The sequence below is a fragment of the Tursiops truncatus genome, chromosome 9 (genome assembly GCF_011762595.2).
Source record: "Tursiops truncatus isolate mTurTru1 chromosome 9, mTurTru1.mat.Y, whole genome shotgun sequence".
Classification (NCBI taxonomy): Eukaryota; Metazoa; Chordata; class Mammalia; order Artiodactyla; family Delphinidae; genus Tursiops; species Tursiops truncatus.
In genome coordinates, this window is record NC_047042.1 from 85,753,247 (window position 1) to 86,816,055 (window position 1,062,809).

The 1,062,809-nt window shown below is 39.8% G+C and overlaps 2 protein-coding genes, 1 long non-coding RNA gene, 1 other non-coding gene and 1 pseudogene across 4 annotated transcripts in view; all 5 read left to right on the top strand.

Moving 5' to 3' along the window:
- Nucleotides 1-139,217: 139,217 nt before the first annotated feature.
- EXOC4 (exocyst complex component 4) lies at nucleotides 139,218-956,947 on the top strand. The gene is made up of 18 exons (XM_019921782.3): nucleotides 139,218-139,346; nucleotides 160,040-160,229; nucleotides 171,354-171,548; nucleotides 195,272-195,456; nucleotides 206,409-206,518; nucleotides 237,470-237,713; nucleotides 258,820-258,994; nucleotides 378,993-379,138; nucleotides 384,508-384,596; nucleotides 527,134-527,230; nucleotides 716,500-716,719; nucleotides 785,071-785,207; nucleotides 808,808-808,963; nucleotides 836,853-837,031; nucleotides 886,317-886,458; nucleotides 896,328-896,506; nucleotides 899,364-899,523; nucleotides 955,491-956,947. Exons 1-18 carry the CDS (start codon nucleotides 139,261-139,263, stop codon nucleotides 955,726-955,728), a joined length of 2,928 nt encoding a protein of 975 aa, XP_019777341.1. The 5' UTR covers nucleotides 139,218-139,260; the 3' UTR covers nucleotides 955,729-956,947.
- LOC101318327 (large ribosomal subunit protein P1 pseudogene) lies at nucleotides 245,010-247,725 on the top strand (annotated as a pseudogene).
- On the top strand, nucleotides 259,001-285,329 carry LOC141279574 (uncharacterized). Its single transcript, XR_012334079.1, has 2 exons — nucleotides 259,001-275,043; nucleotides 275,235-285,329. It is a non-coding gene; the product is annotated as an uncharacterized lncRNA (long non-coding RNA).
- LOC117313689 (U6 spliceosomal RNA) lies at nucleotides 878,969-879,075 on the top strand. Its single transcript, XR_004528273.1, has one exon. It is a non-coding gene; the product is annotated as a U6 spliceosomal RNA (small nuclear RNA).
- Nucleotides 956,948-988,940: 31,993 nt separating the features above from the next.
- Nucleotides 988,941-1,062,809, top strand: part of LOC101338287 (leucine-rich repeat and guanylate kinase domain-containing protein) — a 126,573-nt gene continuing 52,704 nt past the window's right edge. Inside the window, 13 exon segments of the mRNA XM_033863285.2 lie at nucleotides 988,941-989,396; nucleotides 996,850-996,957; nucleotides 1,000,511-1,000,592; nucleotides 1,011,318-1,011,418; nucleotides 1,015,066-1,015,147; nucleotides 1,024,595-1,024,719; nucleotides 1,032,766-1,032,909; nucleotides 1,038,274-1,038,354; nucleotides 1,039,907-1,039,993; nucleotides 1,041,336-1,041,442; nucleotides 1,046,410-1,046,529; nucleotides 1,058,676-1,058,712; nucleotides 1,058,714-1,058,750. Of these exon segments, the coding sequence (XP_033719176.1) occupies nucleotides 989,079-989,396; nucleotides 996,850-996,957; nucleotides 1,000,511-1,000,592; nucleotides 1,011,318-1,011,418; nucleotides 1,015,066-1,015,147; nucleotides 1,024,595-1,024,719; nucleotides 1,032,766-1,032,909; nucleotides 1,038,274-1,038,354; nucleotides 1,039,907-1,039,993; nucleotides 1,041,336-1,041,442; nucleotides 1,046,410-1,046,529; nucleotides 1,058,676-1,058,712; nucleotides 1,058,714-1,058,750 (1,429 nt within the window). The 5' untranslated portion in view covers nucleotides 988,941-989,078.

Below are 1,062,809 nucleotides of genomic sequence, written 5' to 3' on the forward strand. Positions count from 1 at the left end.
GTTTTCAAATCTGCATGTGAGAAAACAGAGAAAATTATTTATTAGCACCAAGCATGCAGAGCATTCACTTTTGTGTGTCTCCTTCCACCTCAGTTACATAAGCTAGTTAAACCATAATAAGAAGAGGCAGAGAAAAGTGATTGCCAGAGATGGTGTAAATTCGTGGAGGAATTAAAACTGCATCAGAAAAAGTTGAGTTTTATTTTGGAAAGTGTCTAGGTAGTATGTCACCTCTACAAGATACATAAATAATGTTTAAGTTGTCTACATGCACATTTAGAAATTATTTTTTGCTAAATATTCTGTGACATGTATAAATTTACCCATATGACCTTAGTCTTACAGAGGCATATGTAGTCTCTTTAGAAATAAGGTTAGTGATGGTATTATCTTCAGGTAGTCCATTTCAACATTAAAGGCAGCCAGCCACAACACAGCATGCATCCTCTTATTACAAAGGTATACATGAAAATGCAGTCACATTTTTTAGCTCCAGTTATGTGCTGATTTATTACTATAGAAATCTTTAGGGCAGAGACTATGTCTTTTTCACCTCTGTATCCCCGGTCAGTGGCAGAGTATTGAGTTTATTACATGTCATCATTTTGTTCTTTTCAACATATACATATCCAAATTGTACGATGCTACTTTGCAGTTTTGAGACTACATGTTACTTTGTACCTGTTCTCAAGTTGTATAATATGTTTCAACCTTCTTTCTATAGGAAACTAAAAATCCCAGGAATTATGTTTTTTATTTCTTTGGGACCTCTCCTCCACAAATATACCCTCCTAATTATACCCCAATATATAGCATGTATTGGAGGTTCTACATAAAACAGATGCACAATAAATTCTTACCAAAATAACGAATTACAAAGAAAGAGTTCCTTGGAGGGAGTAGAGAGATGAAGGAACAGCTAGTTACCTTGAATATACTTATCTACTTAAAATATTAAATGAGTTCTTTCAACCAAATAAAGATGATGTAGGCTAACCATGAGAAGGTAGTGATGAGAAGGTAGTACATAATACAGGAACATGTAAGTGGTCTTATCAGGCAATCTAAAAATACTTTAGATATACAATAAAGTATTTTTAACTGTAGTGGATTTTGAAAGTCCTCATCACAAGAAAAAAAAGGTGTAACTATGTATGGGGAACAGAACTTAGCTAGACTTACTGTGCTGATCATTTCACAATATAGACAAATATTATGTTGTACCCCTCAAAATAATATAATGTTGCATGTCAGTTATACCTCAATTTTTAAATTTTAAAAATTAAAATACTAGAATTCATAATCCATTCCAATCAACATTACAAAGAAACCCTCTGAATTTAAAAAAAAATCTTATCTTGGATAAACGCCTACTATAACCATAGTATTCTATCCATATTAATTACAAAGCCAGGCCATTCCTACAGCCCCTTCTAAAGAAAACTTCTTGAGGTACCCAGAACCTGTGGTCTCCCTTTCTCTCTGGTCACAGCTTATTAGTGATCATCTAACCCAAAGGCAGCGTATATTAGCCAGAGAATTATGAGCTAGAATGTGAAGCTTTGCCCAAACAAAAATCATAGCTAACACTTGAGACAATCAGATTCTCTGTATCTTTTTTCTTTCTTGCCTCTATTTAAACTTGAAAATTCAGAGCACAGAAAAAAATAGCAAAGAGAGAAGCTGTGATACTGAGTAAGACCATGAGGCAAACTAAAGATAGGTGGAAACAGAAATTGTAAGGAGAATTAAAGGTATCCATATTGGAAAATAAGTACAACTATCTCTATTTACAGATAATGACATTGTAAATAGAAAAGTCCCAAGAAATCCACTAAAGTCTATTGGAACTAATTTTTTAAAAGTTCAGCAAGGGGCTTCCCTGGTGGCGCAGTGGTTGAGAGTCCGCCTGCCAATGCAGGGGACACGGGTTCATGCCCTGGTCCAGGAAGATCCCACATGCCGTGGAGCGGCTAGGCCCATGAGCCATGGCTGCTGGGCCTGCACGTCCAGAGCCTGTGCTCTGCAACGGGAGAGGCCACAACACTGAGAGGCCCACGTACCGCAAAAAAAAAAAAAGGTTCAGCAAGATTGTAGGATAGAGGGGCAACATACAAGAATCAACTGTATTTCTATATACTAGCAATTAACAAGTCAAAATTAAGAAAACAATTTCATTTATACTAGCATAAAAAAACATCTCAAATGTTCATTAACTAATGACTGGATAAAGGAAATGTAGTGTATCCAGACAACAGAATATTATACAGCAATAAAAAGGACTGAAGTACTGGCATATGCTACAATATGCATGAACCTTAACAACATTATGCCAAGTGAAAGGACAGACACAAAAGACCACATACTGTATGATTCCATTTAAATGAACTGTCCAGAATAGGCAAATCTATAGAAAATGAAACCAATTGGACTTGTCAAAGGCAGGGAAGGGGTGAGATGGGGAGTGACTTCTGGTTGGTGCAAAGTTTCTTTTTTGGGGGGTGATAAAAATGTCCTTAGATTTTAGTGATGACTGTACAAATCCATAAATATAGTAACATTCATTAAATTGCACACTTAAAATGGATGAACTTTATAATATGTGAATTACATTATCAATAAAGCTGTTAAAGAATGTATAGCTATCCATGATAGAAATGTATTTATTATTCAACAAAGTCCAAAATGGGGGTGGAGGTTAAAGAAAAAGAAAGAAACTGTGGGAAGCTTCAAGGTGTTGAAAAATAAGCCAATCAAAAGAGAGACTAGAGTAAAACAGACCTTCAAGGGACCTCCCTGGCAGTCCAGTGTTTAAGACTCCAGCTTCCACTGCAGGGGTGTGGGTTTGATCTCTGGCCAGATAACTAAGATCCCACACGCCACTGGGTGTGACCAAAACGAACAAACAAGCAAAAAGAATTAGCTTAATGTCCTACAAGTAACAGAGTACTGTAGTGAAGACCCACAAGTCCAGAAGCTTCTAGGATTGCCTGGAATTCAGACAGGCCTTCCAACTGCAGTTTTTGTAATGGCTGGCTCAATCAAAACACCTAGTCTTCTTCAGGCCCAGCTGTTCCATGTTTCATAGGTTCTGGGGCATCTTACCAAGGAATCTTCCTAATCACATGAGCACTACTCAAATATCTATAATAATACAACATATTTTCTTCAGTCTCGGGCCATGAAACCAGCACTCTAAGTAAAAACATTGGATGTACACAGTTTACTTGGATGCCATGTGGAGAACTAGTTTGATTCTTCATCAATCTTAGTTTGACCATCAAGCAATATTACCTTCATCCTGAGCGATTTCTTACTTTTCCACCATGCTGAACCTTTGGAATTAATGCTGCAGATAAACAAAAAACAAACAAACAAATAAATGCTTTTGCTGTCAAAATTCCAATCATCCCTAATGGCCCCCCTCCCCTGAAAACAAATCCACCCAGTCTTCCAAATCACTATCACAAACAAAACTCCAGAAGGAAGAAGGTTTGTACTACATACTTTTCAATCCCAACTTTAAACAAAAAGTTGCAGAAGGAGAAATCCTGGTGTACAGGATTGTATGTATTGACTGTAGTACAATCAACATAAGGACATTCCGAAAATATGGACTAAAACTTATCTCACAAGCCATAACAGGACATCAGCCTTAAAGCCTTCCCAACCAAATATTGTATGTAGAATCATAAAAAATAAAAATAAATAAATAAAATAAAAATAAAATAAAAAATAAAATAAAATAAAAAACAGTGAAATCCTAAAATAGTGGTTCTCAACGTACGTGGAAGCTGGGGCACAAGTGTGCTTACGTGACATATTTTGAGTGCAAGAATTTAGGGCAGCACACTTGAAAAGATTATAAAACCCAAAATAGCATGAAACAAGTCAGCATTACAATTACAAGGCATTCACAGGTACAGTATAACAATGTTTCTCTGTATCTCTGAAAGTATCCACAGTAATGGCACAAATCACGTGGTCTCCCTTTAGTATCCCATCACTGTTGAAGTAAAACCTATTACTGCACTACCCATGCATCTAGTAAAATCGTGAGTCTTAATAGTACCCTTTGCCACTAATTTCTTGTTCACAATAAATTGTATACGCTGTGCCACATTGTGTCATAGGGTAGACTCTGGTGAGCAACCTGCTTAACAGATACATATACAGTTAAAATAAATTTTACACATGGTCTGTAACTTGGCAATGCACCAAGATTTCCTGGTACCTTTGGCATAGAGATTATTCTAGAATAAAGTCTCAACAAAGTTATAGCAGTTTTCTAAAAGGCCGTTCTCTGCCATTTCCTGGACAGTCTTCCGTTATACTGTTTTCATTTTCATGTTTTTTCTCCTCATCCTACGTTCATCAGAATATAGTGGCTAAGATACTGAGGGTTGCTATCTGGGCATTGGAGGAGAAATGCCCAGGGAGTGAGAGACCAACCCATCCTAGCTCCTGTCTTGTCTACTCTCAAGCCCGGCAAGGGTCCCAGGGCCCTTTATTTCCTTTGTGTTGGATTTGGAGTGATCATCTCTGACAAGCAGAGCCCAAGTCAGAAGAGGCTCATTTCTCATCTCTAATCCTTACATAGACACAAATATCCCATCTGTCATCTCTCCCGAATGGCTCCTCTGGCCTTGATGAATTTTCAAACCATTTTTATTTGAGAGCACAGGGACATTCTCCTAACCTTTTAACAATACCTACCTGTCATGGATCTTGAGAGATTTCTGAAATGCAGGCTGTTAGTCTCTTTACTTCCAAATAAAAAATGCTTGAAATGCATGAAGGTTACATGAGCACTTCTGCTGTGATGTTGGACAGGCAGAGAAATGCCTGTTTATTGAAGCTAATGGTATAGAAATGTCCCTAAGTACACATTCTACAAAGTGGTCCTCACCCGCAAGTGTTGTCTTCTTTGGTTCCACTTTTGCCCCGGCTCAGAGAGGCACCCAAGGAGGGCACTTCAAGAGCACCTCAACTCCAGTGAAGCTCTGTTCTACTCACATCTTCCAAAGCACAGGGTATCCCACCCTCAGGCTGGAACAAGAGTCTGGACAATGCAATTCATTTATTAGGAATCACAGGATTTTCAAGTGGAAGTGGCCTGGACAGCCATCTAATCTTCCTCTTTGTTTCTCAGAGAGGCTGAGTTGCTCAAGACCACACAGCCTCCTTACATCAGAGCCTGAGAGTATTCCAGATCTCTAGTCATTCAGTTTAGTACTTTGCCACCACCTTGTGCTGCTGCTCTCCCATGAGAAAGTACCCTCACGAGCCTCACATGCTAGGCTCTGATGCCCAGTACGAGATATTGCAGTGGATGCTGGAACCATGGCAAACGAGATTATTAAGCAGAGATGGGGAGGGACAGTGCACAGCTGTGAGATGGTGATGCAGGTGTCCAACACAGGGGTGGCTTAAGCCTAGCATGAATAATTATAGCTTCCCAGTATAAATATTAGAGGCTTCATCCTTTCATTTGCTAATCATGCACTAGCTAATGACCCAGCAAATCCACTCCTATGAATATACACAACAGACATGAATGTTTATGTCTCCCAAAAGACACAAACAGAAATATTCATTGCAGCTTTATTCACAAGAGCCCTAAGTGTCCATCAGCTTTAGAATGGATAAATAAATTGTGGTATATTCATTCAATGGAATGCTATACTACAATGAAAAACCACAAACTATTGCTTCCTTGTATCTTGTAGGTGGGGATTGTGTCTTATTCAACTTCCTATTGCACCTATCTGGAGTCCGTTGCCTCTGATGTATGTTTGTTAAATGATTAATTAACGTAAACCAAGCACATTCTCCTTTATAGAGAGCCAGTATAATGTAGTGGAGTCAGAAACCTTAGGCTCTCACCCCAACTTTGTGATTTGTAAAGGGACACCTAAAGTGGGACCTTGGATTGAACTTTTAATTTCTCTAATTCTTGGTTTTCTCATCTCTAAAAATGAATAATACCTCCATAATCTAAATTAATGGTAATATACAAATAACCTTACAGGTTATGAAGATTTCAGGAGAATTTTTAAATTAAGTGTAAAAGTAGTTTGGAAAACTTCATAGAATTTAAAAAAAAAAAATGGGACTTCCCTGGTGGTCCAGTGGTTAAGACTCCATGCTTTTACTGCAGGGGGTGCAGGTTCAATCCCTGGTTGGGGAACTAAGATCCCACATGCTGTGGGGCGTGGTCAAAAAAAAAGAATTTAAAAAAGTGACTAAGATGTGAGGATACATGTCCTCTTTTCCTCACTCTTGCCCAATAAGATACATACATGCTTGTCCTCTCTCAGTTCCCTCTTTCCTTTTTCTCCATCCCCACCCCTGGGCAGAGAGGGCTTCTCACGGGAGGCAGGGGCATGAAGACGGTGGATCTGCACCAGAAGTGCCTGAGTGGACTACAAGAGAGACCAGCAGAAGAGGGAGAGGGAGAGAAGGGAAGAGAGGAAGAGCGAGCAGTGTTATAGAGGAAAGCTGTGGAGAGTATAGAAATGGACATAGACACAGACACAGACACAGACACACGTAGATACGGACACAGATATATACATGCTTGTTTGTGTGTACGTGTATATATACACTGCAGAGAGGGTTCCAGGGGTTAGCTACAGAGTATGAGGGATTAGGAATTGGAGAATCAAGTGACAAGGGAGGTAAGGAAAGTCAATATATGCTTCTGTGACTATGAATTGGCTCCACTTTATTGCCTTTCACTAGATACCAGTTGCAGTCAGCGTTTTCCAGAGAAACAGAAATAGTAGGAGATTGGATGGATGGATGGATAGATAGATCACAGATAGATAGATAGATAGATAGATAGATAGATAGATAGATAGATAGATGTTTATTTCAAGGAATTGGCTTACCGGGGGGCTGGCAAGTCTGAAATCTGAAGGATGGGCTGGCAGCCTGCGAACTCTGGGGCAGAAGCTGATGCTATAGTTTTGAGGCAGAAATCCTTCTTCCTCAAGGAAGCCTCAGTTTTACAATTAAGGCCTTTCAACTGATCAAGTGAGACCCACCCACAATATCGAGGGTCATTTCCTGTGCTTAAAGTCAACCGATTGTAGATGTTAGTCAATTCTACAAAACACTTCCACATGGACACCTTGATTAGTGTATGATTGAACAAATGGGTACGTAACCAAGTTGACACATCAAACAGACCATCACGCCGGTATGGATTGGATCTGCTTACATTTTTGTCTCAGGACTGTTTCTTGGCTGTCCTGTCCCTGAACCACATGGTGCAATGGGATTTACTGCTGTTGATGATTATAAAGTCTCGCACATACAAACAGAGGGACCAGTGCCATTCCACGGATTAAGCCGGTGCTGCACAAAGCATTTTTGATGATTAAAATTGTGGGGTGAAAAAGAAAAAAAAATTGGGCAGGTGGGCATTCCGGCTCTGCCCTTAGAGGATTCCTGGGAAAGGGCCTTCTCTCTGAGGGTGGGCAAGCTGCATGTAGACATCCCAGGGGGAAGAGCTGGCCTAAAGGAAGGCTGGTTTCTTGAGAGAGAGCAGTCTGATGCTTGATGTGCTGATTCGCATCCACGGTAACTTACTCAGTGCATGTGTCTGCCAGTCCAAAGGCGTTATCTGTATGTAAATAGAAACACCTCCTAAGAAGAAAGAGGGGGCCAGGAGGGACATGGGGAAGCAACCTTATTGGAGCCATGGAAAAAAGGAAAATATGCCAAAGGCTTCTGGAGCAGCCTGGTCAACTGAGGCAGAACTCTCCTGCACGCAGCATTAGCTCCGCCCTCTGGGGCGCGGAATGTAGGTTGTGTTCCCAAGGCTGCCTTCACGGTGCAGTCTGCCAGGAGGGAAGAGAGACAGCAAGCTCCACTTCCTCTCACTCAAGCCCTGCATCATCAAGCACCAATGGACTGTTGAAGCCCTCTTTGACTTCCCGGAATAGAAGCTTTCCTGGATGGGGAAGCAGTCCTCCAGATACCCCTTCACAAGTTACATGTTGTAAACTGAATCCTGAGCATGGAAAATACAAGCCTGGCCAGCCCACAAATCCCTTTTACTGATCCCTGAAAGAAACCTCCAGTAAACCTCAGGCAGCGATCTGCAAGTCTGAAGGCACAGCTACAAAAACACAAGGTGAGGAAGGTGACATACAAAGGCTCATTTCACTCAGGCAGCATCTCTCTTTCTTTCTTTCATGGATCATTATGTTTGCCTCTTTGTCTGCTGTGAAGTGGAGATGTGTCTTACATCAACCCATTAGGAATTTATAGTTAATCTCGAGCTGTGTGATGAACCTTATCAGTCTCATATAGGTACCATCTTCAAGACTGTGCTGCCTGTGTGTTCCCAGAGAGGGATTCAATTAGAAACGCAATCCATGCAGGAGATGCCAGGCTTCTCCTATCACAATATTAAATAGTTATTGAACAGCAGAAGGAAGAATTCTTGTCAACTTCCCCCTTCCTCTTTTACTTCATTTCTTCTGCTCTGCCTTTCAAAGCTGGGATGGGGTGCTGACACCTAGTTCTCACCATCTGCCATCCCCAGTCTCTGTCTCCTCCCAGGTTAAAGTGGACTCCAGTACCAGAGCCCTTCTGACTGGAAGAGGAAGTGTGCCAACTGCCTCAGCCCTGATTTTATACTGCGACTGTCACAGACTGAATTTTCCAAAAACGGCCACAGCAATATTTCCGATATTTATATTCCCACGTGCTTTTTTTCCCCAGAGTTTTAACACTCTCTATTAAGAAGGGAGATCTACTTCCTCTCCCCTTGAACCTGGTTGGGACTTTGCAATGAATGAATAGAACAGAACAGCCTCAGTGAACAGGATGCAGCAGAGGAGGTGCTATAGGACTTCTGAGGCTAGGTCATCAAAAGCACCATAGCCTCTGCCTGGCCCTCTCTTTCTTGAGATGTTGATCCATGGAGCCCGGCCGCCATGCCGTGCAGAAGCCCAGGTCTCATGGAGAGGCCACGTAAGCTTGTTCCAACTGACGGTACCAACTAAGTTCCCAGCTTCCAGCTAGCATCACTCTCCAGACATGGGAGTGAGTGACTTCAGACAAGCCCGGCTTATGCTGAATGGAACAGAGGTGAGCTTCCACTCCTGAGCCCTGCCCAAACTACAGATCAGTGAGCAAAATGAACATTGTATGGCTTTTAGACTCCTCTCTCACTGAGTCAGTCTCCTCCAGGCCAATCGAAGTCTTGGTTCCCCTAAGGCTGCTTCCTGTGACTGTTAAGGCCTCCCCACAATGGCTTAGTCTAAAGGCTGGGCTCTTGTACCCTTCCATCCTTCTCCCGTCTAATCACTTACCCTGCTGAGTAACTCAGCCTCCCTGAGGACTGGAGCTTGCCCCTGGACTCTGCCTGGTACCAAGGAACTTAGCTTGCTTGCTTTGTTCTGACCCGTTTGCTTTGGGATGGAGACTTGCCTCTGTGCAGTCCAGCCCTGCATCACAGCCACCTCATCACATTGTGTGACCACAGCCCTGGTGCCCACCTGACCACTCACTGACCCTGGCAAGCCTGGCTTTCTCAGAAGCCCTTGTGACAACAGTAGCCTGAGCAGGACTGGGTATACCATGCCCGAGAATGTTTCTTGCCAGGTGAGAACGCCTCAGGACTGGGCTTTGAAGATGGGCCAACTCCCCGGGTCATGGGGTTATTCTCTTATCAGGTCCCCAGGGACGACTCCTTTCCAGACGCAGATTGTCTCAAGTATTTAAATCACCTTTCAATAACTGCTAGTATATAAGTAGAGGGTGATTTGGGGGAAATACGAGTAAACAAGTTCACATTCCACTAGAAGTTCTGATCAAAGCAAAAGTTCTCAGAGGGACGGAAATTTGAAATTATTATCTAATCTTTCAATTCTAAAGTAGGATTTGGAGGCTTAAGTATAGTTAACAAGATGAAAAAAATATATATTCTTTCAGCTGCTGGTAGCAAATTTATCTCCATGGAAAAAAACACTTTGGTTGGAAAAATCCCACCACTTGATGTACACAAATTCCACAGGCATTCACACTGGCTGAAGCCAAAGTTTCAGAGAAGGCTGAAAAACTACTTTGTGTAAGACAAGGACAGACATTTTTGCTCCCAAATGGAGCAAAAGAAACACCCTTTTAAGTCCTGTCAATCCATTCATTTCTTTTATCCTTTGAAACTTGAGGTAGGGATTTCCTGATCAAATAGTACTTTCTCTTTAAAAATACTATCTTCATGCTAAGCATTTCTTGCTCTCTTTCTACAGAGTGATCGCATTATGATGAATACATCACAATTGCATTGCTCATTTCTTTATCTGTCCCTACAAAACCTTAGCTCTCCAAAGCAGCCTTAAAATGTAAGTGGCTATGAAGTGCCAGGTACTGTTGGGTGCCAGAGAGAGAGTTCTACCTAGTCTGGTGGCTTTCTGTTTCGCTAAGCATTAATGCGCACCAGAATCACCTGGATACTTCTTAAACGTGTAAATATCTGGCTCCCCCCCACCTCCCCAGAGACAGTGATTCATGTTAGGTCTGGGGTGGGTCCCCAGGCATCTGCCTTTTTTTATAAGCATCCCTAGTGATTCTGATACAGTGCTCTAAGACCCACGCTGCTGCTCCAATGTTAATATCTCCGTGGTGGGCTTTCTGCCTTCTATTGCTGGAAACCATCATCTTGTAGAGTTTGACATTTCCCCATCACTTTGCTTTTCAGTATTAACTATTTCCCCAATGTACGTAATGACTTAAGACTCAATTTTTACTTTTTCCTATATGTCCACAAGGTCCAACCTTGAGCTAGGGATAGGTTTGGAGGTGCAAGATGTTAGGCCGGCTGGTGTTTAAAGTCTAAATCAGAATCTAATTCTATGCAAGGTGTAATGTTCGTTTACTAAAAGCAGCTTAGAGATTCTGAGCTGCGAAATATCGTGTGAAGGGGAAATATAAAATCCATCGTGGAAGGAGTGAATTAATGTGTTCTTTTCTTAAACGTCTCCCTCTATTTCATTAAAGCGTAGTTTTAATGCTGAAGAAAAAGAGGCATGAGGCCTGTTTAGCTAAACGGTCATTGCTAAAAGCATCACGCTGGGATGTTTCATCCGCAACCCCTCGCCTCCCCACCTCCGGCTCCTCTCAACTCATGTGAATAAGCAGGTTGGCAGAGACGCACCTTCAAGACTGAAAAGGTCGTAATATCCTGATTCAAGACCTCATAGCTACGGAATTTATTGTCTTACCACTGGGTCAAAAAAAGTGTGGTTTTTTTCCCCCTTCTAGTTTGACCTTCCACGAGCCCTCTACTCCTCTCATACCTCCTGGCATAGAGCAGAAGTGAGAGGAACTAACTGGAGTCACCAATTTCACTTCACATCCGTCCCTGGGCTTCTTAAAGATGGCGGCTAAGGTTAGAAGGGTTGGCTGTACCCTTGAACTGGAGTGAATAAAGGAGTGCAATCTCCTCCCCCTCTGATAGTAAGGTTCTGGCCACAGGAGAATGAGAAGAATTAGGAATGGATGGTCATGGACTGCCATTGGGTTTTTGCATACCTAACAGCCCTTTCTCCTTCTGGTAACAGAATTCCTCTTTTCCATGGGAAAATTCCTCCTTCACATGTGGTTGGGATAGAGTTGCCCCTGTGCCTCACCACGGAGTACCTTTCTCCCTCCCACCTGAGACCTGAAGTCGTTGGCTCAGGGAGAGGCATACAACCCCAGGGGCTCAATCAGCAGCCTCCCTGGTACTTTTCTGCCAGAGCTGCAAGAAACCTTGTTCTTCCACTGGAATTGCTAAGCCAGCTGGATGGGAACCCTGGGCTGTGGAATATCATGATTATCATCACACTGAAAGAGCCTATATGAGAGAGGGAGAGATGTATGGAGCCCTGGTGATGTTCTTTGAGTGAGCCCTGGATGCAGCCAAGTCTGATATTGAGTCAATAAAACCCTTCCCCTGCCTTGTTTTCCCTTAGGTTAGTTGGGGGCAGCTTTCCATCACTTGCAACCCAAAAATCCCTGACTACTCAAATTGTACATTTATCCTTGGGATTTATGCCGTGGTAGAGAAAACACTGTTGACGCCCCACCCAGAGGTGCACCTTTCCAGCTAGCGTACCCATTCCCCAGCTGCCATGGAGTTATGCTAATGACATGCGTATTCCCTCGGTTGACAAAGAAGCTTCACCCTGAGATACCTAAGAAGTCACAGCCCACCCAGGGGTCAGTCACTGACCAACTGATACAGTCCTCCTGTCTCAAGGTGGGACCACTCTGCAGAGCAACTTATGACCCAGGGCTTTCCATGGATCCACCAAGGCTAGACTAGCTGAGGACCCTTCCTGGCTAAGCTCCGCCCCCTCCTTACCCTGCTGCACCTGCTTCCGTTCAGAGTTTTCCTGAGGAGCTCAATAAATCCTAGGCACCTGAGTCCCTGTCAGCCTTTGCTTTCAGGGAATACAACCTAAGACAAACACAGTCATTTTAAACAAATTAGTTTGTGGGAATTCCCTGGAGGTCCAGTGGTTAGGACTCTATGCTTTCACTGCAGCGGCCCGGGGTTCAAGCCCGGTTGGGGAATTAAGATCCTGTAAGCCGTGTGGCATGGCCAAAAAAAAAAAATTAGTTTGTATTTTAATCAAAGAAATATATTACATGATTAAAAGTATAAAGGTATATGGGACTTCCCTGGCAATCCAGTGGTTAAGACTTCTCCCAATGCAGGGGGTGCAGGTTTGATCCCTGGTCAAGGAGCTAAGATCCCACATGCCTGGTAGCCAAAAACAACCAAAACATAAAACAGAAGTAATATTGTCACAAATTCAATTAAGACTTTAACAATGGTCCACATCAAAAAAAAAAAAAAAAAAAAAAAACGTAAAAAGGTATGAAAAGGCTTTTGCTGGTTACCAGCAGTCCCCTGCCCAATCCTTCTCCACCCCAGTCAGAGAGGCAATCACTCTTGATTCTAATTCCCTGAGTGTTTATCTCATTGTTTTAAATAACATGCATATCCCGTTATTCCCATTTTAAACATTATCTATTGACTTCCCACAATAACAAAGGAGAATTTAGCTCATTTACACCGCTTCTGCTATCCTTCACCAGCCCCCCATGACACACCAACATCGTATATCAGAACTTTTGGTTAAATCAACAGTCGTTTTTTATATTATAGTGACTACTATGACCTATAACCATTTTTCATCAAATTTAAGATGTCATCAGTTGTAAGACATACTATTATTTTGTATGCTACTCACAAGAAAAACTTAAGCATGACATACCATCAATTATATGGTGCATCCCAGTTTCAGAAATAACATGGGGTGAAAAAAAAATGTTTTGTCAGTCTACCTCCCCAAACTAGAAGATCAGATCCATAAAAGCAAGCACTCGGTCTGCTTCGTTCACTGCTGCAAGCACAGTAGCTGGCACACAGTGGGTGTCCAAGAGGCACTTTTGGTTGAAGATGCCCATAGTGCCAGAAAGGGCACACATCACTTTCATGCACAACTCAGCGGTCAGAACAAATCACACGGCCCTGCCCGACGGCAAGGGGACAGGAAGTGCAGGCTTCCAGGAGCCTGGAAGGAGAGCAGAGGCAGGTATTGACGAGCACTGGTGATGTCTATCCTGACTACCCACTGAACATCTCCATCGCTGTGGCCCACAGGCACCCCACATTCAACAAGTCTGAAACGGAATGGGTCTTCTATCCAACCCACCTTACCTGAGCCTGAACTGTGTATTTTTTCTCTCAGCGATACAGAACCACCATTCATCCAGTTTGCCCGAGCCTGAAACTTGGTGGCTACCCTCTCCCTTTCTCTTTAAATAGAACTGGTCATAAAAGCTTTTTGATTCTGTTACCTTAGGGTATTTTGATTTGGATCTCCCTCTCCATCTCTAATATCATATTCGTTTCAGCCTGTCTTGCTTTTTAAAAGAGGCTTATTTTAAGCAGAGGGTAGAGTGGTGGTTACCAGGGACTGGGGTGGAGAGGGATGAAGAAAATGGGGAGATGTTGGTCCAAGGGTACAAACTTCCAGTTATAAGATGAAGAAGTTCCCGAAATCTCATGTACAACATGGTGACTATAGTTAACAATAATACTGTACTATATACCTGAAACTTGCTAAGAGAATGTATCTTAAATTTTTTCACCACAGAAAAGAAATGGTCATTATGTGACGTAATGGAGATGTTAGCTAATCTATAGTGGTCACCATTTTGCAATATATAAGTGTATCCCATCAACACATTGTACACCTTAAACTTACACAGTGTTCTGGGTCAACTATATCTCAGCAAACCTGGGGAAAAAGGCTTCTCTTGATCCCTTCAGTCTTCATGCTGCAACCCGTTCTCTCTGCAGCTGTCAGAAGTAACCTCTAAAATTCAAATAGCGAATGTCACTCCAGTGCTGTCTTGAGGCTATGGTTCAAGCTCCTTGGGGTTGTAAAGATGTTTGTCGTTCGTTCCATAAGTGAGAGATTAACCTCCTCTACTGTGAACCCTCCCAAAGCTCCACATTTCACAGTTAAGATCCAATATCCATCCTTCCAGGGTCCCACAGGAACTAACACAGTCTGCCCCCACCAAACAACCCTCTCTCTGTCCTCACCTCCTCACCTGCCCCTTGCTTACCTGTTCCAGCCATGCTGGCCTTCTCACCGTCCCTCATATACTGCATTGGACCTTGCATTGGCTGGACCATCTACTTAGAATCCTCTTTCCCCAGCTAACTGTGTGATTAACTCCCTCATTTCCTTCAAACTTTTGCTCAGAAATCACCTTCTCAGCTCTTCTCACCCCATCCTCTCCCCACTTCTGATCCTATTTACTCTCCTTTTATCTTATTTTATCTTCCTCAATTTTATCTTCCTACAATACCTTCTGACATACAATTTATCTTCTTATTTTTCCTTGTTATTATTTACACTGTCTTCTCCCTACTAATCTCCATGAAGGTAGGAGACAATTGTCCATTTTGTTCACTGATGTGTCCCAAGCCCTTAAAGAGGACTAGCACATAGTAGGTGCTAAATGAATACATGAAAGATTGAAAGAACAAATCTCTATTACATTACCTTGCATGGAATACTATAATTATCAGTTGGCTTTTCTGCTGCTCCCACTCAAGTATGAATCATTTTATTTCTATAACCCCCTATGACGCCTGATACATACATGCTCAATACCTATTTGGTGAATCTATAATGCAGGGTAAAACTGTCACTCTATTAATAAGGATACTGAGGCCCACAGGGCTTGCTCCATGTCACACAGGGAATAAACGTTGGGGCCGAAACTAGACTTTAGGACTTCCATATCTCTGGGGTGAATCTCTCCACTACACAGCCCAACTCTACTAAAAATATTTTAAGGTACATCTTCTCTTCCATCTATGGTGTAATTTCTTGAGACGGGGCAAGGTACCAAGCTGCTTTGAAGCTCCAATAGTGCTAGGTAGACATAATACTTATTCAATAAATATTTGTGATTTGAGTGCTCGATAAAAATATTATTATGGTTAGCATTGTTTCCACTTTTAACGACAGAAATGATAATAACCTCCCAGCAGTCTGCTTTAAATAGGTTCAAGACACTGAAATACAATTTTAACAGGGTCTTCCATCAGCTTGCTCCCCGGAGAGATGAAATGAGTTCATAATGAGATTCCTGCAATGAGTCCAAAAGCAGAGGGAATGAATACGGGGTTTTTCTGCAGTAGACACAGATGTTTCACTGGCATGTGGCCACTCATTTTTTTCTCTGCTACTCAGGCCATGGGGGGAGGGGCAGTAGGGTGAGTCCCATGCCATTGCTGAGCACCATCCTCTCTCCGGGGCATCACCTCTTCTGGTCTGGTTCAGCTGTGGTTCAGGACTTGTATAAAGAACTGATTTTTACTCCTAATAAACGTAGTGTGCTACCAGCCAATGGAACATATAGGCGTCTCAGAATCCCACACGGAATAGCAAATTGGTTAATTGCCAGAAACCACAAAAGGTTATTTTCTCAGTAAGAGATTTGTGCAAAGACTTATTGCAAGCTTCTGTTGCTAATATGTTTGACTTGCTTGATTTTAAAGTACAGGTTAATACCATCTGGTATCTTTAAGCTTTGGTGATCAAAGTGTGAGTTCAGTAGATTCTGGGCCAGAGGTGGGGGGCAAATTGAATGGGTAGGGGCAAGGTTTCATCATTTCCCTTTATGTAATTAACATATCATCAGGAAAAGCAACAGAGAAAATAGGGAAAGTTAGCCTGGATTGGAAGAGCTCTTGATAAGTTATTCTTATTATTTTTTTTTGATGTGGACCACTTTTAAAGTCTTTATTGAATTTGTTACAATATTGCTTCTCTTTTATGTTTTAGTTTTTTGGCCGCGAGGCATACTGGGATCTTAGATCCCCAAGGCTGGGATTGAAGCCGCATCCCCTGCATTGGAAGGCGACGTCTTAACCACTGGACCACCAGGGAAGTCCCAGCTATTCTGTTCTTGATACACTGTTCTCCATCTAGGGTCAGTCGGGAGAAGACTTCCCAATGACAAACCTCCAGAATGCTGTGCTATTTATTCCTACTCCTGAGCTAGAGTATCCAAGGGTGTTCTTCACCCTAAATGACTCTCTAAAATAAAGAAACGAATGCCCTTATTTCCTGAGCACATCTATGACTCTGCAGCATCATTTCTGACCCTGTCTAATGTGTCAAGCCACTGAGTTGCTCTAGTTCTGGTCAAGGTGACCGAGGGCGATCTCCTCTGTGTGGGCAGTATCCACACTCATTCTCAGTGCTCCACTGGGGTCACCTCAGCACTTTACTGCATCCTCTGCATCCCCCGAATAGCACGACAAACAACAAGCCCATGTAAAAGAGCTCAAACTCCGAAAGCACTGGGCGGTTGCATACATTTTGACAGATTTGTGATAAGACAGAGGGGAGAGCTATATTACAGTTCACTCAGCAAAATTTTATCAAGATCCTTCTAATTTCCCCTTAAGACCCAGGGGTTTGCCCTTCCGACTAAGCCGACTCTCAGCTACTTGGAGTTCAGCCTCACTGTCTCCTCACCTCCCTTTTTCCCATGGAAAAATTTAGAGCTTCTCTTATGTCCTTCCATTTTCATTCTCACAAAAGAACTTCCTTGGCATCCATCTTTCTTAGAAGAGGGGGGATTGAAAAATGTCATTTGGGGGGTCAAAAGGCACAAACTTTTAGTTTAAAATAAATAAGTCATGGGGATGTGATGTACAACATGGTGACTATAGTTGATGATACTGTGCCGCGTATATGCAAGTTGCTGAGAGTAGATCTTGAAAGTTCTCATCACAAGAAAAAACAAAAGTTTTGTAACTGTGTAGGATAACAGATGTTAACTAGACTTATGGCGATTGTTTTGCAATATATAGAAATAGCAAATCATTAGATTGTACATCTTAAACTAATATAATGTTATATATCTATTGCACCTCAATAAGAAAAAAGGAAAAAGAGCCCAATAATAATTGGATAGTGGCATTAGACTTGTACCTAAGTTTTCTGACCTAGGTCAAATGCTATTTCTATTGAATTGTGCATTTTGTCTAAAACAACATTAAAATCTATTTGGGAAAAAAAAGAAAATGACATTTTTTCCTTTGTAACAGTATGTGAAGGGGGTTGTTTAATGGGTGTTAAGTGCTGAGACATGGGTTACTTAGGCACTGAATGACACATGATTCAGCTCTGGTTAGGATCATGTTCTAGTGAGGACTTCCGGGTCCAGGGATAAGATACTGGCTGGGAATTCAGATATGTGAAGGAAGTCTCTTTACCCCTTTCCTCCTAGATAAAGTGGGGTTAATAACACCTTCCCTGCCTCCTCTGCAAGGTGGGATTCTACATGAGAAAGTGTGAGAGAGAATAATTAACAGACCCTGTGAAATTGCATCATCCTGGCTAGTATCTGGGATTCCCTTCCCACTCTCACAGCTTCTAGTGGTTTCTATCTGTAACTGTTGTCTCCTTTCCCCATAGTGGCCTAAGGAAAGCCAGATACAACCTCCAAACATCTGAGCTGCTGGAACTATTAGTACATCCACATCCATCTAGTGCAGTGCTTTCCTTATTACCCCTTTCTCCCTACCATTCTTATTACTAAGAGATACATTTCATTGAAACTAACAATCATTCCTTTTCTATTCCTGGTATTATTTCTCTTCACTGAGAGTGTATTTGCCAAGGTTTCTAAGGAAAACGCAGGGAATTATAGTCATAATTGTAAGACTAATTACATTCTAGTGGAACGGGGATGACTCTCAAGTTTAAAAAAATGGTAATAATGTATGAGATATCTTTTATTATTCTCAGCAAAAGTGTTTCTTAAAGGAGATTTCACCAAATAATTTTTCTGTTAACTTGACACCCGGTTTAGCCACACAGGCACAAAAAAATGGCAAAGCAGAGGCGGGATTGAAAGTCTAATTAGATTTGGAGGATTTTGTTTCTCTTCCTCTTTTTCTCTCTCTGTTTTGCTCTGATTTATTGTGGTCATGGTGGGAAGGAGATGATCTTCCATCCGGGCATTTGTTGCCACTAAGAAAGAAAAAAACAAGAGTGGGTGGAACTTATCTTCGATGCCAAATGCTTTTGCAAAGCCTTTCAAAGGACATTGGTCTACTTGGTTTCATTTTCAGAAAATTCATCTCAAAAAAGTTCAAAGCTCTTAGCACTGCCTTGACAATATCCCTAAATCTCCTGGGCTTCTGTCTGAGTTCTGACTTTCTGAAACCCCTTTCTTGTCTGTCTCTTTCATACATGATGGACCTGTTGATTCCACGGCATGACAGCACACGATTCCATCTGTCACGATGGCATGGTGCTCTTGCTGCAGGATGACATGCCAATAGCCACCAGCCCAGTGCCAGCCAAAGTGGCATTAGCAACAATGCCCTGCGTGACACAGTAAACTGTATACCATTCAGCAAGAAGGTCTTCCCAGGGAAGGCACAAGCTGCCGAATGAGGAACACGTTTCTCACCATGGCAAGTCACGCGTGGCCCATTTCAGTGTAGACCCTGTCCCGTTGGTGATATTGGCTCTGTCTGCAGGAGCTACTGTGACGGCAGCACCTCCATACTAACAGGGCACACCCTGCCACGGAGAACTAGCGATCACCGGAACGCCCGTAGGGTAACCAACTGTCCTGATGTGCCAGGGACTGAGGGGTTTCCTGGGATGCAGGACTTCAGTGCTAAAAACAAGTCTCAAGCCAACGGGGATGAGTTGGTCACCCTCTCTGTGTCGGCATCACTGGCCCCACCAGGTAAATTCTTCCTGGTCCTGTCTGTGTCTCCATCCAACCTTGTCTCCCTTTCCATTTTATAGTAGGTGTCCTCTGAGATGGCTCCAGCGATCTCCACCTTCTATTTCTCACGCTTTTTGTAATTCCCTCCCACTGAGCATGAGCTGGATGTATTCTCTCCCTTCTAATGAGAAGAGGGCAGAGGTGAAAGGATGTTACTCCTGAGGTTAATTTCAAAAAAAGCCTGTGGCTTCCACCTTGGGTACTCCCTCCCCTCTTTCCTCCTCCTCCCTTGCTCTCAGCCCCCCCACTTCCTCTCTCCCTCTGAAGATAACCAGCTGCCTGGTTTCCAGCAGCCCTATGGAGAAGCCCACTTGGCAAGGAATCCCTGTCTCTACCCCAGCCAGCAAGGGTCTAAGACCTGCCAACAGCCACCTGATTGAGTTTGGACACAGATCCTCCCTCTGTCCAGCCTTGAGCTAATTGCAGCCCCTGATGACACCTTGCCTGTCACCTTGTGAGAGAGCCTCAGCTAAGCATGCTGGGGTTCCCAGCACACAAACACGGAGACAATGCATGTTTGTTTTTTAAGCCACTAAGTTTTGCGGTATCTTGTTACATGGGAATAGATAACTATTCAACTTTAAAATATGAGGGAGCCAGGCTGTTCAGAAACTCACTGGACTCAGAGTATCACACCATTTAGCATTTACAGGTAGGACCCGAGAGCTCAACCATTTGGACCAATTCATTAGGAAGGTGAAGAGTCTGAGCTCAAAGGAGGCCAGGGGACTTGTTAGGAAGCAAATAGAGACAGCTGGCCTAGGTCTTCTGATTCCCGCTCTGGTGCTGGTTCTGGTCAGTGGGGCCACCCAGCTCCTGCGACCTCTGATTTGGTTCACAAAAGGAGACTGCCCCTCCGAGATTTACAGGGAGAGACTTTATCTCCAGCTTTGTCACAGGGTTGATAGACTTAATAAAATCTTTTATACATGATCTAGAAACACTGCAGATTTTTCCTGGCTCTGACAATCAAGAAGCCTCTTATCCTCTTTAGATCAGATCTCTCCAGAGGGAATAAACTATCATCTCAATCTAATTCAGCAAGTATTCCTAGAGCACCTATACCATCGTCTGTTCTAGAAGGGCTGGAACAGAAGAAGGAAGGATTGGAAAAAATATATGACATGATTATTATCCTCAAGGAGCATTTCTGGGTGGAAAGCATAATCATAGTCATAATAACATTTTGCACTATGTTTATCTATGTTTATCTATAATGCATTATTTCTTTTATTTAAAAATATCTGAAAAATGGTGAAATGTTAACAGTTGTTAATTCTGAGTGGTGAGCACATCGTTGTTATATTATTTTCTTTTTAAAAATAGACACTATGTTTTTTAATAATATATGTTATCGTGTATATTAAAACATACATTATATTTTTAAAATATATATATTATAATGTATATAAGTATACATTATATTTTCTGTATGTATTTTTTCAAATTAAAAGTATCTGATATTTAATGAGGATTTACTATCTCCAAGGCACTCTAACAAGCACTTTAACATAGGATTTCTCATTGAATCTTTCCACCAATCCTGGGAGGAAAGTACTGTTCTTACCTTGTCCCAGTTCAGAAAGGTTGAGTAATTTATTCAAAGTCACACAGCTGATTAATGGAATTAAAATTTAGTTCTGTCTTGTTCCAAAACCAGTGATCTCAATCACCAAGCTTAAATTCTTACCAACAAGAAGTATGTCTAGTTGGGGAAATAAGAGATACATGTGTAAAATAAGTTCAGACAACTTTAGTAAGCTGCCACACTAGATATAACCGAAAGGGCACACACGAGGTACTGAGTTAACAGTCAGGAAAGTGAGAAATCAATGCCAGCTAACCAAATAAGAGAAGGCCTCATGAAATAGATTCATTCATTCATTCAACTACTATTTCTTGAGCACCTGTTCTATGCCAAGCACAGGTGCTGGGGGATTAAATGTTGAACAAGACAAGCACTGATCCAGTGGCGTTCACACTTAGTGGGGAGGGGTAGACAATCAATAAATACACGAATAAGGTAATTTCAAATTAAGATAAATGCTATGGAAAAAATAAAATGGAATGAAAGAGTCACAGAAGCGTAGGCTCTTAGATTAATTGGTTTGGAAGACCCTGTTGATTAAAGTTTGAAATCACTTTCCCTTTCTGCCTCATTCCTCTGAAACGGAGACCTTCATAGGACCAGGGGACCCAAAATTGTAACGGATGAGGCTTCTGGAGAGGGGACCAACATGTGAAGATTGACTATGTCAAGTTAGAGCACAAGATTCTTGTACACATATAATCTCATTTAGTGATATTTGGGTATGTTAGCACTAGGTAGGAATGGAATAGGAAGAACATGAGAGAAAGAAAAGTGAGAGAAAGAAAAGCATCCTGAGTCTGGGCAACAGACCAGATAAGGGAGGGCACAGGATACACATTGGGAGTTAGGGTATTTCAGACAGATAAAGGAGGATTGGGAACTTCTCTGGCGGTCCAGTGGTTAAGCCTCTGTGCTTCCACTGCAGGGAGCATGGGTTTGATCCCTGGTTGAGGAGCTAAGATCCCGCATGCTGCACAGCATGGCCAAAAAAAAAAATTGGTCTAATTAAAAAAAAAGGATAGAACTTTGAAAGTCAGGGTGTGGCCTTGGATAAAAAAAATGATAGCCAGAGTAGGTACTGCACAAGAGAATAAAATGGTGAAAGTGGGGGCTTCCCTGGCGCAGTGGTTGAGAGTCCGCCTGCCGATGAAGGGGACATGGGTTCGTGCCCCGGTCCGGGAGGATCCCACATGCCGCGGAGCGGCTGGGCCCGTGAGCCATGGCTGCTGAGCCTGCGCGTCCGGAGCCTGTGCTCCGCAACGGGAGAGGCCACAACAGTGAGAGGCCAGCGTACCGCAAAAAAAAAAAGATGAAAGTGGTATCTTAAGTGGCTTATCCTGGCCACAGATCACGCAGGGTAGATAGCAGTGGGAGGCAAGAAAATCTTCCCGGAGACTGTAGTTCAGATAAGCCATACAGAATCCTCATCTAAGAAGGCAGGCACAGGGAATGGAGGGATGTATCTGAGAGAACCTGCAGAAAGTTAACTGCCCAACGCCAAGGGGTAGGGCTGGGAGACCTTCGAAAGTAAGTGAGCTCTCAGTTGGAGGTGGCAGCATTACTTTTGCCCAACAATTCTGGAGGATGGGGTTGTTCTGGTCTGCTGATGTCTGAACAGATTGTGAAAATGATCTCTCCAACTTTTTGGTTTTGGACTTGAGATGGAAATTTTCTCTGAACTACTTACATGGGTAAGTGGGAGGATGACACGTAGGACTTCAGCTTCCGGGGGGCAAGAGAGCTGCTGCACAGATGGATGTCTTACAGAATACAGACTACAATCAACTCCAGCCTTTAGAAGATTTCCTTTCTCACAAAAACTTGTTTCACCCTTTGAGAAATAACAAAAGAACTTGGGCCATATGCTTCAAATATCACTAACGCTCCAGTACTTTCCAAAGATATTTAAACTCCTATTCCCTCTCCTATAATTAACACCATACTCACCAACATATATAGGCTTTAATAAGATTCTGGGTTCCAAAGAGATTTGCCCAAGTTACCTCAAGGGAAGGGTGAAGCATTGTAAGGATTTGTAATAGGATGTAAATGTAGGACTCTTCCTGTCTCAGAATTTTGGATCAGGCTCCCCAGCTTATGACTATAGGTGCAAAATACCTTTGCATTCTAAACTGCGTTGCTAGACCATTGACATAGGCCATGCAAAAAGGGGTGATAAAAAACATTTTGGCCAGCACTGGCGTGTCACCCATCTTCAGGCGATATAAGAGAAGGCAAATTTATTAAGGGGAATAGAGGTCAAGATTTGGGATATCTTTGGAAAGGGCCTTTGGCATGTTATTTACCCACTCTCCTCAACCCACCCCTTTTCCAACTGTGGTTGGTGCTCTGCCCCACCCCCTTGCCTTTACCGCTTCAGTGGGCACTGATCCCACCTCCTACTGCCCGCCCTGTGTTTCTTTGCCTGAGTGCTTTCTCTGGCTCTCACAACCCAGATCGTAAGTGTTGGAAATCAATACCTCCCCACCCTCAAACCCAGGGAGCAGCCTCCAACCAGTGACTGCTAGGAGTTGGTATTTAAGTACCCCAGCCCCCTTGCCCTTTGGGTAGGGTATGCTTCTGGAGAACCCAACATGCAACACTGTTCTATGTGATTTCAGTACTCAGAAATGCGAGGAGATTTCTTCTTTTTCCTAGCACATGGTCAGTTTTATAAATTTTCCATAGGCTCTTAAAAAGCATAATCATGCTAAATACTGTGTTGCTGGGTGCTATCAGGCAAAGTTTGTAAGTTAAATTGTTAATGATTCTAGTCTTCCATATTTTTACTGAAAGTAAGTTTTATGAACCTGACAATAGCTACAAGATTCAGAATAAGTATAGCTCAGAATCCAGGTGTCATAATGAAATCACAACAGGCCTCTGAAAAGAGAATTTAAGGAATGAGAAGTATCCAGCATGGCTACTGAGTAAAAAATTAATTAATAAAGGGAGGGAAGATAGCTGAAAAAAAAATAACTCGTTATTACAACAAAAGATCCTAGTGGAAGCAGTAAAATGGCGATTGCTACTATAGTTTTAATTATGTTTGCCTGCCTTATGGGGCCAAGCCAGCAAATGAATTTTTAAGAAAAGTATCCCAGAGATGATATAGGAGGTAGTGGTATAATAATCTAAGCTTCCTGCACCTTGCTCTTTCCCTAAATAAAAGGTCTATTCCTCAGGGAAATGATAATAATTATAATGACAGTAATGACAGCGTAGCTAACAGTTTTTGAGCACTTAAGTATGTAATGTGCAATGCAGCGTCACATGGTTTTCTCATTTAATCCTCCCAATAATCCTTTGACACGGATCTGACTGTATAGGACTCTCCCTATATACCACTTCAAATCCTCTGAGCCTCACTTATCGGATAATCTAGCCAATGTTCAGTGACCAGTCCTGCACAGGGTCCAACCAGCTTCATACAGATGTACCCTGGTGATATCTGCCCTCAGTCACATGCTTTCTACCCTGGAGCCTCTCTTCCTATGCTCAGCATGGGTTGTTATGAGAAAGTCCCTGAATGTGTCATTGGGATGGATATTGTCAGAAGTTGGAAGAATCCCGTTGTTAGTTCTCTGACCTCTAGAATAAAAGCCTGCTATGATAGGAATGATAGGAAAGACAGTGTGGAGGCCCTTGTCACTGTCTTCCTCCCTCAGTTTTCTGGCTAAGACAGTAAAACAATCATAGATGTCAGAGGGAATTGTGAGATTAGTGCTACCATCAGAGGTTTAAAAGATGCAGGGGTAGCGGTTCCTGTAATAGTCACATTCAGTTCCTCTATCTGGATGCTGTAAAACAAAAAAGAAAACAGAAAATCCAAGATAGATCCTGGTGGATGACAGCCATAAACCTTAATCAGGTGGTAGCCTCAAATAGCGGCTGCTGCGCCAGCTGTGGTTGCCTTACTAAAGCAGATCAACCCAGCCCCTAATTCTAGATATGTGGCTATTGATCTGGCAAATGCCTTCTTCCCCATCCAGATCAGTATGGGGAGGATCAGAATCAGTTTGGTTTTACGTGAGAGGGACAGAAGCGCATTCACTGCCTTGCCCCAGGGCTGTGCTAACTTTTCTAGTCTCTGCCCTAATAGAGTCTGCAAGGACTTGATTGTTCTGACATTCCCCCAGGACATTAGTACCATCATACTAAGGGGATCTGGTGAGAATGGGATGGCAAATGTCCCAGATGCCCTTGTAAGTGAGCCAGTGCATGGAGATAAATTCTACAAAGACTCAGGTTGAAGCACTACCAATGTAATTACTTACTAATGATTTTAAAAAATTTAAATTAAAAAAAATTTAAACTTTTATCATAGACAATTGCACTCATATACAAAATTAATCAGAGTACTATAACAAATCACCACGTATCCTTAACCTAACTTCAACAATTATCACCTCACTGACAATTTTTTTCATCTGTAACTTCATTCATTTTCCACCTCCCCTATTATTTTGAAACAAATCCCAGACATTATATACTTTCACTCATAAATATTCCAAATATACTTCTAAAAGACAAGACTTTTTTTGAACATAATTACAATATTATGTTCACATCTAAAAATACTTAGTAATTCCTTAATATCATCAAATATTCAGTCATTTTTCAAATTTCCAGTTGTTTCATAAATGTCACAAAAGAGTTTTAAGTTGGTTGTTTGAATAAAGATAAAAATAAAACCTACACATTGCAATTAGTTAATGTGTTTTTAAAGTCTCTTCTAATTTATCAGTTCCCCTTGCATCTGCCTGGTTTTTTCCCTTGCAATGTATTTGCTAAAGAAACTCGGTCATTTTTCCTGCAGGTTGAATTTTGTTAACGGCATCCCTGTGGTGTCTTTTGGCACGTTCCTCCTGGGATGTCCCTGGATATCCGTTCTGAGGTAGAGGACAAGTTTTTGTACCTTATACCTCCTATCATTAAAAAGGAGGCACAATGTTTCATGAACCTTTTTGGATATTGGAAGCAGCATGCCCTGCACTTGAAAATACTATTCTGACCAATTTGTCAGGTGACCAGAAAGGTTTCCATTTTCAAGTGGGATCTGGAACACAAAAACAATTCAGCAACAAGTCTGGACTGTGGGGCAAATTGCCCTGTTGCTTGGGCCACATGACCAGCAGATTGAACAGTGCTAGGGAGATCCCTGGTGGGTAAGAGTGCTATGGGAAGGACTTCCCTGGTGGCGCAGTGGTTAAGAATCTGCCTGCCAATGCAGGGGACACGGGTTTGAGCCCTGGTCCGGGAAGATCCCACAAGCCGCGGAGCAACTAAGCCCGTGCACCACAACTACTGAGCTTGCGCTCTAGAGCCCACGAGCCACAACTACTGAGCCCGTGTGCTACAACTACTGAAGCCCGCGTGCCTAGAGCCTGTGCTCCGCAACAAGAGAAGCCACCGCAATGAAGAGTAGCCCGTGCTTGCTGCAACTAGAGATAGCCCGTGCACAGCAACGAAGACCAACACAGCCTAAAGTAAATTTAAATAAATAAATTTTAAAAAGAAAAAAAAAGTATGCTATGTGAATAGTGGGGCAAACCCTGACATGAGGATTATAGCAGGTTTCTGGAGCAAGACCGTACCGTCTGAATCAGAGAATCGCTCTCCTTTTTAGTAATGGTTCCTGTTGTGCTCTTGGGACCTCGTAGAGATCTAACATCCGGGATGCCAAACGGCTATGAAATCCAAACTAACCGTTCTAAGCTCACCACTACCAGAACCATCAAATCATAAAGTCAGTTTGCATAACGAACAGTACATTTGGGATCCTATCAGCAGGTTCGGAATGCACAAGCAAATTTCGTGATTAGGTGGCCTGGCTCCATTGTCCCCATGTTTCACCAGCATTTGTGCCTCGGCTCACACTGATGACTTCATGGAGTGGGAGGAGGGTGTCCCTACACCCAAATAATAGAGGAAGATAGAATTTGCATCACAGATGGGTTGGCACTATATGTCAGTGCTGGATTTTATCCCAAAGTGGATTTTTTAAGTACAGTGGTAAAGGGAAATTTTCTCTTTCTCTGGAAAGAGAAGTAGCCTGAGGTATGGCCAAACACAGATTCCTGGGGAGTGGTGAAAGCTTTGGATGGTTGGTCAGGGACTTGAAAGGAATGAGACTGGAAGATATAAGACAGAGAAGTCTGGGGAAAAGACATGTGGATGGAGCTCTAGGGGTAAATAGAAAGTGTGTAGATCTTTGTGTCTCACACTGATGCCCAACAGAGAGCATCCCTTGCAGAGGAGGCTTTCAACAGTCAGGTGGGTAGACAGGATGACTCACCCCGTGGATGTCAGCCAGTCTCCTCCTAAGCCATTCCAGGGGTGGACAGTGACTCTAGAAGCAGTAACCATGGTGGCAGGGATGGAGATTGTGTGTGGGTCCCTCCAACAAGGCTGAACATTAAATGTCCAATCTGCAAACAATGACCCTGAGCCCTTGATACAGCACCATTCCTCAAGGACTCCACCCAGACATATGGTGGCAGGTTGATTCTATCAGATCCTTCTGCCCTAGAGGGAGCAGAAATTTGCCCTTAACAGAACTGACCCTTGCTCCATACAGGTGTTTGCCTTTCCAGCCCACAGTGCCTCCACTAGAGCCAGTGTTATCGATCTACAGAATGTTGAATCTATTAACATAATATACAGTACAACATTGCCTTAGTAGGAAAGGTGCTTTGTTATGGAAGACAGGTGCAACAATGGATACAGGACCACAGGATCCTCTGGTGTCTGACTATGTATCCCATTATTCAGAAGCAACCAGTCTAAAAGAATACTGTATTGAGGAGTGCCATCCCCAATTAGGCTCCATCTCAGGGCTAACACCCTGTTGGTTTGTGACATTTTGCTCCAGGCTATAGTATACGCATTGAGCCAAAAGAAGATACACGGAACTGTCTCCCCAATATCTAGACTACATGGTGGGGGGGGTGCTTGTGCCAGGGGATTCAGTCTGAACTTGCACCTGATCGCTTTGAGATCCTCATGCTGAAGGACAAGGAGACTAAGAAAGGAACTATTATACTGGCAAGGGTGATGGACCCTGATTGCCACAAGGAGCACTGCTATACAGCTCAAGTAGGGAAGACTAAGTCTGCAACCCCAGGGATTCAATGAGGGCATCTTAGTGATGATGAGTGAGGATTGCAGTGATCACTGCCTGGCAAGGACAAGACAACCAAAGCTTAGACTGTTCAGAGATGAATATCTGAATCATCCCCCAACAAAGGAAGCAAAGGGGGTAGGAACCAATAGATAAATGTTTCCCATCCCTCACTACTCCCCAGACAAGTGAATCCGAGTTGCACATCATACATTTCTTTTCAGGAAGTCTCGCAGAATCAAGTAGCTAGTTGCTTATCGCCGAGGCCTGCTCAAACGTACATCCGCAATGGGCTCTCCCGCCTTTCCGTCTTCACTTACCCATTTGCCCCATCCTTTACTCTTGTTCTCTGCAATGACATTCCCCAGTAAAGTAGTTGCACATAGGCCTCTGTCTTAGGCTTTGTTTTCTGGGAACCCAGGCTGAGGCCGATACTATTGTTATTTCCATTTTACAGATGTCAGTTGATTAGTTGTCCATGGTTACACAACCACTGAACAGTGTGCTAGGATTGAGCCCTAGTCTGCCTGACACCAAAGGCTGTGCTCTAAACCATTGCTATCCAGTAGAACTTTCTATAATCATGAAAATGTTCTCTAATTGCCCTATCCAATGTGATAGCCACTAGCCACACGTGACATTGAGACTTGACATGTAGTTAGTACAATTCAGGAACTGAATTTTTAATTTTATTTAATTTGAAGTTATTTAAAATTAGTCACACGCAGCTAGTGACTATCACGTTGGATGGTCCCTGATTATACAAACCAAACAGCTCAGAAATCATTTTTCTCAATTGCCACCTAGGAAAGATTGAGGGTAAGTTATGAGGCACCGCTGATTACATATTCATAAAACAATCTGCAAGCATAGTAGCTAAAACCAATAAAGGTGCATTTGATTACTCTTGCTGAGATCTAATTGCCAAAAAAGCCTCATGTCATAGGTTAGAAATTTATCTGACACATTCGGCACAAATTAGGAAGCAGACATTGTGCTAGGCAGCAGAGTGACAGTGGTAAATGAGAGAGATGTGATCCTTGCCCCTCTCGTGGATAAATCAAGTGCAGATATTGCAGAAATGTTATCACTTTTTTGCCTTCCCTCATCACCAAACAATCCATCTGTGTAGGATATCATTCTTCTCACCTACTTCCTTGATCTATGATACTTTCATTGTTGTGTTATCCTCCGACCCAACTTCTTCTGAAGCACTACATGTGAAAGAAGCATGGGCCCTGGAGTCAGATATATCTGGATTTAAATCAAATTCACCTTTGAAAGAGTTGCCCTATCTTATGTAGTTACTTACCACTCTGAGACTTAGTTTTTCTCATCTGTAAAATGGGGTTGTAAGAATTCAACCAAGTCATATAGTCCCATAGAAATGTTACCTCTCTTTTCTAGATTCTGACCTTTAGGAATTTCCTGTCCTAGTTCTCTTTAAACATTTATAAGAACTTTTCACAAAACAGTCAGGAGGCTGTTGGTGGTGACAGGTGAGCTACAAAATAATAGAAACAATTTACAAAGGGAGATAAAGTTATAGTTCTGGTAATCACATAGCTTTTTCAAAAGGAAGAGAAAGTTTCAGACCCATAATCACATAGTCCTGCCACATTCACCATGGAAATGGGTTCAGGTTACTAACCAGAGGCATGTAAACACAAGATAATAAAAAATAAAGACAGGCTGCTGTCCTCCCCAGTACACACGAGGAATCTGCGATGGGAGAATAGGGGAGGAGGCATGGTACAGAAGACACCAAGGATGAGGCCTTCATTGGTAAAGGTTTATTCTGGAGAATGTCATCACAATTGGACTTTGTCCTAAAGGCATGCTGGGTTCTCAGCTGCAGGACAAGATGAGAGGGAAGAAGCTACAAATAAGTAGGGCTGGGATTGAGGTGTTAACTTTGCTGTCTGAGTGGTCCTCAAGGGAGGGTAGCCAGTGGTCTTAGCCCCAGTGAGGAAGGAAGGAAGGAAGGAAGGAAGGAAGGAAGGAAGGAAGGAAGGAAGAATGGAAGGAAGGAAGGGAATGAGGCAATTCCCAAGCCCAAAGGGCTAGAGCAAGTTCAGACTTAGTCTGGGATGGCATAAATAAGTGGGGGGTCTAGCCCACTGGGTGAGGCATGTCAGCAGAAGTTTCTATGATGCTGAGTTGCTTGAAGTATAAAAATGGCATTACCGAGATTCAGAAGAGTCCATACTCATCAAAGCTCAACACTAGGTAGGAGAGTGTCACAGGTACCAGATAGGATATCAAGGCCCCAGTCAAAAAGCCTAAGGTTCAGAGCATGGCTCTTGCCGCAGCGAAAACACTAGAGATCACAGCAAATAGTCAAGGTCATTTGGGCTTGACCCTGGTCCCTGATTAGCCTTTCTACTCTACCCTAACCCTGCCCCATCCAATACTATGGTTGACATAATGATTCCAGGAAATACTACTGTAAACCCCACCATAATGTCTTCAAGGGAAAGGTCCATTTATTAATTAGCCCTTTTTATCTGCAGTTTCAAATGCAATGCCTAGTCTAGAGTGGGTCCACAAAGATGTCTGTTGAAAAAATGAGTGGGAAGGTTCTCTACAGGGATATTATATAGGAACTTACCTACTGAACCCAAGATAGTCCAAGCAGATCAGGCCTATGGCTGGGCTCAGTTGCAACAATGTACTTGACTCTCTATTTACTCACGATTTGAAAGGTCATCATGGAAAACAGTAAGTCAGCCTCCAGACTTGATTTAATTTGGACCTTCTTCAACCATAACCATCCTACCTGGAGCTTTGTGAGACCAGAGCTTCACTCCCATCCCCAGGTCTCCTCATATAGACCAGGTTTCAAATGCTGGATTGAAGAACCAGGAAAAGATAGCCACAACCTAGGGGTGATAAGACTGTCTCTTTGTGCATCTGGTCATCCCATTTCATGAGCATCTGCTACAATGCTACTGGAATCTGGGCTCCAGTCACTGAGCAGAAGGCTCTCAGAGCAGCTAGCTCAAGAACCTCAAGTGGCCCTGACTGTGATAGTCACGAGGGGGGTGGTGCCCCAGCACTGCTCAACTCATAACTGAAATCTTGTTGAAGTTGCCCTTTGCTGCTTACTACACTCCAGGGTGGCTTTGAGTTCTACCAATCTGAATTCTGCAAGCACAGGTTCTTGAGAGACAACAAGGACATCTTACTCTGAATCAAGTCCTTCCCGTGTAGAATCAACAGTTGAAGCTGTGTCTGGAATCCCGATGGCTTGTGGGCATCTCTTTGTTTCAGGCTTAGGGGCTGTGTAGCCACCAGCAATAAGATTTGAGCTTCCATCTCTCAGCTTACATTTTGCATCTTCCAGAGCCTGTTGAATGAGTGTAACAAGCTTCCCGCCAAAGCACTGTCTAGAGGGGCTAGAGGAAGTAGGGATTCTGAGACTGCTGGCTTCTCCTTCCTCATGTAATTTCTATTCTTCTCTGGGAATCATCAGTGTTTGTCTGAAGAGCCCTATGACGGATGCTGCAATCTACCCAGATCCCCCAGTGAATGCATTTTCCTAGTTTACTATTCTTTTCTGGTTTATTACAGTCTGGGCGGCCCAGGATTGGACTGTGCATGTTAGTCAGCCTGTCTAGAAGGAGTTCCAGTTATAATTCCAAATGTTGACCTCTTCACTGACTTTCATAAGACCACAAGAAAAGTCATTCACCATTTCTCTGTCTTAGGGCCTTTATCTATTAAGGAGAAAGAAGGATATCAGACTGACTTTTGTGATTGGGGAGAAACATATTTGTTAGGTTGTCAAATTCTCAAACATAGGGAGTATGAAAGAAATGCGAAGCAATTGACATGACACATGTTGCTTACTGCAAATTCCAAATACAGCAATGGTGGGAAAATCTTTTCTATGACAGATGGGTAACTGTGGGCTTAACTCTTGCCTTTGATTTATCTTGTCTTTAAGAACAGTGAGCTTTTCTGCCCTTCAGTGTTTAAAACAAGAGGGAAGTTTAAGAGATTGACTCCGGAGTTTGAGAGTTTCAACCTTAAAAAAAAAAATTCTTTCCCCAAACAGCAGAACCTCAGAACTACTGCTCATAAGTACCTTGGAGAAGGAAATGCCATTAGAGGTAAAGGGATGAACTGGCAAAGGAAGGGCAGCAAGGGACCCCAGGGAACCAGGCTGTTTCGAGCCAGAGCTGGCCCAGGGAATGGATGTTTCTGGATTCCCTCTCCAGCCCCTCTGTCATAGAACACGAGGTACTCACTTCCTGTATCTGCAAAATGGGATTGGTTACACTTGGTGCCTCTCTCAGCTGTTGTGAAAATGAATGGATTTAAGCGGAATAGATCTTTTCATAACAGCTTCACCTAGACTGAACCAAGATGTGATGAGGGGTGAATTCCAGATGTTGACGATCCCCTTCTGCTATCATTTCTCTCTGCGCCTGCCTCTTCTTTGACAGCCCAGGGTATGGATGGCATCCTGAGATGCCTCACTGCTCTCTCCGTCTCTCCCTCTCCTCTCCTCCCCTCCCTGCTTATTTCTCCCTTTGATGAAAACTGCCTTCTACCAAGGTGAGATACTTTGCATATATTTAAGAGTAACAGGATATTTTTTTCTCTCCAGATATTGCACAAGTAGCAAACACAATCAAAGATCAAGTGCTTGGAAATATGAAAAGTGTCTTTCCAATGGTCCCAGGAAAGCGAGACCCCTGTAACGTGAAGAGGTTTACCATCTGCCACCTAAACATAGTCTTTTTTTTTTCCCAAGAAACAAAGTGAGCTGGGGCTCAGGAAGGTCCCACAGCTTCTTTCTTTCTTTATTTTTTATTTCAAAGAAAAGTCCTGGTCAAAGGTTGGTCTGTTTGTCAGAGACAGGAACCTGCCTACAGTTTTTCGTGGTTGCTTACAATTCCTTAGTGCTTGGAAGCTGGAAGCTTTGATCAACAAAGAGGTAAGAAAATGTCAGTGTCTCCAGTGGGTAATAAGACACCTCGTGGGGCCAAGAGAACCCATCTTCTCCACAGAGGCAGACTTCCCCCCGCTGGGAAGATAAATAGCTCACCAGGTCAGTCAGAAACTGATGGTTAATTGTATGTGTCAACCTGACTGGATCACAGGGTGCTGAGAAACTTGGCTAAACATCATTTCTGGGTGTGTCTGTGAGGGTATTTCTGGATAAAATTAGCATTTGAATCAATGGGCTCAATAAAGCAGTTTGCCCTCCCAAACTCAGGTGGGCATCATTCAACCCACTGAGGGCCTGAAGAAGAAAAAAGAAGAGGAAGGAAGAATTTGACCCTCGCTGCCTGATTGCTTGAGCTGGGACATCGATCTTCTGCCTCCCGGCTCTCCAGGTTCTCAGGCCTTCAGGGCCAGGCTGAAATCTACACCACATGCTCCCTGGTTCTCAGGCCTCAGAGTAAGACTGAATTACACCATTGGCCTCTTTGGGCCTCCAGCTCGCAGACAGCAGATCGTGGCGCTTCTCAGCCTCCACAATTGGATGAGCCAATTCCTTATAATAAATCTGTTCCTCTGTGTGTGTGTGTATCTCTGATTCTATTTCTATGGAGAACCTTGACTAATAGAGGGACCAAGACAGGTAGGCCCAGATGGAACCAAGGCCTTCCGACCCCCAGAGCTGTACAGCTTTCCGGCACATGTGGCACAGGCTCCTCCAGGAGCTGTGAGGCCAGCCAGGGGATCTGAGTAACCAGCAGCAAGAGATGTGAGTCCAGCCGAATGCATCATAGCCGAGGGCCAAAGCTTCATTCTACTCCTCCTCAGCTGCGTGGACATCTCTGCAGGAGATGTTCATGGTACGTGCTGCCCACATCTCCTCGGTCACTTGTTTTCAGCACAGCCTTGGTAGACAGAGCCATGCGTGTTGCAGCACCCCACTCCAAGCACGCGGTCTATACCTTGCTGACCCAGGGCCTTCCGCAAGATTCAGACGCTCAGCAGCCATGAGTAGGTGCAGCCTGTTAGCGCAGAGGCGATGATGCCAGCTTAACCAGTAAAGGATCAGAGCGTAATCACCCCGCACCCCCATCCCATGGTGGGCGGGGCACTTCTGAGGCTTGTTCTGCACGGTTCCTCAGAGTGTTCCCAGAAGCACTGAGCCCCAGTTGCCCCCAGCAGTAACCAAACATACCTTTTCCTCTTCTTCTCTATTTCACTCCCTCCATCTTCTCCCTCCTGTTTCTTGATATAATCTCCCAAATAAAGTCCTTAGACTCAAGTTCTTATCTCAGGCTCTGCTCTCAAAAAGCCCCCCAACCAAGTCAGTCCCCTTCCTTAATCCACTCACCAGCATCTCTCACTAGCTTGATGTCCTCTCACTTATTGTATTATCAATCCCCATCAGCCAGCCCCAACTTCTCTTTATTTTAAACACTCTCTCATTGCTAAGTCAGCTCTTTGTAACAGCAATAACCCCTACTAACAACCACTTCAATATCTTTGCTGTCCTGGAGTCGTAAAGGCACTACACCCTCTAGCACTTATCACATTGTGAGGTGGCTTCCTCTTACTTATCTGTGTCCCCTAGTCGTGGTTGGCAAACGTTTTCTTTAAAGGGTCAGATAATAAGTGTTTAAAGGGTCAGATAATAAGTGTTTCGGACTTTGCAAGCCATGAGGTCTCTGCCTCACTTTGCTGAAACTAATCCAATATCGTAAATCTGCTATAGTTCAATTTTTTAAAACGTGAAGACCATTCTTAGTCCTTGGGCTGGACAAAAACAAGCAGGGGCAGACTTGGCTGACACTGCCCTAGATCCTAAGCTCCTAGGCTCCTTGAGAGAGGAAATGATTGTCCAAGCAGCCTCTCCTCTGTATTTTACACAGTTCCTGACACATAGAAAGTGCTCAGCACTTACCTACTGGGTAAATAAATCAATGGGGCAAATACCAGTCCTTACACTGCTTCCTAAAAAACATTCACTGGCTTAACCTCATGTCCCATCTGCCATGAAGTCTCCCAAAAGGCAAGACGTTCCCCTAACTTAATGCCCCTCAGGCTGCTGGGATGCTTTCCTTAGCACCAAAGGCTGTCTGAGAAGCACTTACATCATATGGGCTTGTATTAATTTCCAGCATCATGAAACCTCCTTCCCCAGTCTTGTTCCCCCCAAATTTCCCAGAAACACTTTGGCCCAGTAAGCTGGTGAATTTGGATGTTGAAAGCAGGAAGGGACATAGGTAACAGGTGTTTCTGCTGCTCTCGCCAGGAGACGTGGAAAATTTCAACCATGTCAAAAGCTTTGATATTGAAATGACACACAGACCAGGGGGAAATCATGATTCCAATCTGATCAAGCAGCATTACCAGCCTGCTATCATATAAGCCCATTCCTTAAATGACTTCCCTCATGGATTTTATCCTCAGTCAGGATAACCACCTGTAGGCTCAGCCTAAAGGATTTATCACCTCCTGGTTCTGCACCTACAACAAGTGCCCACCATCGATAATATCAGGAGGCTGATTTAACAAACTGAACTTTAATATGATATTCCTAAGAAAATTTATCATCCTCAGTTCCCCCCTGGCTTGTGGAAACCATCCCCACAGGAGATAATGAAATAAGAATCCCCAAACCACCCAGCCTTTGGACTCAGCACTGCCCTGATTCTTGGAGCTTGTGCGGCCGCGTGCTCACATCCGAGAGTTCCCGGAGAAACGTGGTGAGGTCGGGAAGAGCCTGCTTTCCTAAGGGTGCCAAAGCCCCTGCAGTCTTCAGCCGGGGACCCTGGGCTGACCCCAGGCAAAGACGTGTTGTGAACAACAGCCCAGACCTCTGATCACCCCACCTGAATCTTCCTCTAATTGACATGTCCACATATAACCCTCTTCCCCAAATCCAGGCCCTCTGCCACCCTCTCATCTATCAAAAGCTGCTCTCAGAAAGACCACGTGATGAACTTATTCTTACTGAAATACTGAGCTCCCTAGAATAATTATTTATAACTAATTATTTGTAGTCTGTCTCTTTCTACTGGAATATAAGCTCTAAGAGGTCAGTGTGAGCTATGTCCCTGACTGAACAGGTGTTCAGTAAATCTTTCTTGAAAGAATTAATGAACACGTGGTGTGTAGTTGGCTGCACAAATGCTGTCTCACTGACCCCAAGAGAAAAAGAGGGGGCTGAGAGAGAACAGGTATGCCTGCTGCTTTAAAAAGGGTCAGAGACTCCTAAGTCTACGTATAACCAAGTGATTATATTTGTAAATTGGTATGTTTGTAACAAATGTAATAGCTGTAAAGGGCTTAGAACAGTGCCTGGCTCATAGGAAACAATATGTGGGATTCTTCAGCAAACAAACATAAATAAAATGAAGACAAAGCTGGCAAACCTTCCCCCATCGCTGAGAGAAACTAGAAAAGACAGCCTCTCCTAACATCCCCCATCACCTCTCTTTTTCAACTTTCACCCCCATTTCCCTCCTCTCTCTTACTCATACCAAATTCCCTTTTTTCCCTTCAATGTAACATTATTGCTACTGTTTGTTCTTACCAGGTTTCACAGGTCTGAGAGTGTAGGGATGGGAAGTGTCCCAGGCCCCATACCCTTAGGGAGCAGTCCTTTTAAAAGCTCAGTAATCCATGAGCACCTATATTATCCTTGTTGCATTATCCTTGGACTAAAGAAATACATCTCTGAAAGTGTAAATTTGGGGATAGCAAATGGGCCCAATTTGGCCCCTTCCCCCCTACTCCCAGGTCTCACTTAATATGTAAAAACCCCATTTTAAAAATGTAGTGAAAACAGACCTGGGGAAGGTGGGTTGTCTCTTCAGTGTTGATTTCCTTTCCTAAAATGATGATTGCTGTTGTTGATGATAAAGTTATACAGATGATGATGATGATGATGATGATGATGAAGACAGCAGCTGTAATGCACTGCGCTGGCCATGGGCTCGTCATGGCAATGAATCCTTTTTTCATGAATTACCCTGTTTAACCCTAGTAAATAGTTATCATTTGTATCTCCCTGTTTCACAGACTTAGATGGTAGCTAACTTTCCCAAGGTCAAATAGCTGGTAACTGACAAGGCCAGGTATTCCAACCCAGGTCTGTCCTTATTCATAAATACTCTGCGTGAGGCACTATGCCACAGGCCATGCGTATAATTCTTGACATAATCCTGCTAGGGAGGTATTAGCAGTCCTCTTTTATAGCTGTGACAAATGAGGCTCAGAGGAGCTTAGTGATTCATGCAAAGTTACAGACAAAATGATGGAGCCAGTATTTGAACTGAGGATTCTCATGTGCTTTCAACATGCCAGCATTGTGGGTCATTTTTATTTTCTTCTTTAAATTTAAAAAATAGTTTTCAAATTTTTGAAAATAAGTATATATTACTTTTATTTTTTTATAGTCTTGTAATTACCATAGTAATGCATGAAGACATGCTTACTGTAAAAAATTAACACTATAGAAGTTATATTACTTTTTTTTTTACATCTTTATTGGAGTATAATTGCTTTACAATGGTGTGTTAGTTTCTGCTTTATAACAAAGTGAATCAGTTATACATATACATATGTTCCCATAACTCTTCCCTCTTGCGTCTCCCTCCCTCCCACCCTCCCTATCCCACCCCTCTAGGTGGTCACAAACCACCGAGCTGATCTCCCTGTGCTATGCGGCTGCTTCCCACCAGCTATCTATTTTACGTTTGGTAGTGTATATATGTCCATGCCACTCTCTCGCTTTGTCACAGCTTACCCTTCCCCCTCCCCATATCCTCAAGTCCATTCTCTAGTAGGTCTGTGTCTTTATTCCTGTCTTATCCCTAGGTTCTTCATGACATTTTATTTTTTTCTTAAATTCAAATAGAATTGGCGCTCACCAGCCCGAGCAGTTAGGGAGGGCTTCAGAGTGCTAGAGGATAAAGTTTCTCATGTTCTCATGTGGGTTACAGGCTGGTGGGGCTGCAGGGTGTCAGGGAGTGGATCAAGCACATAAGGGAGCATTGCTGGTAATCAGGACCCTGAGGCCCATCAGTAGGATCAGGGCAGGACACAGGTGGCCCATTCAAGTGGGGAAATTGGGACGAATTTAATGAAGGGGCTACTTACAAAGATATGGGCAGGGTTAAAAGAAACCAGTAAGTGATGGTGAAATATCTGGATATCAATAGAGTCAGTTACCAGCCTAGCCCTGAAGGAGCAAGAGAGGAAATGGTTAGGGAAACATCGAGAGAGCTATTGAGAGGCACACGCAACAGAGATCTGGCCTTAGATAGATAGCACAGCACAGTCACCGCCAGCCCACAGCCAAACAGTAGGGCCACCGGGGGAATAAATGCCCCAGCACCTCACTTTTTGATCTCCTGCCCATGACTTCCATTTGCAGAACCCAACAGAAGTCAGAGGGCAGGGGAGCCCAGTTGGTGCAATTCATAGTGGGCAACTTCTGGAGACATAGAGAGAGGGTGATGAGTGGGTATGGAGAGGCAAAGAGTAAACCCACCCTCACCCTGCCATCCTATCCAAAGGTAAAGGAGGGCAAAGCAGAGGGGCTGTAAGCTTCCCAGAGAGTGGAAGCGAAAGAAAAAAGGACCAGGATGGTAGCCCTGATGACCACAGAGCCTGTTCCTCCTTAATAATAGACTGTTTTTTAGCACCTTTTTGGAGTTAGAGAACAATGGAAAAGATAATACAGCGTTTCTGTATATCCTGCACCCAGTTTCCCCGTGATGAACACCTTAAATTACTGTGATTCGTCTGTTATGATTAATGGACCCGTACTGATACATAAATACTATTAACTAAGGTCCATAGTATTTTCAGATTTCCTTAGTTTTTCTCTAATGCTTTTTTCTGACCCGGAGTCCCATTCAGGGTATCACATTACATTCAGTCATCATGTTTCCTTAGGCTCATTATAGCCATGGCAGGTTCTCAGACTTTGTTTTTGATGACCTTGACATTTCTGAGGGCTTCTGGTCAGGTATTTTGTAGGATGTCACTCTACTGGAATTGGATGTTTTTCTCAGGATGAGACTGGGATTATAGGTTATGGGGAGCAAAACCACAGACGTAAGTACCATTTTTATCACATCATATCAAGAGTACATACTATCAACATGATTTATGACAATTATGATGAGCTTGATCACCTGGCTGAGGTAGTGTTTTTCTTAGTTTTCTACACTGTAAAGTTATTTTTCCCCCTTTCCGTACTGTTCTCTTTGGAAGGAAGTTACCATGTTTGACACCTAAAAATAGGGGAAGTATGCTCCCTTTCCTAGAAGGTGAAGTATCTATATAAATTATTTGGAATTCTTTTACATGGGAGATTTCCCCTTTCCCACCCATTTATTTTATACAATCATGTATTATATCAGTATGAATCATGGATACTTATTTTCTACTTTGGGTTATAATCCAATACAGCTTTATCTATCTCGTTGCTCAAACTGTCCCAGCTTTGGCCATTGGGAGCTTTTCAGTTGAGTTTTGTTCCTCTTTGACACAGTTCCATGAATGTGTTCTGTTTCAGTTTGTGTGTGTGTGTGTATTTTCTTACTTTCTGGCACTATAAGATGCTCCAGGCTTATCTTGTGTATTTCCTGCTAAAAGAAAAACTATTTCCTCTACCCACAGAAAATTTCTGATGCCAAATGCTTAGGGTTTTCCATTATATTAAGCAATTCAGACACTCACTACCTGGAGTTAGCAAACACCCCACGGGGTTAATGGCTCAGTCTCACAAGACCACCCCCTACTTCAGACGCCAGGCGTAAGCAGTGGGTCTCCAGGTCGTTGGTACTCCTGTCTGACTTGACTACAAATAGGAGGTTCCCACAACTCTCTTCTCGGTTCCATAATTTACCTTAATGGCTTTAGCACTCACAGAAACACTGTACTTACTTTACTAGTTTATTATAAAGGTTACAACTCAGGAACATCCAAAGGGGAGAGATGCACAGGGCAAGGTAGGAGGAAGAACTGTGGAGCTTCGAGGCCCTCTCTGGGTACCAGCCTCCCAGCACCTCGATGTGTTCACCAACCTGGAAGCCCTCCAAACTCCGTGGTTTAGGGGTTTTATGAAGGTTCCATTACATAGGCATTATTGATTAAATCATTGGCCACTGGTGATTAACTCCATCTTTAGCCCCTCTTCCTTCTCTGGAAGGAGGGTGGAGGGCAGGTAGGGCTGAAAGCTCCAACTCGCTAATCACATAGTTGGTTCCTCTGGCAACCTGCCCCCCATCCTCCAAGAATGACCTTGTGAGCATAAACTCAGGCACGGTCGAACGGGGCATATTATAAATAAGAAAAGAGGTCCCTCACTTCCCTGGTGGTCCAGTTGTACAGAATCCACCTTCCAATGCAGGGGACGCAGGTTCGATCCCTGGTCGGGGAACTAAGATCCCACATGCTGTGGGGCAACGAACTACTGAGCCTTCGTGCTCTGGAGCCTGAGTGCCACACCTAGAGAGAAGCCCATGCGCCACAACGAAGAGCCTGTGCGCCGCAACTAGGACTCGAAGCAGCTAAATCAATCAATCAATCTTTTAAAAAAAGAAAAAAAGGGCTTCCCTGGTGGTGCAGTGGTTGAGAGTCCGCCTGCCGATGCAGAGGACGCGGGTTCGTGCCCCGGTCCGGGAGGATCCCACATGCCGCGGAGCGGCTGGGCCCGTGAGCCATGGCCGCTGAGCCTGCGCGTCCGGAGCCTGTGCTCCGCAACGGGAGAGGCCACAACAGTGAGAGGCCCGTGTACCGCAAACAAAATAAATAAATAAAAATAAAAAGAAAAGAAAAGAGGTCCCTCTCACTCTATCTTTTAGGAAATTCCGAGAGTTTTAGGAGTTCTGTGCCAGGAATTGGGATGGAGACCAAATGTGGAGACCAAAGACTGTATTTCTTATTATGTTGGAGAAAACAGTGCCTACTTGCAGTGCCTTTCTTCTTTAGTTGTACAGACTCCACCAATCCGCAAAGTTACTCAGGTCAGCACCGTTTCTCCTGCCCCCTTCAGTGAGATTGTTTCATACATTTAGGTTCTCTTGCCATAATCTGCATTTCTTCCTGGGACCCTTCAACCCCCTAAATAGTTTTGGTTTTTTTTTAATTTACATACATGAAGCTTCACTCTTTGTGCTATACAAAGTTCTACGGGTTTTGACAAATGCATAATGTCATGTATCTGTTACAGGAGCTTAGAGAATAATTTCACTGCCTTAAAAATCCCCTGTGCTTCATCTGTCAATCCCTCCCACCCCTCTTTCACCTGAGCTCCTGGAAACCACTGATCCTTTTACTGGCTGTATAGTTTAGCCTTTTCCAGAACTGTACAAAAACGAATTCATATGAAGTGTGGCCTTCTAGGCTGGCTTCTTTCACCTAGGAGCTTTAAGATCTTTTGTGCATTTTGGCAGCTTGATAGATTATTTCTTTTCCTCACTGAATGCTACTCCAAAATATAGATGTACCACAGTTTATCCATTCACCTATGGAAGGACATCTTAGTTCCTTCCAGTTTTTGACAATTATGAATAAAGCGGCTCTAAACATTTACGTGCAGGTTTTTTGTGAACGCACCTTTTCAAATCAAGTGGGTAAATACCCACGAGCATGATTCCTAGATTGTATGGAAAGACCATGTTTAGCTTTGCAAGAAACTGTCAACTGTCTTCCAAAGTGACTGTATCACTTTGCATTCCCACCAGCAATGAATGAGGGTCCCTGTTGCTCTAAGCCTTCCTTTTTAGTTCAAACCATGTCACACACAACGTGAAGAAAAACTCCTAGCCAGTCTCCACTGCTCTAGAAGGCAGGGTTTCAGTAAGAAGGGGTGCTGACTGGGGCACAAGTCCTCAGAATCCACCATGCCATGGCTCTTGGGGCCACCAGTTCCCAAAGGGCACCTAGACAAGCAGTATTTTTGCAGTATGAGGAAGTGATGATTCCCTGGATATGAAATAAAAGAACATGCTGAGGATACTGAAGATGCTAGGAATTCCCACTATACAGCCAAAGGGTAGTTCTATGAGATCCAAAAGGAGCTCCACTCACCAGACCCTCAAGATGCACGTGTGTTACCTTGGGTCCAAAGATTTCCTCATGTACACTGCAGTCAGGACAAGTTTACCAGTAGGAGTCTTCGAAGTGAAAAGATGTGACATAGAAAAATTAAGAACTTGCCAGGTTTTCCATTTGCCAACACTTCACCACAATGATGCATGGAGCCTATGCTACAGGCCAGTCACTGCGCTTCGTGCTACATCCCAGAACTCCTAGTACAAGGGAGGAGACTAACATGTCCACAGATCATCACAACTCAGTGCAACACACAGAATAACAGAGGGACACACATGGATTTTGGACCTGATGGCACAAGCCTGGTTAGTAAACAGGAACAAATGAAGGGGCAATTTCAACAACAGCTTCCGCATCCAAGGAGCGAAGCCGGGCCACCTAAGGGGCCATCATTACTTTTTCAGGCTTATGCTAAATTACTGCAACTAGCTTTCTGTAGATGGGTTTGAAAAGGGGATGAATTCCTTTGTGTTTTTGAGGCTATTGCTGAGGAAAAGATGGCAGGAGGTAAAGGAAGAAGCCCAGCGGTGGAGCAGCCCTGGGCAGAGAGAGGCAGAGACATTTATTACAGGAGCAGCTGCACCCCACACGCACCAGCTTCCAAAGCTTCCCTGTCATTTGGAGAGAAGACAGAGCACAATATAAGGACACAGTGGAATGCGAGCAATTGATGGGTCAACACGGCTGGCTGGGCTGGTGATTTTGTAATTACGAAGCAGATTTTTTAGACAGAATGGTTACCCCAATTGTGTAATTAAGAGGATCATTAAGGAGTGTTGCTAGGCTGTGCATCACCCTGGGGCTAGAGCTACCACATGGTTACAATAGAAAAATGCAGTCAGGCCTCATCATAAGGCCATCGCTAATTAATTGAAACAAATATTTGTAATAATAATTCCTATATATGATATATTTGCAACAGTTGACTGCTAAGAGAATCTTAATAGAGGGGTTTGATCAGAGGTGACAATAAGAGAAAAACAGGTGTTAGGATCCAGGTTAGAGAAAAACCAATGGGCCAGTTGAAATTGGATGGCCTTGAGGTAGTTTTGGTGGAATCCAGCTCTGTAGCTAGGATTGGGACCTTATTTTGTCCAGCATATTTACCCCAGAGTGGGCCTGGGTAAATTAGAGGAGCTCCAGAAACAAATAGGAGTGATTCGAGTGAGAAAATACCACCTGGGGGGAAGGTGAAAAAAAAAAAGATGATTTAGCCTGGGTGGTAAATCTGCATAATATATGAATAAAGACTTTTAAAACTCTGAGAAGTTTTTAATTTTTTGCAAGGATGGAAATTCAGCATTTCCATTTCTTCTGAGCACAAAGAAGAAATAAGCCTCAACCACAGAATGGGGAATTTGAACTACACACAAATTTTTTTATGTTTTAGATTCTAAAACAGGAAGCTACACAGATACTTGATCTAATTCCTTCAAAGTCTTTAGAACTGCAGAGAGGCCACAAATCCCAGTAAGACCCCCACCATGCTCTGCACAAATTTTCACTTTTCTTCATATTATTCTGAACATCTTCTTTGTTGGAAATCATTAAGCAGCCTTTGTTAGATGAAAGCACTACCTTGGAAAAAATATAGACCAAAGCATTAACAAAAGACCTGATCTCATGCATGGAAAGAGGGGTCAATCTGTAGCTTAAAACTGAAGCCACTTAAGCCTTAGGTGTCCATTATATATCCTTTGGAGGTAGCTTCTAATCTTAGGATTCTAAAAATTAATGATCATTTGCCTTGTGTTTTCATTGCCTGCTACTATGCCCAAAATATAGTAGGTGCTCAGTAAATATTGTTAAGGGACCACATGCAATATAATTACTCAAGGCTCTTTTTATCAGGAAATTTACATGTTTAATAACCTCTCCAAGTGATTTTGAAAACCCCTGGCCTAGGACTAATGAATCTCAGCAACTGGCCTTGAGGTGATCTCTCTGAGAACAGCATCCTAGTACAGAATGCTATTGATTAAAAAGGGAGTCCGTTATCTGGTCAACCAGTTCAATCTGCGTCTACTCAGCTGGCCAGGTTGTCACAGCATAGTTAAAAAATGAGTAAGACCTTCTGAAATAACCCTCCGTGTTCCCCGTGAAGCACAGTATCTCACTGGGTCGGGAGGTGTGGAGAAGTTCTGTGAGAGCTGGGCACAGGCGTCACTCTCAGAGCCTAATTACGAATCACTTTGCTGTGCAGCCCCTCCTCTTCTGGAAGGCAGGAAGGCTCACCACTGGTGACAAGCAAAGGGGAGCCACACCCTTAGTGCCCCCAAAGCTCTGTTTCTCCAGGCATTATGCTCAGTGAAATAAGTCAGACAGAGAAAGACAAATACTGTATGATATCACTTATAAGTGGAATCTAAAAAATACAACAAACTAGTGAATACAACAAAAAAGAAGCAGACTCACAGATATAGAGAACTAACTAGTGGTTACCAGTGGAGGGGCGGGGAGAGGCAATATAAGGAGTGGGGAGTCAGAGGTACAAACTATTGGGTGTAGGATATGCTCAAGGAGGTATCGTGCAACACAGGCCAATATTTTGTAATAACTATAAATGGGAAGTAAGCTTTAAAATTTGTATAAAAATTTTTTTTAAATTTTTAATAAAATAAAAATATCACCATCAGAAAAAAAAGAGCTGAGCTCCTCCAGCTGCAATATGCAAAACCACAGGGTAAATCAAATGCCTTTCTGGTTTGTCAATTGTATTCAGTGGGTTTAAATCATTTTTTCACACTAAAGCAAATGTGTGTGTTTTATATTATAGAATGAAAACTTCACCTGAGCTTTTAAAAGAAAATGAGAGTCTTTAAAGAAATTTCTCCTTGATAAAGTGCTGGCAGAGGCTCCAGAATCCCAGGGATATGCACTTACCCTCCTCTAAGAATTGCTTATAGCAGCATTGTCCATAAAACTTGCTAGGATCATAGAAGTGTTCTATACAGACAAGTGTGCTATTAAGCACTTGAAATGTGGCTAGAGAGACTGAGGAACTGATATTTTCTTGTATTCCATCTTAATTTGTTTAATTGATTTAAATTTAAATAGCCACATGTGGCTAGCGGCTACTGCATTGAACAGGTTTGATGAAAAAGTTTATGTTTTATTCCCAACTTCTCCTGTGAAAAGTCTTTGGGAACTGAGGAAGACTAGGAAATGGACCAGAGCACAAGGCCTGTGGAACATTTTCCCCCTGTTGCTCAGCCCTCACTCCTCCTCTTGACCCTCCACTCACCGACCTCCTTCCCCAATCTGTACAACAGACTGAATGTATGAAAAGACCTGCTTCTGGGGAAAGCCAAGAATGGTGGAAAGTAAGTGTGAGGAAGTCTGGGAGCCCATCCTGGGTGTCTGGCGATCCGCTCAACGAGATCTTAGGAGTTCTGGGGTTAGTCATTTTTAAGCTCATGTCATCAAAGTAGAAACGGAGCCTTGGGGTGTGGACATATTTATTGTTCCAGTGACTCAGTGGATGAGGTGGAAGCAGCCCTCTCAGCCTATAGCCACTGTGGGCTGCTTCCAGTAATGAACCTGGGCCCTTCTCAGAGGAAGGGGGGGTGGATTGTTCTTCACTGGCCAGCGAGGTCAGCAAGGTTGTTAAGATTTCAAAGCCAGACAATATTCTTGTAATTTGACCCCATATATTGCATGATTTACAAATGTCCCTCTTACTAGTAATTCCTGTGCTAGTAATTTATGCAAAGTAAATCATGGGGAAACGTTAATAACATTAAATTAAGTGGAAAAAAGAAGGGCGCAAATTATATATATATATATATTTATATACAATAATATATATCTGTTATACATTATATAATTATAATACATAACATAATCATTATATAATTATATATAACAATATGTATTTTATATATATCAGCTGAAGAATTTTTTTTAATGCACCTGTGTGTCTATAATAAAAATTGGGAGAAAATATACCAAAACATTAATAGTTGTTAGCTCTGAGCGGTAGGATTATGGATGATTTTCATTTTCTACTTTTTACTTTTTGTACTTTTCTATTTTTCTTTAATGGACATTACTTTCATAATTAAGAAAGTCAATTATTTCTAAACACCAACACCTCATTAATTAATCATGACTTGCATTCAGCGAGAGCCCGCAAACTTCTCTTCACCGGGGTGAACTATACTGTCATGCTTTGGTCCTGCCCTCAGGAGGCGAGTGTTCTGAACAGCTTGTGATTTTAAACATCTCCTTCACTTGCCATGTAAGTTTTCTCTGAAGCGGGCCCTGCCTGGAACTAGGCATGTTCAAGAGGCAATGCCAACGGGCAAGACACAAGGGTAGCCTGACTGAGGAAGTCTTCCGGGGTGAGACTGGCTAGAGATCCTCTCCAGTGACCAAGAACTGAGGCTTGCTCTGATAGCAAGCGGCTATTGTTAGAACGTGCGGCCCATTATTTAGGCACCTGGCAGAAAAAGCGGTACCTTTTTCTAATTTACAAACTGGAGACCTCTAGGCTAACAGTAGCCTGGTGTGCACACTTTGATATCAGTGACTTGATCATATTCAGAGTGAAATGTTGACCTGGCCAACACCTCAGAGGCTATCTGGGAAGTTGCCCTCACATGTTGAGGCAAAGGCCAAGATCTCCAGCGCGCCCAGTTTCTAACCACAGATGTGCAAACCCAGGCTCATCCCTTCCCTGAGGTGGCTTTAGGTTGAGGCTGATGGGCTTTGCTTTCTGAAAGCATTTGCTGATCGAACTGGGTAAAATGCAACTTCAAACTGGTTTCTACGGTGTTGAGAGAGTCCATTACCCCCAGCGAGCCAGCTCCCTCCCAGCCCACTGACAGATGGAGGATTAGTGGAGAGCAGGGCTTTCTGTTGTGATGTGCTGCTCCCACTGAGAACACACTATTTTGCAGGCGGGACACGTAACATTGCACTATACATCACCCAGCTTGCCACATCCTGTTATGTTGCAACCCATCAGCCTAAGCCATGATGGAGGCAAACACAACCTGGGGTGACATGTAGCACTTTGTAATGCATTGTAGCATTTAAATCTACATCCGTCAACTTGCACACATTGGCTTGGACACTAGATGCTCGTTATTCAAAGGATGCAATCTAATGTGCGCAAAGTGCTGGCTGAGGGTACAAAATGCATCAAGGGAGAGCATCTGTGTCTCACTCCATCTGAGAGCCGAAGTTCCTCCACTACACTGAATTATCAGTTCTCCACTGGAAACTCCACACCGCTGGGTCCTTATTAGAGAGGATCAGACAAAAAAAAATACCCCAAGCTTTTGGTAAGAGGATGGTGCCTACAATCTACTGTGGGATGGGTCATGCCCTGTGAGGAGATTTTCAAATATTTATGCTGATGAATAATTGGATGCAATGGATGCTGATATATATATTAATAGCAGGCAATTTAGAAAGGATATGACTAGATTAACAGCTGTTACCTTGAACCAGAATAATGCTAAGTGCCTTAGTTGAAGTTTAAACTTAAGATCTTGTTATCATTACTCTTCTAACCAATCGATTAATTACATGTGACTTTTCAGGAAAACTATGATGACGGATGATTAACGAATGAACGACCTGGGTCCCTAAAGCCAATGCTTCATTATAAAGATTTGACACCAGAATTCTATCGTCTCTTCTTCCTCCAGTTGCTGCCTGAAAGACTGAGACTGGGTAGTCATGGAAACCCTATGTTCTCCAAACTCAACTCAAGCAGTATGGGAGCTTGGGAGGGAACACACAGACCTCAAAGACTGGGAAGCACTGGAGTATGGATCACACTGTCAGTTTCACAGCAGGATGGGAATCCTCACAGGTTCCTTATAAGAAAGGAGTCATCACTGCCATTTCAGGAGGGCTTCAAGAAGCTGTCTTTTCTTTTTTCATTCAACAAATATTCGTTGAGCTTTTACTGTGTGCCAGGTGTTGTGGATAGTGAACGGTGAACAAAATAGTCAGAAATTTTATATTAGAGTGAGGAAGACAAACAGTGAACTAAGTAAATGAGTGAAATGCATAGTATGATTGAAAATAATAGGTGCTAAAGAGAAAATAATAAAGCAGAGAAAGGGCCAGGATTGGGAGGAATGAGAGTAGTTATACTTTAAAAAAATTTTTCATTTTCGGGGCTTCCCTGGTGGCGCAGTGGTCGAGAGTCCGCCTGCCGATGCAGGGGACGCGGGTTCGTGCCCCGGTCTGGGAGGATCCCACATGCTGCGGAGCAGCTGGGCCCGTGAGCCATGGCTGCTGAGCCTGCACGTCGGGAGCCTGTGCTCCACAACGGGAGAGACCACAACAGTGAGAGGCCCACGTACCACAAAAAAAAATTCATTTTCTATTGCAGTAGAATTGATTAACAATGTTGTGCCAGTTTCAGGTGTACAGCAAAGTGATTCAGTTATACATATACATGTATATACATGTGTATCTATTCTTTTTCAAATTCTTTTCCCATTTAGGTTATTACAGAGTATTGAGCAGAGTTCCCTGTGCTCTACAGTAGGTCTCTGTTGGTTATCCATTTTATATACAGCAGCGCGCACGTGTCAATCCCAAACTCCCAATCCATTCCTCCCCGCTTCACTTCCCCCACCCCGCCCCCTCTGGCAGCCATAAATTCACTCCCTAAGTCCGTGAGTCCGTTTTTGTCCCGTAAATAAGTTCATTTGTATTATCTTCTTTCTAGATTCTGCACATAATGGACACCACACAATACCTGTCCCTCTCTGTCTGAGTCACCCCACCCAGCACAGCAATCTCCAGGTCCATCAATGTTGCTGCAAATCGCATCACCTCATTCTCTTCAATGCGTAGCTGCCTTTAGATTACAGATGCTTCCTACTATATCCTTTTTAAAAATTCCGTGCTCTGAGGTTTTCTTGGCCCAGTCAGAGAGGAAGGAAAGCACCTGTGAAGAGGGGTCAGAGCTATATTTCTCAGTAGACATTTTTATTAAATAGCATTGGAACCCTCCAGTGGATAAGCAGTCTATCCAGTGAGTTGCTGATAAGTAGCAGGCCCAGGGGCATGGCCATGTCAGGTAATCCTTTAGCTTTCATACCTCCATCAGTCTTCCCTTGACGTGACTAAATTCTTACCTTCCTGCCTTCTTCAAGACTATTTGGTTGGCAGTAAAAGAAACCCACTCAAACTAGCTCAATTAGAAAAAGTGCAGCTAGAACTTTCCAGAACGAGAACTAAAAACCCATCTGACTCAAAGCAGCTCCTCTTCCACCTCACTCAGTCCCTTTCTCTCTCTGGAGCCAGCTGGCCTCTCACCTTCACTTTCCTCACATAATTTCTCTCTCTCTTTACCACCCTCTCCTCCATCTCTCTCCCCATCTCTGTCTTCTTGGTCTGTCTCTTTTACTCAGCTTTCTTTGCCTCGCCATGTGCACATGGACAAATACGGCTACCTTGGCCCATTTTTAACTCTCCTCAGTTCAAGTGGCTGTCTGAAAAAAGTACTAGCATTTTGTAGCTCCGATAATAATTCCCAGAAGATTTAGGCTCTTGTTGGCTCTACTCCAGTCCAGTCAGTATTGTTCATTGATTGTCCACCTAATCCGTTCGGTATGACCTGGATGGCAGGACCATGTAGTACATCCATAGCTATCATCATCCATTCCTCGGACTATAGGAAGTTCTCAGGAGTGGGAACTGTGGGCTGGACATGCACCTCAAAAGGCATCCTTGTCCCTTCTGTTTTCTAATCATATCCTCCATCTGCTCTTCTAACTAAAACTTCAAACCAATCATGGTATACTGAGAGAGAATAGGTTTGGGAGTCAGACAGACTTGGGTTCAAATACTGGCTCTCTAGTGACCAGCAATATGACCTTGGTTAAGAAACAAACTTCAATTTCTCCATAGAGGAAATAGCGTCTATCCCAAGAGGTGATTTCGAGGAACAATGACTTGTTTTGGAAAGAGTCACCTAAACACGGAATCTTCACTTGTTCACTTCTCATTCACTCTAAACACAGTAATTTCCGGCTTCTGCTTCTACTACTCCCTTGAAATTGTTTTCATTAAGGTCAACTATGACTTTCCTGTTGCTAATGTTTGTCTCTTAATATTTTTCATTTTCTTTTTAGAATTGGCACTGTTGACCATTCTCTCCTCTTTAAAAAAGTTCTTTCTATGGCTTCTATAGCAATATATTCTATGTTTTTACAAATCCATATTGGTTTCTTTAAAATTGTTTTAATAGAAATGAACAAAGAGAAATCAATCTTTTGTATCATCACCAAAAGTTAACTACTACTAACATGTTTCTCTTTTCTATTATTTTTCTTTATGAAAATCATTCCATTTTGTAAAAACTTACTTGTACATGATATAAATGAAATTAATATGGATATTTTAAAAGGATTAGAAATTTACAGAGAACTCAAATCCCTTCACTTTGAAATTCTATTCAACCAAACACTTTGTGACCCACAGCACCTTTTAAAAATGCAAATATGAACTAGAAAAATAGAATTTAAAAAAATGAGCTCATACTATATAGATGCTACTTTAAAAAGAATTAAACCTAATTTTACTTTATTTTAGTAGATGTAAAACAGAATTGTTGAACTTCAAATAAATATTTCCTTCAGTACAATAGAAGCAATTGTCTAAAAGATCCCTCCTAAGCTAAAAAGAGAATATGAAAAATATTAGGAGGTTAAAGTCATTACAGTTTTCTATTTTAGACATCAGCACTCACAGTTTCTTCCAACGCTCTTCACCCACTTTTTGGTTTGTGTTAGTTGTGTTCCTGTATTATCCACACTTGTAGCTTTCACTCTAATTTCTGTGCATAATTCCCATAGCTGTTTGGAATCCACTTCTGGTTCTAGATTTGACCCTATATTCAAATGTATTTAATACTCACTACACTTTTATCACGGAATGTCTGTTCCTGAGTTCTTTATTTTGATTTACCTCAATGTGAAATTGTTATCTGCAGTTTTTTCAGGAGTGCTCATGGGTCTGTATTCTTTGAATTATTTCATGTGTAGCTTTTTATTGATGCTTCTTGGATAATGAAATGTTCACAGGTCACGTTCCGTTAGAACTCTGATGATGTTCTTCCTTTACATTTCTTCTGGCATTGAAACCTCTTGTAGAAAAGTCAGGGACCAGCCTTTTTTTTTTTTTTTTTTTTTTACTGTTCCTTACTGGATGCATGAGAAAAATTTCTATCTGTGTTCATATAATTTAACTAGGTTTGGTTAGTTAGCATTTAACTAGACTCTATCTTGAAGTTCAGTAGTCTGAGTGATTGAGATACTGCATATGAAGTGCTCAGCATAGAATCTAGTATAGGGCTAACCAACTATGGCCCACCAACTATGGCTCATAGACCAAATTGACCTACAACCTATTTTTGTAAACAGTGTTTTATTGGAACACAGCCATGCCCATTCATTTTTGCCTATGGCTGCTTTCCTGCTATGATGGCAGACTTGAGTATTTGTGATAGAGACCATATGGTCTGCAAATCTAAAATATTTACTACCTATCCCTTTACAGAAAATGTTTACCAATCCCTGACCCAGACATAATCTTTTCCCCCAATATACACACTCAGCCTCTCTCCTATAGAATCAGAAAATGTGGCCACTGAAAGAAACTTTACATGACACTTTCTAGTCTAACACCTTGTTTTCTGCAAGAAAGGTTTCCATAAAATCTAGACATGTATCTCCAAAGAAGAGAAGTTCACCTCCATTCCATAATTTCCAAATTACTTGGCATTATCTTTCAAAGATGAATTGATATCTATGTCCAGAAACCCATCACTGAAGCAGAATGATGCTTCAATTTAAAACTAGCTACATTCAGAAATTTACCATATTACCTTCATAGGATCAGACAGGCCATGCCCATTTGTAAATAACAAATTGATATCCACCACAGCATGAGGTCTAATGAAAGCGGGAAAAGAAGTAAAACTGCTCTGACTTGAGTAAAGCCCCCCCAAATTAAATAAGTCTATTAAAAGTGATTTTGAAATGGTCCAGATTTTAAAAGGGTTTTACTCTGATGACTTGGAAATGCACTTGGCCAGGACTCATCTAGTCCTTCCTCTTGGAGAAAGGGCAGCTTTCTGCATAAGGAATACCTGTAGAGATCATTTCCGGCTCTGAACTGCCATCTACATTCACTATCTCTTATGTACCAATTTGTGGAGAGTGATGAGGGTGGTGAGATAGGGGAAAGGATTAATAGTCTGCTTTCTAAAGTCTCGGAATGTTGAGAATAGATATTTAGCATAGGGTGAGATAAGGAATCTCCATGCTTTATGTGTGTTTGTACAAGGAAGGTATTATCAAAATATCAGCCTTTTAGATATCTACTTGCCTGAGGTCAGTAAAAATTAGATGCAGAAATTTTATTTAACTGTTATCTACTCTTTGCAACTTGAAGTAGAGGTAGGCTGATTAACACAATATCTTTATGTATAAAAGGCTGAAATACAGCTTATTTCTGTTTCCTCTCCCATGAGCAATGGGGTAAGCATCTATAAACCTGAGAAGGATTATGAGCATACACCTAAGAATCAACAGACCTAGGACGTGTGGCCTTGGGCAAGTTTCTTAACCTGCTCTGCCCTGGTTTCTTGATCCTTAAGATGGAGAAATAATAACTAACCTTAATCAAGTACTTTGTGCTAGATATGATTCTAAGTGTTTCCCATGAATTATCTCATTCAATTCTCACAACTCTTTAAGGTACATACTATTATCCCCTCTTGCATGAGGAAACTGAAGGAGAGAGAGGTTCAAGCCGTTAGTAAGTGGGATTTGAACTTGGCAGTCTGGCTCCAAAGAGTATTTTGCCCCCTATTAACAGGGAGATTGTTAAAAATATAGAAAGAGAAAAAATTCAAGTAAATTTCTTATTATGTGCCTTGTATATAGTAAGCGTACAACAAATGGTAGTGATCTAAAATTATGATGATGATTGTGATGAAAAGAATAAAAAACCAAAGTGATTTAGAAAAGGTGTGATTACAATCCATGAAAAAGCTGCTGATCCTAAGCAAACTCTCCCCCTTACCAGAGAGACGGCTTTCTTTACCTGAGCTTGGATCCCACTTGGGACAAAGATTGTCTCCTCCTGCCGCGGTGCTGTTGGGGTCCAGAGCTGCTGAGGTCATTATTGTGGTTCCGGCTTTTGATGACCGGGCTTGTGCTCAGCCTTTATCTTCAGCCAGTCTCAAAATCAGGGACGATCTTCACGTATTCATGATGGCTGCTGGGTAGAAATCAGGGATTATACCTTTTAGCTGTGGAAGGCTTGGGACTGGGACCCGCCTAGGCTATTGGGCATCAGTGAGAAAAATGGAAGTATCCCTCCTCCGCGAGTCCAGCCCTGGGCTAATCCCTCTTCCATTGAAGGCTGATGGTGAAAGGGAGGCTTGGGAGAGAAACTGGAATCTGTGAGCTGAAGAAGGGGACGCAGGGAGGGCAGATAAAGAGAAGGGGTGCACTCCAGGTAGTCGCAGTGAAAGGCATTGGCAGGAACTGAATCACAGGCAGATGAAAGTTGGGGCTGAGTCACATGGTGAATGAGATGAGCAGTGCATCTAAAGAGTAGGCAAAGACCAAAGGAAATGAAAGCAGGGACTCAAACAGGTATTTGTACACCCACGTTCACAGTAGCATTATTCACAATAGCCAACTTAAAATAGAATGTTATAACTATAAGATGTATTATGTAAACTTCATGGTAACAAAGAAAAAAACTCTAGTAGATACAGAAAAGAGAAAGGAATCAAAGCATACCACTATACACAATTACAATAGCCAGGAGGCAGGAAACAACTCACATGTCCATTGACAAATGAACGGGTAAACAAAATATGGCCTATTCAAACAATTGTTACCGATCAAGGGCTTGCTGCCCGACAGGCATAGAAGCCAATACTACAGCACCGACTTTTGAGAAAAGAAAGAGCTTTATTGCAAGGTCAACTACCAAGGACACAGGACTCAAATCTGTCTCCTCGATCCAGGGTTCGGGGTGAAATTTAAGGGATTAGGGGAATTTCAAACTTGGAAGCTGATTGGCTAGTCTTGAATGAGTCCACATAAACTACTTGTGTTGCTGGAAGCCAGCTTTTCCGCATTGAACGACTTCTCGCTGCGTAAAGAGCTCTGGTGGCAACATTTCTATTCCTTAAATTCCGTAGACTGAAGATCCTTGGTTCCAGGGTCACTCTGGAGGCGTGGGTTCCCATCTTGCACTTGCACAGTGCTGTGTCTGTAAAATAACTCAAGGTTTGATTAATCAACAACCTATTTAAGGAGACAAAACCAGTTGAAGCTGGTGCTGTTTCAATTTGATGAATCAACAACCTATTTAAGGAGGCAAAACCAGTTGAAGCTGGTCAATGTCTTACATGCTGTTTCACAGTGGAATATTATACAGCCTTTAAAAGGAACGAAAATTTGATATATGCTACAGCATGGGCAAAACTTGAAGATAGTGTGCTAAATAAAAGAAAACAGACACAAAAGGGTAGATACTGTATGATTCCACTTACACAGGGTACCTAGAGTGGTCAAATTCATAGAGAGAAGTAGGCTGGTGGTTGTCAGGGGCTGGGGAAGGGGGAAATGCAGAATTACTGTCGAATGGGTGCAGAGTTTCAGTTTGTGAAGAAAAGTTCTGGAGATGGATGGTGGTGATGGCTGTACAACAGTGTGAGTGGACCTCATGTCACTGAACACTTACAAATGATTAAAACGGTAAATTTTATGTTACATATACTTTACCATAGTAAAAATAATTTAATTAAAAAATAAATGTCACAAATAGTGTGCAAATATCAATGCTGTGAATTACAGTAGTTGCCTTCTAATGTACATCTATTATATAGATTCATGCTTCTATTTAGTGGTGGTGACAGCTGGGGTGAAGAGGAGACTGGGTAAATGTGTATAATTTCCATTTTTGCCATTCTGAATCCATTGGTCAGAAATGAGGCCTATAATTTTTTTCCAGGTAGCTGTCACAAAATTTGGGCACTCCTGCCCTCCCATCAACTTCTCTCCTGAAAGGCCCATGGTGCCGAAGGGGGGCCTGATGGAGGGTGTCATCACCAGGATTCCTGATGACTAGAGCTGACAAGAGTAGATCAACGGGAAAGTAAGTCAATGAAGGAGCCACTTGCCAGCTTCTGGAGACTTCATCCGAGGAGCAGAAGAGCAGGCTGTGCTGCCGGCTGTGATTCAGGGCACAAGCGCCTCCTTATACACAGATGGGTAAAGGTTGCTAATGTCACGAGGTTGCAAAAAGCCCTCTAGAAGCCAAACAGCAAGACTCTCAGAGACTCTGGCAGGCTCCCCAGTGCTGGCAAATCAGGGTATCACAGGACTCTAGTCTCTCTACAATTAAACAGATAATTAAGAAGTAAGAACATGTTTTTCCAACATAAATTGATAGGCGCTGCTTGGTAATGTTAGCATCAGGAATAAATTGAGCAGTAATCTGCAAAGGATGTTATTGCTATTATAAAAATAAAGATCTGTCTCCGCAACCAATCAATTCAGCAGATATATACCAACAATCAAATTGTTAAAAATGACTTCTATAAATTACCCAGTGTTCTGTCTAATGGTGCCAGAAGCAGCTGTGATACAATTTAGGGCTGATATAACCGTACATCGAGAGTGCTTTTTCATTCTGATGTTTTTTGGTTCCCTTCTAAGCAGTTGCAGTCGAGCCCACAGCTTCGTTGAATGCCCCCCTGTGAAACAAAGTGTATTTCACTCCATGGGTTACCAAAGTCATCTTGGCAGAAATACTCGGGAATATATGCATTTAATATGGGAAGAATAATTCAATTTTCTTTCTATTATTTCAGCTACAAGATTGCAATATCCTTAATTCTGCATTAAACCTTCTGGCTTGCGAGGAAGTTGCAGTTCTTTATGAGCTGCCATTCCTCTTTCAAACGAGTATAGAAAAGACCCACAAAGGGATAGTTTCAATCATATATTTTTCAGTCTTGTCTAACAGCCATTTCAACAAGCTCAGAACAATTTAAGAGCTTTTCTTAATACCTGCAGCACTTGAAGACTCGTTATGTCCGGACTTTGATTGGTAATGCCTAATCACCAAACCACCCTGTGATTTGTCAGTGGTCTTTTTTTCCTTTGCATATTCACGTCAGCTGACAAAGCAGTTAAGTACTGGCTGAACTGAAAGCAATTTTCGCAGTTGGGGGCCCTGACACAACAGGCGTCCATCTTTAATATAATACTTCCAAACTTAGTTCTTCCATTGAAATTTGTCTAGTAAGCTTAGATGGTGCCCAAGCTGAGACATGGTTGACTCCAGACACAATTAACAGTGAGAGCAAAAACAGCAACAGCAGCCACTGGTCTCCTACTGAGTGTTAAGTTCTTTTCTTGGAAAATGGGACACCAGGAGACATATCAACACAAATAAACATGGGCTCTGCCCTCAAATAATATCGTGAGGAAATGGCTAAAAAACGGAATGGTTTGGGAATAACTAAGGTCATACAAACTAGGGTGAGTCCCACGGAATAGGCCTGCTTTAGGAGAGAAAGTTACTAGTTCTCCCCAAGATGGAGGTAGACAAGCTCAACACAGGACATTATGGAGGGTAAAAAGGAGCCACATCCTTGTCCTGAGTTCAATGATCTAATGGTCTAGTTGAGGAAGAAACTTAAAGTGATAGCTCATATAATAAGGTGAGAGAAATAGAGGAGTTCAAGGTCAGGGGACAGAGAGAATAGTCGAACAGGATTGCAGTTAGGGACAGGTTTGGAGAGGCATGAATGAGACATACTAAGTTTGACACAGAAATCATAGCCAGCAATCAACCCAAATCTGAGTCTGGAACTCAGGAGAAAAGTCAAGAATAAAGATAAAGATTCAGAAGACCTGTTTTGTGGGCTACTAGTCAAGTAGATAGACTGTAGAATGTCTTAGAAGTCCTGTTTTTGACCCTCAAAACTATTTAATTTCTTCCCCAACCAGTACTTATCCTACAACTCCCAGTGTACACTCTCCATCTTTGTATGGTCAGGCCACTCAAGATGGCTGTTCTCTTGCTCTCTGTACATCCCCAGCTGGATCAATACCTGCTGCACCTACACCCTATTCGCATGACTGACCTTCCTATATGCGGGCCCCAGGCCCCAGCTGGTGATTGTTTTTATCAAAAGGGTGGTGAGGGGCGTGGCACTTTGCTGATTTCCCTGGTAACTAATGAGCCAACCTGAGGTCAATTACTCCTATAACTGGCAATTTCTCCATCCCCCAACCCTGGAGAGCGTGGACTGCTGTGATGTCCTGCGTGCTACAGCAGCACGTGGTGGAGTGTTGCTCCAGGACCTTGCTTCAGACAAATAACCCCACCCCCACCGTCCACTAAATCATTTGTGTCTCTGTTGCTGACTCTGGGCTTCTTCTTTGGTCTTAAAGCTGGGCAAGGGACTTCCCTGGTGTTCCAATGGTAAAGAATCTGCCTTCCAATGCAGGGGATGTGGGTTCAATCCCTGGTCAGGGAACTAAGATTCCACGTGCTGCGGGGCAACTAAGCCCACACCACAACTACCGAGATTGCAGGCCTTGACTAGAGAGAAGCCCGAGCGCCGCAATGAAAGATCCTGCATGCTGCAACTAAGACCCAACGCAGCCATAAAAAAAAAAAGAAGCTTGGCAAGTACAGGGCTTGCAGGCCTGCAGGGTGCAGCCCAACAATATTATATTCTAATTTTTTAATACAAAAATTTTGATAAGTCGTAATTGGTCTTTATACTAGAGATTTTCTGAATGTACATTCAGATTCTCTCTCCATCCTGCTCATTTCTGTGGACTGCATCACCTTGCCCTCTGGCTGCTTAATGGTTGGGCCAGTGGAAGACCCAGAGAAACAATGTCAGGAGGAAAGTAAGACCAAGGTGTCTTTATGTCATGGATCTCTCTTTGTCTGGCCATGAGGAGTTGGCTGCCTCTCTCTGTGCAGTTACTTGCCTTAGGTTCTGATAACCACTCCCCCTACTTGCCAGTCTGGCCTAGAGGTGGTGACAGTTTCTTGATGTTAGCCTGTGGGGTATAACACCATTCTTTGTTAGCTTCCCTAAATCATGCCTATACTTTTGTAACTAGTGCCTTTATTAAGAATCATTAACTTTATCAGACTTTGTTAAACTCTTCCCAATTACCTAGTTTGAATGCACTACTTCCTGACACTACTCTGATAAGAGTCCTCTGCAAATATTGATTGGTTGACTGATTGGTTGATTGATATTATCCAGTCTTGGTTCTGATATATCTTCCTTTAAAAATTTCTGTAACATAGTAATGGCATTTGGGCTGATTTCTTTTCATGAAAGAAAATACTTAAGATACTTTTCCCCAAACTAAATATTCATCAATAAGAAAAATGGTTGAATAAATCATAGTCCATTTCTACATATGATACAGAAATAGAAAAAAATAAGACAGTCTTACAGATATGGACATGGAAGTATCTCCAAGACATATCAAGTGAAAAAAAATCAAGTGACAGAAAAATAGGCTCAGTATAACCCTACTTATGAAAACAATATTAAACAAAATAAAACTAAACATTTCATATGAACTCTTGGCCCTTCAAACTGTAGTCCCAAACTTTTCCTTTGCCTCATCACCTACTATATTCCTGCCTCAACCTCACACTTCAACTACATTATACAGTAGCAAAGCTAGAGTAGGCATTCAATGCTTGTTGGATGAATGAATGAATTACAATTTTCAAAAGTGTCCTGCACTTTCTTCCCCCTTCTTTATTGATGTATAATTGACAAATAAAAATTGTATCTATTTAAGATATATAACTTGATGTTTTTATTTTTATTTATTTATTTATTTTTTTGCGTTACGCGGACCTCTCACTGTTGTGGCCTCTCCCGCCGTGGAGCACAGGCTCCGGTCGCGCAGGCTCAGCGGCCATGGCTCACGGGCCCAGCCGCTCCGCGGCATGTGGGATCTTCCCGGATCGGGGCAAGAACCCTTTTCCCCTGCATCGGCAGGCAGACTCTCAACCGCTGCGCCACCAGGGAAGCCCACAACTTGATGTTTTGATATGCCCATACTTCGTGAAATAATAGCTACAATTAAACTAATTAACATATCCATCACCTCACCATTTTGCTTTCTTCCGTTTCCTTTCCTTTTCCTTTTTTTTTGCGGGTGGTAAAAACACTTGAGATCTACCCTCTTAGCAAATTTCAAGTACATAGTACTGTGTTGTTAACTATATGTGTCCTCTACTTTCAAAACTCCATCCTAGTGTTTGTTCATACTGTGCCATCTGCTCAGAATGCTATTAACCCTTCCTTCACCTATTGTGATTAGATCAGTCCTCCAACACCCACTCCAAATGCTCCCTTATCTGTGAAGTCTTCCCAAACATCTCGAGCTAGAATTTCCTGTCCCTCTTCTGCCATTTGATAGCAATTTGAAGCTTCATCTGAGCCCTTAGGACATCTTGCTTTGTATTCAGATCCAGCTTGTCCACAAGATTCTAAGATCCTTGGGAGAGCTTTGGCAATTTTGTATTCCTAATTAATAGCCTAGCATCTCACACACAGTAGGCACTCCATTGCTAATTGGTATATTGTTTTGAATGAAATCTAATTGATTGTTAGGGTTTAGCAGACCAGGTCTTGCTGCCTGTTGTAGATCATTAATTGAATGTCTCGCAAACAAAATAAATGGATGAATTTAATTATGAAATTGAGTGTCACCATATTTTAAATAATTTACTCTATAACTTCAGATTATTTATTTATTTATTTTTATAAATTTATTTATTTTGGGCTGTGTTGGGTCTTTGTTGCTACATTCAGGCTTTCTCTAGTTGTGGCGAGCGGGGGCTACTCTTCACTGTGCTGTGTGGGCTTCTTATTGTGGTGGTTTGTCTTGTTGTGGACATGGGCTGCAGGCCTGCGGGCTCAGTAATTGTGCCACACGGGTTCAGTAGTTATGGCAGGCAGGCTCTAGAGCACAGGCTCAGTAGTTGTGGCGCACGGGCTTAATTGCTCCACGGCACGTGGGACCTTCCTGGACCAGGAATTGAACCCGTGTCCCCTGCATTGTCAGGCGGATTCTCAACCACTGTGCCACCAGGGAAGTCCTTCAGGTAATTTAAGTCTAAGATGAAAAGCAGATGGAGAGAGTGAGAGATTAAGTAGGACAAATGTTTTTTTGCTGGATATCAAAGTCAACTCAGAGAAGGTAAGAGCCCCAAGCAAAGACCTGACCTGGCCAGAGTGGGAATAGGCAAGACAGTTAGCACATGCTTGAGTAACCTCCTCTCCCTTCTCCCCAGGGGAAGGAGCAGATTTTCCTGTTCCCTTTAGCAGCAGTTACCCCCTGTGGATTTCCCAATGAAGCAGAAGCCGCCTCTGCACAGACCCCTAATCCACAGTTTGTAAGTAATTCTCAAATCTAATTTGTTAAAAACTCATTTATTTTCAACAACACCAGATTTCTGATTAATTCCCAGCACCATGGGTTATTTAATGCAGTGGGTTTCATTGTCATTTCTGATTTCCCAAAGTGCTTGATAGAAGCTATTGTGGCCTTAGTCTGTCAACGTATTGTTCCCTTGTCAAGTGACAACAAAAGAAACCCTTATTGATGAAATTGCTGGGTGTCTCTTGAATAAGGTAGAAATACAGTATGGCACTGGAGACCCACAGGTGTTAGGCATTCACTAGGGAAACTAAAAATCATGCTTAGAAACTTCACTGCAATGTAAGGCAGACATCCCTGTCTATATCCCACCTAGAAAAGCCTGGCAGAATGTCTGGTTGTGTCTTCTCATCTAATTCTGAAGAAGACAGAGGTTTATTCCCATTTTGCCTTTTTATGAGGGTGATGAAATGCAGTGAAGTGGATTCAGAACCATAACTCACCTTTAAATGAAACCAGCCTTATCGTTTGCTTGTTTTTAAAAAATTTTTCAGAACATTAAAGACCCATTTAAATCTTTGAGGAGAGTAAACCTTAGAAGACAAGTCAGTAAGGCTCATACAAAACAAAACAAAAAATTTTAAAAGTAAGAGATGATGTCATGATGTTTGTGTTGGTAGCCTGGCACACTCAACAGGAACCCTCTTTATCTACTCCCTTAACCCCTCCCCTGGACTGAGATTACTTCCCCACCATAGCTGCAGATACGAGCTAGGGATTGGGAATTAGGTATAGCACAGGGAACTCAGCACAGTGCTCTGTGGTGACCTAGATGGGTAGGATTGAGGTGGTGGGGAGGTCCAAGAGAGAGGGGATATGGGGATATATGTATACGTATAGCTGATTCACTTCGTTGTACAGCTGAAACTAACACAACATTGTAAAGCAAATATACCCCAATAAAAAAAAAGTTGCCATAAAATGTCAATAAAGGGGAAAGAAGCAGGTCTTCCACATACTGGCAAAGTGCTTTCACAATTTGGTGTACTCATTTTGCTACAATGTGGCAAATCTTTCTGATATGCCTTATATTAGTGTCTTTATGATTTTATCTCTACATTTCTAGATAGACAAGGACCCTCACTGGCCATTAAATAGAAAATCCCATCCCCTCTCATTTCTCAGACATGAAGATAGATAACTTCCTAGTCAGATCTTTCTCTTCTAAGCAGCACCTTCCACCACCCTAGGTGATGGCAGTCCAGAGATTTGGATTAGCTTCTGTGCCAAATTTTTCCCTTTAGCCTAGTGTCTAACAGCTGGGCTATTGCACCATTTATGAAATGTTCCCTGTCAAAGAGATTCTATACCACCTTGAACAGCTTAGAGGACACATACTGTGTAAAACTAAGAGCTAAGAAGGCAGAAGCCTGAAAAGAAGCCATAATGCAGGAAAAATCTCCCACCTCTCCATCACCTCTACTTGCCTCCCTGGAGGAAACTCCAAGAAGGCAAACGAGGGAATAATGGCACAGGATCCAGAGTTAAGATTCCACATCCCTGGGCCCTTTATTATATATGAATAAGCCCACTCATGTGCAAATTCTCATATATAAATATAACTCTCCTGGCACTGACAGTAGACACCCCTACTGGCTTTCTACTGTCAGAAAAGTGAGCTTTGAGATATTTTCTAAAGAGGGGTTTATAGTAATTTATCTACAAACATCTGTATGCAAGGACATGTATTTACTGAATGACTATATTTAGAATGAATGAGGTCTCAGTGCCCTTTACCAAATATATTGTTAAAATTGTGCCACCTCCATTTTTTCACTAAGATTGACTAAGATTAAAAAACTAATATATTAAGATGGTGAAGATATGGGGAAGGGACACTTTTATATAGTTTATATATAAATTGGTACAAACTGTATGGAGGGCGATTTGAGAATATCTACCAAAACGAAAATGTGCTATCAGAGATTTCCAATTTTAAGATGGCAGAACAAAGTTTTTTCTGCCCCCCCTTTTTCCTCAGCTATCACCCACAACCAACAAGGATGATGAGAAACAAAACACAAACTCCACAGTCCATGAAATCAGGAAGTATTTATAATTTCAAACTATAATATATGAAAATGAATGAAGGAGTTTAAATGATGTAGCAGAGTGGAGGAAGCCTAGATAGTTGGTTAATGATAGGATTTTTAAGACACTTAATATGGAGACTTCCCTGGTGGTCCAGTGGGTAGGGCTCTGCGCTCTCAATGCAGGGGACCTCAGTTCGATCCCTGGTCAGAGAACTAGATCCCACACATATGCCGCAACTAAACATCCTGCATGCCACAACTAAGACCCGGCACAGCCAAAATAAATAAATAAATAATTTTTAAAAGACACAATACCACAGAAAGTAGGAATGAGGAGAGGGGCTAAAATGGGGCAATTTATTAAAAGTCTATGTAAGGAGCAGAGGGAACCCCTCAAAGCCTCATCCCATCCTGAACAGCCAGCTGACTATCTCTCACATACCCTGGACCAAGAAGAAATTGAAACAGAGTACCTTCAAACTCAGGGACACCAGCCCAGTTGAAGGTCTGGAATAGGCACTAGTCTAAAAAAGAAGTTAAACACACAGTGAAACCCTCACCTCCTACCCCACACTCAGCTGCAGGGACACTGGGAACCAGCCTTATTGCCATGGTCTCCTCCTTTCTCCACCACCTTCTACCCAAACAACGTAAACTGTAGAATTCTTCTCTGGAATAACTGAATGTCCCAGAAAATAATACCTAGAGATACAGATAGTGGTGAATTCCACCAATGAAAATCTAGCAGCTTACTACTCCACCAACCTACAACGAGACTGGCAAGCTCAGCTCTACAGATGGAATTTCCAAACAGCTCTTTAATAGCTCCTTTTTAAATATAAACTGACAACCAAGGATTTCTTGACATTTGAAGAAATCCTCCAATATGAAAGCCACTAAATAAAACACACACACACACACACACACACACACACACACACGGGTAAAAAAGGAAACCAAGGGCTTCCCTGGTGGTGCAATGGTTGAGACTCCACCCGCCAATGCAGGGGACACGCGTTTGTGCCCTGGTCTGGGAAGATCCCACATGCCGCGGAGCGGCTGCGCCCGTGAGCCATGGCTGCTGAACCTGCACGTCCAGAGCCTGTGCTCCACAGTGGGAGAGGCCACAACAGTGAGAGGCCCGTGTACCGTAAAAAAAAAAAAAAAAAAAGGAAACCAAGAAGACATAGAGACAAGTTAGGTAGCAAAAAATTATTTTCAAAAAATAAATATAACTGATAATATTAGAAACAGTGGAAATAATACATCCATGGGAAAAGAACAGGAACAATGAAAGAAATAATCAGAGAAAAGGAGCTCTTAAAATTGAAAATATTACAACAAAAAATTTTTTAATTTTTTAAATAAGAGGGTAGAAGAAAGAGTTTAGGAAATCTCTCAGAGCGTAACAAAAAGAGAAGGTGATAAATATAGGAGAAACAATTAGAAATTAGAGGCTCAAACTAAGAGATCCAACATCTGGGTGTAACAGAAAGACAGAACAAAGAAAGTCATGGGGAGGGAATTATCAAAGAAATAATACAAGAAAATTGCAGGACATGAGTCTCCAGATTGAAAGAGCCCCAAAATATCACTACAAAAAATAAAAAAAGACCCACACCAAAGGATATCATTGTAAAATTTCAATGCATCAGGAATAAAGAGACTAAGACTTTTAGAGATTTGTTTTTAAGTCACATACAAAAGACCAGGAACCAGAATGGCATTGGATTTCTTAACAGCATTGTTGGAAATTAGAAGATAATGGGGAAATGTCTTAAAAATTTGAAGGAAAATTATTTTCCACCTGTATCCAGCCAAACTATCAACTGTGAAGGTAAAATAAAGACATTTTCAGGTGCAAAATGACCTAAATTTTTTCCCCTCTCATTAATCATTCTCAGGAAACTACTAAAAAATGTACTCCACAAAAAGGATTACAACAAGCATAAGAAAATATGGGAAGCAGGTGTTTGGGGATCCAGCACAAGAGAGAGATAAAGAGAATTCTTAGAATTAAAGCAGCAAGTCCAGGGAGCAACCAACCAGTCAAGACTGGAGCAAAAGAAGAGAAAGTTCCAGGAAAAAGAAGTAATTGATAGATCATCTGATGAGTATGTCAGCATGGAAAATTGTATTGAGAGGTTGTTGGATGAAAAATTAGATATTTACAAAGAAAACAGGAAATGAAAAATATGAAACATTAACATCAGGGAAAAAAATGTCCAAGAAAGGAATGAATCATAGTACAGTAGGTGGTATAGTCATAATAATGGAATGTAGATACAAAAGTCAATTGAACCTTTAATTGTGATGTAACTACATTACAAGTCTGGATGGAGGGGAAAGAAAGTATGTAAGATACCTAAATCTTCTCCTAACATAATATGAAATCAATAGAAAATGTCAGAAAGGATAATTTAAACATTATTAGTATAAGCAAATGATTTAGAAATACGAAGGTTAAAACCAGAAGAAACAAATAAAAGGATTGAAAGTGGAGGAGTTGACATACAGGGCATCAGGAAATGGTGGGGCAGGGGATTGTGGTTTTTAGTTATGTCGTTTAACACTAATTGATTTTAAAAAATTATCCATCTGTGATAATTTAATAAAAAGTAAATAATTATTTTAAAATAATAACTAGGTTGTATTAGGTGATCTTTAAAATTATACCTTGTTTTAAAAGGCACTTAATAAAAACTTCAAAGTAAAGAAACCACTTGGTGGAGAAAACTATGAAAATGGCATGTTAAAGGGCAAGGCAAAGACTTTTTTCTGCATGGGCTTTTTTTTCTGCTCTTATGCTAATTCCATTGGCTTTAGAGTAGTAAAGAACAAGTTTGTATGTTTAGAACCTACCTCTGAACTTGGCCTGAGTTAATTTCCTGAAGACTACTATTCAGTAATAAAAGAGAACAAACTTCGGATACGTGCTACAACATGGATAAATCTTAATGGAATTACGCTAAGGAAAAGAAGCCAGAACCACAAGATTAGATCATGTATGATTCTATTTTATGCGATGTTCTGGAAAAGGTAAAACTGTGGGGACAGGAAAGAGATCAGGGGTTCCCAGGAGCTGGAGGTAGAGTGTGCAGTTGACTAAAGGTGCTCAGGGAGATTTTTTTTTTAAACATCTTTATTGGAGTATAATTGCTTTACGATGGTGTGTTAGTTTCTGCTGTATAAAAAAGTGAATCAGCTATACATATACATATATCCCCATATCTCCTCCCTCTTGCGTCTCCCTCCCACCCTCCCTATCCCACCCCTCTATGTGGACACAAAGCACCAAGCTGATCTTCAGGGAGATTTTGTTGAGGTGATGGAATAAGTCTATATCTTAATTGTGCTGGGGCTTGAACAACTGTATGCACTTGTCAAAACTCATAGAGGTGCATACTAACAAGGGTGAAATTTATTACATATACATTGTATCTCAATGTGAGATAGAGAGAGAGAGAAAATAAAGGATATGGACAATGGTTCCAAAATAGTTTTAGCTTCACATACTGTCAAATGAGACTAAAAATAATCTCACACCCTTGGGTCTCTCGTCACTGCACTGGGTAGGTCATTAAGTTCCCATAAGGTGTGAAGTTCAACATAATTCTCTCTCAGATGTACCAGTGGGGATAGAGAAAGCCAAAGTGTCATGCATATGTTAGTTTCATGATCAACGCAGTTTTTCTCAGAACTTTCTAAAAGCAGAATATTAAAAATTAAAAACATCTCTATGGTAGATTGTTTGCAAAAATGGCCACAGTTATTCCTCTCCCTGAGTCCACATTACTTTGTAATGTGCCTTTTCAGATCCTTCCATCAAGAGGACTTGTCTACTTCTCCACCCCTTGAGTCTGGGCTGACCTTGTGAATTGCATTACCAATAGAATATAGCAGAGGTGACTTGTGCCAGTTCTGAGCATGGGCCTCAAGAGGGCTTGTGGCCTTTCACTAGTTCTCTTACCCACTTACCATGTGAGCAAGCCTGGGCTTGTTCCGGCCCAGTCACCATCATCACCCCAGGCAATAGCTTGCTAACCTCCTAACACGTGAGTGAGGCCATCCTAGACAAGTGAACCTCCAGATAATCTATTGGCTGACCAGACACATAAGCAATCCCAGTCAAGATCAGCCTCACCTGGCCCAGATGAGCTGAATCATCCAGCTGAACTACAGAATGAGGAACTATAACAAATGGTTGTTGTTTTAAGTCGCTAAGCTTTGGGGTAGTTTGTTAGGCAGCAAACCTAACTGATACAATATTTAAAATACATATAATTTTCCACAGCAAGATCTTTTTTGACCCACCTCCTAGAGTAACGGAAATAAAAACAAAAATAAACAAATGGAACCTAATGAAACTTCAAAGCTTTTGCACAGCAAAGGAAACTATAAGCTAGATGAAAAGACAACCCTCAGAATGGGAGAAAATATTTGCAAACAAATCAATGGACAAAGGATTAATCTCCAAAATATATAACTAGCTCATGTAGCTCAATATTAAAAAACAAACAATACAATCAAAAAATGGGCAGAAGACCTAAATAGACATTTCTCCAAAGAAGACATACAGATGGCCAAGAGGCACGTGAATAGCAGCTCAACATCACTAATTTTTAGAGAAATGCAAACCAAAACTACAATGAGGCATCACCTCACACCAGTTAAAATGGCCATCGGGGGCTTCCCTGGTGGCGCAGTGGTTGAGAATCTGCCTGCCAATGCAGCAGACAAAGGTTCGAGCCCTGGTCTGGGAAGATCCCACATGCCACGGAGCAACGGGGCCCGTGAGCCACAACTACTGAGCCTGCGCGTCTGGAGCCTGTGCTCCGCAACAAGAGAGGCCGCGACAGTGAGAGGCCCGCGCACCGCGATGAAGAGTGGCCCCCCGCTCGCCGCAACTAGAGAAAGCCCTCGCACAGAAACGAAGACCCAACACAGCCAAAAATAAATAAATTAATTTAAAAAAAAAAAGAATATTCGTCCTATCATGCTATTAAAGTCTTCTAAAAAAAATAAAATAAAATAAGAGGTGGTTTGTTAGGACTAATAACTTAAAAAAAAAAAATGGCCATCGTCAGAAAATCTACAAACAACAAATGCTGGAGAGGTGTGGAGGAGAGGGGACCCTCTTGCACTGTTGGTGGGAATGTAAATCGTTACAGCCACTATGGGGAACAGTATGGAGCTTCCTTAAAAAACTAAAAATAGAGCTACCATATGACCAGCAATCCCACTACTGGGCATATACCCTGAGAAAACCATAAATCAAAAAGAGTCATGTACCACAATGTTCATCACAGCTCTATTTACAATAGCCAGATCATGGAAGCAACCTAAGTGTCCATCTACAGATGAATGGATAAAGAAGATGTGGTACATATATACAATGGAATATTACTCAGCAATAAAAAGGAATGAAATTGGGTCATTTGTAGAGACATGGATGGACCTGGAGAGTGTCATACAGAGTGAAGTAAGTCAGAAAGAGAAAAATAAATATCATATACTAACTCATATATGTGGAATCTAGAAAAATGGTACAGATGAACCTGTTTGCAAGGCAGAAATAGAGACACAGATGTAGAGAACAAACATATGGACACCAAGTGGGGGAAAGTGGGGTGGGGGTGGGAGTGGTGGTGGGATGAATTGGGCAATTGGGATTAACATATATACACTAATATGTATAAAATTGATAAGTAATAAGAACTGCTGTATAAAAAAATAAAATTTTTTTTAAAAAATTCAAAAAATATATATATATAATTTTGTTTAAAAAATGGAAAACAACACATTTAGGTGTCCTTGTAATACTGAAATGCTAGGTATCTTACACTAAAAATGAGTCATTAGAGAACTGAAATAAATGACTTCTTAAATTTTTTAAAATAGCACTTTACACTTTAAAAAATCAATTTTACCTATAGGAATTTATTCTCTAGGTATACTCATACTAGTGTGTATTAACACCATTAACCAAGTGAGCCCTCATTAGTCTAAATACAGCTTTATTAGAATATAACCTCATCCATTCATTTATATATTCTCTATGGCTGCTTTACAATGGCAGACTTGAATAATCTAGATAGAGATTGTGTGTATTCCAAAGCCTAAAATATTTATTATCTGGTCCTTTAAGGAAAAAATTTGCTAACCCCTGGTCCAAGCCAGTGGCTCTTGAACTTGAGTGTGCATCAGAATTACCTGAAGGACCTATTAAAATAGATTGCTTTGTCCACCCCAGAGTTTCTCATTCTGTAGGATAGGATAGGACCTAAAAATTTGCATTTTCAATTCTTTCTAATGATCCTGAAATTACTGTTTGCAGGCTAGTACGTATTCTTTGTCCTCTCTGAGCTGGTAATAGAAGATTCTCAATCCAAATGACAGGGCAGCATGTGTAATGCAGCATTGCTCTGCCCACCATGCGCTGAGCATTCTGCCCAGCACTGGGGTTGAGGTTGTAGCTTTCACTTTGTCTTATCACAAGCCATTTAATTCTCTCTCCAGGTCTTTGGTATTACCTTTAAATGCACAAGCTACTTACTGGGTGAAAGGGAGAGCCATAGAACTTGGAAAAGAATAAGATCTGAGTTCCACTCTCTGGTCCACTGTGTCCTTGGATAAGCCAGTTTACCTTGCTGAAGCCCTGGAGTAATAAAATGCTCTTACCTACCTTACACGGCTATTGTGAGAATTAAATGGGAAATTCTATGCAAACGACTTCGTCAGTGTTAACATTTCATAGACTAAAGTTATACTGTTATTGTGTATTATTGTTAGTAACTTATTGTATTATAACATTGCTATTACTGATAACCCTAGCAGTTTGAGGCAGATGTTACTATGAGCAGAGAAAAAGGCTTTGCCCAGAAAGAATTAATAAACATTAAATAAAACATTAATAAAATGCATCTCTGATTAAAACAAAGAACTTCCACGCAGTAAGTAGTTTCAGACATTATTCTTCATTCAAAGGTAAATGTTTGTCTTCATTCTTGGCAGAAAATAAAAGCGCACAGGACAGGCAAGTGGTATTGATAGATTCGACATGTCAGCCTGGAAGCCCAAGCAAACACTGCCTGTATCCCTGCCCAGAGCCTTTCCTCAGTCTTTGGGTTCCATTCCCATTGGAAGCCAGCCTCCAATGTCATGCCAGCCTCTGAGCACCTCCAGGCGGTCCAGTGCCTTCTGCTGAATTGCTCCAGGAGGACCCAAGGCACTAAGAACACCTGCCTACACAGGAGAACCTCAAGGAACTACTGCCAGTCTGCTCCAAGCTACAAAGAGCCATTAGCTGATAATGACGCTTGGAACAGACACCAGTCGCTTTGGACATCAATGCGCTGCTGCGTGGCACAGCTTATCACAGTCCCCTGCAGCCACCCACCTCCCCAGACGCACCTGAGCTAATGTTTGCTGGCTGGCTGATCTTATGAATGTCTTTTCTCCAGCCTCACTGCTGTACTTCTTGGGGACCTTAGCCAGAGGTGGAGCCCTGCCTATCTGCTTCATGTTTGCTCTTTAGCTGTTATTTCAAGGGCAACTTAACTCACTGGCAGCCAAGCCCCAGGTTACCCATCAGGCTGGCATATGCTGCCGGAGTCCTGAGTCAAAGCACAGTGCTTGCTTCGCTATCCCTCGCCACACTGCCCAAGGTATAGATCTGCTTATTCCAGTGTTTGTGGCCTCCCAGCAATTCCCTATGCCCAGCTCACACAGAAGACAGGTGATCCTCCTTGAGAGCTCTTGCCGAGAAATTCAAATCTCGACAGCATGTACTAAGGAGGCCCAGAGCTCACTGGGGCTATTAACTGCCTTGGGAAAACAGGTGTTATCTAGTCCACACGGAGGTGGAGCCTCCTGATCCAGGCTTTTTAGGAAGTTTTATGCCTCCGGAAGTGGGAATGCAGATGGATTCGCCCTTTGGAAGCGCTAACAAGATTGCTTCTGTGTTTGGGCTCGTCCTGACAAGGCCAGAAAGCTCAGTCGGGCTTCGATTCAACAGTGTGTGTTTCTCCCCTTGGAATGAGCGAGTGAGAGAGGTAAGTCCGGTTCCTGGTCTGCCACCAGCTTACTTTTGGTTCTCACATAAGTCACATAACCTCTCTGGGTCTTGGTTGCCTCGAAATCAAAGAAGGAAGAAGTTGCTTTATGATTTGTAAGGCTCCTTTGAGTGCCAAGGTTTTATGATTCTCTTGAATTCCAGGGATGCCATTCCTACCACCTCCGTCTACACACCACACACACACACTCATAGAGAATGCAAACAATTTTTTAATATGAATCCAAGCAAAATGTAATAAGGAAAGTAAATTTGCTGTCAACATTTGCATAATATATTCTCAAGCCAAGCAGAAATGGCTTTTGGACTGTTTGCTGTTTTGAATTATCTGCACCACCGTACCCCTGCATTTGTGCAGATAATTGGGAGGTGGCTGTATGTGGGGAAAATACACGGTTGTCACACATGGGTCACGTCACAGTAGTAGTTCTCAGAGTTTGGGTTAGCGTGATTAACTCAGTTGGTGGGGCCCAAGGGAGAGCATGAGTCAGATCTCTGTAGTTTTATATAGAGAAAAATCTCTTTTCAGATGTCCCTAATTGTACTCCTAATCTTAAAAGGAACAAAGAGGGTAAAAAGTGCATGCATCCACTAAATTCCGAATCAGTAGACTCTTGCCTTCATGAGTTGTGGTTTGCGATCACAGTAACCCCACAGGCAGGTAAGGTGATTCGTCATTTCACTGAGACATGAGTTTGGATCACCTGTGCTGGGTGACGAGTAACAGGAAGAAGGCCTACACCTGGTGGTTACACCGACCCACCAAGCAGCCATTCAGCATCTCTGTCCTTCTCATAGGCAGCAACTTAACTCAAATGCTGTAAAAAGTAATTCTACTCTGACACTTCAATAAAGCGAAAAAGGCTATCAGCTTATCTGTGAAGATACGTAAAGAGAACAGGTGATTTGGAATGCAACTCGGAAGAAAGCCCAAGGCCTGTGCAAACGTTCCCATTCACTTGGATACAGAAATATGAACAAGTCCTTGTAGAGAAGGTCTTGGGGGCCACTGAGGTAGAACCGAGAAGCTGTCTCAGGAGCTCAAAAGGGGAGGTTTTCGGACAAATACAACAAATTACTACTCTACAAAGCACGTAGTAAAGAGATGAAGCATGCTGCCCCTGACGGTGATATAGGCTGAAAACAGAAATAGGTTTGAAAACTGCTTTGGATAAATTCACTTATAAATCTACAACAGAGAGTTTCCTTTGTGATAGGAAAGCTGGGTGTACTTGACACTTGACAGAGAACAGCTGTGTACACCCACAAAGCATACTTTGACACTGCTGCTATCCTTCAGCCACTGAGTGGTAGGCAGTTACAAAAAATTTGATATGCGTTATCTTATTTAATCCTCACAGGTATAGCATATTAAGTAGTATTATCCCCTTTTCAGAAAAAAGAAAACTGAGTAGTGTACAAACCTCCTGGGTTGACTGTTCACACAATGTCTCCCCCATACGACCACATATATATCATATGATCCCTCCCCTCCCCCCATTGTCTACTGATACAGGGATGCGCCTGACCCATCCTAAGCTGGGCCCATTACATCTTCTCTCCCAGAAACGTGAGATGTGAAGTAAGGGTGTACAGATATGGAGTGTGCCCATTAATGGCAGAAATTCAGTTAAAGAATATATCCTTGGAGAAATTGGACCGAGCTTCCATTGCTGACGGGAATGTAAAATGGTGCAGCAGCTGTGGAAAACAGTTTGGCGGTTCTTCCAAAAGTTAATCATAGAATTACCATATGATCTGGCAATTCTACTCCTAGGTCTATACCCAAAAGAAGTGAAAACAGGGGCTCAAGACAGATAGTTATGCATCAATGTTCTCTGCAGCCTTATTTATAGTACTCAAATAGTGGAAACAACCAAAAAGTCCATTTTACAGATAAGGAAACTGAGGCACAGAGAGGTCAGATATTCAGACCATGATCACATAGGTGAAAAATGGTGGAACCAGGATTTGAACTCAGACTGTCTGGTTCCAGAATCTGTGCTTTAAACCACTACACACCACTGTTAGAAGGGTCGTGCACGTTTCACTTCACCCAATCATCCCCATCACTCTCTACTGTCTGAGATCCAGTTCTGTTCTCATTTATGTCAACCTGTCAGGCTTCTGTAGACTTTTGAATTTGCAACCTTAGCATTACATATTTTGTGAGGGAAAGCCCAGCCTATAAATTCAGCATTTTCCCTATAACCTCCCAGGCTACTTATCACACAACCAAATTACTAAACCCTGGAACTCCAAGCAAAATAATTTCATACATTTATCCACGTGCAATAATTTTGCAATTTTTACCATCACTTATTATAGTCAATTACCCACCATCCCCCAATTTCCTGTGGATTTTAAAAACACTGTTTCTTTTTGGTCAATAGTTCAACAAATAGTTGTGTTGCTATGTGTTAAGGTCAGCACAGTTTGGCAGGTTAAAAGCCCTCTAGGTGTAGAAGTTCAAAGACGCTGATAGAACGGGGCAAAGGGCAGCATTATGAGGCATGGGACCAGGCAGCAGAATGATGTGAGATGATATGGAGGAAAGCAGATGTATTCAGAAAAGAAAAAATTACCTGAGCAGAGGCAAGTTATCTAGAGAAACTTGAAAGCAGACAGCAAATGCTGGGCGGGGTGGGGGCAGATATTTTCACTTGGTTTGAAAGCTCTGGGAGAAGGAAAAGAGGGGAAGCGGATGAGGAGTATACCACTTAGGTTGATAAGTAGCTGAGAAATTCATCTTCCAATTGGAATGGGAGGTAGGAGAAGTGGTTCCTGAAAAGGGCAGGAGAGGACCTTGTTACGTTTCCAGGAATGAACAGAAAAAGAAAAAGAAGAGAAAGGATAGATGGTGGACATTGATTGCTTGTGCATACCCCAAACTCCTTCCCCTTCTTCTGGTCACAACACCACTCCCAGTCTCTATAGTTCTGTGGGATTGACCACCCCCAGCAGGTCCAGAAATTTGCATGTGACCCAAGCATGGCCAGTCATTTTCCATTTGCTGATGACACTGATTAGTTAGTTCAATGACCGGTATGCAATTTGATCCTGGGATTTTCAATGGAATTATTGGGAAAGATAAGCTTTTGCAGATATTTCTAGCTATTAATATAAGGAAGATAGACGCTTGAAGCTGCTGGGAGCTCCCATATGGAGAACATCTTCTTGAAAATGATGTTAATACAGATAAGAAAGAGGGAGAAAACTGAGTTCTAATGATTTGATGTGGTTCGAGCCCCTGGACCCAGCCATACCTGAAGGTCTGCACTTTTCCAACATGAGAACCAGTAAGATCCTTTTGTGCTAATGTCAGTCTGAGTTAGATGTCTGTCACTTGCAACAACTATCAAAATACCTTGGTTTCTTTCTTTATACTCAAATTATAATCCACAGCTAATCATCTAAGATGTGATAGAATATAAACCCTTAAAAATTAAGAGAGAGGAAGCAAGAGAAGGAGTCTTGGTTAGTGTAGACTAAAAGGAGGGAGAGATTGCGTCTAAGGATATATACGCCAGAACTGGCAAGAGAAAGGTGTTGCTGGGAAAGAAAACCAGAAGCCCCTGTCTGAACCTCATGGGTTTGTGGAAGCAGGTTGGGTTGAATGAGCCCTGGTATTCACTCACTGCCCAGTTTGAATGTTCAGATCCCTACACTCTGGAGGGCAGAGTCTGTATTATGTAGAAGATGTGGCTAAGAAAGAGCACCGGAGGGAGTAAAGGCTTTGGACATAAGACTTCGTGCTTCAGATGCAAGAGCTTTGCCTCTCTGGGGTATGGTGATATATGTTTCTGATGGTGTCATGCCGGCCATCTTCTGGGTTGGTGCTCCAGCCATTTAATCAATGACTTTTCTTAGAATTTCTTTTAATCTTCATCGCTTCTCAAGGCCTTTCCCATTATTTCCTTCTTCCCACCTTCCCCTTCCTTTGGTCCAATGTCTTTATATTCTATTTTTACAGTTTTTTCACTCTTCTCTTCCTCAGGCGAGTTCAAAAGAGGAACTTGAGATTGTCATCATTCATTATTTTATATGTAATTGGGTTTTGATTAATATTTATGGAATGAGGTCACACCCTTCACTTAGAATTTCTGGCAGAGTGATGAAAGTGCATATAATTCTAACCCCTAAACTAAAATACTATGGACTAGGACCAATTCCTGTCAACATTACTTAACATATACATATATAAATTAGAAAGATAGGTTTCTCAAGTGTTATAGACAGCTTTAATTTAATCACCAAGAAGGGTCTTAAGTGAGCCCTGATTTCCACAGTTGAATCTTTTAATTTAAAACTATATATAGGGCTTCCCTGGGGGCGCAGTGGTTGAGAGTCCGCCTGCCGATGCGGGGGACATGGGTTCGAGCCCCGGTCCGGGAGGATCCCGCATGCCACGGAGCGGCTGGGCCCGTGAGCCATGGCTGCTGAGCCTGCACGTCCGGAGCCTGTGCTCCGCAACAGGAGAGGCCACAACAGTGAGAGGCCCGTGTACCGCAAAAAAAAAAAAACCCAAAAAACCTATATATATATATATATATATATATATATATATATATATATATATATATATATGTATGTTTTTTTAAAGGTTGAGAATATGGGGTACTGTTGTTTTCTCATTTTGATCCAAGAGTCAGGAGAACACTTTTCTTAGTAGGTTTTATCTTTACCTAAGATAAGCCTTACTTACTCCCATTCCAGGTGGCGCTAAGTATCATAACTGCAAGCAATATTGGGAGACTCCTCCCACAGTAATAAAATATTTATAGGATCCCCTTGATTTTTAGGTCTATGTCAGTGTAACTACTGACATGTCAAAAGTTTTTGTGAGCAATTAGATAGTTTTCCAACATACCTATATATATATGTCTCTCTCTTCATTACCTTCCTAAAAATTCAGAGCTACACTTGAGTCATCATTCCTTTTTTCCATGTCCCACATCCATCCCTCATTTCTCAATTTCTTTCTCTCTCTCTCTTTCTCCCTTTATCTTTCAACGTTTATTGAAGGCCAATTGTGTCCCAGCATTGTCAACTCTGAAATGACACTAAAATGTCCCTTGCAGTTAAATTACAGCCATTTTTGTTCCCTATTATTTGACTTAATCCACTGAGGGAATAGTTTTTAATTTCATTGCTGGAATTTTCCTTAGCTTCTGATTTCCCCAGGGGATTGTGTTAAGCAAGCAAAAAAAAAATTAGTCTTCTTTTTTCCTCCTAAGATCTCAGTGAGTTTGAAGGCTGATATACATCACTGAAGTTTGCTATTAACATTAAGTTAGTTAATTACGGCAAGTCAACATGCTGTGATGATGGAAGAGAAAAAGAATAGCCCGTCAGTCAAAGGAGCCTCTCAATGATTTTGCCGTAATCTGGGGATATTGAAATTGATGGGTCTGAGCTCATCAACCAACCCAATATAGCACCTAGCTCTTACTGAGAAATAGGATCTAGAGTTTTAAGGAAGTTAAAATTCAGAGGGTCTGGGGTGGGTTGCATCATGTCACACTTGAACAAAGGACTATTTCCATGTCCCACACTTGTCACCAGCACCAGGACAAACTTGGCCGTATTCTCTACACGGCATACTCTTCGTGCCTCATGTCTTTCCTGACTGTTCCATTGCTGACATCTTCAGCTTTGTCCCTGCAACTTGTGACTTGACCACCTGAATTACAAATGGCCCTGATGGGGTAGGCTCAATGTCCCAGCCTCTGTGACCACCAGCAGGCTATAGCACCAGCCCAGTTATTCTGCTGCAAGCCAGGACCCTCGCCTGCAGGTGGAAAGCACCCGCCGAGCTAGGTGACGGGGACCAGGTGGCAGAGCTCAGCCCCACCCTCACCTGATTTTTGCACTCTGGGGCTGCTTTGAATCATGAACGCTGAGTATCAGCGAAGAGTTGGAAGACAGTCGTAGAGGAAGTAAATGGAAAGCCCCTCTCCGGTAGGCCTTGTTTGTCACCAATTCCCTTCTCCTTCCCTCTCCTCCTTCCTCCAGTTACTTAATCTTCTTTCACTTCATTTCATGCAAATGGGTGTATTCAGAGCTTCTTTAATTGCACCAGGAGTCCTGGACTGAAGTCGGGGCTGCTGCAAAGAGAGATTCATAACCCCACCCCGCCTGCAGGTTGGCACTGTGGCAGCTCCATAATGGTCATTCTCATATCAGAAAAGAGTTTCTGAGTCTCTTTACCAACCTGCTCTAAGCATTCCCTCAGACTTGAAGCTTGTCTTTGTCTTCATCCGCATACACTTTGTCTCCTTAATAAAGAGCGCCAGCAGCCTGGAGCAGTTAATTTTTCCAACCTGACCTCTTCCAGTGATAGCTCCCTCTTAAAATTACCATGCATCATTTTCTCTGAATAAAACTGAATATTAAGGAAGAACACACAGAGGCTTTAGACCAAACGGGATGACCGTATTTCATCCACAGAGACAGAGGGTGTTAAAATGCTCTATGGTGGTGCACTGAGAAAATTTCTTTCCGCTCACACCTCTGTGAAGCCCAGAGCTGTGTCTAACAGGCTTTTGGTGCCACGTTTAGCACACATTTACACGCTCACAGCTCCTATAAGGGGATCTAGTTTCAAAACAAAGTCTGCCTGGATTGACCACCTTATCAGTCTGAACCTATGAAATCGGATTTCTTTCCCAGCTGCTAGAGATTCAGGTAAGGGTTATTTATGTAGAAATTTGGCAAATGTCTGACGAGCACAGTGATGCTTGTGTGGAGTCCTGTTTGCAAAAGATGGCAGTAAAAGGGTTATGTGAGCATTTCCCAGCCTTTTCTCCTAAGATGACCCTGTTTGAGGTTTTAGACAACAAGACAGTGCAGTGCCTGAGCCAGGAGTGAAATGGTGACACTGACTGCCTCACTGAGGGTTGAATGCTTCGGGAAGTAGAGCATTATTTGTATCAATTGTATAACTGCTCCACAAACTCATGGTGACAGTGCAAAGATGTTCACAGTTCTTTTGCTTTCTCCATTATTATTTGCCCTACAGCAAAACTTTCCCTTAGGCTTATTGGCAGAAAGTCCAGGGTTTCACTCTTGAAGTTCACCCTGATATTTCGAATTATCGATAGACACTAAAGGCTTAATCCCTGGGGAGAGGGTGTTGGAGATGGTGGTGACAGCCCCCAGTAAGGGGCCAGCTTACCAGCACACGCTACAATCCTTGAGGTCCTCCCTCCCGCCTTTCCCCTGTGTTTCCCTTCTAGAGCTAACTTGCTTCTCTGTCAACTTCTCTGCCCCTTCTCAGAGACAACCCCTATACTAAGAAGGATTGCCCATGAGCAGCCTCGTCACCTTCCTCATGCCACAGGGGGTCCCCTCTTAAATATACAGGTGGTCTGCTCAAGTGAATCTTCCTTGATAAGCAAGAACAGTCTCCCCTGGAAAGGTTGTCATTTTAAGTACCACTGTCGATGAATACTGTACAATCTCTATTTTTTAGGTACACTAATCCCATCAGATCACTTACACATGGTCATTTCTTAGCTCCTGATGCAAATGTAGAACTGAAAACCTCCCCAAACTAACCCAAGTATCACAATCTTAGGACAAAAGATAAGATGCTTCCTTTTTTGTTAAAACCCCGGATTGCCACACCACCGAGTCCCACTTGGCAGACCTCAGGAGCCCCGCAGCTTCTCCTGGGAGGTCCCCTCAGTGCTCGCCTGCGGATGGCAGCCAGGAGACAGAGAAGTCATTTGCCCTGGAGGCCAGCCAACCAGCCAACGGCAATGGGACCTGTTGAGTCTCCTGCTGGCCTTGAGTCTCCATCTCTGTCCCCTGCCATCAGGCCCAATGGACTGCCAGGAGAGGCAGCCAGGCACGTGACTGCCTGGGTCTCAGAGGGGCACAGCTCTTTGTGTCTGAAGCCATTTCACCATGGAGTTCTCAGGTGCTGGGAAGGCTGGGCGAGAAGTCCACGGGCTCTGCTCCAAACCAGCACTCTCCTCGGACAGCCAATCCACTCATGCTATGTCCAGCCACCAGCCCAGATTTCCTCTTCTTTTGTGGTATCCTCTCTCAGGGACCTAAATGTTCTGCAGTCTAGCCCTAGGCTGGAGGACTATCTACCACACATGGCTTTATGTCTTTCATACTCAGAAGGAAGGGGATAGGGTCTAATATATTTTCCCCAAGTAGCTCTACCGCCTCTTGTTTCTGAATGCAAATAGAGGAGGATGAGGGTGGGGAATCACACCTCCATCTGGCAATGGCTCAACACCCGCACCTAATCCACCCCCCCTGCACCACCCACAGTCAAGCTCCAATTCTGGCCAAGCCTAAAATGGTATTTTACATGATGACACATTAACACATGATGGTAACGATACACTTCACTTACACTGCCCGTTGTATTTTTTTCATATTGCTGCTGTAACAAATGACCCCAGACTCGGTGGCTTAAAACAACACCAACTTATTATCTTACAGTTCTGGAGGTCAGAAGTCCAAAATCAGTCTCTCTGAGCTAAGGTCAAGGTGTTGGCAGGGCTGGTTGCCCAGGAGGCTCTGAGGGGAGGATTCTTTCCTTTTTCAGCTTCTAGAGGCTGCCTACACAGCTTAGCTCAAGACGCCTTCCTCAAATCACTCCACCCTCTTGCTTCTGTCAGCACATCTCCCACTGCTCGCTCTGATCTCCTGCCTCCAGAGCTCTTACAGAGGACACTTGAGACTATATCAGGCCCACACATGTAATACAAGACAATCTCCCATTCTCAAGATCCTTGACTTAATCACATCTTCAAAGGCCCTTTTGCTATATAAGGTTACATATTCACAGCTTCCAGGAATTAAGACAGTCTTTCGGGGTGCCCATTATTCAGGCTACCACACTCATTCTGCTTTTTTCAAGAACATTTTTAGATAAATTATCTCATGTAATGCTTAAGACATCCTTGAGAGGCAGGTTATTATTTCTATTTTACAAAAGAGGAAATTATACAGGCTGAGGCTGAACTGTCCAATATGGTAGCTACGGTTTTTCACATGGCTATTGAGCCCTTGAAATGCGGCCAGTTCAAAGTGAAACATGCTAATAGGGTAAAATTCACACTGGATCTTGATGACTTAGTATGGAAAGAAGAATGTAAAATATCTCATGGATAATTTTAAAACACTGATTATATGTTGAGATGATAATATCTTGGCTATATTGAGGTAAGTCAATAGAATATCATTATTTAAATGAATTTTTCCTGATTTTTTTCGAACTTTTAAAACGTGACTACTAGAAAATTTTAAATTGCATATGTGACCAGCCTCCTATTCCTAATGGGCAGCACTTGGATAAGATCACATATTTAGTAAGTGGCCACGCTGTCTTCTAACACCTCTCCCTGTATCCTATGTCCTACATACCAGGAAAGAGTAGAAAAACGTAGGTTTTGGAGTCTAAGAGACCTGGATTCAAATTCTGACCCTCTCACTTACAAGGAGTGTTTACTTATGTTGCTGAGCTACAACTTGCAAATTTGAAAAAGAGGATAATAAGGCCCGCATGGTAGGATTGTCACACATAAAACTTTTCTTATCCATATTAAACCAGGAAATTCTGCAATTTTTACAACAGATCTGACTCCAGGCACCTTTGGGATGATATCTTTCTACAATGTCTGGATCTCCATAAGCAGATTAGTTTCCTCCATGGATGCAGAAGTAATAGGGCCTGTAGATACCAATATTTTTTTTTAAGTTTTAATCCGAAAAAAGGATATAATAGATTATTGTTAATTATAGTCACCATGCTGTATATTAGATCCCCAGAACTTAATCATCTTATAGCTGGAAGGTTGTACCCTTTGACCAACATCTTCCCATTTCTCCCACCCCCTAGCCCCTAGCAACCACCACTCTAGTCTCTGTTTCTTTTAATTCAGCTTTTTAAAGATTCCACATATAAATGAGAACTTATAGTATTTGTCTTTCTCTGACATTTCATTTAGCATAATGCCTTCAAGGTCCATCCATGTTTTCACAAAAGGCAGGATTTCCTTCTATTCTATATATATTCTATATATTCTATTCTATTCTATTTATATTCTATTCTATATATATACCACATTTTCTTTATCCATTCACCCATTGATGAACACCTGAGTTGTTTCCATGGCTTGGCTATTGTGAATAATATTGCAATGAACACTATCTTTGAGATAGTGATTTCATTTCCTGCGCATGTATACCCAGAAGTGAAATTGCTGAATCATATGGCATCTCTATTTTTAATTTTCTGAGGAACATCCATACTGTTTTCCATAGCAGTTTCACCAATTTACATTCCCACCAATAGTACACAGGGTTCCCTTTTCTCCACAGCCTTGCCGACACTTATTGTCTCTTGTCTTTTTGACAGTAGCCATTCTAAAAGGTGTGAGGTGATATCTCCTTGTGGTTTTGATTTTCATTTCTCTGATGATTGAGCATCTTTTGAGCATCTTTTAATGTACCTGCTGGCCATTTGTTTGTCTTCTTTGGAAAAATGTCTATTCAAGTCCTTTGCCTGTTTTTTAATCATATCCTTTTCTTCTTTTGTATGAGTTTCTTATATATTTGGATACTGATCCCTTGTCAGGTAAATGGTTTGCAAATATTTGCTCCCATTCCATAGGGTGCCTTTTTATTTTGCTGATTGTTTCTTTTGCTGTGCATAAGCTTTTTAGTTTGACAGGGTCCCATTTGTTTATTTTTGTTTTTGCTGCTTGCACTTTAGGTGTCATATCCAAAAAATTGTTGCCAAGACCAGTGTCAAAGAGCTTTTTCCCGATGTTTTCTTCTAGAAGTTTTACAGTTTCAAGTCTTAGATTTAAGTCCATAATCCATTTTGGGTTAATTTTTGTGAGTGATGTAAGATAGGGGTCCAATTTCATTCTTCTGCATGTGGTTATCCAGGTTTCCCTGCACAAGTTACTGAAGAGACTATCCTTTCCCCCATTGAGCCTTCCTGGACCCGTTGTCGAATATTATTTGATTGTACCTGCGTGGGTTTATTTCTGGGATCTGAATTCTGTTCCATTGGTCTGTGTATCTATTTTTATGCCAGTATCATAAGTTTTTCATTACTGTAGTTTTGTAAAAAAGTTTGAAATCAGGAGTTATGATGCCTCCAGCTTTATTCTTCTTTCTCAGGATTGCTTTGGCTACTGGAGGTCTTTTGTAGTTCCATACAAATCTTAGGACTGTTTTTTTTTTTTTCTTTTTCTGTGAACAATGACATTGGAATTTGGATAGGGATTGCATTGAATCTATAGATGGCTTTGGGAAGTATGGACATTTTAACAGCAGGAATTCTGATCCATGAGCACAGGATATCTTTTCACTTATTTACGTCTTCAATTTCTTTCATGAATGTCTCAGCGTTTTCAGTGTACAGATCTTTTACCTCCTTGGTTAAATTTATTGCTACGAATTTTATTATTTTTGATGCTGTTGTAAATGGGATTGTTTTATTTCTCTTTCAGATAGTTCGTTGTTAGTATATAGAAATACAACTGATTTTTGTATGCTGATTTTGTATCCTGCAATTTTACTGAATTTGTTTATTAGTTCTAACAGCTTTTTGGTGCATCTTTAGGGCTTTCTGTATATAAGATCATATCATCTACAGAGACAATTTTACTTCCTCCTTTCTGATTTGGATGCCTTTTACATCTTTTTCTTGACTAATTGCTCTGGCTAGGACTTCTAGTACTATGTTGAATAGGAGTGGTGAGAGTGGGCACTCTTGTCTTGTTCCCAATCTTAGAAGGAAAGTTTTCAACCTTTCACCACTGAGTGTGATATTAGCTGTGGTTCGTCATATATGGTCTTTATTATGCTGAGGTACATTCTTTCTATACCCAATTTCTTGAGAGTTTTTATCATAGAAGTATACAGAATTTTGTCAATTTCTTTCCCTACATCTATTCCCTACATAATTGAGATGATCATATGATTTTTTAAATAAATTTATTTTATTTTTGGCTGTGTTGGGTCTTCGTTGCTGCACGCGGGCTCCTCTCTAGTTGCGGCAAGCAGGGGGCTACTCTTTGTTGCAGTGCATGGGCTTCTCATTGCGGTGGCTTCTCTTGCTGTGGAGCACAGGCTCTAGGCACATGGGCTTCAATAGTTGTGGTGCACAGGCTCAGCAGTTGTGGCTCGCAGGCTCAGTAGTTGTGGTGCACGGGCTCAGTAGTTGTGGTGCATGGACTTAGTTGCTCCGCAGCATGTGTGATCTTCCCGGACCAGGGCTCGAACCCATGTCTCCTGAATTGGCAGGCAAATTCTTAACCACTGCGCCACCAGAGAAGCCCCAATCATATGATTTTTATCCTTTAATTTCTGAATGTAGTATACCACATTTATTAATTTGTGGATGTTGAACCATCCTTTTTTTCTTGGTAAGTCTAGGTAAAAGTTTGTCTATTTTGTTTATCTTTTCAAAACACCAAATCTTAGTTTCATTGATCTTTTATTTGGGCTTAGTTTTTGCTCTTGGTTTTCTAGTTTCTGAGGTATAAAGTTAGGTTGTTTATTTGAGATCTTTTTTTTAAATTAATTTATTTTATTTTTATTTATTTTTGGCTGTGTTGGGTCATCATTACTGCACGTGGGCTTTCTCTAGTTGTGGCACGTGGGGGCTACTCTTTCTTGCAGTGCACAGGCTTCTCATTGAGGTGGCTTCTCTTGTTGCAGCGCATGGGCTCTAGGTGCGCAGGCTTCAGTAGTTGTGGCATGCGGACTCAGTAGTTGTGGCTCACGGGCTTTAGAGAGCAGGCTCAGTAGTTGTGATGCACAGGCTTTGTTACTCTGCAGCATGTGGGATCTCCCTGAACCAGGGCTCGAACCTGTGTCCCCTGCATTGGCAGGTAGATCCTTAACCACTGCGCCACCAGGGAAGCCCAAGAGAGCTTTCTTTTTTTTTAACGTAGGTAATTATCTTTATAAACTTCCCTCTTGGAATTGCTATTGATGCAGCCCATAAATTTTTTATGTTGTGTTTTAATTTTTTTTAAGATATCATTTGATTTCCATTTTGGTTTCTTCTTTGACCCATTGGTTGTTCGGGAGTGTGTTGTTTAATTTCCACACATTTGTAAATTTTCCATTTTTCCTCTTGTTATTGATTTCTAGTTTTAAGCCATTGTGATTGGAAGAGATACTTGAAATGATTTCAATTGTCTTACATTTGCTAAGGCTTATTTTGTGACTTAATGTATGATCTATCCTGTAGAATGTTTCTTGAGTTCTTGAGAAAAATATTTATTCTGCTGCGCTTGAATGTAATGTTCTATATATGATTGTTAGGTCCATTTGGTCTAAGGTATAGTTCCAGTCCAATGGTTCCTTACTGATTTTCTATCTGGATGATCTATCCATTGTTGAAAATGGGGTATTAAAGTCTCCTTCTATGATTGTATTGTTGTCTATTTCTCCCTTCAGATCTGTTAGTATTTGCTTAATATGTTGAGGTGTTGCAATGTTGGGTTGCTGCAATGTAAAATATATTTACAATTGTTATATCCTCTTGATGAATTGACCTTTATCATTATATAATGACCTTCTGTGTCTCTTATAACCAATCTTGACTTACAGTCTATTTTAAGACCTAGACATTTTGTGTTGCTGGGGGGTTTTGTTTGTTTGTTGTTTTGCTTGTTTGTTTACTTGAACCTGAGGTCCAGATGGTTATATTGATTATACTCCTTTGTTCATTGCACGCTGTCAACATCAGTTAGATTTGTTTTTCAAATCCTGGAACTCAAAGAAGTGTCTTTCATTACTATGTTCTTCTTCTTAGAACCTCCGTTTTGCCTATAGGATAGGCATTGACTATAAGATAGTCATTGACTATAGGATAATCATATTCAAAGAGAGCAAATAACTTTGTATAGAACAAAGGAACTCTTTATTCTCAAATGCTAAGTCGTAGAATAAGGTACTTGAGTGAACTTTGACTCTAAAGGAAAATTTTTTATGTGTGTGTTACAATATGGAAAACTATAATGCAGATTTCTTCTTGTTCTAACAACCATGCTGACATGTTGAATCTTTTGATTCTGATGACTTGTGGACTGAAATGAATAATGTAAATCTGATCCTCCTCTGTCTCACTTCAATAGCACCCTTAAGTGACCCTTGAAGAGCAGAAATGGGCGATCCAGTTCCTTCTTAGTAGCAACTGTATAACTCCTTCCCATTCCCTGGAACTTATACCTATATATTATACAAGATGAGCTTGATGCATTCTCTCCTCCCATAGCAAACAGGAATAAAAGCATCCTTTTCTTTGGCAATGGCATAATCTTGCTCTCTTTAGCAATCATCCTAAAGCAAATAATCCCATTGACTAACCACTATCAAAAAGAAAAGCCTAAAATTAATTGTGCCAATTTCAAAATAGTCACCATGGTTATAGGTACTCCAGTTTCCAGACTAAACAACTTTATTATTTAATTTAGTTACCAGGAGATATTTTAGTTATCCAAAGCTGTTTCCTGAGAGAATTTTTGGCACTCTTTGCATGTACACCTGAATCCTACCCAGGCTACAAATGGAAAGACCTGCTATCTAGGCAAGAATATAAATCAAGTGTCTTAGTTTAAATAAATCTTAGTTTTCATAATAAAGCTTCAGCTTTGCCATCAGCACATCAGACACATACAGCACATGAATCTTCTATCAACAATGTGGACAATCTATGCTTTAGGTCTCAAGTTACCTGCTATTCATTGCCTGTTAATTACCCACCGCAGACAACTGATAATTAAAAAGAATTTTCTAAGAAGCATACCTTAAGTGGTATTCCTCTAGCTTAAATTCTCCTCTAGCCTAAGTTTTATCCTCATGCCAAGTCAAAAACTAACAAAGAACACTCCTATGATAAGCTTCTTTAAGCTACTTTTGAGAAAAACCTTAACAAATCCATGACTTAACATCCTCCCCTTGGTACTTATCAAGGATATACTGAGAACTTTCTGTATAAAAATGTTGCTATATCTGAAATAAAATTGAAGATATTTAAATTCATCATATCAGTTGAATATCTCCATGGCAGATAAATTCATTCTAGAATTTGATTGTAGGAAAATCCTTTTAAGTTGGTATATTTAATTTAATAGGTAGTGAAGACTTCCTGTCATTATATTTCTTTTTTTTTTTTTTTTTTTTTGGCGGTCCGCGGGCCTCTCACTGTTGTGGCCTCTCCCGTTGCGGAGCACAGGCTCCGGACGCGCAGGCTCAGCGGCCATGGCTCACGGGCCTAACCGCTCCGCGGCATGTGGGATCTTCCCAGACCGGGGCATGAACCTACGTCCCCTGCATCGGCAGGCGGACTCTCAACCACTGCACCACCAGGGAAGCCCATGTCATTATATTTCTTACCTCAGCTTCCAGGGAGCTCAGAACTATGTTTTGGGATCTACTGCAGTAGTTTTGTTTAGCCTAAGTTTTTATGACACAGCTGTGATCCACATATTGCTTGGCTCTTACTCTTTTGCTATTGTTTAGTGGTTTTCTAGTATTTTAGTCTTTATTATAAATCACTTCAAATCCTTTGGGCAATAGATAAAATCAAAGTAATACATAGATAACCTGTATAATTTTTATATCACCACTCCAGGAATTTGATAGAGTATAGTTAGAGGTAGAGAGACAATGAGCTGCCATAGAAAAAGAGAAGGCATAGATAGAGAGAAACAGAATAAAGGTAATTTTCTGCCCAAGAGGAAGAGCAGGATGAAATAATCTGATCTACAGAGCACACTTATTTTCTAAAATGGATTAGAATTTGTACCTACTCTGGATACGCAGCAGATCTCCTACTGCTGCTTTGGGCAAACAGTCAGTGACCTTTTAACAGAAAGAGAAAGATAGCAGCTTGGTGACTGATTTTAATTTAAGAATAACTTAAAAAAATTAAGGCTATCTGTAGATATGATTTTTTATAATGGTCTATGTTTGTAGCTTCCTTGCTTGTTTAGGGGGATTTTTTTGTTTCTCTTTCCTCCTTTCGCTCCGTGGACTATTCTTAGGCTTGTTATGTCTAAATACTCTTGAGACCACAGGCACAAATGTGTTCAGCAGAGACCCTGTCATCAGCCCATCAGTTCCCTGCCCTGTCTTCTGTGCCAAGCCCCCTACTCTCAGGCTTGTAATTCCCAGTTCAGAATGAATTGGCTGGGTGGTAAGTGTCTCTGGTGTCCCTTCCACCACTTCAGCTGTGGAGTTGGGCTGTTGCCAGTCCACAAACGGATATCAGGCTCAGCTGTTTCAGCCGAAGAGATTGATCCTTTTTAAATAAAATACATTGGGGTGAATAACATGACTCTCAGGTGCTCTGACAGGGAAGGGTCACACTAGCAAAGAAATACCAGACTACAGTCAGAGAGGAATTTGTATGGTAGCTCTGGACCTCACCAATTACAGAAAGGGATCTGAGACAAGTTTTGGAAAAAGGATTGCAATAAGATTAACACTTTTTTTTTTTTTTGCTAATGAGCCAAATGATTTTGTAGCATAATTGTAGTCATAATATTGTAGAACTGAAAAGATACCCACATTAATCAGTTTTAGGTTGTGTTAAGCGACAGTCTGTGAACGGCCTTTAAATCCAGTGCAGAATTGTGTGGATGTGTACAAACGTTCGTTTTCCTGCAAAAAGGAGTCATAATTTCATCAAATTTCCAAAGAGGTCCACAATCGAAAAGAGGTTCAGAACCTCTCGCTGATCTGATCTAATGCCCTAATTTCATAGAATCCATCCAATCGTGACTCCTCAAGTTGCTGTGCTAAAGCAGAGCTGCCAGGTGAGGGATTAGGAGAAATCAATCGCAGGAGAGGAACTTCTCTAACAAGACTTCTGATAGTCCTATAGCTTGCAAGGCTAAAAACACCATAAAAGGACCAAAAAAAAAGGGGCTGCACCATCTAGAACAGTAAATACACAGTTTTTCTGATCAGAATATTTCAGGCATGATATTTTCCATCATCATTTTATGTGTTTAGGAGTGTAATTTCTCCAGAGGTTCTGCATCACTTACAGTAGCAGAATCTGAACATAGGAGATGCTGATATCAGTTGGCAACACATGTCTGGACTCTTGTGAATCTTCCTCTCACCAAGAACACGGGGGATGACTCAACACCCTGGTCAATCATTTCCTTGATTCACACAATACCAATAAAAATCACCTCCACTTTTTCTCAGCCATCTGCTTCCAAGGTCACATCCCTAGATCTTGTCATCACCTAGCATGTCTCTGTTTCTGAAAGCTTTCGTTTTATTTTATTTTAATTTTTAGGAGATTTTATATAATTTTTAAAGGTTACTCTCCATTTGCAGTTATCAAAGTTATTACAAAATATTGGCTATACTCCCCATGTTGTACAATACATCCTTGAGTCTATCTTACACCCAATAGTGTGTACCTTCCACTCCCCAACCCCTATGTTGCCCCTTCTCCCCGCTCCCCACTGGTAACCACTAGTTTAATTCTCTATACCTGTGAGTCTGCTGCTTTTTTGTTAGATTCACTAGTTTGTTGTATTTTTTAGATTGCACATATAAGTGATACGATACAGTATTTGAAAGCTTTCATTTTAAAGTTCTCCTCCTGGCAACTACTTTATTCACCCATTATTCCCTCTTTATCTGTTAGTTTACACTTTGACCGCTCTACTTCACTGACCCTTCTATTTTCCCTCACACCCAGCACCTTTGTTCCCCTGCCTCCATTGCTTTATCTTTCCTCAACTCTCTTGTCTCTTTGTTTTCCAATTCAACCACCTGGCCAGCCGGCACTCCTTGACTGATCCAACTGTCTACCTTCTCTGTTTCTGTATTAGTCTGAGTCCTCCAGAGAATATAGGTCTGTATTCTATGTTCTATATTCTCCCTATATAGAATTATATATATATATATATAATTCTCTCTATAATATATTTTCTATTCTATGTATAAAGAATTATATACAATTATATAGAGAGAGCATTTATATTATATAGAATTATGTATCTCATATTATATAGAGAGAGAGAGAGACAGACAGACAGAGAGACAGAGACAGAGAGAGATAGACAGAGAGAGATTGAGATTTACTTAAGGAATTGGCCTCTTGCAATTATGGAAACTGAGAAGTCCAAGATCTATAGTCCCAAGCCAAAGATTAGGAGAGCCAATGGTGCAAGTTCCAGTCTGAGTCCAAGTTTAAAGGCAGGAGAAGACTGATATCCCAGCTTGAAGATAATCAAGCAGAGAGAGAATTCTTTCTTACTAAGGCTTTTATTCTATTCAGGACTTCAATGAACTGGATGAGGCCCACCCATATAATTTTACTTTTTAAAGTGTTTCGACAGTTTCATTGAGTTATAATTGATATACAAGAAACTACACATATTTAAAGTGTACAGTTTGAAGAGTTTTACATGAAACTGTCACCACAATCAAGATAATAAACAAGGGCTTCCCTGGTGGCGCAGTGGTTGAGAGTCCGCCTACCGATGCAGGGGACGCGGGTTCGTGCCCCGGTCCGGGAAGATCCCACATGCCGCGGAGCGGCTGGGCCCGTGAGCCATGACCACTGAGCCTGCGCGTCCAGAGCCTGTGCTCTGCAACGGGAGAGGCCACAACAGTGAGAGGCTCACGTACCGCAAAAAAAAAAAAAAAAGATAATAAACAAATCCGTCACCGGCTAAAAGTTTCCTTGTATTCCTTTGTAATCCCTCCCTCCAGCTCCTCCTTCCACTCCCTGTCAATTGCCAGGCAACTACTGATCTGCCTTCTCTCTATATAGATTCATTTGGATTTTGTAGAATTTTGAAGAAATAAAACCATATAGCATATATCCTTTTTTCTTGGCTTTTTCTCAATCATCATAATAATTTTGAGATCCATCTCTGTTATTGCATGTATCAATAGTGAATTCCTTTTTGCTGCTGAGTAGTATTCCATTGTATAGGCATAGTACAATTTGTTCCATCACTCACCTGTTGAGCATTTGGGTTTCCAGTTTGGGGTTATGACAAATAATTCTGCTATATACATTTGTGTACAAGTCTTTGTATAGACATGTTTTCATTTTTCTTCAGTAAGTACCTAGAAGTCAATGTCTGGGTCATGTGGAAGGTGTATGCTTAATTTTTAAGAAACTGTCAAACTATTTTCTAGAGTGTTTGTACCATTTTGCCTTCCCACCAGCAGTGTATGTAGTGTGTGTAGTACCACTTACTCCACATCCTCTCCTACACTTGGTCTGATCAGTCTTTAATTTTAGCCATTCTACAGGGGTATGCATCTCGTTGCAGTTTTGTTTTTGTTTTGTTTTGTTTTTTGCGGTACGAGGGCCTCTCACTGTTGTGGCCTCTCCCGTTGCAGAGCACAGGCTCCGGACGCGCAGGCTCAGCGGCCATGGCTCATGGGCCCAGCCGCTCTGCGGCATGTGGGATCCTCCTGGACCGGGGCATGAACCCGTGTCCCCTGCATCGGCAGGCGGACTCTCAACCACTGCGCCACCAGGGAAGCCCCCTGACTTTGTTTTTGCATATAGTTGTCCAGTTATTACAGAATCATTTGTTGGAAAGACTATCTTAACTCCATTGAATTGCTTTTGTGCCTTTGCTGAAGATCAGTTGGCCACATATGTGTGCATCTATTTCTGGATTCTCTAATTTGTTCCATTGATCTATCTTTATGCAAATACCTGACTTGATTGCTGTATTTTATAATAAGTCTTGAAATCAGGTAATGTTAGTCCAAAATTGAATACATTCTCTCTTTTAACCTAGTCTTATTCTTTTATTATTTATCTCAATGAATGGTGGTGCCATTCATTCATGCCAGAAACCAGAGCATCCTCTTGGGCTTCTCCTTCCTCCACTCCTGCATTCCATCAATTACCAGTACTTCTTTCCACTCGTACTGTGGCTAGTCTCAGCCACTATCATCTTTTCATTAAATATTCAATCTCAATCTCTCTCTGTGTATGGCTCTCTCACTCTAAGCTTTAAAGTTCATGAGGACACAAATCATGTCTGTCTTGTCACCATTGTATCCTAAGCCCCCTGCATGGGACTCAATACAAGTAAAGCAAATGAACAAATTGATTAGTTAACTTATCATCTGGAATTTTGCAACACAACCAACGAGTCTTTTAATGGGTTTCCTCTAGTCTTGGCCCAGCCAATCCATTCTCCACAATGTAGCTGGAGTAATTCTTATAAGCAAATGTGATAAAGTGCATTTCCTTGTAAACCTCTTCAGTGGCCCCTCATTCCCCTCGAGATAATTACCAAGTTCCTTAAATTGATTCACCTCCCTCTTTGACCTGGCCATACTTAGTTCTCTTGCCCCAGCTGTCCTCATGCCCACCCCTAACATTATGTTGCATGCTCTCTCTCAGCTTTTGATCTTAGTGCATGCTGTTTGCCCACTTGGACCAATGTTTTACCCTCCCTCTTTCCTCTTCCCTTCTATCAGGCTAATTCCTAGCCATCCTCCATCCTTCATACTTAAGCTGTGATGTTAGCCATGAATCCAGCACACCGGGGATCAATTTTTTCCTATTTGCTCCCAGAGCACCACGTATTTCCACCTATCACAACATGTTATAGTTATCCATATACATAAGAGGCTCTGTGGGAACAGATGTGACTATTTGTTGATCATGTATCTCCAGCACCTAGTACAGTACCTGGCACAAGGTGGGTGCTTAATAAATATTTGTTGAATAAATGTTGCATACCCTGACCTACATGATTTAAACTATGAGTGTGGTGTTGTAAACAAGATTAACGTAGTTTCAAATGCATTGGTCTCTACTAACAGATTTAACACTCTTTTGAACAGTCCCACTTAACACCCTTAAGCAAGGTTTCAACTTGTTATATACGGAAGACTTTCAAAGAAATCAAAGCCTAAATCAGTGCTTCTCAAACTTTAGTGTGCAGAGAATCACTTGGAGAACTTGTTAGGAATTCCAGATTCCTGAATCCTATTCCAAGAGTTTCTGGTTCAATATATCTTGGAGTGGATCAAGGAATCTGTAATTTTAATAGGCATTGTATTAATCAAGGTAGCCTATCTGCCATAACAAATCACCTCCAAACCTCAGATGGTTAACACAATAACAGGTCCATTTCTTGCTCATATCCCAATCCAAATGGAGCAGCAGCTTTCCATTGCAGAGTTTCAGGAATCCAGACTTCTTACACTTAGTGGTTCTGTCATCTTCTAGAGATGTGGAATCCTCTGTGGAAAACCTTGTCTCCAGCCAAGAAATGAAGGAAGATTTAGAATGTGGTTTATACAGTACATGAGAGTTTTGAGAGTTTTTACAGGCTATCATAGCAGTGTCCATCATAAGTCCAGGGCTGAGGGGCTTCCCTGGTGGCGCAGTTGTTGAGAGTCTGCCTGCTGATGCAGGGGACACGGGTTCGTGCCCCTGTCCGGGAGGATCCCACATGCCGCGGAGCGGCTGGGCCTGTGAGCCATGGCCGCTGAGCCTGCGTGTCCGAAGCCTGTGCTCCGCAACGGGAGAGGCCACAACAGTAAGAGGCCCGCGTACCGCAAAAAAAAAAAAAAAAAAAAAAAGTCCAGGGCTGAATTCAGTCAAGAGGTCACTCTAACTGTAAATTGGGAATGGGAATGTGGTCTCATAGTATATTTAGGTAGAATAGAAAAGGCATGGATATTAGCACTGGCATTCCATCTCTGGTGCCCTTTGCTTCAGATGCACTAATCTCTGGGCAATAGTTGGCAAAAACTTAGGTATGTGGCAAAACTCAGTTCATTTCTTATGAATTCTAAGCATGATCATTCATAGCATAGTTTGTTTTCCCAAGAGTTGATTTTTTAATATCTTTGTGACTTCTCTTAAACCTTATTTTAAAGTCATATAATATGTCAGAGGGATCATGTCCATGGCTTTTCTGCCTTAGGGTGAAAAGTTATTTTTATAGCTTCTATCAGCTACTGGCTATTCATTAAAGAATCGTTTCAATGACTCCCCTTTCTCACAGCTTCTGTTGAAGCAGTTCCTTATAAGTTTCAGGTCTCTTCATCGATTATTTCCATGGAGCAGGAAAAGGAGGAGATTATGACCAGGTAAGGCATTTCAGCCCTCCAGGAGAAAACTCTTAGTAATCAATTCTATTTCTAGATCTCTCTTCACTTGAGTGCCATTACACTTTGCGTTTTATTTTTCTTTTATGTGAGAGCTCACTCCAGGTTACAACCATTTGATCAATATTTTATTTTGCACATAAATGATTTTCCTTAGTAACTTCTCAGCAACTTACAACTTTCAGAAACTGCCTTCTTAAGTAAACTGCTTTCTGAGGAAGGTTACATAAGAAAGTAGTTTATAAAGATTGTATGTCGTGAAAGTCCTAATAAAAATTATTGTCCGCAAATATTTTTGTCTTAAGGGTTCACATGTGGAATAGCATGTTAACACCAAAAATTTTAACTGCTAAAAGGAGATTTTAAGTTTTTTCATGACTCAAGGACTCCCAAAATTATTTGCATGATTTGGTGAGGGGCAGGGTAGGAAAGAAAATATTACTTCAGCTCTAAACATGTGGAGTCCATCTTCACCTTCATATTCTTCCTTATAGAAAGACAGCTATAGACTAAGTCTAGGAGGTAATTATTCTAAGATGCCGAGGAGTCATTGAGGGGAAGAGAGTGGAGAAAATTGCAAAGCCTCTGGATGAGTTTCTCATCAACTCATTATGCTGTCACAGGTTCTCAAATTCCCTTTTTTAGTTTCTTTTTTCTTAAATTGGAGTATAGTTGATTTACAATGTTTCAGGTATACAGCAAAGTGATTCAGTTTTATATATATATATATATATATATATGTTCTTTTTCAGATTCTTTTCCCTTATAAGTTATTACAAGGTATTGAGTGTAGGTCCCTGTGCTATACAGTAGGTCCTTGTTGGTTATCTATTTTATATATAGTAGTATGTATCCCAAATTCCCAATTTATCCCTCCCTCCCTCAAATTCCCCTTTTTGTAATCTTGAGTAACTTGGACTCCATCTCCCCCCGCAACTCCCTGCCTCAGTTTTCCCACCTTATAAACCAGAAGGTCCTGTACTAATTTACAAACTTGAGAATCATAGGTCAGAGGAATTGTACCAAATTTGAAAATCACTTTGAATTCTATTTTTAAAAATAGTGAAATGAAAGATTGATGAAAATAATGTTGGCAAAATGGGTTTCTGTCTCCATTTATTAAAAGAATCATTCTCCCTCTCAGACCTTTCTCAAATGGCCAGGGAGAAGGGTGGAGAAGAGGCTCAGCCTCCTTCTAGACAAGCAAATGTTAGTCTTCTAATGTAATCTAAAGTTCAGAGGATAAGCAGGTAGAACACATCTGGGACACAATGGCAAAGGCTCTGTACACATTTCCAGGAATGAAATTCCCTTAAGCCCTGGAGAGGGCAAAGAGCCTGGTGAACTGTGGCCTTTCTCTCTCACTGCTGGACTACTCTTTCATTATTGTTCTAAACACTGCAGATGTAAGTTTTAATAATGTTTCAGGTTAATATTTCCCAGGCTCTACTCTTTGGGCCTGGGTGCCAGAGGGCTTAGTGTTCTGATCCTAGCTGTGTGGAGTGGCTTCTGGAGAGAGCTCAGTTAGGATGGTGGAAGTAACCCTGACCTAGGAGGTCCTACCCCCTTGTCCAGCACTGAGATCCTGAGGGTTGGAGCTTACCTTCCTTCTGCTTCTGTTGTCTCACTGAAAACCTTGGATTGTGCTATCTGTACTATGGTTGTGCAAAAGGATGGCAAGGGGGGAACAGATTATTGAGTATATTACAGGAAGAATTTCCCTATGGCTTATATGCCCGGCCATTTATATCACTATACTTAGATTACTTTTATATCAATAAAGAAGATTAGAATTACTTTTTTTTCCCTCGGTATGCGGGCCTCTCAGTGTTGTGGCCTCTCCCATTGAGGAGCACAGGCTCTGTACACGCAGGCTCAGTGGCCGTGGCTCACGGGCCCAGCACGAACCCATGTCCTCTGCATCGGCAGGCAGACTCTCAACCACTGTGCCACCAGGGAAGCCCTAGAATTACTTTTATATCAAATATAGAAAGAGGCTAATACTAATGCAGTATCTCATATTAACTTTAGGGCTTATTTAACTGTTGGTAATAAAAGTTCATTAGCATTAGCATAATTATAGCCTCTCTTAAAATCTGTTCAATTAGATTTTTTAAAAATACACTTTTAGACAGTTTGTGGGGAGAGCTGAAAACGATACAAATTTATTGTAATTCAGTTCTGGAGGTCAAAAGTCCAAAATGAGGCTGGGCTAAAAAATCAAGTGTCAGCAAGGCTGCAATTTTTTCTGGAGGCTCTAGGGGAGAATCTATTTCCTGGTCTATTCTAGCTTCTAAAGGCTGCTGTATTTCTCTGCTCACAACCCCTTGCTGCATCTTCAAAGTCAGCAAGGATGGGTCAAGTCCTTCTGACAATGCCATTTCTCTTGTTCTTTTAACTCCCTCTTCCATTTTTAAAGCCCCTTGTGATTACATTGAGCCCACCCAGGAATCTATTTATCTTTTTTTTTTTTGCATTAAAAAATTTTAAATTATGGTAAAATATATACAACATAAACTATTCCATCTTAACTATTTTTAAGTGTCTAGTTCAGTAGTGTTAAGTATATTCACATTGTTGTGCATTTTCTTGTGTTAAAAAGGAAATTCAATTACCCCAAAATACAACTTGGATATACAGAAGACACTTCTAATAATTCTTGGCTTAAAAAGGAAATCAATGTCAAAATTACAAATTATTGAGAAATGAATGGCCACAACAGCCCTACATATTAAAATCTGTGGGGTGTGGCCAAAAAAGTTTATAGCTTTAAGTATATGTATTAGAAAATAAAAAAGATTAAAAATGAACTAAACACACCATTGTAAAGCAATTATACTCCAATAAAGATGTAAAAAAAATAAATGAGCTAGTCATTCATCGCTAGGACATTTGAAAGAAACACAAAAGTAAAGGGGAAGTATTATAAAAATGAAAGCAGAAATTGATGAAGCAGAATATAAATATAGTAGACTTTATCAATATAAAAAATGAATTATTTTTTTAAAAAGTAAATAAACAATTTTTTGGCAATTCTTATAAAGACAAATTGAGAAAAAATAAAAATAATAAACCTTGGAAAAAAGGAAGCAAATAAACTAAAGGTCCAGCATTTTTTTAAGTTATGAGAGATTATGTAAATTTTATGCCATTATGTTTGAAAATATAGATGAAATGGATAATTTCCCAGAAAAATAAATAAATTTATATACTAACTTAAAGAGAAATAAGAGGTAGAAAACTGAACAATTCAGTAACTATAAAAGTAAGTGAATAGGTAATCAAAGACCTACCCTTTAAAAGGCTCAGTACCAGACAATTTATAGACAAGTTCTACCAAACTTTTGAAGAACAGATAACTCTTTCTTTTTTTTTTTTTTTTTTGCTGTACACGGGCCTCTCAGTGTTGTGGCCTCTCCTGTTGCAGAGCACAGGCTCCAGATGCGCAGGCTCAGCAGCCATGGCTCATGGGCCTAGCCGCTCCGTGGCATGTGGGATCTTCCCGGACCAGGGCACGAACCCATGTCCCTTGCATTGGCTCAACCACTGTGCCACCAGGGAAGCCCAATAATTCTTATTTTAAAATTTATTTTATTGAAGTATAGTTGATTTACAATATTGTATTAATTTCTGCTGTACAGTAAAGTGATTCAATTATATATACACTTTTTTCATATTCTTTTCCATTATGGTTTATCACAGGATATTGAATATCGTTCCCTATGTTATATGGTAAAGCCTAGTTGTTTATCCATTCTGAATAATGGATCTGCTAATCCCAAACTCCCAATCAATCCTTCCCCCACTCCCATCCCCCTTGGCAACCACAAGTCTGTTCTATATGTCTGTGAGTCTGTTTCTGTTTCATAGATAAATTCATTTGTGTCATATTTTAGATTCCACATATAAGTGATATCATATGGTATTTGTCTTTCTCTTTCTGACTTACTTTATTTAGTATGATAATCTCTTGCTCCATCCATGTTGCTACAAATGCCATTATTTCATTCTTTTTTATGGCTGAGTAGTATTCCATTGTATAAATGTACCATATCTTCTTTATCCATTCATCTGTTGATGGACATTTAGGCTGTTTCCATGTCTTGGCTGTTGTGAACAGTGCTGCTGTGAACATAGGGGTGCATGTATCTTTTTGAATTATAGTTTTGTCCAGATATATGCCCAGGAGTGGGATTGCTGGATCATGTGGCAACTCTATTTTTAGTGTTTTGAGGAAACTCCATACTATTTTCCATAGTGACTGCACCAATTTACATTCCCACCAGCAATGTAGGAGGGGTCCCTTTTCTCCACATCCTCTCCAGCATTTGTTAATTGTAGACTTCTTTAATGACGGCCACTCTGATCAGTGTGGGGTGGTACCTTATTGTAGTTTTGATTTGCATTTCTCTAAGAGTTAGTGATGTTGAGCATCTTTTCATATGCCTGTTGGCCATAAGGAAACATATAATTTTTATATAAATTAATCCAGGAATCCAGGACTAGAAAAAGATGGAAAGCATAGAACCAAAAAAAAAAAAAAAATATGACTATAAATATAAGTAAATATCCTAAATAATGTAATAATGTATATACATTTAACCTTCACCATAGCCAACTATCATTTAATCCCATGAATATAAGGAAATTGTAATGTTGGAAAATCTTTTCATATAATTTCCAAATTAAAAAATGGGGAAATTAACATTAATACATGCTTTAAAAATCTGCTCAAATTCAGTTCCTATTTCTGATTAACATTAAAAACTTCATGCTAAAATAGGAAAGGAAGAAAACACCCTTAACTTGATAACTGATATCTGCCATAAATTCAGAGCAAGCAATGGAACTTTGTGGGGGCTATTCCCACTGAATTCAGGATGAGAGAAAGGTGTCTACATTCACTCAGAATTCAACATTGTACTGGAACTTTGAGCCAGAAGACAAAGAAATAAGTCACAAATACTGAGGGAAAGTAACCAAACTGTCCTTATTTGTACCTTTATAAATTACTGTTTAACTAGAAATTTCAAGATAATTAATTAAAACTATTAGTGTTGATAAGAAAGTTCAGAAATTTGACAAGATTTGAAATCAGCAGATAAAAACCATTTCCTATTTGCTCTTAAAATTCAGTAATAATGTGTAATAGAAACTTTAAAATTCCTCTCATAATAGCAATGAAAATTATAAAGTACTTAGAAGGTAATCTAATAAGAAACGTGCACTATCTATGATGAAATAATAAAATAAGTTGAGAGACATGGTATGTTTCTAAATGGGGAGATTTAATATTATAAAGACACCTATTATCTGTCTATAAACTAAATACCATTCTACCTCAGATCAACAAAATACACAGTGAGACAGAGCAATGAGCACGAATGGCCCATAGCTCCCTGCAATCATGTGAAGGAATCTTACAAGCATTATGTTGAGTTAAATAAGCTAGACACACAAGAGTGTATGTTAGGTAATTCCATTTATATAAAGTAGAAAAACAGACAAAATGAATCTATGCTCTTCAAAGTGAAACCTTAAAGTGAGGATAGTGACTGGAGCAAGGTGCTTGATCTGGGCGCTGAGTCACAGGTTTGCATTCAGTTTTCAAAAATTCACTGAATAGGGCTTCCCTGGTAGCGCAGTGGTTGAGAGTCTGCCTGCCGATGCAGGGGACACGGGTTCGTGCCCCGGTCCGGGAAGATCCCACATGCCGCGGAGCGGCTGGGCCCGTGAGCCATGGCCGGAGCCTGTGCTCCGCAACGGGAGAGGCCACAGCACTGAGAGGCCCGCATACTGAAAAAAAAAAAATTCACTGAATGGTACACTTCTGTGTAGTTTTCCCTATGAATACTATACTAAATTTAGAAATTTTAAAATGAGGTAGTATTATTTGCCCATCAAATTAGTAAAAATTTAAAAGATTGATAATCTCCAACATTGATAAGGGTAAGGGTAATCAGTGTTTCCATACGATGAGACTGAGAGAAAAATTTGGAAACAAAATTTGGAGGTAGCTTTCAAAAAGTTTAATTCTCATTTCCTTTGATGCAGAAATTCCAACTCTAGGTGAAACCCAACCTATAGAAGTAGTTACACATGTGCCTTACATTTGGGGGCCATTTTATGCAGCAAAATCACCAACACAAAGTACAAGAATGAGAAAAACACAGCGCTAGATAGACGGTGAAAAGGATACTTGTTTATAGTTTGAGAACTGAAGACAGAGGGTAGCCTTGTTAGACGTCACCTGGGAACGTGTGCATTGGGTGACTCAACTCATCCTTTGCTCTGCATATTCATGAGTGACTGTGGAAGAGCCTTGAGTTTGGATTTGGGGGAATCAACAATACGTACACATACTTTAAAAAATGTCAAACAGTGCCAGAGACATTTATGACAAAATATACCACTCTCTTAGCCCATCCCAATCCATCTCCCTTCCACACCATCCCATGGCCACCTGGTTCCCTTCCACGGAGGCAACCGATGTTACCTGTGTCTTGCATCTCCTTCTAGAAGTATTCTCTACATATACAATCACAAACACACTTTTACATAAAGTTTTCATAGTACTCTGAATCTTGCTTTTTTCACTTAACAATACATCTTGGAAATGCTTTCAGTATCAGTAGGTATAGCGCTGCCTCTTTCTTTCTGATGGTTGAATAGTATTTCATTGTTTGGAATACTATTGATTTAACTCTGTTGTCCTTTAGGGTGTCATCAACCATTTGCTGTTTCAAACAACATGATCAAAAATATCCTTGAATATGTGCAAATAAACAGTACAAGTTATTTTAAGCCCAATTTCTGGGTCATAAGGTATGTTCATTTAAAGTTATTAGAAACCTCCTTTTCTTCCCAACATAGTTACATGTAAAATCTGTTTTCAGTATAATGAGTATATAAATATTGTTCACTGCTGAGCCAATGGACGTGCCAAAATTACGTTTATTTTCTTGTGCAAATTTTTGTTTTACCTGGAGTTAAAAATATACTCATTTTTCTTCTGCTTAATATTCTTTGAAGGTAGAGTTAAGCTTTCCTGTATAAAATCACAGAGAAATGGAAAATGTCACTGCAAAAAATTTTCTTCATAGTCAAACTTGTCAGGAAATGGATCCATTCCAATTTTTATTTCCTGGAAATATTCCTCTTGGTACCAGCTGGGACCCTCTCTGGTTTAATTTCTCCAGAAAATAAACCTCTTATCTCCTGCAGGAGTGGGTGAGAGTACCTATCCTGGATTTGAAGTAGAGGTGAGGACACACGTGTTGCTAAACAGCCTTCTCCACAATCTTCTTTGTTTATCCCTTTGCCTTACCCCTGTTTCCGAAGAACCTGGTCCTCCCAATTCTTGAGTTTCCTAAGTTTTGCCAAATCATTTCTCATTCCTCATCCAATTTTCCACCTTCCTAGGGTGTGACATGGGGTTATACATGGCAAGAGGGAGTTCATGCTTCTGTTCACTTCTCTCATTCTTGTTTTGGGGGTGATTTTGAAGAGGAGAAAAGAGGTATATTATTCAAGGTCCCGAGAGGAAACACTTGGCATACTAAGCTGTATAATTTGGGGAATGTTCAGTATATGGACTGTTTACAAAGGTATGAACTAGATGTGGGAACCCAGGGGGTACAGGAATGCCAGAGGTTATAGCAAAGCTGTTGCCACCCTGGCTCCCAGCCTGAGAGGGAAAATAGAGGTTGCCGGGATGCAGAAGAGAGAGTTAAACTTGCTAGCAAAGGCAAGTTCATGTGGCACATGCACAGTGAGGCCAAACAAACCTAAATGTTGGAGTCTGGAGCAGAGAAAGGTTTATTATGGGGCAAAGCAAGGAGACAGGGTGTTGGTACCCTCACGAACCCCAAACTCCCTGAAGGGTTTCACCAAAGCATCTTTAAAGGTCAGGTGAGGGAAGTGGGTCGCAGGGTATGTGACCAGTTCCTGCACAATTCTCTGATTGGTTGATGGTGAGGTAACAGGGTGAGTTCACAGGGGTTAACATTATCAATCCTTAGGCTCCAGGAGGTCTGGGGGCTATGTGCTCATGGTCATCAAGTAGTTAATATCTTCCATTTGGTGGGGGGTTTTCACATCTGTAAAACAACTCAGGAAATGTGCATTAGTTACTGTTATCTAGGTACTTCAGAGAGCTAAACCAGAGGATATGGGGAAATGGCCTGCCCCCGGAAGGCCCCAGAGGACCCTGCTCAATTACAAAGGAAGCCATCTTGAAAGAGTAGCAGTGACCTTTGGTTGAGGTGACCCCATAAGGAGGCAACCAAAGGACCTCATCATCTTTCCTCCCTCTCATCTCCTGGGGGTGGAGGAAGGGTCCCCCCATGTGGGTGGAACTCAACCGGGAGCTGGAGGTCCAGGGAACCCACTGATGGCTCCATAGAGACCTATCAATCCCTTTGAGGCAGAAAGGAGGGTAGAAAGAGGAGAGGGGCTGGAGGGGCAAACAGAAGCTATCTGGCACAGGGGTAGGCATGTCTTCTGCAACTATTTTAATACTGCAAGTTTGATCTCTTGGCTTTAAATGTTATCTTGTTTTTTGACACCTAAATTGATGTTATTAGGCCTAAATTTATATCTCAAGCCAGATTTCTTTAAAATCTAGCTCCAGCTGCCTACTTAGCAGCTTCGCTTGTATGTCTAACTGACATCTCAAGCATAACATGTTAGAAACAAAATTTCTGATTTTTACCCCCAAACTTGTGCCTCTCCTGCCTTTCCAGAATGAGCACTGTCAGTCTCCTAGCTGTTCAAGTCCAAAAGCTGAGCCACCATTGACTTTTCTCTTTCCTTACAATACTGTTTGATTCGAAATATCTTGAATCACACCTCTTCTCTCATCTGCTGCCATCCCCCTAACCCGGGCCCCCACCATCTACTGCCCAGTTACTAATTTAAAATAGCTGCTAATTGGTTTCTCTGTTTTAACTCTTTTTCTCCTATGATTTATTATTCACACAGCAGCCGGAATAATCTTAACTAAAAGCATAAGCTACGTAACATTCCAATATTGAAAATACTTTCCAGTGATTCAAGAGGAAATTCTTGGATGAAATTCTAACTGCTCATCATGTTGTACAGCCTTCAATCTGCCTCTTCAACTTATAGGAATTCAAATGCAGACTCACATTTCATGCTATTTTTGAATCGACCCCTGAGAACCGCCCTCAAACAGGGACTGTGGGAGTTGGTACATAAATACTGGAGAAGAGCAGAATATCCACTCCAAAATATGACTGTGTGAGTTCAGGACAGGTCGCTGCAAAATATGCTGCTTTGGTATATTGATTATTTTGAGCTGTAGGTACTTGAAAAGTGCAAATGCAGGGAGAGGTTTCTCTGAACTTCCCTTCTCTGCCTAAAAACAGATCCTCCAAAAGGAACTCAATTGTCATAAATCCCTAGGATTTTCATCAACCAGGGAAGATTGACTCATCACGGGAGAGGAAACTAGAAGTCAACACCACATCCATACACATTTTGTCACAAACTATCACACCACATAGCCTTCTAAGGATCCATTCATCTTTCTAAAAATCATTTACCTTCCCCTTGCCCTATTTTGTTTGTTTGTTTGTTTGTTTTGGCTGCGCCAGCATGTGGGATCTTAGCTCCCCAGCCAGGGATCAAACCTTCATCCCTTGCACTGGAAACACAGAATCTTAACCACTGGACCACCAGGGAAGTCCCCCTTTGCCTGTTAAGATAGTGTTTTATTTTATTATTTTATTTATTTTATTTTTTGGCTGCGATGGGTCCTCGCTGCTGTGCGTGGGCTTTCTCTAGTTGCAACAAGCGGGGGCCGCTCTTCACTGCGGTGCATGGGCTCCTCATGGAGGTGGCCTCTCTTGTTGTGGAGCACGGGCTCCAGGCATGCAGGCTTTAGTAGTTGTGGCTCACGGGCTCTAGAGCGCAGGCTCAGCAGTTGTGGTGCACACGGGCTTAGTTGCTCCACGGCATGTGGGATCCTCCCGGACCAGGGCTCGAATCCGTGTCCCCTGCATCGGCAGGCAGATTCTTAACCACTGCGCCACCAGGGAAGCCTCTAAGATGGTATTTAAGCCCAGTTCTAAGCCACCTCAGAGAGTTAATCATTTTCCCCTGGGTGTCTCTCATGTACGTAGGAGGTTAACTTGTTCATTAAATAAGTTAATGAACTTGTTTGTTTTTCTCTTCCTCATCTGCGTTTTATTACAGAGGTCTCAGCTAAGAACTCAGAACGGTAGAGGGAAAAATATTTTTTCTCCCCTACAATACCCCAGGTCCTTCAGCCCTGGGCTTGGACGATTCAGATGTGTGCTCTATACCATTTACCAGAGCTTCTTACAGGATTACACTTCAGTCACCCAAGTGGAAGTTAGCTTGATAATGCGTCCTTTATGGGCTGCCTTCCTGTTCCTGTCTCACCTCCCCACTCCCTTAGGGAGTTTCCTGCTTCTCTAGAATAAACTAAATGGCACTTGAATAGTTGTCTGAGGGACTGCTTCTGACAAAATTCAAAATTAAGGAAGTACTAAGGACAAATACGGAACTGAGGTTGTATTATATCTCATTCTCCTGCCCACCTGCCCTCCCAACCCTCCTCCCATAGTATTGATACTTTGGTATGATTCCTAAGATTGAAAATAAAATAGGTCTAGCCATCAAGTGTAGACATTGGATGAGTGGGGGTGGTGTAGGCAGACTGCTGGGCTCTCTAGAACATTTCTGTTTATATATATATATATATATATATATATATATTTGTTTATATGTATATTTCTGTTTATGTATATTCTGTTTATATATATATTTCTGTATATATTTATTTCTGTATATATATATATGTATATATATATATATATTTAGCTCAACCTGGTGAAAGATTGCAAGTCAGAGTAGGACATCTGGGTTCCATACACAGTTGGGTGGCCAAGTTCTGGAAGCTACAGCTCTGACTCTTATTTCAGCCCAGCTGATTTCTGTGCTCAGTGGACATTTGAACTAACTGGCCTTTATTGCTGGGCTGGTTGCATCCAGTTGTCCTCCGATTTTGCAGTTAAACTGATTAACCCATTCTTTCGTTGGTCTTTAAATTTTCAGTTCTAATTTATCAGCAGTTATACAATGTAGGTTAATGCCTTGTTTTATTTGGGTTTAAGACATTTTAATCCATGTCAGGCTCAGTTAACACTGGCTAGTGATTTGATGATTCCATATTTAAAGCCTAATGTCCAGACTTTGAAAGAATTAAGGAAAAGAAAAATAAAAGCAATCCAAAATATGAAAAGTTTGAATATCTGTCAGACTAAAGTTATTGTCTAACAAGTACAGATTTCTGTTTCAGATGTTGAAAAATTTCTGAAAATGGATAGTGACGTGAAAATGGGTAAAGTGGTAAATTTTGTGTGGTGTATATTTTACCAAAGGAAAAAAAACGCACAACTTTTAAGTTCCAATATCCTTGTTTGTTATCAGAAAAAAATTGGAGATTCTTTAAAATGTTGTAAACTAGACCCAGAAGTCAGTAATGTAGAGACTGTTTAATATAGTTCTCTTACCTCCCACCCCAGCCTCCATTCCCAGGAGCCCAGGCCAGTCTGTGGCACACAGCAGACCTTAAATAATCATTTATTAAGTTGAATTTTGAATGATTAAATTGATGATGAAACAAGCCTATATTCATTATCTAGTAGCAAATCAAGATTGAAACAGATCTTAGCTCATAGGGTAGAGTCATTTCTGATCATTATTGTCATTATCCTGACACTCTTCTGTGCAAGGGCCTTTCAGTATCCAGAAGACCATTCCCGTTGTTTCTCGTTCCTCTGCTATGCTTCTCTCCTTATTTCCTTAATCATTGGTTCAAATTCTTGCTCGCCCAATCTTAAGTCACTCCTGTCAGTCTCAGTTTAGGGCACTGAAATGAGCTCAAGGTCAAAATTCAGATAGTCTGTCAACCCCCTACGGAGTAGGAGCCTTGGGTCCTCACCATGTCATACTTGGTAAGTATCTGCTGAGGGACCAGCCCCTCACTTGATCCCACCTCCTACCTCCTCCATCTTGGTTTTTCCGCTTCTGCCTTGGTTTTTTAAGCCCCATCTCATCCCAACTAATTTACAGCTAATCCTCCCTACCACATGCTCATACCGATGGGTACCCACCCCCATTACCTTGTAAACACAGCATGCATGGACAGTGCAGTGTGGTGATGTACTCTAATCTGGGAAGTGTTGGGAAGTGTTTAACGTGGTTCTCCAGGCAAAACAAACAAACAAAGTAACATGCAAAGAAAGAACAACAGCCATTTGATTTTGTACCATTTGCTGATTTCTGTGGTATAATACTTCTACCATGGCCAATTTCAAACAATCAGTGTGATGTCACTGAATGTGAGTGGGGAAGAAATACAGAGTAACATATTGTATTTCCACCTGTGCTAGGCAGCCTCCAAGATAGTCCCCCTGGTATTCACTTCTAATGTTTATTCTCCTCCCGCATTGTTTTAGAGATGGTTTGTGTGACCAGTAAAATATGGGAGAGGTGATGGTATATTACTCCCAAGATTAGGCTATAAAAGACACTGCAGGGCTTCCCTGGTGGCGCAGTGGTTGAGAGTCCGCCTGCCGATGCAGGGGACACAGGTTCGTGGCCCAGTCCGGGAAGATCCCACATGCCACGGAGTGGCTGGGCCCATGAGCCATGGCCGCTGAGCCTGCGCGTCCAGAGCCTGTGCTCCGCAACGGGAGAGGCCATAACAGTGAGAGGCCTGCGTACCGGAAAAAAAAAAAAAAAAGACACTGCAGCTTTTCTCCCTCCCTCCCTCCCTCCCTCCCTCCCTCCCTCCCTCCCTCCCTCCCTCCCTCTCTCCCTCCCTCTTTCTCTCCCTCTCTCCCTCTCTCCCCCCCTCCCCCCTCCTCCCTCCCCCTTTCTCCCTCTCCCTCTCTGTCTCTATCTCTAGCTCATCAGTCACTTTGAGGCTAGCTGCCATACTGTAAGTTGCCTGATTAAGAAGCTCATGTAGCAGGAACTGAGGCCTCCAGCCAATAGGCATGTGAGTTAACATTCTTGGAAGCAAATCCTCCAGCCCCAGTCAGGCCTTGAGATGGCTACAGCCCCAAAGGTTATCTTGGCTGTAGCCTCATGAAAAACCCTGAGCCAGAACTACCCAGCTAAGCTGCTCTCAGCTTCCTAATTTAGAACCCTGGCAAGCTAATGTTTGTTATTTTACGCTGCTAAATTTTGGGGTAATTTGTTATTCAGCAATAGATAACTAATACACTGCCATACAGATAAAATAGATGTAGACAACTTCAAGAGCATAGATAATGGTAAAAGAATAGTACTAAAATAATTAGGAAGTGGTAAGTTTGATATTTCCTACTTTTGTTTTTAACATAATTTATATCATTATAAATTTATATAATTAAAATTTTAATAATAGTTGTATTTAACAGATAGCATGAAAAAAACTCCTCCAAATTTAACAGTCAGCTCTCATGAGCCTATATGAGCCAACTCCAACATACTGACTTTCACCCAGCGGTTGCTAACATTTTTTTTTGTTGCATATAGCTGTCAGTAACAATTCTTTGAATTTACAATTGCAAAATATCAATAGTTTTACATTATATATATATACTGCTCTACTAATATGGCTATTAAATTATCAAGGGAAAAATACACAGTACTTAAAAATAGATTTTATTTCATTTATTTATGTTATAAAACTCAGGGAAACAAAATTTTTAAGCAAATGTGTCAGCTCTATTAGATTATCACTGTTTTCACCTGTAATGTGGCTGAGGTAGAGCTCAAGCCAGGAGAAGGAAAAGCGTCAGCTCTGTCAATTTCTTGTTCTTCCTTTGTGCTTGCATTGTCAAAATTCAGTTCAATTCACAGTCTCTCTGCAGGAATATTTTAAAGCTACTACTTCATTTGGTGGATTAAAACTAAACCACATAATCTGTAATACTATATTACTGTATACATGCAAATTGCAATATTTCACAATTCTATGAAACAGAGTGAATAAGAATGGGGGTCATTGTCAATCTCGACTGTGGAATCTCCACTCTTCCCAAGACCCTTGGCATATGACTGGTGACAAATGGCTGAATGGACCGAGTAAGGGTGGCAGTGTCAATCCATATAGTAAGTATTCTATGTCCTCTCTCCACCCCCTTTTAGAGACCTGTGGTCTAATCCTTCGCTGGCAACTAACACTGACGAATAGTGTTAAATGGCTTTGTAGGAACACCCACAAGGGTTCCTGAGAGGCATATCCCCTTTTGTAAGAGGTAGGGAATTGCTGTAACTTGGATTTACAAAACTGGATTGTATCCAAGGGATATAAGAACACAAACAGCTAGAAAACACTTAGCTATCTCTGTGGGGCAGAAAAGAAGAGACCACAAGAAGGATGTTTTGTTTTGTTTTTAATTAATTAATTTTATTTTTGGCTGTGTTGGGTCTTTGCTGCTTCACCGGGCTTTCTCTAGTTGCAGCGAGCGGGGGCTACTCTCTTTTGAGGTGTGCGGGCTTCTCATTGCAGTGGCTTCTCTGCTTGTGGAGCACGGGCTCTAGGCGCACGGGCTTCAGTAGTTGTGGCGCGTAGGCTTCAGTAGTTGTGGTTCATGGTCTCTAGAGTGCAGGCTCAGTAGCTGTGGCGCACGGGCTTAGTTGCTCCGCGGCATGTGGGACCTTCCCAGACTAGGGATCGAACCTGTGTCCCCTGCATTGGCAGGCGGTTTCTTAACCACTGTGCCACCAGGGAAACCCACGAAGGATGTTTTACAAACATAACAAAACAAAACAAAACAATCACAGTAGAGACCCAACACAGGTGATGGATATAACATCAGAGACCCAACACAGGTGATGCTTATTGAGAGCAAAAGTCCAAAATAAGCGGGGAAGATAAGGAGAGAAGCTATAAGTGTGATTTCCAAGCATCTTTAGAGTCCCTAAAGTTTCCTTTTCTGGGAAAATTTAATAGAATAAAGCAGTCACCCATCCTCCTGCATAACATCTATAAATGTGTTATTTTCCCAAAAAAAGTCTTTAAAGATGATCATTCAAATGCATATTTTTCTGCATATTATAAAGTAATTTGTCACTTCCTTTGTGTTTTGATAGATGTTTCCTGGTGTTTAGCTCCAGAGCGTTTCCTTTCATACATCTGAAGCTTTAAAAAGAGACTGTTTCTCCTCCAACCATCACCTGCTCCCAATGGAGGGGCTTAACTCAAGAAATTGGAAGGTGCTAGTGTATTATGCCAGAGGTGGCACTTGACTCAGTTAAGTTTCTTTATCACTGTTTATAACACCTTTAACTAGTTGTTGGGATCAGGGTGAAGGTGAAGAGAATATAATAACAATGTTTCTTCTGTGGAAATCAAAGCAGATATTTGATGCGGTATTCCAAGAGGAAAAAATATATAATAAAAAAAAACCCTATAATCATAGCCCTTAACATTTTCTAAAGTACTTTCATATCCTTTTCTCAGTGGAGCCTCCTTGCAGTTGTAAGTTGAGATTATTTTTATTTACAGTTGAGAAACCTGAGGTCAAGTGGCTTACTTAATTTACACAAAGCTTGTTTCTAAGGTAAATGTACACAGACACGGCAGGTCCCGTATACTATGGTACGTGGCAGAAAGAGGAAAGTAAAACAGATGATTTTTTCTTCTCTTTTGCTTCATATTTTCACTACTTCTCTACCCCCACTTGGTCCAGGTTGAGGTAAGTTGACAGTCCTCATTTACTTTCTACTTGTTTTGAGAAGACTCGAACAAAATTACACCTCAGGGCAGGGTAAGAAAACAGGGAGAAGACAGTTTTATTGGAGACATAAACCATGAGGTTGATTGCCAATATAAGAAAGAGAAGAGGTTAATTAGAAATATGGCAACAAAGCACAAAAGACATGAGGCAGTAAGGGAGATCAGGAAAGAAAACTCCAAATCTTTCAGACCACTATTTTATCGTTTCAAACCATCTTAGGGTAAAATGAACGGAGACCCTGTTTTACCATGTAAGACTGTGGAAACTGGATGAGCTACACTTCTTCTCTGAGACTGTTTCACACACACACACACACACACACACACACACACTCACACACTCCTTAATTCAGGTAGAATACAGGCTACCCAGTTAAATTTGGTTTTCAGATGAAACAATGAGTCATTTTTTTAGTCTAAATATATTCCAAGCTATACATGGAATATACTTACACTTAAAAAATGTGCTGTTTATCTGCCATTCAGATTTAATTGGATGTCCTGTATTTTTATTTGTTAAATCTGGCAATCTTAACCTAATTAAACTTCAGATCCACTTTCTACCACTGAATGTAGTCGGAGCAGAGGACATTGTCACTGTCCCCTGCTGGCCTATATTGGAACAGTTATTTTCTTGTATTAGGACATGCATATTAGTTGCAAATAATTCTTAGTTTCTGTCTATAGTTTCTCAAAGCTCACTCTTTACATGCCATTCTTACTCTGCCAATGCTGGGGAAAGTTTTTCAAGTAGACAGATCTTGGAATTTGTTCTCTCTCTTCCCAAATTCCAGAGATGCTCAATTCCTTCCACTACCACCAAGATAGTTTCCTTTGTTAAACCAGCAAACATCTCCAGTTAAATCACAAAGTGAACTTCATGTCCACCTCCCTATGGACCATGTAGAATATCCCTACGAAGGTTTAATCATCAATGTCAAATGATTCTCTTTGGTATATCTTTTTTAAATTAATTTTTACTGGAGTATGGTTGCTTTACAATGTTGTGTTAGCCTTCACTGCACAACAAAATGAATCAGCCATACACATACAGATATCCCCTCCCTTTTGGACTTCCCTCCCATTTGGGTTACCACAGTGCCTTAGGTAGAGTTCCCTGTGCTATACAGTATGCTCCCATCAGTTGTTTATTTTATACATAGTATCAATAATGTATATGTGTCAATCCGAGTCTCCCAGTTCCTCCAATCCCACCCCTTTCTGCATTGATATCCATACATTTGTTCTCTACATCTGTGTCTCTATTTCTGCTCTGCAAATAAGAACATCTGTACCATTTTTCTGGATTCCACATATATGCATTATTTTTTATTTTTTTTAACATCTTTATTGGGGAATAATTGCTTTACAATGGTGTGTTTGTTTCTGCTTTATAACAAAGTGAATCAGTTATACATATACATATGTTCCCATATGTCTTCCCTCTTGCGTCTCCCTCCCTCCCACCCTCCCTATCCCACCCCTCCAGGCTGTCACAAAGCACCGAACCAATATCCCTGTGCCATGCGGCTGCTTCCCACTAGCTATCTACCTTACGTTTGTTAGTGTGTATATGTCCATGACTCTCTCTCGCCCTATCACAGCTCACCCTTCCCCCTCCCCATATCCTCAAGTCCGTTCTCCAGTAGGTCTGCGTCTTTATTCCTGTCTTACCCCTAGGTTCTTCATGACATTTTTTTTTCTTAAATTCCATATATATGTGTTAGCATACGGTATTTGTCTTTTTCTTTCTGACTTACTTCACTCTGTATGACAGACTCTAGGTCTATTCACCTCATTACAAATAGCTCAATTTCGTTTCTTTTTATGGCTGAGTAATATTCCATTGTATATATGTGCCACATCTTCTTTATCCATTCATCCGATGATGGGCACTTAGGTTGTTTCCATCTCCGGGCTATTGTAAATACAGCTGCAATAAACATTTTGGTACATGACTCTTTTTGAATTTTGGTTTTCTCAGGGTATATGCCCAGTAGTGGGATTGCTGGGTCATATGGTAGTTCTATTTGTAGTTTTTTAAGGAACCTCCATACTGTTCTCCATAGTGGCTGAACCAATTCACATTCCCACCAGCAGTGCAAGAGTGTTCCCTTTTCTCCACACCCTCTCCAGCATTTATTGTTTGTAGATTTTTTGATGATGGCCATTCTGACTGGTGTGAGATGATATCTCATTGTAGCTTTGATTTGCATTTCTCTAATGATTAATGATGTTGAGCATTCTTTCATGTGTTTGTTGGCAGTCTGTATATCTTCTTTGGAGAAATGTCTATTTAGGTCTTCTGCCCATTTTTGGATTGGGTTGTTTGTTTTTTTGTTATTGAGCTGCATGAGCTTCTTGTAAATTTTGGAGATTAATCCTTTGTCAGTTGCTTCATTTGCAAATATTTTCTCCCATTCTGAGGGTTGTCTTTTGGTCTTGTTTATGGTTTCCTTTGCTGTGCAAAAGCTTTGAAGTTTCAGTAGGACCCATTTGTTTATTTTTGTTTTCATTTCCATTTCTCTAGGAGGTGGGTCAGAAAGGATCTTGCTGTGATTTATGTCATAGAGTGTTCTGCTTATGTTTTCCTGTAAGAGTTTGATAGTATCTGGCCTTACATTTAGGTCTTTAATCCATTTTGAGCTTATTTTTGTGTATGGTGTTAGGGAGTGATCTAATCTCATACTTTTACATGTAGCGGTCCACTTTTCCCAGCACCACTTATTGAAGAGGCTGTCCTTTCTCCACTGTACATTCCTGCCACCTTTATCAAAGATAAGGTGTCCATATGTGTGTGGGTTTATCTCTGGGCTTTCTATCCTGTTCCATTGATCTATCTTTCTGTTTTTGTGCCAGTACCATACTGTCTTGATTACTGTAGCTTTGTACTATAGTCTGAAGTCAGGGAGCCTGATTCCTTCAGCTCCTTTTTTCGTTCTCAAGATTGCTTTGGCTATTCGGGGTCTTTTGTGTTTCCATACAAATTGCAAAATTTTTCGTTCTAGTTCTGTGAAAAATGCCAGTGGTAGTTTGATAGGGATTGCATTGAATCTACAGATCGCTTTGGGTAGTAGAGTCATTTTCACAATGTTGATTCTTCCAATCCAAGAACATGGTATATCTCTCCATCTATTTGTATCATCTTTAATTTCTTTCATCAGTGTCTTATAGTTTTCTGCATACGGCTCTTTTTTCTCCTTAGGTAGGTTTATTCCTAGATATTTTATTCTTTTTGTTGCAATGGTAAATGGGAGTGTTTTCTTGATTTCACTTTCAGATTTTTCATCATTAGTGTATAGGAATGCCAGAGATTTCTGTGCATTAATTTTGTATCCTGCTACTTTACCAAATTCATTGATTAGCTCTAGTAGTTTTCTGGTAGCATCTTTAGGATTCTCTATGTATAGTATCATGTCATCTGCAAACAGTGACAGCTTTACTTCTTCTTTTCCAAATTGGATTCCTTTTATTTCCTTTTCTTCTCTGATTGCTGTGGATAAAACTTCCAAAACTATGTTGAATAAGAGGGGTGAGAGTGGGCAACCTTGTCTTGTTCCTGATCTTAGTGGAAATGTTTTCAGTTTTTCACCATTGAGGATGATGTTTGCTGTGGGCTTGTCATATATGGCCTTTATTATGTTGAGGAAAGTTCCCTCTATGCCTACTTTCTGCAGGGTTTTTATCATAAATGGGTGTTGAATTTTGTCAAAAGCTTTCTCCACATCTATTGAGATGATCATATGGTTTTTCTCCTTCAGTTTGTTAATATGGTGCATCACATCGATAGATTTGCGTATATTGAAGAATCCTTGCATTCCTGGAATAAACCCCACTTGATCATGGTGTATGATCCTTTTAATGTGCTGTTGGATTCTGTTTGCTAGTATTTTGTTGAGGATTTTTGCATCTATGTTCATCAGTGATATTGGCCTGTAGTTTTCTATCTTTGTGACATCCTTGTCTGGTTTTGGTATCAAGGGGATAGTGGCCTCGTGGAAGGAATTTGGGAGTGTTCCGCCCTCTGCTATATTTTGGAAGAATTTGAGAAGGATAGGTGTTAGCTCTTTTCTAAATGTTTGATAGAATTCGCCTGTGAAGCCATCTGGTCCTGGGATTTTGTTTGTTGGAAGATTTTTAATCACAGTTTCAATTTCAGTGCTTGTGATTGGTCTGTTCATATTTTCTATTTCTTCCTGATTCAGTCTTGGCAGGTTGTGCATTTCTAAGAATTTGTCCATTTCTTCCAGATTGTCCATTTTATTGGCATAGAGTTGCTTGTAGTAATCTCTCATGATCCTTTGTATTTCTGCAGTGTCAGTTGTTACTTCTCCTTTTTCATTTCTAATTCTATTGATTTGAGTCTTCTCCCTTTTTTTCTTGATGAGTCTGGCTAGTGGTTTATCTATTATGTTTATCTTCTCAAAGAACCATCTTTTAGTTGTATTGATCTTTGCTATTGTTTCCTTCATTTCTTTTTCATTTATTCCTGATCTGATTTTTATGATTTCTTTCCTTCTGCTAGCTTTGGGGTTTTTTTGTTCTTCTTTCTCTAACTGCTTGAGGTGCAAGGTTAGGTTGTTTATTCGAGATGTTTCCTGCTTCTTAAGGTGGGTTTGTATTGCTATAAACTTCCCCCTTAGAACTGCTTTTGCTGCATCCCATAGGCTTTGGGTTGTTGTTTCTCCATTGTCATTTGTTTCTAGGTATTTTTTGATTTCCTCTTTGATTTCTTCAGTGATCACTTCGTTATTAAGTAGTGTATTGTTTAGCCTCCGTGTGTTTGTATATTTTACAGATCTTTTCCGGTAATTGATATCTAGTCTCATGGCGTTGTGGTCAGAAAAGATACTTGATACAATTTCAATTTTCTTAAATTTACCAAGGCTTGATTTGTGACCCAAGATATGATCTATCCTGGAGAATGTTCCATGAGCATTTGAGAAAAATGTGTATTCTGTTGTTTTTGGATGGAGTGTCCTATAAATATCAGTTAAGTCCATATTGTTTAATGTATCATTTAAAGCTTGTGTTTCCTTATTTATTTTCATTTTGGATAATCTGTCCATGGTTGAAAGTGGGGTGTTAAAGTCCCCTACTATGAATGTGTTACTGTCCATTTCCCCTTTTATGGCTGTTAGTATTTGCCTTATGTTTTGAGGTGCTCCTATGTTGAGTGCATAAATATTTACAATTGTTATATCTTCTTCTTGGATCGATCCCTTGATCATTATGTAGTGTCCTTCTTTGTCTCTTTTAATAGTCCTTATTTTAAAGTCTATTTTGTCTGATATGAGAATTACTACTCCAGCTTTCTTTTGGTTTCCATTTGCATGGAATATCTTTTTCTATCCCCTTACTTTCAGTCTGTATGTGTCTCTAGGTCTGAAGTGGGTCTCTTGTAGACAGCACAATGTTTTTGTATCCATTCAGCCAATCTGTGTCTTTTGGTGGGAGCATTTAGTCCATTTACATTTAAGGTAATTATCGATATGTATGTTCCTATTCCCATTTTCTAAATTGTTTTGGGTTCATTATTATAGGTCTTTTCCTTCTCTTGTGTCTCTTGTCTAGAGAAGTTCCTTTAGCATTTGTTTTAAAGCTGGTTTCGTGGTGCTGAACTCTCTCAGCTTTTGTTGTCTGTAAAGGTTTTAATTTCTCCATCAAATCTGAATGAGATCCTTGCTGGGTAGAGTAGTCTTGGTTGCAGGTTTTTCTCCTTCATCACTTTCAGTATGTCCTGCCACTCCCTTCTGGCTTGTAGGGTTTCTGCTGAGAGATCAGCTGTTAACCTTATGGGGATTCCCTTGTGTGTTATTTGTTGTTTTTCCCTTGCTGCTTTTAATATGCTTTCTTTGTATTTAATTTTTGACAGTTTGATTAATATGTGTCTTGGCGTATTTCTCCTTGGATTTATCCCATATGGGACTCTCTGTGCTTCCTGGACTTGATTATTTCCTTTCCCATGTTAGGGAAGTTTTCAACTATAATCTCTTCATATATTTTCTCAGTCCCTTTCTTTTTCTCTTCTTCTTCTGGGACCCCTATAATTCGAATGTTGGTGCATTTAATGTTGTCCCAGAGGTCTCTAAGACTGTCCTCAGTTCTTTTCATTCTTTTTTCTTTATTCTGCTCTGCAGTAGTTATTTCCACTATTTTATCTTCCAGGTCACTTATCCGTTCTTCTGCCTCAGCTATTCTGCTATTGATCACGTCTAGAGTACTTTTAATTTCATTTATTGTGTTGTTCATCATTGCTTGTTTCCTCTTTAGTTCTTCTAGGTCCTTGTTAAATGTTTCTTGCATTTTCTCTATTCTATTTCCAAGATTTTGGATCATCTTTACGGTCATTCTGAATTCTTTTTCAGGTAGACTGCCTATTTCCTCTTCATTTGTTAGGTTTGGTGGGTTTTTATCTTGCTCCTTCATCTGCTGTGTTTCCCTGTCTTCTCATTTTGCTGAACTTACTGTGTTTGGGGTCTCCTTTTTGCAGGCTGCATGTTCGTAGTTCCCGTTGTTTTTGGTGTCTGTCTCCAGTGGCTAAGGTTGGTTCAGTGGGTTGTGTAGGCTTCCTGGTCGAGGGGACTAGTGCCTGTGTTGTGGTGGATGAGGCTGGATCTTGTCTTTCTGGTGGGCATGTCCACGTCTGGTGGTGGGTTTTGGGGTGTCTGTGGCCTTATTATGATTTTAGGCAGCCTCTCTGCTAATGGGTGGGGTTGTGTTCCTGTCTTGCTAGGTGTTTGGCATAGGGTGTCCAGCACTGTAGCTTGCTGGTCGTTGAGTGAAGCTGGGTGCTGGTGTTGAGATGGAGATCTGTGGGAGATTTTTGCTGTTTGATATTATGTGGAGCTGGGAGGTCTTTTGTGGACCATTGTCGTGAAGTTGGCTCTCCTACCTCAGAGGCACAGCACAGACTCCTGGCTGCAGCAGCAAGAGCCTTTCATCCACACGGCTCAGAATAAAAGGGAGAAAAAGAAGAAAGAAAGAAAGAAAGAGAGAAAGAGAGAACGGAAGAGAGAAAGAAGATAAAATAAAATAAATTTATTAAAATAAAGTTATTAAAATAAAAAATAATTATTAAGAAAACAAAATTTTTTTAAGTAAAAAAAAAAAAAAAAGGAAGCAAACTAAAAACGGACAGACAGAACCCTAGGACAAATGGTGAAAGCAAAGCTATACAGACAAAATCTCACACAGAAGCATACACATACACACTCACAAAAAGGGGAAAAGGGGAAAAAATAATATATCGTGCTCCCAAAGTCCACCTCCTCAATTTGGGATGATTCGTCGTCTACTCATGTATTCCACAGATGCAGGGTACATCAAGTTGATTGTGGAGCTTTAATCCGCTGCTCCTGAGTCTTCTGGGAGAGATTTCCCTTTCTCAGCTTTGGATTTGGCCCCGCCTCTGCGTGTAGGTCGCCGGAAGGCGTCTGTTCTTCGCTCAGACAGGACGGCGTTAAAGGAGCAGCTGATTCAGGGGCTCTGACTCACTCATGCCGGGGGGAGGGAGGGGTACGGAGTGCAGGGCGAGCCTGCGACGGCAGAGGCTGGCATGACGTTGCATCAGCCTGAGGCGTGCTGTGCGTTCTCCCGGGGAAGTTGTCCCTGGATCACGGGACCCTGGCAGTGACGGGCTGCACAGGCTCCTGGGAGGGTGTGTGTGGATAGTGACCTGTGCTTGCACACAGGCTCCTTGGTGGCTGCAGCATCAGCCTTAGTGTCTCATGCCCGTCTCTGGGGTCCGCGCTTTTAGCCGTGGCTTGCGGCCGTCTCTGGAGCTCCTTTAAGCATTGCTCTTAATCCCCTCTCCTCGAGCACCAGGAAACAAAGATGGAAGAAAAAATCTCTTGCCTCTTTGGCAGGTCCAGACTTTTTCCCGGACTCCCTCCTGGCTAGCCGTGGAGCACTAGCCCCGTTCAGGCTGTGTTCATGCAGCCGACCCCAGTCCTCTGCCTGCGATCCGACTGAAGCTCGAGCCTCAGCTCCCAGCCCCGCCCGCCCTGGCGGGTGAGCAGACAAGCCTCTCGGGCTGGTGAGTGCTGGTCGGCACCGATCCTCTGTGTGGGAATCTCTCTGCTTCGCCCTCCGCACCCCTGTTGCTGCGCTCTCCTCCGCAGCTCCGAAGCTTCTCCCTCCGGCACCCGTAGTCTCCACCGGCGAAGGGGCTCCTATTGTGTGGAAACCTTTTCTCCTTCACAGCTCCCTCCCACTGGTGCGGGTTCCATCCCTAGTCTTTTGTCTCTGTTTATTCTTTTTTCTTTTGCCCGACCCAGGTAGTGGGGAGTTTCTTGCCTTTTGGGAGGTCTGAGGTCTTCTGCCAGCGTTCTGCGGGTGTTCTGTAGGAGTTGCTCCACATGTAGATGTATTTCTGATGTATCTGTGGGGAGGAAGGTGATCTCCGCGTCTTACTCTTCCGTCATCTTCCCCCTCTCCTCCACAGAAGCAATCTAAATGCCCATCTACAGACGAAGGGATAAAGAAGTTGTGGTACATATATACAATTGAATATTACTCAGCCATAAAAAGGAATGAAATTGGGTCATTTGTACAGACGTGAATGTTCTAGAGACTGTCATACAGAGTGAAATAAGTCAGAAAGAGAAGAAGAAATATCATATATTAAGACATATTTGTGGAACCTAGAAAAATGGTACAGATGAACCAGTTTGCAAGGCAGAAATAGAGACACAGATATAGAGAACAAACGTATGGACACCAAGGGGGCAAAGTGGCCGGGAAGGGGTGGTGGTGTGATGAATTGTGACATTGGTATTGACATATATACACAAATATGTATAAAATGGATAAGTAATAAGGACCTGCTGTATAAAAAGGTAAATAAAATAAAATTGAAAAAAAAAAGAAGTAACAACTGTCACTACAGAAATACAAAGGATCATGAGAGATTACTACAAGCAAATTTATGCCAATACAATGGACAACCTGGGAGAAATGGACAAATTCTTAGTAAAGCACAACCTTCTGCAACTTAACCAGGAAGAAATAGAAAATATAAACAGACCATTCACGAGCACTGAAATTGAAACTGTGATTTAAAATCTTCCAACAAACAAAAGCCCAGGGCCAGATGGCTTCACAGGCGAATTCTATCAAACATTTAGAGAAGAGCTCACACCTATCCTTCTCACACTCTTCCAAAATATAGCAGAGGGAGGAACACTCCCAAACTCATTCTATGAGGCCACCATCACCCTGATACCAAAACCAGACAAAGATGTCACAAAGATAGAAAACTATAGGCAAGTATCACTGATGAACACAGATGCAAAACTCCTCAACAAAACACTAGCAAACAGAATCCAATAGCCCATTAAAAGGATCATACACCATGATCAAGTGGAGTTTATTCCAGGAATGCAAGGATTCTTCAATATACACAAATCAATCAATGTGATACACCATATTAACAAATTGAAGGAGAAAAACCATATGATCATCTAAAGAGATGCAGAAAACCTTTAGCCAAAATTCAGCATGGATTTATGATAAAAACCCTCCAGAAAGCAGGCATAGAGGGAACTTACCTCAACATAATAAAGGCCGTATGTGACAAACCCACAGCCAACATCATTCTCAATTGTGAAAAACTGAAACCATTTCCTCTAAGATCAGGAACAAGACAAGGTTGTCTACTCTCACCACTATTATTCAACATAGTTTTGGAAGTTTTAGCCACAGCCATCAGAGAAGAAAAAGAAATAAAAGGAATCTAAATTGGAAAAGAAGAAGTAAAGCTGTCACTGTTTGTAGATGAATTGATACTATACATAGAGAATCCGAAAAATGCTACCACAAAACTATTAGAGCTAACCAATGAATTTGGTAAAGTAGCAGGATACAAAATTAATGCACAGAAATCTCTTGCATTTCTTTACCCTAATGATGAAAATCTGAAAGAGAAATTAAGGAAACACTCCCATTTACGATTGCAACAAAAAAATAAAATACCTAGGAATAAACCTACCTAAGGAGACAAAAGAGCTGTATGCAGAAAACTATAAGACACTGATGAAAGAAATTAAAGTTAATACAAACAGATGGTGATATATACCATGTTCTTGGATTGGAAGACTCAACATTGTGAAAATTTCTATACTAACTAAAGCAATCTACAGATTCTATGCAATCCCTATCAAACTACCACTGGCATTTTTCTCAGAACTAGAGCAAAAAATTTCACAATTTGTATGGAAACACAAAAGACCCCGAATAGCCAAAGCAATCTTGAGAAAGAAAAACGGAGCTGGAGGAATCAGGCTCCCAGACTTTAGAGTATAGTACAAAGCTATAGTAATCAAGACAGTATGGTACTGCCACTAAAACAGAAATTCAGGTCAATGGAACAGGATAGAAAGCCCAGAGATAAACTCACACACATATGGTCACCTTATTTTTGATAAAGGAGGAAAGAATATACAATGGAGAAAAGACAGCCTCTTCAATAAGTGGTGCTGTGAAAACTGGACAGCTACATATAAAAGAATCAAATTAGAACACTCCCTAACACCATACATAAAAATAAACTCAAAATGGATTAAAGACCTAAATGTAAGGCCAGACACTATCAAACGCTTAGAGGAAAACATAGGCAGAACACTCTATGACATAAATCATAGCAAGATCCTTTTTGACCCACCTCCTAGAGAAATGGAAATGAAAACAAAAATAAACAAATGGGTCCTACTGAAACTTCAAATCTTTTGCAAAGCAAAGGAAACCAGAAACAAGATGAAAAAACAACCCTCAGAGTGGGGAAAATATTTGCAAATGCAGCAACTGACAAAGGATTAATCTCCAAAATTTACAAGCAGCTCATGCAGCTCAATATTAAAAAAACAAAGAACCCAATCCAAAAATGGGCAGAAGACCTCAATAGACATTTCTCCAAAGAAGAGATACAGATTGCCAACAAACACATGAAATGATGCTCAACAGCACTAATCATTAGAGAAATGCAAATCAAAACTAAAATGAGGTATCACCTCACACCAGTCAGAATGGGCATCATCAAAAAATCTACAAACAATAAATTCTGGAGTGGTTGTGGAGAAAAAGGAACATTCTTGCACTGTTGGTGGGAATGTAAATTGATACTATGGGGAACAGTATGGAGGTTCCTTAAAAAACTAAAAATAGAACTACCATACGACCCAGCAATCCCTCTACTGGGCATATACCCTGAGAAAACCATAATTCAAAAAGAGTCATGTACCAAAATGTTCACTGCAGCACTGTTTACAACAACCAGATCATGGAAGCAACCTGAGTGTCCATCGACAGATGAATGGATAAAATGTGGCACATATATACAATGGAATATTACTCAGCCATAAAAAGGAATGAAATTGAGTTATTTGTAGTGAGGTGGATGGACCTAGAGTCTGTCATACAGAGTGAAGTATGTCAGGAAGAGAAAAATCAATACCGTATGCTAACACACATATATGGAATGTACAAAAAACAAAAAAAAAAATTCTGAAGAACCTAGCGGCAGGACAGGAATAAAGACACAGACATAGAGAATGGACTTGAGGACCCGGGGAAGGGGAAGCGTAAGCTGGGACAAAGTGAGAGAGTTGCATGGACATATATAAACTACCAACTGTAAAATAGATAGCTAGTGGGAAGCAGCCACATAGCACAGGGAGATCAGCTCGGTGCTTTGTGACCACCTAGAGGGGTGAGATAGGGAGGGTGGGTGGGAGGTGCAAGAGGGAGAGGATATGGGGATACATGTATACGTATAGCTGATTCACTTTGTTATACAGCAGAAACTAACACAACATTGTAAAGCAATTATACTCCAATAAAGATGTTAAAAATAAATAAAGTGAATAATTCAGTGGCATTTAGTACAATACACTCACAATGTTGTGCAAACACAACTTCTATCTAGTTCCAAAAGATTCCCGTAACTCCAGGGTAAAACTTCTTACCGTTTAAGCCGTTTGTCCCTATTTCCCCCTCCTCCCAGACCCTGGAAACCACCAATTTTCTCTGTCTCTATGAATGTATCTATTCTGGACATTTCATATACACGGAGTCATACAATCTGTGACTTTTTGTTTCTGGCTTCTTTTACTCAGCATAATGTTTTTGAGGTTCATCCACACTGTAACATGTGTCAATAGTTCATTCGTTTTATGGCTGAATAATAATTTCCTTAAGTTTTTAAGTTCAGCTTATAAATTGTATTATTCTATTTCATAGAATTAGCAAATTTTGAACAATAACTTTTAAACTGATTAATATTTAGTCCATTTACCTAGTTAATCAGCATTCCTTTAAAATTTCAAATAGTACATATACTTAACATATTCAATTTTCTTTAATACTTTAATGAGCTTTTTTTTAAACCTATTAACCCTATTTAATTTTCTTCACTTCTTCAATACACAGTTAATTGGCAATGTTATAGTACAAATAAGATTTTGATGCAAATCAGGTATCAAAATTAATTAAAGGAAAATTAAAACAGCAAGGAAAGTTAACCAGAATTGTGTGATATAACAGTACCTAGAGTCCAGATGGGAGAACAATCTGGAGGAAAAAAAAACTTACAAGTTACTTTTCGTACTCTTGCGTTTTCTACACAAATGAAAACAATCAAATGAATTATCTGTTAGATTATTTGACATATTTTCTAGATTTCCCCCTAAGATGACAGAATTAGATACAGAAATACTTATTGTAATGTTACCTAGCATAGAATCTCAATAAAAGTCAGCCTGACTTTCAGGTTATTGTTTCTATCAGGAAATGACAAAATCTGCCTTTACTTTATCACTTCCAAATGTCTTCCAATAATGTATCACCAGGGTTATAAACTAAGAGACATATAAACCCATGAGACACCTCACATTATGGCACATCATGAATTTTAACCTGAAATACACGAATACATTTTACGTGATTGCCCTTTGTATACTGATTTCATTTTGGAACCACATACAGTAGGATTTCAGACCCCGAACAGGTATTTAGAAAACTGTGCTTATCACCTCTAAGAAATGCCACTAAAATAAAATGAACTTGCTCTTATTCATTTCTGGCTTCAGTTTACATTCACGTTGGCGTCTTCTGGTTGTGATTTATTACAAGTTTTTATTGAAAGTAGACAGAAGATTTAGAAGCTTTGGTGGTAGCTGTGAACTGAGCTCTTACATGGAAATCATCATCTGCCCCACATACTTTAATAGGCACAGGAGATGGCATGAATTTTTTAAGTAGTCGTCTGGTTCCCATGTAGGTCTATCAGGAACCAGATCGGTTGGCACATTGATCCTGGACTCTCCAGCCTTGAGTCTCTGTTGACAGACTGTTTTGCCTGAGGCACATTTGTTTTACTCTCCAAAATCCAGAACTCCACACGCCAGAGGCCCTCCCTTCCACGTGCTGCCTCTCCCCTTCTGCCTTTAGTGAGTTTTTTAATTGAAGTATAACTCACATAGAGAAGAGTACACAACTCATAAGTACGTCGCTGCATGAATTTTCAGAAAATGAACACCCCCGTATAGCTACCACCCAGATCAAGAAATAGAACATGGCAAGCATTGCAGAAGCTCCCTCCTGCCCCTGTGCATGTTCCTGTGAAAGAATTACCTTTAAGTCCTGAATCTGTCTGATTTGCTGTGGAAGATGTGCTTAGCCGGCAAATGTTCTACCAATTATTTGCTAGTCACTTGTGTACTTTAATAACAAGGCCTGCATGGTGCAAAGGACAAGATTCAGAAAGAAGCTCCACGTTTATCTTGGGGCTTCTAGTATCCCTGGCAAGCCCTCAGACCCCATCCCCAAGGGAACAGATTGTTCCCTTAGAGCTGAGTGCACAGCACACATTGCCCTTTAGTGTGAAGGGATTAGAAATACAAGAGAATGACATTGTCTATCAATTATAGCTGAGTTTATGAAGATCAACTGCTAGTTACCGCATACAAATTTCTCACTGTTGTGTGGACAATGAATCCTTCTGTTACAAACACTCATTAGGTATTGCCAGGGATAGACGAGGGACTCAGGGGACCTTAATGGCATTTTCTGTCAAGGGTTCCCATGCCCAGATCGGGTAAGTAGCACCCCGTAGGAAAGATGCTTTGAGAAGAATTACTTCTAGCTGAAATTGATCTTAGTAGCAGCCGGAAGATGAACTGAAAACCCAGAGCTAAGATAAATGGGGAAAGTAGTTAAGAGTCCAGGTGGGAAAATCAGTCTGGGGCCATACAGTAGGGGGCTTTTTTTTTTTTTTTTTGCGGTACGTGGGCCTCTCTCACTGTTGTGGCCTCTCCCGCCGCGGAGCGCAGGCTCCGGACGCGCAGGCTCAGCGGCCATGGCTCACGGGCCCAGCCGCTCCGCGGCATGTGGGATCCTCCCAGACCGGGGCACGAACCCGTGTCCCCTACATCGGCAGGCGGACTCTCAACCACTGCGCCGCCAGGGAAGCCCCAGTAGAGGATTTTGAAAGCCAGGGGAGGAATCTGTTGTTAGGCGATCAGGAATTACAGGGTTTTGAAGGGAGAGCTGTTCAGATGCTCATCTTCCTCCTTCCCTTGGTCATGATTTTTATTTCTGTTTTCAGAGGGGGTTTCTGATGTGACATGTAGGACAGAGGAGTGATTTGTCACCCCTGTGGCTTGTAGGGGGAGATGAATCTCTTCAGCGAGGCCCTTTATCAGCCCTCCAACCTCACCGTGGTGTTGGCTGCCTGTCCAGGCTCCGAAGGAGTTCAGGATGTACCACCCTCAAATATGCTGCTTTTGCGCATCGATTTTTCTGAGCTGAAGGCACTTGAGAAACAGCAAGTGCAGGAGGGGCTCTCTGACCCTTTCCACCTAAAAACAGGCCATGAAATTTCCTATAAGAAAGATGCCTTCCCTGTATCAGGAAGTAAAGATACATCCTCATCACCAGAGACTGGGAATTGCTTTTTTACCCAAAGAATGGTGCTCCCTTGATACGATTGGCTGCAGAACGCTGGGAGGGTTTGTTAGAGTAAAAGTAGTTTAAGATCCAAGATAACAAAGCATTATTATCTGAGTACTCAGCACACGTTGCCCTTTCAGAACTACCACCTGTGGACTTCCTGCACAGAACAAAGCCCTCTGGGAATGAGCACTTAGGAGGAAAAATGGTCTATTATCATAATGGATGATTCAATTACTTGCTCCGATGAGAGGTGGAGGAACTTCTAAATTCATTGTATTAATTTAGAGTTTTTGGGGGGAAATAATTAAAAATGTAAACTATCTAGGTGCTGGGTAATGTGGATGATAGAGCGTGCTTATAAGGGGACTATGATACATTTTATTTATACAGTCTCTAGCTACAAAGAATATATTAGGTATTTTGCGGTAGGCTCCCAATCACAAAACAAACAAGATTAAAATCAGCAATAAACCAGATCAGGAGACGCTAGTGAGATTCAGCAATAAATGTGATGCAAAACCAATGGGATGTGCCAAAGGCCTTCTAGGATGTGCTGCGGTCTGATGATTGGGCTTTCTCATTTTAGTGATACGGAAGGATGTAGAAGGAGGGGTTGATGACTGTGAAGGAGAGGTCATCCAGGGCGCGCTTCCTATTGCAGAAAGAACAATTCTGATTTTGTGGGCAGAATAGAATTTTCATGGCCTACGGATATTTGTGAAAGCTGTGTGTGTGTGTACTTCCCCCAGTCACTCATTCCTGTGTGACTCCCCCTTACAATCAGCAAATCCTTACTTTCTATGCAACTCCACCTTATTTATCTTTCTGGGTTTCCTACTAAAGATTTTTTCTTCTCTCTCACTGTCAATTTTGTTTCTCCCAGTCCCTTTCTCAGCTTCCAATCTTTTAAAACTCTTGGTGTTCCTCATGTTAATGTAACATAGCATCCTGGACAGGAATAAGACTGTTGGAATCGGATTCTGCAAAGGGGGTTGCTTAGCTTTTGTTTGCCTGACCAGGTTAGGGGACTAAAGACCTCGTGATAGGCGGTTCTTTGGGTCCATGTACCTAAACGTAATAATACCTTGAAAAAATTTCTTATCTTAGAATTTTATGGAAATGGCAGCAAAGATTTATTGAGAAAGACTGAATGCACTCTCTGTAAGGAAAATAGCTTATTTTTCTCTAGGCACTTTTATTAAACATATACTAAAGCATATCTTCTAACACCCTGGTAAAAAACCTTAACCAGAACATTGAAAGAAGATGGTTCAGGTCTAGTTTGTGCCGTCTTTTATGCATTCCATGTTGTTCTTGCTGCAAATGCAGATTCATTTGCTTGTCAAAGCATCACCGCTAAGGACTGAATCTTTTTTCACCTATTTTCTAGGGAAGATTTGCCGGCCATGTATTCTGCAAATTACTTGTTAGTTGCCTGCTCGACTTGTTAACAAGAACGGGTGCAGACTGCTACTGCATCTCTCATCCTGCTCAGAGTGCACTGCACCCTTGGTCTCTTGGCCTCTGTTTTTGCTTTGGTACAATTCATTTTCCCTGGATGGTGGTGATCGCAGAGCTGTTTCATCCCCCTTTGTTGAGAAGTATCATTTCTGCTTGGCAGCTCTGTTAAAAGAACCTGCTTTGGGCTTCCCTGGTGGCACAGTGGTTGAGTGTCTGCCTGCTGATGCAGGGGACACGGGTTCGTGCCCTGGTCCGGGAAGATCCCACATGCCGCGGAGCGGATGGGCCCGTGGGCCATGGCTGCTGAGCCTGTGCGTCCGGAGCCTGTGCTCCATAGCGGGAGAGGCCACAGCAGTGAGAGGCCTGCGTACCGAAAAACAACAAAACAAAACAAAACAAGAGAACCTGCTTTGAGCCACACCATGGCCCTTTCTGGGTAACACCATTAAACATTCTCTTCCTCTCGGTACCATTGACTGACGGTGTTATTGTTTGAACACTCCGTTTCTAAAATCATGTAGTGACATCAAATTGCAACCATGCACTGCACCTGCATTATTTCCCAACTTGCTGGTGTGTTTCTACAAGGAGGGGCTACTTTCATATTTGTTTTGTTTTTCTCCATGTCTGGCTCATTGCTGTGTATGTATTAAATACCCAATAAATATGCTTTTTACACATACACCTTTCATATTATTCCTCTCAATGTATTATTTTTAAAATGTTCAAACCCACAGAGAAGTTGGGAGAAAACGAGAACCTGTATACCTAGACTTACGAGTTGCCTATATTTGGCCACATTTGCTTTATCTGTTTATATATATCTTATTTTCTAAGCCATTTGAAAGTAAGCTGCAGAAATCATGATTTTTCACCCATAAATATTACAACACACATTTCCTAAAAATAAGGATATTTTCCTATATAATCCCAGTACTATCATGACACCTAAGAAAAGAGAATAATATACAGTCCATATTTAAAATCCTAGAACTGTCTCAAAAATGTCTTTTACAGTTATTGCTATTGCTTTTTGAAAATCTAGGATCCCACTGAGGTTCATAGATTGCATTTTGTTCTTCTATCCTAAAAGTCAGTTTGAATGGATGTGGAAGTTCAAAGTCATTCATTTACTGTTTCTGTCCCATCATTCTTTGTGGTGGAATCTGGAATAATTATTTCTACCTAGAAAGATCAAAGAGGGACTAGAGATAACCTTAGGATTAGAGTAGGGTTGATAGGCAACAGCATAATTACATGGGTGTTGATACTGAAATGTTACTTACTGAGGGTAAATAGCTGTTGCCTGAGCACCCCACTCCCACCCCATGTGCTCTCTTTCTCATACCTCTCACAGCCATCACTATAAGACCTGAAGACTTAATTCCTGGCACCACAGATGACCTCCAGGACCAAGGCTGAGTCGTCCATTCTAATGGGTCAGTACCTATGTCATATCATTCTTAACATTTTAAATATCACCCCTGGATTAAAAGAATGAAAACCTTGAACAGACATATTCCAGATGACTCTGTGTCTATTTCCATTTTTCCCATCTGTTAAATGAGATCATGGCTAAAAAAATGATTTTAGAACTTCTGATATTTCATCAAGTCACTCAGTAGGTTTAGGATTAAACAGTTTTTACTGTTTAAGGTGTTTACGTCATCCTCTTATTCATTCCCATAATTCTCTGCGTTTTGCCCTTCTTTGTACTCATACTCATCCCTCATATATAACAATTCTATTTACATTTCCTCAAAGAAGAGCACATTTTCTACATGATCACTGTAGCCAAAGAACCCAGCATTCAGTGCTCAGGTGAAAACCATATTTGTTAATTTCCACATGTTGGCACTGAATAGGTAGCAGGTGGTAATGATGGTTTTTAAAGGATTGTGTGCATATCTGAGCATTTATTTACTTAATATTTTTGAAATTAAGTGTGGAAATTTCACAAGCCTGTAAAGTTAAACAAATGTCACCTATTTTGCCTTGACTTAGTGCATAAAATGTTTATAAAAGTGGTGCTTCTGAGCACTTATTACATCACCAAAGGATTTGATGAGATTTTGAGCAATCATTTAATTAAAAATTTTTAAGTTTTAGAGTGTGTAAAAGTGAAGGAACTGTGTGTAGGAACTCTGAAATAAATGTATCAGAATTGCCAGTGAAATATTAGGAGAGATTTTTGGAGTCTGAAATGGAACATGGATAGAAAATGCTGAAGAAAGAAGATGATTGGAAACAAAATACCCTGGAATTTCTCGAATAGAGGCTAATAGTCAACAAGCTGTCAGCAGCATAGCAGAACAACGTGAGTACTGTGCAAGCAGGACATTATAGACAGAAGTAAAAAGTAAGTAAAAGCCAGAATATCAAATTGTTTGTCTGTTCGAACAATGTATGTTATGTCAGGTAAAGTTCCTTGTAAGGATTTTTTTTAATTACTATTTTTTGAACAGATAATACATTTATATGGTTCAAAATTTTAAAAATACACCCTTACCCTTTAGCCACCCAGTTCCTTCATCAAGAGGCAACCAAGATTATCACATTATCAGCTTCTTGTATTCCTATAAGGGTATATAATCCATATGTAAGCATAATCTATTCAGAATATATATAAATTCAATATATCTACTCACATTCAGAAAAGAGAACAATATATTTGACAGTACATTGTTGTCACCTTCAGAAAGGTTAGTAGAATAGCTCACAAAAATAAAATATAGATAGAATATAAAACAAAGTTACTATCTACGTAACTACACCTAATCCAGAAAGAGAACATTACCAGTACCCCTCCCCTCCCCTCTTACCAAGAAGGTAATCACTATTTTGACTTATAACAGTATAGTATGTTTTGCCTGTTTTTGAACTTTATATAGATGATATTAAACCGTGTGCATTCTTGTGTGTCTGTCTTTTCTTATTCCACATCGTGTTTTTGAGATCCATTCACATTGTTGTGTGTAGCTGAAGCTGGCTTCTTTTTTGTTGCTCTAGAGTGTTCTCTCATATGGCTGTGGCATTGTTTATGCATTCCACTGTGGTTGGGTGTTTTTCTGTAAGGCTCACTTTGGGGATATTATGAATAATGCTGTTGTGAATATCTTTTACACATCTCTTGGTGCATATGTACTCATATATCTGTTGGGAAAAATATATGCATAAAAATAAATAAGTCTTAATGTGTTACCCTTCTCTCCATACACACAATGGTTTTATTCGCAAGGGTTTTTTATGAAACAGGACTAATAGAGGCAAGTTAGTTTGGGAGAGCTAATCAAATTATACCATGTAGGTTGCTGTTTCTCACTTATCAGCTGAACCAATTCGGCTCGATCATCTCTGTTCAATAGATGTTTAATCCATACAGAATAATAATCCCGTCTGTGAATCAGCTTCCCATGTAATGCCTTCCAATCTCTGGGTATTAAAGGGCATTGTCATAACAAATAAAATGATCTCTGTGGATGGTTGAAGATCCTCTTAGGAGACCTGAAGATGGTCATGCTGTTGTAGCAGCCAGAAGCCATTGCAAAGGGAAGTGTGATTTCAGGATGATTGAATTTCTTGAGACATTAATACAGGTGTCCCCTGTTCTTCGAAAGTTTGCTTTATACCCCTTTGCTTTTATTAAAGACCTACATTGGCACCTGTTTTCGGCATCTGAGAAATTCGAAGATGATTTTCACTTTGACAAAGAAGAAGTGAAAAGCAAAAATAGCGTTCTGCATTCCTTCTGCAGCAAGCCCGTTACAGAGGCAGCACATACCCAGCGCAGGGAGAATGGTCCTGCCAAGTTCCTTCCCCGGGAATTACACTCAACATCTCAGCATGAAGCTGCCTTAGCTTTGAACTCTGTCTGTGTGCATCTGTGCTTTATCTAGATTTATTTTGTGCATCCCTTACCAAGATCAGTCTGAAGGTAATTGCTTCTTCCCTTGAGGCCATTTTAGCATACAAAAGGTTTCGTAGGAACGCTCTAATTTTGGAGAGTGGGGGAAACCTGTACTTGAAATCTTGGAACGGACAATGCCACTGTATAACTGATTGGTACAAGTTTGTTTTGTTTTGTTTTCTAAATCACTGATGAGCCAATTAAGGACAAAAATAAGCATCAAATAACTAAATAAAAATTCAAATGCTTTGTTATTTTGGATATTTGTTTCATTCCACAATCAACATCTCTAAGCAGTTTTACAGAACAAGCACATGGAGTTTTGTATTATCTACAGTTTTCCTTATATATGTGAAAAATATAAACAACACATTAGAGGTTTTTACTCCAGACAGTATGAAAAATTTCAGATATGAAATCATATTGTTGATTGCTTTAATGTTCCTTCTGATTTTATATATTAAGATGAGATTATAATCTATAAATCTATCAAAAATGTTTCTATTTTTGTTATTGTTCCCAAAAGGTAACTTCAGTTTGAATTAATTCAACTAAATGGTGAAGTCTTTTTAAAATTGCTAAAGGAAATACTGTGTTTAAATCACTTGTTATTAGTTTGATGACTGTGGTGACTTTTACCAGCCTCTCTGGTGTAATTTCCCTTAAAAATCAAGTATTTTTGGAAGATTCAGTCTCAGCCTCCTTATATATTATGGTAGAGAGGATGTTTCAACAAATACTGAGCCACTGCTCTGTGGAAAAACTGAGTGTGTAAAAATGAGTTTAACAGTGTTTTTGCACTCTCTTTTGCAAACAAGACCTAAGGAAACAAATACATTCTGCATAACTATCATATTCTCTTGTCATAATTGCTACTAACCAAGAATTAAGGGATCTGTGTTGTGCACGTGTGCCATGCATAAGTGCTCAGGTGAGCTACTGACCTTGTAACCGAGAAGGACCTACGAGGTCCTCCCAGAATAGACACCCACCCACGTCCTCTGCCTGCCTTTTGTCTGTAGAAAAACTTTAGTCAAAGAATAAATTTAATCAGAGAAATGAGAAAATATAGAAAGAAAGGAAAACAGTCAAGCAAGACAAAATAATAATACTTTAGCCATTAAACAAAGTCACGGACCTTTAGTTCTTCCTCAAGGACTATAGATAATATTCTGAGCCATGTCCTTTGAGCTGTTTTGCAGATACTGAAACCCTCACCAGGTGGGAGAAATTAACTGTATGCTGCCCACGCGCGCACAGACCTCCAGACTGGTTGGAACCAGAAGGTTGATGATGTTGACTTCCAATTAGCTCACCACTGACCAATCAGAAGAATGCCCCTGAGCTGATCACGCCCTGCTCCTTGAACACTGTAAGACTTTTCACTACCCTCTCCAGGGTGGGAGGTGCAGTCTTGAGGGCCTTAGCCCTCTGTGACCGCCCCCGCCCCCGCCCCCGCCACCCCACTTGCCTGGCAAAGCAATACAGCTATTTCTTTTTTTTGCGGTATGCGGGCCTGTCAGTGCTGTGGCCTCTCCTGCCGCGGAGCACAGGCCCCGGACGGCAGGCCCAGCGGCCATGGCTCACGGGCCCAGCCGCTCCGCGGCATCTGGGATCCTCCCGGACCGGGGCACGAACCCGCGTCCCCTGCACCGGCAGGCGGACTCCCAACCACTGCGCCACCAGGGAAGCCCCAGCTATTTCTTTTACTTCACCCAAAACTCTGTCTCGGAGATTTAAACCAGCACCAGCGTACCGAGGCTGAATTTCGACAACAAACTTTGGCCTTAAAAGGTAAGCAGAATTTTAACCAGGTGAATTGAAAACCATTTTTTCTTAAAAACAACCATATGCTGAGTGTCCTACAAACATATATTATCTTTGAGTATCTCAACAAACCTGAAGCTAGGTAACCACATTTTAACAGGTGTGGTATCTAGGCTCAGAGACATTTTAGGTTGAGCAAAAGTAGGTAGGAAAAAGGGAAATATAAGAATACCTGGTGTGGGACTTCCCTGGTGATGCAGTGGTTAAGAATCCACCTGCCAGTGCAGGGCACATGGGTTTGATCCCTGGTCTGGGAAGATCCCACATGCCACGGAGCAACTAAGCCCGCGAGCCACAACTGCTGAAGCCCGCGCACCTAGAGCCCGTGCTCCGTAACAATAGTAGCCCCTAATGGCTGCAACTAGAGAAAGCCCTCACGCAGCAGCGAAGACCCAATGCAGCCAAAAAAAGAATACCTGGAATATTGGGGACATGTCTAGAGAGTAGGGTATAATGGGGAGTGATCGATAAAGGAAGCTGGAAAGATAGCTCGGAGCTGGCTCTCTAGTAAACAATGTGAAAACCATGCTTTGGGCAATGGCAGTCCTTGGAGATTTTTAAGGCAGGAGTAAAAGGATCAGATTCCTGCCTTTTTTGTTTGTTTACAGGAGAGATTTATTAGAAGAAATACTACAGCATATATAAACTACATAAAGTCTTAATTTCTACTCATACAATGGTAGATTTGATGTAATGCATAATAAAATTTTCTTTAATCCATAGTGCAAAGTTTGATCACTAAGTCATTAGTTGATAAGCAAACCTCACAGAACGGCTTCACATCAGCAAAGGCCACAAACGCCATATACATACACGTGTATAGGTAGATATATTTTTGGGGTAAAATTTGTAATATTAAATTAACCATTTAAACGTGTACAGTTTGGTGCCATTTAAGACATGCACATGGTATGCAACACTCTCTAGGTCCAGAACTTCCATCACCTCAAAAGGAAATCGTATACCTGTAGCAGTCACGCCTCACGTTCCCTTCCTCCTGGCTCCCAACATCCACTAATCTGTCTTCTCTCTCTTTGGATTTACCTCTTCCGGATGCTTCATATAAAAGAAATCAGACATATGTGACCTTTTGTCTGGCTTCTTTCACTTAGCATAATGTTTTTGAGATTCATCCAGGTTGTAGAATCTATCAGTACTTCATTTCTTGTTATGGATGAATAGTATTCCATTGTATGTGGTTATACCACCTTTGGTCTATCCATCTGTCCACTGATGAACATTAAGGTTGTTTCCACTTTTTGGATATTGTGAATAGTACTGCTATGAATATTTGTGTACAAGTTTTTATTTGAACACTTGCTTTCAATTCTTTGGCATAGGTACCTATGAGTAGAATTGCTGGGTCATGTTGAATTTTATGTTTACATTTTGGAAGAACCACAAAACTGTTTTCCAAGCAGCTGCACTATTTTATATTCTCATAGGTAATGTACTAGGGTTCCATTTCTCCACAGACTTGCCAACACTTATTTTCTTTTTTCAAAAAATTTTAAATCATGGCCATCCTAGTGGGTGTGAAGTGGTATCTCATGGTGGCTTCGATTTGCATTTCCTTAATGACTAATGGTGTTGAGCATCTTTTCACATGTGTGTTGGCCATTTGTACATCTCCTCTGGAGAAATGTGTATTCAGAAACTTTGCTTGTTAAAAACACTGGATTGTCTTTTTGTTGCTGAGTTGTAAAAGTTTTTTATATTTTCTGGATGCTAAATTTTTATCAGATATATGGGATTTGCAAACATTTTTTTCCCATTCTGGAGTTTGTCTTTTCAGTCAAGAGATTTTTGAGCCATTTATTGAAACAGGAAACACAGAGGAAGAAGCCAATGAGGATAGAAAGGGGTAGGAGAAGTGGGTTCAGTTGGAGGTGTTGGTTGGGACACCCAGCCAAAGGTATTTGGCTACACATGGTGCCTGGAACATCCTATGCATTTGGTGTTTGTTGATTGATGGAATCTGGGAGAGAAGCTGGGGACAGTTGTTGCTTTAGCTACAAGCCGTCAGGCTGTATTCCACAGAAACAAAGGACACTCCCGTTTCAACAAAGTTGTCCTTTATTGTTGAAAACACTATTTTTGTCCAGCCTCCTAAAACAGTCAGAAACTCAAATGAACTTGAAGATTTGGCCACAATTCCTGGATCAGACAGCATAGGCTGAACCATGTTACCGAGAATACGGAAAACAAAATCAACCAGTGAGAGATACAGCCTATTGTAATCTACTTATAATATTTCCCTTCAAATAGAATACAATGTGTGTATATCTTAATCTAAGCTTATATTTATGTAAGATTTATTTGAACCAAAGTAATTGAAGAAGCTGATATAAAATTCAAATCCTGTATAAATAAAACAGTTCCTTTTTCCATGATGCATCATTGACTTTTTAAAAAATTAATTAATTTTTGGCTGCATTGGGTCTTCGTTGCTGCACACAGGCTTTTCTGTAGTTGTGGTGAGCAGGGGCTACTCTTTGTTGTGGTGTGTGTGCTTCTCGTGATGCTCAACACAGGCTCTAGGTGCACGGGCTTTAGTAGTTGTGGCACATGGGCTCAGTAGTTGTGACTTTTGGGCTCTAGAGCGCAGGCTCAGTAGTTGTGGTGCACGGGCTTAGTTGCTCCGCAGCATGTGGGATCTTCACGGACCAGGGCTCGAACCCGTGTCCCCTGCATTGGCAGGTGGATTCTTAACCACTGTGCCACCAGGGAAGTCCAGCATCATTGAATTTTGCCTTCAGTTTATAATCTGTGTGCTGTGCCTTGATTTACTCGGCCATGCCTAAAGCAGATTTTTATATCTTGGGTGAGCAGGCAATGTTGATGGGGGCATGAAATACCTCCTTTTTAGAATTCTGCCCACATGGCTTATATTTTGAGACACTCTTTTTAAAATCCCCTGGATCTGTGCTGGGTGTCCTGCAGACACCCAAGCCTGGCATTATTATTTTTATGAATCTCAGGGAAGCCATTCTGCTGCTGAGCTAGCCTCACTCACACATTTCATTTATCCACAATAATAAGAATATCAATACCTTGGATTTATATAGAGCCTCTCGTCCAGAGGTCAAAGCATTTTAATTTAATTGGCTGTTCCTGTGGCTTTAAGAGCCTCTGGGTATATTTACAAATGTAATAATAAGAAACAGTCTGCCCTGGTTTACAATATAATAGACAGCATAAAATAAGACCTGAACACATACACTGCTTCTCACTCTCACTGCACAAACATATCCGATGCCTGGCCATGGGGTTCAGGATCCTTTCTGAGCAGATCTCCGTGTGTCTCTTTACCCATAATTCCACTTTTTCTCCATGAGTTCTTTACTTTAGTGAAATTATTCTCTTATCATAGGATGCATGTTTTCCCTTTGCTCCTTAACCTGTTATAGAAGGCCCTTCTCCTCCTCAGATGCTTTTTAAGTCTGTACTTTTTTTGTTTTTGGTCCAGCTGACTTATAACCCATCTATTCCATGAAGACTGACTGCTATAGCATCCTAGCCTTCCTTGCTTATTTCCCATTGAAAAATCTGAAGCATTTATGCTCTTATTCTTTGGGCATTGATGCTGTGGTTTATGGTCATTTCCTTTTCTTTTCTTTCCCTGTATAGCATGTCAGCCCCTCCATGCAGAGCAGTCTATCATCAATGCGTTAGATGTTCATAAACCTTAGCTGGTTCCAAGTAGCCCGGTGAGTTTGGGAGTCTGCGTTGAAGGCTGAAGGTTACAAACAAGCAGACCCACTATGGCTTCTCCTAATTGTATTTTCCCCGTTGTTCACAGTTTAGTGCAAGTTTGGAATTAGTTTAGAAGGTCATCTAGAATAGAAACAATGTGAAAGGCTATGGTTGTCACCTGAAGATGAAAGGTACAATGGTACAAAGATTTCCTGAGGTGGGATGTGAAGGAAGTGGAACAGAGAAAACAGTTTATTGAATGAAGGTTTAATTGGGGTGTGTTGATTTAATTATCATGTAATTGCATTTCCAGTGTGTAATTAAAGTAGCCCATCATTTTTGATGCTTATCCAATTCTTGCTTTTTAAAAACAAAGTTCTTTCTAAAAATTTCTGTTTATAAAAGTAACACCTATTCAGAGAAAATTTGGAAAACACAGTGAAGTGTTTAAAAAAAAAAAAACAACGAAAAATTATCTTTTGCTTGCTCCTCAAAACAACTTCATAATACCCAGAGATGTATTTTAAACAAAATTAGTACCATACTTTAGTAACGACAGCTGATATTTACAAAGTGCTGGTCATGTATACCTCACACAGTCTCACTATAACACTCTAAGGGAAGTAGTATCCTCATCTGCTTTACAGATAAGGAAGCTGAGGCGCGGGAAGATGACGAAACTTGCCTAAGGTAACCTAGCAAGCAAGTGGAGAGCTGGGATTGAATCTGGCCAGTCTACCGCATAACCTACATTCTTTATTTTCCTATTGTGGTAAAATACACATAACATAGGAATGATCATTTTAACCATTTTTAAGCGTATCATTCAGTGGCCTCTAATATTCACAGAATTGTACAACCATCACCATGATTCAGTTCCAGAACATTTTCATCATCTCCAAAGGAACCCTGTGTCTACAAAGCAGCCATTCTCCATCCCCACCTCACACCAAACCCTGGGACTCACTCGTCTACTTTCTGTCTGTATGAATTCACCTAGTCCAGATATTTCGTGTAAACAGAATCATATGCTGCGTGGCCCTTTGTGTCTGGCTTCTTTCATTTAGTATAATGTTTTCAAGTTTCCTTAATGATGTAGCATGATCAGTATTTCATTCCCATTTATAGACGAATTATATTCCATTGGATGGATATGTCACATTTTGTTTATACCTTAGTCACATACCACATATTATACCACATTCATCTATTGATGGACATTTGAGTTGTTTCTGCCTTTTTACTATTATGAACAATGTTGCTATGAATGTTTTTGTACAAGTATTTTTTTGAGCACCTGTTTTCAATTCTTTTTGATATATACCTATGAGTGGAATTGCTGGGTCATAGGGTAATTTTATGTTTAACTTTTTGAGGAACCACCAAACTGTTTTCCACAGCTGATGTATCATTACATTCCCACCAACAAAGTTTGAAGGTTTTTTTAATCAACATTTTTTCCCCCATTTTTAAAAATTAAAGCCAAACTAGTAGGTGTAAAGTGCTATCTCACTGTGATTTTGATTTGCATTTCCCTGTTGTTAAGCATCTTTTCATGTGTTTGTTGGCCATTTGTATTGATATATCTTCTTTGGAGAAATGTCTGTTCACATCTGTTGCCCAGTTTTTAATTGGAGCTTTTGTCTTTTGCTTTTGAGTTGTAAGAATCCTTTCCATATGTTGGATATAAGACCCTTATCACATATATGATTTGCACATATTTTCTCACATTCTGTGGGTTGTCTTTTTAAAATTTCTTCATGGTGTTCTTTGATGCACAAAAGTTTTAAATTTTGATGAATTCCAGCTTATCTATTTTTCCCTTTGTTGCTGTTGCTTTTGGTGTCATACATAAGAATCCACCGCCAAATCTAAGGTCATAAGGATTTACCCCCTATGTTTTCTTCTAGGAGTTTTATCTCTTACATTTAGGTCTTTGATGCATTTTGAGTTAAATTTTATGTGTGGTTCAAGGTCTGAATAGGTGGTATCCTCCCCACTCCCAAAATTCATATGTTGACTCCTAACCCTCAGAGGTGGTGGTATTAGAAGGTGGGGGCTTTTGGAGGTGATTAGGGATTAGTGTTCTCATAAACGACACCTCACAGAGATCCCTAGCCTCTTCCACCATGTGAGGGCCCAACGAGAAGGTGCTGGCTAAGCACTAGGAAGAGGGCGTTCCCCATGAAACAACCATGATGACACCTTGATCTTGGACTTCCTAAGATTCAGAACTGTGAGAAATAAATTTCTGTTGTTTATAAGCTACCCAATCTGTGGATGGACTAAGACAGTGTCCAACTTCATTCTTTTGCAAGTGGATATCCAGCTTTTCTAGCATCATTTGTTGGAGGGACTATTATTCTCCCATTGAATAATATTGGCACCCTTGTAGAAAGTCAGTTGATTATAGATGTATGGGTTTATTTCTGGACTTACAATTGTATTCCATTTATCTATGTGCTTATGTTTTTGCAAGTACCACACTTTTGATTACTGTAGCTTTTTGGTAAGTTCTGAAGTCAAGAAGTCTGTGTCCTCCAAACTTGCTATTTTTTTCAAGATTGTTTTGGCTATGTGGGATTCCTTGCAATACCATATAAATTTTAGGACCAGTTTTTCTAATTCTGCAAAAAGACCGTTGAAATTTTCGTAAGGATTGCATTGCATCTGTAGATAGCTTTAGGGAGTATTGACATCTTAATGATATTAAGTCTTCCAGTCCATGAACACAGGATGTCTTTCCATTTATGTAGGCCTTCTTTAATTTCTTTCAGCAAAGTTTTGTAGTTTTCAGTGTATAAGTCTTTCACCTCCTTGGTTAAACTTATTCCTAACTATTTTATCCTTTTTGATGCTATTGTAAATGGAATTGTTTTGTTAATTTCCTGTTTAGATTGTTTATTGCTAGTGTCTAAAAGCACTATTGATATTTTTGCCTTGCTACTGTGTCCTGCAACCTTGCTGAATTCATTTATTAGCTCTAATAGTTTTTAAAAATTTCTTTAGGATTTCCATATGTACAACCATGTTGTCTACAAATAGAGATGGTTTTACTTCTTCCTTTCTAACTTGAATGCCTTTCATTCTTTTTTTTTTTTTTTTTTGCCTAATTGTTCTGGCTAGAATTTCCATATCTTTGTTGAGTACAAGTGGCAAAATGGACATCATTGTCTTGTACCTGATCATAGCTGGAAAGCTTTCAGTTTTTCACCATTGAGTATTAGCTGTGGGTTTTTAATAAACATCCTTTATCACATTGAATAAATTCCCTTCTATTTCTAGTTTTCTGAGTGTTTCATCATGAAAAGGTTGTTGGATCCTGTCAAAAGCTTTTACTGTATCAACTGAGGTGATCATGTGTTTTTTTCTCTACTGCCTGCATCCTTAGCCACTAGGCCCAATTACCTCTCTCTCTCTCTCTCTCTCTCCCTCTCTCTCTCTCTCTCTCTCTCTCTCTATATATATATATATAAGTTCTTTAATTTTATAGCCTGCTTTTTGCACTTACATCATGAACATCTTCTCTTCATTAAAACTCACTAAAATTGTGATTTCCAATGGCTATATGTTATAATATATCTATCCTCTTGTGGACATTCCATAATTTATTTAATACTTCTGTTTTAAAATTTTCAGTATTTTTTCTGTATCTCTGTTTCTTTAGGATCAAAGTCCCTAGAACTGGAATTATTGGGCCAAAGGCAAGGAACACTAAAAGAAAAAAAAATATATTTCCAACTTATTTTAAAAAAATCACTGTGAACCTCTACCAGCTTATATCTGCCTAATCAAAGCAGTGGACATTCTCTGTGCTTGCTATTTCGTAACTCCAGGACCTCTGAGTTTGCTTTCTATCCGTCTCTGAAGTTCTTTAATCTCTACCTCTACTAAGGAGATCACTCACTGCCTTCCCTCCTTTTCAATATTTATTTTTCTTCTTGTTCCTCGATTTATGCACTTTCTATTCTTACTCTGATCGTTTTTTTAGTCCATCTGCTGAATTAGTGACTAAGCCAGTAGAGTTGAATGCAGGACATATGAAAACTTAACAGTAAAAATATTAATAAAGCACAACTGTGCATCATTACCAACTATATTTTATTTAGCTTGGGAAGAAAAGGAATCTGCAATCTGGTCAGTGTTGCTTTTCGGTTTTTCTGTCTTTTCTTTATCAATATCCATTTGTGTGTTCCTGCTTGCATGTTTTTTAGGATTACCTGGAAATGTCAAAATAATCGAACTCACGCATTAAACGAATGTATAAACATTTAGTTTTAGAGAATACTAAAGAAAAGCATTTCTGTGTCTATTCATTTTCGCATTTTATTGGATTTTTCTTAACCACCTGTGTTTAAAGTAAAAACTTTGTATATAGACATAAAGCACCGACCCTACTTAAATACACACCCCACATACGCACTTTGGCAATGTCAGATAAATTTGATTTAAAAAGTAATAAAATTCTAAAAACAAGGAAACTGGGAAAAAACCCACGATCAGAATAAATACAAATGAAGACATTAGGAGATTTCATCAAGTCGCAACTAGATCAGTTTTTCTGCGCGCCCAGGAAACGTGGAAGAAAACTACAGTACCCAGAATGCTTAGAGCGCGCGTCGGCCCTCGAAACTTGCTGCTTCAGTCCCGCCTCCTTCCTTTACCGATTGGATTATCCAGTTCCGTGACTCTGGACTTCTTTTCTCCCATTGGTGCACTCTCCAGAGGTCAATTACAGAGTTTACCCTCTGTTCCTTCTGGCTCAGCCGCTCTCCACCTTGTACCAAGATGGCGGCAGAAGGAGCTGGTGGGAAATACAGAAGCACAGTCAGCAAAAGCAAAGACCCCTCGGGGCTGCTCATCTCTGTGATCAGGTGAGGGAGGCAGGGTCAGGGGACGGGGGCAGCGGTTCGACCTCCGCTTTGGAAGGGAGAAGGGTTAGCTGGGTTCTACCCTGCTGACCCCTCCCTTCCCTCCTTGCCTCCCCTCAGCCCCTCCCAAGGGCCCCCACAGTTCTGCCTTTTTCTCTGGGGTTGGGCTAGAGGGAGGAGCCCGGCCTCGCAGTGTTTTCCTAATTTAGGGCCAGAGCTTCGCATTAGGGTCCCGGGGCCCTAAAAGCACACTGTTTGGGACTTGGTAGAGAAAGCCAGGTGTGTTCACTTATTCATACATTTACTGATCGATTGCTTTCAGCACCGCTCATTGTGGAAGGCATCTTGTTCCCTGGGCTTCCTGGGTGTCAGGCCCTGAAGTCCGGAGACTCCTGTCACGAGTTGCAGACTGTGTTCTCACACGTTGGACACCTCCAACCACCTGTGAATGGCCACAGCCTCAAATACGAGAGCCTGTAGTGAGCTGGTAGAAGGGCTGTGGGTTTGAAAGCACACATCCGTGTTTGATTTTTGTTCTGCCTTCCTATCCCGATCTAGTCTTTAAAAAACAAAACAAAACAAATTTCACGTTATCCTCTATGCATATCATTTTCCCAGACTATATATGGTGGGAGTAGGAGTGGTCGACCTTTTAGAGGTTTTTTTCTTTAAGTGAAATAAATTATAAGGGTGGAGAACCCTTTCAAACCCATTTCAATAAAATGAAAATAAAAAGAACGGAGGATGCATATCTCTTGTTAGTAAATTGTTCTGACTCTGAAGTTGCTGCTTTGTCTGTCTGTTCAATTTGTATTCTTTGTGTTACCTGTCTTGCAACATTGTATTCATGATTACCTCCTCTTATCCTTAACCTCTACTTCAAATTCTCTCTCAAAGACTGTAGCTTTCCTGGTTGCTTTGGCAACAAGCCTCAAAAAGGAAAACCATTTTAGGCTCATGTTTATAAAATCTGAGCATCCCTGAAGATGTATCTGGTACGTGCCAGTTCTCTTCCGTGTTTCCTTGGACCTGTCATTTTGTCACAAAATAAATTACTTGTTAGTGATAGAGTCCACTGTCCTTTGAAAAGTTTGAATAGTTTAGCTTTATCTTTTTCTATCAACGAGCAGTTGTTTTTCCTTTTTGAATAGTGAATGTTAAAAATTCTCCTTCAATTCCGTTCTGATACGTAACAGGTGTCATTTCTGTACTACATTATGTATTAGCATAACACTATATTTTCATATTCATCCTATTAGCAATAAACAGCATTTATTGTTACAAGCATCTTTTAAATGGAAAAAAGACACTAGGTGGATAAGGGTTTGACCTGAGGACAGGGTAGGAGTATATATGGGGAATAACCAAATCTCATCACTATTTGCAGCCATGGTACCAAATAGTTAAATGATTAATTTGTTAGAGGGATAGTCCACTTTAAAGCATTTAAAAGTCAAAATGATTTAAAGAAGTATAGTGCAATTGTAATGGAAGTGTTACATTTGGTGGATGGGTTATTTAAGTGCCTCGAGACTCATAAATGAAATTCTTAACCATTTATAAAATACTGAATAAAAATATTTCAGGAGCGTCAGCTGTTTCAAAGGGTGGACTATGGGGTTTTGCAGAAGAGGTTCTGTTGTGATGCCGTGCTTTGATGAGGGGATGCATGGTGTTTGGGACTGCGTCTTTTGGAGGCTGCTGCTAACCACAGCTTTTGGTTTTAAGTTTTGCCCCTGGCCCTTTAAAATGGAACTAATTGGGTGGTCGGAGTCCTAATTACCTGCCGATGTACTATTTGGACACACAAGGTACCCACACAGCATTTTCCTACTTTTCTGTTGATTCACCCCCCACCCCAACCTTTTGTTTGGTGTGAAGTTGGGGCAGGCAGCCCTTCTAAATAGGAAACAAGCAAGATGGCATTTTGGAGATGTTATTTTATTTTTGTGAGGTCTTGTCAGGTTTTTAATTGGGAAATGTGTCTACCACTTACTGTTAGGTGATTTACTTCCCAATTACATGTGACTCTCTTCTCTTTATGAGTTGGCCTTTAATAGCTGGTTTAATTTGGAAGACAGACTTGGGCTGTGACTTGAGGAGACCTCATTGAAACCTCGGAGCGGAGCTTTTGTGGACAGACTCTGCTCACAGATGTCAAGGAGGTTTGAAGGCAGTTAAAGGCTCACATGGTCATCAACTTTTATGTCTTCACAGAAGTTGGAGTTTCAAAAACTTGGTAAATCCTTTATGGTAGACACCTGTTAAATCCCCTTCCTCCTCAGAGTATTTTGGTCAGCCCTGTATTTAATTCAAAGTAAACTTTGATGAAGGAGTCCACGTTTTGATCAGAACTTTGAACAAACAGCTTTGAGGTCCACGCCACAGACTGTGGCAGGAAGGGAGTGTGGTCACTGTTCAGAGCAGAGTCCTCGGAGTCCTCGGAGTCGTGAGGGGATTAGTGTTGATGGAGAGGAGCACTAACTCCTCTCCATCTGAGCCTGTCTCATAATGGTTTTTAGGATTTCCAGCTCTCTTTGTACCCTGGGGAGTCTTGACTCTAGTGATGCAGTACTGTTTGAAAATTACTGTTGGTATATCTGGAAACTAAACATGTATAAACTTTCTGGAAGCCCTGGGGCATCTGGAAGCATATATGGATGTAAGGGGCAAAAGAATTCCCATTTTTTGCTAAACGCACAGAATTGATACCTTGGGAACCCATGTCTAAGTTTCTAACCTCGTGTAATTTTTAGCATTGAAATTTCTTAAAGGCTTTGAGGTATATAGTTTTAATTTGGGGTGATAACGATCAGGTTTTTTCCAAGCCATTTCTTATAGATAAATGTTGTCAGAGTCTTCAGTGGGAGGTTCGGTATAGGTAGTAGAGCCTTACTGTATTATCCATGTAAAGTGACCTTGGATTCATTACTTAAAAACCCCTGTGTCTTAGTTTGTCATTTGTAAAATGGGATAATCATACAATGTGCTCTGGGTTTTCAAAAAATTAAATAAGAGTATGTAAAAGTGCCTCACAGTTTGGCACAGAGAAGGCACCCAAATGTTCATTTCCTCCTTTCCAGGAGCCCCAGCTTCTCTGGTTAGAAAGTTGCTTTGAGTAAGTTTGCCAGATAGCAACCAGGATATAATTTTCCGTCAGAAATAATCCTTGCTATGTTGACTAGAATGTTTGATGCCAGTTGACAGAATGTTCTCTTTGTAACTAAGAAACCTTGTATAGCTGACTTAAGATGGTAATTCTTTGATAATTTGAGACTCAGCTAAAGAAGCTAGATTTAAATATATCTATGCTTATGTGTGTATAAGAAACATGTAAAATATGAACAGACATAAAATGTAAAACATTTATTAAAGATAAAAAGACTATAAACAAACAAACCGAAGGGACCATGGTCTCTTTGCCTAGATAACCCTCGTTGCCATTAAAGAATTATATATGTGATTTTCTAAAATTATATGCATAATTTTTAAAAATTAGTTACATATTTAGAAAATTCAGATATTTCAAGAGGTACAAAATAAAAAGTAGACTTTCCCCCCTGTTCGTCTCCCTCCTGAAACATACCCCTTTTAAGTGTCCTGAGGGAAATATAAGACTATATTTAAGTATGTGTGAATGTATAATCTTTAAACAAAATAATATATATTCTTTAATGTATTAATATCTAATATTGTTTATGAGTTTATATGCACTTAAGGAATATTCATAAAAATTATATATTCTATGTGCTTTAAACAAATGGGATCATACTATGTGTACTTTTGCACCTTTGTTCATTTGTTTTTCTTTATCTTGGAGATCTTTTCTAACAGCACACGTTGATCTTATTCATTGTTTTTAGTGTCTAGGTAGTATTCTGTCACATGGATACACCATAGTCTATTTAATTGGTGGCCCATACCCCCCCACTTTTTAACACATACTTTTTTTTTTTGCGGTACGCGGGCCTCTCACTCCGGACGCGCAGGCTCAGCAGCCATGGCTCACGGGCCCAGCCGCTCCGCGGCATGTGGGATCTTCCCGGACCGGGGCATGAACCCATGTCCCCTGCATCGGCAGGCGGACTCTCAACCACTGCGCCACCAGGGAAGCCCCAACACATACTTTTGGTTTTATTTTTTGTTCTGTTAAAAATATGTTGCAATGAGCATTCTTGTACACTGGGCAGTATATCCATGGTGTAAGTCCATGGCAGTGGCAAGAGAATAGCTGATTTAGAGTATATGTGCATTTTGTGTTTTGACAGAGCCAAAATGTCCTCCAGAAAGACGGTAATTGACATCCCCACAAGTGGTGTATTAGAGTACCTGTTTTCCCGTGCTCTTGCCAGAAACCGAGTATTTTTGATGATTGTCTCTGTTAACTCTCCTCTACTGCATGATTAAGAGGGAAGTGTTTACCCCACTGTCATTTAGACAGTGTTGTTGCATGTATGTGGATATATGTGATTTGAAAATATTTTTTCCTGGTCTGTGGCTTTTCTTCTTATTCTCTAGGCAGAGAATTCGTCTTGTCCAGAGCAGAAGTTTTTAATCTTAGTAAAATCCAGCTTATCACTTGTTTCTTTCACGGATGGTGTGTAGCTAAAAAGTCATTGCTGTACCCAAGGTCATCTCAATTTTCTCCTATGCTAACTTCTAGGTGTTTGATATTTAGGTCTCATACTCATTTTGAATTAATTTTTGTGAAGGCTGTAAGATCTCTGTCTAGATTGATTTTTATTTTGGTGACTGTCCAGTTGTTCTCACACCATTTGTTGAAAAGATTATCTTTTCTCCATTGTTGGATATATGTGAGATCTTCACCAACATTCTATGCTTTTTGTTCTCTTTCTATGCACACTTGTCATTGCAACTTTTCCCATTTTCCTTTATAAAAATCGTATCACATAGACTTGTAAAAAAAAAGTCATCAAAGAGAAACATTGTCCAAAAATCCTGTTTCCCAAAATACTGTTTTTGTTTTTAAGGTTTTTGTGTGGATCCTGCCCAGGTACCTACAGGGCTTAACGGTTGTAATTATAACAAAGTTAACACTTTTTTTAGCATAACAAAAGAATATAAATATCTTCGAATATTTTTAAAGTGGTAGAAAATTACAGAGAAGGAAATATAAGTTACTCATATTCACCCAGAATTAACCATAGTTAATAACTTTGCTTTCAGCTTTTAAAAATCATTGCATTATTATAAAAATAGTACATACTCATTATAAAGTATTCAAACAATGGAAATGCAGAAAAATGTGAAGATGTAAGTAAAAAATATTTTTCCAAACTTTATCCTCCATAAGTTACCATCATTGATATTAGGTGAGCCTAATTTTAGATCTCTCTCTGTGTGTGTCTCTCTCTCTGTATGAGATGTTGGATGGATAGATAGAAATATTTTAAAAGATAAATATGGGATCTTACTCTGTGTGCTAAACTTAACACGATAACTTAATGTCTCCGTTTTTAAGGTATACATACATATAGTAAAGTGCACACATATTAAGTATATGGCTTAATGAATTTTTGCCTGTGTAACCAGTACTTGTGTCAAGATAGAGAACACTTCCAGCATCCCTGTCAATTTTTTTCCAGTTCAGTTTTTTTGTAAGGATATCCTGTGGTTCCAACACCATTTGTTTAAAAGACTTCTTTTTTCACTGAATTTCTTTGGCACCTCTGTCAAAAATCAGGTGGCCAGTGTGGAGCTGTCAATATTTCTTGACTCTCTAGTGTGTTCCATTCATCTGTTTATCTTAATGACAGTTCTACACAGTCTTGTTTACTGCTTTTATAAGTCTTGGAGTCAGATAGTGTAAGCTTTCCAACTCTTCTACTTTTTCAAAGTTTTTTTGGCCATTCTAGGTCCTTTGCATTTCCATATCAATTTTAGAATTAGCTAATCAATTTCTCGAATAAAACCTGCTGGGATGTTGGTTGGGATTGCATTGAATGTCCTGATTAATATGGGATAATTGACGTCTTAACAATATGAGTTTTCTGATCCATGAACAGGGTATCTCTCTCCACTTAACTCCTCTTAGCAATTTTTTTGTAGATTGCAATGTGTAAGTCCACGTATTGTTTGTCAGATTTACCTTTAAGTAGTTTAAGACACTTCAAGTTGTCCCACAGCTCACTGAACGCTGATGTTCTCCCCCCGCCCCCTTTTATTTTTTTGGTATTTTTTTCTTGGTGAGTTTTTATTTTTTGGTATAGTTTCTGTTGCTGTGTGTTAAAGTTCACTAATCTTTTCTGCAATTCCTAATCTGCTGTTAATTCCATGTAATGTAATTTTTATTAGATTGTGGTTTTGCTCTCTAAGAAGTTTGATTTGGGTATTTAAAAAAATATCTTCAGTCTTTCCTATAGCTTCTTGAACATGGAATACAGGTGTTATAACTGTTTAAATGTTCTTTGCTAATTTTATCATCTGTTGTCATTTTGGGGTTAGTTTTGGTTGATTAATTTCCCCTCCCCCGCCCCCCGCCCCCGTGTGCCTTGCCACTTTTTGGGTGCTAGATTTTGTGAATTTTACCTTGTTGGGTACTGATATTGGATATCTTTGTTTTCCTATAAATATTCTTGAGCATTGTTCTGGGATGTGGCTGTTACTTGGAAACAGTGTGGCCCTTTAAGGTGCTGTTTTAAATTTTGCTAATTGGGAGCAGAGCAACATTAGTTTAGGCCATTTTGTCTCAGTACTATGGCAAAATCCTGAGTACTCCACCCCGTGCTCTGTGAGTGATGAGATTTTTCACTCTGGCTGTGTGTAATTTCAGATAATTGTTCTCGCAGTGCTTTCAGGTGGTTCTTTTTGTGGCCTTGAGTAGTTTTCTACCACGCATGCTCAGGGGAAGACTCCAGGGAGCTCCTCCACAGATCGCCAGGGTGCTTTGGGTAGCTCTCTCCTCTCCGGGACTCTGCTCTGCATATTCGAACAGCTTTCATGTCCAAGGTTTTGAAACCCGTTCTGTTTGTTGTTTCAGATGGGAGGGTACATCTATTTCCTGTTATTTAATCCATTCCAGCAGTAGAAGTCTATCAGTGCTTCATATTTTAAAAAATATCTCAGGATATTAATCGTCATGGGTCAAATTTTGGGTTGCCTATGCTCAGAGAGGAAGAATAAGGTAACCAGATGTGCTAAATGAAGTTGTGGCGCGAAGGTGAGCTAGGTATCTCAGCGCTGATGGTCTTGCTGATTCTGCAGTATTTTACAGAGTATTTAATGAAACAGTTCATTTCGTATAGTACTTTTTCAGGAACTCTTCCTCCAGAACTCTTAGAAATGCCTAGGAACTAGTTTGCATCTGTTTATGTACTTATTTTAAAAAATGTAGTTCTTTTTAATGCCTGTGATGGTATTGTTTATTGAGGTCTAGTGTGGCTGGTAAATGGGTTTTCTTTGGGTGACATAGTACTTAGACTCTTTCTGTTGGTGGTGGTTTTGTTTTTGTTTGCATTGGGACGCTTGCAACCTGTGCTGGCCTTTTGCAGTTTGCAGTGGTGAGCTCTGCTTCCCTATTGTCTTTTTTTGTTTGTTTGTTTGTTTTTTGCGGTACGCGGGCCTCTCACTGCCTTGGCCTCTCCCGTTGCGGAGCACAGGCTCCGGACGCGCAGGACCAGCGGCCACGGCTCACGGGCCCACCCGCTACGCGGCATGTGGGATCCTCCCGGACCGGGGCACGAACGCGTGTCCCCTGCATTGGCAGACTGACTCTCAACCACTGCGCCACCAGGGAAGCCACCTATTGTCTTTATTTATTTATTTATGGCTGCGTTGGGTCTTCGTTGCTGTGCACGGGCTTCTCATTGCGGTGGCTTCTGTTGTTGCGGAGCACGGGCTGTAGGCGCGCGGGCTTCAGTAGCTGTGGCTCCAAGGCTCTAGGGCACAGGCTCAGTAGTTGTGGTGCACGGGCTTAGTTGCTCTGCGGCATGTGGGATCTTCCCGGACCAGGGCTCAAACCCCTGTCTCCTGCATTGGCAGGCGGATTCTTTTTTTTTTTTTTTTGGGGGGCAGGCGGATTCTTAACCACTGCGCCACCAGGGAAGCCCTACCCTATTGTCTTATACTCTGCTGCTCCATACGTTTTTGTTAACTGCTTTCAAGCTATGAAATGAGTTATGACCTTGGTCTTTATGGTAGCCAGTCCTTTGTGGTTTTCACCTTGAAAAACACTGAGACTCACCATTTAACAGGAAGTTATAAGGGAAAATTCTCGTGTATCATTTGACATTGTAAGAAAAATAAGTATTTCAAGATCCTTAGAAACTTCTCTGACTTTCATTTATTCTTTTAAAAGTTTTTATAAAGCCTTTGCAAAAAATACCGTGGCACGTAATTCAGGTGTTTTTCTGTTGGAAACTTGGTGCCTTTTTGTGCTGAATATTACGGGAGGCATTATTTTGTACTCAAAATGTCAGTTGAGAGCTTGTTAGAAATGCGGACTCTTAGGCGCCACCTGAACCACCTAACCTGAATCTGCTGTTTAACAAGAGTCTCAGGTGAGTCTAATAAATGTTAGTTTGAGTAGCCCTTAGGACATAATTTGGGAAAATACAAGAAACCAAGTAGCATTGTTAGCTTGTTTTTAGCTGAGATAATGGTATGGCCATTTTTCTTTTTAAAAAGTACTCTTCTTGGGCTTCCCTGGTGGCGCAGTGGTTGAGTCCGCCTGCCGATGCAGCGGACACGGGTTCGTGCCCTGGTCCGGGAAGATTCTACATGCCGCCGAGTGGCTGGGCCCGTTAGCCATGGCTGCTGAGCCTGCGCGTCCGGAGCCTGTGCTCTGCAATGGGAGAGGCCACAACTGTGAGAGGCCCGCGTACCGCATTAAAAAAAAAAAAAAAAAAGTACTCTTCTTAACAGATAAATACTGAAATACATACCAGTAAAAATGATATCACTTCTGGGATTTGCTGCAAAATAAGAAGATTGGAGTCAGTGAGAGTATAGATGAAACAAGATGGGAATGTGTTGATAATTGTTGAAGCTGGGTTTATTCAATGAGTCTCTTAATTTTTGTGTTTGAAAATTTCCATAAAAATTTCACATGTGTATGTATGTTTATAATATATGTATATGCTGGGGAGAGGGAAGGTGGTGGGAATGACAAGGTTCTGTAGGTTAATAAATTGCAGAAATGCTGCATAATATATTCCTCTTCTATCCACCCCGCTCCTACCCAGACAACCTCCCGCCCAGAGGTACCTTGTACATTAACATATTAAAGTCTCCTGAAAATGACTGTTGTTAGGAAACCTTCAATTTATGTAACCCAGAATTTCCAGAATAGCCTATTACCACATAATGTCTATTAATATCTTATAAAACACTGTTTCTGAGGAACTCACTAGAAACTTCTCATTAGGGAATAGCATACATGTTTAAAATGATCGAATGCTGTAATGCGTTGTAGTAACAAACATTCCCCAGGATGTGAAAAATGAGATGACTGAAAACGGTGCTTTAAGGACACGGGGCTTAAAATGGGAGTGAAAGAGAGGTAGGGTTTGGTTCGGTAAGGGTGGGGGAGATTTTAAGTTGACTTTGTCAACCCTAGACTATTGTATGCTTTTGGTAGAGGTGATTTTACTTAATTTTGGTAATGGCCTTCTCTGTTGGCTACAAGATTTATACTTTGGGTCCCCACAAGTGTTTTATATAACCGAGTTAATTGAAATATAGAAAAACTGCATGTGTCAGGTATAGTAATTGGCCCTAAGCACTGTCTGAAGGAAGATGCCAGTGAAATTTTCAATTGACTTTAAAGCAGAAATTGTTTACTGTCACTTGATATTAAGTGAATCTCTTTGTAGTGAATTAGGGGATGTTGTTTTTATGCAGCAGAAAACTTTTTCAGAGGGACTTGTCATTATGAATCACTATCAATTGGGATGGGATTACCTTGTATTTTGTGGGATCTAATAAGACATAATTCAGAAACAAGCAATTGCAATGTCTAATTGAATATAATAAAATCTGATTTAAAAGTGTAATGTAGCTTTGGTTATGCTTTGAGTGAAGCCATATCTTATGTGATTATATAGTGATACACATCTCATATATTTAATGTGTAATTTTTTTTTTTTTACAAAACTCAGAATTACGAGTTTTTATAGTTCATTGGAAGCCTTTGTAGACTATTCTTCTTATACAAAGGGGTCTGCTTCATTTAATAGGCTTTGAAGACCACTTCTCAACTTGTTTGGTTAGGGTTCATAGTCGTAGTAAACTCTTTTCCTCCTTTTCAGTTTGTACTTTCACACTACTCAGAACTGTATTTAGTGTCCCTCCTGATATAATAGGTATATTGTTACTGTCAGGCATTTCTTAGGATGGCTGTTACATATTTTCGAAGAAAAGAAAATCTGACTCACACTGAAATAACGGCTAAGCGGATCTAATAGTGTAATCTAATATCTTCTAGTTAAAAGCAGTTTGGAAAAGAAAATAGAATTCACGTTTTCAAGAATCATGTCAGCTCTAGACTCTTTTTTTCTTGTGTTGGGATCAATAACAAAAAGGAATACTATGTTCTAGAAAGATCAGTAAGTTAATTGTTCATTTTCGTCCTACTTGGAGTGAGGTTCAGAAACTAGTTAACCCTTGAATATTTGTTGAGAGTTTAAAAATACTCAGTTTGGGCCTTATGATAATATGTTAGAATATGTTGTAAAGATGACTCCTTCTGCTTTTTCCATTATGCAATTTAAAAAATTCACAAGAATTGTCCGAAAAAGAGAGAAGGTGGTACTGATTGAGGGATTCAGGTGCTTGATGAGTAAAAAGTGCAGGGGCTCAGTGACATCTAGTTTATCTGCTAAGGGGCCCACTTTGAGTACTTCCCAGAATGGGGATCACTGAGGAGATTTGATTCTTACTGTAGATTTTGATCTATAGAGCTGTAGCTTCCTGGTAAGTGATTTCTGGATATGTGGAGCCTTACTTGTAATTAGTTTCTCTGAGTTGCTTGAAGTGATTTCCATTAATTGTTTAATCTTTATCATTCCTGGAGGAGAGGTCACTGGATGCTAACAAGGAATGCCCTTAGAAGACAATTAAGCATATTAACTGTTTTCAGAAAGCCTGACTTAATGCTGATTATTCTGCAGGTGTCACCAAAATTCAGGTGTATTATGTTAAATATTTCTTATAGCAGGTTAATTAGTTATCTGAGACGCTATCAGGCAGGTAACTCTTCTTGGGGAAGAATCTGTGTTGCTGAGGTTAAGGGGGGGATTACTGATAACATCTGCCCTGAGATTGTACCCAACCAGAATAACTCCTCCTGTGTTTTATAGGGTGGTGTATTAGTCTGCTCAGGCTGCCATAACAAAATACCATAGACTGGGTGACTTAAACAACAGATTTTCTCACAGTTTTGGAGGCTAGAAGTCTAAGATCACGGTCTTGTACCATCAGGGTTGGTGTCTGGTGAGGCCTCTCTTTTTGGCTGGTAAATGGCCATCTTCTCGTGTGTCCTCAGATGGACCTTCCTCTGAGTGTGTGGGGAGGGAGAGGGCTCTCGTGTCTCTTCCTCTTTTTAGAAGGACACCAGTTCCATCGCATTAACGCCCTGCCTGTATGACCTCACTTAATTTTTTTTTTTTTTTTTGCGGTACACGGGCCTCTCACTGTTGTGGCGTCTCCCGTTGCGGAGCACAGGCTCCGGATGCGCAGGCTCAGCGGCCATGGCTCACGGGCCCAGCCGCTCTGCGGCACGTGGGATCTTCCCGGACCGGGGCACGAACCCGCATCCCCTGCATTGGCAGGCGGACTCTCAACCACTGTGCCACCAGGGAAGCCCGATAAGCATCCTTTTAAAAATAATTTTTTAATTATGATTTTCTTAATTTTTATTTTTTATTTATTTTATTTTTTTTTTCGGTATGCGGGCCTCTCTCTGTTGTGGCCTCTCCCGTTGCGGAGCGCAGGCTCAGCGGCCATGGCTCACGGGCCCAGCCGCTCCGCGGCATGTGGGATCTTCCCGGACCAGGGCACGAATCCACGTCCCCTGCATCGGCAGGCGGACTCTCAACCACTGCGCCACCAGGGAAGCCCCTCACTTAATCTTTATTACCTCTCTTCTAGGCCCTGCCTCCAAATACAGTCACGTTGGGGATTAGGGATTCAACATATGAATTTTGTGGTGGTAGGTGGTGTGTGTGTGTGTCACAATTCAGTCCATAACATATGGTACTCTGGGCACTCTTACTTGTTGAAATACCCTAAAATGCTTCCAGAGTGACAGCCTGGCAATCTTGAGGCTCAGGCAAGAGCCCTGGTCAGGCTAATTTTTCACACTTGTTGTCAGTCTTACTACATGCTTTTCTGTCTTACAATGTTTAACAGTCCTCTATTAGCCCTCCAATACCGAATACTTGTACTGTGGACTCTCTTCAGAGAATTTGTCTGGTCAGCTTGAACTATCAAAAGGCTTGCTCAGAGGAGGTAGTTAATGAAACATGATTTGTTCCATTTAGTCCTTTAAATTCCCTAAATTCTATTCTTAGATTAAAATCATTGGAAAGCTTAATACTTTGGACTATATTCAGAGTCTTTGAAAATCTCTTAGGTCCGAGTTGTGTTTTAATGTTACGTTCTTGAAGGGACTTATAAGAAATGGCCGTGTAAAATTCATTACTTTGTTTTTAGAAAGTTGTTGAGGACATTGGTCACTATATTGTGTCATGTCTTCTTGTTTTATTTTTATTTAAAATTTTTTTTTTTTATTTTGGGCTGTGTTGGGTCTTCGTTGCTGCACGCAGGCTTTCTCTAGTTGCTGCATGTGGGGGCTACTCTTCGTTGTGGTGTGTGGGCTTCTCACTGTGGTGGCTTCTTATTGTGGAGTGCAGGCTCTAGGCACACAGGCCTCAGTAGTTGTGGCACGAGGGCTTCAGTAGTTGTGGCTCTCAGGCTCTAGAGCGTAGGCTCAGTAGTTGTGGTGCACGGGCTTAGTTGCTCCGTGGCATGTGGGATCTTCCCGGACCAGGGCTTGAACCTGTGTCCCCTGCATTGGCAGGTGGATTCTTAACTGCTGTGCCACCAGGGAAGTCCATGTCTTCTTGTTTTAAGTGAAAGTTTTTTTTTTGTTTTTAGAATTTAGTATTAGTTTAAAGTTTGCTTGCTTAGAGCAACTGGAATCTGTCTTTTTGAGAATGGGAATTATATATAGTTGGCTAGGGTTCTCTTTTTGCATCGGCTACTAGGAACCCCAAAGTTAAATTGGGGGCTCATTTCATACATGCTACGTTTGTCCGTATGACCTGTGTACCTGTGTTTTACATTTATATGGCATTGTTGTCCTGCTTGTCTTCAACTAGTTCCTCTTTCTCATTTGTATTGTCCACATTCTTGTATATACAAACCATCTCAGATCTTTTTTGGAAAGAACTGGGATAGAATTGAAATGAAACTTGAAAGTAAATATTGTTACTCATTATTCGCCATTAACTGTTGGTTGAAAGCTGTTATTCTTTTCTTTGGTGCTAACACCCAGGTGACTTCAGAGAACACTTTTAGAGTAGAAGCCCGCAAAGCTGTCCTGATGTGGCTCCCGGCTTCCTCTCTGACCTCGTCTCCTATCATTGTCATCCGTCCTCCCTTCTCTAAAGCCACATTGACTTCTTGACCATTCCTTTTTCCTTGAACAGGCCAGACATGTCCTACTTCAGGGCCTGTGTGTCTTCTCTTGTCTCTGGGATCAGTTTACCCGGGTAGTGCCAGCCGCACCCCTCCTGCTCTCTCCGGCTTTCTAGAAAGCTCTGTTCAAATGGCATCTTGATCTGAGAAACCATTCCTGGCCTTCTTGTGTAAAAGAGTCTCCCTTCCCCCTACCCTGCCTTCATTTTTCCATAGCTGCTCCCTCACTCTCCCGGCCTCCATGTGTTGTATGCCTGCTTCCCCCACTAGACCAGGGTGTGAGCTTCATGAGGGAGGGATTGGTTTATATTCACAGCTGTGTCTCTAGCCACTTACAGCTATGCCTGCTAAGTTGTAGGTGTGTCGTAACTATTTGTTCAATGACTAAATGGATGAAAGAGGGTCAATGTAGCTATTGCTTGTCCTTTCCTATAGATTTTTGAACTGACATTTATTTGTGTGAGATAGTCTAGTTGCAGTTGTTCCTTAAGGCAGGTGACTGCCCTCCATGACCTCTTCAGGTCCTGCATCTTGCTGCTGCTCATTATTTAGCTTTATCTAAGCTCTTAATGTACCAGGCACCGTAAGAATATAGAGAAAAGGTCTGATCTCAGTTCATAAACATCCTCAGGAATTTTCCACGGGGGGAGGCTTTAGGGGACTTGGGCTAACAATGTTGTGATTCACAAATGATTGATTTGTTCCTAATAACGTGTCAGCCCACGCATTGAGGGCACCTTATATTTTACAGAGCACATTCACACACTTCTCCAATCCTCACGATAACCTGGTGAGGCAGGTTCTCTTACCTTGTCTGTTTGACAAGGAAAGAAACAGGCCCAGACATGTTAAGTGACTTGCCCAAGGTCAAAGAGCTTGAAAGTTGCAGATGCCTCATGTTTGACATTATTTGGTCAGAAGCAAGACACTTCTGCTGTATTCCTAATGGTAGTATTCTAGATTTGTTTTTTTCATCGTATTCTGCCTTTGACTGGAGGTTATTGTTTCTCTTGAGTGATAGGTTACCTTTGGGTGACTAACCCTGTTTTCATAGGTGTGCTTTTTCTTTTATTTGATCTTGCTTTTGTCTTTTTTAAAGAGTAATATCGACTTTTGTGTACTTTCTCCTGTCTGGACTCCATTACTCTATTAAGTCCAAAGTGAAAGCAAAATTGTTCCATAGAAGGAGCCAGTTATCAGTGACTAGTTATTTTCCTTTCAAAACACTTGACCGGCTACACTGAAATACAGAAGCTGGTATCAAAAAGGAACCTGACAAATTTCGTTTTAGACCTGCAGGTATTTCCCCTGGGTTTTTATGCTTGTTTATAGGGCTTTCTTGGTGGTTGTAAATTCACTAGAACCATTTAACGTATGTGTTCCTACGAGGTGTTGTTAACAATAGCGTAGCATGGGTACCGTGGTCCTTTTAGTCCACTGGGTAAATAAATTCCTTCCTGGGATTAATTAGTCATGGTTAGTGATGTCATTCATCATGCAAATGCCAGAGCTGTGTTAGTGAAAAATTCTTAGTGATCCAGAGACGTCTGTGTCCAGCTTAACTGGAATCTACGCTTTTATGTGCATCCATGAACTTGGCAATAGTTTGTAAAGCATAATGATTTTGAGATAGGAATGGAAAGCTCTAAAGAATGGTTCAGTAACTTGAAGGCATCTTGGGATGGCAACTTCAAATAGTTTCTCCTCTGCTCCATGTCTTCTTTTAGCTCATGCTTTTTAAACCTTCTTGTCCAGATTCAAGACTGTTACTACTGAAGAAGCCGCCAGGTGCTCTGTTGACATCTCTAGCTGTTCACTCCTCTCTTGACATGTGGGCTGTAGCTTGATTAGGCTGCAGTCCTGCAGCTCAGGAGCTGAAGGCGGGAAAGGCGGTTTCACAGCATGTATAGTGGAAAGGGCATGGGTTTTGGCGTCAAGTATACTCAGCTTTAATTTCATTTTTGATGTTAGCTGTGTGCAACTTTACCTCACTGTTCCTTTGAATCTTGATCTGTAAAAAGGTGGTGATACTATCTCACCAGACCATTTTGAGAGTCACCTTAAATTATGTGTACAAAATAACTAATGCATTGTTTGGTGTATAATAGACATTCAGTAACTTATATCCTGTGCCTCACTTTTGACCTTCTTTTCCCAAAATGTGGGACACAGGAATGCATGTAAATTTGTGCATTTAGTTTTAAAATCTCCCAAGTAGAGGGTGAGTGAGAGCTAGATTGTCTGTCAAAGGGATCTTGGATCATTTTTGGACTCAACATTTACAAAAGAATACTGTGTAGTTTTAGGTTACATGATTAGAAATAGAGTGCCTATATTATGGGATATAAAACCTCTTTCTGTCTGGATGGTCACACCCTATTAGAAGTATGTTGTGTCAGTTCTGAGTACCACATCTTGAGGCAGGATAGGGAACCTTTTAAGAACCAGACTCTCCAGGTCTGAGGCCTGGCTCTGTTACTTAAAAGTTCTGTGCTTCAAACGCACAACTCAGTCTTCATTTGTAAGAAGAGGGGGGACAATGGCACCTACTCCACAGGTGTTGTCTGGAATAAATTATTATATATAAACCACTTAGATTAATGTAGTAAGTCCTACGTGAGTGTTACCCATTTTCAAGGGAACTTCAGAAGAAAGTAACAAGGCTGGTGGGCTGCCATGTTGTGGGAGAAACAGATGAAGAAATTGGAGGTGCTGAAGGTGAGAAAAAAAACTATTGAGAGTCCTTTACCATTTAAAGAGAGACTTTATGAAAGAGGGAATAGACTTATTTTATGTTGCTGAAAAGGGTGGAACTAGGATCAATGGGTAGAAATTACAAAGAGGCTGGTTTGCTTTATGTTAATGAAAGACCTTGTAACAAGTAGAGCAGTTCAAAATTGCAGTGAATGGCTTTGTGGGCCAGTGAGGTTTCCCTTGCACAGAGGCTTAGAAGGCCGAGGAGAAGTTCCTGACCTGGCTGGCGGGGTGAGCTAGACGACAGACGTTCTCTTCTACCCTGCTCTCAGTTCAGGTCAAGTGACTTGCTTAAAGTAGGATAATCCTACACTGAATTTTGCTGCGTTTTGGTAGCATGTGTGGGAACTTTCTCCCTAGAGTCAGTCTGCTTTTATGGTCTATCATTCATTCATTGTGCAGATGTTTATTGTGGGAGGCATTGTGTTTCTGGTCTCACTTTGCAGAAAAGAAAACAGGTTGGAAATGAATCTTCGTTTATGGTCTACTATTACTTGACACCATGCAGTCCCCGGAGGAACCCAATGAATTAGGTTTCATTTTTGTTGGGAGACGATTCTCCTTGGGAAGGTTGTGTTTCTGAAGTTCTTGTGAGCAAAGTACGGGTGCCCTTTGTTTTAGACTGTCAAGGATGTTTGACATGTTTGGAAAATAGAGATAACCTTTCCAGAGCAAAGGGCAGGCATGTTTACTGCCTTTAAGCAGGCATGTTTAAGCTGAGGGCTCCTCTCCAGCAACTCAGCATGTGTAGGCATCCATTTGGGCCCATCCTTCCAACGCCCATGGGTCTTGGGGGCAGGGGGCCTGCTACAAATATGCTGATGCTCGTGTTACTTGCTGTGCTATGACTAATAAAGTCCTGAGCTTCTGACCCACCCGGGAGTTTTGTGACTTCCCCCAGCATCCGTGAAACTGTGGCAGGCTAACTTGTTAGCTTCTAAGTAGGATAAAGTCTCAGACTTCGCATTTCTTGACAGTATGGAGGAGTGAAGTGGGAGGTCAAATCTCATGCCTCTCCTATAAAAAGGGAGAGGGAGGGGACTTCCCTGGTGGTGCAGTGGTTAAGAATCTGCCTGCCAATGCAGGGGACACGGGTTCGAGCCCTGATCTGGGAAGATCCCATATGCCGCGGAGCAACTAAGCCCGTGCGCCACAACTACTGAGCCTGAGCTCTAGAGCCCTCGAGCCACAACTGCTGAGCCCGCATGCCACAACTACTGAAGCCCGAGCGCCTAGAGCCCATGCTCTGCAGCAAGAGAAGCCACAGCAATGAGAAGCTGCACACTGCAACAAAGAGTAGCCCCCTCTCGCCACAACTAGAGAAAGCCGCGTGCAGCAACGAAAACCCAACACGGCCAAAAATAAATAATAAATAAATTTATAAAAAAAAAAAGGGAGAGGGAGGATACCACAGGACCCACTCCAGTGGGCTGTTCTGAGGATTAAAAATACTTTCTATAAAATGTGCAGCCTCTAGATATTAGTGGCTATTATCGCTGCCTTCCTTTTCTCTAATTAAAAAAAAAAAACTTTAATGGTTTTGTCCTCTCAGAGTTCTCCTATGTAAGTATATTTGACTAAAGGCAAAATGTCATTCAGCCCAGTTTACATCAAGAGGATGAATTTCAGATGTGGGGCAAACATGGCACAGGCTATTTCCTTATATAAATATTTTCTCTGAAAATGAAAATAGGAGCTAAAACCTCCTATAGGCCCATCTTTCTCATCTTCATTTTAGTAACCCTTTCTGTTTTCTAAGTAATTTCTAATGCCATGGTAATGTGTTACAGTGACCACTGATGCCCGAGAAGGTGTCCTCTCTCTCAGCCTGACATCTTCCTTGATGGTAATTCTACTAGTTAATGTAAACAATGTGAAATGCTTGGCATGTTTCGTCCCACAAACGGTGGTGGGGAGGAAATCATGCACAGCGTCATAAAGATGGCAGACTGATCCAGTGTAGCTTTGAAAAGTCTGTGGCCATTGGCTGTGAAAGAGGGGAAATGATAGTTCAATATCTGGGAACTCTTCCCTTTGGGACACTTGATAAATTGAAGGCATTTTCTGACTGTGCTTTACTTTAGATTAACAGCCTGGAAGGTTTCAGATTTAAAGAGCAAAGTTATATATCACAGAAACAACAGGATGATATGCTTAGCCACCCTGTAGCCAAATACTGCAAGTAGTATTGGTAGCTCTCTCTTTGAAACCAAATTCCCCCTAAGTTCTCTACTCTGACTTACTTTATTAGTCAAATGCTTGTGTGGTATTTTCTACCTGAAAGTAAGCTTGGAGGTAGTCTGGTGTAGGCTTAGCAGTTGACAGAGGAGGACACAGGATCTGGCATGGTAAAGGCCTTCCTTCAAGTCTTGGGGTTCCCAGTGTGTTGCCTGGAGCGTATCCTGTAGCCCTCACAGGCTTCACCTTTCCCTTCCTTCCATTTCTATCCCTCCTGCTCCCCATTTCATGCTGGGCCCCATCTCTTGGCATCTCTAACACACTTGCAAACTTCTTTTTTGAGGTTAGATTGAAGTCAGAGACTGGCCTGCTGAATCGCCCTCTAAATTGGAAGATAAGTTTTATATATTATGTGACTCATGAATTAAGATCTTTTACTCTAAATGACATTTTGGAGAAGACTGTTGTACAGTGTTTTGCTTGCAAAAATCTGGAAGGGGTTATGTGACTGATTCGCTGACAGACCATCTCTGAAAGCAGTTCTAATGATGGACTTATAATTGATTGCATCCATCATTGAGAGCCTAAACTACCCCCTCCCTAAATTAAAAAAGATAAATGAAATAAAGTATGCTGAATGTATAGCTGACAAATCTGAGGGAATTTAATGAAACTAAATTACTGCAGCCAACAGATAAGAGAAAAGGGTTTCTTTGTTACTGATTATAACACTAAATTAAAAAAAAATTATCCAAGAAGGATAAAAGAGGAAACAAGATCTGTGGTTCATGTATCAAACTAAGTTATTGAAAGATTTTTAATAAGTGTATCTATCTCATTCCCTGCTTATTGTTGATTCGTATCAATCTTGTTAGTGCTGTTGGAAGTAAATGCAGGAACTGCCTTGTAGTATAGCTGATATTGCCGTCTGTTGTAGTGGGTTTTAGAATGACTGTGACCTTATTTCCAGGCCGCTGGGGGGCTCTGTACTAAATTCATGTCACTTGAATGAACTATTTGGAAGGCGGTTCCTCAGTGTAGAAGCAATTTTATAGTGCTTTGGGCTATGTATAAAAGAAGACCGTAAAGCAATTATACTCCAATAAAGATGTTAAAAAAAAAAAAAAAAAGAAGACCAAGCGAAAGTGACTTAAACAATGGATATTTATTATCTCCCCTAACAGGGAGTTCCTGGGTAAGGCAGCGGTGGGTTGGCTGCTTTAGTGGCCCAATGATGTAATGGCAGTAGCTTGGCATTTCTCTTGGCTTCCCCTTCCAGGATTATAGTATGGCTAATGTATGATTATCTTAGTTTTGTATAACAGTACCCGGTGTTGGGAAAAGGGACCTGCTTCCTGTTAACCTTCTTGCAAGAAAACTACTCCTAGGGGCTTCCCTGGTGGCACAGTGGTTAAGAATCGCCTGCCAATGCAGGGAACACAGGTTCGAGCCCTGCTCCGGGAAGATCCCACATGCCGTGGAGCACCTGGGCCTGTGTGCCACAACTACTGAGCCTGCGCTCTAGATACAGCCCGTGAGCCACAACTACTGAGCCTGTGAGCCACAACTACTGAGCCCGTGAGCCACAACTACTTAGCCTGCACGCCTAGAGCCCATGCTCTGCAACGAAGAGTAGCCCCCACTTGCCGCAACTAGAGAAAGCTTGTTTGCTGCAACAAAGACCCAAAGTAGCCAAAAATAAATAAAATAAATAAATAAAATATCATTTTATAAAAAGAAAAAGAAAACTACTCCTAGAAGTCCTTAGGTCTCATTGGCCAGACTTGTCACTGGTAAGGGGAATGCAAGTACTTGAATTCACTCCAACAAATCAAGACCTACCCAGGTTCTTGCAGAGCTCATGCTGCCTGTTACCTGATTATGCCAAGGGGAAAAGTGAAGAGAAAGACTCCTTGGATTGGCAACCAATAAATCCATTTTGATGGGCTGTTGGATTTTACTGTGCAGGCGGTTTCATATTTTCTCTTAGTAACTTGTTTCATTTCCTAGTGAGTGAGGTGAATGTGCTCTCATTGACTAACTCATCCTTCGTCTACTTTTGGGTTTTAAGTTTGCCTCAGCTTGATATATTCTGTCTTTACCAGGACCCTGTCTACCAGTGATGATGTTGAAGACAGAGAAAATGAGAAGGGGCGTCTTGAAGAAGCCTATGAGAAGTGTGATCGTGACCTGGATGAATTGATCGTGCAGCACTACACAGAATTGACGACAGCCATTCGCACGTACCAGAGCATCACAGAGCGCATCACCAACTCCCGAAACAAAATAAAGCAGGTAAGCCTCCATCCTTCCAATATCTGGTGATTGTTGCATCTACCATTAGTCTAGGTGTTATAGCTTGGAGGTGCCCTGGTAGTGGTAACAGCCTTAACGAGTGATTCATACTGATGCTTTGCAGGAGTTTTGCAGGTTTCTGGAAAGCCAGAATGCAGAGGATCACAGAGGGCATCTGGACTTGCTTGTTTTCTCCCTTAAGTCTGATCCTTGGCTTCTGCCATTACTTTTCTTTTTTTAAAAATAAATTTATTTATTTATTTATTTTGGCTGCGTTGGGTCTTCCTTGCTGTGTGCAGGCTTTCTCTAGTTGCAGTCAGTGGGGCCTACTCTTTGTGGTGGTGCGCGGGCTTCTCATTGCGGTGGCTTTTCTTGTTGCAGAGCACGGACTAGGTGTGTGGGCTCAGTAGTTGTGGCACACGGGCTCAGTAGTTGTGGCTCGTGGGGTCTAGAGTGCTGGTTCAGTAGTTTTGGCACAGAGGCTTAGTTGCTCTGTGGCATGTGGGATCTTCCCAGACCAGGGATAGAACCCACGTCCCCTGCGTTGGCAGGTGGATTCTTTTTTTTTTTTCTTTTTTTTTGTGGTACGCGGGCCTCTCACTGTCGTGGCCTCTCCCGTTGTGGAGCACAGGCTCCGGACGCGCAGGCTCAGCGGCCATGGCTCACGGGCCCAGCTACTCCGCGGCATGTGGGATCTTCCCGGACTGGGGCATGAACCCGTGTCCCCTGCATCGGCAGGCAGACTCTCAACCACTGTGCCACCAGGGAAGCCCGGCAGGTGGATTCTTAACCGCTGCTCTACCAGGGAAGTCCCTCTGCCATTACTTTTCATTGCAGTGTGAAATGGCTCAGAGGAGATGGCCTCAACTTGAGGAAGCCTAAAAGGGGAGCTGTTTTAAGACTCTAGGGCCTTTTATTGTTAGAGGCTCTTGTTATAATGTATTAAATGTATTTATTGTGCTCATGTCACACATTGTGTGTGTGTATTGCTGTAGCAGTTGAAAATAAAAAAAAAATTTTTGGTGTTGAGTATGTCACCCCATTTGAAGTTGGTTGTGATTTCTCTGCAGTCATTGTACATTCTTGGTGGTTTTTGAGAAGAAAATCTAACTCACAAATTATTTAAATGTAAATACTTATGAATACTGAAGTTCTTGAACATTATTCTTAGTAGTGACAAGCATGCATTAATTTTTATTTTGTAATTGTCTTTCATATTTTGGAGCTGTTTTTCTTTCACTCTTTTTCTTTCTCTCTTCCTCTCCTTCCCTCTTCTTGGTTCCTTTCTTCTTTTTTTTTTTTTTATTGGGGTATAGTTGTTTTACAATGTTGTTTTAGTTTCTCCTGTACAGCGAAGTGAAGTAGAGTTCCTTGCGCTATACAGCAGGTTCTTATTAGTTATCTATTTTATACATACGGGTGTATATATGTCAATCCCAATCTCCCAATTCATCCCACCACTACCTACCCACCCCGCTTTCCCACCTTGGTGTCCATACATTTGTTCTCTACATCTGTGTCTCTATTTCTGGTCTGTAAGGCAGAAATTGGTTCCTTTCTTCTTTCCTTCCTTCCCTCCCTCCCTCCCCACTTCCTTCTGTGGTTGGTCTTTGAAAAACTTTTGGTTCCTGGGTGCCACATCTTTAGTTCTTAAAGGATAAAGTGGGTTCATAAGGGGTATTTTTTATATTTGGCCAAGGGATGAACGGATCAAGTAAAGGTTATTTACTGTCACATCATAGTTATGTGGTTCTTGGCTATTTATTTTGAGGATCACTCCTTTAATACCTTGTGTTACTGCTCTCTGATAAATAACAATTGGTCCCACTTACTGAGCACTGATTCCTTGCCAGGCAGAATTGTGTCTGTTCCCCACTCAACAAATTTAGGATTTGAACTCTGGTCTCCCTGCTCTGAGGTCCTTGATGCTGGTTTTCAGACATCTTTTAAGCAGTAGTCCCCCATTTCTTTGTACATGAGATATTTTGCAGAACCCCAACATACCAGTTGCCTCTTGTTTGCTATTGGGCTGAGAGATGCAGAGCCTCATGCTGGCTCCCCTCCTTAGCGCTCAGCAGCTGACCTTAAAGCACCTCTGTGGCCAGAGGGCTGCATAGACCATTTGAAGTGCGCTGCCCTGTGCTATTTGATTGGTTCGGGAATTCTCTGGATGTACCTGCCCAGTGGTGGCTGTGCCTATGGTCTCCTCACATGTTTTCTTCCCTGCCTTCTAGACCTTATGATTTGGTAATAGGTACCTAAATGATTCTTCTAAGAATGCTGTTATATGTGAGTTTCAGCCTTGAAGAGTACAGTTCCACAATCAGTAGGTTCTTAACCTTTTTTGAAGCAATGTGGTGACCGCTTTACATTTTAAAATTAACTGGGCATTTTCAAAAGGAATTCTATAATTCTTAGCCTTTACAAGTGGTGAGTTCATCCTGTGGATTTATCGGTGAAACTAGGTAAAGCTATAGATCAGTAGCTCTAGATTTAAAGTGAACCGTAGTCCATTTTGACCCAATATACTAAGCTCAAGAGGGGTCAGAAAGTGAATCTGTAAAGCTGCTGACCTTCTGGCTTTGCCTCGGGTAATCACAGTAAGAGTGAAGGACCTCTTGGTGTTGGTGTTTTCTGATGAGTGTGCTTGACTGGAAGGACTTTGTCCTAATCTCAAGGGAGGCACTGCTGTGGTCTCTGCCTTGACTCCCTATCACTCTGAGTCAGTAGTATCTTTGCCCAAACAAAGAGTGTTTGCTGGTACTGAAAAGGAGAGTCTCATCTTGATTATTTCACATTTGTTTTAGTAGCCAGTCTTTTCACTGTCCTCCTCATTTTCAAGTATGCTGGAGTTCTGAGCAAAAGGAAACAACAGAAAATTGTTTTTTACTATATCAGACAGTTGTCAAGAAAGTAAATGTCACATAACTCAGTATTATGAACTAGCCTCAGTATTGGCAAGAGAAAAATAAAGGGCTAAATGTCTTTTCAAGAAAGCCTTTGATAGTTGATACATGGGAGAAGACAATTTTGGGGAAAAATGAAAGGGAATTTGTTTTTATTGTATAATTTGACAGTTTTGTACTGTGAAAGTCTGTTTCTCATCACCAAGGAAACACTGATGTTTCCTCACTAATCTTTGCCTGTCAGTTTTGGTTTTTAATTGCACTTTAGATTGTATACAGAATAAAGGTATGTATATTTTTAAAGTAAAAATGGGGATGATTCAGTAATCATTGGTTTACATTATTTCAGAGCCAAGCAAGATGTTGAGAATGTGTGAATCTGAGTTGACATTTTCTTTCTGCTCTCTGCCAAAAGAATGGAACGAGGATTCACTCAATAAATATTTGTTGAGTGCCAGCTATGTGCTGGTGGTGGTTTCGATACTGAAATATGTTTTAGATTTCCATGTAGTGGAAAATACCAGTCCCTGTCCTCATGGGGCTTACATGCTAGTGGGAAGACACAGGAAAACAAATAGATGATATTTAGCAACATTGATTTAGTCTCTATATTAAGTGTTTGTTTTGTGCTGAGCAGTGGTCTAGGTCCTGGGGTATAGAAATGAGTAAAACAGACAAAAATTCCTGTCCTCGTGGAGTTTACATTCTAGTCAAGAAAGGCAGGCTATCAATTAGTAAGAGGGTATAACAGATGGTAAGAAATGCTGTGCTTAAAATAAAATTTAAAAAAAAAGCAAGGAAGGAGAATAGGGAGTTGCTGTTTTGAACAGAGTGGTCAGGGAAGGCTTCACTGAGGTTATATTCAAGCCAACACTAGAAGGAGGTGAGGGAGAGTCCGGAAAAGCACCCCAGGAAGAAGGAATAGCAGGTACAGAAAGATCCTCAAGCAAGAACATGATTGGCATTTGGGAGAGCAGCAAGGTTGGAGCTGGAGCACAGTGAGAAGTGGGGAGAGTGGCAGAGGGAGACGAGAGTGCTGGTGGGTGAGGTGTGGCAGAGTGGGTCAGGTCACGTGGGGTCTTGATCGCTGTAAGGACTTTGATTTTAACTCTGGGTGTGTGGAAATCATTGTAAGTGTTGAGCACAAGAACGGCACGATGTGTCTAACATGTTAAAAGGGCCACTCTAGCTGCTATACTGAGAAGAGATTTTAGTGGGGGCCAAGGCAGATGAAGATGTTCACGTTCATGCTTTGTTACCTTTTAAAGCTTGAGAACACAGAACTGTTTACATTTCCCATCTTGGCATTTCTTTCATTTATGGATTCTTGTTGGTAGAATCTCTGTCCTTGAGGACAATGTGAGCTGACAGATAGATCTGACTCTTCTTTGAAGCTCCAAACTTCTTTATATCAGTCAAGTCCACTTAGAATTTTTTCGAGATTAAATGTGCAAATAAAATACCATGTATGATTGATCAGGTCACTTATGTGGATAAGTAAAATAGTTGGGCTGTCTTATTACTGTTGAGTACAAATGAGATGTTGCTGCATTAGAAAACCTCAGAATTTATAGGTTCTACCAGTGTCTGTCATAATGACTGTTACAGCAGCACCAGAATAGATGAATATGAATGGATATGAGTTGGGAACTTGGGCCGTATGCTTGTTGGTAGTATTTGAATTTGAGTGTTTCTTCGATCCTGTATTAAGTAGATGAGATGATGCCAGATTTCTTTAAAGATACTAAGTATCCCTCTAATGCTTATCATAGAAGCAGGTAAACTGAAGGGAAAACACAGACACTTGTCTCTGTTTTGATGTGCGCACACACACTTTACATTTCGCCCCAGTTTCGGCTGTTCTGTTGGTGCTTGATCGAGCTCTTAACTCATTTTTCTTGCCTGTAATTGGAAATAACCATATGTGATTGTTAAAGTGAAGTTGTTAGGGCTTGATCATTGAGTAATGTAACATTCATTACTTAACATTTAACTAAAATAATTTTGTGACCTTTTTATATGAAAGTATATGTTGTGAGGTGGAATTAGAATGAAGAATAACCTTAATGGATATAAAAAAGTAAGTCACAGTAGGACAACATGGTTTTGGTAGGAAGTTATTTAAGCCCAGACATAAAATCCCAGCTGCTTGTATGAGAAAGGGAAAAAAGCCTAGAAATGGACATGCTAAACTGGGGGCAAGAATGAGATAGCATCATTTAAAATCTAGGCAGTGGTCCGGATCATCAATGCGGTCACAAGAACTACAAGGCAGTCTTTTCATTAAGTTTAACTGTGTCTGTATTTGTGTTCTGTATCCAGACTCTGCAACTCAAAAGCATAGTATTGCCTTCGGAAAAGGTTGAGTGAAGCCTCTCAGAATTTAAGACCTTAAAATGGAAGCTGAAAAACTAAGGAGCAAAAAGCATGAGAACTAGAAGTTTGAGGGTAATTAAAAAATGATCTTTAGTTCTAAAGGGCTTTTAAACAGAGCACTGAGTAGTGTTTCTAAAGTTCATTTGTTCTAAGCACTTTCCATTAAGACTATGGGAAAAAGTGGCTTGGACATGTGTTAGGAGGATACCCGTGAAAATGCTTACATGTGGACTTGTTTTTACTACAAATAAGAGAAAATTTGATACTCTGTACTTTTAGAAGTAAGAATAACGTTGATTGTTTCATTAATTTTCATTTCCCATCCCTTGCTTCTGAGGAACTTTACAGGATATTTCTAGTCTACAGTATCAATGAGGTGCTTGCACATTTGTTGTATTTTATTACAGATAACATGCACGCTCAAAGGCATTCCCCTCCTCCCCTAATACTCCATCCAAGTTCAATGCTTTTCTGATTTTATGGCTTAAAAGTTAGGGCCTCCACCACCTCCCCTCTGCCTCCATCAGCATCCTCCTCTGTCACATGTCCCAACGTGTTGTTCAGAGGCCCCAGTTCATTTCCTCCTCTCTTGATCTTTCTCAAGGCAGGGTTGCAAAAATCTCTCTCTCTCTGCTTTCTGTGTCATCTCACATATCCATTCACAATGACCTCTTGGGCCCTGTGTTCCTTATTTTCTCTTTTTCTAATAGTCTCTAATTAAAGTGATTTAGTTCTTGTTTATTGAAACTGAAATTCTTGTTTTAGGCTATTTGGAGCAAATGAAGTTACTAGAGTTCTGAGGAAGCAAAGGAAACTTGTGTTTGAGGAAGGATTTCTTTACTTGGGTTTTGATGTCATGATTTGAAAAGCTTGACTCTTCATGGATTTATTTAAGGAAGAAACAGAGTAACAGAATTTTTGAATCTTAACTATCCTGATTAAATTAGAATGGAATTAAAATGCTGTCACCACGTTTCTAAAAAGAACAGGCCTTTGAGAAATAAACATTTAGGTGGAATATGGTACCTTTCTTACATTTACCTGCATTTATTCATTGATGGACATAGCCCTGTTTCTCCCCTCCCTGTTTCAAAAATCATATTTATTGAGCTAGCGTTTACATACAATAAAACGCATTATTTTTAGTTCAGTGAGTTTTGTCAGACGTATATATCCTTGAATATGTTTCCATTGCCCCAGAGACTTCTCTCCTGCTTCTTTATAGACCATACCCCCCACCCCATCTTGCCCCAAATACTGATTTGAAATCTATCACCATATATTATTTTTACCTGTTACAGAACTTCATAGCGTGTATACTCCTGCGTCTGGCTTCTTTTGCTCAGCGTAATCTTGAGGTTCTTCACATTTCTTCCTTTTTATTGCTGACTGGTATTCCCCCTGCCACCCCAAGTTTTAAAAGAACATTTCTTCATAACTGACTTTCTGATCAAAAAGCTGAAGCCTCAGGGCAATTAAGTATTAAAAGTTCTTTTAGCTTCTTATGTCTGCAGCTCTGGCTAAACCGTTTAGGAAATGGTTTTGGTAATGTTCATTTTCCACACAGCCTGATGCCATTTCCCCCACCCCCAAACACACACACATTCTACCTTCCTTTTCATTTTTCCTCCATGTAGTATGTAAAAATGAGGAGTGAGCTGATTATACTGTATATATTCTAGTGTGAAATGCCATAATGGTCTTTTATTCCAATCAGAAGGGAGTTTGCCAAGCTTTGCTGACACCCTGTAAGTCTATCTCCCACTATCTGCATCAAGAGCCTAGTTGGGTGTTGTATGACATAAAATTTATTTTTAACAGTTTCCATAGTAACCATTACACACAGAGGGAAAAGCTGAGAAGTATAGAACCAAGGTGATATAAGTAGAATATCAGAAATTAGATTCTGAGAGATTTTTAACTAAGATTTAACATAGAATGGATTTAATAGCTAGAGTTCTTAACCCAGGCACCAAGAACTCCTAGAGGATCTAGGAATGGCCTTGAGAACTGTGTTTAAAAAATCAAATAAAACCACAAATGCTGATAAAAACCAGCATTCCCCTACCTCATCCCACCACAGTACTAATTCCAACACTTTGGAGGTATGGACTTTTACTCTTTTAGTTTTTTCCCAGATATTTGTATTTCTGTATTTCTAAGTAATATGCTTATACTACTTTTCTGGATTTTTCTATTTTAGACATTGTATATGAGCTTCCAGTTATGGTTCCTCCTTCACTCTTTCCCCCACCCCACCTCATCTTCTTCCCTCATCCTCTCTGTATAGTTGTGTCCTAGTTTTTGGTTAAATAGCTGGTGCGTATTTTATCATAACGACGTAAATATTTACATCTAAACCATCCAGCATACTTTTTTGTTTAAACCCCACATTTGCTTGTTTATTTTTGGCTGTGTTGGGTCTTCGTTTCTGTGTGAGGGCTTTCTGTAGTTGTGGCAAGCGGGGGCCACTCTTCATCGCGGTGCGCGGGCCTCTCACTATCGCGGCCTCTCTTGTCGCGGAGCACAGGCTCCAGACGTGCAGGCTCAGTAGTTGTGGCTCATGGGCCTAGTTGCTCTGCGGCATGTGGGATCCTCCCAGACCAGGGCTCGAACCTGTGTCCCCTGCATTAGCAGGCAGATTCTCAACCACTGCGCCACCAGGGAAGCCCAGCAGCATACTATTTTTGCTTGTGCAATTTTGTTCTCGTTTTCCTTGTAGTTAATGATTGTAAAATCCCATTGCCTTTGTTCTGCGTCGGTTTCCCCCATTCCTGGATCCTCTGTTTCTCCTCTTGTTTTTCTCTTATATTGATGGAGTACATTCTTCAGTAGCTTGCTGAGATAATGGTGCATATGAGGTTTATTTTTTAAGAGCTTGCATGCCTGAAAATGTCTTTATTTTTTCCTCACACTTGATTGATAGTTTTTCTGGGAAATAATTCTCTCTTAGGATTTTGAAGATACATTATTCCTTTGTCTTGTAGCTTTCAGTGTTGCTGTTGAGACGCATTCTGATTCACAGTCCTTTGTATGGCTTTTTTTCCTCCTTTGAAAGCTTTTAGGATTGTCTCTATATCCTTATGTTCTTACGAGCCAGGATAATGTGCCCTGGGTCTTTTTTCACTTCATTGTCTCAAGCACTCTGTGTGCCTTTTCAATCTGAAAGTTCATGTCTTTTACTCTGGAACATTTTCTTCCATTATATTACTATTTTTTCTCCACTTTTTCTCACTTTTCCTCCCCTGCAATTCTTATTTGGACCTCTCGGATCAACCACCCCATTTTCTTTTATCTCCTATTTTCCTTTCTTTGTTTTTTGTGTCTTACTCTTTGGAGATTTCAAGAGTCTCTTCTAACCTTTGTGTTGGATTTTTTTTCCTATCATATTTTTAATTTCCAAGAGCTGTTTTTCATTCTCTGAATTTTTAATAGCATCCTATTCTTGTTTCATTGATGTAATATCTTTTCCCCCAAGGGATATTAATTATAGCTTTTTAAAATTTCTTTTTCCTGCCTAGTTTCTGTTCCCCTACTCCCCTCAGCACTTTTTTCTTTGTTTTCATGCCTGTCTTTCCATATTACAGGCTTTACTTGACTGTGTGGTGATCCTTGGCTAACTGTTTGGATGGAGGAGGGAGGTATACTACAAAGCTGAGATGGAGCTCACAGCATGTGGTCGGGCTTGTCTAGTGATGATTGGGTAGGGACCCAGCAGTTTCCTTGGTTGTTTTTCCCAGGGGAAAGCCGTAAGTTTCCTGTGTTGGGGATCAAAGTCAAGCTGAGTGTTATTGGAGCCAACCCAGGAAGGAGGCTGTGGGTCCAGGGAGGGCTGAGGACCTTACTTGTCGGTGGGTCCACGTTGACTTCATTCTCCTGTTTTCTGTCCAGTGCCTCACACCCTCCTCTCAGCTGTCTGGCATTTCCTGGTCCAGATTCTTTCTAGTTCAGTTTCTTCAGATTGTAAACCTCCTGTTTGGCCAGTGCCGTGGCAGAGAGAATTACATGTCTGTGTGGTTTGATGAGGATGTTGGATGAGGGCTCAAAATACTTAGTTTCAACCCTGTACTCTTGCCTTCAATATTCTGGGTGCCTCCTTTTCAGTGTTAGCAAACCCCACTTGATGCCAGCCATCTTCTTACCAGCTTCCAAGGGTTTCTAGCCATCCTTGCTGTTCCCTCCTCTCTGTTCTCTCTTTTCTTGGTATTTTATGCTAAAAAAGAATTATTTTGCTATCTCTTTGGGATTGATGGAAGGAGTAGAGGTGATTAGAACCTTCTTCAACAGATTGTCAAAGGGGTCTATAACTCCCCAAAAAGCTAACAGTCATTCTTCTGTGCTAATCAAGACAGATTACAAAAGCTGTTTATTCAGGGCTCTTTTTACATTGGACAGTTTGATAAAAGTATGATTTAGATATTGTCCTAAAGTTGTAGGATTGGATTAGGTGCTGTCTCAACATACCTTCTAATTTCAGCGTTCAATTCATATTTTCCATGTTTGCTGGAAAAATGTCAAAATTTAGTTTTACAGTCACCAAAAAGTAGCATCATGAGTCTGTGTACCACCACACCAAATGTTGTAAAAGAAGACAGATTTTTAATTGTTAAAAACAGGGTAGACTTTCTAGGGTGATGGGAATGTCCTATTTATTGACGAAGGTTTGGATTATTGCAGGTGTGTATGCATTTGCTAAAACTCATCAAGTGATGCACTTTCATGCATAAATTTTACCTCAAACAGAAAACAAAACCAAAACTGTAAACAAACATGAAATTCTAATTTAAATAAAAATACATGTAAAGGAATGTCAAAAGTATATGAAAGTAGTTCTATGAATTGTGAAAGGTCATGATTCTTTTTATTTTTTCATGCTATAAAAATCAAATTTTGGGGCTTCCCTGGTGGCGCAGTGGTTGAGAGTCTGCCTGTAGGGGACATGGGTTTGTGCCCCGGTCCGGGAAGATCCCACATGCCGCGGAGCGGCTGGGCCCGTGAGCCATGGCCACTGAGCCTGCGCGTCCGGAGCCTGTGCTCCACAATGGGAGAGGCCACAACAGTGAGAGAGTGAGAGGCCTGTGTACCGGAAAAAAAAAAAAAAAAAAAAAAAAAAATCAAAATTTTAATTAGGGTAGAACATGAAAATACACTTATCATGTACATGGCGACTACCGTTCCCTGATCCTCTTCTCCTCCTCCTGTGTTATCAAGCTGTGCCTAGGCTGGTCAGCAAACTGTGCAGATCTATGAGAATGCCTGCAACTGTCATATTTAATACCTAAAATCAGAATACATGGAAACAATTCTTGGTATGTTTTAATTCCCTTTATTTCACGACTGTCTCTGGAAGCGTCTACTCTTTTCTGGAAACTGGGCTTACCTTCATTTTAGTCGGTTGAGACGAACGTCCATGTCCTTTGTTATCAACTTCAGCTAAAGTTCTAGACCTAGAAGGATGAACCAAGTGACCTATCATCTGAATAGGAAATATGCCAGGAAGAATGGGGAAGGAATAATAGCACGGACTCACAAATCAGTCATTCCCTCCTAGATATATTAACTTTGGTGTGGAACTTCATATTTTCAGAGTATATGCTCTATATCCTGAGTAATTTTCTCATTTCTCAGGAGAGAAAATACAGAGAAGTGGAGACCTGAGCAAGTGAATCTGTGTAATAACCAGGATTAGGATTTCACAAGCAGATTAACCACAGCAGAATGAGTGGCAGTGATAACTAGGAACTGTTACTTATAGCAGTACTGGTGAAGAATACTAACCAAATTGTGGGTTTAGGCTGGAAAGACTTTGGACTGACCCAAGATTGAAACTGTTCTATTGTAGGTAAAAGAGAATCTGCTTTCATGCAAGATGCTGTTGCACTGCAAACGAGATGAGCTTCGGAAATTGTGGATTGAAGGAATTGAACACAAGCATGTCCTGAACCTGCTGGATGAAATCGAGAATATCAAGCAAGTGCCTCAAAAGCTGGAACAGTGCATGGCCAGCAAGCACTATCTCAGTGCCACCGACATGCTGGTAAGAGCACAGCCTGCGCTCCTGGGCATTTCTGCTAAGATTAGAGCGCTTCCTTCTGTTCTCTCTGAATTCTGTCCTTCATGAAGCACATGACAAACTACCCTCTTGGGATTCACGAGCCCTTGCAGGTGAAGCCTGCTGGTTCTCTTCCTAATGTCAGTGTTTGCAATAGTAGGCGATTCTCTTCCTAATGTCAGTGTTTGCATTGTCTGCCTTTGGAACAGCGGCAAGAAGTATAATGGTAAGAAACCAGTACTTAAGTCATGTTGGAATGGTAATGAGAGGTGTTTGTTTTAGTTTCAGAGGAAGATAGTTAATGAATCCCATTTTGAAGAATGAAATCTGCATGAGAGAGAAGTTTAGGAAATTTATAAACTATGTTCCAAAAATTCTGTGAAGGACTATTTATATTAGGGCTTTGTTTTTTTCCTTTAAGTTGATAAGAAAGAAAATAATTTTGGGGGGAATAATTCTGGAATAACTTTGTCCGGCAGGAGTATTCCACAGCCTAGCCTTTAGCCTGTATCTTCATCCATTCTGCTACTTTGTAAAAAAAAAATTAATTTATTTAATTAATTTATTTTTGGCTGCGTTGGGTCTTCGTTGCTGTGTGCAGGCTTTCTCTAGATACTCTCTGTTGCGGTGTCTGGGCTTCTCATTGCGGTGGTTTCTCTTGTTGTGGAGCATGGGCTCTAGGCATGCAGGCTTCAATAGTTGTAGCACGTGAGCTCAGTAGTTGTGGCTCGCGGGCTCTAGAGCGCAGGCTTAGTAGTTGTGGTGCACGGGCTTAGTTGCTCTGCGGCATGTGGGATCTTCCTGGACCAGAGTTTGAACCCGTGTCCCCTGAGTTGGCAAGTGGATTCTTAACCCCTGTGCCATCAGGGAAGCCCATTTTGCTACTTTTTGAATTAGGAATGAAAATTCAGAGAAGGTTGCAGCTGGTGGTACATGTGGCTGAGCGTCAAGATAATGAATAAAAAAATAGGGCTTCCCTGGTGGCGCAATGGTTGCGAGTCCGTCTGCCGATGCAGGGGATGCGGGTTTGTGCCCCGGTCTGGGAAGATCCCACATGCCGTGGAGCAGCTGGGCCCGTGAGCCATGGCTGCTGAGCCTGTGCGTCCGGAGCCTGTGCTCCGCAACGGGAGAGGCCACAACAGTGAAAGGCCTGCGTACCGCAAAAAAAAAAAAAAAAAAATACACATCTTGTTCCCTAAAAGTGCTAACTTTCCTAGGGCCTGTGGCTATTAGCAAGGGATGCTCATTCCACCTCCTCTTTCCACACAAAGTTCCCTGCTTCCTTCTCACAGTTGTCTGGTGACTACGGAAACTCTCAGGAGTAGATGGACTGTGTTTGGATTTTCTTTTCACAGTAGGTGAAAGTCTCTTATCTTTGTTTCAACAAATTAGATTGGCTGTAACACTGTGGGGAAAAAAAACACTGAGAGGAATTAGTGGGAGAAAAACAGGTTAAATCCTCTAAGTGGTTCTAATTCATTCAGACTTTCAAGAGGAATTTTGCTCTAAGTCTGTCATAAGAAGCTTTAAAGGAAATTTGGTAACCAAGAGATGAGATGTGCCGTGATATTCTCTCATATATTAAAACCAGGTAGTGTGATAGTGAATAGTCAGTTTCCACAGTGGAGGGAGATTAATAATGGTCTTTTCTTTGGAGTGGTAAAATAATTGGGTATTTTCAGTATCTTTATAATGTCATCTTCCTTAATAATGACTATACGGTGTCCAACAAAAAAATTAGTCACCTCTTTAGCTTTGCTGTTGGTTTGTGTTAGGAAGGCATATATGTGCTAAATATTCAAGATTCAGCAATCAGAATAGATAAGCTTATATATATTTGTGTAGCATTTACACATCTATTTGAATCATGATTTTTTGTAGTGGGCCTGCTTTTAAGTAAGTGCCATATATTAAAAATAGGTTGTTACGGCTTCCCTGGTGGCGCAGTGGTTGAGAGTCCGCCTGCCGATGCAGGGGACACGGGTTCGTGCCCCGGTCCGGGAAGATCCCACATGCCACGGAGCGGCTGCGCCCGTGAGCCATGGCCGCTGAGCCTGCGCGTCCGGAGCCTGTGCTCTGCCGCAACGGGATAGGCCACGGCTGTGAGAGGCCCGCGTACTGCAAAAAAAAAAAAAAAAAAAAAAATAGGTTGTTAGAATTTATTTTGGTGTTAATTATGCTCATTTTAGGATTTCAGATTTTAGGATTAGCCTTTATTCCTTAAGGGCTAATTTATTTAAGAGCTAATTAATAATGAACATTGTCTTTTCTTTGTTTTGACTTAAGGACCTCATTAAATACTTCTTTATATTCTTGGCTGTAAGTTACAGAAATTTAGCTCTAGCTAGCTTAGGTAAAAGAATTGCTTTACTCATGTAACCAATCTGCTAAAAGAACAGGAGTATATGTGCAATGCCATCTGTATGTTTTTTCATTGTTTTACTATAGACTTTCTTCCACATGTGGGCGGGGCTTGGATGTGTGGGGGAAAAGAAGGGTTGTGAGCTGTATTTTACATTTTTCCAGCTTTGCAGAGGAAAATAATCTTATAATTCAAAAATGGGGGTCAGATCTAGTTTAGGCAGCTTGGGTACTGTGATTGTCAGTTCCAACTAAAACTATTTTGTTGGGGGAAGGGGGGTCCTGGGGAGTTGTGTGGGAAGGAAGGGTAGTCACCTCTAGAAAAGAGTAAGTATGAGAGAGAGAGTTCCCGGAAGTTCCTCTTTTTCTGTTGTAGTTCTTTATGTACTCTGGATCCTTATCCTTTGTCTTTTAGATGGATTGTAAATATCTTTTCCCAGTTGGTAGTATATCTTTTTGTTTAGGGTGTCTTTTATTAAAAAGTTTTAAAATTTAATTCAATAATGTTTTTCATTCTTTATTTCCTTTGTTATGTGACTTATTTTGAGAAATTTTTTTATCCTACTGTCATAAAGAGAATCTCTTATATCATTGTCTTTAATCCATTTAAAATGTATTATCATGTATGGTATGAACTAGGGATCTAATTTTACCTTCTATATAGCCACTTGGCTCAGACCATTTATTGAATTCATTTCCTACCGATTTATAATTCCATCTTGATCACATACCAAGTTTTCACATGTGCATGGGTCTGTTTCTGAGCTCTTTATGTTGTTCAGTTGGTCTTGTCTGTATCTGCACCAAAACCATGTTGTTTTAATTACTATAATTTTATAATATATCTTGATAGCAGGTGAAGACATTCCCTCACCTTGCTATTCAGAACTGTCTGTGCTATTCTTGGCCCTTTTCTCTTCCATATGAATTTTGGTATCAACTTGTCAAGTTCCATGCAAAGCGTGATGGTATTTTGATTAAATTTAGGAGAATTTCATCTTTGTAATATCAGGTCTTTCAGAAAAGGGTATCTCTCATTTATTGACGTCTTAATTTATGTGCTTTATAATAATGCTTAGTGATGTATTCCTTAGAGACAGTACATGTATTTTGTTAGTTTTACTTCTGGCTCTCAGCTCCTGGTTGCTTTTTAAAATAGTGGCTCTTTATTAATTATAATTTCTAGCTATTTGTTGCTGATGTATAGGGATGTGATAGATTTCTTGTTTATGAATCGTAAATTTCCTTGAACCTAATCCTTATCCTGCTTGCTTGGAAAATGATGATTTATTCTTTAAGACTTGGCTCAAATTTCATCAAGTTTCTGAATGTCCCTGGTAATTAGATGCTTCTCTTTTTTTAAAAAAGAATTATTATATATTTTTATTGTGGCAAGAATACTTGACATGAGTAGATGCTTTTCTTTGTCTCCATAAATATAATTGCTTTTGTTTGTATGGTAGGTCATTGAGGGCAGGGACTATATCTTACCTATTTTTGTCTACCCTGTACTTAGCATAATGTACTTCACATGGTCAGAGTTCACAGATGATTAGCCGAATGGGTAACTCTGTGGAAGACTTTGATACCACTAAATAGAGAAAAGGAAAATTCCTCTCTAGGAGCTCTGGTCTGATTTTTTTCTCCTCTGGTTTGGGGTTTTTGTTAGGTTTTGTTTTTGTTTTTTTAATGGCAAGGTTCTCTATTTTCTAACCGTTCCTTTCTGCAATATTTAAATGGACAATAAAAACAATAATTATAATAATAGCTAATATGTGTTGAGCCCTCACTGTGTGCTGGTACCATTTTAAGTATGTTACCTTTGTTAACACTTTGAATTCTCACAACAGCCCTATGAGAGAGAGGTTTCTGATGTCCTTCCCATTTTCCAGAGGAGGTAGTTGGTTTGGATGACCAGGGGGTTTAGCATATTCTAATATACAGTGAAGATTTCATGGAGGTAGGATTTAAGATGTGCTCAAAACGTTGGAAATATTCTTCAATTTGGTCTTTTGTATATGAGTAAATAGTAAGGTCTATAATTGCTCTTTGATTGCACTTCATATGAGAAAATAATCACATTTCCTTTCCCCATGGTTATGTGCTATTAGAAGTAAAATCTACTTAAGGCATCTCAAGGGTCCAAATGGAAATCTTTGCTAAAAGACATCAGAGGAGGACTTACCTGGTGGCGCAGTGGTTAAGAATCCGCCTGCCAATACAGGGGACACAGGTTCGATCCCTTGTCCAGGAAGGTCCCACATGCTGCGGAGTAACTAAGCCCATGTGCCACAACTACTGAGCCTGTGCTGTGGAGTCAGTGAGCCACAACTGTTGAAGCCCATGTGCCTGGAGCCTGTGCTCCGCAACAGGGGAAGCCACCGCATGAGAAGCCCACACACCTCAACGAAGGGTAGCCCCTGCTCGCCCGCAAGTAGAGAAAGCCCATGCCCAGCAACGAAGACCCAAGGCAGCCAAAAATAAATAAATAAAGATAAATTTAAAAAAAAAGAAAAAGTAATTTCCTTTAAAAGACATCAGAGGAAAGTGAAGACAGAACAATCTAGTCTTTCAAACCCCTCTGATTTGCTTAGATCTTTTTATCAAGAGATTTTGTCTTTCCTTTTTTTTTTTTGCGGTACACGGGCCTCTCACTGCTGTGGCCTCTCCCGCTGCGGAGCACAGGCTCCAGACGCGCAGGCTCAGCGGCCATGGCCCACTGGCCCAGCCGCTCCGTGGTACGTGGGATCCTCCTGGACCGGGGCACGAACCCATGTCCCCTGCATCGGCAGGCAGACTCTCAACCACTGTGCCACCAGGGAAGCCCTGTCTTTCCATTTTTAAGGCAGGTGCAGATGCCCAGTAATTTAATCCCTACTCAGGTTAATAAATTCAGAGTAAATAAATCAGTGGTGACCCATGGCTCTTGTCAGCTCCTGCAGTTCCTATTTCACCATCAGCCTGGGCTGATAGCTATAGACTTGGCTTCTAGATGGGATATTTATGTCTTTTGATAACTTGAGTATTGCATAAAATAAATTGTCATGACAGGGGATGTCTGCAAATAGGCATGGCCTTTTGTTTCCTCCTTCAAGGTAAACAGCTGCTGTTAGCCTATGAAAAGCTAAAAGTGATCCAACAAGAAGCCTGTATCCGTCATATTGAAATCAGAGACTTGATTAATACTGTAGCCTGTAGCTTTGTGATATGTACGGTTTAAATTAGACCTCTGCAGTCATTGTGCTGGGTTGATGCAAGCGCATTAATGACATAATTTCTGGTTGCTGCATCACATTTCTGCAGTTTGTCCTTTGTATTCCACTCACATTAATTGAAGCAATTTTGCCAGTGAAGCGTGTTTCAAACCTCTGCATTTAAATTGAAATTTTAATTCCCTTATTGTCTTGAAAAGACGGCTGAAGATGCCTTGTTACAGGTTTCATTATCACTCAAAACACTCCAGCTGCTGGTTCTAATGTACAATGACTGATTAATTCTGGGAAGAATTATTAATGTAAGAACAGCTTCTTCCCAGTGGTATGAGCTAACCAGGAAGGTATTTCATGATAGTTAATATTTTTATGAACTATTTTTTTAAGGAGAATTTTGTGTGGAAGTCTGCATCGAACTGAAATTGCACAGATGAGCTTTGAAAACCACTTACACAAGTTCTGATTTATCAACCCATAGAAGTCAATTCATAATTGCATTCAATCAGTGGAAACCAAGCCAGTGTGAGTAGTTTTGAAGCACTTTAGCTGACAGTCACAAGGCTTGTGACTAAAATAAATTTTTCATTTCTAAGGCTTCCTGAGATTGTAGAGATTTTGAATGTCTCTTGATCATTTTGTCTTTTTTAAAAAATTTATATGCGTTTTTAAAAAGAATCCATAGTTGTATAGTCAGATAAGGATTATTATGATAATTATAATAACAACATATATATGTTGCCTGTCTTCTTCCCAGAGGATCCCAGAGTGCTTTGCAGGAAGAATGGTATGGTGGAATTATTTCACTTACCCTATGAAGATGTGGCCACCTCTGGGGTGAAGAGAGTAATAAAACAGCTATTTAATTGCATAGTTTTTTAAGATCCTATAATAAAAATAGGTATATGTGTAATACTCTTAGTTTACAAGAGCCTTTGCAATTGTTGTACAACATTCAAGGCTGTGACTGTCAGCGTGGGTCTTAGTGTGGGTCAGGTGGACCTGTGCTTGAATCCCAGCTTTGACCTTTACTAGCTGGATGACTTGGGGCTACTTATTTAATTTGACTTTGCTGAAAGTTGGAGTTGAGAATAATTGTATGCCTCCAGAGTTGCTGAAGGGATTAAATGAAATATTAAGCTATGTATGTAAAGTACGCACAGTATACATAGTAAGACCTTAGAAATGTTATTTATAATTGATTATGTTTACTGATACTGTAAGAAAGGATGTAGTGATTGTTATCATGTTATACCCTCAAAAACCCGTCTGAGGCGGACTTGTTTTGAGCTGATAAGAGTTGAAGTAGGGCTGGCTAAGTTAGGCATTTTTGATTCCTTTTCTTCTTGCCCTGAATGAAAGACCACTCCACATTTTATATGGTCAAGGAATTCCTGCAGGCAGAGATAGGATTTTCCTCGGAAAACAAGTCTAGTCTGCTCTTACACAGGCACAGATGGATGATCAAGACCCCAGAGCCCTAGGCCATATATTCGGGATTTGGCATGAACAGATTTCAGTTTCTGTGTCATCAGTCACCTCTTCAGCTTACATCAAGTATATGTTCGCTGGGTACCCACTGACTGTCCAATTATGAGCGATGTAATTTGTTGGTAAACTATCCAAGACCAGTTTATTGCAAAATCTAGTCTTAGGTGACTCTTGGGTATTGTAATCAGATACAAGCCAGTTCACTATAAGAGAGTGCTTATCAACAGATGTTGATTTTAGTATCAGAGTAGTTGATGTTTAGTTACTCTTTCTGTCATTGCTTAGATGGCAGGACCAGTGGACCAATGAGGTTGCTCCTGTTGGTGCCAGTAAAACTGTGTCATCAGCAAATAAACTAATGCCTCTTTTCTCAAAATTATGGGCAGGCAAGGGGTGACCGTGCATCCACTGATTCATGTACAAGAAAAAAGGGGCCAAAGTGCATATTCCTTTCATCTGGCTTGAAAGATTCTGAGATCTCACAGGGCTGATTTTTCCTACCCTGACTCTGGGAATGAATGGTATTGAGGTGAAAGCACTGGGAATATCAGAGCCGAAACTCTAGCGAACTTATTGGACCGAACCTGACAGTGGTTCAGTGACTGCAAAATGTTTCAATATTCCATATAGATTTCCCTACATGATAAAAAAAAAATGTATCCGTGATCAATAATGAAACAGCCACCGTTAAAGCCCATCTGTTCCTAGTGTAGAATACTGATCTGAAAGACTGATGCCAGTATTCTATACTAATAATTTGTCAGCAGAGAATTTGGCACATATTTTGACAGACGGACAAATGAATGTGACGATGCCATTGTTGATTACTTGTGTTGTTTCTATGTGGATCTGTGAAGGTGGCCTTAAACTTGAAGGACCTTACGTGCTAGGAGGAAGGGACAGATGATGAAGAAATAAACAGCATCTCATATCATGATCAGTGCAATAGGAGTTCCAGGAATACGGGGGCTGGGAGTGGGGTAGTCTGGTGTGCTATTTTATTTTATTTTATTTATTTATTTATTTTTTGCGGTACGCGGGCCTCTCACTGCTGTGGCCTCTCCCGTTGTGGAGCACAGGCTCCGGATGCACAGGCTCAGCGGCCATGGCTCACGGGCCCAGCTGCTCCGCGGCATGTGGGATCTTCCTGGACCGGGGCACGAACCCGCGTGCCCTTCATCGGCAGGTGGACTCTCAACCACTGCGCCACCAGGGAAGCCCATGGTGTGCTATTTTCTGGTCAGCCGTAGCTGCTTTCAGCTGCATTTGGGAACCCTGAATTCCCTCAAACACCTACATCTGATTTTCTTGGCAAAAAGATGAAGGAAAAGCTGAAGATAAAGTTAGTAAATGAGTAACCTCGGTTTTTGGATCCCAAATTAAGTAAGTAGCTTTAGTGTGGCAGCGTTATGTTTCTCCTAGAGAGTAAAAGTACAGGGCTCTGTAGTAACTATTTTTCTTGCCGCTCATTGCCCTTTTAATTTATGTTTGTTTTTGAAGGCTGGGGTTTTTAAAAGCCACACTGTTTGATAGGCACTGGCTTATTGTAATAGCTTTCCTTCTCCTTTAGTTTTATTTTGCTCTTTCTGTCTGCTCTTCATTTGCCTCTTATTTTAAAGCAAATAGAAATTGTTTTATTTCACTAAACCTCATAAGGTTCAGCAGTTTTCAGCTGGCTCACTTGGCTGTAGGGCAGTGGTTCCCAAACTCTGCACATTAGGGAATCCTTCAAGAATCCTAAAGCCCAGGTTGCACCCTAGACGGATGACGTTGAAATCTCTGGGGGTGGGACGCTAGCTTCAGTAATTGTTGGCATTCTCCAAGGGATTCCAATGTTCAGACAGATTTGGAACCAGTGATGTGTAGGGTATAGCCTATGCTATGCAATAGACCAAAACTAATTGTCCTTGACTTCATTTAACACTTACATTTGAAACCAAATATTTGTGTAAGACAGACATATCACATGGCAATATTGACCTTTATGTAGAAATGTTGTAGGTTGACTAGTTACTTTGTTGCTGTCCTCTAGTGCAGTTTTTGGATAGAGCTGATGAGTATTTGGCTCTTAGTCTGATTTTATAGCCTGATTATTTGGTCAATATGAGTTTCGTTGAATGGCTAAATTAGATGCTCTCCAGGTTTGAGCTGACTTGGAACTCTTTAGAGCTGTCATCTTGGTGCTCTGATTTCTGTATCTTTACTGTGTGTTCTTATCTGACTTACTGCTGGGATTGAATGGATTGAAATTGGGGCAATAAATTTATTTATTGACAAGTGGTGTCTAGGTACAGCATAGTATAGTAAAAACAAAATGGGTTGAAAAGCCAGACATTCTTAATTCTAGTCCTGACCCAACGACCCACTAGTTCTGTGAGGTTAGACAGATGCATCACTTTCTCTCTGTTTTCCAGTATCCTCTTCTGTAGAGTGGATATACAGATACTTACTCCGTGTACATTATAGAATGGTTGTGAGAATAAAAATGAAACTTTGTACAGGTAAAGTGCTTTGGGAAACAGAAGGCAGTATAGAAATTTGCAGTGGTGTAGGTAGCATGATAGTCATCACTGTCACACGGGGCCAGGTGAAAAGGTCTGGGGCTTCTGATGTTGAGCAGCATTTCTCTCCTGGCTCTACCATCACTAATGCTTACATGTTGTAATCAGGTTAACCATAGGCGCACGTGCTTACATTTACACACTTCAAGTCTGTAGGAGGAATGATCTCAGTCAAGAATAACACACAAGTCCTTTGCTCACATCGTCCTTCTTATGTCTGGTTTCAGCCTCACGTATGGATTTGCTCGAACAGGATTTTGACTGGTCAGTCTGTGGCCAGGTGGGGACCCTAATGTATGTGGAAGAATGGCAGCAGATGGCAACGCCTGTTGTTGCTGGGAGCCCTCTCTCCACCTGGTGGTGGTCTGAGAATGCCGATTAGTAGTTTTTGCTTGGCTTTGACAAGATAGGGGGAGCTTGCTAAGGAAGTCTATTTTCTTTGAGATCCATCCCAATACTAATTACTTGTGGTTGCCTAGCTCTTAAAATGAAAAAAAGCCATATTCCTCTCACATTCTTTTGTGGGATTTTAATAGTTTATGTTAGTAAAGAGCTGTAGAAGTGCTGAGAAGTGCTGAGCCCGCCCCCCCCCCCCCCCCCCGCCCCAACCACTGCTATAAAACCCTCAGCAAATCCTCCTGGGTTGGGACACATTGAAGGCAGGAGCCCATTGTGGCCCCCTTTGCCTGCCGAAGTCATAAAGCTATTCTTTTCTACTTCACCCCAAACTCTGTCTCTGATATTTGATTTGGCACCAGTGTACAGAGAGGCCTAGAGCTTTTGGTAACAATGGGAACTGAAGGCATCATAAAATTAGGAACAAAGAAGGATTTTTTCATGAGCTTTTCCATAAGCAATTACAGTTCTTATAAGGTATTAGGTATAGTCTAATTTCATCAGGAAAGTGATTGTGAACAGAGTTGTTAAGTCCATTTAGAACAAAATAATGCTCTTAAGTTGGCATTATGCATCAGAAACCCTAAATAACGTTGGACTTGGAATTCTACTTCTTGAATATTATGTTAAGGAAAGAATTAAGAATTTTAATTGTGAAGTGTTCAAAAATATGTATACAAGGATAATTATCACAGTAAGATTTATGGAAGTAAAAAATTAGCAGTTACCTAAGTATAGTGAGTTGGTTTAAGTCATTTATGGAATATTCATATTATGGACTAGCAAGAATATACTAAAAATCATGTCTAGTGATGGGCAGATGGTCCCAAAATATTTCCATATGAAAAAAGCATATTGAAAAGTAACAGTATTTTTGTAAAAACTCTGTGTGGAAAATGATTGGAAGGAGTCAGTTTAAAATGTATTTTATCTGATCAGTAAAAATATGGATCTTTTTCCTTGTGGTTTGTTTTTCAAGTTTTCTTGCACATCTGTTACTTTTCTAATTTTTTTTTTTTTTTGCGGTATGCGGGCTTCCCACTGCTGTGGCCTCTCCCGTTGCGGAGCACAGGCTCCGGACGCGCAGGCTCAGCGGCCATGGCTCCCGGGCCCAGCCGCTCCGCGGCATGCGGGATCCCCCCGGACCGGGGCACGAACCCGCGTCCCCTGCATCGGCAGGCGGACCCTCAACAACTGCGCCACCAGGGAAGCCCTACTTTTCTAATTTGAAAGAAAAAGGTTAAGAAAAACATTTCGGGGCCACAGTTTTTTTTTTTTAAATATGTAAAATTGGCATGGGGCCTCAGTCTTAACAACTTTTAAAGACCCCTGAAAATAGAAAATTCTTACCTTTCATTTCTCGGATACTGTCATTCTGTGAGGCTCGTGCTAATGGGATGGCTACTTTAGAAGACCTGGTTGCCCATACTTTACAAGAGAAAAAAAAAAAGACTTGCTTTAGTAAAATAGGGGAATTAGATGTGGTAGAATGCCCTGATGTTTAAGAAAACCAAAAAATAAGGGAGAACCGTCAGAAAAGCTTAAGAATAGTTTAGTAGACTGGTATGCTTTTAGAACAAGTCAGTGGTTCACGGCAGTCATAGGATGAGATCTTTGATGAAGTTGGAAGGCACATTTGATCTCTTTTGAGTTTTGTTTTCTAAGATAGATTTGAAGATCCTGTACAGGAGAAATTCACAAGTAAAAGGCCTTTTCTTTGACAGCACTTGATTTTACAGGCACCCCTCCCTTCCTTCACTTATCAGTAACTTCATCTCATTTGCTTTATCCTGTAAATTCCATTATCTCCCAGGCAGTCTATTGCATTAAGCCTTTAGTACCTACTATCGCCTCATTTACATTGACACGTGCTTGACCTGAGCCCTTGTCCTCTCTTTGTTAATGCACCAGCAAGCACTGATATCTCTCTGGAGCATTATCATTTGGCTGTTACCTCAACTACTAACAACCCTCCATTTGAGCTGATGAAGGTTTATTAAATAAAAACATGCAATAACCCTGGCAGTAATGAAGGGAGAATGGCGGTGGCTAGCATCCTGTTCGTAGTGGTGAGAGCCTGCTGAGTCCGCATAATAGGTATTGGGCTTCCTGAGGGAGAAGAAGGGGCACCTGAATGCGGCTCATCAATATTATGTTAGCAAACTGACTTATTCTAAGAATGGGCTTTTTTGATGGCCTGATTTGATCGTTGTTGATGGGCTACAAGCTGAGGAGTTAGGGGAAAAGAAAGTGTTCTTGCTCCAGGCACTCGGCCTTGCCCTGTGCAGCTTTCTTGGGAAGTCTGTCTCAAGTACCAAACTGTCAATAGCCCTGAGGCCTTCAGTCAGAGGCCAAGCTGAACCCTAGGGAGCCAAAAACCTCTAATCCAGTGAAGCTGGGATCAGGGATTCTGTTTTTCCTCTAGACCCCTAGGACTCCCTGAAACCTCCACAGTAGCCTGAGCCCTTTATTCTCCCTTGTAAGTCCCATACTCTCTTCCTCCCTCCACCAAGCACTTGTGCGTGCAGAGCAGTCTAAGCCGTCCTCTACTTAGGCCACATGTGGTGGCTCGTGTCATGCTATAAACAGAAGTGAGTGGATGAAATTTATCCTTAAGAAAGTTTTTAAGTGCTATTATCAAGTTTATATCTAACAGGTAGGAGTGTTGTGCACAAAATCCTTTGGGGTCCCATGCTTGTGTTTTATATCCCATATAATATGATACTATATTCTGCAAGTAAAATTGTTGCTAGTTTCTCTATGCAGTTAAATACTTAGGACTCTATACGGGCCACAACATTCTGCAAAGTACAGTGATTTCCTAGATGCATCAAAGCCTTCAGACTGGCTCCTTAAACTGTTAGATTGAAACAGCCGATATTTGATCATTTTTGACTCATGAAAACAGTAATTTTCGTATTTCAAACTAATACATGAAATCACGTTTTTTTTGTTTTTTTAAACTTGCGTTTGGTTTCTTTTACCAGTTTCTGTCTGATAAAGAATAAAATCTCTGCTTTGGGAAATACGGTATAGCTAAACGGGAATGTTTGGTAAGTGAATGATTTGGGATTCTTGTGAGAAACATCCTCCCTGCTTGTGTTGAGATGGGTATGAATCCTACTTGATTCAGAGCGAGGCTTCTTGGGCCCATCTGGGACCCCCTGAGCTTGAATGTGGAGAATTCTAGATAGAGTACTGTCTTGAGGACTAGGGCCTGAAGACACCAGAGTTTGCCTTCCCACAGTTCAGGGGCCCATGGCAGCAGGCTGGTGACCTGGGTGCTAAGTAAATCTCAGGTTCCAAGGCATGTTTCTTTTGTTGTTCATAGCCAAAGATTTTTGGTGTTCTTATTTCGTTGAGGGTGTTCAGACTTGTGTCTTTTTATATACTTATGGGAAGGGATGGTATCGATTCTCTAGAATAGCCTAATTTCATATCTTTCTATTATACCTGTAAGTTGGGCCAAGGCAACATTTTCAGGATGGTTATGTTGTCTCACTAGAAAAATGCTTCCTTAAGGGAGATGTACTGACCTATTGAAAAGTGATAGAACATTTTGGAACCATGTAATTATCAGAGTCCTGAAGGAAATATTTGTTTTGGACTCAACAGTGGCAACACATTTGCTTTTTGTAGGGAACACTGTTGCCAAAATATTAGCCAGCAGATGGTTTAGTTATCAGGTTGGGTTTTTTTGCTTAAATTTGAAAGATTTTTTTGTTTGTTTTTTGGCTTGAACCTTAGTTCTATTTAGAAACAGTTACAGTTGTCATTCACCTTTGTGTATCTCACCTCCCCCAACCAAAAAAATAAAATAAAGATCAGTGGTTTCTTTTCTAGCGTTTTTTTCAATGAAGCAGCTGTTGAGAATGACTGACTTTGATGTTACTTAAAGACATTTCCATTGGTTCGTGTTAAAGCACAAAACTAGATCTTTTTACCTAATCAGCTTGAGTAAGACTGGTAGAAGACAAACACTTAACTATGAAATCATTATTCCTAGTTTAAACTAAAATGAAAATGAGAAATAGACATTTGGGAAAGAAAATTTAAGGGCACTTGTAGTTTCTAATTACAAAGATTTCCTTTGTTGTAGGTTGATCTCTCAACTCAAGGCAAATTTCTTTTTTGAAAGCACCAGACGATTCTTGATTATGTACATTTTAACTGTACCTCTGACCTATTTTATTGAGTTAAGGAAATATTTCTCAGAACTTGTTTCCTAAATGGATAGGTTTTTAATAGTGAAGCATACTGTCCTGTTCGATATCACGTGTTAAAACATTTTGTAGATGTTTGCTTATCTTCGTAATCCTAAAAGAAATATTTGTTTTCAACTCAAACAGATTTCTGTTGTCTGTATGAGCAGTTTCTAACTCTGGTGAGTTAGAACATTAACGTTCTGTCAGATAATAGTAGGTGTTCTGTGAAAAAATCCTTGTTGGTAGTATCTATCTCCCCTCCCTCCCCCTCTCCCCACGTGGATTTAGTTTTGAAAATATGTGTAAGAAAACTTCCAAATACATCTGGTTGGCTCATTATGTAGTACTCTGCCTTTAAGAAATGGTGTGGGGACTCCACTCTTGGAGGGCACGCACAAAGTAGTGTGTGCATCGGGACCCAGGGGAAGGAGCAGTGACCCCATAGGAGACTGAACCAGACCTAACTGCTAGTGTTGGAGGGTCTCCTTCAGAGGCAGGGGGTGGTTGTGGCTCACTGTGGGGACAAGGACACTGGCAGCAGAAGTTCTGGGAAGTACACCTCGGTGTGAGCCCTGACAGAGTCCGCCATTAGCCCCACCAAAGAGCCTGTAGCCTCCAGTGCTGGATTGCCTCAGACCAAACAACCAACAGGGCGGGAACTCAGCCCTCCCCATCAGCAGACAAGCAGATTAAAGTTTTACTGAGCTTTGCCCACCAGAGCAACACCCAGCTCTACCCACCACCAGTCCCTCCCATCAGGAAGCTTGCACAAGCTTCTTAGATAGCCTCATCCACCAGAGGGCAGACAGCAGAAGGAAGAACTACAGGCCTGCAGCCTATGGAAGGAAAACCACATTCACAGAAGGATAGACAAAATGAAAAGGCAGAGGGTTATGTACCAGATGAAGGAACAAGATAAAAACCCCAGAAAAACAACTAAATGAAGTGGAGATAGGCAGCCTTCCAGAAAAAGAATTCAGCATAATGATAGTGAAGATGATCCAGGATCTCGGATAAAGAATGGAGGCAAAGATTGAGAAGATGCAAGAAATGTTTAACAAAGATCTAGAATTAAAGAACAAACACCTAGAAGAATTAAAGAACAAACAGAGATGAACAATACAATAACTAAAATGAAAATACACTAGAAGGAATCAATAGCAGAATAACTGAGGCAGAAGAATGGGTAAGTGACCTGGAAGACAGAATGGTGGAATTCACTGCCACAGAACAGAATAAAGAATGAAAAGAAATAAAGACGGCCTAAGAGGCCTCTGGGACAACATTGAACACAACAATTTTTGCATTATAGGGGTCCCAGAAGGAGAAGAGAGAGAGAAAGGACCTGAGAAAATATTTGAAGAGGTTATAGTCGAAAACTTCCCTAACACGGGAAAGGAAATAGCCACCCAAGTACAGGAAGCACAGTGAGTCCAATACAGGATAAACCCAAGGAGAAACATGCCAAAACACATAGTAATCAAATTGACAAAAATTAAAGACAAAAATTATTGAAAGCAACAAGGGAAAAATGACAAATAACATACAAGGGAACTCCCATAAGGTTAACAGCTGATTTCTCAGCAGAAACTCTACAAGCCAGAAGGGAGTGGCACAATATACTTAAAGTGATGAAAGGGAAGAACCTACAACCAAGATTACCCGGCAAGGATCTCATTCAGATTCGATGGAGAAGTCAAGAACTTTAAGGAAGGCCTCCCTGGTGGCGCAGTGGCTGAGAGTCCGCCTGCTGATGCAGGGGACACGGGTTTGTACCCCGGTCCGAGAGGATCCCACGTGCCGTGGAGCGGCTAGGCCCGTGGGCCATGGCCGCTGAGCCTGCGTGTCCGGAGCCTGTGCTTTGCAATGGGAGAGGCCACAAAAGTGAGAGGCCCACGTACTGCAAAAGGAAAAAAAAAAAAAAAAAAGGCTTTAAGGACAAGCAAAAGGTAAGAGAATTCAGCACCACCAAACCAGCTCTACAACAAATGCTAAAGGAAATTCTCTAAGTGGGAAATACAAGAGAAGAAAAGGACCTACAAAAACAAACCCATAACAATTGAGAAAATGGTAGTAGGAACATACATATTGATAATTACCTTGAACATGAATGGATTAAATGCTCCAACCAAAAGACACAGTCTTGCTGAATGGATACAAAAAAGACCCATGTATATATGCTGTCTACAAGAGACCCACTTCAGACCTAGGGATATGTACAGACTGAAAGTGAGGGGATGGAAAAACATATTCCATGCAAATGGGAATCAAAAGAAAGCTGAAGTAGCAATACTTGTATGAGATAAAATAGAGAATGTTACAAGAGACGAGGAAGGACACTACATAATGAGCAAGGGATCAATCCAAGAAGAAGATATAACAAGTGTAAATATATATGCACCCAACATAGGAGCTCCTCAATACATAAGCCAACTGCTAACAGCTATAAAAGAGAAAATTGACAGTAACACAATACTAGTGGGGGACTTTAACACCTCACTTACACCAATGGACAGATCATCCAGACAGAAGATTAATAAGGACACACAAGCTTTAAATGACACAATAGACCAGATAGATTTAATTGATATTTATAGGACATTCCATCCCAAAACAGCAGATTACACTTTCTTCTCAAGTGTGCATGAAACGTTTTCCAGGATAGATCATATCTTGGGTCACAAATTAAGCCTTGGTAAATTTAAGAAAATTGAAATCATATCAAGCATCTTTTTGGACCACAGTGCTATGAGATTAGAAATCAGTTACAGGGAAAACAAAACGTAAAACACACAAACACATGGAGCCTAAATAATACATTACGAAATAACCAAGAGATGACTGAAGAAATCAAAGAGGAAATCAAAAAATAACTAGAGACAAAGGACCATGAAAACACGATGATCCAAAACCTATGGGATGCAGCTAAAGCAGTTATAAGAGGGAAGTTTATAGCAATATAAGCCTACCTCAAGAAACAAGAAAAATCTCAAAAAAAACTAACCTTACACCTAAAGGAGCTAGAGAAAGAACAAACAAAACCCAAGGTTAGTAGAAGGAAATAAATCCTAAAGGTAAGAGCAGAAATAAATGAAATAGAAACAAAGAAAACAATAGCAAAGATCAATAAAACTAAAAGCTGGTTCTTTGAGAATATAAACAAAATTGATAAACCATTAGCCAGACTCACCAAGAAAAAGAGGGTTAGGACTCAAATCAATAAAATCAGAAATGAAAAAGGAGAAGTTACAACAGACACCAGAGAAATACAAAGCATCCTAAGAGACTACTACAGGCAACTCTATGCCAATAAAATGGACAACCTGGAAGAAATGGACAAATTCTTAGAAAGGTAGAACCATCCAAGACTGAACCAGGAAGAAATAGAAAATTTGAGCAGACCAATCACAAGTAATGAAATTGAAACTGTGATTAAAAATCTTCCAACAAACGAAAGTCCAGGACCAGATGGCTTCACAGGTGAATTCTTTCAAACATTTACAGAAGAGCTAACACCCATTCTTCTCAAACTCTTCAAAAATTGCAGAGGAAGGAACACTCCCAAACTCATTCTATAAGGCCACCATCACCCTGATACCAAAACCAGACAAAGATACTACAAAGAAAGAAAATTACAGACCAATATCAGTGATGAATATAGATGTAAAAATTCTCAACAAAATACGGGCAAACAGAATCCAACAGCACATTAAAAGGATCATACACCATTATCAAGGGGGATTTATCCCAGCGATGCACGAATTCTTCAACATATGCAAATCAATCAATGTGATACACCATATTAACAAATGGAAGAATAAAAACCATATGATCATCTTGATAGATGCAGAAAAAGCTTTTGACAAAATTCAATACCCATATATGATAAAAACTCTCCAGAAAGTGGGCATAGAGGGAACCTACTTCAACATAGTAAAGGCCATATACGACAAACCCACAGCAAATATCATTCTCAATGGTGAAAAACTGAAAGCATTTCTTCCAAGATCAGGAACAAAACAAGGATGTCCACTCTCACCACTCTTATTCAACATAGTTTTGGAAGTCCTGGCCACAGCAGTCAGAAGAAAAAGAAACAAAAGGAAAAGAAATAGGAAAAGAAGAAGTAAAACTGTCACTGTTTGCAGATGACATGATACTATACATAGAGAATCCTGAAGATGCCACCAGAAAAGTATTAAAGGTAATCAATGAATTTGGTAAAGTTGCAGGATACAAAATTAATGCACAGAAATCTCTTGCATTCCTATACACTAACAATGAAAGATAAGAAGAGAAATTAAGGAAAAAATCCCATTCATTATTGCAACAAAAAGAATAAAATATCTAGGAATAAACCTACGTAAGGAGGTAAAAGACCTGTACTCAGAAAACTGTAAGACACTGATGAAGGAAATCAAAGATGACACAAACAGATGGAGAGATGTAGCATGTTCTTGGATTGGAAGAATCAATATTGTGAAATGACTGTACCACTCAAAGCAATCTACAGATTCAGTGCAATCCCTATCAAATTACCAGTGGCATTTTTCACAGAACTAGAACAAAAAATTATAAAATTTCTGTGGAGACACAAACGACCCCGAATAGCCAAAGAAGTCTTGAGGGGGGAAAAAACAGAGCTGGAGGAATCAGGCTCCCTGACTTCAGACTATACTGCAAAGCTACAGTAATCAAGACAGTATGGTACTGGCACAAAAACAGAAATATAGATCAATGGAACAGGATAGAAAGCCCAGAGATAAACCCATGCACTTATGGTCAGCTAGTCTATGACAAAGGAGGCAAGGATATACAATGGTGAAAGCACAGTCTCTTCAATAAGTGGTGCTGGGAAAACTTGACAGCTACATGTAAAAGAATGAAATTAGAACACTTCCTAACACCATACAGAAAAGTAAACTCAAAATTGATCAGAGACCTAAATGTAAGACTGGACACTATAAAACTCTTAGAGGAAAACAGGAAGAACACTCTTTGGCATAAGTCACAGCAAGATCTTGTTTGGTCCACCTCCTAGAGTAATGGGAATAAAACCAAAAATAAACAAATGGGACCTAATGAAACTTAAAAGCTTTTGCAAAACAAAGGAAACTACAAACAAGACGAAAAGCAGACCCTCAAAATGGGAGAAAATATTTGCAAATGAATCAACAGAGAAAGGATTAATCTCCAAAATATATAAACAGCTCATACAGCTCAATATTAAAAAAAAATCCCAATCAAAAAATGGGCAGAAGACCTAAATAGATGTTTCTCCAAGGAAGACAGATAGTTGGCCAAGAAGCACATGAAAAGCTGCTCAACATGACTCATTATTAGAGAAATGCAAATCAAAACAACAATGAGGTGTCACCTCACACCAGTTAGAATGGGCATCATCAGAAAATGTACAAACAACAAATGCTGGAGAGGGTATGGAGAAAAGGGAGCCGTATTGCACTGTTGATGGGAATGTAAATTGATACAGCCACTATGGAGAAAATAGTATGGAGGTTCCTTAAAAAACTCAAAATAGAATTACCATATGACCTAGCAATCCCACTCCTGGGCATATACCCAGAGAAAACCATAATTCAAAAAGACACATGCCTCCAGTGTTCAGTGCAGTGCTAACACAATGGAATATTACTCAGCCATAAAAAGGAACAAAATTGGGTTATTTGTAGAGACGTGGTTGGATTTAGAGGCTGTCATACAGGGTGAAGTAAGTCAGAACGAGAAAAACAAATATCATATTTTAACGTATATATGTGGAACCTAGAAAAATGGTACAGATGAACCGGTTTGCAGGGCAGAAATAGAGACACAGATGTAGAGAACAAACGTATGGACACCAAGTGGGGGAAGGTGGCAGGGGGTGTGGTGGTGGTGGGATGAATTGGGAGTTTGGGAGTGACATGTATACACTAATATGTATAAAATAGATAACTAGTTAGTATCTGCTGTATAAAAAAGTAAAATTCAAATATTCAAAAAAAAAGAAATGGTGTGGCATACCTGAGAATTCTAGAAGGTCACAGTAGAGATCATTTGACACATGAATTCATCATATTTCGATCTGTGAGTAGATGTATAGACAGCATTTTCCAGTGAACAGTTCCACTGTATGTTGTCTAATCTTTCATCTGCCTCATCTGCCGTGTCTTGTCCTGTAATTTTAATATTTATTTGTGATAGTATTCATTGTTGTATGTCACATTTCTGAAACCGATTTTGATTATTTCTCAAAGAATTAATCTGTTGCTGTCCACTTTAATCCAGCTGCATCTCTTGAATTCCTGTTGATGTTTCATCGGTGTGTTATTTAAAAAGTGCTCTGCAGTCATTAAATTTAGAAAACAGTGAAATAATTTACAAAATGACCACTTCCCATACATTAAAGAAAAAAATGGTGGTATTTTTATCAGTAATTACGCACATTTCTAACTGTGGATATTTAAGGATTTGTTCTCTATTAAAGGCTAAATGTTAGGAAATGCCTAGAAACCAGACCCCCCCAGTACAACAGAATTAATCATCAGTCATGGTGGGATTGACTGCTGCCCCACCGAGTTTTCCTTATGTGTAAGCTTTATGGTACAAGCTACTTAAAACCACAGAAGATAAAGTTCAGGTTTTTAAACTGATGTTCTAGGGATGAAATATATGCATTGACAACTATTTTCTGCAAATTGTTTTGAGTACCACTAAGCAAGGTTAGAGTCAGGGAAGACAGTGGCCTTGCTTAGCTTTCATAATTACAGCTTTATAAATAGACTTTTAATTTGTGAAGGCCAGAAAATAAGGCACTGTATCTTCCTACAGAAATAGAGGCTATTTTCCTATTTGTGGTAAGGTTTTTAAATCTTTGAAGTTCTGAGACTACTCTTGATTGTATATATGGTAACTGTACTTGTATTTTCGGTCAAGAAAACATATTCAGAAAGTTTGTTTTCTACGTGATTAATAATAGTTCCATGATGGAAACAGCACTTTACTGAAAATGCTGCCTTAAAACATGTTGGAAACACCCTCCGAGGTTTCTTTATCCACATGGTAAATAGGTTCTGTTAAAAATAATGTGAGGAGCCCTCAGTATGTGCCAGGCACTGTGTTGCTAAGAGCTTTACCTACATTTAAGAAAAATTAAGTGGCTTTGAAAGTTGACATCGTCATATAGTTTTGTAATTGGAACATGAGCTGTTTGGGTTAAAAATCTTCATGCAAATTCTTACAAACAAATTGAGTGTGGACGTGCAGTGGGTGGTTTTTAAGCTTAAATATCTCAGCTGGATTTAATTACCTTGAGGGATAAGGCTACATGATGGGCCAGCGGTTTACCAAATTATTTTTCATTTTCTGAATCTTGATGTCACTAAAGGTTAATGCATCCTCTTTTCTCTGCTAGAGACCTGAGTTAAAATCCATTTTAGAGCACACGTGTAAATGAATTTGTTGTTGTTTTTCCTCCTTGGGGACACTTTGGTCATTTCGTGAGGCAGCCTTTCCATTTGGAATTGCCCGCAGCTTGCACCAGGCAGGGGGGCTCTCATAGCAGGGGCGGTCGCGATTCAGCGTGAAAATGAACTGGCAGGCTTCAGAGGGCAGAGCTGGCCCAGGGCTTGTCACTCTTTCATTCGTCGATTCTGTCTTGGTTAACTTAAGGAAACTTATTTGTTGCTGACATTTCATTATAGCACTTCACAAAACAAGTGACGTGTTTGTGGCTAAGCCATTGCATTTTCCTCCCCACCTCAGGCCGCTTTGTATTTGGCAGCTACAAAGCTTTCTGTGTTCACTGTCCACACTCTCCTAAGTGACTGCATATACTGGGATAGATCTGTGATCAACATTTTTGATCACTGATCTTTCATGAGTTCTATTATCTGTTGATTGTTTTTGTATAAATGCTTGATTTTTAAAGTAGTGTTATTAGTTATTGCCTTTACCTGTACAAATGAGGAATATTTAGATGTATAACCAACGCAGGGAGTAGTCATTGCACGTTCATTCTTTCAGGGAGCTTGGTAGGGCTCTTTTCCCTGAGTTCAGCTTGTAGTCAACTCTTTTCCATTACTATTGTTATTATTACTACTACTGCTGCTACTATCATTATTATTATTAGTCTTTGTGTTTCTCTCTTCTTTTTTTCTCCTAAGGAATAGTACCTCTTCACTTTTTTTTTTCTTTAAGAAAAATATGTAAGGTCTTTATACATAGAAAGACATAAATAAAATTTTATGTACATGGATAAATGGGATTATATAATACATGCTGTCTTTTTTCCCCCTTTGCAATTCTCACTTTGGTTTCAAAGTGAATTATTCCAAATTCCCTGAATCCCTCGTCTTGTCCATTTGTTGTAGGTATTCCTACACCATTTTTATTCATTCAATCCTTTGTGTCTTAAAATCTCCCAAATTGCACTTTATGCCAAGAGACTCTCCCTTCTCATAGTTTATCTTCTGTTCACCGTTCAAATCCCGTTTCTTCTATCAGACTGAGTCAGTCCAAGGAGAGGTGATGACTGCTGTTGTCTGCTTGTAACATTCATGTAAAAATGCATTTTCTTCTGTGTGTATGTGAATATGAGAAAGAGCTAGAGATGACTGTAAATACACTTGTAGACTTAGGCTTACCAAGCTCTGATTCATGATGGCCATGAAAATTCTTAAAAAAATTATAAAGTGTGCTTTTATTGAGTCTTAGTCATAAGAGACTAAGTTTGACTAAAAGTTGATCTAAATCATCAGTATGTGGACATCTTGTGAGGATATAAACATTATAATTATTTCAGTAGGAGGTCATTTTACTTGTGTCCATGGATAGGCAATGTGTGTGGGAATAAATAGTATGTACAGCTTTGCTGAGGTGCTTTAGATGCCTTCATGTTTACCATGATTGTTTTCTTCAGCATTATCTGTCTCCAACGTTAAACCCTTCAAGAGCAGAACTAGGCCTATCCACATTACACTGAAACTCTGAAGTATGCTGATAAAGTTCTCAAACTCTTTTGACAGTATCTTTTATTTTTATTTTTTAAAATTTTATTTATTTTTGGCTGCGTTGGGTCTTCGCTGCTGTGTGTGGGCTTTCTCTAGTTGCAGCGAGCTGGAGCTACTCTTCGTTACGGTGCGTGGGCTTCTCATTGTGGTGGCTTCTCTTGTTGCAGAGCATGGGCTCTAGGGCACATGGGGTTCAGTAGCTGTGGTGCATGAGCTCAGTAGTTGTGGCTTGCGGGCTCTAGAGCCCAGGCTTGGTAGTTGTGGCGCATGGGCTTAGTTGCTCCGCGGCATGTGGGATCTTCCAGGACCAGGGATCAAACCCATGTCCCCTGCATTGGCAGGCGGATTCTTAACCACTGGACCACTGGGGAAGTCCCGACAGTATCTTTTAAAAGATAGCCTTTCTTATTTATAATATTACTAGATTATTTCATTGTCTTAATCTTTTTTTTTTTTTTTTTTTTTTGCCATTTTCAGGTGTCTGCAGTCGAGTCTTTGGAGGGTCCCCTGCTCCAGGTGGAAGGACTGAGTGACCTTAGGCTGGAACTTCACAGCAAGAAGATGAACCTCCACTTAGTTCTCATAGACGAGCTGCATCGGCACCTGTACATCAAATCCACTAGCCGAGTTGTGCAGCAGAACAAGGAAAAAGGCAGGATGAGGTTGGTTAAAGAGGCTCTTTGCCACAGTGTCTTATGGCCATGTAGAATTTTAAGGAATATTGTTTGTTTCCCAGAATATTGTTATAGTTTATTTTACTTCTCTTTTTAACATACTGTCTCTGAAAATGTAAGATAGTTTTATGATACCAAATACTCCACGTTCTGGAGGCTGACATTCAAAGTTTGTTCATTCCCTCACTGCACATTTCTTGTGGTCCTCTTATGTAAAGATACATAAGAAACATTTACTGTGGGTCTGTAAGTGGATCAGAGAGACCTCTGGCATATCTCAGAAGGAAGAGAAAATAAATCCTTAAATTGGATAGTGAAGTCTGCCTAATTGAGAAATATAGGTGTATGAATATGAAGTTAGAAGACTCTTTGTTACTTAGGGCTGTGTTCAGCTTTGGACAGGCCTCTTTCTGGAGTAGTTTAGGGAAGGTTTAGAGAGAGCATTTTTTTTTTATGCCTGGGCTCATTGTAGCACAGTCCTGTGTTGAAGGGCCTGGGTGGACTCAGGACATTTATTAGGTTAGGAGAGACCTGGTAGGGAATAAGACCAGATGGTAAGACAGTAGAACGTTGGCGTTATTAACATGTATCAGATAGCTGTGCACATCATATGTCCTTCCAACATTCCTTTAAAATAGCCATAAGATTCTTCAGAGGGCAGTTGAGCACTATATACTGTTGATACTTTTTCATCAGGCTATAGATGAGAGGAGCACTGGAAGCAGTGCATGCTGGGCGTGAAGTCTATAAAATCCTATTCTGTTGAAACCAGAATTTCCAACTTTGTGTGTGATGCTTCAGTCTAGTCAGAGACCCTGACAGAGAAAGAAGTTTGCATCTCTTCTCTGCAGATGGGCACTAGAAAAACTTAGGCACACAAATTGAGCTAAGGGTTATGTACCTTAGACTTAACTTCAGCACTGCATCTGAATACAGTCTTGTTGGAGAGTAAAGTGGTAGATGGGAGCTGTGCTAAGGAAATAGCTTCCAGAGTGTCTGGTGGTAAATAGTAGATCTAAATAGATTTCTACCCGTGCAAGGATTAAAAACAAACAGAATAACCCCACTCCCTTATAAGCCCAAGGGAAAAATACTTATTTTCCCTTATGCTGTAGAATAAGCATTAGGGAAAAAGCATTAAGTTGAGGTCTCAAAGAAGAGCATTTATTTGAAGAAAAAGGTTTATAAAGCAAAATAGCAGAAGTTTAGGAGACTTAGGCTCAAGTTTCTCAAAAGATGCAAGATGATGTAGTAGGTTTAGAATTTTCCTAAAAATTATCACCCTTTCCCCTCCAGTTGAGTGGGAGGAGTGTGTTTCCTTCTCTTTGATTTTTGGGCTCTTGCTTTTGCTGATTGTTAGCATGTAACATGAGGGGCTTGAAATTTGCTTGTGCCAGGGAGCATGCCCCGTCATGCCTCTGCCATTGCCATGATGGCGCTGGTCCCAGGAGGAGGAGGAGAGACATGTGAAATCGAGCCATGTTCAGCTGAGCTGCCTAGCCTGAATCAGCCAGTCACAAAAATATGTGCTTATTGTTGAACATGACTGAGATTCTGTGGTTGTATGTAGCAAGCATATAGTTTCTATGAAATGATAATGGGGAGCTATATGAATGGGATTGGGAGACATGCAAAAAGAACTGACTACAACAGGAACAAAATGTAAGGAAAAACCCAAATGATAATAAGGAAATTAAGTCTTTCTTAAAAAATTAGAAGAATTAAATCAGTGATATGAGGGAAAACTTTTCTTATCGTGAAGAAGAAAAACGCAAGATGATGAAAGATAATGTGAACTGTGGAGAATAGTGATCAATCAAATGATTTTAGGCATTCTACAGAATGACACTAAAATGATAGTGTTATAGGTTGAATTGTGTCCCCTTAAAATTCATGTATTGAGGTCCTAACTCCCAGTACCTAACTGTGACTAAATTTGGAAGTAGGGTCTTTCAATTGGTAAATAAGTTAAAATGAGGTCATTAGCATGGGCCCTAATTCAGTATGACTGGTGTCCATATAAGAAGAGGAAATTTGGACACACTCTTCCGAAGAGGTAAGACCATGTGAAGACACAGTGTTAAGACAGCCGTCTACAAACGTAGGAGAGAGGCCTCAGGAGAAACCAACTCTGCCAACAGCTTGAGCTTCCAGAACTGTGAGAAAACAAATTTCTGTTGTTTAAGCTACCCAGTCTGTGGTACTTTGTCATGGCAGCCCTAGCAAACTAATACAGACAGAAATAGTAGCAATAATTATAGTGTAAAGAAAGAAACTTAAACAGAAAAAAAGACCTTGGTCTGCAAATCAAAAGGATTCAAGGTAAACTTAGTGAAAAACTTACTCTTAGGTATGATCATGAAGTTTTTTATGAATTTCAAAAACAAATACTGTAAGCAGCAAGGAGAAAAATTATGTTACCTGCCCTGACAGATATAGTTATTTGCCCACCGATATCCATTCTCTCCTTTTTTTTTTTTTAAGATTTATTTAATTCCTTTCTTTCTTTCTCTTTTTTTTTTCCTGTGTCGGGTCTTAGTTGTGGCAAGCGTGATCTTTGTTGAGGCAAGTGGGATCTTTCCTTGCAGTGTGGGTTCTTTGTTGTGGCACGCAGGCTTTCTCTCTAGTTGTGGCATGTGGGTTTTCTGTCTCTAGTTTGCGGCACATGGGCTCTCTTGTTGAGGTGCGTGAGCTCAGTAGTTGTGGCGCGCGGGCTTAGTTGCCCCGTGGCATGTGGGATCTTAGTTCCCCAACCAGGGATGGAACCTGTGTCCCCTGCATTGGAAGGCGGGTTCTTTACCACTGGACCACCACGGAAGTCTCTCTCCTTCATTTTTAAGGACAACTCTTGTTTTGTTCGTGGTGGCCAAATGTCCAGCTAAAAGGCTACATTTTCCATCCTCCTGTGTAGCTAAAGGTGATTCGTGAGACTTCTGCTTGCAAGCTGTTGAATCAGGACTCACAGGAAAATTATTTACAGGTACCATCTAAACTGGTATGGTCACTCTTTTACTCTTCACTTGCCTTCCTTTACTTTCTGTCGAGGGCATGGATTGATGCCATCGTCTTGGACACTAGTGACCTTGAGGATGAAAGCCAAATCGTAAACTTTTTAATGACATGGGGCCTCCATTATGGCTCTGAATGGGTTTGTATCTTTTATACGGGAAAAAGGAAGTCCTTTTGTTTTACTCAGGCCACGGCTATTTGGGTCTTCTGTTTTATATAGTTAAACTTAGTCCTGATAAACAGAAAGGAGTAAAAATCAGGTTCACTGGGATTTGCTGAACATGAAATGCAAGAAGACAGCAGAGCAAAGTCTACAAAGCATTGAATGGGAAAGAATTGGGACCAAAGATTTCTATACCCAGCCAAGTGGACATAGGCAACACAGAGACAAAACAGATATAAATTAACACAAAATGAAAAGCTAGTGTTCTTTTTCTGAGAAAAATACTCAAAAATGAACTATAAGATGTAAACCAAAATCAGCAACTTGAGAACAATAAAGTTGTAGGTGGTTTGAAACTGCTGCCAGGACTGACTGCACAGCATTAAATATGTAAATTTGCATATAAATAACTGAAAAATATTTTTGTAAGATCAAAAATATAAGCTGAAAACTATTTTTGAAAAAGAAGGTCTATGTGGTTGAAGAATACTCTATAATAGTAAACAGGATTAGATACCTAGTGGGAAGCAACTGCATAGCACAGGGAGATCAGCTCAGTGCTTTGTGACCACCTAGAGGGGTGGGATAGGGAGGGTGGGAGGGAGATGCAAGAGGGAGGAGATATTGGGATATATGTATATGAATAGCTGATTCACTTTGTTGTAAAGCAGAAACTAACAGACCATTGTAAAGCAATTATACTCCAATAAAGATGTTAAAAAAATAGTAAACAGGATTTATATCACCATATTAAGTTAGTAGAGACTGGGAAATTTGGATAAGCAGGAGATGCAAAGGAGTGCTGAATTCTTAAGATGTCAGAAGTTTTGGATATTAATAATTAGAGAAAATGTTTACTTCATTTAATTTTGTGTTTATTAACCTAGATATGTATATTTAAAAATTTTTATATTGAAAAGTCACTAGAGAAGACAGAATCAAATAAAACCTATTTTTTATTACAAAGGATGATGTTTTAGCCAACATTCTTGATAGCAAATAGCAGAAATCAGTCCTGGTAATAAAACAAGGAAAGAAATTTAGTGGAAAGTTATCAAGTAGGTCACAGAATCTAAGGAAAGGAAGTCTGTATAATCAGGCTCTAAAACCCTGGAGGGACCAAGGGAGTTGCAGCAGCTGAGCGTACATCATAGATAAGCCATAGGAAGGGTCTGGTTGGGTTGCTGCATTATGCCTACAATTGGCTGGATTTTTAACTCAAGTGAATGATCTTTAAATGTTGCTGCATCTTGCCTTTATTTCTTCAAGATTCAAAGTCTTGGCTGGAAGCATCCAATTCTTTGAGCTTGAGACATGTCAACTTGTATAGTAGGAGGAAGGGCCAGGCCCTCTTCCCTTTTTGCTTTGACCCAGACCATGGAGAGTGTCTCCAAATACAAAAACTGTTCCAATTGTTGGTATCCAAAAACAAACACAAAAACAGATTTCTACTGAAGGAGGAAACAAAAGAAGTCACGTGAAGGCACTTATACATATAAAGTAGAACAGATATTTTTGAAGTAGAAGTGGGAAACTAGTAGAATTGATAAAAGAAGGATACATGCCTGTATGGAAAAAATAAAAATGGTTTTCGGAGGCTGTGAAACAAAACCCGAATAAATGGGGAGACTTTCATGTTCTTAGCTCATAAAGATGTTAAGTCCCAGTTAAATCTCAGTTGAGATTTTTGGAACTGTCAAATCTGTAGTTCACATGGAAGAATAAATGTGTAAGGATTGTTTAAAAAAAATTGAGAAGGGAGATTATAAGGCATTTCCTTATCTAATATTAAAGTATATTATAAAGCTACTTTAATCAAAACAGTACAGACATGCAAACACAAAATCAGATTGTTGGAAGGAAATAGAATTTAGAAACAGACCCCAGGATATATGAAACTTCAATATTTTAAAACAGTAGTTCAGTTCAGTGAAGTGAATGAAGGCTATTTAGTAATTTGTGTTGATACAATCAGCTGTGTGAAGAAAAGAAATTTAGCTGCCTACCTGTTATTATGTACAAAAAATTCTAACTTGGTTTAAAAAAATCACATGATGCAACTTTATTAGCATTAGGAAAAAATAGGAGAATATGTATGTGGGAGGCTTTCTAGGTCCACATCCTACAAAAATAGTACCATTTCATAAAAATACATGTAACAGGATGTTGACTGGAACATTTTGGGCAGAACAACAAAAATACACAAGCCCAATATTCAAGAGGACTATGGTTAAATGAATTATGGTGTATCCATGCTGTGTAATACTAGACATTAAAACGAATGAGAAAGATTTCTTAGTGCTGATAGGAAAAGATTTCCAAGGTGTATTCTTGGGTTCAAAAACGCCAGGTGAAAAACAGCATGTATGTTATGAATCTATTTGTGTAAGAATTGAAAGAATATATACTTAAATATATATCCTTTATATATAGATGTAAAAATTTGTGTGTGTGTAAATGATTTCTTAGAAGGATAATGCTGAAAAACAATGATAAAAGTAATTACCTATGGGAAATGGAAATGGGGTGGCAGGGAATAGAAAAGAAGGACTTATTTCATACCTGCTGCACTGGGAATGTATTCACCGGAGCATGTATTATTACTTTAATAATGATACTATTGATAATACATTTTAAAAAAAATTATTTATTTTTGGCTGTGTTGCGTCTTCGTTTCTGTGCGAGGGCTTTCTCTAGTTGTGGCAAGTGGGGGCCACTCCTCATCGTGGTGTGCGGGCCTCACTGTCGTGGCCTCTCTTGTTGCGGAGCACAGGCTCCAGACGTGCAGGCTCAGTAATTGTGGCTCATGGGCCTAGTTGCTCCGCAGCATGTGGGATCCTCCCAGACCAGGGCCCGAACCCGCGTCTCCTGCATTAGCAGGCAGACTCCCAACCACTGCGCCACCAGGGAAGCCCTGATAATACTTTTGAAGATAACTTTTAATGAAATGGCAACATGTTTACTGTTAAAAGGAAAACCTAGGGTTTAATATTCTATACAGGGTGATCCAAAGAATGTTGAAAATCATGTGTACATTTTTGTGTGTATGCATGAGTAGGGGTGTGTGTGTGTGTGCGCGTGTGTGTGTGTGTAGGGATGGACAGACTCCTTTCTGTTAAATGTTTTGAAAGACATTATACTATAATTATATTAGATTATTTTCATTTTCTTTATATTTTCAAAAAAGAACATTTAATACCTTTATAAGCAGATAAAATCAATAAAAAATTATTTTAAAAAAGGTTAATCCTTTTACTTGTTGCATGCATCCTGGTTTAATACTTGATCACCCCATTGTATTTCTTGCTCCCTAACTAATTTTTTCTTTTTATGTATGTCTGTTTTCTTTCTGTTATCTTTCAGTGCTTCCCCTCGCCCTCCTGCTTTGCTTAGGTTTTAGCTTCACCTTATCTTGTATTGCATGTCTTCACTCTTGGTTTATCATTTGAGACCATGACTGTTTTTGACTTTTCTACCCTCTGAATCATTATTCTTTCTGTACGTTCAGGCAGATCTTAGAACTGTAGAGAATTACTGTGCCAGACATTCCTGATTCATTATTCTGTTACATTTTCTTACGAAGGGCATATTATATTTGACAGACACTTCTCAGCTGAGTTTGATTTGACAAACTATGAGCACTTGCTCTTTGACAGGTCCTGTGCCAGCTGTTGGGGTTATAGGGTGAATATATTAGTTATTAGATTTACAACTTAAAGTTCAACTCACCTCTGTTAAGTTTCAGTTTGACTAAAGTCAACCAAATGACCTGCTGCTGTGAATTTTGGGCAGAGTTGGACATATTTATTATTAAGTGAAGGAATAGAAATAAGTTATAATTAAAATGCAAATATTTAATAAGCTGTTAGCACTTCTAACCCTTCTTAAAAAAAAAAAAACTTCATGGCCTGAAATACTGAAATCAGACACATTTTGAAGTAGATCCTTACTAGTTGGATGAGTGTTGAATGGTCAGAAAGTCCTAGGAGTTACGGTGGTGGGGGGTTGTTTTGGTATGGTTAAATTTGCTTTATAGTTTTCCTGTCTGCCACCATGTGGTTATTAAATAGCAAACCACTCAATTACAAGATACAATTACTGATTTTGGGGACCTGTCTTATACTGGGAAGGATTTTATGTGCATCACCTGTCTTTTTCAACTCGGCTGTGAATGATTCTGAAAGGATTTAAAATAAAAATTTGTAATCATAGATCTTTAAGAAGAAAAATAATTTCTGTCAGTATTTCTTTGAAATAAAGCTGTTCAGAGGATTCGTACTAATTAGAAACTCAAAGAACAATCTAATTTTTTTTTGTGGTAACATTGGTTTATACATTGTATTCAATATAAGTTTCACGTGTGCAACATTATCTTTTGACTTCTGTATACACTACAGCCTACAGCGTGCTCACCACCAAAAAATTATTATCCATCACCCTTCAGTTGACCCACTTTATCTCTTCCGCCCTCCTCCCATTCCTCTTCCCCCTGGTAACCACTACTCTGTTCTCTGTATTAGTGTTATTTGTTTTGTTCTGGTTTGCTCATTTATTTTGTTTGTGTTTGGTTTTTATATTCCATACATGAGTGCAATCCTAGAGTTGTCTTTTTTTGTTTTATTTATTTCACTTATCCTAATGCCCTCAATGTCCATCCATACTGTTGCAAATGAGGAAGACTTCATATTTTTTATGGCTGAGTAGTATTCCAGTGTGTGTGTGTGTGTGTGTGTGTGTGTGTGTGTGTGTGTGTGTGTGTGTGTGTGTGTGTGTGTGTGTATCACATCTTCTTTATCCATTTATCTGTTGATGGGCACTGAGGTTGTTTCCGTATCTTGACCACTGTAAATAGTGCTGCTATGAACATAGGATGCATGTATCTTTTCGAATTAGTGTTTTTGTATTCTTCGGATAAATACTCAGAAGTGGAGTAGCTGGGTCATATGGTAATTCTAGTTTTAATTTTTCCAGGAATCTCCGTACTTCTTTCTGTAGTGGTGCACCAATTTACATTCCCACTAACAGTGTATGAGGGTTCCCTTTTTTCCACATTTTCTCCAAATTTGTTATTTCTTTCCTTTTAAGAACAATCTAGTTTTGATTTTATTTTATTTTTCTCAAAAATACTTCCTCTGAGAGATTCAAAACCCTTTGAAGGTATTAATTAATACTTCTCAACTTTATTTCTGATGTATGTATTTCTTTATTTCAACTTTTCTCTCTTCTGAAATGGAAACTAAGGTATGTGATATTCTATAGTAGCAGGTACCTTTCTGTTGAGTTTCACGTCTGAGGTAACTACATGAGTGGGTGTGCCCCCTGTTTCTTGAACTCTTGAGACTAAGTCCTTCCATAAAAGAACAAGAGAAAAACCAGAAGTCATTTCCAGAGTTACTTGCCTTTGGGTTAGTGTTCACAAAGGAGAAAATTGAAGCCCAAGGGAAAATTTTAGAAAGAGAAAAGAGTCTATGCAAATAGTTTTACAGTAAATTGACTTTCTAAGAGTTTATTGATGGAGTTTGAGGGCCCTTCTGGCTCTGCTAATAAAGTCAGCAGGTTATGTTTTTTCAGAGTTAAAATGGCAAGCCATTTATCACCCTATATTTAACTGAAATACATGTTTAGGTTGAAACTGAGAAAATGATTGTAGGTTTTAATCTAAAGTGAATCATGTGCACATCTGTATTTATAGAAGTGTGTATTATACTTACAGATATACATAGCACTGTGCACACACATCTGTACTAACTGCTGCCTCATTTACAGCCTTGGTGGGCAGTACTCCAGCTATGTACCTGAATTTCCTGCTAATGGATACCTTCATTTATTAATGCTTTAAAAATAACTCCTCCACTTCTGTTATGGATATATTTATTAAATTTATCAAATCTTTTTTCTATCATGTAAAATTAAAATTAACTTCTTCCTAATTATTCAGTAACAGCACTGTAAACATCGGTGGTTATCCTTTGTCTCTTTGGGCATGTGTATCCAGAGGCTGGGGAGATGTGTAGGGCTAGTTTTCCACCTGTGAGTAAAATGCAGGTAGAAGAAGGAGAGGTGGCTGAGGAGAAAAATGAGAATACAACAGTAGTCAGTATAGAAGAGATGAACGGGTAAATATGATCAAATTGATTTTATGATTAGACTATTGTAGCCAGTCAGTGGATTTGAAGGCTCTTTTGGGTTTTCTTAAGATAGTGTAGGCAAATAGGAACTTACAGCTTCATATTGGAGGAATAGAGTCACTGGAACTGTGTCAGTTCAGATCCTGGGAAATGCTATTGCTGTTACTTTTATGTCTCATTCCTCACTTGAGGTTTCACGTTAGTCTGCAAATGATTCCATCACTTGGAAATGCATGAAGTTGGGTATAGCTCATATCTTACTCATACTTGGATGCTCAGCACTGAGTGAAGTGCCAAGCACATAACAGAGGCTGAGACTTGTTTGAGTAATGCTTCCCCCTTCCCTGTAGTAAGTGAAAAGGGAGAAGCTAATGACTGCCATAGTTAACCTCCGGGCCTAGGACAGTGGCTGTAAACATTAACACTAGATAAAAATAACACCTTGAAAGATAATTTTGCCTTTTAACCTAAAGTTTGTTTTTCAAAGTTTTCTGAAACATGGTTTTTTTTTTTTTTTTATTAGCTTAGAAATATACATGTACCTTGCATGTGGAAGTTTCAAAGGAGTGGTGGGAGGGAGATGGGGATATATCACTGTAGGGGGTCAATGTTCAAACTTCCACACATTTTTTTTCTCCCATTTGGGGGAAGGTTTCTTGAAGGTGTAGTCTTGTTCCTGCTCCCCTCTGTCTGCCCTCCCTTTACAGCCCACTTTGAGAATCACTTCCGTGGTAGCCATTCTTACTGGTGATGTTATTGGGACTGGAAGGAGGTGAGAACTATGGCTTTGACCTGTCTATCCTTGGAACATGAGTTCGAGAAGCCTTTCTGTTAGAGATGCAGTGTGATTAGATGATTCAGTTTCTTCAGGGTAAGGCACAGGTGTTATTTGCCTTGGCACTGCCTACATTCTTGGACTTAACAGATGCCTGTAAATGGGAATTATCTTGAAAATTGGTTTTTTATAGTCTTTGTGTCATTTGAAGCTAATGTGTTTATTTTGGAGACTCCAAAGTTAATTATTAAGATGAGTTGCTAGGCCTTTTTGGAAAAGGTGAAATGGGTAATCAAATACTGAATTAACCTGTTTGTGATTCCTTAAATCATCTTTTATAAACCTGATTCTCAACTTGATGAAATTTATGAATCTTTTTTTTAAAGGAAACTAAGTGCACTGAACTCCCAGTATATGTCAAAAAAAAAAAAAAAAAAGGTCCAGCTTGAAAGACACAAGTTAATCTAGGCTTAACTTTCATTCAGTTATCATGGTAAGGTGTTACTTGATCTTTCTTTGCTGATAAAATAATTTTAATATAGAAACAAAGGGGGTTATGAAGCGTGTGGCAGAATTTGGTTATAAGGTGGTCATCAGATGATCAGAATACACTTAAACTATTTTTTTAACCTAGTATTGTAATAAAAAGATAAAAATGTAAATATTGATATTTGGAATCCTTCAAATACATTTTTATTCCCCTGTCTGTGACCAACACTTTACTTGAAGTAGACTTGAGATATTTGAAGTCAGAGTATAAAGAGGGTTCATGACAAAAGGAAAGCAATAAAGGATGGGCATGTTTTTGGACTTAAGTTGATTTTGGAGAACGCGCTGAGTAACTACTGCTACTTTCCCCCTTCAGCTCCCTCGTGAAAGATGCTTCTCCTGTTCCTCTGCTTGATGTTACAAACGTTCCTACTCCTCGAAAATTCCTCGATACCTCTCAGTATTCTACTCCTGGAAGCTCAAGTGGTAAGTATTTAATTCTTCAGCCACTCAACTTCTTTTTGCTGGGCTGCGGTTCCTGGGCCCAGGCCTGGGGAAGCCTTCGCGGCCAGGGTTGGGAGGGCCTGAGGTTACCGCCTTGGAGCCTGTGATCAGCCCTTTGCTGCCCTCAGAGGGAAGAAGATAGAAGATGATTGGTTGGGCCTATTGCATTATCAGTTTTAAAAACTGTCAGCTGAAGCTGGCCTGTCTGCTGACTCCAGCTGTGTTTTGTTTGACCAGCACTGCTTGTTTTTCTGAAGTTGAATTTGAATGCTTTTTTTTTTTTTGCGGTACGCGGGCCTCTCACTGTTGTGGCCTCTCCCATTGCGGAGCACAGGCTCCGGATGCGCAGGCTCAGCGGCGGCCATGGCTCACGGGCCCAGCCGCTCCGCGGCATGTGGGATCCTCCCGGACCGGGGCACGAACCCGCGTCCCCTGCATCGGCAGGCGGACCTTCAACCACTGCGCCACCAGGGAAGCCCCCTGAATGCTTTTTGATGGAGCATATGCTTTTTGTTTTGATGTTTTGCTGTAACTTTTGTTGATCCTGTTAGCTTTTACCCAGCTGCTGCACGTAGTACCTTCCTGGTCTGAGAGCTTTTGAGTGTGTGACCCCTGCCCTATATCTTGATTTCTTATATCTTCCAGTGGCCTCTCCACGTCTACATGTGCCTGCATGCGTGTGTGTGCATGCGCGGACACACACAGTGCGCTTTGGGGACATATCCACAAACGATTATTGTTTATTCCTGCGCAACCTAATATTGTGTTGAATAAGACAGAGGAGAGCCATTTTTGCCTATATTTAAAGTTGGGGGAGGGAAGGTGTACTTTGAATATGGATGCAAAGATTTAAGGGAATTCTTCTGGAGTGGCTCAGACCTGCCCCATCAGAAGGTTCAGCTCAGCTGGATTCAGACCTTCTGGGGTCTGCAAACACCTGCCCTGTTTGTCGCAGCTTTGGGCTAGGGAGAAGGTGACTGGATGTTTTTTTGTGGGCTGTCCCACAGTTGCCTTTGTGTGACGGCTAAAGGTCTCAATGCCTTTTAAAGAAAATAGTAATATTGATTATCATTGGCTTTTCAGATAAAACTTAGTTCCTACTAGGTCTGTAGTCCTATAGACCTCGAAATGATGAAGAGGTAGAAAAATAATTTGGATTCGGTCAGTGTGTTTTGTGCAACTAACTGAAAGTGATTCTTTTGAGAGCCTAACAATATATTGTTGCTGGGGCATATTTAATTACTTTATAAAATATAATTGAATTAAAATTTAGGGTTATTTAGGCCTGGAATCTTGAAGAGTATTGCTTTTACTGTAGGAAAAGTATAGGAATTGCTTTATAATAAATTTTTCTATTAGTCTTATTTACTGATTTTTTTCCCTAAAACCCAAGCACTTATTTTTATTATGACACTTTACAGAGGTTTGTGCTCAAGCTTCTTCCTGGAATTAACAGGTTTTGTTTTCTCCCCCTTTCTGTTGTAATATTGCTGTTCTTTGAATTTTGACACTGCTTTGAGCTGTTAGAGAGTGTGGAATTATGAAATAGAAAATGCATTAATACTTTTGATCTGTAGTTTACCTCTACCTTTTGTGGAAATTACCAATTGTTAGATCTTTGTGTTTTTATAATGTGAATTATTGCTTAGCCTGGTTATATCAATTTACATAAATGTTGCTGAGTCAATGGCCAAGTGAAATAAAAATTTTAATTGTTCATGAAGAGATGATGGGTCAGGCATTTTGAAAATGCAAAATATAAATACCAAAAAAGCTGAAGAAAATGCCAGTGATGGCAAATTTCAGTAGAAACTAATTTTGCAACATCTGTTATTTTTAATAAGACAGCTCTTCCTCTTTGCGCGCTTTTCCTGTCAGGCCCTGTAGATAGCCTTTATCACTGAGTGGAGTTCATAGTGACACTTTGACTTCAGCAGTCTGTGGGGATGACTCTGGAAGAACTGTGTGATAGATGAGTGGAGCTTGGGACCATTATGGAGACGGCTTGTAGATATGTGCACAAACCTTTCGTTTTAGAAAAGCTCATTTCCTTGACTTGTTTGGAAGACTGTCGATCTCTTGATTTTTCTGGGGGGTGACTGAAAAAGAAGGTAATTAAATTATTACTGATTAAAGTCAATAGTAGCAGTAGTTAAGATGTGTTTAGTACCTTCTAACAGTAGAAATAAGTGCTTTACATGAATTAACTCATTCAGTCCTTTCAGCGATCTTATGAGAGAGGCACTATTAGCCCCATTTTACAGATAAGAAAACCAAGACTGAGGGTGGTTAATAATGGGTTTAAGTTGACACAGCTGACAAATAGTAGCTGGGTTCCAGAGTATGCTCAGTTTGTTTTTGTGAAAATAAGGTATTATGGGACTTCCCTGGTGTTCCAGTGGTTGATACTCTACCTTCTAGTGCAGGGAGAGTGGGTTCGATCCCTGGTCGGGGAGCTAAGATCCCACATGCTTCGTGGCCAAAAATCAAAACATAAAACAGAAGCAATATTGTAACAAATTCAATGAAGACTTTAAAAATGGTCCACATCAAAAAAAAATCTTAAAGAAAAAAACAACAACCAAAACTAGGTATTAGTTTTCTATTGCTGCTGCAACAAATGACACCATACATTGATCATCTTACAGTTGAAGTCCCTAAGAAGTCCGACATGGGTCTCATTGGGCTAAAATGAAGGCTGTGGGCAGGGCTATGTTCCTACCAGAGGTTCTGCAGGAGAATCCATTTCCTTGCCTTTTCCTGCTCCTAGAGGCTCTTGCTTTCCTTGACTTGTGGCTCCCTTCCTCCATCTTCAAAACCAGGGATGGTGTGTCACATCTTTCTCAGGTCACATCCTTCCCACCTCACATCTCTCTGACCCACTCTTCTGCTTCCTTCTTCCTCTCTTACGGGCCCATGTGATTAAATTGATTCCCACCTGGAAAATCCAAGATCCTTTCCCCATCTCAAGGTCCTTAACCTTAATTTCATGTGCAACGTCTCCGTTGCCATGTAAAGCAGCATATTCACAGACTCTGGGTATTAGGACATGGATATCTTTCAGGGACCATTATTCTGCTTATCACACTCTGCACTACCTATCTTCTTGACTTAAGTTATTTTTAGGAGCCAGTGTATAAAAATTTGACTTTCTTGAAATTATGTGTGAAGTCTTTGCAGTTCTAGTTTTTAGGACTATATTAATCCGGGTCACATTATTAAAGGGGATTGTATAAATGAGGAAGATGTAAATTATCTAGAGAACTGCATAAACTGTTACTAAGTAAATATAAAAGTGTGGGGTTGAAGAAATATACTATAACAAAGGACAGAAATTTTGTCTTATTCTTAATAATGAACAATTAAGTCCCGGGAGTCTGTTTGTGAAGTGCTCTGCAAGTCAGCCTAGAAAGTAATAGTCATTTTCAGCAGGGAATTTAACATAGGCTCTTAAAGCTCCTCTCTCATCTTGTGAAATAGTAGGATTGAGGGTGTAATCCATTAGAACTGACATTTTTATAGAGGAAGTTGCAACAGGGAATCCCTGGGTGGAATAGATCTCCCATCGGGGTGCCATAAATTAAAGTGAGAGGTGATTCCTGAAAACTTTCAGATTATTATTAATTAAATGAGAACTTTGATGGCTTGTGAATGAGTCGTTTTTCAGATGTCTTATTTAGAGGTAGAGTTGTGAGTGACTTTTCTATGAGAGCTATTCTTTTTTTTAAATTAATTTTATTTTTAATTTTATTTTTGGCTGCGTTGGGTCTTGATTGCTGTGCGTGGGCTTCCTCTAGTTGCGGTGAGCGGGGGCTACTCTTCATTGCGGTGCGTGGGCTTCTCATCGCGGTGGCTTCTCTTGTTGCGGAGCACGGGCTCTAGGCGTGCGGGCTTCAGTAGTTGTGGCACACGGGCTTCAGTAGTTGTGGCTCGTGGGCCCTAGAGCGCAGGCTCAGTAGTTGTGGCACATGGGCTTAGTTGCTCCGCGGCATGTGGGATCTTCCCGGACCGGGGCTCGAACCCATGTCCCCTGCATTGGCAGGCGGATTCTTAACCACTGGGCCACCAGGGAAGTCCCTGAGAGGTGATCTTATCATAGTTTACATGTTATAGTTTGCAAGATACGTTACATCATTCAACTGATGCAGCAGTCCTACAAGGTAGTTGGAGCGGGTACTGTTGTCATTATCAGTGACAACACTGATATTGTCACTGTTAAGATTATCATATTTATATGACATTTAAGTGTATTATCAGGTGTTTAAGTTATCCTAAAAGTATGGAATTATATATGTCTATGCATCATCTAATTAAAAAATAAAACATTTACTTACAAAATGCAAAATCAAGGCACATATTGGCAGAAGCAAGCAATGCATTAAGAGGAAAATGATTAGCATCCGCTTAATTTTCTTACATAATAATGAAAAAAAGCAATGGCATAATAAAGAACTGGGCAAATAATGTGCAATTCACAGAAGAGTCTATATACATGGAAAGATTGGCATTTATCTGACAGACGTTAAGTATTCAGAATATATAAAGAATCCCTATAAATCAATGAAGCAAGCAAGTAGAAAAATAGGCAAAAATATGAACAGGCAGTTTGCATAAGAGGACACCTATGCTAGTAAATATATGAAAAACTGCTCATACTCCAGTTAATCAAGGCTTATTTTTAAAACTCTTTTTACAAATGTGGAAACTGAATCCAGGGAGGTTGAGTGATTGGTCCAGGTTCAACCAAGATGGTAATTGTTGGAGGCTGGCCTCATGCTGTCCTCACTCTGAATATGTAAAAGATGTATTTTGCAAGCCTTTTTTTCTATTATTCTCATCAGTCACAGTATTTTGTAATATACAGGGAAACTAAAGTCTAATTTAGAAACAGTAATTCAACTATAACTTAGGTAGAAGGATGGGCGAAGTGTGGAGAAAAGCCAATAATTATAGTAAAATGTTGGTTTAAGCTTTTGGATTCCCATTATGTCTTTTTATTTGGCAAATTGCCTTTGGAACGTTTTGACTGAGCAATTACTCCCAAGATACACAGGCATTTCATTGTGGCTTCTTTATTCATTTTATTCACACTCCTGCTGGGATTGCTGTGAATATAACTATAATGAAATTGGACTTCCTACTCCCTTCCTTTTTGGAACCAGCATAGGTTAAGCAATAAAACTTAAAGAGATCACAAATGAGATGATTTTTTTTTTATTTTGCTGCTGTTTTCTTGATGTGTGTTTTATTTCATCAAACCTTGTTCTGAGACTTGATATTTATCTTAAGAATTTTGGGTCTGATATTTTAAAAATTCTCTTCACATGCGTTGGGAGCTATGAATCCTAACATAAAAGGAGATGAAACTTCTCTTTTTGGAACTCAAATGTCTAGAATAGTGAAGATCTGATTCTCCAGAATCTTGACACCTTTTGAGTTACTTCTGTCCTCAGGACAGGACCTCCCTTGGTATTTTTTTCTTTAATTAATTAATTTATTTATTTTTGGCTGCATTGGGTCTTTGTTACTGCGTGTGGGCTTTCTCTAGTTGCGGTGAGCGGGGGCTACTCTTTGTTGCGGTGCGCGGGCTTCTCACTGCGGTGGCTTCTTGTTGTGGAGCATGGGCTCTAGGCATGCGGGCTTCAGTAGTTGTGGCAGGCGGGCTCAGTAGTTATGGCTCATGGGCTCTAGAGCTCAGGCTCAGTAGATGTGGCGTATGGGCTTAGTTGCTCCGCGGCATGTGGGATCTTCCTGGACCAGGGCTCAAACCCGTGTCCCCTGGATTGGCAGGCAGATTCTTAACCACTGCACCACCAGGGAAGTCCCCTCCCTTACTATTTTAAATCAACTGTTTCTGAAGTATCCTTGCATTTGCTCTTATTAAATATCTTTGACTTCTATGATTGGTCAAAAGTAGAGTTGAGGAATATATACAAGGGAGACAAAATAGAACTAATAGTTCATATGTTTCTAAATGTAAAAATGAAGCAAGACCAGAGTTTATTTTAAGAAAAATATTAATTTTTAATGTATAAAAATGTATTTAATAATATAGTTTATAAATATGAATAAATACTGTATAACATATACACATATATAAATATATAGACCCAGAATTGCCAAAGTAAATCTGAGGAAAAAGAACAAAGCAGGAGGCGTAACCCTCCCAGACTTCAGACAATACTACAAAGCTACAGTAATCAAAACAGTGTGGTATTGGGACAAAAACAGACATATGGATCAATATATAGAAACAATATATATAGTCTGCATTTACACATGTACAGCCTATATACACATATACATACATATACACAGTAAAAGTATGAAAACAAACAGGAAAAAGATACAGAATATAAATACAGGTATACCTCAGAGGTAGTGTGGGTTTGGTTCCAGACCACCACAGTGAAGTGAGTCACAGGAAGTTTTTGGTTCCCCTGTGCATGTAAAAGTTATGTTTACACTATACTGTAGTCTATTAAGTATGCAATAGCACTATGTCTAAAAAAACAATGTATATACATAGCTTAATTTAAAAACATTTTATTGCTAAAAGACGCTAACCATCATCTTAGCCTTCAGTGAGTTGTAATCTTTTTACTGAAGTAAAAAGGTGGAGGGTCTTGCCTTGGAGTTGATGGCTGCTGACTGATCATCAGGTGGTAGTTGCTGAAGGCTGGGAAGGCTGTGACAATTTCTTAAAATAAGACAGCAATGAAGTTTGCCCTATTGACTGACTCTCCCTTTCACTTGAACACTTAGAGGCCATTGTAGGGTTATTAATTGGCCTAATTTCAGTATTGTTGTGTCCTTGGATATAGGGAGGCCTGAGGAGAGGGGAACAGCCAGTCAGTGGAGCAGTCAGAACACACACAATATTTATCCATTAAGTTTTCCATCTTACTTGGCTGTGGTTTGTGGCATTCCAAAACAGTTACAGTAGTTATATCAGAGATCACTGATCACCATAACAAATATAATAATGATAATGAAAAAGTTTAGACAAATCGTGAGAATTACCAAAATGTGACAGAGTGAGCAAATGCTGTTGGAAAAATGATGCTGATAGACTTCCTTGACTCAAGCTTGCTGCAAACCTTCAATTTGTAAAAAATGCAATATCTGCAAAGCACAATAAAACAAGGTGTGCCTGTATTCTGTATTTATTAAAATATTTATAATCAATATTATAAAATATGAATATTACATTATTCATGCATCAGAGATCAATATAACCATCACCTATGTACTTCCCACTAGATTAATAAATCTTACTATTTTTCTATATTTGCTCCAGATTCTTTTTTAAAAAAATAAAACATTACACGTGTAATTGAAGCTCCCATGAATTCATGACTTCTTTCCCAATTCTTTCCTCTCCCTTCTACCCCAGAGGTTAGCTGCTATTTTGAAATTGTTCTGTATCTTTTTCCTGTATGTTTTCATACTTTTACTGTGTGTATGTATGTATATGTGTACATATTTTGGGCATTTGTCAAATAGAAACAATGCATGTAGTTTATATATATTTATATTTATATATAAATTTTATGTTTATACATCCAAACTGTATTGTCCTTTGAATATTTTAAGGCTTAAGTAAATTAATTTACTTATTAATTTTAATTATATAATTGCTTAATTAACTTATAATTATATAATACAATATGTATTATTCTACTACTGGAGTGTTTCATTCAACATTGTATTTTTGGATTTTCTCATGTGCTATAACTTTAGTTTATTAATTTTACTACTGTCATAGTATTTTATTATATAACTAGATCATACTTTATTCATTCTGTTATACATAGACAAGGTATAAGTTGTTTCTTTTTCATTATTGGGAACCTTACAGCAATGAAGATTCTTGTATATATTTCTCTAGGACAGTTTCCCAACCCCTGGAATGGTTTATAGTATATCTAAGATAAACATTTCAGCCTTTGGAATAGCCAGTTGGGGCAGTCAGAATCTCTCGGCAAGTCCTTTCTAGCCACATGCAGCCACCTTCATATACCCTAGCTGTGCTATAAAAGTACTATTATTTTCTGTATGTGCCATGATGCCCAGGAGGTAGGGAAGCCTTGCTCTTAGGGTGCATGTGTGTGTATGGATAGGAATGTTGTGCCTTTTAAAGTTTACTTGCAATTGATTTTTAAAGTAGTTACACCAATGTAGAATTCTCCAAGCAGTGCATGTTTCTCTACCTCTTACTGTTAAATTGGCATTGTTAGACTTTAATTTTTACAAATTGATTTCTGTAAATGTGACAGGTTTTTTTTTTTTTAACATCTTTATCGGAGTATAATTGCTTTACAATGATGTGTTAGTTTCTGCTTTATAACAAAGTGAATCAGTTATACTATACATATGTTCCCATATCTCTTCCCTCTTGCGCCTCCCTCCCTCCCACCCTCCCTATCCCTCCCCTCTAGGTGGTCACAAACCACCAAGCTGATCTCCCTGTGCTATGAGGCTGCTTCCCACTAGCTAGCTATTTTACGTTTGGTAGTGTATATATGTCCATGGCCCTCACTCACTTTGTCACAGCTTACCCTTCCCCCGCCCTGTATCCTCAAGTCCATTCTCTAGTAGGTCTGTGTCTTTATTCCTGTCTTACCCCTAGGTCCTTCATGACATTTTTTTTTCTTTGATTCCATATATATGTGTTAACATATGGTATTTGTCTTTCTCTTTCTGACCTACTTCACTCTGTATGACAGACTCTAGGTCCATACACCTCATTACAAATAGCTCAATTTCGTTTCTTTTTATGGCTGAGTAATATTCCATTGTATATATGTGCCACATCTTCTTTATCCATTCATCTGATGATGGACACTTAGGTTGTTTCCATCTCCTGGCTATTGTAAATAGAGCTGCAATGAACATTTTGGTACATGACTCCTTTTGAATTTTGGTTTTCACAGGGTATATGCCCAGTAGTGGGATTGCTGGGTCATATGGTAGTTCTATTTGTAGTTTTTTAAGGAACCTCCATACTGTTCTTCATAGTGGCTGTACTAATTCACATTTCCACCAGCAGTGCAAGAGTGTTCCCTTTCTCCACACCCTCTCCAGCATTTATTGTTTCTAGATTTTTTGATGATGGCCATTCTGACTGATGTGAGATGATATCTCATTGTTGTTTTGATTTGCATTTCTCTAATGATTAATGATGTTGAGCATTCTTTCATGTGTTTGTTGTCAGTCTGTATATCTTCTTTGGAGAAATGTCTGTTTAGGTCTTCTGCCCATTTTTGGATTCCATAGTTTGTTTTTTTGTAATTGAGCTGCATGAGCTTTTTGTAAATTTTGGAGATTAATCCTTTGTCAGTTGCTTCATTGGCAAATATTTTCTCCCATTCTGAGGGTTGTCTTTTGGTGTTGTTTATGGTTTCCTTTGCTGTGCAAAAGCTTTTAAGTTTCATTAGGTCGCATTTGTTTGTTTTTATTTCCATTTCTCTAGGAGGTGGGTCAAAAAGGATCTTGCTGTGATTTATGTCATAGAGTGTCCTGCCTATATTTTCCTCTAAGAGTTTGATAGTGTCTGGCCTTACATTTAGGTCTTTAATCCATTTTGAGCTTATTTTTGTGTATGGTGTTAGGGACTGATCTAATCTCATACTTTTACATGTACCTGTCTACTTTTCCCAGCACCACTTATTGAAGAGGCTGTCCTTTCTCCACTGTGCATTCCTGCCTCCTTTATCAAAGATAAGGTGACCATATGTGCATGGGTTTATCTCTGGGCTTTCTATCCTGTTCCATTGATCTATCTTTCTGTTTTTGTGCCAGTACCATACTGTCTTGATTACTGTAGGTTTCTAGTATAGTCTGAAGTCAGGGAGACTGATTCCTCCAGCTCCGTTTTTTGTTCTCAAGATTGCATTGGCTATTCGGTGTCTTTTGTGTTTCCATACAAATTGTGAAATTTTTTGTTGTAGTTCTGTGAAAAATGCCAATGGTAGTTTGATAGGGATTGCATTGAATCTGTAGATTGCTTTGGGTAGTAGAGTCATTTTCTCAATGTTGATTCTTCCAATCCAAGAACATGGTATATCTCTCCATCTATTTGTATCATCTTTAATTTCTTTCATCAGTGTCTTATAATTTTCTGCATACAGGTCTTTTGTCTCCTTAGGTAGGTTTATTCCTAGATATTTTATTCTTTTTGTTGCAATGTAAATGGGAGGTTTTTTTGATTTCACTTTCAGATTTTTGATCATTAGTGTATAGGAATGCCAGAGATTTCTGTGCATTAATTTTGTATCCTGCTACTTTACCAAATTCATTGGTTAGCTCTAGAAGTTTTCTGGTAGCATCTTTAGGATTCTCTATGTATAGTATCATGTCATGCAAACAGTGACAGCTTTACTTCTTCTTTTCCAATTTGGATTCCTTTAATTTCCTTTTCTTCTGTGATTGCTGTGGCTAAAACTTCCAAAACTATGTTGAATAAGAGTGGTAGGAGTGGGCAACCTTGTCTTGTTCCTGATCTTAGTGAAAATGCTTTCAGTTTTTCACCATTGAGGACGTTGTTGGCTGTGGGTTTGTCATATATGGCCTTTATTATGTTGAGGAAAGTTCCCTCTATGCCTACTTTCTGCAGGGTTTTTATCATAGATGGGTGTTGAATTTTGTCGAAAGCTTTCTCTGCATCTATTGAGATGATCATATGGTTTTTCTCCTTCAATTCGTTAATATGGTGTATCACATTGATTGATTTGCATATATTGAAGAATCCTTGCATTCCTGGAATAAACCCCACTTGATCATGGTGTATGATCCTCTTAATGTGCTGTTGGATTCTGTTTGCTAGTATTTTGTTGAGGATTTTTGCATCTATGTTCCTCAGTGATATTGGCCTGTAGTTTGCTTTCTTTGTGACATCCTTGTCTGGTTCTGGTATCAGGGTGATGGTGGCCTCGCAGAATGGGTTTGGAGTGTTCCTTCCTCTACTATGTTTTGGAAGAGTTTGAGAGGATAGGTGATAGCTCTTCTCTAAATGTTTGATAAAATTCACCTCTGAAGCCATCTGGTCCTGGGCTTTTGTTTTTTGGAAGACTTTTAATCAAAGTTTCAATTTCAGTGCTTGTGATTGGTCTGTTCATATTTTCTATTTCTTCCTGTTCAGTCTCGGCAGGCTGTGCATTTCTAAGAATTTGTCCATTTCTTCCAGGTTGTCCATTTATTTGGCATAGAGTTGCTTGTAGTAATCTCTCATGATCTTTTGTATTTCTGCAGTGTCAGTTGTTACTTTTCCTTTTTCATTTCTAATTCTATTGATTTGAGTCTTCTCCCTTTTTTTCTTGATGAGTCTGGCTAATGGTTTATCACTTTTGTTTATCTTCTCAAAGAACCAGCTTTTAGTTTTATTGATCTTTGCTATCGTTTCCTTCATTCCTTTTTCATTTATTTCTGATCTGATTTTTATGATTTCTTTCCTTCTGCTAACTTTGGGGTTTTTTTGTTCTTCTTTCTCTAATTGCTTTAGGTGCAAGGTTAGGTTGTTTATTCGAGATGTTTCCTGTTTCTTAAGGTAGGATTGTATTGCTATAAACTTCCCTCTTAGAACTGCTTTTGCTGTATCCCACAGGTTTTGGCTCGTCGTGCCTGCATTGTCATTTGTTTCTAGGTATGTTTTGATTTCTTCTTTGATTTCTTCAGTGATCACTTCGTTATTAAGTAGTGTATTGTTTAGCCTCCATGTGTTTGTATTTTTTACAGATCTTTTCCTGTAATTGATATCTAGTCTCGTAGCATTGTGGTTGGAAAAGATACTTGATGCAATTTCAATTTTCTTAAATTTACCAAGGCTTGATTTGTGACTCAAGATATGATCTATCCTGGAGAATGTTCCATGAGCACTTGAGAAAAATGTGTATTCTGTTGTTTTTGGGTGGAATGTTCTATAAATATCAATTCAGTCCATCTTGTTTAATGTATCATTTAAAGCTTGTGTTTCCTTATTTATTTTCATTTTGGATGATCTGTCCATTGGTGAAAGTGGGGTGTTAAAGTCCCCTACTATGTCTGTGTTACTGTCGATTTCCCCTTTTATGGCTGTTAGTATTTGCCTTATGTATTGAGGTGCTCCTATGTTGGGTGCATAAATATTTTGCAGTTGTTATATCTTCTTCTTGGATTGATGCCTTGATCATTATGTAGTGTCCTTCTTTGTTTCCTGTAGTAGTCTTTATTTTAAAGTCTATTTTGTCTGATTTGAGAATTGGTACTCCAGCTTTCTTTTGGTTTCCATTTGCATGGAATATCTTTTTCCGTCCCCTTACTTTCAGTCTGTATGTGTCTCTAGGTCTGAAGTGGGTCTCTTGTAGACAGCAAATATATGCGTCTTGTTTTTGTATCCATTCAGCCAATCTGTGTCTTTTGGTGGGAGCATTTAGTCCATTTACATTTAAGGTAATTATCGATATGTATGTTCCTATTCCCATTTTCTTAATTGTTTTGGGTTCATTACTCTAGGTCTTTTCCTTCTCTTGTGTCTCTTGTCTAGAGAAGTTCCTTTAGCATTTGTTGTAAAGCTGGTTTCGTGGTGCTGAACTCTCTCAGCTTTTGCTTGTCTGTAAAGGTTTTAATTTCTCCATCAAATCTGAATGAGATCCTTGCTGGGTAGAGTAATCTTGGTTGCAGGTTTTTCTCCTTCATCACTTTCAGTATGTCCTGCCACTCCCTTCTGGCTTGTAGGGTTTCTGCTGAAAGAGCAGCTGTTAACCTTATGGGGATTCCCTTGTGTGTTATTTGTTGTTTTTCCCTTGCTGCTTTTAATATGTTTTCTTTGTATTTAATTTTTGACAGTTTGATTAATATGTGTCTTGGCATATTTCTCCTTGGATTTATCCTGTATGGGACTCTCTGTGCTTCCTAGACTTGATTAACTGTTTCCTTTCCCATATTAGGGAAGTTTTCAACTATAATCTCTTCAAATATTTTCTCAGTCCCTTTCTTTTTCTCTTCTTCTTCTGGAACCCCTATAATTCGAATGTTGGTGCGTTTCATGTTGTCCCAGAGGTCTCTGAGACTGTCCTCAGTTCTTTTCATTCTTTTTTCTTTATTCTGCTCTGCAGTAGTTATTTCCTCTTTTTTATCTTCCAGATCACTTATCCGTTCTTCTGCCTCAGTTATTCTGCTATTGATCCCATCTACAGTATTTTTAGTTTCATTTATTGTGTTGTTCATCGTTGCTTGTTTCATCTTTAGTTCTTCTAGGTCCTTGTTAAATGTTTCTTGTATTGTCTCCATTCTATTTCCACGATTTTGCATCATCTTTACTATCATTATTCTGAATTCCTTTTCAGGTAGACTGCCTATTTCCTCTTCATTTGTTAGGTCTGGTGGGTTTTTATCTTGCTCCTTCATCTGCTATGTGCTTTTCTGTCTTCTCATTTTGCTTATCTTACTGTGTTTGGGATCTCCTTTTTGTTCCCATTGTTTTTGGTGTCTGCCCCCAGTGGCTAAGGTTGGTTCAGTGGGTTGTGTAGGCCTTCTGGTGGAGGGGACTAGTGCCTGTGTTGTGGTGGATGAGGCTGGATCTTGTCTTTCTGGTGGGCAGGTCCACGTCTGATGGTGTGTTTTGGGGTGTCTGTTGACTAATTATGATTTTAGGCAACCTGTCTGCTAATGGGTGGGGTTGTGTTCCTGTCTTGCTAGTTGTTTGGTTTAGGGTGTCCAGCACTGTAGTTTGCTGATCCTTGAGTGAAGCTGGGTACTGGTGTTGAGATGGAGATCCTTGGGAGATTTTCGCCATTTGATATTATGTGGAGCTGGGAGGTCTCTTGTGGACCAGTGTCCTGAAGTTGTCTCTCCCACGTCAGAGGCACAGCACTGACTCCTGGCTGTAGCACCGAGAGCCTTTCATTCCCATGGCTCAGAAGAAAAGGGAGAAAAAGTAGAAAGAAAGGAAGAAAGAAAGAAAGAGGATAAAATAAAATAAAGGAAGGTAAAATAAAATTATTAAAATAAAAAATAATTATTAAGAAAAATTTTTTTTAAAATTAAAAAAAAAAGAAATGAACGGATAGAACCCTAGGACAAATGGTGAAAGCAGAGTTGTACAGGCAAAATCTCACACAGAAGCATACACATACACACTCACAAAAAGAGGAAAAGGGGAAAAATAATAAATCTTGCTGTCAAAGTCCACCTCCTCAATTTGAGGTGATTTGTTCTCTAATCATGTATTCCACAGATGCAGAGTACATCAAGTTGATTGTGGAGCTTTACTCCACTGCTTCTGAGTCTGCTGGGAGGGACTTCCCTTCTTCTTCTTTGTTCTCACAGCTCCAGGGGCTCAGCTTTGGATTTGCCCCGCCTCTGCGTGTAGGTTGCAGGAGTGCGTCTGTTCTTCGCTCAGATAGGATGGGGTTAAAGGAGCTGCTGATTCGGGGACTCTGGTTCACTCAGGCCGGGGGGAGGGAGGGGTGGGGATGTGGGGCGATCCTGCGGTGTCAGAGGCTGGCATGACGTTGCACCAGCCTGAGGCGCGCCGTGCGTTCTCCAGGGGAAGTTGTCCCTGGATCACGGGACCCTGGCAGTGGCGGATTGCACAGGCTCCCCAGAAGGGAGGTGTGTATAGTGACCTGTGCTTGCACAGAGGCTTCTTGGAGGCGGCAGCAGTAGCCTTTGCGTCTCATGCCCGTCTCTGGGGTTCGCGCTCATAGCCGTGGCTTGCGCCTGTCTCTGATGCTCCTTTAAGCAGAGCTCTTAATCCCCTCTCCTCTCGTGCAGCAGGGAAGAAAAAGCCTGTTGCCTCTTCGGCAGGTCCAGAATTTTTCCCAGACTCCCTCCCGGCGGCTATCCGTGGTGCAGTAACCCCTTCAGGCTGTGTTCACGCTGCCATCCTGTCGCTGCACTGAAGCCGGAGCCTCAGCTCCCAGCCCCGCCCGCCCCGGTGGGTGAGCAGACAAGCCTTTCGGGCTGGTGAGTGCCGGTCGGCACCGATCCTCTGTGCAGGAATCTCTCCGCTTTGACCTGTGCACCCCTCTTTTCTGTGCTCTCCTCCGTGGCCCTGAAACTTTCCCCCTCCGCCACCCACAGTCTCAGCCCGCAAAGGGGCTTCCTAGTTTGTGGAAACCTTTCCTCCTTCGCAGCTCCCTCCCACTGGTGCAGGTCCCGTCACTATTCTTTTGTCTCTGTTTATTCTTTTTTCTTTTGCCCTACCCAGGTACGTGGGGGAGTTTCTTGCCTTTTGGGAGGTCTGAGGTCTTCTGCCAGCCTTCAGTAGGTGTTCTGTAGGAGTTGTTCCACGTGTAGATGTATTTCTGGTGTATCTGTGGGGAGGAAGGTGATCTACCCGTCTTACTCTTCTGCCATCTTCCCCCTCTCACTCCCTAGTCATCTCTTGATTGGATGAAGTTTATTACCTAAAAAATTCCTCAAGTAGTGGTCATGGGTGCAGAGTTCCTTTATTTGAAAACTTTTTTTTTTTTCCCCTTTCCCTGTAGCCTTGTTACTTAAAGGACAACTTGGGGATATGAATTCTTTGGTTTACACTTTCAATTATTGAATTGTTTTTTAAAAAATGCTATTTTATTGTTTTTTTCCTTTGAGCACTTTAGGAAAATTCTGATGCCTAATTTTTTTTTCCCCTGTAAGTTCCTTATTCTGTAGGCCTTAAGGATTTTTTAATCTTAGGAACTTAATAGTTTTAGTAGGATATGTCTTGGAGTTTTGATATTTTTTTTGCTGTTACTTTTCCAAGATACCCAATGAACTATTGTTTCATTTTATACATTCCTTATTTTTCCTAAGTTTTCTTTGTTTACAATTTTAAGTGTTCTGTTGTTTGCTTTCCCTCTTTATCACTGTTATTTTTTCTTCACCTGTCTTCCATTTCTACTACCTTCTTCTTCATCTTTTCATTTCTTTTCTTTTTTGATCTCTGTTTTATCCTCTACTTTGGTTCCCTGCATTTCATCAGTATCCTTTATAAATTATTCATTTCAGTTTATTCTGACATAGGTATTTTGTATTTTTTCTTCACATCTGAGATACTTTTGTCTTTTTCTTCCATCTCTTTCCTGAGTTCGGTAAGTTTTCTTTTCACAGTTTGCTTTTGATTGTCCATGTCTGTCATAATTTTTGACTCAAGGTGGCTTTTCATATCCCCAAATTCTTGTTTGAGTATATTAATTCCACCTGGAGTGTCATCTTCTAGTTTTCTTGTCCTTCATGTTTGTTCTATTGGATGAAATTCTCCTCTGTTGATGTGTGTTGGGTTTTTTTTTTTTTGGTAGTACTCTCATGAGAATGTGTTCATTGTTTTTTCTGTTTATTTTTATGATATTGGGGTGTTTTGTAGGATTCCTAGCTCATTGGCTCCCTCCTCTGTCATTATAGCAAATTCCAGATACTTAGCTGACTTTGTTTTGGCAGAGGGGGAAGCTTGTTTGTTCTCTGAATTTTGACTCTCCTGTTTCTCTTTTTGCTTCTTTCTCCCTTCATCATCCAATAGCCAAAGGGCATTTATCTCTTTCTTTCTGTCTTATTTCTCTCTCAGGGGCTGTGTATTTTCAAACACTGCTCTTTCAAATTGTGTCTGCTTTTAAGTCCCTATAGTCCATGCTGTGATCTGCTTGGATACTTTTTTAGTATTTTGAAACTTAGGGTGGAATTTGTCTTTCTAAAACTTTGGTGGTTTTAGATCAATCTTAGGCTCATCCCTAACTCCCTTTTAATTAATGTCTTCGTCATAGTTTTTCATAGTCTACCTTTGCTTATAACAAAGCCTTGTGGCAAAGCAGGGGTGGGGCAGGAGCATGAGATATTACTTCCTGGGATTAGGTGGGTTCTTTTTTCTTATTTTTATTTACAGTTATTTTGAATTTGGGGCAATTTCTGTCTTTCGGTTATCATGAAGGCATAGTTTTTATGAGTTTTGTTTCTTCTTCTTGTTGTTCTATGTTGGTCTTGGAGGAAATGTTGAGAAATGGGGACCTAAGCCACCACCCTTGTCTTCAGCAACCCTGGAGTTCCTAAAGCTGGAATTTTTAAAAATACATTGTTTTACTTTTGGGAATTTCTCTTGATGTCATATTATCTCATTAATAGGCACAATTCTATTGATAATGTTATCTACACTTTACAGATGAAGAAATTGAGGTCCAGCAAGATTTAATAACTTGAGAGACATCACACAACTAGAAAGTGGTAGACATGATAATTAAATCTAAAGTGATGCCAAGTTCTTGTTCTTTCTACATACTATCTCCCTGGGCAGTTGAACTTACAAACTCATACATTAACTACCACAGTCTGATACATTTTAGGGAATATTAATATAAACTGTCAATTTATTCATCTGTTCCTTGTCTGTTATCCTGTGTCCCTGTTATATTTCTAGTAGCCTCTTCTCCATTGGTTGCTACTCCTTGACCTACAAAGGTGCATCCTCCTTGCTCTAGGTGATACAATGCACATTAAGTACTGTCCCAAGGAAAATTGATTCAATAGATGTTAGTTTTGTTTGTTTTTATCCTAATAGAGTATTCCACTCTACATTCTCCCCAATCAAACATGCCGTCATTTCCCCCTTAGCCCGGTTTCACTATGGAAGGATCAGTGTACATTCATTGTGTTTTCAAAACTCACTGCAGTGTGAGGTTCCGTCCCGCTGAACTGAAACTATCCCTGTGCCGAGGCTGTAAAGTCTCCTAGCTCAGTGTAAATGATCGCCCCACGTAGCAGCTGGCAACAGCTTTTGGGAATCTCCTTTCAGGAGTGGGGTGTAATTTAATCTGCACCTTAGGGGTGCTTAGTTGACATTTGAAGTACCTTAATCAGGAATGCATACTCTAGGGGTAGTTAGTTAACATTTGAAAGCCCCTAATCAAGATTCTATACTCCAGAGGCAACCAGTGCATCCAGTACTGCTCTCTCAGTCTGCACCAGTGGGTGTGTTAATTAGAATAAAAGATGTTAGAGGTAATTTTTCATTGGTGAACTGAATGGTATTTAAGATAAGTAGTTGACCAAGTCCCTCCACTGGGATGTAAATGGAGGATAAGGATTTGATGAGGCCAATAGCCTACCACGGTAGGTCTAGAGCTTGTTTGGCCCTGTGCTTGCAGCCGTTGGTGGAGGATTTTGTCAGCTCGCCTGGCCAGTGGAGCGTGTTAAGTCTCTATAACCCTACGTGGGCCAAATCCTGGTTGACTGCCTGCTTCTCCACCCAGAGCTCATTGCACACACACTCTGGCTCGACTTGTTTGCATTTCTTGTCCACAGACATGTTATTCTCAATTTTGAGCCCACTATTTCTTTTTAATTTCTTAATTTATATTTTGTGTATAATTGTGTTTAGAGCAGATTGGATATCTCAAGTATGAATTAATAGTGCCATTTTGATCAGAAGCATAAGAATTATTTTTAAGTGGTAACTTTCTTATTTTCTACTTGAGAATACTGACAGTGTTCTGAGGCCAGGCTCCCATCTTTGGGGGCAGCATTGTGAATGTGTAATTCTCTGGATATTTTGTGGTCTAATTGAGCTTGGTAATTTTTTGAAGGTTCTTTCTTATATTGAATTCTGTTCAATAGTGGCACATAGTTCTCCTCTTAAATAGGGGTAATGTTTTTGAACACAACATGTAAATTAAGTTCTATAGATTGAAATCATTTATATGAACTTTACATAATTTATGTCCTGTGCATAGTGTAAGGAGTGACGTCTATAGGAGTTTATAGTAAACAGTACTATTATCTCTTGTACTTTAATTGACATGTATAAATATAAATGATAAATGAAATAAAACAGCATATTTAATAAAACTTTAAGTGTATTACCAGGGCCCTTATCTTCTGCAGTTGGATGAAATATGTGTATAGGCATGGCATGGGTTACTGATCTTCTTACCAAACATACTGAGAAAAGAAAGCAGACAGGGACTAGTCTAGATTGCTTTACATATTCACTGGGAAACAAAAAAGTAGTTTTCTTTCATAAGATACTTAGCTGCATAAATGGATTATTCACCTTGCTTATCTGTTATTAAATGGGCTTTTATAATATTGGTATACATAATTAACTATAAGCCTTGGAACTAGAGATATCCAGAGTTAAACCCTAGTTAATGGAAACAGGGAATTACAGAGTTTGAAAAGACCTTAGATAGCATCTACTTAATCCTTGCATGACTACCAAAGTGTCCTAGTTAAACCCTCCTTCCATGATACCACATGGACATGATTTATATCCACTTAGGCATATATGTCTGTACAGATATATACTGATCTGTCTGCCTTATCTGTCTGATATGTCTGTTTATCTGTCTAGGACTATGTGTGTGTGTATAAAAGAAACAATTGGGACCAATAGCATTTTAGTAGAAATAATTGGTTAAAGAACATCAGAGTCGTAACAGTGCTAAATGTTTACATTTAGCACTGTCCTGTCAGTGAAAATCTTCAAAACCAAGTTGAAGAAATCGTCACTTGATAAGATCCTCAGCAAAAATAAAAAAGAGAATTGGGAGGGACTTCCCTGGTTGCGCAGTGGTTAAGAATCCGCCTGCCAATGCAGGGGACACAGGTTAGAGCCCTGGTCTGAGAAGATCCTACATGCCATAGAGCAACTAAGCCCGTGTGCCACAACTAGTGAGCCTGCGCTCTAAAGCCTGTGTGCCACAGCTACTGAAGCCTGCGCGCCTAGAGCCTGTGCTCCGCAACAAGAGAAGCCACCACAATGAGAAGACCATGCACTGCAGTGAAGAGTAGTCCCCGCTCGCTGCAACTAGAGAAAGCCTGGGCACAGCAAAGAAAACCCAACGCAGCAAAAATAAATAAACTTATTTAAAAAAATAAGAGAATTGGGAAAGGAAGTGAAGTATTTACAATTTTAAAGTGTTCTAAAACCAACACGTTGAGTACATAGTATAAGGATAGAGATACATACAAGAGAATGATTTAGGGTTTATTAGTTTGGAAAGATGTATATTTTGTGCTAATGGTCGTGTGAGGCCTTACTGAATTTCAGCTAAATTATTTTTATACAAGGTTTTTTCCTTAAAGCACCAATAATTCTGTCTGACCTCACAGGCTTTTTGTGGTTATCAGACTAGTCTTCATGGTTGATTATATTCTTCTTTTTTTTTTTTTTTTTTTTTTGTGGTACACGGGCCTCTCACTGTTGTGGCCCTCCCGTTGCGGAGCACAGGCTCCAGACGCGCAGGCTCAGTGGCCATGGCTCACGGGCCCAGCCGCTCCGCGGCATGTAGGATCTTCCTGGGCCAGGGCACGAACCCGTGTCCCCTGCATCAGCAGGTGGACTCTCAACCACTGTGCCACCAGGGAAGCCCTCTTTTTTTTTTAACATCTTTATTGGAGTATAATTGCTTTACAGTGTTGTGTTAGTTTCTGCTGTATAACAGTGAATCACCTATACATATACATATATCCCAATATCCCCTCCCTCTTGGGTCTCCCTCCCACCCTCCCTATCCCACCCCTCTAGGTGGTGGTAGAGCACCGAGCTGATCGCCCTGTGCTATGTGGCTGCTTTCCACTAGCTATTGCTTTTACATTTGGTAGTGTATATACGTCAGTGCCACTCTCTCAGGTCGTCCCAGCTTACCTTTTGACTTCCCCATGTCCTCAAGTCCATTCTCTACGTCTGTGTCTTTATTCCTTTCCTGCCCCTAGGTTCTTCAGAAGCATTTTTTTTTTTTTTTAAGATTCCATGTATGTGTTAGCATACGGTATTTGTTTCTCCCTTTTTAACTTACTTCACTTTGTATGACAGACTCTAGGGCCATCCACCTCACTACAAATAACTCAATTTCATTTCTTTTTATGGCTGAGTTCCATTGTATATATGTGACACATCTTCCTTATCCATTCATTTGTTGATGGACACTTAGGTTGCTTCCATGTCCTGGCTATTGTAAATAGTGCTGCAATGAACATTGTGGTACATGATACTTTTTGAATTATGGTTTTCTCAGGGTATATGCCCAGTAGTGGGATTGCTGGGTCATATGGTAGTTGTATTTGTAGTTTTTTAAGGAACCTCCATACTGTTCTCCATAGTGGCTGTATCAATTTTTATTCCCACCCACATTGTATGAGGGTTCCCTTTTCTCCACACCCTCTCCAGCATTTATAGTTTGTAGATTTTTTGATGATGGCCATTCAGTCTGGTGTGAGGTGATACCTCACGGTAGTTTTGATTTGCATTTCTCCAGTGATTAGTGATGTTGAGCATCCTTTTGTGTGTGTTGGTAATCTGTATATCTTCTTTGGAGAAATGTCTATTTAGGTCTCCTGCCCATTTTTAAATTGGGTTCTTTGTTTTTTTTGATATTGAGCTGCATGAGCTGCTTGTATATTTTGGAGATTAATCCTTTGTCAGTTGCTTCATTTGCAGATATTTTCTCCCATTCTGAGGGTTGTCTTTTGGTCTTGTTTATGGTTTCCTTTGCTGTGCAGAAGCTTTTAAGTTTCATTAGGTGCCATTTGTTTATCTTTGTTTTTATTTCCATTTCTCTAGGAGGTGCGTCAAAAAGGATCTTGCATTGATTTATGTCATAGAGTGTTCTGCCTATATTTTCCTCTAAGAGTTTGATAGTTTCTGGCCTTACATTTAGGTCTTTAATCCATTTTGAGTTTATTTTTGTGTGTGGTGTTAGGTAGTGTTCTAATTTCATTCTTTTACATGTAGCTGTCCAGTTTTCCCAGCACCACTTATTAAAGGGGCTGTCTTTTCTCCATTGTATATTCTTGCCTCCTTTATCAAAGACAAGGTGACCATATGTGCGTGTGTTTATCTCTGGGTTTTCTATCCTGTTCTATTGATCTGTATTTCTTTTTGTTGTGCCAGTACCCCACTGTCTTGATTACTGTAGCTTTGTAGTATAGTCTGAAGTCAGGGAGCCTCATTTCTTCAGGTCCGTTTTTCTTCCTCAAGATTGCTTTAGCTATTCGGTGTCTTTTGTGTTTCTATACAAATTGTGCAATTTTCTGTTCTAGTTTTGTGAAAAATGCCATTGGTAGTTTGATAGGGATTGCATTGAATCTGTAGATTACTTTGGGTAATATAGTCTTTTTCATAATGTTGATTCTTCCAATCCAGGAACGTGGTATGTCTCTCTTTCTGTTTGTATCATCTTTAATTTCTTTCATCAGCGTCTTATAGTTTTCTGCATACAGGTCTGTTGTCTCCTTAGGTAGGTTTAGTCCTAGATATTTTATTCTTTTTGTTGCAGTGGTAAATGGGCATTTTCCCTAATTTCTCTTTCAGATTTTTCATCATTAGTGTATAGGAATGCAAGAGATTTCTGTGCATTAATTTTGTGTCCTGCTATTTTACCACATCCATTGATTAGCTCTAGTAGTTTTCTGGTAGTATCTTTAGGATTCTCTATGTATAGTATTATGTCATCTGTAAGCAGTGACAGTTTTACTTTTCTGATTTTGATTCCTTTTCTTTTTCTTCTCTGATTGCTGTGGCTAAAAGTTCCAAAACTATGTTGAATAAGAGTGGTGAGAGTGGGCAACCTTGTCTTGTTCCTGATCTTAGTGGAAATGCTTTCAGTTTTTCACCATTGAGGACAATGTTGGCTGTGGGTTTGTCATATATGGCCTTTATTATGTTGAGGTAAGTTCTCTTCATGCCTGCTTCTGGAGGGTTTTTATCATAAATGGGTGTTGAATTTTGTCGAAAGGTTTTTCTGCATCTATTGAGATTATCATATGGTTTTTATCCTTCAGTTTGTTAATATTTTGTGTCACATTAATTGATTTGCATATATTGAAGAATCCTTGCATTCCTGGGATAAACACCACTTTATTATGGTGTATGATCCTTTTAATCTGCTCTTGGATTCTGTTTGCTAGTGTTTTGTGGAGGATTTTTGCATCTATGTTCATCAGTGATATTGGCCTGTAGTTTTCTTTCTTTGTGATATCTTCGTCTGTTTTTGGTATCAGGGTGATGGTGGCCTCGTAGAATGAGTTTGGGAGTGTTCCTCCCTCTGCTATGTTTTGGAAGAGTTTGAGAAGGATAGGTGTTAGCTCTTCTCTTAATGTTTGATAGAATTTGCCTGTGAAGCCATGTGGTCCTGGGCTTTTGTTTGTTGGGAGATGTTTATTCACAGTTTCAATTTCAGTGCTTGTGACTTGTCTGTTTATATTTTCTAATTCTTCCTGGCTCGGTCTCAGAAGGTTGTGCTTTTCTAAGAATTTGTCCATTTCTTCCAGGTTGTCCATTTTACTGGCATAAATTTGCTTGCAGTAATCTCTCATGATCCTTTGTATTTCTGCAGTGTCAGTTGTTACTTCTCCTTTTTTATTTCAAATTCTGTTGATTTCAGTCTTCGCCCTTATTTTCTTGATGAGTCTGGCTAGTGGTTTATCAATTTTGTTTATCTTCTTAAAGAACCCAGATTTCAGTTTTACTGATCTTTGCTGTCATTTCCTTCATTTCTTTTTCATTTATTTCTGATCTGATCTTTATGATTTTTTTTCCTTCTGCTAACTTTGGGTTTCTTTTGTTCTTCTTTCTCTGATTGCTTTAGGTGTAAAGTTATGTTGTTTATTTGAGGTGTTTCTTGTTTCTTGAGGTAGAACTGTATTGCTCTAAACTTCCCTCTTAGCACTCCTTTGCTGCATCCCATAGGTATTGGGTCATCATGTTTTCATTGTCATTTGTTTCTAGTTATTTTTGATTTCCTCTTTGATTTCTTCAGTGATCTCTTGGTTATTTAGCAGTGTATTGCTTATCATCCATGTGTTTGTATTTTTTACAGTCTTTTTTTGAATTGAAAGAATTTATGTCTATTTTGCAATGAACAAAACTAGGTATTATACATACTTGAATAGACAGAAAAATATGACTTTCACAATATAAATAAATGCAGTGTTCCAGTAGGAAGTAAATACAATTCAGTATAATTGCACTGTTTTAGAAATCAATCATAAGGAATAAACAGAAATGCAGACAGATATGTGTATAAAGTAGTGTTTGCTCTAACAAATATTAAACTAAATGTTCAACAATGAGGAAATTGTTAAATATACTATGAGATACTATGCAGATCTTTAAAGTTACATTTGTTTTTTATTACATTTTTAAAAAATTCAAAGAGAAAGTCACAAAAATTATAATCATCCTCATCAGTTCCCTCAGTCCCATGTAATTAATCTTTTTTTCATCTTGATCTTTTGTTAGCACTTTTATGAATTCATCAATTTTCCATTAGAGTTCTGAAAATGCTTATTCATTCAGTTCAGCAGTACAGTCAGTTACCAGAAACCTGTACTTGTCAGAGTCTTTTCCATGAACTCCTCGAAGATGAAACCCTTTTATAGGAACATTTTTGCAAAAGCATCAGAGTACACCCAGGACTGTCTGTAAATGACAAAAGACTTAAAAATGACCACGGTTAAAGATTTGATGAAAGTTCATAATAATGCAATTGACAAGGAAATTTAGTTATTTCTGAGATATACATTTAAAAGTAATAACTAGAATTATGACTTATAATATTATACCAGAACATATAAGATTTTTAGGAATTTCATGTAATGTCTGAAACATTTATATTAACATATTCCATACAAATAACCCAAAGAAATTTAGTATTAGTTGTTTTTTAATTTTTACATTTTATTTTATTTATTTTCTTATACAGCATGTTCTTATTAGTCATCAGTTTTATGTACACACATCAGTGTGTACATGTCAATCCCAGTCGCAAAATTCAGCACACCACCATCCCCACCCCCCCGTGGCTTTCCCTCCTTGGTGTCCATACATTTGTTCTCTACATCTGTGTCTCAACTTCTGCCCTGCAAACCGGTTCATCTGTACCATTTTTCTATGTTCCACATACATGCGTTAATATACGATATTTGTTTTTTCTCTTTCTGACTTACTTCACTCTGTATGACAGTCTCTAGATCCATCCACATCTCAACAAATGACTCAATTTCATTCCTTTTTATGGCTGAGTAATATTCCATTGTATATATGTACCACAACTTCTTTATCCATTTGTCTGTCGATGGGCATTTAGGTTGCTTCCATGACCTGGCTGTTGTAAATAGTGCTGCAAAGAACATTGGGGTGCATGTGTCTTTTGAGTTATGGTTTTTTCTGGGTATATGCCCAGTAGTGGGATTGCTGGATCATATGGTAATTATGTTTTTATTTTTTTAAGGAACCTCCATGCTGTTCTCCAGAGTGGCTGTATCAATTTACATGCCCACCAACAGTGCAAGAGGGTTCCCTTTTCTCCACACCCTCTCCAGCATTTGTTGTTTGTAGATTTTCTGATGATGCCCATTCTAACTGGTGTGAGGTGGTCCTGTAATTGATATGTAGTCTCATAGTGTTGTGGTCGGAAAAGATAGTTGATACAATTTCAGTTTTCTTAAATTTACCAAGGCTTGATTTGTGACCCAAGATATGATCTATCCTGGAGAATGTTCCATGAGTACTAAAGAAGAAAGTGTGTTCTGTTGTTTTTGGATGGAATGTCTTATAAATATCAATTAAGTCCATCTTGTTTAATGTGTCATTTAAAGCTTGTGTTTCCTTATTTATTTACGTTTTGGATGATCTGTGCATTGGTGAAACTGGGTTGTTAAAGTCCCCTGATATTATTGTGTTACTGTCGATTTCCCCTTTTATGGCTGTTAGCATTTGCCTCGTGTATTGAGGTGCTCCTATGTTGGGTGCATAAATATCTTGCAGTTGTTGTATCTTCTTCTTGGATTGATGCCTTGATCATTATGTAGTGTCCTTCTTTGTTTCTTGTAGTAGTCTTTATTTTAAAGTCTATTTTGTTTGATGTGAGAATTGCTACTCCAGCTTTCTTTTGATTTCCATTTGTGTGGAATATCTTTTTCCATCCCCTCACTTTCAGTCTCTCTGTGTCCCTAGGTCTGAAGTGGGCTTCTTATCGACAGCATATATACGGGTCTTGTTTTTGTATCCATTCAGCCAGTCTGTGTGTTTCGGTTGGAGCATTTAATCTACTTACACTTAAGGTAATTATAGATATGTATGTTCCTGTTACCATTTTCTTAATTGTTTTGTAGGTCTTTTCCTTCTCTTGTTTTTCCTGCCTAGAACAGTTCCTTTAGCATTTGTTGTAAAGCTGGTTTGGTGGTGCTGAATTCTCTTAGCTTTTGCTTGTCTGTAAGGGTTTTAATTTCTCCCTCAAATCTGAATGAGATCCTTGCTGGGTAGAGTAATCTTGGTTGTAGGTTTTTCTCTTTCATCACTTTAAATATATCTTGCCACTCCCTTCTGGCTTGCAGAGTTTCTGCTGAAAGAGCAGCTGTTAGCCTTATGGGGATTCCTTGTATGTTATTTGTTGTTTTCTCTTGCTGCTTTTAATATTTCTTGTTTGTATTTAATTTTTGATAGTTTGATTAATATGTGTCTTGGTGTGTTTCTCCTTGGATTTATCCTGTATGGGGCTCTGCGCTTCCTGGACTTGATTGACTATTTCCTCTCACATATTAGGGGAGTTTTCAACTATAATCCCTTCAAATATTTTCTCAGTCCTTTTCTTTTTCTTTTCTTCTTCTGGGACCCCTGTAATTCAAATGTTGGTGTGTTTAAAATCCCAGAGGCCTCTGAGACTGTCCTCAATTCTTTTCATTCTTTTTTCTTTATTCTGCTCTGCGTTAGTTATTTCCACTGTTTTATCTTCCAGGTCACTTACCCGTACTTCTACCTCAGTTATTCTGCTTGATTCCTTCTAGAGAATTTTAAATTTAAGTTATTCTGTTGTTCATCATTGTTCGCTCTTTAGATCTTCTAGTTCCTTGTTAAACGGTTCTTGTATTTTCTCCATTCTAGTTGCAGGATTTTGGATCGTTTTTATGTCATTACTCTGAATTCTTATTAAGGTAGACTTCCTCTTTCCTCTTTATTTGGTCTGGTTGGCTTTTACCTTACTCTGTCATCTGCTGTGTTTCTCTGTCTTCTCGTTTTGCTGAACTCACTGTGTGTGGGGTCTCCTTTTCACAGGCTGCATGTTTGTATTTCCCACTTTTTGGTGTCTGCCCCCGTGGGTAAGGTTGGTTCAGTGGGCTTTGTAGGCTTCTTGGTGGAGGGGACTGGTGCCTGTGTTCTGGTGCATGAGGCTGGATCTTGTCTTTCTGGTGGGCAGGACTGCGTCAGGTGGTGTGTTTGGGGTGTCTGTTAAGTTATTATGATTTTAGGCAGCCTGTCTGCTAATGGGTGGGTTTGTGTTTCTGTGTTGCTGGTTGTTTAGCATGGGGTGTCCAGCACTGTAGCTTGCTGTTCGTTGAGTGGAGATGGATCTTATCATTGAGATGGAGATCTCTGGGAGAGCTCTCCCCTATTGATATTACATGGGGCTAGGAGGTCTCTGGTGGTCCCATGTCCTGAACTCGGCTCTCCCACCTCAGAGGCTGAGGCCTGACACCCCGCTGGAGCACAAGACCCTGTCAGCCACAGAGCTCAGAGGAAAAGGGAGAAAGAAAAGGAAAGATAGGAAAAAAATAAAATAAGTTATTAAAATAAAAGTAAAAAAATACTATTAAAATAAAAAAATTAAAGTAATAAAAATAGAGCAACGAAACCAATAAACAAATCCACCAATGATAACGAGTCCTAAATACTATACTAAGATAAACATAAAAATCAGAAACTAGTCAGTCGCATACAGCAAACCCCAAGTCTACAGTTGCTCCTGAAGTCCGCCGCCTCAGTTTTGGGATGATTCCTTGTCTATTCAGGTACTCCACAGATGCAGGGCACATCAAGTTGATTGTGGAGATTTAATCCGCTGCTTCTGAGGCTGCTGGGAGAAATTTTCGTTTCTCTTCTTTGTTTGCACAGCTCCTGGGGCTCAGCTTTGGATTTGGCCCCGCCTATGTGTGTAGGTCACCTGAGGGCGTCTGTTCCCCACCCAGTTAGGACGGGGTTAAAGGAGCGGCTGATTGGGGGGCTCTGGCTCACTCAGTCTGGGGGAAAGGAGGGGTACGGAATGCGGGGTGAGCCTGTGCGGCAGAGGCCAGTGTGACATTGCAGAGGCCTGAGGTGCGCCGTGTGTTCTCCCGGGTAGGTTGTCCCTGGATCCCGGGACGCTGGCAGTGGCGGGCTGCACAGGCTCCCGGGAGAGGAGGTGGGGATAGTGACCTGTGTTTGCACGCAGGCTTTTTGGTGGCTGCGCAGCGTTAGCCTTTCTTGCCCGTCTCTGGTGTGCACTCTGATATCTGTGGCTTGAGCCTGTCTCTGAAGTTCGTTTAGGTGGTGCTCTGAATCCCCTCTCCTTGCCCATCCTGCAACAATGGTGTCTTGACTCGTAGGCACTTCCAGACTTTTCCCCAGGCTCCCTCCCGGTTAGCTGTGGTGCAGTAGCCCCCATCAGGCTGTGTTCACGCAGCTGACCCCAGTCTTCTCCCTGGGATCTGAACTCCGAAGCCCGAGCCTCAGCTCTATATTATTTTTTAAATTCCCTTTTAATTTTTAGCTGGTGTAAGTGAAATAGATAATATAAATTAATTAATACTGGCTCTGTTCAGTGTTTATGCTCTAGGAGATTTTGGGAGACAAACAGAAAGATAAGGTTGTAAACAAATGTGCCATTTGGGGCTGTGACATTTTATTATTCATACCTTGCTTATTTGTTATTTTTTAATAGGCTATCATATTAGTGTGCATATAAGTAGCTGTATGCCACTTAATCTAGGGGCTTAATGATTTCAACTACGTGAACCTCATTACCCAAGCACTCTTGCAGCAGGTGCCTGAGATGTTTAGGTGGCCCTTTGCATGTGTCCTGTCTGTGATTCATATGTGCTCTTGTGAAGATCATTTTTGTCCCAGCTGAATTTCTGTTACCTTCTTGCCTGCCTGAAGCTCTGCTTATAGTTTTGTTTCATTTTCCCCCTCTGCCACGCAGAATTTCGATGGCTCCCTGGTTGCTAAGTACTTTGCTGCTGTTGAGGTTGGTTTTGCAGCATGGAGTGATTCTGTGGCCTGAGGTGTCTAGCTCTTCATGTGTGAAACAAAACCAGTAACTAAAATGTCTGTTATTGGAATGTCACGTCTGGAAATATCGATGACTTTTTTCGACTTGCCTTCAGAATTGTCATGTCAGTTTAGAGGCTTTAAGCCTTCTTGGTTCTACACCCAGTTTGCTACTATCAAGATATTTAAAATTAAATATGGTATCATCAAATGCCCTCTACACTGTGAAGGAAACCATATGGATTTGGTCATTCTCTGTGTGCTTCTCTCTTGTGGGTTTCAGGGGTCTAGTGAGGTGAAGTAAGGCAGCAGAATTATGCATAAATCTGTAGAGGACTTATTCACTTAAGAACAAATTTGTGTAAGTAATTATATCATGGGTGTCATTAAATGAACATTAAATGTTCGTACTTAAGTGCATTTTATGAGTTGCGAGCAAAAAAAGAGATTGAGAATAGCCTACATGTCATCTGAAGTAGAGGTTTCAGAGATGTTATACAGTGGTTAGAAGGACTTATTCCATATACTGGGATATTTTCATTCTTCCTTAAATAAGTAGATTTCAAAACACTCCAGTGGTGTTGAGCAACTTGGAGTGGTTTGTGTTGTATAGTTGAGCTTGAATCTGGTAAAGAATGTATATGTTCTTTCAGGATATCACATTTTAAAAACCTTTCAGTTGTTTAGAGGAGTGGAGGAGAGGGGAGGATGGGGACAACTTTGTTAGGGTCCATCTTTAGGCTGGTATTCACTTTTGCTTTTGTCTATCTTAATCCAGCCATTTGTAAAATGAGAGAATTATTTTTGGGCCAGAGGTTTTCAACCTGTAGTTCTTTTGGTAGTTGTGGAAACCCCTGAAGTCATATGAGAAGTTTTGTGTATATACATGTTAGTTGAGGGAAAGGCCTGTGGTTTTCAGTAGGTGACAGAAGTCTCAGATCCCAGCCCTGCCCTCTCCCCAGCTCCTGCAGGGGTTAAGAACCACTGTTAGAAACCAGATGGTTTGGATGAAAGCTGTAGTCTAAACATCTGCAGAGACTTTCGACATATAATACTACTCAGAAAACTTCCATGGTTTAGCAAGACCTGTCTTCAATAGATAATGATGCTTTGGTGGACATGTTTTTTTTTTTTTTTTTTTTTTTTTTTTTTTTGCGGTACGTGGGCCTCTCACTGCTGTGGCCTCTCCCGCCGTGGAGCACAGGCTCCGGACACGCAGGCCCAGCAGCCATGGCCCACGGGCCCAGCCGCTCCGCGGCATGCGGGATCCTCCCGGACCGGGGCACGAACCCACGTCCCCTGCATCGGCAGGCGGACTCTCAACCACTACGCCACCAGGGAAGCCCTGGTGGACATGTTTTTAAATAAAAATAGAATGTTGTTCTTTTGTATTTATGAGATACTCTTCATTACCCTTTTCCTCAGTCTTGTCTCACTTGTACCTATTATTTTTCCTTTCTTTTTCTTCATCTCTCTTATTGGTTATAATTTTAACTTATTTACCTTTTCTTTTCCACATGTATGTATAATGTCTTTTTATCAAGCTACTTATCTCTAACTAATAAGTAGGAGTTTTAGACTGTGGTCTGGCTCTTTGGAATTCTCCTGCAGCACCAAGTGTGGCATTTTATAAACAGGGAAGGTTGATAAATGTCACCAATGTTAATAAATGACTCACTGTAGAAATGGTAGTCTGTGGAAAAATTTCTGTGGAGATTTGCTTACTTTTAATTTCTTCTCTCTCTTATTAATTGATGGGTATTAATATGAGGAACGTAACTGTTTTTGTGTGTGTGTGTGTGTGATTCTTAGATAGTTACTGTGTAAGTATAATTTAATTTCAAATTTAATTGAAAAACCTCTCTGATTCCTGTAAGGGAATAATTGCGTTTTTTTAGACCTGTTCTGTTTTTTGATTTGCTGATAGAATCTGTGGCTGTTTATTAATTTTTTTACAGTGAAGGAGATAAACCTTCAGGACATCAAGGAGGATTTGGAGTTGGATCCAGAGGAGAACAGCACCCTTTTTATGGGTATCCTCATCAAGGGGCTGGCCAAACTGAAGAAGATCCCAGAGACAGTTAAGGCGATCAAAGAACGCTTGGAGCGGGAGCTGAAGCAAATTGTGAAGAGGTCTACAACCCAGGTGGCTGACAGTGGTTACCAGAGGGGAGAGAACCTCACGGCTGAGAACCAACCAAGGTAGGTGGGGGTGTGGTTTGAGTGGTTTTTTTTTTTTTTTTTTTTTTTTGGTTGCGTTGGGTCTTCACTGCTGTGTGCAGGCGTTCTCTAGTTTAGGCGAGCAGACGCTACTCTTTGTTGCAGCGCATGGGCTTCTCATTGCAGTGGCTTCTGTTGTTGCGGAGTGTGAGGTCTAGGCACGTGGGTTCAGTAGTTGCATCCCATGGGCCCTAGAGTGCACAGGCTTCAGTTGTTGTGGGGTGTGGGCTCAGTAGTTGTGGCACGTGGGCTCAGTAGTTGAGCCATGCTGGGCTCTAGGGCACATGGGCTTCAGTAGTTGTGGTGTGCAGGCTCAGTAGTTGTGGCGCACGGGTTTAGCTGCTCCACAGCATGTGGGATCTTCCTGGACCAGGGATGCAACCTATGTCCCCTGCATTGGCAGGCGGATTCTTAACCACTGTGCCACCAGGGAAGTCCCATGGTTTGTGGTTTTGATCATTGTATTTACTGTACCTTTTCTAGGGTGGGTGGGGTAAGTAAATATCTTAGGTTTATGTTGTTTCTTGAACTCTGTATACTGTGGCCCATACAAACTCAGATTGGTGAAAACAGCTTGAAGAGGCATAGTTCAGCTGGTTTTTGAGGTAGTTGAGAAGTTTTAAAGCATGTTGTCCATACTCAAATGAAAGAATGTAGCAATTATTGAATATTTCTTAAGCACTTAACTATATTCAAGGCAACTTATGTATATTATTTAATTCTCACTATAACTTTTTGAGCTGATTACTTAGTATCCACATTTTATAGTTAAGGAAACTGGGGTTCAGAGATGAAGTAATTAGCTCAAGGTCACAGAACAAGTGGCTGGCCTTCCAGCTGAATGCAAGTCCATGGTATTTCCTCTGTCCCATGCTTTCTTCTTTAATGTGTAGTGATATTTGCCAATAGGCAAATCAGTCTCAGGGATTCCTTTATGTACTTAAAACAACTAATAAGGTTTGGATTTCATAATTCTTTCATAAGGGGAAAACTGAAATTGTCCTCTGATCCTAACTCGGTCTTGACTGTGATACACGGGGAGCTCATGTCTGCCAAACCAGGGCTTAGGGCACACTAGTGTAATGTCATCTGATGGTGGGAGAAGATATTTCAAATTGAGGCTTTCCTAGAGAATCCAAGATTCACTCTACATGGATCTTCGTTCCCTCCTTCCCTTTCTCTGTTCTATTCCCCAGCCCTCCACGTACACCAGATATGGGCAAGGCAGGAATTTGTCGTTTGAAGGGAAAAGGCCAATGGAAACTACAATTTTATCTGAGAACAGAGGGCAAAGTAGGGCATTTCTTCTGAGTTGCTCAAATAATGTGTGTTCCTGGGAGGCGTGAGAGAGTGTGTGTTCGACAGAGTTCATAATCTTGTTGACACGTCGTGAAGGAAATTCTGTTTGTACTTAGGACTTAAATTTTTTTTTTTTAAAGAAGATAAACAAATTTAGGGAGAAATAATAATAGCTTAGTATGGAGTTCCCCACTTTAAAATTTTGAAGAAAATAATGTATTCTGTTTATGTTTTCTATGTTCTTTTGTTTTTCTAAATAATAGTGATCTTAATTATACTTTAGAAGTCTTCAAAAATTAATTCCCTTGTACACTTCATTTAGAAGTACGATTGGTGAAGAAAACATTCTCCACCCCTCTTATGCCACAGAGTATTTCAAAGCACATGTTTTGAGGAGCATGGGTTTTGGAGCTGAGCAGACCTCACTTTGAATTTCAGCTCTGTAACTGAGGAAAACAGAACCTGTCTTACAGGGTTGCTCGTGTTAGATGAGGTTATATGGTTAGAGCTTGGTAGAGCAGTGCCAATAGGTACCATTACATGCATTTGTGCGTGTGTGTGAATACGTAAGTTTATTTATTCTTGGTTCCTTTCTCAACTTTCATGTTCGTTGATCACTCACACTGTGATCCAGAGAAGCTGGGAATGGTTCTGAATGGAACTGTGCTTTTCTTCTTTCTTTGCCTGGTGCCTGGATTTTTGTGTAGACCTTTTGCCTCCTTACTAATGAACACTCCAGAATTCTGATTTGCTGTTTGCCCAGTTGCTGCAAGTCCCAAGATGAGTACAGTGAACTTTCATAGGGAAATAGCATGACTATAGTATATATTGGAAATAAAACGAAAAGGGCACGGGTCAGTAACTGTTCTGTAGTTCTCATTACAGTCCCCTTAGCAGCAGTGTGTCTTTCCTAGGATTTTGACCTCTTCCTCTTCCGTTCCTTCGGCGCCTTCCAAAATTCACAAGTGGAAATTACAGCAACAGAAGTGGAAATTCGGCATACTGCCCCAGGAAATAATAAATGTTTCTCTGTGAAGAATGAGTCAGCAGGAGGGTATTTTTCCCTCTTTAAGTTTCGTTTTTTGTCAGTATTTTAAAGGCCTTTGTAGGTAGGATATATTGGACACCGGCAAGTGAACAAGCTGTTCGTCTTGATTTCATGCCTATAACATGATCCCATTTTATAAAATGTACAAATATGAAAATTTGGGCCAAAACTCCTTATTATTAGATAAAATAGTACAGAGTAAGCAAATATTTGGAACCACTCTTCGAAAATCAAAGATTAAATTCTTGGGTTGGTGTTCCACATGGCTGATAATTTGGAGCTAGTCTGTGGCAGCTGTGTGCCAACAAATGGTTTAAAACTCCTCAAGAATTCATTACCTGGGAAACTTCATTCAGAAGTGATTGCACTGCCGCTTCTAGAGGTTTAGAAGTTTAGAAAGGATATTGTCAGATTATCCTTGAAGCTTGCATGATACCTTGTGTTAAACTGTACTGGGAGGTGGGAGTGGCATTAGAGAGAAGTAAAGTCAGAATACTTTACATTATTATGAATATTATCTTTTACCATTCAAGAAATCTTACGTTAAAGGTGTAAGAGACTGATTTCCTTAAAGGAAGTTGGAGCATAGGCAAAAACAACCATGAATCCTTCTTCCACAAAATGATTCTCTCCCTCACTACCCCCCACCCCCCGCCCCTCCGCAGTGAAATAACCTATTCCAAATCGTTAGCATATAAATGCTACTCTGAGGCTAGGCACCAGAATTGTAACTTTCCCTAAAAGTCTCATTGTTCAGCATCATCTTCTTAAATATATTCTGGTTGTGATGCATTGCAGGCCTGTTTTCATTTGTCTTTATGTAAAAAGAATTAATGTTGTGTGCTATTTTGCTAGAAAAGTAGTAGGAACCAGACTAGTGAACTGTTTTGCTTTCACTTCCTGCAGAGCCAGAATACTTTCACAGACAGTTTTCAAAAATCACTTTGGTCACCCACTTGTTATTTTATTTTATTCTTGATCCCCCAACCTATCTATTGTCTATTTATAGGAGAAATATTTTGTCTTCCTGTTCATTCATTATCTAGTGTCTATAAACCTCTGTTTACTATGAAAGGAAAATATTCAACTACTATTGTTGCCAAGTTGATAAACATTAGGGTAACAAGGGCTTTTTAAATCTCCCAGAACCACCTGCTACCCATAATTTCCTCAGAAAGGCAGGCAATGTCTTCAATATCAGATGGCTTGTGTGGTCTGCAGCCTGTGCAGCTCATAACCAGTTTCTTCAACTCCTGCTGCCTAGCTATTGGTTCTTTCCCAAAATCTAGCTCATGAGCATTTTCATTTTTGTTCAGAAAAGCTGTAGGAAGTCCTTTACTATTTAGCAAATAAGAAAAGCGTGAAAAATACATGGAACAAAATCTTCTCAAAGGTGTGATACCTTGTTAAGAATATGTGAGAGAGTAGAATGTGGGAGAAGAGAAGGATTGGCGTGTAACAGCTACTTGACTTACTTGAAAGTGGTCCTGGTTAAAAATGAAAGCAGACTGGGGAGGTGCTGGAGGCCTGCTCCACTTTGGTAAGACTATTGGTCTGGAAGAGGGCAGAAAGGATTGAATGAATGGACAGTGGCTGCCAGGGAGACCTTTTCCCTTTTTGGAAGGAGACCATTTTGTGATGTTCCTTGATGTCTATTATGAATGAGGGAAGATTAAGCGTCTGATATAAAAAGCAGAGAACACTGCATATTCTGTGCTCACTGTTATACTGAGGAAAAATTCATGGAAGAAACGGGAGAGAAATATGCTTTAATGCTAAAAGTAGTTGTGTTTGGACAGTAAGGTTATAGGCTCCACCCCCCTTTATTTTGCAACTGTTATTAAGTTATAGTGAAAAATAAATTTATTATTTAAGAATTAATATAAAGTATTACTCAAGTTATTTTAATCAAAAGAAATCATTACAAATGGAAATGCTGATTGGGGGTATTAGTGTGGAAAAACATAGTACGTATTTGCAGATCAACTGGATCATGTTCATTAAGTTACTTTTTATGGTGTGTATGTGTGTGTGAATGTGTGTGTGTGTGTGTGTGTGTGTGCATGTTTGGTTATTTTCTGACTACTCCTAGAATGGAAGCTTCAAGAGAAGAGAGAACTAGTTTGCCTTGTTCAGCACCATATATCCAGAATGTAGGCACAGAGCCCACCAGACCCATAATAAATATATTTTGAATGAAAGAATGAATTCCACTTATATTGAATATCAGTCATGGACCAGGAACTGGGCTCAAATGCCACACAAATATGGTCCCTGTCCTTATGGAGTTTAAAGTCTAGAGGGGAAGAAAGGCATTAGTAAGAGAACCTTTAGATAAGTGTATTATTACAAACTGTGATAAGTGCTGCAGAGGAAAAGCAAAATGTGCCATGAGAGCATATAACCATGGGGACCTAATCTGGTCTGGGTAGGTGGGCATTAGGGTGTGTCTTGTGTCTGGGGGGGGATGGTGTGTGTGTGTATTTTAACTAATAACGTAAGGCAGCTTTTACTGTTGTTTTATACAAGTTGTAGTTATCAAGCTCCATTCATTTGATAGCACCTGCTAGTTATTCTTCTAGTTGTGCAGTTACCTTGAAGATGACATATAAGATGCGAGAAGGAGAGCGTCCGATTCTTGTGCCATTTTCAGAGTTCTTTGCTGGTTGATTAGATTTTTGTGGTTTATTCGATTTTGATAATTGTTGCCAAGTGTGTTTTTCTTAGAGATAATACCAAGTTTTCATGTCATCAATAATGTTTGAGAGTTCCTGTAGTCTCTAGTAAACAGATTGTATTATCAAAATGTTTTTATCTTTGTCAGTCTGATCAGTGAAAAATGGTATTTCCAAGGTGGTTTTGATTTGTATTTTTTAGAGAAAATTTGAGTGAGGTTAAACTTCTTATTTGTGTAAAAAGTAATTCATTGTTATGATATCTATGTTATGTATGGATATATTACTTCAAAATAATCTGGGTTGAGTGTAGATATAGCTAAAACAAGATTAGTGATAAATGATACTTATTGAATCAGGGTGATAGGTACAGGATGGTTCATTATCCTATCCTAAAAGCCGACTTGTTTAAAAGTTGAAATTTTCAATAGTACAGTGGTCAAATAATGTTTTATTTCCTTACTGAAAAGTAGTGAACACCTATTTTTCCAGTATGTTTGTCTTTCTATTGATTTACAGGAACTTTTTATATATCAAGAAAATTAGTTCTTTGGGATTTATATTCTAATTTCCCTCCAGCTTCTTTCTCTTTTGACTTTATGATGTCTGATCATGTATACGTTGTTTTTATTTTTATGAGGTTGTATTTATCAATGTTTTCTTTTAAAGTGTCTGGGTTTTGTGTCAGAACTTAGGTCTTCTTCACTCTTAGATTATAAATAAAATTTCCCAAACTTTCTTCTAGTCTTTATATTTTTGATCTGGAATCTGAAGGAGTGGCCATGCTACTTTTAAATAGTCATAACACTTATTACATTGTATTGTAATGGACTGTATACCCTTTTCGTTTCTGCCTCCTAAGTGTCTGTCATGTAATTGATTGTCAGTGTTAGATGAATACTTGCTGAATAATTCTAACATTGAATCAGCCACTTTATAGTCATGTTTTTCTTCATAGTTGATATTTGCCTCATTTCCTAAAACTCCCCACTTCCCCAGCCCCCGATTTCTCAGTCTCTGCAGGCTTTAGATTTGTAGAGATACATTGAATTACTGCTCTAAAAGTTAGAGAAATGTACTTTAAAAATTCAGAGTCCAGAACTTGAAATGAGGGCATACTGTTGTAATAGGCCAGTCATACAAAGTGGTTTTATCTATGAGACAGTCAAAAGGCTCAAGCCCCAAGTTTAGTTTTGTGGTACAAGTACAGTGTTTATGGAAAGAGAAATAAATATTTCTCGTGATTTCTTTATATCTGTGGCTAGAGTCAGGCATGTATTTCTTTTTCAAATAAGTAGCATTTCCTTTCATCTCTTCTTTCTCTATTAGTTACTCTTCACCTAAGTATCTAAAATGTAGGATTTGGTGGAATTGGTCATTTTATTTTACAGAAAAATCATTTAAGAGCAGCTTTGAAGCAAGGTCAAGCATTTGTCCTTGTGGCTTCTTGTAGCCATTCCCAAGCACTGCGTGTAGCACCTGGACATGCTTGGAATCAGGAAGGGCCTCGATGTAATTTAGATGAGTCGTTAATTTGAATCAAAGCAAGCGGGAAGCAAGTAAATTTAACTTCAGTGATTATGATTCCATTTGATTAAATCTCTACTTTTGATTACATGTATCAGTGAGAACATGCTCTAAATACACCCAACCATTAAATACTGAAGAGTATGAATAGGATGAACCAGGGACATATGGAAGAAATTCCACTATTCCTCAACTAGAATATAATCCCCTGCAGCTTTACTAAAATATTTTTAGAACAAATGAAAGGAATTACTTCTTTACATATGGGGCTTATTACACCATTTGTTAACTAAAATATAGAGTTCATTACCATGGAAGGTAGTACTGGTCCCAAATCTACATACTTTCTTGTAAGACTTAAATTAATTGATGAAAGCTTCTTCTTTTTTTTTTTTAACATTTTATTTTATATTGGAGTATAGTTGATTAACAATGTTGTGTTAGTTTCAGGTGTACAACGAGGTGATTCAATTATACATGTACATCTATCTATTCTGTTTCAAATTCTTTTCCTAATTAGTTGTTACAGAATACTGAGCAGAGTTCCCTGTGCTATAGAGTAGGTCCCTGTTGGTTATCCATTTTAAATATAGCAGTGTGTACCTGTCAATCCCACACTCCCTAACTGCCCCCCCCACCTTCCCCCTCGTAATCATAAGTTCCTTCTCTAAGTCTGGGACTCTGTTTCTGTTCTGTAAATAAGTTCATTTGTATCATTTTTTTTTTTTTTTTTTTTTTTTAAGATTTCCCAGGTAAGCAATAGATGATAGCCTCTTAGCATATCAGGTGAATTAATAATGTGGGTAATGTTCGTAGCTCTTTGGTAAACGTGCAGTTGGACAGCTGTCTTTCTGATCCTTATGACGGCCTTTGGTTATAGTCCCTGGAGAAAGGGAGCTTGGCTGAATGTGCTAGAGGTCTTACTCAGTGTTACATTTCTTAAATATTTATTTTATATTTGTCAGGGTAAAAAAAAAAATGCTTTTTATTTCTCTTGTTTTGCACGCTGTAGGAGGTTCATATTAGAGATGGGGCCAGTTAAGGAAATGACGGATAAAATCTACATTTTAGGTTATTGATAACGTTATTTAGGCGTCTGCCTTCGTGTTGCATCAAGGCCACTTCTTCATTTGGCAGACAGTAGGAGCTGCCTTAGACCTTTTCATTTTCTGTGTGCTTGTTGGTGTCATAATCCAAAGATACTCCACACTCAAACCGGCACTGAATCTTTCTCATAGCAAAAACACACAAACAAAGACTTGTGTCAGCTTTCCTCAGCTACCGCTGAGCCGCTCCGTCCTTCCGAGGAAGCTAAGGCTGCATTGGGGTGAGGCCCTCACTTCATCAGGCGACTAGCACCTCGCCCGGCAGCCCCTCCCTAGCGCTCGCCCGCACCATGGCCTCCGCCTTGGAGCTCGCCCGCATCTACTTGGCCCTCATCCTGCATGATGATGAGGTGATGGTCACGGAGGAAAAGATCAACGCCCTCATTAAAGCAGCCGGTGTAAATGTTGAGTCTTTTTGGCCAGGCTTGTTTGCAAAGGCTTTGGCCAGTGTCAGCATCCGGAGCCTCATCCGCGGTGCGAGGCAGGTGACCTGCCCCCTCCCCCACTGCTGCCCCAGCTGAGGAGAAGAAGGTGGAAGCGAAGAAAGAAGAATCTGAAGAGTCTGACGATGACCTGGGCTTTGCTCTTTTTGACTAAACCTCTTTAGTAACACATTCAATAAAAAGCTGAGCTGTTTGCTGCTAAAAAAAAAAAAAAAAAAAAAAAAAAAAAAAAAGTGTGTCAAATGAAATTCTTCCCTTGGTGATGTTTAGGAGTGAGGTCAGATATGATTAGAGCACCTTTGTGTGTATCTTAGGCTATACTTTATTTTTCTGGGCTCCTCTAGTTCCTGGCCCATATCATCATTATGTTCTCTAATCAGATTGGGCTGTAAGTTTTTAAGAGGGGGTTAACTTTGTGTTCGCAGCCTGATTTAGGGCTGGGCACGTACTAAGTGCCCAGGAAGTTTAATGAATGAATAACTAAGAAAAATGCAAAGAAGACAATTTTAAAATAAGAGGAAACGATTTTTATTTTTAAAAAAATCTCAGCACTACACAGAGTGGGGTCTAAGGACCAGCAATACCAATGTCACTTGAAAGTTAGAAATGCAACTTATCCCTGTGGGGAGGGGTGATTAAATTGGAATCCCTGAGTGCAGGGCCCACAGGAGTCTCTAGATGATTCTACACATGCAAAAATTTGAGAACACTCTTTGTAACATCACAGACATCACGGAGTTCTGTAGTTTTGTAGCATTTATGCTTCGCAAAGCAGTCTGCCATCTGGCATCTCACCTGAGTGAGCCTTACTGTTGGCCTCATCACAGGTAGGGGCGTTTTTATTAATCCCAGATTTACCCAGGGAAGTGGGAAAGCTGCAATAATTTGACAGTTTCACAAAGCTGGTTGGTGGTGGAATTAAGAGGATAAGTTGTCTGTATCCTCCATGGAAGTTTGCTTTCTGGCTTATGTAAAGATCACAGTCCTAACTCATTTCCTGGGCCTGATTTTGTTCTTCCTCAGGAGAAGGGCGGTATTTACGCTGACACATCCATTCCCGCACCCGTACAGTCTCCACCCCACACCCCGCTGTGATCAATGGCAGGCCTCTCAGCGATAGCTGGACATGTTAAGAAGTGTGATCAGCCGCCACAGAGTAAATGAGTCTTAATTGACTCACTTGAGAATCAGACTGATGACTTAGAGACACGTAAACAGTTCCCCTAGAAAGCTTGTACGTTCTTGTACTAAGACCAGTATACAACTAAGTACTAAGAATATACACCTAAAATCATAACTTTTCTTCTTTGGGAAGTGGATTTGCGGATACATTTTCCAATGTTCCATTATGATGAAATATGATTTTTCAAATGGGTGAAAGGCTTTTCTTCCCCCTAGCTTTATTGAGATAATAACTGACATAACATTGTGTAGGTTTAAGGTGTACAATGTGTTGATTTGATATCCTTAAATATTGCAGAATGATGACTACCCTAGCATTGGCTAACACCTGCATCACATCACATAATTACCATTTCTTTTTGTGGTGATAACTTTTAAGATGTACTGTCTTAGTAACTTTCAAGTATTATATAATACAGTATTAACTATAATCACTATGCTTTACCTTAGTTCCTCAGATCTTATCCATCTTATAACTTGAAGGTTGTACTCCTTGACCACCATCTCCCGTTTTCCATAGCCCCTGGCAGCCACCACTCTAATCTCTGTTCCTTTGACTTTGGCTCTTTTAGGTTCCACATATGAGTGAGAACATATAGTATTTGTCTTTCTCTGTCTGACTTATTTCACTTAACCTAATGCCCTCGAGGTCCATTCATGTTGTCGCAAATGGCAGGATGTCCTTCTTGCTCATGGCTGAATAATAGTCCACAGTGTGTGTGTGTGTGTGTGTGTGTGTGTGTGTGTGTGTGTGTGTGTGTGTGTGTGTGTTTTGTGGCCATGCCGCGCAGCATGCGGGATCCTAGTTCTGCGACCAGGGATCGAACCCCTGTTCCCTGCAGTGGAAACGTGGGGTTGTGCGTGTGTGTGCGTATGTTATCTATTCATTCATTGATGGACACTTAGGTTGTTTCCATGTCTTCGCTCTTGTGAATAATGCTGCAATAAACATGGGAGTGCAGATATTTTTTGAGAGTCTGTTTTCATTTCTATTGGATATATGCCCAGAAGTGGGATTGCAGGATCATATGGTAGTTCTTTTAATTTTTTGAGGAACCTCCATACTGTTTTTCATAGTGGCTGCATCAATTTACATTCCCACCCAACAGTGTACAAGGGTTCCCTTTTCTCCATATCCTCCCGACACTTGTTATCTCTTGTCTTTTTGATGATAGCCCTTCTGTCAGGTGTGTGGTGATAGCTCCTTATGGTCTGATTTGCATTTCCCTGATGATTAGTGATGTTGAGCACCATTTTGTGTACCTTCTGGTCATTTGTTTGTCTTCTTTCGAAAAATGTCTATTCAGTTTCTCTGCCCATTAATCGGATTGTGTTTTGTGTTGTTGTTTTTGAGTTGTGTGAGTTCTTTATACATTTGGGATATTAACTTTTTTTTTTTTTTTTTTTTGCGGTACGTGGGCCTCTCACTGTTGTGGCCTCTCCCGTTGCGGAGCACAGGCTCCGGACACACAGGCTCAGTGGCCATGGCTCACGGGCCCAGCCGCTCTGCAGCATGTGGGATCCTCCCAGACCGGGGCACGAACCCGTGTCCCCTGCATCGACAGGCAGACTCTCAACCACTGTGCCACCAGGGAAGCCCGGGATATTAACTTTTTATCATATATATGGTTTGCAAATATTTTCTCCCATTCATAGGTTGCTTTTCATTCTGTTGATGGTGTCCTTTGCTGTGCAGAAGCTTTTAATTTGATGTGGTTCTCTACTTGTTTATCTTTGCTTTTGGTGTCAAATCCAAAGAGTCATTGCCAAGACTAATGTCAAGGCTCTTATTCCTGTGTTTTCATGTAAGAGTTATATGGTTTCAGTTCTAAGTTCAAGTCTTTAATTCATTTTGAGTTGATTTTTGTGTATGGTGTAAGAGTGTTCCAGTTTCATTCTTTTGCATATGACCATTCAGTTTTTTGATCGTCTTTTGTTGAGGAGACTGTCCTGGGAAAGGCTTTTGAAAGAATGATACTAATACTTTAATTCAAAGAAAAAGGGCCTGGGTTTATTTTCTAATTTCACTCCCTAATTTGCCACACGTTAGAACTAGAAGTTCATTCGAGGTCATCTACCAAGAATTCAGAAACTGAGCATGAGAGGCTGACTTGACAAGTGGGGAAGTGACACAGGAAGGCAATTACTAGAGCCAGGACTGGTTCTTTTTATTTTTACTGTGTTTCATTCTATATTGCTAATAGTTTTTTCCTATTCTTTTCATAGTGCAGATGGAGAATTAGTCAGCACTCCTCAAATAGTAACTGCTCTTTACATGAAGATTGTTATTAATAAAAGTGGTGAAACTAATCTCTATCCCTTAGAAGTAGGTATTAGATAACCTTGAAGATTAAATGGCATCTATGTCCTGTTTGAAATGAAAAAACTAGCTCAGCCAAGCTTATTATGAAAATGTGTATGTGAGATACAGGAGTGTGAAACAAAGACCATTTTGATATGAAATAATTGATGATCAGTTTCTTTTAATTTTTCATATAAAACCTTATAAGACCTAAGCTCAGAGTTCAGTATTTTCTTATCTTTTAGAACATAGAAGTAGGGAAATAAATATTCTGTGGTTAATGCCTTTGTCTGTCAGTGGGAAAACGCAGAAACCTGATATTAAGGTCTCAGCAGATAAGTAGTAGAGCAGGACTGATTTTCTACCTTGTGTGTGTATCTTTACTTCGTGACCAAGCAAGGCAGCTTCTTGGCTGCTAACATGGATTTTGCAGCCAAATGACTAACTCAAGGTTCCCTGGATGTTAAATTTAGATCCAGATAGTTGAATCTCACCTTAAATATTGAACATTTTTCACAGCTTGATGATGTAGCTTTATACCATAGACATTCCCTGACGTGTGCAACTGTGACTATTCCTGAACATTTTCTTCTCCGTAATTCTCTGCCTTTTTTCATGGTGGCACTCCAAGATGAGGTACATAGGAGTAGTTATGGGTAGGAAGTTAGTAGGCTGTCTGGAAGAATAGGTAACATTTTGCTTGTATTTATAAGAAGCCTGTTTTTAAAACCTGCCAGGTAATCGGAAGTATGTTTAAAGGACAAATATTTGCTTCTTCTTGACTCTTTCATGTTTTTTAATACAAAATAGATTTTAACACAGTATTATTAAAGTTAGCTCTGAATGCATATATATCTTTCAGCTTGTAACTATATTTCTTTTCGTTCTCATGTTTATGTTGATGAGGTTATCTTTCTGAGAGGAGAATTTTGTGTGAAATGTTTTTCTTGTGGTCTTCCGATTTCCCTCCAGGAGATCACAGACAGTAATACATATTTCCTTGCCACTTGTTATCTGTAATCCGGTCTCTATCTCCCCCATCTGCTGGAGCTCATTGTTTCATTCTTTCTTTGAACAAATACTCATTTATTGCCTGTCATATGCTTACTATTATGACAAATACTGGAATACTGTGATAAATCAGGCATAGTTCTTGCTCTCATTGAATTTACAGTCTAGAGAAGGAGAGGCAAGGACTGGAGGAAAGGAGTCTCCTCTAAGGGTTGTTTTAAAAATCCAGGGAAGAGATGATAAGGCCTGCATTAGCAGAGTAACAGTGGCAATGGGCTAAAGTAGGCCCATGGTAGAGGTAGTAAAGAGGTAGAAATAAAAGAGGTTGGTAATTGATTGGATTTGAGGAAGAGGGGAGGGGAGGATGATTTTCTGGGGTAAGTGATACCGTTCACTGACTTAGGTAAATGGATAAGTAGGTTTGGGTAGGAGAATGATGAGTTTTATTTAAGACGTGTTAGGTTTGATGTCTACAGCTCAGGAGAGCCGTCTGGACAGAAGATACGTTTGGGAGTCATTAGCGGGTGGATGATTGAAGACGTAAGTGGTGGATGAGCTCACCCAGAGAGAGTATGAGGATCGAGAAGAGTTGACAGCATTTAAGGAACAGGCTGAGGAAGAGATTCTTGAGAAGGCGCAACCAGGGAGGTGGAAGGCGAGTGGGAGAGTATAGGGTTGGAGCCCGTGGAAGGCAGTGTTTCAAGGAGGAGTGAGTGGTCAGTAGAAACAAGCACTGCATCTCCTTGAATAAGGACTGAAGAGGTCTTATTTATTTATTTATTTAGAGGTATAGTTGACTTATAATGTTGTGTTAGTTTCAGGTGTACAGCAGAGTGATTCAGTTATACATGTGTATGTATCCTTTTTCAGATTCTTCTCCCTTATAGGTTATTATAAAATATTAAGTATAGTTCCCTGTGCTGTAGAGTAGGTCCTTGTTGGTTATCTATTTTATATAGAGTAGTGTGTATATCTTAGATTGAGCAAAATGATGATTTGAGACTTTTGCAGGAATTGTTTTAGTAGAGTACCAGGGGTAAACTGGTTGGCAGTGAGAAAATAGAGGCAGGATAGACTTCTGTTGATGCTCTTTCCAGCCTTGGTTTCTGTAGCATTTGATGGTACTGATAACTCTGGCCTCTTCTCTTAAATTACTTTTTTTCCTAACATCCTTTAAAAGAAACATTCTCCAAAATCGAGTCCTTTGGTCTCTCTTTATCTCTGAGCTTTCGTTCTCTTGTCTATAATGTGGGGATAAAAGTAGTACCTTCCTCATTGGGTTCTCCCGAGGATAAAGTGTGCACTTCACACAGCGCCTGGCCTGTTGTCATCAGTGTGGCTGTGAAGACGTAGTTGTCTTTGTTGTGGTCCTCGTCGTTGTCATCATCATTATCTCACTCCAGCCTCACCGTTTAAGGGCTCTCGTCCATCATGACGGCTTTAGCTGCTGGCCCCATGCAGAGGACCCCAGGCTGGTGGCTCTAGTCCTGGACTTCTCCGAATACTGCCACCCTAAATTTACTCATATGTACTCAGGCACCCACAGCTTAACTAGGCATTGGGCCATGTGTTGGGGGAGAGGTGTGGGTACATAACCACACATAAACAGGGACTGTGTTCTTATTCTCTGGCCCAGGAGGCCATGCATGTTGCTCTTTTGTCACTTCTCTCAGTCCATTGTGATCATCTGCTTTTTTTTGAGGGATTATAGAATGAAGGAATTGGCTGTTATTCTGTGAATTAGACCCTCTTTTAGTTAGCAGTGACAGAACCCACCTCCAACTAACAGAATTAAAGAGGGGTTCTATTGGGATGATACTAGTGTATCTTATGGAATACAAGCAGGACTTCACTAAGCTGGGGGAAGGACAGAGATGCAGCTGGGCCATGGGGACATCTGGAGTATCTCTTGTCCCCCGCCTTTTCCCCCTCTACATGGTAACCGTTGAAGGAAGCAATTTACTGTTGTTTTGAGCTTGCTTTTTAGTATACTTTCACTTACATTATTGCATTTAATTCTCACAGTTTGTGATTAGGAAATTGTAATTGAGGAAGTTTGTGTTTGAGGAGCCTGAGACTTGGAACAGTCCCATGATGTACTGAAAATCCCATGACTATTCAGTAGAGAGCTGCTGCCAAGTCCAGCTTTCTAATGCCAGTCCTTTATACCGGCATTTATACCACATTGCCATCCCAGGATTGAAGTTTTCTTTCACTGACTGTGGTGTTGTATTGCATATTATTGCATACTGTTTTGTGACTCTGGAAATAACCTCTGTGTGTGTGTGTGTGTGTGTGTGTGTGTGTGTGTGTGTGCGTGCGCGCATTTGCGCGCATTTGCACGCGCGATTTTCTTCTGACTGGTAGAAATTGCAATTAACTGAAATTCTAATCTCTATGGTTCTTAGGCTGATTCCTGTCTGAGGCCTTTTTTTATTCAGTTCAATTTAAGGAATCTCTAGTAATTTAATGATTCTGCCTGCTCTTTTGTCTTTTGGATCAGTGGTGAAAACCTTGATCCTAACAGGATTTAAGCAACTGAGCTAGTTGCAGTGTCATGTTTTATATCATCTTTTATTTAGTTGAAATTTTGTTGGTGGAGTAGGGTCGGGAATGACTTTTTTCTTTTTTTAACATCTTTATTGGAGTATAATTGCTTTACAGTGGTGTGTTAGTTTCTGCTGTATAACAAAGTGAATCACCTATACATATACATACATCCCCATATCTCCTCCCTCTTGCTTCTCCCTCCCACCCTCCCTATCCCACCCCTCTAGGTGGTCACAAAGCACCGAGCTGATCTCCCTGTGCTATGCAGCTGCTTCCCACTAGCTTTCTATTTGACATTTGGTAGTGTATATAAGTCCATGCCACTCTCTCACTTCGTCCCAGCTTACCCTTCCCCCTCCCCGTGTCTTCAATTTCAGGGGATGACTTTTGTGGGGCTCTGTGTGTGCAGGTCATCCTGAGTGTGTCTGCGGGGAAAGGCAAACACTTGTTTTCTCAATCTAGTGTCGGGTGGGCAGCCAGCGAGTGCCTGTGAATATTAACAGCATATTTCAGTTTATTTCTGGTAGCTTTAAATTGGGCCAGACTACTGCATTTTATGTCTTGTTCATGTGAGTGATTCCTGGTCTCTCTTATTCTTGCTGCATTGGGGGAGAGTCACTTGCTTTTTCATTTTCTTTTTTTAGGAGAGCATGTGTTGGTGAGGAATGGTCAGCCTTTGCAAAGTGTGTGATTGACTTGGATTCTTTCCCTTCTTAGCCATTCACTCCTTATCCCGCTGCTGAGTTCAGCATCCAGTGCTCCCCTGAAACCCTTCTTGCCAAGGTCACTGGGACCTGTGAGTTGTACATTTCTGTCTTTACATCAGCTGGCTGCCATGTAGCCTTGGCTCTGTTGCTATTCTCTTCTCCACTGTCTTCTACAATTTTCCTTCCTGTCGTTTTCCTGCCTCGCTACTTCCTGAACATCTCTTCACTGCTGCTATTTCGGGGAATGTTGGCTTGCTTTTCTTACTCTGCATATTATCCCTGAGTAATCTCATCCTCTCAAATATTTATCACTTTGTAAATTTCCAAAAATCAGTGTCTCTCCTGGGCTCCAGACTTGCATATCAGAGGACCGGTATGTAACACCTTAAACTTAACATCTTCAGATCTAAACCCAACAGCTCTCCTTTTCAACAGTTTCTGTCTTCACTTCATTCTCATTCTCTCTCCCTCTCCCCACTCTCTCTTTCTCTTTCTCTTTCTCTCAGGAAGGGTAACCATTGTCTTCAGAGTTGCTGAAGCCAGAAATCCAGACAAAAGGATCCTGAAACCTCCTCTCTCTTTAATACAGTACAATTACCTCAACTAATTCTGTCCATTTTCTAATGTGATCCATCCATCAGTTGTGTGAGGCTCCTGAACAGGTATTAATTAATACTTTGGTTTTACAGATAGGAACACTTGAAGAAGTTGAGAGATTTTCTCATAATTACGGGGTTAGGGATTATCAATGTTGGGAAAGAATGTGCATCTTTTGTTTCTTTACCGGTTACTTATGTAACAAGGAAAAACAAACAAAAAACAAGTGAACCAATAGAGAAAAACTAATGTCCTCCTGGTAGTAAGATTCTGAAGGAGTCAGTGTTCATACTACTTCACTTTTTGAGACATCAGTTTCCTTTTTTCACTGTTCTATATGTTTTCACTTCACCACAGGGGAGGTGTTGGGCCCTCACTGGCCTGACTCAGAGCCACCGCTGATGATTTAAAAAACAAAAACAAAAAACAGCTAAATTGAGATATAATTCACATACTACACAAATCACCCCTTGAAACACTGGTTTTTGGTGTATTCACAGGGTGTGCGACCATCACCGCTCTGTAGTTCCAGAACATTTTTGTCCCCCCTACAAAACAAACCCCATATGCTTTAGTGGGTAATTCCCACCTACCTAAGAACCACTAACATATTTTCCTTCTGTGCAATTTGCCTATTCTGGATATTTCATATAAATAGAATCACACAAAGTCACAACGTAGTCTTCTGTGACTTTTTTCACTTTGCATAATGTTTTCAAGGTTCGTGTTGTAATATGTATCAGTACTTCATCTCCTTTTATAGCCAAATAATATTCTATTGTATGAATATACCTCGGGTTTTTTGGGTCCATTTGTTAGTTGATGGACATTTGGATTATTTCCACTTTATGATTTTACTATTACTATTTTACTACTATTTTAATATTTTACTATTATGAATAATGCTGCTGTGAGCACTTGTGTACACATTTTTGTGCACATGTGTGTTTTTGTTTTTCTTGGGTATATACCTAGGAGTGGAATTGCTGGGTACGTATGGTAACTCGAGGAACTGCCAAAGTGTTTTCCAAAGCAGTTGTACCATTTTTACATTCTCATCAGTGCTGTATGAGAGTTCAAATTTCTCTACATCCTTACCAGTACTTTGTATTGTCTGTCTTTTTGATTATAACCATCCAAAAACTGGTATCTCCTGGGTTTGATTTGTATTTCTCTGATGGCTAAGATGTTGAGCATCTTCTGTTTGCCTACTGGTCATTCATATATCTTCTTTGGAGAAATGCATATTCAAATCCTTTGTCCATTTTAAAATTTGGTTGTCTTGTTACTAGTTGTAAGAAATCTTGAGGTATTCCAGATACAAATCAGGTAAATTATTTGCAAATGTTTTCTCCCATTTCTTGGGTTGCCTTTTCACTTTCTTGATGGCATCATTTGCAGCACAAAAGTTTTAAGTTTTAATGCCAGAGCTGCGGGTTTTATTAGTATTGTCGAGACTGTGCTGTGGTGAGGCAGAGGAGAGCTTCCCTCTCTTTGAAATTGGTGGATGTTTCAAGGTAGGCAGAGCGGCAAATAGAGTGTCTTGATTTCCGGCCTGGCTCTTCTTGTTTTCTTCCCTCTGTAGCCTGTCTTATGGCTCTGATAGTCATACTACAACACATCTGTCTTGGTCTTGATCCTCCAGGTGTGGCCGAAGGTGGTCGTGTGTTGCATTTTATCCAGGGATTGCTATTTCCATACTGTTAAGATACCATGGATCTCATTTTACACCTCAGTTCCCTCTTAGGTCTCTTTTCTAAACAGAGCACTGCCCCTGGTTGCTGAGTTGCTCTTGTCCTTGAGTGGCAGCCAAGGTGTGTGTAGTCATGGAGTCTAGTGGCTCTGGAGATAACCAGACAGCAGCCCCTCCATTCAGAGGAGCCACTCCTCTTCCAGTGTTTTCTGCTTTATTGCTGGTTTGTAGGCCTGTACCTAGAACTTCATGCCATTGGGAAGTTGGATACCAGCATGCCTTACGCTTCTGAATGTCATGAATCGACATCATTTCAACAGAAACAGACGCACAAAGAAAACAAACTAGTGGTTACCAAAGGGGAAAGGTGAGGGGGAGGGATAAATTAGGAGGTTGGATTAACATGTACATACTGCTATACATAAAATAGGTAATCAACAGGGACCTACAGTATAGCACAGTAGTCTGTAATAACCTATCTGGGAAAAGAATCTGAAAAAGAATAGATATATGTATAACTAAATCACTTTACTGCACACTTGAAACTAACACAACATTGTAAATCAACTATACACCACTATAAAATAAAAATTAAAAAAAAATCATTCCAGAAATGTTTGGGTATAGCATAAGGTTACTACGTTTTAATTTTGTCAAGTAAGGACATTTGGCAATACAACTGCAGTCATGGGAGAAAATAACAGATTTTTCTTACCAAGAGAATACCAAAAATATCAAACAAATTTACCTTTGTGAAACGTGAACATATGGTCTTATTTTTCTGTCTACCACTGAAAATACATTGTGCTCTGTGGGTTGACATTTGGGAACCACAGGCTTTTATACATTCAGCATAAATCTTTATTTGAAAAGTAGAACCTTAATCAGGTATTTTCTCTGTATGATGCCAGATACCAGTCTTACACAGAGTATTTACCAACACTGAATTAACTATTTTAGTTAGATACAACTTCCTGTACTTTGTACCTCTTTCTGCTGATTTTGAGTAGTTCTTATATAACACAGATGAAAGTGAAGAATTGTTTTAGGTGAATGTGAGTATAAATATGAATTTACCTTTAGAAGATGTTAAAAAATCATCCTTCAAAGGTAGAATGGCTCCTGTTTACAAATACGATGTGTAATTTCTGGATTATATATATATATTCTAGACTGGGAGGAATATGTACATTTTTATTGATTCTGTCTTGTCTAAATAAAAATGTCAGAGATATTAGGGTTTTATCATAAGATAATTATTGGCTGTCACATTGGCACATTAATTACAGTAATTGGTCAATAAAGAAGCCATAGGAATAGATATTATGCTATACGTTTTGATGAGATTGTAGTTACAGCCGCTTATTTATGGTAATAAAATCTTGTTAATCGACATTGCTGACAAGATGTTTTGCTTTCTTTTTCTACTTTCCAGGTTGGTTTATAAGTCTACTTAGGAACTATGAACTGAGAGCCACAGATTATACAATAAAGGTCACATTCCAAAGTTGTCTGTACTCATTCATGGTATACACATTAAATTCATTCAGCCAATATTTGCTGCTCACTGTTCTGAGTGCTCCTGCGTATACAGAGACATATAAAGCAGTGCCTGCTCTAAAGGACTCATAATGGGGAAGGGAGGTAAAATGTCTATATATAAATAAATGTGACCCACGTTGATTGAGTCACGGATGTGAGCCATATGTGTGATAAGTTCCTTAAAAGTGTAATAAAATACAACTTCAGAGGAGGAAAGGATGATTCCAAGTGTGAGTGATCAGTGATGCTGTAAGGCTCAGTGATGGGGGAATTACTTTGCATCCATGACATGAAGCTCTGAGCCATCTCTGAATATACATCTCCACTGTAAAACTATAGAGAGAGGTAGGTGGCTCAGTGCTCTGACATGAAAATCAACTTTTGTTCTGGGGTCAGCTGCCTTGCAGCCTCATTTTGTGTCCTTGAGTATGTAAAATTCATGTAATAATATGTGTCCATCTCTCAAGATGCAAAATGAGATAATGCGGAGGTCCAAGCTGCTCCCTGTGGTGAAAGTCAGATTTCTCAGCAGGTGTGTAGTTTTTTCTGGCAAGTTAGGCCATACATTTGAATGGGAGTAAGCGCAGCTTTCCATGACTAAAAGGATTAGTGTCCTCACCAAAGTGCCCAATTTATTGCTAGAGAATAGCACATTCTCTGTAACATTCGAACTGTTGTCTGAAAAATTGCCTGAATTCCTTAGAAAAACTACCTATATAAAAGAGTATAGTGATCACCGAATTATGTTAAAAAGGAAACAAATGTTTACTGAGCTGCTACTGCTGGTTTAGGGACTTTAAGATTGTCTTTAAAATTTGTACACCATGTCCATTTTTTTAAATTGAAGTATAGTTGATTTACAATATTATGTTAGTTTCAGGTGTGCAGCAAAGTGATTCAGTTATACATATATATTTTTCAGATTATTTTCCATTATAGGTTATTATAAGATATGGAATATAGTTCCCTGCACTATATAGTAAATTCTGTTGCTTACCTATTTTATGTATAGTAGTTTGCATTTGTTAGTCCCATACTCCGAATTTATCCTTCCCCCTTCCCTTCCTCCCTTGGTAACTATAAGTTTGTCTTCTACATCTGTGAGTCTGTTTCTGTTTTGTATATAGATTCATTTGTATTATTTTTTAGATCACACATATAAGTGATTATATAATACTTTGTCTGTCTGACTTCACCATGTCCATTTTATAGCAGAGGAAACAGACACTTAGGTAAATTTTCAAAAGTTACTTAGATCAGACAACTGTTTGAAATGAAATCTGTTGAAATTTAATGAGCTGTTTACATGGTAGTGTGCTACTTCACTTTAGTTTGATGTTTTTCTTGCAGGCCAGTGTCAATCATTTTGTGTTTGTTTGTATGTAAATGTTTATTTTTTTCACTAGGTTACTTCTAGAACTGCTGGAGTTGCTGTTTGACAAGTTTAATGCTGTAGCTGCTGCACACTCTGTGGTCCTGGGGTACCTGCAAGACACTGTTGTGACTCCACTGACTCAGCAGGAAGATGTCAAATTGTATGACATGGCAGACGTGTGGGTGAAGATCCAAGATGTTCTGCAGGTAAGATCCTTTTACAGAGGGTGCCCATCTTGATTCGGAATAACAGGTAGGAACATAAAAAAATCAGCCACCTAAAATATTCTCTTAATCATAAGCAGTGAGAATGTAGTGTTCCTATTTAAAGGTGATGCTTGCTGATGTTATGAACTTCTATCATTTTCAAAAGACCTTTTAAACAAACTTCTTTTGGCCAGGCTTTAAAATTAGGAGATTCTCAATACGTAGCAATCAAGGATCTAAACATATGTAGCTTAAGTTTATGACCATTTTCTTACAGTCAGCTCTTGCATATGTTGGGGTAAAAGACAGGTCAAGAGCTTATTTTAAGAGATGAAGATAAACCTGTAAGGTATAAATGTACCACCTTGAGTGATCTGTTGAAGATCGGAGGAATGATATTACTGTTTGGTATGATGCTGCAGAGGGGGTATTTAGAAATTTTATTATGTTTTCTCTCCATGCGCCAGGAAAATATATTTGATATGGCCAGACGAAAATGAGAAATACGATTAAGAGTTAGCTGAAGCAAATTTGACATAGCTATATAGAAGTGACTTGGTTAGACAGTATCTACTAATAGGAAAAACATTAAGTATATATAGGGAATTGAAAAATATAACTGTGTAGAAATGAAATTATTTGCATGGCAAATAGGATTCTTTGCAGGAAAAAAATAAATCATGTATGTAGATTGTAGTTATTTTTGAGAGTATAGGCATGCTTTTGGTGGATTGATTGATTCCTGATTATTCATTCATTAGACAGTTTTTGGGATACAGTCTGTGTGCTTTATTGATGGTTCAGTAGAAAGAATATAGGTTGCAACTATATTCCATGAGTTTGTTTTGCTGCTACGTCAATTACCACGTGCCCATAGTAGGTGCTTGATGAATATTTGTGTGTTGAATAAAATATCTTTATTGCTTGGAAACTGGTTATTTAAGATTTTATATCTTGGTTTGCTAATCTGTCATGGAAATATATGCTTTTCAGGTTACATGTTTATTTTAATGATGAAATAAGATAATAGATTTTAAAGCTATTTCAAAAATAGTTAGAATTAAGGACTTCTGGTTCTGTCCATGATGTGGTTACCTCCTACCATAATTAACTTGAAAACTGGGTGGACTCAGGCGATCAGCATCATCAGTTGAGAGAAGAGAATACATGAGGTCACTTTCACATACATCCCAGCTCCTTCTCTGGGGACACTTTCAAACTATGACATAGGAAAGTGAACAAACGTCAGCAGGCTCTAAGTAGTAGATGAAGCAGAGTTCAGGGTTCAGGGGTGCGGAGGCAGCTGCAGTTTGTGGGTTAGGATACTGAAGGAGAGGGAATTGCAGAGAGAAGGAACCCCAGAAATATGAAAAGAGTAGTGTTGAGCCTTTGGTCAGATGTGAAGTTTCACCCACTCCAAGGCAGAATATAGCTACTGTGGGACTGTGAGCTGAATGGAAATTGCAGAAGTTGCCAAATGCTCAGAAACGTTGGAATTCAGACCAGCCAGTGTGGGGAGAACTTAGTGAACATCCTGTGCTTTCATATGTGACCTCAGATGTTTTAGGAATTGGGCTGTTCTAGCCATAGTGTACGTGATACTGTAATTTCATGTAACAAAGCCCCAAACCAAGTCTCTACAGTATTAGTCTGATCCACCTGTAAATAAAGTAATATAATCTAGTATCTCAATAATGAAGCATCCACGTTGTGCAGCATACGATTATTATACTTGCAAAAAAGCAGAAAAATGTAACTAATAACCAGAATTTTAAAAATTTGATGAAAATATCTGAAATGAAAAATTTACCAGATGGATTTAGCAACAGATTGCATGCTGTATAAGAAACGATTAGAAAACTTGAAGAAAAATCAATCAAAACCAATCTAAACTAAAGTACAGGGAGAAAATAGACTGAAAAGAAAAATGAGCACAGCCATAATGTCCTGTGGGACAGTATCATGCTGTCTAACATTTGTGTGGTTGGAACTACAGAGGGAGAGCAGGGAGAGAGATTGGGGCAGTTAATTATTGGAAGAAACAATGACCCCAAATTTCTAAATTTGTTGAAAAACATAAACCCACAGATCAAGAAGTTCAACAAATCCAAGGAAGTTTAACACAAAGAAAACTATATCTAGACACATTATCATAAGGTAGCTGAAAAGCAAAGAAAAAAATCTTAAATATAGCCAGAGGAAAAAGAGTGCATTGCCTACAGGGAACCAGTGATAAAGATGTTCACTAATGTCTCATCAGAAACAATACAAGCCAGAAATTGATGTATGTCATCTTGAAAGTGCTATAAAATACAAAAATTGTCAATCTAGAATTTTATATTCACTGAAAAAATCATTTGAAATGAAGGTGAAATAGTGACGTTTTCACATTAACTAAAGCTGAAAGAATTTGTTTTCACTGGCCCTGCACTTAAAGAAATGTTAAAGAAAGTTTTTCAGGCTAAAGGAAAACAATACCAGATGGTAACTCATCTACAGGAAAATATAAGGAAGTCCAGAAGTGGTAAATATGTGGGCAAAAATAAAATATATTTTTCTCATTTCTTAATTTTTGTTTAAAGCAAAACCAATAGTAATATATGTGAGTTTTATAATATATTTTGAAGTAAAATGTATGACAATAATTGCTCAAAAGATGGGAATAGGGTAAATGAAACTCTACTGCTGTAAGTTTCTTACATTATACATGAAGAGATACAATGTTTAAGGTAAACTGTGGTAAGTTAAGGATGCATATTATAATCCCTAGAGCAAACATTAAATTGTAAAATAGATGTATAGCTGAAAAGCTAGTAAAGGGCATAAAACTGAATAGTGAACAAATATTTGATTAATCCAAAAGAAAAAAGCAGGAAAGGAAGAAAAAAGAACAATGAAGAAAGAAAAGATAAAGTACAAAACAAAGATAGGATGAATAGAAAACAAATAGCAACATGTTAGACTTATACTGCCCATGTAAGTAATTACATTAAATGTAAATGGACTAGACACTTCAATTTAAAGGCAGAGTTTGTCAGATTGGTTTAAAAAAAGAAAAACCCAACCATACTGTTTACAAGAGATATGTTTTATGTTGTTTTTCTGAAATTTTAAAATAACTTCAAACTTTTAGAAAGGTAAGAATAGTACAAAGGGTGCCCATATAACTCTTAATTCAAATTCAACTGCTGTTAGCATTTTGTTACTTTATCAATTGTTTTCTTTCTCTATATATGCACTTGTGTGTGTTTTCTCTGTTATCTATTTTCTATTTCCTAGTTTTGTTGATTGACCCAGTAATGTTCTTTAGGGCAGTTTTTTTTTTTTTTGCTCCTCCAGTAGAAAATCCAGTCTAGCATTAGATACTGTATCTGCTTTTCATGCCTCTTTAGTTTCCTTTAAGCTTGAACATTTCCATAGCTTTTCTTTACCTTTTATTATAACAGTGGCATTTTGAAGAATATATCCCCATCTTTTAATTCAAGTTCCTCATTTTGGGCTTAAGAGATTTTAAACATAAAGATATAGACAGATTAAAAGTATATGAATGGAAAGAGATGTACCATGAAATACTAATAAAAATATTTGTGTTATGCAAATGTATTGGACAGTATTAGAATATAATATTATCAAATGGAATTATTTGTATCAGTACTTATGGCATTTAAAACCTGAATACGTTAAGCCCTAGGAAGTATGTTATAGACTATGTAATCCTGTTGTCACAAGGTTATAAAATGCTTTATGAATAAGTTTTTGATATCTGATATTTGAATAAGACTAATGTTCTAAGTTTAAAACAACTTTTGAATCTACTAGGATCCTATTTATAGGATTTATGAAGAATTAATTATGGTTATGAACAAAGTAAGATATGCCTTACTTAGCCCTACTTACTTTGGATTTGTCAAATGTATATAATTCCTACACTTCTGAAAACAAAACCCATTATCTCATATTAAAAATGTTTATAATAAACTAAGGAACTTTAAGTTCCATCAGACATTAACTTGAAATGAAAAAATGAAAGTATGTTTCTGGCTTATTAAATGAGATATACCTTTCACACATGTCATTTCAAAAGATGATTGGGGAGCCTATCTTCCATATTATGGAATGAGTTATTCATTTGTTTATTTAAAGAGCTTTATTGAGATTTAATGTACCTGCCACAAGGTTTACCTGTTTAAGGTATAGATTTCAATGCTTTTTAGTATATTTATGGAGTTGTGCAACCATCACCATGATATGATTTTATAAAATTTTCATCACCTTAAAAAGAAACCTTGTTTGTATCCATTAAATATTTATTTATTTGGTTGTGCCGGGTCCTAGTTGTGGCTCTCTGGCTCCTTAGTTGCGGCATGTGGGCCCCCTAGTTATGGCATGCTAACTCTTAGTTGTGGCATGCATGTGGGATCTAGTTCCCTGACCAGGGATCGAACCCGGTCCCCCTGCATTAGGAGCATGGAGTCTTATCCACCATGCCACCAGGGAAGTCCCTGTTTGTATCCATTAGAAATCACTTCCCATTCCCCACTCCCTTCACCCTTAAGATGTATTTAAGACACTAAAGAGGCATCAACTGTGTGTTAAATCTCTGAGTAACTTGTAGTCCCCAAATCATACACTTGGCAATACTGTTGCCATTTCATGTTAATGTGTACATATACTGTTGGCATAAGCTATTTGACAGATAAAGAACATAAAACTAAAACTGATCTAATAGTACAAGGTGATGGGTCTAACGTAGAAATAACATTTCATTTCATGTATTATGTTTACTTGTTTTGAGGTCAAGATATGACAGTGTTCTTTGCTTTTTTCCTTTCTTCCTTTTCCTCCATTTTTCTCCTCCTCTTACTTTTCTACTTTTCTGCCCCCAGTTTGTGTTTTCTTAGACATGTAGTGGAAGAGTGATATTAGTCATGACTTGAATTAATCTCTGGTTGATTGTTTCTTAGCTCTCTATTATACTCATCTTTATTAATCCACAGATTCAAGAATAAAGCATTTTAAAGTAAGAGGTCATCTACATATTTTAAATTATTACTATTATGTAATAAAAATTGGGCTTCCCTGGTGGTACAGTGGTTGAGAATCTGCCTGCTAATGCAGGGGACACGGGTTCGAGCCCTGGTCTGGGAAGATCCCACATGCCACGGAGCAACTAGGCCCGTGAGCCACAACTACAGAGCCTGCGAGTCTGGCGCCTGTGCTCCGCAACAAGACAGGACGCGATAGTGAGAGGCCCGCACACCACGATGAAGAGTAGCCCCCGCTTGCCACAACTAGAGAAAGCCCTTGCACAGAAACGAAGACGCAACACAGCCAAAAATAAAAATAAATAAATTAAAAGAAGGCTCAACATTAAAAAAAAAAATTGTTATACAATTTTTAAATCGGTTTTAGTTTTCTGTATTTTCTAGTTCCTTAAAAAATTCTTTCAGGTTACAGATTACTTACAGATTTCTTACAGTGTGATATTAGGTTATATACCCATTAATAAACTGGATATGCAGTGACACAGACACACAAATGGTCTAATGTTGCTAAATGTAAGAATGGTAGTTGGCACAGTGTGTCATATAATCATCCTGAAACATGTTAAATGGACCAAAAACGGTGTTCAGGATTGTTGAAGAGCTGATCCTTGGAGGTTTTGCAGAGGTAGAGAAGATGCAAATGGCATTCTAGACAGCTGGAATGGCAAGTGAGATACTGGTAAGTGGCACAGAAGGAATGAATGGACAAGGATATTCACGGATAAGTAAGAAAAGAATGGTTCAGCTGTAACTGAGGGTTTATTTTGTGCACTAGAAGGTAAGGTCAGATAGGTAGGTTTGGGTTCAGGTTGTGGAAGCCCTTAAGTGTCATCTAAGGGGATTGTGGTTTGTCTTTAGGCTAATGGTTCCTGAAGCTGAGTATGCATTAGGTTTACCTCTGGATTGATTCCTAGTCCCATCCTTGACCTTCTGATTAAGGATCACTGTGGATAAGGACTGGATTTTGTGGGTTTTTTGGTTGCTGCTGTTGTTTTTTGTTTTTTTAGCTCCTAAGATGATTCTGATAATTTGTTTGGGATCCTGTAATTGGGAACTGTTGCTTTGGGTCAGTGGTCTCAAAGTATGTTTCCTGGACCAGCAGCATTAGTGTTACCAAGGAGCATGTTAAAAAAGAAATTTGTGTTCCTACTTCATAGTTACTGATTCAAAAACTCAAGGAGTGAGGCCATACAATCTGTATTTTAATAAGCCCGTCACGTGATTCGTATGCACGCTCAAGTTTGAGGACCCTTTCTTTAGGTGATACTGGGCCATTTTGGATTTGGATTGGCATGTGGTGAGATGAAGTAGGATTAATATGGTAGCACTGAAAAGGATTGGGTGTAGAGGCTGGAGGCTAAGGCAAGGAAACTAGTGTGTAGGCTAGTGGAGAGTCTGTGGGTTATATTACTTGAGATATTGTCTAATAGTAGAACAAATCACAGGCTTTCATGGAGCATGTTAGAGGAATACAAAGAAGAGGGAAGGATTTGTAAACCTTTAGGGAGTCTTTTGGAAAATATATAAAACCACGTAGTCAACGTGTCATGCTGGTTTCCAGTATGACTGATATTTTAGTGTTAAGTTATTGGGGCGAACTATGTGCTAAGTATTGAGGAATAAAGCTGAACACAAGATAGAGAGCTCACTCTGGTGACGTGAGGGGCGTGGGCAAGAGTGTGTGTTTTTACCTCAGTGTTAGCCAGCTGGCATGGGAAGTAGCACAGGAGAATGTTTGCCAACGTGGAGGGCTTAGAAAAGAAGACTTTTGGTTTAAGTTTGCATGCAGAGGTTTATGCTTAGGGCCAATTTAGTTTTCTGATACTTGTTGGTGGAATGCTCTTTAGGTTAAAATCTTTTCTGGAGAACAGACATAGTTGAGAACAATAGACGCCTGCGGTTAGCATGTACCAGCATGTATGAAGGTGATGGGATCATATGCTGAATGGAGCTACAGGTGTTTAGGCTTCGAATTTCAGTGTTTCTTTGAATTGAAAATGTTTCTTGCTGAAAAATGGAAATGCTCTTTTGTTTACTGAATCTTGGGAAAGAAAATAATTTTTGATCACGTAGAGACTTCGGCAGCTTTTCTCCACTGGAACCTGGGCTGTCCCTGGCAGGCAGAATCCATCCTGTAGCTGGAAGGCTCATTTGTCTCGGTGTGTTTGTGTCTGGAGACAGCCGTGTGTGGAGACACGGCTGTCGCTATCATAGTAACAGGGTGTCAGAGTTTTCTGCTGGTGTCATCCCTGTGACCACACACCATTGAACTCCCTTTTCAGTTTTACACACGCTTTAGAACTGTGATAATAGAAATGCATGTTTTTGCCCTTCTGAGTAGCAAACAGCACCTTCCGAAATGTCACCTACTTGGTGACATGCCTGTCATACCGTTGGCTGCACATTTTTAAGTGTGTTAAGACCGAGGTACACTAGAAACACAAAATGCTCCATTTCTTGTGGGATTTAACATAACAGAGGAAATAAGAGGATCACTTTGAACAAACCTATCTTTCAGGTGTTATGATTCCGAAAAAAAATCTCATTTTTTTATTCACATCTCTTTTCAAAGCCAAACTGCCTGTTTAGCCATTGTCGGCTTAAGTGTGTAACCCTGAGTGTGCTAAGTAGTATTCTACAGATGGAGGCTGTGGGTTGTAATTACACTGTTGAACCACTGACAGTGACACCACAAGTCACTTCACTTTTTAGTGCCCTGATCTCTCTTTCTGGAGCTTAACAGAGACAGAATGGAAAATCATTTTACTTGTGTTAACTGCCACTTAAATGTCTAAATAGTGATAAAATTAACCTCATGCAGAGAGAACTTGAAGTTTGCTGTCAGGTAAGAAAATCCACAAATCTTATTGGTACTGATCCATGACCTAGAGGAGTTTTTCAAGGAGACAGATGCAATTTCTATTTTGAATTCAGGTCTGAAACTAGGTTATTCTTAGCTTTTGTTTCATGTGATATTTTGGTTAGCTGAGGATTCCATTCCTCAAAGTAAAACTAGCTTTTTTTTTTTTTGCTGTATTCTAGGCCAGATAACTTGTGCGATTATTCTTGCAGAAATAGTTTTTCTTCATTTCTCAACCTTTAACACTTTTTGATAGCCTCTGTTTGGGGTGGCATATTAGAGTCATGTTGTCGGCCAGGCCACTGAGTCTCTAGGAAGGTGCTTGCTCCTCGATTTTTTGTTCTGTCTGGTCAGTGGATAGTATGCTGCCCAATGCATAGAATTAAGTGAACATGTGAAAGTTAAAGTAGAAATCTTCCTCTAAATTGAAGTCAGCTTCTATAGCATCAGGACTCTCTGTAGGTTGTTTTATGTTCACTACTTAAAGCAGGAAATGATGGGCAGCCGAGGAGATTCCTCTGGCTCCCCGTGCACGTGTGGCAGTTGCGCAAGTCAGAGTGCTAGGGTGTCTGAGGCCCAGTGAAAGTTGTGGTGAATGTCATGGATATCTTAATACACTGGGCCAAACTTTAAAAAATAGTAGCTCGGTGGCTGATGCCCCAGAATTAGGTGGATTTGGTGGAAAGTCTGCTCTCCTTAAATTTCTAATTGCCCAGGAAGTATCTGCTTGGGTCTGATTGGGTCTTGATCTAGAGGACCCAAGGGTAGAAATGACAGGGCTTCCTTACAGTCCACCACCTCCAAAGCTTTTCTCTTTGTCTGTTGTTTTTTTTTTTTAAATTATTTTATTTTATTTATTTTTGGTTGCGTTGGGTCTTCGTTGCTGTGTGCGGGCTTTCTCTAGTTGTGGCGAGCGGGGGCTACTCTTTGTTGCGGCGCGCGGGCTTCTCATTGCAGTGTCTTCTCTCGTTGCAGAGCACGGGCTCTAGAGCACAGGCTCAGTAGTTGTGGCGCACGGGCTTAGTTGCTCCGCGGCATGTGGGATCTTCCTGGACCAGGGCTCGAACCCGTGTCCCTTGCACTGGCAGGAGGATTTTTAACCACTGTACCACCAGGGAAGTCCCTCTCTTTGTCTGGTTTTGTCTGAGATACTGGAGGGTGGACCACTGAAAGCCAAGGCAGATTTGTACTGCCCCTGGTGATTTAAACGGCCTTAGTCCTTAAGGAGGCTGTGTGCTTATCAAGGTTTGGTGCACCTGGGCCCAAGCAAGGGGGTTACTAGTAACCAAGAGGCCATAATTAAGTGGTGATGATTAATGATAATAGGTGGGATAGTGTGAGGTAGAGTATCATTATATGATTTGAGTGAAATTAAAGCAACTGGCATTGCTTCACTGATACTGCTCTTGCCTACCTGAGAAGATTTTAGAGCAAAAATGATGATATCTTCCTGAATTGATAATACTTTTAAAAAAAACGTTCTTTCTCTTTTAAACCTATTCTGACTGTGCAAGTAATTTGCGAGGTTGCCTAAGTTCTTGAGTATAGCTATAGTTCTTTTGGTTTGATGGTCTGTTGCTGCACACCACATTACTCCAACTTCATGGCTTCTATTTGCTCTCAGTTTTATGAGTCAGAAATTCACTCAGGGCTCAGCAGGGTGGTGCTTCTACTTTACATGGCGTCAACTGAGAACATTCACTTGGCTACTTCAGCTAAAGGCTGGGCTGCGTTAGAAGCTTTCTCTCTCTCTCCGTAGGACCTCATAGCATGACAGTCTCAGGGTAGTTGGACTTCTTACATCAATGCTGGCTTCCAGTCCGGAGCAGTCAAAAAGGTCAAGGTGGAGGCTGATGACCCCTTAAGGCCCTGCCTTGTATATTACATGGTGTCACATCTGCCACATTCTATTGGTCAAAGTGGAGGGAAAATAGAGTCCATTCAGTGGGAAGAGTAGCAAGGAATTCTTGGCAATCTTTACTCCACCACAACATTGTAAGGTTTGTAAGTTTGCTTTTAGAATAATTCATCAGACACTGGCATTAGATTATTGTTGCTGGGTCTTTGTCACAAGATAAAAATCAAGGTTTTATTCTTGCCTACTGATCTTTTTTTTTCTTATTTTAATTTATTTATTTAAAAAATTTTTTTGGCTGCATTGGGTCTTCGTTGCTGCGCGTGGGCTTTTTCTAGTTGTGGCTAGCAGGGGCTACTCTTTGTTGCAGTGTGCGGGCTTCTCATTGCGGTGGCTTCTCTTGTTGTGAAGCACGGGCTCTAGGTATGTGGGCTTCAGTAGTTGTGGCACACGGGCTCAGTCGCTGTGACTCACGGGCTCCAGAGTGCAGGCTCAGTAGTTGTGGCGCACAGGCGTAGTTGCTCTGCAGCATGTGGGATCTTCCTGGACCAGGGCTCGAACCCGTGTCCCCTGCATTGGCAGGCGAATTCTCAGCCACTGCGCCACCAGGGAAGCCCCTTGCCTATTGATCTTAATTGGTTAGAGAATATTTAAATGATTATCAGGCTCAGCAAATCTTACCATTTTAATCATATTAAAACAAAGACCATTTACAATACATTTAGGAAAATACAGCTCTTTCATGGAGTTACTTGGTTCAAGTGAATTTGTGAAATTCTTAAGTAATTTCACTTATCTGTCACTTTAGACTCAAGGACTAAAATGATTTCTTGCATCTTATGAATCCCTTTGTCCTTTCTGTTTTTACCGTTCGTCATATTGTTCCCATTTTAGAGCTGGAGAAACTGAGATAAGAGTTTTAAATCATGGTTATAGCACCAAAGAGTCAAATGTAGAACTCAGCTTGCCCTAGCTTGCTTTCTTTTTTTAAATTTATAAATGTATTTTATTTTATTATCATTATTATTATTTTTTTATTTTTGGCTGCACTGAGTCTTTGTTGCTGCATGCGGGCTTTCTCTAGTTGCGGCAAGCAGGGGCTACTCTTCCTTGCAGTGCGCAGGCTTCTTACTGCGGTGGCTTCTCTTGTTGCGGAGCATGGGCTCTAGGCACGCGGGCTTCAGTAATCGTGGCACACAGGCTCAGTAGTTGTGGCTTGTGGGCTCTAGAGCACAGACTCAGTAGTTGTGGCGCACGGGCTTAGTTGCTTCGCGGCATGTGGGAATCTTCCTGGACCAGGGCTCGAACCCGTGGCCCCTGCATTGGCAGGCAGATTCTTGGCCACTGTGCCACCAGGGAAGTCCCCCTAGCTTTCTTTTTAAATGTTTAAGTCAGTGATTTACACACCTACTTTGGCTTGGACTTTGACGTCTTGACATTTCACTTGAGAATCTGTGATACTTGTAGGTGATTCATTTAGTTGAAATGACCTTAGTTCTCATAATTTTAAAATAAGGACTCTGCGTTGAGGAATATGTCTCACTAGGCATTTTACTAAGTGTATGTATATAAAGTAGTGTATTTACACCTATATATGTATACATATTTTCAAATTGTGAAAATTGAGGATTTCATGTTTCAAAGAATAGCAGTCACTGAATAGAGAGTTGGGTTTTCCAGTTCTAAGATGCCAGATATTTTGTTAAATGCACTAAAATTGGTTTAAGCCTTTGCTTTACCCCATAGGAACAAGAAAATTATTTATGTTTTCGCAGTGGCTTCAGATTAGATCATCTGAATGTTCTGAATATTTTGGTAGTCACAGCTATTAGTTGTCACTGAGCCTTCCTTTCTTCCTCCCTTCCTCCCAGTCAGAATTACCTGTGGATCCCACATCTGAAAAGCCTCTTTCAGTAGGATTCCAACTGATTCTAATGCACAATCTGGTTAAGAGCTACGATGAGCAAGTATTACAGGCTTGGTCATATTAAAACCAAGACTATTAGAAGACAGTCTTAAGGGGTGGGAGAAATTTACAAAAAGTGAGTTTAGTTTTATTTAGAAAGATGCATCACTGTGGCATGTTTAGGAGGGAGTGTGTGTTCTATGACATATAGCAAACGATGATAGCATGTTAAAGTGCCATAAGATGGGAAATGCTTTAATATATACATACGTTAAAGGGAAAAGAAAATCCAAATGACTGTGCTGTAATTAGTCTCCATTTAGAGATTTTGATTCAACTTTATTTAGAGTTAGCAGCCCAAAGACAGCAAACATAGGTAATTCCTGTTTCTGACTTGAGTAGTTGAGAACATTGAAAAATATATTTTTTCATTCAAGAAGTTTTTGGACTGGAAACAGTTATATCAGAATCTTAATGATTGTCTTTTTATTAAGAAAAGAGTTGTTTTCTTTGTTTCTTCTCTCCCCACCCCTATTTATTACCTGTATGAGTTTTTCAGATTTATATTAATGGAAATTTGTTGTTGTTTTTAACTAAGGAGAAAAGGTATTTCTTTTTTAAGATGTATATGTAAAAGGCATTTATGAAATTATTTTAACCTTGCAGGGAGTTAAGACAAAAACATAACCAACAATAATACAGGGCTGTTTATGGTCCCAGGAATAAATTTCAGAGGAGATCATAGAAGAACAAGGTCAGAATGCGTTAAAGTATTTGAGTTCATGGACAAGGAGAGACTTGGCACACCCTAACATGGTTAGGGTTGAATATGTAATACACATAGTATTATAGAGAGCTGGGAAGAATGGAGGTTTTTTTGGTTAGCTTTTTTCTGGGGGGGAAGTGTTACCAAAATAAGATTGAATAGTTTTGGGTGCCAGGGAGATCTTTGAATAAGAGATTGGGCTTGCCTCTTTTGGCTGTGGGCTGCCGTAACGTTTTTTTTGTTTTTATTTTATTACAGAAAATTTCAAACGTGTTCAGAAATACATAGAAATGTATAATGAACCCCTATGCACCCATTGTCCAAATTCACTTTCTGATGTTACCAATTTATAGTACTATTGTCTCGTTTCTACCCCTGCCCATTTCCCTTTCCCTTATTTAAAAAAAAAATCCTAGAGAGCATATTGTTTCACCTATATTCCAATGTGAATCTCTGAAAGATAAGGTCTCCTTTTAAAAACCATGATCATACCTAAAAGCATAGTTTTCTTACTGTGAAATATCCAGTCAGGGTTCACATTTCCAGTTATCTCAAATGTCATAATTGTGTATTTTTTACAGTTTGTCTGAATCAGGATTCAAATAAGGTTTAAATACCTCAGTGTGTTTGGTAAGTTTCTTAAAACTATTTTAATGTGTAAGTTCCCCTGCATCTCATTTTTACCTCTTGAAATTTATTTACTGAAGAAGCCAGACCATTTGTCCTATAGTAATTTCCCACATTCTGGCTTTTGTTGATTGCTTCCCCATTGTGTCATTTGCTATTTATCGATGTCCCCAACTTAGGTCAAGAGGCTTAATCAGATTTAAATTGTTTTGGGGAGGGCATGATTACTTCATAGATGATAGTAGCTGTTATGCTTTTTCAGTAGAAGAGTGAAATGATGAAAGTAATATATTTAGGATGTTTAATCTGGCAACAGCGTGCAGAATGAATTGGTGGAGAAGGAAGTGGATGGAGAGATACCGATTAGAAGTCAAGTTCAGTCAATACAGGAAGGAAGGGCTAGACTAGGGCAGGGGCAGTGAAAAGAAAGAGGACTGAGATTAGAGAGAATTTGAAAGAAGAATAAATTTTCAGAACCTTTTACCATTTACTCTAATAAATGGAGAGCCGTAAGTCAGGGTGAAGTTTTGAGCCTGCGTAGTTATTAGGATCAGGAAGATGGTGCTTTGTGCCTGTTAAATTTGAGGTATTGGCAGAATATCCCCATAGAATTGTGTTACAGGCAACTAGAGATGGAGCACTGGAGGCTAGGGGAGAGGGTAGGGCAGGAGATAGAAATTTAGGGATCATCTATCTGCCTGAGCGTAATAGCTGAAGCTATACAAATGGACCAGCTCAGAAACTCATGAGTGTACAAGTGAAGCGAGGGCTACTTTCCTTCGGTAGTTCATCAGTTTAATCAGCTCTGCATTGTTGCCACAAGCAACATATTTTATAGTCTCTAGAGACTGGAGCTTCTTACAGTGACGCCATGCTTTGCCTTTCTTTGCTTCTCCATCTTTCCATTATATGTGGGTGACACGGCAGCAAATTTGTGAGCAGGACCCAAGTGCTGTTCAGGTTAGGGATGGTGGCTTTCTGGAGTTGACCATTCCTTAGGGGATGTGGACAGGCACCTTGGAGAGGGAATAAAAGCCTGTTTTAACAGATATGGAAGTGAGCCTCAAAGGAAGGGAAGAAGCAGAGCAAGCAGGGCAAGAATACACTGGGCCAGCCATTAGCAAAAGACCTTGGAGTTGAGGTGATTTGAGGTTTATTTCCCTCACAATCCCTGTATTAGCTTACCCCATGGCCAAATCATGACGGAGAACTTGTCCGTGATGGTGACACCAAGGGTTTCCTGATACGCTCTCCTGTTTCTTCTCTCATCGCCACTAGAACTCCAGGGAAGGTGGTTAATGGGAAGCCACAGAAATTATATATAGCCATAAAAAAGTCTTTCCTAACTTAAAGGATCTTAAGAAACTGTTACTCAGAGATCTCTCTCAAACTGTTTAACAGCATCCCATTCACCACCTATGTTTTATGTACATTTTTAGATTACAGTTTTGCTGCCAGATCTATACCTGTAATACAATCAGGTGTTGATAAAACCTGGGCCCTTCGCAGGGGAATTTTCTTCAAAATTATTTTAATTTTTTTATCCTTAAGATCATATAGCAAATTTTCTAGCATTCAAAGGTGCAGATTTATTTATTCTTTTTAGTAGTTCTGGTCTTCCCAGAAGTATTTGTTGGTGTTGCCAAAGGGACACAGTAGTGAGTGGCACGAACCTTTTTTGATTAGCTACCTAAAAGCTTTGAAGGATTTAAAAAATACAAAGTGAGCCATGACAACAAAATTCACTGCTTCGATATGATTCCATCTAAGGAAAATGAGGGCTGCCGCCCAGTGAACTACAGCAGATGACGGATGCTCAGCACGCAGTCGCCAGTCTCACGGGGGTGATAAATGACAGCACATTAGCTGTGTGTTAGCAGCGTGATATGGCAATGGAAAAGGCCAGCGCTATTTTCGGCTGTGCTGCACGAAACAGCTTCTCCTCATGGAGCTGGGGCTGATCATCCCTGTCTCCCCTGTTCTGGTGAGGCAGCATCTGGGTTGCTGCCTTGAGTGTCAGGCACGTGTACGCCAGAAAGAAAGACGAATGGGTGGGAATCCGAAGCCGAGCATCTGCAGCGATGAAGGACTCAAGATGAGGCAAGTCTCAGTGCATTTTGGAGAACTGGCCTGTTGAGGAACAGGCACGGAAGCAAAGAGATGTTAACCTTTTCAGAGATAGGATGAAACTGAAGAAATAGCGTCATTGTAAAGTTAGTCACTCGGAGTTACGACTCCTCAATAGTTGTCATTGGTTTAATACAGAGCACTTTTGGGGGGTTACTCAAGCATTTTCACAGAGAGCAGATCATCAAAAAGGGCTGCAAAGTAAAATTAACTACTTGTTTATTGTCAACCGTGTTTTTACCAGGTGATCAACGAGTATGGCAGTGTCTGCTCTGGTGGGAAAAGGAATACAAAAGTCAAAATGGATAATGTAGGTCAGGTGCGTTTAAGTGAAAATTCAAACGCAGATGATAAACTTGGGAACAGTGAGGGGTGAGACTTTACAGTAATTTTAAAAAATTCAAATATGAAATAAAGGGATGGTTTACTTTCCACAATAGTAAGATGAGCACAGCAGAAAGAAATCAAGAAATACAGAATGTAAACTGAAATGTCAGGGAATATTTCTACAGTGAAAACCGTTGGGTCACAGAATAGTCCCTTAGGAAAGTGGGGTTGAATTTCATTGGCCATTTGATCCTGACAGAATTGAATGTGTATCAGTCGGGAAATAGAGTGAATATCCCCACAGGCTTTTTTCTTTCTTTCTTCTCTGATTCTGGGCCCTGGTTGATGATCTGTTCACCTGCTGTGATCAGAAAGGAATAACCACCTCTTGTTTTTCTCCACCCAGGCACATTTTAGATGCTCTGCTGATTGACATAAGCTAAACTGGAGATTCATTGCCCTGTGGTTGACCCAGCAACAACCCAGCCTCATCTTACAGAATTACTCCCCTCTGTTTGGGATAGAGCACCAGTAGGGTCAGTAGGGTGCCTTACCGAAGGCAGATAATTTTGATAGAGTGGGCTACTGTGTGTGTGGATTATTATGGTGGTGGTCTTCAAAGACACCTAATAACCCGGTAGGGTTGCAAGGTGGCCTCCCTGGGGTGCTCTGGAAGTAGAAGAGCCGCAGGAGTGAATACCAGTCCTATACTTCCTGTTCCTCCTAGGATTTTCATATAAGGAAAAAGCATATTCAGCAGGCTAGATGACTGTGGACTCTTCCTTTGTCCTGTAAAAATGTGATAACTCCAAGATTTTGGATGACTAAGGGCTCCTGAAGAAAAGCTTGACTCCTTAAGGTAGGGTGGTGATGTATGTGCCAGTCTTCGTAGTAGCATCATTATATAATCAAAGAAGTAAATTGGAAATGCAAATTGAAATTTAGGTTTATTACAAATGGTCTGTGTTTCCCTGTATTAATTAGGTTGTTGGATGAGGCTTTTTTTTTTCGTTGTCATTCAAATGCTTCCACAATTTGGACAAAGCCTATTTTTCCGTTTAGTTTACTCTCTTCCTTTAGAAATGCTGTGTCCTAATTAAATTAGTTTTTCTCTTTGTCCTCCAAATATGACACTGTCCTTTCTCACACTAGTACTTGTTGATACTGCACATCTTTCCCACTGTCTTTGCTGCCATCCCTGAATACCTTCTCTAATATACTCCAGTCTGCTCTATCTTATCTCCTCTGGAAGCATTCACTGAGCATTTCTTTTCAAAAATTCACTGCTCTTCTTGTTTTACTACTCATTCCACATGTCTCATAGTTATATTGGGTTGGCCAAAAAGTTCATTTGTGTTTTCCTGTACAGTCTCACAAAAAACCTGAATGAACTTTTTGGCCAGCCCAGTATATCTTTTCTCTTCTGAATCTGCATCTTTCCTTCTCAATCAGATAAAAATCCTCTGGAAGACCATTTCCTACACGTCATTCAGTTTCTCACAGTGCTTTCCCACCCAGTTTTTAATTCCTTTTTCTCAACTAGTCTGTAAGCCTTTTGAGAGAAGGGATGGGACTATTATTTATTAATTGTGGCCCCACCCCAGCCCCACCTCAGAATCTGGCACTGCTTCTTATGTGCAGTATGCAGCTAATTAGTATTTCTTGAATGAATGAGTAGTAGCTATACCCAGTCACATATCCGTTGATTTAGGATTCCATTTTAAATGCTTTTTAAATGTGATGAACTTTGTAGATTTAAAAGCCACGTAGCAAAGGGCTCATAAAACTTTGTTACGGTGACGATTTGAAAGACTGCTGCATTCCTAGGAGACCAGTTCATCCTCTCTTACACTGGATGGCAGTTAGATCATCCCCAGGGTTTCTGTTGGTTAGACAGATTAGCTTGGGGTTCCAAGTAAGGGGCATGAAATAATGTTGGCACGAGAAACCGGTAATAATGGAGACTATCATGGTTTTGTTACTAGATAACGATGCTCGCTCATGGGCATCATTTTTATTGTGGGTGTGACAGTACTTTTGGAAGAATGGTGACAAATTTGATAGTAGGTTAAGCCAAAACTATCCAAAAGCTGCCCTTAGTTCTTTGGAAGAAAAGATTTTACAGTTTGATTTTTCATTTTGGTTTTCTTATCCTTATTAAGAAGGTTTTCTTTCATATCTTGCTATAAGTGAACCACATTTGCTGTAAATTAACTCCACTTCTTTCAGTAATATCTTTTGTGTGTAATTACCCTCTTTGAGTGTTAAGTCTTTCTTTAGAATCATTAAAGCTGCTATTATGGTATTCTTTCGAGTAAATGCTAGTTAATCAGAGCATGCATTTCGCCTATGGACAGCTGCCAATGAGCAGTATGGAGGTGTGTCCTCTGAGTGTAGTTGGTGAAGTGTTCTGTGGTCCTCTGGGAGATGAGGTGCTATAGAAATGTAAGGTAAGGCTTTTATGATAACTCTGGGCTACTATACAGAAAGAACCATGCTAACTTCATTGATGATTCTTTTGCATAATCAAAGAATTAAGCAAAAAAGTCATATTAATTTTCAGCTCCATTAGAGATGCAAGAATCAAAAAAGATGTTTGCCAAGTGGGAAGGGACTAAATTGGTAGGAAAAGAAATTTTAATTTCAAGCTTCAAGAGAATGTTACAAATATAGCATTAAAAAAGATCTGACCAAAGGTGACAGTGCCCTTTTTAAAGATCAGCAAAGTTACAAGAGGAAAAAAATGGAAAAAAGGAACTACAAGAATATGAAATTAAAATTGCCATAATTGAGTCAGTTTATGGTAGTAAAGTACTTCTGAGAGACTCAATTTGAAGATGCCCAGCTAGACTGTAGTAATTAGTATAATTTTGCCATGGTCACCAAGTCTTTATATTATTGTTGCTGGTCAAAGAGCAGTACTTTCACCGTTTTTTTTTTTTTTTTTAAAACCTGGTAGCAGTTGGAGATGATGAAAAATCCATTTACTTGTGGAAGGGTAAAGGTGAAATTCCTGAAGTGAAATAGGGAAATTTAAAATGCTCACTTGAAAGAAAGCTTGCATTTTTAATATAAAATACTCTTATAATTTTCTTCTACCTGCATATAAACACCCTTCCAGTATATGTGAAGAGGTGTTGTTCATCTCCTGGGATCATTAATCAGAAGACTAGACAGATGGGAAAGCATATGCCATGAAGAGCCATGCCCTTTTCTTTAAAATAAAAACCTGAAAAATGCCATTGGTTGTTTGATAGGGATTGTATTGAGTCTGTGGATTTCTTCGGGTAGTATAGTCATTTTCACAATATTGATTCTTCCAATTGAAGAACATGGTATACCTCTCCGACTGTTTATGTCATCTTTGATTTCTTTCATCAGTGTTTTATAGTTTTCTGAGTACAAGTCTTTTGCCTCCTTAGGCAGGTTTATTCCTAGGTATTTTATTCTTTTTGTTGCAATGGTAAATGGGAGTGTTTCCTTAATTTCTCTTTCTGATTTTTCATTGTTGGTGTATAGGAATGCCAGATATTTCTGTGCATTAATTTTGTATCTTGCAACCTTACCAAATTCATTGATTAGTTCTGGTAGTTTTCTGGTGGTATCTTTAGGATTCTCTATGTATAGTATCATGTCAACTGCAAACAGTGACAGTTTTACTTCTTCCTTTCCAGTTTGTATTCCTTTTATTTCTTTTTCTTCTCTGATTGCCATGGCTAGGACTTCCAAAACTATGTTGAATAAGAGTGGTGAGAGTGGACTTCCTTGTCTTATTCCTGATCTCAGAGGAAATGCTTTCAGTGTTTCACCATTGAGTATGATGCTTGCTGTGGGTTTGTCATATATGGCCTTTATTTTGTTGAGGTAGATTCCCTTTATGCCCACTTTCTGGAGAGTTTTTTGTCATAAATGGTGTTGAATTTTGTCAAAAGCTTATTCTGCGTCTGTTGCGATGATCATATGGTTTTTATTCCTTAATTTATTAATGTGGTGTATCACATTGATTGATTTGCGTATGTTGAAGAATCCTTGCATCCCTGGGATAAATCCCACTTGATCATGGTGTATGATCCTTTTAATGTGTTGTTGGATTCTGTTTGCTAGTATTTTCTTCAGGATTTTTGCATCTATGTTCATCAGTGATACTGGTCTGTAATTCTCTTTTTTTTTGTGATATCTTTTTCCGGTTTTGGTACCAGGGTGACGGTGACTTCATAGAATGAATTTGGGAGTTTCTCCCTCTGCAAGTTTTTGGAACAGTTTGAGAAGGATTTGTGTTAGCGCTTCTCTAAACGTTTGATAGAATTCGCCTGTGAAGCCATCTGGTCCTGGACTTTTGTTTGTTGGAAGAGTTTTAATTACAGTTTCAATTTCATTACTTGTGTTAGGTCTGTTTATATTTTCTAATTCTTTCTGGTTCAGTCTTGGAAAATTGTACCTTGCCAAGAATTTGTCCATTTCTTCATGGTTGTCCATTTTATTGGCATATAGTTGTTTGTAGTAGTCTCTTATAATCCTTTGTATTTCTGTGGTGTCAGTTGTGATTTCTTCTTTTTCATTCCTAATTTTATTGATTTGCATCCTTCCTTTTTTTCTTGATGAGTCTGGTTAAAGGTTTATCAATTTTGTTTATCTTTTCAAAGAACCAGCTTTTAGTTTCATTGATCTTTGCTATTGTTTTCTTCTTTTCTATTTCATTTATTTCTGCTCTGATCTTTATGATTTCTTTCCTTCTACTGACTTCGGGTTTTCTTTGTTCTTCTTTCTCTAGTTGTTTTAAGTGTAGGGTTAGATTGTTTATTTGAGATTTTTCTTGTTTCTTGAGGTGAGATTGAATTGCTTTAAACTTCCCTCTTAGAACTGCTTTTGCTGCGTCCCATAGGTTTTGCGTTGGCGTGTTTTCATTGTCATTTGTTTCTATGTTTTTTAAAATTTCTTCTTCGATTTCTTCAGTGATCTCTTGGTTATTTAGTAGTGCACTGTTTAGCCTCCATATATATGTGTTTTTTACAGTTTTTTTTCCTGTAGTTGATTTCCAATCTCATAGTGTGTGGTCAGAAAAGATGCTTTATACGATTTCAATATTCTTAAGTTTTCTGAGACTTGATTTGTGACCCAAGATGTGATCTGTTCTGGAGAATGTTCCATGTGCGCTTGAGAAGAAGGTGTATTCTGCCACTTTTGGGTGGAATGTTCTATAAATATCAATTAAATCTATCTGGTCTATTGTGTCATTTAAAGCTTGTGTTTCCTTATTTATTTTCTATTTGGATGATCTGTCCGTTGGTGTAAGTGAGGTGTTAAAGTCCCCTACTGTTATTGTCTTACTGTCGATATCTCTTTTCATGGTTGTTAGCATTTGCCTTACGTATTGAGGTCCTCCTATGTTGGGAGCATAGACATGTATAATTGTTATATCTTCTTTTTGGATTGATCCTTTGATCATTATGTAGTGTCCCTCCTTATCTCTTGTAACAGTCTTTATTTTAAACGTCTATTTTATCTGATATGAGTATTGCTACTCCAGCTTTCTTTTGATTTCCATCCCCTTTCAGTCTGTATGTTTCCCTAGGTCTGAAGTGGGTCTCTTGCAGACAGCATATACATGGGTCTTGTTTTTGATCCATTCATCCAGTCTTTGTCTTTTGGTTGGGGCATTTAATCCATTTATGTTCAAGGTTATTATTGATATGTATGTTCCTATTACCATTTTCTTAATTGTTTTGGGTTTGTTTTTGTGGGTCTTTTTCTTCTCTTGTGTTTCCTGCCTGGAGAAGTTTCTTTAGCATTTGTTGTAAAGCTGGTTTGGTGGTGCGGAATTCTCTTAGCTATTGCTTGTTTGAAAAGCTTTTGATTTCTCCATTGAATCTGAAAGAGATCCTTTCTGGTTAGAGTAATCTTGGTTGTAGGTTTTTCTGGTTCATCACTTTAAGTATATCTATCCTGCCACTCCCTTCTGGCCTGCGTAGTTTCTGCTGAAAAATCAGATGATAACCTTATGGGGATTCCTTTATATGTTATTTTTTGTTTTTCCCTTGCTGCTTTTAATATTTTTTGTTTGTATTTAATTTTTGATAGTTTGATTATATGTGTCTTGGTGTGTTTTTCCAGGGGTTTATCCTGTATGGTACTCGCTATGTTTCCTGGACTTGAGTGACTGTTTCCTTTCACATGTTAGGGAAGTTTTTGACTACAGTCTCTTCAAATATTTTCTCAGACCCTCTCTTTTTCTCTTCTTCTTTTTTTCTTTTTCCAACCTTTCTCTATTCATTTTTTTTAACATCTTTATTGGAGTATAATTGCTTTACAATGGTGTGTTAGTTTCTGCTTTATAACAAAGTGGATCAGTTATACATATACATACTATCCCTTTCCTCTTGTGTCTCCCTCCCACCCTCCCTATCCCAGCCCTCTAGGTGGTCACAAACCACCGAGCTGATCTCCCTGTGCTATGTGGCTGCTTCCCACTAGCTATTGTACGTTTGGTAGTGTATATATGTCCATGCCACCCTCTCACTTTGTCACAGCTTACCCTTCCCCCTCCCCACATCCTCAAGTCCATTCTCTGGTAGATCTGTGTCTTTATTCCCGTCTTACCCCAAGGTTCTTCATGACCTTTTTTTTCCCTTAGATTCCATATATATGTGTTAGCATACGGTATTTGTTTTTCTCTTTCTGACTTACTTCACTCTGTATGACAGACTCTAGGTCCATCCACCTCACTACCAATAGCTCAATTTTGTTTCTTTTTATAGCTGAGTAATATTCCATTCTATATATATGCCACATCTTTTTTATCCATTCATCTGTCGATGGACAATTAGGTTGCTTCCATGTCCTGGCTATTGTAAAAAGAGCTGCAATGAACATTTTGGTACCTGACTCTTTCTGAATTATGGTTTTCTCAGGGTATATGCCCAGTGTGGGATTGCTGGGTCGTATGGTAATTCTATTTTAGTTTTTTGATGAACCTCCGTACTGTTCTCCATCGTGGCTGTATCAATTTGCATTCCCACCAACAGTGTATGAAGGTTCCCTTTTCTCCACACCCTCTCCAGCATTTATTGTTTATAGATTTATTGAGATGGCCATTCAGACCGGTGTTAGATGATATCTCATTGTAGTTTTGATTTGCATTTCTGTAATAATTAATGATGTTGAGCATTCTTTCATGTGTTTTTGGCAGTCTGTATATCTGTTAAGCTTATGGGGCTTCCCTTGTGTGTTATTTGTTGTTTTTCCCTTGCTGCTGTTAATATGTTTTCTTTGTATTTAATTTTTGATAGTTTGATTAATGTCTTGGCGTGTTTCTCTTTAGATTTATCCTGCATGGGACTCTCTGTGCTTTCTGGAGTTGATTAGCTATTTCCTTTCCCATATTAGGGAAGTTTTCAACTATAATCTCTTCTAATATTTTCTCCCTTTCTTTTTCTCTTCTTCTGGGACCCCTATAATTTGAATGTTGGTGTGTTTAATGTCCCAGAGGTCTCTGAGACTGTCCTCAGTTCTTTTCATTCTTTTTTCTTTATTCTGCTCTGTATTAGTTATTGCTACTATTTTATCTTCCAGGTCACTTATCTGTTCTTCTGCCTCAATTATTCTGCTATTGATCCCATCTAGAGTATTTTTAATTTCATTTATTGTGTTGCTCATCATTGCTTGTTTCCTCTTTAGTTCTTCTAGGTCCTTGTTTAATGTTTCTTGCATTTTCTCTATTCTATTTCCATGATTTTGTATCATCTTTACTGTCATTATTCTGAATTCTTTTTCAGGTAGACTGCCTATTTCCTCTTCATTTGTTAGATGTGGTGGGTTTTTACCTTGGTCCTTCATCTGCTGTGTGTTTCTCTGTCTTCTCATTTTGCTTATCTTACTGTGTTTGGGGTCTCCTTTTTGCAGGCTGCATGTTCGTAGTTCCCGTTGTTTTTGGTGTCTGTCCCCAGTGGCTAAGGTTGGTTCAGTGGGTTGTGTAGGCTTCTTTGTGGAGGGGACTAGTGCCTGTGTTCTGGTGGATGAGGCTGGATCTTGTCTTTCTGGTGGGCAGGTCCACATCTGGTGGTGTGTTTTGGGGTGTCTGTGGACTTATTATGATTTTAGGCAGCCTCTCTGCTAATGGATGGGGCTGTGTTCCTGTCTTGCTAGTTGTTTGGCATAGGCTGTCCAGCTCTGTAGCTTGCTGGTCGTTGAATGAAGCTGGGTGTTGGTGTTGAGATGGAGATCTCTGGGAGATTTTCGCTGTTTGATATTACGTGGAGCTGGGAGGTCTCTTGTGGACCAGTGTCCTGAAGTTGGCTCTCTCACCTGAGAGGCACAGCACTGACTCGGGGCTGGAGCGCCAAGAGCCTTTCATCCACACGGCTCAGAATAAAAGGAAGAAAAAATACAGAGAAAGAAAGAGAATAAAATAAAATAAAGTTATTAAAATAAAAAATATTATGAATAAAATTTTAAAAGGTAAAAAAAAAAAAGATAAAAAGAATGGACGAACAGAATCCTAGGACAAATGGTGAAAGCAAAGCTATACAGACAAAATCTCACACAGACATATACACACCCAGACTCAGAAAAAGATGAAAAGGGGAAAAAATAATATATCTTACTCCCAAAGTCCACCTCCTCAATTTGGGATGATGTCTATTCAGGTATTCCACAGATGCAGGGTACATCAAGTTGATTGTGGAGCTTTAATCCGCTGCTTCTGAGGCTGCTGGGAGAGATTTCCCTTTCTTTGTTCACCTAGCTCCCGGGGTTCAGGTTTGGATTTGGCCCCGCCTCTGCGTGTAGGTCGCCTGAGCGTGTCCGTTTTTCGCTCAGACAGGATGGGGTTAAAGGAGCCGCTGATTCGGGGGCTCTGGCTCACTCAGGCCGGGGGGAGGGAGGGGTACGGATGTGGGGTGAGCCTGTGGCGGCAGAGGCCGGCGTGACGTTGCAGCAGCCTGACGCGCGCTGTGAATTCTCCCGGGGAAGTTGTCCCTGGATCACGAGACCCTGGCAGTGGCCAGCTGCACAGGCTCCTGGGAGGGGCGGTGTGGATAGTGACCTGTGTTTGCTCACAGGCTTCTTGGTGGCTGCAGCAGAAGCCTTAGCGTCTCATGCCCGTCTCTGGGGTCCGTGCTGATAACCGCAGCTCGCGCCGGTCTCTGAAGCTCCTTTAAGCAGCGCTCTTTATCCCCTCTCCTCACGCAGCAGGAAACAAAGAGGGAAGAATAAGTTTCTTGCCTCTTCCGCAGCTCCAGACCTTTTCCCATACTCCCTCCCGGCTAACTGCGGTGCAGTAGCCCCCTTCAGGCTGTGTTCACGCTGCCAACCTCAGTCCTCTCCCTGCGATCCCATTGAAGCCTGAGCCTCAGCTCCCAGCCCCGCCCGCCCCGGCGGGTGAGCAGACAAGCCTCTCGGGCTGGTGAGTGCCAGTCGGCTCTGATTCTCCGTTCGGGAATCTGTCCGCTTTGCCCTCCGCACCCCTGTAGTTGTGCTCTTCTCCGCGGCTCCAAAGCTTCCCCCCTCCACGACTCACAGTCTCCGCCCGCGAAGGGGCTTCCTAGTGTGTGGCAAGCTTTCCTCCTTCACAGTTCCCTCCCACTGGTGCAGGTCCCGTCCCTATTCTTTTGTCTCTGTTTATTCTTTTTTCTTTTGCCCTACCCAGGTACGTGGGGAGTTTCTTGCCTTTTGGGAGGTCTGAGGTCTTCTGCCAGCGTTTAGTAGGTGTTCTATAGGAGCAGTTCCACGTGTAGATGTATTTCTGATGTATCTGGGGAGGAAGGTAATCACCGCCTCTTACTCTTCCGCCATCTTCCCGTGTGTCCTCTTTTTCTCTACTTCTTCTGGGACCCCTGTAATTCTAATGTTGGTGCATTTAGTGTTGTACCAGAGGTCTCTGAGATTGTCTTCGATTCTTTTCATTCTTTTGTGTTTTTTCTGCTTCTCGGCAGTTATTTCCACCATTCTGTCTTCCAGCTCACTTATTTGTTTTTCTGCCTCGTTTATTATGTTATTGATTCCTTGTAGTGTATTTTTCATTTCAGTTATTGTGTTGTTCATCTCTGTTTGTTCTTTAGTTCTTCTAGGTCTTGTTAAGCATTTCTTGTGTTTTCTCAATCAGCTCCTCTATTTCTGAGATTCTGGAGCATCTTTACTGTCATTAATCTGAATTCTTTTTCAGGTAGGTTACCTATTTCCTCTTCATTTATTTGGTCTGTTAGGTTTTTACTTTGCTCCTACATCTGTGACATTTTTTGCTGTCTTTTTTTTTTTTTTAATTAGTGGGATTGTGTTCCTGTCTTACTGGTTGTTTGGCCTGAGGTTTCGAACATTGGAGTTTCTAAATTGTTGGATATAGCTGGGTCTTGGTGCTGAGATGAGGACCTCCCTGAGACCTCACTCTGATGAATATTCCCTGGGGTCTGAGGTTCTCTTGTTAGTCCAGTGGTTTGGACTCAATGTTCCCACTGCCGGAGCTTCAGCCCAACCCCCGGCTCATGAACCAAGATCCTGAAAGCTGTGTGGGGTGGCAAAAAAAACAAAGAAAAAGAGGAAAAATAGAGAACAATAACAAAGTAAAAAACAAAGTTAGAGTGGGAAACAAACAGATATGTTACAAAGAATAGAAAAATAAAACTATAGATGAATCAACAACCGGAAGGTACATCAGTACCACAGTAGTAAAAAACAGGAGGAGGGAAAAGAAAAAAAAGAAAGAAGGAAAGAAAGGAAAAGTTGTGGGGAAGATCTTGGCTGTGGAGGGTCAGGCCTAGGCAAGGGTGAGGTTTGGGTGGTGTGCGCGGCCTATGTTTAGGATCCACAGGGATGGAAAAGGCCCTGGGGGCTGCGAGGGGTGGGGCTTAGGCTCAAGGAACAGAAGGGACCCAGGCGTGTCCCGTACCCCTGGTGTCAGTGGGCAGGGGACCTCAGGTGGGAGCCCAGCAGGCTTCAGGGCTCGAGTGGGCCTGCGAAACCCCTTCCTCTCCTCTCCTGGTCTTCCGGTCCTGGAGGCCCCCTCCTGCCTGCCTCTTCTGATCTCCCCGGCCTCCCTCCTATGCCGCCAGGACCAATGTGGTTGGGGAGAGGGGGGGTCCTTGGAGGGCAGGGGACTGTCCTTCTAGCTCAGCAGGCTCCCCCCAACCACAGACTCCCTGGCCCAAGTGGGCCAGGCAGTCGCCCTCCGCTCCTCTCCCCCTCTTCCCTGAGGATCTCTCCCGCTTGCCTCTCTTTGATATCCCCTGCCTCTGGGTCCGAGTGGGTGGGGCAGTTGCCCTCTGCTCCTCTCCTCCTCCGGGAGGGCCCTTCCCCCCCTGCCTCTCCTGGTTTCCCTGGCCTCCCTCCTATGCCCTCAAGGACCCACGCAGTCTGGAGGAGGTGGGGGCCTTTGAGGGCAGGGGATCGGCCTGGGAGCTCAGCAGACTCCCCGTGCGTAGGTGGGTGGGGCAATTGCCCTCCGTTCCTCTCCCGCTCCCTCCGGATGGCTCCTCTTGCCTGCCTCTCCTGATCTCCCTGGCCTCCCTCTTACGCTCCCAGAACCCACGCGTACTGGATGGGGCTTTGGGGGGGGGGGGTACCGGCCTGGGAGCTCAGCAGGCTCGCTGGCCCATGTGGGCCAGGCAGTCGCCCCCCACTCCTCTCCCCCTCTTCCCTGAGGGTCTCTCCCGCTTGCCTCTCCTGATCTCCCTGGCCTCCGAGGCACCAATCCTGTCTGGCGTCCACTTCTCCTCCCCCCTCTGTCCCCCCACGTCCTACCAGTTCCCTTGGGGGTTCCTCCTGTCACCTTGGGCATTAGGGTTCCCCACCAGCGGCCGACAGGTGCCCTGGTTGTGGGCAGATGCTAACTTGGCATCTTCCCACACTGCCATCTTCACTTGTCTTTCAATATTCATAATTCATCCTCTTTTACCTCTGAGCGTTTGTACTTGCCATTCCTCTAGTGTAGATACACCATTCTCTTCTCTCTAAACTATTTTCTCCATTAATAATGAAAAAGTGTATAAGTTACAGTTGACATTTATTGAGCATTTACCACATGTTTATAGTTTATACACATTATCCCATTTAATCCCCACATTGATAATGCCATTATTATTCTTTCTCTCCAGGTGGCAAAAGTGAGATCTAAAGAGGCTAAGTGACTTGCCCAGCCATTAAGTGGTGATGCAGAGATTTAAACTCAGCTTTGTCTAATCCCAGTTAAACACTTAGCCACCATGATATATTGTCTCCATGGTTTTCAAAAATTATATAAACCTTTCTGGCTTTGTCTCCTTCCCTTTATTATGGTATCTTACCACGTATTAGGCTTAACATGCTTGTTGTAATCTGAAAAAAATATTTGTAGAGGCAATTAGGCAGACCTTCCAGGCCAGAACTCCCACACATAAAGTCTTGGGAATCTTCTACAAGATGGATGGACCAGAACATCATAAGTACATACGGGCTATAACCTCCCAGGTTAAGTTTTATTTCACATAGGTCAAGCTATCTCCTTGCTTTAGTTCATAGTTAAGCTTGGGTGCCATTTTCAGTCGACTCCAGTATAAGTGAAAGGATACGTGTGTGTACATGGTCCTATTAGGAAATAGGGTTGTATCAGCATTTCCCTAGTATGGTTACAGACAGTTGCTTTTGATCCCGCATCTCAGTGACCTTGTACACTTGCATGTGAACCCTTTTCTTTATTTTACACTCACTCCGCATTTGCTTTATTTACATGTGTGCTTTAGTCACTATGTGGACTAAAACATAGTGGGGCCAGATCGTCATTTAATAACATTTCCTTTCCACGTATTCCGCAATAATGCCTTCTTTCTTGAAGCCAGTGTTAAAAAGGGAGCTAAAAGCAAAAGAAAGCTGAGTTTTTGTTGTCCTCTTCTGTTTATTTCCTCATGTTCCACCTTCTCAACTGAAGTCCTAGGGACCAAAGAGAACTGGATTCCCTTTAGTTCCTTTCAGTGTGAGCCTAACTTAGTGACTTCGCTTACATTTTCTCTGTATGGAATTATTTGAATGTATTTCAGAGGATGACCTGTGGCTTGATTAGTATCTCTAAGCTGATTAGAGAATGTAAAGCGGTATGTAAGTGCTTATTATTTTTAAATTACATTTGTAAGGGTAAAAATACAGATAACTCAACCGTCATTATCATCATCATTTAGAATTTGTAGACCATTTACATTTCCAAAGTGCTTTATTCATGTAATTAGCTGGTCCTCCTGGTATTTCTATAAATTATGAGGGTATTTTCCTTTGAAATGTTGACATTTTTAGTTTATAGTTTTTATTTCAGCTGAGCTACACCTTGTTAAAAGGGTAAAAGTGATTAATAGCTTTTAAATCACTAAAGGTAAGCATTCTTAAATACCCTTGGAGATAACTAGGTGCCTGGGACTACTGACATGGCTGCCAGACCAATATTTGAGAATGAATTTATTTCCTTTGTACAGATTATATATCTTAGGTTTTTCTCTTTTAATCTTCTTTCACCTTCTCCACCTGCTTATTTTGTATTTTTTATAAATACAAGAATATACATGTCATAAATGTATATTTTTCACATGTTTTTACAAACTAGGCATACCCATGTAATCAACACTGAGATCAAGAAATAAGACACTGTCAGGGACTCTGAAGCTCACTTGTTCATTTGAGGGCAAGATTCTGTCTTACAACCTAGAGACATAAAGATCAGTATAGTTGGAATTTTGGGCACAATGAGTTTTCATGCTGAGATGTTGCTTCAGTTATGAAACTCATCTTTATACGTTCCAGAAATTTTATCTCACCAGTTTAAAGTAGCGCTTAATATTCACAGAAAGATGCACAGCACACGTGTGGTGTAGAGAAAATAAGCTCTTGGACATCCCAGGAGTGAAGTTGGGCCCTTTTAGAGGTGGGATTAGAGCCGGACTGCTCCTGAGGGTAGAGAGCTTGTACAGTAGAGTAGGAGTGAGTGAAGAGACGGAAAAAGCAGGAGGGTAGAGTGGCATATATTCCAAGCAGGGAAAATAGAGATATCTTGCGCGTGGCATTGCTGGTTACAGTGAGTCAGTATCCCCCTTTGTTTGCAGTAGATGATTCCTATGAGGGCGTAGTCATCGTTCAAAGAGGTGAGTAGGGGCCAGATTTTTGAGGATCTTGAATGTCAGCTAAGGATTCGTAGTAACGGACACTTACTGAATATCATTTTTGTGTTAGGCATAATAGTGCTTTTATATGCATTTTGAGCGTACATTCAAGACAGTTGGGGCTGCAGGGGCAGCGGTTAGTGGCACTAAAGACATGCGAGCAGCCTGGAGAAAAATGGGGAGACTGGAGGCAGGAGAAGCAGTTAGACGGCTGTTAGGGTTGATCAGACATGACATGATGAGACCTTGGAGTAGGCTTAGTCCTGCAATTTGTAGATCCAGCTACTTGAAGATCTTGGACCTAAAGAATAGAGACTTTAGATTTTCTTAGATACTTACCAATCACCTACTATAGCTACATCTCTTTACTAGGTTTGATGGGTTGCTCACTCTGCCCCTCTGCTCACTTGGCATTAGTTAAACTGGGGCAGCCCTTTAATAAATTTCTAATATTTGTATGTAATCTATTGTTGAGGAGTCACAGTACTGACTGGAGATTGAGGTTTAACAAGGTTCTCTCCATTTTTTTCTGAGGAATTTTTGCTTTCCTTGTTTACGGCAGCATGTCAATGTCAGAGCACTGAGTCTAGTTCATGGTTTTTCACTTCATCATTTTAGCACCCAAAGCCAGATCTCTCTGAGGAAGTTCTCTTGACCTCTTTCTCCTAGGTTTAGTGCTTGTTGGCCATAACAACTATCTAAGGTTTGTCTCGGGCCCTCCTTTCTTTCCATCACCCGTCTTGTTCCTGTTTTGTGTTAACATGATGGGTTAATAAAACTAGATAATGAGAGGATGAGCGTAGAGATAGATGGGGTATACAGATTGGTAGATTAGTGGGTATTCTGGAACATGAATTGTGTGCTAGGGGAATAAGAAAGAAGGAAGGAAGAACAGATGCAGGAAGTAAAACATACATGAGAACAGGACAGAGAAAATGAAAAGTGTGAGACCTCGGCCTGGTGACTTGAGCTGTTTGTAGCCAGAGGTTCATGGCTGAAGTCAGGTTCTGAAACTCTTCACCAGGTTGTGCAGGGAGCAGTACAAGTTATAAAAATGTCTTTCAAGTTCTTTTAACCAACTGGAATTGTTGCCATGACTTTTCACACCACTCTAGGACGTGCCTAAGAATCCCAGTTAACACTGCTGTTTACGATATTGTTCCTTGGTGCCAAGTGCACGTCTGAAGAGATGGAGCCTCTTCGTAGTGGCTTTTGTATTAATATTGATCCAGATATAGGGAAGTGTCTGTTTTCTTCTCTGTCCATTCAGTCAGTTTTTTAACCTCTCAGTGATTTTAGCTACCGTAAAATTTGGTCTGTCATAGATGGACAGTGTTTTGTGTTCTTTAGTAATTAGAGGATAAATCATCGGTGCGAATCTTTTTAATTGAAGATTTTTTTTAAATAACAAGGTATTAAATAGTGTATACAGTGATTTTTACATGAATTTTTTTTTTTTTGGTCTAAATTTTGATGTAAGTTTAGCTTCTTCAACCTTTTAATCTATTCCTGAATACATTATTGTTAATAGATGTGGTGTTTATTTTGGAACAGGAATATTAATTACCCCTTTTAAGGCAAATCACTATCCAAAACACAGTAACTGTGCCTCCACTGAGAGCTGTGGTAACAGTTTCACCTGACAAGAGGGGGTGGGCAGAAAATTAGCTAATGAAATAGTTGTTCCAGACTAGCATATAATTAAGGACTTTGCATAGCCCTTTGGGAAACTAGGAAACTGGGGTTGAGTTATAAGAATGTAAATTATCTATTGTTCTTCCTAATACATGTGTAGTGGAAATGAATTTTTTCTCTGGAAAGTATTTAAAACAAGAAGAAATCATAATTATATTAGTTTTGCCTAAGTATTCTGGCCTACTGAATGCAGGAAATCCTGTAGTTACTTTTTTTAACATCTTTTTTTAAAATAAATTTTATTTATTTATTTATTTATATTTTGGCTGCATCGGGTCTTTGTTGCTGTGCATGGGCTTTCTCTAGTTGCGGCGAGCGGGGGCTACTCTTAATTGCGGTGCGTGGGCTTCTCATTGCGGTGGCTTCTCTTGTTGCAGAGCGCAGGTTCTAGGGCGTGGGCCTCAGTAGTTGTGGCTCGTGGGCTCTAGAGCATAAGCTCAGTAGTTGTGACACACGGGCTTAGTTGCTCCGTGGCATGTGGGATCTTCCCGGACCAGGGCTCGAACCTGTGTCCCTTGCATTGGCAGGCAGATTCTTAACCACTGTGCCACCAGGGAAGTCCTTTTTTAACATCTTTATTGGAGTATAATTGCTTTACAGTGGTGTGTTAGTTTCTGCTGTATAACAGAGTGAATCAGCTATATGGGTAGAAGACCTAAATAGACATTTCTCCAAAGAAGATGATACAGATTGCCAACGAACACATGAAAGGATGCTCAACATCACTAATCATTAGAGAAATGCAAACCAAAACTACAATGAGGAATCACCTCATACCGGTCAGAATGGCCAGCATCAAAAAGTCTACAAGGAATAAATGCTGGAGAGGGTGTGGAGAAAAGGGAACCCTCTTGCACTGTTGGTGGGAATGTAAATTGGTACAGCCACTATGGAGAACAGTATGGAGGTTCCTTATAAAACTAAAAATAGAACTACCATACAACCCAGCAATCCCGCATATACCCTGTAGTTACTTTCTGACTCATGCTAATTGTCATTAAATACCAGTGTACTGCTTTGTAAGCTGCAAAATGTGAAGGCTGTTGTTGAGTTACTCCTTCAGTTATGGGGGCAGCAAGGCTGATATGTTTATTTTAGCTTTAGGGAAGTGAGTTGTGGACAGATCCCTAATTCAGTGTTTCTCAAGCTTTCATGCATATAAATCACCTGTTGATCTTCTTTAAATGTAGACTTTTATTCAGTAGTTCTGTGGTGGGGCTAGATAATTTACATTTCTAACATGCTCTCGGGTGATGGCAGTGCTGTGTGGACCACACTTTTTGAGTGGCAAGACACTAATATTTCTTGAAAGAAAGGGAGAAATCGTTTTATTCATGGGAACCACATGCATGTCATCCTTTAGCATTTCATATTGAGAGATTGGGAGCTGTTTAAAGTCTATAAAGAACTGTGGTCACTACTCCTGCCTCTTCAGTATCCTTTTCCTCTAATTCCTGTGATCCCACTGCATTTATGGAAGGACTGCTGGCTGGACATCACATTTGACCGAGAACTCAAGCTCTGAACTTCTCTGTGGGTTGTCCACATTAGTAGAAATGAATTTGGCCTATGGTAGTGACTGGCCATTATGGTGATGCCAACATTATTTATTGAGTCCTGTGTCTTTGCTTAACTCAGTGCTAGGTGCTAAGCCAGCTATGTTCTCCACCTTAGTGACCATTCCAGATGCTCCACATCTTTTAAAAACGTCCTACGTTGATCACTAAAGTTTAATAATTCTACCCGATTCACATCTCTGAAACCCTCTGATTTCTCTCTCACTGCAAGTCTACAGCTTTAGGTCAGGGCGGTATTTACTAGCCCCAGGTCACTGTACCATTCTGTAAACTGATCTTCTAGCCTGATTTACTCTCATTTTATGTTCCTTAATGTCCCAACTCTGAAGATTAAGTCCAGACTCCTTGGCGTGGCTTATAAGGCCTTCCTTGAGTTCGGCCTTGACAGCTTTTACATCTCACTTGAGTTCTTCGATGGGGTCCTATTCTTTCCTGCCCCGAAACTTTCACCCTTAACTTACCCTCTGCCTAAGATACTTTTCCTCAGCTTTCCTTCCCTGGGTAACTATCATTTATCTTTCATTTCTCAATTTTGATGTCAACCTTTCTGGGACCTCCAAAGAAGGATTACGTACCTCTGTTGTGGACTTCTCTAAAGCCCTGTGTACTTTCCTGTTCAGCTATATATTTTTGTTTCAATTTTTTTAAATTGTGGCAAAATACATGTAACGTAAAATATATCATCTTAACCATTTTTAAGTGTACAATTCAGTGGTATTAAATACATTCAAAATATTGTGAAACCATTACCACCATCTATCTCGATAACCCTTGTAAAACTGAAACTCTGTACTCATTAAACAATAACTCTGTATTCCCCCCTCCCCACAGCCCTTGAAAACCATCATTCTGCTTTCTTTCTCTAATTCTGAATGCTCTAAGTACCTCATATAAGTGAAATCATATAGTATTTGTGATTGGTTTATTTCACTTAGCATAATGTATTCAAGGTTCATCCATGATGTAACATATATCAAAATTCCCTTCCTTTTTATGGCTTAATATTATTCCATTGTATGCATGTACTGCATTTTGCTTATCCATTCATCTGTCAGTGGACACTTGGATTGCTTCTATGTTTTCACTGTTGTGAATAATGCTGCTCTGAACATGAGTGTATAAATACGTCTTTGAGACCCTGCTTTTAATTCTTTTGAGTATATACCTAGAAGTGGAATTGCTGGCTCATGCAGTAATTTCTATTTTTAATTTTTTGGCACAGTGGCTGTACCATTTTACATTCCCCTGGACAGTGTGTAAGAGTTTCAATGTCTCCACATCCTTGCCAACACTTGTTTTGTCCTCTGTGTGTGTTTGTGTGTGAGTGTGTGTGTGTGTTAATAGTAGCCATCCTAACAAGTGTGAGGTGGTATATCATGTCCATTTCCCTGATGATCAGTGATGTTGAGCATCTTTTCATGTGCAATATTATTGACTATTTGTGTATCTTTTTTGGAGAAATAACTCTTCAAGTCCTTTGCCCATTTTTGAATCAGGTGGTTTGTTGTTTTGTTGTTGAGCTTTAGGAGTTCTCCATATATTCTGAATATTAACCCCTTATCAGATAGATGATTTGCAGATATTTTCTCCCTTTCCTTGGTTGCCTATTTACTCCATTGATAATTGTTTTTTGACACACATACTTTTCAAATTTTCATGAAGTCCAGTTTGCCTATTGCTGCCTGTGCTTTTGGTGTCATGTGCAAGAATGCTAAATCGCTAAATCCAATGTGGTAAAACTTTTGCCCTGTGTTTTCTTCTAAAAGGTTTATAGTTTTAGGTTTATACATTTAGGTCTTTAATCTAGTTTTCATTAATTTTTGTATATGGTGTTAGGTAAGGGTTTAACTTCATTCTTTTGCTTGTGGATATCCAGTATTCCCAGCATCATTAGTTGAAAAGATTCACAGCTATATTCTTAGTTCCTGGAGCATAGAAATATTTATTGAATAAGAGACTGAGTGAAGAAGTCAGAAGTTAGGTATTGTATCTTTATTTTGTCTAAGGCAGAATTTACGATGTTTTTGAGTCTATGGAAACTTTGTTTATAAACATCATACAATGCTGATTTGGTAGTAAAGTTCTAATGAGGTATGTAGAACAAATGTCAAGAAAATTTATAATTTTATGTTAGTATATAGCCCGTGACCTGTATTAAACATGAAGGAAGAGGGAAAAGATCTGGAATAATAATCATAAGACCAATAACACATATTTGAGAAGGTATAGAGAAGTTGTGGAAAATGCAAAAAATAAGATTCTTCCTCCTTTTTGTGGTTTCTTTATTCAGATCATGGGAAAATAATATAAGTATTGCTAATAAATGTTAATATTACAATCTCCTGTTTTCTGAATGTGATTTTTGTTTGCCTTTTGGGACAAATGCACCACCCTAAGGTGGTAATAGGATTATAAATTTTGAGCAAGGAAAAGAGAAACTGCATCCATCCATCTATCTACCCACCAGTCCATCCACCTCACCTTAGCAAATATTTGTGTGCCTGCTGTGGGCAAGACACTGTGTTAGATGCTGAGGTTGTAGGCAAGATACATATTAAAGAGAAAGATGCTGAGGCCGTAAGCGAGATACATATTATCTTAAAGACAAAACATGTCAAGACTTAGAAAAACATCTCGAAAGTGAGTCTGCTTTGGTGTTCTCAGTATAGGTAATACCTGAATAGTGATTTACTGCTTGCAAAGCTCTTTGATGTGCGTTATCTCCTTTTATTCCTACATCACAGATGAAGAAACTGAAGCTGAGAGTAATGTAGACAAAGTCCCATGGCTACCCAGGGGAAAAAGTAAACTTGACCCCAGGAGAGATTCTGATTCCAAATCCCATGCTGTTTTCTTGCATGATCTGTAATGGCTCCATGAGCTACAGGGCAAGTACCTCCACAGAACCCGAACAAGATCATGGTTTGAAAAATACTTTTTTTTGTATTTATGGCACATGTTCCAATGCTTAGTAATTTTTGAGCATTGTGGACTAATATAACTAAATTTGTGTCCATTATATTACCTGTTGGGTCTCTCTCTCTTTTTTTTGGCCGCTTTGTGCAGTATGTAGGATCCCGACCAGGGATTGAACCTGGGCCCCCTGCAGTGGAAGCATGGCGTCTTAACCATTGAACCGCCAGGGAAGTCCCAGGTCTCTCTTACTTTAAAACATTAAAAACATGGTTTTACCCTTAATGTTTTCTAGGATTGTATTTTTAATTTAGTGGTCAAAAGAGGGTATGTATTTCTTGAAATTTCTTTTGATTCTTTTCGCCTCCTGTAGTTTCTTTGCTATATTGATAAATACAAAGGGTGAAGTTCTTATAGCTAGAAGGAGCTTCAGAGAAGGAAACCTATTATTAGAATTCTAGCATATAAATAAAATACAGTTTTCATAGTTCACTTTAAATTAGTTTTGTATCTGCTTGTAAAGAAAGTCTTCATTTAGGCAACAGCCATTTATCAATTGACAGTTATCAATTGATAAAAATGAATGTATCCATGGTTCATTAAATGTCATATGCCATAGGAATGTAACGTGGTATTATAATTTTGAACTTGGACACAGAGAGAGAGGGAACAGTCCATTGCTGCCAATATGCATGTCCCAGAGTGTGTGCAGTAGCCTCAAGTTCTTTATTAGGACAACTACTCTTGCCCTCACTCTGGGATTGTTTACCCTTGGATTTGACAAAGACTTTCTCCTAGACCAAACTTTAGTTCGGTTCCTCTACCCCTCTTCTTGACTAGGCTTTGACCTCGGGCTTCTGTGTTTCTCTTTACTGAGTCCAGTTTTAGCAATAATCCTACTAAGTGAGTTGAGTAGGATGTTTGATTACTCTTAATAATTGATTTCTAAATGTATATTTGGTTTAATTTAATTTGTTTTCGTCTTCTCGGTAATTATGCAGTTATGATGTAGGTATTGGTAGTGATGATGGAGTTGGTGTGGTAACGGTAGAGGTGTTGATGGTGATGATGTAGGTGGTGGTGGTGTAGTGGTGGCATTCCTTACTTAAGGTTTCGTTTGTTCTAAGCTCTGTGATGATCTCATTTTACCTACATTTCAATGTTCTGTCCAAGTCTTACTGCCTGGCTGACAAGTGGCAAGAATTGGGTTTGAACCTAAATCAGTCTGACACCAAAGTCTAAATAGTCTGCTGGAATGTTAGATTGCTTCCTATATTCTTTTCGGTCTACCATTTGTGAATTCTGTATGTTTTCATAGAATGGTGACACTAGCCATGGGTTCTGGGACTGTGGGGCTAGGAGGAGGTGGTCAAACAGGTATCAATGATTCTTCTTATTTACCTTTGCATATTTTAATATTTAACACTTTATTTATAAGACCAAAAGCCCTTTCTGAAGCACCATATGTAGCCTGTGTTGGGACCATCTTATGTAGACAGTGTTCTGTTGCTGGAGCTATTTTGAGTGACTGCATAAAAAGAGAAGTGTAATCAAAATCAGATAAACCTCCCGGTAGGTTAGTATATCGATAAATCATTGTCCTTCTTACTCACAGGCTGTGCCTCTGCATTGCTCATCAGGGATTGTACAATCAGCTAGCAAATTTATAAGTGTTTAGCTAAAATACAATAACAGGACGATCAAGCTTTATTGCCACTTTATTGAGGTTATGTTCTCCTGCTACAGAGCTACCATTTTGATGGCCTAAAAATACCAGAATTTTAGGAGTATGTGGTTTACTCTCACTTAATTTCATTCCCTGTGCAGAACCTGCCTGCTGCACACACGAGGGGAGAGATGCATGTAACGTCTGTGCTCCGTGCTGCATCTCAGCACAGTGCTTACCCCGTCTTCTCAAAGCAGTCATGTGGAGTGTCACCAGCTCTGAGAGGCAGAAGGTGCTGGAGGCTACATTTCTTTGTTTATGTTCAAAATGTTTCCAGAAATGGCCAGAGGAGTTGATTTGCTTTGGCTTTTCTGAGCATTTCCACTATTACCTTTCGAGATCACTAGCTCAGAGTAGTGGGTGTGCTTTCTTCTATCCTCATCCTGACCCCTGGGCAACTTTTCTTACCATGGAACATATCTATCACCAACTAGCCTTTTTCAGCCTTATTCATTTAGCAGGCTGTGGTCATTCATTTAATTCCTCCTTTCTTTTCTCTATGTTTTAATTACCCCAGGGATCTGGTATTCTGAAGAATGTTGCCTTTGGCCAGCTTGATAAGTGTTGGAAATATGACTTGGCTCTTCATAGCTCTGGCTTAGTTAGCCTTACAGGGCTAGAGTGGGGAATTGAAGGAAAGAACTAGAAATTATTGGACCTCACTTGCCGCTAAACGTGATGTCAGTTAACATTTTAAAAGAATTTTGCCTTTTCCTGGTTCTGTATCATTGTTAATTAATCTATCTGTATGATTTTCTTAAGAGAACATTCAGAGTTATTTGCCTTGTTTTACGAATACAGACATAGAGACTAAGCATATAGATTTGCAGGGAGGCTCTTTTCGGGGCTAAGAAATAATATTTTACCTGGGCCTGCCTGCTTATCACCTTCTCATTTCTTCCTTACCTCCAGACAGCCCGTCCTGCCGAGCCAGTACACAGTGAGTGTACTTTTTAAATGGCTTTCTATCCATGAGCACCATACAGCTAGCCTGCAGGAATCATCATAATGTGTTGGGCATGTGTTTCAAGGTAGCTCATGCTCTTCTTATCAGGACGTATATCTTATCGGATATCAGAGGAGGCAGAGAAGAAAGCACTGTATTAGAGAAAAAAGCATTATATTAGGGAAATTAGAGTTTTGCTTAGGGTTGTCAAAAACGCCTTAAGAGTGATGAATGTATGTCTGTACTTGTGTGAATTTCTTCTCTGCATGTGGCTCTATACGTGTTTCACATTGTGCACATGTGGGGATCTGTCAGCTGTCTTATTTTGTATTTTGTTTGGATAGGTACATCAAAAGTCCCCAAAAGGGAGGTTAGGTTTGACATAAATACACTACCATGTGTAAAACAGCTAGTGGGAACCTGCTGTATAGCACAGGAAGCTCAGCTCGGTGCTCTGTGATGACTTAGATGGGTGGGTTGGGCGGGGGAAGGTCCAAGAGGGAAGGGTTATGTGTATACATATAGCTGATTCACTCCATTGTACAGCAGAAACTAACACAACATTGTAAAGCAATTATACTCCAATAAAAAAAAAGTCCCCTAAAGATGGTACTAAAATTTATTGTTTGAAACCTACATTAGCATCTGTAGCTCTAGATCATTTAAATTGTGCTGGGTCAACATCTCTCATCCTGTTTTACTAAAGTTTGGGACTGGTATTACATTGAATGGGGCTATGATCTTAAGAGTCATATACTAGCTATCTTTGGGTCAGTTAACTTTGTTTTTTATTTTAGCTATAGATCATAAATTACTTCTCTGTGTGAATAAGTTATGGTCAGCCATCTTAAAGATATCCATCTTTTATATCAAAAGGAACTTGGCAAATGAATGTGTGTATATTAGTGTAAACTTGTATCCTCTTCTATAAAAAACAGTTAAACTTCATGTCTTACATCTATAAAGTCATTTCTGGACACAAAGAAAAGGGCCTTAAATAGTTTATTAAGTATTAACTGAACATAAGGAAGTCAAAGCATCTTTCAGCCATCTACAGATTGTAGATCCTCATTGAATCACTTTACCTATTAAAGCACTGTCTTTAATAGTTTGTGATGTCATTAGAAATAAACTTGAGAATTCCTTAAAGATGATACAAACAGATGGAGAGGTATACCATGTCCTTGGATTGGAAGAATCAACATTGTGAAAATGACTCTACTACCCAAAGCAATCTGCAGATTCAATGCAGTCGCTATCAAACTACCAATGCATTTTTCACAGAACTAGAACAAAAAATTTCACAATTTATATGGAAACACAAAAGACCTCGAATAGCCAAAGCAATCTTGAGAACGAAAAATGGAGCTGGAGGAATCAGGCTCCCTGACATCAGACTATACTACAAAGCTACAGTAAGCAAGACAGTATGGTACTGGCACAAAAACAGAAAGATAGATCAATGGAACAGGATAGAAAACCCAGAGATAAACCCACGCACATATGGACACCTTACCTTTGATAAAGGAGGCAAGAATATACAGTGGAGAAAAGACAGCCTCTTCAATAAGTGGTGCTGGGAAAACTGGACAGGTACATGTAGAAGTATGAGATTAGAACACTCCCTAACACCATACACAAAAATAAACTCAAAATGGATTAAAGACCTAAATGTAAGACCAGGCACTATCAAACTCTTAGAGGAAAACATAGGCAGAACACTCTATGACATAAACCACAGCAAGATCCTTTTTGACCCACCTCCTAGAGAAATGGAAATAAAAACAAAAATAAACAATGAGACCTACTGAAACTTCAAAGCTTTTGCACAGCAAAGGAAACCATAAACAAGACGAAAAGACAACGCTCAGAATGGGAGAAAATATTTGCAAATGAAGCAGCTGACAAAGGGTTAATCTCCAAAATTTACAAGCAGTGCATACAGCTTAATATCAAAAAAACAAACAACCCAATCCAAAAATGGGCAGAAGACCTAAATAGATGTTTCTCTAAAGAAGATATACTGATTGCCAACAAACACATGAAAGGATGCTCAACATCACTAATCATTAGAGAAATGCAAACCAAAACTGTAATGAGGTATCACCTCACACCAGTCAGAATGGCCATCCTCAGAAAATCTACAAAGAATAAATGCTGGAGAGGGTGTGGAGAAACGGAAACCCTCTTGCACTGTTGGTGGGAATGTAAACTGATACAGCCACTATGGAGAACATTATGGAGGTTCCTTAAAAAACTAAAAATAGGACTACCATATGACCCAGCAATCCCACTACTGGGCATATACCCTAAGAAAACCATAATTCAAAAAGAGACATGTACCACAATGTTCACTGCAGCACTATTTACAATAGCCAGGACATGGTGGCAACCTAAGTGTCCATTGACAGATGAATGGATAAAGAAGATGTGGCACATATATACAATGGAATATTACTCAGCCATAAAAAGAAACGAAATTGAGTTATTTGTAGTGAGGTGTATGGACCTAGAGCCTGTCATACAGAGTGAAATAAGTCAGAGAACAACAAATACCCTATGTTAACACACATATATGGAATATAAAAAAAAATGGTTCTGATGAACCTAGTGGCAAGACACGAATAAAGATGCAGATGTAGATAATGGACTTGAGGACACAGGGAGGGGGAAGGGTAAGCTGGGCCGACATGAGAGAGTGGCACTGACATATATACACTACTAAATGTAAAATAGCTAGTGGGAAGCAGCCGCATAGCATGGGGAGATCAGCTCAGTGCTTTGTGACCACCTAGAGGGGTGGAATAGGGAGGGTAGGAGGGAGACTCAAGAGAGAGGGGTTATGGGGATATATGTATACGTATAGCTGATTCACATTGTTATACAGCAGAAACTAACACAACATTGTATAGCAATTATACTCCAATAAAGGTGTTATTAAAAAAAGAAATAAACTTGAGAATTTTTATTGTTACACAGAAATATTCTTAGTTATGCATTTTAAAGACAATTCCCTTTTCCTGTGCTTTTCCTGACCTCTGCCAGTACATTTAGCACATCCTTACACTTGCAGAATTCTAAGTAGATGGTATCACAGATTGTGTATCTGTTGATTTAATGTTTTCAGGACTCAACATCGGCAAAAGTGGAACAATTTCTTGGTCTTTACATTTCATTTAAACATGAATTGACATTCTCAAAGTCGTTTGAACAAAAATCCCAACATCAAATACTCCAGTGAAGGCACCTGTAGGTGAAAATTATGATCAGATTATGAGAGACTTATCTTCAAGGTCACAAAAGCGTGCTGGCTTAGGGAAAGCTGTGTCCCAATGTGAAGTGGACCATGATCGTTTATTTGGAACTCATGCAGTGTTGTTTATACTGAAATACTTGATTGTGTGTTTTTACCTGCTGTCTTTGGCCTTCTAAAAGTCAAAGTAAATCATAATAACAAAACAGTTTTTTTCCTTCATGTTGAGTTGCAAGTTTTTTGTTCCTCTCTAATAATACAGTTTACTTCTAAGTATGGCCTTTGAAAGGAACAGGTAAGACCCCAAATCTTAAAGTGAATCATTAAATAATAATCACTGTCTTTTACTGAGCTTGTTTGTAGGGTGTATTGTTTTTGAGGTTGTTACTTGGCTGCTGGTCAAAGTTAGTCCTGCTCTGCAGCAGGCAGTCTAATCATAAGCCTTGTAAGAGTTTCTGGGCTGTGCACTATTTGTGATTTGTACTTGCTGAGTACTTCAGAATTCAGCTGTTTTTTGGCCAGCAGTCGGTGGGCCGGCATTAGTTAGCCGATAAAAACGTGGTGTGCTGCAGTGGGGAGTTTGGAGGATTAGACATATATTTTTGGGAATGTTTCTGGATATTTTAATATTTCCATCTTTGTTTGGGGGTAGTGTCTAATTCTTTTTCCATATTCTGGTACAAGGCTTTTTAGCATCTAAGGATAGCCCAGTTCTGCAACCTCGCAATTATATGTTAATCCCAAATCAACATGTAGAATCAAATACCCTCTTAATTAAAGCAGAGCCTGGTCATAAGGCTAATTTATATGACAAGAGCAACCATAAGAAAAAAGAAGCAATTATAAAGGGCATTTTTCTATAAACAGACTCCCAAATTGTGTTAAAATTAAAATTTAAGGGGAGAGATAAATTTTGAGGGTTTCTTTTTTTACCCCATGACAATAAAATCCAGAAGTGGTTTACAGTCCTTCTGCTGTCTTTCTCAAAACACTTGTTTGACGGGGAGGTACTAGGCAGGGACTCTGTCTCTTTCTTAGAGGTGCTGAAGGCATTATTGGTGCTCAGTTCATGTTTAATAACAACATTATTCAGGGTTGAAATGTGGCTGGCACACCAGGGTTAATGCCAGTGCTCTTAGGAGAAGGGTGATTGGCATTTTAATCAGTGCAAATGTTCAGAACCTTTGTCTGAATGACTGTATTTCCAGCTCTTCAGATTTCAGATTGCTCTGTGGTTCAGCATCAGTTCAGAGGGGAGAGCTCCATCTACTGAAGGCCCATTTCAGGATTATTCCTTCTATTGAGTTCAGCTATTTTCCTTTTGCGCAGCTCATTGAATTTTCTTTGGACTTACAAGCTTCAATGGAGGTTATGCCGAAGCTGGTAATTTGGCCTTTTCAAAACCAAATTCCTTGTCGTTTTGCTTAGTGCTTACATCCAAAGGAGTTATCAGGGAGCATTCTTAATTCACTCTATTTAATAGTTATGTTTTGTTGGGACCTAGATAGGTGGTAAAACTGCCCTTAGGAAAATGTTGCCGTAGATAGTCTTTCTTTAGACATCCCGAGCTTGAATCTCCTTCCATACCCTCACATTGGCATTTTATGGATACTTTAGAAGTGACTTTGATGTCAGATTGAAGCTTGACTTTGTTTAGCCACTTTGGCTGGCTCTGGGATTTTGTACAAGTGACTTAATTTTTATAAACCCTGGTTTCCCCATTGGGACTTGTGGCCCATGCTTAATGAGCTTGGACTCTGTTGGAAGGGCAGTGGAGCCTTTGAAAAGTTTTAAATAGGGGACTGTTCATAATTGTATTGTAGATCAGATCAGATATGTTGGTGCCCAGGTCTGTAGCTATCAGCCCCTTCAGAAGTCTGGGCCACATCACCCAAGATGCCTCATCTTGGGTTGGCTTACATCGACTGAGCAGTGAGAGAGTAGAAAGGCCAGGCCATCTCAGCCCAATTCTGGATGACACTGAAGGGCCATCCTACCTCCATAGCTCCCCCCAGTGTCAGCTGATGCTGTCATTTGGCCTTTATTGTGGCTTGACATCTCCCTCTGCTCCATCTGGCTTCCATTACTTATGTGAAAGGAAGCTGTGGGTGTTGATCCCAAGAGTACTCCTTAATGAACGTTCCATACTCTAAACTGTGTCCCAGAGGATCTGTTTTCTGGGGATCCCAGTTTGGGAATTTGGAGGATAGAGATTAAATTTTAGAATTCGGATGTTTTCCTATAGTTAGTAAGGGATCATTCAGATGATTTGAGCACAGAAGTAATAAGTTGAAAGCAGCGTATTAGGATGTTTGATCTGGCTTCCACATGGGTCACACAGGGGAGAGTCTGGAGTAATAATTCTGAGAGATTGAATGAAGCAATGGTTAACAGGTACTAATGAAATTGGGGGAGAGAAATGGAGCTTTGCTGCTTACCAGCTGTGTAGCCTTGAGAAATTATGTAGTCGCTTTAAGCCTTAGATTTCTGCTTTGTAAAGTGAGGGAATTAGTATAGATATCGTGAAACTATTGATAGGATTAAATGAGTTAAAGACAGACACATATTTTGGTGCTTAGTAAGTGCTACGTCCTTTGAATAGATGTACTAATCACAGTCACTTCACTACTGTCATGTACACAGACACACTCACACACCCCTTCTTCTGCACACATAGTTGACTCTTGGCTAGAAACCTTTCAGCTTTGCCTTTCATGATCTTCTTTGTGTGGTGGTCACGAGCTTCTCCTCTGTCGTGGTGCTTCCCTCTCACCTTCTACCCTTTATCCTCCTACAGTGCATGCAACAGGCCAGAATATTTCATGTTTTTCATTCTTCTTTGCCTGTGTACGTGCTTTTTACTCTTGCTGATGTGCCCTGGTGGTGCTCTGGTCCACCTGGGAAACCTTCAGAGTCCCTGTGTGGATAACCTATTACTTAAAAACAATGATCGACTTCCTGGTCTGTATATTGTATACATTTCGTTTCTCTGACTTATACTCTGTGGAAATTTTTTATTTTCTTAACCATTTTCATTGTGACCCTCTTGGACCCAGGGCCCATGTTGTATTTATGTTTTACCTCCCATCATGCATAATGGTGTGTATGGCACATCACGGGCACTCAGTAAATGTTCATTGAAAGCAAGTTGAGGAAAGATTCTGTGTTGTGCCAACTGTTGTCAGATTCTCCTGAAGTCAAGGCAGCTTGGTTGTAGCCCTGAGAGGTTCCCAGAATCTGGGGATACTGCACAGTGCCGGGTGCATGCACAGATGCTCTGTGTTACATCACCACTTTCTTGGCAGGTTTAGAGATCTGCTTTGCAGGTCGATGACTTGCAGCCAAGGGCGTTGGGTCAGTAGAATCCCTGATACCTTATCACCTATACCCTGTGGCTCCAAGATGTCTTGCCAGTGATGGTTTTCTTGTTCTAAGAGGTTGGAAATTGGAACAAGTCAGTTCACTCTCTGATGAGGAATGACTTTGGATTAGCTTTCTTTAAAAGTTCTCCTGTGACTTACCTTATCCTTCACAGATTTATAAGTTTATTCCCTGACAAACTTATACATTCTTTCTCACTGGTTTATTTGGGAGGAATAATTTTTCTACTATAATTGTAAAAATGAGTAAAATTGGTTTCAGTAAGTAATTATTGTAGTATTTATTAATTATCAATCTAATAGTATCCTGCAAGTTGACTACAGTATTTTGAGTCTAAATAATAGAGAAAGTAGATGCTAAAAGAACTCACTAGAAGTAGGAAAGTCAGAAAGAGAGGCTATATGGAAAATGTATTTATCTTAGGTTATTATTAAAATAACAGTCAGCATCTAAGATGAAATGTCCAAAAGGCAGCAGTAGTTCAAGATGTAAGTCAGGAGAGGCAATATAACTTTTACCCCCAGCTTTTTCTGGGGAAAAATTTCAAACATTGGAAACTACTGAAAGAATAGTAAAATAAAAACTAATATACGAAAAAAAGAAACAAACTAATACACACTTCACCTAGATTTGCCACTTCTTAACATTTCCCAGTATTTACTCTCTCTCTCTCAGTGGAAGTATACATATTATATATCATATGTATACACACATCTGTACAAAATTATAGAAATATTTGTGTGTATTTATAACACACATGACATAGCACACATTACATTTTACTCATAAATATATTAGCCTATGTTTTCGTACAATAAGAGCATTCTTTTACATAGCTTTAGTACCATTATCACACACAATTTAATATTGATACAATCATATTTAATATACAGTCCATATTCAAATTTCTCCAATTATCCAAAAATAGCATTTGCTTTGTGCTTTAAAGAATAATTAGGGAGAAGCAAGAAGAACTACAATCCTGCAGCCTGTGGAACAAACACCACATTCACAGAAAGATAGACAAGATGAAAAGGCAGGGGGCTATGTACCAGATGAAGGAAAAAGATAAAACTCCAGAAAAACAACTAAATGAAGTGGAGATAGGCAACCTTCCAGAAAAAGAATTCAGAATAATGATAGTGAAGATGATCCAGGACCTCGGAAAAAGAATGGAGGCAAAGATCAAGAAGATGCAAGAAATGTTCAGCAAAGACCTAGAAGAATTAAAGAACAATACAATAACTGAAATGAAAACTATACTAGAAGGAATCAATAGCAGAATAACTGAGGCAGAAGAACAGTTAAGTGACCTGGAAGACAGAATGGTGGAATTCACTGCTGCAGAACAGAATAAAGAAAAAAGAATGAAAAGAAATGAAGACAGCCTAAGAGACTTCTGGGACAACATTAAACACAACAACATTCGCATTATAAGGGTCCCAGAAGGAGAAGAGAGAGAGAAAGGACCTGAAAAAATATTTGAAGAGATTATAGTCGAAAACTTCCCTAACATGGGAAAAAAATAGCCACCCAAGTCCAGGAAGTGCACCGAGTCCCATACAGGATAAACCCAAGGAGAAACACACCGAGACACATAGCAATCAAATTGGCAAAAATTAAAGACAAAGAAAGATTATTGAAAGCAGCAAGGGAAAAATGACAAATAACATACAAGGGAACTCCCATAAGGTTAACAGCTGATTACTCAGCAGAAACTCTACAAGCCAGAAGGGAGTGGCACGATATACTTAAAGTGATGAGAGGGAAGAACCTACAACCAAGATTACTGTACATCAAAAGCTTTACAGACAAGCAAAAGCTAAGAGAATTCAGCACCACCAAATCAGCTCTGCAACAACTGCTAAAGGAACTTCTCTAAGTGGGAAACACAAGAGAAGAAAAGGACCTACAAAAACAAACCCCAAACAATTAACAATATGGTAATAGGAACATACATACTGATAATTACCTTAAACGTGAGTGGATTAAATGCTCCAACCAAAAGACACAGGCTTGCTGAATGGATACAAAAACAGGACCCATATATATGCTGTCTACAAGAGACCCACTTCAGACCTAGGGACACATATACATTGAAAGTGAGGGGATGGAAAAAGATATTCCATGCAAATGGAAATCAAAAGAAAGCTGGAGTAGCAATACTCATATCAGACAAAATAGACTTTAAAATAAAGAATGTTACATGTTAAATAAAGAGACAAGGAAGGACACTACATAACGATCAAGGGATCAATCCAAGAAGAAGATATAACAATTATAAATATATATGCACCCAACATAGGAGCACCTCAATACATAAGGCAATTGCTAACAGCTCTAAAAGAGGAAATTGACAGTAACACAATAATAGTGGAGGACTTTAACACCTCACCTACACCAATGGACAGATCATCCAAAATGAAAATAAATAAGGAAACAGAAACTTTCAATGACACAATAGACCAGATAAATTTAATTGATATTTATAGGACATTCCATCCAGAACAGCAGATTACACTTTCTTCTCAAGTGCACATGGAACATTCTCCAGGACAGATTACATCTTGGGTTGCAAATCAAGCCTTAGTAAATTTAAGAAAATTGAAATCATATCAAGCATCTTTTCTGACCACAGTGCTATGAGATTAGAAATGAATTACAGGGAAAAAACGTAAAAAACACAAACACATGGAGGCTAAACCATACGTTACTCAATAACCAAGAGATCACTGAAGAAATCAAAAAATACCTAGAGACAAATGACAATGAAAACACAACAATCCAACACCTATGGGATGCAGCAAAAGCAATTCTAAGAGGGAAGTGTATAGCTCTACAAGCCTACCTCAGGAAACAAGAAATATCTCAAATACACAATCTAACCTTACACCTAAAGGAGCTAGAGACAGAAGAACAAACAAAACCCATGGTTAGCAGAAGGAAGGAAATCATAAAGATCAGAGCAGAAATAAATGAAAAAGAAACAAACCAGTAGCAAAGATCAATAAAACTAAAAGCTGATTCTTTGAGAAGATAAACAAAATTGGTAAGGCATTAGCCAGACTCATCAAGAAAAAGAGGGAGAGGACTCAAATCAATAAAATTAGAAATGAAAAAGGAGAAGTTACAGCAGACTCTGCAGAAATACAAAGCATCCTAATAGACTACTACAAGCAACTGTATGCCAATAAAATGGACAACCTGAAAGAAATGGACAAGTTCTTAGAAAGGTATAACCTTCCAAGACTGAACCACGAAGAAATAGAAAATATGAACAGACCAGTCACAAGTAATGAAATTGAAACTGTGATTAAAAATCTTCCAACAAACAAAAGGCCAGGACTAGATGGCTTCACAGGTGAATTCTATCAAACATTTAGAGAAGAGCTACACCCATCCTTCTCAAACTCTTCCAAAAAATTGCAGAGGAAGGGACACTCCCAAACTCATTCTGTGAGGCCACCATCACCCTGATACCAAAACCAGACAAAGATACTACAAAAAAAAAATTACAGACCAATATCACTGATGAATATAGGTGCAAAAATCCTCAACAAAATACTAGCAAGCAGAATCCAACGACACATTAAAAGGATCATACACCATGATCCAGTGGGATTTATCCCAGGGATGCAAGGACTCTTCAATATACGCAAATCAATCAATGTTATACGCCATATTAACAAACTGAAGAAGAACAACCATGTGATCATGTCAATAGATGCAAAAAAAGCTTTCCACAAAATTCAACACCCATTTATGATAAAAACTATCCAGATAGTGGGCACAGAGGGAACCTACCTCAACATAATAAAGGCCATATGTGACAAACCAACAGGAAACATCATTCTCAATGGTGAAAAACTGAAAGCATTTCCTCTAAGGTCAGGAAGAAGACAAGGATGTCCACTTTCACCACTGTTATTCAACATAGTTTTGGAAGTCCTAGCCACGGCAATCAGAGAAGAAAAAGAAATAAAAGGAATACAAATTGGAAAAGAAGAAGTAAAACTGTAACTGTTTGCAAATGACATGATACTATACATAGAGAATCCTAAAGATGCCACCGGAAAACTACTAGAGCTAATCAGTGAATTTGGTGAAGTTGCAGGATACAAAATTAATGTACAGAAATGTCTTGCATCCTGTATACTAATGATGAAAAATCTGAAAGAGAAACTAAGGAAACACTCCCATTTACCATTGCCACAAAAAGAATAAAACATCTAGGAATAAACCTACCTAGGGAGCCAAAAGACCTGTATGCAGAAAACTATAAGACACTGATGAAAGAAATTAAAGATGATACAAGTAGATGGAAAGATACATCATGTTCTTGGATTGGAAGGATCAAAATTGTGAAAATGACTATACACCCCAAAGCAATCTACAGATTCAATGCAATCCCTATCAAATCACCAATGGCATTTTTTATGGAAGTAGAACAAAAAAATCTTAAAATTTGTATGGAGACACAAAAGACCCCGGATAGCCAAAGCAGTCTTGAGCAAAAAAAGAGCTGGAGGAATCAAACTCCCTGACTTCAGACTATACTACAGAGCTACAGTAATCAAGACAATATGGTACTGGCACAAAAACAAATATAGATCAGTGGAACAGGATAGAAAGCCCAGAGATAAAACCACGCACCTACGGTCAGCTAATCTATGACAAAGGAGGCAAGGATATACAATGGAGAAAAGACAGTCTCTTCAATAAGTGGTACTGGGAAAACTGGACTGCTACATGTAAAAGAGTGAAATTAGAACACTCCCTAACGCCATACAGAAAAATAAACTCAAAATGGATAAGAGACCTAAATGTAAGACCAGACAGTGCAAAACTCTTAGAGGAAAACATAGGACGAACAGTGTTTGACATAAATCACAGCAAGGTATTTTTTGATCCACCTCCTAGAGTAATGGAAATAAAAATAAACGAATGGGACCTAATGAAACTTCAAAGCTTTTGCACAACACAGGAAACCGTAAACAAGACTAAAAGACAACCTTCAGAATGGGAGGAAATATTTGCAAACGAATCAACAGACAAAGGATTAATCTCCAAAATATATAAACGGCTCATGCAGCTCAATATTAAAGAAACAAACAACCCAATCCAAGAATGGGCAGAAGACCTAAATAGACCTTTCTCCAAAGAAGACATCCAGATGGCCAAGAAGCACATGAAAAGCTGCTCATCACTAATTATTAGAGAAATGCAAATCAAAACCACAATGAGGGATCACTTCACACCAGTTAGAACACGCATCATCAGAAAATCTACAAACAGATGCTGGAGAGGGTGTGGAGAAAAGGGAACCCTCTTGCACTGGTGCTGAGAATGTTAATTGATACAGCCACTATGGAGAACAGTATGGAGGTTCCTTAAAAAACTAAAAATAGAATTACCGTATGATCCAGCAATCCCACTACTGGGTATATACCCGAGAAAACCATAATTCAAAAAGACACATGCACCCCAATGTTCATTGCAGGACTATTTACAATAGCCAGGTCATGGAAGCAATCTAAATGCCCATCGACAGACGAATGGCTAAAGATGTGGTACATTTATACAATGGAATATTACTCAGCCATAGTAAGGAACAAAATTGGGTCATTTGTTGAGGCGTGGATGGATCTAGAGACTGTCATACAGAGTGAAGTGAGTCAGAAAGAGCAAAACAAATATTGTATATTCACGCATATATGTGGAGCTTAGAAAAATGGTACAGATGCACCAGTTTGCAGGGCAGAAATTGAGACACAGTTGTAGAGAACAAACGTATGGACACCAAGGGGGGAAAGCGGCGGTGGGGTGGGGTGGTGGTGTGAAGAATTGGGTGATTGGGACTGACATATATACACTGATATGTATAAAATTGATAACTAATAAGAACCTACTGTATAAAAATAATTCTAAAAAAAAATAAGAATAATTTGGGACCCACCCAAGGGTTTTGTATTAAATTTTGTTTGTCATGCTAATCTAGAGTAGTCCTTTTACCTTTTTTGTTTTTACTGATATTTTGAAGAGTCCAGTCCAGTTGTTTTGTAAGAATGCCCTACATCCGGATTTGTCCAGTTAATTCCCCTGATGGGATTCAGTTTGGCAAATTTTGGCAAGAGTACTCCATAGGAGGTGTTGTGTACTTTCCATTTTGTCACTGCAGGAAGTATATATTTCTTTATTCTGTTGTTGGTGATGCTGCATTTAATCACTTGATTAAAGTATTTCTTCCAACTCTGTATTTTTGGGCAGATCTCCTTTATAATTAATAAGCACTCTATAAAGTGGTACTTAGAGACTATTTGCTTATCTTCTTAACAGTCTGTTACCGAAACATTGTTGATTTTTGCCTGAATCAGTTATTACATGAACTGTAAAATAGTGTCTGTAAAATAGCTAGGTAATGTAGATTTGAAAGTAATGTATCAGTTACTGGTTAGCAGGGGTAAGGATGGATTTGATAGATGATCAAGTTGGCTATCTATATGAAAAAACTAAAATTAAACACCCACCTCATGCTGTACAGAAAAATAAATGCCAAATGAGATATAAGTCTAAATGTGAAAAGCAAAACTCTGAAATTTTCATAGGGGAAACATACAGTGCATATTTCCATGATATTGCGATAGGGAAGAATTCCTTAAACAAGATGTAAAAATCACAAGCCCGAAAAGAAAAGACTGCCGTTTTGTAATACGTTAACATAAAAATCTTCACTAACAAAAGGCATTAAAAAGAAGATGAAAGGACAGACCATAGAATGGGAGTATATATTTGCAGCTCTTCTATGTGATGAAAGATAAGTATCCAGAGTTCAGCAGCAGTCATAGAAATCAAGAAAAAGACGAACTGCTCAACAGAAAATGGGCAAAGGATGTGACTAGGCAATTTGCAGAGGAAGAAGACTGAATGGCCAATTAGGAAAGATGCTCAACCTTAGTAATAATCAGGGAAATGAAAAGTAAAACCCTGGTGAGATTCCATTTTACACCTATTGATTGGCAAAACCGAATAAGCTTGTTAACACCAAGAGCTGGCAAGGATGGGTAGAAACAGGAACTCTTGTATATGACTGCTGGGAACAAATTGCTGTTTTATTTTTAGTGATCAATCTGGAAACACCTGGTACAGCTGAAGATGTGCGTATTTCGCAACTCAGCCATTCTACTTTTAGGGTTCAGAAAGTTGTCACGTGTAAAACAAGGAGACATGTACAAGGATATTCATTGTAGCAGTACTTCAAATAGTAAAAAAAAGTACAGGAGGTGATAAAGGTAGTGTAATTTATCTCGCCATGCACTGGAGCAGTTAAGATAAACTAGTTGTACTAAATAAATATAGTACTAAGCGAATAAGTTTTAAGAGACTATAATATATATGTGTAATATAATGTAACTATTATAAGTGGATGTAATGTATGTAATATAATTGTAACCTAATATGTGTATGCTATGTTTATATATATAATGATAAACCAGCCATATTAAGATACTAATGCACATATCATCCAATTCACCTATTTAGAGTGTACAGTTCAGTGGCTTTTAGTATATTCAGAGTTGTGCATCTGTCACTACAATCAATTTTAGAACATTTTCATTACCCTTAAAAGAAATCCTTAGCTGCCAGCCCCCCCCCACCCCCCAAATCTCCCATCTTCTCCAGTCCTAGGCAACATTAATCTACTTTCTGTCTTTATAGATTTGTCTGTTCTGGACATTTCATATAAATGGAGTTGCATGGTGTGTGGCCCTTTGTGACTGGCTTCCTTCAGATAGAACATGTTTCCAAGGTTCGTCCATGGTGTATGTAGCAGTCCTTCATTTCTTTTAAGTGCCAAATACTATTCCATTGTATGGATATGTCACATTTTATCCATTCATCTCTTGATGGGCGTTGGGATTATTTCCACTTTCTGGCTATTCTGAATGCTGCTATGAACATTGTGTACAAGTTTTTAAAGCATACAGAACGTTAGTATGTATTGTTTCTCAATAAATATATGTATAATCAAAGTATAAAAAAAGGGAAGAGATGGTAGAGTGGGCTTTAGCTGTATTTTTATCATTTTACCTCTTAAATAATGAAAAAAAAAAGAAAGACATGATACAAGTAAGGCAAATATTAGCATTTGTTAAAGCATGGTAGATACATAGTTGTCTGTTACATTATCTTTATTTTTGTGTATGTATATATATATATATGTATAAAACCTGTATCTCTATATGTTTATATATACAGGCAACTATAGCAAAAAGATAGTTGATGTGGTGAGAGCAGAAAATTCTTCTGAGGAAGAATAAGAAAATGGAAATCCCAGGAATGCTTTGGTTCATACTTCCCTTTTGGTGAGTTAGGAGAAATGGGAAATAAAGATTCGTCGAAAAGGTATAAGTTGAAGAGCCATATATTAGTATAGATACCAAGTAAGGGTTGTCAACAATGTCACATGTTGCCGAAAGGGAGGGAATGTGGTCTTGTTGTATAAAAACAACAAAACCTTTTATTTGGTAATCAGCTCACTAATATTCTCAGAGGATGGAGTTTTGACTTTAGAAGTGAGGTTCAAATTTAAATTGTAGGAGGGAAGCCAATATGTGGTATGTGAGATAGAGTAAAACCCATTAAGAAGGTTGCCAGTGAATTGAAGGAGAGCAGTAAGGCAATAGCTTAAAAGGAAAGATGGATCAAAGAACTTTATTTAGCCTGTGCATCAAACTTGATACAGTACTTGACCATGATTCATGTGAACAGCTTGGAATTTCGAAGTGCCACTGCAGCAACACTGTTCTGATTTAGAAACTCGAGAGTGACTGCACTGCTACTTTATTCATATCTTCTCTCCTTTCTCCTTTGTTAAAAACATTATATTATTTGCATATATGGCTCTTTCTCTTTCTAGCTCTTAAGATCCTTTGGGTGAGGGAATAATGGGTTATTCATCTTTGTACCACTGCCAACCACAGTATTTTGCATATGGTAGATGCATGAATAATATACCTTAATTTTAAAAAGAACAACTTTATTTAGCATGGAGACACCTTATGGGAAAACCTTCAAAAAGATGGAACGGTTGAGGAAAGTGTGTACAAAGTGCATGCAAAGCACCTAACTCATGGTCCATAAATGTTAGTATTTCCTCATGGCCCGTCCTCTCCCAGATATTTGAGAGGAAAGAATCGAGGAAAATCAATCTGGAAGATTCTGAAAGGTTGGCAGCGTTCAGTTTTTAAAGAGGGAGGGATGGAGAGAGGGAGCAGAAGCCAGTGTTGGAGGGGAGGAGGAATGATGATAGTGCACGGTCAGTGCCCTCCGTGTGGTGAGCAGGGTGCTGCACTGATGGAGGCAGTGCTGTGGGCTATTAGAGAGGAAGAGCCTTGGGAACATCTTTGTATGAGTGAGGAAATAAAAGGCAGGTGACTAAATGCATCGTCTGCTCACACCGAGAGCTCACTTGAATGTAGACAGTATGAATGATGAGGTCTTTGCGAATGTGTGATTTTTATGCTTTGGAAGCTGAGACTGAAGAAAAGCATACACAGTGTGTAATATAAGGGAGGGGATTCACAGGGCTGCAAATGGAAGATTTGGTGGAGACAGAGTCATTGCCTTTTAAACGTTTGAACAGTTCCCATATAGATAAGTAATTCTTTTAATTCTATTTTATTAGAGGACTAAACTCAGGCTAAAGAGTTGATGTAAGATTCCTGCCCAGTAAAAGTGCTTACCAATAATAAGCCATCCGATATTGTCATACACTATTTTGGGAGAGAGGGAGCTTCCTGTCAGGGGAAGGATTCAGAGAGAGAGAGGGGGCAGGATGTGAAGATGGAAGGTCTGACTGCATGTCCGCTAAAAACCTTTTTAACACTGAAGGTATTGAAAAGATTTTATGATCAAAAGGTTGGTGGGGTAAGAAGATCTGGTTTGTAGTTAAGAGCAGAAAAACATGTAGTGACCAGGAGGCCAAGCTAGACTGGATGTCCGTTGCAGCCAGAAAAGAGCCAAAGATCTAAGACAGTTGGGAAACATCCATGCCATAGTTGCAACATGTTTTCTGCCTCTTTATTTTTAACATTAACATCATGGTTTCAACAATTGTATCTCCCATTACTTGCAGTCATGCTCAACCAGCCTGTCTTACCAGTACCAGTCCCTTTGGGCTCCATGTGTTTTTACTGTCACTTAAAATTTCATTTTAGAGTGAATTAACTTCTTTGAAATAAAAACCAAGGAGTTTTAAATTTATTTGTGGATTGCACATGTGATACATGAATGTTTTAAATACATTTCCAGTTTTTGCCTGATTTTCTTCTCACTGGCATCAATCTAGAGCGATTGATTTTGAGTGAAGCCTGTACTATTACTAACTAAATTTTTCCCATTTTTATTACAAATTCTTGTTTCCTAACTTTTCTCACCCCCCTTTCATCTCCTCTTAGTAGTTTTATCAGTACTCATCTCATGAAGAGAATGTCATGAAACGTACCATGAAGTCCAGGACAAGGGACAACTAATTCACACAGAATTCATGTATTGGTTTCTTTCTTGGCTCAGTGTTTAACATTATATAAGCTGTAGGCTGTAATGTTGTAGGATCCCAAACTCAACACTGTTTTTTGATGTGGTACATTAGTGTCTAGAATGTTAGTATTGATTACTGTAGTTTCTCCTGCTTGATCTGAATGTGAAAGGAATGGAAAAGTATCTTGGAGCATAAGGTTGGCCAGTTAGCTCTTTTTGCTTGCTTTGTTTGTGTGTTGGTTTCTAGAGAACACTGAATAATCTGTCTCTTACTTTCATGTTGTACTGCAAAGATACTATTGAATTAAAGTCAGTATTCTTGAAAAACGTGTTAGAAATTACTGAGAAGAATATCTAAAATGTACACAAGTTGGTGAAGCCCTGGTGAGAAAACATGGGTCCATACATTGATTCTTTTGGGGTAAGGATGGAGGCTACAATCTTCAAGGAGCCACAACAGAATCTTTGGTTAAAACTTTGCTAAATATGTGTGATCCACTTCCTGAAATTCTGTTATAGCCATCACTCCTGGGATTCTACATTTTCTTTTATCCTACTTTGAATCACGATATGTACTCACTACCTAAAACTACTGTTAGGTTTACTATGATTATGGTTAGATATAAGGTGAATATACTCTGGGGCTGGGAGACCATTGTAATTGATTGCCTAGCTATTTTATAGCAAACTCTTAAGTAGGATATGGGATTAGATAAAGCCCTCATACGTGAGAAGCTTTTAGAATTTTAATTAAAAATGAAACAAAAATGAACACTTACGGGGAAGTACTGTAAGGATGATAGATATTTTCAGTGTTGAGAAAAGGTCATCCTTGACTATGTTTAGAAGTGATATTCAATATGGAAAGTGTTTCAATATAATCTTCCTGGTATGAGTGAATTCAAGGAGTGTTGGGCAGAAGAAGGGACAGAAGAGACTCCTGAATAACTCATTTCAAGTAGCAGGATGTCTAGGCAGAATTAAAGAAGGTAGAGTAGTGACTTCGAGAAAATTACAATGAGGTTTTAATTTGAGGGACATCAGAGGAATCATCTAGTGAAAATTTTGGTGATTATGGAATAACAGTACAGGGACAGATGAGCTGATGTATGGTCAGTAGGACTGGGAAAATGCCAAGAAACAACAGGAAAGGAGGCTCATAGCATAGAACAGATAAAAGACTTACTTACAGAGGCAAGTTTGAAATTCTCCAGTTCTTCAAGTTGGTATTCATCATTGAAAGAATTAGGTTTTATAGGTGAGATGGTCAAAAAGTACAATCTTCCGATTATAAAGTAAATAAGTCTTGGGATATAACGTATAGCATGGGGGTATATAGCTAATAATACTGTATTGTATATTTTAAAGTTGTTAAGAGAGTAGATCTTGAAAGTTCTCATCACAGACACAAAAATTGTAACTGTGTGGTGGTGGATGTTAACTACACGTACTGTGGTGATCTTTTATATATACATATATATGTATATATGTAGAGAGAGTCAGTCGTATTGTACACCTCAAACTAATATCAGTTATATATCAGTTAATTTTTTTTTAAAAGTAAGTTCTAAGAACCAACAGTAAAGAAATTTACCACATTGTCTAAGGTGTTTTGATGTGAAGCAGATTTAAAAAGGAAACCGAAGTCTGAATGACTGATACCAAGAAGGAAACAGTGGCATGATCAGACACAGCCAATACTCAGGTGTTTATTGAGTCCTGTCCTGGGAGGGAGCCTTGGTGAACATGGTTGGTGTTTTAAGAATCTTGCAGTCTGATGGGGGCAAGAGCAACTTGAAAGGTCAACCCAAATGGAGGACAGCATGTGTTGGTGTCAGATGAGTACTACTGCTATTCAGAGTGGGGAATCTCAGGTCTCAGGCCCCAACCCAGACCTACTGTACTGTATTCTATGGTTGCCTTACAAATTACCACAAACTTAGTGATGTGAAGCAGCGCACACATTTATTATCTGCCGGTGTCTGTGGGTCAGCAGTCCTGGCAGCTTAGCTGGCTCCTCTGTCAGAGTGTCTTACCAGGCTGCAGTCAAGGGGTTGACCAGGGCTGGGTTTACCTCAGAGGATCCACAGGAAAGAGGTTGCTTCCAGTCTTTTTTTTTTTTTTTTAAATTTTAATGTCATCAAGTGCTTTTCCTTTCCTCTCTCCCCTCCCCTCCCCTCCCCTCCCCTCCCCTCGCCTCCCCTCCCCTCGCCTCCCCCCTCCCCTCCCCTCCCCTCCCCCCCCACCCTCCCCTCCCCTCCCCTCCCCTCCCCTCCCCTCCTCTCCCCCCCACCCTCCCCTCCCCTCCCCCCACCTCCCCTCCCCTCCCCCCACCTCCCCTCCCCTCCCCCCCACCCTCCCCTCCTCTCCCCCCACCCTCCCCTCCCCCTCCCCTCCCCCTCCCCTCCCCTCCCCCCCTCCCCTCCCCCTCCCCTCCCCCTCCCCTCCCCCTCCCCTCCCCTCCCCTCCCCTCCCCTCCCCCTCCCCTCCCCTCCCCTCCCCTCCCCCCTCCCCCTCCCCTCCCTCCCCCTCCCCCTCCCCTCCCCTCCCCCTCCCCCTTAGAAGTGCAGGAGACACCTCTAAATTTATATGATAAATTCCTCTCTTATTTGTTTAAGATATTTTGAGTTGTTTTCTGTTACTTTCAGCTAGAGAGCTGAAATGAGAGCCCAATAAGTATGGTACTTAAACATTTTTTAAAAAATTCCTTAACTACTCCTTTCTTTTTCTCCCCTCATGTCTATATAGTTCATTTTCAAAGGCCAATTATATTCCTTAATTTATTGAATAGTCATTGAATATTTTTTTCAGGATACCTTAGAGCTGTGAGATGAAGAAATATGATCGTTGCCTTCAGTCAGTTTTTAATTTACTGATGGAGATGGACATGTAAATGACCACCTATAATATTAGGCAGAAGTAAGAAATAAGTACTATGTGTAACTTACATGAGGCGATGTTTATCTTTTGCTTGATAGCCTTACTTAAGGCCATTTAAAAATTTCATTTTTTTTGGAAGTAGCTGACTGAAGCTAAGGTCCTGACTCATGCTTCTGGACTTATCGTTTTTGCCTGTGCCTCTGAGCCCTGTAAGCAGGCCAGGGAGTCGGGCCACGTATGCCTTTCTTTATTAAAGTAGGTGGCAGGAATTACAATGATGTATGCAAAACTGAAAGCAAGTCAAAACAGAAGCTCAGCTCTGAGGTCAAAAACAACTTGGTGAAGTTATTTGCTCTCCTGAGATAACTAAGTCACCCTTACCTGGGGTGATTTGAATATTTCCATATTTCAGGTTGGTCTTAGAGGTTCTGTGTTCTCTATAGTTTGCATTGTGTATAAAAGGGTGCTTATATAGTTTGTGTTATATACTAAAAAAAGATACTTAATATAAGAACTCTGTGTTCCCTATAGCTTACATTATGTAATAAAAAGGGTACTTATACAGCTTGCATTGCATAATATAAAGGTTACCCAATATAAGAGTTCTGTGTTGCCTATAGCTAGTATTGCATAATAAAATGGTGCTTAAATTAGATGGAAGCCAATGAAATTATAGTTAAACTGCATTGGGCTGATTTTAGAACCGCGTTTTCTTAACATGGAGGTTATATAGGTTGTATGTTTACTGGCTTATGCAGTTCTTCAAAATGACCCAGTTCAGAATGACATTCAACTTAGAGAAAGATGATTAAAGTGTTCATTGGTGGAAAGTCCCTTGGGGACTTAGGAGCAATTAAAAAAAAAACTAGGAATCTCATTCCTTATAATGATAGAAAAAAAAATCTGTAGTTAGAAACAATTTTAGAGAAATACGTGAAGCTTTATCTTACTAAAGAAATTGTGGGAAATGCTTACATTTTTCAAAGAAAAGGAACTAATTAGTCTTATTTTGAAAATATCATTAGGGAAAGTAATAGAACAAATGGAATAACCCAAGGAGGAGCTAAATAGTTCTCTTTAAAGTGAGAATTCTTCTAGAGATTAATTCTAAAGTTGTTCTGGAGACTTCATAATACAGAGGAGTGGAACCACAGGTAAAAACTAATACTGGCTTAGATATTCTATCTTATCTTTTTTTCTTGTCTTAGATAAGCCATCCGTAGTTTTCTTATATTATAGCACTCTTTATCCTACCTTTACATCATTTGCTCATTTTGAAATTGTGTGTGTATGTGCACACGTGCATGTGCACTCATACATGTGTGTACATGTGTACACATTTGTATACATTTGTCAGTTTCTTCTCTGCTCGATATTAAGTTCATTGAAAATGAGAACCATGTGGTTACCTTATTTTCACTATGTACCTCGTACCTAGCACTGTCCTTGGGCATAGTAGGCACTTAGTCATTATTGAATGAATGGATATTTATTATTTATTTGCATAACCCTGCACTTTACAAGTATTACTCATACAGAGATATGCCAGAAATATTATAAGTAACATAATTTTTTGGCTCTTAGGATATTGTATATTTGATGTAAGGTTTAGCACTATGAATATAGTCAGTCAATGCTCCATAAAAAATGTGATCAACTTGACTCATTTCTTATCTTCTGTCAGAGAGAAGCTAACCTTAAAACAAGAAAAGAGAAGAATAAGGGAGGGATCAATAGGTGGGACATTTATCATCTTGAATCCATGACGTGGCAAATGACTACCAAAATTCTTGGGGAACGAAGCTTCTAGTAACTAGGTTGGCCAATGCACAGACAAGGTTAGGGGAGTTCTCACAGCTGCAAACTAAGTCAGTGGTGGCAGCAGTTCCGGTGTAGGAAGCAATGCTGTTTTTCCAAGGCCAGAGCTCAGGAGTGGGGCAACACACTGTCATGGTACCCTTTGGGGGAGGGGAACGTGCTCCATAGATTCTAGTTATGGGTCTCTAGGGAGAAAGGCTTTGAAGATAGTGAGCTGAGCAGCCATGAAAGCTGCAGAGGATTGGGGGACATTGGTAGGGAGTTGTCCTTTCCCTGGAGGACAGGATTTAGTAGTTGGATTTAGTGTTGATTGTGCCCCTCCCCTGCCCCTTTCCCTTACATGTTTTTTCTGTTTCTCGTAACGCTTTTCACACAGAATATATCACTGGTCAACATGCCTGCCCGGATAGTAGAGTTGTTAACTGAATTCAACCTTGGTTAAATCCACGTATACTTTAAAGTTGGTGACATCATACCCCAGTTGGGGGTTATGTCTGTAACCGCCACAGAAGCAGTTCTGTGCGTTACGCCTGCAGACGGCTCTGAATCTGTCAAGGAAAGAGCAAGATAAATATTTCCTTATAAATATAAAAGGAAGAGTTAAACTCTTATTGTTTAGAAACGAAGCTGATAAGCATATTACATTGTCTGAGGCACCAGAAGTAAGCAAATTAATTACATGCAAATAACTGTTGCTTATGAAGTGTGGGATAATAATAGTATCTGTTTGGATGTTTATGGTAAATTTATTTACATGGCTCAATTTTCTGCTACTTTTCCTGTGGAAAACGAAAAATACTTGGTTCCCTTTGCCTTTCTTTCAGAAATACTTTACAGAAATTGTGGAAACCGTTACTTTGACTTGCTATTATTGCCTTGCCAAAGGCAATTCTAAAGACAGTATCTGTGTACACATGGTGAAGAAAGAACTGTTAATTATTTCTGTTTCTTTCCTGCCTTAAACAAGTGGCTGCCATCACCAGCTTCCTTATGTAGTATAGAGGTTCTCATTATTGAATTGAATTATTGCACTCATGTCATTCAGTCCAGATTGACTTTCATGAACATTTTTGATGTCAGCTTCTTGGTAAACTTCAGAAGTTTCCTCTCTTAAAGCAACACAGGGAACTGAGCAGTTCATATTGACAGTGTGGTCCATGGTGTGGGTCTCTGCCGTTTCTGCTAACGAGTGGTTGGGTTTGTTTTGAAAAGATGGCTCTAGATTCTGCCTGGTGTTCCACACACTCCAGAGAACTCCCTGCATCCCCCTGTGCCTCCCCGTGCTCCTGTCTGTGCGTGTTTCTTGAGGTACATCGGAGGTGATGAGGGGAGTTCTTTCATTCTTTCAAGATAATCATTTCTTGTGGGTCATGAACTTGGATTGTGTATTGGATACCTCATAAGCCAAGGAACATTTTGGTTGGGAAAAGGAGTAATTGTTTTTCTAGCCAACTTTCCAGGCTAGGCTTATCCATGGAATGCCTCCCTCAATAGGATGAGTCTCCCCCCTACTGTGTTACTATTTTGTTTACCCTCTGTATGCTAAGTCCCAGGCATTTTGCTCACCTCTATGCATTTTCATCAACAGCCCTGACATTTTGACATAATTGGAAACTATTATCTTACAGCGTGCAAAACATTGTGGTTAATCACCTGCTGTTCACAAAACAGGAAGTAGAGTGGCAATGGACTTTTGCTTTAATTTTTGCGGGAGGAGGAATTTTAACATCTAATCAAAAGTGAAAACAGCATTTTGTATCTGGGATTAGTTTGTGTCGGTTACTCTTCAACCTCATTTTGCCATCTAGTGGTTACATGTGGGTTAGGGTGCAGGAGAACATGGGGGTGGTGTAGGAAGGTTGAACCACTGAACTCTGGAAATTAGAATCTTGCCTTAGGGGACTCTCTTGGCCAGTCCTCTCCATCGATTGCCATGATAGAGCTTAGGGTTCAAAAGGCTGGTGGCCAAATATTTTCTTACTGTGTTTCTGGTGGGTGAGGGGTGAGGGCAGTACACACATACACACCGTGGGGATCCACTGTTCGGCTTTTCTTCCTTTCAGATTGAGATTCCCGGGTAGAGAAATTATACTACCTTTAATAATCCTGATTAAAAGAAAGAGAAAAATCAGTTGGTAGATTTTGAGGAGAGAATCGATTTCCTTATTACAGAAAAGGATGAGAGACTTAACCACCTTGTGTTTGCAGATTATTTGCTTTCAGTCTGTGATGCTTTCAAGAGTTTGAGAAATAGGGTATTTAACTTCTCAACTTATGACTGATAGGATCTTGGTGAAAGTGCTCCAGCCTAATGGAAGTTTAAAATGCAGTACTCAGAATTGCTGGATCATACTTGACAGTGATTTGTATGTCTACGGATTATTAAACCTCAGCATAGAGAATGTCCTAATTTAAAAATTTCCAATTTTAATTCCTTGGTCTGATGTGAGGAGCAGCTATCCCTTCTGTAGTCTTGTGTAGTAGAATGTAAATTTCTCAGCCGCAGGTGAGTTTCTGGTCAGGGCCAACCAAACTGAGCTTTAGGGAGTTTCTCCCTCTGGGACTTCTCAGAGAATTACTAGCATGTCCTTCACCCTTGACTTTGTTCTTCATTGACATCTAAATGCCATTTGTTATTCCAAGCAGCCATAGCCTGTGCCACGAACTGGAGTACATACCTTGGGAAGAAGGAACTCAGAACAAATGGTGCTCACTCTGTGCTAATATTTTATATTTATTATGTAGGCACTCATACGGTTCTTCTAAAAATCCCTGAAGCTTCTGTAGGTTTGCCTAAGTATGCATAAACTTAATGTTCAGAAATTTGCTGCTGTGGAAATTATAAATCAGGAAACTGATTTAATAGTTGTGGCTTTAAGACTTGTTTAACATAACTTCCAGATTCCTTCAGCTACATTCTACATAAGTGTGTTTTCTTGTTACTCCACAACCATTTTATTGGTGCTTGTTGTGTATATTTAGTTCTGAATTGGGTTATACCAGGATTTAAAGTTAATTTTGATAAAATTGCTTACAGTGAATATCTTCTTAATTTTTGTGTTTTCCTCCTCTTCACTAACCAAAAGTTACCTTATGAATGTTACACAGATGTGTATATCTGAGAACCCTGACTTGATATGAGTCAAAAGCTGATTAAGGGGGATGGTAGAACTATTGATGCCTTGGAAAGTCTGAAGAGGCAGGGAAAGTATGAACCAAGACAGAGACGACTTGGGAATGGGGATTGCAGTAATTAATAATATGGATTAAGAAAAACAGTGATGAAGGAGAAAGAAAGAGTATATTGATTTAGTTGGTGCAAGGGTACTGGAACAATGGAGTCTTAGAATATTAGAGAAAGAATTGATAGAAACATGACTTTTCATGTCTTTTAATCTACTTTAACAGTGTTTTGGCCTTGGACCTAAAATAATGACCAAGTGTAAAATTTACTTTGAAATCATAATCTGAATACTTAAAATATTTCACTAAGTATTTTTAAAGCAAATCTTCTGCTTTCTATTTCAATAGGCCATTTTCCAAGTTTTGCTAAGGTAAATGATTTTATTAGATATTGAGCCCGATATGTTTTCCATAATTAAAAAAAATTTCCAGATTACAAAATTGAGGTATATTTCACATCCCGTACAATTCATCATTTTGAAGTGTAAATTCAGTAATTTTTAGTATACTCATAAGGTTGTGTATCTGTTATCGATACCTGATTTCAGAATATTGTTCATCATCCCCAAAGGGAACTTGGTCATTGGCAGTAACCCACCATTAGTAGTCATTCCCATTCTTCCTTCTCCTCAGCTTTTGTCTACTTTCCGCCTCTATGGATTCATCAATTTTGGACATTTCATATAAATGGAGTGGTATAATACGTGATCTTTTGTGGCTGACTTCTTTCACTTAGTGTCGTGTTTACAAGGTTTATGCCTGTTATATCATGTATCAACACTTCATACCTTTTGATTGCCTAATAGTAACTCGTTGTATGGTCGTTTGATTTTTCCGTTCATTGGTTGATGGACATCTAGGTTGTTTCCACTTTTTAGCTGTTATGAATAATGCTGCTGTGGACATTCATGTACATGGTTTTGCATGAAGATATATTTACAATTTCAGTATACCTAGGACTGGAAGTTTTGGGTCATATGGCAAGTCTATTTTTAACTTTTTGAGGAACTGCCGAACTGTTTTCCAGTTGGCTGCACAATTTTATATTCCCACTATATTGGTTATGTTATTTGAAATTAATTGACATACTGTTAAAAATAAGTTTATCGGGACTTCCCTGGTGGCACAGTGGTTAAGAATCCACCTGCCAATGCAGAGGACACGGGTTTGAGCCCTGGTCCGGGGAGATCCCACATGCCGTGGAGTAACTAAGCCTGTGCGCCACAGCTACTGAGCCTGCTCTCTAGAGCCTGTGAGCCACAACTACTGAGCCCGCACGCCTAGAGCCCATGCACCGCAACAGGAGAAGCCACTGCAATGAGAAGCCCACGCACCACAACGAAGAGTAGCCCCTGCTCGCTGCAACTAGAGAAAGCCTGCACGCAGCAAGGAAGACCCAACGCAGCCAAAAATAAATAAATAAATTTATTTAAAAAAAAAACACAAAAACTTATCTGTGCTTTGTTTCCTGCCCTTCTGGACATCATGTTTACTGGAATGAGTTATTACCTGAAGTTTTGAAAGGTAATAGAATTTTAGGGCTCGAGGGATTCTAATGGATTCATCTTCCCACTGAAATAGAAGGTCGCTGAGGTCAGGCATTTTGCTCGCTGCTGTATCCACTCCTCTGAGGTCAGTGCTATAAAATACTAGGTGCTCAGTATATGTTTCTGAATGAATGAATCTTTTCAAATACCTCTGTGTTTTAATGAGAAAAATGGTGCTCAGAGAAGTCAGGTGACTTCCGAAAGGTCACAGTCTTAACGGCAGAGCAATGGCTAGAATACTTTCTTCGCCATGGTAAATGGTATAAATCCTGGTATCTTACCATCACAATTGTCTTGAATTCACAATTCTTCCTGAGTTTGCTGGTCCACTGCTGACCTGGTACAGCATTTTCTGACAGTTTTACAGCTTTGCTTTGGGGGTTTATTGACGTTTAGTGAGTGTTTTTTGTTCTTGTGAAGTCATTTACATGTTTGCTGCTGAGGCCAGCATTCATAAAAGGAGAGAAACATTTAAATAACTGCATTTTACCTAGGGAAGATAAATTACAGTTGCCCATCAATAAATAGATAACTTTCTTAGCTGCCAGGATTATTAGATTGTGTAAGACAATAAATTTGTCCCCTCCCTTGTGGGTCACTTGCCTTAAAACTTCACAACTAATTATCTGGAAGTGAGACAAGTTACTGCAGATTTGCAATCTATTTACTAGTATTCCTTTCTTTCTTAATCACCCTTGTGGATGGAAGAATCCATTTTATCAGTCTTTCCTCCATACTCTGCTCTTCCAGAGTAATATACGTATAAATTAAGTGTAGCTTAGCGTCCGTAAGCGTAGATTAGCCTGTACTGGAGGAAATGCTCTTGGAGCCACATTTGCATGTTAAGTGGGATTGTGTGCCCTGATGGATAGGTTTATAGACTGGACCCATAATGAAGTCGAGAAGCACTGTGCAAGGGCTGTAGGCTGTAGGTAGAAATCTAGGGCCTTTGAAAGCAAAAAATATATATTACACCTCCTTTGACAAAGCCTTTATTTTATAAGGCCTTATGGGAAACAGTTGGTTCAATTACTTTAGTTACAACTCATTCCAGGAAACAGAATATCAAGACATTATTTGAAGGTATTGAGATTAACCCCTTTTTGAAACTTTTCACAGCTGATTGATACCTGGTGTCAGGTTTAGTAGGTTATTATGAATTTTGGTCATATTTGTCCAAATCTGTGGGACATATCATAGGGAGGGTCGTAAGGCTATTAAGGGCCTAATTGTATTTCTGATCTACTACATCCCTGTACTATTCGGCGTTAAGGGTAAGAAAATATAAAAGAATTTTCCTTCTTGCTAAGGTAAGAAATAAAGGATTTCTTTTTTTTTTTTGTATTAGCATGGGGTGGTAGGCAAAAAGACCCAGGCTTTTATTTAGAAGATTTATATTCAAATTTTGGTTCTCTGGCTAACTAGTTGTGCAATCTTTAAATCACAGAACTTCACCAAGGCTAACTTCTCATTTGTAAAATGTGGATAATAATAATTCCTTACAACGTAGATTTGTATTTGTTGAGATACTCTGTGGAACACATAGTAGGCATTCAGTAGTTGTCAGTGGAATCTGAACCCGGGGTTCCTTGGATCACTTTAATAAAGTTTTGCTATATGCATACATAGGTGTACATATATACATACAGCACATGCATGCACACCCTCCTACCCCAGCTGTCTCCACCCCACATCTTGTTTCCAGTAGGATTTAACTGGTTAGGTGGTTGACAAGTTAACTCTTAAATGTATGTGGATAATCGGAGCCTTTAAAAATTATCTTCTCATGTTGTTTCCTGTAAAGACTTGTTCATAGCTGCTGTAAATCTATCAAGTGCTTTCCATTCTCTGCCAGTTCCTGTCAATACCGCCACTACTACTTAAGTTATCAAAGTTGGAAATCTTTTCTGCCTTCTCTTTGCTTTGTGATTTTGCTGCCTAGCAGGCTATTTCTATGCAAAGTTAATACTGCATAAAAGATAGTTGATGCTGATGTAAGGTGGACAATTTATTAGTCAACAGATTACTGAGGTGCTAATAAAGCTTTTAATCATGTCCATTTATACTCATACAATATAATCCCAATTTTAAAGTGTTTTTTTCATGTTTAGTTTTTACTTTCTAATAGTCCTCTAAATGCTAAGCTTATAAAATAAGGTCTCGTTTACCTAGATGGTGTAAGTGACAACACCTTTGTATTCCATTAACAGCAGGATACCAGGTGTGGGTAAACAAAAAAAATGTCTAGCGACCTGAATCTGAGGATATGGTAGATTGGATTATTGTTCAGCAAGTATTCATTCCCAGCCCGCTCCACCACCAAGCAGCCCTGCCTCTATGAGAGCAATATGCTTCCTGCTATCGTTGATATTGGGGTTAGACATGTGGCTTACCATGGGCAGTGCAACGTTCACAGATATACCACTAGCAAAGGCTTGAACTGTGCTTGTGCATTTGGACTAGGTCTTTTGCTGAATCCCAGATAACCAGCATATATGTGAGCAAGCTTACTAAGTTTTGAGGTGGTTTGTTACTCAGTATTATTGTGGCAGTAGCTAACAGATACAAAGAGATGCTGATTTCTTTTAAAGATTTTCTTTGGGCACTGATTTGGGAGCCTTAACTTTCCCTGTAGAATCAGAACGCTTTATTGTTTGATTGTACCTATTTTAATGCCATTTTTGTCTCTGTTCAGGATTAAAACCTCAGTTAAAAGGAATGCTGAAAATTCAGATCTAGAAGAAGGGCGCTGGTTGACCCTGGTTGTCTATGCAAACCTGTCTATACTTGGAAGCTGTTTCTAGGAAAAGATAATGGCCGGTGGCTCCTTTCTTGTTGGTGTTTCCTTAGTGGTTAAAAGGGCAGTGAATACACAAAGATAGTCTCTTTAATTATGGAAAGAGCCTATTAAAATTCCATTTTGTCTTTAGAAGTAAACATATAAAGGAACCTGGAGGAGGCCTAACACCTCTTTAAAATAATGGTATTGGGCTAATTCTTTCACTGTGCCTCCAGGACCATTAGATGTCAATCCTACTGTGTAGGTTCATTTGCAAACAAAACTGATTAGAGCGGGCAGGCTATGTGCAGAAGACTTCCCTAAAGCAGAGTTTCAGACACCTGCCCATTGTTTAAACCCATTACCCTCAGCAGTACTTTTATTTATTTTCCCCCTACCTAGAAAAAAAATGGGGGGAAAAAAAGATTGTTTATTTCAAAGGGTATTGGAACTCATCCTTCAAAAGAGAACACTGAAAAAAAGAGAAAAAAGGATATTGTGTAAAAAGCTCAGAAGGTTTTCAGAATTTCCCTTTCTTGCCTATTATAAACATGATCTTTCCCTTTGCTCTGAGCTCCCCCCTCTGGCATTCATGGTATATTTCTCTTTCTATTATTACAAACTTCAAAGCTCCCCCACCATGTCATTTTGCAAACCCTCTAGACTGTAAGTGATGGTTCCGGCTGCTTTTATTTCCTAGAGTTTGGCTGGGGTTGTGGATTAAGGAAGGCAGAGGAACTGCCTGGAACATTTATTAACTTTTAATTCAGTGAAGAAAAAACCGGAAACCCAATGCACCATTGATGTTGCTTCAAAGATGCTTTGAGCTTGTTTAACCATTTTTTAAGGCTTGTGTGCCAGGACTGAAATGAGGTGCCTTTTCACAGACCTCAGGATTCTGCTGTCATAATAGACAGATCCATATGGCTCTTTGTTTCTGCAATTAAAGCTTTATCCTTATTCTTTTTCTGCTTAAATGGCTATCTTTGTTCTGATGAAGACTGATTCCTTTATATTGTAAGTAAACTCCTAACTACTGAATCATATTTTCTTTAAAAAGAACATTGGTAATGCCCAATTTATTTAGCACTGTTTAGGAATCTGATTTTCAGTGTAGCTTAATTTTTCGGAAAACAAAATCTCATCCCTTTAAAGCACCAAAGGTTGTATTTTAATTTTTTTTTTTTTTTTTTTTTTTTTTTTTGCGGCACACGGGCCTCTCACTGTTGTGGCCTCTCCCATTGCGGAGCACAGGCTCCGGACGCGCAGACTCAGCGGCCATGGCTCACGGGCCCAGCCGCTCCGCGGCATGTGGGATCTTCCCGGACCGGGGCACGAACCCGCGTCCCCTGCATCGGCAGGCGGACTCTCAACCACTGCGCCACCAGGGAAGCCAACATTTTTAAACAGAAAATTTTGTATAATACATTTCTCAGATTGGGTCTGTAGGGGAGGGAAAAGTTTTCCTTTCCTTTAGGGTCCCTGGCTGGGTCTGAACATTAAACTGACAGAGACAGATTAATAGGAGAAAAACATCCAAATTTGTTTAAAATTGGTTTTATGCAATAAGGGAACCCTCATAAGGAAATGAAGACTCATAGACTTGGCAAAACCTATTTGCTTTCTAATATTAGGTTGAACAAAGAGAGGCCATTATGGAAAAATGACTCAACTATGTGAGGAGGCCAAAGGAAGATAAGAATTTTTTTTTCCCCCGGCCGCGCTGCACGGCTTATGGGATCTTATAGCCCTGACCAGGGATCAAACCCAGGCCCCAGCAGTGAAAGTGCTGAGTCCTAACCACTGGACAGCCAGGGAATTCCCGATAAGAATTATTTTAACACGGTCTGTTTGTATAGAATCCCTTGCGTCTCAACTTCTCGTCCTTCATGATAAGAATGCTACTTTGCTTCTGGTATAGAGAGGACATCTTTCATATAGGAATTTCATCTCTTTTAAGAAAAAGAAGGAAGATCCAGGTGTTTTTCTTATATTTGCTGTTTTTTAAATGCCTTTGACTCAAAAGAAGTTAATATGCCAGAGTGGCATATTTTGCTGTGACGTGCTCTGAACTCCTTCAGTCCCTTTTGTCACAAAATCCTGAACACATTGGGACTTTTCTTGATGATTGAAGGCCATGATTTTGAACCTGGTTAAGTGATGCTTTGTTTGAACTCTGCAGACCTGCCCCTTGTTGACTCTGTTGTGGTGTGTCAGTGGTCACCTTATCGCCTTTGGAGTCAGGTGCGGTGTTGCCCCCACTTTGAATCAGACCCCGACTTCCATGTCTTTCTATCTCCTTGTCTGCTTTTCATGCCATGTGTCCTTTTTTCCCTTGCTGTGTGGTTGTAGGTTATCATATCTAGCTGTGTATCGTGTCTCAGACAGGCTTCTCTTGCCTTCTGAGTTGCGCAACTACTGTGGTATAAACTGCAAAGGCAGGAAGCAAGGTGGTTAGAATTGTGTGTAGAATAAGCAAACAGCACTCTCTGGCGTCAAGTGGTTGAGTTCGTAACTTCGATTTTTGTAACATAGGTACGTTTTGGCTGTGGATACGTCCCTTTTTCTTTCCTATTAAGTTCTCAGTGGTCTAGGTTGCCAGATAAATTAGGTATTATTAGGCTAACAGTGGCATCACTTCACACTGGTCAGAATGGCCATCATCAAAAAATCTGCAAATAATAAATGCTGGAAAGGATGTGGTGAAAAAGGAACCCTCCTGCACTGTTGGTGGGAATGTAAATTGATACAACCACTATGGAGAACAGTATGGAGGTTCCTTAAAAAATTAAAAAATAGAACTACCATATGACCCAGCAATCCCACTACTGGATATATACCCTGAGAAAACCATAATTCAAAAAGAGACGTGTACCCCTGTGTTCATTGCAGCACTATGTACAGTAGCCGACATGGAAGCAACCTAAATGTCCATCGACAGATGAATGGATAAAGAAGATGTGGCACATATATACAATGGAATATTACTCAGCCATAAAAAGAAACAAAATTGAATTATTTGTAATGAGGTAGATGGACCTAGAGTCTGTCATACAGAGTGAATGAAGTAAGTCAGAAAGAGAAAAATAAATACCGTATGCTAACGCATATATATGGAATCTAAAAAAAAGGTACTGATGAACCTAGTGGCAGGGCAGGAACAAAGACATAGACGTAGAGAATGCACTTGAGGATCTGGGGTGGGGGGAGGGGAAGCTGGGGCGAAGTGAGAGCAGCATCGACATATATACACTACCAAATGTAAAACAGTTAGCTAGTGGGAAGCAGCAGCATAGCACAGGGAGATCAGCTCGGTGCTTTGCAATGACCTAGAGGCATGGGATAGGGAGGCTCAAGAGGGAGGGGATATGGAGACATGTGTATGCATATGGCTGATTCACTTTGTTGTACAACAGAAACTAACACAGTATTGTGAAGCAATTGTACTCCAATAAAGATCTGTTAAAAAAATGATACTTAAAACAGGTGATATATACACATACATGCCACATTTTCCTTATCCATTCATCCATTGATGGACAGTTAGGTTGCCACGTTATTCACAATAGCCAAGGTACGGAAACTATGTCTTAATTTGTTCTTGTTGATCTTTTATTCCTAAGGGTAGGATAAGTGTTTGAATTAGCTTAAGCAGCGTGTTTTCATGTGTTGTTAAAAGGAGACAGTTTATTCTTGACACTTGTTTTAAGAGGATGGTGCTCTCATATCAGCTTGATTGTTTTTGAAATTTTTTTTTTTTTGCATCCATACAAACTGGATATGAACTGGTCAAACCTAGAGTGGTCTGGGCCTTCCTTGTCCTTTTAACTCTCTCAACTGGCATGTCTGTACTTGCCCATCTATCCATCCTGAGTTTGGCCTTCTGATGAGAAGATCCCGAATTTGACTCTAACTGTCCTCTTTAGGCCAGCGCTACTGTTACGCATATAAATGATATTATTACCTTTGAGTCATTCTCCTTTACTCCTCATGTGGCATTAAGACTCATAAATGATGAAACACACTTTCCCCATAATCAAGACCAGTACCCTTTTCCTTTATCTCTTCTTTGTCTTTCTTTTTCCTGAGAGAAGGCAGTGTGGCCAATTAAAAAAATAAAAAGCCTAGTATCATTCCAACCTTATGAGATAGTCTACTGGCCTAATCCTTCTTTACTAAGACTGTAGAGGTCAGTTTTAGCAACCTGATAAGAAGACTAGGACTGACCTGTGAAGTAAACAGCCTTTGTATGTGAGTTCAGTGGCTTTCAGTTCTGTTTAATGTGTGTAGTTATTAACATGTATGACATGGAATGCACTATGCTGTACACAAAAAGCGACCCCACAATGAAGTCTCCCTCCCCTTTTAATTTAGCTTGTAGGAAATGCAGCAGATAGTTCTTTTGGCTTATGTTTATACTTGAGATCTCTTCTTTTGAATTTAGTGTCAACCTACTGAAAGCATATGCCTCTATGTAAATTTGCCTGTCTGTCCTGTCTGTAAATTGAAGATAAATTAATAAGTGGCTGGGGGTTGTGTTGGAATGTGTGTGTGAGGAGCTCCCATGAATCATTAAATTATATAATGATCATAATAAAGGTAGTTTTTAGGATTTCTGTTTATATTTGATTTCTCTTTAAACTTAGCATGTCCTCCAAATACATTAGAGGATTTCTTTTTAAAGAAAGTACTGAGAATGTTCGCTCAAATTTATGGTATCCGTTGTCCTTTTCTGGCTTTCATTTTGTGTTTCTCAGATCTACTATATTTATGTTCCTAGAGTTTTTACGTTTTTATTCTGATTATGGTTGATGATTTAATTACCCACCAGATGTTCAAGTATTTTACCTTTTTTATTATTTCATGCGTGAGAGAAAAATGAGCTATAACCTTTCTCTGTGGTACAATTTTCTGCTCAGAAGAAATGGAAAAGTTTGGTAGCATTCACTTTCTAGCTCTTTGAATGTACGCATGTTCAACTATCTGGTGGTCACTTGCTGTTTGCCGCAAACTTGGTACTAATGTTGGATAGTGATGAAGAGTGTCTCTGGCCTCAAGGAGCTCACAATCTGTATGCGAGAAAAGGTCACTGATTTTTTTTTTTAATGCAGCAGGTTCTTATTAGTCATCAGTTTTATACACATCAGGGTATACGTGTCAATCCTAATCACCCAGTTCATCACACCAGCACCCCTACCCCCCAGCGACTTTCCCCCCTTGGTGTCCATACGTTTGTTCTCTACATCTTTGTCTCTATTTCTGCCCTGCAAACTGGTGCATCTGTACCATTTTTCTAGGTTCCACATATATGCGTTAATATACGATATTTGTTTTTCTCTTTCTGACTTCCTTCACTCTGTATGAGAGTCTCTAGATCCATCCACGTCTCAACAAATGACCCAATTTCGTTCCTTTTTATGGCTGAGTAATATTCCATTGTATATATGTACCACATCTTCTTTATCCATTCGTCTGTCGATGGGCATTTAGGTTGCTTCCATGACCTGGCTATTGTAAATAGTGCTGCAATGAACATTGGGGTGCATGTGTCTTTCTGAATTATGGTTTTCTCTAGGTATATGCCCGGTAGTGGGATTGCTGGATCATATGGTAATTCTATTTTTAGTTTTTTAAGGAACCTCCATACTGTTCTCCATAGTGACTGTATCAATTTACATTCCCACCAACAGTGCAAGAGGGTTCCCTTTTCTCCACACCCTCTCCAGCATTTGTTGTTTGTAGATTTTCTGATGATGCCCATTCTAACTGTTGTAAGGTGATACCTCATTGTAGTTTTGATTTGCATTTCTCTAATAATTAGTGATGTTGAGCAGCTTTTCATGTGCGTCTTGGCCATCTGTATGTTTTCTTTGGAGAAATGTCTATTTAGGTCTTCTGCCCGTTTTGGATTGGGTTGTTTGTTTCTTTAATATTGAGCTGCATGAGCTGTGTATATATTTTGAGATTAATCCTTTGTCCGTTGATTTGTTTGCAAATATTTTCTTCCATTCTGAGGACTGTCTTTTTGTCTTATTTATGGTTCCTTTGCTTTGCAAAAGCTTTGATCAAAAAATCTTGCTGTGATTTATGTGAAAGAGTGTTCTTCCTATGTATTCCTCAAAGAGTTTTATAGTGTCCGGTCTTACATTTAGGTCTCTAATCCATTTTGAGTTTTTTTTGTGTGTATGGTGTTAGGGAGTGTTCTAATTTCATTGTTTTACCTGTTGCTGTCCAGTTTTCCCAGCACCACTTATTGAAGAGACTGTCTTTTCTCCATTAGTATATCCTTCCCTCCTTTGTCATAGATTAGTTGACCATAGGTGCGTGGGTTTATCTCTGGGCTTTCTACATTGTTCCATTAATCTATGTTTCTCTTTTTCTGCCAGTACCATATTGTCTTGATTACTGCAGCTTTGTATTATAGTCTGAAGTCAGGGAGTCTGATTCCTCCAGCTCCATTTTTTTCCCTCAAGACTGCTTTGGCTATTCGGGGTTTTTGTGTCTCCATACAAATTTTAAGATTTTTTGTTCTAGTTCCGTAAAAAATGCCATTGGTAATTTGATAGGGATTATATTGAATCTGTAGATTGCTTTGGGTAGTAGAGTCATTTTCACAATATTGATTCTTCCAATCCAAGAACATGGTATATCTCTCCATCTGTTGGTATCATCTTTAATTTCTTTCATCAGTGTCTTATAGTTTTCTGCACACAGGTCTTTTGTCTCCCTAGGTAGGTTTATTCCTAGGTATTTTATTCTTTTTGTTGCAGTGGTAAATGGGAGTGTTTCCTTAATTTCTGTTTCAGATTTTTTATCATTAATGTATAGGAATGCAAGAGATCTCTGTGCATTAATTTTGTATCCTGAAACTTTACTAAATTCATTGATTAGCTCTAGTAGTTTTCTGGTGGTATCTTTAGGATTCTCTATGTATAGTATCATGTCATCTGCAAAGAGTGACAGTTTTACTTCTTCTTTTCCAATTTGTATTCCTTTTATGTCTTTTTCTTCTCTGATTGCCATGGTTAGGACTTCCAAAACTATGTTGAATAATAGTGACAAGAGTGGACATCCTTGTCTTGTTCCTGATCTTAGAGGAAATGCTTTCAGTTTTTCAACACTGAGAATGATGTTTGCTGTGGGTTTGTCATATATGGCCTTTATTACATTGAGGTAGGTTCCCTCTCTGTCCACGTTCTGGAGAGTTTTTGTCATAAATGGGTGTTGAATTTTGTTGAAAGCTTTTTCTGTATCTATTGAGATGATCATATGGTTTTTATTCTTCAGTTTGTTAATACAGTGTATCACATTGATTGATTTGAGTATATTGAAGAATCCTTGCATCTCTGGGATAAATCCCACTTGATCATGGTGTGTGATCCTTTTAATGTGACGTTGGATTCTGTTTGCTGGTATTTTGCTGAGGATTTTTGCATCTATATTCATCAGTGATATTGGTCTGTAATTTTCTTTTTTTGTAGTGTCCTTGTCTAGTTTTGGTATTAAGGTGGTCGTGGCCTCATAGAATGAGTTGGGAGTGTTCCTTTCTCTGCAATTTTTTGGAAGAGTTTGAGAAGGATGGGTGTTAGCTCTTTTCTAAATGTTTGATAGAATTCACCTGTGAAGCCATCTGGTCCTGGACTTTTGCTTGTTGGAAGGTTTTTAATCACAGCTTGAATTTTATTACTTGTGATTGGTGTGTTCATATTTTCTATTTCTTCCCTGTTCAGTCTTGGAAGGTTCTACCTTTCTAAGAATTTGTCCATTTCTTCCAGGTTGTCCATTTTATTGGCATAGAGTTGCTTTGTATTTCTGCAGTGTCTGTTATAACTTCTCCTTTTTCATTTCTAATTTTATTGATTTGAGTCCTCTCACCTTTGTCTTGATGAGTCTGGCTAATGGTTTATCAATTTTGTTTATCTGCTCAAAGAACCAGCTTTTAGTTTTATTGATCTTTGCTATTGTTTTCTTTGTTTCTATTTCATTTATTTCTGCTCTGATCTTTATGATTTCTTTCCTTCTAACTTTGGGTTTTGTTTGTTCTTCTTTCTCTAGTTCCTTTAGGTGTAAGGTTAGATTGTTTATTTGAGATTTTTCTTGTTTCTTGAGGTAGGCTTGTATAGCTATAAACTTCCCTCTTAGAACTGCTTTTCCTGCATTCCATAGGTTTTGGATCATTGTGTTTTCATCGTCATTTGTCTCTCAGTATTTTTTGATTTCCTCTTTGATTTCTTCAGTGATGTCTTGGTTATTTAGTAACGTATTGTTTAGCCTCCATGTGTTTGTGTATTTTACGTTTTTTCCCCTGTAATTCATTTTTAATCTCATAGCATTGTGGTCTGAAAAGATACTTGATATGATTTCAATTTTCTTAAATTTACTGAGGCTTGATTTGTGACCCAAGATGTGATCTATCCTGGAGAATGTTCTGTGCACACTTGAGAAGAAAGTGTAATCTGCTGTTTTTGGATGGAATGTCTTATAAATATCGTTTAAATCTATCTGGTCTATTGTGTCATTGAAAGCTTCTGTTTCCTTATTTATTTTCATTTTGGATGATCTGTCCATTGGTGTAAGTGAGGTGTTAAAGTCCCCCACTATTATTGTGTTACTGTCGATTTCCTCTTTTAGAGCTGTTAGCAGTTTCATTATGTATTGAAGTGCTCCTATGTTGAGTGCATATATAATTGTTATATCTTCTTCTTGGATTGATCCCTTGATCATTATATAGTGTCCTTCCTTGTCTCTTGTAACATTCTTTATTTTAAAGTCTATTTTATCTGATATGAGTATTGCTATTCCAGCTTTCTTTTGATTTCCATTTGCATGGAATATCTTTTTCCATCCCCTCACTTTCAGTCTGTATCTAGGTCTGAAGTGGGTCTCTTGTAGACAACATATAGATGGGTCTTGTTTTTGTATCCATTCAGCAAGCCTGTGTCTTTTGGTTGGAGCGTTTAATCTATTCACGTTTAAGGTAATTATCGATATGTATGTTCCTATGACCATTTTCTTAATTGTTTTGGGTTTGTTTTTGTAGGTCCTTTTCTTCTCTTGTGTTTCCCACTTAGAGAAGTTCCTTTAGCAGTTGTTGTAGAGCTGGTTTGGTGGTGGTGAATTCTCTCAGCTTTTGGTTGTCTGTAAAGCTGTTGATTTCTCCATCAAATCTGAATGAGATCCTGGCCAGGTAGAGTAATCTTGGTTGTTGGTTCTTCCCTTTTATCACTTTAAGTATATCATGCCACTCCCTTCTGGCTTGTAGTGTTTCTGCTGAGAAATCAGCTGTTAACCTTATGGGAGCTCCCTTGTATGTTATTTTTCGTTTTTCCCTTGTTGCTTTCAATAATTTTTCTTTGTCTTTAATTTCTGCCAAATTGATTACCGTGTGTCTCGGTGTGTTTCTCCTTGGGTTTATCCTGTATCGGACTCACTGCACTTCCTGGACTTGGGTGGCTATTTCCTTTCCCATATTAGGGAAGTTTTCAAATATAATTTCATCACATATTTTCTTGGGTCTTTTCTCTCTCTCTTCTCCTTCTGGGACCCCTATAATGCAAATGTTGTTGCATTTAATGTTGTCCCAGTGGTCTCTTAGCCTCTCTTCATTTCTTTTCATTCTTTTTTCTTTATTCTTTTCTCCAATAGTGAATTCCACCATTCTGTCTTCCAGGTCACTTATCCGTTCTTTTGCCTCAGTTATTCTGCTATTGATTCATTCTAGTGTAGTTTTCATTTCAGTTATTGTATTGTTCATCTCTGTTTGTTTGTTCTGTAATTGTTGTAGGTCTTTGTTAAAGATTTCTTGCATCTTCTCTATCTTTGCCTCCATACTTTTTCCAAGGTCCTAGATCATCTTCGCTATCATTATTCTGAATTCTTTTTCTGGAAGGTGTCGTATCTCCATTTAGTTGTTTTCCTGGGGTTTTATCTTGTTCTTTCATCTGGGACATAGCCCTCTGCCTTTTCATCTTGTCTACCTTTCTGTGAATGTGGATTTTGTTCCACAGGCTGCAGGATTGTATTTCTTCTTCTGCTGTCTGCCCTCTGGTGGATGAGGCTATCTCAGAGGCTTGTGCAAGTTTCCTGATTGGAGGGACTGGTGGTGGGTAGAGCTGACTGTTTCTCTGGTGGGCAGAGCTCAGTAAAACTTTAATCTGCTTGACTGCTAATGGGTGGGGCTTGGTTCCCTCCCTGTTGGTTGTTTGGCCTGAGGCATCCCAACACTGGAGTCTACCTTGGCTCTTTGGTGGGGCTAATGACAGACTCTGGGATTGCTCTCGCCAACGTGTACTTCCCAGAACTTCTGCTGCCTGTGTTCTTGTCCCCATGGTGAACCACAGCCACCCCCTGCCTCTGCAGGAGACCCTCCAACACTAGCAGGTGGGTCTGGTTCAGTTTTCCCTGGGGTCACTGCTCCTTTTCCTGGACCTCGATGCACACACTACTTTGTGTGCCTTCCAAGTGTGGAGTCTTTGTTTTCCCTAGTCCTGTCGAAGTCCTGCAATCAAATCCCACTAGCCTTCAAAGTCTGATTATCTTGGAATTCCTCCTCCTGTTGCCGGACCCCCAGGTTGGGAAGCCTGATGTGGGGCTCAGAAACTTCACTCCAGTGGGTGGACTTCTGTGGTATAAGTGTCCTCCAGTCTGTGAGTTACCCATCCAGCAGTCATGGGATTTGATTTTAGTGTGATTGTGCCCCTCCTGCAGTCTCATTGTGGCTTCTCCTTTGCCTTTGGATATGGGGTATCATTTTTGGTGAGTTCCAGGGTCTTCCTTTCGATGATTGTCCAGAAACTAGCTGTGATTCTGGTGTTCTCACAAGAGGGAGTGAGAGCACGTCCTTCTACTCTGCCATCTTGGTTCAGGCCCTTAAGGTCACTGATTTTACCACTCACTTTTTCTTTCTCTCTCTCTCTTTTCCTTTCCTTCCTTCCTTCCTTCCTTCTTTCTTTTTCCTTCCTTCCTTCCTTCCTTCCTTCCTTCCTTCCTTCCTTCCTTCCTTCCTTCCTTCCTTCCTTCCTTCCTTCCTTTCTCTCTCTCTCTCTCTCTCTCTCTCTCTCTCTCTTTCTCTTTCTCTTTCTCTTTCTCTCTATTTATTTTCAGTTTTTTTTTTTTTAATTCAGTAGTCAGGACTTCCTCTGACCACAGCTGGAAAATGTTCTCTCTGATTTTTTAAAAATTAATTAATTTATTTACTTATTTATTTTGGACTGTGTTGGGTCTTCATTTCTGTGTGAGGGCTTTCTCTAGTTGTGGCATGCGGGGGCCACTCTTCATCACAGTGCACAGGCCTCTCACTATCGCGGCCTCTCTTGTTGCAGAGCACAGGCTCCAGATGCGCAGGCTCAGTAGTTGTGGCTCATAGGCTTAGTTGCTCTGCGGCATGTGGGATCCTCCCAGACCAGGGTTCGAACCCATGTCCCCTGCATTAGCAGGCAGACTCTCAACCACTGTGCCACCAGGGAAGCCCCCTATTTTCAGTTTTATTGACGTATAATTGAAAGACAGCACTGTGTAAGTTTAAGGTGTGCAGCTTAATGGTTTCACTTACATACATTATGAAATTGTCACAGTAAATTGAGTGAACATCCATCATCTCATATAGATACAAAATTAAAGAAATAGAAAAAAATTTTTTTCCTTGTGTTGATAACTCTTACGATTTATACTCTCCTAACGACTTTCACGTATAACATAGAGCAGTGTTAATTGTATTTATCTTGTTGTACATTACATCCCTAGTACTTCTTTATCTTATATCGGGCAGTTTGTGCCTTTTGACCACCTTCATGCAGTTCCCCCTCCCCCCAACCCCCTGCCTCTGGTAACCACAAATCTGATCCCTTTTTCTATGAGTTTGTTTTTGAAGTATAATTGACCTCCAAAACTGTGTTAGTTCCTGTTACACAACATACTGATTTGATACTCCTATACATTCCAGAATGCTCACCAGGACAAGTCTAGTCCCAGTCTGTCACCATACAAGAGTTTACACAGTGACTGAGTGTATTCTTTACATTTCATACCTGTGACTCATTTCCCACTAACATTTTCCATAATGTCTCTTTGTAACCATTTTAAGATTGATAGATATTTCATTATCTAATTTTTCCCCCCTTCACATCTTCTGTTTCACCATTTTTCTGTGGTATTTCCATAATGATTGTAAATGACTTCTCAAGTGTGTAAGTGAATTCCCTTAAGAGGCTTAGTTTCCCATCATCCGGGCCTACTGATTGTTATGAGTTCAGTTTTGTCAAGTGTTCCCCATCTGCTTTTTGTCAGTCACTATTTCTGCAAAGTCTTCATTCTCTTTAATTATACAAATATGTCTTCTTCACTTTTCTTGTCAAAGACAAATTAAAAAGAATCAGTTCAGTTTCTGAGCTAGTTTAGTCTTCAATAATTCCATACCCCACTCCGTTTTTAGCAGCATTTTTCTTTTCCTCCTCTTTCCCCACCTTGATAATTTTAAAAGTTCGTCTTCCCATGTCTGGTTTATTTGAGTAGCATGAATGAATTTGCTACCTCCAACTCTCTTCCATAAGTTTTAGCTGACTGTAGCAAGATACTTTTCACTTTTCCCCATAGTTAGTTCAGATCTGTCTTTGTCTGTAGATATTTGAAGAGTCATTTGTGAAACTATATAAGGTGTTTCTTGTTCATCATTGGTTTCCCCAAGAGGAATTGTAATCCTATGTGTGTTAATTATTTAATTATCCGAATGATGCCTCATACGGTACTCCTGGCCTCTTGCGCACTGATGGAATTAATCCTTCATCCCAGGGCTACTCAGAGTTCCTGATTCTTTAATGTTTGTACATTTATATTTAAATGGTTCTTAACATTAGCTTATAACTATCTTTCCCTTGTTTTTCCTCCCATCGCCCAAGTTCTGTCTCTTCTTTCTCTAAAGACCAATGTTCTTTAGATTTAAATTTTTATTTTCTGTGATGTTTTCTCCTTTCTTTCCATTGCCTCCAGTGCAGGTCATTATTTTCTCTTACACTCTGGTTCTCAAACTTACCTGAGGATCACCATGGATTGCTCCTTAAAAGTCCAGATTCCTGGGGCCCCAACCCAGAAATTCTAATTCATCTAGCCTGTGAAGAGCCTAGATATCTTCATTTTTAACAGGCATCCAGGAGGTTCTGATGGCATGGTCCTCTGACTACACTGCTGTGTACTACAGCTACCGCCTGCTAATTACCTTAAGTTCAACAGCCAGATTTTTCATCTCAGAACATTCATCCAGAAATTAACTTATAAAATACCTACTATCTGCAAGGCACTGTGCTGGGCACTCAGAATATCATAATAAGCAAAATGGACTTTGTCCTTGCTCTTGCAATGCTTATAGTATATTGAATTGTTTTCTTCCTGTCTTCCTCATCTCAAAACCTTCCCTGATTTCCTCTTGTTTACATGTAACATTGAATCAGTTCATCAATATTTTTTGCTAAGGGGCTTATAGAACATAAGAGCAATAACTGGGAATCAGGAGATCTGGATTCTAGGTTTATTTTTCCTTCTGACTGTGTGTGTGTGTCTTATGAAAGGAGGTGGATTGGCTTAGCTCACTAATGTTCATTTCAGTCAGTGTTTGAATCTGTTGTGCCCCTGTGCCTTTAAGTTCTTATAGTCAAGTTTAGAGGAAATGTACCCTGTTTCATCAGTTCTAATATGTCATCATGTATAAGACCCCTCTCAATTTGAGCAATGTTAAACTGTGAAATAAATATGCATCATGCAAGCAATGAGATACTGCCTATGCGTTTGTGTGTGTGTTTGTATTTATGAGGACAGTGATACTACGTGAAACTACCTTCTAACTCCTGACACATGATTAACTGGGACCAAAAAAGAAGTATCACTGGCCTGACACTCATGGATGTGTCAGGACTTATTAAAAGACAAAGTCTGTAACACAAAAGAAGCAAAGATGCAGTGGGAGTCTATCAGTCTCTCAGCCCAGTTGACTTCTCTTGTGTTTCCCCTGGGTTTGCCTCCCTATTGAGTCGTGGAGTGTGTTTAGAGAGTTCTAACTATAAAGTAATCAGGGTGACTGTAACTCTGTGGTCAAGTCTTCCATCTATCGCTCAGTTCAGACAGCACAGAGAAACCAAACCCAGGTTAACACAACGCTTCTAGCGAGTTACACCCTCTTTATTTTTTCCTTTTAATTAAATGTGTTCATTTAAAAGCATTTTTAAAAGCACGTGTAGCGACCCAATAGAATAATCACTTACTGGCCACCCTGTCCCAGCCCCACAAACGTTAACTATTTCCAGGCTAGGGTCTTGTATAGGTCACATCAACTACCTTTTCGACTTTTCAAAAAATTATCGTAGTTCCTGGAAACTGCAAGGGCCATCTTAGTCTCTTCCTGTTTTCACTGAGTCTTACTGTTCCTGGATGGCATGCTAACGGATACAGAGGAAAGTACTAGAATCAACTCTGTACTCCTATGAAGGCTCTCACTCTGTTGTTATTCTCACCTTTGACTCTACCCCTGGCTGCCCATTCACTTCCCTCTTCCTTTCAAGCACATTTAGCCTTAGCGTTAACTCCTCATGCTACATTTGGTCATCAGTATGCATCACTTGACTGTGGAGATATTTTAGTACTACTGGGAGATTCTGGTCAAAATCTTCCATTTCAAAAGTTGTAACTTTAGCAGCTAGTGGTAACTGCCAAATAAATGAGATGGGCTCCAGGTACCAGGGGAGTTAAAGGGAAGGAGAGATCACTGAGTCATTGGAAGATGCTTCAAGCTAGGAGTGGTATTATGGATGAGTAAGCAAGTAAGATCTGGGAAGCGGTACCAGAGAAAGGTAGAGGCAGGAAAGGCTGGGGAGTGTGTGGGGGAGGGACTGTACTGAATGGACTAGCACAGAGGCTGTACATGTGTGAGACATGCATGTGAGGAAATCCTGGCCAGGTAGGTTGGGGCTGAATCATGGAGGGTCTAGAAATCCCAGCTAAAAATGTTCAGTTTTACATTTTATGGTGCAAGAGTTTTTAACATCTTAATGAGGCATTTGTCACTCCCTGTAAGACCCCAGTCATTCTCTAAGGGATAGGGCTGGTGAATGGCACAGTGGGGCTCATTCTGACTAAAATCGTTAAGGCTTTGTGTGTGTGGTATGTGTGTCTGTGTAGGTATGTGAACGTATGCAAACACAGTATACATACTAATAGATATTCTTGAGATGGGAGGCCCTGAACAGCCTGGAGGAGAGTACAGCACTGCTGGCAGAGTTCTCCTTTTGTTAGTAATCTTGGAAAGCTGTGAAGTGAAATCCCAACTACCTGGTCTTCCAGATCTCTTAATTTCTAATGATCACCCTGCTGACAAGGCTTGCCATGAGCAGTGGGAAGCATTGGAGATCTTTTTTTTGGTTTTCTTTTTGTGTGTGTGTTTTGTGTGTGTGTGTTTTAAATGTTGGAATTGATATTATGAAATTATTGTGTTAGGATGTGTGCTGGATGTAGTTTTCTGATGAGTTGGAGGGGATAGCTCAAGGCCAATTGAAAAGACCCTTTTGAAAGTCTAGTATGAGACGAGGAGGGACAGAATAAGGACAGTGAGAATAGAAAGAATGGAATACAGGGAGAATTTATCCACTTAGTAAACGTGTATTGAAATTTATTGTACTTCAGAGTTTTAAAGTGGAAAAAGCTGGAATCTCTGCTTCCAACAGCCCTCACTAGTGGGCAGTCAGACATGTAAATTGTGATAACATGATGCGCTTAATGATGGAACGGTGCTGAAGTGCTGTGGAAACAGGGGGATTGCTCAGTCTAGGGGGGATGGGGAAGAGACTCAAGGGGAGCTTAAAAGGAGTGATATTTGAGCTTATTTATAAGCTGAAGGAGAGAAGCTAGTAGAGAAGGAGGGGTTGGTTTATGATCGAGGAGACAGAAGAGCAAACTAAATCGAGTGAAATATGGAGGAGGTCGGGGTAAATGGAGTTTGACTACAAGGAGAAGGCATCTGGGGGACTCGAAGATTGACCATACAGGGAGGAAAGGAGTAAATTAAAGTTGACCGAGGAATCAGTTTTGTGTAACTGAAAGAATGGTGGTACTGTTTGTAATAAAGAGAAGATGGATTTGTTCTAAGCCCATTTGAGTCTGAGGTGCTGACAGTCCAATAGGAAGCTTGTAGTGAAGCTTGATAAGGCAGTGAAAGATAAGGGTGAGCACCATTGATCAGAGGAGGTGGAAAATGGTAATGTAATCTGTCATATCAAGTGCATGTCTGTGGGAATGGGGGGCTTGTGAGAGGGCAGGTTGCTGTGAAAGGCATGGAGTGGGTTTTAAGTTCTTCCAGAGGTGATGCATTGTCCAGGATCCCAGGCATGGAATGATTGTGGAGGCTAGACCTGGTGCGGGAATGTAAGTAGTGCTAGAAGCAGAAGGATGGCTTTCCAGGAAGTCCTGGTGGGACAGGCCCAGTGCAAGGGAAAAGATGAACAGCAGACACACTGACCTCTTGGCGGACTCTCTCCTGTGTAGTGTAGAATGCGAGCTCATCGCTGGTTTCTTTACCAGAGAGCAGCGGGGTAGCCTTGGATGGAATCAGAACTCAGACCTGTAGGGATTCCCTGGTGGCGCAGTGGTTAAGAATCCACCTGCCAGTGCAGGAGCTGCCAATGCAGTGGACACGGGTTCAAGCCCTGGTCTGGGAAGATCCCACACACCGCAAGAGCAGCTAATAAGCCCGTGCACCACAACTACTGAGCCTGCGCTCTAGAGCCCGAGTGCCACAACTGCTGAGCCTGTGAGCCACAACTACTGAAGCCCCCGCGCCTAGAGCCCGTGCTCTGCAACAAGAGAAGCCACCGCAATGAGAAGCCTGTGCACCGCAACAGAGTAGCCCCCGCTCTCTGCAGCTAGAGAAAGTCTGCGCTCAGCAATGAAGACCCAGTGCAGCCAAAAATAAATAAATTTATTAAAAAAAAAAAAAAAGAAATGAGGCCTATAGGTAAGGACTTGGTCTGTGAAGTGCAGTTGCCCTAGAGTCTGTTGTCACTTCATTCCAGGGATGGAAACTCAAGTACTAAAAACTTGTCTGTGTCCCTTCCCATGGTCAAGCACCAGCGTGCAGAATTCAGCAGATACTCGGATGAGTGCTTCTCTTTGCTGCTCTTCAGATGCAGCTGCCTGCCTGTGGGCTTGCCCTCTGTTGGGGGATGTCCGTGGGTGGTAACAGTGACCTTTAGGAAAAGTTTCCCTGTCTTGTTGGCTGTGATGACGGGCCAGAACCAAGCATAGTACCTAAGGGCCCTGGGGCTTCATCCCTGTCTCTCAAAATTGTATTCCCAGAAAGGTCAGCTGGAAAATGCCCCCTCAGAGTGGAAGGTGGTTAAGTGAGATGTTGTCTTCCGTGCACAGAAAGCAAACGAGCACCTGCAATAAGGATGGTGCCCAGACAACAAAAGCTTGGGGTGGAGTGTTTCCCTTATGTTGGCCATTGTGCCAGGACTGGTGACAAATGATAGACCACAGGAGCCGCGTGGTTCAGGGAATTTTGATCACGTTCTGTTCTCTTGATCCCAGGAGACTTGGGTGTACTGATATCCTGGCCAAAAAGGTATGCTGAGAACCAGGTCCACATCAGAGTGGGGTGTAGTTCACTCACTAACTGTGGTTGGCCAAGGGTTCAAGCTGAACACTGTCTTCGGGGAGAGCTAAATTACAGAGTCAAGCTGGCTGACCAGGGGACTTTTTACTCCGAAGGTGCAAGGATGATTCTGGATGAGAGCCAGTGTAATAGGCTCCAGGAGACCAGAAAAGGAAGGATCAGAGTAGAGAGTAGCAATTAGTCTGAATAAGTTTTTTGCACCAAAGTGAGTATCTTTATATAGGGGTACATGGGGGTCTCAGGTGTGAAAAAAAGAACTCTTTCAAAGAGCCTGACCATCTGTGAGTAGTTTATTCCTTTTTACTAACCTGGAATCTTTCTCCTTCTATTTGTCTCTATTTAGGCATAGTTAGTTGGAGAGTCATATTTATTGAGGACTGACTTTATTCAGATAATGTTTTAGTGTTGGGACCATGGCAGTGAACAACATAGCTGTTGGGACAGAGAAGAGTTCCTTCTTCCATGGAGCTTACATCCTAGAGGGGGGTTGGAGACAGTAAACTCATATATACATAGGTACATACGAACGATGATTTCCTTCCTGATGTGTTCCTATGAAAAAGAAGCATTAAGGAAGGGACCAATGCTGTAGGGTGTGATTTGTTCTGGAGGTGTCTTCTTCAAGCTAGGGTGGTCAGCAAGCTCTCTTTGAAGAGATGACATCTGAGTTCAGTCCTGAATGATGAGAAGGAGCCAGCCCCATTGAGACTGGGGAAAGGGAGAGGAGAGTTAGGGCTTTATTGGGCCATATTGTTTGTGGTGCCTGTGAGACATGAGATACAGAGCTAGCAGGTGGGCATATGCTTCTGGGTGTTCAGGGAAGAGATCTGGGCTGAGAGATTGTACTTTAAAGTTATAGGACTGGGTGAGATCTATTCACACTTTTGTGGGGCTCTTTTTAATCATGTATATTTGCCTAGAGATAAACTATGTGCATATAGAATTCTTTTTTTAAATAGGACACTTTTTAAAAAAATTAGGCAGAACTTTGGGAGCACGAATATGATTTTGTATGTGCATATTTTTTTCCATATTTCTGGATTATATAGTGATTGCTAAGTTCCTTCTACCATGCACTTGATTCTAGGAGACAGCATTTCTCAAAGTTTTCAACTTCTGACAAATTGAAATTTTTCTAAACTCATTACAGAATCTACTCAACTGTGCATATGCAGTCATAGGTTTCTGGTCTTCAGATTTATTAAGAGTCCCTGAAATCACTCTCTTAGTAAATATTATGTTTGTAAAAGGATTGCTGAAACACGTGGAAAGTGCTTTACAGCTAACACACATCCGGCGTTCTGAAACTCCTTACAGTTGTGTAGAGTAAGGCTTTGGAATACAAGGTGACTTGTACAGGGCAACACAACTGAACAATTTTAAGGGCAGCCATAGAATCCATGGCCTTAATGTCTGTGCCTGGGCTCTTTCTGCTACCTCAGTGGTTCTCAGCCTTGCCTGCACATTAGAATCATCTTAAGGAGTTAAAACAAAGCAAAACCCACTATGCCCAGGCTCTGTACTGGAGGCCTGGACAGTGATTGTTTTTTAACACTACCCAGGTGATTCTACTATGAGGCTGTCGTTGTGAGCCGCTGGCCTGTACCAACTGCCTTCCCAGGAGCTGTGTTGACATCAGATGTATTGTCTCTTTAACTCTAAGAGATTACTGAGTCAACCGGGACACTTTGTAGCGATATTGGTAAGGAAGGCCTCTCTTTTCTTTCCATTAAAGTCTCAGATAGAGCCCTTACTCTTACTCTGTTTTCAGTCTCTGTGAGTTTGAAGGCATCACACATTCTGTTTCTTTGGCGTCGGCATTCTCTCTGCAGGTACGTGAGACCAGTGAAGCTGGACCAACTCTTTTCTTCTCTCAGCCCAGTGTAATCACAATCCAAGACTGTCAGTACAACTGTCTTCTCATTTAAAAGGGGACTTTGTCCAGATTTTTGGATTGAGAGATAGGCTTTTGTAATTTTTGCTCCATTCTTCGTGTTGTAAAATTCTCTCTGGTGATTTGTTTGTGTTTTGAATGGTTACTCCCAGCTTTTAAAGCAGGTTTGTCTGTGAAATGAAGATGGCTTCCTCTCTCATGTGCTCACTATTAATTAGTGACTAGATGCCAGTTTCTTGCTTGACCAGATTAGTGCTACTAACCTGGTATTAACCTGGTCGCACCAGCCAGTATACTCACTGGGCCTTATACTCGCCGTCATAAATATAGAGATTGAGATTAAACATTTAGAAATTCTTAGTGATTGGGCAAAGTAATTTTATGTCTGTTGAATAATAAAAATAAAATTGGAGCTTAGGTTTTGTTCATATTTGTCTTTCTAAAATTTTACTCTTTCTGTGTTTTGAGAAAGTATCAAAACTGATCCATCCTCACAGATAATGTCAGAAGCCATGGACTAGATCTCTGAACCCAGCAGGAACTGAGACGACTAAGGACCACCCCTACTTTTTTCACATGAATAGTGATAATATACTTGATTTGGGACTATTTTTGAGGATGTAGAGTGACAAACCGTCAAGTGGTAAACTTCAAGTTTTGGCAGTGGGAATCAGCCTACAACTCAGCCTCAACTTATAAATTTCTAAACCTGTTTCTGACACACTATTTGCCATCTGCCCTCCTTAGGCTGCAGTTACATTTCCATATGTTTATTTATCCCTTTGAAAACACAGAGACATTCTGGTAGGTTTAATGTTGGATTTTTAACCACGAGTCAAGTACTAAAGGGGAAAAATCGTTTTCATTTTGCTTTGATAGCTTATGTTTCCATTTTTAAGTGAGTCTGGCCAGGTCCACGCAGCATTTCATCATTTCTTGGGTTCAGATGTATTTTGACTCTGCACTATTATGTTCTAGAAGATATATCATTTTCTAAAGCATATTGAGGCATGAAAACATCAGTGTTGATCCTTTTTCACTACACATTGTTTAGGCAATCAAGGACTTTTGCTTGCTTTTCTCCCTACTAGGATATATAGATCTTACAGACGAGAAAGGAAGGTTGGTTCGCTCTCTGTGATTTCCGCAGAGTCCACCAGGACTCCCCTCCTTTCTCTTATACTATTATTTCCTTTTGTAAGAATAAGGCATGACCATTATAGAAAATTTGGGAAATTCATAAAAATAGAAGAAGGAAAGTTAACTTTTCCATGTTCCCAGCACCTAGAAATAACTGTTCTTACATTTTAGTGGACCTTCTTCTCCAAATGTTTGCTTCATTAAAAATCACAAAATTGGCTTCCCTGGTGGTGCAGTGGTTAAGAATCCGCCTGCCAATGCAGGGGACATGAGTTCAAGCCCTGGTCCAGGAAGATTGCACATGCCATGGATTGAGGTGATTCATCTGCAAGCAACCACCAGCAACTAGGAAGTGGCAAGGAAGGATCCTCCTCCAGAACTTTCAGAAAGAGCATGGCCTACCAACACCTTGATTTCAAACTTCTGGCCTCCAGAACTGTGAGAGAATAATTACTGTTGTTTTAAGCCACCGTATTTGGGTAATTTGTTACTGCTACCCTAAGAAACTAATATACTCCCGAGAACAGTGGTGCCTTATTTTCTGAACTCTCGCAGGTTATGTCTTCTGAGCTTTCTTAAACGTGAGAAAAAATTATTTTTGGCATGCACTTTTCCCTTAAAGATCTGTCGACATTGTTCCATAGTCTTCTCTGTCATGTAGTGTTGCAGAAGGTATAAAGCTATCCTGATTTTTGTTCTTTTTGTAAGTTCTTAGTTCTACCTATTTTTTATTTTTTATTTGCCTCACAAATTAGGTCTATCTAGAAAAAGGTCATTTCATTGCTCACCCTCCCCCAAATGTGGTAAACTCTTGTTTTACTCATGGTATTTTTTTCCCCCAAAACAAGAAAATATACTTCAGGGTGTGTGTGCGTGTGTGTGTGAGTGTGCGTGTACACATATATCTTTTTAAAAAAATGTTTCTAAATTCATGGATTAAAACTGTGTTCTCGAATCTCCATATCATCTGTTCTGAACCTTTTCCACCTTTGTTGTTGTTTTCCCCTCTACATCTGGAAGTACTTCTCAAGTTTGTTTTTTGTACCTCTGATTGTACTTGATGGAATATCACTGATTACCTTTGTCCTTTTATTATAGCTCTCGCTTCTGCTATGATGTTTTATTTTCTTTGTAGTTTTTCTCATCTTTCCTTTGTTTTTATTTTATCCTGGTGTCTTTTCAGCCTTTTTTCTCTTTAATGATTTCTTTTACTATTGCAAGAGGCCATGTGTTCTTCTTACATGCTACTTGAAGATGCCAGAAGTTATTGAAACTTTCTTGTTTCTAGTTTCTTGAACTGTATCTCTTCCTCACTTTTTCTTTTTCCTGTTTACTCATTCTCAAATGAGAGGAAGTTCCTCTAGACCCAATTTTTGCTGACTGTTCCAATATGAAGACTCTGCTTCTTAACCTATTACTAAAACATGTGGGTACTAATGAAATCATTTTCTGAGTTTTATTGCTAGAAGTCAGTTTCATGTTTATGTCTGCCAACTCAGTTACTAGTTTTCATATAATGCAAATCTGTTTCCTTGAGATGGAATCTTCATCCTCCATTACTACCTGACTCCCTGGTACGTAGAAAATAGACGACACATCATAATAAACATAAATGCATCTTCCATGATTATTTTTGTCTTTATCTACAGCCTTTTACATAAGAAGATTCTATTTGTCAGAGCTCCATTGCCAGTCTTGTTCTACTTTGTAGCATATTGATGAATTTGAAGTGCTGTTTCCAGTGGATGTCGGATAAGAAGGTGTCAGGTGGTAAGCAGGAGGGCTAGCTGCCTCTCAAGCCAGCATCTGTGTAATAGTGAATGGTTGCCCAGTTTTGTTTGGTTTGCAGAGTACAGACAGTGGGAGAGTAGGAAAGGTTTTCTGTACCTATTTCCATATGAGCAGATTCAATTTCCTTCCATCGGTGCAGCAGTTACTATTAAGTTTAAACCCAAAAGGTGTAGGTTTTAATCCCTATTCCATCAACCTGTATTTAGTGGAAATTCTTTAAAGATTCTGGTAGTAGTTGTGTGTGGGTTCAGAGTTTTGGCATTGTGAGTTGTTTTTTGTCTTCTTTTGCACTCATAGGTATTTTAATGAGTATGTGGGAGAGATTGTGTGGGGTACTACTGGCCAAATACCGTCTTTACATTTTAACTTGAAAGTCTGATGTTGGTTTGTCATTTCTACTTATAGATTTCCTGTTGAATTGTAACTTAGGGCAAGATCATCTTTTAATCTTACTTTCTTCAGCTTTAAATGGGATTTTAAATGTCTATTTTAAACACAGATTAATATAACTATTAATTTAGGTAATTTACTAATATTTTATTTATTAATATAAGATATTTTTCTTGCATTCTTGACCAAATGAATTTTTCTTTCATTCATTTGATAGACTAATAGTATTAAAAAATTTCACTTTTTTTCCCCTATTTGTAGATTTTCCTATTTGTATATCTCCAAGCATATATTATTTAAAAACTTTGAGTCAGATGAAGAGTTAAAGGGGTTTATTTATGGATTTGAGGTGGTGGCTGCCCATCGGTGAACTGCCATGCTAAGGAGAGAATGTGAAATGGAGCACCAATTCCGACCTTTTTTGAGTAAGGTCTCCAGTATACTGCTAGCTTACAGTGTGTTGATCAGTTAGACCTGCTCAGCCCATACCTGACTGATACGGTGAAAAGAGGTCAATGATTTTGCGTCAAGAAGACAGCTGTATACTGGGATGATTCCAGAATGACCTGTTTTCTTACTTTAACTTTTTAAGAATTTTTTTCAAATGTGATAAAAACACATAACATAAAATTTACCACCTTAACCATTTTTAAGTGTACAACTCAGTAGGGTTAAGTATATTCACATTATGTGTTGCTTTTAAACGTTTTTCTCCTACTACTGAGAAGACGTGAAGCTCTAATATTCAGTCCAGTGCACTGTGATTTGTTGAACAGCCCAGCTTTTCACATGAAAGAAACAGCTGAAGACAGAATAAAATGAAATAAAGAAGAAAAGCAGTGAGGAGGGAAGAGGGATAAAGCTTAGATTAGAAATAATCCCTATATGGGCTTCTCTGGTGGCATAGTGGTTGGGAGTCCGCCTGCCAAGGCAGGGGACATGGGTTTGAGCCCTGGTCCAGGAAGATCCCACATGCTGCAGAGCAACTAAGCCTGTGTGCGACAACTACAGAGCCTGTGCTCTAGAGCCCGAGAGCTGCAACTACTGAGCCTGAGAGCCACAACTACTGAAGCCTGTGCTCCTAGAGCCTGTGCTCCACAACGAGAGAAACCACCGCAATGAGAGGCCCACACACTGCAGAGTAGCCCCCGCTCGCAGCAACTAGAGAAAGCCCACGCGCAGCAACAAAGACCCAACGCAGTCAGAAGTAAATAAATAAATTTAAAATAAAAAAAAAATAGTCCCTGTAGCAGCAGTATTAGTGAATATTTCATTTCCTTTATCTAAAACATTAAGAAGTTTAAGATCAGGGAAAAAAGGAAAAGTACCTTGAATGTGTACATCTATTGTAAAACAACGTGTTGATAACTATTTTTAAAGACATAATTATTTTAGATATGTTAAAATGTGAGAAAATCTGTATTATAGAATCTAAGAAATACAGGGAAGTGTTACGTATGGTGATGAGAAGCAGTACATGTTGTGTCTGAACGGAAAGCTGGTGACCAAAGAGGCAGAACAGTGGCACAGCCCAGGCGTAGAGAGGGGCCAAGAGTCATCTTGCCAACCTCAACCACCGCCTTCTTCATACTCCACACAACCTTCAGCTCTCTGCCCATCACATATGTCCAGAGGAGCTAATGCTCATTGATTCTAGATAAGAGGGGTTTTTTCCCCTATAAAATTTATTTTCAAGTGGGTTGCTTTGATTCTCCGCCATTAAGGGCTGTTGACAGCAGCTGACAGTCTAACAAATGCAGACTGTGGAAACATGTTCTTAGCAATAATGACAGAATAGCCAACAAAACGTTACATATGTGAGGTACTAACCTTTGTGTTTACTCTGAGCAAATGAGCGATATATGGACACTCTGAAATATATGTCAGTTTAAAATTCTGTCACGTGAGCTTAGTTCAATTCTCTAGTCCATTTTCTGTTTCTTTCTATGTGAAAAGTACCTTGTAATGGCTTCACTGATTGTTTATCAATTTCCTTTCCATTATGTAAGCTCCATGTGTGTCTACCCTCTGTCAGCCTGTAAGTTTATCATGACACATATACATGGAATGGATCTTTTCTGGGAGGAGAATAAACCATAAATATGAACGAGGTTTTAAAAGAGCCTAACATAAATCACTAAGAAAAATCTGTGGTAGGCTGTGAGAGTATAAAAATCACTGCGAATTATAAATAAGACAGCAGGGTTATAGAAATCATTTTATATGAAAGCAGATATATTTCTTCTTACAATAGTACTCAATGATTTTAATAACATTGGTTGACCAGATTTGTTGTGGAATATAGTAGAAAGTTCCACACTAAAAATTCTGGGTGATAATTGATAGCATGGAACACTGATGCAACTTATGCTATTGGAATTGCATTTACTTTATGTTGTTTTCAAGGTATTGTCAAAAGAAATCTTTCCCTTTTCTCTTTACATTTGCTCTTAGAAAATAACGTATAGATTTGTAATTCTTTAAAAATCTGTATTGAAAATTTCAAGCTCGATATTTTCACTTAATTAAAAAGTTATTTATCTGAAATTAGTGATTAACTTTTGGGTTACTTATTAATGAAGCATCCAGAGAACCTCCTTAATTTTTTTCCTATTTATTTTAACAAAATTTTCTAAGGAAAATTTATCATAAACATACAAGTAATTTTTAAAACATGCTTTAAAGAGAATATTCTATTACTAAAAGCATGATCTCTTGGTAATTAGCTGTTTTAGCAAAGAGGGTATATTTTGCTTTAAGAAGTTTTCTTTACAGTTAAGAGTTGTATGTTAAATGCACAACTTTATTTTGAAAGCAGGATGATTTCCTTTCTACGTAAAAAGTGCTTTATTCGTGTCATTTGAATTGAGCAACCTCTATAGATAATACAGGAGATAAAGAAAAAGTATAACACAATGTTCTTAGGTTGCATCCTAGTTGAGATCAAACTAATGTTATTATTATTTTTTTTTTAAAGGAAACACACTCTCCTTATGACTTTTGAGTGGTTTGTTCTCCTATTTATTTATTTATTTATTTATGGCTGTGTTGGGTCTTCGTTTCTGTGCGAGGGCTTTCTCTAGTTGCAGCAAGTGGGGGCCACTCTTCATCGCAGTGCGCGGGCCTCTCACTATCGCGGCCTCTCTTGTTGCGGAGCACAGGCTCCAGACGCGCAGGCTCAGTAGTTGTGGCTCATGGGCCTAGTTGCTCCGCGGCATGTGGGATCTTCCCAGACCAGGGCTCTAACCCATGTCCCCTGCATTGGCAGGCAGATTCTCAACCACTGCGCCACCAGGGAAGCCCCTAATGTTACTTTTAACAGCACTGACATTTCAAGACAATATATGATTAAGTTCTAAATTGTGTGGTTCAGGCTGCTTTTAAATGTCAATCTTAAAGAAAACTAGAGACAGGCTACTATTACTTTTTTAGCCCTATTCACACATAACTGGACTGAAAACATTCTAAATATTCAATTTCCAATAGATAAGGAGGTGTTTTCCTTAATTCATTTCTAAAAGGAAATTTCTTCTGTACTAAAACAACCCCTTGTTTTTATGTTTTGTATTATGTTTTTAATTATTTCTCCAAAACTACCTTTATTCCTTAAGAACATTTGCTTTGGTTCGTTTAGGCTGAAGGTTATGAAACACCAAACTCCTTCCCTACTAAGAATAGAGCACATTTCTAAGGTGGCAATATGTGATTATTATTTAATAGAATTTTTATCTTGGCAACTTTCAGCTCATCTATGACAAAGCTTAGGAATACCACCATCTAGATTCATATCATTGATTTTTAGTTCAAGTATTGTTGACACATGAGACAAAATAATAAACTTTATTTCCTAAAGTTGTTACCTGTAGAACCTTTTTATTATGGAGAGTTTTAGGTTTTTTTGAAAGCTCTTTCACAGTTGATGATTCTGAAAATTCAAGTGGTAGATATATTTGTGAACCAATACTGATAGATAAGGCTGAGCTGGTGACTGTCTGGACAGGAAAGTGCTGACTGCACCTTTAAAACTGCATGTATGGCGGGGAGAGCTTCAAGATGGTGGAAGAGTAAGACGCGGAGATCACCTTCCTCCCCAAAAATACATCAGAAATACATCTACATGTGGAACAACTCCTACAGAACACCTACTGAACTCTGGCAGAAGACCTCAGACTTCCCAAAAGGCAAGAAACTCCCGACGTACCTGGGTAGGGCAAAAGAAAAAAAAAAAACAGATACAAAAGAATAAGGACAGGACCTGCACCAGTGGGAGGGAGCTGTGAAGGAGGAAAGGTTTCCACACATGAGGAAGGCCCTTCACTGGTGGAGACTGGGGGTGGGTGGGTGGGAAGCATTGGAGCCACGGAGGAGAGCACAGCAACAGGGGTGCGGAAGGCAAAGGAGAGAGATTACCACACAGAGGATCGGTGCCGACCAGCACTCACCAGCCCGAGAGGCTTGTCTGCTCACTGCCGGGGAGGGTGGGGCTGGGAGCTGAGGCTCAGGCTTCGGTCAGACCGCAGGGAGAGGACTGGCAGCGTGAACACAGCCTGAAAGGGTTAGTGCACCACGGCTAGCCGGGAGGGAGTCTGGGAAAAGGTCTGGAGCTCCTGAAGAGGCAAGAGACTTTTTCTTGCCTCTTTGTTTCCTGGTGCGCGAGGAGAGGGGATTCAGAGTGCTGCTTAAAGGAGCTCCAGAGATGGATGCGTAAATCTTGGAAATATAATGGAGAAAATACAAAAAACGTTTAACAAGGACCTAGAAGAACTAAAGAGCAAACAAACAATGATGAACAACACAATAAATGCAATTAAAAATTCTCTGGAAGGAATCAATAGCAGAATAACTGAGGCAGAAGAACAGATAAGTGACTTGAAAGATAAAATAGTGGAAATAACGTTATTCTTCTACAGAGCAGAATAAAGACAAAAGAATAAAAAGAATTGAGGACAGTATCAGAGACCTCTGGGACAACATTAAATGCACCAACATTCGAATTATAGGGTTCCCAGAAGAAGAAGAGAAAAAGAAAGGGACTGAGAAAATATATGAAGAGATTATAGTTGAAAACTTCCCTAATATGGGAAAGGAAATAGTTAATCAAGTCCAGGAAGCACAGAGAGTCCCATACAGGATAAATCCAAGGAGAAACACGCCAAGACACATATTAATCACACTATCAAAAATTAAATACAAAGAAAACATTAAAAGCAGCAAGGGAAAAAAAACAAATAACATACAAGGGAACCCCCATAAGGTTAACAGTTGATCTTTCAGCAGAAACTGCAAGCCAGAAGGGAATGGTAGGACATATTTAAAGTGATGAAGGAGAAAAACCTGCAACAAAGATTACTCTACCCAGCAAGGATCTCATTCAGATTTGACAGAGAAATGAAAACCTTTAGAGACAAGCAAAAGCTAAGAGAATTCAGCACCACCAAACCAGCTGTAAAACAAATGCTAAAGGAAATTTCCTACAGAGGAAACACAAGAGAAGGAAAAGACCTACAAAAACAAACACAAAACAATTAAGAAAATGGTAATAGGAATGTACATATCGATAATTACCTTAAATGTAAATGGATTAAATGCTCCAACCAAAAGACATTGATTGGCTGAATGGGTACAAAAACAAGACCCGTATATATGCTGTCTACGAGAGACCCACTTCAGACCTAGGGACACATACAGACTGAAAGTGAGGGGATGGAAAAAGATATTCCATGCAAATGGAAATCAAAAGAAAACTGGAGTAGTAATTCTCATATCAGACAAAATGGACTTTAAAACAAAGACTATTACAAGAGACAAAGAAGGACCCTGCATAATGATCAAGGGATCAATCCAAGAAGAAGATATAACAATTGTAAATATTTATGCACCCAACATAGGAGCACCTCAATACGTAAGGCGAAAACTAACAGCCATAAAAGGGGAAATCGACAGCACAATCATAGTAGGGGACTTTAACACCCCACTTTCATCAATGGAAAGATCATCCAAAATGAAAATAAATAAGGAAACACAAGCTTTAAAAGTTACATTAACAAGATGGGCTTAATTGATATTTATAGGACATTCCATACAAAAACAACAGACTGCACATTTTTCTCAAGTGCTCATGGAACATCCTCCAGGATAGATCATATCTTGGGTCACAAATCAAGCCTTGGTAAATTTAAGAAAATTTACATCGTATCAAGTATCCATTCTGACCACAGTGCTATAAGACTAGATATCAATTAGAGGAAAAATTCTGTCAGAAATACAAACACATGGAGGCTAAACAACACACTACTTAATAACCAAGAGATCACTGAAGAAATCAAAGCGGAAATCAAAAAATATGTAGAAACATATGACAATGAAAACACAATGATCCAAAACCTATGGGATGCAACAAAAGCAGTTCTAAGAGGGAAGTTTATAGCAATACAATCCTACCTTAAGAAACAAGAAACATCTCAAATAAGCAACCTAACCTTACACCTAAAGCAATTAGAGAAAGAAGAACAAAAGAATCCCAAAGTTAGCAGAAGGAAAGAAATCATAAAGATCAGATCAGAAATAAATGAAAAAGAAATGAAGGAAATGATAGCAAAGATCAATAAAACTAAAAGCTGGTTCTTTGAGAAGGTAAACAAAATTGATAAACCATTAGCCAGACTTATTAAGAAAAAAAGTGAGAAGACTCAAATCAATAGAATTAGAAATGAAAAAGGAGAAATAACAACTGACACTGCAGAAATACAAAAGATCATGAGAGATTACTACAAGCAACTGTATGGCAATAAAATGGACAACCTGGAAGAAATGCAAATTCTTAGAAATGCACAACCTTCTGAGACTGAACCACCAAGAAATAGAACATATGAACAGACCAATCACAAGCACTGAAATTGAAACTGTGATTAAAAATCTTCCAACAAACAAAAGCCCAGGACCAGATGGCTTCACAGGCAAATTCTACCAACCATTTAGAGAAACGCTAACAGCTATCCTTCTCAAAGTCTTCCAAAATATAGCAGAGGGAGGAACACACCCTAACTCATTCTACGAGGCCACCATCACCCTGATACCAAAACCAGACAAAGATGTCACAAAGAAAGAAAACTACAGGCCAATATCACTGATGAACATAGATGCAAAAATCCTCAACAAAATACTAGCAAACAGAATCCAACAGCACATTAAGAGGATCATACACCATGATCAAGTGGGGTTTATCCCAGGGATGAAAGGATTCTTCAGTATACGCAAATCAATCAACGTGATGCACCATATTAACAAACTGAAGGAGAAAAACCATGTGATCATCTCAATAGATGCAGAGAAAGCTTTCGACAAAATTCAACACCCATTTATGATAAAAACCCTCCAGAAAGTAGACATAGAGGGAACTTTCCTCAACATAATAAAGGCCATATATGACAAACCCACAGCCAGCATCATCCTCAGTGGTGAAAAACTGAAACCATCTCCCCTAAGATCAGGAACAAGACAAGGTTGCCCACTCTCACCACTGTTATTCAACGTAGTTTCGGAAGTTTTAGCCACAGCAATCAGAGAAGAAAAGGAAATAAAAGGAATCCAAATCATAAAAGAAGAAGTAAAGCTGTCACTGTTTGCATGTGACATGATACTATACATAGAGAATCCTAAAGATGCCACCAGAAAACTACCAGAGCTAATCAATGAATTTGGTAATGTAGCAGGATACAAAATTAATGCACAGAAATCTCTTGCATTCCTATACACTAAGGATGAAAAATCTGAAAGAGAAATCAAGAAAACACTCCCATTTACCATTGCAACAAAAAGAATAAAATATGTAGGAATAAACCTACCTAAGGAGACAAGAGACCTGTATGCAGAAAAGTATAAGACACTGATGAAAGAAATTAAAGATGATACAAATAGATGGAGAGGGATACCATGTTCTTGGATTGGAAGAATCAACATTTTGAAAGTGACTCTACTCCCCAAAGCAATCTACAGGTTGAATGCAATCCCTGTCAAACTACCACTGGCATTTTTCACAGAACTAGAACAAAAAATTTCACAATGTGTATGGAAACACAAAAGACCCCGAATAGCCAAAGAAATCTTGAGAAAGAAAAACGGATCTGGAGGAATCAGGCTCCCTGACTTCAGACTATACTAAAAAGCTACAGTAATCAAGATAGTATGGTACTGGCACAGAAACAGAAATATAGATCAATGGAACAGGATAGAAAGCGTATAGATAAACCCACGCACATATGGTCACCTTATCTTTGATAAAGGAGACAAGAATATACAGTGGAGGAAAGACAGTTTCTTCAGTAAGTGGTGCTGGGAAAACTGGACAGCTACATATAAAAGAATGAAATTAGAACACTCCCTAACACCATACACAGAAATAAACTCAAAATGGATTAAAGATCTAAATTTAAGGCCAGACACCATCAAACTCTTAGGGGAAAACATAGGTAGAACCCTCTATAACATAAATCACAGCAAGACCCCTTTTGACCCACCTCCTAGAGAAATGGAAATAAAATCAAAAATAAACAAATGGGACCTAATGAAATTTCAAAGCTTTTGCATAGCAAAGGAAACCATAAACAAGACGAAAAGACAGCCCTCAGAATGGGACACAATGTTTGCAAATGAAGCAACTGACAAACGATTTATCTCCAAAATTTACAAGCAGCTTATGCAGCACAGCATTAAAAAAACAAACAACCCAATGCAAAAATGGGCAGAAGACCTAAATAGACATTTCTCCAAAGAAGATATACAGATTGCCAAGAGACACATGAAAGAATGCTCAACATCATTAATCATTAGAGAAATGCAAATCAAAGCTACAATGAGATATCATCTCACACCAGTCAGAATGGCCATCATCAAAAAATCTACAAACAATAAATGCTGGAGAGGGTGTGGAGAAAAGGGAACACTCTTGCACTGCTGGTGGGAATGTGAATTGGTTCAGCCACTATGGAGAACAGTATGGAGGTTCCTTAAAAAACTACAAATAGAACTACCATATGACCCAGCAATCCCACTACTGGGCATATACCCTGAGAAAACCAAAATTCAAAAAGAATCATGTACCACAATGTTCATTGCAGCTCTATTTACAATAGCCCGGAGATGGAAACAACCTAAGTGCCCATCAACAGATGAATGGATAAAGAAGGTGTGGCATATATATACAATGGAATATTACTCAGCCATAAAAAGGAACGAAACTGAGTTTTTTGTAGTGAGGTGGATGGACCTACAGACTGTCATACAGAGTGAAGTAAGTCAGAAAGAGAAAAACAAATAGCGTATGCTAACACATATATATGGAATCCTAAAAAAAAAAAAAAAGGTCATGAAGAACCTAGGGGAAAGATGGGAATAAAGTTGCAGACTTACTAGAGAATGGACTTGAGGTTATGGGGTGTTGGAAGGGTAAGCTGGGACAAAGAGAGAGGGTGGCATGGACATATATACACTACCAAGCAGAAAATAGATAGGTAGTGGGAAGCAGCCGCAGAGCACAAGGAGATCAGCTCGGTGCTTTGTGCCCACCTAGAGGGGTGGGATAGGAAGGGTTGGAGGTAGGGAGATGCAAGAGGGAAGAGATATGGGGACATATGTATATGTATAACTGATTCACTTTGTTATAAAGCAGAAAGTAACACACCATCGTAAAGCAATTATACTCCAATAAAGATGTTAAAAAATACTGCATGTATATATAATATGCATAATTGATACTCCATAGATTTATGAGTTTTACCTTACTGCTATTTTGACTTAAAAGTTGAATGTTCGGGTTTTCCTGGTGGTGCAGTGGTTGAGAGTCCGCCTGCCGATGCAGGGGACACGGGTTTGTGCCCCGCTCCAGGAAGATCCCACATGCCGCGTAGCGGCTGGGCCCATGAGCCATGGCCGCTGAGCCTGCGCATCCGGAGCCTGTGCTCTGCAACGGGAGAGGCCACAACAGTGAGAAGCCCGCAGACTGCAAAAAAAAAAAAAGTTGAATGATTTATTTATGGTCCTTGCGACGTTTCAAGCAGCAAAAGTAACAGAATTTCAGGAAACATACGCGGTGCAGTTCTTGCCCTGCCTGTCGTGTCCCAAATCATAACCTATATTATTTATTAATCTGAGAATTATTGATTATAATAGCTTCATTCTCTGAGAATGTAAATTATAAGAAATTAATTTTGTGAGCAGTCTGTTTCCTTCCATGTTGGGCTAAATCAGAATGTCTTTGGTTACTGTGCTACATGCTGTATTCAGTCTAGGTGTATTCTGCCTTTTTCCATGGAAGCTATTATTTAATGGGAAATATGTGTTTTTCAGTTGAAGGTAAATGCAAAGGAAATGAAAGCTACTGTATTCAGCCTATAGGTGGTTATTAACAAGTTATTGTAACTGAATCCTAGAATCACCGTATTCATATGGGTCACCACATTCCAGAGGGGTCAACATGCGGCTAGAAAATGTTTAGATAATGGCTTCAAGGGTCCAGAAGAAGGAATAGCTGTACCAAGGGCAACGAAATAGTCACTAATTATTATATCTTCCCCACCTGGAAGTACATCACTCTCAGGAATGATAAGTTCTGTTGCCTTTATGGAGCACACCATCATCATTTACATTCATGTGATCATGTAATTGAACACCCTCAGGAGGGAGAGGAACTTCCGGTGGAGTTACTCTGATAAATTGGGTAATAATAACACACTAGTTTCTTTTCTGTCTAATCAGTGTCTCTGATAAGAGAAAACTTAGGAGGTATCATCAGTTGAGCTCCAGGAGCTGCTCTGGATGGTGCAGATAATCTTGTACTTGAAGGTAGATAGATGTGCCTTCTCCAGTTCTCAGAGCTTACTATTGGGCTGCAGCTGCTACCAGTATAGAATCAGGTATCAGAGCCCGTGGTTGAAGAACAGGATAGGTCGCTGGGTGATGTGGGGAAATGGATCACTCCACGCAGCCAGTGAGGTGACAAATGAAGGCACTTACATTAGTGCCTAGCACGTAGAAGGCACTCATCAATACTGTCTAATAAAGCAAATTACAGCAACCAGCCAGAGAATATGGAGAACAAAGATGAGTTGAGTCAGCAGCTGGAAGCTCTTCTGCTTTAGTGGTACGTTTTTTGAATATATACTTTGGTGTCGTGTTTATAATATTTTAAAGGTTAATTTTATTTACAGAATTATTTGTGTAAGCCAACAGAGAAACTAAATGCTATAGTTCAAAGGAATGGAAGACCATTGAGCAATGCTACGAACTCCTTTGGGGCATAAACTGTCTTGTGCATCTGTGTATGTACAGTGCCTTGCACTCAGAAATGTTTGTTGAATGAATAGAAATATCAGTGAAAAGTTGACGTTTGTGCTGGGCCTTGAGAGGTGGTTGAATTTGATGTAGCAGAGGGAAATGAGACGGGTTTTCAAATTAGTAGAATTCTATGAATAAAGGCATAGCTATTGGAATGAGCTTAACTGATTTTGTGAGACGCTGGAGATGTCATTCTGATGAGTGGCCTGTGGTGGATATTGTGGTGGTAATGGTTGCATGGGGTTGTTTTAAAGACCAGTTCCTAGGAATTCTGTCTTTATTGATGCCCTGTTCTGATTATCTTGTTGGGTAAAACTACTTTAGGAGAACAGGGTACTAATGAGGCCAGGCTTACGGTTTTCATCTTCATAAAAAACATTAATTCAGTTGCTATTCATCGTGTGTGCACGTACACACGCCCACGCACTCACATATGCACATACCCAGTAAGACTCAGTGTATGCTTCCTTGGGGGAAATGAGACTTCTACTGAAATTCTCACAGACTAATGTCGTAACTCTTAATCAGGTGCCTTACTGTGGTCTGTTGGTGACAAAGGGGCACTAGCAAGAAGCAAGTGTGATAGCTCAGCACACCTACCTTCCTGCAGCTGAGAGCTCCCCATATTGAGTGGTGTCATTTTTTCAATCAGATTGCTTATTAAAAGTCTTACCCTAGGTGGATTGAGTCAAATGTAAAATTCTGAAAGTATCCCCTGGAAGAGGGAGCCTCTTCTAGTTCAAAGTTGGTGTATCCCATTGTTGTTCCAGCCCTCGAGAGGCAACTACAGTTGCTGCTAAAAGGACGTCATAATTTAGCAGAAGTATTTTCCAGAATAGCCATTTAAAAATTCTTCTCTGCTTCCTCTTTTTTTCACCTCAAATTGGCTAACCAGTATATTGTGTTACATTTTCACTTACGGATTTTTTAAAAAATGCATGAGTTTTGGTTTGTTCTTTAGAGAAAAGTAATCCTGATACTACGATTATTAGAAATACTTCTAACTGCACTGGTAGCTGTAGCTCTGGTAGTAACACTAAGAACCCGTGCTTTTTAAGTGTGTTGTAGGTACTTTGTATTGAGCAAACACTGAACTATTCTCAGACGTTTAGAAGGGATAAAAGAAGGGAAAGTTAGAAGTATAATCAGAGACAAGAGCAGAAAAAGAGTTGGATTGCAGAAGGGATATTTTTCCTTGTCTAGATGTGTACCTGGATTAAAGAATAATTATTTTTACTGGCTAGGTAGTACACTACAAATGATTTACAGTTTTGAGTTCTGCAGATATTTTGTCTAGAGCACTGTGTAGCTGTTTATCTTAGTCATTATCGTCCTCAGCGGTGGTTGTACCCAGCTCCTCTTAAGCTGGAGAATCTGAGATTGAGTATTAAAGCCAGAATGAGGACCTGATCTGGGGTTTGGGATCTGCCATTTATCCTATCGCAGAATACAAACACTCACAAATTCAGTGAAGTGCACTCCAAAGACGTGATTTTGCTTTCAACTGTGATGACACTATAATTGATCAAATATATTCTTTCAAAGAATCATAAATTCTTATTGGATTGTGAGGAGATGTCATGTTCATTTGTCAACCTGTCACTCCAGGGACACAGGTGCAGCAAATTTATGGAGGAAGCACCTCGTGTTTCTCCTGAGCCACATAAACATGAAGCCGTCTTGATTGAAAATGTGTGGCTTTCGGTTACTCCTTATATGGAGAGCAATTAAGATCTCTCTGTAGAAGGCATTTCACTGGGATTCTCAGGTGTTCACACAGCACAGGCAGGGATAAGGTCTGAGGGGACACCAGAGGAATTTTTGGAGACCTGCAGACGTTGTCTCAGAAAAGAATACTAAGGCAGTTCTTCTCTGGCGGAGTGAATATTGCACGTTTTTAGTCAAGTGCATGATTAACTTTGACATTTGAAAATAGAACTTCATGTAAAAATAAGCGTGGTGCTTCTGCACGTTTAATTAAGATGTTTAGTTGCTGTCAAGACTGATCTTTTTTTTTTTTTTTATTTCCCCTGTGAAGGACAATATATTCTAACTTCTGAAATTTCAGAAATCTGTACTTAACCTTTAATCGTCATTCCATTTACATGGAAATCTGATTAACAACTTTTAAAGTTCATGAGCTCTTGGTAAATGTGATTAACACCTTTTTGGAGTTTGTTATTAAGAGCTGGCATTTACAGAAGACTAGGGCCTGGCTACTGTTGCTGTCTTCTCCATAGTTGGATGTCTTAAGCAATTAGCAGAGAACATGAGGTACATGAATTGTATTGTATTGCTTCTGAGTTAACGTGGTTGGTATTTAAATAGCACGCTGTCTTTTTCTTTCCTATGACTTGCTAAATGGTATGAGCTAGTTACCCAGTGGTAGAATAGGGCTAAGGATAAATTAGGTGGAGCTGTAGCAATTTGCATAACTAGGAGAGCTAGGCTCCTCCCTCCCTCTGATGTTCTGAAGTCATGTTTACAAACATTCATTCTCAGGTTGTAAGGAATCAGGTTAATCATCCTACCACATTGCATTTTTGTTTTGGAGTATATAGTTGTCTTACAATATTATGTTAGTTTCAGGTGTACAACCTAGTAATTTGATATTTTTATGGATTATACTCTATGTAAAGTTATTATAAAATACTGGCTATATACCCTATGCTGTACATTACATCCTTGTAACTTACCTATTTTATACCTAGTAGTTTGTACCTCTTAATCCCGCTTACCCATTTTGCTCCTGCCCCTCATCCCCTCCCTTCTGGCAACCACCAGTCTGTTCTCTGTATCTGTGATTCTGTTTCTGTTTGTTATATTTACTCATTTGTTTTATATTTTAGATTCCACATGTAAGTGAAAGCATAGAGTATATGCATTTTTTTAAATTGCATTCTTCTGTGGGGGGTGGTAGTCTTTTTGAGAGTTAAAATTAAAAGACGTACACTTTGGAGAGAGAAATTTTTCAGGTATGCAACTTCTTTCTAAACTTTCAGGCGTTTCAGCTATTGAGATATTGCCCTTGGGTTGTGAGGACAGAAGGGAAGAGTAAATGTGTTGGAGCAGGTCAGTGTAGCATAATCACCAAATTGAGATGTGCTGTGGTGTATGGAAAATGGGAAGTAAATAGTTAAACCCCCAAAGGATCCTATTGGACCATATTCTGCCAATCCGGCAGGTTTTATTCACTTGCCTGTAGAATTGGGCTCTTTGATAGACGCATATAATGCATTTCATAGGTACTTTGTGCAGAACACTGCTTATTAGCATTTAGAGGAATGACAGGAGAAAATAATGAAAGTATCAACAGGCAAATCTTTAAAATATATTGTATATAACAGTATTATTAAAGAATACTTGAATCTTTAAATGTTTCCATACCAGGTAAAATTTTTATGAGCATATATTGCTTTTAAATAAAAGAGAAAAATAAAACAAAGTAGTATGTGGGAAAAATAAATTTGAATAGAAAAATTGATCTGAAATAATTAAATTCGATGCCAGAAATATCAATGAAGTAGTTCTCCATTTTTGGACCCTAGAGTTTCTATGTTTACTATAAACTTACTTAAACCAGCAGTGCAGTTAATTGGTTACTCTTTTAAATTATAGGCTAACCTCAAATGTAGTAGGTAAATGAAATGGCTTAGTCCCGTGTTTTGAATTAACAAAAAATATTTCAGTAGAAGTAGCATATAATAATCACAGGCCTCTTATGGATTTGGAAATTTGTTTTCTGGCCACAAAACTGATAAAACAGGATTACTTTAGTTTAACCAAACTGTCAACAGTTTTTTTTTTTTTAAATCAGTTTAGTATCTTACTTAAGGGAAATATATATATATATATATATATATATATATATGAAATTTCATAATTTTCAGATAGAAGAATTTTTCTTATTTTATAGATGGAATCTTTATTGTAGATACAAGAGTTAAGTATAGAAATGAGTGATATTAAGTTGCTCCTTCAGTTTTAAAGGATTTTAGTTAAGGTATTCCAGCGTGGCATGAATCTGTGGTAATACAGGGAAGTATTAGACAAAGTGCCTTCTCATCAAGTCATGTTGGGAGTTTGAGATAAGTAGAAGTAAAGTTAAATATCCAGCAGTATATGATTAATTGCCAAATCTGGGTAATCAACTGTGAGTCCTGTAGGAATTTAGAGAGATGAGTTAAGATAGATTGGTCAGGGAAGGTTTTGTGTATTTGGTAGGAGCTGGCTCTTTAAGGAAGGCTAGACTTCAGGTGAGTGGGCAGATCATTCTAGGTAGGTATAACAGGCATGTATGCCAACAGTGAGTACCTTACTGAATTAACCATATACACAATTTGTACAGAGGGGTGTAAAATGTGATCAGATAGACAGAAGCCAGATTCTGAAGAGCCTTAGATGAATTCAGTTGAAATCTTCTTTGTGGACTCCGTAAAGAAAGGAACTGCTTTGTCCTTGTGCTTTGTATTCTCAGTGCCTCTAAATCTCATTATCTCCCAGTCTTAACAATATTCCCTGCAAATCCTAAGGGAAATGTACTTAACATAGTTCCTGGCACTCAGTAGGTACAAAATAAATGTTAATCAAGTCTGAATCTGCACTTGTTATTCCTAAATAATCCATTTTGAATGATCTATAAGCAAACATTGTTTTTTTGTTGGTGTGTCATTGTTCACAGATAAGAGATAACCAGTATGAAGGAGTCTCTAGTAACTGAACTGCTAATTGAAAATTCTGGGTTGTAGCCACTTAATTGAATAAACTGTCTCCAGAGAGCAATTTGGGTCTTTTCCAAGATGCATTAACTCTTTCAGGTCATTAGGGTAGCACTTATCTCATTGGAGCAGAAATTTAATAAATGGTATTCCTGTGATGTGAGTAAATTAATGTACCTCAAAAAGCCTGAAGTTTCACCATGGGTGTTATAGTTCTACTCCAAGGAGCTTGTCTGTGAATGTAAAACATCAATAAGTAGCTGCCCTTTCAAACATCTTACTTTCAATTCAGGTAACCTACTAGGGAGCATCGACGTTGTTCAAGGCACTGTGCTAGGTGTTAACAGAGATACAAAGAAAAGGCATGGCTTGCACTGAGAGGCAGGAGAGAAGGCAAATAACCACAAGATAAAATCCTTGAGAGATACAAACTACAGTGTGGGTTTTAATGAGAGAGAGAGATACCATAGCTAACAGTTAAGATAGATGGTAACCTCCCAGAAGGTAGGGACGGTGGCTTGTTCACACAATGTGCTTATTCATATTTATTCTCTCTGTTGGGAGTGTAGGGGAGAAACAGAGGAAAAGTTAAATATATATACATACACACATATAATGGTAATGAGCTGGATCAATCAGAAGCTTTTTTTTGTTTTTCCCCCACAATTTTCACACATGTGCCTTTTTTCCCCCCTGTGAGATACGAATTATTAATGTCTGGTGTTAATCTAAAATGAGTATGGTAAAGATGTGAAAACCAGAAAAAAAAAACAGCATCTTTTGGAGATATGCTCCCTGATTGTCTGATAGTCTCAATTTGTCTGTCAGCCTACTGATGGAATATTGACCTTCAGGTAGTAAAGAGGTTAAGAAAAGTCTGCTACCTGCCAGCACATGTTACACATTTATATCTGTTGTGAAAGTAGAGGCAGCTAGTTGTTATCATAAGACTAAGGGTAAGTAGCATAAAAGACCACTGTGGGAGAAAAGAAGGTAGAGATAACACCGTAAGAAGATGAAACTTCCAAGGTGTAACACCACTGCTTCCTCGTGCATGAGGTTGGCATCTCCACTGGGGATGTGGGTTGTGATTAGTAACATCTGGATGGTGAATGTGTAATTTATTAAAAATCAATCAAGTTAATACTTAAATTCACTTTTTTGAACTCATTCTCCCATGCTTGATTAATGATAGAGGTAGTTACAAGCAGGGGGAAAAAAGGATAAATTCAGACATGACAAAAATCCTTGGGACTTATTTATGGAACAGGAAATTATCTAGGTTAACTAAATGGTAATTATGTAAAAACAACTAAGAGGAAATAAGGCTGCAGAAGTCAGTTGGGTTGTGGAAGGTGCTGAATGACAGGAGGATGTACAGGTTTATTTTGCTTGCAAGGACACCACTGAAGGATTTGGGCAGAATGATGACATTGAGCTGTGTGTTAGTGAGCATAGTGGGTTGTGGGCTAGATTGTCATGAGAGGTGTAAGGCGGGCTGAGCAGTTGGGAGACTGTTGTACTAAGCTGTGTGAAGGATGAGGATCAGATTTAAAGACATGAGGGTAGGAATCAAAACATTTAAAAGAGGAAACGGACATAAGATGTGTGGTATAATATAGGACTTGGCAGTTGATTTGGAGAACAAGCCTGAGAAGAGTCAGCTAACTACAGATTGTGATCCTGGGAGGTCAGAGAAATGACAGTGGTGTTAACAAAGAGGGAAACTAAGAGGACCTTTCTTTCTTCCTTCTTTCCCCCTCTTCCTCCTTTTGAAGAGAGGTGATAATAAAGAGTTTGCTTGGTCAGGATGTTTGTTGACCCCATGCCCCGATACTCTCAATATCTGTTGTGCTGTTTTCACTTTCTTACTGTGATAAGACACTCTTGCAGGCAATGACAGTGCATCTCTGGCGCTTGGGAGAAAGTATGATGGTAGAGGGAGATTTGGGAATCATCTGAAACGAAGATATAACTAAAATGGAAGAGAACAAGAGTAAAGAGTAAGAATATCGAACTTCAGATAGTTGAGAAGAAAAATGTGGTAGTCAGTCTCAGGGAAGTGAAAGAAAATATTTCAAAAGTTTAGAGATGAATATTAACAGGAGCCTGAGTTTGGTGATTGAGATCTTTACGGTAGAGAGAAGGGGAGGAGGAAAGAAGAATGAGAAGAATGTCAGTGAGTAGATGATGAGGATATAGAGATAATTTTATTTATTTATTTAATAACATTTATAAAGTGTTTGCTATGCCCCAGGTTATGTTCAAAGTGATTTACAGCATTAACTCATTTAATCCTGATGATAGTTCTGTGGGAGTAGGTCATATTATTCCTGTTTTAAAGATGAGGAACTAAGGTTCTCAGGCACAGAGAGGTAATATCTTAGTTACCTGGTTCCTGGGATGCATTTTAAAAAAACAACAAATTTCTGAGCCTTATCCTCAGAGATAATAATAGCCTGTTATGAGCCAAGCATTTTATGTATGTTGTTTATTTTAGTTTTCATATTAATTCTGTGAAGTAGATTCTATTACCCATATTTCACAGTTGAGGGAGATACAGTTTAGCAAGATTAAGTAACTTGCCAAGGTCACATTGCTAGTAAGTAGTAGAACTGGTCTTAAGCACAGACTTTTTGTGTCTGAATTGTCCTCTCAATTTGAAGTTCTAAGGTGGGGTGCATGAATCTTTATTTTAAAATAGTTCTCCAAGTGATTCCTATGTATAGACCGGTCTTTCTAGAATTTTAGCACAAACTAAGAAGGAAGAGGTGTATGTATTTTGGGGAGGAGATAAAACACTGTGGTCAGAGAGGAGAATTCAGAATTAGAGACGTTGGAGATGGAGTATTTCCAACGGAGAAAGAATGTCAAAGAGTAATAGAGGTCATTGGGATTGAGGAGACTGAGAAAGACTGTGTAATGGTAAAAAGGAGTCATTAATATATTCTGATGAAACCTGTGAGTCATAGTACAGAGTAAAACTGTAACAGCAGCTAACATTTTTGTAATGGTGTAGGAGAACCATGGAGGTTGTGTCAACTTTAATGAGAAAAGGGGAGAAAGAGGCGTAAATATGTAGAATGAACTTTAAAATACGTTTTAGTGAAATGGGCAGAGAATGAAGCTGCAGTTAGGAATGTGCCTTTGGGCTTTGAGACCACTTCTGTGTCTTCCCTTGGCGTGGTCTTGTTGTCTTCTATTTTCTATGGGTAAGCTATAAATAAAAAATCATGGAAATACTGTGGGGTCCAAAATGCATGGAGGGAACACAGAGAATTGAAATAAGTGGGAAATTCAACACTTACAGTTGGAGATTTCAATACTCCTTTAAAATAATTAATGGAACAGCTGGACAGAAAACATACAAAACATGAGCTACACTATCAAGCACCATGACTTAAAGTGACATAGATGGTACACCCTACTTAACACCATCAGAATACAGATTCTTTAATGTCTGTCAAACATACTCCATGATAGATCATACACTAGACTATGAAGTTAAGTCTCAGTACATTTAAAAGGATTGAAATCACACAAAGTATGTTCTCCATACATAACAGAATTAAATAAACAACACGAAGAAATGTTGGCACTTCTCAAATATTTAGAAGTAGAACAACAAACTTCTGAATACACCATGGGTGTAAGAAGTAAGACCTAAGATCAACAATCAAAGTTTCCACCCTAAGAGCTAGAAAAAGGAGGGGAAAAAAAACTCAAACCCAAAGCAAGCAGAAGGAAAAAATGATAAAGATTAGAGTGAAACATCAAATATAAATCAGAGGAACAATACAAAAAAGTAATGAAACTAAAAGTTGGTTCTTTGAAAAGATCAAAAATCGATAAATCTTTAGCTAGACTTATAAATTAAAAAGGAGAGAAATCTCAAAAAATGCCGAAATCAGGAATGAAAGAGGAGACATCACTGTAGACCATATAGATGTTAAAAAGATTATAATGACTAACTTTATGCCAATGAGAGCACAGTTATGCCAGTTAGACCACTTAGGTGAAGCGGACAAATTCCTAGAAAGAAACAAAATACCAAAACTGGTTCAAGAAGAAATAGAAAATCTAAATTGTCCTGTAACAAATACAGGCATACCTCATTTTATTGCAGTTTGCTTGGTTGAGCTTTGCAGACACTGCATTTTTTAAAAATTGGAGGTTTGTGGCAACCCTGTGTTGAGTTAAGTCTATCAGTGCTGTATGTTCAACAGCATTATTTTTAAATTAGGGTATGTACATTTTTCCAGACATAATGCTCTTGCACATGTCTAGTGTAAACATAGATTTTACATCCACTGTGAAACCAAAAAAATTCATGTGGCTCGCTTTATTACGACACTCACTTTATTAGAATGGTCTGGAACCGAACCCACAATATTTTCAAATTATGCCTATAAATTAAATAATTTAAAAATTTCCTACACATACATAAGTACACAAATGTTTTATCAAACATTTGAAGAAGTAATAATATCAATCCTTTGCAAACTCTTTCAGAAAACAGAGATGAGAAACACTTTTCAACACATTTGTGAGTCCATTATTACCCTGATAAAAATTCGAGATAACAGAGGAAACTATAGAGCAATGTCCTTCGTGAACATAGATGCAAAAATCTCAAACGAAATACTAGTAAATTGAATCCATCAACATGTGGATTCATATCACACGTATGAATGTATGTGGTATGTGTTACATACCACAATTAAGTGGGATTTATTAAAAAAAAAATCAATGAATGTAATATACCACATTCATAGAATAAAGGAAAAACCTTCATAATTATCTCAATAGACACAGGAAAGCACTTGACCCCACTGATGACTAAAAAAACAAAACAAAAGCAAAAACCTTCAGCAAAGTAGAACTAGAAAGGAACTTTCTCCGTCTGATAAAAGTCTCTGTGAAAAACCTGCAGGTAACATCATAAGGGAACTTTCTGAAGTGTTAGAGGTGTTTTATAATGATTGTAGTGATGGTTGCACCGCTGTATACATTTACTTAAAAGCTGTTCATCGGTACACGACATTAGGTGAATTTTATGGTATATAAATTGTACCTCAACAAAGCTGTTTTAAAAATATTATGGGATAAAATCAGATTATAAATATTCGAAGATATATGTCCTTCACAGTATCCTTCAGAGAACTTGTAGAAAAACAGTTAACAGTTCTAATGGAAGTTAATTAGTGTATAAATCATGGAAATCTCATCAACATTATTTCCCCTTTCACAATTATGTATTTGAGGGTATGCATGAATATTCATATGCTTCACAAGGGATTATATTCCAAACTAAATTTATTGTCCCTATCAAACTCATTTTTCCTGCATTCCTGATCATTGTTCTTGAACCACAGTGTTTTAGTCCCTCACATGTGCAATCTTTTAGCATTTTAAAATTTCTCTTCTTTTCTTCGTAGAATACCTGCTTAAATTTTTTCATTTTTTTCCTCTGCGTCAACTCACAAATGTATCCCTAATTGTAAAATCTCATCACCACTACTTTAGTTTAAAATCCTTTTTTTTAAAATTTCAATTATCATGGTAGTTTTTTTTCTTGTCCCCCTCCCTTTATCTTATTACCTTAATCATTCATTTTTTCCCAAATCCCATTGCCTTCTAATCTATTATTGTATATGCCAGCAGATTAATTTACTTAGAGTGTGTTTATCAACATTTTATTTACCTATTGAAAGCTTTTTACTGCCCTCCTCATTCTGTACTTGACTTCAGTACCTGAGCCTGGTGTTAGAGGCCCTGAGAAGTTGGTGCATTTACCACCTTTCCAGGCTTACCTCTCAGACTTCATTTTTATGTTACCTGAACTATTTGCAGTTCACTGAAGACACCCGGAATTTCCCTAGCACTGTTTATTTATTCTGTTCTTTCTGCCATTTTTTGGCCTTTTACACATTATAAGATTTTATTTATGTCCTATGATCTTTTTTTTTTTTTTTGCTGTACGTGGGCCTCTCACTGCTGTGGCCTCTCCCGTTGCGGAGCACAGGCTCCAGACGCACAGGCTCAGCGGCCATGGCTCACGGGCCCAGCTGCTCCGCGGCATGTGGGATCTTCCTGGACCGGGGCACGAACCCGCGTCCCCTGCATCGGCAGGCGGACTCTCAACCACTGCTCCACCAGGGAAGCCCTGTCCTATGATCTTGAAACTCTTTTTTATTGTCCTACTTGGGATCAATCTTGTCCTTCTATAAATGCTCACAACAGTATCTTTGACCTGATGCTTCCAACTTTCTCCCATGTATTGTAGTCATTCGTGTTTGTCTCTATAAGCACATTGAGGGAAGGATTGATGGATTGATTGATTTGGCTTTTAATTCACTTAAATTTTTAATTTATATATAGTAAAATTCACTTGTTTTAGTATTAGGGAAGGATTTTTTTTTTTAGTCTTGTTTTTATATCCAGGATAATACCTTGCATATTTTACGTATTAAGTAAATACGTTTAAGTTAAAATAAATGAAAACTTTCTTTTGAAAGCTGTCTAAAACTGGGGTTTCTTTGTTAAAAGCTCTTCTGTTGGGGGGGTGGGGGGAGGTAAATGTGAGCTCTTTGAGACTCTGCTTGCCAGGGCTTTGACAGGGGACCAGGAATTACTTGTGTTTCATCTGTTTTACTTTGAACACTAAGGAACTATTCACAAGACCAAACATAGTAGTTTTAATGATACAATTGCCGTTGATAATGAGTGTAATGAAGCAGGCAGCCATTCCATTTGCAGAATGACTGTTTATTTTTCTTTTGTTTTTCTTACTGCAGAATACTTTAGTCTTTATACAATGGGGAAATGAGACTGCTATTTTCAAAAGATAACGTCTTTTATTTTTCTTTGTCACTACTATTTCATCCATTAGTAACCTTAAGGGGGAAAATCTGATAGTTTGTAGTAATTTTAAATGGTGGTCCTAGTTTTAGAAAATATTGTTGCTTTGTTTCAGTGTTACTCTTTAATATTTTCTGGAATCAAGGTGATAGTTTGAGGGGTATATTACCCTGATTTTGCCCCACCTCCACCTCTGGATTTCTCTTTTCAAATTCTGGGCCTCCTGGTCTCCCTTTGCTAGGCCTTGCCTCCTGCATCCAGTGAGACTAGATTCTGCTTGGTTCTACTCTTGCTCCACGGGTGCTGGGAGGGGTTCTCTGGGAAGAATCCAGAGGAACTGTGTGCTTCCTTTCTTCTCTCAGGGGTCATAGCCACCAGTTTCTGCCGAATTTGGCTCCTCTCCAGGGCCTTCAAATTTTTATTTTTTTAATATGTTTTTTCACCTGTTCTAATTATCATCAGAATGAGGGATAGTCCAAGGAAGCCACTTTGCTGTTCCTGGGAGAAAAACTCCTGGGCATCTGTATTTTAAAAGAGCAAATTATTAAAAATTACAATATTTATTGTAGGCACAGTCAAGATATTGCACAAGAAAGTTGAGCCTTACTTCATATTGGGAGCTCAAGGGTATTTTTTTTCACCTTAGAATTGCTCCGTCATGAAGCAATCTAGTTCTCAGATTCACGGTGGGGGGTGGGTGCGGGTAGGGGGACACATACACAGTATGGCTTTGTTGTAAATCATCAAACATTTGAAGGTAATAGTCAGGAGAATTGGTTTCCTAGTTGCAGAGATTGAAATCTGTGCGAACCACTACTCCCGTTTTTATGATACCACTGTTTTACAAAAATAGTATCTGTGATATAAATGTCACTGGATGCATATTAGTATATAATTGTTTATCCATAGATAAGCTTAGTGAAGAAACAAAAACTCATCAAGTTATCATGAGGAAGAAATAAGGAAAACATACTAAAGGCTATAAGGATATATTGTAGAACCCAAGGGTAGAAAATCTAAGACCTTATCAGCGACTGGATTTGAGACCTTTGCACTATGGATAACTTAAGGTTGCAACCTTTGACTCTCGCTCCTGTGGACCTCCTCTTTCTCTCTGATCATCTGGTTCATTCTTTATTCTCTCTCTGCAGATTGGCTGTCTTTGATTTTTCATCCACATAGTAAAAGGTGGTTGCCCCAAAGTATTTACATCTCCTCACTTACATTGATGAGCACAGACCATATCCCACTAACACATTCCTGGGAAAGAGAATCTGATAGGCTAATTGAGGGTTGGCTGTTTCCCTGGTGAAGTAGGCTCTGACCTAGAGGGTGGGATCCCAGGCCTGGCTACCCAAGTCCATTGTGTGGTTGGGGAACCGCCCTTAGATGAGGCGAAGATTTTGTAAGCTGGGAAGATACTAAAAAGGATCTACCACATTAAGTATCTAGAAGGATCTGGGTGTTTCAGTGAGTAGCTACTTGGATAAATGCAGAGGCTGAAGACAGGAGATGTGTTAATTCTAAGTCTGTAAATCCCACATTTATTTTTAGAAAATTCTATGTGTATGACCACAAGCAGCCATAGGCAATATGTTAAATAAAGAGGATTAAATGGTAAAGGAGGGGTCCATTCAGAGTGATATTACCAATGTTAGAGCATGTTAGAAATCTCAAAATCTTGGCCCTGCTTTATATATCATGGGATTACTGACTAGCATCGTAGCAACTGCTAATCAGTCTTCTGGCAGAAGAGATGCCTAACCACTCCAATTTGTACGCTCTGTTAAAGCATCATATTTCTTTGCTTCTACCACAGAACCATCTAACGTACCAGATACTCAAAAAATACAGTGAATCATGATATCACTGGTGTATGTAGAGTTTTCAGGTGCTTTTCAACTGTGTTTTCATGTTTGTTGTCTTCAGTTTTACACATACCTTTTAAGTTAAACTTAAAACACAAACTATGACTTTTAATTTTTTGAAATCTTGATCAACAAGAAATAGCAATTCCTGGTACTTAAAAAGAGAAAGGAATGAACGAGATATGTAGGAATTTAGAGGCAGCAAGAACACACATGGGATTATCTTCTACAGATTTTCTGTGGGCAGAATGTATTTGGTATTATATGTAATGCCCTTTGCCCCAGAATTCCAATCTGGGGTGATTTCCCGCAGGCAAAAGACAAGCTGTATAGCTTATTTCTTTTCATAAAAATGGAAATTTGAACTCATCCGTGAGTGCTTAGGATATTTATGTACCATTTGGAAGATGCAGTACGTTATCCTCAATGAGGTAGAATCACCAAGAAATGATAATGGTTATATTTTAATACCAGGCATCCGGTGTTTGTGTTAAGACTTTGTAGTAGAAGATTTAGCGTGATTCAAACACATTTCAGGCATCTTAGAAGTAGGGGCTTATTCTTTGAGATATTAAAAAATGCACTTTTACCAATTTGAGTGTCAACATAAAACTTTACCTGTCTTAAAGCAGTATTTTTCAACTGGTGGTGAATGTTATTAGCAAAAAGAGGCAAACACAATGAAGGAAACAAACGTCGCAAAGCCTGCGGTTAAAATTGCAGCTATCCCTTTTTTACTTTACTCACAGGGTAGATTTTTGTACTCTGGACTCTTTCTACTTTGGAGACTGTCTCTAACTTGCATATAATGATATATCCATCAAGGCTTCTTATCACATGCTTTTTAAAATTCAGTGGTTCCCTATATTTTTTGATTCACTGATATGTTGCATGGCTCTGTGGTGGAAATGAAGAAATACAATGCTTTAAGGAATATAAAAAATCCTCATGTTTATCAACGGTGAGGTGGCTTTTCATTAAATAATAGCCAATAGTCTTAGGCAGTTTGGGATGAATAATTGTTTTTAATGATGTGTAAAGTGGATACTTGAGGAGCTCAGCTGACTTAGGGGACAGCTGACGTAGAGTGGCCTGGGAAAGGAGTGGTTGAAGAGGGAACACTGGAACTGTTTTTCGGAAGGGGCCGTTAGGAGTTAGGAGAGAGGGTAATCTAGGGTAGGCCTTCCAGCAATGAGGGGGCCCTGGCATATTCAGGGGAGAGTTAACTGGGTGATCTTGACTGGAGTGTTGGGTGCATGTTAGGGAGAAGATATGATTGGAGTATTGCGGTCAGATAGTTGTAGGTGATGAGGAGCCTTTTGATGGTAGCAGCAACTGTGTTTTTTATTTTGTTTGTTTCTTGTTTTTAATTTTTATTGGAGTGTAGTTGATTTACAATGTTGTGTTACTTTTAGGTGTACAGTGAAGTGAAGCTGTTATACATTTACATATCAAGATATCCACTGTTTTTTAGATTCTTTTCCCATATAGGCCATTACACAGTATAGAGTTCCCTTATACAGTAGGTCCTTATTAGTTATCTATTATATCTGTCCTTATTAGCTATCTATTTTATATATAGCAGTGTGTATATGCCAATCCCAATCTCCCAATTTATCCTCCCCCGCTTACCCTCTAGTAACCATAAGTTTGTTTTCTACATCTGTAACTATTTTGTAGATAAATTCATTTGTACCCTTTTTTTGGAGCAGCTTTGTTTTAGGAAGATCATTCTGTTGAGGATGTAGGAGGATCAGAAGAGTAAGACATGGGAGGCAGAAAACTAAATGAGGAAAACTGCGTGAGGTGAACTAAGGTGGTGGCTGTCAGAGTGGACCAGAATGGGCAAACTCATAGAGTTGAGGTAGAGTGATTAATGAACTTGGACACTGACTCCTTTGTGGATACAAAGAATAAGGAAATGTATTAAAGACAGTTCTGAAGTTTTAAGCCTGGAGATCAGTGAGAATAAGAAAATACTAAAAAACAAAGTTGGCAGAAGGAATTACTGATTTTATGGGAAGATGATTTAGGTTTCAGAATTTAGGGTTGATTTTATCAGTGAAATAGGTGAATAGGTCAGGCATGCAGTCACAGATGTGGGACTGGAGCTTGGGAGAGAAATGAGGGATAAAAACCACATCATGGTAAGAGAAATAATATATGTGGAGGCTGCTTTTAAAAGTTTAGAACCTAAAGATAAAAAAGAAATAAGATTATAGATCGTGAGGACCAAAGCAAGATTTTTGTGGAGAGGGTAGAAATAGTACATTTGTGTAGATAGAAAGGGAGAAGCTGGTGAATAGAAGTAGACTAAGACTCCTGAGAGCTAATAATTAAGGGGACTTCATTGATGTGGAGAAAAAGGAACAGTGACCGTAAAATACCTGGATTTAAGGATGCTGCTTAGTTAGGTCCTGGTCAGTCAATATTTTATCGTAAAAGGACAGTCATTGAATTTTAGGACAATAATTACCTCGACAGAATTACTTGGCGTAGTGTGTCTTCAAGCTTTGGTAGAAACATAATTTTGTCATATTGGTGTAATAACCACCATCTGAGTGAAACCAGGGCATTTGTAGACATCTTTCTGTGTTGAAATTTGAAAGACGTCAACAATTTGAAATTCTTTTCTGATGTACTAGCCGCCTTTTGATCACGGATTCCTGCAAACTTTATTAGCATCAGTGCCAAATCTACAAAATAATTGAGTCCATCACTGGAATTGTTACTAAAGTAGAGACCCAATTCAGTATTCTCCCTGACTGTTGTGCAGTTTCGGTGATATAGTAACAGAGGTAGTACTTGTCATTATATTACTTCATCAGCTTGCTGAGTAATACTCCAGTGGCCTTGTAAATAAATTAAAAAACATTGACCAATCTCTTAACATGTTTTATGCTTTCCCCGCGAACTCTTTATTGTACAGAAAATGAAATAAAGTCCATTTACGGCCACCCATAGTCATTCTCATTGATAGTTTTTATGCTCTTAGTGAGAATGGAGTGTCATGGGGAAGAGAACAGACTGTGGAGTCAACTAAACCTGAGTTGAAATCCTGGCCTGTTATTGTGTAATTATAAGGCCTTAGGCTAGTCCCTCCCTCCCCCCTCCCCTTCCCCCTCCCTCCCCCCCCCCCCCTTTGTCTTTGGAGTTTTTTCAAAGAGCATTTTAAGGTTCAAAGCAAAATTGAGGGGGAGAGTACAGGGATTTCCCATTAGCTCCTGCCTCCACACATGCATATAGGCTAGTTTCTTAATACCACTAATTCTCAGTTCCTTCATCTCTAACTTACAATTAGTAATACTTACTTCATGGATTTGAGGATTGAGTAAGGTCATGTTTTTAAAATGTCTGATATTTGATAAGTACTCAGTAATGTGTATGTGCTTATAATATAGACATAATTGGCTTTAAAACTTACCTGGAGCAACATATTCGCAGGTGTGCTTCATAAATGTTTTGATGATAATGCTTGATGTGGCCCCCACATCTCTATTGAATGAACGAATGATTATATACATATATGCAAGAATAATAGTTATATGGGACCCTGGTTCTGAAAAGCTTTCACTTCAGTCATGGGTAGAATTGTTTGTCTACATGTACTGTATACCACTTGGTTATCTTAAAATTTTAAATGTGGCAAGTGATTATAGAAATGAGTTGAGTTGATACACTTTAGTCCCGGGTTAGATAATCTTAGGAACCATGGTGATTTCTGTTCCAGATCTGCTATTTTCTTTCACAACAGTGGGAACTTTTTACACTTGTCTTAGAAATAGTACAACTGATTCTAGCCCAGGCCCCCAAACCGCTGAGGCTCTAAAGTGGATTGATTTTTATAAGCAGGACCTGCTGGCAGTAGTGATCAAAAAAGCTGTTGCTTTTGTTGCTTTGAAACTCTGAAGATGAGTAGCGGGCCCTAGAAATTCTTTGCAGGTCAGGACCACTTAGTCTGCTGTGGGCTACGCTAACCTGGCTGGCCGGTTTGTTAGTGTGCTGGTGCAGTTCCTTGTCTATAATCTGAGAACTGATTTTCCTGATAAAGTTTTGTGCTTTCAATGAGGTAAAATATCTAAATGGATTAGCCCCTTGCCTGCAATATAGTAAGCCCTCAGTAAATGTTACGGCATCGCTGCTGCTGCTGTCGCAATTTGGAATAATGAGGATTAAATTATGACTAAAGGAGTATATTGATTAACTCACCCAGCCCGGTGCCTGACACATAGTAGACCCTGAATAAAAATGTTCCCTTTACCCCCATGTACAAATGCTCAATATACACCATTCCCAGTTTTAGGAGTAGGTAGCAAATTGCTGACTTTCTGGCTATAATGAATCTTCCCTTAGGTCTACACCTAGGAATATGAATAGCTAGGTTAATATCCTGAATGTCAGGGAGGTTTTAGAATTAGGTCTTCATGGTTTTAAAATTGCTTTTTCTTAATAGCACATCATAAATGTGTGTGTTAAGCTGTTTGTCTGCTTGTACAGATGCTGTTGACTGAGTACTTGGATATGAAAAATACTCGTGCAGCCTCTGAACCCTCAGCTCAACTAAGTTATGCCAGCACTGGGCGCGAGTGTGCAGCCTTTTTTGCCAAGAAGAAACCTCAAAGGCCCAAAAATTCTCTTTTCAAGTAAGTATCTCCTTGCTGGTAAGGTAGGTGTCAAGATGTGTTAGATCCCAGAAGAACAGTTTTCTACTTTATTGACAGCCATTACTTCACCCATTTAGAGTTGATTTGAAATAATTGATAGGAAGTGACTACATATTCAACTTTGTGTACTTCCATTTTCTGTAAGGGAGGTGACTATTTTGGAATATGGTTACTGGACTATCTAGAACTTTTAATAAAAAAATTCTGGAATTTGTTTCTGGGGAGTCATATAAAATGAAGAGAAATGAAATTCTCCCCTTGTTTCTGGGGAATTTTCTATGAAATGAAAGGAAATGAAATATTTCAGCCTTTGGAAAGCCCCAAGTGCCAAGAAACAACCTTTGTTAATAAAGTCATGCAAATCTCTCTAGCTAAGTAGTATTGGGTTTTACTTGATTTAGTAAAAGAACAATGTGGAAATTCTTCTTTTCAAATTACGATTAGCTACACTCACCTGGCCACATATCCTAAGTATATGTCACTTGGTAACAGCTAACAGTTAATATTATTGTTAACATTAATAATAATAATGATAACAGCTACCATTGCTTGAGTGCTTACTATGTACCAGGCACTGTGGTAAATGAGTTTCTCAGAAGAATCTCAATCAAACATAATTTGATTCAGATTATACCAAATTTGGGCAGCAGGGTAGTGGTTAATGCCTACTGAGTCCTTACTAAGTGCTAGCCAAGGCGTAAAGCCATTTTCATGGATTGTCTCATGTATTTATTCATTCTAACAACCTGATGGGCGTGGGTTCTATTTTTCATCCTCTATTACACGTTAAAAAAAATTTGAGGCGCATGCGCAGAAACATATAATTCAGAAAAGAAGACAGACAAGTAAATAATTGGTGATAGTTCCATGTAGTAAAATGTATGAGATGAGCACATGGTATTAGTGGAGGTTAGGAAGGGACTTTCAATCAGGATCAGCTCTTAAGCTTCTCAGGAAACTTCACACTACCCTCCTCGGAGCAAAGCCAACTCTTCTACTGAGTTAACAGTGCCTTGGGAATCAGAGGCTACCAAACACTACCTATGCGGTATTGGGTATTGTTTATTCTCGTGGTCAATGACTTTCTCTCCTCAGCACTCGTCAGAGGGGATTATTGGATCACATACATGGCACAGAAAAAGCTCATTGGAAACCCCAGTCTATTTATCAGAATTACACGTGATCTAAATGCAGTGTGGTATCCTGGAACAGAAAAAGGATGTTAGTGGAAAATTTTGTGAAATCCAGATAAAGTCTGTAGTTTTGTGTCATACCAATGTTAATTACTTGGATGCGACAAAATGCACCACGATTATGTAAGACATTAACGTTAGGGAGAGATTTGGGTGAAGGGTACACAGGAACTCCCTGTACTATTTTGCATCTTTTCTATTAATGATTCCAAAATAAAATTTGTTTTTAAAAATTTTTTTTAAAAATCAAGGCACAAGAGGTTAAGGAAGTTATGCAAATTCACACGGCTAGCAAGTGGTAGAAATAGGATTTAAATCTTGGCAGACCTATGTTCTTCTAAGGAATTAATAGATATTTAAGAACCTGTATCTGTACATCTAAGCATGTAAAGTGACTACAGAAGTATCATCCCAGTGTTCTGAATTCCTTCTTTTTAAATAGTTGAAAGTCCTGTATCTTCTGTTGATGCACTTTTGAGATTTGTTTTCTGTCAAGGGTTCATAGAGTTCTTAATCATTAAGGAAAGTTTCAACAGTTCATTTATCTTGTGGTCTAGAGGAGAGGAGATTTACTGTGCCCACACTGGAATGAAATCCATTCTGTTTATTGAATTCGTTCTCTCTTTTTTTTTTCTTTAAACAGTTTTATTCAGAGGTTGGATGCAGTATCAGTTAAAAGGCTTTAGTCTGCAAGTAGCATGGAACCCCAAATGAATAGGTTAACCTATAGAAAGTTATTATCTCACACATAAGAATAAATATAGAGGATTCTTTAATTCACCGGTACAGTATCATCAAGGACTCAGCCCTTTCCATTTCTCTGCATTCAGTCCCACTCCAATAAAAATGGTGGTGCCCAGGAAACAGTGTGTGATTCATCCTGAAAATCCCTTTTTTTTTTAATTAATAGGCTTTATTTTTATCCATTTTAGGTTTACAGAAAAATTAAGCTGACAGTACAGAGACTTCCCTTATGTCCCTTTACACCATAGTTTCTCCTCTTATTAACACCATAGTTTCTCCTCTTATTATTAGTGTGGCATATTAGTTACAATTGATGAACCGATGTTGATACACCATTATTAAAGTCCATTGTTTACGTTAGGGTTCACTCTTTGTATAGTTCTGTGGGTTTGGAGAAGTGCACAACGTCATATATCCACCATTATAGTATCTTACAGAATAGTTTCACTGCCCTAAACATCCGGTTTTCCACTTATTCATTCCTCCTCCTTTTCCTTACCCCCTTTAAGTGACTGATCTTTTTTACTATCTCTATAGTTTGCCGTTTCTGGAATGTCTTAAAGTTAGAGTCATACAGTACGTAGCTTTTTCAGACCGGCTTCTTTCACTTAGCAGTATGCACTTAAGGTTCATCCATGTCTTTCTGTGGCTTTTTGTGGCATCCTTTGTATCGCTAAGTAATACTAGTTTGTGGATGTACCACACTTGTTTTTCCATTCAGCTATTGAAAGACATCTTGATTGCTTCCAGCTCCTGGCAGTTATGAATAAAGCAGCGATAAACATTCACGTGCAGGTTTTTGTGTCAGTGTCAGTATTCGACTCATTTGGGTGAATACCCAGGAGCATGATTACTAGATCATATGGTAGGACTCTGTTTAACTGTGTAAGACACTGCCAGACTGTGTTCCAAAACGGCTATATCGTTACAAATCCATTTTTATTAATGATCAATCATCCATCTATTAATATCTTTTGCCAGTCACAAAGCCGCTCTGCAAGTTTTTCTCAAGAAAACTAATAGGACCTGGGTCTGAGGCCCATTCCTAAACCAGTCACTGGCAAGGGGAAGTAGACCATGGTGATAGTCTTAAACCAGTCAGAGTTCATCTCCAGTGATAGGTCTGCAGCTGGAGAGGGAGCCCCCCCTCCTGAGCACCCTGCCTAGTGAGAGGGAGCAAGGACCCAGACGCCCAGATAGAATCGGGCCTGTGCCCGCGAACAAGACAGACAGTGGGAGGAAAGGTGTTTGATGGAGGCAACTAAGACTGCCTCAGATACTGCCTAAGGCCTACGGTTAGGCCTTTTCTTTCCCCTCTCCCCTCCGTTCCTCCCTCCGCCCCTTCCAGTCCTACCCACCCCTCTTCAAGCTCAACTGACCGTTCTCAGTCTACGCCTATTGCAGAAAGCAGGTTTCGGGGTGTTTAGATTTCATGCTGTCAGCCCTCACCCCTAACTTGCAACCTCGGACCACATAAACATTTTCAGACATTTAGCCAGTCCTGCAATTGCGGTGTTGGAAAACATAAGTTACTGGAAATGAATAAGTGAACTTAAGTAATCGTTACACATTTGTTACTATTACATAGTAATAAAAACTCATCACCTGCACAGAATTAGGCCACTCTTAGAAATGTGCCCATTTCTAGTCTTGGTTCCACCATTAATGAGCCATGTGAGTCAGGGCAGTTCTCTTGTCTCAGTGGCCTCGGTGCCTTTGGCTGTAAAGTGGGGAGGTGAGACTGGCTAATCCCTCATGCCTCTTTTGCTGTAAAATCATATCCATCTGTGACTTGTTGCAAATGCAAAAAGGATTCCTGAGTAGTAAAAATGCCTTAGGTCATAAAGGATTCAGATTTTGGCAAGCTGTCATCTGTTTCTGTCACATCTGTGAAGAACCTTATTACTCTCTTTAATTGTCCCTAGCCAAGGTTAATTAAGTGTGTTTAAGTTCGTTCTTATTGTATGTGGTGTGCCTCTCTGTTCTTTGCTCGAGTTTAGTTTTTCTCTTGCTGTTTCTGATCAATAGCTGTCAGTGTGCTTTTTGGAGGTCAGTGGCTTCTCGTCAGCACTCGACTGGCAGGTGACACTTTTGAAGTACTGCACACTTTGCCTTTCTTCCGGCTGTTTGTGCCCTCTTAGTTCTTGGCAGGGTGCAGAGAAAGGATCAAGTAACTCAGCTGTTTCCCTCAGACTGACATTCATCTTGGTATTCATCTTCCTTGTCAAAGAACCGATAAAGAAGGCACAATTAAGAAAATGTTGGTGCTCCTTCCTTGTGGCCAGGAACCTATCCCGTTATCACTGTTGCTCTTTCACTGTGTTGCTGTTTACCCCTTAGTGGCTGTAATTCTTAGAAGGATTTCTCTTGTCAGCCTGTTATCCCGACTTTGAAAATCTCAGGTTTGAAATGGAATTTCTTAGCACATCAAAGGATTTACAGTTTGATGATACAGTCATAATTTTACCTGGTTTTTTTTTGTTGTTGTTGTTCTTCCTTGCCTGCAAGTTACTTTGAAGACTGTGATTTGTTGTTGTCATTGTTTTAGCTTTTAAAGCCATGTTCTGTATCACGAACCCATCCCCCATGTTTCTAACCTCTGAAGCAGTCCCTGGGGCGGTGTGAACAACAGTTTGTAGCTTGGTATTTTTGAAAGTATTTTATGTGGTAAAATACAACAACAACCAAAAAAACGGTAAAATTATGACTGTATCAAACCGTAAATCCTTTGATGTGGTAAGAAATTACATTTCAAACCTGAGATTTTCTGTCAGGATAACAGGCTGACAGGAGAAATCCTTCTAAGAATTACAGGTGGCCGGTAAGAATCCTGGCAGCTGTTTAGAAAGTATATTGTTTCTGAGGACTTTTAAGGAGAGACCATAGATGCCTTGTTTCTCTGGTGTAGTTATTTAACATCATTTCTCACAGCCCATTGGGCTAGTCCTCTCACTGGGGGAGTTAGAAAGGCCAGGGGTCAGCTCTGAGGAGCCCGTATTTCTGTGGTGGCAGCTGGCAGACACTGATGTCTTTTGAGCTGCCTAGGAGCAAAATCAGAATGCCATTAGAGGATACGGCTGTTGCTGTGTATGTAGGGATCCTGGCAAGGGATCTGGAGGCAAAAGAAAGTTGCAAGATCGAGTGTATCAGTTGAAATAGAGAAGGAGCAGAAGATCCAAATACTGTCATGGAGGAGCGTTTAGGCAGGAATATCATTCACAAATCAAGGTCTATGGCAGACTGCCCTGGCCTGGAACAGCCAGAAGGTCTTGGTCGTGGAACACTAGGGGGCATCACACAGGCTGGAGTAGAATACTGTCAACAGTTCAACAGTTCAACGGAATGTACAGAGCTGGACACCGCCTGTTTGGTTACTACCTAATCGTTTGTTTACGCTGCATTTCGTTGCAGGTTTGAATCATCCTCCCATGCCATCAGTATGAGTGCCTATTTGCGAGAACAGAGAAGGGAGCTGTACAGTCGGAGTGGAGAGCTTCAAGGTGGGTAATCGACCTTCTCCAGAAAAATTAGTTTTCTGGAGGATGATCTGAAGTGTTTATAGCATGTGAATTTGAGGTCTGCATTCACAGGATTCTTTCAAGATAGCAACGATTGAAAGACCTGGAAATCCGTTTCTTCTGTCATTTCCCAGCATGAGCTGCCAAGCAGCTAAAACTATTCCTGTGGCCACAGGATTTCTAGACCTGTTAATTCAGGTGGGAACTCAGTGCAAAAAGAAACGAGGGCAGTTCCTTTTTGCTTAAAGATGGCAGACATGATTCCAGTCATAGTCTAGGGAAAGGCCAGTCTTCTGTGGCTGCCACTGTTATTTTAATTATTGTTTTCAGTACCCTCTGGAATATGGCAGGGGTACTTGAGATCTGGAAAAGTACAGATGCAGCCTCTGTCGTTATTTAAAGGGAAGAAGGATGCCTTTAAACAGTACGTTCTGATCAACATAACTTTGATACACAGGATATTTGATGTTCATGTGTGGTTACTAAAATGTTGGAATCTGAAGAAGAAAATAATTAAGAAAATAAATTATAAGTGAATTTATTTAAATTAAAAAATCACACTAATAACATTTTTTCCTGTGACCAAAAGGACGCTGATCATGGTAAATGTGATCAGTTAAGAAAGATTGGTGAAGGTCTGCTAAGTGCAAGACATCCAAGCGCTGGAAGGGATGGAAGTTGTTGAGTACATGGAAGTAAAAGACACAAACCTTGAGACCCAGTTATGAAAGTAAAGAATGAATATCAATAACAATATAAGGCAGTCAGTGGCAACAACTAAGTGGGTGGTATGGATAAAATTGCTAGAGGAGTTGAGAGGGGAGAGATTCTTTAAATTATTTTACAACTATGGGCTTTCTCCATGACGGATGGAGAAGAACACTTTCACTGTCTTTGATGCATTGCAGGCACTTGGAATATTTTGTAGTGACTAGCCTACACAATTAAATATTTAGTTTTTAAGACTCATCATAATTCTACAACAGAATATCAGGAAGCAACTCGCCAGCCTTTCTAGAGTTAAAAGACTATTGCCTAGTCATTCCTACCTTCACCTTCGTTATTAATCTATCAGTAAATACCTGTAAATTCTTCCAAAGACTCTGCTATGCTGTCTCAAAGTTATATCACAGTAATAATTCCACAACTCAGACATAAAGTTACCAGAATTAAAAGCCTAGAAATACATTTGAGGATATAAGGAAAAGGAAATTAGATTACAAGCATTTTATTTAATAGTAAAGTATTGCTGTATGTTCTAGAAAACATGAAGTGTGTGTCTTGGAATCTTGAAGTGGAGAAGTACAGAGAGTAGTTAGGTTTGGAACAAATGAAGGAGTGAGCCACTGTATGGTCAGTCAGACAAGGAGGGAAGGAGGAGGGTGACCTGGGCTTCTGCAGGTAACTACCTCCCGGCAGTATAGGGTGCACTGCAAGGCTTGGAAGGAAATGATAGTTTTGGAACACACATTCTTGTAGGACTGATCATACTTGAACTGACACTTAGGGGGCGTAGAAAATTACCTAGGTTTGGAGAGCTCTTCCATATCTCCACCTTCCATCACAGTGTCCTACTTATTTTTTTTATTTATGTTTTTTTGGTTTCCCAAAACCCCACAGGTTTTTTGTTTTGTTTTGTTTTTCTCACACACACACACACACACACACACACACACACACACACACACTGTATTTTATTTTTACAAGCGATAAATAGACTGCACAGTGTCCTACTTATAAATTCAGAATTGACCTGAGGAGTAGTTTAAGTTTACCTCCAAAATTTCTCTCCACCTGGCTTCTAGTATATGAAATTCCTTTCGTGAGGACACACAGAGCCTTTCTTCTTCTTTTTTAGCTTGAATCCTGATCACTTCCTTTTTTATTAATTAAAAAATTTAATTTTTTAGAGCAGTTTTACGTTCACAGAAGAACTGAGTGGAAAGTACAGAGAACAGCTCCGTCCCTACATACGTATACACAGCCTCCCCGACTTGCAGCAGACAGCCTGCACCGCAGTAAAGCTTTTCACTTGACACTTAGAGGTGAAAAGGTAGACCATGTAACTAATGGGACAGCAGTGCAACTTGTCATTCACTCGTATTCAAGCATCGTTACTGAACGAGAATAAATGACAGATACCAGATTCTTCTTTTTTAGTAGACAGTGAGCACAGTGAGTGAGCACTTTGTGCTTTGCTCTAGCTGTGCCCCATCCCCAACCCCACCCATGGTCCATGACCTCTTGAGAGACAGACAGTACAGCCAGTCAGTGAACAGTAGAGGGTTCTGGGCCCGTACTGCCTACGTTTAAAATCTAGCTCCCCATTGCCTAGCTTCAGAAGCTCTGTGCCTCCTTATCTCTAAATGGGCGTATCTCTAAACAGTGCCTACCCCATGAGGTTGTTGTGAACGTTAGGTGAGTAAGCTATGAAAAGTGCTGAGAAAAGTACCTGACATGTAGTTAATGTTATGCCTTCCTCCTTCTCTGCAAATGTTGTTATCTCTAGTTTTGTCACTTCAGAGTTTTCGTATACATTCAGTTTGTCTCCTCGTTGGGCTAAACCCTGCTCAGCTTTCCAACTTTAGTTTGTCACTGTGATGAGCCCTCCCTGCTGGTGTCTCCTCTCCCTAACATACCCCCTCTAAAACAAAAAGCACAAAGCACACACTCTCTGTCTCTCTTTCCCTCTCTCTCTCTCTGGGCTTGTGGCCCCTGCTGTGTGCTCACATCTTTACTGTTCCGTTTCTTATATCGTTCTCCACACTGTATTGTGGATTTGCACAGAGCTCTAAGCTCCATGAGGGACATACTGTTTTATTCCCTGTGCTTAGTACAGTGCCTGGTGTAGTAAATGTTCAGGAAATACTGATTGACTCACTGACAGAAGGAATGAGGATGGCAGAGGTCTAAAGTAGGATGGACAGCTTATTAGTGAGAGGTTAGGAAGGGGGTCCCAAAGCAGATGGGGCCACTGACAGCCATTATCAGCTTCATAGGTTTGCATTAGCTTTTAAGTTTAAGCCGAAGTAGAGCCTATACGTAGATACTTTTTTGTTCTTTGCAGTTACACATGGCTTTATTAAATAGAAATGTTGCCCTTGAGCTGTCTGGCCTGGGACAACATTGCTGTATATAATTGAAAAACATTGAAAAATCCAACTAAGTTACAGAGGACTTTCATTCTGTGAGAATGGTTAATCGAAGAATCATCATAATCTAGGAACTTTACCATCCTTCAAAAAGCTAGTTGAAATATGGAACTTTCAAGCAACAGTCTATTGTACTTACCAGTGTTGAGCAAAATAGGAGCATTTATCTCTGGTTAGAGGGGAGAAAGTAGCTAGCAAACATATCATGTTCATAATAATCATTAAAAATAATTGAGCTGAGCCGGCACATCATGTGCTTGGTGAGAGGCTGTATCAGCTGACCAGTTTTTGTGCAAGTTTGATGGAGTTTCATTCAGGAACCAAAGTTTCTCTGATGAATGCTTTTAATATTGCAGCAGGAAGAAAGGAGCTGGGGGGGAATCACATCTTTTTTCCATAAAAAACGGTCATTCTTTTTCAGTTGTTCTATTAATCTGACTGGTCTGAGGACCACAGTGAGATCTGCATTTCACATTATCCTGAAAAGGCATAGTTAAATAGTTCAGTCACATCATAAGAGACTGGCAGGAGATTTTTGTCTCTTCTCTTAGAGCCATGAAGCTGCAGGCTTCGCTTCCCAGTGGTTTGGTTCGTGAGGTCAGCTCTTCCTTCTGTGGTAGGAGAGCGGTAAAGATAGACCATCAAAGTAACATTAGAAGGCTCACATCTGACAAAAGTTAAGCTCCTGTCAACATTTCTAATTCATCATGCAATTAAAAAATGTTCTACCTAACAACACACAGGGGGGAAAAAAGAATGAAAAAAGGAGATTTCTTTGGTATCATCAACCCATCTCAGTTGGCTCTAACTGTCAGGGTACAGGTGGTTCATTACATTGTGTGCTGTAGGCAGCTGGGCTGAGGACGTTGGGGTGCTGTTCCCAAGAGTGCAGCGCAACAGTTGGAAGTCAGACTTGTTCATGTGTCTGTGTTAATCATGGATGTCCTGTTATTCTGAGCCCCTCCACTGCTTCATTGTACTGCTCACACAGTCATGTGGTAGCTTAGAAAGGTACTCATTTTAAAGAACATTTAGCTTCAATATAGTGTGTTTTTTTAATTAAATTTATTTTTTTATACAGCAGGTTCTTATTAGTTATCTATTTTATACATATTAGTGTATATATGTCAATCCCAATCTCCCAGTTCATCCCACCCCCGCTTTCCCCCCTTGGTGTCCATACATTTCTTCTCTACATCTGTGTCTCGGTTTCTGCCCTGCAAACTGGATCATCTGTACCATTTCTCTAGGTTCCACATATATGCATTAATATACGATATTTGCTTTTCTCTTTCTGACTCACTTCACTCTGTATGACAGTCTCTAGATCCATCCACGTCTCTACAAATGACCCAATTTGTTCCTTTTTATGGCTGGGTAATATTCCATGGTATATATGTGCCAACATCTTCTTTATCCATTTGTCTGTGGATGGGCATTTAGGTTGCTTCCATGTCCTGGCTATTGTAAAGAGTGCTTCAGTGAACATTGGGGTGCATGTGTCTTTTTGAATTGTGGTTCTTTCTGGGTATATGCCCAGCAGTGGGATTGCTGGGTTATATGGTAATTCTGTTTTTAGTTTGCTAAGGAGCCTCCATACTGTTCTCCATAGTGGCTGTATCAATTTACATTCCCACCAACAGTGCAAGAGGGTTCCCTTTTCTCCACACCCTCTCCAGCATTTGTTGTTTGTACATTTTCTGTTGATGCCCATTCTAACTGGTGTGAGATGAGACCTCATTGTAGTTTTGATTTGCATTTCTCTAATAATTAGTGATGTTGAGTAGCTTTTAATGTGCTTCTTGGCCCTCTGTATGTCTTCTATGGAGAAATGTCTATTTAGGTCTTCTGCCCATTTTTGGATTGGGTTGTTTGTCTTTTTAATATTGAGCTGCATGAGCTGTTTATATATTTTGGAGATTAATCCTTTTTCCGTTGATTCATTTGCAAATATTTTCTCCCATTCTGAGGGTTGTCTTTTCGTCTTGTTTGTGGTTTCCTTTGCTTTGCAAAAGCTTTGAAGTTTCATTAGGTTCCATTTGTTTATTTTTGTTTTTATTTCCATTACTCTAGCAGAGGAAGTGGATCAACAAAGATCTTGCTGTGATTTATGTCAAAGAGTGTTCTTCCTATGTTTTCCTCGAAGAGTTTTATAGTGTCTGGTCTTACATTTAGGTCTCTAATCCATTTTGAGTTTATTTTTGTGTGTAGTGTTAGGGAGTGTTCTAATTTCATTCTTTTACATGTAGCTGTCCAGTTTTCCCAGCACCATTTATTGAAGAGACTGTCTTTTCTCCATCATATATCCTTGCCTCCTTTGTCATAGATTAGTTGACCATAGGTGCGTGGGTTTATCTCTGGGCTTTCTATCCTGTTCCATTGATCTATATTTCTGTTTTTGTTCCAGTACCATATTGTCTTGATTACTGTACCTTTGTAGTATAGTCTGAAGTCAGGGAGTCTGATTCCTCCAGCTCCGTTTCTTTCCCTCAAGACTGCTGTGGCTATTTGGGGTCTTTTGTGTCTCTGTACAAATTTTAAGATTTTTGGTTCTAGTTCTGTAAAAAATGCCACTGATACTTTGATAGGGATTGCATTGAATCTGTAGATTGCTTTGGGTAGTATAGTCATTTTCACAATATTGATTCTTCCAATCCAAGAACATGGTATATCTCTCCATCTGTTGGTATCATCTTTAATTTCTTTCATCAGTGTCTTATAGTTTTCTGCATACAGGTCTTTTGTCTCCTTATGTAGATTTATTCCTAGGTATTTCATTCTTTTTGTTGCAGTGGTAAATGGGAGTGTTTCCTTAATTTCTCTTTTAGATTTTTCATCATTAGTGTATGGGAATGCAAGATATTTCTGTGCATTAATTTTGTATCCTGCAACTTTACCAAATTCATTGATTAGCTCTACTAGTTTTCTGGTGGCATCTTTAGGATTCTCTATGTGTAGTATCATGTCATCTGCAAACAGTGACAGTTTTACTTTTTCTTTTCCTATTTGTATTCCTTTTATTTCTTTTTCTTCTCTGATTGCCGTGGCTAGGACTTCCAAAACTATGTTGAATAATAGTGACAAGAGTGGACATCCTTGTCTTGTTCCTGATCTTAGTGGAAATGCTTTCAGTTTTTCACCACTGAGAATGATGTTTGCTGTGGATTTGTCATATACGGTGTTCATTATGTTGAGGTAGGTTCCCTCTGTGCTGACTTTCTGGAGAGTTTTTATCATTAATGGGTGTTGAATTTTGTCAAAAGCTTTTTCTGCATCTATTGAGATGATCATATGGGTTTTCTTCTTCAATTTGTTAATATGGTGTATCACATTGATTGATTTGCGTATATTGAAGAATGCTTGCATCTCTGGGATAAATCCCACTTGATCATGGTGTATGATCCTGTTAATGTGCTGTTGGATTCTGTTTGCTAGTGTTTTGTTGAGGATTTTTGCATCTATATTCATCGGTGACATTGGTCTGTGATTTTTTTGTAGTATCTTTGTCTGGTTTTGGTAACAAGGTGATGGTGCCCTCATGGAATCAGTTTGGGAGTGTTCCTTCCTTTGAAATTTTTTGGAAGAGTTCGATAAGGATGGGTGTTAGCTCGTCTCTAAATGTGTGATAGAATTCACCTGTGAAGCCATCTGGTCCTGGACTTTTGTTTGTTGGAAGATTTTTAATCACAGTGTCAATTTCATAACTTGTGTTTGGTGTGTTCATATTTTCTATTTCTTCTTGGTTCAGTCTTGGATGGTTCTACCTTTCTAAGAATTTGTCCATTTCTTCCAGGTTGTCCATTTTATTGGCATAGAGTTGCTTGTAGTAGTCTCTTAGGATGCTTTGTATTTCTGTGTTGTCTGTTGTAACTTCTCCTTTTTCATTTCTAATTTTATTGATTTGAGTCCTCTCACCTTTGTCTTGATGAGTCTGGCTAATGGTTTATCAATTTTATTTATCTTCTCAAAGAACCAGCTTTTAGTTTTATTGATCTTTGCTATTATTTACTTTGTTTCTATTTCATTTATTTCTGCTCTGCTCTTTATGATTTCTTTCCTTCTAACTTTGGGTTTTGTTTGTTCTTCTTTCTCTAGTTCCTTTAGGTGTAAGGTTAGATTGTTTATTTGAGATTTTTTTTGATTCTTGAGGTAGGCTTGTATAGCTGTAAACTTCCCTCTTAGAACTGCTTTTGCTGCATCCCATAGTTTTTGGATCAGCGTGCTTTCATTGTCATTTGACTCTAGGTATTTTTGATTTCCTCTGTGATTTCTTCAGTTATCTCTTGGTTATTTAATGTATTGTTTAGCCTCCAAGTTTTTGTGTTTTTTACATTGTTTTCCCTGTAATTGATTTCTAATCTCATAGTATTGTGGTCAGAAAAGATGCTTGATATTATTTCAGTTTTCTTAAATTTAGTGAGGCTTGATGTGACCCAAGATGTTATCTTCCTGCTGTTTTTGGATGGAATGTCCTATCAATATCAGTTAAATCTGTCTGGTGTATTGTGTCATTTAAAGCTTCTGTTTCCTTATTAATTTTCTGTTTGGATGATCTGTCCATTGGTGTAAGTGAGGTGTTAAAGTCCCCCACTATTACTGTGTTACTGTCGATTTCCTCCTTTAAGCTGTTAGCAGTTTCCTTATGTATTGAGATGCTCCTATGTTGGGTGCATATATATTTATAATTGTTATATCTTCTTTTGGATTTATCCCTTGATCATTACGTAGTGTCCTTCCTTGTCTCTTGTAACATTCTTTATTTTAAAGTCTATTTTATGTGATATGAATATTGCTACTCCAGCTTTCTTTTGATTTCCATTTGCATGGAATATCTTTTTCCATCCCCTCACTTTCAGTCTGCATGTGTCCCTAGGTCTGAAGTGTGTCTCTTGTAGACAGCATATATATGGGTCTTGTTTTTGTATGCATTCAGCAAGCCTGTGTCTTTTGGTTGGAGCATTTAATCCATTCATGTTTAAGGTAATGATCGTTATGTATGTTCCTATTACCATATTGTTAATTGTTTTGGGTTTGTCTTTGTAGGTTCTTTTCTTCTCTTGTGTTTCCCACTTAGAGAAGTTCCTTTAGCATTTGTTGTAGAGCTGGTTTGGTGGTGCTGAATTCTCTTAGCTTTTGCTTGTCTGTAAAGCTTTTGATTTCTCCATCAAATCTGAATGAGATCCTTGCTGGGTAGAGTAATCTTGGTTGTAGGTTCCTCCCTTTCGTCACTTTTAAGTATGTCATGCCACTCCCTTCTGGCTTGTAGAGTTTCTGCTGAGAAATCAGCTCTTAACCTTATGGGAGTTCCCCTGTATGCTATTTGTCATTTTACCTTGTTGCTTTTAATAATTTTTCTTTGTCTTTAATTTTTGTCAAATTAGTTACTATGTGTCTCAGTGTGTTTCTCCTTGGGTTTATCCTGCCGGGGACTCTCTGCACCTCCTGGACTTGGGTGGCTATTTCCTTTCCCATGTTAGGGAAGTTTTTGACTATAATCTCTTCAGATGTTTTCTTGGGTCCTTTCTCTCTCTCTTCTCCTTCTGGGACCCTTATAATGCGAATGTTGGTGCGTTTAATGTTGTCCCAGAGGTCTCTTAGGCCGTCTTCATTTCTTTTTATTCTTTTTTCTTTATTCTGTTCCACGGCAATGAATTCCTTCTGTCTTCCAGGTCACTTATCCGTTTCTGTCTCAGTTATTCTGCTATTGATTCCTTCTAGTGTAGTTTTCATTTCAGTTATTATATGTTAATCTCTGTGTGTTTGTTCTTTAATTCTTCTAGGTCTTTGTTCAACATTTCTTGCATCTTCTCGATCTTTGCCTCCATTCTTTTTCCGAGGTCCTGGATCATATTCACTATCAGTATTCTGAGTTCTTTTTCTGGAAGGTTGCCTATCTCCACTTCATTTAATTGTTTTTCTGGTGTTTATCTTGTTCCTTCATCTGGTACATAGTCCTCTGCCTTTTCATTTTATGTATCTTTCTGCGAATGTGGTTTTCATTCCACAGGCTGCAGGATTGTAGTTCTTCTTGCTTCTGCTGTCTGCCCGCTGGTGGATGAGGTTATCTAAGAGGCTTGTGTAAGTGTCCTGATGGGAGGGACTGGTGGTAGGTAGGGCTGACTGTTGCTCTTTTGGACAGAGCTCAGTAAAACTTTAATCTGCTTGTCTGCTGATGGATGTGGCTTGATTCCCTCCGTGTTGGTTGTTTGGCCTGAGGCGGCCCAGCACTTGAGCCCACCCGGGCTCTTTGGTGGGGCTAATGGCGAACTCTGGGAGGGCTCACGGCAAGGAGTACTTCCCAGAACTTCTGCTGCCAGTGACCTTGTCCTCATGGTGAGACAGAGCCACCCGCCCTGCCTCTGCAGGAGACCCTCCAACACTGGCAGGTAGGTCTGGTTCAGTTGCCTATGGTGTCACTGCTCCTTCCCCTAGGTCCTGATGTGCACAGTACGTTGTGTGTGCCCTCCAAGAGTGGAGTCTCTGTTTCCCCCAGTCCTGTCAAAGTCCTGCAGTCATATCCCACTAGCCTCAGAACCTGATTCTCTAGAAATTCCTCCTCCCGTTGCCGGACCCCCAGGTTGGGAAGCCTGACATGGGGCTCAGAACCTTCACTCCAGTGGGTGGACTTCTGTGGTGTGTGTTCCCCTGTTTGTGAGTTACCCACCCAGCAGTTACGGGATTTGATTTTATTGTGATTGTGCCCCTCCTACCGTCTCATTGTGGCTTCTCCTTTGTCTTTGGGTGTGGGGTATCTTTTTTGGTCATTAGTTCCAGTGTCTTCCTGTCAATGATTGTTCAGCAGTTAGTTGTGATTCTGGTGCTCTCGCAAGAGGTAGTGGCAGTCTAGTGTCTGAGTTTTAATGTGTGGGTCTTCAGGAGAATAAGGTAACTGATGAACACATTGTCTCATGAGGGTTGAAAAAAAAAGTCAAAATAGTTACTGCTGCCCATGACCAAAACAGGGTCTCTGGTTATTCCCCTTTGCCTTGGTTTTCTCATTTGAAAAATAGAGCTGTTTCCAGTTCTGACTCTTTTAGGAGGGGATATTGTGACCGTAAAATTAGATATCAAAACTCTGGAAAAATTAGAATAGCTGTAATTGATTGAAATTAAAATGGTGCTTTAAAAGAAGTTTATCATTGTGGAATGAGGAGAGCTGCATCCCTCTCTTTATCTCTCATTTTCTCTTCCCATGCACTCTTACTGTTGCTCTGGGTCGGCTCACCTCAAGGTCACCGGTGACCCCCATCTTGGCAGATTCAGTGTTTGCTTTTCTGTGTTCATCTCACTTGCTCGTTCAGCAACTGTTTTCCTTTTCTCTTTCTCATGTTCTTTCTGAGTCTTCTCAAGGGCTCCTTGGAGTGTCTCATGGTTTGGTCCTGAAAGCTTTCCTGTGTTCCCTCTGTACACTCTCCCCTGATGATCTCAGCCAAAACCAAGCTTTGCTTGGGGCCAGGTGCAGATGACTTGCAGATCTAGGTCTCCTGCCCACATCTCATTATTGTTTCCTGATCTCTTCCAGCATCCTATCTCCCCTCCCCACATCTTAGCATTCGTAACCTCAGCATGTTTTTGATTTTCCTCATAATACTTAAAAAAAATGTACATCTTGTCAACTTGTTAATATTCTACACAGAATGCAAGCCTTACTAATGCATTCCAGTGCCCAGGATGATACTTGGCTTGAATTAGGCACTTCGAAAATATATGATGAAGGAGGCCTCTTTCCTCCATATCTCCTTATTTGCATGCACAAGCCTACTTATTTGAGAAACGCTAGTGGGAGATTTAATAAACAGACTAGGAGTTCTGTACTTTGTCTTTGCTCGGTTTTTAAAATTTATTTATTTATTTTTTTTGTGGTACGCAGGCCTCTCACTGTTGTGGCCTCTCCCGTTGTGGAGCACAGGCTCCGGACGCGCAGGCTTAGCGGCTATGGCTCACGGGCCCAGCCGCTCCGCAGCATGTGGGATCTTTCCGGACCGGGGCACGAACCCGTGTCCCCTGCATCGGCAGGCAGACTCCCAACCACTGCGCCACCAGGGAAGCCCTTTGCTCATTTTTAAAGGTGATCAAACTCTCTAATAGGTAGAGTACATTAATTGTCACCAATCCAAGTAGAAATGTATACTCAGTTTTGATTACAGTTTCTTCTGTGTCTTGGGGCTACTTAGTACTTCTGTTTGTACTTAATCATATTACCTTTAAGAGTGTCATTTTTATTACCATTAGTTAAATCAGTGGCATTTCCATGGCCCTGACATTGAAATAGTCTGTAAAGCTCCAACCACTTGAAATAGTCTGTAAAGCTACAACCACTTGAGAATTGACTTCTCTAAGAGGATTTGCTTTACATAGTAAATATGGAAGTACTGACATCAGGGAAAACTGGGCTCTTATACTGACCTGACCTGAATTTTCTGAGTTTTTCTTTCTAATGGGTTGTTGGTGACTGGGGTTGTGAATACTTAATAGTATCGTGTGTAATTAATCTGCTTGGAGGTGCCTTGCCTTAAGGTAAGGCAATATTTGAAATAGATTAAGCATGAGTTGATTATCCTTTTTACAGAAGGATTTATTACAGGAGGATTTAGTATAGGAGTCTCCTGGGTAGCAGGCTGTTCTATAATGGCGCATTTAAAGCAAGATTTCACTCATGCACACATTTTCAGGGGCGTTTTGGCTGAAGTGAGGTACAGCAGTTTTACACACATACCACTCTTTTGCTCCACAGCATTATACATAAGAAGCACTTGTAAAGCTTTATATTCGTGAAATTTGATTAGAAAATTCTTTGTAGTCTTTAAAATCTTGCTTAATGACTTTGTTAATAACTGAGTAACAATATGCAAACGACATGGGGAAAAAAGTACTTTTTTTTTTGGTTAAAATTGCACATAATTATTTCAAAATAACCTTAATCTCTTACAGTTATCTCTTCTGTTTTAGGTTGTAAAATAGTATATGAAAATGGATTCCCCCTCCTTTTGTATATTTATATACTTGCTTTTTAAAAGACAGATCATAACTTATATGTAAGATATGTCTTAATATGAAATTATAATAAAATTTTTATAAGTGCTAATTTCTTTATCTTTTCCTAAGAAGTAGTAAGTAATAAATATACTTTCCTCAGGTCATGAGCAGAGAAATGCGTTATTTCAAATCATGTAGGAAATAAAAGTGTTCCTGTGCCACAATTGTTATTGAGCGTACCAGCCCTTAGTCTTAATCTATGCCAGATAGATGTTTATTTTATTTTAAAATGTTCTTTTGTGGATTTAGTTTATATAAAACGGATTTATTTTCTGAATAAGTCTAGTTCATAAAACATCCTTTCTACCCAGTGGACAAACCACTGGTAGCTGAACCATGTGGAAGGTCATGAGAAAATGGATCATTAGAGTGCAAAGTGGCCATCACAAAGCCTTACTTAGTAAAGTCTAAGAGCCTCACTCTTGAGGAATGACCCTTGGTCATTGTGCAGAACTAGTTGATGATATATCATCTTATTTTTAAAAAACTTTTGTTCTATCCATTTATTCATTCATCCATACAGAGATAGGGGAGAAGAGGCCATGCTGCTAAATGAGATATATATTTGAGTTTTAAAAGTGGTACGTATGCATGTCTATCTATATTATACTTCAGTTAAAAGGTTTTCTTTAAAGCAAAGTATGAAAAAACACGAGAAACTTCTAACATGATGTAACAGAGAATTTTGAATGTTAGCTTCTCTTACATTTTTCATCATTTGGTTCACATTAATTTTTTAACAATGTGAAGATGATAGCTTTGCTATTATTCCTTATTTTCTTAGACTTTCTCTAGGACCATAAGAAGTTGTATTTTTGGCAACCCTAGTAGTTTATATGATGCAACTAATAATTCTGACCTGAGCTCTTTTAGAAGGTAGAGAAGACCACAAACATTTGTAGTATGTAGTGAGGAAAGTAATTATTAGAAACTAGTGAGAATGCTACATAACAAATTTATCATTGTCCCAGTAAGACACAATTCATAAGGTAATTTTACATTTTCAAAATGAAGGTTGAGTCCTTCAGGAAGGCTAATAGTTAGAGATTACCTTATCTAAAGTGATCTGTTACCAAAATTCAGAAGAAATTGATGTAAACAAGCACATAGTATGATGTCTAGAAAATGAAGAAATAGATTTTAATGGTAGAATGTGCTTTAGAACTCATAATCTAGTGCTTTTAAACTCATTTTTCAGTCATAGAACCTGTCTTCTGTTTAAGTCTTATTTCATAGTTCAAATGGTTTGACTAAGTGGGGTTGAGGGCTCAGAGCCCCACCTGCTTAGATGCCCACCCCCCTTCCATTTGCTCCTTTCCTCTTCCTCTGTGTGGCACCAAGGCACCATTACAAAACTACAGACTCCCAGAAGCAGGCTCCTGCGCAACGGAAAACTTGATATCGGGAGAGAGATGACATTACAGATTTGTGGGGATAGGACAGACTAATCAGTAGTGGGTGTTAAGACAATTGATTATCCGTAAAGAAAAAAAGACATTAGATTTGAACCTCATATCATTTAGGAAAATAAATTTTTGATGGGTTAGAACTCAGATGTGAAAGGCAAAACCTCTGGACAAGTATGCTCATAGCAGCATTGTTTGAATAACAGAAAACTGGAAACAACTCAAAGGCCATAGACAGGAAAAAGGAATTATAAATCAGTATAGCCATAATTCCACATGGCGGAATACTTTATAACAGCGAAAGTGAACGAACTCTGCTATACATTACCTTGGTTGGGTCTCCGAAGCAATCACATAGGAATATATATAGTCTAGTTCCATCTACATGAAGATCAGAAGCAGTCAGAACTGAACAGTGTCTTCCGGAGGCGTATTTCTTCATATGATGAAAATGTGAGAAAGGTGAGATGGGGGCATAAATACAAAACTCAGGAAAGGGATCTGCTCCGGAGAGGATGGAGGAGGATATGGTCAAAGAGAGGAGCACATGGGGCTTGAAGGGGATAATGGTGGTGGTGTGTTTCTTCAGCTAAGTGATGGAAATGGTATTGCTTGTTGTATTATTTTTAAAACCATACAAATGTCATAGATACTCATATATATAATACATTTCATAAAAAGTAGAAATATAATCATTTTTAAAAGGGCCTCGAAGTGTCCAGAGACAAAACCATATATGTAGTGTAATGCCCCTGCTTAGAAGTCTAAACCAAATTTGGAGTTTCTTGTGACCGCTGGATTGGTTCTTGGGCCTGCAGCCTTCCACTGATACTCCGTGTCCCTGCCGAAGCTGTGAATGATTGCTGAACTAGTCCTGTACCTTAAGGAGTTCATGAGAAGATAACCTCAGGGTCAGGAGGGCTCCCTCCCCACTGACCCACACCCTCCCCTCCCTCATCCTCCGTCTGGGTGTCCGAACCTAGCATTAAGCAAGGTCAACAGCTATTCTACTTTTCTTTCCTGTATTTTCTAGGAATTCTGGTGGTTTATTGAATCGGTACAGATTTATCACATGTGTTCATACTGGGCACTTCACTTGGCCTTTAGGATACAGTGATGAACAGAACCAAGTTTTGATTTTTGCCTTTGACAGTCAAAAGAATAGAAAGGGAGCATGAATGTGTCACAGAGAGCCTGGCACTTGTCTCCCGGCATTTGTTCTATATTAACAGAGCCCCTGATTTTTAGCCAGACACATGGCCACCCCAAAATATAAACATATGTAAGCTTTCCTTGCAGTCAGCCATGGACACATAATTCTAACCAGTAGAATGTGAGTGAAAGTGATATGCATAACTTCAGGTCTTACATTTAAAGGGAAGGCTCTCCTTCTCTCCCAGCCCAGTACCTGTGTGCTGTGTGAAGATGTTCATACACACAGTGTGAACGAAGCATGGTGGGGAGTCATCTTAGACCGCGCAGGTGAGGCCGAACTGTAGGGATGGTAGAGCAGTGGGATACAGGGAGCTTGGGTTTCTGGGACCGTGGAGTGTCACACTGTGATGACCAGAGCCACCATCCCATCCCAGACTTCTCTGTGAGAGAGGAAGAAACTGTCTTGTTCAAGCCACTTGTAGTTTGATTCTCTTATTACTTGCAGCCCTACTTATGTTCTAATTAATTCAGCATACAAGTAAGTGATCACAGCCCTGTGATATGTGCTATGATGGAGTTGTATGTGTATGTAACTGAGATGTGTGTACAAGTTCTGGGAAAGGCAGGGAGGCTTTCATAAGTATTTAAGGTTTGAGCTGCTTATAAGGGATGAAAGGAAGCTTTCCAGATAAAGAAAGGAGGGATGGGCATTTCAGGCAGTGGGCATGGAGGGATAAATGCATGCAAGTGAGAGAGTATAGGCTTTTCTTGTTTCATAACATGAATTGGATGTAACTTTTTCTGTTAATTAAGGAAATCAGTTCATGTATAGTGACCTCTACTGATTATAATTTGTTACTTTTGGGAACCAGAGATGACAGAAAGGACACCAAAGCTGTTGTGAATGGCTTTGGTCATTGTGCATCATAACAGTTAAGAGATGAAGAACTGATAGGAACCAGTGGTGTATTGACAATGATAGGAATATAAAAGATGATTATACTAGAGCAAAAGCTACACATAATCATACACTGGATTTTCTGAGTGGTGTTCAAGCAGTATAGCCTTGCCACTTTATTATTAAAAATCCTATAGGAAAAATAACTGTTTTAAATGCAACTATGGTAGCAGTATCAAAATCAGGCCGTGCATGGTAGCTACAACTTGAGATATTGGCAGCGTCTGGACCAGCCCAGCCTAATTCCAAAGTCCCTTGTTCAGCTTAGGCTGCAAATGGCAGCTTGCTTCTGTGTGGAGATGGCAGAGTTCTGTGTGCTCACACTGGATTTCCAGCTTGTAATTGTGGTGTGGATGAAAATATGCATCAAGTTACTTTTGGCTTCACCACAGTTTTAAACTTGAAAATCCCATATTACAGTAATTTATGATAGTCTGTATGAATGCTGCATGAATACTGTAATAGTCATAATATAGGATGTTCATTCCTAGAATTGTGATGACATCTACTGAACTGCAGCCAGTTCATTTGCATATTCATGCCCACTGAGCTCAAATAAGTCCCTGTTTGTTTGCACATTAATGCCTGATTTCAGCACCGGTTAACTCGTTTACATATCCCTGTTTAGTTGGTTAGTGAGGTTCATATGTGGAATATTGGTGCAGCTGTTCGTGCTTTGAGTAGCTAGGGCAGCTTTGTGGTTTAGTGGGAGGAGGACCTATTACTCATCTTGCTTTTACTAGGCAAGTCACTTTACCTTTCTGACCCCCCGGTTACTCAGCTGGTGTAGTGAAAGTAGCGATACTTACCCTGCCTCTTTCTTAAGGTTCTTGTAATTGATGTATTGGAGTTGACAACATACAATCAACATTTCTAGGCCAACCATATTCTAGGCACTGCTCCTGAAACATTTACATATGGGAGAGTTCTAGGTCCCATGGAAGGCAAGACATGCAAACAGAGGCAGTTTTAATAAATGTTAGAAGTACCTTGGGGAGCATGGAAGAGAAAACACAACATTCCCGAGGGAGTCATAGAAGCTGTTACAAAGGAGGAATCATTATGTTGAAATTGGAAAGATGAGTTAACCATACTGACCAGGGGAAGGGCACTCACTGCAAGTAGGAAGAGGATGTAAAACACACAGCTGTGTGAAAGCTTCAGGGAACTAACTGTAGGTATTGCCTTGTGGGAATATTGGACCCAGTCAAGGGAGATGGGTGGGCAGATCTCAAAGGACCTAGTATAACAGCAAGAAGGCATGGTTTCTGTCCTGTGAATGTTAAGGAATCCTCTAAGGATTTAAAGCAGGAGAGTCACATAATCAAAGCTGTATTTTAGTAATAGTATTCTGGTGCCTTGCGGAGGAGAATCAATGCAGTGAGGTTGGAGACAAGAAGGCAAATTGTATTGTTGTTTCAGGTGAAAGCTTATAGAAGAGTATGCCAGCTTTTTTTTTTTTTTTTTTTTTTTTTTTTTGCGGTACGCGGGCCTCTCACTGTTGTGGCCTCTCCCGTTGCGGAGCACAGGCTCTGGACACGCAGGCTCAGCGGCCATGGCTCATGGGCCCAGCCGCTCCGCTGCATGTGGGATCCTCCCCGACCGGGGCACGAACCCATGTCCCCTGCATCGGCAGGTGGACTCTCAACCACTGCACCACCGGGGAAGCCTATATGCCAGCTTTTTAGGAGGGTAATAGCAGTGAAGATGGAGAGGTGGGAATAGATCCAAAAGCTAATTTCGAGGTAGAGTCAGTTGGACACGTTGACTCATTCTGTGTGGAGATTGAGCAAGAGATAGGCTTGGTTCCCAGTTTTCCAATCTGGTGACTTGGGCAGATCATGATGTTATTTGTTTTAAGATAGGAAATACAAGAAGAGAAGTAGTTTTTATGGAGTGTTAGCGGTGAAGATAGCTTTTTAAAATATATATTTTCATGTTTCTCTTCTAGCTTTGTTTAGATCTATATAATCTAACATTAGGTAAACTAACTAATTGAATTAATCTATTATCAACTCCCTCATGATTAAGGCATTCCGCAATGTTCGATTACGCATTACCATTCCCCTTCCTAAGTGCAGAGTATTGGAGTTAGAGTTTTTTCCCCTCCCTCCTCCTCTTTCTATTTTTGAATTGCAAATACTGCCTTCTCCTTTCTAGGATTTGACTGATCTGTTAACTTTAGTGCCCTAATAAGTCTCTGAAGAATATGAATTCTTTAATTTTTATTTCTAGGTATCTCCTGTATTTTTATTATTATTAAAATCAAGATGCCATCCATCTTTCGTAATAACTTGCTTTTTGATTTTGTACAAGTCACTTTACCAGTTTTCTCAATTGTAAAGAGAAGCTCAGTGTTGTCTCTGACTCTCATTCTGCCCAGAGCTCTAGACTCTTGAGTCTCAGCCAATCAGTCACTCTCTGTTCTGGGTCTGAGGACTACTTAGTAGTTCAGAGTGTGGTCTCTGCAGCCAGGTTTCCTATCTGGGTGACTGGGCAAATTAACCCCTTTGTGTGTCAGTTTCATTTTCTATAAACTGTGAATATAATATGCCTATCTCTTAGGGCCATAGTGAGGATGAAATGAGTTAATATGTGTTTAGAACATACTAAGTACTGAATAAATGTTAATTTATTTGTGACTGCCCCCCATCCCCCCCCCAGCACTTAGCATCATTCTTCACACATAGGAGACACTCAGTAAATTCTTTTAAAATTAATGAATAAGCATGGTAATGGACAAATACATTTAAGTAGAATCTCCTGTAATGGTCCTTAGAAACTCTTTTGCTTCTTTTCTGTTTTCTTTGACAAAAGTCCTTCTAGTTAGAGGGTTGAGAAACCATGTTTACTTCAGTGATCCTCCGAATCTTACAGTGTTAAGTGGCATCCACTGCAGTAGTCTGGGTGGAATTTACATATATCTCTAACCACAGGGCAGCACTTAGTGACTCTGTAGTGATCTGCTCTTCCCATTTATATCCTCCCCAGAGATAAATATTCATGGCAATAATGAAAGTAGCCATTTCTCTTCAAAGTTATTTTGATCTTGTCGCACTAACTCTGAACTTTACTACACAAATAATTTAGAATGATTAGTATATGGCAAAAAAAAAGGAGGAGGCTAAAGTGGAATGGACATGACTTCTTTTTATGGATTAACTACATCTCAGCATTTGGCAATGTTTTATATACCTTGTTGTTTTGCCTTCCTCTTTCCTCCAGTTTTAAATCATTTCCTTGCTACTTGTGAAAATGAAAAATAAATTATACTCTAACTTTTAACCTAAAAAATCCTAGAGGTAGCAGAGAGCTCAAATTAGTACCATAAAGGGAAATAAATTGAAATGATCTATTGAAAACAACATAAATTCTTAAAAACAACAAACGATGTATGACTGAAATGAAGTAAGAAAACAAAAACAATTACAACTAATCTGAAAGGGGAACTTTTGACTTAGCCTGGAAGGTGAGCAATGAGCTGTGTGTGGACGTTATTCTCCACAGAGTGGCTACAGAAAGAGGACTGGTCAAAGCGAGGCTGTGGACGGGTCAAGCCATTCACTCGTTTATGATTATCTACCCTTTGTAGATTCTGTGACTCTTTCTGGAATCTGTTGGAATCACTAATTCTAACTCCTCTTAAATATTTCGTGAGTCATTTAAAAAAAAATTTCAAGAGAAGATCTTTTGCTACAGAAATTCTTTTAGCATCTAATTTGAGCTCTTGACTCCGATCATTTCAAAACTATTTACTCCGATTAACTTAGTAGATGTAGTTTCCTCAGAATAGATACAGAATTTGGTCTTATTTCCTAAGGAATTGAAATCCTTTGTTATCCCCAAATCAGTCAGTATGGTTCTTTTTTTTAACCTTCACTTCTAGGACAATTTTAGGCAAATACAATGCCCCAAGGGGAATAATTAGCTCAATTTTAGATGCTGTTTGCTTCGTCTTTAGCCATAATTGTTTTATTTTACACTTTGAAATTTGTTACTGCCTTAAATGTTTTTAGAAGTAATGATATAAATTATATAAATAGAAATTTTCTCTAACATATGAGCCTAGGAACTGAATCCTTTCTGTTCTTCCTTTTTTTCTACCTTATTTTCTTTATTTTTGCCATTTTATTTTACTTTTTATTGAGGTAGAATATACCTACAATGAAGTGTGAAGTGTGCTTATCTTGAATATACATCTAAAATTCTGCATATTTATATAAATCATGTAACCAGCACCGAAAAGATTTTCTCATGTCATTTCCCAGTCCGCCTCACCCCCCTCAAGGTAAGGATAATTCTCATACGAATGCTGTCACTTAGTCTTGCCTATTTAACTCTGTACAAATAGAATCATACTATGTCTTATGTATATGGCTTCTTTTGCTCAACATAATGTTTGGAGATTCATACATGTTATTGAAGGTATAGTTTGTTTTTATTGCTATATATTCTATTGTATGATTGTAAGGCAAATTATTCATTCCCCCTGTTAATAGACGTTTGTCATTTCCACTTTGGGGCTATGATACATAACTATGCTATGAAGAATTTTGTACATATGCACTCACTTCTCTTGGGAATTAATATAGGAGTGGAATTGCCGGGTCATGAGCTAAGCACGTGTTTACCTTTAGAAGATACTAACAGGCGTTTTACAGTTACAGAAATTAATGAGAAATTCTATGAGAATTTCATTATTCTACATTCTCACTGATGTGATTTTATCAGCCTGTTAAGTTTTCTCTTTTCTGGTGGATGTGTAGTCTACTTTATTAAAAAAACCAAAAAAAGTCTCTCAGGTCTCCCTACTTCTGGATATGAGTATTCAGTTTACAGGCTATTTCCCAATTCACTGATTTATAGTACTACAGCTTTTCATAGTAATGTGACCCTGTGTTCTTCATAGGAAGTCCTGATTGTGTATATACGGTCTTACTCAGAATTCTTGGGTGGCCTTTCTTGTTAGAAATCACCTATTAACCTGTCATCACTTGATGGAATATAAAGATATCTCCTCTCTTCTCTCTTTGCCTTTTTTTTTTTGGTCAGTGGCTTTCTACTTTGAATTACATCTTTATTACATGTATCTTATTGATATTCTCACTGGTGGTAGACAGAACTCTAAGTTGACCCCAATGACCTGTGACCTTTAGAATTCCTCCTCTTGTGTGTGGGCCAGATCTGTGAATATGATAGAGTCTCATTCCCATGATTAGGTTACATCATACTGCACCTGTAATGGGATTTTGCAGATAGGATTAAAGTTCCTAATGATTTATCTTTGCGTTAATCAAAAGGGAGATTACCCTTGGTGGGCCTGACTTAATCAAGTGAGTCTTTAAAAGAGACAAGAAGCAGTACAGACACTAGCCTTGAAGAAATAATTCTTGTGAGAAGAGTGGGCCATGTGAAGGACCTGAGGTGGTTTCTAGGAGCTGAGAGTGACTCCTGTCCAACAGACAGCAGGAAAACGAGGACTTCAGTCCTACAACCACAAAGAACTGGATTCTGCCAACAACCTGAATGAGCTCGGAAGAAGACCCCAAGCCTCAGATAAGTTTGCAACCCTGCCTAGCACCTAGTATTCAGCCTAGTGAGACCCTGAGCACAGGACCCAGCTAACCCCATGCCTGGACTCCTAAGTCACAGAAATTGTGAGCTAATCAGTGGTTGTTTTAAACTGCTACATTTGTGATAAGTTGTTACACATCAATAGAAAATTAATATACTACCCAGTCTTGATACTTCAGGATTCTTCCTTTTAGACTTCCAAACATTCCCTTAGACAAATGGATGGAAGTTGCTAAACTAGTTCCCTTACTGTAAGCTAGGAAAAGAACCACCTTTTTTCTTCTGACTCCAAATTTACTTGAGCTGTCAGTCTTGCAAGTATTCCCTGCCCCTCCAGGTCTCTGTGACTTTAACTTAGAAGCTGAGAGGGACTTTGAGAAAGGATGGAGGTCTAATATGTTTCTGTAGACTTTACAGTATGAAATGAGGTTAAAAAATTTTTATAATACTTTATATGTACAATAAAAAACATCATCATGATAACTCTCTAAGGCAAACTGTACAGAACCTGTTACCTCTCTGGGCTGTCTCATGTGCACCAGACACTGAACATGTCCAAATCAAACTCATGATCTCCCCTTCTCCCCATCACCCCCAAGCCTGCTCTTCTTTCAATGTACCTGATTTCATTAAATGGCGTTGTTGACTTACCAGTTGCTAAACTCAGAAGTCATTCTTGTCTTCCACCTTTGTACTACACAGTTTGTTACCAGACCCTACTGATACTGCCTCCTAAACCCATCTACTGTTTTTATAAATGGCTCTTGCCTTACCCAGGTTCTAACTGCTATCACCTCTTGGTTGTTACTGCCTCTGCCTTAAATTCTTCCAAACCACTGGCTATACTGGAACCAGAGTGATTTAAAAGTATTCAGTGATTTCTTATGTCCCTTGTGCTAAACCCCATGTCCTTAATATGTATGATTTGACCACCAGTTACACACAGCCTCTTCTCGTTCCCTTTTCCTCACCATGGCCTTCTCGTTGGACATCTCATGACCTTCTACTGGACTTCTCAGAACTTGCCAAGCTCATTCAGGCCTTGAGGCCTCCCTGCTTGGAATTGGTTTGCCCGTATCTTCTCCTTCTCCTTGATAAATAGTTGTCATCTTTAAGGTACTTCTTTGCTTTATAAAAATATTTTTATATAATACTTATTAAGTATTTACCATGTGTAAATCAGTATTCTAAAAAATTTTGTATGGAGTATCTTCTTTCATCTTCTTAACTATTACGTCCTTCAGGAAACTTTTTTTGTTTTGTTTGTTTAAATTTTCCCGGACAAGGTTAGGTTCCTTATTTGTAGGACATGGCACGTTTATAATTATTCAGCTAATTACTCGTTGTTGTTTGTTTGAAATGCGTACTTATTCATTTTAAAGTTCCACACAGGCAGGAACCTTGTCAGTTGTGTTTACCTTACATACCGAGTTCCTAGTCCAGTGTCCGGCATACAGTAAGTTGCCAATAATTATTCAGGCTTTTTAAAAATGAAAAGAAGTTCAATGTTACACATTAACCAAATGGTGAACTAGACAGAAGCTTAGGTCTTTTCTCTCCAAGTTTAGAGCTTTGTCCAGTGTGTTAATAATACTTGAGAGATGAGCAAATATATCATAGATTATATTAAGAAGGGAGATAAGGGAAACTAATATTATTTGAGAGAAGAGAGTGAAGTTATTGAGATGGCATTTTTGAGTATATACATAATTATCACTTGATTCTCATAATCATTTTGTCAAGTAGGCCTTGTTTTCTAATTTTTTATGGCTAAGAAACCACAGCTTATAGAAGTTAAGTAACCTGAACAAAGTCGCAAAACCAATAAATGATAGAGATGAACAGTTAATAGAGTTTCATTAGATAAGGTTTGCAAAATAACTTGCATTTGAAACGGCTTGTGCCTTTCTCTACTTTATTGAGATAATTTACATACAGTAAGCTACATTCATTCAAAATGAACAACTTGATGAGTTTTGATGGGTGTGTACACGGATACGGGACATTTTCATCACTCAAAAGTTTCTTTGTGCCCTTTTGTAGTCTGTTTCTCCCTCAATTCCCAGCCTCAGGCAGCTACTGAAATGATTTATGTCAAGAGATTAGCTTGCAATTTCTGTATTTCATATGAATGGAATCATACAGTATACCATTTTGTGCCTGGCTTCTTTCATTCAGTATAATAACTTTGTCATTCGTATTGTTGCATATATCAGTAGTTTGTGCCTTTTTATTGCTGAGTAGTACTCTATGGTATGGACATACACAGTAGGTATGGGTGTATCACATTGTTTATCCTTCCAGCTGTTGATGTATGTTTCAGTTGTTTCCAGTTTTGGGTTGTTGTAAATAATGCTGCTCTAAACTTTCATGGATAAGTCTTTGTGTGAGTTGTATATTTTCAATTCTCTTGGGAATACTTGAGCGTGGGATTGCTAGATCATATGGTAGGTGTGTGTTTAACTTTTTAAGAAAATGCCAGTTTTCTAAAGCAAGTATGGCATTTTATATTCCTACCGGCAGTGTATGCCAACCTTGGATTTGTCAGTCTTTTTAATTTCAGACTTTGAAATGAGTGTATAATGGTGTTTTATTGTGGTGGCTTGTAGATTTTTAATGTAATAGCTTATTGATATGTTGTGTAGCTGTGGATTTGAACATTCTAAATTCAAGTTAGAATCCATCTCAAATCTTTTTTCGCTTGTTGTTAATAACTAGTCCAGACCTGTTGTTCTGTTATTTCTTTTTTTTTTAAGATGTTGGGGGTAGGAGTTAATTAATTAATCAATTAATTTTTTTTGCTATGTTGCATCTTCGTTTCTGTGCGAGGGCTTTCTCTAGTTGTGGCACGCGGGGGCCGCTCTTCATCGCGGTGCGCGGGCCTCTCACTATCGTGGCCTCTCCTGTTGCGGAGCACAGGCTCCAGACGCGCAGGCTCAGTAGTTGTGGCTCATGGGCCTAGTTGCTCCGCGGCATGTGGGATCCTTCCAGACCAGGGCTTGAACCCGTGTCCCCTGCATTAGCAGGCAGATTCTCAACTGCTGCGCCACCAGGGAAGCCCAATTTCTTTTGAAATAACTTTAAAAATATTTACCTCTATGGCATTTTTAAGTATAGAGAAAACAGACATAACTATTTTACAAGTCAACTGTAGAGCCATGTATATTTATATTCATTCGTATGTTAAAAACAGTGCTTACTAAAAGTACTGATTATTGTGTGTGTATATAGTTCCGGCATCTTCTGAACGTTTGTGTAATATTATTAAACAGTAGTGAGTGAGTTCTAAATAAGTCATGGTCTGAAGCTAAAAATTGCCAGTTGTTGCCTTATTAGTAATTGTAGGTCTAATGCAAAGTGCTGCTAATTAAGACTTTCTGTTTTTCTTTGCGTGCCACCATGGCAGCAAATGGTATCTTAAACTGACAAGCTGTAAATTAAAACTTGCAGAATGCAAGACCTAGTCTAGGGAAAATGAAGTTATGTATAGGTGACTTGTTCCATTTGAATTACTCAAAGGGCTGCTGGTGTAGACCAGCTGTGTTCTCTGATGACAAAAACGAATCTTGACATTTGGGATAATGAAAATTCAGTTCAGCACCTCTTTGAGATGTATGATAATATATTTTCAGTCAGAAGCAGAGGGAAAGGTGGGAGCAAAAATGCTGGCTTATTAAAATAGGCAACGTGACAAGTGGACATTGCTGGATCTGCAGTTTCTAGGAAAAAAAATGTCAAGGGAAACCTGTTTTACAAAAATGATAGGAATAGCTGTTTTATGGAACGAAGGTGAAAAGATTTGACTTTTGGTGTCTGACCTCTTTGCAGTTGCCTTTGTTCATGATTCCTAGTTTCATGGTTTATCGTACTTGGGGTGCAGGATGAGGCATGAAAGGCCTGGAAAGGAGACTCACTTTTTTGGTTTGGCAGTATTAATGCAATCATCTAGTTCATACCTTGTAAGCCCACTTATCATTTCCTCTGCGTGCGGTTTTTCTAGTTTAGCGGATTAGCTGCACTGTCTCTTCAAAGGCTATCCAATCAAGGAGGGGTTATTAAAACCAGGGCTATTTATGACTGAGAATTAATTAGAGAAGCATTTTCATGCAAAACATCCAATTTTTTGATTAGCAATGGAGCAGGGCTGCAATTAACACTCTAGGAAGCTTAAATTTCCAGCTTTTTGATTCTCAGGAAATGAGATTATCAAACCAGGGTCAGATACTTGACAGCAAAGCAGGGGTGGGAAAGTGTGAAATTATATGTAAAAAAAATTGTCTTTTGATTTTAATTCTGAGATTGCTATTAAGGCAATGGAAAATTCAGAGACGTGGAAGAACAAAAAATCTGAAAATGCAAGAACCTGAAATGCCTGATTCTTTAGTGGCCTATTTACTATGCAGAGTATCTATTATAAATGTTTGCTTGGAATGTTTTAGAAACACAGCAATATATTTTGTTCCTCTATTATTACTTATTATTCAATCTTTCTCCAATAAATTTCTTTTAGATATTCAGTGGCTGAACAAATATTTAAAGTGTTTGTATGCTTAGGAGACAACCAAAATTTCTTTCATTAGAAAAGGAAGTTTCTTTTCTAAATGGTGGTTTGCTGTTTTTGGAGTCTATTTATTTTCATTGGTGTTTTTAATTATTTTAAATCACTTGAGACATAGTCGAGGTAGTGAGTTATCTCAAGACATAGATTACCATTTAATGGTAAGTGACCTTTGTCAAGCTTAGGTGTCTGCGGTAAGAAGTAAGGCAACCCTAGACCTCTGTAAAACAAAGTGGATGCTGTCATCAGCATAATTGGTGCTCCCTAAGGAGATAGAACATAATGAAAATTCATTCATTCTGGAAAATATTTTTCACCTTCTCTTCTCTTAATTTAGACATCTAACTTCAGTTGAGAAATAGAGGAGCAATGCATCTTTTGTGTTAGCTCACTCTGCCAGGGTAGCTTTCTGTCTTTCCCTTCTTCATCTATTAGTTTCTAAGACTCCTAAGTAAAGGGACCTTGTCAGTATTTTAAAATCACCAGTCCTTCTCTTCACTGTTTGTCTTTTTTTTTTTTTTTTTTGCGGTACGCAGGCTTCTCACTGTTGCGGCCTCTCCCGTTGCGGAGCACAGGCTCCGGACGCGCAGGCTCAACGGCCATGGCTCACGGGCCCAGCCGCTCCGCGGCATGTGGGCTCTTCCTGGACCGGGGCACGAACCCGTGTTCCCTGCATCAGCAGGCGGACTCTCAACCACTGCGCCACCAGGGAAGCCCTCTTCACTGTTTTTTTGTGCTTATGATGGTACTCTGTGTATCTGAAGCTGTTGATGTGTACTATTTATGGACTGCCTGCTTATTGACATCAGGGCAACCATTGCCTTCCAGTGCTAAGATGAACACAGGTGAAGGGGTCCCTTCCTAGGCCAGGGATGGAGGTTGGGGGTTAAGATTTGTGGACAATCTGTGTCAATCTGGTTTATCTCATGTTCTCCCAGATTTGATTTTTCTATTTCCATAAAGGGTAGGAGCTTCTGTTAGCCTCCTGAGGGTTGTTTTTAAAAACAGCTTCATAAGCAGTTTCTGGACTATGCTGACCATGAATGGAGGAGACCATGTGACATCTGTATAATCAGTGATTTCTGTCATTACATTTTTCTCTCTGAAGCATCTCTGATTTGGGAACATGATTTGTTGATCTAGTCTATCACTCTTGCAATCCCACTGTGGACCCTCAGCTTTATTTGTAGTTTTGCTTAATCCTCCTTCCTTTTTTGGTGAAGAGCATCCGTCACTGGCTGGATGACAATTGGCTGCAGTTTAATCTTGGGGAAGAGGTGGAGGAAAAACTGCCAGTCAGAGGCTGAAGAGTTGGTCTTTTCAGATTTGTAGCCGTCAGCCTCAGTGCTGATCTTCACGTGCTTGGATGTTGATGATTACATGCTTTTTTGGTGTCTAATAAATATTTGCTGAAGAATTTATGGTGTAATAATGTTTATAGACCTTTTGTTGTTGTTGGAAAATGTTTCTACATTTCCAAATCCATAACATAGGGATTCAAGCAGATGAATTAGCAGATGCATGGGTTTGGGGGAAGGGTGCATGGGTGGCTTACAGGGAATCAGTGACCCCATCAGTGTGTGCAGATTTGTGGGAAAGGTGAGGAGAAGTTGCCTAGTTTTCATTCGGTTTGTAAAATACTACTATCACCTGTATGTGTGTACGCACATTCACAAGTACATATAAAAATACAGTTCCCAGCTAAGCTTTATTATCTATAGAAGAAAACAATCAAATACCTTCAATAAAAGCACATAAAATGATATCCTTTTGTAACAAGTGTGAATTAAATACATACATACCTATATTGTTTAAATATCAAAGGTAGGCAGAAATAAATGAATTTATAAAAATTGGGAAAATGAATCAAGAAAAGCATAGTAATTTAATATGAATCATTTTAAAGAAAGCAAGGATTATTGTTTAGTGGAGTGGAAAAACCAAGAGGATTCTAGGGTTTTTCCTCTAATGTTAGGTTTTTAAAAACTATAGTCTGATACAGCTCAATCAGTTATTTAAGGAACTCAATTTGCTTTAAGAGGCTTACAATTGGTAATAACCTTATTACATTCTGGAATTTCCAGGGGTGGGGTGAGGTGTCAGCTGTTCTACTGGCAACATTTCTCCTTTGTTTGGCTTGCTATGTGTTCAGTGTATATAGTGGTGAACGATGGGCTTGGAAGAATACTTAAAAATCTTTGCTGGCGATGATTAGAAAAGAAGGCTTTCACTTTAAGTATGATACAATCTTTAATAGTGATTGACTCATGTATGTTTATATGATTATACATGTACACATAATATTTAACTTAAACGTGTAAATACCTAATTATTGAAATTTGTACTGGGAAAATTACATTGTTATTGAGTTTCTGATCTTCTTTAATCCCATTTCCCATTGAAATACTTGATTTGATAAGGATATCCTATTCTAGCAGAAATAGTAGGGAAAAGAAATCCATTTTTGTAGGATCCTGATCAATCTAATTTATGAAATTAGATTTTTATGAGCATGAGGGTTGGTGTTGGCCAGTGAAATGAAAGGCTGAACCCTCAGGGTTCAAAGCAGTGGATTGGGAGAGATTAGATCAGGAATTGAAGTATCTGAGTCATTTGTGTGGTAGACGGAAAATCCGGCGTTGCTGAGCTTTTTAGAAAAGTAGAGATGAATGCAAAGGAGAGCTCAGGACTAAGTCTTGGTTGAAGAAGCACCGCTTACGAGACATGAGGAGTGTCTTGAATAAGTTAGGGAGAGGGTGGGCAAACAGATAACTAAGGTTTATAAGTATAAAAATCTTCCTCCATCAACTTTTTAAAAAACTCACATAAATGAGGTCTTAATGATTCCCAATAACCGTAATCAAATGTTTGCTTTTGCTTCTACAAAAAGGTTTTCTGACAAAACCTTTTTGTCAGTTTCGATAATTATACCTTTGTCTGTGAGCCCGATATATCCAAAGCTGTGGGTTTATTTTAATGATTTAATAGTCTGCTCTTGAATGCAAGTTTCTAAGTTAGAATTGTATGACTTTTGCAACCACTGTGATAATGGTCAGTGAAATACAATCTTTGGATAAATAATGCCATCACGTCTTTAAATGTTTTGTTCTGATGATATGAAATGAACCAGAGCCATGAAAATTGTTCTAACAGGTAACACCAAGAATTTCTCTCCATCTCTTTTATGAAACTTCTTTAAGGCCCAGGTAATTGCAAAATCTCCCACGTTCTTGAGAGGACTCCAGACTCACTCTGATTCTTTTAAGACTTTAGTGCTATTGCAAATCACATTAATGTTTTCAGATTTCTGTCTAATTGCTTGATGGTATGATAACAAAAGCTTGATAGTATAATAACAAAAGCTTGCGGTTCTGTAGCTGGATTCCCTTAAATAATGTAAAAACTGTTATAAATGATTAGTAGCTTGGATGACTTCCCACGTCCCTCTCTCAGGGTCCTAGTTGCTATGTTTTTATGGTTGTGTTCAACTTAATTGCCATTAACCACTACTGAAGTCTCCTGCTTACTCACCATTGCAGTCGTTGCCCATCAGTGGCATTTAGTACGGGATGAATGAACAAGTCCCTTCTTTGTGTGTTCAATGAATGTCTACATACTTGCAGATGGTCTTCCTCAAATAGAGTTTCTCTGAAATGGGAGATAATGCTGAAGAAATATTTTCAAAAATACTTATTCCATAGAAGTTGACTTACTTGATAGTTGCATTATATTTGACAATTGGATGACAGGTTACATCTTAGAATATCTAAATGGATTAGGAAGACACATTTCTCGATATTTATGTATGATTGATTTAAGTTGAAGGTAAAACTCTATGGTAGTGATTGAGTAATCTAAATATAGTCATGTGTGTAAATGAAATTTTGATGGTTTTAGTGATATTAAATCCCTCAAAACATTATATTCTGCTGTGGGAATAGGAAGTATCTTCTGAGTTAATAGAGTTTAGTGGTTTTAAAACTGTGTTTGTTCTAGAACACTTAGATGCCCGGAAAGGTTTGGGAAATTGACCAGTTAGGATTCCCAGTCCTCCCTTGAAACCTCCAATCAGGGAGGCTTAAGGTCTTTGCTTTTTTATTTTATATGTTTGGATTCAGTGTAAGATTTTTTTTCTTTCAAGTGTTCCTCTGTAAAATTCTGTGTGTTTTGAATTCTGTACATGAAATTGTTGTTCGTGTTGACTGAATTTTATGCATGAAATTGTTGTAAACATTAGTAAAACCGTTTAACCTCTCATCTTCACCTGCCCAGACGATCCACTGTAAGGAATTTAGTGTACATCCTTCTGCTTCCTGTTCTATGTGTTTATAATATGTATCAGGTGATCTCACATATACACATTTTCCAAATTGCTATTTCAAAAATGTTGTAGTGAACACTTCTATGAACACTTTTGAATACTTTAAAATAGGTATTCAGAAGGGGAACTCTTGGGTAAGAGGATAAGTCTCTTCAGAATTTGAATATGAAAATACGAATTTGTGTAGACTACTAAACTACATTTGGTGGGGGTGGGAAGAATTGGGAGATTGGAATTGACACATATACACTATAAAATAAATAAAATAAATAAATAATGAGAACCTATTGTATAGCTCAGGGAACTCTATTCACTTCTCTGTGGTGACCTAAATTGGTAGGAAATCCAAAAAAGAGGGGGTGTGTGTGTGTGTGTGTGTGTGTGTGTGTGTGTACGTACGACTGACTCACTTTGCTCTACAGTAGAAACTAACAACATTGTAAAGCAACTGTACTCCAAAAAAATTAATTAAAAAAATAAACTACTTTCCCAAAAATTTACCAGTTCACACTACCTTCAGAAGTCCATTTCTTTACATCTTTGACATCACTTGATATTATCAATTTTTACAAAACTTGAGTGTATACCTGCTTTCTAGCCAGGTTTAATATCTTTTTGTACGTTTAATTTGACAATGTAGTTTTTTCACTGAATTACTTTTATTATTATAGAGTTGAAAACTCTTTGATCTTAATCGCTTTCCTACTTTTTATTGGGTTGTCTGTTTTTAACTTCTCTTTAATGATTTTTAGATACTTTTTGTATGTCCTAGATTACAAATAGTTTTTTTCTTCCATAGTCTGACACTTAGGTAAGGTTTAATTTGGGGGGGAAAGGATTATTTTTCTAAAAATAATTTTAAACTCACTAAACTAGCAATATTTTTGATGCTATGACTTCTTTCAGATGTGTGGATAGATATTTTTAAAAGATTCTTAAGTAAGTAGCTATTACAGGTTTCACTGGGTAATCTATTCTAATGTCTCAAGTCCTTATAAACTTTGTTTCTCAACTTACAATAACATTAAATAAGGAATAATGAACATCCTCAATTAGTTTGAGTATTCAGCTTACTTAGCAGTCTAAAAAAATTTTCACATGAAGTATCAAGATTCTATTGTCTTCTAATTCATGTTTCAAGTTTTTCATTACTACGTAGCAACTTGGCTCCAGTTTTTCTTCCTAAAATTAGTTTGCTTTGTAGACTGTGATCATCACAGTATCCCTTCTGGATAGATTGTGCGTGGGCATCTGCACTTTTTAGAAGGGAAGAACAGATGTCCAATAACTTGCTGTGGGTTGTACCACAGCAGAACCAGAAATCAGAATCTCGCTCTGTTTAGATGTGCTCTCAAGAAAAGATACGTTTGGCATGCCCATAGGGCATAGCTATTTTGTCTAGCAATATGTGTCCTAACCTGTGGTCTTTCCTGTAAAAGGCACCAGAATCACTCCTGTGTTCTATTCCTCAAGACCTCTATGAATGGTTACCACCATGGTGGCTCATCTCCATAGCTGAGCATGGCTGGAAGAATTCTAGCATGACTAGGTGGCTTTTTCCCCATCACCAGCAGCTAGTAGTAAGGTATAAACTAAGGAATAAAGTAGGCCATTATAATTCCTCTCCTCTTAAAATCCGAAATCAACAAATACAGTTATTTTATCCATGGCCACAGAGGTACCTAATTGAATATGTAATGACATTTCTTATTTGTCCTTGAAAACTTAGGTATTTTCAGTGAACGAAGTGCTATATGGGGTGTATCCTGAGACAGCGTTTTCCAACGTTAGGGTGCATCCGAAAGCCTGGAGGATTTACTGAAACAGAGACTGCTGTCCCGCATTTCCTGACTTTCTGATTCAGTAGGTGTGGGGTGAAGTCTGAGAGTTTGCATTTCTAATATGTTCTTGTGTGATGGTGATGGTCCAGGGAACTCATTTTGAGAACCTGTCCTCCAAACCTGGTAATAAACCAAGAAAAGACGGTGCTAATCAGGATAGCGCTATTATCTGTGACCAGCTACTTTTGTTGCCTCTTTAATACCGTAGCACTTAGGAATTCTCTTATTTTCCCTGGAGAAGATCAAACCTAATAGAATTATGCACGTGCATTAAGAGATCATCAACCTTATACTTTTTCCCCTGGGCCTAGAGCAATTTGAAAAGAGACATTCCCATCAAATGACATAAAACCTGTAGCTATAGTAACAAATTAACAATTACCAGGCTCTATAATTGGGTGTTTGTGCAAGTCTCGTTCATTTGGGTTTATGCATGAATTGCAGAGCTGGAGATGGGAGAATGTTTTGGGAAAGGATGAAGGACTAGCTTTCAAACTGTTATTCTGATAGAGATTGCAGACTCTAATTTTGTATTAAAAAAGAATAGTCAGTTTAGATGCTTATAATAGGAACACCACATTCTTGAGAAGAATAAAATACTATACAAAGATACTGTCTTTGTGCTAGGTGTTTAGTTGTGTATTAGTGTTGAGTTTTTATTCCATACTTTTCTTTTGATTATTTTTGGTCTTGAGCAATTTTAAAGGGAATCTAACAACCTGCTGGTTACTTAGTCAGAATACATTTACCTGCCTGCTTCTCCTCCTTTTTCTTTTTTTTTTTTTTTTTTTTTTGCGGTACGCGGGCTTCTCACTGTTGTGGCCTCTCCCGCTGCGGAGCACAGGCTCCGGGCGCACAGGCCCATCAGCCATGGCTCACCGGCCCAGCCGCTCCGTGGCATGTGGGATCCTCCCGGACCGGGGCACGAACCCCTATCCCCCACATCGGCAGGCGGACTCCCAACCACTGTGCCACCAGGGAAGCCCTTTCCTCCTTTTTCTAAAAAAAATATCCCCTTTCTGGTTGTATTCTAGATGGTAATGTTCGTAGCTCAAAAAACATATCTCCAACTGTCCTTTGCAAGTGGGTGTGACCCATGAAATATAAGCAGAGGTAGTTGGATAGGGCTTTTGTGACAACTAACTCCTTAAGAGGAGCTGACTCAGCTGGGAGTTTCCCACTTTAAACCCTTCTTCTTTCTCTCTGCTCGAAGTTTGGGTATGGTAGCTGAAGTTTCAACAGCCATCCAGGATTGAGGCCACCTTGATATTGGGAGCCAAGCACTAATGCTGGTTGAGCAGGAAGGAGCCTCCGTCCCTGATGACCCTGAGTCAGCGTTCCAGCCCTGGACTGTGTACCTTTAGATTGGAGAGAGAAATAACCCTCTGTTTTGCTTAAGCAATTTACTTGGATTTTTTGTTATTTGCAAGTAAACCTTGCAGTTAATGTCGGAGGTGGCATTTCCTCTCTTTTTAAAGAAGCGCTTATCTTTAAAACCTATGAGGTATTTTCAGTGTTGACCCTGTAAATTCATTATAAATTATCCCACATGAATGACTAGATCCCTGTCATCTTACACCCCTTCTTTCCTCCTGGTGAAATAGCATGCTTTCAGAGTCAGATACACCTGTTTTATTTGTAACAGCTTTATTGAGGCATAATTAAAATAACATAAAATTCACCCATTTTAAGTGTACAATTCAGTATTTTTGACGAATTTACTGAGTTGTACAAACATTATCACAGTTCAATTTTAGAACATTATTTATCACCCCAATAAGATCCCTTGTGTCTGTTCACAGTAAATACTTACCCAACCTCAATCACTGATCTACTTTCTGCCTCTATAGGTTTGCCTTTTGGGACCTGTCATATAAATAGAATCCTACAATTATGTGGTCTTTTGTATCTGGCCTCTTTTAGTTAGCCTAAGTTTTTGAGGTTCACCTGTGTCATATCACACATCAGTAGTTCATTGCTTTGTATTGATGAACAGCATTCTGTTACATGGTTATACTGCATTTTGTTCATCAATGATGGACATTTGGATTGTTTCCACTATTTGGCTATTTTGAATACTGCTGCTCTGAACATTGATCTGCAAGGCTTTGGTTCACCTGGCTTTGAACCTTAGCTCCTCCACTTAATAGCTTGGTGACCTCAGGTAAGTCTCCTAACTGCTCATCTCTAAGAGATGTGATTTCCTCGTCTTTAAAATGTGATGATATAGTCTTGTGGAATTGCTGTGAGGATTAAATGAAGTACTATAAGAGATTATTTATTGAGAAATCTAAACACTGGAGGCATACAAGCAATAGCATTGTTTTAAAAGCATACGTTAAAATGAATCACACAGTTACAGTGATTTTCAGTAATGCACTGTGGGTGGTGATAATGCAACCTACAGGGCTGCAAATGACTAATTAGTGTTGTCATCAAAGTTTGTTAAGTGCGTTATGGACGGAGTGGTACTAATCACAGCAGAACCTGTAGTGACTGTATTATGATACTCCTGGTGATGCAGTAGTTGTGATGTTTGGTTGTTCACATGGATTGGCAGGTCAGAACCATCTTATAGTTCTAAACTGCAGTGTGCAAATACATATTTTAATTAGGGAGGCAGAATTGAAGAGAAAGCATTGGCAGCTTTTAGCCCTGTGTTTGGTATTGTTTCTATATTTAAAATTTTTACCCTTTTCCCATAAAGAAAAAAAAAAGCTTTTTACAATATTTCATGTCTTTCTTGTCTTTTTGAAGAGAATATTTTAAATACAAGATAACTTTTATTGATAAATTCGAATCATCTTTATGAAGTTCAAACAGAATACTATACACAGGTTTAGGTCTGTTTGTCCTTGATCCAAATCATCCAGCCTCCTGGCTCTTTGTGTTCTTGGTATTTAATGTAATTTAGTTTAGTTTAATTGAATTTTCACCCCTTCCTTTTCCCCTCCCCTTCCCCTTCCCTTTCCTTTTCTCTCCTTATTGTCAATATTTTCTTTTGCTCTTAGCTTACTTCCTTCTAGTCATCTTTGTTCTCATTCTTTTCTTCAGACATAGAAATTGGATAGAAGCCTGTGTTGCTCTCTGTAAAGTAGAAATAAATAGACCTGAGGTGAGGAGTAAGGCTTATGAAATTTGTAACATCTACCTTGTCCCTTGAGCAGCCTTTTTGGTTTACGTCCAATTCTTGATTAGTATCTGGATTCATGAAATTGCTGGGTATATGTGAGCTCTTTTTGTTCTCCAAATTGCTGGACAGTAGTTGGGTAGGGGACACAGTTGGTGTTGCATTGAATGGTGTTCTTCTGGCACATTCGTGGCTCACCCAGGGTCCCATATCGTGCTTGTTAATTTATGTGTGTAGTGTGATACGTAACCTTTATATCCAGACATTGGTCTAGGTGATTTACATGTATTAATGATATTGATAATAATTTCTTACTAATGTGGAATTCAATTTGATTGATTTAGTTCTAACATTCAACGCAGAGGAGCATCCCTATATTTAAAACAAGTAGTTATTTTTTCCTTCATATAAATTCACTTTTACAATGAATGTTCTAGAAAATTTGACAATGAGGTACTTCTGTGCAGCACCAGATAACTCCTTCAGTATCTAAATTATTAATGAGAGGCTACCTAGTCTAGATTTATAAACTGTCCATGGAGGCAACAAGATGCATCAGAGTTCTTAAAAGAAGGGTAATGAAAAATACAGAACTGTGTAACAAGGTATAGGTTAACATTTTTTAGTTGATTACATAGCAGTGAAAGTGAGGACTTAGGCTTCAGGGAGCTAAGAACCTGGCACTATAATGAGAAAAATTTGGGTGCCCTAGGAGGTTGTGGATTATTTTTGACTCAGTATTTTATGTTAATTATACTATGGTAAATTACTCAATATATTGTCTGTGTATAAGAAAATTTTCTCTGATGTTGTAGACTAAGAATATTCCAAACTTATTTGTTGCCATCACTACCACTACTTTATTCTTTTTTTTTTTTTTTTTTTTTTGCGGTATGCGGGCCTCTCACAGTTGTGGCCTCTCCCATTGTGGAGCACAGGCTCCGGATGCACAGGCTCAGTGGCCATGGCTCACGGGCCCAGCCGCTCCGCGGCATGTGGGATCTTCCCGGACTGGGCACGAACCCGTGTCCCCTGCATTGGCAGGCGGACTCTCAACCACTGCGCCACCAGGGAAGCCCTACTTTATTCCTTGCTATTGAGAAGTTCAGATTGATAAACCAAGTATTAAATTCTAGTTCTTATTACACTGTCAAAAGAATAAATTTTTTAGAGCATGTTGTTTCTTTTGTATACATCTCTAAAGATAGTTTACTGTGATTACTAGCTGCTCATTTTTTTGTGGTATGACTTTATATTACTGGTGGTTTTAATTATTATACTGTGAGAAGGATAAAGAACTGGATGAATATCTTTTTGCAGTTGGTTAATATCGATGCACAATACAGTGTGTTGCAAGACCTTCAGAATGTACTTTCTTTAGGCAGGCAATAAGATCTTTACATCTTCCGACCGTGGAGGTTGCTCCATCAGTAGCACAGGACACTGAATTTTCCAGTGGGGCTTGTTTTTCTTCAAGGCAGATTTTTTTTTTTTTTTTTTTTGCGGTACGTGGGCCTCTCACTGTTGCAGCTTCTCCCATTGCGGAGCACAGGTTCCGGACGCGCAGGCCCAGCGGCCGTGGCTCACTGGCCTTGCCGCTCCGCGGTATGTGGGATCCTCCTGCACCGGGGCACGAACCCGTATCCCCTGCATCGGCAGGCGGACTCTCAACCACTGCGCCACCAGGGAAGCCAGAGGCAGATTTTTATAGTAGCAAAAATAGGTGCTCTACTACAGCCAGTTGCTAAAGAATTTGCCAACAGCATGTCTTATTACAGTTTAAAATCATGATCAAAATAATGAAAATATGCCATTGAAGAGCCTTATTGTCAGTAACTGTGGTTTCATCAGTCTGTATAGAAAATTTGTCTTTGATGTTAAGTGACATCTCATCAATACATCTTTGAATTGAATCATTGCTCAATGGCAGTGTTTTTTTTTTTTTTTTTTTTGCGGTACACGGGCCTCTCACTGTTGTGGCCTCTCCCGCTGCGGAGCACAGGCTCCGGACGCGCAGGCCCAGCGGCCACGGCTCTCGGGACCAGCCGCTCTGCGGCACGTGGGATCCTCCCAGACCGGGGCACGAACCCGTGTCCCCTGCATCGGCAGGCGGACTCTCAACCACTGCGCCACCAGGGAAGCCCAGCAGTGTTTTAAAAATACTGGAAGTTTAAAAAAATAAAATACTTTTTGGATTTTGGTTGCATCACTACTGCAATTACTGTCTCTAACATGGGTCATATGACAGTCTCAGCAACTATATGAACACTAGAAGGTTTTAGGGAGCTTTTTTTGTTTTGATATTTTGCATCTTTTTTTCTGTTACTTTTTAAAACACAGCTGTATTGAGGTATAATTCACATGACCATACAAATCACCCATTTGAAATGTACAATTCAGTGGTTTTTAGGATAAGCATAGTTGTACAACCATCACCATAATAAATAAAATAAATTAAAACTATGTCAGAAAGGCTAAAGCGTTTTTTCCCAACAGCTTAACACTGTATTTATTTTAATTTTAATTTTAAATGAACATATGTGAAAGATCTATTTAATTAATTGGAAACCAGCAGAATGGTAAAGCTAGTTCAGAATATTTGAGAAACTGAGTATATATCTATTTTACTTGTTTATGTTTATTGAAGTAATGTTGACTTACGGTATTATATGTTTCAGGTATATAACATAGTAATTTCATATTTTAATAGATTATATTCCATACAAAGTTATTATAATTAATTGACTACCCTATGCTGCACATTACATCCTTGTAACTTATTTATACCTAGTAGTTTGTACCTCTTAATCCCCTTCACCTATTTTGCCCCTCCCTTCACCCTCTGGTAACCACTAGTTTGTTCTTTGTATCTGTGAGTCTGTCTCTGTTTTATTACATACGTTCATTTGTTTTATTTTTCAGATTCCACATACAAGTGAAAACATACTGTAGTTTTCTTTCTCTCTGACTTACTTCACTGAGCATAGTACCCTCCAGGTCCATCCATGTTGTCACAAATGGCAAAATTTCATTCTTAACCAGATACAAGCTTGTTTAGGATGCACCAGAAGACCTATGGTTGTCTCTTAATATACTTACCAAATTCTTTTCTATTAACGTTTTTTGTGTCTGTCTCATTCAGTGTGGGTAACTTACTCATTTTGATGTTTTCAGGGACAAGCACAGAATCTAGCCCATAGAAGGAATTCAGTAGCATCTGAGTGTGAAGGAATTGGATTTCAGGGCCCTTGTTTTACTGAGATGTGAAATGTTGACAGATGAAACTGTCAATTGATGAAGCTGCTTTGAGAAAAGGGGAAAACAGTGCTCAGTTAAAGTACTGTACGGGGCTTCCCTGGTGGCGCAGTGGTTGAGAGTTCGCCTGCCGATGCAGGGGACGCGGGTTTGTGCCCCGGTCCGGGAAGATCCCACATGCCGCAGAGCGGCTAGGCCCGTGAGCCATGGCCTCTGAGCCTGCGCGTCCGGAGCCTGTGCTCTGCAAAGGGAGAGGACACAACAGTGAGAGGCCCGCGTACCGAAAAAAAAAAAAAAAAAATACTGTACTAATTTTATTCGCACCAAATACAATATTTGGTGCAGAATGTTTAAAAAAGATAAAATATATAGTCCAATGAAGAAGAATGGTTATTGAAGTTACATTTTAAATGCAAATAGCACAAGTTATTAGTTTATAGGAATTATGGGCGATGTTTCTGTTGCTCTTGCTAATTCTTCTCCCTTTTAGTTCCGAAAGTCCTACCTTCATTCCTCCTGTCTTACTTCACCTCTCTCCTTTTTTTCCTTTATCTTTTTCTCTGTCTGTTCCTGCTTCTTGTCTTCCCCCCTTTCTCACTCTCTTTCCCTCCCCACCACAAGTTCAGCAAGAGAGGGAAGTTTTTGAGTTTCATTTGTGCCTTTCTCCACTTAGCCATAAAAATTAACCACGTATGTGTTGAAGATAGCCCTAGTATGATGGGAAAAAGCTTCAGATGCAGGATGATTACTGTTGGTGATGGTGTATAAAATAAAGGATTTTATGTGGAATGTTGACCCTTCAGGGCTAGTATGTGCTCATTACCTGATTTGGATGGTAAGCTGAGCCACCTTAGTAATGTTGGCCACTGGAAATAACAATGTTTATAAGTCTGCACAGTGACACTTTTATGAATCAGGCTTTAACTTTTATTGCATTGAATACACTTACTGTTGTTATTTTAATCATTCTTCCGGAGCTGTTTATGCTATGGGGAACGCTAGATGAAAATTTGAAATCCTTAGAAATTAAATGATTTTTATTTTACCTCATCTTTCATGATGATTGTAATTAAGATTTTATTTGTAAATCACTCTGCACATGAGAAAAAAGCTTTTTCTTTCATGATTTTCTCAATGAAAATCGTTTTTGTCATTTCTGTGTAAAAATACTTTCTCTTAAACAATCAGCGTTCCTTATTTATTTCTATAGTTTTAGAAATTTGTATTGCCCCCAAGGTATTTCAACAGTAATGGGAAAAATGAAGGATAACCTAGAATTACACCCCAGAGCAAAATATACTGTGTTTATTATTTGCTATTCATTCTAGTTCTGTTTCATGTAGTATTTGTAACTTTAACAATGCAATAATAATGGTGTGGATTCAGCTTTCCTTAAAAATGGATTTAGATAGTTTATATAATGATCCTATTTATTAAATCAAAATCAGCAAAGACATTTCGTCAGGACTAATATTCATTCTCTTCAGCCATTTTAGTAAATTTTAAGAAGTGAAAATGGAGTTTAGTATCAACCTTTACTGATGTGTTACAGCTTAATTTTTAAAATAGTCAAGCTAGCAAAAGCTTTCCCAAAACAAACATACAAACAATCCCCTAATCTACGGGTGTGGGCCACCATTATCTTCTCTGAGTTTCATGCCTTTAATGTGTTTTGAGTCTCTCTGAGGTGCCTAATATGTGTGATTTGTTTGAGTTTAAGCCATTATGAACTCTACATATAATGAATTTCAGGAAATACATAACAACAACTTCTGCTTGCAGATAAAGACAGTAAGATGATGGAGTGATCAAATAGAAATGCTCCTTCAATTTATTTTACCAAGACATCTATCAGTGTTTTATTTATAAGGCAATTGAAGTCATTCATTTTATATGGAACTCTTACCCTCTGAATAACAAATAATACATTATCATAGATACCGTATTGGAGGAGGGAATAATGAAAGCTATACTTGAAAATAAAAGTTTAATATTTTGGGCTCATTGGGCACAATTATAGTGGCACTATCTTTGTTTTCAGCTGAATCATAATTGCGTGTGCAGATGAAAAAAGAAAAATTTAAGTGGCACAGTACTGTGGAAAATAGAAAGTTCACTGTTCAAAGAGGGAAAGGTGTTTCTTTTCAGCTGCCGAGCATTTTAGACGCACAGAATCTGTCTCGGATATACCCCTTTGTAAGGGCCTTGCACATTTTATGAGTGACTAGAGTCAAACAGGAGCCTGTCTGCCCAAGATCTATGACAGGGCCATATGAAAGCCATGGTCAGATGTTTTGTTCTCAACTCTTTTCATAAACTGTACCATTCATAAACTGGAGTCTGCAGCATTTCATTTCTGAGCCAAGTCAGGTCGCCTCCTGGGGTTTCACTCTCCACTTTGTGTTTTGCTTTTGCCTGATGCCACACAGGAATACTTCTAAAGCTTCATCGTAGTGATAATTGTTATTTACCCTCAGTTAAAATTCCAGCTAGTAACTATAATGTGCCACAACTTCTTACGCACTGATTGCCTGAGACTACCCACTTTGGGGATAGTTTAGAGGAAAACATCATGCCAGAAAGAAAAGTTGGAAGTTTAGAATCTCGTATCATAAGTGGGAGGCGATAGTTAAGCTCTTGCATACCTCTGTTAAAGCAGATGCTTCATCTTGAATTCAGTAAGGATATAAATATATTAATGGTTAACAGCTCTCTATAGTTTGGGTAGATCCATGCAATGTTGAGATAGTTTAGTGTCATGTTTTTCCTAAGCATGGTCCCAGACCACTCAAATCTTACTGTAAGATTCCTTTCGATAACGACCTCTTTCTTAGTATATTGAAAGTATCTGACTTATAAACCACTATTTCAGGAATATCCCTTATGCACGGTGATTGAACTATCAAAACATATTTGATAATTATAAAGATGTTGGTTTGTGATTGTTTTAATCTCCTGTTGAGGATTTCAGAAAATTATTCTGTTGTCAGGCATTTGAAATCCTTTTTATACAAACAGAGAGCTTTGACCTGTTCCGTCTTTTAAGTGTGACATTTAGCCAGTTTAATTGTCCTCCACAGGTTATATGCTAGTTTCTACTTGCATACCATAAGGACCGTATTTGGAGTGCCTGATAGTGTCACTTCAGTGGTACCGTAGATAGTATTTTGGCCAGAGGAAAATGTGGTTCCTGATGACGAGTTAGCTGAGTTCTCCCTGAGCTGCCTTTTCCTTTCCCAGAGCAACCACTGTTGCTAGGTTAATAAAGGTCAAACTGATTGGTGAAACTTACTTCTCTTTAGAGTAAATAAAACATCTCAACCTTTTAAAGGTTTTATTGTAGTTTCCAAGTGAGAATAATAAGCTGGTATTGTTTCCTAACGGGTTTGTGGATTTCAGAAGAGAACAACAGGCATCTGTTTTTTCTTGGAAAGTTCTTCCTCCTGATGGGGTTTATGCTGGAATTTCTGGGACTAATTGGGAGTATTCTCTCTTCTCCCTCCTACTTCCTTCTTTTTAAAGTAGAATTCTTTGCCTTTTTTGAATCATGAACCCCTTCTTAGAATGAGATAAATGCCTTAAAGTTGCATAGAAGCACAAAAAGAACCAACTATATTGAAATAGTTGTAATAAATAACAATATGTAATGGCAAAGTCTAATAACACTGTAATTTCAAAGCCGTTACGAGCATTAGTGTAATTTTTAACTACTTGCAACAACTGTAATATGATATGGAAATATTACTGATTTCTGTTGTTGACAGTGTTACATATATGTTCATATTATTGTAGTTATTGCCTAAAATCATACTTGAAGAAAATGCTGAATTTCAATTAGCAGTTAGTAAGTTACAGATAAGTTTTCCCCATCCAAGGTCATTATACTCCTTGAATTCTATCCGTGGACCTCAGATGAAGGCCTCTCCTTTTCTAGAGGGATTCCTGCGTGTCTGATCATTACTCTTCCTGAGCCAGTATTCCAGAGAGAGACTGTTATCTGCCTCTTATTCCTGAAGGGCTGACTTCTTACACATTAGCAGATGAGGCCCATAATGCTGCTGAGACTTCAGTCTCTTTAGCTTCTTCTGCCAGAAGAGACGTATGTTTGGTGCATTATTTTCCTTTCCCCGATAATTGGCTCTTTCTTCGCTTGAGAGACCAATACCATTTTATTACCCAAACTGTTGAGAAATTTCTTATTTTTGGGGGATGGTGTAGACCAAAGCACAAATCAGTCTGACAGAGTCCCTACTCTTTTCTCTTTCCAATTTGCTCACATAAGTTAATCTCATTTATAAATGTTGAACACGTCTCCTGTAGTTACGTTGATGCCAGGTTAGGAATTCGTTTGTGGTAGAAGTTCAGTCTCCTGGAATAAACCAATGATTCACTGGACTAAGAGGAAAGACCAAACTGATTTGCAGAGAAGTTTTTTAAACACATGATCTAAGATGCTATAAAACTTTTCTCATTGGTCCTAGAATCTGTTTCTCAAGAGAGGAGTTTACTGGGATATAGCTTGGTGCAGCAAACAAATGTATAGTGACTACCTACTTGAGCACATCAGTTCACAAAGGCCTTTCACTTCTCTGGACACATTAGGTAGAATCAGCAGTAAGAATATAACTAATTTTACTGGAGAGACTTAATGGGAAATAGATTGAGAAGACAATAAACAAGGGAGCAAAGTTATTACAGGGACACTAGCCATAATAACCATCCCTATCGACTGGATTTTTCTTGTATAGAACTAGTCGATTTGAAGTAAATAGCACGTATTTAAGTCATGTGATCGTCGGGGCCTTTTATGTTGTTAACTAAGGGCTCCAAGCATACAAATAGAGACCATTATCTCAGATCTTCCTTAGAAATGTCTGCTGTATTATATCCAGAGCTATAGGTAAAGGAATGAGAAGATTTACGCAGTATAGCGGAAGGTATTTTGGAAAGGTTGGAAAGCCTCTGGAAACCTAAAGAAAAAAGATAAGTTAAAAACTCTAGTTAGTATAAATTTCAGACTGTATACAAAAGAAAAACTGTATGTAGGTAAAGCAAAGGGTTTCATTTCATTTTGGAATGCCTGAAAAATGTGAATTGCATCCAATTGAGAAAAAGTGCAGTAGTTGAAAGTGTTCTATTGTGTAGGCCACTGTAGCAAGCCCTACAAGTCAGTCATCAAATTCCTAAATGAAACATGACATTGTTCTAAAAATAATCAAAATTCTTTCCTGTTTTCAGAAAGAAAAAAAAGGGGGAAAAAGTGGTGGGGACACATATTTACTGTTCATTTCTCATTTCCTTTTTTTTTTTCCCCCATGGTCAAGCATCCTTGAATATATCATTCTTAAACTTTATTTGCATCAAAATCACCTGGAGGGCTTGTTAAAAACACAGGCTACTGGGTATGTACCTCCCACCCCCCAAGGTTTCTGATTCATTATCCAGTCAGGAGTGGGACCCCAAAATTTGCATTTTTAACAAGTTAGGTACCACACTTGGAGAACCTCTGCACTTTATTATCCTTGTAATTGTTTCCTAGCGGTAGTGATGACTTTCCAAATAATCTTTTGCTTAATCTATCTGCGTGACCCAATAGAGCACCTCATCTTGTTAAAAACAAGAGGAATCAGTTCCATAGTTAAAAGAAGCTCTAATAAACATACAAGACGCTCCGAGCCTTGATCTCAGAAACATCCAGAGTCCTTTAGACTGGAGAAAGGGCCATTATGAAACGTTAACTTACAGTCTCAGCAAATATGGAGGTTAAGGAGATGTTAATGTTGTTAACTGGCTGTGAAAATTCTGGTTGTTACAAATACATTTTTTTCTTGGCTGCACTGGGTCTTCGTTGCTGTGTGCGGGCTTTCTCTAGTTGCAGTGAGTGGGGACTACTCTTCACTGTGGTGTGTGGGCTTCTCATTGCAGTGGCTTCTCTTGTTGTGGAGCATAGGCTCTAGGCGTGCAGGCTTCAGTAGTTGCAGCATGCGGGCTCAGTAGTTGCAGTGCGTGGGCTCAGTAGTTGTAGCTTGCAGGCTCTAGAGTACGGGCTCAGTAGCTGTGGCGCATGGGCTTAGTTGCTCCACGGTAAGTGGGATCTTCATGGACCAGGGCTCAAACCCATGTCCCCTGCATTGGCAGGTGGATTCTAAACCACTGCGCCACCAGGGAAGTCCACAAATACACTTTAAATGTTTTATTCATTACTGTGATTGTGAGTTTGGCTTTAGTGATGCCCTGTTTAGGTTTGGTTAAATCTGCAGGTGTACTTTTTTTTTTTTTCTGGTGACTGATCATTATATTGGTTTTAGGTTGTTTGTCACCATCACTTGGTTTATGCAGATCTAAATAGGGTCTCAAATTCTCTACTTTGGTCATATTATTTACTGGTTCATTCAAATTCTGGGTGACTATTTTAAATGAGCCAGGACCCTTAAAATTGCTCAGCTTGAGAAGATATATGGGTACTCTTCATACTATTTAGTTTTCTGTAAGCCTAAAACTGCCCTAAAAAATAAAGTTGATTAATGTTTTAAAAAGTGCTCAGAGCCAACAACAAAAAAAATAGGTTAGAAAATATACATAAGTTTGACAGTTATTGGAGAAGAAAGATCCTGGATGTGCAAGGTGTTTTTTGTTTTTTGTTTTTTTTTTTAAATCCCTCTTCATTTATACATCCAAGCACCAACAGATGTATGATTTAGCATTTGCCCTGCACCTCTGGCTCTAGGAACTATGGAGTTTTTGTATATGGATTCTCTGCCGCAGTGAACTCTGTCATTGTTATGAACAGCTGGGAATGGAGTATAGCTTATTAAGACAGGAGATGTTATCCAAGCCTCCCCTGGCATCCTGAAGAGTAGTGAATACGTTTTGCTTCCCCACATCTAAAGTATCCATTTCCTTACCACCTAGTGTTCTCTTTGCTTTTATTGAAAAACTCTACGGGCCCCATTACCTCTTTGAATGATGTGCACAGTTTATACCAGCTGTTCCCTTATTATCTCTTCTTCCTCTTCTTTGGATTTTTATTGTGTTTATGGTGTATGTTGTACCTTTTTTTTCAAAAAATAAAGCCCCAGTGTAATTAGTACATAATTGTTTATGTAACTAGAAGAATATTAAGAACAGATTTCCACAAATAAATCCCTACCGCTCAAACATCCTTGCTCCCTTGGGGATGAAAGGCAACTTTGCTGGGGAAGGGGTTGCAATTTAAATTCACCGTGCTTATCAGGAGAGGGAGCTTACATTTTGTAAGCTTATTTTGTGCCAGGTGCTTCAGCCATATCACTTCACTTGACTGTGGTAATAAACCCATGAGTTTTAAGTATTATCATCCCATTTTGTAGATGGAGCACTAAACATCAAAAATGAAATAACTCAGTAAATTGTGGAGCAAGGATTCAAACCTGTGACTTTCTGACTCTGTAATTTTTCTCTCTACTACTTCTGCAGACTTTTGGTGAGTTATACGTAAATTCAAATGCCCATGTTCATTTTCCATGTGGCATCGTTGTTTACTTATGAGACATTATCCAGAACAAAAATAAAGACAACTAGAGGAAGTATGTTAAAAATACCACTTTTATCTGGAGATTCAGATTCATATGTAGATCATCATTTTTCTATTTGGAGGATTATTCGGTCTTTGCCAATGAAATTGGCAGGGATGATCAGGAATAATCTGGAGCTTCCTTTGTGATTGGAGAGAAACATTTCAACTTCTCTGCTAACCTGTATTGGAGTTTACAATGTGCCAGCCTTGTACATGCATTATTTCACTTAATCCTCTAGAAGTATAGGAATAGATGTGGAAAATGAGGGCCAAAGCACTTAAAGAGTGTGGCCAACATAACCTGCAAGTATACAGTCTGGGGAGAGCTGCCATCAGAATCCAGAACTCACTATGTCAGTTTATGCTACCTTGCCAAGAAGTGGCAGTTTCAAACATGAGAGTGGGGTGACGTCATACCCTAGAAAAAGAGGTAAATTATTTGAATGCCTGAATATTTTCTTTTGCCATCGACGAAATAGAAATATTAAGAAAATGGAGGTATGTTTGTTCCTCCTTGAATACTAATCTCATAAAGAGAAATTAAAGTACATGTATGTTTACTTTGTATACTTTTGATTAATCCAAGAAAGTTAGTTGTATGATTTCTAAGTCCCAGTAGTTGGGTATAAATGGAGGGAACTGGGGGTTTAGAAAACAAAAGAGTTAAAAGCAGTGACAGAGAAAGGCTACAGGTTTGACACATACACAGCATTGTCAAAGGTAAAAGGAGAGGAAGGATGTGAATCCGATTCACTTTCTCGTGGCCCAGCATCTGTGAGTAAGCCAGGAATGATACCAAGTGCTTTGGCATATTAACTGCATAACCTGGAGTGTAGTGGAGGGGCTTACCCTGATCCTTTTTCCTAAAGCACAGTAAGATATGTGACTTTTCTGACATCCATCATGGCAAGACTCAAGGAGGCAGGATCTAGTAGAGACTGTAATCACTGAACATTTGGGTGGAGTAATAGACAGTTCTTAGTATCCATATACATGCAAATACCTCTTAATATACATATTTTCTGTAGCAAAGCAAAACTGTAGGAAAAGGGAAATTTCTAGTTAGGAAAAGATTTTAATTAAAATTAGTAGTATGGTATCCATTGTTATTCATGTCCCTTAAATATATAGCTGATGTTATCTTTATATGAGAAGATATCTTTATTTTATTTTAGTGACTGTAAATGCACTTATATAGTCTTTCCCAAGTTCATTCCTGAACCACAGATTCTTCCATTGGTGTTTTATGGAATATTAAAAAAAGTTTTTTTTTTAATTGAGGATAGTTGATTTACACTGTTGTGTTAGTTTCTGATGTACAGCACAGTGAATCAGCCATGCATATACATATATCCACTCTCTTCTAGACTCCATTCCCGTATAGGTCATTACAGAGCACTAAATAGAGTTCCCTGGGCTATACAGTACGTTCTTATTAGTTATCTTTTATATATAGTAGTGTGTATGCATCCCAATCCACCAGTTTATCCCTTCCCCCTTTCCCCCGTGGTAACCATGAGTTTGTTTTCTGCATCTGTGACTCAATTTCTGTTTTGTAAATAGGTTCATTTATAACAATTTTTTAGATTCCACATATAAGTGATATCATATGATATTTGTCTTTCTCTGTCTGACTTCACTCAGTATGACGATATCTAGGTCCATCCATGTTGCTGCAATTGGCATTCTTTCTTTCTTTTATGGCTTAGTAATATTCCATGGTATATATGTACCACATCATCTTTATCCATTTCTCCGTTGATGGACATTTAGGTTGCTTCTGTGTCCTGGCTATTGTAAATAGTGCTGCAGTGAACATGGGGGTGCATGTATCCTTTCGAATTATGGTTTTCTCCGGATATATGCCCAGGAGTGGGATTGCTGGGTCATATGGTAGCTCTAATTTTAGTTTTTTAAGGAATCTCCATACTGTTCTCCATAATGGCTGTACCAATTTACATTTCCATCAACAGTGTAGGAGGGTTCCCTTTTCCTCATACCCTCTCCAGCATTTATTGTTTGCAGATTTTTAAAAAATAAATCTATTTATTTATTTATTTGGCTGTTTTGGGTCTTTCTTGCTGTGCACGGGCTTTCTCTAGTTGCGGCAAGCGTGGGCTACTCTTCATTGTCGGGGGCGGGCTTCTCATTGCAGTGGCTTCTCTTGTTGCGGAACACAGGCTCTAGATGCGTGGGCTTCAGTAGTTGTGGCACACGGGCTCAGTAGTTGTGGCTCACGGGTGTTGTTGCTCTGCAGCATGTGGAATCTTCGTGGACTAGGGCTCGAACCTGTGTCCCCTGCTTTGGCAGGCAGATTCTTAACCTCTTTGCCACCAGGGAAGTCCCTATTGTTTGTAGATTTTTTGATGATGGCCATTCTCACCGGTTTGAGGTGATACCTCATTGTAGTTTCGATTTGCATTTCTCTAATAACTGGTGATGTTGAACATTTTTTCATGTGCCTCTTGGCCATCCATATGTCTTCTTTGGAGAAATGTCTAGATCTTCGGCTCATTTTTTGATTGGGTTGTTCGTTTTTTTGATATTGAGCTGCATGAGTTGTTTGTTTATTTTGGAGATTAATCCCTGTTGGTTGCTTTGTTTGCAAATATTTTCTCCCATTCTGTGGGTTTCCTTTTCGTTTTGTTGATGGTTTCCTTTGTTGTGCAAAAGCTTTTACATTTAGAACATTCTCTAACACCATACACAAAAATAAACTCAAATGGATTAAAGACCTAAATGTAAAACTCTTGGAGGAAAACATAGGCAGAACACTCTCTGACATAAATCATAGCAGGACCTTTTTTGATCCACCTCCAAGAGTAATGAAAATAAAAACAAAAGTAAACAAATGGGACCTAGTTTTATGGAATCTTAACCATCCATGTTGGAGAGTATCCATGCTTCTTTAGTCAGGTTTTTAAAAAAAATTTTTTGTTTTATCTTTAATCAGTTTTAATGTGATAAACAATTTCATGTTTAGCATTTTTGATTTATAGTACAGTCTACTTGGCTTCTAACTACAGATTCATTAACTAAATTTGTATTCTTTTGTTAAATTTGAAAAGTAGGTGAAAGTTGGAGGGGAGACAAGGGAACATTGTAATAAAACCAAGAAAGACTATTGTCAGGGCATGTGGCGCTACCACTTCTTTTGAGACCAAGGCAAGGCTTGAGAGCAGGTCTATCAACCTCAATAAGAAAAAAGACATGAAAAAATTTTTTTCATGTGAAAAATGTACTAGTCCTCAGGATATGGCTCCTTCTTGGAGTTGCAGTTGAGAATTCAGTTGTACTGCTTCTTTTCAGTGAACCTGACTTTTAATAATGTGATAGTTTTTTTATCCAAAACAACAGCAACAAAGAAAACCCCTTAGACTCAGTTTTTAGAAATGAGTTTTGAGCAATAGAGGCCTGGCAGGCAGGCCTACAAGTACCCAGTATTTATTATTTCTCATTTTGGGGAGCCCTAAGTTACCTGAACTTTTCCTCTCTCTGAGCCTAAACTTGACTCTTTAACTATATTCATTAGCATATGCCCCATCATAATTCACTATTTTAGAAAAATAAAAGGAGGAATGGGTTCAAAATGACAAGATTTAGGATAAATTGCTTCAGGGAAAGCCCTCTTAGGAAGTATCAGTTACTTTCTCCCATTGTAAACGGAGAAGAGCCGGAGAAACCAAGCACACTGACCAGGAGGTGGAGCTTAGCTTAGTAGGTAATTAGTTTTCCTGAGTGCTGAGTGCTTTTCATACATGATGCTATGGTCATAAGTTAATGCCAGAAAACAAAGCCCAAAACTAGAAGAAAACATTGACCTAGGAGAAAGGCTGTATTTGATATCCTTTTCTTTTAGAAGTAAGTGGGACTTTGGTGTGGCTAAGATATAAATTGGCATCGTCTGTTCTTAGGTTTGGAAACCGTGTTTGATTTTGAACCTTAGCAGAAGGGAAAAAAATGAATTATTTACTCCAATATAAATTTGTTTGCAGGCATATGTAATTGACTTATTTAGAAGCAATGAAGTAATTCAGATAATTTCAGAAAATTTGTTTTTGAGAAGGAATTCTAATAAAGGATAATTTGGACAATTATATTATGCGTGAGAAAAGACCGTTTACTAAAAAAGGAGTAATGTTATTATAGTTAGAGTTTAAAATGAGAGATTCTCTCTGAAAATAGTCTCTTCTCAGAGATTTCAGGGTGAAATTACATGGATGAAGTATGACCCAGAAACAGCCCTGTCAATGATTGCCACTGGGAATACAGTAATTGAAGATTTGCCTGTGTTGATTGACTTTCAGTATCTGATTACAGAAGCTCTAAGCAGTGTATCTTATTCTTTGATCTCCTTTGTTACCTCTTTTCAGGAATGCTTGTAAGATGTGTCTGGTTTATCTATAGATTTTTGGACTCTTAGAAGGTCACTTAACCATTTCTGTTTAGTGTTTATCAGTAGACTATTTCAATTGATAGCAATATTAACATTGTACAAAACCTGAGCTAAATGTTACTAGAATTCTGAGACTCATGTTTTTGGCAGATAATATACTTATTTTTTCTTTGTAGAACCTCATATATATGAATGTTTGTGTTGAAATACTTCTTGATCCTGAGGGCTAGAATGAGGGCCTATGCCAGGGCATTGTAGCTTGTGAATGCCAACCCTTTTAGAATGTCTCATTGGTGCAGGTTATGTTTTGAGTAAATCTGTCTTTAGGAATTAAATTCGATGCTGTCAACATGAGAATCTGGTTACTTTATTTAGAATTTTACAGTGGCAGAATGTATTAATGGACTTTTACTTTAAAAAAAAAAAAAGGCATCTGTATCCTATTCGACTCTAGCTCTGGGGGTAGCCTGTAGAGTGGATTACTTACGGTCAGCTTCTTGTGCCACAGCTGACTCTCCATCTCTGTGTAGATCTGGTTTAGTTTTGCTTTTTCTGAAGCTCTACTGTGCTGCTAGAAACATTGGTGGATGGATTGAGAAGACTATTGGAAAATAGACATACCTTACTAGTTCCTTCAGTTTTGCCAGGAGTACATTTTGACTCTTAAAAATCCAGTTCAGTTTTCCCATATATACTGATTTGGCCTAGTGGTAGGGGAGTACATGGTGAGAAAAGGGAAGGTAAGGAAGGTGAGGTCATTGTCCTGAAGGCTGTGGATGAGATACCTAACTCCAAGCCTTTGAGAATGATAAGTGCATGAAGTCCACATTACATTTGAGAATGCTTTTTCCAAATTAGCATAGATCAGAGAAATTTATTTCAGCTCCAGTAAGCACTTGGTTTGTGTTTCTAGTATGCCCTGTATTTTCATAATCAAACCATACCCTCTACCTTTTGACATTTTTGTTTTGCTCAGCACTTTTGTTCTGTATGTTCATGTTTTTATTGTCATTTTTGATTTAGTGTAGGACTTGAATAACGACTGCCTACATTTTAAACGATGTCACGTTGCAGTGTTTATTTGCTCAAATTTTTGTGCAATCAGTAATCATACGTTTTTGGTGTTTCCTTTCTGTTTCAGAGATGCACCTTTGGCTGCAGTTGTTTCCAAAGCCCCTTCATTTTGTCCTGGGTCGAAGAGCCTTAGCTAATTTTAATCATCCCTGAGCTGTCATTTCTGTTCATCACTGTCACATTAGCATCATTCCTGTTCATCAGTGTCACATTAACAGCAAATCTGAACTTGCTGATTAGTAAAGTGGATGGAAATCACAGCTCTGTGTGTGTCCAAATAGCTACTCATCAGCAAGGCTTGTGACGGGGTCTGATGGTTTAATGCAGGCCTTAATCAAGGGCTGAGAAATGTTTTCTCTGCAGTTTAACCTTGTAGTATTCAATTACTTTAACATGTATATACACTAGCATACACACACACACAGAAGTAGTGTTAACATTAGCGTTCAAAGTCAATCAGGCTGAATCAAACAAAGGAAGGAAATAAACAGACCTGAGGATGGCTTCCCTTGCAATTTCAAGTCAGCCAACAGAAACGGCATATTTACCTTTGGTCTCGTTGAGTCATTCATATCCGGCTGAAGAACTGCTTGACTGCAAATATACTATCCTTGGGGATGGAAACTGGAAAACTATGAGGTAGCTGGGATAGCTTTTCATGTTTATCCCAAATAGTGTTCTGAGGATTGCATTTAAGAAAAAGTCATCATACCTTGATGCTTACAGTCCTATCTGAGGGACCACAGCCATTGTGAATCCTCACTTCACGTAGGATGAGCACTAACATTGGAAACATGGTAGAAAGCAAGGATGACACCAGCGTTTACACCAGCATTCTCTCAGAGGATTGTAGGGTTTGCATTCAAACTAAGGACAGCACTGGGATCAGGACTCTGGTACTATTTTATGGAAGCCAGTGTAACGCACACTTGTAACGTAATATCAATTCTTTCATCTGATTAAAACATTATTTTTACTTTTTAGTAGGTTTTTATTTTCTTTTATAGACTCTAGCCCTGGAAACATATATATCTATCTTCTAAACATGCTGTTATCTTTTTCTAAGATTAGTGACTGCATGTTTAAGTATTTCCAGCATATATTTTGTTGCTGTTATAAACTGAACATACTCAGTTTTTCCAAAATTTCTGTTACTATCACACTGTCTCTTTCTTTCCCAATGCCTCAGATTAATAGGGTGCTATCACATTTATTTCTCTTGCCTGTTATGCCAAATGGGGTGTTTTACTTCTATTTTGAGTCTACTTAGTTTTGTTCGGAAATAGAACTTTGAGGCAGCAGCATCATGCAGTGGAAACTTGTGGGCTTTTGAGACAAAGACCTCTGAATTAGGATTCTTGCTTCTCCACTTACTAGCTTTTTGAGTTACTGACTTTTTCCAGCCACACTATCCTGATCTATAACAATAGGGATTAGCTGGGGTGTTGTGAGGATTATATAGGGCAACTGAAGAGAAATGGCTACCGGTCCCTTACTCAGAGTGAGTGTTCAATAAGTTATAATTTTCTTTTATATGCAATACTGTTTCCCATACTTTTTACTAGGTATTTCCCTCCCTTCCTCCCCGTCTCCCTCTATTACCTTCTCTCTTCAACCCCCTCTCTTTGTCTTTCTCTGTTTACAACCCCAAAGTGTTAGTGATTCTTAGGAGATCACACTTATCCACTTGGGAGATTGCTTTGACTATGCTGTCTGGTCATTAGCTTAGACAAGTAGAGTCGTCAGTATTGTTTCTAACGAGCTTTTTTATTTCAGCGAACTGTTACTTCATCATACTACTTTTCCCAGTCACCTGTTGTCTCCCATGTTACTTAACTATTTTATCTGAGCTTGCTTCTTTATTTTACTGTCAGTCCATTTTAAAACTCTTCTTATCAAGTTGACAGACTTCCTGCCAAACATCTTTCTCTTGGCTGTAGGAGGAGGTTTGGCTATAGATAACAGAGACTCAACATAACAGTGGTGTAAACAAGATAGAATTTTATTTCTGTTTCACATAAAAGTCTGGCAGTGAAGTCCTGGCATGGTGGCCTTGATCCATGATGTCCTCAGGGGCCCAGGCTCTTTCTTATTAAAGTTTCGTCACGTGTACTCCGTTCCTAATGTCTCCTCTCTGTCCAAGATGAGTACCTGAACTCTTGCATCACATCTACGTATTAGTAGTCAGGAATTAGGCAGGGGCAAACTAGGACATGTCCCTCTTCGTGTACTGTACTTGATCTTTTTAAGTCTACGTTAACTGTGGAAATAGAATGCCACCTGTGCTCTATCTTGTTCATTTTCTTACCAAGAGAAAAGTGTCCCTACTAGTCAGATTCTTTGTTCCCTAATGAATCAGCTACCATGATCTTTGCATGCTTAGCAGGCAGATCTAGTAGAATGTCATGTTGGATTTTTTCCTCCATGTTCCCCCGAAAGTAATTCAACATGTGGATATTAATACTGTCTTCAAGCAGAATAATGGTGCTGTACAACTCTTCAGTTTACTTTTCTCAAAACATCTGTGGAGACTTAGAGAACAAACTGATGGTTACCAGTGGGGAAGGATAGGGAGAAGGGATAGTTTGGGAGTTTGGGATTGACATGTACACACTGCTGTATTTAAAATGGATAACCAACAAGGACCTACTCTATAGCACAGGGAACTCTGCTCTATGTTTTGTGGCAGCCTGGATGGGAGGGAAGTCTGGGGGAGAATGGTTACATGTATATGTATGGCTGAGTCGCTTTGCTGTGCACCTGAAAGTATCACAACATTGTTACTAGGCTATACTCCAATATAGAATAAAAAATTTTTAAAAATCTTTGGAAATAGAGTCCATACTTAAGATATATCAGTACTCAAGTATAATTATGAACTGTTTTGGAGGTATAATTATAAAAAGTTTTACATATTGATCACAACAGGCCATTCTTTTGGTTCATTTTGTTTTCTTTTATAAATAAATATTTCCTTTCTTTAGTACCAACAACGACAAGAACTTTCCCTGCTTTTTTCACATGATTTGTTGTGACGGACAGGCCATAAGAGTACTTTTAATGGATGAGGCTACTGGGTTCAGAGGTTGGGTAACTTGTCCAACGTCATATAACTAGTAAGCAGCAGACCTAAAATTCAGACCTAGATCTTCTGAGTCCGAATCCAAATCCTTTTGCACTGTGGTACAAGAGCTGGGAAATAAGTGCAGTCTTTCACTTAGCACAGATTGTGAATTCTCAGAATTCCCTGTTGTTTTGTTGTTGTTGTTGTTCTTCTTCTTCCATAAAGGATGATAATGGATGGATCAGCCTTCATAGAAGAACCCTACCAAAATGTTTAGCTGGAATAGAGTTGTTTCCCCTTATTTCCTGTTAAACGGTTTTCTCCTCATCCACAGCTTAGTAAAGATCTCCTTCCCTCTCCTTAAAATCTTTTACACTTGGTCCTTTGTTCCTTTTTTTTTCTATGATTGAATTTATAATATATGTTAAAAAATTGTGTCCATGCTCTCAAGGAACTTAAATTTTCTTTAGGGGGATATAATATATGTATCAGGAAAGGGTCACATTGCCACACTTGTCTCAGTGAAATTGCTGCATGTGTATGTTTTTCTCTTCTTTTAGTGTTCTTTATCCAGTACATTTTTAATATAAACCGATACTGCTGTGTTATCCTGTATTCCGGAAATGTTTACTTAATTGTGTTTATCTTTTACCCATGTCCCTTGTACTCATGGTTTGCTTTACTCCATTACTTCTGGAAAGAACAATCTTATATTTATACACACACACTCACTTCCTCATCTTATAATTACGAAGAGTGGGAAAGAAGGCATTGGCAGAGTGTCCTACTCTGCATGGAAATGGGGGTCACCCCATTCTTCATTCTGACCTACTTCAAGCACTTGTGATGCTTTGATTAGGTAAGAGACTTTTTTCTTCTATTGTTGTCAGCTGGTATCTGATACAAATAGCTATCTCTCCTGTATCTCATTTTGTCCTTAACCTTACCTCCTGGGCTGTATTTTTCCATTTTGCATAGCTGCCAGTGTCTGAACTTTAAAATGAACTTAACTCATTCTTAACAGAGTTCCAGATCTCAGTTGCATTCTATTCTTTGCTGACTTAAGGGAAGACAGGCTCTCATAGTACCCGTTAATCAATAATAGAAAACGCCATTTGTCTCAGGCATAGGTTCTCTCTAAAAGCTAACCATGATATCTGTGTAAGTTGTGACAATTTAATAATTGGGAGTTTTTCCTTTTTTGTGTGTGACATAGCTTTCTGTATAGGAAAGGAAATTATAATATGGTTTTATAAGCAGAAAAACTTTCCCTAGATCCCATCATGGATATGGGAATTTTCAGTTGTCTGTCTGGAAGAAGTTCATCACTCAATGAAGTTTATGAATCCCCAGACCTGAGAATTTATAGACTCTTTCCCAGAAAGTTCTAAGGAGGCATGCCGAGGGGCACATCTGCTTTAGAGGCTATGGATTTGCTGTAGATAATCTCTCAGAATCCCTTCTTGCTTTATGATTCTTCGATAAACCTTTCTATAATTCAGCTATTTAAAAATAATCACTATCAGCAACCTCCAAACCCTGGGAGGAGTGGTTAGCCATTTCCTGTCAGTAGTTTTCAGTGTTTTAGAAGGAAGACATTAGATAAACCTAAGGCGTTTTTTGTTATTACTATTACCATTACTTGTTATCATTTATGTAGCACCTGCCTCACTAATGCAATTGCTTACAGGAGCTGCAATTTTATCCTGATGCCCACTTTTTGTCATTAAGTAATCTGTGGTAAACCACACATCATCTAAATGTTGCCATTGGATTTCTTTTTTCCTTCAAACTCCAGCCTTAGAATACTGTTTCTATCCCATTTGTCAGTGAGCCACTAATGGAAATATTTTAGGAGCATATGGTACTGGGTGCCCAGGAGAAGAAAACATATTAAAAACCAGGGTAACTCCATCTGATTACCCCATCATAGTTCTTGTTACCTCAGAAAACTATTAAAAGAACATTAATAAGTTTTCCATGCCTGGCTTCATTTTTATAACCAATTGCTAAGTTGCTAAGTTGCCTTTTATTTACTTTCAAATTTACAAACATAATTTCCAAACCTATGCTTTCATTTACTAATGCATAGCTCATTGTATATCTGTATGTGTGTGTTTTTCTGGTAAATTACTGTTTCTTCCTTTTTCAGAACGTTTGGGTCTCTTATTCTGCAAGGTTCCTGCCAGCAGTTATCAATTTGCATGTCATGGGACAATATATTGACCTGATGGACTTGGGCAGTTTCGCTTGCAAAGCTGATAGCTTCCCGTGATAAAGTAGAGAAAGACTTTGTTGCAGGAATCAGTTTATTTATTTTCCATTTACTTCTCATCAAAAAACTTAAAAAAATATTGTTTTGAAATTTGGAATCCCTTGACGTATGGGCTGTTTTTACATAATGAATCAAAGCACTTCTCTCTAGCTGTTTCCCTTTCTCTGACATTACTAACATTTATATTTTTAATTCTAGGAACATGAAAGTTTTCACATTAAAATAGATAACAATAAGGAAAATCATGGCTCATCTTTTGAATGTTTATGTCTACATGAAATAATTTGGCTTGATTAAGCTGATTGTAGTCTTTATTTGCTTTTTGGAAATGATTCTCCCCACTTTTTCAAACAATTGAGAATTTGTGTACTACACAGGAAACCTAAGTTAGGTATGCCATCTCTAAGAATCTGTGCCCGAACGACACTTGCATTAATTTTCCATGTCTGAATGTCCATCACTGTTACCTACTCCAATTTTTGGCACTACTGGCTAGCAGCTCTCTAATAAATTTGAAAGCTATTGGCCATAAACACTTAGGAATAATGATGCATCATGCCCCATAACTAGGTTTTTTTAGGTATGAATCATCCACCCAGGTATATTTGTATTTGAAAGAATAATTATCTTTGTTCTTGGGCCTTTACTTGGTGGGTGTTTCAGCAGTATGATAGAGTAAAAAATTCTAGGTAGCATTGGGAGTAATGTGGGGGAAAGAAATTTTGTCCAGGCATTATTTTTGCATCACGTGAGTGAAGGGCTACCAGTGAGGAAAGCAGAGGCTCAGGGCTCTCTTGTGGTGCTCATGGCACTTATGATTCCTAGGAGAATCCAAGGTCCTGAACTCTCATATAAGTTTGTCTCTTAATACACAGTGTAAGTGCATTTTATAATTTTTTTTTGAGAGGGGAGCTTAAAACAGCAAACATTTATTACCTCGCTGTGAGTCAGGAATTCAGGAGTGGCTTAGCTAGACGGTTCTGGCTCCTGATTCCTCATGACATTATAATTAAGTTGCTGGTCAGGACTGTTGTCATCTAAGACTTGACTGGGGCTGGAGCGTATGGCTGCTAGCTGGAGGCCTCAGTTATAAACTTATTTTTAAAATTACTTTGAGATAATATGTTGCTTAGAGAATACCCATTTATTTATTTCTTCCTTTTTATTATTGAGATATAATTGGCATACAACATTCTGTAAGTTTAAGGTGTACAACCTGTTGGTTTGATGTGTTAATGTATTGCAATATGATTACCACCACAGTTTTGTTGACTAAATCACTACGGTGTGCGTTAGATCTAGGACTTAACTTACCTACTAGATCCTTACACAGCATCTCCCCAAATTCTCCACTCCCAGCCTCTGGTAATCACCATGCTACTCAAGGTTTTTACAAGTTTGGCCTTGTTAGATTCCACATTCTGTTTGACTTATCTCACTTAACATAGGTCTATTCATGTTGTTGCAAATGGCAGGATTTCCTTCTTTCTCTTGACTGAATTATATTCCATTGTGTATGTTTATGTATATACATATACACACACATGTATATACATACACACCCCTCACATCTTCTTTATCCATTCATCTTTTTTAATCCATTAATCTGTTGAGGGATGCTTAGGTTGTTTCCCTGTCTTGGACATTGTGAATAATGCTGCAATGAACTTGGGAGTATGTTTATCTCTTTGCTCTCCTGTTTTTATTTTCTTTTTATATATACCCAGAAGAGGAATTGCTGGATCATATAGTATTTCTATTTTTAATTTTTTGAGGAGTCTCCATATGGTTTTCTATACAATGGCTGCAGCAATTGACATTCCTACCAACAGTGCACAAGTGTTCGCATTTCTTCGTATCCTCGACAACACTTGTTATCTCTTGTTTTTTTTGAGGATAGCCAGAGAATGCCTATTTAAAAGTGTCCACAAAATGTTTTGAAATGGTTTGAAACTGATTTAATGAATGACATTAAATTCTGTCTGATTATCAGTACCAGTTTTATTTTTCTTATATGTATTCAGAAAAATTTGAATTGTTTTTCCTCAAACTTGTTCATGGATTCAGAAATAAAATTTAGAGATTTAAAAATATTAGTAATATTATGTGTGTTTAAAATAGAAATATGCCAGTCGAGAGCCATAAAATGACCAAACTTATAAAAATAAATTTTTCCTTCTTTTTAGTTAGACCACAGACATAACAGCTTGAGTGTTTTGGGAAACTTGGGCTTTTTAGATTTGTCCTTGAACTCTTGGTTGGCTTTGCAGTCTGTTATTTAGATATTTAGTTCTCTTTGGTAATGACTTAAGCAGGCAATCAGATTTTTTGTAACTCGTCCAAAATTCACTTTGTACATAAATTGCATATCCTGACATAATCTAAATGGTTTAAGATTTTTCCCTAAAGCAGTCTTTTATGTTTCTATTTAATTTATTGTTTCTATTTAATTCAGTATTTTTTTGTTTTTGGAATCTCAGTAGATTATCTTGACTATCCAGATATAATTTAATTAATTCTGTTGATTCCACCCAAGGTGTTATTTACTTGCTGTTCCCTAGCGTTAATTTTCAGAGGATTATTTTTATAACTTTCAGTAGCTAATGATCATACTGTGGGCAAGTTCCTTTCTTTACTTGATTCCTTCATTCCCATTGTTGCGTGAGTTGCTCGCCTGAGCAGCTTCACCTATCCTTTATACAATAAGCTTTCCTATATTTAATAACTATTATTAGATTATCCTTATGCTGTTTTTTCTTCAGCTACAATAATCTCACTTCCTTTAAGCTTTATTTCCGTACTGCTTTTATCCAGGCTTTAATAATTTTAGTGGCTTCTAGATCTTCTTTAGAAAAGAGTAGGATGAGATTATAAAATGAACCTCCTGCTAGAAGTGTGCTTGTCGTTTATCCTCTATATCAGTCAAATTCTTTGAGATCCTCAAACTGAAGCCTCTATGGGAACATTTATTATTTGTTCAAATATGGCCATAAAAATTGACTTTGCAATCATATTGAGTCATCTTGACAGTGCTGTGAGTGACAGAAACTAATCTTACCTGCTAGCCAGCAACATTTTAAAAATGATAAATGGACCCTCAGTCTTTAGTTAGCCTGTAAATGAAATTAGGTTTATCTTATTTCTCCAAGAAATAACATTACTTAGAAAATTTTGAATTATACCTTTCTGAACAAAGTTAAGTAGTAAAGGCTAGGGGCTACATTTTGATTATTATTATATACATATATTTTTTGCCTGGCTTTTAGCATCCAAATAATTGTGCTCTGGGAAAATGAAAGTGTTCAGAACTCAGTACATATTTCCTGAAGAGAACAAAGGAGTCTTCATCATCTATGCCTGCAACCAAACTTAAAAATTATACCCACATAGACTGAAAAATACATGCTTAAGTTTCATATTCACAGCGTGTCTAGGACTAATGTTTTCAGTGTTTTATCTGTCTTCCTTCTAGTCCCCTAATCATTTAAAGATCAAGTTAAATTGAAATCTAGTACACTTCCTGTTGGAAAAGTGACTTTTACAGTAACTTCCGCCATTCATTTGTTTTCCCAATAGGACACTGATTTACCTTATGTGATTCAGGTATCTTTGATTTGAAATTGTCTTTTCTTTGTCAGTCAGGATCAAAGACTTTAGAACCCATTTTTATCAGGTCCTATAGCAAATTAAATTAGGTCACCCCACAGTGTCTAATTCCTTTTTCTACATTTTAACTGAAATTTTAGAACCTCTACACTGTCATTTTTCTCCCTTTCCTCTATTCTTGATCTCCAGGACCATGCTAATAAGTTTGTTAGATGGTATTTTGTCAAATGTGAGGTTTAACGAAATCAAGGGAATTAAAGCAGTGACCTTTTATGTTGTTTCTAAAGCAACAGGATATTGATGTGCTGGGTTGATTGGCTGCCGAAGCTGTGTGTATGTGGGGACCTTGTTATCTTCCATTTGTAGATTTCCTTCCTTCTTTTTCCTGGTCAGCATGCTTCAGAGCTTTGTATCTCATACATCAAATTAAGAGGGAGATAAGGTTTGAATGACTAGGAGGATACCTCTTTACCTTTTGTTCTGATTATTATTATTGTTTTTAATTCTATTCCAGTTTGGGCTTTTAAAAGTCAAGGGATCTGTACATATGCTTGATGTTTGAAAAGTTACTGCAAAAAAGGCTACTTAAACTGTTTTTTGTGTGACAGTTATGTCTCTGCCAGATACACAGAAATGAGAGAGATATTTCCCCTCTTCTACACTTTAGGTCAGGACTCCTGCTTTATGGAGAAAAAAGTATCATAATGCCTCATTTGTTAGCATCATTAAGAAACAAAGTATCTCTCAAAAGTTAATTTTCCAGATAACTAAGTTCTACCTCTGGGACTTACATTGGTGTTCAGTGGACATGGTGTAGGCGTTTGAGTCAAGCGCAAGTAAGAATCCTAGCTCGTCCAGTTTCTAGACGTCGAGCAAGTTGTTGAACTTCTCTGAGCCTCAATTCCTCTTTTCTGAAGATGGACTTGTAATAATACCTACTTCGGTGGCTTATCCTGAGGATTAAATACCTAGGACAGCACTTGATACAAAATAGCCATTTAATACCTATTAGGTTCTTTCGTTTTTCCTATTAAATATCATAACTTGATTTACCTTCCCTTTCTCTTGTTTTTTCACATTCTCATAGTCATAGAATCATTTAGATTTTACATTCAAGCAGTTTTTTTAATCTTCCTTTCCATATTTGCTACAGGTTCCCCAGTTCAGATTATTTTCATCACTCACTTGAACTATTTTCAATAAACATTGAAGGGTCTTAAAAGCCATCTTGTTTGACCACTCTTCTGATACTTGAATTCTCTCTGCATTACTTCTTCAAGGAGTTTTCCAGTCTCTATTGCTTACATTTACTGGTCCTGCTTTGACCCCATCTAGCCTCAGAGAATGTCTGATCCCAGTCTCTCACGGCAGCCGTTGTGATACATGAGGGTTACCAGCATGGTCCCAATGAGCCTCAGCTTCCAGTTTATATTTCTCGGTTTCCAGTGCCCTTGACGTTCTGTTTGATATTCTTGACTATTTCTGTTGGTTCAAGTAGCTCTTTAAAAAAAAACAAAAAACAAAAAAACAAACTCTTTGCCAGGTAAGATTTGCCCCTGTCCAGAAGAGAGTTGGACAATTTACTTTTTTTGTTCTTGATACTGTATATCTGCTAATGTAATCTAACATTACTCTAGATATATTTTAGAGCTAGTCACTCTGTTGATTCATATTAACTGTTAAGGGTTTGTTGCCAAATCTGGCTCCCTGTGCACCGATGCTGAATAAAAATATGGAGACAGAGAATTGGAAGATGAGAAATAGAGAGAGGCTTTTTTTTTTTTTTTTTTTTTGTGGTACGCGGGCCTCTCACTGTTGTGGCCTCTCCCGTTGCGGAGCACAGGCTCCGGACGCGCAGGCGCAGCGGCCATGGCTCACGGGCGCAGCCGCTACGCGGCATGTGGGCTCTTCCCGGACCGGGGCACGAACCCGTGTCCCCTGCATCGGCAGGCGGACTCTCAACCACTGCGCCACCAGGGAAGCCCTAGGGAGAGGCTTTTAATTTTCTTTGCCAGGCAAAGGGAAGGCACAGTAGGCTAATGCCACAAGAACCGTTTCCCCCTCTTTGGGGAATCGGAGAACATTTTATATGTGGGGCTCGCAGTCTGGGGTATATGATAAGGATCAAAAGTGATGCAGGAAAAAAAAAAAAAAAGTGATGCAGGTCTTGCATTTCTTTTCTTCTGCAAATTCTTAGCCAAAGCTGGCATCAGGTGGCTCAGCAACCAGGTCTGGTGTCCCTGAAGTTATCAGCTGTGACCTTCTTTCTGAAATAAAGAGTGCTGCAAGGGAGTGTAGGGGGAGAAGAAATGCCAGGTTCAAAGGGTAATTCATATGGAGTCAGAGAGCAGTCAGCTTTGTGAAGGACAAGTCTAGCTACAAGTGTTTGTTAGTAGTAACAGCTAAAGAATAACTAAGATTGCTTAACTCTTTCAGGCCTGTTGATGTTGTTTCCCCAGGCTGTTCATTGTTTCCTTATTTTTCCTTGTTGATCAGAAAAGTCTCATTTCTGTTTTTGCTGTAACAGGTTCTTCACTGGTGCTATTTTAAAGCTGTATTTGTCTGCTTTATGATTTTTAAGATCAAATTTATTGAGATATATACAGTAAAATTCACTCTTTCTAGTTGGACAATTTGATAAGTTGTGGCAAATGCATACAATCATGTAATCATCACCACAATCCATACGTAGAACATTTCCGTCATGCCCAGAAGTTCCCTAGTGCCCCTTAATAGTCAGTCTCCTTCTTTACTCTCAGCTTCTGGAAGCCTTTCTGTCCTTATAAGTTTGCCTTTTCTCAATACCACTTGATATTCACATGGCTGATTTTTCTGCTCTCTTTTACAACTTGGTCTTTATTCTTTAAATTTTCTTCATCTTAGCTTGGGTGCATAGCTCTAGATTGTGATGATCTTTGGGAATCCTAATTCTGTCCTCCCAAGCTCATGACCTGCGTGAATAGGATATGCATTTTAGCTGTAGTTTTCTTGCATATTATTGGGGGAAAAAAAAGTTGACCAAAAACAAGAGCAAAGGCAGAATGCTTGTTTGACACTAAAGAACCTTAGGTTGACATTTATTCACTTATGTCTCTTTTGGTGTTGTACTTTAATTAAACTACCTAAGTACATTACCGCTCTGCTTATATTTATATGTATGTTTTAACCAAGGCCCAAACAGGAAATCTTGGCAGGTGTTTTGCTGAAGTCTGGAGCACAGTTTTCATCCTGGATTTCGTTACATAGTAGTCTAGTAACCTTTTCTGCCCACTAACATGACTTTGTCATCTGGTGTACTGTTTGTTAGAATTCATGTTTCTTCTGTCATATCTGTCCCTTGACGGTTTTAATTTTGAATTATTTGTGTATTGTATTTTCCATTAGCCATACGTGGTAAGAAACCAATGAATTTTGTATCTCAACTGAGCTTTTCTTGTGAATCAAAACTTTTATGAAGTATGTTGTAGGACATTTTCATATTTGAATTGAAGCCATGTTTTTTTCTTCGGAAATTCTTGTCACTTTTGTTAGGTATTAAACAGCCCTACCCTGGTAAGGAAGAGAGGTTAAGTAGTAAACTATTCATATTTACCAAACAAGCTTTCTGAGGGCAGGCACCATGTCTCCCTGGTGTACCTCTGTGACCCCAGCATCATGCAGAATGCCAGACCCATAGTAGGTGCTCCCTAAACAAGAATCTTTAACTTCAGACCCAACCCCTTTCATAGCAGAATGTACAGTGTTCAGTTGAATTAAGTACCAGGCCCTTTTTAGGCTTGTTTTATTATATATTTATGGTCATCATTTATGATAATAGTAATTTTTCCTGCATGAATTTAAATGATAAAGGTTTTTTAAAAAATAGAGTTCTAGGACTTCCCTGGTGGCACAATGGTTAAGAATCCACCTGCCAGTGCAGGGGACACGGGTTCAATCCCTGGTCCGAGAAGTTTCCATGTGCCGAGGAGCAACTAAGCCCATGTGCCACAACTACTGAACCCCACGTGCCTAGAGCCCATGCTCTGCAACAAAGAGAAGCCACCGTAATGAGAAGCCCGCGCACCACAACGAAGAGTAGCCCCTGCTCACTGCAACTAGAGGAAGCCCGCGTGCAGCAACGAAGATCCAGTGCAGCCAAGAAATAAGTTAATTAATTAATTTTAAAAAATAGAGTTCTAAGTTTGAGATTATTAAACTAATATCACTGAGCAAATCTTGTGTTTAATGACATCTAGTTTTTGGGCAACAGTAATGACCTTCCTTTTTTTTTTTTTTTCTTATTAGTCATCAATTTCATACACATCAGTGTATACATGTCAATACCAATCGCCCAATTCATCACACCACCACCACGACCCCCTAGCGGCTTTCCCCCCTTGGTGTCCACATGTTTGTTCTCTACATCTGTGTCTCAATTTCTGCCTTGAAAAACGGTTCACCTGTACCATTTTTCTAGGTTCCACATATATGCGTTAATATACGATATTTGTTTGTTTTTCTGACTTACTTCACTCTGTATGACAGTCTCTAGATCGATCCACGTCTCAACAAATGACCTAATTTCATTCGTTTTTATGGCTCAGTAATATTCCATTGTATATATGTACCACATCTTCTTTATCCATTCAAGATGTCGGTGGGCATTTAGGTTGCTTCTGTGACCAGGCTATTGTAAATAGTGCTGCAATGAACATTAGGGTGCATGTATCTTTTTGAATTGTGGTTTTCTCTGGGTATATGCCCAGTAGTGGGATTGCTGAATCATACGGTAATTCTATTTTTAGTTTTTTGAGGAACCTCTATACTGTTCTCCATAGTGGCTGTATCAGTTTACATTCCCACCACCAGTGCAAGAGGGTTCTCTTTTCTCCACACCCTCTCCAGCATTTCTTGTTTGTAGATTTTCTGATGAAGCCCATTCTAACCAGTGTGAGGTAATACCTCATTGTAGTTTTGATTTGCATTTATCTAATAATTAGTGAGTTGAGCAGCTTTTCATGTGCTTCTTGGCCATCTGTATGTCTTCTTTGGAGAAACGTCTGTTAAGGTTTTCTGCCCATTTTTGGATTGGGTTCATTGTTTCTTTAATATTGAGTTGCATGAGATGTTTATATGTTTTGGAGATTAATCTGTGGTCCATTGATTCGTTTGCAGATATTTTCTCCCATTCTGAGGGTTGTCTTTTCATCTTGTTTATGGTTTCCTTTGCTGTGCAAAAGCTTTGAAGTTTCATTAGGTCCCATTTGTTTATTTTTGTTTTTATTTCCATTACTCTAGGAGGTGGATCAAAAAAGATCTTGCTGTGATTTATGTCAAAGAGTGTTCTTCCTATGTTTTCCTCTAAGAGTTTTATAGTGTCCGGTCTTACATTTAGGTCTCTAATCCATTTTGAGTTTACTTTTGTGTATAGTGTTAGGGAGTGTTCTAATTTCATTCTTTTACATGTAGCTGTCCAGTTTTCCAAGCACCACTTATTGAAGAGACTGTCTTTTCCCTGTTGTATATCCTTGCCTCCTTTGTCATAGATTAGTTGACCGTAGGTGTGTGGGTTTACCTCTTGGCTTTCTATATTGTTCCATTGATCTGTGTTTCTGTTTTTGTGCCAGTACCATATTGTCTTGATTACTGTACCTTTGTACTATAGTCTGAAGTCAGGGAGTCTGATTCCTCCAGCTCCGTTTTTTTTTCCCTCAAAACTGCTTTGGCTATTCGGGGTCTTTTGTGTCTCCATACAAATTTTAAGATTTTTTGTTCTGGTTCTGTAAAAAATGCCATTGGTAGTTTGATAGGGATTGCATTGAATCTGTAGATTGCTTTGGGTAGTATAGTCATTTTCACAATATTGATTCTTGCAATCCAAGAACATGGTATATCTCTCCATCTGTTGGTATCATCTTTAGTTTCTTTCATCAGTGTCTTATAGTTTTCTGCATACAGGTCTTTTGTCTCCCTAGGTAGGTTTATTCCTAGGTATTTTATTCTTTTACTTGCAATGTTAAATGGGAGTGTTTCCTTAATTTCTCTTTCAGATATTTCATCATTAGTGTATAGGAATGCAAGAGATTTCTGTGCATTAATTTTGTATCCTGCAACTTTACCAAATTCATTGATTAGCTCTAGTAGTTTTCTGGTGGCATCTTTAGGATTCCCTATGTATAGTATCATGTCATTTGCAAAGAGTGACAGTTTTACTTCTTATTTTCCAATTTGTATTCCTTTTCTTTCTTTTTCTTCTCTGATTGCTGAGCCTGGGACTTCCAAAAGTATGATGAATAATAGTGGTGAGAGTGGACATCCTTGTCTTGTTCCTGATCTTGGAGGAAATGCTTTCAGTTTTTCACCACTGAGATGATGTTTACTGTGGGTTTGTCACATATGGACTTTATTTTGTTGAGGTAGGTTCCCTCTATGCCCACTTTCTGGAGAGTTTTTATCATAAATGGGTGTTGAATTTTGTCAGAATCTTTCTCTACGTCTATTGAGATGATCATATGGTTTTTCGTCTTCAATTTGTTAATATGGTGTATCACATTGATTGATTTGCATATACTGAAGAATCCTTGCATCCCTGGGATAAATCCCACTTGATCATGGTGCATGATCTTTGTAATGTGTTGTTGGATTCTGTTTGCTAGTATTTTGTTGAGATTTTTGCTTCTGTATTCATCAGTGTTATTGCTCTGTAATTTTCTTTTTTTTGTAGTATCTTTGTCTGGTTTTGGTATCAGGATGGTGGTGGTCTGGTAGAATGAGTTTGGGAGTGTTCCTTCCTCTGTAGTGTTTTGGAAGAGTTTGAGAAGGATGGGTGTTAGCTCTTCTCTAAATGTTTGATAGAATTCACCTGTGAAGCCATCTGGTCCTGCACCTTTTTTTTTTTAGAAGATTTTTAATTACAGTTTGAATTTCATTACTTGTGATTGGTCTGTTCATATTTTCTACTTCTTCCCTGTTCAGTCTTGGAAGATTATACCTTTCTGAGAATTTGGCCATTTCTTCCAAGTTGTCCATTTTATTGGCATAGAGTTTCTTGTAGTAGTCACTAAGCACTTTGTATTTCTGTGGTGTCTGTTGTAACTTCTCCTTTTTCATTTCTAATTTTATTGATTTGAGTCCTCTCCCTCTTTTTCTTGATGAGTCTGGTTAATGTCTTACCAATTTTGTTTATCTTCTCAAAGAACCAGCTTTTAGTTTTATTGATCTTTGCTATTGTTTACTTTGTTTCTGTTTCATTTATTTCTGCTCTGATCTTTATGATTTCTTTCCTTCTGCTAACTTTGGGTTTTGTTTGTTCTTCTTTCTCTAGTTCCTTTAGGTGTAAAGTTAGATTGTTTATTTGAGATTTTTCTTGTTTCTTGAGGTCAGCTTGTATAACTATAAATTTCCCTCTTAGAACTGCTTTTGCTGCATCCCATAGGTGTTGCATTGTTGTGTTTTCATTGTCATTTGTCTCTAGGTGTTTTTTGATTTCCTCTTTGATTTCTTCAGTGATCTCTTGGTTATTTAGTAACGTATCGTTTAGCCTCCATGTGTTTGTGTACTTTACGTTTTTTCCCATGTAATTCATTTCTAATCTCATAGTGTTGTGGTCAGAAAAGGTGCTTGATATGATTTCAATTTTCTTAAATTCCCTGAGGCTTGATTTGTGACCCAGGATGTGATCTATTGGAGAAGTTCCGTGTGCACTTGAGAAGAAAGTGTAATCTGCTGGTTTTCGATGGCATGTCATATAAATATCAATTAAATCTGTCTGGTCTGTTGTGTCATTGAAAGCTTCTGTTTCCTTATTTATTTTCATTTTGGGTGATCTGTCCATTGGTGTAAGTGAGGTGTGAAATTCCCCCACTATTATTGTGTTACTGTCGATTTCCTCTTTTAGAGCTCTTAGCTGTTGCCTTATGTATTGAGGTGCTCCTATGTTGGGTGAATATATATTTAGAATTGTTATATCTTCTTCTTGGATTGATCCCTTGATCATTATGTAGTGTCCTTCCTTGTCTCTTGTAACATTGTTTATTTTAAAGTCTATTTTATCTGATATGAGTATTGCTACTCCAGCTTTCTTTTGATTTTCATTTGCATGGAATATCTTTTTCCATCCCCTCACTTTCAGTCTGTATGTGTCCCTAGGTCTGAAGTGGGTCTCTTGTAGACAGCATATATATGGGTCTTTTTTTTGTATCCATTCAGCAAGCCTGTGTCTTTTGGTTGGAGCAGTTAATCCATTCACGTTTAAGGTAATTATCGATAAGTATGTTCCTATGACCATTTTCTTAATTGTTTTGGGTTTGTTTTTGTAGGTCCTTTTCTTCTCTTGTGTTTCCCACTTAGTGAAGTTCCTTTAGCATTTGTTTTAGAGCTGGTTTGGTGGTGCTGAATTCTCTTAGTTTTTGCTTGTCTGTAAAGCTTTTGATTTCTCCATTGAATCTGAATGAGTCCTTGCCGGGTAGAGTAATCTTGGTTGTAGGTTCTTCCCTTTCATCACTTTAAGTATATTATGCCACTCCCTTCTGGCTTGTAGAGTTTCTGCTAAGAAAACAGCTGTTAATCTTACTGCTTTCAATAAGTTTTCTTGGTCTTTAATTTTTGCCAATTTGATTACTTATGTGTCTCAGTGTGTTTCTCCTTGGGTTTATCCTGTATGGGACTCACTGCACTTCCTGGATTTGGGTGGCTGTTTCCTTTCCCATGTTAGGGAAGTTTTTGAATATAATCTCTTCAGATATTTTCTCTGGTCCTTTCTCTCTCTCTTCTCCTTCTGGGACCCTTATAATGCGAATGTTGTTGAGTTTAATGTTGTCCCAGAGGTCTCTTAGGCTGTCTTCATTTCTTTTCATTCTTTTTTCTTTATTCTGTTGTGCAGCACTGAATTCCACCATTCTGTCTTCCAGGTCACTTCTCCGTTCTTTTGCCTCAGTTATTCTGCTATTGATTCCTTCTAGTGTAGCTTTCATTTCAGTTATTGTATTGTTCATCTTTGTTGGTTTGTTCTGTAATTCTTCTAGGAGTTTGTTAAACATTTCTTGTATCTTCTCCATCCTTGCCTCCATTCTTTTTCTGAGGTCCTGGATCATCTTCACTATCATTATTCTGAATTCTTTTTTCTGGAAGGTTGCCTATATCCACTGCATTTAGTTGTTTTTCTGGGGTTTTATCTTGTTCCTTCATCTGGTACATAGCCCTCTGCCTTTTCATCTTGTCTATCTTTCTGTGAATGTGTTTTTTGTTCCACAGGCTGCAGGATTGTAGTTCTTCTTGCTTCTGCTGTCTGCCCTCTGGTCGACCTTCCTATTTTTTATTATCACCAGCAGCATTATTAGTTTAAGAGTTTTTGTACTTTATCACACATTTTTATGAATTATATATATGGAAAAAAGAAAACATTAGCACCCAAACTTAGCTGAGATACAGCTGCAGGAGTGCTGTCTACTGTTGTCTAATCCCACAAATGAGGGCATGGTGCCAGATTCCATATAATTACCTGGGATGCTCTTTTTGATGTGTCAGTTTAGGTAGGCTACAGTCCTTAGTTAATTCAATAATACAGTAATCTATCTGTTGCGGTCTTTTATAGTTATGAGTAAAGCCTGTAATCAGGTGACTTTGGGTGGGAGATTATCCTAGATATCTGGATGGGCCGGATTCTACCAGCTAAAGGTTTTAAAGGCAGAGTTGCAGCTTCCTTGAAGGAGAAAGTCTATCTGTGGCAACAACTTTAGCCCCTGCCTGAGGGTTAGTGCCTGCCCTTTGGATCTCGGACTTCCCTAGCTGGTTCCCAATTCCTTGTAATCTCTTAATCTGTATCTCCTACTAGTTCTGTTTCTCTGGTTAAACCATGACTGATACATTACCCTATCACAGAAGTGTTTCCTGATAATTTTATAATGAATAGTGTGGTGCAAACCATGGTTCGAAATTCATCAGTCTGTTCCTGAGTTATAGGTTATAAAAGACTCTTGCTATGTGAGAAATGCCTCTACTTGGAAGACTTTTCAGTTGTGCAGCTGCCGTCAACTGTACTGCTGTAGCTACTCACTGCTTTGCTGTTTGATTTTTTTTTCCAGGTTTTTCTTCAGAAGGGAAGTTTCATCTTGTAATTTTCTGCTCTAGAGTATAGGGAGATAATGTTTTTGTAATTTTAGTTGTTTTGAAATTGCTCTGTTTGCTTTTCTTGGAAGGAGAAAAGTAACTGCTGTGCATTTTGATTTACTGTATTCAGTAGTTTGACATAGAATATGTTAGCACGAGGTTTAAATGTGAATGCACTAGAGCACCAGTACAGAGAGTTGATACAAGGGAATGTCAGTTATTCTTAAGTTACGTTCCAGGATTCTGTCACATGCTGATATAGTGCCAAAGCATATGGAATCTCCATATGGTGTTTCTTTTGGGCTTTTTACCACCTGTAATCTAGCTAATTTTCATTCATTTAAATGTGTCCAAGAGGTAAGCAAACTAAATATGGAAATGGAAATAATATGCCAGTGTTAAAATGCTGAAGTTTGGGATGAGTTACTGTTATTATAGTAATTACCAAGGGGGAAAAAATCATTAAATGAGTGCATTAGTACTATAGTAGTAGTCTTTCTGTCACCTCATTAACAGTGGGGAGCAGTGTATCCATTTCTGACTTGCGGAGTGGAGAGGGAAATTAATTTTATTATTTTATTGAGTCTTCATTTGAAGATAGAATTTGATCATTTGGGGCATCTTTAAAAGTAATAATGAATTTAAATATATTTTCATGGTTCAGGAATAATGGTATTGTGAATGGCATTTGGCAATTTGATTGCATATAAAAAGTAATAAATCTGGTTGCATTCTGACTGCATGGTATTGCAGTTGTTTTATATCATTAAGAACCTTTGATTTCAGAAATGTTAAAAACAAACAAACAACAAAACATGGGTCCATTGAACCATGGTTTTCAGACCTCAAAAATGCTTCTCTAAGCTCCAGACAGAGTTACTGGTTTAAATGTCAGCTAGGATTGTTTTACATTGCGTTTTAAATGTTTTAGCTTCTCTTCAAAGCAGCTGTTTTATTAGGGCAGAAATCGTTGAAGGTGTCTTTGTGCTACTGTTGTCATGTAAAAACAAAAAGGTACTTCTTGTTTACAGGGTAGTGAACATTGGAAACTTTTAACCGGACGTATTTTATTGATACCCACGTTAAGGAAGTTGAGGCATAATTTTTTTTTTTTTTAATTCTTTTGGCTGCTTTGGGTCTTTGTTGCTGTGTGCAGGCTTTCTCTGGTTGCGGCGAGTGGGGGCTGCTCCTGATTGTGGTGCGCGGGCTTCTCATTGTGGTGGCTTCTCTTGGTGCGGAGCAGGGCTCTAGGCACGTGGGCTTCAGTAGTTGCGGCATGTGGGCTCAGTAGCGGTGGCTTACAGGCTCTGTAGTGCAGGCTCAGTAGTTGTGGCACACGGGCTTAGTTGCTTCACAGCATGTGGGATCTTCCTGAACCATGGATTGAACCAGTGTCCCCTTGGCAGGTGGATTCTTATCCACTGTGCCACCAGGGGAGCCCTGAGGCATAATTATTTTGTTAAATGTATTTATTTATTTACTTTTGGCTGCGTTGGGTCTTCGTTGTTGTGCGCGGGCTTTCTCTAGTTGCGGCGAGTGGGGCTACTCTGCATCATGGTGCTTGGGCTTCTCATTGCTGTAGCAATGGACCATGGGCTCTAGGCGTGTGGGTTTTAGTAGTTGTGTCACTGGGCTCAGTAGTTGTGGCTCACGGGCTCTACAGCGTAGGCTCAGTAGTTGTGGTGCATGGGCTTAGTTGCTCCACAGCCTGTGGGATCTTCCCAGACCAGGGATCAACCCATGTCCCCTGCGTTGGCAGGCGGATTGTTAACCACTGCACCACCAGGGAAGTCCCACAAGGCATAATTATTGATAATTGAAATTATTTCAGAAGCCAGATACATTAGGCATTGCCTCCTTTCCACCATAGCCACCTCCTGGGAACATGTGGCAGATTGGACAGTTACTTTAGGTTCCTTTTGCTGAATCTCAGTGGTGGCTTGGATTGGGGGTGGGGAGGAGGGAGAGTTCCCCTAACTTGTGATTCTACGCAGCTAATCAACACAGCCAGCCCAGTCAGCCTGCATGAATGTATCACAGTGTCTGGTGCAAAGTACTAAACACCACCTTTTCTTTATAAGAAAAAGTCATGTTTTTCATATTTAAATGTTTCTGAGATCAAGGCACATCTTACATTAATGTGCTATGTTTATTCATCTCTTTAAAAATTTTTATTGAATATTTGAACAAAATGTGTTTGAACTATGAGAGGAAGGAGCAGAATTTACCCTTCCTCATGTCTGATCTATTAGCTTTTTGCGTAGTTGAAGGATATTGGATTAACAGGCACTGAGCTCTAATACTACTGTTGCGATTGACCAGCCGGTAGGTAACATTGGGCAAGTTACAGTATCTCAGGCACTGATTCTTGACTGATAAAGTAGGGGCAGCATTTTATATCCTACTTACTTTACAGGATTATTATAAGAATCAAATAAGATACTGGATATCAAGTATTTTATGAAGTGTGACATGCATGTAAAAGATACGGTTATATTACCATGTGCCTGTCATTTATTTTTTTCATTCCCAGTGCCTCAATTAATTCACGCCTTTTCCTACCTCACATTGGGATTAGGTTTAATTATCCTCTAAATAAATTTGCTGTCTCTGGCTTTTATAGAATGTGTTGAGTTGTCCTGAAATATTATTCCAAATATGTTACTTTCCTTTTCGAGACTTCTTTACTGTGCTACCTGTCTACTCTGCCAGCTGTTGTTTTCTTCGTATCCTTTTTCCTCCCATTCCATTCCCTGAACAACTTGCTGTGCTTCATATTCCCTACTTGCCACCTGTGTGCCTTTGAATGCGCTATTACTTCTACCTAGAATCCTTTTCTCCCTTCCAAACCCAATTTGTATGTACTCAGTAAAATCTGGTCTGTCTTTCAAGGTCCATCTCTAATATGATTTTCTACCTTTAATTATTTCCCCCACTTTACCAGACCCAAATTTTCTTTTCTAGAAATGACATAGATAATGGGAACCAGGAATAAGGGATGGGAGGCAGTATGGCCCAGTCTGATTTTCTGTTGTTTCCAACACAGTGAGAGGTGATCTCAGGTTTTATCTTGCTGTTGGAAAATTAGAAGTTCTGGTAGGTTTTTATCTGTCGTGTAGCATGTCACCCCCCAGTGCCTCCTGCCCCTACCCATGTCTCTTCTATGGTGCTTAAATTTTCCTTTACCTAATAAGTGGATTGAATGTAGATCTATAAATATTCCCATTTTATATTATATATCTAATACAAATTTTAAATAAATCTTATGTAAGTTCTTTAGGAAACATGCTGTTTAGAAGAATACAGAGGTGAGCTGTCTGAAAGTAAAAATTCATTTTGTATATTGAAAAATTTCACAGGTTATCTGTTTTTAAATTTAATTTTTATTTTACATTGGAGTATAGTTGATTTACAACGTTGTGTTAATTTCAGGTGTACAGCAAAGTAATTCAGTTATACATGAATTCTTTTTCAGATATTTTTTCCCATATAGGTTATTAGAGAATATTGAGTGGAATTCCCTGTGCTATACAGCAGGTCCTTGTTAATTATCTATTTTATATATAGTAGTATGTGTATGTTAATCCGAAACTCCTAATTTATCCCTCCCCCCACCTTTTCCCTTTGGTAACCAGAAGTTTGTTTTCTATGTCTGTGAGTTTGTTTCTGTTTTGTAAATAAGTTCATTTGTATCATCGTTTTACATTATACATATAAGTGGTATCATATGGTATTTGTCTTTCTTTGTCTGCCTTCACTTAGTATGATAATCTCTAGCCTTTCTTAAGTAATACTTTATCCCATGCTAAGTGGTAATGTCTATAGGAATGCAGCCCAGGCCTTTGCTGAAAGCTGTAAAATGCTCAGAGACTGTATTATTGCAGCTTGATCAAATTTTAAGTTTTAGTTCTCAATCATTTAATACTGTTCTCTAGAAGTCTTTATTGTTAATAAGGTTTGAGTAATAAGATTCATGAAAAATATGTTTAAATGCTAGGTTCCTAAGCACTTTACACCAAAAATTGTTATCATCTATGTCAATTTCAAAATAAATTGATCTCCAGTAGAGAATTTCATTGCTTCTGTCCTCCAGCCTTCGTCCAGTGCTAGGCCAGTATCTACACTGACCTGCATGATCTATGCTTCAAACCATGCAACCAAATTGACTGTTTTTCCTCTAACAAAATTGCCATGAACCAGAATTCCAATCACAGGGCTCATTTCAGGTTTTGGGTTTTGTGTCCATTGTCATTTCCTCTTCATTACTGTACCTGAATGTGCTCTTTTCCTAGGCCTGCCTGTCATGCTACAGGTGAGCATCCTGCATGTTACTTTTTATCAATAGAGTTCCACCTGATCTCTCAGACACAGTTTAATGTCTTCTCTTCCCTATTCCATTAGCTCCTTATACATTAGCAGTCATCACATTATACTACAATTTTTTATTTATCTATTTCTTTCCACAAGTCAACTGTGAGAGACCCTAATGGGCAGGAATCATGTCTTACTAAGTTTTTTTTTTTTTTTTTACATCTTTATTGGAGTATAATTGCTTTACAATGGTGTGTTAGTTTCTGCTTTATAACGAAGTGAATCAGTTATACATATACATATGTTCCCATATCTCTTCCCTCTAGCGTCTCCCTCCCTGCCACTCTCCCTATCCCACCCCTCTAGGTGGTCACAAAGCACCGAGCTGATCTCCCTGTGCTATGCAGCTGCTTCCCACTAGCTACCTATTTTACGTTTGGCAGTGCATATATGTCCAAGCCACTCTCTCACTTTGTCACAGCTTACCCTTCCCCTTCACCACGTCCATTCTCTAATAAGTCTGTGTCTTTATTCCTGTCTTACCCCTAGGTTCTTCATGACATTTTTTTTCTTAAATTCCGTATATATGTGTTAGCATACGGTATTTGTCTTTCTCTTTCTGACTTACTTCACTCTGTATGACAGACTCTAGGTCCATCCACCTCATTACAAATAGCTCAATTTCGTTTCCTTTTATGGCTGAGTAATGTGCCATTGTATATATGTGCTACATCTTCTTTATCCATTCATCTGATGAGGGACACTTAGGTTGTTTCCATCTCCTGCCTATTGTAAATAGAGCTGCAGTGAACATTTTGGTACATGACTCTTTTTGAATTATGGTTTTCTCAGGGTATATGCCCAGTAGTGGCATTGCTGGGTCATATGGTAGTTCTATTTGTAGTTTTTTAAGGAACCTCCATACTGTTCTCCATAGTGGCTGTACCAATTCACATTCCCACCAGCAGTGCAAGTGTTCCCTTTTCTCCACACCCTCTCCAACATTTATTGTTTCTACATTTTTTGATGATGGCCATTCTGACTGGTGTGAGATGATACCTCACTGTAGTTTAGATTTGCATTTCTCTAATGATTAATGATGTTGAACATTCTTTCATGTGTTTGTTGGCAGTCTGTATATCTTCTGTGGAGAAATGTCTATTTAGGTTTTCTGCCCATTTTTGGATTGCGTTGTTTGTTTTTTTGTTATTGAGCTGCATGAGCTGCTTGTGAATTTTGGAGATAAATCCTTTGTCAGTTGCTTCATTTGCAAATATTTTCTCCCATTCTGAGGGTTGTCTTTTGGCCTTGTTTATGGTTTCCTTTGCGGTGCAAAAGCTTTACAGTTTCATTAGGTCCCATTTGTTTATTTTTGTTTTTATTTCCGTTTCTCTAGGAGGTGGGTCAGAAAGGATCTTGCTGTGATTTATGTCATAGAGTGTTCTGCCTATGTTTTCCTGTAAGAGTTTGATAGTTTTTGGCCTTACATTTAGGTTTTTAATCCTTTTTGAGCTTATTTTTGTGTATGGTGTTAGGGAGTGATCTAATCTCATAGTTTTACATGTACCTGTCCAGTTTTCCCAGCACCACTTATTGAAGAGGCTGTCCTTTCTCCACTGTACATTCCTGCCTCCTTTATCAAAGATAAGGTGACCATATGTGTGTGGGTTTATCGCTGGGCTTTCTATCCTGTTCCATTGATCTACCTTTCTGTTTTTGTGCCAGTACCTTACTGTCTTGTTTACTGTAGCTTTGTAGTATAGTCTGAAGTCATGGAGTCTGATTCCTCCAGCTCCGTTTTTCATTCTCAAGATTGCTTTGGCTTTTCGGGGTCTTTTGTGTTTCCATACAAATTGTGAAATTTTTTGTTCTACTTCTGTGAAAAATGCCAGTTGTAGTATGATAGGGATTGCATTGAATCTGTAGATTGCTTTGGGGAGTAGAGTCACTTTCAAAATGATCCAAGAACATGGTATATCTCTCCATCTATTTTTATCATCTTTAATTTCTTTCATCAGTGTCTTATAATTTTCTGCATACAGGTCTTTTGTGTCTTTATGTAGGTTTATTCCTAGATATTTTATTCTTTATGTTGCAGTGGTAAATGGGAGTGTTTTCTTGATTTCACTTTCAGATTTTTCATCATTAGTGTATAGGAATGCCAGAGATTCCTGTGCATTAATTTTGTATCCTGCTACTTTACCGAATTCATTGATTAGCTCTAGTAGTTTTCTGGTAGCATCTTTAGGATTTTTTATGTATAGTATCATGTCATCTGCAAACAGTGACAGCTTTACTTCTTCTTTTCTGATTTGGATTTCTTTTATTTCCTTTTCTTCTCTGATTGCTGTGGATAAAACTTCCAAAACTATGTTGATAAGAATGGTGAGAGTGGGCAACCTTGTCTTGTTCCTGATCTTAGTGGAAATGCTTTCAGTTTTTCACCATTGAGGACAATGTTGGTTATGGGTTTGTCATATATGGCCTTTATTATGTTGAGGAAAGTTCCCTCTATGCCTACTTTCTGCAGGGTTTTTATCATAAATGGGTGTTGAATTTTGTCGAAAGCTTTCTCTGCATCTATTGAGATGATCATATGGTTTTTCTCCTTCAATTTGTTAATATGGTGTATCACATTGATAGATCTGCATATATTGAAGAATCCTTGCATTCCTGGAATAAACTCCACTTGATCATGGTGTATGATCCTCTTAATGTGCTGTTGGATTCTGTTTGCTAGTATTTTCTTGAGGATTTTTGCATCTATGTTCATCAGTGATATTGGCCTGTAGTTTTCTTTCTTTGTGACATCTTTGTCTGGTTTTGGTATCAGTGTGTTGGTGGCCTCCTACAATGAGTTTGGGAGTGTTCCTCCCTCTGCTATATTTGGGAAGAGTTTGAGAAGGATAGGTGTTAGCTCTTCTCTAAATGTTTGATAGAATTCACCTGTGAAGCCATCTGGTCCTGGGCTTTTGTTTGTTGGAAGATTTTTAATCACAGTTTCAGTTTCGGTGATTGCAATTGGTCTGTTCGTATTTTCTGTTTCTTCCTGATTCAGTCTTGGCAGGTTGTACATTTCTAAGAATTTGTCCATTTCTTCCAGTTTGTCCATTTTATTGGCATAGAGTTGCTTGTAGTAATCTCTCATGATCTTTTGTATTTCTGCAGTGTCAGTTGTTGCTTCTCCTTTTTCATTTCTAATTCTATTGATTTGAGTCTTCTCCCTTTTTTTCTTGATGAGTCTCGCTAATGGTTTATCAATTTTGTTTATCTTCTCAAAGAACCAGCTTTTAGTTTTGTTGATCTTTGCTATTGTTTCCTTCATTTCTTTTTCATTTTTTTCTGATCTGATCTTTATGATTTCTTTCCTTCTGCTAACTGGGTTTTTTTTTGTTCTTTCTCTAATTGCTTTAGGTGCAAGGTTAGGTTATTTATTCGAGATGTTTCCTGTTTCTTAAGGTAGGCTTGTATTACTATAAACTTCCCTCTTAGAACTGCTTTTGCTGCATCCCATAGGTTTTGGGTTGTCGTGTCTCCATTGTCATTTATTTCTAGGTATTTTTTGATTTCCTCTTTGATTTCTTCAGTGATCACTTCGTTATTAAGTAGTGTATTGTTTAGCTTCCATGTGTTTGTATTTTTTACAGATCTTTTCCTGTAATTGATATCTAGTCTCATAGCATTGTGTTTGGAAAAGATACTTGATACAGTTTCAGTTTTCTTAAATTTACCAAGGCTTGATTTGTGACGCAGGATATGATCTATCCTGGAGAATGTTCCATGAGCACTTGAGAAAAATGTGTATTCTGTTCTTTTTGGATGGAATGTCCTAGAAATATCAATTAAGTCCATCTTGTTTAATGTATCATTTAAAGCTTGTGTTTCCTTAGTTATTTTCATTTTGGATGATCTGTCCATTGCTGAAAGTGGGATGTTAAAGTCTCCTACTATGAATGTGTTACTGTCGATCTCCCCTTTTATGGCTGTTAGTATTTGCCTTATGTTTTGAGGTGCTCCTATGTCGGGTGCCTAAATATTTACAGTTGTTATATCTTCTTCTTGGATCGATCCCTTGATCATTATGTAGTGTCCTTCCTTGTCTCTTCTAATAGTCTTTGTTTTAAAGTCTATCTTGTCTGATATGAGAATTGCTACTCCAGCTTTCTTTTGGTTTCCATTTGCATGGAATATCTTTTTCCATCCTCTCACTTTTAGTCTGTATGTGTCTCTCGGTCTGAAGTGGGTCTCTTTTAGACAGTTTATATATGGGTCTTGTTTTTGTATCCATTCAGCCAGTCTGTGTCTTTTGGTGGGAGCATTTAATCCTTTTACATTTAAGGTAATTATCAATATGTATGTTCCTTTTCCCATTTTCTTAATTGTTTTGGGTTTGTTATTGTAGGTCTTTTCCTTCTCTTGTGTTTCTTGCCTAGAGAAGATCCTTTAGTATTTGTTGTAAAGCTCATTTTGTGGTGCTGAACTCTCTCACCTTTTGCTTGTCTGTAAAGGTTTTGATTTCTCCATCAAATCTGAATGAGATCCGTGCTGGATTGAGTAATCTTGGTTGTAGGTTTTTCTCCTTCATCACTTTAAATATGTCCTGCCAGTCCCTTCTGGCTTGCAGAGTTTCTGCTGAAAGATCAGTTTTTAAGCTTATGGGGATTCCCTTGTGTGTTATTTGTTGTTTTTCCCTTGCTGCTTTTAGTATGTTTTCTTTGTATTTAATTTTTGACAGTTTGATTAATATGTATCTTGACGTGTTTCTCTTTGGATTTATCCTGTATGGGACTCTCCGTGCTTCCTGGACTTGATTAACTATTTCCTTTCCCATATTAGGGAAGTTTTCAACTATAATCTCTTCAAATATTTTCTCACTCCATTTTTTTTTTCTTCTTCTTCTGGAACCTCTGTAATTTGAATGTTTCTGCGTTTAATGTCCCAGAGGTCTCTGAGAGACTGTCCTCAGTTCTTTTTATCCTTTTTTCTTTATTCTTCTCTGCAGTAGTTATTTCCAATATTTTATCTTCCAGGTCACTTATCCATTCTTCTGCCCCAGTTATTCAGCTATTGATCCCTTCTAGATTATTTTTAATTTCATTTATTGTGTTGTTCATCGTTGCTTGTTTCCTCTTTAGTTCTTCTAGGTCCTTGTTAAATGTTTCTTGCATTTTTTCTATTCTGTTTCCAAGATTTTGGATCACCTTTACTATCATTATTCTGAATTCTTTTTCAGGTAGACTGCCTATTTCCTCTTCATTTGTTAGGTCTGGTGGGTTTTTACCTTGGTCCTTCATCTGCTGTGTGTTTTTCTGTCTTCTCATTTTGCTTATTTTACTGTGTTTGGGGTCTCCTTTTTGCAGGCCGCAGGTTCGTAGGTCCCATTGTTTTTGGTGTCTGTCTCCTGTGGCTAAGGTTGGTTCAGTGGGTTGTGTAGGCTTCCTGGTGGAGGGGACTAGTGCCTGTGTTCTGGTGGATGAGATTGGATCTTGTCCTTTTGGTGGGCAGGTCCACGTCTGGTGGTGTGTTTTGGGGTGTCTGTGGCCTTATTATGATTTTAGGCAGCCTCTCTGCTGATGGATGGGGCTGTGTTCCTGTCTTGCTAGTTGTTTGGCATAGGGTGTCCAGCACTGTAGCTTGCTGGTTGTTGAGTGAAGCTGGGTGCTGGTGTTGAGATGGAGATCTCTGGGAGATTTTCGCCGTTTGATATTATGTGGAGCTGGGAGGTCTCTTGTGGACCAGTGTCCTGAAGTTGGCTCTCTCACGTCAGAGGCACAGCACTGACTCCTGGCTGCAGCACCAAGAGCCTTTCATCCACATGGCTCAGAATAAAAGGGAGAAAAAGTAGAAAGAAAGAAAGGAAGAAAGGGAGGAAGGGAGGAATGAAGGGAGGAAGGAAGGAAGGAAGAGGATAAAATAAAATAAAATTAAGGTAAAATAAAATAAAGTTATTAAAAAAAGAAATAATTATTAAGAAAAAACTTTTTTTTAAAGTAAAAAAAAGAAAAGGACGGATAGAACCCTAGGACAAATGGTGAAAGCAAAGCTGTACAGACAAAATCTCACACAGAAGCATACATATACACACTCACAAAAAGAGGAAAAGGGGAAAAAAGAATGAATCTTGCTCTCAAAGTCCACCTCCTCAATTTGGGATGATTCGTTGTCTATTCATGTATTCCACAGATGCAGGGTACATCAAGTTGATTGTGGAGATTAAATCTGCTGCTCCTGAGGCTGCTGGGAGAGATTTCCCTTTCTCTTCTTTGTTCTCACAGCTCCTGGGGCTCACCTTTGCATTTGACCCCGCCTCTGCGTGTTGGTCGCCGGAGGGCGTCTGTTCTTCGCTCAGACAGGACGGGGTTAAAGGAGCCGCTGATTCGGGGTCTCTGGCTCACGCAGGCCGGGGGGGGGGGAGGGGCACGGAGTGCGGGGCGAGTCTGCGGCGGCTCAGGCCAGCCTCACGTTGCACCAGCCTGAGGCACGCAGTGCATTCTCCCTGGGAAGTTGTCCCCGGATCCCGGGACCCTGGCAGTGGCGCGCTGCACAGGCTCCCAGGCGGGGAGGTGTGGATAGTGACCTGGCCTCACACGCAGGCTTCTTGGTGGCGGCAGCAGCAGCCTTAGCGTCTCATGCCCGTCTCTGGGGTCCGAGTTGTTAGCAGCAGCTCGTGCCCGTCTCTGGGGCTTCTTTAAGCAGCGCTCTTAATCCCCTCTCCTCGCGCACCAGGAAACAGAGAAGGAAGAAAAGGACTCTTGGCTCTTCGGCAGGTCCAGACTTTTCCCCGACTCCCTCCAGGCTAGCCGTGATGCACTAACCCTTTCAGGTTGTGTTCACGCCACTAATCCCCGTCCTCTCCCTGCGCTCCAACCGAAGCCCAAGCCTCAACTCCCAGCCCCGCCCACCCTGGCGGGTGAGCAGACAATCCTCTCGGGCTGGTGAGTGCAGGTTGGCACCGATCCTCTGTGCGGGAATCTCACCACTTTGCCCTCCGCACCCCTGTTGCTGCCCTCTCCTCCTCGGCCCTGAAGCTCCCCGCCTACTTCACTCGCAGTCTCCGTGAAGGGGCTTTTAGTGTGTGGAAACCTTTCCTCCTTCACAGCTCCCTCCCACTGGTGCAGGTCCCGTCAGTATTTTTCGTCTCTGTTTATTCTTTTTTGTTTTGCCCTACCCAGGTACATGGGGAGCTTCTTGCCTTTTGGGAGGTCTGAGGTCTTCTGCCAGCGTTCAGTAGGTGTTCTGTAGCAGTTGTTCCACGTGTAGATGTATTTCTGATGTATCTGTGGGGAGGAAGTTGATCTCCGCGTCTTACTCTTCCGCCATCTTCCCCCTCTGCTTTGTCTTGCCCATGTCCTAACTAATTTTTTAAAACCCTTTGCCTTGCAACTTACATGCAGGAAGTGTGTGTAGAATCAAAAGATGGATTAAGAATCATAAGATTCCTCATCTTCTGATTCCCATTAGGCACAGCAGTATGTCATGAAATATATAGAAACCTCCAAGACTGCTATGGATGAAAAAATATTTGGGAAAGCAGCGGACTGGATAGGGACTTCCCTGGTGGCACAGTGGTTAAGAATCCGCCTGCCAGTGCAGGGGACATGGGTTTGAGCCCTGGTCTGGGAAGATCGCACATGCCGCGGAGCAGCTAAGCCCACGAGCCACAGCTGCTCAGCCCACATGCCACAGCTATTGAAGCCCTCATGCCTAGAGCCCATGTTCCGCAACAAGAGAAGCCACCGCAATGAGAAGCCTGCCTACAGCAATGAAGCTTAGCCCCCACTCGCTGCAAGTAAGAGAAAGCCCGTGTGCAGCAATGAAGACCCAATGCAGCCAAAAATAAATAAATTTTTTTAAGAAGTAAAATTATTGGAAAAATTGAATCTAGCCTGTAATGCCCCTTGGGTATGGATTAATTCCTATAACACAGAATGGTCTGGGCAAGTTATTTATCTAAGTAACAATGAACAAGTATTTATTGAATCCCCATCAGCCTAAGGGACTGTGTTAGATGTGGCTCTTCTGTGTATAGACTGAGGCATATAAATAGATTGTAAAACCAGCAATCATTAAAATGCCATTTTTCATTGCTGATCACTGAGTATAGTACATTAGCCATGTGTTAACTGTTTTCCGAAGTAAGACATTTCACGTCTCATCTTCAAAGATAACCTCTAACTTTATTCTTTTTAAGCTACATTTCTTTATAATAATTATATTTTTGAATAATACCTATGTGCCCCTGTTTTTAATTTTTTTTTTTTTTTAGTAAAATTCAAAGTCATTAACCTTGCCCCTCTAAGAATCTAGGCTTATATTTAGAAGCCTTGGGGTCACTTGAGGTACATACAGAGAGAAAGAGCACAGACTTTGGAATCAGACTGCCTGGGTCTAAACTTTGGCTGTGCTCCTTCAGCTACATGATTTTAAACAAGTTTACTTCAGCATCTCTTTGCTATTTTATCATCTACAAAATACAGACAATAGTGGTACCTACGTCCTAGATAATTCTGAGGATTAAATGAGATAATGCAAATAAGACTCTTAACAATGATGGTTAGCTATTCTAACATACAATCCACATGCAACTTTTTGAAGTAAAAATTCCAGTTTGGCATACTCCTGTATAGCATGAAAATTGTGTTTTTGAACATTCAGAATTTTGAATATTCACCTTTTATATGTAACTATATAAGGTAGTTATGCTCTTATGACGGAATTGGCCAGATTAGGTTGTTTCTGATAGAAGTGGGGTGTGTGCATCACTAAGAAAATGCTAACCCCATGATTTTTCATGGACTTCATTTTTCCTGTTAGGTCTTGCCCATAGTTAAGTTGTTGCAGTGTAGCTTGGTACCTGTGCTCTTCAACTTGTCGCCAGGTATGTTCTTAATGGATTGTTGTAACTTTAATGAAACCCAGTCTTGCTGAATCACTAAACCTGCTTTCTCTTGGAGGGCTCTTTACTGGGACCTGACAGATCACCTCTCCAGAGCCTTCAGACGTCCTGGCTCTCTAATTCTTCTCCATAACGAGTTTTGTGCCGCATGATAAAATATTCATGTTCAAATAGGTTCTAAACTAATTATCTGCAGCCAGCAGTTGCCACTGCAGTCATTTGCTGTTAGCTTGGCTCAAGTTAATGGCTTGTATTTCAGTACAAATAGTCCCTTCTGGCTGTTGCCTGTCGCTGATTCTTATCCTAAATGGAATTTCCCTACGTATCTAGAGTTAATTCTTCTTATTTTTGAAAGGAGATTTCTTGCCCTACATTTTCCGTCCCTTTTTCTCCCCATTTTAAGATGACTAGCTCCCCACAGCTCACCTCCATCTTCAATCCCACGTCGCCGCCAAATTCATGACTCCCATGCTGCTGAGGAAGAAAAAGTCAAGTCCCAACTTTACATTTAATGAGGCATATGGTGTCAGCGTTTTAAAGAAATAAAGTAAAGTACCACGGTAGGGATGAGTTTGTAAGAGAAGCATTTCTGTTTGGATGGTGGAGACCTACAAAGGGAGTATTATGATAGGAATTAACCACTTTGGGAACAGTTATGGGGCTGTACACGAAGGAGATAAGGCACTAATGGAGTATTTGTTGTATTGGTGGAAATGATGAGTGAAATGCTGAAAGAGTGGGGGGATTCAAGAGCAGAGGACTGAGGTCTTGGTCTTGGTCTTGGGGGAATCTGCAGTGATGCGGAAGTGAGAAGGAAAGGGGCCAAGCCAGCAAGGAAACCTTCCTGATACCCAAGGACTGGATCAGCTTCCCTGCCCAGGGCTTTCTTAGACACGTCCAGCTTCCTTCTGTTTCAGCAGCAAGGGAGTGAATGAATGTGAATGAAGTTAAGTCAGAGGAAGGGAGTATGTTGTTAGATTGATAGAGGGTGGGCCTCCTTTGGAGTTTCTAAGTGCCTCTACCTCAGTGTTGGTCATCTATCTCTTCAGAAGAGAGTAGCTAACCTAAAACAGTTAACAGGGGTGTTTGACCGTAGAGACAGATACCCATGTTCTACATAAATAATATGGCTTTTATTCAGCCTGAGCTTCTTAGAGTGCTGTAGTCATCACACTCCTTTAAATACCACCTAGCCTCTCTCTTCCTTCCCAAGTAAAACAAACACAGAAATCTTAGGCTGCATATTGGTTCTTTGCCCGTTATCTGATACATGCCATATGCATTTTGTAAATGGCCTAGGGATTTCATGAGCCCAGTGCTAATGATTTGATTTTAAAATCAAAGCTTTTCGTGAACTTTTAAAAAAATTGAATTTTATTTTGAATAAAAAGAGTTGTTAGATTCATACTCTTAGAACCTGTCAGGATGTTGAGATACAGGTGTGTGGTGCATAAAACTTGCATGATTTTTACGGAGCTCTGAATAGTAAAGAAAATTCTCCTGATACTAACTGTCTGAATCCAACAGTTCATTCTTCATTGTACTTAAAAGAGCACATGCATGGGGAATTAGAATAAGTGTTTTCCCCTCACGCATTGTTTCTGACCTCTGTCATATGTTTGTTAATTCATCTGCTTTTTATTCCTTGATCAAAGCCAAAATATATCTGTTAAAACACCCACAGTGAAATGCTTCCTGAAAGGAAATGTTAGCTGGCATTTAGGTTCTCTTTTTTCTTTTTTTAGTAAAAACATTTTTGCCCTGGAATCTGTTATAAATGTAATTCCCAGGAAATGTATAAAAGGAAAATCTAATAACAGCATTAGAATTTTGGCTCCTTAGAGTTCAGATATAACTTGAAATTAAAGGAGTTACTGCATATTTTAATTTGCATTCATTTTCTAGGTACAACTTCATAATAATCAATTTCTTCAATTAAATGTATGAATAATGCTCTCTTTTAAGTTAATGAAATACCTGAGGCATTTTCGGGGAGTAAAACATTGGCTAATTTAATGGGAAAAATGTGTTTAAGCTAACCCCTCTTCCCTTTAATGGTAGAACAATACTCTTGGCAGTTACAAATGTTATACATATTCTTTAAATTTCTATTCCTTTTTTTCTGTTTTCAATTTTAAAGGAATTAATAAATATATGTTTTTCTGATAGTCCCCTTAGGCTGTGGTTATGCTCATTGAAGAGATATGAGATATAAATTTTGTTTAATGGAATCCTGATTGTTTAAGATATTTGACGGTTAACACTGTTGATACTTCTTCAAATCATGTAATAAACTTTCAGTTGCTTAGAAGGGGAATGCTGCTGATGACTGTCTCCAAGAGAATCGTGAGGGACAGAAGAAGGAAAGTCTGCACTCAGCTATGGTACCTCCAAGGGTATCATATGACCAGCTTCATTGGTCCTCTGTACTGTTTTAAGACTAAAGGGCTTAGGAGGAGAAATATAATATACAGTAATTATGTAAAATGCTTATCAGATCTATGATTTTAAGCAGTTAAACCAATTACCCCAAACTTTGGTTTGCATTTGCTGTATGTTTCTATTTCTCTTTTTTCTTTCCAAATTGCCTGTTCTTATCCCTTGACCATTTTTCTGTACTTCTTGTTAATTTGTATATATTACATATACACTTTATTAAGTGTGGCAAAATCATTTTCTTCCAGTGTGCTGCTCGCTTTTTAATCCTTTATATTATCTGTCATTATGCAAAAGTTTAAATTTTTTGTCAGTTACTGTCTTTTTTCTTTACAGCTTCTTAATTTTTAATTTTGTTTAAATAAACCTTCCCTACCTCAATATTAAAAAATAACAAACACTTTTCTTTTTCTGTACTCCATAGTTAAATTTTTCCTTATTATATCTGGGTCATTAATACATATGAAATTTATTTTTGTGTAAATGTGACATAGAACTTAATTTTTTCAGATGTGAAATCAGTGACCCAACCCACCTTTTATTGGTCAATCCTGGCCTTTCTCCGGTGATTTGAAATGTATACTAGTCCCCACATGCATAATTAGGGTTTCTTGATTTCAGATGAAAAGGAGCCAGCTTAGTGAGCTTAAGAGAAAAGGGGTAGTTATTTAGGAGAGTGGGCTTTCTCTCAGAACCCCAGAACAGGAAATGTGGCTGAGCCTTGGGAACAACTATGACCAGTGTCTCAAATGCCATCAGGTTTTCATTCTCTTTCTGTTCATTTCTCATCTCTTCTTGTCTCTACATATCAGCTTTATTCTTCTTTCTCTCTGTAGACTGTCTTTTTATAACTGGTTCCTGAGCTTCTCAGCTGCCTGGAAATAGATTGACTCTTTTGGTCTCTAGTCCAAAAATCTCAGTTTGGGTCAGCTGCCCTTCACTGTGTCTTGGAAATGAAGTCATATAAAAACACAGCCAGTCCCACCAGAACCATATGGAAAAAGCTGCAGTGACTAGTAAAAGGTTAATACTTCCTTAGATGCCTACTCTTAGGTATATGGGTCTGGTTCTGGGCTCTGTAGAAATGATAATTTAGCTGTTTACCCATGCCTGTTCCGATTCAATGCTGTGTGCTATAGTCCTTAGAAAACTGTAGGACAAGTACTTCTCGTACATATATTTTTTTCTTTAAAAAATACTACTGGCTGGTATTTATTCTTCCAGATGAAATTTAGAATCAGCATGTCAAGTTCCATTACATAGCCCATCGTCTTTTGATGGGAATATATTGAATTTATAGATTTATAAGCTGAGAATTGGCTTCTTATTGTGAGACTGGAATCTTTTTATTTTTTTTTCAGTCTTTATTTTATGTTAAACTATGTTACATGGCTGTATTAGTGTCAGCTGAATATTCATTCCTAATTTGTGCTTAACCAAATAATGCTTAATAGAATAATAATAATTTAGACAACACATGTGAGTGAAAGAAGTAAATAAAGATTTCCTACAATCCTGTCAGTCAAGGATAACTATTTACATTGAGGGACATGACGGGACTGCATCTTCCACAGGGGTTAAAATTTTAGGATACAGCAAATGTCAGTTACTTGTAAGTAACAGGAAACCTGTTTACAGGAGTTTATTATTATTTACATAAAAAGTCTGAAGATTGGCAGTTGGTTCAATGAAATCAGAGCTGATTCTGTACAATTCTTTTGCCTTTTGTCTGGTGGTAACAAGATGGCTGCTGCAGTGACAGTCATTATATTCATGCTTGAGGCAGGAGGGTAAGGGATGGGGTGTGTGATTTTGTCCTCTTGTCAGAAACATAAAAGGTTTTTCAAGTCACCTCGCTTATGTCTGGTGACATGACCATTCCTCTATGCAGATAAGGTTGACAAAAGGAAGCATTTGGCACTTTAGTCTCTATTTTGGGAAATGGGGTTGGATTGGCCTTGGGTAGCCATTCAACACCATCTGTCTTTGCAAATAAGGTGAAAAATCACCCTTGAAAATATTTTAAGTTGTATAAACCCAGTTTTGTACCATAGATGATTGTTCCTCTGTATCTTCTTTAACTGGTATTTCCCTATACCCCTTAATTAATTCATTTTCTTCCCTCAAGGTTTTTTCTTTTTCTTTTTTTTTTTTTTTTTTTTTTACAAGAAATATGGACTTTAATGAAGATTCTTTCCCTTTGGTATCAGTGAGACCTGTGAAGACATCCAAACAAAAAGAAAAGAAAAAAGAGGGAGGTGAGGGTTTAGATAGTCCATGCTCCCTTATCCACAAAGCCTAATGACAGAGCAGGGCCAGCTCCCCTGTGGTTGAGGCAGGACCCGGCCTGGAGAAGGGATTCAGTAACTGCAGGTTTTAAGTGTCTCCAACTCCGGCCCCCACCCTCCCCTGGTGAAACTAACACTCTTCAGCCAAACTTCTGCCTCCCAGCCTCGCGGTGGGAGGTCCAAGTTTCTCTAGTCCTAGCTCACACTTGAATTCTCTCGGCGTCTGGTCTCTCAGAAAAGATAACGCTACCAGCAAAGGCCGGGGTGAGGAAAATGCCAATAGTTGTAAAAGGGCTTTGAAAAGTCAAATAGGTGACATGTAAATCAATTATTATCATTTTGTGCTCAGGAATAAGCTATGGAAAACAAATTAGGAAAGTAAATCTACAGCCCTAAAAGATACGCATATAAAATAATAAACAAATGCAGTTCCAAATCTACCAATGGTATCTGGGGATTGTCTACTGCTTTAGAGTCTCAAAGCCCCTGTTCCCACCTCCACAAAATCCACCTAGGATGACGCTTCAGTCATCCCCCCACCACTCCAGCAGGCGGAGGCAGGGCAGAGGCTACAGGGGGAAGGGCTATACTTTGCCTCTAGAGTATAGCCTGCATGCAACATGGGAGGAGTGGGCTTACCAAATGTATATATAGACCCCCTGGGGTGAGGGCCCCTCCCAGGAGGCACTGAGCAAGGGAGGGGTCCATCTCCCCGCTGGCTGGGAGGGGGCTCTGAGGCAATCGCTAAGGGTTGCATATCCCCGGGGAGAGGGGACAGCTGCCACTCCTGCCTCTGTTCGCCGACCTAAACTGGAGGGGTTGCTGAGCAAGGAGAGGACGGGGTCCCAGAAGCCAAGGTGTCAGCACCCCCATCCTTGACTTCAGGGGTCCAAGAACTCTTTGCATAAAATATCTTCAGGCCTAGGAGATGGTCAAAGGCACAAAGTTTAAACGCTGGGAGGGAGGGTTGTTGACAGGGGTCTGGGGTACCCTGAGCCCAGGGGTAGACTCAAGGTGTGATTCATTCCCCCTTCCCTGGAAGGGTGATTGCTCCACTGGGCCTATCACCACAGGACATTTTCCATTACAAGGAGGCATACTGCCCAGGCCTGCAGCACCACCTTGGGGAGGGGGGTATCCAGTTGACACAGGAAAGTCAAGGTTTTCTAAGAAGCCATTTTTCCTACTTGCCTGTCACCCGTACAATGCAGGACAGAGTCTCGGAAACCCTAGAAATCATTTACGTTTCATTTCCATCAGTTTTAAATTTATTCTTTGACTCTTTAATATTGGATTGCCTCGGCCATTCCTCATTAGTTGGAGTGGTGACTCTATTTGCGTTTGTCCATTTCCTTTTTACCGTGAAGAAATAGTGGAACTTGTGTGAAGGGTGCCTTTGCTCTTTCCGTCAACTTTGCCGTCCTGTTCTGGACTGCCCAGGCCCAGGGCTGGGTTTCTGCTCTGATGATAAGAAGGCCACACTGACCTCTACACTGGACACTCATGGTGCTTCTCTGTTGCCTGAGTTCTACGTTATTAGGTTCCTTTGCCTCCTGAAACTGCTGCTTTGTGAACTGCTGGTTCACGTGGTCCTCTAAATCCCATTCATCTGGCGCTTCCAGACTTGTCCTTGTTATTAGGTCTCATTGCGTCAGCAGTTATGACAGACCCCTGACAAACAGAGAGTTCTTTCTTACCTACGAAAAATATTAGCTTTATTTTAGCCATAGCTGTTTTCATAAGTGTGTGAAGAGCTGGAAAACTGCAATTAGTTTCAGATAAGCACAGCTGAAATAGTCTTGTTTTGTACTAAGGCAATAAATTGAAAGAAGGTTTGAGGGCATTGGGTCATTGTAGTTTCTGATGATACAACTAATGCATTATAGGTTCATGTATCATACTGGGACCTTGTTACTTATGAAATCTAACATAAAAGGATCTTAATGTGTCCTTAATAATCCTCGTGCCTCTTAATAACAGCTTTTAATTTTTAGTCCGAGTCATCACATTTTTGTATCGCTAGCCCCCCTGTGGCCAAACTGAATACTTGACTAATTAACTTTAATAATAGAAAGACTCCTTAGGAATGTGCTGGTCTGCCGGGATAGACTGGTGACTCATGAAGTCATGGAAAGAGGATGAAATCATTTTGGTCATTCAGTGTCACTTTAAAAAAGAAAATTTAAATTGGCCATTGCAGGCCAAGGAGGACAGTCTGCGGTTGGCGTTCAGGAGGCTATGTGCTGTATTTCAGCTGCTTGATCCGTCCTGGCGGGTCGTCACACTCTGGCATTAGTGGTCATTTTTAACGGCATATGAAATTGAAAGAGACTGTGAGAAAAAAAAGGTTCTGAAAATTCGTTTTATTTCTGTTGACTTGGGTATGATTCAAATTGAGTTTTATTGAAAGATCATTTGCCCACTTTTTGCCCTCTTTCTCCATTTATTTTAAATAAGAAACTAAATCAGATGTAATAAAGATGTTTTAGTCACTTTATGTTATACTTTGAACTGTACCTTACTAAACCAACTTTTCATGGCCCATTTTGAAGGTCAGGACCAGTCAAAATGCCGAGTTTTGGTGAGTGACTAGTAGCAGACAGGATGACTTTCACTATTCATTTAATAATGTTTCAAGGTTTGTACTGTGTTAGGCTTTTGACATGTAATGTGAGGACAAAGAGGAAAGAGATATCATAGCAAGTCACCAAGAGTAGAATTACATCCTAACCTAGGGCTGAGCCACAGGTTGTTATGGGACTGCGAGCTGAGGCCTGCGAGCTGAGGTTGCTAAGGTCAGTTCTAGCTGTCTGAATTGCAGTATTCAAGGAGTTCCATGAACTCAAGTTTCACCCAGCCAACTACAGATAACCCAGGGTTCTGACCTGGTGAGTGGGGACTTGCAATAGAAATCTCTAATCTGAGTAGTAGTATTGGGGTGCCCAGTTGTACCATTTTTAGTTTGAATTAGAATCCCAGTTAGTGACCCTGGGAAAGACTTTTCCCATTCAGAACCATAGCAAAGTGGAGCTAATTAGGAGCCAAGGGAGAAGCTAAGCTCAAGGATTGGGCATGCGTGGTAGAGTCCATAGGGAAGACCATAAACAGGGTGGGCTCTCCCAAGCCTGCTGGATCCTGGGCTTAACCTCTTTTATTCTTACTTTTCTCATCTGTGAAATGATAATAGTTAATAATAGTAGTTATCTCATGGGGTTGTTTATGAGCCTTAAGAAAGTACTTAAAATGGTGCCTGGGCCATATTGTTCAATGAATATGTTGGCTGTTCATAGATGCTGCCCACTCAAAGGAGTTAACTTAGACACAGACTTGGTTAGAAATGGCTCATGGAGGGAGTTAAGTCTGAGCCAGTGGTTCTCAAACTTTAAGCATGCATCAGAATTAACCTTGAGGGCATTTCAAAACTGATTGCTGGGGTCCACCTTCAAAGTTTTTGAATAGGTTTTAAATCTGGTGTAGAGTTGCCAGATAAAATGTAGCATACCCAGTTCAATTTGAATTTCAGATACACGGCACCTAATATTTAAAGTATGTCACATGTGGTATTTAGAACGTGCTTACACTGAAAAGGAAATACGTTGTTTATCTGAAATTTGAATTGAACTGGGCATCTCATTTGTTTTGATATTGCTAAATCTGGCAACTCTAGTCTCTTTGGGCCTGGGAATTTGCATGTTAAATGAGTTCCCTCCCAGGTGATACAGCTGCTGCTGGTTCAGGACCACACTTTGAGAACCTCTCAGTACTGCCTTGGGTGAAACCGAGGACTGTGCTGACAATTGCTTTTAAATAACTGTAGCACAAGATATAGATAAAGTTCCCTGCGAGCGCAAAGGATAGATATCAAAGATAGAATGCAGTAATGTTAGTATCTAAATAGTGACAATTCAGTGGGGGCTATAGATATACTGTGTAATTTTTTTAAATAAGGAATATGAAGTCATCATTTATGAAGGTATGTAAATGCATTGGCCTAAATGAAGTGAAGATAATAGATTCCATTTTTTTTAGCATGATTTAAATTTAGCCATATCTTCATGAATTTCAGATTTATAGCCTTTTAATGCCAGGAATTATATTTTGGATTTGGAGTGAGAGGGCCAAGGGCCAAACTTTAAACTCATCTGTACGTTACATTTTCTCTTTAAGTCAGAGACCAGAAATTAATCACACAAGAGGCAGTACGCGAGAGTAGTTATTGCATGAGCTTTAGAGTTACAGTTATTTAACCCTTCCAAGATTCAGTTTCTCATCTGTATAGTGGAAACACTATCTCATAGGGTGCTTGAGAGCATGATGTATGAGAGTACACATACAGCATGGCTTAGCATGTAGTCAGCACTTAAAGGTCGGCTAAAATGGGGTGAGGATTAACAAAACTCAGATCTTCAATTTGGTGGATAAATTCTTAAGCTATTGCTAATAAATCCTCAGAATCAAGTTTTGTTTAGTTTTCTTGACCAAGAAGCATCATTGGGTCATGACGCATAATCAATATGCATTGATTAAAGATGCATATTTAACCTTAGTTACTTGGTTTATTACCCACCAGATTAGCTCCACAAGTGCAGGAACCATGCTTATTTTCTTCTGTTTTATCCTTACTATCTAGAACAGTGTCTTCCATATAGTAGGTACTCAATAAATACTTGTGGAAAGAATGAAGAATGACTGCCATTGGCAAACATTTTCAGTAAACTATGCTTTAAAGATTTTATGGCTAGCTGTAGGTAATCTTGTTATATTGGAAGATTATGTTTTTATGAGTTTATGTTAAAGGTTTAAAATATTTTAAACAACAAACCTGGGCTTATATACAGAATGTCAAGGAAAAATGGAAAAGTGTTTACATATTTGTGCATTTTTTTTAAAGTGCTGATGTGAGAATAAAGTTACTTGACGTTTTTTCCTCTTTCTTTTGAACCTCTTGAATATACTCTGCTACCTTAAAAAATTTTTTTCTATTTCTAAAAAGTCAATGTAAATAGGTAATAAATTCACATGTCTCAGAATTCCAAAGTTTAAAAATGTATATGGTAAACATCTCCCTGCAGCCTTTAACACCAGCCATCCTGTTAGCTTTCTGACAGGCAACTGGTATCATAAGCTTCTTCGGTTTCGTTTCAAAAATACTTTTTGCATAAATAAGCAAATATATTTATATTCTTTTCTCTCTTACTTTACGTAAATGGTAGCACATTGTAAATACTGTTCTGAACATTGTTTTTTTTTTTTAATTTAGTATATCATGGAGCTTTCTTTCTTATTCCTTTTTATGGTGAGAGAGTATTTCACTGTATTGATGTATCATAATTTATGTAACTAATCCCCTATTAATGGGCATTCAACTTGTTTCTAATCCTTTGCTATCACAAGCAGAGCTGCAATATGAATGTCCTTTCGCACATGTGTGAATATATCTGAAAGATAAATTCCTGGAAGTGGAGTTTGTGGGTCAGTTGGTATATACATTTGTGATTTTGACGGACACTGCCGTAATGCCCACTGTAGTGGCAGTATGCCCATCTGTGGTGGCAGCGGCCAATTTAAACTTTAGCTAAGCTCTGTTTGATGCTATTTCTTCACATTCTTATCAGCATATTATATTACCAAACTATTGACTCATTCCCATTCTGATATGTAAAAAAGCGTTTTGCTTTAGTTTGAAATTGACTCCTCCTTTCTTTCCTTCTTTCTTTCTTTCCTTCCTTCTTTCCTTCCTTCCTTCCTTCCTTTCTCCCTTCCTTCCTTTCTTATTTATTGCTGCATTGGGTCTTTGTGGATGGAGCACGGACTCTAGGTGCACGGGCTTCAGTAGTTGTGGCTTGCGGGCTCTAGAGCACAGGCTAAGTAGTTGTAGTGAATGGGCGTAGTTGCTCCGCGGCACGTGGGATCTTCCCGAACCAGGGCTCGAGCCCGTGTCCCCTGCATTGGCAGGTGGATTCTTAACCAGTACGCCACCAGGGAAGCCCTGAATTTGACTTTTTCTTGTGAAGTTCAACACTTTTTTCATACATTTAAGAACTTTCTGTATTTATTTTTTTGTGAACTGTTCATTGAATAATTTTTAATTGTATCATTTTCCCCTTTTTATTGATTTGTAGGAATTCTTTATCAGGTAATTTAGGACTTTGAGATATGAGTTTCCAATTTTTTTTTCCATTTATCTTTTGACTTTCCTTACCATAGTTTTTGTCATCAGAAATATTTGATTTTTATTTTGTTTAATATATTAAGCTTTTCTCTTATGGGTTCTTTGTGACACATCTATAAAAGACTTCTTCTGGCTTATAAGGTTACAATATGAGGAATTTATATTATAAATTATATATATGCACTATATGGTTATAATATAAGGAATTTTCTCATGATTTCTTTCATTAATTCTATAATTTTTTACATTAAAATTTTTAATGCATTTGGAAATTAAATATAAATTATGAGAACATCTTGACTTCTTTGACTTTGTGACCTCACTAATTCAACTAATTTATTTTGAGTTCCATTTATGTGCAAGGAACTTTGCTAGATACCCTCTTATAGGGCATCTTATCGCTTAGTAGGGTAGATAGGATTGCCAAAACAATTACACATAAAAAAGCATGACAGATATAATATAATGGTAGAGATGTTTGGGAATGCAAAAAAGAAGAGTGATTAAGTGTGTATAAGAAAGGACAGGATTCATAAGGAAATGTGTCGGCCATACTAATTTTTAAGTGATTAGTGTCTTAAAACAATTTATATTTATAAGATGCTTATTGAAAATTTGATTTAGAAGAACAGGTACAGTCTGAGTTATAAGAGTGTTCAGTGTATGGTGTGAATAGATTGATGATATGATTCATATTTATAGTAAGTCTGGCATCCCCAGTGATTTTTTTGTGTAGGAAAAGAAAATTAATCAAGAGGACTAGGGAAACTAACTTGAGAGAGCCAGTTTTCAAGATGGAGAGGATGGCAATGTAAGAACAATAACATACCAACTTTATGATTTTGGAACTCCCTTTGAGAACCAGGAATAATTAATAAAGAGTTTTTAAAAGTCCAAAGTATAATAAGATAGAGCCTTGGATAAGTAGAAAGGTGATAGAATGACCTGTGAGGTGATAAAGAAAAAGAAGCTTAATCATGTGAGGAAATATTTAACACTTGGTACAATTGATGAAAGCAAGTAGTGGGTTTTCAGTCTCTCTACAGGACTTGAATGAAGGGAACAACAAAAGTATGAGATGTCTAAAGGGCATAAGAGATAAGAGAACAGCTTAAGTTTTGAAAGTAGGAAGAAATGACGTAAGCTTCAGAAAAGTGAGTGAAATTTGATATCAGGCACCAGTAGGTAGTTATTTTCAACTGGAGAAGATACCAAATTGTTTTCAAAGTAGAGTAGAGATAACTTTGTAGTTAAACATGCATTAACTCAGTGTTAATAAGAGAATAAAGAATGAGAAAGATTCAATATTGGGGGGAAAACCCCAAAATATATGTGGATTATACTTCAGATATATATGTGTGTGTATGTGTGTGCCACACACACGCAGAAATTATGGTGGGCATTAAGTTTTGTTCCCAGAGAGCCAAAAGAAGTATAAAATATCCAATAACTCTTCAGTTTTTTGGCAGTCTTCTACATTTCACGTATGAAGATTAATACTGTTTTTTTCCTTTGTAAATGAATCCTCAAGTTTCCAGGCTTCTCCCTGCATACGTGTGGCAGCTGTTAGAGATTTGCACAACTAATGTTTTACATCTCTATCTCAACTCGAATTTGTTCATGAGACCTATGCTGATCACCAGTGTACACACTTTTTTCTTTTCACCACTCATTTTTATGAGATAGTGACAATCCAATAAAATATCAAATAGTTGTATCACTCCTCTGTACCAAGATGGCAGTGCTGCTGAATCTGAATTGTGAGCTGGCAGGAAAGGCCTCTGTGGATTAAGTGGAAATGTTTGACAGTTCACATTTGCTCTATAGAAGTCAAGTTACTAGTCCCAGTATGAAATGTATAGTAGATGGCACTGTGTGAGTACTGAAGACCTCATGTATTTAGAACCTCTGCAGACTTTTCATACTAGGTTGCCAGGTCTCTTCAGACTGGGGATTGGGAGTCTGAGGTCTTCCAGCCTCAGCAGTTAATGCTCATCCACTTCAGCCACATTTTAGAGCTTATGAGAGTAAAACCTGAAGCAGGTTTTTTTCTGAGTGTATCAGCCCATTTGGTGGCAGAGATGTGATTAACAGTCAAGTTCCCTGAGTTGCTTTATTGATGTTTTTCAGCACGTGTTGCTCCTTTGCCGTAGTGGTTCTTGATTTTCAGTGCACCCCAAGTGATACTTGGTTAAAAAAAAAAATTACAGGTTCTTTGTCTCCACCCTCAGATTCTGCTTCAGCAGGTCTGGTATCTGGGCCGAAGAATCTACATTTTAAATAAGTATCCACTCGGATGAAGATGGTGCTCCTGCCACCCCATGAGATGGGTGGTCTGCATCCTCCCTGAATCTGTAGCACATAGATGTTACACAGCCATGTCTCCCTTCTAGGAAGTGATGAAACCAGGACTTTTACTTACTCCTCAGCATCTTTCTGATGTATAGTTTTCATGTTGTGGAAAGTGAAGTGGCTGATTCCACCTAGTGGTTGGGAGCAAGATTTAGGAAGCAGCTAAAATCGGCTTGATTCTCTGCTTCATGGGACATAGGCGTGTTAATCACCAAAGTAAAATTGCCCAGTATAAGCCACCTTTAAATAGGGAGTTAAAAGAAATAAGATTATGGTAACTAATGTTTAAAAATGATTTAATTTGAAACTATTTAGAGGTGCTAATTTAAAAACTGTTTTCTTTGCACTTTCCAGTCGTTATCCTATTGAGTATCCCAGGTGGCCTTTCCCGCGTAGACAGTAGAATTTAGAATCGTTTCAGAACCCTGCCTTTAAGTAACTTATGGAAGATCCAACTTAAATATATCAACAATTAAGGTACAATATTAAAGGGATTATTAAGTGATTACTTTTGTGGCTCTGCGTCATGTAACGGTTCACAAGAGACAAGCATGACTCAGAATAGTGACCAGATAAGCCCTTTGATGTTCCATACAGACCAGTGTCAACAGACAGAAGGGAGCCAGTGAGTGTAGACATTACTCATAAAAGTTAATAACTTTAGAAGGAAATTCAGTGAAAAACTAGGATTCACCGAAAAAAGTAGATGTGGAGATTTTCTGCATTAATGAGCCATTGGTTGAAAATGAACTAGAAGATGATGGAGAGAATGTAATGGAAAAGGCAGTAGTATTTACGAATGAAGACTTTTCCAGGAGATATTAAAGCAACCAGGCAGTTATTCAAATGGTCATACTTGTTTGTGCTTAAAGGTATTTTAACATAACATTCCAGTCTATTTTCTTTTGTTTCCCTGTCATTAAAGCCTAAATTCTTGTCTAGAATGCTGTCTAAATTTCTGTTCCAAATTTGCAGTGATGCAAACAGTAAATCTGAATCATAGCAGTGAATAGTCGAATAGGCTCAAACATGAACCTGCCTGGAAAAGACAACTGGAACTAAAAAATCAATAAGCCTAGGGAAAAAAGCTTGTACAAGCTTACTCAATATAAAAATAGCAGTAAATCAAGAATAATAAACAGCCAGGTTGCTTAGATAATCGTTTTACTTTGAACAACATAAACAAGAAGAATTGATAGTTTCTGTGTATGTATATGAGAGATATCTAGCCATTGAAAAGTTATGGCAGAATGAAGTACAAAGCAAAAAATAAAAGGAATTCCTTCTGGCATACAAAAAGCACTTTTAGTATAAAATAGTCAACTTTAGGGAAGATATATTACTGATTTGAAGAGCCGTTGGGAGTCTGGGGAAACTCTGGGGACATCTCTAAATGCCGTCCCACTGAAGCAGCATGCTTTTGATTGCTGATGAATAATCCAGGAATAGTGATATCTGAATATGATCTTCAGTGACTGAAAATGGCTTGCGACCCCACCTCCTATTCATAACTACAAGAAAATTTCCAATTTAATAAACTCACTTCTTCACTGTGAAACTGGGGAACGTTTTGGGGAAACAGTCTATTATTTTTGAGTTTTTCAGTTAGATATCTTCCATTTACCATGAAGCCCTAGCCAGATTGTAAGATAATATTTAAGGATAGGACCATATGATAAAGCACTTGCTATATGTAGGGTAATTTGAAACTCTACTAATTGTGAAAACAAGAGTGTGGTCATACATGGCTGTCATAGTACACGAACATTAGGTCTTGAATATAGTTAATATGTTGATTGTAGAGCTTCTGATTAATAAAAGAAAGCCAGTACTGGTCTTTGATGCATATAATACTCAAAAGTATACAGAGAATGTTAGAGCTGGAAGGAACCTCATTTGTAAAGTGTCTCTAAACTGAGATCTGGAGAGGGGAATTGACTAGTTATGGACAGAGAAAAATAGGAATCCAGGTTTTTTTGTTTTTTTTGGCACCAGTCCATATAAGCCATGGAGCTACTTAGAAAAGTGGAGGAAGGACCAGATTCAGTGACAGAGACTGGAGATAGGGTGGTGCTTGCCTTATCCTCTGGCAAGTCTTCACCTCTGGTCCTCTACTTGGGCCCATCCAGTTGAGGAATCATCAGAGGCAACTCTAATAAGTGGGGAATTAGGGACCCAGGAAAGTGTGGTAATGCACCCCAGAGCACACAGTCCTGTAGCACTTCATGGACTTAGAGCTGGGCCTTTAACTGCCAACCTGGGTTTTGATTTGTAGCCTTCAGGGTTGTATTTTCCTGTGTTAATTATGAATTAAAGATGCTGGGGACTTGACTTCTGCTGTGAGAAGCTATTCTTCAGCCTTGGAAAATTTTAAAATACCTTTGGTTACATGTTATAATTATAGGAGTTATTATGTAGCACATGTAAGACATTTTGTGCTTTCAAAGTACTTCTTAATATCATTGGCTATTAGGTAAGACTTCTCATAAGCTACTGTTCTCATTAATAGTGTGGGTAATTATACATTATTATTTATAATCAGCGTCTGATGTGAATAAGTAGAAAGTGTGTAGCATGTGAAGAGATAGCTCTGGCTCCCGAATGCACCACAGTGTGTGTGTGTCTGCATGTGTGTGTATACATATGTATATAATTATATAGTCATATATATGATTATATAAACAATTTTTACATAGATAAAAACTGTACACAAATATAGTATTTAAATATTTATATACACATATACCAATGCGTGCACACACATATGCTTTTAAAGATATATTTAGGGAGAGAATTACACTCAATTTAGATTATAATCATTTGAACTAGATTGTAAGCTCCTTGAAAGCAGGCATTTTAAAATAACCTTGTCGTTACTCTCACTTATAGACACCGAATAAAAATATTTGCTGATTGCCCTGATTTTAGTACTAAGTAAGGCGGCGATTGTTTCTGAAGGATAATTAAGGTCAGGGCTCTTTCTTTCCGTTGTCAGTTTGTCTAAAAGGGTTGCTGACCTGCCACTGCTGCTCACTGCCTTTCTCCTGAGATGTCTGCTCTTCACGTGCATGAAAGATGAAGCTGGTGATCAGCGTAACCATGGCTTCTCTGAAATGTCCGAGTCCTAACTCTTGTTAATATTGTACTTTTGTCTCACGCTGGCTGCTCTTCTTTTCTTCTTATTAGAACGTTGCCTCTGGCCTTTGCACCCAAATGCATCTGAAAAGATGTCATCTGCGGAGACGCTATTTGTTGAAGGTTTGGAGCCTCTTGAAATTGAAATATTACCTTTTGTCTTCAGTGGTGATAACAGATCTGTTAGAAGCAAGTTTTTAGAAGGACTATTATAAGAATATTATATTCAAATGTATTGTAGGTCAGCGAAGTGCTCACCAAAAATCAAATACTGGTATTTATGATCATACACATTTGTTGAAAAGAAAGAGATGTGCAAAATTCTCAGCCTAAAAGAAGTTTTAAAGTGATTTTTTCCCCCAAAAAGGAAGTTAGTATGTATTCATTATATGTACTTTCAGAGGTACTACATTGCTTTTATCTCCTAGATCTAACCTGTCACCAAATCTTGTCATTTCCTCTTTGCTTTAGATTTACCTCTTGTGGCTTCCCAATCTCACTTTTCCCACCTTGTCCAAGTCTTCATCACCTCACACCCACATTACTGTACACCTACTGTTCTCTCTAATTCTGATCCATTCTGTGTATTGTGTTTTCAGGGCACGTTACTTACATCTCGACTGGAAAGCTTGATCACAAAGTGGACAGGAGAGGTGTTGACTGGTAGTAGAGCATTAACTTTAAAAAGAGGTCCCCTTCACCTTCAAAGATAGTTACGGAGCCATAGCACATACAATACTGCTTTAGATGTTGAAAACATTTAATACATGTTTATGTGAATTAATAGTTTCCTTGATTTTAAAATTTTACTGCTTTGGCGGTAGGGTATAGGAATGGGACAGCTGTAGACAGAGGTCAATCTTGTATGTTCAGTGTCAGAATAAGTTCTGGGAATGAGTAGACAATTTCTTGAGTTTGAAGTTGTAATAAGCACAGTAGAGCAAAGTGGGTTTACATCATAGCGGTGCCTCTCTCCTTCCACACTGCTTTGATGCCCAGTGGTGTACAGTTCACACATATTCTGGGGAGTGGTTATAACAGTCCTCTAATTTTCCCCCTCCCTTTCTTCACCTCCAGGTTCATCTTAAATGAACTTCTCCTCAGTCCCATAAAGCCAGTCTGTTTCTGCATTCCTCAGTTCTGATTTCATTTGGCAGGAAGACTAGATGTGGTTGACAGATTATAACTGAAAAGGGCTTTGGTAATTGCCCGTTCTGTTCGGTGACTGTGTTGCTGACAGATGGGCACAGTGAATATTGAAAGTGTTCTGGACCTCCGTACACTCCTTCAGCTTGTGAGTGGTGAGCACTGCCAGCATTTTTCTTACTATCTATTAGCAAATTTAAAAAGAATCACTTGGATCTTTACCTCTTTTTTCAACCTAACACTAAATCACATTTATGGCGAGGTTCTCTCCCACCTCTTCTACTCCCCCCTCATTATATATGTTTTTGGAATAGAGAAAGTTCTCAAGATGTTAGTGCAGGCTGGCATGAATGGGTGCCAACAGTTCTTACAGACTTGTTAAAAGATTTATTTTTTGCCTGAGAATTACACATATGGCCTAGAATGATAATATTAGGATCTGTGTTGGTTGAGATAATTGGCAGATCACACCTTAAGAAAAGTGATTGGTTGGCTTGTCTCTTTAATTTTAATCCGTTGTCTCCGTCACAGTCAAATTACCATTATGTAGTATATTCCTGTGCCTTTTTAAAAAACTCGTTTAACCCATTTATAGGGGGCATCTGTTCGTTGAGCTTGAATTATTGAAAACATTCTCTTACTTTGGCCAGTTTAGTTACAGCCAGCAAAATCAAAATGAGCAAAGGAACGGATCCCAATAACCCCAGCTCTATAAAGATGGTTTCTTAAGGGGAAGGAACAGTCACCACCCTGATAACATTAGAGGTGATCTTACGCAGTCTCAGTAGAAAAATAAACATTCACAAGTGAGAAATGAGACTGTGAAACCGTCTCAGTGAAGACTGGTTACCAACATGGAGACAGAATGTTGGACTGCAGTGTCCTGTTGGAGAGGTAACTGAGGCCTTAGCACCCATAGAGCCCTTTCATCACACAGCAAGTGTTTATTGAGGTCCTTGAGGTTTAGGGCGAATTAATCCATGTGTTTAACTTCAGCGATGACAAATAAGAGGATGACCTTTAAAATATCCATAGTCATGTTAATTATTAATTCAGCCTTTGTGTAATTATTGGCATTGTACAACAGTCTTCTTGTAACACACCTAATTCTTGTGATGCTGATAATAGACATTTATTTCTGCTTCTAAAAAGATGCTAAGGTAAATTACCTTCATTTGTTTTTTTTACTTTCTAGTTCTGTTATTCACTATTTGTGTGCATGTGAGTGAATGAATGAGAGAGAAAAAGATAATATGCTCCAGGTTGGATATATATTTTCATTTGTTAATAAATGGAAGATGCTCACATACTTGTAGGCACAGAAGCTTGGACTTGGCAGTCTCTTTCACAATGTAATTTAAAGATAAATATAATCAAAAAGAATAAATTATACAGATGATAGAGCTGGAACACATCTTTGTTAAAGTTTGGATAATGTTTTAGATTAGAAAAGTAAAATATGTTACTTCTACTCACCCTTAAATATTCAGTCTACTTAATGCATTCATCAGAGTTTAGGAAGCTAGGAAACAGTTGAAGTAAGAAACTTGTATTTGTCTTTTTTTCCCCTTTAATAATATTTTTCTTTATGAAAAATTTTTGAACTACAAAAATGCCACTTTGTAATTTCCTGGATCACCTTGTAACTGTTCCTAAGCCAACTGTTCCTACAAATTATTCCACTGATTATTATAAAGTTAGAAGGTCTCTTGGACAAAGTCTAGTCTACATTATAGAGGACATAACTGAGACACCCCACCCTGCCCACCCCAAAGTTAAGTGACTGGTTTAAGATTGCACAACAACTTAAGTCATGGAATCTGTAGAAGAACCCAGATCTCCTTGTTTTTACTCAGTACTCTTGCTTCTAATCATGCTGCTTCCTACTGCACTTGCAGTCTGGATGAGTTGCCTGTAAACGTCAAGAAGTTTCTGACTTCCCCCCAGAAAATGTGTGTGCGGAATCCAAAGGAATTCCCTGGTGGTCCAATGGTTAGGACTCCGTGCTTCCACTGCTGGGGGCCCAGGTTCGATCCCTAGTCGGGGAACTAAGATCCCACAAGCCACGCGGTCAAAAAAAAAAAGGAAAAAAAACCCCAGCAGACTATAGGAAGAAAAAACTAAGATGGATCCATCGGGTTTATTTGGAAGGACATTATTGCATAGTGAATACTAGCACAATCAAATCATAAAAGTATGTGTTCATAATTGGAGACAAATCAGCATGGTAGAGATTATAGATTCTCAGAATAGTACAGATGTTCCTTTCATAACCCCCCTAATAGGTACAGATTTTCCCAACACTGTATATATATTTGATACTGTTATTCTTATATTGTCTTAATTTGTTGAAATTGTAGTATTTATCTTTTGTAATGGGATTGTAACATGGGATTCAAAGAAAAGGAAGGCTGTGGTTCTGTATCATCCCTTTTGGCCATATTTCTCTCTTTGAACTCAGCTTCACCTCTCATCAAATACTGAGTGGGATTTTCATGATTTACCTGGCCATTCTTAGCCATACAAAGGACTCTTTTTATATTACTTGATGCTCCAGATCCTTGAATCCTGTTCCCACATTGCTAATTATTTACTGGCGACTAAACATCTGACTTCTTATTCTCCAGTCACATGGTTTTTTAACTTGGGATATATTTTTATATCTCAAAATTAGAACTAGAATTTCTCATAGCCATTATATTTCTTATCATCTTGGCTCACTTGAAATACAAACATGATATAAAATACATATAATCCTGATATGGTGAGATACTTTGGGTAGCTCCTTGGATTGATAGGTTATGTGTACCTTTGCATTAAAATGAGCTGCTTCACTTTGGGGGATTATCAGTCAGCTTGCATACATTTTTTTTATAATTGAAAAGTGAAGTGATGAACTGTCAGTTTTATAAGCCTGTTGGCGTAGCTGTCAAAGTTCTAAGCATTCTTTGCAGTGTTAGAGCTGGAGTTTCCCAGGTCATTGAAAGAAACCAGAGAAACAAATCTTTAATAACATTGCCTTCTCCTTGTTCCCTTGGGCTTGTAGTGAAGAACAGGTGTTGGGGGTGGTGCTGAAATTAGTTTGGAGTCATGAAAAAAGCAAATACAGCTCTTCCAGGCGGCTTAGGGCAAAATGAGTTTGGAACACCACAAGTACTCTGCCCTCATCTGAGAAAATGCTGCGTATGTTCAATAGCTCATAATAACCCCGGAAAACCCTAGGATTACATAAATAATGAATGGACTCAAAATGCACTGGTTTTTGTAATGTAGATGAAGGTAAGATATCTTGTCAGGACTGAAATTTGCATATTAGAATAATTTAGTTATCTTGTTCTTTAAAGAAATAAATGGCTATGAATATTCATGGTTCAATTAAAATATTAATGGTATACTGATACTTCACTTTTAGGTCTCCAGCCATCCATAAAGAGTTTTATTTAAACTTGATTAACAGTAAAGGGATGCTTTAGCATAGAGTATAATAAGTTGGCTTTTTGTTTCTGAAATGGAAATGTAGTACCTGACAGTAAATAATTTGTTTATTCTTGTAATGCATCATTTCTTTGCATAAGAAAAGATCATTCTTGAGTATAGAGTAAGGCATAGACATAGTATGAATATCTTTTGGTGCTTAAGAACTCTTTTTTTTTTTAAGCACTACTATTTATCATTACTAGATAGTTGTGGTCTCTTGAGTTGCTTCATTGACTTAATTAAAAATTTTTTAATTGTGGTAAAATACACATAAAATTTATCATCTTAACCAGTGTGTAGTACAATGTTATTAACTACACTCACCACCATCCATCTCTTGAAATTTTTCATCTTCCCCAACTGAAACTCTGTACCTATTAAACAGTAACACCCTATTACCCCCTCTCCCTGCCACTGGCAACCACCATTCCACCTTCTGTCTCTGTGAATTTGACTAGTCTCTGTAAGTGGGATAATATAATACTTGTCTTTTTGCGACTGGCTTATTTCACTTAGGATAGTGTCCTCAAGTTTCATTCATGTAGCATGTGTCAGAATTTTCTCCCTTTTTAAACCTGCATTATGTTCCATTGTATGTATATGCCACATTTTGTTTACTCGTTCATTCATCTGGTGGATGTTTGAGTTGCTTCCTGCTCTTAGCTATGTAAGTAATAATATATGGATATTGTGAATAATGCTGCTGTAAACATCGTTGTACATACATCTCTTTGAGACCTTGCTTTCAATTCTTTTGGATATATACCAGAAGAGGAATTACTGAGTCATATGGTTATTCTATTTTTAATTTGTTGAGGAATCACTAAATTGCTTTTCATTTTACATTCTCGTCAGTAGCACACACAGGTTCCAATTTCTCTACATCTTCATCAACACGTTATTTTCTGTTAAATGTATGGATTTTAAGCTATGTGAGTTACGTATACTTACTGTATAGACTCAAATAATGCAGAAAAGTGTACAGTAAAATTGAAAATACTTCTTCACTCCCTCTTGACTGATTGGGTGGGGGAAGGAGAAGGTATAAAGGACAGGGAGAAGTGTGAGATGACCATTGGCATGGGAAATTGGGTAGTAGAAGGTTTAGCTTTGACAGAAGAAGGCCAGATGTAGAGATGAGTTCAGATTGTTGAATTTGAAATGTATGAGGTACTCAGGTGAAATCTGGAGCTTGGGAGAGAGGTCAGGACCATACATGTGTTTGGGTGTTATTCGTATTCAGCTGGTAGTTGATACCGTGATTGTGTATTTGATCGTTCAGGGGGAGGAGAACAACAGAGAATTGGGGAACAGAACCTTGGGGGCCTCGACATGTAGGGATATATGGAGACCACACCCACCTAAAGCCATAGTCCTCAAAACCCCCTTCTTCCTAAATTTCCTTTTTCTCTCAAGATAACAGCATTCTCAGTGTAGTTGGAATCCAAAATTGCTAGTCCTCTCTGTCAATTATCTTTGCCTAATCTGTCACCAAGTTCCTTTTTTTTTCCTTTTACAATACTTTTCAAATCTGGCATTTGTTATTTTTTTCCACTTGCATCATTGTTTTTCAGGCCTTTGTTGGTAGTCTATTTAAGTTTTCTCTTAACCTACCTTCTTGTCTCTAGAATTTTCTCTCAGACTTTTATCTACTTTTAATATATCAGATTTCTATATAAGCTTTCAGATGACAAAGAAAAGCTCTACTGTTTAAGAAAAATAAAGTTTGAAAGTGTTCATTTGTAAAAAGACAGGTCCTGACATTTAAGGCCCTGCAGAGTCCATCTCTAATTTTTCTTTCTGAATATAAATCTCAGCATAAATTCTAGGGTTTTGCCTTTCTGCAATATTTGATGCTCCTGAATTTTCATTCCTGCCTTTTCTTATGCTGGTTCCATTACCACCTTCACTCCTCACTCACACAAAGGCCCAACTCAGCAATTCAAGTCTCATTTCTTCTTTGGAGAGGAGGCAGTGTGGTGCTGCATAAAGAACTTTGTGTAAATCTTTGTGCAGCTGCCTACTATCGGAGTAACTTTGAACAACTTATTTTTCTGAATTTCAGATTCCTGATTTGTACAATAGGCTGTTGTGTGGGTTTAATTAATAAAGTGAAATGTGAAGCACAGTAGTTAATATTTCTTCTCTTTGCCCCTCTGGGTCATTTCCTTTCATTCATTTATTTATTCATTCATTCAACAAATAGTTTCTTTGGCACTTCTCTGGGCAGCGAGGATGCTGCAGTGAACAAAACGGACAAAAATCCCTTCCGTGGTGGAACATATGTTCTAGAAGAGGAGATGGATGATAAACAACATAAGAAATGTATAATGTTTTAATAATGATAAATGTGAAGGAGGAAAATTAAAGAAAAGGGAGACATGAAATATCAACGGGGAAGGTGGAAATTTTAGATAGGGTAGCTGGGGAAGGCCTCTCTGAGAAGTTTTCTCTTTAAATCCTGAAACACTTGACAAAATCCTAGTACTTAGTCTATGACACATTGTTGTTTGCCTAGAAGTGTGTGTTTAGACCCCAGCTTTGACCTCAGCTCCATTACCAGCCTCCTTGCACTGAGGAATACATTTGTATTAGCTCTCTTTTTTCCTCACCCCACTTTTATTGCAGTGAAAATATATCATCCTGACAAGGAATTGATGCAGTATCAAAATATAACTGGAAGTGGTGCAAAAGGCAAGGCCTTCATTTCCAAGAGGAGGTTGATGGGATTCCATGAAAGTTAAATATTTAATACTTGTTTCATCTAACTTTTATTAGGCCAGACACTTATGATTGCAAAATCAACCAGAAGCATAAAGACTAGTTGGCTCCATCAGGCGTTATTTATGGTGCTTTGGAGAATTTGAATGAGGATGGCAGTGCCTTTGAGTTTCATAATGAAAACTGGACCTCTTAGGGGAAATTGCCTGCACTGAGAACTAAGTGAAACTCCAGTGCTCACACTGAAACTGAACTAGACTGGCCTTGGACAGGTGGGGAATCTGCAGACAATTTTATTCAAATCATTCGTCTTTTACAAGGTGTTTATATGTCAGACTGAACAAAAACCATCAAGTAAAATGTCCAGGTTTTAGCATCGTTGTTTGAACCCATCAGCAAAATCAGATGATGGCTTGAATATGTAATTAACAGTTAAATTTTCCTCCATATTTCTTTAGCTTCCAGCCTACCAGGCAGGAAATTGGAATCAGAAAGAGGGACTCAGAAATGTGCAACTCTCATTTCTGGTTCAGTTTTTTCCAAAGAAAAGTTATACTGAGAAGAGTTAAATTTCCTGCCAACAATGACATGAAAGCTATGTTGTTGCTTTTGCTTTTGTTTTGAACTTTGAAAAAAGAGAATTCACCAAGCACTACACTTTGATTAGTTCCAGCCGTTGTTTTCCCCTTGGGGGGACTGTAGAGTATAATTTCATGGCACAGAAAAGTGGTACCTGAACTCGAACCAGAGTTTGAGCTTGTTTTTCCCTTGGGGATTTGACATTTTCTGTTTCCTGACATTTTTACCATTGTTAGGCACACTTCTTTGTGTTTTTGCCCTATATTCATCCCCTAAGGGAATTAGTGTATTTTATCTACTGGAAGGCAGGTATGCCTTCTGTTTTGGACAAGCCATTTAATTGTTCAAATAAGTCCAACTATAGTGTAATAGACCAGTCATTAGGAACTGGGCCATGTGGCAGCATTTAGATTCATGAGACCCAGATTCTCAGTTCAATCCAGAAAAGAAATTAAATACCACATACACAAAATGAATGATTTTCTTTCCTCTCTCTTTCCTTACCTGACCCTGCCCACTCCATCCTTTTAAAATATTAAATTGCATCCTAAAACACAAACAAAATGCCATTTGTCTCAGTATTTCTGGCTTGCTTATTTATGGTTTTCTGTGTGGGAGAATAATGATTTATTAGCCATTAAGTAAAACAGTAACAAAGATTGCCTTTTTTTGCCATTCTATTTGTTTTATATAAAATAAGAGGTCCAAATAAAAAGGAAATGAAGGCCTAGCAGTTTTCTGCTCCCATTTCAGCTACTTTGATGTAATTCCATTTTAATTACTCATTTAAAAAATATGTAGTCATTATTTCCTAGCAACATTGCCTCTTTTCCTTCATTTTTAACACTATATATATTTGTTTGAAAAATATGCTTTCTAGAACTAAGTTGCTGATATGAATTTGTTAAGGGGCTTATTTAACTGTTTGCAGACATGAGTTCTTTTAGATCTGTACACTGCTGGACAGAACTGGCAGCTGACTGGATTATGAAAGATGACACTTGGTTTTGGAGGATTTAATGAATATAGGTTTGAGAATTGGCTCATTTGCTTTCATTTGGCCTGTGCTGTGGCAACAAGGTGGATTCAAATACAAAGATGTGTGGCAGTGACGTTATATCCTGAGAATATAATATGAGTCTCTTGGGTCTGTTGAGTGTGCTAACCAGTTTTTGCATTTTTCCCATTCCAAACTCTAAAATTCACCTGCTGGGATTATTCTTTGGCCAAACAAAAGTATATCAAGATCTGGACTTGAGTTCTCTGCAGCCTAAGAAGCCTTTGGAAATCATTCCCTTTCGGCCACTATATTGCATGCAGAAATGTACACACTTGGGATTTCCTAGAGAGTCCTTCAAAAATCACAGATATTAATCAAAGGGGTTACAACTTCAAAAAAATAGGAAATAATGAGGCTGTGAAAGATCCATCCAACTAATACATAGATATTAATCAAAAAATTAGGAAAGTCTCTCATTTTGGTCCCAGTAATTCTTCTCAGCCTTCGTTTGTTGTGAAACACAGGAGAGAAAAAGTACCACTTTTTCTAAACAATCACCACTTCTGTGCTATAGGTAAGTATTGTACAAGTGAAGCAGGAGAATGAATAACATCTAGGCAAGGAGAGATTTGTCAAGGCAAGCTTGGAGATGCTGCTTTATTGTTCTGGTTGTAGATGCTGGCATTTCTTCCTTAGCCTGGGTATCTCCAGTTCACTATCTGAAATTAACTCTGGTAATCCTTACCCAGCAGGCATAACCTTCAGAGCCTGAGATAATCCAGCTAGAAATCTTTCAGCCATAGGCCATCTTGCTCCTTGAATTACTAATGTGTATGTAATTATATAATGGGAATCAGCTCATCTTTGGGAGTCAGGATCGAGAAGAATAGCTGATGAACTTCAGTGGTCAGATCTATATAATCAGAGAAGATCTTTACGGATGGAAGCTCTTGAATTATAGGCAGACCTCCTGGTTTTAGATTCTTCAGTTCTGCGTTTCCCACACATCGAAGGATTGGCTTTAAAAGACAATTCTTTTCTTTCTACATCCACTTGTCACAACTCCTATACCTCACTTTTCCAAAATTCTTGTAACAGTGTGTTTCTATAATAGATGAGCAAGCATGTTAGAGCAAACATAGTAAAATATACATCTTAAAAACAATATACAAAATAGATTATTAAGCAAACAAAAATAAAGAGGTTTTGTTTTATTCTGATTACATATTAAAACAAGTGCATTTTAATTTCCTATCAGAATCCACATTTTATGTGGTTACATAAAGATGTAGTAGAATTTAGTAATTTCTTAAAATGCATTTATCAAAAGAATTCCTGTGATACCTAGCTGTACATGAGATAAAAAATAAGTAATATTTTTCCAACAAGTAGAGTTGGGGGACAGTGATTAAGAGACTATCCTCAAACCAAAGACAGTCATATTGAACCATTCTGGGTGTCATTGAGGCAAAACTATCACAGCCTGAACTGAGAGAGGAATTTTAGAATCTAAGAGTTTCCAGAAACCTTAAAGGGGAACCAGCTTGATGTTAAATGCTGAAATTATGTGGACTCTCTTGTGTCCAAAAGCCTACCTCTTATTTATTATTTCATTTGTTTTGGTATCTATTATGAGATATTTGGAGAAAACGTGGTATGATTCTTACTCTGCAAAGTACAAATTCATGTCCAAATAGATTTTTTTAAAATTTTATTTTATTTATTTATTTTTAATATATCAGGTTCTTGTTAGTTATCCATTTCCAACGTGACATTATTTCCCCTAAATATCACATTACTAGTTAATTATAGGACAGATATTGGAAACTAGACAGCTCCCTTGACTTTTGAGAACGTTCCTTGCATTGCCTAGCATTTTTGTTTGTTTTAAACCACTAACCATCTGTAGGGATCTTGGGCAAGGTGCTACACCCTTTGGTATCTTGATTTTCTCATCAATTGCTTTAGTAACACACTACTATGAGGCTCAGATGAGAGTGTGATTGCAAAAGCAATTTGGACATTTAGCAACCATGTTATTTTAAAGTACTGTTATTTGTATAGACTTGTTTTCTTCAGTGAAACGAAGGTGCTGTAGTTTCCCACTTGTCCAATCATCTAGGTGCTGTGTACCCTCTATTATCTGCACTAATGGAGAGAATCAATGTTGTAAATTTTCCAAAAAAGGCAGATAATTAGAAAATCATTTAGAAAATATTTCAGTATTTACATGTGGGTCCCTCCAATGTTCCAAGAATTCATAATTCAGGAGACAAAAGCAAAAAAACAAAAAAAAATTCAGTCTGATTCAGAAGAAAATAAGCATCTTTATAACTTTGCCATCTTATCCCTTTGTTCCTCCACAGCCCGTTGTGGGCCAGAAGTGCATCTGTGTCTCCAACCAGTGAAGGGTCTTAGCTTAACCATCGGGTTGACTTGTTAATATTTCGAACCTTCGTCTGGTCAGATAGGAATAGACATTTGCGAAATAGCCTTTTTCTTAGCTTCTATAGAAGCATCAGCTACATACAGATTATGCCAAGAAAGTACATAATTAAATATTGTGAATATACATTTGAAAGCAGGTTTGCTGTGAATCACGGATCCTGGGACTAATCCCCTAAAGATTGTCCTGGTAACAGTGAATAGAAATGTGACAGATGTAGACTCCCTTGTCCAGCCTCTCGCTTGTTGATATGCTGCTTTTGTTTTTGAATTAAGAAATAATTTATTTGGCATGTTCTTTTCTTTTTTATCATAGACCTCTTTGTGTTTGGGGTGTTTTTTCAGGGGTAAAAAATCTCAGATTGTTTTTTTAGTTCATCGAAATGCTTAATTTTGATGTCTGTTGGTGTCACTGGCCTGCAATATTCACTCATAGTTACATTATTTCTATTTAGAGGAATCTCTCCCCTTTTATTAGTAGAAAGATCTGGTGGAAATATCTCGAGATAGAAGGCAGTCTGTGGAAGTGCTGGAGCTGTCTGTATGTGTATATGTGCATATATATATGCATATATGTATGTGTGTATGTACATAACACACATATGGGCCGATGTTTTTTAAGAATTAAGAGTGAACACATTCCCTTCGATTCTAATAGATTAGAATAGATTATATACCACTAATAGATTATAAACCACTCTGAATTGTTGTACGTATGTCCCACCATTTTGTGTGTGTGTATGTATGTATGTATAATCATTCCCTGGTGGAGCTCCTCTATAAATATACAAAACATTTCAGCGCAACCTCTCTCTTCCTCTCCATGCCCCCTTACTCCCTGCTACTTTCCCCAGGTTTCTCCTAGTTGGGGAGAAGAGAAAAGCCCTAGAGTATAGCAGACAAGATGGGCTAGCAGTGTACCGCTTCTCTTTTCTTCTCTGATGACAAAGAACAGCTCTGCTGTGCTCTGTACAGGAGCAATCGTGGCAGCTGCTGTATCTTAAGGTACGATCATGGCCTTTGCCATTTCACCAGGACGTAGCCTAAAAATAGAGCTGGTGGCAGAGTTAAGTCAAGCTTCGTAGCCTTGTGAACATCTGGGACTTGTGTCTCTTGCCAACAGAGCCTTGGCACCAAAAATGCTCTGTCCCAAATTTCCGGTTTGAAGAAAGCCTCTAGATCATCTCTGGGACACGAGGGCAATTCAATCCAGATCCTGCACCTGCCCACCCAGCTGGTCACCAGTTACCCAGGTTCACATTTTGCATTGCTCTTGTTGACTATGTAACCTTAATTGTGACTATGTGCCTAAATGACAATGTATATGTGGATGTGCGTGTGTGTGTATTTGTATAAATACACAGTTTCAAGTATAGAAGTGCACTATGGTATCATAAATCTTATCTATAGAATGTGTATAGATGTAAACTTTTTAGAATTTCGCTGAATTGGGTCCAGCATGATGCCGACACACTCACTTTTATGAAATTGGTTTTTATTAAAGTCTGCAGGTTATTCTTGTCCTGACAGTAGTGGCTTTGATTAAGCACTGTATTAGGGTCATATCCTAGAATAACAGCATTTTGAAATCCCTGGCTGTTTCTGAAAGAATTGTGATTAAAGTTCTGGCTCTTTTCCCATGATTACTAATGTCTGCTGAGGGTTGAGTTTCCCTGGTTGCTATTGGTGATTGAGTTGTGTGGCAGCCCCTTGTGCTCTCTTGCCAATATCAGTAGCATTGTCCAGGGGAAAGTGATTTTGCATTGAAATGCGAGAACTAAAATCTGTAACAAAATAAACATAGGGTCTAGGGTTTCTGGTGTGACTGTAGAGCTAGAATGGGAATGTTTCCTAAAGTCTAATTCATCTGTGATTGAATTTCAGATGAAACAATGCTGCCGTGATGAGAAGGGAGAGAAACCCATCTAAAAGAGATTATGGGTGAACAGGCTGAGGAATAGGATATGGCAGAGTGAAATCTAGACAGTCAGATACTTCAGCTTCAACTGGGCCTTTCTTCTTGAGAGGAGTGTTCTGTGCCTTGGCGTGAGCGCCGCAGGCAGTGGCACACTTGGGAACCCCATGCTATTAGGAATGATCTCTTTGCCTGCTAATGGGAAGTGGAAAATGAGCTCCTTTCTTATGTGTGCAGAAAAAATATATAATAAGTGTGTGTGACTGTCAAGAAATGTGTTTTCCTAGGTTTTAAGATGTACTGCGGAGTTATAGTCATCTAAACAAAAATAATTATTGACTATCTATTGCTATCCCAGTTGATGATAAGTTGTTTTCCACATTGGGAAAAAATGCCAGATTTAAAAAATTAAGAATATTGGATATGAGATGCTTTTTCGATTGCTACCAAATTTTTTCTTTTATTTGCCGTTCTTTTGTCTTTGGAATTTTTAGGACTTGGATATTTATTTTCTACCCATGTAGGTTACACATTCCTTGATGATACCGTATCTTAGACTTGTTGTTTTCTCTCACTGTCTTGTACACAAAACTGCTTTGTAATAGCTACCTGTGGATTGATTTAGAATTTACCCTTTGTGCTCTACAGAAAATTATTTTAAACCTTTACAGTGTTGTACAAATACCTGAATAATCAAAGTTGCCTTAACTTGAGAGAGTTCTGAACTTAAAGAATTGGCACACTTGGTACTTCTTATTTAGCTCTTTTTTCATATTTCCATTAACTTTTAGGGCTGATTTCAAGATAGATCAATGGACTTTTGGTCTTACATCTGCTCCTCTTTCACACATCATTAGATATGAAGAAGAGAGAACAGCAAAATAGTAGTCGGTGTATATATATGTGCATGAACTTCAGAGACTAATTCATCAGTTGCTCAACAGATATTTTCTCAATACCCACTATTGTCCGATGTTCTTATAGGTGCTTGAGATAAGATAAGAGCAAACAAAGCAAAGTTCCTGTCATCTTTTATTATTTTTATTTTATTTTAAATGTGTTTATCGAGATAAAATTCACATACCATAATATTCAGTTTTACAGTGTACGATTCAGTGATTTTTAGTGTGTTCACAGAGTTGTGCAACCATCACCACTGTCTAGTTCCAGAACATTGTTATCACCCGAAAAAAGAAATCCCTGTCTATCAGCAGTCACTCTCCATCCCTCCTTCCCTCAGCCCCTTGCTGACCACTAATCTGTTTTCTGTCTCTGTGGATTTGCCTAGTCTCGACATTCAGTATCAATGAAACTATACAATATGTGGCCTTTTGTGTTTGTTTCTGTCACTTAGCATCACGTTTTTCCGGTTCATCATGTTTTAGCCTGAGTCAGTACTTTATTCTTTTTTACTGAGATAAGACTGTTGGAGGAGCAAGTAGGGAATGGGAGGTTGGTCCGAGTTTGGTTTTGGATGTATTAAATTTGAGTCATTCCTATTAGCATTCCAGTGGAGGTACCGAGGAGTCACTTGGACGTACCAGTCTGGAGTTCAGGAGAGAGGTCTGGACTGGAGATAGGAATTGAGGCGTCATTGGCATATAGATGTTATTTAAAGCCACCAGGTTAAATGAAATCTTCTATGGCATGTATCTAGAGCAGAGAAAGGGTTCAAGGGTTGAGCCCTGGGGGTAGTCAAGTGATAATAAGGTCAGGAAGATGAAGAGGAATCAGCAAGAAAATGGAGGACTGGCTACAAGGTAAGAAGGAGAATCAAGGTCCTGGAAGCTAAGTGAAGAAATTCTTTCAAGAAAGGAATGGTTAATTGAGCCAATTGCTGCTGCTAGATCCAATAAGAAAGATGAGGGTTGAGAATTGTTCATTGACTGAGACCATTTCACAAGGGTAGCTTCCATACCACCATCAAAAGAGTGTAAGTGAGAGCCTCACAACTGTGTAAATTCCTGTTCGTTCCCATGGCCCTTAATCCCCCACAGCTCTTACCGCCTCATCTCTGCAGTTTGTCCATCTCGTCATGCCCAGTATCTCATTCATGTCAGTTACCACAGCGAGCCCAGGGTCCCCAGTTGTCTGACATTCTCAGGCCCCTTATCCCCAATACCACTCTATACATCTCTGTTTCCCTCCTCCGTCCAATGAATTTACCCGTCTCATCATTGCAAATCCTTCATATCTCAGATGTCTTCATTGAATGTTCTTTTAACCTTCTTCCTAGAGCAATTAGAACTAAAACCCTTCTCATCCTTGAAAGCCCACTTCCCCTACTTGCTGTTTTAAATGGTGACTCTTTTCTGTCACATAGATATGATAGGTGTCTTCCTTGCCTCTTCCAGACCATTTTCTTTCTCTTCTCCTTAAAAATTCCCACACCCTCAGATTATTCCATCTGTTATTATTTCTTGTTGTAGTTATTTACAGACCCTAGCACTGGTCCCTTTTCTTTCCTAGCTGTGGGTCATGCAATCCATATTTGCTAATAATAATTTGTTTTCCCAGTTTGGGCAAGCATCGGTGTTTCAGCCTGGCTTCGGTTTTTTACAGTAGCAAGGACAGTTTCTTGAGAGCAGTTTTTTGAAACATTAGTAAATATGGAAGATGACAAATGCATTAGTCAAGCTCCTGCTGTACTGGCGTGATCTTGAGAAAAAAAAAAAGTGTGAATTTTAAGTGATTTGTATAGTTGAAAGGAGAGCTTAACACGTGTCAGATACGCTGATCAGATGATAAAGTGGAGGAAAACTGAGCCTCAACCTTTTGCGCAGCCAGCGAAAGTAAAGGCACATTGCAGTCTTTGGAGGCAGATGGAATGCGAACAACTAATAAATCAGGTTTTGAAACATTGAAGAACAACTTATTTCAAAGCACATGGTGTTGAATCTTAGACAAGACAGTACTGGGAGTAAAAATAGATTAAGCAGCATCAAAAGGACGTTGTACCTAAGCATCATCTGCATAACAATATTTAAATCCATTTCATGGCACCAAGCTCAGAAATTTAGTAAACAAATAATTACAGTGCACCAAGAGGAGCCTTCAAGATCTCCGAGGAGTTGTACATGAAAGAGATCAGAGTGAAATTGTATTACCACAAGCATTCTCTCTGATCATTCTAATATTTCCTTCTCTATTGTGCTTTAAGAAGATCAGAAACTGGGCTTCCCTGGTGGCGCAGTGGTTGAGAGTCCGCCTGCCGATGCGGGGGACGCGGGTTCGTGCCCGGGTCCGGGGAGGATCCCCCGTGCCGCGGAGCGGCTGGGCCCGTGGGCCGTGGCCGCTGGGCCTGCGCGTCCGGAGCCTGTGCTCCGCAACGGGAGAGGCCGCGGCGGTGAGAGGCCTGCGTACCGCAAAGAAAGGAAAAAAAAAAAAAAAAAAAGAAGATCAGAAACTATAATCACTTTATAGGCTTCTCATAAAAAGCATTAACAGTAGAAATGCAAATGTTCATAATGGACAGATTTGCATCAGTGTTTGTGAACTCGCTTTATGCTTGGAATGTAGCTGTATGGCCATCTCTTTTGTTTACAGAGTGATAGAAAATGGGCCATTTCATAAAACTACATACAACTTAAGTATAGAGATAGATTTTAGGGAAGCAAACAATCATGGCTCTGAAGTTTGAATTTATTATTTGCCAGGTAGGGATGTGGGGCAGGGGGAGCAAGCACAAATGAATGATTTTAAGAAAATTTAAGTCATCTTTTACTGACTTTTTAAGTGGAGTGGAGTCAGGAAATTTTCCTTTGATTTATTTTGGTAAGATGTTTTTAGTAGAATATGCTCCAACTTGAAGATGTTCAAAGTTTCATAGCAGAATTTTCCTGGGAGTTTGTTTTAAGCTAGATTCTAGATCTTTAATATAGAACAGTTTAATCTGAGACTGGGATTGGTTTTTGGTTGGGTAAATGGAGGCAAAAGACAGGAATTCTCTTATGTTCCTCAAAGATGTCTAGGTTAACAGTATGTCTGATAACGCCGTTTGAGTTTGTGGTCATTGCTTTCTGCATTCTCAGAATGGTGTTCCATTTATTGTGTTCATCCATTACTGAACACTTAACTAGGAGATAAAAAGACGTTGCCTTCAAGGTGGTCACAGTTCCTGGGGAGAGAGAGAGAGCAATATAGTTAACTGTCTGAAAACACAATGAGAATAAAGATGAAATAAAGTCATAAAATATGGGATACATAAGATTAGCTTGGCAGAACCATCATTTGTTCTGGGCCCAGAATTGTAAAACTTTTCTCCAGTTATGCTAAACTTGCAAGAAATTTGTACCCAGTTGTGAATATTTTGCTTTCAGCCTGCCTTATGATTTGGAGGGGTACTGGAAGCATATGTTAAGTCAGGTTGTTTCTTTAGTTAGGTATTTTTGAGACCATTGAACGCCACCCCTGAAGCAACTCTTGTTAAACTTAATGCTTCTGATGTTACACATTGTGTCATGCTATCAAGCCTCTACTTTGCCTAAACCATGGCTTCCCGAGTGTGTACTATTTGCCAGCCCGGCACTCAACAAAAGAGATCTAAAATGACTGAAGGCAGGTGCTTACCTCAAGGGAGTCTCCTGTAATAGAACAATTAATATTGTGAACACAGTGAAGATATCTGTGCAGGGTTAAAAAAGAACCCTGGGAAGGTCTTGTGGCTTTAAGTAAGTACTTTTGAATTGGAGGGTACTGTCCACAGTTTTGGCTTGAGTAGTTAAATTGTGTTATTATCCTTCAATTGTTAATAAATATGTATGTAGTATTCAGACATGCTGAAACTGGATTTAGGAGGGAGTTTACTAACTATAGTGGATCCAGGGAAAATTAATAAACATTTTCTGTGTTAAATATACCTATAAATCTTCCTGACTTATGATGGGGTTACATCTCTATAAATCCATCCTAAGTTGAAAATACTGTACGTGGAAAATGAATTTAATACACCTAACCTACAGAACATCACGGCTTGGGCTAGTCTGCCTTAAGCATGCTCAGAGCACTTAACCTGAGCTGACATTTAGACAAAATCATCTAACAGAAAGGCTGTATTATAATAAAGTGTTGAATATCTCATGTAGTTCATCGAATACTGAACCAAAAGTGCGAAACAGAACGGTTGTCTGGGTACAGGATGGTTGTGTGTTGACTGTTTACCTTGTGATGGTGTGGCCGACTGGGAGCTGCGGCTTACTGCCTCTGCTGGGCATCACAAGGGAGTGTCGTACTGCATGTAGCTAGCCCGGGAAAAGGTCAAAATTAAAGCTGAAGTACGGCTGCTATCGAACGCCTGTTGCTTTCGCACCATCATAGTCAAAAAATCACGTAAGTCAAACCATTTTACGTCAGGGACCCTCTGTAGTGTACTTCTGGCAGCTTTATTTATTTTTTTGCGGGGGGAGGAGAATTTCAAACAAACTCAAAAGTTGGGGAAGAGTGTGTGTGTGTGTGTGTGTATGTGTGTATGTACTGTGTGTGTATGTATACACATTATACATACTTATATGTGTGTATATATGACTTCCATGTATATTCATCATCCACATTCAACAGTTACCATGGTTTACTTTATTTTCTTCAACTCCTGTTATATTTTTCTTTTTAATTCTTTGCTGAAGTATTTACAAGCAATTCCCAGACATCATGTCATTTTACTCCTGCGTGCCTGAATATGCATCTTTAAACACTAAGTGTACTTCCTTGCTTAAATATCTACAATTCTGACAAGTGTTTAATATTGTCCTGAGCTCCATGGAAATTCTGGGAACTCTAACTCAAAATTATATATTTTGCCTCATTTAGGGTTTACCAATTAAAAGGATGTGGTAGGAAAGAAATCATTTTTATTCTATGAAATCCAATATAAAAATACAGAACTCCTTCATATTATTTTAGGTATGAAATATTTCCATACTTAAGTTGAACTTATAGTTGTTCAAGATTTTGGTTCAGAAATTTATACCAAATGGGTTTTTCACTTTTGTGAATTTAGCATACTCCACTTATATGTGTATATTGTGCCTGCTGTGAGTTGGAAACTCTTAATAATTTTCTGATAGCAATTGCTGTAGCAATTGCTCTACTCTCTCTCTGTTGTGTGGTAAGCATAGGGAGTGTGTAGCAGTCAGCGGAGGAGAGATATTGGGTGGACCAAAAGGTTCGTTCTTTTTTTTTCCCGTAAGATGGCTCTAGTAGCACTTAGTTGTCTTTAACTTCATTTGAAACAATTTTGTTAGATTGTATGTGACAGCTGTCATATCAGATTGCATTTTAAAAAAAGACTTATCAAAATTGTTGAATTTTTGTGTAACCTTTTTAATATTGAAGGTGGAAGAAAAAAAGCAACATTTTCGGCATATTATGCATTATTATTTCAAGAAAGTTTAAAAACGCAACTGAAATGCACAAAAAGATTTGTGCAGTGTATGGAGAAGGTGCTTTGACTGATCGAACGTGTCAAAAGTGGTTTGTGAAGTTTTGTGCTGGAGATTTCTCACTGGACGAAGCTCCAGGATTGGGTAGACCAGTTAAAGTTGATAGCGATCAAATCAAAACAATAAATAGAACAGTCAATGTTATACCACTCGGGAGATAGCCGACAGACTCAAAATATCCAAATCAAGCGTTGAAAATCATTTGCACCAGCTTGGTTATGTGAATCACTTTGATGTTTGGGTTCCACATAAGTTAAGTGAAAAAAACCTTGACCATGTTTCCGCATGCTCTTTTCTACTGAAACGTAATAAAAACGTTTCGTTTTGTTTTTTTTGTTTTGTTTTTTGCGGTACGCGGGCCTCTCACTGTTGTGGCCTCTCCCGTTGCGGAGCACAGGCTCCGGACGTGCAGGCTCAGCGGCCATGGCTCACAGGCCTAGCCGCTCCGCGGCATGTGGGATCTTCCCAGACTGGGGCACGAAGCCGTGTCCCCTGCATCGGCAGGCGGACTCTCAACCACTGCGCCACCAGGGAAGCCCAACTTTCGTTTTTAGAACAAATGGTGATGGGCGATGAAAAGTGGATACTGTACAGCAATGTGGAACGGAAGAGATGGTGGGGTAAGCGAAATGAACCACCACCAACCACACCAACGGCCAGTCGGTCTTCTCCAAAGAAGGTGATGTTGTGTATGTGGTGGGATTGGAAGGGAGTCCTTTATAATAAGCCCCTTCTGGAAAACCAAAGGATTAATTCCAACAAGTACTGCTCCCAATTAGACCAACTGAAAGCAGCACTCGACGAAAAGTATCCAGAATTAGTCAACAGAAAACGCATAATTTTCCATCAGGATGACGCAAGACGTCATGTTTCTATTTGTCCTAATACTGTCTCTAGGACCACTGAATACGATTGTACATCCTTTTTCATCATGTAGCACTTCACATATCTGAAGACAACAGGCATGTTCCTCCCCACGCTTGCATTCCTCTAACCTAAACATTTCCCGTTTCTTCCACACCCCGCCTTTTTTTTTAAATACCTGAGAATAAAACTATGACTTGAACCTGCTTTCCTCTGAGTATTTGACTCTTGGAGCTTCTTCGTCGTGGGGGTTAGCAAAACACGTAACTGATTCCATGCTACAGTAACTATCATTTACACTGTGCTTTACAAAAATTTTACAAAGAGCTTCACACACATAATTTTATTCTTTATCATAAGTCCTTGAGGGCAAGGAATGTATTATTATGCTGTTTATAGATAAGTAAATAGAAGTTGGAAAAGTTGAAATGCCTTGACCAAGGACAGACACAGAGAGAGGAAGTAGTGAAATTGGAATTTGAATCCAGATCTTTCTCATGCTAGAAACTCTTCTAATTCTGTTACACCTGGGGTCTCTGGTCTTGAGGCTGTCTGTGTACCCCCTGGAATATTTGTAAAATTTTGTCTCCATGTGTATGTGCATTTTTTTCTGAGAAGATCCATAGTTCAGTCCAGATTCTGAAAGGCTTTTGTGACCTCACCAAGGTAAAGAGTCATCACTGTGTCCCTGCTTCTCTGAAAGGTGATTCATCAGCAAATTATTTAGAGGTAGAATCTTCAAGAAATAAAAGATTTGGCGTTAATACTTTCCTTCTTGTAGAGATACAGCTTTCGTTGAGATTCATGTCATAGGGCAAAGATGCCTTCCCCTAGGCGGAATCAACTGGCTGTATTATTTAAATATGTATATAATAAACATTTTACAGTCTTTAGATCGCACCGGATCTTCCCGCAATCCCTCTCTCTCTCTCTCTCTCTCTCACACACACAGACGTGCATACACACACACATATTTTGTATTCTCTTATTATGCTTTCCATTCTTTTCACATTTTAAAATTTAGAAATAATTTATTGTTTTATAAACAACAAGAAAATAAATTTTGGAAAAAAAATCTGATTTATGGAAGTTGTCTTATTACTTTATTGTCACCCCTGGTTAAATAATATTGAATTTCTGTTAGAATTTAATGTGTGCTATCAATTCACTTTGGTTATTTTGAGTAGGCCTGCATTTTCACTTATGTAATAAACTTAAAAGTGTTCTAGGACTCTTAGGTGTTAGCTTTAGGTTGGGAGAACTCTCAAATGCTTAGAAGAAGTAGAGTGGCTTATAGATGTAGGAACATTTGCTTTTCTGGAAAAGAGAAGATGAAGGACGTCCAAGTTGTTTATCTGCTTTCTCGATAAAATGAAAAGCAAGGTTATCTGGTAAGCGTGAGGGAGAAAGTAGTGGTTTGAAGGGTTTGAGAGTGGGCAAGGGTTGGTATGATTGTTGTGGACAGGGGGAGATGAATTATGCAGAAAAGAAATGTAGTTGACTTGCTAAGCAGTGTTGAAGGGCCCATGTCTGTCAGCCAATATACCTCATGTGGTGTCTCTCCATGGCAGTGGTTGGTGAAAACCCAGAGGTGGCAGGTAATCAGGCGTCTCCAGGGTTGGCTTTCTTCAGGCTGGTTTTATGAAAAGACAGAAGATTGAGTGATGGCATCCTTAGCAAGAGTGGTCCTTGTATTATGCATCATGAGATCTTGGTTGAGTAAGGAGGAAAGTGAAAGATTAAAAAAGGTGATGAAATGGGAGAAAGATAAAGGGCCTCTAGATTGGAAGTTGTGATAGAGTTAAAGAATGTGTGAGCAGAGTGAGAAATTTATAGTTAGAGCTGTAATAGATGGTGATGAGGCTGGGTGGGGACTGAGGGAGTGGGCCGCTGTTGCAGGTGGGCTTCTCCAGAAGCAGATGTTGAGACAGAGTCAAAGGTGCAAGATATCTTATGGGAGTCATCGCCTGTGAAAGCGCCTGGGGCGGAATTAGGATTTAGCGGAGAGAAGAGTGAACCTGGAGGCTCCTCAGAGCCTCAGCCAACACAGCAGGGATCGAAAGGGTGAATTTTGCCCCTGAGAATTGTCTTGCCTTGAGCTGAAATAGCTGGGATTTTATATTCTTGCTTAGGTCGGTCACTGGATGTGGGCCTCCAGAGGAGAGGCTCCGAAATGGCAGACCTGAGGTAGCTGACAGCTGGAGCCTGTCTGCTCGATAGTGCACATCTGTGTCTACCACAGTGGCTGAGGTAGAATGAAGGAGGTCATTGGAGATGAGAATGTCACAGTTCTCAGTGGCCCCTGTTTTTGATGGGCTGTGAAGGTGAATGTTGAGCTCATCATCCTGTATATTGGAAGAACTTCAGGTAAGAAGTAGATCATCGGGCTTCCCTGGTGGTGCAGCGGTTGGGAGTCCGCCTGCCGATGCAGGGGACACGGGTTCGTGCCCCGGTCCGGGAAGATCCCACATGCCGTGGAGCGGCTGGGCCCGTGAGCCATGGCCGCTGAGCCTGCACGTCCGGAGCCTGTGCTCCGCAATGGGAGAGGCCACAACAGCGAGAGGCCCGCGTACCGCAAAAAAAAAAAAATTAAGGAGAGGGTTGTGTTAGAGATTAATCTGGGTTTTAAAAACCATGATCTTCTTATATTTGCATTAAATCACATCACTCTCCTGCTGCAAATCTTTAACAGCTTCACATTATGCTTAGAATTTAAAAAAACTCTCTTTTCCTTAGCGTGACCTACCAGGCCCTGTGTGATCTGACTCTGCCTCCTTCTCCCTCCGTGTTACTCTTCTTCCTCACTAGCCTTCTGACCCTGGGCTCAGTGCTCTCAGTGCGTTGAATGTGCTGAGCTCTTGCCTCAGGGCCTTCGCGCATGCTCTTCCCTCTGATTAGAACACTCCTTCCTCTGCTCATAATTTACAGACCAGCTCCTACTCATCTTTCAGGCTTTATGTAAATGTCACTCCATCTGACCTTGAAGTAAATTAGCCCCTAATAGATATTATAGAGATTATTGCCATTTTATACAGGTATCATGGTCTCTCCTGCCACTCTGTTCCGATCTTGTAACATAGAAGACAGTAGTAATTATATATTTTTTTGTGTGGTAGCTTAATGTCTATCTGATAACCCCATGGTTAAATCCATAAGGGCATGGGCTATATATTTTTTGGTCACTCTTTTTTCGCAGCACCTACCACAGTGCCTGGCATGCAGCAGGCTTTCTAGTAATTGTTGAAGGGTGAATGTTTGGTACATCCCTACAGTGTTATGCAGTCTTTAATAATCATGTTCTTGAAGAATATTTAATGACATGGGAAAATACTGAGGCTAGAAAGTTAGGAGAAAGCTGGCTCAGACATTTATATATACGTGGTTTCGGTTTTTTCATATGTATGCTTCCGTTGTGTGCTTGTGTGAGTGTCATTTTAGTAGGCATTCCTTGTGTAGTGTCGTCCTCAGATTTATATCACCATGGCCAGATTTCAGCAACTTAGTTTTTTATAGGCTTGTAGTTGCTGGTATATAGAAATGTGTGCCTTCTACTGACTAAATTTATTACTTAAATTAATTCATATTTTATTTTACTTTCATTTTGCATACCGGGGAAGGGCTTCCTCAGAAGGAAGCAGTTGAGTAAAGGCCTGACGGAGCTAAGAGAGTGAGCTATATAGATCTGGGAAGAGTGTTGCCCGGTGGAAGGGACAGGATGGACAGAGGCCCTGAGGAAGATGCATTCGTGGTGTGTTCACAAACAGTAAGACGGGCCGTGTGACTGGAGCAGACTGGGACATGGAAGGAATAGCAGCAGACGAACCCAGAAAAGTGCAGGGGCAGATAGTAGAGAGTCTTCTGCGTCATTGTAAGGAATTGGGCTTTTACTTCAAATGAGATAGGAAGCATTCTAAAGAGAGAAGTAACTGGATTGACCTTGTATTTTAACAGAATCATCCTGGCTTGAATGTTGGGAATCTCCTGAAAGGGGGCAAGGATGGAGGCAAGGAGACCAGTTAGGAGACCAGTAATCAGGAGAGAGATGGTGGTGGCTTAGTCTAAAGTAGTAGCAGTGAGGGAGGTGAGAAGTGCTGGGACTCACTGTTTTGAAGGACGAATGGCCAGGATTGGCTGGTGGATTGGATGAGAGGCATGAACAGAATAGAAGAGAGAGGATGACTTCAGGGTTTTCGACATGAGCAGCCAAAGGTTGATGATACTCTTACTATTGCCAGGACCTCATCTGGTACCTGTGCATGGTTGGTACTTAATAAATACTTGTTGAATGGATTTGAATTTAATCCACCTCCCATTTGTTTTGTTCTAGTCTCTCTTTATTTCTCTATTGCTGGACTGGTGCTTGACTGTTGAGATTAAAAAATGTTTACACTGAAGCTGTGTCCGTGGACCATCCATTTCTAGACCTAAGTCGCTTTGTCTCATATCTTCAGAGCTTTTTTGTTAGTAACCTCTGCCTCTCTGCTCCCTCCTGAGGGACAAGTCATTCTTTTGTGCATTGACAAGTCATTCTTTTGTGCATTTTATTTTAATAAAAGCCTTGTCTATATTGTAGACTTTTGAAAAACATTTAAAAAGCAGATTCACCTGTCTTTAAAGAAATACAAAGGAAAAGTACTTTTCCAAGAAGAGGCTGTAGCAATAATTTTATATGATGTATTTAGAAAACGTTGATAAGTAGGTCCTTTGTTATGTGATTGAGTCACTATTTTTGATCAGCCAAATGGAGTATTTATTGAATACCAATATTAGGAGTTCTATATTACGTGTTATCTTCGCCAATCTGTTTTCTTGTATTATTAATATCATGCTACTTTGCGGAGGAACAATGTCATATTTTCTGTGCCAAACAACTGCTACTTCACATATCTTCCCTGGGTTTTATTATGTTTCTGTAAATTGGTTTACAAACTCAACAGCAATAGTTGTTTCTTTTTGGAATGCTAGTTTTTCATTCTTTTGGTGTATTTTATAATATCTTTGTCTCTAACTTTTGGTGTATTCTTTTTTATAGCCCAGTCATAACATGAGCTTCTTGGTGTCATGAACTATGTCTTTTAGTTAGGTTTATATCACCATGAGCTCACTCCTAGGCACAAAAATGCTGTAATTCCTGTTATAGCTTGAATTCAATTAAAAGTGTTTTCCTATTAAATATATTTCCCTCAGAATTGCTTTTTTGAAAACCATTGATTATAGTGATTAAAGTTCTGATACCTGCTTTGGGGTGAAAAATTGAGAAAGGTTTTAGGTTAAAATTGCACAGACATGCCATGAATTTTGCCCATTTTATTTCTCATTGGGGAATTTCGCATTGGGGAATTCTTGTGGTAATCAAGGCAGAATCTAAGATGCTTCCTATAAAAGAAAAAGAGCATAAGATAGTCATAATTAGATGGTATAAAAATGTCAGCCCCAAATGATACTAATTATTTTTTCCTGAAGCGTAACTAATACCCCAAAGCAAAAATACAGTTCATTTTCACTTAGAATTATTGCATATGATACCTCAGTGATTATAATAATTGGCAGAAATTTCTACTTGATAAAGGTATGTGTGTTATACAGTATCATCAAATGTAAATAAAACCAATGTGTAGAATATGTTGTAAAGGCAATTTTATAATCTAGAAAATAAAAATTCATAGATGGAAGGGTTTTTTCAAGAAGAAACTATGTGGTTCATTCTCCTTATTTTTTTTATTTTTATTTTTTTTGCGGTATGCGGGCCTCTCACTGCTGTGGCCTCTCCCGTTGCGGAGCACAGGCTCCGGACGCGCAGGCTCAGCGACCATGGCTCACGGGCCCAGCCGCTCCGCGGCATGTGGGATCTTTCCGGACCGGGGCACGAACCTGCGTCCCCTGCATCGGCGGGCGGACTCTCAACCACTGCGCCACCAGGGAAGCCCCCATTCTCCTTATTTTATTGACGAGAAATAGAAGGCTCAGAGAGGTTAAGCAACTTACTTACTGCCGTATAATTACTTGATATACAAGTTGGAAAGAACTTCATTCTCCTTATCTGGTCTTATAATTTACTATATCAAATTGCATTTTATTATATGTTGTTACATTTCACTATATAAATTTAATTGATAACATTTAAGGCCGGAGCTATATTTATTGTTTTTATTCTATTTTTGTTTTTCTTGTATTACTTGTAATTTTTATCTTAGGATAACTATGAAAGTTGATTAAAAACAAACAGCCAGGAGCTAGGGATATCTGAATAGACTCCAAAGGTACTTTCCCTGGAGTAACTGAATTCAGAGGGGAAGTTATTTGTAGATTGTTCTTTAAAGAGTAGATTGTGTGGAGACTTCTCTTTCTAGCAGAATGACTGGTACCTTCCCTGAACTTCCCATGAAAAAATTTTAAATGTTGGATAAAACACTTAGAAGGTGTTAGGTTGCTTTGATGAGCTGGCAAGAAAGTTAGGATAATTGAAGCAAAAAAAATAAAAGGACTGCAGAGCGATAATAGAGAAAGTACTATCACTCTGAGGGTATTTGCCAAACACAAGTGAACTTGCAAGGCACAGAAGAGAAGCAAAACCCAGAACCTAGCCAACTCAGGGAATCTAGTAGAACATACCCCCAAACTCCACCTAGAGTATATGGATCATCTAGAAATACCATCTCTTTTCCATAATTTCTCCACCTCCTATAAAGGACCGAAAGAAAGTTGGTTACATTGGCATAGGCTGAAGGGAGGAAAAATTGCTAGAGAAACCAGTGTTGTTGCTAAAATATACATCCTCTGGGTGACGTGAGAAAATTTCAAATTGAGAGGTTAGTTTAAAATGGGTTCCATACACCATTGTAAGGCACTATACTCCAATAAAGATGTTAAATAAAATAAAATAAAATGGGTTCCAGATTGGTAGTTCCCTTAGGTAAACGAGTAGAAGCTATCACTAATGTTTTCTAGTGGAACATACCTTCTAACCAGGCCTCAAAGAATTGCTCAGGGTAAATTTCTAAGGGAATGATCTTATGAAACATACAGACACACAATACACAACATATACAGGAAAAAAAGATCCAGGAACAAGATTCAGCAGAGATGAGAGCCAAAAAGAATCAGATCAGCAAAGACTTCCAGTATTGCAATTATGAGACACATAATACAGGCTTATCTCACAATATTATTTTAATTAATAACTTTTTGCCGTATGGGCTCCTGCTTTTTAGATCTTTTTCTTGCCCTATTGCAGTATCTGTATATTTTTAATAGCTGCATCATCCATATTCCAGTAATAGATATCTACATCTGTAAATGTTTGTATCAATTATATATATGCATATTCGTGTGCATCTGTGTAATCAATTATTGTTTTGCATTTTAAGTGATTTTTTTTTAAAGTTTAATATAGTGTTCTGTGATAAACATCCTTGTTTGTCAAATCTTAAGTTTACCCATGATATTATTTTCCATTGAGCCTAGGAGGAAATTCCTAGAAATTTTGGGATCAAGTAGTGTGTAAAATATTAACACTTAGGGTATGTGCTTTTCAACAATCACAGCTGATCAAATGGGAAATTTAAAATTTGAGAATAAGTCCAAGATATGTTTGCCAGAAAAATGTGGAGCAAATATGATTGTGAAAGTTCACTACAAATTCACAACTTTTTGGTGGGTGGCTGACATTGAACTTAATGCATTTAATGCAGGATAGAGGTCAAGATTTCAAACATAACAGGCTCATTTTTTAAAATAATTGTCATTATTTCAGTTGTAGATGAACGAGAGGACTGTATTTCATTTTTTAATCAATCTCGTATTCCATTATGGTAAAAAGGTATATTGGACATTGAGACCGCAAGGAATGGAGAGTCTAAATAGGTTGTAAAACACTGATTATTGTTTATCAGTTATTGGCTGAACATTGGGTGTGCACAGTCCTATATTGTACTCTATTTATACAGCAACAGACAAAAAAAATGACGGTGCCAGCTCTAATTCTGAGTGTTGATCATGTCACTGCTCACGGTTAGCTGACTTGGAAGACCAGTTTTGATTCAGTGAGAATATTGCAAGAATTGTTGCCTAGAGTGCCTGGAAGGTTGGCTATTGCTGATTAAACCTAAACAGTGATTGGTAAAGTTATTTGAAGCCACCTGTGCTTCAGTAATCCAGATGCTTCCAATGAGCCATGAAATAATGTTGTTTCTGTTTGGATGCCAGCACTGATTATCCTTGTCAGTGAGCTAAATGCTACCATGTTTTGCCACTTGTATTTTGACTCTTAATTTGTATTTGAAGAGACCTTTGTCTCTCGGGCTTCTCAAAGTCATTTGGGGTTATTATTCTTTGTACCTGTCACATCAAGCCCTTCAAAATAATTCCTTTCAAACTTTGGGAGTACTTAGATTTAAGCATATCTCTGAGTGTGAAGACAATGACAGCATTTAACGATAGCATTTCTTCCAAATGAACTGTTTCTGCGCTAAGCATTCCCAGTGGCCTGGGCTCCACCGTAGGCCATTTCACAGGCAAAATAAGATTGATGGTCTCTGTGTTTTCAGCTTGATGCTTATTCGCGCCATAAATCTACCACTCAGCTGACAAGACAGCATCAGAAGGCTCCTGACTGGTCAAACATACGTGTTAGGTCAGCACTGAGATGGGCTCATCTGATTAGAGAACTTCACTGCATTCTGTCGTCCTTCATATCACTTGCTTTATTTTAACAAGAACGACTGAGCAAACAGTAGAATCTTCTGCAACCTGAAACTTGAGTGAGGAGAGAAACCTTATTGTCTATTTCAATCGTGGGTGATGAACCAGCACAGACACTTAGTTGAAACAGTACAGATAGTACAGATAGTTACCCAGTTGTACCAATGCCCAAATGCTTCTGCCCTAGCCACCACCTGTGACACCTGGTAATGCTTCCTTAATGATGGAAACAGACAGGGCCACCCCTACAGGAGTCAGGGGGTGGGGTCTAGGGCTGGTGGGAAAGTGTTCTTCTGGAGAACAAGATACTTATACTTCCTCTGTGTGCTGACCATTGCAGCACCTCATCCCCCTCACGTTCAGATTTTATTTTAAATAGTTATTTAAAAATAAAACAGTAATGAGCATTAGGGCATAGACTTTTTGGAAAACAGTCTGCTAGTTCCTAAAAATGTTAAACATAGATGTAGCATATGACCCAGCAGTGCAAATTCTAGGTATATACGGAAGAGGAAACATATGTCCACACAAAACTTATAAATGGGTGTTCATAGTAGCACTGTTCATAATAGCCAAAAAGTATAACTACCCAAATGTTTTATCACCTGGTAAATAGATAAGTGTGGTGTATACATACATTGGAATTTTATTCAGCCATAAAAAGAAATGAAGTACTATACTGATAAATGCTACAACGTGAATGAACCTTGAAAACATTATGCTAGGAAACCAGGCACACGATAAGTAAGGTTGCAGACTCCAGCTTACATATATGAGAATCTCTGAGCTAGATATACCCAACTAGCCACTAAAATAAATTTAATTGATTGAAGATAATTAAAACTAGGGCATCTGTTAAAGAGTGGAAAGAGAAAAAAGGATCAATGCAGTCTCCTGATGTAGCCTTAAAATAAAGTGAGTTGGAGGATAATGTCACTAAGGTAGGAATGCTCCTCAACAGTGGTCAAAGTTCCCTTGTCCTTTATTGATCAACGATTTAAAAATCTGCATGCAGTGACTTTGGGTCCTTTGGTAATTGGTCATACTTCACGCTATGCTCTCCACAGAACATGCCATCTCAGACTCCATTACAGAAACTGTCAGTACTGTTACTAATGGAACTTTTTTTGACTTATGCTCATGAAGAGCTCCAGGTAAACATTTTACAGATGGCTCAGGATGAGCTATTATTAACCTTAAAAATTGTTGCTTCATTTCTCTTTGTTTCTTGTCATGCCATCCTCCAAAACCTCTTCTCTTTTTTTAGGAAGATAACTGAACTGTTTTTTTTTTTTTTCCTTCTCTTTTTTAAATCAAGAGATCACCCGCAAAATAATAGATTGTTATAAATTTCACTTATTACTTAGGAGCTAGAATGTATTCAGTTCTTGAACTACAAGATACGATTTTTATTTCTTTATAAGAATTATTCATGGTCTTTAACCGAAAATACAGGAGAGATTGTCTTGCTTGAAACAAAACTCAGATGAGTTATTCGCTTCCCAGCAGCCTGCTCACATTGAAATTCCCAAAAAATAAGATACTGCACATGCACATACTCTGCTGTTCTTTATGCTTCAAGACACATGTGGTTTGTCCTTCTCACAATGATCCATCGCTGGGCAGTCCCTAATTTAGATGGTCTTCCCCTACGTTATACCTTATACCTATGAGTGACTCTAGGGAGAACGAAAAGGAACTTCCCTTTTCCCTCTGGGCTCAGATCCGTGGGATTTCCTTTCTTTCTTTCATTACTCAGTCTTACCCCCACTCCCAAACTTTGCTGCTGCCTAATTCTTTAACTACCAAACATCAAACTTAACTGCCCCCCACATTCACCACCCCATTTCTAGTTCAGGGGAGGGCTTCCTGTGTTTGTGACCGCAGGGGAAGTGAGGACAGAAACAGTTCTCAGTATGTCCCTCTCTATGGCCTCCTGTTCCTTTCAAATCTCTCCCTCTCACTCCAGCCTCGAATGTTTTTTGACCTTATAGAGACCCTCAAGTGTCAGCTTCTACCATATACTTTATTCAAGTTTCTTTCAAACTTCCCTTCTTTTCTTATCAAGCCTTGACCCATCTGTGGTTAATCACATGAATTGTTTTTCTTACCAGAACCTTCAACTCTTTTTTTCCCCGTTGCCTTCTCACACATCCAGCTGGTAAATCCTTAACTCTGGCTCTCCAAGTCTCTCTTCTCCACACTTATTTCTGCTCTAGAATGTTCCATATTATATGCTGTTGCTGTAAATTCCAGTTATTTCATCTCACCTGGGCCCTCAGCAGTATAGGATTATCAAGGACTCCTTCATCAATGTTTTTTTTTCTCCCATTCCTTTCAAAGATTAGCTTATTTCAGCCCCACTCACCTTAAGTCTCCACCCCACTAAAGAAATTGAGCATGAATTTACTCATCAGGAACTCCTAATTCTTTGCTTTTTCATGCCCCCCCAAGAGACTCATTTTGTATAATAAAAGTACTGTGACAATGCCCAGGAGAGCGTTTTGTTTATTTGATTGTTTTGGTTTAGTTTTGGATTTGATGAGTGTAGAATGTTGAGCAAGAGATGTGGTTTTTCTTTTTCAAAGGGTTGGTAAGTTTCAACTCCTAACAACTGTTGTGGCTGCTTGGAACACCCATGGATTCTGGTTCAGTTGGCAGTGACTGACAATGCTTATGACAGGGAATAATGGTATCTTGAGTGATGCATGTCATCCCTATTTTATTATAATTTTTGAGCACCAAAAGAACCACCGCCATCATTTGCTTTTCTCACAGGGTTTGCCATGTTCATATTAAGTTATGGGTTCATATTAAGTTATTAGCCCAAAATTCATGCTTCAGTATTTTCAAGAATTACAGAGGACAACATTATTAGAGACAAGAGTATGGTATAATTGCAATTTGCTAAGAGAATGAAACTTAAATGTTCTTACAAAAAATATGAAGCTATGGCTGTGTTACTTTGGATGGGGAGGAATCCTTTCACAGTGGGTGTGTGTATCAGACTATCACAATGTAAACTTAAAATATCTTACAGTTTTGTTAATTATACCTCAACAAATCTGAGAAGAAAAATACAAACAAGGTTTTATGTTAAAAGAAAAAAACTAACTAAATTTACACGCTAGAACTGCTTATTTTATTGTGAGACCTTTGAGACTTTTCAAAACATTTTTTTGTGATGATAGTATCACTGTATTTTGTCTATTTTTTTAATTTTTATTTTATAGTGGAGTATAGTTGGTCGACAATGTTGTGTTAGTTTCCAGTGTACAGGAAAGTGATTCAGTTATACATATACATGTATCTATTCTTTTTCAAATTCCATTCCCATTTAGGTTATTACAGACTGCTGAGCAGAGTTTCCTGTGCTCTCCTTGTTGGTTATCTATTTTAAATATAGCAGTGTGTACATGTCAATGCCAAACTTCCAATCATTTTTCCTCATCTTTCCTTTTTCCTTTGTTACTCAAGTAAAAAACCATAAAACACTGTATGGGTCTCAAAAGAATAGACATGTAGAACCGACCTGTAGTAACAGTAGAAGCAGAAGCAAAGAAGGGCTATTCAAATTTTTTACTTAAAAGGGGAAACAAAAAAAAATCAGCTTATATCAGTGTTTAGGTATTAATACAGGCAGATTATCCGAGTTCCCTCCCTGAAGGTCCCAACCCTTGTTCTTCTACCTTCATGTTCCTGGACCTCCAAGGAGTCCTCACCAGTAGAGTGGGTTTAGAGGGCCCCTTATATCCTCTACTGGCAAGCCTGGAGAAAGGGGGAAAAGTAGAGTTCTGCTTCTTGCTGCTGGGACTGTATGAGAAAGTGTTATTTTTGGCCTCAGTTGGACCACTAAATGTGTTTCCTCCAGAATCATAGTCTACACGAGCGTTTTATCCGTAGAATGTTGTTTTTCTTAAGCTTCACCTACATTTTTGGTCAAAGAGGCTTTGTGTGCCTTGACTTGGATAACCAACCGTGGTATTTAGTGTTGATTACATGGAAAGTGCATATTACATGTCAAACCACTGTAAAATCAGGGCTTAACTGCTCCCTGTTTTAGAAATTTCCTCTGTCACCCATCATCTACATCATTTGATTCAACCTGTGAATTTCTTGGGACCATAAAATGATATTAAGCATATTGTAGTATATACAGTTGGGAACAAATTGTTTGAATACTGAACCTACCATGTGTGGGACCTTGAGCAAAACACATCCCCCTAAGCCCCTCCCGAGTCTCCATTTCCTCATCTGTGTTAGGTAATAATATTACAGTGGTATTATTAGGATTAAGTGAATACAAACACCAGTTTCCTAGTCAATGTTTAATAAATATCAGTCCCCTTCCCCCCTCTTAACCTTCTTTTTACTCCCTGTGTAATGCATTACACCTGTCTTAATTATACAACATTAGGCTATCCAGGAATAAAATATAATTGAGCATTGAAATATAGGCAAGCCATTTACTTATAGTGGGAATAACTAATTTGTTTCTATTTGGAAGATTGTCTGCTACAAATAACATCTTAATCAATATACTTTTTCAGCACTTTATTGAAACATGGATTCCTCAGTGAGCAAACTCTATGCAAAATACAACTGCTTGGTCCTGTGTGGTTTGTACTTAGAATTCAATTGGTCTAAAAGATATTCTTTATCATTTGCTGTTTGTTCATTTGCTTATTCATGTATTTTTAAATTTTTTAATTATTTTTTAAACATCTTCATTGGAGTACAATTGCTTTACAATGGTGTGTTAGTTTCTGCTTTATAACAAAGTGAATCAGCTGTACATATACATATATCCCCGTATCTCCTCCCTCTTGCGTCTCCCTCCCACCCTCCCTATCCCACCCCTCTAGGTGGTCACAAAGCACCGAGCTGATCTCCCTGTGCTATGCAGCTGCTTCCCACTAGCTATCTATTTTACATTTGGTAGTGTATATAAGTCCATGCCACTCTCTCACTTTGTCCCAGCTACATGTATTTTTTTAAGAAGTATAGTTGATTTACAATATTGTGTTAGTTGCAGGCATATAGCAAAGTGATTCAGTTACATACATCTGTATTCAGATTATTTTCCATTATAGGTTATTATAATATATTAAATATAGTTCCCTGTGCTATCCATGCTTATTCATATATTTATTTAAAAAACATTTGCCAAGTGCTTATGATGTGCCAGAAATTATTCTAGGCACAAGAGTTACATCTATGAATAACAGTATGTGAAAAGTATTGTTGATAATAATTATACACTAGGTAAGAGTTGAGTCCAAAAGATGATCCTTTCCTCAAAGGGGCTTGTTGCCTGGATTTTCTTCCCAGATCCAATAGCCATAGAATATCATCACCAATCCTGATTTGCTTGACTTGTCTGTAATAGTAAGTCATTGGAGGGTAAGAATAAGTATTTTGTCTTCTTCTTCTTTTAAAATTTATTTATTTTTATTTATTTACTTTTAGTTGCATTGGGTCTTTGTTGCTGCACACGGGCTTTCTCTAGTTGCAGCGAGCAGGGACTGTTCTTCGTTGCGGTGCGTGGGCTGTTCATGTGGTGGCTTCTCTTGTTACGGAGCACAGGCTCTAGGTGCGCGGGCTTCAGTAGTTGTGGCACGCGGGCTCAGTAGTTGTGGCTCACGGGCTCTAGAGCGCAGGCTCAGTAGTTGTGGTGCATGGGCTTAGTTGCTCCACGTCATGCGGGATCTTCCTGGACCAGGGATCAAACCAGTGTCCCCTGCATTGGCAGGCAGATTCTTAACCACTGAGCCACCAGGGAAGTCCTGTTTTCTTCTTAATCTAGCACCAAGCACCAAGCTCATGTACAGACCCTTGTTACAAGTTTGGTGCTGCTGGTAGCAGCAGCAACAGCACTAAGTCATAATGATAATTTGTGCTTTAAGAACAGGCATTTGCTAAAGAACTTAATCTAAATGAACACCTCTGGCATGGTGACAGCTGTGAATTTAGGAAACTCAGGCCATTCAGCTGGCTCCTAGACCTAATTAACGACCCTCTTTATTGATGCAATCAGGAATTGCGTATTTATGGTACTGTATGCATTTTCTTTTTCTAAATTTATTTATTTATTTATTTATGGCTGCGTTGGGTCTTTGTTGCTGTGTGCAGGCTTCCTCTAGTTGTGGTGAGCGGGGGCTACTTTTCATTGCAGTGTGCAGGCTTCTCATTGCGGTGGCTTCTCTTGTTGCGGAGCACAGGCTCTAGGTGCGAGGGCTTCAGTAGTTGTGGCTCGCGGGCTTTAGAGCTCAGGCTCAGTAGTTGTGGCGCACGGGCCTAGTTGCTCAGTGGCATGTGGGATCCTCCCGGACCAGGGCTTGAACCCGCATCCCCTGCATTGGCGGGCGGATTCTTAACCACTGTGCCACCAAGGAAGTCCTGTATGTATTTTCATAATCCTTAGAAAGTATTTGTGAAGCAGAATATTTGCTATAGAAAAGTTCACCTTCCAGCCATAAAAACAAATGAAGTAATGCCATTTGCAGCAACATGGATGGACCTAGAGATTACCATACTAAGTAAAGTAAGTCAAAGACAAATATATGCTATCACTTATATGTAGAATCTAAAAAAATTATGCAAATGAACTTATTTACAAATCAGAAATAGACTCACCAACAGAGAAAACAAACTTATGGTTACCAAAGGGGATAGTGGGGGTGAGGGGCAAGGGGATAAATTAGGAGTTTGGGATTAACAGATACACATTACTATGTATAAAATAGGTAAACAGCAAGGACGTACTGTATAGCACAAGGGACTATACTCAGCTTGTAATAACCTATAATAGAAAAGAATCTGAAAAAGAATATACATATATAACTGAATCACTTTGTACACTTCAAACTAACACAACGTTGTAAATTATTTATACTTTAATCAAAAAAAAAGTTCACCTTCACTGTGGTTCTTTTTTATGTGGAAAACCATAATTCAAAGAGTCACGTACCGCAGTGTTCATTGCAGCACTATTTACAATAGCCAGGACATGGAAGCCACCTAAGTGTCCGTCGACAGGTGAATGGATAAAGAAGATGTGGCACATATATTCAATGGAGTATTACTCGGCCATAAAAAGAAACGAAATTGGACTTCCCTGGTGGCACAGTGGTTAAGAATCTGCCTGCCAATGCAGGGGACACGGGTTCAAGCCCTGGTCCTGGAAGACCCCGCATGCCGTGGAACAACTAAGCCCATGTGCCACAATTACTGAGCCTGTGCTCTAGAGCCCGCGAGCCACAACTGCTGAAGCCTGTGTACCTAGAGCCCATGCTCCACAACAAGAGAAGCCACTGCAATGAGAAGCCCGCGCACCGCAACAAAGAGTAGCCCCCGCTCTCCGCAACTAGAGAAAGCCCGCGCACAGCAACAAAGACCCAACGCAACCAAAAATAAATAAAATTGATTAAAAAAAAAATGAAATTGAGTTATTTGTAGTGAGGTGGATGGACCTAGAGTCTGTCATACAGAGTGAAGCAAGAGAAAAACAAATACCGTATGCTAACAAATATACATGGAATCTAAAAAAAAAAAAGGTTCTAAGGAACCTAGGGGCAGGACAGGAATAAAGACACAGATGTAGAGAATGGACTTGAGGACACAGGGAGGGGGATAGGTAAGCTGGGACGAAGTGAGAGAGTGGCATGAACATATATACACTACCAAATGTAAAATAGCTAGCTAGTGGGAAGCAGCCACATAGCACAGGGAGATCAGCTCCGTGCTTTGTGACCACCTAGAGGGGTGGGATAGGGAGGGTGGGAGGGAGACGCAAGAGGGAGGGGATATGGAGATATATGTATATGTATAGCTGATTCACTTTGTTATACAGCAGAAACTAGCATACCATTGTAAAGCAATTATACTCCAATGAAGATGTTAAAAAAAAAAAAGTTCACCTTCACTGTGGTTCTTTTTTATGTGGAAAGGCCAACTTTACATCCAGAACACATTAAAAATGTCAGATGAGGCATACTGCTTTCTGTGGTTCAACAAAAGTGGCCATCAAATTCTGTACTATTTTCGTCTAAGCTCTTGGCACAGAGCATGCGTAATTTTAACATTTATACATTTAATATTGATTATTTTTAACTGAAAAATTAAGAGAAAGACTAATTTCCTGTTGTCAGGCTCTAAGTATTCTCAGCAATTTTTAAAAATTTCACTGCAATTCTATTGACCCTAAAATAAGACAAAAGTGTTTTAATTGGTCTCACTAATGATATTGACTAGTATGATGTTGCCTAAAGTAGCAAGTATAACATTTTTTTAATTTGAACCTTTTGTTTTTTCAGTTTATGTTCCAATGATATGTGTGTGTGTGTGTGTGAGAGAGAGAGACAGAGAGAGAGAGAGAGAGAGAGTGTGATCATTTAGATCCTTAACTGCTTGGTAATTCTAAAGGGAAAAAGTAGACAGTCATTTATTTGAGATGTACCATGTGTCAAATTCTGTACTGAATGCCCTGGGGTACGTTATCTTACCTAAACATCACCACAAGTCTCTGAAAGAGTTTATTGCAATCTGTGTTTTATAAATGGGAAAGTTGAGACTCAGAGAATTTAAATATTTTTATCATACTTATACTGCTAATAAATAGAGATCCAGGGTCTGACACAAATCTTTTTCATTTTTCCCACTGTACGGTATGTAGTCCTCTCAGGGAGAACATTCCTTTCCATTTCTTCCTGAGACTTTGGGTTTTTTTTGTGTGTTTTATTAACATAACTATGTTAATTATAAACTACATCAAATTCTAGCTGGGAAGAATCAAGGAATATATAAGTTTAGGAGCTAATGACCTGTAAGTAAATAAATTCTGAAAGAAGGGTCAGGCTGTGCGCACTAAGATGCTGTCATTCCCGCAGTCACTGTGTGGCCCTGGTGCCTTTTGCCAGTCACCTGAGGGAGCCTGTCAGCCATTGTGCTCCTTGTTAGGACCAGGAAATATGACTGGAGCATTTTGTCCCCTCCTTTCTGAACAATATATATTCTACTTGTAATATGGCTGTCAGTTCCCCTTTCTTTCCAGCCATCCATCATCCTTCAGCATTTTCTCTGGTGCCTGTCACCTGGCCTGGGACAGCAGGGATTACTGTGAGCATAATGAATGAAGGGGAGGGAGCTGCACCGGCCCATTCCCTGATCTTCTCAGGATTGAGCAACATGTTCCCTAAGAACATTCATGACGGCAGCTCCCAGATTACTTGATTAACGGAAGGCCTGTGAGGAGGGGCGAGTTTTGTTTCTCATGCAGAATATTGAAAAGCTAGAATAAACCTCAGAGGATGGAGACTCGCAGACCATACAGTCTTTGGCCATGACCTTTACTTGTGGTCCTGACAGCTTTATTTTCAAGCACTGTTTTCACTGGGTTGGTGCTGTTTATTAGTAATTTAGTTATAGCTAGATTTGGACTTAGTCTGTGAAGAGGAAATTGCATCAAATGCAGTGTTGATGGCGCTTGGTAATGGGCTTGGAAAAGCATACAAGGTTCCTGTAGATGGAATTTTGGTTGTAGGTTGAGGTAGGAAGGGAATTTTTCTTTTCTTTTCTTCTTTTTTTTTTTAAATAAGTCTGCCCAATCTTTACTTTTTTTTGCGGTACACGGGCCTCTCACTGTCGTGGCCTCTCCCGTTGCAGAGCACAGGCTCCAGACGCGCAGACTCAGAGGCCATGGCTCACGGGCCCAGCCGCTCACCGGCATGTGGAATCTTCCTGGACCGGGGCACGAACCCGCGTCCCCTGCATCGGCAGGCGGACTCCCAACCACTGTGCCACCAGGGAAGCCCCAATCTTTACTTTTTAATTAGTTTAACCATACTGTGTGACTCGGTAATAGCCTGTATGTAGCTAACACAGATTTAGAACAAATGAAACTATTAGTTTCTAGCTGGATGCGTTGTCATCATGCCTTTATTTTCACAGCCAAATCTTCCTCCCACTGACATTTCTAGTGGCTGTTGTGCCTTATTTTTGGTATTTTGCATCTTTATTTTTTGTTATCTGTGTTCCCCATGTGATTGTCATCAACAAAAGTTGACGAAGCACATCTACTAGCTGTAAGCCTTTAGGGATACAGAGAGCATTGCTGACATTTGTTAGGTTCTTGGCAGTTCACCAAGGACTTCCACATATAGTTTCTCATCTAATTCTAATAACATTCTACTGAGTTAGGTCATCGTTTCTTCCTTCATTCATTCACCAAATATATATATTTTTATAAGTACTTTCTGGGATGTTACATTCCAAGTGGGGAGAAGGTTACATAAGAACTAGAAAACAAGTGACAGTAACAGAAAAGACCTATGTTAAGGTTATATGGTTTATTTTACAAAGTCACTGTTAATGGAGTTTTGGACATTGGGAGAGGGGCACTTGACAGTTTAGGTGTAGACCTGGGCCCTAAAGGAATGGTAGGAGCGGAGAGGTCTCCCCAGATAGAGTCCAGTGTGGACCAAGGCATTGAGGTGGTCATGCATACAGTGTGTTCAGTGTGCATGAAGATGCGAGTTTGGAGCTGGGGTAGTCAGGCCTGTATTTAATTATTGAGTATCTAAAATCAGAAAACTTCAGAATTTTTAGAAGCCATTGGAGACCATGCAGTCCCGCTCATCTGTCCTTTAAGGATGTGCTCATATTGAGTAGATAAAGTGCATTATTTCTTGTGTGTAGATTTATGTATTTTGTAGGAAGTCATTTATGTTGTTCCTGGAGTGCAGAATATAACCTGATTTCTTGGACACATGTGCACGTTTCCTTGGTGATTCAATTCTGACTCGATTTTACGATCTTAGGAAGAGAAGTGTTAGTAAAGAAGTTATTTTTATTCTTTATTTTTTGTTTGTAACCATACCATGTGACCTTTTGAGGAAGATTTTTATTAAAGGAGTAGCGCCTGTTGTAGTGTTGATGCTCTCCTTTCGCTTTCCTTTTAACTGAGCAAAAATCACTGACTTAGCAGAACGCTGATATCTCCAATGCAAATATAATAATACAAGAGGATTTTTTTCCAAATGAGAACAAACAGCTCATGATTTTGAATCTAGAGCTGTACATGCCATTACGGTTTCTGTTTTTCTTAAGAAAAGCCATCCTTTGATTAGTTGGTGGAAACGACTGAGCCAAGTGGGATTTGTCTAGACTCTGATGCCTCTGGGAAGTCTTGATGATCCAGGCTATGGATTTCTAAAGCTTCACATGTTTTTATCAGTCAATTTCCAAGATACCTCAGAGACCATTAAGGCAGATAATATATCAGGTGAGATTTATGTTTGGTATCATGCAGAGAACTATAATTAAAAAGAAACTTTAATTTAGCAAAAATAAATGCAGTATTGTAAGTGTAGATTGTTAGGGTTTTGAGAAAGTCTATTAAATAGCATCTACCTTTCCTGTCCAAGTTCTGACACTATTATGAAATAATATAAGTAAGTAAATGGAAGATGAAATACCACTTTTATGTTGATATAAGCTAGACTGAAGGATGTAGCCTAGTTAAGAGAGCCAGATGAGTTTGCTGACTGAAAACCAAAATTAGACAAATTTACTTACTTACAGAAGGTACTGGACCACTTTATCCTTCTCTGACAAGGTAGGACCTTCATTGCTAAACTCGGTGAGACAATGCTGACTTTGTACAGGCATTCTGGTTTCTCAGGTGGAAGAAGGGGGTTGCTGAGCTCTGCATGCCCCGCTTTTTCTTCTCAATTTTACCAAAGGAGTTAGTTCACTTCCCTTGAGTGGGTAAGAGATGGACAGAGGCCAGGATTACTTTAATTGAGCTTCATCCTAATGCATAGAAACATGAAGGCGGGGGGCAGGGGAACATTTCTCCCGACACCCCAGGATGTACATTTGTCACGTTCTAAACTCTGAAATTAGGATATATCTTAAATCAGTGACATCTTAATGGCTATCGACCGGAAGATAGTCATAATGAGTTGTTTTTGCCTCAGTACTTGTGAGCTGAGTGGTTATTCTTCACATCATGACCCTTCAGTATTTCAATTAGTGAACCTCTTAAGGACCATTTGACGAAAGAGTATTAATCTTGGTTGTTGTAAGAACACCTTCTCTTTAAACCTTCTAATAGTATCAAGAACATGTCAACATTAAACCTTGCAGAATTGGTATCAGCAGCTTGGAGTAAAATACTGGATGTACTCCTTCAAGAAATCCACTTAGTGAAATTGTTTAGAAAACAAAGATAGTGACAAGTCTGAGCCATTCAGAAGAGCTGCACTCTGAATATTAACTAGTTTTAAGAATACCTTAACCAACTCACTTTTCTTAGGTTTCCTTATTATATGTGTATGAGAGGTTTTGGCTAAATACCTCTTTATCTTAAAAACCTTAATAAATCCTTAAATTTACTTATTTATGAATTATTTAACCTAGTTCTGTATATTTAAGCTGTAAAGAACTTTTCAATAAGAGAAAAAAAAGATTCCAAATAATAAGGAAGCATTGTATACTTTAGTTAGCAGGATTTTTTTTTCTTGGTGTTACTTACAACGATAGTGTATCTTACAATTAGTGAGGTCTTAGATTTGATGAAGTATGCTTGGTTAGGTGCATGTGGGCCTCTGCTGCAACCTTTCGAGCCCTAGACAAGCCTGAACGGCACTTCTTCCTTACCCTGAAGTTTTTTTTGTTTTTTTTTTTGTGTTACGCGGGCCTCTCACTGCTGTGGCCTCTGCCGTTGCGGAGCACAGGCTCCGGACGCGCAGGCTCAGCGGCCATGGCTCACGGGCCCAGCCGCTCCGCGGCACGTGGGATCTTCCCGGAGTGGGGCACAAACCCGCGTCCCCTGCATGGGCAGGCGGACTCTCAACCACTGCGCCACCAGGGAAGCCCTCCCCTGAAGTTTTCATGTGCCGTGCTGTACAAGGTTGACAGTGGTGATTAGAGATCAAAATTTTAGCCTTAACTGGGTTGTACCCTTGCATTGTTTCTTTAAATATAGTTATTCTTACTGTGCTTCCATGTTCTCACGCCAGAGTGAAAATGCGAATCCATTGCTTATTTAATGAGGAAGACTGAATCAAGTCATTCAAAATAAAATAATTTTGTAAATATTAAAGGCAGCTGTTTTCAAAGATGATCTTCATTGTGATAGTGTAACATACATCTGATAGGCTTTCTGATAAGCTAATCTCTCTCTTATTTTTTTTCTGAAAGGGGGTCCTGATGACAACTTAATTGAAGGTGGAGGAACAAAATTTGTCTGCAAACCTGGAGCCAGAAATATTACTGTCATATTCCATCCATTATTAAGGTAAGTCAAATCCTATGTACTTACTGAAGATCAATATTTTCATTATTTATGCTAATGTACTGAATGCCAGTAGGTCAGTCAGCATTGAAACAAGTCATAAAAAGAACTTTTTCCATTTTATAGGACCTCACAATCAAAGTTCGTCAATAGAAAATTAATGTCAACCCTACTAAGTAGCTACTTGGTTTCAGGAGTAACTATTCATAGATACATTTATTTGATTTTCTTTCTTAACTACTCCCTGTCCCTGTCCTGTTCCTTGTCACTATCCCTTAACTATTTCAGGGGTTGGCGAACTATGGCCCACAGGAGAAATTTAGCCTGTCCCTTGTTTTTCTAAATAAATTTTTATTTCCAGAGTTAGGCTCATCCATTTATGTATTGCCCATAACAGTTTGGGGGCTCTGGTTGCAGAGTTGAATATTTGCAGCAGAATCCCTATGCCTCACACAGCCTAAAATATTTACTTACTGGCCCTTTACAGGAAAAAAGAGCGGCACCATGATCTGTCTGTTTTAAACTCATGACTCAGATATCCTTTGAGAACTGGCAGGTCTCTGAACAAATATGATTTACAAAAACTGAAAGGCATTAATATCAATCAAATATGTGGTTTTATATATTGAAGGATAAAACTTGTTAGTGATGAGAATGAAATCTATTAAAATGCTCAGTTTGTTGTGATACTGTGATTTAAGAAAATAAGAATCTGTGATACTTCCATTTAAAAACCTTCTAAGCCCTGAATACCTTTAAAAAGATACTTTTGCGGGGGGCGCAGGGAAGGGGTGTGGTTATTCAGTGGATCTCAAGTGTCAGTTTTATAAGATGAGAAAGTCCTACAGATGTTACACAATAATGTGCATATAGTTCACACTTCTGTACTGTACACCTGAAAAAGGTTAAGAAATGGTAAATTACATGTGTGTGTGTTTTTAAATTTATTCATTATGGCTGCGTTGGGTCTTTGTTGCTGCACACGGGCTTTCTCTAGTTGCGGCGAGCGGGGGCTGCTCTTAGTTGCGGTGCGTGGGCTTCTCATTGTGGTGGCTTCTCTTGTTGTGGAGCACGGACTCTAGGCTCATGAGCTCGGTAGTTGTGGCTCGTGGGCTCTAGAGCGCAGGCTCAGTAGTTGTGGTACACAGGCTCAGTTGCTCCACAGCATGTGGGATCTTCCCCAACCAGGGCTCGAACCCATGTCCCCTGCATTGGCAGGCGGATTCTTAATCACTGCACCACCAGGGAAGCCCAAATTACATGTTATGTGTTTTTGAGTACAACAAAAAAGGGTACTTTGGGGACACAGATATACAATATAATATTAATTAATTTATAATTAATTTATAATTAATCACCTAGGTAGATAGATTAATAGTAATATTAATCTATCTACCTAGGTAGATAGATTGATAGGTAGATAGCGTGCGTGTGTGTTTTTGATTATTGGAGTTAGCATGAATGTCATAGAGTGAAGTAATTCTGTATTTCTTTTCCGAATATTTTTTATCCTTGAGAAATGCACAAAAGTTGGCCCACCCATGTCAGTTTGATGTGTGCATTGGCATTTGGCAGAATATTAGTGTGAGTGTTCACAGGTATGTGATATTTTTATACCGATACATGTTTGTTCTTAATGAGCTAAAGCTTATATAGACATTTTGAAAGATGCTGGTGATTAAACAGTCTAGCAAATAACATTGTAGGTCATACATTATTCACGCATGGGAGGAAATTTTGCTGTCTTATCGCATTTTTATGAAACAATGGTTTTTTCCTTGTCCTCAGAATTATGAAAAATATTGCTATCTTTTCAGACTGTTTGACCTGTGAAGGCCTGTGAAGCACTTGAGTGGCGGTATATTTAGATTTCAAACCCCACATTTGGGTCACTGCTTTGGAATTTATATAATAAATGTTAAATGCTTTTAGTCTTCAAACTAAGTAACGTTTGGAGATTATAAATTTTTTTTCTAAGCTTTCTCTTACTTTTGTATTTTCAAAATATGTTGTGTGATATATGCCCGAACACTGATTGCAACTAACTGGCAATTTTATGTTAATGGAGTAAATTGGAGGGTCAGTCACGGTTCCAGCCAACATGTCAATGCACATTTCAGCAACAATGTGAAGACAGGTAAGAGAAGCCAGTCTAGTTAGCAGAAAAGGGTAGGCCGGTCCTTATGAGAAACAGGAGGAAGAACTGAAAATCTTAGTGAAAAACAGAGGATTTGATATCTAATTTCAAATATATGTGCCACTTAAAAGATATAAAGTGGTTTTGTTTTTTGTTGTTTTCTAAATCTGGATTAGAGCTAGTTAGTTGGTTGGATGGTAGAGAGATTTGACTCTACATAATGAGAATTTTCTAATGAGTCAGGCAATTCAAAAATAGGGAAGTTTTCCTTGGAAGACAGTATCGTTCCTAGAGACGCTTAATCAAAAGATGCAGTTAACAAGATGCTGAATTGTGAGGTCAACATTCTTTAAATATATGATTGGAATTCTTTATAATATACTCTGCAGCTTCAGAACTCTGGATGGAAGTGTTTCTTCCAATCCTGCTCATTTGGATTCCTTTTTTATGTTTCAGTTTAGTGCTCATGATTATCACTGACCAGGTCAAGGCCTAGTTGACCAAGGCTGTGTCATTACAGCTTTGACTTTCTTCTTTCTGACACAGAGTAAGAGAGACACTCAGACCATGACTGTACATAGAGCAATTATTAGAGTCTCTACAATGGAGTTCCTTCTACTGTCTGTCTTTTTTTCTTCTCTGCTCCTGTTTTTGTATTTTCCTTTTTTTTCCCTTGTGCCAGTAACTGGTACATGTGATTATAAGTTAACCCTTACAGTGACTCTTAAGGCAAAAAGAAGGCATGCTTGCTTCTGCTGTAAAGCTAATATGGGACTAAAACTATATTCTCAAGTAAACCTAAAATCATCATGACTGCTGCCACGATTTTGACCTAGATTTAAGCTGATATTCTAGTTGCAGATTTTCTTCTCATTATCAATTAAATTTTCTAATGATCAATTAAAATTCTTGGAAGCGTACATATGAAAGACTGTAGAGGAGATTCTTTTCAGAGCAAAATGTTTACGTCATCGGTGTGTTGCTTTTTATGTATTCTGAACATGTATTTGTCTTGGACTGTAGTAGCCAATATACGCTTATTCAGCATTCAATGAAATAGGTTTCTGTCCAGCTGGAGGCCCATTTACATCTGATTTTGAAACCTAAATTGATAATGTAATTCGGTGTGAAAAATAACATAGGAATACCTAGAGGAAAAACGTGGTCTCTCCCTTTAATAACTTATATTCCTTCTGGGTGTTGGCTATACACTGTTTCTCTGTATTTTATTTTACCCTTTCCTTTGCTTCTCAGAAAACACTCCTCATCCATTTTGTTCTCTTATTTCTGCTTTGCGTACTTTGTTATAGGGTTCTTGCTTGGTCATTATCAACTTTCTTACATTCAGTAATTGTCATTTGAACATTTAATTATTAATACCACCTACTATTTTTTTTTAAACACGTCGTACAGCAAGTGAAATATTTTCCATTTCATGGTCAAGAAACCCTTTTAATTTCCCTTTTGTAGTTCAAAACAAACAAACAAAAAGAAGCCTCAAACTAAGCACAGTATTTTTTTGAGACTTTGTTATTTAATAAGTGAGAGAGGAGTGTTCTTTGATTCAAGCAAGAGAAGCAAGAACAACCAGATTTAAAGAATCAAGGTGGAAGTACCATAAGAGAAGGTTTAATTTTTAATTACCTTAATTTAATGTTTTGGTAAGAGCATTGGTTTTGAACTTGGAAATGCTGGGTTTGCCCTTTCTTTTCTTTTGCAATTGCAATAGATACTGGAGTTTTTGATGTCCTTGAGTGAGTAGTTTTCAGTACTCCTGGGAGAATTTTAATTACTTAGTGATTATTATTATTAAACTCATTGCGTATTCTTTAAAGCCTATTCCTGTAAGCTACCACCTTGTAAATAGGTAAGAAAGTATTTGACACGTAGGAAGAAGAAAACGGTGTAATGCCAGAAAGTTTCTAGGATATCGCTCCTTAGTGAAAGAATATTGAAGTATTTTACTTAATTGGGCTCTATGAATTCAAAATCTGTAAATATTTTGAAAGCTAATCATCTTTTTTTTTTTTCTTTTTCATTCTTATTGGGATATGACATATTGGGTTGGCCAAAAAGGTCGTTCAGGTTTTTCTGAACATCTTACAGAAAAACCAGAACTAACTTTTCGGCCAACCTAATACATTAATGTGTCCAAATCCTTACATATATATTTTCATATATTTGTATGCATTTTTACATATGTGTCCCAAAATGTAACCATGACCGAGGTCAATATATGAAACACTGATATAGATCATTTGCGGTGCCCCAGAAGATTTCCTCCTATTGACAGTTGATCCCTCATAGGTAGTCATTGTTCTTATTTCTTTGGTTGTAGATAGATGGGTTTTGCTTGAACTTCATCTGAATGGAATACTACAATAAGTCCTCTTTGGTGTCTGGCTTCTTTGGTGTAACATTATGTCTGTGTCAGTTACCATCTTTTTGGAAGTAGTAGCAGTAGTTGGTTTCTTTATGTCAGTCACTGTACCAGTATACCACTGAAATTTGCAGTTATAAAAACACAATATTTAATTACTGTTTTGGAGTAAATGAGAACTTTTTAGGATTTTATGGTCTGAAGACCTGCTTACAATTTAAACTCCTTCAAAACAACTTTTCAAGAATCTTTTGCTTTCCTATCTTGTGGGACCAAGGAGCCACCCACGCAAGTAAGAGATTGTGGGGACAGCTGGGGCGTGGTCTAGCTAGGTGGGCTAGGTGGTGAGCCAGGGTGCCCGGAAGCCAGACTACTTAGATAATGAATATATACTGTGTCCTTGGAAGTAAAAGCCTGGGAAGATAAAATTAATTGACTCTGTATTTCCCAGACTTTGGGATTTATGAATCAGTCAGTGAAAAAATAATTAGAACCAACATAATTTGCCAGTTTTAATAAAGAACAAGAATTTCAACACTAAGAAAAGTAAAAAGTCATATAACCCAGAATTAAGAATTATCTTTCTCACAAAAAGATAGTTGGCAACTTAAGTCAGCATTCTTAGGCAAATATTAATACGTAGGAATATCACAGCAAGCAATGAGCAGGCTGAGGCCCAGCTGAGAGGCTCTACCATAACTGTAGAGAGGAGGTAAATCATGTGGTTCTGGTCCATAACGGACAGTCAGTAAAAATGTTTTGAACAAATGAGTCATTGGCAAGTGGGTAGGCAAGTTTTAAAAGCACAAAATAAACTTGATTGATATTAAGTATTCTTTTAGTAGGTCTTGGAGTCTTGCATTTTAATTCTTGCTTATTAAAAGATACGTGTTTTTAACCTCTTTATACTATCTTGAGCTTATTGTTAATTACAGTTATTCATTGCCTTCACTCTAGCTACTCGGTTATTAGAATATAGTATATTCTGTCCAGTCACGTTTGTCATAGCCACTTTGTTTTCTGAGTTTTAATCCATCTGCAGCCTCTCCTGTGGCCACGAGAACTCCCTGTCAGCAGAGATGCCTGCCATCCCTGGGCAGCTCTCTTGCTGTGCCCAGTGTGCTTGGGGTGCTGGCATCAGCAAAGCCATCAATATCTCGTTTGCGTATTTTATTTATTTTTTAAATGTCAGAGTGGAAATAAGGATAGCAAAGAAAATTGTATGAAAAGAGGCTACTAAATCGATTCTTTCAAGTGAAATTAGAAATGCTGAGCGGGTTTGATAGAGGTGCATCGGTGCTCAAAAATGCATCTGAGCGAATCTACGCTTCTTTCTTATTTTGAAGCTTTCAAGAAAATTGAAATGAGGATTTCACTGAAGAATAAAAAGGACCCAACATCCTTCTCTGAAAGTTGGAAGCCCTATTCTTTATAAGCCTTAATTCATTACATTTTCTCTTTTACATATTTTTGATTGATGTGTTGATTTTTCAAGATGCAACTCCCGACATTCACTAGGAGTTGAATGTACTTAAGATAAACTGAAATTTCATGGAAAATTCTTCAATTTAATCATATTTTTCTGTTAATTACTTTTTATTCATTTACTCCTTTTTTTCAACAAATATTTATTGAGCGATTCACGTGTGCCAGACATTGTCCTTGCCTTTGTTCCTTATTAAAGCATTGTAGTAATTTGAGAATAGAAGAAGATCCGTGACAAAGAAGTCCATTATCCCACCAGTGCTCAATTTCCTTAATTTTTCCTATCTACTCTTAGGCATTTATTTGTTGTAGAGGTACATCTCTTTGTGTGGCCTTTCCTTTTTCAGAGGCAGTTTCTCCTCTAGCCTTAGTCCCATTTCCCTCCATGCCCTCTGGGATCTTGTTCTTTTTGTTAGCTCCTATCACTTCTCTGTCTTCAGTCATTTCCTCCCTACTGGCTTCTTCCCTGGGACCCATAGATATACTCAACCTCTCCCATTTTATAAAATCTCTTTTCTTAATCCTGCATATCACCCACACCCCCTGCCCCCATCCCCAGCCTATCACTTAAGTTTCCTGTTTCCTTACTACTGAGCTGTTCAGGTATATGCTGTGCTCTTCATTTCTTTCCCTCCCTGCCCATTCATTTGCACACTCTTGACCCAGACCCGTCACCATCTCAATGCCAAATCTCAAGGGTATTTTTCAGCCTTGTCTTACCTGATTTCATTACTGTTTTACACAACTGATCCTGCTTTTGTATTTCAATCTTTTCCTTCTTTGCTTCTCTGTCACCACTCTCTCTGGCCTCTTGTTCCTCTTCAGATCATCGTTCTCAGGCTTGTTAAGTTTCCCTTGTCTCTACCTGCTCACTCAACACATGTTCTCCACAGAGCCTTCCTAGACTCTTCTTTGCTTACTCTGCCATTATCTCACCCATTCAGTATTTTCAGCTATAACTTTCAAAACAGTATCTCCAAACTGAACTGTCTCCAAAGGTCCGGGAAGCAGGTTCGGGTCTAAAACTGAACTACTAATAATTATCTGTCTAAATTTTCCATCCCCAACCTCTACTCCCCTATGCATACCTATGTCCTATGCCAAATCTTCTTCTGCTTCTAATCTTCCTTTATTGCCTGTCCTGAGAGATGGATGCCTCCAGCTCTTTTGGTGACCAAAAAAATCTTGGCATCCACTTAGAAAGCTCTTATCCTCCTTACCTGACTCATGCACTGTCATTCATTTTTTGTCACTTCTGCTTCATAATTATGTCTCATATCCATTCTCTCCTTCCCATACCTGTTGCTATTGCTTTACTCTCTCAGCTTTCTAATTGGTTCCCATTACTCCAAACTTAAACTTCTCTAATCTGTCTTCCATGCCTCTACCAGAATGATTGTGTTGCTTCCCTCTTCTTTGTGATTTCCTGTTGTCTGCTACTGCAGTCGGAATGACTTTTTGTAGAGTATAAGTCCTTCTTGACCTTATCCGTACAGCTCTTACACTCACCTTTTATACTTTAGACCCTCACTAGACCTTTCCTTTCCCTAGGTCTGTCATGCTGTTACCCACATTTATTTATTTCTATCCAAAATCTACCCACCCATGCCAACCTTCTACTCATTTTCATTATCTGGCATACACTTTATTGTTTCAGATTCAGTCATGTCTGGTCTTCTCTATGAACTTTCACTGGTCTTACACTCACCCGCCCTTGCAAGATGTGAGTTGAGTTTCCTTTTGAATTTTTTGAGATTTCCTTTTGAATTTTTTAAGTTATCTTGCTTCAGACATATTTTCATTATAGCACTTAACACATCATCTTGGGACGGCTCAGGGCAGGACACAGTCTTATTTTGAAATTAATATACCCACACCCAGTGAAAATGTTAGAATAGAAAAATAACTGCCTTATCGTGGGAAAATGGTAACATCTACAATTACTAGTGATGTTTGAGAAGAAGGAGCAGAATAAGGATGAGAAAGGGAGTTGCATTGTATTCCAACTTAAGATTTTTTTTTTTTTTTTTGCGGTATGCGGGCCTCTCACTGTTGTGGCCTCTCCCCCTGCGGAGCACAGGCTCCGGACGCGCAGGCTCAGCATCCATGGCTTACGGGCCCAGCGGCTCCGCGGCATGTGGGATCTTCCCAGACCGGGGCACGAACCCGTGTCCCCTGCATTGGCAGGCGGACTCTCAACCACTGCGCCACCAGGGAAGCCCAAACTTAAGATCTTTGCTTGGATATCTATTTGATATCCAGAGATAAATTATAAAATTTCCAAATATGTTTTGTGGTAAAGTTATTTAAGGAGAACTTATTCTTATTTAGGTCATTGTAGAGATGAGGATGAAGCAGAGAGAAAGTCACCTCTTTTGCTATCTTTAGTGCTTTTGTTAGCTGAGAGGCTGCCTGTGTTTGATTTAAAATGATCATCTGTAAAACTCCTTAAGGTAGACCGATAATTTCCCATGACAGCACATAAAGAGCTTTCTCTCCTCCCCTCCCCAAACCCAAGCACACACACACAGGTACTTCCTATGTGAGACATTTGTTTAAAGTCGCCTGTCAGAAAAGGTGCGACAACAAGTCTCTCAGGTTTGAAGTTTGCAAACATCCTTCCAACTTACTGAACATCACAAAGGCTGTCAAAATTTTTATTTCCCCATATTTTCTCTTTTCTCGAGGAGAAAAACCATTACAGATGTAAATGTTAGGAGCATTTTGTTATAGGCTTTGGAGAGTCTGCGGGAAGTTTTATTCATAGTTTCGACTGGGGAGAGGAAGGGAGCCTCTGCTGCCATTTTGAAACCTTTCTAGCAATTTAAGTGAACTGCACTGCTGGGAACTAGATATTTTTTCTTCCAAATATTAGTTATATCTCATTTCCTTTTTTCTACTTTCTATGAAAAATAGGCCTTGATATTTCTAAATTTTCAATTTACTTTTCCTTTTAGTTTCTTCTCAGTCTTTTAGACTCTCTACCAAACCCATTATTGTATTAAACATCCACATAGGGATTTACCTGGGGGTTGGATGAAACATGTTTATATGTGCTACACTTGTTTCAGATATTATTTGGTGGATAGTGAATAACTACTGAGAAAGAAACCAGTTGTTCTTCTAAATATAATTAGCAACCCCAGCCTAGAAGAAGTTTGCATTTGGTTGTGATGAAGCCTGTGGCATGCCCTCTGCGCAGACAAGAAGGGGAAGACAGATGCATTTCTAATGCAATCAGGAAGCCCCTCTGTAATTTAAATATATTAGCATATCCTGAGAAAGGTGGTGTTTCACTGTCCCTAAGATAACTCAAAGTCTCTCCCAAACAAACATGATTGAATTACTTGAGGTCCTTAATGGATCAATGCTGTCTATGCTCATTATCACAGCAAACTCCAAGAAAACTTACTGAAGTCCTAAGGAGTCAGTTTATTGATGCAGTCCTAGTGATTTTGGTAGCATTGCTCACATCCAGTTTGCCACCAAAAGTTTGATGCCATGCAAACATTGCATTTCTGGAACACTAATATTGTTTCCTACTTGTACCCAGAAAGAATAACGAGTATACATCTTGGATCCTTGTATTTCAGGTTATATATAAAAGAGTAAATAATCGTTTTGAAACATTCTGAACTCTAGGAATGTTAGGGTAATGTGGGATGAAATTGATCATCTAAGCATACGTTCTGGGTATCACTTTTGCAATCTGCTTGTGTATCGTAAAGGTCTCAAGTAAATGATAATAAAAATAACAAAAAGTATTGAGCCCTAGTGATATCCCCAGCTATGTTTTAAATGCTCTAACCTATATATCTAATTCATTCTTCACTGCAACTCTATGTGGTAGGGATTATTATTATCCTTATTTTATAGGTAAGGAACCTGAGGCCTAGAGAGTTGATGTGTTTTGACCAAGATCACCCTATTGCAAATAGAAGGGCCAGGATTAAAGCCCAGGCAAAAGTACCCCAGAGCCCTTACCTCCTACTCTGTATTTCAAGGGTGTGCCTCTATTCAAAACCCTTAGAATAGGAGGTTTCTCAGGCTCTAGGGCTCTTCCACGGAAGTAGTTCATAACCATAATTCTCCTGCTGGCTTAGAAAAAAGGATTTTTCTGTTAAAAAAAAAAATGAAGAGTAAAAGACACAATATGACTAGCTCTGGGTCCCAGAGACATTGCAGGCCAGGTCAAGAGCAGAACCTCAGAGTGCTTTGTCATGGTGGCCTAGTCTCATCACTATACCCTTCTCTTAGTTTTGCTTCTAAAAGATAAGCATCTGAAAATAGTTGGGCTGACTTAGAAGAAAACTTTATGAATTTAACTGGTTAATTAGGTGTAATTATTTGCATAACTTAAGAATTTTTATTATATAAATTTACCCAAGGTAAATTTTCAAGCGTATTTAAAATAAAATTTAATTTATGTGAAAGAAAATTTCTGTACACAGATGAGGGATGTCTCTATTGCAAGAAAGAATTAGCACTTGGGTGTTTTTAGAATAGAACATTGTGATCTCCCTATTAGCTTTGAATCTTGATATGAAGTGAAATGAAAACTTTCAAGAACCGTTGTGCTACTTACAGGAATAGCTTCTTTATGAACATTCTCTGTTGGCATTATCTTCTGGAAAGCATGCATTTCCATGTGTTTCGTGGCATTACATTATTTCTCCAGTGACTCCTGCCATTGTGAGCTCTTGTTTTTTTCAGTGAGATATGACAAGTATCATATTCTCAAATATTCTAGTCTTCATATTGCTATTACAAATTGACTTTAAACGCATATATCTCTTAATGTATATGATTATTTTAAAGCAGCATGATAGAGTAGGAGCCATAAGAGGAGAGGAAAGCAATTCTAACATACCCAGACCATTTGTTTGTATCATCTTGCTAACCCTAACTCTTATATGAGGAAGAGTCGACACATCTATATGTTTATTTGGAAAAGTTTGAGTAAATGATTAGCAGTTTGATTCAGAAACTTCATTAATTTTTAAAAATTTAATTTTTATTTTATATTGGAGTATGGTTGATTTGCAATATTGTGTTAGTTCAGGTATACAGCAAAATGATTCAGTTATACATATATCCATTCTTCTTCAGATTTTTAAAATTCACTTGTTCATTTAGTGTTTATACTTTTCTAAAAAGAATGTGAACAGCTGGTTGAACACAGCTGACCCTTCAACAATGTGGAGTTTAATCCGCCTGTAACTTACAGTCAGCCGTCTGTATCCAGGTTCCTCTGCCTTCTGGGAGCCAGCCATCCTCAGGCCATTTATTACTGTAGTATTTACTGTTGAAAAGCATCCATGTGTAAGTGGACCCGCACCGTTCAAACCCGGGTTGTTCAAAAGTCAACTGTATTTTGCTTGAGGAGCAGTTAAAAACTTGAAGTTGTGGGAAAACAATACCAGAAACAATTTATGAAAGGAAAGCAATAGAAGTATTTAATTTTTCTTAATTCATTTCTCTTAATATACCTGTGCTTTCCATCGCCTGCCTTAAATATCAGGAAGAGAAAGAAATGAGTGATTTTTCTCTGTGGTGGATTGCAGTGAATATTGAGTGGACTTTTTTTGTCGTGGTGTAAGTCTCAGTATACCACTCATAAAGGAAAATAATTTTAAGGTTTAAAATTTAGCTTAGCATTTTCTTGAGCTTATTATTTTAAAATAGTACCCTCTCTCCTTTTTAAAAATACTGATATTTTCAAACCCTTTGTATAATTTCTTCCTAAGGTTTGCAAAACTCCCCCTGAGGTTTCTTCTGGTTCCCTGGAATTCCTCCTCTCCAGATATTGACAAAATAATTAAACAAGCCTGAAGCTTCATGATTACTTTTCCAGCGCCACTTTCATTGCTCTTTATCATTATGTTTAGTTATGTTTCATCTAGTTTTCAATATATGTGACAGGGTTCATATCCAGCCAACTGGAATTAATTTCATAGCTAAGCCTTTCACGAGCTGGCTCTGTAACATGCTCTGCCAGATACTGCCATGTGTGAAGCATTACTTTTTTACCACTAAAGATTATTTATCACTTGACTTCTTCCATGCTCATTTGTGTTTCTGAAGAAGGCAGGGAGAGGTGTGCCTGCGCTGAGTGTTTCTCTGGCTTTCCTCTGTGTGAACCTCACTAATAACTGTGAATCACCACCTTCTGTGCCTTTCCTTTTGAGCAAGAGGTGGGAAGTGGAGGTGCTTTGAGTGTAATGCCTTGCTTCTCAGCAAGAGGATGCCCTCAGAAGCTCTGGTGTTGCTCTAACCTACCTCCCTCGCTGCCCATTAGTGGCCTGAGAGGGTATTAAGAGCGAGAGTGTGGTTTGGTGGGGAAACTATTGGAACTGACCTCATGAGATAATTTTTTAAGACCTTAGTCCTTAGAGGTTTGATGGTAAGTGACTGGGGAATTATTGACTATTGTATCACTACTTTGGGGAAAAAGAATTTTAGCTAAACGTTTCAGGGATAAGAGAAAGGAAGTGTTTATATTTCTAAGATTTGGTAATGTTCCAGATTGCTACCCTTTTGTAAGTATCTAAAACAGACTTTTTTAATACTCTGAACCAGCTTAGAATGAGTCTTTTATTGGACCGTTTTTCCTTTATTTATCAGTTTGATAGTTTAATTTTATGGCCAAGATATATTCCCTGGCTTAGAGATTTCCCTCACGTGGCGTGATTAGCAATCGTGTGTGAAATAATTATGTGGAAACATTACTAGCGAATTACTGCTTGTCTAAATACTGTATGTTTTCACTTGAGAACATTGGCTCTGGAATGTATTCCTGGCACTGTGAAGGAAAAAAAAGTCTTGAAGTTAAAATGCAGCCAGAAGTTAATTTGTGAAATGGAGCTTTAAGCTCAGTTGTTCCTCACACTGGCAGCAACTTGAGGTCGCTTATGTCCTTTCTAGAATGAAAAGTGCGCCCTTTAAGACTACTTAGTCATATTTTTAATCTTCAAATTGGTAATTTCTTAGAGAAAGAGCCAAAACTTTACCCGGTCAGTGTTTGTGCCTGTGTGTTGTTACACAGGATCTAAATTATAAATCCTAATTAATACCACTTAAAACTAATGGAGTGGCCATTTCAAGGTCCCTTACTACAGTAATTATGCCTTGGAACAGGGAAGTGAGTCTTATATTAAGATTTTATACTAATAATTCTGGCCAATTTCTGATACTGTGTTGGACCCCAAGTCGGGAATAGTTTTCTTATCATAAATATAATGAATAACCTACCCTGCTGGATATTTACTGTTTGGGGGAATTGACTCTAATATGTAAAATAACTGTAGTACAAGAAATTCAAAGAGGGAGAAAAGCCAGGAGTCATATTCTTATTTTCTATGTTGTTTTATCCTACGGTAGGAAGAAGTTTCTCATTTGAGCTTATGAATAAAGCTTTCTTAGTATTGAGATTGGTCCATTTGATTTCTGGAGTGGACGTTTCTTATGTGTCCCCAAAGCAAGAAAAAAAGAAGAGAGGGTGTTTCTTTGCTGATTTAATTATTATGACCATAAAAATTTCTTTGAATATGTTCTAAGTACTCCCCATGTGAGAAAGAAGGAAAAGTGAAGGAAGTCATTCACCACATTTCTCCCTTTTTCTCCCCAAAGAGGGCCTCAGAGTTCTGTAATAAAAAGCCACTTTCTCCTCACTCCCAGCATTTGATGTCGATGATTGACAGCCTGCGTGGAGACTTAGTCTCATTAGGGTGTCGGCCAAGGAACACATCACGGCCAAGAAGATCAAAACTCTGAACTGAAGCAGGAACTTTTCATTCAAACTTGAATAAATGTCGAGGAAAAGTATGATATATCTTCCAAAAATTAAAACAAAATGATTAAAAAATCAACACCTATAGTCTCTTAGCACTACAGATTCTATGTTTGTTTTGAATTGAACATTTTCAGAAAAACATCATGATTCATTAGTCTGAAAAATTATTGCATTATCATAAGAAAGGGATTGTTGACTCTAATAGAAATAGGCTTTGGATCACTTATAGTATGATTTAGCCTCATAGCATTAAACCATAATATGAAGATACAGATGGCTTGTTCACTGAATAGGATGATTTTAAATATTACTCTGAGGACTTCTGTCTGATACCAGAATTGCCCACAAGGACCTTACTTTGTAACTCCAAAACTCTAGTAGGCAGATGTTATTTGGTAAGTCAGTTCTCTTTATTAGCTTAGAGATAAACAGAAAAACTGGTTGGTTTCCTTTTCTGGGTAATTGGGCTATAACGTTGATGGTTTATAACTGCCATTCTCCCTATGGCATCCACAGTTAATAGTCTTAGTGTAGATGAAAAGCTACCAGCATAAGTACTCAGAATGTAAGGATGTATTTTGTGAAATGTATATGTATGGGGAGGGAGTGAATTGTGATTACATTCACATACAGCCTAAAGGTACAGTGTATCTTTAATGAAGTTAAGTGGGACATGGTGGAGAGTTTCTTCTTCCGATTACTCCCAAAGAAATTGAAGGCTACATATGGGTAAAATGCAGGTTTTTCTTTTTTTGTTCGTAGAGAAATATAAGCTATTAAATTTGTCTTTAACATAATATAGAGATTGTAGCACTTTTTTAATAAACACAACAATTGTTTTAAAAAAACCCAAAAACATTGCAGTTGCATTCAAGCCACTTAGAGGGAATGGAGCAATGGGAGGAGTGGAAAGTAACAAAGGGAAATTAAAGAGAAAGAAAAGAGTGACATGGATGCAGAGAGAAGGGGGAACAGTGGGGGAACAGTGAGAGAGGGTTCAGGAAGGAGACGTAGCAAGAGAGAAGTGGAGACAGGGTGGCGGCCGACAAGGGAAAAGCAGCCCCAGGACCAATGGCCTTCAGTGCCTCATTGTCTGTTGGCCTCAGAGCAATTGCCTATTTTTAATTTTTTTTGTTTTTGTTTCTGTTTTTTATTGCGGTACGCGGGCCTCTCACTGCCGTGGCCTCTTCCGTTGCGGAGCACAGGCTCCGGACACGCAGGCTCAGTGGCCATGGCTCACGGGCCTAGCCGTTTCGCGGCATGTGGGATCTTCCCGGACTGGGGCATGAACCCGTGTCCCCTGCATCGGCAGGAGGACTCTCAACCACTGCACCACCAGGGAAGCCCTATTTTTACTTTTTTTAATTAGAATTTTGACTGTCCCTCCGTTCTCCAAACTCTCATTCATAATCCTGATTTTCACTTACAGATATAAAGATAAAAATAGCTTTTGTGACATTATCTTAAAAACTCACAGGCCAGGCACTATATGAAAGTGGACCCTTTTTGGACTTAAACAGTAACTCTGCTTTTCCTGGTTGAAAAGAAGAAAACCAAGGAGTAAAAGTCTCCAGGGCAAAGAAACTTGACAAATTTAAAACTATAAATAACAATGCTTACTATTTTCTAATTTTCTAATTAGAGTAAATTTTAGGAAGAGAGCAAAATGAGTGAGATTGTGTCCTTTAAGAGTAGTGAAACCTGAAGTGATATATTTGCACCTATCATGGACCAGTTGTACGTAGTGTTTCCTGTAGATTTGGATGGGCCCGAGGGTGTCTTCTATGGAAACTTCAGAGAGGAAGGAAAACATTAATATTAACAATAATAATGTTTTATATTTGTAGGTAGACACTATACTTTCAGATTCTCTATTACATGGAATTGGTTTGGAATCCAAAACCATAACCCAGCTTTCAGAAGTTTTTTTTCTAAAGGCCAAGGCAAGACTCTGCACTTTACCAGGATCAAATGTTTCTCAGTGTATTTGCCTGTCACAGTTGAAAATGCCCACTAATACCAGCACGCCCTTTCATTTATAAAATTGTGTCTCAAAGTCATTTTTTGAAGTGTATACAAGGCTGCTCTGTACTATTTTGGTTTCGTTTGCACACAAACGTAGCCATTCATTTACCTTTTAGAACTTTCGTTCCCCTCTGGCAGGTTAACAGGGCAAATACCTTCTCTAATCTTCCCCCCCCCCCCCCCCGCCCCCATGCCCCAGGGTCTTCAGCTCTGCAAACATCCCGTCATTGCTTGTAAACTCTCCAAATCTCAGCAAATACCTTTCCCTGTGTAGCTGAATTTTCTTCCCTCTATAGCTCCATTTTCCTCTCTTCTGACAGATAAGAATAAGGAAGCCCAACTTTTTGAGCATTTTTCTGTTGTCACTCTCAAAACAACTGCCCTGTTTCTGAACTGCACAGAACTTGAAGTGAACAAACTAGAAATGCGTGAGAGTTGGGGTGTTCTCAGTTCTGAGCTCTTGTCTTTATACTGGCATGGTGTGAGAGTAAAGGCATCATAGTGCCCGGGGCAGAAGAGAATTCAGGGCTGGAGGAGTTCAATTTTGTTAGGTCAGGGTGAATAGGAGGTAATTAAGAATCTAGTCAGGAAAGATATAGGCAGTCATGGGAAGAAATGAATTTCCTCGTAGATAACATGTGTTTTTTTCCCCTTTGGGACTCGTAAAATAGGGTTTCTAGTATATGGAGTCTTTTCTTAATAAGAAATCTAGTAGTGCACTGGGCCATCTCTGTCATTCCAGCACTGGTTCTATGCATGCGTGAATAAGGGTTTATAAAAAATCAAGCCTGCATGAAAGAATATGCCTTAGTAGGAATTTACAGGAGGGCCTTCAGTTCACTAGAATTCTGAGAGCTGTGAGAGAGTTTAGCCCTGAAGGCAGAAATACTGTTGAGATTCAGGTGTTGGAGTCAAGCCATCTAAGTTCCATTCCCGTTTTAGTAACTGAGCATCAGTAAGTGTCAGTTTCTTCATTTGTAAAGTAGGAATAATGCCATTAGCTTAGTGGGATTGTTAGAAAACAAGCCAATGTACCTAAATTAATTACTTAGAATTGTACTTGAAACACAGTAAGGTCTGGATAAATGATATTTGTAGAGGCTGTTGCCATAGAAACTGAAAATTGATAGTTTAAATGGATTACCATTTTTAATGGTCTGAGAGACCTTAACATTTGGAGGCTGTTGGTTATCTAAAGCAGACTGAGGTGGGGTGGGGGGAATGTGTGGAATATCTGCCCCTTTCTTATCTCTGTACTGGGACCAGCAAACTCTTTTTCCTGTTGCTTGGGGCTTATTCATGGTAAAGTAATAGGATATATGACTCCTATATTGAAGTATGGAAGGAGTTGGAGAAAGATTGCCTGCACTTAAATTATTAAGGGCTGAATTTTAAGCTTTAGTGACAAAGATAACATTCTGGGGGTTTTCATATTAGTACGTAGAATATGCTACTTTCTTTTCTCCCTATGCAGAGACAATAGTGAAATTAGGGATTGGAAACAGTAGAAAAGTATCCAAAGTATGTAACTGGAATAATGAGAATTATTTTTAAATCCCAAATACATACACTAAGAAGGTAACAGTAGCCCCCTGAAATACAAAAAAGATCTAGTAAAATGATGAATGACCCATTAATTAAAATAATGGTGCAAATGAAATGGTAGCAGAATATAGATGGAATTACTCTCTCTACAGACACATTTACATTAAACAAATTCATCGTGAGGGCTATAGTGAACCTTATGGAAGAAAAAGATAGGCAGCCTCTAGATAGCTACCTGTTTAAAAATGTTTCCACCTTTAGTAGAAAATATTTCCAAAAATAACAAGAATGACAGTTACTTGAACTAATTGAATCAGGCATGACTCTCTCTATAAGATGTCCCAATTAATTAACACCAACTAGAATATTGTAGAATTATGTAGTACAGTTTTTTTAGTGATTTCTTTCAAAGTTTTATATAATATTTACCTGTGTTTTACTTTTGATTTCCAGGTTTAGGAATTAAATCGAGGGTGGTGGTGGTGGAGAATTTCTGATTTGGGTACTTGAAAAGAATCCAGAAGAGTATTTCAAATAACAAATGACATTTAGGGGGAAAAAAAGCTCATTCATATAACTTAACATGTGCCATGAAGATACAAAGACAGCCAAGGAGATCATCAGAAGTGGCAGATATTAAAATGACATTTCTTTGAGTCATTTGTAGTGAGGTGGTGGATGGACCTAGAGTCTGTCATACAGAGTGAAGTAAGTCGGAAAGAAAAACAAATACTGTATGCTAATGCATATATATGGAATCTAAAAAAAAAAAAAGGTACTGATGAACCTAGTTGCAGGGCAGGAATAAAGATGTAGACATAGAGAATGGACTTGAGGACACAGGGTGGGAGGGGGAAGCTGGGGCGAAGTGAGAGTAGCATCGACATATATACACTACCGAATGTAAAAGAGTTGGCTGGTGGGAAGCAGCTGCATAGCACAGGGAGATGGGCTTGGTGCTTTGTGATGACCTAGAGGGGTGGGATAGGGAGGGTGGGAGGGAGGCTCAAGAGGGAGGGGATATGGGGACATGTGTATGCATATGGCTGATTCACTTTGGTGTACAACAGAAACTAACACAGTATTGTGAAGCAATTATACTCCAATAAAGATCTATTAAAAAAATGACATTTCTTCTAGGAACTGAGACATGCTTAAAAGAAACAAAAACTTGTCATGCCAACTGCATAGATCACAACTGCATATCTGCTGATCACTTCTGTCTTCTTATTAACTTAATGATAATGAATGAAGTCCAGCAAAAGAGTCACTGACATCAATTTCTTTCTGCTCAAAATTAACATTCACCCCTAAGAAGAGACTGCCGTTCATAGCTATTAAGAAGTTCTTAGAATTTTGTTACTAAGAGCATTTTTTTTTAGCATGGATCTTGAACATCACTGTAAGTTCTATATTAATCTGTCCCAACCTGCTTGACAAACACAATTGAATTTCAGTGATGTTCCAAATTTGAAAATATATTTTCATTATAGAGGGTCATTATACTTTTAATATAAATTACAGTTATAAGCAGAAATGATCTTCAATTTCCTGAGCATATTATTGTGGGGGAGTGTGTTTCGTTAGTTTCCTCTCATCTAACAAGAGTTGGCACTATTATTTGAGACATCAGTGTGGACCCTGCCTTGGTTGAGTGTGGAATCAATGTTTGGGGGTAACTGAATGGTACTGAGCCTCCATGGAAAAACTTGAAACCAAGAGATGTGTGGGGTTTTTAATGCATCTTTTAATGGTCTGCACTGGTCTGAGCTTTCAGAAGAAATCAAGTCATGGTCTTTGCCTTTAGGCACTTTGAGCTGCTTCAGGGAGACCAGTACATGTGCTTGGGCCTGTGCAAGCCAATATGAATAAATCAGATGTGCCTAACACTCCCGCCCCTCTTTGAGAGTCAGGGAAGTCCTCCTAAAAGAAGAAATGTCCTAACTAAGACCTGGAGGATGAATTGTACTTAGTCAGGAGTTGGGGTGGGGGGACTTTCCTATTAGAGTGTAGGGCACGTGCAAAAGGCAGTGAGAGAGAGGGAGAAATCCCCACACGTCTGTGAAGACTCTATGAGTCTACAACCTTGACTGTCAAGTTCGGGGATTCCATATTACCGTCACCAGATTGTGCTGGTATGAACTTGTTTGGTCATTAGCCCTTGCTCTTCCATGACTGTGGCTTGAATGTGCAACCAGTTGTTCACAGGCCATATGACCCCTCCCAGTATATTTCTAGGGCTTTACAGAATCCCAGCGGGTCAGAGATTACCTTCATCTGTTTTGTGTCGAGAATTCTGGGAAGCTTTTTTTCTGATTAAGATACATGGGGCAAAAGGCCATTATCGGGGCTGGTTTCTCCAGGACAGAAGCAACTATGCTCTCCCCTCTTAGGAAACCTGCCCTCAAACCATTAGCCATTGACTCTTCAAAGTGCATAGGAACTGAGACTGTGGTGTAGGGTAGACTTCGCTCCACAATGTTTTTGATTGTGTGACATCGGGCAGGTTGTTTAATCTTGGTTTCTTTATCGTTCTACTTAACAAAGTTGAGGGTTACATAAGTACTCAATAAATGGTACCTATTACCTAACTATGAGGAGATTTACTCATTCATTCACTAAGTGAATAAATATTAAGATGCTCAAAGAGCCTTGTCATCTAGCCTTGTTCCAAGAGGAAATGATGCTTTTGTATCGTTATTTGAATTTCTGTCTCTTTTTTTTCCAAAGCAAAAAATTCTTGCTTATTTTGGTTGTATTTCATACTTTTACAGTGTTTGTCAAAGTGACTTCCGAGAATCACCTGCATACAGATCAGTAGAGGAGCTTATTAAAAGTGTGGATTCTTGGTCCTTACTTTGGACCTGCTAACTCGGAACTCTGGGCATGGCATGGGGGATCCGCGTGTTAAATAGTCTCTCTAGGTGGTTCCCACACACACCCTGAAGATTGTAACCTAATAGGATCACGTGGTCTCACTGACTTACCATTTGGTGCTACATTAAGGAAAGCTAGCAGTCACTTTCCTGTTTCTTTTTTTTTTTTTTTTTTTTGCGGTACGCGGGCCTCTCACTGTTGTGGCCTCTCCCGTTGCGGAGCACAGGCTCCGGACGCGCAGGCTCAGTGGCCATGGCTCACGGGCCCAGCCCCTCCGTGGCATGTGGGATCTTCCCGGACCGGGGCACGAACCCATGTCCCCTGCATCGGCAGGCGGACTCTCAACCACTGTACCACCAGGGAAGCCCCTGTTCTTTTTATTGTATGAGCATTCTACAACTTTGGTTCCTGAGAAACCCTCTTTGCTTTACTTTAAATGGGGAAATGGCCATTTACCTGTTTTGCAACTTTCAGTTACATGGATTTTTCCAGAAATAAGTAATAAAGTATGACTGAACTGTCTTCCTCTCTGGATAAGTCTTCTTTTCCTAGCATCCATTTCTCAACAACTCAAGAAGCTAACACCTGTCTGCTACCCACCTTCAGTATCATGTAGTTAATAACATGCTTTCCCTTCTCCAGTTGTAGGGTTTGTTATTGCCCTTGGGCAATATGTTCAGGACTCACAGCGTGAATGTTCAAAACGAGGTAAAAAAGGGCTGAAACTTCTGCACATGTTTTCATTAATTTTTTTTGCAGCCTTGAATTGATTGCTTCCCTTCCCCAAAGCACACCCGGTGTGACCCTGATTTAGTGTGGCTTAATCAATAAACTGCAGAATGACTAATTTGTTTCCAGTCATTTCTTTACAGAGTATTTTCCAAGCAAAGTTGAATATGGGAAAACTACTGCCTGTGAGCTAGGGTGAAGGGGAACAGGGAGACAGACACAGACAGCTGTGTGCCTATGTTTACTACAATAATTTTTTAAAAAGAATAAACGGAAGGGGAGCAGGAATGATCGTAAACATGCCTATCCCTCTAAGATAACGTTTCTGCCATATTATGTGAAAGACCTCTTGATAACAGGCATGTAGCACTTTAATGCCTGTTGTTTTTGTTTTGTGTTGGTCTCTATAAGCCATGGACAAGATAAATTCCCTACTGAATGGGCCTCGTGGAACTCTGCAAATTCTAAAAGCATCCAATCAGAAGAATATTAAACCTTTGGGGGCAATTTAGCGTTTTCCTGTTTCTTTTTTCTTCTTCTTCTCTTAACTTTGTTCCTTCTGATTACCTTATGTGGAGTCGCAGTTCCAGTTTTATTCTGTGGGGATACACAGTAAGCACCTCATTGAAGTTGCGTGCAGAATTTGATGGGAAGAGTAGATGAGCAGGGCTGTGCTGCCACCTGCAGAAGTTTGCCACACGGCCTGCAGGGAGGGGACTGCCATGATTCATTTTTTTAAGCTCCTGGTGTGTACCAACTACTTTTCACGCCTTGTCTTAAATCTCGTAACAGTCATTTGATTTGAAAAATCGGGAATCTGAGAAAGAGGCAGAGTGATTGGCTCAAGGTCATGGAACACAGTACCACATGGTAAATTATAGATTTGAGCTTACATTTGCCTGGCATGAATTTTCCTTTGCTGCCCAGTGCACCATTCCATCCAGCCAGGCTATTTGCCGGGTGGCGGGGGGGGGCGCTGGTTAGGAGGGGCACCTGAGATTGCTGTAGGGGAGAGGGCTTCAGGAGCATCCCAGCGAGGGAGAACGGAGGTCAGCCCAATTCACACGTGTGTTCTCAAGTCTCTGTTGCTCCATGTTTGCAGAGCAGCTGTGGCCTCACACAGTGAGGCACTGAGAATTACTACTTTAAGAGCTGCTGTTGGTGGGAAAGAAGCACAAAATCACAGTGAACCATAGACCCATCTTACTGCGTTTGGTCATTGAGCAATGCAGGAGGAATTCTATACAGTTTAGTAACTACTTCCAAAACCTGAGCCGTGGTGGCATTCTGCCCCCTTATTCTGGGCAAAAGTAGAAAGATTATAGCTACAAAGAATGTGGAAAGCTCATACAGAAGTTGTAAAATACACATTTTACCGGTCCCATGGATATGTTTTATTAGCTGTTTACGGTTAAGAGCTATATATTTGTGAAATAAAAGAGAATTTGGATGGCAGTGAGAAGTTATATTTAAAAGTAGATTATTGGGTGGTTTATGTTTTGACAAGAAATACAGAGGATCCATTATAAAATACACAGTGAGCTACGAGTCCAGCAGGAATTCGGTGTGACAACATACTTTAGAATGTTCTTATAGATGAGAAGGGACAGGTATGGGTACTAAGTGTTCTGTTAGTATTACCTCCCAAACAATTCTTAGAATAATAAGGTAAAATATTTGAAATGGAAATGATTCGTTACTTAAAAGATATTACTATATACAAGTCTTTTAGAAAAGGAAAATGTCTTGGAAACATGGGGTTCTGAAGTTCCATATGACATTTTCTAGACCAGTGATCCTTGACATTGATGGAGATGATTGAGTAAATGTACCGTTAATAAAAGCTGTGAGAATGAAACTTGACCAGAGGCAAAGAAGATGGAGTAATATAGTTGTATGAGGAAGAGGCTAAAGAGATCGTGAAACCCCTTGTAGATCTTCTTACTATTTCAAGTTCCATTTCCATTACTGAAAGACCATTTTAGTCATCACTCTCCAAGGCTAACGTTTATTGAATGGTTTGCTATAACTGAATCACTAATGATGCAACAGTAGATCTTCTCTAACCTCTGATGTCCCTTAATTATTTTGTCTTTGGTTCACCAAGAGTTTGAGGGAGTCAAATGACTACTTCCAGTCGGCAACAGAAATTAAACTTGAAATCAAAAGAGGCTGGAGCTGGGAATTTGTATTTGGGAGTCACAGTGATAGGCAACAATTTTTGCAGGCTCAGTTTGTGCCAATCTCAGTGATGAACCTTTCACGGATTAGCTCATCTAACCTCCACGAGAACTTCACAAAAACTTTCTGAAGCAGGTCATACTAATACCCACATTTTACAGATGCGGAAACTGGCACAGAAAGATTTTTGTAGTTTGCTGTAGGTCACACAACTAGTAATTTTTACAGTGAGATTCAAACAGAAATCTTGGTGATGTTTAAATCCAAGCTCTTTAATCCCTGTGGTACTCTGCATAGAGGTGATTTTTAAGCCTTGAAGGTAGTTGAAAGCTGAGGTCAGTTTAATCTTAGAACGTTCTAAGAGGATGAGAGAAGTGATCAGACAGCAAAGGACAAAGCCAGTTACGGAAACCATGCAAGAATGTTTAGAGGAGAAGAGAATTATTTTAAAAAGCTGCAGAGAAATCAAAAAGAAGGAAGAGAAATTACTAGATATAGAGATTATGTGTCTTTGGGAACTTTGCCTCAAGCAGTTCTGAGTAGGGCATTTAATCCTATCTCAATATGCCATTCATTTTTGAAGGGTTGGATTAGTTTACTCAGTGATTGTTCTCAGATATTTAATCTAGGATGATAGTTTCTAACATTTTTTAGCAAATGAGAGCCTGTTTGACACTTCCTTCATTTCTTTGTCCCATTCCTTCTCTCCTTCAAAATAAATTAATAAGTCCATATATAAAACAAAGGGGGGAAAGTAACATGATGTCTGCCTTACTGAGAAAGCAGAATAATACCAGAATTTTTTTCTTTCTTTCTTTCTTTTTTTTTAAAATCTTGCTCAGGAAGACTTACTAAGGAGTAGATACAAGATGGCAACAGGTGATGTGCTAAATGTATTAGTGGACTCTATTTAGAGTGAGGTTTCCTATGCCTTTTACTAAGTCCTCAAAACATTTCACAGACATGCTCAATTCTCAAAAATAAAATATGACATGTGTAAGGCTATAAATTTCCTCTTTTTTTTTGGTAATAGAAAAATTGAAATCGAAAAAGGGATAGCATGGGACAAATATAACCCTCAGTTTTCCATTTCTGTGCATTCTCTCCTGATCTACACTTTTCCTGCTGGTTAGGACAAAGTGTCTGCACTGTTGTGGCCAGCTGCTTTGACGTATTACTAACCCTGTCCATATATCTGATGCGGCTATTGCTGCTTCCTCCTCAGAATACTTTCCTGGCTTCTCTCCCAGGACAATGCACCCTTCCGGTGTTCCTCTCACCTCACTGGCTCCTTGTGAGTTTCCTCCTCACCCACCTGACCTCTTAGTCTATGGTACCCAGGCTTTAGTCCTTGGCCACCTTCTCTTTTTGATCTACACTCATTTCCCTTGTGGATCTCATCTCCTCCTAGAGCTTAAAATACCATATAAAGCTGTTGACTACCAAATTTATATCTCCAGCCTGGGCTGCTCCAGTGAACTCCAGCCTTATTATGTTTTTAGCTTACTTGACATTTCTGTTTCTGTGTCATATGGGAATCGCAGCTTTAACATGTCCAAAACTGAGATCCCAACATTTCACACCATCTGTTCACCAACTGCTGCCCCTTAGTCTTCTCCACTTAGATAAATGGCAACACCATTCTTTCAGTTGTTCAGACCAAAATCTAGGAGTCGTGTCTTTCTCTTACACCCAGAAGCCGTCCATCAGCATATCCTATTGGTTTTCCTTAAAATTACCCAGAATCTAACCAGTGCTCGCCACCGTCGTGAGTTGCCCTGGTCTATGCCACCATCATCTCTTGCCAAGATTAGTGAAGTAGGCTCCTAACTGGGCTCGTGCTTGATCTCTTGCTCTCCTCCCTTTTAGCCATAGTGATCCTGTTAAAATATGTCGCTTTTGGCTCAAAACTCTGCAATAGAAATTGATGCAGAATAAAAACCAGGATTCTTTACAGTGGCTACAAGGCCCTACATAATCTGCCCCTACCAGTTGATGCTGAGCACGTTGTCTACAGCCCTCTCTGTAGATCACTCCCTCTAGCCGCATTGGTCTCCTTGAACTTTTCCTTGAACCTTTGAACAGCAGCACATTTGCACTACTGTTCCTCCACCAGCCATTCATGTGAGTCACCACCTTCATACCTTTGGAGCTCTTCTCAGATGTTACCATCCCAGGGAAGCCCTCCCTGGCTATCCTGTTTAAAACTGTACTGTGCTCTACGTTTCGCTCTTCATTTCCCTTATCACTATCTATGTACTGTATCTTTTATCTGGTTTATTGCCCGTCTCCTCCCACTAAGAATGTAAATTGTCCAGGGGCAAGGATTTTTGTCTCTTTTGTTCACTGTTATTGCCCTGTCACCTAGAATGGTGCCTGACACATACTAGGTCTCAGTTAATGTTTGTTGGAATGAATGAATGAAGTTTCAGAGCCTAAGATAGGGTTGTGGAATCAGAGTATGTAAGAAAATGTGTGTCTGTGAATACAGTTTTTCTCCTGATTTCTGAGCTCCAGTCCCAAAAGGACAATTTTCTGCCACTGAACAAAGGTGCCTCTGAGTACCCAGATCTTTATCCCTGTGAACAGCCATTACCTATTAGAGCCAGTGCGATGGGAGAAAGACATATTACCACCTCCAGTTCTGTAGAGTCCCTTTGGCCCAGAATGTTTTCAAAATGCTATCCCATAAAGGCAAACAAATCCGGAGACCTTTGTAGTTTCCCTTAGCCTCTGCTGCATTAGTCAAAGATAAATCTATGCAGAGTTCACTAAAGGGAACAGACAACTGCATTAAGCTGTGTAATGATGAACATTAATGGCCTGTGACAAAATACGTCTCTGTAGGCTCAGCTGCGATGCAAGTTGGAGATTTTTCCTTCTATTTGATAATGGTAATGAAAAAAACAAAACAAAACCACATCCAAAGATGCAGAGAAACAACCTGCAAGCCAAGTTCAAAGTGATTTTCATGGTGTCTCTGTTTTTCCTTTTTGTAAGCACATGCATCTTGACCATAAAAGGTACATAGGCCGTTGTACAGTGATGGGGGACTCTCTGCGGTATTAAATAGAAATGTATTGCCCTTTATTCCCAATAGCAACCTCATATAATTCATTTGTTTCCTTTTCTGAGGCATGTGCATTATCATGCAAATTGTTAAATTGAGTTTTTTCGCTGCTTGTTGTTTTTATTCGTAGACACTTATACCTTTATCATAGTGATCCACGTGGGTTGATTTCATTTTCTGTGCATTTCTTTCCCATTTCTGATTTAAGCGAGGAGCTTGTTTACTTATGTGTCCTTCTCCTCCCCATTGGACTTGCACATGGTTAGCTGAGCGATCTGGTGTAAATTAGTTGACTTTTTCTGTTGCACATGATTCTTATGAGGATCAAATACATATATGGATAAATATGCATTATAAACTACTGTAAGCATCTAAGTTAATAATGCCAACGTGGATACTAGACGAGCTGATCTCCAAGACTCCTTTTAATTGTAGAACTACACTATTCTAAGACTTCCCAAAGCAATGTTTCTAGTATATTCTATACGTTTAGGTAATTGGGATATATAAATATAAATATTTTATGTGCAACACTTAGAAACCATAGGTTTTACATATATACATATATGTAATTTTTTATATATATATCATGGAGATATATATATATATATATATATATATCTATATCTATATATATATATAGAATAGTGAGGCCTGGTCTAGGACTTTTTAAAAAAAAATCTATTCAGAATGTCAGTATGATGTACACATACTGTATTTTCAGCATTTGCTTCTCAGATAGTCAGAACACATTTTGCTCTACTGCAGGATTATTTGATAACACATTTCATTCCTCACTTCTGAATCTCATGGATGATCTACCAAAATATAACATCTCCATTTGTTACTAAATAAAACCCTGCTATGACTCTTTTCTATAAATCCAGTTTTATTACCTCTTCCAAAGTAACTTCTGATAGTTCAGCCAGAACCCTTACTTTTGTTTGTCATTTTCCAGCTAGGTTCTTGAATAAGAGGCCTAGTTCTAATTTTAGCCTGAGAAGAAAAGATTACACGGCAAATTTCAAGACGCTGGTTTTGCTACCTGATCTACTAAGTTTGTAAATTCTAGGAATCCATTTACTTTTGAAAAACATTTCTGTTCTTATTTTCAGTGCCAATTTGTTTCCTTCAGCTTTCCCATACCCATGACTTTCATAGCCCCATATAAGTAGAGCGCTTTGCCATATTGGTTTAATGGTATCTTTCCATAAATTTCCTGTTAAAATTCTTGCTCCATACCAGGCAGCCAAGGCGGGGAACAGACGGATGTGCTGGTTAACTAATTTTAAAAGGGAAAAAATTTCATTTTCTCCCTTCTTTAATGTCATAGTTGTCCTGCCAATGACCTGATACTGGGATGTATTAGGTTCCCCCTGACATATGTTACAGGAAGTAGTGACCTGACCTTTTAAAAATTTTATTAACATTTATAAATTTGTTCTAGTGTATTATGGTGGAAGCAATGGTTTTTCTTCAGAATGGATTGGGGTGACTGGTGTACAGATTGATAGCCATGTCATATATTAAGCTGGTGAACATTTTGTAGAATATATAGATGCTGTCTTTTTTCCCCTCTCTTCCCCTACCTTTCAGGCTTATGCTAATGGGGATAATAAAATTTAAAATTTTTTCTTTAAAGCATTTTACAAACAACTGAATCATTATTGAGAGCCTTTACGTAGCTGGTGAGATTTTGATTATTGCTTAATAAAACATTGAGGCATGGGCATTCATCCATTCTTTCATTCAACCTTTCCTCAGTACCTGATGTATTCCAGACACTCTGCGGGTCACTAGGGTTGTAAGAGTGATTGCCACAATCTCTGTTCTTAAGTAATTTACAAACTGATGGATTAGGAACCCGTGGTATACAGTCAAGATCCTAATCAGCGATTTTTTTTTTTCTGTCTCAACTCTGTGTTCAAAGCCTCAACCTATACCTTGAATTTTTTTAAGCTATTATATCTTGGTTCTTCTAAGAAATAATTTAATTTATATGTAGTGTTTGGGTAAAACTATTTGTCATAGATTAATAAAGGAAATCTTGATTAATGTAAAACATTGGAATTTAGCTATATCCAGTTTTATTGATTTAGCAATTCTTATCTTTCTTTCTGTGCCCTAAGAACCTGAGCAGTGTGTGGTTTTATAAAAAGGACACATCTCCCACAACTGGAAGCACAGGAGCCAGGCGAGCTGGCACGCTGCCTTTCTAACCTGTTTACCGCAATAGCAGTTGTGATGGTGATGGTGATGGTGATTGACACTCCCATCCATCATCTGCCTTTTCCCAAATGCTTCTGAAGCATAAATTAAGCCTCCTAAGTCCTCAGTGAGTATACATTGCTGTTTTTATTTTACAGTAAATATTTATTTATTTTATAGACAGGGAAATCGAGGCATTGAGAACCTAAGTGGCTAGATAAATAAGTTACGGACGCTGCTGGGAAACATCAGCTAATGTTTATTGAGCCCCTGTGGAACATAATCATAAGCCCTGTGCAGTGTATTTTGTTTCTGGCTTTCCCCCTTATTGCTTGAGGAAAGTATTCCATGGAATCTATTGGCTCCGTTTTACTTTTTTGTCCTCAGGAAAAACTATTGTTGCTGTATATTTTACTTTAACATTTGCATTTTCTTAATGCATTTTACTCTTTACTTAGCTAGACAAGACCTAATAAAAAATATTAGCCATATTTCCAGGCTCCAGGTTTTTCCAGTTTTTCAAAAAATGTGAACATTGTCGTATATCAGCTATTGTGCTAAGGGCCGTGGCTAGAAAGGTGTTAGACACAGTTCTTTTTCCTAAGAAGCTCTATTCTAGTTGATCCTTTTTACTGCCATACAACTGTAATGTACTTTTTGTTCGCTTGATTTTAAAACGAGGAACTCTTTATTGCAGAACTTTTCAGAGCCTTTACCTATACAGGGTTCACTGTGAATTTCCAGAGGCAAAGAGCATATGCGACATTTTCTAAGCTTATGGGAACGATAAGCTTGTTACTCGAGAAATCTATTTTGAACTTAGTAGTCTCTAGGACACATCTTAAAGAACGAATGACACGGCCATTTTTCACTATCCACTTGTGAGACAACACTATAGAAGTGAGCACGGGCAGGCAATCCTGCTTTCCCAGAACAGCTGTTGAGGTTGTAATCTGGTTACTCTTTAAAGCTGTTTTTTTCCCCCAAATTGAACAGCAGCCTATGAAAGAGGAGCACACTGCCTCCCCACTGCTCACACTTACACATGATCTGTGGAAGGTATTCTTATGCAGGAAATTGACTCATAAAAGATTAGCAGTCACCTAGTCTAGCCCCTATATTCAACTTGAGAGGAGACTGAAGCTAGTATAGAAAGGCTTTGTGACTGACCTGGGATAATAGAACTAGGGAAAAGCAGAGCCTGGAAGAAAAAAAAACCCAAGTCTCCTGGCTCTTCCATTATGCCACACTGTGCCTCCGATGATATCTGATCAGAAGTTTTCTACTTCAGATACTTGGAACTCCAACAACCAGTGCATTTGGTACAAACTCCTGCCTAACTAGACTTTGCCATTAAATATGCTAAAAATAGCCTTTACAGTCAACTGCCTTATTTAATGTTTTCCCACAAAATACCTGAATCAGTCAGCTTTTCCCCTTTTACTTTATAGTTTTGTCATCTCATGTGCTGCCTATTCCGTCATCATGTTTAGGGTGTTTTACCTAAATAACCATGTTGTGTTTCAGGCACTGGTGAGGCGCCTCCTCCCTCCTCCACAAATACATACTATAGTGACTCGCTATTGAATCTGATATACTACAGAAGCCCTGTGTGTGGTTTTTTATGTCGGAGGAAATGCAGTAAATATAGGGAGGGCAGTGAAACCCATTAAATGTATGAATGGAAAATAAGTTGTAAGAAGGCCTTGTTTTTTATCATAAATGCATTTCAGAAATGCCTTTATGGCTTGGGAGGGAATACGTGGGCCCCTTCTTGACAGGCACAAAGGAATCGTTCATTCTGCATTTTGCCTCTCTCTTTGTACCCTGCTCTCTCTTCTTGCCCTTCTTAGTTATTAAGGCATGTTGGGTGAACCCCCTTTCTTTGGGTAAGAAGGCATTTATCTTTCTCTTTCACATTGGCACTACCATGGGTCAAAACAGATTCCCCCCTTACTCAAGGAGGCCGTGACTGGAGGGAAGGGGTGAGGATCAAACTCGACTTGCCTCTGGGGTTACAGAGTCTGCAGTGGTGCAAGGAGGTGCAACAGGATGTTTCCAGCAGTGGGTGTGGAACAGGCGCTTCTGTGGCACCCCAGCTGGGGTGTGTCAGTAACAAAGCTTCCTGAATACGCGGCTGGATTCCCACATCACGGTGCCGGGGGAGGCTGGTGTTGAGGTGGGGAGAGAGGATAATGTGGGGTGCAGAGAGACAAACAGCTTGGGCACCTGTGTGCATGTGGGGGCGGAGGGTTGAAGGGAAGCCCTCAGTGCAGTGCTGTTGTGACGAATCAGAATTTGTGATAGAGGGCTTCCCTGGTGGTGCAGTGGTTAAGAACCTGCCTGCCAGTGCAGGGGACACGGGTTCAAGCCCTGGTCCGGGAAGATCCCACATGCCGCGGAGCAACTAAGCCCCTGCGCCACAACTACTGAGCCTGCGCTCTAGAGCCCGTGCGCCACAACTACTGAAGCCCGTGCGCCTAGAGCCCGTGCTCCGCAACAAGAGAAGCCACCGCAATGAGAAGCCCACGCACCACAACGAAGAGTAGCCCCCGCTCGCCGCAACTAGAGAAAGCTCCCGCGCAGCAATGAAGACCCAATGCAGGGCTTCCCTGGTGGCGCAGTGGTTGAGAGTCCGCCTGCCGATGCAGGGAACACGGGTTCGTGCCCCAGTCTGGGAAGATCCCACATGCCGCGGAGCGGCTAGGCCCGTGAGCCATGGCCGCTGAGCCTGCGCGTCTGGAGGCTGTGCTCCGCAACGGGAGAGGCCACAACAGTGAGAGGCCCGCGTACCGCAAAAAAAACCCCCCCAAAAAAAACCCAATGCAGCCAAAAATAAGTAATAAATAAATAAATTTTAAAAAAAATCATAAAAAAAGAATTTGTTATATAGACACAAATCCTGGACAATTTAATGTGGAAAACTGGATTTTAGGAAACATTCAAACAGCACACCAAATGAAGAACCATGTTCACTGATTGGCCTGTGTTTAACACACAAGCAAGTATGTTCCTTTACCCTGAATCTTCTAAGTATTTTTATTTTTAAAAGAGAGAAATTTCCAGTAAAATGTAATTGTGTATGTTTGAGGTAAAAGAGGATGGTTGAAAAGAGAGGGAGGGTAGCGGCACTGACACAAGATAAAATTCTTCAGAGCAGTCTGAGAAGAATGCCATGAGAGTGCCTTGATTCACTGAAGCTTTTTGAAGGTCTAGAGAGAAGATTCTCATTTCTGAGGAACACCCAAAAGAACTTTGAAGAATGTCCTTTTTCTTATTATGTTTGTTTATGGAAACATTTTATTTTTATATAGGTTTTGGGTTTTACCTAATTTGACTTTGTAGCTATGAGATTGGGGGAGGGGAGTAGTTAGAAAGCTCATTTTATTTTTAAGACTGAGGTTTCTGATGGAATTTTGGTAACTTCCTGGAGATCAGTTATCTCAGCTTGTGGTGGTACCGTTCAGATCGGTTTTAGTGATGAGCATTACAATTGCGAAGAACTGATTTGAGTGGATGCTTGTTTGTGTTTAGCGTCTGGTTCAAAGGTGTGTTCCTAGCTTGTTACTTGGAACTCTGCCCTCAGTAGATGTATTACTTTACCACAGTTTTCAGAGTCTTTGGAGTCACATTTAGGTTAAAATTCTCACCTGGCGAGCTTTGTGACTTCGGGCAAATTCTTTAATCACCTCCGCTTGTTTCCTCACCTGTAAAATGGAGCAAATAACAGCGAGCTGGCACTGTTATTCTAAGTGTCACCTTAAAATGATATATGGGAAAGGTCCTGGCATTTACTAGCTGCCCAGCAAATGTTTGGATTGTTTTAGTTTGATTCCATTTCTGACTCTGTGCTCTTGGCCTGTTGCTAACAAGCAGACAGGGAAACCACAGCACAGTCTGGCTGGAGGGTATTTGTTGAGCCACCCAGCTTGCAAGACCACTTTGCCTCTGTCAGGAACAGGAGCCCCTGGAATTTTCTTCTTTCATGTCTTTTTTTTTTTTTTTTTTTTGGCGGCACGCGGGCCTCTCACTGTTGTGGCCTCTCCCGTTGCGGAGCACAGGCTCCGGACGCGCAGGCTCAGCGGCCATGGCTCACGGGCCCAGCCGCTCCGTGGCATGTGGGATCTTCCCGGACCGGGGCATGAACCCACGTCCCCTGCATCGGCAGGCGGACTCTCAACCACTGCGCCACCAGGGAAGCCCTCTTCTTTCATTTCTTGATTCCCTAAGTGTCTCTTCTTCCTCACATGTAACTTGTTATTAGTGGGACACTCTCTTGAATGTTTGTACCTGAGTCTTTCTACTTGTGAATAGTATTTGCCTGATTTAGGTCATCCCAACTGGTAGACTGAGTTGATGGGTCTGGAGAACATTCTTTTTCTACATTCCTCTGTTAGGGCATTTATCACAATGATAGAATTTTTTGTTTTTATTTTACAAATATTTGTTTAGCTCCTATTATTTGCCAAGCAACGGAAAAAAGAAAGTCCCTGCTCTCATGGAGCTTATATTCTAATGCGAGAAGTCAGACAATAAACCAGTATAAAATACCCCAGATGTGGTAAGTATTGTGAAGCAAAGTAGGGTAAGAAAGAGTAAAATAGCATGCTGTTTTCCATTGGGTGCTCAGAGAACATGTCCAAGCAAAGACTAGAATGAAATTCAGCAACAAACCGTGAGATATCTGGGAGAAAAGCATTCTAGGCAAAGGAGAGTGTAAGCACAGAAACCCTGAGACCAGAGATGAGGGCAGAGAGACGCTGGCGACAAAATTACTTCAGGCCTTGTGGATGACGGACAGGACTTCGGATTTTATCCTGAGTGAGGTGGAAAGCTGTTGCAGAGTTTTGAGTAGATGAATGTCATAATCTCCTTTAACTTTTCTACAAGTACTGCTTTGTCTGCCGTTACGAAGAATATCTGTAGGGGGCAAAAGCAGTAGCAGAGGGTAGAAAGCCATCGCAGTCATTCAGCTGAGAGGTGATGATCTGAATGAACTAGGCTGACAGCTGTGGAGTTGAGAGGTGGTTATATTCTGGATGTCTTATGAAGATTTGCCAATGGGTTGAATATGGGTATGAAAGAAAAGAGGAGTCGAGCATATCTCAAAGATTTTGGGCCTAAGCAACAAGAAGGAAGAAGATGTGCTTTCCAAAGAGAGTGAAGACTGTTGGAAGAGCTAGTTGGAGGGTGAGATCGCGTTCAGTTTTGGAAATGCTAAATTTGAGATGTCCGATAGCCAAGTGAATGTGTTGAGTAATTAGTTGAATACATGACTGCAAAGTCTGAAAGTGAGAACTAGACCAGCATTGTCCAATAGGACTTTCTGTTATGATAGAAATGTTTTATAACTTCACTCTCCAATATGGTAGCCACTAGCCATGGGTGCCTACTGAGCACTTAAAATGTGGCTATAGTGCAACTGAGGAACTGATTTATTATTTTACTTAATTTTAATGAATTTAAATTACAATTTGAACTGCCACAGGTGGTTCAGGCTACTGTATTGGTCAGCATGCAAGACAGTAAATAGAAATCTGAGTCATCAACATTTCAGTGCTGCATAAGGCCCTGAGACTGGATAAGATCTGCTTGGAGGGAGCATAGGTAAAGAAGAAAAGATGTCGGAGGATCAAGACCTACAGTGCAGAGAGGTTAGGTAGATACAGAGCTACCAACAAAGGAAGTTCAAAACGGAACAGATGGTAAGGAAGCAAAAGGCGAAGAGAAAGTGGTTTCCAGGAAACCAAGTGAAGAAAGTGTGTTGAGGAGAGTGAGCCACTGGGTCAAATGCTGCTGAGCTGTCCATCACCCTCAATCATAGTGAATCACTTAAGCAGTCTTTAGAGAGACAAGTCCTTATCTCCAAGCCTAGCATGTTGTTATTGCCTTATCATTCCAAAATGAAGAAGGTTGAACAGATGAATGGATCACTCAGTCAGCTTTTACAAACTTATTTGCAGGAGATATGCTCCCTAATTTAATGTCAGCGCACTGAAATCTTAGAACTGTTACCTTTTGGAAATCCCAAACTGCTCATTACTTCTTTCTCACTAGTACTTTCCACCATCTCACTCTCCCTAGTTTTAACAGGACATGATTTTGGAGAAGCTGGGTTAGAGACAGCATCAGCACCTCTTATCTTAGCAGTTGACATGAAAGAACCAAATATCTGGCCCTAGACTTTCTCTCTAGCTTTGTGTACACTTGGTTTGTACCAACTTTTAGGGTCAAATGAAGAAGTTACTGGGTATGGCTGGAAAGAAGCAGATGATTTTACCCCAAATCCCTGAAACATTGATACGGCTTATTAAATTGACTCTTGTGATACTTACATATAATTTTTTTTTCTTTTCTCAGTTTCCCTTTTAGTTCTTGTAGACTCTGACTATTGACAATTGACTTTGTCTCTCCTGCCTTTTCTCTTGTGTATGTTTTTTCCTTGGTCTTTTCTCCATTTATTCCTTTATTTTGAAAAGTTCCATTCATTGTTCCTGTGCCCTGACTCAGATTGTTACTTGGTCTGGCTAGCCACACATATCATTGCTTTGTCTTGCTGTACCCTAATATGCCTCCATTTGGAAGTTCTCCCCTGTGTTCTGACCTCTGACTCTATTCTGTACACCTGGCTCTGCCTTGTCTTCCATTCTGTGTGTGTTATACTGCTTCCCATCATCTCTGATTTGCTTAGAAATCTCAAAAAAACAAAGAGACAACAGGCATGCCTTTCTCCTTGCCACCTTTTATATGTTGATTATAGTTTCTATGGTAATCCTCTTCAGTATGATTTTAAATACTTATTATGATACTTTGTTGTTAATACTCATTTTCTTTTTTCTTTATATCTATACTTTACCACCTTATAATACTGAATGAATGTTATAATTGGCACAGAAAATTCATTATCATTCCTATTGTTAAAATACAGCCACGCGGGTAGTGTTGGTGCAGCATTGTATAAGGAGGAACAGATGCTAGGGTAGTAAGGGGCCAGAATCTTGAGACCCACACTGACCCTCTATAGTGAAGTCCAATGGGGGCAAGGAATTTGTGTCACTCTCAAGCTCTGAGTTTAAATCTGCCAAGGGAAAAATGCAGGGTCGTAGCTTGCCTTAAATGATTAAGTCACATGAGGGATGGGGAAAGAAAATCCCAAAGGATCGGTGGCTAGAAAATCTTTTACAGCAATTGCATGAGACCCTAGAAATCAGAGATGGAAATGAGAGTGGATTATATATACTACAAAAGACAAATGCACACACATTCCCTGCCGAATGGGCTTTTAATAGAAGACAAGCCGAATAAGACAAAATGTACGGTAATTAAGGGACATCTTAGGAGGGGTCAGGGTTGCTGAAATCTTCACACATTCATACATTTAGTTTATTTTGAATTCTTCTATTATGCTAATTACATGACGGTATGAATTTTTACAATCCAGTTACATGAAAATGACAGATTATTAAGTGAGGTTTGTGTATTTAACCTCATGATTCGGTTATATGCCATTTATGCGCCTCGCCTAAAATGTTTGCCTTCTAATATTTGTTTGTTAACCCAGCTGCCTCCGTTTATTGCTGCCATATTACAATGAATGTTTTCTGCATTTTTATGAAGAGCCTATTAGCAGCCGAGGCTTGATTTAAAGAATTTCTCCAGTTTATGAATACAGTTCATCTCTGTGAATGAATTTAGTGCTTTAATGCTATTTATTTACTCCACACCATAAAAAGTAAAATAATAAATAATGGGTCCCTTGGGCTTGTGGTAAAACTCAGTGATCATTCTTTCAGCAGGAAGATGAACAAAACTTGAGTGGAGAAATAATGATCAAAATTCACCATGCTCACTGGCGTGCCATTTATATATGTGAATCTAATAAAGGCGGAATTACAGTGCCTAACATGATGCTCAGTACTGGCATCTGAGTGTAATGAGACTGGGAGAGGGAAAAGACTCAGTCATATTAGCAACATTTTAGAAGATATCAACTCCAAATTAGCAATTCAAGTAAGAAACTGTTCTTAAAAGTGTATAACACCTGATTTTTTGGGCTAAATAAATGTTAGGTTAGTGTTTTCCTCCAGCTTCATCCATGGAAAACTCTTGGACTTTGAGGGGAGGGTGGGGACGGGGGACATTGTTTCACAGTTCCTTCATTATCAATTTATGATTAATTTGGAGGTTTTTAAGATGACCCTGTCAGTTATTCATAAGTGAAATATCTGCAAGGCAGACCCTCACCATGGTCATTGGTCAGTAGAGCTATTCTATTTCATGGTTGAAGTCCAGAAAGAGTTAACTCATGAATACTCAAAACTGTGTTAAATACACATTCAAATACACATTCATTCATACATATATTCCAAGATTATTCAGGTTATTTTTGTATTTTATTTCCTTCTTTAGACATTTTTTCCTTGAAGTAAAGGGTTGCAAATTTACATGCCAGTGGGAGCTTGATTGATAAATGAATGACTTAGGCACACTGGAGGACCCTTGTTCCATCTTAAGGGGCCAGCCTGTACTCAGGTCCAGCTAATGTTTGATTTTCATGTGAAATCCTCATATATTCAATTGTCATCTAATTTTTTAAAGTTAAGTACTGTCTCATACCAAATAGGTCAGCACTCTGGTTTGGGTTCATAGGTTGCCAGCTTGATAATTCTGCTTTAAACTGTAAGTTCCCAAAAATGTTTACACAATCAAGGCTCCTGTTGAACTGTTAGCTCCAGTCACTCACTACTGGTTTGACTGTGCCTCCATTTTGATTCCCCGTGGTCATGCCAGTTTACCTCATGATACATTGCTAGGGCTTTTTCTTGAAAGTAAATTACTTAAAACTTTTAACGTCCTTAAAAGAAGAGTGCTGAATAAAGTGAGGTATTGCAAAGTAGAGTACATACAACTCAATAAACACGAAATACCTAGTGTTGTTTATATTGCATTTTTATTTTTCAACCTTTAAAAATCAATATAATTAAATTTTACTTTATTGAGTATTTATTAAGAAATAAATGGATGGTAGAGGGATATGCTTAGGTGTATCTTTATGGTAATAGAGTCATAGACAAGTGATTTGGTGATTGTGTTTTGCTACTAGCAAATGATAAGCAGAGTCAACACCAAACGGAGGAATCAACTGCAAGCTTACCTTTTTTACAAAAATAAATATGAAAGGATTTTCTCATTTCATCCCAAGTCATTTGCTAAAGTCATAATTTTATTGTTTATCATATGATGTTCAAGAGAGTTCATACTGATCTGTCTCTATGATCCAATGTTGCTTCTTTAGATAAAAATTTATTTAGCATCAACTAGAATGGTATATTTGTACGTGTATGTAATAGCATATCAATCTATGAAGGCTTTTTGTCTTCATAGTTCTACTTAAGGATAGGTTAAACCACCTTAGAAAACCCCAGGTAACCCATAATAACCAGGCAGTGTATTATGGAAATACACTATAGGCTGTGTGTAAGCCTGTGGTTCTCGATCAGGGGGGAGTTGACTTTATTCTGAAAGATTCTGAGGGCTAATCTACTAGTTGTCTACTTCCAGTGTGAATAAATCATCCTACTTTGTAGACTATTTGATTTAGAGCAGACTGTATTCCTGATGGCCCTGCTAAGATAAATAGCCCTGGACTGTGTTTTCAGATAACAGGGTAGGAGTGGGGAACAGTGTAAAATAACCCTCTGATGAGAGCCTTCAGAAGGCACAATTTTGATTTGGGAAGCCCAGAGTTCAATACTTGTTCCTTTTTTGGACAGTTTCAATTATTAGATGGAGATGAAATCTGCCTCCTTGTAATTTTTACTTCTAATTTCAACCTCTAAATTCACATAGCACTATTTGGTTCTCTTCTCTGGCAGTTGAGAGTTTCTGCCTTGTGCATTGTCTATACTTGTCTCATGAATAAAGAATAGTGACATTGGGAAGGTTGCCTACTCCATGAACCTGCAGCTTTGTCGAAGCACATGAGTCAGATCCGCTAATGCAACTCAAGTCAAGCAGAGGGTCACAAGATCAGTGGGATGAGAGTTGCAATTCATTCATTCAAAAAACTTTTATTGAGTGCCCATTATACACCAGGCGCTGTTTCAGATACAAGATGATACTCATACTCTAACTTCGTATCTTAATTTACTTCCTAGACTGTATGTTCTTTAAGAGCAGGGCTCTTGTCTGATCACCTTTGTATCTTCTGCCTCAGCTAGCACAGCATAGTACATTACATTTAGAATGTGCTCACAAGTTTATTTTTTAAAGAAGTGGAAGATCTAGTTATACATATTTTGGAGAGCACCATAGAATAGATCTAATCCTTTTGTGGCAGCCATTAAATATATGTTACATTAGCATAATGTCCAGGCTAAATAGTCCTAATTTTAACATTGCTTTCTTTTGCATAGTTGGATTGCCCTTCTTTGGTTCTTTTTCAGTAAAGTATTGTCCCTCTTCATGTGTAGGAACAGGACTGAATACAGCGTTCATGATGGGATGTGATCTAGACAAAGTGAAGGGGAGGGTACTGTGCTTTCTGTGGTTCATTAATTTCCCATAAGGCATTTATTAACTTATCACCTTCTCCTTTTTCCCCCAAGGTTGCCTTACTTTTATTTTATTAAGTAAATATAGTAATTTACAGGGTGTTAAATATCTATCTGCTACCCAAGCATGTATGCCCTTGAACTATTTACTTTCCTGTTTTCCTGATAATTTTCACTAGTGAAAAGATTGTCTATGATTAAGACTTTCTATTTGCAGTCAGAAGTTCTTATGCATAATTATAGAAAGCTTTTTGAAAATTCATATACAGTTGTCATTTGGGGGTACAAAAATATAGTAAACGTGTGTGTCTGTGTGTGTGAGAGAGAGAAACAGAGACAGAGGGAGTGAGATCGAAGTGATCAATCTCCAAGGTTTGGCGTTCTTGCCTCCTTTTGTTTGATGGTAATTCTTCTTCATATTGATAATATTTGTCTTATCCTTATAGAATATTATTCTGTTTTATTTGAACTCCTTATTTCCTATGCATAACACAAAACTAATTAGTTTGGTAATTCTTAGTGTTTCCCTTATTCCTCATGTTTAAGTTCTAGAGAAAAGAATTACAAGATTCTTATTGACATCTTTGTTACGGTTAAGATGTGTTGCTGTTTATGGGAGCAGATGACAAATCCCCATGTCTTTGTCATTGCACAAGCCTGCTACCAAATCCATGGATCAGAGTACCCTATCCAGATGATTTACTGGGCTAGATTTGTTCCATGATTTCATCAGTAGACACTTCTCGTCTTTGTCAACTCCATTCTGACCTCCCCACAAGGGGTATGTAGTAGAAATTTTCGGATGTCAAATGTATTGCATGCAATTAAAAAAAAAAAAAAGACTGTCATCCACGTTATCAACCATAAGAATGAAATTCCAAAGCTTCAATTTGGGATTACAGGCTTGTGTGTGAAAGTTTGCTTTTTTCTGGCTTTTTACTTTGGCTTTTGCTTTCTTTCTATATTCCAGCTTCCTTCATTCTTCAGTTTAATTTAGCAAATATTTAAGTCATCACTGTGTGCAAAAAACTGTGCTAAGCACCTTGATGGTTACAAAGATAAATGAAAGCTCTGTTCCATTTTTCCCACTCCAAAGCCACCCAAGGAAACAATCACTCTTAAATCCTTCCCTTTCTGCTGAATAGCATCAAAATAGAATGCTTTGGGTGTTTTTTTTTTTTTTCTTGTTAGTTTTAACTTAAAGATTTTGTGTATTTTGTTTGTTTCTTTCACTGGTAGTTACTTTTTAGAGAGCCTTCATCACTCAGTGAATTAGAATGTTTATTTAATGTCCTATTATGTGTTCAACAGTATACTGGGCTTAAAATGCATCACTGTAATTGTACTCTTAAACTTTCATTGACTGTTTTAATAAGGCTCTGTTTTCTCCTGTTTTGTTCAAGTTAAGAATAACCTTAAAATAAGGGTGAACTTAATGGTGTGGAAATTATATCTCAGTGAAGCCGTTATGTATACGTGGAGGAACCTAACAGATCTTACCTAAATAATATTGCTGTATAAATACAAATAGGCTTCTTTGGTTAGATTTAATCCCATGTATAACAGATTTGCTGGGCCATTTTGTAGCACCATAGATGGGCAGCTTTATTCCACATACTAACTCCAGTTCTAAAACTAGATGGAATCTTAGTTAACTAAGTGAAACACTCATTTGGATAAGAACTTAAGCAAGGTTCAGTAATTCTCAATTTCCCACTTTGCTTGCAAAACACAATGTAAGTACAGAATTACGCTCTTCACAGCTTATTACTCTGTGTGTTCACTCACAGGGAAATAATTTAATGCAGTTTACTTCCAACTGTTTCCCTCACGCTGACCCCTTTATTAAAGTGACTGATTTCTCAAGGTTATGTTTATTTTGGAAAAAAAATTTTGGTGGGGGGGGAGGTCATAAGTTTCATCCCACACCTGATCTCATCCTCCTTTTGTTTTTTTCCCCTTTAAAGTTTTCACATTGTGTCACCAAACCAGCTCTTGATAACTTCTACCCACTCTTCCTGCTTGGTTGATCTGAAGTTACTTCTTTCACTTGGATATCTATTTTTATATTGCTCTGGTTATTCTTTATATGTTCAAACTAATCTCAGGACTTTTGTTTAAAATACCTCTTATCTATTACATGTTAATAACATAGGCCCTTGCCTTGGAGTATTTTTTTTTTTTCAATGCTCTTAACCTTGGACAAGCAGGACATGTTTTCACCTACTGTCCCTGGAAGTCTGTTGCTTCTCTCCCATAAATTGTTCTTTCGGAGATGGACCATCATACTGCATGTGAATACATCACTTAGAACATTTTGTTTTCAGAATTTTACAAAGCCTTTTTGTTCCTTTTGCCACCTTTGTTCCCAGTCATGCTTTTACACAGTCTCAAAGCATTTTCACAAAGTGTTGTCTTTAAGTTCTGCTTCTCATAGCTGATTGTGATCTAATATATCCCTCTCCCCATCTCTGAAGGCCTCTGAGCTTTTTTCTCACTGCAGATGGCCACCACACAGCCACTCAGAGCAGAGCCTTCGGCCTGATGTTCCCAGCGCTCCTACTGGGGCTGCTGTATCATGCATGCCCCAGAGCTGGCCCTGAGGAGTGTTTTTAGCTTCACCTGAGTTGCACTAATCCTTACAGGATATAGACATTATATTAACTATAATGCTTTATAAGCAGTTGAAATTGCCAGTTGTTCTTTATGGCAGGCCTTTATTTTCTCCTACATGTTTCATTTTCTCAGTGCAGAACATCCTGTAGAATGTTGATGCTAAAAGACTACTCAAAATGGCTGTAGATGATAATATGTGCCTTACAACATTAGTTTGCTAATTTGTCTATGATCTAAGTGTGGGAGTGAACAGAAAGTTTAGAATGCTTAACAAATCATATCTCATTGTTAAGTAGTGGGGTTTTTAAAAAATTAGGTAAAAGTCCTTCATATTGATTTAATGAATGAATTTTCTCCCTTCCAAGGAGTGACCTTTATTTCTAAGTGTAATCCCTGTGAATTAGAGGCTAAAAATCTTTGTTTTACATCTGGAGAGCAAATGGATGTTCCCACTTCATTCTCAGACAAGAGGGTGATTGATAGCTTTGGTATCAAATTCTTAACTGAAATAAATTTTGTCTCAGTTTGAGAGAAAATAGTGATAACACAGGGTCCTTTCAGCCAGCCAACCCAAGGCATATGAGACTTTTCTTTCATCTTTATTTGCTTGTATCCTGGACTGAAAACCTCACATTTTCTCCTAAAATTGATTTAACAGTATGGCAAATGTTTAAAAATATCTAAAATAAAGAGTATATAGCACATTCTACTGAAATAGGAGGCCAATAGTTTATACATGCTTGGTCTAATGCATTCCTTACCTTACATAAACCTCCAGAAAAGCTATAGGAAGGAAACACATTCCTCTGACACGACTGGGTGTAAAATGGATATAAAACAATTACTTTTTGCAGTTCTTAGTCTCAGGAATACTGACCCTTCTGACTTCATTTTGAGGCAAGAACTCTCTACCTCCACCTTGCAAGGAAAAATAATTGAGCAGAATTCCTAGCAAGAAGCAAATCAGGGTTTTCAAAGAATAATTTTGCTAGGACCTATGGAGCAAATCACCTCTAAAACATGCAAAAGATAGTTATTTAAATACATTTAAGCTTCTAATCAAAGAGGTCTTTGATGAACTTTCCCCACTCTAAATACATCAACATAAGTAAAGAGAGTAGAGAAAACCATTAGAAAATCATTATAATAAACACCAACATTGATCCACTTCTCTCTCCTTTGGAACCTCCCCTCCACTCGTTTTAAGCTATTCAGGTAGGTTCTGTATAGTGAAGTAATCAAACTCTCACAGGCCATCATAAAAGAAATATGTGACTTAAAAAACTTCTTTAAGATTTCAAGGAAACTGGGCAGTCCTGCAAGTACCTGGTTTTTAGCTGTGACTTTCAAGTTGAACCTTTTTGATGGTAAATAGCGTCCTGCTTATGCCTGTGTGTTTTGGCTTTAAAAAATCAATCTCTGAGAAAATGGGCTTCCATCTTCCTTTCAGCCCCGTCTCCTTTGATGATTGATGTTCATTCAGTAAGCTGCTGACCCAAGAAAAAAGAATTGTTTGTGCTGTTGTTTTGAATAAATAAACTTACAAAGAATCAATGGCTGTAGCTTAGAGAAATTAGATGGTGGAGAGCAAGACTCTTTCTGCCATGTTTCTCATGTAAATAAAGCAGGTAAAGGGCATTTCAGCACCAGATATCTTTTTGAATGACGGAAACTTGCTTTGAAGGGAAACTTTTCTTTACAGTTAAAAAGAAATGTTCTCTCTGTATCTAAAGTGAGAAAACAATCTGTGTTTATGACAAAATAGGACAACTGCCTTATCCCTATAAACAATTCCAGACTGGCAGTAGCAAGGCAAGCGTGCCCATTCACTGGGCCTTAGCTTACATTCAGTATTGTTAGTATATGGACTTAGGTCCTCCCACTGTAGTTGAGAGAAACATTTCTGAAGGACTTTAGAAAGTTTTATTTAGTTTTAGGATAGACAGGTGATTTTTCTGATCCAGCTGGCTTTTTTTTTAACTGATGATACATGAGTAATTTTGCTTTGCCATGTCACAATTTCCTTTACCTAAACCATACCACCAGATGTTTTGATCATGGAGGGAAGGTGATATCACCAATAATGACTGTTTTTCAGGCAAAAATGTGATTCAGTGGGTTTCTGGCCATGAGACTTACAATCAGTGTTTTAGGCAAGCCAAGAGATTTGAAAATATAAAGGATGCCTTGCTTTTTATTACCTTTTATTTTGGTACCACTCACTCAGAAGTATCTAATAAAAAGAGTATGTTTCACTTCTTAGTTTACTTAATCCACAGTTTCAGCGAAAGCAGCATACATTTATGTTAATAGTACATGCAGGGTCAGAACTTAACATTAACCATGTTTTATAAATTGTGAACAACCTGAACATCAGAGAATAGTGGGAAAGCTAACTAAATTATGGTATTTCCAGATCGTGTTCTGTTATAGAGCCATGAAGTCAGTTTTCTGTTCTTTAAAATGGAGATAATAATACCTAGCTCACAGGGCTGAGATAAAGACTACATACGTTCATATATGGGAAGCACTTAGAACAGTGACTGGCACATAAGCATCATATAGCTTTTTGCTATTCTTATTAGTGGTAAACGCTAACAAATGTCCAGGAAGAGCCTTTATTAGGAAAAAGTATATACGTTTCAAGTGAATTTGTGATTATAGACACGGTATGATCTTAACTATGTAAATATTACTAGGAGGTAATATAACAAATAACAAGCATAGTTATCCCTGGGTATTCTTTTTCCTTTCTTCTTTTTAATTTTGTCTGTATTTTCTGTTTTAATCGGATGAACGTATGTTCTATGATTTGAAAAAAATGTGATTTAAAAGATTTTCACTAGCTCTGACATAGAATCCAAGAATGCATTTTTTCTAAGAGAAATGATCTGATGCATCCAGGTATGCTCAGGCAAGTTCAGATATAAATAAAAAGAGTGAATACCCATCCGTGTAGAGCAGATGTAGAATTACAGCATAATACAGTTCTATCTAGTTTCAAGTCCTTGTGCTACCAGAAACTGACTTAAAACCTTAGAAGTATCATCTGGAAAATGGAAATAAGGTCATTTTTTTCTGTTGATCTCAAGATGGTTGGAAGGATGCAATGAGGAAATATATGTAAAAGTGCTTTATAAATATTACCTAAAAGTTGTATTCTATCTAGGCTTTCTTTTTTGTTTAGAATTTCAACGTTACAAACTTTCAGGTATGAACGGTATTAACTAAAGATATTTTCTAAAATTGTTAGGAAAGAATGAATGAAGTTTGATTCAATAGTTAGAAAACAGGTTTGTCTAAAACTCTGTCTTAGGATTCAGTCTAAACTATATCCCCCATTGGGATTCAGATATCTATGAAGAACTGATGAGGTTGTTCAGAGTCTCGTTTATTGCAAAAGAGAATCCAGTAGACGTCCTTAGGTCAGTAAGCACTGCTTTCAATTTAGAAGGCGAATGGCCATTTGGTGTACACAGAGCTCTGGTATCAAACATTTAATTGTCTCCAGCCCAGCCCTGTTCTTTACTTTCTTTTTTTTTTTTAATATTTGAATTTTATTTATTTTTTTATACAGCAGGTTCTTATTAGTTATCCACTTTATACATATTAGTGTATACATGTCAATCCCAATCTCCCAATTCATGCCGCCACCACCACCACCACCACCCCCTCCAGTTTCCTCCCCTTGGTGTCCATATGTTTGTTCTCTACATTTGTGTCTCTATTTCTGCCCTGCTTTACTTTCTATTGTTCAAATTTATTTAGTATGCAGTAAAGGGAGTTAATCCCAGTGAGTGCGCATGCCTGCTTTCGCCCCCATTTGCTGTTTGCACAGTGAAATCTTCCAGTGCTGATACTGAGCAACAGAATTAGCACTGCCGTGTAGATTTACAGTCTTATCAAGAACTTGGGAATTTATTTTACCCTTTCCTTGTAGTGAACCGAGTCCATCTTTTTCAGGCTCAGCTTATCTCTTCATAAGGTAAGGAATTCTTGTGAAGGTCAAAGAAAATGATAGATGTAAAAATGGCTTTTGAAAAACACCTAAATTACAGACACAGGTTATTTGTATAGCCTTGAAATATCTCTCCCGAAGTATTTATTAATTACTGTGGTGGTTTTGAGACAGGAGGGAACAAGGCAGGGCACAACCATTAAAGCATGACATAGCTGTTGAGAAAAACAGGATAGGATGAAAACTAGTTAGAAACCATTAGGCCCAAGATGGCAGAAGATTCAACTTTCAGTAGACATTGAGCCTCATTATACATTTATTGTGATACATTAGCATGTGCTAAATGACACGCCCAGAGGTGCCAGGACAGTTGGAACAGCCTTGGAGGCTGACCAGAAAAGGTCAAAAAGTGGAGGGTGGCCCGATTCCTGGAAATCCCTGACACTTCCCCAAAGTATTTGGAATAATTCTCCCACTTGCTAGCCAATGAAATCACCCAGCCCATAAAAACTAACCACCCCTTATTTGGGGGCTGCTCTCACTTTCTGAGACAACCCCATTTCTGCCTATGGAATGCGTATCTCTAAATAAACCTGCTTTCATTTTCTACGGCACACTCTTGAATTCGTTCCTGCACAAAGGCAAGGACCGTCACTTGGCTGCCTGTCCCAGGGACTCACCGGAGACCTGGGACATGACCACCCTCTTGTGCCCCATTCTCCTGCAACAGTTTTAACATAGATACACAAATTCTTTGATACTCTTCCCTCCAGTAGGAGGCAAAGCCAATTCCCTTGCCTTAGAGTATGCCCTGGACATAGTGACTCACTTCTAACAACCAGGGTATCTGGAAAGGTAAAAAATAATTTTATGGTGAGGAAACTTGATAGACACTGCCTTGCAGGTGAACAGTGTTCACAGCACTCGTAATAAGGCACACTGATATCATGTATCCCCTGATGTGGTAAGATGAAAAGGGCACTTCCCCTCTGTGGTATCCTCTCCAAAAATCCATAACCACGGTCTAATCCTGGGAAAACATCAAAGAAACAAAATAACCAGCACGTACACTGCAAAAGTTTTGAAATCATGAAAGACAAAGACCAAGGAACTATCATAGATTGGAGGAGACTAAGACATGACAACTAAATTCAATGAAACATCGAGGACTAGACCCTGGAACAGAAAGAGGATATTCGTGGAAAAACTGGGGAAATCAAAATAAAGTCTATAGATTATAGTATTGTATTATACAAAGATGGACTTTTTAGTTTTGGTAATTACACAATGGTTAAATAAGGGTATACAGGAACTCTCTATATTGTCTTTGCAACTCTTCTCTAAGTGTACAGTTATTTCAAAATAAAATGTTAAAGAAAAGTCTAGTACATGAGAATTATCATACAGGTGTATAACAACTTTATTAAAAAGAAGTGATATGCTGGGTACTATATTCAGTTGTATATAATAGAGAAAATCTATGTCATCTGTATAATTAAAAATTAATCTGTTTATTTTTAAATATGCACATGTATTGTAACATACTTTTCCATTTCCTATTTGGGAGGGAGGTTATATCCAAATGGTTGAGATGGAAGCTCATAAAAAATATGAAAATTGACAAGTTGGATAAATGATATAGAAATAAGTCTGTTAAGCATGGTAAAGATAATAATGCCGTTGGAATAGCTGACAACTACGGAATGGTATAAATCTAGCACTGTTTTAATCCCTTTACATATATTCATTTGTTTAATCCTTACACCTAAAACTTATGACCCATGAGGCAGGCACTGTTAACTATCCTCATTTTGTAGATGAAGAAGTTGAGTCACAGAGGTAAAGCTCAAAGTCTCACAATACACAAACCAACCATTTTGCGCTACTAAGAATTCGTATGCTACTAGGTTGATACCAAAATGTTTACTACAGAAACACCCTGGTAGCCACGGGTGGCATTATGGAAGAGGTATATACACTGAACAATTTCATAAGCCACCTTTCTCATGCACATGTTATCATTTCATTGCATACTAGTCCTGTACCAGATATAAAGTAGTGTTTATGATCAAACCCTTTTACCACCACATAGGGTCTGAGGCTCCCAGTCAAAATGATTCAAAAGCTACACCTGCGGGGTCCTGGAGCACACTGTTATTTTCTCAAGCACCATTACGTGCTTTTGAAGGAAAGGAGTTGGTCCCCAGATGGCGAAAGGCTGTATGGATTTCCCCTCTGCATTGAACACCATGAAATGCTTTTCTTTAAACGAGTTGGTGTTCTGATCTTGCAGAGACTTTGTCATTATATGAAAGGGGGAGAAAGTCTGAGAGCCCCTTTGAAAGACCGCCCTTCCCACCTTGATTTTCTGAGCACTGTGACTCTTTTGATTGTCATCTCTCCTTTTCTGTCTGTCTTTGTGGGGCCTCACTTCTCATTCCCTGTGTTTATATTACATGGCTCATTCCAGCTGACACATTTTGTTAGTGTTATCAGACAGATTAGAAGGAGTAAAATCACCCCGAGTGTTGTTTCTCATTCTTTCAGGTCAACAGGCTTACTTTCAAAGATAGCGCTCCTTGATTGCTCTGCTTGGGGCATAATTGATCAGTATCAAGTTTGCAGCTTATTCTACATCTGACTTGTTAATTTCGCTCACAGTGTGCTGATTTCATATCCAGTATTTGTTCATATGATAGGGCTCATGATCTTATGTACGTATATATTAAACTGTTCAGAGACTGGCAATAGAAGAATGAGTGCTTTATCATTTGGTCATCTGAGCCATTAGAACTAATATCTGTAGCTTTTGAATCAAAGAAAACATGGTGATTATTATTCTTTCACTGATCATTAAGTATTGTTTAAGGTTAGAATTTGTAAAAATAATTTCCAGCAAAATCCTAATTTAAAAGCCCTACTTCTAGTATAGTTTTGTGGTCTACACAACATACTGTCTCTTTTACCCAACTTTGGGGAATTCACGTGAGATTTTTAGGCATTTTTGAACCAAGGAAAGCAGTTTTGCCAGTTTTGTTAAAATACTTGTCACTTGTATGACACTAGTTTTTCATGTGGAAATAAAAATCAGGTAATAAATATTAACATCAAAATATGAAAAACTGGTGAATATTTTACCCATACATCCAAGGATGTAAAATAAAATACCTAGAATATAGAAATTTCCCCCTTTTTATTGAAACATAGCATATTAAGCAAATGATCACACTGCACAGTCAAGTTTGTTTATACACGTATAGCAAGCTGTACTAGATCATTTAAAAAGTCAACAAATCACACTTGCTATTTTAAAGATATATTATTCTGCCAGTATTAACATGTATGATTTATCCAATCAGCTGCTTTAACAAACCTTAACTAGTGCAAACTACTTAGCACACATACGAGGAAATTGTAGCTCAGAAAAGATGTCTCTAAGTATCATATCATCCTTCTGCCTTTTGGCACGACTACATGTAAACTATGAAATAGTGTTTTACAAATGAAAGATATTCATCTTTCGTGATGATGTATTACATTTACATTCATTAATTTAAAATTTATTTTAAATGCCAGAAAACTTTATTCTTTGAGTTTTAATGCACTCTTGTAACTTTGTAAATAATGCAAAATTATGGTTTAACTACAGTAAATGTAAACTTGATAGCCTTTTTTTAAATTGAAGTACAGTTGATTTACAATATTAGTTTCTGCTGTACAGCAGAGTGATGCAGTTATACATATACATTTTTTTAATATTCTTTTCCATTATGGTTTATCACAGGATATTGAATATCATTCCCTGTGCTGTATAGTAGGGCCTTGTTGTTAATCCATTCTATATGATATGCTTTTAAAGACAAATAATTTTAATACAAAACTACCATATTTTTATTTGATTTTTAATTTAAGGATTGGTAATTTAAAAAATGCCAAATTACATCACCTCTGTAATAATTGGGTTTGATGAAGTAAAAAGATTTCACACAATATGTGACAAATGTGTGGGTTCTAGGTCAAAGGAAATGGGGGAGAAAAAATGTTAGCAATGACCACATAAAAATAAAATAAAGGGACTTTGATTTCTGGCAAGGCTGAAGGCTAAAAACTCTGGAAAATTTGCCAGTACAAAGCAGTTAGAAAAGCTGGATATAGTGTAATAAACTTTCTTTTAAATGTGTTGCTGACCTCGTTAGAGAGTAAGAGGTCCCTTGGGGGTGAAAATAAAGAGAAAACTGAGAAACCAGAACAGTAAGCTGATACTGTATTGCAGCTGCCCTGGGGGCATTTGTCAGTCTCACTAACCAAGAGGCTTGAGTTTTAACAGCTGCATCACTACTGGAGACAGGTCCTTGGCCCTATACAAGAGGGGATTTAGAATTAAAACCACCATATAAAGCCTAGAATTTTTGATGGGTTACACCTTCAGTAAAAGGGTAAAATAGAAAAAAATCCACTCATCAGCAAAGGAAGATGACAAAACAATTTGTCCTGGCAGAGCAAACAATTCTGCTCTACAGGGATATGCCTAATTTAGGCCTTGGTTCTTCCCATGGATAAAATTTCCTAGTGCATGAGTTCACAACCCCAAATAATAGGTAACCATGAGCTGGAGTCAAGCAGAGATAATAAGCAGTTGAATTAGTTCCCAATAACTTTAGAAGTGGGATCACTAATTGTAGAATATAAAAAGGGTATGTTTCAAACGTTTAAAAAATAAAATTCGCCTCAAAAACATGATAACAGAGTAAGATGCTCTCAAAAAACGACTAGGCAGTCTTAACAAAGAACCAAATAGATTTCTAAGGATGAAATTTTAATCTTTGCATTAAGAATTTAATTTATGGTTTAAATATTAGATTAGACACACTCGAGATAATTAGCAAACTATTTAAAACATCTGAAGAAATTACTTAAAATGCAATGTACAAAGACAAAAGATTTAGAAAATAGGAAAGAAAGTTAAAATATGTAGGAGGCTGTGGCCCTTTTACAAAGGACCACAGATTCTTCCATGCTACTATCATTTTTTTTAAATAGATCTTTATTGGAGCATAATTGCTTCATAGTACTGTGTTAGTTTCTGTTGTACAACAAAGCGAATCAGCCATATGCATACACATGTCCCCATATCTCCTCCCTCTTCAGCCTCCCTCCCATCCTCCCTATCCCACCCCTCTAGGTCATCCGCAAAGCACCAAGCCCATCTCCCTGTGCTATGCTGCTGCTTCCCACCAGCCAACTCTTTTACATTCGGTAGTGTATATATGTCGATGCTACTCTCACTTCGCCCCAGCTTCGCCCTCCCACCCCGTGTCCTCAAGTCCATTCTCTACGCCTGTGTCTTTTTTCTTGTCCTGCCCCTAGGTTCTTCAGAAACGTTTTTTTTTTTTTAGATTCCATATATATGTGTTAGCATACGATATTTGTTTTTCTCTTTCTGACTTATTTCACTCTGTATGACAGACTCAAGGTCCATCCACCTTACTACAAATAACTCAATTTCATTTCTTTTTATGGCTGAGTAATATTACATTGTATATATGTGCCACACCTTCTTTATCCATTCATCTGTCGATGGACACTCAGGTTGCTTCCATGTCCTGGCTATTGTAAATAGTGCTGCAATGAACATTGTGGTACATGTCTCTTTTTGAATTATGGTTTTCTCAGGGTATATGCCCAGTAATGGGATTGCTGGGTCATATGGTAGTTCTATTTTTAGTTTTTTAAGGAACCTCCATACTGTTCTCCATAGTGGTTGTATCAATTTACATTCTCACCAACAGTGCAGGGAGGGTTCCCTTTTCACCACACCCTTTCCAGCATTTATTGTTTCTAGATTTTTTGATAATGGCCATTCTGACTGGTGTGAGGTGATACCTCATTGTAATTTTGATTTGCATTTCTCTAATAATTAGTGATGTTGAGCATCTTTTCATGTGCCTCTTGGCCATCTGTATGTCTTCCTTGGTGAAATGTCTATTTAGGTCTTCAGCCCATTTTTTAACTGGATTGTTTGTTTTTTTGATATTGAGCTCCATGAGCTGTTTGTATATTTTAGGCTACTCCTATCTTGAGATGAAGTCCATGCCCTTGAAACAGGGCAGGATTGTGACTAATTGAACTGAGTGTGTGGCATAAATCCTGTTATGTAATTTCAGAGGCTTAAGTCCTAAAAGGCTAAATAGCTTCTACCTTGCTTGCTGAAATAATTGTTCTTGGAACCCTGACAGGAAACAAGTCCAGATCCCCTGTGGCTGCAATGTTTTGAGGAATCCCAAACCATATAGAGAGTTCAGTCCCAACTCTTTGGGTCACTACTGGTTGTTTGAGTATTCCCAGCTAAGGTGCCAGACATCCTGGAACAAACACGGTGCATCTCTGCTCTGCCCTGTGAATGGCTGAACCACAGAATGGTGGTGGTTACTAAGTTTTGGTGTGGTTTCTTACTTAGCAATAGGTGAATGGAATGGGCAAGATAAGAAGTTCTAACATATATCTGAAAGAAATTTCAAGTGAAGATAATAGAAAGAATGGGAAAGAGGCAATATCTAAGGAAATAGAAGTTGAGAAATTTCCAGATTTGATTAATGATGTACATCCTTGGATCCCCAAAATATAATGAATTTCAAGCAGGAAAGATAGAAGAAACCCATGCCTTCAAGCAGCAAAATAAAACTGTAGAATACCAAAGCCAAAGATAAGATATTAAAAGCAGGCAGATAGATTCCTTACCAGTGGAGTACAACCTACGTTAGTTGGTATAGCAAAAAACTGGAGACATCCTAATCATTCATTGGCAGAAGGATTGATAAATACATTGATATGTTACAACAATAAAAAGCTACCCATTTTATCCAGCGGTAAGAAGGAATTAATGGGAACTTTATATATGGAGGTGAATCAGTCTCCCAAACGTAAAGAAGAATATGGTACAATGGCATTTATATAAAGTTGAAAAACATAAGAAACTGTACAAGTGGATATGTCTTTGTGCTCTTTAGCAATACATACATATATAAAATACAAAGACATTTTGAATGGTAAACATTAAAGTCCATATAATGGTTACTTCTGGGTGTGGGAGTGGAGAAGGAAAAGGAGTGTAATTACACTCAACACTTCAACTCTGTACTGTTTTATTATTTCAACTGAGTAGCAACTACATGGGTATTCATTATTCTTTACACTTTTTTGTAAGTATTATATTCGAATATTATATAATAAAAATTTGACCAAGAATATGAAGATTTAATGAATGGTAGTAATAGAAAGCTGTGGGACATCTCCTTGAAGTACATATTTAGTACATATTTAGTCTGCAAGGATTTGGAGGATAGAGATTAAGCAAATCCTATTTACCTTTTGGTTTAAGTGAATGGTTTATCACATGGGAAAAAGGTAAAAGCAGGGGAGGGGATGGAGGGGAAGAGTGGAGGAAGTGAAGTAGGAGATATGGAACATTATGGCTGAAGTCTCAGAATTGTTAGAAATGGGATATGTTGGTTGACAATGAGCATGGTGCAATTTGAGCTTTTATATTATTAGTGATACCACTGAAAAATCTTTATATTCTTAAAATCTTCTGAATATCTGTAGTGACAAATAGTCTGCAGCATCTTGTTGAAGATGACTATATTTTATTTCTCAAACACCTGGCAATCACTGCGATTTGTCAACAGTAAGTGAAGTCTTCTAAGTGAGTCTGAATGGGAAAGAGAAGGGAAGTGTGTGGGGCTGGGGAGAAGAGACTGTGGAGAGATAGGTGGGAAGTGAAGAAGTTACTGATTATAAAATTGTTAAGAATGCTGGTTTTGAGGCTGTTACTACCATCTTCATTCTTCTCTCTAAGGGTAATCTGGTCAAATGGATAAGAACAAGTGAGGGAAAGGACAGCTTACTTAGAGATTTAACTCAGTTCTAAAATCCATTGGCAAAACTTTTGCTCAGTCTTTTAGTTGGATCTTTTCTTTGCAAAGAATAGAGACTCGTTCAGGTTATTGCAGGTGTTATGGCATGTATGTGGTGTACTTGGAAGTTATTAAAAAATGCAGGGGGGGCTTCCCTGGTGGCGCAGTGGTTGAGAATCCGCCTGCCGATGCAGGGGACAGGGCTTCGTGCCCCGGTCCGGGAAGATCCCACATGCCGCGGAGCGGCTGGGCCCGTGAGCCATGGCCGCTGAGCCTGCGCGTCCGGAGCCTGTGTTCCGCAACGGGAGAGGCCACAACAGTGAGAGGCCCGCGTACCGCAAAAAAAAATAAAAGTAAAACACTGCAGGGGAAATGAGAATGACAGTAAACATTGTAAAGCTGAGCAAAAAGAGACAGCAGAATCTGAATGCTAGCTGGCTCACAAATATTGTCTTCCAGTAAATTACTCAACTAACTTTCATGCTTGCTTTTTCCCTCATTGTAGTTTTAAAAATTCAGCTTACTCATCATGACATTTCTAGTATATCTCTACATTGTAATCCTTCAGTTGCCCTTTTTTTCCCCTCCCCCTAACTTCCTCATTTCAATTTCAGCTTCCTGAGAGTAGGAATTTGAGCTTGGCTTGTAGCCAGCCTGTGGATTGGCTGCCATTGGATAAGATGTTTACCCTTGGTGCAGTTAGCTGTAGCTTGATAGGACGGAGTCTCGCGGTAGAACAAGGTATCTAGGCTGACTCCATCAAAGGGTACTATATGTGGAGCAGATGTCCTCAATGACTGTGGCAGTGACTTCAGCTAATTAATACATGCAGCTCTGTACAGTCAGCAGAATATGATTTCCATCTAATCAGCTAGCACGAACTGAGATTTGACTGGGCTCCTACATTTTTGATTAATCTCTAGGCAAAGAGTAGTTATGCTTTGAAATCAAATTAAGTTTAACAATTGAGTTTCTCTGGTGTCCTTATTGTTACATATATTTTGAGTTCTAAATTTCTATATTGGTACTTGCCCCTCTCTCTCTGTTGCCTCTTAGCACCTTTGTTCCCCACACCTCAGGATCTGACTGTTATTACAAGTACTAATGTTTCTCTAAACTAGTTAAATTTTTCAATCTGGCCTTAATATACATTCAAGCAGTTGTGCATTATTTTATCTTAACTATTTATTAATTAGTTGCCATGAAATACAACTTTAAAAAAAAACTTGTTGGATAAGGGTATTTATTTAACATAAGTATTTTAATTACATCTTAAGATACTAATGTATGAATCCAGCAAACTGTGTGTACAGGCATATGTAAATTTTTTTAATAAATTTATTTTTGGCTGTGTTGGGTCTTCGTTGCTGTGTACAGGCTTTCTCTAGTCGCAGCGAGCGGGGGCTACTCTTTGTTGTGGTGCGCAGGTTTCTCATCGCGGTGGCTTTTCTTGTTGTGGAGCACAGGCTCTGTGAGTGTGGGCTTCAGTAGTTGTGGCACATGGGCTCAGTAGTTGTGGCTCAAGGGCTCTAGAGCACGGGCTCAGTAGTTGTAGCACAGTGGCTTAGTTGCTCCGTGGCATGTGGGATCTTCCTTGACCAGGGCTCGAACCTGTGTCCCCTGCAGTGGCAGGCAGATTCTTAACCACTGTGCCACCAGGGAAGCCTCATATGTAAAATTTTTAAGAGTAGGCTTAAAGGATATCTATATTTGCCTTAAAGCACTCTTAAAATAGTTTGTCCAGAGTAGAACTATTTAGCGTCACTTTACTTTATGTGCCATTGAACTCAGAGTTAGAAGCATGATTTAGACACCCTGTAATGCACATAGAAATGTCCTGAGGCCTTTGCATAATTTTATAGGGATCTTCACCAAAATCAGGAAGAAGGTAGTATGTTTTACAGCGAGATTAACTCTGAAAAAGCTGGCCTTTTTGTGAAGCCAGCTAAAAATGGAATTCTGCGTGTAGGCACATAATGTATAGAACGGGCGTTATATTATGTGCATATCTGCATTCATGTTTCCTTTGATCAATGTATATGTTTAATTAAGTAGAAGTCTTCCACAAAATGAAAATATATATTGAAAAAGGTGGCAACAATAAAACAGTATCTTGCAGCTTTTTACGTTGAGTCCCAGTGGATTAGTGATTTTACTTTACATTGGAAATGGCAGTACAGTGGTGATTATTGCTCCTTTGGGACTGATAAGAAAAGAAATGGTGCCCAATTTTATTAGTGATTAGTATTCTCTGTTATAAATGGTATGGGAAGCTCTGGAACGAGAAAAGCAAGGCCTGAATTTTTTTTTTTTTTTTTTGCGGTACGCGGGCCCCTCACTGTTGTAGCCTCTCCCGTTGCAGAGCACAGGCGCTCCGCAGCATGTGGGATCCTCCCGGAGCGGGGCACGAACTCGTGTCCCCTGCATCTGCAGGCGGACTCTCAACCACTGCGCCACCAGGGAAGCCCTGAATATATTTTTTTAAACAAGTTAATGATCTTTCAGTATCAGTAAACATGTAGTTTGTCTGCCTTAGAAAAATAAAACCTTTAAATGTAATTTAGCTTGTCTGTCATTTTAAACATTTCAGAAGGCATAGCCCCCTGGTCCAGCCCAGGCCCATTTTTCTTTGTCAGGCGATGCTTCATTGGTTCCTGTGTGAACGTTTTGACATTTTTATTACACCCTGAATACTTGAGAAACCAAAAGATGTCAGTGGTATCTCCTCTATAAGTTAAGCATTCACAGTTTTCTGTGTATACGTTGAAATTGTTCAAATGCCCTCTTTCCTTATGTATATTTTGTTCTATTACTATTTATCTAAATGCTTTATTCATATGCAGCCCAGTCCTTCTCATCTCCAGATTTATTGACATAAGTCAAATAGTTTGGAAAACAAATCCAGTCTTGAAACTATGTTTCAGTCTCTAAGTAAACTAGCCAACAGTCAGCAACCTCTTGGTAAGTAATTCTTATGGTAGTGTGATTGTGACCCTGCTGAAATACTTTCCCTGATCAGTCTAAGCTTCCTTCTTTAGTGTTCAACCAGTTTCTCTTGCATCTCTCTATTCTACCACATATAAAATACAGAAACCTGAGCAGTCTCATGGCCCAGTCTTACTATACCAGTTTAACCATGAGACCTGTGCATTAATGAAGATCTTTACCACCAGTTTTCTTGAAGAGGAGAGAAATCACTGTTGAAAATTCATCTTGCAGCAAAACTTTGTAAAGACCTCCTGCAAGAGGGAAGAGATATGGGGCTATATGTATAAGTATAGCTGATTCACTTTGTTATAAAGCAGAAACTAACACACCATTGTAAAGCAATTATACTCCAATAAAGATGTTAAAAAATAATAATAATAAAATAAATAAAAAGGTCTTGTGTTACCAAAAAAAAAAAAAGACCTCCTTCATGTAGCTTTTCCAAACCCCAAGGTTAAGAGTCTCAAGAGCTGCTAAACACGTGTCCGCAGGCCCCATCTCACCGTGCTGTTTTCTCATTGCCTTCTCCTTCCTCCTCTCACTGCCCAGGCAGACTCTGCCTCCTTGGACGCCTGGCCTTCTCAGCTGTAGGCCTTGTCTTGAAGGAATTCTGGTGAATAAAATGCTTCATCTCACCAAACAGATTCATATGTGTATAGTCTGTCCTTTTACACAAAGGATTTAAGGTGGCTTATAGAGATACAAGTACATAAGCTCAACTTAATAATGTATGAGAAATAGGAAAATGAAGGAAACTGTGGCTCAAAAATTCAGGTAGAACCAGTCTTGGCGTTAGTCCCCTGGTCACAGGCAGACCATGATGTGTGTCTGAGCTTTCCAGGGGTCGGTGCAGACATGCCCATATATATCACTCATGTGAATCCTTGTATCACATGTTATATACATGGTTTACCATAGCTTTGCTCTAACCACACTGGCCTCCTTTCAGTTTCTCATACATGCCAAGCCCTTCCCCACCTCAGCACTTTAAATTCTTAATTTCAGCGTTTCCTCCCCAGGGACACTTTACCTGACTTGTTTGTTAATCTGTCTCTCCCCATGACATTTATAAGCTACTTCAAGACAGGGACCCTGTTACCCTCAAGAGTTGAGCCTCCTCCCAACTAACCTATCAACTTTGAGAAGACTTACTGCCATAATCATTATTTAATGGGTGGGACAAAAACCAAGTATTAGCAGCTTAAATAAGCCTGTGTTGATAATTGTTACACTGTTAGTGACAGCAGCATTTCTAGTCTTCATTATTAGTGATGTCCATTAAGTTGTCTCAGCATTTTAAAAGTTTGACATGCAATTCTAGAGGTATCTGAATTATGCTTATCTGAACAATTATGTTGCATGCATCAAATCCTATTATGGTAAAAGCCAGAGGACTGGATTTCCCTGATGGCGCAGTGGTTAAGAATCCACCTGCCAATGCAGGGAACACGGGTTCGAGCCCTGGTCCAGGAAGATCCCACATGCTGTGGAGCAACTAAGCCTGTGCGCCACAACTACTGAGCCTGTGCTCTAGAGCCCGCGCGCCACAACTACTGAGCCCATGAGCCCCAAGTACTGAAGCCTGCGTGCCACAACTACTGAAGCCCATGTGCGTAGAGCCCGTGCTTTGCAACAAGAGAAGGCACTGCGATGAGAAGCCCGCGCACTTCAACGAAGAGTAGCCCCTGCTCGCCACAACTAGAGAAAGCCCACGCATAGCAATGAAGACCCAACACAGCCAAAAAAAAAAAAAAGCCAAAGCACTGTCCATATTCATTTATTTTTTATTTTTTTATAAACTTATTTATTTTTGTCTGCACTGGGTCTTCATTGCTGTGCACGGGCTTGCTCTAGTTGCGGTGAGCAGGGGCTACTTGTCGTTGCGGTGCACAGGCTTGTCATTGCAGTGGCTTCTCGTTGCGGGGCACGGGCTCTAGGTGCACAGGCTTCAGTAGTTGTGGCATGTGGGCTCAGTAGTTGTGGCTTGTGGGCTCTAGAGCACAGGCTCAGTAGTTGTGGTGCGCAGGCTTAGCTGCTCCGCGGCATGTGGGATCTTGCTGGACCAGGGCTCGAACCCGTGTCCCCTGCACTTGCAGGCAGATTCTTAACCACTGCGTCACCAGGGAAGCCCCCCAGATTCATTTATTATACTGAAATGCAGCTGTGTTAGGGATTGCTTGAAATAATACTGTGTTATATGAAGATTAACATAAATATGGGTCGGGTATTTTCCACATTTGTACCGTTTCTTAGGTAAAGACTAAAACATACTATTGATCAAGGAGCATTTAAAAGCATACATTATAAATGCAAAACCAATTGATAGTCCCCCTCAAATCTGGTCTCTTTTCTATATAATCTTTGTTGTTGTTGTTGTTGTTTTGCGGTACGCGGGCCTTTCACTGTTGTGGCCTCTCCCGTTGCGGAGCACAGGCTCCGGTCGCGGAGGCTCAGCGGCCATGGCTCACGGGCCTAGCCGCTCCGCGGCATGTGGGATCTTCCCAGACCGGGGCACGAACCTGTGTCCCCCGCATCGGCAGGCGGACTCTCAACCACTGTGCCACCAGGGAAGCCCTATATAATGTTTTAGGTTTTGTTGTTGTTGACATTGAACTAACATAATCTATTGGTTTCTTGAAAGTAGCTACTTTAGAGCAGCACATTAATCCCAGTCTCCTTTTTGCTGTGTTTCTGTTGTTGCATTTATCACAATTTTATTTCATTTGTTTACATGTCAGCCTCCCTTATTAAATGCTGAAGGCAAAAATTGTTATTTGTCAGCGTCCTGTGCCTGGGACATTATTAGTGTAGTGTTCAGAAATTCTTTTTAAATGATGTCACAAATGGTTCAATCAGTCAATCACATGTAATGTGTTTATTTAATAAACATTCATTGAGTACCAGCTTTGTGCTAGGACTGTTACCTGCTTTAGGAAATTTTTTCTAAGCACAGGTCTGGAGTTGGCTGTATCAGAATGACCGAGGAACTTTAAAACCAGTGCACATTCCTGGGCTCCATTCCTGGCAAGCCTGATACTATAAGTTGAGGCCTGGGACCTGGGAAGCTCCCGGGGTAATTTTAATGTGCCCTCAGAGTTTGAGAGATGAAAAGATGGTCCTTTCCCTAGACTGGTTAGGCTTCCTTATATTTTGTCATTATCTTTGTTTCTATTGTTCTTATCTTTGTTCTCATTCATGGAAACAAAAGAAATCAAATGGGGAGGTGAAATGGCTTATTTTTAAGCTTAAGGAATGGGAAGGCACTTTAACAAAGATATTTCATTTAACTCTTAAAATAACTCTGTGAAGTAAATATTATTATTTCCTTTCTTCGCCCATAGATCACTAAAGGTTATGAAAACTTAAGGTCACACATCTAGTTAATGGTAAAGTATGGTTCAGAAACCAGAGCTCAGCAACTCAGGAGCCTGCCTGCTTTTCCCTCACTGTAACAAGCTATACCATAAAACTGAAATTAGCTCTTTTAAAAATGTATTGTGCTGGGACTTCCCTGGTGGTCCAGTGGTTAAGACTCCATGCTTCCACTGCAGGGGGCTCAGGTTCCATCCTTGGTCTGGGAACTAAGACCCCACATGCCCCACGGTGTGGCCAAAAAAAAAAAAAAAAAGTGTTGTGCTAACTGCCTATGTGTTCTAAGAACAAAGGAAAAATGCAGATAAGTTTAATGCATCATAAAACAGCTCAAATGCTCTATGAAAAAAAAGATTAAGTTTATATTTGTAACCTATGCTTTCATTTTTTTCCTCTTACTCTGTGTATCAGTGCCTCTCCATGGGGAAAAACAAAGCATTAGGCTATTTTTTAAAATCATTGTGTCTAGTTTCAAGGAGTGGCTTCACGTTTGAGTTGAGACTTAAGATGCATAGAGATATTGTACAACTTTATTTTTAGCGCTACAGACTATCTCTTCAGCTTATGAAGAGAGCTACCAATATTCAGTGGACAATTACTCTGCACCAGGAGCTAATGTCTTGTTTTGTCTTATGTCACATATATTGGCCATTGTTTTTCTCTCTTGATGGTTTTTGAGGCCGTGTATTGAGATTTTGTAAAGAATGTTAAAGTTTAGAGGTTGATGGTTAATTTACTTGTGTGTGTTTGTAATATGGAAATTAAAAATCGGGCCATTATTAATAAATTAATAAAGTAGGCATGTGCTTTATCAGTTCTTATGCCATGCATATATTATTTCTATAAAACTGTGCACTAACCCAAGGTTGCTTTTTAAAAGTGCTATTATTGTTTAGTAGCAACAGTGATAGATAGGATATAAATATTTGCAAGGGTGAAATTAGAACATACATGGAAGAGGCTAGCGTGAAATGTATTTATAGAGGAATATATTTACGTTTAGGCTGTTTAAAGATTCATATTCTTAAACTCCTCTCTGTTTGGGATGCCCTTCACCTTTAGCCCTTGGAACAAATTGATATTCATCCCTCAGGTCCTCTCCTCAGTAGAGCTTTCTGTGCCTGACCCTTTTTAGGCTGAATCAGTATTTGTTCCTCTATAGCTCCCTGTAATGATTTACCTAAGTGTATGCCTTCTCAACTAAATGTGAGCTTTTTCATTTAAGGACCGTCTCTAGAAGCTCCGGCAGAGTCTGAAACATTACACATTCACTAAATGTTGGATTTTGGTTTAAGGACTAAAGTTTATGATTTGCCTTTGCAATGGAAAACATATTAGAGCAATTAATTTTTCATTGTATAGTTGTTAGATACATTATGACTCTTATTTTTAGGAAAACTGAGGTCCAGCATAGCTAAATAGCTGCTAAAGTCATATAGAATGTTCCTTAAATTTAATCTGGCACTATGTTCATTTCTCTTTCAATCCTATATAATTTTCAACACCGGCATTTGCCAAACTGTGCTCCCCAGGACACTAGTGCCCTAGGAAATATAACTGGAGTCATGGCCGGTAAGGGAGAAAATGGAATTTTAGGAGGAAAAAAAATCCTTGGTGAAATAAAATTTAAGAGTTTTTTGTTTGTTTTTAAACTTCAGGACTCTTCTGAACTATAATGTGCTGAAGGGTATATTGCCAAAGAGATTGCTATAACATGGAGTATTTTCCAAAGTCATATGTTAACAGAACCCCCTCTTTTAAAATTACTCTTCTTTTAAGAGACTTTGTTTGAAAGATACAATTTAGAGAAGCTGCAGTAAATGAATTCTGTATGATGTTGATTCAAGTTCTTTATGTCAAAGTCATCTTGACTTTGTTTGTGAACAAAAGAAATTGAAAGATATTGGTTGTGGACTCTTTTCCTGGATTTGTCTCTGATTTACTCCATGAGCTTTGACATATTCCAAAATTGCAGGAAATTGTTTCCATTTATTCATTGGTAAAGGGGAATCTCTGGGGAGACACATGGTCAAATATTCAACCTTTGGATTCGTGATTTTGAGCCTATAGTCATTATTTTCCTAGTAAGTCCTGGCCAAGATGCATGTGTCAAATCATATTATAACAATAATAATAGTGCACATGTGTTTATTTTACTGAATTTATGTTTTATTGCCTGAAAGAGGTTGGCTTGGTAATTGGTTTTTATATGGAGACTTAGGTATCCATTGTGGTCCAGGGAACATTGCAGGGACCACTCTCTGTTTTAGTTTATTCGTTAGTTGATAGAGGAAAAAAAAACCCTTCTCCAATGTTAAATATTAACTTAATAGTATCTGTTGTTAGAAAATTTAACTTGAATTCAAATCCTAGACTCAATATGAATTAAAGTTTAATTGCAAGAGGGCAGTTAGAGGTAGTTATATTGTAATTTGAGAAGGAAACCTCAGAAAGCTAATAGAGATTGTAGATTTGGGGAGACAATCCACAGCCCTGGTTGTAGAGAAAAAGAACCCGTTAGGGTAATCAGTGCAAGGGAGTATTAATGCTAGCACTATGTGGAATTCATAATAGTAGAGGGACAATTGTGTTCTTATAGTTTCCACAAGGGAAAAAGTAGCTTAATTTGGTTAAATGTGGCCTGGAATAAAACATCCACACAAAAGAAATACTGTGAATTTCAGAATGAGAATATTGGGTCTGTCTGAATTGAAAGGGAAGGGAGAGCTCTAGATGTGAATTAGTGTGGAAGGAGTGTGACTCAGGACACCGGACTCCATCTTCTGTCTTTGTGACCTTGGTCAACTCCATCTCTCTGTTTACTTAAGAGGAAATGAAGGTCATACCTAATATGACTAATTCTATGATGCTGAGCTACAAATGTAAAAGGAAGTAGGGTAGACTTGTCATTGCAATTTATTTTTGAGTCAACATGTTAGAAACATGATAATAGACTGATTTTTAAAATATTCCAGATTTGATAATCTAATTGAATTTTATCCATAAAAATAATTACTTTAGGAGTTTTTTTTTTAATATAAAAATGCTGCCATTGTTACAAACATTAAAAGAAAACAATCTTCCTTTGGAATTACCTTAGAGCAAATTTAAGGACCCCAAAATTAAGTACAATTGCTTTATATATATATATATTTTATATATACTTATATATATTTTATGTGTGTATATATATTTTTAAAATTATCTATCTATCTATTTATTTATTTATGGCTGTGTTGGGTCTTCGTTGCTGCACGCAGGCTTTCTCTAGTTGTGAGCGGGGGCTACTCTTCGTTGCGGTGCGTGGGCTTCTCATTGCGGTGGCTTCTCTTGTTGCAGAGCACGGGCTCTAGGCACTGGACTTCGGTAGTTGTGGCACACAGGTTCAGTAGTTGTGGCTTGCAGGCTCTAGAGTGCAGGCTCAGTAGTTGTGATGCATGGGCTTAGTTGCTCCGTGGCATGTGGGATCTTCCCGGACCAGGGCTCGAACCCGTGTGCCCTGCATTGGCAGGCCGATTCTTAACCAGTGTGCCACCAGGGAAGTCCCTATATTTTTAATAAATATATTTTTTAAACAGCAAATGATAGTCCCTAATTTGTTTACTGCTTCATTCATTAGGCTGAGGTTTGAATGATTTTAAATGGTCAAAAATTCTATACCAGACAAAGAAAAGTTACCATTTAATTTATTTAAGGCAGTTCCTAAAATAGAATTCTATAATATTTTTAACAGTGGCAGCATCTCTGAAGTAAATATCTAACATCCGTAGGCAAGTACTTTGGAAAGACTAACACTTACTTGGATGTTTAAATTCTCCTACGATAATTAAAAATAGCAATTATCTTACAGCATATTCTTACCTGGTGAAATAAACAGAAAGGGCCAGGTAAGCAGTAGATTGGAGAATCAGAATGCAGAGATATATGTCAATGAAAATAAATAGTATCTTGAATTTGCATGTGGTATTATACCAAAGGGTTAAAAATACCTAGAAAGTCTTAATTTTCCAAGTTGAATTTTTCCCTGAGTAATTAAAATTAAAATGTAGTCCTAGACTTTAGAAATTTTCCATTATCTGAATAGCTGTTACACGTCCTCAAAAAGTTCTGTGCAGAGTGTAATAGAATTGCATAATTCACAGTCTGAGATGGGATAATTTGAATTGGAGCTGAGTTGAAGCATAATGTCACCTTAAAGGTTTTAATGAAGGAGAATATTAACACCATTAAACAAGATCAAAAGCTAATAATCAAAGCATTTTTTAGGCACTGGTAAAGAGTTTGCTGCCACTGAGGCTTTGCTGTGCTGATTGTGTGTGATTTTTATTTGTGTATTAAATTATATTTTCTACTAGACAGCATTTAGCTAAAAGTTCTAGTGCATTTATAACTTTAGAAATGATCAAGCTTAATTTTAAATAAAATTGTAGTAGTCACTTGTCCTTTCTATTGGTGTATGAATGGATTTTCCTACCAACTATTTAGAATTAATGCCACTTTTATGACCACCATGTACATGTATGTATGCAGATCTGTGTGTATGAAAAAATATATATGTGTGTATACCTTTTAATTTGATTAGTTCCATTAGCTTTAATATGATAAAATTATGATGGTGAAAACATCCGGTTCAACATTTTCCAGCATGTTACCTTCCTTGTACTTTATAGGAATTTACAAACTTGGTTTATCAGTTACAAAGGCATACTACAAAGGTGATTAACACACGTATATTTGTATTTCTAGTTACATTTATACACATATACAATTTAGACATGGCTTTGGTTGACTAATGAATGTCAAGTTTAGACACGGCTTTGGTTGACTAATGAATGTCAAGTTTAGACATGGCTTTGGTTGACCAATGAATGTACAGATCACCGCTCTCCAAAAGAAATATGAGCCACAAATGTAACTTATTTTCAATAGAAATATAATATGTATCATATTTTTAAAAAGTCTAGAGAAACAGATAAGCTTTAGTAATATATTTTATTTCACCCAAGACCTCCAAAATATCATTTCAACCCATAAGCCACAGAAAAATTATTAATATATTTTACATTCTTTTTTCCATACTAAGTCTTAGAACTGTGTACTTTACACTTAAAGCACATCTCCGTTTGGACTCGCCACATTTGAAGCGCTTACTAGCTATGTGTGGCTTGTGGCTCCTGTGCAGGATGGCACAGAGCTTGATGCTTGTCACTGTGGACACCAGGGTGAGCTGGGAGGAGGATGGGGATGGAGAGGATAATGAAGTTAGGATGAAATCATAGATCGTTTAACAGCCTCTCCAGTAATCACTGCTTCTTTACTACTGAAGGTCAAAAGAAACGCAGTGTAGAAAAAAAGACAGCTTCCTAAGTATTTGTGGATACAGGGAAAAGAGATGCCTATATTGTTTTTCTTTCTTTGCTGACAGAAGCAACATTTTTCAAGTTCAGATTGGGGATAAGAATCGCAGAAATGTCCAGACCTTGCTGATTCCTTCTCAGATTGGGGAGGAAAAGCCTCCCTGCAGGGATGGGAAGCTTCATTAACATTCCTGGTGTGGAGGTCTGGAACCGACCGGCTTTCTGTGAGGGCAGGTGCAGAGTTGTTTGTTTCTCCAAAGAGATTGCACCTGCAGACTCTCAGGCCCAATTAATCTGAATATAGAGACAGAGTATGAAGGGGTTGTCTTAGCGAGGACCTCCATAATAAAATACCATAAACTGGGTGGCTTAATCAACAGAAATTTATTTCTGGAGGCTGAAGTCCAAAATCAGGGTGCCAGCTTGGTTGGGTTCTGGTGAGTTCCCTCTTCCTGGCTTATACATTTGGTTCTCTTTTTGCTGTGTCCTCTTTTTGCAGTCTCTATCTACTGTGTCCTCAGTAGAGAGAAGCTCTGATGGCTCTTCCTTTTCTTATAAGGACACTAATCCCAAAGACCCCACTTCCAAATACCATCACATTGCGGGTTAAGGCTTCACATATGAATTTGGGGAGGTACATTCATTCAGTCCATGACACAGGAATTGCTTTCATATCTCAGGCTTTCACTCTCTCCATTCCTGGTAAACCAGAGTTCTTACAATATTTTGTGTGTGTGTGTACACATTCAGTGGCCATTCTTTCCCTCTTCTTTCTTTTTCAAAAACCAGTGTAGGGCTTCCCGGTGGTGCAGTAGTTAAGAATCCACCTGCCAATGCAGGGGACACGGGTTCGACCCCTGGTCTGGGAAGATCCCACATGCCGCGGAGCAACTAAGCCCGTGCACCAGAACTACTGAGACTGTGCTCCAGAGCCTGTGAGTCACAACTACCAAGTCCGCAAGCCACAACTACTGAAGCCCGTGTGCCTAGACCCCGTGCTCTGCAACAAGAGAAGCCACCGCAATGAGAAGCCTCTACACAGCAACGAACACTAAGCCCCAGTTGCCGCAACTAGAAAAAGCCCGTACGCAGCAGTGAAGACCCAACACGGCCAAAAATAATAAATAAATAAACTCAGTGTAAAATTGAAGCCAAGAGATTTATTTTAGCACATAATTAATTGTGAGGTGCTTTGAAGGGTTTGCATTGAAGCTTTTACTGGTAAAATTATGGAATTCAACTTACACACATCAGTGTAATTAAGAAAATGACAAAAGAAAAGCTATTGTAAATAGAAACAAAAAAAATAAAGCTGAAAACAAAATACCAATTAATTTAATACTTTCTTCTTTTAAAGTAGATTATAGAAACCTCTTATTTTTTTCTCAACTCCCAAATTCTTATTTCTGAAAAATATTTGCTATTATTTTTGTTTCTGACAGAGTTGACAACCTGAAATTCAGATTCTCCTTTTTTTTCTTTAAACATCTTTATTGGAGTATAATTGCTTTACAATGGTGTGTTAGTTTCTGCTGTATAACAAGGTGAATCACCTATATGTATACATATATCCCCATATCCCCTCCCTCTTGCATTTCCCTCCCACCCTCCCTGTCCCACCCCTCTAGGTAGTCACAGAGCACCGAGCTGATCTCCCCATGCGATGCAGCTGCTTCCCGCTAGCTATCTGTTTTACATTTGGTAGTGTATATATGTCAATTCTACTGTCTCACTTCGTCCCACCTTACCCTTCCCCCTCCCAGTGTCCTCAAGTCCATCTTCTACATCTGCATATTTATTACTGTCCTGCCCCTAGGTTCATGAGAACCTTTTTTTAAAAAAAATATGTTCCATATATATGTGTTAGCATATGGTATTTGTTTTTCACTTTGTGACTTACTTCACTCTGTATGACAGACTCTAGGTCCATCCGCCTCACTACAAATAACTCAATTTTGTTTCCTTTTATGGCTGAGTAATATTCCATTGTATATATGTGCCACATCTTCTTTATCCAGTCATCTGTTGTTGGACACTTAGGTTGCTTCCATGTCCTGGCTATTGTAAATACTGCTGCAGTGAACATTGTGGTACATGACTCTTTTTGAATTATGGTTTTCTCAGGGTATATGCCCAGTAGTGGCATTGCTGGGTCATATGATAGTTCTACTTTTAGTTTTTAAGGAACCTCCATACTGTTCTCCATAGTGGTTGTATCAATTTACATTCCCACCAACAGTGCAAGAGGGTTCCGTTTTCTCCACACCCTCTCCAGCATTTATTCTTTGTAGATGTTTTGATGATGGCCATTCTGACTGGTGTGAGGTGATACCTCATTGTAGTTTTGATTTGCATTTCTCTAATGATTAGTGATGTTGAGTATCCTTTCATGCGTTTGTTGGCAATTTGTATATCTTCTTTGGAGAAATTTCTATTTAGATCTTCTGCCCATTTTGGGATTGGGTGGTTTGTTTTTGTGATATTGACCTGCATGAGCACCTTGTATATTTTGCAGGTGAATCCTTTGTCAGTTGTTTCGTTTGCAAATATTTTCTCTCATTCTGAGGGCTGTCTTTTCGTCTTATTTATGGTTTCCTTTACTGTGCAAAAGGATTTAAGTTTCATTAGGTCCCATTTATATTTGTTTTTATTTCTACTTCTCTAGGAGGTGGGTCAAAAAAGATCTTGCTGTGATTTATGACAAAGGGTGTTATTCCCATGTTTTCCTCTAAGAGTTTTATAGTGCCTGGTCTTATATTTAGGTCTCAAATCCATTTTGAGTTTATTTTTGTATATGGTGTTAGGAAGTGTTCTAATTCCATTCTTTTACATGAGCTACCCAGTTTGCCCAGCACCACTTATTGAAGAGACTGTGCTTTCTCCATTGTATATCCTTGCCCCCTTTCTCATAGATTCGTTGACCATAGGTTCGTGGGTTTGTCTCTGGGCTTTCTATCCTGTTCTTTTGATCTATATTTCTGTTTTTGTGCCAGTACCATATTGTCTTGATTACTGTTGCTTTGTAGTATAGTCTGAAGTCAGAGAGTCTGATTCCTCCAGCTCCACTTTTTTCCCCCAAGACTACTTTGGCTATTCGGGGTATTTTGTGTCTTCATACAAATTTTAAGATTTTTTTGTTCTAGTTCTGTAAAGTAATTTGCTAGGGATTGCATTGAATCTGTAGATTGCTTTGGGTAGTATAGTCATTTTCATAGTATTGATTCTTCCAATCCAAGAACATGGTATGTCTCTCCATCTGTTTGTATCATCTTTAATTTCTTTCATCCGTGTCTTATAGTTTTCTGCATACAGGCCTTTTGTCTCCCTAGGTAGGTTTATTCCTAGGTATTTTATTCTTTTTGTTGCAGTGGTAAGTGGGAGTGTTTCCTTAATTTCTCTTTCAGATTTTTCATCATTAGTGTATAGGAATGCAAGAGATTTCTGTGCACTAATTTTGTACCCTGCAACTTTACGAAATTAATTGTTTAGCTCTAGTAGTTTTCTGGTGGCATCTTTAGGATTCTCTATGTATAGTATCATATCATCTGCAAAGAGTGACAGTTTTACTTCTTCTTTTCCGATTTGTATTCCTTTTATTTCTTTCTCTTCCCTGATTGCCGTGGCTAGGACTTCCAAAACGATGTTGAATACTAGTGGCGAGAGTGGACATCCTTCTCTTGTTCCTGATCTTAGAGGAAACGCTTTCAGTTTTTCACCATTGAGAATGATGTTTGCTGTGGGTTTGTTGTATATGGCATTTATTATGTTGAAGTAGGTTCCCTCTAGGCCCACTTTCTGGAGAGTTTTTATCATAAATGGGTTTTGAATTTTGTCAGAAGCTTTCTCTGCATCTATTGAGATAATCATATCGTTTTTATTCTTCAGTTTGTTAATACGGTGTATCACATTGATTGATTTGCGTATATTGAAGAATCCTTGCATCCCTGGGATAAATCCCAGTTGATCATGGTGTATGATCCTTTTAATGTGTTGCTGGATTCTGTTTGCTAGTATTATGTTGAGGATTTTTGCATCTATATTCATCAGTGATAATGGTCTGTAATTTTCTATTTTTGTAGTATCTTTGTCTGGTTTTGGTATCAGGGTGATGGTGGCCTCATAGAATGAGTTTGGGAGTTTTCCTTCCTCTGCAATATTTTGGAAGAGTTCGATAAGGATGGGTGTTAGCTCTTCTCTAAATGTTTGATAGAATTCACCTTTGAAGCCATCTGGTCCTGCACTTCTGTTTGTTGGAGGATTTTTAATCACAGTTTCAATTTCATTACTTGTGATTGTTCTGTTCATATTTTCTATTTCTTCCTGGTTCAGTCTTTGAAGGTTCTACCTTTGTAAGAATTTGTCCATTTCTTCCAGGTTGTCCATTTTATTGGCATAGAGTTGCTTGTAGTAGTCTCTTAGGATGCTTTGTATTTCTGCGGTCTGTTGTAACTCCTCCCTTTTCATTTCTTATTTTATTGATTTGAGTCCTCTCCCTCTTTTTCTTGATGAGTCTAGCTAATGCTTTATCAATTCTGTTTATCTTCTCAAAGAACCAGCTTTTAGTTTTATTGATCTTTGCTATTGTTTTCTTTGCTTTTATTCCATTTATTTCTGCTCTGATCTTTATGATTTCTTTCCTTCTGCTAAATTTGGGTTTTGTTTGTTCTTCTTTTTCTAGTTCCTTTCAGTGTAAGGTTAGATTGTTTATTTGAAATTTTTCTTGTTTCTTGAGGTAGGCTTGTATAGGTATAAACTTTGCTGTTAGAACTGCTTTTGCTGCATCCCATAGGTTTTGGATTGTCATGTTTTCATTGTCATTTGTCTCTAGGTATTTTTTGCTTTCTTCAGTGATCTCTTGGTTATTGAGTAACGTATTGTTTAGCCTCCACGTGTTTTTTTTTTTCTGTAATTGATTTCCAATCTCATAGCATTGTGTTCAGAAAAGATGCTTGATATGATTTCAGTTTTCTTAAATTTACTGAGGCTTGATTTGTGACCCAAGATGTGATCTGTCCTGGAGAATGTTCCGTGCGCACTTGAGAAGAAAGTGTTATCTGCTGTTTTTGGATAGAACATTCTATAAATATCAATTAAATCTATCTGGTCTATTTTGTCATTTAAAGCTTGTGTTTCCTTATTAATTTTCTGTTTGGATGATCTGTCCATTGGTGTATGTGAGGTGTTAAAGTCCCCAACTATTATTGTGTTACTGTGAATTTCCTCGTTTATAGCTGTTAGCAGTTGCCTTATATATTGAGGTGCTCCTATGTTGGGTGCGTATATATTTATAATTGTTATCTCTTTTTCTTGGATAGATCCCTTGATCATTACATAGTGCCCTTCCTTGTATTGCTACTCCAGCTTTCTTTGGATTTCCACCTGCATGGAATATCTTCTTCCATCCCCTCACTTTCAGTCTGACTGTGTCCCTATGTGTGAAGTGGGTCTCTTGTAGACAACATATATATGGGTCTTGTTTTTGTATCTATTCAGCGAGCCTGTGTCTTTTGGTTGGAGCATTTATTCCATTCACGCTTAAGGTAATTATTGATATGTATGTTCCTGTGACCCTTTTCTTAATTTTGGGGGGTTTGTTTTTGTAGGTCCTTTTCTTCTCTTGTTTCCCACTTAGAGAAGTTCCTTGAGCATTTTTTGTAGAGCTGGTTTGGTGGTGCTGAATTCCCTTAACTTTTTCTTGTCTTTAAAGGTTTTAATTTCTCCATGAAATCTGAATGAGATCCTTGCTGGGTAGAGTAATCTTGGTTATATGTTTTTCCCTTTTGTCACTATAAATGTGTCCTGCCGTTGCCGTCTTGCTTGCAAAGTTTCCGCTGAAAGGTCAGCTGTTAACCTTATGGGGATTTACTTGTATGTTATTTGTTGTTTTTCCCTTGCTGCTTTTAATATTTTTTCTTGGTATTTAATTTTTGATAGTTTGAATAATATGTGTCTTGGTGTGTTTCTCCTTGGATTTATCCTGTATGGGACTCTCTGTGCTTCCTGGACTTGATTGACTGTTTCCTTTCCCATGTTAAGGAAGTTTTCAACTATAATGTCTTCAAATATTTTCTCAGAAGCTTTCTTTTTCTCTTCTTCTGGGATCCCTGTGATTCAAATGTTGGTGCATTTAATGTTGTCCCAGAGGTCTCTGGGACTGTCCTCAATTCTTTTCATTCTTTTTTCTTTATTCTGCTCTGCAGTAGTTATTTGCACTATTTTATCTTCCAGGTCAGTTATGCGTGCTTCTGCCTCAGTTATTCTGCTATTGATTCCTTGTAGAGAATTTCTAATTCATTTATTGTGATGTTCATCATTTTTTATTTGCTCTTTAGTTCTTCTAGATCCTTGTTAAACTTTTTTTGTATTTTCTCTATTCTATTTCCAAGATTTTGGATCATCTTTACTGTCATTACTCTGGATTCCTTTTTCGGTAGACTGCCTATTTCCTCTTCAGTTGCTTTGTCCGCTGGGTTTTTACCTTTCTCCTTCATCTGCATATTTTTCTGTCTTCCCATTTTGCTTAACTTACTGTGTTTGGGGTCTCCTTTTCGCAGGCTGCAGGTTCATAGTTCCTGTTGTTTTGGGTGTCTGCCCCCAGTGGGTAAGGTTGGTTCAGTGGCTTGTGGCGGGGCCTGGTGCCTGTGTTCTGGTGGGTGGGACTGGATCTTGTCTTTCTGGTTGGCAGGGCTGCATCTGGTGGTGTGTTTTGGGCTGTTTGTGGACTTAGTATGTTTTTAGGCAGCCTCTCTGCTAATGGGTGGGGTTGTGTTCGTGTCTTGCTAGTTGTTTGGCATGGGGTGTCCAACACTGGAGCTTGCTGGCTCTTGCGTGGAGCTGGGGCTTATCGTAGAAACAGATCTCTGGGAGGGCTCTCTCCAACTGATATTACATGGGCCCAGGAGGTCTCTAGTGGTCCAGTGTCCTGAACTCAGCTCTCCCACTCCAGAGGCTCAGGCCTGACACAAGGCCAGAGCAGCAATACCCTCTCAGCCACACAGCTCAGAAGAAAAGGGAGAACATCAATAAATAAATAAATAAATAAATAAAATAATTTAAATTAAAAAATTTTAAAGTAGTAAAAAAAAAAAGAGAGAGCAACCAAACCAATAAACAAATCACCAGTGATAACAGGCACTAAAAACTATACTGAGATAAACGTAAACATCAGAAACAAGTCAGTCGCAGACAGCAAACCCCAAGTCTCTCTCCCAAATTCTACCGCCTCAGTTTTGGGTTGATTTGTTGTCTATTCAGGTTTTCCCCAGATTCAGCATACCTCAAGTTGATTGTGGAGATTTAATCCACTGCTCCTGAGGCTGCTGGGAGAGATTTCCCTTTCTCTTCTTTGTTCGCACAGCTTCTGGGGTTCAGCTTCGGTTTTGGCCCCACCTCTGCGTGTAGGTCGCCCTCAGGCTTCTGTTCCCTCCCAGACAAGAGGGGGTTAAAGCAGCGACTGATTAGGGGGCTCTGTCTCACTCGTGCTGGGGGGAGGGAGGGGTATGGTAGTTATAATTGGAATGCTGGGTGAACCTGTGGCGGGAGAGGCCGGCGTGACATTGCAAAAGCCTGAGGCATGCTGTGTGTTCCCCCCCAGGAAGTTGTCCCTGGATCACTGGACCCTGGCAGTGGTGGGCTGCACAGGCTCCCAGTGGCAGGGGTGTGAATAATGACCTGTGCTTGCACACAGGCTTCTTGGTGACTGCAACAGCCGTGTTAGCGTTTCATGCCTGTCTGTGGTGTCCACACTGATAGCCGTGGCTCTCCCCCGTCTCTGGAGCTCGTTTAGGTGGTGCTCTGCCTTCTTTGGGCAGACAGGGAAGGAATCTCCTCTCCCTGCACCCTGAAACAATGGTCTCTTGCCTCTTAAAGTTCCATACTTTTTCCTGGACTCCCTCCTGGCTAGCTGTGGCACACTAGCTCCTTCAGGCTGTGTTCACGCAGCCAACCATAGTCCTCTCGCTGGGATCCGACCTCCAAAGCCCTAGCCTCAGCTCCCAGCCCCCGCCCGCCCCGGCGGGTGAGCAGAGAAGTCTCTCGGGCTGGTGAGTGCCGGTCGGCACCAATCCTCCGTGCGTGAATCTCTCCGCTTTGCCTTCCGCACTGCTGTTGCTGCGCTCTCCTCCGCGGCTCTGAAGCTTCCCCCCCGCCACCCCCGTCTCCACCAGTGAAGGGGTCTCCTAGTGTGTGGAAACCTTTCCTCCTTCACAGCTTCCTCCCAGAGGTGCAGGTCCGTCCCTATTCTTTTGTCTCTGTTTTTTCTTTTTTCTTTTGACCTACCCAGGTAGGGGAGTTTCTTGCCTTTTAAGAAGTCTGAGGTCTTCTGCCACGTTCAGTAGATGTGAGGAGTTGTTCTACATGTAGATGTATTTCTGGTGTATTTGTGGGGAGGAAGGTGATCTCCATGTCTTACTCCTCCACCGTCTTTTGGACTAGTCACCATTATGTTAAGTGACAATGGGCAGTTTCTTAGGTAATGGAATAATAGAAATAATAGCTGAAATTTGTGTGGTGCTTTATAGTTCATGTTATTTACAAAATGATTTTTTGAAATCCTTAAGATGGAACCTAATGAAAACCTTCAGTCTCAGAAGTTTTAGGGCAAGGCCGCACAGCTGTCAGTTAAGACAATCCTACTTCTCACTGGAGATCTGTTAGTTCTTCTGTTACAATGCAGGTGAATCTCCCAATGTACAAGAATTATCATAAGAAGAAGAAGACAAAAAAAGTAGACTGGTGGTCAATACAGGAAAAAGGAATTCTTTGTGACATAGGAAACTAAAATTAATGAAGAGTTTAAGGCATTTTTTATCACAAACTCTTCTTTAGTTTTCAGTGCTATATTTGGGAAAGAACAAACATTTTGGATGGCTTCATGGGGACATACTGATTGGATTCAGTAACTTACCTAGTCCTAGTAAGAACATTTCTTTGTACATCACTGAAAAAAAAGGAATTGACATTAATCAACATGGCTAAAAGGAAAGAAGCAGTCAATATGTTTATTCTTTTATCATTCATTAAATATTTATTGAGCACTTATTTTGTTCTGGAGAGAAACAGACAAGAATCTCTGCCATCCTGGAGCTTAAATTCTGGTGGGAGAGAAGGTTTTATATTATTACAGGCACTGTACTAGGTGCTTTATATATTCTCTCAAAAGTCCCATAGCAACCTATGTTATTACCATTATTTCCAATTTGAAGTTGAAGAAACTGAGTCCCAGTAAATTGTTCAAGATACACAACCAGTAAGCAATAGGAGTTGGTAACAGTAGTTAAACCTTGCTCTGTCTGACCCCTTCACCCCATAGCTCCACTACTGTACCATCACCCGTGGTCACACTCTTTATGAGAATACGTTACCAAATGTCAGCATTTAGTAATGTTAGAACCTGTAAGTTTGCTCATCATTCAGTTGCTTTTTTTCAGAGAAGTCATTTTGTAGTATTAGGCTTGATTACCTCTTCAAAAGAAATTACATCTGTTATGTTTAGTCTGATCTGGTAGCACAAGTGGCTGCTTTCCCCTCAGTAACAACAGGAAGATTCTTAACGGGCAGTATCTTCAGAGTGGTGATTCTGATAAGCAATTTCCTCTTGAATCGTGTAGTCGGTGTAATAGCAAGGGGCAGCCAGTTATAATTAGGCAGTGTCTGCCAAGGCTGGCATTGGTGGGGGGTGCTCTAGAGGTATATGGATTTGGGGCAGGAATAGTATTCAGGAGATGACATCAAGAGGAAAAACAGTAAAAATAAAAAGGGGGGAAGACAGTTTCACACGTTACTGATTAAGCCACAGGGAAGAGTTCTGATTATCAGCAGTGGCCTGTCACCAGGCTCTGCCCCAGCAGGTTAGAGTTGTTATTTTCCAAGTGGTAAAGATACCTTGTTTCTGGTCTGATTAAGGTTTTGATTACATCTGGCTTAATAGAAGGAGGCATAATCGTATTTAATGTGTGTTTGGCCAAGCCTCAGACTGGTAGCTCGGGGATTATAGCTAATCGTTGCCTATATGAGTTTAGTATTGTTTTGAAGATTTTCTGTGATGGAATCATCACTATCATAATTTGTTTTCTATTTCATTCCTCGGGAAGTATGAGATTTTAGTGTAGTAGTGAAGAACCTCCGGCTCTGTAAACAGATAGCCTTGGTGCTGATCTCTTCCTAGCTACAAAACCTTGGACGGATGACTTAATCTCTCATTGACTCAGTTTCCTCATCAGTTAAACGGGGATATCGATAGAACCTACTTCATAGGAATTTTGTGATTAAAGCACTTAGATGAGTACCTGGACCATGGGAAACACTCTGTGCGTTAAGTGGACTGTTATTATGATTGTTGATGTTATTGTTATTATTACAGACTTATTATCATGGCATATTCAATTTGGTCACCATTATCCTCTTAGCATCAAATGGCAGATGAACAAGAGCATTTACTTTTAGATTCTTAGTACTTTGTCTGTGAGTGTTGAGAAATTTATATTAGCCATAAAAGAACTTGTGAATTAAATAAAACATTGCATGTGGTTATAGTCAGGCATTTAGGACAGAATATTTGATGTCTTAGTCCTGGCTGGTGTAACAAAAATACAATCGACTGGGTGGCTTAAACAAGAGAAATTTATTTCTCACAGTTCTGGAAGCTGGAAATCCAAGATCAGGGTATCAGCAGATCAGTGTCTGATGAGGGCATGTTTGATGATTTGCAGGGGGCCACCTTCTTGCTATATCTTCACAAGATACAGCGCCCATCGTATAAGGGCACTAATCCCATTCATGAAGTTTCCACCTTTGTGACCTAATTACCTCCTACATTTCCCACCTCCAAATACCATCACATTGGGGGTTATCAGGACTTCAACATACAAACTTTGGGGGGACACAAGCCGTTAGTCCACAGCACTTGGGGAGAAGCTTAGCAGAAACAACACAGGTAGCGGTGGGGCTCACCTCGAAGGTTGGGGCAGACCTTGGGGATATGCTTATCGTCTGATCTTTTAGGCACCTTCCTGTGGCTTCTCTCTTGCTTACAGTCCTGGGTCAGTGCAGCTGCCGTGGCTCCTATTTGTATGGGTGCGATGATCTAGACATGGAAACTAGTTGGGATATAAATTGGTAGGTGCAGATACAAAATGCTACTATGTGAGACCTATCCTGTAACCTCAACTATTTTTTATTGTGCAGTCAGTCAGAGCGACAAGGAAGTGTATTGCAGTGCAGCTGCTACTAATTTCTTTTTCCTTTGTTTTACTTTGACATGACTGCCCCATTCTTTTTATTTTCTTTTTTATAAGCAATCCTCAGACAACCATGTCATGCTAGGCTTAAAATTAATCTCTATCAGGCTGAATTTTAACAGCCAAGAAAAATAAAAAGGAAAAGCCATCACCACCAGTATATCGAACATGTTACAAAATGAAGGAAGGAGAGGGGTAAATTAAGCACACTATTGGTAAAGTGGAGTTCAGGGGGTGGGGGTACAATATGCCACACTGTCCGCATAGAACAACAGTGATAGAAAAAACACTGTATCATTTTTAACTGACTTGTTCTGTTGGTGATGGAGGCATTTCAATGCACAGCCAGGAAAATAATAGGTTATTTTCACGATGGTAGAAGTTTAACAAATGCTCAGTCATTCACCTACATCATCACTGTCGTTGGCGAGAGCTTTACTGTATGATATTGATGCCTTGCTTCTTTCTTATTGCCGTATTCTTTTCAGATTCAATCTGTCTGCATTGGGCCACTAAACATGTCAATTTGCTACCTATAGAGTTAGATTGCAATGCTCAGGCTGAAATGAGAGAGAAACGGATTTAGTGAAACTCAGAGTTGTGGTTTTCATGGATTTTTGTAGCAGGATGCACAGACTGAAACCCACTGATAAGATACACACGATCACTTTTGAGTATCTCATAAAAGTACATGGTATTAAGCAATTCATTGATGTTTATAGGGAAAATAGACTCAGCTAGATACTGATAGACCCTCTACATTTTCAGGAACTCAGACTGTCAGCCTGGGGTGTACATGCTTATAATTAGGGCCATCATAATGGCTCTTGAATACTTCTAACACTGCTTGTTTAGGTGCTCTTAAGAGCTCAGCTAGTGAAGAAGAGGATAAATTTCAAATTATTTTCTGGCCCAATCCGACTGAAAGGAAGGATTTTTATCCTACAGTTGGGAGAGAGGTTTTTCTCTCTTTTGCAGTTTTTAGGGAAGGTAACCTAAGAACAAGTTGACAGTGAAGGAAGGAAGAGCCAAGAGAATCACAGACAACAGGGGCAGGAGCCTTGATTTTCCCATTGCTGAGGCACTCCTGCCCTTGGACTTCTTGCCGTATGAGAAGATAGATTGTCTGTTGTACTGTTGTGTTCGCTTGCTGCTGAAAGCATACTGTTAGCTAGATTGGATGTTCTGTATTGTACACTCAAATATATAGTGTTACTGTAGGAAATAACTCTTGTCAGTTAGCTAGCATCTGACAGAGTGGAAATGATCTAGGGGGGAAGTGACTTACCTGAGGCTTAGCCAGGATTAGAGTCCTCATCTTCAGAACCCAACTCTAGTTCTCTCTCCCATTCATATCATAATCACTGTCATAATATAATAAAAAAATAATTCTGGACTAGAAAGGAATAAATGACTCCGGACTTAAGCCTCTGCTGTGTCGCTACATGATCTTGAGCAAGGCATCCCATCTCTGGGCCTTATTTTCTCTTCCACAGAATGAGGTAGGTTGTATCTGTTCATCTCCAAATTTTCGGGTATAACCCTTCTGATTCCATTAATTTTTTTCTCCATTTTGGACTTTTTTTCCGAAAATTAACTTGATCTTCACAAAAGAGCAACAGTTTCTTGCTGGGTTTTAGAGGTAGAAGACGACTAGAAGGCAGAGAATAACAATTATGGGTAACATCGTGCTGGGTCTTCGAGGCTCTGAGCTGCCAAAACAGTTATTTGAGGACTTCAGAGGTCTCATTGTCCTCTGGTTTCTTGCTGCCACCCCTGAACACTCCCAGATGGAAATGGTCTTTCTTCACCTGAGACTGCAAAGATGGATCTGGTCTCTAACCATTTCTCTCCGACCCTGGAGTAGTCATTGAAATCATTAGTGTTTTCTAATGACTTTGGGGGGGGTGGGGGGGTGGGAGGTAGTAATATTGGAGTTCAACAAACAGGAGATATCCAAGGTTAAAAATTCTAAGTTAAAAGTTGGAGTAATTTAGAGTCTTAAACATGAAGACCCCTATATTTTGACTGAGCATTGTAGAAACTTTAAAAGATGTTTGACCTGTCCCTGGTCTTCTTTTTTTTTTTTTTTTAACATCTTTATTGGGGTATAATTGCTTTACAATGGTGTGTTAGTTTCTGCTTTATAACAAAGTGAATCAGTCATACATAAACATATGTTCCCATATGTCTTCCCTCCTGGTCTTCTTTTGTAATCAATATTTTTCTCTTACTTCTTAAGCTGCTTCTTAGGGACTTTCAGTCCTAATTAATTTTGTTGAATTCGATGATGACCCCCTCTTACTTCTGCATTTTGCGTGTTGTTTCACGAGACATTGCTTGCTTGTTTGTTTTCTCTTCACTATTAGGAGCATTCAGAGAGAGAGAGAGAGCATGGGGAGGGGAAGAAAAAGGAGGGTACTAGGGTCCCAGTGCCTTTAATTATTGAACTTGGGGAGGAAATGGTATTTTCAGTGTAGACACATGAAACTAGGAAGTTTACTTCTCATGGTAACTCTTATTCTCTCTCTAGAAAGCATATTTCTTCATAGGAAAGTTACTGTCCAATATGCGTACTACTCCTGTTCAGGTGGGGAGAACCATTTACAGGTGATGCAGAATCATTAAAGCAATTAGCATTGCCTTGAGTCACATTTGTATAGTAGAAAGCATACCATATGCCAATCAAGAAATTTTTTCTGCTTGAAAATATTATAGACAAGTTCTCAAAAGACTGTTACTCTACTACCCTCAGAGAAGTTTGTTCTAGCATGATGCTTGTTAAATACTCTTTTTCTAGATGTATTCTATTCATTTAGTGATTCATTCAGCAAATATTTATTGAATACTTACTGTGTGCAGAGCACTGCATAGTGCTGGGGACATAGCCGTGAAAAAGTTGACACGGGACTCTTACCATCAAAGGGCTTTCAACATGGTGGGAAAAACAAATTGAACAGTTGCAAGAGCTTTTTATAGAGCTTGAAATACTTCTGTATGGCAGAGACTTACATGTGAACACAACCTGTTTACAAACATGGATTTAGAAAATTTTGAGAGAGGAGAGCACGGGTTGAGAAGGATCTGTGTGAGAAATTCTCCCTGTTCTCAGAAAAAGTACAGTCAGCCCTCCACATCCATGGATTCAACTAACCGTGGATTGAAAATTTTTGAAAAAAATAAAATTTCCAGAAAGTTCCAAAAAACAAAACTTGAATTTGCCATACTCGGCAAGTGTTTGCATAGCATTTACATTGTATTTACATAGCATTTACACTGTATTAGTATTATAAGTAATCCAGAGATGATTTAAAGTGTATGGAAGGATGTGGGTAGGATGTATGCAAATACTATGCCATTTTATATAAGGACTTGAGCATCCACGGATTTTGTATCAGAACCAAGTATCCAAGGGACAAATTCTGGGGACAACTGTATGCACTTTTCACATCTGGCCATGGCTATTTGACTTGAAGACTTAAAACGATTTTTAATATAGATCTGGACTCCTGTCATGAGATATAAAAATGAAAATACCCCCAAATTGGAGCTTTGTTCTAGAGTGTTTTTATAATTAAAGAGTTTGTTTTATATTAGTTTTAGAAATTCTTTAAAAGTATATTTCTTCAATTGCGTATAATTTACACCAGCTCTGTGTTTCTTAGACTCAGGTCTAAACAAAGAAACGAATTATTTTTTCATTCACTTAACATTTTTTTAAATCTTGTTAGCAAGTAATTCTACTTGATATTTTCCACAGATTCAGCTTTACTCTTAAAAACACACACACACAGAAGAAAAAAGAAAGAAGTCCAGACAACGATGAATTATTAGAACTTCTGAAAGTTTCACTGCTCTTTCTTATCCTTTCCGGTGACTGCTACCAAAGAACAAAATCAGTTAAATGACCCTTTTTTGTGTGTATTTCAAGGTTAATAACTGGTGAAAGAACTTGTGATCATTAGGTGAGCTTTATAATTTTACAAATGATAGGGATCCTCTCCTTTTAAGTGAGTATTATTCATTTAATAACTGAAGAGTTGCTGTGTTTCTCTCATTCGGTTGTAGAAGCGTGCTGGTTTCCTCATCAAGACCCTACTAAACTGTGAAGGTTCTGCATGTGTGCTTCTCCCTCACCCTGTCAGTGAAGCTCTGCGTGTTCTGCTCCCCACTCCACCCCATGGTTTTGTATTTTTTTTTTGCACGGTTTTGTGTAATTTTATTATTACACATCGTTCATATAGCCATCTTTCTGCTAGATTATGAGCTCCCTGTGCCAGAACAGTATCTTTGTAAATCCAGTGCCCAACACAGTGCTTGGCATAGAGTAGGTGCTCATATCTATCTAATGAGTGAATGAAATGTTGCCTTCTGAAGAACAAAACATAGTTACACGCACACACACACAATCAGCAAATAGGCATTAAATCTCTGTTTTATATAGGGTTGCCACTGGGCCCGTTGAAGGTACTAAATATATAGGGCCCCTCCCCGACCTTTGGGAAAAGGTTACAGTTTCATTGGAATCTAAATGCATACCTTGTTTTATTATGCTTTGCAGATACTGTGTTTTTTACAAATTGAAGGTTTGTGTCAACCCTGCATCTAACAAGTCTATTGGCACCATTTTCCCAACAACATTTGCTCACTCACTTCACGTCTCTGTGTCTTATTTCAGTAGTTCTTGCTATATTTCAAACTTTTTCTTTATTATTGATTCATTTTGGTGATCTCTGGTCAGTGATCTTTGATGCTACTATAGCAAAAAAGACTACAAGTAGCTGAAGGCTCAGATGATGCTTAGTATTTTTTTTCTTTTGGCAATCAAGTGTTTTTTAATTAAGGTATGTACATTGTTTTTTAAGACATAATGCTATTGCACGCTTACTAGATTACAGTATAGTGTAAACATAAATTTTATATGCCCTGGGAAACCAAAAACTCCCTGAGACTCACTTTATAGTGACACTTGCTTTTTTGTGGTGGTCTGGAACGGAACCTCTAATATCTCTGAGGTCTGCCTGAGTTTGTGAAAAAGATGTCATAACTAATAACGTATATATCAAAGGTGTGCTTTGTACAGAGACCAAAGGATAACCTCTGCCACAGGATTCTTGGAGGCCCAAGGATCCCCCCTTCATTAAGGAGAATCAGGCACTTCTTCACAGAGTAAACGGAACTTCAGCTCAGCTTTGAAGGAGTGGGTAAGATTTATGCCAGAAGGCATCATAGGTGGTGGTTGTGTCTGGTGGCTTCCATCTAGGTCTTCATTAATTATGTGCCAGACAGGGTTCAAGACTGATGGTGCAACCTCACCCAGCATGGGTTAAGGAATAGGTTTTACTAGGGGAATGGAAAACTTACACGGCTAAGTCAAGATGAGAAAAAAGGACGGCACAGTCCCCCCAGTTCTCCCATCATGCCACAGAGATGTCTACCGGGTTTGGGCTTCGCAAGCCTGCAGTGTGGGTTTGAGTTCTCTTGTCATTCTGCCTTACCATAGGGCGAGAATGAGAAAGCAGCCTTGGCATTGGAGGAAAACTTAGGCTGCTTGGTTCCAGACAGTTCAGTTTGATGTCCCAGCTGTCTACAGAAGTTGTCTAAGTCCATCTGCTGGACTAGATGCTTTCAGACCCATGGCAAGTTTCAGTTTCCTCTTCTGAGGGAGGAAGCCACCAGGGCTGTGGATAACTGATCTGAAGTACAGTCCCTTCTGCTGGGAAAAAGGTGTTCACTTGCCCCAGCTAGTTTGTCTTCCAGGTGACACTGCGTGAGCGCTGGGACCTCCATCAGATAATCCTACTCATTGCACCACAGTGGTTGATAGTTTGGGCCCCAAAAGTAAACACCTCAATTCAAATCCCTGCTTGCCCACTTACTGGCTATGTGACCGTAGGTTCTTAACCTCTCTAAGCCTCAATATGCTGAAATGTGAAATTAGGATAATAATAATTCATTCTTCATAGTATTGTAATGAGACAAATAGAATAGACATTTAATACCTAGTAAGTGTTCAGTGAACATTAGCTGAAAAGGAAGGATTACTATCCTCCAAGGAAGGAAATAGTGAGAATGTTTGTATGGGAGCAGGCATGTTCTGGGGACAGTGGGCGGACCAGTTTTGTCCGGGAAAGGGCTCATTTTGGGGAGAATAAGACTGGATTTGTGGAGGGCCCTTAATGCAAATTAGAGAACCATCTTCCAGTCAGTTTGGAGCCACTGGAGATTTTCTTGTCAAACCATGATATGTCGAGGAATTTTTCAGAAAAATAATGTGGTGGTAGGCATTCCAGGTATTTTAAAAGGTAAAGAAACTGAAAGCAGGAAGACCTTATAGGTTAGAAGTAATTTATTTTCCAGGAACCTGCAGATTTGAGTTGCGTGAACTTTGACTTCCATTTGGGTTACCATCAGCCTTCTTCCGGTTAGTTGTAATCTTAGTTGCAATATGCCTTCAAACCTGTGTCCATCTGCTGCTGTTCTTTGCGTGCAGAGTTTGAAGCTTAGCATTTTAAAAACAAAGGGTTTAAAAAGTCATCTAAGTTATTTTTAATAGGATATAGTAACAGATAAAAAAACACTATAAGACAATAAATATAAAAAGCATTTCTTTGGGCTTCCCTGGTGGCGCAGTGGTTGAGAGTCCGCCTGCCGATGCAGAGGACGCGGGTTCATGCCCCGGTCAGGGAAGATCCCACGTGCCACGGAGTGGCTGGGCCCATGAGCCATGGACGCTGAGCCTGCGCGTCCGGAGCCTGTGCTCCGCAACGGGAGAGGCCGCAACAGTGAGAGGCCCCCGTACCCCAAAAAAAAAAAAAAAAAAAAAAAAAAAAAGGCATTTCTTTGAAGTGGATTTTGGTGATTTCTCACTAAATTAAATTGACAACCTGAGAAATGATGCTCCCCTTTTCAAGAAATAATTATTTTTAATGTAATAAGCCAGAGTTTTATAAAAGTTTGCAGTTTAGCATTCTGTTTTCCAACCCTGCCCAGTGTACTGCTTGATAGAAAGTGAACAAGAAATGATGGATAAATGAATGAGTAAAATGATGGGTTGCAATGGAGTTCAGAATTATTGGCCTTTACTGTATGGGACTGTGACTGATGGAGCATGATTGCCTAATGTGTCTTCCCCCATCACCACCAGTGGACCGTAGGCCTCTTGACACAAGGACTGTGCCTCTCTTGTTCTCCCTGTATCTCCATTTCCTAACTCATATGCGTAGGATGGTCTTTCATTATTTCTTGAATAAGTGAATCTGCCCCTGAAATAGGATTAATTATGGGATTTTGAGAGTACATCACCAGTAAGGGATTATTTCTGGGCCTTGGGCCACTCACTTAAGATCTCTGAGTCTTAGTTTCCTTAGCTGTAAAAATGCATATAACACCTATTTTGCTAATAAATGATAGGTTGAAATATAATACAAATACTTCAGAATTTTAATAATTAAGTCTGCTAAACATGCAACTAATGCAGGGACTTGACTCCTGAGTGTTGCCCGTGAGCCATCCCAACAATGGGATTTCAAGGCACAACCGTCAATAAGGAAGTGACCACTTTCACAAGGAAACTGTGATGCACAAACCAGCCCACCTTAGGGTCTGAATTTGGAGGTATTTTATTTTCTTATTCATGTAAAGCGAAGAGAAATAGTTACTCGGGGATATTTCGAGTTGTAAAACTAGTAGTCTCTGACAATGGAGTAAATTTTGCACTCCTGCCTCAGTGGTTTTCTGTTAAAATATCAGAGAAAAAGAACTTTTAAGAGAATCAGAACAGTATTTTTCTTACCTTGCATCCTTATGACAGCCCAGCTGTGGTGTTTACCAAACAATATTTCTGTGGTAGATAAACAGAACGTAGACCGCTTGGAGATGTGAAAAATGAACTTTCCAGCAGGGGGATGGGTAACTTGAGATTGACTTGACTGCCATGCAAAACATGCAGTGTTGGTCAGGGCTTAAATTTATCTGATAATTTTAAGAAGGAATAATTTGGGGCTAAAATAGAACTTAGCATTACATAGGACCCTTCAATTTTCCTAAGTAAACATGCAGCTGAGTGGTGGTTGATGTTAGGACTGGTGTTTTGTTCTGTTCCTTTTGCTTCTGGTAGACATGCCCTTGCATTTACCATCTACATCCAATTAAGGGAGAATGGAGAACTTGAAATTCAGAGACCTCATTCTTCTTGTCACTAAATTAATGGACTGGCCTTGGTTTGGGGTAGACGTGGGAAAATGTGGGGCTTCATTTCCATTTTTTCATTAAGATTAAGAAAAACAACCATATTTTGCACATTTATCAGCAGTGGCATCACCTTGCAGTTTACTATTTTCCATACTCTTAGGAGCTTATTATAGAGAAAAATACTTTGAAACACCATCAAGCATACTTTCTGAGTGTTACCTATTTGGGGCTCATATAATATCCTTAGGGAAAGAGCTAGGAATCAAAACTGATAATTGGAACCATTAATAAAATGGAGAATCTCTTTTAATACAGAGGGAGTGTGGTGTAGCACAAACATTGATACGTTTGAAAGTCAAGAGGTCTCATTCCTATTCCTAATTTTGTTACTATGTCAGAGACCAAATTTTTATCATATTGGATATAGGCCGTTGTAAGATTTAGAAACAGAAAGAAGCAGGCATAATATGAGGCTGAATGTAAGATGGAAGAAATTTTTGAACCTTTGTAGTCAGCCAGGTCTTTTTTTTGACCTCCTACTGAGTCGAGTGTCTCTTTTACTTGTAACCAATTGGAAGGTATACATGGTAAGATGTTTGTTGGGAGACAGTTTTCCGTGGGTTTCTTTTGTTTCTTCACATCTCGTGGACAGAATAGCATGGCGCCCTTTTTGGGGGGATTATCTTCTCAAGGACAGTTGTACGGTGAACAGCCTTGGAAGAAGAAGTAGTGTCTCTCCTCTGGAGCAAAAGGCAAGGTTGTTTACTATCCAGTATCAAAAATAATGGCTCCCTCCAGGGCGCAAAGATTGGGCAGGTTTGCTTGCAGCCCATTACAAAGAACCTCAGGATTCCCCTCTTGTCCTGTAACCCACTATGTGTCATGTACTTAGTTGACCCTCGTCACATGGCTCCATGGCAGTTGGGCCTCAAGGAACCTGAACAAAGAAGTGATGATGCTCTGGCTCCTATTATTGCTGAAAGTAATGAAACGTACTTTGTCTCTGACCCACGGAGCTTTTTTCTTGTGCCAGCATCCTTGAAACTGTGACATGCTAACTTCTTAGCTTGTGAGTAGGGTAAAAACTCAGATCCTTCTCGTTCTTGACAGAGTGGAGTTTGAACATATTGATTTGGAAGTAAGATACATAGATGAAGTTACGCATCTGGTGAAATTGGCAACTTCATGTGAGCTCTGGCCCAAAAGAAGAGGGCAGAACTCAAGATAGAAAATGTAACTTCAAGATTTCTTGCTAAACAGGCTTTACCTATTATCCCATTTGAGACTTGCGTTAAAATCATTGTTGCATTGCCATGACATGTTAGACATCTACGGATAATGCAGTTCGATTTTGAGAGGTTAAGACCAAAAAACTAGAGAAAAACAGTTTCTTTGGCCGCACGTAATCAGCTGCTTTACCTGAGTTCATGAAATTCCTGTTGCTTCTACCTTTATCTAGGTTTCAGGGGGGAAATCAGAGGCTCTTTCAATGAAGGAAAATAGTTAATTTCTTTCTCCTTTAGGAAAAAATCAAGATTCTGCAGAATGAGGAATGTTAAAAAAGAAATAAATGTATCCTTTTCACAAGGGAAAGGAAGCTGGCTATCCTTAGATTCTGCTTTGAGCGATTATATGTCTCTATCAGTAGCCAATTTGGAAACATTATTGAAACTTTAGGTCTTTGATATAATATAACTGATGCAGTAAGCAGAAGTGATAACTGTTAGGTACATCACCTTGAATTCTAAGCATTTTACAGGTCACTGGGAAAGGGAAAATAATCCATTAATTTTTACTGGAGTGTTCATTTAAGTTTCTCCTGTGAAAATCAATGTAAAATTTCCCTGCCATTCAAAATGCAGAGTGGTGTATAAAATCATTACTCCCAACTACCCTAAATTGTTGAATTTTTAAACAAGCAGGCTTTTGAGTTATGCCCTGACCACATAAATTCAGCTTCTCAGATTGGATTATTGCCATATGGAAGCAGTAGCAGGAAAAATAAATTTATGTCAGTCTGAATTCTACTTCTGCATTTATTATTTAAGCTGTTCTTAACCTTTTCCTAGGTCAGTGATCATCTCATAGATTTGCTTTTATGCGTATGCCTCAGAGAATAAAGATTCCTTTCCTTATGAGTATTATTTATGAGTGAAATGTTACTTCTCTGTTTACATTAGTAATCTTAAATTATTTACCTGCTTTGGAATTCATTCGTTGCAGATTAGCAAGATGAAAGCTGTCAGATGAGCGAATATATTTGTGCTACTTATCTGTTGCCCATTAAAGTAGCTGAATTGGGGAATTTGGCAAAAATAAAAAGTCTGTTTTAGGAAAGGTGGGGGGGATAAATCAGGAGTTTGAGATTAACATATACACACGACTATATATTAAATAGATAATCAACAAGGACCTACTGTATACCACAGGAAACTCTACTTAATATTCTGTAATAACCTCTTTGGGAAAAGAATCTGGAAAAGAATGGATATATGTATGTATATAACTGAATCACTTTGCTGTACACCTGAAACTAACACAACATCGTAAATGAACCATACTCCAATATAAAATAAAGATTTAAATTTAAAAAATAGTCTGTCTTACAGGACAGAAAAGAAGGGAGAAGAGGCCAGGTGGTCCGTAACAAAGTCAGCCCTGCTGCAGCTGGTACCAACTGGCCTGTAGCAGCTTTTACTAAACCTTGAGCAGTTGCATTCACCTTTCCACCCCTTATGTGTTGCCTCCATTAAATCCTAGGAGGAGTTGTTTAGGGTGGAGAAACAGAACACAGTTTAAAACAAGAGAAATAGTATCTCCCTCTGGGCAGCCGTATGACTTGATGGCTAATAATATAATAATAATATCTTGAACTACTAAAGAAGTTCACTTTCTTTCCATAATGACTTATTCAAAATTAACAAAACCCTGACTTATAAAAACAAAAAAATCTTACATGTAATCACTAGTCGTGCCAATCTAACTTATGTGAGAATTGAAAACCCCATTATCATGATTAATAATGAACCTCAGGCTGGCAGATTTAGCAATGCTAAATTTTGCCCTTGGGCTGGTAAATTTACTCTGAGGCCTTGGGCTGCTAAGTCAGATCTGGTTTTCCCAAGCTGATATTTCCAGTCTTACTGCCTTTCTTGTTGAACAGCTTGGGGCAGAGAGGACTCAATTGGACCTGTTGAGAAAATTTCACTTTAACAGTGATTCCAAAGTCAGCTGAAAAGAGATCTCAGCAAAACTAAGATTTGCTGGAAGTAAAAGACAAAATTAAAAAAAAATTTTTTTAATGAAATATAATTGATTTACAATGTGTTAGTTTCTGGTATACAGCAAAGTGATTCAGTTATATGAGTTTGTATATATATATATATTTTTTTCATATTCTTTTCCATTATGGTTAATTACAGGATATTGAATGTAGTTCTCTTTGCTATACAGTAGGACTTGTTTATATATATAGTAGTTTGTATCTGCTAATCCTAAACTCCTAATTTATCCCTCCCCCACCGCCTTTCCCCTTAGGTAATCATAAGTTTGTTTTCTATGTCTGTGAGTTTGTTTCTGTTTTGTAAGTTCACTTGTATTATATTTCAGATCCCACATATAAGTGGTATCATATTAAAGACAAACTTTTAAACCCACATCTGGGAGATAGGTCAATGAGGCAGATTTCAAAGCAGAACCTCTTACATCTGAATCCTTCTGGAGCCTCTTCTGAAGGGTGTTCCCATTTATTCATTCACTCATTCATTCATTCAATAAATATTTATTGAGTTCCTACTGTGTACCTGGCATTGTTGTAGTCTCTGGGGATACGTCAGAGATCAAAACAGATAACATTCCTGCTTTTTGGAGCTCATACTCTAGTGGGGAAACACAGATATTAATAATAATTATTAATATGTCTCATTTTATTGGTGAATCATAAAATATAGGTATAATAGGCCAGCCGTGACACATGTCATAAGGACAGATAAAGTGGACTAATGGGCAAGTTAGGAAAGGGATCTCTGTGAGAGTGCTGTCAGAGCAGAGGCCAAGGGAAGTGAGGGTATGATTCCTGCAGATATTTGGAGAAAGGTGTTTAGACAGAGGGAACACTGGGTACAGAGTGCCTGAGACGAGTGCATGCTTGGCATTTGGATAGCACTGTGAAGACCCATATTAGAGCACAGTGAGGCAGAAAGTGAGAGGAGATGGGGACAGAGAAGTGGTGGGGCACTGGGGGTAGGAGACGACCTTAGTAGGCCTCAGCCAAGACTTTGACATTGAATAAAAAAAGAGGGGCTTCCCTGGTGGCGCAGTGCTTGAGAGTCCGCCTGCCGATGCAGGGGACATGGGTTCGTGCCCCGGTCCGGGAGGATCCCACATGCCGAGGAGCGGTGGGGCCCGTGAGCCATGGCCGCTGAGCCTGCGCGTCCAGAGCCTGTGCTCCACAACGGGACAGGCAAAAAACAAAAAAAGAAAGAAGAAGTTACTGGAGGGTTTAGAGAAGTAGAGGGAAATTACCTTAGATTTTAAGGCAATGCTGAGTGACAGAATTTTTTTTTTTTTTTTGCGGTACGTGGGCCTCTCACTGTTGGGGCCTCTCACGTTGCGGAGCACAGGCTCCGGACGCGCAGGCTCAGCGGCCATGGCTTACGGGCCCAGCCGCTCCGCTGCATGTGGGATCTTCCCGAACCAGGGCACGAACCCGTGTCCCCTGCATCGGCAGGCAGACTCTCAACCACTGCGCCACCAGGGAAGCCCTGAGTGACAGAATTTTATGTGATGATGGGAATGTTCAAAAATCTGCAGTGTTGGGCTTTCCTGGTAGTGCAGTGGTTAAGAATCCGCCTGCCAATGCAGGGTACACAGATTCGAGCCCTGGTCCGGGAAGAGACCACATGCCATGGAGCAACTAAGCCCGCGAGCCACAACTATTGAGCCTGGGTGCCACAACTACTGAAGCCCACACGCCTAGAGCCTGTGTTCCACAACAAGAGAAGTCACTGCAATGAGAAGCCCGCGCACCGCAACAAAGAGTAGCCCCCGCTTGCCGCAACTAGAGAAAGCCTGCGTGCAGCAACGAAGACCCAACGCAGTCAAAAATAAATAAATGAATTAGTTTAAAAAAAATCTGCAGTGTTCAGTAAGGTAGCCAGTAACCACTTGTGGCTATTGAGCACTTGAACTGGGGCTCATGTACCTAAGAAACGGAATTTTTTGTTTAATAACATTTTAATTTGAGTAGCAACATGTGCTTACTGGCTAGCATATTGGAAAGCAGGATTTTAAATTTTCACTGGTTGCTTTGTGGAGAATGGAATATGGGGAGGCAGAAGGACAGAAGCAGGGAGAAGACCTTAGAAGCTATTGAAATAATCCAGACTTGGAATTAGCAAATACTTTAGGTTTTGCAGGTCATTCAGTCTCTGTTGCAACTACTCAAGTGCATCATTGGAGCATGAAAGCAGCATAGACAATATATAAATGAGGGCTCGCCTGGTGGCACAGTGGTTGAGAATCCACCTGCCAATGCAGGGGACACGGGTTCGAGCCCAGGTCCGGGAAGTTCCCACATGCTGCAGAGCAGCTGAGCATGTGCGCCACAACTGCTGAGCCCGTGTGCCACAATTACTGAAGCCCGCACGCCTGGAGTCCATGCTGTGCAACAAGAGAAGCCATCGTGGTGAGAAGCCCGTGCAACACAATGAGAGTAGCCCCCTCTCGACGCAACTGGGGAGAGCCCACGTGCAGCAATGAAGACCCAATGAAGCTAAAAATAAATAAGTTTATTTAAAATATTATTTTAAAAAATATATAAATAAACTAGAGGGCTTCCCTGGTGGCGCAGTGGTTGAGAGTCTGCCTGCCGATGCAGGGGACATGGGTTTGTGCCCCCGTCCGGGAAGATCCCACATGCCGCGGAGCGGCAGGGCCCGTGAACCATGGCCACTGAGCCTGCACGTCCGGAGCCTGTGCTCCGCAACAGGAGAGGCCACAACAGTGAGGGGCCTGCGTACCGCAGAAAAAATAAACAAGAAAACTGGAGTAGTAATTCTCATATCAGACAAAATGGACTTTAAAACAAAGACTATTACAAGAGACAAAGAAGGACCCTACATAATGATCAAGGGATCAATCCAAGAAGAAGCCATAACAATTGTAAATATTTATGCACCCAACATAGGAGCACCTCAATACATAATGCAAATGCTAACAGCCATAAAAGGGGAAATCGACAGTAACACTATCATAGTAGGGGACTTTAACACCCCACTTTCCCCAATGAACAGATCATCCAAAATGAAAGTAAATAAGGAAACACAACCTTTAAATGACACATTAAACAAGATGGACTTAATTGATATAGGACATTTCATCCAAAAACAACAGAATACACTTCTCAAGTGCTCATGGAACATTCTCCAGGATAGATCATATCTCGGGTCACAAATCAAGCCTTGGTAAATTTAAGAAAACGGAAATTGTATCAAGTATCTTTTCTGACCACAATGCTATGAGACTAGATATCAATTAGAGGAAAAAATCTGTGAAAAATACAAACACATGGAGACTAAGCAATACACTACTAAGTAATCAAGAGATCAGTGAAGATATCAAAGAGGAAATTAAAAACTACCTAGAAACAAATGACAATGAAAACACGACAACCCAAAACCTATGGGATGCAGCAAAAGCAGTTCTAAGAGGAAGCTTATAGCAATACAGTCCTACCTCAAGAAACAAGAAACATCGCAAATAAACAACCTAGCCTTACACCTAAAGCAATTACAGAAAGAAAAACAAAAAAATCCCAAAGTTAGCAGAAGGAAAGAAATCATAAAGATCAAATCAGAAATAAATGAAAAGGAAATGAAGAATACAAAGCAAAGATCAGTAAAACTAAAAGCTGGTTCTTTGAGAAGATAAACAAAATTGATAAACCATTAGCCAGACTCACAAAGAAAAAAAAGGGAGAAGACTCAAATCAATAGTATTAGAAATGGAAAAGGGGAAATAATAACTGACACTGCAGAAATACAAAGGATCATGAGACATGACTACAAACATGTATATGCCAATAAAATGGACAACCCGGAAGAAACGGCCACATTCTTAGGAAAGCACAACCTTCCGAGACTGAACCAGGAAGAAATAGAAAATAAAAATAGACCAATCAGAAGCACTGAAATTGAGACTGTGATTAAAATCTTCCAACAAACTAAAGCCCAGGACCAGATGGCTTCACAGACGAATTCTATCAAACATTTAGAAAAGAGCTAAAACCTATCCTTCTCAAACTCTTCCAAAATATAGCAGAGGGAGGAATACTCCCAAGCTCATTCTGCAAGGCCACCATCACACTGATACCAAAACCAGACAAAGGTGTCACAAAGAAAGAAAACTACAGGCCAATATCACTGATGAACACAGATGCAAAAATCCTCAACAAAATACTAGCAAACAGAATCCAACAGCACATTAAAAGAATCATACACCATGATTGAGTGGGTTTTATCCCAGGAATGCAAGGGTTCTTCAATATATGCAAATCAATCAATGTCATAAACCATATTAACAAACTGAAGGATAAAAACCATATGATCATCTAAAGAGATGCAGGAAAAACTTTTGATAAAATTCAACACCAACTTGTGATAAAAATTCTCCAAAAGTAGGAATAGAGGGAACTTACCTCAACATAACAAAGGCCATATATGACAAACCCACAGTCAACATCATTCTCAATGGTGAAAAACTGAAACCATTTCCTCTAACATCAGGAACAAGACAAGGTTGTCCACTCTCACTGCTGTTATTCAACATGGTTTTGGAAGTTTTAGCTATAGCAGTCAGAGAAGAAAAAGAAGTAAAAGGAATCCAAATCGGAAGAGAAGAAGTAAAGCTGTCACTGTTTGCAGATGATATGATGACATGATACTATACACTGAGAATCCTAAAGATGCTACCGAACACTACTAGAGCTAATCAATGAATTTGGTAAAGTAGCAGGACACAAAATTAATGCACAGAAATCTCTTGCATTCCTTCACACTAATGATGAAAAATCTGAAAGAGAAATTAAGGAAACATTCCCATTTACCATTGCAACAAAAGAATGAAATATCTAGGAATAAACCTACCTAAGGAGACAAAAGACCTGTATGCAGAAAAGTATAAGACACTGCTGAAAGAAATTAAAGATGATACAGATAGATGGAGAGCTATACCATGTTCTTGGATTGGCAAAATCAACATTGTGAAAATGACTCTACTACCCAAAGCAATCTACAGATTCAATGCAATTCCTATCAAACTACCACTGGCATTTTTCACAGAACTAGAACAAAAAATTTCACAATTTGTATGGAAACACAAAAGACCCCTAATAGCCAAAGCACTCTTGAGAAAGAAAAAAGTAGCAGGAGGAATCAGGCTCCCGGGCTTCAGACTATACTACAAAGCTACAGTAATCAAGACAGTGTGGTACTGGCCCAGAAACACAAATACAGACCAATGGAACAGGATAGAAAACCCAGAGATAAACTCATGCACATATGGTCATCTTATGATGACCATAAGGGAGGCAAGAATATACAATGGAGAAAAGACAGCCTCTTCAGTAAGTGGTGCTTGGAAAACTGGACAGCTACACATAAAAGAATGAAATTAGAACACTCCCTAACACGGTACACAAAAATAAACTCAAAATGGATTAAAGACCTAAATGTAAGGCCAGACACTATAAAACTCTTAAGAGCAAAGCATAGCAGAACACTCTATGATATAAATCACAGCAAGATCCTTTTTGACCCACCTCCTAGAGAAATGGAAATAAAAACAAAAATAAACAAATGGGACCTAATGAAACTTAAAAGCTTTTGCACCACAAAGAAAACCTTAAACAAGACAAAAAGACAACCCTCAGAATGGGAGAAAATATTTGCAAATGAAGCACCTGACAAGGGATTAATCTCCAAAATTTACAAGCAGCTCATGCAGCTCAATATCAAGAAAACAAACAACCGAATCCAAAAATGGGCAGAAGACCTAAATAGACATTTCTCCAAGGAAGATATACAGATTGCCAACAAACACGTGAACGAATACTTAACACCATTAATCATCAGAGAAATGCAAATCAAAACTACAATGAGGTATCACCTCACACCAGTCAGAATGGCCATCATCAAAAAATCTACAAACAATAAATGCTGGAGAGGGTGTGGAGAAAAGGGAACCATCTTGCACTGTTGGTGGGAAAGTAAATTGATACAGCCATTATGGAGAACAGTATGGAGGTTCCTTAAAAAACTAAAAATAGAACTACAATATGACCTAGCAATGCCACTACTGGGCATATACTCTGAGAAAACCATAATTCAAAAAGAGTCTTGTGGAGATATGGAGATATATGTATATGTATAGCTGATTCACTTTGTTATAAAGCAGAAACCAACACACCATTGTAAAGCAATTATACTCCAATAAAGATGTTAAAAAAATAATAACAAAGTATTGGGATAGGGTCAGGGGGAGGGATAGTTAGGGAGTTTGGGATTGACATGTACACACTGCTATATTTAAATTGGATAACCAACAAGGAACTACTGTATAGCATCCCGGAACTCTGCTCAGTATTCTGTAACAACCTAATTGGCAAAAGAATTTGAAAATGAATAGATACATGTATATGTATAACTGAATCACTTTTTTGTACACCTGAAACTAACACAACATTGTTAATCAACTATACTCCAATATAAAAGTTAAAAAAAATAAAGTATTGGGATAAACTCAAAACAATAAAAAGCTTGCTTTATCTACCTCTTAGCGTATTTGTAAGGAACCAAGGAGTTAATTACATCAAAGTATTCTGCAAATCAGAGCTCACATTTTGCATGTTAATTTGTATGTTGTTATTCCATGTACCTGAGTGTTTTCCTCTTATTGCCTTTCCTTGCCAAGTCTAAGTATCCTACATTGAGGTTTTGTCATTATGTTTGACAAATGTGAATGTCATTTTTTAATTATTATTGTCCCTAAGCTTTAAATATTTAAAAAAAAATTATATATTTTTTTGGTTGCGCCATGCAGTTTTGCGGGGTCTTGGTTCCCTGACCAGGGATTAGACCCGTGCCCCCTGCAGTGGAAGCGTGGAGCCCTAACCCTGGACTGCCGGGGAATTCCCCCTAAGCTTTAATTTTTATAAGTCTATGGTGACTTCCTTTTCAGTGTTTGGAAACCACCATATATCTGTAGATGTATTGTAGTGATCCATTGGGACTCTTCTAATTCCCCAAGATACTGTGCAAATGACAGAGACAAGTAACCTGTTATTTGATAAGAGGGGGCGGGTATTGTTGCTTTATTTGCCCTCTATTTTAAACATGTCATGTAGATAGACTTTAAAATGCAAATTTTAACTCATTTTAAGTGAAGTCCCGAGAAATAATTGCCTAAGAGAATTATTTTTCTCCCCTTCACCAAATAGTTTTTGCTATTTTTCAAGACGTGGCTTGTGACAGAGCAATATGATATTTAAATAAAATTTGTAGAGTCAAAAAAGTGCCGAAGTGAACAACTTTTTAAAAGGGCTATTTTACCAACTCCATAATTGACATTCTGTCACTTCTCAGACTTTATTTCATTTCTGCTCAACTCAATATATGGATTTTTATACAAACCATTTGCCAAGCCCTAGACAATAGCGCCCATGGCAGATCAAATTTGTACAGGTAGGTTGTTTGTTATCCCCAGGAGAGCTTCATTGTATCATGGGGACAGCTTCCGTTAGCAGCCCAAGGTGAGAGTTGGTGACACTTAAAAACTCAAATTATTGATGGGAACATCCCTAGTACTAGAAAGAATGTAAAATTAAACCTTTTAAGCCTGTGCAGTCATTATCGCATTAAGCAGGGAGATGGTGATGGGTCATAAATTGGTTTTCCGTTTTATTTAAACAGGACCTGGCAGAATGTAAGTGGAATCTTTGAAGTTCACTTATCTCATGATAATTCTTTTTTTTTTCAACATAGGTATCAGGTTGAAACTTTAGATAATCTCTTACTGTTTTTGTTAGACTCCATTTATTGGGAAAATTGTATTTAGAGTTCTGTCTTCTAGTTTCTTTTAGTTTCTGTATGCCTTCTAGAAATCCAGAGATTCCTTGACATTCTAATTTTTCTGTATTGATTTCATGCAACTTTTTGAAATTTTAAGGGATTTAACGAACTGTGATTCTCAATTCATTGTCAGTATTTCTTGAAGGTAAAAGTATAGGTTAGTGTTAGTCAACTGCTTTAAAGCCACTCATCACGCCAAACTGTAATCAGATCTTTAACTTCCCTGAGACTTAATGTAGATGTCAGTTGAAACTTTGGTTCATTCAGTCTTTTTCCTTTTTTTTGCAAAGCAGTTGGTGTCTGACTTCTAATTCGAGCCCTGTTGACAATTCACGAGTTTATCTGAGTCCTCTCCATGTAATCCAGTCATCTTCCTGGCTTTTCTCATAAGAAATCTGATTACTTACATTCAAAGATTGTTTACCTGCCTCAGTTCAATGGGATCTTAAGTGCTTTACCTTTTGGGATGTTGTGGTCCTTCTCTACTTCTTGAAACCCCAAATCCTCCCCTATTAATCTTCCTGTTGAGACCATCTGAAGAGGATTCTCTTAGCATGGCCCTGCTCCATTCTACCTCAAAAATTTCTCTTTATCTTCATCTTACTTCTCTTCCTTTATTCCTTTCTATGAGAAATAAATCTTCTTTCGCCACTGAGTTTAGCTCTCCATTTGTGCTTTTGTTTCCTCTCTCTCATATTTTCCAGAATCTTGCTTTATTGTTCCCTTTGCACCCCAGCCCAACCCTCTCTCCATGCCCATAGGATGTTTATTTTCTCTATATCTACTGGTCTCATTCCCTTTACCTACAAACGTGCTCAGTCTCTCCTTATCCTCAGGAAACCTCCCGACTTGAGATCTTCTCAAAACACTGCCCTCGGGCTTCCCTGGTGGCGCAGTGGTTGAGAGTCCGCCTGCCGATGCAGAGGACACGAGTTCGTGCCCCGGTCCGGGAAGATCCCACATGCCGCAGAGCGGCTGGGCCCGTGAGCCATGGCCGCTGAGCCTGCGCATCCGGAGCCTGTGCTCCACAACGGGAGAGGCCACGACAGTGAGAGGCCCGCGTACCACAAAAAAAACCCGAAAAAAAACCCACTGCCCTCCTTTCTACACCAGGTTTATCCACAGAGTAGACTGTGCTCCTTTTCTCTACCACCCACCAACTCTGTTCTTTTCTCTTTCTCCCTCCTCTTTCTCTTTCCCTTCCCCGTCCTTTTCCTCTTCCTCCTTCTCTTCCCTTCCTCCTCTTTCTTTTCATGTATTCTTACTTCATCATTTTGTCTAGAACAGGGGTTTTCAAACCTGGCTGCATTTGAATCATCTTGGATGGCTTTTAAAAACTACAAAAGTCTGGGAACCACCCTATTTCTGATTTAATTGGTCAGTGATATGCTTCCCTATTGATATTTTTAAAAATCTTCCTGGAAGATTCTGATTCTGCCAGGGTTGAGAACCACTGGTCTTAATGATCACTCTAATAACCCCCTAATTGTTAAATCCAACAGATTCTCTCCCCAGTGTTCTCTCCTTGTCTTATTAGTTCTAGATAGGTAAAACCCTTTTCTTTAAGCTCATGAATATTCATGGTTGGAACTGTGCCCTGTATTTATCTCCTACCTTTGTGACTGCTCATCTTCTCTGTCCTCTTTTGCCTGCTTTCTCTTTCCTATTCCTGAAGTATTAACCTAAATAGGTCTTCTAGTCTATATAATCTAGACCAGAGATCTTATATCCCTGCTTTACCATTATATTTATGTAATATTACTCTACTTTCTCTCCCTAAATCCAGAATCCTCATTATAAACTGCCTTCTAGACATCTTTAGCTACATATGCCATTGTCACTCATGTCCAAAAAAGAGCTTTTCATCTTGCTGGAATTGTTCTTTTTCTTTCTAGCTTCTGTTTTTTCAGCCATGTATGCCACAAGCATAATATTGATCTTTCCTTTTGCCACTACCAGTTATCATCTAAATCTTACAGATTTTATTCTAGGACCTGCTCTTTGGTTTGCTATTCTTTTAATATTTCCACAGTCATTAATCTTGTTCTGGCTGCATATGGACAATTGCAATAGTCCATTAGCTGGTCTTTCCTGTGTCCTACTCAGTGCTGTTATTTTCATTTTCAGGCTCAGTTCCAATCCTTTCACTATCTTTTAAACCTTCTACGGATCTTTATTGACTATAATTGAATACAATTATCAAGAAATTCTAGGCATTTGATAATAGGTCCCTGCCAGCATTTTCAGTCTATCCCCATTTCTCTTCCACAAGATTATATGCTTCAGCTAAACTGGGCTGTTTGCTGTTCCCTCACCGCTAAGCTTTTTTTCTGACATTCCTTTTCTTGTATAAATGTTCTACCTTATGAAGCTTACTAAGTTTTTCTGAAGCTCTTTGGAAGGAGGATTTTTGCCATAAAAGTTCTAGTCTGTGTGGATTCTTCTCATGTTATTTGACTTCCAAAGTCAACATGGATCGAAGTAGCTTAAGGTTTCTGGTTGCTTGGATATAATTTAACCAGAGTGTGTTTGTACCTTCGAAGATGCCTTTCTGGCCAGTTGCGATGCATGGCACATCCTGGGCCTTTGTCTAGCAAATTGTTCTGTATTTTGAATCATGCCAGGGAAAGATGAGGTTTTTCAAATCTGTTGTTGTTGTTAGGGACAATCGCCATGTTTTCTGTAGGCTGGAGCCTATCTTCCCAGCCTGGACCTTTTGATGAAATATGCCATTCAGCCTTTGAGTTCAGTGACAAAATAAATAACCTAGAAGGTTGGACTAGTATAGTTTTAGATTCTTTTAACTCTGCGTGCTTCCTGTGCGTCTCCATTATCAAACCCAAACTGTCCTCCTGCTGTCTTGAAAGAAATGAGATTTCTCAGCAGTAGCAAACAATAATGTCAGTCTATTGGAGACTGTTAATGACTCATCTGTAATGCTGGCAGACACATGAAGGCTGGAAAAATGAAATGTACAGCATCATTACCTTTGTGGTTAGCATTACTGGGAAACAGTATAATGCTTAGTGCAACATTTTAAAAGACAAGAAGAATTCTTAGCAGAATGAGCCTTATACTTGAAGGTGTGGATAATGGAATGACAAACTGATAACTTCTTGCTATTTGAGCTTCCTGTTACGAGGCATTCGGCAGAGATTAACTACAGGCTCTGAATTTCTGCGAAAGCTGTGCTGTTCTAGTCACTATGACCTGTTTTGCATAGATAATTTTGGATATGCATTTTTGGTGTTTTGAGAACATCATTGTAGTAGAACATAACTTAAAATCTTTTTCTAAAGTAGTAATTATTAGAAATTGTCTTAACTATTAGCTTCTTCTGATTTGAAGATAATGTTACTTATGTCTCCAGGGATACTGCAGAAAGGAGCTTAGGCACCATCTGAGCCAACCTGCCTGGAAGTTGCCTTCCATCTCGACATTGTTACTTCCATTCCGTCTGAATTCTTCCCCCGTAACTGAGATGAAAATGCTCTGGACTAGTTTTCCTTTTTATATGTGGAACACATTTATGAAATATATGGCTTGTTTTGACAGTTTGTAGGTGGGGAAGAGAACAAAACTACCTGGTCCAGATGAAGACTGAAACCAAACCTGAGATCTAAAAGTGCCGTCTAGACTGTACAGAATAATATAAATGCAAACTACATGTGGTCCTCTGAGACCTGACACTCCTCCTCTCCTGTCTTGTAACAATACCCATTGTAGTACAGGACTATGCTTTTTCTAACAGGGCAACAAAAGGCATTTTGTGAAAGGACAACATTGAACTTTGAGATATCAGCCTACCTTGTCTTTTTTTCTCAATGATGAATGTGTACTTTTAATTTATCAAAACCCTTTTGCAGTCTTTATTATTTTGAATCTGTATTGCTTCCTTGAGTAACAAAAACAAGTTCTATACATCTTCTAGCTATTGTTTATGATATTTTCTTGGATTTGCTCTGAAAGGACCTTTAAGCTTCAACATAGGACGCCTTTGTTGTAGAGTTAAGCAATTTGGTGAATGAGTCTGTATATCATTTTTATAGATTTTTTCAGTGAAAAAATATGTTTTTGTCTTCGTTTTCAGCCTTACATTGCTGGATTAAAAAGCAATTGACTATTAAAATTAACAGGACTTCATTGAATATCGGCTCTTTGAAGAGTAAAGCACTGTGTGTACTTGAGAGGATGCAAGGAAGTAGAAGATACAGTATATGTCATCAAGAGGCTTATACCAGTTGGCACTTAAATACCACAAACCGTTGATTCATAAAAGGCATGTCTATATGCACGTGACTTTGAAATATCTTGAAGTGTCTTGAAGATAGGGACTGGGCCTCAGGAAGCTTACATTCTGATCAGAGCAAACTAAACTAGATGGTTCAGTTAGGGAATCTGAGTAAGGCATTGAGATAAGAGGCATTACATGTTGAGTCATTGATTATTATAAGCAGTATTTCTATTTCTAAACATTTTGGATAAATTTTAAAAATTGTAGCATGGCATTTTGGCTGAGAGTATGAGTTCAGGAGTTGGCAAAAAGCCTTGTCCTGCTACTTTCCTCTTAGGGGATCCTAGGAAAGTTCTTGCTCTTGTCGTAGTTCCCTCATCAGTACAAAGGAGGTAATCATAGAGTTTTCCTATAGAATCGTTATTGAGGTAAAATATTACATCTAAAACTCGTAAAATAGGCTTATGCTTTTAGTGAAATTTCATTGTAGAACCATATATATGAGTGTTGGCTAATTTTTCTTTAGAAGACTTTTGTTACTTGATCCCTTTGCACAATAGATGCTGCTCTTAACCCCCCTTATAGAGATCTATATATTTAACATATTGTTAATGCTATTTTCATTTTATCATTTTCTCTAATGTGTGTGTTTTGAAAAAATCAACATTTCAAATATAGCAATGCCAAAGCTTTCTAGAATGATGGGAGAATAAGAAGTTTTGAAAGCAAAATTTAGCAGATAATGAGGTTTAGCTTTTAATGCTAAAACTTAGTTTTGAACTTGTTCAAATGGAAATGTCTCTTGAATGTGTAGTAATCGTTCTTGCCTCTCTAAGCCTTAGGTCTTCATTTCTTAATGGTTCCACACATCTGTCAACTACTGGATTGTAGGAACTTAAGAAAAAAAGCTTACCTTTAGTCATTTCTCTTCAAAATAAAGATCTTTATGCATACTATGCCATGAAATGATATTCCAACAAATTAATTGTGGCATTAAATTACTGGTGTTCAATCAGAAAAGCAGAAGCATGTGTAGGTATGTGTGTGTGTATTATATAAAAACACACATGTAATAAAAAATTTGTTACGGGGACTTGATCTTATGCAGTTGTGGGCTCTGGTTAGACAGTTTCTTTACACCTCTTACTGTAATTTGAAGTCTGCAGGGCAGATAGGAAGGAGGAGAGAGGGTTATAAAGTAAGGGATAATGTGGACAAGCTGGAACTTACGAGAATAGGCTGGAATTTGTGTGAGTTCTCACTGTCTCCAACTCTGATGATATGAGTGTTCTGCAGGAGAAGGTGTCCCCTTCATCACTGAGCTAAAGACACACCTGGCACAGGAGTCAAAGAAGCTGTACGAGGGTCCAAGGGGAAGGTGGAGGAGTTGTGGGCCCAACAGTGTCCCAGGCCAAGGGGTTGAACCAGCATCAGCATTAAGAGCCCAACCTCTTGAATCTATAAGACACAGTGAATACTACTTCACTTCCACCCCTCAAATCTCAAGCAAGGATGTCTCTTGTAGCCCGTTTTAACCAGAAACACATAGGGAAGGGAATTCAGAGAAATGCAGGTTAGCCTAGCCAAGTTGGCTCATCACACGGCTACCATATAACAAATTAGCCTTCCTGTACTACTTCTCTGTCATTTCAGGAGGGTAATATTCTACAGGTCAAACTTCTTCTCACCTCGTAACATCTGTATGACAAAATTCTAGGCATAGCCAGTGTATATAATTGCATCTTTAATGTTACTGTGGGGCTGAGGAACCTATATAATGGCTCATTGTATTTGAGGGTGTAGGACTCTAATGCAGTAAAATTAAGAGTAAATAAATGAGAATATTAAGGGAAATTCCTTTGAAAAGCTCCATCAATTTATGAGATCAATTCTATAATAATATTTCATATTATAGTGTAATTCGATTCAGCGAATTAATTTTCGCAAACAGAAAGATACTATGAGCATATTAATAGACAGTTATCCTTGCTACCCTCATCCAACCATAGGAAATGAAATTCCACTGAGTGTACAAAAAAGAGCTTGAACTTGATAGGAGGAATTGATATGCATTAGCTTGTACCCTTTAAGCAACAGGTATGACCCTTTGAAAACTCTAGGACTTTGAAATTTGCAATTATCCACAAATTTTATGTATCAAACCTGCATGGATATTAGCATGTGCATTAATAATAAGCGCTGTCCTCTCAACTTCAGGCTCTTGATCCATTATTGCCTGCTGGGATAACGCTTAACATGCTTCATAAACATGGTTGCTTCATCAACCGAGCGACACAAAAGTTCTGTCTCTGGAAGCACTCCAGTAATGTTGGGCAGTTTCATGGTTTATTGATTGTCTTCCTTCAGATAGAATCCAGCCCTCTTTTCCATAATGACAGTATAAAATGCTTGGAAAACACTCATCTCAGCAAACTGCTTTTCCTCAAGACAATTATTTGCCCTTTCAATTAACGCTATCCAGATAGGGTGGTACTTTCTGAGAACAAAAGTCTCCTTTTTCATTCCCCCATGTGCTAATGATGATAACCTATCACGTTGTCTGTAGAGGTTTTACATATGTCACTTCATGTGATCTTCCAGGAATGATGGTCCTCTTGGATCATAGGTGTAGGGTACATAAGGAATGATGGTCCTGTTAAATCATAGGCATAGGTTACCATAGAAATGATGGCCCTGTTAAATCATAGGCATAGGTACCATAGGAATGATGGTCCTGTTAAATCATAGGCATAGGTACCATAGGAATGATGGTCCTGTTAAATCATAGGCATAGGTACCATAGGAATGATGGCCCTGTTAGATGAGGAGGCAGATACTAACGTCCTTGTGTTAGAATCGAGGAAAGTAAGACAATGAGCGTTGGAGATAAACAGCTTGCTGCACCTCAGGATTGCCCACCCGCCTTCTTGCTGGCTGTCAAATGCTAATTTTTCTTCTCTTGCAAGGCCACATGCTCAGGGAAGGGTCTTTTTTCCTGCCTCTCAGGGTACATCATGATTTATCTATAGGCCAGTCATGTTAATGCTGTTTCTTTCACCAGTGATGGTCTGGGCCATGGGATAAATAATACAGTTCTGTTCAGAAAGTCTGAGAGAAAGTCTGCAGAGGCATCTGGGGAAAGGTTCTGTTTGATTGAAAGATAATAGAAAGAAATAAGCCCATTTGTTTCCGTCAACAGTGTCCAAAGTGCCTGTGTTACCTGCGGCAGCCGTTTTGCCATCGAAAAGGGACAAGCCTCTGATGCTAAAGAATAGAAAAATGGAAAGACCCTGAGTCCTTAATGATATTGTAAAGACACTGAATTAACACTGAATTAATTCTGAAAATGCCCTGCCTTTGGAATTCTTGTCCTGAATTCCAGTCGTTATTTTTATTGTTTAATCCACTTGTGAACCTGGTGGTTTGGCACTCAGAAAACGTTCCCACCTTCCCTTGGTGTGCCCTCAGGAGTGCATTTCTGATGTCCCTGCCTCAGAATTCAGGGGATGAATTAGGTTCTTCCTATTAGGTGCATTCATGTGACATTTGGAAGGGGAAACTGAGGTGAAGGTTATTTTTTGTGGCTTGGCTGTTTTCTGGGAGCAAGAATGGAGATGTTGGTATTTTTGCAACAATGTTAAAAATCACTGACTAATTTCATGGCTATCAAGAGGCGATTGTAGCCTGGGCAGCCTCTTAATTCCTCACTTTCCTAATAGGGACAGGTTTAGTAGTGCCTGGTGGGGTCAGTTGTTTAGTGTTACTTTCAAATAATTCCTGGAAACAACTTCAATCCAGCTCCGCCATCCCTTCCTGTGATACCACAAGTACCAAATTTCTCCCTTTCTGCTTGAACTAACTATACTGCTTTCTGTTTCTTACAGTAAAACCCTGTTTACCACTTTTAGCCAGTTTTCTCTTACTTGTAGCTGAAAGAATCCTGGTTGAAACAGTCACATACATAGTAAATAGTGGAGCTGGGACTTTGTCCAAGTCATGTGACAACAAATCCATAGCTCTTTCCATTGTACCTTGACTAGGTTGTCAATAAGACAGTTTCTGGACGATGACTCTGCTTTCTTCTTTCGTTTTGTCTGCCTTTCCCTTTGTCTTCAATAGTATCTTCCCAGCAGTGTCTGTATCTCTTCCCACCCTTGTCTTTCTAAATACAGGTTTTCCCTTGTCAACACTGGTTTGTCCCTCTCCACCTGAGGCCTGAGCTGATGTAAGGATGCTAAGGCCTCTCTTTACACACTGCTCTCTTTACAGTCCTGCTGTTCTTCTGATGGTCATTTCAAATACATTTAAAGATATGCCTTAAATATAACATTTAAAAAAAATGAAGCCTCGGGGCTTCCCTGGTGGCGCAGTGGTTGAGAGTCCGCCTGCCGATGCAGGGGACACGGGTTCGTGCCCCGGTCCGGGAAGATCCCGCATGCCGCGGAGCGGCTGGGCCCGTGAGCCATGACCGCTGAGCCTGCGCGTCCGGAGCCTGTGCTCCGCAACGGGAGAGGCCACAACAGTGAGAGGCCCGCGTACTGCAAAAAAAAAAATGAAGCCTCCTCCTTATTTTCTTTGGCTGGCTTAGTTAACATCTTGTTCCTAAGATAATTATCGTTCCTGTCACTCTGTATCATAATTGTTTGAGTGTTTCTCTCCACTAGACAATGACCTTTGTAGAAAGAAAGACCAGGTCCTATCTGCCTTTGAATTCCACTGTCTGGGACATAGTAGGCACTCAAAATATATCCTGATCTGCTGAAACATTGTCTGAGTGTTCTGATCCCGCTATATGCAGATTACAGTATTACTCATTGGAATTCATTAATTCAAAATCCTAAAGATATTTTTCAGCTTTCATTTCTGAATCTTAAATATTGTGTAAGGTACCTGAACCGATCTTTCACTAAAGGCACGTTTGAAACCTATGTCATGGATGAATGTCTGTGATATTATCTGATGTTGTTATGCACTACAGTTGTACAGACTGTAGTATGACTTTGTTTCCCAGCACCTTCCAATGAATTGCTTGCCCCTTGTCGATCTGGATTGATTATATATTTATGCCTGTGACTTGCTGATGACAGTGATGCCCTCAGAGGCTGATGAAGTTATTTAACTAGAAATCCATTTGCCCTTTCACGAACTGTCCCCCAAAGTCTGTAAACTTGTTACTTTATGGTTGATGTACCTTCGTTGTTATTGTAATATGCTTGATGGGGACTAAACTATTTCTGCTGCTACTGCTTCTGCTGTTGAGTGCCCCATTTCAGTTGTGTACCAGTCCTTAACCCTCTTCCTTAGTCTAATGATTCTTTCATTCATTTTTTCCTTTGGATCCATTGGCTGCCTTCTCCTATCACTTTCCCCCATGCTTCTTGGATTTTGCACTGCTCACTTCGTTGTTACAGCTATTTCCAGTCCTTCTTTAAGAATGCTTCTCTCCTGGGCTTCCCTGGTGGTGCAGTGGTTGAGAGTCCGCCTGCCGATGCAGGGGATACGGGTTCGTGCCCCGGTCCGGGAAGATCCCGCATGCTGCGGAGCGGCTGGGCCCGTGAGCCATGGCTGCTGAGCCTGCACGTCCGGAGCCTGTGCTCTGCAACGGGAGAGGCCACAACAGTGAGAGGCCCGCGTACCGCAAAAAGAAAAAAGAATGCTTCTTTCCTTTTGGAATATGTAACAGAATTTGTGACCAAGGTTTATTTTTTGAGAACTGCCCCTTTTAGATATTTCTGATTACTTTTAGCATCGCTAACTGCTCCTGCTTTATTGATTTTCTCATAGAGTTGATTTAAAAGATGAAATAAAGCAGAATGCAACATGACACCCTGATATATCAGGGTTTTCTTGTCTCCTAAGAAAACTGATTTCCACCCAATGTTACTAAATTGTGTTTGCTTATATTGAGGTAGACCTCAATAGCAGTTTAAGACTTTCAACCAGCAACACATTATAAATGCTCTTGAAAACTTAGATATATGAGAAATTGAAAAGTGTAAAGTGCTTGAGAAATAATTATTTTTTAAGTGAGTTTCATATTCTACAGCAAGAAAACTTCACATTCCTCCCTGACAAAGGAATCAGGAACTGATAAAAGCATTTGTCAATGATACATTAATATTCAGGGCAGCTCACCCAATATTACGTAGGTGTTTTCAAGTCAAAACTTTCAATACAACAGCATTTAAAAGACAACACACGCATCTCCAAAGGATGTCACCTTCATTCCTGGGTTGCTTGTCCCCCTGGAATTGTTGACCTGGGAGTTCTAGTAGATTATGTGCTGAAAATAAGGGAAATACATTATTTTAACATTAGAAGAGGAACAAAGAAAAAGGGGTTGTTTTTCTTTTTCCCAGCTGCCCCCTGGTGGCAAAGGCACAACAGACAGCAAAGGCATCAAACAAAGATTCTGGCTGTGTAGATGCTGCTGGTGATTCTTAAGAGGGTCTCCAACCAAAGTCTGTCCTGCACGTGTGTGCTTCTGAAAAAGAAGAGCAGAAATATTGGGTCTCCTAATTACATTTTGCTTCCCAACGGCATCTGTTCTTATCACAGTAGCACCAGGCTCTATCCGCTTGGTCAATACTTGTATATTAACAAGAGACAATCGATAGAAAAAATTTAAAAAGAAAGTCAAGGTAATTAGGCTGAAGCTGCTGCTTACGAGTTTTCAGTAATTACTTTAGCTTTCTCTAGTTTTCCCATCTCCAGAAAAATAGGGCCTGATTGAGGGACTGGGTCGTGTTTGACTGAGGACATGTCAAGATTATACAAAGCCAGGCAGGAAATAAAATTAAGCTGTATTTGTTTTAGAGCAGTAAAAGGGGCTTTGCCTGATGGCATGGGAAGAATAGACGTTGATTTAAATGCACCCATTAGCAGCTGTGCCATTGTTGGTACCTGTTTCATGTCATCAGTTTTTGCACCACTGGCAGAAGCCCACTCAGAAGCACTGTGACATGTCATGCATCAAAGCTCCAGAGGAAGGTAGTGGATGAACTTCTCTCAGAAATGGGATCGTTTTGGAAATTAGATCCCATCCTTTACAGAACCACGAAACAGCTCAAAACCGTATGGCTGCCGTAATTCGGCCATCGCTCCTTGTGGCCACTGTTGACAGGTATCACTGTCCATTTACCGGGCTTTAATGAACAAGCTATCCACATTAGGTGAATGAGCCTAATCTTTGGTTTTGAGCTACTTTGACATTTTTGTGCCTTGATGCTGGAAGTCCTAAATGAATCAGAGCCACCCTGTTTCTGACTGCTGCGTATAAGGTTGGTATGTCTGCCTTTTAGGGGAAGGAAAAAAACAGAGGAATTCCTAGTTTGAGAGAGAGAAATCTAAGGAGAGAAGATAGGTTAGTGAGACAGATATTTCATGTTTTATGTCCATTTACAGTCTTCATCTGCACTATCTCTGTCAACTCAAAGCACTTTATAAACTTTAGAACCAAATTATGTACCAACATCATTTCATTCACTGCCGATACGTAGCTGTTAAACATCTGCCAGGTATATATTTCCTAGAGGCAAAAAGAAAAAAAATAAATGTAGAAGAGAATTAGATCTGGTTAAATATATAGAGGAAATTTAGATACGGAGGAATATAATATGCAGATATTTATTGAGCATCTGCTATGTACAGAGCATTACAGAAGACTCCCTGGGTACAGGAAATAATATAATAAACTTTCTGCACATACCCCCACCCCACCACCTAGGTTTGTAAATCAGAAGTGAGTGATGGAGCCAAGATTTGAATCCAGGACAGTCTGATTTCAAAGCACAAGCTTAACTCTATTAATAGAGGATCACTTTTACTTGAAGCTTAAAAAAAAAAAAAGACCGTCTAGGGGAAAATGAAATGTGTGAAGTGTGATATTTACTCAATAAATGCAAATCTAATTAATGATAGTGATGCTAGGGTGTGGGGATGGAAGAGTATTGAATAAAACATGTACACCCAAGAGCATTGAACAGTAAGGAGTCACAGGTGGAACTAGAGCTTTGGTGTGAATTATTATTAATAGTTGTTAATATTACAAATGGTTGTATATTATTCCACCACTGTTGCCTTTGCATGTGTGAATCTCTGCTACATGTATAATAGGACTTACAGCAAGTAAAACCAGTGCTGATGGTTGATTTGGGTCTGTCACTCTTATAAGATTGTGTGAAGGCCCTCAGAAGACTCTGTGTACCCTTTGGATTAGCTGAGGCCAAGGAATTGCAAATGTAGCTAAACCTGGACACATTTGATGGCTGAATTCTTTGTGGCATGTTGCCCACCACCTCAAATGTTGGGAAGGTTCTAGCTGATGCTTTCACCGTGAAAGTAATACATAATAAGCACTTGTTCCTTTAGTTTAAATATTTATTTATTTATTTAGGCTGTGCCGGGTCTTAGTTGCGGCACGCGGGATCTTTTAGCTGTAGCACTCGGACTTCCTAGTTGTGGTATGAGGGATCTAGTTCCCTGACCAGGGATCAAACCCAGGTCCTCTGCATTGGGAGCGTGGAATCTTACCCACTGGACCACCAGGGAAGTCCTTGTTCCTTTACTTTAAAAAAAAGTGATTCTGAATACACAACCACTTCTGGATTAAATATTTTTAGAAATTTGCCTAGGGGATAATTTTCGAAAGCTTATTTTCCTCTTCCCTCCTGACCCATTTTATTTAGACATCCCAACGAAAACCTTTTTCTACCTCTCTGCTTTTTTTTTTCCTCTACTTGTTGCTTCCATTGTCACTCCATATTTTTTTTACCTTGTTTTCATTTTTACCCTACAAAAAGTTTGAGCACCAAGTACCAAATAAGAGTGATGGAATATTATGCAGCCATTGAGACAGTGTAGTTTAATTCTGTGATAGGAGCTTAGATGTGAGTCCAACTGCCTGGCTTGAATCTTAGATAGTGCTTTAAATTAACTATGTAATCTTTAATGTTAGTTAAACTTACTGTCTGATTTTGTGTCTATAAAATGAGGGTAGTAGAAGAACCTATCTTATAGGCTTGTTATGAAGATTAAATGACCTAGCATATAGAAAGTACCTTGTATACAGTACCCTGTAAATGTTAGCATATTTAATAATAAAAACTATTACTACATTTATATTCATATGGCATGTTTAATGATATAGAAAATGTTCATGAGAGAACTTTAGATGAAAGAAATAGGATATAAAGTGCTATATGATTACAACTGTTAACAAACACTTAGACATTTTTAAGTAGGCCAGAATAAAATAGACCAAAATTGTGGTTTGTTTTAGAACTGTTGCCTCCTGTTAATCTTTATCTATTTATTTTTGTAAATTTGAGATACTTAGTACAGAGTTATTTTATTGATCTCTTTACTTGGTTTTGATTGTCTCCCTCTCAAATGGAAGTTTTATGAGAAAGGATTCAAGCTGGTCTTTTCCACCATTGTCTAGCCCATGTCCAGAGCCACATATCTGGCAGAGAATATATCCCTTCAACACATATTTGTTGAATGAATATGTTTACTTCTTTCTTTTCTGTTTTCTAATTATGTTAATAGAAAATTTCTGTCTAAAAATGCAACAAACTAGTGAATAAAACAGAAAAGCAGCAGACTTATAGATCTGCTAGAGAACAAACTAGTGGCTACCAGAGAGGAGAGGAGAGGGGGAGGGGCAATATAGGGTCGGGGAAAAAGGGTTATGATGGGATTCTATGAAATCATGTGTGTGACACTTTTGAAAATTGTAAAGCACTGTGGAATTTAAAGAATCATTCAATTAAAAATAAAAGAAAAGAAAATTTCTAACTGCTATAATAGGAAAAAATTTCTATTTTAAAAACGTTATGTCAGCTCTCCTAAAGGCATATTATTGCTCTGTAGTTCATGGTAAGGTAGCAAATAGTAAGAAAATGTTTCTCACATTACATGTTTACTTTTTTTTTTTGATGTCATTCCAACTCACAGCCTTTATTTATTTTAGTTTTTTTTGAAACATCTGTATTGAAGTATAATTGCTTTACAATGGTGTGTTAGTTTCTGCTTTATAACAAAGTGAATCAACTATACATATACATATATCCCCATATCTCCTCCCTCTTGCCTCTCCCTTCCAGCCTCCCTATCCCACCCCACTAGGTGGTCACAAAGCACCCAGCTCATCTCCCTATGCTATGCAGCTGCTTCCCCACTAACTATCTGTTTTACATTTGGTAGTATATGTAAGTCCATGCCACTCTCTCACTTCGTCCCAGTTTACCCTTCCCCCTCCCCATCTCCTCAAGTCCATTCTCTACATCTGCATCTTTATTCCTGTCCGGCCCCTAAATTGTTCAGAACCTTTTTTTTTTCTTTTTAGATTCCATATATATGTGTTAGCATACGGTATTTGTTTTTCTCTTTCTGACTTACTTCACTCTGTATGACAGACTTTAGGTCCATCCACCTCACTACAAATAACACAATTTTGTTTCCTTTTATGGCTGAGTAATATTCCATTGTATATATGTGCTACATCTTCTTTATCCATTCATCTGTCTTTGGACACTTAGGTTGCTTCCATGTCCTGGCTATTGTAAATAGAGCTGCAGTGAACATTGTGGTACACAACTCTCTTGGAATTATGGTTTTCTCAGGTTATATTCCCAGTAGTGGGATTGCTGGATCGTATGGTACTTCTATTTGTAGTTTTTTAAGGAACCTCCATATTGTTCTCCACAGTGGCTGTATCAATTTACATTCCCACCAACAGTGCAAGAGGGTTCCCTTTTCTGCATACCCTCTCCAGCATTTATTGTTTGTAGATTTTTTGATGATGGCCATTCTGACTGGTGTGAGGTGATACCTCATTGTAGTTTTGATTTGCATTTCTCTGATGATTAGTGATGTTGAACATTCTTTCATATGTTTGTTGGCAATCTGTATATCTTCTCTGGAGAAATGTCTATTTAGGTCTTCTGCCCATTTTTGGATTGGGTTGTTTGTTTTCTTGATATTGAGCTGCATGAGCTGCTTGTAAATTTTGGAGATTAATCCCTTGTCAGGTGCTTCATTTGCAAATATTTTCTCCCATTCTGAGGGTTGTCTTTTTGTCTTGTTTAAGGTTTTCTTTGTGGTGCAAAAGCTTTTAAGTTTCATTAGGTCCTATTTGTTTATTTTTGTTTTTATTTCCATTTCTCTAGGAGGTGGGTCAAAAAAGATCTTGCTGTGATTTATGTCATAGAGTGTTCTGCCTATGTTTCCTCTAAGAGTTTTATAGTGTCTGGCCTTACATTTAGGTCTTTAATCCATTTTGAGTTTATTTTTGTGTATGGTGTTAAGGAGTGTTCTAATTTCATTCTTTTACACGTAGCTGTCCAGTTTTCCCAGCACCACTTATTGAAGAGGCTGTCTTTTCTCCACTGTATATTCTTGCCTCCTTTATTAAAAATAAGCTGACAGTGTGTGCGTGGGTTTCTCTCTGGGCTTTCTCTCCTGTTGCATTGACCTATATTTCTCTTTTTGTGCCAGTACCAAACTGTCTTGATTACTGTAGCTTTGTAGTATAGTCTGAAGTCTGGGAGCCTGATTCCTCCAGCTCCTTTTTTCTTTCTCAAGATTGGTTTGGCTATTTGGGGTCTTCTGTGTTTCCATAGAAATTGTGCAATTTTTTGTTCTAGTTCTGTGAAAAATGCCATTGGTAGTTTGATAGGGATTGCATTTAATCTGTAGATTGCTTTGGATAGTATAGTCATTTTCACAATGTTGATTCTTCCAATCCAAGAACATGGTATAAGTCTCCAACTGTTTGTATCATCTTTAATTTCTGTCATCCATGTCTAATAGTTTTCTGCATCCAGGTCTTTTGTCTCTTTAGGTAGGTATTCCTAGGTATTTTATTCTTTTGGTTGCAGTGGTAAATGGGAGTGTTTCCTTAATTTTTCTTTCAGATTTTTCATCATTAGTGTATATGAATGCAAGAGATTTCTGTGCATTAATTTTGTGTCCTGCTACTTTACCAAATTCATTGATTAGCTCTAGTAGTGTTCTGGTAGCATCTTAGGATTCTCAGTGTATAGTATCATGTCATCATATCATCCGCAAACAGTGACAACTTTACTTCTTCTTTCCTGATTTGGATTCCTTTTATTTCTTTTTCTTCTCTGGTTGCTATGGCTGAAACTTCCAAAACTATGTTGAATAAGAGTGGTGAGAGTGGACAGCCTTGTCTTTTTCCTGATCTTAGTGGAAATGGTTTGAGTTTTTCACCATTGAGAATGATGTTGGCTGTGGGTTTGTCATATATGGCCTTAATTATGTTGAGGTAAGTTCCCTCTATGCCTACTTTCTAGAGAGTTTTTATCATAAATGTGTATTGAATTTTGTCGAAAGCTTTTTCTGCATCTTTTGAGATGATCGTGTGATTTTTCTCCTTCAGTTTGTAATATGGTTTATGACATTCATTGATTTGCATATATTGAAGAATCCTTGCATTCCTGGGATAAACCCCACTTGATCATGGTGTATGATCCTTTTAATGTGCTGTTGGATTCTGTTTGCTAGTATTTTGTTGAGGATTTTTGCATCTGTGTTCATCAGTGATATTGGCCTGTAGTTTTCTTTCTTTGTGACATCTTTGTCTGTTTTTGATGTCAGTGTGATAGTGGCCTTATAGAATGAGTTTGGGAGTGTTCCTCTGCTGTATTTTGGAAGAGTTTGAGAAGGATAGGTTTTAGCTCTTTTCTAAATGTTTGGTAGAATTCACAGGTGTGAAGCCATCTGATCCTGGGCTTTTGTTTGTTGGAAGATTTTTTTTTTTTTTTTCCATGGAAAACCCCAAGAACTGGGACAGGTTGGAGGGAGGGAGGTAAATATGAAGAATTTCTTTTTTTTTAAAATAAATTTATTTATTTAATTTTGGCTGCATTGGGTCTTCGTTGTTGCTCGTGGGCTTTCTCTAGTTGCTGCGAGTGGGGGCTACTCTTCATTGCGGAGCGCGGGCTCTAGGTGAGCAGGCTCAGTTTTTGTGGCTCCCGGGCCTAGTTGCTCCGTGGCATGTGGGATCCTCCTGGACCAGGGATCAAACCCGTGTTCCCTGCATTGGCAGGTGGCCTCCCAACCCCTGCGCCACCAGGGAAGCCCTGTTGGAAGATTTTTAATCACAATCTCAATTTCAGTGCTTGTGACTGGTCTGTTTATATTTTCTATTTCTTCCTGGTTCAGTCTCGGAAGGCTGTGCTTTTCTAAGAATTTGTCCATTTCTTCCAGGTTGTCCATTTTATTGCCATATTGTTGTTTGTAGTAATCGCTCATGATCCTTTGTATTTCTGCAGTGTCAGTTGTTACTTCTCCTTTTTCATTGCTAGTTCTATTGATTTGAGTCTTCTCTCTTTTTTTCTTTATGAGTCTGGCTAATAGTTTATCAATTTTGTTTATCTTCTCAAAGAACCAGCTTTTAGTTTTGTTGATCGTTGATATTGTTTCCTTTGTTTCTTTTTCATTTATTTCTGATCTGATCTTTATGATTTCTCTCCTTCTGCTAACTTTGAGGGGTTTTTGTTCTTCTTTAGTTGCTTTAGGTGTAAGGTTAGGTTGTTTATTTGAGATGTTTCTTGTTTCTTGAGGTAGTATTGTATTGCTGTAAACTTTCCTCTTAGAACTGCTTTTGCTGCATCCCATAGGTTTGGGTCTTCGTGTTTTCATTGTCATTTGTTTCTAGGTAGTTTTTGATTTTCTCTTTTTGATTTCCTTAGTGATCTCTTGGTTATTAAGTAGTGTATTGTTTAGCCTCCATGTGTTTGTATTTTTTACAGATCTTTTCCTGTAATTGATATCTAGTCTCATAGCGTTGTGCTCGGAAAAGATACTTGATATGATTTCAATTTTCTTAAATTTACCAAGGCTTGATTTGTGACCCAAGATATGATCTATCCTGGAGAATGTTCCATGAGCACTTGAGAAGAAAGTGTATTCTGTTGTTTTTGGATGGAATGTCCTATTGATATCAATTAAGTCCATCTCGTTTAATGTGTCATTTAAAGGTTGTGTTTCCTTATTTATTTTCATTTTGGATGATCTGTCCATTAGTGAAAGTGTGGTGTTGAAGTCCCCTACTATGATAGTGTTACTGTCGAATTCCCCTTTTATGGCTGTTAGCATTTGCCTTATGTATTGAGGTGCTCCTATGTTGGGTGCATAAATATTTACAATTGTTATATCTTCTTCTTGGATTGCTCCCTTTATCGTTATGTAATGTCCTTCTTTGTCTCTTGTAATAGTCTTTATTTTAAAGTCTATTTTCTCTTATATGAGAATTGCTACTCCACCTTTCTTTTGATTTCCATTTTCATGGAATATCTTTTTCCATCCCCTCACTTTCAGTCTACATGTGTCCCTAGGTCTGAATTGGGTCTCTTGTAGACAACATATATACGGGTCTTGTTTTTGTATCCACTCAGCCAGTCTTTGTCTTTTGTTTGGAGCATTTAATCCATTTACATTTAAGGTAATTATTGATATGTATGTTCCTCTTACCATTTTCTTAATTGTTTTAGATTTGTTATTGTAGGTCTTTTCTTTCCCTTGTGTTTCCTGCCTAGAGAAGTTCCTTTAGCATATGTTGTAAAGCTGGTTTGGTGGTGCTGAATTCTCTTAGCTTTTGCTTGTCTGTAGAGGTTTTAATTTCTCTGTGAAATCTGAATGAGATCCTTGCTGGGTAGAGTAATCTTGGTTGTAGGTTTTTTCCTTTCATCACTTTAAATATGTCCTGCCGCTCCCTTCTGGCTTGCACAGTTTCTGCTGAAAGATAAGCTAATAACGTTATGGGGATTCCCTTGTATGTTATTTGTTGTTTTTCCCTTGGTGCTTTTAATATTTTCTCTTTGTATTTAATTTTTGATAGTTTGATTAATATGTGTCTCGGCATGTTTTTCCTTGGATTTATCCTGTATGGGGCTCTCTGCAGTTCCTCGACTTCATTAACTATTCCCTTTCCCATATTAGGGAAGTTTTCAATTATAATCTCTTCAAATATTTTCTTAGTCCCTTTCTTTTTCTCTTCTTCTTCTGGGACCCCTATAATCTGAATGTTGGTGCGTTTAATGTTGTCCCAGAGGTCTCTGAGACTGTCCTCAATTATTTTCATTCTTTTTTCCTTATTCTGCTCTGCAGTAGTTATTTCCACTATTTTATCTTCCAGGTCACTTATGCATTCTTCTGCCTCAGTTATTCTGCTATTGATTCCTTCTAGAGAATTTTTAATTTCATTTATTGTGTTATTCATCATTGTTTGTTTGCTCTTTAGTTCTGCTAGGTCCTTGTTAAACGTTTCTTGTATTTTCTCCATTCTGTTTCCAAGATTTTGGATCATCTTTACTATCATTACTCTGAATTCTGTTTCAGGTAGACTGCCTATTTCCTCTTCATTTGTTTGATCTGGTGAGTTTTTACCTTGCTCCTTCATCTGCTGTGTGTTTCTCTGTCTTCTCATTTTGCTTAAATTACTGTGTTTGGGGTCTTCTTTTCACAGGCTGTAGGTTCGTAGTTCCTGTTGTTTTTGGTTCCCCCCAGTGGCTAGGGTTGGTTCAGTGTGTTGTGTAGGCTTCCTGGTGGAGGGGACTGGTGCCTGTGTTCTGGAGGATGAGACTGGATCTTGTTTCTCTGGTGGGCAGGTCTGCGTCCAGTGGTGTGTTTTAGGCTGTCTGTGACCTTATTATGATTTTCGGCAGCCTCTCTGTTGATGGGTGGGGTTGTGTTCCTGTCTTGCTAGTTGTTTGGCATAGGGTGTCCAGCACTGTAGCTTGCTGTTCATTGAATGGAGCTGGGTCTTAGCGTTGAGATGGAGATCTCTGAGCGAGCTTTCGCCGTTTGATATTACGTGGAGCCAAGAGGTCTCTGGTGGACCAATGTCCTGAACTCACCTCTCCCACCTCAGAGCCCCAGGCCTGATACCCGGTCAGAGCACTGAGACCTTCTCAGCCACACGGGTCCAAACTCCGGAACTCCACACTCCAGAGGCCCTCCTTTGGAACTATTTTAGCTTTTTGAATTTTTAAAAATTTTTTTTTAGGTTTTTTATCAATCTAGAAAAATCCTAGGTAGTTAATTTTCCACTGTTTTTTTTTTTTTTTTAATCTTTGCAAGACCTATTTTTTAATCTTTGCAAGACCTGTTTTTTATTTAGCCATGATATCTGGTGTGCATTAGGATTCTGAGATCACTTGCCCTAACCCACCAGCTGCCCAGGAGTCTGCAGCCATATATGGGAGTCTGGATTAAAGGCTCACCCTGGCTGGCCTCCTTTTGCGGAGATAAGAAAAGGCCGAGGCAGTGAGCACCAATGCAGGATTTTGTTTTAAACATACTACAGCTCTTTTTAAATTAGGATTACTGCCAGTTCCAAGTTATATAGAGAGCTTCAGTTATTTTGTTAGTTAAGTATTACCTTAAAACCTTATTGTAGATGAAGAAATATTATTCCAGTTTTTTATGCAAAAAATGGTAGCCTGACTAAGTAAGTCACAGATTCCTTTATTCGTTTGCTCATCATAAATTTTCCCAATGCTAGAGTTGCTACCTAGTATCTTTTTGACCCACTAAGCCACAGCACATCTCTGCCAGAGGCTCAATTACATGCGCATGTGCCAGTGAGAGGAAGTACTTTTTTCTGTGCCAGATATTTTGCTTTCCAGTAAAACTTGGCCTTGGCATTCAGTGTTGAGGTCCGGAAGGTTCTCTGGTTGCTCTAAAATTCCGTGTTCATTTTTGAAGAGGAAACTTCAGCGAAATCGGATTGTAGCAGTAGACAAAGGTTCATACAGAGAGAATTCAAACAGAATGGTGAAATCTTTTCATCTGTTGCTTAAAAATTTCAGTCACAGAGATGCATCTCATCTTTCCCATAATTCCTCATTCAACTGCCAGGCTGATGGCAATAAATTCTACCACGGTTCTTATAAGTCAGGACACAATTTTCTGTTTTCTAAAGAGGGTCTCACTGAAGCATTTTGGAGAAAGACAAAACAAAGGAGAATAAGGGAAGGAGAGGAGAAAGTAGGTTGAGGAGAGAGAGTCAGAGGTTCAGAAGACGGACATTATCCCAGTACAACTACATCTGGGAAGGGTTAGGACTCATATATCAAGACAAAAGATATGTTGTTTCAAGAAGCACTTAGAATAGCACCTGCATCTCCAAATCTGTGGTAAAAGTAATATAAATTGAATGCGTGTAGTGAATTCTCCAGTAGCATTTTGTTGCTCTGAAGATCTGAGACTTCTCTCCTCTGAGCCCTTAAGTTAGATTGACTCCAAATTGCTACTGATTCCGTTTTCTAAACTACTAGTATTGCTGTACATTAAGACCTATTCTTTTTTTTTTTTTTTTCTTTTTGCGGTACGCGGGCCTCTCACTGTTGTGGCCTCTCCCGTTGCGGAGCACAGACTCCGGACGTGCAGGCTCAGCGGCCATGGCTCACGGGCCTAGCCGCTCCGTGGCATGTGGTGTCTTCCCAGACCAGGGCATGAACCCGTGTCCCCTGCATCGGCAGACGGACTCTCAACCACTGCGCCACCAGGGAAGCCCAAGACCTATTCTTTTAAAATTATTGTATGATATTGGAATGCATTGCGGTGAACACACCTAGAAGCAGTTACTACTGAAAGTAACTTAGGCCAGAATATCAAGACAGCTGTATACTTAGTAGAAAGAATAAATGGTAAGTGCTATATTGCTCTTGTTTCTTAATTTATTTACTTTTGGCTGTGTTGGGTCTTCTTTGCTGTGCATGGGCTTTCTCTAGTTGTGGCGAGTGGGGGCTACTCTTCGTTGCGGTCCGCGGGCTTCTCATTGCCGTGGCTTCTCTTGTTGCGGAGCACTGGCTCTAGGTGCGCGGACTTCAGTAGTTATGGCATGCAGGCTCAGTAGTTGTGGCACACGGGCTCAGTAGTTGTGGCTCGCGGGCTCTAGAGCTCAGGCTCAGTAGTTTTGGTGGACAGGCTTAGTTGCTCCGCAGCATGTGAGATCTACTCAGACCAGGGCTCAAACCCGTGTACCCTGCATTGACACGCGAATTCTTAACCACTGACCCACCAGGGAAGTCCCTATGTTGTTCTTAATGGCATTGGTGGTGGTGATTTATATTGCTGTTATTATTTCGTTTTTCTTATATGAAATAAATTTGGCATGTTTAACTTGTAATAATAACTCTAAGAGGATTAGTAGTAACATGATTTATTTAAAATCACACAGGAAATTGGTATGCTCTGAGGGTCAGATGAAATAATTTGTGAATTGGTTTTGAAATTCACATACATTGAAATGTATGTTGGCAAAATGATGGTGTATCTTTCTAGACCCTTATGTTTTGAGTTACTCTGTTCAAAAGTAAAGATGATTTGAGCTGTCTTACCCTTCATAGGATCAGACAGAGCAAGCAGCCTAACTTAGCCTCTTCGTTACTCCCCTTCCCCCCAGCTCATCATAATTGTTCCTATTCTGAGGCAGTGTCTAAAATCTGTATAATTCAGCAAGAAAAACCGGCAACGAGGGAGAATATTAATTATTTTCTTGCCTATCAGCCATCACCACATAATTGCAACAGCTACATCCTGATTGAAAATTTAGTCTTTCAGACTTAGAATGGCTCATTAACTTTTTGCTTCCTGTTCTCATACTGAAAAAGAAGAATCTAAACAAAGAGGCTAGGAGACCAGTAGATTTTCTCTTCCTATGGGTATGTCCTTTAAACCTTCCCTTTGTGCTAGGCCAGCCCTATTTACAGATCTAGGAACTGCTGGTGTAGTATGAGCTGAAGTACTACAAAACCTGTATCTCCCCCAAATCCCTTTGTTTTTTTTTTTTTTTGGCCACGCCACGCAGCTTGCAGGATCTTATTTCCCCTACCAGGGATTGAACATGTGCCCTAGGAAGTGAAAGAGCAGAGTCCTAACCACCGGACCGCCAGGCAATTCCCCCACAAATGCTTCTTGCACTGATCAGTTATTAAAGTAACATCTTTCTACCTGGCCTTAGATTTCTACCCCAGAATCAATACTTTGGATTAGATAATGAGCCTGAGGATATTTTCTTCAGAAGGGTACTTGTTAAAAATGATATACTTTTGAAGGAAGACCTCAGATCCTAGAAACTTACAATGATTCTTTTCATTAGTATACTTTATAACTAATCTATGACAAGCTTCAGGAGAGGCAGTGTGAAACCTACCAATGAATGAATCCCTGTCTCAAGAGGAATCACATGAAATCCTGGATTGGGAAGTCGTTTCATCGTTCCGTTGGGAGTCCCCAAGGTCACTCCTATGTTTGAAGATTCAGTAGGACTCATGGAAGTTGGCATAGAGTCGTACCTATGGCTAAGATTTATTACAGTGATGTAGTCAGGATACACAGTCGGCTGATAAGGGAAAAAGGCACAAATGGTCTTCAGGAATTCATGGACTGGCTTCCTTATGCTCTCTCTCCCCCATGAGATCACTCAGGGCACCTTCTTCTCACAGCAACAGAAATGCAGCAACATGTATGAGAGATTCCGTGCCCAAGGTCAGGGACTAGCCACCTGGTCATGTAGGCACCCTTTGTCTAGCGCCCCAAATCCCAGACTACAAGAAAGAAAGCAGGTGTTCAGCATGAACCACATTGTTTGCACAAACAGTCTAAGCACAGTAAACCACCTTTATCAGGGAAAGGTGAGAACGCTTCCAAAATTTAAATTTGTTTTTTGTTCTTTTTCCGGACTCCCTGCCCTAGCTTATAGACTTCGGTGCAGGCCAAAGAGGTGATGGAAAGGGGAGAGATTTCCCCAGATGGCCTACTTTACAATTTTACTTATGTCTCTGGGTCCTGATGATCATGGCCTATATTAAAAAGCTTTATGTATAATCAGACTGAAGTACTCTAAAACTATGACTTGTTTTGAGTGTTCAGTCATACGTAATTCTAAGCTGGTCAGACTTCACAGGGTTAATATTATGTCTAAAATTCCCTAGTTCTAGCACTGAGCAGGATCCAGTGTGAACTAGTATTTTAACATCAAATCAGTGACCAATTTGTTTTCATACTAAATTGAGTCTCCTTTTATAGTACCTTGAGATTCAGTAAAAGATGAATTCTAGCCACTTGTTTAATATACTCTCTCCCTTCCCCCATTGGCCTTCATAGGGGTTGGTTGGCTTTTTCTTTGCCAGTGGATTTTAGTGCCATGAATACTAAACACGCACGCCTCTGGAACTGAAATGAGGTTGCTGGAAATTTATCTGCAGTGAAGGAAAGCTACTTCCTTAAGTGAAGGCCTAATGTTGTGATTTTCTAGTCATCAGCAAAGAAGGTAGATTCTATATTACAGTTATCTGGAGATTCGAATTACATGGGCTTTTATTTCCATCCCACATCTGCCTCCATCGTCTCCTTTCCCCCAAGATTGTGGATTCTCTATGTCCTTAATTTTGAGCCATTGTTATTAGTGGTTGATGGAAATGTGTTTTATGTTTCAAGGATATTTAGACCCCAATATGTTTAAGAATCATTGGCCTAAAACACTTTTTCTAATGTGTCCATTGAACTCCAGTTTCTCAGGAAGTCTTTGGCTACTTTGATTTTGTATGCACTTCCCGGGATGGAGACCCAGAGCATCATTGGTAGACCACTGGTTTCTTCTGGAATGAATCTCATATGTAAAGCAGAAGTGCCTCTGGTACTTCATTTTGTAGAGAGTCCAGTTTTTAAATAAGACAGTGTAGGACCTGAGAGGTGGGTAGTGGATGTGTGAGGGGATTATAAACTTGTTTTGAACTTTGTCAATGAGAAGACTTCAGAAAATCAATTATTGGAGAATGTAAAACTTCCTAAAATGCAGGAGGCAGATCACTTGGAGAGAAGTCATTTGTATTTCATACCCAGACGTCTATTAACGTTGAGAAGGAGCCTCTCACAGAAAGTGCTTTCTCCCCTCAACTGGTTTACCAAATCCTTTGAATCTCTTGTTTCGTTGAAGACCATAAAAATATTTGGAAGGCCAGTGTATCTCACAGTCACAAAGGCACTTTTAATTGCTTCCATGAAGTTGTATCCTGTCTTTCTTCTTTCCCAACAAAGTGACATGTATTAGCATTTCCCTGGTAGTTATTTGTAATTGCACTAGTGTTCACCGTTCCCGAATATTACAGTTGAATCCTTGGAGATTCTGGTCACATTTCTAAGCAGGTGTACCACATTACAGCTCAAGACTTCTGCTTGAAATCTAGGGTTCCAATTAGTCAGATATCCGGCCTGAGAAGGGCTAGCGAGGGAAAGACTTGAGAAAACACACAGCCCAAAATAGTTTGAAATTTCCCTGCTGCTTTGCCTCCAACCAGATTTGATTTGTCAGCATGTGAGAGGGCGTTAGATCTTCTAAGAAACTGCTTGGTTTCCATTCCATTCAAGTATAATTGGTTTTCAGGGACTGAATTAAAGCAGGAAAGCAAAAGTTAGGTGGATGATGTAAGTGAGCAAATAACTCCATATGTAACAGAATCTTGGTCTGAGTGTTTGTTAGTTCTTTGTTGTTCTTCGTTTCCATCAAAACCACAGTTTCATATACGGCTTTTTGTCTTGCTGGATTTTACGTATTGTCTTAAAACACAACTGCAAAATACTTACATCTGATCTTCTATTTTAACTTGTTTCAAGAGAGCTGACACTGCTCTCTTATATACTATTCCTTTCACTTGGAATGGCTACTCTGTTATATCTCCTGAATTTTCTAATTTATTTTCTTTAAGACCAGTATCTAAAATCTTTTCTTCCAGTTAGTGTTCCTTTTCCAGGGGACTCATTTATGTCTCTACAATGCTTAGGAATTTGGCTAATTCATTTGCTTTCTCTTATTGCACTGCTACCTAAGGAAAGTTGTGTGATCAAGAGGAAGGAGCATAGGTGGTAGAAACTGAATCGTTCTGGGTCTACAGCTGGCTTTGCTGCTCACCATCTCTGAGTTTGGTCAGGTCATCTAACTTTTCAGAGCGATGATATTCTCATAATAGAATGGGACCAACGGCACCTGTCTTTCTAGGGTGTTGTTTGTTATTTCATTTGTACATTCTTTAGTTTGTGCATTCTTTCATTCATTCATTCAGAATAGGTATTGAGCAATCACTCTGTGGTGAGCACCATGCAAATGCTAGGGATATCAACATGGACACGGTCTGTGCTCTTAGGATGCCTACAATCTAGTGGGAAAAGTGGATATGAAACAAGTAGTTACAAGCATGGCCACTGTTTAAAAACAAAAAAAAAAGAGTGAGTACAGAATGCCATAGGAGTATGACAGGGTAGAAACAGTGAGAAGCTATTTTAGTTCATTTGGGCTGCTACACAAAATACCATAGACTGAGTGGCTTAAACAACAGAAATTTATTTCTCACAGTTTTGGAGGCTGGGAGCTCCAAGATCAAGGCACTGGCAGATTCAGTGTCTGGTGAGAGCCTGCTTCCTAGTTCATAGATGACCATCTATCCTCACATGGCAGAAGGAGTAAGGGAGCTTTCTGGGGGGTCTTCTGTAAGGGCACTAATCCCACTCATGAGGGTTCTACCCTTATGACCTAATCACCTCCCAAAAGCCTCATCTCCAAATACCATCGCATTGGGGATTAGGTTTTAGCATATGAATTTTAGGAGGACACAAATATTCAGTCTATAGCAGAAGTCATCCAAGTATTTTTAATGTTTTTCATGGGGGAGAGAGACTGAGAGAAGTCATGAACAGCTTTGCTCAGCAAATAAATGTTAACTTAATGGATGTTTCCATGGAAGGTGAGCTATAAACAGGCCATGCTTTGCTGGCCTTAGGAGATTTTGCATATCTTTCACCAGCCTCAGTTTTCCAATTTGTCTCAACCTTTGAACTCTCAACTTGCTCTATCAGACATTATTGCACGTAACTACCTGCATCTGGCCCCATGTTTTGCTAATGCTGCCCCGAATAGGTGAAGCCTGCTTCTTTGCCCTGGGATTTGGTCCCTTCTGCTTCTCTGACACCAGTCCTCTTATCCCTATCCTGCAGAATACTCTTGATGTTTTTCTCTACCGTGTTGACCATCTCTTTCAAAGATCAAAGAACTTAATCTCTTTAGAATGTGCTTTGTGTGTTCTGAATCTGCTTTGTGTGTTCTGTATCTTTTCAGCTTAAACGTATGAATATAGGAAACTTTCATCTAGTGGTAATATGAACACCAAGAAGCTGAAATAACCACCAGTTCTGTAGTCTTCAGATTACAATGGCAGTGGCAGTCTCACTGAGGCAGTCCTGGAACTTACTGCTGTATCACTAGCATACACAAGCATATGATACTTGGTAGATACTTAACAAGATGTTTTTAAGTAAAGGATTATATTAACAAACATTCAGGGGTGAGCTTAGATTACATCTAAACAGCAAACAAAAACTCTAGAAATGAGATATGTAGTAGGTACAGCAAGATGTCATTCATGCTGCAGAGGTGCAATGGAAGGATTAAATGACTTCTGTCTGAGAAGGCCCAGAAAGGCTCTGTGACCATTACACCACTGTCTTGGTTCATTTAGGTTGCTGTAACAAAATACCACACTGGGCAGTTTATAAACAACAGAAATTTATTTCTTATAGCTCTCAAGGCTGGAAGTCTGAGATCAGGGTGCCAGCATGTTTGGGTGAGACCTTTTCTTCCAGGTTGCAGACTTCTTGTTGTGTCCTCACATGATGGAAGGGACTGGGAACTCTGTGGGATTTCTTTTATAAGAGCACTAGTACTGTTTTTGACCTAATCACCTCCCAAAGTCCCTACCTGCTAATACCATCACCTTTGGAACTGGGATTTCAACATACAAATGTTGGGGGAACACAAGCATTCAGACCATAGCAACTATTTATGTTGAATCTTAAAGGATGACAAAGATTTCTCCAGGTGAACAAGGAAAGAAGCACATTCTAGCCTGAGAATTTAACATGTGGATTGTGTAAAGTTGGAAAGATGCTCACACATTGGCTGAACTACAAGTTACTCACTGAACCTGGAGAGCTGGGCGTCTGCGGAGGCACGGTGAACGCGCAGCTGAAGAGGTGGGCCCAGGCTGGAACCTGACGGTTTCTTGTGTTTAGGGCTCATAATTTTAGACTTTGTGAGTTGGGGAGTATTGCAGGAGTTCAGATCAGAAGAATAATGGGATCAGATTTGAACTTAAAAAGGTGGAGGAAAGTGAAGAGGAGATGAGCTATTACAGTGCACCAGCTTGACTGTACGCTTTTCACATGCACTGACTCGTTTAGACCTCACGTCTTCAGTGCCCACAGTAATGCGTCAGTGGCGTCAAGGATATTTTGAACCAGGCAAAGCTGAAGACAGTGAGGACAGCTTATTATAATAGTTGGTAGAGAAATGATGGGGTCTTAAAATAAGATTGTTTCAGTAAGACTAGAGTGAGGAAGTCTTGGCAGCAGAATTGACAGATTTTGAACAGGCTGTTGGAGGTGAGAGAGAGGGGGGAGGCCAGGGTGCCAGTCCTGCCTTGGGCAGCTGGGGATATGACGGTGCCTTTCTCTGAAACAGAGACCTTGAGAGCCGGAGCAGGTTTCTGGGGAAAGATGTTAAGTTTAGGTTTGAACTTGTGGCATTTGGTCCTGAAGAAATATCTGGAAGGATGCATTAGTTAGTTACCTTGCAGTAACTTAAATGTAAAGGAGTTAGTGGTGTTTGTGTGGTAATGAAAGCCATGACTGTAGTTGAATGGACTAGGGCGTTTGTTAATTAAGAAAATTACTGGGTGACACCTTAGGGAATATCCCACTTAAGGAGTGGTCAGAGGAAAGGGAGACTAAAATGAAGATACTACTACTACAAACCACTGTAATTCTTTTTTTTTTTTTAATTATTTATTTTTGGTTGCGTTGGTTCTTTGTTGCTGCGCGCGGGCTTTCTGTAGTTGCGGCGAGCGGGGGCTACTCTTCGTTGCGGTGCTCGGGCTTCTCATTGCAGTGGCTTCTCTTGTTGCGGAGCACGGGCTCTAGGTGCGGTGGGCTCAGTAGTTGTGGCTCGTGGGCTGTAGAGCGCAGGCTTTCTTTTTTTTTTTTTGATAATGTAAGTTTTTTAAAAAAACTTCTTTGAAATTTACTTAACCGCTCTGAACTTCCATTATCCCACCTGTAGAATGAAGGTATTGATCTTGATTGTCTCTGAGATTATCTCTAAGTCCTTTTACATGATAACCAGTCTGTGACTCTATGACTCTTTTAATGTAATAAACGTCTATAGCACTGGTAATTCTTTATTTTTTTGTGTCTTACACGCCATTAAGAATATGGTGAAAGCTTTGGATCCTCTCCATTAAAAAATGCCACTATGCACAAACACAAAAATGTTTCACGATCGAGGAACCAAGAACCTTTTGCCCTAAGCAAAGGAAAGAAAAAAAATATGGAAATGACATAGAATTCAGAAAGTATTTCATATCCAAGAAGTAGGAGAAATGATGTGGTTGATTTTTCTCTAGTATCGTGTAACCCAGAAAGCAGAAAATGGAAAGAAATTCTGAAAAGCATGTATAAAACACATTGTAAAGTTACATAAAAACATTGACCAAAATGAGTTGAAAGTATTTGGGTGTGATCTAATTATTTAATTTAGGAGAATCGCTGTTACTGTAGTAAAAAACGGTGACTCTTAGAGCTATACGTGGAAATACTGAATTCAGACTTCTAGAATGAGAGGGAACAATGGGCGAGATCACCACTGTCTGACTGCTTTTTTAAAATGTGTGCTGATGGGCTAAATATACCCCCTAGCTTCACTGTACAGTGTTAGAAAATCTATCTGTGAAGTTGGTTGTTCAAGGTTTTGTTTTCTGTATAGAGCGAGAGCATAAGCAGATACTAACATCCAGCCTTAACACAGATGAGACCACTCCTTCCTCCAGCATCATCTCCTTCTGTGTGAAGCTAGTGGATCCTCACTTTAAAATGTGATTATAGTGGGGAAGTGATGTCATGTTGAAGGTAAGCCATTGAACATAAGTTGCATTTTGTGGCTCTAGTTAAATTGCTTGGGAGTTTTCTGCTGAGCTAAAGAAGATAGGGGAAGAAAGCAATTTTAGAAAACAATAGGAAGCATCTCACTTTTTAAAGATGTAGACGCTGTTCACTTTGTGATTCAGATGTTCAAAGGAGTGTCATGAGGATGCTTCAGCTTTGGGAATGCCAGGTTGAGATGGGAAAGAAGACTGTCAACAGACAGCTTTTTTCCTCAGAGATTTTGGAGTCAAAACTACGTGATGGATTCTTCTAACGGAGGCGCTTTTTTTTGCCATGTAATTCCATTGTGTGATTAACAAAAAGAACAATAATCCTGTAATGAGATGTCTTCTGTAATGTGTGGGAAAGTCTTTTATATGAACATTCTTGGAATACTGCAGATCTGGTAAAGACCAGGTACTTATGCATCTGGATTCTAGCTAAATATTTGTTCAGTGACCTCAGAGCAATTTGCTTTTCAATGCCTCTTCCTAAATCCTCAGTACCGCCTATAGCACATCCTATTGGTTCTGTCTCTCTGGAGAACTCCGGTTACTACAGTACTATTTTTATTCTCATTTTGAGGAGACTGAGTCTTAAGTGTTTTAAATAACTTGCCTGGCACAGCAAGGTACATGATGAAGCAGGGATCAGAGGTCGGGCTGTCTGGCTCCAGAGCCTGCTCCCTTACCCAGAGAGGTTAAGGAACGATTACTTTTCAGGTTGCTTTTATTTTCTGTTCAGTCAGGCGAATTCTGAATTACTGAGCTATTTAGGAAATATCTTTAATGGTACCACTTATGACTGTGACCCAGGCAGAACGTCATGACGTTAGTATAAAATGATTAAATCAATGCATAATTTATCCATTGAGTGGAGTGGATATTTATTGAAGGCCCCGTGTCGGGTGCTAGGGTTACAAAGATGAAAAGGCCAGGATTCTGTGCCTGTGGGTGTGTCCCACTCTGCAGGAGAGGCAGACGTGTAAACCAACAGGCACACTTAGGCTGAGGGAGCTTCTGTAGTGAAACATGTTACAAAGGCAGTGGGAGCATTGGGGATGAACACATGTTCTTTCCTTTTTGCCCCATGTTATGTATGTATATACATTTCTAATAAATAAAACAGAACATGGTATAAAGTTCTAATGGTATACAATGTTATATAGTTATACACTGAAAAGTGTGGTGTGTGTTTGTGTGTGTATAATGTAGCATTAATTTTTCTTCCCAGATACCCAAAGGATTCTTTATTAATCTTTGAAATTTGATCATCTAACTACTATATATAGTATTTTTTTTTCTGGGATACATTGTGCCTTTTCAACCTTCAGATTATAGAGCAGAAAGATCATGTTGTTCATTAGGGAAAATCAAGACTTAAAGTGCGTTGGCAGTTTCAAGTACTTAAGGAATAAATGTTAACGTTTGGAGGTATTTCTGGAGGGTGAGGAAAAATAAGGAAAAGAACCAGTAGCATCCTCATAGGGTGGGCAGTTTTAAATATGATGAAATAACGTGCCTGAAATTATGCCGTTAAAATCTTCTAGGTGAGGGCACTTTTCCCTAAATTGTGTTCTGGAGAATTATCTTGTTTTGCAAGATGTTGAAAGATGTTCTGGGCAAGTAAAGAGTTCCGTAAGCCAATAAGAATAAGATTGGAAAATACTGTTATTAATCCCATTCTAGGTAGTTCATTACTTTTTAGAACAATAAAGATTCTAAAAAGTCCCATAGTAAGAAAAAAAATCCATTTAGTTTTGTTACACCGGCACTTCCCAAATGTATATGACCACAGAACTTCTTTTTCATAGAATGTTGGATTAAGATATTATTTCTCTAAGCAATCTTCTAATGGCTCTCTGGGAGAGGCTAATAAATGATGATGAGATGATGATGATGACATTAAGGATGTAATAACATAGTATCTAAGCTTCCCTGGGTATTTACTGTGTCCCACATACAGATCCAAAGTGGTTCTACATGCGTTATCTCATTTACATACAGCAATTCTATGAGCTTCCTCATTTTACAGATGAAGAAATATAGGCTTAACAGGATTACATAACATTTTATGGTCACACACACAACTAGTCAGGTAGTATGACTCCAGAGCCACTTACCTCTGTCTTTACCAGCACTGTTTAATCCTGCACATAAAGCTGTCATCAGATATTTACAGCCTAGAATCACTGAGTCATTGGCCCCTTTTCACCATGACAGCCAGCAAAAGAAGGGCCTTGCTGAGTTGGGATTCTGATGAAGGTGAGACAGAGGAGCGAAGAGAAAGGGCATCAGCCCTTGAACTTTGGGGGTGGGGGGGGGCAGGGGAAGGGAGGAAGGAGCACAGTAGAAGGAAGGTAAAGTGGGAAGGTCGTGGTAGCCGCCTTCTGCTTTCCAGTTCAGGCTCGAAGTATTCTCTTTCTTTTCATGAGGAATATGACACAGAAATCAAAATGAGAAGAAGCAGGGTACAGGTTAGCATGAATCGTTGCCTGTCCAAGTCAGCACCAGTCTGAGCAAAGATGAAAATGTCAGGACAAGTCAAATCCCTTACAGGAAAGATCACTGGGAAGTAACCTCTGTTTCTACACATCCGATTGTAATGCTCAGTTCTGTGCAGTGAAGCTCTTCCGCGAGCCTGTGGACACAGCACACGGTATTGAGTCAAAGCAGATTTGTACAATGGAGGCACTGAGAAGGCCCTGTTCTTGCTAGTTCTGTAGTATCTTTGTACAGTAACTACATTTGAATACGTGTAGTACTCTAACACAGAAACTCTTTCAAAATATTGTTTTAGTGATGGGATATGGAAGGATATATACCATCTCAATATTTTCTTTTAATAGAATGTCAGTTCTTAGGGTAGGGGGAGAAGAGGGGAGAGAGGGCTGTACAATCACTGGCAACCTGTCCTCTTTGAATCTTAGAATCCAGTGTCTCCCAGGACAAGTCTCTGCTGCTGGTACCTCTCTTGCCGATATCACCCCACACCTGCGGTTCTTCTTTCCGGTCCCAGGGACTTCCGTTCTGCCCAGCTGGTTTGACCTTGCACTATTCTAGGCCTCATTTAGGAAAGACATTGGTAGCAGAGGCAGGACCTGGATCTCCTGGCTTTCGTTCCTCTCTCATCTCCAGTTGACACAAAACTGTCTTTCCTTAAAAAGTTTGAATGTCACACGATGTGTCTAATGTTTTATAAGGCTGATTTAAAGGAAGTCTTTTTTCCTAGATGACAGAAAGTTGTGTGTGACAAAAATATTTCCAAGGCCTAGGAAATGGTCTGTTTACTCTGAGAAATATTTGGTACAACAAAATGCTAACAGAATAAACTGTGCCGTACCATCTTTTGGATTTTCCATTATCATTATTTGACCTGGAATACCCAGCTTTACAACTTGATGGCAAAAACAAGACAGCAAATTCACAACCCTGCACCAAAGTTTGCATGCATCAGCCTATCTGCAGTCAGGGAGAGAGTAAACAAACTGATAATTTAAGAATTTAGTATTAACGATAAATCAACTAGGGCTTCAACCTTCCCTAATTAAGAAGTCTTAAAGGAAGATAAACTTTTTCTTTTTTTTTACAGATTTATTTTTATTTACTTATTTATTTTGGGGTGGATTGGGTCTTCGTTGCTGCACGCCGGCTTTCTCTAGTTGCGTTGAGCGGGGGCTACTCTTCGCTGTGGTGCGTGGGCTTCTCATGGCGGTGGCTTCTCTTGTTGCAGAGCATGGGCTCTAGGTGCGCCGGCTTCAGTAGTTGTGGCTTGCGGGCTCTAGAGTGCAGGCTCAGTAGTTGTGGCACACGGGCTTAGTTGCTCCGCGGCATGTGGGATTTTCCCAGACCAGGGCTCTAACCTGTGTCCCCTGAATTGGCAGGCAGATTTTTAACCACTGTGCCACCAGGGAAGCCCCAGATTAGCATTTTCTGTTGATATTTACCTCTGAAATTTTGAACAAAATGTAAGCAGAAGATACCCTAAGGGGCATTTTTGGAAAAATCCCAACAATTGCTTAGATCCACATGATGAAATGATTTAATTAGCTTGGATAACGCTCTTTCTTCTAAAGTATCTGAAACAGACTCATGAAACTCATAAAAAGCCTTGTATTTTCCAGCGTATGTGAGAGTTTAAGGGTGCTTAAGAGCCTGCTTTGAAAGATTTGCTATGAGTCTCCCTTGAGAAAATGTCCTATTGCCAGAGTCAACAGGAAAAGAGGTTGACTCTAGTATTAGCCAATTGCCAGTGTCTTCCTAGAATGTAGAACTGGAAACAGACTTCAGAGCTCTTCCCTTTTTACAGAAGAATGAACTGATGGATAGATTGGCTGTTAACTCTGCGAACGTCCCATGGCTAGTAGGGGTGACAGAGCTAGGGCAGACCCCAGATTGCCTGAAAGATAAAGAGAAATTCACTGCTCTTCCCAGGCAGCCGGGAGTAGCTTGGTATTGATCAAGCTTTTGCTAGTCTGGATTGTTGAGATTTATTATGCATGTATACAGGCCTTTCTTCTTTGTGTGACATCTGCAAAGTGGTGGGAAAGGCAATAAATTCAAAACCCAAAGATCTGGTTTTGAATCCCGGGTATGCCGTTTGTTAGGTAGGTGATCTTGAGCAGAACATTTAACCTCTCCAGTCTCAGATGCTGCATTATTAAAAGCAGATACTAATCACTAGGTAATTGCAGTTGTTAATAATCATCAGATAAGGTAAAATGTGTGAAAACTTTATAACCTATGAAGTCTTACGTCAAGGTAGGTGGGACTTGTTAGGCTATTGGCTGCTGCCTTTATGTTACACTGTGAACATAAGTTTTGGGGGTTTTTTGTCTGGGGTTTTATTCCCCGTAAAATGAGCATATCCTGTCGTTTTGGGAGAGTTAACACTTTAACTAGATGTTATATCTAATTAGGATCACTATCTTTTCTCCTTGATTTCAGGACTTAGTATTTAGATGGAAGAGATCTCTAACAGATATAGTCATGAGGCACCTGCCTCTTGATTGAATTTATCACTGGTTTACATGTAACCTGTGCTAGGTAAAATTTTAGAAGCTGAATAGGTGACTCTTTTTGTATGCAGAGGAGATAGGATTTTAAAATGGCTTATTCTCATTTTGAAAACCCAAGATTAATGGAATACTTTTAACAAGGATAGACTACGGAATTAGAAGTTGCGTGTGTCTCTCTAGATGTGCTTTTTTACCATGGGCAAATCATTTGTTTCCTAATCACTGAAAGCATCATGTTTCTGTAAGTATAAGATAAGAAAGGGAATGTATTTTAAGATCTTTGTATAGCATTTTCTCTTCTCTGCATTAATCATCTTCCTCTGTATTATAATCTTTTCTGTAAGGAAAATGTCAGATTAACCTATCGTTTTTCTTTCTTCAGTGTTAAGTAAGCATGTATGCTTCATAGACTTTACCTGTGAGTCATAGTTTCTCTCCCTTTTGTAATTTATTTCCCCTTCTCTCTTTTGAGACTGTTTTGGGCCTCACATCGGCATGTGATTTCTGGGTGACTTGCTTTCTTTTCAAAGGACAGAGAACTTACTCTAGGAGATTATGTAAAATCAGGCTTTTAAAAATAGATAATAATTCTATCTCTGCCCGGGTTTGGGATACTACCCCATAAGGCTGAAGTAAGGATGAAGTCTGGTGAAGCTCGGACAGAGCTAAAGAATTAAAATCAATTGAACTTTTTGTTTGTTTTTGGTTTTGGGTTTTTTTTTGCAGTACACGGGCCTCTCACTGTTGTGGCCTCTCCCGCTGCGGAGCACTGGCTGCGGACGCGCAGGCCCAGCGGCCATGGCTCACGGGCCAAGCCGCTCCGCGGCACGTGGGATCCTCCCGGACCGGGACACGAACCCGTGTCCCCCGCATCGCGGGCGGACTCTCAACCACTGCGCCCCGAGGGAAGCCCGATCAATTGAACTTTTATCAGGAGTTCTGAGTGAAATAATCATTTGCATTCTCCAGTGCTCCCCCTTCAGTAGGATTTCTTTTCTTCGTATTCTTTTACTTGAATATGGCTTCTAGGAGGCTCATATTTAGAATTTCTGTGCTTATAAAAAAAGAGATAGCTTTATAATTACTGTGTAAGAACTATGAAATGGGGAAGAATACATTGGCAAGGCTTATTACAATTACTTTGTCATGCATCTGGTTATGTTGCCATATTTGTTTAATTAAATTCCCTGCTAATTATAACTGTATGTACTTGTGTCAATTATTATTTGCTTAACACAGGGAACAGTGTAATTCTTTAAAGGAAAGCAGCTCGCTCTCTATTTAAATTAAATTTCAACTTAATATGCTTTCTAAAATAATAGTAGTGACGTTTCATTAGAATGGTGGTTGGAAAGTATCTACCTCAGTGGAATTTGGACCGGCTAAAATTTAACAGAGCTGTTTTAATATCAAATTGTAATTGGAAATCATACAGTTCTAGAGTATAATGGTCAAGATTCCCAAACCACCATCTGATGCTACGTATGGTTCATCTACTGAAGAATACATTTTCACCCTTTAAGGAAAACCTTCCCTGCCCTTCAGAACCTTCTTATCACCTACTCTAGAAGAAAGAGGGGGAGAATTAGTACTTGACTGTGATTCGCAAAGACCCAACAAGTGCACTTCTCCTTCTAATACACAAATTCTCTGAAGCACTTGTTTAATAACAGATTGCTCAGATCGCTTGGTTATGATCACCCATGATACTTAGTATATTTATAGACTTTCTCAAGCCTGCAAGTCTTTCATTAGAGTTAAAATAAGATTCCCAGTGGAGTTTTTTCCATTTCATTTTTTTCATCCTCTCATTTTCACAATTCTTCTATAGGTTTCCTCTTCCTCCCACTCTTTGTCAGACACTTGATGTTTTAAAAAAAAATTTCCACCACTTATCTCATGATGAGCTGAGAACCCTTATTTATGTAATTGTCCCCTTTCATTTGCATGTACACTCCCACCTATTCAGAGGGCTCGATTCTTATCTGTTCCTTTCCTTCATTTTGTTTAAAACTAGTTTTCCTCTCTAAAATACCAGCTCGAAAGTCTTGCAATATACTCTTAATGTTACTCTAATTCACATCAAAAACTTTCTTTTCTATTTCAAGGGCTTTAGCTTTGGCTCCACACAGAAATTGGTTTAAAACATGCCTCTTCAGGTAAATTGCCAATTTTCTGAGCCTCAGGCTTCTTATTTATGAAACAGGGCTGTAAGTGGTGTCTCTGCCTTATAGGGCTAGAGAGAAAGGCAAATGATATGACATATGTAAAGCATCTAGTTGAAACCATCACCAAGGCTAGATGATGAACCTTAATTGGCAAAAGTGGAAGTACTGCAGTGTTTTTTTGAGAGGGAGTCTTAGTTATCATGTGAAATTTGTATTTGGCTCACAGGAAGGTAGTGTCTATTAGCTACATGGTAACACTCTGAGGAATTCCCTAAAATGTGATGCTGAATTTATGATAGTTGTTCAATTCAACAAATACTTTTTGATTGACTACCATATACCAAACACTTCACTGTGTACAAGAGGTAAAAGGTAAGGCCTCTCTTCTCAGAGAGCCCAGGCCTCATGAAGAAGTCAGACCAGTAAATGGATAATTTTGGAATATTGTGTTAAGTACTATAGAAGAAATATAGAGAGCAGGTTTGGGAACATAGAAAAGAGGATGTCATATCAGAGGCTGTGACATTTAAACTGAGTCTTTCAGAATCAGTGAGGAATTAGGCCGATGAAGACATGGGGGAGGAGGCCCTATATGCTTTCTCTTCGAGTGGAGAACACGAGGGCTTTGCTGTCTGATACACCAGAGACCGGCCGGCCACGGGCAAGGCTGTGTGATCCACAAACAGGCCAGTTACTTAATTAACCTATCTGAACATCACTTTCCACGTCTACTTTTAGTGTTTACCACAAAACATCATGAGAATTAAGTGTGAGAATGCATATTAAGGGGCGAACTGAGACCTGGTGCATAGTTGTTTAAAAATAAGTTGGTTTGATTGTAAACACTGAGAATTTGGCTTTCATTGCCAAGAAAGCCAAATTTTGGTATTTAACAGCGGCTGAATTTGCCAACCACCTACCCAGTGGTTAGGCTAGTCAAATGGAAAGTTTCATTCCCAATTAATGTACCGTTTTTCTCAGAGACTTTGAACAGGCACGTTTTTGATCCACCAGATCTTCCTGTCCTGGGGTTGTGTCTGTTTTTTTCTTTTTTTTTTTTTTTGCGGTACGCGGGCCTCTCACTGTTGTGGCCTCTGCCGTTGCGGAGCACGGGCTCCGGACGCGCAGGCCCAGGGGCCATGGCTCACGGGTCCAGCCGCACCGCGGCATGTGGGATCTTTCCGGACCGGGACACGAACCTGTGTCCCCTGCATCGGCAGGCGGATTCCCAACCACTGCACCACCAGGGAAGCCCCTGTGTCTGGTTTTTATTCCAATTTCTTTTTATTAACAACCAAGGGAAATAGTTAACATTTAAGAAAAAAGAAGACTTACTTGAGAGAAACTTCTGGTTATTTTCTAATGAGGAAAGAAATCTCTAAATGCAATCTATCAATCCTCTTTCCAGGATAACAAAGCAAATCTGAGACAGTTTTGAACTTTTCCCTTATTCCCTTTATCATGAATGTTTAATATCCAAAGGAACCAATTTTTGTTCAGAATTAGCTTCCAGGATTGGACTATTAGCAGTCACCACAGGGAGCCTTACACTCCGATTGTATCTGCCACCCTTTTTTCCAGAACAGAATCATTTTCTATATAGTTATAGCAAGTGCCTTTGTTTTGCTGGCCTCATCATCTATATTTTAAATATGTCCACCTGTGCCAAGATGACGAGACATCAAGAAAGTAACCAAATTATATGTTTAGAAAGAGTAGATCACTGTTTTAATAAGCTTGGTAAAATCAACATGTACAGCCTTCTATACATGATCCCTCATGTAACTATTTCAATTAAAAATCTTATAAATGTTATTATAATCCTGAGTTAGCTATATTTTTAATCACATAACTTATACGAAGCACCTAGCGTGTGTTAGCTCGTTCATCTTTACAGTGGTCCTATCACGTAGACGCGTGTGTGATATCGTTTATCTAGGAAACTAAGACTTCAAGAAGTCAAGCAACTTGCCTGTTATTCTACAGCTGACAGGGCCGGGATACACACCCAGGCTTGTTTGATTCCAGAGCCCAGGCTCTGAAACACTAGGCTCTACTACATCTTTTTAATCCTTCTAAGGTCTTCTAAAGTAGACTTTACACATGACAGTCCTTAATGTAAAGCATAATTTGATCTTTTATGATAGTGCTTACTAGCTTATTAATATTTTTGTTTGTAAACACTAAAAGCAAGCTGAAGCCAATGCAGGCTTAATAAAATATTTATTTAGCAAGGATGTTTTTACTAATAATAAGCCAAACATTATACCAGGCATTGGAGTTTGAAAAATAAAAAAGATATCTCTTGACTTTGAGAAGGTCACATCTATTTGGCAGAATGTACAAGAGTTCCCAATTCCAAATTCCCAAAAGCTCTGAAAAATGAAAGGTTTTTTGCATGAGGCTCATTTAGCACTAATACCTGACCTGAATTGATACGAGGCTCTACGTGGCCTTTTGGAGTTGTTACGTAATTGATAGTAAATGTGCCCTGCATAGCTTTTCTAAAGTTTGAACTTCTCATTTCTGAAATACATCTGGTCATAAGGGTCTAGCGGCGGGGATCGTGCACCCATACAGTGAATGGAGATGTGGAGGCCCCGAGAACGGAGCGGTCACTTGACTTGATTGAGTTAGATTCATGGAAGAGAGGCTTCAGGCACTGAAAATAGAATTTACCAAAAAGTAGAAGGCAATCCTGGCAGAGCAGAAGTCAAGGGCCAAGATATTACAATCCTTAAAGAATCTGACAAGGGTATATATGGGAGACAACTTGGCACCAGATCACGGAGGGCCTTGCATGCCACAGGGAGTGTGCACTGGTGCTCTCGCTGTGTCGGAGCCCTGGGGAAGCCTGGGAAGGCCTTAAGCAGAGGAGTCATCTTACCGGATTTCTGTTGGAGAATTTCCTCTTGTTGCAGCTTGGATGCTTTAGTAGTAAACAGGGTCCAGAATGATGAAGACTTGAACCAAGGCAGTGGCAGTAATTAAGCAAAGGACAGAGAGGGGAGATGGATTTGAGAAATGAAGAAAACACCTCAAAGCTGACTCCCAGGTTTTCTAATTTGAGCATCTGGGTAAACAGGAATGCCATCACCCAGGATGTGGAATACAGTAGGAAGAGCAAGGGTTTGGATTGGGAGAGAGGGGCTAGTGGGCCTAGTGATCATGTCCATTTTGAACCTGACTTTCCTCTCTAGCATGCTTGTGGAGATGCAGCAGGCCGTTGAGATTTGGGGTCTGAAGTACTGGTCATAAACTTTGTATTTAGTCGTTGGTGTTAATGATGACTTGTAGCTACTACAGTAAATGATATTATTGAGGGTGGGCATACAAAGTGAAAAAAATGCAGGTGACCTAAATTTAAGGTTAGATGGAAGAAATGAAGCTAAAGAGATTAAAGAGGAGCATTTAATGAAGAAGAAAAAGGGAGGAGTAGCAAAGAATAGAAGAGTGGAGTGTGTCTCCTCCCTGCATGACGGGGGCGTCAGGTGATACTGTCAGCTGCTGTGGAGACATCATCAGAGAGCGTGCGCACTGTCAAGAGATCACTTGGCACTTTCAGGCCAGCATGTTCTGTGACAGCCGAAGTTAAGGTGGCCGAGGAAGTGCCCACCACTAGTGCAGACTGCTCTAAAAAACTTGTGTGGACAAGACAGAGGGTTCTCTCATCCTTCAAGATACTTTGGAAGGCAACAATTGATTGAAGTAACATGTTAGAGGCAATTAAATTATTCTCAGCATAGCTATAACCTGTGGCTCACTGCTCGTTTCCTGTGTAAATAAAGGAGAGAATCCTACCAGCTAAGTCTCTTAGACGTTGTCTCCAACAGCATGAATTAAAGTATAGCCATTAAATGTGTTTCCAATGCAATTTGAGAATAACTGAGTAGATTTTTATTTTAAGCTGCAATGAAATAAGTTTTGGTGCCACTGACAAGCCTTCACATGGATTTGATGTGAAGAAATGAATTCCAGATGCATTACCCATGGGGATTCTAATCTAGGACTAGGGTTGAAACCAAGAATAATCTGTAAGTGCAATACCAATTAGAACTTAGCTTTTAATTTATTTTTAAGCAGTTTCGTTATAGATTTATGTATGTTTAAGAATTGTATGCAACTGTGACCCAAATGACTTTCACCACTTGGTGATAAAATAGTATATCAATTGTAATGTCCATATTTTTAGGTGAGGCGTGAAGTGTGATGGTGGGAGGAGGATCTTGAAGAATAAATCCCCAAACTGAAAAGAACAAAGGGGTTCAGTAGCTTCACATCTCAAAAATAGTGTTGCTTGTCCTTCATCAGGAGCTTTGAATTTGCCTTTTATGGAACAGTTTATCATTATGTATAGAAGGTACTATGGAAGCAGTTCTCCTTAAAAATTTCTTTGTTTTCTCCTAATAGAAAATTCTGTCTTGTAGTATGTCTGTATTGCTAAAGAAGGTAGCCTAAATGCATCTTCTCCAGCAATGTGCAAACAAGACGTCTTACACTGATTAATTACTCATGAAAATCCTGAAAGATTAGCATCTTTTACATAGAAAAGCCTCATGCCTGGCCCCTGTGGGAAACTGACTCTAAAGAACCAAGTCTCAGCCAGAAGTAGAGAAGCTGCTGTTTGCAACCTCTAGAACCACAGCAGTGTGGTTGGTGGGGAAAGGGTGGGTAATGACTGAAACTCATAAATCCCCTTCAGTCGGCAGTTGTACATGATATTTCACAGTGACTCTCCATCTAATCAGCATCATGTTTCATCACTTCCAAGAAATCCACAAAATTACATCCCATGATTGACTCTTCTCATGCCATAACCCTAACTGTCCTTCCATAAAGACATGAGACTGTCGTCTCCATGATTTGATATGAGGGGGTCCAGGGACATGTCCATGTCCGAAAGTCTTTCTCCCTTGAGTCTATTAATGCAATTGAACTCTGCTACTGGAGATTTATTGTTAATGTATTGTTTTCATTTGTTTATCATTCCTTCATTTATCCACTCAGCCATCAAGTATATGTTGCATATATTTAATGTATTGCTTCTTCCTAGGCACTCTAAGAAATAAAGATATGGTCCTATTTTTTTTTTTTTTTTTTTGCGGTACACGGGCCTCTCACTGTTGCGGCCTCTCCCACTGCGGAGCACAGGCTCCGGACGCGCAGGTTCAGTGGCCATGGCTCAGGGGCCCAGCCACTCCGCGGCATGTGGGATCCTCCCGGACCGGGGCACGAACCTGTGTCCCCTGCATCGGCAGGCGGACTCTCAACCACTGCGCCACCAGGGAAGCCCTATACTAGACATTTTAATTCATCTTCCAGACAACCCTAAAAGCTTACCAAGAGATTAGGATGCACTCCCTGGTGGAGAAGGCATTTAGGCTGGGTGTTGAGGGTGAGAAATATCACCCATGCACCAAAGCTAAATTTTCTTTTATCTGGAAAGTAGGTGTCTTATTTCTGGATATCCTATACAGTGCTTTGGTTATATAGAAGTATAATGAATGTATGAAATAAATGTTCTCAGATCAAATTTCTTTTACCCCAACATAAAAGTGAGGGGAAATCTTGAGGAATACCTTTTTTTCCTTTTTAAAAGGTGGTCTTATTTAAGGTACTTTGGTGATAAATTCTAGACAGGAAATAACCTCAGAGTATTAGGAGGGAGATAGATTGCATAATTTTGAGGAGATAAACTCTGAATGGAGAGGTTCATAGTCAATGACTTTTTTAAAATTATTATTGGAGTATAATTGCTTTACAATGCTGTGTTAGTTTCTGCTGTGATAGTGAAGTGAATCAGCTGTATGCATGCCTATATCCCGTCCCTCTTGGACCTCCCTCCCACCTCCCTCCCCCCATCCCACCCGTCTAGGTCGTGGCTCTTTCTCCCCAGAGCAGTATTTCTAAAACACCCAGCCAGTTACTTTGTTACATTACCTACCCTTCCCCACTTTCTGGGTAGAGTCCAAACTCTTTAATGAAGCTTGCAAGATCTGACCCTAGGTCTGCAGGGTCTCATTTTGCTTTGCTCTGCTTTACTTCTGTGTCTCACTCATAACCAAATGTTTTATGTCCGCTCCTTCTCCAACCATCCTACCTAAAGTCAGCTCTCTTCTGATTAGCCCTTCCTGAGAACTAATTGCTCCTTCCTTTCCTCTCCACCATACACGGTATACATTTACATCACAGAATCTCTAATATTTCGTGCACTCATTTGTTTACAGGTTGATATCCTCCTATTAGATAGTAAGTTGTTGGAGAACAAAAACATAGTTTTATCTACACATCCTCAGTACCTAGCATTATGCCTGATCCATAGTTATCACTCAGTAAATACTAGTTGGATAGATGGATAGACGTATGGACAAATGAAGTATTTTGTCCTGAGGGGACTCTATATACAGCAATCCAGTTCACAAAGTCCATTAGCCTTATTTTACCTCTGGGCCAGTTTCCCCCTCTAAGGCCTGAGCCACATAAGACTCTGGACAAGGTATTGCAGCAGAGCTAATGTAGGAAAAGTCAGCTTTGAGTTTCAGTACAATAATTACTTATCGGTACTCTGATGGGCAGATGTAAATATCTGCTGTATAGGTAGATTAGTGGATTTTATTGGCTCTCTGTCACAATTAAGTGACTGCTTCTGACTGTGTAGTGAAGAGTATAGCATTTTAAAAATAGAACATAATTATCTGCTATGATCACCTAGATAAAATATTATGGCTTATTTTACATTTCAGTAATTCACATAATGGAGCTTTTCAACACTTACCAGTGTCCTAGATCTCGGCTAATTCTTCAATAGAAGTTGGAACTGATTTTAAGAAGTTATGGGTTTATCCTTAGACCTTTGACACTAGGATCATTCCCACACTGAAGAAAGATGGGAGCAGATATGTCTAATAAGTAGAGTTTGAAGTTAAATTAAGTAGCTGACAAGCATTAGGCCACTTGAATTTACTTTGAGGTCATCTGTGTATTTAATGAATATTTGTTGACCAATTTCTTAGCCTTGGTCCAAGGATTTTCAGAAATTTTGGCCATAATACAGTCACACATACATACATTCTTACATACATACATATATATATAATGATAATATGACCACATATAATACACTCTGATACTTCCTGTTTTATTCTGTCCTATTCCCTCAGGTATCAATCCATTCCATGCTGGTTATGATACACTTTGAAACACCCTGCTTTGATCATTATCAGTAACACATATTAAGCAGGTACAGAATGTGGCCTCCACTCCCAGCACATTCTCCATGGTTGTGGATGTGCGTTGTACCAGTTTTGTAGGGGGTGAGTGGGAGTTACCATGGATGTGTTATATGCCGGATCTCACACAACTTCTGTCAGATGACAGTCTTTTTTCTTGTTTCATTCGACCACATCTGTTAATGTTCCTTGCTTAGTTGCAGAATGTCATGGATCCATTTGGGGAAGCAGATGAGTAATCTTGTGAATGGAATATTGAACTGAGGGAAATTATTTACTTTCTGTGTTGATTCAGGCCGCATTTCGTCTTAACCCCTCTAGTTAGAGGACATCAGTAATGATTCCGTCTCTGCAACTCATTCCTAAATAAAATTAATCGGTAACTAGATAGCTCCCTAATAACCATGCTTGTTTTTGCATAATAGAAGGAGAAAAGGATTAAGTTCCTTGTTCTAATTAATAAGAATGAAAATAGAATCACAATCTGCGGTATGGCAAAATGAGAGAAAATAAGGCTTGTAAGTAATTTTCATGGTTGTTCAGGAATAATTGTTTCATTATTGAGCTAATAGTTTTTACAAACAGCTTCCATTTCCATATCATATTTCTGCAGTGGATCTTTATTGAGATTGCTTAGGCAGAAGGTGACAGAAGTCGTTTTAAATCCATCACTTGTCTAAAATATGAGTTCCAAAGTAGTTAGGGGAGGGGGATGCAGCAGGAAAGAATAAGGTATGGGAGGGAAATAGGGGGTCAGATTGAAATCGGTTGATTAATAAGACAACAAAATTCATTCACCAGCTTGTTTCAAAGGAGACTCTTATTATTCTAGAGAGAAATTAGACATCAGATCCCTCATAGGCCCCAGGCTCTGACATGTGTTTTATAATGACAGTTAATTAGATACTGTCTGCAGCAATCATAGGCTGTCATTTCTAATACATTTCTGGGAAGTTGAAGGACAGGAGAAGTCAGCCCCCTCCCCGTCTTCCCCCTTCCCATAACTGAAATCAGTTGCCAAAATTAACTATGAATATATGAGGCACGAGTTCAACAATTATACAGCCGTTCTGCACATTTACGTTTCCTACTTAGTATGTGCTCTGCATCCCAGGCTGTGCCGGGCATGCATTTTGCAGACAGAGTTGTTACTGCAGCCCTGGTTATATTTAGGAACATCTCACATAGCAGCCTCTAACACACCTGGTCTCATGGAACATGAGACCACTTATCATTGTAGCTTATGTGTTAGAACACAAAGAATTTTTCTCACTTTTGAGTGCAAACCTCTAGCTCCCCCCCACCCCCTGTCTTCCATCTTTACTAAAGAACTTGCTGTGCATTAATTAAAATGATTTATTCTCATATGTAAACCTTAAATTTGGATAACTCCTGCAGTAGAACCTAACCTAGATTTTCAATGCCCCCTTTTGCTGAATATCATTATAAGCGTGCCAGTCAAATATAATGTAAAAGAAACTAAGCCATGGGGCAGAAACCCTGCTTGGGACAGCTTAAAATCATAGATGGTTAAAATTTTAAAGGACCTTAGAAATGATCTAATCTAACCCCTTTACTTTACAAGTAAGGACACTTGAGGCCCAGAGCGCTAAGGCAATTTCGGCAAGCCTGCGTGGAAACTTCATTCTCCTGACTTCTAGAGCCTTGCTTCTTTCCCTGTATAGCACTGCCTCCTGCCTGATTATCTGGGTGACTGTGAAAATCAGTGGACTTCTCTGGCCTTGAGTTTCCTCATCCGTAGAGTGAGCATAGGGATGGTAGCTACCTCAGGATTACACTGAGCCTGAATCGGGAGGCTGCTCCATGGTCCTTTATGGGACTCCAAGGAATCTTGTATTGCCCTCTGATTGCTTTTATCACATGTCATCTTTCCCCAGTGCATGCCTGGGCTTCACCAACACCTGCCAAGAAGCGTAAGAAGGCTCTCAGCCCCTTTCTGGTTGAAAACAACACTCTTTTACAAGCTACGCACTCAGTTTCTGTTACTGATTTTAGAGACATGGCCACTCAAGTCATGTGCGGAAGTTCAATCTTTTTCAACCCGAGGTATCATCCCTGATGTGGCTAGGGGTGTTTTCCAAACACGACAAAGTAAGACTCCCTACAGAGTTTCTTAAAAGTACAGATCCCTGTTCCCTGTGCTGCTTCTGCCCTCCTGTCAGTCCCCCTTGAGAAGAGATCTAATGTAGTAGGTTTGGAGCAGAGCCTGATCATCTGTAGATCTGCCAGGTTTTGTTTTATTTGTTTTTGCTTTTCAAGCTCCCTGGATGACTGCCGGGGAAATGCTGCTTACCCAAGCAGATCAGATCCCCAAATGTGTAACCTTCCACAGCTGCTAAAATCTCTGGATACTTTTTTGTGGGTTCTAATTAACTTTTACATTTTGGAGGTTAAAATGTCAGCAGTAAGCTGATAATACAATTCTTGGAGGTGCTGGCTCTCCTTTCCTTGCCCTTATAGTCACACATAAAAAAGCTGCCACCCGCGCTGTCCCTTCACAACTCCACCACCACCCTGTCCACAGCCCTGCCGACCTAAATGGACAATACTGCAGGTAGCGGTGTCGATGAAGATAGGTCTGCCGTCCATTACCAGTTGGAGATTTGTTTTGTTTTGTGGCGGTGGTGGTTTTAATCTCCCCACACCCACAATCCCAATAATAGACCTGAGTTTATATTAAGCCATTCTCTCTTACATCAGGTCCCCTCATGATCAAAGACACATTATTTTCAAAACACGTAGTTGGGATTAAGGATAATGGTGTGTGATATTGAGTGGTAACAGAAAGCAGATTGAACCACACAGTCTTGACCTCATCGTGTGATTCTCTACCCATGAGCTAACCAGCCAGGGCAGAGCTGGGAAGGCTGCAGGGGTGCAGACCATCAACATCCCTGAAGATCCAGACTAATATCTTGAATAATTCTTAGGCATGAGCAGAAAGTGTATGCTTAGCCAATTCCGTCTGTGTTACTATAATGGTTCACTTGCTTTCTAAATGAATGCAGCCCCCTTACCAGCTGTGGACTCTTAGTGTTTGTAAAGGTTTAAAGATGTTCCAGTAGGAAGTAGAATGACATTGAATAAAGATGTTGGGAAAAGAAGGCAATCAAAGATAGTGAGATTTTATATATATATATATTTATAAAATATTATATATATTTTTTATAAAAATTATATATATAATATATACCTATAAAGTTAGTTTAGACAGAGCCCCGTACATAGTAAGCATGTAATAAATGTTAGCTCCTGTTGAAGTTATTACTGTTATTCTTATGCCAGTGCTGTTTTAACTCAACCTGTTGCTGATAGTCAGTGGCATATTGACCATGGATATTAAGCATAGAAACTTGAGGACATTTAACTTGATTTTTTAGAAAGAAGCAATTTTAAAAATCCACTTAGTTCAAGCCTAACTTCTTACTCTATTTGTGCATATTATAGTATATGGTCCTTAACTTATGGACAATAGTTCTGAGTTCATATTTCCAGTGGGCTTTAGTGAATTAGATGTTTTTAGGTGAATTAAATGGGCTGTTTGAATCTCATCCCTGGGCCAATTTCAGGAATCACTGAGGTTTATGGGTAACTCATGATGTCATTTCAAAGTTTATATTCTTTTTCCCTGAAGATTCTAATCCTCCACTCAGCTTACGCTTACCCCGTTATTAGTTGATTAAATAATGATGAAAATGTGGATAACCTGACCAAAGTCTGTTACCTACAGCAGTGACTCAGATATATGGCAATAAGGTGGAGCGGTGCCTTTACCCCAGCACCCCAGGTCTATGGATTTTAAGAAGATTTAACTCTTTATGGAGTCATAATTGTGGCACTTTTAAAAAATGGTAGACAATATTGACATGGTTTTTTTCTTAGTTTGTCTTGTAGGAAGTGAGGAATTTCATTTCCCTCCTAAACTCTTTGCTATGTAATGTCACATGCCAAGATTTCTTAATCTCTTTAATCTGCAATATGCCTATCCATTGGGGAAAAGGACTAGAAATCAACATGGATGAAATGCACAGCCTCCATGCGTTAAGCATATATAGAAGTTAGAAGAGTGTACATTCATCATTCTTAGCCTGCATCATGGAGAAATGACTTCCAGCCATTTGTTAAGCTATTCAGTAAAATAGTCAATTTGGTAATCCCACAGGGTGATCTGCAAACACAGAGCTTCCTTAATCTGGGTACGCAATGTAGCATTGTCCTTGTACTCTTGTCTTTTAGTTTGTCATCCTTAATGAAGTTAGACAAGAAGACAAATTTATTTTACCTGCCAAATATGTAGCAGGTGCGTCTGGAAGAATATATGTATAGCTACACTAATGTTATCTGCAATATATTCTCCCTTATAGCTTTCTCTGGATTTAGTACAATAGAAAGGACCGTGACACGGTTAAGGCATCAAAATATCCAAGAAAATATACGAGATCTTTTCCTTGTCCATGTTTTTTGTGAGGCATCCATAATCCCACAAGCTTATTCGTTCAGTCTTCTGCTGAATGTCCTAAGTCCATACATACATGCGATATAGTAGGACTGGTGTGGAACCCTCACTCAGTGTAGGTAAGTCATGGCTATAGACCATTTGGGATGCTGTAGTGTCCACAAAAGAAAAACTGAAATTTGGCATTCTTGAAACTTCAGAAAAGGATTTCTAGGGAGTATAGAATTAGACTCAGTGCTAGAAGAGAACTATATCATCAGTTCTCTTGAAGGAAATACATCTGTCTTCTTTTTGCTTACGGTCTTAGTGGACTTAAGGTACTTTGGACATTTATGGATATTCTATGGATGAAAAGCGCTCTTAAATAGGGCGAAATAGAGACATAACTCTAGCTAGGTTAGAAAGCTAGAGGCAGAGGGGACTTCAAGTTGCAAGTATGTATGATTTTAAGGCATAGGTTAGCCGCCTGAAGAAATGGAGTTCTTTGATTTCTTTTTTTTTTACTGTCTCCTTATGTATTGTCACATTCTGTTTTCTAATTCCACCCTTCGGTGGCTAGGAATAAAAATGGTGGTATCTTCACGTTGTTGCTCAGTAAAGCAACAGTGCAGCATCCTCCTTGCAGACTACTCTTCTTCCTCTCCCTTTCCAGTACTAACTGCACTGACAGGAAATGTACATTAGTTTCAGTTCTATATTAATCTATTCAGTCATCTTTCAGGAGTTAATTGAACATCTTGTCCCTTGTTCCAGACATTTGGCATCTGTTGCCCCAAGTTCAGTTCCTTTATGTGGAAAAAGGGACCATCAAAGAAGGCTAATTGACCTCTTTGTGAATGAAGGACTACAGCATGTGAATGATGGATTGGGTTCCTTTGTGAATATGGACAAGATTCATTCACTCTCCCCTCTAATTTTTAAAATTGTGTAATTTATGAAAAACTCAATTCATATTTGATTTGTTTCCTCTTAAGTCATCAACATATTATTTCTTAAGAGTTATCAAATGTTCAAGAGCTAACATTTGGTTCAGAATAAACCTATTCATATGCCAAATAATTTGGATTAAGTCCAGAAGCCTATTGCTTTGGGTCTTCAAATGGGTGTTCTTAACATAGTATGATTTTCTTTGTTTCTTTATTCCAAGTTATGGGCCATGAATTTGTTCCCTGCTTTATCGATGTCCTCCTAATTGCTTTGTATCTAAGAATACTTATGTGTAGTTCATTACCACATTAAAAATATGAAATAAAACTGTCCTGTAACAGGAAGGCATCTTTAGCCTTCTGGAAAGGAACTAAAGTGAAAACAAAAAAGTACAAGCTTTAATTTTGTTCTAAATAAAGGACCACTTGAGGGCCAAGAAAATTACTTAATTTATATTTTCAGACTTTTTTTTATAATTTTCTTTTATGTTTGATTTTTTTATATTTAGTCTGCTAAGATGATAGGCTTAAAATGATTTTACTAGGATCTTTCATGATTCTTTTTCCCTATCAAGGAGTTCTTTGAACATAGTGCTGATCAGAATTTCTACTGAGATTTGTTTTTTTGTCAGTTGACTTTGCTTTTATAGATATATCTTTGGAAGAAATTATCAGAAAGCCTTATTACTGAGTTGTATATCCAGGTTTGATTCAGACAATCTGAAGGTCTCCTTTTGGACCACAATGTATAGTAAAAATACTTCCTGCAGAGGGTCATGTGAGAAGTTGCTACTGTAGAGCTGAAAAGTGCTTTCACATTCCTAGTGAATGCCATTCTGAAGAATAAGGCAGTATTATGATTATTGGTGGAATCAGGAATGGCCTGATTTGGAATTGCAATAGGAAGCCAGTGAGTAGTATAGATGAGAGATGTGACATATGGTTGAGAATGCAGACTTAAAAATATCCTGTCTAGATTCAAATCCTGGCCTAGTCATTTATTAGCTGTGTGACCTTGAGCAAGTCACTAAACCTCTCTTTTCTTCAGTCCTCATCTGGTATATGGGGATGATAATGATGAACTTTTCTTAAACGATTTTTGTAAGGATTAAGCTTGTTAAATACACGTGAAGTTCTGAAAACTGTCTCTGGCATATAGCTAGACATATATAGCACCTTTATTATGAGTCATTATGAAGTTTATCTTGGTCCCATACCTTAACCAGGTGATACTCTGTTCTCCCTGGAACTAAATCTCCCCCGCATCTCTTTGCTATTTGCAGCCTAGATATTTAGTAACATTCATTCTTTATCACTTATTTATAAAAAGGAAAGTGTCCCTGAAAGGCTCATAAAAGTATACTTGATTGATGGGAATCCCAGGCACTCTTCCTAGGACATGCTGTGATTAAGACAAAGGAAAGGTCCAAAATATATAGAGTAAGAGTTTTAACTCAAGTTGCCATTAATCCTACCTACCTCTTGATTCAGATCTTAGGGGATAATTAATGAGAAAAAATGTAAACCAAGTTCCTCATGATTCCCTTATTAACTTTAAAGAGGACTTAATTTGAGGTATTATCTCATTTAAGACTTTTCCACTATTTCTCGGGTGGGGATAGAGTCAGAAAGTTGTGGTTCACTTACTGTCGTCCCACCATTACTAATTCTGAAAGTTGTAGTCAAACCAAGGTTTCAGAGCCGTTTTCCCTTCATTCTATCACATAGCAGAAACAATACCCAAGCAATAATTGCTTTAGTCTATAATGTGGCCTCTGCCATGTCGATTTTTTTTCTTTTAATTCTTCTAAAATGCCAACAGCAGTTCCCTTCTGACTTAGCCTCGCATGGGCTGCATCAGAGACTTTTAAGTAATTGTTACGGTGTTAATTAAGATTTCATGGTCAGGCTCTTTTCCATAATAGGTGTGATAGGATTTGGCCTCCCCTGTATCTTCAAATGAACAATCCTCAAACATCCTTATGATCTTTTCTGCTGCCTTAGAAGATCTGATATAATGGAGGAATGATAAAGCAATCAAACAAATTGTATTGAGTCATTTCTTTGAGTGTAATTCATACATCCATAAGTACCCTGGATGCAAAATTACCTTTGGAGTTTAAATTTCCATTGCAAAGTTGCATTAGAAACGTAATTTTGTTTTGGTAGGCCCCAGGGTTTTGCTTTTAGATACTGTAAAATTTATGTCTACTTGCCATCTTCATTGTGTAAGTGAGAGGTTTAAATACTATGCATTTAATGGCCTTGTCTATAAAAATGAGGGGTTTTTTTTTCCTTAAATGGCTTTCTCAATACAGCTAACTCTTATTTTTGCTGTAGTGCTTGGTGAGAAGGTGTGGATTTATGATACAATAAAAAGCAAAGTGAGGCTTCCCTGGTGGCGCAGTGGTTGAGAGTCCGCCTGCCGATGCAGGGGACACGGGTTCGTGCACCGGTCCGGGAAGATCCCACGTGCCGCAGAGCGGCTGGGCCCGTGAGCCGTGGCCGCTGAGCCTGCGCGTCCAGAGCCTGTGCTCTGCAACGGGAGAGGCTGCAACAGTGAGAGACCCGCGTACCGCAAAAAAAAAAAAAAAAAAAAAAAAAGCAAAGTGAAGGGAAAAAAAGAGAAGGTACAAATATCTTAGAAACTCTCTTCCTTGAAACTTTTCAGAGCTCACTAGGCCTTTGGATCATTTGGGAAATTTCAGTTAGATATCTTGGTGTCTAGGTTGGAGAACTTATCCTGATGATTTACTAGGGAAGCAGAGCAGTGTGTTCTGGTAGGTGGAAAGAGCAGGGGTTGGATGCCGGAAGGATGGGTTTTCTTTGACAAGTGATATTATCATAAAAGTAATGGGGCACTACAGTTGTTTTTACAACTCGTTATGTTCCTATTTCTAGTCATCAAGCAGTACCCTAAATGCCTTAACATTCATAGTTACAATGCTTTCCCCCCAAAATCCTTCATTTTCTTTATATGTGAAATAATATCTTCTTCCTATGATTCCTTTTTACGAACTAAAAAAGCCACACTTTTAGCATTTTATTTGACAGTGTTACCAAGTCAATGAGAGGTTTTTTGATTTGTTCTGTTTTTGTAACTATGGAAAAGGGAAGCGTTAATGGTATCAGCAGCCTCCGAGATATGTTGGATTTAGGAGCCCATAAGTTGGTTGAGGAGCTTGTCACCAAACAAGTTTCTTCCTTTATATATATATATATTTTTTTTTTCAAAGTGCCCTTTTATGTTAATAGAGTCAACTTCTTGATTGGGCTTAGCAACTCCCCCAGGTTTACTGGGAGTCTACCAGAATTATTGTTAATAATCCCCAAGAGCAATGTTGCTTTTTTTTTCTTTTTGGAGCCGAGTAGTTTCGTAAAGAATCCCTCACTGGGCCGCAACGGCCCAGTTCAGCTATGCCTGCCGTGCTCACTCACTGGCCGGGAGCAACTCTGGCGAACATGGCCGCCGTGAACACCCAGAGGGTCTGAAGGCTGACAGTCAGCTCTGCTCCCCACGGCACATTCCCTTAGAGGGAGAGCTAAGTGGAGCGCTTCCATGGCTGCCACAGCCCCTGCTAGCATGTTGGTATTTTTAAAACTAGGAATTATTAACTTTTGCCCCCTGCAGTGTGAAGCACTGAAGCCTTGAGCCTCTGAAGGTTGCTCTGACTAGAATATGCCTTGCTTCATGGTGACTCCACGTGTGACATCGCTAAAATGAGCAGATGATCATCTATTAGTTTTTGGAAGCGTGCGACACTGGCCGTGCCTTAGCCACACTGACCAGAGTTGAACATGCTGTGTATGTTCCCCCTAATGCTTTGGTTCTAAAAGAAAATGATGACTCTTAGCTAGTATTTCTTTTTTTTTTTTTTTTTTTTTTTTTTTTGCGGTACGCGGGCCTCTCACTGTTGTGGCCTCTCCCATTGCGGAGCACAGGCTCCGGACGCACAGGCTCAGCGGCCATGGCTCACAAGCCCAGCCACTCCGCGGCATATGGGATCTTCCCGGACCGGGGCACGAACCTGCATCCCCTGCATCGGCAGGTGGACTCTCAACCACTGCGCCACCAGGGAAGCCCTAGTATTTCTTTTTATATAAGGGAAATATAAAGTGTCAAGAAGCAAAAAGACCCTCTCTGCATGTAGAATTCAAAGCAGCCTGGGCAAAAGGCTGTTGGAAGCTGAAAACTTTTGAAGGCAGTGTTAGGTTATTTGGTTCATTTGTTGGTAGCCTGGGGGGTCATTAAACTCTAGATTAGACCAGAATTCTCGGGGTTCCTGGATTCACTATAAAAATAAATCGGCTTTCTGTAGGTTTTGAAATCTAAGATGGTTTTTCACTCTGTGGTGATGTTCTTGAAAATGGGCTAGGAGTTGGTAGACCCGAGTTTGGGTTCTAGGTCTGCCACTTACTAGCTGTGTTTCCTCCAACGTATAGCTCAGTCTTTCTGGGTTGCTTTCTTTATCTGCAAAATAAAAGAACTGAAATACCAGTGAATGCAGAGACCCTTTTCAATTCTAAAATCTGTTGATTCTATCTGGTGTTTTTCCATATGATGGAAGCCAAGCCGCCCTCATAGCTGAAGCTTGTGGTAAAAATTGATACGTCTCCAGAGAATTTGTCTTATAGTGGGCCTCCTTTACCTACATGAGTCTCCCATATGGGGCTGAGCATTACCTGACTGTGATCAATGGAGAGGTAGGGACGTAGAACCTCAACTCCCAGTTGTATTCTTAACTTACAGCTCTTATTCCTTTGGGCAACTTGTCTAACTTATCTTTAGTTTCACCAGCTATAAAACACAAATAATACCTCCTTCCAGACATGCCACTTAATGGATGACAACACAAAAAAAGCTTTTGTTGTGTCAGAATCAACCTAATTTTATTCATTCCCCTGTAGCTTCTAATATATATATGTTTTATTGTTCCTTTGTAATCCTAGCCTGTATGAGTTTTTCCACGTAATTTATCTTTGGGGAGAATACAACCAAGTTGGGTCAATAGGAAGAGGCTGCCAAGGGTTGCAATATTGTCTGTGTTCGTAACATCTTTTAAGCTTTTGCTGAGAACATGTGAGCTTCCTTAGCTCAGAGGAAGTCATCAATCCAGACGTGGGCAGTTATTTGTCAAAATGCTACATGAGGAAATGTTATATGTACCTAGGTTTACTAAAATAAATGTAACCTCTAAGGGGATGCAGTCATTCTGGGATCTAAACTAGTTAGATACCTGGACCTCTAGGCTTACCAATAAGCGAATATCCCTTCTTGGTTTTATACAAAATTGTTGGATTATTTCAAATCACACAAACACACCCATCCTTGGGGCCTTGAGGGCATTAACATTAATAAAAGTGTTGCAAAATTCAGTTAGAAATTATCTGATGCTCCCTGCATGTTGATCTCACTAGGCAAGGAGTCTCGTTTGCAGTAATCTACTTGAACAGATGAGACTCACATCAGGCAGGCTGAAAGCTGTCAAAGGATAAGTTTCAAATCAGGGCAGAAAAATGATCCCAACATGGGAGACTTCTTCAAAGCATCGTCCATAGTAGAAGTGGAGCCTGGGGCAAACCACACTTTAATGGGTCCCCTGAAACACTTTCTTTTGTCACTGAAATCCACTTAAATGAATGCCAGGGATTATTGTGTTTATATTAAATGTTCCCCGGCTCCAGGTACATATGTAACTACAATTATACTGTGCATGTGGGGAGAGGGACGTTGTATCAAGCACTTGATGGTCTTGTGTGAAGTATACAGACAGACAAGATAACTTTCCACAACCCTCAGCCCTCTGGCTACAAAGCCACACACCAGTGGATTCTGCTCTGGTCCCTGGCTCAAGCCATTGGAGAGTAGGGGGTGACAGAGTGGAAAGACCCAAGTGTTAAGACAGACTGGGGTTTGAATCCCAACTGTGCCATTTTTATTTGCCTAGTGACTTTGGACAAGTTGCTCCACTGTGCTTCCCCTTTAAAATGAGGGTGTTTATCTCATGGGGATATTATGAAGATTAGTAATAAATAAATAAAATATAGAATGTATGTGGCAATTTTTATAGTTCATAGTATTCAATAAATGATGTTTTTTTTAAAGAACGTTCTGTAACTCTCATCTTCTGTCATGGATATGAGCCACTGTATCCCTTGAGAACTTTATTTTTTTAGCCCCTGCCCGGTCATAGAGTAGTTAGAGCCTCCACCTCATCACAGCATCCTTAAGTCTCAGAGCTGCTAAACTCTTTGCCAAGACCAGTTCTGATTGAAGGGATCCAGAGACCAGGGATTATCTGTGGTTGACTGATGGAAGAAAGGATCATATCTAATACCCGTGCAGGCTTTGCTTACATATGAAGCACTGCTGTGTGTGACATCATGATATCAAGCCATGGCCCTGGCCATTATCCTACTTGCAGTTCCCCTAGGACATAACTGCTTTTATGAACAGTGAATTTTATATGACGCCTAGTGGCGGAAGGGCAGTGTTCATCTCATTCACCTTGCCAAGTTACTCATCCATGTTTGGGCTCTTGCACTCTTGCATTTAAGTAGCATAATAAAGTGCATTCAGTGTGAATGCAATAAAGTGTGCATAAAGTGCGAACTGTGTGGAGAGTTAGTGTATAGGATCATTGCTTGTAGGTGGTTTTAAAAATGGTAAATTATTTGGAAGGGAGGAAGGTTCGGATTTTCACAAACTAACAAAGCTTAATTTTTCTTCCTTTGCTTATGATATACCAGTGATATATGTTCTCAGTAACAGGAGGTAATACAGATTTGGGGTTATGATGTTTTCAAATTTTGCTAAACTCTCCTATACAATTTAATTGTTCAGATCATTAGTTTATGGTGGTGAGTACCAAGAGAAAGTTTCATGCAGTAGATGAAACGTGTATTTATTTTTGACTTGTTTTGATTTGCTTTCTTTGGACAACTTAGGAATGTGATAAATTCTTCACATCCCCATCCTTATGTTCTTAGAGAATAGTAATCATTAGTTTAAAACATCCGTTTTATCTACCCTTCCATTTTCAATGAAAATATTATTAAGTTATTACGTTAATTCAAATCAATAAAGTTTTTAATTATGCCATTTAATTTTTTTCTTAAAGCACTTTCTCACCACCTCATCTCTCTCTTAACTAGGCAAAAGGTCAAGTGCAAGTGCATAGTAGTTATTGAACTCTAGTGGTTAAGACTTCGAGAGACCATTAAGAGGACAGAAAAATGTACCTTTGATGTCTTAATTTGATCACGCTAATTGAGAAAAATGCACCTTAATAATAATTCAGTAGGTATATTGACCTGATCATTAATTTGCCTTGTAATTTGGACCCTCGGTCTTTGCCTTTCTGATTTTTATCTCCATTTAACTTGATGGATATATGGAGACCTTTAGACATCGGTATTCAGGTGATGGAGCACAGGCCTTGACCTGTACCTTTTTCTCTTCTTTTTTTCTCCCTGGAGTCTGTTCTTCTTGTACATGGCATTGCTGGTGGGCTCCATCAGGGAGCTGCCAGCACAGGCTAGTTATAATGATGCTTTCAGATTTCTTCAGAGTCTGTAATTAAATGACATCACTAGGTCTTAAATGCATCTGCTGTGGAAGTCAGAAGGCTAAATTATCCCATTAAAGAGAGAAAAGTGTTACTTGCTGTTAAAGAATCCCAAGTTTAGTATGCTGAAGAGTTGCTTCGGGAAAGCTGTGGAACGTAGTGGGAAGAATAGGAGGCTGGAAGGCCATGTGGTTCGGAACAAGCTGTTCAAGAATCACAGCTGCACTCAGGCTAACTTTTAAAAAAAGAAGACGTTTTTAAAAAAATGCTTTTTTCTTTCCCCAATGCAGTTAACTACGTGGCTGCTGGTTTTCATTCTGAACAGTTGTGCAATTCTCAGCTGTTATCAGCAGTTCCATGACCCCAGAATAGTATATTGTAGTTAACGGGAGCACAGTTCGGTGAGACCAGGGCTGTGACGTTAGTTCCCATAGGACCAACTAACTTGAGTAAATTAAATCACCAGTTACTGTCTCTCTAACCCTAGCTAGCCATCCCCCATATTACTGCGTCACAGCAAAAGGGGATCTGGAGAAAGAACCTCTGTTGATCAGCCCCAAAGTGCCACCACTGTTGGAATGAAACTATGTCTTCTATGCCTATTTGGCTAAGCAGTTTTTAGAATTAACTTTTAGAATTCTAGTATGATTCCTTGTGCTACTATATGAAATATTTATTTGGTCTTTGTCCCAGCTTCCTGGCACGAAGCTCTTAAAACCCTTGGACTCTCTGGAATGACAGAGTGTCTTTTCTTTTTTTAAAAATAAATTTATTTATTTTTTTGCTGCATTGGGTCTTTGTTGCTGCAGGTGGGCTCTCTCTAGCTGCAGTGAGCGGGAGCTACTCTTCGTTGCAGTGCGTGGGCTTCTCACTCCAGTGGCTTCTCTTGTTGCAGAGCACAGGCTCTAAGTGCGTGGGCTTCAGCAGTTGTGGCATGCAGGCTCAATAGTTGTGGCATGCAGGCTCAGTAGTTGTGGCTCGTGGGCTCTAGAGCACAAGCTCAGTAGTTGTGGCACGGACTTAATTGCTCCACGGCATGTGGGATCTTCCCCGACCAGGGCTCAAACCCATGTCCCCTGCATTGGCAGGCGGATTCTTAACCACTGCACCACCAGGGAAGTCCCCAGAGTGTCTTTTCTTTGCTAATGAGGTGACCGGTGGCCGGGTTCCCCTGCGTAGCTTCGGGATGGGGGCTGGAGCCCAGAAAGACCAAGGCATGATTAGTGGAACTTTCAGCCCCCCACCCCCTCCCCCGGCCTCCTCAAAGGGAAGGGAGGCTGGAGATTGAGTTAATCACCCACAGCCAATGATTTTATCAACCATGCCCACCTCCTTAAAAACTACTAAACAGGATTCGCGGAGCCTCCAGGTTAGTGAACACACCCACGTGTGAGGAGGGTGTTGTCCCCCAGCTCCACTGGGAGAGAAGGTCCTGTGCTTGGGACCCTTCTGGACCTCACTCTGTGTACCTTTTCATTTGTTCCTCTATAATATGCTTTGTAATAAACTAGTCAGTTAATTGTTTTCCCCGATTCTGTGACCTGTTCTAGCGAACTACCAAACCCAAAGAGGAGGTCTTTGTTCCCACAGCCTAGCTCCTGATTTAGCTAGTCAGTGAAAAGCATTAAAGGCCTGGGGCTTGTGACGGGCGTGCGAAGTGGGGGCAGTCTTGTAGGACTGAGCCTTTAACTTGTGGGGTCTGTGCTAACTCTAGGTAGTTAGTGTCAGAACTGAATCATTTGACATCCAGTTGGTGTCTGGAGAGCTGGAAAAAATCTGACACGTTGGGTGTCAGAAGTGGTGTGACTAAAACCAGCTTATACTTGTACATTAATCTTTTTCAGTTATCAGTTGTGATGTTCCCTTTTAAATATAAAAAAAATAATATAGGTACTTGACTAAGTCTTAGGTTTTCAGTCACTGTTTTCTGTGGCACCGCTATAGAAGTGAAAAATTTTCTCACTGGATTTTTTCCTTCCCATATGTCTGGTTTATTACACTGTGTCATAATTTAGGCGTTTTATCCTTTGTTTACTGAGTAATATAGGGAGAGTGGTAAGAGAGGAAGGAACTGGGATGACTTGGACAAAAACCACCCCATATTTCTTCCTTCTTCCCTAAGCACAGACTTACTTTCTCAAAACTGCCTGGCCTCTTCCATCCTCAGCCCCAGAGAAAGCCACTACCTCCATCACCAATGAAGAGGTCAAAGGAAGAGATAGAGGAAGGAAACGAGCAAATGTTCTATATTCTTGGTTTTACTTTAGAAACCCTAAAAAGTCGTCTTCCTTCAAATCTCCTACTCTTTCCAATCTACACATATATTAATGATGGTTTTTTAAAAATTGTAAGTAAAAGAAACCAACACACACAAAAAAAAGAAAACTTTTTGGAAGGAAAGTAGAGTATCTGATAGAATCCAAGGTCTCTGTTGGAAGGACAGAAACCAGGGCAGCTCTGGGGGCCTGAACAAGAGGAGTCTATGTGTCTTCCCTCTGCAGTGTGCGTGTTACTTGACCCAGCTCTCCCACTTTTGCCAGCTATCTTTGGACACCATGCAAATCAGTTTGTGTAAAGACAGGGCCGTGCAACAGAAAAACTAGTTTCAAAGAGTCTATCTTTCTGGGGATTATGGATTCTTCCCTGAGAAAGGGACTGGGTGGGCCATCCTCAAAGCATCCTTGTTCTTATTGAAGTTTCCAGAGGCTTCATTTTAGTTAATCAAAAAGTAGGTGTCGGGGCTTCCCTGGTGGCGCAGTGGTTGAGAGTCCGCCTGCTGATGCAGGGGACAAGGGTTCGTGCCCCGGCCTGGGAAGATCCCACATGCCACGGAGAGGCTGGGCCCGTGAGCCACGGCCGCTGAGCCTGCGCGTCCGGAGCCTGTGCTCCACAGCAGGAGAGGCCACAACAGTGAGGGACCCGCGTACAGAAAAAAAAAAAAAGTAGGTGTCAGAGTCTTTTAGATCAGCACCCGTTGCAGAAATGCAATGAAAGCTCTCAGAGCATCTTTAGTACCTGAGAAGTTTGGAACACTAGATCTGGAAAAGCATTTTTCCTCAGGCTTAAGCCTGCATAGAAGGTCTACATTTGGTGTCATGTTACATTTTGCTGATCTTTATTCAGTTGTTTGCCGCTTCTTCCCCCATCCAACAAAAGGCCAGGTAAGATTTAACAGTGATGACGTCATCATCCTGGCTATGGTTTATGGATCTCTAAGGAACATATTAGTTGCTGCATATTAAATTTTTCCTTCCAAGTATCCAGGCAAATGGAGAAGAAAACCCCAAAGACCTATTTTCTGTTTTGCCCTGTCAAAAATGTAAAATAATGAAATTAGTCCACTAGTGTGTGTGTATATATATATATATATATATATATATATATATATATATATATATTCAAGCTTCTGCGATGCTCAGAGTATTGTGCTCTGAATTGTGGAGAATATAAAGAAGTTGAACCAGTTTCTGAATTCAAATAGCTTACACTTTAGTTGACAATGTAAGACATAAACACAGAAGTAGTTACCATTATACTTCAAGGTTGTAAATAAATCGCAAATGATCAGTATGGATGGGAAGTGCTTTAGACATAAAAGAGGAAGGATTCATGGATAACAATAATGAGAAGTAATATTTATTGAGCATTTTCTGTCAGGTCCTATACTGAGTACTTTTTATGGGCTCTGTCATTTAATCCCTCAACATATATGCGATATTGTTTTGTAGATGAAACAACAGGCTCATAGAGGTTAAATAACTGATTCAAGGTCACAGAGATAGTAGTGGCATGACCTTGATACTTCTTCTCAATGCTTTTATTCTTAACCATTTTAGGGACTATCCTAGTGGAAAGGGAATAAAGTTCATACATGTTCAAAACAGTATAATTATTAGGTTCTTGGTGGGTTCTTCCTCTCCCTCTCTGCTGTGGCCCTTCCGTGTCTTTTCCATTTCTAAATTAGGGTATCTCAGGGCTCAGTCTTTGGACCTCTCCTCTTTTTTCTCAGATGCACTTCCTAATCTCATGCCATTAAAAACCAACTATGCACTAATATTTCCTAAATTTTTATCTGCTCTGCCAGTCTCTCCTCTCAACTCTAGACCCATACATCCAACTCCCTACTTGATCTCTCCACTTAGATGTCTAATTGGCATCTTCAACTAAATTTGTCCAAAACAAAACTCTTAATTTCTCCCCAAACTTGTTCCTCTCATTGTCTTACTCATCTCAGTAAACACCAGCCCCATCCTTCCATGGGCTCAGACCACCACTCTTCATGCCATGCTTGACACCTCTCTCTGTCTTTTATGCCCCATACACAACAGGTCATTGGCAAAGCTTGTGTGCTCTGCCTTCAGACTATATAGAGAATCTAGCTGCTTTACACCACCTCTGCTGCTCGCCCTCTGATCCAGGCCACCGTAATCCCTCATCTGCGTTGTTTCAGTAGATTACTGTCTGAAGCTTTTAGTACTTTTCTTGCTTGCTAAACTTCGTGGTCCACATGGCAGCCACTCTAGTGATCCTGGTAGAACACAAGGTAGATCATGGCACTCAATCGGATTTTTTTTCTCCAATGGCCTTGTTATAAAGCAGAAACTAGCACACCATTGTAAAGCAATTATACTCCAATGGCCTTTAAAGCTCTCTTAACTTGCTCCCCACCCCAGCTTCTCAGGTGTCATCTTTCGTTACTCTCTCCCTCTTCCTGCTTCACCCACAGTGGCCCCGTTAATGTTTTTCAAATGCAAAAAATATGTTCTTCCTCTTCACACTTGCTATTCTCCCATCGTGGAATGCTGTAGCACCAGAAAATGCATCACTTTTGACTTTCTTGTCTCTGTTTAAAATGTCACCTTCTCCAGAGGCTTTCCCTGATTATTTTATGTTCACGCTCATCACTTCCCGTTTCCGAGTCTCCTTTATTTTACTTCATAGCATCAGTCACTACTTGATACGTGTCTGTGTCATGTCTGTCTCCCCTAACCAGAATGTAAGCTGCATTAGCATCTCTGTCTGTTGGGCCCTTAGTGTCTAGAACAACGCCTGCCACATAGTAGATACGCAGCAAATACCTGTGAACTGATTTAGCCATTGGGTTCACATGTTTATTTAACACAAAACAAATCGGTCATTTTACATACAATTCCACAGATCAAATGTCTTCATACTCTGCAGTGACCTGAAAGAGATGTCTCTTAGAAAGTTTGCTGTGGGATCCCGGCGCAGGGGCAGGTTCTGGCATTTTCATAGGAAACCCTGAGGCTGGAATATGTGATCATTTAATAAATATTTGTTAACTCCAGTTGGACCAGATGCTATTCTAGGCTTTTGGGGAGGTTCAAAGATGTGTAAGACACAGGAGCTGGCGAGTGAGTAGCTCCAGCAGTGACATTGCCTTGTGCTAATGACCTACTGAGAGATCATAATGAAAGCGCTGTGAAACCCGCTGTCTCTCTTCAGTCACTATTCTGTGGTGATGCCACTGAATCTGCACACCAGCACATTCCTAGATAACGTACGGCCTCATTCCTGAGATCCACATTGCTTTCTTTTGGTGTTCCACTTTTGGTTTACGTTGATTGGATTATTATTCACACCAATCCATGACCTTTCAGTTATCTTTAATCTGGCTTTCAGTTCATTTTTGGATTGCCTTGGTTTCCTCAGTCAGTATTCCATTAGTGATTATGAATGAAAGATAAAAATAGTGTTAGCTGTGGACTGTAAGTTAATGAAGAGCCCAGAGGAGGGATTTTTAACACGTTGAAAAGCAAGGTCATCCACCAGCTGATGAATGGTTAAATAAAACGAGGTATATCCATATAATGGAATGTTATTCTGAATAAAAAAGGATGAAGTACAGATCCATGCTATAACATGGATGAACTTTGAAAACATGATGCTAAGTGAAAGAAGCCAGTCACAAAGACACCTATGGTATGATTCCATTTATATGAAGAGCCTGGAACTGACAAATGTATAGAAACAGGAGGTAGATTAGTGGTGGCCTAGGGCTGGAGGTGGGGTGGAGTTGTGGGGAAATGGAGAATCACTGCTAATGGGTGTGGGGTTCTTTGGGAGGTGATGAAAACGTTCTAAAGTTGATTATGGTGATGGCTGCACAGCTCTGTGAATATACTAAAACCCATTGGATTATAAACTTTAAATGGGTGAATTGTATGGTATGTGAATTATATCTTGATTAAAGGCACTTTGGAGGAAGAGAGGAAGGAAGGGAGGGAGGGAGGAAGGAAGCAAGGGAGGAAATTATTTGAAAAGTTCTGGGGCTTCCCTGGTGGCGCAGTGGTTGAGAGCCCGCCTGCCAGTGCAGGGGACGCGGGTTCGTGCCCCGATCTGGGAGGATCCCACATGCCGCGGAGCGGCTGGGCCCGTGAGCCGTGGCCGCTGAGCCTGTGCGTCCGGAGCCTGTGCTCTGCAACGGGAGAGGCCACAACAGTGGGAGGCCCGCGGACCGCAAAAAAAAAAAAAAAGTTCTGGAACGCTGGGTTGAGACCGCATTTTCGTCACGCTTAAGGCTATATAGAAACTCTCTACCTTGCGCCACTTTGTATTTTGCTGGCCTGGGTTCAGTTCTATGCCGCGTCGCCCTACCTCACCCCACCCAGACACAAAATGGCACATTTTTCTTTTGCATCTCTTCATTTGTTCATTATTAATTTCCAGCAAACTTTCTAATATAATTTTATAGTCATCCACACTAACAATATGGGATTACCATTTAATAATAAAGCAAAACAAAGCAGTGTATTGGAAAGAAGACCAGAAGAGGATTTGAAAGTCCTGGGTTCTAGGCCCAGTGTTGACCTAGATCTAGCCATGGTCAAATTACAGAAACTCCATACCTCAGTTATTTACTTTGGTTATAGGATTGTGTTACCATTATAATAATTGCAGGTCTACTAATCAGTCTAAGTCTATCCATTTCAAAGGGAAAATGCTATTTTGATGTCAGTTGTGGAGAATAATGAGAAAAGACTTTCTTTCTATTGATATTTCAGTTTCTAAGAATACACTTGTTGAAAGTAGTGAAAGCTTTTATGTGTAAGCTTGTGCATTTGAACCATCACAACCGTATTACTGTATTTCGTTTCTAACTCTTCATCTTAGATGTAGCCAGCATATTGATCATCTAGTTTAAAGGGTCCAGGGACTTGCTACGTTTTCTGGACAGCAAGATCTTCAGCCCACTGACAACATAATTAGGAGAAGTACATATTCTCATGTAACCCACCTGACGCCATTAGAGCGGGGTGCCTCCTGAGGAAGGCCAGAGCTGCCTCCAGCCTGCTAAGGGACGAGCACATGTCTCACACAATGCGATCTTCCCAGCAGAAGTAAGAGTCAGCCTATTTTACGGTCCGCCATATGGGCAATGAATCAGAGCCTGCTGAGTGAACTGCAGTTACCCCAGGTGGAGGAGGATCAAGCTTCTTTAGCAGCAGTAGAGCATGCAGTGGAGTGTAGACAGGAAAGGAGTTTGATGAATTGATTTTCACTGGAAAAGTCTGAGAGATGTCTTTACCCTTAGGAAACCTAAGGTTGCCTAGTAGTCCTAGAGCTTGAAGCTGCTGAAGCCTCTGCCCTTCCCACTGGGGGCACGCATACAAGTTGCTCAGCACTGAGTAGGTTGAAACAAATGATGCAAAAAACCGTGCTTCGATTTCCTGGGGCTGGGGAGGTGATGGCCGTAACACCTCAAATTGCACCAAAGTGAGAGAACTTGCACAACTGGTAGAAAATATGTAGAAGCTCTTTGCCTTTATCCCATGTTAGCCTTGTTTTACATAATTTTTATTTTCTGAGTGGCCCCATGCATACCATTTGAAATTATTGATGAGGCAAATTCTTCGTATAATTTATCCCCTATTACCAGAGCTGGGTTATCCTTTTACAAGATTTACAGCTAGCCAGTAACTGAAGGGAAGAGATCATGACTGGAACGTTCTTCAGCTTCACAGAAGGAGCCTTTCCAGCTGGAGATTTGTGGGTAGAGGTTCACGGTGCACGCTGTGGGGGGCTCTGGAGCCTGCTTGTCAGATAAACAGAACATTCATCCTCCAGCACGTGGTCCCAATAGATTTCACAAGCACTGACTCACTTAGAAAATAATTAGTAATCAAAAAGGGCATTTAAACTCAACTCTCTGAAGCATGGAGGAAGATGTACATTACATAAATTGAATTATCATTATAAATATCTACTTTAGTTATAGACATAATTAGGTTTTAGTGAAAGAAGACATTTATGTAGATCGGGGAGATGTGGGAATGTTTTAATTATTGAAGAATCTTTTTTTTTTTTTTTTTTTTTTTGCGGTACGCGGGCCTCTCACTGTTGTGGGCTCTCCCGTTGTGGAGCACAGGCTCCAGACGCGCAGGCTCAGCGGCCATGGCCCACGGGCCCAGCCGCTCCGCAGCATGTGGGATCTTCCCGGACCGGGGCACGAACCCGTGTCCCCTGCCTCGGCAGGCGGACTCCCGACCACTGCGCCACCAGGGAAGCCCTGAAGAATCATTTTTATTAGGGCTGGATAGTCAGGGACTGGTATTGAACTGTGGATCCTGTCTTCTCCACTTAGTATGGTAAGATCTTAACGTTTTAGAACTAGCAGGAAGCTGGCAGCTGATCTCATTCAGCAGCTGACTGTCCTGGATTCTCAGCTCCTAGAAGTCTGTGAAGTCGGTGATAAGCTTCACAAGTTATTTTCGTATATTCGTGAGTATGCATGCACGCATGATATGGCTGCAAAATTACAAATAGGTTTATTTATATTCTGGCTGGTGTTATATCAGCTCAAGATGTAGCACTTACTGTAGGCTCCATAGGAGGGGAGGCTGGGTCTACCCTAGTTCAGTTATATGTACTTAGCTTCCCAAATAGGGCTTCACACATGCTAACAACTTAATAAATATTCGTTGGTTGCATGGTTAGACAAAGGGGTCGAAGCACTGATCAGAAGCTCTGTTGGCAGTTATATAAATTTGAATTAATTCTTAAAAGGAGAAACAAATTATTGTTTAATAAATGCAGCTTGGTTACTAAAAATATTTCAAAACAATCTCGGTGAGAGTGAGTTAGTAAATTAAGTTTTGGGTGGGTTAACTGCCTCCAGTAGTTCTGAACCAGGGCCCAGAAAAGCTCCTTGGCTTTGCTCCAAGCTGAGCAGCAGGGTGGCTGCAGAAACAGGGTTAGAATCCAGAGCTGCGGTCCACACAGTGTTCCCACCACCAACTATATTTTCTACAACTGATCATGTTTCTTTATATGTTTCATCTTTACGAAATAAAAATGTTGTCCAAGGTACAGAAAGCAAACATCTGTGGCTCTAAATAAAACTTGCCTCTGGTTACTTCCTCACTCTGATGTATGAAGCGTGGAAACTAAATTGAACGTTGTTTTTTTCCAGGCAGATGAGACTCTATTTAGGGGAATTCTGTGGTTTAGGGAACTTGGGAAGGGGTGGTTACAGCCACCTTAGAGAATCTGGTGACAGCTGTGGACCCTGGAGAAATACTTGTATGCCCAGACCTGTGCAGTTTTATACAGCTCGGGCGATTCACAAACCCCAGGTTAAGGACCCTGGTTGAGGGAATCTGCCGCCGTTCCTTTCGTCCCTCCTGTAGTTTTGGATGTTCTCTTTGGGGCTTTCCCATTTGCTTCTACTCAGATCAGAATTAAACAGCCTATAACGGTTAATCATTTAAAATACCCCAAAGGGTACCTTTCACATTGTCCATAGAAAGTGTGATTATTTTATTTATAGCTAAGGCGTTTTCATTTTTTTGAAAATAAGGAAAATGAAAAAAAAACACTGCTATAGAAGAAAATTGTTCACAGGAACACAACTGTAAGTTCCTATGCTATGATGAAGCCGTAAGTGGAGCTACTGTAGAATGTGCATTTTTGTCCCCAACTGGAAATGGAGCTGTAAAAACTGAGTCAATTTTGCTGGTCTGAAAAAAAAGTGTATAAAAATAATACGTGTTTATAGCTCTCCAGGAGGAGGTATCAGAAGGAATAGTCAACTTCAGGTTCTCTGAGTAGGTCTGGAGGGGGCCTCCTTAGTATAGAGAGCTCCAGATGTGGGGAGCTGTCTTTCCAGAGGGTTCTCAGCTTTGGAACAGCCACAGGACTGGTGCCAGAAAGGTGAAAGTGGACATGGCTTTCTTGAGGCATTCTCTCCTATCCCACCCCCACCCTTTTTCTTCTTTACCTGTAAAAATATGTCAGTACCCTTTAGAGATACCATCTCATACATTCAGGTGACTTCAGTACTTAGGGTGGTATTTTCACCTCTGTTGTCCAGATGAGTCATAGACTAAGTGTATCTCTCCCATTTTAAGTGGTGAATTAGTTCAGAAAACCCTTGGCAGCCTAGCCCCTTGTCACCCTTACTAAAGACCTTGACATTCCCTGGCCTCCCTAGGGAGCCTGGCAGCAGAGCCTCTCTCTTCTGCTTTGGAATTCTTACTTAATTTTTAGTGTTTGTGAAGTCTCAAAATTAAATCACCTTTTTCTTGATACTGAACTTTAGTCACTACGTTATTCCATCTCTTAGCACCTGAGTGGCACTACCTTGAATTTAACTCATTCAGGTTTCAATGCTTCCAGCCCAGGTGCTCCTTCCATCATTGTATTAGTGTCCTTGGGCACTGTCCAGGCTGTTGATGACAGCCTGAATGTGTCACAAGCAACTGCCACTGATCACCTTCGCTTCTTCAATATCAGAGCTCTTTGGCTCCATTGACGGAGCATCTCCCAGTCTAATCACTCTTAATCCCTCTGTTTTTCCACAGTAGCTACTCATTGTGAGTGTTTCAAGTGTTCAATCGAAGAGACTGTATTCAAAGAACTTACCAAAAAAATCAGTATTACACAAGCAAGTTCATATATAACTATTGTTGAATATAACTATTACCCTCAATAAATAAGGAGTGAAGACACTTAGAAAGGGGAGAACAATGGTTAATGGGCCTGCCTTTCCCTTTAGCCACAATCATGGTTGTTTCCACAACCAGGAAAAAATATAATCCTCATTAAAGGGCTATAAAGTTGTCTGCTTTAGTGATTCAGCACATTAATGTCTCCTTGCTTTTAGTGCTTTTTTAGTATGTTGACCCGCTGTTCCCTGCAGCTGGGAGTTTATTAGTCTTTGTGGCCTTTGGAAATGAATATTCATAATGAGATAGCAGTGATATTCCAGGTCCCTTTTAGGGCCCTGAGGGAATTACTCTTAGGTTCTAGGAAAGCTGAGGAAAGGGCCAAATCACTCCATCATTCCATATTGACTCTTGTAAGGTGGGGGCCATATGCAAAGAATCTGTGAAGTTCATCTCATCGGTAAACTGAGGCCCAGGGTTCCACACTCATAAATTGGGCATCCAGGTTGGAATCCAGGTCTTCGGATTCCCAGGCCATGTTCTTTCCATGACACCGTGCTGTCTCCATATTAATTTCCCTTTTTCGTTCCCGGGGTTCTAACCCACTGAAGGTGTGAAATGCCAAATATCTAGTTAGAATTTGACTGTGATAGTAAGAGTTTTGTGTCATAGCTGCTCCAAGAGGGAAAAGGATTGGAAAAGGGGCTCTTTTTGTCAACCCTGTGGGTTCTTAGTAGTAAACTCTCATGATATTTTGGGGCATTAATTTCACCAACTACATCAGATTTTTCCTTTTGAAAATTATCATGAGTATTAACAACTTCTTTATAACATCCTTAAGTTGATACACAGAGAGTTTATGGGACACCTGTTAAATGCTGATCATTATGGTAGATAGAGTGCAGAATATGGAAGATACGCGATGGTTCTTCCTTTAAAATTTCTTTTTCTTAATAGTACTGTAAGCATCCTGTGAAGATTTATAATTATAAGATAACTTCATTAAAATTCTTATAATTGTATTTTAATTTACTGCAGCTACCCAGTCCTCAGCCTTAAAAGTTTTAGGTTAAATTTTACTTAACTTTCTCCATAGGCAGCTTATTTTAATGAGTGTCATACTCCTTTAATTTCTTAATGAAATCAGGTCAGATGAAAGAACAGTTTAGCTTTCCCAAAGGTGACGAAATGGTGGGATCCCTGGGATCTCCTTTGGATTCCAGACTAAAGTGGTATTTTTCCTGGAGTGGATACCAGTCGGATTTCTGGGGGGGAAAGGCTCTAGTGGAAATATGACCAAAGCCCCCTCTCCTGATCAAGGCTGCCCAGATAGGCTCCTAAGTTGGCTGAAGGGCAAACTAGATGGCTTTGCCTATTTTAGGCATGATGTTGACATAACATTAGGCTAACAAGATTATTTTCAGTGATCTGTGTCTTTGGTTTTATTTGGAAGACACTTGACTTTATATAGATGGGCTCCTTCCCTAGTTATGTACCGAGGAAGCTAATTATTCAGTCGGAGGGTAATGAAAGATACTGCTGTCTGTCTGCCGATTTAATGGAGTGTCAGCACATCCCAAATAGGAAGTAATTGGATTGACAGACACAAAGCCAGTTATGAGACTGTTACTATCTGATTGGAAAAAGCAGGCGGAGAAGCATACAACTGTAGCAAAACTAATCTGATGATGTCTGTTGTTCCCGGAATGCATAGTCCGCCACACAGAATTCATGGGCTTTGAAACCCCTGACTGGCTTAGGAGCATTTGGAATTCCTGCTCTCAGAATTCATCTCTATATTCTTATTACAAATCATTATAATGCAATCTAATAAAACAGAGTTTACATAAAGATGGGGCCCATTTATAAAACTGTCACTGCAGCCACTCTATTAATAGAGCCATTTTAAAGATTTATTATGAGCATATGTTACTTTTTACAGGGGGCCAGATTGAGAGCTGTAGGATTGGAACATGCAAGAATGTGCTACTGGTGATAATTTTCAAAAAAAAAATTTAAGATATTCTGCCCAGGGAATGTCATTAGACCCATGCTCTTTCCTTACGTTTCGGGTATGATAATCAAACAGTAGTCTTAAAGAGTCATGAAAGAAAGGTGACAAGGTCTAGAGCACCATGTTGCGTAAGCACTTTTTTTCTTTCACAGACTCCAGTTTTACTGCCTGGCACCACTGAAGGTCAGGGGACACGTAGGATGGGCTAAGTGTGAGAGTAGGGCAGCAGATAAGCTCTGCAGCTTCATTCTTCTCGGAACAACTGGGTGGTATGGCTCTGGTGGGGGCGGGGAGAAGTGGTCGAGATAGTGCTTCCATTCATTCACTGATCGGTTCAGGGGGAACCATCACCTCCTAGAATTTCTAGTCCTTGGAATCCACAGCTAGAACTAGATAAGAACCCAGCAAGTTTCCATTTATTCAACAAGTATGTGTCGAGCACCTGCGGTGTCTTATGCAGTTTTCTGGTTGTCAAAAATAATGCATGACCGAAAAGTTGAGAATTACGTTTTATTTAGCAGATTTGCTGAGGACTTAGGCCCGGGACATGGCCTCTCAGATAGCTCTGAGGGACTGTTCTGAAGAGGTAAGAGAGGAGCCAGGATAGTCAAAACATCAAAAGGTTATTGTTAATTAAAGAAAACCAGACATCTCAAGTTAAGGAATTTAGTGCTTTTCTACGTACAGGAAGATGCAAGAGTCTGGGCTCATTGAAATCAGCTCTCTGGGGCCAGCGTCCCATGCTTTCTCATCCTGAGTCTCCTCAGGTACAGTCGTTGGGGGTGGCTGCAGTGGCTGACTGCTAGTTGGGGGGCATCCTGTTTCCATCCTGAGTCTCCTCAGGGCTCACCGTCGAGGCTGCTGTAATGTAGTGGCTGGATGGCCGCAAATCCTTTGTTTACTGATACGGCAGGCAACATTCTTCCACTCACATAGTTCTGTGTATCTACCTGTAAACCAACCTAACTTCATGCCCTCCTGGGGCTTACATTGCAGTGAGACAAATGGAGAATAAGCAAATAAGGAAGTAGATATATATGGTATCCAAATTCGATAAGTTCTAAAAAAAAAAGAAAGAAAGAAGAGGCAATTGAAGGAGATAGTGGTTGGGAAACTGTTGTAGATGTCAGGCCTTCCTTGAACCTCTTCAGAAGAGGACATGTGTGCAGAGACCTGGCTGAAGTGAGGGAGAGAGTTGTGTGACGGGAGGAAGGGCAGCCCAGGCAGAGGGGCCCAGCGCCGTCAGAGACCCGGAGTACATTTGAAGGATTATTGTCCCTAGACACGAGGTGCTGCCGGTTTGCTTTGCGTGAAAAAGGTCTCCGGCGTTTCTTGTTTGCAAGTTAGGAAAAACTGATAATGTGTATGAAAGGGTGTTGTCAACTCTAAACAGTATACAGGCATGGATATGGTTAGTAAGCTCCGAGTGAACTCTAGAAAGCTCCATTATTGTAAACTGAGTTCTTAAAAGTTTCAAAGGGAGTCCTACTTAAAGAGACTCAGTGATGGCCGAATTTTCATGATACAAATACTCTATCATTTATTTGATAGGCACATTTGCAAACAAGTGAACAAATGAATTAATTGTTAGAAGCATTACCTACCATATAATGAGCGCTACTATATTTCAGGTACTTTGCTTGTATGCATTATAAGGTGAATATTAGGCATTAGTTCAATACATACATCACTGGAAACTTTAAAATAAGGAGGTATTGTTTCCCCATTTTGTAGATTAGGGGTCTGGGGCGTGGGGGTCAGGGAAGTCCTCTGGTTAAACACCTGGAGAGCTGAGTTTCCAACCTGGGCGTGTCTGACCCCAACCCTGTGTATGATGTTGTCCAAAAGATCATACCATGGAGTTCTTAACATGAGTGGCACATTGTGTGAGAAATAGAGAAAAAAATAAAAGCACTGTCTCTGTACTCAGAGAAATGAAAATGTAGTTGGGAAGAGATGATTTCATGAGAAATAACAGCAGACAGTGAAAGATGAGGTATAAACACATAATTGTGTTCCTTAGTCTGTGAAAGCTAGGGAAGAAAGGGAGATTAATGCAGCCTGGAGACAATAGGCCCGAAGCTAAGCTTTTAGAAGACAGGTGGAATTTAGGTAGGCTATATCATGGAGTTTCAGTTACACATGGGTGTTAGCATCTACTCCTGCACCTAAGGGGAAAATCGGATATCATCATGATTACCTATGAAAACCACTTAGCAAGTTAGAAATTAACTCCCGTCTCTCAACATGGTAAAGACAATGCAGCGGGGTTTTTCTCCAGGTCTTTTTTTCCTCTTTGGTTAAGCTCCAAAAGAAGTATTCACCTTATGAATAATAGGCATCACAGTGTATTAAAAATACAGATTTTAAAACACCAGATAACAGAGTCACACTCAGAGTGGCTAGATGCTGACACCAAAAGAACCGGGAGCTGAGCCGGATTGAGAGACCTGGATTCGTGTCTCCCTGTCCTGCTTACCCTGGGACCTGTTCTCATCAAGTAGAATGGCAGGCTGAATGCCTCGCCGTATTTACATTGCCCTCTCTCTCAACCCGTGTATTGTTGATTTCATATATATTGAATATGGGTATTCTGAAACTTCACTGAAATGAGGTGTGCTCTGAATGAGTGGAAAAACCTAAGTGAAAAGTCCAGGGCAGGAATAATTTGGGGTTCTTATGAAATAATGAGCAAATGAATATACTGCAGAGATGTGGGAACGTCATGGGGCCAGATGGTAGGACAACCCTGAAAACCAGAGAGAGAATTTGAGATTCGTGTGATGGAAGTCAAAGCCACTGAAGGTTTTTTGAGAAATGGAATATCACTGTGAAAGGGATCTTTAACGTAGAGTAATCTGGTGGTGGAGCGTAGGGTGGATAGTGAAGTGGGGCTGGGAAAGACTGGTTCATACACAGTTGTAAGAGTCTAGAAGAGGATATAGACCAGAACTATAGACCAGTCATAGAGATGGGACCTGTTTGGAGACGATTTTGTTGCCTTTTCTCCTTACTTGATCTCATTAAAGGGAATGTTGTACATTCCAAAGAGTAGGTTAAATACAAAGAAATTATTGAATCAGCTAGCTATAGCTTTCTGGAATGTACTTCATCCAGCCATCCATCCATCTATCTTACATTCTTTCCTCCCTCTCTACACTTATACTCACAGTCAAACACATTACTTCCCCAGATAACAGTTCCAATGTTACACTATGTTGGTGGCATAAAATTAGGTAATGAATATGAAAGTGACTCAAATTCTGAAAACAGATTTGAAACATTATGGTTATTATTTAGTTTTCATCCCTTTTGTCTTCTCTTAAAATCATATTTAGATTAGACAGGTAGATATATGTATTACTTTGTACATTTGAAAATAAATACATCCTTCAGTGATCCAGTTTCTAATTATTCTGATTCCTTCTGCATTTTTATGACAGTACCTTCTACTAGAAAATTAGCTAACCAAAGTGGAAAGGAGTCTTCTTTCTCTTCTTCAAGACCTAAAATAATCACTTTGGTTCTCTTTATAATGCTCTGAATGAAAGAGGCACAACTTTAAAATAAAAGTTTTGCTGTTTTAATAACATCTCTTTTATTTTCCTCATAAGACAGTATTAAAAAATAGTCATATTAAGTAATATTCCTGCACTGAATTTTCAGTCCTCTGATGATACGATTTCCTTCCTTTTGTTTCAGAATTTCAAACAGTCTTAGGGGAACAGTAGTTAAAAAAAGTTCACTCATTTCAAGTTCAACATTTCATGGGCATCTCCTGGTGATTGCTTTCAAGGTTTGGGTGACCCAAGTAACTGACAGTGTTGATATCTAATGAAAACTTCTTTTTCCCAGTGTGGAGACCTAACAGGCAGGTATCTTCTATCCTCTGGTAAAAATACTACAAAGTGTCAATCATGCACAACTTCTCAAGTCAGAGAGCAAGATATAAAATTTTAAAGCTCACTCATGCTTTTGTTCCTTTCCAGTGTTATAACTTGCAAAAATTACCTTGGGGAATAGAATGGCTCAGAATTACGGTCAAAGTTGATCAAGCTTATCTTTTTTTCAAATGCAAAAAAGAATTGTTACATGACAACTGGCCAAGAGCCACGACCTGCATGGCACACGCCCATGGGATCCTTTAATGTAGTGAGGGCAGAAGATGAAGGCATGGCACGTGGGGCCAGGGTGACTCGAGAGCATGAAGGTGGCTCTCTTTCTACTTGTTATTGCTTTCTTAACAATGCTATTTATTCCTGTGCGTATTTCCAAGGGTAGCAATGAGATGAGAGGCATGGACTGTATTTGGCAATGCTTTTCTTCTTGTTGGCTATGAGATAGACATTATTTACTACCATCCCCTCATGCTTATGTTCTCTAGTTGGTTGAGTATATCATATTTGCTCTTTATGAATAATCAATAGGCCTACTTCCCTCCCTCTACACCACTGCCTACCCAGCTAATAACAGGCACAATTTGTCTTAGCAGCAATATTGTTTGTAATTTCTTTTTTCTTTTTTCTTTTTTTTTTTTTTTTTTTTTTGCTGTACGCGGGCCTCTCAGTGTTGTGGCCTCTCCTGTTGCGGAGCACAGGCTCCGGACCCGCAGGCTCAGCGGCCATGGCTCACGAGCCCAGCCACTCCGCGCATGTGGGATCTTCCCGGACCGGGGCACAAACCCGTGTCCCCTGCATCGGCAGGCGGACTCTCAACCACTGCGCCACCAGGGAAGCCCTGTTTGTAATTTCTGAATGCTTCCTAAAGGAAGAACTATGAATTAATTAGAGCTTGCACAAATGATGTTAGATCTGATTGTCATGGGTAGAGAAGATACAAGCATAGAATGATCATAAACACTGGCCAATAGCAAATGAATATACATTTTCTTCACATATGCTCAGTTAATCACAGACCTAAGTTGGCTGGCTTGTATTGTGGCCATTTTCAGAGCTGGGAAAGTTTACACTGAGCTTCTGCCAATATGCTATGCTAGGCACAGAGGGGAATGCAGTGATAGAGACCAATATCCTACCTCAAAGCACCTAGAGTCATGTAGGGGGATGAGGTGTATAAACAAATTACGAAGTGGTTGGTACAGTGAGTGATGTTAGCCTGTCTAGAGTATAATTCTTAAGTTCTTTACTCTCTGGATCACTGGCTTACATACTTCTTTTCACAGTAAAAATTATATTTTATACATCAAGATCTGGTACATTCCTACATGTGGGCGTTAAATAAATAAATAAATAAATACACACATATACATATATGTAAAATAAAGATTACACAAATCAGTGTTTACCGTTTATATATGTAATACATTCTGATATTTTCTATCCTATGCAGTCCACCTCCTCTCTCCTCTACTCTGTCTCTCTGAATGTTGATTGCAATCCTTTAATTTTATTTCATGTTCCCACATCGGTGTTAATTATGGTTTGGATTCAGCATTGCCTCAGCCTGAGCTCTCTTAAGAGCAGGTTCTATGTTTTGTCCGTTTTTCATTCTTGTCATCTGGGGCCTGTTGTACAGTAAGCACACTAAATGTTTGGTGAGTGAAGAAATGGATACCCACATCTGCTCAGAACTGATTTTTGATCCAGCCTGACAGCACAGATATATTCCCTATAATCCTGTTTCTCATTGGGTCCCCTCTATTGAGGTGCATATAACAGGATTATGATTTATATATTATTGAGAAGCAATCCATGTAGATCAAGGGTGGGCAAAACATGTACCACCCTCAACTTTTAATCCATTTTACTTCACTAATGGTCTTTGTTTAGCATGCTATTGAGGATTTTTTTTTCCTGAAACCATGACTTAAGGAATGAAACCTACCTTCAATTATTTATGGTTTAAATTAATGCAAGTAAGACTTTCTGGCTTGCTACGCTGATACTCATTAATAAATATTTGACTGGGTATTAGGAAGATTCAGATTGACTAAATGAGGCTCTTTTTCAATGTAAACAAAAGCCCTTGTGTTTTTTTTCGCAACCGTGCCTGCCCGATTCTTCCATCTGGCTTTCATTAAGGCCAATGAATGTTAGATGGGTGCAACCTCAAAAACGATAGGTCCTTTGGGAACTGGAGTCAGCAGGGGTGTGGGGGTGGAGGGGCTCTGCTGTGGAATAACCCCCTAGTTAAACCAAATTTAATCTCATTAGCAGGGTAATTGTGCTGTGAGGAGAAATGGCCAACCAGGGTAAAGAGAAACCCACACAGTCTAATTACTCTTTCACTTTTGTCATTGAAAAATAGAACATTGAACCAGGAGGCAAAAGATGCCTAACATTGTGATCGAGTCTCATAAAATTCCAGATCTCTCGCAGCTCCTCGGGCCTGTGTGTGGCATTGGTGCCACGTCACAACACATCTGGAATCCCTTCCTATAGAAGCACACCAATGGTAGAGGTTCCTGTCGTGTCCTTCCTTTTTAATACATGTATTTTGCCCATTCGTTTTTCCACCCAAGTTGTATGTATTTGACTTCACCAATGTTTTTAAAACTACCAAAATATCTAAAACTAACTTGTGAAAAATATGCCTTTCCATCTTTGGAAATGGACACATTGGGAAATTTTCTAAAATCATTGAATCTGTGACCAGTTATTTTACTTTCTTTGAATTTCCATGCATATGAGTTTTGCTGTTTTTAGGATATGATATAGAAGAAAGAATGGTGAACTAATTAGGAGCCAGATCTAGATACAAGACACAATCTTAAAACTTGATAGCAGTGTGACCTTCAGCAAATTACATACACACACACACACACACACACACACATACACACACACACGCACACACACACACACACACACAGAGCCGAGGGAATTTGCAGCCAATCTGATGGACTAGATATTTTTTCAAAAGTTTAATATGAAACAAAGTAGTTTTCTGAAATTAATTTTTCCATAAGACGTACTGCATATTTTTTACGTTGATAAATCATATTTTCATTACATTTTTTCCATTGCTTTGAAAACAGGAAGCATTTCTCAGATGAAACCAGGGCAGACGTTGGCTTTTTTTTTTTCCTTAATGTTCAAACTACCTCCATAGGCTTTTTCTGTCTCTGGTATATTCAGCGACAATTAGTAGCAATAATCAGCCCAAGAGTATAACTCAGTGAACAGAGTAATCTGATTGCAGACACTGACTATTGGACAGGTCTTTTATCTTCTATGTGTTTTAGATATTTGTCATCAGCATAATCCAGAGAAATACCAATTCTGCAGGAACTGATAATATTGTAATCAGAATCCTTCTGTAGGGTCTAGTTTTTCTTCAGAAATGTTGTGTATTCCATCATTTTAATGCCTCTACGATTGATAGATATTAACCTACAAATAATCTGCAGGCAAGAGGCTCTATTTTTTCTGTATTGTTTTACATATAAATGTAATAATCTATGCTTTTCTGCATCTCAGATTTGTGAGCAGAATTTTAAATTCTGATTTAGCCTTACAGAGGATATGAAAACTTGAATAAAATAGGACAGTAGGAGTGATAAAGTCTTTATTTCCTCCAGTAAGTGGACCTATTTATGAAACTATAAAGAAGGAAGTGACTCTGAGGCCTCTGGCAGGAAAGTAGGACAATAATAGTAGAACGCCAGCTGAGATGGCTTAAAAATGTTTAGCTTAGTTCACTTTCAATATTAAGCTGATATTACTACAGCCCATTTTATCATGTTGAAACCCTAACAGTGTGATATGACTATAAATGGCCAAAAGTGAGACTCTAGAAGGCACATAATTTCTTCCAAATAGGAAAGAGCTCCGTAGGAGGTAGATTTGAGGAGAACTTTGAACCATTACAGAAAATAACTTCGTGAATATTTGCAAGACAATTATAGATATTGGTCTGGAAAAGTGTGGACGTGGGAGCAGAGGATGGAACCAACAGTGTTATGAGAAGAAGAGCGTGACTTAATTGAAACAAGTATGTGAATAAAGGAGATAAAAGTAGAAAAGTTTAGGCAGGCAATGTCTGTGACTCACGTATATCATAATTGTTGGCTGGGGGATCACTCACTACTTTCCAGGTACTTTTTCTTAGAGCACTTTGCATTCAGCTTGGCAGTTAATCAAGTGATGATAAACCTAAGAGTGGGATATGAAATAATCATAAGCTGGGACTTCCTTGGTGGCGCAGTGGTTAAGAATCCACCTGCCGATGCAGGGGACACGGGTTCCATCCCTGGTGCAGGAAGATTGCACATGCCATGGAGCAAGTAAGCCCATGCACCACAACTACTGAACTCGCGAACCACAGCTACTGAGCCCGCGTGCCACAGCTACTGAAGCCCGTGCGCCTAGAGCCAGTGCTCCTCAACGAAGAGTAGCCCCCGCTTGCCGTAACTAGATAAAGCCCACGCGCAACAATGAAGACCCAGTGCAGCCAAAACTTAATTAATTAATTAATTTTTTAAAAAATCACAAACTAAGTTCAGGAACAAGGTTAGTTGCCAAATAGGCTCATGAGAGGTAATTCAAACTGAGTTTTCCAAAGCACTCCTTTATTAAATATAGTAAAATCCGTCCTTGTTAAGGAACAGTGAAGGAGAGAACCAAGTGGCCAGCCTGTCTCTTCCAGCAAATATATACTGTAATTTTATCCCAGCAGGCTCACAGTTCATGTTTTTGACACATGATATACATCCAAGCTTTGACTTCTGTCATTGATGCAGAAGTAGTATTCAGTTTAGGCCAGATTCGGTAGATATCACATTACCAGGCATGTGATCAGGATTTGATTTGTTAGTAGTTTGCCTTAAAAGGCCTCATATTAATAGATTTCACATAATGTATGCATCATTTAACTTCACAGTCTTGTCTTCTTTCTTTCACTTTCTCTATTCTTTTTTTCACCTTGTTTAGCCATCCATATTTATACCCTAAAACATAGCCTTACAATAACCTGTGCATTGTAACCCTTCAAAAGAGCACTGGCCTTTCAGACGAGCCTAAGTTGTGACAAAAACATAATATTATCATTTCTTAAAGCATTTATTGACTGTGTCCACTGAACTTGACATAGTGTTAAGTGCTTCGAGTATGATTCAGAAATGTACAAAGCACAGTTGCTGCTCTGAAGGAGCTTAATTCTGATAGGGAGGAGAATGGCTAATGCTATGTGACGAAGTAAAGGAGTTCAAATTAATAAAGTGGCCTAAAGAGATCAGGGAAGGGCTTCCCTGGTGGCGCAGTGGTTAAGAATCTGCCTGCCAATGCAGGGGGCATGGATTTGAGCCCTGGTCCGGGAAGATCCCACATGCCGCGGAGCAACTAAGCCCGTGCACCACAACTACTGAGCCTGCGTTCTAGAGCCCGCGAGCCACAACTACTGAGCCCGCGTGCCACAACTACTGAAGCCCACGAGCCTAGACCCTGTGCTCCAGAACAAGAGAAGCCACCGCAATGAGAAGCCCACGCACCTCAACGAAGAGTAGCCCCCGCTTGCCACAACTAGAGAAAGCCCGTGCACGGCAACGAAGACACAACGCAGCCAAAAATAAATAAATTTTTACTAAAAAAAAAGGGAGAGATCAGGGAAAACTTCGATTTGAGTGAGCTTTGAATGGGTCCTTGAAGGGAGGTTATAGTGAAAATGACAGTTTTTTAAACATCCACTCTAGCTTATTTGTCACAATATAGAAAACGCCTGGATGAACTAGAAGTAGAGCACATGGACATCATGAAAAAAGACGTGGACTTTTTTTTAATGTGGAGAAGACACAGAAAACAAAGTTTGCTAATGACTGGAAGTAGAAATACGTTACTTATTTCTTGATTACCTACTAGGTACTAAACACTGTCTACAGGAACAAGACACATCCCCTCTCCTCAGGATGTTTACAAACTAGGAGGGAATACAGACACCTCAACAGGAATATTCTGTGGACCTAGGGTGCTGTGGGGGACAAAGTGAAAGGCATTCAACCTAGACTCGAGGGACAGGTCCTCCTGGAGAAAGTATTATCTGAGCTAGTGGCTGTAGAGCAAATTACATTTGGGAAAAAGAGGTATGGGCAGAATGTTTAGGCAAATGGACCACCATGGGCAGAGACCTGGAGGTAAGAAAGCAGGGCATGTTCGTGAAACTGCAAGTAGTTATATAATCTGTGCTTTAGTGAAATTAATATAGTAGCTGTATGTTAGATACATTGAAGGAAGAAGGGATGAAAGATGGAAAAACCAGTTAGGAGATTGTTTTAGGAAGGCCTGGGAAATATCAAATTCCATCCATTCATCTACATCATCTAATTTAATGAAAGGCTAAAGTATGGTGCCAGGTGTTACAAAAGGAGACACAGGGATGTTTTCTCAGGCTCTGGCATGGAACTCTTTGAGGTGGTACCATTCATATCACGTGCTATGGGGACAACAGCCCCTGGGCAGTATGCTTTCACCGTGGACGCTTTATCCCCTATAACAGTACGTGGCATAAGGTCGACACTCCATAGATATTGCTTCAATAAGTGAAGGAATAAAGAAGTGAAGCAAGAGATAATATAAAGAAAATGTCTCTAAGCCTGGAAGCGTCTTGCACGAGTAGCAAGAAGACTGGGTAACTGAATGGGGATGGTGCAAAAATAGAGAACACAGAAAGAGAGGGTTGAAATAATGGGAGGGCGGCTCTGAGGTTCCATTTTGGACATTGTTTGAGTTAACAAGAGGATACCCAGAGAAAGTATCTAACAGGTGATTACAAACACAGGTTAGGAGCTTGGGGAAAGAAGTTAGGACTGGAGATCAGATTTATTGTATTTCAAGACAAGTGATTTGGTATATTCAAATATTTGTATTTAGCAATATTATGGTCCTCTCAATCCACACAAGGTTCCACTACCTCAACACACACGCTAGTAGGGTTTTCCGCATGGACTCTATTGATTGTGTTCTGCTCACCAGCCCTCCTCAACAGTTCGAACCCCAGGGGCAAACATCCGGGAGACAATAATGTTAGAAAAGTACGATGGATAGAGTGAAGTCCTGCATGGATCGTATGTAAGATACAGATATTATTATAATAGGGCAGACTTCAGGGAATTATTGCAAGAACTACCTAAAATAATTCATATAAAGCTCTTCAGTTAGAACATGGTGAGAACTCAATAGATGTAATCAGTTATTAATACTGCTTCTATTCACGTAGCAACAGGGAGGAAATTTGCCAGACTGATATGAACCACCTAAAATAAAGTATATTTAATATTTTACACATAAGTTTCCAGGTGATACGATAGACATTTTGTAATAAGTTGAGATTTTTTTTCTTGAAAATTTTCCTGACAGCCTTATCTTCCATTAAAAAATACAAAGAAAAGGTTATTTTACTGTAAATAAGATAAATGAAAAGCATAAAAACAGAATTCCAGGCCTATTGGAAGAAGCAGGATTATCATTTTATCTGAGTTTTATGTCAGTAGTCCTTATTTACATGATTTTTTTGTTTAAAAAAAGATTGCTTAATATTAAGAGTTAGCATTTGGGTTCTTTCAATTTCTCAATTATATGCTTAAAAAATATAAATAGCTGTCATTATAAAGAGGCTTACTTCATTCTACCTAAAGTGCTTTTCAGTCTGGAGGGAACACTTAAATGTAGTCACAAATCACTTGCAATATACTCATGGTAAGATTTTTTAAAGTTAAATTTGTTTACAAGCCTGCAGAGCTCAAATTTTGTAGATAATATTCTTTTCTCCCTCTACTTAATGATTTTTCCCTCTTTTCTCCTCTAGTCCTAAGCATGAATTTCACTCGTTACAAATAGAGCACCCAGATCCCTTTTTATTTCATTAGTTCAGCAAATTGTCTCCTAGGGGTATGGACTGAGGCCATGATTGGGCTCTGCGATGATGAGCGTATTTTGCACTTTTACCCAGAAAACCCTCAGATACAAAAGCCACAGAAAGTAGTTACACTCAGCATGAACAATTACAGACTGTTGGGGGAGACTCTTCCTGATGTGCCGGTGACTTACTCCCATGAATTAAGAGGCAAATGTGCTCCAAAGTGCATTAACCTTTATGGATTTTTCTTCGGTTTTCATGTTCCACTGATTTATGGTCTTAAATATGCCTGTTGCTGCTGTTTCTGAATGAGTTCCTTGTAAATCATTTCTAAATGATCTTTTTCGAGTCAGATCATCTGAGTCAGTTGAATATATCTCCAATCAATTCCTCTGAGGCTTCTTTCCTTCTTGGCCCAAGTTATTTTCAGTTTGCTCTGTGCCTTAAATGTCGTATCTGAGAGTAATTGACTAAGTAAGAAATACGTTGTAAAGGAGCCGTATTTGCTGGGCAGGTGCCTTTTTTTTTTTTTTTTTTTTTTTTTTTTTTTTTTGTGGTACTCGGGCCTCTCACTGTTGTGGCCTCTCCCATTGCAGAGCACAAGCTCCAGACGCGCAGGCTCAGCGGCCATGGCTCACGGGCCCAGCCGCTCCGCGGCATGTGGAATCCTCCCAGACCGGGGCACAGACCTGTGTCCCCTGCATCGGCAGGCGGACCCACACCCACTGCGCCACCAGGGAAGCCCTGGACAGCTGCTTTTTACACTGAGTTGTGTCCAGCCTTTGCCTGGCCTCACTTGAGTTTGATTCCAAAGGCCCATTTACCTGAGTACAGCTAACTGGACATAGTTCTTTGTGCAAGGTTGGGCTTGTGTCCAAGAATGGATTTTACTCTGGGCTGTAGATTGATTTTTTTCATAACCAGTTAAGGATGGTAGGGATTTTGAGCGTTCTGTGTTCTCATAAAAGCCCACTATTTCCCTTAGAATGACGTGAAGGAAGAGCACACAGGAGTCTTGTGAGTACTGCTTGGCATCTTTTCACATGGGGCCATATTTCTCCAGAAAAGTTCTGCATTTGGCAGTCAGTGTTTCATTCTCCTTCTGGCTCTGAAGATTATTTGTTTATTGGATTTGAGGGAAAATGTGCATTTTTTTTGGTCTCCTCATAACTAATGTGTCATTCAGGCTATAGGGTGGTGGTTAGTGCTGTTGTTTGCCATCTTCCCATAAAACCAAAACACAAAATCAGTTTCAGAAAATTCAAATTCAGAATTCTGGCTTTTAAAGCACAAAATTATTTATTCGTGTCTCTGTCATAAATAGTGCGTCACTGTTTATTGCTAATTAAGTTTTTCATGTAGATATTTGTAAATATCTGTGTCCTGGGACATTATTAAATGTACATATATTAAACTTGACCATGAGAATGGTGACATGGGGACTTACTTTTGAATATGCTTGACAACTTAAGCAGAGCTCCTATAGGCCTGTAAATGTCTCATAGCTTTTCACATAGAAACCTTGAACTAAATGAAAGGGAGGAGATGGTTCAGATTTTTTTTTTAATGTCTTTAAAGCCATTATACAGTAGAAGAGATTCAGAGCTTCTCGGTGGAAGTAAGCATGGTACATCTCTGCAGAGAGGCAAGACTGGATTAGAAGTTACTTTAGTGGAAATGATATATTGTAAGATTCTGCAGAATGTAGGAGTTCAGAGGAATAAATCACACATATTTACTGGTTCTAATACATGCGATCAGGAGAAAAATCCCAGGCCTGTCAGGTAAATATTTTGTGTACATGATTCACCCCAAACTACCAAAACATGTGTGTGGTAATATGACAGAATCGGGAAATGTCAAAGTGAAAAGAATTAAAATATTTTATGTTTAAAATATTTTAGATAATGATATACATTATATACAAAAGTATACATCAAAACCAGAATTCAGAAAGAGAAATTAAGGAAACACTCCCATTTACCACTGCAACAAAAAGAATAAAATACCTAGGGATAAACCTGCCTAAGGAGGCAAAAGACTTGTACTCAGAAAACTATAAAACACTGATAAAAGAAATCAAAGATGACATAAACAGATGGAGAAATATACCACGTTCTTGGATTGGAAGAATCAATATTGTGAAAATGACTGTGCTACCCAAAGCAATCTACAGATTCAATGCAATCCCTATCAAAGTACCAATGGCACTCTTCACAGAATTAGAACAAAAAATTTTACAATTCGTATGGAAACACAAAAGCCCCCGAATAGCCAAAGCAATCTTGAGAAAGAAAAACGGAGCTGGAGGAATCAGGCTCCCCAACTTCAAACTATACCACAAAGCTTTAGTAATCAAGACAGTGTGGTACTGGCACACAAACAGAAATATAGATCAATGGAACAGGATAGAAAGCCCAGAGATAAACCCATGAACACTTGGTCACCTAATTTACGACAGAGGAGACAAGAACATACAATGGAGAAAAGACAGCCTCTTCAATAAGTGGTGCTGGGAAAACTGGACAGCTACATGTAAAAGAATGAAATTAAAATACTACCTAACACCATACACAAAAATAAACTCAAAATGGATTAAAGAGCAATTATACTCCAATAAAGATGTTAAAAAAAATGGATTAAAGACTTAACTGTAAGACCAGACACTGTAAAACTCTTAGAGGAAAACATAGGAAAAACACTCTTTGGCATAATCCACAGAAAGATCTTTTTTGACCCACCTCCTAGAGTAACGGAAATAAAAAGAAAAATAAACAAATGGGACTTAATTAAACTTAAAAGCTTTGGCCCAGCAAAGGAAACCATAAACAAGACAAAAAGAGGACCCTCAGAATGAGAGAAAATATTTGCAAATGAAACAACAGACAAAGGATTAATCTCCAAAATATATAAACAGCTCATGCAGCTCAATATCAAAAAAACAAACAGGGGCTTCCCTGGTGGCGCAGTGGTTGCGAGTCCGCCTGCCGATGCAGGGGACACGGGTTCGTGCCCCGGTACGGGAGGATCCCACATGCCGTGGAGCTGCTGGGCCGTGAGCCATGGTCGCTGAGCCTGCGCGTCCGGAGCGTGTGCTCCGCAACGGGAGAGGCCACAACAGTGAGAAGCCTGCGTACCGCAAAAAAAAAAAAAAAACAAACAATCCAGTCAAAAAATAGGCTGAAGACCTAAATAGACATTTCACCAAGGAAGACATACAGATGGCCAAGAGGCACATGAAAAGATGCTCAACATCACTAATTATTAGAGAAATGCAAATGAAAACTACAATGCGGTATCACCTCACGCTGGTCAGAATGGCCATTATCAAAAAATCTAGAAACAATAAATGCTGGAAAGGGTGTGGTGAAAAGGGAACCCTCCTGCACTGTTGGTGGGAATGTAAGTTAATACAACCACTATGGAAAACAGTATGGAGGTTCCTTAAAAAAACTAAAACTAGAACTACCATATGACCCAGCAATCCCACTACTGGGCATGTACCCTGAGAAAACCATAATTCAGAAAGAGACATGTAGCACAATGTTCATTGCAGCACTATTTACAGTAGCCAGGACATGGAACCAACCTAAATGTCCATCGACAGATGAATGGATAAAGAAGATATGGCACATATATACAATGGAATATTACTCAGCCATGAAAAGAAATGAAATTGAGTTATTTATAGTGAGGTGGATGGACCTAGAGTCTATCATACAGAGTGAAGTAAGTGAGAAAGAAAAACAAATACCGTATGCTAACGCATATATATGGAATCTAAAAACAAAATAAATGGTACTGATGAACCTAGTTACAGGGGAGGAATAAAGAGGTAGACATAGAGAATGGACTTGAGGACATGTGGTGGGAGGGCGAAGCTGAGGCGAAGTGAGAGTAGCATCGACATATATACACTACCGAATGTAAAAGAGTTGGCTGGTGGGAAGCAGCAGCATAGCACAGGGAGATCGGCTCTGCTTTGTGATGACCTAGAGGGATGGGATAGGGAGGGTGGGAGGGAGGCTGCCTAGAGGGAGGGGATATGGGGACATGTGTATGCATATGGCTGATTCACTTTGTTGTACAACAGAAACTAACACAGTATAGTGAAGCAATTATGCTCCAATAAAGATCTATTAAAATAAATAAATAAATAAAGCCTTAGTATAATAGATATCACTGAAGAAAAAGAAAACAAACAGAATTCCCAATAAACAGTGACATTGTTTGTGGGAGAGCCATGAATGAATTCCTTGTACTCCAAAAGCCAGAATTCTGAATTTGAGTTTTCTGAAATTTGTACCCTTAATTTTGTATTTTGGTTCTATGGAAAGACTTTATTTCCCCCTGATTGGATTCAGGTGATGCATTTTTGGCAAGAATATCAAAGAAGTGTTGCTGTCTTCTTCTCTGCATCATGTCATATGGCACATGACGTCAGTTTGTCCCATTACTGATAATGTTGGCCGTAGAATTTTTTAAACTACTAGGCTGTGAATATAAGGAATACTTATACACTGTGAGCAAGTATTTTCATTCAACTGAATATTGCTGTCATTGCAACTTCTAAAATACAGTACAGATCCTCTGTGTTCAAGAATACTTCCAGCTGGTGGCAGCCATAATTGTTGGCTGAGATGAAATGGAAGAAATGGAGCTTTACAATAAGATGGAATTTGTGTTGAGGAGTCTGGGTTAAGGAATGGGCTTGGGAAGCTTGAATGAAATTTTAATTAGTATAATTTTCCTGGCTAGAAATCAAATCAGTATAAAAATTTTGAAAATACTGGGTCAGGTGTGGGTACTGTGTGTTCACGTATGCATTCCAAAGGACACATACTTGCTATAAGAAAGAGTAAATTTAAAATATAGGCACTGCATATGTACAGATTTTTGGAGGCCCACTGGTTGATGATAATCTGACAATAAAATCTTTGGTGAAATATTTACAAATGGCAACATTAGAATTTAGGAAATAAGATCCATGCTGTAGACTTTCAAAGGCAGTAAAAATAGGTTGCCTACACTCTTCGTGTGTTTTTTGGTCTAGCCTACTCTACAGGTTGAGGTTTGGCAGCCTGATCTGAATAAGGTTCTTCAAAATCTTATGATTAGATACTCCTCCTATAGCATTATGTAGATCCTCCTCTTTGATTCTCATTCTCTCTGTTCCATATACACAGATGTACCTGCGCTTTGTGTCTGCCTTCTCATCATTTACAAGGATAGGAAATCCCTAGTGTGAAAGCACTTCATAAGATTAGATAATACCCTTTTGACAGGGTTCCATCTGTGTTCCATCTTAACTTTGAAGTGTTTTCTTTCCTAATGAGATTCTTTCCACTGTTCAAAATTCAATGTTTTCTGACTTCCATAAAGCTGATTAGGAGCATTGTTGGAAAAGCAGGGCTTTTTGATGAATCTCCTCTGTACCCGTGACTGACTCTCCTACCTCCCATTCAACAGATTACTTTTACGGTTCTTAATAGGTGAACGGATACATGCAGCATACTTTGGGAATCCGGGGGAAATAAAATATAGAGTAACCCATGGAAAATGATGAGGAGTTACTCCCAGTATTTTTTTTTTTTTTTTTGCGGTACGCGGGCCTCTCACTGCTGCGGCCTCTCCCGTTGCGGAGCACAGGCTCCGGACGTGCAGGCTCAGCGGCCATGGCTCACGGGCCCAGCCGCTCCGCGGCACGTGGGATCTTCCCAGACCGGGGCACGAACCCGTGTCCCCTGCATCGGCAGGCGGACTCTCGACCACTGCGCCACCAGGGAAGCCCTACTCCCAGTATTTTAACATGTAGAAATAATTCAACAGAAGCAAAATGAAGATGTTCACTGTAGGATTATCTGTAATAAAGCCAGGAAGCAGCATTAATGTTTCTTAATAGATGTTTGGGTTAATAATGTATTGATGGAATGAATCTTACAATTATGAGTATTATCCTCTGTGAAAGGGCAAATATGAAGTACTGTGAACAACCATATTGCATAAAGCAAAAAACAATGTGAGAAGGTGGGCAAGGACTAGAGAATACTCTTTCAGTCCAAGGCATCTGTGGTGAAGATATGGGTTAATTTTCTTTCTTTCTTTTTCTATGAATCTTTTATTTGGACCTCCAGTCCAAATCCTTGGGAGAAGGGCATTATTTATCGGAGAGGTCACGCCCTAGTTTTAGGAGCTATGGGTTGAAATTAAAGGAGCTATTAATTTTATTCAACACTGCATTCACCAGTTATTTCCTGAGAACCTACTGTGTAGCAGCCGTAGACTAGTATTAGGCACTGAGGATACATCAGTGAGAAATTTACACTTGTCCCCTGGCCACGTGGGGCTTTGGTCATTCCTACATCCGTGTGTTGCTGAAATAGAGTAATAATCTAATGGCCCATATTGCCAATTACAGATAATTGCATGGGAAAGTAAAGGAGCAAGTGAAAACAATCACAGAATACGTCACACTTTGCTCTAGTCTCCAACCTCATCAGGATTTTATGTACTGATAATAATTATACAGATAGCAGCAGCCGTCACTTAATTAGCAGTTGACTTTATGTCCGCCTCTGTGCTGAGCGCTTAACTTTTATTTCCTTATTTAATCATCAAAACAAATCCTGCATGTTATATCCATTTTTACAGAATATACAAATAAGATGAAGAGAAGCTAAGTAATCTGCCCAAGACTATACACTCAAGATCCAGACCCAGGAATACCTACTTTACGTGTCTTGCCCTTGGCCACTCCACTTCCCTAAACCTTTCCTCTCTGCAGTGACTGTGAGTGTGATTCGCCTCCTGGATGCCTAGGAAAGTTCTTATTCTGTGTCCTTCCTGCCCAAGAAAGGGCATTTTGCCATTTAATGTGATCGCTTCTCATTTTTTCCAGAGAAAAGAAGAGGCTGGTGAGACAGCCCTAATTTTTCTGTTTCATTCTCTTCTGCATGTTTTATGCCTTCTGAACAGTGAGGACCCTCACAGCTCCCAAAGCAGATTTGGAAACATGTTGAATGGGTCCCCTCAAGTTAGAGATGACACCATCAACCTGAATGTGTCATTTTAGACTGATGTGTGTGCTTTAGGGAATAAATGATTTGTATTCGAAAGAGATCATTCAGCTGAAAGTAATGGGAGCGCCTCCATCCGTGCTGCTCAGAGCAGTTTCATGTTTTAGGTGCACCAAAGACAAATAAGGGACTAGAAAAAAAGAAAAAGTGGATAATTTAGAGCCTCTGTCACTTTGTTTAGGAGCAGGTTAACTACTAAAAATCTCCTCCTAATAACTGGTAAAGATTTTGGAAATGCAAGAAGTACTTCTGCTCAGAAAACTCTTCTTCTAAGTCCCATTGAAAAGAATAAATAGCGTTTCTGATGATTGGTATATTTACTTGTTATTAAATTAATAACAGTGGTTGTCTTTCAGAGTCAGACCAAGGGGACCAAGATGCCCCTGGGTGGATGGTGTCTCTGAGGGTTAGATGAGATCAGAAGGAAGCAACATAGTACGATGTGGTATTTGGAGATCTTAAAATTATAGCCATGGTTAACTATGTACTCTTTATTTCTTCATTTTTTTCCTGGCTTCTTCTACTCATTCTCTTCTTAAAGATTTATTATATCTTGTTTTGGGTCAGGCTTTTATTTCCCTTTCCATGTTGATTACATCAATTAAGAAACCTCATTGCTGTTTGTCATGGCTTCTCAATTTCCACTTTCCTGGGTGATTGTGATAATCCCCTGTGTTCTCCTTCCTTCCCCCCACGCCCCCCCCCCCCCCCCCCCGCTGCCTCCACATGCCACAGAGGTTAATGGAATGTTTCACTGGTGATATGGAAGAACAACCATGATGTATTTATTTATTAAGTAAAGGAAACTCTTAATTAGGTTAAACGGCTAAACTTAAGGAACATTTATACACGAAACTTTAAATGTGGTCTAATTGGAAAGCAATTTATAAAATATAGTCTTTGATAAATGTCGATAATTTTTACACTAATTTTATTTGAGTAGCTAATATATTCACAGTTTTTAAAACAATCAAATGATTATAAAAAGTTAAAATTGGAAAGTATATTCCCAGTCCTCTGCCAGGCCCCACCACCATCCCTTCTTCCTGTAGGTACTCACTTTTACTAGTTTTTTGTGAATCCCTCCAGGATGTCTTTATAGTAAATTAAATAACTGAGGTTATATAATTCTTATATGCAGGTCAATATAGTAAATATGAACACTGCTAAATACCTTGCTTTTCTCACTTAACAATATATAGCCTAGAGATCTTTTCCTGTTGGTGCATCAACAGCTTCCACGTTTGAGAGTTGGGGCTGCTGCCCAGTATTGCAGAATGTGTAGATTCACCATAGTTTATTGAACTGATCTCTCATTGATGGATTCTTTGCATTGTTTCCAGTCTTTTGCCATAAAAACAGTGCTACACTGATCCCTGTACCCTGTACATAGATCATCTCATCCATATTTAGATAACAGCTGTCGGAAGAGTTTCCCAGAAGTGGGATTTCTGGGTCAAAGGAAATGCATTTGTAGTTTTGGATGATAGTGCCAATTTGCCCTTCATGAGGGTTGTAACGTTTTTCACTCCCATCAGCAATATATGAGAATGGCTCTTTGTCCACACTTAAACCGACAGTGTGTTTTCAAACTTTTGGAATCTGGCTGATGCATGGGTATAAAAAATGGTAGCTCACAATGGAATATTACTCAGCCATAGAAAGAAACGAAATTGAGTAATCTGTAGTGAGGTGGGTGGACCTAGAGACTGTCATACAGAGTGAAGTAAGTCAGAAAGAGAAAAACAAATACCGTATGCTAACACATATATATAGAATCTAAAAAAAGAAAAAAAGGTTCTGAAGAACCTAGGGGCAGGATAGGAATAAAGATGCAGACGTAGAGAATGGACTTGAGGACACGGGGAGGGGGAAGGGTAAGCTGGGACGAAGTGAGAGAGTGGCATGGACATATATACACTACCAAATGTAAAATAGATAGCTAGTGGGAAGCAGCTGCATAGCACAGGGAGATCAGCTGGGTGCTTTGTGACCACCTAGAGGGGTGGGATAGGGAGGGTGGGAGGGAGGCAGACACAAGAGGGAAGAGACATGGGGATATATGTATATGTATAACTCATTCACTTTGTTATGAAGCAGAAACTAACACACCATTATAAAGCAATTATATTCCAATAAAGATGTTAAAAATAAATAAATAATAAAAATACATTAATTACCAAAAAAATGGTATCTCAGTATAGTTCATTTTTCTCATTATGAATGAAGTTAAAACTTTTGGTGTGTTTAATGGTCACTTACTGTAAATTGTCGTTTCATGTCTTTTGATCATTTTTCTACCATGTTCTTTGTTTTTTTTACTAACTGTCATCTGTGACATAAGTTGCACATATATATTCCCAGTTAGTCATTCATTTTTTTGTCTTTATTTCATGTGATTCTGTTTCATTTTATTTCGCTTCTACACTTTTGAGAAAAATTTAAAGTACGAGGCCACTCTTACTTTGCAAAGCATTGTGGAACTGTAAAACTCACCATGCAAAGCAATATTAATCAATGGGAAAAATCACAATTGTTTCATGACTTAAAAATTTTTTGTGAAAACATTAAAAATTCTCTACTGTCAGTTACAAATATATACAGAAATGAAAAGTAGAAGTAATATGTATTCATACACTGTAACATTAGAAACACTGAGAATTAAAGTGTTTTCTTTGTAAATCTTACCAAGAGTAATTTGAACAGTGCTTGCCACCTTCTTTTGGGGTACTTTATGATACACAGTGAGCATCTTTTCTGTGCGTTGGTGAAATGTCATACTTCCTTCTCAGTTTAGATCAGCTGCCAGCATTTTATTCTTTGCTTTTCAATGTCATGAAACATCTCCAAGGGTTCCTTTAAGGTAACATTTTTTGCCTACATCCCTACCCCTGGGGTGTCTTCATCTCTTTTATCACAATCATTTTCTCTTTTAAGGTCAGGAAGTCCACCTTTACTCTGGCTGCAGATACCTCTCAAATGGGGCCAGTGTCGATGTTCCCAGGGTCAGTTATTTCTTCTGTAAATCCATTTACATTCAGTTCAAATGTCGCTCCCAGTGTTACTTTCAGGGTTTTTTTTCCCCTGTACTTTTAGGTGTTTGGGCCAATTCATTTTTTCAGTTATCCATTTTTGTAAACTGTCACATGGGTCTATCACTGAGAGACAAGGAGACAACACAACTACACACTTTGCTGTCTGTCCATGAACTGCGTAACGGATGTGCAGTGACCAATCACTGCTTGACTTTGAAAGAAGTGACATGTTTGATCGTTGATTATGATAAACATTAATTATTTACATAGAGATTTCTAGATTGAAGCCCTAGAGTTTGTACTTCATGCCATTACTCACAGTTAACATACTGTGGTAACTGGAATTCAAATCTTGTTGTACTGGTGTTATTCACTAAACTTTAGTAACTTCCATTTGTGCATATCAGAACCATGAAAGCAGGAACTGCCAGTGTAGAAAAGTACAAAGAATAACGTAACAAATATCTGCATACTCATCTCTGAGTTTTGACAGTTAACATTCTGCTATGTGTGCTTTAAGTGTTTTTAATAAAGGAAATTGATCATTACAAATAAGGTTAAAGTTCTCCTTTGCCCCCACCTCCCATCCTGTTTCCTTTCATTACCTCCCAACAGCATCATAAATTTAAATACTATCCTTTCTTTTTCTCTCTTTTTAGAAGTTCTATCTACACGTATAAAGATCCTAGTAAGAAATATGCAGTATTTGGGATGTACTTTGCATCATAATTTGGTTTTTTGTGTAATGCTTTCTTTTGCTTCTTATATTCTTATTTCCTTCTTGAACTAATAAAAAATATTTTTGTCTCTCCTCTTTTCGCCCTAGTGTGGAATTTTTGTTTCTGTTTCATCCTATTTCTATTGAATAAGTGAAATAACTTGTGTTAGAAAAAACTAATATGTAGATGGAAAATAGAGTGACCTGCTCTTGTTGAGAATTCTGGTAATTTCCCCACATCTCTCCGTGGAAGCAGCAAAAGTCAGAGATACCCACGTGTGTTTGGTCATATTTCTGTAGCTATCTTTCTGATACACTTAACAGTGGTTGTGCTCTGTTTGTCTTTCAGATTCATTCAGGAGATAGAGCACGCCCTGGGACTTGGCCCAGCCAAACAGTGTCCTCTTCGAGAGTTTCTCACCGTGTACATCAAAAACATCTTCCTCAGTCAGGTCTTGGCTGAGATCAACAAGGAGATTGAAGGAGTCACGAAAACATCTGACCCCCTGAAGATCCTAGCTAATGCAGACACCATGAAAGTGCTGGGGGTGCAGCGGCCTCTCCTACAGGTAATCACATCCTTTGAACTTACTATTTTTATGTGCAGTTTTTATTGACTTGGCAAGAGTCACAAATTGAAAAAAGAAGGAGAAGAGTTACCATCTGTTTCCATATTCATCAGGGACAAAACAAGAGGAAATAAATTAAACAGGCACCAGGGAAATTAAGGACTAGTGTAGAAATAATGGAAATTCCTGAAGATCTTTAAGAAAAAAGTGGTTAGCTTTGAATATGGGAGATGGTGAGTCTCATTAACATGCAGGCAACTCCTCATTATTGGCCTGGAATTTGTCCTTGAAAAGAACATCTCTTTCCAATGGTGAATGCATCCTGGAGTAGAAGGACTTATAGGAAGGAAGTTATTCTGCCTAACCTCAATTACCAACAGTAAACCCTCTGTACCATTTGAGGGCTAACTTACCGTATATAACTTGGCTAGCTCACAGTGAATTTGAACCCACCCAAAAAACTGGCTTTTAAAAGTCAGATCATTTATTAATTTAAGTGATGATCATCTTAATATGAAAATTTTACTTTCATTGTATAAAGAAATGGTTTCTGGACAACAGAAATAAGATAATTTGTCAGATGTATGGATTAATAGACTTGAGGTGTTTGTTTTATATGCTTTAAGCCAGTGACTTAGAGGTAAATATAAGACTAAAAGAAAATTACTATGAATTTCAATTCTGGCTATACGTTAATTATTATTACACTGTAATTGAATCTTTATAGTGTTTCTTCATTTAAGAGAATGATGGGTACAATAGCATAGTTTTATGTAAGTTGCATGGTATGAGGATATCTTAAAGTGTAGAAGACTTGAGATCTTCAAAGAGAAGTTCTATAAGTGATATATATATATATATATATATATATATATATATATAGTTGCTTCAGTTGCCTGCCTTTACCTCCTTTTATATATGTCTTCCTTGGTTCTTCCTTCTTTGTACATTAGAATTAATAGAAATGCTGGCCCTTTCATAGGGAAATGTCCTAGTTGTGAGCATTCTTTTTTTATAAGCAAATTCTTCTATGGTATTGAGAAAATAGAATAGAGACATTCACTTCTACCAGAACTTAAACAATAGCATCACACCCAGGAAAGTGTTCATTTGCATTGCCTGAGTTTATGTTAGATGTGTTCCTAGTGAGGATCTGTACTGAGTATGGGATGCAGAGAAGGGAGAATAGCAAAGGCATGTGCTCACTCGTCCCATCCCTCTGCTGGATTACTCTTCCACTGGCTCTTTGCATGGCCGGCATCTTCTCTTGGTGCCTGTTCAAACGTCCCCTCCACAGGGAAGCTTTTCCTAACTATCCTGCCCTAAGTAGGTCCCCTTCCTTGGTTATTCTCCATCACCCCCCCCCCGCCCCCACCTCCTGCTCCGAATCTGTCTGTTCTCAACACTGAAGCCAAACTATGAACTGTGTCACCAAAACTCCCTTGCCAATGCCTTGTGATCAGGTTCTGCCAATAGGAAGCAGTAGCAGGAGATTGGAGGGTGAAAGGAGAAAGAGGTTGAGTTCTTATCTCCTTCCTTTCCACTTTGGATCATAGTTTTGTCTTTGGGTGCCTCCCTCTGTAACCAGAGGTCCTGCCAGGCGACACTTCCTGTATGGCTTCAGCTCTCACTGGACGCTGGTAACACCATCTCTCCTCCTTGGCCCTTGATGATAGCTTTCTGCTGTTACTGGTCTCTGGGTGCCTCAGCGTCCCTTGTTGCTTCTTTCAGTGCTGCCTGTACCTCTGTCAGTCATCTTTTCATTAATAGTTCTTCAGTTAGTCATCTGAATGGAATTCTGTTTTTTGTTAGGATCATGAATAGATCTCCCCAGTTAGCCACCATTTTAACATTTTAATTTTTTTCCTTCTTAGCACAACTATAATCATTTATTTTCTAGCTTGTTGATTTCCTATCTTTTCCCACTGGAAATTAAGTTCCAAAAGTATAGTACAGTATCAGGCAGTAGGAAGACACTCGATAGTTTGTTGAATGAATGTTTATGTGTGTCGGTGGGTGGGTGGGTGGATGGATGGATGGGTGGATGGACACAGTGAATAAATTTTGAGAGTCTTAACTGCAGAGTCAGAGTGGGAAGATGAGAAAGAGAGTGACAAAAACTTGTTTACATTTATCTTATGTCTGACAATATCATTAACATCCTCTCCATCAGAAAACCTCTCAGTGTGTATATCCCTCAAGGGTCATGCCGTATGCTGTATAGAGCAACTTTAATATGCTTAGCGTACTAAATGTAAAAGAAATAATGCACTGCAGAGTGAATCTGGGAACTAAAGATGCTGGCTCATTAAACATGATGATTTTCAACTTGAGTAACAAAGACAGATTAAAACTCCACTAGTTGACTACAGTCTGGGCCATGTCAGGGCCACACACTGCTGGCTAAATGGCATCTCTGGGCAGCCTACCGATGTGCTTGTCAAGTCACTCATAACCTCATCACCAGCCATTTGTACATGTTACTACACCTCTTGTTCTTTAAGTCAGTTACTCCGTTCTGAGGCTATGTAAGAACTCCAACTTTACCTCTTCTCTCTTTGACCTTGTCAAGATATGTTAGTTATATGTAAGTGAGTAAGTCTTAAAACTAAGGCCATGCAAGTTATCAACCTCCAAATATGTTTACAGAGCCCAAACACCTGCTTTCTTATTTGGTTATTTTGTTGTCCTCTCTTTCTTCATAAAAATTTTATGAGAATGCAAATTAGTTAGACCATATCAGTAAATTTGTTTAATATTGTCAGTTATGAGGTTACAAAAGCAAGTGAAGAGGTGGTTATTTTCCTTTCCCATCTTGAGAAAGTCTCTTGCTTTGTAATGATTGTAAATTGTTTTCAAACATAATTTCCCATGCTCAGATTTCAGTGTTTCTTAAATGTGTTTCAGTGTCACCTTGATATTTTTATTCTCAGCTAATTATACGTAACTAAAGAAAAATAATGGAGAAATTATTCTCAACCATTTTAGCTGAGAATACAAAACAATTGTTAGGAAGGGAGCTTGAAGAAATATATGTATGTGTGAAAAATGCAGGCGGGTTAAGTATTCAATTACATGTCCTTCAAAGTCATTCCCTCTGCTAGACTGTTGTTTGGTCACAGAGTGGAAGGGATCGTGCCTTTCCCTGGAGGCAGCACCCAGTGTCATGAAGCATCAGCCCAACTGGATTCTCCACAGAGAGTGGACAGACAGCTGTCTCAGTGCTGCTTCCGTCTACTTATCTGATGATGTGCAGACGCAGAAAACCCCAGGACATTTTGTCCTTTCCTCTTTGAAATGACATTGGTCAGGATAGACAGTCGGTTATAAGGGGGCATTTACTTGGGCGATAATGTAGTTTTGCATTGGTAGTTTTACTTTCTAGGCACAGAATTCATAGGAGGGAAGGAAGGAAGGAAATAGGAAGGAAGAAATTACAAGCACCGTTTTATAGGTGAAACAACTGTGCAGATGCCCAAAGTGATAGAGCAGCATGGTACTAGTAGTAACAGTGGAAGTCTAATGGTGGTAATGATAGCATTCATAATAGTAAATAGTAAAAATGGTGACAACTAACACTTTAAAACATCTACGGTGAGCCAGACACTACGGAGTGCTTTATATGTATTGACTTGTAAATGTTTTATATGCATTGACAACAGCTTTGTGAAGGTGGCATTCTTATTATAAGGAGGAAACTGAGAAACAATGAAATTAAATAACTTGCCCATCCATGGTCACCTAGCTAGCAACGCTCGAACTGTAATTCAAACCCAGGCGACCCAACCCTGGATCCCGTGCGCTAACCTATTTGTTACTAGTCTGCTATGAGATGGGCAGAGTTTAAGAGTAAGCAGTTAGACACTTTTTTTTTTTTTTTTTTTTTAGCAGTTTGACATTGTCTGTTGAACCTAACAGTAAAAAATTGGGACTTGTGTTTTTATCACCGGGTTTTTAAAAATTTCCTTTTTCCAGTAATTCATTTTTATTTATTTTATAAAAGTATACATCTGTGACAGACTGGGGGGATGGGGGGAGAGTCTGGAACCAGACTCTCACCATAGCCAGAGATGTACCGCTCTAAATCCATATATTGCCTCACAGGAGTAGAAGTGTAAAACCAACCGTCTTTCTTGCCTCAGCATCTAAACCACTTTCCAACAGATGGAATAGCTCGGATATTTGTTACAGATGGTTCCCTCCTAAATCCCCAGCTCCTGCAACCTGCCTGCTATAGAGAAAGCAATGTTGAATAAATGGCTGAGTGAATGAAAATGAATGAATGAATGATGACTTCCTTAGTACAAGGGCATGGGTGTGCGTGTTTTGCCCCCATGGTGTAAGATTCATGGTCTTGGGTTTAAGATTCATGACAATGCTTAAATTAAAATGTCACAGTTCTTATGCCTCTGATGCTCTCAGATAGAAGCAGGATGGACTATACTTCATGCTCTTACCATCTGCGAGGCCTCTATTACCATCACTTTTTCTGCAAAATGGCTCCATCCATTGCAAGACAGAGTATACTGCTTCAAATTAAAGAAATCCATTAAGAGAAATTCCTCATTTCTCTTGAGTCAGATCTTCTGGCATTCCGGACATGGAGCTATGGAAACAATTGATTGTTTGAAGTGGATACTTCCTCATGCCTTATATGTAACAGGCATCTACCAACTGTTCATTTATCAGACATGAGGAAAAATTCCCTCAGTTCCCTAGTTTATCACTGTCTGGGGAATGTCATTTATTCTTCTTTAGTATCTCCACCCAAAAAAGGGGAGGGGGGACTAATGCTTAAGTTTTTTAATCCCTTACCTATCACATAGCTGAATGGACATCTGTATGAACAAAAACTACAAGTAAAGTTTTCTCCCCTACCTCCCAGTGGAATACCCGGTATCCTTGTTACTTAGTGGTCTGTGGACGGGAACATCAGACTCTGAGTCAGAATCTGCATATGCACGGCATCCCCAGGTGCTTTGTATGTACATAAGATTTTGAGGAGCACGGCCTTGTACCCGTGCAACACCAGGTGTGATCCGTGGACGGGCAGCATCCGCATCACCTGAGCTTGTGGGAAATGCAGATTCCTGAACCTCACTCCACTCCGGGATGGGGTGCAGGAATCTCTGGTCTAACTAGCCCTCTAGTTGATTTTAATAGAGACAGAACTTTTAGAAGCACTGTCTTAATGCCAGCGTTTCCAGCTGGAGGTTAGGAAATGGGGCTCTAACACTCTGGACTCTTAGCCTTGAGGCAAACAACAGTAGTTAACTTCAAAAAGCTATTCAGCTTTGTTCCATACAGACACAGAAATTGTAAAAACAATATTTGCAGCAGCAGCAGCGGAAGCTGCTTCCTAGTCTAGCACGTTGCTGAATTTTGCAAAGTTCTTTCTAGACACAGGATGAGACTACGTTTTCTGGCTCATGTAGGGCAATGTGAGACAGAGACAGCTTTCCTAATGCTTTGGCTTCTGTTCCCCCATCATTGGAGGAAAAAAAAAAAACATAAGCTGTGCAAGTCAAAAATTTTAGGCAATCTTGAAACATTTAAAGCATATTTTCATTTTCCTCATTGCCCCAGTATGTGTCAGAGCACATCTGAGAAGTCAGATGGTTAGAGGTGGGCTGCAAACCCCACACTCCCATCTCTTCCTCATCCTCCTGTGCTTTCGCTGGCTACCTGGAGGGGTGTGGTTCTCAACAATACCCATTAGAATCACCCAGGAGCTCTCTGAACACACCTAGATCCCATCCCAGAGCTTTGGTTCGGTTGGTCAGGGGTGGGGCCTGGGCATCCAGGTGTTATAAGCTGCCCAGATGATCCCGACATATGCAGCCCGAATTAGTGCCGCTGGCCTGGATCTTTCTACTCCATAGAATCAGTTATTGCCCTGAGAGGAAGTACAAAAAAATTATAATTGAGGCATTCTTTAATTCACTTAGGTTTGTAACAGAGGGCTCTGTTTGATACTTTGAATCAAGCTTGATCCATAAGTCTTAGAATCAGATACAAATAGATTGAAATCCCAGACATTTCAATGGATAATTTTGTGGTCAGGACCAAATTGCTAACCTCTCCGTATCTATTTCCTCCTCTATAAAACAAGAATAATAAAATCTGTGTCCTAGGAACACATCATTTCTAAGGTGTAGGCGGAGTAATGGTGGTAGAACACATCACCTTCGTTGCCCGTGTCACAGACATCTGGACTTCAGCATTGCCCGCTGTTACCAGCTACCCGCCTGCTCCCTGACTCTCACCTTCATAGACTTCTGATTTGTACTGACGGTGCCTCTGCACCCCTGCCATCTCTTTGTAGATTTCAGCCTGCATCTCCTCTTATCACTAACTTGCTGCTTACTCACTCCTGTTCTTTGTGCTCTAAGACCCACCTATAACTTCTGTTTCCACTACCCTAGAGTGACAGCAGGAGATGGTATTGTTTCACTTCCTTTCTCTTTTTCCTGGACTTGCCCGCTGATCATTCGTTAGCAGCAGAGGCAACATGCAGTATTTATGACCATTAAAGCTACTATAGGCTTCCCTGGTGGCGCGGTGGTTGAGAGTCCGCCTGCCGATGCAGGGGACACGGGTTTGTGCCCTGGTCCGGGAAGATCCCACATGCCGCGGAGTAGCTGGGCCCGTGAGCCATGGCCGCTGAGCCTGCGCGTCCAGAGCCTGTGCTCCGCAACGGGAGAGGCCACAGCAGTGAGAGGCCCGCGTACCGCCAAAAAAAAAAAAAAGCTACTATGTTCATTTCCTAGGGCAAACATAACAAGTTACCACAAACTAGGTGGCTTAAAAAGCAGAAATTGATGTTCTCATAGTTATGGAGGCCAGAAGCCACATTCCCTCCAAAGGCTCTAGAGTAAGACCCTTCCCTGCTTCTTCCATCTTCTGGTGGTCCTGGTACTTCTTGACTTCTGGAAGTATAACTCTGATCTCTGCCTCCATCCTAACATGGGCTTCTCCCATGTTCTCCATTTTTCCATTTCTGGCTCTTATAAGGACACTCTCATTGGATTTAGGGCTCACCTTAATCCAGCATGATCTCACCTCAACCCTAACCTTAATTCTATCTACAAAGACCCTATTTCCAAGTTAAGATCACATTCTGAGATTGTGTGTGGAATGTTGGGAGGACACTATTCATCCCACTACACCTAATAATTGGAAGCAAATTATATAGAATGCATCATATTCACCTTGCTATATTTTCCTTGAAAACCCTCTGGCAGGAAGCAGTGTAGCAGTATTGCTGTTAAGGCAATAGGGCCAAGGTGGTCTAAACTCTAGGTGTCAGGAAGGTTCCAAATGAAAGATTTTGGTAGGTTGAATGATCGCTGGAGCTCTGGTTAAGCCTTACTGAAAGTTGGTAGACACAGCTGCTTACAGTGTAATGATTTGCCATTACACTGATGCCCAAGCCTGTTATCTCCCCAGCTAAGCCAAGGTACTGCCGGCAACCTCTTGTTCGTTTCCCAGGGAAGTGTGGCCAGCAGCAATAGCATATGGTTTCATCATATCAAATTATGTTAATATGAAGAATGTTGGATTTGAGTGGTATTTGCATTGCGGCCAGTTGTTGCCACTGCACTCCATGGTGCAGAATAGATTTAGCTTTTATTAGCCTAAATAGATTAGTCTCGTTTAAGGTCTGTAGGAAGTCATCATGAAAATCATTAAATGGAAAAAAGAGCTGATCAACTGATTTTTTTTTTTTTCTCCCCTGTAAGCTCTGAGAGTTGGTGCTAATGGTCTCACCGTGCTAAAATAAGTCTTAGAACCAAGATGCCTTGGGGTCTAAGCTGATTCTTCAGTGTTTACCTAACCCGAAAGAAATACTAACACAGTGTGGGGGTTTGATTTTCTTTAAATGTTACTTAATAAAGGTAAAATAAAAGTAAAATAAAATATTCACCAGCAATATTGTTTCGGTTCTTCATGACACATGAAGGCCTCAAGTAACCAACCAGCTAGTGGTTGCTTCAGGTTTTATCCAGGAAGATGCAGTAGAAGATGCCTTTGTTCTTGTCTTTGGTTGTTCAGATTGTCACCGTGGCTTTCAACACTCACCTCTCTATTTCTGAGACAGCTGAGCAAATTAAGTCTTTCAGTACTAATGGGGACTTTGGGAATCTCATAACATTCATCTGTGTCTTCAGATTCTTATCAAGTTGTGTTATTTTTGTATGATTAATTCTATTACTAGTTTAATACTTTTTATTTTTCATAGAATTTTTGTTCTGATTCTTCATAGCCATTCAGGAAATGTAAATTTCATCATGGCATGGTGGGAAAAGCATATAAAATGGGGATCTGGTCTTGTCAATCCAGTGACCTTAGACAAGCCCAAGCCACTTATCTTCCCTGAACTTCACGTCCCTCATATAGCATGAGAATGATGCTAGCTCAAACAACCTCATAAGATGAAGGTGAGGAGTGCAATGAGATCATGTGTTCAGCAGGGCTTTCTGAACTGCTCTGCATATTGACGTGTTGTCTCATAATTGTTATTATTATTGGTCCACACACCCCCATGATCATTCAGAAAATCCATTAGCATCAAAGGGAATGATGCTTACACCTACAGAAATGAAAAATATTTCCTATTACATGAAAGGCTTCACTAGTTTTTACCAATAGTGTGTTTCATACATGATTAGACAACCAACATAAGAATCCAGCAATTTTTTTCCCACAGTTTATCGTGAGAATATTTGAAACATCTAAAAAGACTGAAAAAAAAAACACCCGCACACTCACCATCAGGATTCTACAGTTAACACTTTACTGAATTGGTTTCATAGCATAACCAAACCTGGTCATTTGAATTCTTTTTCAGCCATCCCAGAAATGAATTCCCAATCATTCCCTAAGCACTTTACCATGGTTTTTAATATCTTACTTAGGAAATCTGAACATAAAGGGAAGTAAATTAAGTGGGAAAGTAGTTGCTTTGTTAAGAGTGTTCAATTTCTAAAAGTACCCATTCTGACATTTCCTTTAAATGGTGTCATGGAACAGGCAATTGACCAACACATGCTTGTGATTAATCTATAAGTACTGCCTTTACTGACATGATGCTACCAGGGAACTTGCCCTCATAACTGTTGATGAAAAAGGCTGTGAAGCGAGCAAATGAGAGAGGATTTTTATTTACAGGCAGAATAAGCACGTAATATGATCAACTTGAATTTTACAAATATCTTTATAGTCTTATCTCCAGATGGAGAAGAAATAGGACCTTGTCTCGTTGGCTGGTTTTCTTAGAAAGTCCCTGGTTAACTAAACTTCTATCAGTAGCCTTTTGCAAATCAAGAAGAGGAGGGGAGAAAAAGTGTGTGTGTGTGTGTGTGTGTGTGTGTGTGTGTGTGTGTGTGTGTGTGTGTGTGAAAACATATATATATATTTCAACTAACTTTTTTTTTTAACATCTTTATTGGAGTATAATTGCTTTACAATGGTGTGTTACTTTCTGCTTTATAACAAAGTGAATCAGTTATACATATACATATGTTCCCATGTCTCTTCCCTCTTGCGTCTCCCTCCCTCCCACCCTCCCTATCCCACCCCTCTAGGTGGTCACAAACCACCGAGCTGATCTCCCTGTGCTATGCGGCTGCTTCCCACTAGCTATCTGTTTTACGTTTGGTAGTGTATATATGTCCATGCCACTCTCTCACTTTGTCACAGTTTACCCTTCCCCCTCCCCATATCCTCAAATCCATTCTCTAGTAGGTCTGTGTCTTTATTCCCGTCTTCCCCCTAGGTTCTTCATAACCTTTTTTTTTTTCCTTAGATTCCATATATATGTGTTAGCATATGGTATTTGTTTTTCTCTTTCTGACTTACTTCACTCTGTATGACAGACTCTAGGCCCATCCACCTCAATACAAATAGCTCAATTTCGTTTCTTTTTATGGTTGAGTAATATTCCATTGTACATATGTGCCATATCTTTATCCATTCATCTGTCGATGGACACTTAGGTTGCTTCCATGTCCTGGCTGTTGTAAATAGAGCTGCAATGAACATTTTGGTACATGACTCGTTTTGTATTATGGTTTTCTCAGGGTATATGCCCAGTAGTGGGATTGCTGGGTCGTATGGTAGTTCTATTTTTGTTTTTTAAGGACCCTCCATACTGTTCCCCATAGTGGCTGTATCAATTTACATTCCCACCAGTAGTACAAGAGGGTTCCCTTTTCTCCACACCCTCTCCAGCATTTATTGTTTCTAGATTTTTTGATGATGGCCATTCTGACCGGTATGAGATGATATCTTGTTGTAGTTTTGATTTGCATTTCTCTAATGATTAATGATGTTGAGCATTCTTTCATGTGTTTGTTGGCAATCTGTATATCTTCTTTGGAGAAATGTCTATTTAGGTCTTCTGCCCATTTTTGGATTGGGTTGTTTGTTTTTTTGTTATTGAGCTACATGAGCTGCTTGTAAATCTTGGAGATTAATCCTTTGTCAGTTGCTTCATTTGCAAATATTTTCTCCCATTGTGAGGGTTGTCTTTTGATCTTGTTTATGGTTTCCTTTGCTGTGCAGAAGCTTTTAAGTTTCATTAGATCCCATTTCTTTATTTTTGTTTTTATTTCCATTTCTCTAGGAGGTGGGTCAAAAAGGATCTTGCTGTGATTTATGTCATAGAGTGTTCTGCCTATGTTTTCCTCTAAGAGTTTGATAGTGTCTGGCCTTACATTTAGGTCTTTAATCCATTTTGAGTTTATTTTTGTGGATGGTGTTAGGGAGTGTTCTAATTTCATACCTTTACATGTACCTGTCCATTTTTCCCAGTACCACTTATTGAAGAGGCTGTCTTTTCTCCACTGTATATTCTTGCCTCCTTTATCAAAGATAAGGTGACCCTATGTGCGTGGGTTTATCTCTGGGCTTTCTATCCTGTTCCATTGATCTATATTTCTGTTTTTGTGCCAGTACCATACTGTCTTGATTACTGTAGCTTAGTAGTATAGACTGAAGTCAGGGAGCCTGATTCCTCCGGCTCCATTTTTCGTTCTCAAGATTGTTTTGGCTCTTCGGGGTCTTTTGTGTTTCCATACAGATTGTGAAAGTTTTTGTTCTAGTTCTGTGAAAAATGCCAGTGGTAGTTTGATAGGGATTGCATTGAATCTGTAGATTGCTTTGGGTACTAGAGTCATTTTCACAATGTTGATTCTTACAGTCCAAGAACATGGTATATTTCTGCATCTATTTGTATCATCTTTAATTTCTTTCATCAGTGTCTTATAATTTTCTGAATACAGGTCTTTTGTCTCCTTAGGTAGGTTTATTTCTAGATATTTTATTCTTTTTGTTGCAATGGTAAATGGGAGTGTTTTCTTATTTCACTTTCAGATTTTTCATCATTAGTGTATAGGAATGCCAGAGATTTCTGTGAATTAATTTTGTGTCCTGCCACTTTACCAAATTCATTGATTAGCTCTAGTATTTTTCTGGTAGTATCTTTAGGATTCTCTATGTAGAGTATCATGTCATCTGCAAACAGTGACAGCTTTACTTCTTCTTTTCCGATTTGGATTCCTTTTATTTCCTTTTCTCCTCTGATTGCTGTGGCTAAAACTTCCAAAACTATGTTGAATAATAGTGGTGAAAGTGGGCAACCTTGTCTTGTTCCTGATCCTAGTGGAAATGGTTTCAGTTTTTCACCATTGAGGACGATGTTGGCTGTGGGTTTGTCGTACATGGCCTTTATTATGTTGAGGAAAGTTCCCTCTATGCCTACTTTCTGCAGGGTTTTTATCATAAATGGGTGTTGAATTTTGTTGAAAGCTTTTTCTGCATCTATTGAGATGATCATATGGTTTTTCTCCTTCAATTTGTTAATATGGTGTATCACGTTGATTGATTTGCATATATTGAAGAATCCTTGCATTGCTGGAATAAACCCCACTTGATCATGGTGTATGATCCTTTTAATGTGCTGTTGGATTCTGTTTGCTAGTATTTTGTTGAGGATTTTTGCATCTACGTTCATCAGTGATATTGGCCTGTAGTTTTCTTTCTTTGTGACATCTTTGTCTGGTTTTGGTATCAGGGTGATATTGGCCTCGTAGAATGAGTTTGGGAGTGTTCCTCCCTTGCTATATTTTGGAAGAGTTTGAGAAGGGTAGGTGTTAGCTTTTCTCTAAATGTTTGATAGAATTCACCTGTGAAGCCATCTGGTCCTGGGCTTTTGTTTGTTGGAAGATTTTTAATCAAAGTTTCAATTTCAGTGCTTGTGATTGGTGTGTTCATATTTTCTATTTCTTCCTGTTTCAGTCTCGGCAGGTTGTGCATTTCTAAGAATTTGTCCATTTCTTCCAGGTTGACCATTTTATTGGCATAGAGTTACTTGTAGTAATCTCTCATGATCCTTTGTATTTCTGCAGTGTCAATTGTTACTTCTCCTTTTTCATTTCTAATTCTATTGATTTGAGTCTTCTCCCTTTTTGTCTTGATGAGTCTGGCTAGTGGTTTATCTATTTTGTTTATCTTCTCAAAGAACCAGGTTTTAGTTTTATTGATCCTTGTTATTGTTTCCTTCATTTGTTTTTCATTTATTTCTGCTCTGATCTTTATGATTTCTTTCCTTCTGCTAACTTTGGGGGTTTTTTGTTCTTCTTTGTCTAATTGCTTTAGATGTAAGGTTAGGTTGTTTATTTTAGATTTTACTTGTTTCTTGAGGTAGGATGGTATTGCTATAAACTTCCCTCTTAGACCTGCTTTTGCTGCAACCCTTAGGTTTTGGGTTGTTGTGTTGTCATTGTCATTTGTTTCTAGGCAATTTTTTGATTTCCACTTTGATTTCTTCAGTGGTAACTTGGTTATTTAGTAGTGTATTGTTCAGCTTCCATGTGTTTGTATTTTTTACAGATCTTTTCCTGTAATTGATATCTAGTCACATAGCGTTGTTGTCAGAAAAAATACTTGATACGATTTCAATTTTCTTAAATTTACCAAGGCTTGATTTGTGACCCAAGATATGATTTATCCTGGAGAATGTTCCATGAGCACTTGAGAAAAATGTGTATTCTGTTCTTTTTGGATGGAATGTCCTAGAAATATCAATTAAGTCCATTCAGTTTAATGTATCATTTAAAGCTTGTGTTTCCTTATTTACTTGCATTTTGGATTATGTGTCCGTTGGTGAAAGTGGGGTGTTAAAGTCCCCTGCTATGATTGTGTTACTGTCAATTTCCCCTTTTATGGCTGTTAATATTTGCCTTATGTATTGAGGTGCTCCTATGTTGGGTGCATAAATATTTACAGTTGTTATAGCTTCTTCTTGGATCGATCCCTTGATCATTATGTAGTGTCCTTCTTTGTCTCTTGTAATAGTCTTTATTTTAAAGTCTATTTTGTCTGATATGAGAATTGCTATTCCAGCTTTCCTTTGATTTCCATTTGCATGGAATATCTTTTTCCATCCCCTCACTTTCAGTCTGTATGTGTCCCTAGGTCTGAAGTGGGTCTCTTGTAGACAGCATATATATTGGTCTTGTTTTTGTATCCATTCAGCCAGTCGGTGTCTTTTGGTGGGAGCATTTAATCCATTTATATTTAAGGTAATTATCTATATGTATGTTCCTTTTCCCATTTCCTTAATTGTTTTGGGTTTGTTATTGTAGGTCTTTTCCTTCTCTTGTGTTTCTTGCCTAGAGAAGCTCCTTTAGCATTTGTTGTAAAGCTGGTTTGGTGGTGCTGAACTCTCTCAGCTTTTGCTTGTCTGTAAAGGTTTTAATTTCTCCATCAAATCTGAATGAGATCCTTGCTGGGTAGAGTATTCATGGTTGCCGGTTTTTCTCCTTCATCACTTTAAAGATGTCCTTCCAGTCCCTCTGGCTTGCAGAGTTTCTGCTGAAAGATCAGCTGTTAACCTTATGGGGATTCCCTTGTGTGTTATTTGTTGTTTTTCCCTTGCTGCTTTTAATATGTTTTCTTTGTAGTTAATTTTTGATAGTTTGATTAATATGTGTCCTGGCATGTTTCTCCTTGGATTTCTCCTGTTTGGGACTCGCTGTGCTTCCTGGACTTGATTAACTATTTCCTTTCCCATATTAGGGAAGTTTTCAACTATAATGTCTTCAAATATTTTCTCAGTCTCTTTCTTTTACTCTTCTTCTGGGACCCCTGTAATTTGAATGTTGGTGCGTTTAATGTTGTCCCAGAGTTCTCTGAGACTGTCCTCAGTTCTTTTCATTCTTTTTTCTTTATTCTGCTCTGCAGTAGTTATTTCCATTATTTTATCTTCCAGGTCACTTATCCATTCTTCTGCCTCAGCTATTCTGCTATTAATCCCTTCTAGAGTATTTTTAATTTCATTTATTGTGTTGTTCATCATTGTTTGTTTCCTCTTTAGTTCTTCTAGGTCCTTGTTAAATGTTTCTTGCATTTTCTGTATTCTATATCCAAGATTTTTGATCATCTTTACTATCATTATTCTGAATTCTTTTTCAGGTAGACTGCCTATTTCCTCTTCATTTGTTAGGTCTGGTGCGTTTTTACCTTGCTCCTTCATCTGCTGTGTGTTTTTTTTGTCTTCTCATTTTGCTTATCTTACTGTGTTTGGGGTCTCCTTTTTGCAGGCTGCAGGTTCGTGGTGTCTGTCCCCAGTGGCTAAGGTTGGTTCAGTGGGTTGTGTAGGCTTCCTGGTGGAGGGGACTAGTGCCTGTGTTCAGGTGGATGAGGCTGGATCTTGTCTTTCTGGTGGGCAGGTCCACGTCTGCTGGTGTGTTTTGGGTTGTCTGTGGCCTTATTATGATTTTAGGCAGCCTCCCTGCTAATGGGTGGGGTTGTGTTCCTGTCTTGCTAGTTGTTTGGCATAGGGTGTCCAGCACTGTAGCTTGCTGGTCGTTGAGTGAAGCTGGGTCTTTGTGTTGAGTTGGAGATCTCTGGGAGATTTTTGCCGTTTGATATTACGTGGAGCTGGGAGGTCTCTTGTGTACCAGTGTCCTGAAGTTGGGTCTCCCACCTCAGAGGCACAGCACTGACTACCGGGTGCAGCACCAAGAGCCCTTCATCCACACGGCTCAGAAAGGGAAAGAAAGAAAGAAAGAGAGGAAGGGAGGAAGGGAGGAAGGAAGGGGAAAAAATAAAATAAAATAAGATAAAAAGAAGTTATTAAAATAAAAAATAATTATTAAGGAAAAAAATTTTTTAAAAGTAAAAAAAAAACGATAACAACAATGGAAAAAAAACATGGACGGACAGAACCCTAGGACAAATGGTGAAAGCAAAGCTATAGAGACAAAATCTCACACAGAAGAATACACATACACACTCACAAAAAAGAGGAAAAGGGGAAAAAATAATATATCTTGCTCCCAAAGTCCACCTCCTCAATTTGGGATGATTCGTTGTCTACTCATGTATTCCACAGATGCAGGTACATCAAGTTGATTGTGGAGATTGAATCCACTGCTGCTGAGGCTGCTGGGAGAGATTTCCCTTTCTCTTCTTTGTTCGCGCAGCTCCCGGGGCTCAGCTTTGGATTTGACCCCGCCTCTGCGTGTAGGTCGCCGGAGGGCGTCTATTCTTCGCTCAGACAGGACGGGGTTAAAGGAGCCGCTGATTTGGGGGCTCTGGCTCACTCAGGCCAGGGGGGAGGGAGGGGCGTGGAGTGCGGGGCGAGCCTGCGATGTCAGAGGCCTGCGTGACGTTGCACCAGCCTGAGGCGCGCGGTGCGCTCTCCCGGGTAAGTTGTCCCTGGATCCCGGGACCCTGGCAGTGGCGGCCTGCACAGGCTACCCGGAAGGGAGGTGTGGAGAGTGACCAGTGCTCGCACACAGGCTTCTTGGTGGCGGCAGCAGAGGCCTTAGCGTCTCATGCCTGTGTCTGGAGTCCACACTTTTAGCCGCAGCTCGCGCCCGTCTCTGGAGCTCCTTGAAGTGGCGCTCTTGATCCCCTCCCCTTGCGAACCAGGAAACAAAGAGGGAAGAAAAAGTCTCTTGCCTCTTCGGTAGCTCCAGACTTTTTCCCGGACTCCCTCCCGGCTAGACGTGGTGCACTAACCCCTTCAGGCTGTGTTCATGCAGCCGACCCCAGTCCTCCCCCTGTGATCCGAGCGAAGCCCGAGCCTCAGCTCCGAGCCCCGCCCGCCCCGGCGGGTGAGCAGACAAGCCTCTCGGCCTGGTGAGCGCTGGTCGGCACCGATCCTCTGTGCGAGAATCTCTCCGCTTTGCCCTCCTCAGCCTTGTTGCTGCGCTCCCCTCCGTGGCTCCGAAGCTTCCCCCCTCCGCCACCCGCAGTCTCCGCCAGTGAAGGGGCTTCTAGCGTGTGGAAACTTTTCCTCCTTCACAGCTCCCTCCCACTGGTGCAGGTCCCATCCCTATTCTTTTGTCTCTGTTTTTTCTTTTTTCTTTTGCCCTACCCAGGTACGTGGGAAGTTTCTTGCCTTTTGGGAGGTCTGAGGTCTTCTGCCAGTGTTAAGTGGGTGTTCTGTAGGAGCAGTTCCACGTGTAGATGTATTTCTGATGCATCTGTGACGAGGAAGGTGATCTCCGCGTCTTACTCTTCCGCCGTCTTCCTCTCAACTAACTTCTATATAGTATAGCCAGCTAGGCTTTTGGAGAAAGCCCAGAGGGGCTCGAAACTATTTTTCTTTTGTCTGCAGAAAATCATCTGCAGCCAACCCCATATATTGTGTAAGAATCATTAATTATCTGAAGTCTTTATTTTTTGAAGTCCATTAAAATTCCAGATGTTTTCTTCAGCAATCCATCAATTCTCATAATGTGTTTGGGACAGATTTTAATTTAGATGCAACTTTTCAAGAATTCATTTATTATATCTGGGTTATGAGGTCAGTTTAAAACCAACAGGCTGGAAGGGCTTATCCACATGGATGGAGGAGTCGTGAGGGACTGCTGAATGAGAGAGCAATTACAGCTAGTGACACTTGTGTACCAGCTTTGCTTGGTACTGAGAAACTTGTCTGAGCACCAGGCTGTTTCAGAATGACATCAATATAGGGATAAGCCTTGGGTTTTAAAGGAGGATTCTGAATTTACTTTCTAAGTAAAGGCAGGCACCGATGGCCATCTTGGTTGTCACCTAGACTGTTCTTTGTAATAGGGCTTATTTGGGGTAAGTATTTTGAGACGTTTGATGGGCTGCTGTCTGTTTTGATCTTGCCTCGGTCCACTCCTTGGTGGATAAGCAGGAGAGAAGGTAATGACTTACGACAGATCTGCTGACGGGGGCTGAACTACATTAACTACTCTGTCGCTCAGATCTTTAGAGAGCTGCCTTTGCCTGAAATAGATTTGACTTTACTTGCTAACAAAGGTAGTCTCAGATTTATTTCTTTTCATTAAATACAAGAGAAGAGGAAAAACATCCCAACATCCCATCAAAAGATACCAAGAGGGTTTCCATGGTGGCGCAGTGGTTGAGAGTCCGCCTGCCGATGCAGGGGACACGGGTTTGTGCCCCGGTCCGGGAAGATCCCACGTGCCGCTGAGTGGCTGGGCCCGTGAGCCACGGCCTCTGAGCCTGCACGTCCAGAGCCTGTGCTCCATGACGGGAGAGGCCACAGCAGTGAGAGGCCTGCGTACCGCAAAAAAAAAAAAAAAAGATACCAAGAAGGGAGAAAAGTCTGGCTTGATAGCCCAAGCAAATGATAGCTATCATTCTTGAGAGAAGCAGAATTGCTGATCTGGCAAGATTAGTGGTGGGAGCTGGATGAGTGTAGACAGAGAACTGCTGTTCTTGGGGAATTTTTGAGGTTCTTATCCTAAGTCATTTTTGCCCTGTCTGGATAGTGCAGCTCTTGCTTAGAGATGTTCTAGTGAGAAAAGGAAGAGGGAGAAAGAAGACTCTCTAAGCTTGCAAGTTAAATGGCCCTTTAAAAGGAACTGTTCAAATAAAGCAGATGTTTTTCTTCGTGCTTTGCAAGGGTCCTGTCCTACTCACAACGTTGGGTGTACTTTATCTTAGCTTAAACACTCTAAAATGGGCTGGTGAAAATCTGACACATCAACTCTAACAAGAGTGACACAACACAGTTGAATAGTTTCCACTGTTGAAATTCTAATGCAACTAAATGATAAGTGTTTGCTCATTACACAGCTGCTTTGTGCTATCACTGGACAAGGAGATGTGGAGAGGCAGAAGAAATTTAAAGCATGGCTCCCACTTCTCCGGAGCTTCTGGTTTAGTTGGGGAATCAGAATTCCTCACCCCTATGAATGTGAGAACAGTAGAGGACCTTTGGTACCTGAACACTGACTGTGATGGTTCAGAAGATTTGCAGTTTAAGAGTTGAGGATTCAGCTGAGGGCTGGAGGATTCAAGAAACTTTAGCCAAGAGGTGGGTCCTGAACTGGGACGTTGTAGGATATGTAGAAATGGAGAAGGTGGGGTAGAAAGTGCCCCAAACAAGGAACATAACGTAAGTGAAGACACCAAAGGATTGTTCATGAGATGATGGGATTAGTTTAGGTAAGTGAAGGAATGGAGAGTGAGAAGTAAGGTTCACAGGGCACAGGACTCCCACGGAGGTCTTAAACTTTGGCGGAACTGTTTCCTTTCTAACAGAGCTGCGAAAGGGTACACTCTAATCAATGCTCTTTTTTTTTTTTTAAAGTTCCAAAACACAGGGAGAGTGGGCTTTGGTAGTTCACAGTCAAGATTAGAGGGCAGAGAGCCTGGGGTCAGAGAGGCCAGCCAAGGCAGGGGTTCAGTAATCCAGGTCTGAAAGGAAGACAGTTTCCGGTGAGTATTTCTCTCCAGACAGAAGCTTCAGGTAGTAACCTCATGGCTGCCTGAGGTTTGGTGACCTCAACCTTTTGCTCCGATTTGAAGTCATTCTTCGGATTGTCATGATTGGCCGAACACACCACATGGGCTTACTTTCTGGGATAAGTGTGCTCATAAATCGTCATCAGGTTTTCGTCTCTGAGCCCTCACCGGCAGCCACTGGATGGGGGCTTTCATCACCTCTGTCCGCAAGAGCAGCCATTTGGCTGTAGCATGTTCATATTTGTTTAAAGATTGGACAGTACTTTTCTCACTTACGACCTTTTTAGACACACAGGAGCTCTGTCAGTTAAAGTCCTGCTTCGGGGAGAAGGCAACACACAGCTAACTCATTACGGGTTATCTATGTCATTATGTCTTTTTTGGATTGTACATATTGGAAATACAGCCTTTTGAGGAGGAAAAAGAAAAATCCATCTAGGCTTCTAGTTTCCCTTTCTTTTTCTTCCTCATTTTTATCTACTTTTTTACCTCCATAGTTACAGCTATTCCCATGATGGATGGTAATATCTTTGGAGTCCAGAATACCCTGGGTATTCACTTGCAAATAGCCACGAAGTCAAATTCAGATAACTGCACTTCAGCGAGAGCCATTCTGTGCTCTCCCCATCGAACACACACTACTTCTCTTTGCCCCATTTCAACCACAGGAGCTTAATAGCTTCTTCCTTTTTATTCCACAAAGCATTTTTTAATTTGTTCTCCCCTTGGTTGTTCCAAGGTCAAGGCTGCCTATCAGGTGCTTGCAGAAGTGCTCTGGTGACCTTGCTTGCTGTGTTTGCCCCTGGCTTCCAAGGCTTTGTCCAGAATGAGCAGCTTGCCTGAGCGAGAGAGGGCTGGACAGTATGCAGATTTCTTATCTCTTGAACAAGAAGTATCCCTTTTTCTCCCATCCTTTCCAAGTTTTACTTTAGAGCCAACAGAAATCTCTGACACATAGTAGGCACTCATTGCTTGAATGAGTTACATGGAAATTGCCAGCAGTTATGCTAAAGTATGGCCTCTTGCTTCCAGTTAGGAACAGGGTATATGGAAGTCAACCTACGTTGTTTGCCAAGGAAAGTAGCTTTGAATTTTAGGGTTCTTTAAATAAACATTTTATTTTAGAAAGGTTTGAGATTTTCAGAAAAGTGGCAAAGATGGTACAGTTGCCATACACCCCATACCCCGTTTTCCTTCTTATTAGTATCTTATATTAGTATGGTAAATTTGTTACAATCAATGAACCCATATTGACACACTCCTATTAATTAGAGTCCATGCTTTATTCAGATTGCCTTGTTTTTCACCTAAATGTCTTCTGTTCCCGGACTCCATCCAGGACACCCCATTATGTTTCATTGTCTCTTCCGGCTCCTCTCGGCTGTAACAGTTTCTCAGACTTTCTTTTTTTTAAATGACATTGCCAGCAGGTTAGATATGTTGTAGAATGTCCTGCAATATGGATTAGTCTGACGTTTTTCTCGTAATTTGACTAGGGGTGTGTGTTTTGGGGAGGAAGACCACAGAGGTAAAGCGCCTTTCTCATCATGTCACATCAGGTGTGTATGCTATCAGCTTGACTTATCACCGTCACCGTTAACCCTGATTGCCTGGCCGAGGCTGTGTTTTGTCAGATTTCTCCACTAGAAAGTCACTCTTTTCCTCTGCTTTCCATAGTCTACTCTTTGGAAGCAATTCATTATGCACAGCACACGCACTCAGGGGTGGGGAGAGAAAAAAAAGAAGTGGGGAGTTACGCTACACCTCCTTGAGGATGGAGTGTCTGCATCAATGATTTGGAATGCTTCTGCCTGAAAGATTTGTCTCTTTCCTCCCAGTTTTTGTATTTATTCACTCATTTATTTATGTCAGTATGAACTCATGGATTTTTACTGTATACAGTAGATTATAATCCAATACTATCTTTATTTTCTTGCTCAAGTTGTTCCAGCTTTGGCCATTGGGAGCTCCTGTGTCACCATCTTTGTGATTTTGTTTTTTTTTTTTTTTAACACTTATTTTCTGACACTCCCAGATGCTCCAACCTCCATCTTTATATTTCCTGCCCCAGTTCTAGAATCAGACATTTTTCCAAGAAGCTCCAGTTCCTGTTATTAGAGAGAACAGTGTTGGCAACCAGGATCTGGGGATTTGATATGCTTGTTGCTACTTGGGCATCATTACTTCTAGGCCCTCTCAGCTGACAGAGAAAGGAAATCTGTGTGTGTACTAACCCTTGTATATATCCGTATCTATATATATATTTCTGTATGTGGCCACTTATTAAGCTAAAACTGAGGTAATACTGATGTCTCTGACTCACATGCGTTGCCGTATGGATCATTCTAGCCTCTTCCTCTTGCTTATCTGTAGCCTTCCTCTGCAACAGTGGAAGAACCTGGCTCCTACCACCCATAATCCATTTCCCTAACTGTTCGATCCCAGCTTACATGCATAGCAATATCAGAATCGATTATCCATGCCCTGTGGGAAACAATTTTATCAACCAGTCACAGTCCTTATGTGCGGTTCCTTTTGCCTGTAGTTTTACAAACTCTACTAATTTCCAAAATTACTTGGGTCAGCACTTTTTTCTCCCACCTTCCTTTCAAGAGGGTTATTTTTTACATTTGTGATAAAGTTACATGGTTTTGTCACATTCCGCACTTCATCCTGGGATCCCTTAACCTCCTAAATGAATTTTTTCAAATTTGCATGTATTAAGGTTCATTCTTTGTGCTTTAAAGTTCTGTGGGTTTTGACAAATACATAATGTCATGTATTTACCATTAGCGTATCACCAAAATGATTTTCACCACCCCCCAAATTCCCTATATTTCATCTCCTCAGCATTTGTCCCCTCTCCCGATGCCTCTGACGATCGCTAATCGTTTTACTGTCTCCACAGTTTTGCAGCTTCCAGAAATCATATAATTGGCATCATGCAGTATTTAGCTTTTTCAGACTGGCTTCTTTAAATTAGCACTGAGTAACATTCATGGCTTTTCATGGCTTGACAGCTCATTCCTTTTGCTCACTGAGTAATACTCCATGGTATGGATTACGGATGTGGTGTATGATACAGAAATACCTCAGTTTGTTTATCCCTTCACCTATCGAAGGATATCTTGGTTGCTTCCACCACAAGTAGAGCTGCTATAAACATCCACAAACAGGTTTCTGTGTGGTGATAAGTCTGCAAATCAGTTGGATATTGTTTTTAACTGTGTAGCGGAGTTGTGTGGATGAGGGGGTTGTGGATGGTGGTGAGGACAGACTCACAAATTAACTCACAAATTAACTCACAAATTAAGTACATGATGTGGTAAGTGCTTTAATAAATGTATGAATATAAGTAAACTGTTGAATCTAAGAAAAAGGCAAAAGTAAAAATACTTAAATTTACTCTTAGGTTCTATTTTAAAACTTACTCAAGTTCCATTAAAAAAAAAAAACAACTTAGCGTTCTTTTCCAGGAAAACACCCTCCCTCCAGCTCTACCCATCTCTCCCCCCACCACCAAAAAAAATAATAAAACCAACTTGCTGAAGACATTCTGCTACAGTATGAGTCAGGTGGCCCAAAATATTCTGTCTGGAAAGAGAGTCATAGGGCTTCCCTGGGGGCGCAGTGGTTAAGAATCCGCCTGCCAGTGCAAGGGACACGGGTTCGATCCCTGGTCCGGGGAGATCCCACGTGCTGCGAAGCAACTAAGCCTGTGTGCCACAACTACTGAGCCTGTGCTGTAGAACCTGCGAGCCACAACTACTGAAACCCACACGCCTAGAGCCCGTGCTCCGCAACAAGAGAAGCCACTGCAATGAGAAGCCTGCGCACTGCAACAAAGAGTAGCCCCTGCTCGCTGCAACTAGAGAAAGCCTGCACAGCAACGAAGGAAGACCCAACACAGCCAAAAATAAATAAATAAATAAACAAAAAAAAAACCCAAAAAACTATTAAAAAAAAAAAAAGAGGGTCATAGGAATTCACTGGTGGCAGACTCCTTCACAACTTAAAAGTAGGGGAGAAAATCCACTTAAGGGTGAAAAAACAGATCTTACCCAGGAGAAGAAAAAGAAAAAAGGCATAGGGATTTTTAATTGTCTGGAAATCTGGGATTAATAGGACGAAGGAACAGATATAAATCTTTCACCAAGTCCTTCAGAGTTAAAGACAAGTAAATTTATTCTGGGATTTGAGGTTCCTCCCCCAGAGATTTTATAGAAAGAGCTAAACCCAAAGGAAATAGCCACATGTCAAATGAAATCCTGCTTTGTCAAGAGCTAAACCTGTGTCTTTCAAGAAGAGCTTTTGTGTTCAGCTTCCAGGAAGAGATGCCAGGAGGCCACGAGGAGAAGTCGTGTTTCCTGCTCGTGCACGTTTGAATGTTAGCTGGCTGGCTCTACTGAGCCATTTGGAACCGGACTTATTCACCAGTCAGTGGTGAAGAAGGTGGAGAAAGAGTGTTTACTGCCTGGGAGATGGAATGCACAAGAATTGGTCTGTGCACACCCTTCTTGAATGTGTAGTAACCTGCATTTAGTAAAATATAACACAAGCTCAGAGGCTTGATTCGATGAGCAAGTTCTCTTCATTTCTAGAGGAATTACTAGGAAGGAGTGTAGGTAGAGGGGCCACATTGTAAATACAGAAAGAACTTTCTCCAGCACCCTGGATAACAAGAAGTTTGCGGGCTGCAAGTGATCAGAAACTTTTCGACGCATAGAACATAAATAAGAGAAAATTAAAGATTTCTCCTTAAGTGAAAAACAAAACAACAATCAGAGATAAGTTATAATTTATAATGTTACAATTTAGTTGGTGAATGTTTTTAATTAGTCCCTGGGTAACTGTATTTTTAAAAATCTTGCTGTAGTACTTATATTTGTCTAAAATGCAGTCATTATTTATGTGATTAGTAATATATTTATAATGTCTACTTCCTTATGGAGTAGTTGTATAGAAATAATCATACGTGACTGGATTAAAAGCTATTTTTACTCTTTCTCAACTAGGTATATCGAGGGAAAACCAAGGTAATAAGCTTATGAAACTACTGACCAGGTTGACCTCATGAATACTAACCCTATTGCAGACCTTGTACCTGGCTAGAAATAATCAACTGCTTTAGAGCTAGCTTAGCAAATACAAATAGTTCAAGTACTGGCCAAAATTTTAGGTTTATTTGAATTCTGCTTCTTTATTTCTTTCAGGTCCTGGACATAATAGGCATAGGCTGGTTTACTTAGATGACAAAAATATAACAAAGCAAACAAGGAATGTTGTAACCGAACTCATGTACAGGGGACAAATATTCTTTGTAAGTCGTAACTCTGTTTGGTAAATGACTGATTGTGTATGGTTAACCTTCAGTATGAATATTCCCCAGCTAATGTTGGTATTCTCTGTCATGTAAAGGCTAGACTACAGTAGAATTTTAGAGCTAGAATTTTAATCCAACTCTGAGTGAAGTCAAGCTCAACAGGTTTAGTGTCTTAACTTAGGAAACACATCTAATAAATGGCACCTCTAGCAGTAGAATCCAGTTATCTCTCCTGCTGACCCACTTCTCTCTCTTTTCTACCTGCAGTATTATTTAAAGCTTGCTACCCTTTCATGTACTGAATAATTTATTTACACTGGATTTTTAACAGCACCAACATTTGTACTATAAGAAAAATACTTTGTTCTGCTGAACTTCCAGGAAAGTATCATCTCGAACCACCTCCGATTTAGGATGCCTTTACTTTTGCTTTTGCTCCTTCCTCTAAAGGCAGAGCACGTTTCACTCCAAAACAAAATAACAAGCATCTCTCTTCTAATTTATGGTTTTCAGAATTTCAGAGTGTTTCTTTTTCTCTTGCTGTCCAGAATGCTGTCTGAAAAGTCACAGTGATTTAAATAATTGATGGCTACTTTATGAAATTGTCAGGCTGGATCCATCTTCCTGCTTCCCCCAACTCCAAGTCCTTGAGCAGCTAATCCTTTTATGATGTATGCTTTTTTTTTTTTTTTTAACCTTCCCGGTTTCATTTAGATAATTCTGTTATTCACCCTGGAATATAATTGCCATTATACAGTGGGGGAAGAGGGTGGATTCTGGTGGGCCCCCTGCTGTTGGCATCTGAAGGTTGTAAAATGTCAGTCATGCTCTAGCCTCTGATTTCTTTGCCACCCCACCTTTTAAAGATTTCATTATATCTGTGAAAAAGCATAATTTGAAATGTGACTTCAGATTATTTTGGAAGATAAAAGATTAATCCATTGTTAAACGATGAACAAGCATGGTACAGTGGAAAAAACTTCGGACTGGAATTCAGGGATCTTTATTCAGCTGAACAAACAATTTCTGAATGCCTGCTGTATACCAGGCACTGGACTGGTATAAGCATGAAGAAGTACAAAGACTTAAATGAAAAGTGCTGCGGGAGTGGATATCGTGGTGATGTGCCACCCAACTTGTGACTTTGGGCAGTGACCTCTCTGGGCCTCAATTTCTCATCTAAATAAAGGATATTGTGCCTCTTCAGAATGTCCTTCTAGCTATAACATCCCATGATGCTCTGAAAACAGACCATAAGGTAGCAGCCACGTTCCTTCTTTGTAAGATTTAATTGGAAGATTGGGAGGTAGTAAAAGGTAAAAATTTTCTGTGACAGAAGTCAGTTTGTCGCCTCTGAAATCAAAGATGGTCCAGCCTCAAAGCTCTTAAACAAAGGATTCCTTTTTTAAAAAAAAATATATTTTCTACCTGCTAAGTCCAGTATGCCCAAAGCAGGGTGTGTTTGGGGGCAGAAGGTAACAGTTTCTAAGCAACTGAAAGTTGTTATCAAAGGAGCAGTAACTTTCCCTCTCAAATTACTGCCTGACATCTTTTTTTTTTTTTTTTTTTTTTTTTTGCCTGACATCTTTTTGCTAGCTCATGGAGCTGCTTTTCCAGTGAGGATTCTGATTCTAACACGTGTTTTTCACAAGGCTGAATTTTGCTGTCCATTGGCTAGAAGGAAAGGTCACAAAATGGTTCTCGTGCTTCTTTATATATTGTTCTTCCTCTTTGGAAGTGCGTAGTTTGGATACGGTGAAACTTGCCAATTCAAGAATATAGGAATAAACACAATGATGAATCAGGCTTTGTAACTTTTAAGAGGAAATGGTATTCATCTCTTGTCAGATCCTCATAGTGCTGGATAAAGTAAACCCAAAATGACAGCATATAGCCTGTTACAAATGGAACACAAATAACACACGATAAAATAGAAATTTAGAGTGGATTTTATAGCATATCTATTTTCAGGGAGCAAATCATAATCCATTTGCCCTATTGGAAAAACAGTTTTCCTGTTACACAGGGAAAGTGGAGTATTTAAAAAGGAAATGTATATGACAACAAAATGGACTTGGTCAAAATCGGGAAATTTGTTTCTTATTTACTTGCTTTTGCACTAGGGAGAGTAACATGGCGCCTAGACCTGCTTTCAGCAGTAATGGTTCTTTTATTAAAAAACCTAACCATCTGGGGTAAAGTAGTTTGCTCTTGTCCCATCTTCTATAGGGGTATAAACTGATGCTAGAAATCTCTCCCCTTCATATGCAATATTAATGCTTTCCTAATTTGCAACCTACCTCCTTTTTCCTTCTCTTTATCTTTATAAAAATCTTTGCAAGCTGCCCTCCCCTCTATTGTCTAGTAATAAAATGCTGTGACTCTAGTAGTAAGCCCGGCTCTTTTTAGTAATTTTATTTGTCTTTAGGACTGTGTTCTTTAGACCAGTGCTTCTAAAATTTTAATATTCATGTTAATCACCAGGGATCTTTTTTAAATGCATATTCTGATTTAGGTAGTCTGGTTGAGACCTGAGATTCTGCATTTTGAATAAGCATTCGGGGAATGTTGATGCTGCTGCTTCATTAACCATGCTTTGAGCAGCAAGGCTATGAACCAGGGATCAGTAAGCTTTTTTCTGTAAAGGGCCAGATAGTAAATATTTCCTTGGGGGTATGTGAGCCATATGGTCTCTGTTTGAACAATTGTACCATTGTAGTATAAAAGCAACCCTAGACAATATGTAAATAAATGAGTATGGCTGGATTCCAGCAAAACCTTACTTACCGAAACATGCAACGACTGGATTTGGCTTGCGGACTGTAGTTTGCCAACCCCTGCTTTAGACAGTGTGTTTGAAATGATGTATATATATTTCTAAAACTTGAAAGCTTTCATCCACATGTTTAAATAGGATTGTTTTACAGTGTTAGGAACATATATAAAATGGTTAGAAGTTAATTTGTGCTCTACCAAGATACTATGCAAAAAAAAAAATTAAGCCGAATAAAGATATCTTTTCCCTCTAGAGGACTTAGAATAATGTGAGAGGCGTAATGTCTTAGCACTGTTGTGGCATAATGGTAACAGTTTTAAAAACCCTTCTAATTTGGCAAGCAGTGGTTTGCAGTTATATATTGTTATATGTGTACCTTTCTCAGAGCTCTGACTCTTTCCTGTGTGTGTTTCTTTTGTCACATCCCTTGCCATATCATTTGGCAGTGATCCATATTTGGGTAATGAGATAGTTTGTTGTGCCTGCAATGAAGAAAATGATTTAAAATGTTTTTTAATAAGTTAATAGGAGCAAGTGTTGAAATTACTGTAATGAGATAATGACAGTGCAGCATATTGCTTTGAAAATTGTGCTCTGGTGAAAAATGTATGCTCTTAATAAATTCACTTTCACTGGATGTTCCTTGGCAAGCTTGGTTAGCACTTGCCTGTTTGTCTGCTGGTAGTGGAGAAATGGATGCTAGAGTTGGAAATCAACAAAGAATGAAGAGCAAAGCTGGTAATCATTTAAGAGTACTGTTGAGTGTTAGGATATCAGCCATGGAGGACTTGTGCCAGTACCCCAATTTTATAGTGACTGGTGCTTTATGGGAAGATTAGAATCCAAACTTACGAACCTCAGGCCAGTGTATTTGATTCACCTTTTTAATCTGTTTGTTGATGTAGAGCACATGAAGTGTTATACTTGAAAGTTATCTAACTATTCTTTCACATATTTAGCCAACATGCTACATGTGGATACTCAGCATTCAGCTTGGTGTAAGACACAGAGCTACCCCTGCCTTCAAGTTTACTGTTTAATAGAAGCGGCAGACGTATTACCAAATCAGTGTTACATCTGCCATGATCTACAGATGTACCTGGAACATTGGGAGTTCGGTAGAAAGAGTGGTCATTCAACAAAGATTTCATAAAGGATATGATGCTTAAGCTGAGTACAGAAAGGTGGGAGAACTTTTGAAATAGAGGAAAAAGCATTAGCAAAGATATGGAGGCATGAAATAGAACAGCACAGTAAGGGAAATAGATACCGATACATTGTCGTGTGTGCCTGTAATGGAATTCTGTACAGCAATGAAAATGAATGGACTGCATGATATACATAGCCTGGATGAATCTAACAAAATAATGTTCAAAAAAATTAAGATCCAAAAGACTGTAAATTATAATTTTATTCATAACAGGCAAAATGGTACTATACAGTTTGGGGATGCATATTTAAGAAGTACAGTCATAAAGAACAGCAAAAAAAAAAAAAAGATACCTCAGATGGGAAGGGAGAAGGTTTTGATTGGGGTGGGGAGTGCTTGGTGTTCTGGAAGGTTTTGTTTCTTTACCAGGTTTGTGATTCCATTGGGTGTTTGCATTATGATTATTGGTTAAGGTGTACATACATATTATAAAAATTCTTATAGATATGTTATTGTGAAATATATATATATTTTTTACAATAAAAGAGATTTTTAAAGAGAAGATCAATCCCTGACATTAGGCTGTAGGAAATGGAAGACCAGGAAGGAGATTAAGCAACAGAATCACACGGCCACTGATTCAGTTGAGGATGGAAAGTCAGGGTCTGCCGTGATCCCACATTTTTTAATTTGTTGACTAGAAAGATGGCCTTTGTTGAGATAGGGAATATACTATCCACGTTTGGCGAGGCCTTTCCTGCTATAGCTTTCTCTCCTCTTAGGCCCATTCTTACTCTACACAAAGGTTGTTATTCATAACTACTTCTTCAGGTAAGGATATCACAACAATCCTACCAAGAAACTGCTCAGTTGCCTATCTTCAGTTGCCTATACCTCCATTAATTCCAACAATCACCTCAAACTATATCTATCTATCTATCTATCTATATATATATATATGCACACACACATATACACACAATACACACAGTCCTTAATGCTCACTTGTCTTCTCCGTGCCCTTGGCCGTACCTCTCTGCCATGCTTCTATAGGTGTAATAACATTGCTTTATCCTTTTCCTCAGATTCCATTCAGTTTTTACAACCAAACTTAAAATCCCCTTCAGAAGCCCATTTTTTACTAAAAAAGTTCATTATCGGGCCTCTCGAAACTAACTCCTGAAAATATCTGTGTTTACCTTAAAACCACACTAGATTTTCTACTTTGATTGTGATAGATTTGGTTCTTTCTCATATGGGTTTCTTTCTTTTTTTTCTAACTTAGGGGGCCTTTCATTACCTCAAGACTGTAAATTCAGACGTATATCTTGAAATTGAAATTTGTATAAGTAGACTGTGCGTCATGGGAACTTAGCTTTTTATTGCTTGTGCATTTTCTCTATATGAAATAGAGTGAATAAACTGTTACCTATTTAGAAGGATGATATGGAGATGATATGATACCTCCTCTGACTAGGTAGGCAAATGCTCTATGTTGTTTTTCTGGTGCGAGTGCTGCATTTGCATCATCCTTGCACATCCTGTGGCCTGCGTCATCGCATGGCAGATGGCCCACTGGGACCATTCCATTCAGTCAAAATGTATTGAGGCCGCAATGTGGGCAACCAGCAGAGACAGATAGCTGGGTTAGTAATATAGCCTCTTCCCATCGTACGGACTCAAGAGATCTGTGGCGTAGACTCATCCCAGACCATCTGGTGTCTGATTCCCTTGGAAAGTCAAAACCCTTGGTAGGGCTTGGTGGGCTTTCTCCCTGACACAGACACTTAACACACATCCTACCAACATCATCCCCCGGTCACCCAGCAGATCGAATCTTTCTTAGTACCAGCTTGGAGCCTGGATGAAACAAAACTCCACACTTTGTGTTGCCATGCAGTGAGGTGTAAAGGAAGCTTTGCTTCCTTTAACAGATTAAAGGTCCATTTTTATAATCACGTCATGAACACAGGTCTCCGTAATCTGGTCTTTGCTGCAGTGGTGTCAGAGTGCTGGTGCTGCACTCTTCTGGTTTTCGGGGGGTGGAGTGGTGGTGGTGGTGGAGGAATGGAGTGTCTCTGGTTGACTGACTGAACTTGTCAGCCTTATAGGATTTAAAAGAACATAAAAGGCAGGCATTTGTTCACCATAGTAAACCAACAGACTTTGCAATGAATTCTATGATAATTGCCCCTCACTCCCCCCCATAGAATACATGTAAACACACAGGGAAAAATGTAATTTATAGCAAAAAATAGTAAGACAACACACTTACTCAATATCTATGTAGTTGGTCTTCAATGAAGCGAAGAAATAGGGGATAAAGTGAAAGGAAATTTGAAAAAAGACAATGCAAGAAGAAAGCTGAGACTGGAATTTCATAAAATCCATTTCTAGTCCTGTCACCTGCTCGCTTCATTACCTTAGGCTTTCATTTAATCTTCTAAGCCTTCAGTTCTATCTTTTTATTCAGTTCTTTTCTTCAATTTCGTGTAAACCTCAAAATGCTGATAATAGAAATCAAAGGCCAACCTGAAGTTAGTCAAGTACCTTGTAAGCCCAGTCTTCCTACCACCCTTAGCTGAGTTGTGGTTGATGTGTAGGTGACATGCATCCCCTGCTGGCACCCTGGGCCTGGAGAGCCCCTGTCCGGTACCCAGTACCTCTGGATCACTCCACTATAGGTTGGACTGAAAGTGTCCGCACTCTTCTGCCTTTGTAGTAGGAAAGTAGCCATGGACAGATAGTACATAAATGGACGCATGTGGCCCTGTTCCAATAAAATTTAGTTTAAAAAATAGGTGGCAGGCTAAATGTGTGCTCAGACCATAGTTTAGACCACTGACCCGTGACAGAGCGGCAAGATTGCTGGATTTTGAGCTGGGTTTTCACATGAGGCTTAAAACCTTTATCATCACGATGTGGTCTTAAGTGGGTTTCATCACTTGTATATTTATTTGTAAAATTTGTAGAACTAACACTTGTCATGCCTCCCTTAGAAAGGTAAATGGGGTAATATGGATGAATAAGATTTATTCACTATGAATTACGGTAAACAGAGCCTTTTTTCCTGATGACTATTATTAACATTAGCAAGGGTAGTTTTCCTGGAGGAGCAGAGGATTAGGATTCACTTATTATTTCTCACAACTGTATCACAGTACCTTGGAACTTACGGGTTTGGGAGCAAAACCCCTGCAAGTCGTCCGAGAGCCCACACTGGGACGTAGACTGCACCTGGAGATGTTCATAGGCTTATGGTCCTAGTTTGAAACCCTAGCAACGTATCACCGTAGCAAAGGGAAGAAATCAGAAATGGCCCTTTTTGCCTGAGTACCCAGCTTCAGGAAGATCATCTAGGAGAGGGGAGACGATGCCCTCGTGGTCTCTGATTCAGTCTTTTACATCAACCCTGGCAGTCAATGGGGTGATCAGTATTAAGGATGGTCTCCCATCTAAGTGTTCTCACGTGAAAAAAAAAAATCTTTTTTATTGAAGTATAGTTGATTTACAATGTTGTGTTAGTTTCTGGTGTACGGCAAAGTGATTCAGTTATACTTATATATATATATTCTTTTTCAGGTAGATTACTACAAAATATTGAATGTAGTGCCATGTGCTATACAGTAGGTCCTTGTTGTTTTTCTGTTTTTATATAGTAGTTTGTATCTGCTAATCCCAAACTCCTAGTTTATCCTTCCCCACCCCTTTCGCCTTTGGTAACCTTGAATTTGTTTTCTATATCTGTGAGCCTGTTTCTGTTTTGTAAATAAGTTCATTTGTATCATTTTTTTAGATTCCACATATAAGTGATATCATACATTTGTCTTTATCTGTCTGACTTACTTCACTTAGTATGGTAATCTCTAGATCCATCCATGTTGCTGCATATGGCATTATTTCATTTTTTATGGCCGAGTAATATTCCATCATGTATATATACCACATCTTTTCCCATTCATCTGTCAATGGACAGTTAGGTTGTTTCCATGTCTTGGCTTTTGTAAATAGTGCTGCTGTGAACATTGGGGTGCATGTACCTTTCAAATTAGAGTTTTCTCCAGATAAATCTCATGTGAAAATTTTAAACTTTCCAGGTAGGATTTGCTAGACTCAAGGAACATTATGTTGAAACTTTCCCAGTTTCCATATTTTTTACACTAATACAGCTAGCTTGTAAACATATCTCATAAGGGACAACAGTGGAAGATAATTGTATCTTAGATAGAATGGTATATTCTGTATAACATAAAGTTTCTAATTAGACTGGTGACTGTCCTCAAAAGTATACGTGGCATTTTCTTAACCCCTTAATGTCTTACATGTGATGTTTAATACATGTTCATTGAGTGGAAATATGTTCAGGGAAAAGTCAGTTTTTTTTTTGTATAGGACAGCCTTTCAGAAGCTAAGAATACCAGGATTGAAAAACCTTGTTTGGTAGCTTTTTCCTTTTAATGGAGGTCTCATCTATTTTAACCTGAACCTTGGGGACTTGAAAGTAGTTTTTATACACTGGTGTCCTGGTAACTATTTAACAAGCAGCCCTCTGGGGGAAAAAGTGGGGAGTGGGAGGGAGATCCATAAATCAAGCCCTGATTTGTAGTTTTGTTAATTTCCATGGTGTAGCTATCCCTACCCTGGCCATTTTTTAAAAACTGAAGTATAGTTGATTTACAATGTTATGTTAATTTCTGCTGTATAGCAAAGTGATTCAGATATATATATATATATATATACACACACACACACACACACACACATATATACCTTCTTTTTCATATTCTTTTCCATTATGGTTTACCACAGGATATTGAATATAGTTCCCCATGCTATACAGTAGGACCTTGTTGTTTATCCACTCTATATATAGTAGTTTGCATCTGCTAATGCCAAACTCCCAGTCCATCCCTCCCCCACACCCGCTCCCCATTGGCAACCACAAGTCTGTTCCCTATGTCCGAGTCTGTGTCTGTTTCATAGGTAGGTTCATTTGTGTCATATTTTAGATTCCACACACAAGTGATATCATATGGTATTTGTCTTCCTCTTTCTGGCTTACTTCACTTAGTATGATAATCTCTGTCCATCCACGTTGCTGCAAATGGTGTTATTTCATTCTTTTTTATGGCTGAGTAGTATTCCATTGTATATATATACCACATCTTCTTTATTCATTCATCTGTTGATGGACATTTAGGTTGTTTCCATGTCTTGGCTATTGTGAATAGTGCTGCTGTGAACATAGGGGTACATGTATCGTTTTGAATTATAATTTTATCCAGGTATTTGCCCAAGAGTGAGATTGCTGAATCATATGACAACTCTAATTTTAGTTTTTTGAGGATCCTTCATACTGTTTTCCATATTGGCTGCATCAATTTACATTCCCACCAACATTGGGGTGCATGTATCTTTTCAGATTATGGTTTTGTCTTGATATATGCCCAGGAGTTAACCCTGGCCAATTTTAATCTACCAACATGGTACTGAATGCAGTGCTGAAAAGAAATGAACACCATTGTATAGAATTGTTACTGTACGGATACAATGGACACAAATGACCTCAAGAGCATGGATAATAGCAATGATATGTGTGTTTAGTAATGCCTGGGTTTAACATCTCCTTTGCCAAAGTAGTAAAAATTTAACAATTCACTCTTATGAGCCAAAAGGAGACAGCTCCAGCCCATCACTATTCTTAGCACAATGTATCATAATGGTTTATTTGTCTTCCTTCTTCCCTAAATAATGAGTTCCTGAAAGCACATAGTGTCTTGATTTGCTCACTATTGCATTGCTAATGCCTAGTACATAGTAGGTTCTCAGGTATTTGTTGACTGAATGAATTATTCCAATCTTTTGCATTCTCACCAAATTAATACACCATGAAACAAAAAATAAGGGTTTCTTTTTCTAAAAACCATGTTTTATTTTCTTGGTTTTGGCCAGCTTTGACAATATACTTACTATGAATGTTCACTCTAGGCACCTCAGCATATGAAATATTAATGTTTTCAATATCTTGTAACTAAAGGTATGTGAGTTATTCATGGGCATAGTGTTCAGAGAAATAACTCATCATATAAATATGTTCAGGAACTATTTTTCAGTAGAATGTCAATTTCTTTGATCTGTTTGTGTTCTTTTAAATCAACAGAACACTACCAGTTCCTGTGATATGTACATTACTTCTCTTTATAAACTTGCAGAAAATCATAATATTTTCTCTTGATGCTGCATAACTTCTATATTTTCAGTCTAAAGCTTGACATTGACCAGACACAGAAATTCTAATATCCGTGCACTTTAAGGTATTCTAAGGTGAAAATAATACACTCTTATAGTGTAGGCTAACATTTCCCAAAATGTGTTCCAAAGGATCCAGTTCTATGGGATATTAATAGGTATTGTGTGAGAACTGGTTCCACGGTAAAATGGGCTTGGGAAAAAATTAGTTTAACATTAAATCAAATTTTTATAATAGCACATTGCAGAGGGGGATACAGTATATACTATTTCCCAATGGATATTTTTCACAAGAGTTTTATCACAAGGACCTGATGTTTGAAGGAGTACTCTTTGGGAAATATCACGCTCACAAATGAACAGACTTACAGAATCATGTAATGTTGAGAAATGAGACCCCTTAAAAGATACCTCGGCTGCCTCTCCCGACTCCCACCTCCATGTCAGAATCCATTTTGCATCACCCCTGCTAGGTGGCCATGCAGCCTCTGCTGAATGCCAACCTTAGCAGGAAACTCACCACTCCATTTCTGGCCTCCTTTCCTTTCTTTGTTTTTAAAACAAAGTTCCTCCTTATAATTGAACCAAAAATATGTTTTAAATTGTCCGTTATTTCTAGTTTTGCCATCTGAAATATTGGCAAAACAAGTTTGCTTCCTTTCTACAATAAAACTATCATGTCTCCTGTTAGCCTCCTCTTCTTTTTTTTGCGGTACGCGGGCCTCTCACTGTCGTGGCCTCTCCCATTGCGGAGCACAGTCTCCGGACCCAGCGGCCATGGCTCACGGGCCCAGCCACTCCACGGCATGTGGGATCTTCCCAGACCGGGGCACGAACCCGTGTCCCCTGCATCGGCAGGCAGATTCTCAACCACTGTGCCACCAGGAAAGCCCGCCTCCTCTTCTTTAAATTGAACAGTTCTAGTTTATTCAACTCTTCCTCATACAAAGAATTTTCTAGGATTCTCACCATCCTGATTACTCTCCTCTGGATAACATCCAATGTCTCTTAAAATGTGATACCTAGAAATAAATACAGTGCTATGGTCTGCCAAGTACAAATGTTTAACTTTTTAGTCAACAAATACTTCTTTTTTAAAAAAAATAAATAAATTTATTTATTTATTTATTTTTGGCTGTGTTGGGTCTTCGTTGCTGTGCGCGGGCTTTCTCTAGTTGCGGCGAGTGGGGGCTACTCTTCGTTGCGTTGTGAGGGCTTCTCATTGTGGTGACTTCTCTTGTTGTGGCGCGCAGGCTCTAGGTGCGCAGACTCGGTAGTTGTGGCGTGCAGGCTCAGTAGTTGTGGCACACAGGCTTAGTTGCTCTGCAGCATGTGGGATCTTCCCGGACCAGGTATCGAACCCGTGTCCCCTGCATTGGCAGGCAGATTCTTAACCACTACGCCACCAGAGAAGTCCCAACAAATACTTTTTTGATAGGACATTTTAGTGCTGCTAATCCAGCCCACAATTTTTGGTTGTTGCTGTTATTTTTCTAAGAATCTGATCAAATTTCTAATTCCCATTGATTTTTGATAAAATCCTCACATCTTTATTTTTTTCTTGTGCTAATAACAAAGCCAGTAATTTGGAATCTAAATGAAAAATATTTGTTGCTCTTAAATTTCATAGATTTGGTTTCCTGCTTATCAGGAAGATGTTGAATTCTGTGTTTATCATCAGTAGTAATAACAGTAGTCTCAGTTTTCTGTTTTTATTAAATTTAGTAAGTAAATCTTATGTGCCTTTACTCAAAGTTATCGATAAAATTATTGTACAGGTTATTTCCAAGGGCCATAATCTGTTATGGATGTCCTTTTAGAATCCACTAAGCAACCATTTCTCAGTATAGCTTTTCAACTGCCTGCTAATAATTGACTTCATGAACTGTCTTCCGCCCCATATTTTTACCAAAAGGATAGACCTCAAGATAACTGGAGACATATAGATCACTCAGTCTAGTAATCCTATAAGAAAAGAAAATTTACGTAACACTTTAGTGAATGCCTGATATCTCTTAGACAACATTTCCTTTTCTAAATGCTCGTAACCCAAAAGATGACTGAAATTTTTTAATTTTATTTTTTATTTATTTATTTATTTTTTACTGGGGTATAGTTGTTTTACAATGTTGTGTTAGTTTCTACTGTAGAGCGAAGTGATGAAATTTAACCAATTCTTTCTAAAGTATATTCTCTCTCATTAAAAAAAAAAAACCCTCAGCATTTTCTGACTCCAGTCTTTGGAATGGAGATTAGGGAACAAGCAAAACTCTTAGAGTCTTCTTTGAGAAAAGCATTCTTTCTAAGAGACAGGAATAGCAACATCTGTTGTTGCCCAAAGTCCATGCCCAACATGACTTCGCACAAAATAAGTTTATATTTATTGAGTACTCTCATATTGACCTAGGAACCAATGATTTGTTAAGAACACAAAATGTAACAGTAAACAAATAAATTAAAAGACAATCTGGTATCTTTGCTCTTAAGTCCTCCTGAAAGGCCTGGGGTATCCGAGAGGTGGTTAAGTTACCGTAAGCTAGATTTAGTCAATTACCTGTCTTTTTCTCCTGATGTTCAGAATCCAGTAAATGATTCTAGCCTAAGGTAGATGAGTGCCTGTTAAAGTGCAGTGTGGCTGTGTGTTAGGCAATCAAGGTATTGGGAACAGTGCCATCCTTTATAACTGCGTGCTTAGTCACCAGCCAGAACACCTGCTCCATATAGCTAGCTGGGTTCTGTTGCCGTCTGCTGCTTTCTTCTTACTATTGTTTTTGTCAAGGTCTCATTGTTTTGATAATCATCCCCTCTCTTTTGTGGAGAAAGAAAATCTTTCTTTGCCCGAACATCTAAGATGCTTAGCATCAGGCTTAGGCGTACCTGAGGCCCAGCAAAGCATTCACACCTGTTGCTACTCCCCGGACATCCTGATTCCATTTGGTCCAGTTCAACAAGCATTTATTGAACTCTTACCATGTGCTTATGTTTGTATCCATCTCTGGAGGGCACAGAGATCCTTTTCTAATATTCCCCACCTCTTCTAACCAGGTTTAACCTCAGAAGAACCTGTCGGTTCATATTAGCCAAGCAGAATGTGTGAATTACACGCTCTTCCTAACCCCAGTCTTTCCTCCTCCTCGGAGAGAGCTCAGCCTCCAGCTGCAGTCTTTTCCTGACTTGTCTGTGAGCACAGAGGTTCTCATTCGCAGGTTCTGACAGTCCCCAGTCCCTGGTGGGTACACTGTGTACATTTGCCTAGTGGAGGCGGAGTGTTGAACCTCAAGAAGATGTGGTACACGCGGAAGAAATAGCCCTCACCAGGAGTGTTCCTAGGAGAGCGTGTGTGTGAAATGGTCCATCCCATTTGACTGTGGGGAGAGGCCTCCTAAAGGCAGACCAGCCATGTCAGTTCACACCTGCCTCTCTTAGACGCTGGTGGTCCTGCTTCCTGTTTCTCAGGGTGAGTGCGGGTAGAGCTGAGTGTGGACATAGGGCACTTGGGGATCTGGGACTCATGGAGGGAAGTGCCTTTGGAGACTCTGAGGACAGCAGCCCTTACACACACATGCCCCCTCTTATTGGTTTTCTGGTTACGAGGTATTTTTCCAGCACGTTCTCCTCCTGGGCTCAACTGTTCAAAAGAAAAAAAAGTTAATCCTGTACTTCATATGCTCTAAAGCTAAAAAGAGTGCAAGAGGGAAAAAGTTTACATCAGATCTGACAGTCTTACTGATCGTTGCTGATAACAACTGGTGGAGGGAAAGGTAATCAGAGCCTCAGGAATTCAATTCACTCCTTTAATCCACTCAGCAGATATTTTATTTTTAAAACACAAGTACAGCCATCAGCAAAACGGAGAGACTGTGTGGGACCCTGAGGCATATGAAACTTTGGAGCCCTCTTAACTCCCACCTCACCCCTACCTTCCAATAGTCCCTCTTAGCCATTTCTTTTTGGATGTATCCTCCTCACTCACTATCCCTTTCCTTTACTCCCTAGAAACAAATTAAATAATAATAACAAACTTGCCTGATGGCACTAATTAAAAAAGGAAGAAGCCTTATGATCTAGACCATCAGCTAGAGACTCGTGCAGTATGTTTTCCCTACTTCTTGTGACTCTCATAGTGTCCCCACGTCTTTCTCCTTTGAAGGAAGGAGATAACACGGCCCTGCCCTCTAGCTGATGATGGACTTGTAAATGCCCCAACTCCCCACTCCTATTACCAAGGCACTAGCAAATCAGCTCCTTCTACCAGCAAAGAGAAGTGGACAGTTGCATCTCATGTTCAACTTTTCCCAGGCATTTAGTGGAGAGTCATTCTGCCACTTTATACTCCTCTCTCAACCCTTCTCAAGCCTTTCTGGAATAATCTAGTAATCTAAGCCAGAAAACCAACTTGGTTTCGCCTGTGAATTTTAACTGCTCCTCTACAGCAGGTACGCTAAAAGATTTCTTCTGCCTCGTAAGATATGAAAAGAAGATTAAACAACACCCACACCCATGTCTTTGACTTATCGGGCAAGCAGGACTGACTCTTGGTCTCGATTCTCAAGATACCAGCACAAGGAGATAGGAGCTTTGTGTCTAGGGCCCTGGGATCCATGTTTTAGCCTGTCACCTTCAAATCTCCAAGTTCATTTTCTCTGCACCAAGTGCCCAAGTGGTGATGTAATAGTACTCAACCTAATGTAGAATGATGAACGATTCTGAAAAGCAGAGTTTACACCTTTTGCTTTGGGGAGAGGGTGGCAGCAACTAGTGATGGGAAAGTAGGCATTAAATCAGCTCCCTGTTTTCTGTCTGGCAGTCAAAGCATTTCCCTTCACACTCAACAGTGTTGGTGAACGGTTATCACATGTGTAGCCTCTAGTGGGAGAAGCATCAACTTAGAGTCTGACACCTTCCTGTAAGCCTTTAGCTTTACCACTTATTAGCTGTGTAAATGGATCCTATCCCTTAACATCTCTGAGCTTCAATTTCTTTGCCTGTAATCTGAGATATTTACCTTACAGTGTTGTCTGGAAGATTAAATGATCTGGAACATGCAAAAGCACTTTGTAGAGGGAAACCGTACATGACTATTGATTTTTAAGAATCTGGCCCGCATAGTTAAAAAACATGATCTTTGGAATTAGACATGGGGTCAGATCCCAGACCTGCCACTCACTAGCTGTATGGCCTTTGACAGGATGCCTAACTTCCTTAAGCCTTTGTTTCCTGATCTACAAAATGGAAATAATACTAACTTGACCCTTATAGCATCAGCATGGGGATTAAATGAGTAATGCACATAAAAGTACATTGTGTATGTAAGCTCTATACAGATTTAAGTTATTGGTGCAATTGTAAATGAGAAAATACGTATGTGATGATGTAGCGCCTTAGAGTTGTGAGAACATCATATTGGTTGAGCACCTGGGGCACACTGCCCAGGCGTATTCCTGGCACTGCCATTTACCAACAGTGTGACATCACCTGTTTGTAATGGCTTATTTACTTCCCTGTCACCCACAAGTCTGTGAATTCCTTGAATATAGAGATTGTCTTCTCACTGCATGTGCATCTCCTAGTGGGGTATCTAACATGTAGTAGCTCGGAAAAAGTCTGTTGAATGAATAAATGCATGATTTTTATCATCGGCTATACCTTTATGCTGTTGTACCCTGTAAGTCTCACTCGTATTTACAAAAATAACCAAACATTTGAATTGGTAGGGCAATGGCCAATGCTGCTTCCCTTCTGCATCTCTAGGCTTCTTAACACCTCTTGATTCAAGCTCCTTGCTTGATCGTTTCTTATCTAAAGCCAGAAATGCAGTGAGGAAATAGAACCTTTTAAAAATAATATCTCCACTTGATCTACCTGGATGATTGTCCTCTAATACCTTGAGACTAAACAGACCTCATTTTATTTGCCAGATGGCTCTGGTAAAGACGTGCTGAGTGCCTTTTGGAATCACGCATCTTGGAAGCTCCCTGAGGGTAGGGACTTGGCATTGTGCAGGTGCTCAAGAAACGTGGATTCGGAGACGGGATGGTGTTCTGCTCAGTTCACAAACATCAGAGAGTTTCCCTATATTTTTACTCCATGGCACTTTCCAAGCCCTGTAAATATTAAATTATTTTCAAGTTAGTCAAAAGAGTGTCACCATCTTAGGCGTCTCTATGCTTCATCTGTTCTGAACAGCAAGTGACATCTTGTTGCAGCTTTGCTGTCCAATCCCAGGGTGCGTTTCAAATTCCACTTGCTGATTTGGGAACAGCCATCCACTCCAGCAGTTTGCTTTGCTGCCATCTTTGGCATTCTCTGGGTCCTTGACTCTTGTTCCCCCGAAACCTTGCAAGACCCCACCCAGTGGGACCAGTTTGTTTCTCAAAGACCTTATTCCACTTGTCTCATTGATCCTTTCCAGTTGAGTTAAATCTATACCCATTGTTTGCACTGTCCTCTCCCCAACCCCAGCTGCTCTCAGAGGTAAATGGCACCCCAGCCACTGCTACATTTCAAGCGTGCATCCCAAAGGTAACAAGACTTCCTACATCAATCTTCAGTGCCACCTGGCTCCCTGATAAGCGTTTTTTAGATGTGGCTATGTTGCCAGGAGCTTCCCTTCCACTCCTCCCACCACCTCTCTCGAAGAGCTTTTCTGAATATGACAACCATCTAAAGATGAATTATCTGCTTGCAAATTTAATTTCTGTTTCTCAGCAGGGAGCCACAGGTTCCCACTGGGTTTGAAAGTGCTGCTGTTTGGTCAATGAATGAGTATCTCTTGGATCCGGTACCCACACTGGAACTGCAGCAGCGCCTGGCTTTCTATTTACTTTAATCTCCTACTTGCAGCTGGCGTTGGAGACCTAAATGGGCTTATTCACAGGGTAGTGACTTCCAGTCGTCAGTGCCGGAAGGAAGTCATACTGAAGACAAGGACTAGTGAGCTGCCTTCCTGCCATCTTCCATCACTTAGGAGAGTTTGGTTGGCTTTTTTTTTCTTTTTAGAGGGTGAAGCCACAGAATCCTTCCAGAGATAGAACAAATGGCTGAACCTAAGAGATTCATGAAGGAGTTTTGAGAGTTGAAAAAGAATGGGATTTTTTTTGTGTGCCTTTGGTGTACAGGATTGTGAAGATAAAATAAGATGCTAGATGAAAATTGCTCTGAACACTTACAGATATAATAGTGTTGCCATTGTTTTGTATGCTGAAGCTTTTTAAAATGCAAGAAATTTTGTAACAAATAGTTGTATTATCGTCTAGAAAGCAGAGCCAGAAGCCGACTAGAAAACACATTCCTTAGAACACATCTGGAATGCTTCTGTCAGGTTATGAAATCACCTCTTTTGTAGGTCACACAAGGTCAAATATTGGCAATTTCGTATGGTTCGCCCTATGCAATGCTGGCTTTTTAGACAGAATTCTGAAAGCCAACGGCATCATAGATAAGTTTTTCCCTTTGACAAAAATCCAAAGCTTGTAGACCAGTGCCCATATGTCCTTAAGAGGAGCCCAACTCCAAGCTGTTAGCTGTGTGAGTCAGAAATATGCCTCAGGACTGCTGCACGAGGGGAACATCTGGTTACACAGACGGTCTCATGTTGGACAGCTCGCTGTCCCTTTCTAAGCCTCATTTTCCTCAGCCTTTCAACATATGATATAGTCAAGCTAACGGAGCATGAGAGATCATCAGACTACAAGTTCCAAGGAAGAAAGTAGAAGAGCCAGCAATTCCTCATTCCAAAAACCTGCCACTTACAATGAAAAACTTTAATTGTGGCAATTTGTGAGAGAGAAGAAGGAACCATACAAAACAAATTAAAAGCAAGTCTCCCCCCCCTCCCCCATACCTCCCCCACTCCTGCCCTTATAGCGGCTATGCTGGGACAAATACCTTAATGTCTACTAGTTTTGGTTTCATACGAAGGAAAATATAGTTCAGAGAAATGGTGAATTGAAGATCACATAGTAAAGTGCCTGGTATAGAGCCACAATACTTAGGTGCTTATGGATGTTGTTTCTCTTCTTCCTCTTTATTTCCAGGTTTCAGAGCTGGAATTTAAATTTTTTAGGTCTATGCAATAATAATACCCTATACAAAACACTAGAAACTTTTGAAAAAGTCTCCACATACATATATTCTCATGATCTACCTAAATGTATTATATGCATAGTACACATGATGTCAACATGTATGTTTCTTTCTCTATACTGTATAACTGGAAATAATTCAACTCAGTTGCTCCCTGTCACCCATGCATGGCTGAGAGCATTCTTGCTTTTACATTCTTATTCCTTCAGTTCTCTCTACTGGGAATGTCCTTCCATCCATCTCCAACTATCCAAATATTACTAGCTTAACTGCCATCTCCTTTACAACGCAACCCCTCATTCTCTTTAGCTGAAAGGAATTCTCTCCATGTATTCTCAAGTCAGAAAAGGAATTGAGGTATGAGAAGGGAAGATTGCTTTAAAGCAGACGTATACTCAGGCAGGGTAGGCACTAAGCTGTAGAAGAGATCCTCAGTGGTTTTCAGGAACTGAGAAGAAGCTACAATAGGACCAGAAACAGTGGTTCTCAAATTTGGGTGCACAAAATCGCCTGCGGACCTTGTTTTAAAATGGAAATTCTTGGGCCCCGCCGCACAGATTCTGATTCTCTAGATCCAGAGTGGGGCTCAAGAATCCACAACTTTAACAAGCACTCCAGGGTGATGCTGATGAAGTTTCTGGACCACACTTTGAGAAACGCTGGTTTGGAGGGAGGTGGTTCACATATGAAGATAATGAAGGGTAGAGGAGGCAAGGTCATGAAACAGGGTACTTGGTCAGCTGTTGTTTGCATAACTTTAGAATCATTCCGATACAGCCATAAGGCACACACGAACACTGGCCCACATGGTTCATATCTTTAGTTTTCTTTGTCCTTTTTTTTTTCCTCTGTCCTGCTTCGTTAAAAAGAGCTTTATTCCTGGAGACTTCATTAACTGACCCATTTTATTTCTTGGGTTGCTCAACTGATTGATGGAGTAAGTAACTGAAATCCTAGTTCCGGCACAAAAGATTACCTTTAGGTAAGCTAGATCATTGCTTTCAGCTGAGAAACTGATGGCTGCTCCTAAGATTTTCAGGGATCTCCACAAGAAGTCCAGGTTGCTTCTTAAACTACAGATAGATAGATGTATACACACATACATGTTTCTTTTTACATTTGGTGGTGGTGATAGATTTATGTTAATGGTGAGAAGTTACATTAGGGCAAAGATTTGTGAGTAAAAGCTTTTAAAAATTAACTTCTAAAGCAGCATTTATCAGACTGAGGGTTTCTGAGTTTTTATTCATGAATCTGAATAATTACATCTCAGACAAAAATGGACTACTTGTCAATACAGATAAAAGCTATAATAACAATATAATATGATCTATAAGCGTTACTGAATTCATAGTATCTTTGGCTCATTAGATATTTTCTTTATCAATGAATATTGAAAGTATTTACAAATAACACCAGGAGGAGATCAGCACAATTTTTTTACATTAAAGAGAAACCAGTGAAGCAGAATAGAGGGTCAAAAACAGACCAACACCTGATTTATGACAAAAATGCCATTGCAGGGCTATGGGGAAAGGGTAATCCTCTCAGTAGTTGGTGCTGGATCAACTAGATAACCAACTGGAATTTAAAAATAAGGTTTGGGGCTTCCCTGGTGGCGCAGTGGTTATCTGCCTGCCAATTCAGGGGACACGGGTTCGAGCCCTGGTCTGGGAAGATCCCACATGCCGCGTGGAGCAACTAGGCCCGTGAGCCACAACTACTGAGCCTGCGCGTCTGGAGCCTGTGCCCCGCAACAAGAGAGGCCGCGATAGTGAAAGGCCCGCGCACCACGATAAAGAGTGGCCCCCACTTGCCGCAACTAGAGAAAGCCCTCGCATGAAACAAAGACCCAACACAGCCAAAAATAAATAAATTTAAAAAAAATAAAAATAAGGCTTTTGTAGGTGAATATCTTCACGACTTACACAAAGATTTCTTAAACAAGACATAAAAAGCATAGTGATGAAAGAAAAGATGGATAATTTTGAGCTTCATTAAGATCTTCTGTTCATCAAAAGACACCTTTAAGGGAGTAAAAAAATCAAGCCGTAGAGTGAGAGAAGCTACTTGTGCTACACGCTTCCAGCAAAAGACACATGTCCAGAATATATACAGAACTTCTACAAACTAGTAAGAAAAAGATGCATAACCCAACAAAAAATGGGCAAAAGACTTGAATAGGCACTTACGAAAATAAGGTTTTCCAATAAATATATGAAAAGATGTTCAGTATCATTATCCTTAAGGGAAATATAAAATACCATATTGAGATACCACTGCCCATATAACAAAATGGCTTAAAAAACACTGTCATACTGAGTGCAGTAAGGATGGAGTAACTAGAATTCTCACACACTGCTAGTAGGAGTACAAATTGACACAACTACTTTGGAAACTCTTTGGCATTATCTGTTAAAGATGATCATATAAATAAATATCCTGTTGCCCAGCAGTTCCACTCCTGGGTATAAACCCAATAAAACTGTGTACATATGCTCATCAAAAGGCATGAACTAGAATGTTCATAGCCAAACTCGAAACAACCCAATATCTGTAAACAATAGAATAGATAAATAATTTATGGTATGTCTATTTAATGGAATAATATAGTGGAATGAAAAAGAACAGACTCTTGATAAATACCACAACATGGATGAATCTCACGGACACAGTATTGAGCCAAATAACTATACACAAAAGTTTATATCCTATATTATTTCCTCAAAGTTCAGAAACAGGTCAAAGGAATCAAAGTGGGGGCGGGGTACAAGTCAGGACAGTGGTTATCTTTGGGCAAGGACAGTGGCTGGCAGAGTGAGTAATGGAGGCTTCTGGAATGCTGGCAATGCTCTCCTGTTCATTAGGTGGTGGTTGTATGGATGGATTAACTTTGTAAAACTATATCAAGCCCTATGCTTTTTACTAATGGACTTTTCTGTTTGTGTATTATATTTCCTTTAAACACTTTGCCAAGAAAATAAAGGCTGTGTTAGAGGATGCCGTCTAGTTTGGGATGGCTTTCTTTTTTGGAAAAATGCCCAGCTATGAAGCGCTGACATACTAGTGACTGACAGTTGTGACAATTAACAATTCTACTGGAATCTACTGACCAAACAGAGCTTTATGAGTAAACAGATTTCACAAAAGGCATTAGGTGGCCATTGAGTTGTTTTCTACTTGCACATGTTTAGGATGGTATTAGTAGCAATAGTAATTACATCTTCTTATGTTGTTTCTGGAATTTCTCCTCTTCACGCCTCGGACTTACTCCTGTCACCATGATCAGTTCTTCTTTTGATGATGGCTGACCATCTCTACCGTAATCTCTGATGGCAACTTCACATAAATAGCTGTGAGGAAATGCGACAGAACATTGTGTGGCTATTTATTTGTTCCTGGGTTCCTGAAACTTGATTTGACTAGGTCCATTGATTTATATATGGAAGTTGATGAGATCGGTGAATATTTGAATGGCATTTTACCTAGAGCCTTGGTGTCATGTGCACGACAACCTTGTGAGGTAGGTTATTTCTTCCATTTGATAGACAAGGAAATGTATGCCTTCGTTAATGTAGCACAGCTAGTAAGTGGTCGATCAGGATCTAATATCCAGATCTCCTCTTCTCACCCTGCTTCCGTGTTCTTCTCACTTGACTGCACTGCCTCTTCTAGATTAGGAAGGTTTTAGGAGGTCTTGTTAATTTACAAAAGTTGTAATTTTTAGGTAATTCTACCAGCTCCCAAACTTTTCCTACAAATACTAGTATTCAGTAACTTGCATATCAATCCGTAGCGTATTGGTAAGCAATAAATTGTCAAATCCTTTTCTTCTGGCCTTTCAGACGTTTGTACTCAGATTAGGAAAGGCAGAGGGGTTTGGTTAGTATAGGTAATTCCAGAACAATAGATAGATTTCCTGTCACTAGAATTCTGGATTTTGTAAGTAAGTTAGGTTACCAGATGTGGAAACCTAAACGTTGTCCTGCCATGGTGTATTTGGATCTAGTAGTTTTACATGATAAGAAGTAAAAATGCAGGAGTGAGGCTCGATGATCAGATTCCTCAGAGCAGGAACCCTGAGAGCAGACACCCAAGGAATGGACAGCTAGTCCTCCTATGCCGTGATAATACTTGATGGCCTGGGGACAGTGGAGGGAGAGGTCCTCTCTGAGCACTTATCTTCTCCAGCCCTGGGTCCCTCCTCTGGTTTCTCCATCCAGTTACCTTGTCGTTATACCCACTTCCCCATTCTGTGCTCTGATAGGGAGGTGTGCCCACATGCGTGGCTCTCATCCTCACTGGAGGCAGTTGGTGTACTTGATGAAATATCAAAGGCTCTTTTACTCCTGTGGTTATTTCAAGAAGTAAATAATTGATTGCTAACTATATACATACAGGGCACAGCACTAGGTACTGTGTGATATACAAAAATGGATGGAGACTTCCCTGGTGGCACAGTGGTTAAGAATCCGCCTGCCAATGCAGGAGACACAGGTTCGAACCCTGGTCTGGGAAGATCCCACATGCCGTGGAGCAACTAAGCCCGTGTGCCACAACTACTGAAGCCCATGAGCCTAGATCCCGTGCTCGTCAACAAGAGAGGCCACCGCAGTGAAGCCCGTGCGCTGCAACAAAGAGTAGCCCCTGCTCGCCGCAACTAGAGAAAGCCCACGCACAGCAGCGAAGTCCCAATGTAGCCAAAAATAAATAAATTAATTAATTAACTAATTAATTTTACAAAAAACAGAGTCTTTAAAATAAGAAAATTGGATAGGACCAGGCTTTGCTTTCAAGAAACTTAAATTTTAACACAAGTATATGAAAAATATATCTGTCATAAATCCTATCTTATTTATCAAAGTTCTCATGTAATTTTTTCACACCTGAATTATTGTTGTTGACAAGGATGGTGATGCTCTTGCATTTTGTTTCCTCTAAGTACTTGACTGATTAAGAAAATTAAGTACCAAAAGTCGGTTAGTATAAGCAAAATTGAAAGCTTCCGAGTTACATAAACAGCAGTCATAATAAAGCTAGGTACCAAAGCCCATGTGCTTTACCCATACACCCTTAGTCAAAGCCTATTTATTCTAGAAAAATTTGTCTGTCTGATTTTCTGGTTCACATTATTTTAAGAAGCAGCAAATTAGCAGTTGCCGAAACTGAGAACAATAAGAATCTACTGCTATTTTTTACTCAAAGTTTGAAATTTAATAACTGCTAGTCTCCATAAGAAAAACTTTATAAAATCATAAAGTGACATGCTGGTTTGGAAACATTTAAATGGGGTGAAACTGCTTTGCCTGCCTTGATAGCCTGTAAAGACATGGCTTTATTGCTAAACTGAAAGGTCGATATTAATAGTGATGAAACATTAATTTTTAATGAGTCATTAATTTGTAATGAGTCATTATGGAGTTACATTAAGACCTGTGGAGTCTTCTCCAGTGGACAGAAATGTACGAATATATTTTTTTAAAAGCATCAGAGATGGGAGTGTAAGAAATTATATAAAGTATATGGTTGTATGGAAATTTTGTTTTATTAAATATTATTTTGAAATAAGTAAACCACCTGTTAGGAATTAGGATTTTGAGAAACTTTTCCTGAAAAATGAAAGTGAATAGTGAAGGATTATTGATGTAATTTGAAAGATGTTTACCATTATATAATACTTCAACATTTTTCCTAGATAAGTTTCACAGGACAAAGTTATTATCTTGACTAATTTCATTTGCCCAAACAGATTTGAGATGATTTCTAAGATTTCTGTTTTCAGTAAATTTCGTGTTTTCATTCCCTTAAAAAATGGAAACCTTATATTTGTAGAAATGAAGATTAAGAAATTCTTTGGCAATGCATTGAAACAGGTGAAAACATAAACGTAGTTTGTTTATGATGAAAACCTTGAGAGTCCTCTGATGTAGTTTACTTAGAAATGTATATAAATTCAGTATATGAACAGTTCTTTTATGTTAATATTCCCAACATATAATTGGACCAGATTACCTTCCCGTGTTTTGCATTTTCATGTTTATTTTTATTCATTCCTCTATAGAAATACTCGTATCCTAGTTAGTTGCTCCATTACAGTACCTCTATTATTGGCCCCTCATTGTGAACTTGGAGACATCTATTTGGCTGTATGTATTTTCTTAATAAAGAATATATTTATTTCTCAATATTTTCTCAGCAAAATTACATTCATTATACTATCATTTATGAAGAGGGGACTCTTGAGCAATATGCTTTTCGTAGATGTGATCTCATTTAATCTTTGCGACAGTGATGAGCTTGAGAGAAATTAAGTGACTTCTTGAGGTCACAGGGCAAGTCACTGGCAGAGTCGGGGCTGAATCCTGGTCTTTCTAACTCTTGCCTCTGGCTCTAGGACCTCTACTGCCTCCCTCAGGCATTGGGCTTAGTGGGGGCCAGAAGCTGACTAGCCGCTGAGTATATGCAGGGCCTCATGTGTCTCAAGGTCTAGTTTTGTTGAAATGGTTGGGAGGTGGGCAGACAAGCAATTCTGCAGTCATGGTTTGTCCAAAGCACTGTGGGAGCACAGAGGAATGAAGGACCAACTCAGAAAAAGTCAGGAAAGGCTTCGCCAGAGGGCTGACATTTGAACTTGCAGATTGAGTAGGGGAGTACGAAGCAGAGAAAGGAGGGGTGGCCATTTCAGGTATTGGGAAGAGGAGGCCCTAAGGCCCTGAAGTGGCAGGGGGTGTATAGTTCAGTGCAGCCGTGGATCATGGGGGAAGAAGGCAAGAGTTAATGCCAGCTAGAAAGGCCATGCTGATGAGACCGCCGTACCATTCGTGGTGAGGAGGTATTGGGTGGGCAGTGGGGTCGGTTCATCTGGGACGTTGCTACTTCCTTCTTCCACTAAGTCTCAGCTCTGACAAGCACCTTCCAATTTAATTATTTATCTTCTTCCCTCCAGGGTAGAACTCATTTTGATTCATCTCTGGATCGGAGAGCCCACGTGTGCTCTGAAACTTTGAGTTTTAAAGCTCTGCAGGGATTGTGCAGCTTTCTCTAATGAAGAGAGAGATGTGCGTGTTATGTCTACAGAGGTGGATTTTCTCCATCCTAGTCTTTGCTGAGAGGCTCATTTGCAAGTTCCTGTAGCTGATTTGAAAACGTTTGGCTCTTCCGTGCCCTGCAATCTCTCTACCCGTGCCAAGCATATTCAACTATTGGACCTTGTCCTGGGACTCTCAAGTCTATAGCACAGTCTTGGGCTCCGTGTCATCAGTGGTCCTGCTGCCTGTCAGGGCACTGTGTGGCAGCAGCTTCTGCCATTTATGGAAGCTACGTCCCCCCAGTCCAGGCGTTCCCAGACTCCAGGGCTCCACTGTGAGTGACGCAGCCAGTGGGCTCTGAGCCAGACTGCTTGGGTTCAAGTCCCGGTTCTGCCACTTACTAGCTGTGTGGCCTTGGGCACAGCTCCTACCCTCTCTGTGCCTCAGTTTTCTCCTTAGGAAAATGGCAGTTACAGTACCTTCTTCACAGGGTTGTTGCGAGGATTGAGTAAATTACTATGTAAATTTCTCACTTACGTATTAACTTACGAACACTTTCTAAGGCACTGGTCAGAACTCAGTGGAAGTTCTCAATCCCAATCCTTCCAAAGCATGCAAAACCTCCTTCCCTTTCTGACTGAGGCAGTCTAGCTCCGTTTCCCAGAGACCCAGATGGCAGATTTTCTTTTCGGGAATTCCTTAAAGCAAAAGGCAGCTGTTAATCCTTTCCCTGGGAACCAAAGATCCGGTTATTCTTTTACAAGTGGGAGCAGAAAAGGAGAAAAATATTCTTAGAGTGCCCCCCCCCGCCCCAAGTTTCCTGTGACAGCACAGAAATTAGTCTCTCAGAAGATTATTGCCACGTGCACTTAAGCGTGATACATGGTCTGACCTGTACGATAGCAGTGGAAAACTAATCACTTACCTAAACCTGACAAAGACTAATTTTTAGAAGCCTCAGAGATGGGTGTCCATATTAAAAGAAACCAGATCCTTTCAGTAGAACCTGGGCAAAAGTGTATTGATTAACTCAACTAAAGGAAGATTATAACTTTGTGCGCTGCACTCAGTGTGTTATCTGACTGTAGAGTTCCCAGGGATCTTGAAAGCGTGTGTGCTAATGGCTTCTCATTCAAAGCAGCATGAATTGGAGCTTATTTCATCTATTAGGTAATCAGATAATTGCCAAGAACACAGAAGGTAAAAAACAAGAATTTGCTTTTGTAAGTAAATTAAAGTACTTTAAACTCTGTTTAGTAAAAGAGTTTGGTTCAAAGGGATCCTTTCTATTTCTCAAATATTAAGGGTTAGAGCTTTTTTAGCTTTTATTTATTCTTCTAATCTCACTTCCTGGCTTGGGCTGGGTTCATAGAACCCTGAAGATTTGACTGGGCCATTTGTTTGGGACACTTCCAATGACAGTACCTTGAGGTCATTTCTCTTGGACCAGCCTCCACAGAGAAACATTCTCTATCTGCTGTCTGCAGGCCTCGCTGCCAGCATCCAGAGAACCAAATGGGAAGAGGATGGAAGAGGGCTGGCGGGTCTTGGCATCTCATATGCATAAATTCACTTACTTCCCCTGGTTTTTCCATCTTTAATTGTCATCCTGTCTCTGAGTCCAGAGACCTTCTGTTTTACTCTTTTCAAGGAATAAACCTTCAGATTTTTATCCGAGTGGAGGATAGACAATTACCCAGTGGGGGGCGAGGGGAAATCTGTGGATCTGACTACTTTCTTAAATAGACTTTCAACTAACCCTTATATTAGGCACTCCTTCTATTTTGTCCTCATGACCAGAGGAACCTGGGGGGCTGTCGGGAAGTTGCAGTAGAGAGTGGATTGTTTCTCACCTTTTCCTATTACTGACATAAGATTCCGCTTTCCTGAGCCTGTTAGAAGCATTTACCACTCTGATCTGCTTTCCAGCTTCTAATATTGCATTGCTTTTGTCTTTCCCTCCTATTCTCTTTATCCTTGTAGGCTTGTGTCTTGGACAAAAATAATCTCCTTACTGCCATTTCATTGAGATTTGGGGAGGGAGAGAGAATAGATGTGTATGTTCAATCTGCTTTCTTTACCCAGAAGTGAATTCTCCCCTAAGAACATCTTTCTCATCCCTGTTCCTATGCCTCTACTCATAAGGCTCTGCCCTGCTTCTCCTCTCAGGCAACTGGAGGAAGATGGAACACCCAGACCCCTTCTTTCCTACCTCCCCATACTGTTAAGATCTGCCTTTTCTACCTGCCTTCCCTGGAGGCCCAGCTCAGATGCTAACTTGTCTGTGAAACCTTTGCAGAGCATTTCAGGCTGTGATGAACAGCGCTCATATATCCCTCTTATGAGTCGCTCAGTCTGTGTATATATCTTTTACCTCCTCCTCAAGAAGCTGAAAACTAAATTGTAGTCTGTTTCCTGCCAGGGCCTTGCCTGAGAATTTGTGATTAAGCTGCCACGTGGTATAATGGAAAGGGCCTGGGCTTGGGAGTAGGACCAGTCTGAGGGCAGCTCTGGGCCCCACCCTTTGCTATCTTGGGCAAAGGAACTTCACTTTTCTGAAGCTCCCTGTCTTTTCTGCGATATGAGGTCTGTGAAGACTCAGTGAGATGAAGCATGTGGCCCTGCTTAGCATAATCCCTGGCATACAGGAGGTATTTTTTAAAGGTTAGTCTCCCCCGCTCCCTTTCTATGTGCGTATCTCCTTAGCATAGTGTCTTCCTTATGGTAGATGCTCAACAATATTCACTAAATGATTGTTTTGGAAAAAGAAGTTGATAAAGTTTCTTCATTAAACACAGTTATTCTATTTTTCTGTATCCAAGCTGTACCACATCAACTATAGCAGGAAGGTAGGATCTCTTCTCTAAACTAGAATTTTATAGCAGGAAATCCTTACTGCTTGAGTAAGGGGATGCTGGGGGAGGAAAAACACAGTATCAATAAAACCGAAAGGGCCTTAATCTCAATATTGGCTTTACCAAAGCCAACCTGGGGCTTACAGCTGTGCTTCCTCTTAGCAATTATAAAAGTGAGAACTGTGTTAACTAACTTCCAATTCAATCCGCAGTTTGCCACTCGGGATCTGGAAGCTAGCTGATTTTTTGACCTAAGCTGCTCTGCTATGTAGGATTGCCAGTTATAATTATATGTTCAGGTGTCAGTTAGCAAAGCAGCCCATTATTTGGCAGTTTGGAGTAATGAGATGGATCTTACACTAATCTTCCAATTTGACAAGCATTTGATAAGTACTTTATACATGAAATTCTATGTCATACTACACCTAGTAAGGTTATATGAAGAGCTGGAGGTCAGCATTTTAAATGTGCATTCTTGGGCTTCCCTGGTGGCGCAGCGGTTGAGAGTCCGCCTGCCGATGCAGGGGACACGGGTTCGTGCCCCAGTCCGGGAAGATCCCACATACCGCGGAGCGGCTGGGCCCGTGAGCCGTGGCCGCTGAGCCTGCGCGTCCGGAGCCTGTGCTCCGCAACGGGAGAGGCCACAACAGTGAGAGGCCCGCGTACCGCAAAAAAAAAAAAAAAAAAAAAAAAAGAAAATAGTAAATGTGCATTCTTTTGTAAGCTCATGAATTTTCAAATATTACTAGAATCTTGAGTAACAGAGAAAAAAGCAGATGGTTTTCACACACACACAAGCATCGCTTTGTATTCAAGTGACAAGAATTTCAAAGACAGTCACCTCATGGAACAGATAGGATGGAAATTCATTTAGAGAAAAAAAAATTACTGAATACGACTGTACTACACTGTGCTTGACTATGGGGAAACCTTGGTCAGTGAAACAGACTGGCTTTCTCCAAAGATTGCTAGTTCCCTGTGATATTTGACTTTTTCTTCTCTCTGTATCAGAGCTTTACAGTTTTCTCAGTGCCATATCTAGATTCTAATACTAAAATAGGATTCATGATGTTCCTGAATCTTCTTTTTATACAGTTTCGCATTATTGCTTACCTAAGGCCTATCATTTCATGAATGTCCTAGTCTACTCCTCCTTTACGTCTTGTTTCCCGCAAATAACGCGTCTACGTAGAACAGAGAATGAAGATGCAGGACCTCACTTAGAGAGTGTGAGGCTGGGTGGCAGGTTTCCACCATGGTCTTTTGTTTGCTACTCATGACCTATGACATGTTAGAGAACGTAGGCTCAGGCCTTCTCTGAACTTACCTTCTCAAACTCCCTTGTGCGCACTGGCCTCTGTCTCCTTGCATCAGATTAGAATGGCTCTGTGGTTTTTCAAAAGCTCTTTCATTTTGTTTGTTTTCCTCTTCCTGCATTTATTTCCTGGTGTGGCAAATTTGGGACATTGTGAAGGTCAAGTCTCCAGATGACGATCCACCCACTTATTTGAGAATGAATGTGTTCGGGTGGTCACGCTCAGTGGTGTGCAGGACCTAGCTCCCATAGGCTCCAGAGGGTTGGCTGTTAAATTTTCAGAAATCTTGTAAGCCAGTTATTAAACACAGCCATTATTAAAAAGTAAATTCTGTAATATTAAAAACACAGGTAATAACTACTCAAACTCAACACTTCTTGATTATTTTACATTTTACCAGTATCTCTGTTATTAGTTTTTTGCGCCTATCATAGCTGATGGCAGCAACACTGTATTACCAGGGGTGTTACTGTGCATCTCTCTTCCCACCTCTGAGTTCAGTGACGTCCGTCACACTGGCAATTCACTAGTTGTGAAATCGGCCGTGGTGGGAGTGTTTACAAATGGAAACTAGCAAATATTACAAATTGGGACTCCCTCAGCTCCCTGAAGAGCAGGTTGCTAACCATTTACCAGCACATGACCAGTCAGGCTGTTCTAGTCTACTGCTGCCAGCGTTCCAGTCACTGATGACCTTGAGCCACGTCAGTTACCATTTATCTTCAAGATGGCAACACTCTTCCACTAGCATGGTCATGCCTGCCATACGTGTCTCTGCTCCTGTGAACATCAAGCCCAGATTTTTACAATGTCTCCATAGCTACTTTTAAGCTGCCCTTCCCTGCATCCTTCTCATTCCCAGTGAATCAGTTGTTCATTTCTCTCGTTCCCCCTCTGTTTTCCAGCTCCCTTCCCCTTCTACTTCTCCTTATTCTTCTTAAGAACAAGGGCTCCGATGCCAGACTGGCTGGCCTCGAGTCTGGCTCCACCATTCATTAGTTGTGTTACCCTGGGCTTTATGCCTCAGTTTCATCATCTGTCAAGTGGAGATCATAGTACTATCTGCCTCATAGAGTTACTACGGTGATTAAATGAGTTAATAATTTTAAAAGCACCTAGAATAATGCGTGGCATATCATAAGAAGTATATGCGTATTTATTTAAGAGAATAAACAGTTCCAGTTGCTATCCAGCCCTTACCCACAGGCTTATTGTGTGGTAGAAAGTTTAAGACAGAAAGGAGAATAGCAAAAGGAACACAGGAGAATAAAAGAAGAGGAAGAATGGCCTGGGGTTATAACACAGGATTAGTAGCTCCAGGGAACTAGGAAAAATGTTAATGAAATAACCTGGAGAAAAGGTGGCGATCAGGAAGGGAGACAAATAAATAGGAAGAAAAACAGTTACATTTCACAATAATCTGCAAAGATTAAAGTGTATAAATATAAACGTTTTCTATTTTATTTTAGATATACAAACCAAGAAAATTAAGGGATACTTTATAATGCATAGAAATTTGCCATTTTAATTTAAGCAATGAAACCAATTTTGCCCCTCTTTCTAGGTAGAAATTTGGTTGTCACATACTGAAGGTACTTAGGCTAAATCAAATTTGTATTGAACAAGAGCCATGGAGACCGAGTGAGAGATATATGTCCATATCTATGAAAAACGCAAGCCTAGGAGTCCTGTACTCATTTGTCTGACCATCTAGAAATCTCTAGTGATCTAAGCATTTAATTTTACCCTCATTTTTAGAACAAAAGGGAAACAATAAAAGAAGAAAATGGGCAGCAGGGACATTCCACTTTTCATTTAAAAAAAAAATCTTAGTGATAAAAGGAGCAGAGAGTTTAAAAGAAAAAAATGAGAAACCATTAAAATGATTTGAATGCTCTGTCTATATTTTGCGGTCGGCTCTATTGTTTTCAGTTACATGGGAACAGTGGTAATTTTATGAACCGTTAGAGTTTTCTTTCGAAATTATATCTGTATGTTCTTAAAGTGCCTCCTAAGTTACCCACAGTAAGAGGCTGTTGAACGATTTTATTATTCCATTTAGTACTTTTGAATTTTGTATTCATTTCATATTGTAAGAAATTTTATACCTACAACCCAAAGATAAAATCATGACAGCTGAATCTTTGTGTGCTTAATTCCTCCTACTTTTTAAAACACGTGAGCCTGTCTCTGTTCTCCTCCTTCGTCTCATAAGAGACTCCAGAATGAATACAAAACCCTGGTTTGGTGGATTGATGACTGCCCACCTCCCGAGCCCAAAGCCGAAAACAATCACAACAGTTGAACATTGTCCCTTAGCATCTGTGGCTCATCAGACATAGTGACCTGTAAAACATGTACTCTGTTAATGATACCTAACACCTCCCTCCTAGAGCTGTGGTCCCCAAAGCCCAATCCACTAACCTCGGTCAGCCAGTCCAAAGTGGCATCCACAGATAATGGGTAAAGCCAGGTCAGTGTAGTGGGCGTGGTAATGGGGGGATGGGGTATAGGTGAGTATGTGAGCGAGAGAGAAAGAGAGAGAAGATTTTTAAGTTTACTTTTGGGGGAAGAACCGTCCTTTTTTTCTGATATTATTTTCCTCCCATTTTTTGGTGTTAAAATAGTCATACTTTTATCATACTTCTGTAAAAACAGTGATAGTGTAGGTGATCTGTTTTGGTTTTGTTTTAAGCATCGTAACTTAGCACCATAAAAAGTTGGATCTGTGTTGATCCATTTATGTTTCCTGGCTGCTGAAATCCTAAAGTCTAGAAATTATTGTACACGTAAGTGTTGGCTGTATCTTTCCCAGTGGCGTGGGCGTTTCCTGTGTGAAGAAATTCTCTTAGAAGGAAATACATCAAAGCTTCGATATTCTGATTTTTAACCACTAACTGTTTTTTGGACTCAGGAGAAAAGCTGCTTCCCTGGGCAGTGTGGGTGGTTCTATTACTGTTCCTTTCATGCAAACTTTGGCGGGATGCCATTGAGTTGAGTTCAACAGATGCATTTTGGTAATTTCTAATCTTGTATAGGCACAAATAATGTGCTTTGATAACTAAAATCTAGGATAAGTGTGAATGACTCATCTCCTAAACTTGGGAAAATGAGGTAAAGCTCAAATTGACTTTACGGTGGGCAGGCTGGAGATGCCACCATGGGTCATGAAGACTATCACACACCCCTTGCAAGTGAAGAAAAGAGAGTAACTTATTCAGTATCCCCGAAGGCAGTCAGCGTTACAACTATGTTTGCAGCCCAGGTCTCCTGATGCACGGTGATGTGATTTTTGCCCAGTGGTGCGTACTGTTTTGCTCAGCGTGCAAAGGTCACGTAGAACGGTTAACTTTATCGAATGAGCTGGAATGCTGGTTTTACAACAGCCAGTTTTGTTAAAAACAAGATCTTTTTGAAATTCATGAGCTCTTCTCAAATAGTCCCTCCCAGTATAAGTCATAACCGCGTTGGATCTCTACCCTTGAACGAATTTCCGCTTGCACGCTTGCATGCTTCCTCACATACTCTCTCCCCCAAATAATTCCATATGTTCTCGTTTCCTGGAAGCCAAGCTCCCTCCTCATTCTCCTCCTCAGAGGGCTCCGGCTCTCTCTTCTGAGATGCCTGAGTAACTGAGGCTGAAACGATTTGGAGACAAACTTGTCAGCATAATTGATGATTATATGGTGTGAGCCACCAAAGACAGGTGAGCCTGCACAGAGTGGAACAAATGCCTGTATCTCCCGCTGGGTTCAGCCGGACTTCCTCCTCTGTCACGTTGATTTATATATTTGTAGCTCTTCCCTAATGAATTGTGCCCCATTGTGGGTCGTTGGAACCTCCTGCTGGGGAGACCTTGCCTTTGCTAGGAGAAAGAATTGTAAAGGTTCTGCTCTGTGAATTTCCAGGTTGGTTTGTCTGTTGGTGCTAAGTAGAGTGACTGGGGACAGGTAATCTTTAAAAGGGCAAAATAGTCACATAATAGGCTTGAATAATACCACTGCGTCAAGAAAGGGGTTTCTGTGAATGCAGGTGCTTTGCAACTTGACAGAAAGTAGTCCGAATTGAATGAGAACTTGAGAAATATAAACAAATACAGGCATTTAAGACCACCTTTGTTGGCAGCTTGGTGTTCTCGAGCTCTTTAAAAACCTCTTTCGAACTGTTATACTTGTTGCTTGAAACTGCTTTAAATGTTAGACTTGCTAAAAAATAGGGATAATGACTGCTCTACTTTCTCACAATCTGTTGGGATATTGATTGAGATATTTATGAAGTACTCTGAGTTCTCAGGAAGAAGGGTGTTAGAAAATGCAATGGTGATGATGTTGGCAGGGCATGGAAAATTATGCGAAAATATAATTTCAGAAAGATAAGTTTGAGACAGTTTGAATTATTAGCCTGAGCCTGTCTGGCAGTCTTATGTCCTTATGTCCAAACCTTTTGTCTTAGGTATCAGTTCTGGGTGGTTTAAGAGGGCAGGGTATCAGGAAAGTGTGAAGAGATTAGAGCCCTTGCTGGCTTAAAACTGTCACTGAAGAGTCTCTTGGCTGCTGGCATTGGAGTGACCTGTGCCTCCAGATAGCTGGTCATCCCGGAGAGCCTAGGACCAGGAGGGTCCAGTCTTTACTTCCTGCCTTAACTCCATCCCATCCACTTGCTGAGCTCCTTCACAGCTTCCTGTAAACCTGGTTCTGGTCTCACCAGTCGCAATGCTGAAACTGTTATCTGAAGGTCACAGTAACCTTCCAGAATCAGTCCTCATCACCTCGACTGTGCTGCACCGGGCATTGTGGAATGCCTGGAAAAATTAACTCATCACTTAGCACTTCTGTGTTTTTTCTGGAAGCAACTAAAAATTCAGGCTGCCTGAGTTCAAATCCCCACTGGAATTACAGCTTTCTAGTTGTGTGACCTTGAACAACTCTTTGATTTCTTAGTGTTGGGTTTCCCCAAATAGGAATATCAAATAGGAATAATAGTAGCCATCTTATAGATAGTAAATACATATTATATAAATAAAATGTATTAGGGAGTTAAATGAGATAATGCATAGTAGATGTTCAGTAAATGTTGGCTAGATTGACAGATGGATGATGGGTAGGTAGCTCATTCTAATGTTCACATTTATATTATAATATACATGCTATTTATATTTGCTGGTATATCCAAAATAAGACAGGAAACCAGGGTACAGTATTTGAGTATTTTACCTTTGTTAATCAAGTCAAGAAGGGGCTAGAATTTGATTATCTTTGAATGTATGTTTTCTATAAGTTTATATTTGTTCTTTTTCATGCCTTTTTACTTTTATGTGGCTTCCTGTTATTAATTTTTTCTTTGAGTAAATTACCTTAAAAAAATAAACTTATATTGGTTGGGTTAAGGAAAAGAAAGTTCGGGTTTTGTTTTTTTTTTTTTTTTAATGTGTATCGACTGTAGAGCATGGAATAATATTGGGTCCTTTGAACAGAAAGAGAATGTTTCAAAATATATAACTGGGAAATAAAATTCCTGGGGAGACTATGACCTGGAGTAAGTCTTCCATTGGAGGTTCTTATTTCTCCATCGGAGGATTTGTGAGTGGTTGGTTTATTTCTTAAAAGTTGGAAGCCCTTACACTACCTCTCTTACTTGAAGCTCTTCTCCCTTAGCTTTTCTAGTACTTGTTTCTAGTACCTCTGTCAACCCCCATGTGCCAGCCAGGTCCATCTTCACCTGACACCATTTTTGCCAGGAGAAGGCACAGTATGGGGTAGTAAAGAGAACATTGAAATGGGAATCAGAAGACCTGAATTCTTCTTTTTTCCTTTCAAATCTCATTTCTTTTTTTTTTTTCTTACTGTTTTTAAGATTTTCCTATTTATCCTTGGTTTTCAGCAATTTGATTATAGTGTGTCTCACTGTAGTTTTTGTCATCTTCTGTTTGAGATCTGTTGAGCTCCTTGGATCTGTGAGCTTATAGTTGTCATCAGATTTGGGACTTTTTCTGCCCTCATTTTTTTCTGCCCCTCCCCACCTGCTTTGGGAGTATCAGTTGCACGTATACTAGGTTGCTTGGTGTCGTCCCACAGTTCACTGACTCTCTCTTCCATCATTTCCATCTCTCTTTCCTCTGTGTTTTATGTTGGATAGTTTCCATTGCCATGTCTTCCGTCTCTCTTCTTGTCATGTTCGTGTTTTCCTCTGTGTTCTTGAACATAGGAGCATATTTATAACGGTTATTTTAGCCTCCTTGTCTACCAGTTCTGTTCTCTGTGTTCTTTCTGGGTCTGTTTCTCTTATTTGGTGCTGGACGTGTAATTTAGGTGCAGCATCGGATGCCGGATTCTGTTGTAGTCTTTTAAATATTGCTGAGCTTTGTTTCGGACACAGTTTATGACTTAGAATTATGCCATTTATTTCAAGGTTTCCTTCTAGGATTTGTTAGACATGTCGACGTGTCCAGGGCAATCTTTAGTCCAAGGTTAACTTGGCCTCACTATGGCCAAGTCCTTTCTGAGGACTCCAGCAGATCTATTGGGTGTCCCACTCCAGCCGGTGGGAACATGAACCACTCCCGCCCCTGTGTGAACTCTGGGAATTCCACCTGCTCTTTCCAGGTAGTACTTTCACCAGCCTTGCATGTTTCAGCTCCACAGGCACAGATCAGAACTCAGCCAGAGATTTGAGGGCACTCTTGATGATCTACAGAGATCTCTCTCCCTCCCTGGATCTCTCTCCTTCTTCCTCCTTCTCTCCTCCCTCCTTCCTCCTTCTCCCCTTTCTTTGTGCAGCTCCCTCCTCTCCACTATTTTGCCTCATAAAACTCTAGCTACCTTAACGTTCCAAAACTCCAAGTTCTATCTCAGCTCAGCAAGGCTTCCAGGCACTGTTTAAGTATCACCTTCCTGCATTACGGCCTGGAAACACCAGCTGGGGCATCCATAGGGCTCACTTCATTTATTTTCCTTCTCCAGTGTCTGAAAACTATTGCTTCATATATCTCCTCTTGTGTAAACCAAGACCTCAAGCTATTTTATACCAAAATATTTTAGTATTACTTCTCTGCAGAGCAAGAGCATTTTCATATCAAAATAACATTATCACTGTTACCAATGTTAGCAGTTAGTTCTTAATATCATGTAATATCTAGTCCATTTTGAAATTTCCCAAATGTTGCAGAAATGTTCTTCTCAACTGGTTTGTCCAAACTAGGGTTCCATCTAGGACCATAATTGTTATGTGCTTAAGAGAATTTGACTGTGGATAGCAAGTTGCTTTCAGCTCTAGAATTAGGATTCTGAGCTCCACTACCTAATACACTGCGCTGCTTCTCTCCATCTGCAGGAAAAAGCCCTCAGCTTGTCACTCAGGCCTTCCACAAGCTGGTTCCCCACTGTCCAGTCAACCCTTTCTCATCCTCCAACCACCCTTGACTTCTCTTTGCTATTTGTGACCAGCTCACTCCTCATCCCCAGGTTTTGCCTACCTCTTTTCTCTAGCCTGAAATACCTTGTTCCTTCCTTTCCATGAATCCAAACCTGACCCATCCTCCAGATCCCAGTTCAGGCTCCCCAACTCCTATTCTCCTCCGTTGTCTTTTGCACTTTCATCTCTTGGAAAACCACTTGTTTCTTGTTCTGAATGATGTTATCCCAACTAGATTATCATTATCCCCTGGGAAAAGAGACCATGCTTTATACCAAGAACATTGCTTGGCAAGAAAAGAAGTACTATAGCTGCTAATTTTGTTGCTAATATACTTCTGTCTCCCTCCTAACATGTAGCACTATGTAGTTTGCAGGATAGTAACCTTAAAGTGCTTTTGAATTATGTGTGTGGTATGTGTGTGTATGGGGGGGGGGGAAGGGTGGAGTTGGAGATATTTCTCACAAGTGCTAATGCTCACCTATTCGTTGATTTATTTCTCCTCTCTGGGTTCCATTACATATCAAAGGGAATTGATAACCTGTCCATAGAGTTATATTGATTTGATGTATATAAGTCAACAAACATTCCTTTATTATTTAGTGTTAGCTTGGGAAACAAAGATGCCCTTGGGATTTCATAGTCTAATTAAGCACAACTGTTGTATACTTCTTTCCCCTTCCCTGCTATTTTGTTTTGCTGTGAATATGAAGTCACAACCTCCTAAATAAACCTCATAAAAAGCCAGCTGTACTTATAAGATATATTAGGCACAGATTTTATTCAACCATAAATGATCCTCTACTCAAAATGTTAAAAATAAATACTATTTGTAATTTACATCATATGTGTTTTCCAAGTTTTCACTTGGCAAATAAATTTTATGACCACTTTTGTGAATTCTAAAGGGATATAGTTTTTCTGATTGCCCAAAATTTGACCTCATATTTTCTTTGTTTAAGCCTACGTATAAATTCTACCTAGCGCTTGAGGCTGCCAGAGCTCCGAATGTATTTCCCAGTTGGTTATATAAGTGTATTTGTCTTTTTCTGAATGGTAGAATGGAACCTTTTGAAATTATCTTCCTACACTTGGAGTGGATCATCTAGTGATTAGTGACATCAGATTGGATTAATTTGTTGTATTTTCTTGGTGGGGAGGAGATATTCGAAATATTTAGGTGTTATGTATGTATATGTTGTAAAAGGACCCTGAGGATCTAGCTTCGTACTGCTTCTCTACACACACACATGCACACCCTTCATCCCCAGCCGTGAAGAACCATGTGCAATTCCCCGAATCCCACACCACTTCATGTTCATGCTGCTTCATCTGCCAGAAGTGCTTCCCTCCCCAGTCTTTGTCAATCGACAAGTTGCTATTTATCTTTCTGGACTCAGTTCAGTTGTAACTTGCTCTTTCTCAGGACTCCCTGCACCCCTTCGACCCCAGTTCAATTAACTCTTTCCTCCTCCGTGCTTCTATTGCCCAATATACAGATGCCCAAGGTAGCAGCGCCTATGAGCCTTTATTGTCCTTGTTTGTGAACTTGTGTGTCTTCTGCTACTAATATCTAAGATGGCAGGAGGGCAGGAAACTTGTCTCATCTGGCTTTTGATCTCCTAAGTTAGCCTAGTATTTGGCATAGAGGACATATTTGCTTAATAAATCTGTATCTATTTAATCCATTCGTTAAATTCCCAGCTCTTTCCCCACAAAACGTCTAAGGCTTCTCAACAGTTCTCATCTATAGCAGTGGTCTATGGTAATATTGCCAACAGTACTGCTACATCTTCACATTTTAAAAATATACCCTAAGTGAAAACCATTATAATGGAAGACTTACACACTCACAGATGGTATTCTCAGACAAATTTTTGAAGGGGTGCCTATTCATTTGTGTGATGGTTGGACATAAATTGTTTAAAATTGAGATTTAACATGTGTGCACGTAACCACCAACCAGATGTCCCTCCCAGTCCCCCCTCCTCTCTTGCAGTGGGTATTAATCTGGGTTCTCAAATGAAACAGAACCATCTCTGGGGGAGATGGCTAGATAGATAGATATGTTCTAGGTGTTTCTAACAGGAGGACCTAATGAAGGTTAGGGAGAGTCTTCCCACACAAAGGAGTTTTTAGCTGAGACCTGAAAGATAAGAAAAAGTACTCTAGGAAAGGAAGACAAGGGACAGAACTTTGCAGGCAAGCGCAAAGCCCTGAAATGAGAATGAAGAACTGAGGCAACGCCACGTAGCCAGATGTTAGGCAAGCAAGAGGAAAATGGCAAATAGTGAGGCTAGAGGGGAATATGGGGCCTAGTGCATTAAAGAGCTTTAAGTTGGTAGAGACATAATCAGATAGAACTTTAACTTTTTTCTTTTGATGTTAAATTTACAAACTGTGAAGTGCACCAATCTTAAGTGCAAAAATTTTTTACACATGTTTTTACTCGTGCAGTAGCTACCCACTCAAGGTATTTCCAGCACCTGGAAGGTTCTCTCCTTCCCATTCAGGACCCACCGCCTCCAAGGGTGGCCACTGTTATGACGCCTATCACCAGAGATTACTTTTGCCTGTTTTTGAACTACAGTAATGACGAAACCATACAGTTGTGCTGCTTTGTGTCTGAATACTTTCACTTGGCATGCCCGTCCATGTCACGTGTAGTAATAGTGCATCCTTTTTCCTTGCTCTGCAGTATTCCGTTGTATGAGTATACCACAGTTCATTTGCCCATAAACTATTGATGGACATAAGGACCACTTTTATTATTTTTTTAAACTATTATAAGTAGAACTGCTATGAGGACTTGTGTTCATGTCTTTTTGGTGGACATAAGCACTCATTTCTGTGGGAGACATAAGTCTTTTTGTCTTTTAAAGATTCATTTTTTCTTAAGGATTTTTTTTTTTTTTTTTTTTTGTCTGCACTGGGTCTTCGTTGCTGCATGTGGTCTTTCTCTAGTTGCGTTGAGTGGGGGCTACTCTTTGTTGCAGTGCGCAGGCTTCTCATTGCGGTGGCTTCTCTTGTTGCAGAGCATGGGCTCTAGGCGTGCGGGCTTCAGTAGTTGTGGCACGTGGGCTCAGTAGTTGTGGCACGTGAGCTCAGTAGTTGTGGCTCGTGGGCTCTAAAGCGCAGGCTCAGTAGTTGTGGCGCACGGGCTTAGTTGCTCTGCAGCAAGTGGGATCTTCTCGGACCAGGGCTTGAACCTGTGTCCCATGCTTTGGCAGGCAAATTCTTAACCACTGGGTCACCAGGGAAGCCCAGACATAACTTTTTAAAAGATTACTCAGCTTTTGAGGTGGAGGATGATTAGGAAGAGCATAGACGTGGCAGTTTCCTCAGTCACCAACCCCCTGGATGCATAGTCTTTTACCAGTTAGCTTATTAAAGGAGCAAACCCATTCAGAATATTTTAAACATCACGCAAATCAAAATATAGATAAAAAAACAGAAAGCAAAATTTCCTTTTGATTTCTGTCATTACTATCATTGTTGTAGTTGTTATCGTTTATGGCCAACCACAGCTTAGAGCTGATGGTAATTGGAAGGACAATATGGAATGACAAGTTTTGGTGACTTGTAGTTGGATGTGTCCCCATAAGCAGAAACATTGTTGTCATCGTCAGACATTCGTCAAGCCCTCTCCCTCCACAGTTGCTGGTGTATATGTATGGTGTAGTGGGGTGTGTCTCAAGTGGCGAATGGATTTACTCTATGTTTTCTTTCAAATTCTTCCTAAAGTAGTTTTCCAGGACCCTAGGTTCTCTGCAGCGTCTCTGAACCATCCCTGATTCAAGGGCTAAAACAGCACACATACAGAGACTGCATTTTCCAAACTAAAGTTTTATGAGTTTGTACTTCCTGAATTGTGTGTGTATATATATTTATGGATTTCCATTATAGAAAATAATACAGTCAAGTGAAATTAGGAATGTTTTGGTAGCAAAGTCTAAGACTTTTAGTCGTAATAAGTGTTCAGTCTTTAGAGCCATGGGAATTAAGGTACAGTAATGTAGTAACAAAGAGGCCATGGTCTGATTCCACTTTACCAAATCAGGCTTTTGACCCACTATTTTACATTAAAATTATACTCTAAATCTGTCTTTTCATTCTGTTCTGAATGTGCATTAATTCATCTGATAAACATCTTTTAGCACCTTCAGTGTGCCAGATACCTTGCTACTAGGCAGTAGAGATATGAAGGTATAGTCACTGATCAAAAGGATTTTGTAGTGTGACAGAAGAGACTGTAAATAAAGAAGTGAACCAGTAGTCGCCATACCCCAATAGGGCTTGGGCTAAATGGACAAGGTCTTCAGTGTCCAATGATCTTCATTCATTCATTCATTAAAATTTTTAAGTTCAGAACCAAAGAGCTGGTCCTTATATACTGTCCTCTTATTTTAGATTGCTGATATATCCCTGTAAGAAACTTTAGTTGTTTATTTTTCATAGCAGTGGTTTTTTTTTTTATTGTCTCAGCTATCTTGGGATATTTTTTCCTTTTCTCATTTTTCATGTCATGCTCAGACTTATTACCTGGTAATAGGTTGCAAGAAATGAGAATTGAGTTATTTTTCAACAAATATCAATCATTTGTGATATGTTTAATAGAAATTATAATGAATAAAATCAGGGTTTTACTTACTATGAAGTCATTATAGTCAACATTGGCAATTCCCCAAATTAATAATGAGACAATAAATCATTTGTGATACCAAAGGGATCAAATAAATAAAAACAGGATTGACCTTGTTAGAAATTTGATATTTTCAGTATTTATCTGTCAGAGCCACTGATTTGGAAATTGTTGTAAATTCTTGGAAAATGGAATCTTTTTTCCCCTGTAAAAATATGCATCATTTGGCAAACTACAGTGTCATTTTCCTTGAAGAGAATGTAGTGATTGATTATCCAGAGTGCTACCATGACAAGGTAAACCAACCAAATAGCTAGAAAATTGTATATAATCATATAGCATCACATAAGCTAATCATTCCCTGCAGGTACTTCCTGTTTACCCCCAAAATCTTTATCTCCAGGGGATATTCCTCTGTGCCTACAATCTCCCCTTCCTCTCCGACTGTCATCAGCACAGTTCTCATCACCCAAAAACACGGGCATAAATACAGACCAAACTGAACCACCCAAAGAGACTTCCCAATGCAAAGATGCCTGTATCTAGTATCCCTCACATATATGACATCCCTCACATTATTTATATGGGTTGACATTATTAGTCCTGTTTCTTTGATTAGTAGTATTGTCCTGAAGATCCTAAGAAATTATAAAACAAGCAAAGGAAGGGAAGGATGGGAAGGTTTTAGAAAATAAGAACACCCATCTCACTTTTGAGAAGTTGATAATCTAATCAGGAAGAACAAACACACCTAAGATGACCTGGAACAGTTACACAATATTCCCCAAGTCTGCAAGCACCAAGACACCGATTGAGCGATGAGGGCCAGTAGAGTAGAGGAGCCATCAAATTATCCTTGGTTACCAGAAGGCTAGATGGAGCCGTCAGAAAGGAAGGGGCTCCCGAAACTGCCCCAGAGTTGATTATCAGTAGCGTAATTGGGAATAGAACCAGGCCCTTTCTCTCAATAATCTGAGCAATTTCTTTGTGCTCATCTTCCCTGCAGTGTTTGTCAGATTTCAAACGGCTTTTGTTAGGATGGCTGCACTCTACTCTCCTTTATTAATTGCTGTCCACGTGTTGTAGGATATCCTGTGCTCTTAATCAGGATGAGGATTTTTGATTCTTCTTAGCAGCATGGGGACATGTAGCTAAGCAGAATCAATTCCTGTCACTCACACACAAACACAGAGGAACAGGATTATGGATCAGGGTGAAGCTGCAGTGCTTTAATCTTAAAATCAATACAGAAAAGGAAGTTGAACTTGTGGGGATTCTATAGAGACTGTAATTTGGTTTCCTATGCAGTTGCCTTACACAGTATAACTGCTCCTTCCTTTTCACCTTCTGATTATTTTACTTGGAGTGTGGGGAGAGGAGAAGGAAAGAAGAAACCTCTAGAACCAAATTGTCCTGAATAACCATGCATATGTAAGCTCGTAGCTCAAACTGATCCTCCGTTGTGTTGAGAAAAGCTGTACATGTTTATCCATTCTTTTTATGTTTAGAAGAAAAAAAAAGCTAACCCAAATGCTGTACCCCATAGTCTGTATTTAAGCATAATAAAATGCCTTTGATTATTTCAAAGGTTAGTGTCAGGCTGGAAAAAATATTTTTAATGTTTACTTTTATGGCTAAGTCTACATTGCTTATGGAATTCTATATAAATAAATACATATTCATCAAACCGGTTATTGGCCAAAGAATTCCAAGCTTCTAAGCATGTGATTAATATTTACTCCAGTGTAATTGTGCTTCTTTCAAAAGAGGCATGAACTAATGGTTTAAACAACTCTGTCTTTTCTTAACCAAAGATTTAGAATTTATTGAATATGCCTCTTTTCAGATATAACACCAATTTGCTGCACAGTACTATCAGTGTCTAAGATGGGCTTATTTTTTCCCTTGGATATTCCTTTAATTCAGTTTAAAAACATGTCTGAGTCTCTTTGGACACTGCTTCTACAGTGACAAAAACAACAGGAAATACTATGATGTCATGAGAAAAAGTTTGAGGCAGAAAGGTATAGCTAAAAGAGCAAAGTCTGGAGCCCTTGCTTTGTTTCTTTCTTTTTCTAAGCCTGTTTCCTCCTCTTTACACTGGGGATGATTAAGGGATTCAGCCAATAGGTAGGTGTGTTGAGAGGATTAAAGGACATAAAGCATGTAGAGTGCCTAGCTCAGCTTCACACTTGTAAGAATCTAATAAGTGTTCATGATTATCATGATTATTCTGTGAGTTTCAAGTGAGGTAACATATGCTGTATATGTGAAAACATTCTACAAGCTGTAAGGCACAATACAAATGTTAGTTGTTATTCTTAATAGATTGATGGTTTTGAAACTTTAAAAAACAAATCCTAGAAGGCTTTTTCTTTATGCTGCCTGTCATGAGTCCCTCATCTCAAAGTATAACCTTGGGGGTGATAAATCAGGCTCCAACTGAATATGCATTTTCTTTCTTAAAAGCCGCAGAGATATCTTATAGATGCCAAGAATTCCATGAAATCAATAGGAAATTCCCTGTCCTGGGTCCTTCCATAAAAAACACTTTCTCAGGTCTTTGGAAGATTAGCACTATGTAAGATACTTATTTTGTTGTTGTTTTTCAGGAGTATTTTTAAGTGTCACATCCTTCTAGGAAAGCTCAAGTGTCTTAAGTGATCACATCCTTTCAGTAGCCCTTCCTTGTCGTAAACATTACTCGAGTCAAAACACTCATGAGTTTCTTTGTCCTCTCTGTGTTCTTTTCCAGAGCACAATCATTGTAGAGAAGACAGTGCAAGACCTCATGAACCTGATGCATGACTTGAGTGCCTATTCGGATCAGTTCCTCAACATGGTGTGCGTGAAGCTACAGGAGTACAAGGACACCTGCACTGCAGCCTACAGGTAGAGCTTCCGTTGGAAGCTAAGCAACATCAATTTAGAACTTGACCTTTGGGGTGGTGGCTGATACTGCCTTTATAGCCTAACTTTCCGTCATTGTAGAAAAGGACCATCCTTGAGTTTGTCAAGAGGCCTGATGAGAACATGTGCCAAAGAAATAGTCTCCTAGACACGTATAGTCATACCAGCAGAGGGAACGGAAGGTACAAAGGGACAGAGCCGCTTAGGACTGCCTTTGGGTGGCTTCGATGAAGTGTCAGCCTTGATTTTTATGAAAGTCTAGAATCATAAGATGTGTCTTCCTCAAGGAAATTCTGGATCTTGATTAGCCCCTCCTGTGATTCTAAAAGATCTTTAAAGTAAAGCAATTTGGAACTCTTAGTAACCCTTAATAATCTATAATATGATTTCTTTTTAGTCTGTCCAAACGTATTCCTCCTGATGTTTGACCTATAGCCTTCCTACTGTCATGAAAGGATGGTTACCCTGTTTAGCATCAATGGAAATGAAAAATCATTGTTATGAACTTGAAAACCTTTAGTTTTCCCTCTGATTTCTTTTCTCTGAGTTCACAAATCTCTTTGAGCTTGTGGAAAAGATCATAGCACTTCTTGTAAAAAGGTAATAATAGGAACAAATTATGGTCTGGTTGACAAGACATGAAACAATTAGAGAAGAAAAGAATGTATAATAAAATACTAAATTTTATGTGATGTATAATTAAGGATAGATGGGTACAGTATAGTATATCATCAGGTACTACTTGTACAATACAGACTATAAGAGCAGAAGGAATAAAACACGAAAAAGAGTGACAGGCTGATTGGAGTCAGGAAAGATCTCACAGAACGTGAGTTAGGTTCTGGACCTTAGAAAGATGGGTGAGATTTAGGGAGGTGGAAAGAATAAACAGGGGCATTGCAGGGATGAAGAGGAAGCACAAACGTAGTTGCCTGGTATTCAGAGGGGGATTAAAGGAGGAGGAGGTTTGAATGGAACAGAGTTCCTAGGAGAAGGTAGTAGGAAGTAATGTTGAATAGGAAAAGTAAGACCATATAACAAAGGATCTTAAAAAATAAGACTTGGGGGGCTTCCCTGGTGGCGCAGTGGTTGAGAGTCCGCCTGCTGATTCAGGGGACACGGGTTCGTGCCCCAGTCTGGGAAGATCCCATATGCTGCGGAGCGGCTGGGCCCGTGAGCCATGGCCACTGAGCCTGCGCGTCCGAAGCCTGTGCTCCGCAACTGGAGAAGCCACAACGGTGAGAAGCCCACGTACCGCCAAAAAAAAAAAAAATAATAAGACTTGGAAATTTAGATGTTGACTAGTAGATGATAAGGAGCCATTATAAGTAAACCAGGGAGCAGTGTTCAGGGAAGATTAATCTGGCCAAGGAATATAACATAGATTAATGCTTAACCTCCTTCACTCCTGCAATAAGTAATATTTATCCACAGTTACAAGAACCAAATAAAGAAAAGAAACTCAGAGAGATGCATTCCCAATAATATTTTACTTTTTTTGTTCAGTAATTATTCATCAGGAATGATAATACTTTTAGATTAAAATCATACACATAATCAACAAGTGTGCTATATGCAGTTGTGTACCAACTGATAATTCTAATGGCACTTCAAACAAAAGATATGTTAACATTTAGTCTTTTGGTAAAGAAAATTTTAATTTAAATTTTTTAGATTTTAATTTGTACAAATAATTTATTTTTTGCAGAAAACTACAAATAGAGTAATGGTAAAGTACTTTAAAGCATAAAGATATATTCCAATAGGGTAAAACTTGGTGAGGAAATGAAATAGAAATAATAACTGAAAGAGAAAAATGAAAAATACGTAACCATTAAAAAAGAGTTTATTTTTGTGTGTTTTAAATGTATCATGCCCATTCAAATCCCTATGGTATTGAGATTCTGTTGGTTACGCTTAAAATAGTGATTTAAAGAGTCAATATTTATAATGTGCCAAAATTCAATATTTTGTAACCATTAAACTCATGCTAAAAAAAAAAAAAACAGCTAAATTTCAATTTTAAAATGTGGGAAAGAGAATATAGTTTTTCAAAATTCCTTTAAGAGATACCCAAACAAAAATTTTAAAAGCCACTGCCCTTGTGTTAGTTGTCTAAGAGTGGAATTTCTGGGCCACAGAGTTAACTCCAAAATGGTTGTATGAATGTCACATCTACCAAATGACAGTCAAATAACATACTTTAAAAATTTACTTTTACTTTAACCTGCATTGAATTTTAAGCTTTTTTTTTTAAAGCAAGGCATGTCTTCTTTTTCTTATATTTCATTAAGGGCAACCCATAATTTCTAACAAATAATAATGCCAGTGAGTATTAATTATAATGGAGATGTTACCTAACCTGCCCAAGATATAGCAAAATTGACAATAGACTCTAAGTCCCACTGATGGTCATTTATATATTATTGTTGTTCTTGTTATTTTGAAAGAAATCTTTTTAAAAGTTTGTATAGCTTGGCACCTTATTGATTGTAGGTGACCTTTTCCTCATTTATGATCCTGCCTCACAGCAAGTCAAGTGATAGGAAGCTTACTAAACCCACAAAGCAGAGTGGTCACCGTTGAACAGTTTCTTGTTTTGAAATGATATTCAGATTGGACATAGTTCTTATTTCTGTAGTGATTCCAAATCAGTTTCATCCTTACACATGAAAACCCTTTAAATATGTGAAGATGGCTATCATGGTCCATTTAGTAGTTTTGTTTTGTTTTTCTTTTCCCCTAGACAGAACATCCTTGGTTTCTGATACGTCCTGGGTCTGCAAACCATCCCACTCTTCCTTCTCTGTTACCATTAGTCTGGTAGTATCTATCTTAAAAAAGGAGTACTCCACTCTGAGCCCAATGTTGCAAGTGTGCTCTTGTTCTTCAGCAAAACTACTGCCTTCTTTGTGCAGGACCCAGTGCCAGACACACATCATTGCATGTGAGTGTGTAGGAATAAAGAAGTCCGTCAGTTACAGGTTATACCTTTAATGAGCTTACGTCCTTGGTTGAGGATAGAAAGGAAAATAGGGGACAAAGAAATCAGACATGTATCCACAGCATCAATTTATGACAGAAAATATGGTAAGATAGGTAATGATGACATGCTCTAGGAGGAAGAAATTACTTAAAGAGGACAAGAGAGATTTGGTGAAGGTTACAAACCTAGAGTTTGTGAAGAATGAGGAGGATTTAGACAGGATTAAAACTGAAGGAGCTAAAGGAGTGAAGGAACCAGAACAATGTCAAGGTGGTAGGGAAGAGCAGGAGAAGGATGAGCAAGTGATGAATGTTTGGGTTTTGGAAAAGATGGCTAAGCCAAAATGGAGGCTTTTGAATGCCAGGCTTAAGGAACATGACCTTTCAAAGTTCGGTAGTGGGAACCACTGAAGGTCAGTAAACAGGGAATTCCAGGGAAGACCTGTGCTTTAGGGAGATTTTTCTGAGCTTTATGTAAAATGGATTGGAAAGGCAAGAGTGTGGAGGTGGAGGGGAGAGAGGCAGAGAGTGCCTGAATTAGAGGAGAGGCGGGGGAAGCGGAGGGGAAGGGGCAGACCAAGAAACGTAAATTAAGGGGGTAAATTTGTAGGGCATGGCCACTGGTTGGCTGTAGGGAATAAGGAAATATAAGAAGAAACAGTAGCTGAAATTAACCTTATCTTTTCTAAGCTATATTTGCAGGGATTTTTTTTTTAACTTAAATTCAAGATCTCACATGTAGCCGTTAAATTTAATGTTATTTTTAGCTCATCATTTCAGTCTATTGAGATATTTTTGAATCCTCATTCTGTCATCAAAAAATCATAGCTATTCCTCCAAATTCCATGTCATTCTTCATTTTATTAGCAATCTTTTAGTTTCTTTGTGTGTGTCATTTTTTACAATGTTCAACAGGACAGGGCTAAGTTGAGAGTTTTGGGGGGCATACGTCTTGAGACTTCCTTTGAGATTGATGACCATATATTACTCAGTACTTCAGGGGTTCATATGTTTTTCTTTTTTTTTTTTTTTCCACTCCATAACTTTTAGTATATTTTTTAACATCTTTACTGGAGTATAATCGCTTTACATTGTTGTGTTAGTTGCTGCCTTATAACAAAGTGAATCAGCTATACATATACATATATTACCATATCTCCTCCCTCTTGCATCTCCCTACCACCCTCCCTATCCCACCCCTCTAGGTGGTCACAAATGACCGAGCTGATCTCCCTGTGCTATGCAGCTGCTTCCTACTAACTATCTGTTTTACATTTGGTAGTGTATATATATCAATGCCACTCTCTCACTTCATCCCAGCTTACCCTTACCCCTCCCCGTGTCCTCAAGTCCACTCTCTACATCTGCATCTTTATTTCTGTCTTGTCCCTAGGTTCTTCAGAACCATTTTTATTTTTAGATTCCATATATATATGTTACCATACAGTATTTGTTTTTCTCTTTCTGACTTCACTCTTTATGACAGACTCTAGGTCCATCCACCTCACTACAAATAACTCAAGTTCGTTTCTTTCTATGGCTGAGTAATATTCCATTGTATATTGGAATATACATCTTCTTTATCATCTTCTTTATCTTCTTTATCCATTCATCTGTCTGTGGACACTTAGGTTGCTTCCATTTCCTGGCTATTGTAAATAGTACTGCAATGAACATTGTGATACATGTCTCTTTTTTTTTTTCTCTCACACACACACACACACACACACACACACACTGTATTTTATTTTTAAAAGAGATAAACTGACACCAAGCATTGTAAATGGATGACCACAACAAAAGCAACACTGATTGCAATTACCAAACACGAAACACACTCATACTGTGTCATAATATTGACATTCAGTCCAGGAATCTCCACTGTAACAGCTCCTTTACTTTGCAGTGAAAATTGATTTGTATATTTTTTGCCTCTGAGTCCTTGTGGGATTTTTTTTTTCTGATTCAAACAGAAAGTCACAAAAATTATAATCATCCTCATCAGTTCACTCAGTCCCATGTAATTAATTTTTTTATCTTGATCTTTTGTTAGCACTTTTATGAATTCATCAGTTTTCCATTAGAGTTCTGAAAATGCTTATTCATTCAGTTCAGCAGTGTAGTCAGTTACCAGAAACCTGTACTTGTCAGAATCTTTTCCATGAATTCCTTGAAGATGAAACCCTTTTATAGGAACATTTTTGCAAAACCATCAGAGTGCACCCAGAACTGTCTGTAAATGACAAAAGACTTGAAAGTGACCACAGTTAAAGATTTGATGAAAGTTCATAGTAATGCAATAGACAAGGAAATTTAGTTATTTCTGAGATATACATTTTAAAGTAATAACTAGAATTATGACTTATAACATTATACCAGAACATATAAGAATTTTAGAAATTTCATGTAATGTCTGAAACATTTATATTAACATATTTACATACAAATAACCCAAAGAAAGATTAGTATTAGTTTTGTGTTTGTTTTTTTATACTGCAGGTTCTTATTAGTCATCAATTTTATACACATCATTGTATACATGTCAATCCCAATCGCCCAATTCAGCACACCACCATCCCCACCCCACCGCGGTTTTCCTCCCTTGGTGTCCATACGTTTGTTTTACATCTGTGTCTCAACTTCTGCCCTACAAACCGGTTCATCTGTACCATTGTTCTAGGTTCCACATACATGCGTTAATATACGATATTTGTTTTCTCTTTCTGACTTACTTCACTCTGTATGACAGTCTCTAGGTCCATCCACATCTCAACAAATGACTCAATTTCATTCCTTTTTATGGCTGAGTAATATTCCATTGTATATATGTGCCACATTTTCTTTATCCATTCATCTATCTATGGACACTTAGGTTGCTTCCATGTCCTGGCTATTGTAAATAGTACTGCAATGAACATTGTGATACATGTCTCTTTTTGAGTTATGGTGTTCTCAGGGTATATGCCCAGTAGTGGGATTGGTGAGTCATATGGTAGTTCTATTTTTAGTTTTTTAAGGAACCTCCATACTGTTCTCCATAGTGGCTGTGTCGATTTACATTCCCACCAACAGTGTAGGAGAGTTCCTTTTCTCCACACCCTCTCTAGCATTTATTGTTTGTAGATTTTTTGATGATGGCCATTCAGACTGGTGTGAGGTGATACCTCATTGTGGTTTTGATTTGCATTTCTCTAATGATTAGTGATGTTGAGCATTCTTTCATGTGTTTGTTGGCAATCTGTATATCTTCTTTGGAGAAATGTCTACTTAGGTCTTCTGCCCATTTTTGAATTGGGTTGTTTGTTTTTTTGATATTGAGCTGCATGAGCTGCTTGTAAATTTTGGAGATTAATCCTTTGTCAGGTGCTTCGTTTGCAAATATCTTCGCCCATTCTGAGGGTTGTCTTTTCATCTTGTTTATGGTTTCCTTTGCTGTGCAAAAGCTTTTAAGTTTCATTAGGTCTAATTTGTTTATTTATGTTTTTATTTCCGTTTCTCTAGGAGGTGGGTCAAAAAGGATCTTGCTGTGATTTATATCATAGAGTGTTCTGCTATGTTTTCCTCTAAGGGTTTTATAGGGTCTGGCCTTACACTTAGGTCTTTAATCCATTTTGAGCTTATTTTTGTGTAAGCTGTTAGGGAGTCTTCTAATTTCATTCTCTTACATGTAGATGTCCAGTTTTCCCAGCACCACTTATTGAAGAGGCTGTCTTTTCTCCATTGTATATTCTTGCCAGCTTTATCAAAGATGAGGTGACCATACGTGTGTGGGTTTATCTCTGGGCTTTCTATCCTGTTCCATTGATCTATATTTCTGTTTTTGTGCCAGTACCATACTGTCTTGATTACTGTAGCTTAGTAGTATAGACTGAAGTCAGGGAGCCTGATTTCTCCAGCTCCGTTTTTCTTTCTCCAGATTGCTTTAGCTATCCGGGATCTTTTGTGTTTCCATACAAATTGTGAAATTTTTTGTTCTACTTCTGTGAAAAATGCCATTGGTAGTTTGATAGGGATTGCACTGAATGTGTAGATTGCTTTGGGTAGTAGAGTCATTTTCACAATGTTGATTCTTCCAATCCAAGAACATGGTATATCTCTCCATCTGTTTGTATCATCTTTAATTTCTCTCGTCAGTGTCTTATAGTTTTCTGCATACAGGTCTTTTGTCGCCTTAGGTAGGTTTATTCCTAGATATTTTATTCTTTTTGTTGCAGTGGTAAATGGGAGTGTTTCCTTAATTTCTCTTTCAGATTTTTCATCATTAGTGTATAGCAATGCCAGAGATTTCTGTGCATGAATTTTGTATCCTGCTACTTTACCAAATTCATTGATTAGCTCTAGTAGTTTTCTGGTAGCATCTTAGGATTCTCTATGTATAGTGTCATGTCATCTGCAAACAGTGACAGTTTTATTTCTTCTTTTCTGATTTGGATTCCTTTTATTTCTTTTTCTTCTCTGATTGCTGTGGCTAAAACTTCCAAAATTATGTTGAATAATATGTGGTGAGAGTGGGCAACCTTGTCTTGTTCTTGATCATAGTGGAAATCGTTTCAGTTTTTCACCAGTGAGAATTATGTTGGCTGTGGGTTTGTAATATATGGCCTTTATTATGTTGAGGTAAGTCCCCTCTATGCCTGCTTCTGGAGAGTTTTTATCATAAATGGGTGTTGAATTTTGTCAAATCTTTTTCTGCAGCTATTGAGATGATCATATGGTTTCTCTCCTTCAGTTTGTTAATACGGTGTATCACATTGATGTATTTGCGTATACTGAAGAATCCTTGCATTCCTTGGATAAACCCCACATAATCATGGTGTATGATGCTTTTAATGTGCTGTTGGATTCTGTTTGCTAGTATTTTGTTGAGTATTTTCGCACCTGTGTTCATCAGTGATATTGGCCTGTAGTTTTCTTTCTTTGTGACATCCTTGTCTGGTTTTGGTATCAGGGTGATGGTGGCCTCGTAGAATGAGTTTGGGAGTGTTCCTCCCTCTGCTATATTTTGGAAGAGTTTGAGAAGGATAGGTGTTAGCTCTTCTCTAAATGTTTGATAGAATTCTCCTATGAAGCCATCTGGTCCTCGGCTTTTGTTTGTTGGAAGATTTTTAATCACAGTCTCAATTTCAGTGCTTGTGATTGGTCTGTTTATATTTTCTATTTCTTCCTGGTTCAGTCTCAGAAGTTTGTGCTTTTCTAAGAATTTGTCCATTTCTTCCAGGTTGTCCATTTTATTGGCATAGATTTGCTTGTAGTAATCTCTCATGATCCTTTGTATTTCTGCAGTGTCAGTTGTTACTTCTCCTTTTTCATTTCTAATTCTGTTGATTTGAGTCTTCTCCCTTTTTTCTTGATGAGTCTGGCTAATGGTTTACCAATTTTGTTTATCTTCTCAAAGAACCAGGTTTTAATTTTATTGATCTTTGCTATTGTTTCCTTCATTTGTTTTTCATTTATTTCTGATCTAATCTTTATGATTTCTTTCCTTCTACTCTCTTTGGGGGTTTTTTGTTCTTCTTTATCTAATTGCTTTAGATGTAAGGTTAGGTTGTTTATTTTAGATTTTACTTGTTTCTTGAGGTAGGATTGTATTGCTATAAACTTCCCTCTTAGACCTGCTTTTGCTGCATCCCATAGTTTTTGGGTTGTTGTGTTTTCACTGTCATTTGTTTCTAGGCAATTTTTTGATTTCCACTTTGATTTCTTCAGTGGTAACTTCGTTATTTAGTAGTGTATTGTTTAGCTTCCATGTGTATGTATTTTTTACAGGTTTTTCCTGTAATTGATATCTAGTCTCATAGCATTGTGGTTGGAAAAGATACTTGATATGATATCAATTTTCTTAAATTTACCAAGGCTTGATTTGTGACCCAAGATATGATCTATCCTGGAAAATGTTCCATGAGCACCTGAGAAGAAAGTTATTCTGTTGTTTATAGATGGAATGTCCTATAAATATCAATTAAATCCACCTTGTTTACTGTGTCATTTAAAGCTTGTGTTTGCTTATTTATTTTCATTTTGGATGATCTGTGCATTGGTAAAAGTGGGGTGTTAAAGTCCCCTACTATGATTGTCTTACTATTGATTTCCTCCTTTATGGCTGTTAGTATTTGCCTTATGTATTGAGGTTCTCCTATGTTGGGTGCCTAAATATTTACAATTGTTATATCTTCTTGGATTGATTCCTTGATCATTATGTAGTGTCCTTCTTGGTCTCTTGTAATAGTCTTTATTTTAAAGTCTATTTTGTCATATATGAGAATTGCTACTCCAGGTTTCTTTTTTTTTTTTGCGGTACACGGGCCTCTCACTGTTGTGGCCTCTCCCGTTGCGGAGCACAGGCTCCAGACGCGCAGGCTCAGTGGCCATGGCTCACAGGCCCAGCCGCTCCGTGGCATGTGGGATCTTCCCAGACCGGGGCACGAACCTGTGTCCCCTGCATCAGCAGGTGGAGTCTCAACCAGTGCGCCACCAGGGAAGCCCTCCAGGTTTCTTTTGATTTCCATTTGCATGGAATATCTTTTTCCATCCCCTCACTTTCAGTCTGTATGTGTCCCTAGGTCTGAAGTGGGTATCTTGTAGACCACATATATACGGGTCTTATTTTTGTATCCATTCAGCCAGTCTATGTCTTGTGGTTGGAGCATTTAATCCATTTACGTTTAAGGTAATTATCGATATCTATGTTTCTATTACCATTTTCTGAATCATTTTAGGTTTGTTTTTGTAGGTCTTTTCCTTCTCTTGTGTTCCCTGCCTAGAGAAGTTTGGTGGAGCTGAATTCTCTTAGCTTTTGCTTGTTTGTAAAGGTTTTAATTTCTCTGTCGAATCTGAATGAGATCCTTGCTGGGTAGAGATCTTGGTTGTAGGTTTTTCCCTTTCATCACTTTAAGTATGTCCTACCACACCCTTCTGGCTTGCAGAGTTTCTGCTGAAAGATCAGCTGTTACCCTTATGGGGATTCCCTTGTATGTTGTTTGTTGCTTTTCCCTTGCTGCTTTTAATGTTTTTTCTTTGTACTTAATTTTTGATTGTTTGATTAATATGTGTCTTGGTGTTTACTCTTTGGATTTATCCTGTGTGGGACTCTCTGCGCTTCCTGGACTTGATTGCCTATTTCCTTTCCCATATTAGAGAAGTTTTCAACTATAATCTCTTCAAATATTTTCTCAGTCCCTTTCTTTTTCTCTTCTTCTTCTGGGATCCCATAATTCAAATGTTGGTGCATTTAATGTTGTCCCAGAGGTCTCTGAGACTGTCCTCAATTCTTTTCATTCTTTTTTCTTTATTCTGCTTTGTGGTAGTTATTTCCACTGTTTTATCTTCCAGGTCACTTATCCATTCTTCTGCCTCAGTTACTCTGCTATTGATTCCTTCTAGAGAATTTTTCATTTCATTTATTGTGTTGTTCATCATTGCTTACTCTTTAGTTCTTCTATGTCGTTATGAAACGTTGCTTGTATTTTCTCCATTCTATTTACAAGATTTTGGATCATCTTTACTGTCATTTCTCTGAATTCTTTTTCAGGTAGACTGCCTATTTCCTCTTCATTTTTTGGTCTGGTGGGTTTTTACCTTGTTCCTTGATCTGCTGCCTATTTCTCTGTCTTCTCATTCTGCTTAACTTACTGTGTTTAGGGTCTCCTTTTCTCAGGCTGCCGGTTCATAGTTCCCGTTGTTTTTGGTGTCTGCCCCCAGTGGCTAAGGTTCATTCAGTGGGTTATGTAGGCTTCCTGGTGGAAGGGACTGGTGCCTGTTTTCTGATAGATGAGGCTGGATCTTGTCTTTCTGGTGGGCAGGACCACGTCCTGTGGTGTGTTTTGGGGTGTCTGTGAACTTATTATGATTTTAGGCAGCCTCTCTGCTAATGTGTTGGGTTGTGTTCCTGTCTTGCTAGTTGTTTGGCATGGGGTGTCTAGCACCGGAGCTTGCCAGTCATTGAGTGGAGCTGGGTCTTAGCGTTCAGGCGGAGTTCTCTGGGAGAGCTCTCGCCGACTGATATTACATGGCCCTGGGAAGTCTCTGGTGGTCCAGTGTCCTGAACTCAGCTCTCCCACCTCAGAGGCTCAGGCCTGACAGCCAGCCAGAGCACCAAGACCCTGTCAGCCACACAGCTTCTGGGAAGTCTGAGGTCTTCTGTCAGCATTCAGTAGTTGCTCTGTAGGACTTGCTCCACATGTAGCTGTATTTTTGATGTATTTGTGGGGAAGAAGGTGATCTCCGTGTCTTACTCCTCCGCCATCTTGAAGGTCCTCTCTCGTCACACAGATCAATCAGGGAAAAGCTTGAAGGCAGATTTAGGGAAATCTTCCATTACTCCTGTTGGTAGAGGATCCACATTTCATCTGGAAAGGACATAAATCTGGCAATCTCACTTCTGGCCTAGCCCATCCACCTTTTTTCTCTTTGTGCTTAGTCTGTTTCACTTGCTCGTAGCAGGCCCCGTGCAGAGGCCTTGCCCCAGCCCTTCAGACCAGAGTTCCTCGTGAAATGGCTCAGCTTCGGGCGTGCACTGAAGCTGCTCCTCACAGGACCCTCAACTCAAGATCTCATGTGTTTTTCTAACAATAAATCCAGACTCTAGTTCAAGAGAAGTCTCTGGGGCCTAAATTTGAATACCAGCTTTTTCACCTATTAGCTATATGACCTTGAACAGTCACTCAGCCTCTCTGTGCCTTAGTTTTCCCATCTGTGAAAAAAGATAATAATAGTTTTTCCCTCATAGGATTGTTTTGAAAATGTTAACCTTTTAGAACTGTTTTAACAAAATATTAAGCCCCACCTCCCAAATGATTAGCTGCTATTTTGATAATGACAGTGACGATGATGACAGAGATTACCTTTACTACCATCTATGACCACACCCTATATTGCATCATCCACTCTATAAGAGACTTAAATTTCTTACTGGTGTTCTCCCAGTTCTTGGAAAGTACCCATTGCTTTTGGTTCTTGGTATATTGTGGTCATCAAGCATCATGATCCTTCCCCGAAGAGACTATACCGCTTTGGTATCCCTCATGGCCAGATTCTCTGGAATGATGTCCACTTATTGGTGCCCACTATCACATCATTCCTTATACAGGGTATTATCTGTAGTAGTCTCTCACAGTTGCTGAATTACAGGCCCTGGATGAATTTATCTCAGGGTTGGGAAAAGTAATTCTGTGAAGCTTTGAAGGGAATTAAATAGAAAATCATTTACGTAGTTGTTACACAACAGCGTGCGCAGACACACAACATATAACCCCATGGTGCCTTTTACCTATTACTTAATCAGGTTTTCCAGGCTCGGAAGAAAGTGTTTCCTCATTGTATGAGTCTGAAGATGCAAAGTGTCCTTACTTCCTCTCTTCCCATTTGTTGCCCTCCCCCAGATTGGCACCTGCTGAAGAGTAATTAGGGCAGTCCTAATTTGGACAGCCAGATCCTGATTACAGTGACAGGAAAAACAGGAAATGTTCTAGTTTCGCTGCCAGCAAATGACTGACTTAAATAGAAATCCATATACAATTCAAATGATCCAAAATGCTGTAACACTGGGGAAGGAGGAAGGCGGCAGGGAAACATTTCCATCCGATTCTTTCTCAGCAGATATCTTTTACTGAAAGGATCCAGTCCATAAGCTCACAATGCCCTCTGCTGAGAGCTGGCATGTTTTCCAAGTTTACCATGAGAACCTGAGTGTCCACTGGGAGTTTGAAGATCTGAGGAAAGGTCAAAAACATCTCACCTTTCTCTGAGCCCCTCACTCTGGAGAGAAAGCCTGTTTTATATAATGATGTCATGTTACGTGCTTTGGATAAAGAGAGGTTTCCTAAAAGTGAGGTGAGGACTAGAAGTCTTTTCTTAATTAGTCACACCCCTTGGGGCTTAAAGGAGGACTCAGCTGTGAATTCTCTGGAGCTCTGCATTAGTGATCAGGCAGTTGGTCTGTTGGTCTGCTACTTCCAAGCTGAGTGCTTCTCTCCCTTTGTCCCCCTTTTGTCCTGAGGTACGAGCAGCAGCTTATGTGCCCCAGAATAGTCATTTGACAGTGGAAAATCACAGTTCTTTAAAGTTTCTGTCTGTTCCAATTTAGCATCAGTTCATCAGTCAATTTTTTTTTTTTTTGCCTTCCTGCATTGTGTTGGGCCTGGTAGAAAATACAAATAAAACATCTTCTAATCTTACAGGCTCAGTTGATATAAGACACAAATATGTTTTTATTAGGGGAAGGTGTAACCATCCCCAAGGTCCACGTTTTACTACTTCTTCAAAGAGGCCTGAGAACTCATGCCAGGGCATGAAGGAAGAGCGACGTGGAGATAAACTTGTGATCAGCCATGGCAGAAACCAGCTTTGGCTTAGGGCTGGACACCTTGTTGGCCCTCAACATGTTTATTGAGTGAAGGAGGAGGTTCTTGACAGACCAAAGAGGATGAGCAAGCAGTAGGGACATGATGCGTGGAGGAGGGGTTGAGAAATGAAAATGACTGCGGTGAACAATGTAGTCGGGTAAGAATGAGCAGAAAAGAGTTTTGTTTTGTTTTTTTAAACTTCCCATATTAAGTACAGGAGCACCATCATAGGTCTTGGGAAGGAAGATGACCTACCTTGTCTGTCATCACAGTGGTATCTTTAAAAGGTCTCAGTGGCCCCCTTGTGCCAAAGAGCAGAGACTAGACACTGTAGGCTGTGACGGCTTGTGAAGCCCTTTGGGTTTCCTGTGTAGACAGAGACCAGGATCCTGAATGAATGAGAGTCTAGTTGAGCTGGCCTGGCTGCCTTTGCCGGCTAAATAACTCTGAACCTCAGAAGAGCCCAGGGCATGTGCCCGAGAAACCCTGTGCAGGCTCCATGCCAGCCTGTCTTCTGCTTTGCCTCTTGACACTGTGCTATAGGAACCAACTGTGCTGTATGAACCAACTGTGCTGTATGAACCAACTGTGCTGTATGAACCAACTGTGCTATAGGAACCAACTGTGCTGTATGAACCAAACTGAACCAGCCCACTCTCTTGGTTCACCTGCCACTGATACATTCATTTTTATTAAATAGTGAAGAGATACAAAAGAACATTTATAAAATATGTACAGTATCTGGTTCATAGAGAGCACTCAGCAAATGAGAGCTTTTATTATGTGCTCCTGTAACTCATTACCCGTAACTATTTTGATATTTATCCCAGTGTATTGCAATTTAAAATTTCTTTATTATGTGTTATTTGATCAGTTGTTGGTTTACATGTCTTTCTCTCTCAAATACCGTTTATCAACTGTGGACTCGCATCAGAGTTACTTGGGGAGATTTTAAAACACACAACCTGGATTTCCCACACTAGGCCCACAGAGCCCTGGGCCTGGGCAAGAGTAGTTCAAAAATGTCCCCAAAGTGATTCACGTATGTGTTACTGATCTCAACTCTGGGGCTCTAGAAGGAAGTTACTATGTCTTTTTCCACATAATTGTCCCAACATTTAGCATGATATCTGCATTCAGGCCTTTCCCTCATGTTTATTGATCAAGTGAATAGCTTTACTTTTGTAGTGCCCGTCAACTGCCTTCCTGCCAAATACAGATGCTACCCACCCAACCAGGCGTCCCACGAATCCCCTAGCAACAGCCAGTCTTAATTTCCCCGCACCTAACTCAGTCTACCGTGATCAGCCAGGAGCCAGTTGCAGTCAGTTTGAAGCAAAGCAAACTGGACTAGAATGGAAATACACACTCTGGAAAGTACATGGTCACTGCTCAGGGGACTTTAGAGTCATCGATTCATCTCGTCAGTCACAACACTTCTGAAGGTTAGATTCTTCCAACCTTACAAATGAGAAAACAGAGGTTCAGAAAGGTTCATACCATTTACGTATGAACGCACAGTATGCAGGTCACAGAGTATGCAGATGGCTGTACGTGCTTGAGGAGCTAAGTCTGTCTCTGAAGCCCAAAGAAGAGGCAGTGGAATTAAAGAGGAAATGGGAAACTCAAGCAAAGTTTCAAATAGTTCAGAGAGACATTATAGTTGGAGCACAGACTCCAGAACAGTCACTGTAGGCTCAGTTCAGGCTGTACCCTCATCAGCCACTAAAGTTACTTAATCTCTGTAACTTGGTATATCATCTGTCAAATGGGAATAATAACAGTGCCTACCACACAGCGTTGTTATCAGGATTGAAAGAGTTAGTATATGTAAAGTGCTTAGAAGAATGCCTAGTTCGTGGTAAATACTAAATAAGTCTCAGCCAATGTTATTTATTGTTGCTGTAAGTGGTGTTCTTGTTATTATTTACTTTTAAATTAATTCATTGATAATATTGTTGATATTTCCTAAGAAGATGGCAAAAAAGTATTTTTATGCCATCTGTTACATCCCTGATGCTTTGTGCTTCAGTAATATCAGTCATTCATTCATTCAGTCTGTTACTTTATTCAGTAATTATTTATTAAGCATTTCTGGAGTCCATCGTTACTCTAGAGCTAAGAGTCTAGAAGTGAATAAACTAAGCAACGTCCTGCCTTATTGGATTTTTACACTCATTAATAGAAAATAATCAAGTATCAAACAAAATAAGTTTCTCAGAAATTTTACATTCTTGGTCCACTCTATGATTATTTTCTTCTTGGTTTTTTAAATATCAAACAATTACGACCCTTCATATGAGAGCTTCTCTATTTAAAGGTTGTTATTAAATTATCCCCAAAGGTTACCTGCTGTAAGCTCTGAAATTCCAAGTCCTTTTCCCTGGGTCCTCTTGAATTGTTTCTGTTTCCCATCAACCATCTCCAGAGTTAGCAGATGTTTCTTAAGTTGTGATTCCAAGGTAGAAATACATAGCATAAAGCTCTCTTTATGATGAGTGTGATGTGAAAGACAACCTGATGTTTCTTTGCTCTTCCTATTTATTCTGCTCCATCTTATCTTAAGAGATTTTTTAGTTTTGTTTTTGTGTTTGTGTTTGTTTTGTTTTAATCAGCAGCCTAGTACCAGCTTTGATTTCTGCATCCATCATTGTCATGATCACAGTGTTGCTGGACGATGCACTGCAGTTTGGCCAGCTACAGGTCCAGTCGTTCACAGTTGAAAATTGACTACAGTAGCTTAATTTGGACCAGCCTTGTCCGGGGTTTATTTATCTAGCTTGGCTCCTAGTTTTTGAAGTGTCTGAAAGATTCAGTCTGGGAAAGTAAACATCATGCCCAGGCTGCCGCCAAACAGTTGAATCCAATTAGCCCCACCTGCCCCTGGTTGTTTACCTAATGAAAGACTCAGCACCCCAGCTGTATCCAGGGACCAGGCACACTTGGATTTCACAACTGTTCCAGAGAGGAAGCAGTGCACATCAGAGCCAGTAGACACCAGCAGATGTTTTCTGAATGAAATTCACTCAGCTGTGTCTAGAGGGGGGACTCTTCCCATAGCAGCCTTATCACCTGTTCCAAGAGGTATACCTATTTTCCTCTTCCTCCTGGGAACAGGTACAAATAGTTTCACAGATGGCTCTGTCTGTGGCCCGTTGAGCTGTGAATTAATTAGTAGATTATGGTCCTGGTAGTGATGATTGACCCTACTCCTCTTGTGGAATAATTATTGTAGATTTAGTTCTCCTTTTTTGAGGCTATTTAGATATATCCTGGAATTTTGTAACCCACATAATCCCATTTATCTCAAAATTATAAACTAATAAATACAATTAGTTAGGATGGGAACTTTGCCATTTGAATGAAAAATTCCCTTTAGGGTAACCGTATGTTGCTCATCAGTGCTAATATTTCAAATCAGAATATTTGGAATTGCTTTTGGGATTGATGTTCATTACAATATGAATTAATAATTTATTGTTGAGGGCAATATATAGGTAGGCAGCGTGCTAGTTAATTTGGATTACTGTTTTTTAATAAGACAGGATCTATGAATATTAGTGAAGGCAGTAATATGATACCATATTATTGAATTAAACCAGTCTTAAAAAAATACATAAGTAAATGATGTGAGTACCTTTAACATAGTATCCCACTAAGCTAATTTTTTCATTCCAGCAAGTGCTAAAATGAAAAATTCTAGATCCCGAAAACGTACAGTACCATCTCACATGTACAGACCCAAACTGTCTCCTGAACCCTGGGGCAGATGGGAGCCAGGATGGATGGGCTCAAAGAAAACTGAGTTGGGTTTGGACTTCTAACTCTGTGGGGCAGAATTTGACTTGTACTTTGGGTATAAGAGGAATTGAACCGGTCAGCCACAGTTCTTTGTACTTATGGACACTGAAATTTAACTTTTATATAATTTTTACATGTCACAAAATATTCTTCTTCTTTAGATTAAGAAAAAACATTAAAAAATGTCAACCGTATTCATAGCTTAAAACACATACAAAGTAAGCTAATGGGGCAGATTTGACAGACAGACCATAGTTTGTCCAACACATTGTGTTGGACAGAGTCCTAATTATGAGGTTATAAACAGTAAGTATAAAAGGAAGGCTTTTATTCATTTGCTTTCCAAGGGGGAAGATTACTGTAGGCTGACATAGTCAACAGAGTCCTCCCAGAGAAAGTGAGGTGTTGAGGAGATTGTCCAGTAATAGGCCACCTATGAATAAGTGAAGGGGAAGGTTTGACAATAATCACTCCTTGGTTCATTTGTCTTGAGTCAGGACTTTTTTATGTTGGACTTTTTTTTTTTTTTTTTCCAGAAGGGGACACACCTGTATTCATTATTCTGACTCGTACTGAATTCAGACAGGTATAGAGAGACCATGGCAAAGTGATCTGTAATTTGGTCAAAATGCCAGATGGCTTGATGGCTCACCTAAGTCGTTCAGTGCAGAGAAATAGTAAAGGAAAACCACTAAAATGGTTTTAGCTTAATCAGTTACCCAGTCTCCTAAAACTGAAGAGGGCTTATTTTTATGTCCACTTCAGTTCTTACACACTTTCCAAATACCAGGTATTGTGCTAGGCGCTAGGAGCCCAAAAGCTAATGAGAAATCAGCTCTGTCCTCAGAGAACTCATCGTCTAGTAGGGGATGCCAACTTGTAAAGAAGTGTGGTAGGACCACTGAGAGCAGAGGTGTGTGTAAGGCAGTGGTTCTCACCTTTGAGTGTACATTGGAATCACCTGGGAAACTTTTAAAAATGCTGATGCCTGGGTCCCATCCTCAGAGATTCTGATTTACTAGGTCTTAGAAGTGACCTGGGCATCCAGTCCTTTTTTGTTTTCTTTAAAGCTCTCCAGGTGCAGTCGAGATTGAAAACCTCAGGTAAAGGGTGATATGGTACAGAAGAAAGGACTCAGCTGTCCCAAGGGAAGAGCTGAGGTAACGTTGGATCAGTAGAGGCAAACAAGGAAGATGGAAAAAGGCTCTCTGGGCAGAGATAATACATACAAGCAGGAAACAGTATATCCCCTTCAAAAACCAGTAGAATACTCACTGCAGGTAGGGTGTTGAGCCAACACAGGCAGGGATTTGACTGGGAGTAGTGACCAGAGACAAAAGAGGAAAGCAGTAGCAGGAGATGAAGTTGAAAAGGTAGATGTTCATGCCTTGCTAGGTTTGGACTTGGTCTTAGAATTAGGCATCAGTGAAGAATTCTAAGAAGGAAAAAACATGACTGCATTTGTACAATTTTAGAAAAATGATTCTTCTGACTAATTTGGTGAGTTGGACTGATGGTCTTGAAGCTCCAGGCAAGACACCCGGTTATAAGGTTACTGCCAAGTCCAAGTGAAAAATGATGAGGGTCTAAATATAGGCTAAGGGCAGTGAACCTGGACAGGAAACAACAGATTTATAAGTTACCAAGCAGATGGAATTGGGAGGTTATGGTGTCTATGGGTAATGAGGATGACTCTGAGTTCCTGACTTAAGTAACAAGATGGATGGTTGGACTGTTGGCCAAAATAGGGAATACTAGATGTTCAGTGGGAGACGGAAAGGTGGATAATAAATGAGCTCCTTTGACTCTAATTTAAATAGCTGGTAGGACTTCCAAGTTCAGTTCTCCCATTAACCTTTGTATATGCAGATCCGAGACTTAGAAGAGAGGGCAGCCCTGAAGATATTAATTTGGGAGTCTTTGGAATACAGGTGGGTCACGTCTGGCAAGAACATGAGATTGCCCAGGTCACGTCTGGCAAGAAGATGAGATTGCGCAAGTGAGACATGCAGTGGAATACCAACATGTAAAGTATGGACAGAGGAAAAGAACCCTCAGTTCAGCTAAGAAAGAGCTTAGGAGAAGATGATGATGTGGTTACCAAAGGAGTAATATTTTAAGAAGGGAATAGTCAAAAGTATCAGATGCTTCTGAATAATCAGAGTATAAAGTAAAAAAAAACACCCACGGATTGGTACAGCAACATCAGGGAACCGGTGGTTCTAGAACCCTAAATGCAATTGATTTAATACTGAATTTTGACTTCAGTTAGAAGTGTGGAGTGGATAGATTTAGGAAACCCTTTTCCTACTCCTAATACATAGAAAGTCCTGATACATAGAAAGTCCAGATAAAAATATGTATCTTTAAGAATATATTTTAAATATGTAACCAAATTCAAAAGAAAGAAAATTTTCCACGTGCCTCAAATGAAGGAGGAACCAAAAGCCATAGCAACAAGCAAATGTTGAAGTTGAGAGGCCCACAAAGGTGTCAGGACCACATATAGAGGTTGTCTTTGTCTGTCTAGGCTGCTATAACTAAATACCAAAGATTGGGTGACTAATAAACAACAGAATTTTATTTCTCACAGTTCTGGAGGCTGGAGTCCAAGATCATAGTACTGGAAGAGTCAGGTCGCAGACTGCTCGTTGCATTATCACCTGGCGGAAGGGGCTAGGGAACTCTGTGAGATCTCTTTTATAAGTCATTAATCCCATTCATGAGGGCTCCACCCTCATGACCTAATCACTTCCTAGAGGCCCTACCTCCAAATACTGTCAAATTGGTGGTAGGATTCCAACATGTGAATTCTGGGGGGACACAAACATTCAGACCATAGCAGAGTTGAAGACCCAATAGGGGCCTAGCATATTAACACCTGCGTGGCCTGAAATTTTATCAGTGCAGAAGTTGTGCATGGGGTTTTTCCACCCACACATGGAACGAGGAAAATTCTGTGCTTGAGAATGAGCCACCCTACTTGGAGTAGAAAAAGTGGCCCCTAAAAGAAATCAGAATCCTACACATGTGACATGTGCAAGTAAGGACCTCAATTTGTACCGCCCATGTAGGGAGAGAAAATTTTAAGCCAAGACAAGGAAAGAAAAAAGAATCTTAAAATCTTATTTGGAACTGGTGAAACCTTTAGGATCCAGGAGAGGCAAATGCAACCCACCTAAGAGTGACATCTCCAAAATGCAGGGCAAATGTGGGACTCCTACAGAGGACAAGTCCCACTGAGGTAGAGCTTGCAGACCAGCAGAGCAGACCACATGAGAAAACTCACCATCATGAGAAAAGAAGGAAAATGCAGCTGATAGGACATTTGACATCCAAAGAATTGCCAAAAAATACAGAGGCACATAAAAAGAACTTTACAATTACTGTTTTTAAAATATTCAAAGAGATAAAAGAAGGAACAGAATTCATAATACAAGCACAGGAGAGTTTGGAGGGGGAAGCCAGTGCATTTGTCTAGAAGTAAAACATATGATCATTGAAAAATTTGCAAAAAGGAATAGATGGGTTAAATCATAGAGTAGATCCTGGAGGGAGACTTCACGAGTTGAAAAAGTGAACAACAGGTGAGAAAGTAACGTCAGTGAGTGGAGGCTGCACTCATTTGATGACAGTGTGTGTGAAGGAGAGAGAGGAGCTTTACTAGAGACAAATGCTAGATCAAGAAAGAGATTCAGGGGCCTCCCTGGTGGCACAGTGGTTGAGAGTCCGCCTGCCGATGCAGGGGACACGGCTTCGTGCCCCGGTCCGGGAAGATCCCACATGCCGCGGAGCGGCTGGGCGCGTGAGCCATGGCCGCTGAGCCTGCGCGTCCGGAGCCTGTGTTCCGCAACGGGAGAGGCCACAACAGTGAGAGGCCCGTGTACCGCAAAAAAAAAAAAAAAAAAAAAGAGATTCCGTCATTCATTCATTTAAAAAATTAACACGGGATTGAGGAATATATTGAGAGAGGCCCTGAATATGCAGAAAAAACGGAGGGATCGTTGCGGGGTGGGGAAAGGGTCCCCCAGAGCTTAGGTAGAGGGATTACTGGAAGTGGAGAATGAAACAGATTTGAAAGTATTTCTGTGGGGGATCGGAGGTGGGATGTTTGAAAGTATATAATTAGGTCTCCTCCTTTCTTTGACGGATGGGAAGAATGCGGGGGGATAAGCAATGAGATAAAGAAAGGGCAAAGGTTTAAAAGATAGCCATAGACATTTAGGTTGCTTCTATGACGTGGCTGTTGTAAATAGTGCTGCAGTGAACAGTGCAAGTGTCTTTTTTAAAAAATAAATTTATTTATTTACTTATTTTTGGCTGCATTGGGTCTTCGTTGCTGCGCACAGGCTTTTCTTTCTAGTTGCGGCGAGCGGGGCTACTCTTCATTGCCGTGCGCGGGCTTCTCATTGTGGCGGCCTCTCTTGTTGCGGAGCACAGGCTCTAGGCTCGCGGGCTTCAGTAGTTGCGGCACTCAGGCTCTAGAGTGCATGGGCTTCAGTAGTTGTGGCGCACGGGCTTAGTTGCTCCGCGGCATGTGGGATCTTCCCGGAGCAGGGCTCGAACCTGTGTCCCCTGCGTTGGCAGGCGGATTCTTAACCACTGCGCCACCAGGGAAGTCCTACAAGTGTCTTTTTGAATTATGGTTTGCTCTGGGTATATGCCCAGTAGTGGGATTGCTAGGTCGTATGGTAGTTCTATTTTTAGTTTTTAAGGAACCTCTGTACAGTTCTCCATAGTGGCTGTATCACTTTACATTCCCACCAACAGTGAAGAGGGTTCCCTTTTCTAGACAGCAAGGGGGAAAAGCTGGTGGGGTGTGTGTGTGATGAATTGGGAGATTGGGATTGACATATATACACTAATATGTATAAAATAGATAATAACCTGCTGTATAAAAAAATAAATAAAATTCAAAAAATATGTATATATTTTTAAAAAATAGCCATAGAGCAAATGAGAGAGGAGGTTGATCAGAGACAGGTAAAAAGAATGCCAAAGAACGTTGAGGAGTCTTCTGCTGTGGAATAGCATAAATCTGAGATGGTGCCATTCTGTAAGACTGAATCCGGCACCCTGCATATAAGAGTGTAAAAATTATATTGTGGGATTAATCCATAAATATTGCAGAAAAGATGCAAGAAAATAACAAAGAAAAAACAGAAATGGAAGATATCAGTCAGGGTAATTTGAGAGATCCCAGGGAAGAAGGTTCTGTAGTCTAATTTTTGTATTGCTGACCATAGTTACTATTAGAAAACTTTTGCTTGTGGTGAGTTAGAAGAATTCAACTATGGTTCTCTTATTTATTCTAGCTTATTTTCAGATTACCAGGGCAATATTGCTCCCTACATCTTGAAATCTTGTTACCTCAAGTTAGGTTGTCATGAGTCAAGGTTTTTAGGCACCAGCAACTTCTGTCTACAGACGTTAATTGTCTGTTGGGTAAAGGAGATTTTACCGTACATCCAAGCATATACACCGTGTATATATTGTATATTTAGAAGCACATGATGTTCTTCAGTATAACCCTTATACCGACATAAATTCCTGCCTGTGATGGAGGGGAAAACCTCCTATAGTCTTGGTCAACTTCAGAGGACTAGCCAGCTAATTAGCAATCCCTTCATAAATAAATGTCATTCTGTCACCTAGAATTGCTGAGGGGGATTTTTAGACCATTGAAATTAGTTATAGTGACAGAAATGTTGAACAGAAAGGGAAGCTTCTTAGTTAAGTTGAAATTGAACGTTTACAGTGAATTTACAAGTACATTTTGGAAAGAGCCGTGTTAATAGCTCACCCATGGGCCCTATTAAAGGAGTTGAAACCTGTCACTCTAGGTCATTTGTCAAAGCCCACTGGAGAGAGCAATAATCAAAGACTTTTCTGCCTTACATCAGGGGCAGAAGATTTCTCTGTGATGGTAGATTTACTTTGAATAGAGGGGTATCCATGGTTCAAAAAACACCTTCAAGTAGAGCTAATTGGTAGTTTAAACCAAGAGGTCAGAGAACAACTTTTTGTAACACTTCCATCACCTTTCAGGTATCATTTATGTTATTGTGCAATTATTTAATTGCACTCTTTTGTATGGTTAACCCACTTTTTATTTGTTCAACATCTTTCTCGAAAGAATCCCTACCTACCCCCACCCCCCAAACCTCCCATACACTTTCATTTATTCTAAGGGATTAACTATGATAAGGGGAACTAATTACTATTATTAGTTTCATAATTACTCAACAATGAAGAAACTAAAAATGGAATCTAGGAATGATGTTTCCCACAAAAGTGACCTATTCACGGATGTCATGCTTCCAACTAGATAATGGATTATGTTAATAGGAGAGGTGGACATGGTATCTTTTTTTTCTGCAGCAAAGGTGGATGGAAAATGCTAACTGGAAGCCAGGCAGTGTCCTGAAGTGTGTCTTTTCTGTTGGTCGTGTTTAGGGGCATTGTCCAGTCAGAAGAAAAACTTGTCATCAGTGCATCTTGGGCAAAAGATGATGATATCAGCAGGCTCTTGAAATCTCTACCAAACTGGATTAACATGGCTCAACCCAAACAGCTGAGGCCAAAGAGAGAAGAGGAAGAAGATTTCATAAGGTAAAATGGTCTATTTTCTAAGTTGTACTAAACATGGGAAGAAAAATATCCATTTAGCTAATTCTTTCCTACATGAAATTTTGACCATTTCTAAATATCAAACAGCAATGAACTGAACTTAGTAAAGTCCATTTCTATTGTACTACACCTCATTTCCTGTGCAGGTATGGCTTGTGCTCAAAACTTTAGAAGGAAGGGATTGATGTGAATCAAATTTGGAGCATTGCTAAATCAAGTTAAAATATTTTTTACTTTGTAGGTCATTCTCCCTTCTTAGGGAAGCTCATAGTTTATTCATTAATTCATTTATTTATTCAACAAAGCTGTATGGCCCTTGTTTTGTGCCATACCTTGGAAACATGACAGTTAATAATGTAAAGTTCCTGCCCATAAGTGTGTTACAATTGTTCTTAGCATGTTCTTTAGTTCACAGAACTGTTAGTTGAACTTTCCGGAAATATATATGTGCTTCCCACGTTTGTTCATGTATAGTGTATCCAATTGTTTTCTACTTGTTTTGACAAAAGTAAGGTCTCGCTTTCAACTTTATCACTCAACTTTTACCTTTGCACAATTTAAATTTCTTACTTAGCCATGAAAATGTAGCCTAATTTGATGAAGCTACTCATTTTCACATGGCTCGCTTGCCACAGTGAAATATGTTCACCTCTGTCATTTTAGAGCTGTGTAAAGTAGGGGAAAAAGTGGAGGTAGTATTTTGTCACATTAAAAGTAAGTTTATTCTTATTGTCTTCTGCTATCTACGTGAATGAATAAATAGTAAAAAAAAAAAAAAAAAGAAAAAAGAAATAAAGTAAAAGCACTTTAAGGAAGCAAAGACCAGAAAAAGAATAAAAGAAGTAGTGACCAATATTTTACTCTTAAGTCATCATAGAACTGTGAGCTCATCTCTCTCAGAATGTGAGTTGCAACTATAGGTAAATAGGTCTTTACCGTTCACAAAGCTAACCGTATCCGTACACTATGGTGCCATATTTCTACCAACATTTTATTATGAAAAATTGCTATAGTGCCATTTAAAACTTTCTCAAAATCGTGAGACTCAAAAGTTCACCTGTAATTTAACCTAAAGTCTTCCTGTTTATGGTTTCTCCCTCATCATTCACATTATCTCAGAAAAACTTGTCAGCTAGTTATATTGTTATAAGAAAACTATATTATATGTGCATAATTTATTTTTTAGTTAATAGACTTTATTTGCATGAGGTAGCAGTTTTAGGTTTACAGAAAATATTGAGTGGAAAACACAGAGTTCCCATATATCCCATCACTCACCCTCACCCCCCCCATTTCCTCTATGTTTAATATCTTACAGTAATGTGGTATGTTAGTTAAAATTGGTAAGCTAATATGGGTGCATTATTATTAACTAAGTCTGTAGTTTACATTAGGGTTCACTCTTTGTGTTGTACATTCTGTGAGTTTTGAGAAATGTATAATGAGTGTACCCATTCATTGGTTACAGTGAAGGTAACCATTTCAGTATCGCGCAGAATAATAGTTTCACTGCCCTAAAAATCCTCTGTGCTCCTCCTATTCACCCCAGCCTTCCTCTCCGCCAACCCCTGGCAACCTTTTTTTTTTTTTTTTTTAACTGTCTCCGTAATTTTGCCTTTTCCTAAATGTCATATAGTTGGCATCATACAATACATAGCCTTTTCGGATTCGCTTCTTTTGCCTTGCCGTACGCACTTAAGGTTCCTCCATGTCTTTTGGTGGCTTGGTAGCTCTTTTTTAATCTCTGAATAATATTCCATTGTATGGACATACCTTAATTTGTTTATTCGTCCACCTACTGTAGGATTTGTTGGTTGCGTCCAAGTTTGGGCAATTATAAATAAAGCTGCTATAAACATTCGTGTTCAGGGTTTTTTGTGGATGTAAGTTTTCAGCTCACTTGGGTAAATACCAAGGAATGTGATTGCTAGATCGCATTGATGTATGTCAAGAGTATGTTTAGTTTTTGTAGAAATTGCCAAACTGTATTCCAAAGTGGTCGTACCATTTTGCATTCCCACCAACAATGAATGAGAGTTCCTGCTGCTCCACATCCTCGATAGCATGTGGTGTTGTCAGTGTTTTGGATTTAGTACATTCTAATAGGTGTGTAGTGATCTCATTGTTTTAATTTGTATTTCCCTAATGACATATGATGTTAAGCATCTTTTCATGTGCTTATTTAATAACTATATATATATTTTTGGTGAGATATCTGTTCATATCTTTTACCATTTTTAAATTGGGTCATGTGTTTTCTTACTGTTGAGCTTTAAAAGTCCTTTGTATATTTTGGATACCAGTCCTTTAATTGATAGGTGTTTTACAAAAATTTTCTCCCAGTGTGTGCCTTGTCTTTTGATTCTCTTCACAGAGTCTTTCGTAGAGCAGAAGTTTTTAATTTTAATGGAGGCAATCTTAATGATTTTTAAAACAATGGATTGTGCTTTTCTGCCGTCTGGTTTTAACTGAGTGTTTTGTATAGTTCCACTTTTTCTCCTCTCTTAGTATATATATTATATTTCTTTTTTTCTTAACTTCTATTTTTAGTGGTTGCCCTAGAATTTGCAACATACGTTTATAACTAATGCAAGTACCTTATAACAAAGTAGTCCCAATTATTTCCTCCCATCCCTTATAACATTGCTGCCATTCACTGCATTTATCCATAAGCTATAATCACTGTACATAATGTTGCTGTTATTATTTTGAACAAACTGTTACCTGTTAGATCAATTAAGAATAAGAGAAATAAAAGATTTTATTTACCTTCAATTATTCTTTCTTTAATTCTCTTCCTTTTTTAATGTAGGTCCAAGTCTCCCTAAAGAACTTCTTTAACATTTCTTGTAAGGCACGTCTATTGAAGACAAATTTCTTCAATTTTTGTTGGAGAAAGTGTTCATTTTTCCCATACTTTTGAAGAGTAATTTCATAGGGTTCAAAATTCTAGGTTGATGATTGTTCTAACACTTTAATTATCTCACTTTGCTATTCTTGCTTCCATGGTTTTTGAAGAAAAGTCCAATGTAATTTTTATTCTTGTTTTTCTGTAGGTAAGGTAATTTTTTCCTATGGCTTCTTGCAATGTTCCTTTGTTTTTGATTTTGTGCCATTTGAGTATTGTATGCCTGGGTATAGATGTGTGTGTGTGTGTGTGTGTGTGTGTGTGTGTGTGTGTTTCATGCTTGGTGATCGCTGAGCTCCCTGGATCTGTGATTTGGTGTCTGTCATTAGTTTTGGGAAATTCTCAGTCATTATTGCTTGAAATATTTCTGTTTCTTTTTCTCTTTCTTCTCCTTCTGGTATGCCCATTATACATACATTATAACTTTTTGAACTTGTCCCTCAGTTCTTGGATATTCTGTTCTCTTTTCATTGTTTTTTCTCTTTGGATTTCGATTTTGGAAATTTTTATTGATGTTTCTTCAAGCTTACGCATTCTTTCCTTGGTTATGCCCAGTCTATTAAATAAGTCCGTCAAAGACATTCTTCATTTCCGTTATGGCATGTTTGATTTCTAGCATTTCCTTTTGATTCTTTCTTAGAGTTTCCATCTCTCTGCTTATGTTACCTATAGTTTACATGTGCACATGTCAAAGGCACAGCTTGGCAAATTTTCATACTTTTCAATGTGTAACAGTATCCAGATCAAGAAACAGAATAATAGCAATAAGAAACAGAACAAAGCAATAGTGAGCCTTCTCATGCTTCCTTATGGTCACCGTTTTCCTCTCTGAAAATTACCCGCATCTGACCTTTTTATATGGAATCATGCACTTATATATTCTTTTATGACTGGCTTCATTTGTTCCACATTATATTGACAAGATTCATCTATATATACTTGTGTATAGGTCCTTATTATTCTGTACTCTATATTGTATTCCATTATATGGGTACACCCCAGATTTTTTTTAATATTGTATTATTTGAATGTTTATGTGTGTATATATGCATTCATTTATTTTTCTCCTGTTGGGTACCTGGATACTTTCTCATTTAAAACTGTTTCAAATAGTGTTGCTTTGTATATTCTACTATACGTCTCTTGGTAATCATATGTGTATATTTCTATTGCTTACATTTTAGGAGTCAAATTGCCGGGTCATAGCATATGCATATGTTGAGTTGTAGTGCACACTGCCAAATAGTTTCCCAAACTGGTAGTAAGAGTTTGCACTCTCATAGCAGTGTATGAAAGTTCCAATTGCTCTGTATCTCATCTATATTTGATATTTTCCATCTTTTTAATTTTGGCCTTCTAGTAGATTTGTAGAGTATCTCAGTGTGGTTTAATATGCATTTCTCTCATGACTAATAAAGTTGAACATATTTTAATGTACTTTTATGGTATTTATTGGCCATTTGAATATCCGCTTTCACAACATATTTGTTCAGATCTACTGCCCATTTTTTAATTAGGTTGTCTGTCTTTTCCCTACTGATTTGTAGGAATTCTTTATATTTCTGGATGTAACTCCTTTGTGATGGATAGGTAGTAGGTAGGTAGGTAGATAGATAGATAATGTCATCTTCCTCCACTTTACAAATTGCCTTTTCACTCTCTTAATGGTGTCTTTTAATAAACAGACTTTTAAAATTTTAATAAGTCAAATTTATTTCTTTAATAGATAGGACATTTTGTTTCCTATTTAGAAATCCTTTCTTATGCCAAAGTCACAGAGGTGTTTTTCTCTAAAACTTTTACTGTGATGAATATGTTTTTCCCTAGCATGTGAAATAAGTTATACACTCTTAAAATTATATTTCCTATCCCTGCTCTCTACACTTCTTAATTTAGATCATGTTGTCATAACAATAGTAGAAGAGAGTAGCCTCATGATTTTTTCTATCAAAAGAGGTAAAGAATTATTGAGACATGATTAATTAGAGTGCCAACTAGGAATAATCAGACTGACCTTAGGAGAGAGTCAGGCCATGTTACCATCATGTTTTCCTGCTGCTAGATTTCTAAGAGGTCTGGGTAAGCATAGTCCCACTATTGATCTTTAAGTGTACTTATTTAATACATCTATAACCTGAGTAGTTGTATTAGAAGTAACTTCTGGAGGATAATTATTTTTCCCCAACTTTTCAGGTTACTTTAACTGAAAGTAAGTCTTCTTCCTGTTGTTCCTAGGTTCATTGTCTTTTATGCCTGCAAAGAGATTGTCAATCAGTTTTATTAGTTATCTTCAATAGCTTAGAGTTAAAGGGAAGGGTTTCTAGCCCTATTTCAGAAAAGAGAAGGCTAATGTAGAGATGAACGTCTGTATACCACCTCATGCTTCTGATTTAGAAGAGCTAGAATTAAGTTCTTGGCTTTCTTTATTTCCTTTTTTCTCACTGCATTGTCACCTTCCATCTTAAATTTGAAGGCAAAGCAAATTAAACATATTTTTTTAAATTTTTGGTGAATTATTATATCCATGAAGTAAGATGCAATCTTAGGCATATAACTCAAAGAAATGTTACGTGTGATTTTACTCATGTAACCACCTCCCCGATCAAAATACAGAACTTTTCTTGCACCCCAGAAGGTTACCTCAGGGTAACCACTATTCTGACTTTTATCACCATAGTTTAGTTTTGACTGTCCTTGAATTTTATATAAATTTCACCATAGTATCTGGTTCATTTTACTGAACATTATGACTGAGATATTTGTCCACGTTTTTGCATGCAAACAGACATGGTTTGAAAACAAATTCTATTTACTTTAAGAGAAGAAAAATAATTTTTTAGATCTATTTTGTTTTGTATGTGATTGATTGTTTTCTCTTAATCTGTCATATTCTCTATCCTGAAAGCAAAGGTACATAGAGGGGAAGACTCTTCATTGATATTCCAATGTGGTAGAGTTACAGAGCCTTGATTTTCACACATTAGAGTACCACAGAGCGTGGCATGAGCTAAAAAGACTGAAAAATCACACTCTGTTCCTGTAATTAGTTTTTAAAGCTTAGAGAGCTATTTGGCGCCCAGATGAATATAGAATCCAGTGTCCTTTGCATTGAATAAAGGTTATGCTCCCTTCATTACTAAACGAGGCCCTTTTCTATTCTTGTTTTTTAACTAAAAAATAAAATGTATCATTTCCTGGCTTAACTTCGAATAAAGGAAAAAAATAGGTCAGGCCAGGACTTTAATAGAAAAATGAAAAATAGCAAATATCCTTTTGTTCCCAAAGAAGCTGAAAGCAGGCTTTCTAGCCCATTATCTTTGCACCTGTCATATATATGTGTGTAGTTATCCTTTTGAGATCAATGAATATCCACTGATAAAAGCAGTCCTGTTTTCTGGTCATGTAATTAACAGAAGAGTTAAGGTGTTGGAAGAAGTAAAGGGGGTGGGGAGGCCCTGTGCATTAGAGACTATTCCCCCAAATCTGTTACCCCCATTTCACTCAGGGCCCCAGAATTTCGAAGAATCAGAGTCATTTCCCTAGAGCCAGGTTTGAAAATCCTGAAGTGGATAGATGTGATTGGCAGGACCAGGACAAGAGTATTCAGGTGATAAAAGCCAAAGAATATATAAAACTTACAAATTAGTCTTGAGCTCCAGCATGAAGAAAGATGAATGATAAAGAAGTTTTCTGGAAAGATTGTGTAATCTATTACAACGAAAGTTGACAGTGCCTGTATTTGATGGCAACATTGTGTGGTTTCAGGCACTATTATTCCCATTCAACAGATAAGGAAACAGGTACAGAGAACTTAAATAACTGGCCCAAATTCACAGAGCCTCTAAGTTGACAGAGCTAGAATTTGAGCCCAAGTAGTCTGGCTCCTAGAGCTAGCACAGAGTGACCATCCAGTCTTAAATTGGGTGAGGAATTGGTACTTTTGGACCTTTGATTTATGCCTTCATTTTCATTGATCATCATCCTCTTGACTGATATTTTAATCGTAATTTGCTAACGTTGCAGAAAGTTACCGTACAGGTGCTTTTACCCTGGGTTTAGTTTGTTATTATTAGAATTAATTGTATTATATTTCATGTATTATATTGTTGCCCATTCTTTCCCTTCCAGTAACAGGTTGGTAACAGAATATCCAGATATTTGAGGGAAAGACTGTATTGAAACCAGAAATGTACAGTGCTTTAAAACTGATTGTCTCGGATGAACTGGGAGATTGGGATTGACATATATACATTAATATATATAAAATAGATAACTAATAAGAACCTGCTGTATAAAAAATAGTTAAATTAAGTTTTAAAAAACGGATTGTCTTATCTTTCCTCTGAGTTTTATGTTTGCCTAGTCAAAGAAAAGAAAAAACAATTATTGTTGAAAAAAGAAAGAAGGATACAAAAGGGATGGAAATATAAAAATGATATAAAACAAATTATGTAGGTTTTAGATAGTGTGTGACACAGACCTGAATAAGGAAGAAAAACTAAACAACATTTTTAGCTATTTTTAGTTATTTAGAAGATAACTATTTCAGCTGGAGGATCAAATGAGTGATATGTTAAGACTGATTTTTGTCACTTTACAAAATTATGAACTCAGAGTGCTTAAAGAACTTTCAAAGAGCAAGGCAATTCCTAAGACTTTGTTTGGCATGAGTTCTATATTAGATGTTTAATAAAAAGAGTCAGAATAGAAGCAGAAAGCGGGTTTGTACTTTAACCTTCTGTGGACCCTAATAGTACATCGAAGACCTTCAATAAATATTGACTGAATGAAACTGAATTTAAAAATAGGAAGGATCATTCACTCTTCAAATGAAAAAAACTAAAATATAAAGAATGGTGAGCCAAATGCCTTAATTGGAAGAAAATACTTTCAGTGGCCTCCCTGAAAGTTACATGGATGGTAGCATGTTCCTTTTGAAAGCTCACAGGCCTGAGTTCTAGCCTTCAGCACTGCCATTAATTAATCTATTTTGTTTTATTTTGTTTTTGCCTTTGGTTGGTCTTTACACTTCTTTAATTTCTTCATCCAGCTGAGATTAAACAAGAGAAGTAGAAATCTAGTAAACCTGGGAATGTATTTAAATGTAAACGTAGTACTAATAAAGTAGAGCACAGGGGGTTCCCTGGTGGTGCAGTGGTTAAGAATCCACCTGCCAATGCAGGGGACACAGGTTCGAGCCCTGATCCAGGAAGATCCCACATGCCACGAAGCAACTAAGCCCATGTGCCACAACTACTGAGCCTGCGCTCTAGAGCCCTCGAGCCACAACTACTGAACACATGTGCTACAACTACTGAAGCCCACACGCCTAGAGCCTGTGCTCCTCAACAAGAGAAGCCACCGCAGTGAGAAGCCCGTGCACCGCAGCGAAGAGTAGCTCCCGCTCGCTGCAACTAGAGAAAGCCTGTGCACAGCAACGAAGACCCAACGCAGCCAAAAATAAATAAATAAATAAATTTATTTATTTTTAAAAATCACCTCAATAAAAAACAGTAAACATTAAAAAAATAAAAATCGGGCTTCCCTGGTGGCGCAGTGGTTGAGCATCCGCCTGCCAATGCAGGGGACACGGGTTCGAGCCCTGGTTTGGGAAGATCCCACATGCCGCGGAGAAACTGGGCCTGTGAGCCACAACTACTGAGCCTGCATGTCTGGAGCCTGTGCTCTGCAACAAGAGAGGCCGCGGTAGTGAGAGGCCTGCGTACCGTGATGAAGAGTGGCCACCGCTTGCTGCAACTAGAGAAAGCCGTTGCACAGAAACAAAGACCCAAAGACCCAACACAGCCAGAAAGAAAGAGAGAGAGAGGGAGGGAGGGAGGGAGGGAGGGAGAGAGAGAGAGGGAGAGAGGGAGGGAGGGAGGGAGGGAGGGAGGGAGAGAGGGGGGGGGGAGAGAGAGAGAGAGAGAGAGAAGGAAGGAAGGAAGGAAAGAAAAGAAAGAAAGTAGAGCACAGATAATTTTCAGAAAAATTCCACTTGGAAATTTAAAGCATCTCAAAACAATGTAAGCAATGACTGTTAAAAGGTTCTAGATAACTACAGCCATTGAAGAATCTTTAGAAAAATTTGAAGGAATAAGTAAAAGATCTGATGCAGGAAAAAAAAAGACTTTAGCTTGCTCGAACAAATGTTTATTAGAATAGAGACATTTATTCCACTACCTCTGCAGGCTTAATGTGACTTTAACAATATAATTATAAAAGGAAAGATGAATCAGAAAATATGAATATATTAAATAAGTACAGGAGTAGAAAATGCTTTGCTAAGATGTTTTTTGTCCCTCAATTACACAAGATGAAGGTCATAGACGTATATAGGACACTGACAGGCAAGACTGGATGAGAAGTAGATTTAAATCTCAAAATTAAACAAAAAAGACAGGTAATTAACTGGAGTCTCAGCTACAGACATATCAATTAGTGTTCAAGATGATTGAATTAGGCACTTTGTTATTATATGAAAATGATATGACTCTTGCTGGCGTACAATTGGCAGTAAATGAAAAAAAATGTAAATTTCCTCTATACAGTGCATAAATGCTAGCCTACTGAGATGGTTATTTGAGGATTGTAGTTATCTATTAGTATCAGTAAAAAGTCACTAATGTAGTATTTTCTACATTTTATTTTTTGTTTAATTTTAGATCATTGAATTATTTATTTATTTTTCTTTAACTTAGATGTACATTCAATACCATTCCTCTTTCTCTCATTTGGAGTCTTAATAAAAGAAAAAATAATCCCTCTAATTTAGTCCTACTCAGCCCTTCAGAAAGTGCGGTTGAGAATGATGTTCTGTGCCATTGTGATGGTGGCAAGGATACCTGTCATCTCTCTGGGGTAGGAGCAAGAAGAGGTGTTCCTAAGCCAGGGGCAGACACGAGACAGTGCACACCCACCACTGAAAAGTCCCATGCCTGCTATTCTCTCCCTCAGGCCATCTCTACTGGTAGCTGCTCTCTGCTGCAGGCTTACTTCCCTGCCAGATGATGAAGGACCCCTTGCCTTCTCGCCCCTATCTTACTGAACCTTCTCCTGTTCCCAGTCTACCATACTCTTTCCTCCCTCTATGTGTTTGCCCATGCCCCTTCCTCTTCTTGAGATGCCCTCTGCTCATCCCACCCTTGCCTCCTGTACCTGTCCAGCTGGGCTCTCAGGATACAGCTCAGGTATCAACTGCTCCAGCATCTCCTCCACATAACCCTCTCCCTTTCTGCATCTCACCCTGCTTCCCTCCTGGGTTAGGAGCTCACAGTCTTTGGGGGAGTTAAGCAAATAAGCACCTTAGAGCAGGGTGAATACTACTGCTAGAGGTAAAGATAATATGTAAATATGTTAAAAAGGGACCAGTAGAGGGCTTCCCTGGTGGCGCAGTGGTTGGGAGTCCGCCTGCCGATGCAGGGGACGCGGGTTCGTGCCCCGGTCCGGGAGGATCCCACAAGCCGCGGAGCGGCTGGGCCCGTGAGCCATGGCCGCTGAGCCTGCGCGTCCGGAGCCTGTGCTCCGCAATGGGAGAGGCCACAACAGTGAGAGGCCCGCGTAACGCAAAAAAAAAAAAAAAAGAGACCAGTAGAAAAATGAAAAATAATAATGTAACTACACTGAGAAGGGGAAATTGATATGATTGGGGGGTGGGAAGAGGGGACATAAGTAAGCTAATTCCTCACCCATCCACGGGGCAGGAGATCAGTATAAAAATTCTAAAATGAATGTAGCAGTGCATAGCAGTTTCCACAGATTATATACAGCGGTGGATAGAACCACTGGAAGAATTAGAAACAGAAATTGTTTTTTTTTTTAAAGTTGTAGATGCTTCTTTCTGGGGCATAAGACTGAGGTGAGGGGTGGTGGTGGGACAGGGGGTCACTGTTCATCATTATCGGTTATTTAACCATGAGTAATTAGTACTTAGCTTTTAAATTTTTATTTGCTTAAAAAATTTTCCACATGTCCTCAAACCCTGTTAGTATTCACTGCCAGTTCACCAATTGTTCACAAATACACTATCATTCTAACATTTTTTTATCCCTGAAAAAATATCTTAATCTTAAGCCATCTTCACTTTTCTGCCAATTTTATGTGAAGCATTTGCTCCTCTCTGTAGTATACTTTGCCCCAGAGATTCCCATATCTTTCTTTGTCTTCCTCCTAAGACCCCCCACCAATTGCTCAATCCCTTCCCCAGAGAGCTACTTTGAAGACATGACGCTTAGTTGCTCAGTTTCAGAATTATTGCCATTGCTTGAGATCAGTTGTTTAGTGTCTGCTCTGAATAGATTTAAAATTCTCAAAAGGAAATTGTATAGCAATTTGAGAAATAACCAGAATCTTCAATAAACTGGAATACTCTGTGAGGAAGTTCAGTGCTGTATAAATTTTGACTTTGAAATCTATAATAATTCTTGGTAGTTGAAAGACCAAAATATATGTTTAGCTTATAGTAAGTAATTATTGGTTATTTTAATCCCATATGTTGATAATCTGTTTTGAAGCTTAAGAAATGTTCTTTATAGAAAACTATTGCTATTTCTAGGAATGCATAACTTAACAGTGGCTCCTGGCAGAAAAACTGCGCACCTCTGAAAGTCCCAGCACCTACAGAAAAAAACCTGGCACCTTAATGTTTATATCCTGTGTTGCTGGACAACATCCTACAAAGTAGCCAGGCTTATTTGAGTGGCTTGGCTAAAGAAAGATGCATTCATGTTCCAAGCTAACCGAGCATTTCAAGTGCAACTTTATTCCAAGTTGAATCTGAATCAGAACTCTGAGCAGTGCCATCAGCCTGAGAATAATGTGCTGCTTCCCAATTCGCTCTTTGCTTGTCGTTACCTAGTATCGATTTTCATGGAACTTTTCACTGTACTTACATACATATATATCAGTGTACTCATCTACTTGGTACCAAAAAGGGAGGCACAGAATGTGGAGAAAACCCTGAGACTGAGCCCTGAGCTCCTACCCCACCCCTACCCCTAATTCTCCATGTGTCTTTAGCCAGGTTCCCTCACTCTTCTGCATCTCCATCCCTCATCTGTAAACAACAACCTTTTTTAAAAATTTTATTTTATTCAAGTATAGTCGATTTACAAGATTGTGTTCATTGTTGCTGTACAGCAAAGTGATGCAGTTATGCATACATATACAGTGGCTCCTGGCAGAAAAACTGCACAGCTCTGAAAGTCCCAGCAGAGGTGGGACTTTCTTTTTCATATTCTTTTCCATTATGGTTTATCACAGGTTATTGAATATAGTTCCCTGTGCTATACAGTAGGACCTTGTTATTTATCCATTCTATATATAATAGTTTGCATCTGCTAATCCCAAACTCCCAATCCACCCCTCCTCCACTCCACCCTTTGGCAACCACAAGTCTGTTCTCTGTGTCTGTGAGTCTGTTTCACAGATAAGTTCACTTCTGTGATATTTTAGATTCCACACGTAAGTGATATCATATGGCATGTGTCTTTCTCTTTCTGACTTACTTCACTGAGAATGATAATCTCTAGGTCCATCCATGTTGCTGCAAATGGCATTATTTCATTCCTTTTTATGGCTGAGTAGTATTCCATTGTATATATGTACCACATCTTTATTCATGCATCTGTCGATGGACATTTAGGTTGCTTCCATGTCCTGGCTATTGTGAATAGTGCTGCTGTGAACATAGGGGTACATGTATCTTTTTAAATTATAGTCTTGTCTGGGTATATGCCCAGGAGTGGGATTGCTGGATCATATGGTAATTCATTTTTAGTTTTCTGAGGAACCTCCATACTGTTCTCCATAGTGGCTGTACCAACTTACATTCCTACCAACAGTGTAAGAGGCTTCCCTTCTCTCCACACCCTCTCCAGCATTGGTTATTTGTAGGCTTTTAATGATGGCCATTCCGACTGGTGTGAGGTGGTACCTCATTGTAGCTTTGATTTGCATTTCTCTAATAATCAGTGATGTTGAGAATCTTTTCATGTGCCTGTTGGCCATCTGGGTGTCTTCTTTGGTGAAATATCTGTTTAGGTCTTCTGCCCATTTTTCAATTGGGTCGTTTGTTTTTTTGTTATTGAGTTGTATTAGCTGTTTCTATGTTTTGGAGATTAAGCCCTTGTATAAATGACAACCTTTGATTCTCAAACTTATAGGCTGGTTTTGTGAGTGTGTGTGGGTGTGCGTGCACACCCACACACACGCTTTAACTAGCATGTTAGGTCATATTTTATGTCCAGCAAAGTTGTGGGGTTTTTTTGTTTTGTTTTGTTTTTACATTTTATCTATTGCATTTATTTATTTATTATTTATTTATTTATTTTTGCGTTACGCTGGCCTCTCACTGTTGTGGCCTCTCCCGTTGCGGAGCACAGGCTCCGGATGCGCAGGCTCAGCGGCCATGGCTCACGGGCCCAGCCGCTCCGCGGCATGTGGGATCTTCCCAGACCGGGGGCACGAACCCGTGTTCCCTGCATCGGCAGGCGGACTCTCAACCACTGCGCCACCAGGGAAGCCCAAAGTTGTATTTTTATGTTGTGTATTTACACTTTAGAATAGGTTGGAGCCCTTTATGTAATCAGTACACTTAGTACATTCTGTCCATTTTATAGAATTTTGAATACAATTTTTCTATTTTTTTTAGCTACTAAGGGTTCTGGTTTTAGTATGTTTACATTTTTGGCATATTTTTGGTAAACATTCATCATTTATTTGATATCTCAGAATCACAACTTTCAATTATAAAGCTGTTTTGATAAGAAAACTTGGTCAGTTCCTTGATGATTATTGTTTTCCAGAAAAACATCATCATAAAAGCAGAAAGTGCCCGTAAAGGCTTTTGAAACCAGGTTCCTTGATCAGATCAGGATTCAGCACCATCAGAGGAGTAGGGTTAATGACAAGCATGCTTCTAGCATCATTGCTTTAGGATTTTGTTGTTGAATGTCAGGCCTAGAGTGAGACACACAACAGTTGCTCAATAAATGCTTGGTGACTGTTACGTCTGTGCTTATGTACTACTTGATATACAAGTAAAGGAGTTAAATAAGAGTAAGGATAGCATAGAAGGAGTCTTAGAGTTAAGGGTGTATATTAGTCTGCTTGGGCTGCCTTATCAAAATACCCTGGACTGGGTGGTTTACACAACAGAAATTTATTTCTCACTGTCCTAGAGGCTGGGAAGTCCAGGATCAAGGTGCTGGCCAATTCAGTTCCCGATAAAGGCTCTCTTCCGGGCTTGCAGAGGCCTGTTTTCTTGCTGTGAACTCACAGGTCAAGGAGAGAACAAGAGATTTCTCTCAGGTTTCTTCTTATAAGGGTACTGATCCCATCATGAGGGCTCCACCTTCATCATGACTTAATTACCTCCGAAAGATCCCATCTCTGAATACCATCATTTTGGGGTTGGGAGCCTCAACATATGAATTTGGGGGACTACATCTCCGTTCATAGCAAGGTGAAGATACTTAACTGTTTACCTTTACCTGTTACAGTCTGAGCTGTAATTTTACATTCATGATTGGAAATTAGTCAAATAAAAGGCTGACTGTTTAATGTATAGAATATGTTGCTACTAATACAGGCAAAGGGACAAAAGTTACGCTTCAGGAAGAAAAATGGCAACTTAAATTAAAACTATGATTGTAGAGAAAATTTAAAGCATTTCTTGTCAAATGACTTATGCAGTTCTGAGTCAAATAGGGACAGGGTTGTTTTTTCTACATAATGAATCTCCTGTAACGTAGTATTTGAACTTATCACCTAGTCGTCTTCTGTTGACCTGTGATTAAAATCTTGGCCTTTAATTGGAGGCTCACTGTTTGAACCCTGACGTTTTGCTACCAGCCCAGCCTATACAGGCTTTTGATAAAAAGGGTGATGTTTTTGTGTCTGTCTCTCAGGCAGGGAACCCAGGTAGAGGTAAAACTGCCTGGAGCAGAATGGTGCCTGAGCTTCAGTCTCTAGACCTTTGCCCTGCCATCACCTTGGTAAACCTCTAGCCTCTCTTTTCTAGAAGAGACTTATTTGAGCATGATAGTTTTTCTGTGCTCACCCATGAGAACATAGCACATAAACTACTCCAGAATTCCTATACAGGGACAGAAAGATGAAATGACAGAAGAAAATCTGCATTTATGCCTACGTGGATTGAACATGTCAGAACATAACTGGCTGTCATGCTGAATTTTCTCTCTCCAGATCTGAAAGGAGAACAGCGTGAACAGTTTGCAAGAGCTCTGACTGTTTCAGTAATATTGTTTACGTTTTTAATTTAGCGCATTAAATTCTCACCATACAAATCATGTTGTACGTCATACAAAACCTTTGTTTCCCGAAACTCAGCACACTGGGAAGAAACTTAAAGAGTACTGTCAAGAGATCCAGTTAGGAAGCAATTAGGAGATTGCTGTTCTAGGAACTATTCTGGGCAGGGGAGATACTGATTTTGAAACGTGCATCAATTTTCCATCTATTTCTCATTTCTGATTTTTTTTCCCCTAAACTTAAACTTGTTTTAATTTGGAAAGTTTTAAACCCATAGAAAAGTTGAAATAACATTCCAATGACTGCATATATACCCTGACTTAGATTTACTGACTTAACATCTTGCCATCCCCTCTCAGTTTCCTCTCCAAATATATATACACACTTCCCTCTTGCCAAATCATCTAAAAGTAGGCTAAAGATATCATGACTTTTTACTCTTAAATTCTTAGCATGACTCTCCCAAGAACAAGGGCATTCTCCTACTCACCCGCATTATTACCATGTGCTTTATGTTGCTGCCGTAACAGATTACCAGTGGCTTAAGACAATACGGATTCATTTTCTTACAGTTCTGTAGGCGAGAAGTCCATCATTGGGCTAAGATCAAGGTGTCTGCAGGGCTTCGTTCCTTCCTGGAGGTTCTAGGGGAAAATCCATTTCCTTGCCTTTCCAGCTTCTGGAGGCCAGCCTCACGCTCTGGTCTGTGGCCTCCTCCTCCATCTTCAAAGCCAGCAACCTAGGCTGTCTCTGAGCCTTCTTCCATCATCACATCTCTCTCCCTGACCACAGCTAGGAAAGCTTCTTCACTTTGTGATTAGATTTAGTCCACCCAGATAATCCAGGATAATTCCCCCATCTCTATGTCCTTAACCTTAATCATATCTGCAAAATCATTTTTGCCTTATAAAGTAACATAATCATAGGTTCCCAAGATGAGGGTATAGACATCTTTGAAGGGCCATTGTTCTGACTACTACACCACACCTAACAAAACCAGCCTTCATTCAAAGTTTATCCAACATACAGTCTATAGTCAAATTTCCCCAATTACTAAAAAAGTGTCATGGATCCAATCAAGGTTTACATATTATAATATGTCTCTTTGGTTTCCAGTCATCTATAACAGTCTCATCAGCTCCCTCTCTTTTTCATGACATGGAATCCTTTGGTAAAGAGTCTAGGCCAGTTACCAAGTAGAGATCTGAATTTAGCTAAAAGTTTCTTTGTGATTATATCCAGACTGAACGTATCTGTCAAGAATACCCATGTAGGTGGTGTTTTGTGCTTCCCACTATGTCACTTCATATAAAGTCTGGCTGTGCTGCTACTGGCAATGCCAAGCTTGACTTTTTGTTTAAGGTAGTGACTGCCAGATTGCCCCATTGGAAAGGTGGGGGGTTTCTCTATAAAATGCTTGATAGAAGTTCGCCATCTTTGGGAGACACAATCAAGGAACACATTCACAGAGCCAGACTTTAACACAGCATTTTTCAAACTGTGGATCATGGCATATTAGCAAATTACAAAATCATTCTAGTGGACTTTGAACCCCCCCAGAGGAACTAGGACAGGGCCTGGGTAATGGTGGATTCCTAGTAAATATCTGCTAAAGAATGTATGGCTCAGTAATAGGCAGATAACCCAATTAAAAAATGATCAAAGGGAATTCCCTCGTGGTCCAATGGTTAAGAATCTGCCTTCCAATGCAAGGGACGCGGGTTCGATCCCTGGCCGGGGAACTAAGATCCCACGTGCCACGGGGCAACTAAGACTGTGCGCCGCAACTACTGAGCTCATGTGCTCTAGAGCCGGTGCACCACAACAAAGAGCCTGTGTGCCTCAACTAAGACCCGGTGCAGCCAAATAAATAAATAAATAAATTTTTTAAAAAAAAAAAGATCGAAGGGTGAGAATTGCCACTGCTCTAAAGAAGGTATACAAATTGTCAGTAAGCACATGAATAGATGCTCGGTATCACTAGCCATCAAGGAAATGAAGGTCAAAACCATGAGACACTACTTCACATCCACTAAGATGACTATAATTTTAAAAGATGGGTAATCATTGGGCTTCCCTGGTGGCACAGTGGTTGAGAGTCCGCCTGCCGATGCAGGGGACGTGGGTTCGTGCCCCGGTCTGGGAGGATCCCACATGCCGCGGAGCGGCTGGGCCTGTGAGCCATGGCCGCTGAGCCTGCGCATCCGGAGCCTGTGCTCCGCAATGGGAGAGGCCACAACAGTGAGAGGCCCGCGTACCGCAAAAAAAAAAAAAAAAAAAAAAAAAAAAGATGGGTAATCACAAGTGTTGGTAAGGATGTGAAGAAATTGGAACCCTCGTGTACTACTGGTGGAAATGTAAAATGATGCACCCACTTTAGAAAACAGTCTGACATATTCTCAAAGGGTTAGAGTTACCATATATGACCCAGCAATTCCATTCCTTTGTATATATACCCAAGAGAAATGAAAACATACATCCACACAAAAATTTAGATGTGAATGTTCATAGCAGCATTATTTATAATAGCCAACAAATGGAAACAACCCAACTATCCACCAAGTGATGAACAGGTAAACAAAATGGGATAGATCTATGGTATATCCAATGCGATACTATTTGGTAATACAAGAAGTACTGTTGTATGCATGAACACGGATGAACCTTGAAACCATGTTAAGTAAAAGAAGCCAGTCACAAAAGATGACATATTGTGTGATTCCATTTATATTAATAGGAATTATATATGAATGTCCAGAATAGGGAAATCTATAGAGACAGAAAGTAGATTAGTGGTGACCTAGGGCTGGGGTTGAGGATAAATGGGAAGTCTAACAGGTGCAGGGTTTCTTTTTGGAGGAGATAAAAATGTTCTAAGTTAATTGTGTGATTGTGTGACTCTGTAACTATACTAAAAACCAACCATTGAACTGCACATACTAAGTGGGTAAATTTTATGGTATATGAATTCGATCTCAGTAAAGCTATTATTTTAAAAAATGCCCGTGACCGAGCCCCACCCATGCCAATTAAAGTTGAATTTTGGCAGGTCGAGTTTGGCATCAGGTATTTTGTTTAAACTTCTCTAGTTCAGTTTTTAATGTCTAGCCAGGGTTATAGCTACTGGTTTAGGCTAACTAGCAAGACCCTTCTCAGTGCCAGAACACTGTAAATCCAAAAGTCTAGTGTTTTATGCCTGTCCCAGTGAACAAGGTGATTTAAAAGCACAAGGGGACAAGCTGGTGGTCACCCCCCAACACACCTTAATAATAGTCATGATTAATTTCTTTGGCTGACATCTCTGAGTGAGTAGAAACCCCAGTTCCCCTGCAACATATATATATATATATATATATATATATACACACACACATACACACACATATATATGTATATATATATAGCAAGTATATTAAGAGTATTGCAAGTTTCTAAATCATGGACAGACAGTAGGCAAAGAAAGCCAATGAAAAACCTTTGTGATTATTGAAGGAGGAAACAAATTTCTGAAGAGGAGAAATTACTTATTAAATATGAAAAATAGCTACTCACATGATTGTGTGTGATGAAAACTATTGAAGGATAGACTTAGTGATGAGGTTTAGCAGTTTCTAGGAAGAAAAAAATAATATTGTAATCAAGGTAACTGGACTATTTTATTTCTTCCTATTTATGAGGGTTTAGCCAAGATCACTTTAGAAAAGTTTTTAAAAACCTGATTAAAGAACCCATCAGAATGGTACCACCTCCATTATTTTTGACACAGACAAATAAGGTTTTGGAAGTGTTGAAGATTGAGCAGTTGTAAAAAGCAGGAGTGATAGATGGAAGTGTCATTGTCACATCTCTTAAGAATCACTCGGTATTATTAGGAATCTAGGTAGGTGACCTGACCTTTTTATAACCTTCATCAGTTTAAGCTCTGACAGATAATGGCTAAGTGGTCTTTACAGGTTACCTTAACATGTCTCAGTTTCTCTGTCTATACAACAGAACTAATTAATCCCATGCCAAAGAATTTAATCAAGTTCCAGCTGCAGTGAATATGGTCAGACATCTTATTAGGTCTAGTATAAGTCAAGGTCTGATCCAGAAAACAGAAACCACTTCAAGTATTCCCATAAATTCCTTCAAGTGGGAATTAAATGTAGGGAATTTGTTATTACAGGTGAATGAGGATCTGAGTGTCAAACAGAGGACATTAGGAGAACCTGTAGATTAGCAACAGCAAGGAGCCACTGCCTCCCTTTAGCTCTTTCCAAAGGGAAGAGCCATTTACTGGAGCACAGAGGTACCCAAAGGAATTTGGGGCATGGTAGGAGCTAGAGCCAAAAAGGAGGCGTGTCTGCGGTTGGAGACAGGACCCAAGGCAGAGGCGGAGGGAGAGGAATAGCAATGCCCTGACTTCTCCTTCCCCTTTAGCCTTCAGTTTCCCACCAGGGCCTCCCATTGTCAGAACCCAGCTGAGAATGTGGAAAACAGCTGGCAGGAGTCAACCCCTGCCTCCCTCTGATACAGATCACAGCAAAGGTGAGGAAATGGATCTTAGGGCGAACAAGCTTGGACTTTCAGGGTTCACCTCCTTTTTATTCTATATCCATTAAAACTTGGTGCTTCTGCCCAATTCAAGGTAACTACTCATCATTTAAAGGAATTCTCCCTCTCTCCCCAACAAGGGTGAGTCAGCCTCATCCATCATTGAATTCATCTCACGTCTAGGATCTCTGCAGTCCCATGTCAAGGCAGATGTGATTCCTCATGTACGCTGACCTCTGAACTAGAATGAAAAGTTAATACTACCAGCTCCTCATGTAAAATAGTAGAAGAAATAGCACCTCACACCCATTAGGATGACTATTATTTTTAAAAATAAAATTAAAAATAAAATGGAAAATAATAGATTTTGATGAGATGCGGAGGAACTGGAACCCTTGTGCATTGTTGGTGGAAATGTAAAATGATGCAGCCGCTCTGGAAAACAGTTTGGTGGCTCCTCAAAATGTTAAACATAGAATTACCATACAAGCCAGCAATTCCATTTTCTGTATATACCCAAAAGCATTGAAAGCAGAGATTCAAACTGATACTTGTGCACCAATGTTCAGAGAAGCATTATTCACAATAGCCAAAAGGTGGAAACAATTCAGATGTCCATCCACAGAAGAAAGGATAAACAATCAATGAAATACACAGCCTTAAAGAGGAATGAAATTCTGATACATACTATACCACAGGTGAACTTTGAAAATATTATAAGTGAAAAAAGCCAGACACAAAGGGACATATATGATTCCACTTATATGGGGTACCTGGAATAGGCAAATTCATAGAAGCAAACTATAGAATTGTGGCTCCCAGGGACTGGAAGGAGGAGGGAATGGGAAGTTACTCTTTAATGAGTACAGAGTTTCTATTTGGAAGATGGAAAAGTTCTAGAAATAGTGATGTTGGTTGTACAACATTGTGAATGTACTTAATGCCGTTAAACTGTGCACTTAGAAATGATTCAAATGGTAAGTTTTATGTATATTTTGCTACAAAAATTAGGAGTTTGGGATTAACAGATACACACTACTATATATAAAAAAACAATAAGGACGGGGAACTATATTCAATATGTTGTAATAACTTATAATGGAAAATAATCTGAAAAAGAATATATATATATATACACAACAGAATCACTTTGCTGTACACCTGAAACTAACACATATTGATAATCAACTATACTTCCATTTAAAAAAAAATAAGGAAGTGGAAAACAAAAAGAAACCCTTGATTAATATATGCATAAAAATGCAGGGCATGGGGCTTCCCTGGCGGTGCAGTGGTTGAGAGTCCATCTGCCGATGCAGGCGACACGGGTTCGTGCCCCGGTCCGGGAAGATCCCACATGCCGCGGAGCGGCTGGCCCGTGAGCCATGGCCGCTGGGCCTGTGCATCTGGAGTCTATGCTCCACACCGGCAGAGGCCACAGCAGTGAGAGGCCTGCGTACTGCACAAAAAAAAAAAAAAAAAAATGCAAGGCTGCTGCAGCCTCCATTTCTCTAACTGGTCACATTTCTCTAATTGGTGACATTTATCACTTCCTTCTTCTACCATCCATCCCATGTTGCCCTTGCCCTGTGCCAGCGCTCAGCCACTCAGAGTGTTTAGCCTATTTGTGTTGAACTGAGCCTTTGTTCCTGAAAAAGGCTGAGTTCTTGGCAGTTCTGCCTTTAGTCGGCTGCTATGGGTTTTTTTCCGTGACTGTTACTATGGACCTGGAAATACTAAAACGGGTTCCAGTGAATCCGATGTAGTCCTCTCGGCCTTTACTTCATAGAAGCAACTCACTTTGCCCTTGGCAATTGAGGTCAGTCCTTCTAGGAATCAATTTGACCCCTTTCTCTGCCTGTTGGTTCAGTAGTGTGAGAAGCCCAAAAGAGCTGGTTGACAATCTCTCTTACCCATATAATTTAGTCATTGTTGTATTTTCTGGTGGAAGCATTCCTTCCTGAGTGCCTCTAGACCAAAGTTGTGGGAACAGGAGCAGAAACCTCCATGAGTAGTTTTAATAATGAGAAGAGGGACCTTTCCTACTTCTAATCCTTGGATTCCCAGACCTATACTTTCTTGTTATTGGAAAAATAAATAATAACAGCACTATATATTGGTGTCCTGAGTCAAAGTACCCCAGCACTCCAGCCTTGTACATGTTGTCTCCCAACTGCACCATAGCTGAATCCTGCATCAGCCATTTCTCCCGGTAAGTTTCTTGGCCAGCAACACTGTTGAACAGCATACCATGATTGCGAATAAGAGCTTGAATAAATCTGGGAGTGGTGTTCCTCGAAACATTTCAGGCAAGGAAAGCAATTCCGTGCTCAGAGTGGGTACAGCACTGCCCCCTCCAGGACGCAAGGCGTCTGGTCGTCTGCTTCTCCACCTGAGCCAGCCGGTGTCTTTCCCCTGCTCTGTTCTGGATCATAGGGGACTGCCCTTTGTACAGTGTTTCCTGGCTCTTGGGGCAGTTATCTTACAGCGGGACAGCAATGGGAAGTAGTAGTAGAAGATTTGGGGAGTGGGACAGGGTCTGAACATGTATGTTATGTGGTCAAATGTAGCCCAGATCTGCAAATCAGTCACTTTGAAACTATTTGTGATGTTTCTTTCATAAGTGCATTTAGTATGCTGAAAGTGTACTTTTTTTTTTCCTTCCTAAGATTTCAGGGAATAACAGAATTATTTAAAGACTAAATGGAGACAATTTTCACATCTTTGGCAAACTTCTCTTAAATGAATTGTCAGATCGACCTCTTTAAAGATTATAATTGTGTGGTAAAATTAAATTAAACAGGTTTTACACTCTTGGCAAAGTTCTCTTAAATGATTTCTTGTCAGATTCAAGCTCTTTAAAGATTATAATTGTGTGGTAAAATTAAACTGAACAGGTTTAACACACTCCTTCAGTGTTTTAGGCTTCTACGTGAGCATGTTGGCCTACCGATAATAAAGGTGACTTCTCACATAGGGTCAGTGCCTGAAACATACGAGTTTTGGGTTCTGATGTCTGTTCCTGGGTATATCAGAGAATCTTTAGGCCATGACTGAATGCCTCTTATTTCACCTTCTCCAGATAATGATTATTCTGCTGCCCATTTCACATAAACATATTGAATATCTTCAGTAAATAATGTGCTTTCATAATAAGCAGAAGATGAAGGCTAAGTAAAAATTCAGATCTAGAAAGAAGAAACAGTACTAACCCAGGTGCTGGGGGTAGTCACTCTAGCCATGAGACCTCCACAGTGGACACTGACTGCCATCTGTGTTTTTGGTTTTTTTGAGAACTTTTTTTTTTTTTTTTTTGCGGTTTGCGGGCCTCTTGTGGCCTCTCCCGTGGCCTCTCCCGTTGCGGAGCACAGACTCCGGACGCGCAGGCTCAGCGGCCATGGCTCACGGGCCCAACCGCTCCGTGGCATATGGGATCCTCCGGGACCGGGGCACGAAGCCGTGTCCCCTGCATCGGCAGGCGGACTCCCAACCACTGCGCCATCAGGGAAGCCCCGAGAACGTTTTTTAAAAATTGAAGTATAGTTGATTTACAGTGTTTCAGGTGTACAGCAAAGTGGTTCGACTATACAAATACATATGTATCTATTCTTTTTCAGATTCTTTTCCATTATAGGTTATTACAAGATACTGAATATAGTTCCATGTGCTATAGAGTAGGTCCTTGTTTATCTATTTTATGTATAGTAGTATGTGTCTGTTAATCCCAAATTCCTAGTTTATCCTTACCCCCCTTCCCCCTTTGGTAACCATAAGTTTGTCTTCTATGTCTGTGAGTCTATTTCTGTTTTGTAAATAAGTTCGTTTGTATCATTTTTTTAGATTCCACATATAAATAACATCATATGATATTTGTCTTTCTCTGTCTGCCTTACTTCACTTAGTGTGATAATCTCTAGGTCCATCCATGTTGCTGCTAATGGCATTATTTCATTCCTTTTTATGTCTAGGTAGTATTCCATTGTGTGTACACACACACACACACACACACACACACACACACACCATATCTTCTTCATCCATTCATCTGTCAGTGGACATTTAGGTTGCTTCCATGTCTTGGCTATTGTAAATAGTGCTGCTATGAGCATTGGGGTACATGTACCTTTTCAAATTATAGTTTTGTCTGGATGTATGCCCAGTAGTGAGATTGCTGGATCATATGGTAACTCTATTTTTAGTTTTTTAAGGAACCTCCAAACTGTTCTCCATAGTGGCTGCACCAATTTACATTCCCACCAGCAGTGCAGGAGGGTCCCCTTCTGACTGCATCTTGAGCAAGCCTGAAGCCACGGTCTTAACCAGCTTTTAGACCAACCAACCATTGCCTCCAGTTTGGCTCAAGTAACTGTAATACCCGTGTCCTCCAATTTTCCAGGTTAAAATGCTTGATGCGTCCATCTGGAAGGTTTTCTCATTTGTGGTAGGGCTTTCAGGTTTTTGGTAAACATGTTCATTGGAGAAAGTATAGAAAATACAGAGAAACACAGAGCATGATCCAGTCACACGATTAACATTTTGGTATATAGATATCCAATCTTTTTTCAGTTCATATAGATATATAATTATGTTCTTCTTAAATATAGAGTGACTACAGTTTTTTTTTTACTCAACTTCATATTATGGCTAAAAATAAACTATATCAAACATTTTTTCTATGGTATCAAATATTTTCTACTATGTAATTTCTAATGACTGCATAGTTCTCCACAGTGTGGATATGCCATAATTTATTTAATAAATTAGAGGGTTTAGGAAAAAATCTGTAGTTGAGCAGCTAGAGCCATCCCCTTAAGGTTATTGTAACACATAAAACCCGTCCACCAAACTCTTTGACATACACAAATCCTTGAAGGAATGGTTTTTCGTGTGAAATGGTTATAGCTGTCAATCATTTGTTCTCCATGTCATGGTTCTGGTGCTCTCTCCAGGTTTTCAGGGGGTGATTATGGATTCCTGTCAAATGAGATGTCTACTATGTATTCAACACGAGGCAGTTTGTATTTTTCTCCATCTATTGCTTTCCCATCGGAGGAAGTTAAGCAAATCTCTGTGAGCCAAAGGGGAATGGGATAGACGTCTAGTGCTGGCAGCACACGGCAGACATGCCCGGGTCCCAGAGATCCCGCATAAGTAGATTAGACTGCTACATAAATACATTTGTCTTGATTGTCACATTCCACCCAGGGTTACACCTACATGCGTAAAAATGGCTCCAAGCCTGTTTTTCAAAGGCAGTTTGCCTCCCTTGTTGCTTTTTAACCACCCAGCTCACAGGCATTTTTTGTGTTATAGCTATCGAAGATGATTAAGGGGCTGGGAGAGCTGATATATAAGGACAGATTAAGAAAACTAAATATTTACAACTTGACTGAGTGATAGCCAAGGGGAAGATACTATAACTGTCTGCTGGGCTCAAATCATGGAAGAGATACTGTTTTGCTTTCCCCAGTAACTCAATTTTAGGGATATCTAAATTCAGAGAAAGTTTTCTGAAGATGACATCACTTATGCTAATTAGATAATTGTGTCAGTCGAAATTACATTTCGCTGCTTACTAGCAGAGACTTGGAATAGCAGTGGCTTAAACAAATAAGGTTTCATTTTCTCTCCTATAACATGAAGCCCAGAAATGTATCGTCTGGGGCCGTGTGGCAGTTCCATGATGTCATCGGTGCCCCCATGCCCTCCTGTCTTTGGCGCCATTATTCTCAGCATGATATTCGTACTCAAGGTCACCTGGTATTTGAAGAAGAGCTACCACAGCTTCACTTACCTTGGCTGAATTCCAGAAAGGGGAAGGCAAAAGAGGTCCCTGCCAACTAAGACTGCTTGGAAGAACTTTCTCGGAAGCCCATTTCCTGATTCCAGTTTATATCTTATTGACCACCACATCAGCAAGAGGGGCTGGGAAACTGAGCAGGGTTTTTGGTTTGGTTGATTTTGTTTTTACGTTGGGTACCTTGCTTACCACAGCGATGTCAAGGTCCTTGGACTGAGAAGGCATGGGAACATGGCTGCCGGGTAGGCAACTGGTGGTTTCTGTCGCAATGACTTACCTCTTAAAGATTCTGAGAAGTCTGGACTCTGAGACACAGTGACATTTGCTATGACGTTCCATTTGTAAAACTAGCCCTTGCGATCTAATTTATTTACTTCACGTCACTCATCTATTTCAATTTATTTGTCACAGCATACCCTGGGTTGATGCTAAATAAACCAGCCATCTCAGCAGACCTAAGAATAATAATAACTACAACTTACTAGCTTTTACCCAGTTCCATGCACTGTGTTACGCACTTCACATCACCTGAATGGTTTGCTTCAAAATACTCCAAGGGGGATGGGGAGTAGATATGGATAAATGAAATAGTACTCACCATGAGTTGCTAATAATTGAAGCTGAGCAATGGGTATGTGGAAGTTTGTTATTATTTATATACTCTTCTCTCTCCTTTTGTAATAACGGAAATTTTCCCAGTAAAGATCTTTAAATCACCTCATCTACATCTTACATTATTTCATATGAGGTCGGTACTATTACCCCTAGCTAACAGTGCTCAGGGCAGTTAAGCAGCATCACACAGTGAGTGAGTGGCAGATTTAGGATTCAGACCCAGGTCTGCCTGACTTAGAAGCCTGTGCTCTAACCCTTACTATTCAAAGAAAGCATGCTTCCCCCATAAGGAGACTAAACCTCATCAGAAATGTAGAGTTTCAGGCCCCACCCAAGCCCTATTACAGGACCCCCGAATAAGGTTTGTTTGCACACCCGGGGTTCCCATGCTCTGTTCACTGCACTGTTATTGCCTTCGTAGCCACAACTTAACCAACTCAATCATGAGTTTCCCATAAAAAATGTTACCCTCTGTTGAAGCAAGAAGCCTTATCATGAGTCACTGCTTGGTAGCATTTAATAATAATTGAATAGGCACTTAATTCGGAGCAGTTAACCTCTTTCAACCTTGAGTGTCTGCTGTAGTGCTGAGCACTACATTCCTGTGTCAGTTAAGCACCATTCTGACTATGTGTCAGCTGCTAATAACCACTGCTTGCTTGAAACTTGGTTTGGTTTGTTCTATTGAAATAACGCCCTTGCTTCTGTTAACTTAAGGTGTTGTGAGTTTTAAAAGTTTTGGGACTTAACAGAAAACTGTTCAGCTACCTGTTCTACCTTCCAGCAGCATCATCTCTGCTTACCCACCTCTGTATAACTTTCCTGAAAAGACATGATTTTTCTCCCTAACATCTTCAGTCATCTCGTATCATTTCAGCCCTGTTTTTGAAAGAAAGAGAACTATGGGTCAGTTCTTGTGTGTCCTGTAGGCAGAACATCAGCCTCCATTTCTCCATCTGTGCCTTGGCTGTGCCATATGGTCTTTAGGACCCCTTCCAATGTCATTCTTCTCTAACCCCACATAACGTGATTTTTCAAGCCCCCCAAAACAAAAACATTGTGAAGACACTGGACTGTATGTGAAATCTACTTGATTATGTTTTTTCAGCCAGTGAAAGGATCCCTCATTGATTCGTACTCGTTTCTCTGTCCGAATAATGAATGCCTTGACGCTGTGTAGCTTCCTTGCCTCAGATCCGTGTTAGAACAAGTAAATGAATGAATGAATAAATGAATGAATGAGGCCTGTCATCCATCTCAACTATAATCTGCTTTCTCAAAGAGGCTGTGCCCTCCGCTTTTGAAAAGGTTAAAAGATTTTCAAGCTGCCAGGTGAATGTGTTTGTTTTATATATTATAATCACCTTCAAACCGTGTATATACTTAACACCCTAAGCTGTTCTTCAACTTCCATAGCAGAAGAGGTAAGGGAAAAACCTACAAAAGAGCAGGCATCAAAGCCATCCCCAGGGACCATCACTGTATAGGTCAGGCCCATGCTGGTTGAGGGTACAAGCATCAGAGTCGCTTCATTCTTCTTCCACGAACTCTTTCTCCTACAAGAGTAATTTGAAGCCAGTTTATGTATAAGATAATGTTCTCACAAAATTAAACCTAGGAAAAATAGCATGCTGTAATATAGTGACAATAACAACCATTTTGCTAGACATGCCTTAGAATGTCTTGTCCACCCCTATCTTTTCCATGCTATAAGTAAAGTGTGTTTCTGATTTGTTTTGCAGAGCAGCCTTTGGCAAGGAGTCAGAAGTTCTTATTGGGAACCTGGGTGATAAATTAATCCCTCCACAGGACATCCTCCGTGATGTCAGCGACCTCAAAGCCTTGGCCAACATGCATGAGAGCTTGGAATGGTTAGCAGGTCGAACAAAGTCGGCTTTCTCCAATCTTTCTACATCCCAGAGTAAGTACCAGCAGGGTGGTTCCTGTGGGGACAGCTGAGGAACTAGACTGAATACTTTCATTTGAAATGCCATAAGGGGACATGTCCGAGTTGTTGGAAGATCTGTGCAAGAATTCTGCTTGTGCTGAGCCTCTGGTACTTTGTCATTCTGTGAAAGGAAGTAATCTCAGCTTCCCCACGTGGGGCGTGGGAAGCCAAAAAGGCCCATGTTAACATAGCTTGATGTTAAACCTTAGAAACACCGGATTGTGTAAGATTGAACCACTGTGTCTTAGCACAGAAAGCAATACATTTTGTCCTTCTTACAACTTTTCAAGGGTAGAAACTGTGTCTCAGAGCTCAAAGCTGAGCACGCAGTTGATGTTTTCATTTTAACTGATAGAAAACGAATGAAAAAGTATCTAAAAAGAGAATAATAGAAGTGATCAAGTTGCTAGAAAACAGAGACAATGAGAAAAACATTTATTCTGGAAAAGAGATGGCTGAAAGATAACCTCATTATACATCTCAAGGAAATTAAGGAATAGGGTCTGAAGTAAAAATGGGAAACCTTTTTCTATCAAGGACCAATGACCAATTATTTCAAAAATAATTTGAAAACTTTGGGACACATAAACTTTATTCAATAAGTATAGCACAAATGTTTTTTAAAAGCATTAGTTCAGAAGTGTTAAACAGTTAAAGGCAAAGAAAAAATGATATGAAGAAGGAATAAAGGAGATGGGAGATTTGAATGCATGAATGGAGGGACAGAAAACAGGATAGAAAAAAGCAAAATCACAGCAAGAACATGAAAGAAACTGAATCAGCTCTGAAGTTAGTATTAGAACGAACTGTTAGAAGATTGTTAGAAGGAAAAAACTTGTATTATTTGGACTGTGGACTTCAAAGAAAGTTATTTTTTATCATTGTCTCTTGAAAAGTTATTATTGCTTGATTAACCATGATTTCCAGCCCAGAGAGGGAGAAGATGTGGATGAAATAAACCAGAGTAAATTATGCCCTGAAATGCAGGCCCCCCGGGCAGAGTCTAGGAGACCTTTGAATGCTCACTTACTTATGATCTCATGCTGATTGTGTAGCTGTCCTGGGGGTCAACAGGGGGTGAGGAAAGCAGATGGAAGGAGGGGGCTTCTGAGATTACGTATTCTGCTTTAGAAATCTTCAAATATTACTTTTTATTTATACTCTTATGTTTGCACTTTTTAGTATTTAAAATAGTACTTTTAGCTGACGATAAAATTGTACATGTTTATTCTTAGAAATGTATTCACCTACTAAGGATAGTTTGGACTCAGTATCGGGTCTGAGCAGACTCTGCCTAAGTAGGTATCCTTGAGGGGTTTTCAACTTTATAACGACCTCATATCAGGGAACCTGTCACAAGTAGTAGTCAGAATAAGCCATTTTATCTCCCAGACTCACCCGACTCCACCAAAAAAAAAAAAAAAAAAGTCAGCAAGAGCTGACTCCCTTTTGCTAGTTGCAAAATAAACAGCTCTGGAAAGGGACCAGAGGCCTCTTTTCCTAGTTTCCTTTGACTCTTGCAAATGTAGGGCTGCTTGGGTTGGTTTGTCAGTGATGACTGGAAGGAGTCCTCTGGTTCGGTGGGCCATCGAAGTCCAGTATTTCATAATGCAGTCTCTTATTTTGGCAGCACAGCCTCCCAGGTTTCTGTTCTGTCCATCCTAAGAGAGCTCCACGAGGCAGAATAGGACGCAGCCTCCACAGCAAGCCACTGAGTGATTCACACAGTCTAACCTGGCTTCAGCTGTTCTCAAAAAGAGAAAGATGCTCTGTGAGTTACGGTCAACTTTGTAATTGCACCATTTACCTGTTCTGTTCACGTCACCGAGAGTCCCTAGTACAGCTGATGTCTAATTCACGTCTTCCAGCACCTCTGTTATTCTGACAGAGACCTCTTGTCCCATGCCCATTAATACCTCTCATGTGCTCAGTTCCATTTTATAGGCTGTACCCTCTCAGTTCCTTTCAGGGTGATTATTCCAGCCAGTGAGTGATTTAAGCGACTGTTAGCATTTTGACGATCAGTGCAAAGCCCAAGTGAACTGTAATCACTACTTATGGTGTCTCTGTAAAAACAGAGCATCCAGCAAACCTGGTTTATTCTGCTAACAATATGCCTTGCTCACCCACACGGGGCTGTTCTTTGAATTCCCAGGAGGGATGCCCACTGATGTTTATAATTTGAACAAAGCAGGGAATGGGTTACTTTGATTGGCCATGTCAGTGTGACTTTAGAAAGGGAATAAAGGACAGCTCTTTATTATTCTTTTGAAAAGTGAACCAGATGATTACCTCAACAAAAGTGTTGCCAAGTCTGGAGACTCGATAGCATGAAGAAAATGCCAGACTGTTGTCTAGCACTCACAGAGACTCAGGATGGGGAAAAGGCAAGAAAAGAAGCATAGAAGTTTCTTTTCTTGTCCACATCCTTTAACTATTTGGTATGGTAAATGCCATGCTTTCTTATAATTAAGAAGCTACTAGTAGAATGGAATGGAGGAAGTTTGCAGAAAATTATTTTCATAGTAGAAAATCTCTTTAGATATTAATAGCGGTATTCTCCTCCACCTGAAATATCTCATGTCATAGTGAAGAGAGTATTGCATTTTAATGGCAGAGCATGGCTGGCCACTTGCCCAGGAGATAAGAGTTGACCATTTTTTCAAAGACGGTTTTTCCATCTCTTTTAGTATTTGCCTAAGCATCACTCTGTGTTCTTTACATTTAAAAGAGTCTCCTCACCTCCTGTAGATCCTGACTACTCCAAAGGCAGTGCTCTTAACTTTCACAGTCCATGGTTCCTGCTCCATTTCTCCTGGTATTCCCCTGCTCAGCCTTCCTTAACCCTGTTCTACTTAAGATTCTTTCTGTTGAAAGTCACAGCCCAATTAAAAGAAAAAGAATGCATCAATTTATAAAACTGGTAAATCAAAAGACTTCAGGTGTGGCTGGATCCAGAGGTTCACAAGATAACACCATGTAACAGACATGTTTACACACCTGCTCTCTCTCCCCCACTTTCTCTATTTTTGGTGTATTTCCTTTATTGCTTTCCGTCTCAGGTAAGACCTTTTTGTATGGCAACATCCTTGGTTACCAGCAGCCCCAAGATTATTTGATCCCAGACAAAAAGAGCATTTTTGCCAACAGCTCCTGAAACAGTCCTAGAGAAGACTTGGATTGACCTAACTTGACCTCCTCTCATGGGTCTCTCAGGCTCTCTCTGTATATGCCTAGTTTTCTGACTCTACCCACGACTCAGTCTCCCACTCCCACTTCTAGAATATCTTTATGTTCAGGGTCTGTTTTAACAAATATGCTTTCAGTGCAAGGAAGTTGAGCAGAATCATATGTAGCGTTGGGCATTCAGGATCTAGGTTTATACATATTTTCTCTCATTGATCACAATTTCAACCTTGTAGTAAAGGCACAGGATAGTATCTGTAATATCTGCTGTTTGTAACAATCCTAAATAAGAAGTCTGAGATTAACTGTTATGGTTAAGAAAATTCTCAGAAAATAGTGACCTAGATAAAAATTAAGAGTGTATTCAATCGGAACACTAATGATTTTCTTTTCTATTTTATCCCTTTGTTTTAAGGATGTGTTGCCTTTAAAAATAGGGTACAGAGAACTTGAAGGGGGCTCCAGAGCTTGTTTTGACTGCATTTGCTTCCTCAAGGGGACGCCTCCTCTCTTTCTCAGATTCTGTAAAAAAAAAAAAAAAATCTCCAGGGTTAGAGAATCTAAAACTTCCTTGATTATATATTCTGCTCTTTAAGTAACCTTACCATCGAGGAGGTCATCTGTTTTTTATTAAAGTCCCTTTGCTTCAGTCTAAACCTCTTCTGTCCTATTCTTCAGAAATTAAATGTTGAATATTTTTTCTATGAAATACTTTAATGTGTCTGAAAACATTTCCCTGGTCTCTACCTGCCCATCTCTGGATATTAAAAACTTTTGGCCTGAGGGTCCCACCCAGTCTCTGAGTCCAGGGCAACCAAATCTAGCAGAAGTAGGAGCCCAGATCAGGCCCAAGTTCGCTTACACTCTCTCGGATGGTGGTTTGACTGTTAGCCTTTGTGAATGTGGCCCATGTTGCAGGTTCCTTCAACACCAGTTGTATCCCCTTCTGGCTCCCTCAGCTCCTGTTACCGCAGTTCTTGCTGTGCCCACGTGCATTGATAATAAAAAGTCATACTGTAATCTTTTTTTTTTGCAAAACCACAGGGTCAAATAAATCTCATAATTTTGGTTCCTGGAATTGGTTCATGAATTGCAGTATTAGTTATGCAGTTATTTATATACTTCTTTTTTCTTGTATTGTGGTAAGATATACATAACATCAAACACACCATTTTAACTGTTTTTAAGTGTGCAGTACAGTAGAGTCACGTGAACTCTATTTATTACTATGCAACAGATCTCTGGAACTTTTTCATCTCACATAACTGAAACTCTGTACCCACTGAACAATAAATACCATATTTCCCCCTCTCCCCCAATCCCTGGTAACCACTTTCCACTTTCCATTTCTATGAGTTTGACTACTTTTAGATGCGCCCTTATAAGTGGAATCGTGCAGTATTTGTCTTTTTGTGACTGGCTTATTTCCTGTAGCCTAGTGTCCTCAAAGTGTTATAGCATATGACCGGATTTCCTTCTTTTTTAAGGCTGAATGATATTCTGTTGTATGGATATACGACATTTTCTTTATCCAGGCATCTGTCAGTGGACATTCAGAGTTCACCCACCTCTTGGCTATTGTGAATAATGCTGCAGTGACACATAAGTGTGCAAATTATACTTCTTTCTTAAAGCAGAACTATTCTTAGGGATCTTAGAAATCATCTGGTCTAACTCAGATGTTTTGCACATGGAGGAATCAAGGCTTCAGAATGGTCACTCTGCATGTCTCTGCCTGAACTGGTATGGAAACAAGCCCTCAAATTGCCACTTTAATTTTCTCTCTACTACATCATCGTCTTGACCGTTACCGAGGTTAAGTACTGGCAGTGATAACAGTTCCATTCATACCCTATTCCTATTAAACCATCCAGGAAGGTCATCATATTTTTTTTTTTTGATGAAAGCACTTTAATGCCTACAGTCAACTCCTGATCATTTCTGATCATCGTCTTGTGTGTAACCAGACTTTCTGTGCTTTAAATATACGGAACTATTGCACATATCCCTTTTTGAATATCATCTTACTTGTAATAAAATATCTTATTAATTTTTCTCCCTCTTTTTTTGTTCTACAAATATTATCAAAGTTAGAAACTCTACCTGTCTCGTTATCATGTTAACAGAATATCTTCTAGCTACTGCACTCTCCTATGGCAGCAGCCACTAACCTTGTGTGGCCATTGAAATTAATTAAAACTAACTGAAATATAAAATACATTTGCTTAGTCACACTAGCCACATTTCAGATGTTCAGTGGCCACTGTATTAGCGAGGTTGTAGAACATTTCCATCATCACAGAAAGTTCTTTTGGATTGTGCTATAGATCAACACTTAGTTCGCTACTGATAAAGTTCTAAAATAATGCCAGTTCATACAGTTAGCTTTTTGAAACATACTTGAAATGTCCACCTAGTTCTATCAAGACATGGATAAATACTTTACTTGTTCAGTCTCCAGATCCCCTGACAGAGAAGTATGTGTTAGGCCTGGCTTTGTCCAAAATTTTTTCTATTGATGCTAAAGGGAAAAGAGTTTAGTGGTCAAATACACTTGAGACCCATTAGATTAAAGAACCTTAAATGTACTTCCTGCATACAGTAAAACTTTTAAAGTCTTTTTATGTCAACGGAGTAATTACAGCAATGCAGTGTTTCCCAAACGTCTTTATCAATGGAATTCTCTCGCCCCAGAGCATCTTACAGGACTTTTCTTTTATGGAACAACTTCTGGTAAACACTGTCCTATGCTATATTTATATAATTTGTTCAGAATCGTTTATTTCTCACAGCATAGGCACAAGATAGGGCATATGCTTCACGACTGCAGGAATGTAATTTCATATTATTCGCAGATTTGCACACCATCAGATGACTTCTGTTGCAATTTGGTTACTTTATTACTTGATTGAATTATTTTTAGAAATGTTCAAGTCAACCAATATGAAATGACTATGGCTTCTTTTTTGCTTGTTTCAAACCTGGCTGCTGCCCAATCATTACACTTCACTCACAGTTCTCAAAGATTCCAGCTACTAATGTAATTCCACACCTCAGTTCACTGATGAATGTTAATATGTCCAGAGATTGATTTTTTAAGAAAAATTTTAATTTAGAATACTTCCAGATTTTGAGTAAAGTTGCAAAGGTAGTACAGAATTCCTGTGTATCTCATACCCAGTTTTCCCAGTTGTTAACATCTTACATTTGTCGCAACAGATGAGCCAATATTGATACATTATTATTAACTAAGGTCTGTATTCACATTTCCTTAGTTTTTATCTGATGTCCTTTTTCTGTTCCAAGATCCCATCTCTAGGATATCATAATACATTTAGTCGTTGTCTCTTTAGCCTCATTTAGACTGTGAAAGTTTCCTAGACTTTCCTTGTTTATGATGACCTTAACAGTTTTTTTGTTTGTTTGTTTTGGTTTTTTTTTTTTTTTTTTTTTTTTTTTTTGCGGTATGCGGGCCTCTCACTGTTGTGGGCTCTCCCGTTGCGGAGCACAGGCTCCGGACGTGCAGGCTCCGGACGCGCAGGCTCAGCGGCCATGGCTCATGGGTCCAGCCGCTCCGCGGCATGTGGGATCCTCCCGGACCAGGGCACAAACCCGTGTCCCCTGCATCGGCAGGCGGATTCTCAACCACTGTGCCACCAGGGAAGCCCTCGACCTTAACAGTTTAAAGGAATACTGGTCAGATATTTTGCAGAATGTCCTTCAATATGGGTTTGTCTAATCTCTTTTCATGATTAGACAGGGCTGGTGGGTTTGGGGAAGGAAAACCACAAAGATAAAAACATTCTCATCGCATCTATCAAGGATAACTGCTATCAATGTGACTTATCACTAGTGATGTTCTGGGATTGATTTTTGTGCCTCCGATTCATATAGTCCCCTCTAGACAGTTCCTTCTGAACTCTAGATCGACTTTCCACTTTCCCACCACAAACTGCTTTTGTCTCTCTTTCTAGTGACCATTTTTTAACATGATGAATGCATCTATTATAAGCCCAATGTTTGGACAAGTTGAATAGCTGCTTAAAAAAATAGTCGTCACAATTATGCAGTTGATAAAGATTATAATCTTGTGGGTCTGAAAGGCCTACGGAAGGAGATGTGTTTTTCTGCCCTGAGCCACTCGATTCGGGCCTGAAGCTACTTCTTAGTTGCCACACGCGCTAAACAATCCTTAGTAAATGTATGCTATTAATTTCCCTATTATATAATAGGGAAATTAATATTAATTTATTCCCTAAATGTACCCTATTAATTTCAGACAAAGCCGTGCTGAGATTAAAAGAGCTATCTGAACTTTTCTTCACCAAAAATAAAGTTTTATTTTACCCCATTTACATTAGGTCCTTCTAATGTGCAGTGTTGACTGAAAACCCACTTACAAGTGAAACTTATTTCCTGACAAATGTCCTTTTAGAGTAGCGATTCTCAAAGTTAGCTGCATGTCAACTGTAATCAGTTGGGGAGTTTTAAAAAATACTGATGCTGGGCCCCACTCCCAAAGATTTTCATTTAATCGTTCCAAGATGTGGCCTGGGCATCCCCAAACCATTCACATCAGAGGTTGAGAACCACTGTCCTAAAGGATTGCTTCTCATCCTCGGCTTATATTAGGATGACCTATTGAGCTTCCGGTCAGACTCTCTGCGGGAGATGCCCAGAGTACCATGCTTTCAAAAAGTCTCCTCAGGCAATTTCAACAAACAGCCGAGGTGGAGACCCACTGATTTCTGAGCCCTCCAGCATTTCTTCTTTAATTTCTAGAGCTCTTATATTTGGGAAATGCTTTATAGTTATTTTGCCAGTTTTAGTCTCAAAAGTTTATGTTTTGAGTTAACGAGATATCTTTTGGGTTAACATGACTTCCCATTTTACAGACGAGAACACCAGGCTCAGAGTGTTGTAATTCGTGTCTATACTAGAGTCAGGACAGCTGCCCACTTCTGCTTAGCAGTTCCTAGTTAGCCAAACTGTCCCCCAGGTCTGCTTAAAAATAAAAACCTTCCTCTTACCTTTTTCAAATCAGTGAAATGAGAAGGGCACAGAAGGAATCAGTGTCTCTCTTAACACAAAAGGCTGTGATTGCCAAACCAACTGAATGAATGTAGAAGTGTTTACAAGTCAATTATATCACTGAAAAGAAAGATGGACAAGGTCCAGGTGTCTGTACACCCCCCATCCCTCGAGTATATGGTTTTTTCGCCAACCAGGAGGCCTTTATACATTGCCAACTATGATTTAACATTTTCTAGAAGGTGGAATAGGAATTGAATATGAATAGAGCTCTCTATCATGGGCTTTTTCTGCCCTAATGGCAAATGGAAGATAAAATGCAGACCCCCACCCCCTCCCCTTGCTGTTTGTTTTTCTGCCTTGACACAAATGAGAATTAAAATGTCCCTAGACAAGATCTCCTGGGACATTGTCCCATTTCAGCTTTGCTTTTGTCAATCCATTAAGCCAGAATTTTTCTGTCATGATTTCATCTGATTATTTTTAATTAAAACTCTGTGTATGGTAATTTCTCTCCTGCTCCGGTATTTACAAGTTTCAAATATTTGTGGACTGTTATCAGACAGCACCTCCTCAGCAGCTGCTTAGCCTAACTCTACATACTTAGTGTCTCGACTCCTCTTTTCGAGGTTGGGCTTTCTCTGCCATAATCATTTTTTGGTCTTGTTCGTTGTCATTTTCTTCAGCTGACTCTCATTCTGTGGTTTCACTCTTATCATTCCTCTTCCTCAATTGCTGACAACTTCCAAATTCATTGTCATTGGTTCGTTTCACGAGCATACTGTTTACTAAGAAAATTACATTACCACTGGAATAATACCTTGTTCAGGGCTTTCCCACCTACTGTCCAATCTGGAATTTGTTTTGATCTTATCTAATTGACACAACTTCTACTTTTGTGTGAGCCTTTATCGCTTTTTTGAAAAGTGTCCAAATACACTTCCATGTTGTACCAGTTTCCGAATTAATCATATGTTTTGTAGGAATGAAAACACTAAACGACAATTTATGATGATTCAGTTTTGTTCATTTTCAGTCTTAATTGTACTCTATTGTTACTTATAAGCTGATTGAAATTTATCTTCATGAAGAAAGACTTGTGTGGAGAAAGTCCCTGCGCTCAGGGTGTTCACCTGGTTGTTCTTAGGAACTTTCTGAGGCCCATGTTGTTACAAACAATGGAGATGCTGGTTATTCTCTCACTTTATAAGGAAAAACATCTGGACCCCTGTAGCTCCTTCTCCACATTGATGTACTCTGCACTGTTACTACTGATTATCATCCAAACTTCAGGCTGACCCATGCCGTTCCCATGTTCCTTTCTTCTCAGTACATCTTAAGTACTGATAACACGGGTTAGTCCCCTTTTTAAACATTTCTTATTTTTTTCCCTTTCCTCTCATTGAATACCCTCACATGGCTCCTAGATCGTGGTCATTTTGCCTCCCTCTAAACCTCTATGTTTTTCTTTTATTTCATAGACTCTTTCCCATGCTTCTCCTTTAGTCTTGGAGGCTTATAGTACATATTTGACTTTGAAGTCAAGTACACTTGGGGACAAATGAGGCAAGTTATTGTATCACCAGAGGAAAATGATTTCACCTTTCTGGACTAAATAGGTCTTCTTACTTGTTAAATAGATACGATGATGCATCCTGACTGGGTTGGTGTAACCATTACATGAGATGATGAACTTGGAGTTCTAAGCATGAGACACAGAGTGGGAACTTAATATGGGGTTCCTGGGGTTACTACTATGAATCCTATCACTGGGGCTCTCGCTTATTGCTCTGCTCCCCGAATGCTGGGTCTTCACCTTCTCCCACCCCTTCAGGGTTCTCTTTTATCTCAAGTCTTGTGGTTGCTTTTAAAACGCTGTTAACATCTGTCCTTTTTGTTTTTCAAAACTATGAAAAGAGGGTTCCGATGTTGTTGAAAAACATGCCAGGAGCAAATACAGTTCCTTCTTGTCAATCAGCTGGTCATCTGTCAAGTCCATTGTCCTGTGCCGAGTACTGATTAGAAAACAGCACCCTACCTCCCTTAGCAAGGAGGTGATTGTGAAGCTATGGAGGGCTAGTGCTGTGGGCATTCTAATGTAATTTTGGAGTTTTAAGTATCTACTCATAAAGAATTATGTGGCTGTTTCTTTGAAAATGCCAACATTTGTATCGAGAAGGGAAATATTTTATGAAAATATGGTAATATCATGGATGGCTTAAGTGTGGTGACTGGGAGCTTCCAGATGAATGATTGTATCTTCAAACAAAACTCTAAAATGGAAACAGGAAGAAGAAATAGGAATGAAAATCTCTGGGGAAAGGGGGAGGCAGAAGAAGGTGGAAAGCAAGAGAGGGCTTTAAAATAGCATGCTGAAATAGCAGAGCCAGACGGAGGAGAGGGTGGAAATGCAGAATTACCCGGGTTGACACCCTGAGCGGAGGTGAGGAGAAGTGGCTGCTAGGGCAGCAGGTTTTGAAAGAGAAATCGGAGGGGACCGACTTGGCCGCCACACAGAAAAAAAAAACCTCTTATAATGAATGAGAAGTAAGTGAAAGATTGTACCTGAAGGCACTGATTGTGCTATTAAATGTAAGCTCTTATCTGGAAAAGCCCTCAGATAGTTGGGTGCTTTAAAATGTGAGATAAGCCCCCTTACCAACATGAAGCCATGACTTCATGAACTTCTCACTAGAAAAAGTCTTTTAAAAGACTTTTAAAAAGTCTTTTAATTTCTTCACCCTCAAAACTAAGCATGGGTATACTACAAGTGCAGGGGACCAGGAAAGATGAATCCTGATGGGGGAAACAGAAAGAGGATAGAGGGCTGGCCTGGACTGAATGGAAGAAATCTCTATCGCTTTGTGGGATTGGATTTAGAAAAATGTTCCAAAACATTTTTGGATGTAAACTGAATCTGCTTTTTCAGACAGCTTACTTATTAATCAGTAGTACACAAAGACCCTTTGCAGTCAGCCAGCCCCCGGGAAAGTGTAACAAAGGGACGGTATACGTGAATGTGTGTGCATGTGACAGTCCCAGAGGATGCCAAGATGATGACAATGGCACTCAGCATTTAGACTGCATTTCATACTTTTTCAAGGACCTTTATAATCATTCATTCTTAATCCTTTATCCCTGCCTCAAGCTGCAGTTAATAGCCTTTATTCTCTCAGTTTTACAAAGCATGATCATGAAACAGAAGTTTGGCCATTGGCCCAAGGTCAAAGTGAGACGGTGACAAAATCTAGATTGAACCCTACTGTTCTCAGAGTGCAGACCACAGTGTCTAGAAAAACAACATAATTGCCTGTTGCTAGTGTGCCCCAGAACACCAAACTAGCGCACCTCTGTTTCCCTCCCCGGGATAATGCTATTCTCTAGCTGTCTGCCAAAATCACAGCAGCGAGATAAATGGCACGCTGCATCCCAGAATGCGTCTGTGAATGACACTGGGTGCACTTTAAAGGGGGTGGTCTTGACCTTCACCCGCTGTAAGAAGCCGAAGCTGGAAAACCTCCACCCCCCCTGCCAAGGATCTATTTCGAAACCAAATTTTATAGTCGTGTATTTAGGGAAAGATTCTCAGTTACTTTATTATCCTAAATTCAATATCGTAATTTATATCCACTCTTATAAACTATACAATAAAAATGTAAACGAACTCCCTTCTTCTTCATATGAGGTACAGGAATATATCAGTTGTAGGTCTCCAAGGCACAGTGTTGTTTATGAATAGCAGTTAATTCTGTGTACTAACATCTTTGAGGTCTGGTCGTTGAATCCTAGGTGAACTTGACTGGAGTTCTTAACTAACAACGTAATCCAATTTTTATGAAAGGAAGAATAATGAGGACTTTTCTCTAAGACTAATGAAAAACCTAAATGTTTTTCTAGAAACCAAGAATATCTGATCAGATTCTTCAAGGAAGCAAAAATCCTGTAAATGTCAGAAAGGTGTTACATTCTGGAAAACCCCTTTGGTCAAATTCATCTAAAGAAGGTGCTACTTGCAGGTGACTTTTCAGCAAGTCTGTCAAAAGCTTCTTGCTACAGATAAAAATTCAGTAACCTTTCACTGTGGATGTGCCACAATTATCACTCATTTAAAAACAGTCCCTCTAATAGAGTATTTTATCATGCTGGACAGTCTCTGCATTGTTCATTATTTGGTGTTTGCTGAGCTGACGGCACTTCCACAGCACTTTTCTTATCTCTACTTCTTCAGAATTGGATTTTATATTTCTGAACCAGCCAGATATGACAAGTCATTTTCTTCCCTCTTGTCTTTTAAGAAACGCAAACTTGATTTCTTTTTTTTCAACAATCACCACTTAAAGTTATTGGAAATGTCTGTATTAACTAGCATTGGGATATGCAGTGGAAGACTATTGCATTTTAATTGCAATTGGGGTTTCCTCTCTTCTTTTTCTTTCTTTTTATTTTCCAATATTTGTGTGTTCTGTATCTCTTTGGAACCTCATTCTTCGAAAACACACAGTGTACAGCAAAGATGAGGTATTATGAAGCCTGATGTTCCTAGAAGACAACATATTATTTGAATTATTGTATTCCTGAACCTCAGGAAAGGTGGTGATAAGCTATGTAAGTGGGTCTCTGTATATAAAGATTGTCTTTATATGAGAAACTTACTGAAAGGAAAATGATAAAGTCATTAGCCTAACACCTGGGGTGGGGGGGATTGCCAGTTCAAACAATATCTCTTTCTATATATAGCTCATTATTGAGAATCTTAACATTTTAAGTCTGAAAAAATGCAGCTACCTGTGGTTCCAAGTGAATGATTTTTAAAAGCTCCATGACACATACTTTTAGGTGTTTACATTTTATCCCAGGTTTTATCTTGGCCACTTTCACGGAATAGTTCTATTTTCAAATTAAGATCAAGTCTCTTCTCTTTATAATGAGGAATCTCTGGGAGATTTGGGTGAGGCAGCCTGAACAAAGGATCAGAATAAAGCGGCCGCATGTGCTCTGACTTTATTGGAAACTCTCTCCTTGGGCCTACTGAGGACCTGTCCATTTTCTCCAAGAGAGTCTGTTGCACAATTTTTAGGGAAGTAGAGAACTTCACTCAAGAAATGATGACAAGATTTTTGACCTTTTATGCCACAGCCTTTAAGTAGTGGTGCCAGAATACTGAGAAAGACCGTGTAGAGAGAAATTCTCACTGAAACACTCATTTTAAGATTCATGGATTATTATTGTAAGTATCAAAACAGAAATAACATCAGAGTCTTTTTTCGTACACTAATTATAAAGGCCATCCTGTAGGATCAGCTTTATGAAGAAAAATATTTGCTCAAACTTTACCCAGAGAGAGATGTTCAGAACTTCTATCATGTCTACTTCTGAAAGCGGGAATGTGATGAAAAATCCACCATCGTATTATTTGTTTAAAGGTACCACAAGCCCAATTAACGCGTTTGCTCAAGCCAACAGCCTTTGGGCTTCTCACAGAAATCTTGGAAGTGTGCTAGAGAAATGCCCCCGCAAAAGAGTTTTGCATATGCTGCTGGATCTGCCTCGATCTGCGAAGCACAACAGGGGTCACTGACAGACAGATGGCTGCCACAAGCGACACCAGTGGCCAGAAGCTCTTCCCACCACCTCCTGTTCCCACAAACAAGCGGGGAGAGATGCTTTTCTTCAACACCATGCCTAGACTTTCTCTCCCCTGACCCAGCCCTACCCATGGAATATTGAGGCAAGACCGACATCTAACGTTACAATCCTGCCTTATTTCTATTACTCAGCACCAACAAAACAGAGGAGCATGGCCTTGGCCTGGCACAAGGCACTTTTGATATCATCGATGATACTGTCTGTGTCCTAAATCCCTCACAGGATTGCTTTGAGGATCAAGCCAACTACTGTACGCATGACCCCTGATCCGGTGCCTACTATACAATGTTCTCTCAATAAATGGTAGTTTTTTCCTTCTGTTTCTTCTCTCTTTAAACTCGTTGCCTCAATCTTAGCCATCCTAAGAATATTTCATTTCCAACTCTTTCATTTTACTCTCCATATTTGCCCATGATGGTGCTCAGTGTGAAATGCCAAGTCCGCCTCCAGTTTCCCCCCTTCTCCTATCCTTCCTGTTGATGACTGGCGCATTCTGCTTGATCATTGAATTTCACCGCCAAGGGATCACTGGTACATTGCGTTTGAAATTCAACTTTGAGCACTTACGTTTAACAGCCTTCCAAGATCCATGTGGCCTTTGAACTCAGGCACAGGGTGTGTTTATTCGGGGCCACAGTGAGTGAAACTTAAGGTTAAACCTCAGCTCTCATGAAATGACTTTCTCTGTAAACTTGTACTTCCGTATCAGGAGATATGGAAATGAAGAAATTGCTGCACTGTGGTTTTAGTAAAAACTATTAAGAAAAATGACAGACTATCCAACCCCATAGCCAGTAGGAGCTCTGAAGCTCTTGGGCCTTTTAGAGGCATCAAAGGATTCTGTCTGTGTTCAGCTGCATTCTTTTGTTCATTAGGGACTAACTTGTAACATGTCTCATTGAGTTGATTGTTCCTATGGACTTTTTTCAGTTAGATGTCTTATAAATTGTTTTATTTTTTAAAAAGCAGAATAACTATAGACTATTAAATGTCTCAGTAGCCCTGAATATCCCTAGGAAGGTGAACAGGATACTGACACTTCATTAATGCCATAAATGGTAGAATTTTAAAAATAAGAAGTAAATATGCATTAATTTAAAACATCTGCCATGACTTTAACATACTAAGATTTTATTAGCTATAGTCTGTAATGTTCAGTAAAATTCTCATGGCAAAGTATGACTTAGTCCAAAGTAGGATTTTTCTTATAAGGATCTGAGGAGTTCAGGCCATTCTGGTCTTTAGATTAAGAATTTAAGATTTTCTTTTTAATTGAAGTATAGTTGATTTACAATGTTGTGTTAATTTCTGCTGTATAGCAAAGTGATTCAGTTATAAATACATATATATGTATACATATATATGTATATGCACACACACACATTCTTTTTTATATTCTTTTCCATTATGGTTTATCACAGGATAGTGAATGTAGTTCCCTGTTCTATACAGTAGGACCTTGTTGTTTATCCATTCTATATATAATAGTTTACATCCGCTAACTTCAGATTCCCAATCCATCCCTTTCCCACCCCCCTCCCCCTTGGCAACCACAAGTCTGTTCTATATGTCTGTGAGTCTGTTTCTGTTTTGTAGATAGGCTCCTTTGTGTCACATTTTAGATTCCACGTATAGGTGGTATCATGGTATTATTTGTCTCTTTCTGACTTACTTCACTTAGTATGATAATCTCTAGTTGCATCCATGTTGCTGCAAATGGCATTATTTTATTCTTTTGTATGGCTGAGTAGTATTCCATTATATACATGTACCTCATAGAAGTTAAGATTCTTAAGTGCTAATATGGTAATTTCTATGTCCACTGTTGCGGTAATGGATTATTCCATGATTTCCCTTGTATACCAACCCTTTACTAAGGATCACTTCTTAAGGTTTCACTTTCATCGTGAAACAACAAAAAGACTTCATTATCACAGAGCTTCTATTACTTCAGCAGAATCACTTGAAACATCTAAACAGTTGAGAAGTGCATCCCAATAATATACTTAGAAAGGATGAGAAGCAAGAATAGTGAAACTAGCTATTTAGCTTAAATTCTATAGGGATCATTTACCCATGTTGCAGTTCACTTAATTTTCTACTTTCCACACTGAATTAGTCATGTGGATTAGTTAACAACCCTGCCACCACTGCCAGATCAGCTAATACTGAGACTTCTTTCCCTCATCAATACTCCATATTGGCTTAGATTGTACACCAAAGCACCAGGTAGAAATCACACCTAACCCAGGCGTGCTGAACAGGGCCTAGTGAGTAGTACTTCATGTTGATACAGATGTTGACAAGGGCAGTGTTAATTATCAGTATCAGTAATAAAGCCAATTCAAGGCTTATCTCCTTGAACATAGCAGGTACTCAGTAAATGTTTCATCAAGTTGAATTAAATTAACAAAATGCTTCCAGTGAGGGCCTGAAATCTGCTACCCTTCTTCCATTTGCTGAATTGGCTGGTAAATCTATGTCTGCAAATGAGCCAGCTCTTTTTCTCCATTCCCTTTCTTTCCCCTCTCAATTCAAGCACTGATAGCAACAGTTATATAGCACAGGAAAGTTCCTCCCAAGGCACCCATTTATCTCTGTTAAGAATTTCCCCTAGGATTAAACAGTATGATTACCTTTGGATTTCCACAATATTTTTGGCCATTAACTTCCTTATTTAAAGCAGTATATTTAAGTCTCTATCAATTTTCTCTTTTGCCAAATGTGGATGTTATTTACTGAAAATGTTCTTTCTGACTTTCCACTCTGACTTGTCTTTCCTTTCCTTAATAACCTTTACTGCAGTACTTGTTTTGGCACCAGTACTCACTCATTGACTAATGAATGTGTTATATTCTAGAAGTTCTTTTGTAAATTGACTGCTAGAAGCTCTGAGTGTGGTTCTCCCATAGAAACACTGTTATTTCTGGTTATGGGCTACAGGACATGATTTTTAATCTCTGAGTCTCAGTTTTCTCATCTACAAATTAGGTATGATAATAAAGCCTATTTTGTAAAATTTATTTTATTGAAGTATAGTCGATTTACAATGTTGTGTTAATTTCTGCTGTACAGCAAAGTGATTCAGTTATACATATATACATTCTTTTTCATATTCTTTTCCATTATGGTTTATCACAGGACATTGAATATAGTTTCCTGTGCTGTACAGTAGGACCTAGTTGTTTATCCATTCTATATATAGTAATTTGCATCTGCTAATCCCAAACTCCTAATCCATCCCTCCCTGACCCCACCTCCTCTTTGGCAACCACAGGTCTGTTCTCTATGTCTGTGAGTCTGTTTCTGTTTCTCTGATAAGTTCATTTGCGTCATACTTTAGATTCCATATATAAGTGATATCATATGGTATTTGTCTTTCTCTTTCTGACTTATTTCACTTAGTATGATAATCTCTAGGTCCATCCATGTTGCTGCAAATAGCATTATTTCATTCCTTTTTGTGGCTGAGTAGTATTCCATGGTATATATGTACCACATCTTCTTTATCCATTCCTCTGTCAGTGGACATTTAGGTTGTTTCAATGTCTTGGCTATTGTGAATAGTGCTGCTGTGAACATAGGAGCGCATGTATCCTTTTGAATTATAGTTTTGTCTAGGTATTTGCCCAGGAGTGGGATTGCTTGATCATATGGCAACTCTAATTTTAGTTTTTGGAGGAACCTCCATGCTGTTTTCCATAGTGGCTACACCAATTTACATTCTCACCAACAGTATAGGAGTGTTCCCTTTTCTCCACACCATCTCCAGCATTTGTTATTTGCATATTTTACTAATGCCTATTTTTGATAGTTGCTGTGAAGATCTGCTAATTTTAATTTCTAAATATATATGTATACATTTGTCATTTCTTCTTCATCCTTGCTGTCACCGACGTAATTTATACATTTACACCTTCACTGTTTCTCACCTGAATTATCTCAGTAGCCTGCTACTGATTGGCCTGTTTCCATTCTCCTTATCCTCCTATGATACAACTGCCGTACCAAAGTGATCTATCTCAATGCAAATATGACCAGCTAACTTGCTGCAGTGGCTTCTCATCATCCCCTGGGAGATCCTTAACATGACACAGAAAGTTCTTCACAATCTAGATGGTTTTATGGGCGTTGATCTGCCCTTAGTTCTCCTGCAGTGCCATGCCATTTCTCACCTTCTTGCCTTTATGCAAGCTGTCCCCTCTGAGTACCCTTTCTCCTTAACCTGGTTAAGTCCTGTTCCTCTTTTAAAATTCAGCTTAAGCATCACCACTTCAAGAAACTTTGGGGAGCCTTCTCAGGCGGTATTAAATAACGTTTATCTGAGCTCTAAAAATACCCGAGAACTATCTCTAGCATTTTACATACTGTATTATGCATTTATTTACTACTCTATCTGCCTTTCCAACCAAACTGTAAGTGCCTTGAAAGTATGCACTTTGTCCCTTTCCTCTTAACACCACCAACTAGTACATAGAAGGGACTCAAAAATGTGATTGTATCAAACAGCAAATGAATGGATAAACTAATTGACCTTAGCCTCTGTTAATAATATTATTCCAGGGAGGAAATATATATTTCTATCTGAACACAGTCCCCTGTTCTGAAGTCTCAAAGAGAACTTTCCTCCCCACCACTGACCCTACAGGTTCCAATAGCTCCCCTAGTTTTGATTTCTAACATTTACTTACTATGAGACTACACCTTAAATAATGTGATGTGGACCAAATCTAATGCTATAATATAAACAAGAACAACCTCTCTCACAAGGGCAGTATTGTGGCAGAGATCCAGTAAACATTTTTGAGAGCTAATTAAGAAAACCTGTCTGGAGTTGGACTAAAGGAGGCACTATGGGCAGGGTCAAAATCCTTCCCAGAAAAGAATACTAGGTTCATTCCAGTAGACTAATGAATTGTTGACTTAGACCCCCAATTTTTTTTGCCATAGAGCAGTGGTTTTTCAGACAGATTAGAGGGGTCCTGAGCAGGCATAGTTTGAGGCCCCTTCTTAAATTTTAGGCCAGTAACTGAGATTAGTATTGAACTCAACTCATAGACTTAGCTATGACTCATTCATGTCCACAGAGTCAGAGGCTTTGAAAAACCACTGAAGGCTGCCAACTCCATCTTTTATGTTGTTCCTGGTATATTTCTTCCCAAGACATTGAAGAAATTATCTAACTATAATTAGCTAATTATAATTTGCCAGGGAGGAGACTGGCATAGAATTTAGGAAGGATATTCATCAAATTGACGAACCTATAGATTGGGAAAGTGGAAGAATACCGTTTTGAGTAAAATACAGCCCAGGTCCAACCACGTGGTTATATAACCATATAGTTAATAAAGATAAGCAATTTGTCACCTAGTATGAGCCTTAAGTAATTGTAAAAAATAATATGATGGATGAACACATACGTTTATCAATGCTTCCACCACTTGCCCCACTGAAACAAAACAAAAAGTCCACAGAAACTAAAAAGCAGAAGAGGAAATCCAAGAAAGCCAATTTCTGTACCAGTAGTGAGGACACCAAGAGGTTATTCAACCTACATTTAAAAAAAAAAAATTGGCATAGCTAACTACCTCTGAAAGAGGGAATGAAGATGGGACTAAAAATAGGAAGACTTGTTGAAAGTCTGTTTATGAGACATTCACCATCAGATTTTCTCCCCTACTTCATGTAGCTGTGGCATTGCTCCTATCAAAATCACAAAAGAATGCTTGAGGTTTATTCTCTAAAAATGGTTAGAAATTCCTTGGACTGCAAGACATAAGACATAGTTGAGTGTGGGGCTACCATCCTGACATTAGGGCAATTAATTCAAAGTTCACATTAATGACTATTGAGACCTGCCTTCCCTCACTGATTGGCTGGCAGCCAGGCATATAACTTCAAATAAGAGACTGGAAAGTCTTCTCTGGGGAAGCTGAACAGCCCAAAAACCAAAGACACTGACGTCTGTGGTTCTCCAATGAAACAGACCAGCCAGATCACCTACAATGATGACCTCAGTCCACAGGCTCCACCTCCACAGACACAAAACTTCAGTCAGCCCCACTTAAATATGAGCAGACAGCCAAGGATAGTAGACATTTAAGGAGACCATATAATTGAAATAAACCAAAAAAGTAACTTAGAGGATTCTCCAGAAAGGAAAAACCACTTTAAAAAAAAACAAACTTTAGTTACTCTCCCTAGAAGAAGAAATAAGAGAAGATATTGCATCCGTGACATAAGAATAATACACTATATGAAAGGAGCATTCAGAAAACAAAAAGGAATGCTTGGTAATAAAAAATAAGTTGTGAAAATAAAAATCTCAGAAGAAAGGTTACAAGACAGAGTTGAAGAAATAGCCAAAAAGAAAAAAAAAAAAAAAAGTAGAACATAAAGACAAATAGAAAATAGGAAAACAATAAAAAGGACCCTCTGGAGCAGACCAGTATATCCAAGAACTGAATAATAGGGTCACAGAGAGAAGAAGAAATAAAGAGCATCATCAAAGAAAAATTAAGAAAACTTCCCAAAACAAAAACCATGAATTTTCTTTGTTGTTGTTTTTGTAAATGGAATTTTACTGGAACACAGTCACACCCACTTGTTCCATACTATCTATGGCTGCCTTTGCACTGCAACACCAGAACTGAACAGTTGCAGCAGCCATAGATCAGCAAAGCCTAAAATGTTTACTAGCTGACCCTTTACAACAAAAAGCTTGCCTACTTCTGGGCTAAATTATGGTCATACCCTTCTTCTTTTTTTTTTAAATCTTTATAATAGAAATTTATTCTGGATGTTCACTTTTTTTATTGATGTATAGTTGATTTACAGTATTGTGTTAGTTTCTGCTGTACAGCAAAATGATTCAGTTATACGTATATGTATATATTCTTTTTCATTATGGTTTATCACAGGATGTTGAATGTAGATCTCTGTGCTCTACAGTAGGACCTTGTTATTTATCTATTCTATATATAGTAGTTTACATCTGATAATCCCAAATTCCGAATCCATCCCTCCCCTACCCCCTCTTCCCCTTGGCAACCACTTTTCTGTTCTCTATGTCTGTGAGTCTGTTTCTGTTTAGTAGATAAGTTCATTTGTGTCATATTTAAGATTCCACATATAAGTGATATCATATGGTATTTGTCTTTCTCTTCCTGACTTACTTCACTTAGTATGATAATCTCTATGTCCATTCCTGTTGCTATAAATGGCATTATTTCATTCTTTTTTATGGCTGAGTAGTATTCCATTGTATATATGTACCACATCTTCTGTATCCATTCATCTGTCGATGGACATTTAGGGTGTTTCCATGTCTTGGCTATTGTGAATAGTGCTGCTATGAACATAGGGGTGTGTGTATCTTTTTGAATTATAGTTTTGTCTGGATAGATGTTCAGGAGTGGGATTGCTGGATCAACATGAATTTTCAAGTTGAAAGGGCCCAGAGTGCCCAGCAGAGTGGATGAAAATAGACCTAGATTCCCACCAGGTCAATCACTGCAAAACTGCAGAGCCCTCAGAATAAAAAGAAAATCCTACAGCTGTCAGGGTGCGGGGGCATGCGGGGGCGTGCGGGGGCAGGGGGAAGGTTTTATAGAAAGAATCAAGAAGCAGAAAAGCGATAACTCCTCAAAGGTAACACTGGAAGCTAGAAGACAATAGAAAAATACCTTTTAGATTTTTAAGAAAAAGTATTTCCAACCTAGAATTATATACCTAACCACACTATCAATTCAGCGTGAGGGAAAAAGAAAACCTTTTCAGGCACACAAAGTCTCAAAAAACTTACTTTCCATGCAATCTTTCTCAGAATCTACCAAACTGAAAGAGTTTACGTAAAATTAGGAAGGCATAGTATACAAGAAATGGAGATTCCAACACAGAGAGGGAACCCCAAAACATGATCATGGCAGGAGGTGCCAATATGGCAACAGGCATAGGAAGTAACTAGCCCCCAGAGGAATGATTCGGAAGGTCACAGGAGAGGTTTGTTCAGGAAGGTGATGTTGCTAGAAAACCCAATGTGTTTGGATTTATTGAGAGAGAAGTGTTTGAGGTTGAACGATCTGTCAAGTACAAAAAAACGAAGCAAACAAATAACAAGGCTGTTATTAGCACCAGAGAAAACAAACCTATTGTGCAGGGGGAAATGTGGCATCTTGCATGGCCCTAGATGTCAGTAGCATTTATCTAGTCATAATAACATGAAATACTGAGCTAACCACAGTTATGAGACAACTGAGTGAGAAAGTAATGGGAAGAGAGTGCATAAGTGGAGGGAGTTAAATCCTAATCTTTCTTAGTGGGAGGGCAACAAATAAACACCTAAACCTGAAAAATTAAGAAAGTAGCAAAGTAGACAAGTTCTTTAACCATACAGGGATAAGCACCAAGGAAATTGACTAAGAGTTGAAAGTTGTCACCTAATGAAAAAGCTCATAAACACTAATTGGCTCTTTAATCTATGTGCATATCTAGATTTGATTAAAATAAAAAGGGAGCTAAAAATTGATTACAGTAGTAAAGTTCCTTGCTGGGCCCTCATTTTTTTTTAATTTATTTATTTACGTATTTATTTATGTATTTTTTTTTTGGCTGCGTTGGGTCTTCATTGCTGCGTGTGGGCTTTCTCTAGTTGTGACGAGCGGGGGCCACTCTTCGTTGCGGTGCATGGGCCTCTCATTGCAGTGACCTCTCTTGTTGCAGAGCACAGGCTCCAGGCATGCGGGCCTCAATAGTTGTGGCACTTAGGCTCAGTAGTTTGGGCACGTGGGCTCCAGAGCGCAGGCTCAGCAGTTGTGGTGCATGGGCTTAGCTGCTCCGCAGCATGCGGGATCTTCCCGGACCAGGGATAGAACCTATGTCCCCTGCATTGGCAGGCGGATTCTTAACCACTGCACCACCAGGGAAGTCCCTGGGCCCTCATTTTTAAGTTTTAATCAATTCTAATGAATAATTTACTATATGAACATGTTAGGTAGACCCAATCTAAGAAGAGCCTATTGTCCACAAAGTTTTAGTCAGTCTTCCTGAGATCCAAAAACTAGAGAAAAACAGACCTTCCAAATGTCATTTGGAATCTGGGCTTTCACAATTTCTCCTGTGAAGTTTATGATAACTATGTAATCTGCCCTTGTTCCTAGTTCTCTCCACCAAACCCAAATCTTACTAAAAGTATTTGCTTGGGTTTGGGTGAGATAATAAATGCTCTACTATCCAGTATGTAATAAGATCCCAGGAGGCTGCTTCTACATTCTGCCTTGCTTGTGGTTACACTATCTTGACCAAGATGTTTTCTGGTTTCATAAGGACTATTAGATAGCTAAAATTAATAGGATGCCTGACATAGACTAGATCGAGCTAGATTCTGCTTATCAGCAGTAATTCCATGAGAAATAGTAGAACCCTGATAATTTGATTTAGGTTTTTTTTTTTAGATACAATGGAAAAAATTTAAGCCCTTATATGTGCGTGCATGCATAAATAAATAAATGCACAAGAGAAAAAATTGGTAAAGTAATTCAAGTATGTTTAATATTTAGAGATATAACATTATACCCCATAAGTAATATTATAAATAATTCACTATTGTTAAGATATTTCCACAAACTATATGACAGAGTTTTTGAGGCAAATCCCTGTGCAGTATAATAATCATGCAAGAAGATTTTACTTACCTCAAATTGCTACCAACAGATTAACCCAGAGAGCCAGATACTGTGCTGTAATAGTATCCTAGCTATTAACAGACAAGTGTTTATAGGTATATGATCAGAACTTGAAGCCTACTTCTTTATGATCAAAACGTAAAACTTAGCAAAACATTTACCTGTACTGGGAGTTTTAGAATATTATTTCTAACTTTCTTAATGCTGTGGTGGTAAGTGTGGTAGGCAGAATATCACCCCCCCTAAAGGTGTCAGTGTCTTAATCCCCAGAACCTGTGAAGATGTTCAGCAAAGGGGAATTACGTTTGCAGATGGGCTTAGGGTTGCTTGTCAGCTCACCTTAAATAACGTAGGGAAATTATCCTGGATAATCCAGGTGGGCCCAGTGTAATTACAAGGGTCCTTAAAAGTGGAAGAGGGAAACAGATGAGTAGGCCAGAGTGATGAAATGAGAGAAAGACAACCCTGCATTGCTGGCTTTAAAGATGGAGGAAGGGGGCCACAAGCCAAGGAATGTGGACAGCCTCTAGAAGCTAGCTAAGGCAAGGAACCAAATTCACCCCTAGAGCCTCTGACACCTCAATTTTAGCCCAGTGAGACCCGTGTCAGATTTCGAATCTCTAGAATTGGAAGATAATAAATGTGTTGTTTTAAACTACTACATTTGTAGTAATTTGTCACAGCAGCAATAGGAAACTAATATAGTAAGCATTGTTGTCTCTATTTTGAAGATGATAAAAATAAGTTTCAAAAGATTGAGTAACTTCTCTACAAGCATGCAGGGGTAGTAAGTGGCAAAGCCAGGACTGGAACCTAGGACAGTGTGATTCCCAGGTTTCCCAAGAGTGAATCCTGACATTTCACTTGCAGTTGTAGCTGACATTTATTGAACACCAACCAAGAATGAGGCAGTCCCTGTCCTAAGGTCTCCACTGTGCTATCTCATCTAGTCCTTACAGCAACCTGTGAGGGAGGGGGTAGTTATCCTCACTTCTTACAGGACAGAGTTGAGGCTGAGGGAGGTAACAGAGAGTGATGGAGGTACGATTTAAATCTGTACCATCAGACCCGAGTACCCCCACTCTTCATCTCAACACCACTTCGCCATCCGCTTGCAGTTGATGGACAAGGGAACTGAGTGCCAGCTGGCTGACTCTTGCGTGGTCACCAATCAACGTGGAGCCACAGCCAGATGGAGAACCCAGGTTACCTCCTGCCTCCTCTAGGGCTTCATCTTCTTGAAGAATGTACTTAATGTGGAAATACAGGTAGAAAAAAAAAAATCTGAAACAAACACACTCTAGAGAGAAAAGGGTACATTTGGTCTCTACTTCTTGTTGGTGCAGTTCAGTTTCCTGAGAAACTTTACACCTACCCCAAATCATTTCTGTCACAAATAATTGTGCAGCTCCCAGGTAGCTGTCCTGTCTGTAATTTAGTAGTTAGGCTCATTAACATATCTTTTACCTAGGTGAAGCTTCTCATTAGGTTAAATGAGTTAAAAGATTATCACCCTGACTGCATAGCTCTAGCTGGGGCTGAGATGCGCCGCCCTTGACCCTGTGTTTCCTTTGACAGACTCTCCAGAGAAATGGTCCAAGACGTTGAAAGGGCTGTGCTCTTATTTTCTGTCACTTTTGTACATAATCTAAATCTTATCACACAAACAACACATAACGCAAGTTAAACAGATTTAAATTTAAGCAAAATTGAGTGTCACCACATGTGCTTATGCCAGATCTATATAATTCTTTGGAGGTTTCTGGAAACATGAACCAAGCCATTTACGCTTCATAGGAACAGATTATATCATTTGAAATCCTCAATAAAAATGCAGTCTCGTATTCTACAGATGGGTGTCATTTAATTAAAATATGTATTTAAAATGCAAAGGGCTACATTAATTCCGTGCTGTGGCTGAGATTTTAATTGCACTCGAGTTAGGAAATTCTGAGTTAATGTTCCCCTGGCATCACTCATTCAGCCTCTTAGAACAGATGTATTGTGATCCAAAGAGGCTTTCAATATGTTTTCACATGCGGTACATATAGGAATGGCTTTGCGATGCTAGGGTGGCAGGCATCCTACGAACAAAGAGATGCTTCCGTGAGGAGCCAGCACCACAGCCTGTGGCCACTTGCCCTGGTTCCTCCACTTTGCCAGGTGGCCCCAGCTAATCACTCCCTGCCCCTGTGCCTCATCTGACTCCCCTACATCAGATATCCCCAAAAGGTTGTCATGGGGCTCCCGTTTCGTGGGGGAGTGGGTCCTTCAGTATTTAAAGGGCTCAGACTTTTTTTTAAAAAAAAGACCAGCTCTGGGAATGCCTTTCAGGTTTAGAGTACATTTTAGAGTATACTCTAAGTGTTTAATAAATGCCAATTGACCAACCAAGAAAACCATCAACCTCCCTTATATAGTGTTGTGATACAATAAACTACGAAATATGGTCCATAGTGGAACACAGGAATTTTGAACTCTTAGGAACTTCTCTTTAGACTACAGACAGTCGAGGGGCAGAAGAAGTACCAGCGCCCAGAAGCATTTCTTACAAGTAAGGCAAGGAGTTGAAAGCAAGTGACAGATAGTGGAGGCCGTGGGCACCAAACGGGGATAATTAGTGTCAAGGATTTGGGGAAAAGACCGATTTTATACTTAAATTTTTAGAGAGGAATCCATGATATTAAAGTATCAAAAAAGAAAGAGATGAGAATTCCCATGAAGGGAAAGAGCAGGATGAAATTGACGCCAAACCGGCTGTCCCTTCAGTCTGTGCCCAGGCCTGGGGAAGGGTATTCAGTGGTGAACAGAAGATCCGGGATCCATGCCATTTGGGGCCTTAGAGCCTCGTGGGGCCATTATCTACATAAGACATGAATGCAGATACGTGGTTAAATTACACAGAGGTTTTGTTTTATTTTTAACACAGTCACCTAGGAAATATCGAAGATTATGGAGAAAAGAAGAAAGGGGTAGCTCGACTTGAAGAGATGAATGTTAAGAGTAAGTTTAGAAATAGCAGCCTGTCTTATATATTTTATGAGGTTGTTTTTATTATGTATGTACGCCCCTGTGAAATCTTTTCAACTAAAATCTGCAACTCTAATATGAGAGAATCTATAAGAAAGAACAAGTTCTTAGGAAAATCGGCAGTATATAAATCTTTGGGGAAGAAAATAAATCCAAAACTCCCTTAGAAAAATCGGTAAAAGAACCAGTCACTGAGCTCAGGTCTTCTGGCTCCTCGTCTAGTTCTTTACGACAGAATACAATACAGTCTCCCTGATACTAACTTTTTTTTTTTTTTTTTTGCGGTTCGCGGGCCTCTCACTGTTGTGGCCTCTCCCGTTGTGGAGCACAGGCTCTGGACGCGCAGGCTCAGCGGCCATGGCTCACGGGCCCAGCCGCTCTGCGGCACGTGGGATCTTCCCGGACCGGGGCACGAACCCGTGTCCCCTGCATCGGCAGGCGGACTCTCAACCACTGCGCCACCAGGGAAGCCCGATACTAACTTTTTATATTAAAACAGAAAGCCAGCTAAGTTGAAGAAACAGCCATATTTGTCTCTCAGGCTTTTAAACTTAGTTTTATCAGTCTACACTTCACTGGTTCAAGATTGTCAGCCATAGAGCAAACAACCACCACCAGAAGGAAGACTCTAGTTTCTAAATGGCCTTCCCCAGACCCATCTTTCTTAAGAACCACCTGTGGAGAGGCTGGTTAAAGGCTGAAAAGAGAACCTAGGCCCTAACTGTGTAGTCCTTTGTGAACTACAGTGGTTACAAACGCCAGAGAAATGAAATACGATGATGTGCCTCAGCGGCCCAGGCCTGGCTTTGGAATTCTGCAGGGGAGATAAGGTTTCGAGGACCTTGGCAGATGGAGAAACCTGATCGTCAGGGTTAATGTGCAAGGCTTGACTCGTAAAAGATTGATTTCTCTTTATTGTTGTAGAGGACCAATAGGGCTTCAGAGTTGTTGGTTTTTAAAAAATATTCCCGGCTCACATCTGGGCTCCTATATAAATCAGATATATCTATCTATAAAATCTTATGGAGAATTGTTCTGCCCCTTTTTTCTGTAATTTTTGTAAGATGGAGAAAGAGAGAAAGGAAGGAAGGGAAGGGAAGAAGGAAAGAAGGAGGAAGGGAGTACGTTTTCTTAAGGCACGATGTTTGCACAAACTAATTGAAAACAAACCTTTTTTGGAAGAGTTATTGCCTCCTTAAAAGTGCTATAATTTCCATGTGAAACATATGCCTTCTTGCAGAGGCAGAGAGGAGTACCCCAGGCAGTTCTAAGGAGACAATTTCTTACTGGTTGGAGTATACACACCATGAAGGCTGTTAATTCACAAAATGAAAAACTAGTTAAGTGTTCAGCTGGGTCCTCCTCACCAGTGGCAGCTGCGCCCTCTCCCGCGTTAGTGTCTGCTGAGCTGGGGGGAGCCTCTCCCGCGTTAGTGTCTGCTGAGCTGGGGGGAGCGTGGTCAGGCCTGCTGATCACAGCTCATCTCAGTGAGTTTACGGCCGCTCTCTGAGCTTCGTTGGGCATCTCTCCTGTCTTCGTTGAAGTGAGCAGGCCAGGGGTACCAAAGAGGCTCTGAGTTACTCTGTGTATTTAAAACTTTTCTAACTTGCTCTTTGACTTCCTTCTGTGTCCCCAGCAGAACCTCTCTGGCTCTACACATGTGTCACTTACACTGCAGTCATCCATCGGTTAATCCCCGCAGCCATGTTCTGAGCTAATTAGAAAGCAACATCTTTATTCCCATTTTACAGATGGAAAACCTGAAGCAAAACAGTGTGAGCTATGCTTAGCCAGTGACAGAGCTCGGGTATTGATCTCGGAGCCTCATTACTTTTCATTAAACTAAAAAGACATCTTACTCTGCCTCTCTAACTTTTTTCTTCTCAAATTCTGTACTTCTCATTCTTCAGCACCCCTCATTGTACATGATGAGTCTGTCCATCTGTGATTTCCACTTCCTCATATGACAGATTTTTTTACCAATCATTCATCTGTAGTGCTTTATTTCCTTCTAAAAAATCCGTTTTGGTGAGTCTTGGACATGTGTTCTAATTTCTGGATTAGAAAGTCCTTTATTTCTCTTTCTTATCATTTAAGTTGCTTCCTTACCTAATAAAAGAAGTATAATGACATTTTAACAAACTTGAAATATCAGAATTGCTTAAGTTCAAAGCATGTTTTTTCTTTTATTTATTTATTTATTTACATCTTTATTGGAGTATAATTGCTTTACAATGTTGTATTAGTTTCTACTGTATAACAAAGTGAATCAGCTGTATGTATACATATATCCCCATATCCCCTCCCTCTTGTGTCTCCCTCCAACCCTCCCTATCCCACCCCTCTAGGTGGTCACAAAGCACCGAGCTGATCTCCCTGTGCTATGCGGCTGCTTCCCACTAGCTATCTATTTTACATTTGGTAGTGTATATATGTCAGTGTTACTCTCTCACTTCGTCCCAGCTTACCCTTCCCCCCTCCCCATGTCCTCAGGTCCATTCCCTACGTCTGCATCTTTATTCCTGTCCTTCCCTTAGGTTCTTCAGAACCTTTATTTTTTTTTTTTTTAGATTCCATATATATGTGTTAGCATACAGTATTTGTTTTTCTCTTTCTGACTTACTTCACTCTGTATGACAGACTCTAGGTCCATCCACCTCACTACAAATAACTCAATTTCGTTTCTTTTTATAGCTGAGTAATATTCCATTGTATATATGTGCCACATCTTCTTTGTCCATTCATCTGTCGATGGACACTTAGGTTGTTTCCATGTCCTGGCCATTGTAAATAGAGCTGCAATGAACATTGTGGTACATGACTCTCTTGGAATTATGGTTTTCTCAGGGTATCTGTCCAGTAGTGGGATTGCTGGGTCATATGGTAGTTCTATTTTTAGTTTTTGAGGGAACCTGCATACTGTTTTCCATAGTGGTTGTGTCAATTTACATTCCCACCAACAGTGCAAGAGGGTTCCCTTTTCTCCACACCCTCTCCAGCATTTATTGTTTATAGATTTTTTGATGATGACGATACCTCATTGTAGTTTTTTTTTTTTTTTTTTTTTTGGTAGTACGCGGGCCTCTCACTGTTGTGGCCCCTCCCGTTGCGGAGCACAGGCTCCGGACGCACAGGCTCAGCGGCCATGGCTCACGGGCCTAGCCACTCCGCGGCATGTGGGATTTTCCCGGACCGGGGCACGAACCCGTGTCCCCTGCATCGGCAGGCGGACTCTCAACCACTGCGCCACCAGGGAAGCCCCTCATTGTAGTTTTGATTTGCATTTCTCTAATGTTAGTGATGTTGAGCATCCTTTCATGTGTTTGTTGGCAACCTGTATATCTCTTTGGAGAAATGTCTATTTAGGTCTTCTACCCATCAAAGCATGTTTGAAAGCATACTGTGGTAGGATGTGCAGAGGGAGTATTATTCATGTGTCTTTATGTTTAAATAAAGCAAGTCTTAGATGAACACTGCAAATGCAAAAATTTACAGATTTTCACTCTGTATTAGGGAACTTCTTGTGATTCTGTGTGTTACGGGTTTTTTTGAATTGCAGAGAATAAGGAAGGGCTGGAAGTGTATTCCTTACAAAAGTGAATTTGGCTTTCCTCTGATTTTGCCTTTGACCTCTGACTGTTCTGTCATGTTCCCTGGTCTTGCCAGCTGCTGCACCCTACATCCATCTTCTCCGGTAGGCGTCCCCTACTGAGGAGACAAAAAGGCACATGGTCAATTAGCTCGAGAGTCATAATGGTTACAGCTATAGACAAGGATTCATAAATCATGTGTTCTATTGAATTTATCCAATAGTTAATTTCTATTGGATAAGTTTATCTAGTTTAATTTACTGGATCACTGAAGTCCTATCTCATGGAGCCATCAGGGAAGATATTCATTCATTCGGTAAATATTTATGGATCAACTTGTTTTAACAAATAACACAGTACCAGCTATGTGCTGGGTCCTGGGGACATGAATAAACAAGACCCAGCCTCTGCCTGCAGGGGATTTATAAGTCATGGAAAAGACAGGCATGAAAGTTATTACACCATATTGTGATTCGGCAACATACTATGGGAATATATAAAGTGCACATTTTAAAGGAGAATATAAATATCAGAGAAGGCTTTCTGGAGAAGGTGGCAGCTCATCTGGATCTTAAATGATTAAATAGTAATTCACCAGACAGAAGGGCATTTTATGGAGGAGGAACCAAGAAGGGAGGGGGAGGGGAGGAGAAAAGGCTATGATGTGAAAAAAATATGGTGAGTTCAGGGTAATTCAAATATTCCAGACGGCTGGAACATGAGGTTCACAGTAGGGGAGCAACAACCATGAAACTAGAGATGGGGCAAAGGTCAGCTGGGATTTTATTTGGAAGACGATGTCAAGATATTGAAAGATTTTATTTTATTTATTTATTTTTTAATATTTATTTATTTATTTGGCTGCACAGGGTCTTAGCTGCTGCGTGCGGGATCTTCATTGTAGCATGTGGGATCTTTTAGTTGCGGCATGTGAACTCTTAGTTACGGCACATGGGATCTAGTTCCCTGACCAGGTATCGAACCCGGGCCCCCTGTACTGGGAGTGCAGAGTCTTAGCCCCTGGACCACCAGGGAAATACCAAGATATTGAAAGATTTTAGATGTAGAGAGATGGTCAGATGGGGTTTTGGAGTGATTTGTTCAGCAAGACTACAGAGGAATAATTCTTGAGGCAAAGAGATTAGTTAGAAACCTGCTACATTAGTATGGGTGATAAGACTTCCCTGGTGGTGCAATGGTTAGGAATCTGCCTGCCAGTACAGGGAACATGGGTTCGAGCCCTGGTCTGGGAAGATCCCACATGCCGTGGAGCAACTAAGCCTGTGCGCCACGACTACCCAGCCTGTGCTCTAGAGCCTGTGAACCATATCCACTGAGCCCGCCTGCCACAACTGCTGAAGCCCGCGTGCCTAGAGCCTGTGCTCTGCAGCGGGAGAGGCGGCCACAATGAGAGGCCTGCACACCACAGCGAAGAGTGGGCCCTGCTTGCCGCAGCTAGAGAAAGCCCGCACACAGCAGCGAAGGCCCAAAGCAGCCAAAAATAAATAAATAAATTTAAAGAAAAAATACTAGATTAAAAAAAAAAAAACGGGTGATGGTGAAAACCTGAACCACGATGGAGACAGGGAGGTTGGATTTAGAGATTACAGAAGAATGATCAGCAGGCCTTCCTAGTTAGATATAGGAAGTGCAGGAGAAGGAGGCATCCAAGGCCTTTCCAGGTTCCTTGGCTATACAACTGGGTGGACCATGGCTGTGCTAAGCTTTGTGCCAGGATATGGAATTAGCTCTGCCAAACAGGGCCAGAAGTTAAAATGACGCTCGTTAAAGTGAAACCCTCCCTGCACATCATGGATGTGTAGTACAGTTTACATCTACATACAAGCAACTAAAGAAGAATATCCAGATGATTTAGTTGAGCTAGAACTTTATTGTATAAAATTCTCCTTAGGATATATACTCAATTGATTCACAGAAATTTCTCTCATCGTAGAGATAATTGTATTAGTAGTAATTGATCTGTAATACACAAATTTAGTCTTAGATGGTGATCATGATCATTGTTATTAGATGATGATGATTATTATTATTATTTTCCTAGCAGAACTGCTAGATGTTGCAAAATGGACTCATTCAAATGTCTTTTTTTTCATGCCCTGTGTTTGCCCCATATTGAGAGATAAGAGTGAAATAGGGTTAACATGTAGAATTATAAGCATGTTAAGATAATTGTAAGATAAATAACCTAGAGGGGTTCAGAGGTAATTCCCACACTGGGCAATAAACTTCTGAATACCCCTAAAGTAACTCAACTTAGTATTGTTGGTATCACAACAAAAGTTCTTGTGAATGGCTTAATGAAGGAAGAGGTTAACGCTACCAACTAAAATTAAGATGTGGGATCCTATATAAGTTTCATTGGGAATTGACTCTGCTACTGATTTTGCGATTACTTATAAACATGTTTGCTGTATGTACAGTGCTTTCATGTAAAATAATGGCACAATACAAAATGGACCATTTGTGGTACCCAAGGAAATTAAAACCCTGTAAAATTCTTCTACATCTATTTTGAGTTCTGTATCTCATGTGGAAGAAATCACAATTGTTTAGCAACCATCCTTGCTAATAGGTAACATGAGAGAAATATTTTATGAAAATCCACCTCTCTGAGGAGAGGTTAGAAATCACATTCAGTTCAAGAGGGAAAGAAACATAAAAAGAAGCAGCAAGTAACATTGTTATAAAAGTGTACTACAGACCACTCAGTGAGCTACAGACGATGGATGGTGCTCTCTTGATATAATTATGACATCGATATGCTGATAGTCGTGATGGGAGGTTGCAATTAGCTTGATGTTTTCAGAAGTCTAATTCAACTAAAACAGGCTGAGATGTAAGTTCTCCACTTGTCTTTTAGATGATTTTCCTTCCAAGAGGGAAAAATATGGAGACTAAATATTCTGTACTTAATTCTGACCAAAAAGAAGAAAATTTAAGAAGCAAAAATTATAATAGTCTTTGGAGAATTTTACCAAATGAGAGTTCACACAGCAAAGAAAGTGAAATACATTTTCAGAGATTTGGGAAAAAAATATAGATGTGATGGTTAGAACCTATCAAAGGGAATATAAATATAGTTCATGATTGAGGGGTGAGAGATTATACAGTGTAAAATTTGAACCATATAATGCTAAGTAATTTCAACAAAAAATAATATCAAACACACTCTGTGCCAAGGTGTATTTTTAAAATACACACACACACACACACACACACACACACACACACACTCATACACACACACTCAATCCTCACAATAACCCATGAAGTAGATACCGTAGTTATTCCCATTTTTTACATACCGGGAAACTGAGGCACAGAGGTGAAATTACTTACTCAAGGACACACAGCTATTAAGTTATCAAGTGGTGGACCGGAATCTGAACTTCCTCAGTGTGCCTCCACAGTCTGTACTTTTAGCCACCACGCTGCTGTACAGTATCCAGAGAGCTCTCTGATGAGCTCACATAGAAGAATCATAGATGAGTGCAGAGCAGGTACACGAAATGTAAGGGGAGCCTTTAGGTAAAGAGTCAGGGAGGCAAAACCCAGAATGCCTTGCTGCTCATTAGAGATGCTGAGGACGTTTAGGCACAGAAAACAGGAAATGTATAGGCCCCCAATTAGTAAAGTAGTGAAGGCCATTAACAGAAAGCACAACGATTCTATTTCTCTTTTGTTTCTGTCTTACTTAGAAAGGGGACTGTTCTTCCAACGAAAGGGTAGGACAACTCGTGGTAAGAAACAGTTGTGAGGAAAGCATCAGGTGGCATCTGTCTTCCAAAGTGGAGTTCAAATATATTATGTTGGGGTGTTTAAGGAAACTTGCTGAATTTGAGGAAATGTGGAGCATGTAAAATATGACAGAACACCAGATTACAGCAGATATGCCTATTCTTTTTTTTTCCTTTTTTTTAATTTTTTGGCCACGCTGCATGGCACGTGGAATCTTAGTTCCCTGACCGGGGATCGAACCCATGCCCCCTGCAGTGGAAATGCCTATTCTTAAAACAGTGAAAGCTGAAGAAATTCTAGAAACTATAGACAAAAGTTTGACAGTGATCCCTAGAACTGATATGATTGTTGGCACCTAGAACAATGTGATGATGGACAGGAGACAAAGGAAGGCATCATAGCTGCCCAAGAGCCACCAAAAGAGACTGGACAGCATTTATAATGGAGAGAATGGTCACTGTGCATATATCTGTCTAGTTAGTGGGCAGAGACAAGTCTAGCCACAATCTCAAATGTGTATGTTTAATTTCCAAGTAGATATGAACATGTTTTTCAACTTAGCTCTTTTGTTATATCAAACCAAGATTTACCAAAATCACTTGTTGTTTCTCTGAAAATGAAATTCTATTAGTCAGTCCAACAGAGGAAGATGTAAAAATGTAAGAATGTTATTCACTTTTTAAAAGGGAGTGTTCTGATGAATAGCCTAAGAACAAAGAGATCTAAGCCTTTATGGGTCAATACCTAGATGGTTCCGTCTAAACTTCAGGCCTTTAACCTGGTTGCCAAAGGGCTGGTGATCCAAACCATGGAGCCCAGAAGTTGCGACATACTTAGTGTTCTCACGGACATGGAGTATTTTAGAAGATGCCTCAGTATGAGGCCGAAGCTTTTATATAGTCATTGAAAGCAGCTTCAAACAGAGTGACTTCGCTAAGATAAAAAGTCTAGGGACTTCCCTGGTGGCGCAGTGATTAAGAATCTGCCTACCAATGCAGGGGACATGGGTTCGATCCCTGGTCTGGGAAGATCCCACATGCCGTGGAGCAGCTAAGCCTGTGTGCCACAACTACTGAAGCCCGGGCGCTTAGGGCCCGTGCTCTGCAACAAGAGAAGCCATCGCAGTGAGAAGCCTGTGCACCACATCGAGGAGTTGCCTCCCTGCTCTCTGCAGCTAGAGAAAGCCCGCGTGCAGCAATGAAGACCCAACGCAGCCAAAAATAAATAAATAAAAGAAAATAAAGAAGTCTACTTTGTTGAGCCTATACCTTTAATCTGTGATTTCTTTAGAAAACTGCAGAAAACCCCACGGCACGGTTTTCTGAAAAATTAGACAGCAGAATGGTTCTGTGAAACATTTCCTGAAGGGAAGATTGAATCTACTTTGCAAGGGAATCTTGGCGTGCATTAGTCAGAATGAGAGCAATTTATAATTTGTTCAGTACTCAGTAAGTACCAAAAAAATTATCCTACAGTTCGTGTAACTAAAATGATAAAGAGAAAGCAAGTCATTCGTTTCCAGGTAAATATTATTTTTATTACTTATATAGCTCTTCCTGCCACTCCTCCCCATTCTATAGGAGTTGTCCCATAATTTAAGTGTTTGGCTGGCACTCGGAGGTTGCAGTACAGTGGGACGTTGTTTGCTTGTGACCAGATCCTTCCTCTTCAAGGGCAGTGGTTTGCAAACAGCTCTTTTAGCAGCAGACTTGTCCTGCCAAATCTTAATGGGTAACGAATGAAAGAGGAGCTTCTCCGCTGGCGGAGGAGGGCAAAACCCAGAGAATGGAGATTGGGAGATTAGGAACGCTATGGAGCACATCCTGAAAATCCTTGCCTCAGGGGTTACGACATGCCATCGAAGGGTGACCCAGGGATTCTTGGTGACCCTTCATCCCACTCCTTCCTGCTCCAGATGTGCTCTGAGATCTGAGTTGCCTTAGCTCAGAAATATCTCATGAGCAGAAGGTTATATTTATTCATCAAGGCTCAGTCAGGAAAACAGAAGCCATTTTAGGGATTTCAAGCAAGAGGGAATTGAATACAAGGAATTAGATGTTTTAAAAATTGCTAAAAGGGCTTAGAAAATAGCTGGAAGGAAGCAAAGAGCAAGGAGAACTAGCGGCTGGCTTGCAGGGAAATGAAGAAATACAGGAACTGCGCCAGTGGTTTCACCTGCCTGCAGGCAGGAAGCAGCTGTTGCAGGAGCGCTCCTGGAAGCTGCCGCAAGCCTCTTATTTGCCATCTGCTTGAGCATCTTTCTCCCGCTGCAAGAGGAGAATGATGCCCTCCCCTCCTTTTCGCCTTCCACATCTTTCGGGAGTGCCTCTCACTGGCAGAATCGAAACTCCAAACCCTACTGGCAAGAAGTTGGAAAATGTGCTTCCAGGAAAGGGGCTGGGGATGATGCCAAGATGACAGCAGACAAGGGCACAGACTATTTGCCCATCTCACTTTCTGTAGTAAATTTAATCTAGGGTGATATCAAAAGGAACATAGTCCCAAGAAAGCAAATAAAATAACAAGTCTCCTATGGTGGTAAATATAGAAACCATCTTTCCAAAATAAGCCTGATTCAGCTGTTTTAGCCTTAATAGAAGACCTGACTTGTCAGTGTCTTTATGTGCATATTGAAATAATTTATAACGCAATTTCAGTCTCTTCAAGTGAAATCGCAATTTCTATCATTTCAGGTCAAAATTTCAGAGTCTGTATGGATTCATCATCATTACTCCCTTACCTCTACCACATGGACACATACTCGTGTGTATTTCTTCTCTCTCCTCATAGTGCCTTTGGCAGGAGGGAAAATAAACTGTGGCCATGAAATAAATGCTAATTCAAAATATAAATATAAATATGACCTTTCCAGTCCTATGTGAGTAAGGAAGACCTGATCTCTCAAAAACACAATTTCAAAGCTTTTTTGAATATCCTTTTGAACTCCTAAGAGAACATCCCAGTTCACTTTGCTAAAGAATCAAGTACTGGGGACATCCTTTTCTGGAAAAGAGAGATCCTTGTCATTCCTCCCTCAAAATAAGGTGAGGAAGACAACTTGATCTCCTCCCAAGCTGCTTTTGAGTGTCATTCCTTGCTTTCCCACCAAACGGCCACCTCCTCATGCCTGCCTGAAATGCCCTCTTTTACTGGATTTGCAGCCCTGAAGAAAATCATTCTCCCCTTTTTGTGGATGAAAAGAGCAAATTTAAGCCTGCCACCCTGAATCCTTTTTTTCCTCCTGCATGTCTCCACTGATTTGAACATTGAGAGAATTCTGTAGTGTTCTCAGACCTTTGCAGTTCCTTATTTAAAGGTCAAAATGTCATGAGTTTATACAGTTTGAATGTCTTAATATCTCAACATGTGATTTCCTTTCTGTGCGTTAGCCACAGGAACAACTAAGCCCACAGCTGTCTGGTTTTTTGCAAGGTGTTTTGATGAGTAAGGAGATGAGTCTAGGAGTTTCACTCTTCCAGAGTTCCCACTAGGAGATCCAACAATAATAGCGTAGATTTACTGAGCCCTTACTATGTACTAAACATTGTTCTGAAAGCTTTATGTGTTCTATATCGTTGAATCCTTACACAGACCTTTGGAGGCTGAAACAGTAACTGCTCCAATTCAAAGTTTTCACAATTTGCCCAAGGTTATTCAGTTGAGTCGAGTCAAGTGGTTGAGTCAGAATTTAACCACTACTTTCTGAGCCTAAACATCGGTAGCTAACCCCAAAGAAATGTTGTGGTAGGTAGAAAAATCAGGTTCATAATTAATATGAGAACCATACTCTTTTACTTCAGGAAATAAAATTATTTAGATTTTCAGGCAATATCCTGAAATTATATAATCACCTGATAGATAAATGATTGCTTCTCTATGTAGCTTACCCTTAACTGGCATAAAAAACAGATTATTAATTTTGGTTTTTAGAAAGTTGGTTCTGGAAGCATCTCTGTGAACTGTTAATTATCCTAGGGATTATATGGCAAGACCAGAATGGATGTGTGAACAGTATTCATGTGTTACTAATGTATAAAGACAGAAATACGGCTGGATATTATGAACCTTCACAAGGCATTAGTCAGTAGGTGTGTGGCACCCATTCATCAGCTTAGCCCGCACAGGGAATATCTGACCCAGCAGAAATGAAAGGGGAGCTACTTAACTGTTATCTTTACTGCATCCTGGAGAAGTGGCCACGCTTGTCCTCACTGAGTAGAAATTCTCTTAGCAAAATTTACATCTGCAAACCCTGCCCTGTGTGTTAGCAAGTTAATTCTCTCCATATTTCTTACTTCCAGCCTGCCTCAAAGTGAGCTGTCACCAACTACACAGCTAGTCTCGGTGATGGTCTGTGTGCTTGGTGGCCGGGTCAACTCTGTCTTGCAGTTAAGTCAGTTGTCTGTGTGTCGTCCGCATAGCAATAGGATCAGAGTGACCAATGCTTCTAGAATTCTACCTATTTTTCTCATCAGGTTTTCCCATTAAATGCATAAAGCTAGTATAATCGTTCCTTTACCTGAAGCTATATAGATAAAGGAGAAGAATACTGGGTTTTTGTCATTTTGTCATTTTTTTCATTCAACACATTGTTATTGAATATGTAATAGTAGTAGTAAGAGTAATTGCCTTATATTAAGCCCTTGTGTGCCGAACGCTATTCTGTTTATATATTTTCTCATTTAATATTCAGAATCCCATGAGGTAGGTATGAGGATTCTCCTTTTACAAGTGGAGAATCTGCGATGAGAAGTTCACCCAAATGGTATATGAGAAAGTCAGAATTTGAACTCAGGTCTGTTTCCAAAGGGTACCATCTTGTTCATTGAACTTGATACTTGACTGCAGGTTGCAGAAATTGCTTTCTATGCTGGGGCTACAAAGATAAAAGTGAGGTTGTACTTGCTGTCAGTCAAAAAGGTGATGTTTATTTCTCAACTTGGCCCAAACTTATGAATGATGCAGCTGCCTGAGCAGGAAACTCGTGAAAAAAGGCAAAGAAAAAATTAAAATGAAGACGGGTGACATATAGGATTTTCATTTTAACTCCTTTAGTTCTATCTTCATTTGTGGCACTTTTTTGCTGTCATATTGGGTTACATGCTTTCTTTCCGTTTGGTTCAGTTTTACCATTTGTAAATGGACCTAATGTTTCTAATTTACCCAGTGAATAAGCCATCCCCTTAGGCTCTTTGGAATTTTTACAAATGCAGAGCGGGAAGGATCCTGTTTGAACACACGCATAAGTGTTATCGCTTTGCTGTATAATATTTTTGCCTCTAAAATTCTGTTAAAACTTAAATCTGTGTCGTTTTTTCACCAAAATATCTGGTTAAGTATTTAATAACATTTTAAGATGCTCTTAGATGCAGGGTTGTTTTTGCCTCTCACTGTGTGGCCTCTCCCGTTGTGGAGCACAGGCTCCGGACGCGCAGGCTCAGCGGCCATGGCTCACGGGCCCAGCCGCTCCGCAGCCTGTGGGATCTTCCCGGACCGGGGCACGAACCCGCGTCCCCTACATCGGCAGGCGAACTCTCAACCATTGCGCCACCAGGGAAGCCACTAGATGCAGGGTTTTACAGGAATACAAAAGACTTACAAAGTCCATGGAAATCTAAGATAGCTCTACAGTAGTGTCTTTCAACAGAAGGACAGGAGCTATTCATTAACGTTTCCCCCCATTTCTCTTTCATATCTGGCAGCACCTGAACTGGCCGTACCGCACACCTTTTTAGTAGACGATTAGGTTTTTACCAAGCCTCAGGGAGGATTATTTGGAAGAAAAGAAAAATCAATCTTAATGTTTCCCCCCAGGACTGAAAGAGACTGAGGTCTGTTCTATCATTCCCAAGGTGTAAAAACCATGTGTGTGTGCCGTTTGCACTGCATGGAGATAGGAGTCTAATGCTAAATGTCATGGAGGTCCAGGGCCTGCTCAAGCTTGTGACCATCAAGCACTGTTTCGTGAGGAACTGGATGTGATTTTCCCACTATGGAACTCTGTGGTGTGTAGGATAAACTGTTGGCTCAGAATTGGCCTCTCTCCTTGGTAGCCTAGGGAAACAGCTATTCTTTTTTACCTTGGTTCTTACTTTTGATTTGTTCTTCACAATGGGCCTTACACAAATCTCCCTTGCTTTCCCTGTATAGGTCAGCATTTGGCATAATTCTGCAGTTTCAAACACTCATAGGCTTTCTGGAGCTTCAGTTTCTTACCCTGAAATAGAATAATGTCACAGGCTACTAAACTATTTGGAAAACATAGGTTAACAGCATTGTGAAGATATAATGGGAAAAAAAATTATGAAATTCTTTGGTTTGTTCTTAACTTGAAGATTTAATTCAATAGGCATTACTGCTGAGTGTAAAGAAGAGCTATAGACTATGAGAGATACCAGGAAGAATAAGTTATTGCCTTTGTTGTCCTGGGTCTCACAATCTACCAGGGAAAATACAGTGCAAGGTGAAAGTGGTGAGGCCAGAAGAGGGGGGCAGAGAGTTACTAGAGTTCAGGGGACGGTCCCTAGCTTTGTGGCAGGTGCTGTGTTAGGGACCACAGTCCCCATTTTGGTCCTCACAACAAGGCTCCGAGTTGTAGAGATGAGGAAAATGAGGCTTGGGGTTGTTAAGAAATGTGTTCTAGAGGTGATTAAAAAGTGGGAGAATAAATTTTACTCCTTTGGGAAACAATAGAAAAGAGTATGGTTTCACAGAGATGAAAATTACTCTTAAGCATCATCCACAAAATTAAGTGCAAGTTATTTTTTTTAATTGAAGTATAGTTGATTTACAATGTTGTGTTAGTTTCTGGTGTACAGCAAAGTGATTCGTGTATATATATATATATATATATATATTCTTTTTCAGATTCTTTTCCATTATAGGTTATTACAAGATATTGACTATAGTTCCCTGTGCTATACAGTAGGACCTTGTTGTTTACCTATTTTATGTATAATAGTGTGTATCTGTTAATCCCAAACTCCTAATTTATCCCTCCCCCCTTTCCCCTTTGGTAATCATAAGTTTGTTTTAAGTGTCTGTGAGTCTATTTCTGTTTTGTAAATAACTTCATTTGTATAATTGTTTTAGATCCCACATATAAGTCATATCATATGATATTTGTCTTTCTCTGTCTGCCTTACTTCACTTAGTATGATAATCTCTAGGTCCATCCATGTTGCTGCAAATGGCAAAAGTGCAATTTCTTTGTCAAAGCTGGTCTTCGGGTTCTTTTGGTGTAGGTTTTGTTTTGTTTTTGTTTTTGTCTTATAATAGTACATTCCCAAATAAATGTTATTGAACATCTGGGACATTGGGCTGGGCAGTGAGTGGGACAGGCATATACACATGTGTACGCATGTACATACAGGTTCTAATCTGAATAATGCGTAGTATGTCCCCATACTTTACAATCATAATTTTATAGGTCAAGGAGCAATTTGAGTCAGCATTTTGGTTTTCAAAATCAATTGACTTTGCTAGTTTAAACCCAAAATTTCTAAAGTAATCGGGACTGAAAAGAGGTAGTTACTGTTTGGGGACAGAAGAACCATTGCTTCTGAAATAGGAAGCAAAATGGAGAGAACCTACCAAACATGTTTCTTAGATAAGGCCCATACTTATGTAGAAAAGAACTTAAAACTAGGTTCTAAATTGTTAGGAGAGTGGGAAAGAGTGACTATATGACTTGACAATAGGGGCTAACGCTAGGGCTGTTGGCAAAGAGTAGCTAGGTGTTAAAAATGTGTTTCAGGAAAGAGAAAGAGTGATTGGAAGAGTCACCATGAAATTTTAGCTTGGAGTAATTGGCTTAGTTAAGGAGGAAGAACGTCTCTATCATAAGAAAATTCAAATTAGATACTAATAAGACAGTAGATACTTTAGCATGTGAAAATCACCTATCCATACTGGAAGCCAGTAGGTTTCATAGACAAATAATTTAAGAATACTTATAGTAAAAAAAAAAAAAAAGAATACTTATAGTGCTCGCTTCGACAGCACATATACTAAAATTGGAACGATACAGAGAAGACTAGCATGGCCCCTGCACAAAGATGATGCGCAAATTCATGAAGCGTTCCATATTTTTAAGCAAAAGAAAAAAAGAAGAATACTTATAAGTGCCTAATGTGTACAAAGCACTGGGGTGGAGGAAGGTTAGCATACATATGCTGCAAATAATTTAAGGGAATGAATAAAAAGTAGGGACAGGGGACTTCCCTGGTGGCGCAGGGGTTGAGGGTCCGCCTGCCGTTGCAGGGGACATGGGTTCGTGCCCCAGTCCGGGAAGATCCCACGTGCCGCGGAGCGGCTGGGCCTGTGAGCCAGGGCCGCTGAGCCTGCACCTCCGGAGGCTGTGCTCCGCAACGGGAGAGGCCACAGCAGTGAGAGGCCCGCGTACCGCAAAAAAAAAAAAAAAAAAGTAGGGATAGTGGTGCAGAGAAGTTAAGAAGGCTGAGGATAGAGCTAGCTGGCATTAGAGTTCCAACTTGGATCTGTGGTATTATAGTGTAGGACACTTTTAAATCCTATCCTAGTGTTGGGCTCGATAGTAGCATATCCCATAGGTATTTAAGGAGAAAAAAGAGGTTAGATGGGGGTCTCCTGTCACAGCCCCTATTGACTCTGGAAGCCCCAGGAGTTCTTAGTGTCACAGGCTAATTGGCATCCTTAATTTTATTTTTTTATAATGTGTGCCAGATTACAGCATCAAAGGATCTCAAAATTATTTCCAAAATCTAATAATACATTGTTCTAGGAGTTAGGAAGGTCCTATTGCCACCATTTTCTAAATAGGAAAACTGAAGATTGAAAACTAAATAATTTTATCCCAGGTTCAAGCAGAGATCTTATGTGGTATCTGTACAAACAGGAAGAGGAGTCAGAAATAACGATTATACCAAAATTTGATCTTCTAAACTGTTTTCCAGTGAGAAAATCTAATGAGATCATTCTTCATTGTCTTTTCCCATCTTCTAAAAAGTTTGAATTCACAGAGTTAACCTTACTTTTCCTTCTATGACCATCTTCCCCTTTTCAATTTATCACTTTCATGACAGCTGATACTAGTGTAAGCTAATATTGCAACAATTTTAGATAATATTGCAGATGCACAAGGACATCCTCCTATGAATCAATTAGAGAAGTCACAGTAAGTTGCCATTGAAAGTATAGCAGCTGCATCCTTGAAAACAGATGCTCTTCTGGGTCTGAATGTGTTCAATTTTGACTAATTTTAAGACCTAAACAGATTTCAGTCTGGTTAATATTAGGATGTGGAACCACTTGAGACATCCTAATGTCCTAGGCTGATTGCTTCTCCGTGACAGTTAGTATATGGCTTTCCTTGAGAGATGCTGAGTATTCGATATGCCAGGGATTTTATTTCAATAGAAGAGAGAGACCCCCAAGTCTTGGCTTCAGGAAGGTGGACTCATGAAATCAAGGTGACTTCTAAAGGCAATATAATTTATAGAAACAGTACTTAGGCTTTAGGGATTGGCCAGAATTGTCTTAAATTGTACTTTTGCAAGATTCCTAGACAGCCCAGGAAACCAGCTGTAATAAATTACTTCCCTATCCTACTCTGTCCCTAGGATATACTCAAGAAACTAAAGTGAAAGTTATAGTTGTAAATGGCAAGTCATTCCTTCTCCTGCCTAATCTTTACCAATCTGTTATTATATGAATTATTTGTCATGTTACATTGGTCAATTAAATCATTTGTTCTGTTTAAAAAGGCCTTGATCAAGCTCCTGTAATGCCTCCTGTTATTCTGCTGGCCCTGAAAATGTGGGTGCGTGTGTGTGTGTGTGTGTGTATGTATATGTGTGTGTATTTGTGTTTGTGTGTGTGTGTGTGTGTGTGTGTGTGTGTGTGTGTGTATAAAATCCCTTACTTGAAGGAGTTAATGATCTGGTAGGGATACATACTGATAAACGGATAATATCAATGGAATATGATAACTAATAGAACTGTGTGAAAAACACAACCAGAGGAACAAGTGACCCTGCCTGGAGAATCGGGAAAGACTTTCTGAGCAGAAAGCATGAATAGTTCAGAAAGAGGAATAAGAGCCATCAAAGGTATAGAATCCTAAAACACCATAATATGTTTAGGGAATTTGCTTTAAAAGGGTGGCAGGTCAAAGGGCCCAGAGTTGCAGAAGAGAGAAGTTGGAGAGGAAGGAGAAAGTGATGAAAGATGGAGAAAAACTGGGTTGGGCAGAAACCCAAAATCATGGAAAGCCTTGCTAAGGAGGTTCATGATATAAGCAATGGGAAACATTGATACTGTTTTTACAAGTAATTGACATAGTCAAATTTTGTGTCTCAGATAAGTAACTGTTTAACTTATATTTAATTAGCTAAATATGGAAGATTGAAGTAAGGTAGGGGCCAGGCATTGAGGCAAAGACATCAGTTAGGAGACTATTGGCGGTAGTCCATGGAAGAGATGAGGGTTCCACCAAGAAAGTGAGCAGATACAGAAATGACAAAATATATTAAGAAAACATTTAGGAAATAAAGTTGGCAGAAATTATTCCTTGCTGAGGGGAGTGAGAGAGGAGATTACTCTCAGTATTTGCAGCTGAGATTTCCTAGATTTATATACCACCAATAGAAAGAGAATTCAGGATGAAGAGCAGATGCTAAAGATAGACTTTAGTTTTGAACACATTGCATTTGAGAGGCCTGCAAGATGTACAGTAAAGATAGCTTGCAGACAGTTGATCGAATGTAGTTTAGGAGTCAACAATTCCAAGATAATAGGAAAAACCATGAAAATTGATGAGCTCACTCAGAGAGAGCATATAGAATGACAAGCAAGGGAGACCAGTAGAGAAAAAAAATCCCCGGGAACCCCAGCATTTATGGGTGCACTAAAGGAAGAGTATCCAGTGAAGGAAATTATTAAAACAACGGCAGGGAGGTGAAAGGACACCCAGAGAACTTTGGTGCCGTACAAGCCAAAAGAAAGCAGAATTTCAAGAAGGAAATGGGCAGTCCTGTGGAATGTAGCAGAGAGCCTTTCTGAGGGTAGGATTGAAAAGTGCCCAATGGATTTGGCAATTAGGACACCATTGGTGACTATTATCAGAATAATTATTTAATAAACAGGTGAAAGCAGAAATCAGATTATGGAAGAACTAATGGAAGGCAAGACTGTGGAGAAAGCAAATGCTGACAGTCCTTTTGAAGTCTTAGTAAGAATCTGAGGGACTTCCTTGGTGGCGCAGTGGTTAAGAATCTGCCTGCCGATGCACTGGACACGGATTCAAGCCCTGGTCCGGGAGCATCCCACATCCTATAAGCCCATGTGCCACAATTACTGAAGCGCACGCTCTAGAGCCCGTGAGCCACAACTACTGAGCCCACGAGTCACAACTACTGAAGCCCGCGTGCCTAGAGCCCGTGCTACAAGAGAAGCCACCACAATGAGAAGCCTGTGCACCGCAACCAAGAGTAGCCCCCGCTCGCTGCAACTAGAGAAAGCCCATGCACAGCAACAAAGACCCAATGCAGCCAAAAATAAATAAATAAATACAATATTTAAAAAAAAAAAAAAAAAGAACCTGAAGTGCTCAAGAGAGGAGTTAAGAGAGTGGGAAGGACAAAGTGCCTGGGGAGCACACCATGAATTTGGGAACGTTGCTGAGAAAGAGAAAGGAACTAGCCAAGTACTAGTGAAGGATTGACAGGTGGTAGTGAAGACTTTCGGGGGATTAAAATCCAGAAAATGCTAGTGGCAACAGTCTGTACTTTGTTCTGTTTTCCTGTCAAAAGATGAGTCGCAGAATTAGCCCAGGATTAGATCAGGTTGCCACAGAAGAATCTACCTAGAGAGTCATTGGCCAGACAGTGGCATATGGCCACCTCCAGCCACAAGCAAGGCTGGGAATGCAGACATGTAGCTTCTCATAGTCTACCGTGGAGTGAACAAGAGAGAATTGGCAATATCTGTTGGTTCACCTAACAAGCAGTGTCTGCCCCAGAGACCAAGGTTCAGCATCCTCATATAAACCAACCAATTTAGCACAGAAAGCCACAGTCACGTTGCCACAAATAGTTAGGCGTCTCAAAGATGCATGCTTTTATGCAGTGGTTGTAAGAAGAACAAGGATACTTTGAATGATCTGATGTGCCCCATCCCCACTATTAGAAAAACAGCTCAAAGTGCATATCTTAATAAAATAATCAAGTACTAATATTGTTAAAGCCTAATATAGGTGGGCTCCGCCAATGTGAAGAGCAATCCCTGAGATAAATATACAGCCACGAACCTCTGAAAGATTGAGTGTGTATGTGTGCGGGTGTCCAGTAACCTCCTATCTTGACTATAATCTCCCAAGCAGATTCTCTCAGCATTGCTTTTTTGTAGATTTCCATTTGACATTTGAGAGCTAGGTAATTGTTTTGTGTTGGCTTTGCAATGCTCAGCACTTCTTTTCTCAGTATATTCCTTCTTGTTAAGAAAACTTCATAAATTTCAGTGAGCCCTGAGGAATTCTCAGACCAGCTTTTCAGTGGAGCCCTGGGCATCAGTTTTCATGTGCTTTACTAAAATGTTATTTTTGCTGTAGATTACAGTCTAGCTAAATGTACAGCAGGCTGCTATTCTAAACTATTGCAAGTTTTACGTAGACTGCTTTCCCGGCTATTAACTTACTCTACTTGGATTCTTTTTTTTTTTTTTTTTTTTTTTTTAATTTGCAGAGTTTGGCCAGTCAGCTGCTACACATGATGAAATGACGTATTTCTATAAGAAGAAAGGGAATGTTTTTTAACTTGGTGAAATTTGTCCAAAATGCCTTTGGTAGGTTGGGAGATTAGTATAGCCTTAGACCTTGGACCATGAGCCCAGTTTCCTTAGGATCTGATTTCTTCCTTTTTATTTATTTATTTAAATTTATTTATTTTTGGCTGCACGGGGTCTTCGTTGCTGTGTGTGGGCTTTCTCTAGTTGTGGTGAGCAGGGGCTACTCTTTGTTGCGGTGCATGGGCCTCTCATTGTGGTGGCTTCTCTTGTCACAGAGCGTGGGCTCTAACGCGCAGGCTCAGTAGTTGTGGCACGCGGGCTCTAGAGCGCAGGCTAAGTAGTTGTGGCGCACAGGCTTAGTTGCTCCACGGCATGTGGGATCTTCCCAGACCAGGGCTTGAACCCGTGTCCCCTGCATTGGCAGGCAGATTCTTAACCACTGCGCCACCAGTGAAGCCCCTTTCCCTTTTTTTATTGATATATACGTTGCTCTTCATGGAACAGGTAGTGTCACACAACAGAGAAATCAAAAGCACTAAAATGTCTTGAAATATTAGACTAGTGTTACTTATAGTTGCTTTCATCCAGTCTGCCAAAAGAAAACATTATGAAGGCAGTAATCTCACCTTGCAGTCAAACAACTTGAATAATGATAGCATTAGAAGGAAAGCAGTGTCTGCATCCAGTCCTGCAGACCGAGTTAGTGAACATCTCGGACGACGCCAAGGCTGGTAATAAGTTTAAATCTCCATCGCTATATTTCCTTCCTCCTTACACGTCAGTTCCTTTGAACAAAATTCTTTTTTGTGTGTGTTTGCCATGATATTTTAATTTATTGAAGTCTGTTTCCACTGAGGAGAACTTAACCTTTTAATTCTTGACAGTCTCTCCAGGCTTGTCTCTGTGCTTGGCTGAGTCTAGGAACAGATGCAGCTCTGAAAGCCCACAACTGCAGATATGCCTTCCACGACATATGTTGACTCCCTGCTCTGTGAGGTGGACACCTCCCAAGTTAGCCAGTAGTGCCTCGCCAAATCCCATGTCCCCTAAGTCCAGGGAGCCCTTCTTCCAAATGACACTGCATCCTCTGAGAAGGAGAAGAATTTTCACATGGAAAAGCAAAAGATACTAATAAATGGAAATTGAACCTCAAGGTGGATGGAATTATATCTTTTAAGTACCTTGTTGCTATAATTAAGCTTAGGACTCTTAACCTGGACAAATCACTTGCTAAAGAATAATTATTACTTGTGTTTATTATTTATATTAATATTCAGTGAGTTTTACGTGCTATTGTCCAAAGCAGTTTATCTACATTAACCCATTCAATACTCCCAACAGCTGTAACTTACTCAGTGTTCCCAACAACATTCTGAAGGTATGTTATCTCCATCTTACAGAAGAAACTGAGGCGGAAGGAATTTGCCATTAGCTCTTGGTCACAATAATAAGTAAATAGTGGAGACGGGACTCAAGGCCAGCCTTTGAGGCTCTAGAGAATTCAAAGAACTTTTGAATTAAATTGCCAAATTATTGTTGATGATCTTTGAGAAATTATGGGGAACTGGATACACAACAGAAGTCTAGACATAAGGAAACGTAGTTCACATTTTTGCTATTTAGTATTTTCCTGTAGAAAATGGCCAAATGCTATTAAATATTTTATCAATTACTTGCAAGAGATAGAGAAGGTAGGTTTATCAAATTTTCCCAAAAGACCTTTTTAGGGCTTTTAACCGATTGTAAGTAAGCTCTGTTTGAGTTAAGGAGAATGCAGCACATCCTGTTCCCTCGCCCCACACCACCCCAGGAGATTCTAGAGCACGGCTTCTAGAACAAGGGAATTGATCACTCTTTCTAGACAGGTCAGACCACTCTGTGGTATTTATTATGTTTGGTCCTAAGTCCCACATTTCAAGGGAAATACAGAACAATTGGAATTTTTTTTTGGTGAATTATGAGAATTATAAAATGACTCAGTTGGATTATTTGGAGAATAGTTGAAAAGTCTGGGGACATTTAGCCCAAAAAGGAGAAGACTTCAGGGAAGCCAAAAGAGATATCTTTAGTACTTGAAGTACTGACACAATTAAGAGTGATTTTTAAGTTGGCAGAACCAGGGCCAATGATTAGAAGTCAATGACAACAGACATGGCTTGATGTAAGATGGTCACATCTTTCTTAGATGGAATAGGCTGCCGCAAGAGGAACTGAGTTTCCTTTCACAAACATTTGTGTGGGTGTGCAAACAGAAGCTGAACAGCCACTTGAAGATGTACAAATAACACAAGCATAGACCACATGGTTGGGCTAGATTACTAAGTTCACTTCCAACTCTGAGCTCCTGTTTCTGTCATTCTGTGAATTGATGCAAGACAATCAGCTGGGCTTTTATGTTTAATCAAGTACCGAAATAGTCTGTCATGTCTCAGATGTCTGATGCTGCCAACACTAGTATTAGCCAAATTGATAAAAACAACATGATGAACAACAAAATCATATGTCATTTCAAAAGCTATCTGTAGGCATCTAATGAAATGATTGGTGTTTTGTCCTCACCCCTTCTTTCAGATCTGTCTCCTGCTCAAGATACCCACGTGAATGTGGATCTCCCACCAGTGTCAGAGCAGATCATGCAGACTCTGAGCGAACTTGCAAAATCTTTCCAGGACATGGCTGACCGCTGCTTGCTGGTCCTACACCTGGAAGTAAGGTATGACACAGCCAAGCAGAAGACTGTGATTTAATTGCACTGTGGGTCATAAATCACTCGCTTATGTCTGGAGAGTGTCACTATCATTTTTGGTTCATATTATAGATGTCTTTTTTTTACACTGAAAGTGATTTTTAGTGTTAAAGTTTTTAAGCACATGCTGTATTGTGAATATGGTGGTTTGGAGTTTGCATGGCCTATGACATCAGAATGATCTAGATTGGAATGTCTATACTAGTTGGCTAGGCCATCTTAAGTCAGTTAATTAACTTTACTAACTCAGTTTCCTCCTCTTAAAAATAGGAACAGTAATTTCTAACTTAGAGATTTTATAAATGAAATGATAAGTTATAAGTACAATGCCTACCACAGAGTAAGTGCTCAAAATATGGTAGCTTTTCGACTATGATGACTTTATTGCCATTGATATTTTTAGTAAGGTACTATGCTAATCTATACTAAGAAGGGAGTATACAGATGCAAGAACCATGATCCCTTTCTTTAAGAACCTAAAACCAGGACTCCTCCGGTGGCGCAGTAGATAAGACTCCGCGCTCCCAATACAGGGGGCCCAAGTTTGATCCCTGGTCAGGGAACTAGATCCCACATTCATGCTGCTACTAAGAGTTCACACGTCACAACTAAGAAGCTGGCAAGCCGCAACTAAGGAGCCCTGGAGCTGCAACTAAGGAGCCCACCTGCTGCAACTAAGACCCTGTGCCACCAAATAAAGAAATAAATATTAAAAAAAAAAGAACCTAAAACCCAATTGAAGACATTAAGTTCAATCATAATTCAAGAAATTTCCAAGATATGATATTCTTGGACTCTTGCTTCTTCCCCTGAAGTGTAGAATATTCTGATTAGCTTTAGTAGACTCTATTATCACACCTCTAGAAACAGTAGGAAGAAAAGACCAGAAAGTCTCCAATCATTTATTTATTCATTCAATAAATATTTATTGAGTGCTGTCTTTGTTCCAGACAGTGGTCTAAGAATTCGGATACAACAATGACAAAAACACTCAAGGTCCCTACTTTCATAGAGCTACATTCTAATTGGGGTAAACAGCCAGTGAGTAAATAAAAAGGGAAATTTCAGGTTAGTGTAACTAAAAATAAAAAATAGCAGAATGGAATTAAACCACGCTATCAAATAGAAATAAAAAGTGAGCTTACACATGTGAACCACATAAATAATTTAAATATTCTAATGGTTCCATTTGAAAATATAGAAACACGTAAATCATAATATATTTTATCCAACCCGGTATATCCAAAATATTATCATTTCAATGTGGAATTAACATAAAAATTATTGATCTATTTTGCATTTTTTTGTCCTAAGCCTTTGAAATCTACTTCATCTTTTATGCTACGGCCCGTCAAAATTTGGATTAGTCACGTTACAAGTGTTCAGTGGCCACATGTAGCTATTGTTATACTGGACAGTGTAGAGAACGGCTAGGGTTGATGAGAAAGGGAGATCTGGTATTTTGTTTCATAGATAAAATGGCCAGGGAAATTGTGCCGAGGTACCAAGAAAGAGCCATCTGTACAAAGACCTAGTGGAGAAGAGTTTCAGGCAGGGAGGGGCACTCACGAGGTCCTGAGACAAAACCAAACTGGCAGATTTGAGGAACAGAGAGGAATCCAGTATGATTGTAGCCCGGTGAATAAGGAGGTGGGGAGGAATGGAAGGAAAGGTAAAGAGGCAGGCTGGAGCCTGAGCACGTGGGGTCATGGAGCCCGACTCATTATAGGGTCTTACAGACCACGTGAAGAGTTCGGATTGTTTTATTTTTTTTATTGAAGTGTAGTTGATTTACAGTGCTGTGCCATTCTCTGCTGTACAGCATGAGTTCATATTTTATTCTAAGTGCATCAAGAAGCTATTAGAAGGTTTTAAGCAAGGGGGAGATATTCATTCATTCATTCACTCATTCACATTTTTAAAAGATCAGTCTGGCTGTTGTATGGGAAAAAAATTGCAGGGAGAAACATGAATGGAAGCAGAGGGATCAGTTAAGACCAGATATGAGCACCAGAATGACAGAGGTGAAGGCGTGAGAAGTGTTGGATTTGGGACATGTTCTCAAGGTAGAGCTGATGTATTGATAGATTGGATTGGGTGCAGGACTGGTGGCAGTGAGAGAAAGAAAGGACTCCAGGAAAACCACAGCTTTGGGGCCAGGACTCCAGGGAAACCACAGAGCAAAACTATGTGGATGCCAAGACCATTGAGTGAGGTGAGAGAGACTGAGGGACTGAGAAAGGTTGGGGGAGGGGTAGAAATCAAGAATTCCATTTTGGTGATGTTTGGTTTGAGATGCTTATTAGACATCTGGATACCAATGTCAAAGAGACAGTTGGATATATAGTTTTGAAACATCAGGATCAAAACCCTCAGGATCTGGGGCTTCCCTGGTGGCACAGTGGTTGAGAGTCCGCCTGCCGATGCAGGGGACACGGGTTCGTGCCCCGATCTGGGAAGATCCCACATGTCGTGGAGCGGCTGCGCCCATGAGCCGTGGCTGCTGAGCCTGAGCGTCCGGAGCCTGTTGCTCTGCAACGGGAGAGGCCACAACAGTGAGAGGCCCACGTACCGCAAAAAGAAAAACAAAAACAAACAAACAAAAAACGCTCAGGATCAGAAAGTGTATAGTAATACATTTTATTTTGTATTACTGTGAGACATTATTAAAGTTGATAGAGTATTGCCTTTTTGTTTCAAGTCTTTAGTAGATTTAGGTTTTAAAAATGTAAATAGGAGGCTTCCCTGGTGGCGCAGTGGTTGAGAGTTCGCCTGCCGATGCAGGGGACGCGGGTTCGTGCCCCGGTCCGGGAGGATCCCACATGCCGCGGAGCGGCTGGGCCCGTGAGCCATGGCCGCTGAGACTGCGCGTCTGGAGCCTGTGCTCCGCGTAGGGTGAGGCCACAGCGGTGAGAGGCCCGCGTACCGGAAAAACAAACAAACAAACAAAAACAAAAAACAAAAAACAATGTAAATAGGATTTTGGTTCGTATGTTTGGACTCCTGTTAGAACTTGGCTATCTTGCAGGTGTGCTCAGGCAAAGCTTACTTGATAACGTATTGTTGATGTCACTCCTTTTGTATGCTGCTTGCTTTTTTCATTCTTCATTATCTTGTCCAGTGAGTTACTTCTGTATTGCTTGTGGAGACCTTCGAGTAGGGCAACTGAAGTAGCATGGTAGATTTCAAGTCTATTTTACTCAGCATTATTTCTGATCTTATTTCTTACATTCAGTTGTTGAGAAATAAAGACTTTTCCTCTATGATTTCTGATTTGTTTTATGATAAGTGTTAGATTTGTTTTCTATTTATTTACAAGCTGACAGTGAAATAAATCGGGTATTTTCTGTGAATAAGATAAACGCAATCGACGGGGGGAAAAAACACCCAGTAACACTCTGATGCCTCTGTTACCTGGGTTGCATAGAAAAACAAGGGGACATCAAATTAATTACTATCACGGCTCCTGGAATTTATGCCATTGGTTGTGTGGGTTCACGGTGTGCTCTTCATTTGGAATTATCAGCCTGTAGTGTGTAGTCAATTCCAAGTGGGATACTTTCAAGGCATCTTTGCCTTACCCAAAGGTCTTTGAGTAAGATCTTTTCAATCCTTGACCTCTATCCTGCCCTTTTTATTTTTGTACATATTGGCAGTACTGTTCTTAATAATGCCGAACATATTTTAGTCATTGTTTATTAACTTTACAAGAAACCATTCAATGCTGTAACACCTATTGCTATATCTCCTTCATCATTAGTTTAAAAACAGAAAAAGATCATTTTAAGAATAGATAACAAAAAAACACTGAGTTTTAGAGTCCTGGATGCAGAATTATCTTTCCCTGACTTTAAATGAAAACAGTAAACATGTTTATTTTTTCCAAATTAAATTTCCTTATGTCTTCATTTAACATGGTTTCAACATTCAGGTTGCTTTCCTATGAATGTGCTCCAAATTGTCTTTGTTCCTCTCAAGTACGGTACAAAAAACTAGACAGAACACTCCATGTACTGCTCAGATAGTGAATGTTGACACAATTTTATTCATTCCTTGTCACAGTAACAAGCTTTTGTTTGTACAGTTGATGATAGAAAATTAGTAAGGAAAATCTCAAATAAATCATTACTGTAGTTGTCCAAAGCTAGAATAGAGGAGATGGCTAAGTGCTCTGGGCACCCATGGTGGGTGACTGTGGAAGAAACCATTAGCACATAGAAGGCAGGAATCAGGTGTGCCTCCTTCACCGCTCTGGCTCCAGAACCTGGAACAGTCCTGCTGCATAATAAGCGCTCCGTGACTCTCGAGAATTAGCTGGTTTGAAATCAAACCCAGATAAAGTAAGTGTGGGTTCCCCAAACAAAACCTGTTGCTCATTAAAGAAAATGAACGGGTTTGGAGATCATTTTCACTTGGCAGTCCATGACATGTATTTAAGAGGTACAAAGACTGCAAGGCCAGCATCATCCTTGTCACCATCAGCAGCTAAGGTTTGTTTTGTTCCCATCCCGCTGTAAAGGAGAATTAGAACTCAGGCCGTGTGGTCCAGGAGCTGGTACAATGAAGAAGTGGCTAGTTAGGCACTATCTCTGGCACTTTTACCCAAGAAGCCACTATAATAAGAGAGCACAGATAGAATAGACAAAAAAACTTAATGGGAAAAAATTAATGGGGAAAGCTAGCAAGTCCAGAACAACTTCAAATGCCAAAAATTTGTCTTATTCCCTCAAATATTTTATATCCATAGCCCATCTTTTTCTTTAACATTGTTAAAGTTAAAACCAAAAAGGGTTCTCCCCGCCTGTGTGTCTATCCACACGTACTTTTTCCTCCTAATAAACACTTTATTTGTTTCACTAAAAAAAAAAAAAAAAAAAAACGAAAAGGGTTCTCAAATCCAGTAGGTTCTGTGTTGAAGAACCCATCCAAAGAGCATGTGACATTTTACCTGTGTCACTGTAGGTCACATTTAACCACTAAGCAGTGCTTTTTTAAAGTTTGAATCATAAGGCATGTGACACCCCCAAGAGATGAAAGACATGGTGAGACCATTAAAAATTGTTGACGTTGTTTTTTTTTTTTCTATTTGAACTTTAGAAGAAGAAAATTAAGTTGCCATTTGAGTCTAAGATGCTAAGAATGTCACCTTTATCAGCTGATTTCTCTCACCATCAGGAGGGTTCTAAGTGGGTTGCACAGTAACTGCCTGTCGCTGTTGGTATCCTAAGTGTGCACTTTCTGAAAATCAACCATCCCGCTGTGTAATCAGCACTATTTGCAGAAAACCTTAATGCCAAAGTTGTGTTAAGGTCAGCAACAACATGCCAGAATTCAAAAGAAAAAGAAAAAAACCCTTTTTCTGAATTTGACATTTGCCAATGACTATTTTAATTTCTTTTCATCTCTAATCATTTTGGGAGAGGAAGATAATATCTTAAAACAGTTTTTATCTCTCCTCTCTGCCACTCACTTCAGGATTGCATAAGCACTCACCTCCAATTCATAGTAATTTCCTACCTAAGTAGTCTCTACTTCTAATTTCTACCATTCTCCACCATTAATTCACCCTTTATACTGTGCAGAGTCATCTTGCCAAAGCTCATATCTGATTATATAATTTCACCTCTTAAAATCCTCTTAAGACTCCCTGTGACTTCTCACATAAAGCCCAGAGTCCTTAGATGGCCTCAAAGCTTATGATGACCTGGCCCCTGCACATCTCCCCAAGCTCGCCTCACGCCTCTGTCATGTGATCTGTATGTACTAAAAGGACCTTCCGGTCATTCCTTAAAACTGTCCTCCATTCACACCCTCATGCCTTTGTATTGATATGTGGTCTTCCCATCGTCTGAGGTTGTAATGTCTATAATTTACTGTAAAAATACTTTAGCATTAATGGCTTGATTTTATTTTTCAACTAAGAGTTACTTAGTTTAAAGTTCAACCACCCGAGCAATCAATTTCCCTAGGCGTGAATCCCACTCCAGGGTTGATCAACTTTCATTATACCAAAAATGTCACATTCTGGAGGGACTGCAACTGATGCCATTACTGGTATCCTGATCCAAGCCATATACTTTAATAATTAGCACATGAATGTCAGAATGAACTTTTATTGGCAAAATTAATTATTAGTTGATTAGCAACTGTTAAGGTGATCACCTATCATGAAAATGAACTAGTAGTCAAGATACTTGGATTCCCTTCCATGAGCAGGTTATAAAAATATAGCACATCCTTTGTAAAACTTAGCTTAAAATGGTCATAGCTCTAAATGTAAAACCTCAAACTATAAAACTCCTAGAAGTAAATATAGGAAGAAATCTTTGTAACTTTGTTTGGGCAAAGATTTCTTAAAGCTGACCCTCAGAGTACCACCCATAAAAGAAAAAACTGGTAAATTAAACTTCATCAAAATTTAAAACAATTCTTTGAAAGACATTGTTAAGATGAAAAGACGAGCCAAAGATTGGGAGAAAATGTTTACGAAATGCATGTCAGCTTGTATCCAGCATATATAAAGAACTCTCAAAAGTTAATAATAGGGCTTCCCTGGTGGCGCAGTGGTTGAGAGTCCGCCTGCTGATGCAGGGGACACGGGGGACACGGCTTCGTGTCCCCGTCCGGGAGGATCCCACATGCCGCGGAGCAGCTGGGCCTGTGAGCCATGGCCGCTGAGCCTGCGCGTCCGGAGCCTGTGCTCCGCAACGGGAGAGGCCACGACAGTGAGAGGCCCGCGTACCGCAAAAAAAAAAAAAAAAAAAAAAAAAGTTAATAATAAGAAAACAAGTCAATAAAAAAATTAGGCAAATGATGTGAACACAAACATATATAGATGGCGGGACTTCCCTGGCAGTCTGGTGGGTTGGGACTTCGCCTTCCAATGCAGGGAGTGTGGGTTCGATCCCTGGTCAGGGAGCTGGGATCCCACATGCCCCTTGGCCAAAAAAACAAAGCATAAAACAGAAGCAATATTGTAACAAGTTCAGTAAAGACTTTTAAAATGGTCCAAATCAAAAAAAAACTTAAAAAAAAAAAAGATGTATGGATGGCAAATAAACACATGAAAATATGTCCAGCATCATTAGTCACTAGGAAAATGCAAATTAAAACCACAATGAGACACCACTATACATCTATTAGAATGACTTAAAAGAATTTTTTTTAATTGATAAGCACTTGAGGACATTATCCTAAGAGAAATAAACTAGACAAAGAAAGACAACTACTGCATGGTATCACTTATATGTGGAATCTTTTTTTAAAAAAATCACAGAAACAGAGTAGAAAAGTGGTGGCTGGAGGATGAGAGAAATAGGAAGTGGCTGGTAAAAGGGTACAAATTTCAGCTCTAAGATAAATAAGGTCTGAGGATCTAATGTAAACCAGAATGACTATAGTTGATAACACTGTATTGTATAATTGAAATTTGCTGAGAGAGTAGTACTTCATGTTTTCATTGTTATAAAACAGAAACTAACACACCATTGTAAAGCAATTATACTCCAATAAAGATGTTAAAAAAAAAAGGCTAAATATGTGAGGTGATGGGTGTGTTAATTAACTAGATGAAGGGAATCCTTTCACAGGGTGTGCAGATATCAAATTACCAGGGCAGGGCTTCCCTGGTGGTGCAGTGGCTGAGAGTCCGCCTGCCGATGCAGGGGACACGGGTTCGTGCACCGGTCCGGGAAGATCGCACGTGCCGCGGAGCGGCTGGGCCCGTGAGCCATGGCCGCTGAGCCTGCGCGTCCGGAGCCTGTGCTCCGCAACGGGAGAGGCCACAACAGTGAGAGGCCCGCGTACCAAAAAAAAAAAAAAAAAAAAAAAAAAAAAAAAATTACCATGGCATACACTAAATATCTTATAGTTTAATGTCAATTATACCTCCATAAAGCTTAAATTTAAAAAAAGACCTGACAGCAGTTAAGTGCTTTTGAGGATGTGGAGCAACTGGAACTCTTGTACATTGGTAGTAGGAAAGCAAAATAGCACACAGCTGCTTTGAAAAACAGTTTAGCAGTTTCTTATAAAATTAAACGTCTATGTACCATATGATGCAGCAATCCCACTTGTAGATATTTACCCAAGAAAAAGGAAATTTTATATTTACACAAAAACCTATACACGAAGCAGCTTTATTCATAATCACCCCAAACTAGAAACAACCCAGATGTTAGCTGGTGAAGGGTTAAATTGTAGCACATCCATATGCAGGAGGCCACTCAGCAATCACGAGGAATGAACAGCAACATGGATAAATCTCAGACTGAAAGAAGCCAAACCCCAAAGGCCACATGCGGTATGATTGCATTTATATGGCATTCTGGAAGAGACAAAACTGTGGGGACTGAAAATAGAGCTGTGGCTGCAGGAGCCTTGGGGTATAAGAAGGGGTTGACTTCAAGGGTGGCACAAGGGAATTCTGGAGGTGATGGTATTGTTCTATAATTTGATTATGCTGATGCTTATACAACTGGCTGCATTTGTCAAAACTCATAAAAGTGTACACTAAAACGGGTGAATTGACTGTTTGTAAATTATCTGTCAGTAAACCTGACTCAAAAAAAAGAAAAATTATGGTTAAGCCTATAGTTGCATCATTGGGGATGATGCCCAAGGCTGTGGCCATTTGTTTAGGAATATTTCTTGTTACCTGATGCCAACTCTAAGCATAACAGAATCCTAACTCTGAATTGTCATTATGTCTACTCCCAGTCAACCTTCCATGTCAAGATCAGACAGAGAACCTAAAACAATCCCTAAGCTTACAGAACAACCTGTTTTCAACTATGCCTGCCAATGGATGGTGCAGGGGGTTTGTATGTTTGTTTTTAATAAATACCTGTATGAGTGGTAGAATTATTTGGCCTGCAACGTCTTTCATTACAGCTTAATACAAAGGTTATGGAGTAGCCAATCCATACGCATCTCAGAGTTCCTTGGCAGTTAATGATACCTACCAAAAAGAGCCTAAGAATTTTACATTATCAGACTGACTCGGGGCATTTCAACATAGGAATGTACTCCTTCCTCAAGCTCACTCAGATATGTCCTCTGTGACCGGTATCACCTCCTGTTCTGAACCTTTCCTCTGCAAACTTCCGTGGCACCCTGGGTACACATGCTTCTGCGTGAGAAACTGTCATCTTTGGGTCATTTTTTTCTTGGTCATCCCCATTAGGCTGTGGCGTCTTTAATGGCACAAACTGTGTCTCACATTCCCAGGGCCTAGCACAATTTCTAACACACTCATACATGTTCAGTAAGTGTTTGGGTTAAGTAATAGGTTAACAATGATAAATATAATATCGCCAGCCCCCGTGCTCTCTACTCTTTCTATGTAGTAGCTCCTCGGAGCACCTTGTGAGGTATGTGTTGTTATCATCCCCATTTTACAGATAAGGAAACTGAGGCCTAGAGAGAGAAAGTAACTTGCCTGAAGTCACACAGCTAGTAAATGGCAATTGAAACCAGTTTCAAAGATCTGTGACCTCTGCCTCTCATTTTCACTACAACAGTATCTGCTTGAAAGAGATAATGCTTTTCACTCTATGCAAGCAATCTTGTCATGGAAAGGATTTTAGAGCTCATCTACTCTTCACCCCCAGTGTATGGATTAAACAAGCGAGGGTCACAGAAGCTGACTTGTTTGAGATCACTCAGTTTTTCTATAGAGTAACTTAGAAGGCTTTCTGGTGAAAAGGGGGAGGGACACATTAAAATGTACAGGGCCACTGCTGTCTTAAATTTTGGGGTGCTCTGTCACAAGAAGATGGTTATTTTCATCAGAAGGAGTTATCACTAACTGCTTTCCCCATCCCTCTCCCTTTCAGGGTTCACTGTTTCCACTATCTCATCCCACTAGCGAAGGAGGGGAACTACGCCATTGTCGCTAACGTGGAAAGTATGGATTATGACCCTCTGGTGGTCAAGCTCAACAAAGATATCAGCGCCATTGAGGAGGCCATGAGTGCCAGCCTCCAGCAGCACAAGTTCCAGTATATATTTGAAGGTCAGACCCTGCCTCTGTCCCTGGGAGTTTGGGAGGAAGGAAAGGTGAAGGTTTTCCTGATTTTCTCTATTACTGAAGTTCAAAACTTGTAGGAAAAGGTTGTTGATTTTTTGTTTGTTTTTCCTTTCGGTTTAAAGCTGCAGTGCCTAGCCTCTGTGTGTGTGTCTAGGTAGGCAACAGTATGGCTTCCATCTGCTCCTTCATAAGGAGATTTAATCCGAGGTAAGGCAGATGGCAGCCAGGCTGCCTCATTGACATGCTGCTCATGAGAGCTGGGTAAATTTGTGGAGTGGACCACAGATTAACTCAAGAGAAGCTCATAAAGGAAAAAGAAACACACACACACCAAACAGAGACAACCCTGAAAGATCCCCTCGTTGGCTAAAAGTATCACTGGAACAGGAAGGTTTCTCTCAGAGAATGAATTGTTGTCTGAAAAACACAGAAACCTCTGATTAGCAGCAGTTTTAAGAAGGCTGCATCCATAAATGCCTTCAGGGTCAAGCAAGTAAGGAAGGGTGTGAAAGACAGTACTTTCCAAAGGCATTCGCCTTCAACATTTAAAAACATGCACCGCCAGCCAAATCATTCTCATGATGAATTCCTCCAAAGGACCCCTTTTAGGATTTCAAATTACATCCCCTTTTATTCTTGTTCTGCTTGGTTTATATGTGCACTTGGGGGCCAAAAGTATCTGTGGCGTCTCACAGAATTGAGCCAGTGTCATTTAAAACAATTAAGAAGGTACTTAGCGCAAAGGATTGTGGCAGCCTAAAGATGGAAAGAGAGTGTCAACGCATGACCATGTCTTGCTTTATGAAATGGTCCTGTTCTAGCAAATGTGGACCCCTTGCCCCCTAAAAAAATCCTGTTTTCCCATTAAATTATAGTGATGGAGATCTGTTCTCAAGGGGAGTATCCCTAAAAGACTTTAGCCAGAAAGTATGAAAAAAGGTTGGCTATCAGTCAGCCCCATGGCTCTGTGAATTGGAGACTGCAGCAATACTCTGTAGCTTGACGGTACAGGGCGCATCTAAGAAATCACTTTCCTGACTACGCAGAATTCCCTTCGGGCTCTTGACAGTGGTTCTTCCAAGCCCCACATATCAACATTCACATCCCAGAGGTTTCCTCTCATTTTGACCAGACATTTCTTAACATCTAATTCTGCTGGGCAGCAACATCTTCTTGAGATACAGGTATAATCCTCTGACATAGAAGATATTTTAGCTATAAAAAAAAATCATAAATTTGAGAATTCCTATTTAAAAAGCTAGCTATCCCTCTGTGATATCACTTTCCAAATTCAAAAGGCATAACATTGAGTTTCCCAAGTTGGGGAGGTGGCAGTGGTCTCAGTCTTCTTGGTGTGTCAAGAAGGAGTATTTAATTTTTTTTTAAGGAGTATTTTAATCACAGATATTGTTTAGAATTCCTGATGTATAGTGATAATACAAAGCAGACCAACTTTTAATTGGGTTATTATTATAATTGCTTATACTTAATTGGTATATACATTTCTTTCTTTCTTTATTATTCTCTACAAGCATTGCATTGCCTCATAGCCTCCAAGTAGGGCAGACCACATTAAAGCACTGCAGAACAAAATTCTGCGTGAAGTTATGGGCTCAGGAGAATCACAGCAAAATAACCTAGAGATTTTTCACATAAACTGTCTTGCTTTAAATGTAAAATCCATGTGTGTGTTTCTTTCCCTTTGAGTGAAAAGCTTTTTACTTCACTTTCAAATAGTAGCACATACACACAAATCTGTGGTCTTGAAGCAACACAGGGTGAGTGTAGCTGAAGCAAGAGACAGTGCCTTCTCCTGTCCTTTTTCTATATTTATCCGAATCAAGGGAAAACTCATTCTGAAGACAGAAGGAGCCATTGACCCTGAAATTACGCCCTGAGATAAAAATAGTAGGCCGCTTGTGACTAGTCAGACTAACTTTAGAATTCTGGGGAGAACATCTTGCCAGAGTCCAACTTTGTAAGAAGAAGAGAAGAAGAAGGAAGAGAGGTTTACTTACTTCCAAGTATTTAGAATTAAAGTCTAACTTCTAAGAATGGTAACCCACATGGGCCTCGGGTTGTTCTGAACCAGCATTCCTCAACTTCATTACCTAGGGTAACCTGAATGGGACCTCTTAGTTTGTTGATGTACTACCCAGCTCTTTGCTGAATTTCATAGACCTTGAGAACAAATCACTTAACGATACCCCAGAGAAGTGCACAGGTGTCTTGTAGGAACTCCACAGTTAATGCATGATCTGCTTTTCCTTTGCACTTTGTTTCTGATTACATTCTCTCCAGTTACTACTTTAGAAGTATACTCTGTTATCAGTGTTGAGGTGTAGTACCATGAATGCCAATAGCCCATTTTCTTATTTTTACTTACGTAGGTTGCCAATCAACTTTTGAGCCAAAAGTACACCCCTACCTGTTTTGTAGGAGGAAAAGGAGACCAAACAGATCATCATATTTACATGTGTTCTTCTCTGCTTTAAAATAACTGTACAGAAAAACAAGAGTTCTTTGCACTTCAGTAGTTTAAAGCAACCTGGCGTGTACTCTAAGCCCTGGAGTGGCGGCTTTAACTGTATACGGCAGCGCTGGAGCTGCAGATATACCAGTTTTTTTGCCAGCAGAAAGTCTCCCCATTTGTAACTACTTGGGCACTGTCTAAATACTCTGAAATCATGGTAAGATCAGCTGGTCCAACCATCAGAAATAAATTTTCCTTGGTCATTTAAATTTTCTGAGCAGTAGAAGAGAGAAATCCTATGTCGGTTTATGCAAGATGGCACTAATCTGTCTTCTCTTTCCTCCCCACTGCCCTGTGCTGATCCCTCAGGCCTAGGACACCTGATCTCCTGCATCCTTATTAACGGCGCCCAGTACTTCAGGCGCATCAGTGAGTCTGGCATCAAGAAGATGTGTAGGAACATTTTTGTCCTTCAGCAGAATTTGACAAACATCACCATGTCTCGGGAGGCAGACCTGGACTTTGCAAGGTAGGAGGAAAGATTGGGCTCAGTTCCTGTACCAAAGCCAAGGCCTCATTGTCTATCAAGTCATTTTTTAAAATGGGTTCTTAGTACTTAAAAACTTAGTTTAAAAAAAAATGAGGGCTTCCCTGGTGGCGCAGTGGTTGAGAGTCCGCCTGCCGATGCAGGGGACACGGGTTCATGCCCTGGTCCGGGAAGATCCCACGTGCCGCCGAGCGGCTGGGCCCGTGAGCCATGGCCGCTGAGCCTGCGCGTCCGGAGCCTGCGCTCCGCAACGGGAGAGGCCACAGTGGTGAGAGGCCCGCGTACCACAAAAAAAAAAGAGAAACAGAAGTGATGGATGTTAATTAAACTTACTGTGATTATCATTTCACAATATATGCATATATTGAATTATTATGTTTACATCTAAAACTAATATGTCAATTATACCTCAATTTCAAAAAAAGGAAAAAAATGGAACAAATAGATGTACTTTGGTTATAGAGAAGGTAATTCTCTAAAATTCTATTGGATGTTTAACAACTCTTAAACAGGTAATTTTTCCTATTGTCGAACCTAAGTTCTTTTACTACAGAACTTTAGTAACTTTATTTTCTAATTGTAAAAGTAATATATACTCATTGCATAAAATATGTAACATAAAATATAAAGAAGAATATATAAACATTAGTCATAAACTTTTAATCTAGAGACTATTATATGTGATATACTTTCTCCTGGTTTTTGTACATGTGCTGTGTGTCTAGGTGAGTTCTCATGGGCATGCATATCATTTCTCTTTACAAAATTGTTAAAGGGTTTTTTACTCATTTAATTGCATTTTCCTATATCAATAATAATCTGTGAAAGCATGGTTTTTCCCATATCCATTAATATCCCTTGAAAGTATTATTTTTAACACCTGAACAAATGTTCCATGGAGTAAGTAAACCATAATTTAGTTATCTACGTATACGCAGACTTGTAGACATATGAATCTTTTACATTTTCTCTCATCCTAAATAACGTGTTGAATGTATTTTTACATGAATCTTTTTCCTCATCTCTTCTATCTTTCCCAGTTGAAAGCCATCCCCCCTTCTTTTTTTCAATGGGGGGAAATGGTTACTCATCACTACTCGCACTGTTACTTTATGTAATTGAAGGTTCTTTTTTAAATAGCATTTTCACTTTCTCTTTTCTAGGGGTGCTGATCTCAGTTTTTAGTGTTTCCTTATAGTACACTTTTTCAGATACAAGAGTTAATTTTATTCTCTCTTCATATGGTATCAACACTAGCCATACCTTTTTTAAATCAGTGGACCTTTGGAGCTTTAATGAAAACTCAAGTTTTGAACAGGATGGATAATGATTATGGTGTTGGTGCTTTATTGACGATTATACCTAGATGAATTATTCCATGAACTCCTTTATGACGAGGAAGTCTTTTGTTTTTAATAGTCCAGAATGCTCCTACCTAATATTTAGTATTTCTGTGTTTTTTCACTTGATTTTTTGATTCTTGTAGAAGTTCAAGAAAAGTTGAAATAATTCTTGAGACACTTAAGGGGATGATGAAATGTGATATTACTTTGACAGTTATTAAGACATCTATGCTACGATCTTTGTTTTGAAATCGTATAACCAAGTATCTTCACTTTTAACCTGTCTTCTCCAATCTATCACTCCATTTGTTCCACTGCTACCCTGTTGTTCTGCTTTTCTGTTCTCCTTCCCTGTCTTTCTTTCTATTTGTGTGTGTGTTCATTAAATTCCCTATTTTAGGCTAAATTTGTTGGAAAGCGTTCCTTGCTCAGATTAGGGAAACCAGGTGTGACTGAATGCTGCATTTATGTGGTCTCTCTGATGGGGAATGATCTCATTATTGAATTAGTCTATTCATAATAACATTGACAAGGGGAAGATGAGAACATGGAGGCCTGAGGGATACAGAGAAGCATTACTAATTCTCTGAGGAATATAATTCCTAAATTCAATCAACCTTTTTTTAAATGATTTTTTTTTTATTTAGCTGAAATAAGTAAATTAACACAGCTTTTGGCAGACAGTATGGGGCCCGAACACATAGTAAAAACACTAGCATCTGAATAATGAAATGTTGACTGGGCGGTGTTGAGGTTGGCATCGATGGGCCGTATACCGGCAAAGCAATTCTTCAGCAAAGCCATGCCTTTCACAGTTGGATTTGGGAGTGGTATCCAAGGAAGTGGGTATAAGCTGAAATGTGACCTCTTGGGAGAGGTACTGCTATTACTACTCTTAATGGATTATGAGAGGAGATAGGCTAGCTTAAGTGTATAGCATTGGAAGATTCTGTCCTGATCTCAGCTCAAAAGACACATCTTTACCAGACTTGTAAGCTCCAGGAAGCCCAGATTTTTTGTTTCCTCAGTGCATGGACCAGAGTAAGTGCTCATTTTGTGTATTGGATGAATGACTAGGTATCAAATCAAGGCTTCTTTTTGTGGTAAAGAATTTGGATAATGACAAAGTTTAGTTTATCTTTAATGCCCTGAACGTTTTAACCAGCTGACGTGGGTCAGTTTTCTTATTGGCTTATGAGAAACAGAGCATCTCCCTTGCAATTCTTTCTTTGTAGAGAGAAAGTGTTACAAAAAGGAGTACTACATCCCTACTATTCATAGTCTCTTTCTCCTTCATTTTCTCTCACTCTCATACATACACATATACATAAACACACTTCATAGCCTTATTTTTTTCTGTTCTTGTTTTTGGTAGGGACAGGTTTTATGAAATGGGCTCTATCAGTTCTACTGAATGTGAAGCTATGTAAAGTAAATATAACAGCGATACCAAAATAGCCAGAAATAATAGACTGTAGCAGCAGTGTGTCTCAGCATTCCTTAAGCAATGTCTAATCAAGCATAGACAGCATCTGTATTTCCAGCAAATCTCTGTAGGAATGTAATCTTCTAACACAGTAATTAATCACTAGTTGCCATGTGTCAGAAAACTTATTTAACAAGAAGTTGCAAGGCTCTTGTAGTTTTTTACTTTCATAGCCTTCCCGGCCAGTGGAAAATAGAACACTCCTTCCATAAGAAAGAAATGAGAGGTCTGCACTGATTCCATTTATGCTGACTCTTTTACTCAGCGGTATTGTTGAGTTGTCTCTTTTTTCATACACACCTTTGCTCCAGCTGATCTCTAATAGGGATAAATCTTGGGTAAGCAAAGGATCAAGATAACCTATAACATGACCAGAATTGCAGAGAGACCCTGTCCCCTATGGTAATTTTCTCTGCTATGGTTTTGACCCAACCGCTGATTTTTCAGACTCAAAAAGAGGCTTTGTCCTGGAAAATCACTACAGACTAACTAGAAAGTAGAAGGCCTTTTTTTTTTTCCTGGTTGTTAATTAGATTTATTGTGGTGATCATTTCACAATACATACAAATATTGACTCGTGTTGTACACCTGAAACTAATATAATGTTATATGTCAATTATAACCCCAATAAAAAATCACTCTCTCTCTCTATATAGATATATGTGTATATACGTAATATAGTTTTATGTACACACATCCATTTAGTTCTGTTTCTCTGGAGAATGCTGAAGAATACAGGCAATCACATTTTGTATTTTTAGATTCCTCATGAGAGAAGGTTGGCCATTCCTCAATATTCCATTGTTTTCCATGTTCCAATGTTTCCTGCACTGGTTTTCCATGTAAATTTCAGAATATCTTGGTTGGGAAAAAAAAAAGATATTACTCTGTGTGTGTGTGTGTGTGTGTGTGTGTGTGTGTGTGTATAAACATAGGCAGTTCATATACAGAGAATTTTCCAATGTAAAGGATCTTCATTATATTTAAACTCACACTCTTCTATGTACATCTAGAATACTCCTACCTGTTACCTGTTTTCCTTCACTTTTGCTCAGTAATCCTTTTCTTGGCTAGTTTGCTGACGTTTTCCATCTAAGATGTGCAACAAGATTGATGGCCTCAAACCTTCAACTTCAGCTTTCCTCCTTTTGCAAGTTAGGGTTGGGTTTGGGTCAACTCTGGGTCAAAAATATATTAAGTTAGTCTTTTCAGATTGTGTTTAGATCCATATATCAAGAACACACTAAAATTGAGATGGCTTCCCTGGCTGCCCTCTTAAACCATTCGACCTTTTAAGATTCTGTTAGCAAGAACACTGTGGTGGAAGTCAAAGCACTCTTAAGGTGCTAGAGTCCTAGCTTGGAGCTGTGTTACTTTAAGCAAATCACTGAACTTCTCTGATGAAAATTGCGCTGCCTACCTTAATGGAACTCAGGAACAGATGATATTGGATTTGGAAAATTAATTTGTAAGCTGTCAATGAATATCAAAGTGTATTAAATTTTTCTTCATTTCCTAAATAAATGGTACTTGATTTGTAGTACTACACCCTATCTACCACTTCCCATTTTCACATTAAATCAAAATTATAATCTCTTATATCCTTGTTGTTGGATAGTGAATAGACATACTGAAACCTCTAAGCATATTTGGAGACCTGCATTCCTTTATCTGCCCTATACAACTTACCTAGTGTAGGAACAAGCTTCAAATTTGGGAAAAGCTGCTCATTCCTCAATTCCATGGTAGGGTCTGAAGCATTCAGAGCAAACAAAAACGCAATTAGAGTGATTCTAGTGTGAGGTATAAAAGACCAAATTGGCAGCCTCTCTTTTCTCATTGAATGGTTATTAAGAAAGCCCTGCTTTTCCCAGCATAGGTACTCATCATCTATTTCCCATGATGTAGCAGAGATGATCACTCTTAGAGGGATACTAACCAAGTGATTTTGTTTTTAATGATGGGCACTCTCTGCTTCTAGATGCCCCACCCCTCTCTAGCCCCAGTCCCTCTTCCAGCAGCTCCAGGTTAGCTTTGAAGCTGTTCTATATATGCTGACTTAACCAGTGAAGCTCTATATCTCCCATGTATAGTGCCCATAATGTGAAGCAGGAGCATCTCCACAGAAGATACCAGAAAAATCTCACTGGTAGAGAAGGAACCATTTGGTACCCGGGGACCAAAAGAGAAAAAAAATCTTACCTGAACTGCCGCCTCTGAACATAAGTTTATATGGAGAAGTACAATACACCAATATTTGTTTAACTCAATAAGAGATTGAATCAAGAAAGTGAAAGACAGCCAATAGAGTGGGAGGAAATATTTGGATATCATATATCTGATAAGGGACTCATATCCAGAATATATAAAGAATTCTTACAACTCAATAATACAAAAACAAATAATCTAATTAAAGACCAGATAAAGATATCTCAGTAGCAATGAGCATACCTAGTAACCCGAATCTGGTTTCTAAGTACTCTTCTTCAAAAAACGAAAGCAGGGATCTTGGGGGAAATGGCTGATTGTAGGACTGGAGCAGGAAATATACAAGATGAGCCTGGAGCATCTTGTAGTACCAGAAAGTAAGGAAGTACTAAAAACATGCACACACATAACACATTGTGTCAAAGAGGCACAGGAACCAACAGAAAGAGCTACCAATGGCAAAGTTGGGATAATCTGAGTAAGAAAATAAATAAAGTAGTACTGAATTATAACCCAAAGTATAAAATAAGTATCCATAAGTCCATACTGATATAAATGATTGAATACATTGGTAAACGAGGAAGAGACAAATCTGTGCAGAGGCATTCCAAATAGATTATGTAGCTACCGTACTCTAAAGGTAGGGGAGGGACTTCCCTGGTGGCCCAGTGGTTAAGAATCCACCTGCCAGTGCAGGGGACATGGGTTCGAGCCCTGGTCCGGGAAGATCCCACATGCCGCGAAGCAACTAAGCCCGTGCGCCACAACTACTGAGCCTGCGCTCTACAGCCTGCAAGCCACAACTACTGAGCCACGTGCCACAACTACTGAGCCCATGTGCCACAACTACTGAAGCCCGTGCGCCTAGAGCCAGTGCTCTGCAACAAGAGAAGCCACTGCAGTGAGAAGCCTGTGAGCCTCAACAAAGAGTAGCCCCCACTCGCTGCAACTAGAGAAACCCCACTCACAGCAACGAAGACCCAATGCAGCCTAAATAAATAAATAAACTTATAAAAAATAAAGGTAGGGGAGCCAAACATTCCACTTCTTATAGTAGGTTTCACATAGTGACTTCCTTCCGGAGAGTACATTTGGAATGGGGGAGAGTAACTTTATAGTGGAGAAATCTGACACACAGTATTTCAGTCAGGCAGTCAAGGTCAGCATCAACATGCATAAATCATGCATATAATAGAGAGAAAAAATATCAAAGAAATTCGAATACATGCACGTCCTACAAAATACCTGTCCAGTACTCCTCCAAACTGTCAAGGTTATCAAAAACAAGGAAAATCTGACCAACTGTTGTAGCCAAGAGGAACCTAAGAAGACATGACAACTACATGTAATGTAGTATCCGGGATAGGATTCTGAAACAGAGAAAGGATGTTAGGTAAAAACTAAGAAAATGTGAATAAACTATGGACTTTAGTTAATAATAATGTATCAATATTGGTTCATCAGTTGTGATAAATGTATCATACTAATGTAAGATGTTAGTAATAGGGAATCTCGGGGTAAGTTATATGGGAAGTCTCTGTTCTACTCAGTTTTTCTCTAAATCTAAAACTATTGGGGAAAAATAAAATTATTAATAAAAAGAATAGGCAAAGGATTTGAATAGACATTTCTCCAAAGAATATATATAGATGGCTAATATACACATGAAAATATGCTCAACATTATTTGTTACTAGGGAAATGCAAATTAAAATCAAAATAAGTTACCACATTACACCCACTAGGATTGCTATAATCAAAAAGAGACAATAGCAAGTGTTAGAGAGGATGTGGAGAAACTGGAACATTCATACATTGCTGATAGAAATATAAAATCGTGCAGCTGCTTTGGAAAACAATTCATCAGTTCCTCAAAAAATTAAACATAGAGTTACCACATGACCCAGCAATTCTACTCCTAGACATATACCCAAGAGAAATGAAAACTTACATCTCCACAAAAACTTGTACACAAATTTTCATGGCAGCATTATTCATAAAAGCCAAAGAGTGGAAACAAGCTAGGTAACCATCAACTGATAAATAAAATTTGATAAATCCATACATACAATTGGTATCATTCAACTAAAAGCTAAAGTACTGATGTATAATACAACATGGATGAACCCTGAAAACTTTATGTTAAGTGAAAGAAGCCAGTTACAAAAGACCATATATTGTTTAACTCCATTCATATGAAATGCCCAAAATAGCCAAAGTTATAGAGGTAGAAAGGAGAGTGAGTAGTGGTTACTTAGAGTAGGTGGGTTGGAAGGAAATGGGGACATGGGTACAAGGTTTCCTTTTGGGGTGATGAAAATGTTCCAAGATAGATTGTGCTGACAGTTGCACAACTTTGTAAATATACTAAAAGACATTTAATTGTACACTTTAAATGAGTGAATTGTATGGTATGTGAATTACATCTCAATAAAGCTGGGTTTTTTTTTTCTAGAAAAGAAAAACTAATATAATGTTATATGTCAATTATACCTCAATTTTTCTAAAGGTTGAGCTTTAAAGCTTTGAAAATCCTAAATGTTAAGTCATAGGAAATAAGTAGCCCAAGTTTTTTACTCACATTAATGAGGAACTTTATAAAGGAAATATCTAATGCTTTTTTGAGTTCCCCTAACCCATCTGGAGAGAGAGGAGATGGAGGCAGAATTAATTTTTGGAGGAGGTGATACTTAATACTAATCTTAAATGAAATTATCCAGGGTAGGGAGAGAGCCATTTGGAACAGAAAGGGCAGTTAGAGTGACTGGAGCAGATGCTCAAGGAAGGGAGTGATAAAATAGGAGACCTGAGGAGAAATCAGAACTAGCTCAGGATAAGCGCCACCCTATCAGAGGCTTTCTCTCTACAGTTTCAAATCATGCCTTCTTCTCCCACCAGCACTCCCTATGTTCCTTACCCTGATTTTCGTTTCAGCACGTATCACCATCTAACATATTTTATATTTACTTGTTTACTTGTTCCTCGCCTGTCTGTGAGCTCCAGAAGGCAAGGACTCTTGTTCACTTCTGTAGCCCGGGGCTAAGAACAATACCTGGCATGTAGTAGGCATTCAATAAGTATTTGTGGAGTGACAACTTTATTCTGTTGGTGACCTAAAGGGCTTTAAGCAGAAGAGTGAGATGGTCAGGTTTGTATTCTAAGAAAATTATTTCAGTAGCTGTATAGGAAATGGACTTGAGGGCAATAAAGCTGGAGGCCTTGCTGACCAATTGGAAGGTGATTGTAAAGAGAGAGGTGTGTAGGGCCTGAACCAGATCTGTCCTGGTGGGGAGGGAGGAGACAGATTTGAGACGTATGAACGAGCTAAAATGTGCAGGATTTAAAGAGCGATTGAATGGTGAAGATAAAGAAAAATGAGTCAGGGATGACCCTCCACTCTCTGACATGGCTATCTAGCTGGGTCCCAGTACCGTCAAATAAGATACGCCTACAGGAAGAGGGAGGAATAGGCTTTGTGGAAGGAAGATCATCGTGGACATGACAAGTGTAAGATGCCTGTGAGATTTCCGAGTGGAGGTGGCTCACGTGCAACAGGATGTGTAAGCTAGAAGCTTGGAGGAGAGTGAAGGACGGGAGGGCCTGGATTGAACAGTTTGGGGAATCATCAGCATGGGGTTGTTGTTTAAAACTATTAGAGGAGGGCTTCCCTGGTGGCACAGTGATTGAGAGTCCGCCTGCCGATTGCAGGGGACACGGGTTCGTGCCCCGGTCCGGGAAGATCCCACATGCCGCGGAGCGGCTGGGCCCATGAGCTGTGGCCGCTGAGCCTGCGCGTCCGGAGCCTGTGCTCCACAACGGGAGAGGCCACGACAGTGAGAGGCCCGCTTACCCAAAAAAAAAAAAAAAAAAAAACAACTATTAGAGGAGATGGCGAACCATCTCCTGCGGAACACCAGCATGAGAAGGAAGAGGAACCCCAGAAGAGGATAGGGAAGGAATGGGCCCACAGTACAAGAGCCAGAAAAGGACAGCGTGTGAAGGTGCTGCCTGCACTGCAGTAGTCCTTTCCCCACAAATTGATGCAGCATCTTTCTTCTCAGTAAATGAAAGCATCTTCTCATTTTAATTTCTCCAACTCCTCTTTGAGGTAAACTGTTCAGGTGCTTTCCTCAAGGTGACAGAGCAAGTGACAAGGCCAGCTTAACTATATCAGTTTTGGACCCCTGCTTTATCCTTGACCTTGTACTTTCTCTAAGGCCAGGAAGGACCTCTGGCGTAGCTGAGAATATTGAATTCCTTCCACGGGAGCTGCTTAGGCGCACTTACTTCCTACAAACCTGTTGTACCAGGAACATCATTTTGGGTTTGGGCAGGAAAAGTTATGGGCTTTCCTATTTGCAGTGACCAGGGCATTTTTTGATGGGTAGGGAATAGCGATGACATGCTGCCATCTGCTGGAAGCACCCACAGACATCTAGACAGACCTGTGGTCCCCTAACTCCCTGTCACTCTGATGCGACAGTCAGGAGGTGGGTAGCTTCAGAGGTGGCTCGGCTGAAAATATGAAACACCCCCGCATTTCGTAAAAGTTTCTTTGCTTGCCTTGCTTGTAGAGCAACTTTGTTTCTAAAAAAAATTCTTTTTTCACATCATTTGCACATTTTCCCCCAACTTTATTGTGCCATTAGTCTTAACTGCCTTTCTGATTCGGGGGTAACCTATACCTTTTCTACCCTTTACCTGCAATACTCCAGATTTTTGACTCAAGATCATTAACCATGTGGATTTGTGATTGATTTTGTAGGAGAGATTAGTATGCTACCAAAATTCTTTTAATGATGATGCCACTAAAAATTCTGTTATACCTCTTGAATTTAATGGTGATGCAAAACTAGCCCTGACTTTCCCAAGTACCCAAGTAAATTGGGAAATATAATGGGCTAAATACCTTTAAGGAAGTATGCCAGTTAGTAAAATTTAGTAACAAAACAAATTTGTATGGCATGATCTCTGAGGAATTTTCGTAAATATCTTTATGAGTAGATTTAAATAGCATTACATCCCCCTAATTAAACTTTTATTTGACTTTGTTTCTGACCATACCTATTTCTAACCATACCACTTTCTACTGATCTCCTTTTTCTATGTTTATTGCACTTATAGTAGGTTCCATACATCAATTGCTTAATTAGGGCTCTCTGAAGGCAAGTGAATATGCCTCCTGGTCTTCATATCCCCCAAGAGCACCATAAAACAGTGAGTACTCAGAAGGCTCTCAAAAAGTAATACCTGTCAGTACTGGTGTTTGATTTCTCATAAACTATCTGATGTGTGAGGCCTTGATTAAGTAAGATTTCTTTTGATTACACTCAATTAATGTCACCATACCTTGTACATACGTAATGTCAATGTATAATTTAGGGTTCCTCGAGATTATTGGCAGCCAGTGGTCGTGAATTGGAATGATTCAGAGATTAGCATAGGTGACAGGTGTTATTATTTCCAATAAAGATCCCAAAGAACAGAAATCAGAAGTGACTTGTCCAGAATCTGTCATCACATTGTGCTATTTATATCCCCTGCACTACCTCTGTAGTCGTCGTAGTGCGGAAATTAAATTAATTCACCCAGTGAGGCCATTTTCTGCCAGGAAAAGATTGCATTGTTCTAGAAAGGCATTAAGCTTATTCTGTGACTAGAGCCCATGAATGACCATTTATTGACTCTATTAGAATTCTTACTGAAAAACTTGAGGCTGAAAGCTGACCTGTCTTGTTCTATAAATTAAGATAGAATGTTTAATTTTGATGCTTAAAAGTAGGAAACAGGCACAATTGCTACAGTGGTAAAAGCAGAGCTACAACCCCTTACAAACCATATCAAGACCAGACTTCCTTCCGCACTCCCTTTCTTGTTCCATCTTTTACAAAAAGCCTTTCTCTCCATTCCCACCCCCCTGCTTTGCCTAACACCATTTGCCAGTCTAAGAGAACAAGACCACAGTGCTGCAAGGAGGCCAGGTGGCCACAGTGAGCTCAGTGGTCAGCACCCAGCCAGGCCCTTTTGCTCTCTCAGCCCCCCTAACAGCCAGGTCCATATCGATTTCTCGCTTTATAATCTCTCTCCTCCCCCACCTCTATTTTCTGTACTCTGTAATTAATACCTCACTATATCAATATGGTTCTTCATTTGTACCCATCATTTAATATTTTATTGCTCTAATTTTTATTAATGTATTCTTCCTCCCCACTTCATTATAAAGTTCCTGTGACTAGTTGCCATGATTTATTTTGCTTGCTTTTGGTTTCTGAATTTTGTTTTCATTTTCCTTTACTTCTTCGTAATAGTAAGCAATCTAAAGTGTTCCAAAATATAATTTGAGTTTTCAGGTATGTTTGATGAATATGAATTTCCATGCACGTATCAGAGAGTGTCCATAGCTAATTACAGATAGGTTACCAAGAAATAAACATGTACCTAGCCTTGTAAACCTTTGACTCCGGACTAACTTTCACTAAAGCAAAGGCAGCTTCTAGAAATCAAGTACCTTTAGTGTAAATCCCCTAGAGGCCTAACTTAGTTAGTTTCTCCCAGTGACGATGATGATATGTTACCATTTTAATGAAAGGGCAATTATTGTTACTGTTATATAATCGAACTCAGTAAATGACACAAACCATAGGAAATGCTCTACCTACATTGGTTCACTGAATCCTCCCTGAAACTATATATGTAGCTATTATTACCCCATTTTCTAGTTGAAAAAAACTAAAGCCTGAAGAGGCTAAGTAAATTCCCAGTTTACAGAATAATAAGATTCAGCGTTCAAACTTAGGTCAGTCCAACCCCAAAGTCTCTGAATGTTCTTAACCATGTGAAATCAGGGCTGTCATCTGGTAAATACTGGGTTTCTGTTTTGCTTCGTTTAATTAAAATACGATTTTATTTTTCAATTAGGCTCTCATCTTTCAGACATTTTCTTTTCCTTTATTTTTTCTGGTTGTGTGTCTCCATTGAGCTCTGGTCTTGGCAGTTGTAATCAATGCTTTAATTAGCAGTGTCACTGGAGGACTCTGCAGCTCCCTCTTATGCTGGAATGTGTTGGGCCTGGTTTTGCTCAGCCATGAGGTCCTTGGTGCTGCTTGTTGGTCCTCTGCCCGCTTTCCAAACAACCGTCCTGGAGCAATAGCACTGGACACCCAAGACCATGCTCTTGGAAACATACCGCAAATTAGAACCAGTACACGATTCATATCACTGGTAAACTCTATCATAAATCCCCAGTACATACGCCTATACTCTTAAAACACCAAGCGATTAACCAGGTGGTACTCAAAAGCTAGAGGGTATAAGAATTTCCTAGGGAACTTGCTTTAGGTGGAATTCTTTGATTCCATTCCTAAAAATTCCAACTTAGAAGGTTGAAGGTGGGGCCCGGGCAACTGCAGTTTGTTTAACAAGCGCCCAGGGGATCCTGATGCAGGTAGTTTGGGGCACTCTTGGAGGAATGCTGGCCTAACCTCATGTTCTTTGAGACTCTACAGTATCCAGGCCATTTTTCTTTCAGCCTCTTATTCCCCTTCAGTCCCCATTACTCTTTTTTCTTCTCCTGCTGCAGGCAGTGAAAGTAAAAATTACCTGAAAGCACGTTTATGGATTAGGTTAAATCATCATTTAAAACCCCTACGGAGTCACCATTATTATTTTGAGGCAGAGTTGTGTTCTTGGAAGTTTCGGGGTGAACAAAATAGTATTTTTTTATCTAATGGGTGGCTGGTAAACAGATTCAGCCCATGATTTTTGCATAAACTTGTGCACTTGTCACTTGAGCTCTCTTGGCTGAAGTTTCCTCATCTATAAAATAAGGGTTTGACTAGAAGATCAACTCTAGGGTATCTTGCAGATAAGACTCGCCCCGAGTTGCACTATGTGTAGCCAGAGATGGGGTTCAGGGGTCTAGAGCTCCACCTCAACCCCTGTCAAAAGAGACCATCAGAGGAAAGGCTTTTAAAAGGAGGGTAGTTAACTTCCATCTAATTCCATAAAGATACTGTAAAGATTCCTCAGGTATACAGTGTAAAGCAGGTGCTTTAATGTTTGTTGACAGGATGGACAAACTAATGCATGTGTGTGTGAATGAATAAATGAATGAATGAAGAAAGAAGCATTGTAGGCCTGTTTCTTTTCACAGTCAAGATCATGGTTGTAGCATTTGCTCACCACACGTACTGGGGAGTTAGATAGAGAAGCTGGCTACTGTTTTTTGCATGACCTATAAAGGTCATATAAGACTCTGAACAGTAACTCAAAAAATAAACATGTAGGTACTCAAAAATATAAATGTCACATCTGCTGTAGCTCTTCATCTCCTTTGCTGTGCTGTGGTTTTCCAATTGATGGAAAGGCTTTATTCAGATCAGCCATTTCAGTTTTTCCTGGAGGCACTCTTAATCTTTGTGTTCTAACCTTTAAGGATATAGCCTTCAGTTGCTACTGTAATGATTTCCATTGCCTGGTATCCACATGTTTAAATTTCTCCAAAGAATTGCACACCTTCTGTTTTTCTCAATTGGAGATGGGAGTCAGATGAAAAAAACAAGAGGGGGTATGAGAGGCCAGCTCTTGATTGACGTCTCTCTCTTGATACCTGGGTCAAGGGAAGGAGCGGATCGATGGCCTCAACTTTGCAGTGAGCATTAATACCGCATCTCATACTCCTTTTGGCATTCTTTCACAAAGACGCTGATTAAACATTTTGGGGTACAGGGGACAGAGGAGGGAGGGAGAGGTTGGGGATTTTTAGTGGCTAGAGCATTTTATTGACAACATTAAAGGCTTCATGATATATTCGACCAGAAATTAATTACAGCCCAGTTCACCATTTCTCCCTTAGGTGACAGTCTTATGTTGATGTGTGCCACCGTGAAAGTAATAATAGGTTTCAAATGTTTGTGAAAAACATAAAGTAATTACTTGCTGTGATAAATCAGTTGTTTGAAGTTTCAGCTTCTCTCCGCTGCATGTATGTGGCGGTGGGTCTGTTTCTGTTGTTAACTTTAATTATATAGCATCGAAGAATTTTTATTTTTCAGTTTTCAGAAATTTTGCATTTTTTTCCTTTCTTGGTTTCCTAGTTCTCCAGGGATGAAAGTATTGAAGTGATAATGACACATAACTTACATTTGAACAAGGGAAGCATATGTCTGCCAGGGAGCTGATTGCCTTCGTTAAATTTTGTAGCTATTGGCTATCAGCTATTTGCCAGTTCCTCTAATGAGCCTTAAATATTTACTTTTTGTTGTGTGCAGAGGAAAAGAATGTCCTCTCAGGCATTTTGAGTCTCCTCACCAATGGCATATGTTTAAATTTGGGCCCTGAAGCCAAAGAGTCTCTAATAGCTCTTTTTCCTTTTTTTAAGTTAGAAAAAAATGCAGTTTTCCAGTAAAACCTGCAGCTCCTTTCATGAGATCCCTTTCTTCTCACAGGACCTGTGCAGATCTGTTTGCATAACATCCACCCCTGTGTTAGCTCACCTGTAGAATGAAAGACAAATTTCCTTTTGGCAACTATCTTAAAAGGGATCCTCACCCAGGCAGATACTGGCCAGCGTGACTTAACGATCACACACAGGTATCCTGCTGTTGGCGCTGAGGCTGGCTCACCCCTAAAAATATGAACTATACATTAGACGTGTTCACAGTTCTTTTTAACTCAAATAATTAATATTAAGTTTTTCTATTCTGTCTAATCTGTCTTGGCCATTCCTGCCTGATCAGTGAGCCATTATAAACTCTAACTTCAAAGGTTTGCTTAGTCTCCTATATCAGACTGTCCTTTTCTTAGAACAATAAGTTTGTTTTTCCCTTTCCCATATTAATCTCTTTCTTTGAAATATTATTTATATTTAGAACCAGATAGAAGAGCAGTTAAGAATCGGTTATTGATAATTCTTCTGTATGAAAAATCATACCACCTGGGACCTCTGTGTTTTTTCAGTGTAATGATATTTACCCCTGAGGATGGAAAATCCTGTCCCTCATCAAAGAAGACTACTGCATTTAGTATAGTTTTAGCATTACGTATATTTTACTGTATTCTGCCTTTAAAAATTGATGATTCAATATGATGTCTCAGTATAGGCCAGAACATCTGATTAACTGTAACGCCTCATTTTCTTTTCATGCCGCGTCATAAAGTTTTTATAGCTCTGTAATTCGGTCACAGCATCTCATTTTTCCACACATAAGTAAAACTAGGTAGTAACAACAAATTGCTTAAAATAAATATTGTTTATTATTTTATTCTTGTTATTATTACTAATAACAACTATTGTATTGAGTACATACTTTGTGTAAGGCACTCTGCTTATGTGATTTATACACATTATCTTATTTAATCCTTATAATAACCTAGTGTGCTTAGCTCTTAGTTTTCATTTTACAAATGGGAAAATTGAGTCTCTGAAAGATTAAATAACCCAAGGTGTACACAACTAGTAAATGACAGAACCATGATTCAAAGCCAGGTCTGTCTGCATTTTAGCTGTCGTGCTATACAGCTCATGACAATGTAATGCATTAGTATTTCAAGAAGATATACCACAGCCTCAATGATCTTGTAGACTCTATTAGAACAATGATGACGGGGTATTCCTAGTTGAAAGGGCTTTTGAAGGAAGGGTAACCATTTTTTATCTTCCCTGAGGGAAAATGAAAGGAGAGATTGTTATGTAGGCCTGTAGGGATAAACAAAAGAAAACCAGAAAGATTATGAGCATGGATTTTAGCACAGCACCTAAGGCCTGTCTAAGAATGATCATAGTCATTGTTGGGTCCAACAAGGCCAGGATGGGGGATGGGACCTCCAAGAGACCTGGCCCAGCAGCAGCATTACAGGGTGTCCAGGTCAGGAAGGAAGGCTAGACCAGACAGCACAGGAAGAGAGGGGTTACTGCCAAGTGCAAACCTCAATTCCCAACGTATCAGTAAAACATCTACATGTGATGGTAATACAATGACTGATGAAATTGTCTTAAAATAGCTTTTAAGAAGCTATTGTTTTTTTCAAATGAATTTAATGTATTCAGAAAGGAGGGGGAAGAAAGAAGTTATATCTTTTGTTCTATCAATAGAAAACCGAGTCATTTCTAAAGGAAAGTAGAGTAGTGATATATGATTGATATTTGTCAGTTTTGGACCACCTAGCTTCTTTCTGTGTTTAGGGAATTCCCCACAACGTGGCCTTGGAGGGAGGCAGAGCCCGTCTTCCATTATAAAAACCCAGAGTCCAGGCTTGATCACTCGATGGGGACCCAGCCTTGGCTGGGCCGATCAGATGCACCTACTCGAAACTCTAAATCAGGGAGCTCAGGACTCTGAGTGCAGGGGTGATATAGAGTCTTGTGACATGGTATCAGCAGCAGTGGCAACTTTCAGTCACCTGGGGTAGCAGCAGCAGCAGTGGCCATGGCACGGTCAGCATCCAGTTCTGCTGGCAGCAAAGTTAAGACGTGGTGTTCTATGCTTAGCAGCAGCGATGGTGGCATCTTCAAGAAACTGTCCTTGAAGAGTGATCCTGGAGTGACTTTGGCCTCGAACCCAACTGTGCCTAGCATTGTTTACCCTGCTCACTTTCCAAGTCTGATTCTTCAGTCTTCCTGAATCATCTATGACTTACCCAGAATCCTTTCGATAATTCTGTCTCTGTAACTTAGAATCTTGATTGTTCCATACATACATAGTAAAAAAATTTAGCTTTTAATCCTGTCAATCCTCAGTAAAGCTCGGAGTCTTACATTATTACTCATCACTATTGAAGTTTTGATATAAAAAATTATATCGTATCTCTTTATCTTGATCCATTATAGAGAATACTTAAATTCTAATCAAGAATTTTACTTTTTTAAAAAGAAAACAAAATTGGCTGGATTGCATGCCCTGTAGCTTGGCTCCCTGTAGCTGAGAAAACTTAATTACTGGATCTATACATTTGTTTGCATTATCCTTTGCTATATAATAAATTATCCCAAGACTTAATACCAAGAACCATCACCATTATATTGGTGCTGATTTAGAAGATTGACTAGGGCTCAGCTGTACAGTTCTTCTGCTGGCCCATCCTGGGGTGTTTTGCATGGCTGTAATCTGGTGGCACATGGGGCTGGGACATCCAAGATAGTTTGCCTCATATGTCCGGTGGGGATAGCTGGAAGGCTGGGCTCGGCTGGGATGCTCAGGTGGCTGGATCCCTCCCCCCACCCCATGTAGTCTCAGAGATTCCTCCCTTTCATATAGCTTTTCCATGTGGTTTCTCCATCAGGGTAGTCATACTTCTTACACAGTAAGAAGACTCCCAAAAGCATGAAAGTAGAAGCTTCCAGGCCTTTTTAAGACCTAGACCCAGGACTGGTGCAGTATCTCGTCTACCACATTCTATTCGTTAAAGCAAGTCACTGGCCTAGCCCAGACTTAGTATAGGAGGAGACTACACAAAGACATGGATAAGGTAAGGCATGGTTCATTAGGGGTTATCTTTGAAATTTAGCTAGCACTGTATCGAAACTTCAGGCCCTAGGTTAGATGTTCCGTGCTTGGTACAGTAAATATCTCATGTATTTGTCAGGATTCTTTCAGTGGCAAAGAGCAGAAACCAAATCCAAACTAGCTTAAGCCAAAAGAGAGAATGTTTTGAATCATGAAACTGGGATATTCAAGGGGTGATTGGTTTTAGACTTGATTTTGTCCAAGGTTTCAAACCATATCAGCAGGACTCAATCTTTTTTTTTTTTCTGTCAAACTCTTGCTGCTGTTTGCATCTGCTAGGCTTTCATTGTATAGCCTCACTCCCCATGTGGCAAAATAGTAGCCCCAAAGTTACATCATACTCATAGCTGGAAATCTTAGGGAAAGGGATACCCTCTCTCCTCTGACATCCATATGGCAAATCTCCTGGAGGGACTCTGATGGGCCCTATCCATCTCTGAGCCAATTGCTGTGGCCCAGGAGCATTCTGGGCATTCTGATTGGGCAATCCAATCACGCATCCACACCTATTGTGAAGGGTTGATCAGCCCAACCTGGACCTCATAGAATGGGTTCCAGAGAAGAGGAAAGGTTCTGTTACCAAAAGAAGTGGGATGGATGCTGGATAAACAAAAAGAGATAACTACTACATCCAATAGCAGTTTGCTGAATGAATGAAATTTAATAAGTGAGTGGCATGGCCAATAAAGTTATGGAGTTTATCATATGCCAAAGAAGATAGACAATTAAAAATTATTTTATGGAAGGAGTTAGATAGAGGTGCTGCTGGGACATTATTCAGAGTGGATTGGAATAATTAGAGAAAAATGTAAAAGAAGCAGTTTTTGAGCTGTACTTTGAAAGAGGTGAGATATAGAAGGAATGGGAGGACATTATAGACAGCTGAAGGGTTACTTTGTCAAGAACCAAAAGCTACTAAAAAGAAGGTTACAAAGTATAGTTCTGGAATGCTACTGCTCTCCTTAAACTATACCTTTAAGAAAACTGAGAGTTTGGTTACTATAGTGTGTTGTACTGTATAGTGTCAGATTTCGTTGGTTCTAAGGAAGAATTTTTTTTTAACCCTGAATGTGGCATGTGGGTGTTTTAAGTGTTTAAGGGGTTCATACAAAAATAAAACTTCCAAGGTGATTGCTATCAAAAGAAAAGAAAATCTCTTAAAATATATATTCATTTGTTGTCCTCTGTCACTTGGATCAATAATAAATGCTGAAATTACCAGAAATAACAGTAATCTGTATTTCTGCATTTATAGTCCTCCTGTGAAGTTGAAAGTTTCTATGAATGTGAATTAACTTAGCTCCTGTCTCATGTGCAAAGGAACGAAAGAAAGTGAGCCCAGCTCCCTCTCTCCCTGTCTAGATCTCAAAGACAGTGAAAGATAACCAAGAGTATGAGGAGACAGTAGCAAAACCTGAACTGTCTAAACTGACTACAGTTTCGATAAGATTGGTGAAAAGAGAAAGCAGTAGAGGGTTGGGGGGAAGTTTAAAATTTGGTAAGTTAGCGGAGAGGGGTAAACTAGGAGTTTGGGATTAACATATACATACTACAATATATATAATAGGTAAACAACAAGAACCTACTATATAGCACAGGGAACTGTACTCAATATATTGTAGTAACCTATAATGGAAAAGAATCTGAAAAAGAATACATATATATGTGTGTGTATATAGAGAGAGATGTATAACTGAATCACTTAGCTGTACACTTGAAAGTAATACAGCATTGTAAATTAACTATATTTCAATAAAATAACAGAAATAGAATTTGGTAAGAAGAGTTCTGATGAGCTCTCAGACTTCTTAGATCATATTGTCTTCCCAGAAACCTTTCTACAAAGGCTTCGCTAGGTAGGACTTCAAAATGGTATCACATGGCCACTTCCTTTAACACGTAGGAAACTGGCTCAGAGAGATGCAGTAACTGGCCAGTAAATGATCCTGATAGGACTAGAGCCCAGATTTCCTGACTTCTCACTCAGGGCTCCCTCCTGGAGACCTTGATGTTTCCTGCAGGCTACTGTCAAAAGCACTCACAAGTTCACATTCACATCGGGACCCGTGATGCCCTAGGGCAGTTGACAGGCAACTGGAGGAGAAGGGACATCATCCTGTGGTTTGAACCCTCCCTCCCTCCCAGTTTCTGATAAAATTCTAAGGGTGTCATGCTAACCCCACTCCCCTTAATGTTTGCCTTCTCTAAGATTAACCAGAATAACATTGCTGCTGGACACTTCTTTATAAACAGAAGTTACTATGTGATAATAATTACGACTTCTGTTCATCATCTGCACATGCTCGTGTCCTTGTTATTAAGTAAGCACAGAAACATTGTTAGTTTTCTTAGCTTTTAGTATTGATATTGCCATGTTCTCTGTAAGCTATAAATATCTGCTCTGCCCACATCAGTTTGAATCATTTTTCTCAAGTAAATTAAAGTAGAGATGATAACACAGTTAGTTACCATCTAAATTCCACTAAACTCTTAAGTCAAAACAAAATATAAGAATTGTGATTACATGAGAGGGAGATATTGTAGGGGGAGACTTGTTACTAAGGAGTGGAAAGTCAAGTCCTCAACAGGAGAACATGGGGTTCTGAGGTCACCCCAATGTGGAGGGTGGCTGGACTCCTGAACCGGTAGGCACAGTGCAGATGCCTAGGCTTAGAATTTGAATGTCAATACTACCTTGTTAAGTGCTAACTCTGGTACTAGTCTTCCATCTCCAATGAGGATTTCTCCATGGGTTCTCCTCCTGAGCCCAGAGTTCATTATAATAATGTAGAGAAGTAGCCTTAAAATGCCAGGTAGACAGGGAGGATCTGTATATCTCTGACCAGTGTACACTTTAAATGGGTGAATTATGTGGTATGTGAATTGTATCTCAATAAATCTGTTTTCCAAAAAACCGCAATAAGAAACAAAAATTGAGAGTAGTGGTATAGAATGACAGGGAGCCTCCCCCTACCCTTTTATTTTGCCATCTCTCTCTCTCTCTCTCTCTCTCTCTCTCTCTCTCTCTCTCTCTCTCTCTCTCTCTCGTCTCTGGTTAAGGAAAGACAGACACAAAATTTGTAACACTGCCTCTGGTAGCAAGAGGGTGCTTTTATTAGTCCTGGAGATGGAGCTAATTAGGACTAAAGAACTTCCAGGTAGAGAAAGAGTAGATCACACTGGGAGGGAAGAGACAGGTATTACTGGTTCAAAATCTGATACATACTGCCATCCCAGCTGGATGAAGACTTTCTTATTATAGCAAAGGAGCTGGGCTACAAGAAGCTACAGAAGTAATAACAACTCGGAAGTTAAAATAGATGCATCTAATGAAGAGAAAGAAACTTCTGTGCAAATGAAGCTAAGACTTCATTATAGATCCATTAAGTTAAGGAAAGCTAAATAAATGTAAGGGCATTCTTTTGTTTTGTATTTGCAATGAAGCTTTGTCTTTTCTAAGTTTTTGTTTCTCACTGCATCTCTCAGTTCAGGTTGTTTTAACAAGCAGACAGTGAGTTTAGTTACAAAGTCGTGATTTAAAATACCAAACGTCTGATCTCCCGAGTAACCCAAACCATCTGGGATTATAAATTATGACTCTTTATTGCCACCTGATGACAACAAAGAGTACAGCCCATCTAGAAACACAAGCTCTTTAGAAACAAATTAACCCCTTCTAAGCGGAAAATCAGAATCTTTGATACAGAGATGGTGACAGAGGCCCTTTATAAGGTCCTCTGACGTTGGTGTTAGAAAGAGGCATCTTTCTAACAGAGGCACCTTTTGTCAGAGGCATCTTTAAGCATACTGAAGTCTCTTCTCATAACCACATTACCTGGAAAGCAATTTTTTATATATTGAAAGTGATTTTCAATCTGTTACATCCAAGTGTTAGGTATGTGTTGCCCTATGTCTGTCACCACTTTCTCCTGCAGTTGGAGCTGCTGTCACTGTCCAGTGGCTGCTACTGGGGTGTCTGTGGCAGCTGCCAGCCTGTTCTCACTGTGGCTGCTGTCATCACCATCACATACAAGCTGTTGCCCTTGCGACTGTCATCCTGCTGCTAATGGAACTGATGGGCACCTCTCTGTGCCACATCAAGGGGCAGAAGCTGTTCACCAACCCCAGGCGCAGAGCCGTCTGACATCCTTTACTGTTACTGCTCATTACCACCCTCCCAGCAATGATGCCAGCTGAGACCATCGCTTCACTGGTGAACGGGGTGTGATAGTCACCTTGCTACCTGTGGAAGCAGCTGGGCCTCTCCGTGAGGCTGGCCCTGGGCTGGCCCTGGGCACTCAAAGAATCCTGCACTTTTAAGAGTCAGCACGTTAGAACCCAGCATCTCTCTTCTTTATTTGTTTCTGGAGATGAAAGCAAGTTGAAAAACCAAGCAATACTGTGCCAACAGGTTGTATTTTTATTATTCCTCTGTCAACAGGCGTTACAACACATCTGCCTGGACAGGGCAGGATCCAGGGTGATGATGGGGTGCCCACAAGGTCTGGGTGAGGGAGGATGGGTACTCTCTGGGTAGACTTGACTTCCCAGATGCTGACTATCACAACCAACAAGTCACATCATGACCTCCGGCTGTGTTCTCTTTGACCCTTCCACATCTGATGTCCCCTCAAATACAGGCCAATTTGGCATGCAATTAAGTATTAGTGCGAAGACACTATGCTCAGAGTTATGCATTCCAATACATCCTTCTAGGAAAATGGAAAAAAGTCATAAATGTCCCAATTATCATAATGACAGTTTGACCAGAAAAAGACATAAACAAACAATCACAAACGAGAAAAAACAAATGACTGTTCTATTTAGGAAAAACATTCAATTTCATTAGTAATAAAAACAGTAAAATTTAAAATGAGATGCCATTCTCACGTCCCAAACTGGCAAAGATTAAAGATCTGATCATCTTTAGGGTGTGACAAAACAAGTACTCTCTTATACTGCCAATGACGTCTCCAATATTTTTAACAAAGCTCATGAAGTTTAAATAATACGTAGGGTTCAAGATGGCAGACCAACGCCTGCACATTCACAGAGAAGCAAAAAGGAATAAATCCACAACTGAGAAAGAATAGGAAGGGATTTACCAATGAACAAGTGATGTCAACAGATTTCTGGAAGATGGGAAGAAGATGGGACACTGGATAAACCAGTGGGGGTAAACCTCAGTCTGGGAAGTGCAGTGAGTGCTTTGGAGAAGTTCCAGGCTCGTAATCAACAGTCTGCCACACACACACACGCGCACACACACACACACACACACACACACAAAGTGAAAGTGCCACGAAAAACTGAAAACGGGGGATTAGTAACAATTTTATAAATGATAAAATATATAGCACTGTTTTATTCACCCTTTCAACATGGTGGCATCCAGAATTTATTCCTGAAAGAGCCATCTTAGGAAATAGCTAAGGAAAGTCAAGGCTCTGGCGTGGATGTTGGAACCCCGGGATAGACCCTCCTCATCGTGGCATCGGAGAAGGAGGTTCCCAGACTGACAGTTGGCACCCTACCTGCTTACCCTAAAGAGAAACCTACCTGTTAACACTACTGTCTGCACCACTCACATGGTAACTCGAAGGCAGAACTCCCTCCCACTCAGAGAAGAGGCTTTTTAGGAATCTATACTTAGAGGCCTAGTATCCAATTACTTGGAGTCCCAGGGAAAGATCAGAAAATGAAGGGGAAGGGAAAGTACTGCAGAATTAGTAGAAATACTTTTCTAAAATGGAGGAAGGACACAAGTCTTCATAGTAAAAGAGCGTATTGGGCGCCCAGTGCAGTGAATGAAAAAACAGCCTCACCTAAACACAGCCTCATGAATGATCAGAAGGCCAAAAGTAAAGTCACTAAAAGCTACAGAGGGAGAGAAAGAGGGAAAAAAAGTCAGCTGGCGTCAGACTTGCGACCAGCAACACTAAGTGCTACGAAATAATGAACTGGTATCTTCTCAGTTCTGAAAAAGAACCATCTCGACCTAGAAGTATATATCCAAAGAGTGTATCAGCCAATTCTGAGGGCAAGATGAAGACATTTTCAGATTTATAAGGATTCAGAAAGTTTGCTTCTCATGTTCTTCTTCCTGAGGAACTAATTAAGTGTATGTTTGAGCAAAGAGAGTAAATAAACCAAAAAATTAGAAAAATGTAATATTTAAAAAACACTTGCTCCCACTCAGAAAAACAATGAAAGGGCAGCCATAAAGCAGGTGCAGAGAACCAGTCCAAGTTGCAGTAATAAGATACAGCTCCTCAGAATGGTCTCTGGGGAGGGGAAAGACTCAAGAAAATAGCTAGTAGGATTGAGAAGTTAGGCGGGAAAAAAATCTAGGGGGAAAAAATCTAAGTATGATAAATACAAGTAATGCAAGAAAAAGGAAAGTCAACTGGAAATTTTCAGGGGGAAAGAAAACTATGCAAGAAATTTATGGTCCAAGTACAAAGTAAGCTTCTAGAGCTCTCCTCTTTGAGAGGCCCAAGGGCTGTGACCGACTGGTGGAGCAGGAAATATCCCTGACTGCACCAAGCCGAGCACAGAAGAGTACTTGGAACACACGATAATGTAAATGCTTTTATAGTTTTTCATGAATAATGTAGACAAAGCATGAAAGACTTGATTGTGTTTGCAGGACAGCACAGGCAACAGTAAAAATGTAGCTGCAAGAAAACGGAAGACGGGGGTAGAGTGAAGGGTGGTAGGGGGATAATAGCGGGAGGACAGTTTCAAAAAGGGTCATTAATAGCTTCATCTCAAAAAGTGGGGACAGGCAGGAAACTAGCAGAAGTAAAAATAATGGTTTAGGTAGTTTATTTAAATTACTAACAACAGCATTTTCAGGGACTTCCCTGGTGGTCCAGTGGTAAAGAATCCGCCTTCCAATGCAGGGAACGCAGGTTAGATACCTGGTCGGCCGAACTAAGATCCCACATGCCGCGGGGCAACTAAGCCCATGCACCACAACTACTGAGCCCATGCGCCTCAACTATAGAGAGAAAACCCACAGGCCACCACTAGAGAGAACCCCTGCGCCTCAACGAAAGATCCTGCATGCCGCAAGGAAGATCCCGCATGCCGCAACTAAGACCCGATGCAGCCAAGAATGAATGAATGAATAAATAAATAAATAGAACCGCATTTTCACACTAAAATGATAAAATATAGGAAGAGGAGAGAAGTATTAGAGGTGAGCTATATCTTTATCTTTCACATCAAGAGGTTTATTAGGATACTTTTGACTGCATGTAGCAGGAAACCCTGACTTAAATGACTTAAAATATTTATTTAAAAAAATGTTTTATCTCCCATCATGTGAAGTCCCAAGGTAGGGTTTCTTGAGGGTTGGCTAATTCAGTGGCCCACTGACGTCATTAAGAACCCAGGTTCTTCCATTTCTTTGCTTTTCCTTCTTCAAGGTGTGTTGGCTTCATCTTCCACAGCCCCCTCAGCGGTCCTATGCTGGTTCCTGCATTTCCAAGCACCATAGAAATATCCAGTGGAAGAGAGTGTTTCCCTTCCTATGCTTTAGGTTTGTCAACAAGGAAACATTTCTAGTGGTCCCTCAGCAGACTTCCTCTCATGTCTTACTGGCCCCAACTGCATCACATACCCTCCCCTAAACCAGTCATTGGCAACAAAAATGGAAAGCTGCCTTCCTGCAGCCACTCGTCAGCCGACTTGACGTGGCAGAAGTTCCCTCAAAATGGCAATTTGTATCTCAGCATGAACCTAAGATTTGAGCATGACAACTGTTAATCTCATCTTTCTCTTAATTGATAAGTGTTTATACCAACGGACTAAGAAAAGTTGTCTGTGTTATCTCTGTACTCAGTTCAATTACAGACATAGTTCAGAATAAAAGACTATAGAGACAATCTAATTTCCTTCTTTGGCAATCCTCCCTTGAGATATAGATATATAGGTTCCTTCTTTCTGGCTTATGTATCAAATCTGAATCCTCGGAACGGCTAAGTGAGTTTTTTTTCCTTTGATTAAACAGCTTTATATAATTCATAGATCCTAAAATATCCTTCCTCTCTTTAGATAATCCATAGCTTTTACATAATATGTAGATTCTACAGAGAGAGAAGAATTCTGTATCTCTCCTCAAAACTTCCATGTTTTGTACCTTGGTAAAGTGGAAACAAAATGCAAACCCAGGTTTGAATCCCAACTCTACCACTTCCTAGTAGCTGTATAACCTCCAGTAGTTTCTTAACCTTTGAACACTTGAGTTATCTCTAAAATGGAAACGATTTGTTTACATTGTAGGGTGATTTTAAGGATTAAATGAAACTGCAAATAGAAGTACCTAGTATAAATATAAGGAGGATATGGGCAACTGTTCATTCTTTTTCTTCCTAGTGCAACATGCAAAAGGGTAGCCAGTGCCTGGTTTCCCAGTTTTTATGTTTGAGAGTTGGTAGACATTACTGAAAAGTGAATCAAATTAGGGGGCAAGGTAGAGGAATTTAATTCTCATTTGAAATGTGAATATAGTAACAAGGGGAGAGATGAAAGGTAGCAAGGATAAAGACCAAAGAAAGAAGGTATCAGTGGTTTTGACCAAGTTTCCCCAATCAAAGACAGCAAGCTGCTGTCACATTGACCTGAGCTGGATCCTAGGCAGCGCCATTGAAGGGGATTTCAGTGGAATGGTTTCCTCACAGAAGGAGACTGGGGTGAGTTTATTTCTTCACTTTGAATTATAAAAAGAAATCAGGTTCAGATAATCAAAAAGCATGAGATGGTGGTTAAAATACATTATAGGATTACAATTCAATAATAATTGAATTTCTGGAGTGTTTTTCCCTGGTGGAGAAACTCAAAAAAGTTCAAATGTATCATCTCAATGAGTTACAACATGTGTCAGTCGTCAGTCAAGGGCGATGAGGGCCTGGTGTTTAACTTTCTGTTCTTCACATTGTAGAATAAGGCAATGAGGCAGAACAGTGTTCCTGTAGTTTTAGCATCGTGGCTTTATATACTTTGCCATGAACATTTTAGGCACAATGTGGAAGTAGATTATCCCCATCCCTCCTCGGGGGCTTTGTTGGTCCTGAGTGGAGGCATCATCTTTCTTGTTTCATCTCTGGATGCCCTTAGAGCAGTTGCTCTAGTTGAATGAAATGTCACAACGAAGTAAACTGAAGACTTCCTGTGACTTTCTACACATTGTTATTCCCTGCCTGTAGCCCAGGTGTTCTTGAAAAAGCACATGTTTTTGTTTCCAATATTCCAATTATAAAAGAGTAATCCTCAGCATCTTACTACTGACCAACTGATTCTGAACCTAGGGAGTTCTTTTCAAAATTCCTAGCACCATGAATAACAAGGAAATAAAATATGTTAACTTGTCTTTCCACTACCTACTTGTAAAAGGTCAAGATGAGAACAAAATCCGCTGCAATATCAGCCTCCTTCCCCCACTGTGGGCTGCACAGTGGAACAGACATCACATTTTCTGAGACCTGTCTGAGAAGTATGAGGCTAAGGAGTTGCAGTATTGATTGTGTAAGAATTAGCATATCTGGCAGATGGGGACTGTCTGAACTCATTCATCTGCACCAGGTAGACTGGCATTGCTGAACTTTCACACGTCAGATTTAGGATTTTAACGTGCAGCCCAAGATGTAGCAACCTGAGACTTCTCCGGTGGATATCCAGTGAACACATAAAAAGATTTAAGCCTTTATTAATTCCAGCTCTGTGGCATAAAAATATTTTTTCCAAGTGCTCTATTGATACTGTAGGCATCTGAATTTGAATTTCTCCTCTTTGAGAACCACTGCATGTAGTCAGTTCTTCAGAAGTTGTTGGCCTCTCTAATTTGTCTTCCATATCTTTTAACTTGTCTTAGAGTGCTGAGCTAAATTATGTGGGTAAATTAATCTTTTTTGAGAAATCAGTTGCAAAACATTCTGATTCTGCACCTCTCCCTATCTCTGCCTTCTCATCTCTGTTTTACTTCTTTCACTGTTTCTTGCCTTATGTTCCTTTGCTGTTCTCCAGGGCCCCTAAGCCCTCATCTTCCCAGATAGTAAGCAGCGAGAGGCCTGTACCAAGCAGAGCAGGCACAACACAGGACACTACCGACCTGTCTATGTCACCAGCAGCAATAATGAGGGGCTTTTGTAAGATCCCTGGGCTATATGTTTGAACCAGGACCTCTCTAGAGCTTGACTGGCTCTAGGTCAGGACCCTAAGAATCAAGATAAATGAACATTTGCTTACCCAGCAGCCTCAAAGCACTCCAGGTGCACATGGAAAGATATCCATATATGTGTCCATAAAATAAATCCCATAACCTGTGTTGCTACTTCTGGTGATACTGATGTTTCTTCCTTCGTTTTCTTTGCTACAACATGGAAAGATCCACCCACCTTTCCATTGCCCAACTCTTCTGCTTCCATCTGGTCTGGATAGAGACCCTGATTAATCAGAAGTAGAAGTGGGTGAAAGAGAGCTACATGCAGCCATATTAATAGATACATAGATAGATACGCATGCACATGCGTATGGTGCGTGTTCGTGTAGAAAAGATGAGTGTCTCTCTAGATATAGATATTTGTGTGTATGTGTGGTATTCAGAGTATAAACGATATAATCCTAACTTGAAGTACATGATGGAGCTTCAGGAGGTCCATAAACACCCCTAAATTATGTGCAAAATCTGTGTTTATGTGGATGTTAATTTTCTCTGGCAAGATAGTCCATGGTTTTACCAAATTTCCGAAAGGCGCTATGAAATTCTAAATCCTTTTTCTTCGGCCCTCTGTCATCCTTGGAACATTCTGAACAGACAGTTAGGGATCGGAACAGACAATCATGCTACTGATGAAATGATATAAACTTGCCCAGGCCTGAGAATGTTGTCTCCCTCTTCACTGCCCACCATCATGGTCCTCCATTCAGAACTGACAACCCCTCCCCAGATATTCATATTGCTTTGCTTAGCTGTCCCAATAGAATGAATGACCATGGGCATAGAGTCTCAGAATACACAGGCTTTCACTTAATTGAAGCGTTTACGTTCGAAAAGAGCTCATCTTCTTTCATAAAGCAAGCTCCCATTCCTAAACCTGACAGCACTCTCCATTCAGGAGGGAGATCCGGTTAGTCATTGGCTCCTAATTCTCTTTCATCACTCTTTGCTGGTCCTAGCAATTCTTCCTCCAAGTTTTCAGATATTAATAATTGGTTCGTTCACTTTGGATTTGGTTCTAAGAGCCGGCTCACAGTGTGCCAAATCTGAACCTTAATTCTGTTCCCCATCCCTGAACCTTAGCGTTTACATTACAAAAATGTCTGACACCTCACCGTGGCTCATCCGTCTATCATGTCAAGCTCTCACGTCCTTGTTGACTCTTTCTTCCTCTAAGTGGTGCTCAGTTTGATTCCTGTTTTTGCTGTTCCCACCATCACTACCATATCACATCTGGAATAAAGCAACAATCCTGCAGCTGATGCTTATGTCTTTTCGTCTCTTCCCTTCGGTCATCCTTTGTGATACTGCTCCCTGAAATTAATTTTTTGCTCAATCCTTAGAGTGAGTTTTTTGTAAATACTATATCCAGCACAAACTTTTCAGGTGTGAGTAAAAATTCTGCTAATCACTGTCCTTTCTTAACTGTCCAGCTTCTTCTCCCATTATTTCTTCCAGAATCTTCTGTTCCCACTGATCCCACAGTCCTCCTTACATGTGATTTATAGTCCAGTCTCCATGCCTTTGTTCTGGCTGTCGTTACTTATTCTTAAACTTCCTCCTCTTCAAAATGCATCACCCTCCCACACCTTTTTTGAAACGATTGACTGCTCCAGCTGACACTCATTTTTCTGTTCTCTACAGTCATTGGCATATTATTTGTATCTCCCATAATGCAAGCACATGACATATAATAGATATTTAGTAAATATTTGATTATTTCAAGGATAGCTTTCTAACCAATGGAAGCTAATAATAATAAAAAGGTATATTTGGGGAAAAGCAGATAATGGCTGGTCCAGAGTAATCACTGCACACATTTTTACAAATATACAGCTAATTCTGAGGTCACTGAGGCTCAAGTAACATTATCTGTCATATCTTCAATATACCTGTATGTCTTGTGCATGTTTAATGCTGATGCTTCTGAGGGGTAGGCAGTCACCCATGGTAACCAAGAATGGTACTTTCATCAATCGACGCATATGGTATAGGTAACTGGGCCTTCTCTTTGACCAGTCAAGTGAATATTTAATATAGCTTCTGAAGCATATTCCGTGGCTGAACTGTGAAATGAGATCAGCCGGTATATACCTTTACCCTCTGATAAACATAAGGCATTTCCCTTCCCCAAACTGATGGAAAACACCACTACATTTGTATACATCCACCTCTACCTGTGATTATGGCATCAGACGTTTGTGTACAGTTCCATTCCAGTTGATCCTATATAAGGAAGAATTTTACCATTGTAATTGCTATTCCCAAAGGTTAACGTAAACTGCTCTAGTCAGCAAAATATATATATCATCTTTGCCTTGCTGTATTATAAATTGCTGACTCTCTCTTCTTTAGAGCCAATAGTCATTTCTTTGCCTCCTTAATTTATGCATGAAGCCCAAAGAAAAACCACTTAGTATTCTTAATGAAATGGCATAAGGTTTAGATAATTTTTTTACTATATGCAGTAAAAATGCAAATGTCTGTGGCTTATTTGCAAATGCAGACGTTAATAACTGATATTTAAACAGGCTGGATTAGCAATTTTACTGATATATTCAAGAGATTTTTCCAATAATTTGCACACTCAAAATCAATTTGAATACAACATGTAAATTGAATTTAATTTTTTGATATAAAATTGTAGTTATCAGCTTGAACCATTAAATTTACTATTTAATATATGCTTTCCAGCTCACTTGGTTAGAATTTCATTGCGCCTTATCTATATAAATTTAATTAGGCTCGATATCATCAGTATATTATAGAACTAATTAAAGATTTAGATAAGTGCTGAGGGGACTTATTGAAAACTCCATAAAGTTCCATTTAGAAAATGAGATATTCTTCCTTCAGTTCATTGTGAGAGAACGAAACAGCAAGGAGTGTTTCTTGCAGTGTTTCTGAAAAATTATTTAACTGGATTTAATGGACTTATTCCATTCTTTGAAGAGCTTTTTAATTACTCTGTATCTTCGTGCAGTCCAACAACAGTTATAATCTTTGTTTAAAGAGTTTAAAATCTTCTCCTCCCACTGAGCTAACTGTCTTGTATTCTGGTGTGCACATGTGAGTGTGTGTGTGTGTGTGTGTGTGTGTGTGTGTGTGTACACAGGTAGGTGGTACAAGATTTTTAAACCCTGATTGAGATCATATAATATGTAATGGTTTGTATGGGGAAATCTACCAGTTCTCACAAGTAGGATAAACACTGAGAAAGATCAGAGAATGCCCACCATGAACACAGTAGGAAAAGGGAGAAGATAAGAAACCCTGACCCAGGAGAAAGTCCCGGGGCAAAACTGAGGTTCCTGAGTATGGCGTCTTTGAATAAATTGTTTTGTAGAAATCACTTTGAATTCCCTTGTATCTGCGACTCCGCTATAGAATATAAAGCAGATTATTTAAAAGACTGATTTCAACTAAGTGCTTTGTGTCTTCATTACAAAGCACAATAAAGCCTTTTACTACAATGAAGCCACTATTACTTTCCATTGAGTATGCACTGAAATAAAGCCACATCTACCGCATTCCCAGGGTGCTCAGTGCTCTTGTCAAAAAGCACACTTTTTTTCCAGTGCAGATTGAGTGACACAATGCATGGTTTAAAAAAAAAAGGAAAAAAGAAAGTGAGAGGACAAATAACAAATGTAGGCCATCTATGACTGGGCACACTGTTGTTCAGTACAGAGACACCCAGGAAGCCAGCGAGCCAGAAAAACTGTTGAGGGCCTGTGTGGTGTGATCGAAAAGTTCCAGGCTTTGGGCTTAGGAGAAACAGATTTAAAGCTCTGCTGTTGATTAGCTGTGTGACCTGAGACCTAATCTTTCCATGCCTAAATTTCTTTCCCTGGAAAATGGAAATAATATTAATAATGCTGCCCCTCCTGCCTACTTCAGTCTCCCTCATGGATTGGGATGGTTTTTAAATGTCATCTATTCTAGTTTTAATCCATTTACTTTTCCAGATACAGAAACTGAGGTACAGTGGGATTAAGTGGTATAATCATGATCACTGGTGAGCTAGTGGCAGGGCCAGGATTAGAATAGATGCCTCTGAGATCAGGTCTGCACTGTCACATGGACTATAAAAGAACACATGGGCATTTTCTTTCTTTCTTTTTTTTAAATTTGTTTGGCTGTGCCGGGTCTTAGTTGCGGCATATGGGCTCTTAGTTGCGGCATGCAGGAACTAGTTCCCTGACCAGGGATCGAACCTGGGCCTCCTGTATTGGGAGCGTGGAATGTTAACCACTGGACCACCAGGGAAGTCCCCCACATGGGCATTTTCTTAGGGACATCCTGGCTGCACTTGGTAGCACTCAGTTTTTTTTCCCCAAGCAACTATTTCTGAAACATGTCACTGCAGTTTCCCTGCCCAAATGGTTTGTAAACATTTGCACCTCCCAGTCTGAGAAAACATTTGCAGGAACATTTGGGTCACAAACCAATGTTTGTTTCACCCCCCCACACTTGAAATGTTTCCCTTTGAAAACATTAGAAATGGTGCCAGTAAAGCGGATTCTCGACAGAAGCGGAAGCCTGGAGTGGGAGGGACACTCCCAGCTACCTGGTTTGGGGCATTCTGGGACCTCCAGGCACAGCAGTCCCTTCCAGGCCCAGAAGGAACGTGCAGCATCTCCCAGCACAACCTTAGACTGTGGCATTCTTTGGTTTTGAAGTATAATAGGTACATGAAGAAGTGCTACAGGTTAGGTGAGGGTTTTTTGGTGGGGGTGGGGGTGGGGGTGGGTAAGCACGTTAGTTCCCTCCTGTGCCTGTGAATTTAGACAAGGTGTTGAAGGGGAAGTGAGGAGAGAAGAAGCAGAAAACTGGCCAGAAGGTCTCACTGACTCACAGACTGCCGGCTTACTTGTTTCTTCCTTATTTTTTGCCACCCTACCCTGCTGAGTGTGCAGCTTCAACACTGTGGTGCTGGCTTCAAGTGGGGTATCTAGGTTAACCTTGGTTAGTAGCACTGGCCTGATCAATGATGGAGCATGGACTAGTGACTAGATGAGTAACTTGGGGGTCCAGGCAGAGGGGGCTTAATCATAACTCTACTTCTGACTTACGGATTACCTCAAATAATCCTGTTACCGAACCAAACTTTGGTCCACTCACCTGCGACGCAGCAAAGCCAGTCTACTGCCACTGGGTTGTGATGAAGGAAACTACAGCGTTTATCATAGGGCCCCAAGCAAGGAGAATGGGCAGCTTGTGCTCAGAAGACCCAAACTCCTCGATGGCTTTCAGGAAAGGGTTTTTAAAGGCAGTATTTGGAGTGAGAGTTGCAGTTCATAGACTTTCTTCTGATTGGTTGGTGGTGGGGTAATAGGGTGATGTTTTGTGAATCTTAATCAGCAACCTCTGGTTCTGTCCAGTCTGGAGTCTACGTGCTAGTGGTCAGCATGTAGCACCTTCCTCTGTCTACCAGGGTGGGGGTCCTTGTTTCTACAGAACAACTCAAAGATATGTGTCAGATGGTTATGTATATCCCTTGAGGAGGAGCTAGGACTCTATTTGATCGCTGAACTATTGTTTAAACTATCATTACTCTTGCTTGACTGCTTCTGTGTTCCCTCACTTCCCTAATTGATAACTGCTTTAGTCTGCTCTTTGGACCTCAGGAAAGGTCTAGGAAACCAAACCCTTTTTCTACAAACAGGAAACAGAGTACACGGAGGCGCTTTTGTACCCAGGAGGACCCCATAGAGCCCTGTTTGGTTTCAGTCCCCGCTTTTCTTTGATACTCCTCAATCCTGAGGGGAACAGGGATGGAACAAGAAAGGGAATCAAGTTTTAGATGAAGAGGTTCATCATAGGGACCTCCCTGGCAGTGCAGTGGTTAAGACTCCTGCTTCCACTGCAGGAGGCGCAGGTTGGATCCCTGGTCGAGGAACTAGGATCCTGCGTGGCACACAGTGCAGCCAAAAACAAAAAAAAAGAGGTTCATCATAAACTCACTAGGGGAACTCAGTTTTAGGGGGACTTGATTTCACTCCCCTCTGCCACCTTCCTCTCATTTCGTTTCCTATACTGATCCCAGGTCTCGAAAGCAGCATTTCCCTGGGGCCACGGGAGAATAATCATAGGCCCCGTCCTGCTTGCTGACAGAGCCCCACGAGACTGTATGTGAAGCACTGTGGAAGTGCATTAGATTTTTGAAAGCCCTGGAAATTATGAGACACTAACTCTGAAGGTAGCAGATGGGAGGAAATGGAATAAGCCCTCTCACTCTTTCCTACCACTTTATTCTACAGTATTTGTGGAAAACTGGGTTCAGGAGTCCAGGCTATTCTTGCTGCTTTTTAAAATAACTTTCAACTTTTCTCATTATAGATCAACATACTTTTTCTGTAAAATCTGTCCCCATCCCACCGTACACCTTCCTTTCTAGTACAGCCTCAGCTCAACCCTGAGGAGTCACTCGTTACCATGAATAAAGATCTGAAGGTCAGCTGTGTGAAAAAGCAGATGAGTGCAAGAAGTCTCAAATTTCACTTTAATTTAGCATAAGGTAGCACAACAGTCACACTTTGAGCTGTCGACAGAAAATTAATCAGTCGATCTAAGAAAGAAATGGAAATTTTTATTTGAGCCACATTTGAGGATTATAACCCAAGAAGAGCATCTCAGAAAGCTCTGTGAACTGTTACACCCATTAGAAGTCAAGGCACAGTCATATAAGTTTTTTGAGACAGAGGGCTGTACATAAAATGATGTATTATTGACAGTTTACATAATCCAGATCTAAGTGTCATCATGGTGCGACATGTGACCCCTCACAAGCCCAAGACGGAGTGGTATCTTTTAAGGAGTTGTCTTTTCGGTGCTGGGAGAACGTTGCTCTTTATGGGTGAGCAGGTATTCCTGCTTGATGGGGGAGGTCTGGACAATGCATGAGGCAGATACACAATGCACAGTGGAGCGGGGGAAGCCAAAGGGCAGAGAATTTTTATGTTTAAATTTTTCTTGTGTTGCCATAAAATACGAATTTTATTTCACAGAGCAGTCATCTGCACCTCTGCTTCTAATTTTTTCCCCCATCTGATGCCCAGGCTAAAATAGTATTCATATATTCTTGCCAGATACGCGTATTTGCATTAGCCCTTTACAGTTTATATAGGGCTGTCACAAGTATGATCATAGTGAGTCTCTTGATTATGAGTAAACATTTTTGTCTCCCCAAGCTTGATTCTGGGTGCAAATTGTTTTCCCATGGCCCAACTCAAGAGTTTTTCTGGAATGATCTGGGGGAGGGAGGTAGGATAGGGATCCGGCTGTTGTTAACCAGCCTGCTGACCTTAGGTATTCAGCCCTTGTGATGCTCGATTGTGAGGATGAAATCAGGTAAACCTTAAAGCATTTGGCATATAGCAAGTGTTAAATAAGTAGTCATTGTTCCCCTTAATAAAAACATTAGTATAATCATTAGTGTATCTTTGACTCAATTATATTTCTATTACTCTGTAATCATACACATAGAATTGTTCCCAATCCTAACCTGTTTTTCTAGTGGAGGTTATTTATTATGAGTTGTCGTAAAGTTTTCTCGAGAATGGGGATGGAGAGAGTTCAAAGGCATTTAGTGCCAAGTTGCTGGGGAGTCACAGAACTACAAAAGTGTAGAACCCTGAGAAATGGCTTTAGTTCATTTCGGGACACTTAATGAAAATGTGAGCTGGTGAAAAACGTTTCTGTATCTGGCAGCTTACAGAATCTTTTCTGCAAATGTCACAGAAGGCCATGGAACTGCAGCAAATGTCTTGATTAATGGATCAATCTTCACAACAGTATTGGCTGTGGATGTACGTCTTCTGTAGAGTTAAGACAGGGTTCTAGGACTTCCCTGGAGGCGCAGTGGTTACAAATCTGCCTGCCACTGCAGGCGACACGGGTTCAAGCCCTGGTCCACGAAGATCCCACATGCCGTGGAGCAACTAAGCCCAGTGCGCCGCAACTACTGAGCCTGTGCTCTAGAGCCCGCGAGCCACAACTACTGAAGCCCGCGTGCCTAGAGCCCGTATTCTGCAACAAGAGAAGCCACTGCAGTGAGAAGCCCACGCAACGCAACGAAGAGTAGCCCCAGCTCGCCACAACTAGAGAAAACCCACGTGCAGCAACAAAGACACAATGCAGCCAAAAATAGATATATTAATTTTTTTTAAACATTTTTTTAAAAAGTCAAGATTCTAGTTCATAAAATTAGCATTTTTATAACAGCTTTATTGAGATAGAATTTACATACCATAAACATTAACCCTTTTAAAGTGTGAAATTCACTTTTTTTATATAGTCATAGATGTATAGCCATCATCCCTAGCTAATTTTAGAACATTTTCATTACCCCAAAAAGAAACCCAGTACCCACAAGCAGTCACTCCCATCCCCCCACCCCACCCCTGGCAACCACTAATCTACTTCCTGCCCCTGTGGATTTGCCTAATCTGGATGTACCATATAAATACAGCATGTGATCTTTTGTGATGAGCTTCTTTTAGTTAGGATGTTTTCAAGGTTCATAAAGTTAGCAGTTGTCTTAATGTTAGGATATGAGACTGAATTAAAAACCCAGGTACCCACTCCAACACTTGGCCTATTGCCTGCTCTCTTTGTCTTTTCTTTTTTGTTTGGAGTAGGGAGAGAAGCGAGAAAAGAAAGGTAATATGTTGTTATTGAAGTATAATATACAGACGGTAAACTTTACAAATCTTAACTATACAGCTTGATTGGTTTTTTTTTTTTTTTTTTTTTTTTTTGTTTGTGGTGTGCGGGCCTCTCACTGCTGTGGCCTCTCCCGTTGCGGAGCACAGGCTCCGGACGCGCAGGCCCAGCGGCCATGGCTCACGGGCCCAGCCGCTCCGCGGCATGTGGGATCCTCCCGGACCGGGGCACAAACCCGTGTCCCCTGCATCAGCAGGCGGACTCTCAACCACTGCGCCACCAGGGGAGCTCTTGATTACTTTTTACAAAGTGAATACACTCAGATAACCATCACCGAGATAAAAGCAGAGAATATTAGAATCACCCCAGAAGCCTCCTTGTACCCCTTTCTTAGTCACTACCCCCAGGACGGGTATTTCCTGATTTTGGTTGATTGTATTTTTCTGAGTTCGGTTCCCTGCACAGCCGCCATGCAGCCATGTGGGTGTCCCAGCCTCTGCGAACTCTGATTTCAGAACAGACATTTCCTCAGCACTCAGGGCTTCAGTCACTGCATTCACTACTGTTAGTTCCCATGGGAAGTAAAGCAATACTGAACCTCTCAGGAGCCCCTCGCCGTGCACTCTGTGTCCTCCCGGCTATTCTGGGCCACCTGACCCCAGGCCTCATGCTTCTCCTGTCTTGGTCTCCAGCTTCCCTTCCAAACACCAGCACTCCCTTTAGCACGGGCCATTACAAGGGAGGGGGAGAAAGCACCACCTCTGGGCAGGCACAGTTTGTGACAGACGTTGACCTGCAAAGGCAAACCTTTTGAGGGGAGACTCCCATTTACAATGGAGGCAGCCCTCACTCAGCCACTAAACTCACCTGCTGTGTCATCGGCTGGTTTCCATTCTGATCAGAGGGGTATTCCTGTCACGAGACTCTGTGTGTTAGCTTCTCTGCAGAAATTTTAAGAAAATCTTTTATTCCAGAAATTAAGTTTTCATTTTAAATTCACTTTCTGCTCTTTGAAAACTTTAGTTTCTGTGTGGTCCAGAGCTATAGGTTAGCATTAGCATTTAAATAGAAGTATTAAGCATACTCAAAGACCTTTCTCTCAGAACTTGCCCTTTCTGGGAGGTTTTTCAAATGTGATACTTTTTTCTTCCTAAAAAAGGAATGCAAATGCTATATGTATTTTCCCCATCAAAGGCCCTTTTCTTTATATATACAGACTTAGGAGAAAGGCATTGTTGATCAGTCTTACTATTAGTCTTTTTAATGGAAAGGGTCAGTTTAAAAGAATTGCTATTCCATCCCTCAAGGCCTGATTTTCTCTGCTGACTCTAAGAATGAATTTTCCTATGGTTAATTTTATCCTATTATGTCTCATTTTTCTCCAGACACCCTCTAGGAACTCAAATCCCGAGTATAAACTAAGAACCTAGTGCCAGCCAATTCTTGCTACGTAATATGAGGCTCCCAGTACCAGTGTTCCCAGAAGCTCCCCATAACTGCAGTAGAGAATCCAAAGGGCCAGGGTCTGAATCTAGGGTCAGTCTCATGGAGAACTTGACCTTCTTCTCAGACCCTCTATTTATCTGCCAACTAAGGTTATCAAGCCTAATGTGTGTGGTTGTCAAGAGATTAAACAACATAGTGACCTTCCTCCTAATTTATGATTTTATATGTAATTGTAAGTGTAAGGCCAACTGGCCCAAGGCAGGGGAACGCAATCAGATTCACAGGTTGCATCAGACCGAAACTCTCTGGACCACCCAGTTCCAGAAACTGACCTGGAGACTTTCCGGACCACCCAGTTCCAGGAACTGACCTGGGGACTTTCCACCCAGCCCAGCCTTCCTGCCTTTCGAGGGGCAGGACTAACTGTCCCAAGACTGATGCAACTGGCAACCAGATATTGCCACGATACCCGAAGAGACCACCAAATAAGGAATACCCTGCGCCCTCCCAGATTCACCACACCCCTTTCCCTTCTTCCCCTATAAAATCTTGCCCAACCCTCGCCCGGCTGCGACTTCTCTGGCCCCTTTCTCTCGGACCAGTGAACCTCGCCCGGGAGCGCTCCTTAATAAAGCTCACTTGAAGCTTTCCTCTGTTTCGCGGTGCCGTTTGTTAAGATCCGACCTTCCAGTAAGTGTCTTAAATCCTCTCTCCCTCACTTTGAGCTCCCTCAACCAGACCAGTGGAGGAGTAGGGACAGAAGGTAGCTTCTGGTACAAGGTGTCCCTCCTGCTTTCTCCTGTTGTTACTGCCTGTCTTCCCTTTCCTCTCTGCCTCATCTCAGCCCGGCAGTGGGTATTGTAATAGTTCATGCCAGTCGTGACCTGAACAAAAGCTACTAGAGGTGAGGGCCTGGATTTTCCTATCAAGGTATTGGCGCCCTTCTCTCTCTTTGAGGTTGATGTTGTTCAGCTACAAGCTTGGGAACAGGAGTTGTGAGGACACGTAGAAGATGGATGTGGCCTGATAGAGGAGAATCTGAGCAAACCAAGGAGAAGCTGGGTAGTCTGACAGCCTGAAGGCTCTCTAGCTTCTCCAACTGTCCGTCCTCCACCTACAGAAAGACGTGGAGAGGTCTTTCTTTTTTTTTTTTTTATTTTTTTTAACATCTTTATTGGAGTATAATTGCTTTACAATGGTATGTTAGTTTCAGCTTCACAACAAAATGAATCAGTTATATATATACATATATTCCCATCTCTCTTCCCGCTTGCGTCTCCCTCCCTCCCACCCTCCCTATCCCACCCCTCCAGGCGGTCACAAAGCACCGAGCTGATCTCCCTGTGCTATGCGGCTGCTTCCCACTAGCTATCTACCTTACGTTTGGTAGTGTATATATGTCCATGCCTCTTTATCGCTTTGTCACCGTTTACCCTTCCCCCTCCCCATAGCCTCAAGTCCATTCTCTAGTAAGTCTGTGTCTTTATTCCTGTTTCACCCCTAGGTTTTTCATGACATTTTTTTTTCCTTAAATTCCATATATATGTGTTAGCATACGGTATTTGTCTCTCTCTTTCTGACTTACTTCACTCTGTATGACAGACTCTAGGTCTATCCACCTCATTACAAATAGCTCAATTTCGTCTCTTTTTATGGCTGAGTAATATTCCATTGTATATATGTGCCACATCTTCTTTATCCATTCATCCGATGATGGACACTTAGGTTGTTTCCATCTCTGGGCTATTGTAAATAGAGCTGCAATGAACATTTTGGTACATGACTCTTTTTGAATTATGGTTTTCTCAGGGTATATGCCCAGTAGTGGGATTGCTGGGTCGTATGGTAGTTCTATTTGTAGCTTTTTAAGGAACCTCCATACTGTTCTCCACAGTGGCTGTATCAATTTACATTCCCACCAACAGTGTAAGAGTGTTCCCTTTTCTCCACACCCTCTCCAGCATTTATTGTTTCTAGATTTTTTGGTGATGGCCATTCTGACCGGTGTGAGATGATATCTCATTGTAGTTTTGATTTGCATTTCTCTAATGATTAGTGATGTTGAGCATTCTTTCATGTGTTTGTTGGCACTCTGTATATCTTCTTTGGAGAAATGTCTATTTAGGTCTTCTGCCCATTTTTGGATTGGGTTGTTTGTTTTTTTGTTATTAAGCTGCATGAGCTGCTTATAAATTTTGGAGATTAATCCTTTGTCAGTTGCTTCATTTGCAAATATTTTCTCCCATTCTGAGGGTTGTCTTTTGGTCTTCTTTATGGTTTCCTTTGCTGCGCAAAAGCTTTTAAGTTTCATTAGGTCCCATTTGTTTACTTTTGTTTTTATTTCCATTTCTCTAGGAGGTGGGTCAAAAAGGACCTTGCTGTGATTTATGTCACAGAGTGTTCTGCCTATGTTTTCCTCTAAGAGTTTGATAGTTTCTGGCCTTACATTTAGGTCTTTAATCCATTTTGAGCTTATTTTTGTGTATGGTGTTAGGGAGTGATCTAATCTCATACTTTTACATGTAGCTGTCCAGTTTTCCCAGCACCACTTATTGAATAGGCTGTCCTTTCTCCACTGTACATTTCTGCCTCCTTTGTCAAAGATAAGGTGACCATATGTGCGTGGGTTTATCTCTGGGCTTTCTATCCTGTTCCATTGATTGTCCGTCCTCCACCTACAGAAAGACGTGGAGAGGTCTTTCTAAAACCCAGTTGTCATCATGTCTGACTTCTTCCAAAACTCCTCTCTTCAGATTCCTCCCCATCAACTACAGCTTTGGTTCCCAAATGTCAGCGTGGAAACTGAAGTTAGACCACTGTTGTCTTCCTTAGGAAAATGAGAAAAATAATGACAGTCTAGTGAGTTTGTGAGTCTCTCATAAAGGAAAACATGTCCCTTTTGTTCTGAGATTATTTCTTTCCTGCTTGAGGAGTATTTAAATACCTTCTTTTATTGAATCCTGGTAATAATAGATGATAATAGTTTTGTCTTAATAACCTGAGCAAAACAAAAGGCTAACAGCTCTAAAACAGTCACACCCTGCATCCCTTTCTTTGATCCACCCACAAAGTCCAGTCTTTACTGTGACGCACAAGGTCCGCTATCATCTGGTCTAGCTTACCTTGCTAACCTCTCATCCCTCCTTCCCCCTCCACACACCCGTTGCACTCTGGGGAGGGATAAACCATTTGTAGTTCCCCCCAAATACCATATTCTTCCTACCTTCCCACCCACTTCACACATTCTGCCTCCCTTCTAAGAGTTCTTTCCTTCTCTCATGTTTGCCTCCTCGTAACACCTCCTCAAAAAAGCCTCCCCTGACTGATCTAAAAAGTACACAGCCCTTCCTCTCGGTGATCTTAGATCGTCTCGTTTGTACCTTTATTAGCGCTGCTGTCACATTACTGTAAATACGTGGCCAGTGTCACACCAGACTCTGCATCTCCAGAGAGCAAGGACTGTGTTTTACTCTTTTCTGCATCCACAGTGCCTACAATATACTACCTGGTGCATAATTGATGCTTAAATATTTGTTGAGCAAATAAACAAAAAAAGAATTTTGAAAGGTACTGTATAAGCACTGAGGATGCTACAGGGAGTCATAAGACATAGTCTTTGTCATCAAGAAGGCTGCATTCTGGGAGAAGATAATAAATATCTATTATGGTACATCCATATAATTGAATCCTCTGCAGCTATTAAGAAGAATGAGGCAGGTTGATATGTACTGAAATGGAACCACATCTAAGATATATTAAGTGGAAAAAGCAAGTTGTAGAAGAGCATGTGAACACCACTTCTCTTTAAATATGTGTGCTGTGTGTGGGTACATACACACGCGTGCTCACACACACATACGTACACGTGCGTGTGCACTCACACACAACTATGCTTGTATATGTATTGAATATAAAATGTATTTGAAAGGATACCCTGGAAACTTTGTAACAGCGATTGTCTCCAGGAAAGGAAACAGGGTGGATGGCTAAGGGATAGAAGTAGGAGAGAGACTTTGCACTGTATGCTTTTTGTCCCTTTTATTTTGTTTATTTAACAAACGCTTATGTATTATGTGCACTTTACAGATATTAACTAGTTTAATCCTCCTGACAACCCTATGAGGTGGATATTGTCAGTATCCTCATTTCATGGTTGAGGAAACTGAAGCCCAGAGAGGTAACTTTTCCAAGTTCACACAGGTAATAACTCAATACCCCGATAATTTTTTAAAAAATTACATTTCTAGTTCCAGAAGAATCTTAGTTGCTCTGTTTTGTTTTGTCCTTTAAATAAACAGATCCTACTGTGGATGATACATGTTAAATGGGTGACGCATCCGTAAGTAACGGAGAAGGAAGAAATTGCTTAGGAGAGCGTCCTTCATAGAGGATAGGGGTTTCAGCAATCTTGAAGATTAGGCTTTGAATACACAAACCCAGAGCCAAAAAGAACTAAATATGTTCAAGGGGCATTGATAGCTCAGTTTGGCTTCAATAGAAGGTTGATAGAGGAGAAAAGTGGGGAAAAAAGGTGGAATTGGCACCAAATCCAAGGCTTTGGATGTCAGTGTTAGGAGTTCGGACTTTATCCTATTGGCACTAGTGAATACACAAGTTGTTTTTTTAACACAGAATAGTGATCTGATGCAGGTAGAACTGGAGAAGATTAACCTAGGAGGACTTAGTGATTGTGAGAGACGCAGGTAGGAGTTTAAATAGTTAAGATCTATGATAATGAGATTGGTAAGAAGAAATGAATATATAAGATGTTGCACTGATAGACCTAGTGATCATCAGGCAAAGAAATAAAGAGCGAAGACTCAAAAGTGACATTGACATCCAGAGGTTTTGCAAACTATAGTGCTATGAAGCAAAACTTGCAAGTTAGGGAGGCCACCTGATAAGGGCATCTGATAGAAATGTCTGCAAATCAGTGAAAATGAAGCTTTGATCTATTCAGAGACCAGATCATGAGAGAGAAACCATCTCATATAGAGACTTTTGGAAGCAGAGAGAGAAGAACAAAGAGCAGGGCGAGCCCCTGACTGGGAGGAAGGCCTGCAGTGGGCAGACAGAATAGGAGCCATTAAAGGGAAGGAAGGAACTCAGGGAGCTGGGGGAGGAGCCTGAACCACGTGGCTCCAGGAACGGTGAGTCCAGGATGGAAACTGTCAAGGGGAAAGACCACTGTGTTTGTCTGCTAGGATGTCATCAGTGACCTTTTTGAATATAGTTTCAGACAAAGTGGAGGCTTTTGAAGGATAGCAAATACAAATGATTTTTTTGAGAAATTTGACAATGAAAGGGAGAATAGAGACGAGATGAGACATAGAGTGGACACAGGATTGCGTGAAGGGCTTAGAGTTTCTTGTTTGGTTTTGTTTTTGTCCAGATGTGAGAAACAAGGATATTTGAAGGCAGACATGAAAGAACCTGTGAAAGGGGTAGATACTAGATACAGGAGTTGAAAAGAAAACTCCAGCAAGATCCTAAAGGCAATGGGAGGGATTGGGATTAAAAGCATAAGGCCAATCTTAGAAAGAAAGGGAAAAAAAGGCTAGAAAAGAAACCCCTCTTTTGAGCCAAGAGTCGACAGGAAAAGATTAATAAAAAATCATTTCAATGTGGAGAATAGGATGCCTCACACAATTATGGTAAAGTCGGCTCCAAAGAGAGAATATATATGTGGCTGGTACAATAGAAGTTACCTGTGGTTTTTTTGTTGTTGTTTTTGCTTTTTTTTTTTTTTTTTTTTTTTTACCATTTTTACAGAGCAGGTATTCTACCATGTTGTTTGATTTAATCCTCAAACCTGCCCTGTGATGTTATATTATCTACCCATAAATGAAGAAATTGAAGTTCAGACAGGCTAAGAAATTTCTTAGGTCAAACAGGTTAAGTAAATGATACGGGATTCATGTCTAATTCTGCCAGCGAATGAAAGAATAGTTGGGGAGGATTGCAGATGACTAGCCAAAAACAGATGTCTTCCCTCTGTGCCCTCCCCTTTTTCACCTGCAACCAGTTATCCCAAACATCCACATCGCCCCCTCAGAATTACATCAGAATAATACCCCTTAGCCTGTTACACAGAGCACCTGTGTTATTCATAGTTCCTCCCTTCCCAAGGTCAAAGGATCATTGACTGCTTTTTTATCTTGGGGTCTATCACTTAATGAAATTTACTGACTGTTGGCTCTCTCATTCATTCTTTCCTTTTCATTTATTCACCACTCACTAGATGCCCAGGCGGTTAACAATGAATGGTACAGAATCCAACCCTGCCCTCAGAGAGCCTGCATTCTAGGATGGGAGGCAGACATTAATTTATGTAATAAATACTTACATAACATTTACTCTGTTCCAGCCACTGTTCTTCATTATTTGATCCTTGTAACAACCTCATGTACTTTTTCCTTTCTCAGATGAAGAAAATAAGGCACAGAGAGGTTAATAAATTGCCCAAGAACATACGAATAGTAAGAGGCGGAACTGAGATTCAAACCTAGGCCCCTGACTCCTGAGTCCATGATCTTAACCACTGTATTATGCTGTGTCTCTAATTGTGTGTGTGTGTGTATATGCACATATTTTTTTAAATATACCACATATATGTTAAAAATATATTTTGGAAATATATCTATCTTCTGATGGGGATGAAGGCTAAAAAGAAAAGAAGCTAAGCAAAAGGACAAAGCTTGATGAGGATGGGCCAGGTATCATTTTACCTAAGGTGGTCAGGGAAAACCTCACTTACTGATAAGCTGACATTTGAGCAAAAATTGGACTGAATCTCTTCTAATCGTCTATTTTCCTCCAGTCTTCTGTCCCTTTAATCCCATTTGATACTCTTTTCTGATTTTATTTCAAGTGGATTATAGTATAAAGCAACACAGAACTATGAAGTACACCAAAGGCAGGGATTATCATCACCTTCTTGCCCTATAATGGGTACTTTTTAAATAGTAAGTAAAAAAAATGCCCTGGTTCAAGGCCCTTACCGCCCCCCCCCCGCACACCCTCATGGACCATTTTTACCAGTCCTGTTCTAAAGTTTCTCCCAACTATTGAATATAGGAGATCATAATTTCTTCCAGACATATTCACTTGGGTTTTTCTAAGATAAATCTCCTTTCGTTATTAGCTGCCCATAATTCTAAATTCTCTGGTGTCCTTTACATTATTTCTATTACTTTGTTGCTGTTCCCGGCCTTTCCCCACTTAGTAACATTTGACCTTTTCAACACTCTTTGTGGTTCTTGCACATTAATTAAAGTATTAGGTGAGATCACTGTTATAAAGCAGTGTCCTTAGCATTCAGTAGATGCTTTCTCCTCTGAATTTGATTTGCCTTCATTGTTATCCTTTGTTTGTTTTGCAGTCTGTGTCCTATCAGGAGTAGCCATTCAGAATAAATTCATTTTGCTAGTTACAGTTTTGTAGAGGCACTGTATAAAATGGTTCACTGACATCCAAATATATACCAGCCACAGTGGTCTTTACATCCACCAAATTCATATTGCTATCCAAAGCTATCCATCATGTTTGTCAGAGTATTTGGGTCTTTAATTAAACCCTGCTGGTTATGGTACATATTTCCATTAGCTCCTTCTGATTTAGTCTATTATTTTTCTAATTGACATCCGTTCTGAGTCACATGTCCGTGAATCTCAGGTGGCCCATTTTGTAGCTTTGGTTTGTTTAGCTTTTCTCCCTTTCATAAATAACCTAAGGGTTTAGTAAATACCCCCTCGAGTGTTTGCCGTTGGGACCTACTGATTGGCATATGCTCATATTTTCAAATAATCCCCTGATTTTTTGGTCCCTCTGCCAAAACCGTTTTCCCTTCTGACCCTTCAGTCCTAAAAGATACAGTCTTTTGTCTTGGCAAAGTAGAGAAATTTCCTGTAACAAAAGTGAGCAGCATAGTAGGGTCTCTGCCTAGGACCAAAGGGTAAGGAGTCAGGGTTTGAGTAACTCAGCGGACTGCTGGCTGAATAGCAATCTTTGCATCTTAAGCCCCCAGCAGGGATAATGGCTTGCAGTGAACTGTCCATTCAGCTTCACTGAGTTTTTGTCTTTGACACACTGGTGAGGTAGCTGGCTAGGGTCAGAGTCAGTAGCTAAAGAATACAACTAACTGGCACTTACCAGAATCAATCCATCATCCTGGCCTCATCGGCTTAATAGTCTAATGGGCATGTTCTCCCATCAGACCAGACAGTCCATGCCTATCCTCACTGACCCTTCTCCCCAAGCACTACAGGTAGAGAAGAATCTCCATCTTATAAATACAGTAACCCAGCACCTGTTACCGCTTCACTTCTCCATCACTTGAAGCAGAAACCTTGGTTTCTGTACCTTGTCTAGGGCCCTTCAGCTCTTCTTTCTCATGTACTGAAAGAGAGTAGCACAATTAGCAGGCAGGCTGGCTAGCAAGCCCAGGACTTATTTTACTTTAAATTAAAACATTTGCCTGGTGTCTTAGAGACCTTTGATCTGGGCCTGGATTGGATTTTTTTTTTTTTTTAAGTATAGATTAAAAAAAAAAAAAAGCTTCTTGAAATCAAGGACTATACCTTTGTATATTATATTAGCATTTAAAATGTTATTAGAGCTTCCTAAGCATTAGTAATAATAATACTGGGTTTTCCTTTGAAGAGATCCTTTGCATTATTTATTGAAAAGTTGATCATTCCATTTCATTACTTAAAACTGAGAAAACCATAGGGCCTTTGAATTATTTTTATTCAGCATATCTCAGCAGTTATTTCCCGGATTGTTAGTCTGAGAAATATAGATAATATCCAATACAAGGGCCTTGTGCTAATTGGTAAACAGTTTGTAGTGTTGAGGCCACCAAAGTGCATAATACCATGTCCTTTTATCCACCTATGATATTAGATAAATTATTATTTTAATTGAGAAGACTCTAAAGTGATATTCAATAAATTATATTTTTTTAATGGAAAAGACTCTCTTAAGTGATATTCAGCACAGCATAGCTCTCCTTAACCTGGACTCACCTTTTGATAATCAAAAGAGCATTTACAGGAGTATGAGACAAACACAATTATGAAAGTAAAATGAAGGACGTAAATAAAAAAGTCACAGAACAGGAGGATAATTCTATTCACTCTTTCATATTTCATTATTTGATAACATCAGAAGATGACTTCATCAGAATTGCTTTGGCAAGTGCAAACAAAAATGTGCCCAATCACTATTTATTAAAACCTTCAAAATGGGAGAAGGAGTTGAGCAGACTTCTTAATGGACTGAATAATTATTCATACAAATGGGGTTTGACCAAAGGCAGTGCCAGACCAAAGAGACACAGTTTTAATTGTACTGAATTTAAAATGCAGCTCTTCCTCTAGCCCTGTTTTAGAAAACTTAATTTAAAAAATTATCTGATGTAGCAGAGAGTGACATGTGAATCCTTAAGTTGTTGAGGAGAAAATTCTAACCACAGATATTTATAAATTCAGAATGTGTTCCAAAGTTGGGGAGCAGAATTTCCAGCGAAGGGAACAAAAAGACATTTTCTTCCCATATCAGCAAGTGTAACTGAGCTGGGGAGAGGGTCATCATCACAAAAGGGCTGGTTCTCAGAGGAATTCCTTTGAGTGGTTTTATTTTCTGAAGAGAAATAAAGCAAGGCTCTGGCCACTGCTATCAAAAATATCAGGGTCCGGGGCTTCCCTGGTGGTGCAGTGGTTGAGAGTCTGCCTACCGATGCAGGGGACACGGGTTCGTGTCCCGGTCCAGGAAGATCCCACAAGCCGCGGAGCGGCTGGGCCTGTGAGCCATGGCCGCTGGGCCTGCGCGTCCGGAGCCTGTGCTCCGCAACAGGAGAGGCCACAACAGTGAGAGGCCTGCGTACCGCCAAAAAAAAAAAAAAAAAAATCAGGGTCCGTTACTGAGAGGAATGAAGGCAGCTGACTTTAAATTTTAACATCTCCCCTGGAGAGCCACTGCCACCCCGCCCCTAGTCCTGCTGAAGCACGGCCGTTTAAGCATGGGTGCCATTGATGGAGGCAGTGGTGTGTGTGCCTCATTATACAGAGAAAATGTAGGTAGACGACCCATCAAAGAAGCCTCTGCAAGCCTGACAGCAGCAGACTCCCGGGCTCTCTTTACCTCTTGAATGGGTTTCTGCTGCCACCAGCTGAGGGAATTTATGCACTGTTGTTTACTAAAGACCATTCTTTACCTCTCTTCACCCCTCTTTACCTTGGCCTTCTTTACCTCTCTTCAGACTGTCCTGGTGAGAACAAAAGACCTGCACAACTTCTTGTAAGGAGTGTTAATAACTATCCCCATATAGAATACGAATCTAATTCTGCCACTGATGCTCTGAAAATTATTTAGCTTTTCTCTACCTTAGTTTTCTCATTCCTGAAATGGAAATAACTTCAACTCTTTCAAATTAGAATTTTCAATCATGTCTGTAATAAACTCTAAGCTCTTTTAAGGGGAAGACAAATGAGAGCAATTATGTTATATTTTTTAATAAACTAATTTATTCTTCTGACACACAGAATTACCATCCATTTATCACTGGTCTGGAAAGTACATCTGAGCTAAGTTTACACTTGTTCAGAATGTTTTCGAATCAATCACTACTGCATCTTGCTTCCCATAGCTTAGGGAAAGTCAGCATCAACTAATTCTGCTAGAAGCCCGTGATTTTAAAGGACTAAGCAGAGGATGCTGTAAAGGTTTTAATGCCAGTGCTAAAATAGCATCTGCTGTAACCTCTGTTTTTCACGTGGGGGGAGGCAGAGATTCGAAAAGCTGACAGCAATTGTCCAAGGTCACACAGCTAGTTAGGGAGGAATGAAAGACTTAACCAGAATCTGAGCTTAGCTGATCTCTTGAGTATTTACTTCTCTCAGTCCTTCTGCTGTAACTACCTCTCAGTTATTCATGGGATGATTATCTGGTTTATGGGTTATTCAGTTCCTTTCTTTTCTCTTTCCATCTCCCTGCTTATTACCATGTATACCATTGAGTGAGTAGAGAAAACAGGAGTTGAATGTTTTATCTGACAATTTTGTGACCCATCAACTCCTGGGTTTTTATTAAATTGCTTATAATGTTGCAACTATTGGCTAAAAAGAATTTGGGGGGCTACAGTCGATGCTAAGTTATATTCACGTAAATTTTTCTTCCTTTGAAACTTACATTTTAAGTCAGCTTCAGAGCCTAATTCTCTTATTGACATTAATACTATCGTTATCTCGGGAAGGACTAGATGAGAAAGTCTTCACAATGAAATGACTTAATTATCCCCCTTCCTCGAGGAAGTAATGAATCAGAAAGGCAGCCAACTTTTGGAAAGAAAGGGCACCTTGTCCATTACCAGATTGGAGGGGCAAAAAGGGAGAAGTAGAGAGAGGTGACGGAATGAAAAAGCCAAAAGTCTTTCCTGTAACTCTTTTTTTTTTGTTTTTTTTGCGGTAAGCGGGCCTCTCACTGTTGTGGCCTCTCCCGTTGCGGAGCACAGGCTCCGGACGCGCAGGCTCAGCGGCCATGGCTCACGGGCCCAGCCGCTCCGTGGCATGTGGGATCCTCCCGACACGGGGCACAAACCCGTGTCCCCTGCATTGGCAGGCGGACCCTCAACCACTGCACCACCAGGGAAGCCCTCCTGTAACTCTTGAATGCTGAATATACAACATAATTTCATTATTTGGTTTAGAGCAGTGAATTCTCAGATCAAATCCAGTGTTATTCAAATATTACTGTGAATTGTATAAATGAATTTTGAATTGCCACAATAGTAGTTTGTTCCATTACAATGGAAGGCAGAGTTGAATGTGAATTTTATTTAATTCATATTTCCTAAATCCTGACTAAAAATGAATTAGCTAGACAAGTATCCTTTGTAATTAGTACTTCCGCTTTTTACAGGTTCAAATATTTCTGTATTACAGTGACTTTAGAGCAAGTATAGGGTTCAGAGTCCTTCATTTTGAAGCCTTGAACAAATGACTCACACTCTCTAAAACTCAGTTTGCTTATCTGTAAAATGTAGGTGATCTCAGAAACTACTTCAAAAGGTTGAATACGTTAATGCATCTAAAAGTTCAACATTACTGTTAACTATTACTACGATCAAGACGAATTCTAAAACCCAGCCTGTGACATAGCTGTATATCTGTGGAAAATGTAGTTTCCATTTGGGGATCTAGGAATCTGAACACCATCCAGTAGAGGGGGGCAGATGGAGGAGCTGTGAACAGTCCCCCAGTCAGTGAACAGTCCCCCAGTCAGTGCCTTCCTTTCATCCCCACACGCAGACTTTATGCGCCTCCTACAGGTATAGGAATGAGGCGTGCCTGGCTTGGGAATAACTGGTCTTATTAGGGCTTTCTTCCCTCACTTGACAAAGAAGAGAACTGAATCTGTTTCCAGTAGCTTTTAGAGATACAGTGATAACTTTGAGTATGGCAAAGTGGGAGGGAGAACCAGGGATGAGAGACTAGAGCACTCCTTGCTTCGTACCTGTAAAAATTTATGAAGTGCTCTGAAATAGAAGTAAGAAAAACACTAATACGCAAAAGATACAAAGATATCGACAATTTGCTTATACATGTGTGCATACCCATGTACGTTAAAAACTGATACGTAGATAAAAAATTGTTCAACCTCATATAAATTAAAAGAATGTGAGGGGGGCCTTCCCTGGTGGTGCAGTGGTTAAGAATCTTTCTGCCAGTGCAGGAGACAGGGGTTCAATCCCTGGTCTGGGAAGATCCCACATGCCGTGGAACAACTAAGCCCGTGCGCCACAACTACTGAGCCTGCGTGCCACAACTGCTGAAGCCCACATGCCTAGAGCCGGTGCTCCGCAACAAGAGAAGCCATTGCAATGAGAAGCCTGCGCACCACAACAAAGAGTAGCCCCCGCTCGCCGCAACTAGAGAAAGCCCGCACGCAGCAACGAAGACCCGATACAGCCAAAAATTAATTAATTAAAAAAAAAGAATATGAGGGGCTAGGTGCTGTCATATGCTGTTGGTATGAAGATAAATTGATACAAGTTTTTTAGAAAGCAATTTGGTGGCATTGCCGAAGTCCTAAAACATATACTTATCTTTTGACTAATTCTGCTTTGGAAATCTGTCCTCAGGAAAGCAAGTTTTTTAAATTGGAAACAACCGAAGTGTCCAATAGTGTGTCAGCCGAAATATTTCAACTATAAGAAAGAAATTGGTAGGCTACTACATGTGGGGGAAAAAATCTAGAAGGAAATGCCAAAATGTGGTATGTCTTTATGATGGAATGATATGAGTAATTTTTTTTCCGCTTAATCTTTCTGTATAGTCTGTATATCTTATATGACACGTGTCTTAATTTTCCAATCACAGAAAAACAAAATAAACTTTATTTTTACGCTTTAAAAAGAAGATCTGCCCAACTTATCAAAATGTCCTTCGTATCCTTACTGGTATGAATGTTTTCAGATAGAATCACTGGGGAGAAAAAGTTGCAGTGCAATACCATTGAAGTAAAATAAGAAGATAAAAACACAAGGAAGAACAGTCTGTGGATAAAGGAAACATGAGGAAGATATGAGAAAATTATCTGTTTGGACCCGAACAAAATTTAAACGTTGTCGTGTTACAGACTGTGAGACCAGTCTATGTGACATCACTTTTCTATCTCTGCACTCCCCTCCCTCACCACTTTGGGAACTCTGCCCAAAGGCCCACAGCAAAGGGAGAGAGAAACCACAGGGAAGAACCACCTCCTCACAGAAATTTCCATCCCTAAGGGGGACATGGATCTCTGGTTTCTGGAATGGGATATTTGGTCCACGTCTAGCAACTGGACCCTGAATATCACAGGCTATGAAGAAACTTGCTCTATAAGCCATGAGCCAAAAAAGGCTTAAATCAAATATGTGTTCACTGGTCCCATCCAGGCAGCTAAGTCAAGTGCTATCTCATATAAAATGTGGTGCCCTGGAAGCCATGGCTGCTCTTTTAATGTGTGATGATAAAGATCAAGCTTTCATTTCCCTGGGACCTGATAAATTATTTATTCCAGTTGGGTTACATGTTCATTTCAGTGTGTCAGTGTTTAAATTATTTATTCCAGTTGGGTTACATGTTCATTTCAACGTGTCAGTGTTTACCATGGAAGCTCATTCTAATTGTGTAGTTTGAGGCATTTTCCTAAATATTTTCGCCTTAGAGCACCTTGTAGCACCCTTTCTCCACCTCCAAGTACAACTGTTGCTATGCTGATTTAGTATAGTCTTTGCTCCTAGGTACTCTTCTGAAAGATGAATGAATTGCATTCTGTCTTAAATATCTATGTTTCTTTATGATCTAATATATCATCATGGTTATGGGGATTTTTTTCCCCTAACTATAGAAAATACACCATCAGTTACCTGTCAATTTTGTTTAATAACTCAGCTTTGCAATTCTGGGGCACTGTTCATCTGAGGCTCTTGAGGACTCTTTTAGTCTCTCAGTCCACTTCAGAGTGTCATCCTGGGATTTATAAAGGTCTTCATTGCACAGAGGATATTGAAACATTAAGGACTTAAGTGGCGTGCCCTTTATCACTTATCACACTGCAGGCTCCAGGTCTAGAAATCCAGGCATCTTTGTTTTGGTGTCTGCTCCCAGCATGGAACAGCGGTCTCTGTAGAAAACCAGCCAGTATCCCTGGAAACAATTCATCAGATTTTTCAAAAGAAATCCAATTTCGTTTGGTCTAATGGGTTCAGCGTTACTTCTTAAAATGAATGATGAAAATATCAACATCATAATACAAAGAAACCCAATTCTTTTGGTTTAATCTCAGCGAAAAGCATCACAACCCCACTTACTGCTTCTGTGTTCTTCCCTAATGCTTTTAGATCCTTGGCTCAAGCAGATGGGAATGGGTCTGTAACTATTCCCCCATCAAACAAACTCTGGCTCAGAGTCCTGCCTGGTTCCAAACCTTTGCAAATCACAGTATCTGGGGATGGGGCCTCAGGAATCTGTACTTTTCATAAGTTCCCAGTAACTCTAGTTAGAGAATCACCATTCTGGAACTGCAGCTATCAAGTCCTTTCTAGCTTTGAAAGAACCATGAGCCCCCAGTTCTCTCTCATTCCATGTGACAATTCTAGATTCAAACATGTATTTTTCTTGAACAGTGTTTTGAACATTTGTTTAGTAGTTTCCTAAATGGACAGCTGTCTCCCTCAACTGTGCATCTAAGGTAAGAGGAATCAGAGGATGTAGGGCCTCGTTTCTGAAAACTGGGGCTGGTATGGGGGAGGAAGCCAAGGTGTGCCAGGGGACATGTGAAGCCATGGATTAAATGTGATGCACTCTCCTACAGCAGCAAGTTTTTCCTACAAATAGTATTTTTTTAATTCCAGCAGAGGTATTGTGGAGGAGGAATAGTTCACATGAGTTTTATGCTAACGTGAAGCTTCAAAACAATTCTTGACTGTAGCTAATGTTGGGCTTCAAGACCTCTGGAAGTCAGAGTTCATTCACTTATTCTTTCAGAAGTACCTCTGTCTATGTTCAAAGTTACCGTTGACCAGTGATTCCTAAATACGTGGTCCCATGAGGTTAGAGTGAACACTCGTTTGAAACCACTACAGAAGACTAGCCCCAAGAAGACCCTTTACACAAGGATGTTGAGCTATTTGCTGCCAGGAGTAACTCAAAAACTCTCCAATTTAAGACGAGCACCTGCTATTCCTGCCACCATTTAGGAAGTAGTCATAAAAGAGCATTATTTCCCCCATTTAAAAAGAGTGTTAGGGATTCCCTGGTGGCGCAGTGGTTGAGAGTCCGCCTGCCGATGCAGGGGACACGGGTTCGTGCCCCGGTCCGGGAAGATCCCACATGCCGCGGAGCGGCTGGGCCCGTGAGCCATGGCCGCTGAGCCTGCGCGTCCGGAGCCTGTGCTCCGCAATGGGAGAGGCCACAGCGGTGAGAGGCCCGCGTACCGCAAAAAAAAAAAAAAAAAAAAAAAAGAGTGTTAATTGGAAAAGGCGGCTTAGCAAAGCAGGAAAATGAACTAGCCACGTGAAAAGATGCCAGCGCTCTTGCCACTTTCCCATTTGTAGCAGCAGTTTATAAAGTATTCTTGAAATGACCAAGCTCCCAGAATGTATTCCTTACCATAAAGATGGCTTAGTTCTCCCATAGGATAGTCTTTTTTTCAGGATGTTCCTGATGAAGAAGAAATCCAACATCCCAAGGCTCCAAGTCCAATAGTACAAGATTTTGGGGCAAGTGATCCTGAAAGGTCCCTTCACCCACCCCCCCAAGTTGCCTTGGGCAAACTGCCTTGTTCTGTCCCCTCAATCCTGGAAGAGCCACCTTTTCTGTGGGGATGAGAAGAGGAAGTAAACTGTCCCTGGGGAGGCTCCTCTGTCCTTTGGCTATGATAGCATCACTGGCTCAGAGCCTGCACTGAACTCTACTTCCCGGGGCATTTGTAGTACCTGGGCAAGTCATAGCCTCAGAGCCCAGTAGACTTGGTGAGGACTGTAGTGGCATCATGTTGGTGTTAAGATTGTCAAGTGGCAGCCCTCTCCGTCCTTCGCTCCCAGCTTCATGTTTTCTCTGCACTGCACGTTCACTCTAATGCCTGCTTCCCTTACATTAGAAGGCACTACTCTTCTCTCCATCACCTCGGCCAATGGCTTTGAGCCAAATGGCTCTCAAGGCCCTTCCTTTTTGCTAGAATTATACCTGGTCCCCTCCCAGACCATCCTACATACTGCTGTCACATTAACCTTCCGGAAGCACAACTTGGAATGGTGCCTCTGTTCTCAGCAGAACTTGGGGCCCCAGATGGGAGGTGCTTTCTTGACTTATCTAGACCTAAAGTGCTTTATTGACTTAACTATCCTGATGTTGTTAGACTCTCTACCTCTGTCCTTCACTGCCTTTTGCCCTGACTCTCTGCTATTCAGCTGCACTCCCCGGGCTAACCAGATTACTCTTCCCTGTCTTTGCTCATCTCTTTTCTTTTCCTTTAATCTAGAATTTCCTTCCTGGAAGCCCTGCCTGACAGTATCCTACACCATTTGAAGTCTTCCTTGATCCTTCCCCTCCCTTCAACATGGTGTGATTCCTCCTTCCTCTGCTGGAAATTCATACCATTGATACCTCACTCCGGGCACTTGGAACATTCTTGTCTTTGTCCGTGAAGAAGAGTGTTGGACTTAAGAGTCAGAAGCCTGGGTTCATTCTGTCACAGCCACAAATGTCTTTGTGACACTGGGCAAGTCCTATAACTTCCCTGGGCTTCAGTTTTCTTATCTGAGAAAAGGGAGTAATAGCTCCCTAGGTGTAGTGAGGGTTACATGACACAGTACATGGAAATTAACTTTGCTAGCAGTTTTCTGTGCTTTCATTACCTTTCCCTACTTGTCTCTGAGCTATCTGAGGAAAGGGGCTGTGTCTTGCTCATCATTATATGCTACTATTACTATTAATACAGTATTATAAATATATTTCCAGTAATAATAGTTAATGTTTATGGAGCAGGTAGAATTGTGTCAGGCACCATTCTAAGTACTTTATATGGATTAACTAATTCTCCCAACAACCTAAAAGGTACTGTAACTTCAGAGATACTATTATTATCCCACTTTATGGAGAAAACCATATATTTCACAGAGCCTCCAATGAATGAGTCAATGAATGAGGGATTGAATGGGACAGAAACTACTAGCAATGCCTGCCAGATGGTTATTTCTCTCTCTTGCTTCTGTACGCCAACTTCTCTTTCTTTTGATCTCCTGAGGCAAATGCAAAATTAGGAGAAAGTCTTGCGTGAACTGAGACCTTGATGACAGGTGTCCCTGGGTCTTTATTTAGACTTCTCATGAAGTGAGCTCCAAGAGGATGGAGATCATGTCTGTCTTGTTCTCCGTTACATTCATATGGCTCAGAACAATGTCTAGTGATCAATAAATGTTTATTGAATAGATAAACTAAGTAGTTTATAAATAGCACATTCATTACCACTGAAACCACATAGATTGCTGACCACGGAGCCAGTGAGCAGTGTTGTGTCTTGCTTTCTCAGGCAGTACTACGAGATGCTGTACAACACGGCCGATGAACTCCTGAACCTGGTAGTGGACCAGGGCGTGAAGTACACAGAGCTGGAGTACATCCACGCCCTGACGTTGCTGCACCGCAGCCAGACGGGGGTGGGAGACCAGACCACCCAGAACATGCGGCTGCAGCGGCTCAAGGAGATCATCTGCGAGCAGGCGGCCATCAAGCAAGCCACCAAGGATAAGAAAATAACTACGGTGTAATGGGGTACACCACGGGAGGGGGCGGGGGACTGGTCATTTTGTTTCCTTGGTCATACTCCTTTCTTTGGTATGTTATTTTGTATATTCCGAGCTGACTTCGTTTCCTCTACACTGATGCTTGAGTGGAGAGAAGTTGTAAGGGTTCTTTTCTCTTTGGTTTTGGTTTTTCATATCAACTGTAAAGGGACTTCGCAGTACAGAATGTTTGGATTGAACATTTACTTTGATGCAGTCAATTCCAAAGGGCCTAGGGTGGGATGGGGTGGAAGGTTGTGTCGAATTGAACTCTGCAAAACAATGAATGCATGAATGACTAATACCCAGCAATCTTTGGTAAGTAGATCGTTCCTAAGTTCTAGTCCCTCTCTAAAATCACTTAATAGGGTTCTATTACATAAACAGTAGGATTTTTACTGTCTTGACCTTGTCAGTTTACAGTTCAATAAGTGTATGTGCATTGCTTTCTGTCTCTATTGCCAATGGCTTCTCAGCTGCCTGCAGTTTTCAACAAGTTTCCCTGACCGAAACAGGACCTCTTCAGGGATTGGGAGAAAAAATCCTTTTATCTCAATCCTTGGGAGAGTTTTGTATGCAGTAGCCTGGACCCAGGTGATAGGTTGGTTTGATGCCTTTTTTTTTTTTTTCTGCTGTATCAAAACCAAGCACCATCAAATTAATGACGAAAATGAAAGAAGGAAAGGCGATTCAACCCTCTTCTTGATTTTTCTCCTCTGTTCTCCAAGAGAAAGTGATGGTTAGAGAATTTTTTTATCTTACTTGAAACATTGTCTGGGTGTGAATGATTCTTCAATGCTTACTCTCCTTGGGAGCCCCTAGGTCTTTCTCATCTTAGAAAGTAGCCCAGGCCTGCCAGCTGAGTGAAAGGAAGCCGGAACAGCTGTGACGTTCCTCCTCTGTGCACCCACCAGCTGAGGCTGCCCTCGGCTGGTGTGGGAGCTTGCTGCTCCTGGCACACTCGCCTTCCCCACTGTCCCCATATCTCCAAGCTCTCTTCCTGCCTATGGCTCATGTATCACAGAAGAAAGCAATGTCCTGACCGGGACACAACTTGAAAACACGTGGAAAGGAGAGTGGAAAGAACTTGGACCACATGAGGTCATGCCTTATGCCCTGATGGTTCAGAATTTTACACCTGTTTGTACAACTTAGGTCTTGTTGGGAAAAGCAGAAAATTAAAAAATGGTTTGAGAAGCTTAAATGTTGAGTATTGTTTTTCTTGTATTTATTCAGCAAACATTCCCTGAGAGCCTAACATGTACCAAATGCTGCTGGGCAGGGGGGCAGATCGTCAGTAATGAGGACACCCTTATTACCTACCTCTAAGACGGGATGGGAACCGGACTCTAACCAAAATCGTAAGAGATGTGCACTCGGGGCTGGGTTAGAAATCAGGCCAGTGGGGCATCTGTGAAGGGAACTCAACAGGCAGCTGGAAGATGGTCTTCCAGGAGATTCTGGAAGGAATGTTGTAAATCTGTGTAGCTTCAGATGCCCAACTGGGGAGAAGTTGAATCTATATGGGAGATGACCGTGGAAAAATGTACTGCCCCTAAACAGCATCACTGGAAGTAGTCTCCCCGAGAAGTGCAGGTGGGAAGAGGGAGACGAGGGGAGATCAGAGCTGATCACTGTGGTTTGCAAGCCTCCCCTTAGTGGCCGTGGCCTGCCCACAGAGCTCCTGTGCCTTTTCTTCCCCTTCCTGTCCACTCTAGACAAAGAACCTTGGAGTGGTGATAGGGAGGCCAGAAGAGCCAGGGTGGGATGAGGGAGTACTTAGGATCATTTGATTGGATGTGGGAAGGGACATGGGTTTGGACAGAGTAGAACGCTAAACACACTGAGACCCGGCAGACAAATGGCCACATGAGCTGCTTCGGGGGAGCGCTTAGAAAAGTGAAATCCCTGCTTTGCTTACAACAATGATAAGATTGAAAAAGGTCAATTCTGCACAGAAAAAGCGATCTAGGGTTCTTTGTCCTGAATTTCTATGCAAGATGGTGCATCAGTCATTATTCTTCGACAGGTCAAGGATAGCCAGTGACACACTCGGTGGATGGTCACGTGGATGCCATGGAGATGGCACAGCTGCCTCAAGACCTACCCCCTTCTGGGACACAGTGAAGAGTTCTACTTGTTGTGGTCCTACTTTGGGGATGTTTTGTGAGACTGCTTTTGTGCCGTTCACAGCCATGACCGGACATCACTAAAGAGAGCCAGGGTCTGCCAAGGGCGGGGTCCAGCCTCAACTGACACTGATATGTAGCCACAAGAGTTCGTTTCCAGCCATGAAGACCACTCCATAAATGTGCTTTTGCAGCGAAAAAGGCCAATAAAATAGGCCTCCCCAGAAAGGGCACTAAGCCAAAGCAAACCGTTATCTCGCTCTTCTACAAAGCGGCAAATGGGATGGACATGCGTGGGCTACTGTCTATACCACTGTCAGCACCATGGAGAGGGCTCATGAGGAAGGGTCTGGAGGTGGAGAACAGACAAGAGCACGAGGAAGGCGGACCCTGAGGTGAGATCCAGCCCGGTCATCAGAGAACCAGCTCCACAAGCAAGAGCAGCCCCAGAGAGAGATTCCTTCTCTTACCGTCACTGTCATCTACTCTCTGGTACTTAGCTTGCTGTCCCACAACCATGTCGCCAGTACTACTTTCTTTCAAGGGATTGGAAAATATTAAAGGAGTCTCTCCCGATTCAGCCTCCTTTAGAATAAATTCCTTGAAGAAGAGGTATTCATTCAAAGGATAGGATCCAACTCTTGGTAGATTTTGGTAAATCGTGTTCTCAGAACTGCCTGCTGACAGTGGTTTCTTCTTCTGCCGTGTTTTCTTACTTTCGATTATCTTATTATCACTTATCAGTACACCTCTTAATCTGTAAACAATACTCTGGATAATATTGTGCCGTTCACCCCATGAGCCCTCATTTACACCTGTGCTATGGTTACAGTTTCTCTCAGGGACTTTCATCCTTGTACAGTGTTTTTATTCCTACTTCACAATGAGGTGTTTTTAGTCGTATTGCCCAAGTAGAACTTTTTCCCTCTCACACGTGATTACATCTCTGCTGATAAGATGAGGAACAAGGATAGACGTTCCTCGTGCAGCCCTTGGCCGAAGAGGACCCCTGCTTCCAGGCTCTGAAAGACAAGTTCATTTCTGAGGAGGCAAATCAGCTCGACTTCAGTGGTAGGACCAGGCCTGAGCTCCCACAGCCCAGACCCTTGAGACGGCCTGTCATGCAGGATGTGGCGGGGACTCTCCACCTGGAATTACAGCCCTGGGCAGAGTGACCTCACTCACAGAAGCCCCAGCCTCTCTCCAGGACATCGTTCTTGCCTGAATGTTTTCTTGGCCTGACAGTCATTAATTTGTGTTTCAAATAGCTTGAGAAGAAAACCTCAAATACAGCCAAGTTGAACTGGCAACCAAAGCCTGATCACTCTTACTGTCGAGTCATATCCATGAATGTCTTAGCGCTAAGGCATTCATTGTCAAAAGGATATGATTGCCGGTTACAGCAATAACAAATCCGGATACGGATTCATGCAATGGCAAGCAAAAGAGACAGTCCCTTGTGACATGGCGCTGGTACTTCCACTCTGATCTTGCCCTCGTCAGAGTCCATACATCCCAAGGCTCCCCTTTCATTTAGGAAGACATCTGGTAGAACTGAGGACTGAAATCTTCAGCCCAACCCTCTTCTGCTCTCTCTGAGCTTTGCCTTTCTGGAAGCCCTGGGCTGTATCTCACTATTCACTCTTCCCTCCTTAACCAGCAAAGAGCGTGGAAGTTGATGGAACAAATGGATTCCCGCTTCACAGCTTCCATGAATGTACCAATGCCATTGCGTTCAGGATTCTTGCTCTGAGACGTAGCTGTGGCTGCTTCCCCAGGACCAGGGCACAGAAAATTCACAGTAAACAACAGAGGGTAACCAGGGTCCCACAAGCGCAAGCTAGACTCACTCCATTGGAGACAAACGCAATGAGAAAACCAGCGAAGTGGCCGTCCTTCTAGCAGGATGTGAAAACAAGGAGCTTTGAAAAGCAGAGTGTGTGCTGGAATACACATACCTGAGAGCAATTGTCTTAATGTGGCAGGGATGGAAAACAAACTGGGCATAATTTGGAGGGAGCGAAATGAGATACCCAGAACAAGAAAACAAAGAATGACTGGGCTCAGCAAAGGTCTCCACTCTGTCCTAATTAGGCACAGTTGTTCTAAGAAGTACATAATTAATAAGCGGATGACCAGATGTGAAATACAGCCAAGATTCTTCCTGAGATGGAAGTTGTAATGAGATGTACACAGCTGGAGGTGGTTGTCCTAATTTGACTGAGGCTCAAGACCTGCCTGGAATTTTGAGGAGGTGCAGAGGGAAACCGACCACAGCTTCACATCTGAAAACAGCTTGGCCTGTTCCAACTGGGCTGGGGTGTAATGAGAGAGAGTTAATTATCAAGAGACGCAGAAGCCCCTGGAATTGAGCTGGAAGTTTCTTTCAAAGGGAAATATGCCTGATTTGAGGACTTGCTTTCACATACCTGGGCCACAGACTTACGTCTATAATTAAAAATACCACCAGAACATTCACACACCTGGAGCAGGGGTCCCTAGGAACCCGAGAGAGAACGCAATGAGCTGTGAAAGCAGCACATGTATTTTATTCATGTATATAGAGTTTATTTATGTACATACAAGTGAAAAGAAATAAAGTCAGGTGCTGTCGGGTGAGTGGAGTTCCCATTATGCTCAATCTCATTTAGAAATGTGGCCTCAGATTCCTGCTGACTTTGCACATAGATACTCTAGGAGGAGAAAAATGGGCAATCTCCTCATCCCAAACTTATTTGATTACTACCAAGCTGAGTTTTCTTTCACAAGGATTTATTTACTGTGAGAGAGCAGGAAACGCTTAGTACCCGTTTTTTGTTACCGTTTTTATTTTATGGTTGCTATTATGTTATTTTAGATACCGCTTATTGAAGACTGAATACGTGTCAGGTGCAGTGCTGAATGCTTTAACGCGTACTTCCATTTAATCCTCACAGTAATCCTATGAGGTAGGTAGTATGATCATCCCTACTTTACAGAGGTAAGGAAACACAGGCTTAGATTAAGGACTTGACCCCAGACAGATGCTGACGCCAGAGTCCGTGTTTGGAACCCCTCTATTCTCTATCCTGAGCCAAAACCCCTCATCCCTTGTAGCAAAGGGAGGGCACTTCACGTGCTGCATTTGAGTTCCAAATGACATTTTCTGGTAGTTTGACACCTCCATTTGCTCTGTCCTCTCCTGTGGCCCCACTGAATTTGGGGCTACCTGTCTCTCTCCCCTGCTTCTCCTCAGCCCCCCACTGCCTGAGGCCACCTCTGTGGCCAGTACATCAACATAACTCTTGGAAACAAAAACATGTGGCGCAGGGGCTGAGCCCAGCCAGCTGGAGATGGGAGAGGACCCACACCTCGGCCAGGTGTTGGAGTGACCAGGAGGGTGAGAGCTAAACGCTCAGATTTTAGAATCTGCTCTACCTTGCCTCAGAAGGTCACCTCGGCCTTTTACAAGTGGTTTGCTATTGTACAAGTTATTAAATGCCCCAAGCCTCAGTTTCCTCATCTGTGAAATGGGATAATAATAATAATAACAGCTCCTATCCAACACTGTTGCTCTGTAAAGTAAAAGAGGGTGTTCAATACCTGGCACATAATAAGTATTACATATACATGATAAGTAATATTCTAATAATAATATGATCTTGTCTGTTTCTTTGAGGTGCTATTGACTCAGTATCTAGAAAACCTGCCCTGTTGATGTGGCTTTTACGAGTACAGCCACCCTGACAGGCCCTGTTTTTAGAAAGGCCTTGGTTTTGCCAGGAGGAGCCCAGGATTTGGAAGCCTGAAGAGCCACCCTCCCACCCGCCAACAGTCATTCCTGATTTTGTTACTCCACTGTTTCAGCCCCCCCTCCCACACAGGACAACTGCCCTTGGTGTCTGGTTCTCAAGCCTGCTTCCTTTTTATCAACAGCTATTAGTGAGTTTGCATCTGATTGCCCACCAAAGTATTATGCACATCTCATTAAACTCTGAAGGCTCCAGTACCGTTTAGGGACCAGGACCTTAACAGAGGAAATGGCCTGCCTGGGCTTTGACTTTGCTGTGTGTCACTCTGCCCACCTATGCTGAGGAATGTCGGATCCTGGATCTCTAAATTCACAAATTGGTCTGTGAAATCGAGGTGAGAAAAGGGTCACTTTTAAAAGTCAAATCCGGTCTGAGCTCTCATTTACCATTCTTAGCAGAAATCCAACTTCAGTAATTTTTTGTGGTTTCTTCCTGGGGGCGGGGAAGGGGAGGCTTCCATGAAGACAATATGGTCATCACTGTGTCCTGATCTCTTCGTCACTGCTGGTCTGGATGCCAGCTGCCCTCAGGTGCCGCAGCTCCGAATGTGGAGGTCCCCTCCAGTGTTCTGAGGCTGCAGTGACCAGCCTCCACGCGTGATCCCCCCACCGTCAGCCCCACCCACGTCCTGACCACTGGGAGGCACTGAGCTGGGCGCAGGTTGGAGCCACCATGGAATCTACGGCCCCTGTCAATCTACTCAGCTTTGGGGGATTCAACATTCCAGGTTGGACGATTCTCCCCTCTCTCTTCCCAATGCCAAAATCTCTTCTCCTTTCTGCCACTGGGAGATCCAAGGTCCTTTCCCAAGGCTTAAACCTTTCAAAACAATAGCCTGCTTGAGGGAGTTCCACCCCCTTCCCTCTTCTTTTCTGCCCTGCTGAGCTCCAGGAACAGGCTCCAGATAACCTTCCCATAGGGCAGCAGAGGGAGGGAGTATTCATTCTAGTTGGGGATGAGGAGATGACGTCACCTGATTTCTCAGTAACTTGCCCAGTAGTCGATTCATAAGACCTGGATAGAACTTTGGAGCGCTTTCGTCCCAACCATCTCAGTTTTCTGAGGGGTCAGGGGAAGAGTGCTAAGGAACAGAGTAGAGACGCTTAGTGACTGAGGCAGGACCAGCACCCAGGTCTTAGACTGCCAGTTCCAGAGAGCCTGCGTTTAGAGCCCAAATGTGCCCCCACCCTATTAGGCTGCCACGCGAAGGAGTAGAAGGCAAGGCCCTGCCTTCAAACACATGACCGTCACATGGAAAGAACAGGGCCACAGACAGGACTCAACTACGGAATATTGCAAGCCAGCGTGGTGCTGAAAGTTCATTATGTGGTTTAGGCTAAGTACTTGAGGAATTCAGAAAAAAATAATAACATTATAGACGACTGTTAGCCGGATACAACTTCATGGAGGGGTAGGAACTGGACTACGGTCTTGAAGAAAGTGTAGAGTTAGGGTAGTGATGGGGGGACTTGAGGTGAAGGGGTACATTTTGACAAATGCTACAGTTTGGAAGGAAGCAAAGAAAATTAAGCAAAAAAGAAAACTCTCAGAAATAGAAGAAGGATCAGCAGAGTATAGTTTTGAAAACTAGTCAAGAGGGAAAACGAGTCAGGGAGGAGGCCCAGCACATTGGATGTGCTTTCATTTGTTCCAGACCTTGCTGGGAGTCAGTGGATACGTGGGATCTTTGAATCTCTTGGGATTACATGGATGCGGCATTTGGAGGGATGGTTTGTTACTGCATTATATGAAATAAAAGTCTGATAGTTTTAATTAGATTCTCAATGTTTCCTGTTCTCCACCTTCTAGGAATATGGTAGGATTGCATTTCCTGGCTCCTTTGTGTTTGGCTGGAACCATAAGATTAGGTGGCCAATGAATTGCGAGTAGGGGTGTGTCACTTCCCAGCCCAAGCATTTAATTACCTGTGTGCAAGCCTCCACAGCACTGCCCCCTCTGCCACAGCATCTAGGAACATTCCAGATGGTGACCACTCAGTGTGCTTGGGTCCCAGAGGGAGGAAGATGAAGAGCTCCGTTTGACCTGCAGTGGACATGTGATGTAAGCCTGAAATGAATCTTTCTTGTTTTAAGCCATTGAAATTTGGGGAGTGTTTGTTACTGCATCATAACCTTGCCTTTCCTGAATAATGCACATAACAAAGATGAGGAGAACGGGAAGATCAAGGGAGTTTTAATGGAGGATTACATCAAAGATGTAGTGAAGTTATTACATCAAAGAGGACTGTTTGAGTGGAGTGATGGGCACAGGAGCCAAGTTTGGAGGCTCAGGGGAGAAGAGGTGGTGCTTTGCCAATGTCAGGTGCTCAGTCAGCATGTTTGTCCTAGAGATGGAGGCAACAACAGGGATGTGTTTTTCACCCAAGAAGTGACCCTGGAGCCCCCAGTTTATTTATGTCTTTTGCTTTTTCTGCCTCCTTCCTTTATTTTCACTCCTGTAATATTAGTACACCACGTACATACGTCTTAGTTCAGTGTTTCTAACTATTCATAGGAAAGCTCCTATATTCAATACATAAAGAGGAAAAATTAGTATCTGTTGTAATTAACAGTTATTAAAGCTTAAAACCTCTACATTTTCACTGAGGTCTAATCATCTCAATGGACCAGACCCTTTTTTCTTTGGAAGCTTTCCATAGCAGTGCCATTCAGTGCCAGTCCCCAGAATTGAGTTTTTATCCTCTGACAACAACAGGTCCATTCACCAAAACATGAAAAAGACTGGGAGAAAAATCTATTTTCTGTTTTTCTACCCTCTTCTCCAATAGCGCAGAGTTCCTTATATTTCTCTGGTGTTCCAGTGGAAGTAAATGTTAATGGCTTTGAAGGAGGTACGAAGTTGCAATTTGAAAAGAGAAAACATAACGCTGAGGTGCTGTTAACTCAGCCAGTTTTAAGAGACTAATAAAGCACAAGGTACTAGGCCTTTGGGCACTTAAAGAGCTGCAATTCACTCATCTACAATATAGCAAATGTTAAAGTATTTTCACAGAGGCTATAGAAATCCTTAAGTTTTGCAGTTTTATTAACTGTTATAATTTTCTTCCATTTACCTTTCCTTATTTCTTAGATACAGTTAGTTGTGGTGCAGGTCGTGCCCCAGCAGACCCCTGTGATGGTTACACACTGTCCCAAACCCTATTCAGAGTTTAGAAGGCAAGAAAGGGTATCTAAGTAATTTGTCCCATGTTCCACCCGTCAATTGAGGACTGATTGTCTTAGTCTCTTCTGGCTGAGACTTGCTAAAATACCAGAGTCTTGGTAGGTTATAAGCAACAGAAATTTAGTTTTCACAGTTCTGGAGGCTGCTAACGTCCAAGATCAAGGCACCAGCAGATTTGGTGTTTAGTGAGGGCCCACTTTATGGTTCATGGATGGCACCTTCTTACCATGTCCTCACATGGTGAAAGGGGCTAGGGAGCTCTGTGAGGTCTCTTTTATAAGGGCACTGATCCTATTTATGAGGGCTCCACCCTCATGACCTAAGCACCTTCTAATACCATCACTTAGAGATTGGGATTTTAATATATAAATTTTGAGAGAGCACAAACCTTCAGCCCATGGCATGGATCTAAACCAGTTTGATATTCCTATTTGTCAGCTTCCTTTGGTACACATTAGTAGCCTTCAACCATAAGAAGTAAGTAGGAGCAGCATACCTCCTGCCCATGGCTTTGCTAGCAGGTGGTATGCTACAAAGTAAGCAGGCCACAGACAGCATTTAGCAAGCGAGGACAAAAGTTGTCTTTCAACATGCTCTGTAAGTTCAGCAAAGTCCCCACCCTCTGTCCCTCCCCTCTGACCAACACCATTATTGGAATGTTCACTTCAAGGCAAACGCAACATTTTGACAGCAGGATCAGAATCACCTTCTAGTCAGATCTGGAGGCATAGTTCTCCATAATTAAGGGGGATCGAGGACCCAAAGTACTGGGTCCAAAGTCCACAGCTGTCAAGTACTGGGTTTACTTATTTTTAAATTCATTCATGAGAAGGCGGTAAAGCCTATGACGTCTCGGCAGCCAAGCTCATGTCTTGAACACATCTCACCACTCACTTCTAGCCCCTCTCTTGGTAATTAACCAACCTTCTGGTACTGGTCAGATTTAGATGGCAGGACTTAAAAAGTTTGCCACAGCCATCTCTGGAGAACAGGTTCTGGAAGGATGCCCCGGGGTCTGGCCTTGAGGAACAGCATTCCTCAGGGAGCCACCTGCTTGGGCTATCCTGCCTCTCATTAATATCCCGCCCTGCAGATGCTGCGTTAGTGTCAGTTTCTAATGCCCCACAATAGGACATCTACTGATTGTCATTTTCCTAGTTGTGGACGTGGCTTTGCTTTGAGTGGTCCATATGACCTTGGGACCTAAAACTCGAATTTGCAAGGCAGGACCCAGGCTTTAGTCCCAACCTGCCTCAGAGCACAAAGACACTAACTAGGTCCACAGAAAACAAGGCTGGGCTCAACCCCAGTGATATGGTGCTTTTCTGACCCACTAAGGGCTCCACTGTAGCCGCCTACAATTAGGAACCATGAACTAGTAGAGAGAGCCCCCCAAACCTAACCCCTACTGTTGGTGCAAACTGGTTCCCTGTCCAGGGGTGTAGAGCTTTATACCCTTATCATGCCCAAATTAAAGTCCATCTAACTTATCCTGTTACTATCTAGGGCCATGCCACTAGCCCATAGCTTATTAATAATGTATAGCTGCAGCCTCTGACTTAGTCAAGCTACAAAGGTCCCTCATTTGCATGATTAGCTCTTACCTTACTGATTAGAAAGTTTCATCCTGTCCCCAAACCTACCCTTTCTTAATGAATGGCTCGTTTAAAGGGAGCCAAGTTCTCTAAAATGCATCTCAAATCCAAATAAAAAGGAACCACCAACAAAATAAAACCCCATTATTTTCTTTGTGGAATGAGAAGAGAGGAGCTTAAGAAGGTTTTAAAAAGTTCCGCACCATGCTTACTGAAGGAACGAGAAGTAGCTATGGCTGTTAGCGGGGACTTGGGGGACATGCGGTTGGAGAAGGACTTGGGGGCTCGTAGGAGACATGAATGTGTTTTTAGTGTTTACATTGAGGAATGCGGGGTAACCACTAAGGGATTTTAAGCAATAGAGTGGGATCAGGTTTTGACTTGAGAAATATTACCCTGGGAAGAAGATGAATAATGAATTGGAAGGTGGACGACAGGGAGACTAATACAATCCAGGAGGAAGATGATGCTTCGCTTTACTGCTCTTCACAGATACAGCATTTTTTACAGATTGAAGGTTTGTGGCACCCTTGCATCAAACAAGTCTATTGGAGCCATTTTTTTTCAACAGCATTTGCTCACTTCGTGTCTCTATGTCACATTTTGGTAATTCTCAAATATTTCAAACTTTTTCATTATTATTTTATTACAGTGATCTGTGATCAATTATCTTTGATGCTGCTACTACGACTGGCTGAAGGCTCAGATGATGGTTAGCATTTTTTAGCAGTATTTTTTAATTAAGATATGTACATTTTTTAGATGTAATGCTATTGCACACTTAATAACCATAGTATAGTGTAAACATAATTTTTATATGCACTGGAAAACCAAAAATTTTGTGTGACTCACTTTATTGCTATATTCGCTTTGTTGTGGTGGTCTGCAACTGAACCCACAATATCACCCATGAATGCCTGTATACTAAAATCCATTGAAGTCGTACACATTAAAAGTGTGAATATTATGGTATATATCTCAATAACAAACTATTTTTAAGACAAAAGTGTCCACTTTTCAACAAAGAAATTATGAGACACACAGAGAAACAGGAAGGTATGGCCCACACACAGGAAAAGGAGCAGTCAATAGAAATTATTCCTGAGGAAGCCTGGATGTTGGACTTAACTATATAAAGACTTTCAATCAGCTATATGTTCAAAGAACTAAAGAAAACCACGTGTAACGAACTAAAGGGAAGAATAAGAATAATGTCTCACCAAGTAGAGAACATCAGTAAAGAGAGAGAAATTGTTTTTTTAAAAGAGGCAGCGTTTAATTCCACTCCCCTTGAGTTGGGCTGCAGTCAGCAACTCAATTCTACTGAGTAGACTATGGCAGAAGTGATGGTGTGTGACCATATGAGGTCCTATAAATACTGAGGCTCTGCCTTGCTCTCTTGGATCACTTGCTCTGGGGGAAGCCAGCTGCCACGTCATGAGGACCCTCAAACAGCCCCATGGGGAGAGCCACATGGCAAGGAACTGAGGCCTCCTGCCAACAACCGTGTGAGTGGGTCACCTTGGAAGCAAAGCAGAAGCTCCAGTCAAGCCTTGAGCTGGCTGTAAATACACCAGCTGACATCCAAATAACTCATGAGAGACCCTGAGCTAGAACCATCCAGGTGATTTGCTCTTGGATTCCTGACCCTCAGAAGCTGTGTGTCTCACACAAATTGTTGTTTTAAGTACCTAAGTTTGGGGATGATTTGTTATGTCCCAAGTAGTAACTAATACATGCTGAGAGGAAAAACCCTCTAAAATAATCAAAGAAAAGAACTAAGGTCATTAGAGAAATGTTACCAGGGGGCTAATTTTGTTTTAAAACGGGGAAGAACTTTCTACAGTGAGAGCAGCCCACAGTGGAACAGGTCACATTTTAAAGTAGTGAGCTGCTTGTCACTTAAAGTTTTCAACCAAAGATAGATGGCCACTTATCATAGGTGATGAATGTGGTTTCCTTCTCCAGTGGGTAGATGATTTTTGTGAATGACCTCTGTTTTCAATTTTACCTAGAATTTGGCACCCATCACTACCACTGCCATCTGTTTTCCAGAAAGAATTTGAAGCACTCTGGAATTATGACACAAATACATAAACAAGCTAAGATAAAAACAAAAAGCAGAGACCAGAAACCGCATAGAAGAATTAGGAAGATTACTGCAATCAAAATTAAGCCTGATAGAAGCTTAAAGAAGAAGAAATCCAACTCCCAACCCCTGGAGATGTTGACTCAGTAGGTGTAGAGTGGGACCTGGCAGTCTGTTCCTTTTTTAAGCCTACTAGCTAATTCTGGTTGGAGGATCTACTGGCCTGGAATGTTCCTCCCAACTCTGTCATCTCCTCTATGCTTTTCTTAGGGGCTAAACATTACCCAATTTAAGGTAAACTGAAGAATATTCCCTGTTACAGATAGAAAAAAATGTATCTGTAACACCTTAAGGTGTTGCACTGTAACTGATTTGTAATGGATCCCTTAAGGTGAGTATGAGAAAGGCTGGCTCCCTCCTGAATGGAGAAAAGCAGATCTCACTGTCCATATCTTCCAGGGACCACCTTGAAATCTCCTCAAACAAGGCTATTGAGGGCTTCCCTGGTGGCACAGTGGTTGAGAGTCCACCTGCCGATGCAGGGGACACGGGTTCTTGCCCCGGTCCAGGAAGATCCCACGTGCCGCAGAGCAGCTGGGCCCCTGAGCCATGGCCACTGAGCCTGCGCGTCCGGAGCCTGTGCTCCGTCCGGAGGCCACAACAGTGAGAGGCCCGTGTACCTCAAAAAAAAACAAGGCTATTGAATCTTGCTAACACTGGGAGGCAGTCTCCTTGGTTCCCCCCAATGGAAGGTGCAGGAAGTGCTTTTGGCTCATAGGCCATCCTTGCTAAAACAAGCTCCTGGGTGACACAAGACAAGGGTCAACTCACCAATCCCAAGGCATCCTGTACTTTGACCAGGGATCAACTGGCACAACCTGATATGGGATGGAAACATCCAAGTTCCTAGCAGGTCCCTCTAATCCCTAAGTCTCTCCTCCTGGTTATTTCAGTGCCCCTGAAAAAGACACTAAGGTGTTACAGCTCTGATTCTGAGTCTGACTGGGCCTAGAAAATGTCCATGATCGTATCAGTTGGCCACCTTAGTCATAAAAGGCTCTGGAAGAAATCTGACTTGGAATTGTACTGCCTTCCAATGAAAATTCAGGTGATCCGGGATATCCAAGGCCCTAATAACTACTGCATTCTCAGATTCCAGTGCTGTGAGCCTTGGGCAGTGAAGTCAACTGTGTAGAGCCCGGCAAGCATGCATCCCCAGCGCTGTCATGAACGGAGGCTGTACAGTTATTCATCGAAATCAAGTCTGAGACAAAAGTAGAGAAACGGCACCTGATTTTCTTTCCAACCAAAGTCCCTGCTTAATTCCAAACATATTCTGCAGGCTGGATGTCGGGCAGCTGAAGGGTGATCAGTCTTATGCTGGAATTAAAGCCTGCTGGGATGCTAATGAAGAAGCACCAGTGGGTTTGCTGGAAGGTAATTTAGATCTACATAATTATGACTTAATCCCTCACCCTGTGACATCAAAAAGGTCTCTACCCAAGTGGAAGCTGCATGATCTCATGCCGCAAAGTACAGCTGTGTGACTCCTGTTCCCTTTTTTGTGTAGTGCTCACGTCAGTCATGATAACTTTATTAAATGGTGTGACCCGACCCAGTTCTTGCACACAGGGCGCTATCTCCTAATCAAAACTGCAAAATGTGGCTGGGCAGGCTGTGGAGAGAAATCAAGATGTGCATCTTAAATAGCAAATTAACTGCTCTGGTTGGGAGAGCTGCTGGCAAGCGGGCATGGTTCAGAGCAAGCTCAGTTTTTCGTGGGAGCAGCTGGAAGTACAGCCTTGAGCTTGTACTGTCTTCAGAACTCCAGCACTGGGACTTCCCTGGTGGCACAGTGGTTAAGAATCCGCCTGCCAATGCAGGGGACACGGGTTCGAGCCCTGGTCCGGGAAGATCCCACATGCCGCGGAGCAACTAAGCCCGTGCACCACAACTACTGAGCCTGCGCTCTAGAGCCTGTGAGCCATAGCTACTGAGCCCACATGCCACAACTACTGAAGCCCACGTGCCTAGAGCCCGTTCTCTGCAACAAGAGAAGCCAACGCAATGAGAAGCCCACACACCACAACAAAGAGTAGCCCCCACTCGCCGCAACTAGAGAAAGACCGCGCACAGCAACGAAGACCCAACACAGCCAAAATAAAAAACTCCAGCACTGGTTTTGGGGACAACTGTCATGGCAGGGAATTGCCACTGGGACACCCCCTCATCACACACAGCAGGTTCCCAGGGCCAAGGAGAGCCCTCTTTGAAGTACATATGCTTCTCTTGCCTCTTCCGAGGGAGATGAGAAATGGACGTGGGAACTAGAGACCCTGCAAGCAGTGTCAACATTCCCTTCAAAATATAGCTTGGAGCCCATTCAAGTACCTGAACCAGATGCAAAGCCAGTGCGCATGTCATAAAGCACAGAAAAGTTATAGGGGTTACTTAGGGCAAAGGCCATCAAAGAGGGATAGAGATTATGTCAAGCTTGGATAGGGAGATGAAGAGTACATCCAGGATGTTTCCATAAGGAGGTGACATCTGAGTTTGGCTATAAGTATGATGTTTTGGGTTGAATCGTATCACCTCAAAATTCATATGAGGAAGTCCTAACCCCCCAGTACGGCAGAATGTGACTTTATTTGGAAAAGGGTCATTGTAGATGTAAGTAGCTAAGATAAGGTAACACTGGAGTAAGGTGAGCCCTTAATCCAATGTGAGTGGTGTCCTTAAAGAAGGGGAAATTTAGAAAAGTACACACGCACACGCACACGCACGCACACACACGCGCACACACACACACAGATGCTATATGAAAATTGGAATTATGCTGACACAAGCCAAGGAACTTAACCAGAAGCTAAGAGAGAGGCCTGGAACAAACCCTTCCTTAGTGCCTTCAGAGGTAACATGGCCCTGCTGACACCTTGATTTTGGACTGGCCTCCAGAGCTGTGACCCAATACATTTCTGTTGTTGTAAGAAGCCACCCAGTTGCGGCACTTTGTTATGGCAGCCCTAGCAAACCAACACAGATTTGTAGGACTATATTTTTAGACATGGGAGAAGAGAAACTGGGTGGAGAGAAGAGCACAGGCTTGTTCAGTTGAGAATGTGCTCGCACCTGAGGAGCATCCTACAGTTCAGTTTTACTGGAACCAAGAGTCTGGAGAGGAGCCGGGGGAAGCTGTATTAGAGTCAGGCATAGAGAGTTCGGAATGCCAGGAAACTTGTTATCTGGGGGAGTTTGCTTCTCAGCCGATGTATGCTGTGTTTATATTTATTTTACATCCACTTGGGCAGGAAGTGATTTGAGGCGTCTGCCTTTAGTCTGTAGGTCATGGGGAACCAGGTCGTGTGCTGCCAAGTGACTTGATCGGAGCCTCCACGGGAAAATGAACTTGGCCACCTTGAACTTGGCCACCTCCTTAGGGAAATGAGAGGCAAGCAGCAGCCTCGGTAAGAAGCTGCACCGTCATCTGAAAAAGAAGCAAAGAAGGACTGACACAGGCAAGTGGCAGCAGAACAGAGAAGAGGGGAGGAGGTAAAAAGGTAAAAGTCTATGTTGACCTGGCAGATGTTCGTGAGTGGAGAGGAAGGGAGAGGGAGGAATTGACCATAATGTTGTCAACATTCTGAGCTTGGTGACTGGGAGGACAGTAGTGCCATTTACACATTTAGTGAGGAACTCCTTCCAGTGTTGGGGGAGTTGAGGGGTTCTGATGCCGAAAGCTCAGCCTCTGTACACCGGTACCGAATCGACTCTCGGAGATAGAGTTTTGGGTGAAGTACAAAAGAATAGCTTTATTGCTTTGCCAGGCAAAGGGGGACACAGTGGGCTCCTGCACTCGGAAAGTATGTGTCCCAACCCAGGGGAGTTTGGTTTGGAGTTTTATGGCAAGGGTTCAAGGGTGGGACTGCTGATAAGATTAGGGTGTGTGTGGCGGGGAGGGGGGTGCTGTACTCGTTTAATCTGGTCTCAGGTGATCTTCTTGATGAACTTCTCTGGTTCCTTTAGTGTGGCCCCGGGTGGTCTTCTCTAGTATGGAGAATGCTGACATCTTCCATTTTCTGGGTTTTAATTCTATGAAGGGCTTAAAGACATTGTCATGTGTTATCCCTTGAGGTGGAACCAGGACCCTGCCCCAAGGCTGCACTACTGTTTTCTATCTGCCCCTCCTTTTTCTTTGCATCCCTTCCTGTCCTGGATTAGCAACTGTTGGAATCTGCCCTTTGGGACTCCGGAAAGATCGTGGAGGCTGGAGTCAAGAAACAGGGGACAGAAAGGCCGCACATGTCCTGTTCGGTTTCAGTTCCTTTGTGCACACTGACACTGGGGTGACTGTGTGGGCCCCAAGCAGAGGAGTCCAGGAGCCAGTTTTGCTTGGAAGAAAATATGGCATCATTCACCTAGATAAGAGAACTGAAATTCTGAAGCCAGCTGAAAAATGACACTTCTAATGTGTTAGAAGTGTTAGAAATGTGAAATGTGAAAAAAAAACAGTGTCAATCCATTTGAAGGTTGTTCTAATATATTCAAATATGGGTTGTTTTGCTTCAAAGTACTATTAACAAAGAAAACATTCAGTGGAAAAAACTGCTTGAACCTTGCTTTTAGCAAAGTCATCCCTCCCCGTGGAAGGCTGAAGTAATGAAATGAATAGCTGTTTATCAAGGAAGGTCTCTACCAACTGGAAAAACAAAAGCATGAACTCAAGCCTGAGGCCCTGCGGCCCTTGAGGGTGATCTCCCTGCTTTGCTCTTTGGGCCACAGCAGGAAAGAGGAAGCAGAAGTAGAGCCACCAAGAGAGTAGAAAGCAAAGACAGACACAGCAGCTTGGCTTTCTTCGGAGAGTTAATGAGTTGGTGAGTACTGAGCTTTCTGACAGAGGAAGCTCTGGTCATCAAAGTATTCTTAACCGATGCATCAGGAGAAAGAGACGAAAGAAGCAGCATCCGGGAAGAAGACCCCTTGGATGCTTTTAGCACCGGAATGGAAAAGTACTTTCTTTAAAGCAGAGTAAGAAAAGCCTTGGTTAAGTTCAACAGTAAAGGGTAGTAGAAGAATATACTTAACTCATACCTGACCATACTGAACGCCTTTGCTTAAGTATTCAGGAATACTTAAGCAGGTAAAAGTGAACAGAGCTCATACAATCTCATCACCAAAACTTATGAAGCCCAGTAAAAGTGGATAAGAGCTCCCATGGTGGCGTGTCACCCGAACTACTCACTACCTCATTGCCTCATTATAAAAATATAATGTGTTTTATTTTGGGGACAGATTTATTTTGGGGACAGAGGCTGAGATTGTCTTTGCCAATATATATTTTTTTAATTTACTTATTTTTGGCTGTGTTGGGTCTTTGTTGCTGCACACAGGCTTTCTCTAGTTGCGGTGAGTGGTGGCTACTCTTCATTGCGGTGCGTGGACTTCTCATTGCGGTGGCTTCTCTTGTTGTGGACAATGGGCTCTAGGCTCGCGGGCTCTAGAGCACAGGCTCAGTAGTTGTGGTTCATGGGCTTAGTTGCTCTGCGGCATGTGGGATCTTCCCAGACCAGGGCTCGAATATGTGTCCGCTGCATTGGCAGGTGGATTCTTAACCACTGCGCCACCAGGGAAGCCCGTCTTTGCCAATATTTTACTTAACACAGGTTCACTGCAGGAATTATAATAATTTCACAAGCCAATAGCATACAGGATAATGTCTCGTAATGAGCCAATAAAGAAAGAACATACTCCAATGCAAGGATAGATTAATCACACTATTGTTCCAGGCAAGGGGAGACAAAAGGAATAAAGTCCAAATTTAGTTCAGGAGGTACCTTTATATGAGTTGGTACTCGGTAGAGATGACTTGACTAACCAAGAACTGACGTCCAGCTGCCGGCACAAAGGCCAGAGTCCCTTGCGGCTCAAGCATGTTTCTAGGGAATATGGTGCCATGGTGCTGGTGGGCAAGGTGATCTCCAAGAGTGGTTGCGTGACTTTTGCCACTGCCACTAGAAGAGTCACCTTTGCCATGGCCCTAAGGGTATTTGGAGACCTATTTAGGTCCGCAAAGGGTCGCCTTGCTCAGACCAAAACTCTGGGATGGTCCTCACAAACTCTGGGTATTATCATCTAAATGTCCCCTCACCATGTTTGCTTTTTCATATGTTTTGATTGATAAGCCCCCATCGGGACCTCTGGGCAGCTGAGCTCAGAGTGCTTATCCATGACAACAGATGAGACGATGACATCTGGACACAGCTTACTTCGTTCTTATTTCAAAACTAAAACTGGAGGGAAGGGGGCAGCGTACAACCTTTAAAAGAATGACATAGCCATTGGACATGACAAATATTGGTTAGAACCAGCTAGGTCCAAGACGGCAGAAGATTGACTTCCAGTGGACCTTGAGCCTCATTATAGGCTCATTGTAATATATTAGCATAAGCTAAGTGACACACCCACCAGCGCCATGGCAGTTACCAGGACGAACATCAGAGATCAAAAAGTGAGGGGTGGCCCAGTTCCTGGAAATCTCCGCCCCTTCCCCAAAGTAGTTGGAAAAATCCTCCTCCTCATTAGCCTGTGAAATTACCCAGCCCATAAAAACTAACCACCCCGTAGTTCAGGGCCCCTTGCCCTCTGAGATGGCCCCCACTCTGTCTGTGGAGTGTGTTCCTCTATAAATAAATCCACTTGTTACCTATCACTTTGTCTCCCACTGAATTCTTTCTGTAAGGAGACAACAAGAAACTGAGCTTCATTAAGTCCTGACACCAGGTGTGTGATCTCAATTAAAAGACCGTGGGTTCAACTTCCAATCTGAGTTGCACAGTTTCAAAACCACTTCTAAAAAAGACCTTTTTGGTCTTTGTCATAAGCAAGTGGATTTGAAATCATATCAAACCAATACGCAACAGTGAACCACAAGTAATTAATTTCTAGTAGCCACATTTAAAGGTGAAAACAAACAGGTGAAATTAATGTTAATAAAATTTAACATTTTAATAAAATAGCTTGTTTAACCCAATATGTCCAAAATATTACCATTTCAACATATAATTAATATTTTTAAAGTTTTGGGGTATTTTATGGAGCTTACTAGAGTATACACTACCTGAGGGCAGAGACTTCCCTCAGGCTGTATTTTGCACTGTGCTTATCATAGTGCTTTGCACATAGCAGGTCCTCCATAGGCATTTGTGGAATTGAATTCAAGGATAAAAATCTGGGGTGCCCTGTGAGCATAAAGTTGTAGTGTGAAAAGTTTTAAGAGTATAAAGAACACAGAGGATATTGGGAAATTCATTTGAATTTGACAGGCAAGTAGGAGGAGCATGCTGAGAGGAGACCAAATTGGGAGAAGAGGTGCATGCGGGGTGCAGTCGGCAGACCCTTGAAGAGCCCCAGAGAAATCAGAGACCCGGCATTATCTCATTATCACATTAAAGAGCTCGAGCCCAAGTTGACTGCCCTTTGTTGACAGATACCTGTTTGATCTTATAAAAGAACATGGGGAGAGAAGTTTCCTATGGCTTCTGCGAAATTGCTCTGCATTTCACAGAGAAAGCTCTCTAAATTACAAAACAGAAATGAATGGGAAGTTATTAACTGCCCCAGATTCTACCAAAAGGAAAAAAAAGCACTAAATAGCTCAAGTAACAGGTTAACCATTGGAAACATTCAAGAGTGAGTTCCGTCATCAAGGGAAATAATGAAAGACACGAGGTGGTCCTTGGCCTGGGCAGAAGGTGGCCATTTTAGGAAACCCAGGCTCCGTCTGACCCCATCCCACCACTACAAAGGTTGGTGATGTTATACTAACACAGTTCCAAGAGCCCTATGTGGGAGTGTCACCAATCCACGTAAGAAGAGACCATCTCTGCCTCTGAACCATTTTTTTTTAGAGGAGACCCAGAAGCCCCTCCAGTAGAGACATACCATTGGCCAGACAAGTGCCATGTGATCGACCTAAATCAGTCACCAGCAGGGAACAGGACACTCTGATTGACTGAAATGAATCAAGGCCCTCAGCAGGGGCTGCCACTGCATGGGGCCAGCCTCCTGGAAGCAGCACTTGGCTTCTGGAAGGCAGGGTTCCTGGAGGAGGTTGAAGTGCTGTTAGGAAGGAGGGGTGCAGCAGAGGTTGGGGGTAATAGATGCTAGGTCTGCAAATAGGGTATGCTCCAACCTGGGTATCAGTTTTTAATTCTACTTGTTAAACTAATCAGCTTTTTTTCCTCTAAGAGATTTCACTGGTACTTAATTATACTTCAGTTTTCCATGGGATGCACAGAATGTGGTAGAAAGAGCATGGGCTTTGGGGTCAGAGACCTAGGCTTATGTTTTTTGCTCTACCACCTACTGGCCATATGCACTCTTAAGCAAGTCACCTAACCTCTTAAACTCTGTCTTCTGGTTTGTAAAATGGGAATAGTAATTCCCATTGTTGTGAATATTAAGAAATGGAGTATGTAAAGAACCTAGCATAATGCCTGCCACATACCAGGTGCCCTTATTGTGAAATTCCTTTAGCTGTGTTAGAAATGGTAGCAATACTGGGTGGGCCAGCTACTTGTTAATTTGCTTGGGGGGGTGACATCCTAGATTTTTCAGGGGAAACACATGAAATAATTTACAGTTCCACAGAGTCTCCTGAGAAACAGGGGCAATGAGGTATTTTTTCATAAATACTGAGGAAGGAAGGCATCTAGAATCAGTCTAGCGAATTAGGGGACCCAAACAAAGGGGAAACCATGGGCATGCCCTTTCCCTCCTCACTCGATTTGACACTGGTGCTTGTCCACTAGCCTACGATAGTGAGAATGGCTGGGTTCTAAAAGGACTCAGGTAGCCACAGCCCACTCTGCTTTCCTTAGCTCTTGGTCCATGGCTCCATCATTAGCATCTCTCACATTGTGTTACAAAACTCACCCATCTTGGGCTTCCCTGGTGACGCAGTGGTTGAGAGTCCGCCTGCCAATGCAGGGAACACGGGTTCGTGCCCCGGTCCGGGAAGATCCCACATGCCGTGGAGCGGCTGGGCCCGTGAGCCATGGCCGCTGAGCCTGCGCGTCCGGAGCCTGTGCGTCCAGAGCCTGTGCTCCGCAATGGGAGAGGCCACAACAGTGAGAGGCCCGTGTACCGCCAAAAAAAAAGCAAAACAAGAAAAACTGACGCATCTTGATGAATCATCTATACTTAAGTTTCTCCTACTAGACCAAGGGTTAGCATAGGCACCTTTTCTTATTTATCTTGTCTCCCTAAGAGAAATTCCAGGAATAGAAGCTTCTGTTTAGTATGTAAATTCTGAAGAGAGACTGCCATTTGCTAACTAACTTGTGACCCCTTTTAATGCTCTGATGTGGTCGTGGAATGTTTGCTTTTGTCTTTAAGGGATGACTGCAAAGCTAACAGAACTGCCCTCAGAGGAGCCCTTAGGAAGGGTAGGAAGGAATGAGGCTCTGACCCACATTTAATTTTGAAGCGGCTGCCATCTTCTTGCTGAGTCATTCCTTTCTTATCTCAGCCTCTCTTGGCAGCTCTCTTTTTAACTGCTGCTCCTTGAGAGGGAGTTCTTGTTCCTCTATTCTAGTGGAGTGGATCAAAAGCTATGGAGTCAGCTCTCTTCAATTTGCTGCTTTTCTTCAGGAGCTGTGTGTTTACCAGACTTCCTTCAAGAAGCATGTCCAATTTTTTAAACAGTCTTGATTGAGGTTTGGCAGTAACCCTAGTCCCTATTTTGGGATTTCCACACATTACTCATGCTATGGTGTTTCCTCTCTGTAGATGGTTCGGTTTTTTGAATGGTTGAGCTCAGAATTGTAATTTTGACAGCTTACAGCCCACATTCTGCAGTCAGTCACATAATTAAAATGCTTATGCTCTTTTTCTCTCAATTAATACATTAATGGACCTGCTTAACAATGAAATGTATTTCATTTCCATATTTAATATTGCTAATCAGGAGTTAGGTGGGTGGATAGTCATGGCAACGTGAATAGTAGACCAGCATTTTTGGCGGGGAGGGGAAGGAAGTGTGGTAAAACATAACCATGCTATAAATCCAAGTCCTTCTCCCCAAGTAAGTACCAAACACCAACCAGTATCTGAATGATGGAAATTTGCTTAAGGCTTAAAACCAATAGCCACACTGTAATTTCTCATTAATTGGACTTGTCTTTGGCCTCACATGACGCCCCCAATCTTCCCTTTCGAAGCACCTGATCTTTTTCTCAATAATGCCCCCTATGTCAAGGTAGGGATCCAGGTGCTATTTCTTCTTACTCTCCTTCATCTGTTTTCCTACCACTAGAAACAGTATTACTGTTTCCATTCTAAGTTTGCTCATGCTTTCTAAATTCACAAGCATCCCAGCACATTCTTTCCTTTCTCAATCTTCCTCTCTTCTGTTCATCTATTCCTGTCTACACAATTCAAACGACTGCCTCTTACTACAGTGGCAGCCTCTTCAGTGGGTACTGTTGTAAAACAATATAGATTTTTTTCCTCTTTACTCAGAAAAACTAATGTCTTTTGTGTTCAAAAAGAAAATTAGTAGCAGCTGAAAGAAGAATTTTAATGACACTAAAACCTAGTTGTTATTCAGCTTTAACTTTAAATCCTACCTCTTCTTCTACAAATTCCTATTAATTCATCAGCTAAATAATGCAGCTGCTACTAAAGATTCTGACATCTAATTCTCTGCCTGTGCAGGTTTATTGCCAGGATGAAAAATACTTTGTCTTTTTACTTTCATTTTTTAAAACAAGCATAATGAAAATATAAAATATTGTTTAGGGTTTGTCTAAGAAGACATGGTAGCTTCTTTGAGAAATGGTTGGATGGGGAGATAGGAATCAAGTTTGGAAGTCCTGTCTCCTAGCTTCCTAGTCGTTATTTGAATAAGTATGAACTGATTGGGCATGAAGATCTCTCCACCTATATTTATAACTATGATCCATATCCATTTATTTCTTTAAAATGTTAACATAAAGGGTAATTTTTGAGATGGCAAAGGACTAAGAATTAGCCTTGTAACCTGGTAAGTTGTGAAGACTGTCATCCTTGGACTAGGTTGTGTTTACAAAATATCCCACAAGTAGTGCACTGATTATTCTCTTCCTGATAGCTGCTGGCCGGAGGTAGCTGGGGATATCTGTAAGTACAGAAGCATTGTCTTATGAATTGAATCAGCAATAATGGTAGATGGTACGTGTGGGAAATGCTATACTGACTATATGTGCCTAAGATTCACCCCTAAGGTATAAAATTCTAGGGGTAGTTTACAGAATGATTTAATTCAAGTAGATAGCTAGATAGTAGAGGTCCTTTCCGGACCAATCAGATTAGTTCAATAACTGAGGCAGGCTTTGGTGTGGATTGAGTTTGCCCATCAGTTAGATTCAAATGCATAGAAGAGAAATGAGACAAGGAAAGACATGATTCCTTTGAGAGATGACTTAAAGGAGCAAGATTTAAAGGAATAGAATACTTGGATAGTCCCAGATTTCTGCCATCTCTTGTTAGCCTCTGATATAAATTATTGCTTAATGTAATCCACCCCTGGGTTTACTTCTATGCCCAAACTGTAAACATAGCTCTATGGCTGAATGGTATATAAACAATGCCTTAGTTGAAGCCATGAAAAGGGACCTTCGGACAGGAACCACGGTCACAGAGCAATACAGGTGTGAGGGAAATTCTGACCATTCTCTTGCCTGTCCCCTATCCTCTACCTTCCATTGGGCAAAATCAATTAAAAGACAGAGGGCAAGGGATCCAGGTGATACTGTCTGCAGGAGTTAACCCCTCCAGGGATACAGAGATTGGAAGGAAACAGAAGGGACAGGGAGAAAGGGAAACTAACCAGTGTCTATGTCTCACAGATTATTAAATTAATACTGATCAGGTGCTCAGTAGTGCCTACCCTATTGTCAGTCCCATCTTGTATAGTGTTAATAGTGTTAATGCTGTCTGCCTGAAGAGACAGTCTTGGGGTTTTTGTTTGTTTGTTTGTTTTTTGCGGTACGCAGGCCTCTTAGTGCTGTGGTCTATCCCGTTGCGGAGCACAGGCTCTGGATGCGCAGGCTCCGGACGCGCAGGCCCAGCGGCCATGGCTCACGGGCCCAGCTGCTCCGCGGCATGTGGGATCTTCCTGGACCGGGGCACGAACCCGTGTCCCCTGCATCAGCAGACGGACTCTCAACCACTGTGCCACCAGGGAAGCCCCGGGTTTTTTTCTTTTTTAAGAATTGAAAATATTTTTTAAAGTAGTAGTGTCTTTTCAACAAATGATGTTGGAAAAAGTGGATGTCCACGTGCAGATGAAGCTGGACCCTTGCCTTACACCATATGTAAAAATTAACTCAAAATGAATCAAAGCCCAAACCATAAGACCTAAAAGTATAAAATTATTAGAAGAAAACATAGGACAAAAGCTTCATGACATTGGATTTGGCAGTGGTTTCTCAGATATGACACCAAAAGCACAGATAACAAAAGTAAAAATAAATAAATTGGACTAAATCAAAATAAAAAACTGTGCATCAAAGTATATAATCAATAGAGTGAGAATGCAGCCCTTAGAAAGAGTGAAAATATTAGCAAATCATATATCTGATGAAAGATTAGTATCCAAATTATATGAAGAACTCCTACAACTCAACAACAGAAAAACAAGCAACGTGAGTTTTAAATGGGCAGAGGACTTGAACAGATACTTCGCCAGAGAAGATATACAAATGACCAATAATCACATGAAAAGATGCTCAATGTCACTAATCATTAGAGAAATGCAAACCAAAGCCCAAGGAGATACAACTTCACACCAGTTAGGGTGGCTACTATCGCACAAAACAAACAAACACACACAAAAAACAGGAAATAACAAGTGTTGGTGAGGATATGGAGAAATTGCAAAACTTGTGCTCTTTTGGTGGGAATGTAAAGTGTACAGCTGCTGTGGAAAACAGTATGGCCGTTCACTACAAAGTGAAATAGAATTATCTTACGATCCAGCAATTTCACTTCTAGGTATATACCCAAAAGAATTGGATGCAGGGTCTCTGCACACCCATGTTCATAGCAGCATTATTCACAATAGCCAAAAGGTGGAAGCAACCCAAGTGTCCCCTGACAGATAAATGGATAAGCAAAATGTGGCCTATACATACAGTGAAATAGGATTCAGCCTTAAAGAGGAAGAAAATTTTGACACATGCTACAACACGGATAAACCTTTAGGACATTATGCTATGTGAAATAAGCCAGTCACAAAAAGGCATATACTGTATGATTGTACTTAATATGAGGTACCTAGACTAGTCAGATTCAGAGAGACAGAAGGTAGAACGGTGATTTCCAAGGGCTGAGGTAAGGGACAAATAGGAAGTTATTATTTAATGGGTATAGAATTTCAGTTTTGCACAATGAAAAGAATTCTGGGGATGGATGATGGTGATGATTGCACAACAGTGTGAATATACTTAATGGTACTGAACTGTACACTTAGAAATGGTTATGGGGCTTCCCTGGTGGCACAGCGGTTGAGAGTCCACCTGCCGATGCAGGGGACACGGGTTCGTGCCCCGGTCCGGGAGGATCCCACATGCCGCGGAGCGGCTGGGCCCGTGAGCCATGGCTGCTGAGCCTGCGTGTCCGGAGCCTGTGCTCCACAACAGTGAGAGGCCCGCGTACCGCAAAAAAAAAAAAAAAAATGGTTATGATGGTGAATTTTATGTTATCTGTATTTTACCACAATTTTTTAAAAGGCATAGTATAAAAAGCAACTCAGTACTTAAATAGTTAAAATCAGATTTCTCCAAGATGATTTTTATGCAAAAGAGTTTTATAGAAGCCATAAATCACTTTCTGAATGAATTCACAGTCAAGATGGACTCTTTAGTAACGTGACTTGGTCAGGAACAAAAATCAAAACATGACAGAGTGAGAGCTGCTTGAGGGGAACTCACTAATTAATGAACTTTGAAAAAACGCCCTAAGCCTCCATTTATTTATCATGAAAATACTATGCGTATCCAGAGCTGTTTGTATCTGCAAGACTTTTACAGAGTCCCATGACTCACTAAAAGGCCCTGTGGCATGACTCAAGGTATGATTTCTCTTTACCATCTTCTTGCTACTTTGAATATATAATGTTTCATTTGAAGGGAAAAGAATTCCAAAGCTACCTCTTATCTACTTGTACGTTTTCGTGCAGGTGTGGCTTTATTATTGTTGTTGTTGTTGCTATCATTTCTGTGTGCATCCTAGACTTTTTTAATACTCTTAGTGGTTTGCATCATCATAGATCTTAAGGAAAGCAAGAGTGCTTCCCATACAGTGGGACATGAAATGGAGGCTGATGTCCAAGGCCACTTGGCTGGACAGGGTGGCTGGTACAAAGACAGTAAAAGATGTGAGATTTGTTCTTTTTCACAGACTCCAAAGGACTTTCTTTCCATACCTTACTTAGAAACCACCCATAAGTGTCACCTTCTATGCTGGTTAATTTTACATGTCAACTTGACTGGGCCATGGGGTGCCCAGACATTTGGTCAAACATTATTCTGGATACATTTGTGAGAGTGTTTCTCGATGAGATTAACATCTGAATCAGTAGACTGGGTAAAGCACATTGCCTTTCCTAATGTGGGTGAGCCTCGTTCAATCATTTAATGACCCGAACAGAACAAAGAGACTGAATGAGAGGGAACTCTGCTTGTCTGACTGTTGAGCTGGGACATCTGTCTTCTGCTCTTGGACTGGAATTTATATCATCAGCTCTGCTGAGTCTCCAGCTTGCCAACTTCAGTTCTTGGGACTTCTAGCCTCTCTAATCATGTGAGACAATTCCTTATTGTAAATATTATATAAATATCCTATTGGTTTCGTTTCTCTGGAGAGCCCTAACTAATATACCTGCGTTGTTGGAAAGATTTGCAGCTTCTCTTTTGGGCTTTATAGCAGCAAATATTTGTTTTTGATGGAAGATAATACTGACAGTAGCAAAGGCCAATATGAAAATAATCACTTGAGTGAGAGTCAAAGATAAAGATTCTAAATTCAATCTGTCACTAACCAGTTGGGTGAGACTGTAGGCAATTCATGCACTCTATATTAACTTTTGCTGCCTTTTCGAACCATCCCAGGTATTAGTGGCTTAAAATGACCATTTATTTAGTTCGTGATTTTTTGAGTTGACTGAGCAGTTCTTCTGGTCTGGTTTTTGCTGGGTTCCCGCAGGAATCTTAGATCAGTTGGCAGGTCGGTGGCTGGTACTGGATGACCGAGGCTGGCTTCATTTGCACGTCTGGAAATGGGAGTAGCTGGCCAAGGCCCCAGAGAGCTAGGCCATTACTTCTCATTATCCACTAGGCTGGCCCTGGCTTCTTCACAGGGTGATCACAGCGTCCCAAAGCCCAAGCACTTCCAAGTCTCTGCTGGTGCCACATTTGCTACTATTCTGTTGGCCAGAGCGAGTTACGTGGCCAAGCCCAGATTCTAGGAGTGGAGAAGTAGACTCTACCACTTGATGGGAGGGGCTAAAGTCACACTGCAAGGGGGGTGTACAGGGATAAGAAGAATCGGTGGCCATATTTGCAATCTACCCCTCACACCATTGGCTGAATGTGAGTCAGCCAATTTCACACTCATCTCATTTAACTCTCTCTGTAACCTTGGGAGGCAGGCATGAGGACTGGCTTTGATTAGCCAGGTCTGACTCTAAAGAAGTCCTATTAGACCCTTTGAATGCTGGTTTGTGTCTTTTTATTTCTTTGGCAGCTTGAGAGTCCAGATACTCTGTTCTGAGACAGGCATCCTGCTGTTTTAATTCCAAACACTCATCTACACAGATGTGATTTCACTCAGGAGGAGTGAAGTGGCAGCTACATTCCGTATTCTCACTGTAAAGCCAAGCTTTTGTGTAGTCAATATATGTTTATAAAGCATCTGCTATGGACAAGGCACTTTTTGCAAGGAAAGGAGGGGCCCTCAGTGAAGAGAGGTAACTAAGGAAGTTTGGCCATAAGGTGTAGATGTATGTCGTGTAAAGTGCCCAAAATACACAGTATATCAGAGACCAACAGAGTCTCCTATTAATCTCATGGGAAAGCATCATCTATGTGAAACTGTCCATTACAAGAATTATAAGGTTCCTGCCTTCCCCTCATGGCTGTCAGAATCTCTCACCAGGCCCATCTTTTCTCCCCCTCTTTCAAAGTGTTATCCCCTAGGCTCTGCTAAGACATTTTGACACATGAGCCAGTTTCATCCACTTCTTCACTCATGCTCCATTTCTCCCAGGAAGGCAGCACCCTTCCCCATCTTTCCAATTTCCTGTGAGCAGGTTTTCTTTCAATATCAGTGACTTCTCAGAGATTCTTCCTGAAACATCCAGGCCAGCCTCTTTGCCTCTATTTATGCCACTTCCCATTTTGGGACTGTCCAGCACCTCTTCCTGTGTTTCTCCTCCTTTCTTGAAGACCTTAGCTCAATTCTTACCTCATCTATGAAGCTTCTGAGCATCCCTGTCGTGGGACACAGCTTTGATCTCAACAGACCACTCCCATGGACCAGGCTGGGGCCCTGCTTTATCCACCTCAAGGAGTGAGTCCTATTTTCCAAGAGTGGTAAAGGGAAAGTGGTGGCCCTGTTGCCTCCAACTCAGTCCCTCCCTGAGGGCCTGTAACATTAACTAGAAATCAATCAGGTGGGACTTACTTTCTCTTGTGTACTTTTTTTTTTTTTTTTTTGCGGTATGCGGGCCTATCACTGTTGTGGCCTGTCCCGTTGCAGAGCATCAGCAGGCGGACTCTCATCCACTGCGCCACCAGGGAAGCCCTCTCCTGTGTACTTTTAATTCATTTAGAAAATCTCTGTATCCTGCTGCCCCAACAATAATGCAAATCTCTTGATTAAAGAGATACAGACTTTAACTTTTATATCGCCAGCACCTGAAACAGACCCCGCTTACATAGGTTGTGTAATTTAATTGCTGATAATAATGATCTGTGTATTTCCTGTGTTTTACATCACGGCCTGCATGGTTTGCTTTCCCACAGAGTGCCACCATTGCAAACTTGCTCTTAACTAGATGAAGTATGTTGTGCTTTTTGAAGTCTGTGGCTGTGGTGGGATTTCTGGCACAGTTCACTCACCTGACTTCTGTTTGCCCTTCCTTCTGTTTTTATTATTTAGTGCCATTGGGAGGCTTTGGTTATTAAACCTCATGTCTCTCAAACGCCCTTTCCTTTCTATCCCTTCTGCGATGATTTCTTCCCGAATTCCTTCTGCTCTTCTTCGATCTTCTTCTGAATGTCCTAGCATAACATCCTCATATCTTCTTCCAAAAGACTGTATATAGTCCCTTCTGATCATCATTTTAACATTTTAATCATTTTAATCTTAAGTTGTTGTCCTGCCTGGCCCCCAACAGACACACACACACACACACACACACACCCCTTTAGTACCTCACCAGGGCCCGACTCTCTGTGCCTCACAATTACTTCCTGCGAAACTAATTCATACTTCTGGAGAAAGCAGAGTATTAATGGTTAAGATCAGGGGCTTTGGATCCAGGAAGACTTGTGTTGGAATTTTGGTTTGGATACAAATTTTGTGACTGAGCAACTTGCTTAGCATTTTTGAGCATCATTCTTTTCCTTTGTAAAATGGGGATATCAATTCCTATTTTGGAGAGCAGTTGGAATAATTAACTGAGACATATCTACAGCACTTAGCACAGGCCTGGTTTACAGTAAGCAATGAATAAATAGAAGCAATTATTGACGTCTTATGCTAATAGGAAGACTTTTGACAAAATATTCCCTCCCCTCCCCTCCCTCCCTCTGCCTAATTCTGTCTTCTCTACCTGGTAAAATAACTTTTCTAGAGAGAATGCCTTCTATTTTGATGCCCAGAATTCCAAATTAGGGGATTGTATTCATACAGTTCCAGCATAGGGGGAATTTTGGTGAACTAGCGACAGCAAAGATTGAGCAAGGAGAGGTGTTGACTTTAATTCCTGCTTGGCTGCTAACAAGTCAGGTGAGTTTGGGTAAGTCATTATCCTTGGAGGGCCATCAATTTCTTCTTCTATAAAAGGGAGAGTTGGAATAACGTGGGCTTTTAAGTTCTTTCTAGTTCTGACATGCTATGATTCTATATGAAAGGGTTATTCTCTGAGTTCTTTTATTTATGTTTAAGAACATTAGCTGATAACATTTTTTTTCTGAGACATCTTGTGTACCTTTATCTTGCCTCACATTTTCCACCTACAAAAGCGGTAGTTGAAGGTAGACAGTGGAGTTGGTCATTCTAGGTTTGGATTTCAGCACCACTGCTTGTCGTTGGGCCTAGTTATTTAAATTCTGTGGGCCTCAGTTACCTCATCTGTTGAATGGGGATAGACAGAGAGTAGATGTGCAGATGAAAAGAGAGAAACATTTAGAAATATATAACTCTAAAGGCTAGAGTTTAATGTCCTGTAGGGCATAAACCAGTTTTATCTCTAACCTAGTGGACTTATTTCAGAATGTCTCTGTTTATGGACTCTGAATACCCTGTTAACATCTTACTGGTTCCCTCATAAATTGATGTGTTGAATAAAATCTTTCACACGTGTTTCTATTTTTGTATGATAATCATCTTTTTAACTTTTTTTTTTTTTTTTTGCGGTACACGGGCCTCTCACTGTTGTGGCCTCTCCCGTTGCGGAGCACAGGCTCTGGACACGCAGGCTCAGCAGCTATGGCTCACGGGCCCAGCCACTCCACGGCATGTGGGATCTTCCCGGACTGGGGCACGAACTCGTGTCCCCTGCATCGGCAGGCAGACTCTCAACCACTGTGCCACCAGGGAAGCCCTCTTTTTAACTTTTTGAAATTTACTCTTTAACAGGTCCTAACTAACTGCCTTAAGACACTTTTCTCAATAGAATGACAGTGGCAAAGCTTGCTTTGCTGAAAATGCTGATTAAGTTATTGAAAACTACAAAAAACACACTGGGTTTCCATTTTTATACTTTCTGCCCCCTTCATCCTTATGTCAGTTAGCTAGCTATGTCCTATGGGGGTGAGGGTAGAGAAAAATCCCTTGGAGGAGTTTTTAAGACACTGGAAAAAAAGAAGCAGGCAAGCAGTAAGATGAGCCTAGCAGAAAGAGATACTTTCATTATGGCCTTTACATTTATGACTAGCAAGATAATGAAGGAAGGTAATTCTGAAAGCTTTCTGTCAGTTTTAATGGGCCCTCAAGCACTGAGAAAGATAACAGTCAATGGATGGTGTCCATAAGAATTTTTTTCTCCTTCTCCCCTGACAGCCACTGACAGGATCATTTTGTATTTGCAACTGCTGTCATTGAAGCATGGAGAAAAGGCCCTGTAAGGCCAGGAGGATGAGGGTGACTTCCCCACAAGGATCTCTATTGTCATCACTATGGCAATAATAGTTACTATAATTTTCATTCTGCTTTTCTATACAGTGTCTACTTTGTGGAGCTCAAGGCGATGGGATTTGGGTTACATGAAATCACGCTAGCATAAAATCATACTTTGAAATCTTGAAAGAGTATTTTAGAAAACTGCAAAGAGAACCTATGCAACAAAATAAAAATAATTACCAATGCAGGTCATTGACTAGTACAATTATTTATGCAATGCTAATAGCTTTACAGAGGCTTTCGGATACAGTGTCAGTTTGACAGTCGTTTGTTTGTCTCTGTTTGGATTGTTAGACCACTGCCAGTTTTTCTACCCAAGGACATGGCTTATCATTTAGGTGTAAAAATGTAAGTTAATTGCCAACCAACTCTCAGTCGTTGTCTGGTAGTTTCTCTTTATTATCCGCAATATGGACAGGAACCATGCCTTCTATTTCATTTATGCGCACTGCACTCTGCATAGAGTAAAATATCAGTGTTATTAGCTCTCAAACAGACAGCTTTAGAGACATCTAACACTAATTCTGCGTAAAGAGCCTCCGTGAATGAAGTAGGATAGGGTGCTCACCGGTGATCTCAGGGCGGGATGAAAAATATCTAAGAGGGGCCTCGAGGTTGAGAGAAAACAGTTGAACACAAAAAAGGGGGTGCAGGGCTTCCCTGGTGGCGCAGTGGTTGAGAGTCCGCCTGCCGATGCAGGGGACACGGGTTCGTGCCCCGGTCTGGGAAGATCCCACATGCCACGGAGCGGCTGGGCCCGTGAGCCATGGCTGCTGAGCCTGCGCGTCTGGAGCCTGTGCTCCGCAATGGGAGAGGCCACAACAGTGAGAGGCCCGCGTACCGCAAAAAAAAAAAAAAAAAAAAAAAAAAAAGGGGGTGCAGAGAAAAGTGAAAAACGAGCAAGACAAGCAAAAAAAAACAAAGCCAGCGATCACACACACACACACACACGCACGCACGCACGCGCGCGGAAAGTCGCGTACCAATGGCAGCGCAAGCTGAAAGCGAGGACGCAGGGAGGGGCGGAGACTACAGCCCCCAAAATCCCCTGCGGTGCCTCATCCCCTGGCGTCAGTCTCCTAGGCAATCCCGGTAAATAAAGATGGCTACCTCCGGGAGGGATCCCCAGTTGCCGAAGCCTTCCTGTCTCCAGGGAGCCGTGAGCAGTTCACGAACTGGAGCCCAGTCGAAACTGCTGCACTCAGAAAAGGAACGTCAGTTTCTCTGGTCTCCTTTTCCCATGGGGCAGAGACCTAAAAATACTTTCCGCAAAACCTCCGACCTACTGCAGCAGCTCATTCACTGCTATCAAGAGTCGGACGTGGACAGAGATTACGATGACCAGGAAGAGGGCGAGGGAGAGGGCGAGGGCAAAGTGGAGTTCGAGGAGTCTTCAGAGTCCGAAATGCTGAAGTTTGAGGTGTGCCTTCCCCCCACCCCTTACCCCCTCACTTCCTTCTCCAGCGGTCGGACCCCTCACCAGCCTGCGGCTGAGCCCATTCCTAGGGCTCCTTGCCTCCAGGAACGCCTCTTCCTTACTGCTCTGAGACTCCCTCTCTCTCCTTCCCATTTCTGTTACCCGATTTCCTCACCCTTTGCCTGAAATATCTTCAAGTATATCCTTTATTTTTCGTTTGATTTCTTAAGAGTCAAGTTACACAGCATCTTTGAGGAAAAAGTTCTATTTGTATGGGAGTTATGGCTTGACGGTGTTGTGAATAGACAGACTTCTACTTCTGCACCCCCTGCACCTTTTCCTCATGACTGAAATACTCCAACACTCTCCCCGATGAAGGAGTCCCTTCATCCTCCTTCCTCTAGGAAAAAAAAAAAAATTACCCTTTTGAAATAATCTAAGTGCTTCCTCAAAGACCAAGTGACTTGAAAGTTTTTATATATTACTTCTGCCAGGGGTATATGGTGCATTATACAGACAACACACACTGCTCACTGTGAGAGTATTTCAGGATGTGGGGAATGTTCCCAACATTCCCACCTGTAATGCCTCGTTGGCAGCTTGGCCTTTCACACTAATACAGATTCCCTCTTTTCTACAATACCTCTTCTAAACATGACCCAATTCCACTTACACTTATTAGCATCCTGTTCCTTCCTTAGCCCGTTGCCTGCCTTCTTATCCCTTTCCACTTCACATCATGTCACTTCTTTCTCTTGGCTTTCTAATACATTATTTGCTTTCTTTTTTTAAAAAATTTTTATTGGAGTAGAGTTGATTTACAATGTTGTGTTAGTTTCAGGTGTACAGCAAAGTGAATCAGTTATACACATACATATATCCACTCTTTGGATTTGCTTTCTTTTGATAAACTGTTAGGTTTTCCTCTTTGTCTTGCCTGCCAAGAAACATAACTTCTTTTCTTAATTCAGTATTTTTCTTAATTTCAGTAGTTTTTCTTTAGATTAGGTTTTTCTCTTCCCTTTCCTCCTCCTTCACAGTATAAATTGCTTCAAATTCTTTTCAGAAGTAGATATGATACAGAGAAATAGAAAGTTTCCAACATCCTGTTCTGTGATACTCTTCTGGCATCCCCTCTGCATCATTGCACCTTTTCCTAGTCACCTTTCTTTCCCCCTTGAGGCCAAACAGGTTTCTCTTTGTTATGCCTGTTCTCTTTCACCATCCCCTTTCCTCATTTGTCTTACTTTTTCTTGTTCTCCCCTCTGTAACTTGCAGTGTCTTCTGTTACTCTGATTCTGCCATTGACTACTTACATTGTGTCTCCACTTGGGTTCCCTTCTTTTGTAATGTCCTTTTGTTCACTTTCTACATTTGGCCCAGTTTTTTCCACCCTCATCCCCCGTTTTGTCGTCTTCTACCTCCTTCTACATGGCCTAGTTACACATCAGTTTTGCTTAAAGTGGACCACAGAAAATTACTACTTATTTTGTTCATCTTTTGTTGATTTACTTTGCCATGCTTAACAGTGACTACTGGAAAACTGTAGCGATGTTTTTACAACTTTCAGGTGTTTGTATGGCTTCCACCCCAGAGGAATTAACAAATGAATCACCACGTTATTCTAGTTAATGCATGTTCTTCAGCTGTGGGGTTCATTAGTACCGTTGTTAATCTGTCTTCAATATGCCATTAACAAACCATAGAGGGAGGGGGTTGACTTGAACTAGTTAATCCTTTTTGGCTTGTAGGCTTTTGTGTGGAAAAAGTTTATTATTTCTTCTATTTATATTCTAAAATTAATATTTGTTTTGTGTTCTCACATTCTCTTTTACCTTTTTATAGTGTCTCATATGTTTTGATATGCTGAATAAACCAAAAAGTTTTCAGAGGAAACATTTGGACTTTTATGTTCAGTGATTTATTTTCCATATCCTAGCCCGATTAAGATTTATAATGCTCTGATGGTCAAAATGATTATTAAGTGCCTATAACGTAATTAGCCTCAGTGAACTTGAGGGAGTTAGGGCAGACCAGCTGTTCAGAATATTGCCTTTGGAATTCAAAGATCTGTATAAAGCCTTTTGTTTGTTGTGAGATTTTGAGCAAGTTACTCATACTCTCTGTGTCGCATCTGTGCTACAGGAATTATAATACTATCTACCTCATGGAGAGCTGTGAAAACTTAATGAGATCCTATGTGTAAACTACTTAGCACAATATATTATTTACACTGTTACTAATCCAAGTAATAACTTACCTGTTCTAATCTACTAACTACAGCCCATCAGGTGACTTCATTAATTTAGCCTTCATTGAACAAGCATTCACAAGTGATTGCTATATTGGAAGTACTCTGACTCGACAGGGCAGAAGAAATGTCTGGGCCTGTGATATGTTTCTGCTGCACGAAAACCACTCCAATAACTTTATGTGGATGATAATGCCTGCTCATTGGATAGTTGTGAACATCAAATTTAATGGGAAAGCCTATGTTAAAGTTCTTAACATAGTGTCTGATACAGTGCAGGCTCTCAGAAAATTAGAGATGTAATGCATAATAGCTATGAGATGAGAGTGTGACGGAGGACATACATGGTCCCAGCTCTCAAGGTGAGATAAGAGTGAGTGTTCATCCTATGAAAAGATGTGTGCAGATGATAGCCGGGTTGCAGGCATGGCGGAAGACTGGAAAGGAAGTCAACCCTTACTTGGGTGCAGAGGTGGTGTGTGGGCAGGCAGACGGCAGCTTTTCCAAGTGGTGGGTTACAGGTGAGAGCAGAAAGACAGATGAGGTGGGGGCCAGGTTGTGGAGAGCTCTGTGCTGTTGTAGGGACTGTGGACTTGACGCTAAGCAGCAGGGAACTGCTCTTGTGGCCAAGGGAGGTTAGATAAGAAGATGGTGAGCCTGGAGGCAGGGAGATCAGTGCAAAGAGGAGCAATATCTCTGGGGAAGAGACGAGAGTCTGGATTAAGGCAATGGGAATGGAAAGGAAGCTAGAGAGAAATACGTATTTAAAATATTTAAGATGAAACACTTACTAATTGAATATCGGAAGTCTAGGATGACTGCTAGGTCTGTGGCGTGTTCCGGGGGGAATATTAGGGCCACTGACCACCATGGGAAACAGGGACAGGTGGAGCTGTGCATTCAAGAGTTGGGTATGTGAATCATAGGCCTCTGGAAATCAGGAGAGGAGGGCTCAGGGTCAGAGACCTGGAAATCATCAGCATTGGAGTCTGTGAGATCATCCAGGAAGAGAAGAAAGAAGAGAAGGAGAGGGCCAAGAAAAAACCCCTGGGGGTACAGGTATTTCAGAGGCAGGCAGATGAAGAGGATTCAGGGGAAGAAACTGGAAAAGACTGATAAGAGAAAAAGGAGAAGGAAGAGAGCTGAACAGGAGGGAAGCCAGGGCAAGAAAGGGTGTTGAGAACATTGGCGTGGGTTATGCCTCCAAGAGGTTAAGTGGGAAGAGGCCCAAAAAGGGCTCATTAGGGACCTCCCTGGCCGTCCAGTGGTTAAGACTTCGCCTTCCAATGCAGGGGATGCGGGTTCCATCCCTGGTCGGGGAACTAAGACCCACATGCCTCGCGGCCAAAAAACCAAAACAGAAGCAATATTGTAACAAATTCAGTAAAGACTTTTAAAATGGTCCACATCAGAAAAAAAAAAAAATCTTTAAAAAATAAAATAAACCCAACAAATTATTAAGCCTCAAATAAATATTTCTTAAAAAAAAAAGGGTTCATTAGCTTTGCCTATTTGACAGTCACTGTAGACCTTGGCCCATGTGGATTTTGTGACGTGAAGGCAGCGGCCTAAGTGAAGCAAGTTGAGGCGTGAATGGGAGGTGAACAAGGGGGAAACTAGCTTGGCTATTAAGGGAAACTATAGCTGTAGCTAAAGGAACATGCAGGACTGAAGAGAGCCCTTGTAGGACAGAAGGGACTCACATGCTCGTAGAGCTGGAGAAGTGACGGCTTGGAGAATGACAGTGGAGAGTGACCGGTTGAAACCACAGGCAAAAGAGGGCAACATTGATGATCCCTGAACACGGTCTCTGGGGAAACAGAGGGTGCTGGACCCTGAGTGTGGAGAAGGAGCTGACCTCCTCTGAGACTCCAGCAGGAAGCATCAGGACAGGTGCACGATGTGGAGGGGCTGATGTCTGACCATTCCTACCTTGCCTCGGAAGTGGAAGAGAAGGACTGAGAGGGTCCCCTGCTGCGAGTGAGGACAAAGGAGTGGAGGCACCTGACAGCTTGAGGAGGGGGCTGGAGATCTCACCAGCAAGGTGGGACGTGAAAGGCAGCTGAGGAAGAAGGGGACCATAATAGCACCATAGCGCCGAGGCCCAGCTAGAAGCTGACTTGAACGTGGCACCTTAGTGGGCCTTTCCCGCCCACTCAGCCCCTCGGGGTGAGAAGTAGTCTTGTTATTCGTTCAGCCCGTGTTTTAGCACCAAACATGTATTAGGTACTGTATCCCTCCTCCCCACCTTACACTTTCGCTATTTGAACTCTTTGTAGTTTCCCCAAATGGCTATACTCGCCGTTGCCTTTGGGATCTTGTACATGTTGCCCCTTGTACCTGCAATACTCTCTTGGCCCTCTTCTGCCCTTTCTTCCCCTTTGCCAGAATAACTCACAATTTTGGGTTTCAGTGGTTCTCTCACCGAGGAAGTCTTTGCTAACCCCCTACTCCCCACTACAACGGCCATAAAATGGGTGCCCTGCTCCTAGTGAAAGCACCCCGCCTACCTCTATTGTAGTTTATCAGACTCCTGAAATAGTTTGTGTACTTGGATGACCTGTGCTTCGTATGCTGGAAAGATTTTTATCCCAAATGGATGATGAACATGACATAATCCCTGCCCCAAGGCAGTAGTTGAGCGTGAAGTTGATTCAGGTTTGGGTACGCATGGGGCAGTTGCAGTCAGGGGCCAAGGAGTCAGAGACTTGAGGGTAGAGAGACATTGAAATTGCCCATGGGAGACCCAGTAGAGAAGGAAGTATAGTTAGGAGGGGACAGATAGACTCTGAGGTAAAGGGAAGGCTGAACAGACCGGAGATTTTGTTGTGGTCAGAGACCAAGTTCAGTAGGTGTTGGAAAGGTTGAAGGATGGGCAGCTGTGGGAGCCGAGAACAATGGAAGACTTGAGGTCTGAGATTTCTAGGGTGGAGCAGTTTAGCATGATGACTAAGTCCAGGGCATGCCCAGGGGAGTGAGTGGCTGAAGTTGGCTAGAGATCAATTTTAAGATGTCTGGAGTTGAGAAAATAAAGGAACATGTATGTGTGCATGTACTTGGAATGGTCGGGGTGTTGAGTGGCCCTCCTTAGGGATTCTGAAACCACCCAAGATACAGATAGGGCTGGTCAAGGTCTGAAGATGACCAAAGACCAGAAGGGAGAGACATGACACTGGCAAATGGCAGGAACCTCAAAGGATGTGTGAGGGGGTGGCCGTGAGGAGTCTTGCCCTGGGGCTTTGGGACAGTGCTGACAGTGTGTCCAGTCTCTGTATCAATGGCTGTGTTGAAAAACAGATGTCCACCTACTGTAAATAAGGGATTCTGTAGTTTCTTGTTCCCAGGAAATGGAGGGGGTGGGCCACATGGAAAGTTTTGGGAGGGAAGGTAACACTCTCTCACCTCTACTCCTTCCCAGGCCTACTATAAAAAATTGCAACTTTGTTTAGAAAAGTAGATCTCTTTCCCCCATTTTGTGAACAGGTTGATTGGTATGGATGAATAAGATGTGGAATTCCTGAATTCACCAGTTTGTGCTATCAGCTGCCATTTACTGGGGACACTTGCTGTGTTCTAGGCACCACGCTAAGAGCTTTATGTTCACAGTTATTTTTCATTCTCTCCAAAACATTAAGAAAAAGTAATAATATATAGATGAAAAATTTATAGATGAAAAATTATGAGTCTCAGAGAAAACTTTGTCTCCCAAAGTCATATATCCAAAATGGCAGATCTGGGGTTCAAACCAGCTGTGCAGTATCTCCGTTTGAGTGATATTTGCTTCTCTGGGTTAGTGGAAATGGGGGAGGAAAGAAAGCTCTTTACAGTAGCACAAGCCTGCATACTTATGTCCTTAGTACTAGAAGCCTGAGCAGCATCATTGGTCCTTGAATGAGTATAGAAGACCCGAGAGAGTGTTTTGCCATCACAGTCCCTATACCAGTTGGTTAGTAATATTGGCGTGACTGACGTGGTTACTTGTATTTTGTGTCCTCGTGCTGATGTTAGTGTGTTGGTCATAATGGAGCTGAAGGCAGCACAAACACAGCACTAGTCCATCTATTATCTGTTCTATCTGTCATTATTGGGGGAGGGGTGTGTTGGGCCACCACTGGTCCAGGGTATCTATACACTAAGGGCCAAGCTCCTTCTACAAATGATATTACCCTTTTAATTAATCTTGTAAATTGTATGAATCCAGCAAAATTAGCCAGTACAAAGTGAACTGAGGACCTGTTTTCTCCAGCAAGAATACCAGATGTAGAGAAGTAATTGCCTTAATTTGATGTAAGCATCCTTTGGGTTGTGGACAAGCAGTCAAGTGTAGTGGTTAGAACTGCCCTGGAGTCAGACAGATTCGGATTTGTATTCTGGCTCTGTCACATACTAGCTATGTGGTTTCAGGCAAGTTAACTTCTGTGAGCCTTACTTTCTTCATTTTTAAAATGGAGCTAAGCGTACCTCCCTCAGGATTGTCAGGAGGATTAAATGAGTGGACCCACTGAGAGCTCTTAGCACAGTGCCCAGAACAGAAGCACTAAATCAACGTAGCTGTCATCACTAATATTGATGCTTCTACTGCTACTGTGTTAATTCTGCTTTGAATACCTAATACAAGCAACCACCTGAAAGTTCAGCAGCAATACATTGATTTGACCGATATTTTCTTAATCATATGTAATATGTATGGGTCTTCAGCACAGTTTTTTTTTAAATTACCATTTCCTTTATTTATTTATGGCTGCGTTGGGTCTTCGTTGCTGTGCACAGGCTTTCTCTAGTTGCAGCGAGAGCGGGCTACTCTTGGTTGCAGTGCACGGGCTTCTCATTGCAATGGCTTCTCTTGTTATGGAGCACGGGCTCTAGGTGCATGGACTTCAGTAGTTGTGGCACGTGGGCTCAGTAGTTGTGGCTCGCAGGCTTTAGAGCACAGGCTCAGTAGTTGTGGCGCATGGGCTTAGTTGCTCTGCGGCATGTGGGATCTTCCCGGACCAGGGATCGAACCCTTGTCCCCTGCATTGGCAGGTGGATTCTTAACCACTGTGCCACCAGGGAAGTCCCAACAACACAGTTTTCTTTGGTAAATTTTGGAAGGCTCAGCTCCCAGATATGTAATATAGTAAATAAGTGCTGGGTATGATGAGGTGGATTACTTCTTTTCTAATGGAAATCCTTTCTTTGTCCGCCTCTCTGGTTTTTTTGCAGGGAGAATTTGATGGGGTCCTGAGACAGGAGGTCGTGGCTGAGAAACTCTACAAACTGGGGCGCTCAGGCTCTGGGACTGAGCAGGTCTACCTCAGTCTGACTTTATCAGTGAGTATGAGAAGCTCACCATTGGCTGGCTACATCTTGACACTGGTGGGACCACATCCATTTTCTCTGGTACTCATACCGTTTTTGGTGGCCCCCAAATCTCAGAGTCTTGCATGTGATGGAGAATGGCGATGAGTTATTTATGTTTGACATCAAAGAGCCCTGGCCAGTCCAATAATCAGCCCCCTTGCCCCCCGCCAAGTTCCTTTGTTTTCATTTCCTTCACAGTCTGTTTCTTTCATCTTAAGCAGTCTGTTTTACAGTAATCAATGCTTTCCTTCCAGGAGGTTGAATTTGATTCTGTAAAACCAATCAAAAACTCTTTAAGAATTTTCTTTCTGATCAGTGCCAGGACTACAATTTATATCTGAATCCAAGGGAACAAAATATTTTTGTATTGACTTTTTTCCCCCTAAGTATGTCAAGAAATCAGTAGCTGTGAGCTGTAGCTCACTTTCTAAAAGGTAGCTATTATGAAAGAGAAAAATGTATTGTTATTCATCAATTTTCAAGATTTCAATACCAGCACAGAATCTTTTTTTGTATGTATGTATTTCTTTATCAATCAATATTATCTATTTTGCTTACATTTATATATGACATGAAGTTGAAAACACTTATTTTTTCCAAATTATTCTGAAATGTTTCTCTTTAACTAAAATATGGTATACTGATATATTCTTTACTGTAGATTTCTTTCTTTTTTTTTTTGGATCCTTTTTTTAAAATTTATTTATGGCTGCATTGGGTCTTCGTTGCTGCGCGCGGGCTGTCTAGTTGCGGCGAACGGGGGCTACTCTTCATCACGGTGTGCGGGCTTCTCATTGCAGTGGCTTCTCTTGTTGCAGAGCGTGGGTTCTAGGCACACGGGCTTCAGTAGTTGTGGCACGCGGGCTCTAGAGCACAGGCTCAGTAGTTGTGGCGCATGGGCTTAGTTGCTCTGCGGCATGTGGGATCTTCCTGGACCAGGGATCGATCCTGCGTCCCCCACATTGGCAGATGGATTCTTAACCACTCTGCCACCAGGGAAGTCCCTGTTTGGATCCTTTTTTTATGAAACCGGTGGCAAAAGGATATTTGGGAGTATAGTGGTATTTTATTGCAGTACCTTTTTGTATGTTATTGGCCATTTAGATTTGCTAAATGCCTCTTGTAGTCTCTTGCCCATATATTTATTGGATTGTCCATCTTTATTAATTTGTGGATATATACTCTGGATATGTATTCTTTGTCAGATGTACACATTATCTTCTCCCAGTGGCTTGGTTTTTGACTCTCTTAATGATACCTCTTAATGAACAGAATTTCTTAAATTTGAGTGACATCAATATTTTTTCTTTCATGATTAGTGCTTTCTGTGTCCAATTTTAAAAATCTTTGCCTATAGAAGTATCATAAATATATTTCCCTTTAGTTTCTTCTAGAGGCCTTAATGTTTTATCTTCTACACTTAAGTGTATTATCAATTTTGAATTATTACTATTTTAACATCTTTATTGGAGTATAATTGCTTTACAATGGTGTGTTAGTTTCTGCTTTATAACAAAGTGAATCAGTTATACATATACATATGTTCCCATATCTCTTCCCTCTTGCGTCTCCCTCCCTCCCTCCCACCCTCCCTATCCCACCCCTCTAGGTTGTCACAAAGCACTGAGATGATCTCCCTGTGCTATGCGGCTGCTTCCCACTAGCTATCTATTTTATGTTTGGTAGTGTATATATGTCCATGCCACTCTCTCACTTTGTCACAGCTTACCGTTCCCCCTCCCCATATCCTCAAGTCCATTCTCTAGTAGGTCCAGCACAGAATCTTGACTCTAAATTTATCATGAGAAGCTGTAAGAGCAGAGTACTCAGTATTTCAGCTTCTTTCCTCATTTTGTTTCTTTATAGTCCTAGAAAATTAATTTATTTCTTTTGCTTTCTTGTATTGTAAAGCATTAACTGCTCCTTGAAGGTCCACAGAGTAAATGCAGATATGTAGGTGAAAAAAACACACTGAAATTTTGCTACAGCACCCTAATTTGCCTCAAGCATATACAATTCATAGCAAGGCTGTTTTATCTTGGATTTGAACTAGTAAACTGTCCAACAAATGTTAAGCCCTTTTTACCCATGCTGGTTTCATGGCATGTCCTTTGAGAACAGCATACGAAGGCTCTAATCTTTTACTGTTTTCACTTTACAGCATTTTATGGATGACTCAGCCAGTCAAGCAGTAATGTACAGGGACCCTGTGTGCATTGCACTATGTCAGACTTTGGAATGGAAGATAATTCCAGTAGCGGTACATCTGTACACAAGTCCTTTTCAATCAATACTCTACGTATGTACGTAGTGCTACGCCTTAAATTGATCTACAAGAAAGCACAATCCTTTAAATCTTATTTCAGCTAGATGGACTGAAGCTTCTTACTTTGCCACTGACCTCCTTACATTTGAGATATTACATGTTGAATTACTTTGCCCTAATAGCCTGTCTTACTGAATACACTTTCTTAGGGTTGGCCAGGTTAGTGATTTTTCCCGCCTTATGTCTTAACTTATGTTGCACATAATTTTCTAACCTTCTCTAATTACTTGTGTACACAGTTTCTCTCCTACCCAAAGTCGTAAGTTTCTTAAAGGCAAAATATAGCTCTAGCCCAACTCTGTACATGTTTCTCATCATGCCAAGCTTAATGCCTTGTATGTAGTAGGTCATCAGTAATTTACTTATTATTGTTCTAGAGGCCTTTATTATCATTCTTATATTTGAGAACTTGCTTATCATGACACTTTGGTTGGCTTTTTCTGACTCTGACATCACAACGTAAACCAGTGACATGAGTCTTTGTTCCAAGGGACCAAATTTCCCTCCAACCCCTCGTGATGTTCACTAGATGCAAGATTTCATGGAAGGGATCTCGGACAAAGATTCAGGAGACTTGGAGCTGCTTTTGTGTTGCTAACTTGCTAAGTGATTTTAGGCTATTTACCTACCTCTTTGTACCTCACATTCCTCATCCCTACACTGGGGATAATCTGCCCTACGGATCTCAGGTTTGTTTGATCAGATGAGATTATTGGGAGAGAGCTTTGAAGCCTGAGGGAGCCTAAGAAGTATTGTTATTAATGATCACTCGATTAGGTGTGAACTCTTCTAACATTTCATTTGAATTCTAGGCATTTGCTTTTTCTTTTCTTCTACTAGATAAAGGCTTTGGCTTTATTGCTTTTATGTGTGGGTTTTTTTAAATATAAAACTCTGCTCTAAAGGTCTTCATGAACACTGCTTTAATTTGCCTTTTCATGTTGTGTATGTTCTTGCTAACAACACTAATTTTCCAAGCTATTATTTCCTTCAGAAGAATGCATTTGTGGATGGGGTTTGTAGTCTGTTTTGAGACCCTATTGGTAGTAGGCTTCAGATTTTATTCCCTCACTTCTACTGTACTTTCAAAGGAAATTCTGGATTTCTTTCTGTCAACCTCTATTTCCAGATGTCTTGAGAAGCCTGAGTACTCATCTGTTAAAGCAACATTAAATCTTTTACCTTTTATTTTCTCAGGGTCTTGATTTAATTGACATTAGCATCCTCTGTGGATACATTCACCTGCAGAAGTTGGATCTTTCAGTAAATAAAATTGAAGGTATGTAATTGTCATTCTAGTAAGTCAGTGGATTGCTGAATTATTTAAAAATTTAAGCTTTGCAGAATGTAATATACTTTAATACTACCAAACTTGATATAAGTGCTATTGCGGATCACTTTACACATTGATCCTCTGTCTTCCATGGAAAAAAAAGCACCTATAACTGATGACAAAGGAAAAAGGCAGAGGTCAGCAAACTTGCTACATTATGCGATGGTTGAGACCCACTCAGTGATATTAAAGAGCGTCAGATGGAATGTTTGCTTTGCTTTTTCTTTTCAAGAGATGGATCATTACTTCTTTAATGCCTCCTGAATATTTGATGATTCCCATTTCCTTCCCTTTTAGTTTATTCAGTGTAGATGAATTAGTTCTTTTTTCCCCCTTTAATGGCTGCTTTTCTTTATTTTGCTTTTGCATCTACATCTTAATCCTGGCTAGCTACTTCTGTTCTTATTTGAACACCAGGGATTCAGAAATTTATTCTTTCCCCCTCTCTTTGCTGTCTCCATATAGTTAGTGGGTTCTTACAAGTCTAACTCTGCCATTTGTGGTTCCATATAAGGTATCTGTTGTGATACCTTAATCACATTGAATGAAATTAGTCACATTTTCTTCAAACCTTGATACTTGTTTCTAATTTTCTGACCCTATTTGAAATTTCTGACCTGCTTCTTTCTTCATTGATCACCTTTCTGTTCACTTTAGCTTGTTTTTTTTTTTTTTTTGCGGTACGCGGGCCTCTCACTGCTGTGGCCTCTCCTGCTGCGGAGCACAGGCTCCGGACGTGCAGGCTCAGCGGCCATGGCTCACGGGCCCAGCCGCTCCGTGGCATGTGGGATCTTCCCGGACCGGGGCACGAACCCGTGTCCCCTGCATCGGCAGGTGGACTCTCAACCACTGCACCACCAGGGAAGCCCCACTTTAGCTTTTTAGAAGACGATTAAGTGTTGCTGATATGGACTTCTCTGATTTCTTCTTCCCATCTGACTGCAATAATTAAAATTTACTCTTTTCAATGGCTAAGAAGCATTCTAGCATATTTTAATTCTTAAAATGCTACTGTTTGAAAGGCTTTTTGTTAATTTTTTTCTAGTTTCATAAAACTTCTTTACGGAAAATTACAAACGTGCACAAGTAGAGAGGTTTGTAATGAATATTCAGGTTCAACAATTGTCAGCCCATGGCCCATCTTGCTTCATCCATCCTTCCCAGGGTTATTTAAGGCAAATGCCAGATATGTTATCATCGGAAAGAATTTTTAGTGTTAATGGCAGGTGCTCTCCCCACACCCCATACCTCCAAGATTGGTTTCATTTACTGGTTAAGGGATTGCAGGGTTGGGGAGACTCCAGCAATCTTTTGTGCGCGGCAAAGGGGAAAGCGATGTGGCTTCATACCCTTGCCCCTTGAGCAAGCAGTCCCCGGTAGCAAATGAAGCTTTCCTCTTCAGCTCGGTCTCCTTCAGTCTTTTATGTCCCCCTTTATTAACTCATCAAGTGTTCGAGAACTTATTGTGTGTAAGGCACAGTATATATTTTTCTTCTCAAGAGAACAGCTTTATTGATGACCTGATATGGACCAGATTTCAACTTGCATCAGAATCACCTGGAGGGGACCTGTTAAAACACAGATGCCTGTGCCCCACCCTCAGACTTTCTGATTCCGTAGATCTGGGGTGGGACTTGAAAATTTGCATTTCTGATTAGTTTCCCTGGAAGCCAGTACAGGACCACACTTTGAGAACCACAGTTGTAGACATGAGGAGCTCCTGCCATCTGGTGGACAAGGAGGTCACTACACCGAGTAGGGAGAGTTAGAAGCCCAGCAACCCAGAAGGTGGATTTTTCCTATCAAAGTGATTCGAAAGCATTGAGCATCTACAAAGTGTGAAATGTACTCACCATCCAAGTGGTAGCTGCTGCTTTTGCTTCAAGACAGAGCTCCATGGTACAGCACTTACCTGCCCACAGAAAGATCAGCTCCGAGGGGGTATGGGGGCCCGTGGAAATTAAGAGGGTCGCGATCACCGTTGACAGATATGGAGCTGAGCTCAGATGGGACAAATAGGCAAAACTTGTAAAGCAATTACAGTTTCTTCTTAGCTTTCCTCTCACAGGCAGCCTTTCTGGATTTGCTCATGAATTCCCACCAAAGTGTTGATGTCTCAGTGTTCTGTTCCTCCTAGAACAATTTCATAAAAAAGACAGGCTAAAGAAGACTGTGATTTAGACCAGAGAAATAAAGTAGAAATTGGTGGAGATCTTCTGGCTTCCGTGACCCTGAGAAGGAAAGCTGTTGGGGGGATGGGGTCAGGGGCCCCTCACCTTTCTGGCTCTACCTACTCCAGGGCAGGGCCCCAGTACTCAGCTATGCTTCCTTCTCCTGGCCTGGGAGTGACTTTGTCACCTGGTGAAGGGTAGAAGCACTTTGCTGAGCTTCAGGTGTGGAGGCTCTGTTCTCCTCCAGAGGCCATCTTCTGTGGGGCTTTGATTGCTGGTTGTGTGATCTAGAGTTAAAAGACGGGTGGAGAAGCAAGTTACAGGTAGAGACGGGGCTGTAAATCCTTGTCATGTGATTCCTTCTGAGCCTTTCCCTAATCCTCCTGCTGTCCCAAAGTCCACCTGCTGTAAAGTCCCAGAACAAAGCAACATAATGCTTCACTATTTTTTTCTTTTTTTTTGTCCCCTGCATTGGCAGGTGGATTCTTAACCACTTAGCAACCAGGGGAGTCCCCAGATTGTGTTTTCAAAATCATTTTCTCATTGTTTTTCTATTTTATTTAAAAAGTTAAACTTTTATCTATATAGCTAAATATTGGTTATCAAAACTGGTATGTTTGATCTTATTCTGTTATCTTATTTTCTTTTTTTACATGTATCCATGATTTCTTCCTTTTTTTTATTTCTCATTTTTTTATTGGAGTATAATTGCTTTACAACGGTGTGCTAGCCTCCGCTCCATAACAAAGGTGCTTCACTATTTTTATGTCCTGTATGTATTTTCATTAGAGGCGAGTATTAGCACAATAGTCCTTGACTTAGTATTCTAGGTTCAGAACATTGGCTTGGGATAAAATGCAAAACTCAGACATACTTTTTAAGCAGCGCAAAATCACAGTAAAATAATAGCAATAATTTAAATCACTTCAAATAATTAATGAGATTTAAGATTCAGTCCATCTAAAACAAAACTTAATTTATAACAAAGAACGAATTGTGGCATTTTTAGTCTTCCTGAAAACACCTAATGCAGTTATTTAGGGGCTAATTATCAAGAGGAATATCTCAGGCTTTAGTTCCTCCAAGGCTGGCTTTTTTTTTTAAAAAATATCTTTATTGAAGTCTAATTGCTTTGCAGTGTTGTGTTAGTTTCTGCTTTATAACAAAGTGAATCAGTTATACATACACATATATCCCCATATCTCCTCCCTCTTGCGTCTTCCTCCCACCCTACCTATCCCACCCCTCTAGGTGGTCACAAAGCACCGAGCTGATCTCCCTGTGGTATGCGGCTGCTTCCCACTAGCTATCTATTTTACATTTGGTAGTATATATAAGTCCATGCCACTCTCTCACTTTGTCCCAGCTTCCCCTTCCCGCTCCTTGTGTCCTCAAGTCCATTCTCTACATCTGCATCATTATTCCTGTCCTGCCCCTAGGTTCTCGATAACCTTTTTTTTTTATATTCCATATATGTGTGTTAGCATACAGTATTTGTTTTTCTCTTTCTCACTTACTTCACTCTGTATGACACACTCTAGGTCCATCCACCTCACTACAAGTAACTCAATTTCGTTTCGTTTTAGGGCAGAGTAATATTCCATTCTGTATACGTACCACATCTTCTTTATCCATTCATCTGTCGATGGACACTTAGGTTACTTCCATGTCCTGGCTATTATAAATAGAGCTTCAATGAACATTGTGGTACACGACTTTTTGAATTATGGTTTTCTCAGGGTAAATGCCCAGTAGTGGGATTGCTGGGTCATATGGTAGTTCTATTTTTAGATGTTTAAGGAAGCTCCCTACTGTTCTCCGTAGTAGATGTATCAAATTACATTCCCACCAACAGTGCAAGAGGGTTCCCTTTTCTCCACACCCTCTCCAGCATTTATTGTTTGTAGATTTTTTGATGATGGCCATTCTGACTGGTGTGAGGTGATACCTCATTGTAGTTTTGATTTGCATTTTGCTAACGATTAATGATGTTGAGCATTCTTTCATGTGTTTGTTGGCTGTCTGTATATCTTCTTTGGAGAAATGTCTGTTTAGGTCTTCTGCCCATTTTAAGATTGGGTTGTTTGTTTTTTTGATATTGAGCTGCATGAGCTGCTTGTAAATTTTGGAGATTAGTCCTTTGTCAGATGCTTCATTTGCAAATATTTCTCCCATTCTGAGGGTTGTCTTTTGGTCTTGTTTATGGTTTCCTTTGCTGTGCAAAAGCTTTGAAGTTTCATTAGGTCCCATTTGTTTATTTTTTTTTCCATTTCTCTAGGAGGTGAGTCAAATAGGATATTGCTGTGACTTATGTCATAGAGTGTTCTGCCTATGTTTCCTCTAAGAGTTTTATAGTGTCTGGCCTTACATTTAGGTCTTTAATCCATTTTGAGTTTATTTTTGTGTATGGTGTTAGGGAGTGTTCTAATTTCATTCTTTTACATGTAGCTGTCCAGTTTCCCAGCACCATGAAGAGGGTGTCTTTTCTCCATTGTATATTCTTGCCTCCTTTATCAAAAATAACGTGACCATATGTGTGTGGGTTTATCTCTGGGCTTTCTGTCCTGTTCCGTTGATCTGTCTTTCTGTTTTTGTGCCAGTACCATACTGTCTTGATTACTGTAGCTTTGTAGTATAATCTGAAGTCAGGGAGCCTGATTCCTCCAGCTCCATTTTTCTTTCTCAAGATTGCTTTGGCTATTCGGGGTCTTTTGTGTTTCCATACAAATTGTGAAATTTTTTGTTCTAGTTCTGTGAAAAATGGCATTTGTAGTTTGATAGGGATTGCACTGAATCTGTAGATTGCTTTGGGTAGTATAGTCATTTTCACAATATTGATTCTTCCAATCCAAGAACATGGTATATCTCTCCATCTGTTTGTATCATCTTTAATTTCTTTCATCAGTGTCTTATAGTTTTCTGCATACAGGTCTTTTGTCGCCTTAGGTAGGTTTATTCCTAGGTATTTTATTCTTTTTGTTGCAATGGTAAATGGCAGTGTTTCCTTAATTTCTGTTTCAGATTTTTCATCATTGGTGTATAGGAATGCAAGAGATTTCTGTGCATAAATTTTGTATCCTGCTACTTTAATAAATTCATTGATTAGCTCTAGTAGTTTTCTGGTAGCGTCTTTAGTATTCTTTATGTATAGTATCATGTCATCTGCAAACAGTGACAGTCTTACTTCTTCTTTTCTGATTTGGATTCCTTTTATTTCTTTTTCTTCTCCGATTGCTGTGGCTAAAACTTCCAAAACTATGTTGAATAATAGTGGTGAGAGTGGGCAACCTGTCTTGTTCCTGATCTAGTGGAAATGGTTTCAGTTTATCACCATGGAGAACGATGTTGGCTGTGGGTTTGTCATATATGGCCTTTATTATGTTGAGGTAAGTTCCCTCTATGCCTACTTTCTGCAGGGTTTTTATCGTAAATGGGTGTTGAATTTTGTCAAAAGCTTTTTCTGCATCTATTTGAGATGATCATATGGTTTTTATCCTTCAGTTTGTTAATATGATGTATCACATTGATTGATTTGCATATATTGAAGAATCCTTGCATTCCTGGGATAAACCCCACGTGATCATGCTGTATGATGCTTTTAATGTGCTGTTGGATTCTGTTTGCTAGTATTTTGTTGAGGATTTTTTCATCTATGTTCATCAGTGATATTGGCCTGTAGTTTTCTTTCTTTGTGATATCTTTGTCTGATTTTGGTACCAGGGTGATAGTGGCCTCATAGAATGAGTTTGGGAGTGTTACTCCCTCTGCTATATTTTGGAAGAGTTTGAGAAGGATAGGTGTTAGCTCTTCTCTAAATGTTTGATAGAATTCACCTGTGACGCCATCTGGTCCTGGCCTTTTGTTTGTTGGAAGATTTTTAATCACAGTCTCAATTTCAGTGTTTGTGATTGGTCTGTTTATATTTTCTATTTCTTCCTGGTTCAGTCTCAGAAGTTTGTGCTTTTCTAAGAATGTGTCCATTTCTTCCAGGTTGTCCATTTTATTGGCATATAGTTGCTTACAGTAATCTCTCATGATCCTTTGTATTTCTGCAGGGTCAGTTGTTACTTCTCCTTTTTCATTTCTAATTCTATTGATTTGAGTCTTCTCACTTTTTTTCTTGATGAGTCTGGCTAATAGTTTATCAATTTTATGTTCTCAAAGAACCAGCTTTTAGTTTTATTGATCTTTGCTATTGTTTCCTTCATTTCTTTTTCATTTATTTCTGATCTGATCTTTATGATTTCTTTCCTTCTGCTAAATATGGGGGTTTTTGGTTCTTCTTTCTCTAATTGCTTTAGGTGTAAGTTTAGGTTGTTTTTTTAAGATGTTTCTTGTTTCTTGAGGTAGGACTGTATTGCTGTAAAGTTCCCTCTTAGAACTGCTTTTGCTGCATCCCATAGGTTTTGGGTCATCGTGTTTTCATTGTCATTTCTTTCTAGGTATTTTTTTATTTCCTCTTTGATTTATTCAGTGATCTCTTGGTTATTAAGTAGTGTATTGTTTAGCCTCCATGTATTTGTAGTTTTTACAGATTTTTTCTATAATTGATATCTAGTCTCATGGTGTTGTGGTTGAAAAAGATACTTGATACAATTTCCATTTTCTTAAATTTACCAAGGCTTGATTTGTGACCCAAGATATGATCTATCCTGAAGAATGTTCCATGAGCACTTGAGAAGAAAGTGTATTCTGTTGTTTTTGGATGCAATGTCGTATAAATACCAATTTAGTCCATCTTGTTTAATGTGTCATTTAAAGCCCGTGTTTCCTTATTTATTTTCATTTTGGATGATCTGTCCATTGGTGAAAGTGGGGTGTTAAAGTCCCCTACTATGATTGTGTTACTGTTGATTTCCCCTTTTATGGCTGTTAGCATTTGCCTTATGTATTGAGGTGCTCCTATGTTGGGTTCCTAAATATTTACAATTGTTATATCTTCTTCTTGGATTGATCCCTTGATCATTATGTAGTGTCCTTCTCTGTGTCTGTAATAGTCTTTATTTTAAAGTCTATTTTGTGTGATATGAGAATTGCTACTCCAGCTTTCTTTTGATTTCCATTTGCATGGAATATCTTTTTCCATCCCCTGACTTTCAGTCTGTATGTGTCCGTAGGTCTGAAGTGGGTCTCTTGTAGACAGCATATATACGGGTCTTGTTTTTGTATCCATTCAGCCAGTCTGTGTCTTTTGGTTGCAGCATTTAATCCATTTACATTTAAGGTAGTTATTGATATGTATGTTCCTATTCCCATTTTCTTCATTGTTTTGGGTTTGTTATTGTAGGTCTTTTTCTTCTTTTGTGTTTCCTGCCCAGGGAAGTTCCTTTAGCATTTGTTGTAAATGCTGTGGTGCTGTTTGGTGGTGCTGAATTCTCTTAGCTCTTGCTTGTCTGTAAAGGTTTTAATTTCTCCGTTGAATCTGAACGAGATCCTTGCTGGGTAGAGTAATCTTGGTTGTAGGTTCTCCCCTTTCATCACTTTAAATATGTCCTGCCACTCCCTTCTGTTTTGTAGACTTTCTGCTGAAAGATCAGCTGTTAACCTTATGAGGATTCCCTTATATGTTATTTGTTGCTTTTTCCTTGCTGCTTTTAATATTTTTTCTTTGTATTTATTTTTTGATTGTTTGATTAATATGTGTCTTGGTGTGCTTCTCCGTGGATTTATCCTGTATGGGACTGTCTGTGCTTCCTGGGCTTGATTAACTACTTCCTTTTCCATATTAGGGAAGTTTGCAACTATAATCTCTTCAAATATTTTCTCAGTCCCTTTCTTTTTCTCTTCTTCCTCTGGGATCCCTATAATTCGAATATTGGTGCATTTAATGTTGTCCCAGAGGTCTCTGGGATGGTCCTCAATTCTTTTCATTCTTTTTTCTTTAATCTGCTCTGCAGTAGTTATTTCCATTATTTTATCTTCCAGGTCACTTATCCATTCTTCTGCCTCAGTTATTCTGCTATTGATTCCTTCTAGAGAATTTTAAATTTCATTCATTGTGTTGTTTATCATTGTTTGTTTGCTCTTTAGTTCTTCCAGGTCCTTGTTAAATGTTTCTTGTAGTTTCTCCATTCTCTTTCCAAGATTTTGGATCATCTTTACTGTCATTATTCTGAATTCTTTTTCAGGTAGACTGCCTATTTCCTCTTCATTTGTTTGGTGATGGGTTTTTACATTGCTCCTTCATCTGCTGTGTGTTTCTCTGTCTTCTCATTTTGCTTAACTTACTGTGTTTGGGGTCTCCTGTTCACAGGCTACATGATCGTAGTTCCCGTTGTTTTTGGTGTCTGCCCCCAGTGGCTATGGTTGGTTCAGTGGGTTGTGTAGGCTTCCTGGTGGAGGGGACTGGTGCCTGCGTTCTGGAAGATGAGGCTGTATCTTGTCTTTCTGGTGGGTAGGACCACGTCAGGTGGTGTGTTTGGGTTGTCTGTGACCTTATTATGATTTTGGGCATCCGCTCTGCTAATGGGCGGGGTTGTGTTATTGCCTTGCTAGTTGTTTGGCATAGGGTGTCCATTACTGTAGCTTGCTGGTTGTTGAGTGGAGCTGGGTCTTCGTGTTGAGATGGATATCTCTGGGAGAACTTTCGCCATTTGGTATTACATGGAGCCAGAAGGTCTCTGGTGGACCAATGTCCTGAACTCGGCTCTCCTACCTCAGTGGCACAAGCCTGACACCCGGCTGGAGCACCAAGACCCTGTCAGCCACACAGCTCAGAAGAAAAGGGAGGAAAAAAGGAAAGAAAAAAATAAAATAAAGTTATTAAAATAAAAAATAATTATTAATAATTTTAAAAAGAGAGCAACCAAACCAAAAACCAAATCCACCAATTATAACAAGTGCTAAAAACTATCTCAAAAAAGAAAAGAAACAGAAACTGGACAGACAGAACCCTAGGACAAATGTTAAAAGCAAAGCTATACAGACAAAATCACACAAAGAAGCATACACATACACACTCACAAAAAGAGAAAATAGAAAAAAAATAATATATATCATTGCCTCCAAAGTCCGCCACCTCAATTTGGGATGAATCATTGTATTCAGGTATTCCAGAGATGCAGGTTACATCAAGTTGATTGTGGAGCTTTAATCCGCTGCTCCTGAGGCTGCTGGGAGAGATTTCCCTTTCTCTTCTTTGTTCCCACAGCACCCGAGGTTCAGCTTTGGATTTGGACCTGCCTCTGCATGTACGTCACGTGAGGGCGTCTGCTCCCGCTCAGACAGGGCAGTGTTAAAGGAGCAGCCGATTCGGGGGCTGTGGCTCACTCAGGCCGGGGGGAGGGAGGAGTATGGATGCAGGGCGAGCCTGCGGCGGCAGAGTGGGGCACGCCGTGTGTTCTCCCGGGGAAGTTGTCCCTGGATCACAGGACCCTGGCAGTGGCGGGTTGCACAGGCTCCCGGGAGGGGAGGTGTGGAGAGTGACCTGTGCTGGCTGGCACACAGGCTCCTTGGTGGTGGCAGCAGCAGCCGTAGCATTTCATGCACGTCTCTGGAGCTCGTTTAGGTGGTGCTCTGAATTCTCTCTCCTCACACACCCGAAACAATGGTCTCTTGCCTCTTCAGCAGCTCCAGACCTTTTCCCGGACTCCCTCCAGGCTAGCCGTGGTGCACTAGCCCCTTCAGGCTGTGTTCACGCAGCCAACCCCAGTCCTCTCCCTGCAATCCGCCCGAAGCCCGAGCCTCAGCTCCCAGCCCCACCCGCCCCGGCGGGTGAGCAGACAAGCCTCTTGGGCTGGTGAGTGCCGGTCGGCACCCATCTTCTGTGCGGCAATCTCTCTGCTTTGCTCTCCGCACCCCTGTTGCTGCACTCTCCTCCGCGGCCCCGAAGCTTCCCTTCCCCCGCCCACCGCCACCCCCTGTCTCCGCACGCGAAGGGGCTTCCTAGTGTGTGGAAACTTTTCCTCCTTCACAGCTCCCTCCCACTGGTGCAGGTGCCGTCCCTATTCTTTTGTCTCTGTTTTTTCTTTTTTTCTTTTGCCCTACCCAGGTACGTGGGGGAGTTTCTTGCCTTTTGGGAGGTCTGAGGTCTTCTGCCAACGTTCAGTAGGTGTTCTGTAGGAGTTGTTCCACACGTAGATGTATTTCTGTTGTATCTGTCGGGAGGAAGGTGATCTCTGCGTCTAACTCCTCCACCATCTTGGTCTCCCCCAAGGCTGGCATTTTTGAAGCATTGACTGTTAGCAGCTCAGAGGAGAGTGAGCTGGGCCGCAAGGAGGCCTCGGTCATTTCTTTCCTGGTTGTGATGGAAGAAGGGGATGGGACAGGTGGGCGGCCCTGGAGAAGAAGGTTAAATTGTGGGCTCATGGTGCCTTTTCCACACTGTGTGTGTGTTTTGCATATTCCTATTTTATTCATTTCACTCATCTGGAATAATTAAGATGTGCTTCCAACTGGTATAGTTTTAAAATGTTCTGATATAATGTATGGTGTTTTTAATGACTTCGTTTAAGTTTTATTTTATTTACTTACCTTATTCTTCATTCATTTTATCCCCCAGATTTGTCTTGTGTGAGCTGTATGCCTTATCTTCTAGAACTTAATGCTTCTCAGAATAAACTGACGACATTCTTCAATTTCAAGCCACCCAAAAATCTCAAGGTAGATTTTATTAATACACTAATTACATGTGTTAATTGGTTTGTGAAATACATTAATGAGCAAAACAGCACTAAAAGAGAATTCAGAGAGAATAAGACAGAGGAGAAATGAAATAAAAAAGGAGAAGGATTTGTGTATCATTTATTTTAGAAAAGGGAGATAGTCTTTCAAGAGATTATCTTTTTCGGAAGCTTTGCTAAAACCTAGTGTCCAAACCAATGAGCTAACTTCTTTCCCTTTTCTCTGCTTCATTTAAATACTAGTTATTGTTTGTGTATTTTTATCATAGCAGAACAATTTTATACCTGAAAATTCTGTAAAAATTTCCTGGGGGCTTAAATTTTGCTTTCTTTATTCATCCAAGCTTTACTTTTGTTTAGAAAGCGGAGATTTCAGATCTTCATTCTTGCTTCTCTGCACTTGCTTTTGCATTTCTGAGGCAGAAGGAAACTCTGTGAGTGGTGGTGATGGGGCAGCCTACTCTGCTGTGGAGCACGGTGGCTCCTACTCTAACGTGTGTGTAGGTCACGTGGCGTTCTTGTGAAAATGAGGTTCTGATCCAGTAGGTCTGAGGTGGGCCTGAGGCCCTGCTTTCTAACAGCCTTCCTGATGATCCATTGCTGCTGGTCCATGGACCACACGTAAGCAGAGAGGTCACAGATTAATGGTACTCCGATTTTCTGCACACTGGAATCACCTGGAGAGTTTTAAAGACTACTGATGCCTGGATCCCACTGCCGGATATTCTGGTTCAAGTGGTCCAAGGTAAGGCCTGGGTGTGGGAATTTCTAAAAGACCCCGCCCAGGTGGCTCTAATGTGCTGAGAAATTTGGGAACCATTGCCACAGCTTGGGACGAGTATTTTTCTATTGGACTCAAATATTTCATTAAAAAGTTGTTTTAAGGAGTGGACATCAATGATTGCCTTTTATTACCTATTAGTTTTCTTTTGTTTACAAGCCAAATTAATGTAGATCCAACGTATTCTGCTGGAGCTTGCACAAATATAAGTCTGTTTGAAATTAAGAATCTGACATCCTCCATACTGTCAGTGAGACGCCTTTCTTAATTTTTCTTCTTTTATTTCACATTGCTACATTTTTACCAGTAGTGAGTTTTTTCCCTTTGAAATTACAGTTATTGCTGTGGTGACATTCCTTTATCCAGAAAAGCCACACAGGGTGCCTATTTGTCCTCATTATGGGGCCTTGTGGTCTCCAGGTCATCAGGAATTGTTCTTGCAGAGCTGTCTTGATTCTCCCTCCTTTGCTGTCCCCTTCTGCTTTGCCCTAAGCCCCAGTGAAATCAGCCATGGCAAGAGCGTGACCCCCTTCCTTGGGAAAAACTTGACTGGAGTTTCTTTCATTCACAACCTTGCCTCACCCCCTCCCCAAAAAACTGCACAAGTAAACAAAAACAAATCAGATACCCCATCTTTTTTTTTTAGAGCAGTTTTAGATTCATAGCAAAATTGAGGAGAAAGTGCAGAGATTTCCCATATATCTCCTGCCCCCACAAATGCACAGCCTCCCCATCATCAACATCCCCCACCAGAGTGAGACATGTGTTACACTCAAACCTACACTGACACATCATAATCACCCGAAGCCCACAGTTTACATTAGGATTCACTCTTGGTGTTGTACGTTCTGTGGGTTTGGACAGATGTATGATGATGTGTTTCCATCGTTATGGCAGATACCTCAATGTTTAAGTTCCTAGAGGATTAAGAGCAGATGTATTGGTAACTTTAGGAAAGTGCTTGCAAAGTGCCAGAGTGCCCCTGACAAGGTACTTCAACCCTATGTGAACCCTAAGTGAACCCTTTGTGAACCTGGGAGGGGAATGATTGAGGCCTTCCAATGTTTTCAATGCAGGGTCTTACTAAATCCTCCCAATAGAACTGTGAGGCAGCTGGGATGGTCCCATTTTACAGATGAGTTTGCAGAAGCACAGAAAGGTTAAATAACTTACTTAACCTTTGCTGGGAGGTCACAGGGCTAGCACTGAACCCCATGTCTGAGACCCAAAGCCCATTTTTCCAGTAAATCACGCTTGTGTTTAGTGTCTCACCCTCTCGGAAAGCTCTGCTTATGTTTCATTTATTATCTGTGTGCCTTGTGCCACCAACCAAAGAAAGCATACATGTCCCGAAGAGCAGGAGCTTATATTTGTACCCTTTTTGTATTTCCTAGAATGGTTTTGCTCTTAGTAGGTGAAGAAGGTTCGTTTGATTGATGGGCACTTCTTACAAGCTCTGGGTTCCAGTGGAACTCCCAGTGGGAGTCAGGGCAATATCATAACCCTTTTAAGGTCTCTCAACAAGCCCAGTATCATAAGTGCATGGAGGGCACAGTATTGGCATATAGTCCCAACAGGTGTGTAGTTAGCTAGGTATCATGAGCACACACAAGCTGTGGCACAAGAATGAAAGGTGTTGATGGAAAAATGTCAGCTATAAGTAAACCTAGATAATTATAAGTTTGTTTCTAGCCCATCATTATTATATAGAAGAAAAACGCGAATGAGAAATTTCATTTTTTCATGCCAAACTGATTTTTTAATTAAGTCATGGAATGCATTTTACATAGTTGCAATTTGTATATGCATAAAATTTTGTTTCCGATTTTTTTTAACAGGATTTGTTTGCACATTTCTATTTCTTCACATGATTCACATACTTGTATTTTACTTACTATGCAGTCTTGGTGCTGTATTGTAATCAACTTAACCAGTTTTCTACACTTGCCACTCGAGCTGTTTTCAAAGAAGTTTTTTTTAGTGTCCAGTATTTAAAGTTTTTAGTATTTAAAGTATTTAGTATTTAATACATTGATAAAAATAATCTTAGTGCATGGGTTGGGGGAGGTAAAATTACTGTTTTAAAGGGCACAAGAAGATAACAATAGTACTTATTATATAATTGCTTGATAGTTTTCCAGAAAATGATCACCATGTGCCTAGCACATTAAAGCAGTGTTTAAAAATATATATATATTTTTTATCTTTTGCCAGTAGGTGAATAATTAAAGTTATTTAATGTTGTTTTTCTTTCTCATATTTTTGAGTAGGAACAACCAATATTGTTGAAAATGCTTTCCTAAGATAGTCAAGTTTGAGAAAGGGTGCTGAGTGGACGAGGTATGGCCTGAGGGATGAATAAGAAAGACTTTTCTGGCCTTTAGGGGGTGACACAGGAGAGTAAATTGAGCCAGAAACAGAGAAGTCAAAGAAGCCAGAAGCAAGATGTGCATATAAACTAAATGAACACAGGCTATTGGGCGTCAGCGAAAACGAAGACATGGTGGTTAGTAAGGGTGAAACTGAGGTAAGCTCTGAAGGAAGATCAAGAAAGTTTAAAATAAGTGCTGAAAATGGGGAGAGTGACTGAAGAAACAGAAAGCGTTTCTGTTGCGCGGCTGTCCATGCCAGCCACGGGGAAGGGTCTCCCCTTTAGTACCCCTCAAAGTGGGCAGACGAGGGTCCCAGCTAGGAAACGATTAAACACAAAGGAAGTATGTTAGCCTGAGTGTATTTTCAACTATGAATTGTAACCCCTCATCAGAAAATACATTCTTGTTGTGCAGGTAATTGTGTGGTTAAGATGAATGAGAAAGTGTAACGTCCTGCTCTTTTTCTCTTATCAGAAGGTGGATTTTTCCTACAACCAGATTTCAGAAATGTGTGATTTGTCGGCATATGAGTCTCTCACGAAACTAATTTTGGACAGTATCCTTTGAATGATTAAAGGGGAAAGTTTGATTAAGAGGCCCATTATACATGTGTACTGGATGACCTGAAATAGTGCGGGATAGGCAATTTACTAGAGATGTGTGACTCATTTAAACGGTTAAGAATTGATATTCACAGAATGAGGATATTTTACTGACCAAGGAGTAAGAGTGCAAATCAGAGCTTGCCAAGAACATCTTACACCTGAAAAGCTAAGAAGACGGTCATTCTTCTGATAAACATAGGCTTATTTTTAATTCTAGAACCAGATAAGAAGTTCTGTTTTACCCGACTCCCTTCTTCAAATTTACTTAAACTGGGGCCCTATTTTATGTAAATTCAGTGTCTGAAAATCCAGATACGGCCAAAATTAGTGATTATTTATTTTACAAAAGAATTCACACTAAGCTCCCTTGAACTAGCAGTCCTCTCTAGTGTATCTCAAATGACGCTTTCATAAAAATTTTAAAAAAGTAAAACCAACAATTTTTGATTTGCAGCCAACTTCCAGAACATATCTGTTGCATGAGCCAGGCTCCTGTGCAAACAGAGCACCTACCTTAACATAGACACACTCCAGCTTCTGGACCCTAAGGGGTCTGTGAGTTTAATGAGCTTGAATCTCTTCCTTACCCTAGAGACCAGTGTTCTCTGGGTGATAAGGGAGCAGCGCCTTCTCTTTCTCAGTATCTTTCTACCCCCCTGAGGATTTTTCAGGGCAGAGTGGAGAACGAATTGATTGCCCTTGGACACCTCATTCCAGGGATGTGGCAGCAGCTAGTACACACTAGTAATGAGGCTGAGATGTGGGGAGAACAGAAGGTACGTTTTCTTGAAGACATATTTTGTAGGAAAAACGCTTTATTTGTATATGATGGAAAGCTTAAAACATCACATCACTCTCTTTAGAACTTGTGTGTGAAAATGAGCAATTAGTGGACATTTAGAGGGTGCTCTTGAAACGAGCAAGTTTTCCTGAACGTAGCCGAATGAGAAAATGATCGAAATGAAATGTTTTGATGACAAACTAAAAGTCGTACACATTAGCGGCACCCGTCCATAGAACCTGCACTTTATGCTTGACTGTATATATATTTCATTTGGAAAGAGATAGAGTCTGATGGCCCAGAAGCTGTCTGGCTCAGAGATCTACTCATCTCAGGCCATCTAGAAGAATGCTCCTCAGGGACCACCAACAGTGTGAGCATTGCCTGGAACTTCTTAGAAATGCAGACTCTTAGATGCTACCCCAGACCTCTGAAATCAGAATCTGCATTTTTAACAAGACCCCCAGGTGATGTGAGTTCATATTAAAGCTTGAGGAGCCCTGGTCTAACCGTCAGCTGCCCCCCTAAACCCCAACCAGACAAAAGGGATTGAGCATCCAGAGCTCCTTCTATTCTTCAGTGTACCCTAAGTGAGAATGGTGGCACGAAAGTCTGGAGTTCTGTCTCCCAGAAAATATTCTATGTGCAAGCATGGAATTGCCAGAGAAAACTTCACAGTATTTTGGACTGAAAATGGAGGATGCATTTTAAAACATTTCTATCATGAAAGTCTTAATTTCTACATAAATTTATCTTTCCATGTAAAAAGCTAAACTGTTGTGACTTTGTAAATGTCAACAGAGGAAAGAATCAGGGTTTTTTAAACTTGACTTTAGATGTAACAATGGAGTCTTATCTCCAAAGTGTAAAAAGCTTTATTACATCAGAACCGATTGGAATTCAGAACATAGACACATAATTAGAATGTAAATACCGTGGCACAGTTCCTCATCTTTGTTGTTAAAAATGCAAAGACAGACACCCAGAACTAGCTCCCCTTCATAAACTACCTCTTAAATAGCTTACAATTTTGCAAAGAGAGTAGGGTAATTTTTAAACAGTACTAACTATGCCTCTTCCTTTTGTTCTGTTCAGGCATATCATATTGTGTATAATTATGTAATTAGAGTTTTGAAAAGACTTAAAAGCTTTGAGATAAAAAAGAATATCTAAACAACTTTTTAATGCCAGAACATTTAAAAACTTAGATGAAATAGATAAATCCCTAGAAAAATGTTATACACCAAAGCACTGACTTGGAGATAGAAACCCTGAGTAGTCCTATACCTATAAAACTAGTTCATTACAAATTAAAATCAATTAAATTAAAAATCTGCATACAAAAAATCCCAACTTTCAAGAACAGACCTTTCAAAAATGAACAAATTCTTTCAAAGATTTAAAATAGAAGGCATATTCACAATTCATTTTAATGAGGTTACTTTGTTACCCAAACCAGACAAGGAACAGTAAGAGAAAAGAAAATGACAGGCTTATTTCACTTGTGATATAGATGTAAAAATCCTAAACAAAATATTAGCAAACCGATTCTGACAGTATATGAAAAAGATAATATACTATGACCAAGTTAGGTTTATCTCATGAATGTAAGGGTAGTTTAACGTTAGAAAATTTTAAAATGTCATTAACGACATGAACAGATTAAGGGAAATAAATCATATGATAAATAGATATAGAAGCTCAATAGTTACAGAAAATTTAATAGAATCCATTCTTCATTCACAATAAAAACTTTTAGTAAACTAGTAATAGGGAGTTTCCTCAACTTGATAAGAATGTCAACAAAAATATTTGAAACAAACTTTACCCTAACTGGGGACATGTTCTAAGCACTCTTTAAAATCAAGGATACAAGAGAAGATAACCGCCTTTGCCACTTCTAACCGTCATTGTTTAAGAGGTCTTACTCAGCAGCATAAGATAAAGAAATGAAAGCAAAGTATAAAGATGGATAAGGAGAAAAAGTCATTTTTTGCAAATGATATGATTGTCTACAGAATATAAAAAAGAACTTGCAATAAACTACTAGAAATAATAGAGTTTTGAGAGTTCCACAAGGCAGTTGGATATGACTTCAATAAACAGAAATCGATTGCATTACTCTACACCACAAACAAGCAACTAGAAAACACAACCTTGAAACGCCATTTACAAGAATATGTATCTTATTAAAGATGAATAAGACCTGTCGGGGGAACATAATAAAACTTTATTGAAGGATATTAAAGACCTGACTAAAGGGAAATATAGTATGTTCCTGGATATGAAGATGGGAGAAGATGTGTAAATATAATTTTATAGAAAATGAATCAGAAAGGCTAACAAACAGGACTATATCCATTCAGTTGACAGAATGTAAGAAATCTAAAAATACCATGTGTTGGAGAACACATAGGTCAAGAGGATCTCTATTTTTCTTCCTTATGGGTGTGAAATTTGTTCAACCACTTTGGAAAACAATTTTGTGCAATCTTGTAAAGTTGGACATCCACGTTTTCTATGATCTAGCACTTTCATTCCTATATATAGGAAGTTTAGCATACGTGTACCTGGAGGCTTGTAATAGCAAAAAATTGAAATAGCCCAAATATTCCTTGATAAGAGAGCATAAATAAATTATGGTATACTGATACAATAGCATTATCATATAGTTGTGAAAATGAATAAACTGTATATATCTCCATGCACCAGTAAAGTTGACTGTTAATAAAACAAAATATAATTTTTAAAAATTTTTTTAAATTAAAAAAAATTTTAATTAGAAATTTTTAAAAAAAATTTTTGCCTGCGTTAGGTCTTCGTTGCTGCACGCGGGCTTTCTCTAGTTGCGGTGAGCGGGGGCTACTCTTCCTTGCGGTGCGCAGGCTTCTCATTGTGGTGGCTTCTTTTGTTGTGGAGCACGGGCTCTAGGCGTGCCGGCTTCAGTAGTTGCGGTGCGTGGGCTCAGTAGTTGTGGCTCGTGGGCTCTAGAGCACAGGCTCAGTAGTTGTGGCGCACAGGCTTGGTTGCTCCGCGGTATGTGGGATCTTCCCAGACCAGGGATCGAACCCGTGTCCCCTGCACTGGCAGGCGGATTCTTCACCGCTGTGCCACCAGGGAATTCCAAACCAAATATAATTTAGGTATAAAACCAAAGGGGAAAGGGAAGAAGAAGTAGGCAATTCAGCCTAGGGGTTATCTCTAAGAGGGAGCCGTCAAGACGTGACAGGAGAGGTGTGCAGAGGTAGATGTAACTTACTGCTAATGTTCTACTTCTTGGGCTGGGAATGGTGGTGGTTTCAAGAATACTCATCAAATTTTTAAAAGTTAATAAAAGCAGGCCATGTATGGCCAATGATGTGCCTGTCTTCATTAAATTTTTTTTAAATTTGAAACTTAGAAATTAATTTCCTTGAAAACAGTTAGTTACCAAATGTCAAAGTCCAGCTCTATCAGAATTCCCTGGAATTCTGGTCCCCACCCTCCTATTTCTGGTCCCCACCCTCCAGAGCTTTTGGTTAAGTAGGTCTGGGGTGGTACCTGAGAACTTGAATATCTAACAAGTTCCGGGATGATGCTGGCATTGCTGGTCTGAGGACCACACTTTGAGATCCACAACTCTAAGCTAATCAGTCCTTTCTGGTCTGAGGACCACACTTTGAGATCCACAGCTCTAAGCTAATCAGTCCTGTCTGGTCTGAGGACCACACTTTGAGATCCACAGCTCTAAGCTAATCAGTCCTGTCTGTTATATCTTGAATGTCATGCTTTTCTCATCTGCTGCCATTCCATTTGTCCTTTTTTAAATGCTTTAGAAATTTGGCTTTTTAAACTTTTTGTATTTATTCAAGATTTCCTTAGTGAGCATCTGTGTTTTCTATTTGAGGGAAAAAAATTGCACTTTTGTTTAAAATAAAATTAAAAGAGAAGTATAATTATCAATATTAAAAGCAGTTATTTAAAATTAAAAACAAATCAGTTAATCAAGCTAGTAGTGCTGACAATGTGATTGTAGTAGATTATGTTAATATCTCAGAATGAATTGTTAACTATAAAATATCAACTTTTTTAGTTAATCTTATTATGGTATTTTTTCCTTCTGTAAGTGGGCAACTGATGATTAATTGATAATCACCCCAAATCGAAAGATGATAAACTTTGCCGAGGATTAGTATATTTATTTAGTCTTAAGAAAGGATGCAGTTTATTCTTTACCTATAAATATTAATTGATCATTAGAATTTATTCCATGATTATAGAATCATGAAATTTTTAAAAAGTGATTTATAGAATTTTTAAATCCAGACAGGACTTTAGGGATCATCTAGTGCTGTTATTTTATGGGAGAGGAGCCTGAGACTCAGGGAAACATCCGATATTATTTGGTAAGTGGTTGAGCTGAGACTAGTCTTCTGCATTCCATTGTTCTTCTCATGTTGCAATTCATTGAATAATTACTACTTTTATCACATAGCCATTTAAAGTGTATGCATGTTTCATTTCTTAAAGAGATTCACTCCCATAGTGAAGAACATTTTTCACTGGTAAGGTGATATAGATCCTTCAGGATTGGTTTTGATTAAAGTCATCATTGTGGTTCTTTCCACTAAGAGAATTGTGATGGATTTCCTATTTATTTCTTAGTAACTGTTTTCTGTACACCCGGCCCATATTTTATGGTTGTAGACAAATGAATAAGAGCAAATGCTGACTAGTGAATAATTCATGTCAAGCACTGTGAACTGCTGACAGCATCGCCCAAATGTAAAAATATATTGTTGGGCTTTTCCCTAGCTGTAAAGTTATGCTTATGTGCCTTTGGATTCCTTCACTCAGTTTCCACGAGGATCTAACATTCCACTGTAAAAGATTTATTCACAGAATCATAAAATTTTAGAGCTGGAATGCAGTATGATGATCTTGTGTTCTCTGAGTCTCTTTCTCCTGATAGTAGCCTTTTAAAATTAAACTATACCTAAGAGAATTAACTCAATAAGCTAATTCATTGTAACAGTTTAGTGGCTTATCTGATTATATTTCTTCTTATCGGAATGTCCCAAGACTTATGAAAGAACATGAAAGAATAATGTTAGGAGGAAGGGCAAGTAACATTTCATGAAGGTTCTTAAGAAAAGGGGAGATTGGAGAGATAAAGGTATTCCTGAATTTAGAGCTCTGGATGGACCAGTCCTGCATATTGACTGTTGGCATTGCTGGCAGTCACATATGATGTGACCATGGGAGTAATTAGCAGGGGAAGCCATTGCGCCACTGTGAAAAGTACTCTTTACTTAAGAGCTTGATTGCGGTTGACCCTTGAATAATGGTGGGGGTTAGGGGACCGCCCAGAGCAATCGAATAGCCACACATAACTTTACAGTAAGCCCTTTGTATCCGCGGTTGTGCACCAGTGGATTCAACCAACCTCTACAGATGGTGTACCACTGTAGTATGTATTTAGTAAAAAAAAAAAAAAAAAAAAATCCATGTATAAGTGGACCCATACATTTCAGACCTGTTTGTTAAGGGTCACCTGTAATTTATAGTGCCTAAAATTCCTTGAAATTTAAAGGGGAGTGAAGAGTTGGGAAATAGGAGATGGTTTCGGTGAAATGAACCTGTTTCTCAGCAGAGATGTTCAGTCAGCTCCTCACCCTTTGCCCCAGTGCTGTGAGTGATGGCAGTGGCAGCTGCAGAAGCCATGGCCATGATTGCAGGGGGCCATCTGTATTCGTCCTCCTTTTGGCCCTTGCAATACTAATTTCATAAAACATGACTTGCCCTACTAGTCAAAGCTAGAGAGTAAGCCGGGTGCACCAAGGGAACGGCCTCTAATGTCTTGGAAAATTACTGTATACAGGCTTTCCTTTTCAGTTCCCATTATCTCTTAACAGTGTCCAGCTTCCTGTTTTCTAGTTTTCTAATCCTTGCCTGCTTCCCATGGAAGTGCTTCCTGACTCAGCCACCCACAAGCATTTGTTTTACTCTCTGTCATAATTCAGAGTATCTTCGTTTCTGTTGAAGCTGAGCTACCAAGACACTAGTGCTCCTGAAATAGGACTTAAAGACTGTTGCTTCCTCTGCTAGATTAAGACATGGCCATTTGAAGTTTTCCGTGCTTAATTTTTCTTACCAAAGATTGCTACACTGAGGATATTTTATTTCATCTATAGAGTGATTGTTTAAATAGCCCAAAGAAAATGGAAGCAGAAAGAAGAATCGTGTTTGTGAGCATAAGTGTCTATTTGTAGAGCTCGTCTGGCAGGAAGCTTTATGAAAGTGGTTTTGAAATGTGTGTTGACAACAAGCCGAACTATGCTTCAGCCCAAGGATTGAATCTGGAACCAGCGAGGAAAATCGAGGAATTTCTGGTTCATTTGGCAATATTTTCTCATCATTGCTTTTAGTTTCTTAATTAAACTGTGTCTCTGTCTTTGTTCTTTCAGAATCAGTCCTGGCCTGATCCTCCTCTTTGTGCTGCTGGCCAAGAGGCAGAGGATGTGATTCCTTGGCCTCATGTGCTTGTAATTTAGTAACGATAACAATGCCTTATAATTGTGAGGTACTTGTACAACTCACTCACATACATTTTCTAAATTTTTTCTCATGATCTAACTTTTGGCCTTCACGGCAGCCTGATGTTGTATCCATTTTACAGATGAAAAATCTGAGCAGAGAGAAATTACATCACGTAACTAGTAAGTAGCAGAGTTAGGATAACTACAAATAGTTATGAGGCAAAATGTACATTTCTGTGATACTTACAATCCCTTCCTTTCTCTTAAAAAGTTTGTTGATTGTGTGATTAATCTCCATAGGTGGGGTGTTAGAAGTTGACCAGAAAAGGCTTTGAGGAAGAAAGAGTTTGTCTCCAGTGGATACCAAGAATTGGAATTGCTCTGATATTTACAACTATAATAGTCACTGCCAAATTGCCTCCAGAGAGGCTATACCATAATGAACCCTCTCACCCAGTAGTATGAAAGAATCTGTTCTTCAAAAGCTTTAAAATGTTTGCCAAACTGATAGGCAAAGGATAGCATCTTAATTTGCTTTCTCCCGACTACAGGTGAAGCAGAGTGTCTTTTCATATGTTTATTATGTTAGCCACTTGGATTTGCTCTTCTGGGAATTTCCTGGATATATTCTTGCCCCATTTTCTATTGGGTTATTGTCATTCTTTATGTTTTCTAGATAGTAATTCTTTGTATACTCTATATGTTGTGAATATATTCGCCCAGTCTGTCACCTGTATTTACTTATGTAATTAAAAACTAATAGAAGTAGGGAAATGAGGTTGTCAAAAAGAAATACTTAAGATGTTGGTTTAATGCAAATGTTAAAAAAGAGAAAAAACTTTAAAAAGTGGAATTTCAAATTAAGTCCTGAAGAATGGGTAGGGTTTAGAAATAAGTAGGAAAGCAGTATTTAAAAAAACTAGGAAAGTCAAGGGGTATATTCCAGAAGTATTGAGAAGATTGACCTGGCAGAATTGGAGCATTCTCACTGGATTATTATGGGGGATGAAATTCGATACATAGGTTTTGCTTAAAGTAAAGGACCTTAAATGCCAGAGTGAAGAATTTGGAATTCGTCCTGTGAGAATTTTTTAATTGAAGCGTGATATCCAGTCAATATTTTGAAAAAAATTAACCTGACTACAGTGTGTAAGGTGACTTGAGGGCAGGAAGAAATGGATGTTAGAGGTATCCATTGGTACTAAAGCTGAATTAAGTTGGCAGAGGGGTGAATGACAAGGAAGGACATATTTGAAGAGATGTTTTAAAGCAAAATCTGCCAGGTTTTGGTGATGATTGGACGCCCTGAAGATTACAAGTGGCTGAGAAAATGGTGATGTCTTAGGCTACTTGGGAGGGAAAACTGGGCTTGGGTGGAGAAGTGATATTAAATCCTAGAAATTTGCCAGAAAGATTGAGGACAGAGAGAGGTAAGTAGAATTGGTGACTTTGAGTTTGCACTTTTAGGTGACTGTAAGGATGGAAAACAAAAGCTAAGAGTTAAGTTTTAAAATAACTAGAAAATCAACAGATGAGGAAAAAAAGAAGGCTGAGTCTAGGCCTCATTTATTATAAAGAGAAGAGAAGCCAATATAGATAGAAGAAAAGGCTATTCCTCTCAGTATCACCCATTTTCTGCAGATGACACCTCCCGGACTGTTTCCCTGGTTATGGGGATGATAAAGTGCATGTGCCTCTCCAGGGCAACCCTGGATTCAGTTCTGCCTGTGGAAAAGTACAAGGGTTTCTCATGGAGACCATTCAGGAACCAAGGAAAAAACACTGCCAAGGTGGCAGCTTTGAACCACTCTGAAGTGTTTTTCCTCACTGATTAAATGAGTCACATATGAACACAAAGGCAACTGAGCACACTCAAAAGCTATGCCTTTAAAAAAAACAGACTAATTTTACCTGGTGCACTATTAACTTCTATATGAAAAAAATATCATTTTAAGATTTAGCATTCATCCTATATTAGCATAGAGTACTTTTTTATTTATGCTGTTGTCTGATTTTTCTAATGATGATTTGACACTAATTCATTTTTTCTTCCAAATGTTTCTAATACCATTTTCCTTAAACATAGTCATGGTGTATAGGCAATGAGATAGCTGAAATCAACGGACTAGAGCTGTGTAGCAGTCTTACCCACCTTAGTTTGGCCAAGAACAAGATCACAACCATTAATGGCTTAGGAATGTTACCTATCAAAATACTTTGTCTGGTGAGTCTAACAAAACTGTTATTCTTTATAGAAGTACTAGTTAATGTCTTAGTAAATATATGAATGATGGTTAGGATTTTTCAGTTTTATAAAGAGCTAATTCCTTCATGAAATGGCATTGTCTTTAGTTCTGTTTGCTCCTTTCCATATCTGGGGTGTGTGTGGGGTGTGTGTGTGTGTGTGTGTGTGTGTGTGTGAGAGAGAGATGAATAATTCATGCTAAAGTAAAATGATTTCCTAATTTGGTACACAAATTCCATTTTTTAAAAGATTGACTTTAACACTGAGAAAGGAAGGCATACTTTTAGCAACTATTAAGAATATTTTTATAATAACCAAGAGATCACTGATGAAATCAGAGAGGAAATAAAAAAATACGTAGAAACAAATGACAATGAAAACACGATGACCCAAAACCTATGAGGTGCAGCAAAAGCAGTTCCAAGAGGGAATTTTATACCAATACAATCCAACCTCAAGAAACAAGAAACATCTCAAACAACCTAACCTTACACCTAAAGCAATTAGAGAAAGAAGAACAAAAAAAACCCAAAGTTAGCAGAAGGAGAGAAATCATAAAGATCAGATCAGAAATAAATGAAAAAGAAATGAAGGAAACAATAGCAAAGATCAATAAAACTAGAAGCTGGGTCTTTGAGAAGATAAACAAAATTGATAAACCATTAGCCAGACTCATAAAGAAAAAAAGGGAGAAGACATATCAACAGAATTAGAAATGAAAAAGGAGAGGTAACAACTGACCCTGCAGAAATACAAAGGATCATGATAGATTACTATAAGCAACTATATGCCAATAAAATGGACAACCTGGAAGAAATGGACACATTCTTAGAAAAGCACAAACTTCTGAGACTGAACCAAGAAGAAATAGAAAATATAAACAGACCAGTCACAAGTCCTGAAGTTGAGACTGTGATTAAAAATCTTCCAACAAACAAAAGCCCAGGACCAGATGGCTTCACAGGCGAATTCTGTCAAACATTAGAGAAGAGCTAACACCTATCCTTCTCAAACTCTTCCAAAATATAGCAGAGGGAGGAACACTCCCAAACTCATTCTACGAGGCCACCATCACCCTGATACCAAAACCACACAAAGATGTCACAAAGAAAGAAAATTACAGGCCAATATCACTGATGAACATAGATGCAAAAATCCTCAACAAAATACTAGCAAACAGAATCCAACAGCACATTAAAAGCATCATACACCATGATCACGTGGGGTTTATCCCAGGAATGCAAGGATTCTTCAATATACGCAAATCAATCAATGAAAGAAACGCACATTTATGATAAAATCCCTGCAGAAAGTAGGCATAGAGGGAACTTAACCTCAACATAATAAAGGCCATATATGACAAACCCACAGCCAACATCGTTCTCCATGGTGATAAACTGAAACCATTTCCACTAAGATCAGGAACAAGACAAGGTTGCCCACTCTCACCACTGTTATTCAACATAAGTTTTGGAAGTTTTAGCCACAGCAATCAGAGAAGAAAAAGAAATAAAAGGAATCCAAATCGGAAAAGAAGAAGTAAAGCTGTCACTGCTTGCAGATGACATGATACTATACATAGAGAATCCTAAAGACGCTACCAGAAAACTACTAGAGCTAATCAATGAATTTGGTAAAGTAGCAGGATACAAAATTTATGCACAGAAATCTCTTGCATTCCTATACACCAATGATGAAAAATCTGAAAGAGAAATTAAGGAAACACTCCCATTTACCATTGCAACAAAAAGAATAAAATACCTAGGAATAAACCTACCTAAGGCGACAAAAGACCTGTATGCAGAAAACTATAAGACACTGATGAAAGAAATTAAAGATGATACAAACAGATGGAGAGATATACCATGTTCTTGGATTGGAAGAATCAACATTGTGAAAATGAGTATACTACCCAAAGCAATCTACAGATTCAGTGCAATCCCTATCAAACTACAAATGTCATTTTTCACAGAACTAAAACAAAAAATTTCACAATTTGTATGGAAACACAAAAGACCCCAAATAGCCAAAGCAATCTTGAGAAAGAAAAACAGAGCTGGAGGAATCAGGCTCCCTGACTTTCAACTACACTACAAAGCTACAGTAATCAAGACAGTATGGTACTGGCACAAAAACAGAAATATAGATCAGTGGAACAGGATAGAAAGCCCAGAGATAAACCCACGCACGTATAATCACCTTATCTTTGATAAAGGAGGCAAGAATATACAATGGGAAAAGACAGCCTCTTCAGTAAGTGGTGCTGGGAAAACTGGACAGCTACATGTGAAAGAATGAAATGAGAACACTCCCTAACACCATACACAAAAATAAACTCAAAATGAATTAAAGACCTTAATGTAAGGCCAGGCACTATAAAACTCTTGGGGGGAAACATAGGCAGAACACTCTATGACATAAATTACAGCAAGATCCTTTTTGACCCTCCTCCTAGAGAAATGGAAATAAAAACAAAAATAAACAAATGGGACCTAATGAACCTTAAAAGCTTTTGCACAGCAAAGGAAAACATAAACAAGACAAAAAGACAGGCCTCAGAATGGGAGAAAATGTTTGCAAGCGAAGCAACTGGCAAAGGATTAATCTCCAAAATTTACAAGCAGCTCATACAGCTCAATGTCAAAAAAACCGAAGAACCCAATCCAAAAATGGGCAGAAGACCTAAATAGACATTTCTCCAAAGAAGATATACAGATTGCCAACAAACACATGAAAGGATGCTCAACATCACTAATCATAGGAGAAATGCAAATCAAAACTACAGTGAGGTATCACCTCACACCGGTCACAATGGCCATCATCAAAAAATCTACAAACAATAAATGGTGGAGAGCGTGTTGAGAAAAGGGAACCCTCTTGCACTGTTGGTGGGAATGTAAATTGATACAGCCACTATGGAGAACAGTATGGAGGTCCCTTAAAAAACTAAAAATAGAACTACCGTATGACCCAGAAATCCCACTATTGGGCGTATGCCCTGAGAAAACCATAATTCAAAAAGAGTCATGTACCACAATGTTCATTGCAGCTCTATTTACAATAGCCAGGACATGGAAGCAACGTAAGTGTCCATCGATAGATGAATGGTTAAAGAAGATGTGGTACATATATACAATGCAATGTTACTCAGCCATAAAAAGAAACAAAATTGAGTTATTTGTAATGTGGTGGATGGACCTAGAGTCTGTCATACAGAGTGAAGTAAGTCAGAAAGAGAAAAACAAATACCGTATGCTAACACATATATATGGATTTAAAAAAAAAATGGTTCTGAAGAACCTAGGGGCAGGACAGCAATAAAGACGCAGACGTAGAGAATGGACTTGAGGACGTGGGAAGTGGGAAGGATAAGCTGGGATGAATTGAGGGATGGCATGGACTTATATACACTACCAAATGTAAAATAGATAGCTAGTGGGAAGCAGCCGCTTAGCACAGGGAGATCAGCTCGGTGCTTTGTGACCACCTAGAGGGCTGGAATTGGGAGGGTGGGAGGGAGACACAAGAGGGAGGAGATATGGGGCTATATGTATACGTATAGCTGATTCACTGTTATAAAGCAGAAACTAACACACCATTGTAAAGCAATTATACTCCACTGAAGATGTTAAAAAATAGAATATATTTTAATGTCTTATTGATGAAATAACATTTAAACATATTTAAACATAATATTTATTGCAGTTGAAACTTCATTGCTCTCAAATGAAGCACTGGGCACTGAATTTGGCAGTCCTTTTACATCTCTATGTGCCAGTTTCCCATTCTAGAAAACCAGAATTAGTGCTGAGAATAAATGAACAATTCCCATCAAGAAGTTAAAATTTTTAATGTTTTTCCTATAGAGAGCGTGCTTCTTAAGCTGTATGACAGTGTGACTCTGACTGAATGAAAATACAATTTACTTTAAAATCAGCAGGATCATAGTTGTTCCAAAGATATATACAGTATTTTTGAAATAACAGTCTAGCTCATTAATTTGGGGGTGATTATATAGTTTGTAGATTATCTAGGATTCTTTCTTCTTCCTTTCCTTCTCCTTCTCACTTCTTACCCTTGGATGGCTTTGGGATTCTTTATTATATCTGTCATGAGGTGGATGGGGGGATTTTAAGCCATGAGGCTAGTAGCTTATTTCTTACGTGAACTATCCCAAAGGAGAGTGTTGAACATTGTTGTTTTTTTTTTTTTGTTTGTTTGCGGTATGCAGGCCTCTCACTGTTGTGGCCTCTCCCGTCGCGGAGCACAGGCTCCGGACGTGCAGGCTCAGCGGCCATGGCTCACGGGCCCAGCCGCTCTGTGGCATGTGGGATCCTCCCGACATGGGGCACAAACCCGTGTCCCCTGCATCGGCAGGCGGACCCTCAACCACTGCACCACCAGGGAAGCCCCGAACATTGTTGTTTGAAATGACATCTTGGGTTATCTGCAGATTTTTGACATATACAATGTACAATTCCTGTCTAATTTAACCACAGACAGCTGAAGGTTGGCTATGTGTTAAGCCTGAAGTGCTTTTTCAAGAGCCTTCACTTCTTACAGTGAGTTAGGTGAGGGTAAAGCACTGGTTCCGAGTACTGAGGTTGGAAATGAAGCATGGAAAGGTTTAATAATTTCCTTGAGTTTTTCTGTTTTCTGTCCACTAAGGCATGTAAGCAAAGCATAAATGAAAATGAATTTGGTAGGCTGAATTGCAAATTTAAAAATTATAAAAGAAAGTCACATTTTAAAATTATGATAATTTGAAGGATTATTGGCAGTATATTCTAGTTAATTTGCAGCTTGTTAGAACCTTATCCTTTTATTTACATATCTTTTTCATTGGCATTCCCATTAACTTTAAGTGGAGCATGATGTGTGGAAAGAGATTGGGGGTGTGCTTAAGGGAATGAGAATTGAGCTGATTATTAAGAATGACATCACATAGCACTTTCATCCTAAGACTTTGTTTCAATAACTAAATAATCTGTGTTGATAATTTCATCTCAAGTAGCTTTTAGAAGAAGCATAAAAGGCTTATTTTTCCTATAAGTAGATTAGGTGGATTGTTCCCAACCCCCATCCTCATCACCCAAAATGAACTAGAAAATACAGAATATGCCTTCATTCATTTTCCTTAAACTTTTTGAGAATAGGAAGGTTTTCTTTTCCATATATTAATAAAATTCATAAAATAAAATGATACTCATTTATTTCAATAGTTTTTAATACTTTTAAAAGATTTGTGGTATCAGTAATCCAATTGGTTTACTACTGAAAGTAATTCACTTTACACTTTAGAGAAAAAAGAACAATTCACCATACAAACCAGTTAATTCTCTTCCATCAACTTTTTTAAAAAAAATAAATTTATTTATTTATTTTTGGCTGTGTTGGGTCTTCGTTGCTGCGTGCATGCTTTCTGTAGTTGCTGTGCACGGGCTTCTCATTGTGGTGGCTTATCTTGTTGCAGAGCAACAAGAGGGCTCTAGGCACGCAGGCTTCAGTAGTTGTGGATTGCGGGCTCTAGAGCACAGGCTCAGTAGTTGTGGCACACGGGCTTTGTTGCTCCGCAGCATGTCGGATCTTCCCGGTCCAGGGCTCGAACCCATGTCCCCTGCATTGGCAGGCGGATTCTTAACCACTGCGCCAACAGGAGAGTCCCTCTTCCATCAACTTTTACCAGAAATATTAGGGGGAAATGTGGTTCACTTATGGTCTGCTCTGTCAACCACCTCCTTTAGCAAGTAAGGACAATACATTCCAAACTTCAAACATCATTTTGTCTTAGTAAAAGCCATTTTTTTTCCCTTCCAACTTGGGAGATCGAGAATATTTCTCATTTCATTTTAGTTTCTCTCTAAAGACCACCTTTCCCTGCTAATCATGATAAAACAAGCAAGAACTGTTCATGCAGGCACTAGACGTGCACTTTGAGAAGAGATGTATCAGTTTTTCATCATTGGATGTAGGGTTTTAATAGATAACTTTGACTCAGAAATTCTGATTCGTAATACTTCTCAGTTCTGCTTTCTTTTATGACCACAGGTTATGCAATTAAACTTTTCTATGCCTCAGTCTGTTCTTGTACATCTACCACTTTGAAAGCCATCAGAGACACTCTAAAGAAGAATTACAGTTCATCTTCCACATCTACAGCACTTCAAAGGTCTTTGGGGAAGAGGTGTATTATACATAAATTTGATATGTGGGCATATTTTAAATAGGATATTGAGGTCTTATTTCAATAAGTTAAATTAATAAGGATATTATGTTCAGTTTACTGTAGTTTTTTTCTTTCCCCTTTCTATTACACTTTCTAGAACTTTTTTGAACAGTAGGAAATTTGACTTAGGCAAATGGAGTTTCGAGTATTTTTCCTTCTTATTATGGAATTTTTCAAGCATATATAAAAATAAAAGGAATAGTTTAATGAACCCCCATGTACTATAATCCAGTTTTATAGATTATCAGCATTCTATTAATATATTTTAAACAGCCATAGAATTATACTAATGAACATAAACCTTGCTCATTATTGAAGTGAAATCTTATGAAAAGTTGAGTGAAAATGAACTCTTACTATTAAATACTTTGGGAAGCATGTACCAGGAAAAATATTATAGATGGTAGAGAATACTATAATTTAAGTTTTTAGTTCTAAAGTGCTTAGTAAAAGTTTTAAAAGTTTAAGGATGGGGGGAATTCCATGGTGGTCCAGTGGTTAGGACTGCACACTTCCACTGCAGGGAAACAGATTCGATCCCTGGTCAGGGACCTGGGATCTTGCGTGCATGGTGTGGCCAAAAAAAAAGTTTAAGGATGGGTATAATGTGGCATTAATTGAAATCTCAAAATTACACTTTACTGTGCTTCTCAACTCAAAGTTTAACTTTACTGTGGCATAGTTTTATACCTCAAAGGCTAAAGAACCCAAGGAATTTTGAGAATGTTGGGAAATGTACAAGAAAATACAAATTATTGTTATCACTATAATTTGTTGTTATGGGTACAGGGGGGTTGGGAAGAAGAACAGTGTTTAAGTCTTATATCTTTCTCTGTTTCATGGTATTGTCTAAGAAGATGCTTACGTGTGAATTATTTAAGAACTTCGTTTATGTATCTATTGTTGTAGAACATGCCACCCCATGTGGAGTGGCATGGAGAAATTTATTAGTTAACCATTTTATTAGCTAGCAGTTCTGTAATCTAAGCTGGGCCCAGCTGGGCGGTTCTGCTGGTCTTGCCACGTCCAGCTAGCAGATTGGCTGGGGGCTGGGCTCAGCCAGGATGCTGCAATGGCTGGGTTTCTCCTCTCTGTCTAGTCTCAGGGCTCCTCTCCAGGTGACCTCTCCGCAGATTCTCTCCCGCAGAGTGGCTAGAGTTCTTACATGGCAGCTTAGGGCTCCAAGACACAAGAGGAGATGCTGCCAGGCCTTCCTAAGTCTTAGATTTGGAACCGGGACACTTCTGCTGTATTCTTTTGGTTAAGGCAGGTCACAGGTCTATCCTGGATTCAAGAGGTGGAAACTGTACAAGAGCATGAATAAGTGGAGGCAGGTACCAGACTACTACAGTCCTCATGATATGAGGTGATTATATTCAGAATATTTCTGAAAACAGAGTGTATGTGGGAGTTACAGTATTCAAGTGGTTTTCTGTGATGGTGATGAAAGAATTGCATTAAATTTACATTTCTAAAGATAAGCTTGGAGCCATGCTGCCATTAAGCTTGAGGTTAGCAATGTCAGAAGCTTATACTACCTAGCTTTTGTCTTTCCTATTGATTCAAACATTCATCTGCTTTACCTCTAGCGAAAATATTATGTTCTGAGTCTTCCAGCTGAAAGACTGGGATTTCTTTCTGGGGTGTATGTATATGTGTTTAGGGAGGTGAAAGATGGGAATGGGAGGGGAGGACAAGAATGTCTTACTGATTTTAAGAGGTTTGGGGCAGTATCCAGGATGAAAACTTGTCATTACACTTTTCCCTTCAGGACATTAAGTGTATTTTATCAATTTTAGAGCAATAACCAGATTGAGAAGATCACAGGTTTGGATGACCTAAGGGTCCTGCAGATCCTGGATCTGAGCCACAATCAGATCAGTAGCCTCCAAGGCTTAGAGAGTCATGACTTCTTGGAAGTGATCAACCTTGAGGATAATAAGGTAATGTCATATTATACTTTATATGTCTTGGTTTTAGTGTCTATAATTATTTCTCAAGTGCTATCACATTCAATGCCAGCTCAGGAAAGTTATTCTAGAAAACCTCCCGGAGCAACAGTTGAAGGACTGCTTTTTTTTTTTAAATAGTAATAATTCTTAATTTTTGAAAATTTGAAGATTCCTAATTACATTGTTTTGAAGGTTTAAACTGCAACCAGGTGCACATGACTTTGTGAAGTAGATATATTCGTGTGAAATTTGGGGTAGAAAGATGGCATGAGGAATGTCTGACGTGTCAGAGGAGGGAAACTAGAGACAAGAGAATAGTCTCAGGCTGGTGTTGCCGGTGTCCCATTTAATGAGAAGAGACACAGGAAGTGAATTCTTATATCCTATTTGTAACAATAGGGTACGTTCCCAACCCGAATGAGTTGGGGATTGGACTTACTCAAATTACCCTATCTGGCTTAATGCACACATTACTTCACCAATTGGCTTTCACTCTTTTTTTTTTTTTTTTTTTTTTTTTTGCGGTACGCGGGCCTCTCACTGTTGTGGCCTCTCCCGTTTTGGAGCATAGGCTCCGGACACACAGGCTCAACGGCCATGGCTCACGAGCCTAGCCGCTCCGCGGCACGTGGGATCTTCCCAGACCGGGGCCCGAACCCTTGTCCCCTGCATCAGCAGGCGTACTCTCAACCACTGCACCACCAGGGAAGCCCGGCTTTCACTCTTAATTACATTTTATTTTTAATAAAGCATTTGTGCTCCTAATCATGGTGTATTAAGTTGGTACCTATAACTCACCTCTTATGCAATCAGATCTACATTGTGATTTTATTCATCTCGAGTACTTTTTCATATTTTGGGGAAAAATTTCATAAGGAAGACGAATGGTTGTTTCTTCTTGAAGATGAAAATTTTGGCTAACCCTGAAAGAGACATAGATCCTAGCTGGAGTGAGATGCGTTCCTGTGGAGATATTTCTCTATTCGGCTGTGTTGGTGCTTATCAGCTGGGTCTGATGACTCTTTCTCCAATGAGCTTCCATTAGCTGTTAGATTTCTAAAAATCAAGAGAAGGAGGCAATCTTTAGGTCTGGGAAGAAGTGGATTTTTAATCACAGGCAAAAACTGTTCCTCCTCATTTTCACTTGACTTACATATTAAATTGTTTGTTAACTTCTAAGGTTAATTCTAGTGGGTGACTTTTGTTCACTGTCCCACCTGTCTTAGGAAGTCAGCCCAATCTCTGTCTCATATGGTTTTAGTGTCTTTTTCATGAAATGGTCATTAAAATGGTTTGCAGATACATACAGGTGGTGTTCAAATGGCAGAATGCACTCATTACATTTCAACTCAGTGCATCTCAGGATTTAGGAAAAGGAGTAATGGTAATAATAATGACAATTACAGTCATAAAATAATGCAGAGATTTTCATTGCGTATTTATGCACAAGGCACTGTTTTAAGCACTTTGCATATATCATCTCATTTAATCCTCATTATAACCCTATTATTATCGCTATTCTACAGATGAAGAAACTAGAGCAAAGAGACGTTAAGTAACTTGTCCAAAGTTATACCGTATCCAGTGAATAGCAGAGCCAGGGTTCAAACAGAATGATTTGCCTCCAGAGTCAGTGTTCTTAACCCTGCAGGCTAATACATTAAATGAAATGCTAATGGCCCTCCCTTCAGAAAAGTGTGTGGTGGTGTCATGATCTAGAAGAGTGCTTTCTGGCTTAAATATAATGTGAGCCTCATGTGTAATTTTAAATTTTCTAGTAGCCCCAATAAAAAGGTAAAAAGAAACAGGTGAAATTAATTTTTTGCTTTATTTAGCCCAATATATCCAAAATATTGTCATTTCAACATGTAATCTTTATAAAAATTATTGATGAGTTATTTTATATTCTGTTGTTTCATACTACGTTTAGGACATCTATTGTGTATTTTGCACAGTACATTTGAATTTATCCTAGCCATATTCCCAGTGGTAAGTAGCCACATAGGGCTAGTAACTACCATATTGGGTAGCACAGGTCTAGAAAGACCTCATGAATAGTATGGTGTTCTCTTCCATTCCAGGAGACTTTTCAGATTACATTTGAAATAGTTGAAGAAAAAAAGGGGGATCATTAGGGAAGAACAGAGTTTATAATTTTCAAATGTTGAAGAAACTCCATTAAAAAAGAAAAAAGTGGCCACACGTCCCAAAGGAGGGATCCTTTGGCAACAAGCGATGGGGTCCGTAACAATGGCACAATTCCCTCACTCCCCGCTGGGCAGGTTGGGGAACAACCAACAGTATGTGAAATATTCTGTAAGCCAAGCCATCCAAAGATTTCCTCAGAGGTTTCTCTAGCACTACTGAGAATACTGTGTATCGAGGACGGAAGATTTATCATTTAAGAGAAACATGACATAGCTATTGCTTCTCATACGATTAACTTGATGTTAGGAATATTATCTTATTGGGAGCACTTTTATCAGTATTATTTACTCGGTATAAGCTGTTGAAACATTGCCGTAGCTTTACATGATCGTTTGAACATCTCTTTTAAGTTTTTTTGCAAATTCATCATGAGCTGGTGATTTGGGGGCCTTTGTCACTCTCCACTCTACAATCCTTGTTAGATTTGAAGTCATTTCTATCATTTAAAACTTATCCCCCAAATGTTAACTCTATTACAACCTCAGCCTTTTCTTCTAGATGCAAGATATTGGTCTGGGAGTTACTTAGAGACCGCTCTTTTACTTCTCTGAGTCTTACTTGGTGTCATTATTTCATCTCTCTCTCTATCTAGCATGTATTTTACGAAGAAGACTTAACAGGCCTCTTTAGGTCTGGATGGTTAGGCTTGGAGAGCATGGCTTAAAAGGAAATGTCAAAGAAAGGAGCCAACTTCTCCCTACATAGTGGAAGTTGAAAGGCTTCTGCTTGGTGGGGAGTAGCCAACGGGGCAGAGGAGATCAGGGAAGAAGTGTAGACTGGAATCTGGGGATCAGCGCTGCTGGTATGACATTCTTGGCATCAGATGGCTGAAGTTCCTTTCAGAATATAATCTTTCTGGCAGTGTTTCACTTCAGGTGGTTTGGTGGAGTTGTGTCTGTACACCTTTTGTGATCGCCTGTGACACACACAGCCGTGGGTCTTGGCATTTGAAGAGAGAAGACGTGAGGGTGGGTCTGCTGCCGGGTGAGGTCTGCAGGACGGGGTGGGCGGCGCATGCAGGATGGCCCGTGTCTGGTGCACATCACCAGTTCAGCAGAGGTGGGCACTGGTAGCCAGGTGCCTCCACATGTGTTCCCCTCTGCCCTTACCCACTTCATCCTACCTTTGAAAGGACTGGGAGGGGAGCTGGATCCCTCTCATTTGACTCTCAAAAGACTGGTTCATCCCAACTGACATCTTAGTGATAATATTTTACATAGTCTGTGATTATTCTATTCATAGTGTTCACAGCATTTACAAGATCTTTCCATGTTAAGCACCATCGATGTTACCATCTTCTAAAATGGTTGCCTAGTGTTCCTATTGTGGGACTGTGCCATGGCTCATTTAATCACATAATGATGGAATTTTTCAGAATTGAGAAAATTTTAAACTTTTACCAAAACGTTAGACCGAATGCTCATGTATCTAATTTTCGTCTGTCTGATGATCTTTTCAGTATAAACCTCCTGAAGGTGGGACAGCTGGTTTATAGCTTATGCATGTGTAGCACATCCCCTCCCACCAGCGATGTCTGCAAGTGCACGTGGCCAGGATGCGTTGGTGAGACATGTTGGCTGCGAGGAAACATCTCCTCCTAACATTTGTGTTAGGTCCAAACACAAGAGCTGTAGGCTAGAAGGGAATCAATCTATTGATTGATTGAGCAGTGTGAACCAAAGTGACTCTTCCACCTTCCCAAATAGCACAGTATTTAAAAATTGATCCTTTTATCTTGTAGATGATCCAAATAGCAGTTTAATGGAGAGTCTAGTCATCTTATGGAAAAAGCATAACATTGCTATAAGCAGATTAATGTGTGCAGGTTGTATATTGTAACTCAGAATGGGCCTCTCATATTATGTCTTTGAAAATGGCATCCTTAGAACATGGCACATGTGTTCCTCCCCTGATTTAGCTTTGGGAATAGCTTACATTTCAACTGCATTTTGTCATTGGATAACTCAGGAACTATTAGTGACTCTGCTGTTGTAGTGATCTTACCATGCATGCAGAAATGACTTGGGGAGAAATAGAAATGAAAAAGTGATTATTAATTTTTTGTAAAAGTTCAGCATCTACATCTGAAACAAGATTATAATTATGCTAATTACAGGACATTCAAGGAAAACTGTTTGTCTTTAGTTTAGTGGAGAATTCAGGCCTGCTGCCACCCAAGCTCTATCCCTGCTCAAATTAAGGAACTATCAAGCAACCTTTTTCCCTCTTACTTTGTAAAGTCATGAAACATTACCTGACAAAAAAAGTGTATAACACATAAACGTACAGTTTAGCAAAGAATTTTAAGGTGAATAGTCATGTAACATTCACATCAAGAAATATGTCATACATGGGCTTCCCTGGTGGTGCAGTGGTTGAGAGTCCGCCTGCTGATGCAGGGGACACGGGTTCGTGCCCCGGTCCGGGAAGATCCCACATGCCATGGAGCGGCTGGGCCTGTGGGCCATGGCCACTGAGCCTGCGCATCCGGAGCCTGTGCTCCGCAACGGGAGAGGCCAAAGCAGTGAGAGGCCCCCATACTGCAAAAAAAAAAAAAAAAAGAAAAAAAAGAAAAGAAATATGTCATACAATCTCCCATGTTTACCTTTTCTTAAAACAATTATCTCATTGAAAAACTGATAGAGCTCCACATGTACATGCAGTAAGAAGGCTTCTCCAGCCACAGATGACCACAGTAACCAGCAGAAGCAGCGTTGGGGAGGGAGATTGGGGAGCTGGAGGCTAGGCAGAATAGTGATGGGGAGAAGCATGTAGCCCTTGCATGCATTTTTTGCAGTTTCTCTGATTCTATGTACTATTTAATTTCTGCCTTAAGATAAACGTGGGTGAGATGAGAAACATCTACCTCACTGTTGTCTATCCAGAGAGGAAAAAAGGAAATGTGGCTGAAAAAAGGAAATGTGGCTGTGAGTTTGCATTTACTGAAGGAGCATGCAATAATTCCCTTGTTCTGTGTAGCTTTGTGGAGTCTCATTAAAAAGCTGGATAGTCACAAGAGCAATTTTTAAAATAAGCTGAGTTTAAGGGATCCAAAGTAGCTCCTCTTATATTACGTTCTCTGTTGTCTTGGTGCATTTAGTCTGTTGATTATATTGTGTGTGTGTGTGTTTTTTTTGGATTAAACAGATTGCTGAGCTGGGTGAAATAGAATACATTGAAAACCTACGTCTCCTTCGAGTTCTCAATCTTCTAAGAAATCCAATTCGGGTGAGACATCCTTTATGTTGGGGGCAGAGGAGAGGGATGAGGACTTTCTTGAAATTCTTCATGAAGTGCTTTTGATAGAACATCAGGAATGTGAATAAGGTGTGTTTATCTTCATTCTCTATTAGAAGGTGTAAGCAAAGTCGCACCTATGTACCACCATAGGTGCATGTAAAGCCTGAAATTGAATACTGGTTGCCTACTCTGTGTGGTCATTTGTGACTCATCCGGGTGGTAATAAAGATTATCAGGCGGGAGCTATTGAGATTGTAGAGCAATGTCCTTTTACATGAAAGAATGCGTGATGCCTGAGGTGTAGACGGAATGTGGTTCCTATTTAATAACAGGGGAAAGTCTAAGATTAGACACTTAAAGAAATTCGCCTTGGGATTGTTGTAAAATTGGCATTGTAAAATGATTATAGAAAAAAATCATGTATTTCCTACTGATTCTTCACCTATGGATATCAAACTTTCAGACTTTTTCAGGATTCTTTTTTTTTCCCCCAGTGATAGATCCTTTCGCCTCAGATCTGTCCCTCCTTCTTTGTGCGTATGTCATTCATTCCCCTTTCTATCTATGTCCTTCACTCGCCTTTCCATAGACTCTTGAATTTGTATGTATCTCTGAGTACCTTTCTTTTTGTGTGTGTCTTGAGAAACGTATCCGGGCAGGCAAAAAATCAAAATGAAAAATAAGATCTAAAAATAAAAACAATGTTTGGTATGAGAATAGTGTCAGGCAATTTAAAGCATCCCTAGGAAAGAAAGTATTTAAAGTGGCCATCCCTCCCAGTTCCAGATCCATAAAGAGCATCTAGGTGTTTGCATAAATAAATAGCACAAACCCTTTCACATGTTAACTCATTTATATATAAACTTCCCCCACATTTGCACTTTGAAGTACACAAAAGGTACCATTGTATATTCATTTCATGTATATCATCCTCAGAATGCATCACCCACTTAATATCTTTCCCTTCAAAGAGATGTAGCTTCTTAATACAAAATAACTGTAACTATATTTCTAAAAGGCAGGTAATCCTAACACAGAAGATGATAGGGAGTAATATGAGGGTTGTTCTGTAAGTGAATATCATTTTATTATTGTAAAACAAATTCATAATTAATCATACAAATTAATATAAAACAATACAAAGTAATAAATAATTAGAAATTAATGAAACTCCTTGGAATTAGAAGATAGGGTTTGGGTCACTGGCCATAGAACCTTAGATGAAATACTTCACTTCTCCAAGCCTCAGTTGTTTTTTCTTTAGAAACGAACATAGTCAGAGCTGTCCTGCTTATCTCACAGGGAGATTAACAAGATCACACATTTGAAAAGCTTTATAAGTTACAAGGCACAGTCTGCGTTTGAGTTGTTAATATAAGGGGACTGGTAAGCTGAAAATGTAAAGACCTATGCAGGGTGTGTGTGTGTGTGTGTGTGTGAATGAATGACAGCGTTAGTAGGTGAAAGCCCTAAGCTCATGAAAGTAGACTGCTAGTGGAAAAGGAAGGTAACTGAATAACCCTCTTGATATTTTAAACAGGAAGAATCTGACTATTGTTCCTTCGTAATTTTTATGCTACTTCGATTAACAGAATTAGATCAGAAGAAGATAAGAGTGGAAGAAAAGGTATGTAATCATATCATTTCCTGTGTTTATGAGATGATAGGCTCAAAAGCTCATGCTGCCTGCTGCAAGGCCAATACAATCCATAAACGATTGCATAACAGCATGTACCGTCATTATTTAGGGGGCGTTTCCTTGTCCTAGGAGCTATCTGCTTCACCCTCTGCAGAGCTGAGTGTCAACACAAATGCAGTGAAAGCCCTGCTCTTGGTACAGTGAGGAGACTGGCTGTGGGAAACAGAAGCAGCCCCCGTGTACATAGGCTGGCAGCAGTATAGCCGACTGTTAGTTTGGGTGATAGCTATCGTATTTGGAGGGTGTGTGATCCTATCTGTGTTACTCGAAAAGTTCACTTAATAATGAAGTGAATTATAATGTCATTCTAACACATCATCGAAAAGGACTCAAATAAATCAATACTCTGCTTTTTAAATCCTTTATGCTACTCTTTAAGATAATGATTCTTCTGGACACAAGTTGAGAGTAACCAGACATTGAATGCTAGCGCCTGCCAGCCCCTTCCATACCTGTGGAAGCTAATTTGTCATGCTGTCATGACTGGTGTCAGCTGAAATCTCCACTAATGAGGGGTTTCTTACACTGGATGCAAATTTGAGATGGGAATGAAAAAGCAGGTATAAATACGCAAAGAGGCAGATATTCCAGTTCATAAATGCCTTTCTGAAATCTTGGTTAAAAAATAGTTACAGATGCAAGTCTGTTATCATTCTCTCACTCAAAGGCACTTATTAGATTTCTCTTTCCCTTTAACATTGTGCGAAGGGAATAACATTTAAAACCACGCATTAGATAAAGGTATGGTAGACAAGAATAGTGTATTTACAGGGATGACAAGGCCGGGGGACGGAGAACTATCCATCGTGGGGAAAAGGCCCATATCTTTGAAAAGAGAAAGTTACACTAAAAGAGGGGGAGGTTTAGTAGAATTTGAGATCATAGGAATAGTTCTTGGCATGATGGCATGAGGAAAAATTCTGCAGTAACAACTCCCTGGAATCTAGAGCTATGAATTTTATTTCTTTTCATACTAAAAGTTGAAATGTTTACTATATTAAAGGTCATCTTAGACTTTAGAGGTTTTGATTTTGCTTTTTTCCTTTCAAACCAGGGAGTATAAAGAAATAGGTGACCAAGGGGCTCCAGCTCAATACTTTAAAATAATTATTATTCTTTAGGTTTTAGGAAAGTTAGAGTAGACATGAAGACAGAACACAGATTCCTGGTCACGTGTCTAGGACATTTCATTATAGAAAATCTAAGGCTTGTCTTCCTTTTAAAACGAATTTTTTTTTCTTTTCCCTTTGCATTTCTAATTCTGGAAAAGGTCGCGGCAGTGAACAAATACAACCCTCCCCCAGAAGTGGCCGCAGCCCAAGATCACATGACCCATGTTTTCAACAGCCTGATGCAGCCACAGAGGATCTTTGACAGGTATTTCTTAGGGACCCTTTGGGTAGAACACGGGGTAGCCAGCATAGGACAACCTCATCATTTCCCTAGCCCTCTATTTTGTGACCCATTCCTTTCTCACCTCTCTGAGGGAGGGGATCAGGTCTTTATTTGACAGGCTGTGTAGTCTCAGATATAGTATATTATCATCACATGTTTGAATGTGGGGCTCACTTGTTGGCATTTTCCCAAGTGTGGTGATGAGTAGATTCAACATCCCTCTTTCATCTGGACCCTTGAATGGTGGCTAGCCTGTGACATAGGATGGTGAAATGAAAAAGAAAAAAAGTTTGCCAACTTTTCTGCTGTAGGATAGAACCACAGACCTTAGCCTCATTAACAGAGAATTGTGACGATCTCTATCCATTGTCAGTTTCTCCTTAGCTGTGCGTGAATGCTAGATACCCCTGCCAAAGAGCACCCAAGACTGCAGGTTATACGTTAGAGAGTCCCTAGAAGGAGGCCCTCCTCACCTGAGGGAAACCCGAAACAGTCTTTACAGTGATTGCCCTGAGCCCCAGGCAACCTAGCAGGGAGAAGTCACCCAGCTTGGTTGAACACAGGAACAGCATCTCTCACCTCTGAGTTCGAAGATAAATTTACCACGATTTCGCCATATCTTTTTAAACAGTCTGTTGGAGCAGATGGCCATTTACGCTATAAGTATAATACAGAAATTCTATCAATGCCCAAAGGCATTTTAAAATTACTTGTAAAATCTCTTGGTTATAAATGGCTTCTCTTCTTCATGTGGTCTGCTCCTGTACTTCACACAGTTGGTTTCCCACAGAGAGAAGATGTTTTATTTTGCGTCCAGGACATGATTTTTTACATGTAATTTAATAATGTAGACGTTGACAGTTTTATATATTTATGGTAGCTCTCTAGGTGAAATGATTTATCATTTATTTGCATACATCTGGAAAAGCACATTTGATTTAAAAGAAGGGCATTTATGTCCTCATTGTATTTCTTTTCTAGTTTATGAGATTGCTAGTTGTTTCATGCTTTAGGGTACATTTATATAAAAATATGTATCAAAGAAATTTACAGCAATGTCTGATAAACACGTATTTCTGGATCATTTCTGACTGTCAGGCAGAGAAGAGCAAATGGCCAAGCAGCCCCAGATGCTCTGGGATGGAGCAGGGCTCACTCTGAAAAGCTCATGGAGGCAGGAGCAGGGGTGCCATGCCCTTCCCACTCTGAGTCAGGACGCAGCTCCCTGGCAGCCCCAGGAGTCAGGCTCTAGGAGAGGAACCCTGACTCTTGGTCTTGGGACTTTTAGGCTGTGATATTTGGGAATCACTGTCCCCTCTTCTGGCAGGATTGGAGTGAGGATCCAGTATTGAAATGACATGGCAGAACCTTGACTCTGGCCTGGTAGTCAGTGATAGCTTTCTTGCTCTCACCTATGACAAGGTTCTCCAGGCTGATCTTGTACAAGTCCTGTCCAAACTCTGGAATCGGCCATTTCTCCAAGAAGCCCTGGTTTGTTTCAGTGAGAAATGGTATTTCCCAATCATAATGTGGGTGCTAGAGACAAACATGGCACTGGGTTGATCATTGTTTCCACGTCTTTTAGTGGACAGAGCTAGGGATATATTTCCTTCCCTCCCTCCCTCCCCTCCCTCCCCTCCCTCCCCTCCCTCCCCTCCCTCCCCTCCCTCCCCTCCCTCCCCTCCCTCCCCTCCCCTCCTTCTTTCCTTCCTTCCTTCCCTACATTCATTGATCCATCTATCTATTCTTTCTATCTATCCATCCACCTATCTTGCCTATTTGTACCTACCTATTACATCTGTTCAATCTTTTATATCTATCTAATCTGTATTTAGAGAGATCCATCTATAGATAGATGGTAAAACACCTCCTGAATTCATATTGGTACAATTCAATTTCAAGACTGTAGTTGAGCTTTTACTTAATCTCATCTCTGTTACATCTGTATCTCCTTTTCTCCCTCACCAAAGACACAGAGGAAGATGGAATTAGAATATCCCATAATTGCTCTTTTTTAAAGTCCCATATTACACCACAACAGTGTCAGAATACCAGTAGTAATAATTACTGGAAACATGAAAAACATATTTTGCCTATGTTCCTCCCATTAACCATTCCCTCATTGTGTTTTATTGTGGTAAAAAAAAAAAAAAAAAAAAATATATATATATATATATATATATATATAAAACACATAAAATTTGCCATTTTAACCGCTTTAAAGTGTACAGTTCAGGGCTTCCCTGGTGGCGCAGTGGTTGAGAGTCCGCCTGCCGATGCAGGGGACACAGGTTCGTGCCCCGCTCCGGGAAGATCCTGACCGCTGAGCCTGCACGTCTGGAGCCTGTGCTCCGCAACGGGAGAGGCCCGCGTACTGCAAAAAAAAACAAAAAAAAAGCGTACAGTTCAGTGGCATTAATTATATTCACAATGTTGTGCAACCATCACCACCATCTGTTTCCAAAACTTTTTCATCAGCCTGAGCAGAAGCTCTGTAAACATTAGGCAATAACTCCCCATTTCCTGCTACTCCCAGTCCCTGGTAATTTCCAGTGTACTTTCTGTCTCTCTGAATTTGCCTACTCTATATATTTTATATAAGCATCAATCACTCCATTTTAAAAATAGTGTACTGTATTTATATTGTCAGAACATATATCCATCACACACTATACTTTCTCCTTTGCTGTCATTTAGTCTTACTTTTCTGGGTAACGGCATATTTATTGCTCACTGCCAGCCCTTACAACTGATGCCTCCTCTTGAGTCATTTTGGTTGTATGAAGCTTGTTCTCTAGCAGATTCCTTAGGAAGAGCTGTGGAATCAGTATCTCTTGAAATCTTGCATGTTGATAATATTCTCTGCCCTTTACACTTGAAAGTCATTTTTGCTATATGTAAAGTCCATGGCTCACACTTTTTCCCTTGAGAATATTAGAAGGGTTGCTCCATTTTCTTTTGGTGGAAAACATTGCTGTCAAAAAACTGGTGACAATCTAATTTTCTTCCCCTTATAAATCATGTGTTCTCTTTTTCTAGCTGAATAATCCCCCCAGCTTTTTTTAAGCCCAGTAATTTTACTAGACTATGTCTTGGTATTATTGTTACAACATTTATAGCCCAGTTGTTCTAGGCTAATATTCTCAGGTATGTTGTATAGTGTTATTTTATTTTTTTTAATTTCAGAAAGGTTTTCTTGAATGACAGTCTTTAATATTTGTTCCTTATCTTTGGTTTTCTTCTTCATGAAGAAGGTCTCCTTTGCCTATCCTCAATATTTGTCACTTTCTCTCAAAATTCTTTCCTTTAATTACTTAAAAAAATTATTTCGAGGTAATTTTAGATTCACATGCAGTTGTAAGAAATAATACAGAGAAATTCTAGATATCTTTCACCCAGTTTCCTCCAGTGGTAATATCTTGCTTAGCTAAAGTAGAATATCAAAACCAGGAAGCTGACATTGATACAAGCCACCAACCTTATCAAGTTTCACCAGTTTTGCATGTGCTCCTGTGTACATTTAGTTCTATGCGATTTTATCACATGTGTAGATTCATATGAGCATGACTCCAGTCAAGATACAGGAGTTTTATCACATGGATCCCTTTGCTTCCCTTTTATAGCTGCAGCCACCTCCCTCCTGCTTATCTTCCCTAACGTTTGGCAACCAATAATCTGTTCCCCTTCTCTGTAATGCTGTCATTTCAAGAAGGCTATATAAATGGAATCATAGAGTATATGTATAACCTTTTGGGGTTGACTTTTTTTTTTTAACTTAGCCTCTGTTGAATATATCAATGGTTCATTCCTTTGTATTGCTGAGTAGTATTCCTTGGTATGAATGCACCACAATTAGTTTAACCAACCATCGAAGGACATCTGGGCTGATTGCAGTTTTTGGCTACTACAAATACAGCTTTTATGAGTATTCACATGTAGGCTTTTGGACGTTGCAGTTTCAACCTGCCTGCTTTCTGCTGGATACCCATTGTTTTGGGGTTCCCTTGTTCTCAGACGCTGCACGTTGCTTCCTCCTTCTTCCTCTTGCCCAGCTTCCAGTGCCGTAAACGTCTTGCGGGTTTGTGGCTTTTCATCTGGTTTGTTATCCACATTTTCCATGGGCTTTTGTTCTCAAGTTTTCCTGTTTTCCTGTGAGTGTTTAGAGAGATTGAAAAATTATGCTGCACTGCCCCCATTCTTCACAGAATCTATACCTCAACCATGATTTTTTTCAAAATATTATATTTTATTCCATACTTCTAGAATTTGTGTCTTGAGTGGAACCCAAACACTTCAGCTCTGCATGTTGCAAGAGATTTTATATAAATTAGTCCTTTGGTCTTTTAGACCAGAAGCCATGCCGAGATTCATATATCAGCTCTTACTTATTAGTTGTTACTTTGAACAAGTTAATTAACCTCTCTGTACTTCAGTTTCTTTATGTGTTAAGTGTTATTACAGCTTCCTGTGATAATTAAATGAGGTAATGCATGTAAGACACCTAGAATAGCACCTGGCATATAGTAACTGTTCAGGTAAATTTCAGTGATTACTGTTTTCTTTGCACATGAGTATTCTTTTTTTTTTATTGGAGTATAATTGCTTTACAATGTTGTGTTAGTTTCACATCTGTGTTCTAATTGGATAGATACAGATGTTAAAGTTTACCTCTCAGAGGGCAGTCTTATTTCTTTCATTTTGAAGTTCTTGGGGGGAATACTTTATCAACCAAGAATTAATATCTCTTACCATATTTTTCCTTTAAAAAATCTTGTTAAGGTAAATATTTTTGCTATTTTGCAGTCGACTTGCTTCTGGAAAGTAGGACCATCCTTCCATAGAGTGTCTACATGTAGTAAATGCTGGATTACTGGATTAATTGTGATTGTGACATGGACACTTTACACACTGGATGCATTAATATGCATGTCTGTTCTGCCCTGTTGCAGCACCCTTCCTAGTCTGGATGCCCCTTATCCCATGTTGGTATTAGCTGGTCCTCAAGCATGTGGTAAACAAGAACTCGCTCACCGCCTCTGCAGACAGTTCAGCACTTACTTCAGATACGGGTAAGTTTCTTTATTGGCTGGTAAGGCTGTAAAATGTCGGATATTGCTAATGTTGGCTATTAAAATGTACATAGAAGGCTTATGAGCTTCTTTGCCAGTTATTACACTGTGATATTCACTGTATTTTTTTTTTTTTTACTTTAATCCTCCAAATGTTTTACTTAATTCAGTGACAGCCGAAATCACGCCCCAAGGTTTGGAAATACACGTGGTTGTAATAAAGCATCATGGTGTTGGAACACGGGCTCCTCCTGTTGCCATGTGGTGTGACAACATGAATCACAATGTTGTGATGGATGGTGGGTGGGTCTGTGCACCGGTGACAGCCTCTCCTCATCTCTGTTGGAGCCCACGCTGCCAGCACGTCAGCTGCTTTATTTCCACGCGGGTCTTTCTCTTTTGAGGGATATTTCAGAAGGAAGGAAAGAGAAATGGCAGCAAAAGATTTCCTTTTCCTTTCCCTCAGGTTAGCATTCAATACACTTTCAGTTTTCTGGAGCAGATATTTTGCTGTGTGGTTCCCTAATGACTCAGTTAAAATAGCAGAATATGTCCAAAAGCCTAGAACCATCCTAGAAAATCTTCAGCTGGATTTACAGACTTTTTAAAGGTGTCTGGGTCTCAGATTTAGTTATTGCTGTGACCTTTTAAACTGGTTTCCTCTTTTATTTTATGTATGGCAAAGACATTACTGTTGGATTAGTGATGTTTGTCAGTGAGCTGAGAATGTGACTGCAAAGATATATAGGACAGCAAGAAAAAGAAATGCACATTATTTTCTAATGCTGTTGCACACAGGTTCCTTCCCTTAAGCTACACATGTTCAAACAGTGTAAATACTATTTTAAACAGGTCTAGTTATCTAGAGATCTAAAATTACATTCCTCATTTGAACAAATCCAGAATACAAATACTGTAGAATAATTTACTCATTAATATATTCTAAACACCCTGAAGCAACCAAAATAAATTAAAACTTAATATCAAAATTAAAAAGTACAGAGTGTCATTATGCTTATACAGCGGTACTGAACCTGTTTCAAAAGATAAGTGGAGCACAATGAACGGACGATCAAATTAGGGCAGGAAGGTGTATCCTGACTATCGTGCTAATGTATAAACCTGGAACCTTTCAGCAAACCAAAGCTTTGCTGAAGACTTTGGTTACATAAAGACTTACATAAACCAAAGCTTTCCCTGGTTAGAAGTCCTTTCACATCTCTGACACCAATTCTGTTGCAAATGGTTCATAGCCTATCCTTCATATTTGTTTGTGATATGCACTCTGAGGCACGCTGGGCCAGATGTGTTCTTAGAGGTGTTTATTAACTCATCGTCAGGATTCTGATCCAGTCGGCCTCAACATTCTCACCTCGATAGGCCCCCTCAATGTTCATTTTCATTAAATCCTGCTTTTCCCCTATTAGAATGTCTATCCGTCAAGCTTGGGATGATGTATTTAATGCCTGTTTCCCATGCTCGACTGTAAGCCCAATGAGGGTGGGGACCAATGTCAGCTTTGTTCACCACTGAGTTCTCATTGTTCAGCAGAAGGCCAGGAACTTAATAAATGCATGAAAAATATTTGCTAAATGAAACACTAAGTGATTGAGTGAATGGATGGATGAATGAATTAATGGTATTATATGCAAAATTTAGTGGGAAATAACTGTGGTAAGAAGCATAGGTGGTTTTTCCCAACCTCCACTGATGGATACATGGAGAGATGAAGGGATTCATTCATTTGTTCATCCATTCTTTCAATAAATATTTATTGAGTTCTTCCCATGTGATAGGTCCTGAAGATACAGTGGGAACAAGATCGGTGAGGCCCTTGCCTTAATGAAACTTATAACCTGGTAGGGGACTCAGACCTTAGTTAGCATCATATGCAGTTTGTGTGGAGGCACAAGATGACAAAACATAATCCTAAAATTAGCTTCCTGCTCCTATACTGTTACTGTTGCCACTGCTGTTTTTCTCCTCTGGATGGCATTAGTAGCAAGAGGAAAGACACCCATAAATACCCCACACTCATGCATCCACCTCCTCACAGGCTCAGAAGCCTTGCCTAACCATGCACCCTCATGGGGGCAGAGGTCAGGGCTCGTTCAATAGCACATCATTCACCAAAGCAAGGATCAGGGAGCATATCACTGGATAAGAAAAGGTATTAGGGAGCTAGTAATTTCAAGCATTGAGAAAGTCAGATAGTACTACTATTGCATGCAGCAACTTTCTAATTAAAACAAATGATAAAACCAAAGCACATCTTCAGGGGCAAGTCCTTGCTCTTGTTTATTTTATTTATTTATTTTTTGAATTTAATTTTATTTAATTTTTTTTATACAGCAGGTTCTTATTAGTCATCCATTTTATACACATCAGTGTATACATGAAAATCCCAATCTCCCAATTCATCACACCACCACCACACCATCCCCCTGCCGCTTTCCCCCCTCAGTGTCTGTACGTTTGTTCTCTACATCTGTGTCTCAATTTCTGTCCTGCAAACCGGTTCATCTGTACCATTCTTCTAGGTTCCACATATATGCATTAATATATGATATTTGTTTTTCTCTTTCTGATTTACTTCACTCTGTATGACAGTCTCTAGATCCATCCACGTCTCTACAAATGACCCAATTTCGTTCCTTTTTATGGCTGAGTAATATTCCATTGTATATATGTACCACATCTTCTTTATCCATTCATCTGTCGATGGGCATTTAGGTTGCTTCCATGACCTGGCTATTGTAAATAGTGCTGCAATGAACATTTTGGTACATGAATTTTTTTGAATTATGGTTTTTCTCGGGGTAAATGCCCAGTAGTGGGATTGCTGGATCATATGGTAATTCTATTTTTAGTCCTTTAAGGAACCTGCATACTGTTCTCCATAGTGGCTGTGTCAGTTTACATTCCCATCAACAGTGCAACAGTTCCCTTTTCTCCACACCCTCTCCAGCATTTGTTCTTTGTAGATTTTCTGATGATGCCCATTCTAACTGGTGTGAGGTGATACCTCATTGTAGTTTTGATTTGCATTTCTCTAACAATTAGTGATGTTGAGCAGCTTTTCATGCGCTTTTTGGCCATCTGTATGTCTTCTTTGGAGAAATGTCTATCTAGGTCTTCTGCCCGTTTTTGGAATGGGTTGTTTGATTCTTTAATATTGAGCTGCATGAGCTGTTTATATACTTTGGAGATTAATCCTTTGTCCATTGATTCATTTGCAAATATTTTCTCCCATTCTGAGGGTTGCCTTTTCGTCTTGTTTATGGTTTCCTTTGCTGTGCAAAAGCTTTGAAGTTTCATTAGGTCCCATTTGTTTATTTTTCTTTTTATTTCCATTATTTTAGGAGGTGGATCAAAAACGATCTTGCTGTGATTTATGTCAAAGAGTGTTCTTCCTATGTTGTCCTCTAAGAGTTTTATAGTGTCCGGTCTTACATTTAGGTCTCTAATCCATTTTGAGTTTATTTTTGTGTATGGTGTTAGGGAGTGTTCTAATTTCATTATTTTACATGTAGCTGTCCGGTTTTCCCAGCACCACTTATTGAAGAGACTGTCTTTTCTCCATTGTATATCCTTGCCTCCTTTGTCATAGATTAGTTGACCATAGGTGCGTGGGTTTATTTCTGCGCTTTCTGTCTTGTTCCATTGCTCTATGTTTCTGTTTTTGTGCCATACCGTATTGTCTTGATTACTGTAGCTTTGTAGTAGAGTCTGAAGTCAGGGAGTCTGATTCCTCCAGCTCTGTTTTTTCCCCTGAAGACTGCTTTGACTATTCAGTCAAAGACTGCTTTGACTATTCAGCTCTGTTTTTTCCCCTGAAGACTGCTTTGACTGCTTTTGTGTCTCCATACAAATTTTAAGATTTTTTATTCTAGTTCTGTAAAAAATGCCGTTGGTAATTTGATAAGGATTGCATTGAATCTGTAGATTGCTTTGGGCAGTACAGTCATTTCACAATATTGATTCTTCCAATCCAAGAACATGGTGTATCTCTCCATCTGTTTGTATCATCTTTAACTTCTTTCATCAGTGTCTTATAGTTTTCTGTATACAGATCTTTTGTATCCCTAGGTAGGTTTATTCCTAGATATTTTATTCTTTTTGTTGCAGTGGTAAATGGGAGTGTTTCCTTAATTTCTCTTTCAGGTTTTTCATCATTGGTGTATAGGAATGCAAGAGATTTCTGTGCATTAATTTTGTATCCTGCAACTTTACCAAATTCATTGATTAGCTCAAGTAGTTTTCTGGTGGCATCGTCAGGATTCTCTATGTATAGTATCATGTCATCTACAAACAGTGACAGTTTTACTTCTTCTTTTCCAATTTGTGTTCCTTTTTATTCTCTGATGGCCATTGCTAGGACTTCCAAAACTATGTTGAATAATAGTAGTGAGAGTGGACATCCTTCTCTTGTTCCTGATCTTAGAGGAAATGCTTTCAGTTTTTCACCACTGAGAATGATGTTTGCTGTGGGTTTGTCATATATGGCCTTTATTATGTTGAGGTAAGGTTCCTCTATGCCCACTTTCTTAAGAGTTTTTATCATAAATAGGTGTTGAATTTTGTCAAAAGCTTTTTCTACATCTATCAAGATGATCATATGGTTTTTATTCTTCAATTTGTTAATATGGTGTATCACATTGATTGATTTGCATATATTGAAGAATCCTTGCATCCCTGGGATAAATCCCACTTGATCATGGTGTATGATCCTTTTAATGTGTTGTTGGATTCTGTTTGCTAGTATTTTGTTGAGGATTTTTGCATCTATATTCATCAGTGATATTGGTCTGTAATTTTCTTTTTTTGTAGTATCTTTGTCTGGTTTTGGTATCATGGTGATGGCGGCCTCATAGAATGAGTTTGGGAGTGTTCCTTCCTCTGCAATTTTTTGCAAGAGTTTGAGAAGGATGGGTGTTAACTCTTCTGTAAATGTTTGATAGAATTCACCTGTGAAGCCATCGGGTCTTGGACTTTTGTTTGTTGGAAGATTGTTAATCACAGTTTCAATTTCATTACTTGTGATTGGTCTGTTCATATTTTCTCTGTCTTCCTGGTTCAGTCTTGGGAGGTTCTACCTTTCTAAGAATTTGTCCATTTCTTTCAGGTTGTCCATTTTATTGGCATAGAGTTGCTTGTAGTAGTCTCTTAGGATGCTGTATATTTCTGTGGTGTCTGTTGTAACTTCTCTATTTTCATTTCTAATTTTATTGATTTGAGTCCTCTCCCTCTTTTTCTTGATGAGTCTGGCTAATGGTTTATCAATTTTGTTTATCTTGTCAAAGAACCAGCTTTTAGTTTTATGTTTCTATTGCATTTATTTCTGCTCTGATCTTTATGATTTCTTTCCTCCTGCTAACTTTGGGTTTTGTTTGTTCTTCTTTCTCTAGTTCCTTTAGGTGTACGGTTAAGTTGTTTATTCGTGAATTTTCTTGTTTCCTGAAGTAGAATTTTATTGTTGTAAATTCCCCTCTTAGAACTGCTTTTGCTGCATCCCATAAGTTTTGGATCATCATGTTTTCATTGTCATTTGTCTCTAGGTGTTTTTTGATTTCCTGTTTGATTTCTTCAGTGATCTCTTGGTTATTGAGTAACGTATGGTTTAGCCTCCATGTGGTTGTGTTTTTTACGTTTTTTCCCTGTAATTCATTTCTAATCTCATAGCATTGTGGTCAGAAAAGATGCTTGATATGATTTCAATTTTCTTAAATTTATTGAGGCTTGATTTGTGACCCAAGATGTGATCTATCCTGGAAAATGTTACATGCACACTTGAGAAGAACGTTTAATCTGTTTTTGGATGAAATGTCCTATAAATATCGATCAAATCTATCTGGTCTACTGTGTCATTTAAAACTTGTGTTTCCTTATTAATTTTCTGTTTGGATGATCTGTCCATTGGTGTAAATGAGGTGTTTAAGTCCCCCACTATTACTGTGTCACTGTCGATTTCCTCTTTTATAGCTGTTAGCAGTTGCCTTACGTGTTGAGGTGCTCCTATGTTGGGTGCATATATATTTGTAATTGTTATATCTTCTTTTGGATTGATCCCTTGATCATTACGTAGTGTCCTTCCTTGTCTCTTGTAACATTCTTTATTTTAAAGTCTATTTTATCTGATACGAGTATTGCTACTCCAGCTTTCTTTCTCTTTCCATTTGCATGGAATATCTTTTTCCATCCCCTCACTTTCAGTCTGTATGTGTCCCTAGGTCTGAAGTGGGTCTCTTGTAGACAGCATATATATGGGTCTTGTTTTTGCATCCATTCAGCAAGCCTGTGTCTTTTGGTTGGAGCATTTAATCCATTCATGTTTAAGGTAATTCTCGATATGTATGTTCCTTTCACCATTTTCTTCATGGTTTTGGGTTTGTTTTTGTAGGTCCTTTTCTTCTCTTGTGTTTCCCACTTAAAGAAGTTCCTTTAGCATTTGTTGTAGAGCTGGTTTGGTGGTGCTGAATTCTCTTAGCTTTTGCTTGTCTGTCAAGCTTTTGATTTCTCCATCGAATCTGAATGAGATCCTTGCTGGGTAGAGTAATCTTGGTTGTAGGTTCTTCCCTTTCATCACTTTAAGTATATCATGCCACTCCCTTCTGGCTTGTAGAGTTTCTGCTGAGAAATCAGCTGTTAACCTTTTGGGAGGTCCCTTGTATGTTATTTGTCATTTTTCCCTTGCTGCTTTCAATCATTTTTCTTTGTCTTTAAATTTTGCCAGTTTGACCATATGTCTGAGTATATTTCTCCTTGGGTTTATCCTGTATGGAACTCCCTGTGCTTCCTGGACTTGTGTGGCTATTTCCTTTCCCATGTTAGGGAAGTTTTCAAGTATAATCTCTTCAAATATTTTCTCTGGTCCTTTCTCTCTCTTTTCTCCTTCTGGGACCCTATAATGCGAATGTTGTTGTGTTTAATGTTGTCCCAGAGGTCTCTTAGGCCGTCTTCATTTCTTTTCCTTCTTTTTTCTTTATTCTGTTCCACAGCAGTGAATTCCACCATTCTGTCTTTCAGGTCACTTATCTGTTGTTCTGCCTCATTTATTCTGCTATTGATTCCTTCTAGTGTATTTTTCATTTCACTTATTGTATTGTTCATCTCTGTTTGTTTGTTCTTTAATTATTCTAGGTCTTTGTTCAACATTTCTTACATCTTCTCGATCTTTGCCTCCATTCTTTTTCTGAGGTCCTGGATCATCTTCACTATCATTATTCTGAATTCTTTTTCTGGAAGATTGCCTATCTCCACTTCATTTAATTGTTTTTCTGGGGTTTTATCTTTTCCCTTCATCTGGTACCTAGTCCTCTGCCTTTTCATCTTGTTTATCTTTGTATGAATGTGGTTTTTCTTCCACAGGCCGCAGGATTGTAGTTCTTCTTGCTTCTGCTGTATGCCGTCTGGTGGATGAGGCTATCTAAGAAGCTTGTGCAAGTTTCCTGATGGGAGGGACTGTTGATTGCTGTTGTTTAAATTTTCTTTTATTTTATTCTTTATCCATCATATATTTTATTGATTTTTAATTAAATGGAAAAAAAAAGGGCTGAATACAGTCTCATTTCTCTGCCATTTGCTTGAATGTTTTCTTTCCTTCCTATTTATCTCCTTTTTTCCCAGCATTTTGTCTTTCTTTTTTTTTTTTCTTCTTTTTTTTTTTTTTTTTGGTATGTGGGCCTCTCACTGTTGTGGCCTCTCCCGTTGCGGAGCACAGGCTCCGGAGGCGCAGGCTCAGCAGCCATGACTCATGGGCCCAGCCGCTCCGCGGCATGTGGGATCTTCCTGGACCGGGGCACGAACCCGCTTCCCCTGCATCGGCTGGCAGACTCTTAACCACTGCGCCACCAGGGAAGCCCTTGTCTTCCTTTTTAAATTGCATTCATCCAAGACCAAGACATTCAATGAAATTTTCACATGGTAAGTTGCATATCCCGATGTATAAATATTAAAAACATGGCTCGGTGGTATAACAAATATTGGAGTGGCTGAGGGATTGTGCTCTTGTGCAAGGATCTGATTTTACCATTTGTTCTTGGTTTTAGAAATAGGTTGGATGTTCTTTCTTTACTTGTATTAGTTACAAGTGGCCTAGAGATAGGCATTTACTGCCTTCGGAGTCTCTCCATTTATTTCCAGTCTTAACAGTACCATACAAATCAGTGGCTTCCTAGAAACGTGCTGGGTAATGAGAGAAACAGAAAGCAATACCGGCACGCCTGTTCATCTTCCAGATTTAAGGCCTTGAAAGTGATCTGAATAGTCATGAAAGTAAAACTGTATACTTCTTCCTTAGATCTCTATTTTATAGCAATCTCTATTTGTGTAACCTTTTTCATGATGTTGACTACTAACTATATTTTATTTTTAGCCCTATAATATGGTAAAATAAAAGCCTGCAGCTGTTTAGCTAAATGAGATGGTATGAGCTGTAGCTCCCCAAGAGCCGTCTAATCTAGTGTCTCTTTATACAGGTGTGACAGACTAGTAGAATGGTTTATTTATTCCTTCAGTCAGTGTTTCTTGAGCACCATCCACGTGCATTGTACCAGTGATAAAATTGTAAAACAAGCAGACATGAGTCTTGCCCTCCTGGCAGCTTACACTCTACTGTGCGATTAGATAAGTAAATGCTAACAAGACAGTTTGATGGGTGCTATGATGAGGGAAGTAAAGAGCCTCTGTGACAGGAGAAATAAAAAATAAGTGGGATGTGAGATTTGAGGCGGGGGAACAGGTGCCTGAGATCCAGGCAGAAAGAACAACAGGCACATTTGAGTTTTTTGGCTGCGTTGGGTTTTTGTTGCTGCACACAGGCTTTCTCTCGTTGCGGCAAGCAGGGGCTACTCTTTTGTTGCGGTGCATGGGCTTCTCATTGTGGTGGCTTCTCTTGTTGTGGAGCATGGGTTCTAGGCATGCCGGCTTCAGTAGTTGTGGCACACAGGCTCAGTAGTTGTGACACACAGGTTTAGTTGCTCCGCGGCATGTAGGATCTTCCCGGACCAGGGCTCAAACCCGTGTCCCCTGCATTGGCAGGCGGATTCTTAACCACTGCGCCACCAGGGAAGCCTGGCACATTTGATTAACTGAAAGTACACTGTAGTGTGGCTAAGCTTGAAGCATGGAGGAAGATGGCAGAAGACCAGAAAAATAGACAGGGGTCTGATCATAAGGGGTCTCTAAGCAGGGGAGTGTCATGATCACAGCTGCATTTTAGAAAGTGTCCCCTGTGGGCAGTTTGGGAGGGTGCTTGGGGAGGGAAGGCTGGAGATGAGGAGACTGGTTAGGATATAGTGACAGGTGGTAATGGCATGAATTAGAAAGTGGTATGCAGTTACAGGAAAGTGGACAGAGTAGTGGCTTCCTGGAATTTGATACTCAGACACAGTATGTGCTGGAATCTTCTCCGTTCGTGATCTCTTAAATTGTGTCCAGCAGTTTATTGACATATATTTGCATTGGGCATTGGGACCAATTTAATTTGCCTACCAAATGCCCTAGGAATACGTGGGCTTTTGTGGACACCCAGTGAAAGAGTTCCCTTACTAACAATATGGCATGCTATAAATGTGCTTGAATTTGGATGTGCTCACAGCCAAGCCTCTGCCTAAATATGTGCAGTAACAAGTTATTTCTTGAAGCAATCTGGTCCAGAGTTGAGATTCTAAATCTTCATGCTTCTGAATCACACTAAAAAAATTTCTACTTCCTCAGCTGCCTGCTAGCCCTTCTTAGGCATTGTTTCTTCTTCCTCTTACATTTTCCTGGATTTAGTAATATTTTATTATTTGGCCTGGCCTTCCGGATTCCTTTCCCTCCCGATCATCTCCTCCTCTCCATGGACTTGGTGTGTTAGGATCCTCAGTGACAGCTGGCCAGTGAATTGGCCTTTAAGAATTTCTGACTCACCCTTAGACTTTCAGTGCCAGTGTTGTATTCTGGGGTTAATCGCGAACACAGCTCTTTGTCTGTTAAATGAAACTAACAGGGAGTATGGCTCCCATTACAAACCATGATTTAATTAATTTTCCATGATTTAACTAGTAAATAATAAAGTCATGGAAATGTAACTTACAATTGAAATTACATTTAGACAGGAGAGAGGAACGATGTTGAAGGTGGTGGCCCAAGCAAATTGCTTTGTCTGAAATCTGGCACCATGTTTTTCTGAGTTTAATGAAACATTGCTTTCACTGTGAAGCATTTCCTTTTCAAGACATTCATATTTGGGCAGCATACTACACAGCGAACATTTCTATATGTGAAAATTGGATGACAGATTCAAAAAACCGCAGGTCATCTTAGGTCCTTCTTGATAGAAAGTTCCGTAGTGGATGCTGGTTCTGTCCTAGCTTTCTCCGTGTCAGTGAAGCCATCTCTTTATTTACCTGCCTAGAAGCTTCAGATTGCTTCTTTGCTTTGTCTTCCTTTTAGAAATTCTGAAAAAATCCCTGCTACTCAATTCCTTTGTTGGAAAATGCAAATGCAGTGCAGTGTGTATAGGCTATGCTAAGGGTGTGTGGTACAGGATGCCAAGTCAGCGAGTTATCTGTCCTGACTGTCATGGACACCAGTAGACAGAAGGTCTCAGGTCCCTGCCAAGGGGTATAAAGAAATTCCAGTGCATGCAAACAGCACAACAAACGTCATGGTGTTTTGACAGCCTTCTCTTAAAATGTGCTCTTTCCTGTGTATACAATTTAAATGTAATGTTAAGACCTTTAATTTTATAGTATAGCTAATTCTTGATTTTAAGGAAGGGGAACAGCGGTATGAATTAGAAAAGTTTGTCTGTCTTTGACTTTGAAGTGGAGAAGATTTTGAGGTTGTGAGTTTACCCTCTTAGTGTGATACTAAAAGGACTTGACTTTGGTGTCATCCTGTGGTTGTTACTTAGTCACGTTACTTTACTGCTGTGCCTCAGTCTCATCATCTGTAAAATAACAACAGTAGCACCTACCTCATGTCTTTTTGCGAGGAGTCAATGAAATAGCATGTCAAGTGTCTAGCTACTTGCATCTCCTGTTTTAAAACCATAGGATAATCTAAAAATCAGTTTGCGTTCCCAGAACTTAACATTGGGAAGTCAGCATGGTCTGAAATCAACAGTCCTGGTCTAGATGGGAGCCCCATAGTCTAGTTCTGGGACCGATACTGGCCTGCTCTGTGGCCTCGGGCAAGTCATTTTTATAGTCATCTTAAAATGGAGCTCATCACAGCTGCCATCCACTTCACATGTTCGATTAATTCATTCATGTTACAAATCTTTAGTAAATGCCTACTGTGGGCCAGGCATTGGGAATGCAGTGGCAGATAAGATCAACAAGATAAAGTCCTCTCCTCATGATTTGTATGTCCTGCTGGAGAAGATAGGAAAAAACAGATAAGAGAAGGCAGTTTGGGTGATGGAGAGTAATTGGGGGCGTGGTGGGCTGGGGTAGGGATGCTATTCAGGTAGTGGGGCAGAAAAGGCCTCTTTGGTTGAGCTGAGAATGCCATTCAGCTTTGGAATCATGGCTTCCTGTGGGAGGTTCGTACATAGTACTGATAAGTGTGGCAGGAATAAGGAATGAGCTGGTCTCTGCCCTCAAGCAGCAGAGGAGATGGGGTCCTGAATAGGGGGCTGGGAGGAGCTGGTGGCAGGCACTGAGGCTCAGGGTGGATAAAGAAGAGGTGCAGAACCCATCCACAGGTGGTCAGGAAAGGCCTTTTGGGGGTGACCCTTAAATTGAGTCCTGAAGACAAGTGGGCTAACCTGGCAGAGGAGCGGGGTGGGAAGCGTTACAGAAAAGCCCATAGTCCAGAGAGAGCATGAAAGCACTGGGTGGAAAGTGTATGGGTAATAAATACTGTTATACTTCTTAAAGTATTATGATGTGATGTCAGAGGTGGTGATTCAGAAGGTGATAAAGAACAATGAGTGAAAATTTGGTGTCGATAATCTAAAAGTTTTTATAATCCCTATGAAGTACAGCAAGTGAATGTAGTCTAGCACTGCAGAGCTCAGGGTTTTTCAGAATAACGTTACTTTATGTTTCGTGGATCAATTTTAATTTTTGAAAACATACTTTACACCAGAACCTTTTCCATTTTGAATTTCAAACTAAAAGAAAGAGACGAAGTTCTCTGCATTCTGTTTTCAGGGCCTGTCACACCACAAGACGGCCGTACTTTGGAGAAAGGGGATCGCGTTGATTATCATTTTATTCTCTCAAGCAGTTTTTGATGAAATGCTAAACATGGTAAGGACTGCTCTTTATATTTAATGCACAAGAAATGTATGTTCTGTGGTAGAAATACTAGGAAATAGTGTTAAGAAAGAGAATTATATTTGTCTTTTTCCTGAGAGATGTGTTCTTATTGAGTTGGTTTTTTTCTTAAACCATTTGATACATCATTGTTCACAGGCTGCTTTATTTTATGATCTTGGAGAAAATATTGTAAATTTCCAATGACACTGAATAAATAGACGTTTAGAGAAATGGAAGAAAGCACCACGAAAAGATCTTGAGATCTGTGTGTATCAGGTGCTGCTCTATTGATCAGATTTGACTCAAGATAAACAATTCCCGAGACTTGATGTGATGCAGCAAGCTTGGAATGGAGCACTTACAGGGGGATGGGGGTTGGCGTGTTCTGTCCCGAGACCACTCCCTCTGTTGGTATCACTGGTGCTTTCTAATTGTTGTGACCCTAAACACCATTTCACACTGGTGAGTCCCAGCCAGTTTGGTCTTCCTGGACACATACACAGACTTGACCTTCCACCATAACATCGCTGTGTGAGAAGTCCTAAGTCCTGGAGGTCATTAATGCATGTGGAAGCTCTCGACAGTAGACAGGAGAAGTTTCCTCATTTCTTTGAGGTCTGTGTCTTTCCTAGGTGAGGATAACTACCCTGCCCTTGTCCATTTCATTGGAGCTCTGGCGACCTTATTTCCCATGACTTCAGTTAAACAGAAAGAAATCTCATATCTTCATCACTCCGATGGATCTGTAAGCCTTTTATTTCTCTTCACCTTGGGCCTTACTTTTGTTGTATTATCATTTTTTTCTATCACCAAATGAATCCTACACAACTCTTTTTTTTTCCCCTGAAGCTTCCTGAAGGATGGGATTAAGGACTAGTCTATGCTTCTGCTTTTGAAGATTACCATCTAACCAGTGATACTCTTACAGCTACATCCCTCCTCCCCTCCCTCCCCTTCTCCATCCTCCATTCTTTTTCTGCCCCATCCCCAAATAATAGACCTGGCTTATACCTCAGTGCTCATAACTGTGGAGCATTAAGCATAGGCTCTGCAGTTGCCACGAGTTTAATTTTGAATGACCAGCTTTACACATGGTGCGTATTTTCTCTTGCATTCACAGAGAAACCAAGTGAAAAAACCCTATAATCCTAGGCCATTTCCCTTTAATCTTGTCAAAAGAACATCTTGGAAATTCTTTATGAGTTTCTCTCAGGGCTATGTTTAGAAGTTCGGTTTTATGTACCAAGGGTACTCTGAGACTTTTATATTTCTAAAAGCCGTTCAGAGAAACCTGAGGAGTTATCTTGATATTAGTAAGAAGCATTCTCTTAAGACTCTTTGGGTTGAAAGACAGCTAGTTCCAAATTGATGTTAATTTCTTGTTAGAGTCTGGGGCATTTTTTCTTGATTTAGTTCCACCGTTCTCAGTGCCCATGTGCTCCTCTGATGTTTCATACCTTATCATATCTGTAATCAAGTAAGTCTGGTTCATTTCCTAGTCTGAGAAATCACTGTACTTTTGTACTATATTTAGTCTTCTAGTTTTACTCCCTCTATGAGAGTGCTTGTGTGTTTGAGAAGTACTCATTTTTCCTGCTTCTGCTAACATATTACTTCACTGTAAAGGGCATCATCATATCAACTTGATTTTGCTTCAAATCTTCTTTTCTTTCAAGTGAGCTTGAGGCTGTTTCGTGAAGAGAGACAAACCTAGAGATTAGAAACTCGTGACACATTGTCAGGTGAGCCAACACGCCCACACACTCAGCCTCTGTACACAGAGCCCCTCTCCATGCACGTTCCCCTAGCCAGCCTGCCCCTCCCAAGTCACAGTACCCTTGACAGACAGCCCGGGCACACCCCACCCCAGCATGCCTGCTGTGGACAGTCACACCCTCCACTCTGACAGGTACACATAGACTAGCACATGCTTCCATATACACTCCACACCCTCCCCAAAAACAAAGATCATCCCCCCATGTGCCCACAGACGCGTGAAACCCTTCTTAAGCCCATATACACAGTCACTTACCTGCAGAGACTCTTGTACTCTTGTGGAAGTAAGATCACAGATCTGGAGGTCTCTGAGGTATGATTATTGCTGTTTATTAAGAAATCCACAGGCAGGAAGCGGTGAAAGGAGTATCACCTCCAGAAGCTGGGGACCACTCATCTCAATTCTTAACAAATCAGTGGAACAAGGTTGTTTACATACACTAGTACAGTGCAAGATTTCTCCCAACCTTACATCCTTCCAGAAATGTTTTTGGGATCCACAGAGGGAGGCCCTTGTACACACAAGTAAACAAACTCATAGTATATATCTGAAAAGTGATTCAAATATACATTATGAAAACAGAGTGAGTCACAGTAAACAAGATAAAGTATGGCGTACCTGACGGGAGACTCAGGTGTCTATCTATGTAGATATAATATAGATAGATAGTAAAAGGAAAGGAGTCACAGTATTTGTCCCAAAGAACACAGTATGACATTGAGGAGTAAAGTCAAAGGATATTTATTGCTGGGTCTTTAACTTATAGAATATATGACATAAATGTCTTCTGATTATGGTGGATGGGGGTTTTCCTCATCACCCGCAACAGACACATCCCCCAGAGACCCACCCTCCTGAGGGACACCGTATGTCTCCTAGCCTTCTAACAACCCCCCGCCAGGCAGCGCCCCCCACACAATATACACACACGCAAATCTCCAGAACATCTGGGCCAGGAGGCACAGGGCAGCATCAAAGACCCTGACTGCTACTGTTTTTAATGACGGCGCGCCTTTTGCTGGGCTTCAATTGATGGGATTTGGCCTTGGGAGTTTTCACTTCATTATTTATTTCAAAATCATGTTATCTGAGGAGTCACGGTGGCTAAGGATGTCCACATTTTTATTCCTTCTGTTGTCATCAACATCCCAGTTTAGATTAAATCTTGTTGTCTAATAAATATAATATCATCAAAGGAAAAGTCAGAAAATTTTTTTAATACATTTATTTATTTTTGGCTGCGTTGGGTCTTCATTCCTGCGCACGGGCTTTCTCTAGTTGCGGCGAGCGGGGTCTACTCTTCGTTGCTGTGCGTGGGCTTCTCATTGCGGTGGCTTCTCTGTTGAGGAGCACGGGCTCTAGGCGCGTGGGCTTCAGTAGTTGTGGCTCGTGGGCTCTAGAGCACAGGCTCAGTAGTTGAGGCGCACGGGCTTAGTTGCTCCGCAGCACGTGGGATCTTCCCAGACCAGGGCTCAACCCGTGTCCCCTGCACTGGCAGGCGGATTCTTAACCACTGCACCACCAGGGAAGTCCAGTTCAAACAATTTGAGAGATGTGTTCTACTTGCTTTTTTTTTTTTTTGCACGAGACTACAGTTTCAGGAAGAACTGGGCTTCCAGAATATAGAGAGAAGGCAGTATTTGTACCTCAGATGACTAGAGGGCACACAATACTGATGCTGAATACATTTGGGGCAGTTTCAATAAAAAGCTATATTTATAAGGAAAAGCAGGATGGTCTGTTTTTCATCGCTTATCTCAGGATGCAAAGGTTTATGGATGTCGCTGTAATTCATGCCTTCAGGCTTATCTGGGAATGCAAGGCACTTGAGAACGGAAGCTTTTGGGGGAGACCTGGTGTACTGGCATAGCCGAAATGGCTGAGGCAAAGGGGTGAACTATTAGTTTTGCTTTCTCAGTAATGAAGGTTTATAGGCAGGTTGGCAGGAAGTGGGTAAGTAAGCAAAATGATCTGTTTATCAAGCTTCATGCCTTCACTCCGCTCTAACGTTTGGTCAGCTGGTTATTTCCAAAAGCCTAATATTTTTTGGCCAGCTGGGAATTCTGAATGAATTTCTGTATCACAGTTTGGGTATTAAGTTTCATCAACCCATGTCATCCTTATACAGTTGCAATATTTATACGTTTTGTGTAATCGTATAAAGTGGGACATCAAATCATTTTATTTATATTAAATTCCGTGATGCAGATGTTATAGGAAAAATCTTTGCACTTCTTCATTGCAGGGGG

Bases quoted from the DNA above. Each gene is read 5' to 3' on its own strand.
- EXOC4 (XM_019921782.3), top strand. From the start codon at position 139,261: ATGGCGGCAGAAGGAGCTGGTGGGAAATACAGAAGCACAGTCAGCAAA. The intron at 837,032-886,316 runs GTAAGTACCAGC...CCCTTCTTTCAG, and splicing joins CAATCTTTCTACATCCCAGA to ATCTGTCTCCTGCTCAAGAT. The intron at 886,459-896,327 runs GTATGACACAGC...TCTCCCTTTCAG, and splicing joins GTCCTACACCTGGAAGTAAG to GGTTCACTGTTTCCACTATC.